The following is a 1153433-nucleotide window of genomic DNA, read 5'->3' as shown; positions in this document are numbered from 1 at the left end:
GTGCTGAGAAGAATGTATATTCTGTGCATTTGGGGTGGAGAGTTCTGTAAATGTCTGTTAGGTTTCTTGTTCCAGGTCTGAGTTCAAGTCCTGGATATCCTTGTTAATTTTCTGTCTGGATGATCTGTCTAATATTGACAATGGGGTGTTAAAGTCTCCCACTATTATTGTGTGGGATTCTAAGTCTCTTTGTAAGTCATTAAGAACTTGCCTTATGTATCTGGGTGCTCCTGTATTGGGTGTGTATATATTTAGGATCGTTAGCTCTTCTTGTTGCATTGATCCTTTTACCATTATGTAATGTCCTTCTTTGTCTCTTTTGATCTTTGTTGCTTTAAAGTCTATTTTATCGGAGACTAGAAATGCAACTCCTGCTTTTTTTTGCTCTCCATTTGCTTGGTAAATCTTCCTCCACCCCTTCATTTTAAGCCTCTGTGTATCCTTGCATGTGAGATGGGTTTCCTGGATACAGCACACAGATGGGTTTTGGCTTTTTATCCAATTTCCCAGTCTGTGTCTTTTGATTGGGGCATTTAGACCATTTATATTTAGGGTTAATATTGTTCTGTGTGAATTTGATACCGCCATTTTGATGCTACCTGGCTGTTTTGCCCATTAGTTGATGCAGATTCTTCAGTGTGTTGATGCTCTTTGCCATTTGTTATGTTTTGGGCATGGCTGGTACTTGTTCCTTTCTGTGTTTAGTGCCTCTTTCAGGAGCTCCTTTAAAGCAGGCCTGGTGGGTGGTGATGAAATATCTGAGTACTTGCTTGTTCGCAAAGGATTTTATTTTTTCTTAACTTTTGAAGTTTAGTTTGGCTGGATATGAAATTCTGGGTTGAAAGTTCTTTTCTTTAAAGATGTTGAATATTGGCCCGGACTCTCTTCTGGCTTGTTGGGTTTCTCCTGAGAGATCTGCTGTGAGTCTGATGGGCTTTTTTTTTTTTTTTTGTGGGTAACCCAACCTTTCTCTCTGGCTGCCCTTAGCATTTTCTCCTTCATTTCAACCCTGGTAAATCTGGTGATTATGTGCCTTGTGGTTGCTCTTCTTGAGGATTACAGAGGTGGGTCACCATTGCTGAGGCCATTCTAACTATGCCCATATAAACAGGACTGCAGGGAAGTTCACACGGCAGCTGGGCAGAGCCCACAGCAGCTCAGCAAAGCCTCTGCAGGCAGACAGTGACTAGGCTGCCTCTTTGCTGAGCAAGGGAGCCCTGAAAAAATGGCAGCAGCACAACAGAAACTCATAAATAAAGCCCTAACTCCCCGGGACAGAGCACCTGGGGAAGAAATGGGGTTTATGAGTTCTGCTGCAACAGACTTAAGCATACCTGCCCAGCAGCTCTGAATGATCAGCAGAGTTCACAGCTCAGCACTTGAGCTCCTATAAATGACAGAATGTCTCCTCAAGCAGCTCCCTGACTCCCATATATTCAAAGAGTCACCTCATAAAGGAGAGCTTATACTGACATCTGGTGGGTATCCTTCTGGAACAAAGATAGCAGAAGAAGAATCTGGCAGCAACCCTTACTGTTCTGCAGCCACTGCAGGTGATCCCCAGGCAAGCAGGGCCTGGAGCGGACCTCAGCAGTCCTACAGCAGAGGGACCAGACTATTAGAAGGAATACTACAGAAAGAAATAACTTAATCATCAACAAACTGGACATCCACTCAGAGACCCAATCTGAATGTCAGTAACTACAAAGACAACATGTGGATAAACCCACAAAGATGGGAAGAAACCAGTGCATAAAGGATGAAAACACCTGAAACCAGGACACCTCTCCTCCTACAAGGGATCACAACTCCTCACCAGCAAAGCAACAAGGCTGGTTGGAGAATGAATGTGATGAATTGACAGAATCAGGCTTCAGAAAGAGGGTAATAAGAAACTTCTCTGAGCTAAAAGAACATATTCTAACCCAATGCAAAGAAACTAAGAACTTGAAAAAAGATTTGATGAAATGCTAATGAGAATAGCCAATTTAGAGAGGAATATAAGTGAATTGATGGAGCTGAAAAGTACAACACGAGAACTTCGTGGAGCATGCACTAGTTTCAACAGCCAAATTGACCAAGCAGAAGAAAGGATATCAGAGGTCGAAGATCAACTCAATGAAGTAAAAGAAGAAGGCAAGATTACAGAAAAAAGGGTAAAAAGGAACAAAGTCTCCAAGAAATATGGGACTATGTGAAAAGACCTAATCTACATTTGATAGGTGTACCTGAATGTGATGAAGAGAATGAATCCAAGCTGGAAAATACTCTTCAGGATATTATCCAGGAAAACTTCCCCAACCTAGCAAGGCAGGCCAATATTCAAGTCCAGGAAATCAGTAGCATTTCTATACACCAATAACATCCAGGTGGAGAGTCAAATCAAGAATCCATGTACAGTAGCCACAAAGAAAATGAAATATCTAGGAATACAGCTAACCAGGGATGTGGAAAAGCTGTACAAGGATAACTGTAAAACACTGCTTAAACAAATCAGAAACAATCAAATAAGTAGAGAAACATCCCATGGTCATGGATTAGAATAAACACTATCATCATGATGGGTATTCTGCTCAAATATATTTACAGATTCAATACTTTTCCTGTGAAACTGTCAACATGATTCTTCACACAATTAGAAAAACCCATTTTCAAATTCATACGGGACCAAAAAAAAAAAAAAAAAAGAACCTAAATAGCCAAAGCAATCCTAAGCCAAAAGAACAAAGCTAAAGGCATCACACTGAATGACTTCAAATTATACTATAGGGCTATAATGACCAAAACAGTGTGGTACTGCTGTAAGAACAGACACATAGACTAATAGAACAAATAAAAATAGAAAACTCAGAAATAAAGCCATATACCTACAACCATGTGATCTTCAACAAAGCTGACAAAGTCAAGCAATTGGAAAGGGCTCTCTATTTGATAAATGATGCTAAGATAATTGACTAGCTATATGGAGAGGAATATTAGCCTCCTACCTTTCACCATCTACACAAATTCACTCAAGATGGATTAAATATTTAAACTTAGACCCTCACACTGTAAAAATCCTAGAAGAAAATTTAAGAAATATCCTCTCAACATACACCTTGGCAATGAATTTATGACCAATTCCCCAAGAGCAACTGCAAGAGAAACAAAAATTAATATCTGGGACTTAATTAACCTAGAGAGCTTCTACACAGCAAAAGAAACCCATGACAAAGTAGACAGACAACCTACAGAAGGGAAGAAAATATTCACAAACTATGCATGCAACAAGGGTCTAATATCTAGAATCTACAAGGAATTTACATAAATCAACAAGCAAAAAGCAATCCCATTATAATGTGGGCAAAAGACATAAACATACACTCCTAAAAAGAAGACATACAAGGGGCCAGTAAACATATGAAAAAATGTTCATCATCACTAATCATCAGAGAAATGCAAATCAAACCTCAATGAGATACCATCTCACACCAGTCAGAATGGCTATTATTAAAAAAAGTTTAAAAAACCCCAACAGATTCTAGTGAGGCTATGGAGAAAAGGGAATGCTTATATACTGTTGGTGGGAATGTAAATTAGTTCAGCCTCTGGTGAAAGCAATTTGGAGATTTCTCAAAGAATTTAGAGCTACCATTCAACCCAGAAATCCCATTACATATCCCCCAAATATAGATTATACCAAAAACACATAACCTCATATGTTCATTAATGCACTGTTCACAATACAAAGACATGGAATCAACCTAGATGCTCATCAATGGTGGATTGGACAAAGAAAATGTAGTACATATACATCATGCAGTACTACACAGCTATTAAAGAGAATGAAATAATATCCTTTGTTCCAATATAGATGCAGCTGAAGGCCATAATCCTAAGTGAATTGACACAAAAACAGAAAACCAAATACCACGTTTTCTCTTAAACATTGAGCATACATGGACATAAACATGAGAACAATAGACACAGTGCAGACCACTAGTGGGGAAAGAAGGAGGAGGGCATGCGCCGAAAAACTACCCATTGGGTACTATGATCACTACGTGGGTCCAATATACCCATGAAGCAATCCTACACATGTAACCTAATTATCTAAAACAAAAGCTGATATTTAAAAAAAAACTATCAGGGAACAACTCTCCGTATGTTAGAACAAAGCATATACCTGTACATGCCTATCAATTAGCTCAAATGAGCATGACTACTTGAAAAGCATGATTTTGCAAAGCCATCTTAGCACTATGCAGTATTTCTGAAGTTCTACCTCAAAATACTGTAATATGGAGAAAACATGAGCAAATATATAAAAAACAAACATTCTTTTTTGGCGTTAGAAAACTGTATTCATCTCTTTTTGATGGATTTGCTGGTTGGTTCATTGAAACTAATTATCAACTAATTCAAACAACTCATGCATTTTTCTCTTATCATCCACAAAACTGATGTATTTGTCCAAATTGCTAGTTGCTGTGGTTTTCTGTAGCAGAGGGTAAGTTCTGATGAACTCTAGTGGATGGATGAAAATAATGTAGTTAACTTTCTAATGAACATCCACAAATGAGCACCAAAAACAACACACGTATATGAGATGTCAAAAAGATACTAAACAATCATCACAATTTGACTTTTTAAAACGTACACAGCAGTACAAACAATTCAGTAGTAACTTCTAAAATTGTACTAGAACTCGGGCAACTTGCCCACACAGAAACAAAGAGAAGAATTTGTTGCCAGGATGTTTCTGGTGTCTGTGAGTTTTAAAATAAGTTCCAGTTTTTCATCCTGATCTAGAACATCTTATTATCATCATCGAAAGGAATATTTGCTTCTGATGTCTTATATATTTACTATCTTTAACAGATAGCCAGGGAATTATAGTCTTTGACGTTTACATTTATCTAATTTACTGTCCACAGGCTTTGAATTGCTTATTTAATTTAAATTAATGGGCCATGTTAAAATCAAAGAAAGCTAAACTAATTAAGGCAGAATAGCCTAATCTGGCACTTTAAACTTTAAGATTTACTGCAGACAATCAAGATTTGAATTTGACTGCATTTATTGAATCAGCCAGGAAGCTATTTTATTCTAATGGTTGGGCTAGGTTAAACTATAATGGAATCCAGTCTAAGATTAGAGGTGGGAGTTCAATTCAGTTAGACATTTAAGTACTGTGTGCCATCTAGATGCTAGATACTGAGAATAGGGAGATAACTAGGCCTCATACCATACTTTCATGGAGCCCACAGTCTACTGAGAAGGAGGGAAAGGAAGAAATAATTATCACAGGGATGCATCCTCCTTTCTTCTGTCAGTATGAGGCCCACTTTCTAAAGAGGATTTAACTTCCAAAGATATATTCAGTTCAAAAAGATTTTACTGAAGACCTATGATTATGTGTTGGAAACTGGTACTAGTGCTAGGGACCGAGAATACCTAAATGAAGCCTTTGCCTCTGTCACTGAGATGGAGGAGACAAAGAAAAGAAACAAATGTTTACACTAGAGTAGAAACAGATATATAAGCACAGCGAAGAGAAACACAACTTGCTCTGGAGGAGTTAAAAATAAAGAGATATTGCCAATTTATGCATTCAATAAATATTTAATGTGTCCACTATGTATCAGGTCATGGAAGTAAAGAGATGAAAAAGACATAGATCCTTCCCTAGAGGAGCTCATGATTCAATAGAGCTGTGTATCACAAAGTGCTAAAAATGTTTGCATCTGGTGGATTATTTTAACAAAAAATAAAAAGTGTTTGAAATTCTCAGTCTTCTGAAATATATATCACTGGCTTACTGTAAAAAAAGAAAAATAGAAAATCCTGAGAACAGTAATAATGAATGATGTAAGTCTCAGATCTGTCAGTTAGATGAAGGTTAATAAACAATTTACTTTACTGAACTATATTGTGTTTAAAACATAACTTACAAACTGAAGTTAAAAAATGACTTATGATACAATTATGGGTTCTATAAATTAAATTATGATAAATTGTCTCAAATATTTTTCTTGAACTTAATTATAATCTATGATATTAGACTGTTTACACAATATCAAAATGACTGGTGGAAAATTGTAAGATTTGGTCAAATAGATTTTATCTACTTTATGCTAAACTATTTAAATTTAACAATAACAATTTTCTATAAATATAACACTGTTCAAACAATGATGAGAAAATTGTTGTCTTAGTACAGTTCTGTACAACTGTGAGGTGTTGAATTGGTTGGGAACAGAACTTCTTACAGTTACATAGAGTAGTTGCTTTGCTTTTACAGACATACTCTTTTCAGGTTCCAAGATTTATAAACATTAAGATTGCATATTATTTCCTCACTAAAACTTCCATGACTAGAAATTGTTACTTTTTTGGAATTTTTATATGCATCACCAGCAGTTGACTTTCTTGTGGGGGCTTTTCTTCCACACATCAGCTTTTATTACTTAGAATTATGTCAGGTTGACTAGAGAATAATCTTGCCACTTGCAGAGAAAAATGCTTCCCAGTCCACTGCTTCACTTACCATCCAAGTGAATATTAAAGGTTGCCAGGAGTGTGAAAGGGAGACAAATCATGATATCCTCAATCCCAAGGGTCACTTGAAAGTATTTTAAGCTCTGAATATGAAATGTAAGAAAGCTGTTTTGTACTATTTAACTAATCTCAACCTTTTATTTTTAACCTCTATACCTGGCAATGTCTCTAATCCCCTGCCAAGTAATACAAGTAACTAAGAAGTAACACCAGTCCTTTGGGAGGCTGAGGCAGGCAGATCACCTGAGTTCAGGGACTCAGGTGATCAGCCTGGCCAACATGGTGAAACCCATCTCTACTAAAAATACAAAACTAGCCAGGTATGAGGGCATGTGCCTGTAATCCCAGCTACTCAGGAGGCTGAGGCATGAAAATCACTTGAACCCAGGAGACAGAGGTTAGAGTGAGCCAGGATTGTGCCATAACATTCCAGCCTGGTGACAGAGCAAGACTCCATCAAAAAATAATAATAATAATAAAAAGAAGAAGTAACACCAATCGCCCCTCCTATCTTCCATGTTATTTTTGTCTAGTATTATTCTTTTTGGTCATATTAACTCAAAATTAATCACTAATATGATTGTTTATGTCAGGGGTTCTATAAAGCTTGAATAATAAGTACTTTTGTCTACACAGGACCTACAATCTGTCACAACCGTGTAACTCTGCTAATGTAGTACAAAAGTAACCACAGACAATAGGTAAATGAATGAGAGTGGCTGTGTTCCAACACAATTGTACTTACAAAAGCAGGCTGTAAGCTGCATTTGACCTGTAGGCCATAGTTTGCCAAACCCTGGTTTTTGTATCAGAGATTTGTTCAGCTTCACCACAGTCACCCTGCTTTTTAAAAACTTTTGCATTCCACTTCTAATACATTTAGTTTTCTTCTTCCTGAAGGAGAGCTCTTATTGGTCTTTTACAGACAGTCTCTAAAGCATAATCATCTTTTGACAGCCAGGATTTCCTGAAGCTCTTCAGTTTAGATCTCCTAATCAAATTTGATTGGTTAGTATTTTAAGTTTTATATAAAAATTACAAGTTCTTTCTAATTCCCAGAAGAAAGTCAGTGGTAGCTTGATGCGGGTTTCATATGGAATCAAAAGAGAGCCTGTTTAGCCAAGACAATCCTAAGCAAAAAGAAGAAAGCTGGAGGCATCACGCTACCTGACTTCATATTATACTACAAGGCTACAGTAACAAAAACAGCATAGTACTGGTACCAAAACAGATACAGAGACCAATGGAATGGAACAGAAGCCTCAGAAATAATGCCACACATCTACAACTATCTCATCTTTGACAGACCTGACAAAAACGAGCAATGGGGAAAGGATTCCCTATTAAATGCTGTTGGTAAAACTGGCTAGCCACATGCAGGAAACTGAAACTGGACCCATTCCTTATATCTTATACAAAAAGTAACTCAAGATGGAATAAATACTTCCATGTAAGACCTAAAACCATAAAAAAAAAAAGAAGAAAACCTAGGCAATACCACTCAGGACATAGGCATGGGTAAAGACTTCATGTCTAAAACACCTAAAGCAATGGCAACAAAAGCCAAAATTGACAAATGAGATCTAATTAAGCTAATGAGTTTTGGCACTGCAAAAGAAACTATCATCGGAGTGAAGAGGCAACCTGCAGAATGGGAGAAGATTTTTGCAATCTGTCCATCTGACAAACGGCTGATACCCAGAATCTACAAAGAACTTAAACAAATTTACAAGGAAAAAAAAAAATCAAAAAGTGGACAAAGGATATGAACAGACATTTCTCAAAAGAAGACTTTTATGCAGCTAACAAACATGAAAAAGCAGCTCATCACTGGTCATTAGAGAAATGTAAATCAAAACTACAATGGGATACCATCTCATGCCAGTTAGAATGGTGATCATTAAAAAGTCAGGGAACAACAGATGCTGGAGAGGATGTGGGGAAATAGGAATGCTTTTACACTGTTGGTGGGAGTATAAATTAGTTCATCCATTGTGGAACTCAGTCTGCCAATTTCTCAAGGATCTAGAACCAGAAATACCATTTGACCCAGCAATCCCATTACTTGGTATATACCCAAAGGTTTATAAATAATTCTATTATAAAGATACATACACACATATGTTTTCTGTAGCACTATTTACAATAGCAAAGACTTAGAAACAACTCAAATGCCCATCAATTAGAGATTGGACAAAGAAAATGTGGCACATATACACCATGGAATACTATGCAACCATAAAAAAGAATAAGTTCACGTCCTTTGCAGGGACATGGCTGAAGCTGGAAACCATCATTCTCAGCAAACTAACACAGGAACAGAAAACTAAACACTGCATGTTCTCACTCATAAGTGGGAGTTGAACAATGAGAAGACATGGACACAGGGAGGGAAACATCACACACTGGGGCCTGTTGGGGGGCAGGAGGCTAGGCAGGGTTAGCAGAGGGGTGGGAGAGCTAGGGGAGGGATAGCATAAGGATAAATATCTAATGTGGATGATGGGGTGATGGATGCAACAAACCTCCATGTACACGTATACCTACATAACAAACTTGCACGTTCTGCACATGTATCCCAGAACTTAAAGAATGATAAAAAAATTACAAGTTCTCATTCTTTAATTCAAAAGGTTGTACTCTAATAGAAAATTCTATCTATACCAGGTTTAGAACTGTTAAGTTATGATTTAAATATGAACAAGAACTGGAAAGGAATATGGGAAAATAAAAATAGTTGATTTGTTAGAATGGAAAGATTGTAGTTGATTTTTTTTTCTAGTTATATTTGTTGAATAAATAAATCTTTGAAAAGTTTTTGTTTCAACTGATTCAATTTTATTTTCCTTAGATAAAAAAAGATATTTATAGCTTTCAAGTAAATTGGTTTAATATCAATATCTAAACAGAATGTCATTGATTTCTTTTCGTAAGATCTTAGTTTCTCAAAGAATGCCTAGGGAAATCTTTTGACAACTCTGTGTAGTTATGCCATCTGGATGACACAAATGTGTTGAACACTGATTCCTAGAAGTATACACTGGTTTCTTCCCAAGAGGCCTATGTGCCTACCTCATGCTGAAAATTGGTAGCTACTTGGCATAGAAGCTGTACTGCATCGTCAAAACTCAAGTTCCATCAGTATCATTTGCACTAATGATTGACTCTCAAACATATGTTGATCTTAAAGTCTTTGGCAATGAGTGCTTAGTGGGAAAAAAATTTGTCAGTAGACCAGCACTTGAACCACCTTAATTTTACATTCATGACCTTTGATAAGGACTGTTAAAATGTAATATTCTTATCAGTTATTTATCAGTGCATAACAACAGGTCTCAAAACTTATTTGTTTAAATATGCAAATATGTCTTATGTCTCAAGATTCTATGAGTTTCCTAGGATAATTTTCTGGACTGGGCTGATTTACCTAAAGTCTGCTCTGCTCACTGATATGTCTCTCTTCAGCTAGTGGGTTAGCTGGTAACTGGATGTTCTAGGATGGCCTCATTTCACATGTCTACCATTTGTCAGACTTATTAAATGGAACTCATTGATTATGTTCTGTAGTGGATGCTATGGCATCCAACGTAGATCGTCTTCTACAGGACCAAGACATATTTCCTACAGTGTCTACAAATGTTGCCAGCTGACAACTTACTATGGTAACCTTACCTCAATTATTGCCAAAAGTAGCTGCATAGCCCAAGGTCATACTCCCTCACTGAGAGACACCCTCATTCAATTATTGGTTCATGCAAAGAAAAAAAATGCCTAGACCCTTTGTCCAACTTGCTGCAACTTTGAATAACTATCTCAGTTCCAGAGCTTCCCAAGGAACCAGCTGAGACCTCCATCTCAACTGTGTTGCAGCCCAACTTTATCTTATGGACAATCCTATAATTGTTACTTCCTCACAGTTGTTGCCAACAGTGCTCTCAAAAGCTTCCCACTTGGAAATCTCCATCCCAGAATCTATTTTCTATGAAACATCACCTAAGACATCTTTATGTGGCTTCTCATCCTCTAGCAGGCTTTCAGACTCTTTGATCTGAGGGTTGTTACAGGGTTCCCAAGTGCATAAAAGAAACCATATCTTTTGAAGTCTGGGGTCAGAACCTGCTCAACTTCTCTTCTGTCACATTATTTCAGTAAATCTTATCTGTTGTTAAAATGAATTTGAAATGGTTAAATAATCTTTTTTAAAAAATTATAGCGGTGAGAACTTTCTATATTGCCCAGGTTACTCTATAACTCCTGGCCTCAAGAGATCCTTCCACCTCAGCCTCCCAGAGTGCTGAGATTACAGACATGAATTATCACTCTTGGCTCTATATAATCTTTTAAAATTATTTCTAAACAGGGTCTTGTTTTGTTGCCCAAGGTGGAGTGGAGTGGCATGATCGTGGCTTGCTGCAGCCTCAACCACCTGTGTTCAAGTAATCCTCCTGCCTCAGCCTCCTGAGTAGCTGGGATCACAGGTGAATGCCATTATGACTGACTTTTTAAAAAATTTTTGGTAGCAATAGGGTGATATTGTTTGGATACTTGTTCCCACCCAAATCTCATGTTGAATTGTAATCTCCACTGCTGAAGGTAGGGCCTGGTGGGAGATGTTTGGATCATGGTGGCAGATCCCTCATGTCTTGGTGCTATTTTGTGAAAAGTTCTTACAAGATCTGGTCATTTAAAAGTGTGTGGCACCTCCACCCCCACTCTTGTTCTCACTTACTCCTGCTTTCATTATGTAAAGTTCTTCCTCCTCCTTTGCCTTCTGCCATGAGTAAAAGCTCCCTGAGGCCTCCCCAGAAGTTGAGTAAATGCCAACACCATGCTTCCTGTAAAGCTTATAGAACCATGAGCCAACTAAACCTCTTTTCTTTAGAAATTGCCTAGTCTCAGGTATTTATTTATAGCAATGCAAGAAGGGCCTAACACACAATGTCTCTCTATGTTGCCCAGGTTGATCTCAAATCCCTGGGCTCAAGCAATCTTTTTGCCTTGGCCTCCCAAAGTGATGGGATTACAGGTGTGAACTGACACACCTAGTCTTAATTAATCTTAATAGTAGTGATGATGATAGTTTTTGAAGATTATTTTCTGCCAGGAATTGTTCTAAGCTCTCTATATATAATGACTTGGTTATTATTACAGACTTATATGGTAAATACTGTAGTTACCCTTTTTACAGATGAAGAAACAGCAAAGATTCATCATATATTTGTCTCAAATAAGCTAAATGTACCACTTGAAATCTATGAAACACCTCCCGTTCCTAATGTGAAGATGGGTGATGTGGTTTTGTTATGTACAGAGCAATAAATCAATTGGCTGATTTCATATTTGGAATTTAAAACTTTAAACAATGCTGATGCTAGTGAGAAGTTTCATTAATTTGAGAATTTTATCAAGTGATTGAGACCTGGAAGTAAAGAGAGTGAGAGGCTTTCCTTTTCCTGGTTTTTATCTAGACTCTACAATATTGTAGACTTTGGCGTGCTTGTGCTCATGGATCCCTACTACATTTTATTCACTGAGAGATTCCCACACTGAAAGAATTTTAATTGAAGAATTTGTCTGGTGTAGTCAAACTGCCTGTAGTGCATCAGAACAAACATTTTAAGCATCAAGCCAGCTTATATTTGAATATAGGTGGATTCACTTACTGATCCCATGCATTTTTGCTGTCTGCCTTTTCTTTTAATGGTTGTTTTTCTCTAAACTCCTCTGATAAGCAGAAACTATATTTTATGGCTACTCAAATATCACTGAGGCAGCATAGATATAGCATAAAACTTTCTACAGCTAAGAACTGTCTCTTCATTTCTCTAACATAAAAATGCAGAAACTATTACTAAGGGAATGTGAGAACAATGTTGCAACATTTTCACTCCACTGCATGACGAGATGGCAGTTTGGTCTGACTAGCTGCATGGGTATTTCCTTTCTCTTTCACTATTCAACATACAATTGACCAAGCAGCTGATCTTTCTATATGGTAAAGATTGCTATTTGGTTATGGAAATGCAAATTGCTGTACTCTCATGCTAGAATTTTCTTTTCTTTTTTTTATTTTACTTTATGTTCTAGGGTACATGTGCAGATCTTGCAGGATTGTTGCATAGGTTTACACATGTCATGGTGGTTTGCTGCCTCCATTCCCCCATCACCTACGTTAGGTATTTCTCCTAATGTTATCCCTCTCCAATCTCCCCACCCCCTGCTCCCCCTCCCCAGCCCCCCAGCCCCCAACAGACCCGTGTGTGATGTTCCCCTCCCTGTATCCATGTGTTCTCATTGTATGAGTAAGAACATGTGGTGTTTGGTTTTCTGTTCTTGTGTCAGTTTCTCATGCTAGAATTTACAAACAAACTTCTAGAGAACACAAAAGGCATCTTAAATGCTGTACAATTACATCATATGTAATTTTCACCATTGAGATATTGTAAGTAGCCTAGTAGTCTTTGTGGATTCTCAACCTTAAGCTCTAACACTTCACTGTCACTTGCATTATAGTTAGAAAACTAAAATATAACTCATAATGTAAACATAGGTACATTTTATCCTTTATAAAATAAAAAAGAAGTCATAGTCTGTTGGAATTCAGATGGTAACCCCGATGTGACCAAGGTCACAAGTGGGGGAAATGTTGGAACTCACTCAGTCTTCCAAGATGGGGCACTGTTGAGTTGTATCCTTTACAAGGTGGTTTACAATGTGTTATCGTAAAATTTTGGCTCAGAATAGCAATTGTAGTCTAACTATTTTCTCTAAAATCTAGTCATTGACTTAAAAGATAACTATGCTCCTGGGACAGTTAGTAAAATTATTAATGGAAGGTGACTGAGCACATATATAGTCTGAAAGGTTCCTCAATGAATAGCAGCTAGCTAAATCAGAATATTAATGTTTATTGTATTTATGACTTATTGAGAATATTAAATAAACAGAGCTCAATGTTAGGCTCCTGACTTCAGTATTATTATTGATATTAGTTACAGGGTAAGATTTTCATTCAGGGAAATTATTGTGATTAATTTCTTAGTTAAGTAAGAAAAAATTCTATCTCATTTCTCATTTCTAGAGTTGCTACTTCATTCACTTCAGTTGGCAGTAAAAAAGGTGATTAAATTGCTGACCACTCATGTTTTCTTTTGTATTATATTCAAGTTTCTACTTCCAAAAGCAGAACAGGACCATAATCTCGATGACAGAGTTTCTAGGATCCTTAAACTATTCATCTCCTCCCATCATTGCTTATTGTGTCTGCCTGACTCAGGGAAAGTTCCACCTCACTAAGTGTTAAGCCACAAACTGATAGAATACCATCATTTTCATCGATAGAGCAATATGCTAAAAATTCTTTCAGAAAATGATTTGCTATAACTGAGCCTAAATGTACAGAACACCTGGCTTTTCAGGTGGGCTTCTATTTGTTTTTACATTATGCAACTGAATTGTCAAATAAGGGGTAGAAAAATTAATATCAGTCTTTAAAAATTGCCTCAAATAAGATGAAATAAACACATTGAGGCAGTTTGTTTTATACTCTTAAGTCCTCCATTTCCACAGATGACATTCTGTTCCAAGAGAATTAAAATCAAACCATCACATAATTGTATCTATATACAAACTTATTTTCTTCTGTACTCAAATCCCTTTGAAATTGTCTTCCCTTTAGCACTTAGTTTCTTATTAAGTGTGTGTTTGGTACAAGCTTGAAATCATTGTTAAATTGCCACAGATGCTTCTGCGTTGATCACATTTTTTGCTCAGTCAGTCTTTCCCCTGATGTAGCTAGGACCTAGCTTTCTGCTTCAATTTGCCTTAGATTTTGAGAAGTTAGAAATGCAAATATCATTTTACGCCGTGAACTGGACTAAATGGCTTTTCCTTCTCAGAATTCCTTGACCGGTCTTCGTTAATATCAGTTTGTGTGGCTATTTCCAGTCATATGACATGAGAGTTATTTTCCTAAAATGTGTTTGAACTTATTTGGTCTTCACAATTAACTAAAGGTATTTATCAAGATCACTAAAATAAATCTATATGTTATCCATTCTTCTGCATAGATATTTCAGATGGCTATGTTTTACTCAACATTTTAAGCCATTTCCCTAACATTCCGTTGTGCTATGCCACTGTAAACCTGAGAACTCTACAAATAGCTATATGCATAAAAAGCGGATTTTCAAATGTCAGTGCTGATGTTTGTAACAAGTTTCCACCAGTTTGTGTGTAAAATTGTATTCATTTTATGTGCTGGATAGCTAGTGGAATTTCCTTTCAAATGTCTAGTAAAAGAGCCACCTCTTGAGTTAAGCTGTGAGTTTTTAAAAGAGGGAACACCCATTAACCTTGATTATGGACTCGCAAGATCCAGCCTAATGCTGTGGACTCTGAGTACATTTTTGGTGAATTACGCAGACTGATTATCTGTGAAAAGCACAGGCTGTGAAGAGATTGTTAATTAGGGATTAAATTGTATAACTGATTAAATCATATTTAATAAGTTTTGTGAAATCCACTTTGATTGAAAAGTTATGCCAGTGTCATTTAAAAATGAACAATACTGTATAAACCATAATTGGAGGTAAACATGAATGCAAACAGTCCAGAAAAAAAATGCAGCATCAGATTGTGAACAATTGAAAACTTGAACTTCCCATGCTTAGCATATGCCTTACTTCTGTCTCCTTTCTCATCATATGGAGAAGAATTAAGTCAAAGAAGGGAAACCGCATGGAAGATGATGTTGTACTTATTCTTGTTCACTTTGTGGTTATTTTTCTTGCCCACTTCTGGGTTACCTTGTTCCGTGTAAACACCTGCATAGCATTTTATGTTTTAGAAATTCAAATTGGACTTTGGAAATTATAGTTGGGGGATTATTTTCATCTTTCTTAACTTATTTCATCTTCATCAGAGCCATATGACTTCGATGGTTAAAGTAGCAGTAGTAGCAGCACTAATAGTAGCAGTAAATGATATAATCCTTATATAGCACATTCTATGTGCCAAACACTGTTTTAAGCACTTTATATATATTAACTCAATCATCATATCAACCTTAAGAGTTAGGTTCTATTTATATTACTGTTTTTGAAGATCATAAAGCCAAGTGATGGAATAGTCAACCATCATGCCCAAGGGCATAGGACTGGTAATTAGAGAGTCAGAATTCAAAAATAGGCAGTTTGATTCGTAACCACTTAAGCACTTGGCCAAACTTACTTATTTGTTCATTTACTCAGGAATATTTTTGCCAAGTACATACTGTATGTCAGACATTCCTCAAGGCTTTGGAGATACAGCAATGAACAAACCATTTTGGTCTCTTCTCACAAGGTGCTTTCCTTATTGAAGGGAGAGACACAATAAATAAAAAGGAAAATTTTAGTTTGTAATACATTAGATATGAAAAATCGGCTGGGCATGGTGATTCATACCTATAATCCCAACACTTTGGGAGGTTGAGATGGGAGGATTGCTTGGGCTTAGAAGTTTGAGACCGTCTAGGGCAACATAGCAAGACTTTGTGGCTACCAAAAAAAAAAAAAAATCTGGGCATGGTGGCATGTGCCTGGAGTCTCAGCTACTCAGGAGGCTGACGCAGAAGGATAGCTTCAAAGCTCATGACTTTGAGTCTGCTGTGAAAAATGATAATGCCACTGAACTCCAGCCTGGTAACAGAATGAGACCCTATCTCCACATGAAAACAAAAAAACAAAAATAAAGAAGGTTGTGTGAAAGAGTGATGAGGGTGGAGCTACTTATTTATTTTTTTTCCTAGGTTTATTGAGGTATAACTGACAAAAATTGCATATATTTAAGGTGTGCAAACTAATGATTTGATACACACATACATTGTGAAATAACACCAAGAATAAGCTAATTAACCTATCTATCACTTCACATAATTGCCATTTTCTTGTGTGTATGGTGATAACACTTAATGACCTAAACTTTTAGCAAATTTCAATTATGCAATACAGTATTAACTATCATCACGTTGTTGTACATTAGATCTCCAGAAATTATTCACTTATTCATCCTGTGTAACTGAACTTTGTACCCCTTTTGACGAACATATCCTATTTCCCTTTCTCACTGGCCCTAACACTATTATTAATAGCCAAGATATGGAAACAACCTAAGTATCCATTGTATTAGTTTGTTCTCACACTGCTATAAAGAACTACCTGAGATTGGGTAATTTATGAAGAAAAGATATTTAACTGACTCACAGTTGTGCAGGCTTAACACGAAGCATGACTGGAAGGGCTCAAAAAACTTACAATCATGGCAGACGGTGAAGGGGAGGCAAGCATGTTTTACCATGGTAAAGACGGAGAGAGAAAGAGAAAGGGAGAAATGTCATACACTTTCAGACAATCAGATGTTTTAAGAACTCACTCACTATCATTTTAACAGCAAGAGGGAAATCCATCCCCATGATCCAACCACCTCCCACCACATCCCTCCCCCAACAATGAGGATTACAATTCAACATGAGATTTGGGTGGGGACATGAAGCCAAACCATATAATCCATTGACAGATGAATTTATGAAGAAAATTCACACACACACACACACACACACGTGCATGCACACACACACACACACACACTAGTATACTATTCAGCGTTATGAAAGAATGAAATTTTGTCATTTCAACAATATGAACATGAACTTGTAGGCCATTATGCTAAGTGAAATAAGTCAACCACAGAAAAACAAATACTACGTAATCTCACTTATAAAGGGTGGAGCTGCTTTTGGCTACAATCTAGGGAGGCCATTCTGAAGAAAAGACAATTAGAGAAGGCCGAAACATTTATAAGAGGAGTGAAACAACCATGTAGACCGTGTTCATCATAAAGTAAGAATAGCATTAGTCCAAAGGTGGTAATGACTAAAATCATAGTGGAAAAGAGAAGAAGAGAGTGTGTCTAGAATGGAAAGAATGAGGGAGAGAGTGCAGAACATGAGTTCAGAGGTCCCAAAGGGGCTTGATTCCATAGAAGAATTTTGGATTTTGTCCAATGCCAAATGCAAACTCATGGAAGGCTTTTGAGCAAGTGTTATAGTCTGATTTAAATTTAAAATGGCAATTTCTGGCTGTTTTATTAAGAGAGAACTTTGCACAGTTAAAAGTGGAAACAGAAAGACACATTAGTAAGAAGTGAATGGATTTGGGGCATACTTGGGACTCACAGATAGTAAGGAGAGAACCTGGATGATAATTCAGGTTGTCCATTCCTCAAAAACTAGTTTCAATTTTAACACCAAGAAAATTAATATTTTAATTGCTGGGTGGGGGTAAGGAGGGAAAGAAACATGCAGGAGACAGAGAGGAGAGATGAGGGGCAAAGAGAAAAGAAGGAAGAGTAAAGAAAGGGAAGGTGAGGGAAAGGAAGAAACAGAAAGGGAAGAAAAGAAAGGGAAGAGAGAACATTTAGAGTAAAAGTCTGAGGAGTATCTTTCAAGTGAGTTGCCACAGTTGAGAGCTTTAAGCAGTAGAAAGTCTCTGGATTTGGGGAAGCAAATATGTAGTGTTTCAGAATACTAAGAGAGCAATTTAGCTGAAAAATTCTTCTCAATATAGACTAAGGGCTAGATAGACTCTAGGTGGACAGACTCTAGGTGGCTTCCAAAGTGAGAGACAGAATATCTGTTTATGCATATAAAAGTGGCCTCTCTTTTATCCTTACAATTGACATCCTCCCGTACTGATAAGAATTACAGAATTTAATCAACTGAACTGAATTTTTCTTTTGCTTCTTTATTAGAGTTATTTAGCAGAGTCTTCCCCTTTCCTTTAAATGGGGATATGTTTAAGCAAAGCATGTTTCCTGTGCATCTTAGCCAGTCTAGTGTGCTGTGAAAGCCTGATAAATGTTCAATCACTCTAATGACCTAAGACTTCTTCCTGGATGTCCTTAGGCTTGTCTCTGGGGTGTAAAGCCTATGTTGTTCTGGGAAGTAGTCACAATAATGGTTTGGTCAATTAGTATAAGTATTAGCTGTGACTAGGTCCAAATGATGGAACTGTGTTTTTAAGCATTCTGAATGTAAGGAACAATATATATATAAAACCTCTTTGTAGATTAAATCAGGTTATAGTCAATATTTCATCAAGCTCCATTTAACAAAGCTTGCCAAGGATCTTAGGATCACCCTTTAACTTTCTCCTTCACATCCCTTCTCCTGTTAAAACCTGCTCTAAGGAAAAGATGTGAAAGTCATTTGCAAAAGCCTAAATGTGTAATAAGCCTTCAGATGCTTATTTGCTCCTTCAAAGTGATTCTTATTTCAACAGGAAAATAAAAAATCTTGAATTAAAAGAATTACACTCCAGTTACAAAATTTGGCGGGCAATGAAAGGAGCAGAGCAAATAAATCAAATGTTCACTGTATTAATCAAGATTCTGCAGAGAAACATAACCAATAGAATATTTATTTTTTTTTATTATAAACACTTGGCTCATGCAATTATGGAGGCTGACAAGTCTAAATTTATAATGTGGTCTTGCAGACTGGAGTTCCAGGCGAGGTGATGGTGATGAAGTTCCAGTCTAAAAGCAGTCTGCTCTAGAATTCACTCTTGCTTAGGGAGGCCATTCTTTCTGTCCTATTCAGGCCTCCATTTTATTAGATGATGCCCACTCACATTATAGAGGGCAATCTACTTTCCCCAAAGTTCACTGGTTTTAACATTAATCTCATCCAAAAGCATCCTCCAAGTTCACACATAAAATTAACCATCACATCTACCTTTGGTAAGAACTGTTAAAAACATGGTTCTATTTGCTTACTTCTCCCATGGGTTGTCCTCCTCATTATGTTTGATTGTCTTTTGTTTGGAATTCTGTTCAAAACTAAAAAGATAGCTACTTACATATTTGGAATGTTATGTTTTCTTCTATTTGCATGTAAAAGAACATATCGGGGATAACTGGCCATGTTCAAAATGACAAATGTATATATTAAGCCCTTATTATATGATAAGGATTGCAGAGGAAAACACAAATAGGTAAGGCATAGACTTACTCTCACACACTCTTGTGGTGAAAAAAATTATAAGTATATGAATTATTATAATGTAAGGTAGAATAAAAATACTATCATAAAATTAGTATAGGCATGATATTTGAAGATTTAAAGAGACATGATATCCCATTGAGATAATGTATCTATTTCTTTCTTCCTTCATTCAACAAATATGTATGAAGTTCTACTATAGGTAAAACACTATTTAGATGCTGGCGATACAGCAGTAAAAATAAAAAAAAAAAAAAAAATCCTTGCCCTCATGGAATTCAGTTCCTAGTGAGGAAGGCAGACAGATACACAACATGAAAAAAAATCAGTAGAATGGTTTTAGGACTTGATAATATTTCAGAGAGTGAAAAATAAAAGTTTAAAATAAAATAATCAAAGAGAAGGTGATAGGGTTACTATTTAAGTTAGGATGGCTAGGGTTTTCTTTTTGTTTTTTGAGTCAGGGTCTGTCTGTGTCACCCAGGCTGTAGTGCAGTGGCAGGATCATGGCTCATTGTAGCCTAAAACTTCTGGCCTCAAGCAATACCCTCGCTTTAGTGTTCTCATAGTGTTATAATTATAGGAATGAGCCACAGCACCCAGCTCTTTTCTAAAGAGTGGTGTTTGAGGGGATACCTGAATAAAGAAAGGAAGTGATTCATGCTTTTGTCTACGGGAAATGCATCCCAGTAAATGGGAATCACAAATGTAAAGCCTCTCAGGAAAAAAAAAAAAATGGGTTTAGAGCGTTCAGAAAAATCTTCATGAGGGGTAGAATTTACAAAGAAGCTTAAAGAAGAGGTGAGATTTTTTATAAGTAAAAACAAGAGAAAGCGGTGCTTATTTAGAAATATAAAATCATCTATGAAAAGTATTGGTTGAATGTATTTATATGACCCTATAATATTAATTGTAATATTTTATTTCTTAAGAGCTTTTATTTCTCCTCTCTTTTGTGCAATGAGTAATTCAAGACATTATGAAATAAATATCTGTCTGAATGTTGGTCTCATCTTTCTGAAAGAGAAGGAGTGAGGTAGGCAGGGCTACTATCCAGAGCATGTACAACCTAATAGAAAGAGCTCTTTCCTCAAAGATCTTTTTTCTCTAATTTCACAATGAGATCCTCATAAATAGTTTTTTGCATGCCTCAATAGAGGGTTAAGTTTATTTGTCATTTACACTAAAGTGAGAATAATTTGGATCAGGTAGTTGAATAATTTCTGTGTATACTCACATAATCTCAGGTAATCAGAAAGAGACTTAAAAGTCATCTCAGCCAAGTACCTCCTGATGCTTTTGCCCCTACCAAGCGGTAGCCTATCTTACTGAATACAACTATTGAGCTCTCTGAGACATTCTGTCCCATGATTGGTCAGCTTGTATGAAATCATTCTCCTTGCAGCACCTACCCATTAGTCTAATACCTATACCCGTATGTCAGGATTCTTAGTCACAGATAATAAAACCCACTCTAGATAGCTTAAATAGAAAGGGGTTTATTAGAGCTTGTTATATAACTTACAGAATGTTTGAGAGTGTGGGGGATCCAAGATTGGGTAATACACAGCCAGAAACAAGAAATGCCCAACCAAACTGTAGGGCTACTCCAGCAGAAATTCCACTAACGTTACTGCCCACTATTCAGCAACTGTGATTTTAGATAACAAAAAGTAGAATCTCTGCCACAGTTTCTCTTGAAGATTCTCTTTATTCACAGTCACCGCTTCTCTCTCAAACTTAATAGGCAAGTATATATGTTTGGTGAAGCCTAGATCACACACAGAAGCTAAGACATATGGGAATCTGGAAAATGCAGTTTTGTGATTGTGAAACTCTTGGTAGTGAAAAGTACAGTAGATAAGGATTGGGAGGGGTATAGAATGAGTCAATCTGCAATATTTGTCATATTTCCTCTCTGAGATTTCTTGAAATTAAACAGCTTCAGTTCCTTCAAATGTTGGAGGCTGTCGAGATTTAAGTCTTTTCACTGTCCTGGTACATCTCCTCTGAATACTATTTGAATAGTTCCTTCAAAATGTCATACCAAGAACATAATAAATTTTGCAAGTATATTTTGACCTCCAAAAAATGGAGCAGTCCTTATACATCTTCAAGATACTGAACATCTGTTGATATAGCCTCAAAATGCTGTTGATTATGGAGCTTATTGTGTAGGACAGCAAGTTTTTCAAATGTCTCACTGTTTTTAAGACAAGTCATCCCAAAACTGTACTACTACACTTGTAGGGATGGTTTTACACATAAAGGTAGAATATTGAAATGTGTCATTATTAAATTTCATCTTGTTAAAAATCAGATTTCAAAATCTGATATCCAGAGGGTAAAAATATGGGCAAATATCTCTCCTGGTTTTGTATCTACTAATGGCTTGATAAATGTTTCAACTATGTTCTCACTCATTAATTATATAATTAATATGACAAGGTAGAAGATAAGGACCTATCAGAGTTAACACTCATATATTAATTAGAACAAATTGTATTTAACTGCACACACACACACACACACAATTGTTGTCTGGTCCCAATTTATTCATCTTACATATAGTATACTAGGAAAGACTTTCAGTGTTAGTCCTTTTTTTGTGTTGCTATAAAGAAACACCTGAGGCTGGGTAATTTATTAAAAAACAAAGACGTTTAACTGGCTCACAGTTCTGCAAGTTGTCAGTAAGCATGGCACCGTTATCAACTTGGCTTCTGATGAGGCCCAGGAAGCTTTCAATTGTGGCAGAAGGCAAAGGAAGATCAGTAAATCACAGGGCAAGAAAGCAAGCAAGAGAGAGCAGGAAGTTGCCACATTCTTAAACAACCAGATCTCAGATGAACTCAGAGCAAGAACTCACTCATTATCACAAGGGTAGCATCAAGTCATTCATGAGTTATCTGCCCACCATGACCAAAACACCCCCCACTAGGCCCACCTCCAACACTGGAGGTCACATTTCAACATATTTGGATGGGACAGAACATTCTGAACCATATCACTTTGTAAAATGCCACATAAAAATCCAGTTACATCATTTTCACCCTTTATCTACCAGACTGATAAAATTGAACATAATTCATCTCATCATCCTACTCACATAATAGATCTGACTTCTGATTTTCATGTCTGACAGAAGGTCATTTCTCCTTTGGATCACTCAGGAATATGAAACCATCTTTGAGACCTTTAATTTCCTCTCACCATGATTAATTAATCACTAAGTTGGTTGTTTTTCTTCCAGTATAATGTTCTGGTTTCTCCATTTTGTACTTTTACCACACTAATCTGGGCCCGTATCACTTCAGAAATGAACTACTGCAAAAATTTAACTGATTTCTCTCATTCTCTTATTTGGTGACATTGTGAAGAATTACTTCCTTTTGTTCATGTGATTCCCATCTAAAATGCAACCATCCATCTCCTCTGCATGCATTTATTAGATATTCTTGAGGGCTGTTTCTTTCAACCCATTTGTAAGCAGCTTGAAAGCAAAGATTATGGTATCAGCTCCCACAATTTTGTTCACAGAAATATTATCTAATAGCAGTTTACTAGAGCTTAAACTCATTGAATCAGTTCACTTATTAAATGCAGGTCTGAAATATTTTTGTAGCACTTATGTGAAAATGAATATATGCCACTGTTTTGAACCAAGAGCCCCAATACCACATTAAATTCGTTTGGGCGGTCTTGTGGTAAAGTATTAAGAATTTGTCATTTGACAATCTTCCAAATGCAGAGGCTGCTACACCAGGCAGAAATCTATTGGCAGATAAAATGCCCCAAGTTCAATATTTCACTTGCAGTGTTAGGCTGAATCATATTTGGCAGTAGAATCTATTCAGAGACCTCAGAGACTCTTTAAAACCAGATAACACTGAAGCATAGCAAAATGGCTTCTATTTGGACCATAGTGTCAACTTAATAGATGCGTAAAATTAAAGAATTAGGTAGTTCCTTGTAAGAACATACATCTAACTAGGAAAGTCCTAAAATCAGTCAATATGTGTACTTGTATTAGGTTGATGATAATTGATCATAGCACACTATAAATGTGCTAGTATAATGAAAATAAATTACATAGCTTTAAAGTTAAGATATTAGTACATACATATGCTTCACTTGTGCGACATAAAAAGAATAGACAGTCTGTGGGAGAACCACTTACTAATGGGGGCATAGCTCAGTGGTTCCCAATCCTATATGTGATACACATTTATCTCGACTCTTAAAGCAATTAAAATGTTTTTCTAGTCACTAGAATAATTCATTGTCATTATAGAGCATTGGGAAGATACAGAAGTACAAAAGAAAAAGTGCTATTCACCTAGAATCCTGCCCTTCAGATTTTACTCCTGTTACCATTTGGCAAAACTATATAGAATATATATATATATACACACACACACACATATATATGTATATATATCTTATTGTGCATATTGTCAAAAGAAATATTTTCTACTAAAAGAAAATTGTTCTTCATTTTCTTATCATTGATGTTTTCAAATGAACATCCATAAGTTTATTCCAACCAACTTTAATCTTTTTGTTGATTTTTTATCAGTGCTCTAACAGGAAAAATCAAGAATACATGTATTGTCAAGATAACGTATGGATGCTTGTTTTAGAGGTTGTGGTAGCTATTCTGAAGCCCCTTTCTAAAAGACCTCACTGAAGGCATACTTACCTCCAATGAAATGTGAAGCATTCTGGTAACTGTCAACAAGTGTCAAATAGGTCCCTTTCAGGGAAGGCTGAATATCTTCCTTCTTGGGAACCTCTCTAGTAAGGAATATTGAACATTGTGAATACTGCTTTTCTGTTAATCAGGACATCAGAGCTCTAATTCTGACTCTGCTACTAAATTGCCACTAACCTTATTTTTTATCTATATATGGAAAGGAGGGACAGTTGGGAAAGTGAAAATATTTTACATTAAAAATTTACTGAGGATCTATTCTGATTTAGACAGGAGACATAGGTGATCAATGTATTATATATTGGATGTTAAATGATTGAACAGCATCTTCACCTCAGAAAGGCTAGACAGTTATAGCTATGGCATTAAATTAATTGGAAATTTGGAAAAATGTAGAGGAAGAAAAGGTTGTGTCAACTCTCCTAAAATGCTTTTCAGTTAAAAAAAATAAAAGGACAACAGAGAGATCTCCTTGACAAGTATAAATATTTGAAAATAGTCATTAAGTAATGCTAAGTTATTGATTTGTTGAGGTTGGAGTCTTGACTCACTGTTGACTCCTTCCTATCATAACATTCAGTTTTAATTGCCCATTTATCATTCATTCTAATCATGAAGCAATGGAGTGATGTAGGTCCATGGTAAATACCAAAGGAAGTCTCAAGCCAGGTTTATTATACTAAGATCTTGAAATATATTATTATGTGCCTTACCTATGTTTTTATTAGTTAGAGTTAATCTTTCCTGAAGGCATAGACTATTAATTTCTTTTAAAATGGACTAGAACAATTGTATGTTTATTAGTAAGGCTTACTAATGAGACAGTCTGTTTTTATTTTTTGGCTCAATTTTAGTGATTCAAAGTTGGAGGATCACATTAGCTGTGTGGCTTTGCAAGGCCTACAGCTGACAGAGCAGATTATGAATGATGCAAAAGAGTGGAGCTCTGACAAGGTCTCACAGTGATAAAGCACTGGGGAAAGAGACAGGCAAAAACCTATGAATCTCAAATTCCTGCCATGAAACTCTAAGTTTTCAACACTAATCATAGCCACACTTTAGAAATAAGATAAAGAAGCTCCACTTTCTCAGTCAGTGGTTTCTTTCCTCTGCATTTTTCCTGTGTTTGCCTTTTTAGATATGGTATCTCTTCCCTCTATTCATATTGTTCCCTGGTTGGCTTTGACCACTTAGAGGGCAAAGTCAGTAAAAAAAAAAAAAAAAAAAAAAAATTGAGAGTTCAAGAAGACAGGAGAACTGTGAAGGAATTGGAGATTTTGCTTGTGAAGTACATTGTCCTGTTGTTCCTTGTTACTAACAATAGGAAACTGAAAAAAAAAAAAAAAAAAAAAGATTGTCAGATAAAGGAAAGAGTGAAAGAAAGAAAACATCAAGTATCTTTTTTCTTCTTGGGGATCGGCAGGTGGGGAGACACTCACCAAAAGCCATGGGGAAATATGAAGAGAAGTGACAAAACACTATCACAAAGGGGGTGGAGCAAGATGGGAGAATAGCAGGCTCCACCAATCATCATCACCTCAGGAACAAAATATAACAACTACCTATTAACATACCAAAAAAAGAACCTTCATAAGAACCAAAAATCAGTTGCGCACTCACATTACCTGGTTTTAACTTCATATCACTGAAAGAGGCACTAAAGAGATTTTAAAAGACAGTCTTAAACCATGACGCCATCCCTCCCCACCCCTCTGGCAGTGGCCACGTGGCGTAGAGAGAGAATCTGTGCATTTAGGAGAAGGAGAATGCAGTGATTATGAAACTTTTCTTTGAACTCAGTGCCACCCTGTCACAGCAGAAAGCAAAACCTGGAGGAACTCAGCTGACACCCACCCATGGAGGGAATATTTAAGCAGCTCTAGCCACAAGGAATCACCCATCCCAGTGGTCAGAACTTGAGTTCTGGCAAACCACATCACCATGGGCTAAAGTGCTTTGGGGTCCTACATAAACTTGAAAGGCAGTCTAAGACACAAAAGCCATAACTCCAAGTCCAGTCCCAGTGTTGAACTTGGCTCAGAGCTAGTGGACTTCAGGGGCACATGACCAAGATACCAGTCACAGCAGCTAAGGGAGTGCTTACAACACCCCTCCTGCAACTTCAGGTCACAAAACTTGTGGCTTCAAAAGAGATCATTTCCTTCTGTTCAAGGAGAGGTGAGGCAATATTAAAGAGAACTTTGTCTTGCAAAGGATTCCAGCTCAGCCACAGTAGGACTGGGCACCAGTCAGAGTCATCAGGGACACTTTCCAGGCCTTAGCTCCCAGATGACATTTCTAGATACACCCTAGACTGGAAGGCAACCCAGTGTCTTGAAAGGAAGGGCCCAGTCCTGAGAGGATCCATCATCTGCTGACTAAAGAGCCCTTGGGCCCTGAATAACTAGCAGTGACACCTAGGTAGTATGTCTTGGGCCTCAGGTGAGACTCTGATACTTGCTGGTTTCAGGTGAGACTCAGTGTATTCCCTGCCTAGCTGTGGTGGCTAAGGGGAGAAACTCCTGATTGAGAAAAGTAGAGGGAAAAGTAAAGGGACTTGTCTTGCACCTTATGTACCAGCTCAGCCGTATGGGAGTACAGCACCAAGCTGGCTCTCTGGACCTCCACTTCCAGGCTTTGGCTCTTGGATGGCATTTCTGGACCTCCCCTCTGGACCTCTGGGAGAGAAGGGAGCTCACTGCACTAAATAGGGGGGCCCAGGCCCGGCAGACTTCACCACAAGCTGACTGAGGAGCCTGAGACTTTAAAGGAACATTGATGGTTGCTGGCAGTAATTGCCATGGGCCTATGGTAGTGGTGGCCACAGAGTGAGATTCCTCTGCCTATGAAAAGGGGAAGGAAGACTGGGAAGGACAGCATCTTGTTCCAATGCCATCTCAACTGCAATATGATAGAACACCAAATAGACTTCTAAGGTATTTTACTCCAATTCCTGGCTCCTGGATAGCACCTCTGAACCTGCCTGGGACCTGGAGGGAAGTCACAGCCTTGAAGGGAATGAAGCAAACCTGGATGCCTTTGCCATCTGATTATTGTAGAGCCCCAGGGCCTTAAGTGAACATAGGCAGTAGCCAGGTCGTGGTTACAGTGAGCCTTGGATGAGCCCCAGTGCTATGCTGGCTTCAGGTCTGATCCAATGCAGTTCTAGTGGAAAAGGCAACAGGGATGCTTGTTCATGCCATACCCAGCTCCAGGTGGCTCAGAACAGACAGCGAAATTCCATTTATTTGGGAGAAAGTAAGAGAAGAGGACATGAATATCTGCCTGGTAATCCAGATGCTTGTCCAAGACCATCAAGGCGGTACCTCTATGAGTATGCAAGACTGACAGCATTACTGGATTTGGGGTTCCCCCTAAAGTAGATACACCTTAGATCACAACATCCATGTCATTTCAAATATTTGGGAAGTCTTATGAAGAAGAAAGGATACAAACCAGCTAGGACTGTGAAAACTACAATAAATACCTAACTCTGCAATTCCCAGATACAGGCAAACATCCACAAAAATCAAAAACATTCAGGAAAACATTCTCACCAAATGAACTAAGTAAGTATTTTCCAAGGCTTATGGTAACACAAAATCAAAATTATATAATGGATACATGAAATAAGGAATAAGGAATTAAGTCATACCACCAAAGAAAATCACCTTCACTGAAAGGAATACAGGAAGAAAAGAAAAAAGGAAAAGAAGAGCAGAAACAACCAGAAAATAAGTAGTAAAATGGCAGGAGTAAGTGCTTACTTATCAATAATAATGTAGAATATAAATAGACTAAACTCTCCAATCAAAAGACAGAGTGGCTGAATGGATTTAAAAAAGCAAGAGTGAATGAACTGTTGCCTATAAGAAACCCACTTCAGTTATAAAGATACAAATAGATGGAAAATAAAGGGATGAAAAAAGATATTTCATGCAAATGGAAACCAAAAAAAAAAAAAAAAACAGCAGAAGCAGCTATACTTATATCAGACAAAATTGACTTCGACAAAATTGATTTCAAGGTAAAAGCTCTAAGAAGAGGCAAAGACGGTCATTATATAATAATAAAGAAGTCAATTCAACAAAAGAATATAACAATTTTAAATATATTTACACCCAACATTGGAGCACCCAGATATATAAAGAAAATATTATTAGAGCTAAAGAGACAGATAGACCCCAATACAATAATAGCTGGACACTCCAACACCTGTCCTTCAGCATTGGACATATCTTTCAGACAGAAAAATCAACAAGGAGACATTGGAATTAATCTGCACTATAGAACAAATGAACCTAACACGCATTTACAGTACATTTCATCCAATGGCTGTGGAATACACCTTTTTCTCCTCAGTACATGGATCATTCTCAAGGATAGACCATATTAACATACAAATATTAATATATTGGTCATAAAACAAGTCTTAGAACATTCAAAAAGTTGAAATAATATCAAGAATCTTCTCTGGCCACAATTGAATAAAACTAGAATTCAATAACAAGAGGAATTTTGGAAACTATACAAACAAATGGAAATTAAACAATATGTTCCTGAAGGACCAGTGGGTAAATGAAAACATTATGAAAGAAAATGAAAAGTTCCTTGGAAAAAATTATAATGGAAATGAAACATACTAAAACCTATGAAATACAGTGAAAGCAATACTAGGAGGGAAATTTACAGTTTTAAGTGCCTAAATCAAGAAAAAAGAAAAACTTTAAATAAATAACCTAAGATGCATCTTAAAGAGCCAGGAAAGCAAGAGCAAACCAAACCCCAAATTAGTACAAGAAACTAAATAATAAAGAACTGAGCAGAAATAAACAAATTTGAAAAAAAAAATCAATGAAACTATAAGTTGGTTTTTTGAAAAGATAAATAAAATTGACAAACCTTTAGCCAGGCTAAATATAAAAAAAGAGAGAAGACTCAAATAAATAAAATGATGGATGAAAAAGGAGATATTACAAGTGATACTGCAGAAATTCAAAGGATCATTAGTGGCAACTATTAGCAAGTATATGCCAACAAATTGGAAAATCTAGAGGAAATGGATCAATTCCTAAACCTATAAACCTACCAAATTTGGACCATGAAGAAATAAAAAAACTTGAGCAGACCAATAACAAGTAATAAGATCAGAGACATAATAAAAATGTCTACCAGTAAAGAAAAGCCCAGGACCCTATGGCTTCATCGCTGAATTCCACCAAGCATTTAAAGAACTAATACCAATCCTACTCAGACTCTTCTGAAAATCAGAGGAAGAGAGACTATTTCCAAACTCATTCAGTGAAGGCAATATTATCCTGATAGCAAAACCAAAGACACATCAATGAAAGAAAACCATAGTCCACTATCTCTGAAGAACACTGATGCAAAAATCCTTAACAATATACTGGCAAACCAAATTCAACAATACATTAAAAAGATCATTCATCATAACCTGACTATTTTTTACATCTTAACCTGACTTTATTTTTTAAAGCCTTTTCTTATCAGTAATTTTTTTTATTTTAGCTTCAGGGGTACATATACAAGTTTATTATATAGGTAAACTGAGTGTATAGGGGGTTTGGTGTACAGATTACTTTGTCACCCTGGTAAAATGCATAGTATCCAATAGGTAGTTTTTTGTTCCTCTCCTTCCTACCACCACCCAAGCTCAAGTAGGCTTCAGTGTCTTCTGTTATCCTCTTTGTGTCTATGTGTGCTGGTATTGTAGCTCCCACTTATAAGTGAGAAAATGTGGTATTTGTTTGTCTGTTCTTACATTAGTTTGCTTAAGACAATGGCTTCCAGCTTCCTTCATGGTGTTGCAAGGGACATTATTTCATTCTTTCTATGGCTGCATATTATGCCATGGTATGTATGTTCCACAGTTTCTTTATGTACTGTACCATCGATGTACATTTAGGTTGATTCCATATCTTTGGAAAAATATCTTTGCTATTGTGAATAGTGGCAAAATATCTTTGCTATTGTGAATAGTGGCAAAATATCTTTGCTATTGTGAATAGTGCTGTGATGAACATATACCTGTGAGTGTCTTTATGGTGAAATGATTTATAGTTTATTGGGTACAATCACCAAGTAATGGGATTTATGGGTCAAATGGTATTCTGTTTTAAGTTCTTCGAGGAATCACCATGCTACTTTCCCCAATGGCTGAACTAATTTACACTATCACCAGCAGTGTAAAGACCTTCCCTTTTCTCCACAACCTCACAAGGATCTGTTGTTTTTGACTTTCTAGTAATAGCCATTCTAACTGGCATGAGATTGTATCTTATTGTGGTTTTGATTTCCATTTATCTAATGACTACTGATGTTGGACATTTTTGTAAATGCACACTGGCCACATGCATGTGTTCTTTTGAAAAGTATCTGTTTATGTCCTTTGCCCACTTTTTTTTTAGTGGGGTTGTGTGTTTTTTGCTTGTAAATTCATCTATATTCTGTATAAGATTCTGGCTATTGACCTTCATTTGACACAGAGTTTTCAAAAATTTTCTCCCTTTCTGTAGGTTATATATTTACTCTGTTGATATTTTCTTTTGCTGTGCAGGAGCTCTTTAGTTGAATTACATCTCATTTGTCAATTTTTGTTTGCACTGCAATTGCTTTTCATGTCTTCATTAAATCATATGTGGTTTGGTTTGCCTATGTTTGTCCCCAAATCTCATCATGAATTGTAGCTTCAATAATCCCTATGTTTCATGGGATGCACCCAGTGGGAGGTCACTGAATCATGGGGCAGGGTTTTCCCATGCTGTTCTCATGATAGTGAATAAGTCTCATGAAATCTGATCATTTTATAAAGGGGAGTTCCCTTGCACATGCTCTCTTGCCTGCCACCATGTAAGATATGCCTTTGCTTCTTCTTTGCCTTCCTCCATGACTGTGAGGCCTACTGAGCCAGGTGGAACTGTGAGTTCATTAAACTTCTTTTTTCATATAAATTATGCAGTCTCAGGTATGTCTTTATTAGCAGCATGAGAACAGACTAATACAGTAAATTGTTACCAGGTAGTGGGGCACTATTGTGAAGATACCTGAAAATGTGGAAGTGACTTTGGAACTGTGTAACAGGCACATATTGGAACAGTTTAAAGGGCTCAGAAAAAGATAAGAAAATAGGGGAAAGTTTGAGGCTTCCTAAAGACTTGTTGAATGGCTTGACCAAAATGCTGATAGTGATAGGGACAATAAAATCTGGTCTCAGGTTGTCTCAGATGGAGATAAGGAACTTGTTGGGCACTGGAGCAAAGGTCACTCTTGCTATGCAAAGAGACTGGTAGCATTTTGCCCCTGCCCCAGAGATCTGTGGAATTTTGAACTTGAGAGAGATGATTTACAGTATTTGGGGGAATAAATTTCTGAGCAGGAAAGCATTCAAGAGGAAGCAGAGCATAAAAGTTTGGAAAACTTGCAGCTTAACAAAGCAATAGAAAAGAAAAACCCATTTTCTGGGAAGAAATTCAAGCTGGCTGCAGAAATTTGCAGGAGTCCCTACAGTGGCACTACCTAGTGGAGCTGTGAGAAGAAGACCACCATACTCCACAACCTGGAATGGTAGATCCATCAACAGGTTGTACTCTGCACCTGGAAAAGACAAAGACAATCAACGTTAACCTGTGAAAGCACTAAGGAGTTGGGGTGCACCCTGCAAAGCCATAGGGCTGGAGCTGCCCAAGTTTGTAGGAGCACACCTGTTGCATCAGCAAGTCTTGGATGTAAGACATGGAGTCAAAGGAGATCATTTTGGAACTTTAAGGTTTAATGACTGCCCTGTTGGATTAAGGATTTGCATTGGGCCTGTAGTCCCTTTGTTTTGACTCATTTCTCTCATTTGAAATGGGTGTATTTACCAAATGCCTGTACCTCCATTGAATCTAGGAAGTAATTAAATTGCTTTCGATTTTACAGGCTCTTAGGCAGAAGGGACTTACCTTGTCTCAGGTAAGACTTTGGACTGCGAACTTTTGAGTTAATGCTGAAATGAATTAAGAATTTGGGGGACTGTCAGGAAGGCAAAATTGGTTTCGAAATGTAAGTACATGAGATTTGGGAGGGGTTGGGTTGGAATAACATGGTTTGCTTGGCTGTGTCCCCACCCAAATCTCATCTTGAATTGTAGCTCCCATAACCCCTACATGTCATAAGAGGGACTCAGTGCAATGTAATTGAACCATGGGGGTAGAGTTTTCCCATGCTGTTCTCATGATAGTGAATAAGTCTCATGAGATCTGATGGTTTTATAAAGGGGAGTTCTCCTGCACATGCTCTCTTGCCTGCTACCATGTAAGATATGCCTTTGTTTCTCCTTTGCCTTCTTCCATGATTTTGAGGGCCCTTCAGCCATGTGGTACTGTGAGTCCATTAAGCCTCTTTCCTTTATTAATTACTCAGCCTCAGGTATATCTTTATTAGCAGCAAGAGAACACACTAATGCAAAATCTTTGCCAGGTCCTATGTCAGGAATAGTATTTCCTAGGTTGTCTTTCAGGGTTTTTTTGCTGTTTTAGGTTTTACATTGAAGTCTTTAATCCATCTTGAGTTGATTTTTATTTATAGTGTAAAGAATGGGTGCAGTTTCAATCTTCTGCATATAGCATGCCAGTTATCCCAGCACCATTTATTGAGGAGGGAATCCTTTCCCAATTGCTTGTTTTTCATAATTTTGTCAAGGATTAGATGCATGACACTGGTACAAAAACAGACACAGAGACCAATGGAACATAAGAGAGAGCTCAGAAATAATACCTGACTTTAAATTATACTACAGAGCTATAGTAAACAAAATGGCATGATACTGACATAAAAACAGACACATAAATCAGTGGGACAGAATAGAGAAGCCAGAGATAAATCCATACATCTACAGTGAGCTAGTTTCTACAAAGGTGCCAAGAACATATATTGAGGAAAGGACAGCCTCTTCAATAAATAGTACTGGGGACACTGGGCATCCATATGAAGAAGAATCACACTCGACTCCTACCTCTCACCATATACAAATATCAAATCAAGATGGATTACAGACTTAAATCTAAGACTGCAAACTATGAAACTACTACAAGAAAACATTTAGGAAACTCTACAGGACATTGGACTAGGCAAAGATTTTTTGAGTAATAGCCCACAAGCACAGGCAACCAAGGCAAAATTGGGCAAAGGGGATCACATCAAGTTAAAAAACCTGTGCACAAAAAAAGGAAACAATCAACAAAGTGAAAAGACAACCCACCGAATGGGATTAGATGTTTGCAAACTATCCATCTGACAAGGGAGTAATGATTCATAACCAGAATATATAAGGAGCTCAAACAACTCTATAGAAAAAAAGCTAATAATCCAATTAAAAATGGACAAAAGAACTAAATAGACATTCTCAAAAAACATACAAATGGCAAGCAAGTATATAAAAAATGCTCAGCATCATTGAGCATCAGAGAAATGCAAATCAAAACTACAATTCGATATAATCTCACCCCAGTTTAGTGACTTATATCCAAAAGTCAGTGATAACGAATGCTGATGAGGCTATGAAGAAAAGGAAACTCCCATACACTGTTGGTGGGAATGTAAACTAGTACAATCACTATGGAGAACAGTTTGGAGGTTCCTCAAAAAAACAAAAATACAGCCCACCTGTCCCACTCCTAGATAAATATCCAAAAGAAAGGAGATAAGTACATCAAAGAGATACTCTTGTACTTTTATTATAGCACTGTTCACAATAGCTAATATTTGGAATCAACCTAAGTGTCCATCAAGATGAATGAATAAAGAAAATGTAGGACGTATACACAATGGAGTACTTGCTATTCAGCCATGAAACAAGAAGAGCTTGTCATTTGAAACAACATGGATGAAACTGGAGGTCATCATGTTAAGTAAAGTAAGCCAGGCACAGAAAGACAGTCTTCACATAGTCTCACTTATTTGTGGTAGCTAGAAATCAAAAGAATTGAACTCATAGAGATATAGAATAAAAGGTTACCAGAGGTTAGAAAGGGTAGTAGGCATGAGTGGATAATTAGTGGGGATGGTTAAGGGGTACAGTAAAAGAAAGAATTAATAGGACCTAGTACTGGCTAGCACAACAGGGTGACTGTAATAAAAATAATTTAATTTTACATTTTAAAATAACTAAAAGAGTGTAACTGGATTATTTGTAACACAAAGGATAAATGTTTGAGATTATAGATACCCCATTTACCCTGATGTGATTATTACATGCTGCATGCCTGTATCAAAATATCTCATGTAATTCATAAATATATACACATACTATGTGACCACAATTTTTTTTCAAGTGTCTAAATAAGCAGCTATTGCTGCAGAAAAGCATTGCCATATGTTTGAATGCAGCACAACCTGTCAGCAAGAGACTGAATAATACATAAACTTTCCTTATTGACACTTGAATCAATATGCCATTAGTTCACAGCAGCATAGCCATAATCGCCAACTGAGTTTACAGAAAAACAACAACAACAAAAAAACACCAGACAGGCAGGTTGATTCCAGAAATTTACTTAGAATCAGTGGCCAGTTTACAGCATCTCAAGAGAATAAAAGAGCGATAAGGTAAAAAGGCACCTAGAGAAACAGCCGAAAGCTCCACCATCTTTTATTAAATGTCTGCTCATAGCCAGCAAAGTTTCTCCAAGACAGAAATTAGCAGAGCCTTGGGAAGACTAAAATATTAAGTTTATACCTAATACTTAAAAGCAAAGGGTTCACTAGATGACTGCTAAAGTATGTGTCCAATCTTTCTTGATCACATATTCTCCTTATCGTTAAAATAATAATAACTCCCAACATGGCTAACATTTGGTGAATATACTCCTGTACTTCCCTATTGTTTGCATCCATTCTAATTGACCAGTGTCCAATTAGGCTATCATATTCCTTAAGGATATTTTTGAAATATCCTTAAAGAGTCACTTGGGAGATCTGAAAGGGTCACATGATGAAAATTTCCCCTATCTTAGATTTGATAGCCCAATGTTGCCAGCTATTTAAGGTCTAAGTTAATAAACAAGAAAACACTTGGTTAAGGGATACATATAAGTTAAAAGAACTAACTGCTACCAGTTGGGTTAGGAGGCCTAGGAGGAGTCTATTAATTCATACCTCATTAGCTCTGTCTTCTCTTATCACTAGTTGCAGGGAGTTCATGGCTAGTTGCAGGGAGTTTATAGTCTCATGGCTGCTCACCTGCACCAAAACCACGAGACTCTGGGAGGTGTAGCTACTCAGAAAGCCATACAGCTAAAAGAAGTCCAGGAAACTTCCAGTAGCAGCAGGGACATTCTGGGTGGGTTTTCTGAACAGCACCTATAATTGATGTGGCTAAAGCAACCTACAGGTTAACAGTGGCAACCTTAAAAAGGTTGACAAACTTTAGGGTAAAACCCAGATCCTAGCTGGTTTCTTCAGATTTGGCAGCATTTAGTATCTTTGGTCACATGGCTATAACTAGTTTCCTGCTGCCTTTTCACTCCAGCTCATGGTTATTCGGTGAGGAGGAGAAGCACCACAGAACAATGCCAACACCAGTTCAGTCTGAGGTGTGAGTGTGGGAGAGGCTGTGAGTGTGAGAAAAGTAGCATGAAAAATGCAAACATTCTGATTCTAAAATAGAATATTAAATCCATTTCTATAAGCAAGTACAGGAGGATCTTGGCAGTGTATTAAAGTTCATGATTCCTGCACATCATCTCATATTGTAAGTGAAGTCCTACCAAGAGGCAGGGAGATGGGCTGTAGTAACCAAACATCTTATATACTTTAATATAATGTTGTCAGGGACATTATTCAGCCAGAAAAAAAGCTTGTTCAAAACTAACAGGAAACTTAGAGAGATGGGTGCTTTAAAAAGTGGGAGGTATGGTATGATGAGAAGTGTACAGATTTTGGATCCAGATAAACTTGAGTTCAGATCTCAGATCTGCCATTGAGTGTATATTTTGTGACTTCAATCAAGTTGACTTTAGCCTTCTCATTTTTCGAATGGAACTAGGAATAGCTCCTATAAACTAAGGTTTAATGAAGATTAATGAAAATGTTATATGTAAAGCCCCTAGCACAAGAGTTTGTCACATAGTAAGTGCTCAGTAAGGGGTTATTCACTTTCCACTTTGCTCTCATTTCTTCTTGGCCTCTTATAGAATGAGAACTTATGACACAGACAAAAAAAAAAACTGTGCCTAGGAAGACCAGAAAGTGGAGGATGACTAGGTATAACACTTCTCTTTATGAGATTGTAACTTGAGACAAAGTATTTCTGCCTTCTGGGTTCAGAAAGGCTCTTGTATAACAATCTGGGGCATATAGGCAGGAGGTTAAAATAAACAACTCATTAAACCAGAACATGTAATGTGCTATTACAAGAGGCAGGAGGAAAAATTAATAACTTCTAAAGGCTCCTTCATCTGCTCTATGTATCTGTGCTCTGAAGACTTCAGCCAGATCAGCTTGAATAGGATATGGGCTTGTCAGGGTAGGTTATACTCTGAAGGGAGGCTCAGCGGTCTTTCACCTTTGCCCCAAATACCTGATGACCTCCATTCAGGAAGATTGCAGACTGACTCATCAGAGAAGTCCAGGAATTGAAAACCTGAGCTAAAAATCATTGTAGGCAGCCTTTTCTGAGTATGTATGAAAGGAAGATCAAGAGATAAACATCTCTGCTAGAAAGGAGACAAACAGTGGTGTTGCCAAGTAGGCTGCCCTATTTACCTTGCCTTGGATCAGCCATAAAGATATTTCCTAGACAAACCAAAGTGGTGGCCAAAAGCCCAGATATTACAAATAATTTAATTCAAAAAATAGCTGAAGGATACAAATGCTTATTAGAGTCAAGTTGTTTTCCTAGCTAGACTCTCCAAGTACTCTAAGAACTGCTGAGATAAAGCAAACATGTTACAAATGTACCACAATTTATTATGTAAAATTGGTATTTCCTATGTTGAATTGGCTTGAAGATAAATTAGAATCCATTTCTTTATAAAAAGATTCACACCAGGATTTTCTTTCAATAGTGCATTTGAGAATAATTTTTCTTCATATGCAGCTCTTCATAAATGTGCCTACTGGGCAAAACAGAAAGTCCTCTGTCAGAAAGGAAAGAGGCAATGATTTATAAAGAACCAAGGAAAGCAATTGCCTTCTCATTGGTCATACTGTGCTGACAACCAATCACCAGGAACAGCCTGAAATGTTACCCAAAGGGCTAAAATTAAAACTGTGGCTCCTGAATTGTCTGTTTGGAATCAAGCATTGCCACAGGGTTGCTATGTGCATCAGCATCCCTCTTAATAAGTATTAAATTCTGTAGCTATATATTATGGTTAAAACCTATTAAGTACCGATTCTAGGCATCCAGGCAGTAGACATATGTCACCATAGCTCTTTTGGTGATGGAGGAGAAATTATAATTTAGAAAGGCAAGAAGGAAATAAAATTAGTTTCTATTAAAATTAAAGGAAAGCATTAGCTGACTTCATTAAGGCAAGTCGGAGCCATTAGGAAATGAAATTACATATCTAAAATCATGAAGCCTGCAGATAGAGCAATAACTATGGAATCTATCTATTTCTCTTCTAAATTTATCCAATGTTACCTCAAAGCCCTGCCAGAAACATAATTCATTCTCTCATGCCTCTTTCATAGTTAGAGTTATAGAACTTTACATAAGAGGCTAAAATTACCACATATTGTAAGACACTTACAAGGTTGCTATTCATGTGTTTAGTCCTAGAGTTGCATCCTGGCCAAAACAGTCTATGCAATCAAGAGGAGTTTCAAAATAAGCCAAGTTTTCATTTTTATTTATTTTTCTTGTTTTTATATACACGGTGTCACTTTGTCACCCAGCACAGCAATCATAGCTCACTGTAATGTTGAACAACTGGTTTCAAGCAATCCTCCCACCTCAGCCTCCTAAAGGACTCAGATTACAGGCATGAGCCAGAATGCTTGGCCATCATTTGTATTGCTTAAATATTACTATAGCAGTCAGAGTCTCAGCAGGACATAGCTGGAATGCCCAAATGGTGTAAGCGGGAAAGGTTTAATATAGGGGCCATTTTTATGAAGATGTAGTCAGTGTAGGGAAAACCAACAAAGACAGTGAAATTCCTGGGGACAGCAACAGAGGGAAGCTGCTACCATGTCCAGAAGTGAAGGAAACAGGAGGAGTGGTATTACTAAAACTCAGTGGGCATTGTAGCCATAAAAGTAGGACTTCTCAACAGAAGTTTTAACACTTAATAAAGGACTGAAGCCACTGCCAAAATCGATACCAGGTTAGTTGTGGGGTGGGAAATCAATACCCTATCCAACATCTCTTTTCTCATTATTTTATCTTATGCTAGCGCCTCTCATTGACTGATTCTGAAGAAGCCCCAGCTAGAGACCTGGGAGGTGCAGTACCTAGAGCCTTCAGGGGTGCAAAGCAAAGAATGGTAGAGAATGAATCTGCAGGAAAAAAATGGAAAATAACTACTACTGATAGGGGCAGAAGAGGGCAGGTCCTCGGCAAGAGCCCCACCCTCAAACTGAAAAGCCCAATATGGAGGCCCAAAATGAGACCATACATTCCTGTTTTCTTGCTTGAATGTTGCCTTTTCCAAAACTACCAGTGGCCCACCCTGCCCCACCCATCCTCTGCCCATAAAAACCCCAGGCTCAGCCAGCAGAGAGAGAGAGAGAGAAGCAGCTCGACTCAGGGGACTACATGCCCCTACAGTGGGACATCACAGGGAGGTGGCTTGACTTCAGATGGACAGCTTGATGGCACAGCTTCAGAGAGGAGTCTGACTGGGGAGGGCCGGATTCCATGGGAAGATTACCTTCCTGTCCATTCCATTTCAGCTCCACTTCCCAGTGAGAGCCATTTTCACCAGCAATAAAATCCCACTCATTTTCTATCTTCAATTCATTCATGTGACCTCATTCCTCCTGGATGCCAGACAAGAACTCAGGTACCACGAGTGTGGATGCAAAAGGCTGTCACACTAACCCTCCACTGAGCTGTTAACACTTAAACCATCTGTGAATGGCAAAGCTAAAAGGGCACTGTAACACTTCCTCCGGGACTTCAGGGGTTGCAAGCATGCTCCCCTAGATGCTGCCGTAAGGGGAGTATGGAATTTGCTCTTGCTGGTGCCCAAAAGCACTCACCCTGTCTCCTGCACTCACTCACGTGAGCTCCCCCTCCAGCAAGTGGTGGAGCAGCAAGTGAGTGGATTTTACCCCAGCTGGAGCTGTGCATTCCTGTTTACACCCATGGAGGGGTTAGGGAAATACCCTGCTTCAGTACTACTGTGAATATGGATTCATAAGCCACAGCAATACTTTCTTAAGACGTACCATTTCTCTTTCACCAATTTCTGTCACAAATCATAGTTCTTCTCCTCATAACCCCTTATAATCTCCTCTAGCTCTTCCGTTTATGTACCTATTATTAATATCTTATTCTCTCACCCTCCTTTTTTACTCTTGATTCATTCTAAGTCACAGAAATTCAAGAGTGAGCCTGATAAAGCAGAACCCTCTTTCCAGTGTGCAGGAAAATAAGAAAGCAATGTATACCAGGCTTGAATTCTCTTTAGCAAGCAAGAAGAAGGAAATATTGGAAACATTCAATTTTGAACTATTTTTATCTCTTTAAAATAGAACTTGCTAAAATTCTAATCTAATTTTCCCTTTATTGCCATCAGCATGAACACAGTTATCACTATTCTATGGTCACTCTGCTAAAGCCATACCTGCTTACTCTGAAGTTTTTAGTATTGTATTTTGACTCATCTGAGTTTGAATGTCACTGTGGTTTCTGTAAACTCTTAACATTTTTTTTCTTTAGGAGTTAGAGTATTCTTGAAAGAAGTAAATAGTACTAAAAATTAACTTTAAAATTTAAAGCAATAGCATAATGGGCCTGCAATTAGAAGCTTATATTCTGCTGGGTGTTGTCAGGGAAAGAGTCAAACAGAGGACTGGTAAAAGCATTGTCATCCCAAGGTAACTGTGTTCATGCCCAAACTGCATCCTATGAAGAGCAACATCACAGGCCTCACACTGCAGGGGAAAACAGACTGCATTAAAGTAATCCAGCTAGCAACTACACTCTTGTGTTCACTGAAGGATTATTCACAATAGTCAAGATATGGAATCAACCTAAATTTCCATCAATAGATGAATGGATAAAGAAATTGTGGCATATATACACAATTGAATAGTGTTCTGCCTTTATAAAGAAGGAAATCTTAACACTTGCAACAACATGAATGAACCTGGAGGACATTACACTAAGTGAAATAAACTAAGCAGATAAAGAAAAATACTGCATTATCTCACTTATATGTGGAATCTAAAAAAGCTAAATTTATAGAAGTAGAGACTAGAATGGGAGTTACCAGAGGCTAGTTTGGTGAAGGAAGATAATAGGGAGATGTTGGTCACAAGGTACAAAGTTTCATTTAGCCATATAGAAAAACTTTTTGAAACTGATTGCAGAGTGTGGTGACTATAGTTAATAATAATGTATTGTACATTTCAAAATTGCTAAGATAGTACATTTCAAATGTCTCACCACAAAAATGATGTGAGGGAATGTATGTGGTTTAGCTTGATTTAGTCATTCCACATTGTATACTTTTTTTTTTTTTTTTTTTTTTGAGACGGAGTTTCACTCTTGTTACCCAGGCTGGAGTGCAATGGCGCGATCTCGGCTCACCGCAACCTCCGCCTCCTGGGTTCAGGCAATTCTCCTGCCTCAGCCTCCTGAGTAGCTGGGATTACAGGCACGTGCCACCATGCCCAGCTAATTTTTTGCATTTTTAGTAGAGACGGAGTTTCACCATGTTGACCAGGATGGTCTCGATCTCTCGACCTCGTGATCCGCCCGCCTCGGCCTCCCAAAGTGCTGGGATTACAGGCTTGAGCCACCGCGCCCGGCCTCACATTGTATACTTATACCAAAATATCACATTGTACTCTATAAATATATAAAATTATTATTTGTCAATTAAAAATAATATTTTTAAAAGAACCATGTGGAAATTCTGGAAATGAAAAGTACAATAATTAAAAAGAAAAATTCATTAGAAGAGCTCAACAGATTTAAATTGGCAGGAAAAAGAATTAGTGTGCTTGAAGATAGGTTAATAGAGAGTATGTAATCTGAAGAACAATTAAGAAGACCAGAACCTTAGAGAAAAGTGGAACCATTATGTGCACCAATATATGCATGATGAGGGTGACAGAAGGAGAAGAGAAAAGGGATAAGAAAAATATTTGAAGATATAATGGCTCAAAATTTCCCAAAACTCTTGAAAACATTAATCTACATATTCAAATATCTCAACAAACTCAAAATATGATAAAAACAGAGATCTGAAAATAGTCACATCATAGTAAAAGTGCTTAAGGACAAAAAAGGAGAAAATATTAAAACCAGCAAGAGAAAAATGGTTCATTACTTATAAGGGAACACCAATAAGATAAATAGCTGACTTCTCATAAGAAACTTTGTAGGTCAGAAAGCAGTGTAATTATATATTCAAAGTGCTCAAAGGGAAAAAATGAACAACCAAAAATCCAATATTTGGCAAAGCTATATTTTAAAAATGAAGAAGAAATAATAGCATTCTCAAGTAAATGAAAAGAGAGAATTCATTGCTAGCAGGACTTCCTTGCAAGAAATATTAAAGAAAGTTGTTCAGACTAAAAGGAAATTATCAGACAGGAATTCAATTCTACACATAAAAGTAAAAAGCACTGGTTTAAGTAATCATGTAATTATAAAAGATACATGAGTCACATCAGCATAAATGGCATAGTAGGTACCTCCACACTTTCCTCCCAGTCTCAGCCTCCATGTTCCTATTCTCTTCCTCCAACAAACCAGCCTCTGGTAATTCCCATTCTACTCTCTACTTCTATGAGTTTAACTTTTTTAGATTCCACATATAAATGAGATCATGCAGTATTTTTCTTTATCTGCCTAGTTTATTTCACTTAGTGTAATGTCTTCCAGGTTCATCCATGTTGTTGCAAGTGTCAAGATTTCCTTCTTTTTAAAGGCAGAAACACCAAAGAACAGGCAAACAAGCAGAAACTGTCAGAATCAACATTATCAGAACTCCAGAAAGCAGTCAAAAGTTTGCAGCAAACAAGCTAACAGTGAATTAAGAAAAAGGCAATATAAAACCATTTTGTGATGTTTTTACCTGCCCTTACTCCATCCCTAGTGTGAGACCATGGCCCCTGGTTCTAGGGGGAGCAGAACATACCTTATTCAAAACTATTGTGAATATATGTTCTAACCTGTCTCAGGACTACATGAAAAACTAATGCAAGACACTCATATCTATTTTGACTAACTTTGAGCTCAAGCTAGAAAAACTGTAGACTTTACTGGAAAATACTGCAAGTTAAACTAAAAACCCTTAGATACTGGGGACAAAAAAAAAGTTATAGTCAAAATGCACACACACACACACACACACACACACACAAACAAACAAACAAACAACAATTAAAAAAGAAAAACACTAAGGAATGAGAAAAAACCTGGGGAGAATTTCTTTGTGAACCTAGGATTTTCAAAAGTAGCCGTTTATACCTGGTAATTTAGGAAGTCATACACACAACCAGACACATGCTAAGACACGTGCTTTTACTTCAGGATGAATCCTAGGCTCTGTGCAAGCCTAAGTGTTGAAGGAGTGCCGTGGCATAGAGCTAGTCTGCAAATAGTGGGAGAGATGACCTTTGTCTGTTTGTGCTCCTGTTTATGCTTGTGCACTATCAAAACATTAACTGAATACAAGCTAAGGAACAGAAACTTCAGTTACAACACACGACAAAGAATATAGTATTTGCAAAAATAACTTGAGTTAGTCTCTAAATAAATGAACTAGTTCAGCCTTAAGCAGTTAAAAAAAGAGCAAACTCTGGTGAAGAGAGAAAATTTCATAAATAAGCTTGCGTTTGAAGTAGGCCTTAAGGAATGGGAAAATTTGCCTTCAATAAATAATGAAATGAGAAGCTAGGCGAGGAAAGCTTTACCATTAGAGGAATGCAGGGAGCCACTAGGAAAACAACAACATCTAACTTTGATCTTAGGAAAACTCAGTCTCCAAGATGTAAGGCCCAGATCGTCCTCTGGGGAAGAAAAGCAAGGAAAAAAATAAGGACTTAGTATTTCCTGATGAAGCTGCAGAAAAATGGGGGTTACTTTCTCCATTAGAAAGGTTGACATTTTCGTTGGGTTGACAAAGGTTGAAACTAGGCCAGTAGTTCTTGTTGAAGTGGTTTAATATAAATGTTGAGAGTTGAGAGCTATTTACTGTCCAATGGTAAAAATAAGAACTTTGTCCAATACCTTAGCTTTACAGATGAGGAAGACAAGGCCAAGGAATAGGTTGTGACTTTACCACCAATGTGTTGAAGGCCTACAATTTGAGCTAGGTCTTAAAGAATTATTTGTATTCTAACGTTTTAGTTTTCATTATACCCTAGTGTGTATCCTGGCAACAAAGGAAATGAGTTATAGGATATTAAAAATGCTTCCTCAATTCTCCTTTTAAATATCCTCACATACCAAGGGAAAAAAGATACAGATATTATTAATGTTAGCTGTACATAGATCTAAAAATGTCTATCAGTACTGCCTTAAGATACAGTATTTGTAACGAAATAAATAATGTGAAATTTTCATGAAGTGCCTTAGAGTTGATAAAGCATGTTATATATTCAATTTAACCCATACAACAACCTTGTGTGGTAGGTATTATTATCAACAATTTTGCAAATGGTGAAAAAACAAAGAACAATTAAATAAACCTTTTGAGTGTCCAAAATCATACAACTAAAAGTTTACTGAAGTTCAAACCTAAATTTCATAATTCAAGTCAACTCTAGGAATTATCCTTGATGACATAATCTATGTTACCAAATCCTGTCAATCGAATCCTGCATATTTTTCCTCATACACAGGTTTCAAATCTGTTTTGTTCTCCATGCCTACTACCCCTGGCATCATCAAGGCTGTTGTATTTCCCATGTGCTGCTTCAATAGTATTTCAACTTTTCATACCTCCATTCTCAACCTCTTTAAATTTACCTTTCATGCAACAGTAAATGTGTTATTTAAATGCAAATCTAGACATGTGTGTATAATATTACAAGTAGAAGAATAAGTCAAAAGTTGGTAATATTTTAATGGATTAACACATTTTTAAAGGGAACTCTAATGATGCAGTGCCATTAATGTTGCACTGTATATATGCCTTCAATGTTTATAACTTTACTGGGGAGATAGAATTAACATTCTTAGCACAAATATCCCAAAAGAAAGGGGAGTATATAATAAAGTGCTAAAATGCATAAAATTAAATAAGAGTCAGGAAGCATGAAAAAACTACCATATGGTTTATTCTCTTGATTTCAGAAAATGCTTTGAAAATCCATTTCTTCGTCAAATTGAATAGTTAGTGTACCCTTAAAATGTGAATTTTTAAATTTTCCTTTTAATTCTTAAAATATATAAATACAGTCTGATATGGTTTAGCTTTGTGTCTCCACCCAAATCTCATGTTGAATTGTAATTCCCAGTGTTAGGGGAGGGACCTGGTGTGAGGTGATTGGATTATGGGGGTGGATTTCCCTCTTGCTGTTCTTGTGATAGCTAGTGAGTTCTCATAAGATTTGGTTGTTTAAAAGTGTGGAGCACTTCCCCCTTTGCTCTCTCTCTCTCGTCACCATGTGAAGATGTGCTTGTGTCCCCTTTGCCTTTCTGCCATGACTGTAAATTTCCTGAAGCCTCACATCCATGCTTCCTGTACCACCTTTGGAACTGTGAGTGAACTAAGCCTCTTTTATTCATCAATAATCCAGTCTCTGGTAGTTCTTTATAGCAATGTGAAAACAACTAATACAGAAAATTGCTACTGGAGAAGTGAGGCATTGCTATAAAGATACCTGAAAATGTGGAATTGACTTTGGAACTGGGTAACAAGTGGAGGTTAGAAGAGTTTGGAGGGCTCAGAAGATGACAGGAAGATGAGGGAAGGTTTGGAGCTTCATTGAGACTTGTCGAATGGTTTTGACCAAAATACTGACAGTGATATGGACACAATGAATTTTTGGTTGAGATGGTCTCAGATGTAAATGAAAAACAAATTGGGAACTGGAGGAAAGGTCACTCTTGCTATGCTTTAGCAAAAAGACTGGAAGCATTGTGCTCCTTCTCTAAAAATCTGTGAAATTTTGAACTTGAGAGAGATTATTTAGGGTATCTAGTGGAAGAAATTTCTAGGCAGCAAAGCATTCACAATGTGACCTGGCTGATTCTAATGGCATATGCCCATATGCATGAACAAAGAGATTATCTGAAACTGAAACTTGTATTTAAAAGGGAAGTAGAGTGTAAATGTTTGGAAAATTTGCAGCCTGACCATGTGGTAGAAAATAAAAGATCCATTTTCCAGGGAGAAATTTAAGCCAGGTACAGAAATTTGCATAAATAAAGAAGAGTGGAATATTAATAGCCAGGACAATGGGGAAAATGCCTCCATGGTGTTTCAGAGAACTTCGTGGCAAACCCTCCCATCACAGACCCAGAAACCTAGGAGGCAAAAATTGTTTTGTGGGCTAGGTCAAACACGTAAAATACTGTACAACTCCATTAAAATATCATACTTGTTAATGAGAATGATACCTCTGATGGAAACCATAATTGCTTTCCACTAACACTTTCACATTGATCGGTTGCACCATGTCTATCCTTCTCAGCCCAAATGGTGTCTCAAGTTGCTGAAGATAGTTTTTCCTCATCATCATAACTTCCAGGCTTACAATAACCACTGCCTAGAAATAAGAACTAGCAATCCCTTATACCAAACTCTCAGAATCAATGAAACTACTTTATTGAATCGATGAGTCAAATTTCCATACAGTATCCTCTCTAAGGCCCTAAAGCACAGTCATCCGTTTACCTCAGCATTTGCCCTTCTTTTTAATTATCCTATCTATCTGTCCATTTTCTATTTTGGCAAAAGATGCATGCAGTATTTGGTAGGCCAGGAAAGTGGGTCTTAGTATATAAGCACTAAATACAATGTTTATTGAAGAAGGTGGTGAGGATAGGAAGGGGAAGAAATAAAATACTAAGTATTTTTAAAAGAATAATTTTTTTAAAAATTTAAAAATATCAAAATATCACAAACCTTATTTATAAAAACACAGCTGCATTAGAATAAACAAGATGCATGCAATATTATTGAATATGAATAATCCATAGTATGCAAATGTCCATTCTTTCCAAATTACTTTATACATTGACCAAGATATAAGAAACAATGAAATTCATTCCAGAACTTATATGTAATATATTAATCAGGAAAAAATAAATATGTGAAATACATCAAGAAAATTGTGTAAAATAATAAAAAAAATTAGAGGGTACTTGTATTACAAAGTAATTTTTTAAATTGTATTTTAGGTTCTGGGATGCAGAACATGCAGGATAGTTGCATAGGTACACACATGGCAATGTGGTTTGCTGCCTTCATCTTCCCGTCACCTACATCTGGCATTTCTTCTCATGTTATCTCTCCCCGACCTCCCCACCCCCTCACTGTCCCTCCCTTGGCCCCCTCCAACAGACCCCAGTATGTGATGCTCCCCTCCTTGTGTCCCTGTGTTCTCATTGTTCAACACCCACCTATGAGTGAGAACATGTAGTGTTTGATCTTTCTGTTCTTGTGTCAGTTTGTGAGAATGATGGTTTCCAGATTCAACCATGTAACTAAAAATAACACAAACACATTATTTTTTTATGGCTGCATAGTATTCCAGGGTGTATATGTGCCATATTTTCCTTGTCCAATCTATCATCAATGGACATTTGGGTTGGTTCCAGGTCTTTGCTATTGTAAACAGTGCCGTTATGAACATACGTGTACATGTGTCTTTATAATAGAAACGATTTATAATCCTTTGTGTATATACCCAGTAATGGGATTGCTGGGTCAAATGAAATTTCTATTTCTAGGTCCTTGAGGAAGCACCACATTGTCATCCACAATGGTTGAACTAATTTGCACTCCCACCAACAGTGTAAAGTGTTCCTAGTAATCCACATCCTCCCCAGCATCTGTTGTCTCCAGATTTTTTAATGATTGCCATTATAACTGTCTCACTGAGATGGTATCTCAATGTGGTTTTGATTTGCATTTCTCTAATGACCAATCATGATGAGCATTTTTTCATATTTTGTGGGCCTCATGTATGTCTTCTTTTGTAAAGTGTCTGTTCATATCCTTCACCCACTTTTGGATGGTTTTGTTTGTTTTCTCCTTGTAAATCTGCTTTAGTTCTTTGTAGATTCTGGATATTAGTCCCTTGTCATATGGATAGTTTGCAAAAATTTTTTCCCATTCTGTTGGATGCCAGTTCATTCTAATGATTGTTTCTTTTGCTGTATAGAAGCTCTGGAGTTTAATTAGATCCCATTTGTCTATTTCAGCTTTTGTTGTCAATGCTTTTGGTGTTTTAGTCATGAAGTCCTTGCCTATACCTAGGTCCTGAATGGTTTTGCCTAGGTTTTCTTCCTGGGTTTTTATGGTGTTAGGTCTTATGTTTAAGTCTTTAAGCCTTCTGGAGTTAATTTTAGTGTAAGGTGTCAAGAAGGGGTCCAGTTTCTGCTTTCTGCACATGACTAGCCAGTTTTCCCAACACCATTTATTAAACAGGGAATCCTTTCCCCATTGCTTGTTTTTGTAAGGTATGTCAAAGATCAGATGGTTGTAGATGTGTGGCATTGCCTCCAAGGACTCTGTTCTGTTCCATTGGTCTATATCTGTTTTGGTATCCGTACCATGCTGTTTGATTACTATAGCCTTGTGGTATAGTTTGAAGTCAGGTAGTGTGATGCCTCCAGCTTTGTTCTTTTGCTTAGGATTGTCTTGGCTATGCTCGCTCTCTCTTGGTTTCATATGAAGTTTAAGGTGTTTTTTTCCAGTTCTGTGAAGAAGGTCAATGGTAGCTTGATGGGGATAGCATTGAATCTATAAATTTCTTTTGGCAGTATGGCCATTTTCACAATATTGATTCTTCCTAACCGTGAACATGGAATGTTTTTCCATCTGGTTGTGTCCTCTCTTATTTCCTTGAGCAGTGGTTTGTAGTTCTCCTTGAAGAGGTTCTTTACATCCTTTGTTAGTTGTATTCCTAGGTATTTTATTCTCTTTGTAGCAATTGTGAATGGGAGTTCACTCATAATTTGGCTCTCTGTCTGTTATTGGTGTATAGGAATGCTTGTGATTTCTGCACATTGATTTTGTATCCTGAGACTGCTGAAGTTGCTTATCAGTTTCAGGAGATTTGGGGCTGAGATGGTAGGGTCTTCTAAATATACAATCATGTCATCTGCAAATAGAGACAATTTGACTTCCTCCTTTCCTAATTGAATACACTTTATGTTTGTTTTTTTTTTTTTTCTTGCCTAATTGCTCTGCATAGAACTTTCAATGCTATATTGAATAGGAGTGGTAAGAGAGGACATTCTTGTCTAGTGCCAGATTTCAAAGGGAATGCTTCCAGATTTTTCCCATTCAGTATGATATTGGCTGTGGGTTTGTCATAAATAGCTTTTATTATTTTGAGATATGTTCCATCAATACCTAGTTTATTGAGAGTTTCTAGCATAAAGCGCTGTTGAATTTTGTTGAAGGCCTTCTCTGCATCTATTGAGATAATCATGTCATTTTTTCTTTGGTTCTGTTTATGTGGCGGATTAAGTTTATAGAGTTGTGTATGTTGAAACAGCCTTGCATCCCCAGGATGAAGCCTACTGGACTGTGATGGATAAGATTCTTGATTTGCTTATGTAATCAGTTTGCCAGTATTTTCTTGAAGATTTTTGCATCTATGTTCATCATGGATATTGGCCTGAAGTTTTTTTGTGTGTGGGTCTCTGCTGGGTTTTGATATCAGGATTATGTCAGTCTTGTAAAATGTTTTGGGAAGGATTCCCTCTTTTTGTATTGTTTGGAATAATTTCAAAAGGAATGGTACCAGCTCCTCTTTGTATGTCTTGTAGAATTCAGCTGTAAACCCATCTGGACCTGGACTTTTTTGGTTCATAGGCTATTAATTGCTGCCTCAACTTCAGCCCTTGTTATTGTTCTGTTTAAGGTTTCAACTTCTTCCTGGTTTCGGCTTAGGGGAGTGCAAGTGTCCAGGAGTTTATCAATTTCTTCCAGGTTTACTGGTTTATGTGCATAGAGTTGTTTGTAGTAATCTCTGATGATAGTTTGTATTTCTACGGAATCGTTGGTTATGTCCTCTTTATTGATTTTTATTGCATCTATTTGATTCTTCTCCCTTTTCTTTTTTATTAATCTGGCTAGTGGTCTATTTTGTTGATCTTTTCAAAAAACCAGCTTCTGGATTTATTGATTTTTGAAGGGTTTTTGTGTGTGTGTGTCTGTCTCCTTCAATTCTGCTCTGATCTTAGTTGTTTCTTGTTTTCTGCTAGCTTTTGAGTATTTTTGATCTTGGTCCTCTAGCCCTTTCAATTTTGATGACAGGTTGTCGATTTTAGATCTTTCCTCACTTCTCATGTGGGCATTGATTGTTATAAATTTCTCTCTAGACACTGCTTTTATGTCCCAGAGATTCTGGTACATTGTGTCTTTGCTCTCATTGGTTTCAAAGAACATCTTTATTTCTGCCTTCATTTCATTCTTTATTCAGTCTATGTTCAGGAGCCAGTTGTTCAGGTATCATGAAGATGTGCGGTTCTGAGTTAGTTTCTTAATCCTGAGTTCTAATTTGATTTCCCTGTGATCTGAAAGACTTTTATGATTTTCCTTCTTCTGCACTTGCTGAGGAATGATTTACTTCCAATTATGTGTTCAGTTTTCGAGTAAGTACAATGTGGTGCTGAGAAGAATGAATATTCTGTGGATTTGGGGTAGACATTTCAGTAGATGTCTATTAGGTCTGCTTGGTCCAGATCTGAGTTCAAGTCCTGGATATCGTTGTTAATTTTCTGTCTCGTTGATCTGTCTAATATTGACTGGAGTGTTAAAGTCTCCCACTATTATTGTGTGGGAATCTAAGTCTCTTTATAGATAGTTAAGAACTTGCTTTATGTATCTGGGTGCTCCTATATTGGGTGCTTATGTATTTAGGATTGTTAACTCTTCTGTTGCATTGATCCTTTTACCATTATGTAATGCCCTTCTTTGTTTCTTTTGATCTTTGTTGGTTTAAAGTCCATTTTATCAGAGACTAGGATTGCAACTCCTGCTTTTTTTTTCTCTCCATTTGCTTGATAAATCTTCTTACTTCCCTTTATTTTGAGCCTATGTGTGTCCTTGCATGTGAGATGGGTTTCCTGAATACAGCACACTGATGGGTCTTGACTTTTTTTGTTGTTGTTGTAAAACTGTAAAGCATTATATATATTTATAATTACATATTAGGTTTTGGGGTACATGTAAAGAACATGAAAGTTTGTTGCATAGGTACATACATGGCAATGTGATTTACTGCCTTCCTCCCCATCACCTATATCTGGCATTTCTCCCCATGTTATTCCTCCCCAACCCCCCACCCTCCACTGTCCCTCCTCTACTTCCCCCCACCCACAGACCTCAGTGTGTGATTCTCCTCTCCCTGTGTCCATGTGGGTCTTGACTTTTTATCCAATTTGCCAGTCTGTGTCTTTTGATTGGGGCATTTAGCCCATTTACATTTAGGGCTAATATTGTTATGTGTAAATTTGATCCTACCCTTTTGATGCTACCTGGATGATTTGACCATTAGTTGAGTCATTTTCTTCATTTTGTTGATGGTCTTTACCATTTGGTACATTTTTGGAGTGGCTAGTACTCCTTGTTCCTTTCCTTGTTTAGTGCTTCTTTCAGGAGCTCTTGTAAGGCAGACCTGGTGGTGATGAAATCTCTCAGCAATTGCTTGTCCATAAAGGATTTTATTTCTCCTTCACTTATGAAGCTTAGTTTGGCTGGATATGAAATTCTAGGTTGAAAGTTCTTTTCTTTACAGATGTTGAATATTGGCTCCCACTCTATTCTGCCTTGTAGGGTTTCTGCAGGGACATATGCTGTGAGTCTGATGGGCTTTTCTTTGTGGGTAACCCAACCTTTCTCTCTGGCTCCCCTTAGAATTTTCTCCTTCATTTCAACCCTGGTGAATATGATGATTATGTGCTTTGGGGCTGCTCTTCTTGAAGAACAGCTTTGTGGTCTTCTCTGTATTTCCTGGACTTGAATGGTGGCCTGCCTTGATAGGTTGGGGAAGTTCTCCTGGATAATATCCTGAGGAGTGTTTTCCATCTTGGATTCATTCTCTCTGTCACATTCAGGTACACCTATCAAACTTAGATTAGATCTTTTGATATAATCCCATATTTCTTAGAGGCTTTGTTCATTTCTTTTCACTCTTTTTTCTCTAACCTTGCCTTCTAATTTTATTTCATTGAGCTGATGTTCAATCTCTGATATCCTTTCTTCTGCTTGGTCTATTCAGCTATTGAAACTTGTACATGTTTTGTGAAGTTCTCATGCTGTGTTTTTCAGCTCCATTAAATCATTTGTATTCTTCTATATACAGTTTATTCTACTTAGCATGTCATCTAACCTTTTTTCAAGGTTTTTAGTTTCTTTGTATTGGGTTAGCTCATGTTCTTTTAGCTCTGAGTTTGTTATTATGAACCTTCTGAAGCCTGTTTCTGTCAATTCATCAGATTCATTATCTGTCCAGCTTTGTTCCCTAGCTGGTGAGGAGTTGTGATCCCATGGAGGATGAGAAGAATTCTGGTTTTTGATGTTTTCATCCTTTTTGTGCTTGTTTCTTCCCATCTTCATGGTTTATCTACCTGTGTTCTTTGCAGTTGGTGACTTTTGGATGGGGTCTCTGAGTAGACATCCTTTTTGTTGATGTTGAAACTATTTCTTTCTATGTCTTAGTTTTCCTTCTAACAGTCAGTTCCCTCTGATGCAGGACTTCTGGAGGTCCATTCCAGACTCGGCTTGACTGGGGACCACCTGCAGTGGCTACAAAACAGTAAGAGTTGCTGCCAGTTTCTTCTTCTGTTATTTTCATTCCAGAAGGGTACCCGCCAGATGTCAGCCTGAGCTCTCTTTTATGAAGTGACTCTTTGGGTATACGGGGGTCAGGGAGCTGCTTGAGGAGAGTCTGTCCCTTATAGGCACTCAAGAGCTGTGCTGGGAGCTCCATTGTTCCATGCAGAGCTGCTGGGCCGGTACGTTTAAGTCTGCTGTAGCGGAACTCATAACCACCTCTTTTCCCAGTTGCTCTGTCCTAGGAAGTCCAGCTTTATTTATAAGTTCCTGATGTGCTGCTGCCTTTTTTCAGAGATGCCCTGCTCCATATAGAGATAGTCTAGTCACAGTCTGCCAGCAGAGGCATTGCTGAGCTGCCATGGGCTCTGCCCAGCTGCTGTGTGAACTTCCTTGAGGCAGTTTGAACTGCCTCGGTATTGGTGGACACCCTTCCCTCCACCGAGCTGAACTGTCCTGGGTCCAGCTGAGCTTGCTGTAAAACTCTCAGTCCAGAGCTTTTAGTATTGCTTGTTTTGTCAGGGTGGTAACCACAGAGCCAGATCACCTGGCTCCCTGTCTCAGCCCCCTCCCTTTCAGTTGAATGGGTGGCTCTGTTTCCCAGGCATTCCAGGTGCCAGATGAAACTCCTGCCCAGATTTATGTGAGTTTCTGTGTGACAACCTGCGGCACTGGCTGAAGCAGCTGTGCTGGAAACTTGTGGCACTTTTTGGTCCAGGAATCTCCTGGTCTGTGGGCAGTGAAAACTCATTTGGCAATGTAGTGAACACTCACCCTCTGCATCATTCTTTCTGGGAACTGCACTCCAAAGCTGTTCCTATTTGGCCATCTTGGATCCTCTTACAAAATAATTTTTAAAGCATAATATTATCACAGAAAGAATCAGAACATTGAAAAAGAACAGAAATTCTTGAGAGATATTACATGTATATCAGATATAAATATATGATTAAAATCCCATGTCAATTTAGTTGATAAAGCAAAGGTGTCATATATGACATAACAAAATCCAGCAAACCAATAAAACCTTATATAAGGAAAAAATGCTATGAAGAAAATTGAAGGCAAATGACAAATTAAGGAGAAAAAAACCCTAACTGCTTACTGTTACTTAAAGTCTTATTACAAATAAAAAAGAAAAAGAGAAATGCTTTGCCAAAATTGGCAACTATAAATTTGAAAATGGAATACAAAGAGCAAATAAATGTAAAGACTGGATAAAATATGAAAAAGCTCAATCTCAAAAATAATAAAGTGATGTAAATAAAGTGTGACACAATTTCACCTCTTAAACTTGCTAAATAATATAAAATTATAATAAATCATGTTGGTAATGTAATTGGGAATGAGAATGTTGATAGTCCTAATTTGGGAATATAATCTGATGAGTCTCTGGAGGCAATCTGGCAATATGTACCAAAAATTCTAAAAACATGCATCAGCTGGGATGCAGCTAATCTGCTTCTAAGAATTTGTTTTTAAAAATAATCATGGAAATGCAGAGATTTAGCTGCAAGAATGCTCACTTAATAGTATAAATGATGTCAAAAATTATTTCTATCTTCTTTCGATTTCCTTTTCCCCTAAATTTCTGCAATGAGCAATACTTTTGATATAGGAGAAAAAGAGTTATTATTTATGAGCAGATCTAAGTAAACAAAAAGAAACCCACATTAGTTTAATTGAAAGGATACTGGAGACTGAATTCCAAACCTAGATGCAACTCAGAATCAACTGAGCACCTTTTTTTTTTTTTTTTTTTTTTTTTTTTTTTTTTTTAATGATCTTAATTGGGAATATGCCAGGCCTGACTTCTTGCCTCTATTACTTTCTTACCCATCACCTCCATGGTTGCTAACAAGCAAAGCACTATCATCTCTGGCCTACAGAAGACAGCCACTACTGAACTTGGTGATACTGGCACTTTTGCACTAGCACATTCTTGATAACCTTGATGAGTGGTGAGTCCTTTCAGTTTTCCTGTGGAACATAACTCTCTGGTGAGTTTTATGGCCTCGCATAACATATCAATTCCAGCTTCTTCCTTCCCTGAGCCTTTTTATTTCTTCCTGTACCATCTGCCAGGGCAACTTTGACATTTTCACTTCCCACAGTGTGAGGCATCACTTTCTCCAGGCTCGTAAGAAACATACTAGCAGTGAGTTTGTCCCATCCGAGGAGTCTTTGCCAGGGTGTTAAATCCTGTGTCCTAAAGAAGTGCCCCTAAATCAATGAATTCTTGGTCATCTAGTCTTACATTCCAGATTCCTTATAGAAGCATTCTCAAAACCCAATCCCAGAAAAGACTATGGTTTCTGTAGGACATGCTAGCAAATTTTTGCAGCTTTTTCAGAGGGTAACCTCTTTCCTCCTTGTCATACCCATCACATTCTGAGCCAGGTTATGGTAGTATTTAACCCTGGTTATTGGCCTGACAATCAAGAGAGGAGATGGGACATCTCTGTGTGGGGGCTGGGTGGGGGGAAAGGGATAGTACCAGCTGCCTTGCATGAGAGAAGCTTCTGCAATTTATTTCCTCATAGGAGATGTACTAACTCTTACTCTAAAATGGTAGGCCACTTCTAGAATGGTAGTGGGTGTCTATAGTGTGAAATCTTTAAGACCATCCCGTTAGATGTCCCTATATCATGTTTCAGCATCCGATCCAACAGTAGACTTGACTTTTGCATAGCAACAGACTGACATTGGCTGACAATTTAAACATTTCTGGACCTCTAGGACCCTAATTAGCAGACCCTTAATTTACTCCTAAGCTGTAACTACTCTCCCATTGGAGGCCTCTTGTTAGGCTACTTTGAAGACACTCTTGGCCTTTAATTGTTTGTTAACCACCCTCATTTTCTCATTATTTCTCTGAAGAGGATTAGTGCAATTTAGTAACAATAAACAATCCCTACTACATCAAAATCGAAAACTTTTGTTTTCCAAAAGACATTGTCAAGAAAATGCACAAGTGACAATCATAAAGATTGAACATGTTCTGAGCCATAAAGCAAAACTTAACACATTTAAAATACTTCAGGTTCTCTGATGGTTAGAGAATTAAACTGGAAACCAGAAAAGAAATATTTCTGGACAACTTCCACGGGTCCATATGGAAATCACAAAGGAAATCAAAAAGTATTTTTAGTTGAATGATAACAAAACCACAACATACCAGAACTTGTGGGATACAGCTAAAGCAGTGCTGAGAGGGAAATTTATAACAGTTAATGCCTATGCTATAAAAGAAGAAAGGTCTCATCAATGATACAAGATTTCACCAGAAGGTACCGGGTAAAGAAAACCATACTTAACAAAAAGTGAAGAGAAGGGAAGAATCAATGAATCAAAAGCAGGTTCCTTGAAAAAGTCAACAAAATAGATAAACTTCAAGCCAGACTGATCAAGAACAAAAGAAGACACCAATTACAAATATCAGAAATGAAATAGGAGAAATCACAGAAGGCAATACTGATATTAAAAGCATAATAAAGGCATATTAAACCCTATGGTAATAAATTCTACAATATAGATGAAAGGGATAAATTCTTCAAAACTTGCTAACTTCCAAAATTCACTAAAAGAGACACAGATAACCTGAAGAAAACTACAAAATTCTAAGAAATTAAATTTTTACTTTAAAAGCTTCCAACAAAGAAAAATTCTGATCCAGATGTCTTCACTGGCAAATTGTATCAAACAAGTAAGAAATAATAACAACTCCGCAGAAATTCTTCCAGAATTTGAAGAATAAATCATTCCTAACTCAATTTATAAGACCAGAATTACACTAATAAGGAAATTAGACAAAAACATTACAACAAAAGAAAATTGCACAACAATATCCCATATAAACATCAGTGCAAAATACTTCAACAAAATACGACCAAATAGAATCTAAAAATACATAAAAATTATATCATGATTACATGGGGTTTATCTTGGGAATACAAGACTGGTTTATTCAAATATCAATCATAGTAATTTGTCATATCAATAGATAAAAAGGAAAACACATAATCATCTCAATAGATGTGAAAGAAGCCGTTGACAAAATTTAACACCCGTTCATGATTTTTAAAAACCTCCCAGAAATCTAGTAGTAGAAAGAAACTTCCTCAGCTGTTAAAGGCTACCTCCAAAAACTTTTACATTTCTTCATCGACGATTTATGTTCATGACTTCTTTCATAATTGAAAAAGTGTATTTTTCCATTTATGCTGAATAGTGACATTTAGTCAAACCCTAAAAATTCACCATAAGCTTTTGAGACATTGGATCAGTATGGAATATTCTAAGCTTTGAAATGAGTAATATCACACCAGGCAGTCTAGAACCTCTCAATTGTAGTTTCTCCAGAAAATAAACCTCATTTATCATCCTCTCTGTTGAGTTAGACATGTGACTATATGAGTTGGTGTTGAGGACCAGGAAGTCTAACAACATTTTATGTCAATTTTAAAACTATCCTTATCCTTTCATATCACCTCAAGTTCACACATACTTTCTGTGGGCATGTGTGGAATGGGGCCTATGAATCCAAAGCCTATGCTCAGGTTTGTCTAAGGAAAACTAGTTCACTTGTTATTTCCATAACTACTTAGGCTTCAGCTCTTTCTGTTCTGATAAGTCATTTCCATCCACTTCTATCCATTGCTTTTCTTTTTCTCTCTAGTGCTATAGTTTCCTCTCTTTCTCTAGTGGTTAAGAGTTTATATGTGTGTCATTTTTCTGTTGTTTTAATGGGATTTAGGGTGGTAGCACAGACAAGCATATGTTTTCATGTGCCATTTTTATAGCTTTATTATTTTGTGATTTTTTTTAACATTACTGAATAATTTTGTTATGTTTTAAAACTGCCTGCAACATTTTACATTTCCACCAGCAATGTTCTAATTTTTCCACATTATTGTCAGCACTTGTTACTATCTGCCTTTTTGGCTACAGTCATTCTAGTGATTTTATACTGGTATGTCATTGTGATTTTAATTTGCATTTTCATAATGACTAATGATTTTGACCCTTTTTCATGTGCTTATTTCCTATTCCTGTATCTTTATTTGCTGAGATATCTATTCAAATCTTTTGCCCATTTCTTAATTGGGCTATTTGTCTTATTATTGACAAGCAATTGAGTTGTATTAAGTTGTAATAATTCTTTAATTACTCTCGATAGCAGTCCTTTACAGATATATGACTTGCAAGCATTTTTCTCCCAGTTTGAGTAATCATATCATTTTCTTGTCATTTGAAACCAAAAAGCTTTTTATGTATATAAAGTCCAACTTGACAATTATTTTCTTTTATGGATCATGCATTTGATGCTATATTTAAGAACTTGCCTAATCCAAGATTATAAAGATTTTCTTCTAAAAGTTTTACCTCTTACATTTTGATATGAGAGATGTTTAATTGATTTTCGGTTATTGTGTGAGGTTATAGTGTAGAGTCATCCTTTTGCATGTGCTACCTCAACATCCCAGGACCATTTGTTAAAGACTACCTCTCCTCTGTCAAATTGACTTGGCAGTTTATTGAACATCAGCTGAGTATAAAGGTGAGGATATATTTTGAGAATTTCGGTTTAGTCCCATTAATATATATGCCCATCTGTATACTACTAGGATACTATCTTTACTATCGTAGCTTTATATTAAGTTTTGAAATTAGGAAGTGTGTATCCTGCAACCTTTTTTTCCTCCAAGTTTGTTTTGACTATTCTGGGTCCCTTGCATACCTGTATGAATTTTAAGAAGAGTTTGTCATTTTCTGCAAAAAGAGCTGTATTAGTCAGTTTTCACACTGCTGATAAAGACATACCAGAGTCTGGACAATTTACAAAAGAAAGAAGTTTAATTGGACTCAGAGTTCTACTTGGCTGGGGAGGCCTCACAATCATGGCAGAAGGCAAGGAGGAGCAAGTCACATATTACCTGAATGGTGGCAGGCAAAAAAAGAGCTTGTGAAGAGAAACTCTTGTTTTTAAAACCATCAGATCTCATGAGACCCATTCACTATCACAAGAATGGCACGGGAAAGACCCACCCGCATGATTCAATCATCTCCTACCGCGTCCCTCCCACAACACCTGGGAATTATTGGAGCTACAAGATGAGATTTCGGTTGGGACACAGAGCCAAACCATATCAGAGCCACATGGGATTTGGTTGCATTGAATCTATAGATCAATTTTCCATCTTAACATTGTTGAGACTTAAAATCCATAAATGTGAAATATGTTTCCATTTAATTTGATTTTCTTTAATTTCTTTCAACAATGTTTTATAGTCTTCAGTGTATAGACTTCCACTTGAAATTTGTTTCTATACATTTGCTTATTTTTGATGTTCCAGTGAATAAAATTGTTGTGTTAGTTTTAGTTTCGTGTTATTCACTGCCTTACAAGAAATACTCTAAAATGGTCTTTCTCAGCTGTTTTGTCTAAAATATGAATTGCATAATGTGTGAAAATGTATTATACATAAATATAATTTCCTGGACTATTTGCAGTAACTCTTTTCAACTTTTCCATCAGAAATCTGAGGTCTAACATTTTAAATTACTTTTTTATAAACATAAACAACTTGGTACCTAAAAATACAATTACAAAAACAGTATATATTGCTTTTTAAATTTAGAGAAAAGAGCTAATATAAAATATCAGATAATTTGTACAAATTTAAAGACTTTCTTAGTTGTTTTAACTCCTGACTTTAAGCTTTTATTAGAGAGTAGATTTAGACTTGAGAGTTATGATAAGTAGACAGGCTGAAAAAATGGAAATATAATCATTCTCATAGAGTACTTCTCTGTAATATTCTATAAGTATATTTGGTTTTCACTCATGACAATAGAGTTTAATTATGGCATAAAATTAAAAATTGTTTTAATGTTCCTTGTGCATAATTTATCAGTTTATTATCACCACAATAACATTATGTGACTAACAACAACAAAATCTCAATGGCATCAACGTTAATCATTTGTGTTAGCTCACAACTCTGTGGGTCAGCTAATCTAGGTGGACTCTGCTGGACAGCTCTGCCCATCTCGGTTTTGCTTGCTTATACATGTAGGTGATGTTTGATCTAGGCTAGGCTCATCTGGGCAGCTCTTCTCAACTCAGATGTGCTGGCTCACACATTGGGGGATTGGCTGATCCAGGCTGTAGTAGAATAGACAGTTTTGCTAATATTAGCATGCTTTCTCAAATATATGAGGATAAACTGATCTAGACTGGTCTCTGCTGTGGTAAAAGCTCTGCTCCAGTTTTCTCTCATTCTTCGGGGTTCAGTTGGTGAACCTGGGTCATGTTCTTTATGTGACAATAGGAGAGGTCCAAGATCAAGTGTAAACATGCAAGCTTCTTGAGGCCTACGGTTAGAACTAGCTCACTGTTACTTCTCTCTTTCTCTGCTCTCCAAGGTAAATATCGTAGTCCTACCCAAATCTGAGTTTGGGAGGACATTTCTGCAACATGGACACAGGGAGGGATGAGGAATTTAAAACAACACAATATACAACAAAAAACTAAAAATAACTCATTATGAAAATTCTGAAATCACCACGAGTTTATTTATTAACTATTCAAACTCATATATTTGAGAGTTTCACCTTTACACTCTCTCAAAATGACCTTCAAGAACATCAGTGTCACAGTAAGGGAATATTGAGTCTTATTATCTGAACCTTTGTTGTGCTTTCTGTGATTCTGGTAAATAAATACATTTCTAATACAGTCTATATTGGTATGCTGACCTACACAGTATATCTTGAACAACAGATATTTATCTAAATAATGCTCTGTTATGTCACAACTAATATATTTAATTTGATACAAAATAAAAATGGCTTTGTATTTTTGAAATCGTGCTCTAAGCATGTACTAGCCATTTGTACATTATTCCCTCGGACTGTTACACATCTCTATTAGATACATCTTTCAACACTGCCTCACCCTCTTGTGTTGAGGAGACTCTAAATAGGATGCTCAGTAGTTGGTATATCATTCCTAGTTGTCCAGATTCCATATAATCACCAAACGATAGAAATTCTCAATGTATTACAAAAAAAGAAGTATTTGACATGTAATTAGACTGTAAATTATATTGGGAGCAGAAGGAAATTGCATTTTGAATAAATATACCAAGAAGCTAGTATTTCACCCTAATTTGAGTTTCACTATGGTTTTCCATTCAACTATGGCTAGGAAATTATCTCACTCAGTGAATTCTAAATATAGGGGAAAAAAATAAAAAACAAGAACGAATTTATTTAAATTCTAAATTTCTTACAAATCTTTTTCTGTTGGTAAAAATACAAATAATATTTCATAGTCTAAAACCCCATAAGAAGTCACATGACACCTAGATATACTGTCTTTAGAATGCTATGAATATGTTTAGATAAGAAAAAAACAGTTGGTTCAGTTTATTCCTCATCTACTCATAAATCTGTTTACCACTAGGAAAATGGCCACAGCTCTTTTAGAATCGATCCATTTTAACAACTACTTATTGTTTTCTCATTACTTCCAATGCCCATGAAAAATGCTGTATGCATCCAGACATGGTACTAGAAGGCCTAAGTCTAAGAAAGGAGAGAAAAACCCAAAGAAATACTTATTATAAGAAGTCATATTTATTGAGTGCTTATTACATGCCAGACACTACATTAACTGTGTTATCATTATTATGTCATTTAATCTTCACAATAACCCTAAGACATTATCATCATTCCCATTTTACATAGGAGGGTACAGAGGCTTAAAATGGTTGAGTAACTAGTCCATGATGTCAGAGTTAGTAAAGAAGGCAGAACTTGAACTTGAACACACTTTTGTTGAGTCAGTATCAATCACTATTGTTGAATAGGTTACAAGTACTCTTATTAGGGAAAAAATGCAATGGGCGCAAAAAGAAGGAAGATATTAGATCTGAAGGAAGGGAGTCATAAAGGGGTAGAGGCCTGTGAGGAAGGGAATTCCAGGCTGAAGTATACATGAGCAAAGCTAAAACTCTGCAGGGCATATTAAGGCAATGGTAAGGAATTATAGCATGTCTGCTGCATTTCGGGTATGAAGAGGAGGGAAAATATAGGGAAATGAGCCTGACATGGTACTTCTCAGGAGAGTTTGTCTCATTTTTTGAATGCTTTTCGTAGGAAATTGAGCTTCAGTTTTGAAGGCAGTGGGTTGTCATAGAAGGTATTTTAGAAAAAGGTAATTAATTTAAAATTATGAGATCTCTATGTTTACATAAATGGTGCTACCATGTGCTATTATTCATAAAGCTGCAAACTTCTATTATTATGGCATGCTGGCTCCAGTGCAGGTGGATAAGACAGTTCACTTAAAAAGCCCAAGAAAAAAGTAGGCCCCAATCCACGGTCTAAAGGAAGAAAGCAGAATACAAATATGATGAATTGCTGTGTTTAAGCAAATGAATGAGATTGGATTTCTTTTCCTTTCGGTTTTTTCTTTTTCTTTTCTTTTTTGCTGTCCTCTCCCCCAAAAAGAGATAATGAAGAGAAGCAGCAAAGGTAGGATGAGTGAGCACCCGAAGAATTTTTCAAAGCGGTTATGACTAATGTGCATTTTTTTTTTTTATGAGACGGAGGCTCACTCTGTTGCCAGGCTGGAGTGCAATGGCGCGATCTCAGCTCACTGCACCCTCCGCCTCTTGGGTTCAGCAATTCTCCTGCCTCAGCCTCCTGAGTAGCTGGGATTACAGGCACACGCCACCATGCCAGCTAAGTTTTTTGTATTTTTAGTAGAGATGGGGTTTCACCATGTTGGCCAGGATGGTCTCCATCTCCTGACCTCATGATCCACCCACTTCAGCCTCCCAAAGTGCTGGGATTACAGGTGTGAACCATGGCGCCCAGCCACTTCATGTGCAGTTTTAAGATGTGCATATTACTAGGCTATACTTTTATCTCCCCAGCACCTACAGTAATCACTGCATCTCAGAAAGCCTTTGTGCAAGTGGTTTTGGTGGAAACTAAGAAAAGAGTCGGGGTTTCAGGAAAGGGAATACATGAATGGGGAAACATGCAGGATGGAACCTGGTGAGGAAGGTGCTGGATTTTCCAGAGGGCCTGGAGCTGGGATTCAGGCCAGTCTTACCTAAGTCTTTAATGGCAGGGAGAGCCCAGCCCACGTCTGGTTTACATATCCTTTTCCCCTTTACCATCTGCTCTATGAAACCTTCGTTGAGCCTTTCCAAATTGTGATCCACCCACAGCATCACGTTTTAATAAATTTTCGTAAGACATTGACCCTAAAAAAAAAAAAAAAGCCCAAGATTGGGCCAATTTTAGTATTAAACATATAGTGAAGCTATTGAATCAATGCTATATTAAACAATGATCATATACAGATGTTTGTAAAAGCTGAGCCATTTGAAATTTCTTTCCGAAGTGGATAAAATTGATAGTAAACATTCAAGAATCTCAAGATTCTTTTGAGAAATGTATGGGTTATAAACTGAAATAAATATAGCATCTATAAAAACGTGTCTTTGCAAATGAAGTGTTTAATGAGGTGATAAAGTATCACATGAAGGACTAAAAATTAACTTTCCTATCCTATTGATGTTTTTGTTTGTCTTTTTACTTCAAGAATTCCTATCCTGAATCTCTCTTTGTCTTATCTCAATGTCTTTGCAGATAGTGTTTCTTCTACCTGGAATGTACTTCCCCTATCTCTTTGCTTGATTCATTCCTAATGGTCACACAAGACTTAGCTTGGGCATCGCCACCTTCGCCGGTAAGCTACCCTAATACATTTTCCCTACCTAAATCTTAGTTAAATACACATTTTTGTGATCAACCAAAGCCTCTTGTTCCCTCTTCCAGCTTCTCTTATATTACACTGTACTATTATGTTTACTTTTCCATGTACTAATGACTATGAAGTCCATGAGTGCAGGGACAGTTTTATTCATCTTTGGGTCTTCAATTTTTTTATCGTTTGCTCATATAACTACATATGCAATACAATTTTTGCTGAACAAATAAATGCATATATAACTGTGCAGCTAATACCTCTGAAGAAGCAATTTGATTGCTTGAAAGCCATAATTTTCATCCTAAATGCTATAAAATTAGATGAGATAGCCTTTCTTTTTAATGAATGTTTGTCTTTATTTAACGGTTATGTATTTACAAGGGAAAAGAAATGTTGACGCTAAAAACTGGATGAAACTGAACTATTACAGCAACCCGTACTCTGAGAATGAATACAAAGACAATCAAACACATAAAGTAGTCCCCTTTATCCTCAGAGGATAAGTTCCAAACCCCCAGTGGATGCTGAAACTGTGGATAGTACTGATCCCAACTGTCATCAATCGGAACATGTTTCTGTTGATGTCTCCTATCCACAAACATAATGCCTTTTCAATCTTTAAAAAAAAAGTGGGATACATAGTAGGTGTATATATTTATGAAGTAAATGAGATGTTTTGATACAATTATACAATGCAATTGTGTAATAGTCACATCATGGGTAATAAGGTATCTATCCCCTCAAGTGTTACCATTTATGTTGTGCCTTTTCTATCTCAACTAAGCACTTACTATGCACTGTGGCCATAAATTTTGCAATGTGAGGTATGACAGCAAAACTAGCACAAATTTCTTTTTCCTTCTTCACAAGTTCATGGATAGATTTGTTATTTATTTATTTGTTTATTTATTGTATTTGGGCTCTGGGGTACATGTGCACGTCCTGCATCCTGCAGGATTGTTGCATAGGTACATACATGCTATGGTGGTTTGCTGTCTCCATTCCCTCACCACCATTGCCCACATCAGACGTTTATCCAGGTGTTATCCCTCCCCCTCCTCCATGCTCCTCCCCCACTGTGCTCCCCTCCCCTAGCCCTGTGACTGTTGTTCCCTTCCCTGTGCCCAAGTGTTCTCATTGTTCATCACCTGTGAGTGAAAATAAGCGGTGTTTGGTTTTCTGTTCTCGTGTCAGTTTGCTGAGAATGATGGTTTCTAGGTTCATCCGTGTCTCTACAAAGGACACAAACTCATTGGTTTTTTATGGTTGCATAGTATTCCGTGGTGTATATGTGCCACACTGTTTTTGTCCAGTCTATCATCAGTGGGTATTTGGGTTGATTCCAGGTCTTTGCTATCATAAACAGTGCTGCAATTAACATATGTGTACATGTGTCTTTAAGATAGAATGATTTATAATACTTTGGGCATATACCCAGTAATGGGACTGCTGGGGCAAATGAAATTTCTATTTCTAGATCCTTGAGGAATCATCACACTGTCTTCCACAATGGTTGAACTAATTTACACTCCCACCAACAGTGTAAAAGTGTTCCTATTTCTCCATATTCTCTCCAGCATCTGTTGTCTCCAGATTTTTTAATGATCACCATTCTAACTGGCATGAGATGATATCTCAATGTGGCTTTGATTTGCATTTCTCTAATGACCAGTGATGATGAACATTTTTTCATATGCTTGTTTTTACTGTATATCTTAGCAACCTCAGCATACAACTTTTTTTCTTTTCTTATTAAGTGAAAAACTTTCAACTTTTCACTTATTGGAAACACTTTGCTGCTTCTCTTTGGCATATTGAAACTGCTAGCATCAGTACTCTTCATAATCTCATGCCTTCAGTTGGAAAACAGAAGTTAGGCAGCCATCTATATCTTATTAAAGTCATTGTGTTTTATCAGGTCAACTCCCAGTGAACACAGTCCAGAAGTTTCATTCATGTGCATGATTTGGGAGTCTTCACCTATGTCTCAACCTATGTCTCTGAATGTGTTTAAATATTCCTTAAGAGATACAATTTTAATTGGAAAAGCAATAGGCATTCCCAAAGTTTTTAGACCTATGCCTTCAAAATCATGACAAGGTTCAAGAGAGGACTTCTCGAACTTTTAGCTACTTGAATCCTTCTATCTTCCCAGGAGAGCAGAACTGAATTGTCTATGACAATGTTTTTATATTTACAGTTTAAAACCTCACATACCACACAATAAAAATGCACCTTGTTTTCTATGATGGCATGATGTACAAGGAAATTAAAGGCCCTTTCTTATCAACAGGAATACTAAGCAATCAGAAACTAAATTTTCATATGGTATACTGATTTGATTTACTTTATCAGTTCATTTACTTTATTTTAGAATTTAAGTATATTGCATTAGATATCTCTTAGGGAATACATTACCAATGCAGTTTCTTTTCATATTGTATTAGTTGTCTCTTAAAATCCAAGCATTTATGTTTAAGACATCCTCAAGGAAGAACATGGTTTATTTACCAGGAGAAAAGCCAACAGAAATGCTTTTGGCACAGAATATTTGCACTCTGCCAGAGTATAATTTATCTCTGTATGTACATACATAAGAGTATAGAGTGAAAAAAAGGGGACATATTTTCTTTTCAAAGCACATCATTTACTGCATTTCCAGCAAAATGAAGAAGGTTAAATAACACATAAAGCCTATGATTTTCACACTCGGCAGTAATCAGATAAGCATTAATTCATTAATCCAACTAAACTTTATTGAGTATCTCTTCAATGCCATAATCTGGGGTTGGATTTCCAAGGAGGCCAGTTCTGATGTGGGCTTCATTATGCAGGAATTTACTAAGAAGTGCTCTTGAGATATCTGTAGAAAAAGAAAGGGAAAAAAAACAGGAGTAAAGCAGGAGAAGGTGATGTTTGATGCAGTCCAATGACAGCCTTATACAACCCCACAGGGATATATGAAGCTATAGTTGCCCTTCAGAATTTCAACGCTCCTCCATGGGTGAGTAGGATCAGGCATATATAATCCCAAATCATTTACTTATTGTGTATTGGCCACCTTGGGAAGGGATGTGACCTTGAGCAAGGCAACCCTCTACAGCTGAGGTGATCCCTGCAGGGGCTGATTATTGAAGCCTGTTTGCTGACAGCACTTATAGCTAGGATGAGTCCTTCCCCAAAGGGGGATCTGGATAACACATCATTGTGTTCACCATAGCCATGCACTGTGCTAAGGCCAGAAACACAAAAATGGACACAATTTTTGCCCTTGGGAAGGTCAAGATTTTGTAGGATAGATTATCTTATAAGCACACAAGCAAAAATAATATTGTTTCATGATATCTGTGTTATTTGTGTATTTAAGGCATCATTACAAATATTTTACATATATTACCTCATTTAATCATCACCAGAACCCAATGTGGGTGAAACTATTAATATTCTATTTATCATAAAGAAGGAATAAATCAATCAATAGTAAAGTGACTTGCTCAAGGCCCAATGGCAAGTGGTTGATGGATCCAGCATTCAAAGCCTTTAAGTTTGATTCCAGTGTAGTAACTGTTAAAATAATAGGTACTGCAGAAACAACAAAAGGTGTATGATCAACTTTGCCTACGTTTATAGGTTTCAAAGAGTAGGATCTTTCCCAAACATAACACACAAATGTCACTTCCCTGTTTTAATGCCTTCAAAGACTACTCATTGCCTTCTAGGACAAGGCCAAACTCATCAGGATGAGGTTTACCAAAGCTGATCTAGCTTTTCTAGTTCTTACTCACTCTTTTATGAACTGTGTATGGCCTCTCTCATCCCACACCTCGTCATTCACAGGTTAAATAACTTGTAGTTTTATTATTCAAATAATTTGATGTTGTTTAAAACTTATGAGCCTTTATACATACAGCTCCCTCTACTAGGACTGGTATGGTCCATGCCCATCCAAGCAACTTTTACATGTTATTGAAGACTTGGCTCAAAGATCATCTCCTCTCTAAAGCCTTTGTCAAATTTCCTAGTTAGTATAAATCACTTCCTCTTGTTTAGTCCCCAGTATAGCTTGTACATAATTTTACTATGGTTCCATCATACTGTCTTATAAGTATTTGTATTTATTTCCATTTACTTTACCTGAAGACAATTATTGTGTTTTACTTCTTTTTAGAATTCCAGGCTCTAGCAGTTTCTTGCACAAAGTAGGAGATTAATATATTTTCAAAATGAATGGATAAATAAGCCATTCTGGACTCCAACCTCTACTTCTTTCTTCACACCCAGTCAGTCACCAAGTCTTGGGACATCTGCCTGATAAAAAAAGATTCTAAATTTCTGGTGCCCTCTTTATCCCTGTAAGCATAGGCTTCTTTAAGTCAGTTGCCTTCTAAGTGGGTTTCTGTTTCTTGCCTTGAATCATACTCCCCTCCCTGCTCAAGCTATCTTTTGCATGGTTAGCAGAGTAATTTGTCTGAAATGTAAATATGATTACACAAATCTCATTGTTAAATCTCTTCATGGATCCCAATGACACGCAAGATCAATTTTATATTTTACATTGTATATATGGCCTGCTAGTTATTTGTCCCCTGTTGATCTTTGTAGCTTCATCTCTCTCATTACTCCCCCATATTCAGAGCCAGAAAGATAAAGAATGGTACTCTCAGTAAAGCTAGTAATTTGACACTAATCAGGTCAATATTTTTCAATACTTCTTCAGCCATTTCATCTATGCAAAGATAAAGGAAATTGATTTATTAAAGGCAAATTTTTATTCCTCTTTATGTTTAAGGTAATAGACTTATTACATTAATTTATACTATACAATTCCTAAATTATAACAACTTCTTGGGAAGCAGAGTGAACCAGTTAAAATGCAGCTACTAGATAAATAGTCCAATATTTTGTTGCTGAATATAGATGACTATCCTCTGTCTTGGGTTTAGCTGTGCCAACTGTACTTGGAACATGCAACTCGTGCATGTGTGTTGCAAAAAGCATTTAGCAATGAGAAGTCAGTAGGAATAGGAATTCTTTTTAATTTTTAGGTGAGGTACTGAGTATTTCTGTCAAAGAATGTGTGATTTCTGTTTTGGCAGTGATATAATCAGTTGTAGATAGAAACATGACTTAACTGGTGCCATTTACTACCTAACACTTTAATGTTTAACGCCCATAGTAGATTGACATCTAAGCAGCTCTCTGCCTGGCCTTGGATATGGTTCTCTCCCTACCCAACCTGTCCGTAACATATATCTGCAAGTTTTCAACATGTCATAGTTTCCTGAACACATGCTTTTAAATACACTGTTCTCTCTCCCTTCAATATCTGTCACTTTCTTTTTCTTTCACTGGGTTTATTTTTTCTTTTGTAATATTTTATATTGACAAATTATAATCATATATAATTATGGGATCCAAAGTAATGATATATGTATATACTGTGGAATGATTGAATCCAGCTAATTAACATATCCATCATATTAAATACTAATAATTTATTCCTCCTGTCTAAATGCAATTTTCTACCCTTTGACCAATATCTCCCTGATTTCTCTCCCTGACCCCACCAGCCTCTGATAGCTACCATTGTCCACTTCCTGCATCTATGAGTTTAACTTTTTCAGATTCTACAATAAATAAAGACATGTGATGTTTGTCTTTCTTTGACTGGCTTATTCCACTTAGCATAATGCTCTCAAGGTTTATCCATGTCACAAATGACTGAATTTCCTTCCTTATAAAGGGCGAATAGTATTCCTTTGTACATATATACCATGTTTTCTTTATCCATTCATCCATTAGTGGACACAGATTGATTGCCTAACTTGACTATTATGAATAATGCTACAGTGAACATGGAGGCACAGATATCTCTTCAGCACACAATTTTAAGGTTTCTTTTTGGTGTCATCTCTTCTATAAAGTTTTCGATGAAGCTTTTCCTAATACCCATCTTCAAGAAACTGGAGATGAAGTTAAAGTTCTCCCTCTTCTTCATTTCTGTAGGGCTATTATGTGATTCCTAAATTTACCTCCAGTCATTGAGTAGGAGGTGTCCATTACCAGGCTAGATTATGGAGATATTTGTAAGAAAGATAAAGAGTTCATTTTTAACATGTTTAATTTGGGGTTTCTTTTAGAACATCCAAGTGGAGATGTCCAGTGTTCTGTTAAATATGTATGAGTTTACAGTTCAGATGAAAAGTGTTGGAAAACAGTTCCTTATGGTTTCTCACATTTCTGTGCATCTTGAGAGCAGAGTATTCCCATGTAGGAGGTCTAGATTTAGGGGAATTTGTTTACCATGGAATGAAGATTTTCAAGCCTACAGTGGCAAAGGCCATAAAAAAAGTCAGCAGCGGAAGGATGATTTAATGCAGAGCACTAAGGGGTGAGAGCAACAATGCCCTTGACTCTAAAAAATAATCTGCATTTAATTAGCCTTGTCTGCCTAGCAAGCTTCTATTCATCCTTTTATTCTCCATTATCTGGAGAATAAAAAAGTCAACAACTCTATGAAACCTTCCCAAATTTCCAAGAAGACTTAGGTTTTCCTTTCCTATGATATATTTGCAACATTATCTACATGAGCCTATCACTTTTCACACAATATTATTACTACTTAGGTTTACATGTTTGTTGTTTCTTCTGGGAAAGAAATACATGAATAAAATATAAAGAACACAGTAATTTTCATAATGTATGGTTATTATAAGTGGGTTTGATGAGAAAGGAGAAGAGAGGTATCTGCAACTGGGCTGATAATAAAGAAATGTAGGCAGATCCAAACCCAGAACAATCTTATACAGGGCAAAAGTATGATTGAGTTGTGGGGCAGGGTGGAGAAGCTTAGGAGAGTTACATGGCCAGTGAGCCAACGCTTGGGCATGACCATGGGGGGAATATTTGTGGTTCTGCTGGGAATGCACAGATGATGATGAAAAGCAGGACATGATGATAATAAAGAGGTAGCTGCTGGGTAATGGCTACACTGCATCAGCATCTATGCTAGCTAGGCATCTTTTGGTACATTACTCTATATAATGTTTCAAACATCAATGCAAGGTAGATGTTATTGTTACCAAGAGGCTTAGAGATATTAGAAAATTGACTCAAAGTTGCAAAGCTGATAAAAAGTGAAAAAATGGAAAAGCCTATGCCTATCTAGCTTCAGATGCTTTTTCTAGTGCACCAATTTTTCCCTATCTGAGATTAACATAACACTCATTTATGCATAACTGGCCAGGAGAAGTTAGACTAGTGTTACACAATAAAGGATTCTGAGGTCAAATAAGTTGAGAACACTTAAATAAGAAAGTTAATCAGGTTTATTAACTATAGAATTCCACAAATTAATTTGATTATAGTATTCCTTTGTTCAAACACCACTAGCATCAGGTCAGTTTGCAAAATGCTACACTCCACTATGACAGCAAACATCACCGATGCAAAAATTTTATTTTATTTACAGAGAAATTGTACCAAAACAAAACTTTCACAGCCCTCACCTACTCATTGTCACTCAGGAGTTATAAACAAGTGGATCATACGGCTCAGAGCTCCTATGAGCTAGTTCACATTATTAGCTGTCAACCTGTCATTTCATTAAAAAGGTATCAAAGTGAGCTTATTTTGTACCAGGGACACAAATTTCACTTTTGACTAGTTCTAGATAGGAAAATACTTCTCTCTAACTTAGAATGCTACCAAACTATAATTACAGAGAAACAAAAAAATTTTACAATGATCTTATGCAAATTTTGGAAATATCAATGTGAGTTTTCTTAAACTAAGCAGACTTTGTATGTAAGAGTACCGATTATAAACTCTTTAGAGAAAAATGCACGATTTGTTGTTACATAACAGCTAGGCATTCACCTGCTCTCTGATCACTGCTCTACTTTGGATGACCATTTGGTATTTAATTACTCACCTTATTGGAGAACCCATCTCCTATTGTCTGCATATGATTATATAGGCAAAAGAAGATGGAGACACTAGCTACTGTATGCTTCTTTGTATATTTTCATGTAGGTAATTATTTCAGATGGATTGCATTTTACTCACAACCTAAAAATAAATATAATTTATACTAAATGCTATTTTATAATAGGCAAGTAATACCACAGTTACATCTGCTACTTAAAGTAAATGCATTAGAATAAAATTTTAGTTCACCTTGGCATGGTAGCTAGAAGTAAAGACTCTAGAAACACACCTTGGATCTGTCCCTTACTAACGAGGTGGTATGGAACAAACAAAGTATTCTGTCTGTGCCTTAGTTTCCTCAGTTATAGAATAAAGATAATACCGATCCCTGCCTCCAAATATTTGAGGTGAATTAAATGAACTAACACATATAAAGCACTTAGGACATTACCTGAAACACAGTAATGCTACATAACTCTGGTAGCAGATTTATTAACTACAGACTTTTAGGTCTTCTCAAAACCTTTAATACACCTGTATTTATTGTGTATCTGTAAGAACCTAGTTGTTAGGAAGATGACTAGCAACCTATTTATTAGGTACTATACTAGAATTTCTACAAGCTAGCACTGTAAGACAAGAAAAATAAACAAAAGGTGTTAGGTTTTGAAAGAAAGAAACAGAACTGATATTAATCACAGACAAGTTTATATACATAGAAAACTATGAGAACATGCACACTAGTTTTTGGAACTTATGAGAAGATTCAGCCACATTGCTGCAAAAAGTATCAATATGCAAAAATAAATTTTACTTATTCACACTAGCAACAAACAGAAATTACAATTAAACTAAAAAAAATTGACAGTAACAAAAATGCTATATAAAAATAAATCCAATTAAAATGTACAAGAGTGCTAAAGAAAATTATAAAATTATATTTGAAAGGTTTTTTAAATTATTATTTATTTATTTATTTATATTTTAATTGCATTTTAGTTTTTGGGGTACATGTGAAGAACATGCAAGATTTTTGCATAGGTACACACATGGCAGTGTGGTTTTCTGCCTTCCGTCCCCTCACCTGTATCTGTCATTTCTCCCCATGCTATCTCCTCCCACCTCCACACCCCCCCGCCCCTCCCCCATTCCCCCCACAGACCCCAGTGTGTAGTGCTCACCTCCCTGTGTCCATGTGTTCTCATTGTTCAACACCCGCCTATGAGTGAGAACATGTGGTGTTTGATTTTCTGCTCTTGTGTCAGTTTGCTGAGAATGATGGTTTCCAGGTTCATCCATGTCCCTACAAAGGATGTGAACTCATCATTTTTGATGGCTATGTAGTATTCCATGGTGTATATGTACCACATTTTCCCTATCCAGTCTATCATCTTGGGCATTTGGGTTGGTTCCAGGTCTTTGCTATTGTAAACAGTGCTGCTATGAACATTCGTGTGCATGTGTCCTTATAGTAGAATAATTTATAATCCTTTGGATATATACTCAGTAATGGGATTGCTGGGTCAAATGGGATTTCTATTTTTAGGTCATTGAGGAATCGCCACACTGTCTTCCACAAAGGTTGAATTAATTTACATTCCCACCAACAGTGTAAAAGTGTTCCTATTTCTCCACATCCTCTCCAGCATCTGTTGTTTCCAGATTTTTTAATGATCGCCATTCTAACTGGCGTGAGATGGTATCTCAATGTGGTTTTGATTTGCATTTCTCTAATGACCAGTGACAATGAGCATTTTTTCATATGTTTGTTGGCCTCCTGTATGTCTTCTTTTGTAAAGTGTCTATTCATATCCTTCACCCATTTTTTAATGGGCTTGTTTGTTTTTTTCTTGTAGATCTGTTTTAGTTCTTTGTAAATTCTGGATATCAGCCCCTTGTCAGATGGGTAGACTGCAAAATTTTTTTCCCATTCTGTTGATTGCCAGTTCACTCTATTGACTGTTTCTTTTGCCGTGCAGAAGCTATGGAGTTTGATTAGGTCCCATTTGTCTATTTTGGCTTTTGTTGCCATTGCTTTTGGTGTTTTGGTCATGAAGTCCTTGCCTACGCCTATGTCCTGAATGGTTTTGCCTAGATTTTCGTCTAGGGTTTTTATGGTGTTTGGTCTGACATTTAAGTTTTTAATCCATCTGGAGTTAATTTTGGTGTAAGGTGTCAGGAAGGGGCCCTGTTTCTGCTTTCTGCACATGACTAGCCAGTTTTCCCGACACCATTTATTAAACAGGGAATCCTTTCCCCATTGCTTGTTTTTGTCAGGTTTGTCGAAGATCGGATGGTTATGGGTATGTTGTATTTGCTCTGAGGCCTCTGTTCTGTTCCATTGGTCTATATCTCTGTTTTGGTACCAGTACCATGCTGTTTTGATTACTGTAGCCTTGTAGTATAGTTTGAAGTTCAGTAGTGTGATGCCTCCTGCTTTGTTCTTTTTGCTTAGAATTGACTTGGCTATGCAGGCTCTCTTTTGGTTCCATATGAAGTTTAAGGTGTTTTTTTCCAGTTCTGTGAAGAAGGTCATTGGTAGCTTGATGGGAATGGCATTGAATTTGTAAATTACTTTAGGCAGTATGGCCATTTTCACGGTGTTGATTCTTCCTAACCATGAACATGGAATGTTTCTCCGTCTGTTTGTGTCCTCTCTTATTTCGCTGAGTAGTGGCTTGTAGTTCTCCTTGAAGAGGTCCTTTATGTTCCTTGTTAGTTGTATTCATAGGTATTTTATTCTCTTGGTAGCAATTGTGAATGGCAGTTCGTTCTTGATTTGGCTCTCTTTAAGTCTATTACTGGTGTATAGGAATGCTTGTGATTTTTGCACGTTGATTTTGTACCCTGAGACTTTGCTGAAGTTGTTTATCAGTTTCAGGAGATTTTGGGCTGAAACGATGGGGTCTTCCAGATATACAATCATGTCATCTGCAAATAGAGACAATTTGATTTCCTCCTTTCCAATTTGAATACCCTTTATTTCTTTTTCTTGCCTGATTGCTCTGGCTAGAAATTCCAGTACTATATTGACTAAGAGTGGTGAGAGAGGGCATCCTTGTCTAGTGCCAGATTTCAAAGGAAATGCTTCCAGTTTTTGCCTATTCAGTATGATATTGGCTGTTCGTTTGTCGTAAATAGCTTTTATTGTTTTGAAATACGTTCCCTCAATACCTAGTTTATTGAGGGTTTTTAGCATAAAGGGCTGTTGAATTTTGTCAAAGGCCTTTTCTGCATCAATTGAGATAATCATGTGGTTTTTGTCTTTGGTTCTGTTTATGTGGTGAATTATGTTTATGGACTTGCATATGTTGAACCAGCCTTGCATCCCCGGGATGAATCCTACTTGATCATGGTGGATGAGCTTTTTGATATGCTGTTGCAATTGGTTTGCCAGTATTTTATTGAAGATTTTTGCATCTATATTCATCATGGATATTGGCCTGAAATTTTCTTTTCTTGTTGAGTCTCTGCCAGGTTTTGGTATTAGGATGATGTTTGTCTCATAAAATGATTTGGGAAGGATTCCCTCTTTTTGGATTGTCTGGAATAGTTTCAGAAGGAATGGTATCAGCTCCTCTTTGTATGTCTGGTAGAATTCGGCTGTGAACCCATCTGGACCTGGGCTTTTTTTGGGTTGTAGGCTCTTAATTGCTGCCCCAACTTCAGACCTTGTTATTGGTCTATTCAGGGTTTCGGCTTCTTCCAGGTTTAGGCTTGGGAGAATGCGGGTGTCCAGGAATTTATCCATTTCTTCCAGGTTTACTAGTTTATGTGCATAGAGTTGTTTGTAATAACCTCTGATGATGGTTTGGATTTCTGTGGAATCTGTGGTGATATCCCCTTTATCATTTTTTATTGCATCAATTTGGTTATTCTCTCTTTTCTTTTTTATTAATCTGGCTAGTGATCTGTCTATTTTGTTGATCTTTTTGAAAAACCAGCTCCTGGATTTATTGATTTTCTGAATGGTTTTTTGTGTCTCTATTTCCTTCAGTTCTGCTCTGATCTTAGTTATTTCCTGTCTTCTGCTAGGTTTTGAGTTTTTTTGATCTTGCTCCTCTAGTTCTTTCAATTTTGATGATAGGGTGTCAATTTTAGATCTCTTCTTTCTTCTCATGTGGGCACTCATTGCTATATATTTTCCTCTAGAGACTGCTTTAAGTGTGTCCCAGAGATTCTGGTATGTTGTGTCTTCGTTCTCGTTGGTTTCAAAGAACATCTTTATTTCTGCCTTCATTTCATTGTTTATCCAGTCAACATTCAAGAGCAAGTTGTTCAGTTTCCATGAAGCTGTGCGGTTCTGAGTTAGTTTCTGCATTCAGAGTTCTAACTCGATTGCACTGTGGTCTGAGAAACTGTTTGTTATGATTTCCATTCTTTTGCATTTGCTGAGGAGTGATTTATTGCCAATTATGTGGTCAATTTTAGAGTAGGTGTGATGTGGTACTGAGAAGAATGTATATTCTGTGGATTTGGGGTGGAGAGTTCTGTAAATGTCTATTAGGTTTGCTTGTTCCAGGTCTGAGTTCAGGTCCTGGATATCCTTGTTGATTTTCTGTCTGGTTGATCTGTCTAATATTGACAATGGAGTGTTAAAGTCTCCCACTATTATTGTGTGGGAGTCTAAGTCTCTTTGTAAGTCATTAAGAACTTGCCTTATGTATCTGGGTGCTTCTGTATTGGGTGCATATATATTTAGGATCGTTATCTCTTCTTGTTGCAGTGATCCTTTTACCATTATGTAATGTCCTTCTTTGTCTCTTTTGATCTTTGTTGCTTTAAAGTCTATTTTATCAGAGATGAGAATTGCAACTCCTGCTTTTTTTTGCTCTCCATTTGCTTGGTAGATCTTCCTCCATCTCTTTATTTTGAGCCTTTGTGTATCCTTGCATGTAAGATGGGTTTCCTGGATACAGCACACTGATGGGTTTTGGGTTTTTATCCAATTTACCAGTCTGTGTCTTTTGATTGGGGCATTTAGGCCATTTACATTTAAGGATAGTATTGTTATGTGTGAATTTGATCCTGCCATTTTGATGCTAGCTGGCTGTTTTGTTCATTAGTTGATGCAGATTCTTGATTGTGTTGATGCTCTTTTACCATTTGGTGTGTTTTTGGAGTGGCTGGTACTCGTTGTTCCTTTATATGTGTAGAGCCTCTTTCAGGATTTCTTGTAGAGCAGGTTTGGTGGTGATGAAATCTCTGAGTACTTGCTTGTTCGCAAAGGATCTTATTTTTCCTTCACTTATGAAGCTTAGTTTGGCTGGATAGGAGATTCTGGGTTGAAAGTTCTTTTCTTTAAGGATGTTGAATATTGGCCCCCAATCTCTTCTGGCTTGTAGGGTTTCTGCTGAGATATCTGCTGTGAGTCTAATGGGCTTCCCTTTGTGGATAACCCGACCTTTCTCTCTGGCTGCCCTTAGCATTTTCTCTTTCATTTCGACCCTGTTGAATCTGATGATTATGTGCCTTGGGTTGCTCTTCTTGAGGAATATCTTTGTGGTGTTTTGAAAGGTATTTTAAACATCTAAATAGAATAAGAATTATGGTCCTGAGAAGACTCAGGAGAGTATAGAGATCAAATTTTGCTGAATTAATCTATAAATTCAATGTAATTGCAACTAGGAGAGTGAGCACTGGATATAAACTTGCAGCATTCAAATTCCTTTATAACAAATTACTATGTTATCTCGGGCAAGTCACTTCAACGTTCTGTGCTTTGGTTTTGTTATCAGATAGAGGCAATGTAGTATTTTTTCTCTTTAAGTTCTTGTGAATGACAAAATAATAAGGATAAAGTTCTTAAAATACTCCTGGAACATAGTCAAGTGCTCAAAAAATGTTGCCTATTGCTTTTGTCCTTGTTATATTAAGAACTCCTACAGGTTTATAAAAAAGAAAAATGACCTAATAGAAACTAGGCTATCAAACTAAAAGGATTTCACAGAATAAGAAATACAAAAATCCAATAGGCATTTAAAATATTCTTTTTTTTTTAATTTTTTTATTGCATTTTAGGTTTTGTGGTACATGTCAAGAACATGCAAGATTTTTGCATAGGTACACACATGGCAGTGTGATTTGCTGCCTTCCTCCCCCTAACCTATATCTGTCATTTCTCCCCATGCTATCTGTCCCTTTACTAATATTTTAAAGGAAAAACAAAACCCTAAGGTATTTCTTCAGTAATATTGGCAAAGATTTAAAAATGTGTTTTCAAGAATGTGAGAGAAATAAGTGTTTTCATACACTTAAAAGAATGTAAATTGGCACAATTACACTGAAGAAAAATATGACATTATATAACCAATTATAAGATGTGCATAAATTTTGATATAGTAATTCAATTTATGGGGATTTATTCTACAGAAGGAATAGTGTAAGTACATTAAGATAGAATACAAGGATGTTTATTGCCATAATTGCAGTATCAGAAACCGAAAATACCCTAAAGATTCATATTATTCAGATGATGAAAATGGAGAGATAAACAGTTATACATCAAAATGGAAAAATTCCTAAGACCTATTGTTAAGTGAAAGAGCAAGATGGAGAACAGTAGTCTAACAAGATATCACAATTTAAATTTTTCATGTAAGTGTTGGAATATACATTAAATCCTCTGAAAGAATATACAGAATCTGTTCACCGTAGTAAACACTTGGGACGGGGGTGGGGAGAGAATACATATGCTTTTCATTGTCTCTTTTAAGCATGTTTCAATTGTCTAAAAATGCTGCAAGGTGACTGGATTACTTTTATGTTAAAATAGATTTACTTGTGCTGTTTTATTTAATTAACATGGTTTTCACTGTTAAGCTGTCTCTTAGCTTCATATATATGTTAAATTATTTATATCTGTTTACTAAATACTGAACATTTCTCTGATTCAGTAGGGTGTTTACTATTTAAATTTATGAAAATTTTAGAATGCTAGGTCATTGACATTTTAGTTCTATCTTTTCTGATACATGCTTAAAACTGATTATATATGTCACCAGTGTGATAGTTAATATTGAGTGTCAACTTGATTGGATTGAAGGATGCAAAATATTGTTCCTGGGTGTGTTTGCAAGGGTGTTGCCAAAGGAGACTAATATTTGAGTCCGTGGACTGGGAGAGACAGACTCATCCTCAACCTGAATGAGTACCACCTAATCAGCTGCCAGAGTGGCTAGAACAAAGCAGGCAGAAGAAGTTGGAAGTACTTGACTTGCTGAATTATTTCGGCCTTCATCTTTCTCCAGTGCTGGATCCTTCCTGCCCTTGAACATCCTTCAGCTTTTAGACACTTGGACCTCTACCAGTGGTTTGCCAGGGCCTCTCTGGCCTTTGGCCACAGACTGAAGGCTGCACTGTGGGCTTCCCTACTTTTGAGGCCTTGGTACTCGGATTGGCTTCCCTGGTCCTCAGCTTGCAGACAGCCTGTTGTGGGAATTCACTTTATCACTATGTGAGTCAATACTTCTTAAAAACCTCCCCTTCATATTTACATCTATCCTATTAGTTCTGTCTCTCTAGGGAACCCTCACGAATACAACCAGAGTCAAACTGCAGAAGTTTCAGTTGTCTATTTGAAGAATTTCATCATATCCCTGTACAGTATATACCCTTCACTAGGGCAATGAAGAATCATACCCATAGGCTTTGTTTGATCAGCATGGCAACTTTGGGTCGCTTGGACATTTAAAAAGTATGACTCTTGATACATCTGGGCAGCAGTTGGGGAAATGCTAGCGAAGCCAAAATGCTCTGATTGGAGAAAGAAGGTATCTCTTTAGCACCCCCTAAAAAGCCTTCCCAAAATGACATTCCTCCTCTCCTCATTTCCGTATGTTTCATTCTATTGGCACACATAGCAGAGAGAGAGGATGTTTTCCCTAAGCCTTTCCCCATTGCAAGCCTGGTTCATTCCATTCTCCTCTACCCTTCACCAACACCTACTATTTGGGATATCTTACCTAAAATCCCTCCAAGGTAATGGTGGCTGTATTTAGTATTTAAGTCTTGGTAAATATGTGAATAATCCCACTTCTTTTTTTTTTTTTTTTTTTTTTGGAGGTGGAGTCTCACTCAGCTGCCCAGGTTGGATTGCAGTGGGGAGATCTCAGCTCACTACAACCACCATCTCCCGGTTCAAGTGATTCTCCTGTCTCAGCCACCTGAGTAGCTGGGATTACAGGCACCCACCATCATGCCCAGCTAATTTTTGTATTTTAGTAGAGATGGGGTTTCACTGTGTTAGCCAGGCTGGTCTTGAACTCCTGACCTCAGGTGATTCACCCATCTCGGCCTCCCAAAGTGCAAGGATTACAGGCGTGAGCCACCACACCTCGCCTATCCCACTTCTTTCTTATAAATTTCCTGTTAGATCTTGGGGTTTTTTAAAATCTCAGAATGTGTTTTACCCAGACTTAGGCTTTTTTCACTATAGCTGAAGAAGGGGCAGATATTCACATGCCAGAAGTTGTTCTGGGTGTTTGCATTCAAGAAATAACAACTAAAAGCAATCTGTTTACCTATGAGGTTGTTCAATTTTTTACTGGAGATTCTATTTAATGCAACAAAAGAAAACATAAAGGTATCTAGATTTGAAAGGGAGATGTAAAACTGTCTTTATTCACAGACTCCAAGATAGCATATGTAATATATCCTATTAATCTAAAAAAGTGCTTCAAGAGCTGATAATTGAGTTTAGCAATATTACAGGACAAAGTTTACATATGCAAAAATCAGTTGTATTTTTATACACGAGCAATGAACAATTGGAAACTGAAAGTTAAACCAGTAAAATTTAAAATATTATCAGTAAATATAAAATATATAGTGACAAATCTGGCTAATCATGTAGAAAACCAAAAGCTGTAAAAACCATTGCAGATATAAATTAGTGAAAACCTAAATAAATGTTAATCTTGAGGGAAAACCCTGCAGAGAAACAGGTTTTGGTGGATTGAATTGTAGTCTCCAAAATATATGTGCAAGTCCTAACCCCTGGTATTTGTAAATGTGACCTTATTTGGAAAAATATTCTGTTAAAAGGTAATTAAGTGAAGGATATTGAGATAAGATTCATCCTGCATTATCTGAGTGGGCACTGAATCTAATGGCAAGTGTCCTTATAAGAAAAGGAAAAGATTCAGGGAACACAAAAGAAAGACACAGGAGACGCCATGAAAAGATGGAGGCAGAGACTGCAGCTATGCAGCCCCAAGCTAAGGAACCCCTAGAGCCACCCAAAGATGAAGAGGCAAGAAAGGATTTTTCCTAGAGCCATGAGAGAGCATCACTCTATCAACACCTTGATTTCAGATTACAGACCTCCAGAACTGTGATTAGGAATACATTTCTCTTTCAAGCTATCCAGTTTGTGATAATTTGTTATAACAACAGTAGGAAACTAATATACAGATGAAAGAATTACAATGGACCTCTTGTCAGCAGCCATGCAAAAAAAAGAGAGTGAAATAAAATATTTAAAGTGTTGAAAGAAAAAAATTAATCCACAAACCTGGAATTATATATCCAGAAAGACTGTTAATAAAAATAAAGACTATTTCAGACAAACAAAAACTGAGAGAATGCATCACCAGTAGACACACCTTGCAAGAAATGTGAAAAAGGACTTCAGAAGGAAATAAAAATATATAGATTACAACTTTATATGTAAAAAAGAAGAGTGTCAGAGAAGAAATAAGTAAGTGAAAACAAAATAATATATTGTCTTATTCTTAATTGACATAACAGTTAACTGTCTAAAAACAGTGTATTGGGTGACCATAGCATATGTGTAAGAAAAATGAATGATAGCAATGTCACAGGAAATGGATAGAAGAAATTCTGAATGCTCTTTAAATAAAATATACTACATGGAAAATAGTTTAGTGTTATTTGAAATTGGGCTTATATTAATAAAAACTATATGTTGTAAACCCCAGGGCAACTCACATTCCTTGAAAAAGAAATATTCTTGATACACTAAGAGAGAGAATAAAATTGAAACATATTACTCAATTAAAATAAGAGAAGGCAGAAAAGAGAAAAATGAAGAATAAATGAAACAGAAAGGCTACAAACATGGTACATATGAATCCAACTATATCAACAATACTTCAAATGTATCTATGTATGCACATTTTTAAAAACAAGGATATTAAAAGTCATGGAAAACAACACCCAATCGTATGGTGTCCACAAAAAAATGCATTTTAAATATAAAGACTCAGATTACAAGTAAGAGAATATAAAAACATATACTAACAATAAAAAAAGAAATCTAGGGTACCTATATTAATTTCATATTATAGTTGGAGAATTCTATGCTATTTTATCAGTAATTGATAGATCAAGCAGGCAGAAAATCAGTAGGGATGTAAGTGACCTAAACTGCACTATCAATCAACTTGATCTACTTGACATTTATAAAATACTCTATCCAAAAACAGTAGAATATATATGCACTTCAAGCTGCATAATACATTCAATAAGATAGAACACAATCAGAGCTATTAAATGCACCTTAACAAATTTAAAAGAATAGAAATTATACAAGAGATGTATATGTAAAATTCATAGACCACAATATGTATAGTTCATAAACCATGATGAAATTAAATTGGCAATCAACAACAGAAAGTAGCTAGAATATCCCCCAAATATTTGGAAATCAAATAACACACTTGTAAATAATTTGTGGGTCAAAGAAGAACCCCTAAGAGAGAGAGAAAAAGACTTTGCCCAAACTTAAAATTGAAAATAAACCTCCACAAATTTCAAAGAAAATAGAGAAAATAAAAACAAAAATTAGATTAGAAATCAGTGATACTGAAAATAGAGGAATCAAAAGATTTTTAAAAAATATTTGGAAAGATGAAAAAAGTTGGTAAACTTCTAGTCAGGAAAATCATGAAAAAAATAAGAAAGAATTAACAATATCAAAAATAACATGGGGTCATCACTACTGACCCCGTGGACATTAAAAAGATTTTAAAAAAATGCTATGAGAAACAGTATGCTCAAAATTCAGTGATTTTGATATAAGGGATCAATTGCTTGAAAGACATAAACTACCAAACTCACAAAAAAGAAATAAGTAAAAGTGAATAACTTTATATTATTAAAAGCTAATAATCTTTCAAAATGAAAGCACTAGCCCCAGTTGGTTTCACTGGTGAATACTACTAAACTTTTGATAACAATTCCTTACAATCTCTTTTAGAAAATAAAAGAAGAGGGATCATGTCTTTATACATTCCTTGAGAACAGTATTACCTTAATACCAAAACCAGATAGATATATTATCAGAAAGGGAAACTATAGAACAATATTTCTCATGAATGTAAATGGATTAAAAAAATCCTCAAAACTATTAACATTATAAAATCCAATAATATATAAAAATAGATACCATGATTGTCTAGTGTCCTCCAACAATTCATGCCTTCCTAGAAATTCAGAATGTGACCTTGTTTAGAAATAGTCTTTGGGGGTGTAATCAGTTAAGGTATGATCAAACTGGATTAGGGTGGGCCCTAATGTAATGGCTGCCATTCGTATAAGAAGAAGAAAATTTGGACAGAAGACACACAAGGAGAATACTATGTGATAAAAGAGAAAAGATTAGAGTGATGAATCTACAAGCTAAGGAAAATCAAAGATTGCAGGCAACCACTAGAACCTAGAAAAAGACAAGGAAATGTTATTTCCTACAGCCTTCAAGAAGAGCATGGTCCTGCCAACACCTTGATTTTATACTTACATACTTTAGAACTGTGAGAAGTAAATATATGACTGTACACATTTGTTAAAATCCGTACATCTGTATATCATAAAAAGTTAACTTTGATATATGAAACAAATAATTCATCCAGTCATTGTATATTTAAAAAATCACTAGCTGCTGAGGGAAGAATGAATTTCACATGAGTAAATGTAGGAGAGGCACCAATGTGGAAGCCTTTACCATAGCCTAGGGAAGACGAGATGTTAGCTTCATTACTACAGAGGTAGTAATGGAGATCTCAAGCAAGGTAAGTCTGAGAAACTGGCACAGACAGGAAGAAGCTAAGGAGATGTGACAATTGAAAGTAGTGTGATACACTGGAGGGCATGATAAAAAGGAAACTAGGTTAAAACTAGGTAAGGAATTATGAATAGAGTATAAGCTTTTGTAAATAATGATGTATCAATATTGATTTATTAGTTGTAATAAATCAAATGTACCATAATAATGAAATCTGTTAACAATAGGAGAAACTGGGTGTGGGGCATATAGGAACTCTGCACCATTTGTACCATTTTTCTGCATGATTCCACTCACATGATACATAAAAAATAGTCAAAGTCACGAAAACAGAAAGTAGAATGGTTGTTGCCAGGAGATATAGGGAGCGAGAAATGGGAAGATGTTGTTCAATGGGCATAGAGTTTCAGTCATGCCAGATGAAAAAGTTACAGAAATTTTTTGTACAACATTGAGCATATACTTAGCAATACGTTAAAAATTGTTAAGATGACAATTTATGCATTTTTAATCACAGTGAAAGAAAAACTGCACTAGAAAACATGGCCAGAGGTATTGATATCAAAACAAGTTAAGAGTGATGAATATTGAAAGAAAAGAGAACATATTTGGTAACAATACAATCCACCCATAAAGTCAATAAATTAGGCATGGGGAAAATTCAAATACCTAAGAGACTTCCAAAAGATTGTGTAAGGAAGTCACTATAGCAAAATCAGGAGTGTTGCCATACAAAACCAATAACTAACTAGAACATATAATAGAAAATATCCCACTTACAACAGCAACAAAATCCAGAAATTATCTAAGAAGCTTGACAAAATTGTTTAAGATCTTTATGCAGGCACCTAGAAGAGTATCCTGATAGATTCAGGTAAAAAATAATAAAAGTCCCAAAGAGAAAGATATACCGTATTTGTTTATGGAAAACAGAGTATTGTAAATATGTCAATTGTTCTTAAATTATTTACAGATATAGTGTCTTATCTATATTTGCCAAGATGACAAGCTTGGGCTACTATCTTCCTGGGAAACAACCCTGGGAAATTATAGAAGGGAGAATCACAAACAAAGAAATTAAACATGCTTACTATATTCTATTAGTTTCTTAGGGCTGCCATTACAAATTGCCACATGCTAGGTGGCTCAAGGCAACAGAAATTTACTCTCTCACAATTCTGTTCATCAGAATCTGAAATCAGTATCACTGGGCCAAAATCATGATATCAGGAGGTCTCGCTTTCTTTGTGCTCCAGGGGAGGATATGTTTCTTGTCTTTCCAGCTTCTGATGGCTGCCACTATTTCTTGGCTTGTGGCCTCATCACTCTAAGTTCTGCCACTATATTCACAATGCTTCCCCTGAACATGTGAAAAATTTCTCTGCCTCTCATTTATTAGGACACTTGTAATATATTTAGGGTACACCTGGATAATCCAGGTTAATGTCCTCAGCAGAAGATTCTTAATTTAATGACATCTGTATAGACCTTTTTTCCAAATAAGCTAACATTTGTGTTTTCAAAAATTGGGACCTTAGAGCTTTCAGAAGCCATTTTCTAGAATACCATAGTCCATTATCTAGCACCCAGAGATTCACATCCATCCCACATGCTATATACATTCACACTATTCCAGCATCTGAAAAAAATCTCAATCTGTTACAGCATCAACTCAAGTCTAAAATCTCATCTAGATAACTTTAGCTCAAAAGTCCCAAATCTGAATCATCTAAATATGGTATAGGCATGATCCATTCTGGGGCATAATTTTCATCTCTATCTCTGAACCTATGTAACAAAAAACAAGTTAGCTGTTCCCAAAATACAATGGTGAAACTGGCATAGTATAACAGTTATAAACATTCATATTTCTAAAGAAAATGGGAGGAAAAAAGAGACCACATTTCCAAACCATTTAAAAATCCAGCAGGACAAATTCCATTACGTTTAAAACCCTGTAAATAATCCTGTCATATTCAAGGCTTTAGTCAGTGAGTCAAAATCTTTGCTCCTGGAGTTATCCATCCTTTTTCTTGAAAAGTAGCACATGTGTGCTGATGAGTAGTCCTATCAACCTGTTTTCCACCCATAACATTTTAAAAGTTCAATAGCCTTCCTTAATTTCATATTTTCTTTGTCCCTTTTAGATCTATCTGGAAGTATTTCTGTTGATACACCTTTCTTAAAAATTTTGTGGGCCTCCCATGTATGTCACAGGGATTCACTCCGTTTTAAAAGATGGTCCTCCCAAAATATTACCTGCAAAATCTCAACTCTATTCCTGGATTCTAATGGTTGAATGTATTCATGAGTTGCACATATAATTTCTTCAGCATTGGCCTTCTCTCCAAAGCATACTTTCCTAACAGTAAATATAACTTTAGCAATTTTTGAAGCCTGGTAAGTTGAGAATTTCCCAAATCAAGTGCTGGTTCAAATTTACTTAACAGTTCTTGCCTCAATTTATCTCTCTCCTGTCACACTTTACTGTAAGCAGCAAGGAGATCCTAGGGAGAATTCATTTCTTGCCTCTTCCAGTTTCTCCTGGCTACACTAGGCCACATCAGTCCAATATTCATGGATGGTATCTTTCAATCTCTCTGGTCTATCTTTGCTTCACTTTCTCCTCTGTATGCGTCAAATCTCCCTCTGCCTCCCTCTCAAGAATGCCAGTGATTGTATTTAGGGCTCACTCATGTAATTCAAATAATCTTTTCATGATAAAACCCTTAATCACATTTGCAAATACCCTTTTTTTTTTCAGTTAAGGCAATATTTACAGGTTTCAGAGACTGGAATATGATATATTGAGGGGCTTACCACAAATAACACCAGTATCTAAACAACATGAGGAATGCTTGGGAGTGGCTGAAGACTGTGTTGGATCAGTACTTGTGTTTTGGAATATGAGAGGGAGGTGGCAGTGAAGTTGGGGAAAGTCTGTAGCAATCAATAGATACTAGATGACAGAATAGATATGCTATGTTCTGAATGTTTCCCTCCAAAATTCATACAGTGAAACATAATCACCAATATCATAGTGTTAAGAGGTGAGGACTTCAGGAGTTGAATAAGCAATGAGGGCCTGACCCTCCTGAATGGTATTAATGCTATTAACTAAAAAAAGGATCACAAGATCTATACATTTAGAAAAGGACACTCTATTTCTTATAAAAGATTAGAACCTGCAAGGTGGCCATCCCATAGACTGGAAAGTATTGGCACTGGCAAAGACCAGAGACAGGCACTTAGAAGGAGGAAGGATTAGGGTAGGACAATATGAAATGAAGGAAGGCTTTATGCTGAATAGATTAACTAAACATACATATTCAATAGGTTATAGAAGTAGTTATGAATATTTATGAAGGTGGTCCTGATACATGAATATCAAACAAACATGCATGTTACATATGACCCACCTTCCCCTCAGCGTAAAGACTTAATATTTAAATTTATACAACTGCAAACTAGCCAGAGCCAGTCCATGGTGAGCAGAAAGTTATTGAAATCAGTCTCTTGTCCAATTAGAGCTTTAGTTATGCCTGGTGGAATAGGGGCGTCAGTTGGTCAGTGCCTGTGACCTGGATGAGCTGTTATTGTTTCAGTATTGCTTATCCTGAGGCCAGTGCTTGTTCGGCTTCTAGAGAAAGAGAAACACCTTGTGGCAGTTACAATATAATTTATTATTTAAGTGTGGAGGGTGCTTGACTTAACCGTTGCCTGGCACAGCCATTGCGTCTTATTTATAATTTGGTATCTTATTGCCACGAAGAGTTGGTGCTGTCAGTCTTATGATCTCTATTTTAACATTAATGCTGGTTAGTGGTTGTGCCTAAACTACAAAAGAGAGGGGGCAAAATGAAACACATCCAACTTCCTGTTTCCATTATGGCCAGGAATTCAGTTTTTAAGATTTCTCTGGGGTCCCCTTGGCCAAGAGGAGTCCATTCAGTCTGTTGGGGAGGGGGATTTAGGATTTTTTAAAATTTATAGTGCCTTTATAAAAGTGCTTGAGAGAGAGTGCTCCAGTTTGCCCTTCCATCTCTTCTGCTATGTGATTGCACTGCCTTCGTCCCTTTTTGCTCTTCCTGCTCTTCTGCTTTCCATCATGAGAAGTTGTAGCAACAAGGCTCCATCTTGGAAGCAGAGACTGGGCCCTAACTAGACAACAAACCTACCAGTGCCTTGATTTTAGACTTCTGAGGCTTCAGAACTGTCAGTCTCAGGTGTTTTTGTTATAGTAGCAGGAAATAACAAAGACAAGGTAGCAGGAAAGATTTTAAACTTTGATCTCTGCTTCACTGCATAATTCTGAGGAAGTCCCTCCAAACACAAGTGCCATTAGCCATGGGCTAAGACCAGGACAAAAGGAAAGATGGAATTGGTTGAGGCAGTATGACTTGAGTCTGTATTGACAGCCACGTGAAACCACTTTACAGGAGAAGAACTAGTCTTTTAAAATCATTATTATTTTAACAGTGTATAAAAAATGGAGTAGAAATGAGATAGCAAGTATCATAGTAAATCACACATTGGGTAGGTATTCTTTCATATATATATGAATATGTATGTATTCTACACGTACACTTTGTAGAGATGTAAAATACATTTCATACTAAAAATGAGAGTTAAAAAACTAAATCATTGCATCAGATAATGCAATGTTAACTTCAAAAGATCAGGACCTTTCAAGATGATGAAGAGATAAGCCACAAACTGGGAGAAAATATTTGGAACCGACATATCTGAAAAAGGACTGTTGTCCAAAATATAAAAAGGATTCTTTAAAACTCAACATTAAAAAACAAAAAAAACAGATTTTAAAATGGGTCAAAGACCTGAACTGATATCTCACCAAAGAAGCTACACAGATGGCAAATAAGCATACGAAAAGATGCTCCACATCATATATCATCAGGGAAATTCAAGTTAAAGCAACAGTAATATAGCACTACATACCTATTAAAATGGCCAAAATCCAGAACACTAACAACAGCAAATGCTGGTAAGGATGTGGAGCCACAGGAAATTTCATTCATTGCCAGGGTAAAGGCAAAGGGTACAGCAATTTGGAGGACAGTTTGGCAGTTTATCGAAAAAATTAAACATACTCTTACCCCAAAATCCAGCAACTGCACTCCTTGATGTTTACCCAAAAGGGTTGAAGACTAATGTCCACACAAAAACCTGCACACAAATATTTACAGCAGCTTTATTCATATTTGCCAAAACTTGGAAGTAACAAAGATGTCATTCAGAAACTGTGACCCATCCAGGCAATAGAATATTATCCAGTGCTAAAAGGAAATCAATTATTAAGCCATGAAAATCACATGGGAGGAACTTCTGAAAAGTCAAAACTGTGGAAGCAGTATAAAGATCGTGGTTGACGGAGAAATAGGTGAAGGACAGAGGATTTTCAGGACAGTGAAACTATGCTGTATGAATCAACAATGGCAGATACATGTCATTATCCTTTTGTTCAAACCTGTAGAATATCCAGAACCAATAGTGAACTATAATGTATACTATGGGTTTGGATGATATAATGTTTCCATGTAGGTTCATCACCTGTAACAAATACTCCGCTGTAGCAAAGAATCTTGATAGGGAAGATAATATGCATTTGTAGGGGCAAAGAGAGGTATATGACAGTGGTCCCTAACCTTTTTGCACTAAGAATCGGTTTCATGGAAGACAATTTTTCCACAGACAGATGTGGAGAGGATGGTTTCAGGATGAAACTCTTCCACCTCAGATTACCAAGCACGAATTAGTTAGATTCTCATAAGAAGCATGCAACCTAGATCCCTCACATGTGCAGTTCACAACACGCTTCGCCATCCTATGCAAATCTAATGCCACCACTGATCTGACAGGAGGCAGAGATCAGGCAATAATGCTTGCCTGCTGCTCACCTCCTGCTGTGCTTCCCTGTTCCTAACAGGCCACAGACTGGTACTGGTCTATGGACCAGGGATCTCTGTGCCTTTATTTCTATGTTATTGTGAACCTGAAACTGCTCTAAAACAATAAAGTATTTTAAAAGAATGAATTGGCCATAAAATGTCATAAAGTATAGCAGATTAAAGCACTTTTTTGAAGTCTTAGAAACAAAGAACATGGCCTTCCAAAATCAGGCTGTTCAGCCTCTTCCATGTAGAAAATAAATATTTTAGAACAAAAGGCTTCAAAAATCTAAATCTGCCTGTGAAGTGACCCGAGAAGAAGGAGTGCTTCTTCTGTAACAGATCACCTCACATCATGTGTGCTGTGCTCTCCCTTCTAGCATCTAGCCCGTGAGCTGAAAGCATCCTCTGTTAAGAGTTACAGGTGTATAAATGCTCCGAGATGAAAGGGTGTGGTTTCTCTCATGAAATGCTTAATCCAGGAGCCAGTACCTAAGACAAAGACCCTCAACAGTTAAGAGTGGAGTTTCCTAGGGGTGGGGAAGAGATACACCCACCTCAGAACATACGAGGCCAAACAGAAAACGAAATTCCATTCTGCCACTGATGTACTGATATAAGTCCTGGGAGACCGCAGGTGGGGCTGTCAAGCTAAAAGCATTCCTTATTTCCAATTCAGTGTTCTCAATAAGGTGAGGTCCTTTGTTTGAAGTAAATGGATTCTAGTCTACAGAGGGAGGAGGCCAACTCAGTGTCAAAAGTCAAGGTGATGATACTGAGGGAGGCTAAGCAGAATCCCCACCACAGAAGAGCCAGGGCTAGAGGCCCGTCCTGCCTTAGCTGTTAGCCTTGGAAGTCCCTGAGGATATGATGTCCCTCAACTTTATTTCCACCCTGAGAGAGGAGCAGTTTCAGGGAAGTGAGAGTCTGGATCTGAGGGGGTAGGACTCAGGTCAGCAAAAGTAGGAGTCCCAGGCCCTTTAAAGTAAGGACCCTTATTGGGGGCTGAGTTAACCTCCCACCCTTGGAAGGGGCCTCACCAAAATGCAAACTTGATGTTAGCCTTTGGAGGCCCCTGGCAGGGCTGTCAGGAACAGGCAGGCACCAGTATCACCTTCTCTGCCATTCTGTGAAGGACATCTCAGGTAGACTTGGGAAAAGGCCTTTTGAAGACGGGGAGTTCAGGTCCTGGAATGAGAAAATATGTATACTTTGAAAAGGACTGATGGTAACCCCTAACCCAGAACAAAAGAGAATACAATAAAATCCTATGCTGCCCAGATCTGGTGGCCCCTTGTACAGACCTGTCAGACTGAAGCCCCATCAGCTTGGTGGTCTTAATGAAGTAAAGGCGTCAATCTGAGGCGTTTGGACTCTGGTGGACAAAAAAAACGTGTCCCAGGTAGTGCCAAAAATCAAAGTGAGGCCACTGCGCTAGGACTAAGGGGTTTTTCCACTCCAAGTGGAAGGAAACTTATGTTGCCCTGCCCTTACCGTCAGCCCTGAGAAACCTCAGGCAGAGTGCCCAGATGTGGTGTTTATTTATTTATTTATTTAGAGACAGAGTGTTACTCTGTCACCGAGCCTGGAGTGCAGTAGTGCGGTCTCTTCTCACTGCAACCTCCACCACCCGGGTTCAAGTGATTCTCCTGCCTCAGCCTCCCTAGTAGCTGGGACTACAGGCACATGCCACCATGCCTGGCTAATTTTTGTATTTTTAGTCGAGACAGTATTTCTTTTTTCCTTTTTTTTTTTTTTTTTTTTTTTGAGATGAAGTTTCACTCTTGTTAACCAGGCTGGAGTGCAGTGGCACCATCTCGGCTCACCGCAACCTACACCTCCTGGGTTCAGGCAATTCTCCTGCCTCAGCCTCCTGAGTAGCCGGGATTACAGGCACACGCCACCATGCCCAGCTAATTTTTTGTATTTTTAGTAGAGACGGGGTTTCACCATGTTGACCAGGATGGTCTGCATCTCTTGACCTCGTGATCCACCTGCCTCGGCCTCGCAAAGTGCTGGGATTACACGCTTCAGCCACCGCACCCGGCGAGACAGTATTTCATCATGCTGGCCAGACTGGTCTTGAATTCCTGACCTCAGATGATCCACCCACCTCCCGCGGCCTCCCAAAGTGCTGAGATTACAAGTGTAAGGCACCACGCCCAGCTGATGTGTAACTTAACTTTCACTTTGGCAGTTTGAGAGAGGGGAAGCTTACTCTGATGGGGTGGGCTCAACTTAGGCAAACAGAGGAGTCCTAGACTGTCAGATTCTAAGGTGAGGTCCCAGAAGGAGAAGTAAGGGAACTGCTTGCTCACCACACTAGCAGGGCCTCCTCCAGCTTCACCTTGCCCCCGGATGTGAACCCCTCTACACAGGGTTCCCGGATGTGGTGTTTCCAGTCTTCCATCTTTGAAGTCTCACAGAGGAAGGAGGTGTCTTCTGACAGGACTGAAGTCGATTTGGCAGAGGAAAGAGTCAGTCTCAGGCTCTCCAGATATTAAGGTGAGGGCCCTGAAGAAAGAGAGGGGAGACCTCTTACCGCAGAGAGAGGGCGACCTAGCTCCCTTCCCCTTCTGTCAGTGCTGGGATGCCGCAGACAGTGTTCCTGCATGTGGTGTATCCGGGCGTCCATCTTTGGAGTGAGAGAGGTGAAGCTTTATTAGAGGGGTGTAGACTCAGGTCAGCAGAAGGAGTTGTCCTAGGCAGTGCCAGACATCCAGGTGAGGACCCTTATGGAGTGCTGAGGGGACATCCCATCAGACAAAACAGAGCCTGCAGAAACTCATTCCTATTGTCAGCCCTGGGAGGCGTCCCTCAAGCAGATACATCTTCCCCTATCCTCCGCACTTCCTTGTTGGAGAGACAGGAACCTTTACTTGAGGTCCATATCCTCAGTTCAGCAGGAGAAAGGTAGTGCAAGTCCTGTCGGGAGTAAATAGGATGACCTTAGGGAAGATTGAGGGCACTCCACCTCAGAACCCAGTGGGATCTCCACAGAAATTCACCCTAATCCTCACTGTCAGCCTGAGAACCTCAGGAAATACTGTATGGCTGAGCGTCCTCTTTTACCTGCATCATACAGAGACTGAGTGTTTTAGGGAGATGAGAGCCTTGATCTGAAGGGTCGACCCTCTGCTAATCGTGGGGAGGAGTCGCAGGCCCTGCTAGGCATAAAGGCAAGGATCCTTAGGTAGGGCCGAGAGGACCTCCCACTCCAGATAGAGAGTGCACCACAGAAACCTCCCCTTCTCTGAAAGGCCCCAGGCTTGGCGCTAAGGCAGAGGTGTCCGCCTTCCCCCTACTCATTCCCATCATTTCCTTGTCTGGCCTATCTGGGAGATGAGCACCTTAGCATAAGGGAAGCATCCTCTAGTCAGCAAAAAAGAATGGGTAGCAGGCCCTGTTGGAAGTAAAAATAGCCCCAACTCAGAACCCAGAGGGAGCTGCACAGATACCTTCCGTGACCCTGCTATGACCCCTGGTAGAAGTTATTCAGGCCGGTTAGGCTGAGGCCCCAACTCATTTCCTTCTTGGTGGTCTTAGTTAAGGGCCTTAGACGGGGTGCAGCTTCAGGTCAACAGAGGGAGGAGCCCCAGCCCCGCCAGGAGTCAAAGTGAGGACTCAGAGAATGGACTGATGAGGGCTCCAACTGCAAGTAGAGGGGCTTGAGCCCCTGCTCCTGCAGCCAGCCCTGAGATATCCCGAGTATAGGCTGTTAGGCACAGGCACCTCCCTCCAACTTTCCACTTTCCTCACTTGCTTGTCTGGCATGTCTGGCAGTGGAAGCCCTGGCCTTAGGGATGTATCCTCAGTCCAGCAGAAGGAAAGCAATGCAGGCCCTGCCATGAGTATATATGAGTCCCTTTGTGAGAACTGAGTGCAGATCTTACACTAGACAAGGGGAGTTTCCATCAAAACCTGCCCACACCTATAACTCGGCCTGGCAGCCCCAGGTAGGTCTGTCTGTAAGTCTCCCCTCGTTTTTCACTGACCTGAGAGTCTCAGAGAGGAAAAGGCCTTTGTCTTGGAGGGCCAAATTCAGGTCACCAGAGGGAGGAGTCCCAGGCCCTGCTAGGCATGGAAGTGAGTACCCTGAAGCATAACTGAGTATACCAATCTCCCAAGGACATATTAAGTCCAGCCCCTGCTATCAGCCCTAGGAGTTCCCAGGCAGGGGTGCCTGTATGTGGTACTACTTCGCTTTTGTCTCATTGGTCTCAGGGAAGTGAAGGCCTCAGCCTAAGGGAGCAGCTTCACATCAGTAGTGATAGCTACATCTAGTCAGCCCAGGAAGGAGACCTACGTTCTACCAAGAGTCCAAGTGAGGATCCTGAATGAGGATTGAGGGGACTCCCTTCCACCTTCACAGAGTTGGGGCACCTGCCCTACCCTGTTTCTTCCCTGGGAGGCCCTGGAGTATGGTGCCAGGTGTGCTGTGCCCTCACTCCCATCGGCTGTACTCACTTCAGCAGAGGCAGGAATTTCAGGCCCTTCCAGGAGTCAATTTGAGGATGGAAGGGAGCCCCTGCAGAAAAACAGTTGGACCTAGCCCTTCCTGCTCTGCTGTTGGCCATGATAGGACCCAGGAGTAGTGGGGGATCCAGCAAAAAGCCGTGAGGACCTCAGAGTCTGGCCCCACCCCACCTATCAGCCTTGAAGGGGCTCTCCCCCTGAGCTCCTCTTACAGGGGATCCAGGAACTGGAATTGAGGACCTCGATATGAGGCACATGTCCTCAGTTCGCAGAGAAGAGTAGATCCAGTCAGTGCCAAGAGTCATGATGAAGTGCAGGACAGGAGACCTTTGGGGCCCTAGAGCACTAATGGAGGACCTGTTAAGACAATATGTATCATAATGACAAGGTTAAGCTTCTCAAAATCTTCCTCTTCCCCAGTCTAGTTGGCTCCACCAGCCATCTCCTGCCCATACTCCTGCAGGCTGCCCCCAAAGCAAGTCATGATGCCTCACAGCCAAAAGAGTCAACACCTGTATCTTGAGTAAAGCCTTCAGGCCCCCAGAGAGGCACAGGGTCTCATGAGTGTGCAGGTTCTTGAAGCTGAGAAGGTGAATACCACAGCCTCCTCCTCTTCCTCTACTCTGACCCAAGGCCCTTTGGAGAAGGTGTCTACTTCTGGAACACCAGGTACTCCCCAGAGTCCTCAGAAAGTCTGCTTCTCCTGCACTACTATCAAAGCCACTCCATGGGATCAATCTGATGAGAGTTCCAGAAGCCAGGAAAAGAAGGATCCATGTGCCTCCCAGGCCCTGCTGGAGGTTGAGTCCTTGCTTGGTAGCATGCTAGAGAAGAAGGTGACTGAGTTGGTGAAATTCATGAATGTCAAGTATAGAACAAAACAACCCATCACAGAAGCAGAAATGCTGAAGCATGTCATCAAAGAGCACAAGGACCACCTCCCTTTAATCTTTATGCAAGCCCATGAATGCATGGAGATGGTCTTTGGCATTGATGTGAAGGAAGTGGACCCCATCAGCTACTCCTATGTGCTCCTCAAATCACTAGACCTCACCTACTATGAGAAGCTGAGCAATGACCAGGGAATGCCCAAGACGGGCCTCCTGATTCTTATCCTCAGTGTGATCTTCATGGAGGCCAAATGTGCCTCTGAGGAGAAGATCTGGGAAGTGCTGAATATTATCGGGGTGTATGCTGGGAGGAAGGATTTCATCTATGGGGATTTCAGGAAGCTCATCACCAGAGATTTGGTGCAGGAAAAATACCTGGAGTGCTTTCAGGTACCCAACAGTGATTCTCCAAGGTTCAAATTCCGATGGGGCTCAAGGGCTTAACGCTGAAACCACCAAGATGAAAGTCCTGGAGTTTTTCTCCAGAGCCAGTGGGTATGATGCCAATTCCTTTTCACTCCTGTATAAGGAAGCTTTAAGAGATGAGGAAGAAAAAGCTCAGGAAATAATTGCCACCATGGGTGGTACTACTCTCATGGCCAGTGCATATTTCCAGGCCAAGTCCAGCAGCTCCTCTTGCCCTGAGTAAACTCAAAGGCAGATTCTCTACTCTATGTTTGAAAAGGGAAGTCAAGGTTTTAAGTAGGGAAGGTTGAAGATTTTTGTCTCTTTCACTTTTTGATATTTTTCAAGTGTTTCTCTTAAAAGGCTTATTAGCTTCAGAATGTAGATTCATGAGTGACATTGGTCACACATTTATTACTGTTTATCAGGTTTAAGAATAAAAGCTTTTCTATTATATAAACCAAATGGGGAGAGCTTCCGTCTTATTTTGTGATCTGGAATAAGATAACATGGTGCTGGAATAGGCATTTTCTTAGAAATATGTAAGAGCCTAGCAATAAAATTAATGAGATCAACAAATACAGGAAAAACATAAAAGATGGTTTTAATTGTAGGATTTATGTACGCCTTTTAGTCTGTGGTTTTGTAAAATTTAAGATTTATACCTGAATTGTTTGAGTTATTCGAGAATGTATGAGAAACTAAATCTTATTAAATAATGAGCCCCAGTTTACCAGCTCATTTATTCCCCAAACATTAATTGAGTATCTGCTCTTTGTAAGGCACTGTGTTAGTAGTGGGGATTCTGGGTTAAAGGCCATGAGGTTGGTGAGATGTTCTTTAAGACCCAAAGAACAAATACAAAGAAGGAATGTGACTCCAGATTAAACGGTGAAGAATAATGCTTGAGCTAAGGAAGTTTGGAGCTTTGGAAAATTGCAACTACTTCTGTGTGAGTTAATTTTAAGTTAAGCTGGATACTGGCAGGGGCCAGGCACTCAGTGTGTCTTATAGGTGAGATAAAAGCCTGGAATGCAAAACTTCTCTTAGCAGTTCCTTCTAGATGTTAGATAAAACAGAGAGGAATCTCTACCTGGGTCAAGGTATGGAATATGGCCGGCACTCTTGTCCCAGTGTGGCTGAACAGAGTGCATGAACTAAGTGTTTGTATACATCATCTGCAAGGGTTTCCTGAGAAATTGGGGGATACCCCCTTAAAGTGCTGCCCAGAAGCCTCTTAGCTGGCACTCATTTCCCTAGTGTGGGAGAGCCAGGGCCCACTCTATTAAAAAGGCATTTAATTAAATGATCTTGACTGTAATTTGGCCAGTTCTAAGCAAGGGCTAGATTTTGAGTGGGGGTGAAATGAATGAAAATAGTGGTTTGCATGGAAGAGAAATTGGGAGGGTAGGAAGGAGTTACTCCTTGACTCAAAAATTCTAGAATCCTTGAGTTGCATCCAGCTGGTAAAAATGTCCCTACATCCAAATCAAATAATATGTCTACCGATAGGAAAAATTTACTGAATTTTATTCATAAAGTGGCATTTCTGACCCATTTGGCATGTTATGTCCTATTGTGCTGCATATGCTCTGACAGATCCTTGATATATATCTCTCTCTCCCACCCCCCCTACACACACTCCCAGAGAATATGGTAAATATGGAGGGACTGGAGTTAAATTCATATTGGAAACAACTGCCATTCATGAAAGATCCAATAAATGCAAGTCGCTGTGCCAGGTGCTTTACTCACATCACATACATTCCAACACTTCTACAAGACAGCGCTTATGAAATTCACCTTACATATGAAGAACCTGAGGCTCATAGTGCTTGATGATTTCCCCAGATCATATGGCTAGTAAGTGACAGGACTGGGACTTGATCGCTGGCCTGAATTCATCTAGGCCCACACTGTCCCCCCTCTTCCTAGCGTGAGGCAGGCCCTCTGTCTCTTGGTTCATATTTGTTCTCAGTACTCCATAATGTCTTTCGGGTAACAAAAAGGACCTTGTGGCTAAGGTACTAAAAAGCAGGCCTAAAGAAGAAAGATGACATGGGAATCAAACACAATCTGGGAGTATTCTGTGGGTTTTATGAACCTCCAGTCCTCCTGCCAGAGCCCCAGGGTTCTTGAGAGCTGATTCTGTCCAGGTGCTCACATTTCTGTCCTGTCCCTGCACTTCGCTGCATTACAGTACCCTTCCTCTAGTGTTGGCCCATGCTCCCTCCTATCCAAACCTGGAAGCTGGACTGCTTACCAGATCATCACTGCCTCCTCCTCTGAGTACTGTACCTTGCTCCATGTGGAACAACCCCAAATCACCTGCTCTTCCCCTGACATAGAGCATTCCTACTCTACTGCAGAAGTTCCCTGACTGTTCTGTCCCTCATTTTGGAACCCCACTGATAGCAACATTCCTCTCCAACATTAAAAGCATGCTTTGGAGGATGTTTTGATGCCTGGTCATTCCCCTGGACCTCTTCAACACATACTCAAATTGCCTTGCAAATGGGTTGATGAGTAGAGTTTGATTTGCACATAATATGCTGGTTCTTGGGATATAATCCTAAATTCAGATAAAGAGAACTTTTGATCATCCTGATGTTTGCAGTAGAAATTTAATAAGGTGTATTATTTGAAGCAAGCCACTGAACACATTGACAAATAAATGGTAATACTTTGATGGTTGAAAAACCAAAGCCTCCCTTATAAGCAGCAGACAAAGAAAGACCATATAAATTACTTCTAAGCAAACATCTACAAAAAACTGATTTCCTAAAATTCTAGACTTCTCCTAGGAGCTAAACAGTAATTCTCTGATAGACATACTAGCTCAGATAGAAAAGGAAAACAAAGGTTTATCATCATTCCACTTGTCTTGTCCGTCTTTCTGCCTCCACAGGAAAATCCTGTTTTGTAGTTCTCTTAATGGTACCTGTACAGGTGTTCCAAAATGCTCAGTCCGGTGGAGGGTAGCAGAGGCTCAGAAGTTAAGACTTTGATCATTCATCAAATGGAAGGAAAAATTCTTGGCCTACTAAAATTATGGAAGTTATTGCAAATATCAGTGCAGAACTCCCTGCAAAGACTTCTAGGATTCTTTGAAAACTGGATGTGATCCTGTGTTTGAAAGCAGTTAAGAAAGGTAGTGTATTTCAAGACAAATTTGGTTTTCCCACAAAATTCTCCAAGCAATAAGAGTGTTGTAATAATAAGTTATAATAGTTGGTTTTTATTGAGCACTATTATGTGACAACCAGAGCCAAGTGTGCCATTTCCACGCTTCGTCTCCAGCAAACATGATGGCCCTGAATTCAGATAGTGGAGCTGCAACAGAGAAGCAGCCTGGATCCCTGGGTGGCCTGACAGAGGAAGTCCCTGCCAACCTACATCAGCATTTTGACACACAAAAAATAAACTTCTGTTGTATCAAGCTGTTCAAATTTCAGGTTTTCTCTATTGCATCAGCTAGCAGTTACTTAACAAATGCACAACTTTTATTTATATATATGTTCATATAATATTATTTAAATATAAAAAGTATATTTAAATTTATTTACACTTATATTGATAATTGTTTACATAAATAAATATTTGAATAAGACTCGAGGAGCTCCTAGGCTTATTTAAATATTTTCATTACAAAAGCAACTGTGCAAGTATACCTATTGCAAAAAAAATTTTAAATACATATCAATCAAAATTGTTGCCTTTAAAAAGTTCCTCCAAAAATCAGACTCCTTTCTGGGGATAACTGCAATGAACAATTTGATGTGTATTATTTTAACGCTGAATCTAGGATTTTTCATAGATTAATATAGTAGAAAATTATATTGTGAGGATTTTTTGGTAGAGTTAGCTGAGGCTTTATTTTGGAAAAACACAGTTGAATTGGTTTTTAGTTAGGGGTCATGGACAAGATCAGGTATCCCAGGAAGTAAACTCCACACAAGAGTGGGCTGAGGGCTAGGACTGGGCATCAGCTGGGTCTCCTGCTCCCTATCCTCCCCTGCACAGTGTCCTGTCCCACAGGTTCTGGGGTAGCCACAGGAGCAGGTAGGCTGGAGGGACTGCTATGCCTATTCACTTGGACAGGACATCAGGGGACCCTGACACCAGCTTCCCATCACAAATCTCGATCATCTTCACAACCATAGCCCTAGAGGACCTCCTGTGGTGAAAGACGTCAGAGACCCTGCCAGAGCAAAAGCCAGAGCCCAGCCTTTAGAGCTTGTGAGGCTCCCATAGACCAAGCTCAGCCCACCTGAGTAACCACTGGTGGTCTTATGGATACTCAAGTTACTCATCCCAGACTCCATCCAGCTCTGCTCCATTCTCCACTCCAGCAGCGTGTTGTAGGTAGAGATCTCGATGTTCAGGGCCAGCTTGAAGTTCATCAGTTCCTGGTACTCGTGCAGCTGCTGGGCCATGTCCTGACTGGCTCGCTGCAGGACTGCCTCCAGCTCACTAGCTTTGCATTGATGTCCTTAATGGGTATTGCTGTTCTTAACAGCCAGCTCCCTACACTGCTTGGCATCTGCCATGGCAGCCTCAGGTAACAATGTACGTTAATAGCTACATTCTCAGAACCATTTTATATTATTAATCTTTTAAATTTGGGGTAAAATTATCGGTGAAAAAGTATTACCTCACTATTGTTTTAATTGATATTTGCTCATTTTCTTATTTGGTTAAGCAGAAAATATAACTTAATTCCTCACCCATATAAAGTTAGATTCATGCAGTGATGTCCAGATTAACAGAATTCTTCTGGGCATGATTTAAAATTCTGAAATGTCAACCATTCTCCCTTTGCTTTGAGAAGCAAGGGTTTGGTCAGAATGTTGAGGAACAGGAGCCAGGGAAGAGGACCAGACAGGACACCCCTCAGCTAATGAGGGGCATTGGAAGGATCTAAGGGAGAACAATTGCAAGAGTCCATGAGCAAGACCACATGTAAAACAGCTCCAGAGAGCCCAAGGCTGGATGACACTCAGATCTCTAAATCTAGAGTTCAGTGTAGAGTGAAGTAGTTCCTAGAAGAGAAGGTGAGAAATCTGGTTGGGAAGCATGGTGCTACAGGACAGATTATGTGAATAGGCTTGGGGAATCTGTGAGTGTCTTTGTTACAATCTCTTTGTTACAAGCTGGAAGCTTCAGTGTGGTCTGGGTTTGCAGGTCTACTGACAGAGTGGACCAGTGGCATGCCAGACACCTCACCATGCCTTGGAGTTATCTTATGTCCTTTCAGGAAGAGCATAGCTGGCTATCCAGCATTATACTAGGTGAGTTACATCTTCTGACTACTCTACTAGTTCATGATACCCTTACCAATTTTCCAGGCCTGGAGTTGCTACAATGCCTGCCAGAGTCTGGTATGTTTTCTCCTCCATAGTGGACCTCCTCCATGCAGACTGGGCTTTGTGAGTGAATTAGGTTGGTGACTGATGACCAGAAAGATAACAGGCAGGAACACTGAGGAGCAGTGGAAGGGATGGTGCAGCTTCCAACAGGGGCAATTGGAGTGGGAATGCCCTGGGACTAATTACCTCAGTGACTGCAGATAAAGGGCTCAGGGTAGATTTGCCTGGAAAATGGTCCAAATGATGTCCCCTGCTCGGATTGCCTCCCTTGGAATCTGACCCATTGACACTCTAGAGGGTGGGTGTCCTGTGGCTGTGACTGCTTTCCTACGTTGCCACTAGATACTGTCTGGCATAGAGGATTGGCCCAAGGTGCAGACATGTGCAGTGTAGATGGAAAACCCATGGAGATGGTACATGTTTCCTTGTTAAACTAAAAGGAATGTGTGGGGTGCAAAGCAGGAAGCATCGTGTATGATGATGTTGAGATCACCTCATCCCCACAGCCAAGATAGTGTTTAGGCCTAGAGATGAAACATCCATAATGACATGCTCAGTGCTACTTTCCCTTGGGAATTTTGAAGTCACACGAGCAGTTGCGGCAGTGTAGGTTTTTTCCACGGAGGCAGAAAGCCCAGACATGAGGCAGGCTCTACATTTTGAACCAGCTAATTTGACCCTCTGGTACTTTAATTTATTCATTTATTCTTCCAGCAAACATTTGTTGAACACACGTTGAAGAAAAACAAATGAAAAAGACAAAGCATTTAATTCAGACTGGAAATTAGGTTGTACTGCATCAATAGAGGTCATTTGAGGTCATAGGATTAGGGTAAATTGAGGTTTGTATACATAGCAGCCATCCTCTCTCTGGCAAACACAGTTGGCAACCAAACTCACACAAAACTTGATAAATCCAGGGAAGAATTTAAAGGGAGAAAGTACTCATCCAGAAAATCCACCAGAGAAAAATGTTCTGTGTTTTCCTAAATATAGTATATATCCATGTATATATGTATGTCTGCATCCGTGTGTGTGTGTATACTTGTGTCCATGCTTGTGTATTCGTGGTTTGTTATATGTATATATAAAAAACACCCACACATATATATTGTGAGATTTCAATCTCATATCTGCTATCTTAGGTCAACTCTGTGGCTCTAATTTTACTGGCACCAACACCCGGATACTCCTCTAACCCTGTGTGGCTGTTTTAAGGAGCAGGCAGCTCTGCAGTAACGAAAGTTTCTGTGGCAAACAGACAAAATGCTGGGCACAAAATCTTGGGCCCCAGAACTCGGAGGTCAGGTCTCAATATTCTATCCTATCTACATCTAGCTGGTGGACAGCGGTTGTCAAAATTCTAGATGAGAGACCCATCATTCAATCTGAAGGCTTCCACAAAAATCCAATACATGAACATGAGAAGGCAAAGCAGCGATTGCAATGAGGACTATAATGCAATGGTCCTGGGTTCTGTCCAATCAGTACCTTTTCTTTTTCCTCAGAAGCAGTGGGCCTTGACACTCAACAGAACTTAGTCTTCCTTTGATGCCTGCTAGGAAATCTCTGTGCTAAAACACCCTTCCTCAGACATGGATTTCATCATACTCTGGTACAGGCAGCTATCTATATACACTCCATTGTGTCCAATGCACTGAATTTCAATTTTGCTCTCTGGGTTGTGTTATTGTCAATAACTTGTGGCCCACCAACCTTGGCATCTCCCATATACTTTACCATTCATTTCTTATTGCTGTGACTCCTCATTGCTCCACCCCATGAAGTTAGACACCATAGATATGCACTGTCTTCCTATCCACTTATCTAGTCTTCATTCTTGGCATGTGACTGGCTACCTTCCCTCTAATGCATCATCCACTTTCAGATTTTGAACGGGCTCTTCCTTGCTACCCACCCCAACCACTGTCTCTACTTTGTATAAATCTGCGTCAATCTCTCATCTTGGAAAATGTCTTCTGCTATTGCCTTTACTTTCAGTGCCAAACAACAAAGAGAGCTTTCTCTGACTTTCCACCATTTCCTTCTTTTCAAACTATTCTCAGATTCTGTCCCAGCCTCCTCAACAAGAGCAGGGAACCTAGATCGTTTTACCTTCACATGTTATCTCTGCTCTTCCAACATGGCTCACAACCTTCTTGACTGATATTCAGAACTTTTAATTCCCTTTAAATCATTTCTTATGTGGCTTAATTCACTTTAATAAAAAAGGTGAAGTTATTCCTATAAGAATTCCCCATGTAAAACAGAGAAAAGTAATTTGGGATTTACAACACCCATTCTAATAACCATGTGTTCACTCTATAAATTATATGTGTTTCTAAAATCCTTGGTATATGTGACCACAGTGACCACACCGTGCTAAGAGGACACTGGGTATAAAGAGGGAAACAGCAGGCTCTACCCGTTGGAATTCAGAACAGTCAGAAACACAAAAACCAACAATATACATCTATTTCTATAAATTTCTTCATACATTGTTATTCTTTTTATTTTAAACTGTCAATTATCACAGATATTTACATAATAAGAAAAACATATTTTATTCTTACCCATGTATTTGCAATTTCTAGTGCTCTTCTTTCCTTTATTTATGAAACATATTTCTATCTGTTATCATTTTCCATCTCACTGGATGACTTCTTTTTAACCTTTTTTGTGGTGCGGAACTGTTGTTGCTGAATTCTTTCAAGGTTTTATATTTCTGAAAGAGGCTTTGTTTCTTTTTTGTTTTTGAAATACATTTTCATAGGCTATAGAAAAGTAGGTTGACATTTTATTTTTTTTCTTTCTGTACTTTAAATAGTGTCTCAGTCTCCACTGGCTTTCATTGTTTTTGACAAGGTATCAACTTTCATCCTTATCTTTCTTCTTTTTAGGTAAAGTGTCTTTATTTTTCTTCTCACTACTTTAAAGATTTTCTCTTTATTAGTGGTTTTAAGCAATTTGATTATAATATGACTTAGTATAGTGTTCTTCATGTTTCTTGTTCTCAGAATTATTTTTAAATCTATGGGTTTATAGTACACATCAAAATTGGGGATTTTTAATTTATTATTTATTCAAGTATTTTTTCTCTCATTTAACCCTATTTTTAAGGGACTCAAAATTTATGTATATTAAGCCATGTAAAGTAGCCTCACAGCTTGCTAAGTTTCTATTTATTAGTATTAGTCTTTTTTCTTTCTCTGAGAGCATCAGTGTTTCATTGTCAAAAATGTCTATTGCTATATCTTCAAGTTAACTAATTTTTTCTTCTGCCATGTCTAATCTACCATTAAGTCTGGCTGGTATAGTTTTATTTTTATTTTAATATTGTAGTTTTTTCTTTCACTCTTCATTTGGGACTTTTATTATCTCTTCAATGTCTGCATTTAACATGTTGAACTTTTACTCTTATTTCTTGAACATGTGAAATATAGCTTTAATAACTCTTTTAATATCCTTGCCTACAAACTCTGTCATCCATGTCAGTCATGACCTCATGACCGACTGATTATCCTTCTAAGTAGCAATCTTAGTTTCATGCTTCTTTGCATATCTGGCAATTCTGACTGGATGTTAGAATGTGAATTTTACCTTGTTGAGTGCTGAATATATTTTTTAATTCTGTAAATGAATATCCTTTATCTTTTTTCTGAGACATAGTTAAGTTACTTGGAAATAATGGGATCCTTTCAGGCCTTGCTTTTACACTTTTTTAGATAAGATCATAGCAGTGTTTAGTCTATGGCTAATAATGCCTCACTACTAAGGCAAAATCCTTCAGAGTACTCTACCTAATGTACCATGAATTATGAGGATTTTCACTCGGACTGATGGGAAGGGGAACTATCCCCAGCCTTGTGTGAGCTCTTGAGTTCTTTCTATATGCTGTTCTCTCTTCTTTGGTATTCTTCCCTGAAAATTCTAGCTACATGGACCTCCCTGGACTCCCAGCTCTATGTCCTCAATTCAAGGAGAAATGTCAGTTCCCATTGTTGCTTGCATTCTCTCCACAAGCAGTAAGCTACAGTGATGGTAGAGTTCACTTCATTTGTTTTTCTTTTCTTTTCTTTTTTTTTTAATATACTACAAAAGTTGTTTATTGATGCACAATAACTACATATTTAGGGGATAAATGAGATGTAATATAATACAATGTGTAGTAATCAAATCAGGGTACTTAGAATATCCATTACCTCAAACATTTATGATTTCTTTGTGTTGGAAAAGTTTCAAAGCTTCTATTCTAGCTATTTTGAAATATATAATATATTATTGTTAACTATAGTCACCTTATGTGGTATCAAAAACTAGAACTTATTCCTTCCTTCTAGCTCTATGTTTTTGTACCCATTAACCTATCTTTTTTTATCCCCCTCCCTTTCCCATCCTCTTATAATTATCACTGTACTCTCTACTTCCATGAGATCAACTTTCTTAGCTCCCACTTATGAGTGAGAATGTGCAAATATTTTTTGCCTTTCTGGGCCTGATTTATTTCGTATAACATAATAACCTCCAGTTTCTTTCATGTTGCTGCAAATGACAGGATTTCTCTCTGTTTATGGCTGAATAGCATTTTATTGCTTCTTATTTATCAGAAATCACTGTTTTTCATTGTCTGGTGTCAACAAATTAAATACCATTGTCTTATATATTTCATCTGGGTGTTATGGTATATCAGGTAGGAGTGAAGATTCAGTTCCTATTACTACGTTGTGGCTAGAAGCAAAGTCCTACAATCTAAACTTAAAACCTAAATTACCTAGGCATGACATACATCCCAAAACTTCAATCTTATTTAAATTAAAATCACAGTTGTAAAACAGGAGAACACACACTTATGTTCATATAGACACATTTACATACAACTGGGAAAAATAGCAAAAATGTTTTTCTCTGCTAGTTGAAATATGATATTTTTTATTTTATTTGGGTTTTTAAATTTCTAACATTTATTTAACACATGTGAATTACTTTATCTTTAAAAGTTTTAAATAAAGTGTCTGTTCATATCCTTTGCCCACTTTTGAAAGAATTTGTTGTCTTTTTCTTGTAAATCTGCTGTAGTTCTTTGTAGATTCTGGATATCAGCCCTTTGTCAGATGAATCAATTGCACATTTTTTTCACATTCTGTTGGTTGCCAGTTCACTCTGATGATTGCTTCTTTTGCTGTGCAGAAATTCTTAAGTGTAATTAGATCCCATTTGTCTATTTTGGCTTTTATTGCCATTGCTTTTGGTGTCTTTAGTCATGAAGTCCGTGGCTATGCCCATGTCCTGAATGGTATTCCCTAGATTTTCTACTAGGGTTTTTATGGTGTTAGGTCTTATGTTTAAATCTTTAATTGATCTGGAGTTAATTTTAGTGTAAGGTGTCAGGAAGGGGTCCTGTTTCTGCTTTCTGCACATGGCTAGCCAGTTTTCCCAACACCATTTATTAAACAGGGAATCCTTTCCCCATTGTTTGTCTTTGTCCTGTTCGTCAAATATCAGATGGTTGTAGATGTGTGGCATTGCCTCTGAGGCCTCTGTTCAGTTCCACTGGTCTATATCTCTGTTTTGGTACCAGTACCATGCTGTTTTAATTACTGTGGCCTTGTAGTATAGTTTGAAGTCAGGTAGCATGATGCCTCCAGCTTTGTTCTTTTTGCTTAGGATTGTCTTGGCTATACAGGCTCTCTTTTAGTTCCATATGAAGTTTAAAGTGGTTTCTTCCAGTTCTGTGAAGAAGGTCAATGGTAGCTTGATGGGGATTGTGCTGAATCTATAAATTACTTTGAGTAATATGGCCATTTTCATGATGTTGATTCTTCCTAACCATGACCATGGAAAGTTTTTCCATCTGTTTGTATCCTCTCTTATTTCCTTAAGTAGTGGTTTGTAGTTCTCCTTGAAGAGGTCCTTCATTTCCTTTGTTAGTTGTATTCCTAGGTATTTTATTCTCTTTGTAGCAATTGTGAATGGAAGTTTGCTCATGATTTGGCTCTCTGTTTGTCTGTTATTGGTGTATAGGAATGCTTATGATTTCTGCACATTGATTTTGTATCCTGAGACTTTGCTGAAGTTGCTTATCAACAGACACTTTTCAAAATAAGACGTATATGAGGCCAATACACATATGCAAAGATGTTCGTCATCACTGGTCATTAGAGAAATGCAAATCAAAACTACATTGAGATACCATCTCACTCCAGTTAGAGTAGCGATCATTAAAAAATCTGGAGACAACAGATGCTGGAAAGGATGTGGAGAAATAGCAACACTTTTACAACATTGGTGGGAGTATAAATTAGTTCAACCACTATGGAAGACAGTATGACCATTCCTCAAGGATCTGGAAATACAAATTCCATTTGACCCAATCCCATTACTGGGTATATACCCAAAGGATTATAAAGCTTTCTATTATAAAGACAATCATGTATGTTTTGAAACAGCACTGTTTACAATAGCAAAGACCAGGAACCCATACAAATGTCCATCAATGATAGATTGGACAAAGAAAATGTGGCACATATACACTATGGAATACTATGCAGCCATAAAAAATGATGACTTCGTGTCCTTTGTAGGGACATAGATGAGTCTGGAAACCATCATTCTCAGCAAACTGACATTAAGAACAGAAAACTAAACAACACATATTCTCACTCATAGACAGGTGTCGAACAAAGAGAACACATGGGCACAGGGAGGGGAACATCACACACTGGGGTCTGTTGGGGAGGTGGGGGGCTGGGTGGGACAGCGTGGGGTGGGGAGGTTGAGGAGGGATAATACTGGGAGAAATGCCTGATGTAGGTGATGGGGGGCTGGTGACAGCAAACCACCATGGCATGAGTGTAACTATGCTACAATCCTGCAAGATCTGCACATGTACTCCAGAACTTAAAGTACAATAAAAAAAGATAGTGATTTTATTATGAATAAAAGCTTCACATTTCTTCAACAAGAAAAAGTTTTAAATAATATAAATATTTAAAATATGATTTAGACTACCAAGAATAAACATGCAGGCATTCTCTAGATTGCTTGTTGGCAATGTTGATCAACCTCTTGCTGGCTTCTACTCAGCCTCTGTTGTGCTTACCATTTGTTTACTAGAAAAAATATCATAGTCCAATTAATAAGCCGTGGTTAGTCATACAACTGTTTCTGAAGTTTCAAATACAATGCTGCACAAGTAAGAATCTATTTATTTTTCAAAGCCCTCCCTCTAGAAAAAGTACTAGCTTATATTTTAAAAGGGGGAATTATATTAATATCTAAGCCATATTCTCCATGACATGATTGCATCCAATATTTATATGAAGACAGTATACAGGCAATATGGGGTGATTGAATTATCATGATCACATTCATTATTATGAGTGTTGTTTTATATGTCTCTTATCAAAGCTTATAACAAATAAATTATGATTTTTACAAAATAGATTATTTAGTTGTTACTGCCATTAATTCCAAGCAGTACTTGGAAATGCACCTTTAATTAAATACTTCTTGATTTTCCTATGAATGCTATTGTTCAACATATAGTCTCTTAAGTTTCCATATGATCATATTTCAGAAAGGAAATACCATGGAGAAAAGAGCTTTGATTTATGATTTTGTTAATACTTCTCTACTATATATATTATGTGTTTTATTGTTAGCTGTATGTCACATACTTATTTTCTTCATTCAACAATTTCACCATTTGAATGTTTTCATTTATACACTGTCCTAATGAAACAATTGACACTGATATGATTCCGTATTATCTTTGTGCTTTAGGATTTTCTCTTCAGTATTATTTGTTCCTTTGTCTTTTTCTTTTTAGAAGAACCACACAACCCCATTCCTTATGTGAGCATTTTCTCATTATTTTTTTCACCACGGCCTTCTTTCTGAGACTCATGAATCCCTGGGTTTTATCAAATAATTTTGACTCCAAAGTATTTCTATACATTTTCACTTGTAAAATATTCACACATTATCTTTCAATTGCAATGAAATCATCTTATAAGACATATTTTTTCATTTTTTAAAAAATGTAGGTTTATGTTCTCCAAAAATGGTACAAGTGAATTAATAAGCACTGATATCTTTGCTGGTACTGCTTTTTCCCAACACCATTTAATATTTAACCAACATTTGCCACTTGTAAAAATAAGGCTTTCAAAATTTTTCATGTTATCCCATTGTTTCCTTTATATGCATTTACTACAGATCTAAAGGATTTGATGACTATTCCACAAGTTCAAAGAATTACAAATTACTACTAAACTATAAGGCATGTATTCATTTATATGATTATAATATATGCTCTTTCATTTTTTCCTTTCTGCAAACTCCTGTATCACATATTCTTTTCTCTATTTGCACAGCTTTCTATACTTTAAATTGTATTCTAAGTTGTTGATTTTCTTTTCTTTTTCTTTTTTAAAATTATACTTTAAGTTCTGGGGTACATGTGCAGAACATGCAGGTTTGTTACATAGGTATACAAGTGCCATGGTGGTTTGCTGCATCCATCGACCCATCATTTACATTAGGTATTTCTCCTAATGCTATCCCTCCCCTAGTCCCCCACCTCCTGCTATTGCTCTTCTATCCCCCTCCTCCAAAGGGCACCGGTGTGTGATATCCCTCTCCCTGTGTCCATGTGTTCTCACTGTTCAACACCCACTTATGAGTGAGAACATGTGGTGTTTGGTTTTGTGTTCTTGTGTCAGTTTGCTGAGAATGATGGTTTCCAGCTTTACCCATGTCCCTGCAAAGGACATTAACTAATACTTTGCTGTGGCTCCATGGTGTATGTGTGCCACATTTTCTTTGTCCAGTCTATCATTGATGGGCATTTGGGTTGGTTCCTGGTCTTTACTATTGTGAACAGTGTGACAATAAATATACGTGTGTGTGTCTTTATAACAGAACAATTTATAATCCTTTGCGTATATACCCAGCAATGGGATTGCTGAGTCAAATGGTCTTTCTATTTCTAGATCCTTGAGGAATTGCCACCACACTGTCTTCCACAATGGCTGAACTAATTAACACTCCCACCAACAATGTAAAAGTGTTGCTATTTCTCCACATCCTTTCCAGCATCTGTTGTCTTTAGATTTTTTAATGATCGCCATTGTAACTGGCATGAGATGGTATCTCAATATGGTTTTGATTTGCTTTTCTCTAATGACCAGTGATGAGCTTTTCTTCATATGTTTGTTGGCTGCATAAATGTCTTCTTTTGAGAAGTGTCTGTTCATATCTTTCACCCACATTTTGATGGGGTTGTTTGTTTTTTTCCTTATAAATTTGTTTAAGTTCTTTGTAGATTCTGGATACTACCCTTTGTCGGATGGGTAGACTGCAAAATTTTTTCCCATTCTATTGTGGCCAGTTCATGCTAATGATTGTTTCTTTTGCTGTGCAGAAGCTCTTTAGTTTAATTAGATCCCATTTGTCTATTTTGGCTGTAAAAGCAACCCTAGAAGAAATCAAAGTCATTGCTTTTCTATAGTCTTTTTTAAAATTCAAAAAAAATCAGCTTTGTTGATATTTTTAAAGAAATAATTTTTGTTCCATTGATATTATTTATTGTTTTATGAATTTCAATACCAGTGATTTCTGCTGTTTTCCATATTATTGCTACTTTTGCTTGCCTTGAGTTTAATTTATTTGCTTTTATAGTTTCTTAATTTGGAAGCTGATATTATTGAATTGATTCTTTTTTTTTTTTTTTGTAATATGAGCATTTAAGGACACAAAATTCCCATGAAGCATTTATTTGGCTGAATCCCACAGATTCTGATTATGTTTTAGTTAGGTTTTCATTCAATTCAAAATATTTTGTAATTTTCCTCAATAATTTTTGAAGCATGGGTGAGTAAAATGTATCATATAATTTCTGAGTATGTGTGGACCTTACAGATAATAATAAAATATAATATTAGAGCCTTAAATGCCAGAATGACAAGTTTGTGCCTAATATTTTACAAAATGGGAGTCATTGATGATTTTTTAGAAATACACACACATGATCAGAGCTATGTTTGAGACAGATCAGTCCTGGAAGTTAGAATAGAATGGAGGCAGTAAGTAGGTAGGAGTCTGCTACCCATTCTAGCCAACTATACCATATCCTGCACTTACATGTATTGAGTTTCTATTTGTGAAGGATGATTTCTCTTAGCACTCAGCTCACTTTGCAATTAAATCCCAATTTGAATGTACTGTCAAATTCACTAGTTAGTGTCATGCACAATCCTAATTAACACACCCTTTATCTACATAAATGAATGATTTCACCATCACCATGACCAAGTCAGTTAAATAACTCAAACTGGGCTAAAACTGTTATTAGTGGAATAGATATTTGTGTTTAATATATGCTTTCAAACTGTAAGTAATTGCTACTTAGTTACATAGGATCTAAAATGCAACTGTCATGAGACATAATTAGTATGAAATCAGAATGTTATAAATCTGTACCTAATTAATCTGACTCGTCTACCTAGAAGTGTGGTGGCTATATACTTTAAAAGGTTTTATGATCTTTTAAATCAAAGCATTCATTTCAACAAATCTCTTGAAACTCACAAATACTGTGGAAGTAGCATAATTGTTACTTAACATGTGTGACTTAAAAGGTAAGCAAAACTAAGTTGACTTGGACTCAAATAAGATTACATTCTAATCAGGAAGAATTCAGTTATTTTAAAGATTTTTGTTATTTTTTCAGAACAGCCAAGTATCATATGATCTATATTATATAAGCAGGAAGTTGTAATATTATAATCATGTGGCACAAGAATATAAGGGTAATTACTTGCCATGAATGGGAGATTAGACTAGCATTTCAAACCAAAGCTCTGCGTTCAGGTAGGGCGTTCACTTTCTCTCATTTGTCTCTTCACAAACAGTTGGCATTGGAGAGACACCTGTATCATGGATTTGATACACAACACTTATTATGAGTCACAAAGAAAGTTTGAACTAACACTTGAGGACTTTGTCCATGGTATGCTTATTAATGTTTTGGAGTACAGACCTCTTTCAGAATTTGATGTAAGGTGGGGAAATGAAGACTTTTCCCAGGAAAATTCTTTAATATGTGCATAAAACTTATAATTTTGTCTATCGTTTCAGGGAGTTGGTAAGTTCCTCTTTGTTGTAGGTTGAATTGTGTCCCCACAAAAACATATATTGAAGTGGTAACTTCCAATATCTGTGAATTTGGAAAGATAATTTTTGCAGATGTAATCAAGACATTAGAGTAAGCCCTAATCCAATATAATGAGTATCCTTACAAAAAGAGGGAAAACAATGTGAAAACAAAAACACAGGTCAACTGCCACGTAATGATAGAAGCATAGGTTGGAGTGATGCTTGTATAACCCATGGAACACCAAAGACCCCTAATGGTATGGATTCTCTTGATACCCATCCATGGAAGACTGAAACGATTTTTAAGAATTTTTACCGGTAAAGCATTGCCAGCCTTGATAGAAAAACACAGAGGTGGGGCAAAATGAAGGAAGAATGACTTCAAAGGCAAAGTCATGGATGCAGAGGCAAGAGACAGCACAGGCCTTGAGGGGCAGGGCTTCCACTTCATAGTTCCTAGCGGTTGAAGCCACCACTCAGGGTTAAGAGGGCAAGTCCGTATCAGTGGGCCCAGAGGACAGAGCATTGAGTCACAGAGAATTATTCTCAGACTTTGGTACCTATTGAAATTTGCCCTACTGTGTTGCAAAATTGCTTTAGACCAGTAACCCCTTTTTCTTCCAATTTCACCCTTTTGAAATGAGATGTCTACCTGTCCCACTATTATATCTCAGAAGAAGATATGCCTGTCCCACTATTATATCTCAGAAGAAGATAATTTCTTTTTCAAGTTTCACAGGCCCATAGAAAGAAACTTTGCCCTAGTATGAATCATATCCAGAGTTTCATCTGTAATTTATTTAAATAATTTAGATGATGAGGTTTGCGCCTTTTGGAGTTGATTACATATAGATAATATTTTGAACTTTAATACTGGAATGGGTTAAGACTTTTGAAGATGTTAAGATGGGGTTTATGTATTTTGTGCATCAAAGGGACATGGACTTGGGGAGAGCAAAGGGCAGATTGTTCTGGGTTGAATTGTGTCTTCCAAAATGATATTTTGAAGTTCTAACCCACAGTACCTGTGAAAGTGACTTTTTTTTGGAAATACATTCTTTGAAGATATAGTTAAATAATTAGGGTGGGATCTAATCCAATATGACTAACGTCCTTAGAAAAAGAGAGAAGATGATGTGAAGACATATATACAGGGAAAATGACATGTGCAGATGCAGTGAGACACTAGAGTGATGTATCTAAAAAGCCAAGGAATACCAAAGATTCCTGACCATCACCAGAAGTGAGGAGAGAGGAATACAACAGATTCTCCCTCAGAATGCTCATAAGGAACTAACACTGCTGACACTATGATATTGGACTTCTAGCATCCAGAACAGTGAGGAAATATATTTATATATTTTTATGCCACCCTGTTTGTGGTACTTTGTTTCAGTAGTCCTAGAAAACTAATGACTTCACCTTCAAGTTCCATCCATAATTTTATTTAGCAGTCTATGAAACCCAAGATCCTTCCATTGGCAGGTATTTGTTTAGCAGCCAGACGTAGTGGCAAGATGCCTTGAATACAGTATAAAGCATATTTTCCTCTAATTTATATGACTAAGACTAGATAATATTATACCTTTTAAGATCTTTGCATAATTCAATGAACTGCTGAAGAGTATGCTTTGAAAACAGGATAGGCTGGCAGCAGAAATTTCATTCCAGTATTCTGATTCTCCCTCTGACTAACCTTTGCTTACTCATTGATTAATATGTTTACCTTTCTTCCCCATAAGCATAGAATTGAATATGAACTTTGCAGCTGACTCATCATTTGATGGATATTTAAATACACTCTTTTTCAAATGCTAGGTAAAGCATCTTTAGTAAAATAAAATATAGGCAATGGACAAATAAAGTTTTACCAACTAAACTCTTGATATGAGTTCTTCTTAGGCTATTACCTTGGATATATCAGTCTCCTATGCCCATAAATATTTGAAATATGCAAAATATATGAGTTTAACCATGTTTGGTACCTAAGTCAAAAATTAAACAATACAGGCAAGTACATCATATTGTTTTAAGGTGAAAGTTGTTTTATTCCAAATTCATGATATAAAGCAGGTTTTACAATGTTAAATAATAGAGAAAAATAAAACTTTTTTCATTAAATGTGTTTTTTTGTTTTGTTTTGTTTTTTGTTTTTTTGTTTTTTTTTTGACGGAGTTTTCGCTCTTGTTACCCAGGTTGGAGTGCAATGGCGCGATCTCGGCTCACCACAACCTCTGCCTCCTGGGCTCAGGCAATTCTCCTGCCTCAGCCTCCTGAGGAGCTGGGATTACAGGCACGCACCACCACGCCCAGCTAGTTTTTTTTTTTTTTTTTTTTTTTGTATTTTTAGTAGAGACGGGGTTTCACCATGTTGACCAGGATGGTCTCGATCTCTCGACCTCGTGATCCTCCTGCCTCGGCCTCCCAAAGTGCTGGGATTACAGGCTTGAGCCACCGCGCCCGGCTAAATGTGTTTTTATATTTCAATTTTCAGGGGAGAATGTACTGTCCTATCAAGTTTGAATGTTTGACTCTATTTAGGAAAGATTTTCTTTTGTGCAAATGGCAAAATAAATTATTCCAAATCAATATAAAAAGAAAATATAAATACTAGTATCAGGAGAATGAAAGGTAGGGAAATATTTATCAAATATTTAGAGTACCTATAATGGATCTGGCACTCTGCTGGAAATTAACAATACAGGGACAAATAAAACATGGTCCCTACCCTCAAGGAATTTTGCTGACAGAGAAAGACACTCAAAATAGTAATTATGCAGTATTGGTGGGAGAGAGTGTAGAGAATGGGTGTCCTACTGGAGATATTAAAATGGACAAGTGAATTCCAGAGATATATAATAGCATAAACTAAAACAAATGTAAGAAACAGTATGTTACATGGGACACATTTATACTAAAAATATATTAGTTGTTTATCTGAAATTCAAATTTAATTAATGTCCTATATTTATACTTCATAAATTTGGCAAATATATATGTGGAGAACTAAAAGCATTCTGTCTTGTTAGAATATCAAGTGTAAGGCAGGGTTTGTGACAGTTAATACTGGAAAGGTAGGTAGGCAGATGTCAGATCATGAAAAACTAGGTTGCCAAGTCAGGCAGTTTGCATTAAGTTCTGAGGAACGTAGTGAGCCATTGACAAGTTTTTAGCAGAGTAGTAGTACAATCAGACTTTTAGTATGGTATTCTGACAATATACAGGGAATACATTGAATTGAATAAAAGTTAGGGACAGGAAAATTATTAAGCTGACTAAAGCTAGGTAATAATTAATCATCAAAATTATTAAACTGACTAAAGCTAGGAGAGATGTTGGCAGCTCAAACTAGTACAGGTTGATAGAGCTGGAGATCAAGTAATGGAAGAAACTTTTAGAAGTAAAACCATGAAATTTGAGTGACTAATTAAATAGGGTAATGAGAGAGGGGAAGTCTAAGATGACTCCAAAGATCTTATCCTAGTGACTGGATGGCTGACATGGAAAAGACAGGAAAAAGAGTAAATTTTTTAGGGAAGATGAAAAGTTATGCTTTGTGCATGATGAATTAGTAGTACTTGTGAGACAGCGAGATAAAAATGACCAGCAAAAATCAAGGGAGCAGTCTAGGTTGAAAATATTTATTTAGGAGTCACTAGAATAGAGTTGAAGCTATAAAACCAGAGAAACAATTAGAAATAATCATATTTGCAGTTAGTAGAATTAAAATTTTCTTAAAGGAAAATCGCCAGTCAATATAATCATGATTTTGGCTTATTGGTACAGCATAAAATTAGCCAATATAATAAATATATAATTATGGCTATATAGACTGTACTTGTTCCAAATCATGTGGTGGAATTAATGTTTATCTTATTTGTGGAATGATTTTATATTTCATAGACTTGATTATAATGTGAGAAATTCTACCAAGGAATGGGGAAACTTGCAGAAAAAGCTAACAACTGATCTTTGTTACGGCATGGATACAGCATTCACTGCACAAGGCATGACCTAACATGAACAATAAAATGATTCATATGTTACAATGTGGTCATTTATAAAAGGAAATTCTAGCCTTTAATGTATATGTGTGTGTGTGTGTGTGTGTGTGTATAAATATATATATATGCAACATAATTACATTTTACCATTATCAAAGTAATAAGTTTTAATTTCCCTGTTTTGTTCATGGTTCGTATCACAACATCTTCTTCAACGGGAAGAGTACAACATGGATTCCCCCCTCTCTGAACACCTATTCATTAAACAACCAACATAATACTTTGCCATATGTCAATTTATCTTCCTAGATTTGAGCCATGGAATCTCAGAGGTGAAAACTATTTAAAAGTGTATCAAATCTAACCTCATTTTCTATGTAGGAATCTCTCATCCCTGATACATGGATTTTATTCCCTGCTCAAATACTTACAGTGACTAGGAGGACAAAGGTCCCTCATTCCATTGGTGGGCAGGTGTAGTAGGTCCTAAATATGTCGTCTAAAGTTTTGCAGAACCACATCCTATGTAACAATACTCTGCTTTTTGAAGAAAATTTTTAGGTTATTCTTTTAGTTATACTAGCTTTTTCTTTTCATGAAATTTTCTTCAGCCTTTCTTTGCATGATTTCTGTGGCAGCCTTAAAATATGTTCACATATTCTTTGATACTAGCCCCTTCAAGAAGTAGTGCTTAATTTCCCTCCTTTTGAGTACAAGTTGGATTGATGAGTAGAATATGGCAGAAGTGACCGTGTATGACATGTCATAAAAAGCAATGAAGTGTCTTCCTTGTTCTCCCATTTAGATCACTTGCTCTGGCAGAAGCCAAATGCCATGTCGTCAGGACATTCAATCAGCCCTATGGAACAATCCATGTGGCGAGATGTACTAAAACCTCATGTCAAGATCCATCAAGGAACTGAAACCTTATGCCGGGAGCCATGTGAGTAAGCATTCTGGGAAGTAAATTCTAGCTGCCCCAGTCAACCCCTCATATGACTGCAGCCCTGACTGACATCTTGATTGCAATTACCTGAGAGACGCTGAGCAGGAACCATGAAGCTAAGCTCCTCTCAAATTACTCACCCTCAGAAACTGAAATGACAAATGTTTTTTTTTTTTTTACGTTGCTAAATTTTGGAGATGATTTGTTGCACAACAAAAAAACTAACGTGATATGGTTTCTAGGTCTTACATTCTTCGAATGTGTCATTCTGGACACATTAAAGTTTGTTGATGTCTACCATAATATGTAACACAATAATTAATCCAACAAACATTCTGATTCTTGCCACTCTCCTCAGCATGAGATACACTGATTTATTTTAAGAGTTGCAACATAATAGATTGTGAACTTGCAGTGAATTGAATCCTCAGATACATTTAATGTAAACTTTTGGCAAGTCATGCTTCTTCCATACTATGCTTATGGAACTGAATTTTAGAAACTGAAGGCACAGATTTTACATTTATCCATATTAAATATTATCTGTTTGAGATAAAATGGTTATGCCACGCTAAAAATTTGTTTTCCTTTTTATTTTGAGATATTGTAGGTTTGCATGAATTGTAAGAATACAGAGAGATCCCATATAACTTTAATGTAGTTTCTTTCAATGATAATATTTTGCGTAACTATAATACAACATCAAAATCAGGAAATTAACATAGATACAATCTGTTAACCTTATTCAGATTTCAAGTTTTAGATTCACGTGTGTGTGTGTGTGTGTGTGTGTGTGTGTGTGTGTGTTGTGCATGCATGGTTTTTACAATTTTATCAAGTGTGTAGATTTGTATATCTACCAGGGTAATCAAGTCCTAAACAGTTAAATACCGAAAGAATCACCAAACCAACTTAAATCAACTTAAATTCTTCTCCCAAACCAACCTAAATTCTTCTCCCCAAGCCATCTTGATCATTTTGGTAACCACTGATGTACTCAACAGCAGAAATCGCAGAGTAGGTAGCTAAAAATGGTCACCCCTACACAGAAACACCAAAAAAAGAGAGAGAGAGAGAGAGAGAGAGAGAGCGAGCAAAACCTGTCAGAATCAACTATATCTGAACTCTGAAAAATAGTCAAATATTTACAGAAACTGAATGAACCAATAAATGAAGATAAATACAACTTTAAAATAATAGGAAACGTTTCTGGTGTTTTTACTTGCCCTTGCCTCACCCACCTCCCTGGCTTGACAATTATCTTGAAGATAGGAGCTAGCATAGCCAGTATGAGAGCTTTGTCTCTCATTCTAAAAGAAGCAGAGTGATTTTATTTTCAAGGCATTGTGTTTGTTTCAACCCATCTGAGGGTCATATGAAAGACTGATGCAAGGTGGTTGCCTTTGTTCTGCCTAATTTAGAACTCCTGATGTGGAAAAGTGGCAATGGAGAAGGCATTCATCAAAAAACATTGTAAGAAAACTGAACAATCTGCCACCACTGGAGACAAGACATCAAAGATGAGGCAAACAGCAGACATATTGAAAGTCCGGGTGGAAAATTTTGGAAGAAGTTTCATGAGAAGTTCATGTTGTAAAAATCACCTGCATATACAGAGGAATTTAGAAAACTATACACATGACCAGGACAAGATGAATGCTCAGAATATGTCTGAGAATACCCAAACATACACCACTGGCTGATGCCTAGGCTCAGCACAAGCAGAAAATGAAAGCAAAGGCAGAGTTATAAGTGGCTTGGCTAAGCCCCAGCACTGAGAGGATCTGAAAAAAAAAAAAAAAAAAGGATGTTTTTCTTTTTCCTTTTTGCCTTCTTTTTTTTTTCTATTTTTTCAAGCTTTAGATATTCAGGGAAATCTCTGTCAAGAGAGTAGCTGACTGCAAGTTAAAGAAACACAGACTTCAGAGGCTACACACAATGAGAATATTGACTTTACAAAAATAGACATTAAGCAAAAAATAGTCACTAAACAAATGAACAAACTAACAAATGTAAAGCACAATAAATTTAAAAAAAATTAAAACAGAGCAACAATCTGATTTTTAAGAGTTACTACAATGTAGTATTCAGAGTGCCCAAATTTAATAAAAACTTAAGAAGCATGCAAAGATTTTCTTCTAGGGTTTTTATGGTGTTAGATCTGATGTTTAAGTCTTTAATCCATCTGGAGTTAATTTTAGTGTAAAGTGTCAGGAAGGGGTCCTGTTTCTGCTTTCTGCACATGGCTAGCCAGTTTTCCCAACACCATTTAATAAACAGGGAATCCTTTCCCCACTGCTTGTTTTTGTCAGGTTTGTCGAAGATTGGATGGTTGTAGATATGTTGTATTTCCTCTGAGGCCTCTGTTCTGTTCCATTGGTCTATATCTCTGTTTTGGTACCAGTACCATGCTGTTTTGATTACTGTCGCCTTGTAGTATAGTTTGAAGTCTGGTAGTGTGATGCCTCCTGCTTTGTTCTTTTTGCTTAGAATTGACTTGGCTATGCAGGCTCTCTTTTGGTTCCATATGAAGTTTAAGGTATTTTTTTCCAGTTCTGTGAAGAAGGTCATTGGTAGCTTGATGAGAATGGCATTGAATTTGTAAATTACTTTGGGCAGTATGGCCATTTTCACGAAGTTGATCCTTCCTAACCATGAACATGGAATGTTTCTCCATCTGTTTGTGTCCTCTCTTATTTCGTTGAGCAGTGGCTTGTAGTTCTCCTTGAAGAGGTCCTTTACGTTCCTTGTTAGTTGTATTCCTAGGTATTTTATTCTCTTTGTGGCAATTGCGAATGGCAGTTCGTTCTTGATTTGGCTCTCTTTAAGTCTGTTACTGGGGTATAGGAACGTGCTTGTGATTTTTGCACGTTGATTATTACGCAGTCATCAAAAATGATGAGTTTGCGTTCTTTGTAGGGACATGGATGAACCTGGAAACCATCATTCTCAGCAAACTGACACAAGAGCAGAAAATCAAACACCGCATGTTCTCACTCATAGGCGGGTGTTGAACAATGAGCATACATGGACACAGGGAGGGGAGCACTACACGCTGGGGTCCATTGGGGGAAATGGGGGAGGGACGGGGAGGTGAGGAGGTGGGAAGATGTAGCATGGGGAGAAATGACAGATACAGGTGAGGGGAAGGAAGGCAGCAAATCACACTGCCATGTGTGTACCTATGCAACAATCTTGCATGTTCTTCACATGTACCCCCAAACCTAAAATGCAATAAAAAATAAAATAATAAAAAAGAAAAGAAAGAAAGAAAAAAAGAAGAAGCATGCAAAGAAACAAGAAAATGCGGCCCATTCACAAGATAAATTAATAATAATTGTCCCCAAGGAAGCTCAGAAATTAGATTTACTAAATAAAGATTTTTTTAACTTTTTTTAACTGCATTTTAGGTTTGGGGGTACATGTTAAGAACATGCAAAATTGTTGCATAGGTACGCACATGGCAGTGTGATTTGCTGCCTTCCTCCCCTTCACCTATATCTGGCATTTCTCCCCATGCTCTCTCTCCCCAACTCCCCAACCCCTGTTGTCCCTCCCCTTTTTCCCCCAACAGACCCCAGTGTGTGATGCAACCCTGCCTGTGTCCATGTGTTCTCATTGTTCAACATCCACCTATGAGTGAGAACATGAGGTGTTTGATTTTCTGTTCTTGTGTCATTTTGCTGAGAATATTGGTTTCCAGGTTCATCCATGTCCCTACAAAGGACATGAACTCATTGTTTTTGATGGCTGCATAATATTCCATGGTGTATATGTGCCACATTTTCCCTGTCCAGTCTGTCATCGATAGGCATTTGGGTTGGTTCCAGGTCTTTGCTATTGTAAACAGTGCTGCTATGAACATTCGTGTGCCTGTGTCCTTATAGTAGAATGATTTATAATCCTTTGGATATATACCCAGTAATGGGATTCCTGGGTCAAATGGAATTTCTATTTCTAGGTCCTTGAGAAATCACCACACTGTCTTCCACAATGGTTGGATTAATTTACACTCCCACCAACAGTGTAAGAGTGTTCCTATTTCTTCACATCCTCTCCAGTATCTGTTGTCTCCAGATTTTTTAATGATTGCCATTCTAACTGGCGTGAGATGGTATCTCAATGTAGTTTTGATTTGCATTTCTCTAATGACCAGTAATGATGAGCATTTTTTCATATGTTTGTTGGCCTCATGTATGTCTTCTTTTGTAAAGTGTCTGTTAAGACTTAACACCATAAAAACCCTAGAAGCAAATCTAGGCAAAAACCATTCAGGACATAGATGTAGGCAAGGACTTCATGACCAAAACACCAAAAGCATTGGCAACAAAAGCCAAAATAGACAAATGGGACCTAATCAAACTCCACAGCTTCTGCATGGCAAAAGAAACAGTCATTAGAGTGAATCGGCAACCAACAGAATGGGAAAAATTTTTGTAGTCTATCCATCTGACAAAGGGCTGATATCCAGAATTTACGAAGAACTAAAACAGATTTACCAGAAAAAAACAAACAAGCCCATTCAAAAGTGGGTGAAGGATATGTACTAAAGAAAGATTTTAAATAAGACTTACATATGATCAAAGAACTACAAGAAGCCATCAATGGTTTCCAGCTAAAGTAAACTAGAGAATGATGTCTCAATGAACAGGGAAAATCAACAAAGAGATAGAACCTTTAAAATAAACCACAGAAATTCTGAGCTGAAAAGTATACCTTACCTTAAAAAAACACTTACTACAGGGCTTCAATAGAAGCTTTAAGCAGGCAGAAGAAATAATTGAATAATTTGAAAATGTGTCAATTGAAATTATCCAGTCAGAAGAGCAGAAACAAAAAGATAAAAAACAGTGCCTGATATCATCAAGCCTACGTATTTTCATGTAATGAACATTCCAGAAGGAGAGGAGAGAGAGAAAGAGATGGAAAGAATATCAGAAAATGTAATGCTCAGAGCATCTCAAATTTCATAAAAGACATTAATCCACACATCTAAGAGGTTCAACAGAATCTAAAAAGGATAAGCATAAAGAGGTTCATGTTGAAACATACTATAAAAAAACTGTTAAAAGATGAAAACAAACAGAATGTTGAAAGCAAAGATAACTGACTTATTAACAGAGGATCCTCAATAAGATTAATAGCCAGTTTCTTATGAATAGACACTTTGCAAAAGAAGACACACAAGAGGCCAACAATCATATGAAAAAATGCTCATCATCACTGGTCATTAGAGAAATGTAAATCAAAACTACATTGAGATACCATCTCACACCAGTTAGAATGGCGATCATTAAAAAATCTGGAGACAACAGATGCTGGAGAGGATGTGGAGAAATAGGAACACTTTTACACTGTTGGTGGGAGTGTAAATTAATTCAACCATTGTGGAAGACAGTGTGGCGATTCCTCAAGGAGCTAAAAATAGAAATCCCATTTGACCCAGCAATCCCATTACTGAGTATATATCCAAAGGATTATAAATCATTCTACTATAAGGACACATGCACACGAATGTTCATAGCAGCACTGTTTACAATAGCAAAGACCTGGAACCAACCCAAATGCCCATCAATGATAGACTGGATAGGGAAAATGTGGTACATATACACCATGGAATATTACGCAGCCATCAAAAACGATGAGTTCATGTCCTTTGTAGGGACATGGATGATCCTGGAAACCAATATTCTCAGCAAACTGACACAAGAGCAGAAAATCAAACACTGCATGTTCTCACTCATAGGTGGATGTTGAACAATGAGAACACATGGACACAGGGAGGGGAGCACTACACACTGGGGTCCGTTGGGGGGAAATGGGGGAGGGGCAGGGGGTTGTGGAGGTGGGAAGAGATAGCATGGGGAGAAATGACAGATACAGGTGAGGGGAAGGAAGGCAGCAAACCACACTGCCATGTGTGTACCTATGCAACAATCTTGCATGTTCTTCACATGTACCTGAAAACCTAAAATGCAATTTAAAAAAAAAGAGAGAGAGAGAATAAAGTAAGGTAGGCTGATTAAAAAAAAAAGAAAAGAAAAAAAAAGAAATCACAGAGTCCAGAAGGTAGTGGAAGGGCACATTTAAAATACTAAAAGAAAAAACCTGTCAGCCAAGGATTCTACATCCAGCCAAATTATTCTTCAAAAAACAATAAAAAAAAAAAATAAGATGATCTCAGATAAGTAAAAGCTAAAGGAGTTTATTGCTAGAACCCGCCTGCAGGAAAGCAAGAAACGCTTCAAATGTAAGTGAAAAGACACAAAACAGAAATAACTAAGTAAAGAACACTGTTCAGAGTTAATACAAAAGCCAGTAGCATTGTGTATTTGTTTTTGTAACCTTTTTTTTTTCTTTCCTATATGTTTTTAAGAACAAATGGCTGAAACGATCATTGTAAACCTACGTTAATGGGCATACAAGGTATACATTTTTCATTTGTGACAGTTGTATAAGAGATGAGGGAAGATGCTGTAAAGGAGCAGAGATTTGACTGCTATTGAATCTCAGATGGTACTAATTCATAAAAGATTTTAACTGAGCCTAAAGGGTTAACTGTAATCTTCCTGGCAATCATGAATGAAATAGCAAAAATACAGGAAAAAAAATAAAAAGGAATCAGGATGGTACCCTATATGCGTTAGTCCATTCTTGCATACATTTAAAGGAATACCTGAGAATGGGAAATTTATAAAGAAAAGAGATTTAATTGGCTCACAGTTCTTCATGCTGTTCATGAATCATGATGGAAGACAAAAGGGGAGTAAGCACCTTACATGATCAGAGCAGGAACAAGAGAGAGAGTACAGGGGAGATGCCACACACTTTTAAACAACTGGATCTCACAAAACTCACTCACTGTCATTAGGACAGTACAAAGGAGAATGGTACTAAACCATTCATGATAAATCTGCCCCTATGATCAAATCAATTTCCACGAGACCCCATTTCTAACATTGAGGATTATAATTCAACAAGTGATTTCATGAGGACACAGATCCAAATCGTATCACTAAAAAAATCAATTAAACATAAGAAAAGGCAATGTGGAGGAATAGGAGGAAAAAAAAGATGTCAAACATAAATTTCTCCTTGTCGGCAATTACTTTAAATTTTAAAAGATTAGCTCCTCAATTAAAAGGCAAAGACTGTCATGAAGTCTTTGCCCATGCCTGTTTTCTGAATGGTATTGCGTAGCTTTTCTTCTAGGGTTCTTATGTTTTGGGTTTTACGTTTAAGTCTTTAATCCATCTTGAGTTAATTTGTGTAAAAGGTGTAAGGAAGGGGTCCAGTTTCAGTTTTTTGCATATGGCTAGCCAGTTTTCAGAGCACCATTTACTGAATAGGAGATCCTTTCCCCATTGCTTATTTTTCTGAGGTTTGTCCAAAAGCAATTTCAACAAAAGCCAAAATTGACAAATGGAATCTAATTAAACTAAGGAGCTTCTGCACAGCAAAAGAAACTATCATCAACAGGCAACCTACAGAATGGGAGAAAATTTTTGCAATCTAACCATCTGAAAAAGGTCTAATATCCAGAATTTACAAGGAACATAAGCAAATTTACTAGAAAAAAAACAACTCCATCAAAAAGTGGACAAATTATATGAACAGACACTACTCAAAAGAAAACATTTATGCTGCCAACAAACATGAAAAAAAGCTCAACATCACTGATAATCAGAAAAATGCAAATCAGAACCACAATCAGACACCATCTCACGCCAGTCAGAATGGCGATTATTAAAGTCAGGAAACAATAGATGCTGGCAAGGCTGTGGAGAAATAGGAACACTTTTACACTGTTGGTGGGAGTGTAAATTAGTTCGACCATTGTGGAAGAGAGTGTGGTGATTCCTCAAGGACCTAGCAATAAAGATTTCATTTGACCCAGCATACCATTACTGGGTATATACCCAAAGGATTATAAATCATCCTAGTATAAAGACACATGCACATGTATGTTCACTGTGGCACTATTTACAATAGCAAAGACCTGGAACCAACCCAAATGCCTATTGATGATAGACTGCACAAGGAAACTGTGGCACATATACACTGTGGAATACTATGCAGCTATATAAAGAAATAAGAGCAGGTTCTTTGCAGGGACATGGATGAAGGTGAAGCCATCATCCTCAGCAAACTAACACAGCAACAGAAAACCAAACACTGAAGGTTATCACTCATAAATGGGAGTTGAACAACGAGAACACATGGACACAGATAGAGGAACGACACACACCAGGGCCTGGTGAGGAGTGGGGGGCAAGCGGAGGGAATTTAGGGGACGGGCCAAGAGGTACAGCAAACCATTATGGCACACATATATCTATGTAACAAGCCTGCATGTTCTACATATAAATCTCATTTTTTATGGAATAAATAAAGAAAAAAAATTAAAGGCAAAGATTTCTCAGCTTCCTCATTTTTCTCGGCTTCACAAAATTGAAGAGAGTTGGAGCCTCTGGATTAGACTTTGGCTTGAGGGAATGTTGTGGCTTGTTTGATCATCTATCCAGACCACTAAAATTTTCTCCATATCAGCAATAAGACTGTTTTGCTTTCTTATCATTTGTATGTTTTCTGGAGTTGCACTTTTAATTTTTTTCAAGAACATTTCATTTGCATTCACAATTTGGCTAACTGGCATACACTAGCTTTCAGCATGTCTCAGCTTTCACCATACCTTCGTCATTAAGCTTAATCATTCCTAACTTGATTTAAAGTGAGAGGCATGTGATTTCATTTGAACACTTAGAGGCCACTGTAGGGTTAATAATTGGCCAATTTCAATATTGCTGTGTTTCCAGAAAGAGGAAGACCCCAACATCATCAAGAGTGGGGAGAAATGGGCAGCTGTTGGAGAATTTAGAACACCCACAGCATTTATCAATTATTACCAATTATTTGTTGTGTTATGTGAACATGGTTTTTGGTGACCCCAAACACAATAGTAGCACCAAAGATGACTGATCACAGATAGCAATAATAGATACAATGTTAATGAAAAAATCTGAAATCCTGTGAGAATTACCAAAATGTGATACAGATACATGAAGTTAGCACAGACCTGTTTGATGCAGGTTGTCACTATTTTTTAATTTGTAAAGAAAAACAACTCCACAATATCTGTGAAGCGTAATACAAAAAAAAAAAAAAAAAAAAACCCACAATATCTGTGAAACAATAAAATAAGCCTCAATAAATTTAAAGAGGTTTATATCATCCTATGTATATTTTCTGATAACAATCAAATGAAACGAGAAATCAATAACAGGAGGAAAATCAGAAATTCACAAATATGCACAACTTAACAATATACAACATATTCTTATGCTGTGAAGCATAATACAAAAAAATACCCTCGCAATATATGTGACACTACAAAACAAGCCTCAATAAATTTAAAGAGGTTTAAATCATCCTATGTATATTTCCTGACCACAATAAAATGAAACTAGAAATCATTAACAGGAGGAAAATTGAAAAAAATCACAAATATGCACAACTTAACAATATACAACATATTCTTAAGTAACCAATGAGTCAACAAAAAAATCACAGGAAAAATTACAAAATAATTTGAGACGAATAAGAATGAAAATACAACATACCAAGACTTATGGGATGAAGTGAAAGCAAGACTTACAAGGGAATGTAAAGCAGTAAATGCCTACATTTTTAAAGATACACAATCTGATATCAATAAAGTAACTTTACACTGTAAGGCACTAGAAAAATCAGAGCAAATTAAACCCAAAGCCAAGAGATGTAAGGAAAGAACAAAAATAAGAGAATAGGAAGAAAACAGGGAAAAATAAACAAAATCAAAAGTTGTTTCTTTAAAAAAAATCGACTACATTTACAAACCTTTACCTAAATTCACTAAAAAAAAGAGATGACCCAAATGTCTGAATCACAAATGAAAGTGTAGATGTAACTGCTGACCTTAAAGAAATATAAATGATTTTAAGACAATATTATTAGCAACTATACATAAGCAAAAACTTATACATAAGTGTGCCTAGCAGCACTATTTATAAAAGCCAAAAAGTGGAAAAATACTCTCAAATGTCGATCAAAGGGTCTTCAAAGGAAATTTATTATTACCAAACCAAAATTGATTATCAATGTACGAAAGGAAATTCCATTTTAAGAAGATCAGACTCAGTTTCATTCCTATTTATAAGTAGATTAAAAAAACATTATATATCCATACAATGACATATTATTCAGCCACAAAAAGAATGAAGTTTTGATATGTGCTACCATGTGGATGAATCTTGAAAACATTATACTAACTGAAAAAAAGCAGAAACAAGAGATAGCATGGGGAGAAATGACAGATACAGGTGAGGGGAAGGAAGGCAGCAAACCACACTGCCATGTGTGTACCTATGCAACAATCTTGCATGTTCTTCACATGTACCCCAAAACCTAAAATGCAATAAAAAAGGCAGAAACAAATTATCGCAAGTTGTATGATTTCATTTATATGAAATATCCATAAATTTTAAATCCATAAAGACAGGAAGCAAATTAGTGTTTTCCAGGAGGTGGGGGAAAGGTTTAATGAGGAGTAACTGCTTAATGAATACCATATTTCCTTTAGGGGTGATGAAAATGATTTGCAACTTGATATAGGCAATGGCTGTACAACATTGAATGTCCAAAATGTCACTGAAATGTACACTTTAAAGTGATTCGTTTTCTGTTATGTGAATTTTGCCTTAATAAAAATAAATGGTATATAAATGCAATCATACAGTATGTGACCTTTTGAGATTAGATGTTCTCATTCAGCATAATTCCCTTGAGATCCATTTAAGTCATCTGCCTTTTATGTCTTCAGGGAAACTGATGAAAGAATCAATGCCAAGCACAAACTCAGCTAACATGTCAGTGGCATTTTCTACCTATGTTAACATTGCTTCCTTTGTATTTATGTACAATTCTACCAGGCGTAATGACACTTACATGTCCTATCAACTAGTCTACATTTCTCTCTCTTGATCGTAAAGCAATATTGAAATTCTTTGCTGAATTTAATTAGTATCCAAATTAGTTATTATTGCTGCTGTAAACAAACTACCACAAATGTAGAGGCATGAAACTATGGAAATTTATCTTATGGTTCTGGAGGTCAGATAAGTGAAGTGGGCTTCATTTGACTAAAATCAAGGTGTCATCCAGGCTACATTCCTTTTGGAGACTCCAAGGCAGAATATGTCTCCATACTCCATCTTTTAGAATATTCCATTTTTTAGAGACTGCCAGCATTCCTTGCTTGGTGGTCCCTCCATCTTCAAATTACATCACTCCTACCTCTGCTTCCATCATCAAAGCCCCTCTCTTTCTGGATGGGTCATTTTTTAGCTGACCAAAGTAATTTTTGCTGAAATCCAGACATATTTGTTCAACATCGTTCCCTTGACTTACCAGCCTAGTTAGCCTTTCAAAGATATCAATCTAATCTGATAACTGCAAAGCATTGAATGAAGTGAGTGGAAAGAACAACAGTAACTGGATATGCCAAATATGCTGTAGCAAGGCTGGATATCCACAAACTGACTTTTTTGAGTAACAACATTTATTAAAGCACAATTAGTACTGCTTATTCCCACACTCTGCCAGTTTTATGGCAATGCTTGGGATATTTTACATTATGCATTGATTAACACAATATGCATTGATTAACGATTCTTTTTGGTGTCTCTTCACTAAAATATTATTTTGGTGGTTTGTATTATTGATTTACATTTTCTTACAGTAAAAGCAAAGTAATAATTTGTGATAATAAATGGAATAAACTGATACTTATTCATTTGACTTATAATACAATCAGCTTTCTAGAAGGTAGAAGAAAATAGAGACAACATAATCTCAGAAAAGCAAAGCATTTCTTCTAAATATATATAAAGTGCAAAAGACAGCAATGCATTTAGTGTATATTTTATATATAAAAACAAGACCTTAAACTACATATATGTACCCAAATAAAATAAATATTACATGGATATATTTTCTCCTCTTAAAGTGTGAAAGCGTATCCAAATGGGGGCATTTTTTTCTAATCCTTATCCATACTGGGTCTTCACAAATTTCCCATTACCAAACTAAAATTGATTCATTGATTCTCAGTATGTAAAAGGAATCCTGTTCAGGAGTTCCGACTCAAAGTTTTTTTCCTATCTATTGCAATTACTAGCTGTGTACATAAAAACATACAAAACTTCACCACACCTTCCTAGTAACATTGAGAATGTTTGGACATTTATTCTCTCTGCTGGTGATTCCACAGGGACTTTAGTAGTCTCCTAGATTAAATATTATCTACTAGGTTTTGTGACATCTAAACATTTATTTACTAAATACTTTTTTTCTGAGGATACATTGAATGTGTTGACTGAGTAGGGCCAAAGACAGACACTAAAGCAATAAAGCCCCTTTAGGATACTCTTGGCAGATAGGCCTTCCATCTTTAGATGCCTCCTCAAACTGCTTTAGAGTTTTGTGAAGTTACCTGCTACTCTTTCTCTCTCTACACTCCTATCCCATGCTACCTGCTTTGATGATCATGCTCATTGCTTTGTATTTACACATATATCTGGTTGGACTGTTTTGATATAAGGGAGTTACTGAGGATCTCTCTTCAAGCTTCAGTTTCATTTTGTGTCATTAAGTACAGGGGACAGAAATCTCTTTTTTGCAGATGGTGAATTCTGTTAATGTGTCCTTAATATCTTTGCTGCAGTCTGTAGCAACAGTGGAGTTGCCTTACCTTACCTTTTCTCTATATGTTGTCACATTATTTATTTTTAATCAAATGGTATGTATTGATATTTCATTGTTTCTTTGTTTTTCTTTGTTTCCATTTGTCTCTCTAAGCTGTGAGCTGAGAAGGTTGAGAGCCAGACTTTGAAATGAGTCAGCTGTGTAGAGCCCAGACACTGAAAGAGGTTTCCTTAGCAACGGGAGATGTGTGGGAAAGCCTTATGCACACTGTAGCTTAGGAAGCAGGATTTACTGGCTGAGGCACAAAGCTTTCCTTAGGTCCTGGAGTTATTTTCTTAGCATGGGGATACTTGGTCTTTGTTAGTTTTAGCTAACAAACATTATAAAATTTATTCTCAACATAAACTTTGCATTATGTGGAAATAAATTAAATACTGATATTGAACACATACTGTTTCAAAAATAACCATAAAATCAATAAAGCACTATAAACCAAAGGAACAAAGCTTGAATTAATGGTAAATAACAAAGGCATCTTGATCTCATCGCAAATACATACACTGTAACAATGACTTCAATCTGGAAAATGTCTTACCTCCATCCTTATCTATAACACTTTCTTTAAATACATAGACAATATTTGTCATCTGGCAAACATCTGTCAAAAGTAGGTATTTGATCTTTCAGACAGCCAGTCTTTATTTGATCTATGGTCAGTTGATTTGATTGGTTAAGTATAGCATTAAGCAAGCCAAGACTTTAGGTGTGATACCTTGCTTCTCTCAATCATAGGTAGTTGCATTGTGAGACAGGTATTTGGCAAAAACGAAAGAACCAGGGTATTTTCATCTTCACTACTGAAGAAGAAACACTGAAGACATTGCTTGTATTATCTAGACTACTATGTAATGTTCATAAACACTAAGTGTCATGTTAACTCTTATTTCTGCATAAGTATAACAATATTAAAGGCACAGTTATAGATTCAGCAAGCTATTTTATTTAAGACAAATTGTTTTACGGCTGAAATGAGAGAATGTTTGTGTTGGTTGTCTTTTATTAGGTAGACTCTAAATAGAAAGAATGACTATAAAAATCTTTTACAAATAAATATACCACTTTCACTATTCTGCCAACTTTTCATCTTGGTAGTACTGAGGTAGTAAAATTAACAAGTTTGTTGAATAATTGTATGTTTTACAAAGTATACGGCACATAGTTTGGACTTAGCAAGTGCTTATTAAATGAATAAGTGAATAAGTAATATCCCCAACTAGTTTTTACCAGTCTCTTTCATGGACTCCCTATTTTCCATCTAATCCTCCCAAATTGTGAGTATTAACCAATGCCCTATATTGTAGTTTCAAATGTCACGTAACGTTCCAATTTAATCCTTTCATTTGAGACCTAGTTGTAATAACTCTACCTGGATACTAGACATGTTTTTTGAATTGTGAGTTCTTTATGCCCAAACCAATTATGTCCATAAGTGAACTCCCTTTCCCACAGCTACCATATCCAATCAAACTCAGTTTTATTCCAAATAACTTTGTCCCTGTTAATAAGATTTTTATTCTCTTAAGCTATTCAGACTTAAAATTTTGAATTATCTTTGGCAATTTTTACTCACATAGCTTTTATTCCAATTAGTCACAGACCCTATTCATTTCCTTTCAAAACGACTGAACGACTGTCATTTCCATCAACATTATGTTCCTTCTCAAGTTTCTGTCTTCTCATCCTTAGATTAGTGCAAGAGCCTCCTAGCCAAGGCCCCGGGTGCTGAGTTATCCTTTACCCCAAATTACCTCAAGTGCTCTGTATTTCTGCTATCTCCTATAACATTTATAATTTGTGTCTCTCGGTTTAGCACTGAATGACGTAGGTTTACACTGGTCCTCATTGCTGCATGTGAAGTTCATTTCCCTGATATATTATAAACTCCTAAAAGGAATAATTTCTTAAACTGCTCTATATGTTTTACAGCCCTTAGCAAAGTAGGCACTCAAAAAATTAAGAAAGGCATATGAGTAAATCTAATGAGAAAGTAGGGTGTTAGGAAACAGGCAAGATGAGGAGCAAATAAAGAGGAAATCAAGGGAGTTTTTCAATGCAAAATTTCCCTTAAAGGAGTGATATCCCCCAATCCTGTCCCACTCTGTCCCTGTGTCACTTGCCGTTTTTGAGTAGGGAAGAAACTGTGTTATTTGCCTTACTTGTCATTGTTTGGTTGGAATGAATTATCTGAAAGACAGATAGCAATGGCAGAAGTGACCTCTTAGACTTAGCCTCAAAATGGAGCCTGTGATGGAGCTGATGTCGTGGCTAAAGTACTGAATTTTGAGATGGTTTGGAGAAGCATTGGGGAATAAAGCACCTTTGCTAAGAAACAATAAAGCCTCACATTTGTCTTGCAGGGACCACTGCCAAAAGCTTTTCAGTGTTTTACGTCTCCAGTTTTCTACTGCCTTTCACACGCGTGCACACACACACACACACACACACACACACACACACACAAAGTTTAATAACAATGTCTTATGCTTGTGCTATGGTCTGCATATTTGTTTCCCCTCAAAATTCAAATGTTGATATCTGAAATCCCCAATGCAATAGTAGTAAGAAGTTTGGGCCTTTGAGAGGAGATTAGTTCATAAAAGCAGAGTCCTTGCAAATAGGATTAGTGCCCTTACAAAAGAGATGCTAAAGACTTTGCCTCATCTGCCATGTAAGAACACATAGAAGGTGCCATCTATGAGAAACAGGCCTTTATTAGACATGAATCTACTGTGGCTTTGATCTTGGAGTTCCCAGTCTCCAGAACCATGAGCAATACATTTCTGTGGTTTATAAATTACCCAGTCTAAGATATTTTGTTATAGAAACCCAAACACACTAAAACAGTTGAACATTGTTAATGAGAAGATGCTTGGATATGTTTCAGTAACATACAGCCTCAAAATCTCAAAGGATTAATACATAGATATTTATTTCTCCCACACATAAGGTCAATTGGGAATCAATGGGGAAAAGGATTTTCTGCTATTTAGTATCTCAGTGATTTATAGTTCTTCTGTCTTACAATGCTGTCGTTTCAACATATTATCCCTGCAGTTACTAAAGAAGGGGACTAGAGAGCTTAGACGGCACACCAACTTGTAATGCTTTGACTTCATAGTGACACATGTCTTATCTATGCAAAACCCATTGGCCAGAGTATTTATATGGTCCCAACATAATTAAAAAGATACTGGGCTATTTAGAGGAACACATGAAAAATTTGGAGAGTACTACTGTCTTCCAGAAGAACTTTTATTTTATCCAAGCAATTTCACATCTGTTTCTTACTTGATTATTGTAACAATTCTATGAGGTCTATGGGACAGATAATAGCTCCTTTGTCGAAATGTAGCAACTAGTTTTCACAGGGAATAATGACTTTTCTAAGGTCACAAGTTTGACTGGTATAGAGGGTGAACTAGAACCCAGCATGCCTCAGTTCACTTCTGAGTTCTTTGTGCTTCAAAATATTTCCTCCTGAAAGGAAAAAAATTGAGTTCCAAAAAGAATGCAAGAAGCTAAAGGTGGTCAACTCACTCAGCTAATTTCAGTCAGTTCCAAATATAAAATACGATTCTCTATCTTCCAAATATATTAATAATATATTAAAACAGGAATATTTTAAAGGAGATTATCATATATTTGATAGCAAAAAAAGAAAATTAGTTTGCTAGTAAAATTAAATTTTTTACTGGCAAAAAGAAAACTAAAAAACTCTGTTGTTCTGACAACAGTTAGCACCACAAAGCAGTTTTAAGCAAATAGTAGAGAAAGAAAACCTTGCTTAATAAGCAAAAGGGATACTGAAAGGAAATTTAATCAAAGGAAGTTTAATATTAATCATGTGGTCTTATTTCATGATCATTTGACACTACACATATATGAGTTAATATAATATGCTAGACAGATAATTGGTCAACTGGACTTCTAAATAATGAATACTGCCCATTCATGACTATACTTATACTGATCTTTCCTATACTTATGTACCCATTTTACTACTTGTCATACTGAGTTTAAATCACTGATGTTGGTGTCTCTTCCCTCCTCCAGATTTTGAAGACTAGCACCATGTTTTATTGGTTGTTATAGCCACAACGCATAGTGAAGCACTCCTACCTCTCTTGTTCCTTCTCTGAAGGTTCCCCAGCTTTTGTTAATCACTTGCTCTTCCATGTTCCTCAATGTTCTGTCATACATCCTCTTCTCTTCTTAATCTATATTCTTCTCTTGGGAGATTTTATCTACCCTCACTGATTTAAATATCATCAATATTGTGATCATCCTTGCTCTATTTCTAATTGATCTTTAGACCCATTATCTGTTGTCTACAAGACCTCTCCACTGGTCCTGAAACTCAAAACATTTCTAGTCGACTCAATTATCTTCCTCCTGACCCCCCAAATGCTATTGATTCTGTTCCCCAGCTCTTTAAATGGAACCATCATCTGACTAGTTGTTTAAGCCAGATATGGAAGAGCCATTTTTCTTCCAGTCATCCACTATGATCAATCAATCACCAAATTTTACCCATTCAACTTCATTAAATATCTCTTGAATCCATAAAATTTATCTCCATCTCCACTTCCATTGTCCTAATCATGACACTATCAGCTCCCAACTGAAATACTCCAGTCTTTCCTCTTCTACCCCATTTTCCATGCTTCAGAGAAAGTGATCTGTCTAAAATACCTATAAGATTACTGCTTCCATATTTAAAAATAATCAATACTCAGTTATTACTGTTATTACTAGGTGCTTTGAGTATACAAAGAAGGAAACATACATTATTCTTATTGTTAAGGAGCTTGAAGTATAAATGAGAATGGCAATGGAAAGTAAATAATAAAGCTTTTTAATACAAACAACAGAGACTCTGGCTAACTTAAGCAAAAAATTTTTTTAAATATACATTAAAAGAATAGTAAATACTTTGGAAAACCAATTAGAAGTCTGAAAAAGTAGGTTTTGAAAACAGTTAAGAACCAAAGGTAATAGGCAGCAAAAAAATATAGCCAAAGTCACTCCACAGGAGCAGCTAATGTTGGCACTGCTGTCTCTGGTCACTGATTCTACCATGTCAATGAAATCTTTACCTGTCCACATTTCTTTGCATCAATCCCTTAAAATTCAAAATCCCAGAAGGAACCATTCAATTAGAGAAGTCAAACTCATACACTCATGACTATGTGCCAGGGAGGAAGGAGTGGAAGTATCTGGTTACCTCAAAATCCGTGATGGAGTTGGAGCCCTAATTCCCACTAGGACTCACACAGTGTAAGATTCTCTCAGATAGAAAGGTCGTTTAGATAGTAAGTAGCTCCCAAAAGTGAGATCTATATATAAATATATGCAATTTTACAATTCCTTATCCAAAAGCCTTGGGAAAGGAAGTATTTGTGAATTCATAAATTTTCCTTTTTTTTTCTTTTTTTTTAATTGCATTTTAGGTTTTGGGGTACATGTGAAGAACATGCAAGATTGTTGCATAGGTACACACATGGCAGTGTGGTTTGCTGCCTTCCTTCCCCTCACCTGTATCTGTCTTTCAAACTTAGAAGAGTAACAAGGTCTATGTACCATATATTAAATAATATGCTGAGTGGGACTTTGGGTAGTATCCCATAATTAAATACATTTCTATTTATTAATTGAAATATATTACTATTAACACTAAACTAGGATAAACAAAGACTAGCAAGAGTCTTACATCAGTTCAAGTTAGGTTTTGCTACCAAAAAATTTCGGGTCAGACCCGATTTTTTTTAATGAATTGTCAAAAAATTTCTATTTTAATGACTTTGTGGATTTAAACATTGTAAAGAGGTGGTTATACTATTTGTGTTAAGCACCATAAATACTAACCAAAGTTTCTCAGATAAATAATATAATTATTCTGAAGAGATCAAGGACCAATCATCCCAGTCTCTCATAAAAGATTACTAGCATTTGAATGGACCTGAATGGAAGGCATAGCATGAGGAAATAATCTTGTATGGGGAAAAAAGAAAATATGTGAAGGATAGCTAAGATGAAAGCTTTAGGGTCTGTATAGGGGAAGAGCAGGACATAACCTTGAAAGGTTGAGAACCACATTGAGGGAATTTTCCAACCAATAAGGAGTCATTAAAAGGTTTTGAATATGAAATTATAAAATCAGAACTATGCTTTGTAAAGATTAATCTGGTTGTACTGTGTCAGTTTCAAACCATCTATATAGATAAATTCTATCTGGTGTCACAAGAGGTGTTTATACAATTGAAATCCATTTTCTCTTGTCCTTGTCTCAGTAAAAATAAACAGCTGCTCGACACCAATAAGTCAATATTCCTACACTTGCAGAACATTTCTATTCAATTGCCTACTAAGAAGTATTAAAAAATTGTCAGAAGACTTGTGAAGCTCTAGGTTACTAATGTAAGATAAACCATAAGTGCACAGTGTAATGCAGAATACTGAAATTCAATGTTAATATTTAGTCACTTCTTCAGTTGTTGCTTGTTTCTTTTAATGATCTAATATCAGTATGCCAGATGTTGATCATAATAATGAGTTAATTACAACTATTCCATTGTGAGGGAAATAGTTAAAGAAAAGATAATTCCAGCAAACATTTGTTGAACATTCTGTGGAGCCAGACATTATCCTAGGCAATTTCTGTACATGATATTCAGGTCAGGAGTGAACTATTTCTTGGACATGTACCAGGACAGTAACCTCTCTCCCTTCTCTCTTCACATCAAATTCCACCTTCATTTCTTGTTTGCAAAATAAAACCTCCATATTTGACACTTATTTGTTCTTAGGAAGAGGAACTGGTTGTTTTCTTCATTTAGCTCTAGTCTCAGCTACAGGAATCAGAACAGCTCTATATCAAAGATAATCTGATGCCCCAGCTGATTAGCAGCAAAAAGCACAAAAGAAATGCAGCCTCACCATGTTTGTATTAGCCCATTATGCCCCACTAAGTGTGAGCTATAAAAATCTCATCATTGCCTCCACTTCCACCACTGCATTTGGCTCTATAGTACTGTCCTCCCCACAAGCTGTTACCTGCAGACTTTATCATGACACGTATTGGCCAGTTATGGTTGTGGTTAAACTTTAGAATAATTGTGCTTTGTGGGCTGGAATATTTCCAATATTTCCAGTAGTTAAGGGTCTTCAGAATGAGTTATTTTAGAACTGATTATTGTTTACTTCTTTCACTAGTATCTATTAAAAAAACTATATAGTACAGCTTTTCAAATCTCATAATCCCCCCCTCAAAGAACTCATTCTCCAAAGTGATTCCCCTTTAACCTGGAAAAACATATTGTCTAAATATTCTTAAAATTGGCCGGTTGTGTTAAAGATATTTTTAAACAATGGATTCATAACTAAAAAGACAACATAACACGATGCAGCAATTCTGAAATTTCTTCTCCCATGGATCACGAAACCAAAAACTTGAATATACTTACAGGACTCCGCTGAGAGAGTTCCATTGCACTAGTCATAATTGCATCCAGTTTCCTTTCATCAAGAAAACCAGTAAGATTTTAAGGGACTGAGAGTAACCACATATAATCCTGGTTTTCCTTCTGTTCCACTAAGTGTCACTTTTTGCCTCTTCCTTCACATCCTGACTTCAAAATAGTGGAGAGCTTTGCAATTCAGTCTGGTGATGTCTCTTCTCATTCTGTACTCTTTCGTTAGGGACTTCCCTAGATATCTTAAGACTGATTTAATATCTATATGCTGATGCTTCCAAAAATTTATACTTCTAAGGCAAATCTCTCCTCTGATCTCCAGAAATCTATCTGTCCCTCTGTCTATTTGATACCCCTCCGTTGATATTTCAAAGGCATTTCAAATTCAACTTTTCTGCATAATTTTTCTTTAGCAACTGAATCCTCTTTCAATATGTCATGACTCAGTGAATAGTTTCATCATCCATCCAGTCTTGTATGTCAGAAACTTAGAAGTCAGCTATAAGCCTACTTTTTTCTCAACTTCTATAGCTATTCCCAAATCCTGTCAATATCCTTAATCAATTTGTAGTTTTTCTCTTTCTACAGCTCTCCTTCTAGTCTAGGTCATCATTCCATTTCACCTAGACTATTATAATTTGTTTTCTGCACAGTAGACATTGAATATAATATGAATAGTGTCCTAGTAGTTAGGAGTTGCTCAACTCAGCAGTTCTCAAGCTACTGGAGAAAAAGTAAGATCAAAAGATCACGGTCAGAAGTCAGTTAATAGAATTGTAGTTGAGATGCACAACTTTAAGCAGATTAATATGAAAGACATACATTTCTCTGCAGAACAATGTAAGATCACAGGTGATAAGAAAATATTAGTAAAGACTTTAAGAAGATTCAGGAGCTTGGAAGACTAAGTTCATTTTCTGAATCCAGTTCCTGCTTCTGTGACACTTATGACAATCCTGAACCTGCCTGTGAGAATAAAACTTGGCCATCTTAAAAACTCTCTCCACTGACCTGGCACCTGATATATAATTTGTTTTCCACAAAGGTCAGCTCTACATCCTAGACTATTTCAGCTCTGTCAGCTAAATCCAGTTCTCTTGAAGAGGGAAAAGGGTAAACAGGGAGATGTGAATGAAGGCAGGGATAAAGAGAACATTAAGCGCAGTACTAGAAAAGAGACAAATAAGATGGTCTTACACAATTAGAAAATGTTGCACCTATCGCTACTTTTTTCTTTTACAAAATCACAAAATCAGTTTTTTCATATATTTCAAATTGGACATGAGCTTGTAGCAAAATAATATGTCTCATCTTTTCCACTCTCCCCTTCCTTATTCCCTTCTAACCACACCATCATTTTGCTATTCTTGAAATATACCAGGTTTTCCTAAGCCTTAGATTTATGCTTGATGTTGTCTCTGCTTTGACCCATCATCTCCCAGATATCCTCACCACTATCTCCCACACTTCCCTGAGGTCACTTATTGGACAATATTTAACCTGAAGTCTTCCTTGACCTCTCCCACTTGCACTTACTATCCCCCTTCTTGTCTATGTCCCACCAGCAACACATGAGTGCGACCAGAATAAGGTCTTCCTTTTTTTTTTTTTCGGCTGTGGTATCCACAATATTTTAGAATAATGTCTGACTTATAGTAGGTGCTCAGTAAATATTTGTTATATGAAAATAATGAGTAAATAATCTAATGCAATCTAGTGATTAAATATCCTAGTGAAAATTCTTCTATTAATTACTAACAAATGCTAACGAAGACGCCTTACTTAAGAAACATCAGTCTGGTTGGATAGAATCCAAGAACTGTGAAAATCTCTGCCAACACCCACTCAGAACCTTCTTTGCCCCATCCATCTGCTAAGTGTTTCTATTCATGGATTTGCCTTGCGGTTTTGTTTTCAGTCCCATTTAAACTTTTTCTTCCTCAAAGGAAGAAGCATAATCTCACTGTCTGGTACACGTTTAGCCTTTTCCTGTTCAAGACTTTGTGTCATTTCTTTTCTCAGGCATTCTAAGCCACAGTTCCACCTCTTCAATGGTTATCCTATAGGCCAGGCCATGTGCCCTGCTCACCAAATTGCTTATCTGAAACAGATTAGGATTTTCTGCAGACTGAGTTAAGTCCCTGCTTCATACTGGGAATGTATGGATGAGCTAAGTTGTCTGTGGGCAGTACAACTGTGGAAGCTAGTTTTCAAGCTACTTTTAGGAGCTGTTTGAGTAGTATGCTTATGACAGTTAGCAGCATAAGATTGTATTCATGTTCTCTAAAACCTAGATAAAAATACTAAGAAATCAGGTTTTCAGAATTTAAAAATAAAAATGTGTACTTACTTATATAGAACCAGAATAAAACACTAATTGTTCTACTGCAATTATATTGGACATTTTTCTCTGATGGTTTTGCAGAATTTTACAAACATGGCTACATCCGTGCAGCAGGAAGAATAACAGAAAATGAAACTCTCATGCAGTAGTTTAGTGACTTTGGAAGGTCCATAAAACATATCTTTAAAAACCCAAATATATGACAATTAAACAACTCACTTTTAAATAATAGGTGAGGTATGAATGAATCACAAGGAAAATTAGAAAACATTTTGAACTGAATATCAATAATAATATAACATATAAGTTGTGGAAAGTAGATAAAGCAGTGCTTATAGGAAAATTTATAGCTTTCAATGGTCATAAAAGAAAAAAGACCTCATTGCTGAAAGTTAGATTAAGAAGAACAAATATAATCTTGAATCCTAAATAAGTAAAAGGAAATTAATAATGAAGAAAAAAGGAAATGTCCACGAAATAGAAAAGAAATTAGAAAATGTGAGCAAAGCCAAAATCTGATTCTTTGTAAAGTTCAACAGAAGCAATAAACCCCCAGGTAGACTGGTCAAGGAAGAAGGAGAAGGCCAATTACCAATATCAGTAATTAAAAATGGGTAATCACTATAAATCTTACAGACATCAAAAGTATACTAAAGGATATTATGAATAATATCATGATAACAAGCATTGTTTGTTTAGACTTTCTGGTTTTTTTGTCAGTTTTAATATGTTGTATTTTTCAATTCAAAAATATGAAATATATCTTAAGGAAATTGAATTTGTCACTTTAAAAAGCTGCCCCAAAAGAAAACATAATACTTTTATAGATTTACTAGTTACTTTATCAAACATTTAAAAAGAAAATAAAATGAATCTTAAAGAAACGTTTTCAGAAAATAGAGTAGGGGGGACCAATTCATAATTCATTTTATAACACCAAAACTAAAAAGACACAACCTGAGAAATTCATTACAAGCTGGGCACAGTGGCTCATGCCTGTAATCTCAACCTTATGCGAAGCCGAGGCAGGAGGACCACTTGATCTCAGGTGTTCAGGACCAACCTGGGCAAGATGGCAAAACTCCATGTCTACTAAAAATACATATATATATATATGGCTGGGTGTGGTGGCACATGCCTGTAGTCCCAGCTACTGGGGAAGCTAAGGTGGGAGGATGATTTGAGGCCAGGAGGCAGAAGTTTCAGTGAGCTAACATGATGCCACTGCACTACAACCTAGGCAACAGAGCCAGGCCCTGTTTCAAAAATAAAGAAATAAGTTCATTACAAAAACAAAAAAAGAAACCAATATCTCTTATGAATACAAAACCCTTAACACAATTAACACAATTTGAGCAAATAAAATTCAGTAACAGAAAAAGATACTGTAACCACATATCATTTATCCCAAGAACATAGTTTCCAGGTCAATGTAATTTTTGGTTTAATTTTTAAAGGTCAAAATAATTTTCTATAGTTGTTGAATAAAGGAGAACTAGCATTTGGTAAATTTCAACACCCATTCATCAAAAGAAACTTTAGCAAACTGGGTATAGAAAGAAACTCTCTCAGGTAAGAGTCATTTACAAAAATATCTAGAGCCAGTATCATATTTAATGATGCAATACTGAATGAATTTCCCTGTCAAACAAGGAAAGAATTACTTCTTTTAACACATCTATTCAGCACTTCACTGAAAGTAAATGAGGAAAGAAAAAGAAATGAAAGTCATAAAGATCAGCAAGGAGGAAACACCAAAATTACGGAGGGAGAAAGGAAAGAGGCAGCCTGCCTGTGTGGGTGACATAGTTCGGATTTGTGTCCCCAGCCAAATATCATGTGAAATTATAATCCCCGGTGTTGGAGGAGGGGCCTGGTGGGAGGTCATTGGATCATAGGGACTGACTTTCCCCTTGCTGTTCATCTTATTGTGAGTGAGTTCTCATAAGATAGCATTGTTTAAAAGTGTGTGGCACCTCCCCACTCACTCTCTCTTCCTTTTTCTTCAGCCATGTAAGACGTGCCTGCTTCCCCTTCACCTTCCACCACGATTCTCAGTTTTCTGAGGGCTCCCCAGCCATGATTCCTGTAAAGCCTGTAGAACTGTGAGTAAATTAAACCTATTTTCTTTATAAATTATCCAGTCTCAGGTAGTTCTGTATAGCAATGTGAAAATAGACTAATAGACTGGGGCCAGAAGTGACTTTCCAATGTAAGGAAAGGGTGAGTTAGAGACTCCCAGAAACCAACATCCCCATCATAGAATTGTGCAACCCTGGTTATGGGTTACCTCTTGACATTCCCAACCCTGAAAACTAATGTAGAGAGCTTCCATGAGACTGTGTGCTGGAAGAGCTCAAGATAGGGAACTTGCATTGGGTTTTCTACACACTTTCTGAGACCTAAGTGGCTAGAGTAAGGTGCTATTTTCAAACCCAGCCTTTGGCAGACTGCACACTGTCCTGCGGGGCAGCAGTGCTAAGACTAAGGCATTAGGGAAAATTTGACTGTCACTGCTGGTGCTGGAGAGTAAGCTAGAAGCAGCCCCATAGATGGCTCTAAGAAGCAAGTAAAGCATGGAATATAGCTGCTGATCCCAGGAAGTTAATGTTTTTGGGACAGAGACTAGGACATAAGTGAGGTTTTGCTGCTGGGACTTGGTCACTACTAGGGAGACAGCTCCTGCAACAAAGTTGGGGGCACTGCTAATCCTGGGGAGCAAGCCCCACCAAGACCAGGGTGGAAAAGGTACATGCATTCCCCACCTGCTAGCCTATACTGTTCCTACTGAGAATGGCCACACCATCTTCAATGATAGGATGCCATACTGGCTGCTACTGCTTCTTATTAAAGCACTCCACTTGGACCTCAGGATTGCCCAGCCCCAGCCCACCATGCATGGTCCCTGTTTTCAGCATTGAGGGACCAGAGCACAAGCCCACCTGGCCTAAGTTTGTTGCCCTATCCCCAAGGCACAGCACATAGCCCGGAGTCCTGGGAATTTCCCAAATCAATCCACCACCTTGAGCACCTAAGCACTCCTCCTGAGAGCCTGAGGATGGGCCTAAACTCCTAGCTGCTACCACCTCAGCTGGCACGTGCCTGCCAGTGCCACATGTGGGCCTGGAGACTGGCCCAACCAGCCCATCTCAACCCCCACCAACCTACGCACACTGTGCTCTCAACCCAGGGAATCATCCTGCCACTGCTACTTTCATTGCCCATGCAATGCTGGCTGCCCAGGGCCTGAGAACTTACTCACTCACCTGGTCCACCACTGCCACTACCAATACCTGAACAAGCAACATGGAGGGCTAAGAATCAGCCTGCCAGTAACTGCTAATACATGTGCAAGTTGACATTGCCCTGAGGCACAAAGATAGGAATGCTCAGCCCTGGATAAAGGGATAAATTCAGCAAGATGATATAATAATTCTAAATATGTATGCACCCAGTTGTGGAGATCCCAGATTGATAAAGCAAATACAATTAGATCTAAAGAAAAAGACCATAATATAATAATAGTTAGGGACTTCAACACCCCTTCAGCATTAGACAAATTGTCTAGACAGAAAATCAACGAAGAAACATTGGATTTAAACTGGGCTTTAGAACAAATGGACATAACAGAGATATAGGACATACTATCCAACAACTGCAGAATACACATTCTTGTCATCAGCACATAAAATATTCTCCAGCATAAGTCATATTTTGGGTCGCAAACAAGTATAAAAATTGAAATCATATCAAGTATCTTCTCAGACCACAATGGACTCAACGTAACTAAAACATTTACGATTAATATATGTTCATGGATTGGAGAAATTATTATCATTAAAAATGACCATATTTCCCCAAGCAATCTACAGATTTAATGCAAATGGTAGCAACATACCAACATTATTCTTAACAGAATTAGAAAAAAAGAAATCCTAAAATTCATATGGTTTTAAAATTTATTTAAAAAGTCATTTAAAATTCATTTTAAAAATGATCCTAAATACCCAAAGTAACCCCAAGCAAAAGGAACAAAGTTGGAGACATCACTTTACCTGACTTCAAAACAAATTGATTAAAACCTTAAATGTAAAACCCAAAATTATCAAATTACTAGAAAAAAACCCAGGGCAAGCTCTCCTGGATGTTGACATAGGCAAAGAATTTATGACTAAGACCTGAAAAGTACAGAAAACAAAAACAGACAAATGGAACTATGTTAAATTGAAAAGCCTGTACGCAACAAAGGAAATAAGCAACCAGGTGAAGAGACAACCCACTGAGTGGGGAAAAAAAAATTTGGTGAACTATTCATCCAACATGAGAATAATATCCAGAATAGCCAAGGAAGGCAAACTTTTCAAGAGGATAAAAACAAATAGTCATTTAAAAGTAGGCAAAGGATGTGAATAGACATTTCACCAAAGAAAATATACAAATAGCCAACAGGTATATGAAAAAAATGCTCAGCATCAGTATCATCAGATAAATGCAAATCCAAAACACAGTAAGAATATCATCTTACCCTAGTCAGAATGGCTACTATTAAAAAGAAAAAAAAATAGCTGTTGGCAAGGATGTGGAGAAAAGGAAACTCTTATACACTGTTGGTGGAAATACAAACCATTACAACAACTATGGAAATCAGTATGGAGATTTCTCAAAAAACTAAAAATAAAATTACCATTCAATCCAGCGATCCTACTACTGGGTATCTTCCCAAAGGAAAAGAAATCTGGATACTTACATTTCTATGTTTATTGCAGCACAATTCACACTAGCAAAGACATGGAATCAACCTAAGTGTTTATCAATGGATGAATGGATCAAGAAAATATACTGTTTACTATTCACAATAGCAAAGACATGGAATCAGCCCAGGTGTTCATCAGTGATAGACTGGATTAAAAAAAAAGTGGTACATATACAACATAGAATACTATGCAGCCATAAAAAGGAATGAGATCATGTCTTTTGCATGATCACGTGTTTTGCATGATCCATGATGTGGTAGGAGCTAGAAGCCATTATCCTCAGCAAACTAACACAGGAACAGAAAACCAAACACTGCATGTTCTCACTTATAAGTGGGAGATGAACAATGAGAATACATGGACACATGAAGGGGAACAACACACACTGGCCTGTTGGGGTGGAGGGATGCAGGGGAAGGGAGAGCATCAGGATAAATAGTTGATGCATGTGGGCTTAATTCCTAGGTGTTGGGTTTATAGGTGCACAAAATCATCATGACACACCTTTACCACTCTAACAAACCTGCACATCCTGCACATGTATCTTGGAAGTTAAAATTATAAAAGAAAGAAAGAGAGAGAGAGAGAGAGAGAGAGAGAGAGAGAGAGAGAGAGAGAGAGAAGGAAAGAAAAAGAAAGAAAGAAAGAAAGAAAGAAAGAAAGAAAGAAAGAAAGAAAGAAAGAAAGAAAATGTGCTGTATATACAAAATGGAATACTATTCAGCCATAAAAAATGAACTCATGTTGTTTGCAGCAACATAGATGGAACTGGAGATCATTATCTTAAGCAAAATAAGCCACACATAAAAAAGACAAATATCATGTGTTCTCATTTCTACGTGGGAGCTAAGATATTTGATCACATTAACTAGATAGTGGAAAGGTAGATAACAGAGACTAGGATAGGTGAATTGAGAGGAGGGAGGAGGATGAAGAGAAATGAGTTAAAAGGTACAAACATGCAGAAAGATGGAAGGAATAAATTCAATATTTGATGGTAGAGTAAGGTAACTATACTTAACAAAAATATATTATACTCAGGTAACTGACACTTAAAATACCCTGAATTGATCACTGTGCGTTATGTACATGTAACAAAATTTCTCATGTACCCTATAACTCTGTATAAATTTTTTAAAAAATCAGTCAGGAAAAAGCAAGTCTTTTTATTTTTACATCTCATGCAAGTATATGTGGAAAATTACAAATAATCTACCAGTGAAATTACTATAACACTTATGTCATTTTAGCAAAGCAGCAGGAAATAAATTAATATAAAAATCAATTATATTTTCATTTTTTACAGTTGAAAATTTAAAAAATATATAATTCACAATAGCAACAAAAACCTTTTCCTAGAAATAAATGTAATGACAGTTATTCAAGACCTCTACATTGAAAACTAAAAACCATTGCTGAGAAAAATTAAGGCCTAAATAAATGGAAACATTCTTATATTTGTGAATTGGAAGGAAACATTCTTAAGATGTCAAGTATCCTTAAAATTATCTATAGATTCAATGCAATGTTAAACATAATGCTACTATGCTTTTTTGTAGAAATTGACTATCTGATTCCCTGAATATGTATGGAATTTAAAAAGCCAACCTAGAATAGTGGAAGAACTTAGGAAAATAACAAATTTGAAGAAACATACCACCTTATTTTTTATTAGTAATTTTTATTTCAGCGGTTTTGGGAGTAGAAATGATTTTTGGTTACATGGATGAATTGTATAGTGGTGAAATCTGAGATTTTAGTCCACCAGTCACCAGAGTAGTGTACATTGTCCACAACGTGTAGTTCTTTATCTTTCATCTCCACCCCACCCTACCCCTTCTGATACCACTTTAAGAATTGCTGTAAAATTACATTACTTAGGGCAGTATGGCATTAGCGTAAGGATTAGTAGAACATAATTCAGAAAGAGATTCACACTTATAATAGTTATTTAATTTTTGGAAAAGTCACCAACACAATCCAATGTTGAAAGAAATGGCTTTTCAACATTTTCAGAAATACTGGCTCTCCATATGGAAAAATAATAAAAGTCAACCCTCAACTTACATCAGAAACAAAAATTAATTTGACGTAGATCACTTATATAAATGTAACATAATGCATGTTGGATATTTATACAATGGAACAAAACTTAGTAATAAAAAGGAGCAAGAAAGTATCTACTGTATGATTCCACTTATATGAAGTTCTAAAACAGGTAAAAGTAATCTACTGTGGAAAAAAATCAGAACATTGCTTCTGCTGAGGGTATGGGCACGATATGACTGGAAATGAGGCATTAGGGAACTTTCTAGAGTGATGGTAATGTTCTACATTTTGATATAGATTAGAGTTTCAAAGCGCATTCGTTTGGTAACAGTCATTGAATGTTACACTTAAGCTTTGTACGAACTTGAGCTCGTAGGTCCTGCCCAGCAAAAGGAGGTCCGACTATAAAATCAATATAATGTGTATATTGGTACTATTGTACCTTGCTTCCTACTTTTTGTGTACTTCAAAGATTTCATTACAAAATGTTGGTGACAATCAAACAAATAGAATATTTATTTCTTTTGTCTCTTTGTTTGATTTTTACCAACATTTTATAATGAAATCTTTGAAGTACACAAAAGGAGGTCTTCAGAAGCCTAAAGATGTACTCTGCCTCTAAAGGAGAAAGGGTTTGAGATGTTAAGATTTACTTCTCCCATCGCTTTCTTTATCTCAGCAATAGAAGTGACTAAATGTTGTTGACTGAGAGAAACTTGGGTAGGGATGATATGCAATCCACTTTTTCTTTCCAACCCAGATGATGATAATGAGCTTTCACTACATTCTAATTACTGATTTCTGCCTGGAGGAACATCTTGGCTTTTCCAATTAACAGTAATTTAATATGTTATTGCTTATCCTTTGTTCTTTTTCCTTTGAGCTCATCCAATTACTGCATACTGCTTTTGTTTTCTTAGCTCTAAACACTAGTTTTATTATTTTTTATGATTTTTTTAGATCTTGTCCTAATTATGAAATATTTCCAGTCGTATTTAAAATCGTGGTTAAATGCTTTGTATTTTGGCATGCATTAAAAGAGTGGATAAAATACCCCATATATGTTACTTGAGGAATAATGTAACTTATAATATATTGTTTTGAATTTTTTAAACAAATCATTTCATCTCTTTAAACTATTATCAGTACAAGGTATATGCAATTTAAGCTAAATTGCATCTTCTTTGCAAACCAGTGTTTCATAAATCATTTCCTTTGTTGATTGAATAATCAGTCTGGGAGCCATTCTGTACTTTCCTTCCTTTTTCATATTGCTGATCTCAAACATCTGAGAAGCACAGAGGTTTCATCATATTCCTGAAATATTTTAGAAAGAAATCATTCACTGGCATAAAATTTCCCCAAATGATGCTCTGTTTTTATTGAGTAGTAGCTATCTGTTAGGCATCATAATTAGTGTCTTTCAAACAGAGCTTGTTGTCTATACCAGATAATTTACAGTATTTCAATGTTTTACAGTCCCCAAATGTAACTATAAAACTTCTTGAAGGCAGAAAACTTATATCATGCGTTTGTATATCTCCAGTGTCAAGCAAAAAGGTAGAGTCAGAGTAGGCTTCCAAAAGTAAACTAATTGATATGTTTTAGTTGCATTTCTCCTTCAGTGTACTGGCTATATTTGTGCCAAATGGGAATACCTGAGTATAAACTTCAATAAAATTAATCTTTTAAAATCTAATGGTTCATCTACAACTGTATTAAATTCATGCTTTGTCCCTTCGTGTGCTCATAAACAGATTGACTGATCTGCTGATGAGACAAAAAAAAAAAAAAAGAATTGTAGAATAAACACATTTCTAATAGTTTATCTAGTCTCCACTAAAAAGTTCTAGAGCCTAAAGGCCAAAGTACAATTTTTAAGAGCACTTTATTAACAGAACTTATCAGCTTTATTTCACTGATTTCATTCAAGATTTTCTGGTCTAATAGAAGAAATGTAACCTCTGAACCATTTATTACAAGAATACTGTGCTTTTAATCAGGTTGCATACTTTGAAAAAGATCATAGATATTGGAATGTCTCAGTTGCTTACAAACCCATACATCCTAAGAGATTGGGACAGTTTGCCTCACTGAAATAAGTCATTACCTTGTACAAATAAATTATTAGAAATGGGTCTGTGAGCTCTCATTCCATTCAAGTTTGCTAAAATTATTTTCAGTTAATCTGTGCTTATGTAAGAGAATATGTTCTAAATGTTGATCTAATTTCAGCTGTAAAAAAATGTGGAATGGGCCAGGGACAACAAAATAAATTCTGAACTTGCAACTGGACGAACTTTTTCTAGGCCCGACCATATCACTTATTAGTCAGATAATCTTGGGTAAGTCATTGAACCTCTCTAATGCTTTGACTCTTCCTCTGTTATGCTGCCTTCCCTCATACCTCTCAGGGATGTGAGGATTTACATGCTTTGTAAGTGGTTGAACATGATGCAAATTTAAGGGATGACAGCCATATCTTAACCAAACGAATTTCTAGCTTCAGCTGTTCTTTTATGGCTTGAACATAACTTTTCCTGGGGAAAATTCTAGTATATAAAAGAATGAAATTTAAAGTCATAGTGACTAATGTTTGCATCTTGCATACAACTATTGCCCAGCTCTCTCTGAAAAGGTACCTCTGCTTACCTCTCTCTGACCTGGCTACGTTTTATTTCTAACTACTGCTCTTGCCATGCAATTCCTCCTCATTTTTCTCTCACCATTTAAAGTCTAGTTCCCTGATAATGTGTCTACATCATGCTGATTTCTTCCTTCTCTGAACTTCCAGGGATTTTTTTACTGGTTCAAATTAATTGATTAAGCCAGCTCCTCCAGCAAGCCTTCCCTAACCACTGCTACCAAGTCTGGCTTACAGGCTCCTTTTTTGTGCTCCAGGAGGCCCTTGAGCACATGTCTCTTCTAGCATCTGTTACACTTGAATGTTTTAAAGAATTTTTGAGTCATAAAGTTATGCACATGTTAAGCTTTAATAAATATTGCTAAATTATAAAAAAATTACACTCCCATCATCATTGTAGGAGATTTGCAGATGCTCTACACACTCTCCAACACTTAATATAGTTGTACTTTTAAAATCTGATAAATCTTGGTGCCACTCCAGATTTACTCTTCATTCTTTTCTGTTCTACTATATGATCCAGAAGATAGAACTGGGTGGAGGACACCAAAGGGTTGCCTTGTCTTTGCTCTATTTGGGTTCAGATGGGAAGTCATAGAAGAAAACTGAAAAAAAGTGAAGAAAGTTATTCTTGTTCTTAACTGTCCACTCTGTAAAGAACAGAATTTTTTCTCTACAGTTTCCTTTCTGTGAGGTAACCACACCAGAGCCTAGAATACTTTCTTCATCATTTCTATTTGAGTGATCTTTTTCTTACTAATTTGTAAAGTTCTTTACATATTCTAAGTATTAATCCTTTCTGGGGGAGATATATGCATTGTAAATATCTTCTCCAAATGTATGTCATGTTTTTGAGTTCCAATATTTTGTATTAAGATTTTTTTTTTTTTTTTTTTGAGACGGAGTTTCGCTCTTGTTACCCAGGCTGGACTGCAATGGCGTGATCTCGGCTCACCGCAACCTCCGTCTCCTGGGTTCAGGCAATTCTCCTGCCTCAGCCTCCCTAGTAGCTGGGACTACAGGCACGTGCCACCATGCCCAGCTAAGTTTTGTATTTTTAGTAGAGATGGGGTTTCACCATGTTGACCGGGATGGTCTCAATCTCTTGACCTTGTGATCCACCCGCCTTGGCCTCCCAAAGTGCTGGGATTACAGGCGTGAGCCACCGCGCCCGGCCTGTATTAAGATTTTTTATTTTTATAATGGTTCTATTTATGAAGTCATTTCCTTTTACAATGTGTAATTTGTCTTCTTAAAGAACTACTTTTCAACTCTAAAGTCATGAAGGCATTTCTTAAAATTTTCTTCTAGAAGATTAATGAAAATTTTGCTTTTAATATTAGACTTTTAATCCACCTAGAATTTATACTTGTATACAGTGTGACAAAGAAATCCACCTTTGCTTAATTTTTAATGCCACACTGCCTCTGGAGGCTCTAGAGGAGACTCATTTCTTGTCTTTTCCAGCTTGTGGAGGCCACCTGTACTCTGTGCTTTCCTTGGCTCATGACTCCTTCCTCCACGTTCAAAGCCCACAGCATAGCAACTTCAAATTACTCTCTGCTGAAGTTGTCACATCTTCTCCATTCTGTGGAATAATCTCTCTCTTACTCCCTATTATAAGGGTACTCATAATTACATTTAAATAACACATGAATAATCCAAGCTAATTGTCTCATCTCAAGATCTTTAATTTAATCACAACTGCAAATCCCCCATTACCATAAAATGTAATAAGTGCAGGTTCCAGGGATTAGGACCTGGTTGTATTTGGGGTCCGTTATTCAGTCTACCACATGCTCCATTAGATATGTGAGCTTATTGGGGGCCTATGGTCTTGTTAGCCTCAAAATCTCTAGTGCATCATATATAGCGAATGTTAAGCAGTGTTAACCAAGTGAATGAGTAAAATTTTGTTTCATTTCCATGCTATTATAAATTCCTTTATGGAAGATTTTGGATCTTTAGCTTTTTTATATACCTTCCAGTTAGTCTACAGCAACATAGATATTTAGTAAATTCAATATGCCTGAGGCAATATGGTAAAGTAGAAAAAGATCTAGAATCCAGTCCTAGTTATATCACTTATTAACAACAAATTTTAGGGCAAATTTATTTTTGCTTATCTAGGATTATCTTTCTCCGTTGACAAAATGGAGAAGAGGGAGTAAGCCTAACTGGTAAGAATCCAAACCTCTCATTCCTGATTCATACAGAGCATTTCTGTTTTTATCTGTTTTATGTAACTATTGAAATTTCTAATTCAAAATTTTATGGGTAGAACCAAAGGGTCTGCTTCTTTAAACACTTTTGAAAATTATTGTTCCCATCACAGCCCACCACAAGGATTCTGAAGCACAGAGAGGTACCCAGCTTTGCCTCTTGAATTTGCTTTCTGAAATCACTGCCTTAAAACCATTCTGTTGAAACGAGTATCTTAAACACATTGTGTTAAAAGGGCTACTAGGACTATGTCTGCCCTGATCCTGGGGGTTGCCAGCATTCCTTCTGGTCCCCACTCAAAGGACAACTGGAGAAGTTCTAAGACATCATGTAAATATATTATCAGTGGTGCATTTTCTACAGGCAGACCGAGACCCAAACCTGAAGCATGGTTTCCTAAATGCAATACTGCAGCAATCATTTAGGGAGGGAGGACATAGCAGCACTAGTCAGTCAGTAGGTTAAGCAACTTGCTGTATGCAGTGTGATGGGGTGTGCAAAATGCTCCTTGAAAGCAGGAATACTGTCTTATTTATATTCATATGCACACATTTATGTTTAATAATTGATACAATATCTTCCTCAAAGGAACTTGTATCTCAGTATATTATATCATATGCACAACTTTAATCTATTTTCATCAGTAAGACAGCAAAGCTGATTAGATTGACTGTGGGACAATACTTGCAGTCACTCAGATATGGCCTACATAGTCTCTCTCTAAACTTCATCTTACAACCCCTAGAGCTCACAGTCATAAATCCAGGAAATGGTCAAAAAATTACTGATGAGGAAGATAGCTTTTCTTGCATGTACTTTCACAGCTTTTCTGAAAAATAAACTTTAAATTACAGCCTCACTTTGTTACATGAAAAGGAATCATGTTTATGTATTCTGATCACTGTCTGTGTGACCTTAAGCAGTCCCTTCCTAATCCAGTGAGTCATTTTTTCCATCTATAAAATGTGAAGACTCACACTAAATAATCCCTGAGTTCCTCTTCAGATTCAAAGGTCCATAATCTATGTTTATGTGAATAAATATATCATTTTAACCCACTGAATTAGTTTTCTTAGGTGTCGTTACTATTCAATAACTATTTATTAAATGCTTATCAGGTACAAAAACTTCACTCAGATAAAAAAAAAGGAGCATAAAAATGTTGATTCTGTTAGTGATAAACAATAATATTCATTGACACAAATTGTGACTTCTGGAAATTTTTTTAACTCTACCAGAAATAACCATGGCAACATAGCTTAAATTGACTATTGCCCTATAGCAAAGTGTAAAAGTCTTAAATTCTTCCCTTGAAGCAACAATATGGAAGTAAGAAATGTCTCTTATTTCTGAAGTTCAATTAGTTGACATAAATGGAGTAAGCTGAGTAATTTCAATGGACGTTTCAGAAATTCCGTGACAGATCATTTAAGAGTTGAAGAGCAATCTAATTGCTACCAACAAAATAAGATTACCATTTATTAATGTCCCATTCTGTCCACACAATTTAAATTCAATAGTCTGAGTTATTGAAGAATGTGACAATGAAGTATTAACATTGTAATTTTTATTATGAAAGAGAAATCTGGTCAATTTTCTAAATGATTAAAATCGGAAATAATTTTTAAATTGCATCAATATTATAAGAAAAGATGGATAAAAGAATCACATGATATGTGAAAAAAATGAAAAATATGGGGATATAGGGAGGGGTAACATTGGGGAGAAATGCCAGATACAGGTGATGGGGAGGAAGGCAGCAGACCACCTTGCCATGTATGTGCCTATGTAACAGTCTTGCATGTTCTTCACATGTACCCCAAAACCTAAAATGCAATAAAATATATATTTTTAAAAAATAAAAAATAAACCAGTGCATCTTGAAACAATTTTTAAAAGGTTGACTAATTTAGAAATACCACTCAAATAAATCACTTGGCTATTTTATCTTAATTCATGGTCATGTTATAGTGACCCATTTTTTCACTACAAGATATATATTGACAGTATTTGTCAACATGTTAAATTTCTTCCCAGAAAAAGACAATTTAATATTTCTTAGTTCCTCAACATGACATGTTAGGAGCAATGCCCGCATATGTCATTTTCCTAATCTTTCTTTACCTACTATCACTTTCAACTCCAATTTTACCAAGAAGTTCCAAGAAGACGAAAGTCTTCTTCTTTGAGTTTCCTCAAAGTCTTTCCTTTCCACCTCCGAAGTCCTTTCTTTGTGCTCACATTGTCTCATTTTCCTTTTGTATTTTAAAGAAAGAAGTGCCTCTCATGGTTTTTAATCAAATTCATTCCTACTACTTTAATCTGATTACTCTCCTCTGGTTCTCTCTCCCAAGCATATTCCTCTCTATTTTTCTTTATCCACTTTTCTTACTTCCATTTCTAGCATCCACCTTTCAATGCACGATCCAAATCACACATTACCAACTTCTGGGTGGATATTTTCAGAAAAATTATTTCTCAAAGTTCTTAAATTTAGTGTTTTAGGTTTTTTTTTCTTTTCTTTCTTTTTTTTTTTTTTTTAATAAAACTCACCATTGCCTTGTAAACTCCTTTCCAACATGCTGCCTCTCTTGATTCCTCACTTTGTGTAACAGTACTACCCAGTTACTGTTTCCTCTTGTACTGCATTTTGAACCTTTCTCCTTGTCATCCCCTACAACCAGATAGTCATCAAGTCCTATTGATTGTAAGACTAAAATATTGATGACATCTCTCCTCTGCTTTGTGGTCAGGTTAACCTAATTCAAGCCCTCATTCTTTCTTTCCTACAAAGCCTCCTAAGTTGTCTTTTTCTATTCTCATTGTCCTTCATTCCATCCTTCATACTACCACTAAAATCTCTTGATATATAGGTCTGATCGTTGTCATGCATCTGTTCAAACACCTTTACTAAATCCACTGTATAAAACATATGGGCGTTAATGTGTTATTCCATATCTTCAGCAATGTGGGATAATGTTCCTATGAACTTTGCTTCTTAGATATACTTAACTACTTTCTTTTCTAGACAAGATTCTAGTACATTCCAGTTTTTGCAGACCTTGCCTTCACTATTGGCATTCTTGTTCTCATGTCTCTTTACCAAAATTCAAGGTTAGTTCAACGTTCAGCTCTTCTACGAAAACTTTTATCTCTCTGTTTGAAATCAGTCTTTCCTGCTCTGTTTTTCCTTCATTCTTGTTTTTATCATGCTTTTCTTACAGCTGTTATATTCGTCTAAATTCTGATGTAATATAGGCACTTGTATGTTTGAAGTGAGTTGAATCAATACATAATTGGTACAAGACATTGATTATGGTTGTGGTAATAATATTATATTCTGCCATATGAAATAACTGTTTCTTGGTAATAAGTAACTGAATTTAGGTAATTTTACGTAATTCAACCAAAGAGTTAACTCTATTTTTTTCCACTTACATTTTTTCTGGAAATAAATTTTTGCAGTACAGCTAGACCATAATCTAGCTAGTTTGAGGGCCATGGTTCTGCTAGTTAGAATGGAGAATGTCAGTTAGACATTCTTATTAATATTCCCAACAGTTTAGCAGTCTCATTTTATTCCTTAGATCATGTCACCTAAATCAAAGCACTAAGGTCATATATGATCAAAGCTAACAGCTAAGCACAGCGCGTCACGGAAGAAATTCTGGCACAAACACTTGATGGAAAACAGTCATTTGGGCCAAAACTAGTATTACCAAACATCCCAATTCAATGGAAAAGTGCAATTTTCGTTTAGCTAATCTGGTTCCACTGAGAGATTATGACTACATTCTTGCTGCACTTTACAAATGAACTGAACTCTGATTTTCTTCTTTAAATTCATGAAGTCCTATTGGTAAGAACTTCTAAAAGATCTTCACACATGCAAATGAAATGCACTTGTGACTTCCCTGTAATTTACTTCACTGCATTGAATCCACAGAGGCAGATGATTTTCTGGAAATAGGAGGCATTTATCAGGGTGGAGATCAGTACATTTGAGTTACACTTTGCATTTTCTCAACCAAACATGCTCTTTTAGAGTCAAAAATACACTGGAAAGTAAGTGATTTTATTGTGCTATATTTAATTTTTATTATCTAAATCAACTAATCTTAAAAGTTATAATCCATTTTTAACTGTGCCTCAGATATTATACTGTCCTGGTAATTATATTTCAGATATTATAACAGAATGATAGCATATTATGAGAAGGGTAGAATGATTCTTTATATTTGAATGGCCAATATACAATTAATTCTACATAAATGTTCAATAAATAGTAATTTGTAAATGCATCATGAAGTAATTTTAAGTAATACATCACTTCACAAAATCAAGCATTTTTGTTCATTCCTCTGTTAGATACTGAAATGAAGAAAATTGATATTTCATCAACTGGCATTCTAAAATAGTTTCTAGGTTCAACCTATGTGTCTGAGCCTGTGTAAAATCCTAAAACATCTCTCTTTTCCCTCTCATTGCCAAAAGTTCAGGAGCCCTAAAAAGAAGCTCAGTTATTTTTTCTAAGTTATCCTTCAGTTTTCCATCATCTGTCTTGCTCTGGAGTATACTGAACATCTCTATCCTACTATCATTTTTGGACAATGCTCATTGGCCTCAGTCTTTTGTTTGGAATTCTTTGACTCAGTTTTTATTTTATTTCTGGTTACTATCACTCAACACTCTGAAGACTGAGGGGCAGATCACTACTCTACTCTTGGGATTGCAGCTTATGTACCCCAGGCTTCAACTTGTTCAAGCACAAAGTTCAGACACTTGGCTTGATCTAATGTTGGCCATATTGTAAAGTCAAAACCAAATTCTCATGCCAAATGTTCTTGAAAGTTTTCAAAAATGAGTAATTTGGACAAATGCATTTTGATAACTAGATTAAAGGTATTAAATAAAAAAAGAGGTCAGGGTGGGCATGCAGGAGCAGTTCAACCAAGTGATTTGGGGTCAGGGGGTCTAAGTTTGAGTCTCTGCTTAGGCACATACTAGCTGATGACACTGAACAGGTTACTTAATTTCTATGGGCTTTTACTCCTCATATAAAAAATAGGATAACACCTTTTTGACCAATTTCTCAGGGTTGTTGTTAGAACTGAACAAGATATCAAACTAAACACTTTTCATGCCAAGCAGGATCATCCTTATTGAAACTATAAGGACAAACAAGGTAGCATTTTGAAAAAAATAAAACCTTTGACACTTTGCCAAGTGGGTAACAAAATCATAGCCTAAAATATAAAGCTGCCTAAGCAAAGATTATTTTCCTGTAGTTTCTGGAGCCTCCTAGCAGAATTAATTGTTCATGCTAACTGGCTGTTGCCATTTTTTACTTACAATTTTGCCGATTACACCATCAGTCTTATTTCTTACATGCAGAAATAGCTGCCATTATACATCATGTCTTCTTTCCAATATCCAGACTAATACAGCACAGTGACATGAATAATAGCCAATCTGTCACAGCATGCGCTACACCTCATAACATGATTCATTGATGCAGTTTTGGTAGTGCAATGCTTCTTGATTAGAAGTTCTGGAGGTCTGTGGTTTCCCTCTATATTAACTTTGAACATGTCCTGTCTAAGACACAGTGGCTTTGAACTGAAGAATGCTGTATTTTGAGGCACAAGAACTCTATTGTTCAGTACAGAAATGTAGTTTGCAAACTAATTCATTTTCTCAGTTTTCATGCCCTTGTTTACATAAGAAATAATTGTCACATCACAATTTATATAATGATTGGGTTCACAAAGTATTCCATTGTTTTTGCATAATTTCCCTTTTGTAAAGAGCAAGACTGAGTTAGTAAAACTACCACCAAAAATCTTTTAATTGAATGAGCAGTCTATAATCAATGGTCATGAAGGCAATCCCATCTATGGCTTGTCAGCTTACTTGTAATTAAAAAAAATTCCCCAGCACTTTCTGAGAGATTTGTTCTTCAAAACTGTGAGATATTCTCTTTGTTCTAATATATCAACCCTATTTATATCTCTATACCTGTAAAGTAATGTATCTGTAGAAAAGTCAGTTGTCTATTTTTAGCTGTGCTAATGGCTAATTTTCACACAAATAGAACAACTTGACCAAACAGTGACCTGAAACAGCATGTAAAGACAGATGACATGTAGACCTGCTGCTATAATCCAAAATATTGGCTGTTAAAAGCTATATGTGGCAACAGTTAAATCCAGAGCTGTTTAACGATGACACCCACAGTACAACTTTGGTAGAGTTATTTTCAGGTCAGTTTCATATAGACGCTAAATTCATGCTATGGGACAATGCAGCAAGACCTTTTATGGGCTGAGGTTGACATTTCAACTGACTGATACATATTTCTTGAGTCCTTGCCAATTGTCCAAGGCTGTCAAAATGACTGAATAGTTTGATTGAGTTAGAAGGCAAAAACAGAGTGTTAAGGCAGAGATCAAATTTATGAAGTGAAAAACTAAAAGCTAAAATAAAATTGCCTGTATCAGGGCCTATGCTGAGATAACTTTAAAATTCCTCAAACAGGGAGCCAGAAGAGCAAGCTGGGGGACAGCCACAGCAAGGGACAGAAAGAACCATGGTACATACAGCCTCAGACTGGGACTGGGGAGCTGAGGGCAGACCTCCAGTCATTCTGAGAGAACACTGAATGTCTCTATTCTCTTTGACATACAGGCAAACTAGTCAATTGGTAAATATTAACCAAATATATACTCTTCTCTAGATATTGTAAGAGAGGGACACAAAGAAACATAATATGGTCTCCAGCCATTAGTTGTTTATAGTCTAGTTAGGGAGCGAAGGTATCTATGCATAACAATCCTGCCTTAAAAGTTAGAATTGTGTGCTAAATGATTGGCATGGTTTATAAAGGTTATGGAAGTTTATAGTTCCATAAACATTGTTTGGACCAATTTCTACTAGCTTCCTTACGTGACTTCTTAAAGTAGAGCAGGCTCTTTCATTATAGGCCATCCTAGAACCTCTACTCTTCTTCCTAGTCCTTTTTCAGATCTGTAGCTATCTCTATTACTTTATTTCTAGCCACATCCCCGTATAACCTGTAATCAGGTCACGAAAGATCAAGGTCATTTTGCTGTTAGTCAGTGTATCTCCAGCACTTTGCACAGTGCTTAGCTTCTCTCTCATGTATTTAATTTAATATATTTTCTAATATTTATTTTAGTTAACTTAAATTAGGTATCAGTTGCATGCAATAAACCAATTTATTTAAAATGTTCAATCTTCAACAGATGAATAGAGCCATGGAACCACCATCAACAGCAAGATAGAGAATATTTCCACCTCCCCCAAAAGTTCTCTTGAGCACCTTTACAGTCCATCGCTACCTCTGATACTGGCACCAGAAAACCACGAATGGGCTTTTCACTATAACTTATTCTGCACTTTCTAGCATTTCATAGACATGGAGTAATACAGTATGTACCATTGTGTCTAGCTTCTTTTACTCAGTCTAATGATTTTGAGATTTCTTTGTGTTATTGTCTATCTACAGTATTTTTTCTGCAGCCTCTAACAGTATTTTCTGGCAAAGAATTTTCATTTTACAATCATATTTTCTTATATATTATTTCATTTTACCATGACAACAAAATGTGTTTCAACCAGTGTGTGATATTTTCTAATCTTATAGTAATAGGAATCCTCAGATGAGGCTTTAAAATTTTTATCGCATAAATTTGGTTATTCTCTCTTTTCTTTTTTATTAATCTGGCTAGTGGTCTGTCTATTTTGTTGATCTTTTCGAAAAACCAGCTCCTGGATTTAGTGATTTTTTGAAGAGTTTTTTATGTCTCTATTTCCTTCAGTTCTGCTCTGATCTTAGTTATTTCCTGTCTTCTGCTAGGTTTTGAGTTTTTTTGATCTTGCTCCTCTAGCTCTTTCAATTTTGATGATAGGGTGTCAATTTTAGATCTCTCCTTTCTTCTCATGTGGGCACTCATTGCTATATATTTTCCTCTAGAGACTGCTTTAAATGTGTCCCAGAGATTCTGGTATGTTGTGTCTTCATTCTTATTGATTTCGAATAACATCTTTATTTCTGCCTTCATTTCATTGTTTATCCAGTCAACATTCAAGAGCAAGTTGTTCAGTTTCCATGAAGCTGTGCGGTTCTGAGTTAGTTTCTGCATTCTGAGTTTTAACTCGGTTGCACTGAACAGACACTTTACAAAAGAAGACATACAGGAGGCCAACAAACATATGAAAAAATGCTCATCATCACTGGTCATTAGATTAATGCAAATCAAAACCACAATGAGATACCATCTCACACCAGTCAGAATGGCGATCATTAAAAAATCTGGAGACAACAGATGCTGGAGAGGATGTGGAGAAATAGGAACACTTTTACCCTGTTGGTGGGAGTGTAAATTAGTTCAACCATTGTGAAACACAGTGTGGCCATTCCTCAATGACCTAAAAATAGAAATCCCGTTTGACCCAGCAATCCCATTACTGTGTATATATCCAAAGGATTATAAATCATTCTACTATAAGGACATATGCACATGAATGTTCATTGCAGCACTGTTTACAATAGCAAAGATCTGGAACCAACACAAATGCCCATCAATGATAGACTGGATAGGGAAAATGTGGTACATATACACCATGGAATATTACGCAGCCATCAAAAATGATGAGTTCATGTCCTTTGTAGGGACATGGATGAACCTGGAAACCATCATTCTCAGCAAACTGACACAAGAGCAGAAAATCAAACACCGCATATTCTCACTCATAGGTGGGTGTTGAACAATGAGAACACATGGACACAGGGAGGGGAGCACTACACACTGGGGTCCGTTGGGGGGAAATGGGGAAAGGATGGGGGGTGGGTAGGTGGGAGAGATAGCATGGGGAGAAATGACAGATACAGGTGAGAGGAAGGAAGGTAGCAAACCACACTGCCATGTGTGTACCTATGCAACAATCTTGCATGTCTTTCAAATGTACCCCAAAACCTAAAATGCAATAAAAAAAATTTATCATTTTAAATGAACTTATGTAAATTATTGAAATGAGTATTATATTATTTTAAACATTTTAAAACTCTGGAGTTCACATTTTAATTCTTTTATTTTCTTTTCAACTGAATCCTTTTCAGATCTGTAGTCGTGGTTTTTCCCTTGTGATATAGCTGATTTGTACAGGAGTAGGAAATGTGTCAGATATGGCATTTTCTTGTCATTAATTTGTTCTTTCGTTGTCTGTATTAGTCTCAAAGCTGAGTGTCTTTGAAGGAATATTTTTAAGTTACCTGTCAATTTTGCAAAGGTTTGTTTATTTCAAGGTAGATTTTCAAAAATCCACAAATCAACAAAGCTCACAGAAACCATCAACAGTTGTAATCAGTGGAAAGTGAAAGGATGAATGAGGATACCATTACAAAGGGATTTGTCCGCTCTTTCCTCAAGACATTTGCCATAGATAGTCATATAAATACCAAGTGGGTGTGCCAGCACATATTCCCATACTCAAAACTAGAAGAGACTCTCCTCTTTTTTACTTTTTTGAGCTTAATTTAGAAATAGAATATACCTCATTTTGGAGACCATTGCTAGGCAATGGAGAGGTATTGAGAATCTTTAAGCAGAGAAGTGACTTGACAAACAAAGGAAGTTTTAGTTATATTAACCAGGTGATACTACACTGACTGTGTTACAGGGATTATAGACTACAGGTAATGGGAATAATCAGAGGTTGTGTTTGTTTTTATTTCCATTTATTTTTAGTTAATATTTTGAGTACTATACACTCAAAAGATTTAAAGGAATAAAGGATATATAAAGTCTTCTTTCCCACCTCAACTTTCAGTCTAACTCTTCAGAGTGAACTACTCTTAAGGGTTTGTTGTGCATTCTTCTGGATAGTTTCTAAGCACATATAACATATAGCTGTATGCCCATCCTTGTATATTTGCATAAATGCGGTTAACTGTTCACACGGTTATGAATACTGCTTTTTCATTTAACAATATATACATTGAACATCTTTCTGCATATGTAGGTAGAGAATTGCCTTAATTTTTTTCAGTGCCACTGAGATATGTTATAATTTGTTAGCCAGTCCCCTTAAAAAATTTGATTCTTGTTAGAAATACCATAGTAAATGTCTGTGTACATGTGTTTTGTGTAAGATTATTTTTAGAAGCAAAATTTCCTGGATAAAGGTATATTATCAGTCTCTATTGCTGCATAACAAATTGTCCTGTAAAACAACAGCCATTTACTTGTTCATAAGTTTGTGGGTTGGCAATTGGATGAGGATTTTGTTGACATGGTTTATCTCTGCTCCACACGATGACAGTTGGACCCACTTAATGCATTTTCAGTTTGTCGGTGGGTTGGCTGGGAGCTTGCTATTCTTAGATGGCCTCTCTCACTTGTCATGTGCTCCAACTCTGAGTGTTGTTAGAGCTGACATGGCTGAGCCTCTTTCTCTCCACATGGTCATTCTCTCTACATGACATCTCATTCTCTCAGAGGCTAACCCAGGCTTGTTTACAAGGCTTATGTGACTTAAGTGAGTAAGATCATAAGTTGCAAAGCCTCTTCTAGACTTGGAAGTCATACATTGCCAATTTTGTTACATTCTATTGGTCAAAGAAAATCCATAGCATCCCAGATTCAAGGAGTTGAAAAATAAGCCACTTTTTGGTGAAAGTTGAGACAAAATTACACTGGAAAGATATGTGTACAGAGATGGGAGAATACTTTATAGCCATATTTGTAAAAAATCCTCAACAAAGAATGTATGCAAAATCTTTCCAATTAGGAGACTATTGTGATATTCAGGTAACTAGGTTAATAACCCAAGAATGATACAAGACATATTGTAGAGTCAAAAGAACTTGCTAACTGATTAGTTGTGAGATGATAGATAAGAATTTAAAAATTTTGATGTTCAAAACTAGATTTTGTTAGCCAAGTTTAGAATTTAGGACTGGATGAAATCTGCTCTAACCCTATCTAGTGCTCAGATTCCCTCTACAAACTCATTTCTAAGATGCTGAGCACTTCCAGTAATAAGGACATCTCTATCCCTATGACAATACTTTTTTTTTTAAAGTTTTGCTACATGGGTCTTTCTTGAATCAGGCCAAACTTTGCCTTTCTGAAACTTCAACTCCTCAGTCCTACTTCCAATCAGTCTGGAGAATGATTCCATTTATCCTTTGACATAACACCTTCAACATCTGAAGCAAATTATCAAGTCCTGTCCTTCCTTAGTAACTTTTTTTCCAAATGTCTCCTGTTTTTTCATCTGTTCTCATATCTCATCTCTTTCAAGATATTCTTTCTCTGTATGTATAGCAGTATGTGGATATGCTCATTTGCCAATCTGTCCCTTTCCCTCAATATATAGTGTCAAGAATGAAGCACAGCTCGCAAGGATGGCCTGAGCATGATTGCTTTTCCCCCTTAGTCATTTAATGTTTAACATTTTTTAAATTTTAATTATTATGGATACATAATAGCTGTGCATATTGATTCAATTTTGATTAATGCAAACCAATATTACCCTAGCTTTACTAGAATCTGCATGTTATATTTTATCCATTTCTACTTTCAATACATGAACAACCTTTTTTTTTTCAGATATACTTATTTTCATAATGTGACAAGAAACCATTGAAAAATCCTGTCCTTCCAAGCAGGGAGCTTTTTGCCATTCTCCATGTGACAATGCTTCATTTATTAGAAAAAAATTCAGCTTAAAATACTGTTGTTCATATTCCTAGAGAATAGTATCACAAATACTGGGCAAGTCTACCCTCAAATGATAATTTATGTATTGCATGCTTTGTGAGGGAAGGAAACAAAACATGAGATACACTACAAAAATGTTATATTTGTCCTGACACACTATGTATGTTAGTTACCTTGTAATTTTTTTAAGTACAGCGGAAGCCCATTTTTCAGTGTCCCAGAAAGAAAGAAAAACTTGTAATAAGGCATTAAAACTGCCAGTCATCTCAGTTATAGAAGAGGCCACTGTAGTTTTCCCTAAAAGGTAATTATCAGGTGAGCTTAGCTTTCCCGAGAAGGTGGATGAGTGAGGTTTACACTTTTCAGATTTTTAAAATATAAGAAAGAAAGGTTAGCAACATAGGGTTTAAAACACATTACAAGTAAACACAAATTGTTCCTTAATATTATCTTTAGTATAAGAGGACCTTGTTAAAAAAAAAAAAACTCTTTTGACTTTCTTTGTGAGTCTACATTTTTCACCAAACTGCCTTATAAAAATAATCAATTTAGGACATAGAAAGGAAAAATGTCCTTTGATATTTGGCTAAGGATTCTCCTAACATAAGGCAGTACTTCCCTAAATTATATTTGCAGAACTTGCTTTTTTCAGCATAAATATAAAACTTTGTATTTATTTATATCAATCAAGGTACATATTTTATATTCAGATTGAGTCTACCTTGAAGAAATCCTTAAGCTTCCTGATTATGTCTTAACAATATAGTCACTGTCACTACTAAATTATTTTCATAAGCAGATTTTATATGCATGCTATGAATGTCCTTGCCAAAGTCATTAAAAAATTCTTGAACAGGACAATCCCAAGTATCCAGCTCTGCAGTATGGCACTAGAAAATTCTCTTCAGGTTTGCAGTGAGCCATAATCAAAACCTTTTTGGCTACAGCAAATCAGCTGGTGCTGAATCCACCAAGTTCTCCTGGGCATCTAGCCCATGCTTCTCTAACTCATCCAAGAGGACATCATGAGAAACACTAATATCTGCTTTCCCGATGCCTTCTTATCTTTTCCTCTCTGAATTCATGAACTCATAAAGGTTAAAGTTTATTTAAACTTTATAAGAAAAGGCTTGCTAATGCTGAGATATTTTTTAATGTCCGTGAGTTTCTTTAATTTAAAAATGCCAAATTCATCTATACAACAAATAAAGCAAAATAGCCCAATGCACACTGTTCTTAGCTCAATTTGCCAGAGTACATTTGCATAATATCACAATGTACTGATTTCAGCTGTTTGTTATATCAGTACCAGATGGAGCAAGGCCAGGAAACAGAGTGGAAGTGGCTATAGATATTACCATACTGCTTTTCATTAATGAGAAGCTTTAAAAATGGCCTTCAAAAAATAACACTTGTCAGAACCTCAAATGGGTGCTGTCTAAGGAGTATTGATTGATCTTGACTAGCCAGAAAATTACAAAAAGGAGAGGCATAGTGCAACAATTCATCTTTGTCAATAAAAGGAATCTCCATTTCTATTCGAAACCATCTCTTGCCTGGTCCATAGAATGCAACCTTAAAGAACTGTATGTTTCTATAGGAACTTTCATGTGTTATCCTGGAAAGTCCTTCGATTGTAATAATTGTATGTGCTTACACTTGTCATCTTGAATCACTTTTAGTCACATTGTCCTACCAAAGCAAAGTGCCATAGGGGTGAAATGTTGACCCAATTTACCAAAGAAATTATTAGTATGGTAGCATTGAAATTGGGGGAAAATAATCACTTATTTCAATAAAAACTAAAAGTTACATACAATTATGTCCAGATAGTAGATTTTTCACTAGAATGTAAATGCCATGAGAGCAGAAATATTATTTTGATCCATTCCATGTCCCTAGCAATGGGATGAGTATCTGATACATTGAAGACAGTCAATAAATATTAATGAGACTGATAAATAAATTAATGAACAGCTACTTCCACACATATCCATGGAATTACTATTATGGAAAAAGTGCTAGATGCTGTTGAGAATAGCCATCATTTATTGAACAAATATTAAATGCTTACTACGTCTCAGACACTGAACTAGGCTCTAATGGTATAGCTATGGAGAAGACAGACAGAGTGTGCCCTCTTATATATTATAACAGGTAACCAGAAGTAAAAGATTGGTTCTTTGCTCTTGGGAGTTTGCTATGTGAAAATCGAGTTGCAAGGGCAAGACACAGATACACAAAAAGTTAAATAAGGAGAATTAAACATATATAATACAAAAGCTATCATCCTTTTTTTATGTGTAATTCATAAGGCTTACAGAGTCCATCTGGAATTAAGTTCATGTCTAGGCTTTTTGTTGTGTATTACGAAGGCTTAGCTGCCCTTACCACAAACACTTAATCTTATCACTTCTTTCCTCCCACCTGATATATTTTCATGTATCATTTTTTCTTTTCTGTATACTATAAACCCCCAACCAAATAGGAAACAAAATAAAGTGTGATACATCTTGTTTACTTTAAAACATTTCAACCTTTCTGCCTACACCACCAAAAGCAATCAGACTTCAAATCTGTTGGCTGTATCATCTCAGCACTTTTAATTTAGATGTAGTTACATTTGCATAACAGTTTAGCTGTGAATTTGGCAGGAAATTTCTGAAGTTATTTTGGTTTTACAGAAAGTATGCCCAATGTCTAATAAGCAGATCTCCTGTTCAGTGTTGCATTTTTATCTTTAAAAAAAAAAAAAAAAAAAAAAAAAAGACCTGGAGGCTCATACCTTGACAAAACCTTTTCCCTAACAAATAATACAATTAGCAACATTACTTTTCTTAAGAGTAATAATGTAGTAAAGCTTGTTAAATTTCTGAAACCATAGTAACACTACAGTGTAAACTCAATGAAAATGATATATAATATTTGGTTTGGTTTTATCTGAATGTAAAATAAATGCATATTCATATTATGTTTTTTGAAGATGGAGAGAAATGTAGAAAGGATAAAAATCACCTATGATCTTGCCACCTGAAACCTACTACTTTAATATGTTACAATAAACCATTTTAGTTACATTTTTTCTCTATGTGTGTACTTGCACATATGTGAGAAACTTACAAGTATACTCTATTGGCCAAGGATAGAAAGTAAGTGTTATCTCAAGTGGCCTTCTGGTTGATTATTAGAGACTACTAGTATATTGAAGAGGATTCTTAGACAAAGATGCCATGAATAATTAGTAATGGCTGCCTTTTCCCTTTCATTCTTTCTTCTTTACATTCTTTTTTTCTTTTCACTTTATATTACAGAAAATTTCAAACATAAATTAAGGAAAATAATATAATGAAACCCCATGTATCTAATCACCCCACGTCAACAACCATCAATGTTCTGTCATTGTTGTTTCATCTATATCTCCACTCAATCCCCACACTACTTGATTATTACATTTGTACACTTTTTAATTTATTTATTTATTTTATTTTTTTAATTGCATTTTAGGTTTTGGGGTACATGTGAAGAACATGCAAGATTGTTGCATAGGTACACACATGGCAGTGTGGTTTTCTGCCTTCCGTCCCCTCACCTGTATCTGTCATTTCTCCCCATGCTATCTCTTCCCGCCTCCCCATCCCCCTGTCCCTCTCCCATTTCCCCCTAACGGACTCACATGATTATCTCAATTGATGCAGAGAAGGCCTTTGACAAAATTCAACAGCCCTTCATGCTAAAAACCCTCAATAGACTAGGTATTAACGGAACGTATCTCAAAACAATAAAAGCTATTTACAACAAACCAACAGCCAATATCATACTGAATGGGCAAAAACTGGAAGCATTGCCTCTGAAATCTGGCACTAGACAAGGATGCCCTCTCTCACCACTCCTATTCAATATAGTACTGGAAGTTCTAGCCAGAGCAATCAGGCAAGAAAGAGAAATAAAGGGTATTCAAATTGGAAAGGAGGAAATCAAATTGTCTCTATTTGCAGATGACATGATTGTTTATCTAGAGGACCCCATCGTCTCAGCCCAAAATCTCCTGAAACTGGTAAGCAACTTCAGCAAAGTCTCAGGATACAAAATCAACGTGCAAAAATCACAAGCATTCCTATACACCAGTAACAGACTTAAAGAGAGCCAAATCAAGAACAAACTGCCATTCACAATTGCTACAAAGAGAATAAAATGCCTAGGAATACAACTAACAAGGAACGTAAAGGACCTCTTCAAGGAGAACTACAAGCCACTGCTCAATGATATAAGAGAGGACACAAACAGATGGAGAAACATTCCATGTTCATGGTTGGGAAGAATCAACATCGTGAAAATGGCCATACTGCCCAAAGTAATTACAAATTCAATGCTATTCCCATCAAGCTACCAATGACCTTCTTCACAGAACTGTACACTTCTTTTTTAAGTGAAATTTACATACATTAAGATACACACATTTTAACTGCATAATTTTGAAAAACAAATCAAACATATATCCAGAAGATTCCATGTATCTCTCCACGGTCAATCCTGCCCTCTTCCATCTTGTAGGCAACCAGAATTCTATATCTTCTAGAGCTTCACGTACATATATGCATGTACAGCATGTACTCTTGGCTTCTTCACCTAGCATAGTGCTTAGGAGGTTAATCCATGGTATTGTGCATATCATTAGTTCAATCTGTTGTACTGCTGAGTAGTAGTCCATTATATGAACGTACCATGGTTTGTTTACCCATATTATGTTGATGAACACCTGAGCTATTTCCAGTTTTGGCAATTATGAATAGAAGTGCTATAAAATTCTGCTGCACTAATTCACAGGTATGGGTGTAGATATATTTTTGTTTTTCTTGAATAAATGCCTAGAAGAGGAAAGGTTGTACCATAGGGTAAGTGTATGTTTATTTTTATAAGAAACTGCCAAACATTTTTCAAAATGTGTTTACCATTTTCCACTCAACCAACAATGGTTTTCCTTTTGCTCCATATCTTCATCAACATTAGTTGCTATCAGTCATTCCTGTGGATGTAGTGGCTTCACATTTTGGCCCAGTTGTTAGGACGTCCAGCTTCCTCAGAAGCACATTTCTAGGCCAAGGCCTGACCAGGGCCAAGTGGACACCAATGGCATCTCAATATCTCGAGAATCACAAGACTGTCCTTTACCTGTTCCAATAATGAGCTGGATCACAGAGTTACAGGGTATAGGAATGAGCACTGGTTATACATGTCTTGAGAGGTTCAGGCCTTATTGGATAATGAAACTGAGCCGATCAGAGCAAAACTCAGCAAACACTATGTTTTGGAAGAGAAGCCAAAGGAGCTCCTATAGGTGTAGAAATCAGACTTTCTCCTACTCCATAAGAATCAAGCAGCAGTTCCCCTTAAGCTGTGTGCACTGTCTTTTGTGGAAGAATCACTGCCCAAGATCTGAGCTTGTTCACCACTTTCAAATACTTGGTGGCAACATCCTGGAGCTGATGAGCAACAAGATACACAAAAACTATAGCACATCACCCCAAAATATGTGGAAAGATCAGTGGACAACAATCCATGGCTCAGCCACCTCTTTGAAGGTGACATAAATTCAGGTTGATGAACTATTTTGACCCAGAAAGAACAGCTGTTGTCTGGGTCCCAGAGCCTGAAGGGAATCCACACAGGCTCACTTAGCCCTCAAACTTTACCTAGCTGAAGGGCCCCTAGGATACTGCCATCAGAAAATGCTATTAAAGAATCTAACGACATGGGCATGCTTCTGGCTCCTCTCGATTTCAGACATTTTGAGTTGAAAGTGTTTGTGAAAATCCAAGCGGAGAAATTCCATATAGAGTTGGAGGGACAGAAGGTATAGTCAGTGTCAGGTGTTTGAGTCAGTGATTTCAGAGTGGAGTAGTTTCTAATTGTGACAGTGCAGGGCTCATTAGCTCTGATAAAGGCCTTGTGAGGCCATGAAGTTGTCTATGGGTCTCCTAGGCATGTTGAATTCTCAAATATTGTAGTTGGGGTGAGCTGAAGACCGTGGCTGAGATACAGAAGGCTACATTAGTGATAGAGAATGCCTAAAGGTTGGAGGTGAGAAGGTTGCATAATAGTTGACATAAAATTAATGGAGTTTTAAGGTGAATATTTAGTCATAATGGAGAAAATATTAAATAAATATACAAAAAATGAATTATATTAATGTTGATTTTATTTATTTATACACAACCTCATTCCAAAGAAGAGCTTGAAGCAAAGATTATTATCTACTTAGTGTTATGTTTTTTCCTGTGAAATATATCTTTCTGTTCTCTCTTATGGACACTGACAAGTTTTTATACTACATATAAGCTATGATCCAGCCTAAGGCATGTACTTCAAGCAGTACTTAGAGCTTATTAAATATTAATGAATAGATCTATTTATTAATGTATTCCATTGTAAACACATTGTAAACCAATTTCCATTGTAAACCAATCTCATTCTAAGATGAAACACCAATGAGTCTAATGATTATATATTTGATAGAGCACCATACTGTGGTTTAATAAGTGTTTGAAAATAAGTCAGTTCTATGCAAATTCTATTTCCAGTGATGAATTCAAAAGAAAATATAATTCTTACAGACACATTAACACACTATATTAAGTTAAAAATAGGTGTCACATTACAACACAAGATTAATTTTTATTAATAATAACTATAAACTTTCCCTTGTGAGTGTCTACATTTGAGGTTTCTACTTGCTCACTGGATATTCAAGGGCTACCCTATACTCCCTCTTGGCCTTTTTAAAATATTTTATTTTATTTTATTTTATTTTACAGGTTTAATTGTCATATGCAATCTTTTTTTAAAATTATACTTTAAGTTCTGGGGTACATGTACAGATCATGCAGGATTGTGACATAGGTATACACATGCTGTGGTGGTTTGCTGCATCCATCCCCCATCATCTACATTAGGTATTTCTCCTAACGTCATCCCTCCCCAATCCCTGAACCCCCTGCTATCCCTCCCCTAGCTCTCCCATCCCCCAACAGGTCCTGGTGTGTGACATTGCCCTCCCTGTGTCCATGTGTTCTCATTGTTCAATAACTACTTATGAATGAGAACATGTGGTGTTTGGTTTTCTGTTCTAGTGTCAGTTTGCCAAGAATGATGGTTTCCAGCTTCATCTATGTCCCTGCAAAGCACATGAATTCATCCTTTATTATTGCTGCATAGTATTTCATGGTTTATATGTGCCACATTTTCTTTATCCAGTCTATCATTGATGGGCATTTGAGTTGGTTCCAAGTCTTTGCTATTGTAAACAGTGCCACAATGAACATATGCGTGCATGTGTCTTTATAATAGAACAATTTATAATCTTTTGGGTATATGCCCATTAATGGGATTGCTGGGTATTTCTATGCTGGGTATTTCAAATGGTATTTCTATTTCTAGATCCTTGAGGAATTGCCACCCTGTCTTCCATAATGGTTGAACGAATTTACATTACCACCAATAGTGTAAAAGAGTTCCTATTTCTCCAGAACCTCTCCAGCATCTGTTGTCACTAGATTTTTTTTTAATGATCACCATTCTAACTGGCATGAGACGGTATCTCATTGTGGTTTTGATTTGCATTTCTCTACTGACCGGTGATGATGAGCATTTTTTCATATGTTTGTTGACCTCATGTATGTCTTCTTTTGAAAAATGTCTGTTCATATTCTTCACCCACTTTTTGATGGGTTTGTTTGTTTTTTTCTTGTAAATCTGCTTTAGTTCTTTGTAGTTTCTGGATGTTAACCCTTTGTTCAGATGGGTAGATTGCAAAAATTTGTTCCCATTCTTTTGGTTGTCAATTCACTCTAATGATTGTTTCTTTTGCTGTGCAGAAGCTCTGAAGTTTGATTAGATCCCATTTGTCTATTTTGGTTTTTGTTGCCATTGTTTTCGATGTTTTAGTCATGAAGTCCTTGCCTATGCCTGTGTCCTGAATGGTGTTGCCTAGGTTTTCTTCTAGGATTTTTGTGGTGTTGGGTCTTATATTTAAATCTTTAATCCATCTGGAGTTAATTTTTGTATAAGATGTAAGGAAGAACAGAATAGAGGCCTCGGAAGTAACACCACACATCTACAACCATCTGATCTTTGACAAACCTGACAAAAACAAGCAATGGGAAAATAATTCCCTGTTTAATAAATGGTGTTGGGAAACTGTCTAACCATGTGTAGAAAGCTGAAACTGGACCCCTCTTGGCCTTTTTTAAAGAGCTAATAAACAAAAGTCTGCCCAGACGATTTAAACAACAGAACTAAAAAGCCTAGCTTTGAGACTGCAGTTCGCTACTTACTGACCATGCATTCTTGGACACTCATTTATTTCCTCTGAGCATCAGTTTCCTCATCTGTAAAATGGGGATAATAAGAGTTTCTCCATCTTCATGTCTTCGAAAGGATTAAGTCACCTTGTGACTGAAAGCCACTGGCACAAAGTACATCCTTAATTAGTGGTTCCATAGATCTTCAATATATACCAGATATTTAGGTGTACTTCCCCAAGGTACAGCTAGATGTGGTTCTCATGTGATTGCTGGATGTTTAGGCACCTAGATGTGAAAATCAGACTCTGCTAAACCTTTTAGACAGACATAAGTGTTGTGAAGTGGGAGTAAGAGAACAAAGAACTGGACAGTCCATACACTGGTTTTCTCTTGGTTCTCTGCCTGGTGACCCACCCTCTCTCTGCGGCTTTCCACTATCTTTCAAAGCAGAACAACTCAGCTTGGCTTTTGCCTGGTTCACAGGAGTGGCCTGAGTATGAAAAAAATAGTACTGGTGTCGGGTTCTCAGTTCTTTGGAGTATGTGCTTGCATAAATTTCAAGAAATCTTTTTTGCATGGAATGCTCACAAAACATCATGTTCACAGACAGCTCATTGTCAAAGTGTTCACAAATCTGTGATTTGTTGTAGAGTCACGAAGCCTTCTTAACATCAGCCAAGGTCAACTCTTACTCTTCTTTTTGTTTTATCTGGCAGCCAGCCTCTCTCCCCAACAGCTGGCAGTGGAGATTCTGTTTCAGCTGAAAACACCATAACACCTACATGGCAGCCATCGTCCAACCCCAAAATGAAGTATCTGTTTGTCCAGAACACTGCTTTCTCATATTGGGTTGATGCAAACGTACTTATGGTTTTTGCTTTGTTGGACTTGCCATTTGATATTGGAATACATTCTTAAATAAATGTAGTTACATTATATCATTTTAATGGGCATTTCTCACTTTATTTATTATTTTGCTAACGATTTGTTCATTGCTATTTTATACTATGGAAGAGATGTTAGGCAAAAATCAAATTCAAGTGATTTTATTATTCTAGTTCAAAATGGCTCATTAAGTAGCAGAGACAACTCACAACATCAACAACGCATTTGGCCCAGGAACTGCTAACAAACATACAGTGCAGTGGTAGTTCAATAAGTTTTGCAAAGGAGACAAGAGCCTTGAAGATGAAGAGCATAGTGGTTGACCATCAGAAGTTGACAATGACCAATTGAGCACAATCATTGAAGCTGATCCTCTTATGTTTTATCTTATTTCTCTAATTTGTTAGAGTAATATTTCTCATTTGATATCTGTAGAATCTGTAGGAATGTCTGCTTCCTCATTCCTGATACTGATTATTTGTTCTCTCTCCTTCTCTTTTTTCTTATTCAGTCTTGCTAGGCTTTTATCAATTTTACTAACTTCTTCAAAAACCAACATTTGACTTAGTGCATTTTACATTGTTTATATGTTTTCAGATTCATTCATATATACTCATTATAATTTCCTTTCATTCTACACATGGGGTTCAATTTGGTACAGTTTCTAGTGTCATAGGTTAGAAACAATGATTTTTACTTTCTGTACTATGAGGATTTTTAGCATGCTTTAACTGCATATCACGAAGTTTGTTATATTTTTATTTTCTTTCAATTTGAAATATTTTCTGTCTTCCCCTTTGCTTTGTTTTTACCATGGATTATTCAGAAATATATTGTTTTATTTTCAACTGGGACTTTTCTAGCTATATGATTGTAGTTGGTATCTAATACAGGTCCATTATAATCAGAAAGATGTTCTGTAATATTTCAAACATCTAAAATTATTGAGACTTGAATATGTCCCTGAATATGGTCTGTCTATCTTGGTGTACATTCCATACACATTTTAAAAGAATGTGTATTCTCCAATTGGTTGGTGTCATATTCTGTAAATGCCAATTAGGTCAAGGTGGTTGATAGTGTTTTTCAGATCTTCTATATGCTTAATTGTTTTCTGACTAGTTGTTTTATCAGTTACTGAGACTGAGGTGTTAAAAATCTCTGACTATGCTTGTGAGTCTGTTTCTCTCTTTAATATAGCTGAATTTGTGCCATTTATGTTTTCTGGCTGTATTTTGGGCATACACATAATTAGAATTCCTAATGTCCTCCAAAACTATTCATGTTTATTATCATTAATAAATGCCCCTATTTTTCTCCAGTAATACTATTTGTCTTTAATTAAATATTGCCTATTTATATAGTCAATCCTTATTTTTTATGCTTCTTGTTTATATATTTTGCCATCTTTTTACCTTCAATCTATTTGTGAATGTTTATTTAAAGTTCATATTTTGTAGACATGATATAGGTATGCCTTGTCATTTCTTTGTTTGTTTTTTATCTTGTCCAGAATTCTCTGCTTTTTAGTTTGATGTTTGGTACACTTATGTTTAATACAATTATTGACCTGATTGCATCTAGAACTACTAATTTGTTATTCATTTCCTAATCAGTTTATCTGGTTTTTGTGTCTCTTTTTCTGTGTTATTTTGACTTAATAAAAATCTTTTTGGCATTTTATTTGAATTATTCTATTGATGAATCATTGTAAAATTATTTATAACATTAAAAGCATATCAAGCTTATAGAAAAGGTGTAAGCACAACTTTTAAAAAATATTTTTAAAATGTTTTTTCCTAATCTGATTGAGCTATGTTTGGTGACATGATGTTCTCTCATCCCCAAATACTTTATTAGTATATCTTTTAGTAGTAAGGAGATTCCCCCCAAACAACCACATTACACCATTAAAATTAGAAAATTAGCATTGAAACTAGTATTTACACCAAATACTTCATTTAATTTCCACTAAAATTCCCAAAGAATAGAAAAATATTCCATTTGAAATGATATGTTGTATTTCGCTTCATGTCTCATAGTATTCCTTGGTCTGAAAATTTTTCTTAGACTTTATATGAATTTCATGTATCACACAACTTTGAAAATGATAAGGCAGTTATTTCATACAATGTCCTTTAAGCTGAGTTTGTCAGATATTTCCCTCTAACTAGATTTAGGTTATATATATATTTTGCAGTTATATCACAGAATTGATGTTGTGTTTTCATTTTATCCTATGAGTAGCCAACAGTGTTGATTTGTCTCATTACAGATGATATTCACTATGTTCACTTTGTCAGGCTTCTATACTTAAATATCCTTGTGTTCCAAGTTTCCTTTTGGCATCATGCCTATTCCTCTAACTTAAATCCAAGACAACAAAATTCATTCATGTTTTCTCCCTTTCCATATTTATAACTCTGTTCTCTGACATTGAGAAACTAAAATTCATAATTCATTCATGAGAAGACTGTAATTGAGGTAAAAGCCAATCATCCCATTGGAGAGGTCTTAGGCTCAAATTCAGCAGGTTCATATGATGGAAATAAAAAACAACATGAATCGAAGGTCTCTCCTTCCATCTTATGTCTTAACAGAGAGTATTTTTGACTAAACAAATGAAGAAAAACAGCATCTCGAAGAGAAGGAAAAAGTTAAACAAACAACTGATTGTGGAGGAAACAAATGTTCCAGGGAACAGAAGATAAATTTAAATAAAATAAAATCTTTCTAAGTTGATATCCTTAGGCAGATTTGAGGAATTTGTGGAATCCATAAAAAAGATGCTTTAAAAATAATTAAGGGATAAGAAATAGCCCTTAAAATTAAATAAGATTGCTTGAAGAAAAATTCAAAAGAAGAAATGGAAGAAAAAGTTGAAGAAATTCCCTAGAACATTGGGGGGAAGTATTAGTGATATACAGATTCAATCAAAAAGTCAGTATCTGATTAATAAAAGTTCCAAAAGAAACAATAGAGGCTGATGATTAGAGAAATGCAAATCAAAACCACAATGAAATACCATTTCATGCCAGTCAGCATAGCGATTATTAAAAAGTCAAGAACTAACAGATGCTGTGAGGTTGTGGAGAAATAGGAATGCTTTTACACTGTTTGGGGGAATATAAATTATTTCAACCACTGTGGAAGACAGTGTGGCAATTCATTAAAGATATAGAACCAGAAATACCATTTGACCCAGCAATCCCATTACTGGGTATATACCCAAAGAAATATACATCATTCTATTACAAAGACACATGCATGCATATGTTCATTGCAGCACTATTCACAATAGCAAAGACATGGAATCAACCCAAATACCCATCAATGATATACTGAGTAAAGACAATGCGGTACATATACAGCATGGAATACCATGCAGCCATAAAAAGGAATGAGATCATGTTCTCTGCGTGGACGTAGATGGAGCTGGAAGCCAGTATCCACAGCAAACTAATACAGGAACAGAAAACCAAACACTGCATGTTCTCATCTATAAGTGGGAGGTGAACAGTGAGAACACATGGACACAGGAAGGGGAACAACATACCCTGGGGCCTGTCAGGGATGGGGGAAGAGCATCAAGAAAAATAGCTAATGCATGCCTGGCTTAATACCTAGGTAATGGATTGATAAGTGCAGCAAACCACCATGGCACACATTTACCTATGTAACAAACCTGCACATCTTCCACATATACCCAGGAACTTTAAAAAATAAAGAAACCATAAAAGAAGTTGAGGGTAATAAATTGTCAAATAAATAATAAAATTTCCCATGGGGACACAAAGACATGAATTGTCGTATCAAAAGGACCTACAGAGAGGTGTTTAGAATGAATTTTTAAAGTTTCATGTCAGAAACATTTTCATAAAATTTTAGAACACTGAGTATGAAGAAGTGATTCTAAAAGCTTCAGTGGGGCAGAGGACAGTTTATCTACAAATAAATATCAGACAAGCATCAGACTTACTATGTATAAAACTGGATGGTAGGAAACAATACAAGAATACCTCAAAATTCTGAAGTAAAATGTTTTTGATCTTAGAAGTTAGATTTGACTTCATTGTGCTAGGTAGCTAATGTAGTTCCTCTGTTGGGTATACTAGCCTTGTTGCTCTGCTTAATGTCTCCCTTGAAAAGGAATAAGACTGAGGTCTCTATAACACAAATTTTCTTTCTTCCTTTCCTTCCTTCCTTCCTTCCTTCCTTCCTTCCTTCCTTTCTTTCTTTCTTTCTCTTTCTTTTTCTTTCTTTCTTTCTTCCTTCCTTTCTTTCTCTTTCTTTCTTTCTTTCTTTCTTTCTTTTCTTTTTTTATGAGACAGTATCTCATTCTGTCAGCCAGGCTGGAGTGCAATGGCAGGATCTCAGCTTACTACAACCTCTGCCTCCTGAATTCAAGTGATTCTCATGCCTTAGCCTCACATGTAGCTGTGACTACAGGCATGCACCACCACACCTGGCTAATTTTATATTTTTAGTCGAGACAGGGTTTCACTATATTGGCCAGGCTGGTCTCGAACTTCTGGCCTCAAGTGATCCACCCTCCTCGGCCTCCCAAAGGGCTGGGATTATGGGCATGAGCTACCACACCCTGCCAGATTTTTCTAAATCATATATTTCTGCTTTTTTGAATAGATTGAATTTGTATAGGATGCTAGATATTGATTTTTGTTGTTGTTGGAACTTTGTTCTATTCTTTTAAATAAACTTAGACTTTGTTATCTTAGTTTAGTTAGTTGGAATCAGTTTGATCCCATGTTAATTGCAACACTATTGACAATAGCAAAGACATGGAATCAACCTAAATAGCCATGAATGACAGACTGGATAAAGAAAATGTGCTAAATGTACACCATGGAATACTAAGCAGCCATAAAAAAGAACAAGGTCATATTCTTTGCAGAAATATGAATGGAGCTGGAGGTCATTATCCTTAGCAAACTAAGACAGGAACAGAAAAGTAAATACTGCATGTTCTCATTTATAAGTGGGAGCTAAAAGATAAGAACACCTGGCCACATAGAGGGGAACAACACACACTGGAACCTATCAGAGGTTGGAAGGAGGGAGGAGGGAGAGGAGAAAAAAAATTAGTATTTTGTACGAGGCTTACTACATAGGTGATGAAATAATTTGTACATCAAACTTGTGTGATATGACTTTACCTATATAACAAACCTGCCCGTGTATCCCTAAACATAAAATAAAAGTTATTTAAAAAAGATAAATGTCTCATGTTAGTATTGGTTATTTCTGGGTAGCAGGTTTGGGAGTAACTTTATTCTTATTCTTTTACTTAGTATTTTTCTACATTTTCAAAAATTCTACAGTGAACATATTTCTTTTATGGCAGAAAAGGGAAATAGACATTATTGTATTTAATAAAGAGATCTGGAGACAGTATTTTGGTTGCTTGAAAGTATGCGACTCTTGAAATAGATGAATGCTTGCCCAATTTTCAGATCTGTACAGATTCTGGGTTTTCCGTGCTAAGGGACAGGTAGCACTGGCAAAAATACATCTTCTCATCTTTCTTTCTTTTTCCTTTTTGACAGAGTTTTGCTCTTGTTGCCCAGGCTAGAGTACAATAGTGCAATCTTGGCTTACTGCAACATCCACCTCCCAGGTTCAAGCGATTCTCCTGCGTCAGTCTCCCAAGTAACTAGGATTACAGGCATGCACCACCACGCTTGGCTAATTTTTATACTTTCAGTAAAGACTGGGTTTCACCATGTTGATCAGACGGGATGGTCTCAAACTCCTGACCTCCAGTGACCCACCCACCTCAGCCTCCCAAAGTGCTAGGTTACAGGCGTGAGCCACTGTGCCCGGCCCTTCTCACCTTTCTGGTGCAGGAGGTTGAACATTAATGTGGTACTGATAACTTTGTTCAGGACTCGATTAGTAGAAATTCTTCCACTAAACTGTCAGTAGGTTGTTTTTCTTAATTTTCACTGCCGCTTTGTGTTTTCATCTTTCTATGTGCTTTCATTGGTGTTTTAGGAATAAGTTGTGCAAGGCTGCATTTGGCAATGTTAGCCTGCAGTCTTTTTAAAACTTTGAGCATACAGGAAAAATTGTTTCTGCTGATCTACAGTTCAGTTCTCACATATGTGATGGTATCTTCTGTGGGCATTTTTTTTTTTCTTTTATATTATTATTTCACAGAGATCTGTAATTCCTCTCACTTCAAGGTCAATCTAGTAAGTTGAGCCTGGCTTCCTGACATATTGGGAAAATGTGTTTTATTTTGTTTGTATTTATCCCAGATCTCTGAACCAGAGCACATGTAACCTGCCCTCAGATGCAAAACAAAGGAATGTAACAGGTAGGGACTGAGCTCTGGGAGTGGCATGTTTGTTGTCTCCAAAGATCACCTCTGATGACAGAGACTACTTTGATTTTGGTTTCCTGAATCGTGATTCTGAGGCCTTTTCTGAAAAGGGGAAACTATTCACAATCCATATAGAAAGTTCTAGAGTCAATGGTGCCTTCTTGGTTTCCAGGAACTTCAGTCATTGTGTAGTCGTTAGTGTGCTTGAGGTGAAATCAACCTAAAATTTGATTATGTCTACATTGAAATTAAGGTCAGCACAAAAAAAAAAGATCTGTACATAAATCCCACTTCTTATGTGTATGTAGGTAAAACTATTCCTTAAATTTTTTTTTCTGCCAGAGCAGTATTAAAATGTATGAACAGTTACATATAGTTGCATGAAGCTATTATGCAGATTGAGAAGTTAGGCTATCTTAGAAGTTCACTGCAATTTTCTCCTAATATAATTTTTGACACCTCAAAATAAAACTTCTTTTTAATTGTGTACGTGTTTTTAGTGCCTTATGTGGGTTACCTTCCATATGTATAATTTTTACAGTTTTATATTTAAAATTCAGTGAATGTTAAAACTTGAAAATTATCATTCAAAAATAATGATATAACTGTAGAAGTCAGGTCGTGTTTCAGTTTTGTGCTATCCTTAAGACAGTGTGATTAGTAGTTTTGAATTCTTCTTGCCGAAATTGACAAAGAAACATTCTAAAAACCAGATTCACATTTTTTTTTAGACTGAAGAAAGCTTGGAGATTATCTAAACCTAAATCTTTATTTTATGAGAGAGAAAACTGAGAGCCATTAAGACTAAATATATAACAGGTTCATATACTGGAGTTTTAAAATCACTGTTTACTGTGCCTTTATGAGATAATCAACTGTACAGTACATGGCCTGCAGAGGACACCATTCCAGATACCCTATAATAATAAAATTATGTACTTATTTGTCAAACAACTATTTCCTTTCTATGAAGAGAAAGGAATCAAAACATCTTTTGCTTCTGCTATCCCTTTAGCTACTTAAATTTAGTTCAGACTTTTTCAAAAGCCTATTTGATAATTGCATAAAATCACAACCATTAGGGATGAGTCATTCTATACTCAAGCAAATTTTTATTGAGATTAATTTATGCTAATCAAGGATAATGGGCTGACCATGAGCAATGATATTAGCTAATGTAAACACCCGAGCAAGTTACAAGAGTGATGGCACTCTTAGGAATAAGCCAGTTTGTAATGAAATAGACCTCTTCCACATCTGAGCTACAGCTGTAGGCCTGTCAATCCTTCAAACTCCCTGAGGCCTGTGTTTCCTAAACTTTAACAATAGCTAGCAGAAACTAAAAATGAATTCATAATGTTTTTCACAAAAGTCCTTCTGGCATTTAGTGTCTTATTAGGCACCTAAGCAGCAGATAAATATCAGCTTTATGAATTCTGATTGTTTGGCTCTGTCTCTAGTGGAGATGAAACTAAAGAAAAAGGCCAGTGATTTCTGACATCATCATGATTTTCTGCAAATTTATGTGAATATATTGTCATTCTGGTATGGACCACTCTAGCTGTTTCTTTGTGGGCTTTTAGAGAATAGTTACTAATAGAGTTCCTGGGTAATGCAATGGTTGTCTAGTAATGACTCAATTTTCCACATGCAGTTAATGCCCACAATTATTATTTTTTTTTTCTTGAGACAGAGTCTTGCTCTGTCACCCAGGCTGGAGTGCAGTGGTGCGATCTCAGCTCACTGAAACCTCTGCCTCCAGGGTTCAAGCATTTCTCTCCCTCAGCCTCCCGATTAATTGGGATTACAGACGCCCACCACCACACCAGGCTAACTTTTGTACTTTTAGTAGAGACGGGGTTTCACCATGCTGGGCAGGCTGGTCTTGAATTCCTGACCTCAGGTGATCCATCCTGCCTTGGCCTCCCAAAGTGCTGGGATTACAGGCGTGAGCCACCACACCCTGCCAATGCCTGCAATTCTACAAACACCACCACCCCCACATTCTCCCCCATCTCTCCCACAGAAAGTGATCTCGACCTAAAACTGCAACAGTGATTTCAATTCTATATATAATTCCATCTAATTTCGTCTTGAATACATCTGTGCATAGCTGAAATTGTTAAGAGGTCAGTTTAGATTAATGAAAAATTGATATTTCTGAATGCTGTAGATAAAGAGTAATAAAACATTTTGCATGTGGAGTGCCTTTATACTTCCAAAAGGATTTCAAATCCATTGTTTCATTTGATGGCCAAAACAGCACTGTGAAGTTCATAGCACAGGGACTAGCATTCTCATTTTACATCTGAGAAAACAGAGGCAGAGCGCTTGAATGGGTTTCCCCAGCTTACTCTAGAGTAAGTCTTACAGTAGAGACAAGTACCTGTATACCTTGACTCCTATCTAAATGGCTTTTCTTCTAAACACAGCTGAAACATTTCCATTTTTAAGCTGTCATCATTGGTATTGTTATTAGGCTATTTACATTAATAAATTTAACAATACTGTACTATTTGTTATAAATGAACTTTACCATGATATAAATAAATGAGCATTTTTAAAGTGTTTGAAAAGTGTTAATGAAAATTATGGTATTGCACAATTATTGCGAAGATACTTGGAATTTTGCATAGAAAAGGCAAGAAATCAGAGAATTCTGGGTACTATACAAAATGCTATCACATAGCCCATCATTTTCTGATCAAAAGTTCATGTTTTAAAATTGACAGAATGAGGTTAGCAGGGTTACCATTCCCATTTAGTATATTTGAGCTGGTGTTTCTAGTGGTGAGTACAAAGTCCATGAAAGTTGAAGAATAAGACATTTTCACTCTTTTGTATGTCATCATGTGTCCTCTTTGCCTCTGTCTCACTTAATTGTAAGTCATGTACCCAGCAAATTGGCTCTACCAGGAAGTTTTCTTTTCTTATACTTTAAACTCCAAGGAAACATAACCTATTCACTGCTAGTGGCATTGAGCTTATAACCGCCTCTTGCCTTTTTCTCTTGTGTATTAATCATATCTCTCATTCCTCACATTTATCATGCTACCCTTCAATACAGGAGGCAGTATAGTGTACTTGTTAAAAAAAAAAAAAAAATCGTAGATTTAGAAGTCAGGCCAAGTGAGGCTTGATCTTGTCACTTACTGCCCTACCCACTTTTTAGCTATGTGACTGCCTGTCCAGGGTTGTCAATTCCTCATCTATAAGATGGTGTTCATGCATTAATCTGCAAGTGTTTGGATAGTGTTTGTACATAGAATGTATATGGCTGAGACAATAGAGGGATTAACACTAAAAGTGGTTCAATTGATTCATAAACTAGATTGTTTGATTTGAGGAATCCCTGTGTCATTTAACATGGTTGTTATGGCTATTGGATTATAGATATGTAGGTAGGTAGATAGATAGATAGAAAGATAGATAGATAGATAGATAGATAGATAGATAGACAGACTGACATGGATATTGATAGATGACTTCTAGATTCTTTCAGGGCTAATTGATTATATTACTACCTAAGTATAAATGTATTCTACTATATAGGTATATTTGTCACATAATTTCTGCAGTTCATTCAACTAGAATTTTTCTTCTGGGGCCCTAATTTTAAAATATATATGTTGCAAGTAATAGAATATCTAACTAATAAATGACTTTTAAATAGGGATTTATTATCTCACTTAATAAAACTCTATAACTGGGTTTTTCCTGGGTCTGTAATGGCATGACTCTCAGTTTCTCTGCAATTATTTTAGCTTTCCCATCAGAGTGCAAGATGGCTGCCAAAATATAACATTGTCAGACAACTTATCAAAGAGTGGAAGAAAGATACTTTCCTACTGCATCCTCTGCTATTCAACAGGAAAGAAACCTTTCACAGAAGTCCTTCCTCCTGACCCCCATGAAATAATTCCCCTTACACATTTTTCAACAAAACTGGATCTGGGTTGCATGCTCATCCCTAAACAGATCACTGAAAAGAAGGCAACTGGGCTATCATGTTTGGTTTATACTGGAGAGATATCCACCTTCCCTAAGCTTGTCGCTGCTTATCCTGAACAAAATCAGTGTTCTATTAGCAAGGTAGCAGGGGGCATAGCTTTTGGATGAACGATAACCAGCAGTGCCTGCTATAAGGATGTAGAGACTGTTGTCAAGTAACAGATTTCTATCTAATGTAACTGAACACAAAGCTCAAGCCTCCTCTTGACCTGAAACTTAAAAAGAAAAGCCAAAGTGACTTAGTAAAAGTCATGTTATGATGTTAATTACAGGACACTATTTTGTGCTTTTTTTTCTTTCTCTTTTGACATAGAAGTGAAATTTGCTATACAAAACCACATAGGCTGAAATTGGAACATAAGCTGAAACTGGAATGGAGAAGAAGGATAATTTGCACAAGAATAATTCACATAGATTTTCAAGGTTGGAAGGAACATTAGAAAATATATGTACTTGGGCCGGGCGCGGTGGCTCAAGCCTGTAATCCCAGCACTTTGGGAGGCCGAGGCGGGTGGATCACGAGGTTGAGAGATCGAGACCATCCTGGTCAACATGGTGAAACCCCGTCTCTACTAAAAATACAAAAAATTAGCTGGGCATGGTGGCGCGTGCCTGTAATCCCAGCTACTCAGGAGGCTGAGGCAGGACAATTGCCTGAACCCAGGAGGCGGAGGTTGCGGTGAGCCTAGATCGCGCCATTGCACTCCAGCCTGGGTAATAAGAGCGAAACTCCGCCTCAAAAAAAAAAAAGAAAGAAAAAAGAAAATATATGTACTTATGTCTCAAAATCCTCCTTCCAGTGTTTCAGTTTGCAAAAGCGAAACTATGTCAAATAATTTTCCCCCTTTCTTGAATACTTTTGATAATGGGCATCTCATTACGTCATAAGACAGTCCAGTGTCTTTTTTTTTTAACAGTTTTATTACAAATTTCAACTTATACTGACATAAAATCTATCTTCTTCAAACATTCATTATAGTGCATAAATCTAGTGCCACATAGAACTGATCCGATCTCTCTTTAAAATTCTTTAAATTTAGAAGAAATTGCTCAGTCTCGTTTCCATATAATAACCCTGAAAATAGTTTAAGGAAGTTATGGTGCACCCTTTTGTCTCCCCTGAATTTATTTGTCTCTATATCCTGTATGGTTTCATCCTATGTTCACCATGGTCCCTTGCTTGTAGTCTCTGCTCATCTTAAAAGTGGCACCTAGAAAACAATGAAATCCTCTGGAGTGGATTGGTAAGTGGGGAGTAGAGAGTGACACATCTCTATCATTCAGTATGCTAAATATTAAGACAATCTATGTGTGCACTATTTTATGATGATATTTAAATGATGGACTCATACTGAGCTAGTTTTCGACTGTATCTAAGCCTTTTTGTTTTTCATGATTTAATGTTAAGCCTCAGCACCTGTATCTTGTAAAGATACTGTTTTTATGATTTGAGGAATGTTTAGGGGAGGGGTGCAATTCGAGTAAAGGACGTTAACTTGTTTCCTCTTACATTTCATCATATTAGGTTAAGGTATTCCTTTTTCAAAAAAATAAATCTTATCCTGTTTGTTTAAAAATGCATCTAAGTTGTGGTAACTGCTAAAGTTCTATAAAAAAGGGGGCTTACAGAATTTCTTTACATTGCTGCTCTCAGTCCTGACTACAAAACAGTATCACCTGAGAGACTGAAAAAAAAAAGTCCAAACAAATATCACAGACCAAAACCCTAATACTCAGGCCCAACCCTAAATCAGTGTAATCAGAAACTCTGGAGATTGGCCTTCGCATTACTATTTTTTTAAACTCCTCATATAGTTCTTATGAGCAGCCAGGATTGAAAATAACTGTTATAGTGACACAAGGCAGGAAATTCTGGATAACTGAGGAAATGGTCCTCCAATACAAAATTATATCTCTATATCATAGAGACAAGATAGACCTCTCAAGTTCAAATATCTTTCCAAAGTTTTATGTATTTTGGACACAAATTAGAAATTCCTAATGTTAATTTATATAATCCCTTTTCTACCCTAATACAATTATTATTAACGTTTCTGTATGGTTTCTTGCAATATCCCATGTATCTCTCTCTTTTTTTTTAAAACAGTTTTAACCATATTAATAGTAAGCCAAAATATTTTAGGTGCTGTTCTCTATTCTTTATAGTTATCATTTTAATAAATGTGTAATTTTCCAGTGAAAGAACATAGCATACATTACTCATTTCCCTATTATTAGACATTTAGGATGATTGTGGTAGATAATGCTGCACCAAACACTCTCATCTATAAAATGTTTACAATATCTTGATTTTGAATAATTTCCTAAGCATAAGTCCTAAAAGTAAAATTAATTAAGGGTATTAATATTTTATTGCATATTTTTAATTGCTTTCTAAGAGGTCTGTAAAATTTGCCGTGAAATTTTATACATATAGGGATACCAGTGCTGCCAAATTGTTGGCTGCATTAGAATGTTTTATTGAAGTTTTACAAATTATAGGAAAAAATGACTATATTGCTTTAAAGACAGAAATTCCCTCCCTAGATTATCAGCAGCATTAAATGTGTGCCTACTTGTAAATATTTTCTTCTTGCTCAGGGTGGCTTTGGCTGTGACTTTTGTGGTTTCATATACATTTGAGGATTGTTTTTTTCTATTTTCTGTAAAGAATTTCATTGCTATTTTTATATAGATTGCATTAAATCTATAAATTGCATTGAATCTATATTCCTCGGGTAGTATGAACATTTTAATAATTATTATTTTTCAATCAATGAAGATGGAATATCCTTCCATTTTTGTACGTCCTCTTCAATTTCTTTCATCAATGTTTTATAGTTTTCAATGTAGAGATCTTTCACTTCTTTGATTAAGTTTATTCTTAGGTAATTTATATAATATGTAGCTATTGTATATGATATTAATTTCTTCATTTCTTTTTCAAATTGTTCACTGTTGGCATACAGAAATGGAACTAATTTTTGTATGTTGATTTTGTATCCTGTAACTTACTGAATTTATTTATCAGTTCTCACAGTACTTTGGTGGAGTCCTTAAATATTTCTAAATATCATATCATATCATATCATACACAAATAATAATTTGACTCTTCCTTTCCAGTTTGCATGCTCCTTATTTCTTTCTCTTTAATTGAACTGGCTAGAACTTCTAATATACTATATTGAATAAAAGTGGTGAAAGTGGTCATTCTTGTATTGTTCCAAGTCTTAAAGGAAAGGCTTTCAGTTTTTCCCCATTCAGTATGATACTAGCTGTGGTTTTGTTGTATATGGCTTTTATCATGTTGATATAAGTTCCTTCTACATGCAGTTTTTTCAGGGATGTTGAATTTTCTGTATGCATCATGAAGGGATGCTGAAATTTATCAAATGCTTTTTTCTGCCCCAGTTGAAATGACCACATGATTTTTGTCCTTAATTCTGTTGATATGATATATCACATTTATTGATTTGTATATGTTGAACCATCCTTGCATCCCTGGGATAAATCCCACTTGATCATGATGAATGATCTTTTTAATGTGTTGCTGAATTTGATTTGCTAGTTTTTGTTGAGGATTTTTCTACCCATATTAATCAGAGACAGTGCCCTGTAGTATTCTTTTTGTGTTGTGTCTTTGCCTGATTTTGTTATCAGATTAATAATGGCCACATAAAATAAGTCTGCAAGTATTCCCTTCTCGATTTTTTGGAATTGTTTGAGTAAGATTGGTATTAATTCTTCATTAAATATTTGGTAGAACTCCATAATGAAGGCATCAGGTCCTGGGATTTTCTTTTATGAGAGATGTTTTGTTACTGCTTTTATCCCATTACTTGTTCTTAGTTTATTCAAGTTTTGGATTTCTTCATGGTTAATTCTTGGTAGGTTCTGTGTGTCTAGTAATTTATCCATTTCATATAGGTTTTCCAATTTATTGGCAAATAGTTGCTCATAATACTCTTTAATGATCCTTTGAATTTCTGTGGTATCAGTTGTAATGTTTCCTTTTTCATCTCTGATTTCATCTGTCTTCTCTCTTTTTTTGTTAGTCTGACTAAAGAGTTGTCAATTTTGTTTATCGTTTCAGAAAAACAACTTTTTATTTCATTGACATTTGGGATGTTTTTAGTTTCAAATTTATTTATTTATGCTCCTATCTTTATTATTTATTTTCTTCTATTAATCTTGGGTTTGGCTTGTTCTTGAATTTCTAATTCTTTAAGACATATTGTTCAATTGTGTATTTCAAGTTTTTCTACCTTTCTGATATAGGTGTTTATTCCTACATACATTCCTCTTAGTACTGCTTTTCTTGCATACCATAGGTTTTGGTATGTTGTCTTTCCATTTTCATTTGCTTCAAGAAATGTTTTAATGTCATTCTTATTTTTTAAATGGCCCTCTGATTGTTCAGAAGCATATTGTTTAATTTTCATGTGTTTGTATAGTTTCAAGTTCCTCTTGTTATTGATTTCTAGTCTTATTCCTTTGTGGTCAGAAAAGATACTTGATATGGTTTTAATTTTTTGGAATTTGTTGAGATGAGTTTTGTTGCCTAACATATGGTCTCTCCTTGAGAATATTCTATGCACTGAAGAGAAGAATGTGTATTCTACAGCAGTGAAGCAAAATGTTCTGTAAATATCTATTAGGTCCATTGGTCTATAATGTAAATTACTTCTGATGTCTCTTTGTTGATTTTTGTCTAGATGATCTGTCCCATGCTGAAAGTCCTCAGTTATTATTGTATTAGGATCTCTCTCTCTCTCTAATTATAATTTGCTTTATATATCTGGGTATTCCAATGTTGAGTGCCTATGCATTTATCATTGTTATGTTCTCTTGCTAAATTAACCTCTTTATCACTATATAATGACTTTCCTGGCAGGTTATATTATCTATAAGTTTTATTTTAGGTTAACACATGGCAGTCACAAAGCAATAAGAAAGGGACCACTTGATTTGATAGAATTGAAACCCACTTTTCCATGTATTATTTGTGCTGTTAACTTTGAAAATGATCATGTTTTGTCATTCTTTGCCTATACCATATTTTAATGACCAGCGCTTTGGATTTTGATATGATTATATTTTGTGTTTGTTGCATCTTTCTAAAAATATTCTTAAAACCCAAAATTAAGATATCTTATCTCATATTTTCTCCTAATAAAGTTACAGCTTTGAATCTCATCTGGAGTTAACTTTTTGCACATTGTGAGAAGCACAGGTCTTCTTTCATCTTCTCAGTATGGTAAACGTTTTTCCAGTTCTATCCATTAAATAACCTATCCTTGATTTGTGATACAACCTTGTAATATGTTTTAAAACTTAGTAGTGCAAGACCCTTTCTTGGTCTTCTCTTTTAGAATTGTCTCTGCTATTTGTAAGCATTTTCTTCTTTCTAAAAATTTTAGAATCTGTTTGTCCTATTACTCCTAAACTAGTTCTGCATTTTTATTATAATTTTATTAACCCTGTAGATTATTTTAGGTAGAAATGCATGCAACAATATGGGATATAGTTCTGTTTATTCAGGTATTCTATAAAGCTCTTTGTAAGCATTTAAAGTTTTTTATTAGGTTTTGTGAGGTCTTGGGTTAAATTATGTTTTAGATAACATAGAGTTCTCTGCTATTGTAAATTTTATCTTATTTTCTATTTTAATTAGATCTTAATCTAGAGAAATGCCATTGATTTTTATGTTGACTTGTGTTCAGCAACCTTTTTGAACTCTTCAACTAGTTCTAATAGTTTGGGGATTCTCTTCAGCTTTCTATGTAAATTATCACATTATCTGAAATAACAGCATTCTTATCTCTTCTCTTGTAGTATTAATATCTTTTATTTTCTTTACTTTTCTTATTGCATTCATCAAGACTTCTAATAAAGTGTATTCTGTTCTAACAGGGAATATGAATTCCTGAAGAGAACAAAGGTGTATAAAATCATCCAAAAAATATGACAGGACTTATGGACAAATGGGGTCAGGGTCACAACATTAAAAAACTTCATCAGTGACAAATTTTAAAAAATAATTTTAAGATCTTAAAATAAATGGTATTACAGATTTTTACATGTTAAATAGTTAAGAAATATATAAATGCATAAATAAATATGGCACTTTGCCTTCAAAAAGATTTGAAGTAAGTTTGTGGACATGGGTAGTGGAAATGTTGCAGCTTGTGAGTTTTTCTGAAATGGCAGAAAGAGGGTTATTTGAAATCAGGTGGAAAGTCGGAATGCCAGATGTGAGTAAGCATGGCTCATAAGCACGGGGTAAACTGAGGGAGTTGGTGGATATTGAAGGGTGTGTATGTGTTTGTGTGAAACAGAGTAAGCACAAACACATGTTTTGTTTACTTCTCTTTAGTTCAGTTCAGCTAAGCATGGTTTCCTGTGTTTGCCTAGTGTTTCTCCTGGAAGAAATCATGCATAAGAAAACACAAAATGCATGTTACACTCAAATTGCTTTGACATATCGATAATGCTGGAAAAAGTGTGTTTTCAAAACTTGCATTATATCGGAACCAGTGTGCTATCATAAAATATAGTAATGATAGTCAGCATCCTTGTTTAGTTTCTAACTTTATAGAAAATTTGTATATGCTTTCTCTGTTAAAAAGTGCTTGCTTTGGACTATTGGTAGATGCATATTATGAAGTTAAAAATATTTCATTCTATTATGAATTTTGTAAATAGATCATAAAAAGAGACTCCTTTTGGTCTGTTAAAGTGGAAACGATATTGACAAAATTTTTCTGGTACTAAGGTATTCTTTTGTCCCAGAGGGAGATTCTATTTGGTTAACCAGATTCTATTTGGTTATCTGACACGTTATTTTTTCTTATACACTTAAGTACAGCTACCTAATACTATATTAATAATTTTTATATCACCGGTCTTTGAATTTCTTAATTTTTATAATATGTTTAGCTGGTTTTGGTATTAAGGCTATAAGAGCCTTATAATATGAGTTTCTCTGCAAAAATTTGTATAAGGTGTTGATATGGTTTGGCTGTGTCCCCACCCAAATCTCTTGTATCTCCCAGAATTCCCATGTGTTGTGGGAGGGACCCAGGGAGAGATAATTAAATCATGGGGGTTGGTCTTTCCAGTGCTATTCTCATGATAGTGACTAAGTCTCATGAGATCTGATGGGTTTATCAGGGGTTTCCACTTCTGCTTCTTCCTCATTTCTCTCTTGCTGCTAACACATAAGAAGTGCCTTTCACCCTCTGCCATGATTATGAGACCTCCTCAGCTATGTGAAAGTGTAAGTGAAATTAAACCTCCTTTTCTTCCCAGTCTTGGGTGTGTCTTTATCAGGAGTGTAAAAATGGACTAGTACAGATAGGGGTGACTATTCTTTGAAAGTCAGTAAAATTCAGCTATAAAAAAGCATTTGGGCCTGGCACTCATCTGAAAGGAAGCCTTCGCCCTATGATTTCATTTCTTTAATGTAATTAGTTTAATGAAGTTTCCAAATTGTTGTGACAGTTTGGCATTTTGTGTTTTTCCAGATTGATTTAGCTTGTGTAGGTTTTAAAAATTTTATTTATTAGTGACTGTCCTAGTATGTAACCAATGAGTATCCCTAATTTTCTTGATGTAATTGTTCTACTAGTGGTTTGAGGGTTTCACATTTTACTTTTATTGCTTTCAGATGTTTCCAGCTTCACAAAGATGTAAGCCCAGACTGATAAGTGAAATTGTTTCAGAGATGAATTCCCCGATACTGAAGAGATGGAATATTCATGGATTCTTTGAATGTTGGGAACATGTAGCTTTCTAGTTTAGGAGTTGGCAGTTGTTCTGATGGGGTTACTTGTGTAGATGCTAGGGACTGATCTCCGAGCATCTCAGATTATAAAGAGATAGTGAACATCTTAGTGGTTAAATTTATCCCAGAGGTAGTATAGGCTGTAATTAGAAAAACTGAGATATTAGAATGTATTATTATGGCATCAATATTTTGTCAACAACCACATTGGATTAAAAGCCGGAGAGCTTTCCTGAGACCTATGCTGAGGGGAGCTTGACCTCTGAGCTTTCATAATTGCTGAGCCAGAAAAAAATAATGCGATGGATTAGATACTGGTTCTTAAAGCTTTCCCCTGAAAATTGCAAACATACTTTTCACTGACATTCAATTGACCCACAAGTGCCAAGACTGGAATTACTTTCATGGGGGAGAAAAGTGTCACCTACCTCCTCTTATATCTGGAAAGAGAATCAGAAATATTTGGTGAATAGCTACGATGACTACAATATTTGATGATGAGTATGAGATAACATATGACTTCAAGGAGCCCTAAGTTTATGATTTATGCTCATAGATATCTGCAAAATAAGGCATAATGCAGTAAATTCCAAAAGAGGTGAAACAAAGTTTTGTGGGGCTTTAGAGGTGGAGGAGATCTATTTGGCCATTGTGGTCTAGGAGCACACCATTTTCTCTATAAAGGCATTCATTTTACTTCCAGTTTGTAAGACCACACTAATCTTTATGGTAACCATGCTCATTATTATATGAAAATACTAGGCTTCAAATACCTCACACAATAAATAAGCACAGTGATTTCCAGGTATACGGCATTAAAAAGGTAAAAATAAATGTAAGATAGAAGCTCTATCAGTCATTGGGCTTGATCTCCGATTTAGCTTAGGAGAGAGAATAAATTTTAGGTTCGTGTATGTAATTCAGTTCAACTGCTGATATTGTGATTATTCTGAGTTTCCATTATTTCAAACTTTCTTCCAAATATACAGAGTCATATCTGAAATGCTTCCCTCCAACACTGGCAAAGTAAAAGTGAATATCATAGTAAACTTTTCAGGGATGATAGATCTTGAGCATCAAACTTGGTTACATTTTGAAGCTTTCCATTTGCAGTACAATATTCACTAAATTACCACTCAATTTCTTTTAATCGTGTTCCGAGAAATTTTCAGTGGATTTGAATTGAGGCACGTTTTATTTATTCATTTGACAATGATGGTGCTATTAAAATGTCAATTCCAAGCCTCATTATATGTGGAACTTACTAGATGGTTTTGCTTTTATTTGTGGATTTCTAATTCTCTCATTATTTTGTAACCCTTGATAGTGCTTTGCTTAGTACTCAGCCAATTCCTCTCCTCTAACTTATTTACTCTGGCTGATGATGACTTAGTTCAAATTATCCTGACCAGAAAAGAATGGGCTCAGGTTTCCATAGGTCATAGAATCTCAACCCCAGTCCCAGTGTTTGCCTCAATAGTGTGAGCTATAGTATGCCATCCATGACACACTCAAATTCATATTATTCTTGGTACTATTTGCCTGTGTATATGGTACTCACAGATAGATCCTGCAAAGAAAACTTCCCAAGAATTTCTATAACTATTCTGTTTGACTGTGGCAAAGTTTATATTTATCATGTCTTTATACAATTTCGGGAAAGGGATGGGATATTGAAAAGTTTAAATAAGCATTTTTGACTACAGATCGTAGTTACTTTGTATTGGCAACAGTTTTATTGTTCTCAAATTCTATGAACTATCTTTATACCAGAAGTTAGTTGTTATAAAAAAAAAATTAGGTATTACCAATGTAGTTTTACTCTCTCTCTTCATTCTTAGGTGGTGACATCTCCACTTTTACTGATAAAATAGAAGCAATCAGAAGATAATATTCACATCCTCCCACTTCAAACTCTACTAATCCAATTACATGGTGCACGCTGCTTCATTCTTGCTTCTAACACCAAGCCTTTCACTTTTGTACAGGGTCCCTAAGCAAGGATTAAAACTCTCACCTCTTTCTATCAAATCATTGTATGCTGATGAGAATGATTGATGACAAACAGAAAAACCAAATATGCTGTATCTCCAATTTTTAAAAAAACCTTTTTACACCCCACACTACTCTTCTCATTCCCTACCCCAATATTAGTTGTCTATTGCTTTGTAACAAATTCCCCAGAACTTAAAAGCCAAAAGCAATGTGCATTATCTCATAATTTATGTGGATCAGAAATTTGGGAGCAGGTTAGATGGTATCTCTAGCTTAGTTTCTCTTATGAGACTAATTAAACTATTATCTGGGGTAATAATCCTGACTCTACCATACTCAAAAGGCTGTGATCACAAAGCTAGATTCACTTCCATATTCACTCACAAGGCTGTTGGCTGGCATCAGTTCCTGTTGGGCTACTGGATGGAGGGCCTTAGTTCCTTGCTATACCACTTGGACCTCTCTATAGGGTTGCTCACTGTACAGAAGCTTGCTAAACCCAGCACCAGTGTTCACAGAGAGACATGAAGAAAGAAAAAGACATCAAGAAAGAAGCTACCGACTGGGTGTGATGGCTCACGCCTGTAATCCCAGCACTTTGAGAAGCTGAGGCAGGTGGATTCTTTGAGGTAAGGAGTTTGAGGCCAGCCAAGTTTGAGACCAAGGTGGTGAAACATGTCTCTACTAAAAATACAAAAAAAAAAAAAATTAGCCAGGCAGGGTGGCATATGCTTGTAGTCCCAGCTACTCGGGCGGCTGAAGCAGGAGAATCGCTTTAACCCGGGAGTTAGAGGTTGAAGTGAGCCGAGATCATGCCACTGCACTCCAGCCTAAGCAACAGAGTGAGACCCTGTCTCAGAAAACATAAATAAACAAAAATAGAATAAAAAACAAAGAAGTTATAGTCTCCCTGTAAGTTAAATTCAGAAGTGACACTATTCTTTCTATTCTTAGGTGTAAGTGGTTAAATCCAGCTAGAACTCAAGGGAAGAGGATTACATAGGGGTGTGAATACCAGGAAACAGAGAATCATGCGAGAGTAGTTTAGAGACTGCAGACTCCTCTAGCTAGTGCCATAAGTCCTCTGCCTCCCTTTCTAACTAACCTCACTGTTAGGATAGTGTCTTAGTCCATTTGTGCTGCTATAACAAAATGCTACAGAGTAATTTATAAATAATATAAATTTATTTGTCACAATTCTGAAGGCTGAGGAGTCCAAGATGATGGTGCCAGCAGATTACGTGTGTAGTAAAGGCAAGCTTTCTGTTTCCAAGATGGTGCCTTGTAGCTGTGTTTTCCATAGGGGAAGAATGCTGTGTCTTCACATGGCAGAAAGGACAGAAGGGCAAAAGGGAACTCCAGAGTTCATTGACGCCTCCTTTAAACGGGCATTAATCCCTTTCATGAGGGCTCAACCCTCATGACCCAATAATTTCCCATTTATTGCATTGAAGATTAAGTTTCAGCATGAATTTTAGAGGAACACAAGCATTTAACCCATAGCTTATGGCTACTATTAAAAATATGAAGAAAAAAATAAGTATTGATGAGAATGTGGAGAAATTGGAATGATTGTCCACTGTTAGTGGGATTGTAAACTGATGCTGCCACTATGAAAAGCAGTATCTCAAAAAGACACCACAAGAAAAGGAAACTATAGGTCAGTGTCTGAAAACACAGATGCAAAAATTCTCAATAAAGTGCAACAAACTGAAATCAACAACACCTCAAAAAGGCTATACATCATGACCAAGTAGGATATATCTGTGGATGGAAGATGGTTTAATATATGCCATATCACTTTGCACTAAACCCCTAAAAAGTGTAATCTATACTTATTTTAATCATTTTCTCACTTCAAACACCCATTAGATTTATAGTTCTTTCATTCCATAATTCCACTGAAAGAACTTTCACCTTGCCATTTCTTTCTTTTTTTTTTCTTTTTTTTTCTTTTCTTTTTTTTTTTTTTTTTGAGATGAATTATTGCTCCATTATCCAGGCTAAAGTGCAGTGGCATAGTCTATGCTCTGCTTTATCCTCCCCAGTAGCTGAGACTACAGGCGTGATTTACTATGCCCGGCTAATTTTTATATTTTTAGTAGAGATGGGGTTTCACCATATTTGCCAGACTTGTCTCAAACTCTTCACTTCTGGTAATCTGCCTGCCTCAGCCTCCCAAAGTGCTGGGATTTACAGGCATGAGCCACTACGTCCTGCCACCTTGCCAAACCTAATGATCCATTCTCAGTCCTTATACTAAGGATTTATCCACAGAATTTGATGGGGTAGTCATATCTTTTATCTGGAAACACTTTCTTCACTTGGCTTTTAAGGACTTTTCTCATACCTCATTTGCTTTTTCAAAATCAAACTGCTTAGTTGTTTTTTTCTCCTTTATGTCCCATCTCTAAACGTTGGGGTCTACAAGAATTCTCTCCCAGCCTTTCTTCTCATCTCTAGATTATATCTTCCAGATGCACATCTAATAAACATCTAAATCCTAAAATGTCCAAAACAGGACCCTTGAGTTCTACCCACAAAATCGACTTCCACAGTTTTCCCCTGCTCGTTGAACAGCAGCTCATTGAACCACAAACACAATTGCTTAGGTAATTTTTAGCAAATTCAATATACTCCACCTTCAAATATATCCTCAATTCAATCCCTACATACTGCTTGCATTATTAGCATTTTGGTCTATGCCACCACTACATTTTGCCTAGATTAGTGACTCCAAAGTAGAAATTACGAACTTCAGGATTTTCACAAGATGGCTCATGAGAACATGCAAAAATAAAAATAAAAATAGAATTATAAAAATATTTCTTCTCTAATCCTTTATTGCATATGTTTTAGAAGATACATGATATATTAGAACATCTATGTGCACATAATCTATAAATAATTAAATACACATATATTAGGATATATGTTTTAAATTTGTTACCATTAAGGAAAGTTGATTAAAAAGTTGAGATATATTTAATGGAGACTACTACCTGGAGGTCATTTCTGTTTTTTTTTAAAACCAAGAAATAATTTACCTATAACAAAATTTACCATTTTAAAGTGTAAAATTTAGTGGTTTTTAGGATATTTGTGAGGTTGTGTGAACACTACCACTATCTAGTTCTACAACATGTTTATTACCCCAAAAGAAAACTTTATTCTCACTAGCAGTGACACCTATTGTTTCCTCCCTTGATCCCTTGGAAACCATTCATCTACTTTTTGTTTTTATGAGTTTCCATATTCTGAATATTTCACATAAATTGAATCATATTATATGTGATCTTTTGTGTGGTTTATTTGACTTGGCATAATGGTTTCAAGGTTCATTCATGTTGTAGCATCTATTAGTACTTCATTTCTTTTTATTGCCAAAAAATATCTCATTGTATGAATACATCATACCTTATTTATCTATCACAGGTTGATGGACATTTGAATTATTTCCAGTTTTGGTTATTGCAAATAATATTGCAATAAGCATTTCTGTACAAGTTTTTGCATAGACATATATTTTCAATAATCTTGAACCTATAATATTACTGTGTCATGTACCAATCCCATGTTTAACTTCTTTGGGGACTACCAGATAATTTTCCAAAATGGCTACATAATTTTATATTTCAAATTGGTAGCAGATGAGGGTTTCAATTTGTCCACATGCTGACCAACACTAGTAAATGCCTGTCTTTTTTATTACAGCCATCTTAGTGGGTGGGAAGTGGTATTACACTGTGGTTTTGATTTGCATTTTCTTAGTAACTAATTATGTTGATCATCTTTTCATATGCTTATTGGCCATTTATATATCTCCTTTGGAGAAATGTTCATTCAAATTATCTGACCATTTTTATTTTTAGTTTTTTAACTTTTATTTTACATTCAGGGGTACATATGCAGGTTTGTTATATAGGTAAATTGTGTGTCACAGAAGGTTGATGTACAGATTATTTCATCACCTAAGTAATAAACATAGTATACCATAGTTTTTCAAACCTCACCCTCTTCCCACCCTCCACTCTCAAGTAAGCCTAGTGTCTGTTGTTCCCTTCCTTGCCTCCAAATGTACTAAATGTTTAGCTCACACTTAAAAGTGTGGTTATCTAAGTATTTTTATAGGTCTTTAACAGCTTGCTTTGTGGATCTGGGTGCTCCTGTGTTGGATGCATATATATTTATGATGGTTAGGCCTTCTTGTTGAATTGAACCCTTTACCATTATAGAATGCCTTTTGTCTTTTTTGATCCTGACTGGCTTCAAGTCTGTTTCATCTGAAATTAGAATTGCAATCCCTGCTTCCTTTTTTTGTTTGTTTGTTTGCTTGGTAGATTTTTCTCTGTTCTTTTATTTTGAGCCTATGAGGGTCATTGCATGTGAGAACAGTCTCTTGAAGATTGCACACCACTGAGTTTTGCTTCTTTATACAACTTGACACTCTGTGCCTTTTAATTGGAACAATTTTCCCATTTACATTCAAGGTTAGTATTAATATGTGTGGATTTGATTCTTTCATCATACAGTTAACTGATTATTATGCAAAGTTGTTTGTGTGGTTGCTTTATAGTGTCACTTCAGTGTGTTTTTGCCTTGGCTCAGAGTGATCTTTCTTTTCCATATTTAGCATTCCCTTCAGGAGCTCTTGTAAGGCAGGTCTGATGGTAATAAATTTCCTTAGTATTTGCATATCTAAAAAGTATCTTCTTTATCTTATGAAGTTTAGTTTGTTGGATATAAAATTCTTGGTTGCAAATTTTTTTTTTAAAGAATGCTACAAATGGACTCTGAATCTTTTCTGGCTTCTTAGGTTTCTGCTGATAGGTTTGCTGTTAGCCTGAGGAGGTTCCCTTTTTAGGTGACCTGCCCCTTCTCTCTAGCTGCCTTTAGCATTTTTCTTTCATTTTGACCTTGGAGAATCTGAAAATTGTGTGTCTTAAAAATAACTTGCTCATGTAATATTTCATAGGGGTTCTCTGCATTTCCTGAATTTGAATGTTGGCTTCCATAGTGATGTTGGGGAAATTTTCATGGTTGTTATCCTGAAATATGTTTCCAAGTTGCTTTTTCTCACCACATCTTTTTCAGGAATACCAGTGAGTCATAGATTTTGTCTCTTTACATAATCTCATATTTCTCGGAGGTGTTCTTTATTCTTCTTTATTGTTTTTCTTTATTTTTGTCTGACTGAATTATTTTGAAGAGCCGGTCTTTGAGCTCTGAGATTCTTTCCTCAGCTTGGTTGATTCTGCTTAATACTTACAATTGCATTATGAAATTCTTGTGATGTGTTTTTCTGCCTCTCAGGTAAGTTTGGTTCTGTGTTACAATGGCCATTTCATCTATCAGCTTCTGTATTGTTCTATTGTAATCCTTAGATTCCTTGGAATCAGTTTTGACTTTGTCTTGAATGTTGATGATCTTCATTTCTATTCATATCCTGAATTATTTTTCTGTCGTTTCAGTCTTTTCAGCCTGGTTAAGAATCAATGCTAGGGAACCAGTATCATTTGGAAGTAAGAAAACACTATGGCTTTTTGAGTTTCTTGAGATTTTGTGCTGGACCTTTCCCATCTTTGTGGGCTGAGGTACCTCCAATCTTTGGAGTTCTTGTCCTTTGCATTTTTCTTTTATCCTCTTTGATGTGCTTAGGCGTTTGATTGTGGTAAAAAGTGGGTTCATTCAACTAGCTTCATTTCTGGAAAATTCTAGGGGGTCAAGGCTCGGCTCAGGACTACTGGGTTAAGTTCACTCTGGCAGGCTTGTACCAGGCCCCTGGCTTTCTTTTCTGGCCCTTTCAGATTAGGAACCTGCTGTGTAGGAGTAGTTGAGATGTTCTCAGTCCTTTCATCATGGCACTCTGACGGGTGGTGCCAACCAAAGCTCTTCATCAGGCAGTGGCGGCAGATTCCATGCTCGTTTACACATGTCGGCAGCAGTTGCAGCATAGTGAGGTGCACTCTCATTGGCTGTGGTGGGGCCCTGGTGGATGCAGGAGTGCCAGCCTCCATGCAGGTATTCACAATGGTGGCAATGGCAGCACAGTATGGCAGAGTTGGGCTCTTTGCACATTTTAAATTGGGTTATTTGACTTTTTATTGTTTGTTTATAAGAGTTCTATATATAATCTCTATACAGGTGTTTATCAATCTTATGATTGCAAAACATTTTCTCTTATCCAAGGGTGGACTTTTCATTACATTGATGGTGTCCTTTGAGCACAAATATTCCTAATTTTGCTGAAGTCTAATTGGTCTACTTTTTCTTTTGTTGCTTATGCTTTTGGTATTATATAGCAGAAATCACTGCCCAATCTAAGGTTGTGGAGATTTATGTTTATGTTTTCTTCTTAGAGTTTTATAATTTTAGACTTCAAATTAGGTCTTGTATCCATTTTGAGTTAATTTTGTATGTGGTATGTACACACCACATTTGTTTTGTTGCCTATATATATCCAATTATCCCAACATCATTTGTTGAAAGAACAATTCATATCTATTGATATCTTGGCATCCCTTTCTAAAGACGATTGACCATAAATATACAGATTCATTTCTGTACTTTAATTCTATTCTAATTATCTGTATACACAGTTTTAATTACTGTAGCTCTGTTAGTAATTTTGGAATAAAGAAGCATGAGTCCTCCAAGTATTTTCCAAAAAAAATTATTTATTTTGATTTCTTATATTTCTACATAAATCTTGGGATTAGCTTGTACATTTCTGTAAAAATCAACTGGGATATTGACAGGGATGCCTTCAAATCTCTAGATGACTATGAGTAATAATGCTATCAATGGTCTTACTCTTTCAGTCCAAGATAATGGGATGTCTTTTCACTTATTATATCATTAATTTCTCACAATGATATTTTGTAGTATTTAGTGTACAAGTCTTGCTTGTTAAATTTAATTCTAAATTTATTTCTAAATATTTTATTTATAATTTACTTCTAAAGACATAAGGGAAATTTCTACATATTTAGAATTTTTCATTTCTAAATATTTTAAATTTATTTTTAAATATTGTATTATTTCTGATGCTATTGTAAATAGAATCATCTTCTTAATTTTATTTTCAGGTTGTTCATTAATAGTTATGGAGATACAGTCAAGTTTTTTAAATTAACGCTATTTTTCAAACTTTCTAAGCTCATTTATCCTAATTTTTTATGTGAATTCCTTAGCATTTCTATATAACATCATATCCTCTACAAATAAAGATATCTTTCTTCTTTCTTTTCAATCTAGATGCATTTGAAAATCACTTTCTTGTGTTATTGTCCTGAATACAACAATGTACAATGTTGAATAGAAGTGACAAGAGTAGACACCCTTGCCAAGTTTACAATCTTAGAGGGAAAATTTTAGTCTTTTATCATTAAGCTTCCTATTAGCTTTTGGTTTTTTATAGACGTCCATTGACATTTTTTAAAAAGTTTCTTTCTGTTGTTAGTCTGGTTTTCTTAAGTCATGAAATGTTTTAGATTTTGTTGTTTTGCACCTTTTCAATATTTTGTTCAATTAATATGGTATATTACATTGATTGATACTAATATGTTGACCCAACCATGCCTTCCTGGAATTTCACTTGATCATAGTACATAGCTTTTTCATATGTTGCTGGATTTGGTTTGCTAGTATTGTGTTGAAGGTTTTGCATCTAATTTCATTAGGGGTAATGGTCTGTATTTTTTTTTGTTTTGTTTTAGTTTCTTTTCTCCCTCTTTTATAAGGATATTACTAGCCTAATAGAATGAGGTAAAAAGTGTTTTTTTCCTCTTCTATTTTTTGGGAGAGTTTGTGAAATAATGTTGTTAATTCTTATTTAAGCATTTTGTAGAATCCAAGAACAGTAAAGCCATCTGGGCATGGGCTTTTCTTTATGGTAAGTATTTTGATTACTAATTTAATCTTTTTGCTTATTATAGGTTTATTCAGATTTTTTCACTTTTTCTTCATTCAGTTTTGGTAACTGGTATCTTTCTATGAGTTAACTCCTTTTATCTAGGTTATGTAATTTGTTGATGTAACATTGTTTACAGTACCATTTATAATACTGTTTATGTAAGATCAGTAGAAACATCCCCTCTATCTTATCTCTCCATCTCTATTATATCTATCACATTTTTGATGAGTCTATAATACCTAAAGGTTTGTCAATTTTGTTAATCTTTCCCAAGAATCAGCTTTTGGTTTCACTAATGTTTACTATTCTTTATCTATTCTCTATTTTGTTTTTTTCTACTTGAATCTTCTATTTCCCTCCTTCTGCTTGCTTTGGGTTTAATTTTCGATTATTTTCCTGTGTCTTACTGTGGAAGGCTGATTTGAGATCCTTCTTAATTTTAGTTACAGAAATTTGCAGCTATAGATTTATAAATTTCCTCACTAAGTACTGCTTTTAAGGTGCTTGTTATGAATTTTGCTATGTTGTGCCTTTGCTTTCATTCATTTAAAAATATTTTGTAATTTACGTTTTTTATCCATTAATTATATAGGTTTGTGTTACATAACTTCCACATAAATGTAAATTTCTCAAATTTATTTCTGTTATTGATTTCCAATTATATTTCATTGTGGTTGCTGGACATACTTTGTATGATTTCAATCATTTTACATTTATTTATATTGTTTTGTAGCCTGATACATGACACATCCTGGAGAAGTTCTATATATACTTTAGAAGAATGTGTATTTTCCTGTTGAGTGGACTGTTCTACAAATAATATCTAGGTTTTTATAGTGTTACTGTTATTTTCATCTGGAGAATTTCCATCTTGTTTTTTAAAATAATTTCTCTTCATTAATAATCTTATTTAGTGATGTATTTGTCTCCTGGTTTCCTTTTTTTCTTTTTTCCTTTTTTTTTTTTTTTTTGAGACGAAGTTTCACTCTTGTTGCCCAGGCTGGAGTGCAATGGTGCAGTCTTCACTCACTGCAACCTCCGCCTCCCAGATTCAAGTGATTCTCATGCCTCAGCCTCCCAGGTAGCTGGGATTACAGGCACCTACCACCACGCGTGACTAATTTTTGTATTTTTGGTAGAGACAGGGTTTCACCACATTGACCATGCTGGTATTGAACTCTTGACCTCAGGTGACTGACCTGGCTCGGCCTCCCAAAGTACTGGTATTACAGGGGTGAGCCACCAAAACCAGCCTCCTTTTGTTCTTTATGCATGTTTTCCTTTAGCTTTTGAGCATTTTAAGACAATTTGTTTAAAGTCCACTAAAGTGTAATGTTTGTGTTTATTCAGGGACAGTCTCTAATAGAAACTTCTTTGTGTTTATAAGCGTCATACTTTCTTGTTTCTTTGTATGTCTCATTTTTTTTTGCTGAAAACTTGGGATTTTATATAATATTATGTGTCACTGGTGAAAATCAGATTCCTATACATCCCTGAGATTTGTTATTTTTGCTTTTTGTTTAGTGAACTTTCTGAACTAATTATCTATGGTCTGTATTTATTATAAGCAAATTATTTATTGTGTGTGGTCACTGAAGTCTCTGCTCAGTTAGCTTAGTAATCAAGTAATAATTAGACAGAGATTACCTAAACACTTGGCACTAATAAGTCTCCAGTGCTAGCTGAGGGTCACTGTTTCCATGTAGCCCGTGGCTTCCACCCTCAAGCAGGTAATTTACAACTTTGTTTTCACTTTCCACTTCTGAAGAGCCATCATTTCAGCTCAAGGTGAGAATTTAGGACCCTTTCAGGTTTGTCCTAACCATGCTCCAAGCCCTGGGAATACTCACAGCCCTTCATATGTGTCTGGTTTTCTACATCTCCAAAAACATATCAGAGCTTTTCAACGTCTCCTGTGGACATCTAATTCCCCAGTTTTTCTTTTAAACTTTTTATTTGCTTATAGTTTCCTCCAACTGTTATCAAGTGCTTCAGGCAGACATAATTTTAAACAACTGCTGTAATTGTTTTCAACAAATACTTCCAAGAAAAGGTAGTTAACATTGGGTGAGTTTTGAGTCAGGCCAAATAAACAAGCCATGGGAGTGGATTCCTCTGTGTATAGGCCTTTAACAAAACTTCAATCTCATTCTGTCCCCTCCAGTGGCTGCCAAACTGCTGGTTTTCATTCTGATTGTAGATCATTTGCTTTTTTGGCTACTATGGAGCAGAAAAGAGGGGATTGGAAATAGGGTGAATTAAAATGCTACAAAGCTCTCTTGTCTTACCAAGATACAGCTATTTTTCTTAAATAAATGTTTCTGATTATTCCAAGCCTTTGGTTAATTCCCAGCATTCTGGAAAAAAAAAAAAAGTATTAACAGTTTTTACTAGTGTTTTCCTTGCTTTTTTCCAAAGTCTGTACTCTACCATTTCCACTAATGTCACCTAATTGTTTTTATTACTACAAAACATTCATCCTCTGGATTTTGCCTACTTGGTTATCTAACTTTGATCGAGTCTTTGCTCACATTGTAACTCCTCAGACTAGCTTTTCCACTCACTGTTTTTATAATACTTGTAACTACCTTACTGTACTGTATTATCTTTATAGTATCTGGCAATATACTATATAGTTAACCATTGTTGTCCCCTGTAAAAAGTTAATCTGTAAGAATTTGTGTATTTTGTTCACAGTTTAACTCTCTCACAAAGCACTGTCTTTGGCTCATGGTATGAGCTCAATAATTATTTGTTGAATAAATAAATTGATTGATGACCACTTTTCCTTCTTCCAAATCAAATACCTGGCTAAATGAAATCAGTTTTTAATAAAATAATATTTATTATTTTGTATGAATATTAACATGGTACATACTAATTAAAATATGGAAATGTAGAAACATATAGAAAATAATAATTACCCATGGATACTCTTGTGAGCAGTTTGATACGTATCAGTTTGTTTTACAGAATCGGATTGTTTTTTCTGAACACATTTTTACATATGGATGTACCTGCTTTATTTAACTATTTCCTTACTGTTGAATTTGTTGAAGTTGCCTTCAATTCTTTGTTAATCCATGATAAATATATTTGTGAAAAAAATACTTTTTGTTCATTTTCATGGTTAGTTCCTAAGATTAAAATTGTACAATTGAAGTTTCTGAATCTTAGAATATGTAAAATGATGAGTTATTTTTATAAATATTACTCAACTTCCCTTTAGAGATGATTTTCTTAACTTGTAACCATTCTGCAGTCTTAGAGATTTTCTATTTCCTCAAAATGTTCCAATCTTGACTACTTTCATATTTATTTTATCAGTTCATGGGCCAATAAAAATGCTATCTTGTATTGTTAATTTCTTTCATTACTAATGACACTGAGCATTTTATAGGTTTATTAATGTTGATTTCAATATTATAATTGCCTGCTTGATAACTATTTTTAGTTTTTTAGTATTCAGTGTTTCCTTTTTGATAAGGGAGGCCTCTGTTAAGTAAATAATTCTTTATTGAACATATAAGCTCTTTCTTGGTTTCTCATTTCTATTTTTATGCAAATTCTAATGTTTTAATTTTTTATGCAGCCAAGTATCATAATTACATTTATGTAAATACTTATCACTAATTGTTGTATTTAATTCTTAATAGTTCATATTTTTTGTTATTGTGATGAGGTTTTTGTCTTTTATATTTTCTAAATAATTACATTGGTAGATTAAAAAAGCATTGATATTTATTCAATTTTAACAGACACAGTTTTGTTGCTTTAAATAATGTATTAACTATTCTCTTTTATCTTTATATTGATTGTATTACTTGAAAATAATTGTTCACTTATTTCTTCATTTAACACATAATGATTTGGTACATACTCTATGCCAAAGACTGTTCCTCACTCTGAGACTATATTTCCATCTATAGGACAAGACAGATGATGACTCTATCCTCATAGCAGAGGAGAGGTAATGATCAAACAAAATCTTCTACAATATACATATGATGATAAGTGTTATGAATTCAAAAATGGGGAAAGAGGTCATAGAGTGATGACGGCAGAAAATGGTTACAATTTTCAATGGAGTGATTCAGGAAGGATGCTCTGATAAAGTAACATTTGAGAACAGACTTGAGGAAGTTAGGAAGTAAGTTATGGGAAAATCTAGATCTGGGTACACAACATTCCAGACACAGAAAACAGTACGTGAAAAGTACTTCCCTGAGGCAGAAACAAGTCTAAAACTTTAAGGAATAGTAAGGAGGCCAATGTGCCTTTTATGGATACAAGGTCAGAGGAAGTAGTGGGGATGGCAGAATGTGTATAATCTTGTAAACTTTGGGCTTTTCTCATGAGAGGGAAACCAATAAATAATTTTAATGAAAAAATTGACATGATCCAACTTAAATTTATTAATGAATTTTTCCAACTGCTAAGGGAAGAATAAAGTAATGGGGAAGGATAGAAGGATGGAAATTAGTAGTTGCAAGGCTAGGCAATAGATGATGTTGGTTATGATCTGGGTGGTAGTGTCAGAGACTGTGGGAAGCATACAGATTGGGAGTATACTCCGATGGAATAACTGATAATAGTTACTGATGGACTGATCATAAATTATGAGAGAAAGAGGACAAAGAGTACTCATTCCTAAGTTCTAGGCCTGAGCACCTTAGTTAATGACCTAACCATTTACGTAGATATGGAAATCTAGGAAATAATTGGGGTTAGAATGAGGAATGAACCAAACATTCGACCTTGTAAACGGTAAGCCTGAGTTTCCAATTAAGCATTCAAGTGTAGATGTCATGTAGGCAGCTGACTACACAAACATAAGTTCAGGAGGAGTTCTGGGCTAGAGATGTAAGTTTAGGTTTCACCCATTTATGGAAGGAACTTGAAGTCATTGGGTTGGATGAGATCATTTTGTGTATGAAGACCTCAAAGTCTGAGCACTGGGGCATTCCAACATGTATACATCATGAAAATGAGGAAGACCCACCAGTGGAAATGGTAAGAAGTGGCCTGTGAGGTACAAAGACAAATAAAAACAAGCAGCGTCACACGAAAGAGTACTTCAAGAAGGAGCAATTGGCTCTTATTTTCTAAAATTTATATCTTTTTAAAAATTATTGCATTATATAGAAATTCCAATAGTGATAGTACTTATAATTAATATCTATTAAGCAACTAGTATGCATTAGGCATTTTATTTAGCACTTGACATTCATTATACAATTTAGTTCTCATAATAATATAGGAGTAAGTGAAAATTATCATCCCAATTCCTCAGATGCAAATCCAAGGATGAGGTAATTTAGAACACTTGCTTATGATTTCATTGCTAGTAAGTTTTGAATCTAGATTCAAACCCAGGATGTCAGGAGTAAAAATCAGGTTTTTTAAACTGTTACACCATTTTGCCAAAGTACTATTAATCATTAGTGATGTTAGCAGTAGTCATCATTGGCTTTGAAATACTTCTTGCATTTTTGCATTGAGCATGATGCCGGTTGGCATGTAAATACAAATAGATTACATGATAGGTAGGTAGTAGATAGACATAATCATGCTATGGAAATGTAAGAAAATGACCTTTTCTAATTTAGTAATATTTTTTATTAGAAGAAAATGCAGAAATTAATTTAAAACGTATTTGGGGCCTTTTGAGTAAATGTTGACAAGATTATTTTTAAATGCATATAGAAATTCAAAGGACCTAGAATAGCTAACATAATTTTCAATAATAACAAAGTGAGACAATGTATCCATTTGATTTCAAAACTATAATGCTATATTAACATAGAGAACTAAATTACATAATTAATGTCAAGTGCTTGAGAAAATGCCTTAATTGTTAGTACTATTACCAGTAATAGTAATCAAAACAGAATAGCACTGACATAAGGGAACACATATAGATCAATGGAACAAATTGGAAGTTCAGAAATAGACCCATATATACATGGCCAATGATTTTTGACAAAAGTACAAAGGCAATTCAGAGCCAAAAAAAATAGTCTTTTATACAAATTGTGCTAAAACAATTGAATGCAGAAACAATTAGCCTGATTTATTTTTTCTGATCATATACAAAATTAACTTGAATTGGATTATAGAACTGAATATAAGATCCAAAACTATTAAATTTCTAGCAGACTTAAGATAATACCATTATGATCTTGGGTTAGGGAAAAATTTCTTAAATAGCACACAAACTATATGGACCACAAGAAAAATGTTTAGTAAATTGGACTGCATCAAAATTTAAAAGCATTGTTCTTGAAAATACATGAGTAAGAAAATGAAGAGATAAGCCACAGACTTGGAGAAATAGTTGCAAAACATGCTGATAAAATACTTACAACCTTACAATAAGTTAAACAACCCAATTAAAAATAGGCAAAATATTTAATCAGCCACTTCACAAAAAAAAGGCATATGAATGGTCAGCAAGCACGTGAAAAGAACAGACACTTCTCAAAAGAAGACATTTATGCAGCCAAAAAACGTGAGAAAAAGCTCAAAATTACTGATCATTAGAGAAATGGAAATCAAAACCACAGTGAGCTACCATCTCATGCCAGTCAGAATGGCAATTATTAAAAACTCAAGAAAAAACAGATGCTAGTGAGGCTGTGGAGAAATAGGAAGGCTTTTACACTGTTGGTGGTCATGTAAATTAGTTCAACCATTGTGGAATATAGTGTGGCAATTCCTCAAAGACCTAGAACCAGAAATAGCATTTGACCCAGCAGCCCCATTACTGGGCATATACTCAAAGGACTATAAATCATTCTATTATAAAGATACATACAAGTGTATGTTCATTGCAGCATTGTTCACAACAGCAAAGACAAAATCAATCTAATGCCCATCAATGATAGACTGGACAAAGAAAATATGATACATATACACTTTAAAATACTATGCAGCCATAAAAAGGAATGAGATCATGTCCTCTGCAGGGATATGGATGAAGCTGGAAGACAGTGCCCTCAGGAAACTAGCACAGGAACAGAAAACCAAACACCATGTGTTCCCACTTATAAGTGGGAGCTGAACAATGAAAACACATGGACACAGGGAGGGGAACAACATACACTGGAGCCTGTGTGGGGGAAAAGAGAGCATCAGGAAGAACAGCTACTGCATATGGGGCTTAATACCTAGGTGATGGGTTGATAGGTGCAGCAAACCACCATGTAACAAACCTGTGTATCCTGCACATGTACCCTGCAACTTAAAATAAATTTTAAAAATAAATAAAATAAGATAAAATAAAAGATGCTTTGCATGTTATCAAAAATGGTGATAAGGCCACCTGTGGTGACTTATGCCTGTAATTCCAGCACTTTGGGGAGCCGAGGCAGGTGGATCACTTGAAGTCAGGAGTTCAAGACCAGTCTCACCAACATGGCAAAACCCTATCTCTAGTAAAAATACAAAAATGTGCTGGGTGTGGTGGTACCCCCCTGTAATCCCAGCTTCTGGGGAGGCTGAGGCATGATACTTGCATGAACTCAGGAGGCAGAGGTTGCAGTGAGCTGAGATCACGCCACTGCACTCCAGCCTGACCAACAGAGCAAGACTCAGTCTCAAAAAAAAAAAAAAAAAAAAAGGGCAAGTACAAACACAAGGAGATATCAGCACACACAGTTAAATGGTTAAAATTTACAAAAAGAACATCGAACATTGCAACTGTAATTTTCACACACTGATGGTGAGATGATGTGATATAAAATAGTATAATCACTTTGGAACATAGTTACAATTTTTCTTATTAATTTAAACATATACTCGTTATGACTCAGCAATCTCACACCTCCATTTTTTACCCAGGAAAAAATAAATCCATATGCCCATACATAGAGTTGTGCACAAATGATTATAGCAGCTTTATTGTTAATGGCCCAAAACTATAAATGATACAAATAAATACCCATCAGCACATCAGTGCAACTAAACAATATTTGGCAATCAAAAGGAATGGACTACTACAGATGTGGGGAACATTCCCGTGTGAGACCCCCAAAAGGCGTGAGTCTCACTATATGGTGAGTTTGATCCCAAACACAGTTTCCTACTGGAGGCAGTCGAGCTATCCGGAAAAAGGAACTTAAAGATGAATGATCAGTTTTTAATATCAACCACAATATCGTTTGGGCCTAAAACTATGCAGTACTGGTAGACCGAGTGACCCCCTGCCAGCAACCGGTTCCTGCTTTTAACTTTTTTATGACTCTTTCTTTAAGAATAAGTTTTAACCTTTTCTTTACTTACCCGACTGCCTTGTACCCTAGATAATGGTTTAACTGTCAGGATATTTGCAAAGCAAATGCCACCATAAGGGATGGCTTTGATTTCTGACTCAGAGACTCCTGAATAGGGAAGTTGAGATAAGTTGAGTCAGGAGTAGACAAAGGAGAATCCGGTTAAAAGATATTCTGGTGAGCAAAACCAGAAAACCTTTTCACATCTCAGTTCTAAAACAAGATCAAACCAGAGATACCTGCAGCCAGGAGGAATAATGTCTGGATGTAAACAAGCTTTGTGATCACAGGAAATTCTGTTACTTTTTACAACCACTGATTGTGTATCTGACTTTTCAATTGTATAGGCCATGTAAGGTATACATTTGCATTTCCTCTTGCAACCATTGTGTATCTGACTTCTCTATTGTATAGGCCATGTAAGGTATACATTTGCATTTCCTCTTGCTATGATGTAAACCAGAGCAGAAGAAAGTGTATTTATTCCTGGCCTTTGAAAAATAAAACTTGCTGTTTAGGCATGGCCTATCAGCCCTCCAGATCCCCGCTCAAGCACACGCTCTCTTCCAGGTATTGGGACCCTCTTGCAGGTCGAGAGACCCCCGGCAGACGTGCCTACCTATCCCAGACGGTCCCCGACATACAGACACATGCTACAACATGAATGAACGTCAAAAATGTTAGGTTAAGCAAAAAAAAAGCCAGATAAAACATACATACTATAGAAAAGACAATTTAGACTGGTGGCCTGGGCCTGGCTCTGGATGTATTTGGAAGTAGAATTGATGGTGATAGAACTATGATGAGATTTTAATGGCACAAGGACACTTTTAAATATAATAGAAAATTTTGTTGTCTTGATAGTGGTGATGGTTACATCTGTATAAATTTGTCAAAACTCAGCAAGTTGCCAAAAAATGTATTTTATTATAGATGAATAATCTTTCAATAAGCTTTATTTAAAAAAAAAAAAGATCTATTTTGGCAACCAAGGAGGTAATAATATAATTTTTCCTGTCAGTTATTAATGTGACAAAGATAATAATAAATGTCCTAATACTCAACCTCTTTGCATTTCTGAAATGAAACATACTTTATTATAACAGTTTATTCATTTACTCTCTTGCTAGATTTCAGTTTTTAGGGCTTAATTCAAGATTTTTTTGTATCTATACTCATGAAGTTGGTCAATGACTTTATTTTCTTATTATATTTGTCAGATTTTAATCTCATGGTCATGATAGGATTGTAAATAAATCTGAAAGCATTTGTAAGAGAAATTAATTTTAGAAAATCTTAAAATTGGTATTACCTTATTTTTTTTGAAGCCTTAAAACAGCTCATTTATAAAGCATTTTCTACTCATCAATTTTATGGAAATTATTCTTTGATAATGTTTTGGTTTGTAATTGCAGTGTTAATCTTTTTAACTTTTCTGAGTCAGTTTTTTACCTTGAATTGTACTTTGTTTTGTTGGACTTCATTTCTGTTTCAATCTTGTTTGTATTTGATAGCTAGTTTTAGCTTTCTTTTACTTTTTATTTTCTTTTATGTAAAATATCAAATTAATTATCATGACCAAATAAAAACCAAGTCATTAGGTAAAGCCTTGCTTAGTTTCCAAATGATATGTTTCTCCTCCTTCTGGCCCACCATCCCCAAGATTCTGATGTACTTTCTTAGAGGTGTTTTTTGTATGTATGCTTGTGTTTTGTTTGTTATTTTATTAGATCTCTTGTGACACACACAGCAATATTATCAATACTAATAACCATTCATTAAAAGAAAGCAAAAAGGAATTTATTTATTCATTTTACCATAAATCCCAAGTGTTGCATATTCATTGCTGAAGAAATTGCCCTTGGGTAGAAGCACTCAGTGTTCTCAACGGGCAGATCAGCGTCACATCCTATGTGCACATCTTCTGGGAAGAAAATAGGGTCAGATGCCTTGCAGATAAATACATAATTTATTGGAACACATAACTGGAAAGTTTAAGGATTCTAGTTTTGGGCAATGCTGTGGTCTGAGATACTAATGATATCATCAATGTTCTATTGCTCTTTCTTAGTTCTCCTTTCCTTTTTTTGGCTTCACCTCTGGCTGATTCTTTTCATTTCTTGGCCAAGATGTCACCTAGAACGTCTAGACTTAAATCAATGTAACAACCATAGGTTTCAGTAAATTAGGACACCTATTTCCACACAACTTCGGCAAATGTTCAATGACTGTGACTGGCCCAGCTTGGGATATGTGCCCATTTCTGAACCAATCATATTGAGTTAGAAATTGATGTATTGGGGCCAGTCCTGCGTCTTGTGCTCCCTCATGTGTTCATCTAAAGAAAGCCTATTAGAAGCACAATTATATGAGTTCTCAAAAGGACCAAGTGATTTTATTGACAGAACAAAGGAGAATGGGAAATATGCTAGGCTTTCAAACACAGTTATCAACACTACTACAAGTACTCTTGCACTTCTTACCTCTCTTTTTCTTTTATTTCCTAGTGTTATTTCATAGTCTGGTATTTAAGATCAAGTTGATTACTTTTTTTTTTTTTTTTTTTTTTTTAAGAGATGGAGTCTCACTCTCACCCAGGCTCGAGTGCATTGGCACAGTCTCGGCTCATTGCAACCTCTGCCTCCCGAGTTCGAGCAATTCTCCTGCCTCAGCCTCCTGAGTAGCTGGAATTACAGGCATGTGCCACCACATCCAGCTAACTTTTCTATTTTCAATAGAGATGGCGTTTCATCATGTTGGCCAGCCTGCTCTAGAACTCCTGCTCCATTCAGTTTCCTTCCAGAGACTGAATCTAATTATGGGAAATTCATTTATCATTTGCTCCACTAAATATGCAGCCATTTGTCCTCACACTTCCAACAGAGTACCTGGCTAGCCACAACATCTCACCTTTAAACTTTTCTGAAAGTCTTTAAACACCATCTGTATCCCGTCAACTTCAGGGGATACATGTCAAGTTCTCTAAACTGTTCTCTTGAAGTGACCCTCTCTTGGCTTGAGGTGAGGGAAATAATTCTTTCTTTACTCTCACAAGTGGTTGAGAGAGACTACATACCATATCAGCAATTCTAAACTTTTCACTCTCTTCAGTTTCACAAAGAATTGTTAGTCTTTGCCTATATTATTTAAATACGGATGGTGGTGGTAGATCCAGTTTGGGGACGTAGGCTTGCAACTCCTAAATAGAAGGCTTAACTCCACACTTTGGAATGAAAATGTTTGACACCTATTTATCTCAGCTTTTGGAGTTTTTGCAGATTCCTGGTACAGCAGGAAATGCCTCATTTAAAAAACCAGCTATACGCAATTTCAGTTACTTAAATCTGGAACTGGTTCCAGAAGTCATTACCTTTTATAACATAATTTCACCATTTCAGGTGATTTTTCTTGATGGATATTACTTTTGACTGATGAATATTATTGATAGACTATATACCCAAAGACTTTTCCCTACAATTTTTCTTACATACTCATACTTAGTCTCTTATTTTGTACTGTTTTTAGAATGCTCATTAAAAACACAAGTTATCTAAAATGCGTTCTTGCTTTCTCCTGTAAATCATTTTTAAAAGTATGCCCTTTCGCTTGAAAGACAAGTTACTGTCCATGATTATTTTTCCATTTGCAAAGTATGATACACTTAGTAGATCTGACACTCCAAAGGCCTTCCTTCACTGTAAAAGCAGAGTATCTAAAATATCTTGCCAGACTGTCTTGAAGCTGACTATGGCTATCTGACACAATAGTTGGTCAATGAAATACAAGCAAATATTGCTGGGCAGGCTTGCTGCAAACTTTTTATATTAACATACTAAGCATGTATGTAAGTGTATGAGCATACTAAACCAGCATGTCCCTTAGATACTTTGCATATTCCTGCCTGAAATTCAGATGAGAAGCTAGGAGATACAGTCACCTTGTAACCATGCAAGGAAAAGCTACACACACAAGCTGGCAGAGTAAGAAGATAGAAAAAAGCTTAGATATTTGTTGATGTCCTTGAGTAGCTGTACCAGCCCTGGGTTGCCTGCCTCTGGCCTGTACATCACTGGAATATATAGACTCTCAACTTTGTAGGTGCTGTTGGTCAGCTTTTCTCATATACACAGACAAATGTGAGTGCAATTTTCTTGTTTATATTTAGCATAAACAAGAACAATGTTTATATTAAATATAATGGTTTATATTTAATATCTACCAGGTTGCTGTTGAAATCATCCTCTCACGCCTTAAACTGTAGAGCAGAGTGAATATATATTAAAAGTAACCAGTGGCTGGGCACAGTGGCTCACGCCTGTAATCCCAGCACTTTTCGGAGGCCAAGGCAAGTGGATCATTTGAGATCAGGAGTTCGAGACCAGCCTCTACCAAAAATACAAAAATTAGCTGGGTGTGGATGGCGCACACCTGTAGTCCCATCTTCTTTGGAGGCGGAGGCAGGAGAATCCCTTGAACCCTAGAGGCAGAGGTTGCGGTGAGCTGAGATCTCATCACTGCCCTCCAAGCCTGGGTGACAGAGTGAGACTGTTTAAAAAAAAAAAAAAGTAGCTAGTGATGGACCAGTGTATGAAGAAGGGGTTGGTGCTTTGAGAAGCCTCTGGAAAAGATTTTTATATTTCTGTGACAGCTTACCTCTATTTGTTAAGCCACTGAGCTATAGGACAGCTTTCTGTATTCAGATGTCTTTTTAGTTAGCCTCCATCCCAGTTACTGTCTGTCTGGACTTCTTTCCGAGTCTTTTGCCAGAAATGCAGCCATCTGTACAGATGGCTATCTGCTCCTGGTAGCTTTGTGAATCATGGAGCCTCCCGCTTATTGATATTATGGCTCTTGGCTGGCAAAGGGTACTTGAGAAGGGTTGTTATACATCTGCCCTAACATCCATCCTTGCCTGCAGTTCTTACCCTTCTAACTTAGGCGGTAATAGTTGGCTTTTTCTAGGATTGCCTCTACATATGCTCATGATTCTGTGATGTCTTTTCAGAAGAAAGTTGACATTAAGATTTGCAGCTTTCTTTAATATGCTTACATGTTCATAATATCAAGAAGAAATTCCTTGACATTTCTAGTATGCGAATAGTACCCTTGCCAGATTTCCAGAAATGAAACAAATTCCTTGCCATCCTTTTAATTCCTTGGATTGTTCAATAGGTGGATATTTAGAAAGAGACACTATTCAAGTCTCAACTTATGCAGAGTTCCTGAAGTTTGCTTTACATTTAAGAAGATATGTAAACATTCAGAAGGGAAATTAAATATACCTGTCCCAAATGCAAATGTTCTGCTACATGACACTAGAATTTAAATCAAATGTCCCTCAGTCCAATCAGTGTGGTACAATGTGAAATGCAATGGCTTGGGACCTGGAGATTCAGTTACCAGGTGTGTGGCCAGGAGCAAGGGATTACAATTTCTCCATTTCCTCATCTCTAAAAAAAAAAATTGTTTGGATGATAGTTTTGTTGTTGTTTGTTTGTTTGTTTGACTAGTCTGTTCTATTTTTATTATTATAATTTAAGTTCTGGGATACATGTGCAGAACGTGCAGGTTTGTTACATAGGTATACATGTGCCATGGTGGTTTGCTGCACCCATCAGCCTGTCATCTACATTAGGTATTTCTCCTAATGTTATCCCTCCCTCAGCCCCAACCTGCTGACAGGCCCTGGTGTGTAATGGTCCCCTCTCTGTGTCTACATGTTCTCATTGTTCAACTCCCACTTATGAGTGAGAACATGCAGTGTTTGGTTTTCTGTTCCTGTGTTAGTTTGCTGAGAATGATGGTTTCCAGCTTTATCCATGTCCCAGCAAAGGACATGAACTCATCCCTTTTTTATGGCTGCATAGTATTCCATGGTGTATATGTGCCACATTTTCTTTTTCCAGTCTATCATTGATGGGCATTTGGGTTGATTCCAAGTATTTGCTATTGTGAACAGTGCTGCAATAAACATCTGTGTGCATATGTCTTTATAGTAGAATGATTTATAATGTTTTGGGTATATAACCAGTAATGGGATTGTTGGGTCAATGATATTTCTGGTTCTAGATCCTTGAGGAATTGCCACCCTGTTTTCCACAATGGTTGAACTAATTTACACTCCCTCAAACAGTGTAAAAATGTTCCTATTTGGATTATAGTTTTTAACCAAAATTATTCCAAGAAATAGAAACTAACCAATGTATGCAGTGTGAAACTCAGGAGCAAACACATAGAAGAGAGGAACAGAAAGGGACATATTTTCAAGACATGAGATAGCAGACAATCAACTAAGATTCCTTCTAGCCCTAATATTCTACTTCATAATCTGTTTCAGTGTGTGACATTTCTTGAAATTACCATACTTTCATCAAAAATGGGCTTCCTCATTCTTGTGAATTAAAGATAAATAGGTAGAATAGATATAGATTTTCATACATACAGTGGTTATTGTTAACTTGATGGTTTTTATATTTTAAAAGTTTGTGCCTTTCTGAATTTTTTAATTTTTCTACAGAGAAATTTATTTCACATTTAATAACACAAAAGAGAATTATTTTCCCATAATTACATACTCATTGGGGTGAGGGGTTGCCTAACAAAGACCAATAGGCTATGTAATATACTACTGTCAGTTTCTTAAAAGGTTGATACAATAATTGCTGCAGCAGCAGCAACAACAATAATAATGTTAGAAAAACATTAAACTCTTAATTGATCCCTGTTTTTATACCTTTATTTGTATGATATATAATATAGTTAATATTTTCATTTAACATATGTCATCTATCTTCTTTAATATTCGTAAGAATCCTAAAAGAAAGGAACTATTCTTTACCCTATTTAACATGTAAAGAGACTTTGAGATATGGAGTTCAATACTATCAGAATGATGCATCATCGCATGAAACATCAGAGGAGAACCACACAAACCCAATGAATTCTGCAAAGATAATGTCAACTTCTCTGGCATCAGAGCATTTAGGAAGTGCTTTCTTTCTTTGTTTCCTAGAGCTGTGGGTCTTATTTGTGTTCATTTGACACATGTTCTGAAAGGTTTTAGACATATTTTGTTACTAATACTAGTTCAAAGACAGAAATTTCTTAATTATATACATTTTAATTTTTTTTTATTTTTAATTGTTTAAAGTGTACAATTCAGTGGTTTCCAGTATATACACAAAGTTACACGGCCAACACCACTAATTCTAGAATATCTCAACATCCCAAAGAGGAAACCCCACACTAATTAGCAGTCAATTCCCAATCTTCCCTTGCCTCAGTCCCTGGCAACTATCAATCTACCTCTGTCTCCATAGATTTGCCTTCTGAACATTGAATATAAATAGAATAATGTAATATCTTGTCTGGGAGTGGTGGCTCACGCCTGTAATCCTAGCACTTTGGGAGGCCAAGGCAGGTAGATCACCTGAGGTCAGGAGTTGGATACCAGCCTGACCAACATTGAGAAACCCCATCACTACTAAAAATACAAAAATTAGCCAGGCTGGGTGGTGCATGACTGTAATCCCAGCTACTTGGGCGGCTGAGGCAGGAGAATCATTTAAACCCAGGAGCAGAGGTTGCAGTGAGCCAAGATCACGCCATTGCACAAAATGGCGTGTTTTGGGCAACAAAAGCGAAACTCCATCTCAAAAAAAAAAAAGTCTTTTGTGTCTTCCTTCTTTCAATTAGCATCATGTTTTCAAGTTTCATGTATGTTGTTGATAGGTAAGCATTTCATTTACTTTTATGAGTGGATGATATTCTGCTGTATAGAATATGACATATTATTTATCAATAATTAGTTGGTGGACTTCTGGATTGCTTTTAATTTTTAGTTATTGTGCATAATGCTGCTGTGAGCATCCATGCACAAGTTTTTAAGAGAAAATATGTTTTCATTTTTATTTGGTATGTACCTACTAGTGAAATTGCTGTGTAATACGATACCATCATGTTTAACTTTTTGGGGAAATCCCAGACTATTTCCTAAAGTAGCTGCAGCCTTTTACATTCCCATCATCACTGTATGAGAGTTCCAATTTCTCCACGTCCTCATCAATATTTGTTACTGTCTTTTTAAAAGCCATTTTAGTGGGTGTGTTTATTGCAATCTCATTGTGGTTGGATTTGCATTATCCAAATGACTAATGGTGTTGAAAATCTTTTCATGTACTTATTGGCTATTTCCATGTAGTGTCTGGAGAAATCTCTATTCAAATCATTTGACCACATTTAAGTGGGTTGTTGTCTTTTTATTGCTGAGTTGTAAGACTTATGTATATATTCTGGATTGGTTTGCACATTTTTTTCCTTCATTGTGTAGGTTTCCTTTTCATTTTGTTTATATGACTTTTGAAGCATGAAAAAATTTAATTTTAATGAAGTCAAATTTAGTTATTGTTTCTTTTCTTATTTTTGCTTTTTATGTCATATCTAAGAAGCTTTGCCTAATCTAGAGTTGTAAATATTTATGCCTATGCTTTCTTCTGAGAATTTCAAAGTTTATATCTTATATTTAGATGTTGTATATATTTTGAGTTAATTGTTATGCATGATGTGAGCAAGTTGTCCAAGTTTATTATTTTGTATCTAGATATTGAGTTATCCCAGAATCTTCGGTTGAAAAAGTCTTCCTTTTTCCATTAAATTATCTTGGCACTCTTGATGATAGTCAACCAACAATAAATGTAAGAGTTTATTCCTGGCTGGGTGCAGTGGCTCACGCCTGTAATCCCAGCACTTTGGGAGGCCGAGGCAGGTGGATCACGAGGTCAAGAGATTGAGACCATCCTGGTCAACATGGTGAAACCCCGTCTCTACTAAAAATACAAAAAAAATTAGCTGGGCATAGTGGCATGTGCCTGTAATCCCAGCTACTCAGGAGGCTGAGGCAAGAGAATTGACTGAGCCCAGGAGGCGGAGGTTGCGGTGAGCCGAGATCGCGCCATTGCACTCCAGTCTGGGTAACAAGAGCGAAACTCTGTCTCAAAAAAAAAAAAAAGAGTTTATTCCTATAATTTTAATTGTATTCCATTCACCTATATCTATTCTTTTTAAACTTTTATTTTAAGTTCAGGGGTACATGTGCAGGCTTGTTATATAGGTAAACTTGTGTCAGGGTAGGGGGTTGCTGAAGAGATTATTTCATCACTCAAGCATCAAGCCTAATACCCATTAGTTACTTTTTTTTTTCACATTCTATCTCCTCTCCTCCCACCCTCCACCTTCTGGTAGGCTCCAGTGTCTGTTGTTCTTCTCTAGGTATCCATGTGTTCTCGTCACTTACCTCCCACTTGTAAGTGAGAACATACAGTATTTGGTTTTCTGTTCCTGTATTAGTTTGCTAAGAATAATGGTCTCCAGCTCCATCCATGTTTCTGCAAAGGACATATCTCACTCTTTTTTATGGCTGCATAGTATTCCATGGTATATATATACCATATTTTCTTTATTCAGTCTACCATTGATGGGCATTTAGGTTGATTCTATATCTTTGTTAATGTAAATAGGGCTGCAATGAACACACATATGTTTTGTGATAGAATGGTTTATATTCCTTGGGGCAAATATGCAGTAACAGGATTGCTGGGTTTAATGGTAGTTCTGCTTTTAGGTCTTTGAGGAATTGCCACACAGTTTTCTACAATGTTTGAACTAGTTTATGCTCCCAGCAACAGTCTACAAATGTTCCCTTTTCTCTGCAACCTTGCCAGCACCTACTAATTTTTTATTTTTTAGCCATTCTGACTGGTGTGAGATAGTATTGAGGCAGGAAAATAGGGTCTGGATGCAAGGAACATGAGGTCAATTCACACTTCAGCTATGACAGGAAATATCTTCATAGAGCATATTTTCATTTGTCTTTGGTATGTACCTAATAGTGAAATTGCTGTGTCATATGATATCATAATGTTTAATTTATTGACAAAACGCCAGACTATTTCACAAAGTAGCTGCAGCATTTTACATTTCCATCATCACTGTATGGGAGTTGTTTTTTTTTTCTTATCCTTGCTGGCCACATGTATGTCTTCTTTTGAAAAGTGTCTGTTCACATTCTCTGTCCACTTTCTAATAGGGTTGTTTTTTTTCTTGTAAATTTGTTGAAGTTCCTTATAGAAGCTGGATATTAGACTTTTGTCAATTGCATGGTTTGCAAAAATTTTCTCCCATTCTTCGGGATGTTCGTTTACTCTGTTGATAGTTTCCATTGTTGTGCAGAAGCGCTTTAGTTTAATTAGATCCCATTTGCCAATTTTTGCTTTTGTTGCAATTGCTTTGATTGACTTCATCATGAAATCTTTGCCCTTGCCTATGTCCTAAATGGTATTGCCTAGGTTGTCTTTCCAGGTTTTCATAGTTTTGGGTTTTACATTTAAGACTGTAATCCATCTTGAGTTAATTTCTGTATATGGTGTAAGAAGGGATCCAGTTTCAATTTTCTGCATATGGATAACCAGTTATCACAGCACCATTTGTTGAATAGGGAGTCCTTTCCCCATTTCTTGTTTTAGTCAGGTTTTTTGAATACCAGATAGTTGTATGTGTGCAGTCTTATTTATGGGTTCTCTATTCTGTTCCATTGGTCCAATTGGTCTGTCCTTGTACCAGTACCATGCTGTTTTGGTGACTGTGGCTCTGTACTATAGTTTGAAGGTGGATAGCATGATACCTCCAGCTTTGTTCTTTTTGCTTGGGATTGCCTTGGGTATTTGGGCTCTTTTTCTTTGTTTCCTATGAATTTTAAAATAGTTTTCTTTTTCTAGTTCTGAGAAGAATATCATTGGTAGTTTGATAGGAGTAGGATTGAATCTATACATTGCTTTGAGAAGTATGGTCATTTTTGTGATAATGATTCTCCTATCCATGATCATAGAATATTTTTCCATTTGTTTGTGTCATCTCTGATTTCTTTGAACAGTGTTTGTTAGTTCTTATTGTAGACATATTTTGCTTCCCTGGTTAGTTATATTCCTAGATGTTTTACTTTTTTGTGACAATTGTGAGTGGGATTGCCTTCCTGATTTTATTCTCTGCTTGGCTGTTGCTGGTGTGTAGGAATGGTAGTGATTTTTGTACATTGATTTTATATGGTGAGACTTTGCTGAAGTTGTTTAGCAGTTTAAGGAGCTAGACCTATATCTATTCTTATAGCAATATCACAATTTTTTGATGAATGCAGTTTTTTCACCTTTGTTATTGTTTTAGTTATTCTGATCTCTTACAGTTCCCATGAATTCAGGATAAGCCTTTACATTTTAATACAAAAAAACAACTGTGACTTTAATAAGGAATTGCTTTGAGTCTGTGGATCAATTTGGGGAATGTGATTGTTAGTTTTACTTGGCAACTTGTGTAGTACTCTAATAAAGCATTAATTTCTGTCTCCATAAAGGTATTTTCTAGATATGGTTAACATTTACAATCAGTTTCCCTTTAAGTAAAGGAGATTACTTTTGATAATGTGGGTGAGGCTTATGCAAAGACTTGATAGGCCTTAGGAATGAAAACAAGCTTCCTGGAAAAGAATAAATTCTGTTTTCACTCTCAGCATCAATTTCTGCTTGAGTTTTCAGCTGGCTTGCCTACCCTACAGATTTGGAACTTGCCAGCACCCACAATCACATGAGCCAACTCCTTGAAATAAGTGTTGTATTTTTTTGTGTGCTTTTGAGACAGGGTCTCACTCTGTTGCCCAGGCTGGAGTGCAGTGATGTGATCATAGCTCACTGTAGTCTTGATTTTCCAAGCTCAATCAATCCTCCCATCACAGCCTCACAAGTAGCTGGACCTACCAGTGCACACAGCCATGTCCTGGCTAATTATTTATTTTTTTGGAGAGATGGGTCTCACTATAGGGTCATGGGTTGTCTGCAATTCTTGGGCTCAAGTGATCCTTTTGCCTTGGCATCCCCAAGTGCTGAGATTCTAAGTATGAGCCACCACACCTGGTCTGAAATAAATGTTTTCATAAATATTCTTTCTCCTTTTTCTCCTTCTCTCTCTTCCTCTCTCTCTCCACCTCAACCACTCTTTGTCTCCTATTTGATTTATTTCTCTGGAAAACCCTAACTAATAACAGAGTATATAGTCATCTTAACAATATGAAGTCTTCTAATCCAGAAACATGAGATATCTTTTCATTCATTACATCTTCATTTCTTTTTTTTCTTGCTTTTTTATTGCATTTTAGGTTTTGGGGTACATATGAAAAACATGCCAGATTGTTGCATAGGTACACACATGGCAGTGTGGTTTTCTGCCTTCCGTCCCCTCGCCTGTATCTGTCATTTCTCCCCATGCTATCTCTTCCCACCTCCCCACCCCCAGCCCTCCCCCATTTCCCCCCAATGAACCCCAGTGTGTAGTGCTCCCCTCCTTGTGTCCATGTGTTCTCATTGATCAACACCCACCTATAAGTGAGAACATGCAGTGTTTGATTTTCTACTCTTGTGTCAGTTTGCTGAGAATGATGGTTTCCAGGTTCATCCATGTCCCTACAAAGGATGTGAACTCAGCGTTTTTGATGGCTGCGTAATATTCTGTGGTGTATATGTACCACATTTTTCTTATCCAGTCTATCATCGTTGGGCATTTGGGTTGGTTCCAGGTCTTTGCTATTCTTAACAGTGCTGCAATGAACATTCGTGTGCATGCATCCTTATAGTAGAATGATTTATAATCCTTTGGATATAATGATTTATAATCCTTTAGAATCTCAGCACTTGGGGATGCCAAGGCAAAAGGATCACTTGAGCCCAAGAATTGCAGACAACCCATGACCCTATAGTGAGACCCATCTCTCCAAAAAAATAAATAATTAGCCAGGACATGGCTGTGTGCACTGGTAGGTCCAGCTACTTGTGAGGCTGTGATGGGAGGATTGATTGAGCTTGGGAAATCAAGACTACAGTGAGCTATGATCACATCACTGCACTCCAGCCTGGGCAACAGAGTGAGACCCTGTCTCAAACAATCCTTCCATAATGGTTGAATTAATTTACATTCCCACCAACAGTGTAAAAGTGTTCCTATTTCTCCACATCCTCTCCAGCATCTGTTGTCTCCAGATTTTTTAATGATCACCATTCTAACTGGTGTGAGATGGTATCTCAAAGTGGTCTTGATTTGCATTTCTCTAATGACCAGTGATGATGAGCATTTTTTCATGTTTGTTGGTCTCCTGTATGTCTTCGTTTGTAAAGTATCTGTTCATATCCTTCGCCCATTTTTGAATGGGCTTGTTTGTTTTTTTCTTGTAGATCTGTTTTAGTTCTTTGTAAATTCTGGATATCAGCCCCTTGTCAGATGGGTAGACTGCAAAAATTTTTTCCCATTCTGTTGGTTGCCGATTCACTCTACTGACTGTTTCTTTTGCTGTGCAGAAGCTGTGGAGTTTGATTAGGTCTCATTTGTCTATTTTGGCTTTTGTTGCCATTGCTTTTGGCGTTTTGGTCATGAAGTCCTTGCCTACGCCTATGTCCTGAATAGTTTTGCCTAGATTTTCTTCTAGGGTTTTTATGGTGTTAGGTCTGATGTTTAAGTCTTTAATCCATCTGGAGTTAATTTTGGTGTAAGGTGTCAGGAAGGGGTCCTGTTTTTGCTTTCTGCACATGGCTAGCCAGTTTTCCCAACACCATTTATTAAACAGGGAATCCTTTCCCCATTGCTTGTTTTTGTCAGGTTTTTCGAAGATCAGATGGTTGTGGGTATGTTGTATTTCCTCTGAGGCTTCTGTTCTGTTCCATTGGTCTATATCTCTGTTTTGGTACCAGTACCATGCTGTTTTGATTACTGTAGCCTTGTAGTATAGTTTGAAGTCTGGTAGTGTGATGCCTCCTGTTTTGTTCTTTTTGCTTAGAATTGACTTGGCTATGCGGGCTCTCTTTTGGTTCCATATGAAGTTTAAGGTGTTTTTTTCCAGTTCTGTGAAGAAGGTCATTGGTAGCTTGATGGGAATAGTGTTGAATCTTTAAATTCACGATGTTGATTCTTCCTAACCATGAACATGGAATGTTTCTCCATCTGTTTGTGTCCTCTCTTATTTCGTTGAGCAGTAGCTTATAGTTCTCCTTGAAGAGGTCCTTTACGTTCCTTGTTAGTTGTATTCCTAGGTATTTTATTCTCTTTGTAGCAATTGTGAATGGCACTTCGTTCTTGATTTGGCTCTCTTTAAGTCTGTTACTGGTGTATAGGAATGCTTGTGATTTTTGCACGTTGATTTTGTATCCTGAGACTTTGCTGAAGTTGTTTATCAGTTTCAGGAGATTTTGGGCTGAGATGATGGGGTCTTCTAGATATACAATCATGTCATCTGCAAGAGTCCAAAGCTGAAGAACTTGGATTCTGATATTCGAGGGCAGGAAGCATCCAGCACAGGAGAAAGATAAAATCCAGAAGAATCAGCCAGTCTAGTCCTCCCACGTTCTTCTCCCTGCTTTATTCTAGGCACATTGGCAGCTAATTAGATGGTGCCCACCCAGGTGGATGGTGGGCCTGCCTCTGTCATTTCACTGACTCAAATGTTAATTTCCTCTGTCAACACCCTCATAGACACACCCAGGAGCATTACTTTGCATCCTACAATCCAATCAAATTGACACTCAATATTACTATCACACCCTGTAAATGTATAATTGTGGATTTCAGAATAATACTCTTTAAGCCTCACTAAGGGTAGTTTTAGATCTATGACATTTTCTCACCCTGTTCCTGTTTTATTTGGAGGGAACAATTCTGATTTTGAGAAAATGCAAAATCTTTGCTGTGCTTTCATGCTAGCAAGGCCAGAGAAGAAAGGACAGATGAGTTTTCCTTAAGAAACCCTATAGCTCAAGGGACTAAAGTGACATAAGTTCCATAACTGGTGACAAAAGCCCAACTGTTTGCTGTGATAATGTTAAATTATAAAAATGTGGTCCTATAATATTTCATAAATATTATAGCACATTTCAATTGACATTGTAATTTGTTTTTAGACACGGTGTCTTGCTCATTGGACTGTATTTTTTTCTAGGACAAGGACAATATTTACTTTGTCCCTGTATTCTGAGTACCTATCATAAGGCCTGGACCTAGTGAGAACTCAATAAATGTTTGATAAATGAGTTTTTGATTATGGCAGATGAAGTTCTTTCTTGAAAGATGTGTATTTTTTGGTTCCTAGTCTTAATGATAAGGGTAACACATTTCATCTTTTCTACTATTTTAATGAAAAGCAGTACTTTCAAAATGTGAGATCCAAATGTGTCCCATTTGATGGAATAGTTCTAGATCCAGGACCAGCCTATATAAATACACTACAAATGACCTAAATTCTATGCTTAGAGGGAAATGCTTTTACTTAAATATAATTATCCCATCATATGTCTAAAAAGGATTTAAATATAATCCTAGACTATGATACCTGAAATATCCTTATACATCATCCATTCCAAGCCCCTCATTTTACAGATAAAAAATTCACTGAAAAGTGACTTATTTTAGGCCATCCTGTAAGTGAGTGAGAGGGCTACAACTAACGTGCAAGTCTCTAAAACCGTAATAAAATTAAAATTACACTAAGATTCTTTCTCAAAGGATATGGATTTATTCAAGGAACATTGAGTTGGAGTGATGTGGAGACTACATTTAATGGATCCAGTATGATACTAGCCGTGTACAGTAGACAAAAAGAAAACTTGTGAGTAGATACTAATACTACATTTGGAAAATAACATTTTTGCTGGAATCCATGCAACAAAACAAAACAAAACAAAATCCAAACTTTGCTGTCTACAGAAATGCTGAGGAATAAAATGCAGAAAAAATTATTGATCAGCATTAGCAGATCTAAAGTTCTGGCAAATTACTTCCTCAATGCTGAATAGCACGGAATGGAATAATAAAGGGAAATAAAGTGGCTCTAGGAGCTTTAGCAATCAACAGATCCAAGAATACTTGAAAATATAAGAATCATTGTTTAAATAAGTTTAAGCTGAAATGGTGATTAAAAGGTGAGGAACTTTTATTTAATTATGCTTTAAGTTCTGGGGTACATGTGCAGATCTTGCAGGATTGTTACATAGGTATACATATGCCATGGTGGTTTGCTGCATCCATACCCCCTTCCCCTATGTTAGGTATTTCTCCTAATATTATCCCTCCCCATACTCCCCACCCCATGCTATCACTCTCCTAGCCCGACACCCTACAACAGAACCCGGTGTATGATGTTCCCCTCCCTGTGTCTGTGTGTTCTCATTGTTCACCACCCATTTATGAGTGAGAACATGTGGAGTTTGGTTTTCTGTTTTTGTGTCAGTTTGCTGAGAATGATACTTTCCAGATTCATCCAGGTCCCTGCAAAGGACATGAACTCAACCTTTTTCATGGCTGCATAGTATTCCATGGTACAAATTTACAAGGAAAAAACAAACCACCCCATCAAAACGTAGGCAAAGAATATGAACAGGCACTTTTCAAATAAGACATTTATGAGGCCAACAAACATGAAAAAATGCTCATCATCACTGGTCATTAGAGGAATGCAAATCAAAACCACATTGAGATACCATCTCATGCCAGTAAGAATAGCGATCATTAAAAAATCTGAAGACAACAGATGCTGGAGAGGATGTGGAGAAATAGGAACACTTTTACACTGTTGGTGGGAGTATAAATTAGTGCAACCATTGTGGAAAACAGTGCGGCGATTCCTCAAGGATCTAGAAATAGAAATCCCATTTGACCCAGCAATCCCATTACTGGGTATATACCCAAAGGATTATAAATCATTCCATTATAAAGACACATGCACACGTATGTTCATTGCAGCACTGTTTACAATAGTAAAGACTTGGAAGCAACCCAAATGGCCATCAAGGATAGACTGGAAAAAGGTGAGAAACTTTAATGTAGTGTCACTACTGAGTAGTAGAGCTGGTTTTCTCTTCTGATATGAAAAAGATCTCTTTATAATTATTCCTTTTACCATCCAAAAATGATAAATGTAAAGTATTTGGAATGGCATTGTTGAAAGGCTCAACTAGCTACCAGATAACCCATTTATTTATAAAGACAATTAGGGGATGAAGTGATAGAATTAGAGGAAGATCACACATGGAAGAGTGTATAATTCAGTGTATATAATTCAGCTTTTGAATATATATATATTCAGCTTTCGAATATATATATACACACACAACACATATTCACGCATCAATTAATGACAGAAATACATGATTTCATTATTGTGTGAAAATCATAATATACTTACACAAACACAAACCTAACTGGTGTACCTACTACACACCTAGGCTGTATGATATGGTCTGTTGCTCCTAGGCTACAAACCTGTACAGGATATCACTGTAGGCAATTGTAACACAATGATAAGTATTTGTTTATCTAAACATATTAAATGCAGGAAAGGTACAGTCAAAATATGGCATAAAAGATTTAAATGGTATAACTGTAGGGCATTTTCCATGAATAGAGCTTGCAGGACTGAAAGTTTTTCTGTGTCAGTCAGTGACTGAAGTGGTGAACGAATGTGAAGGGCTCAGACATTACTGTATACTACTGTAGAATTTATAAACACTACGTTTAGGCTACACTAAATTTATACAAAACATTTTTCTTTCTTCAATAAGTTCACCTTAGCTTTTTGCAACTTTTCAACTTTATAAAATTTTTAAGTCTTAACTTTTTTATTCTTTTACAATAGCACTTACATTAAAACACAGTGTGCTGCCATTTAAAAAAAATCTTTATATCTTATGCTATAAGCCGTCTCTATTTCAAACTTTCAATTTTTTAACTTATGAACCATTTTTGTTAAAAACTAAAGCATAAACAGACACATTAGACCAGGCCTACAGAGGGTTAGGATAATCAATATCACTGTCTGCCCCCTCCACATCTTGTTCCACTGGAAGGTTGTCAGGGGCATGACATGCATGGAATTCTCATCTTCCAGGCTGAGAATGCCTTCTTCTGGAATACCTCCTGAAAGACCTGCCTGAGGCTGTTTTATGGCTAACTTTTTAAGTAGAAGGAGGACATTATAAAATAATGACAAAATTAGAGTATAGTAAATATGCAAACCATTAACAGTTGTTTATTATCCTTATCAAGTATTATAATTGTTTCTGCTATACTTTCAGCTTAGTGTCAGCTTACTTAAAGCTGGCAGTGCAGTAGGTTTCTTTATACCTGCATTACCACAAACTCATGAGTAATGTGTTGTGCTACAATGTTACAACAGCTGTGACATCAGGAGGCTGTAAGAGTTTTTCATCTTCATTATAGTCTTATAGAACCACTGAAGTATATGTAGTTCATCACAGACCAAAACATCATTATGTGCCACATGACTGTACATATGAATATATATATGTAACAGCTACTAGTGACTTAAACTATACACAAAAATTAATTTGAGTTGTATCATAGATGTAAACTTAAAAGCTAAGGATAGGAAACAGAAAGCAATTATCATAAAATAAAAAAAAATTATAAAACAGATCATTGAAATTAAAATATCTACACATTAAAAAATGTCATTAAGAAAATTTATATGAAGGCCATAAACTGAGAGAAAATATTCACAATGCATATGTTTTACAAAGGATTGGTATCTAGATTACATAAATAATTCTTACACAGCAATAATAAAAAGACAACTCAGTATAGGTAGGCAGCACAGAGTAATGATATTTCACAAAGGAAGATACATGAATGACTAATAAGTACATAAAGCATACTATAAATCATTAATTGTCAGAGAAATGCAGATTAAAAACCACATATGATACCATACACACCAAGCAGAATGGCTAAAATTTAAAAGCCTGGACATAGCAATATTAGCCAGGATTTTGAAGAACTATAACTTTTATATGCTGCTGGTAGGAGGGTAAAATGGTACTACTACTTTGGAAAACATTCTCACAGTTTCTTATGAAATGAACCTTACACCTACTCTAGGACTCATACAATCCACTTTTAGGTATTTATCTAGAGAAGTGAGAGCATATTTCCACAAAACCTTTCATAAGATAGTTTATAGCAGTTTATTCAAAACGGCCCAGAACTGGAAATGGCCCAGGTATTGTGAACTGAAAAATGGATAAAATAACTATGGTATATTCATATTGTGGAATATTGCTAAGAAACAAAATGAAATGTAATACACATGACAATGTTAATGGGTCTCAAAACATGTTCCTAAGTGAAAGAAGTCTTATACAGAGACCACATATGGTATGTTAACATTTGTAATAAGTTCTAAAAAAACACAAGTAATCTAGTGTAAAAAAAAGAAATCATACCAGTCATTCTTTGTGGGTGGGTGAGGATTGACTGGAAGGGTCCTAAGTAACTTTTTGTAGTGATAGAAATATTCTATACTTCGAAAGGAGTTTCTGTTAAATGATGTACACGTTTGTCAATACGCATGGATTGATAGACCTAACATGTTTGTTTATTATACAGTATGCAATTTTAGCTCCATTTCTCCCAAAAGAACTATAGAAATATTAAAATCTACTTCCTGATATGCATGATAAAGGGCTTAAAGATGAAGTATATTGATGTTTATAACTTACTTTGAAATGCAAATAAAATAATTACTATATAGATAAGAGCATTAACTGATGCATATATTTGTGTAAAAAATAAACATAAAAAAGCTAGTATACCTTACATTTTCAGTGTGTTTGATTGAACATTTTCATAATGAAATGTCCATTTTCATAATGAAATGTTGGGGAAAACATTTGGAAGTGAATATAATCACTAACTTGTAACCTTAATGTGGAGATTCTATCAAATTGGTTTAGAGGTGTGAATCAAGCCAACTTAAATTGTAACTATAGCTTTTTTTTTTCTTTTTTCTTTTTCTTTTTTCTTTTTTTTTTGAGACAGAGTTTCCCTCAGTTGCCCAGGCCGGAGTGCAGTGGCATGATCTCGGCTCACTGCAACACCTACCTCCCAAGCTCAAACCATTCTCCTGATTCAGCATCCTGAGTAGCTGGAATTTCAGGCACCCACCACTACACCTATCTAATTTTTGTATTTTTAGTAGAGATGGGGTTTCTCCATGTTGCCCAGGCTGGTCTTGAACTCTTGACCTCAGATGGTCCAACTGCCTCAGCCTCCCAAAGTGCTGGGATTACAGGCATAAACTACCATGCCTGCCCCAGGTTTTAAAAAATTTGTGTTGAGTTAAATTGCAAGGTAAACTGAAAGAAGCTGTGCAAAAGAACCAAGGATCATCATAGTAAAGAAAATGAATATGAGATGTGTATGTCTGTGCATGCTCACATGTGTGAGAGAAAAAGGTGGGGGGGACATATCTCGACTCAGTGACTCACAATTGTAATCCCAGTGACTTGGGAGGCTGAGGTGGGAGGATCACATGAAGCCAAAAGTTCATGACCCACCCGAACAACATAGCGAGACCTCATATCTACAAAAAAAAAAAAATTAAAATATTAGCCAGGCATGGTGGCACATGCCTTGCAGTCCCAGCTACTTGGGAGGCTGAGGAGGGAAGATTACTTGAACCTAGAAATTTGAGCTGCAGTGAGCTGTGATTGTGACACTGTAATCTAGCCTGTATGAGAGAGCAAGACCTCAACCCCAGAAAGAGAGAGCGGCAGGGGGGTGGGGGAGTGGGGGTACTATTTTAAATTACTCTGTAAAACTCAACAATTCCAAAATAAACTTTGTTTAAGGAAAAAAATGATTAAAATATGCATTTTAGATATTGAGATGATGTCAGCAAGATGGAAGAATAGGAATTTTCTCCTGTAATTTCCCCACTGTCTACAATTTTGGCAACCACTTAAGTGCGAGAGTACTTTTGTGGGAGTCTGGTAGTCTGGCTCACAAATGGAGAAAAACAAATATGAGAACAGTCCCATTGAAAACAGCCAGAAAATAGTTTCACTACTTATGTCATCCCTCTCTCAAGGTAGCAGAATTCAAGCCAAGACATAGCCCATTGACCCATCATTTCTCCACTGGGTGACAGGGGAAGTTTAGTAAATGAGTGTCTAGCTTTCTTACTATATGGGACACTGACCAAGAGGCCTACTTTTTTCTCTCCCCACTCAGAATATTGAGGAAAACATCATGGCTGAGTGACTGAGAGGCTATGAGCAGGGAATAGAAATAGTGACTCATAGGAACCAGAGACTGAAGTTCAACAAAGGGACACATGCTACTAACAACTTCATAGACTCCATCAGGAGGCCCACTCACTATGTTTCTTGGGATACCTGACTGTAGACCCCCCAAACTGGCACATGGGTGCTCCAAAGACTTTGCATGTCTCCCTCCCTCCTCTACCTTGGCTTGCTCTCTGCACATGCCCCAAACCCTGAAGGCACATGTGAATTTGTGAGCATGCAGAGGCAGGCAGCTTGACTCTGTGGGAATGGGAGAAGACACACAAACTTGAGGGTTTCAAGGCATTATGTTACAGAAAACAAATGGGAAGCTCTCTGCGTTTGGTTTGGTTTTATGAAATTAAGAAAATAAAGATAATCTTAAAAATTCTCAAAAAGAGGTTGCATGACACATCTACAGAAAAGATGTGCAAGAGCCTTAGTATCCCTGGTCAGGCTAACTGATAAAACTCTTTCTCTTCTGAAGCCAGTCAGTACAGACTGAAAGAGGTGATTGCTTCTTCAAATGTAAACATGGTAACTCAAGCTTTCAAGGAAGACCTGCCAAAAACAAAACAAAAATCATATCATCAAAGAAACAAAAAATTTCTAGTTGTCAACCAAAAAGAAATGGAAATCTACAAATTTCCTGGCAAAAAATTAAAAGCACCTGTTTCAAAGAAGCTTGGGTTGCTACATGAGAACACAGACAGAGAAGTCAGTAGAATCAGGAAAACAATGCAAAACCAAATGATAAGTTCAACAACAAAAAATCCCATGGGTGGGGGGGAAACAAACAAACTCTCAAGCTGAAGAATGCAATGAATAAAATAAAAAATGTAACAGAAAAACATCCACAGCATACTCAATCAAATGAAAGAAATATTGAAGTCAAAGACAGGTCATTTGATACTATACATTCGAAGAAGATAAAAGAAAATTGAATGGAAAAGAATAAGGAATGCTTATATGATTTATGGATACCATTAAGAGAAGTAATTACAGATTAAGGAAATTCTAGAAAGAAAAGGAAAGGATAAAAGAACAAAGCATGTTTTAAGAAATAGTGGTTGAAATTCCCTAAGGAAATTCTAGAAAGAAAAGGAAAGGGTAAAAGAACAAAGCATGTTTTAAGAAATAGTGGTTGAAATTCCCCAAATCTGGTGAGAGAAGAGGAAATACAGGTAAATGAAGCTCAAAGATTTCTAAACAAGAATGTTCCAAAGTGGATTTCACTAAGGCACATCATAATCAAACTCAAAATTGTAAAGTAAAGAGAGAATTTCAAAAGGAGCAAGAGAAAAGAGACTTACCACATTCAAAGGTAATCTGCTAAAACTTTCCAAAAATTCCTTAGCAGAAACCTTGCAGGTCAAGAGAAAATGTAAGTGTATATTCAAAGTGCTTAGAGGACAAAAAAAAAAACCTGGTAAGCAAGAATACTTTACTCATAAAAGCTGTCCTTCAGAAATGAAACAGATATAAAGTATTTCCTAGAGAAACAGTGAAGGAGTTCATTACCACTAGACCTGCCTTACAAGAAATGCTAAAGGAAACGCTTTAAGATGAAATGAAAAGTATATAATAAAATTGAAAATACACTAACATGTACTGGTGGTACATAAAGCACTTTTAACTCTGGTATAAAAATTAAAAGACAAAAGAACTAAAAGTAACTGTAGATATAATAACTTGATAATGGGTACACAATGTAAAATATATGAATTGTTACATCAAAACACAAAACAGTGGGGAATTAGGAATATAGAGCTTTTATATGCAATTGAAGTTATGTTGTTATCCACTTAAAATAGACATAACTATTAATATAAGAGGGCAAGTCTCATGGTAACCACAAAGCAAACATCTATAGTTGATACATAAAAAATAAAGAAAAATTCATATGGAACCAAAAAAGAGACCATAGAGCCCAGACAAATAAGCAAAAAGAACAAAACCAGAGGCACGATGCTACCAGACTTCAAAATACACTACAAGGCAACAGTATCCCAAATAGGATGGTATTAGTACAAAAACAGACACACAGACCAATGGAAGAGAGAATTCAGAAATAATATTGCACATCCACAACCATCTTCAGCAAACTTGACAAAAACAAGCACTGGGGAAAGGAGTCACTATTCAATAAATTGTTCTAGAAAAACTGGCTAGCCATATGTAGAAGATTGAAACTGGACCCCTTCCTTCCACCTACACAAAAATTAACTCAAGATGGATTAAAGACTTAAATGTAAAACCCCAGACTATAAAAATCCTAGAAGAAAATCTCGGCAATACCATTCAGGATATAGACACAGGCAAAGATTTCATGATGAAATCGTCAAAAGCAATTGCAAAAATAGCAAAAACTGACCAATAGGATCTAATTAAACTAAAGAGCTTCTGCACAGCAAAAGAAACTATCAGAGTGAACACGCAACCTACAGAGTGGAAAAAAAATTTTGCAATCCATGCATCTGACAAAAGTCTAATATCCAGAATCTGCAAGGAATTTAAGGAAATACCAATGATGCAATGAAGAAACTGCATCAACTAATGGGCAAAACAACCAGCCAGTGAAAAATGACAGGATCAAATTCACACATAACAATGTTAACATTAAATGTAAATGGCTTAATTACCCCAATCAGAAAACACAGACTGGCAAACTGGATAAAAAGTCAAGACCCATTGGTGTGCTATATTCAGGAGACCCATCTCATGTGCAAAAACACACGTTGACTCAAAATAAAGGGCTGAAAGAAGATTTACCAAGCAAATGAAGAGAAAAAAAAAAAAAAAAAAGGAAGGGTTGAAATTCTAGTCTCTGATAAAATGGCTAACTAACCTAAATATATATGCACCTAATACAGGAGCCCCCAGATATATAAAGCAAGATCTTAACAACCTACAAAGAGATTTAGACTCCTGCACAAAAATAGTGCGAGACTTTAACATTCCACTGTCAATATTAGACAGATCAACAAGACAGAAAATCAACAAGGATATTGAGGACTTGAACGCAGATCTAGACCAAGCAGACCTAATAGACATCTACAGCACTCTACACCTCAAATCCACAGAATATACATTCTTCTCAGCACCACATTACACTTACTCTAAAATTGACCACATAGTTGGAAGTAAATCACTCTTCAGTAAATGCAAAAGAATAGAAATCATAGCGAACAGTCTCTCAGATCACAGTGCAATCAAATTAGAACTCAGAATTAAGAAACTAACTCAAAGTGTACAACTAAAAGGAAACTGAACAACTGGCTCTTGAATGTCAACTGGATAAACAATGAAATGAAGGCAGAAATAATGATGTTCTTTGAAACCAATGAGAATGAAGACACAATGTACTGGAATCTCTGGGACACATTTAAAGCAGTGTCTAGTGGGAAATTTTTAGTAATAAATTCCCACATGAGAAGTGAGGAAAGATCTAAAATCGACACCCTATCATAAAAGTTGAAAGGGCTATAGGAGCAAGATCAAAAAAACTCAAAAGCTAGCAGAAGACAAGAAATAACTAACATTGGAGCAGAACTGAAAGAGAAACAGACACAAAAAACCCTTCAAGAAATCAATAAATCCAGGAGCTGGTTTTTTTGAAAAGATCAACAAAATAGACTGCTAGCCAGACAAATAAAAAAGAAAAGAGATAAGTATAGAATAGATGCAATTAAAAAAAATGATAAAGGGGATATCACCACCAATTCCACAGAAATACAAACAACCATGAGAGATTACTACAAACAACTCTATGCACATAAACCAGTAAATCTGGAAGAAATGGATAAATTCCTGGGCAGTTACACCCTCCCAAGACTAAACCAGAAAGAAGTTGAATCCCTGAATAGACCGATAATGAGGTTTGAAGTTGAGGCAGCAATTAATAGCCTACCAACCAAAAAAAGCCGAGGTCCAGATGGGTTCACAGCCGAATTCTACCAGATACACAAAAGTGAGCTGCTACCATTCCTTCTGAAACTAGTTGAAACAGTACCAAAAGAAGGAATCCTTCACAAATCATTTTATGAAACCAACATCATCATACTGATATCGAAAACTGGCAGAGGCACAACTAAAAAAAAACTTCAGGTCAATATCAATGAACATCGATGCAAAAAGCTTCAATAAAATACTGGCAAACTGAATGCAACAGCATATCAAAAAGTATATTCATCATGATCAAGTAGGCTTCATCCTGAGGATGCAAGGCTGGTTCAACATATGCAAATCCATAAACATAATCCACCACATAAACAGAACCAAAGACAAAAACCACATGATCATCTCAATAGATTCAGAAAAGACCTTCAAGAAAATTCTACAGCCCTTTATGCTAAAAACCCTCAATAAACTAGGTATTGATGGAACATATTCTAAAATAATAAAAGCTATTTACAACAAACCCACAGCCAATATCATACAGAATGGGCAAAAACTGGAAGGGTTTCCCTTTGAAAACTGGCACTAAACGAGGATGCCCTCTCTCACCACTCCCATTTAATATAGTATTGGAAGTTCTAGCCAGAGCAATCAGGCAAGAGAAAGAAATAGAGGGTATTCAATTAGAAAAAGAGGAAGTCAAGTTGTATCTATTTGCAGACAGCATGATTGTATATTTACAAGACCCCATCATTTCAGCCCCCAATCTCCTTAAGCTGATAAGCAACTTCAGCAAAGTCTCAGGATACAAAATCAATGTGCAGAAATCACAAGCATTCCTTTACACCAATAACAGACAAACAGAGCCAAATCATGAGTGAACTCCCATTCACAATTTCTACAGAGAGAATAAAATACCTAGGAATAAAACTAACAAAGGATGTAAAAGACCTGTTCAAGGAGAAATACAAACCACTGCTCTAGCAAATAAGATAAGACACAAAAAGATGGAAAAACATTCCAAGCTCACAGTATGGAAGAATCAATTTCATGAAAATGGCCAAACCGCCCAAAGTAATTAATAGATATAATGCTGTCCCCATCAAGCTACCATTGACCTCCTTCACAGAACTGGAAATTAAAACACTTTAAACTTCATAGGGAACCAAAAGAGAGCCCGCATAGCCAAGACAATCCTAAGCAAAAAGAACAAAGGCAGAGCTATCACGCTACCTGATTTCAAACTATACTACAAGGCTACAATAATCAAAACAGCATAGTACTGGTACCAAAACAAAGATATAGGCCAGTGGAACAGAACAGAGCCCTCAGAAGCAGCATCACACATCTACAACCATCTGGTCTTTGACAAACCTGACAAAAACAAGCAATGGGGAAAGGATTCCCTGTTTAATAAATGGTGTTGGGAAAACTGACTAGTCATGTGCAGAGAGCTGAAACTGGACCCCTTCCTGACACCTTACACTAAAATTAACTCCAGATGGATTAAAGATTAAACAAAAGACCTAACATCATAAAAACCCTAGAAGAAAACCTAGGCAATACCATTCAGGACATAAGCATAGGCAAGGACTTCATGATTAAAACACCAAAAGCAATGGAAACAAAAGCCAAAATAGACAAATGGGATCTAATTTAGAGTTTCTGAACAGCAAAAGAAACTATCATTAGAGTGAACCACCAACCAACAGAATTTGAACAAATTTTTGCACTCCACCCATCTGTCAAAGGGCTACTATCCAGAATCTACAAAGAACTAAAGTAGATTTACAAGAAAAGACAAACCCATTCAAAAGAGGGTGAAGGATATGAACAGACTTTTCAAAAGAAGACATTTATGAGGCCAAGAAACATATGAAAAAATGCTCATCATCACTGGTCAGTAGAGAAATGCAAATCAAAAACCACATTGAGATACCATCTCATGCCAGTTAGAATGGCAATCATTAAAAAATCTGGAGACAACAGATGCTGAAGAGGACGTGGAGAAATAGGAACACTTTTACACTGTTGGTGGGAGTGTAAATTAGTTCAACCATTGTGGAAGACAGTGTGGTGATTCCTCAAGGATCTAGAACCAGAAATACTATTTGACCCAGCAATCCCATTACTGGGTGTATATCCAAAGGATTATAAATCATTTTATTATAAACACACATGTTTGTGTAATGTTCATTGTGGCACTGTTTACAATAGCAAAGACCTGCAACCAACACAAATGCCCATCAATGATAGACTGGACAAGGAAAATGTGGCACATGTATACCATGGAACACTATGAAGCCATAAAAATCAATGAGTTTGTGTCCTTTGTAGGGACATGGATGTATCTGGAAACCATCATTCTCAGCAAACTGAAACAAGAACAGAAAACCTGACACCACATGTTCTCATTCACAGGCAGGTGCTGAACAATGAAAACACATGGGCACAGGGAGGAAAACATCACACACTGGGGTCTGTTGTGGGGTTGGGGGCTAGGGGAGGGATAGCAGGGGGCAGAAAGGTTAGGGAGGGATAACACTGGGAGAAATGCCTGATGTAGGTGACGGGGGAATGGAGACAGCAAATCACCATGGCATGTGTGTACCTATACAACATTCCTGCAATATCTGTACATATACCCCAGAACTTAAAGTATACTAAAAAGAAAAAGGAAAGGAAAATCATAAGGAAGAGAAAATGTATTAATAAAAAACAAACGAACAGGGATTTGGGACCAAAAATTTTTTTTCTTTAGTGTCCTTGTCTGTAGTGGTATGAGAATAATGCTGGCTTCATAAAATGAGTTTGGGAGTGCTCCTTGCTCTTCATTTTTCTGGAAGATTTTGAGAAGGATTGCTATTAGGATTTCCTCAAATATTGGGTGGAATTTAGCAATGTTGATACAAAATCAACATAAAAAATCAGTTATATATCTACACCTACAATGAACTATCCAAGAAATGAATTCATGGCCAGGTGTGGTGGCTCACAACTGTAATCCTGTCACTTTGGGAGTCCAAGGCTGGTGGATCACCTGAGGTCATGAGTTTGAGACCAACCTGGCCAACATGGCAAAACTCTGTCTCTACTAGAAATACGACAATTAGCCAGGCATGGTAGTGGGCACCTGGAAACCCAGCTACTCAGGAGGCTGAGGCAAAAGAATCCCTTTAACTAAGGACGTGGAGATGGCAGTGATCCCAAGATCACACCACTGCACTCCACCCTGCGTGACAGAGCAAGGGTCCATCTTGAAAAAAAAAAAAAAAAAAGCAAAATCCCCAAAATAAGTTAGAAAAACAATCTCATTTGCAATTGCATCAAAAACAAAAAAGTACTTAGGAATACTCAACGAGGTGAAAAATCTGTATATTTAAAACTATAAAATACTGATGAAAGTAATTGAAGAAGAAAAATAAATGCAACAGTATCCTGTGTTCATAGTTTGAAGGAATTAATATTGCAAAATTGTTAATACTAACCAAAGTGATTTACAGATTCAATGCAAGCCCTATCAAAATCTTAATACAATTTTTTACAGAAATAGAAAAAAAAATTCTAAAATCCATATGGAACTACATAAGTCCCCAAAGATCTAAAGCAATCTTGAGAAAGAAGTATAGAACTGGAGATGTCATACCTCTTGATTTCAAATTATATTATAAAGCTATAGTAATAAAAAACCAGTATAGTATAGGCATAGAAACCAACACATAGACCAATGGAACAAAATAGAAAGCCAAGAAATAAATCCACAAATCAACAAATCTTCAACAAAGGCACTAAACATACATCATGGGGAAACATAATCTATACAATAAATGGTATTTTAAACGTTTAATATTGAAACACAAAAGAATGAAATTGGATCCTTATCCTATACCATACACAAAAATCAACTCAATATTGATTAAAAACTTAAATATAGGACCTAAAATTGTAAAATTACTAGACTAAGAAATAAGGTCTATGGCATTGGTCTTGGCAATAACTTTTTTTGGCTGTAATGCCAAAATCACTTGCAACAAAAGTAAAGATAAACAAACAAGTCAGACTAAGTTAAATTAAAAAGTTTCAAAGCCAGGCATGGTGGTCCATGCCTCCAATTCTAACACTTCAGGATGTCTTGAGGTGGGCAGATGGCTTGAGCCCAGGAGTTTTAGACCAGCCTGGGAAACATGGTGAAACTCCATGTCAACTAAAAATACAAAAATTGAGGTGGCAGTATCAACTGAGACTGGGGAGGTCATGGCTGTGGTGAGCCATGATCATGCCACTGCACTCCAGCCTGGGTGACAGAGTGAGACCCTGTTTAAATATATATCTGTCCAGCAAAGGAAACAATTGACAAAATGAAAAGGCAACCCGCAGAATAGGAGAAAATATTTGCAAACCATATTTCTCATAAGAGGTTAATATCCAAAATGTATAAGGAACTCAAACAACTCAGTAGCAAAAATGAAAATAACTGAATTTTGAAAAATGAACCAAGGAGCTGAATAGACATCTTTCCAAGGAAGACATACAAAAGGACAACATATATCTGAAAAGGTGCTTAACATCATTAATCATAAAGGAAAGGCAAATCAAAATCACATTGAAATACCACGTTACACATGTTATTAATAGGAATAATATTATCAAAAAGTTAAAAAATAACAAGTGTTGGCAAGGAGGTATTCTTGTACACTGTCTTATGGGAATGTAAATTAGTATAGCCATTATGTAAAACAGTATGGAGATCCTCATAAAAGTAAAAATAGAACTACTGTATGATCCAGCATTCCCACTTCTGGTTATATATCCAAAGGAAATGAAATCAGTTTGCCAAACAGACATCTGCGCTCCCATTACAGCATTATTCACAATAGATGTGTTATGGAACAACCTAAGTGCCCATGGACAGATGAATGAAGAACGAAAATTGTGTGTGTGTGTGTGTGTGTGTGTATATCTTAGCCATAAAATAAGGAACTCCTTACATTTACATAAACATGGATGAAATTTCGGAGTATTTTGAAATAAGCAAATGAAGTGAAATAAGCCAGATGCAAAAAGAAAAAAAATTACACGATATCATTTATATAAAAATAATTTTTAAAAGTTGAATTAATGGAAACAGAAAGTTGAATGGTGGTTACCAGGGTCTGGGTGTTGAGGTAACGTGGAGACATAAAAATAAAATTATTTTAATTTTTCGCCTTTATATACCATTTAGATTTTTCATAGTAAATACATTACCTTAAAAAATAAAATGTGCACTTTTGATGTAAAGATGTTGTTAGAACATAATTTTGCTGATTTTTTCCCTATATGATTGTACCAGTCAAACTACCCTATAACTTGAAGAACTCCTTTTTGAGCAGGCAAAATATAGATTGTTCAATAGAAGAAAAGGAGGAATTAGTAGGGCAATCTTCTATAGCCTAATAGGCAAGGTTGTGAATTATACTTTGCTTATAGTACATTTTCTTTCATTTTATCTACTGAAGAGAATGGTTTACTCATTAGGTTTCTATGAAACATAGAGAGCAGCTCCATTTCAGAGATGCTCAAATAATGGAATGAGGAGATTCAAATAATGGAGATATAATAAAATGAGGCATTGCAGAAAGACTGCTCCTTTCCCAGACATCACTTGCATACCAGGGGCTCTGCCCCTCATTGTCTAGCTACACTAGGCTAATTAATATTTTGGAGATACCCAGTGCTATTTCATGTGTCTTTGATGTGAAGCTCTGTGTTTTCACTTACACTATTTTGTTCTGTTTTGCTTTGTTTGACATTGAGTGTCTACACTTCCTTTCTGGCTGTTGAATTCCTACTCATCTTCTAAGACTCTATTGAAAAATTAACTTCTCTGTGAAAATGTTTAAATTTCCCCAACCAAAAATTTTTCCTCCATTGTGTTTTTTATATTACAGCATTTAGTATAATCTGAGTGTGATGCTTGCACGTTTATCTACCACTCTAGACTGAGAGTTTGTAGAAAGATCATGAGAATTCCGTTTTTAGTACAGTTAGCCTTGCAGGTGACTCCAAGGAACTTTGAAGCTCTCTTTACAGAAATTTCCCTACAAATAGGCAGCATGACTTATTTAGTGTCCTGCCACACACACACACACACACACACACACACGCACACACACAATAGGATAGTGTTTGTCTTGTATATATCTGGCAGTAAATATGTTGGTAAATACATTTTTTGATGTATTTTGGAATGTTCTTAAGACCCATGAAAGTCAAATATTGTTCAAGCTGTTTTATTCAGCTGTTTTACATTAAGAAGAGAACTATACCTCTGGTAGAATTCAGCTGTGAGCCCATCTGGTCCTGGACTTTTTTCGGTTGGTAGGCCTCAACTTCAGACCTTGTTATTGGTCTATTCAGGAATTCAATTTCTTCCTGGCTTAGTCTTGGGAGGTGTCAGTGTCCAGGAATTTATTCATTTATTCTAGATTTACTGGTTTATATGCATAGAGGTTTTTGGTGTTTGTAGCAATCTCTGACAGTAGTTTGTATTTCTGTGGGATCGGTGGTGACATCCCATTTATTATTTTTTATTGCGTCTATTTGAACCTTCTCTCTTTTTTTCTTTATCAGTCTGGCTAGCAGTCTATCTATTTTGTTGATCTTTTCAAAAAACCAGCTCCTGGATTTGTTGATTTTTGAAGGGTTTTTAAATGTCTCTATCTCCTTCAGTTCTTCTCTGATCTTATTTCTTGTCTTCTGTTAGCTTTTGAATTTGTTTGACCTTGCTCCTCTAGTTTTTTTAATTGTGATGTTAGGGTGTCAATCTTTCCTCACTTCTCATGTGGGGATTTAGTGCTATAAATTTCCCTCTAAACACTGCTTTAACTTGGAACCCACCCAAATGCCCATGAATGATAGACAGGATAAAGAAAATATAGCACATAGACACCGTGGAATACTATGCAGCCATAAAAAAGGGATGAGTTCATGCCCTTTGCAGGGACATGGATGAAACCGGGAACCATCATTCTCAGCACACTGACACAAGAACAGACAACCAAACACTACATGTTCTCACTCATAAGTGGTTGTTGAACAATGAGAACGCATGGACCCAGGGAGAGGACCATCACACACCAAGGCTTGTCAGGTAGGGGGCTAGGGGAGGAATAGCAGGGGGTGGGGGCATTAGGGAGGGATAGCATTAGGAGAAATACCTAATGTAGATGACAAGGCGATGGATGCAGCAAACCACCCCCATGGCACGTGTATACCTATGTAACAAACCTGCCTGATCTGCACATGTACCTCAGAACTTAAAGTGTATATATATATACTTTAGGTTGAGTAGACATATATATATATACACACACACATATACATATATATATATATACTTTAAGTTCTGAGGTACATATATATACATATATATATACTTTATATATACACTTTATATATATATATATATACACACAAACACACACACACACACACACACACACACACATATACCCAACCTAATAAAAATACATAGAACAACTGGGAAAAAAAGAAAATAAAAGAAAAGAAGCCAGACTTGGAGAACTAATTCATTTTGGTTTTGAAATTTTTGAAGAAGAAAATAACACTTGGATTGTAATCATCCAGTTTGTCCCAGGGTATTAGTGACAGAGAAGTTTCCATATGTGAATAACATAAAACTGAATAGTTACTTTCAATTGGAGTTCCACTTTATTAATCCCAGTAAGGAAAGAAAAATTCTCTGTTACTCAACCCCAGAGTATCTTTTTCTACAAAATTGATGCAGTGTCAATCCATTTATCTTTGTGTGAATGCTTTATCACAGCCTCAGTAATGTGCTATGCAGCGCTGACAGTTTTTAAGGTATTAAATATCTACTGTGCCAATAAACTGAGTGATTGACTCAAAGGTGTGGCGTTTTTACTTAATCATGGTCCCATACATTTCTTTTACTCTAATTGCTAACTTTACACAGCATTGAAAACAAATTATTAAGAGCATACACAATTATTCAGAGTACAAAATATGCAGATATGCTAACGTGTTGTAGGGCAAACCTAGGCAAGACTATTTAGCATGCATAAGTGTCATAGCTGGAAGGATACCTTCTGAAGCCAGAGAGCTGTGGATTTTGAACTTGACAGTCCCATTCTCTTGACTGAATAGACATATGATCATCTTCTCAGAGGAAGACAGAATCTCTGAGTCCTTTTGGAGGCACATCTACCTCTGTGTGTGTGTGTGTGTGTGTGTGTGTGTGTGTGTGTGTGAAGGTTTGTACAAAAGAGAAATAGAGAGGCGGTGTTTGTAACAAAAATTAATAAAAAATGAGAAACTTTGCTGGGCGCCGTGGCTCATGCCTATAATCCTAGCACATTGGGAGGCCAATGCGGGTGGATCATGAGGTCAGGAGTTCAAGACCAGCCTGGCCAAGATGGTAAAACCCCGTTTCTACTAAAAATACAAAAATCAGCCAGCGTGTTGGTGGGCGCCTGTAATCCCAGCTACTCGGGAGGCTGAGGCAGGAGGATCGCTTGAACCCGGGAGGCAGAGGTTGCAGCAAGCCGAGATTGCACCATTACTCTCCAGCCTGGTAACAGAGCGAGACTCTCTCAAAAACAAAAACAAAAACAAAACAGAGAAACAGAACTGATATTTGATTAATTAGTTTGCAATCCTAAAACTGAAAATCATCCACATTGTGTGTTCTAGAAAGATTTCCTGCATTATGACAGAATTGCAACTGTTATAAACCTCTTCCAGTATTCCCACACAGAAATTGGAAAATCCTCAAAATGATGCCATATATTATACTTGTCTGTATTCTTTATGGTGGTAAATGTGATGAGAAATACAAGATACTTCTACTCATGTGATATTAGCAAAAGTGTTCATTGATTTGTTATAGATTATTATTCTCTGTGCAACAAATTCAGACCAACATCTAAATAGCAACACAATGTTTAAAGATTTAAAATGCCCAGAATATGTGACGGTTCATGAAACAGTCATTTCCAAAATTTCCATAAGCTGCAATTTTTTTTTTTCATTCTCTCTCTCTTCCTCTCTTTCTCTGTTTTTTGGAGATGAAGAGCAGTCTCAAATTAGAGATATGTTTTTTTAAGTATACTATTACTTGTAGCATTCTCAATTATGTGAAACCACGAGACCACATCTTTGTGGACAAAGCAACAAAAGGTATGAAAAGTTGTCTTTGTAAATATGGCTAAGAATTTGAAGGGTACTAGCGGCCTGACCTAGCTGTACTTTGCCAATTGTTTTATAATTGGAAATGGCAATCTATTATACCACTGCCATATTCCTGTACAGATTTTTGTACTGGCAATTAGAGTCCTGCTGTAATCAATTTCTAAAGTGTGGAAATGGCTTTGAATAGAAGTCGAAAGGATTTTCAGAAACAATATAAAAAAGTGTAGATTGTCTTGAAGAGACTGTTGTTTAAAAACTATGCCAGTGAAGGCACATTTTAGTTTTACCCATGAATGACATCTCATGTAAATGAGGCTTCTAAGATACATTTTTATGAAATTTGTTGAAAATGGTTATCAGTTCTGATCCCACCACCCCTTATGCATAGAATAGTTATGATCAGCTGATATAGACAGAGTTATTCATTTTCCCTCATATGCTCATTTGGACAATTGATGTTTGGAAAAATTAAACTCATGTAGCTGAGGTCTTTGAAAAACTCTTCAGTGAGATTGACTGGCTTAAAACTGGAACAATATACAGGTTAGGGAGAGGAGGAGTGCCACAGATCACTTCCCTCTCAATCCTTTAAGGAATCTATGGCAATGAGCATGTGCTCTCTTTGAGTACAAACAAAACTCCTGGGTGGGGGAATTGGAGGCTGTTTTGCATTCAAAAGGTTGCAAATAGCCTGAAGAAAGTGTTTGTTTTCTTTTCCATAGTCTATGTTAGGCTAAATACAGTGTAACAACTGAATATACACAGGGTGGAAAACTGACATAAGTGCTATGCCACAGAACAGTGGCTTTCAAATTGTATCAGATTCAGGAGATTCCCGGGTCAAGCCTAGAACCAAAGAAGCATACAAAACATCACAGGTGATACAGGTACCCATAAAAAGCTTGAGGACCACCAGTCTACTGCAATGTTAATAGACGCTCCATGAAAATACGGCTTTGTGGCCAAATAAGTTTGTCTCAGCATCTGTAAAAGTTAAACAGACTTTATTAACATAGGACTTTTCAGTCCTATGTTAATCTGCTAATGCACACTAATCCTGAAGAGAGAAATAGTATATGCCAGTGTGGTATAGTTTGGTTCTGTGTCTCCACCTAAATATCATTTAGAATTGTAATCCAAATGTGCTGAGGGAGGGAACTGGTAGGAGGTGATTGGATTATCAGGGCGGTTTCCCCTTGCTGTTCTCATGATAGTGAGGGAGTTCTCACTAAATCTGATAAGTGTCTGGCGCTTCCTCATTCTCTCTCCTACTGCCATGTGAAGAAGGTCCTTCATCTTCTGTAATGATTGTAAGTTTCCTGAGGACCCCCCAACTATGCAGAACTGCAAGTCAATTAAGTTTATTTTCTTTATACCAGCGTGAGAACGAACTAATACCAGTGGTTCTCAAAGTCCCAAGGACCAGCAGCCTTAGCATCACCTAGAAACTTGCTAGAAATGCCAAGATTTGGGCCTACACAAGACCCACTCAATCAGAAACTCTGAAGGTGAGGTCCAGTGAACTGAGTCTTATAAGCCTTCCAAGTGATTCTGATGTGAACTAATGTGTGAGACTTAATATTATTTGATGTGTTTCCCAGAACTATTTGACTAAAGAGTCTTTTTTTTCTTTCATCAGTTCGGTGGCAAGACTAATGTTTTCTGTCAGGAGGAATGCTACTGAAGGATGTGTCTGGGAGCGTGGGGTGGGAAATGGTGTATGTGTAATGATGATGTGTGAAAGTATTGGTATCATCACTTGTAGAAAGGTTTATTTGAGGGCTATTTATTTACTTATAAATTTATTTTAACACCACTCTCTGTTAAAAACAACTTTAAGGCAGCTCAAAAAGAATGCTGAAGGTAAAGGATTCGTCCTGTGCATTTTGACTCCTTCCTATTAATACCAGGCATCCCTGAGGCCCCACAGTGCTAGTTTGCATATTATTACCAGCAGACCTACACTATTTCTGAACAAAAAAAAGGCAAGACCAGCAACTGAAGTAGTCAATAACCAAACTTTAAGGTTCTTAGAGAAAGAGGGAGACAATGTACTACTTTTCCCTACTGATTGAAAATTAGTAAGACTTACTAGGGAGAGGTGGTTGAGTGAGAGTCTCCTTGTGTTTAAACCATAGTACAAAGGTTCCTGCATCCAAGATAGGCAGGCGACCTTATCTCATGTAGATGTGCTTTAGAGCTCAGGCAGGATGAAGCAGAATGAGGAGGACTTAGGATGAAATCACAAGATGACTAGACTTGGCTGGGGTGGGCAGGGATAGGAGCGCATGCTGAATCTGGCCCAAACATCCCAGAAATGAGGAGTCTCCCTTCCATGCAAAAGCATGCTGTTTGGGGTTCCAGTAATCTTATTTGCAGATGCTCTGAAGAACACTAGTCAATTACATTTTATGTATTTCACAACTCTTTCCTCTATATACGGATGTTCCTTCATTTACGATGGGGGTCACATACCAATAAACCCATCTTAAGTTGAAATTACATTTAATACACCTAACCTAGCAAACATCATAGCTTAGCCTAGCCGACCTTAAATGTGCTTAGAACACTTACATTAACTTACAGTTGGACAAAATCATGTACTACAAAACATATTTTGTAATAAAGTGTTGAATATCTCATGTCATTTATTAAGTACTATACTGGAAATAAAAAGCAAAATGGTTGTATGGGTGCTTGAGACATAATTTCTCCTACATGCCTATTGCTTCTGTACCACATTGAAGCCCCAAAAATGTAAGTTGAACTATTATAAGTCAGAGACCATCTGTATTGACTCACAGTGTTCATTGCCAGATAATGGCAGCTTTGAGGAGCTAGAGAAAAGTCATCAACATTAAAAAATAATTGCATTTTCCTTCAGTTCTCAAAGGTAGAAAAGACAGTAGATATTTAATCCTGTGTATTCCCTCTAGAGAGGAGAGAAATAAGCAACAGAGAGGGAAACGACACTACAAGTGGCAGAGAAAATACAAGCACAAAGGTCTCATTTGTATAATTTGACCACTGAATGGTAATATGAAATCCTCTGTACCAATCTGAAGTCCAAGTACAGTAAATAATAAAATAAACATACTTTAAAGTGTTCATATTAATATGAATTGCTAGACTATAGATTATCTGAAGACAGTGACCTTATCTACATTATATACATTATACAATATTTATTCCAGTTGCTACTTCAGTTAATGGCACATAATGGATGCTCAATAAATACATGTTGAAAGATTATTCTTTGAATGAATATAAAGAGTTTATTCGGTGCGTATTTGGGTATACAACAACAAATATTAAACAACTTTTTTAAACTTTTTGTGCACAGGACAGAAAACTGCCTGTACATGCTATGTCCACTTTTGGAACACAGATTTAAACAATTATTAATGCACAAAATCTTACATATCATGCAACTCTATGCCAAGAACCCAACTTTCTTCCATGCAACAGATATGAAGATCTAAATGGAAACCTAGCTAATTCTTAAACACTTTTCCAGTAGCAAGTATAATATATGTTGTTGAGGGAAAACCAGTCTTAATATTTCCTTGTACACAATATTCATGTGCCAAATACAATGACAGAAGGACTCATACATATATAGATAAGACATCTCTTATTTTAACAACACAAAAGACAACATCACAGTTCCACAGTTCCTGTCTTTACACAAGAAGCCACAACAATAATTTAACATGATACACAAATGGAATTAAGAGAAATCTACACTTGATGATAATTTTTTAAGTTATTTTTACTGACTGGGGTTGACAGTAAAACTCAATTTCTACTCACAAAATACAGCACAATAACTTGACCACAATGCTACAAATCTAAAAAACAAAAAAATGGTAAAATCACAAGAACACTGTTACCTTGAGCCTGAGATGCCAATTCAGATTCAACCCTGAATTTGGTTGATTTGGATTAAGTGACACAAAAAGTCAATAGAACCATTGAATTTCAGAAATCATAAAGTTGCACTAGGCCGAAGAAAATGTACACGTGAATCAAGCATAGATAGAAAACATTAAGCCAAGAAAACAACACAGTTCACATAATTTTGTTTGCCCCGACAAAACATTTAAGCAGTTAATTTTGTTATGTTATGTTTTGTTTTGTTTATTTTTGAAGAACAACTGTGGTCTTTTAAATTTTCTTGGTGGTAGAGCAAATTCTGATCAGCATTAGTGCTGTGAAATATTTTTGGTTTGTGATCCCCAAAGTATAGGCGAGATCATGTGAAAATTTGGCAGTCCTTCTCCCAGATTTAGTTCACTGAAATGCTTGGCATTCTTTTGCACAAGCTCAATCTAAATAATGGGGCTTTAGTATGAATGATAAGAAAGTCTAATGGCAGATAGAATAGTGAACTCTGCTTGTATGTTTCTTAAATGTCACTGACAAATTTGAACTTTTGGGTGAAGGACTGCTAGAAGAATTCAACAGCACCTGGAGGTAAGGTTCTGTTACAGAGCCCTTGTTTTGCCCTCACTGGCTACGTTGATTCATTGTGGCTCATGGATTTGCCTCCGTTCAGCACGCCAGAGACACTTCTGCTCTTGGTTGGGGTCCCGCTTCCAGATCGGGAGAACTCCGTTAGATCGTGCAGTGATGGCTCCTTGTACATGGCCACTGAAAAGCACATAAAGATGGTGTAAAAGGCCTTCAATTGGGCACACCAATATATTGTATTCTTGAAAATTTCTAAGAATGGTTTGCAGGTGTTCTGTTCTACAAATGTAAATGACAAGTATGTGAAGTAATGCATACGTTAATTAGCTTGACTTAGCTATTCCACAATGTATACATACTTCAAAATATCTTGTTGTTCATAATAGATATGTACAATTTTTATGTCAATTAAAAATTACATTTAGAAAAAAGAGAAAAAAATATAAAAAAAAAAATGGGCATACCACACTGATTCTCAACTTTTCTTTTGGTTACTACACTTCTGTGCCTTAAGCCGGACATGAAAACATTGCTTTCAAGGACTCAATAGAGAGTGGACTGGATCAGATTAAGCAAAGATCTAGCCTTGGTGTAGTAGTGTGTAAAGAATTTTAATGCATAACTTCTATTACTTATGGTTATATAAGAGAAGAATAAAAATGCATTTAATAAAGCTCTTAGAAGTTTAAATATGATCTATAGCATAATGTGCAAGGCAAATATTAAAATTTAAAACATTTTAAAACACTGATTTCGGCCGGGCGCGGTGGCTCAAGCCTATAATCCCAGCACTTTGGGAGGCCGAGGTGGGTGGATCACAAGGTCAAGAGATCGAGACCATCCTGGTCAACATGGTGAAACCCCGTCTCTACTAAAAATACAAAAAAATTAGCTGGGCATGGTGGTGCGTGCCTGTAATCCCAGCTACTCGGGAGGCTGAGGCAGGAGAATTGCCTGAACCCAGGAGGCGGAGGTTGCGGTGAGCCGAGATCGCGCCATTGCACTCCAGCCTGGGTAACAAGAGCGACACTCCGTCTCAAAAAAAAAAAAAAAAAAAACACAAAACACTGATTTCTATCGTTCTTTAAAATGAAACACTTTAAGACTCTATTAGATAGTTCTTGGTACAGTGAATGGTAATATTTATTATTGCTGTGCTGTAAATAACCATACTAGTTTATAGTTACGGAACACTTATAACATGCTAAATATTGCTCTAAGTTCTTTGTATGCATTATCCCATTTAATCTCTGTGAGAATCTTATAAGTACTCTTTTCATATTATCCATATTATATAGATGAACTTGAGGCATACACAGGTAAATAACCTATTCAAGACCATCCATTAGTAAAAAGTGAAGTTGGGCCTTGAATCTAGGCAGTCTGGCTCCAAAAAATGTGCTGTAAAACACAGCACTATGCTTATTTGAATTCGGCAGTGTCTGCCTCTACTTTAAATCCCTACTCTAACCCCAGGCTACTAACCTCTTTGAAGTCTTCCTCTGCCTTGCCTGCATTTTCTGTCTCTTCTCTACCACATCTCACTATTTCTTATATCCCTATTTTCCATAGCCTATTCTTATCCCTCACCCTTACTATTTTGCTATTAATCTGCTAATAATGATGGGAAAAGTATAAGCAAAAGTTGCTGAAATAATATGTTGGGCCCTTAGAGAGGATCCAAGGAGCTTTTTGGTAAGTGTTAAGTTTACACACATTTTTAACAACTATGTTTCTGCTCAAGCAACATTTTAGCATAATTAGGGGGTCTTGGTTGTCCTGAGTTAGCAAGTAAGTTACTTCCACATGAGTAGAGTGTCACTATATGTACATGCACTATGGAAAAACTAAAATCAGGAGAGCAAATGTTTTTGAATGTAACAAAATGCAAGTTTTTTTTTTTAAATAAATATCTGAATATGGAACAACTATTTCACTTTTGAAAGTATGATAAAGGACTGCTTTAAATTACGATTTCTAAGTGTTCAACATCACTAATCATCAGGGAAATGCAAATTAAAACCACAAAGAAATATCACCTTACTGCTGTAAGAATGGCCATAATTAAAATGTCAAAAAACAACAGATGTTGGCATGGATGTGGTGAAAAGGGAGCACTTTAACACTGCTGGTGAGCGTATAACAACCACTATGGAAAACAGTGTGGAGAATTCTTAAAGAACTAATAGTAGAACTACCATTGGATTTAGCAATCTCACTCCTGGGTATCTAGTGAAAGGAAAATGAATCATTGTATGAAAAAAGACACCTGCACAGGTATGTTTATAGCAGCAAAATTCACAACTGCAAAAATATGGAACCGACTTAAGTGCCCATCAATCAATGAGTGGCTTAAAAAAACGTGGTATATGTACACCATGAAATACTACTCAGCCATAAAAAAGAATGATATGATGTCTTTTGCAGCAGCATGGATGGAGCTGGAGGCCATTATTCAAAGTGACATAACTAAGGAATGGAAAACTAAATATTGTATGTTCTCACTTAAGTGGGAGCTAAGCTATGAGGACACAAAAGCATAAACATGATATAATGGCCTTTGGGGACTTGAGTAGGGGGAAAGTTTGGGAATGGGGTAAGGGACAAAACATTACATATTGGGTACAGTGTATACTGCTCGGGTGATGAGTGCACCAAAATTTCAGAAATCACCACTAAATAACTTATCTATGTAACCAAAAAGCACCTGTACCCCCAAAACTACTGAAATTAAATAAATAAGTATATTTAGTAGCATAATCCATAGTTTCCACAATATCAAATTTACCTTTTAGTGGTTTGGGCAGAAAATGAGCTGCAGGCTTGTTCTTCTTCACATGGTTGCCTTTCATGATCTCTCCTTCTTTGTTCAGACCCAGATACCACCCTCGGCCTGACTGCTGCTGACGGTATATCATTGATGAATATGTCACGTAATAATTTTCAAACACTGATTCTTTGAATTTGCACTCAGGTGTGAAAAGTTCCTGCAACAGAAGTAAATAAAAGTTCAGTGTTTATATTATAGCTATGAATTTCCTGTAGAATCATGTGGTATTGCCTTTTAGGAGGTTAAGATATGCTTTGTTAAAGCTTGTATGACTGGTGCTCTATTTTAGTAGTATAAACTATCATCATTGGAAATCAGCAGACTGTATATAACATTTCACATGATGCTTTAGAAAAAGCCAAAAAGCCATAAGTGAAAGTGCTATTGATCAATGATTAGCTCTCTTTGTTATAGGTATTGGGAACATTAGAACAAGCCACTTAAGTGAACTATATTGGACAAATACAAGAGCCAAGGATTGAAAGGATTGAAAAGACAATCATAAAACTGACATACGGGGCTTTGTTCCCTTCAGGATTCAATATGAGAAAATAAACATTCGGTCCTTGTGCTTAATTTTCATGGATTCTTGAATTATTATACACTGTGGTTGTCAATTGCCTCAGGTTGAAACCTGTGTTACAATGCTGGCTGCCTATATTTCTAAAAGAATGCTACAAAGAAAGCCCACCTTTGACTTCTAAAGTAAACCAAATTGATTTTTTTTTTGGGTCATTGGACCATGGCTTGAGACGGAAAGAAAAATTCCTCCCTCACCCTATCCTTACCTTACATTAATATTTACATGTAAATCAATACAAAAGCAAGGAATTTATAGTAATTCTACCAGCAGAAATAATAGAGCAGCCCAGTGGACTCTGAACTCAGGATTGTGGTTTTCTGCCATGCATTTGGCCATCTTTACTTTTGACTGGGAAGTCTCCTGCCCTCAATAGACCATTTCAAGGAAAAATAAAATAAAAAAAAACCCTTTTGTGTGTTTGAGTGTATGTGTATGTGTCTATGTGTACAATAAGCAGCCATTAAAAATGATAATTTCAAAGCTAAATGAAATGAATAGCAGCTTTGAATCTAGAAGTAAGCCATAGAGTAGCAAAGGGCCTGCTTGGAGTGGAAGATTATCAGGAAAATGCTAACTGAGCTACATGTGATAGAGGCACCAATTAAACTATCAGATTTTTTGCGAATTTGCTGAGATGTTATCAGGAAAAAAATACTTGGTACTATCACCAAAAACATGTGTACAAATATTGCAAGCTTTCTGGGGCACCAATCTTTTAAAAACAATGTCTCCATGGTTCTACCTTCCTTCCCTTTCGTATTAGATACCATTTTAAGCAATACACACTAGCGGAGAAACAATATCTGAAGTAAATCACTTCAGCAAGGAGGGGCATATTCCTCAGGCAAGGCAGCTTTTCTCTGAAATTTAAGCACTCAAGCAATTTCCTTTCCTTTATTCTGGGATTCTACAAACATTGTTTCACACAGTAATCTGCCTAATCTCCCCCCACTTCCCCAATCTGGCTCCCAGAATGCACAAATTGGAGTATCTTTTGGGGTTATTTCAGCCTAGGGGCACACTTGATAGATCTTCAGAGGATTCACACAAATTCAACCTACTCAAGAAGCAATGTACTTCTAAGGCAACTATCACATGTTAGGAACCAAAATGTTCTATTTATGGGCTGTGAAAACTCTTTGTAGGATTTCTCAACATAAAGAAAGCCAAGAAAGTACAAATAAATTTGACTAGAAGTCTCCACATTTCTTTTAGTGATGAGGACAACTGCATAGAACGTTGCTGAAATTGTTTGAGAATTAAATAACTGTATGGAAAAACACATCATCATTGGAGAATGGATTTTCCTTTCATAAAGAGTCAGAAATCATTTGAATATAAATCTGGTGAACAATGCATATGATCAAGGCAAGTGATACCAATTAGCCACATAAACAATGTATGGCTGACTCCAGACTGGTCAGATGGGATCATTGCGTATTCTAAGGCAGGTCCCGAAAATGGGCTGCATTTAATGTCTTATGTGAGAGCAACATTCATTCATTCATTTAATATACATTTTCTAATGATCCATTATGTACTTGGTTGGTCCTAAATATTCATAGGCAAGTAATATGTGGCCTCAGACAGCTTATCATATATCTGAGGGCATCAAACACGTACCCAAATGGCATAGATACAATGTGTGCTACCATAACGAAAAAAGGAAGGTTTACAGGAGGTGCTATATGAGAACAGAAAAAGCCAGACTTAAATCTGACTGAGGGACTAGGGAGGGATTCACAGAGAGGGTGTCATTTTAGCAGAGCTTTTCAATACAGAAAACAGGGAAGAATAATATTTGAAGCACAGAGCCACACTTCCTCTACTTTTCCTGTATTCCCTGTCTTAGTAATTGGAATCCACCATCCTGGCAGTTGCTCACACTTAACACTTCAGAGGACCTTTCATTTTATTCCCATGCTCTCTAGTCTATGATCCATGACCTTCACCTTCCATTCCCATTGCCACTGCTCTGGTTTGTGTCTTATTACCTCTTCACTGGACTGCTGTCATATCCTCCTAACTGGTTTCTTCTCTTCAGCTGGCAGGTTTGCTTTCCTAAAGCAAAGTTCCCTTCCTTGGGAAATTTTGATGATTTCACCTTGCCTATAGTGAAAACAACAACTTGATGTAACATTGAAAAATTCTCTGCAATTCAGCCACTACCATGCCATCCAGCATCATCTTCCAGTGTCATTTGCCAAAGAACCATGTGTGCCTTCGTGTTTTACTGATGCCATTCATTTCCTTTGCTTAGAATGTCATTCCTTTGTTTATCTACCTACTGGCTTTCCTCTAATCCCTCAAGGCCTACCTCAAATATGACTGTTTCTAGAATCACATACTGATTACACCTGTTATCTGTGCTCCCAAAAACTCTACCTACGTCTCTAGCATGGCCCTGTGACTCATATAACTGTATGATTAGCTCCAGATGGTAGGGAATTTGTCTTACGTTTTTCCCCAATCTACCTTCCCCTCACAAAAATGACATGTTACCACATGGCAGACCACTTAATTATTGTTTATATAATTTGGATTTCAGAGATTCTTATTTAAATATTGGAAATTCCAGGACTCAGAAGTATCAACTAGTAAAAAGTCTGCAGGGAGTTTCCTTAATACATATCAAGAAATCAGCTATATGTAAAATGAGGCTGTTACTGCATGGATAGATTCTGCAAATGTGATTTAATATCTGTTAAGAATAACATGGCACCTACAATGTCAGGATAAAAAAACTCGACAATTGTTACAACTATTGGAAAATGGCAAGGAAGCACTCAATGAACTGAATGCTCTGTCACATCCTGGCAATTTCTTAGTCATCACCACTAAATTTGGATTCAAAAACTCAGTAGAAAGGGAGAAAAATGAGGCCAAAAAAAGAATGTTGAAGCAACCAAAGGAGTGTTCTGTTCTCTGTGTATGACACTGTCATTTTATCCAGTGTTGAGTAGGCAGAAGAGGCTTGATTTTTATCAAATGTGGAAAAATATGAGCATCTCACCCAACACAGGCAGGTCCACCAAAAGGGTACAGTTTCACTTCTACGTCTCTGCAGTGATATATGCGAATAATAGAAATTGGATTTGCCCCAACCCATGAAATCCCTGTTCAGAGGATACTAGGTAGACGTATGTCAAGAAACCAACCTACTTCGATTAATCTGGAGATGCTCAATAGTGCGCTAGAAGAAAGTGTCATAGTGGTCTTGACACATGGGAAGCAGTAAATGAAGGCAGCAATCACTGTGTTCTGGATTTAACAGTCACCAGATAAATGTCTGCTATTGTAATTAATGCATGAATGAGTTAAAAAGATGTCATGAATTTCCTGCATAGTCACTGAGAAATTACTTGACATGAGTATAAAAGAAAAGATGCTTTAAGTCTTACGACTTTTACGTGATTTCCCTTAAAAGTTGTTTACCACTCTTGCATATCTATGTTTTTTTCAGACAAATAACAAGTTTTTAGTTCATGAAATAATCTGTCTCTAATATCTTTCCTCTGTATAATCATGTCTATTCCCCTTGAAGTTCAATATTTCTTTCTTGTCAGTAAATATTAAACATTTTATTTAAGAAATTCATATCAGTTAGTATCATTATAGTATAATGATAGTATTTTGGGTAAGGAATGAGGAATCTACATTTAGAGAAAAAGTGGATCCAGGAGCAAAATCTAATATTTCTTTTTACCAGCATACTCACATGATTAAGGAGGAAATAACTCTTTGAAGGATGAAATATCACTGACAAACATAAAACATATTAAAACCTCCACATAGACTTTGAGAGGCAAGTGAATAATTCGTTAGTGTAACCAGTTATATTGAATATATACAAATAACTGCAACATGTTTTCGTGTGCCAGAAAACATCTTTTTCCTGGAACAAAGGCTTGGGAGCAATATAAATTGTTATTCTCTGTCATAGTCAGAAGAAGCAACAGTATCCTGGCTTGCCCCTGCCACGGAGGGCAAAGTATGGACAGAGTGTAGTATATCTTTAGCCTCCTGGAGCTGGAGCCAGGTCACAAGAATCGTGGGCTATGATGATGGCTTCCCTCAATGAAGCCAAGTAAGGGTCATGTCAGTCAGCAGATGGTGTGTAGCTATATCCTCGGCACCCATACCAAAATGATGAGAGCTAAAATATCTGTATAACATTTATGTTGTTTCAGCATCTTAAACACATTCTCCAATACCAAAAGACACACACTAAGATTAAATGCCTTCCTGATTAAAATAAGTAATTTGGCAAACACAGGCCTTAATAGCAGGTTCTTCATACTTTTTTTCTACCCTGTTCTTGTATTTTCAGCTATAGTGCAATTGATAGGGTGGCACTATTTCATTTGCGTCTGTATCTCAGCAGGATGGGACGCTTTGAGGATTGCCATGCAGACTGTAAATGTTTCCCTTTAACACATTTCTATCAAAAACATATTTTTTTTTACATGGGCTGTACTGATTCCCTTAGATCCAGAGAGAGAGAGAGAGCAACAGAGTCTACTGAAGTTGTCCATACATTAAATGGCAACACTAAGTCCTCAGTCTGGCTAACAAAGCCTGTGATGGCAGTGTTGCCAAGTGTCAAAGCCTGTGATGGCAGTGTTGCCAAGTGTACACATCCTGGTACAGATTAATGTTTCTTAATATATTTTGTTTAATTCACATGTAACATTTGTTAAAGCAAGAACCATAGAACATAGAAAGAAAAACAGTTTATAGATATTAAGAGTAGCATTTAAAGAATGTTTGAAAATGAACCTGGAAGCACATAGTTTCCTCTTTTCAATACGTTCTTTAAACTTATTTTCTATAAACCTTTCTCTTCTATGTTCCCACCTCTTTCTTCTTCACCTCTCTTCCAGTCACATTTTCAGTAGCCTGATCATCCAATTAATTGAACAATTACTGCCAATAGCAAGGGTCACTCTTCTGAGTCATGTTCTGATGATAATTATTTTTCCAGAATTAAAGTTAGGTTATTTAAGCAGGTCTGACTTGTGTGCATCAATTACAGCCTAATGAAATTAATATGCAGATTAAAATTAGATTTTGTTGAAAAACTTGAAAGAATAGAATCTTAAAACATAAATTGTGCCCATGAGGGTGACAATGTAACTACCTATGTTCTCTATATAGGCTTGCCCTTCACCAGTTATTTCAAAACCCAGGACTAATCATTATATTTAGGGCTTTGATGTTCTCTCCCAGGGTATATTTGATGTGAATGAACTTCATTATTACTGAGATCAAAGCATGAGAAGGGAGAGATTGAGGAAGAGGGAATCAATACTCACCCAGTGCACTGTAGCTAAGCATACTTATTAATTCATGATAAACAGAATGTGGATCGCTCACTCAAATATCCACTGGACTATTAGATACTTGAGGGCAGCTCCTAACATAACGTCTGGAATACATTAAATTATCAATACATACCTAGTGAAACAAATAAATTAAAAATAGAATATATGAAGAAACTTTGGAAGCTCCCTTGTATAAATCCAAAAAAGGGTTAAATGTGGCACTACATTTTCCAACGAATAGAGGACTATTTTAAAGTAGAAACAGACAAGTCAAACTTGTCTGTGAGGGCAGAAAAAGTAGGTGATTCTCAAAGGAGAAAAATGGCCTACAGATAAATTCGATTTAAATACTTGAAAGGATGAGAGAGAGGGAAGGAGGGGAGATAGGTGAAGAGAGAGGAGAGTGAAGGAGGCAAGCAGGGAGATGGGAGAGACAGAAGGAGGAAGAGAATAGAGAATAACAAAAGAAAAACAATACTTAAGCAAAAATAAAAAGAATCCTAATAATTCAGACATAGGCAAGAAACTTATACTCTTGTTCTTTATGTCTGCAAATAGTTAAATGTTTCAGTTATATTCTACTAGCGTGATTTTTGTAAAATGGTGAAAAAAATCTACCCGTTCTGCTGATCTTACTGGTTGTTGTATGAGGATGCAATGAGATGATCTATGGCAAAAGAAGCTCTGAAAATTGTAAAGCTCCATAAACATGAAATGCGGGATTGCTTTGATAATACAGTCCCAGAAATCAAGGCCAAATAAATAAATTCACTTTTCAAGATTCTTTTTCACTATGGGATCAATTCACCAAAAAAAGGGCCTGGCTATATGTGTTTTATTAACATGGAAGAATATAAATTCTGTCAAAAATTAGGACTGCACATGAATTACACTTTGTGTTCAGCACTCTCCTCCAAGCTTGGTTCTCAGAGAACTGTTTTGCCTCCTTTCATTTTTCATTTCTCTCTGCAATACACTGAAATGGCTGCAGTAATCCAAGCTACAGCACTAAAGAAATGCACTGCTGAAAAAGGGCTTCATGAAATACCATGCCACAAAATGACTTAAAAATACACATGTTAATTAGCAACCATTTGTAAAGAAATGCAAATTAGAATTAAGAGTGTGCACATTGGGACTATTTTTTTCTCATATGGTTACACTGAATTCTTGGTAGCATTTCTAGATTCCTAGATATTTCATAGATATTTTAATTTACCATGTGTTGACCCCACCAAATAAGCCAGCATAGTGTTGCTTTTTATCCTTAGTTCTTCACAAACAAAAATAAGAAAAGTATTCAGGAACCTGTCAACCAATGGCCTGTTGGGAACAGAACTAGGACCCAGATATGACCGTATTTCAGCCCCAGAGTTCATTTAGTCCTCTACATGGAATTGTTCTGGATTTTCAGATATTTCTGTAAAGCAATGTCATACAATGGATTATCCAGGCTGTCAAATCTTCCAAAACATATTTGTTTTATACAACACACTGAGATAAGCTAGAAGTTAAAGAATGAGAGCAAACAAATACCATATATCTCTTCCAGAGGCTAAGATGGGTTGTTTTTGTCAAGATATAAAAATTACATTATCCAAATGCCTCACTCCTGCAAGCCTGTTCAGCAAATACATTTTGACTTGGAAGTAACTTGTTGAGACTCGTAACAAAGAAGAGAGATAGGCCATATGTCTTCAAGATTGTGTGACTGGCCCAAGACTGTGTTAGTCTGACCCTAACTTCCCCAAAGAATACAGATTGTTTAAGCAATCCAATTAGGTGGCAGAGGGTGTACTTCATTTTCATAAAATATGTGCCAGAGAGACTGTGTGAATTGCTGTATATTTTAAAACTTATTAGGGGATCTGATTGTTTAACAGAAATCTGTGGAAATGTTTTTTCAAGTGAAGAACACTTCTCTAAGGTGAATAACCTCTGAATAACTCCCTATTAACCTGCTTATTATATGTATTAATTCAGTATATTGTTTTTTTGTTAATGGCAGGGCTGATCCATGTGCTTTGAAAGGTGAATCAAATATCAGATATGATTTCTAAAAATAAAGCTTCTAGTCTTTTAGCCAGTACTGGAATTAATTTGTGCCCATTGGATACATAGTCTTTCCACCATGAAACTTCCTAATTTGTGGCAGTCCTCTTCGCTGTATTGACTTCAGAGTAGGATCTAAATCCAGTTGCAAGAATATGAGTTCTGAAGTACATGTTATCAGGAGAACAAGCTTAGTAGGTTGTGTCTTTTTAAATAGCTGTTGCAAGCACTTGACAGAAAATTCAAAGCTTAGGAGCTCTGAAAAATTTTCTGAGAAATTCAACCAACTGTCATGCACAAGACAAAGGTCCTTTCCTTCTACATGAATTGGACAGCTCTGGCAAGGTCTATTAAAAATAAAATACCAGGGTGGGTGCATATGATATTCTAGTACCTTAGAATATTTTTTTTTGAGATGGAGTCTCAAAAAATTTTTGACAATAATAATTTTTACTCGCATTGGATAGCAGGTCTGTTACATTTGGTAGGGTTTGCCTCTGAAGGAAAGTGTCACAGTAATCAGGTGTCTGCTTCTTCAAAAACTTTGAAAGGAGATTTTCTTGAACAAGTAGAAAAGTAATGCTAGACAATAGCAACTGCTCAAATGGAAGTTACTAATACATTCTTTCTACTGTAAAACATAAAAGCTGGTGTCACAGGGCAAGGTGCAAAGGTCTCATCTATAAAACAGGGATTTGAATGGATGAGAATGGTGTTGCAGAGGACTATTAAACTGCTGCGTCACATTACATCTGCAAATGACTGCTAAGGATAACAAGTGCTAAAGAGAGGAATCTTTTTATGAAGAGTGCATTTCTACTCTCATCAGCTCCTTTAAAGGAGCTACATGAGAAGATGCTAGTGGCAGTCATTTGTCACAAATCTGAATGGAGGAAGTCAATTTATTCATTTAAGACTCAAATGGAAGAAGCAATTCTAATCTAGGACTTACTGAAAGCCTATTGTGTCCCAGGCACTGTGACAGCCCTCTTTGGTATATATAGCAATCTGCTTTACTCTTCAAGGCACCTCTCAGTAATTACATCCCTCTGGCTTGAGAGGAGAGTTTCTCCCACTTCACAAGTGAGAAAAAATCACAGCAGTGTCCTTAACAAGTCATTTTAAAAATCAACTCAATTGCAAGGGCACTTTTTCACCCACAGAGTAGTCACTGGGTGGACAATAGCAGTAATGTGAATTCCCTTCTAAACATGCAATTTCAACATTTGCCAAAGGCTCAGTCCTCCCTCCTGTTTGTGTGCTCTGGCCCCTTTGAAGATATCAGTTCAAATTTGCCTCTTCCACTTCCCAGGTTTCTGACTGTAGGCAATTTGTGTGTTTTCTGATCCTGCATCTGCAAGATGGGGACAGTATCTTGTGCCTCACAGGGAAGATGACAGAAGGCATGGGGAAGCAGTTAGCCTAGGCGGAAATGCTCAACAACTACCAGATCCCTTACCTTCCTTTAAATTCCATTTGTGTGATATATAAGAAAATGTAGCATTCTCCCCACCCTGCAACTTGAAACTGGTATAAAAATAAGTGCTTGCCAATAAAAAGCAGAGAAGAAAAGCACCTTTCCATTTCTGTGACGGGCTAAGGCTACACATTAATTGTATGTGTGAGAAATGCTTACAGTAGTGATTCGTTTTCAAGGATGACAATACATGAGCCTTTGATTTAAGACTTAAAATATTCTAAGATTCTAATACTAGACTTACTATAATGTGCATCAGTGAGCCCACATGATAATAAAAAGATTTGTGAAATAATCCAGTATTAATAGGCCAAATGACATTTATACATCTCATTTTAATTACTATGCTACAAAAACTACAATATTATTATCTCACTTCCTTTGTTCCAAACCACTGTTTCACTAGTTCTACTTTCATAATGTACGTTACTAATAACAATAATGAAAAATAAGTACTTTATGTTTAAGAAGTGCCTACATTTAAAATTTTCTACAACTGCTTGAACACTTTTGGCATTCAAGTGACAAGTAAGGGACAGTTTAACAAAAGTAATGATAACCAAAGTCATTATTATATGGGTTTTGGTAGACTTTTAAAAAATTCTCCAAAGAGCTTGTTTTAAAGTCAAAGAAATAAACTCAAGATGCTAATACACTGGAACCTGGCATTAACACTTTCTGCTGGAGAACTAATCCAGTGCAGGAAAGTAGCTCCTTCAAGAGGAAGCTGTAATCTGTTTAAGGTTGCTGGTACTGGCATGTGATGTGCCTGGAGCTGCAAGACACTGAAAACCCAGAAGCGTTAACTGATCCTGAGTTCCATATGGTAGGAAGAGGTTTGACACAGAGCAGAAGCCAGGCCAGGCAGCCTTTCCTCCAGGCCACTTCTTTTTCCATTACAACAGGCAGCAGCTTTCCATTTATCTTATATAAATCTGCCTACTTAACATCCTCCTAGATCATGCCATGAAAAGTTCACTCTTCTATTGCAAAAATATTCACAACTAAGTTTGGGCACATGGGTTTTTTATTTCCAGTGAACTCTACTTTAGGAGTATTCAGGAGATGATCTCAGAGCACCTTTACTGAAATTAGGCTTCTGCCTTTTCAGGTACAGATGCTGGTAATGCATATAAGGAGATATATAAATTATTTAGTCAGATTTGTGTGTGTGTCTGCACATGTGTGCACTCATATGCAGACATATGTGAGAGAGACAGAGTGAAACAGAGAAACACAAAGCAGATAAAAACAATAGAGAATGAAAACACAGACAGTTTAAAAAAAAAAAAATCTGCTTTTCCCAATTCTACAAACCTGTGGACTTTAAGAAATATCCACCACCCTCATCCATGAATATTTAATGGGGAAGGTGGGAAAATTAGTTGTCTCCCCTCCACTGGCAAAGACATCTCTGTTTCCTGTCCAAACTCCCAGCTGTGCTCAGAGCTCAGGATAAAATCTGATAGGTTGCCCAAGGTGAGTAATGTTCTTCTGTAAAGTTAGTATCTATAGAGGAACCAAATAGAGGAGTAAACTTATTTCTTTGTGGAGATTTTCCTATGGGCAATGCACATCCATCTATTAAAAAAAAAAAAAAAAAAAAAAAGGAAATCCAGGACTCTTGAGAAGTTCAAGATCAGTGCAAAGAAATCCTGTGAAACTTCATTAAAACAAGACACTTTGAAATATGAATGCCACTATCATAAAGTGAATCACATTTTCACAAGGGACATATAATGCTTAGATGTGTAGCTATGTTGCAGTAAACAAACAATGGTTTTCTATTTATGACTAAACTGCCATCATCTGTGATGCTGCTTATGATTGTTATCACCTTATATTATAGCTCTGCAGAAACCAACTGCAGTGAAGCCTGAATTCTAAAAATGCAATGCTTTACAGGAGTGTTTAGGCCACATATCTAGCTACAATTCATAACTGAGCTTCTAGCAGCTTAGTTCAAATTGAATTTGGCTCATTCTGTATTTCCTGAACTACTGCAATATTTTATATTAATATTTTAAAAGGATTTTGATGACATTAAATTTTGAAATAGGCAAATTACAGTTCTTTATCAAAATATGCAATTTAAATTTTCAAATATTTGTTACCTAAGTATCACTGAAGCTGAAAACACAACACAATAATATAGTAAAAACTATGAAAGTATATAAAAATGATTCATACTTCATAAGCTTTGCACCACCATTACCTATCGGAAATAATGTTCGGCTTCTATTTTCAACAATGTAGACTGTAAAAGCATTTGCATGAAAATGCAAAATGCATAAATTATCCCTGCAGGGAGCACTTAAAACTTAAAGTAATTATATAGCATAGAAGTGGTTTCAGAGAACTCAAACAAAATAACAAATAATTCTACAGTCACTCTTTAAAATGATTACTATTCTGTGCTACCAGTGATCTTGATCATTAAAAAAAAATCCCTCTTTACGGTTACATTTACATGATCAATTCTTACTTTGTTCTTTTACCATCAACCTCTTACAGCTGGCTCTGAAAATTTGCATGCTATAAAAGCTGAACTAGTCAGCTAGTAGAGATGAATCCTACAGTTATATTCATGCTGTGAACAGAACCGTAACACTCCCTTAATATATCTTATCATTGCACTTTTATACTAAGCGTGCATCCAAATCAAGTCCTATTTTTTACATTCCTCCTGCTCAAAATCTTTTAATGGCTCTCTGCTGCCTACAGGATAAAATCCAAACTCCCTGGCCGGGCGTTCAAGGCCCTCCACAATCTGGCACCTGCTCTCCTACAACACTACCATAATATTCCTCAACTCAAGCCAGATTGGAGAAATAAGTCCAGTATGAAAAGTAGCAGAGATGTTTTTCTTATGAATGAAAAAATACCTCCTACAAACCAATTACTGTACTTCAAGGGTAAGATATTCTCTGTGGGTAGAGACAGAATCCTTGGGTCACAAGGAGTATGTAACTAATTGCTCCTAAATCTTTCTTATGTTCTGCAGTATTATTTTTTAAAAATCCTGAAAAATGACTTGCAGTTCTCGAACATCCCCATTGTCTTATCTCATGGTTCTTCACACTGTAATTCAGCAGGCAGTGTGCTTGTGCAAGGCTGCCACCATGCATGCAATTATTTGGGGGCCACTTGATAATAACAGGCACATTTTCTTTTCACAGCGCACAAAGAAAAAGAGTCAGACGTCAGCATGTCAGAAACCTCCAAGCTCTGCGTTGGCAGGAATGCAAATGCACTTTACCGTTGATTATTTCTGAAGACTTTTCACAGCATCAAGGAAGAGGATAATGAAGTTGTATCTGAACAGAAGGAAGCTAAATTATTTATCTCATACTAATTTTTACCAGATGGCTGGTGAAGAAAAATCTATACTGGCAAATATGCTGTATACATTACCTTAAAGATAATCAAGGGGCCTAAAATTTTAAATGTCCACGGCTACTATATACCTCAACATCAGGAGAACACAAACAACACTCCTTCCCCAAGAGAAAGAGAATATTGCCCTCCAGTGAGAACAGAGTTCTCAGAATTAAACTCCTTCACTAAGCTTCAGGCAGAACTGGTTAAATGCTGAATTCCAACTAAAATAGTCAGTTGATGGAAAGGTGATGACTGTAAGGGAGACAGGGTGTACCAGATATACATTCTTTTCCTTTCCTGCCCAAGTTATGTCTCCAGGGGGAGGGTTGTATGCACTCTTCATCAGATTCTTCCCTCCCCTGCCCTGTCATGGATCCCTTTGCACTGCTTTGAAGCTCACTACTGGGGAAAGGAGACGTAGACTTGTTCTTTGATTGACTCTCAAAAGCCAGTTGCTCAGGAAAGAGAAGACATTCAAATATATGTGCTGGTTTATATCAAATAAAATGTTTTCAAATGAGCTGTGCTATTCTATTCTGTTTTCTAGGTAAAGCAGATATAACTTTCGGACTCCAGAAAGGAAGTGGTTTGTGTAAAGAATCACAATGCATGATTTGCCTAGAGGTCAGAACTCCTTGGAACAACATCTTCATATAATGTGTGTTGTTTAGCAGAATGTGTGGTATCACCTCTGGCTGACTTATGAAGATAAATTTTTCTATATGCTATTTAATGAAGAGTTTACTCATTCAATTCAACAAAGAATTCTTAAGTGCCTATCATGTGCACTGGTTTTCCTAAACTAGATTCTGATAACCATTGTGCTTAGCACTTTTGGAACAGCATGTGCCTTTTCTAGACAATGGTCCAAAGAGGACTTCCCAAGTCTCAGCCTGAACTCATATAGTAGTCTAAAGCGTATTCTTACAGCAAGAAGACAACAGATCAAAACTGAGTTCTACAGTCTACAGTGGCCAAGCAACATATAACTATTTTGCATGAATGTCTTCCTACTAGAATAACCTGCTTGAGCATTTATTCCATTCCAAAAGAATTCATTTGGTAATTTCATATTATAGTTAAGTATTCCATTGTCATTGGAAGTTGCAGCAGCTAATTACTTACCAATCTCTCTAAAAAAATGTGATTATCTTAGATCAAGGTATAGTTTAAAATTGAAATAGCTTATGTTGAAAGCTAAAACCAGATCTTTCAGAATCATACTTCAGAATGACCAAAGGTGCCATCTTGACAGTACCTATAAGAACATACAAGTTATACATGCTAAGGCTAACCAAATATGAATCAATTAATTGTAGTGAACTATAAACAATACTGTATACTCTATGCCAATATAAGATATTAAGATTCATTTTTTTTCTTTTTTTAGTTGACACATAATAATTGTACACATTAATGGGATACAGAGTGATATTTCAATACAGGTATACAAGGTATAATGATCAAATCAGGGTATTCAGCATATCCATCACCTCAAACATTCATCATTTGTGTTGTGAGCATTCAAAAGTCCTCTCTTCAAGTCAAATTGTCTCTATTTGCAGACGACATGATTGTATATTTAGAAGACCCCATCATCTCAGCCCAAAATCTCCTTAAGCTGATAAGCAACTTCAGCAGTCTCAGGATGTGAAATCAATGTGCAGAAATCACAAGCATTCCCATACACCAATAACAGACTTAAAGAGAGCTAAATCAAGAACGAACTGCCATTCACAGTTGCTACAAAGAGAATAAAATACCTAGGAATACAACTAACAAAGATGCAAAGGACCTCTTCAAGGAGAAGTACAAACCACTGCTCAAGGAAATAAGAAAGGACACAAACAGATGGAAAAACATTGCATGCTCACTGTTAGGAAGAATCACTATCGTGAAAATGGCCATACTGGCCAAAGTAATTTATAGATTCAATGCTATCCTCAACAAGCTACCATTGACTTTCTTCACAGAACTGAAAAAAACACCTTAAATTTCATATGGAACCAAAAAGCGCCCACATAGCCAAGATAATCCTAAGCAAAAACAAACAAACAAACAAAAAAACAAAGCTGGGGGCATCATGCTACCCAACTTCAAACTATGCTACAAGGCTACAGTAATCGAAACAGCATGGTACTGGTATTAAAACTGAGATATAGACCAATGGGACAGAAAAGAGGCCTCAAAAATAATGGCACACATCTACAACCATCTGATATTTGAGAAACCTGACAAAAATAAGCAATGAAGAAAGGATTCCCTATTTAATAAATGGTGTTGGGAAAATTAGCTAGCCATATGCAGAAAGCTGAAACTGGATCCCTTCCTTACACCTTATACAAAAATTAACTCAAGATGGATTAAAGACATAAATGTAAGACCTAAAACCATAAAAACTGTAGAAGTATACCTAGGCAATACCATTCAGGACATAGGCATGGGCAAGGACTTCATGACTAAAACACCAAAAGCAATGGCAACAAAAGCCAAAATAGACAAATGGGATCTAATTAAACTTAAGAGTTTCTGCACAGCAAAACTATCATTAGAGTGAACTGGCAACCAAGAGAATGGGAAAAAAAAATTTGTAATCTACCCATCTGACAAAAGGCTAATATCCAGAATCTACAAAGAACTTAAACAAATTTATAAGAAAAAAAAAAAAAACAAACAACCCCTTCAAAAAGTGGGTGAAGGAGCTATTCACTTCTCAAAAGAAGATATTTATGCAGCCAACAAACATACAAAAAAATGCTCATCATCACTGGTCATTAGAGAAATGCAAATCAAAACCACATTGAGATACCATCTCATGCCAGTTAGAATGGTGATCATTAAAAAATCAGGAGACAACAGATGCTGGAGAGGATGTGGAGAAGTAGGAATGCTTTTACACTGTGGGTGGAATGCTAATTAGTTCAATCATTGTGGAAGACAGTGTGGTGACTCCTCAAGGATCTAGAACTAGAAATACCATTTGACTCAGCAAGACCATTACTGAGTATATACCCAAAGGATTATAAATCTTTCTATTATAAAGACACATGCACATGTATGTTTATTGCAGCATTGTTCACAATAGCAAAGACTTGGTACCAACCCAAATGACCATCAATGACAGACTGGATAAAGAAAATGTGGTACGTATACACTCTAGAATACTATGCAGCCACAAAAAAAGGATGAGTTCATGTCCTTTGCAGGGTCATGGATGAAGTTGGAAACCATTATTCTCAGCAAACTCACACAAGAACAGAAAACCAAACACCACATGCTCTCACTCATAATTAGTTGTTTAACAATGAGAACACATGGACACAGGGAGGGGAAGATCACACACCTGGGACTGTGGGGTGGGGGTGGAAGGCTAGGGGAGGTTTAGCAGAGGAGTGGGGCACTAGGGGAAGGATAGCATTAGGAGAAATACCTAATGTAGATGACGGGGTTATGGATGCAGCAAACCACCATGGCACGTGTATACTTATGTAACAAACCGGCACATGTACCTCAGAACATAAAGTATAATAAAAAAGAAATCTTCTCTTCTAGCTTTTTGCAACTATATAATAAATTATAGTTACGTTTCAGCCTTTACCACTGCACAACGACAGAATTCATTCCTCCTATCTAGCTGTAATTTTGTATAATGAGGCTCCATTTTAAAATCACCTTTCTGTACAGTAAAGATTGCTTCAATCATCAGAAAAAATATGCTATGAAAAACATTTTGATGTCACTGAAGTTGTACTTTATGCAATTCAGATCTACTGAGGGAATGTTTACAGAATCTGGATATTTGCTGAAAACCATAGGAAAGAGGAAGGAACAGGGGGACCATAAGCCAAGTGACCAGAATAAAAGATAGTACAAAGACTCTGAGTAAACAGTAACAGAAGTTCAAATCTCCTAAGTTTGGGGTAAGCTCCGCAGACTATATTTAGTTGCCAGGGGCTTCGCTAATTTTCTAGCATTAGAAGAAAATAGGAGTAGACAAATTAAGCAGGTATGAAGCCATTAAAATAGGGATGTTTAACTCTGAACAAGCACATTAAATTATGTGTACAATCCAACAAAAAAGCAAAGAGATGGGTGTGTAAACAGTAGTGATAGGAAGACTGACATACACATAAGCAATGAAAATAACTTCATACTACACATTTGTTTTCTTAGCAATATTAACTCTCCATTCTTTTAAATATTCTCAATATTAAGTCACAGTTGCTCACTGTATTCTGAATAAGTAATAATAGATTTGATTTTTCCTAGCCTGAGTCACAGTCTGGTAGTAAATTAGGTGCCTAGGAAGGTACTTTAGTTCTTGAGGCCACTGAGCCATCATTTATGCTTGCCTTGGTTTATGAAGATACTCCTGACTCACTTCAGTGGGAGTTGTCTTTGCTACACTACTGATGGCTGAGTTAAATGAGTGTACTCATTATTTTCTTTTTGCAGTATAGATGGGATGGGCTGAACTAATTATACTTTCTTGCCAATTACATTCTGACCTACAGAGCAAATGCCCACCAATGTTTTGTTAAAATCTGAGGTTCATTCTTTGTCTATGGAACCAAGCAAATTAAATGAGGCAACCTACATGGAGTGGAGGCGAAACTGTGAACTCCTTGATAGCATTTCCTAATTGACTCTGTTAGTTGGCCACTAGTACCATGTAAGCTATACGTGTAGTATAACATTAATTTTTAATATAAAGCAGATCATGTCATTCTTTTACTCTACACCTTCCAATGGCTTTTCATTTCACTCAAAGACAAAGGCCCTGACTTGGCCTATGAGATCATCTGTGATCTGACCAGTACTACATCTTTGCTCTTACGTATCATTCGTCCTCTTTTTCACTTTATATAAGTCACAGTGGTTTCCCAGCTTGTCCTTTTAATATGCTAATATCACCACCTCTGACTCATTGAACTGGCTGACACCTTTGCCTTCAATAATTTTCCTCCAGATATCCACCTGAATCTTCCCCTCTCATCCTTCAAATACCACCTCAACAGAGAAGCTTTCCCTGACCATCCTATATGAAAGAGGAACCCTTATCTCAGCACTCTCTATTGTTCTAACCCTTCTTGTTTGTTCTCCAAAGAAAACTGTATCTTTATTTGTTTAATGTCTATCTACACTCTTTACACTATGAGCTCCCTGTGGACAGGGATTATATTTTGCTCATTGCTGTACTCCAGCATTTAGAACAGTACATGGTACTTTGTATTTCTGCCATAAAAATGTACTAAATTGAGGGATAGATGAATCCTCATGGCCTGGTACATTGAGAGGATAAGTTATTTCAAATTATAAGGCCTTCGTATAATTATTAAACAGTTAGACCTGTCATAAAATATTTAGGAACCTACTGAGGTACAGCTTTCAGGACTTTAATTTTCACTGCTGCTATGAACTGCATTATAATTATGAATCTGCATCTCTACCCAAAGAAACAAAATAAACCTTTATGAATACTCTTTTGAGCTAAACATGAAAGGCTATTCACAAAAAAGGTAGGGCAAGATAAAAGGAAACAGCTAAAGAGAATACTTTTGAAAAGTGTGCCAACAGGTAATTAATCATTAAAAGCAGCGAATCCTGATGGTTATTAAATTTCAAGGACTTATCCTAGTAATATATGAAAGTGAAATCTTCTCAACATATCAGAAATGCCAATTCCCTGTATTGAACCAAGAACAAATGAATACATTTTTCCAAATAAAATTCTATAATTTTGATGATTTAATTAAAATACATTTCAAATTACAGATTAAACATTAAAACATCGAAATAACCAGGGACCTAGTACTTATCTCTGATGTTTCATGGAGCTTAAAACCTGGTATCACTCATGCTTAAATTGCTCTTTGTAGAACATGGGCATCTCAGGCTGAACACGTATAGTATAGATGGGTTCATGGTTAATTATTCTTGCCATGGCCACATTTTATCTTCAATTTACCAAAACAAAGATAAGAATCTTTTTAGAAAGAGAAATATTAAACAAATAAATGTCACAACTTGCTAATTAAGTACAACGGAATACAAAAATCAATCACTTCAGTGCCACACTTCCGATGAGAAGGAAATGATTTGAAAGGAAGCATAGTGAAGGAGAAAGAAAAGAAAGATTAAGTTAATTAACAATCACAAATTAATTATTATAATTAAATTAAAAATTGAGAATTAATTTTAATTAAAAACCAATTAAAAAATAAATTAAAAGAATGATTAAACTGTGAATTACATTTTATACAAATAAGTATTTTAGCAACAGCAGTAAACATAAAATGTACCTTTATTCTCCTCACTGGCAAGTAGATACATCAGGACTCCATCATAGTATGCCTTGCTCATAAGTGAACTCAAGATAACTGTATCTAATCAAATACCTGGGTGGTTTAGCCAGGAACAGAGTTTCACGACCCTGACTAAGAGCTGTGAGAAGGTTTAGCTGCACTCTCTGCAAGATAGTCTCTTTTGTATATAAACTAATAGACTAGATACTAGACTCATAATAAAAATAAGGCAGCAAGCACATTAGGCCCTTTAGTTGCTCTTTTCATGAAAACTGGTTTTTAAGACATGCCACTGCAATCCACTGTCTTGGCTTGCTGATTTTGGCACACTGGCAAAAAGAAAAATGGATAAGGGGCAATTACATGCCTTTAAAAATATCCGAACTAAACGCTAATGGCAAAAAGCTTCCCAGGTTGGTGTGCTGTACACTCTTTTGTACTTCACTTTATATTCTGTTATTAAGGAAACTTTACATTTGCATACTGGTTGAGTTTTAAACTCAGTAAGTTGCAGAACAATAATTAGAACCCAGCCAAATCTGTCTAACTTAGTAACTTTGGGCAAGTAATGTAACCTCCATGCCTGTTTCCTCATCTTTAAAATGGGGAAATTATAGTACCTTCTCCATAAAGTTGTTGGAGAGATAAAGTAAGATTTGTAAAGGGCCATTCAGCCCATAATAAAAAATACAATTTTCTAAAGCAGTTAATAAATTGAGGAATAAATGGCAGTATTTTAGGATGTTTGGATTCATAGAAAACGCAATTACTGTGTGCCTGAATAAAACAGGATAGCAATGGCTGCCCCCATGTATAAGCCAAAACCGGACTAACAATTAATTAGTGTCTATAGTCAACATCACATCTGTTTCAAGGTGAGTTATTTAGGGTTTTGGTTTTTAAAATGGGGTGGTAGGCCAGGCACAGTGGCTCATGCCTGTAATCCCAGCACTTTGGTAAGAGGGGTGAGCAGATTGCTTGAAATCAGGAGTTCAAGACCAGCCTGGCTAACATAGAGATACCCTGTCTCTAACAAAAATACAGAAATTATCTAGGCATGCTCGCACTCGCCTGTAATACTAGCTACTTGGGAGGCTGAGGCAGGAGAATTGTTTGAAGCCAGGAGGCAGAGGTTGCAATGATCCGAGACTGTACCACTGCACTCCAGCCTGGGCAACAGAGTGAAACTCTGGCTCAAAAATTAATTAATTAATTAATTAATTCGTTAAAATAAACTGGGTGACGGCAGGTAATGAAATTCTGTAACCTCATTTTGTTTTGGTAAACTTCATTTTTCTTTCTGTACTTCATCACTCATCCTTGGAGCATAGGTTAGAATCTTCCAACTTGAAGAATTTAAACCACATTTCTAAACATCTGGCGAAGAAATCCCCAGGAGATTTCTCTGTAAGTGCTTTTTCCCTCTGCTCTTTCACAGTTTTTGAGGAGTGAGGCTGCTCCTTCTATTGCCAGGCAATGAATTGCAAGAGCTCAAATTTTGATAGTGACTGCCTAAAAATGCATTTCACTCTAGTGTACCTTCTTCTTGTCTACATACTAGTACCTAGGTTTTTCTCGTTGTTTTGTTAATACCCTTATCTAAAATATTGTCAAAATGTTGCTCTGCAACAATAATCTGTGTCTGGTAGTCTTCATTTGGGAGTGGTTATATAATAGAAAGAAGGAAACCTGGAGTATCCACTGGCTTGTAATTCAATGTCTGTTCAATATTTGTTTCTCCCATTTAATAATAAGCTCAGAGAAGGCAGAGACAGTTTTTGGCAAGTATCAGACAATCAGTGAATTATTGTTGAATGAATGTTTGGATGGATGAAAGTATAGAAGTATATAATATAGAAAGCTATCTTGACCATGGTAGAAGGAGTAGAGATAAAAGGATCAAAAATAGTTTATTCAGAATCTTGCTATTTGACTAAAGAAAAACAAGAGAAGTTGAGATTGTGTATATAATTTGGTGAGAGTACTGGTAACAGGTAGAAAAAGGGAAAAGTGAGAGAGGGTTAAGATGTGCTAAGGAGGGGCTACCAGGGTTGACGAATGTGGGTGACAGTTACTCGAGAGGTGAAGGGCCTTTACAAAGCTGCTACTCTAAGCAGATTTTAGCCAATCAGTAATGATACTGCATAATGATGGTAAAATAATAGTTATTTATTATGTAATCAAAGGATATTTAATTAACATAAAAGTGCTATTATTATCCAACCTGAGATTAGTATTTGGAGCATAATTGCTAGTATTAATGCTTTGCATGTATTCATAGCAAATATGTTGATTATGCTAACCGTATGGTTTGGGAGTGTAACTGGAGAAAGCACAACTTCTTTGAGGACTATTCTTACTCTGTTGGAGTAATTCAGAACATGTGATACTAGGATACTTTTCATTCATTCATTCAGCAAACACTTACTGAACACATACTAAATGCATGAAAAGTGTAGACATTATGCTAAAGCCCTAGGGATACTGCTTTTTCACAATTTACAGTATGGCTAAAAAACAGGAAGGATAAATGTTGCAAGTGTTGTTTGGTAAGATGAGTACCAAAGTAGGAGTAATCATAGTGCACTATAGGAACTTTGAGAACACATGGCTATCTAGTCAGGGAAAGAGCTGCTGTTTAGTAACAGCATCCTAGACTGAGGTATAGAAGCCATTTTAGACTGAGGGCCACTAGAAAGGCTCAGTCATAATAATGGATATTTTGTAATAGAAATAGCTAACAATTTATTCAACACTTATAGTATGTCAGTAATGTGCACAGGACTCTACATACATTATCACAGGGAATATGATAGCATAGCATATGTAAATCTCATAGGTGTTAGAGGGGAATAGCAGAATTGCCTTGGGAAATTTTCTAAGAAGGTTTTCTCTAGGCTGCAGTGGCTCATCAAAGCTGATAGCAATAGCAAATAAGAATAATCCTGTCACAGTATCTCTTGGTTGGAAAAAGTTCAACTGAGCTTATTGGAGGAGCAGACCACGGCACCTTGGGGAGTTCATGATAGCTAGTGAATGACAAGACTTGGCATAATATTTCACATTGCTAATCACTAGAAGCATATGTGTTTAACACTAACAAATCTTCTGATAGATACCAGTAGGTCATTAGCTTAATGCTGGTGGGTTACAATGTTAGAAAAGTAAGGGACACAACCTCCTTTTCAATCTTCTGGTAGGTACTACTAAAGAGTGAAACAAACAGCAGGCAGACTTCTCAGAAAATAGACACAATGTCCAATAAAACAGAGAAGACTGAAAGACACTAATTTGAGAAGACTGTGAGACATCTTAACTAGGGAAATGCTACACACAGAAAGGAACAAAGCACCAGCTATCGACATCTATAAGATCTAACTCTTAAATCAGACTGATGGCACTGAATTAAATAATCTGTTATATTTAGTAACCCCTGCTAAAGCTTTTCAGAAATCATGATGGCATTTCATAGATCACCCCTGTGTACTTTAAGCTCAATTCTTGGTTATTGGTAAAATGACTCCTACATATTATTCTCCTTGAATGAAGCCTTGTTTTTTAGGAATTATTGGAAATCAATTTTAGCAAAAACAAAGCTAATTAGTTGGCATATATATATATATCTATATATATCTATATATATATAGATATATAGATTACCTACGGGCAGGTTATGTACTAGGTTCTTGGAACGGAATGAAAATATTTAGTTGAATCTTTAATTTTGATCCTCTGAGGTCCCATTTGTCATGAATAAATACAACCCCCTAACTTAAGAATTAGGTGTTTATGTGAGTTCATCTATTATTAAAATAACATTAATCACCATATTCTTCAGTTATCTTGTTAGAACAGGAAACACAGATATACCTTTAGCAATTACTGACTTCCTACTGACACAAGCATTTAAATATGGGCATTTGCTTTTAGCCCTAACAAGCCAATATTAGGAGCTTTTGCCTCAAGTCACATGGGTATGCATAAACTATTTTAAACTATTTTGACATTTTGACACAATATTATACAATCATATTGCATATGATGATGGAACTACAATGCCTACTTTTATTATCTCAATTTTCCATTTAATGGCTTTGGCTATGTACTTAAGGAAACCAATCTTTTACTGACAACTGGACTTTATGAAAGATTATTCTGGTAATCCAAAACCAAAATTCAGATTCTGTCTGCTAGAAATAAAAACAAGCAACTCCCAGTGTGATTACTACACTGATCTCACAAATCACAATCTGAAATATGTTACTGATGTAGATCTTTGATAATTGTGTTTCTTCCTTAACTACTGCCTAGAACAGCAGAGAATTCTAATAAAGATCTTCCCTTACAGATTTGTTTCTGATTTTTGAAGTGACTATGTTCAAGTTACTAGATCAAATATTTTTTATGCTTAACTGGTTGTTTTCTTTTCTTGAGGATCAGTCGTAGTGGCAGTACCTTACTGAAACAAAACCAAGTAGTGAAGTTGGCAGTTAGATTTCACCAGGACTACAGAATTTTGTTCCGGAGGGAAGGATTTTTTCTATGATACAAAGAAAATAAATTTTCTGCACTCAAGTAATTTTCCCAAGTAATTTTCAGAATGAGCAAAAAATGGGAGACTGTCAAAACAGACACGCTTCCTTTAAAGAAAGGTGTAAGCAAATACAATCAGCAATTACTAACAGAAATTGCCTTCACTACAACAACTACCAGCTAGACTACATAGCACATGCAAGAAACTAATCATTAAAACCTCTTTTCTTTTGTATGAATACTTAAAGCAACTAGTTAAGCCAATCTAATTGGACTTTTAAAAGTAAACATCTTTATTTATTTAGGCCAGGTATGTAAGTCAAAAGTTACAATTACGACAAATTCAAATTCAATCTATAAATATAGAATAATCATTCTTATATAATAGTATAGAAAATAAATTTTCAGTTTGTCTGTAAAATGTTTTAACATTCGAGTGTCTGGAGTAGCTTAAAGTCAAGTCCAGCTACATTCTTTTATCTCCAGAAATTCTAGTGGAGAAGGATCTTTGGATCTCTCACTGGTTTAAAGATGACCTTTACTAAAGCTTGGCAAATGCTTTGAGTTTTGAGCTTCAAAATTTATACTACAGAAAGAATGATACTGATATTTCTCGTTTACAAGTTAAGGGATGATACATATTATTTCTACTAGGCTACATGATCATAGCTTGATTTTTTTTCCTCAGTCTTGTCTTTAAAGAACAATTTTCTTAAGTGTGAGTAAGGCCTGATCTCCTGCATACTCTGACAAATACCTCAAATTGAAAAACATTCACTGCTATCACCTGATATAAGTCAAAATATAGAATCTTAACTCAAGCTGATGGTGGAAATACTGGCTTGCTTTTTCTATCAATCTTACATAATCTTGAAAGTTGGTCTTCTTATCTTCCTAATCCTTCTGAAGGACATGAGTAATGTCTTGAAAAAATGAATGACAGATCCGAACTATCACATTAATACCTTCTAAAGCAATGAGCTAAAAATGTCCTATAAAGATATTTTTTAATTAAGTGAGGCTAGGTGCAGTGGTGAATGCCTGTAGTCCCAGCTACTGAGGAGGCTGAGGCAAGGGGAATCACTTGAGCCCAGGAGTTGGAGTCCAGCCTGGACAACATAGCAACACCCTGTCTCTAAAATAATTAAGTATACAAATGAACATTATGTGCAAATCAAAACCACAATAAGATACCATCTCACGCCAGTTAGAATGCAATCATTAAAAAAATCCGGAGACAACAGATGTTAGAGAGGATGTGGATAAACAGGAATACTTTCACACTGTTTGTGGGAGTGTAAATTAGTTCAATCATTGTGGAAGACAGGATGGCGATTCCTCAAGGATCTAGAACCAGAAATACCATTTGACCCAGCAATCCCCATTACTGGGTATATACCCAAAGGATTATAAATCATTTTACTATAAAGACACATGCACATGTATGTTTACTGCAGCACTGTTCACAATAGCAAAGACTTGGAACCAACTCAAATGCCCATCAATGATAGACTGGATAAAGAAAATGTGACACATACATATCATGGAATACTATGCAGCCATAAAAAAGAATGAGTTCATGTCCTTTGCAAGGACATGGACAAAGCTGGAAAGCATCATTCTCTGCAGAGTAACACAGGAACAGAAAAACAAACACCACATGTTCTCAGTCATAAGTGGGAGTTGAACAGTAAGAACACATGGACACAGGGCGGGGAACATCACACACCGGGGCCTGTTGGCAGATGAAGGTTCAAAGGAAGGAGAGCATTAAGACAAATAGCTAATGTATGTGGGGCTTAAAACCTAGATGATGGGTACAGCAAACCACCATGGCACATGTATACCTATGTAACAAACCTCCATATTCTGCACATGTATCCCAGAACTTAAAGTAAAATAAACTTTTTTTTTTTTTTTTTTTTTTTTTAGGCGGAGTTTCGCTCTTGTTACCCAGGCTGGAGTGCAATGGCGCGATCTCGGCTCACCGCAACCTCCGCCTCCTGGGTTCAGGCAATTCTCCTGCCTCAGCTTCCTGAGTAGCTGGGATTACAGGCACGCATCACCATGCCCAGCTAATTTTTGTATTTTTAGTAGAGACGGGGTTTCACCATGTTGACCAGGATGGTCTCGATCTGTCGACCTCGTGATCCACCCGCCTCGGCCTCCCAAAGTGCTGGGATTACAAGCTTGAGCCACCGTGCCCGGCCAAGGAAATAAACTTTTTAAAAAAGGACATTATGAACATAACCATTCTTCCTGGTCTCACAAGCAATGTTGTTAGTTACTAATTTAATGCATGCTTAAGTGTTCATTTGTAAATAAAGGTTTCACATAGGTTATTAATTCAGCATTGGTCAGACAAAATAAAATATAACTGTATTTCTAATGTAATCTGGAAACTTACTCCTTTAGAAGTGAAATGTTACAGCCTTTTCTGACAACCCTGTGAGTGGCAAACAAGTCAGTCTTTTTTTTTTTAAGATGGGGTTTCACCATATTAGTCAGGCTGGTCTCGAACTCCTGACCTCAGGTGATCCGCCCGCCTCAGCCTCCCAAAGTGCTGGGATTACAGGCATGAGCCACCGCGCCCGGCAAGTCATAGTCTTTTTTTCCTTTTACCCATTTCTATATTTTGTTAAAATAATTTACATATTGTCTAGCAAGGCAAACCGATGATTTGGAGTGCCCTTAGAAATTCTCATGACACACATTTAACTTTTTAAATTTGAATTTTAAAAATATTGTGGGTACATAGCAGGTGTATATATTTATGGAGTACATGAGACATTTTGATACAGGCAAACAGTGTGTAATAATCACATCAGGTTAAATGGGGTATCAATCACCTCAAGCACATATCCTTTCTTTTCAATACAACCCAATTATATTCTTTTAGTTATTTTTAAATGTACAATAAATTACTGGTGTCTGTAGTTACCCTGTGACTATGAAATACTAGATCTTATCATCCTATCTAACTATATTTTTGTACCCATTAACCATTCCCACTCCCTGCTTCACCCTTTCTGGCCTCTAGTAATCATCGTTATACTCTCTATTTTCTATGGCAAATATTTTATTTGAATGTTGTTCTATGTACTTCACTTTTAGAATAAAGTGATTTGAAATGTATTACAGTTGGCGGAATTACACAGAATACACACTCACTATAGTATAGATCTAAGAAAAATATAACTAGGAAGTTTCATTTCTGTCCCCAAATACTATGTTACACAGTCCAAAGATCCAATAGAAACACAGTTGAGGAAGTCTGCTCATTTAGCTAATATTCACTAGAGGACTTAGGGCTAGTTAACAGATAACAAGTGACCCAAACTACGTAAGCTGCTTGGCTAGTATATGTCCATAGCATTTTCCTTCCTTCTCCCAATCCTTATCACAGTTTTTTTATGTTCTCTTTTTGTTGTACTCTCAATAAATAAGAGCTTAGAAAAGCAGCATATCCCTCAAAGATCTTCCTCTCAGATACCTAGTGCTCCTCTCCAATTCACATTTGTGGATACAGAGTAATGGTTTGGTATGTGCCTCTTACATAAATCAAAACTGTGATTCCATTTCTTTGCAGAGACTTACAGCTGAGGAATTCTCCAGTTTCTTAAGTTCTGATGCTAAGTTCACTTGGTGCTTTGGAGTTCCAGTGGGGATGAATGAAAATATTTTACTGCGAACTCTGGTGATATTACTAGTGCTGCATTACTTAATCATATTAGATGACTTCCATATTAGGAAGTCCAGGAGGCACTATGATTATTTAGAGGTTATCTCTGTTTCTCACAGTCTTCTGTTTTAACCAATAATATTAGATAGAAATTTAATTTCTCTGCCTCAGATTACTTTGGTAAAAGAAAATGAGAGGAGAGTTGGTATATTAGCTTAGAAATAAGGGTATGAGAATAGTTGAAGATCAGTACTTATTTGTTCATTTTTCAGATAGTTTTCCATTTTCATATGCTTCATTCTATACAAATAGCTTTGTTTTATTTCGTTTGATAATTGGGATATAATGAGAAATAGAATAAAGCTGTGAAAATGTTCATGACAGAATCTAAGTACTATTTCTTTGAATGTGATGCAGATTTCATCAGGGGGTTCTAACCTTCTTTATTACCTTAGTCTTTAAGAACAATAAAACACAATCCTCAATAAAAATTCTAATCTGCATATTAACCAAGTTTTTCTTCTCTTTGGAGGAGGTAGAATAAAAATGCAAATAAACAATGCATCAATATAAGAAATGAGAAAATTTTCATTTACATAAAGCTTCATCCAAATCTATGTGAGAAATATAAAAACAATCCACATTAGTAAAGTTGAAATTCATAAAGTCCTAATGATGTTCCCCTGAATTCCATAGGACTGGCATTGAGTGATTCACTTCCTGAGCATCGACAAAATCAGATCTATTGTTCCCTTAATTTCATTATTTTTTCTAATAAAATAGTTCCTTTTCAGACAAGAGTAGAGTAATAGGTAATGACAAGTAAAATAAAAATGATAATGTTCTTAGTTAACAATGAATGATTAAACTGTCTTGGTAGCAGTCAATATGGTTCCATATTCTTGTGAGTTAAAAGATGATTTTGGAATATGCTTCAACCATCACTTTAATATACGTTGTTCAGCATGATAAAGTTAGCTTACTAAAGAATGCTTTCTATAAAGCATCTGAAATAAATGCAGCAATCAGCAATACATACTGAATCCATGTCCAGAAAATTTCCGTTTTTAAATGGAATGAAGCAAGTAATCCATGGCAGAGGAATAAAATGGAATTCAGGTAAAATGGCACGTCTGACTAAAAAAAAACATTTTGATTCTGTTTGAAAGTTACATCTGAACACTAAAAGCAGCAAGGGTCTCTTCAATTTTCCATTTGCTAATTGTTTCTAATCTACTCTGAAATAAAAACACGGTGTGCTAATGGATAATCATTAAGAAGGAGGGAATGGTTTTCAGCTAGCTCCCATTCTCTTGAGGTCCACCAGCTGTACTTTGGAGGCTATGGTGCCTACTGGATAGCTACTGGGTACTGTCACCAGCCAGATGACAGGCATAAGATTTGGGGTGATCTTTTGCTCTAGAAGGCTCTGAGCTTTCACATTTCCTTTGTTATTGTCTCATCCAAAGCTTTATTCAGGGTGTCTAAACTACCTCTCATCAATAAGGAGCTCCAGCTTGAACAAGACTATTTCCCCCTCTATCCCCAAAGTCTAGAGTCTGGACACATGGAAAGAAAGAAAATAGTGAAACTGTGGAATCACAGGCCTCAATTCACAGCTAAGTCATGTAAGTAAAAAAAAATTACCTCAAATGCATCTCTCTTGGAGTTTTGTATTAATATTATGCTACATGGTATTCAGGGGAGAAATTTATCTTCTGATTTTATTTTGATTAGTTGAATATTGAAATGACTGTGTATTTTCTTAGCCTCCTCAGACAAGGAGGAGGCAGTCTGAAGTGTGGTGAGGCTAAGCCAGCCTGGAATCAAACATTTTCTACAGACAGAAATCACTAATCAATCTTGTGTTAGATTGCTCAAGAAAATCCATAAAGCAGTTAACATCACCTTGATTATTTATATACAGATAGTTGAAAGTTGACTAATAAAGATTTAGGCAAAAAAATCTATAAAGCAGCCGATGCCCATCATGAGAAGGTGCACATAAAATCCACACGATAATCTAGGATGACCATTTCTATAAGGAATTCCCCACCATGACTTTAGAATAAAGTTTCAACTCCAATTATGTTGAATGAAGAGTAAAGCATTGAAAACATAGACTAGAATGGCCCCATTCCTCTTCCTCTTATCATACAAAGACACCCCTATGCTGTAATTTTTCTGATACAAATTGTATTTGGATTTTGGATAGATGGCCAGTTTACTTTTAAATAAGAGAAATATATGCCTGTTTATTTGAATGTCTGTCACTAAGATTATCCACAACCACAAGTTCATTCATTTATTATATGCTTATATATGCTAGGTGAGGGAAAGTAGTCAATGATAATTCATTTGGGACGAGATACAGAATTCAAATATAAATCAAATATCACCATTCTCAAGGTTTTAGTAGATACATCTAATTCCTTAAAGAAAGTCTCACAGCATATTCTTTTGTGATTCACCTGTATCTTTGGTATTCTCTGTAATCTGATCATCTACTAGTCTAAATTAGGTTTCATTTAACAGACCTCCAACCAAGGCTGTTCTTACAAACAGGCAGCTGCCACTACAGCATCTTCTTAAATGGTTCCATAAATGGAGTAAAGAGTATGGCTGTTCCAGTGGCCTCTTTTGGCTCAATGGTACAATCTCCCAGCTGGCAAATTCCCCAGGAAGTAACCACTACAAGAACAATTTGTTTGATTGATGCAATGAAGCCTGAAAATTGCTATGGCACAAAGTTGCCTTCAGATTGGGTGGAAACTTTGGCTAGCACAGTCCCTTGAAGACATAAATGTGACAGGCCGTCTTACATTTTGTTTTGGCTAGGGCCCTCGAAAAGCTCAAATTTACATCAAATTGTTAGTCAGGTCTAAAATGTTATATTCAATACCTGTATAAGTCTTTAAAAGACCAATCATTCCTTTGTTTCAGTAAAATTATTTAAGTGATTTTAGGAGAAAGCATTCAGAAAAGCAAGCAATAAGGATCAGCTGAAAAAGGGAAGTTGTTACAAGAGAGATCATTTACTCATTGATCTTCAAATACTAGTTTGCATGTGTGTGTGAGAGAGAGAAAAGGGAAATGAATTAATTAAAAAAATAACTTAAGAAAAAAGTATTCCACAGATGGCTAGTTATAGAACACTTGGCAGTTAGAAAATGCCAAGAGGGTTTCCCACATAAGGCCGAGGAAAAAAAATGAGTTTATTTCTTTTTAAAAGAAGCAGTGGCAGAAGGACCAAGAAACGGAAGGAAAAAAGAGGTGGAAAATCTGAATCTCCCTCTACCAAAAGCCAACAATTGTCTGATTACAAGAATTTAAGAAATATACATGACTTATTTAGGCTCTAAGAAGTCCAGAGGAAGTTCCCTTCTCATCCTTTTCCACCTTTCTCACCACTGCTCCATTCAATTTAATGCCTATGTTGTTTTTAAACTCAGTATGCACCGACCTTAACACTCAAGGGTATGCTGGTTCCAATGAGCTCTCTGGAAGTGAGGGAACATAATCAAGATCTTTGTCTGTAGGAAAGGGGTTCTCCATGCCCTAGAGTTTGCTCCTTTAGCCCCTTCATTTTCCTTTACCTTGGAGAGTAGATTATATCCCAGTTTTCAGAGATCACCCCAAGACAAGATCCAGGTCTCACTTAAGCCTAAGATTCTTCCACTCAAAACTAATTTGAAGGAACAAGGCCAGGCTGTCTGCTTCTTCAACTTGTGAAGCCTGACAAACTGTGTCAATTCTTCTTCAAGTATCATAGGGATTCTATGGCTACCTGGGGTTCAGTTCGAACCAAGGCTCTAATGATCTCAATTTATTATTGATCTGACTGTTATTAAGGTGGTTTAATCTTTGTGAACTGAACAACCATTGTACTTACTGCAAGTGTTCCTGACTGGATAGAGGAGATAGCAGGTGAGCTGTTTCCTATGCCTTTCAAGCCGACACAGGCAAAATAATTTTGAAAAATTTTGTAAACACTTATAATACATGTATATGCAATATATCTTTCTCGCTGGGCCTATGGAAATAGATCAAAATCATCTAGCATACTTTAGTTAATACCTAAGCATTAACTCTGAACACAGAGATAATATTAAAAGCATTTCATTCCTATTTATGAAAAAATGTAGATTTTTTGCAGTAAGATGTTTTCATAGGGAGTTTTTGTACTATTATTGAATTCCCTAGCATTTACACTGTATTTCTTCACTTATCTACATTTTGAAATCAAAATATTCAAATGCTGAATGATGGCAGTCTAGACTCTCTAAACTGTTCAACAAAAGACATGGATTTTCTTTCTGAGAAAAGCCTGAGTAGCTATATTATCTCATAAGCCGCATAAATAGGAATCCAACATCTAAGAGTTTTGTTCTATATATAATATACTGAATATACTGTGCATTTGCATTCTTGAAAGGAACAAAAGTGTGTTTTTATTGTTAAAAATCTGGCCATATTCAGTTGTCGGCTAATGAGGAAATTCATGAGAAAGCTACATTCTCCTAAGGTATGATCCAAAATATATGTAAGACAACAATTGAATAAGAGGTGTTAGAAAGAAGCACTTAAAGAAAGTGAAGCTGGGACATGGCAAAATGTACCTGAACGAGTATTGGTTAGGAGTCAGAAGACTTGCTTTCTAATTCCAAACTCAAATTACGTCAATTATTTATTAACTGCATGTCCTTTGAAAAATCACTTCATCTTTGTGGACATGTTTCCTTATCTATAAGGACAGAATAATAAGCCTTTCCCTATCTCACAAAATGTTACAGGGATCAAATGAGGAAATAAATGTGAAAATACTATAAATTTTAAAGTTTTAGATATGTCTATTACTATTATCATATATGAACAGAATACAGAAACATACATAACTTGTAAATAAAAGATCACTACTAACTATTGCATTTCCTGACACTTTTTTGAGAACTAAGTGCCTGGTCTAAACATGAAGGATGCACACATTTAGGTATGAACAGTTTTCTGTTCCCAAAAACAAAACCAAATAAACAGAAAACAAACTAAATAATTATTACTATTCAACCACTAAAATGAATAATATTTTAATATATGGAGGAATATTCATAATAATGAGCAAAGAGCAGGTTTGAAACATGGTATGCATACTTATTCCAAATATATATATATATCTTTATGTGTATGTATATTATATATGTACACATATATGTATATGTATATTATGCTGTTATATATTATGTTATATATGTATATTATATATGTATACAAATATATAATACATATATTACATAAAGATATATACGTATATTTGGAATATATGTATACATATATAATATACATATATATTACATATAAATGTACATGTTTATTTGGAATATAAATATATGAAGAGAGCAGGAGAGAGAGAAAGACAGAGAGAGACAGAGAAAACAATTGAATTCCAGCTAGCCACTATAAGGATTTACAGCAGAACACTAATATTGGTTGTCTCTTGGTTGGAGGATATTTTTTTGTAGATACCTTTTTGTATTTTCCAATTTTTCTGCGAAGAACATATATTACATTGATAAACAGAAAATAAACATGCACAAAATCAGTGTTCAGAGAGAGAAGCTCAATTAGAAATTTAAAATTCTTTTTGAACCTAAGACTATAAGAGTTACAAAGACATTTCAATAACTACTAAGGAGACTTATTGGGACTGAGTTTCTTCTTATAAGAAGATCAGTTGAATTTTCATGAAGCATTGGGCCGGTGGGGTAGATTCCTGGTGAAATGGCTTTGAAGTTGAGTTCCAGTCATCATTTGCCATACGATGGTAGTCTGTGCCCTCTGTATGGGAAACCCTGCCCTGCGCTCCCTTCAATAAGAATACAGATAGAGTGCAGACCAGGGTCTCCCAACAGCAGCTGATTCAACATTTCACTCCATATTTTCTGTCTTCCGTTGTGATTCTACGTGGGAAATAGATGGCTCGTTGAGTTACCTTTTCCTATTGAGTTATTCCACTTCAGTGATGGGCACTAACTGATGAGGGTAGACTGTGACCTTGTGGATCAGTTTTTTCCCTGAAACTAACTGTACTTTTGGACTTTACATAAATTTTACTTAGTCTTAAAAAACAAAATATGACAATTTAATGCATGATAGGATTTCCATAGTCTTCCAAATATTATAGGTTTATATATTAGCCTGAAGTCAACATGTTATTATATGGACTGTAACAGTAAATAATATCAAGCATTTGTTAACTCAATTAACACTAAAATGCTGTGCACATATTATCATTCCATTTAATCTTCTTAAGAATCCTATGAGGACTATACTATTATTACCTCCATTTTATAGATGAGGAAATGAAAGGGCAGATGGATTTATAATTCCTTTGCCCCAAATCATAAACCTTATAAATATTGTGTTTCAAACCCATGTAATGTCAGCTCCCTCCCTCTTAACCACTGCAAGCATTTTAAAGGCAGATATTACGTATCATTTATTACGATGCCGCAGCCTGCTTAAAATCAAGGTATCAAAAGGCTGTTGACACAGTGTAAGAAGGTGAAGAAGTTTGAGGTAAGGTAGTGTGTTCCATTCCAGAGACAGAGACAATGACTCCATTTTTGGCTATTTTAAGTTTAAAGAGACATTAGTGATAGGCTAATATGCAGCAGCCATTTGGATATATAAGTCCGGCTCTAAAGACAAAATGTGTCTGCATATGGATGGTAACTGAAACCACAAGAATACATTTAATAATCTAGAGAACACAAGCACAATAGAAAACAACTACTGAGGCTGGAAACTGGGAGTGGGGAAGATGTCTAACATTTGAGAAGAGATGAGGGAAGTGTAAAACAGAGAAAAATAGTGGCAGTGTAGAAAAGAGAAAAGGCAGTGTTGTGAAAGCCCAGAGAAGAGATGGTTTCAATGGAAAAGGTGACCAGCATGGTCCAGTGCTGCAGAAAGGAGAAATAAGGCAAGTACTGAAAGGAAAAATGGATTTTACTTGGCAGTCACTGCTAACCTTAGCAAGAGGAGTTCATGGATGGCAACGAGGGCAGAAGATAGAATGAGGAGGGTTGAATAACTAAGAATTAGATGAGAAAATAAAAGGAAAGGCAAAGCTGAATAATTTTAAAAAAGCAAGAAAATAAAGAAAGCCAAGGGAGAGACAGTCTGAAAGAGAAATTTATGAGGGACTGTTTAGGATGAGGAGTTTTGAAATAATCTGTATGCCAGTGGGAAAAAGTTAGTAGTCCAGGAGATACTGAAGGTACAGGACAAAGGATAACTGATGTATGTAGGTCCATATGTATTTGTGAAAAGATAAAATAAATGGAAATATAAGTCCTGAAAAAGAAGAGTAACTTTTCTTTTGGGAGAGGGTTGTTGAACTGAATGGCTTGTAAGGCCCTTAACAATACTGATGTAATTTTATAAAGAATGGAAAAATCCTAGTTATTATAGTGAGTTCTGGAAAACTAGAAAGAGCATGTACTCCAATGGGATTAGGCTGGCAATATATGGCACAAAACGTAATGTTACAAGTCTCCAGTGTACTTCGGACAACTATGAATAACCCCTTCACCTGATGCTAAATCCAGACTTTTTCCAACAAATAACTGTCTCTTTTCCTTTCTTGTCTGGCTTCTTTTAAAAGCTGAGTGTGAAATGTGATACATCTGCATGAAAGTAACATGCAATCTACGTGTACATTGATCAGAGTATACTGGAAATATTTCACTTTAATAATGTGGATAGGGTCTGTCTGCCTCTCCCCTGGCCCCAACCTTATTTTTACTATCTCTGGATTCCCTCTCTTCCCTAAAATACCTTTAGGATTTCTCCTATGTGCATAACAAATAACAGCATGATTTACATTTTAGCACTTCTTCAAAGAGGTTTCCAGGTGCTAAGATACAAGCTATAGAAGAGCTTGCATTTTTTTCCTTTAGATCTAAATAGTCTGAATCTCAGTATTGCTCATGGGAAATTGTTTCAAAGGCTGAAGTGTCAGAAGCAGAAAGGAAAGAAATGCGTGGGTGGGAAGTTCTACATGCAAACTTGTCATACTCTTCTTTCATTTTCAGACCTGAATATGCAGGGATGTAGAAATTATAGCTTATTCCAAAGTTTTTATTGTCAGCATCAAATTTAACAAAAAATGTCAAGAATATCAGATTGGTATATTTAGGTGAAAACGTTCAACAGACTTCATCTTAAACTCAAATAGCTCTATCTGTTAATAAGCCCTTTAATCCCCTTTGAATACACTTCAAGAGAGAGCTCCAGGCAAAGTACAGAGTAAAATGTTATTTATTCCCATTTCACTACTTTGAAATTTATAATAACTTAAAAACAGACTAGGGAAGAAACTTGATTTTGTTTAGAGATTCCTTTATACATATAGAACAAAATAATGACACTGAAAAAGAAACTTTAAACGTACTTGCAAGACAAACTATAAAGATGCATGCATAAGAATGTTCACCATAACAGTGTTTTATAACAGCAACGCAGAAAAATAATGCATCAGCAGAGGTGTGGATAAGCAGATTTTGGTGCATATATACAACAGATTATTATTCATCTTTTAAAACAATGACGTGTATGTACATTTATTGGCATTGAAATACATGCACAAGGTGTGAGTAAAAAGCAAGCTACAGAACAGGTCATACAAAGTTATCCAATTTATGTACAATCAAGTAGATATATGTGTATATATATGTAGTGAATTTGGGATGTGTCTTATTTCTTTTTGTTTCAGAATGAAATGAAAACTAGAGATGAAAAAGTACCTATAAACACACTTTTCTGAAGGACTCAAACAATTTACACGTAAGCAACTGAAACACTAATTATATATCATTTCATTAATTCAAGTCATCTGAGGACAACAAGAGTTAGCATAGTTTGAGTTAATCTAGAAAATTCATGCAATTATGTTTCCTTAAAAATACCTTATAAGACTGACCCACTTCATAATTAATTTTTAGTTGTAAGTGGATTTTATGTGTGTTGTGTACATTGAAAAGTTTCAATGTTGTTCTTTAGCCGTGACACACACACATCATCATCACCATCACCATTGCCACCACCACTACCACCACCATCATCATTTCCATTATTAATCTCCATCATCATAAAGTATATTAAAAAGATACTGAAATTGATTACATAACGCTTAGTGGCAATAAATGCATTTTTCAAATAGTCATAATGATCCCTAGAAACAAATGTCAGCAAGTGATAAGGAATCAATAATTGGACTACAGGAGTTCAAAATAAATTAGGCTGAATTACATCTCTGCTTCTTATAGAGACATACTCTTAGCAAGAAAAACCTCTGGTTTTTCTATTTATATATACCTGCTTTTGGACTAGTCAAGATTTCCTCATCAAACAGCTGAGTAAAATTATAAATCTTATAAATACAGGTAATGATTATCAACATGTTTTCCTCATATTCGATATTTCTCCATTACATTGATTGAGTTTAAACGTTACTCTTGGAAGCTGTTTCAATGTCTGAATTAACTAATCAATTAATTAAATATTGTAGGCAACATTTATTAAGTACCTAGTATATTTTGGGCTCTGTTCCAGGCACTCTGGAAAGATCACTGAGCAAAATAAAGACCCTGCTCTCCAGGAGCTGACATTCTAGTAAAGGAAGACAATAAACAAATAAGGAAGTACATATTCATTCATTCAACAAAAAACAGTGAGCAATACAAAAATCTGGACTGCAAAAAGTTTGCGTTCTACTGCGCACATACAAACAATATACAAATAGACATTTTATTCAATAAATGTATATTTAACATATTTAACATGGCTTGATCTATTTAAATGTGCTATATAAATCATGGATGCGTAAAATGGATACATAAGTAATAAATAATGAAACATAGAAGATGATGATGACAAAGTGCTATTTTAAATTAAGTAGTCAGGGAAGCCTTTGTGAAAAAAGTCATATATGAATAGAGACCTGAAGGTAGTGAGGGAGTGAGCAATGGGGAAATCTGGGAAAGAGGAGTCCAGGCAGAAGAAACAGCTAGTGCAAAGGCTCTAATGCAGGGATGGGTTTGTCATGATGTGAAGGAATGGCAGGAAATCCATTATGACTAGAGCATAATGAGTGGTAAGTAAGGAGCTAATAAGGGTTAGCGGGGATGAGGTAAAAAAAAATTGCGCCGGGCGCGGTGGCTCAAGCCTGTAATCCCAGCACTTTGGGAGGCCGAGGCGGGTGGATCACGAGGTCGAGAGTTCGAGACCATCCTGGTCGACATGGTGAAACCCCGTCTCTACTAAAAATACAAAAAATCAGCTGGGCATGGTGGCGTGTGCCTGTAATCCCAGCTACTCAGGAGGCTGAGGCAGGAGAATTGCCTGAACCCAGGAGGCGGAGGTTGCGGTGAGCCGAGATCGCGCCATTGCACTCCAGCCTGCAGCCTGGGTAACGAGAGCGAAACTCCGCCTCAAAAAAAAAAAAAAAAAAAAAAAAATTGCTAGGGGGCTATGTCACCGAAGGCATTAAAGTCTATACTAAGGATTTTGGACATTGAGGAATCCACTGGAGAAATCTAAACAGAGGAGTTAGCACATGATCTAACTTACTATGAACAGGATAACTGTATGGAGCACAAAGTGGGGAGGCATAAGGATGGAAGCAGGGAGGCTAATTAGGAGGCTATGACAATTCAGGTGTAGAAGAGTAGATATAGAAAGTAGAAGTGGAAGTAATGAGAATTGGTTTAGTTCTGGAGGGCAAATATTCTGAAAAAAAGGCTAAGATTTGTGATGCATTGACCGTGTCATGTTACAGAAAGACAGAAGGCAAGCAAAACTCCAAGGATGCTGACCTAAGCAACTGGAAGGATGGGGTTGCCACTTATTTAGATGGAGAAGACTGTGACCACAGAATATTTAGGGAAGTGATATGGATATTTCTCTTTGGGACTTGTTAACCGAAAGATGATACTCAGGCATCTACATGGAGAAGTCAAGGGAGCAGTTGGAAATGCGCCTGAACTTTAAAGAAGAATGCCAGGTTACAGAATTTGGGAAATCACCAGTATGTAGACAGTGTTTGAAGTCATGAGAGTAATACATAAAGAGGGTGCATGTAGATAGAGAAAATAACAAGTCCAAGGCCTGAGTCCTGGAGCCCAACAAAGTTTACAGGTGAGGAAGATGAAAAAGAACCAATGAAGGAGACTTAGAAGGATCAGTCAGTAAGGTAGATGAAAAGCAAAGTGAGTGTAGTATTCTGAAGCCAAGTGAAGAAAATGTTTTTAGGGGAAGGAATGCCGAACTGCATCAACCACCACTGTTTAGGTCAAGGAAGAGGATATTGAGGAGAAGACACCATATTTGGGAATGTGGAGGTAATTGGTGATTTTAGGAAGAGTGATTGGGTAGAATAATGGGGGGATGGGTAAAAACCTGATTGGAAGTTTTAAATAGAGAATGGGAAGAGATGAAATGGACACAATGATATACAGTTCTCTCAGGGATTTTGCTGTAAAGGGAAACATAAATGGAATGGTAGCTGGTGACGAATATGCAATAAAGTGGTCTTTTTCTCATTTAAATGAAGCTGAAAGAGGAGACCCTGTGTTTAGGGTATACTAGCCAGTTATAAGCCATGGCTGGAGGAGATGGTGTTTGATGTGCATAGAACTTAGGGGACTGGTTTCATCAGTCATGTTATTTATGTAGCCCACGAGAAAACCTGGCCCTTTCACCCTAGTCTTTTAATATGAAAATGCAGGGTGCCATTTTACACACATAGGGATATGAGCGAGTGGCCATGCTGCCAGGCACATGTTGGGGCAAGGGCAAAAGGACAAGGGTGAGAACTGCCATATTGGGTGGACCCAATTTTTGATGATTTTCATTTGCATATGAAAGGTTGCCACTTCTGGTTTAAGAGCCAGGGCTTTTACGGTCGACAAGAAACTTACCTGGTACTGTGAAAAGCATTTTGAGGATCTCTTTTTCTTTTTATTTGCCTAAATTAAATGGGATAAATAACAGTAATGTTTGTATGCTGACAAGGTTGATGTGGTGGAGAGGGATACAAAGATATAAGAGAGAAAGAAAGAAAAGAGCAATTTCTAGATTGATAAATTTGATTAAGAAATATGGAGTTGAATACATTGCAAGACTGCAAGGGCTGGCCTTATATAAGAACAAGGAAAGGGATCCATAGTAACAAAGAAAAAGACAGAATATGGGTCACAGCTAGAACTGGCTGATTAGATATGGTGGTGGGGGTATGCGGACATTTTGTTCTGAGTTTCTGTTTTCTCTGTGAATTAAAAGCCTTAGCCTTAGAAAGCGGAGAGGGAGGCATTCAGGATTTCAGGATAAAGAAAGTTCAAAATAATTAATTACATAGGTATAAAGGTAATTCAATTGGGGAAATTCTAATATAGTATTACTAAAAAGGAGAAGCTGGAAGAGGAGAAGGAGAAGGAGGGAAAGAGGAGGGGGGAAAAATAGAATAAATTGAGCACTTACTAGGTACCAGGCATTATTGTAAGGTTCTTTTTACATGGGAATACACTTAAATCCCTCAACTCTATGACCACAGTTTTCTATTATTATCCCCGTATTATAGATGAGAGAGCAAACTAAAGTCAGTAACTCATTTGGGTAGAAGGCTTATTGGTCTGCACTAATGATCATTAAGTTAAAGCAAAACCAATCCACACGGTGTGTTTACCTCCAGCAGCACTAGTATAGATGCTGAATTAGCACAGCTGTGGACTGAACAAGGGCTGGAGTATTGCCAGTTGATAAATTACGGTGGGAGAAACAGAAAATTGTATCAATGGTATCTGAAAGTGTGATTATTATGATGTTTGCATCACCTAAGATGAGGAAAGAGAGAAGTGAAGATATGGAAGCAAGTGGAAAGAAGGAGTGGAGGTTTTTTTTTTTTTATCAAGATTTACAGCAAGAGTAATGCTGGAGGGTGTGACAAAGTTGTCAAGGAGCAATTGATAGTAGTGTTGGAGAGAATGATAATCTAACACAGGAAAGGCTCCCAAAGAGTTTTATCTCCCCTTTATAGGAGGTGCAATCAAGGGAGAACTAAATGGTGTTGTACAGCATAAGGTAAACTAACAGTTAAGGACAAACATTTGGTTATGGTTCTGATGAGCACCCCAAACTCTTGCAGCTTTCCTGAGTAGTCAGTTTACGTTTCTATCAATTTGCAACTTGCTAACTTATGTTGCCATGAGCTTGTAAAATCTATGGATACTGTTTCTCATGCCATTTTCTTCTCAATGAAGCAAGCTAGACTTTGTACAAAAGCAGAGCTCGCTTGTTGTAACAAGCTCAGAACAGAAATATTTGTTAGGTAAAGATTTTTCTTTAAAGTCGTGGTCACCTAGCCCTAGAAATAGGATTCACTCAACGGCAAGGCAAACAATAAGTGGAATCCAAATCTTTCTGACATTTTAAATATTCATAATTTTGTTATGAAAATCTTGACAAATCATAATATTCATCACCACATTTTTAACTCTACACTGTATACTACATACAACAATAATTCTGTGAAAGAAAAATCATTTTTCTAATTTTTGTATTTATTAAGCAAATATAAAAATAAGTAGGAATAACAATTATATAAATATTACAAATTATATTTACTATTATTTTCATATTTATTCTATTTTAGATTTATTAATCTTCATTTTACTCCTTCTTTCACATTGATGCAAGTCTGATAATCTAATATGCATCTTAATAACACTGCCACAAATTAATGCCTACACAAAGAGGAGTGGAAAATTGAGATAAGTCAGACACTGCCTAAAGGGTCTATTATTCTGCATTTTTTATTTAACAAAGGGAATAAAATAAAACTAATTTTACAAACTTGGATACAGGCATAAACACATATGATTCTACCATGTGGTGACAGCCATTTTGAATATTTTTGGTGTATGTCCATCTTTAGTAGGGAAGGAGACCTAAGAGATGAGACCCGAGTCCTCCAAGAGATATTTTTGCTGCTGTTATACCCTCTCACCATTTTCATTTTGTAGTAATTCAGGCTTCTGCTAAATCATCAAGAAAAATTATAGATGCTAAAGCATCGTTACTATTAACCAACAGTTTCACTTTAGACAAGAAATAGTTGTTTTGAATGAATGGAAACATTTTTAATCTGCAGTAAAACCAAAGAAGGAAAAGCAACTAAGATTAGAGTAAGCAGAAAAAGACATAAGGAAAAAAAGCTGAAAAACACCTCCATATTTTAGACTTTTAATAGCACAGTGAATACACAGCTACCTCATGCCTGGCCCTACTAAGCCTACAAGGTCTGTCAGCCCCGCAGACTGAGAAAACTGGGTGAATTGGAACTAAAGTACAGGCTAAATTTGAGGGCCATTCAAGGTTCAAAGGCATGTTAAAACATGAACGGGATTAATGGACTTGGAAAACCCACTTAAATGTCCAGTAAAGATTTATCTTTATGAATTTATCTTTTCTTCACCACTATGTCTCATTGACTTCATAAAGCCTTAACTGTGCCCTCAGTCTTTCAATCTATGAAGTAAGGATCCTATAAAGCATTGGTCCCAAGGCTATTTGGCACCAGGGACCTGTTTTGTGGAAGAAAATTTTTCCACAGATGGGGTTGGTGGGACGGGTGATGGTTTTATGATGAAATTGTTCCACCTCAGATCATCAGGCATTTGATTCTCATAAGGAGTACCCAACCTAGATCTTCCACATGCACAGCTCACAATAAGGTTCACGCTCCTATGAGAAGCTAACGCCACAGCTGTTCTGACAGGAGGCGGAGCTCAGGTGGCAATGCCTGTTCCCTCATTGCTCACTTGTTGCTGTGAGGCCAGGTTCCTGTCAGGCCATGAACAGGTATCGGGGTTGGGAACCCCTGCTACAAAGCATAAATGGTTATATTATCTGAATTATAGAGTACATCATTATTATCGACACAGTCACTACTTCCTTGTAAAGAATTCACACTGCTATGACTCTTTCCCATAAATCAGTCAATGAGAAACTTAAAACGTTGAGAATATGATTCATATTTCAAACCAAATCTCTCTTCAAATTTAGTTGATCCTTTCACACAGACATTTTCATATTTCATTATATTATGTACTGTGTATTATAGTTATGTGGCTAATACAAAAACTCCGTAAAATAGACTATCAGGAACAGTGATGAACCGTGGGATATCTTAAGAAATAAAGTAGCATTCCAAATAAATTATCCCTCAAAATGGATAACTAAACTGTTAGATTCACTCATGCCAATCTTTCTTACTGTAGCTTTAATGTGCTCTTTGCTCGTTGCTGATATATGGTATATACCACTCACACTGATCTCCAGTCCATGACCAGGTTAGAAGCTACAACTGGGAGCCTATCATAATGCCCTATTTGTGCACATTTACAACTGGACCATAGATTTTTTTATTGCTGCACAGGTGAGCTATGTAAAATCTTTGCTCTGAAACAATGCCAAACTTACATAATATGAACTTGAATGAGTGTAGTGTTTCTTTTTACAGCGATAGTCTCAGCTTATTTAACTTAGAAAAGGCTTTGGCCTATACTGAACAAAGAAGTACACTCAACCAAATTAAACAGGGTAACAAAGCACTCACGGGAGAGGTTTTTCTTTACAAAATGTTTCATTAAAAGTCCAAAAATTCTTATTACTTTTCCTCAAGTTGCACTTCTAAGCTAAAATTAGATTTTAGGCCGGGCGCGGTGGCTCAAGCCTGTAATCCCAGCACTTTGGGAGGCCGAGGCGGGTGGATCACGAGGTCAAGAGATCGAGACCATCCTGGTCAACATGGTGAAACCCCGTCTCTACTAAAAATACAAAAAATTAGCTGGGCATGGCGGCACGTGCCTGTAATCCCAGCTACTCAGGAGGCTGAGGCAGGAGAATTGCCTGAACCCAGGAGGCGGAGGTTGCGGTGAGCCGAGATGGTGCCATTGCACTCCAGCCTGGGTAACAAGAGCGAAACTCCATCTCAAAAAAAAAAAAATAAATAAAATAAAATAAAAATTAAAAAAAATTAGATTTTAGATTCTACAACTACATTAGTCTAAAGAAATATTTTGAAAACTTTTGGTACATAGAAGAAGGTAGCCTTAGCCCAATGTTCATTCAACCACAGTAATGGAGATGCAAACATTTATTTAGCACCTATATATGACTAACAATTCACATATATAACCTCACATAACCCCAAGAATAAATAATGCTCAACTTTGTTTTTAGAGGCAGGGTCTCACTTTATCAGTCACCTGGCTATGGTGCTGTGACATGATCACAGATCAATGCAGCCTCAGTCTCCTGGGCTTAAGCAATCCTCCCACCTCAGTCTCCTGAGTAGTTGGGACTACAGGCACATGTCATCACACCTGGCTATTTTTTTTTTTTTTTTAATTTTTATGTTGCGGAGGCTTGCCTTGAACTCATGGGCTCAAGTGATCCTTCCACCTCAGTCACCCAAAGTGCTGGGGCTGCAGGCATGAGCCACCATACCCAGCTCCATACACCATTTTTTCAAGGATTCTATTAGGTAACTTTCCCAAGAGCACACAGATTGCAAGTGATCAGATATACAGGTATACCTTGGAGATATTACGGATTCGATTCCAGACTACTGCAATAAAGTGAGTATCTCAATGAAGTGAATATTGCAATAAAGTGTGTCAAATGAATTTTGCTTTCCCAGTACATTTCAAAAGTATGCTTACTCTATATTATAGTCTATAAAGTGTGCAATAGCATTATGTCTAAACATTCAGTGCATATACTTTAGTTTACAAATACTTCATTGTTAAAAAAAATTTCCAATGATGATCTGAGCCTTTGGCAAGTCACATCCTTAGTACTGCTCGAGGGTTTTGCCTAGATGTCGATAACTGCTGATTGATCAGGATGGTGGATGTTGAAGGTCAGGATGATTCTGGAAATTTCTGTGAGAACAATTAAGTTTTCTGCATCAATGGACTCTTCCTTTCATGAACGATTTCTCTGTAGTATGTGATGTTGTATGATATGACTTTACCCACAGAAAAACTTACTACAGAGATGTTACAGAGATGGCTTTCCTGAAGCCTCATGAAGCCACCTCTAGCTTGCAACTTTTCTTCTGCAGCTTCCTCATCTCTCTCAGCCTTCACAGAATTGAAGAGAGTTAGGGCCTTACCCTAGATTAGTCTTTGGCTTAAAAGAATGTTGTGGCTGGTTTGATCTTCTATTCAAACCAATAAACCTTTCTTCATATCAGCAATAAGGCTATTTCTTTCTTATGATTTATGTGTTCACTAATGTGGCACTTTTACTTTCCTTCAAAAACTTTTCTTTTGCATTCACAACTTGGCTAACTGGTACAAGAGGGCTAGTTTTTGGTTTATCTCAGCTTTTGACATGCCTTTCCCACTAAGAGTAAACGTTTCTAGCTTTTGATTTAAAGTGAGAGAAGTACAACCCTTACTTTCACTTGAACACTTAGAGGCCAATGTATAGTCATTAGTCGGCGTAATTTCAATATTGTGTTTCAGGGAATGGGGAGGCCCAAGTAGAAAAAGAGAGATGGAGGAATGGCCTGTTAGTAGAGCAATCAGCACACACACAATATTTATCAATTAAGTTTGCCATCTTATATGTACATGATCTGTGGTGCCCCAAAACAATTACAAGAGTATCATCAAAGATCAGTGATCACGCAGATCACCATAACAGATATAACAATAATGAAAACGTTTGAAATACTTCAAGAGTTACCAGTGTTACCTGGAGACATAAAGTAAGCACATGCTGTTGGAAAAATGGCACTGACAGATTTTCTTGAAGCAGGGTTGCCACAAATCTTTGATTTGTAAAAAATGCAACACCTGCAAATCATAAGATGAGGTATGCCTGTACATGCTTATGGTGGCTGTATTTGGTATCAAGAGTAGATTCCCCTATATCCCTATTTTCTATCTCTGTATACAAGGTAAACAAAGTTATGTGTAGCTACCACTGTAATTCTTTCCCATACCTGTCTATAAATCTATTTTGAGATGGAAAATTTCATGCATTGCCATGTCTAGGAAATATTTACACTGCCTCCACAAGTTGTGCCATTCAGGTGGGCTGTGTGTATAAGACAGAAAACAAAATGTGCCAACAGTGGAAGGCTACATCATTGTAAGTTCCTTTCCTCTGTTAATATCAGAGCTGTGTGTGTGTGTGTGTGTGTGTGTGTGTGTGTGTGTGCTCCTTTGTTTAATTTGCCCCCCACGGTGCAGTCTTTCAAACCATTTGTTATTTTTCTTTTCATGCCATGTGAATAAATGTGAGTAATTGTGGTAGTTAGAGGCTTTACTCCCTCGGATGGTAATTATCCAATCTACAGTTCCATTCCAAACTCAGTAAAATAGTATTAGAGAAGTTGATCTTCATTAGAAGGGATCTGTTGGCTTAACAGGATATACAAGATATGTAATCATAGGTCAAATTAAAATAATTTTACTCCCCAAAAGTACCTGTTATTTACTATGTTAACAGGTTTTATTTGTGTTGCTGAAAAATGTCAGCAAGCTTCTCATATATTCATGAAAATCTTCTGTTTTCTATGAATTTATCAAGCCATTATTGCCTCGGACTTACATTACTTTTACTGGCAGGAAAACATGCTTGAGAATTCTTCAGAGGAATTGTTAGCAGAAGAAACATCCGAGCTCTGGTGATCTGAAGTGAGAGGAGGGACTAATGCACCAGGTTGGCTTTAGTTTTGCTTATTTATTCCTTTATATTTAATTCTATCAAGTATAAAAAATGTTGATATTTGGGATTCCTGAAAATTAAACCCAAGGAGTTCTGTCCTATTCCCTCATAAATGAGCCAGGAGAACACTAGATTATAGTTTACAAACTCCTTTAGTTGATCACTAAATGGCAATGAAATTAAACGAAACTATTAGAGGACAGAGAGTATGTTATAAAATTCCTATTTATGCACAAATTATAACATTTTAAAGAAACATAGTCAGATCACTGATTCCAAGTTCCTACCTCAAAAATATATTTGAAGACAGATATTATTTGTCAAGAACTATGAAGATTCTGAATCCACTTAATTTGCAGGACCATCAGTGCTTTGATGGAAACTAAACACACACACACACACACACACACACACACACACACACACACACACAGTTCTAATGTAAAGAAGTAATGTCTCTTCTCTTGTATAAGGTATTGATATTTGAGTTTTAAGTCCACTTGATTTGCTTCCTGAGCCATTATCAGTGAGGCAAGTATACAGACTAGGCACGTAAGCACACATGAAATGATTTAGCAAGTACATGCACCATAGAAGCACATGTCTAAGACCAAATCAGAATTTTCTTCCATTTATAAATATCTTGTTATATACCTTACCATTTTCAAAAGCTGTCTACCTCCCTTTACATACAGCAAATTGCTGTATTTTGACACTACTCACACATTTATTTGTTATAAGAGTCATAGGCCAAGGAAATGCGACATTTTCCATAGTTAATCGGGATGAAGAGCAAGACCATTTAAGTGGAGGCAATTAGAAGGCAGAAACGATCATCCTTTATTGGTCAAATCCAGTTATGTCCCCAGTGGAATTCTGTTACTTTTATATAAATAAACCAAATAATGAAAGGCAGAGGAAAATAAAAGAATGTTGTCATGAAAGATTCATTAGAAACCTATGTTCACTGTTGTAATCACAAGCAGGCAATAATTGCTGATTTCCCTAGGTATATCCCATCTATTTCAAAGATAATTCCTTGGCTACCCAGCACTAAAAAGCACTCATTAGATCTACATTCTACATAAAGTAATTGCTGTAGTTTTTATTAAAAATTTAATAACAGATGCAAAGTTAATGCATTTATTACTTGCAAAATAGATGTAAGACGCCAAAGCCATATATTATACACTATCATTTGATATTTAAGATAATTGAGAACCTGACAAAGAAAGGGAGCTGCTCAAGTTCATACATTCATTTGAACAGGGGTTAGAAACTGCATTCCTGTATTTCTAATTCTTCATGGCCATATGGCGAAACACACATAATTTGAACCTCCAAATGCTTCCTTACTAAAGTGTATCATTTTGATCCAGTCATCTTTGATTATGTAAAAGATAAAACTCACTCATTTTTTTTCTCAGTCTTTGGCCTTTTATAATAGTAAAATTCTCTCCTATCATTTAGTTAGCAAATATTGGTAAAATAGCTACTGGGTACTTAGTAATGAATTTGGTGTGGTGGGAAATATAAAAGAAGAAGAAGGTACCATGCTTATATTCAAATAGGTTAAAATATAGTTTGGGAAATATCAGATTTACATGCAAGAAATATTTGGAAATAAAGGACATATGAAAAAATATTATACACATTGTGCTTCAAGAACACAAAATGAGGCACTGTGATGCCTCTGCCGTCTTTTTATAAGGTTGCAACATCACAAGAAAATAGCCCGATATTACCTGATATTACTTATCTCTAATCTCAATATTTATAATTGATTTAATGAAGCCCAAAAAGGGTATGTGGCCTCAAGGACATACAATCCAATCTCTTCTACTCAAGAGATTTTTTGCTAAATAAAAATATGAAGTCAGTGAGTCCTTCCATAAACAATTCAAGAAAGGGAACAATTGCAGAGAACATCGAACAATAAAGGAAAAACAAACCAAAAAAAATCCTATCCCATTTGAATTCAGAATGTTATACTTGAAAGGAAAATGAACTACTAAATATTCTTACAAAACAAAATTTCAATTAAAAGCAGGAAGTACTGTTGAGCTAGTATGTTTTGTTTAGCAATCACAAGGAAATATGATAAAACTATCTAGAGCAACACTTCTCCCTTTAATTAAGTGGGATGACCACTAAAGGTGCATAATTGCCTTGGGGAACACTAGCAATGTCACAACAGCAAAAGAACTTTCTAAGACTTTTGGAAACTATACAAGTCTGCCACAAGATCATACCAGAGGCAATGATTTGGGAATTCTGTACAAAATTGAGACTTGTCAAACAACAAAAGAAAAGTTATTGTATCTTGCAAGAAAGCCAATTAATGGTTTCTTAACCAGCACTGTCTAACAAATAAAGGTACTTCATCTATAACTTGCAGAATGAAATAACTCTTTCAGGGTGACCCTACACCATAAAAAAAATAACTGTCACAAATGAAAAAAAATGGACAAAATGATGTATTGCACATCATCACTATTTACTTACTGTTACAAATATATTTACTTGGACTTCATATTTAATTCAACAGTACAAAATAGCAATCCAAATACAGCAGCTTTCCTTGACCACTTGACAAATGCACATAGTATGATGTAAGATAATGCAGGCAATAGGACTTTAAACATATGAATTGTCATACTTAAAAGTGTGTATTTTAATATTATTATTACACTGAGCTGTCTCTATAATGCTACTCTTAGAATCCTAGAAGCAATTTAAATTGAAACTATTTTTATAGCAAAGTTTCTCTTGCATGTTACAAACTAAATTCCCTCAGGTGAGATCCTCCTACATAGAGTGAGAATATATATATTTTTTTTTATCAAGGGTACCTATGAACTTTTGACTCTCAATGTATTCTGATGTAGTAGTACTGCATGTGGCTTCCTGAAACAGTAATTTTCTCAATATACTGAAATGATGGTTTGTGATGAGATGGTAATAGGTTGGGTGACCACAATAACAGCAAATAAAGGTTCAATAAAATCTCATAAAAAAATTCTTTACTATAGCTGTACTTAGATAAACTTCCTATGAAGAATATTATTGTGCTTTAACATCTTGCTGCTTACTTTTAAGAAAAAATGTTAATCTTATATTCTAGGAGAAAAAAATACTATTTATGCAAAACTGATACTGGTTGGCATCAATTTTTCCCTAATGCTCCAACAAATATTTTAAAATGCTGTTTGGCCACTTGGTTAGGTGAACTATATTCTTATTTATAATGTATGAAAGAGTCATTAATTCATTAAGAAATTAAATGTTGGCAACATTCTATAAAAGAAAGTGTTATTGTGCTTATAAAAGAGAAATGGGAACATGATGAACAATTTGTGAAATAATTAACTAATGTGCTATAAATGAACAATTTGCTGGTGATACATTCCAGGATTTTTCACAATGTGCTCAATTTTCATTTTTCATGACTTGCAAATACTATATGAAGTTTGAGATCTGTCAGGTTCAGGGATCTGAGACATATAAAAAGCAAGATTGAACTATTAATACATGTTATTCAATAAATCAGCAGGATAATATTTCATATAGAGATCTTAACATACTTAGGCCTCTATGCAAATGACACTGATGTCTTGGTAGAATTTCTTGGATTACCCAATTTTAGGTTTGATAAAATCTATATAACATCAGCTAAGAAAATTATATCATATTAAAGGAGTGACTCAAACAAACTGTATAAGTGACACCTATACTTGATGATTAGCTATATTTAGAAAAAGCCTAGAATGTGTGCATATAAAGCCTCTCAAAGGTTGACTTAGTATTCGATGATGCATAATAACATTTCAGGAAATAATAATAAAACAATTAAGCATGGGTGGTTAAAGCAATGTGAGAATCCAAAACAAAATAATGATCTATCTTTCTTCAGCATGCTTTTATATCAGCATTTAGCTAGTACAATAACTATCACATTCAACATATACAAAAATCAACCCAAAATGTATTAAAGATCTAAATGTAAGACCTGAAGCTGTGAAACTAATAGAAGAAAACATTCAGAAAATACTACAGGACATTGGTCTTGGCAAAGATTTTTTGTGTAAAACCTTAAAAGTATAGGAAACAAAATTTTAAAAATAGACAAATGATAATACACGAAGTTAAAAAGTTTCTGCACAGCAGGGAAATAAGCAAAAGAGTGAAGAGACAACCTACAGAATGGGAGAAAATATTTGCATACTTTCCACCTAACAAGGGATTAATAATCAGCATATATAAGGAACACAACTCAATAGCTATATATATATATATATATATATATATATACATACACACACACACACTCACACACACACAATGGGCAAAAGATCTGAATAGACATTTCTCAAAAGAGACAATTCTTCAACAGACACATGAAAAATACACTCAACATCACTAATCAGGAAAATGCAAATCAAAATCATAATGAGATATCATCTCTATCATCTCACCTCTGTTAAAATGGCTAATATAAAACAGACAAAAATAACAGATGCTGGTGTGAATGTGAAGAAAGGAGAATCCTCATACACTGTTGGGAATGTAAATTAGTACAGCTACTATGGAAGACAGTATGGAGGTTCCTCAAAATACTAAAAATAGAACTACCATATGATCTAGCAATACCACTACTAGGTATACATATCTTAAAAAAAAGTAAATCAGCATATCAAAGAGATATCTGCACTCTCATGTTTACTGCAGCACTATTCACAATAGCCATGATATGGAATCAACCTAAGTGTCCATCAACAGATGAATGGATAAAGAAAATGGGGTACATAATACACAGTGGAGTACTATTCAGCCATAAAAAAGAATGAAATCATGTCATTTGCAGCAACATGGATGAAAATGGAGGTCATTATGTTAAGTAAAATAAGCCAGACACAGGAAGACAAAAACTTCATGTTCTCACTCACATATGGGAACTAAAAAAATTGGATCTTATGGAGATAGACAGTACGATGATGGTTACCAGAGTCTTGGAAAAGTAGGTGGGAGTGGGAATGGAGGAAAGTTGGTTAATGGGTACAAAAATACAGTTAGAAAGAAGGAATACATTCTAGTATTTGATTGTACAGTAGGGAAACTATAGTTTACAAAAATTTATAAAATATTTCAAAGTAGCTGGAAGAAAAGATTTGAAACATTCCCAACACAAACAATAGGGAAATGTTTGAAGTGATGGATATCCCAGTTACCCTGATTTGATAAATACACATTGTACACATGTAGTAAAATACCACATATATCTCCCAAATATGTACAGTTATTATATATCAGTAATAAAATTATGAAAAACAACCTACCCCAGTAACAATAAAATCTCATTTTGCTTCCAATTTTTAAACTAAGGCAGTTCACAATAATTCTGACAAGAAGGACAAGTGTTTCCCCTTCAAAATGGAAAACTGATCATATAAAAAGAAGATTGCTCAAATGCTTCTATATTTACCATAAAAAGTACATTTTCAAATATTCTAATAGAAAAATGCTAAATGAACAATAACATTTTTTGAGTATGAAATCGAAGCATTTAAAGCCTATTTACCTAGGTATGCATGTGAATATTAGCACAGATGGAGAGAAAAGCAATGATAAGAGTCTTTGAAAATATCTGCCATCATATAGTCTCCTCTACTAAATAATTGAATTTCCTCCATTTTATAGTGTATTTCTTACTACAGAGGTGATACAGAGATTACTGGGCATCTGGACCAGAAGCTCTTACACTGTTGAAACTTGAGGGCAGACGCTAGTCAGAATTTCAGAGAATACTAAAAACCTTGTGGAATAAACTGCCTTTCATTTTGATTTTGACTTCCTGAAACTCCCAAGAATGGTGTCCTGACTGCCAAAAAGAAAGGTAACTAGGTCTGAAATAATTCAGAATTGTTTTACATTTCCGGAATTCTTATTTCTTTACTATTATTATCTCTCATCTATCTGCTAGCATCTTTTGAATGTCTTGATTTTACACAATTACAAAGCAACACTGCTATCCAGGGAGCTTGTTGCAAAACAACTTTCTCCATGTGTCTACACCTACACTCAAGCCCCAAGAAGCAGGACCGTTGCCTCTCACAGCAAGGACCATGAGTGGTTCATGCAAACAGATGAGCATCACAAGAATGTGTTATAGATACTGAAAAACAAATGAACCAAACCAAACCAAACACCTCTCTTGATGCTGAAACTCCTATTTCTCCCCAAGGCTTCTGAGGTTCAAGACAGCTGCTGCTGAGCAGAGGAGGCATAAGGATGAGTTATACAGAAGAAAAAAGTCTCACCTCAAAATCTGAAGAGAAAGCATACCTCAAGTAAGTAGGCTACTGGAAAAGAGAACATGAAATAAAATGCTGTTTTGTTTGCCCTCCATGAGGACATTTGAGGCCAAGGACCACAGCAAAGAAAATAACAGCAAAACCACTCATCATGGTTCTGCTGACCCCCTATTTTCAAGTTTAATTATTTCTTTAAAAAAGTCTCATGCCTTGATAAGAGATATTAGCACTTAAAGTGTCTGTTGAGTGTATTTTCTTATGTGATATTTTAATAATTGTTTGACTGAAATACCCTTGTGATGTACATGAGCTTTGATTTTTTGACAGCCCTACTGAAAACAGAACTTTTTTGTTCAAGCAAATAATTCTTCTTGGACTAGAGCAGTACAGAGAAACATAATGAGTTGGCCTGGTCGCTTCCCTTACTGGGTAAAGATAAGAGGAATATGAATGTAATGAAGAGGTTTTATAAATATGTTTTGTATCCCCTTATTGCTTCTAGTGTTAACCAGCCATCTAATCACAGGGAAGGGGTAAATGAGTAACAGGAATATCAAAGAAGGAGGAGATAAAGGGTCAAAACTTTGCTGTTTCCTCATCACTCATGAAAGCTAATAGTAGAAAATGATAACTCTTTTTCTTTTTCTTTTTTGGAAATAAGCACTTTCTGTTCCTCAAAATACCAGGTGTTAATGTATCTTGCAGGTTATAGCTTCAGAAAGTTGTATCTCTGTCTATGGGTCAGCATTGTTTCTCTTTGTTATGTCTACTACTGCAACTCGAAATTATAGAAAAATGGAGGGAATATATCCCTGTGTCACTGACCAGACATGCAAGGTGGACTCTGATATATCTAAAAGCTTTGGTTGGTTGAATCTACTGCAATCCACTTGTGCTGGGCAAGTGGGAGCCTTTTTATTTTTTTGAGTCACACATATATAAAAATTTTAAAGTACTTTATCCTATATCATTTCTTGATATAATTGAAAACCATTTTCCAGTGTACTCAATTTTACGTCCTCAAGGCATATAAGCATGACCTTAGCGTGATCTGCTAAAGTCTGTGGTGCCACGCAAAATTATATATTGTTTGATATAACTGGTAAATTTCCATAATGATGCACTCTCACCCACCCCCATCCCCAAGGCATTCAAATTGTTTCCCTATATGGAATCTTCTTACAGTGAGTTCTGGACTAAAAATAGCATTGCCAAGCTGCAGAAGTTGGGATGAAACAGTTTATGCTGATCCTGTAGTAGATCAACTATTAACAATTACAGATCTGAATTTAGGATGAATCTCCTTATGTACACTATAAATTCCAGACATTGACAGTATGAATGGATCAACATGATCATGGTTTGGGGTGACTAGTACCTTATGGATATTCAACAGGTATATGCTAATCAATTGGTTGACAAAGCTCCTGGACCATTTTATGCTTCAGCTTCTCTGGGAGATTAGATGTGCAGCTGGGCTCTCTGGGACTTGAAGAAGAATGAAGGAAGTTTTCAGGAAATTTCTACTTCAAAGGTTATGATACAATATAAAAGTTGTCAGCTTCAGGTCTCCCATAGGCTCTATCTTCCTCAGTGCAAATAGCATTACACACGTTTATTATGGTGAATCATTGTCATTATATGGGAAGGAACCAGGGAATACTTTAAACATTTTTAAGAAGTCTTTAATCAAATTGACAACCAAGCACTCTAAAGAGGACTTCTGTTGTTGTAGCCTTCATGATATTGTGGCCAGGATAGCAATATATTTGTTATGCACAGGCTTTTTTGTTATACTATTTACTACATACAAAGAAGTTTTACCTGTTCGAATTTCATTTCTGAAAGCTATCACTGTCATTTCCTGGTATCTCATCGACAATTATGAAAGTATTATGGAATGATTCACATCCTCTTTCTATCAGATATTTTTCATCCTTTGTATTATTACAGACTAAGTTATAATACTTTCAAATTGTTATTTACATTTGACTCTTCCAAGTCTTTATAGAATATTTTTTCTTGGATAAAAATGAACATCATACTTCATTTTAACTACTTTTGTTATATGATATGCTAGAATTCCTATACACATCTGAGGCCTTTCAAAAGGAGATGTTATATATTATGGCTGCTGGCTATATGCAAAATCTATCCAAGAAATCGATTGAGGCTTTCACAACAGTTCTACTTCCAGAACTGTCAAAAGTAGTTCGCATCAGAGTATCTGATGAATAACTTAATCAGAATGTTAGTATAGATGTGGTATTTATTCACACATTCAGTATGGTCAAAATATATTAAATGTATTATTCAGGGCCTTGCCAGTTATTAACCTTGGTTACAGCTATTATAATGATCAGAAAATGTTTTCATTTAAAATTTCCCTGTTCAGAAGTCACAATTCCCTTTAAGTGGTGTAATTATTGAAACTAGTGCTGTAGCGTCCATTTTTTTTCTTATATCTCAGTAATTCACTTCCTTACATAATTTTAAAATGTTAACACTTTATAGAACCCACAAAACTTTATAATTGGTCTCTGTAACTTATTAAAAATATTCAATAGGCCTAACAAATATCATCAGCCTTTTTGCTTTATTATACATATACCTATTAATTATTTCAATAAATAAAATATAATTTTGCTAGGCTGTTCTATGAATAAGGGGGAAGTAGAGATAAAACAAATCAGTTACTAATTAATGAGTACAGCAAATTATTTCTTTTTCTTTTCTTTTTTTTTTTTTTGAGACGGAGTTTCGCTCTTGTTACCCAGGATGGAGTGCAATGGCGCGATCTTGGCTCACCGCGACCTCCACCTCCTGGGTTCAGGCAATTCTCCTGCCTCAGCTTCCTGAGTAGTAGCTAGGATTACAGGCACGTGCCACTATGCCCAGCTAATTTTTTGTATTTTTAGTAGAGACGGGGTTTCACCATGTTGACCAGGATGGTCTCGATCTCTCGACCTCATGATCCACCCGCCTCGGCCTCCTAAAATGCTGGGATTACAGGCTTGAGCCACCGCGCCCGGCCCAGCAAATTATTTCAATGCACAAGGTTCATGGGGAAAAAAATATCTTGATGAGCAGTTCTTTTTTTTCTATCATTGTATAGATTAAAATGATACACCGTGGTCTTCAGCAAGACATGAGAATCACTGGATAATCACATAAAATAAAGCTAAAAGTCATATTTGCTCTCTTTCATAAAGCTATTTAGCATTACCAAATATGTCGCTAGAGCAATCTCCAAATGTTCAGTGTAGGTTATGTATTTAAAACTTAGAATTATTTTAGGAATTCCAAAATATCTAGTGCCGTTATAGCAACAGAGCAATAAATATAAGATTACTTTTTTTCCATTTGTCTTTCGTGTGTGTGTGTGTGTGTGTGTGTGTGTGTGTGTGTGTGTAAATCCCCTTACATCTGGCTTTACTTGCTAAAATTCCTCTTAGTCATTGTTGCCAATTATTTTATTGTTTAGCTTCAAAGAGTCTGGCTTTTTCCCACAAATATGAATTTAGCTTCAGAGTTAAAACCATGAAACATCTGTTAAATATGTGCTCCATGACCTCTAATTTGGATATTTTTTTAACTTGGCCTCAAAAACAGAATACAGAGCAAATCTCATTCTATTTAGTTACAAGCAATACTGTCTCCCTGATTTCTCAGAAAGTACCATCCTCAGTCATTCTTACACCTAAAACACTAGACTGTCACCCTAAATAATTTACACACTTTCATTATTTTTTAGAGTCCACAAGGAGAAAATAGTTGACTTTGAAGGTAGAAGCAACCAGATTTATGCAATTTCATATTCAAATAATGCCAAGTTAGATTTTCTTTCATATTTTAGTGAAACTTACATTAAACTACAAAGAATAATAAGCATGTGAAATAATCTGTGATATGGGAAATGTACTTTGGTCTTGAAAATTATGCTGATTTACTTGTGTTTTGAAGTAAAATCTAAAATGAATACTGCTACTTCTGTATATTTTTCACTGCAATGAATTTAAAGACTTCTATCTTAACACCAACTCAATAACTGGACACCTCTTCAAATCACAAAATCTAACTCTTTGAGCTAGAAGACCATTTAGTAACAAATAAAATTTGCTTATTTTCTCTGCTTTTTTCCTATAAAAATATAATTTTCTACATTTTCCATTCCTACTGATAGCATTCAGAAATATATGTGTATTTGTGTAATTACCCATACAAACCATTAGTGTGAATGGAAAACACTCATCAGAAACATTTAATCCCATAAAAATTAAGTAATTCTTCAAAAAAGTTTATCTAATCTATACTGTGCACAAAAATTAGGAACTTAAGTTTTGATAGTACTTTCCCAATTTTAAATTAAATAAATCAAATTCAACAATTTGTTAATTAACTGAAGTATACCAATAAGCAAAAGTTGTAATGAGAAGTTAGAATACCTTTGTGCCTGTGCATTTTATTTTTATTTGATAATGATCATTTTCTTCAATATTGGATATGATACTGCTTGTTTTTATTTTAAATCTATTTTCTTCCATAATTGAGTCCATATCACTTCCTTAAAGAGTTTTCATGATTAAACAAAGCTCTTCATTTAATTCTTAGATTTGCAAGCCTCTAAAAAGTAACCCTAGAATTTCGATATACTTGCTGATATGACATCTGACATAATTCAAGCATTTTACATCCTATAAATATTTGCTAGAAGTACATTCATCACTGTAAATTGATCAATAAGTTCATCTAAGGTTTGACAACCTTTCTGTATTAGAATAAGAGCTAAAGATACAAAGCCATCCCATTGAAAATTAGGTCTTCAATTGTCACATATTAAGATCACAGGACATCAACAAATCAGGAAAAGCGTGAGCATACAGTTGACAGGTAAACATACTAAACATCTGAGGCATCTTAACATGAACAAATCCCCTACTCATAGTATAAAATTAAAACATATATCAGAATCGATTTTCTTGCATCTGAACAATGCAAACAAGCCTTCCATTAATTGTATCTAAGCCCAGTGACTAGAATGCTGAATCCAGAAATTGCTGCTAGATCATATTTTTTATGACATTTATTTTTTTGGAAATATATATTAATCTTTTTTCTACCTTAGTTTAGCTATCAGTAAACTTATATGACATATCTAGGAATCACTGGTTATTTCTCAACTTGTGGACTAATTATTTTACTTTTCTAAAGAGGTTTGGGATTACTGAAAACAATATTAAAAACTGGGCTCTTAGGAGCAAGATATTTACATGGTCTCAAAGTATCTCCCAATGGATTATTTACTAGTTGTAACAAATACACACACACACACACACACACACACACACACACACAAACAAACCCAGAAAGCCAAGAGCTATACAAGGGGAAATCAGACAACACCTTGATTGTATCATCAAAATTAACGTCCAACAAGGAGCAAGTGGATATTGCATACCTCCAGATGTGAAACCCTAAGAAGGACATACTATCACCTATGCAGACTTTAGCTAGAAATGCTTAATCTCAATTGAATTAAGAAAAAACATCAAGCAACCCCAAAATTGTGAATGCTTACTTTAAAATTATAAAGTGGTTCTTCTCTTCAAAAATTCCAAAGTCATAAAACAAAAAGAAAGTCTCTGGAAATGTTCTAGATTAAAAGAGACTAAGGAGACATGCCAATACTGTAAGTGACCCTAGACTGGATTCTCTACTGAAGGGAAAAATGAACATATTTGTCATTTAAAAAAATTGGAATATGGACAGATTAGATAAAATATTGTATTAGTGTTACATTTACTGCAGTTCATTACTGTCAGTGTATAAGAGAATATCCCTATTCTTAGGAAATAGGTGTAAAGTGCCAGGGTACAAATACTCTCAAATGGCTCAGAAAACTGTGTGGGTGTAAGAAAGAAACAACAAATGATAAAGCAAATGGAGCAAAATGAATTGGAGGATAGGATATATGGAGTTATTTGTAATAGTGTTATGCTTGCAAACTTTCTATGAGTTTGAAGTTATTTCCAAACAAAAAAAAATTAAGCAAAGCAACTCAAATCAGACTTATAAGTACATATTATCTTTCCCTTTTGAATACAACAAACTCAGTAAATATGTATTGAGAAAACAACAGCATGCATTAATCAGGGCACTGGGAATGCAGTAGTGAATAAGAAAAACAAAATATATGCTGTCAACATGTTAAATTCTAGTTCAAGAAGATGAAAAGTAAACACACAAAATAATAATTTTAAATAGTGATAAGGCCTTGAACAAGATGAATGTGGATAATACAAACAGTGAAGGTACTGCTTTAGTTAATGGGGTCACAGATGGCCTTTCTAAAGAATGTCATTCCAGTTCAGACATGAACAAAGAGAAGGATGCAGCTATGCAGGTATCTGGGGAAACAATCCAAATGTCCAACATGAGACAATGAATGTACCAATGTAAAAACATACAATGGACTATTACTCAGCCATCAGATGGAATGAAGTACTGATACATGCTATGACATATGTAAGTCTTTTAAACTTTATGCTAAGTGTAAGAAGCCAGTCATAAAGGGCCATATATTGTATTTCTTTTGTATGAAATGCTCCAAATGGGCAAATCCATAGAGACATAGTAGTGGTTGCCTGAGACTGGGGAAAGGGATGAGGTGTGTCTACTAATTGATATAAATTCTTCATTTAGGGTAATAAAAATATTCTAGAATTAAACAGTGGTGATGGTTGGACAGCGCTGAGAAATACACTAAAACAACTAACTGAATTGTAACACTTTAAATGGATGAATTTATGATCTGTGAACTATGATCTCATTAAAGCTGTTTTTTTAAAAAAGAAGTGGGTAATAAGTAATGGTAAAGTGGTCAATAGTCTGGAATACATAAAGGTCCATGAGTATGGCCATGAGATTGATAAGGTTGAGGAATAGAAAAATATCCTTACAGCTAAAAAGGACCAGTTTCATTGGATGGGTCATCTACAGGGATTTTGAAGTTACCAAGAATGTTAACATGACTGACAAACTCAATGTTAGTGTCTTTGAGAACAAAGAAAATGACAAAACACTTACTAATTGAATTATCTGTAGTAAATGCTGCATCTCAGGCTGCCATCTCGGGCTTTTCCCTGTTCATCAGCAAAAGCATTCTAAGAATATTTATGCATGTATTCATACATCATACACCTCAGTAATCAAATGATCAAATGCATCTCTCTAAAAGTAACATATTTAGCATGGTCAAATGAAGACTTTTCCATTTAATATTTATATTTCTCATATTTAGTTTAAAACAGTAATTCCTGATTTTACAATGGCCAAAAATTTTTATTGTGTTGAAAAATTATAAAATTTTAATAACTAAGGTAAATGCATTATATATAATCTAAATATTAACTCAGGCACATAACATTCTTAAAAGAAAGAAAATCTACATTGTGAAAGAATAAAACAAGTGAAGCTAACGTGTTACAACTGCTAAAGGGCTGGTATTGTTTCATTTTTCACTATTTCTGATAGTGATTCCTTCAAAAGAGATTGCATTATTAAATGTTGTGAGTGATACATAAGAACAACTCTATGTAATGAGAGAAGACATGGTAAATTTAAGATATGTAGAAATAATCCAGTAGAGAAGAAAAATATGTTCCTTTTATTCAGATTGCAAGTCTGACTGAGCCGTTGGGATCAGTAACACAAGCTGTCTCATTCCCATGGCATCAAGCTGACTGTCAGAAAGAGGACTGCTTTCTGCTCTTGCATCTAGTTTGCTGTGGTAGTCCCAGGACTACAAAACATGACAGTAAAATCACTCCTACAAGTTTTCCCTGGAAATGCATGAATGAAAAAGGCTTGTCAAAGGATTTCTGCTTGTCTATACGTTTTGCCTGCTCCAACCTCAAACCAAGCAACACTGTGTATTATGAAAAAGGAAAAGTAGATTTTTTTAAAATGTGAGTAATTACATGGGAAGAGCAGCTGCTAGTGAGTTCTAGAACATTCCAAATTTAAAAAACTGCTTTTGTTTTAACTTTAAGTTTTTGTTATCCTGTTTCTAATATCTGTTATTTCTTTTGTATTAAATGTAGACATAGAACACTAAAATCTTTTTATATTTAAGACTTGTGACTTTCTATAGTTAATGATTATTTATTTCAAGCAGTTTTATAACATTACAAATAGCCTTATGCTATTAAATATTCATACTGTGAAGTTTTGAGGGACTCTCAAAAGCTTGTATACAACTCCCTATTACTGCTAAAGAAAAACCAAAGGTAAAGTTTTCTATGTACAATAACAATTTCCTTGCAGTCTCAGAAAGACTCAGCATATATCACGGACAAAAGCAAATATGTTATGAAATAATGGCTAATTATGATTCTCTGTGCCACAGATGGTTTTGCACTGCCACTTGAGCCTACATCAAGTCTGTCCCCCATGGCAACAAGAAAAAAAAGGGGAAGGGAGGGTGCAGTGCAAGAATTCCAAGATTAATCATGGAAAGTAAACTGCTATCTCTGTAACAATAACAATGTGGAGGTGTTGTTTCTTTATTTAATAGACAAAAGGGAGAAAATAAATGGTAAAAAAAAATGTAAAGTTGAATTCCGCCCCCCCCCAAAAAAAAAATTTGAGGGATATAGAAGTAGAAATGCAAAAGAAGGTAGAATAAAGAAACAGAGATAAAATAAGAAAGCTCTTCCAGGGATCAGTATTTTCCGTCGTCTTAAGAAACAATCCTTCAAACATGTAAAGGCAATTTGTTGCAAGAGCAGAAAAACATTGGTATCAGGAATCTGGAATAAAGGATAAAGTGTATATAAACTCATGGTTTCTGACTTCAGTGGTGGGTACTCAGGGCCTCAGTGTCATTCAACAATCATTTTTCTTAAGCCCAGATCAGTGGTTTTCATAAGCATTAGCCAGGGAGCTTTCAAAAATATTCACGCATAGATCCCATCCTTGGATATTTTGATATAATTGGTCCAAGTGTGGCACAGAGAATGGAATTTTTTAAAGGTCTCCAAATAATTCTGATGGGTACCTAAGGCTGAGAATCATTATCTGATTACAATCTATGGGTCAGCAAACTTTCTGGGAAGTAAACGGACAAGTTATTTGGTAAATAATTTAGGCTTTGTGGGCCGTAAGGCCTCTTGCAACTATTCAGCTCTGCTGTTGCCATGCAAAAGCAGCCACAGAAAATAAGTAAATCAATGAGTGTGGCTATGTTCTAATAAAACTTTATTTTCATAAACAGGTAGTGGGTTGGATTTCACCCATGGCCTTAGCTTACCTACTCCTGTTTATTAGACTATTTCCCTTCCCCTTGCCCAAAACAGTTGTTCCTGTCCTTCTTTACCTATGAGTATCCCCATACCTCTGACTTTCAGTAGATGACCTCTTATTCTACTTTAATGGAAAAATGCAGATCGTCTGGTAGAAAATTCATCTACTTCCTGGTCTATTACTTGCAGATTCAATAAACCTGTGTCTGTATCTGTCCTCATCTCTTTGCCTCCTATTAGAGATTCAGTGTCCCTTCTTTTCAAGATGAATCTAATTCTTTCACTTAATTCCATCACCCTTTCATCTCTTCTGCAGCTCCACTCCATAAAGAATACCATTTCTTATGTGTTTAATCACTCCCTTTCTATTTGTTCCTTTCATTTACTTAACAAATACGTTCAAGTGACATCCTTAACCAGAGAACCTTCAAAGTCTTCCTCAACCCTATGTTCTTCCCTAAATGCACACCCACCTCTGCCTTCCCTTAGAAATTCTATACCTGTAGCCTCTACTTCCTCTCTTCCCATTCACTCCTCAAGCCACTAAAATCTGCCTTCTGTTCCCAATATTGCACTGAAACTGCTTTTATTAAGATCACCCACAACCTTCATATGAAACATTTCACATTGCTGACTCTCCTTAAAACTCTTTCCACATTTAGCTTTTGCGATACCATTATATCTGCCATAGTTAGTTGTTCTTCCTCTGCTGGTCACTTCCAAACTGTTATTCTCTAATATTGTTTGCCAGGCTCTCTCCTCTTCTTATGCTACACATTCTCATAACTATTTCCATGGCATTGACTGCTACCTACATGTGATAATTCCTAAGTTTTACTTCTAGTTCATGTCCCTTTCTCGAGTGCTAGGTCCATATTTTCAAATATCCCTTGAAAGCTATACTCAGGTAGCTTCCTCAAATCTGCCTTTTCCCTTTATTCCTATTTGGTTAACAGTTTCACCATCAGCTCAAATGTCCGAAGCAAAATTCTCCCTCTTCCTTATGACCCTTGATAATCCACTGAGCACTACTGGGAAGATTTTTTTTTTAAATCTCTACCTGAAGACACCTCATTCTCATCTGTTCAGTGAACGGCAGCCGTACATGTTTAACCACATATGATAGTCCTGCTTTCCTTCCAAATCCAATCAGCCACCAAATCCTGATAATTCTACCTCTAAAGTATTTCAGCAATCCATCTCCTTTTAGCCATTCCCACTGCAACTACTTTTTAGGTAGACTGTAGTCATCCCTCACCAAGATTATTTGCAATAACTTCCTAATTTTTTTTAACTTGCCCACATCAGTAGCCCCTTAACTTCCTTTTCTTACTTTTTCTTTCTCTTTAGGTCATTGTCCTGTTCTATTTTCACTGTGCTAAGAGGTACTTTGCAAAATTGCATACAGTATTTCTGAAGTAGAAGTGCCATGGTTTTATGAGAGAGAAGAGTGATCCTTCCTCTTTGGTTGCTGTCTTTTTTTGATGATACATGATATTTCATTGAGCTTTTGGTCTCAGCAATATAAGTTGTTGAAGTCATTAGGATAGAGCTCCATCCTAAATAGAGTCTGGACACCACACTTTAAGTAAGATGACAACAAAATGAAGTGTCCAGTGAGTATGGTAAGGGGTTCCCAGCCACAATCAATAAGGAGTAATTGGAAGAACTGGAAAATAAATTCTAAATAGGATTCTGATTTATTTCCTGGAGAAGACTAATTTGGATATTCGTTCTCTATATGAACTCCAGGACCATCAATCAGGCATATTTTCTCCTTAACAAAAACAGAGTTCCTTTTCTCTAATAGGAAATACTTAAGGCTTCTTTTTTCTTAATAGGAAACACATATGAGGCATTCTACATTTGGGTGTATACTGGCCCATTCATCATGGAAAGGAAGTTCATTATTAGTCCTCATTTCCCTGGGAAGCCTTTCTTAGAAATGACCTCACATTGACATTTACCAGTTTGCTGAAATAATGGTTAATTTGAATGGTAGGCTATGCATTTTAAATATTGATTCCTTAAGTGTAATGCTGAATGCCCTAATTTTCTTGAGTGGGGGCACCTGACATATAAGCCAAGTTAAATAATCTTCCACATTATTACTTAAATATTATTTCCAAAGTATGTTCTTCAATTTTGTTGCTGTAAAATTTATTATTTAATGGTGATTGCAAGCCAGTGCAATTCTGGATGATTTCGCAGTAATTATTTCATATGATATCTGGCATGTGCTTCCTCAAAAGTATGCCCAGTATATTCTATTTCCTTATCAAGCCTTCACAGTATTTTCAGAAAGCATCTATTTTATTAAAAAACCTACCGTTGTATCTGGTCCTGTTGAGGCAGTCTGTTGATCTAAAGGAAATTACTTAAAATCCTTCATTATTAAATTATCTTATCTTAGTACACAAATCTAAAATAAAATCCCCTTTCCTATCTTTTATAATAGCACTCTAGTAATAAAGTGACATATTTCATGAACTTTGCCATAAAATCACATTTTTCATTTAGTAAAAAGAGCAAAGCCCCCATATTTATTAAGCAATCAGACTTATGAAATTGCCTCATAGGAATACTGATAGTGACCAGGGATTGAGGTATATGCTGATAATAATCTTTTTTTCATAATTTTTATCATAATATGAAACAGACTACCTGATTTACCAAATAAACAGGCCCTCTGTGGCCTTACTCTTCTCCCACCTCTTTCCTATCTTGGCCTCTGCAAAACAGGGTTATGATATGGTTTCCACCATATCTGCCAAGAATCTTCCTGCACACCTGGCTTTGAAAGAAATTCAGGAAACAAGCAAGCAAGAGTGGTAAAAGGTAGTGCTTCACTTGCAGTTTGAGGAACAGATTTCTATAGTCATACTAAAAATCTTCTTTAAGATTTGCTAGTAAGAAGTTCAACAAGCAATTTTCTCCACTTTAAACATTATTTTCCTTTATTAAAATACATGAATTTAAAACAAAGATTTTAAAAATATTCATATATTAGGCTGGGCACGGTGGCTCACACCTCTAATCCTGGCACTTTGGGAGGTTGTGGCAGGTGGATCACTTGAGACCAGGAGTTTGAGATAAGACTGGTCAACATGGCAAAACCCCGTCTCTGCTAAAAATATGGAGTGTTACCACTGCACTCCAGCCTGGACAACAGAGCAAGACTCTATCTCAAAAAAAAATTAAATTAAAAATTCATAAAAAAAAATTCATATATCAAATAGTCTCCTATCTGAAACTAGATGTACCTATAAAAAATAAAATCCTAAGCCTAATACTGTACCATTTTGCTTATATCTAAATGCTAATTTTTAAAGTTTAATCTGGCCCCATATTACATACTGAATTGTAGTCTATATTGTTTATACATTCACCTGTAAAATGTTCTATTTTTCATTCTGTTCACTCCAAAGTTTCAAGAAAAAGACAAGCAAGAATTTGTAGGAAAGGAAAGGTTAAATTGTGCTTATATTTAAAGGAGAAGCAATCAGGAATCGTGTTCTAATCAAACTGAGGATAAGAAATAGAACTCTATTCTAGAAAAACCCTTCTAAAACTGATTTTCATGTCCTTGAGTTGATCTGAGGCACAGAGCTCATTATTTTTTCCAGGAGTAAACCTGGATAAATATACGTTCAACTGAGTTAAAGAAATGACTTTGCTTCCCATAGCTGCAAAGCAAAGCAGCAAGACAGACCATTATATGCTACATAAAATGACCCAAATGACACTGTATTAAAAAATGTTCAGTGAATCTTTGATTATATACTAAAATGCTTGCTTCAACTAATTGATTAGTAATAGATATATTTTTCACAGAATGTTAATCTGTCCTTTCAACTGAATATTTCCATCAACATTCTTCCTCTCATCACAGAAATCTGTAATGATAACACATATGAAACACATTTTCTTTCATCTCAGATGAAAAGTGTAATAGTCAAAACGTGCACATGGTAAAAGGCTTACCGAGGTGTACAAGTATCCCTCACTGTTCATCGCCAAGTACAGCTTGGTTTGAACTCCTTGGATAGCCACCACTCGCAGACCCACAGGGATGAGGTTAAACAGAGCTGAAATTAAAAAAAGAACATGAAAATGATGTTACAGTTGTGAAGTTCGTAACTTTTCAATGTTTCCAGCAGGACTGTCTGGTCCTCCAAAAGTAGTGTGTAGTTGGTGAGGATATGCGTATACATCTCTTTATGTATACATACATACAAATACATACCTACACACACACACACACACACACACACACACACACACACACACATCAAGCAGATAGATAGGATCTCATTCTACCTTTTAGTGTATTTAATTTCATGGTTGCAGCCAGACAACTGGAACTGTAACTACATATTATCTAACAGCATGGAGAAAATCAAAGGCTTTGGTCACAATTCCATGGTTTTTACACTGTTGAAGGTGGGAAATCTTGATGATTCTGGAAAGATATAGTCCCCAAAATTGTTCTGTATATTAAATAGTGTCATCCTCAACAAATTAAGGTTTTAAACTGCTCCCCAAGATAACAGCTAAAATCCTCACAGTCATATTTAAAATCTACCTGTTGGGGAGAGTCCTAGACTTTTAGAAGAGTCCAATGCCCTCATCTAAATTATTTTTTATTCCCTATACAAACACTCCAAAATAAATCCAGGTCTTGTAAAAAGAAAATGTTATTTTGTAGTTCTGTGTTTAAGAGTAGTATTTCTTAAAGGACCAACATTTTCCAAGATAAGGGTTGAGAGAGCTCCTAGCTTTTAGTCTCCAAGAGCAAAGGACATAGGAATAAAAATAATGAACCTGAAAGAGGTGTATTTTATTATTTTATTATTATTATTTTAGCAAAATAGTTGCAAGTGGGCAGCCAGTTGGTGCCAGTGAGGACTTCATTTCTCCATTTGAAGATCTGACTGCGTGAAACTTACACCCAGGCTTTCCTCACAACCACACACCACTCACTGGAGACAACTAGTGGGTGTCCTCCCACTACCAGCTGTCTACTCCCTCCCACACGCTGAATAAAAATAAAACAGTACATTTTTGAAACGTAGTGCTTGCCACACACATCTTTTGAAAATAGCCTGTGCACCTTTCTCTCAGGAGTCGTAGAGCAATGTTGATGATTTTGCCTTGTTTTGTAAGTTTATTGAGGATGATAAATCAGTCTGTTATGGTTTCTGTGTACAAGAATGTAAAGGAGTCACCCTGTGGGTAAGAATAGTTTTTCTGGGATCGCTTATCACTGTGCATATATATTCTCCTGCAGTAGGTGGGGTAATATGGATGAGAAATACTAATGAAGAACTAAATATTCCTTGGTAAGCCTACAATGTATCATTCCTTTAAAACCGGGGTGTTACCAAAGAGGAGCTAGGACATATTGTACAGTTCAAAAGACAAGTGTTCCTACCACATGCCACTGATGGCACTTCATTCAATACTCATCAAATTAAAAGCTGTGCCCTTCTGTTATGTGAGGTAAAGGAAAGTAATTGCACAGATTGCGAGCCAAGATCTCATGCTATATTTGACAATGCAATGCACAGGCAAGAAGTCTGCCATCTCTGAGCATGTCATGTGTATGTCATATCCCTTTCTGTTGATGATGTCTTGTTCACAGCAGGTGTTCAAAACCCATTTGTGGATTGATAGCAATCTGTATAGTAAAAATATGATACTATGTTTTTTAAAAGTAAGAGATCACAATCCCATTTATATAAAAGCTCATAGTTGAAAAATTCTGAGATCTAAAAAACTAAACCAAAACTTCCACATGGGGTTGGTCTAAAAGCCATATCACTACATACCACTTGACAACTATATTATTAGTATATGTTTGAAACCTAGTTTAGTCATAGTAATAAATGACAGAGAATAATTATTTATAGAACTTTATGTTTTTTAATAATATTCTGAATTTTCTTAGTTCTTTTAATGCAGCTTATAATAAGCAGAAGAAACAAAGAGAGATTAAAAAAGAACTGACAATTTTCACCTTGTTCTCCAATCACTCTCTGATTCAGGTTTTAATGAGCAATGAAATGTCTAAATTTCAAACATCAGACAACAGAAGGAGGAAAAGAAGCCAAAAACATCAGCAATCAATTCCTGTGATTATTTAATCTTGAATAATGGTATTAACTATATAGCAGTACTATGTATTTTTCATTAAGTACTATAAATTTCTATGAATCCTAATTAAAAACCAAAAATCACCACCCCAAAATAAAAACTTGATGAGAGTAGCAAATCTAGAGACTGACTGATAATACTACTGTGATCTTTTCATTTCTTTAAACATTCAAGATAGATCATAAACTGGGTTGGTTTAAAATATGTCTAAAGGGACAGTCTGCCCAGTAAAAATGCAAAGAAATTATATCAGGTGTGAGCTTAAACCAAATAAATACTTTCCTATGTGCTTTTGTTTCTAATATATCTGGCATCTTTCCTCATGGATTTAAGATATTATTTTGATCAGGATAAAAATATTATAAATATGAGAAGAAAACAATTGGCTTCATTTATGTATTTAAAACACATTCATTAAATACCTAAAATCTTCCATTTTAGTGAAAGTTTTGAAGAAGCTTTTAAAACATAGAAAGGCCTGTTTCTTATTTGTTCTCTGTTGTTTCTGAATCAAACACCTTCTACTTTGAAGGGCACTTCCTCAGAGCCCTTCACCTAGTTGGCACTCAGTGTTTGCTGAAGGCAACACGGAAGGCATGCTTCTTCATCAATTGGGCTAAGGTCAATTTCTCAAAAGAGAGTAATTAATAAAAGTATATATTAATGTAGATTGAAAAGGCAACATGTTGAACTGATAATGCTACTGCAAGTTTGAAGAGAAAGAGAAATCTAGTCTTTTAAAATGTCCTTCCTTGCACCCAGGACAGATATAATAAAACTACTGCCATGAAATGTCTATCATCTTTTCCTTTTCAAGGGAAAATACATAATTTATAATGGCTGATTTCCTCATGATGAGATTTTATTGAACGACATTTATCATTGTAATAAATCTACATAAGGTTAAATGTATATCAAACATATGTTTTCAAAAAATGGATATATCTGGATAATTGTGATCTAATTTATCATGACATTGTTTACCATGTCAGAATAAAAATATTGAATTTCATCAAATTAAACTAAATGAGAAAATATGCTGAAAATAATAAAAGTTAATAAAAATAAGAAAAGAAAAATATAGACAAAGTACCAGGAATACATATTAAGGAAATATTATGTATATGAGAGATAGTTGAAAAAGACAACTTATATTCTTGTTTTACACATTTAAAATAATTAAACAATACCAATAAAATTGCTTGGTTTTAAAGAACAAAGAATAAGTTCAGATGACTGGTCTTCATGATATATCAGTTTAATCATTAAACCTTAGTGTTTCGTGATGGCTTATGCCCCATAATATCCTCAGTGGCAAAGCTAAGCTAACTCACTAGCTCCTGGTCACTCTCAGCATCAGAAGCACATCCAAGCTCTACTGACTTGCTATTTCTACTGAAACACTTTCCACATGTATGCATCATGTTATGACAATACTTACCTTTATTTGACTTACCTCTCTATTGTAATCTGGCTAAATACAGATTCCTGTTATCAGGCTATGTTCTTTAATGGTCTTTCAATATCATCAGTAGTACACAGAAATGGCATGTATACCAGTCAGAGTTATAAGACAACCAAAGACAGAAGCTACACATACGTAGGAACTAAAGAGTAAAACCTACTGTATGATTTAAAGCTCTACAGTAAGAAATGGAACCTTGATATATGTGTGTGTGTTGTGTATCTCCTAAGCTGGTTACTTAGAGTGAGATCTTGATGAATTTAGTATATTGCTGTTAATAAGGCACAGCACATAAATTATCTAGTATTTATTCTTTCTTTTCAAGAAACACGTGTGAACGCCAGACCCAAAATATTTCTTCTCTGATTTAACATTTTCAGAAATGTTAAAAAGGGGAGAGACTGGATAGGCTCACTGGCAGCTAATCATGTACTTCCCTTCAACAATGCTCAATAGACCCATTTTCCTGGGGCGCTTTGGAAAGCAAAGCAGCTTACATCCTCTAATTCCTCCCCCAAATATCAATTTGCACAACAATTTATGGGAACGTGTGATTGCAGATGATCACTATGTACCAATGTCTGTTATTTGATGACAGTAAAGCCCTCTAGTTACACTTGCCTAATTGTTTCAAATAGAGGAATAAGCATAAAAGAACAACTAGAATTCAATATAAAACGTTAATATCACAACAGTGACACAGAACTTTTCCAAAACAGTGAAGAACCATTCAGTATGGAGGTTTTTTATCCTCTATACCAACAGAGCTTTCTTCAGTGGTAATTAAAAGTGACTTCCTCTTAAGGTTATAGCTTGGCCATCAGTCCAGGAAGCATTCCTAAAAGGTGGGAAACTTTTTACACTTAACATTGAGACCCTCATCAATGGCACTGTGGTAGCCATACATGTCTAAAAAAGCTGCAGCGTATACTGCTTACCATTCAGACCTACTTTCCTTGACTATTTTCTCAGTGACAGTGGGAGCATAAATGGGAAATTATCAAAGGGTGTGAGAGAAATTCAGTAAAAATTGGAGAAAAGGAAGAAAAAAATGTGAGAATTAAGTGCTCTAGCCTTATGAAACATTTATTAAGTCTCCTGCAATCTGTATATTGCAAGAAAACATCAATTATCATTGAAGAAAAGCCTGCATTATTTGTAAGTTCATATTTTTATTACTCCAAATAAATAAAACATATGTAATTAAAGGCTACGTAACATCTTAGAATCACCTTCCTTCAATAATTAGAAATAAAACCTAATTATTTTTTATGTGCTTCTTTTTTAGGCTCACCATTAGAGTCTCCAATTTGGTCTTAAACCATGGTTAGAAAGAAAGAACTAAAAGAAATTCCTTTACCTACCTGTGGAAGTATATCAGTGTTAAAATTCCACTAGTCTCAGAGTTATCGGTGTGTGTGTGTGTGTGTGTGTGTGTGGAGCAGGGAGCAGAAGTGAAAGCCTGTAATGATGAATTTTCATGGTATGAAACCACTCCTCTCTCTTGGGTTAAGACCCGTTCTTAAGAGTAGAGATAACATGCTATTTCTGGATCAGTGTGTGGGTGGGTAAATTTTCTGTGGGAAAAAAAGTAATAAAATCCAAAGGACAGCCATAAATCTACCTAGATTTCCATGGAGATGACATTTGGATTACTCTTCAGATGGTGTCAACATTATTCGCTTTAGTTTACTATCTTAGATAGATTCATATTCAACTTCCTTTAGGTTAATCTGTGTAAACAGGGTTATGTAGTGTGACTATATTTTGCATTCAATTCAGGATTTAGGAAAGCATATTTATTTTTAAAATAAATAAAAAGAATACAATGTCAACAATATGCTGGCATATACTATTTATTTTGCAGTTACTTACTGTAAGTGCTGTCCTCATCTTTGGTGCCATCAATGGTTCCATCCGCCTGCAGCTGCAAGTGGTAGCCTTGTCGGCTGTATAGCTTGGTAACTATACCCTTAAGCTGAGGCTCTGCAAAGAGAACAATGATTTGGATCAATTGATAAATTGTGCCTATGTAGTTGAAAAGACTGGGAATTTCAATTTCTAATTTTATTTACAAATCTTAATGGAAAAGGTCAAACTATGCTTTTAAAGTGTCTGGAAGAAAGAAAACAAACTCCGAGTTTCAATATAAATATCCAAACTAAAGAAACATTTTATTTCTTCATGGAAACATTGGGAAAGCTTCTGAAAGTGTCTATAGTTTCTAATAGCTTTACCAATGGCTTACAGAGTGGAACTCTACATTATTGAGTATTTGAAAAGGGTTGGTAAATGGCTATTCTGCCTTTTGAAATTGCACCACTTTTCATGCGAAAGGAAAAGGAGAAGTAAAAAGATAATTCAGAGTTGTTTGCCAAACAACCAAGGACCAAAAACCCACTAGCAAAGATACCCTTCAGAATGACAACTTGAATAAATAATCTCCTTTATACTAAGAAGGTAGAAAATGCATAAATAACCTGGAACCCTATTAAGGAAAGTGTATTTGGAAAACTGAGACTTTGATACCAAAAAAGGGAGGAGGGAGATACAACAACCATTAGCAAATCCTGTCATATTAATTATCATTAGTGAAAATGTGTGTGAAAAGAGCAGGGCTGTTGGTGGTGGTGAGGAAAAAAATCATTGCATACTAATTTTGAAATTTCATTATCAGAAGTATGATTACAAAAAATATGAGTTCTTAATTAAAATGATTTTCAGTTATGGATCACCATAGATTAATCAAGTGTCTAGTTTACCAATAACAGCCGTATTATCCAAAATTTGCTTTTACTGAATACAGACACCTGCGCTGAAATAGTATTTATGTGATTATTCGAGCCATATCAGCATGCTTTACAACCACTTAAGCCTTTTTGAAACAAGCCTAATTTACAGTTAATGCATTAAAAACTTTGTGCAAACAGAAAACGTTATATCTGCTTTTCCATTCCAGGATGTGTAGCACACGTAAATGGAGAAATAACAGATCAGTGAGTCTTTTTCTTGTGTGTAATATTTATCTAGTAAAAGGTAGAAAAGATTGTAAAAGATTTATTTGGTTGAGAACAGCAAATAAACTGCATGCTCTCTTGAAGGTCTACCTTGACGCAACCTGACACCAAGAGCTGAATATCCAGTCGCCGGAATAGGAATACCGCGCTACTCTTACCACTGAAAATGTTCTAAAGAACCCACAATCTGGCTGTGAGTTTAAATTCCCTCTTCAATCTCGTATTTTAGTAGCATGTAACCAATTGTACTAGTCTAACCAAATTTCTAAGCTCTTTGCAGCAAGGTTCTAGAAATCCCCCCTCCCCCCACCGCCCCAGCAAACATTTCTAAGCTGCACCACAAGTCAAGTCTGTCCCAAAAAGCTTAAAAGTAATGAAAGAAACGCAATGCCTAGACAGCAGAAGCCCACATCCCTTGGAGGTGGGAGCTGAAGGGGAAGGGTCTGACAGGCAGAGATAAAGGCAAGAGAGGGATTCCCCAGGCTCTACTGGGGCGGGAGGATGGTGTCTGTCCAGCTCTAAGGCTGCAATTTCCACGCCACACACATCATAGCCATGTCTGGGTCACGCCTGCTCAGAGCCCACCCGGCATGCACACACGTGACGCGTCCAAAGCTGAAGGCAAGTCTCCTACGGCAGAATATGCACCCAGGTTCTGCGCCTGTCCCAGGGCAGTTGCAATGCAGCAAGCGTGTTACTGTTAAGAAGGAGGCAAGAAAGCCATCGCCTTCCCACGCACACACACACAGGCTAGGTGGCTCTTTCTGCACAAGATGGGCCACCGACAAAGTCACCTATGCTACATATCTGCCCCCCATCGCCCCTACCACACTAATAAAGTATGGGGAAAAGAAAGCAAAAACCCCTTCCGACCTGGTCTTCTTCTGCGTCTCTTCTTGGAGCCGAAGAGTTTGACCCGGGAAAAGACATTTAACTTGTTTTTGTCGCAGCTGGTCTTGCCTTTGCTGGGGCTGCTGACACACTTGCAGGCATTGGATTTCTCTCGTTCGCGGGCTTGTCTCTTCTGACGGATGAGCGAGCTGGCGATAGCCGCCGCCATGGCCACGACGCCCACCACCACCGCTTCTTTTGCTGCCCCTCTCTGGGTTCACCTCCCCTCCTTCTCCTCCGCTGCTCGTCCGCTGTCTCGCGACTTGGCCGCCTTGGTCTCCTTAGCTGGCGTTTGCCCGGGCTTCTTCGCACTCGGGCTTCAGCCAAGGTGGGGGCTCAGCATGCCGTCCGAGCTCCTCCGGCGGCGGTCCGGCTCCTGCGCGGGCTGCTGGCTGCCTGGGTCGGAGTCGACGCCACAGCTCCGGGCCAGGATCGCGGGCGAGACTGGCAGGCGGAGGCAGAGCTGCGCGACTGCGTGCGCTCGGCCCCTGCGCCCCGAGGACACTGTACAAGTCCAAGTGGCTCGGGTCGGAGTTTCGCGGCACCCCCCGCCCTGTGCCGCGCGGAGGGGGCCAGAGGAGGGAGGCGGGCGGAGGGAGTGAGCGCGGGCGGGAGAGAGGCCGGGAGCTCGGGCGGCCGGAGGGAGGCGGGAGGAGGCAGCGCGCGGGGGAGCGCGCCCCTGCCCTGGCCCCTCCGAGTCTTCGACTAGTCCTTGCAACTTCTTGGCTTGATAATCGGGAAAAGTTGGCCCGTGCCAGCTTTCCGACAGGGATCAAACAGGTAATGGCCTCGCATCTTCGCTGTTGCTGCTGCTCTGGGCGCGGCACAGTCGCAGCACAGGAATTCAGCCGCCGCAGGCACCCTCCGGAACAGCGCGACAGCCTCCCTGCAGCCCCCTCTCGCGGCGGCCCCTCCCTCCCAGAGCCGAGTCCGCGGGCTCAGAGCCGCAGGCCGCCCCTCCCACCCCCCCACCCCCCAAGTCCCCGGCCGGCCGTTCCGGCTAACACCTGTAGGGGCTTCCGCACTGCCCCATCTTCCAAATCCTTCTCCCCTCCTTTTCCCGAAAGGAGCTTCGGGAGGAAACAGTGATGGGGGAGGAACCGGGATGAGGTAGTTGGGCTGACGGAGTGGGGCTTCGCTCGGCATTGGGGGATGGCGCGGTGGGGGTGTTTCCTTAGTGCTTGAGCTGACCAGATTGTACTCGGGCTGGAGCCCCTAAGAAGTTCGCCAGATTCCTGCCTCCGGCTTGGACGCACCAACCACCAGCAGAACCCTCACACACCCGCGCGGAGGTATTTTGCTTGGCGACACTTGTAGCCATTCAGGAGAGGAGGCCAGAGTCCCCAGACGGGTTCAGCCCCAGCGATAGCAGCAGAAACCGGCACTGCAGAGCTGCTCCCGCACACCACGCTGCCACCCAGTGGTTTTTGCTGGCTTTTCATTTCAAGCCAATTTGTAGAGTACAAAACCTGTTTTTCCTCTGCTCCCCCTTATCTGTTCGCTCGGATTTCGGATCCAAGCAGAGAGCTTGGGTCGTCTACCAGAAACACTACGTATTTGGGAAACGAGAAGTCGAACCTCTGTATTTAAACTGTGGCCCACCTCTAATCTCCGAACTTATTTTTTTCTCCTCCAAAGTCAGACAGTCTCCCTCCCTCCAGAGGAACCAGTCTGGCTTTTTGCTGGCCTCACTTTATTAATAAGTTCTGTCCTCTCCCTGTGTTATATGTTACTCTGGAGGAAAAGAAAGAAGAGTTTTTGAGGCCAGAAATGCAGCAAAGAGAAATGATCTATCTACATCCCTGCCTTCAAATAGACACAATTTTTTGACTATTTTACTTGATTTCTGAGGCCAACTAGGAAGCAAACTAGAGCAGGTCTACTACTTGGAAGCCCTACACCATCTTTACTGGACTGCTACGTGGCACCCTTATCACCTCTTTTCAGAACTGATGTAAACGCAAAACCAGATGCTCAGCTTATCCCCAGACTCCAGCCCTTTTTTTCTTGCTTGACCACCCAACAAACAAGCTGGGACTCAGCAACACTGAAATACTTTCAGGCTTCTTAGTCCTAAGAGCTGAATCACCTGACCCTTCTGTAGATTCCATTGCTTCACAGGTGAAACTGTGGCTATCCCTCCTTCCACTTCTCCCCAATCTTGAAATGCCTCTTGCTCCATGAGCAGCACCACGGTGTGTCTGCAAGGCAGACTGGGGTAAAAGTTGCAGTGAGTTGAGACTGATAGATACAGGAGAATGATGCCAAAGGGTCTGACATTTTCTACCTACTCTTTTGTACTTTAGGCTTTCCCAAATGAAAAGGGAGGACAAGGTAGACGAGTGTTTTAGCACCTCAAGCCTATTCAAGCATCCACTTCTTTAAACTTTTATTCATGGGGAAAAATAAATCCCTGATGAATGACTGATTCGTATTGATTCTGAAGAGTAGGAGGCTATTTCTCAGTTCAGAATGTATGTGATTGTTGTTTGATTTACAGATAACCATTGAAGTAAAATATCTTGCATAAGGACGGGTCAGGAGAAGCTTTGATCAGGACCAAATATTTGGGGTGGGTGATGAACAGGTACAAGGTCTCCACTTACTCTCTGTATGCTTTTACCTTCTACTGAGCACCAACCCCAAGGGCCTTTTGTTCCTACTCTTGTTTCTCTCTTGGGACACTGACCCAGAGCAGGCATACAAAAGCTAAAGAAAGATGAAGTTCTGAGTCAGGAAGGGGATAGACCTTAGAAGGATAGATGGTATTGAGAAAATCAAGACTTTCCTACACCCTTTTTCCTCCACTTCTCTCAGATAGCTCTCACTGTTTGCTTCGGCAAACACCATTCATAAGGTATTTTCAGGATGCCTGTAGAATTATTGATGTGGCCACTCTCTGGTAGATATTAGAGGTAAACAGACTCAGAGAACACTTCAGGAATAGGTAATAGCAATGGCAGGGGCACTTATTACAAAGTTGCAAACACAAACTGTAAATACGTCCTTTTGTTTCTAGCTCCTGTCTAGCACCCACCTGAGCTCATGGAACCATTGAGCCAAAGCTGATAACCACATGATTCTACACGTGTTTATAGATGTCTTTCTTGCTCTAATCCTTCTCTCCCTGATGAAATTGTATAATATGGAAAAACGAAGGGTATGGGGGACCAGACTCTCCTTCTATCACCCATTCCTGCCAACCCACAAAAGGTATTTCTACCTTTTTATACCCTGCCCCCCTTGAATCTTTTGTCTTCATGAACAGGAAAATGCACGGCACATTATTAATAACACTGGAGAAGGGGGCATCTCTCTGTCATCTGTCTGCCTATAGACCTCATTCCTTCTCCTCTGTCTTCCACTAAGAGAACTCACGAAGTCCTGTGACCAGAGGGTAAATTCAATCTGGGACAGAAAGTGAAAGAAAACCATTTTGAAATTGGGTCCAAATCACATTGTTCAATGAAATTAACCATTAATAAAGCAGATATCGACCGTCTGTGGCAGCTCACACCTGTAATACCAGACCTTTAGGAGGCTGAGGCGGGTGGATCACCTGAGGTCAGGAATTCAAGACCAGCCTGGCCATCATTGTGAAACCCTGTCTCTACTAAAACCAGAAAGTTAGCCAGGCATGGTTGCCTGTAGTCCCAGCTACTCAGGAGGCTAAGGCAGAAGAATCATTTTAACCTGGGAGGAAGAGGTTGCAGTGAATTGAGATCATGCCACCACACTCCAGCCTGGGCATCAAGAGTGAAAGTCCATCTAAAAAAAACCCAGAAAAGAAAAAAATAATGCAGATATGTTCGTGTTTTCCTAATTCTCATGTGTTTTTCCTAGGTGCTTAAAAATTCAGACAGAAGTGTGAATATTACTTTCAAATCTCTAACAGAAAACTGTGCCAAAGTCGCATACATCTCGAGAAGGTATAATGAAAGACAGAATTGCAGCCAATTCTAGAGAAGCATATTTTTGTTTTCTTTGCTGCCCCCTGCCATCTTGGACTAATAGTATGACATTTGTGTAGGGGAAGTATTAAAGAACTCTCTTTTGTCACCTATTTCCAAATCCCTTTTTCTCCTGTTTTGATTTGTTCCTAGCAGTTCACATTGTGCCCTTACTATGGAACTTCCTGGATGTCCTACATATTTGTAAATTTCAATTATCTCTGCTTAGCTAGCCCTGGTGGTTCAAACTCTTCTATGCCGGGTGGGCCTGTTTTCCTTTGTTTCTCCCAGTACTTCTCTCTCCCATTGCATTGTCCACCAACCTCTCTTTTTGACCATGTTCAGAAAGAAAGCATTCTTAGCTTCTTTTTCTAACTCAACTCCTGAAGAGTTCTAGCCTGACAAGCTGGAAACACATGTTTTAGTCCTATCTCAGCCACTAACTGACTGTGTTATCTTGAGTACGTCATGTCTCTATATTACAGACTTCAGTTTTCCCATGTTTAAAGTAATGCTCAGACAAGATTGGCAGTCTTCACTTTGTATTCTTCAGTACTCTAAAAGTAATGAAAAGTATTAAAAGTTCCCTTGCCAATGTTTCAACAGTAGATTTAATCTATTTTAATTCTTTTCATTCGAGTGTTTACTTCAATTTCTGTTTTCATCTGTTTTATATAGTGGAGCTCATTGTATGATTTATTATGTAAAAAATAAAAATGAAAAGATTCTGGTACTAAAAACAAAATGTTTGGAAACCTCCAGATGACATGTTCCTTAAAGTCCTTTTGGCTCTGAGAGCCTATGATTATTTTTCCCATGTGTCCCTGTTCCTACTTCTTTATCTTCCCTTCCTCATTCTTCCCATCTCTCTGTTCTCTTCCCACCCCATGAGAACATAAATTCTAAATTGGATTCCAAGGAAAAGTGCAAAAGTCCCTTTGATTCCACTCTTCATGGGTTCACTTGAGAACTAGGTTTCATTATTCTTTTCAGAGAGAGTTATGTGAGTTATCAGGGCATAGAATGCTGATCGTTCTCTGCCAATCTCTTTTGGCAGGCCTCAGAGGAGCTGTAAGGAAGCTGAGGGGACTTGCTCTCAAGAGGCATCTCCGAGAGACAGACAGAAACCCAAACAGATGTGATGGTGATGACTAAAAATGAGAGGACTCTGACAGCCTAATTGGGAGCAGCCTCAGTCCCTTCAGAGAAGAAAGGAATTAGCTGTCTTTCTGAAACTCTGAAAATGAAAGATTTCAAACACCCTTCCTCCATGAAGATAAGCTCACTCAGAATCACTTGCCAGTTTGTTCTCCTTCTATACTAACAGTTCACCAAAATGTCTGAGTGGCAAAATACCAGGTCAAGGACTAATGATGAGCTCAAAGAGAGGAAACGTTGGCACATTCAAATGCACCAAGGTCGAGTCACACTGGGATCTCACCATTCACTAACTAAGGCAGCAGAGAAGTGTTTACCAGATGAGGTAGCCAAGTTCCACCTTTTGTGGTTTATCTAATTATGTACAAAGTCTCAGAGAAAACACTGGATAGAAATACAAATGAGGAGAAAAGAGAAAAGCTAACAGAGTAGGCTCTTGACAGCCAGCTGCCAGCCAGGCACAGTGGCTCACACCTGTGATCCCAGCATTTTGGGAAGCTGAGGCAGAAAGATACCTTGAGCCCAGGAGTTTCAGGCTGCAGCAAGCTATGATCCCACCACTTCAGTCCAGCCTGGGTGACAGAGTAAGACCCCGCAAAGAAGAAAAGCAAGTGAGAGAGAGACAGAGAGAGAGAGAGAGAGAGAGAGAGAGGAAGGAGGGAGGGAGGGAGGGAAGGAAGGAATGAAGGAAGGAGGGAAGGAAGGAAGGAAGGAAGTAGGGAAGGAAGGAAGGAAGGGGGAAGGAAGAAAGGAAGGGAGGAAGGAAGAAATGAAGGAAGAAGGGAGGGAAGGAAGGAAAGAAGGAAAGGGAAGGGGAAGGGAAGGATATAGACTCTTAACTCTTAACTACAGGAGGAAAAACGCAATTTAAGGAAATCTTGTTTCTGTCGCACTAGAATTCCAGGTAAAGAAAGAGTGACTACTGTATCCTGTTCCATACCCTGACACATATATTAGCTGGCAAAGATCGCATCATATAGGGGAGTTATACTTCAGAAACAAAGGTCTCCAGGACTATCCTTTTAGGAACTGTCTGGCTCTTCTGAATTGCATTTACAATGAAAATTCAAAAGACTTTACCCTTGCATCACACTATGATGGTGGCTTGGTTTTCATTACGTCCTGTCTCTGAGATCATTGTCTAAATACTTAAGCTATAGAATTTACTGAAGCTACCTCTGATTTATATTTAAAATCAATTGAGGAAACAGTGATTAATTCTGATCCTTAAGAAAAATCCTGTAACCCACATAAAAATTTCATTGTTCAGTCATAATTTATGAACATTAAAGCCATAAAACACCCTGATGGTATTAATCATGTCCATGAATTCAGCTCTTCACCATTTAATTAGCCACAGCAACTGCAACATCAAGAGTTCAAGGCCTCTGATTACCTGCTTGGCCATTTAATCAAGAAAACCTGGAGAGAAATAGCAGCCTTCTGGGGTGGAGGTTTCTTGATCTTGAGGAGAAAACACAAGGAAATGAGCTTAAGCTTTAATATTTGGGGATTTAACTTCTGTACAAAGAAAACATTCTTTTCAGTGAAGGTTGTTAAATACTATAATTGATTTCTGAATTATCTTCTATAAAAGCTTTTATGAATACAACAAAAACTGTATCTAGGTGTGTATGTGGGTTGATTTCCATTAAGACTATCATTCTGTCATTAAAATGACACCACTATTTATGTAACCATGACCTGCCACCAAGAAGTAATTGCAGGGAATGTGGAAAGGGACAGTAACACCATTATGAGAAGGCAAAGGTCTCCTCTGATGGGTCATGGGGATTGTTAGTGGTTTTTGTTGTTTGTTTGTTTGTTTGTTTTTTGAGACTGGGTCCCTCTGTCACCCAGGCAAGAGTGCAGTGGTGTGTGATCAGCTCAATGTAACCTCCAACTGCTGGGCTCAAGCCATCTCCCACCTCAACCTCCTAAGTAGCTGGGACTATGGGCACGTGCCACCACATTTGACTAATTTTTTTAAAAAAATCTATTGTAAGGCCAAGTTCTCTCTCTGTTGCCCAGGCTTGTCTCTATCTATCTCTTGGTTTCAAGTGATCCTTCTGCCTTGGCCTCCCAAAGTCCTGAAAATTACAGGTGTGAGCCAAAGCATCAAGATGATTGCCTTTGGAAGATCATACTGGATAAACTTGGAGCATGTGGATCAAGGAAGTCACATTTATTTCCTAAATTTTCTCTCATCCAACTTGCAGAAAACTCTTTGTAGGCACAATAAATGTATAATTCATCAAATGGGTTGCTTTAGTGGTGACAGAGTGTCTAGAGCCAAGAAAAGCATCAGGTTCTCTAAGTGAATTTGATTCTGCTTTACTCAATAATATTTGAAGATCTTGAAGGAACAATTTCTATTTTATGAACTAAGTGATGGCTACCAAACATAAATGAGGTGTTTCTACGATAAGACATTTATGGCAGACTAAAAATATACAAGAACCAGAGACAAAGTATCTGTAACACTGGGTTCATTTCATGCCCAGTGAACTAGGTAATCTAAATGAAAAACTAGGGGAAAAAATGATGGAGGATTTGAGGCAAAGGCTGACAGCCTGATTTTTCTGGATCTAAACCAATTCAAGAAATAATGTTACTGGAGGGTGACCTAAACTCAGGATTTGAGGAAGAGAATTCAATGTGGACAAATGACCTAGCGTCTGTTATTTTTAGCATGTGGAGGCAAGATTCACAACCAGCATAAGGAACACTGGATGGATTTCCTACTTGCCAATGGCACTGTTTTCCCCAATTTCCTATCAAGAATTTCTATTTTTTAAAGCAACAGAGATGTAATGGGAAAATAATTTGGTGTTCCCTTAGGATTAAGAGTCTTAACACATCTCTTTTCAGACACTGACCAAGATTTGGGCAGAAGAACCTGGTAAATTCAGAAAAAATACTATCCTCCATATTCTAAGGAGGAGATGAAAGACAGGTTGATAACCCATCTGAGAACTGTGAAGATGCTCTAGATGATTTTTAAGCTTTCCACTCTGCTTTAGATTTGTTTTTCCCAAAACTGGGGTTGGAAATGGTGATAACACTCAATAAATACTATGGTTATAATTGGACAAGCAACTTGTTAAGTGCTATAACCTTATTCCCTGTAATCCTTACAACAACTTGGAAGGTAGGTATTATCATTATTGCCATTGCAAAAGTGAGGAAAGTGAAGCCTAGAAAGACTAAGTGATACAACTACTGGTTTCCTAGCTAGTATATAAGTGGAAGTGAAAGTATTTAAACTAAGTATCCTCAGACAAAAAAAAAAAAAAAAAAAAAAAGTACAATTTATGTGTACAAGGCCAGCCCTTTAAATACTACTTCTTTCTTCATTGGGAGTGGGTCTGGAATTTGGGTTGCTCGATAGTAGTGCCTGGATGTGTATCTTGTGGCTTGGGGGACTGAACAAGATGAAATATAGCATGATTTTCTAATCAGTTTTGTTTTTTTCTTCAACAAAAGTGAATTATGGAATAAAAATAATACATATGATCTATGCCTAGTTATAGGCACAGTTCCCAATATTCACTAACTTCTTACAGCAATATTTAAAGAAAACATTGCTAACTTTCTCATGAAAATTATATGAATATAAATCACTACTTAATGTTATTCTAGGTTTCCTAGCCCAAGAAATAGTTTAACATTAGAACCTGTTTTCGCTCAAGTATTCTGGGACTTTGGAATGCTATGAGACCCAAAGGACACTTTCTGGCCTTTCTCTCCATCACTACCTAGCAGAGACAAGAAGTTAAAGCACTCCAAACACTCAGTTCTTTTCATATAGGAAAAACTGGCTTTCCATGCTGTAAGCTTTTTTGTGCCATCTGTTTTTAGCTACAGGAAGCTTGAGTTCAGCCAAAAGAGAGAAAAATATTATACACAGTGTATTCACTTCCATACTCGGAAGCCCATGACTATCCTTTTGCAATCAGGCGTTTCTCCAATATTTATTCTAACTAATTTGCTCCAACTTTTCCCTTCTGACAGTTAAAAGTACAGTCAACTAATTAAACTTACTTAGTAACTTTTCGAGCCACCGCTGAACGCCTCAAGCAGTTTTAGAAACTGATTTCTAAATTTCTAAAGCCTTGATGCTCACCTAACAATTTCGTTTTAGAGAAGGGATCTGAGGCAAGAGAAGTTAAATACATTTGGCTTGGGCCATCATTTGTTTATTTGTTCATTCATTAATTTCTTCATTCAAAATTTACTGAGAACTATTTGCCAAGTACTGAGCTAAGACACTAACACTAATAGCTCTAATGTATTGAGAACCAACTCTACTCCAGGCACTATTCAAAGTACAATAAATCATTACTTAGTGTCATTGATATGTTCTTGGAAACTGCAATTTTAAGCCAAATGACATAACAAACCAATTTTTTTTCTTGTCAACATTATAAGGAAAAACAATATTGAAGAAAATGACATTATCTGAGGACCTGCTGTATGTCATTTCACTTAAAAATTGCAGTTTCCAAGAACCTATTTATGACATTTAAGCAAGGACTTATTGTACTTTATCTTTGTTGACCCTTTACTTATAATTAACCTTATGAACTTATCCCCATTTTACAGATGTAGAAACTGAGATGAAGAAAGGGTAATGCATTCGTGTAGGGAGTGGTGGAGTCAATATTTGAATCTATGCACACTGACTTTATATCCCATGTTTTAAAAAATGACTCTACTGCCTCCCTCAAGTGAAGGAGAAAGATAAATAAATAATTAAAACACAAATGTGATAAGCACTTTAAGAATGATACTAAATATCCAGTGTCTTCAGAGCCCAAAGAGGGCACAGCTAACTTTGTGGGCAGGAGGGCAGGAGGGCAGGAATTGAGTCCAGCTTCAGAAAACAAAACCTGTCACTGAAGGTGAATGTGGGAGGATGGGAAGAAAGTCAGAAGTGGGGAACGAAATTACATAAAGCTAGACTTCAAACCTGGATTTCAACTGACTCCTTGTACTGGATTCTTCTTACTAGGGCATAACACTTTCCCTCAGCTGAAATAACTTGCAAAACCTTGTATTTTTATATCCCTACACTTTGAACATCAACCATTGGGGATTTGGAGAAATCAGCTGTGCTATGTGGATATCCTGATGGACATTTGTAAGTTTTTTTTTTTTCCCCTTGCTTATATATAAACAGATTGTCTTTCCTTTCCTACTGATCGCATTTAGCACATATTGTCAAAACTGATGTTCAAGCATACAGTTGTTATTGATTTCGGCCGGCAACAGCAGTGGGTTTAGTAGAAGTAATCCATCTAGAAAGATGCCACTCAAAATGAAAATTATATTGGCATGTATGCTATGGTAAGTCAGCCATTCTTTTGATATAACTGGAGTAAGGTTGGAGACCAGAGATTTTTCACATGAGAAGTCAATAAATAATTTTTATGATCACAAAACTTTAAGCTAACAAATTAAAGATTGTGTGAAAATGATTGTCCAAACCAGGTAATGCCAGTAATTCGTCTATATAGATTTCAGTATTCCTACAAGAGAGGGACAACTAGGATTTGGTTGGTATTTGAATATATTGAAAACATTTTGAAAAGTTCCCTACCCCTGTATTCCTCTTCAATTGTGCTTAATCAGTTGTTCAGTTACTGTGCTTCAATTCTGGAAATTTAGCTATCAACTGTATCTATTGCCTCTCTTTAAATCTCATTGTTCTACTGCAACTTCCATGAGGTGCATCCTATCTATTCATCCACAAAACACAGATATAATGGATAAAATATTCATTTTGTTTAGTGTCTCCCTCATGATTCCTTACGTCTCTTTCCTAGTTCCATCTCTTTATCATTCTTTGCAAAATCTGGGTGCTTCACTGATCCCCTCTTTAGTTGGATTTATCTGTTGATTTTATTTCATTGGTAGAAATACTATGCTATGTATTATACAATAATATTGTATGAATGGCATATAAAATTATATATACATATACACAAATATTATACATAAAATATATATACACATATATATTAAATACTATATATATATATATATACATATACATATTTAAAATTTCTGTTTGGTGTTTGATAATATGTCTGCTGTTTTTTCATGATGTCCTGCTCATACCTAATGAATTGTATTCCTTTCTTTATCTTACTGAACATTTTGATGACACTTAGCACTTAGGTTAAAGTCTCTTCCATATTGCCATATTTCTGGAATATGAATTACCCCGGTTATGTCACTGCTGACTCTTCCATGGTGTTTTATTCCTCTTCTTGCTCTGTAAATTTGACATTCAACAGCAGTGTTGTTTTCTGTAAAATAGCACATGAATCCTGGATAGTAGAGTTATCTGCCTCTATGGTTTTGTGTTTTATCTCTGCTAGCACTTTAAGGGTTTCACTGATTATAGATCCATTTTTATTTTAATTTCCCAGTACAAATTGATAGTATGAGTTCAGATGCAGGTTCCAATATCTCATATTCTCAGCCCAGAATGGAAATCTCACTTACATTCTATGTCTCCAGGCCTTGGGCCCTGATTTGTCATGAACTGGATTGGACTCCTTGGCTCCCGGGATTGTGCAGTTAACTCAGGGCTCTGTATCAGGGCTGTGGCTTCAACTTTAGTCCCAGGGTATATACCTACCTCTGCTACTCTTGATAGCCATTTAGCTTCAACTGCTGTGATTTGCTTTGGCTTTGAATTGTTCCTTCATTTCTATCACTTACAGAGTTTCCTTTTTTTTTTATTTTTTTATTTTTTTGCCTTTGAATTATCTTGCGTATTGTCAAAGACTTCGGTAATATTTCATTTATTCACTATTTCTGTGTTTTTGTAGAATAGGTAGTCACAAGCAATACCTTAGTTCAACATATTTACTAGAAGTCCTCATTCATTCTTTGCCTTAACCACACCACTAAAACTACTGTTACTAAGGTGATCAGTAACCTTCTAATTGTCATATCCAATGCCTTGTCTCAGTCATTACTTTATACAACCTTTCAGCAGCATTTGATGCTATTGACCATTCTTTTTGTAACACATCAGTTGTCTCCTTTTGGCTTGTCCAACACTATGCTCTCCTAGTTTTCCTCATATCTGTATTTGACTATTCCTACTTTGTCTCATTTTCTGGTTCCTATTTCCTCTTATTAACCATTTGAGTGCTTTAGGATTCTGTCCTATATCCTCTAATTTTCTCTCTCAATCTTTTCTTTCTAGGTATTTGCTCTGTTGACTTTATCCATCCATCCTATGAATGTTCTTTGAGCATCTACTATGTGTCAGGCTGAGTTGTAGGTATTCAGTGGTGATCAAAGCAGATATCTTGACCATGTGAAAATTATAGTCTAATTAGGAGTCAGATTATAAACAACATAAATATGTAGTTATAAATTGTGATTACTGCTCTAAAAATATAATGTCATTCAAGAGTAATGCAGAAGAACCTAACTGAAATTGGAAGGTCAGAGAAGGCCTCTCAAAGGAGATAACATTTTGCTGACTCTGGAAATATAATATGGACCCAGCCACATGAATAGTGCAGGAAAGAAGTACCATTTATACTACGACAATTCCAGTGGTCTCCACTGCTTTCATCACTTCAGTTCTGAGCTCCATATAAGGACAGTTATACCCAAATGACCCTCAGGACCTCAAATTAAACAAATCCAAAATTGAACTTATCACCCAATACTGATCCCTCTTCTCTTATCTATATATTGATCAATGGTGTTTCTTTTATCTCAACCCTGTCTGGATACACTCTCTATTTTAACCAAACCAGAAACCTGGGCATTATTCTCAACTCTTCTCTTTCCTCCCACACTACATCCAAGGGATAACCAAATATTATGGCTCTACCTTCTTCATAATGCTTCTAAATTCCGATTGTTAAGACATTCATCTATTCTTGTTTCATTTCTTTCCTCAGTTTCATCATAGTCTCCTAACTGCTTTCCTCTGCCTCTTCTCTTGCCTGTGATCAAACTGCTCTGCTCACTGCTACAATTCTAACCTATATATCTGATCATGTTATGCTTTGCTAATAGGTATTCAGTGGCTCTTCATTACACACAAACCTTCCATTATCTGGACCCAGATTTCTTTGTCACACTTACTTTCTGCCACTCTCTGACACACTGTATTTCAGGCATACAAAAGTTTTTCCCTTCTTCAAAATAACCCCCTCATACATTTTAGCCACTCCAACTGATATACCCTTGAAAATTCTACTCCCTTTAACCTAGCAAAGTCTTTATGACTGATCTCAGGAATTATCTCTTCTGGGACACTTTCCTCAAAAACTCCCATGTAAAATCTTTTCTGCTCCATAGCCCCTATACATATAGCTACTTAATGACAACTATAAGATTAATTTCTTTCTACTTGTCTTTCTTTCCCACTAAACAGTGAGCTTGCTAAGGCAGGTATTAGGACTGCATCTCTGGATGTCCACATCTCGACAGAGTAGGTGCTCAATAAATTGTAGTTTTATGAATAAATGAATTAGCTAACTCTCTTTTTCTCCTTTTGGAAATCACAGAGGAGGCATCTGAAGCAATAAAATGCAAGACAGGTCCATTTTGGTGAATGGGTTCATATGCAATAAATGTTAGAGCATGTAGGACTTAGGCCATGTTTTAATAACAAACAGAAGCAATGTTCCGGCATTAAAGTATAAGCAGAGGACTATTTGCTTCTTGTTAAAGGGAAAGTTAAATCAGATTAGTAATAATGTTGGTCCATATTTTAGCCATATTCCAATAGTAAAATACTCTTTTACAAGTATAAAATTACACAATAGTTTGTCTCACAAAATTCTTTCATAACCGCTATCTTATTCAGTCTGCATGAGAACTGGTGAAGTAGGCAGAGTAGGTTTCAACTGGCTCTTAATATAAACAGGAAAATTGTGTCCCACCAAGAGGTCATGGTTTGCTTAACAGCACACCGCAAATTTATTAATTAATCTGTATAAGACCTACCTCATTCCAAAGAAGAATTGAAGTGGCTTACAAAAAGGTGCACAAGAAAATAAAATCAAAACACAAATAAAGAAACATCAGAATGAAGCAAACAGTCAGATAGTAGAGGAGGTCAGCAGGGTTTCCAACCAAGGTTTCTAACTCCTAGTCTCACTCCCTTTCAGCTCCACTAAGCTGCCTCCAAAAGCTTTTGAACCAGTGGGTGGTGACTGGCAGGAGATTTGTTGGCATTAATAAAAAAGTAGCAACAATTTTGACCTCACAAAGCAAATAGCCCAGTATCTATTTGAATAATCTTCCATCAAATGTAAGCACTGAAAATTAAATCCAAACTTGAATTATGGCAATTATCCTGCTTGCATTCAAAGCCTAATCAACTAACAGAAACAAGTAAGGTGAAATGAGCTGAGACCACAGAGAAAATTGGTTCATGAGAGGACAGGGACCTGGGTTTAATTTTCAGAGCTACATATATGTTTAAAAAGGTCACTCTGTTTCTGAGGTAAACTAATTCAATTTTGGTCACATCACATTTTATAGATACCCACCTGCTTCCAGATTTTGATGGGAGTTTAAATAATGAAGTGGCCTTACTTGTATTCTATGCTTCAACTAGTATCACAGCTGTCATTTTCTTAAGTGTTGTACTGAAATTGAAAATGATAATACCTATAAAACCTCTCTAGTACTGACATTTCCAAGTCTTTTTTTCCAGCACAAACAAAATTAGAAAATGAAAAATATAACCTTTCCTGCTCTGTAGTTTCTTTACAGGGTATAAAATTGAAAGGTAGTCCTTATTCAAGAATCATGGCCAACTAGCAGGAATAATAAGAACAGTGATAATAATAATAGCAGCTAACATTTTCCCAAGCATTTACTCTGGGCCAGGCATTGTTCCAAATACTTTACATATATTAACTTATCCAAATCTCGTAACAACTTTCTGAGACAGGAACTATTATTAGCATCATGTTATAGGTGAGGAGAAAAGATACAATGAGATTAAAAATTTTGCCTAAAGTCACACACCTAATGAATGCTGGAACTAGGATACTAGTTCAGACAATCCTGATACACACAGATATGCAAATAATCCTATTTATAGTTATTTGGTCAGAGGGATGGATTGTATACTTTAGGAATGATTTCAGGCCCTCTTCTACTCCCTCTTACTTTCTTTCTGTTTATATCATTGTCAATTAACTTGCCAGTAGTAGAGGCTCAGAGAAGGTAAAACTACTACTAAATTTATAGAAAGTTGTATGAATTTCTTTAAGAAGTGGGAATACTTCTCCTTTCCTCAGGTTTTTCCCATTTATGATCATTGCAGTAATTTCGATCATCCTTTGCAGCTTTAAAATCACTTCTTCACATGTAAACAGCTAGTGTTGTCATGGAGATTTATACCAATGCCATGAGCCAGGGCCTGATTTGCACATTCTGCTGATTAACAGAAGTATTTGCTAATCCCTGCCAAGCTCTCCCATCCACTACCATGACTAATCTCACCAGCTGGCAATGCATGGGATTCATGAATGCTAGAAACCCATCGTTTTAGGTTATTTAACACTTCCGTTCTGTTCAGTAACAGCTTAATTAAACCTCGAGGGAAAAAATAGTCAACAGAAAAATAAAATTAAACCTTTTAAGAAATTAGTTAACAAGAAGGGAAAGTTAGAATTCACTGTTGTCAAGCAGAACTAATAATACAATAATGCAGTATAACACAAATGGTACATTTCATCTTGGGTACTCAGGAGGTGATCATCTGGCCAAAAGGTAACTATCATTTATAAGAGAATTCTCTGAGCTTGTCAGCGTGCTAGGTGCTTCAACTTGTGTTATTGCTTTCATTTTCACAACACTCCTATGAGGTAGGTGTTTTTTATTTGTTTTGTTTTTTTTTTTTCAGGTAAGAAAATTAAGGCCCAGAGAACTTGAGTCATTAGCCCAAATTCACTCAACTAACAAGTGACACTATGTGAACAAAGCTAGGACCACCCAACTGTGTCCGACTCCTTGCATACCACTTGAGTGGAACTGTGCACAGAGCTTACTTTCCATCCAGTATTTTGATTTTCTGGAAGACAGAAATAGGGCAAATGAAGAGAAGCTACAAGGAAATAGATAAGGGCTCATTTTGATGAAGACATTTCTAAAAATAGGGATTGTCTAAAATTAGATAGCATGGACTAGCTTGAAAGTTGATCAATGTCCTGTCACTGGCAATGTTCATAGAGGGGCTATGGGTTCACATAGACCTGTTCCAATACCAATCACATGTGGTGGAAACGATTCTTGCATTTAGTAGATGATTGAATAGTATCACCATAGACCCATTTGTCAAAGCCCTCACAAAGACTACCAGAGAAACATGCTGATCATACAAAGCTGGGTATGTGAAACAGACAAAGCAAGAGAGAGTCCCCCTTGACAGAGTCTCAGTCATAGCTTAAAAAGGGGGAGTTAGCAAAAAGTACTTAAAGGGTTTTCAAGGCTGGCGTTAGTCAAAGGTAATTCACTTTAGGAGAGAAGTTTTTAAGGATAGTGCTGACAAATTCAGTTTAAAATTTGTAAATTAGGCAAGTTGCTGGAATAGTCACTGGTCTTATCTTTAGGACACATAAGCCATATCGAATTGCTATTAAAACAATCTGAGCTAAAAACCAATAAAAAACACACTCTCACAAACCAGAGGAGACTGAGAAGACATAATGACTAAATGCACTGTGCTATCCTAGATTGAATCCTGGAACAGAAAAAGGGTCTTAGAGGAAAATCTTGTGAAATCCTAATAAAGTTTGGGGTTTAGTTGTAATACTGCACCAGTGCTGATTTCTTAGTTTTTACTGATGTACCATAATAGTATGTTAACTTTAGGAAAACCTGGATGAAGGGTATGTAGAAATTCTCTGTACTTACTATATTTGCAACTTTTCTGTAAACCTAAAATTATTCAAAATACTTTTATAAGTTTATTAAAAATATTTGGAGTTTCTTTTATCTTACACATCATAGTCGGCTTCAAGTTATCTATTTTGTGAGCTGTGGTTCAATGTGTTTCACAACTTATGGTTTGTTTCATTTCTTACCTTGATCTGGAAACCACCTCAGAGACCATTTGGTCTGAACAGAGTTTCTACTTAATTTGAAATATGAGGAACTAAGTAATGTGATTTTATGCGGCTGGACAAGATGTATCTAAAATAAGGCCTATTTTTCACTCATTCTTTTTTTTTTTTAACTTTATAGTTTCTGGAGTTAAGAGTACCATCTTGAGTACACAAATAATACTGCACCAACAGGTCTATAGGAAGAGGCATGCACATCCTTCGTCCCTGCTAACAGAAAAGCAACAAGTAAAGACTACTGAAGGACATAATATGATTTTTTACCCAGGGGATACAACTCCCTGGATCTAAGAACCAGTGCATAGAAGTCAAAATGGGTCAAGAACAGCTCCTTTATGTCTAATTGAATCAGAAACTGCACACTTGTTCTTCCTAAGCAGTACGGTAAGATTTTTCAGCATTAAGAGTGCCAGCGCCAGACATTACAAAATTCTAGTCTGCACTTCTTCAGGGAAGCTGGCTGCAGATGGTGTTCATGAATGCAGTAGAAAAGTGTCATTTACGGCAAAGAATATTGATAATATAATGCCTTTTTTTCCTAACTAACGGTATTTGACATGTATTTCTGCTGATATTCACTTTCAGGTGCTCAGGCTCAGGAAACTTGAAGTTGCCCCCCACCCTTCTGCAAAAATATTGATATTATTGGTAATGGACAAAGCATGACTTTGCATTTGCAAAAGAAAGGACTAGGCATTATAACAAGGCAACATTTGTTATAGGTTTGCACATAACTGGAAACAGTATTGAGTTGTGTAAAAGTTGCATTGCCATTGCCATTTTTCAAAGTGAATGCTTGGTGGAATGAGGGAAACAAGCATCCTGAGGTTTGAGGACCAGTTTTCCTAACGAGTCTTAAACTTCAGGAAAGTTCCATCTACACTCTGGGCATCTATTTCCACACTGATAAAATGACAGACCTAAATTATATGACTTCCAAGGCCTATGAACATGAAAATTCTTCAAATTTAATTAGTCTACCACTGATCAAAAAGATAATAGTTATGAGGGTTTTCAGTTTCTACATCAAATTAAAAAAAAAAAAATCATGTAGCACAGGAATCCTGAAGCCCTTGGGTAGGCTTCCCAAATAGTGCAGAAGACAGTGGACTATATGGCAGAGTGGTTAAGAGCATGGGCTTCATAACTAGGAAACTTAATTGTGAATCTTGATCCAGTAGCACATTAGATATGTGACCTTAGAATGCTATTCAACCTTTCTGATCTTCAACTTTTTTCTATTGTGAAATTTAAATAACTGTAGTGTCAAACTCATAAGGTAATTGCGAGAACTAAATGGTTAATATTTTAAAGTGCTCAGCATGTACTTGGCATGTAGTACACACTCAAGAAATTGTAAGTTGCTGCTTTTGTTATTCTTCTTGTTGATATACACTATTAAAGTCAGCTTTATCTGCACACATATCTTGACAAAAAGTCATAACCTCTCATCTACTGTAGACCAATTGAGATGACTAATAGTTGACTTCCAGTGGTTTTCCATCTCCTCAGCTTACCCTGGTATGGGCTGTCTGAAATGGAAAAGAATAATAACAAATACTTATATTGCACTTACCCAATGAACCAAACACTGGTCTTATGCATGTATTAATTTATATAATCCTACTGATGAGGTAGGTAATGTTATTACCCTTAACTTTTGGATGATAAAACTGAGATGTAGGGAGGTTAAGCAATTTGCCCAAATGGCAGCTAGTATATATCAGAACCAGGATTTGGTCATGAGCAGTCTGGCTCTGGAGTCCCTGCTTTTAACACTTTACTCTGTTGCTATAATGATGGCTCATATTTGGTAAGTGCCTACCAAGTACGAAGCTCATTATAAACCATATCTGTAATCATTGCAATAATCCTGCAAAGTAGGTATTATGTGTATCTCAGTGTTTTGTGATGTGGAAAGTGACATTCAGAAAGACTAAGTAACTGCCTGACATCACAGAACAAAAATAAATGATTCTTTTTTGTTTGTTTGTTTTAACTCAGAGGCTTTAGGAAATAAGGCAAATTTTACTCAGTATCAAATATTTAGAAGGGTTTGTAACTGTAACACAGAAACACCAAATTCTCTCTGGGAAATGTACATAGCACTATTAATGAGGCACAGGAAGCAGTAGCTTTCATTGAGGCCCCCTGCTGCTAGTTCAGGCCCCCCACACTCCCCGCCACAAGCAATGGAGAGAGATGTATATCTCTTCAACAAGAATATTTTCTCTTATATAAAGGGAGAGAGTTACTGAAGCACATAAAGAAAGCTATCATATGAAATTCAAATTTGTTCAACCTTCCTGAGAATGAATCTTAAGTGAACAAAATAACATTCTGACTAAAGCTGATAATCACATCACTTTCTACACGATGAAATACAATGAGACGCATAGAGAAAATGACTGTAGAACAAATCAACCCTATTTAATTATATGGGAGAACAGTTATAGATTTACCCTAGAAATACATAGGATATCAATGTGAGGGTAATACATTCTTTGTAATCTACTAAGAAAATGTACCTAGGAAAAATGTGGAACTAGGCTAATGATTAATATTTTCTTGTCTTTAAATTAGATGTTTGAAAGTATAGCCCATAAAGAATGCTCTCCAAAGTATTATAGTGAATATGAACAATAAAGTTAGAAAAACATAAAAGTTCTGCAATTTTATGCTTTCATCTTTGGACATTACTTTCATGTAGCTCCTTATTTCGATTTTGTGGGAAAAAAATGTCTCCCAAGTTCAAAAAGGTCATAACAATAAACATGAAAAAGAAGACAGATGGGAAATCTTATATGTGAACAGTGACTTTTATTCGCCCAGTATTTTAATGTACTATCCTTTCCAAAGTCAAACTTAGCAAAAAATAAAGAAAAATGCATGATGTAATACTCTGATGAGGATCATTATATGAAGTAAAATATAAACACATTTATATTAAATCAAAACCTTTTATGAATCATAATCCATCAAGGAATGGCTTATTTGCTAATATTCCACTGTAAGTAATATAATTTTTGCAGCTTTCCTGTTATGGTGCTGTGGGTTATAACTCCTGGTTCTCCAAAGTTTCAGAGTGGAATCCATCTCTTATCTAGCATTTAAATGGGGAGTATCTCCAATTCCCAAATACTCCATCCCTTGAGCCATTGTCCCTTGAGTCTTTAAAGACTATTTTCAATGCTGCCAAGGATGCAGAGAAAGGGGGATGCTTGCTTGCACACTGTTGGTGGTAATGTAAATTAGTATAGCCACTACAGGAAAGAATATAGAGATTCCTCAAAAACTAAACATAGAACTACCATATGATCCAGCAATTCTGCTATTGGGTATACAGCCAAAAAAACAGGAATCAATATATCAAAGAGCTATCCACACTCCCATGTTTATTATAGCAGTATTCACAATAACCAAGATATGGAATCAACTTTCTTTTGATCAGTATCATACTGAGTGCCTACTACATGCCAGGCACCATCCCAGTGTGGAGGAGACAGTGGTGAATAAAGCGCAGAAAGCCTTTGAAAAAAAAAGAAAGACTATTTTTATTAAAAATTTACCAAGAACAAACTCTGGTATCCAAATTGGAGACGGGTTTAACCAGGCAATATGAGTAATTATGGCTTAGTCAAGTATGCACAGAGTTTTGGCATACTATGTGGCTAGTAGATATTTTATTTACATTATATTGAGTTCGCTTACTTCCACAATAATGGTACTCAGGCACAAGTCTAATATATGCTAGTAAACAAATTTCAGAAATTATGAGTTAAATCCCTCCCACATTCTAGGATTTACAATAAGTAGGAAATAGTGACCATCTACTATTGGGAGAGGGGAAAGAGGGCTGAGAGAGACCTACTCTCCCAGTCCTAGGTGCATAGTACAGGAAGGCTAGAAATAATATCTGAGAGATAATACCCCATGGGCATTGAGTAACTTCAGTACACTGGTTACCATCCATGGACACTCTAATATTGTGAGGGGTAAAAAAATATAAGAGAGAACACACCCTTCTGTCTGTGTTATGGAATGCAGAGCTTGCAGAAGTATGGCATTAAGACAACAGAGAAAAGCCATCCAGGTACTCATAGCTAAAGCCTTGCTGTAGATAAGGTGTTGATCCTGCTCTTAAATAAAATAAAGTCTGTGGTGAACTGAATGTCACTGAAGCAATAACAAAGCTCAGATCCAGATCAATCTAAGAGTATATTGATCCCAAACAACATACTAATGGCCTAATAGAAGAAAAGGTTACCTCAGTTTCTGTTCCTTTACATGTAATAACTTGCCTTCAAATAGAAATTAGGTAAACAACAAGAAAAGACTCGCAAAAAAAAAGGAAGAATATATTAAAAATATTCAAGTGATAGATCAGAGTCTCAGAGATGGCCCAGATTATGGGATTATCAAACAGGGACCTTAAAATAACTATGATGTATATTTTGAAAGGTGTAGTGAGAAAAGCAAATAACATGCATGAATAAATGTATAATTTCAATATTGAGATGGAAAGTACAAATAGAGAAAAATTGAAAAGCTAGAAATAAAACCTAGAATGTCAGAGATGAATTATTTTTAAGGGCTATTCAGTTGACTGAATACAGTAGAGAAAGGAATTTGTGACTTGGATACATGTAAAAACAAAGTATCAGGATCAGGGAAAGATGGCTGACTAGGAACAGCTCAGGATTGCAGCTCCCAGTGAAAGTGCTGAGGGTGAGTGGACGCTGCATTTCCAGACGGATTTTTATTGTCCACAGACCAGGAGATTCCCAGGTGGAAGAGCCCCATGGGTCGCCAGAATGGCTGTTTCAGCTGGCATGGCTGTTTCGGCTGGGGCGGCTCTTTCAGCCAGCCTGGCTGTTTTAACCCATGCAGCTGCTTTGCCCGCACCCTGGCACAGAGGTTCTCCATACAAAAGACACTGGTCCAGGTGCCCTCTCAGCTGGTGATTGGAGCCCTGAGATGGCAGAGTCGCCCATTCATCTGAAATAGCGAGCCAGGCCAGGAGATTCCTAGGCAAGAAAACCGCCAGGAATCTCAGCACTGCTGTTTCAGCCAGCTCAGTGGGTCACGGCACAGGAGATCCCAGCGCCTTTTCAACAGGCGACTGGAATTCTGGGAGAGAGTCAACTGTTCAACAACAACAACAACAAAAGACTCTGAATCAGGGAGCCAGGTGATCAGGCTCGGCTGGTCCCACCCCCATCCCCCCCCCAAAAAAAAAAACAAACAGTAATTGAAAATGCTCTGGGTTGAGAGATTCACACAGCAAGCACAGCTGAACCCGGGATGGTCGGGCTCTGTGGGGTACTGGTGTCCGCCATTACTGAGACACTCCACGACTATGGAGGCAGCCTGCCATTGCTGAGGCAACCCGCCATTGCCGAGGCAACCCGCCATTGCCGAGGCAACCTGCCACTACAGAGAGAGTCCGTCATAACAGAGGCTGGCCACCATAGCCCAGGCAGTTCTAACTACACCCATATAAACAGGACTGCAAGGAAGTTCACACGGCAGCTGGGAGTAGCCCACAGCAGCTCAGCAAAGCCTCTTCAGGCAGACAGGGACTAGGTTGCCTCCTTGCTGGGCAGGGTAGCCCTGAAAGAAAAAAAAAAGACAGCAGCACAACGGAAACTCATAAGTAAAGCCCTAACTCCCTGGGACAGAGCACCTGGGGGGAAAAAAGGGGGGATTTTATGAGTTCTGCTGCAGCAGACCTAAACGTACCTGCCCAGCAACTCTGAATGAACAACAGAGCTCACAGCTCAGCACTTGAGCCCCAATAAAGGACAGACTGTCTCCCCAAGCAGCTTCCTGACACCGTATATCCAAAGAGTCACCTCATAAAGAAGAGAACAGACTGACATTTGGCAGGCATCCTTCTGGGACAAAGATAGCAGAAGGGGAAACTGGTAGCAACCTTTATTGTTCTGCAGCTGCTGCAGGTGATCCCCCAGCAAGCAGGGTCTGGAGTGGACCTCAGCAGTCTCACAGCAGAGGGGCCAGACTGTTAGAACGAAACCCAAGAAAAAGAACTAACTTCAGCATACACAAACTGGAAGTTCACTCAGAGACCCAATCTGAAAGTCAGTAACTACAAAGACAACAGGTGGATAAACCCACAAAGATGAGAAGAAACCAGCACAAAAAGGATGAAAACTCCTAAAAGCAGAACACCTCTCCTCCTAAAAGGGATCACAACTCCTCACCAGCAAGGGAACAAGGCTGGATGGAGAATGAGTGTGATGAAATGACAGAATCAGACTTTAGAAGGTGGGTAATAAGAAACTACAGTGAGCTAAAAGAACATGTTCTAACCCACCGCAAAGAAGCTAAGAACCTTGAAAAAAGATTTGACAAAATGCTAATGAGAACGGGCAACATAGAGAGGAATATAAGTGAATTGATGGAGCTGAAAAACACAACACGAGAACTCCGCGAAGCATGCTCAGGTTTCAACAGCCAAATTGATTAAGCAGAAGAAAGGATATCAGAGGTCGAAGATCAACTCAATGAAATAAAATGAGAAGGGAAGAATAGAGAAAAAAGGGTAAAAAGGAATGAACAAATCTCCAAGAAATGTGGGACTATGTGAAAAGACCCAATCTACGTTTGATAGGTGTACCTGAATGTGAGGAAGAGAATGAATCCAAGCTGGAAAATACTCTTCAGGATATTATTCAGGAAAACTTCCCCAACCTAGCAAATCAGGCCAATATTCAAGTCCAGGAAATACAAAGAACACCACAAAGTTATTCCTCAAGAAGAGCAACCCCAAGGCACATAATCATCAGATTCACCAGGTTTGAAATGAAGGAGAAAATGCTAAGGGCAGCCAGAGAGAAAGGACGGGTTACCCACAAAGGGTAGCCGATCAGACTCACAGCAGATCTCTCTGCAGAAACCCTACAAGCCAGAAGAGAGTGGGGGCCAATATTCAACATCCTTAAATAAAAGAACTTTCAACCCAGAATCTCCTATCCAGCCAAACTAAGCTTCATAAGTGAAAGAAAAATAAAATCCTTTGTGAAAAAGCAAGCACTCAGAGATTTCATCACTACGAGACCTGCTTTACAAGAACTCCTGAAAGAGGCTCTACACATATAAAGGAACAACCAGTACCAGCCACTCCAAATACATAACAAATGGTAAAGAGCATCAACACAATCAAGAATCTGCATCAACTAATGAACAAAACAGCCAGCTAGCATCAAAATGGCAGGATCAAATTCACACATGACAATATTATCCCTAAATGTAAATGGACTAAATGCCCCAATCAAAAGACACAGACTGGCAAATGGAATAAAAAGCCAAAACCCATCAGTGTGCTGTATCCAGGAAACCCATCTCACATGCAAGGATACATAAAGGCTCAAAATAAAGGGATGAAGGAAGATTTACCAAGCAGGAGTTGCCATTCTCATCTCTGATAAAATAGATTTTAAAGCAACAAAGATCAAAAGAGACAAAGAAGGACATTACATAATGGCAAAAGGATCACTGCAACAAGAAGAGCTAACGATCCTAAATATATACACACCCAATACAGGAGCACCCAGATACATAAGGCAAGTTCTTAATGACTTACAAAGAGACTTAGACTCCCACACAATAATAGTGGGAGACTTTAACACTCCATTGTCAATATTAGACAGATCAACCAGACAGAAAATCAACAAGGATATCCAGGACTTAAACTCAGACCTGGAACAAGCAAACCTAATAGATATTTACAGACCTCTCCATCCCAAATCCATAGAATATACATTCTTCTCAGCACCACATCACACCTACTCTAAAACTGACCACATAATTGGCAATAAATCACTCCTCAGGAAATGGAAAATAATGGAAATCATAACAAACAGTCTCTCAGACCACAGTGCAATCGAGTTAGAACTCAGAATGCCGAAACTAACTCAGAACCACACAGCTTCATGGAAACTGAACAACTGGCTCTTGAATGTCGACTGGATAAACAATGAAATGAAGGCAGAATTAAAGATGTTCTTTGAAACCAATGAGAACGAAGACAAAACATACCAGAATCTCTGGGACACATTTAAAGCAGTCTCTAGAGGAAAATATATAGCAATGAGTGCCCACATGAGAAGCAATGAGAGATCTAATATTGAAACCCTAGCATCAAAATTGAAAGAGCTAGAGGAGCAAGATAAAAAAAACTCAAAACCTAGCAGAAGACAAGAAATAACTAAGATCAGAGCAGAACTGAGGGAGATAGAGACACAAAAAACCCTTCAAAAAATCAATAAATCCAGGAGCAGGTTTTTTGAAAAGATCAAGAAAATAGACAGACCACTGGCCAGATTAATAAAAAGGAAAAGAGAGAATAACCAAATTGATGCAATAAAAAAACGATAAAGGGGATATCACCACAGATTCCACAGAAATCCAAACCATCATCAGAGATTATTACAAACAACTCTATGCACATAAACTAGTAAACCTGGAAGAAATGGATAAACTCCTGGACACTTGCATCCTCCCAATCCTAAACCAGGAAGAATCTGAAACCCTGAATAGACCAATAACAAGGTCTGAAGTTGAGGTAGCAATTAAGAGCCTTCCACCCAAAAAAAGCCGAGGCCCAGATGGGTTCACAGCCGAATTCTACCAGACATACAAAGAGGACCTGGTACCATTCCTTCTGAAACTATTTCAAATAATCCAAAAAGAGGGAATCCATCCCAAATCATTTTATAAGACAAACATCATCCTGATACCAAATCCGGCAGAGACTCACCAAGAAAAGAAAACTTCAGGCCAATATCCATGATGAACATAGATGCAAAAATCTTCAATAAAATACTGGCAAGCCGAATGCAACAGCACATCAAAAAGCTTATCCACCACGATCAACTAGGCTTCATCCCAGGGATGCAAGGCTGGTTCAACATACGCAAGTCTATAAACGTAATTCACCGCATAAACATAATCAAAGACAAAAACCACATAATTATCTCAACTGATGCAGAGAAGGCCTTTGACAAAATTCAACAGCAATTTATGCTGAAAACCCTCAATAAACTAGATATTGACGGAACATATCTCAAAATAATAAAAGCTATTTACGACAAACCAACAGCCAATATCATACTGAATGGGGAAAAACTGGAAGCATTCCCTTTGAAATCTGGCACTAGACAAGGATGCCCTCTCTCACCACTCTGATTGAATATAGTACTGGAAGTTCTAGCCAGAGCAATCAGGCAAGAAAAAGAAATAAAGGGTATTCAAGTAGGAAAGGAGGAAGTCAAATTGTCTCTCTTTGCAGACGACAAGATTGTATATCTAGAACACCCCATCATCTCAGCCCCAAATCTCCAGAAACTGATAAGCAACTGCAGCAAAGTCTCAGGATACGAAATCAATGTGCAAAAATCACAAGCATTCCTATACACCAACAACAGACTTAAAGAGAGCCAAATCAAGAACAAACTTCCATTCACAATTGCCACAAAGAGAATAAAACACCTAGGAATACAGCTAACAAGGAATGTAAAGGACCTCTCCAAGGAGAACCACAAGACACTGCTCAATGAAATAAGAGAGGACACAAACAGATGGAGAAACATTCCATGTTCATGGTTAGGAAGAATCAATATAGTGAAAATGGCCATGCTATCCAAAGCAATTTACAGATTCAACACTATTCCCATCAAGTTACCAATGACCTTCTTCACATAACTGGAAAAAAAAACACCTTAAACTTCATACGGAACCAAAAGAGAGCCCACACAGCCAAGTCAATCCTAAGCAATAAGAACAAAGCAGGAGGCATCATACTACTGGACTTCAAACTATACTACAAGGCTACAGTAATCAAAACAGCATGGTACTGGTACCAAAACAGAGATATAGACCAATGGAACAGAACAGAGGCCTCAGAGGCAACATAACATATCTACAACCATCCGATCTTTGACAAACCTGACAAAAACAAGCAATGGGGAAAGGATTCCCTGTTTAATAAATGGCGTTGGGAAAACTGCCTAGCCATGTGCAGAAAGCAGAAACTGGACCCCTTCCTGACACCTTACACTAAAATTAACTCCAGATGGATTAAAGACTTAAACATCAGACCTAACACCATAAAAACCCTAGAAGAAAATCTAGGCAAAACCATTCAGGACATAGGCGTAGGCAAGGACTTCATGACCAAAACACCAAAAGCATTGGCAACAAAAGCCAAAATAGACAAATGGGACCTAATCAAACTCCACAGCTTCTGCATGGCAAAAGAAACAGTCATTAGAGTGAATTGGCAACCAACAGAATGGGAAAAAATTTTTGCAGTCAACCCATCTGACAAAGGGCTGATATCCAGAATTTACAAAGAACTAAAACAGATCTACAAGAAAAAAAAAAAAAAAAAAACAAGGCCATTCAAAAGTGGGCGAAGGATATGAACAGACACTTTACAAAAGACATACATGAGGCCAACAAACATATGAAAAAATGCTCATCATCACTGGTCATTAGGCAAATGCAAATCAAAACTACCTTGAGATACCATCTCACACCAGTTAGAATGGCGATCATTGAAAAATCTGGAGACAACAAATGCTAGAGAGGATGTGGAGAAATAGGAACACTCTTACACTGTTGGTGGGAGTGTAAATTAGTGCAACCATTGTGGAAGACAGTGTGGTGATTCCTCAAGGACCTAGAAAGAGAAATTCCATTTGACCCAGCAATCTCATTACTGGGTATATATCCAAAGGATTATAAATCATTCTACTATAAGGACACATGCACACGACTGTTCACAGCAGCACTGTTTACAATAGCAAAGACCTGGAACCAACCCAAGTGCCCATCGATGACAGACTGGACAGGGAAAATGTGGTACATATACGCCATGGAATATTATGCAGCCATCAAAAATGATGAGTTCGTGTCCTTTGTAGGGACATTGATGAACCTGGAAACCATCATTCTCAGCAAACTGACAGAAGAGCAGAAAATCAAACACCGCATTTTCTCACTCATAGGCGGGTGTTGAACAATGAGAACACATGGACACAGGGAGGGGAGCACTACACACTGGGGTCTGCTGGGGGGAAATGGGGGAGGGACGGGGGTGGGGAGGTGGGGAGAGATAGGATGCGGAGAAATGTCAGATATAGGTGAAGGGGAGGAATGCAGCAAATCATACTGCCATGTGTGTACCTATGCAACAATGTTGCATGTTCTTCACATGTACCCCAAAACCTAAAATGCAATTAAAAAAAAGAAAAAACGAAAAACAAACTATCTTAATACAACAGAAAGAAATAAAACAGTTTAGAAAACTGGAACATTATGTGGTATCTGTGGGACAACAGCAAATCATCTGACATGTGAATAATTTGGAGTTTCAGGAGAAGAAAGAGAGAATCAAGCAGAAGAAGTATCTGAGGGGATAATGGCCAATACTTTTTCAAAATTAATTAAAGACAACATCTTATGTATCTAAGACTCCCAGAGAATATCAAACAAGACTAACAAGACAAACAAAACAGCGAAGCATATCATAGTCAAATTGCTAAAAACCAAAGATAATGCGAAAATCTTGGAAGCAGACAGAGAATACAGAAACACTACCTACATTGGGACAACAGTAAGTGAGATATATAACTTCTGACCAAAATAATGAGGGACAGAAGTCAATGGAACATCTCATCTTTAAAGTGCCAAAAGAAAAATAAAATTGGCAAAACTTGAATTACCTATCCAGCAAAAATATTCTTCAAAGATAAAGGTAAAATAAATAAGTTTTCAGAAAAAGAAACAAAGAATTTTTCTCCAGCAGATATACACTAAAATAAATGAACAAAAAATGTTCTTTATAATGAAGGAAAATTAATCACATAAAAATCCAATTCTGCAGGAAGAAATGAAAAACACCAAGAGTAAATAAATCGGTAAAATATAAAAGATCTTTATTTTAAAAATAATGTTTGCATGTATATAGAAATTACATCAGTGAGTATTGATTATTAAAAAATAAAATGTAACAAAAGGTTTATAGCACATACAGAGCGAAATGTATGACAAAACAATCATGAAGTTCGTAAGAAAATTGGAATAATAATGCTGTAAATATCTTACCTTGTTTGTGAAGTAATAGAATATGTTTTGAAAGTAGCAGAGATAATATAAAGATACGTATTATAATCTTGAGAAACTGCTAAAAATAATATAATATAAAAGTTATTTGATTCACCCTCAAAACATTGAGAAAGTAAAACAGAGGGTCACAGAGAAGATGGGACAAATAGAACTCAAATACTAGAATGGAAGGTTTATACCCAAACACATCAACAATTACAATAAAATTGACTATAAAAGGAAATAAAAGTCAGAATTTGGGAGCTAGAGGAAGACAGACTCAATTACATATTGCTTACAAGAAACAGACTTTGAACGTAAAGGCACATAAAAGATAACAGTCAAAAGATAAAAAATATACACATTGCAAACACTAATCCTAACAAAGATGGTATGGCTGCATAACTATCAGATAAGGTGGACTTCATGGTGAAGAATATTATCGGAGAAATTTCATAATTATAAAATGGTCAATTAATCAATAATATGCAAATTCCTATATGTGTGTGTATCTACTAACAAAGGCACTACATACTTGAAGCAAAAATTGATAACACTAAAAGGAAACATAGGTAAATCCATAATCATAGTTGGAAGTTGCAATATTCATCTTTCAACAATTGGCAGAAATTGTATACAAACAGTCAGAATATAGAAGAATTGAACAACACTACCAATCAATTTGACCTGATATAAATTTATAGAACTTATCAACAGCAAATAACACATTAATTCACATGAAATATTCACCAAGTAAAGCATAAGCTGAGCCATAATACAAATTTAACTACATTCATAAGAAATCAAACAGAATATGTTATCTAACTGCAAAATATCATTTGAAATTAACATCCAGAATGTACATAGACCACTCCCTCAATAAAAAAAATCAAACATTATATATCTAAGTACATCATGAGTTAAAAAAATTCAAAAAGAAAGAACATAATTTGAATTGAATGATGAAGTATGATAAATCAAAACAATGAAGTTAATGTAAAGCAGTTCTTATAGGAAAATTTGTAGCTTTAAGTGCCATCACCCAAAAAGAAGAAAATCAGAAAATAAGTGATTTATGTTTTCACCTTAAAAAACTAAAAAAAAAAAAAAAAAAAACCAAAACAACCAAAAACTAATTCAACCCCAAATAAGTAGGAAGAAAGAAGTAATAAAAATGAGAAAAGAAATCAATTACAGAAAAGAAATGGAGATAATCATCAAAGGCAAAAGTTGGCTCTTTGCAAAGAGAAATACAATTTTAAACCACTAACAAGACAGACCAAGAAAAAGAGAGAAAAAAATGAATCATTAATATAATTAATAGAAGTGGAGATATCACTAGAGATGCTACAGACATTAAAAAGATAATAAAGAGCTGTTGTGAACAACTCAATAAGATAAGAAAATAAAGATTGGCAAAAGACTTGAAAAAATACTTCATTAAAGAAGATGTACAAATTACCAGTAAGCACATGAAAAAGTACGCAGCATTGTTAGTCATCAGGCAAATGCAAATTATTACCAAAATGCAATGCTATCATATACATGCAAGAATGAATAGAATGAAAATAATCGACAACCCTAAAAGCTGGTGATTATGTAAAACAATCAGAACTCTCATCCATCACTGGTGGGAATATAAAATGGTACAGCCATGGAAAATTCTTAGGCAGTAGCTCAAAAAGTTAAACTTATATCAACCTTATGACCCAATAATTTCATTGCTAGATTTTTGTCCAAAAGAAATAAAAGCATTTGTCCACAAAAAGATTTGTTAAAAAAAAAGGTTTATAGCAGCTTTACTCATTTAAGCTAAAAGCTGGAAACAGTCCAAGTATCTCTGAATGAGAGAACAGATACACAAACGGGCATATTCATGCAGTAGATACTAGTCAGCAATAAAATGTAGTGACTTACTGACATGCACAGAAAAATAGGTGAATTTCACAAGCATTATTCTGGGTGAAAGTAGCCAGACACACAAAAAAGCACATGGTGTAACGTTTCCATTTCTATGAAGTTCTAAAATAGGAAAAACAAACCTGTGATGACATAAGTAAGTTAAGTGGTTGCTTCTGGTGGCAGAGAGATGTTAACTAGGAAGGGGCATGGGGTAGCTTTTTGGGGTGATGAAAATTTTCTAGATGTTGAAAGAGTAATAAATTGCGTAAGTGTGTATTTTGAAAAACTGATAAAACTACTTAACATTGGAGCACTTTATTTTACATAAATTACATTTAACTTGAAGAAAAGAAACTTTAAAAGGCAATACAAAACTTCTTGTGTACGGATTGGTGAGGGGAGGACAACAAAGAAGACTAGTGAGGTACTGGCCTAGAAGAATACCTACAGAAGTGAGATGTGCATGGTCTTCCTGTATCAGAATCACATGGAGTGCTTATTAAAATGTACATTCTTGGGTTCCAACCAACTCAGCTTGAAATCTTCAATTTTAGTCAGTTTCACGGAGGATATTGATGAGACACACTAAAGTTTGGGAACAGCTGGGTTGCAGAAATTTCAGCCCAGAATTTAGAATTTTCACATATAGAAATAATGTAGTTAGACAACATTGAAGCTAATGCTCAAAATGTGATTCTGGATATTTTCATGAGTTATAAGTGTTATGGGTCAGCTTTCATATGCCTATAAAATCAGATTATTTTATTTTATTGAAATGAACTGACACTAATTTTTAGTTGGATCTTTGAAACTTTGGGCATCTGACAGAAAGTATAACTGGGATTCTAAATATTTTTGTGTTATTTACACATGAATTGTCAATATGTATTCATATAAAAATGCTTAAGGAAGGTTTAAGTATCAAAATAATAGCTTTGTTTCTATTAAGCATAAAGCATTCTGTCATTCTTATTAGGAAAATAAACACACATGCCTGGGATTAATAGCTATCAAAGGTAACAATCTCTTACACTTAAATTTTAAATATATAAAGATCTTTCAATCAGAATGGTAGCAATCGACCAATGAACAAACTAAAACTTGCTGAAAATCTACTGTATCTGGGATAGAATGGCATTACATGAATCAAAGACTGGCTCTAGTGTTCATTAATCAGAAATCTGAGTCATATTATTTAACATCTCTGAGCCTCCATTCCCTCAGTGTTAAAATGAGGAAAATAATAACCTGCATTGCAGAGTATAAGCTGGGGAAGGGGCTCTGGTGGACACTTAACAAATGGTAGATTTTATTTTTTGTGAATTTTTAGATCACACAGTCTAACCATGAGGGTGGTTATTTAAGACTCCTTTAATTAATGAAGAGGAGCCAAGAAACTGTTGAACAAGGTTCAAGTGGATCACATACTCAAGGAATGAAATGATATGGATAGGAAAAAAATGAAAAATGGACGTTTTTTCTTCGGACTCCATTTTCCTTTGGAGTACTAAGATATATAGGATAGAAGCTCAGCACAAAGGGACCAAAAAAATTTAGAAAAGCTATATAGGACAGGGTTATGATGTGACTTGGGGGAAAAGGACCAAAAGGCTATTTGAGCTGCTTCTAAACTATATATTCCATGTTCTATTCAGTACTGCATACCTAGAAGCTAGCACAGTGCCTGGATTATTGTAGGTTCTCAGTGCATATTTGTTGAGTGAATGAAAGAAGGCAAAATGAGGCTTCATAGCTTGTATGCAATCCAGTGCAGTTCAGCAAGAGACTAGATTAAGGTTTGGAATGAAACTCCCAGCCAGTAGTAGTGAGTTGTTTTGTCATCTGTCGTCTTATCTTGGTATACTACTATATAGCAGGGGTTAACTAAGTCAAGGAGTTCTCAGAACCCAACCAAGTTTTTTTTTCACATAAAGGACATGTGTAGTTACTATCATTAGTAGTTCTGTGCTATCAGTTAGGGAAATAAAGTGGGCCTTCCCTCTTAGGAATTTAATATGGGCCTTCCCTCTTAGGAATTTAATAATCCAGAGGGGGAAATGAGCAGAAAGGTAAAAACAATATAAGAAAGGGTAGGATGAGTGTCATATGATTGGTTTAGCCACTAAGTACTATGAAAGTTCTAGAGGGGAAGAAATCTCATTTGGTTGACAGGAGAGGAAAGGCATCTTAGAGGACACAAATCAAATTTTCACATACCTTTAAGTTTCTGGTTAATTCACACCTCCTCAATGAGGCTATCCCAAATCCAGCCAGCAGAAGGCATCTTTCCTAGTTCTAGTCCTCTGCTGCTTTTTTGTTATTGGGGTTATCGCACTCATCATAGAGTATCTGATATAAGGTAGCTGGGCAGCCAGACGGTGCCTTCATGGAAGGCACAGTCTATGATTCTTTCATCTTGGCACCTTCCTCGGTGTCTAGCACATCACAGAGAGAGCACTGCATAGATTATACATTAATGAACTGGGCAAATTCCTCTAGGAGGCAATTGGATCCGCTGAAGTAGTTTTTGTAGGAAAAGAAGGACACAAGACTAGAAAGGTATGTTGAGGCAGACTATTGTGGGCTTTGCTTATAGAATAATATCAAACACTGTCTCCAACTAGTTGGCATTCAAAGTGAACCCAGTGAACGTTTTTATGTAAGAAAGGGACATAATGAATGTAGTATTTAGAGTCTTCATTTAGATTTTATCATATTAGCTAGTATTAGAGCTGGAAAAACATCTTCTCTTATTCAGCTATGCAGTTAAGCATTAGTGGAACAATGAGTATTATAAAGAACACATATATTTTGTATTTACACAGAGACACATGCACATAACCAACCAAAGGAAGTGTTCTAGTAAACATCTCCAATGCTGACTGCTCTGGAGCCCTAGAATTTGCCTAAATAACACCTACTCTGTCATGCAAGGCAAGGTTCCTGTATCATAACTCTTCATTCTCTAAGAACAGAGTAAAGGATGGAGTACATTGGGAAAGAGCCAATATTTGGACATTCCAGCAGCATGTTGAACCAAATATAGGGAATTGGCATGGTAACAGATTAGAGTTTTGGGTCCGGGAGATAATGTGTATACCCTATTTACATAAGTAAGTGGCCACGCTAGTTATTCACAGCTCATTTGGATAAAGTTTTTAAAAATTCTATTTTAGAAGGCAATAATATAATGTCATATCAGATAAAGCTGCTAAATAGTAAGAAACACCAACATGCTATTCAGAAACTTCCAAATAAAGGAAGCAGATTTAAATGTAACTGTTTTTAACATTCTCACAAATGAAGCATTATTACATTAAAGCATACATAAGCTTAGCCGATCTTTGTCAAATAATTCCTTCTGAATAGAATGCAGATATCTTGTTTTCATTGTAATATTTTAGAACTCAGGCTTTTGAATGGATAAATTAAAGAGGAATCCTTCTAATGTCTATTATAAAATAAGTCTTCACTTTATAGCAACACTCACAAAAAGGCTCCTTTCTTTACTGTGCGTCCCATGTGGATTTCAAGTGGGATTGGATTTACATATAATTTTCTGGCAACAATTTTATTTTATAAAAGAAGACAAACTTATACTGTCAGTTGAGATATGCCTAAACTATTAGGCCATACTCAGGGGCACTGCTGGAATTAAAAGAAAAGTTATGGCACAGTAATTTTTCTCCCATGAGACTGGTATCCCAAGGGGAACTTACAGAACTCTTTTTACTCAGAAGGTACTCGCTTCCTTTTCAATAGTATCCTTCCTTCTCAAGAGCTTAGCTGCTGGGTCGAATTTTTCTACCACCCTGGACTTCTTCACTTCCAATAGTTTCCTCAGTTCCAAAGCCTCCAGTTTCTAAGGCAAATGGCAAAAGGCAAGTATAGACTACCACTATAAATTCTAAAAATCCAAATTGAAAATGATTGCTTTTGCTTTATTTTATAAGATCAGCTTAGATTGTTTAATCATTTTCCCAAAGAAAACATATAGAAATATTTTCTAGTGGTATTCAGTCATTTTGGATACAGACAGTTACTCGACAAACACTGAGTATCTGCTAAGCACAAGCCCAGGACCAGGCAGTTCCAACTGCATATCATGAGAAAGCACTTTGAGGCACTGCCCAGGTGATAATGGCCTCAATGTTTGGAATGAGTGATCTATACAACAGCTGAAAGTACACATTTGCAACCCCTGAAAAATGGACAAGGGATTGTTGATAAAACAATTAGGAAATATATTGTTTCCCAAGTGCCTATACCTAAGGAAACGATTAACAAATATATTGTTACATATATATATACATATATATGTGAATATATTGTTTTCCTCCCTGAGAGAAGAAAATCTGTCTTCTTCTGCTATTTGAGAAACTCTAAGTCAATATGATACATGGAGTACTAGGCAGGTATACTAATAGCCAGTGAATCAAAAAATCTCATAATTACTTAGAGAAAAGAACATGAAAGGACCTTAAAAGGCTGAAGAAGTAGTTTGTGGATAAGCAGAGGGGACCACAACAACGACAAAAACATTCAGAGAAATAAATGGGCAGGCTAAAATAAGGTAGGTTATAAACAGGATTGAAAAGGTAGACTAAAGAAACTAGTGCTCCTTAACTTAAATAAGCATAATTATGAGGGCTTCTGGTCTGGGAAGGGTTACACAGAGCATAGCTGCTGTCTGTTCTTTAGCTTCCCTGAGGATCAAATGAGAGGTAGCTGACTTAACCAGCAATGTGGAACTTAGGGTAGATGTTCTTGCCTTGAGAGCTGTTGGAATGAGTTCTTCCAAGATCTTGTGGATGCGGTGGCTGGGACAGTCTCATCTGTGTACAGGGGTTGAAGTGTTTTCCATATGAAGGCTAAGAGATAAACTGCCTGACCTTTCTTGCAACTTGACATCCTGCGTAATCCTTTCTCCTGATCTCATTTGCATTGTTCTACTATGAACTCAGAGCCTATGCTATATCAGATACTTTTAATATTTCTTTCAGAGGAATAACTGCAACATTTTCAGTCACTAGCACTCTGTCCTATAGTTTGCATTCATTTCTGCGAAGGGGCTCAGTTTCGCACAAACATACGTTTATTAGAAATGGACATATCTATTTACAACATTTCATCAATCAACCTAGAAGTCTATTGTAAGCATAAAGTTAGTCTGGGCTTGAATCTAACCAAACAACTTAGATGGCATTTTGACAGTTTCCAATTCATAGACTTACGTGTCAATAAAATAATTGGTGAGAATTTCCTGTGTCACAGATCTTTCTTAGCAAAGAATTAATAGGCATGTGTCACTCAAATACTTTACAAGCAGAGTGATGAGTGTAGTTGCCCCAGCCACATAAACTGTACCCTGAGCTAAGGGGCATATAGTCTGTAGTTCCTTTCTTTAATGATGACTATAAGTTGTCCCCTATCTGGAAGGTGAAAACTCTAATGGGTTTCTTAGAGACATGAGTTGTGGAAATAATCAGAAAATTAAATACTGAACCAACCTCACAAATTCTATAATTATTTTCATCACTAATACTGCCCTTGATGTACTAATCTTTCAAATAAGCCTTTTTTTTTTTGGCTCATTTTTATGGGGAAACCAGATAAACAATGCCCATGAAACATGACAGATCAATCTGAATCTTCATTTGGGAATGCTCTAGGACAGCTCCAAATAACTCAGGAGATCCTGTGAAGTACTCAGAAGAGAAAGCCTATTAATCCCAGTTAATTACATGAATAAACACATGCTACTCGGCAGTTTCAGGACAGAAGGAAGGATTGTAAGAAAACAAAAAGTCACCATGAATAATTATTCATCTGGACAAAATGTTCTAGCAAAATAAAACATTTAGCAAGGTTAGAGTTCTCCGGAATCCTTTCAGGTTCACTGATAAAGAAAGTGCAAAGCATTTCAACGGAAGTGTTTGCCTCATGAGGTTACTTTATTCAGATAATATGAAGATTGGCAAAAAGTTTTCCAAGAAATGATGCCATTTTCTATTAGATATGTGTTAATAGTTTCCATTAAAAATGTAGCTGGAGGAGTGATTTCAATTCTCCAAAAGCATCCCTGTCCTGCTCTTTTCAAAGAGGCTTAAAACTGGTCACTCTGGCAACCTCCTCTCAGCTTGTTTTCCTACGTGAGCTGGAAGCTCTTGGGCGTTGGTTCCATCAGCTATCTGCGGCATCTGCCTTGCCGCCATGGAGGAACAGATACTCTCCTAGTTTTACTGAGACGTTATGAAGTGCCTATCATCTGCGATTTCCCTGAAGATACACCTAACAAGTTTCTCAGAACTAACATGTGATTGTGTCCACCTTCCCTTAGCTCGGTGTCATCTTGTCTTTCTTTCCTTTCACTAAGCTAAAAGGAAAATACATTGAAAGCCAATTACAATTACGTATTCTCTTTTCTCTTCTAGAAATTAAAATTAATGTTTTGCACTGTATGCCTAGAGTAAATGCAAATCTAGAAGTAAGAAATCTCTCTTGAATAAGTTAGTGCCACCATTTTCTAAATGCAAACAGTTATAAATGGTCAGAAATACACATTCACTGTTCTATAGCAAATTCACTGTTCTATATTTTAAATTCCTCATAGAAAAAAAGGGATGCATTTTTCAAAGGGTCCATTCTTAACAGTCAAACGTACCGGAGTGAAGGGAATCAAGAACCTCTGTCCCATCCAGAAAGAAAAAGATCTCAGCAGAAAGATCCCTGGTATAATTTTGTTAATTTCTACAAAGGCATTAATGTCCAGTATAAGCATTCGAATCTATGTCCTTCAAAAATATTTCATAAATAAATCTTACCTGAATACGACTTCCTTAACAAAGCCATGCTTCTTTATAAGCTGGTCCTACCCAGACAATTGCTGTCTACATTTGGAGCACACACAGAGAGAGAGGAGATCAGAGAAAGTTTAAGGCATATCTAAAGTATTCTCCAAGGTACTGGCCAGAAACATCAAGCCCATACTCTCGGTATAGAGAGATCATTAATGGGCATTAGTGACAGACCATTATGACTCTCCCAGATCATTAATGATTCATCATGCAGCAGTATTGTTCTGGCAGTAATCAGACCACTGCTTGGACTCAGATATAAGCTTCCCCTATACTATTTGCTTAAAGTTATTATTTCCAAGCATAAAATTTTATTCTGCCTTCTAGAATTACGAAAAACGGTCTGTAACAGGATCCCTCAGCACATTAGAGAAGTTTTTGGAGCTAGCTGCCTTATTTGGTAGACACTTCTCCCACAGTCAGAAATCTTACAGTCTGAAAGGCTCCCCGATAGCGTTTGGGATGTGGAAATGTGTCTTTATTTTGAAATTGAATTATTGATGAACAGAAAATGCTACAAGCAAAATAGTCATTTGTAAGAATTATAGTTGCTCAATCCTCTGCAACAATTACTCGTAAAACATTGAAATCCTACCTGAACTTTTAGTTCCGTGCCACAAAATTATATTTTCATATCAAAGTCCCTTGTTAAAACTTCAGAAAATCTATGAACAGCCTATGAAAAGGCTTTTAGCTAATTATAACAAAGAGCAAGAAACAGACTATTTTAGCATTATACCATACTCGTTACTGAAGCACCCAATAGTCTTAATATAGGGATCAAAACTTTAAGGAAAAGAAAACCCTGAAACCAAATTGCCATACGTTTTATTTTTGCTTTATGGAAGATTCACTATTTTTGTTAAAAATTCAAGTAGAAATGGAAATTTAAGTTATTCTGGGATCAAATGAGTCTTTCCTATTGAACAGATTGGATTCTCCTTCTGTGTGGCACTGGGAAAACTTCCCTTGAGTCAGACAGAGAAAGAAAATCTGTCTCAAGTTCTGAATATTGTCACTATCAATGAATATTGAAGAATTACCAACACCCACGGAGAGCTATATTTATTGAGCCCCATCACCCATATTCAGTGCTATATGGAAAGGAAGATAGTGTATATCCAAAAGCATTCCATGAACTTACATATTTTTTCATAAGCTTCTCCGCATAATCAAAATTGCCTCGTGCTCTCTCCCTCCACTTTTCCATCCAACACTAAGAGTGTAACAGACAACAGCTGCAAAGGTTAGCCCCTCCCAAAGGAATCCAGCCTCAACAAAATTGGTTTAGCTCTAAGGATGGGATTTCAGCAGTAGACAGAGGATGGAGAAAATTTGTTCTGCCCTGAAATCAAACCCGGTTCCCTATTCCCCAGTAGCCATCCACAGCCTGGGGACCTAAATAATAGGAGTCTTTAGAACGCAAAAAGTCAAAAGAGCTGTTCTTTGGTGGGGCTACCTCCTGGACAGATGACCTATGCAGCAGCAAACAGCCCTGCTCTGAGAAGGGCCCTGCATTGGGTTTAATGCTTCGCTGTCACCATTTTGAAGCTAACAAATTCTAACAAGGGTCTCTATATTTTTGTTTTGCACTAACCACTGCAAACTTTGTAGCCAGTCCTGTTTCCTAGAAAACCATTATTTTGACTAGTCAATCATGCTTAAAAGCACAGACAATCTGATTCAGAATGTGACCATGGGGTATTCCCTATGGTTCTTTAGTTGGGAAGTTGAACTAGTGCTCAGGTAAAAAGGTGCATATATTCAGATCCCTGTTTACAAACCAAAATGGCTAATGGAAGAATTTGGGCTTCAGTGAACTCTTTACATAGGAGAGATGCCAACATCCTTCAAACAAAAATAGAAAACCCTAATATGGAGGCAGTCTTTCTTGGCCAATGTAAGAGCTCTTAAAAAAGGAATTTCTCAAGGGACAATATTAAGTCATCTTAATATGAGTGGTCTTATCAGGTCTAATCAAGCGACTCAGTCTTTCAGCTATGCCATAGATTCTTATAATGGCCCTGCAGGGGCTGCACTGGTCAGTGCAGTGGGGAAGGGGGTCCCCAGGGATGAGAGCAACTCAATCTATTGATGTCTAGACAGCACAGAAATAAACAAAACGAGGGCTGACATGGAGCCAAATTGCAAGTCAGGTAAAATTTATCTCTGCTAACCTCTCTTTCCTTCCCGCTGAACTAATTCTCAGCCATGCATGGCCTTTGTGCTTCTCCCTAGCTGCCTGTAATTCCACTGCAAGAGAAGCCCCCTCCACCCTCAGTACCCCATGCTCCTACCTTCTTTTGCATTCCACATCTCCCTATTCTCCTAGTCATTAAAGTGGCTGATCTTGTTCAGGTGTTGTGGAGGAAAGCAATCTGATTAATTCACACAAATGTGTCCATTTTCACGAAGGTATTCTCATTTTGGAAGCAAGTGTCTTGGTCTCCAATTGGCATACTTTCAGGGAGTATGACAAATGTAAGGATTTTAAGCAATAGAGAGGCACAGAGAATGGTAGTGCTCATCCGTTCTATTTAGCCTTACATGATGATATATTTCAATAACTTCATCATTTATTTATTGATTTCATTTTTTAAACCTGAGAACTAAGGTCATCCCATCCTTTAAAAAGTACCAGGGAACTCAGGATCCACACTGCCAGACCAAGTTCTGGGAACGTACAAGGCTTTTTCACACCTCCACAGGTTTGTACAAGAATGTCCCTCAGCTGGAAGTGCCCTTGTCCTATTATCTGCCTACTAATATTTCAAGTAGAACCTTCTCTAGAAAGAATTTTCTGGCAAGCCCTCCATATCTCTCAATTTGAATGTTGCCTCCTTGGTCCCCTCACTGTATCCAACATAAACATCTATCGTTGTACCGGATTGCACCCAGGTGCTTACATGATCCCTCATTTACTGGACTGTGAGTAGCTACAGGGCAAGAACCACATGTGATCTAACCAGCACCTGTGAATAGATGAAATCAGTAGAGAAGGTGAACACACTAGATATTTGAGACTGTGTGGCTGCCATAACCGTGGGGCACACATATTCACAGGTTATAGACTGCAGTTTACATTAGTTGACTTAGGCAATAACTACATGCGAAGCTTTCACTTGCTTTACAATGGTTTTAATCCAGATAGAGTTAAGAGTTAATACCGAGGTCACCACATGGCACTGTGTCACTCAGCCTTTTCTAATAGATGCCATCAGGAAAGGAGTCTCTCTCTCTCTCTCTCTCTCTCTCTCTCTCTCTCTCTGCCAATTTAACAATAATACCCTGGAGGTCACGATCTATCATCTATTCCTACAGGCAGAGTCCAGCTAAACAGAAGCTGACAAATCTAGTTATTGGCTAGTGGCCTTTAATACCAGCCCAAGAAGTTACAGATCTTCAAGCTTTCATTGCATTGTGGTCAAGCAGCGCAAGTAAGCTTCCTGACTTCCTGGAGGCCTCAATCAATACTCTGCCCTCTTCTTAAAGCCCAGACACATCAAAGGCAATAATGACTGAGATTTAATCATTTCCCATTAAAATGCAAAGCTCTGTCTCCAGTCCCCCTTGACAGTTTAATTGTTTTAAAATGTCTGCAGAAGCTGCTGTAAACAGATTTGTAGTACAGTGTTTACTTGCTGTGCCACCACAGCCTCTTGGCTAATTAATGAGCATTTTGCTGCAAATTGGGCCTCTTGGCTGCACTGATCCCTCACCTTGGGAAGAATTTATGTAAAGGAGGAATTTATGGGAGTAAGAACAGATACATTTTTCATTTAAAACGTACTGAGTACCAATGAGTTGAAATCTAATATCTACACAAAAACCTGCACACGGATGTTTATAGCAGCTTTATTCGTAGTTGCCAAAACTTAGAAGCAAACAAGATGTCCTTCAGTAGGTGAACAGATAAATCAACTGTGGTACATCCAGACAATAGCGTAAAAGAGTGCTAAAAGAGATGAACTGTCGAGCCATGAAAAGACACAGAAGAACTTTAAATGCATATTACTAAGTGAAATGAGCCAATCTGAAAAGGTTACTCGTGTAACTCCAACTGTATGACATTCTGGAAAAGGCAAAACTATGGAGGCAGTAAACAGATCAGTGGTTGCCAGGCGTTTGTGGGGAGGGAGGAATGAATTAGAAAAGCACAGAGGATGTTTTGGGCATTGAAACTCATCTGTATGATACTATAATGGTGGATACATCTCATTATACATTTGTCCAAACCTAGAGGGTATACACCACCAAGAGTGAACCCTAATATAAACTATGGACTTTAGGTGATAATGATGTGTCAATGTAGATTCAATAATTGTAACAAATGTACCACTCCAGTGGGTGGATGTTTCTAGTGAGGAGGCCTTCCAGGGGATCACATGGTATATGTCAACTCTGTACCTTAGGATCAATTATACTATAAACCTAAAACTGTTCTAAAAATGAAGTCTATTGTTTAAAAATGTAGTGAGCACTTAATATATTCTAGGGGTACATTGTTTTCTCTGATCTTCAAAACAACCCGATAAGGTTTAGTTTGTTAAGTTAGGTTCTTGTGTGTGTGTGTGTGTGTGTGTGTGTGTGTATGTGTGTGTGTGTGTGTGTGTGTGTTTGTGCCTATGTGGAAACTTGCTAAGAGAGGTAAAGTTCCTTGTCCAAGGTCACAGAGACAGCAATTTGGAATATGGTCAGGGGACTTAAAACCTTACTTAGCGGTTAACCTGGATACCCTTAATGGTTTCTCTCAACCCAGAGTTTTCAAGATTTTGTGTTCCTCCTCCTCCTCCATAAAATGTTCTTCAGTGAATCCGATTGCCTGAAATCCATCACAATTGCCCAAGTCACTCATTTCCTGCAATATTCAAGAGTTCCAGGAAGGAAAGGAAATGCCGAAGCTCCCAAACTCTAATTAGAAGGTCGGAAACCTTCATTACTGTCAACCACGATGTGCTGTACTTCCTTTCATTTTTCCCAAGGCTAACAGTGGCAGAGAGAACAACCAGGAAAATTCCTACCCTCTTGCATGAACACAAGATCCAGCTTCAAATAACAACCCATGAGCTATACTAACCCACAGTGCAAATCCTAATCAAGTACCATTGAGGACCTGATGTGAGAAAGGTGTAAGTAAAGACTATTATATACCCTAAAATAACGTCTATTTGATTATTTTGATATCATGGCCACAATCATGCAAAAACAGGTGGTGGAACTGAGGTGATCATTATTTCTCCATTGAGCTTTTATAAGAATTAAATGAGCTATTGATATAAAGCGTTCAGCACAGTGCATGGCATTCACGAGCAGTCAATGGAAGTTAGTCCTCTTCTCTTACCCTTAGTCTCCTCTTGCCCATTCACTTATCTCTCTTATAACCTCATCATTATCCTGCCTGTCATTTTTTGGCAGCATTTTTGTGAAAACAGATCAATAAGCAAGCAATCCACAAACATTAACTGAGTCCTTACAATGTATCAGGACCTTTGCCATGTGCAGGAGTGATAAATATGGAAAACATACACATACACACAGAGCCCAGGGGTTAAAGGAACAAGTCTAAAGGGGAAGACAGACATGGGTACGGTTCAAAAATATTACTCAGAATCCAAGGCCATCAAAATATGCTGAAGGTAGGAACTGGAGATGAGATGTCGAACACAAACTTTGATTTGCTTAAGCCACTGGTTACACAAACTACACCTTTCTCAAATATTGACTATGTTATGTGTGTTCCCCATCATGGTTTCATAAGAAACAAATGTAAACCATTGTAAACAACTGGTACTACTACATCTATGCGTTATTACTGACAACAGCTGACTAATGTCCCATCTATGATACTTGGATGAGTCTTCTTCTAAAATGGTCTATCCTATATCAGAGTTAGAAGCAACATAGTGCATGCTTTTATTCTGCTCAGTTGTGTTTCTGACATCATAGTACATAACACCTAAATTTGCCAAGGAACAAATTGCGGATATACCACAAATCATACACCTTTAAACTTGATGCCTGAATGTTTTAAAGGAGCTAGGGGTATGTGTGTGTGAGTGTGAATCTTACTAGCAGGAAGTCTTGCCTGAGGAATACATAATTTTCTAGCTATGATAGAGAGTTATTCCATTCTTGCACAATTGTACTCAATGCAGGGGAAATAAAGAAAGTTACTTGGTTTGTGCAGTTCCTCTCTCTCAGGAAGAATAAATTGATAGAGAATGGCTTCTTTTGTGTTCATAGCTCCCCCTTGTGGAGAGATAACGTATTTCACTTGCATGTTACTCCTCTCAACAACAAGGCACCAACCTTGGTTTCAACAATTTCTTTTTCCTCTCAGGAGTTTCATGGAAAGATAAATTAAATATTTAGATTTTCCCAGGTTAACATCTCATGACAATAGGGACAAAACAAATCAAATGAACAATCCTTGTTCATTTGATTTATCTTAAAATATTCTTGGCCAATTTTAAAAGTAATGTCAGATTCTTACCCTATTTTAGGAAAACTTCCTTTTCATTATTTCATTCAGCAAACATTTCCTGGGTGGCCCTTACATGCTAGGCCTGTTCTGGGTGTTTGAGAAACAAGAATTGATAATTCCAGGCCCCTGCTGGGGAAGGAGCTTGTCTAGAGTTGAGAGATACCTGTGGAAGGCAATCAGCGTCATCTTAAAGAATATAAGGCTCAGAGGCTGGACCAGGCCTGGTAAGAGTCAGAGAAAGTGAGAGGCAACTAGAAAGGCTTCATAGAGCAGGTGATAGTTGAACTGAGCATTGAAAACTGAACAGGTATTCCCAAGGCAGATGAGGTTGGTGAGGGAGCATATTTAGAAGTGTGAAATTACTTGAAACTAAACAGGACACAGCTGAAATTGGAAATTGTTTGGTATGTCAACAGATTAAAGGGTGAGAGTGGGCACAGAGGAGAGGATTCGGGAGGTACACATTGAAGAAATAGGCAGGAAATAATTTAGGGAGCCAGTTAAAGGAGTTTGGACTTTATCTCAATGGTGACTAAGTTTTATACCAGAAGGGAATCAAATGACATTCAGAAAGGTGACCTGGGCTGCAGAGTGGAGAATATGAGGGGGAAGGAGGAAGACAGAATATAGGGAGCTCTGTTAAGAGACAAAGGTGACAGTGATGAGGATCTAAGTTAGTACCTCGCTTGAGGGTGAAAACTGGAGTTGTAGTTTCCTTCAAAAGACCCTACTAGAAACTGGATCATTGTGCATAAAAACCTTACTTCTGTTGACCGCAGAACTGTTTCCTAAAACTAACTGGCTCTTTCAGGAGGGGGCAGAAAGAGATTATTTCAAATAGCTATCTAAGGTACTCTTTGATTTCACCAACACAACACAGATGGACTCAACCACCTCCCTAGATTCACCCAGAAGCAACAAAGCAAAGTAGTGAAAAGCAGGGACCCTAAAGCCACAAGGGCGTAGACCGGAGTCCTGGCTCTTCTGTTCATGCTAAGTTATGCTTCCTTGGGCCTGTTTCCTCATCTTTTTGAAACTGAGTTTCCTGCTCTGTAAAGTGGATCCAAAAATTCTGTCTACCTCATAGGTTGGTTTAAGAACTCAAGTAATGTATGCAAAGCACTTACTACAGTGCCTAGCATATAGTAAGCAGTTGATAATTTCTAGTTTCCTTCTTCATCTTCTTCCTTGGCCAGTGTGGCTAGGCAAATTAGCCTTTTATAAGATGGCTAGTATACAAGTCACTTAGTGTCTCCCTAGGACACTCTATCCTGGGCTGCAAGCAAAGCCTTTATTTAAAAGGTACCAGGTGATTTCATCTGTTTCTTTCCTACTCAGGAAAAACTCTAAGCTTTTTCCTGGTTAGAGTTAGGAACAAACCAGGTTCTCACACTCCCAAGGGCCTGATCTGTGTGCCCACCAGTTCTCTTTACAAAGCACGGAACCTGGAAACAAGGCTGACAACAGAATCCTATGGGGAATTCTAAGTTAGTCAAGAAAAAGGCAGGTTAACAGGAGAAGGCAGCCCAGCCAGGATAGAAGGCCAAATGGATTTGGCATTACTGGGGGCCAAAGTGTAGCTGGTACAGCAGGGAGAGAGCAGAGTAGGAATTCTTTGAGTCAAAGTGCATCTCACAGCAATAGCTTTTTTTGTGATTTCTTCAGAGTTACCATTCCTAAAATAGAGTCTTGGAGAATAATAATCTGATCAAGTTTCTCTGACTGACAAGGTCCTATAATCAGTGAGTTTGTGAAAGACTTTACAGCACACCAACCTAATGGTAATTAGTATTATGTATTTGGCTTGCTAAAGGTTCAACCAAAGCCTACCGTAAATACATCTATTTGATGTGTGAAACTCTGGAATAAACCTACTAATTTGCCTTCAGAATCCTTTATTTCCCACAATAGCTACCAATGTTCCTTAATAGTAGCATTGAGTGAAAACACTTCAAAGGCATGCCAGGCTAATGTCTCCTGGGCACAGGCTCCTTTAGCCAGGACTGACAGAGTCACTCACAGAGGCCCCTCTTAGTGGTCTCCCAAAGGTCTTAATCCCAGTTGACATTGTATTCTCAACCCATCCATCAGACAGCCAGAGTGGGATGAGGTCAGAAAATTTCCAAGGACCAAAAGAGAGCCCACATAGCCAAGTCAATTCTAAGCAAAAAGAACAAAGCAGGAGGCATCACACTACTGGACTTCAAACTATGCTATAAGGCTACAGTAATCAAAACAGCATGGTACTGGTATCAAAACAGACATATAGACCAATGGAATAGAACAGAGGCCTCGGAGGCAACATAACACATCTACAATCATCCAATCTTTGACAAATCTGAAAAAAACAAGCAATGGAGAAAGGATTCCCTGTTTAATAAATGGCGTTGGGAAAACTGGCTAGCCATGTGCAGAAAACAGAAACTGGAGCCCTTCCTGACACCTTACACTAAAATTAACTCCAGATGGATTAAAGACTTAAACACCAGACCTAACACCATAAAAACCCTAGAAGAAAATCTAGGCAAAACCATTCAGGACATAGGCGTAGGCAAGGACTTCATGACCAAAACACCAAAAGCATTGACAACAAAAGCCAAAATAGACAAATGGGACCTAATCAAACTCCACAGCTTCGGCACAGCAAAAGAAACAATCAATGAGATTCTAGGCTTCAAGAATAGTAACCTGAAGGGATGGAATGGGAGAGAACTCAAATACCACTTCTTAAGCCCAAAGGTTCTCTGGTGCTTCCAGTAGTGCTTGCCCTACTCCAGCAGCATAATCCTCCTCCTTTGAGATAAAAGGTAAATGACACTCAGAACATTTGACCATTGGTTACAACCAATTCTGCTGCTTCGTTACAAGGTGATTTAAATGTATCATTTTACTTAATTGCATAAAATTTTGATAATCTTGGGATGCATACCTGTTATTAACTGAATTGCATCCCCCAAATGTATATACAAAAGCTCTAACCCCTAGTTTGACTGTATTTGAAGATAGGATCTTAAGGGAGGTAATTAAGGTTAAATTAGGTGCCATAAGGTAGGGCCCTAATCTCATAGGTATGGTGTCCTTATAAGCTGAAGAAACACCAGAGCTCAATATATTTCCATGCAGACAGAGGAAACGCTATGTGAGAACAGCAAGGTGGCCATCTATAAGCCAGAAAGAGAGGCCTCTCCAGAAACCAACCTGATAGTTCCTTGATTTTAACTTCCAGCCTCCAGAACTGAGAGAAAATCCATTTGTGTTGTTTAAGCCAGTCAAGCTGTGGTATTTTGTTATGGCAACACTAGCAGACAAATACGGTACTCATTTATTTGAAAGCATATACAACTTTGCCATTTCTTTTTCAAACAACCCCACCTAGAGGACAAAATAGCAGTCCAAGCTTAGAAAACTATACAATGCTTAGAAAAGCTGATGTAACCAGGATTGGTTTAAAAATGGAAATCCACTGTACACCACTGTGCTCATGGCTAACAACATTGTATTGTAAACTTAAAAATTTAAGAGTCACTATCATGCTATGCCTTCTTACCACGATAAAAATATTAAATAAAAAATGGATAAGAAATTTTAGTGAAAAAAATAAGAGGCAAGATCACAATCCCCAAATGAAAAGTGAATCAGCAAATGTTTAACAAGTGTCTAATCTGTACTGCTTTCTGTGCTTGGCTATAGGAGGTTGTGGTGGGAAACATAATTGTAAACAAAATCTTCCTTTCTCCAAGAAGTTTAGTGTTTACTAGAAGAGAGAGACAATACACAGGCACTTTCAATGCAAAGGAGAAGTTCTATGCTACAGAGGAGGAATATCTCACAGGACCTCCCGTTGGCTGGGGGCTGGGAGGCGGAAGTCAGGGAAAGCATCTCAGCGAAGATGATATTAAACTGATACCTGAAGGAAGAGCAGGAGGCAACCAGGCGAAGAGGGTAGCTGCTCTAGAGAAATCACACAAAACTCTGCCCCAAACAAACTTTAGTCCCAGGGGAGAGAGACCAATACACCCTCCGCCCTGCCCATACACACACACAAGCACACATAATTACCTTAAAAGGTGATAAGTATAATGACAGAAATGTAGCACAAGGCATTGTAAAATCACAGCGGGGAGGATAGGTGTCCCTATCTACCAAACCTAGCCTCAGTGATGATCAGGAAAGCCATACTCAGAGCAAGTATTTAAAGCTGAGTTTTGAAGGCCAGTGGCCATTATTCAAATCAGTTGTGGGGAGGGTGAAAGCATGCTAGGCTGAGAAAATTGCAGGCTAAGTTCACAAATACAAAGACATACAGGCTGCAGACAGTGAAGCCCGGTTTAGAAATGCAGGCAATTTGGAATGGCTGGAGCACAGATTTCCAGGAATCGGAAAATGTTTTATTTCCAGATAGATAAAACAATGGAAGGTGTTAGGGGTCAGATTATGTGTTACCCCCTCGAGCAAGGGATAGGATTTGACATAATGCTTTATGCCATGCAGAACCATGCCTTTAAGCAAGGAAGAGACTTGATCAGATTAGCATTTTAGAAAGATTTCAGTGGCTGCAGCATGAAGACTAGTACAGTAGTTGTAGGTACAAGACTAGAGGTGGAGAGACCTATGGAGAACATGCCAATTGTGCAAGAGCAACATTCATAGCCTCAATTAAGGCAATGGCCCTGTGACTAGAGAAAAGGCAGGCCGGGGGTGGTTGCTCACGTCTGTAATCCCAGAACTTTGGGAGACTGAGGCGGGCAGATCACCTGAGGTCGGTAGTTCAAGACCAGCCTGACCAACAGGAGAAACCCCGTCTCTACTAAAAATAAAAAATTAGACGGGTGTGGTGGTGCATGCCTGTAGTCCCAGCTACTCTGGAGACTGAGGCAGGAGAATCACTAGAACCCAGGAGGCAGAGGTTGCAGTGAGCCAAGATGGTACCATTGCATTCCAGCCAGGGGAACAGGGGTGAAACTTCGTCTCAAAAGAAAAAAAAAGAAAGGAAGAAAAGGCAACAGACCACAGAGCCACTGTGTAAATAGAATTTATGCACATTGCTTATGGACTGCAATGTGGAGGGGAAGAGAAGGTAGGTTTCAAAGAGTATTCTAGAGCTTCTTACTTGGGCAACAACAGGATGGTTAGAGTGATAGAAACTTAGAGTTCATTTCCCCATTTTTTTAAATAATAAAGGTTTATAATTATATGCATGATTTAAATAACTATAATTATGTGAAAACAGTTGCTGGTTATTAGAGCAATAAGTATTTCCAGCTACATGACAATGCTAAACTGTCAGATATTTAAATCATTCAAATTAATTTAGAGATATTTTAATTTTTTTCTTTCCAATAGACAGCTTTAGTTAACATCTTAAATAAATTAGATTCAGGGGTACATGTGCTTGTTTGTTACTTGGGTATTACATTGGTAAATGGGGGTGGTGGTGGTTATGCTTCTAGTGTACCCATCACCCAAACGCATTTTGAAATATTTTTATAGGTGAGGAAACTAAACTTGCACAATATAACTCAAAAAGTGACAGCTTGTACTACAGACCAATGTTTTTTGATTTTCTGCCAACTAATTGTTTTGCTGCATACATGTGAATGCACACACGTATACACACACGTTCAGTGCTAAATATGCCTGTAGGGTATGGCAGGGAAGATAATCTATAAGTAGTAAGCCTGGAATATGGGAAAGGGACCTGTTCTAGAGATAAGGGTTCTGTAGAGATGAGCAAAGAGATGGTGCTTACAGTCATGGTGGGGGAGTGGGGATGGATGAGCTGCCCTAGGAAGAATGCACACAGCAAGATTAGAAGAAGGCTGATAATGAAACTGTGAAAAACACTAACATTTATGAGAGAGGCAGAGGAGGCAGTGAAGGAGACTAGGGAAGACCAGACAAAAGATAAAAGTAGAAAACAGTGTTATCACACAAATCAAGGAAGGAGAGAGTTTCAGGAACAAAGAAGAGCCTCCTGAGAGTTCAAGTAAAACACTCTTGAGAAGTCAAGTTAGTTCAGGATTGTATATATCCATCGGCTTTTGTCATCAGAAGATGACAACCTTGGTAGGACAACCTTGTGAAAGTGGTGGAGACAGTGGGTTGAGGAAAGAAGATGAGGAAATTATTTTTCCTTGTTTCTTTCCCTGCACCCTCTATTGCCCCATTGCTAACCAATAGTATAATCATGCACTGTACTCCAGACTAGCAGAATCTGGGTTTTAAGGAGTCAGAAGAGAAATGAGAAATGTGAGTCCCCACAGAACTTTTCCTGAGTTCATTCCTGCCTAACTTCAAAGTGATCCGTGCTCAGAGGCATAGGCAGGTTTGATGAGGTGGGGGAGAGGTGGGCGGAGGGTAACTCCACGTCTCATAGTTGATTAGATAGGAGAGTTAGTACATAAAATGTCACCCTTTAACTCCTCTAAGTGTGTCTTGGTCTTGCTTTTATATCATTTCCAGTAGCTTCTTTCTTTCACAACTTATATTGTTAAAAGGTATTACTTTTGGAGATATGCTTAAGGAGGGTAAATACCTCCTCCTTTTTTGCTTTCCTCTATGTCCATTACCAGAAAATTATGTTCACAGGCTGGAACATACATCCTGTAGGAACAGATCCTACTCCAAAATCCTGTATATGGAATGCATCATATCAACTGGAATATATGAGGTGGATCTATGGTCAAAAACAATGATGTGATCAGGGCAAGGCCTAAATCATTTCATCTAAGAAGTGAAGAATTAAATATGTTTGCCATTGTTCTCATCATGATTAATATATCATAGCAATTATTAACATTTACTATATTATTTAATTTATTCCTCACAATAACCCCCCAATATAGCTATTATTATTTATGTTAGGTAGAAAGAGCCCATTCCCCATATCCGGGACCCACATCCAGCAGGCCGCCTCCGGAGGTTAGTCTGCCCAGCAACAGGACTAGCCCATCCCCCTTGCCACATGGCTCTTCCTTCTTCTTTGCTACCTAGCCCATCCCCCTTGCCACATGGCTCTTCCTTCTTCTTTGCTACCTAGCCCATCCCCCTTGCCACATGGCTCTTCCTTCTTCTTTGCTTAACCTCCACCAATCACTCCATGACACCTCACCTGTACGGGCTACCTCTAGAGTTCAGCCTTCCCAGCAACAAGGCAAGCCAATCATCTCCCACTTTAGCCCGCTAAAGCTTAAACCAATCCCTGCACGCCACAATATTCCCCCTCTGCCATGTCCAACCGCCACCAATCACTTCACAACACCTCGCCTAAGCAGGCCGCCTCCCTATAAAAACCCTCTCCGGCAGCTGCTGGGTGCAGCTCTTCCCTCTCCCGCTCGAGTTGCCCGCAAACCCCAATAAACCTGGACTCGGCTTAACAACTCCTCGCTCTCATTTGCTTTGGGAAGGGTCTCTGCGGGTCGCACAATTTATACCATTTTATGGATGACAAAAGAAAGGCCTAGAATATGGATAGTAGAACCTAGTCCGGTTCACACAGTAAGTAGAAGAATCTGGATTTAAGCTCATTCAGTAATTCAACAAATACTATTAATTGAGTACCTACGATGGACTACATGCTAGAGAAGGGTTCTCCAAAGTGGGATGCATGAGCCTAAGGAATGCACAAGACAGTTAGATATGGAGGGCTGGGCGCTTACACCTGTAATCCCAACACTCTGGGAGGCCGAGGGGGGTGGATCACTTGAGGTCCGGAATTTGAGACCAGCCTGGTCAACATGGGGAAACCCCATTTCTACTAAAAATATAAAAATTAGGAGGGCGTGGTGGCTCACGCCTGTAGTCCCAGCTACTCGGAAGGCTGAGGCAGGAGAATCGCTTGAACCCAGGAGGTGGAGGTTGCAGTGAGCCAAGATTGTGCCACTGCACTGCAGTCTGGACAACAGAGCGAGACCTTGTCTCAAAAAAATAAATTAGATATGGAAAGAATATATTGGAATATGCATTTTTCTCAGCCTTTAAAATTTGTATGGTTGTGTATATTCTATAATACCACAAATACAAATATGAAATATATTAGTAGATATATACATATGTATAATTTATATATAAATAAATATGCACAGTCAGGTAGAGCTGTGTGATCAGAAAGTTTATAGACAGCTAGTCTAGTGATAGTGTCAAACGAGACCTCACTACCCTGGACCTCCTGGAGTTCACACATTCAGACATCGGACTGTCTGTCCTCTGAGCCTATGCTCCTAACCCTCTCAATTTTATACTGCCTTGAAGCACACAAATCCTTCACATTGTTTGGACCAAAGCACAGACCATGGGTTTAATCTAAAATATATTTTTGTGAACAATTTATTTTCCAGACATTTATCCTCTGAGGCCATTTCTCATTGTCAGAAAAAAAAAAATCAAAGGTATCTATGTTTGAATCAGCACTTTCCATAACTCATTTTTATTGATGATGAATTTTTTATAGTTCAAACATGAAAAGAATCTTAAAATTTGAAATACACACCCAGATAACTGACCATATTACAGAATAGTTTCGATTTTCACACACTGCCTAATTATTATTTTGTGTTTGTATATTTAATTAATCCATTTTTTCAATCACTAATTCACCAGGTATTTATTGAGAACATGCTGATTTCTGGAAACTGTTCTGTTTTTCTAGGCACTAAGGAATTCAAACAGTGATTCAAGTTGTAGGTCAGCATGTCTCAAAATTTTTGACATTTCCAAGAGCTAAATGCTAGGGAAAGCTTTACTTATCTGGAGTGCTGTGGTTTTTTTCCTTGCTGTTTCATAGCTACCTATGGCAGATAGGGAAGCATTGTCAGTTACTCAGCTTTGCCAGATAAAAGCACAGTAAATATATAGAAATATATTCTATTGGTAGAAACAAAGTAACAGTTCCAAAAGTGGTTTCCCATTTTCATGGCTATAAGATACACTTTGGATTTTTTTTTTTTTTTTCCCAGAGTCTTGTTCTGTTGCCCAGGCTAGAGTGCAGTGGCTTGATCTTGGCTCACTCACTGCAACCTCTGCCGCCTGATTTCAAGTGATTCTCCTGCCTCAGCCTCCTGAGTAGCTGGGATTACAGGCTCCTGCTACTGTGCCTGGCTAATTTTTGTATTTTTAGTAGAGACGAGGTTTCACCATTTTGGTCATGCTGGTCTTGAACTCCTGACCTCGTGATTTATCTGCTTCAGTCTCCAAAAGTGTTGGGATTACAGGAGTGAGCCACCGCACCCAGACTACAGTTTAGATTTTTAAAGTACAGACATCAGGATAGATCTGATTAATCAACTGTCTACCCTATCAGCGTACTAGAGTTCCAAGAGAGCCTAATTCAATTGAAAATAATGTCAATCTATAATTTTCATGGGACTTTGAGATGAGTGTATAAATGATGTAACCATCCCAATCTCTTCAGTTTTGTGGCCAAATCTGGGAAATTTCTGAGTGTAAGACTGAACTCTGAGAAAGTAAACGTTTCTTTTATGAAATGCCTAAAGTTAAGCCAAGAGGAACTCTCAGTGGTATAATATGGAGACAAGATTGAGATGTGTCCTGGCTGACTACACTAGACAGTTAACAAGAATAGTTCTAGTCTATTAAATGGCAGCATTCTTGTTGACTTAATCAAAATTGATCTGATACTAGGCTTCCAATGGTGCTTTTTTGTTTGAATAAAGCTGATTGATCTCTTTACTGAGATGGTTGTGTCTTACTGCTCACTAAATAGCTAACAGGTTATTCCCCATTGCAGTTATGAACGACAACAAGAAAATCACACTGCCAGCACATAAACAGATTTCTGATCATGGGACTCACCACTGACAAAATGCCAAGGCACCTTATTAGAGTGGCAACAAATAGCTTCCAATTAGAATCAACTTTATCAGCACGTAATGCATGCAGGTTACTAATACACAGACCTAACTGGAATTTTGAGTAGAAGGCATCTTCTTGTTTCTTCTAATGAGGGAGTGTGCCAAATATATGTAAATGTTGATGTTTTGCTTGAAACTGGAGAGAGAATTTCCGTAAAATACATGTAGCATAATTCAGTGCATGCATATAAACTGCACTAAAATGTAGGCTCCATAAGGACATGCGTATTTGTTTCATTCCTTGTTATGTCCTCAGTTCCTTATATAAAACGCAATGTACATTTTTGAATGAATAAATGGATACAAATATCACAAAGAATGTCCATTTGATTACCCTGACTCCCTCACCTTCTCTTGAGCATAGCAAATTACTTTCAGTTTTATGCGTAAGTTAGACTCCCTCTCCCACTAGGCTTTTGCACCTTTTGTTGCTGCCATTGGGCATCTGCATTTCGAGAATACTACCCCCACTCACATTACTTTACCAGTCCCAGGACCTGAGACTTCTGTCCTGAAGAAAGGACTGCTTGAACAGTTAGCCCTTGGCTGGTGTCTGGGAACTTGGCTGGCAAAAGTTCTTTACGCTGATATAAAATTTGCTAAATGGTAAAGTGTCTCACTATGTTTAAGCAGTTTTGCAAAAATAATGTGGTTTAGATCAAACACCTACCTGTTTCCCTTCTGGGCATCTAGGATTTTGGTACATCCCAGGCAGAAGATGCCTATGTGACCAGCCCTCAATAAAAACAGTAGGCACTGAGTCTCTATTGAGCTTCTCTGGTAGACAATATTTCATGTGTTCTGTCACACTAGTTTCTGGGGAAAATAAGCATGTCCTGTGTGATTGCCCTGGGAGCTTACTCTTGGAATCTAGTTTTCTTCGGATTTCTCTCCATGCACCTTTTCCCTTTGTTAATTTTTCTGTGTTTCATATTGCTGTAATAAATCTTAGCCAGGAGCATGACTATATGCTGAGCCCAACAAGTTCTAGAGTGAATCATCAAACCTGGTGGTGATCTTAGAGGCCTCCAACATATCTTTTACTATACCCTCATCACATTTAACGAAATAAACGAGTAGCCTCAGATTCAATCTACACAGTTTTATAAGGGATACGACCTTCCTGGTTTCACTCACCACCATATCTCTAGCACTTAGCTCCATGCATGGCACATTGTGGATATTAAAAATATTATCGGAATTCAGGAATCATTGAAAAAATAAATAAACCAGAGAATTCTCTATAGGTAATTAAATTAATCAAAATCTACAGTTACAAACCAATTGTTAATAGTAGCGGAATGGTTATAAACTCAATATTGGTTTTGATTTTTACACTTCAAGGTTCAACAATTTCTTGTGGAATACATGTTTAAACTTATAATAAGAACTAATTCAAAAATATGATCTAATGCATTCAGCTTTTTCTCTCTCACATTTAGCCTAGTATGTGGCATGCATAAGGCAATAAATACGGTTATTAAATAACAAATACATGAAAATATATAGCAAGTCCAAACTCTATAATGAAATTACATTAGTTTACTCTCAGAATAAGAAATGACCCTGAACTGTGAAACACCATTCATTAGCAAGTCATCACAAACATGCATTTCTTCTCTACAAAACTTATCTGTGCTTTACAGAATTGCTTGTCTTTTGACAAGATCTCTAAGCTTCTTGCTCTAGTCCATTATTGTAGTGATGGGGAGACAAAGGTTCAGGACTGTCTCTTAACTGTATGTAGGGTGTTATGGATTGAATTGTGTCCCCACAAAATTCATAGGTTGAAATATCGCCAATATCTCACAATGTGACTATATTTGGAGACAGTCTTTATAGGGGTGATTAAGTTAAAATGAGGCTGTTAGGATGGGTTCTACTTCAATCTGATTGGGGTCCTTATAAGAAGATATTAGGACACACAAAGGGACACCAGGGATGCATGCACACAAAGAACGGCCGTCTGAGAACACAAGGAAAAGGCATTCATTTGCAAGCGAAGGAGAGGGGCCTCAGAAGAAATCAAACCTTGAACTTGCACTTCTAGCCTCTAGAACTGTGAGAAAATAAATTAGTGTTGTTTAAGTCCACCAGTATCTTGTTTCGGCGGCTCTAGCAAACTAACACAGGAGTTTCTCAACCTTCAGATGAAAACCTTTGCTACAATCCCTGTCAAACCAGAGAAAAGAGAAGGCAGCTGGCAGTCAAGGATTCCAGAAGCCCTGGGCAGTTTCTCCCTCTCTCCAGCTGTCCAGTCAAATTTCAGGCTAGAGAAGCCAAGCTAGTCTGTAGGAACTGCAGTGGGGGTGGAGGAGTCTGCCAGAGCAGCCAGTTTGAAGCACTCCTGCTGTGTGTTGGCTATTAGCAGGCAGGCTCCTGGAGATGGCAGCATCAGCTAATGATTGCTCCTTCGGGCAGGACAGCTGCCTTTCTGCTTTTTTTCTGTAGCAATTTGTGGAAAGGAGAGGCTAAGCAACAGGCTCAAATAAAGCAAGGACCCTTGCCAGGGCCATATGTTTCTAACTGAAACGGGGAGCCCTAAAAATGCTTTTAGAAAGAACCATTTACTCTTAGCTAATTGCAATTCCCCTGCCCTAGCCCTTTGGCAGACCATAGTCTTCAGGAATACCAGGCTGCCTGGGGGACAATTGTACACTGCATTGCTCAGTCTGGGGTGTAAATTTCCCACTCCAGTCATCCCGTTGAACTCACAGTTCTGTCCCTCCTCCCAATCTTCCCTCCTCAACATGCCATCCATATTTCTAGCTCCAGGTGATGCACACTATGTACTCCATCTGGAATACCCTGCTTCTTTCTTTTTATTTAATTCCAATCCTTTACCTACTTCCAAGCTGAATTATGCCTCTTTTATCTGTGAAACCTTCCTTGGGCACTACAAGCTGCAGTAAAGCTTCTTTTCCTGAATTGTAATGGTGCATTGTGAGAAGCGACCTAAACTGGAGCCACATAGAAGGAGTTGAACAAAAGGTACAGAGAGGCAGGGGATGGAAGCAATGAGAAACCATCCTGTCTGTGCATCTGGTGTGCCATTTACTGGCTTGGTACTAATCCCATGCTGCCTGAGGAACATACCTAGCTTCATGGTTTGACTCGTGGTCACATTACACATTATATGCATTGATCACTGCTGCTTCAGGGTTCTCCCTGTCAACCTCACCCCTTTCCCACCCCTTTCCCACTCTTTGAGCACCACCTATGGTGTATGTCGCTGAATTCCAAGTGGTATGCAATTTTCTGAACTTGACGTTGAATGTACATTTAGAGGTGAATTCAAATCCAGCATGGAACCTCAGTGAATTTCTAAGAAACTCTATACATAGCTGTTTTGCTGTGTTTTCTGCCATCCTTAAAATGTCAGTTAAGGGCTTGAAGGAAGAGCTAGCTGCTCTGTGAATTTCTCTTTCTGTGCCTAGAAATGAGTGTGAGCCAACAGTGAATTGGCAGTATATGAAACATGGCAAAGGGGCACAGGAAGAAAGACACCAAAAAAAGCCCAACACAGGATCTCTGACCTTGAATTGTTTAGACAAATAAGAAAGACAATGTACTGAGTGCTACAATGAGGGGCAGGCAAGGAGATTTGGGAAGAGCAGGAAGGCAGAAAGGAATGGAAAATATGGAAGGTTTACTGAGAACCTACTATACACCAGATTCCGTGATAGCTGCTACACATGGATGATCCACTTCAATTCCTTTAGCAACCCTGTGAATTGGTACTATTATTACATCCATGTCTGATATAACAAAAATTAAGGATAATTGAGTTGCCCAGAACTACACATCAAAAAGTAGTAGGCGTAAGAATTGAACTCAGGTCAATTGTACTTCAGGGACTGTACCATTAGTCACTGTGCTGAACTAGTACACACAGTACTGAACTTCAGCTCTAAATCCATGGCAACTCAACTTTTACTAAGTGGAAATAAGGAAGCTGTGTCTGCTCCTCAAAGTCAAGTTGGAAGGGGAGAAACAAATGCAGGGGAAGCCTGAGTGATCCCTAAATGTCATTACTACTACTCTTCTTCATCCAATCAGAGCTCAGGACACCTAGTCCTCTCCTCCTTTCTCAATGTACATACTGGTGGAATGTAGAGAAAAGGACCTGTCCCGTGTTCACACAGCATGTCTCCTGACTCTCAGTGCACTTTTCTTGCACCTAGCTTTTACTCCTGGAATGTTACACCGTCTCAAAATGAAGACCATACATTTCTGTGCATGGTCTTTTCCAGATACAGCCCAGCTAGAGCAATCAACAGCCAAGAACTCAGCAACTGGACCACTGAAACTGACCAGAAAAACACAGCAAGTTCCTAGGTCCCCATGCCTGGCATTTAAGCTCTCCACTTATCTCTGCTCTGGCTCTTCAACCTCTCTTCTCCGTGACCGCTAGCTAATGGTTGAGATGAGTCCAATCTGGCTCCTCTCACACAGGAAATGCAAGACCTTTGAAATACCATGTGTCTCCTCCTTAAATTGCTTGGCTCCTGCAACCTACCCTCAAGCATTCTGGTCCCACAGCTCTTTTTGCTTTTCAGCAAAAAAGAGTTTTGATTACCAAAACTCTCAGAAGTAAGAACATTTATCCTCGTTAAAGGACACAGCCAAAATCAATATATACATTATATCCAATATAACAGTCATTTCATTTATGCTAATTAACTAACAGATCCACAATCAATTATTTGGCTATTTACTAATGGAAAATAATGAAAGTGACTCATGTGAATAAATTCATGCTCCTCCTTTTAATCATTTTAGGATGGTCTGCACACATTTTAATACAAAAGTGCTCACATTCCAGGTCTGCTGGAACACCAGTCAGGTCTTTTCCTTGAACAACAACAACTCTTTAAGGCCACCAAGGTAGCAAAGAGTAACGAGAGGGTAAAAATATTTACTACATTTAGTCCACTTTCGGTTTCTACTGCAGATTTGTCTGAGTCATTGCTGGCTTTTTGCTCATAAATTTGAAAAGCAGATTTCTGAGTAATTGTAGATTCCCTGACCAAGATCTTGGGATGGCATCACGTTATCTGATGAAACCACTTTCGCTTCAAGATCTCAACACTCCTAATCTTCTGCAATAGATTGGGAACACTGCATACACCAAGCGAATATTGATGTCCTGACATCTTCTTAGGGCTTATTTCAAACTGGTTGCCTTCCCTGTAAAATGCCATTTATGGCAACTGGCTGAGACGGAGCTATTTATAGTAAGCAAAGCAGGGCATTGCTCTTGCAGACACCTCCAGTGTGCTTTTCTCATCACCTGTTTCTCTGCATAAACAAACAAGGGAAGAATGTAGTTCTAATATAGGCTGAGGAGAAAGAAAATGTGTGGAGCAGCTACGAAGGACCAGCTTGCTGTACTCAGGCCCTTGTTTCCAAGGGAAAAGGGGTAATCTTTAACCTTCTCAGTTCATTCCTGCCTGCCTCACTCTACGGCTGAATTCTAGCCACTGCATTTTCCTAACTGGCCTACTTCTGAAGTGCAGCATTGGAAAAGTGGGAGGGGTATGGGCTGTGGAGTCCAAGAGACCTAAGTCCACTCTGCCATTTAGAAGTCATGTGACTTTGGATAATTACATCACCTCTCTCAACTTTAGCCCCTCATCTGCAACTTGGAGCTCTGTAGGCTTGTTGTGAAGCTAATGGCAATTGTTACTGCTAATTGTGAAGGTCATGATTCTGTATTTCACCTCTTCTCTATACCAAACAATGATTAGCACAGTGATTTTTGTGAATGAAAGCAGCCTTTAATAAATCCTTGCTATATACCTGGAACTCTGCTAGATGCCATGCATGCCTTGTTGGGGTATATGAGGATGTAGTGAGGGTAAATAGGGAGATGATTGTTATAACAAAAGTAGTTCTCTGCTCTGAACTCCTGTCACCTTTAACAACCATTATTAAGCTCAAAGATGTTTGTGCCAGAGTTCCTAAACAGTTCACAGTTAATCCAGATCGATGTTACTTATGTTGTCGTTCACATAACACATATTTACCATCTTTCAACAATTCTTTGCTTGCATCCTAAACAGAATAAGTGGAAAGGCACTACTGTGTGGTTTGAATGTCTGCATGTGCATGTAAATGTGTGTGCACACTTGGACCGAAGAGAAGGCAAGGAGTAAAATCCCTTTGCAAGTGCTTAAAAAGCAGTTTCTTTACATTAACCCTCTTCCCCTTCCTTTGAGTTTCAGTGTTGATTCCTGGGGAAGAAGGACCAGACAGCTGACACAAGCCTGCCTTGCTGTTAGCCTCCCTTTACAAAGTTGGAGGCACCTTAAAGAACTGAGATTCTGGAACCCACCAAGGTGGGCAGGGAAGGGTGTTGGGGGGATCTGGCCAAAACAAAGGAAAACATTTACAGACAATTAGTTACAAGTTAGAAGACTGAGGGCTAGCAGCCTTGCCTTTGTCCCTACCACTCCTTCTTATCCACAAAACCGTGTGAAGCTCAGCAAGGTTAACTATTTTGTCCAGGGTCATCCAACTACTAAGAAGCATAGCCAGGATTCCACTTCAACATGGGCTTACTGTGAAGGCCTCCAGCTTTTCTCCTGTACCATAATGTACCATGAGGACTTGATTGACAGGCCACTGAGTCAACACAGAGCAAGATTAGAACCAATATCTAAACTATTAACCTAGGTTCACTAACATCTCACAGTACCTAGAGAGCTACAAGTAAAAACAACAACAAACCCCTGGAACAAGCAAGTAAGGTCAGGTTAAAGTGAAAGCTAAACTTTCTCCCAGCTTCTAAGAACATGTGTCTGGCCACACATTGCATTACCTCAGATACTGGATCAAAGTCCGGATCATGTAGATTTATGTTCCTCTCCGGCCCTGATCTCAGCAGAATCACCATGTTAAATGTGCTTAAGAGAACTTCAGGGGCTTAATTTAAGGCAACTTAAAAGGCCCTTGACAATACTTTTTTATGGCCCTTGAGATTTAATATTCTCTACAATGCTGCCTGCTCTCTCTCACTTGCCATTCAGATCTTGTTAATGGTTACTGATGAATTTGACAAAGGTCACAGACATGACTTTTTACTCTCATTACTATACTCAGTCATCACCCTTGAATTGAGTAGTACTGCTCTCCCAGAGTTCTGAGTGCTTCACCACTCCTGGGACTGCTTTGGGAATGTTTAAGGTCAAAGGTTTTGAAAGGGCCACTGAGGAAGCAGAAAGGTAAGGAGCCATGCTGTCGTCCACAGGGTTAAAGCTAGTAGCAAGCCAACAGCAAGTCAGTTGCTCGAAAAGCAAATCAATAGTACAGTTCTGCATGATATCTGCCCTACTGGGTTTGGAAGCAGTGGCTGTGACTAGGGACCTCCACTGTCCAGCACAGTTCCAGTAATAAAGCAGCCCATCATCAGCACCCACCATGTTTGCCCCAAATGTCCACTTCCAGAGTTTATTTTTGACCTGTAACTTCAGAAGACCACTTGCCAGCACTGAATGCTGAGAACCACACTTCATTCTTTGATATTCCCATACCTTGGCTTTCCTGACTCTGCATTATCCTAGTTATCTTTCCACCAACTCCATCTCCTCCTTTGTCTCCTTTACTGCCACATTTTCCATTTCCTGACTCCTAATTATAGGTAATGCACAAGGTCTATCAACACCTTTTTTCTTTCTCTTCTTGCCTTTTTCTCTAGATAAGTGCTGCGTAATAGTGCTTTCTGTAATGACAGAAATATTCTATACCTTCGTAGTCCAATATGGTAGCCACTTTCTTTTTTGTGGTCATTGAGTAATTTAAGTGTATCTCGTGTGACTGAAGAACTGAATTTTTAATTTAATTTAATTTTAATGTTTAAATTTAACTAGCTGCATGTGCTGGGTACCTATCTTATTGGATAATGCAGCTCTAGACATTTGCGTGTGGCAATCTCATCTCATGTCATTTGATTTCATACCAAGTACCCAAAGGTGCCTTTGACTTGATAACCACTATATGTGGAAGAATTTCATAGCTGCTACCTCCAATGAACTCTCTACTTACAGCCCCAGCATATATAACAAATACTCATTTAATGAAAGGGTGCACAAAGGATAGGTAGGTAATTTTAATTTCATCCATTTTTGTGTGAATTAGACTTTTTGGACTGAGAGGAGGACTGTTTAGACCAAGAAGAAATTAATTGGGTGGTGGTTCAAATTTATTATATTCCTCCACCACATTTAAGACCTTATGAGCTTAAATTCTGCCTTCTGAGGAAGAAACATAGGGCTAAGATCTTGGTATTGACAGTCAAATTGTCTGGGCATGGATCCTGGCTCTACTGCTAACAAACTTTGCAACAGTAGGCAATTCACTTAGCCTCTCTGTGCCTCAGCTTTCTTATCTGTAAAATGGGAATAATAGTAGTACTTACTTGATAGGCATATTGCAAGATTTAAATGAGATCGTGCATAAAATTGTATCTAAAGCAATATCCAGCATATAATAATGATGATAATAATAGCTAATATTTACCTGAATCCCATTCTTCCTGTGTTCACTAAATCTGGCTTGGATATGTCATCCATTGGGAAGCCTAGGAATGCTGCATCTCATGTTCAAATGAAGTACCCTTAAGGAGGTCCCCAAACCCCAGAATCTAAGTTAGCAGAACTGCTGAGTAGACATAGTCTTGTACATAATTTCCAAAATGGCTGAATTTTGCTTTTACCATACCTGACTGTAAGTAGAGAAAATGAAGACACTTGCTTAGCTCACAGCAAACTTGGGAAAAAAAGTTTGTGTTTATGCACATGTATTATATCATACATATAATACATATTTTATATTATATATACATATATATATATATATATTTCAAAGTATGCTGTGAGTTAAGCCAAGGGAACCATTGTTTCAGTTATACCACATACATATTATATAAATATATAATATATTATGCAGATCACAAACTATATATTTTATACACATACATGTTCTATATATATGGAGGTGTTTCCCTATTTGAATGGATACACTTAACACCTGTCTAGCTTGGAAATCACATGTGTCCTTGCTGGTTTGGGAACCAATATAGACGCACTCCACAAGTGTTTGTAGTTCTTCCCTGTCACATCCAACACATTTGCCTGTGCACAAAAGCAGCTGCTGTATGTATAATGACACTGTGTCTCTTGTACTGCAAGCAAGATAATTGGATGCTAAGACCCTAAAGTCAACATTTGCTTTTGGATTGAGTGTTCTGGTAACAGTTAATTAGCATCCTCATGCACAGTATTATCCTCTATCCTAAATCATGAACCTCAACATGAGGGACTGCTTCAGTGGATACTAAAGATTTGGCATTCTTCCCTTTGTGCACCACTCCCTACCCGCCTTTAATTCACCAGCTGTAAAACATGGCCTTTAGATCTTTCTCCACATGGTATCTTGCAGATATATGCTACATCCAGTGCTAAGAATACATCTTCAGCAATGGGACAGCTGTCAGTCTTGCATTTATATATCAGATAGTGAGAAAACAGAGCCAGGGAAATAGCTGTACCAGGGCAACATGAGGACAATAAGTGCTCACACACCAGCTGGCTGCTCCTTAGAAAGAAGCAAGGGGTTGTCAACTAGATACTTTGCTATCTACCCTGTGCGTGAGGCATAGTAGGAAGGTAAACACTTCCAGTTCCACTGATCCAATCATTCCAAACCAGGTTTACTTCTCCCTGAATGAGTAGCCATTGCTGATTGTATTTCTAGCTTAGATCCTGAGCTGAGAAGCCCCTTCCATTCCTAAAGAACTTCAGATCCAGGGAACTGTGAGAACAATCCAGCATCTCAGGAACAAACTGTGATTAGGAAGCATGTCATCTCTGAACCTGGGCCAATGGACTCTTGGCAGCTTTTCCAGATGAAAGTAGATGTAATTAACTCTGTGATTCTCTAGCTGAATAAAATAAAATTCTATTTTTCTGCCTGAAATAAAGTTTGGATATGGGGCAATCCATTAACCCCTGCTGATGGAAACACTCAACTTTTTGCAAATAGTGTAACAATTACTAGGCATACACCCTTGGGTAGGCTGCTTAAAGGCAAACTGTGCCTGCAAGGTCAAATCTGGCCCAATGCCATCTATGTTTACACAGCAGCAGGTTTAGAGTGGCTTTTACATTTTTAAATGGTTGAAAGAAATAAAAACGAAGAATATTTTATGATATATAAAAATTATATAAAATTCAAATGTCAAGGTCTAACTAGAGTTATAGACCTTGCCATTAGTTATAGACTCAATCCTACTCATTTGTTCTGTAGTCTATTGCTGTTTTCTAACCACAAAGTTTAGTTGAAGCAGAGGCTACATATCCTAAACTATTAAATACTTACTGTCTAGCATTTCACAGGAAAATTTGCCAACCCCTTTCTTTTTTTTCTTTTTTTTTTTTTTTGGTGTGAGACGGAGTTTCGCTCTTGTTACCCAGGCTGGAGTGCAATGGCGCGATCTCGGCTCACCGCAACCTCCGCCTCCTGGGTTCAGGCAATTCTCCTGCCTCAGCCTCCTGAGTAGCTGGGATTACAGGCACACGCCACCATGCCCAGCTAATTTTTTGTATTTTTAGTAGAGACGGGGTTTCACCATGTTGACCAGGATGGTCTCGATCTCTTGACCTCGTGATCCACCCGCCTCGGCCTCCCAAAGTGCTGGGGTTACAGGCTTGAGCCACCGCACCCGGCCCAACGCCTTTCTTAATGCTCCAATAGCCTCTATTATAAAATGTGGTGAACTTTAATTTTATTTTTAGACTTTTGTAAGGATGCAATTAGATGGTACATATAAACATGCCTTTTTGGGGATCTGAAAGGCAACGCAGAGGCAGGAAAGAAATCTGGGGTCATCACAGAAATGGCCGTTAATACTTTTTTTTCAATAAGTTCCTCCACAATAACGTCAAACATCTATTCAACATAATAAACATATGCTAAGCCACTGAATGGCAAAAAAAAAAATGGTTAAGAACTCAGGAGTTGGAAGGATCTTGCTTTGGATATGAGTTCTATCATTTCCTTAATATGTACTGTACTTGGAAAAAGTCTTGTGACCTCACTGAGCCTCTTTCTTCATCTATGAAATGAGGCAATAATGTATCATTCCATATAAGGTTCACAGCAGTCCAGTGAGAGAAGTAATTATTAATAAAGTGCTTTGCATGCAGCTGAGATTATTATTACATGTACTGTCTCTCCCTCATTCACTTGCTTAGTCACATCTTCAGAAAATTCCAGATCTATTAGGCACGCATGGCTCCTTTTTACAGAATCTGACGACATGTATTGCCTTTCTCCAGATTTCTGTGGTCCTGTCCTCTGTTATAAATTCCACCAGCTTATTTGACATAGAAAGCTAGACTCACTCATCTCACTGATACTATACCAAACACCCTGTCCCAGTGGCCATTTGTTACATAGTAGAAAATATCCAAGACGTATTTCAAAACAAACCAAGGCACAATTTGAATTACACATGTCCTGAAGTTTAAGGCCTGGAGGAGATTTCAGAAAAAGTGTAGTTGCGTAAAATAAACAGGAGCTATACTGTGATTAAAAGAGCTATCTCAGCAGTCAGATGGCCTTGGGTTTGAATTGCCTCTGTACCCTTTACAGCTGTGAGGCCTGTAACAAATGATACTCAATCTCTCTGAGCCTACTTAAAGCCCTTTGAGGTCTCCCCATTGCCCTAGCGGTAACATCAACATCCTTCCCATGACTATCAAGGCCCTGCACAATTATACTTGTCTTGTGCAACTCTTCCTCTCTGTTAACTCTCAAGCCTTACTGGACCTGTTTCAGTCCTTGAATGTTCCATGTTCTTTCCCACCAAAGGGACTCTGTACCTGCTATTTCCTCTGCTGGGAATGAAGCCTCTACTTCCACTCTACTCTCTCACCCATTCTTACCTAGTTGACACCCATTCATCTTTCAAACCTCACCTCAGCTTAAAAGTTATTTCTCTAAGAAAATTTTCTCTGACTCCATCCTCCATGTCTATATAACTGATTTAATTCTTTCTCACAGATTCCCCCCACCCATAGCCTGTACCTTTTTTCACTAGCATTTGACACCAATACTTACATTTTTTAAAGTGTAAATTGAGTATTATTATTATTATTTTTTTGAGATGGAGTTTCGCTCTTGTTACCCAGGCTGGAGTGCAATGGCGCGATCTCGGCTCACCGCAACCTCCGCCTCCTGGGTTCAGGCAATTCTCCTGCCTCAGCCTCCTGAGTGGCTGGGATTACAGGCACACGCCACCATGCCCAGCTAATTTTTTGTATTTTTAGTAGAGACGAGGTTTCACCATGTTGACCATAATGGTCTCGATCTCTCGACCTCGTGATCCACCCACCTCGGCCTCCCAAAGTGCTGGGATTACAGGCTTGAGCCACCGCACCCAGTCCAAGTATTATTTGTTTAATGTCTGTCTCACCCAGAGAGCTCACCGTTGAGTTTGGACTTCCTCACCATTTTATCTCTAGCACATAGATTTGCACCTTCTACATAGCAGGTGGTCAATAAATGCTTGTTGTACAAATGAATAAGTGACTTTGTGATGTGCTCTTGCTAATATGAAATTTTAGAGAATACAAACTTTACTATCTTACAGAGCTAACAATTTCTGGAAAGCTGTCAATTGCACAGTGATCATTCCACTGATGACAAAATGCCTTAGGAAGCAGGAAGAATGTTTTCAAAGTAGCAGTTACAACCTCCACGCTGACATGATTTCAGAGCAAACCCATTTGTCTTTGCTGTTGCTAGTCACAATGCTATTAGAAGCCAAATAATGCAACCCATATTTAGGGAGCTTAAATATCTTTTTGGTGCTGCACATGATTTATAAGGTCTACAAATCCATAGCTGAGATGGGTGAGGTTTCCTTACATTTCAGCAAATTAAGGTGTCTATTTTCCCCCAGCAGGTGTCTGAATACTGTAAACCCAATTAATGCTAATGATAGAACATGCTTGTAAAGAGACCAAAGTGAATGAGGGAGATTGTTCCTGTTAGAATCTTCTCACCACTTCCCATCGCCTCAGTAAGGCAGTGAAGCTGCCATCTTCTTGAAATGAAATAAATAATCTCACTCATATTTTTATGTATTTTATCCAAGATATAAACTCCACATAGCCCATTTAGCAGAATATACTAAACTCTGTTTCAAAGCATTCAATGATGCATCTGAAATTTTAACATATGCATAAGTCCCATGGGAATCTTGTTAAAATTCAAATTCTCACGCCAGAGGTCTGGGATGTGGCCTGAGATCCTTCATTTTATTCTGCTGGTCCATGGACCAAACTTTGGGAAGCAAGCAATCTGTGTCTGATGCAATTAGTACTAAGTGATGTGATTAATGGTCATTCTGAGATCCTACAATTTCCTTCTGAACCATCTTAAAAGAGTAGAAATTCAGGACATCTATCTGAAATTCTGTAGGCCACAGTCAAACTATCTCCAATGAAGCAACTCTTGGGGAAGCTGTGAAGTGTTTCAAGCTTGATATATAACAACTACAGGCAGAAGCTCTAGTCAAAACAGACATGGCTTTGCATCCCAGCCTGACCATTTACTAGCTATGTACCTTGGTCAGGGCATTTAACCTTTCTGAACATCAGTGTTCCCATCTGTGAAAAGGGAATAACAATTCCACAGGGGAATTTGGAGAATTAGAAATCAGAGATATACTACAGAGTTTGGCAGCAATTATATTATCACAGCAAAGTGTTGTCTGTTCAGTCATGTAAAATCTGGTTGCAATTAAGTCTCACACTACTTGGCCAATGAAGTTTTGTCATTGGCAGTTTCCTATTGTAGGAATACCTTCTCAGAAAAGAGGCCTCTGAAGGGACTGCAAAGTAACAGAGGTTTACAACTTGGCCCTTAACCCTTCTTGATCACTACTGTCATGAGCCCATCCACGGGGCAGCATCATGAAAGTTGGCCATCATCATAGGCTCCCCTCTCCACAGCCATGGTCATTCTTTCAGGCCTGGCTATTTAGGAACCAGCCATTTTATCTTCAAACACCATGAAACATTTTTTGAACTAAAAATATTCTTCCCTCTATGAAATGTGGAAAGGGCTGTAGTTTTAAGCATGCATTATCTGATGTATAAGCCCTGGGGTCAGATAGTCCAAGTATCATGTGTTCCATTTAGTAGCTCGGCCATGGTTTTATTTCTTCTAGTTTCTACGCTGTTCCAATTTAGGATAGAAGTTAACCTTAGGGGTTAGTGATCACAGTGGTTCTTGTTGGGGGTGCTGATAAAATTCTGCTTCTTCATTTGGGTGCTCATTATTTAGGTGAGTTCAGTTTGTAAATATTCATCATTAATTATACATGCACTCTTCCGTATGTATGTTACACTTTATGACAAAATTAAAATATGTCATTCCTACCTATTAATGCAACTACAAGGACTGTGCAATGATCTGAATGAATACTTTTAAATGAAAGTGCAAATTCAAGAGTAAGTAGTATATACATACATATATTTATATAATACTTATGTGCATTATATATACTACTAAAATTATATATATATATATATATAATTTCACAAGTGAGCAGTCTCTGTGCCAGCAGCCTAGGAGGTGACATTTCATTAATCCTCACAACCAGCCTACTTCTTTTTATTTTGTCTATGTGTGAGAAGGTAGAAGGAGCAGATACATGATCCCTAGAGCCTCTGAGGGAAGAATGGGGAAGACTGAGTAGTTTCAGGTCCAGCACAGAGTACTCCTGACTGCTTTCATTCTGTTACAGGGGTTGTCTAATTGTGTTATATTGTGAGTAGTTAATATCCTGCATTAAGTACAAATTATGAACCAGGGTTTAACATGACTCAGTTGACTGTTCTAATAACACTGTAAATACACTTGATCTATTCACATACATAGCAATGATGTATAATTGATCCATGACTACTTGGCAAGTAGGGATAAATGGATCCTATTTAATGGTAGTCATTGAGGTCAGGATTGTTTTCTTGAAGATATATTTGTGTGACATTTAACTTCTTTTTTATTATACACTACAAAAGATTTATAGTAGACTTAACAGCAGCATGGTGGGGCAGTTAAGCACATAACATGTAAACTTTAGTGTCAGACGGACCCAGGTCCACATCCCTAATCTGCGAGTTACCAGCTGTGTAACTTTTCACAAGTTACTTAACCTCTCTGTGCCTCAGTATTGTTATAAATGAGTTGTTTTGTCATGCAGGTCAAATGAGATAACAATTGTAAAGTGTACTTAGTCCATTGCCTGGGGGAGAGTAAACATGTAATATGTAATTGTTATTATACTATTATGCCCATGACCATCATGGAAAATCAGTGAGTAAAAATGTGGAAAGTGCTGGTATAAAGTCGGTGCTTGATACATGTTTTCACCTTGAGACTATTGTTTCTGAGATTAGCATTGGTGTGGGACCTTTCGGCCCACAGGGAAAGTGAATATTTTTCTAATTAGCTGTGGTACAATTTGAACTTGTAAATAAGGGAAAATTAAAACGTGAATACAAATTATTGTTGCTGAAGAGGACTTACAAAGCCCTCTGGAACTTGGGTCAACCCACCTTGTGTCTGGTCTCTCGTGCTGCCCACTATCAATCAATCACCTAGTTCCAAGAAGAAGATAGAGAAAAATTGCACACCATTTCATGTAAGCATAAGCCCTGAAACCTTATCATAGATTTCTCTCACTTCATATTTATTCGTGTGGTTTCTCATTTTCATGTCTCCTTTAGAACATGATTTCCCCAAGTGTGCCTCAAAAATAATAATTTTTAGGAACGCATTATTCAGTGAAAAAATAGTTATGTGGTCAAATAAGGTGAGCATTCTGCATACTATGCCCCTCTCTTGAGATCTATAACACACACCGTCCTATTAAAGGCTCTGACAAGTCCTAGCACTTATTCAATCACTTGTTCAGTCATTCATTTAAGAAAACATATATTGAGTGCCTACTATTAGTCACTATTTTCTGTACTGGGGGGAATATAGCACGAGTAATGTTACCCCACAGAGAATTGTTTAATTCAGTGTTTCCCAAATCATGATCTCTGCAAAGACCCTTTATAATTTGCCACACTCTCAACCCCCCACTTTCACCCCAGCTGAAATGAGTATCTTGAGGTTTCCCAAGCAGGGCACTCAATTTCAGACTTCTGTGAATTTGCTGGTGCCACGTCACCCTCAGCCTAGAATGCCTTTTCTCCCTTCCACCCCCTTCTGACTCTAACCCCATTCTTTCATTTACATCCTGCTTAAGCTCCAACCTTCTGAGAATCCCTCCTAGTTCCATGCCACTAGGCTGACATAGCTTTCTGTCCTCTGTGCTCTCATCATGTGCTATGCACATCTACTATCATGGCACATTTTTAAAGGATTTCTTTGCTTGTCTGTCCCATGCCAAATTCTAATTTCCTCTAAAGAAGAGACCATGCCCTATCCATCTCTGTAGTCCCAGAACTTAACGTGGTGCTTGGCTCTGGGTAGTGACTTTGCAAATGACTGTTAAATGTTTTTATGAATCAGGGCCAAGCGTCTACTGCCTTCATGCAAATTATTTTAAAAAGGCACCAGCTCCCAGCAGGCACAACCTGGGAGTGCATGATCTGGCAAGTGTAAAGCACATATGTGTGTGTCTGGATGGGGATGGGGTGGAGAAGGTGGGAAGTGCCTTCTCTAGGTGCAAGGTTTGAAAAGCAGAATGTGGGTTGGTCTTTGGCCCCATCTGACCCCCTTGGCCTGATAACTTTTTGTCAGCCACCCTAGAGTGTAAGTGGGAAATTTTGGAGGTAACATTACACTGTCTGACCCCCACAGCTTTTTTCAGACTCTGAAATGCTATACGTCTAAAATGAGTAAACTGAAGAAAAATTTCTATGAAAGCTTGCATATAATTAGCATGCATCCTTTCTCCTGCTTAAACTATTACATAAGTTGGTTGTGCTCAGCTGATAACCCATTCACCAAATCAGACATCTGCTGCTCATTTGTTTCTAAGGAAGTGAAGACAATTCGGCAGGATTCCCATCATGATGAAACAAGTTAAAATTGGTCTTACTGCTGTATCTCAATTATGTAATCTGGAAATTATAATTAGTATTTAGGGTTGCCAGAAGAAATATAGGATGCCCATTTATATTTGAATTTCAGATAAACAATGAATATTTTGTATTATAAGTCTATCCCATTCAATATTTGGGATCAACTTATACTAAAATTATTTTCTTGTTGTTTATCTGAAATCAAATTTAACTGGTGCCCTCTATTTTTGTTTGCTAAATCTGAAAACCCTACATGTGATACCCTTGCAACAGCTAAAATAGGGAAGATTTTCCTGGTACTACTGCTCCAGAAAAAGGTATATTTGGGGCAGTAATTAATAGAGACATATGAGGACACTCTCTGGTCATTCTCTGGCTGCAAGATAGAGTATAGAAGGAGAAGAATACAGTCATGATTCTGGAAGAGAAAGAAACTTTTCTCTCAGAATAAAAAGAAAACTCAGTTTAGAAGGATTTAGAACACCAAGGTATCACGGATAAATTCTGTACAGACTATGATAACAAATCCATTGGAAGTGAAAAAGAGTGCCTTTATTTATGCTGTTGATTTGTTAGGTTTTGTTCTCTCTGCTTTAAGAGAGCATATACATTTATTTTTTATTTAAAATGAAGTTTTAAAAATATTACATTGAGGACAATAAAAATATCTATGTCCAAGGATTTCATAAAAGCAAATATTAAGATGCATATATATATCTATATATATATATGGATATAGATATATATAAAATAAAATGGTCTCTATAGTGGGACAAATTAAAATATCCATCACCATGTTGTATACCTTAAATATACACATAATTGATTTTAAAATTAATATGTAGAACATAAAAAAGTAAAATAAGATTTCAACCAGAAAAAAGCAAGAATTAAATGTGATAACACATTTTAGGCATGTAAACAGGCTAAGTGTTCCAGAAAATGGACTTGTTAATATTATCATCTTTATTGTTTTTATTATTTCTACATCTGGAACAATCTAATATGAGCTTCCTTTCTTTTAGCACATAACAGGAGGACTACCTGTTAGAAAAGAGTACCTCGGACTTTAACCTCAAGGCTGTATTTGTGCTCTCAAATTATGGCATGTAACACAACAGCAAATATTTTACACAGACACAATTTTGATGCCATTTACCTTCATTCCTTATATATTCTGTGTGCCCATTCTTCAATCCATGTTGTTTTCATCCATTTTTTTTTTAAACATTGGCATTGGGCAAACTCTGCTGAGCTTTGTTAATGAGTTGAAAAGATTGGTAGAGGTTGTGTATTACTTTCCATTCAAAGGCACATTCTGCTAACAAGATTATGAATTGGAAACTTGAACTCTACCATAAGGTGATTCACCATGCTTTATGCCAAGCAACTTTTTCTTTTACCTCTGACCTATTTAATAGGCCATTAGCTTTGAAATCCTTCAAAATCCAGGAAGTACTCTAAGTATAAACAGATCCTACATAAAGCCTATGTTACCTCTCATATTATCAGTTCCTGATAGCAATCTGGACAAGTATCATTTATTGAGTCTTGCTGGCATAACTAGCTATAAAAATATCTGTAGTGGGATCAAATCATAGCAGCATAGAAGATTATTTCTGCACTAATGACCGAGCTAACTGCTGCGTTGGTTTTTAAGTTCAAGTTGATGGCTGGTCTATATTTAGTTAAAAAAATACCCTCACTGAGAAATGTTAGAGGTGATTGGATGAATGATCAGCACAAGCAAATGATAGTTGCCACATAAAATTAAAAGAGGCATCAGGATTCCAGAAGGGAAGTCAATTCAAATACAGCCATGAAATCAATTCGTCCACCCATATGGCCTGTGACCCCACAATGTATAGTGTGCCTGGGAATCCATCCTGATGCACAGTGCTGCTCTTTCCAGTGGGGTCACTTGCAGCCCTTCCAGAAAAGTCCTGATCTTACTGGGTGACCAGAGGGCAGAGGAGCAAAGGAGGACTTGATAATGGGTAAAGTTGATGAGCTTCCCAAATTTCAGTGATCAAGTCACAGAGAGTGCAAACATGTCATTATTCCCACTTGGACTTTTTTACAACATACTAAACACCCATGACTACAACCCATCAGGTTCCCACTCTGAAATACTGAATTTGGATCTTAAGACTCAAATGATGAATGTTATCCATGTTTCATAAAGTCATGCTCCAATATGTTGTCAGGTGTTTAAGGCATTAAAATAAAAGTGAAATTTTAACTGTTCTTATTCCACAGCAGTTAATTTTACAGTTTTACTTCTTAGCTGTCAATACTTTCACTATGACACAAAATGAATTTATCATTAAATAATTTATTAGAAGATCATTCTCATAGAGGGATGATTTCACAACTTGGGGACAAAGAACATTCAGCATTGACCAAGTATCCACAGAGCAGGCCTGAGGTACTATATGTCAGCAATGCAGCATGCCTTTGCCCTTATTTTATGTAGCTTCTGTCTAGCTATTTCAGCTGATTTTCTTTTTTTTTTTCTATTGAAATGTAAAATGTATTTCTTTTTTTTTAATTGCATTTTAGGTTTTGGGGTACATGTGAAGAACATGCAAGATTGTTCCATAGATACACTCGTGGCAGTGTGATTTGCTGCCTTCTTCCCCGTCACCTACATCTGGCATTTCTCCCCAAGCTATCTCTCCCAAACTCCCCACCCCCCGCTGTCCCTCCCTTATTTCCCCCCAACAGACCCCAGTGTGTAGTGCTCCCCTCCCTGTGTCCATGTGTTCTCATTGTTCAACACCCGTCTACGAGTGAGAACATGCGGTGTTTGATTTTCTGCTCTTGTGTCAGTTTGCTGAGAATGATGGTTTCCAGGTTCATCCATGTCCCTAGAAAGGACACAAACTCATCGTTTTTGATGGCTGCATAGTATTCCATGGTGTTTATGTGCTTTATGTGTTTCCATTTTCCCTGTCCAGTCTATCATCAGTGGGCGGATTATAAATCATTCTACTATAACGACACATGCACACGAATGTTCATTGCAACACTGTTTACAATAGCTGATTTTCTTAAAGCCAACCCAGAACAGGTTTTGCCTTCACAAATATACATGTGAATAGATTCAAATAATCTAAGTCGTGGCTTATCTACTCCATAACTTGATACAAGCCCCCATGAGCCATTTGTTCCAATGACAACAGTCTTACTGTCCTCTGTCTTTTCATTTTCCCTTGTCTTTTCCTGTAAAGCTCTTGCCTTGGGCCCAAACTTTACAAAAATGGTGATCTAGTAGAAAGAAGTAGCTAATATTCCTACCTATTCTTCTCAGGAACTGGGAAAACTAGGAACTCAATAAATAAATTATTGAAAAACTTTTTAAATGAAAGAAATGAATAGTGAAATTTAACTCAGCTTATAAAACAAACTCAAATACTTCTGCAGGAATAGAGATGATGATGGTAATGATGATGACGATGATTGATGATGGTGATGAAGATAGCTAAAACTTAACACAACTTGCTATGTGTGAGGCATTAGTCCAAGTACTTTATAACTCATTTGACCCTTGCTTCAATCATATGAGGTGGGCACTATGTGATGTCAATTTATGTATAAGGAAACTGAGGTATAGCAAAGCATAGCACTTAGCCCAAAGTCACCCATCTAGTAAGTAGTGAAATTAGCATTCAACCTGAGAGAGCTTGGTGCCAGAGTCCTTGCTCTTATCCACAATTCCAAACCATTATGCTTTCCTAGACCTCCCATAGAACCTCCACAAAATTTGGCTTAACTCTACACTGATGGCACTTAACAGAAATTATTAAAATAGAATGCATGTTATCTAAGTGCCCACTTCCACACCAAATGGTAAGATTTCTAAAGGTAGGGCCAATGTATTATTTGTCCCTGAATCATCTAGGACCTACTACAGTATCCTGACCTATCATATACCCAGAATAAATTTTTTTAAGTGAACCGATTTGAAATACTAGGCCAAACTGTAAGAAACTGACATTTTTACAGGTCGAAATAGTTGGTTGTCAGAAATTTTTTTTAGTTAACAGAATATCGATAACACCCACCAGCTCTGAAGCTACCCATATTCTTCATGTTCTTTATTTTTCTTATTTTTAAAAATATTTATTTATTTATTTGAGACAGGGTCTTGCTCTGTCACTCAGGCTGGAGTGCAGAGGCACAGTCTCAGCTTACTGCAAACTCCACCTCCAAGGCTCAAGCGATTCTCGTGCCTCAGCCTCCCAAGTAGTTGGGATTACAGGCATGCACCATCACGCCAGCTAATTTTTGCATTTTTTTGTAGAGACAGGGTTTCCCCATGTTGGCCAGGCTGGTCTTGAACCTCTGCCCTCAAGAGATCCACCCTTTTTCTCCTCCCTAAGTGCTGGGATTACAGGCGTGAGTCACTGTGCCCCAGCTCTTCTTGTTCTTTAAATGATTTATTAATTTGCAGCACATTGATAATCAGGAAGAGAAAAACACCATTAGAAAGTTTATTCATCTACTACTCATAAGGCCAGGACAAGAAAAAGGTCATATTTCTTGATTTCTTCATGCAAATATTTTATTTTTCATTGTCCTTTATGGTAGGTACATAATAATGCCTTGGGGTGTCTACAACACCATTTTTAAAGGTCTCCAAATGAGCACTGGACAGTGCATCAAACATTTTATCAAGGTGATGTTTAAATTGACAAAGTCTCCATCTAATTCTTATCTCTTCTCTCATTTATTCATTTAATTCTGCAAGGAATTTTTAAGCATTTCTTGCAGATCAAGCCTTGGGAGATACAAAAAAAATATAACCGAGTTAGTTCTCATTGGTGGCTGTTTGACTCTTAAAGTGGTAATGATGTATTACTCCACAAGATGGCACTAATTCTTCTTTGTATTCATTTCCTATCAAGATAAATCCTACAATTTTTTTCTGCTGTCACAGAATACTTAGAAGCATGACTTCTGTTTCGCAATTTATGTAGCTGACTGCCCAAATTAACATATTCCAGATACTTGACTCCATTTGGCTTTCTTGGGGACTTTCAAATGTTACTTTGGGACAGGGTGTATAATATAGCACAGAGACATGCTGTGATGTGAGGGAGTCTAAACCTTTTCCTATTGCTGGTCCCCATCCTGAAGGAGCACTCAGACTTCAAGAAAGGGAGGGCAGAAAGCTGCATACAACATAGTAAGGTCTGTGCTAAGGCTGGAGGAGCTCAGTGGGCCTTGGGCACTTGCCTAAAGCTTCCCAAGGAAATAGATGCTCCAATGGCATCTTGGAGTTACTCATTTGCAGCTTCCCCATCCCCACTACTTCTACCAAGACTGATACTGTGTATTTGTGTCTACTTCCACGTAGACCCTCTCTGTGAAAAACAGGGGATCGGCAAATTTTGACCTATGATTTTACTTCTTTTACTAAGAAAATATCCTAAGGTTGCAAAGAATACTTTTGAAAATGATAGTAACACTAAATGCTATATACCAGGCAGTTTGCTACACATATTGTCGAGCTTATCTTATTTAATACAGGAACCTTGCAAGATATTTTTACATACCTAACACTTATACTATATTAAAAGCACTTTTCAAATATTAACTCATTTCAATTAATCATCATAACAGTCCTATTAGGATAAATGCTGTTTTTATTTACATGTTGTGGGAAACTGAGGCACAGAGAGATTTTTAAGTGATTTACCAAAGGTCTCACAGCTGGTAAGAAGTGCAGCTGGGGTTCATAAGCAAAAATGTGAAACATCAGAGTTTGGGCTCTTATGTTGCCTCTCTGTTTCACAGGAAAGTAATTAGACCCATCAGCTGAGAATGTTCTCAAATTCTTGCTACCAATCCTATAAACTTATCTGAATATGCATCTTCTCTCTTCCCTGTCCCTTGCTAATACTTATATCCTGATCTGTGTTCTGAGTTCTTTTCTCTAAACAATTTTTGGGTCCTTGCTCTGTTGACTGTCCTCTCTCTTTGCTTCCCACTTTAGGCCTTTAAAATATAATCAGATGTCTGGTCCAAACAAGGTGGTGTAGATGTATTTCTCCCTGCTCCTCTGCCCAAAGTGTTAATACAACTATGAACCCTGGGAATAATGCAAGCGGCAACTAGAGGAAAACTCTGTAAGGTGGTAAAAGGCAGGCTAACTGGTTTAGGGTCCCAGTATTCGAGAAATATTACACTGGTAGGGTATCTTATGATTCTCTCCCTATCCAATGGAGGAAGGTAACACAGACCCTGCATTTCCTGATCCCAGACAGAACAACAGATGGCAGCCCAGGTTGACTTGCTTCTTTCCTGGATCAAATGATAATACATCTGACAATAAATATCAAGTGAACCTGGGAATGGCAGCAAGGGGAAATGATTGTGGGCCCTACTAACAATAAGTAGCCAGGGGAAGCACTCTCCTTCCCTGCCCACCCAAGACTCTTTTCTTCCTGTGAAATACCAGGCATCCAGGCAGTACAGGCAAGGGGTATCCTGCCACAACAAACAGGCCTTGTCCAAAAAGGTTGTGTGTGTGTGTGTGTGTGTGTGTGTGTTTCTCTACAGACCTGACATTCCCTCCCATTTTGAGGGGCATCAGATATCCAGGCAACACCAACCGGGGAATTCCTACCACAAGAGGGTGCCCTGTACATGAAGCATTTTTGTCCCAACAAAATGGGGGAAATGACCCAAGAATCCCTTCCTCTACCAGAGGATGCTGGCACAGGTGGATGGCAATGATGGGAAGGGCCCAGCCATGACACATGGCCTACCAAGGAAGGTTCTTTTTTTCTGTGGGCCTCGGAAAACCCTTTCTGCTCCCTTAAGCAGCACAAGCAAGGACCAGTGGGAGTCCTAAGGCATTGGATAAACCAAGTCAACCAAAATAGCACTGCAAAAGCTCTAAAAAATATTAAACTGCCATTGTAATCACAACTCACAAAGTAGGCCAGAACCTTAATGCCAAATCTCAATGGAGTGACTGCCTGTTAAAATACAAGATTTAAATAGGATCCATAGTCTTGCAACATATTCGCCAAAATATCCAGAACACAAACAAAAATATCGTCTGTCATACCAAGATCGAGGAAACTCAAAACATAAATTAAAAAAAAAAAAAGTCAGTTTGTAACAACATTGAGATGACTTAGATGTTAGCATTACCTGATGAGGATTTTAAAGTAGCTATCACAAAAATGTTTAAACAGCAATTACTTATTGAAAAAGTGTTCTGAATTCTCTGTCTCAATTTCCTCATTGCCCATTCAATCCTTAATCCACTACAATGGATCCTACCATTCCACTGAAATGGTTCATGTTAAGGTCAACAGTGATCTTGTCATTATATCTAATGTTTACCTTTCTATCCCTATTTTACTTGATGCCTTGACTGGTTACCTGCTGTTTCTTCTGGAAAATCTTTTCCCCTCCTACCTCACTGGCCAATCCTTAATCTCACTCTTGGGCCCTTATTTGTCTATTAGCCTACTTCTTTTCCTTCCAGTTCATATGCCAGAGTAATCCCATTCTCTTAATTCTCTAATTTCAGAAAAACTTGCCAGGTACTGCCCTCACCACCTTCTCACAGTTCATCATCTACCTCATGTATTCATGTCTCTCTATCCAGACCTTATATTTGATAATCCATTATATTCACTATTTTCCAAATATGACTAACTCCCTAATTTCTCTTTCCCTCCACCATATACATCTGCCTTACAAAGCCCCAACTCTAGTTAAGTATACTCTTTTCCAACTTCATAACTGTATTTTAGCAGGTGAATTTTTCCTAAGAAAAGCACACAGCAGTGTTGACAAATTTCATTTTAAAATCATAGTTGGACGTTTCAAATGAGCCGTCTGGTTTGCCTGAACAGTCTACTACACTTCCCTTTATTGTTCACACTTCTATTCTCCAAAACGATGATGTTACAGTGTTATCTATTCTCAAACCTACAAGTACATCCAATATCCATCCCTTTAGTCACATATGATGACCTGACTCAATTGACCAGCAGGAGCACTATAGTGAAATGTCCTTACTTTGCTCCATGGATTGTAGTCAGTATCCATCTCAACCCATCTAGCCTTCTCAAGGGCTGTCTCCTTTTTCTTGCATCTTAAGTTTTTCCCTCTTTACAGGATTGCCCACATCAGCAGATAGGCATACCCTATTTATTCAATATCTTACCTCACCTCTCCATTCCAGTTACCACCCCATGTCTCTGTCCCCTTTCACAATCAAATCTCTTTCATAAATAGTGTATCATCACTATTTTCAACCTAACTTCTTTTTCTCCTCTTGACTCACTCTAATGTAGCTTTTCTTTCTTCAGCACTATATATACATCACTGTTGTCAAGTTATCAACAACCTTCAGGTAATCAAAGTCAGTGATCTCTGCTCTTCATTTAATTGAGCTTCCAGCAGGATTTGACACAACCAACTAGCCAATCTTTTCAAAAATCTGTTCTTCTCTGGGCTTCCAGGACACTTTATTCTCATAGTTCTATTTCTATGTCACTGGTCTTTCCTTCTAAATCTTTTTTACAGCTTCTTTTCTTCTCACTCTAAATGACCTCGGCCTCATTCAGTCCTACAGATTTCAATGTTATATATGTGTTGATGAGTCCCAAGTTTACATTTCTACTTATGTCCAACTGACCACCTGACATCCCCACCTGAATGTCTAACAGGACCTCAAACCTAGCATTTCAGATGCAAACCCATGATTTTTACCCGTAAATCATCTCTTCCAGCAATTTCTAGGTGCTCACATAAGAAAGCTAGGATTGATTCCACTCATTTTCAGACATCATGTTCAATTCTTTCTAAGTCTTTCTGACTTTTCTTCTAAATATATATACCAATTCTGTCTACTTTTGTCCATCACTACTATTACCATCTTAATCTGATCCACTATATCCATTTGTTCCAAAGCAATTGCTTCAGATTTTTTTTCTTAGCTTCTTTAACCCTCTAGCATCCATTTTTCACTCAGAACCAGAGCAATCATCTATTTAAAAAAATAAATCATAATATTCACTCCTTTTCCTAAAGTGTTCTACAAACTACCTAACAGACTTATAATAAAATCCAAACTCCTTTTCCTACCAATTTTTCCAACCAGTCCTGTAGGGAAAGCCACAGGGGGATTTCCATCTTCACTTCCCAGAAAAAAAATGGGGGGGCCAAGGAGGAATTTAACTAAAATATAAATACTCATTCTGTATCTGTACCTGAAGAGGAGGAAGCTGCTTTATTTGCAGGAAATCAAAAGACCATGGCAAGTAAGGATCTTTCCCAAGTAAGGATGACTCAGTCTGCCACCTCCAGAGCCTTCCTTGGGGGACTACTTTTCAAATTTCTCTAATATGAAGCCCCTCTTTCAAGCATGCTTATTTTTGCAAGGTATCACAGTGAGTCAGACAACTTGTTGCCTCTCAGAGTTTGTCAGAATTCCCCCACCCATCTCTTTATTTCACCTCCTACTGTATCCTCTCTTAACCAAACCCAACCATCATTCACCAGAAAGGGCAGAGGATAGCAATAACCAAAGGAAAGGCAACATAATTTTTTTGGTTTTTGACTTCAGATCCCATCTAGATCTGCTACTAACTAGTGTGTGCTGCTGGCCAAGGAATATAAGCTTTCTGTGCCTTCATATTGTTAAAGTGGTCCCTATTAACCTACAATTCCATCATTAGTTTCTACTTTTCAAGTCACCACATATCACCAGTTCTATTAGCACCAAGTCAAAGTGAAGAAATGCAATAGGTAATTAAAACAAACAAACAAACAAACAAACAAACAAACAAACAAAAACAGTAACTGGGCATTTCCCCTTCCTTTTGGAAATCCTATATAGTGAATCAATGCTTTAATTTTTCTCTTGTGAAACAGAATCTTAAGCTCCTCGACCAAATTGCCACTATCTGATCACTTACTAGCTTACAATTTACAACAGTTTTAGACAAATTTCTTTAAAGTAGTGGGTCTTGCTTGACTTTTCAAAGCAGAAGATTCTTCCTCATTATCTGCACTGTGAAAATGTTTTAAAAGAAATTAAATGAGGAACAATTAATTGATACTTGAATTAGCCCTTAATCAGCCAGATGGGGCTGTGGAAGTTTCAGGGAAGTATTGGCTCTGGCAGCCCAAATTTTGCTGCACAAAGAGTGCTGCTCACCATAACAGACACTGGATGTCTTAGTCATTTTGGGCAGCTATAACAAATTACCAGAGGCTGGATGGCTTAAAAAAACAAACATTTATTTCTTATAGTTCTGGAGGCTGGTAATTCAAGATCAGGATGCCCCAGCACAGCTGGGTTCTGGTGAGAGTAGTCTTCTGCATTGCAAATAACCAACTTCCCTTTATATCTTCACTAGCTGGCAAAAAGAGAGCCAGATAGTTCTCTGGCTTCTTTTTTTATTTTTAGCTTTAAGTTCTGGGATACATGTGTGCAGGTTTGTTACACAGGTATACATGTGTCATGGTGCTTTGGTGCACCTATCAACCTGACATCTAGGTTTTAAGCCCTGCATGCATTAGGTATTTGTCTTAATGCTCTCCCTCCCCTCACCCCCCATCCCCAACATGCCCTGTGTATGTTGTTCCCCTCCCTGTGTTCATATGTTCTCATTGTTCAACTCCCACTTATGAGTGAGAATACTGACTTCTTCTTATAAGGTCATTAGTCCCATGATGAGGGCTCCACCTTCATGAGCTAATTAACTCGCAAAGACCACACCTCCTAATATCATCACATTGGGATTGGATTTCAACATACGGATTTTGGGAGGATGAAAACATTCAGTCCATTGCATTCCATCCTTGCTCCCCAAAATTCTTGTCCTTTGTAAATGCAAAATAATTCATTCCATCCAAGTCAACCCCCAAATTCTTAACTCAATTCCAAAGTCTCATCTAAATGTCATCTAAATCAGATATGGATGAGAGTCAAGGTACAATTCATCCTTAGGCAAAATTCCTCTCTATTTATAAACTTGTGAAACCAAACAAGTCATGTCTGTCCAAAATACAGTGGTGAGATGGCCATAGGATAGACATTCCCTTCCAAAATGAAGAAATAGGAAAGAAGGAAGGGGTGACCAGTTACAAGTAAGTCCAAAACCTAGCAAGGCAAACTCCATGAGATCTTAAGGCTTGAGGGTAATCCTTTTTGGCTTAATGCTCTACCCTCTAGACCCATTGAAATGGATGTCTCAACACCTGGACATGCTGGGGCAGAGGTCCCAACTTCTGGACTCACTGAGGTGGCCATCTTGCCCCTGCAACTCTGGTATCTCATATGTCATGGCTATGGGTGGATATTGGCCTGTTGAAACTCAGGCAGTGGCCCTAATGATCTCTAAATCACCTTTAGCATCCTTCTACCCTTGTCTTCAGGAATAAAGCACATTTTCAGGCAAATAACTCTGTGGTCCTGTCCAATACAATCTAAGAAGCCTTCCTGCATTCCTTCCTATCTCCATTCCCTTACATTCAACCTGTAAGTCTTTTTCTACTGGGGTAGCTGATTATGTTTGTGGTTGGCATCCATGCTAATCTCCTTATCAAAGATTCCTTGGTCAAACATACTTTCACATTTTTTTTTCAATATGGACATGCTGAGAAATTTCCAAATCTTTAAGTTCTAGCTCCTTTTTGCATAATTCCATCTTGAAGTGATTTCTCTCCTCTTGAGTTTTACAATAGGCAGTGAGAAGGAACCAAACCGCTCATTCAACACTTTGTGTTGAAATGTGCTCAGCTAAATAAATATCCAATTTCATCACAAATTCTGCCTTCCACAAAATACTAAAACATGAACATGACTTGGCTATTTGCAACTTTATAACAAGGATAGCCCTTTCTTCATTGTTCAGTAACATGTTCTTCATTTCCATCTGAAATTTCATCAGAATGGCCTTTATTCCTATTTCTACCACATTCTGTACAGGATTATTTATTTATTCTCTAAGAAAATGGAAGTTTTGTCTATAGCATTCCTCTTTCCTTTTTGAGCTCTCACCAGAATCACCTTTAAAGTCCCTTCACCACAATCCCAGCTTCTTCCAAAATGCACTTCAAAATTTCTCCAGCTTCTAGTATCCAGTTCCAAAGCCACTTTCATATTTTTAGGTATTTATTGTATCAGAACCCACCACTTGGTACCAATTTCTGTCTTAGTTCAGACTTTTGTAACAAAGTACCACAGATGAAGTGGCCCTAAAAAACAAATACACATGCTGGCACCATGTCTTAGACTTTCAGCCTCCAGGCCTATTTTCCACAGTCCTGGAGGTTGGAAGTCTAAGATCATGATGCCATTGTGATTAGAACCTGGTGAAGCCTCCTTCTAGGTTGCAGAAAGCCGGCTTCTCATTGTATCCTCACATGAGGGAAAGAGAACTAGCTAGCTATCTAGCCTCTTCTTATAAAGGCATTAATCACATCATGAGGGCTCTATCCTCCCATAATTACCTCTCAAAGGCACCCCCTCCTAATATCATCATATTGGGATTAGAGTTTCAAGGACACAAACATGTCATCCATGGCACTGGAGCAAACCCAAACTGCCCACCCAATCTCCAACCTTAAAACCTTATGGCTTGCCTGCCTCCACACTCTCTTTCCTTTTCAATAGCCTATCCATCACCTGGTCTTGGTGGAACCCACATCAGAAATGTTTCCCAGATAGTTCCAGACCTAAAGAGCCAACTCTTTCTCTCATCACCTTCAACCTTATGATTTTTTGTGTGTTTTCTCACCCCTATGCCTTTGGCCTCTGCCCTTAATAAAATATCTGCCTCTAATCCCATGTTTGCTTCTTATTCATCTTCTCTAATGCAGCTGAATTGTCCCCTTCTCTTGGAAGACTTACCTGACTCTCTAAGACATAGGCATGCTTTCCTTCCTCCATACTTTCCTAGCTTTTTGTCATACCCTTCCCCAAATGCACCATAGTGTATCACAATGTTTTAAATTTACCTGTTAAGGCTGGGTCATCTGTATCTCTGTATTGCCAGCACCTGGCATAAGGCTAGTGTATTCAAGTACAGTCAACCCTCCTTATCTGAGAGTTCCATATCAGCAGATTCAACCAGTCATAGATAAAGCATACTCAGAAAAAAAAGAACAATAAAAAATAATACAAATAAAAATATGTCAAGAACCCCAATAATATATACAACTACTATGTACAGATGAAAATTTAACAACAACAAAAAAAAACTTAAAGAAAAACAATATAGTATAACAACTATGTCCATAGCATTTACATTATATAAGACATTATACATAATCTAGAGCTGATTTAAAGTACACTGGAGGCTATGTGTAGGTTATATGTAAATATCACACTGTCTTATATAGGGTACTTTAGCATCCCCAGATTTTGGTATCCACATTGTGGAGGGGGGTTCTAGAACAAATCCTTCATGAATACCAAGGGATGGCTGTACCTAGTCATTGTCTGTTGAATAAATGAGCACAAGAATGGATCCTCAAAACCTGGATTTACTTATTCATGTAACCAAAAAGTTGGGCTTCCTTTATTTAATCTCCGGAATTATAGCTAGGCCCACTTTTTTTATGTCAAACTGGAAACTGGCTGTTTTATTTGGAAAGTTCTTTCTTCTACCATTGGTTGTGCTATTACATTTAAACTAATCACAGAAGACTTAGCTACTGTTTTGTATTAAATTGAAATCAAAGGAAGAAACAACAATTCCTAGATTGTTGTCCTGGAAGGCTCCCTCGGTGGCCTGAATGGTAGTATCTTAATGTCTATAGCAGCACTTTAATTTCTGTACAAAGCAAGATATTTATGTACATTCAAGCTTGTTTTGTCACCCTAATGATCATCACTGGAAACACTCCAGGAGAATTTGGCTAGAACAGTAAAATACAATTTTAAAAGGTTCATTTGTTAGTCATCTACATTTCTCTACTTACCCCCAGGATATATTTAAAATTCACGAATTTTGACAGAAAAGACATTAGCTTTGATCTGTGGTTTTGATATCAAAATTTTAACCATAGTTAAAATGTTTGCCCAGTAAAATTTAATTTGCCCCCAGCTTCTTCATTCCCTTCTAAATTCCTAAAATTTACGCAACTTTACCCAAGAGTGAAAATGACTTAACTGTATTCCAAGAAAATAATTTTAGGGGCCAAAAAGCTGAGTAGTGTTGCTAGTTTCTCATAATAATACTATCTTTCTCCTTTAAGGTCAACCTGCTGCTCTGTAGGAGAACTGAGATTCATATCTGCATTGCTCCATAATACATGGCTAAATGACTCACATAGACTAGGCACTCTGTAAGTTGTAGCTGACATCAACAAAAATAACAACAATAAATTTAATAAACGTACATTGACACCAACTATATTTTCTGTACATTTTATTATTAAATCCTGACATCTCTTCAAGTTATTATCCCTATTCTTCAGATTAGGAAACAAGAGTTTCAGTGTCTTGTCCCAAATTACATGGCTAGCTAGCGGTGGCAGAGCCAGGAAATAAACCCATGTCTCTTTGTCTCCAAAGCCTAGATATGTTTTTCTCCCTAGAGCATCTGACCAAAGTGGATCTCATTTCTATTTTGCAGGTGAGTAATTTGAATCCTAGAGAGGTTAAAGTAACTTATCCAAGGCCGTATCACCAAGAATTATTGCAGTAACTTTTAACCAATTTCTGTCATATTCCTAAAGTCATGCTCTTTCTCTTATATTATTTTGTTTCAGTGAACAAATGGAGCTAGGATGGCCTGAGACTGACCCCACAGGATGTCAAGAGATCCTGGAGACTGATGGGCATGATAGGTGAGGAGTGATAGTTTAAAAGGTAGGAATGGAGGACAGCCACAATTCTCTCTTCATATTCCTAGTGGTTCAATTTGGCCCTGCACATCCTGGTTTCCTGTATTTTGGAGCAGAGTTGGGGATGTCGTGGGTTGAGTGATGTTCCCCCAGAATATGTGTTCCTGTCCTAATCTCTGTAACTTGTGAATGTTACCATGTTTGGAAAAGGGGTCTTTGTAGATGTAAATTAAGAACTTTGAGATAAGATTATACTGGATTATCTGGTAGGCTCTAAATGCAATGACAGCAGTGCCTATAAAAGGAAGGCATAGGAATATTTAAGGCAGAAGAGGAGAAGACACATAAGAAGAGGAAGTGATATGAAGACAGGTAGAGACTGAAGTGATACAGCCATAAGCCAAGGAACACCAATGCCTGGAGCCATTACAAGCTGCCAGAAGCTTGAAACTGATTCTCCTCTAGACCTTATAGAGAGAGTGCATCCCTGGTGAAAACTTGATTTTTAATTTCTTATCTCCAGAAACTCAAGAGAATGAAACTCAATATTAGTTTAAGCCACCAGATTTGTGGCAATTTGTTATGGCAACCACAGGAAACTACTACATGCTCTGAGCATGGTTTAAGTTACCTTCATTTCTAGATACACGAGAGGCTAATTCTATTTACCTCTAGGGCTGAATACTTTCATTCTGATAAATCTCCAGTCACAGAATCCAGGATGGTTAGCATTCAGGGTACAGGCCAAACTTCTTGGACTTCAAGGCACAGGGAATGAATGGGTGGCAGTCAGGGCCTAGCAAAAGTCCTCTGATTGGAAACATTTCCTGGTCTCATATGTGTGTCAGTAAATTATTGATAGTTGTGAATGTAAAAATTCTAACAGAGAAGGAATCATTACCATACAATATGTATTAACCTACACATGGGAGGGCTTCAATTAGGTCAATTTGCCCTGCCTTAAAACTTCATCTGAAGATTCATGATGTAGTGAGGTCAACATGGGCTTTGGCCTAAAAACCTGGGTTTGAATCCTGGTCCTGTCCAAGGTCACAGCTATTTTAAGCTGACACGACTAAAAGTTTCTCAGTTTCCTTATAGGTAAAATTGAGACAGTGACAATAACTCATTGAAATGTTGTCAGGATTTAATTCAATGTTGCAATTTTACATGTAATATCATTAACACAAAATAAGTGCCCACTAAATGGTAGTTGTTGCTCCATTCAGTCATGAGACCTCAGGCTGCAACTCTATCATTGCCATCCTCTCCTCCAGCTGGTTTGCGAGTAAGGGGCAGGGACTGTACTCCTATCCCCAGTGCTCTAACTTAAGTAGAAGATGGCTCAGAACAACAGCCTCCCCTCCATCCTGGATCAAATTCTCAAAGTGGGGAAATGGCAAAATATAGTATATTTTATAACCCTGAAAAGAGGTGATGGCTTCTCACCTTATCTGCTTTGTTTCTCATATCTTATAGTAACGTTGTTTGGGTGAGTAATGTGATTGTCCCCAACCAGTACTTTTTGCAACTCAGGATAAAATGTAGTAACATTTATGAAGTGAATGATTCATAAGGATTAAATTTTTAAAATGCAATCAGCAAAACTATACAAGCTGCTGTCATAGCTAATAGGCTAGACTCCAGAATGTCCTGATGTTCAGTGAAGGCATGCACTTGAGTAGCTATGGAGACTGGATGATCCCAGTGACATGAGTACTTTCTATGAAATCACACTTCATTTACATTGTGACATCATATGACTCAACTCATCTGTTACACTCAGTTAGCAGGCCTTACGTCCAGTCTGATCTTTCATATAACTTTAGAGGTATTACAAGGAAGATCTGCCAACCTAATGGGTGGTCTTTTTAAACTTCTGACAACTGAGAAAATATCTGTAACTTCTTATTTCATCTCAGGGAACCTCAAAGGTAAGGAAACTGACTTATTGTCCCAAAGGTAATAATTTGTTTTGAAATATTCTCTAGGGAAAGAAGAGGTCAGGATGGAGTGAGCAAAATTCAGTGCGTTTCTAACAGTCCCTATTACTGTTACCAACTCACAGGTTAACTCCCTCTTCAGAATGTCAGTCATTTAAGACAGAAAAAAAAACAGAATCATAAATAACTCCAGCCAGAAATAGTACAATGCATGTGTTTGTCCTTAACTGAAGAGGTATTTTGACATTTTGTGCTGTGCCTGACACCTTAGAGTTTCTCCATGAAAGTATGCAAGAAGTCAGACTCAGACAATCCAAGTGAGGTTTTATTCATTCTGTTGGGAGTTCTCTTTATAATCACGAACACAGAGTATAGGAAGGGTCAAGTTATTCCCTCAAGAAGCTAAACTGTAGGTGGAATGGAGCCAAATTAATTAACTCCTATATAGGTTTATGTTATTTATAAACCTGAGAAATAAGCACAGTCTGGATTCCCAAGTGCTTCCAGCTAACACTCTTAACTCTTTATTGACCACACTGGAGAAATTTTAGTTTAACCAGGTCAGTTCTGCCCGCCTTACTTATTCCTCACACTACATAATTTGGCAAAAATTCCTACAGTAAACACAATGACACAAAACAGTGCTAAAATACACAATTATTTTAGGCCAGTTTGTACTATAAGCTATTCCTGTAAGTGAAAGAGTTACTCTGAATCATCAAGATCAATCAAACTGAATGGCTGTCATGGTTTCTTGGCAAGTAACACATAGATAACAGATCTAGAACAGGTAAGTTCAGGAACACACAGCCTATGTTGGAAATGGTTCTTTTCATAGACCACATGCCAACATAGATATCTCATTCCAGGCAAGTTCATGCTAAAAGAAATACAGGACTGGAATGGGCCAGGTTGAGTCTGGAGAAGTGGCCCATAAGTAATAAATAGAATTTATTGTACAAATCAGGATACTTTTGAAGACATAATGAAGAAGAACCATGAAAAATTATACTAGATCTAGCTACAAAGCAGGGAGGAGGCACTGCTAATATTATACCTCAGTGACAACAGAAAGATAACACCTTGCATAATGCCTGGCTTATAGTAAAGCTCAATAAATGTTTATTGAATGAATAAAGGAATAGATTAAAGTTGTATCACTTTACTTCTCCAGTGTATTTCAGGCACTGATCACTAAAGTTGGTGAACTATTATTAAGGACTTGGTGGTGGCAGTGGTCTTGATTTACTTGTGTTATAATAGAGAGAAAATAGTATTCTAACCATCAAATCCAATGACTTTATTTCAGGTAACACATTCTCCTTGAATTTTTTAAGGTAAGTTTTGTGTCTTTATTTCTTTTTAAAAAATTTACTTTAAGTTCAGAGACACACGTGCTGAACATGCAGGTTTGTTACATAGATATACATGTGCATGGTGGTTTGCTGCACCTATCAACGCATCATCTAGGTTTAAATCCGCACATGCATTAGGTATTTGTCCTAATGCTCTCCCTACCCTTGCCACCCCCACCCCAGGCCCCAATGTGTGATGTTACCCTTCCTGTGTCCATGTGTTCTCAATGTTCAAATTTCACTACGAGTGAGGACATGTGGTGTTTGGTTTTCTATTCCTGTAACCTTTTATAAAGGTTAGCTTCCTTGCGTTGGTTTAGAACATGCTCCTTTAGCTCAGAGGAGATTGTTATTATCCATCTTCTGAAGCTTACTCCTGCCAATTTATCAAACTCATTCTCCATCCAGTTTTGCACCCTTGCTGCAGAGGAGGTGTGATCATATGGAGGAGAAGATGCATTCTGGTTTTTTGGAATTTTCAGCATTTGGGTGCTGTTTTTTTCTCATCTTGATGGATTGACCTATCTTTGATCTTTGGTGCTGATGACTTTTGAATGGAACTTTTGTGTGGGTGCTGTTTTTGTGGATGTTGATGTTATTGCTTTCTACTGGTTAGTTTGTCTTCTCACAGTCAAGCCCCTCTCATGCAGGTTTGCTGGAGTCTGCTGGAGGTGCACTCCATATCCTGTTTGCCTGGATAACACTAGCAGAGGCTGCAGACAGCAAAAGATTGCTGCCTGCTCCTTCCTCTGGAAGCTTCATCCCAGAGGGGCACCTGCCTGATGCCAGCCAGAGCTCCTCGGTATGTGGTGTCTGTCGACCCCTGCTGAGAGGTGTCTCCCAGTCAGGAAGCATGGGGGTCAGGGACCCACTTGAGGAGGCAGTCTGTCCCTTAGCAGAGCCTGAGCACTGTGCTGGGAAATCTGCTGCTCTCTTCAGAGCCAGCAGGCAAGAACGTTTAAGTCTGCTGACGCTGCACCCACAGCCGTTCCTTCCCCCAGGTGCTCTTTCCCAGGGAGATGTGAGTTTTATCTGTAAGTCCATGTTGGAGGCTACTGCCTTTCTTTCACAGATGCCCTGCTCAGTGAGGAGGAAACTAGAGAGGCAGTCTGTCCACAGCCGCTTTGCTGCACTGTGGTGAGTTCTACCCAGTCCAAACTTCCCAGCCTCTTTAGCACTGTCAGGAGAAAACCATCTACTCAAGCCGCAGTAATGGCAGATGCCCTTACCCACACCAAGCTCCATCAACCCAGGTGGACTTCGAACTGCTGTGATGCCAGCAGGAATTTCAAGCCAGTGGTTCTTAGCTTGCTGGGCTCTGTGGGAGTGGGACCTGCTGAGCGAGACCACTTTGCTCCCTGGCTTCGGCCTCCTTTCCAGGGGAATAAACAGTTCCATCTCACTGAGTTTCCAGGTGTCACTGGGGTAGGAAAAAAAAAAAAAAGAACTGCTGCAGCTAGCTTGGTGTCTGCCCAAACAGCTGCCCAGTTTTGTGCTTAAAACCAGGGCCCTCGTAGTGCAGGCACATGAGGGAGTCTCCTGGTATGCAGATTGCAAAAACCATGGGAAAAGTGTAGTATCTGGGCCAGGTAGCACAGTCCCTCACAGCCTTCCTTGGCTGGGAGAGGGAGGGCTCAGGCTCCTTGCACTTTCCAGGTGAGGTGACACCCCACCCTGCTTCTGCTCGCCCTCTGTGGGCTGCACCCACTGCCTAAGCAGTCCTAATGAGATGAACTGGGTACCTCAGTTGGAAATGCATATATCACCTGTCTTCTGTATTGCTCTCACTTGGAGCTGCAGACTGGAGCTGTTCCTATGCAGCCATCTTGCCAGATATCCTAAAATGAACACCTCCTCAAATTTTTTTAAGTATCTGTATTATTGGCCAACTTCTCTCTTATCTTGGCTCTGTGACATTGTGCTGCCTTAGTTTTCTTCTTAGCTTTCTGACCACTGTTCCCTGCCCCCTTTTACTAGTTGTTCTTTGTCTTTTTCTTCCTCTGCACTAAAAGCAAGTATTCACAGGAATTATATCAATGACTCCCTTTTCTCTCTTTCTACATGCTCTCCCTTGTTCTCACCTACTCCTATGTACTACTCACTCCATTCTCCTCAAATTTTAGCCCCCCTCCAAAGCATCAATTGCAGAATGCCCTGTTCTCTCCACACCTTAGACCCACAGTACTTGAAACAGGGTTAAACATCTTCCACCAATTCTTCCTCCTTATTTCTTTCTAGGAAGAGGAACTCCATTTATCAAGGAACCAAGATTTGAAATGCCAGGCACATTGTTTTTTCTTCCCTCTCTCTGAGCCACACATCCAAGCCAACACCAAGTTCTCCTGGAATTTTTTACCCAATTATTCCTGCATTTCTCCAACTCTGATGGCAGGCAACTACTTTGGTTCAGGCTCACCACCTTTTTCTTATTATAATATACCTACTTCTTAATTAGCCTTTCTGCCTCCATTTCTAGCCTACCAATTCAAATCACTAGGATTTGAAGTTTTCTCTATTTGGATGTCAAGGTATGACCTATCTTAGCTAAATTATTGCTACTGCTGAAAGCACATGGGGATGATTCAGAGGTGATCCAACCGTTACATAAAGAATTGAGTAGCAATCTGTAAGATCCCTTCCATTAGCCAACAGGGAGGGTAAGAGATATGGCTCTAGAAATTAGATCAAGATGAGCACCTAGACTGCTTGGAGTGGGTATAATTTCATGTTTATTGAAGTCCATTCCATGGTATTCATTTCTGCTATAGCTAGTGTCTCTCAGTATTTATTGTCCTGGGTGAGGGTCTTGGCAGTTCAGACTAAACCTTTAGTATTTCCATCTACACAGCCTACTGGGTGAAGCCCAAAGGAGCATTACCCAGATAATCTATTTTAAAGGCCAAGCTTATGCATGGCATCTGAGCCCCAGAGTGTGATGTTTTAGCTAAGATTTTATGAAACTGGTAATATACTGTCTCAGTTATCTGAGGATGCCATTGTAGGGAATCTCCTGGCTACTACAGCTATCTATTTATACATGTCCTTCATGACTAGCTAATGTTTTGGCCTAGAGTCCTGACGAGGCCATCCTCTCTTCCACACAATTCCACAGCTTATCAGAAAAATAGCAACAGCATAGTTTTCACAAAAAGCACAATTTTGCAGTGACATTTGCTTCCTGTGCAGCAGAGTTGGTCTTTTGATTTGATGCCAAATGCAGTGGCAGCATAGCATGTGGCTTGAAACTAAGAAGCAAATGAAAAAAAAGTTCATACTCTAAACAATAATGCTCACTTTGGTGCAGTCTGTGCCATCATTTCTGAAAGGAGTCAGCTGTCCAGGTGACCCCTCCAAAGTGAGGAATGCATTACCACATTTAGACTTAATATGCTTTATAAAACCTGACACACTTTGCTCCCACAGAATTTATATTTTTTGTCTCATTCACTTAAAATATCCTTAGCTCCCTAACAAGGAAAAAGCACTGAAGTTAAACAGCAAGCAGTCTGCTTCTGATTCATCCTCTCGAGCCCGTTTTCCTAACCTTATTAGAACCATTCACTTTATTCTTATAAACAGCTAAATTCTTCAAATGTCGTACCATATTTTCTCAGAAAACACTATCTCTTTGTCACAGCTCCTTCTGCCATCATCATTACCTGTCATATGTCACCTTTATCTGAATTGAACAATTCACTGTGCAACACTTTCCCTGCATATGTGGCCACAATCATTATTTGGAGCCACTAATACTTCGATAAATGCACTTTTAACCATAATTCTTTGACACTAATTATTCTAATATTATATATGTGTCTGTGGGATGTGTACAAATTCACACAAACACACACATACTTGAAACCACATATATTACTGAGATCCTCCTGGTTCGTAAATGAGGAACCGTCAACATGATAGGTCACTATGCAATCTGACTTAGGTTGTATTTGTGTAAATATGCACATCCTATTTTTAGAAGGCTACCTTGCAATTCAAGTCTATGCTGTGTAAGTATAAAATAATTTACATTAAATCTTTCTTTGTACTATGCTGTAGTAAGTTTGGAAACATACGATTAATATTTCAAACTGTTTTTCCCACTAAACTACATTAAAACCATTTTAATATTAGAAACTGATTATTTACAATCTTATAACTTCATTTCAGAATGTGGGTTCTAAAAGACCCCATCTTATTTTAAAGAAATATTGAAATATCAGCTTGATTATAGGGTGAAGATTGATAATAGTATTTAATAGTAAATGGTATCATGATTCATTCAGGATGAAAGTATCTTATAACAATTATTTCTTGATGCCAATAAAATTGAAAAGGCAGATGTTTTAAGCAGGTGCAAAATTAATTGACCTGGGTTTATGTATATTTTGAAAACACAAATTTGTAGATGTATAACATCCTACACAGTCAACTCTATATAAACATCCTCAGATATGGACAACAAAAATCATCTACATACTAACTTGAGGGAAATAAATATACAAGGTAATATCACATGCTAAATTATTTTTATATATTGATGTCTGAGGAAATCTCATTATTTTCTTCCCCTAAACCCTTTTAAAATGCTTTGCCGTATGTTCAAACAGTTGGTAGATTACACCTGAAATTAAGTGAATTGAGAAAATTGTGATAAACATAAGCATACCCATACTTTTAGGAAGGAATCTATATACAAAAATGGCTGATGCATTCATTAAGTTGACTGCATGGATTGTATTTTTTTAATACAGCATTTGATTGGACCTGTGCTCCAGCAATCAGAAGTCAAAGGTGAGAATGGGAGAATCTTTTAGGCTCTACAATCTAATCAATCATCTGCTTAGTAGTTGGAATAAGAAATAAAAATAGCATAATTCAAAAAAGTATAGGAGCCAGTTAAATTATGTAAATTTGAGGACATAACCAATTCAAAAACTATCTTCTTCAAAAATTTTTATTTTATTATAGTAATAACACAACATGAAATCCTCCCTCAACAAATTTTTACAAATAGAATATACTATTGTTGACTATGGGTACAATATTGTACAGCAGATCTCTAGAGCTTATTCATCTTGCTTAAATGAAACTTTATGCTCCTTGATTAACTCCCAGATTTTTCACTCCCACTGTTAATTCTAGAGAGAAAGGGGAATGTTGGGTCACTACTCAGAACCTGGTATGCCTGATTATTTGATTAAAAATGTCTACAGATTTTTTAATGATCGCCATTCTAACTGGTGTGAGATGGTATCTCAATGTGGCTTTGATTTGCATTTCTCTAATGACTAGTGATGATGAGCATTTTTTCATATGTTTGTTGGCCTCCTGTATGTCTTCTTTTGCAAACTGACACAAGAGCAGAAAATCAAACACCACATGTTCTCACTCATAGGTGGGTGTTGAACAATGAGAACACATGGACACAGGGAGGGGAGCACTACACACTGGGGTCCGTTGGGGGGAAATGGGGGAGGGATGGAGGGGTGGGGAGGTGGGAAGAGATAGCATGGGGAGAAATGACAGATACAGGTGAGGGGAAGGAAGGCAGCAAACCACACTACCATGTGTGTACCTATGCAACAATCTTGCATGTTCTTCACATGTACCCCAAAACCAAAATGCAATTAAAAAAAGTCTACAACCCCTGCATCTAGTTCATCTTTGTGACCATAGGATTAAGCATGGCACTTTACACAGTGTGAGTGTTCAATAAATGGCTGTTAATGAATAACTAGGTTAATGAAAACAAGATTCTCACATAAAAACATAATTTTCCAAAATACTCTCTTAATTATTTAATTCAATGGCATCTTACTCTAGTCGATTTCGTTGTTAACTTTAAAGGTTTATTCTCCCCTCGAAACTCATATTTTTCCTGCTACATAACTTACCTAATCATAAAAATAAACATGTTCTTATGTTTCAGAAGCAGCCAACAATTGTGAAAAATATACCTCCCAATTTATTGAAAGACTTTAATCATATTAACAGTGTGAATCTCAGTCAGCACAGCCAGCCCAGTTTGTCCCATCCTCACTGTGTGCTGGGTGGCTCGCCCCCCACTGTAACCATGGACACTGTCAGTAAGAAAATGCAGATGCTAAAGGTGGAGAAGGATAACGTCACCAACCCCATTGAGCAAGCTGAAGTCAACAAAAAGCAAAGTGAAGACTGCTACAAACAGCTGGGTGAGAAGCAGCAGGGCCTCCAGAAGAATCTGAAGGAGACAAAAGATGACATAGAGGAGTATTTGGAATTTATGAAGGATACCTTGGAGAAATTGGAACAGGAGGAGAAGGATACTATTGCTGAGGCAAATATGGTCTGTATAAAATGCTTCATTGAGCAGGTAGAAGTGGAGTTTGTCTGGGCACAGAAGCATCTGGCTGCAGCCCTGAAAAAGCTGGATGATGCTGAGAAGCTAGCCAATGAGAAGGACAGAAAGATGAAATTTATCAAATACCAGGTCATGAAGTATAAGGAAAAGATCTGGGGAGGAAAACTAGATCACTCAGGAGAGATAGTTGAGGTGACTAACATCCAAGCCAGACAGCTGGAAGAAAACCTTCACGCCATGAACCAGAACATCAAAGCCCTGAGGGTCTTAGTGAAGGAATATTCCATGAAAATGTGTAAATTTGCAGAGGATATGAAACTGGCAGAAGAGAAGCTGAAGGCAGTTGAGATCCAGGCAGAACTTACACAAAAATCTACGGCAAAATTGGAAAAAGCCATCAATAGGCTAGAAAAGACTATGACTAGTCCCAAGGAAAAGAACATGGAGAGTTGCCAGACCTTGAACTAGACCCTACTTTAAGTAACCTGTGAGAGCCAGCCCTTCCTTCAGCCAGGCTACATCATTGATGCCCCAATGCAATAAAACTGATGTTACTAGCAAAAAGAAAAAAAAAAGGCACGAATTATTATTTTCTAATATTTTTATTTTTTATAACACTAAATTTCAGTTTATGTAACTGAAACCCCATGTGAAACTCAAATGACGAAACAAAAGCAGAGCTTGGATGTATGGAGAGGTAGCCTTTAGTTCCACTCTGAATTCCTCTGTCCACTAATCTTATCATCTCTCCCACAGCATTGTGCAACTCAAAAACAGTAGAGCTCCCCAAGGCAAAGTTTGTGAGTGATTACTCTAGAACACACCTTCAGTAGGGATAGAGCAGGGAGCCAAGTTTTAGCCCATGCTGGGACTGTGAGGACGTGAATTTGGAGCTGGACAACATGAATTTACTTGAAAGAATGTATCACAGGGTAAAACGAGCAAGAACTACAACCAGATAATGGTAGCTTCCTAGAATAGCACAGCCTGTGCTCCTGTTGGTGGCAGCTGCCTCAGCAGAAACATGGAAGCTGCTGTCAACATTCAGACTACACTGGCACAGACAGTAAATGCTTCCAAGTGTTGGGAGTTCTTTTCTCCCCATGAACCCTCTCATCTGCACATCTGTATTTCTTTCCACAGCTTCTCCACCTGAGAAAATGAATTGATACTAATCTGAGGAAACCACTCTACATACTAGTCCAAGCAGAGGATATAACCCAGGAGGCAGTGATTATCTCTAGTCCTCTAGATAGGCCACAGAGGGCACAGATATTTGAGATTCCTTGAAAGTCATATGCCCCATTGCACTCCACTGTCCACATGGCTCAACCGTAAGCAAACACTACAGCAGAACTGGGACATTTCTATCCCAAAGCAAAGTGGAACACAGCACTCAGGGCACTCTCAGGAAATGTCAAAATCATCAAGTCAAGCCATATTAAAGCACAGTCCCCACAAGGAACTAAGGCCACACTACATTTTTTCAGAGTGTTAGTTGTCCACACCCTTCCTCTTTCCCTGGGCATAAATTATAAGGATCAGATTAAATCCTCCTTCCTGTAGGAAGCCTTCTTCCACTGTAGTTTTTAATGACCTCAGTCTTTAGGACTTCTATTTGCACTTATCATTTCTGCTTTATCACTTTTTAATTATTTACTTTGCTTCCTGAATTTATTCTATCGTATTTTTCTGCCTCCCTAACCAGACTAGCGGCTCTTTTAAGATAGACACTGTGTAGTAATTAATTGTGTGGCTCTATGTTAAACTTCTACAAATGTCCTATAGGAGAATGCTGTGAGCAATCAATAACCCCAGGATTGCCTTGTCTATTTCCGCATTCATAAAGCCACTGCCAACTGCCTACTGAATATCTTCATTTCAATGTGTAATAGACATCTAAAAATGGACATGACTATAACAGGACTCTAGATTTTCAATCCCACCTGTACCCTATGCTGCTTTCCCCTATTTCCCATCTTAACAAATGACACCACTATCCTCCAAGTAGTTCAATCACAAAACCTAAACTTTACCCTTTATTCTTGTTATGCCCTCATCCCCAATCCAATTCATCATTATATCTCATTAATTCTATTTATAAAATATATTCCAAATCCAAACACTTGTCTTTTTTTTACACCTCAGTGGTTTTTAATGTGTTCACAAGGTTTGCAACCATCACCAAAATCAATTTTAGAACATTTTCAACGCCTCAAAATAAACCCCATACCCATTAGTAATCACTCTCCATTCCTCCTCCTCGAGCCCCAGGCAACCATTGATCTACCATCTGTCTCTAGATTTGCCTATTCTGAAACATATCACTTAAGTGGCATCATACAATATGCGGTCTTTTGTGACTGGCTTCTTTCATTCAGCATAGTGTTTTCAAAGTTTATCCATTTGTGGCATACATAGTATTTAACTTTTTATCATCAAATGGTAGTATAGACAGCCCACATTATCTTTATCCATGCATCAGCTGATGAACTTTGAGTCATTTCCACTTTTAAGCTATTATTAACAAAGGAGCTATTAACATTCACTTACAAGATTTTGTGGGGACACATTTTCATTTCTCTTGGATATGAGGCACTTGTTGTGTACAGTCTTTGGCTTTTGGCTCATCATCTAATTATCATTTAAACTTTTTAAGTGGTTTACCTCCCAATTTTGCCACTTTTGATGGTATCTGTTAATGTCCCACTATGGAAAAGGGAGAATTTATAGTTCATATACCACTTCCTACCCCCCCCCATTCCTGGTGATATTGGTTATACTTTAATTTTAGACTAATGTGATAATACATTCCATATGTAGAAAAGTTAGGAAATATAGTTATGCATGTTTTTACATTAACAAGATTTGTAACATTTTCTTTCTTTAATTTTGATTTTTTTAAAAAAAAATTTCTTCTAAAAAAACAGGATACATGTGCAGAACATGCAGGTTTGTTACATAGGTATACGTGTGCCATGGTGGTTTGCTGCACCTATTGACCTGTCTTTTAGGTTTCCTTCCCTCACCCTCAATCTCCCAACAGGCCCTAGTGTGTGTTGTTCCCCTATCTGTGTCCATGTGCTCTCAGTGTTCAACTCCCACTTATGAGTGAGGACATGCAGTGTTTGGTTTTCTGTTCCTGAGTTAGTTTGCTGAAGATGATGGCTTCCAGTTTCATCCACGCCCCTGCAAAGGACATGAACACATTCCTTTTTATGGCTGCATAGTATTCCATGGTATATATGTACCGCATTTTCTTTATACAGTCTATCATTGATGGGCATTTCAATAGTGCTGCAATAAACATATGTGTGCATGAGTTGTTATAGAATGACTTATATTCCTTTGGGTATAGACTCAGTAATGGAATTGCTGTGTCAAATGGTATTTCTGGTTCTAGCTCCTTGAGGAATCACCATACTGTCTTCCACACTGACAACCATTTTTCATTGTCCCCATGATCATTGAGGAGTCTAGCAAGAGCACCTCATCATCTGCTTATTACAGCACCAACAGCTTCTTAACTGAACTCTCTGCTTTTGTTGTTGCTCCATGATTGTCCATTCCTTCATTCTCATTCTTGTGCTCTTTCTTCTCTCCCTCAAATTCTTTGGTCAAATAAACTTTACTAGGAAATCCAAGTTGAAACAATAGCTGCATCATTCTTTTACTTTTCTGCTGCTTCTTGTTCCACTGTCTGGGGCAATGATGTGCTACTGGTATCCATTTGATGAAGCTTGGTTAAATATACTATTTTAACAATTGCTACATCAAAATACCATGCTCTGTTTAGTTTGCAGTCAATCTAGGTACCTCCTACAGATGTCAAAAGTAATGCAGTTGAATCAGCTTTTTCCTGACTTTCGCCTCTGCAATTCTACTTTTGAGCCTCGGTGTAAAATTTTTTCTACTTGTTGAGTTTAGGCTGATCATTCCAAACTGTTAAGATGGTTTTGAATTTTGAGTATTATCAGTCATGACTGTCATCTCTGACAACCCTTCTCATTGGTTTTGGTAAGTATGTTTTCTGGCTTCAGTGGAGTCATTGATGAGAATATAAGGAAGGAAATAAGTGGTGGACTAGGACATTTCTATCTTGGAATATAATTAGAAGAGAATTGAAGAAAATTTGTTCTTCTCTTTTCTACTTGTCACATATGAACATTTCATGCTTTTTAACTGTACTTTGCACATACTGTATAACTTCAAAATCCCAAAGCTATATTTTTCTTAAATTTTTTCCATCCATAAAGGAAAGAAAAGTAGACTTGAAGAAATAGAAAGACTTTTTTGTTTTTTGATAGGATGATGCAACAATATAAAGATGTCAATTAATTAATATATTTAATACAATCCAATAACAATATTAAGTTATTTTTAGAAATAGACAAGTTGTCACTGAATCTCACATGGAAAAATTAACAGCCAGTGAAACACAGAAAAATGATAAACTATGAGCAGGTACTAGTCCTACTAGATAGTAAAACACACTATAAAGCATCTATAATTTAAAAGGTGTTGGGATTACATCAAACTAAATAGCTTCTGCACAGCAAAAGAAACAACAGAGTAAAGAGATAACCTATGAAATGGAAAAAAATATTTTTAAACCATACATTTAAGGGGTTAGTATTCAAAATATATAAGGAACTCAAACAACTCAATAGCAAGAGAACAAATAACAAAATAAAAATATCAGCAAAGCACTTGAATAGACATTTCTCAAAAGAAGGCATACAAATGACCAACAGGTATATTAAAAAATGCTCAACATCCTAATTATCAGGGAAATGCAAATTTAAAACATAATGAGATACTACTTCACACCTCTTAGAATGGCTATTATCAAAAGATAACAAATGTTGGGGAGGATGTAGGGAATATCACTGTATTCTCATTCAATGGGAATGTCAATTAGTACAGCTATTGTGGAAAACAGTATGGAGGTTGCTAAAAAATTAAAAATAGAACTATCATATGATCCAGCAATTCCACTTCTGAGTACACTTTAAAAAAATAAAATAAAATCAGTATTCCAAAAAATACTTGCACTCTCATGTTCATTGCAGCATTATTTACTATAGCCAAAACATGGAATCAACGTAAGTGTCCATCAGTGGGTGAATGTATACATAAAACGTAGTCTATATACACAGTGAAACAATATTCAGTGTTAAAATAGAATGAAATCCTGTCATCTGCAGCAACATGGGTGAACCCAGAGGGTATCATGCTAAGTTAGATAAGCTAGACACAGAAAGACGAATACTGCTAGATCTCACTTATATGTGGAATCTAAAAAGTCAAACTTATAGAAGCAGAGAGTAGAATGGTGGCTGCCTGGGGCTGGGGAGGGGTGACAGTGTTGATTAAAGAGTACAGAGTTTTGAGTAGATACGAGACATAAGGTCTGAGAATCTAAAGTATCGCATGATGGTTATAGTTAATAATATTACATTGCATAATTAAAGGTTGTTAAGAGAGTAGAACTTAAATGTTCTTACTACAAAAAATAAGTATGTAAGGTAAGACATATGCTAATTAGTCTGATGTAATCATTTCACAATGTATACCTATATCAAAATGTTACACTGTACATTGTAAATATATAAAATTTTTATTTGTCAGTTATACCAAAAAAGCTGTGGAAAAAAAATGAAGGTGTGATATTGACACACCAATAGAGCCCAATTAAACAGAGTAGAAAGTTCAGAAATAGACATAAGAAAATATGGAACTGTAGTATATAGTAAAGGTGACATGTAAATAACTTGAGAAAAGATGGAATTTTTAAATGATACTGCAACAATGGTAGCCATTCAGGAAAAGATACATTACACCCATGATTCATAAATTCCAAATGGATCAGGGATCTAATTTTTCAATAAAACCATACCAACACTAGGACAATACATGCGTGAATTCTTCTTTAAGCTGCATGTAGAAAGAGTTATACTAACTAGAACTCCAAATCCAGGTACAATAAAACAAATGATCGTTAACTCTTACTATATAGCAACAACCAAAAACCTAATGCATGCCCAAAATTACCATAAAGAAATCAAAGGTACCATAAAGAAACCATAAAGAAATCAAAAGATAACTCACAAGAGAGGAGAAATAATTGAAACACATATGACAGATAAATGGCTAATACCTCTAATATGTAAAGAATTGTTAAAATTTGAGGAGATAAAAAGACAAATCTCAGATAGAAAAATGGTCAAAAATATGAGAAAGTCACAAGAGGTATTAAAATGGCTTTATGTTAATGAAAAATATTCACCTTTACTCATATAAAAGGACATGTAAATTAAAACTATACTGATACACTAGTTCTCACCTATCAGTTAGGCAAAAATTAAATAGTACAACCTACTCTGTAGGTGAGGATGTGAAGTAACAGGCACAGTCCCTAGTGCTGGTAGAAATGCAAAATTTCTGAAGGGAATTTCACAATATTTAACAAAAACATATGTATTTTGACCCAGCAATCTCACTCATCAGAATTTACGTGGAAAATGTATCACCACCAATATGAAAATATATAAGCACAAGGCTACTTATTGCAGTATTTCTTGAAATTGCAAAAAATTAGGAAACAATTATATATTATAGAATACTATTCTTGTGACTTTTCTGGAAGTCTGAAATCATATCAAAATTAAAAGTTTAAAAAATTGATATTGTTGGAAGACAGCCGCCTAAGAACAGCTCAGGACTTCAGCTCCCAGTGAAAGTGCAGAGGGTGAGTGGACGCCGCATTTCCAGACAAATTTTTATTGCCCACAGACCAGGAGATACCCAGGCAGAGGGGTCGCCAGCACCGCAGTCCCGGCCGGTGTGGCTGTTTTGGTCCCGCGGGGCTGATCTGGCCCGGGTGGCTGCTTTTACAACGCCCTGTTGCGGTGGTTCTCCGTACAAAAGCCACTAGTCTGGGAGCCCTCTTAGCTGGCGATCGGAGCCCTGAGACAGCAGAGTTGCCCATTCATCTGAAATAGCGAGCCAGGCCAGGAGATTCCTAGGCAAAAAATCCACCAGGAGCCGGCGCCGCTGTTTGAGCCGACTCAGTGAGTCACAGCACGGGAGATCCCGGTGCCTTTTCAACAAGCCACTGGAACGCGGGGTCATTCAACTTAAAAAATAAAATAAAAGACTCTGAATTAGGGAGCCAGGTGATCAGGCTCGGTTGGTCCCACCTCCCCACCGCCAACAACAATGAAAACAAAAACAGTAATTGAAAATCCTCTGGGTTGAGCCCTTTACACCAAGCACAGCTGAACCCGGGACGGACTGGCTCCGTGGAGGAGGGGTGTCCGCCATTACTGAGACTCTCCACCGCTATGGAGGCAGACCACCATCGCAGAGGCAACACGCTGTTGCCGAGGCAACCTGCCATAACAGAGAGAGTCCGCCATAACAGAGGCGGGGCCACCATTGCCGAGGCAGTTCCAACTACACACATATAAACAGGACTGCAGGGAAGAGCACAGGGCAGCTGGGCGGAGCCCACAGCAGCTCAGCAAAGCCTCTGCAGGCAGACAGTGGTCAGGTGGGCTGATAGGTGGGTGGGGCAGACCTGAAAGAAAAATCAAAAAAGGCAGTAGCACAACTGAAACTCATAAAGCCCCAACTCCCCGGGACAGAGCACCTGGGAACAAAAAGTGCTTTATGAGTTCAGCTGCAGCAGACCTAAACGTACCTGCCCAGCAGCTCTGAACAAACAACAGAGCTCACAGTTCAGGACTTAAGCCCCAATAAAAGATAGACTGTCTCCTCAAATAGCTCCCTGACCCCCATAGATCCAAAGAGGCACCTCATAAAGGAGAGAACGGACTGACAGTTGGCGAGCATCCTTCTGGGACAAAGATAGCAGAAGAGGAAACTGGTAGCAACCCTTACTGTTCTGCAGCTGCTGCAGGTGATCCCCAGGGAAGCAGGGCCCAGAGAGGACCTCAGCAGTCCTACAGCAGAGGAGGCAGACTGTTAGAAGGAAAGCTTAAAAAAAAAAAAAAAGAAAAGAAAAGAAAAGAAAAGAAACTGAACAACTTGCTCTTGAATGTTGACTGGATAAACAATGAAATGAAGGCAGAAATAAAGATGTTCTTCGAAACCAATGAGGATAAAGACACAACATACCAAAATCTCTGGGACATATTTAAAGCAGTCTCTAGAGGAAAACATATAGCAATAAGTGCCCACATGAGAAGAAAGGAGAGATCTAAAATTGACACCCTATCATCAAAATTGAATGAGCTAGAGGAGCAAGATCAAAAAAACGCAAAACCTAGCAGAAGACAGGAAATAACTAAGATCAGAGCAGAACTGAAGGAAATAGAGACACAAAAAACTCTTCAAAAAAACCAATAAATCCAGGAGCTGATTTTTCGAAAAGATCAATGAAATAGACAGACCACTAGCCAGATTAATAAAAAAGAAAAGAAAGAATAACCAAATTGATGCAATAAAAAACGATAAAGGGGATATCACCACAGATTCCACAGAAATCCAAACAATCATCAGAGATTATTACAAAAAACTCTATGCACATAAACTAGTAAACCTGGAAGAAATGGATAAATTCCTGGACACCTGCATCCCCCCAAGCCAAAACCCAGAAGAAGCCGAAACCCTGAATAGACCAATAACAAGGTCTGAAGTCGAGGCAGCAATAAAGAGCCTACCACCCAAAAAAAGCCCAGGTCCAGATGGGTTCACAGCCGATTTCTACCAGACACACAAAGAGGAGCTAATACCATTCCTTCTGAAACTATTCCAGACAATCCAAAAAGAGAGAATCCTTCCCAAATCATTTTATGAGACAAACATCATCCTGATACCAAAACCCGACAGCAACTCAACAAGAAAAGAAAATTTCAGGCCAATATCCATGATGAACATAGATGCAAAAATCTTCAATAAACTACTAGCAAAACGATTGCAACAGCATATCAAAAAGCTCATCCACCATGATCAAGTAAGATTCATCCCGGAGATGAAAGGCTGGTTCAACATACGCAAGTCGATAAACGTAAGTCACCACATAAACAGAACCAAAGACAAAAATCACATGATTATCTCAACTGATGCACAGAAGGCCTTTGACAAAATTCAACCGCTCTTTATGCTAAAAACCCTCAATAAACTAGGTATTGACGGAACGTATCTCAAAACAATAAAAGCTATTTATGACAAACCAACAGGCAATATCATACTGAATGGGGAAAAACTGGAAGCATTCCCTTTGAAATCTGGCACTAGACAAGGATGCCCTCTCTCACCACTCCTATTCAATATAGTACTGGAAGTTCTAGCCAGAGCAATCAGGCAAGAAAAAGAAATAAAGGGTATTCAAATTGGAAAGGAGGAAATCAAATTGTCTCTATTTGCAGATGACATGATTGTATATCTAGAAGACCCCATCGTCTCAGCCCAAAATCTCCTGAAACTGATAAACAACTTCAGCAAAGTCTCAGGATACAAAATCAACATGCAAAAATCACAAGCATTCCTATACACCAGTAACAGACTTAAAGAGAGCCAAATCAAGAACGAACTGCCATTCACAATTGCTACAAAGAGAATAAAATACCTGGGAACACAACTAACAAGGAACGTAAAGGACCTCTTCAAGGAGAACTACAAGCCACTGCTCAATGAAATAAGAGAGGACGCAGATGGAGAAACATTCCATGTTCATGGTTAGGAAGAATCAACATCGTGAAAATGGCCATACTGCCCAAAGTAATTTACAAATTCAATGCTATTCCCATCAAGCTACGAATGACCGTCTTCACAGAACTGGAAAAGAACACCTTAAACTTCATATGGAACCAAAAGAGAGCCCGCATAGCCAAGTCAATTCTAAGCAAAAAGAACAAAGCAGGAGGCATCACACTACCGGACTTCAAACTATACTACAAGGCTACAGTAATCAAAACAGCATGGTACTGGTACCAAAACAGAGATATAGACCAATGGAACAAAGCAGAGGCCTCCGAGGAAATACAACATACCCACAACCATCTGATCTTCGACAAACCTGACAAAAACAAGCAATGGGGAAAGGATTCCCTGTTTAATAAATGGTGTTGGGAAAACTGGCTAGCCATATGCAGAAAGCAGAAGCAGGACCCCTTCCTGACACCTTACACCAAAATTAACTCCAGATGGATTAAAGACTTAAACATCAGTCCTAACACCATAAAAACTCTAGAAGAAAATCTAGGCAAAACCATTCAGGACATAGGTGTAGGGAAGGACTTCATGACCAAAACGCCAAAAGCAAGGGCAACAAAAGCCGAAATAGGCAAATGGGACCTAATCAAACTCCACAGCTTCTGCACGGCAAAAGAAACAGTCAGTAGAGTGAATCGGCAACCAACAGAATGGGAAAAAATTTTTGCAGTCTACCCATCTGACAAGGGGCTGATATCCAGAATTTACAAAGAACTAAAACAGATCGACAAGAAAAAAACAAACAAGCCCATTCAAAAATGGGCGAAGGATATGAACAGATACTTTACAAAAGAAGACATACAGGAGGCCAACAAACATATGAAAAAATGCTCATCATCACTGGTCATTAGAGAAATGCAAATCAAAACTACATTGAGATACCATCTCACACCAGTTAGAATGGTGATCATTAAAAAATCGGGAAACAACAGATGCTGGAGAGGATGTGGAGAAATAGGAACACTTGTACACTGTTGGTGGGAATGTAAATTAATTCATCCATTGTGGAAGACAGTGTGGCGATTCCTCAATGACCTAAAAATAGAAATCCCATTCGACCCAGCAATCCCATTACTGGGTATATATCCAAAGGATTATAAATCATTCTACTATAAGGACACATACACACGACTGTTCGTTGCAGCACTGTTTACAAAGCAAAGACCTGGAACCAACCCAAATGCCCAATGATGATAGACTGGATAGAGAAAATGTGGTACATATATACCATGGAATATTACGCAGCCATCAAAAACGATGAGTTCGTGTCCTTTGTAGGGACATGGATGAACCTGGAAACCATCATTCTCAGCAAACTGACACAAGAGCAGAAAATCAAACACCACATGTTCTCACTCATAGGCGGGTGTTGAACAATGAGAACACATGGACACAGGGAGGGGAGCACTACACACTGGGGTCCGTTGGGGGGAACTGGGGGAGGGACGGGGGGTGGTGAGGTGGGATAAGATAGCATGGGGAGAAATGACAGATACAGGCTGGGGACGGAAGGCAGAAAACCACACTGCCATGTGTGTACCTATGCAACAATCTTGCATGTTCTTCACATGTACCCCTAAACCTAAAATGCAATTAAAAAAAAGAAAAAAAATTATTATTGTTATTATTTTTTACTCTAAGGCAAGCTTGTCCAACCCATGTCCCATGGGACGCATGAGGCCCAGGATGGCTTTGAATGTGGCCTAACACAAATTTATAAACTTTCTTAAAATATTATGAGATTTTTTTCACAATTTTTTTTTTTTTACCTCATCAGCTATTGTTGCTGTTAGTGTATTTTAAGTGTGACTCAGGACTATTCTTCTTCTTCCAATGTGGCCCTGGGAAGCCAAAAGATTGGACATCTGTGCTCTAAGGAGACCCTGAACTGCTTTTCAGAAGGGTATTCAAGACTCCCATTGTCATAGTATCCATCTTACATTGTATTTTAAAAATAATTCAAGGATTAAGGCTTTGAATGTGTAAGGGAAAAGAATATTTTACAAATCATTAATCACACTGTTGTAGTCCTCTCCAGATTGGCAATAAATTCTAGAAGAACACAGTCTATCAGTCAACAACATTTATCTTGAGAATTTCAACTGTGCGGATAGCACTTCAGGAGGCCCTGCAATGATAGGAGGGTAAATGTGATCATTACTGTTATTCTTCCATATCTGCCGTAATACTGATTATTGAGAACTTGTGAGTCCTGCTTAGTAGGACTTAGGTATACTGCCTTGTGATAAAAATGGCCACGGACACTGGGCTTCCATCCCTCTGCATGGGAAGGAGGATGGGCCCTAGTCCTTTATTGCCTGAAGAGTTTTCTATAGATGTCCTCAGCATAGACCGGATAAAGGCTCCGAAATTTGGTTGGAAATTAAAACAGTAACATGAACGTCACTGGTTCTTAATTTGTTTTAGAATGCAAAGGCCATCTATGGATCTTGCTCTCACTCCTTCTGCATAAACTAGCAGACTAAATTGTATATAATTTTGCCACTTCTCTGTAGGGTGCATGTATGCTCTCCTTTTTAAGGAAATGTCAGTGATGTGTCATGAATGCTGCAGAGGCAATATGCAGAGAAATGGATGGAAAACAAAGACAGTTATAACCTGTAATGTATCTTCCACTCAAATACAGCAGAATTGTATGGGTTAATTCCTCTGAAAAATTTCTCATCCTTATTCAAGAAGAAGTAATCAATCATATATGTTGCCTTTATGTTTCCTCTAGTTTCCCACTTAGGTCACTGGATTGAAGTTACATATGTTCATGTTTATCTATAACAACACCTGGCAAACTTTTGTTATAAAGAATTACATGGTAAATAGTCTGCGTTTTGTGAGCCATGTGGTCTCTGATACAACTGCTCAATTCTGTTATAACATAAATGCAGCCATGGATAATATGAAAGTAAATGAGTATGAATGTCTTCCAGTAAAACATTATTACCAAAACAACAGTGGGTAAGACATGGCTTTTGCGCCACAGTTTGCACACTCCTGGTCTGTGACATTCAAGACAGAGGCCATGTCCTAAGTCATGACATCTCCAGTTCTAGCACAGTACCTAGAATTCTCAAGGGTACTCAATAATCAGCTGTTGAATGAATGGATCGTTGACCACAGGGTTAAATTTTATGGTTGTGCTTAAAGATTTCTACATATTAGATTTCTCAGAGTGTGAAGTATGTAATAATGCTAATCATAATTGTAATCCAATTATCAATTTAATGTCCGAATGACTTCTGTGACATTTCCACCAATTTGCCATCCATTTCAACTTGAATAACTTCAATGACAGGAAGTTCACCATGACTTACGGTATCTCAATCCACTTTAGGAAGGCTGTGCCCATATAAAGGAATTTCTTACTTGAGCCCAAATCTGTCTCCTTCGATTGGTCCTGGCACCTCCTAATCACACTCCTAAAGTTATATATAAGGACACATATATATGTATATGTGTATATACACACACACACATACACACACACATATGCCAGAAATGACCTTATATTTCATCTAGTTCAAGTTCTTCATTTTATAGATAAGAAATTAAGGCTCAGAGGAATTTAGAGATTTGCTCACAGTACCCCTGACGTTCAGCAGCAGAACTCTTAAACAGGCAATTTGATATGGGCTGGCATCTCTGGCTGGATTCCCTGCAGATTTGGTTAAAAGAAAATCATCTTTAGTTTACTTTGTGAGGGCTGTCATTCTTCTTCTCAAAGCAGAAATACTTTTCTTTAAATGAATTTTAAAATAAAATAAAATGGGTATGCACTTGGCTATTTTTATCCAGAAATGTACATTGAAATGTAGTATACAGAGCAGTAGACCAGGACTCAGGAGGCTAGAGCATTGTATGGCTTACTAATTTTGCTGAACTACCTTGGGCAAGTCATTCAGCCTCTTAATAGGTGACTTCTCTGGTCTCACCAAGCTCTAGGATTTAATTCTTTAGAAGAAAATGGTAGAATCTTCCAAAACACCATATGGAAACATTTTTTCAGAAGTCCCATTGCTTTCATCTCAGAAAGTCTTACAGTTTCTATGGTGATTAAGAGTATGGACTCTTGAGACTTAGGTTGAAAAGCCATATCTGCTATTTACTTCTTATTAGCCTTTTTGAGGCTCAATATCATTGTCTGTAAATTAAAGATAGTATCAACCTCAGTGGGTTTGTTTTTTGAGGACAAGAGATCAATTATACAAACAAAATATATAAATGGTATATAGTAGTGCTCAATAACTGGAATGAGTCATTAACCTAAGAATTCTGAGAAAAAGGAAGCTAGAAACATAAACTACAAGGCTGGAGGTGGGAGTGAATAATGAATGCTTCTAGCCACTAGTACATAGAAAGTCCTTATAGAAGTGGAACTTCCCAATGACAGCTCTCGTACCGTTTGCATTCATATCATAAAGCCTCCAGATCCTTCTCTGAGATTTCTATCCTCTTGTTCTTCAAGTTCTCCATTAATAAATGTATGGCTCAAGTGTGGAAGCCATTTCCAAGGTTTGTTTTCAGAATTCCACTTTTTAAATGTGACATTAAAAGAGATGGCCAAATGGTCTTTGGGTATTAATATGGAAGCATTTGTGGCCATCAATTTCTTGCCCAAATGAGAAAACTTTCCATAGTGGAGGCTGACTCTAAGTAATGTTTAAAATCAGCACATATACTGTTTATTTCTCCATTTCCAGTGGAGAAAAATATCTTCTTTATTTAAAACATTTATGTTCATAGTACTCATTACAAACTGCATATCACATTCGCAAGGACTTTAAGCAATAACTTGAAGGTGGAATATTGTAATTTGCACTGAAGATTCAGAAAATAACACCAACAAGTTAGATCAAGTGTTTTATTGGAAGCAGCCAATTAGGCCAAAGATCAAGCCAAGACTTGAATTCACAGCTTCTGTTATGTAATTGTGTATTGGAGGCACTCAGCTTCTCAGGATTTAATACATTTGCGTCCTTGAGAAACAAGTAAAGCAAAATAGAAATTGCAGTAAAAATGGTAGGTGGTTCATAGTATTAAACAAAAATAATGAAGGTGGTAAAGCAAAAATTCTTTTACTTAAGTGAACAGTTATAATGTGACAATAAGGTAAATATCAGAAAGAATTCTAAACAAGTAGCAAGAACCATTCCTGTCCTCAAATAACTTATCAATTACAGACAGAAACATCAACTTTCATCAATCTAATCAACTCAATTTCATTCAATCTATCTATTGCTCGATTCCACAAACATTTACTGAGAACTTGCATGTAGTTAGTAAAATTTCAGCACTGAGGATGCATAAGACAGAGTTCTCATCCTGTAGGACATAGGTAGGCAAACTTTTTCTGCAAAAGGCCAGATAATAAATATTTTGGGTTTTGGATCATTAAGTTTCTGTTGCAACTATTTAACTCTGCCACTGGAGCATGACAGCAGCAATATATAATATGTAAATGAATCAGTATACGTGTGCTTGATAAAAACTATTAAAACACACAATTTGGCTCATGGGCTATAGTTTGCTAACCTCTGCTCTGAGCTCACAGACTAGTTCATGAGACAAATCAACTTACATATGAAAGTAATACAGTGGAAAACGTATTTTATTGGATATATAAATGGGAAAGTTACTACTGCCTGACAGAAGGGCTTGTGGAAAGCTTCTTATAGGAAATGGCATTTGATCTGGGTTCTGAAGAAAGCATAAGATTTGGGAGAAATTAGTGACATTGAATTTGTGGAAAGTTGTTTGTGCATGGTGCTCCTAGATAACAGAGAAAAGTCCAGTGCATTTAAATCACAGGGAAATACATGAGGAGTAGTAGACTAAGACACTAGGAAGGTTGTCAGAGACTAGCACAGAGAGGGTCCAGCAAGTCATATTCAGGAAATTGGGCACTGCCTTGCAGTCAACAGGGGGCAATGAAGAATTCTTAAGCAGTAAAATGATGTGACCAGCTATGTGATTTACCAAAATGCCTAAGCAATCAGGGAGGATGATAGGCTGAGTTGAGTTGGCAGAAAGTTAAAGACAAAGAGGCTAGATAGAATAATATGGTTGTAACCCAAACAGCCAATGGTAAAGCATTCATCTTAGGCTTTATTAGTGAAGTAAAAAAAGGAGATACATTCTAGAGATAACTTATACCTGCATGGTCCAAGATGGTGTCCACTAGCAACATAGGGCTCTTGAACACCTGAACTGTACCTAAGATGACTGAGCGACTGAATGATTAACTTGCCTAAAATTTTAATAAACTTTTATTTAAATACAAAAACCAGTACTTGGTTTAGTTATCAGAAAACTTTTGAGCATGTCTAGAACAACTTTGGTAGTGTGAATCTACTTTTTCAGCTATAAATGTGATGAAATTGAAATACAAAATATTTCTGACAAATATTTGATGTCTGCATTGAGACATACTTTAAGTACAAAACGTACTCAAGATTTTGAAGATTTAATATTTAGAAAGTGCACTATTTCACTAAAAAATTTTATATTGAGTAAATGTTGAAATAATATTTTGGTCATATTGGGTTAAATAAGGTATATTATCAAAATTATGTTCACTGATTTCTTTTTGTTTTTTAAATATGACTACTAGAAAATGTGAAATTACACATGTGGCTTACATTATGTTTCTATTGAACAATGCTGCTTTAAAAGAGATTTCTATGGTTCTGTGACTAAATACATGAAACAGAGTGGAGAGATCAATGGCAATAAAATTGAATGATAGGAGGAAGAGTATAAAAAGAGATAATTTCAAGTCTTTCAGAAAGAAAAATAATCAGATTATTCTTCCATAGCCTACATGTCAAGCCTAGTTTCTTCAATATGGGAAGGAGAACCAAGGCTCATACCTTGCATCTGTGTCTAGCATGTATTACAGGTCCACACATATGAGAGGCACACAGTATCTGATGATGATGACATGATCATGATTTCAAACCTTAGGTTTAGAAGTGACGTAAAAGATCAAGATCACATCAAGAAATGTGATTTTTCCTATGCCCGGGATTTCTATGCTTGGTTAGAATCACTCTAAAGCATACAGAAAGCCTCCGTTTATATCCTCATGCAGAAATGAGGACAGGTAGAGGCACTATATTCTTCACAGTAAAAGAGTCAAAGCAATCTCTTACCTTTATATTGTTGCACATAGTAATACTATGGATTGTCAACAACTTTCCCGGACCACAGTTATAGATGAGGGGCTGGAAATCTTTTGAGACACCTCAAGGGCAGTCAATAACCTAATGGAAACAAATTACCAAAAGCTACCCGGATTCACTGAAAGAGAAGGGTCATTTCACATGGACAATGTCCTTGAAGAAAACAGATGGCACATTTAAGGGAAGAACTAAAGAGTGTTTAATAAAGGAACCATTTAAAGAAGTATGGATAGCATTCAGAAAACCTGTATGAGATGGTGAAGCTCCAAGGGATGATCAAGAGTATAAAGTTGTTATCACACTTAAACCTGGAAGGGCAAGTGAACAGAGTTATTACTGAAACTTATAAGGAACTGCAGGCTTGAAAGAAGGGCCATGGATAGAGAAATCCCAAATTTTATCTTTCTGCTTTCCTCCAATCTGTTACTGGTACTCCCCATTGGCCGACTCTAACTGAACCAACTTGAAGCCAAAGAGCGAAAGTTTCTGGGTGATTCACTCAGCCTACATCTTATGGCCAGAGAAGGGCCACAAAAAGGAAGAGTATGAATCTAGAGGGGCAAATAGGGAATGTTTTCCTTCTGAATTCATTCTCCAGTCCAGGTATGTAATTTAGTGAAAGTATATTGAAAATTAAAGGATAGGCAAAACCTATGCCCAGATGATGAGGAACCTAATGAAAAGGGAAATCAATTAATAGGGATAAAAGTAAACACATGCAAGTCCTTCTAATAGATAAAAGCTACAAAAATATTTGGAAAGTGAGTGGGATTGACTTAACATCATTCTTTCCAAACAGACTGCCTTATCTATCATTTTCTTCCTTTTCTCTTTATGAAACAGCACAGTGCCATGTCCTGGCACGGAGGCTTCAGAATGAATAAAATCAATAACAACGTAAGTCAACCTTCCCTCTGTCCTCTCTTATTTAATTCACAGTGATCCCAATTGGTAAGTATTATGACCTTTTTACATATGTGGTGGATGAGAGAGGTTAAAATACCATGTCCAAAGTCAATTATCTGGTCAATGGCTATGCTGGAGATCTTAATCACTGTGCTCAGGATGAAGGTATGGAGAATGTTGAAATGATTCAAACAAGGATAAAAGGGAACATTTGAAGAAACTGACCTTTTAAGTCAATTCTAAACCTGAGGTTGCCAACAAGCAGAGAACAAAGCAGAAAATTCACTTTTGGAAGAAAGGATCTGATCTTCTTGTAGAAAAAGCAAAGTAAGATCTTCAAGATATCTGTAGCTAATGACTACATGTGACTAAACCATTAGCTGTCACAATAGTGCCAACCTCAAAAGAAAACAACAATCCCAGTCCCTTGGCTAAGGAAGCCCTGCATTCTTCCTTCCTCTTCAATAAATTTCTTGTCTACCAGCAGCGTACCCCTGACCCTGCCAACAGGATTGAGCCTGAGCCAATAGAATTCTCTTGTCTACAACTCTTTGTTAAATTCTAAAGCTGTGCTTTGCATCTTGGATGAAAGAGTAAGTTGATGATAATTACTGCCTCCAAGTTTTTTATGTGGCCAGATACATATTGAACAAGGAATATGGCTGAGTTGTCTTTAAATCTGATGAAAAATCACTAAAATCAATCCAGCCTTCACAGAGAGGTGAAGGGAGACTGGCCAAGAAGATTCTGCTTACTGGAGTCAGTTATTCTGAAGAAGCTACCTGCCCTTTATAATCAAGAAGCTAAAAGGTCCAATTTCTTAGCATCCATTGGAATAGAGAGGACAAAAAATTGTGTTATTTTCTTATCTGTGGAATATTTAAGAAAGTGATATTGGCTATTTAATTGCCCTAAAATGTCAAAGATAAAGAATCTCTAATAATATATCAAGATTTTGGTTAAATTGGCCATGCAGTTCCTTACCTGGTAGGCAGTGTCATGGTGCCACAGTAGTTGTCCATTACCACAATCATTATGCTTTTACTGAATACCCAGGCATTGGAGATACCAAGCTGAACTCATCCTAGTCCTCTAGGAGTTCCAAGTGTAGCAAATGGAAAACCAAGTCAGCTATTAACATATAATGTGGTACAGTACATATAGAGACTGTGGGAAAACTAACCCTGCACAGAGCAGTGTGAAGATGAGGAAAGTGTCACAGATCAGGAACACAGAATGCGGAAATGCAGGGAAGACTGAAGGAAGAGCATGAACAGAGTCAGGAGGCATGAAAGTCCACAGCATGTTTGGGGATTGCCAAGTGGTCCAATATGCCTGGAACGAGAGAAGCTTTGAGAAGAGATGATAGAGGGTTTGGATACAGTTGTAATATACTAAACACCGTGAAAAAAGACTGGGCAGTGGGCTATGGTGAGACAGCTGGGTAGGAAGGTGTCCCCAGAGAGACTCCAGCTGGCTTGTGCACTAGGCAGAGTGCACGCTGTGGTGAAGTCACAGAAGTTCACACAGTTTGCAGTGGGGAGAAGCCCGGCCCCTCCTCTTTCTGGGTGGAAACTGGAATTCAGTCTGTGAGGCAGGAAGCCCACTGGCAGGAAAAACCCACTCTCTCGCTTTGCTAAGAGTCTCTGTTTCCCCTTTTCTTCCTTTTACCCAATAAAACCCTGCCTTACCCTTCAAATTGTCTGCAAGCCTAATCTTTCATGGCTATGTGACAAGAACCCCATCTTTAGCTGAGCTAAGAAAAAGTCCTGCATCAATGGGATTCAAGCTTCTACTTTTAGAAGCAAGGGGCACCTTGAATTTATTTCACTTCAATTCCCCTACATAATTACTCCTGCTATTACCACTATAAGTACTGTAAATATCACCAGGACTGCAATTGTTATCATTTCTGAGCACTTACTAGGTGCTAGTGTCTATGTCTGGTGATATGCACTATTCCATTTGATCCTCAAAAGAACCATACCATGTCCACATCATTATAACCATTTAAGAGATCAGAACATTTAACTGATAGATTATTTTTATATAGGGCATAGCTGAAGCATGAGAGTGAACCTGTAACTCATTTTCTTGCATTTTCTATCCCTGCCAATTAGCACAAAAAGTCATCCAGTCTCCAGAGCTACTTTATCTGAGCACATTTATATTTTGAAAGACAGCATAGTCAATGAAGTGAGAAGGAAGAAGCTAGAAATGTAAGAGAGGGAAGACTGATTGAGATTAAGGTCATTGAAGGGGCAGGAAGAATGTGATCCACAGCATATACGAAAAAGGAAAGGAGGATTAACTTGACACAGGAAGAGAGACATTTTATGTAAGATGGGGAATGGGATGGAGGCTGACTGCAAATGAAGGTAAGTTTGAAGGTGCAGAAGAGGGAAGCTAAGGGAATTCTCCTGGATTTTTATCTGCAAAGACAGGCAGTTCATCTGACGAGTAGACTTCAGATGGGGCAAAGGCTTGAGCCCAATTGCAGAGGTTTAGGATATCTGCTATGGAAGATGAAAGAAGGAAACCATAAGATACATGGTTGATGTGATGACTTCAGTGGCAAGGTTATATCCTAAATGCACTTGACCTACTCACTTGTCATGGCAAAGAGCCAATAGGGAGAATTATTCTTTTTAAATAACCTAGAAAATTAGAACCTGACCAATTATACTTTTTGTTCAAAACTGACCTAATGCAGGTCAAAAGTTAAGTGATAACTGAAGATATATAATGACAGTAATAGCTTAGTCTTAATGATAAAAAGTACATTTTAAGTGGAGCTATGTATGATATTGCCCATAAATTTAGGCCAAATTTTACTAAATTTTCCCTATATTTCTTCTAAGTATACTCCAAGAGCCCATGATATGTTAACATTTGGTCTTTGAAGAAAAGCAAATGGGCGTGGCTAGGATCTTCTGCTAAAAAGTCTCTAACTCACCTCTTTTTTATTCACTTAGCTATAGTTTCATAAACTCTAAGGAAAAGGAACAATGTCTTTCTGCTTCAAGGGACTTATATGCCCTGTTCAATTTGTACTTAACAACAATATTCATGCTCAACCATTTTCTCCTCTGGGCATTTCCTTCACTACACAGGTAGCTACCAATATATTTTTTACACATACAGGACTAAGGACTTGAGAAAAGTGTTCCTCTAAAGAGGATAACTCTAGGATCACTAAATAAGGCTATGGGATGGTTGGGCTGTTATTACACTAATCTTCTTTTCCTCTTACCTATCACTGTGACATCTTAGTTGTGAGAAATCCCCATACAGGTTGTGACTGTTTCAATGTTTTAGGAGTTGCTCACTGGAGCAATATATACATAATAGTTAACAGAGCATTGTCTTTGGAGTCAAACAAATCTGTGTTCAAATTCCAGGTCCAATTTACTAGCTAGGTGACTTTCAGCAAGTAAATACAAGTTCATGCTCCACATCTCCATTTCTCATCTTGAAATTAAGGACAAATAATAAGATCAAACTCATGATATTATTATGTGATTACAAAAATAATGTGTATATAGTCTTATTATGGTACTTGGCACATAATAGTGGTCCATAATGTGCAGCTAAATAAAAACAACTCAGTACTTTCTCTTGCTTTTTACTTCAAAGGAGAAAGCAACTATTTTAGCCTTTACTTTTCTAGGTCCCATGATAAGCACACAAACCCTCTGAAAATGAAGTGCTACACTTGAGAACTTGACCTCTGGACTCTGATTGCCTGGGTTTGAGTCTCCGTTCTGCTACTTACAAGCTGTGTGACCTCAGGCACGTTAGCTTTCTAAGACTCAGTTTTCTTATTGGCAAAATTAACAGTAAATGGAATCATGTATTTAAAGCACAGTGATTAGCATATAATATATGTTAAAAATGTAAGCCAATGATATTAAGAGGCAGCCTCACTTTTAGCTCTTTAAGATAAGCTAATAGTTTTTTCAGAGACAGTATGACAAAAATGACTTTTGGGCTTCCTACCAAGCGTATAAAATTCTGCACTATACTTGGTTCTATGGTGGCAGCACAACTCACCCTAGGATGGTTAATTACTTGGGTTCTTAATCAGGGAGTTTCTAACTCCTTAGGCAATAAAGAAATAGTTCAGCTACACTGGGACAACCTATGAGGACGTCTAGAACTCCAATTATGGGTCTCACAATGTGGGCAAGGGCATTCAGAGATAGCATCTAACATAAAACTTTTTGTATTGAATACCATCTATGCTGTCAGTCACCATCAGCTCAGCTTTCTGATTCATAAAGATCCTTTCTAGAAGAGCATTACATTTGTCCTTACTCAAATATTTGGATGTGCTATTTTCCACAGGGCCATGGTACTGTAACTCTAGTTTTACGATGCCTCTCCCAATGCATTAGATACTTTTAGGAATAAGTTTGCTGTTTCTAGAAACCTCTTAATTCTTTTAGGCTAAGTGAATATCATTAGACAACATATGTCTACAATGTACTAATGGCACCTGTTGGCCTAAAACTTGGGACATCCCTTAAATTCCGAACTCATTTCCATACAGGACATTTATAATTTTGAAACAAAATCTACCCAAAATGAAACCAAATAATGGTACCTTTCCATAGACTATAAAACATAAAATCACATGTTTAAAGTACACATTTCTCAAGTGGTAAAGGCAAGATCTACATGGTAATATTTTACAATAAATATTCCAGTCATGAAAGCCTCTTCATGATCTGCTGATTAAATAGACATAGAAAATCAGATCCTAAGAATGCTGCTAAGGGATGGAATCAAACCACATAGCCCAAGGCAGGTATCCCTTACTTTATCTAATAAAATGTTTGATCTTAGAAAGGTATGTATGAGTCAATGCTTATTTAAATATACTTTGGAATAGCATTACAAAGCAATCTTTCAATAGATCTACTAGCAAAATGAATAATCACTCCCATTTACCTCTTTATAAATCCAAATGCTGAAACAGTAATACTTAAAGTAGCATTTACTTTTGATCCAAGAGGATCCTAGCTCAACAGCTACATACCTGAAGTAACTTTTATTCCAACAAGGATCTTATGGCACTACACTGGTACACAGGTACATTAAGGCACAGTAAACTGAAAGGCAAGCCATAAGGCTTGTAACACCAGGAATCGTAGCATGCGGGAGAGCATATATGGCGCATAGCCACCTCTATATAGATTCTACTTCCTGTTCCATTGGCTACATATTAAAATTCAACAGTATCAAAGAAAAAGTTGGCCAGCTACCAGATAACGTTCTAATGCTAGAAGAGTTTGTATCCAAGATAGAAAAAGGCATTGAGAAGCAACTCCCTGGAAACTTCTAATGAACAGATCAAGATGTTCTGTGGTGCTGTGGCCTGATCCCAGTGATTGCAACTTCATGCCCTTGTCTATTGAGGGACACTCCTGAAGTGGAAAGAGAGTGAAAGAATGTTGAGGGTCCTGAATGTAGAAATTAATACAGCAGCACGAAAGAGCTTTCATGAGGGAGGCCGTATTTTGTAACTGTGGAAGTAATTTTATACACATAAAATAAATAATATAGGACTGTTTAAATTAGTTAATATTCTAATGTGCAGTGGAAACTTTCCAGGGCAGGGTTATGGCAAGTAGCTCTTTCTCAAACAGTTTTTACTCTTGGGACCTTTCCTAAGCAAGTATTTCATTTGAGTAACATATTGGGAAATGCTGCTCTAAAGACAATTTTAACAACAATAATTAGAATAGCTATACTTTATTGAGTGTTATCAACAGAATATGTGAAAATCAGGAATCATTCTAGAAGCAAAGTGTAAGATAGGTCCCACTGAGCAACTTGTGAGTGCCTAAAAACGAATGAGGACTATGAGGGTCCATTTTTACATGTCAATGACTGAATAAACTTAAGGATGGCAAGATGAGTTAAAAGACTCACTCAGAGCTAAATCATCATAATCATAAACAAAGGTAGTAATAATAATTTCCCTTTATTGATTAATTGCTATGTTACAGCCACTATGCTCAATCAATCCTCAAGACAACTATGTAAGTTGGATCTTATCCTTGTCTCTATTCAACACTTGTTTTCCTCCAATTACACAGCTAGTAAGTGGCAAAGGTGGGGTTAAAATCCAGGTTTGTTCAGCTACTAGTTCTTTGTTTTAATTCTAGTGGAATATTCCCTTGTGAATACACTGGTGACGACAAATTCTCAAGGACCTTTAGAATATCATGTATAGTGGCTTACACTAAAGTTAATTGCACTCAGCAGAAGGCACTAGAAGAATATGATATATATGAATGGATTCTCACAATTCAGAATTAAAACAGGAAAATACAATCAGCAACCCAAATGTCTTTAATCCGAAGTAACTTGCAAAAAATTCTATGTGAAGGCTCATTGCGTTGATAAACTAATGAATCTATTGTTCACTCTGCATTTAAAAATCTCCATTAAGGTAAAACAGACCTTATTGTGCAACACATTCTGTATAAACCACTTACTAGTAAGACTAACATGCCTTTAGTAACAGTGTGGAACAGTCAGTATTTCAAATTATTAGAAGTTTTGGGGTTTTTTTTGCATTGAGAGGTAACAGAAGGTTCCATTTACTTTGTACGCCCCCTGTCTACTTTATAAAATAGCAGCATTGTGGTCTTCAAATGAGAAACTAGTACTGGGTGCCTACTACGTGCTAGGAAAAAGACGCAGGAGATTCCCTCTATAGGAAGACAAAATCCTTTGATTTTTAGGATGAAGTGATGAAAACTTAAATGGAGGGTACAATAGTTTGAATATCCCCTCTAAAACCCATGCTGAAATTTAATTGCCATTGTGATGGTATTAAGAGGTGAACACTTTAACAGGTGATTAGGTCATGTGGGCCTCATAAATGAAGTAATGTTGTTATTACAGGAATGGGTAACTTATAGCAGAAGTGTGCTCCTGATAAAAGGATGAGTTTGGCTGAATTACCTTTCTCTGTGTCTACACACGTTTTCTCAGTATGTGATGCTGCTATAGTCTGCATATGATTTTGTTTTGTCCCCACCAAATCTCCTTTTAAAATTTCATCCCTATTATGGTGGTATTAACAGGAGGGCCTAGCAGGAGGTATTTGAGGTATGGAAGTAGATCCCTCTTGAACAGAGTAATGCTGTACCTGGGGGGTGAGTGAGTCATTACTCTACTCATTCCCAAGAGAGCCGGCTGTTAAAAATAGCCTGGCACCTCTTCCCCTTCTCTTGCTTCCTCTCTCACCAAATGATCTCTGCACATGCCTGCTCTGCTACTTCTTCCATGAGTGGAAGCACTCTGAGGCCTTCACCAGATGTAGATACCAGTGCCATGCTTCTTCTACAGTCTACAGAACTCTGAGATAAACCTCTTTCCTTTATAAATTACGCACCCTCAGTTATTCCATGTAGCGATGCAAACTGGACTAAGGCAGATGCCTTCTGCCATTTTTTGACTCAGCTAGAAGGTCCACACAAGATTCAGCCACTCACTCTTTGACTTCACAGCCTGCAGAACCTAAAGCCAAATAAAGTTCTATTACTATTATTATTATTATTATTGAGACAGAGCTTTCACCAGGCTTGGGTGCATTGGCAGGATCTCAGCTCATAGTAACCTCAGCTTCCCAGGTTCAAGTGATTCTCCTGCCTCAGCCTCCTGAGTAGGTGGGATTACAGGGGCATGCCACCATGCCCAGCTAATTTTTGTATTTTTTTAGTAGAAATGGAATTTTGCTATGTTGGCCAGGCTGGTCTCAAACTCATGACCTCAGGCGATCCACCCACCTCAGCCTCCCAACGTGCTGGGATTACAGGTGTGAGCCACCGTACCCGACTTAAACTTCTATTCTGTATAAATTACCCAGTCTGTAATAGTCTATTATAACAACAGAAAACAAAAAAAAAAATTGAACATGGGTTACTAAGAGATGGTAGTGTTGCTATAACAAATACTTAAAACTGTGGAAGTAGCGTCAGAACCGGGTAATGGGAGGAGGCTGCAAGAATTTGGAGAAATAGGCTGGAGAAAGCCTAGATGGCTGTGAATGGAGTGTTAAGGGGGATTCTGGCGAAGGCGCAAACGAAGAGGAAACATATGAAGAAATGCTCATCATCACTGGTCATTAGAGAAATGCAAATCAAAACTACATTGAGATATCATCTCACGCCAGTTAGAATGGCGATCATTAAAAATCTGGAGACAACAGATGCTGGAGAGGATGTGGAGAAATAGGAACACTTTTACACTGTTGGTGGGAGTGCAAATTAGTTCAACCATTGTGGAAGACAGTGTGGCAATTCCTCAAGGACCTAGAAATAGAAATTCCATTTGATCCAGCAATCCATTACTGGGTGTATATCCAAAGGATTATAAATCACTCTATTATAAGGACACATGCACACGAATGTTCATTGCAGCACTGTTTGCAATACCAAAGACCTGGAATCAACCCAAATGCCCATCGATGATAGACTGGACAGGGAAAATGTGGCACATATACACCATGGAATATTATGCAGCCATCCAAAACGATGAGTTCGTGCCCTTTGTAGGGACATGGAAGAACTTGGAAACCATCATTCTCAGCAAACTGACACAAGAACAGAAAATCAAACACTGCATGTTCTCACTCATGGGTGTTGAACAATGAGAACACATGGACACACGGAGGGGAGCATCACACACTGGGGTCTGTTGGGGGGAAATAGGGGAGGGATGGGGGTAGGGAGTTGGGGAGAAACAGCATGGGGAGAAATGACAGATATAGGTGATAGGGAGGAGGGCAGCAAATCACACTGCCATGTGTGTACCTATGCAACAATCTTGCATGTTCTTCACATGTACCCCAAAACCTAAAATGCAATAAAAAAAGAAGAGGAGAGCTATAGGAAAAGTTCAAATCTTAGAGATTACTTAAGTAATAATGATCAGAATGTTGACAGAAATATGGAAAGTAAAGACCCTTCTGAGGATGTCTCAGACAGAAATGAGAAACAAAGTCTTGGAAACTAATAAAGACCATCCTTGTTATGCAATTACAAAAATCTTGGCAGAATTGTGCCCATGTCCTAGAAATTTATAGAATGCATAATTTAAGAGTGGTGAATTAGGATATCTGGCTCAAGAAATATATAGGCAGCATAGCAATCAAGCTACTGCTTGGCAACTTTTAACCACATACAGTAAGACATAAGAGGAAAGAAATTACTTAACGATGAAATTTATAACTAAAATAGAGAAATAGAACATAAAAGTTTAGAAAATTTGCAACCTGGCCATGTAAAGAGTGAAAACGTGTGTGTGTGTGTGTGTGTGTGTGTGTGTGTGTGTGTATGTGTGTGTGTTGAGCTATCTCCTACAGGAAGGAGAAAAGGTGTGTTTAGGAGAGCAAATCACACATTCTGCCAAGCAACCATTTGCTAAAGAGATTACCATAAATAGAAGGGAGCAGGAGCCACTTGTTAAGACAATGTGAGAAATATCCAGAAGGCATTTCAAAGATCTCAAAGATCTTTGAGGCTGCCCCTCTCATCACAGTCCAAGAGGACCACAGGGGCAGAATAGTTTTGGGTGAAGGGCTTAGGGCATCTTCCACGGACTCTCTGCCTAGGGATGTCTTGGGTCCATACTCCCCACATTGCAGCACAGTGTCCCCTGGCCAACCCAGCTGTGGCCCAAGTGAGCTCAGGTGCCGCTCAGCCTGTTGCTCCAGAATGTACAAGCCATACATGTTAACAGCACCCATGGGGTGTTAATTCTTCAGGTTTGTAGAAGGCAAGAGCTGCATAGGGATGGCTTCCTGCACTTATATTTCAAAAGATGTTGTGAACTGCCTGGGGGCCTAGATGGAGACTTGCCCAGGGGTGGAGCCACCACAGAGACTCTACTAGGGCGATGACTAGTGGAGCCATGGGAGTAAGGCCACCTCAGAGAATCCAAAACTGTGGGGCCACAAATAGGTAACTCTATACTAGGAAAGCTACAGGCATGAGACTCCAAATAGTGAGAGCTGCTCAGTAGCCTGAGCCCAGAAATGCCATAGAGGCAGAACTTTCTAAGGCCTTGATGGCCCAACCTCAACCTCAGTTTATCCAAGAAGTGAGACATGGAGTCAAAGAAGATTATTCTTCAGCTTTAAACTTAACCATGTTTTCCTTGTTGGGTTTGGGAATTATCTGAAACAACTAACCCTTCCTGCCTATTTCTCCATTTTAGAATAGGAATATATATTCTATTCCTATACCTCCATTGTATGTTGTTAATTTTTCCTTTGCCATTCCATTTTTCTTTTTTTTAACTTTTATTTTAAGTTAAAGGGTACAATTGTAGGTTTTTCATACATAGGTAAATTTGTGTCATGTGGTCTTGTTTTACCGATTATTTCATCACTCAGGTTCGAGGCCAAGTACCCATTATTTTTCCTGATCCTCTCCCTTCTCCTACCCTCCACCTTACGAAAGGTGTCAGTTTGTGTGCTGTTCCTTCTATGTGTCCATGTGTTCTCATCATTTAGCTCCCACTTATAAGTGAGAACACACAGTATTTGGTTTTCTGTTCCTATGTTAGTTTGTTAAGGATAATGGCCTCCAGCTCCATCCATATCCCTGCAAAAGAGAGGATCTCATTTTTTATGGTTGCATAATATTCCATGGTGTTTATGTACCACCTTTTCTTTATCCAGTCTGTTATTGTGTCTTTGCTATTGCAAATAGTACTGCAATGAACATACACATGCATGTGTCTTTACAATAGATTGATTTATATTCCTTTGGTTATCTATTCAATAATGGGATTGTTGAGTAGAATGGTATTTCTGTTTTAGCTCTCTGAGAAATGGCTACATTGTCTTCCACATTGGCTAAACTAATTTACACTCCCACCAAAAGTGTATAACTGTTCCTTTTTCTCTACAATCTTGTCAGCATCAAATGTTTTTTTACTTTTTAGTAATAGCCATTCTGACTGCTGTGAGATGGTATCTCATTGTAGTTCTGATTTGCATTACTCTAATAACCAGTGACATTGAGATTTTTTTCATATCATTATTGGTTACATGTATATCTTCTTTTGAAAAGTATCTGTTCATGTCCTTTGCCCACCTTTTTAATAGAGTTGTTTGTTTCTACTTTTGTAAATTTGCTTAAGTTCCTTTTAGATGCTGGATGTCGACCTTTGTCAGATGCATGTCTTGCCAAATTTTTCTTCCATTCTGTAGGTTGTCTGTTTAGTCTTTTGTTAGTTTCTTTTGCTGTGCAGAACCTTTTTAGTTTAATTAGATCCCATTTGTCCATTTTTGCTTCTGTAGCTATTGCTTTTGGTGTCTTTATAATGAAATCTTTGCCCATGCCTGTATCTTGAATATTGCCTAGGTTTTCTTCTGGAGTTTTTATGGTTTTTGGGTTTATATTTAAGTCTTTAATCCCTCTTGAGTTGATTTTTGTATACAATATATGAAAAGGGTCCACTTTCAACCTTCTGCAAGTGGTTGGCCATTTACTCAGGCACAATTTATTGACTAGAGAATCCTTCTCCCATTGCTTGTTTTGGTCAGGCTTGTAAAGGATCAGACAGTTATAGGTGTGCAGACTTATTACTGGGCTCTCTATTCTGTTCCATTGGTCTATGTGTCTTTTTTTTTTTTTTTTTTTTTTTTTTTTACCAGTAGCTTGTTGTTTTGGTTACTGTAGCCCTGCATTATATGGTTTGAAGTCAGGTAGCAAGATGCCTCCTACTTTCTTCTTTTTGCTTGGGATTGCCTTGGATATTCAAGGTCTTTGTAGGTTCCATAAGAATTTTAAAATAGTCTGGCTAGCAGTCTATCTATTTTGTTGATCTTTTGAAAAAACCAGCTCCTGGATTTGTTGATTTTTTTTTTGAAGGTTTTTTTTTGTGTCTCTGTCTCCAGTTCTGCTATGATCTTAGTTATTTCTTATCTTCTGCTAGCTTTCAAGTTTTTTTGAGCTTGCTCCCCTAGCTCTTTTAATTTTGATAATAGGATGTCGATTTTAGATCTTTCCTTCCTCCTCATGTGGGCATTTATTGCTATGACTTCCTATGCAACAATTCTGCATGATCTGCACATGTACCTCAGAACCTCAAGTACAGTAAAATAAATAAAACCATAAGACTATAAATATAACCAAAGAGCAGAATATACAGTAAAGATGAATTACTTAACCATTTAACACATATCAATTATAAAAGTTTCAAAATTAAAAAAAAAATTTTAAAATAGTTTTTTTTTCTAGTTCTACAAATAATGTCAATGATAGTTTAATAGGAAGGGCATTGAATCTATAAATTGCTTTGGGAAGTAAGGTCATTTTAACGATATTGATTCTTCCTATTCCTGACCATGGAATGTTTCTCCCTTTGTGTCATCTCTGATTTCTTTGAGCAGTGTTTGGTCATTTTTATTGTAGAGAACTTTCATGTCACTCATTAGCTGTATTCCTGGATTTTTTTGTGTGTGGCAATTATGAATGGAAATTCATTCCTGATTTGGCTCTTGGCTTGACTGTTGGTGTACAGGAATGCAAGGGATTTCTGCACATATATTTTGTATCCCGAGACTTTGCTAAAGTTGCTTATCAGCTTAAAATGCTTTTGAGCTGAACTATAGGGTTTTCTAGATACAGGATCATGTCATCTGCAAACAGGGATAGTTTGACTTCCTCTCCTCTTATTTGGATGTCTTCTATTTTTTTTCTTGCCTGATTGCTCTGACCAGGACTTCCAATACCATGTTGAATAAGAGTTATGACAGAGGGCATCATTGTTTTGCACTGGTTATCAAGGGGAATGTTTCTCAGTAAACTATGTTTTTATTGTTTTGAGGTATGTTCTTTTGATACATAGTTTACTGAGAGTTTTTAACATAAATTAATGTTAAATTTTATTGAAATCCTTTTCTGCATAAATTGTCATCTTGTGGTTGTTGTCTTTAGTTCTTTTTATGTGATGAATCACATTTATTGATTTGTGTATGCCAAACCAACCTTGCACCCCAGATATGAAGCTTACTTGAACATGGTGGATAAGCTTTTTGATGTGCTGCTGGATTTGTTTTGCCAGTATTTTCTTGAGAATTTTTGTATTGATGTCCATCAAGGATATTGGCCTGAAGTTTTCTTTTTTTGTTGTATCTCTGCCAGGTTTTGGAATCACAATGATGCTGGCCTTGTAGAATGAGTTAGGAATGAGTCTCTTGTTTTCAATTTTTTGGAACATTTTAGTAGAAATGGTTCTAAATTTTCTTTGTACATCTGATAGAATTCAGCTGTGAATTCCTCTAGTCCTGGACTTTTTTCAGTTGGTAGACTATCTATTAATGCCTCAATTTCAGAATGTGTTATTGGTTTATTCAGGGATTCAATTTCTTCCTGATTCAGTCTTGGGAGGGCGCATGTGTCCAGGAATTTATCCATTTCTTCTAGGTTTTCTAGTTTGTGTGCAAAGAAGTGTTCATCCTATTCTCTGATAGTTGTTTGTATTTCTATGGGATCAGTGGTAATAACCCTCTTGTCATTTCTGATTGTGTTTATTTGAATCTTATCTTTCCTTCTTTATTAGCCTAACTAGCAGCCAATCTCATTTATTTATTTGTTTGTTTAAAAAAAAAACAGCTCCTGGATGCATTGATTATTTGAATGATTTCTCATGTCTCTGTCTCCCTCAGTTCCGCTCTGATTTTAATTATTTCTTGTCTTCTGCTAGCTTCTGGATTTGTTTGCTCTCGGTTCTCTAGTTCTTTTAGTTGTGATGCTAGATTGTTAACTAGAGATCTTTGTAACTAACATTCCAGTGTGGGCATTTAATGCCATAAATTTACCTCTTAACATTGCTTTAGCTGTGCCCCAGAGATTCTGTGATATTGTATCTTTGCTTTCATTAGTTTCAATGAATTTCTTGATTTCTGCCTATCCCAAAGTCATTCAAGAGTAGGTTATTGAATTTCTGTGCAATTGTATGGTTTTCAGTGAATTTCTTAGTGTTTATTTCAAATTTGTGCTGTGGTCCAAGAGACTGCTTGTTTTCATTAGTTTCAATGAATTTCTTGATTTCTGCCAATCCCAAAGTCATTCAAGAGTAGGTTATTGAATTTCTGTGCAATTGTATGGTTTTCAGTGAATTTCTTAGTATTGATTTCAAATTTGATTGTGCTGTGGTCCAAGAGACTGCTTGTTATGATTTCAGTTCTTTTGCATTTGCTGAAGAGTGTTTGACTTCTGATTATGTGATAAATTTTAGAGTGAGTGCCATTTGGTGATGAGAAGAACATATATTCTATTGTTTTGAGTTAGAGAGTTCTGTTGACAACTATTAGGTCCATTTGATCCAGTACTGATTTCAGGTCCAGAATATCTTTGTTAATTTTCTGTCCCAGGGATCTAATATTGTCAGTGGGTTATTAAAGTCTCCCACTATTATTGTATGGGGGTCTAAGTCTCTTTGAAGGTCTCTAAGAACTTGGTTTATGAATCTGGGCCTTCCTGTGTTGGGTGCACATCTATTTAGGATAGTTAGATCTTTTTGTTGAATGGAACCCTTTACCATTATGCAATGCCTATTTTTGTTTAGTTTAGTTTTTGTTTTTTGATCTTTGTTGGCATAAAGTCTGTTTTGTCAGAAACCAGGATTGCAATCCCTACTTTTTCTGTTTTCCATTTCCTTGGTAGATTCTCCTCCATCCCTTTATTTTATGCCTATGTGTGTTACTGCATCTGAGATACTTCTCTTGAAGACATCATGCCAATGCGTCTTGAATCTTTAACCAGCTTGCCATTGTGTGTCTTTTAATTGGGGGATTTAGCCCATTTACATGTAAAGTTTGTATTGATATCTGTGGATTTAAACCTGTCACCATTATGTTAGCTGATTATGTAGCAGACTTGTTTATGTAGGCTTTATAATGTCACTGGGCTGTGTACAGACTATGTACTTCAGTATGTTTTTCTAGTAGCTGGTAACAGTCTTTCGTTTCCACATTTAGTGCTTCTTTCAGGAGCTCTTGTAAGGCAGGTCTGCCGGTAACAAGTTCCCTCAGCATTTGCTTGCCTGGAAAGGATCTTATTTATCTCACTTAGGAAGCTTAGTTTGGCCAGATATGAAATTCCAGGTTGGAATTTTTTTCTTTAAGATTGCTGAATATTAAAAAGAGAGAAAACAATGTTGAATAATAGCCCCCAACGTCTTCTGGCTTATAGGGCTTCAGGTGAGAGGTGTGCTGTTAATTTTGATGAGCCTCCTTTTTTAGATGACCTGGCCATTCTCTCTAGCTACCTGTAACATTTTTTCTTTCATTTAGACCTTGGATAGTCTGATAATTATGTGTCTTGGGGATGATCTTTTCATAGATTCGTAGTGGGGTTCTTTGCATTTCCTGGAATTTGAATGTTGGCTTCTCAAGCTAGGTTGGGGAAGTTATCATGAATGATATCCTGAAATGTTTTCTCAATTGATTCCATTCTCCCCCTCTCTTTCAGGTACAACAATTGGCTGTAGATTCAGTCTCTTACATAATCCCGTATTTCTCAGAGGGTTTGTTCATTCCTGTTCAATACTTTTTCTCTGTTCTTTTCTGCCTGTTTTATTTCAGAAAGCCAGTCTTCAAGCTCCGAGATTCCTTCCACCACTTGGTTTATTTGGCTATCAATACTTGTGATTGCATTATGAAAGTCTTGTAGTGTATTTTTCAGCTTTATAAGGTTGGTTATGTTCATCTATATACTGTTTATTTTGTCTGTCAGTTCCTGCAATGTTTTATCATGATTTGTGGCTTCCTTGCATTGGGTTACAATGTACTCCTTTAGCTCAGGGAAACTTGGTTCCTATCTATATTCTGAATTCTACTTCTGTCATTTCAGTCATCTCAGTCTCAGCCTATTTCCAGTGCTTGCTGAAGAGATGATGCACTCATTTAGAGGAAAGAGGGCACTGTGGATTTAGGGGTTTTCAGCATTCTTCTGCTGATTATTATTATTTCTCATCTTTGCAAGCTTATCTATTTCAATTTTTGAGGTTGCTGACCTTTGGGTAGGTTTGTTTTTTCTTTTTCTTTAACAGTCTGGCCCTTTTTCCCTAGAGCTGCTGTGGTATGCTGGGGTCTGCTCCAGTTTCTAGTAAACTTGGATTTTCCAGTATCTGGAGGTATCACCAGCGAAGGCTGTGAAACAGCAAAAATGGTAGCCTGCCCCTTCCTCTTGGATCTCCATCCCAGGGAGATATGGAACTGTTGCCAGCCTAAATGCATGCATAGGAGGTGGCTGGCAATCCCGGTTGGGAGGTCTTGCCCAGTTAGGAGGAATGAGATTGGGGACATGCTTAAAAAAGTAACCCGACCACATTTTGGTAGAGCTGCTATGCTGTTCTGGAGGTCCACTTCAGCCCCCAGTTACCTTGGTCACTCTGAAGCCTGAAGGCTGGAATGGCTAAGTTGTCCAAACAGCAAAGATGGCAGCTTGTCCCTCCCCTTGGGAGCTCCAACCCAGGAAGGGCTGAGACATCTGTCAGCCAGAGAACACCATTAGTGGTAGCCAGAGATCCCAGTTGGGAGGCTCCACCTGGTGATGAGAAATGGGGTTGGGGAGTCACTTAAAAAAGCAGCCTGACCACATTTTCATGGGTCTACTCTGCTGTGCTGCAGTATTGCTTCCACCCTTGGTCAGCTTCGGCTCTGCACAAGCTGGAGGATAAGTTGTTTAAACAGCAAAGATGGCAGTCCACCCCTACCTCTGGGAGTTGAATCTCAGGGAGTTTTCAAATCTCTGTAGTCCAGGGAACACTAGTGGGGTGGCTGGGGGCCCTGGCTAGGAGGTACTGCCAAGTGAGGAGGAACAGAATTGGGACGTGCTTAAAAAAGGAGTCTGGCCAGGCTTTTATAGAGCAGCTGCACTGTGCTGGGGTACCGCTTCTGTCCCCTGTCAGTTTGGACTCTCCAAAGTCTGCAGGCTAGACTGGCTAAGTCACCCAAACAGCAAACATGGCAGCCTGCCCCTCACTCTGGGATCTCTGTCCCAGGGAGTTTCAAATTTCTGCTGCCCGGAGAACACTGGCTTAGGTGGCTCGAGCCCCAGTTGGGAGTTCCTGCCCAGTGAGGAGGCATGGAGCATGGACCCACTTAAAGAAATAGTCTGTTCATGTTTTGGCAGAGCAGCTGTCCTGTGCCGTGCTGTGCTAGGGGATCCCTTCCAACCTTGGTAGGTTTAGACTCTCCAAAGCTTGCAGACTGGATCAGCTAAGTTGTCCAAACAGCAAAGATGGTGCCCCACACTTACCCCAGAAAGCTTTGTCCCAGGTAGGTGCAATACTACTACTGGTGAGTGGCTGGAATTCTAAACCAGTGGGTCTTATCCTGTGAGGCATAGTGGAAGTGGTGTCTACAGACTGTCACCGCGTGGGCCCCTGGATTCAGCCTCTTTTCTGGGGGTATGTACAAATGTCCAACCTCCCACTTTGCTGGAGTTGCAGTTACTTTTGCTGGGAAGCCTGGAAAGCTGGATTATCTAAACCTCGTGGGTCTCCACCTGTGCCCGAATGGCTACTCTGCAGAAACTCCCCTATCACCCCCCCCACCCCCCACAGGCCCCACATCCTCATTAGCATCTGTTGTCTTCTGATTTTTAATGATCACCATTGTAACTGGTATGAGATGGTATCTCAGTGTGGTTTTGATTTGCATTTCTCTAATGACCAGTGATGATGAGCATTTTTTCATATGTTTGTTGGCCTCATATATGTCATCTTTTGAAAAGTGTCTGTACATATCCTTTGCCCACTTTTGAATGGGTTTGTTGGTTTTTTTCTTGTAAATCTGTTTTAGTTCTTTGTAGATTCTGCATATGAGCCCTTTGTCAGATGGGTAGACTGCAAAAAATTTTTCCCATTCTGTTGGTTGCCAGTTCACTCTAACGATAATTTCTTTTGCTGTGCAGAAGCTCTTAAGTTTGATTAGATCCCATTTGTCTATTTTGGCTTTTGTTGCCATTGCTTTTTGTGTTTTAGTCAAGAAGCCCTTGCCCATGCCTATGTCCTGAATGGTATTGCCTAGGTTTTCTTCTAGGGTTTTTATGGTATTGGGTCTTACATTTAAATCTTTAGTCCATCTGGAGTTAATTTTTGTATAAGGTGCAAGGAAGGGGTCCAGTTTCAGCTTTCTGCATATGGCTAGCCAGTTTTCCCAACACCATTTATTAAATAGGGAATCCTTTCCCCATTGCTTTTTTTGGTCAGGTTTGCCAAAGATCAGATGGTTGTAGATGTGTGGCATTACTTCTGAGGCCTCCGTCCTATTCCATTGGTCTATATCTCTGTTTTGGTACCAGTACCATGCTGTTTTGATTACTGGAAGCTACCATATTTATAGCTAACAAAAGATTTACCAATGCAGTGTTTTTGTATCTAGTATAGCAATTACTCTCAAATAAAATATTTTGTCAATAGAGAATATAAGTTTAAATTTAGTCACATCTTAAACAACAGTTCAAGTCACTAACCCAGGTAACACTGCAGATGGAAAAGCCATTTGGTTTAGAAAACTTATATTTCAAAATTCAAATCAGATTATATTTTTAACAACTACTGGGTTTTACAGTTCTGCCTTACCTAAACTCTTTGAGGTTCCATTTCCTGCTGTATAAAATTGGGATAAAATACCTACATTCTAGCATTTCTATAGAGATTATAGAAACTTGAGGTGATATTTCACCCAGATTGGATCTTAAAAATTGTAGTTATAGTGTTGCTGTTCTTAATCCAATGTCAGATGCTAGGGACAAGGGTAAAGATACGTGAAATGGAATCTCACTTGAGGCAATATTCTACAAGTTTCTCTAGTTTCCACTGAAACTGGAACATCAGTATGTTTTTCTACCTATTCATTAAACTTCTCCATTATCTAAACTGTTAGAATTTGGAATAATTGTAGAAATATTAGAGATTTGAGCAGCTATGGTGCTCATAAATCAGTGGTAATGATTCTATGAATAGGTTACCACCTAAAAGAGAACTAGATAATTTGAAAAGCTTTATTCTTTTAGTTAGATAAATAAACATTCCACCATTGTAACTAATGCTAATCCAGAATCAGTTTACACACAGGGAGAATATGGATTGTTATTCAACTCCTAGCAGAAATAGGTAAACATTGGAGTAAGTGGATGTTAAAATTCAATATGCACAACAGGTTGCCCTGCACTGTATACTTCTCTACAGGGGAAATCATAATAAAACAATAATAAAACAGTAGATATCTAAATGAAAAAGGCAAAGGTAAGTGAAAACAGACATGGTACCTTTCAGAATAGAGCTTGCCCATATTGGACTCTCACTGTATCTATGAAAGGGAAAGAAGGAAATATAGGTAGGAGAACATGAATGCCAGGGAAGCCCCAAGAATTGAGGAGTGATGCTAAACTTGATATCTGTCATTCTAAATCAGGATATAAAGATATGAAGTCCAGTGGCCAGGATAGTGATCTACCACCAAGCATTTTTTTTCGCCCCCAGTTTCTGACTTTCTGCCTGTGGTGAGGGGATTTTCTTTGTTACAAATTACTCTTCCACAAAAGAACACAAAACAAGGGTTTCTTTGCATTAGGTTCAAGAAAGCATTAAGTCCCTGAAGCCAAGCTTGGAGGCAATAAAAGGAAGAGTTAAAAGGTCACAAAAGGAAAAGCATGCTTACCTCCTAATCCACATGGCAGGTCTTGAGAGTCTCCCTTTTGGAGGAAACAGAGCATGGCTTAGAAAGAGAATATAGTTTTGTACTTCAATCTCCCCATTTTCTAATGGTGATATATTGGTTAAGTTACTTAGCTAATTCAAACATGTTAATTAATTTTTAAAAGGAAGACAGGCAAGTACTTAGAAAATATTACTTTTCAATTTCTCTAATGATCAGCGATGATGAGCATTTTTTCTTATGTTTCTTGGCCACATTCACACCAGACAGAAAGGCAATCATTAAAAATCTGGTGACAGCAGATTCTGTAGAGGATGTGGAGAAATAGGAACACTTTTACACTGTTGGTGGGAGTGTAAATTAGTTTAACCATTGTGGAAGGCAGTGTGGTGATTCCTCAAGGATCTAGAAATAGAAACTCCATTTGCCCCAGCAATCCCGTTATTGGGTACATACCCAAAGGATTATAAATCATTCTATTATAAAGACACATGCACATGTATGTCCATTGTGGCACTGTTTACAATAGCAAAGACTTGGAACCAACCCAAATGCCCATCAAGGACAGACTGGACAGACAAAATGTGGCACATGTACACCATGGAATACTACACATCCATAAAAATAAATGAGTTCATGTCCTTTGCAGGGACATAGATGAATCTGGAAACCATTATTCTCAGCAAACTGACACAAGAACAGAAAACCAAACACTGCCATATTTTCATTCATAAGTGGGTGTTGAACAATGAGAATACATGGACACAGGGAGGGGAACATCACACACTGGAGTCTGTTAGGAGGTGGGGGCTAGGGGATGGATAGCAGGGGGTGGGGAGATTGGGGAGGGATAACATTGGGAGAAATATCTAATGTAGGTGATGGGAGAATGGAAGCAGCAAACTACCATGGCAGGTTTATACCTATGTAACAGTCCTCCAAGATCTGCACATGTACCCCAGAACTTCAAATAAAATTTAAAAATATATATTCAAAGCTTAAAAAAAGGAAAATAAAATGTTACTTTTCCTTCTCCCTGTGCCCATACCAGGTCATGCCTAGGCTTTACTCTTTTCAAAGCCCAGAATAAAGATCACAAGTTTTAGCAAAAATCTGAAAATGGAGAGACCCATGGCTATTACTATATGGCCATGAAATCTCCCCTCAAGCTCAACCAAGACAGCAAAAACTTGAAACATTTATGAAGTCAGACTTCAACAATGTCTATTAGTTGAATTTCCATTTTAACTATGAATAAAGTTGTTAGAAAACATAGTAACAAATTGAGTCTTCTTTTAAACCATTTTGAGATATACAAAATAAAAAGAGAATTCAGTACCTATTCAATCCTTTTTTTTGTTTTGTTTTAGATAAGGATATGGAAAGTCAAGGAATGAACAGATCTTATCAAAAGTACCAACGTAACATAAGTCACTGAGGGCATCTTACTATGATAAAGGAACAAAATCAAAGCTAAGAAACAGGAACCAGATAAACCACAACTGCTTTTGAAGAAATAAATCAAAACATATTAAATTAGCTGAGAGATAAATTTAATTCTATTCTTTGATAGTCCTTTGGAGTATTAATATCTCTGAACTTTAATTAGTTTAGATAATGTATGTGCCCCAAAATATTACGTAAAGCTTGACAAAATTCCTTCTTTCCTAATCTCATATGCTTGCTGACAGTGTAAAGGAACCAGGATGATGTAAGAAAAAAGTGATGGTTCATTTTGGCAGTTATTTTAAAGACTAGATACTAAGTGAAGCAACTAGCCAGCCTGGCACCATTATAGGTACCCAATGTTAGCGAGTCTGAATAGTCAGCTTGAATGTTCCAAGCCTTTTAATTTTGAACTAGATTTAAAAACATGCAAAATAAAATCTTCAGGAATAACTTCACCTCTGCTCATCATCAGCTCTGCTGAGGAAAGGCTAGACTCAGTAGAAGCCTTTTAAAGGACAGCATAAAAAGATCCTTCTGAACGAGCTTATATTTGAGCCTGAGCCCATGACATAACTGACTTTCATTCCTTTTCATATACAGAGTTTTGAAGTCAAGCTCCTAGAAGGCAGGGACTCTGCCATATTTCTCCAGATCTCCTATAGCAGACACAGGGAAGAAACAAAGTTGGAACTCGTTCGATGACAGTGGAATGTAACCTAAAGCAGCCTCAGTTTTTTTTTTTTTTTTTTTTTTTTTACATCAAATCATTGCATTCACTTCTGCTGGAAAACCTTATATAATATAAAGGTATTTATATGTGTATAAATAGGTGAGATAACTTAAAGGTTTGAGAAGGGCGGGGGAAGTATCAGGAAGAGTAAGGCAAAGTTTGAATTAAGTTGAAACTATTACATTGGTAACTCAAGGACAGAGAACCTTGGTTATGACTAAACAGAAGTATTTTGACTTGTTCTTAAAAAAGCAGAGTAGTATTCAGACTGCATCTGTTCTGTTCGTATAGCTATTATATAGGCCAGTGGTTTTTAACAAGGTGATTTTTCTCCTCAAGGAATATTTGGCAATGTCTGGACATATTTTGAGTTGTCACAACTAGGATCTGGTGCTTCTGGCATCCAGTGAGTAGAGTCAAAGGATGCTGCCCAATAGCCTTCAAGGTATAGGACAGCCCTTAACAACAGAATTATCTAGCCCCAAAGGTCAATAACACCAAGGTTGAGAAATCCTGCTCTAGCTCAACACAGAGCCCAGCACTTCTGACTGAAGGAAAACAACATCTCAACTAATTTTTACAGAAGAAAAGAATCATTAACGAATATGCTCACTGGGATTTAGGTCTCACTTGTGCTTCTTATGATAATTTGGTGTAATTTTTAAAGCCAATGTTATTCATGATCGAGTATTAGAATGTGGTGGTTGATTTGTTCAAATCTTCTATGTAGAAAAAAAATAGGTAACATTCCATAAATGTAATAAATACGAAACCTCTGGAGCACTCTAGGGGCACTGGTTGGCTTCTGATTTTCCCAGTATCCACTCCCTGCCCCTCCCACCAGCAGTGATACTACTAAACAAGAGAGAAAATAAAGTTCAGTTCGCATGTTAAATGTAACCTTCTTCCAACTACTTGCAGAGATATTTCTCCTTCTTCGAAGTCCTTTCTCAAGGTTAGCACATAGGGGAGAACAGGATGACAAGAATCAAAAGGGTTCACAAGCTCCCTGGTTAGCTCACATGTTCCACTATTGAGATCCCAACCTATAATCAAAGTACAAGATCCTGTCTCAGCGCAGATTCAATTTAGTCAAAGTCAGGAAGAAAAGTAGTATTGTATATGCTAAGGAAAAAATGGAATGTTGCTAAAGGTATGTGCATGAATGCAGTATTAAATTTTTTTTTTATTTCAATAGATTTTTTGGGAATGCAGCATGTTCTGTCACGTCATTCTTCTGTCTTGAGGAAAAGGACAGTCAGCAAAAAAGTGTCTAAAAGCTCTAGCCTCTGGTATTAGTTTAGAAATGGGTAGTATCCTAATGCAGTCCAAATTAAGGGACAATCCAAGCACAAGACTTCCTTCAAGAAGATTTTTTTTCCCCAAACACTCTACCTTACACTACGAAAAAGGATTCATTTAATTTCTTATTTTTTTTCATCCTGAAGACACATAGCCTATTTCCTCACTTGAGGCTACTAAGGAAGTGGCATTTGACCTTGGTGAAGGGGATACTCTGTATAGAAAACTTTCATCCCAATTTTGCATAGGAAGTTATCATTTCCTTGGGATCAAAATTCACAAATCCTAGACAAAAACTTAGCCTAATTACATAGACTCTATCATACTGTTAATAATTCTTCACCACAAAACTGTGTATTTGTTCTTTTTAAACACCAGTTCTTTCATTCAGCAAGAAATGTTCAGTTAGACAAGGAATCAATTTCTTCCATCTAGCAAAAGCACACATTTGTAAAGTTGGCAGACAACTTACTTTACTGGAAGCACATGTAATGTCATCTTGATTGTACCATATTAATATGGCTTCAAAGTATGTCAGTTGTAAAATACCAAACTCAAGGGGTGATTTAATTTTAATTTTAATTCCCAGTGGTCCAATATTTTTAGATTGCAGAAAAAAATATTGAGCAAGCTTAACTACATTCAAAAGGATAAACAGCAAAGAATAAATTGGTTTTAGAAAAAACTTACACTTTACAGGCATTGTAGAGAAGAAAAATCAATGACATCTTTACAAAGACCTACTCTTTCCTTAGCAGACAGCATGTAATTCCTCATCACTCTATCTATCAAGGGTCATTTTAACTATCTCAATGATTTATGCCAGTTATTGTCAAGCATGTGATAGGCAGAGACATCTGTCCTACATTGAAATGAATTGGATTACAAAGTCTAGATGCTAAAAGGGACCTATGAAAGGATTGTATTAAATTAGCAACTATTTACTGAATTCAGCTCTACTGATCCATTCCTCCTTCCTGAAGCCAAATCTTCTCTTGGTTTTCTCTGACCTCATTCTCTTGGTTTTCCTTCTTTTATGTCTGGAGTCCTTTCTCTTCTACAGCATCTTACAATATTTCTATGCCCCAGGGCTTGCTTCTCTATTATCTCTCCCTATGTGTCTCATCTGCTCTCATGTTTTAATACTAGCCACAGCCTAATAATATTGAATGTCTGTTACCAGCCCAGCACTCATTCCTGAGCAATTTAAATGCAAGACCATGCTCAGTAAATGTTGAATGAAAAAAATTAATAAATGAAGTATTAAAATAGATAAATAAGACTTGAAAGACACATGAAGGAGAGCTGAGGTGTCCTATACAAATACATCCTAAAACAGTCAGTGACATCCTGCCTTACCAGCTGACCACAAATATATTGTTGATCCCAGGAAAGATCAGCAATGCCCAACCTGGATCAGCAGAACCATGTAGCCAACCTATAGCTGAAGAGAAATAACATATGTTTAGCTGGTTTAAGTCACTACATATTAGAGTGTTTTTGAATGTAACACAATCTTAATAATCAATTAGTTCAAAGTCTGCTTTCCTATTCCTCCTTGAAGGCAGAGATGTAATCGGTTTATCATGCTGTGCCTAACCACCATAATACCTGGCTTGTGCAAGACACTCAATAAACATCTATTAACAAATATGTCAGTTCGGCTAGTGGTGATAAGAAGCACTCAGTCATTTGCCATGTGGAATTAGAGCAAATGGCAGTTGAACACAGAATATCAAAATGTGTTAGATAAATAAGTTATTTGTAATAATAAATATTAATTGAACACTTACTGTTGACAGACACATTGCTATGCTTATGGTATCCATTTAATAAAGCTCTATTAAGTACAGATGGAATGAAGGTTGTATATTTAAATGAAATCCTTATTGGGAAGGGAGATAGACCACTTTTAAGACACCAGCAGCCATTCACAAAGAAAAACGTGGCACTAGAGGAAAAGGTTTCTAAACTACTCTGATTTGCTTTGGGGATTTTTATTCCTCCCTCGCTAAATATTCTGGGTACATTTAGTCAATTATCCACTAAGTGAACAGCTTACCATGTATGCCAATTAGAGATTTACCAAGTTAGTTCACGATCTTCTAAAATGGATTCCAAATGCTACCTTCGCCCAGAAAAATCAAGTGAACACAGAGGAGAAATAGCTGAAGAAGGAACATAAGAGAAAAGTTACTTGCCGGCAGCTTCTACAATCCCCATTTTTTGAAATGCCCTTTGTTCCTTCCTTGTTGGTTGAAAAGAACTTGATTTTGTTCACAGCCTGAGGCAGTCTGCTAGACAAATATCCTCACTGTATGAATGGCTTGCTTGAGCCCGTACAGGGCGGTGATTAATCTGGGCTTTGCTGGGTTGGATGTATCACAGAGGGACCATGTGAGCTGCACAACTCTGCTTTTAAGTGTTTTTCCCACAAATAAACTATTTTAAATAGTAGTAGTTGTCCATTTGTGTGTGTGTGTGTGTTCAAACCCTCCTTGAATGGCAACTAGTGATCACAAAGGGGCATGTTTCCCTTGTTCTATTATTTTGTGCTTTTGGAAGGGACAGAATCAACTGTGCCATTATGAAGGCAATCGCAGGTCTCTGGTGGAGCTCAACTCAGATAGCTCCTACCCCATTGAGGCTCTCTGTGAATATTCTACACCCAATTCAGGGCAAGTCACCTGTGCTCACAAAGGGAAAGAAAAAGAGAAGAAGCAAATAATCTGAATATGGATGTGTCAGTTCCTAGAATCTTCCTGTATTTGTTGACAGACTATTGTAAAAGGGATGCCACCTCTCTCAGTGCAAAAGATCACCAAAGTCCACCCGGGCATGGTGGCTCATGCCTGTAATCTCAGCGCTTTGGCAAGCCAAGGCGGGTGGATCACCTGAGGTCAGGAGTTCGAGACCAGCCTGGCGAACATGGCAAAACCCATCTCTACTAAAAACACAAAAATTTGCCAGGCGTGGTGACTGCATGCCTGTAATCCCAGTTACTTTGGAGGCTGAGGCAGAAGAATTGCTTGAACCTGGTAGGTGGAGGCTTTAGGGAGCTGAGATCATGCCATTGCACTCCAGCCTGGGCAACAAGAGAGAAACTTTGTCTCAAAAAAAAAAAAAAAACAAAGAAAGAAAGAAAGAAAATGGAAAAAAAAATCACCACAATCCAAGGTGAACACAAAAATTCAGAGCAAGAATGAAATATCTGAACTCCCACTAGGAGTGCCCAAATCTGGATGACCTAAAATGGGCTTTCTCTACTTGTGTACACTGCTCCACAGAAACACAGCACTCCCAGAACTTTGCATCACCCCTGTCCTTTTCTTGGGGAGGCAGTTCACGGCAGAATCAGTTAAGGCTGCCTAAAGGCCTAGTGGTTCCGTTGAACTATGTGTTTGAAGCATGACACCATTTAAGCAAGCATTTCAGAAAAAATGACCTGCACTTGAGATTCTATCTCTGCCCTCAAGGAGGAATTAAAGTGAGTAAATGTTCATATAAGCGAACAAAGGGAAGAGATATATGACAAATCTCAATAATGCTGCTTTAACTCCTTGCCTACCGTGTATCCCAACAATCAAACCAGGATGTGGGAAACACACACAGGAAGTCCTTCATTGGGTGCACTGGGTAAGTATACCCTGCTGAGAGGTTAAAGATAGTTCTACAGTTTTCTTCCATATCTAGGCTCTTGCCAACACTGGGTAAGACAGTGCCGGGCTCTTTTCTCATTTCTTATGTCTAAAAGGAATCAGGATATAAGAAGAGCTGAGACAGCACAGTATGATGGAAAAGATCAGGCTTGGGAGCTAAATAGACTTGGCTTCAAATCTCAATCAAGACACCAATTAGCTGTGTGACTCTGAATAAAAATTTCACATCTCTACACTCATTTTCCATATTCCTTTCAAGACTGATGACACACACTTAATGGGGTGGTTGGGAAGATTAGCAATAATAAACCTGAAATACCTAGCACATAAAAGATGTTAAAACTTGTTAGCTAAGTATCTAACTAAAGCACAGTATAGGATCTCCTACACAGAATACATCATGAAAATTGCTGGGTCCTCCTTCTTCACACTTTTGGAAGAAAATGGACCACTGCATGCAATCCCACTCCTTGTGCAAACTGTAAAGAATAATATCTTAACAGTGACCCAATCCAGTGAGCAGGACTTAATCCTCATGTGCCTAAAGTTATTTCTCATTGTGTAATGACAGTTTTGTCATGCAGGTGTTAGGTCACCAGAAGATATTGTGTGAGACAAGGTTTTGAGGTGGAAGAAATCAAGAACTGCCCTGTGGCTGAGAAACTTAAATCAGCAGAGTGAATAGATTCCAACTCTGACAATGTAGATTGTAAAGTATTTTGACCAAGTCAAATGTGATAGCAATTTGCCCTAAAAAAAAACCGTATTTTAAAATTAAATCTATAAATTCCTCTTTTAAGAACAAGCCAACTTTTTATTGTTTTTCTGACAGCAAGTACAAGATCCCTCCACTTTTGGTTACTTGGTAGATCAGGCAATGTGTTTCAATAAGCTACAACCAGCACAACTAGAGAATGAATGGGGAGCCCTGCTATGGCAAACCTTGGTTTGAAATACATTTTCATGTAACTGAGAGATCATGGACTTTGGAATGAGATAAGCTGCATTTCCATATTGTTTTTACTATTTTCCAGCCAGGTGACCTTGAAAACATTGTTTCACCTCTGGATATTTGTTTCCTCATCTATAAAATGAAGAGAAATAAATACCAACCTACTTACCTTCAAAAATCACTGTGAGAATTAAGACGATGTTAGGTAAAGTGTTTGGCACTGTTTGGGGCTCAGAAAGTGACACCCTGAAGACTGACACTTTGGCATGCTGAGAGACTTTAGAGGCTGCCTCAGAATCATGGTCCTTCTAATCTTGACTTTTCTCCCCACTTGCCTGCCAAGTGAAGGGAGGGACTCTTTCCGGAATTTCCCTATCTGAGCAAAAAATCTTCTTTGCAAAAGAAATACAGTTGTCTTAAGTCTCACTCCCTAGGAATCTCATCAAATAAACTAGAAAGCTCAACCAATGGAGAAGAGACTAAGACTCACCACCACACCCAGAGAGACCTTTCATACACTCTTCTTAAGGTGCTATGCACAGTGCTCTCACTATATGTAGCAGTGGGCCAGTGGAATTGTCCTCTCTTCCCTTTCCCCCTTGTGGATCTGGTTTTTAAGCTAATGTACTCTTGCTGTTTCCAAAGTTGGACATGTTTGAAAGTTGTCCTAGAGCTGTTCTGAGACTATAGAACTTAAAATAGTAGTTCCAAGAAATTACCTAAGAAACTATATGCAGAAGATAATCTTCGCTTCTTTGAATCATTATCTGAACACTGGGCCTATTCATTTCCCCTGAAATCATTTACAACTGTCATTTCCCTCTCCCCTACGAGGAAGGCATTTACGCCTCAATCTGTTGGCCTCTCTTTGAGTTCATATTTTGTATGAACATGTGTGTGCCTAATAGTAAAAAGTGTGTTGCATTTTCTCTTATTAACCTGTTTTCTTGTTATAGTGCTGGCTATTGGCTGTGAACATTTATGATGGAGAATGAAGGGATCATACCATTACAGCCCTACTTCAAATACTAAGTTCTGGATAACTACCAGTCATTGTTTTCATTATTAATTACTTAGAGAGTAGGGATCCCATAAGTGATAAAAGATAATTTGTTGCTAATACCCAGATGTATATGTAATATCTAATCCTATTGGACTTCAGGAAGTGCTCCGGGCAAGTCTTAGTAATACTCCCATCAGTGGTAGGAATTTTATTCCACTGAAAAAAATTAAGCAATGGAATCAGATACTGAATAATTAAAAATGACATTTCCTCATTTTTACTATTATAGGTTAATATGGTTTGGATCTATATCTCCACCCAAATCTCACGTTGAATTGTAATCCCCAGTATTGGAGGTGGGGACGGTGGGAGATGATTGGGTCATGAGGGAGATTTCTCATGAATGGGTTAGCACCATCAGTTCAGTGCTGTTCTCCTGATAGTGACTGAGTTCCCATGAGACCCAGTCATTTAAAAATGTGTGGCACCCTCCACCCTGCTCTCTCTTCTTCTTGCTCTGACCATGTGAAGTGCTGGCTCTTGCTTTGCTTTCGGCCATGATTAAATGTTTCCTGAGGCCTCCCCAGAAGCTAAGCAGATGCCAGCATCATGCTTCCTGTACAGTCTGCAGAACTGTGAACCAGTTAAACCTATTTTCTTTATAAATTACCCAGTCTCAGGTATTTCCTTATAGCAGTCTGGGAACTGACTAATACACAGGTGGAAAGGCACATTCCCTAGCCTAAATAAAGCAGAGTAGACAAGTGACCTTTTTATATTTGTATCTAGAAATAGATCTATTGCATTCAAATTGAATTTAAGTATTCATTAATCACTCCACTATTTCTTTGTATGCCAGGACCAAGTCAGCAGTTCCTTAAAGGTAAGGGTCATTTCATCCCCTCCTTTTGAGTGCTGTACTCCACCTAATCTTAGGCCTATAGAATGAGCAAGTACCTCCTGAGTCCCTTCTGCTTATGACAAACTCTTGCGCTCACATAGCTGAGGAAGACCTGTGGATATAATTTTATTTCTTTATGCTTAAGATTACTTTTTAGCACTAAATTTGTTTCAGATACCAAATGCACTTATGGAGCAAGAGGGGGGAACCTGAGCATATGGAGAAGCCAGGAGGGGAGAAGGCATGGGTTTTAGAAGCCAGTAAAACTAGGTTCAAATCAAGTTCTCCTATTTACTGGTGAAGCGACTTAACCTTTCTGCATCTTCATTTGCTGATCTGTGAAATGGTGGTAGCAACCCTATCTGACAAGGTTTTTGTGATCATGCTTCTAAGGGGCTAGGCAGTGTTGTCACTGAAGATGTGGCCCAGTGGAAGCGTGCTCTCTTCCCTTTCCCTTTTGTAGATATGATCTTTGGGCCAATGTACACTTGCTGCTTCCAAAGCTGGACATGCTTGAAGGTTGTCCTAGAGCTTTTCTGAGAATATAAATCTTAAAATAGCTAGGGCTCATAAGTAAAAATTTTCTAGCACATGGGTGGAAGTGGACAAGTGATTTTCATGTGTTGGAGTGAGTGTGAATATTGGCTGTGAGGCAAGACAAGGGTAAGTGCTGATAAAATGCAAAATATAATGTCTCTTGTTAAACACTTTCCCAGTGGTCATTATTCAAGGTGCTATTCTTAAGCACACTAAAAAATGCTGTAGAGTATAAGACATGAATGCCAGAATCCACGTAGTTTAAAATGTTAGGAATGATTTATAAACACGGATAGCAATTAAAGCTTCCTAATCATGTCAGAGTCAGTTTTCACATACAAGCTGCTGTAATACTTTTATGCTGCAGTAGCTGATTATATCTAGATGATAAGAGGGCAATGCCTGGATGATGACAGCCTCTGGTGTAACACAAAGACACATACCCAGGCCACAAGCTGCTTGAGTCAAGCTTTGCAATTTCACTCTAGAGCACAGCAATCAAGTAAAGAAGTGTCAGTACTTTTCTGGCATACTGAAACACCCTTTTCTCCTTCACCATCTTCTTCTTTAAGTACAGTTATGCACAGCTTCCGAGCAACTCTTTGACCCATATTTGCAAGCTGAATCAGATACTGAGAGCAGAACAAGTGTTGCAACAATTGCTTGCAAGAAAGAATGTTGGTCACAAGGTGGCAGATTACTACGCGCTTATGGAGAAGCCTAATTTATTTTTCTAAAAGGACAGAGTGGCAAAAAAGTAAGGAAACTTCAGAAAGGTGTGTGTGTGCATGCAGTGGGAAAGATGGATACCTTACACGGCTCAAGTTCTAAAGGTCATATAAGGGTTGCCTCTCCAGCTGTGCCCTCTACCACAGGGCACTTTTTGAAGAGGTCCGTGCAATCAGCATGATAAGATTCCTGGATTGATCGCTGACATTAGCCAGCAGACCTTATGCCAAGGCGATTATTTCCTAAGGCAGTGATTCCAACCCTGTTAGCACATTAGAATCAGTTAGGGAGATGTAAAAAAATGTACTCGTGTTAAGCCAACACCACAAGGAATTTTTTTCCAGCTATAAAGTCCTTTTTACTTAATTATTTCTTCTTAAGTAACATATAAAAATTTACAATAAGGACATAGAACATAAATGTTTTATCCATATAAAAACTAATAACTAAAGGTTGAGTATCTCTTATCTAAAATGTTTGGGACCAGAAGCACAACAAGAGATTTTGCAGGGTTTGCTTGTTTGATTGATTGTCTGGTTTTGGTTTGATGTTGGGCTCAGACATCAGTAGTATTTAAAGGTCCTCAGGTGATTCCAAAGTATAGCCAAAATTGAGAATCACTAATCTAAAGCACTGTTATTCAAAGTATGGTCAACAGACGTAGCACTGGTCTGTGAACTATGTTATTTAATACAACTCTTATTTAGTTCAGCTGACATTATTTTTCACAACAAGACAGCAATACTTGATGAAGAAATCACTGATTTACTTGTAGCTTAAGATCCTTATCTAGTCATGGATTGATAACAAACAATTTGAGACACATGAGCAATACTTTAAGCAGCCTTTCTCTAAAGATAGTGAGAGTCAGAGAGGAAAGAGAACAGCAATCATTTTCAAAAGTGTGCTACCTGACAAAGGTCATCTTTGATGAGGATACACTGCGTAGAACCAGCAGAGCTTTTCCCAAAGTGTTACTTGGGGGATGTTCATCTGTATTATCAGTAAAAGGGTCCAGTAGCTGGAAGATGCTGCTTGCCACTGAATTGCCTATGGTAGACAGATTCCTACCCTGCAAGGCTCTTTAAAATCTTACATATACTCATGCATTGTTTTCCTCTAGGAATGGTGTTTAATTTGGGAAACAAATATTTCACCACAAATGCTGTCTTTTTACATAAATATAAGATCAGTGTTGCATGAAATATTACTGGAAAACATTAATCTGATAACTATTTAAAAACCTGTGAAAGAGATTACAGTTCTTTCCTGTATTCTCTTCAACCAGGCAAGTGAATTGTCATTTAAAACAAAACACAGGGTGAAAATTGGAGCAGAGGGAGCAGAACATTCTAGTACATCTCCTTAGTAGAGGTAGACTTCCAACATCAGGATTGGGCTTGATTTGGGGAATCAACTAGTCTTTCAGGCTATGCCTTTTTGGAAATGGAAAATAGTCTAGCTGGGTCCTACCATGCTGGATCCAGGAGGCAGAATTTCTAAAGTGGTTTATCAACTGGCTAGGAAGAGAAAAAACTCAAGAAAAGTTGGTGAGACATCATCCCAGGAGCATGTTGGCAACACAATTCTTGATGTCTTGGCTTTGAAGGGGGCAGCACTCATAAGGATATATAATTTTCAGATGTTTTCATGTATCTTTGACTTTTGACTTTTTAAAATCAAAATCACCAGCATGTGCTGTCATTTATCTAGTAGACCTTTCAAAGCACTTTCACAGAGCAGTGCCATTTTAAATAGAAATGCCTGAAGCGGGTCATTGGTGCTGGCTTCATACAGGCGAAATGTCTGCTCCAAGTATTTACTAAGAAGATGTCAACAAGAGAGTTACAAAGGAGAGACAACTTTGTTTCAAGAAAACCACCACCATGATTGGAACACATAAGCTCAAGGGAGAGGAGAGATTGGCTGCTTTAAAAAGTGAATGATATTTTAAAGAATGAATGGTTATTAGTTTCTACTGTAAAAGCCAGCCTGGAGACTGAATGGAGATGCATATATTCAATAAGAGAATGATAAAATGTTCATCTTACCATGAAAGTGAATTACTGGCTACTATTCATACTTCCTTAATTAGACAATGAGTTTTCCAGAGAGTAGAAACTATCCCTTAAATATGACTTCATTTTGTGTTTGCTGCCATAAGGTAGGAGAAATAGGAGGGAAAAAAGAATGGGTTTCATTGCGATTGCTAGTTTCCTAATGTTATCAGGACATACAATGTAAGAGAAACAGAATTAAACACTTTGTGGGGAGAGGATAGTGTTTACTCATTGTTAATGACCAAGGCCACCAGATTTCTGGCATTAATTTGGACTAATATTTTTATCTTTCTTGTGACTCTGCAATTATGCTGCCATTTGCTTCAATGAGCAAAGAAAATTATCTAGTGTCACTTTGTCATCCTTCAGGTCATATATGAAAGGCAGGATGGCCCTAAGTGATGAAATAAAAAAGTGACTCTGAAATAAAAATGTTGAGAATAAATCTTTTTATCACTTTAGAGTCACCAGAACACATGGTCCTATGCTTTTGTTTTTATTTTTAGTTTCAGTGTCCATGTGCAAGACATGCAGGTTTGTCACATAGGTAAATGTATGCCATGGTGGTTTGCTGCACCTATCAACTCATCACCAAGATATTAAGCCCAGCATGAATTATTTTTCCTGATAGTCTCCCTTCCCCCCACACTCCTCACCCCAACATGCTCCAGTGTATGTTGCTCTCCTCCCTGTGTCCACGTGTTCTCATTGTTTAGTTCCCACTTACAGGTGAGAACATGTGATGTTTGGTTTTCTGTTCCTGTGTTAGTTTGCTGAGGATAATGGCTTCCAGTTCCATCTATGTCCCTGCAAAGGACATGATCTCATTCCTTTTTATGGCTGTATAGTATTCCATGATGTATATGTACCACATTTTCTTTATCCAGCCTATCACTGATGGGCATTTGGGTTTATTCCATGCCTTTGCTACTGTGAATTGTGCTGCAGTGAACATACACATGCATGTATCTTTATAATAGAATGATTTATATTCCTTTAAGTATATATCCAGTAATGGAATTGTTGGGTCAAATGGTATTTCTGATTCTAGGTCTTTGAGTAATTGCCACACTGTCTTCCACAATGGTTAAACTAATTTGCATTCCCACAGTGGAAAAGCATTTCCAGCAGTGGAAAAGCATTCCTATTTTTTCATGGCCTCACCAGCATCTGTTGTTTCTGAACATTTTAATAATTGCCATTCTGACTGGCATGAGATGGTACCTCACTGTACTTTTGATTTGCATTTCTCTAATAATGCAGAAAAGGTCTTCAATAAAATCCAACACTCCTTCATGTTAAAAACTCACAATAAATGATTTATTGAAGGAACATACCTCAAAATAATGAGTCATTTATGACAAACCCACAGCCAATATCATTCTGAATGGGCAAAAGCTATAAATATTCTCCTTGAAAACTGCACAAGATAAGGAAGCCCTCTGACACCACTCCTTTTTATCATAGTATTAGAAGTTTTGGCCAGGGCAATCAGGCAACAGAAATAAATAAAGCATATTCAGATAGGAAGAGAAGAAGTCAAATTGCCTTTCTTTGCTGATGATGTGATCCTATAGATAGAAAACCCCATTGTCTCAGCCCAAAAGCTTCTTAAACTAATAAGCAACTTCAGCAAAGTCTCAGGATCCAAAATCAATGTGCGAAATTCACAGGTATTCCTATATATCAACAACAGACAAGCAGAAAGTGAAATCATAAATGAACTCCCATTCACAATTGCTACCAAGAGAATAAAATACCTAGGAATACAGCTAACAAAGGGAAATGAAAGACCTCTTCAAGGGAACTATAAACCACTGATAAAAAAAAAAAAAATTAGAGGACACAAACCAATGGAAAAACATTCCATGCTCATGGATAGAAAAAATAAGTATGTTTAAAACAGCTATACTGCCCAAAGTAATTTATAGATTCAATGTTATTCCCATTAATCTGACATTGACATTATTCACAGAATTAGAAAAAAAAAATTACAATTCATATGGAACCGAAAAAGAGTCTGCATAGCCAAGACAATTTTAAGCAAAAATAATAAAGCTAGAGGCATCACATTACCCAACTTCAAACTATACTATAAGGCTGTAGTAACCAAAACAGCATGGTACTGGTACAAAAGCAGACACATACAACAATGGAACAGAATAGAGACTCAGAAATAAAACCACACCCCTACAACCATCTGATCTTTGACAAACCAAGAAAAACAAGGAATGGGGAAAGGATTCCATACTTAATAAATGATGTTGGGAGAACTGGCTAGCTATATGTAGAAAACTAGAACTGGACCTCTTCCTTATACCTTACACAAAAATAAACTCAGGATGGATTAAAGACTTAAATGTAAAACCAAAATCTATAAAAACCCTAGAAAAAAATCTAGGCAATGCCATTTAGGACATAAGCATGGACAAAGATTTCAAAACAAAAACCTCAAAAGCAACTGCAACAAAAAGCAAACATTGACAAACAGCATCTAATTAAACTAAAGCACTTCTGCACAGCAAAAGAAACTATCATCAAAGTGAACAGACAACCTACAGAATGGGAGAAAATGTTTGCAATATGTCCATCTGACAAAGGTCTAATATCCAGAGACTACAAGGAACTTAAACAAATTTACAAGGAAAAAACAAACAACTCCATTAAAAAGTGGACAAAGGATATGAACAGATACTTCCCAAAAGAAGACATTTATGTGGCCAACAAACATATTAGAAAAAAATAAAAGCTCATCATCACTGATCATTAGAGAAATGCAAACCAAGGCCCCATACTTTTGTAATAGAATAGGAGTATCCACTCAATTATTCTCAAGGCAACAGACATGGAATCTAGTTATATCCTTCCTGAAAGTCAAAATATTTTCGGCTGACAAGCATCTGAGTTTATTACCCAACTCTAGTTTAGTGACAAAAAGATTTAATAACGGTAGTTTAGTTTTATTTAACTACTAATTCAAATTAATAGTGACACATTTTTCTCAAAGGGAAAGTTAGTATTAAAATGTGGAAGGCACAACAGTAAACAACAAAGTTGAAAAAACATGAATATGAAAAACATTTCCCTCAGCATGTTCCTTCACATTCCTCTGACTCTTCCTCTCCCATCATTAAGGCAAGACTGATATTCACGGTGATGCATGCTCTTTTTGGAACAACCCAAAGCATTATCAGAGTAACAGCGTGGTAGTTACAAATAAACCCCCATGACATTTAACATGTAATTTTGCCTTCTCTTGGTTGGTGGAAGCTGCCATACTTTATCACCAACCTCAAGCACAGATTCTCTTCTCCAAAGCCACAAAAGCTGGATGCCTCTCTGAATAAAAAGGTTACAAGTGCCCTAAGGGAGATAGAATATGTGTGTGTGTGTGTGTGTGTGTGTGTGTGTGTGTGAGTGTGTGTGTACGCATGCACACAAGTGTGTGTGTAATCACATGCAAACAAGACTATAGGAAAGAGCCCAAGAGCTTGATCAAAAGATGGTGACAAATCACCAAGCTCTGTACCACTTTCCTATGTTGCATTAATTTCTTCACATTTACTGTTGTAATAAGAATTTTTAACCCTAAAAGCAAACACTGGGATTCCATGATTTATTTTTCTCTGTAGATTTCCAACATGATCTACTTGTAAGCATGTATATCTTGGTGCTATTCTCTTTAACAATCTTTGAACATCAGTAAAAGCCCAGGGAGTGGCATTTAGGAAATGGCAACTATACTAATATTAGATTGGCTTCCAGGAGTTACTCTAAATCGTGATTTAATTTTGGCACACATGGCATAGAAAAATAAAATCAACAAAAGAATAAAGCTATGAAGATTATACTTTCTTTTGCCAAAAGGCTCCTGGAACAGTAAGAAAAAGATTTTGGTAATGATCTCCACTCTCCATGTGGCTCTCTTAAACAAAGAACATTGTAGATACTGGGCCAAATTAGACTCTCAGATACTTGTGTGCACTTCTTTAGCCAAATTCCAGTACTCACGTAACATTATATCATAAGTGGTTTTTATGGAAATAATCATATCACTGAAAATCACAAGTATTTGGAACAGATTAAAGAATTTGTTTTAGAATTGGATATTCATAAATAGAAACCTGGTTTTGGCAAAGTGTAATTTGGCCTTCATGTATCCTGAAAAGCCAAAGAGATATTTCAATCCCTCTATGTATTATTTTACATGGATTCTGAAGTCGCTGGACATAATACAAAAATATTTTTTAAAAGATGAGTGACTGTAAATAATGTTAAATTACCTGTACCAAATCTTAAGAGGTCATAAACTATGGAAATAGCTCAGCCCTTACAAACCACTGCCAACCAAAAGAAAAAGCAAGACTCTATCTATACTAATAAAAAAAGAGTTGGCTGATTTTTATCAATTTAGTAATTGCAACTGTATCATAATACATATAATCTGTTTGATTTAATTAATCATTTCTAAAGCTTATGCAATTCATACATTTATTTCTCCAAAAGGTTTAAATATATTTTTTTAATTTTTCATTTGGGGTTTTTAACATTGTATAAAAAACAACCTAAGTAGAAGAGGTTATACTAGCATGCTGGCATTGCACAGACCAAACAATATATGGCTTAACCACTGTGTCCACTGCCTTCACCTGCTGCAGAATTGGTGGGCATCCATAGCCAAGGTCAATTAAGGTCTCATGTTTTGGCACAGAGACTATCTCTTCGAAATGTTTCATATAACGATAAAATATTTCAATGTATAGACATAGTTTAAATGCAAAACACTTCATTTGTTTTTTTTAAAAAGAGGTCTTTTATTTCTACTAATTAAAATAAAACGTTACAACAACTTTAAGAGAGAACTGAACACTATAACTTATGGCAATTAAAAAACAGTTCTGCAAAAATCTTCCCCGTTGCCAGAATGACCAGTGAACCCTTCCAAACTCACAGTTACTTCACCTCCTGGAAATGATGAGCTTCAATATCCTACCTGAAGTAAGCATGTTAATTTCTTGGCCATGTTTCCCTATTTATCCAAGGTCTGCTCCATGGCATGTTTTCTTTTGCCCCCATCTAAAATCTTCTGGATCCTGGTAATTTGTGTAGAGATCAAGTGTTTTCATTTTAAGGTCCGAGTTCACCATTAGATTCTGGGATCTTGTTTGAAGGGGTATTGTAAGATTGTAAATAGTATTTAAATATCATCCCAGAAAACCTCTGACTTTAATACTAGTTACAAACAATTCATAAGAATAAAGAGAGCAATATTAGCTTTGATATCCTGGCAGGAGGACCTGGAAGGAGGGCAAGACTAAGGAAAATCTCCAATCTGAATGAAGATAATGCCCATCATCACAGTACACAAGTGAAAGGATGGCAGCCACGTTAAACACAATGGCAACAGCTCAATATGTAGATGAAATGACAGATCAAAAACTACCCAACTTTGTGGACGAGAGTTTAACTGCTACCTATTCTCTTAAGAATTCTCTATATCTGAAAACATTCATAACAGTATTTACAATACACTCCAGATGGTACTTGAAAATTAACAGATCCTGTCAAAATTATATGTAATAATGAAATGAATGAGGTCTTTATTCAACTGTTTTTTAAAATCTGAAATATTGTTAAACTATTTTAATTTTGTAACTGATTGCTTGACTGAATTTAACCAGCTGCTTCTTAACTGGCTTATTTTTCTTAATGAAACCAAATTTTGTTTCTCAGGCTGATTTGCAAGTACAAAAACTGTGTATGTGTGTGTGTGTGTGTGTGTGTGTGTGTGTGTGTGTGTGTTTATATAATTTTTAGAGAAACAAAGCAGAGAATATTGGTATGTAGTATATATAGTAAAGTAATTGTCACTGGTTAAATTTTTTTGTTTCATTAAAGTACAAAATAAAATTAGTATCTTCTCCACTAAACAACCAAATGATTGATTTTACTCACTGTAAATGTCCACCATTTATACCTCCAGATGAGTATGTGTGGATGTCAGTAGTCACACTCAAATTAGATAGTTTAGATACCAAAAGTATGGGTAGAATATAAATATGAATGCTCTATTCCAGGCATCCCCAAACTACGGCCCCGCAGGCCGCATGCAGACCCCTGAGGCCATTTATCCGGCCCCCCGCTGCACTTCAGGAAGGGGCATCTCTTTCATTGGTGGTCAGTGAGAGGAGCACAGTATGTGGCAGCCCTCAAACGGTCTGACGGACAGTGAACTGGCCCCCTGTGTAAAAAGTTTGGGGACGCCTGCTTCTATTGCTGAATTAAATACAGATACATGTAGGCTTCTCATTTTCGGCCAATGATTGTCTAAAACTCTATTTGGAAAGAAGAAAGGGAAAACTTTAAGTTGTAACATTTTGCTTCCAAAACTATGGACTAAAGTGCATTTGGAGAAATTTATTTACACACAAAACTTTAACCCACATGCCAGTCTTTCTCAGATTAGAAAGACAAATATGATAAAGATTCTCATAATGATGCAAGAGGGCAACTTGAAATAGAAACAAGGTTGCTTTTGGAAATTATACAAGAACCATTAATGGAAAAGAACCACGACTGTCAAAGAACAGGTGAATTTTGTCACTTCCAAATGTTATTCATTGGTAAACTGCCTCGGTGGTATTTAATGTGAGGGAAAAATGGGCTGTTTAACAGTAAGTATTTAATTAGCATTTACATTATAATTCTCAGATGCTATTTTGGAAGCTGAAATGTAAACAGATGGCAATAAATTTACCGCATTTTATTTGCAATGTGATAAAGATTCCTCTTTGATAGATGCAAAAATGTTGAAAACAATGAATAAATACCCTTTCTGTCCAGATGAAATACTTTGAAGATATATTTGTGATACAGATTGCAATGAGTACCTTATTAACCTCAGTTTAAGTAACAGCAAGTAGAGTTGTCCAAACCTGTACTTGAGCTGAAAAGAAAGAAACAAACTACTCATAGTTTCCTTGAGGCATGCATTTTACTATGGCAAAGTGCAACAGGACGTGCATTATATAGGTAATCTGGGCCTGCTTCAGCAAACGAAGTAGATCATGAGCATTCTTCGAGTGCAATGCAGAAGCTTTATGGAGTGAAGGAGAGTTGAACATTATTGAAACAATCTTCTCATTATTTCATTTTAGAAGTTTCATTCCTCAGCCGACTGCTGCTTCAGGAATGCAAGGTGATGGAAACAGACTTGGCTAGATGTTGGCTACAGAAGCAAGCAACTTTGGCAGCCCAAATGGGGCAGTATAATGACAGCAACTGAAAATGTTTCAGCTGTGAAAAGCAGGGTGACACTGTGTGCTGTGCCAGAGATGACCATATTATACAGCATCCCATCTGAGACTGTATAACACATTCACCAGCCAGCCAGGGGGCCGCCTAGCTATGGCATGGCCTTAACAACACACAGCACACCAGAGGGCAATGCACAATCCAAAACAAAGAGAAAGAAAGAAGAATGAGAGAAAACAAGCAAAACACGCGTCTGTCGTGCACAAACCTTCCGGCTCTGTGTTCTCTTTGTGGTGTACTTGCTTCAGCGGGCAGCAGAAGATTTCGTGACACTTAGCACGAAAGGGGGACTCTTTTTTCTTTAATTCCGCAGATTGGATGGAATCTTGACGTAACATAATGTATTCCTGTGTGCCAGGGGGGGCGTCATCCAGAACTGTGGTCACCACATAACAAAATGAACTCAAGTTAGAGCCTCAGAAAAGCAGCGAACGTCTTAAATCAAATCTACTCCCAGGGAAGACTAAAGAAACAACAGCCCTAAGAAAAGTTTCAAAGAAAAACATCTAATAGCTTAGTGATTTTATTTTAATAGGCTTAGTTTAAAACACTAAAGCCTTGGGAATAGCTACTCAACTATATATATGCTAGTAAAATGAAAACAGTGTTAAATCATACCCGAAATGCAAAAATGTATTTTAATATGGATACTCATGTTGTATCTAAACAAACCCCATGTAAAACTTATAGGTTTCAGACTGAGATACAATATAAATATTTACAGGTTAAACTGGCTAACGTCCACCAATTATCAGTGAATTAGCTTTTGTTTCATTTCTTGGTCTGCCCCTGGTGAGGGTCTGACTTCCAAGCCGCATACTACACAAAGACAGAAGAATCAAAGGCACTGCTCTTTACTCTTTGATTTCCAAAGAGAACTGAATCAGTTGCAAATATTCTTCAGGTGTTCAAAACCCCTTAATGAAGACAAGAGATTCCAGTTTAGAGCCTACAAAGCAACACTTGGTCAAAGGACTCCCTTTTTTTATAGATTGTAAAGGAGTCAGGCCTGGTTTAATAATTTTGGCCTTAGATATACACCAGGTTCCTCTCAGTCCACATTTTCTTTCTATTCCCTTTGTAAGCTTCCTAAGTGTATCACTAGTGTTTTTGTGTCACTAGTATTTTTGTATCACTAGTATTTGTATTCCCGGCAAAAGCGAGATATCTGCCTTTATAGAGTCTAAGACCACATTCTCTAATCTGAAAACCTTCCAAGAAAATAGGTGCAAATTTGATCTGCATTTTTCAGAAACAGGGAACTGACCCCAGAATGAATTTTTTTCTTTCACACCCTTCCCAATGAGGCTATTTCATTTAACGAGAAGTGAGTCAGTGACTCCAAAGCTGCGATTAATGATGAGCTGACTCATTCTACTCCCCGAAATGCATACACTGAACATGCATTTAGGAGGACTGATACCACTAGCAAATTTCTTGTGTGGTGAATACTACCGTGGTGTTTGTAAAATAATAAATAAACAAATGGTGGCTGAATTTAGATGGGATCTGAGGCTTCTGTGTTGAGTAAAACAGTCCTAGCTCATTGGCTGGGATCTTAAGGGATTTTAAGAACTTCCTTTCATGTTAAGGGAAAATTGGTATAAAAACCAACATAACTTTTAAATTAGTATTAAGAGTTTAGAACAAGTTCTTGATAGATCGCCTCTATGAGGAATTGTCTTCCTTTATAAGTCATTAAATTATGCAAGAAGTTGATGAATATTTTAGTCAGTTCTCTTTTTATTTTCCTCTACCATTCAGCAGCAGCAATCAAAAAAATTATATAGAGACACCACGATAGCTTTTTCTGGCAGAGAGTTCCCTTAATCTAGTAGGAATGTGACTATAACTTCTTAAAATCTCGTCGTTGAATGCACATCTTTGCTAGCAACAGCTGCTATTCAAAACATTTGTAACCATTTCCTGCCATGAGCAGATAGTTATGATAATGCAGACACTCATCAAATTCCAGCATCACAGCTGAAGACAAATTCTAGTTCTACCATCCAAAATATTTAAATAAAACTCCCCAAATTGGAACTCTTTAAAAAAAGAAGCACCCACGATTATATAGAAACTGAGAAATTCCATTTTCATCCACTGCTGTATGGAAAACCTATTATAAGACTGAAGGACAATTGGAGGATAAAAGAGAAAAAAATGACTTTTGGGCAATGCATAGGGACTTTGTTATTCAGAAATACGTGACAAATATTGGTAAATTGTCTTCCATTTTCATTGTTCAATACCAACAATGATGTCACAAATGGGTATTTCTGGAGATTAATGGTGGACTGAAGCTAATAGCATTTGGCTGACTCTCCAGCCATCAGCTTTTCCCAGCTGGTCATTAATTCCCAGAAAATGCCTTGAACTGCTGTCTTTATTGTTTAATTAGATACAACTGGTTATCTGTAACACACAACAAAATTCTAGTGAAAGCTACATGCTGACTGACACAAGAGCTAACCCCAAAATTCATTATGATGGGAAAAACATGAAGGTCACAAAAGTGCAGGATAATTGCTTTCCACAAAATTCTCCCTGTCTTCTGTTCTTTCTTCAAATTGAATTTAGCAAGTGCAAAAGCGGCCAAGATGAGAGTGTTTAAGGAGCCATCTGAGCAATAAGCACAGGCACAGAACATTTCCTTGGAAATCGTGAACATCTGGGAGTTAATGGGTCAGCTTTGGGTCTCAGGATATCTCTACTCAATACCTCAAATGTCAGTCAATTCAAGCAAAACACGGAAAAAAAAAAACAGTAGTCAATCAAAAGTAGCTTGAAGTTATGTTGGCAAAAGAACTAGAAACACTGAATTTTTAAACCAGAATCATTGTATAGGCAACACATTACTGTGGCTTATAAAATCTTTGAAATTAGAGATATTTTGGATAGAAAATTAAAACTGTTACATCAAATCCACTTATTCCCAGGGCTCCCTCAAGTAGGAGAGTGGCTATATGTGCAGGTGACAGCAGAAGGAATGAAGGAGGACTTCTCACAGGACTCCAGCAGTAAGGCAGATGGGTAGCTTTGTTCTAATTCCCTAAGAAATTGATGAGGATGCAATGCATCCATGGGGTACCAGCTCTAGGAAGGGAAAAAGGAGACTTGCAAAGAACCCAGCCCATCAAGACAAGAAAAAAGAATGGGCTTCTTTTTTCCCTGACTTAGTCCAATGTTTCTGTCATTTTCCCCAATCTGGTACATTCCCTTCTTGCACATGACCTCTGTCATCTGACAACCACTCTTGTGACTGTTCCTTTGAACCACTTGTCCACCTTTCATTCAGTGACTACTGCTGCCCTACCCAAAAATAGATTTATCCAGTCTTGGAAGTGGACAAAAAATTTGCGTGATTAGGTAGGTAGACATTAGATTTATACAAAGCTTCCTTTCAGAGATTTCAGAGATTCAACTTTACTCTTCAATACAGATAAGGTGGTAAAAGTGGCTCATGATTTATTTCTGGATCTGGGAGCCCCATGCTTTTTGAAAGACTGCTGAGCCCCAGGAGAACAGCTGCCAAACAATAGGCCTCTGGGGAAAATTTTGCCCATATAGCCCATGCCCCCAGCCTTGAAAACACAGCCCTCTCATTCAGGACTCCAAAGTCTCACAGGAGTAGTGTAGAGTAGGAAGACACAAGTGCACACATGCAAATCCACACATCCACAGACACACAGACACTGACAGGTGGCATACTCAGACACAGAGGTGATAAGAATAATTGACTTTAGTGGTTGGATGATAGTTATGAGCACCAATTATAAAAGAGCTAGTTCCCATTGCAAATGTTGTTCTATTGACTAACCATCAGGAGGGCAAGCTTGCATCTAGGTTTGGTTTCTCAGTAGCAGCAGTGCTGTTCTGCCATTGCCCAGGTCAAGGACAGGGTCAAGGAGCAGTCATGGTAAGAAAGAGAGTTTGACAGTTTAAGCCTGCTGACTTGGCCTAACGTACTCATGTTCACAGAAATACAGTATTTCCATTTCAAACTAGAGGTAAAGAAAGAACCAGTCTATAGTAAACTCTAATATTTGATAGAATAAAAAAGGTCCAATGTAATGTATCCTTTAATATATTTTTTGAACTAAATAAGTCAATCATTTATCTTTCCTATATTTAGAATGTATTGGTTAACTCTATAAAAGTTCTTGATTTACTCTAAAAAGTTGTATCAATGGACATAACATTGGCCTCATTAAACAGCTACCTAAATATTTAGTACATGACAAACACTGATGGAATCCTCTATGTCATTTCAAGCAAAATTTCTTTAGAGATAATTCAATGCTACTCCTTTTTTAAAAAATATAAGGAAAATAAATCTCAGGAGGATAAACAACTTTTTAAAAGTTATGTAGTAAATTATTGAAAAAGCATAGCCTATAACCTGGATTTCAGTGTGTTTGTTAGCAAGTCTAAAGTAAGACAACTTACGCCGGGTGTGGCTCACGCCTATAATCTCAGCAGTTTGGGAGGCCAAGGCGGGTGGATCACCTGAGGTCAGGAGTTAGAGATTACTCTGGGCAACATGGCAAACCCTCATCTCTACTAAAAATACAAAAAATTAGCCAGGCATGGTGGCGCACGCCTGTAATCCCAGCTACTCGGGAGGCTGAGACAGGAGAATTGCTTGAACATGGAAGGCAGAGGTTGCAGTGAGCCGAGATCACACCAATGCACTCCAGCCTGGGTGACAGAGTGAGACTGCATTTCAAAAACAATAATAATAATAAAATAAAGTAAGACAACTTTGTAAAAGCGTCAATATATATATTGGGTTCTTCAGTATTTTTAGCTTCCAAGATTACCCAGTTTCCAAAAACTTTTCCTTTATTCAAAGACAGAAAAGCAACCAGAGACAGCCTAGGAAACTGTTTTGACAATGCCACAGAGGCATCTGCTGACTCATCATGCCACATGCGCAAGGCTTGCTGGCTTCAAGCTGGAAGCAGTTAACAAGCCCTCAATTATTTAATGATGCTGCTTTTGGCCTTTAAATTAACTCTTCCAAAAGGTAACTCAACATAATTAATGAGATATGATTTTAAATCAAAGCAAATCTGAGATCACTAAGGCCACAGCAATGTAGACAGCAACAGGACTACCAATCAAAATTATTAGACACATATTAGTGACTCCAACAAGAAAATACTTTAAAAATCTATGAAACAGAAAATATGACAAAATATACAGATTATCAGATGTCCTGACCTAATCAGAAAGAGAAAAAAAATGGAGTAATTAGAGCAATTAGTCTTCCATGTCACTGAGAACCTGTCATGCTGAAAAGTGCATTCAACCACAGGATGTGTTAGCCCAAGACCTCCATTTTGCCTCCCAGCTAACCATCTACTTATCTCTACATAAGATTTAAGCTTTACTGCCACCATGGACACTATGAAGTTAGCAGGTTTAAATGTGCGTTAGTAATTTAAGTAAAATATTCAATGAATGAATAGATCAATGCTAATGGTCATTTAATTTGGCCAAGGTAGAAACAACTTTTAAATGTTCCTGGAAATTTCAGTTACCTTCTCCTTTGCAACCTCCCTCATTCTCCATGCATTATCTAGGTCTTCAAGCATCCTATGTTTCATCAGGCTAATTTGCTCTTTTCATGGTAGAATGAAATGCAAACTCCCTACTATGATGGCCCCCCACCTCCTGAATTTTATTATATGCCTCTCTGGCTCACATTAGCTTTCCATTAGTCCCTAGAATATGCCATGCTTTCTCCTGCCTTAAGGCCTTGTACCCCTTTTATGTCCTTTATGTCCTTAAAGTGGTCCCTTTGTGTCCTTCAGGGTTCCACTAAAATGTTACCCCCTCAGAGATGTCCTTTTAGCCACCTTAGTAAGGTTTCAATTGGTCACAATTTGTGATTATATATATATATGTATATGTATATATATATTTCTCTCTTGTCTGAGTCTCCTGACAAGAATATAAGCCACCTGAACCAGAGACATTATATGTCTCATTGACCATTTATATGTGGGACCTAGGATAGTGCTCAGTCATAATACACATAAATAATTGTCTTTGACCAGTTCAGCCTTCCCACAATGCTAAAGCATATGGTCAGCTCCCTCTCCTGACTCTTAATTTCCATATACGCTTTAAGAAATTTATCTTTTGGTGCCTTGGGACAGGTTTTTGGTTATTATCATGGGCTTTAAGTAAAAAGTTAGATGATCATTATTTTTCAATATATCATTTCTCCACAACTTGAACGTAAGCTCCCAGGGCAAGAACCAAGTTTCAGTCTCTTTTGTGATCATTTTTGCTTTCCTAATGGCCTACAACGCTTTTCATATAGTTGTTTTGCATGCACAGAATGAGCCCCTTCTAGGGATAGTCATGCCCACATTGAAGGTGTGTGTTATGAAGGGGTAATAAATGAAGATTCTAGCTCATTGTCTGGCACCTAGTAGGCACAAAGTAAGTGGTAGCTGCAATGGAGGAAACACTGTCCCTGCCAGAGATGAAACTGTTGAGCAATGCAGTCTGGTAGTTGGGAAACCAAGAGCGTCATCCTGACTTGATGCTTTCTGTCTAACCTTTAGAATGGCATTTCACCTATGTGAGCCTCAGCTGCCTCATTTCAAAAATAAGGGTTTTAGACTAGGTCAGGGTTTCTCAACACTGGAACTTTTGACATTTGAGGCCTAATAATTCTCTGTTGTGAATTGCCGTTTTGTCCTTTGTAGGATGTTGAGCTGTATCCTTAGCCTCTACTCACTAGATGCCAGTAGCACTGCTCCCCAAAGCTGTGACAACCAAAAAATGTCTCCAGACACTGTCAAATTCCCCCTAATCCCCGCCCTGAAAACTGAAAGCAAAATTGCATTATTTGAGAATCACTGGACTTGATGGGTAAAGCCCCTTTGGTCTACAAAACTCTTCGTGAAGAGCTAGCACCAATCTTGGAAACACTTCCGTGACCCTCAGAGATGCTCAGCAACCTGCAAGGACTCAGCTCCTCCATTCCGGGGAGTTTGGCCCATATCATGAAGACCAGGAAGAGAGGAGAATGCACTAGTGTGCACATGAACCTCCCAGGTAACAGAACACCTCTGACTGGCAAAACATGAAGCACCACTGCTGCACATCAGTGGGGTCTTTACTCAGCATATGGCAAAGGCTTTCTCTACTGAGTGGCATTAGTTGACCACTTTGTGAGTAGCCTCAGGGGCCCAGCCAACCAAAGTCCTGGCTTAGGTGGAAACGAGACACAAGAAGGGGAGGTTGGGGGACCCTCTTTCACCTTATGTATGCAGCTTCCTCAAAGCCCAGCCTTTCCATCAGCCAAAGGCCCATGTGGCCATGGAGGATAGATCCCCTCCTGAAGACAGAAACGGGTCCACTTAGAAGAAAAGTACAGCTTCTACCAGAAAAGCAGTCTTCCAGAAGTCCTCTGCCCCTGCATGAATGACATATATTTCATCTGTGCTACAATTTCAAAGAGATAAGAAAGATATGGTAAGATTAGAGAGGAGTGCATTCCATCTTAGAATATCGGTTATTGTGGCACATCTCAATAGTACTATCAGGAGGGTTGACACCAGCTTGTTATGTTCAAGTTTTATAGCTTTATCTCATTGCACTCCTTTCCATAAACGTTGTCCAAGTCCAAGTCAAGCTTAAGCGAGCCTCACAGTCACCTAGAGGGCTGGTTGAAACTGATTGTGGACCCCACCCAAGAGTTTCTGATTGAGGTGGTTTGGGATGGAACTTGAGAATTGGCATTTATAACAAGTTCCCAGGTGGTGCTGATGCTGCTGGTTAAGGATCATACTTATAATGGAGAACCACTCTCCCAAGCTATTTGTTTTGTCTCTCCCAGCTTTTCTGCCTGTATGCATTCTCCTCTGCCCAGTACAAATGAAATCTAAACCAGTGGTTCTCAGTTGTGGCTTACCATTAGCATCACCTGGAGGACTTTTAAAAACTAAAATACCCATGTTGCCATACCAGACCAATTAAAGCAGAATCACCTGGCTGGGGCCTGAGCACTGGTAGGTTGCAATGCTCCTCACATAATTTGACTACAGAGCCAAGGCTGAAAATTACTACTCTAACTAAAGTCTTTCTTTTCTCTCTCCGGCGACAATTCCTCTCTCTCTCTCTCTCCCCCGACGACACCTCTGCCGCTCCTTCCCCCGCCCCTCCCCTGTCTCTCTTCTGAGGGAAGGCTCTGGCCCATGATTATCCAATTATTTGCATTTCTTCCCACACTCAGTCTGTGGTTTGCTACATACTCTTGTGCAATTGTGCTGTTCACTGTGTAAAACAATACAGCAGCACACATGTCTACACAGCAGCCCTGTTCCAGCCTCATCTACCATGGTGGTTTGCTTGCTCAGTGTTTCATAGCGTTAATCCAACTCTGCCCTGTGTTCTCATTTTTAAAAATGAGCATCTCTTGACTATCCAGTTTTGTTGAATTGAATAAAATCAAATTCAGTTCTTTCAAATATCCCTCAAGATCTTAGATTAGCAAGAAATTCAGGACCTAGAAAATGTGTCTGCCTTGGAGCTGGCCTATGACGTTGTATCTCTCTAGTCTCATCCCTCCTCAGCAGCTCCCCACCCTTAGGGTCCATACAGAACAATTTCAAACTTTATATAAGCTGCAATCTCAGAGCAGTCCAAGCTTGCAGTCACAAAATAAAATGGTAACAAGAACTCACTGGAAACCTTGTTGGTGAATGTCTAGTTAAATACACTGGACATTCTTTTATGGCATCACAGAGAAGGGGACTGAGGCTACATTCTCCAGAAATCGTTTTCTTGGATCTTGTAATTCAATGGTTCTTTAGCCTAGCTGCACATAAGAATCACCTGGGGAACTTTAATAAAATGCCCATGTCTGGGCCCCACCTGCAGAGATTCTGGTTTAATTGGCCTACAGTGGACTTTTGGCCTTAGTAGTTTAGAGTTCTCAAGTGGTTCCAAGGTAAAGTGAGGGTGGCGAACCAAAGTGTCTATTTCAAGAAGCAAGAGAAAAAAACATGAATGCATGCACAATCAAGTGCAAAGAAGATGTTTTTTTCTGAGCTTAGAAGAAAGAGCTTTAGAAGAAACTAGGACTTGAAAGTGTCAGCCCCCTTCATCGAGCAAGGAATCCAAATGGATTTTCTTCTCTCTTAAGAAAGTTTCAAAAACTTTGGGCAATGTGGCAGACTACTGGCAAGGGCCTTATAATCCACCTATCCTGCTTTTAAATCACAGCTCTGCCCCTCTCCACCACCACCACCATTTACCACCACTGTGACCTTGGGCAAGTCCTGTATACTCTTTGAGGCTTCGTTTCCTCAACCATAAGAATGAGATGATAGTTATTGTTAAATGTAAATTCGGGACCAGCTTCGTGGTTTTCACCTGGCAGCTTGTTAGAAATGCAGACTTGTAGCACTGCTAAGTCCAGATCAGCAGAATCAGGATGTATTTTCGCAAGTTTAAAATCCGAGATGCACATTGCACAATAGCTGGCACACAGTCACACAGTCAGTAGTAAGTACGGGTTAATTCCCTTCTCTTCTGAGGCCAAACATTTATCTATCCTCAATAAATATTAACAAAGGCTGAATTCAAGTTAACGTGAAGGTGTCTTCCCCTCCCAACACCCACAAAGAATTGTCAACCACTTATATTCTTGCTGGTCCAGAGAAGGCCTCACATGAACTTCACTTTAGTTTTCTAACAAAAGTAGGAGAGATGACCCAGGGGAGAAAAAGATGGCTGTACTGCTTATGGATTATCAAATCGACTAACAGTATTCCTTTCAAAATGCTGTCTGAAATTTCGTGAAAATCTTTAATATGTGACTGGCTTCATTGAAAAATGTTATTTGGTCTCACTTGTTTTGCTTTAAATGCAAAGTGCCTCTGGCCACACTGTCCCAGGAACTGAATCATCTAGGCAGCCTTTAAACATTATTTACATATTGATTCCAGGCATTGTTTTTGCACTAAATTTTGCCTCTTTCTCCATGCATAATTATGGAGGTCACTGCCAAGATTTCAGGCAAAACTTGCCAGAAAACTCACTGCCCTATGCATGATTTTCCAGCCAGCTGTGCCTATGTGTATGTATGTGTGTGTGTGTGTGTGTGTGTGAGGCTGGACACACACTTGAGTTTAGTAACTGTTAGTATAGAAACTCCAGTTAGGCTCACAGAGTAATGTCATAGTTACTCATATAAACTTTCTTGCCTGAAATCTTTTCAGCCTTTGATCTTAACACATTTCTCAGGCAACATTACAGGCTAAATTGCTAAAGAAAGCCTATTTTCTTCTCTCAGTCTTTTCAGTTTTTGGAGTATCAAAGCTCAGAGGACCGAGGTTTCCTCACCAATATACAATAGAGTGCATTCTCAGGCATTACACTCCTGTCTTCCCAGAAAATGTGCTCATCAACACCACATCTCTTCACATGGCATGCTAGAAGAACCCTGCACTATTTGTGATCACTATTCCCTTCATAATTTTATTTTCTGTTGCAAACCTAATCTCTGATCAAAATTTCATGGATCTAAGGAGAATTTTGGTCCTGATGGTTGCCCGAAGTCTCCAGAGATGTGTTCAGAGTTCCCTGCCTCATGAAGACCTCACCTCATGGACTCTGTTGACAGTCAGAAATTCCTTGGTTCTAGTGCTAGTGGCAAAAAACTTATACTGCAATGTTGCTTAAAAATTATACGATTGGGAGAGTGATCAATGCCATCATGTGCACCTCCACCTTTCCATACCCACTCCCCAAAGGTATGTGAGTAGTAAACTCATTTTACTTTAATAGTCAGGAAATATTTTTATTTTCAAGCAGGGAGGGTTCTCTTTTTTTCTTTCCTGCCAATGTTCTATGATCATATATGCTTCTATCACCTATTGGTGCTTTTCTCTGTGCCCCGGAGCAATGGTGAAAATTCACTCAAGTACATTAACAACCCACCTGGACTGACCTTTTTGCAGAAACCATAAAGCAGATACCAATAAATGGGATGATCTATAGGAACCATTTCTGAAATATGATGAAGTATGTGTAACATTTTGGCTTTGTGCTACCTGGCTTCCCATGTAATGTGGCTGTGCCAGCGATGAGAGAAAGCAGAGGAAGGGATGTAGGAGAAGCTCTTCCAATTGATCACACCATGAATTCTTAGATCCTCTTGTTTAGTTTAAAAAATGCACTGGTAAAATCCTCTCCCTAAATAGTCAGAAGCTGCACTCAAGCTCATCAAAAGGCAGTTAGTTCAATTTGGCCACAACATCATATTCATCAATTTGCAAGCTCAAATGGTCAACACCTCCATGAAATGCATTTCTCTACCTATATGCAGTGGAGGAATTTGTCCTCCTTAGATACTTAAAAGAAGCACCTTTTTAGCTAACGGAAAACACTAGAACATAACTCTCAATTATGATAGTTGAAATCCAAAAAACAATTCTAATAGAGAAAGAAATATTCCAACTAAATGGGTGCATTTCTTTGCATTCTTGCCTGCCACAGATTCTAATTCTCCATTTAGTAAACAGAGCTGATGTTTCTTTTCAGGGAGGCTGTCCTTGCACGGATTACAGATGGAAGAATATATTGTGCCAGGTTAGAACCCACTCCAACTTTGAGAAGAACTTCAAAGCAAATGGTATTTGAGTTTGTTTACTCTTGGCAGCATTTCTGTTTAAGAAAAGGGCATTATGACTTCTTTGAAAGCCACAAGCCATCAAATATCCTTAAAATAGCATTTAATGATGGAAGTATAAATGAATTACAAACACTTACATTTAACTCCCTCTCATTCCTTATAAAACTAGCTGGTTAACTGAGGTTTTAGCAAAAGAGCACTTGGCCTCCTTTATCTTCTTAAAGGTAACGTCTTCCACATTGAGCTCTAAGCTGCGTTTGATGCTTAGATGCAGAACATCAGCAATTGTTACATTATTTGTTAAGTAGTAAAACAGAGTTATTGATATATACCATACACTTTTACATGTCATTTTTAATATTCATAGCAACTCATGTTCCCATTTAACACAGAGAAAACTGAATGTCAAAGAGGTTACAACATATCCCAAGTAACCCAGCTATCAAGATGCAGAGCTGATTCAAACCCAGGTCTGCATGCCTCACAAACCTATATTCTTGCCAACTATCCCATATCCTCTATTTTTTTGCATATCTCTGAAAGGCTGAATAATGGTCCTCAAAAATGCCCATGTCCTAAATCCCTGGAACCTATGACTATGTTACCTTAAGAATGCAGATGAAATTAAGGTTGCTATTCAAATTACCCATAGATGGGGGATATTAGCCTGGATTATCCAGTTAGGCCCAATGTAGTCACATGAACTCTTAAAATCAAAAGAGAGAGGTAGAATAAAGGAGCAAAGAGATGAAAGGAAAGAAGATGCAGGAGGGAACAAAAGTTTGAGGGGACTCAGCTTGCCATTGCTGGCTTTGGAAATGTAGGAAGGGAGCCATGTGCTAAAGAGTACACATAGTCTCCAGAAGCCACGGATAGCCCTCAGTTGACAGCCAGCAAGAAGGATGAATTCATGTCCTTTGCAGGGATATGGATGAACATGGAAATCATCATTTCTCAGCAAACTGACACAAGAACAGAAAACCAAACACCACATGTTCTCACTCATAGGTGGGTGTTGAACAATGAGAACACATGGACACAGGGAGGGGAACATCACACACTGGGGTCTGCTGGGGGGTGGGAGGCTAGGGGAGGGATAGCGAGGTGTGGGGAGATTGGGGAGGGATAACATTGAGAGAAATACCTAACGTAGGTGACAGGGGGATGGAGGTAGCAAACCACCATGGCATGTGTATACCTATGTAAAAATCCTGCAAGATCTGCACATGTACCCCAGAACTTTAAGTAAAATAAAAAAGGAAAAGAAAAAAAAGAATCCTACATTTTACAAGTTTTAATATGTTGTATTTTCATTATAAATTAGTTCAAAATAAAAAAAAAGAAAAGCAGAGATCTCCATTCTGCAAGAAATTGAATTGTACTAAGGATCAAAAGGATCAAGGAAACATCCCCGGTATTTTCCCCTAGAGTCTCCAAAAAGGAACGCAGCCCTTCCAAGATCTTAATTTTGGCCTAGGAAAATGGATGTCTGACTTCTGACCTACAGAAATATAGGATAATCGATTTGTGTTTGAGTCCCTAAGTTTGTAGTAATGTGTTATGGCACCGATAAAACAAATGAAATGTTCAAACCTTGATACTGAAAACTTAAATAGGTTTTAAAGTCCACATACCTTCTATAGTTGTAACAATAACCAAATATTTTATGCAGAATTGACACAGCTTCACTGTCTTTAACCTGAGAAGAAAACATACACATAAAGATGCTTCCTTTGAGGTTTTTATTTTCCATTCCTTCTCATCACACTACCTTTCAACATTCTTTCAACAAATGTTTATTGGAAATCTACTGTATGCCAGGCACTATTCAAAGCCTAACAGTATACATATAGCAGATGAGGGGGAACAGACAAAATTCTTTCTTTCATACAGTTTACACATTTGAGGGTGATGAGGAGTAAAGAAATAGTAAGCAAATCGTTAAGCTGAGACCTCCAAGGATATCTGAGTCAGTGATTGGAAAGAAGTTGCTCTGAATTGCTGCTAGATCCACTTAAGTGAGAAATAGCAATTTAAGAGTTAAGTTCCTAATGTGTCAGTTAGCTTTCTGCTACTGCAGTATAATTTAGCCCTATCTACATAATATAGAAGGCCTCACTAAGACGGAGAAATTGGCGCAGAGGCTTGGAGGAAGTGCAGAAGAGAGTGAGCCATAGACCTATCCAGGAGAAAACAGTTTCCAATAGAGGTATCAAAAGTGTAAACGTCCTGAGATAGGAGTGTGAGTTGCTGTTTTTGTAGAAGATGAGGAAGACCAGTATGGCAAGAACTGAGAGACAGAAGAAGAGAGAGGTAGGAGATGAGGCCAGAATGGTAACAGGAAGCCTGCTCATGTAGGCTATTGTAACAACTCTGGCTTTAATTCCAACTGGCATGCAGCCACTGGATGGTGTCAGGCAGAAGAATGATGTGAGCTGGCTTACGTGTTCAAAGGCTCAGTTTTTGCTGCTATGTAGAGAACAGACTCCAGGGGGCAAAGATGGAAGCAGAGACTGGTTAGGAGGCTACTGCTTTAATACAAGCAACAGATGATAGTAGTTAGGACCAGTGGCAATTGTGTAGATGGGAAGAAGTAGGTAGATTCTGGTTATACGCACTAGGAATATAAACTCTGATGAACAGAAGTCATGCCTGATGGCAGGCAACATCTAATGATACTATTTAATATAGATACCCTTTGATAATAATAATTCCCTAGGATATACATTTCACAGAGAGAAGATAATTACTATGAATTAGCTAACTCTACTCTTTGGGCAAGGAGGAGAGACATCTCACACTTAGCTCTCTCCTGTAGTGTCTCATTGCACTAAATACATCTATGTAGAGGCCAGGCACAGTGGCTCAAGCCTGTAATCCCAGCACTTTGGGAGGCCGAGGCGGGTGGATCACGAGGTCAAGAGATCGAGACCATCCTGGTCAACATGGTGAAACCCCGTCTCTACTAAAAATACAAAAAATTGGCTGGGCATGATGGTGCGTGCCTGTAATCCCAGCTACTCAGGAGGCTGAGGCAGGAGAATTGCCTGAACCCAGGAGGCGGAGGTTGCGGTGAGCCTAGATCACGCCATTGCACTCCAGCCTGGGTAACAAAAGCGAAACTCCGTCTCAGAAAAAAAAAAAACAAAAAACAAAAAAAAAAAAACAAAAAAACATCTATGTAGAATGTTATCAAGTAGGTACTCAGCAAATATTAACATTGTGGGAGAGTATTGACAGCAGTGATGGAAACGATGATGGGCAGTTTGCAAAACAACATCCTTGAAAAATTGATTCTTTAGAATCCCTATGCCATTCTTGTTTCTGTCTTCCAGATCAGCCTAAATCAGCTAAGCTCTACTCCTTACTGTATAAATCACATCATCTGTGTGAGTCCAGATTTTCTCAACTGAAGTTGACCAGATGATCTCTATTCTTTTTCAGAGCTTACATGGGGCAGGGGGTTCTTCTGTCTTCTTGATATTGCTTTTGATATGAAGCTCACTAGCACAACAGTGCTAGCTTCCCTTTGGCCCATCATTCACGCTTTTCTGGAGGTGGCAGACTGGTGATGTTTTAAAAGATAAACTAGCATTCCTACTTCAGCACCTTCCTTTTTTCTTTCTCCTTGGGAGTCAGCTCATAGGAGAAGGCATTCATTCTGCTCTGCTCATTTACACCTTAAGTTTATAGGGAGAGGGCCCCTGTGACAAGTGAGGGGTGGAAGAGGGAGACAAGGGTCTGCTGTCACTCAGGGTTTTCTGTGATCAAGTGAATATGTCTATCTAATTGCTTTTTATACATTGTTCTCATTTTACTTCTTAATTTGTTTGCAACTTAGGCAGAGGGAGAAAAAGAATCTTTTGAGGTTTTTTGTGCTCCGCTGCCACAACTCCCAGCAATATCTGTGAATGCTCAGAATCATGGCCTTCATAGTATTGGAGAAGCCTAAATCCTCTACAAAATGCAAAGCTTTGCTGGCCAATTTGGCTCTGGCTTCCTGTGTTTTACGATCCAGATCAGTACCAGGAGAACTTCACTACAAGGTCAGAAAAAAAAAATGGAAGTAGGAATGATAAAACCACTATGTAGAAGGAAAGAGAGAGGTGAGGGAGTGCTGATTTGCTCCTTTGCAGATGGAAAGTACAGACTGCCACATTAATTTAAAAACCTGCTGCCATGGAAATCACTAGTTATTGACTGAAGTTCTTGTAGTCCCACAGGAAGCTCTGTCAAAATCCCTATTTCAATGCAGCAATAAGGACATGGGAAAGATAATGCAAGTCATACATGAGAACAGGAAAACTAACGCAAAGGGGAAATAAAGCTGTGAATTCATTCTTCTTGAATTGCATTGGAGTAATGTCCACACTGGGAGGCAGCACAAACATCCCAGATCTTACCTCCCTGTCTTTTCCAATGGCCCCTGACAGTGAGTCTCTCTTGAAATGCCTCTGATTTTCCCATTAATTACTCATGTTGATAAACCTGGTCATTTGAAGAGTGTTTGTTGGTGTCTTCTAGAAATTAAAACATGCCAATTTTCACAAGCTTGAAAAATGTCATCTGGAGTAAAACCATTTCCCAATTCTCATACTAAAGACAGCTCTCTGCTTCCTCCTTAATGGACAATTAAGTAGAGTTTAAGATTAGACTCAAGAAATCCAGGGTAAAAAGTTCCACATAAATTATCTGCCAGCCAATTAGCTGTTTAATTGTTGAGTGATGGCAGAGATACTTTTAGAGTTTTTATGAAAGGCAAAATGATCGCAATCCTTTCAGAGTTGTCTAGAGAGCAATTCTTTCATCTCTTTTTTTCCCAATGGCGTTTTGTAACACCTGTTTAACTGACAACCTCTCAAAGGTAAGCTTAATATATATGAGATATTCTAAGATACTCAAGACATCACTTGATGCAAGTCTCTATCTGCCAAAGAGATCTTCAGGTGACGTTATGGCAACTTTGGAAAAAATGTTTTGGGCAAGAGAACAGGATGGGTCTCACTCAAATCTAGGAAGCAATAATAATGGATTGATTCACATGCAATTTTGGGTTGTCAGCATTTTTCAGCAGGCCATTTCTCTGTAAGTTCATCTTCTTTGTAGGGAACATTGGGAGTTCCTTACAAAATTCCTGGGCAGCAGAAGAGTAACATGGTTCCTTTTTGATATCTATGCTTAGATCAGTCCTATTAAATGGAGAAAGTGGCAAAGGCCAATAGACAGAGGAGGCAATAGGCATGCCTAGCTGGGAAACTATAGGCAGCCTCTGGCCTCTCTCTGTACTTAGCTTCGTATTAGCCTCTTTGCTCCTGAGAAAGTGCAGCTTGCTCTCTTCTCTTCTCCCAGCAGCACACTGGAAACACACAGCTTAAAACCTTGTAAACACACCTGCAATGTACTCCAGCAACAGATTAAGGAAACAGCCTGATGAAGGCCACTCATTCTTGACTCTGGTTTATTGGAATAGCAGAAACTGGATGAGACGATTTGTCATAATAACTGAATTAGTGTCACTTGTTAGGGGAAAAGACATGAGATTACTGCATGATGGCTAATTTTAGTGTTAACCTGACTGGGCCATGTGGTGCCCAGATAGTTGGTCAAACATTATTCTAGGTATGCCTATGAGAGTGTGTGTGTGTGTGTGTGTGTGTGTTTTATTACACTTTAAGTTTTGTGGTACATGTGCACAACCTGCTGTTTTGTTACATAGGTATACACATGCCATGGTGGTTTGCCGCACCCATCAACCTGTCACCTACATTAGACATTTCTCCTAATGCTATCCCTCCCTTAGCCCCCCCACCCCCCTACTATCCCTCCCCTTATCCACCACCCCCCGGCAGGATCCAGTGTGTGATGTTCTCCTCCCGGCGTCCATGTGTTCTAATTGTTCAACACCTGCTTATGAGGGAGAACCTGTGTTGTTTGGTTTACTGTTCTTCTGTCAGTTTGCTGAGAATGATGGTTTCCAGATTCATCCATGTCCCTGCAAAGGACATGAACTCATCCTTTTTATGGCTGCATAGTATTCCATGGTGTTTATGTGCCACATTTTCTTTATCCAGTCTATTTTTGATGGGCATTTGGGTTGGTTCCAAGTCTTTGCTATTGTGAACAGTGCCGCGATGAACATATCTATGCATGTGTCTTTATAATAGAATGATTTATAATCCTTTGGGTATATACCCAGTAATGGGATTGCTGGGTCAAATGGTATTTCTAGTTCTAGATCTTTGAGGAATCACCACATTGTCTTCCACAATGGTTAAACTAATTTATACTCCCACCAACAGTGTAAAACTGTTCCTATTTCTTTCTCCACATCCTGTCCAGCATCTGTTGTCTCCAGATTTTTTAATGATCACCATTCTAACTGGCATGAGATGGTATCTCAATGTGGTTTTGATTTGCATTTCCCTAATGACCAGTGATGATGAGCTTTTTTACATACGATTGTTGGCTGCATGAATGTTTTCTTTTGAGAAGTGTCTGTTGAGATCCTTCACCCAGTTTTTGATGTTTTTTTCTTGTAAATTTGTTAGTTATTTGTAGATTCTGGTTATTAGCCCTTTGTCAGATGCATAGATTGCAAAAACTTTTTCCCCATTCTGTTGGTTGCCAGTTCACTCTAATGATAGTTTCTTTTGCTATGCAGAATCACTTTAGTTTAATTAGATCCGTTTTGTTTATTTTGGCTTTTGTTGCCATTGCTTTTGGTGTTTTAGTCATAAAACACTTGCCCATGCCTATGTCCTGAATGGTACTGCTTTCTTTAAATCTGTAAGCTGAGTAAAGCAGATTGTTCTCCATAATGTAGGTGGGCCTCATCCCATCAGTTGAAGCCCTGAATAGAACAAAAGGACTGACCCTCTCCTAAGTAAGAAATAATTCTTCCTTCCTGGTGATCTTTGAGCTGAGTCATCCTCTTTTCTCTTGCCTTCAAACTTGAACTGAAACATTGGTTCTTCCTGTGTGTTAGGACTGTCTGCCAATGGACTAGAAATACATCATCAGCTCTGTTGTTTCTCATGCGTTTGGACTTGGATTAGATATACACAGCTCTTCTGGGTCTCTAGCTTGCTGACTAATTCTGCACGTCTTGAGATTTGCTTACCTACATAATCATGAAAAGTTGATTTCTTTCTTTCTTTCTCCCTCTCTCTCTCTTTTTTTTTTTTTGAAACAGGTCTTGCCCTGTCACCCAGGCTGGAGTGCAATGCTGTGATCTTGGCTCACTGTAACCTCTGCCTCCCAGGTTCAAACTATTCTCCTGCCTCAGCTATTTGTTATGAAGAAATATAAATTATTGCATCACAACAGTTTTTAATTTTGATATAATCCAATTTTACTTCTGTTGCTCATGCTTTTGCTATAATAGCTAAGAACCCACTGCCAAATCCAAATTCATGAAGAATTACCCTTATCTTTCTAAGAGTCTTATGGTTTTAGATCTTATATTTAGATATTGGTCAACATTAATTTTTTATATGGTATGAGGTATGGATTCAACTTGCATGTGGAAATCTAGTTGACCCAGCAGTGTCTGTTAAAGAAACTGTTTCTCCGTTAAGTTGACTTAGCACTCTTTCAAAAATCAATTAATCTTACATGTATGGGCTTATTTTTGGAATCTCAATTCTATGCTATTAGTCTATATATCTATCTTTATGCCAACATCATACTGTTTTGATTTCTGTACTTTATAGAAAATTTTGAAATCTAGAAGCATGAGTCCTCCAACTTTGTTCTTCTTTTTCACGATTGGCGTCTATATAGGAGGGCCTTGTAATTCCATATGAATTTGAGGATTAGCTTTTCCATTTCTGTAAAAAATGCTATTAGAATTTGGATAGGGATTGCACTGAGTCTGTAGATCACTTTGGGTAGTACTGACATCTTAACAGTATCAAGTTTTTCTATTCATGAACACAGGATGCCTTTCCACTAATTTAGGTTATTAATTTCTTTCAGCAATATTTTATAGTTTTCAGTGTACAAGTGGTACCTCCTTCATTAAATTTATTCCTAGGTACTTTATTCTTTTAGATATTATAATAAATGGAATTGTTGTCGTAATTTCCTTTGCAGATTGTTCATTACTGGTGTATAGAGACACAACCAAATTTACATGTTGATTTTGCACCCTGCAATTTTGCTCAATTTTTTTTATTAGCTCTAGTAGCTTTCTTGTGGATTCCTTGGAATTTTCTGTATAGAGTATTATATCACATGCAAAGAAATTGTTTTATTCTTCCTTTCCAATTTGGTAGCAGGTAATCCTGGCCTCAGTGAATGAATTAAGAAGTGTCTCTCCTCTTTTATTTTATGGAAGTGTTTAAGCAGGATTGTTGTTAATTCTTCTTTAAATGATTGGTAGAACTCACTAGCAGAGTTATCTAGCCCTGGACTTTTTATTAAGTAGTTTCAAATTACTGATTCAATCTCCTTACTTGTGGTCAGTCTATTCAGATATTCTGTTTATTCATTATTTATTCTTGATAGGTTGTGTGTTTCTTAAAAGTTTGAACATTTTTATCTAGGTTATTTGATTTGTTGGCATATAGTTGTTCATATTATCCTCTTTGTTTATATTTAAATTTCTGTAAGGCTGGTAGTAATATCTCCACTTAGAGTCTGAGTTTTGTTATTTGTATCTTCTCTGTTCTTTGCCAGTCTAGATAAAAGTTTTCTCAATATCTCGGATATTTTCAAATAACCGACTTCCGATATCATTGATTTTTTCTATTGTTTTTCTGTATTCTTTATTTTACAAATCTCTGGTCTAATCTCTATTATTTCCTTCCTCAGCTTGTGTTGGGTGTAGTTAGTTCTTCTTTCTATAGTTTCTCAAGGTGTAAAGTTAGGTTACTGATTTGATATCTTTCTTAATTTAGGTATTTACAGTTTTAATTTCACTCTGAGTAGTCCCTTTGCTATAACCCATAATTTTTGGTATGTTGATAGGTGCTTGCATTAATCTCAATGTGTTTTCTACTTTCTACTATGATTTCTTTTTAGGCAATTGGTTGTTCAAGGGTGTGTTGCTTAATTCCCACATATTCCTAAATATTTTAGTTTTTATTCTATTATTGATTTCTACTTTCATTCTATTGTGGTTGGAGAAGATACTTTGGATGACTTAGATCTTTTTTAAAATTCTGAGACTTATTTCGTAACCTAACATATGGTCTATCCTAGATAGTGTTCGATGTGCACTTGAGAAAAAAAAAAATGTTTATTCTGCTGTTGTTGGGTGGAGTGTTCTATATATGCCTGTTAGGTCTAGTAGGTGTATAGTTTGATTCTATTTAATAGTCATTTTCTGAGAAGAAGTTTGGCATTATCAGGTTGGAATCAAATAACTTTCTCAAAATAATTAACTTTCTTCTATCATCTATCCTCAAAGGAACCCCAAATTCTTTAGATAACCAACAAAATCTTTAGCTCCCCACTAAGTAAGCTGTTATATCAAGGGAAGCATGGTTTTGTTTTATACCTCAGGAAACTCAAGCCATACAAGATAAACTAGCTGTTAGCCTCAGCTCTGATTTTATAGTACTCAGGAATGGGGCTGGTTTCAGCACAGAGGGTATCTGTTTAGTGCAGCAAAGCAGTGATTCCCAAACTTTCTTCAATAGCTGAACACTTTGTTAAAACAAAGTCTTGCATGGAAACTCAGTAAATACACTTGTTTGAGGAAGGGTTAAACAGGATTCCCTGCTAGCTTTCCTCCTTCCCCTTCCCTCCCTCAAGCCTTCCTCTTCATCCCAAAGGTTTTGAAAATGTCTGCCCTAGATCACAGGCTTTGAGGCTAGGAGAAAAGGTATAGAAGCTTGCCCCAGAAAACTTGTCTATTCTCTCTGCTTCTAGGACAGTGGCAGCCACCACTTGCCTATGGAATACTGTCAGACACAGAAGTATATATGATGTAAAGAAGAAACACAGACACATGGCTCAAGCAAATTACAGTGTTGTCATCAGCTGTCCAAGACTGGCATTAGCTTCAACAAAGAGGTTTTCTGCTGCAGTGCCAGCACTCATTTCACTGCAACTTTTCCATGCGTGAAGAAAATAATTCAACCTAAGTGTGAACATTTCCTCTCTATTCTAGAGATTGCAGAAGTAATCCCCTCTGATTTGTAGGTAAATCCCAAGTTCATCTCTATCAGCCAGAATTGTATCCAGCAGCATCTTGAGCCAACATATGGGAGTTAGACATTAGGTGTGTGTGTGGTGGGGGAGGGGGTCAGAGGACAAGAGACCAGCACATGTGATCCTACCTAATAAAAGAAAGCTTTTATTCAGGTCATAAGTTGAGCTCATGTTCAAACTGGGACACCAAACTTGCATTTAGAAAAGCAAGCACAGGTTAATGGAGGGAATATCAGTCATTTCAAGGGGATGGAAGACATGCCACCACAAAGCTGAGGTATAGAGTTACGGTCATTGAAAATCTCATACAATGGACTATGGGATTAATTGATGATATTTCTCAATAATAGCCAACCAGGAGCCAAAACAATAAAAAGAAGGTAGCAAACATGCTGGCAGATGACAGAGATAGACAAGGAAACAGTTGGCTGTATGACTGATAAAAAGCAATGTAAAATGAGATCCAGGAAAAATATAGCCACAATCCAGAATATCAGAGCTCACAGAACCACTCTGGGAATCACAGCCAATCTTCAGAAAGCTTTAATGAGGAGAGCACTCAGCAAATTACTTGGAGAAAACAAAGATTTGGCTTGAATAAATGGAAATGCATTGGCATCCCCACACAAAGAAGAATTGGAATGATCATATTAACAAACAAAATGCTAAAAATAAGTCATTATCTTTCCTTAACACTTTCTCCATAATGGTATAGCAGTGAGAAGACGTGGAGTCTATTTCTGACTTAGCCACTTACTAGCTTTGTGATCTTGGGTGAATCATCTGCAAACTGGAAAAAAATGTGCCTCCATTTCCTAGTTCACAGAATAGTATTAAGTAAGGCAAGAGACAGGGCAATTCATAAAATTTGGAGTACTACAGGTGAATATGTTGGAGAAATAGAGAGCCAGACAAAAGGAATATATTATACAGTATGAGTTGCCCTGGTCTTATAACTTAGGAGTGGTTTTGTGAAAAGGGGAATCAAATGTCCTCAGCACTATGTTCAAATCGTATGCCAAAGGTGGGTAGTAGAGAACCTCAAAGAGTTGGTGCAGCTTTTCCAAGTCTTGGATTTGCTCATTCACAGCCCATGCAAGGGAGAGGGCCTCCTCTTGAAATTTTCTCACACTACTTACTAAAGTTCACATTTATAACCATACACTTGTTACCCAAAGTATTTGTTCTCTAAACCTTGTCCCCAGTAACAAAGTTCATTTGCCTACACTAGTGTGAAGTGGAGAAAAGGCACATTTGTTACTTAGTATTATTGAGATGGATTCAGATTTTCCAGCCACAGCTTATTTCCTTTCCCTTCTTAAAGTTGATACCAGGAATAAAATGTGGTAGTTAGACAAAATGACGTGAAACAATGGGGTATCTCAGAAAGGGACAAATACTACATTCACACACATGATTGCAAGAGGACAGGAAGGAGGTCTATATGTATTGACTAGGATTTTTCAAATAACTAAAATGAGGCATCTAATGGGACTTTCCTGTGGATTCACTTATCAATGTAAAAATGAATCAATCGCTGCAACACCATGCCATTGAGATGCTAGTTAAAATGCTCCCCTTTACTGAGTAACAATTAGAAAGACATTCAAGTATATCAACAATGGCACCATTAGCCATCTAGGTCACAAATATCTTTCCTGGCTCCTTTAAAAAATGACTGGCATGAATGATCTGCCTTACTACCCAAGGTGCCTGGTTTAATAAAATATAACTCAAAGTTGACATTTACAGAGAAAAATATAACATATTAGCTTCTAAAATTCTGTTGTTGAAAGTTTGTTGTCTTAGGTCAGTTCCTTAGATAGAAGCAAATCCTGAGTTGGATTATTTGGGGAGAATAAGAGTAAGAAGGAAGGGGAAATGAAGGAGCTAAACAAGCAAGGCTGTGGTCTCACCTGGAGTCTAGCTTTAACTGACCCCAGGGGAAGTTCTGGACAATGAATGGCCCCATGGGATTGGTCTCATCTTGAGGCAAAGGGGTTAAGCCAGTGAAAGCTGTGGGCTGCCCCAAGGGCTCCTGCTGCAGAGAAGGGGGTGACTATAAGCTTTAGCAACCAACACTCCAAGTAGCTAAGGGATAGGTATACCTGCATGGTAAAGGGAATCAACAGTGGCCATTACACAGTTGAATATTATCAGTTACTTTGCAAACTTCTTTCCATGGGTCAGCCACCTCCTGGCCACTTCTTTGACCTCATCTCCCATTATTATCCATCTTGCCCACTCTACTTCAGCCAGATTGGAGTATATCATCATCTTAAAGTCTCTGCTTGGAGCTCTCTGTGAGCATATATGTGCATTACATCCTCCCTTAACTCCTTTAGTTCATTATTCAGATGTCATCTTCTCCATGAGGCCTTCTCTAACCCACCCCCAGTACTGCCACCCTTTACTTCCCTTGTTGAATGTTAACTCCATCAGGGCAGGAATTTTAATCTTTCTTCTTCTTCTTCTTCACTGATGTATCTACAATGTCTAGAACAATGTCTGGTTCATTAAATATTTGTTAAATAAATGAATAAATATTTCCTTAATTTTAATGTCCTCTACACTAAGCTTTAACTAACTGGAATATATTTCCAATGTTCACCTGTTTCCCTGTATTTCACCTATACCACTTCCAGTGCATTAGTTTCACTTTCAAAAAACAATTACAGTAATGATATTGTTTATTCCCAGTTCATATTTTCAAATGTTCACCAAATCAACTACAGTCATTGCATCCACATGGGTTATGAGTCATGTTTGTTTTGAGAGTGAAAATGCTTAAAGCTACCAATTCTGCCAGTCATGAGGAACAAGGCACTATAAGAAAGAATGTACCTTCACTTACTAAGTGCACAAATGACATTCGAATGGAATGAAGGTACATTGTACATTCTAAAAGAGACCCAGCATCTACCCCCACTCCAATGAGCTGTATCTGAAGAGAAATCCATGTAGCTTTTATTGACAAAAGATATCTATTATATACTATTTATTTTAGGAAACCTAGAAAATAATGCATGCTACTTTTATATTACTATTTATAATACAGTGTTTTATGAACCAAATCAATTAATTGTGGAATGAGTCTTTTGAATCTGGAATGAAAAAGAAATCCTAGTATATCATTGTACTGCTACATACACAGTACATATTTTGAAAAGCCAAATGTTTTACTAACTGATTCATTTCAGTTGAGACCCAAAAACAGAATTGCAAGCTCTGGTAGCCTTCCTTGAGAATGGGTTTGATTTCACCCATTTCCAATAGTAATGGTGCCCAGCAATGGCTCCAAAACCTTAGTAGTTTTATGACCGTGGTCTTTCTCAGCCTTGTTTCCTCAGCTATAAAATGAGAATAATCCTCATCAGGGTTGTTGTGAGCATGTCATGAGATCATGAATGTGAATGGACTCTGAAAACCATAATACACATGGTTTGAGGTCAAATTGTCCTCTCAATAGGCCTCTAAAATTCAGCATGTATAAAGGTTATGTTTCATAGTTTTAATTACTTAGAAAAAAACCGACCACACCAGGCAGATATAAAGTCCTTATAAATTATGACCATAAAGTACTATGGATGTGAAGGTAGGAAACGTGGATTCAATGTCACTTCTAACTCCAATCCTGTGCTTTTGTACCTGTTAAACAACTATGACTGGGAGTCCTGCCAGGAAGAACAAACTTTGGCCTTTATCCCAGACTGCTCCTTTGTCTCTGGGCTAGTGTCATCTACTTTGTTCTAGTCTGGTAAGTAGATCCAATGTGGCACGGTGGTTAAGAGCACAGGCTGTGGCATCAGATTGAATGGGTTTTCATCTTATAGCCCTAAATTACTAACTGAGCAAGCTTAATAATGCTGCATAATTATCTCTCTGAGTCTCAGCATTCTCATTCAGAAGATGGGCAAATCAGTACAAGTATTTACCTCACTTATAGGATTGTTATTAGGAGTAAATAAATACATGAATTATTTATTTACAATGTCTAGCTCACAGCAAACTCCAAAAGGATTAGCTATGATTGTCACACAGATTAGCTATACTCAAATTCTGTTTTTGCTTCAATTTTACCTTTAACAGACCCAAGTTCCCACTGTGCCAAATAAGCATTATGGAAACCCTTCTCAGCTATTAGAACAAAAGCTAAGCTACCTCATCTGTCCAAGTCATCATGGCTGTAATTAACCAGGCCTCTTCTTTATTGAACTACAATGTGACATCATGAAAAGAGCACTGGACTTCAAGTCAGAAGACCTCAAGTTTTGGCACTACCACTTACCAGCATTGTGACACAGGCTACCTCCCTCTACTTCTCCACTAGAATGAAAGAGGGGAGAGACCATATATAAATGTGTTAAGCTAGCCCCAGCACAGTGACTTGAAACTAGTAGGGGCTGGATAATGACTCATTAAATAAATTAAACACATGAATATGTCTGAGTCTCAATTTCCTTATGCATTCAAGGGGATGAAGATAGTTAGCCTGCCTCTCTGTCAAGGTCATTTAAAGACTGAGCAGTGGTTCCCTCAGTAACCTTTCTTTTCCTTCCCTAGCATTTATCCGACTTTAATGTGACTGCCTTTTTATGTTGGTTTCTTCTGACTAATAGAATGTCTCTCATGATTTCTCTCCTCCTTTTTCTCCCTTCTAGTTTAACACCTATTCATCCATCAGTTCTCAGCTCAAAAGGCCCTTTCTCTGGCTCTTCAGAGCTTTTCCTGCCATTATAGTTTTTCCCAGATTTTCTCCATGGAACTTAAATTATGTTATATTTGCATGGCTGTTTCTTTCTTCCTGCTAGACTATAAATACTGTCAGGGCAGGACCTATGTCTATCTTGCTCACCACTCTACTTTTTGTGCCTTGGCCATTTGCTAACCCACATTTGCTAACCTTGGCCATTTGCTAACCTATGTCAATAATGATACACCACTAAGATGTATCATTCCATTTCAGTGCTCTTGGGAATATCACTTTGCAAGTCCTATTATTTATCAGGAAAAATGCAGTGTAAAATATTCTCAGATACTGAAACTGAGAAAGCCAGAACTCCGTCTCAGTCTTTGTGAGCACTCATCTGTGTCATTATGATCCTAAGAGACTAAATTTCTTGTCCTTGGACTCTCACCATCTCTTCTGCTTCTAGGATTTGAGCTCCCAGCCTCCTATAGTTACAGCTTAGCATGGAACCTCGCATAGTGCTCTACTGTTGGGTCCTCTAAGAACCATGCTCAGCAGGTCTTTATCTATGATGAAGACTCCCTAAGGTTGAAAGCTGATATTTAGCACTCCTTTTGGCTTACCAAGGGTGGTGGGGAGGGGATAGAGGTAAGGAGAGAGAAGGGTGTAATCTTTGCTTGCTTCTCAAGTTACTGACATTTTTCCTTCTTCTTCTTCCTTCTGCTTGCTCATAGGATGAAGAAAAAGAGGAAAAACAAAAACCCCACCTGCTCCTATAAAAATAATGAGTTAGCACCCTTTAAAAGATTTTCCTGCTGAATCTCTACAATCTTCTTGGCAATTCAGTATTATTATCATGCCTACGTACCAAATGAACAAACTCTATGGCCTACCATTCCGTTAGCAACAGTCTCGTGAATGCCATCATTCTTCTGATATCTTTGTCCACAAGAAGTCCTTTGTGCAATATAAATATGATGTGTGACACTGTAATTGTTTTTGCTGTCTACGATTGGCATTAGAGTCATTCATCCAACTAATATTTTTTGAGCACCAACCATGTCTATGTGCTCAGCACTGTTCTCAGCACTGAACAAGAGAGACACAGGGCTATAGGAATGGGAGTAGAAACAGAAAGACAGATGAAAACAAATATCACAGTATCATGAGTACTCTAATGGTGGATATAAAGTATATCTGTCGGTGCAGAAGAGAGTGAGATAATCTAGGATTGGGATGCAGTGGGAGAGAAAAGGCCTTTTTTGCTGCACTACAGAAGAAAATGGCCAAATCCAAATAGGCTAATAACACAAAGCATTTCCAATGTTCCCCCTGCAAAATATTTACGTAATTAACACATGTCTTTTGCATACCAACTCTATGCCAAGCATAGTGATGTGCACTAGAGATACAAAAGGAAATAAGGCAAACATGGTCCCTACTCTTAGATAGGAATTTGGACCAGATGTACTCAAAAGACCTCTCAGCAAGAATATTTGATTGTTTTTTCCTCCCAAGCAAATAAAATCCTTTGATTTGGTGCCACCTTGACAAACCCCAAAGGTAACAACAGGCAGTCTGTCGAAGATAAAACCATCTCCTTAGAATCTTAGAAAATGAATACCCATCACATCTCCCTGTTGTCTTAGAGAAGGCAACACAGGTGGCTTTCACAACATATCCCATAGCCTGGCTCTCTTGAACAGGCCCATAAAAGAAATGACAAATAACTCTAAGTAGTAGGCATGAAGAGAGCTCCATGAAAAATCATACTCATTCATATGCCAGAGCAAAGAGTTATTACTGTGGCATCCTTGCTTATAACTATACATCAAGGCTAGAACAGAGAAAAGTCTGCCATGAAAAGGAGTCAATGTGCAAAACTGAGCCAGAAATTGGGCTTTGGGAGCTCAGGATGAAGAGAGAGGCTAGATGTTAGCGTGTATTGGAAACTCACTCCTTTTAACATGAGAGGAAGATGTTATCCAACCTTCACCTTTTGAACTTTTTTTTTTTTTTGGACATGTTGTCTTGCTCTATCACCCAGGCTTGAGTGCAGTGGTGTAGTCTCTGCTAACTGCAACCTCTGCCTCCCGGGTTCAAGTGATTCTCCTGTCTCGGCCTCCCAACTAGCTGGGATTACCGGCATCTGTTACCACACTTGGCTAATTTTTGTATTTTTAACAGAGACATGGTTTCACCATGTTGGCAATGCTGGTCTTGAACTCCACACCTCAGATGATCAGCCTGCCTTGGTCTCCCAAAGTGCTAGGATTACAGGCGTGACCCACCACACACCCCTGAAGTTTTTCTATGTAGATACTTGAACACTGTGAGGGTTTGGCATTATTCCATGACTTTTAAATTCTACAAATATTTTTGTAGTACTTGTTATGTGTCAAGTACATTGCCAAGTTACACATAAGACAGTGACAGTGCTCCTCTTTCCTTGAGATATATGAATCCCTGGTGTTGTTATTAACACTATCCCTCTCCATTTTGCATCAAGATGTACACACTAACAGCTATGACAACAGCAATGATACCAATTACAAAAACAATATAGAACTTTCTCTGTACCAGATATTGTTTTGAGTATTGTACATATAGTAATTCATTTATTTCTCATAATAACCTTATGAGGACGGTACTACTATTATTCTCATTTTACTGATGATTAAAGCACAGAGAGCTTAAGCAACTTGAAGTTTTAGCATTCCTTTGGCTTACTTACTTAATCTAGTGTTGAAATACACCATTCCAGGACTGCTTTCAGTACACTTATCATGTGCCAAACTAACATACACTGTGCTAGCCTTTACTAAGGTACGGTAGCCTCTCACTTATTAACCAATCAATGAAGCAACTTACAAATACAGAGCATAAAACAACTTCCTAGGTCTTTTCTAAGGTGCTAGGGAGAGATCCTTCAACGAATGTATGTTTCTGTTACTGTTATTATTGCTGTTATCATTGCTGTTAATGTGTGCAACTTTATACAAAATGGAGAGGCATGTCTTAGTCAGTGGGAGCTGGTATAATAAAATACCATAGACTGAGTGGCTTAAAACAAATTTGCTCTTCACAGTTCTGGAGGCTGAATGTCCATAGTCAGAGTGTCAGCATGTTCACCTCTGGTGAGGGCTCTCTTCTTGGTTCAGGTGGCCACCTACTTCCTGTAACCTCATGTTGTGAAGACAGTAAGTTCTGGTTTCTCTTCTTATAAGAACGCTAATCCCATCACTGAGGCTCACCCCTCATAAACTCATCTAAGCCTAATTATCTCCCAAAGGCCCCACCTCCTAACACCTTCACATTGGAGGTTAGGACCTCAATGTATGAATTTGTCAGAAACACATTCAGTCCATGTGATGGTTACTCTACTGAGTGTCAACTTGATTGGATTGAAGGATACAAACTATTGATCCTGGGTGTGTTTACGAGATTGTTGCCAAAAGAGATTAACATTTGAGTCAGTGGACAGTGGAAGGCAGACTCACCCTTAATCTGGTGGGCACAATCTAATCAGCTGCCAGTGAATATGAAGCAGGCAGAAAAATGTGAAAGGTCAAGACTAGCCTAGCCTCCTAGCCTAGATCTTTCTCCTGTACTGGATGCTTTCTGCCCTCAGACACTGGACTCCAAGTTCTTCAGTTTTCGGACTCAGACTGGCTCTCCTTGCTCCTCAGCTTGCCGATAGCCTATGGTGAGACCTTGTGATCATGTAAGTTAATACTTGATAAACTCCTCTTTATATATCTATATCTATATCTATATCTATATAGAGAGTGAGATATACCTCTGTGTGTGTGTGTGTGTGTGTGTGTGTGTGTGTGTGTGTGTGTGTATCTATCCTACTAGTTCTGTCCCTCTAAGAGAACCCTGACTAATACAGTCCATAACAGGAAAATAAGAGTTGATGTCCAAGTCGTATTTTCCCAACTAGAGTGCAAGCACTTTTAGGACAGAAATTATTACCCAAATATGTGATAGTTATGCAGTGCTGAATTCACACAAGTACTAGGTTTAAAACTCAGTTTCACCACCTACAAACTGTGTCCTTGGGAAAGCTACTCAACCCTTCTGAACCTTATAAAATGGGCAGATTGATAACACTGAATAGTAGGAATTAAGTTATGTTATTGATGTAAAATGTTAAGTACAGTGTCTGATACAAAGCAAACAATGCATACTAGCAATACATATATGTATATCACATGAAGCAGAGAATGATTAAGGAATTACTGGTAGAGAGGGTAAGTGCTACAGAAGGTCAGCAGGGAGAAGTAATATACAGACAAGATTTATATACACTGCAGGTGTCAGTGAAGGTTTTATGCAAGAGGTAAGAGCTAAAGGATTCTGAAGAATAAGTGAACAGAGGATTTCAGATGGGGAAACAACCTGAGCTAATATAGAGGACTGGGGGTGGGCATGAGTAGAAACCTCCAAAGGGGTGACCAGGGATCAGGCTTCCCAGAATAGCTGGTGCTTAGTGGGGAGCCTGTAGTTATAAGTTTAGCTTATTTAGATGAGCCCTTGAATGCCAGGAAGAGGATATGCGGGCTCATATATAGTGGGTTCTAGGGAACCTAGTTAAGAATTCAAGGGGAGCATCTATGGATGGTAGATATGCTTAGCTACCTGAATGTTTGTCTCCTCTAAGGATTAAAGTGCCCTAAGAATGCACCCATCCAATATTTAGTGAGTACCCACCAAGACCCAGGAATACATAGAGAAATGTGGGAAGGAAGCAAAGGAGGGGGAGCAAAAAAGGGAGGGAAGGGGAGAGAGAGAGAGAGGAAAATGAAGGTGATGTTGCAAGAAGCTACAAAGCAGACTACAAGGGGCAGCTACCGAGGCAGCTCATCAAATCCATGTAACACTTGAAGCATGAGGATCAGAAGAGAAAGGGGACAATTTAAGAGATTCCCAGGAATCTGAGAAGGACCTTAGAGATAATTGAGAAGGCTGAAAAGGTCAGATGGCATGAGTGACTGGCCTTGCCCTGGTGACAACTATCTTCCCCTCACCCTCTCCCCACACCCAGACCCTTTGCTTTTTGAGATATCCTTCCTACTCCATTTTGGCCATTTGCCTCTCAAGTGGTACTCAGAGCAAGCTGATACACGAGGCTTGTCCTTGTGTTTATAATTTTTCCACCTTATGTTGAAGGGGTGCCTCAGAGATTACAAAGCGCCCTCACATTTATTTATTATCTATCAAAATCCAGACAGCTCTCTTGTCAGGTGGGCTTGGAAGAGATTATCACCCCCATTTTAAAGATAAGGACGCTGATGCCTAGAGAAATTAAATGACTTGCCCAAGAGTCAGCTAATAAATGACAAGTCAGGTATGACCACTCAGATGCTTCCTTCACCCTACTATGCTGCCTCTTGTAAGGAACTGAGCTTTTTATCTGAGGATGATTTCATATCATCAACCATGTAAAGGTAAGGATAAAAAAAACAGGCCTTAGAGAAAAGCTTCACCTGAGGCCTACATTGTTAACACTTCACTAGGTGGATAACTTGGAGTACGTCTGAATTACTCACGCAACCTGCAAGGTGAGCAACCTTGCATAGTGCCAGCAAAGGCACCCAGATATTGCTAAAAAATAAGAACTATTATGGGTAAACAGATTCACAATGGCAATGGTGACTCCAGCCTATCCAAAATATGCTCCTCAATGCACTAATCAGTCACGATCTGAATGAACCAAGCAGAGAGCCCATATTTTTCTTTTCATGATGCTTACATTTATTATTATTCGGATAATACAGGTCTACTATACCTTATCAGTTTATTAGTAATTCCAAGCTCCAAAAGGTTCTACATAGAAAGGACATATTTCTGTGGTATTATATGACCTGAATGGACTTATTTGGCAGCAAAATTTTGCCTGAACTGCCATAAGGAAACTTATTGTATTAATCCAACATTGTTACCATTCTAATACACAAAACTGTTCTTTATTTCAAAATGCCCCAGGTCTCAGGGGATTTGGAGGAAAGACTAAAGGACCTGTAGTATCTTCTCTGTTTACCTTATACAGTTATTCTGAGGAGAAATTTAATGTGTATGTCCTAGGAGTTCATAGGAAAAAAAAAAGGCACTATGAAAATCAAAATGATTTCCATATAATTCGGAATTATAGCTATAAGGATAAACTTGAATTTTAACAGTGCCAATCTAAGTGGTTGCAATTTTTGTGGAATCATTGAAAAATAAAAAAAGCAAAATTTTCAGTGCACCACGAAGGCTGGTAAGCCACTGATGCAGGAGGAATTTTGTGAAAGTAATCCAGCAGGTTTAGCCCGAACTGTGTATTTCACTTGCTGATACAAGGGCTCAAGTGGCTGTTGTGGATTCTCCATCAGAATCAGGGCATGGATGCGTGTCTGAAGTTAGTTCTCTTGTGATGCCCTTGTCTTCTAAATTCTATTTCCTGTGGCATAGAAGCTTCTTCCTATTTTCACATATTTGATTTGGAAGAACCTTCTTCCACACCCTTCTGACTAATCCCCAGACTCAATGTTTCATTTTTAAAAAATTAACAAGTGGCCAGGGATGGTGGCTCACACCTGTAATCCCTACACTTTGGGAGGCAAAGACAGGTGGATCATCTGAGGTCAGGAGTTCGAGACCAGTTTGGTCAACATGGCGAAACCCCATCTCTACTAAAAATACAAAAAAAAAAAATAAGCCAGAATTAATATGCTCTTGTTTGGTTTGAATTTAAACAATAACTTTAGTTGCATCTTATTCATTGGAAAAGCAAGTTTTTAATACAAAAATGACCTCATAAGTATGTTATTACATTTGCACTGTATTCATAAATAGAACTAGAGAGATTGAGTTCAGCAATTCTATGAAGACTACAAATAATAAGTATTCAAGGCAGTAGAATGAAAATGGTGCATTCAGGAAAAAAATGAAACAAAAGAGTAACATTTATTTGTAAAGTTTTCTGATGCCTTAGTGAAACTTTCTGGTTAATCCAATTTTTTTGGTATTAATGAAAAATAAATAAAATAAACTATCACCTACTGTTAATGCCCAAGTAGCTACTCCATTCCAGCACTTTCCCATTGGGAATGACATGCATGAGATCAATAAGAGCCCAGTAACAGAATGTACCCAAGAGAGGAAAGCAAGCAATATAAATTTCCTTTTTAGATAAAGCTATATTGATATGAGCTAGTGGGCACATAACTGATCATATTATGTTAAATAAAATCTATGATCTCCATCCAAATCAAGTTACTGAAGTGTAATTGGATAGGACTTTACATCCTTCCCTACCACTAGACTGTGCCATAGGTATGTTTAAATTAACTTGTTTCTCCTTATTAATGTGGCACATGCCCAATTGTGCAAAATTTAAAAATTAGGAAAATCATTAAGAAGAGCACTAAATAAAGGTAATCATCTATTGATATCTTAGCAATGTTTCTTTTTCAGTTCTTTTTTTCCTACACATTGTTAATTTTTCTCCCATACAATTAGAGTCAAACTTTTACATCCAATCTTTTCACCTAACATGTAATAGGCATTATCTAAGTTACTATAATTCCTTGTCAAATTTTGAAAAACCACATAATAAGCTACCAACCAATCCCCTAACACTGAACATTAATACATACGGTGACAACAAACATCTAAATCAGGTTTGCAGACAATCACAATGACATTTCTTAGTTTATGCTATAGATGTAGAATTGTAACATCAAATGATACGTGCATTGTAATACTTTAGACACATCTTGTTGACATGATTTCACAAAAGATTGTTTAAATCTACCTTTCCAACAGCATTGTACTTGAATAGCAGTTTCAACTTACTGTTCTTCGACCATGGCTATTATTAAAATAAAAACAAATAAATGAAAACATCTTTTGTCAATTTGATAGAGATTTTATGAATTTGAATTTTGTTGATTACTAGAGAAGTTGAGCATTTTCTCATAGATTTATTGGGTATTAGTAGTAGGTTATATTTTGTAAATTTACTCTTTAAGTCCTTTGAGACTAGGGTCATATTTAAAATGATAAGATTCTAGATATATCAAATAAGAAGAAATAAGCTTTCCTTATACCTCCCTAAATCTATCCTAAATACCTCTTTCCAATACCCAAACCTACTTTCCCTTGTTCTGTTCTTAATGGGGATAGCTGGCTTTCTCTATGCCTTTAGATATATAAAGATCTTAATTAGTTTAGCCCTCAGCATCCTCTTCCTTAGAAAGATCCTTTAGTGTAATGGCTCTGAATCTTTAATGCACATAATAATTTGACATGCTTGTTAAAATTCAGATTCCTTTATCCAATTCCCAGATTTGGATTTAGTAATACTTGGGTGGGACCAAGAAAGTGGATTTTAGCAAGCATACCAGGTAATTCTGATGTAGGTGATGTAGAGACCATACTTTGAGAAGCACTGCTTTAGCCATTCATCATAGATCTTTAGTAACTTGAGAAATTTGGTAGGAACTCTCCTGTGCCTGCTTCAACAGTTTCCTCGTTAGTGTTGGTTTTTTTTTTTTTTTTTCCCAGTGGAACTTTGGAATTTAGGCCTGGATAATTCTTTGTTGTGCGGCACATGCCACTCGATGCAGAGCATTGCACAACTCTATCACCTGTCCACAGAATGCTTCAGTCAGTACAACAACCCCAAAACACTCCCAGAGCCTTGCCAAATATTCCCCAGAGGGGTAATACTGCCCCTGGATGAGAATCACTACCACAGTCATTTTGGCTCAAATGGTAAGGGCACCTCTGACCAGGCTGAGACTCCCAAGAGAGAGTCACTCTGTGTGTGTGTGTATGTGTTTATATTTAACCCAACATCATGTTTCTTTTTTTTTTTGAGATTGGTCTTGCTCTGTCAACCACACTGGCACATAGTAGTACAATCATGGCTCACTGCAGCCTCAAACTCCCAGGCTCAAGAAACTCTCCTGCCTTAGCTTCCTGAGTAGCTAGGACCACAGGTACATGCCACCATGTCTGCCTACGTAAAAAAAAAAAAAAAAAAAAAAAAAAAAAAAATTTGTAGAGAAAAGGTCTCGCTACATTGCCCAGGCTGGTCTTGAACTCCTGGCTTCAATTGATCCTTTTGGCTCAGCCTCCCAAAGTACTGGGACTACAGATGCAAGCCACGACAGCTGGCCTGTGTCTGCCCCCTCGCTACAACCCCAGATCTACTTGTTACCCTTCAGCAAAGATTAAGACACTTGGCACACACACACACAAGATGGTAGAAGTGGAGCAGAGAGTGAGCTAGGGAATGCTGAGCATATATCTATCTCTTTTGGTCTCTAAGTAGCAGTCTCCTATTCAAGTATAATGGAGGAACAATAAGGAGTTTGAAAGCTACACAATGGCACAATTATTGCTCATATTCCTCTCACATAATAAAGTGCTTTCTATACTTTTCACCAAAGCTGTCATCTTATGTCCAGTTCAACTCTGGTTTTAGGCAATCAGGTGGCTGCTGGCATTGGAGGCTAAGGTACATGGAGTATGCTCCCTTGGACTGCTCATTATGCAAGAGCAGAGACGGATAGAGTGAGACAGTGGGTATACATTGGGCAGCTCTTGACAGCCAGAGGGCTATTTGTGTGGAAGTATATGGGCATTTTGGTCACTGAGAGTTTCAGTGACTCCTGGGCTTTCTTTCTCTTCCTGACAGTGAAGCAACAGTTAAGATGGCTTGCCATGAAAACAGCTCTGCATTAGTAGTTGATCATCTGAGATGATGATGAAAGAATCAATTTATGCCACAGTCTATAGAATGGAATGGAATGGTCCAGCTAGCATGACTGTTAGCTTCTTGTATTCATTTTATTTTTTAAATAATTGAGATGGAGGAGACATGTTCAAGAAGTGATTCTACTAGGGGTATCTTCTGGCCAATAACCAATGGTGCAAGACCAAGGGCTACTCAAAATGCAAAGTAGGAAACTTGTCACGGAGCTGAGAGTTGCTATGCAGGGCTACATAGTATAGGCCATCAGGGTACAGTAGGCCTTACTGTTCCTCCCACTGCTTAAGCAACCACTGTAGGGATGGACATTTCTGTCCTCTGATTGATGGCCAAAGGGGGAAAAAAAAAACATAGCATCCAGGATGAAAAGCTCATTCTTGAGAGTTCCAAAGTCAAGACTACAGAACAACAGTGACTCAATAAGAATTTCTGGATATCAATATCAACAGGGCATCCATTCACGCTTTTTGGTGGCAAGGACGATTAGTGAGTTCCTCTCTCCAGAGTTTTTGCCGTCCACTTACTGGCTGCATGACGTCTTCGCAGCAAAAAACACTAATAATCACTTATTGCTTATCCCAACTCCCTACTCCCTGACCTTCCAAGGGTGCACTTTCTGTCTTGCCTCTGAAATGGACCCAACATGTGCACGATACACATCCAGACTGGGAATGTGGTACACCTGATTTGGCTCTGTAAATATACCTGATACTTTTCTTGGGCCCCCTTACTCGACAACCTATTTTTTCCAGATTGATTGATGTATAATTGACAAATAAAACAGGATATATTCAAGGTGCACAATTTTATGATTTGAAATATGGTGTAATTATTACATCAATCAAATCAGCACATCCATCACCATCCAGAGTTACCAATTATGTGTGTGTTGGGGGAAAGGGTGAGGACACTTTTATCTGATGGGTTAATATCTAAAATGTATAGGGATCTCATACAACTAAATATATACGGAACTCATATAAACAAAAAGAGAAACCCCAAATAATCTAATTTAAAAATGGGCAAAGGATCTAAATAGACATTTTCCAAAGGAGACATAAAAATGGCCAACAGGTATATGAAAAGATATTCAACAAATCGAAACCATAATGAGATAATCACCTCACATTTTTTAGGATGGTCATTATTACATAGATAAGAGATTTATACAGTGTTGGTGAGAATGTACATTGGTACAGCTATAATGAAAAACAGTATGGAAGTGCTTCAAAAAACTAAAAATAGTATTACTATATGATACAGCAATCTCGCTTGGGTATATATCCAAGGGAAATAAAATTAGCTTGTTGAAAAGACATCTTCAGTCCCAAGTTCATTGCAGTTTTATTCACAAAAGGCAAGATAAGGAGTCAATGAGTGTCCATCAATGGATGAATAAATGAAGAAAATGTGGCATATATACACAATGAAATACTATTCAGTCATAAAATATAAGAAAATTTTATCGCATGCTACAACATTCATGTACCTGAAAAACTTATGCTAAGTGAAATAAGCCAGGCACAGAAGGTCAAATACTGCATGATATTACAAACATGTGAAATTAAAAAATGTTGAACTCATAGAAATAGATGAATTACCACATGCTGTGGTTGGAAGTAGGTCTTGAACGCCTGGGCTCAAAGGGTACAAATATTAAAGGGTGCAGCATTTCAATTAGAAGGACTACGTTTGTGAGATCTATTGCACAGCATGTTGACTATAGCTAATAATAATGTATTATACTTTTGAAAATTGCTAATAGTAAATTTCAAATATTCTCACTATAAAAAATGGTAAGTATTTGAGATGTAGATATGTTAATTGATTAATCATTCCACAATTTCAGTGTGTGTGTGTGTGTGTGTGTGTGTATCACATTGTACCCCATAAATATGTACCGATACTACTTGTCAATTTAAAATAAAAGTCAAAAATATATACCTGAGACAAATATTATGATGGGGGAATTAAATATCAATAGCTTAGTATACAGTAATGAGTCACAAATTATTTTCACTTATACTTTTCTTTCACCAGCCAGTCTCTCACTTTGTGAATCTAGTCCACACATGGCCACCAAATTAATCTTCATAAAATATTGATTACATCATCTAAGTCTCTAACCATTCAACAGCTCCCTACTTCTTATAAGATATATTAAAACTATTCACCCTATCTTTCGTAAGACAGCATATGTACAAATACACAGGCTTTGGAGTTAGGTAGACATGAGTTTGAATCTGGGCTGTGCTTTTAATTATGTGAATTTAAGCAGGATGCCTAACTGCTCTAAACATCTGTGTCCTTGTTTGTTAAATGGGAAAATAATTGCCCTTTGATGTCTGACACTTTTACATGGCATTCCTTCCTCCTGAAATGCCTTCCTCAACCTTACCTGTGTCATCGCTGTCTGAATGTGTCCTACTTATCCCTCATGACACTGCTGCACTAGCAGTAGCATATTGGACAGAAAAGTAATAAGATCATTAGATGATGGAAGATGATGGTGAGTAGATAAACCCCGGATATAATCAAAAGTTTCAGAAGTGGGAACTTTTGACTGGATCTGGGATTTAGATGCTTACCATCATCCTTACTTAACAACCTATTTTTAGTTTAGTTTTGTTTTTCTTTTTGTTTTTGTTTTCTTGAGACAGGGTCTGCTTCTGTCGCCCAGGCTGGAGTGCAGTGGTAAGATCTTGACTCACCGAAACCTCCACCTCCAGGGCTCAAGCCATTCTTCCACCTAAGCCTCTAGAGTAGCTGGGACTACAGGTGCACACTATCATGCATGGCTAATTTTTGTATTTTTTGTAGAGATGGGGTTTCGCCATGTTGCCCAGGCTGGTCTCCAACTCCTAGGCTCAAGTGATCTGCCCACCTCAGCATCCCAAAATGCTGGGATTACAGGGGTGAGCCACCACATTCAGCTTATTTTCAGTTTTTATTTTATTTTATTTTATTTTATTTTTTATTTTTTTAACAGAGTCTTACTCTGTCAACCAGGCTGGAGTGCAGTGGCACAATCTCAGCTCACTGCAACCTCCAACTCCCTGGTTCAAGCAATTATTCGTCCTCAGCCTCCTGAGTAGCTGGGACTACAGGCATGTGCCACCACACCTGCCTAATTGTTGTATATTTAGTAGAGACAAGGTTTCACCATATTGGCCAGGCTGCTCTCGAACTCCGGACCTTGTCCTCATGATCCACCCGCCTCAGTCTCCCAATGTGTTGGGATTACAGGCATGAGCCACTGTGCCTGGTCTATTTAGTTCTTTATTCAAGGCTAAGTCTGTTGCTGCTTTGGCTTACATATTGGAGGGGCTTGGGGCTCCATTCAGCCTTGTTTGGCTAAGTGAATATGGATCTCAAGCTTGGAATGGTTCACATTATTGATCATTAACTGCTGTGAACAATTATGTGAGCAGGTTCTAAGGCCACATGGCATCAGGTAGAGTTGTTGAGAATCTAGAAGAAAAACTACCAGTGGAGCATCAGGGAAGCAGAGCCAGCCACAGCAGATGCTATACAGCTGCCACATCTCTGTCTGCTGGGGCAGGACTATTTCCAACTTGTTGGATCTGGAAGACTTTAAGGGCCCATCTGAGGCTGGGCACACTTGCTGATTAAGCTGAGCACAGCAGGCACAAAATCAAAGAGTTCACTTCCACCAAACCACTATGAGGTTGATGAGTCTCAGCCCTCACACCACATCTAGGGCTGGCACGATCAGCCATGCAAATTTGTTGTAAGAATGCATTTCACAGCCAGGGCACCGGTCCAGATTCAGATTGGAACTAGAATTATTATCTCTGTGATAAAGGAACCCAAAAGCCCATGGCTTTGTTTTATCTTGATGAGGTCAAACATTCATAGGACTCTCACAAACATCTGACGGATCAAGGAACACCTTCTCAGGCTTTAAGTAGCACTGCGAACAAATCACACCACATGTACAAAGCTTAGACAGAACATCAGCTGCCTTGAAGTTAAATCCCACTTGCCTAAGTAAATGCCATTGGATCTTTCTCCCACTACAAGAGGCATATTTGCTCTTCTACTTAAAAATACTTCCTCGGGGAATGCTGGGAAGATGGCCACCTAAGAACAGCTCAGGACTTCAGCTCCCAGTCAAAGTGCAGAGGGTGAGTGGACGCCGCATTTCCAGACGAACTCTTATTGCCCACAGACCAGGAGATACCCAGGCAGAGGGATCGCCAGCGTCGCAATCCCAGCCAGTGCGGCTGTTTTGGCCCCCGCGGGGCTGATTCCGCCCACGCTGCTGCTGTGACCACGCCCTGTTGCTGCGGTTCTCCTTACAAAAGCCACTGGTCTGGGAGCCCTCTTAGCTGGCGATCAGAGCCCTGAGACGGCAGAGTTGCCCACTCAGCTGAAATAGCGAGCCAGGCCAGGAGATTCCTAGTCAAAAAATCTGCCAGGAGCCGGCGCCGCAGTTCGACCCGACTCCGTGAGTCGCAGCACGGGAGATCCCGGCGCCTTTTCAACAAGCGACCAGAACGCGGGATCCTTCAACTTAAAAGAAAAGACTCTGAGTCAGGGAGCCAGGTGATCAGGCTCAGTTGGTCCCACCCCTCCACCCCCAACAACAACGAAAACAAAAACAGTAATTGGAAACCCTCTGGGTTGAGCCCTTCAAACCAAGCACAGCTGAACCGGGAAGGTCTGGCTCCGTAGGGGAGGGGCTTCCGCCATTACTGAGACTCTCCACCACTAAGGAGGCAGGCTGCCGTTGCCGAGGCAACCTGCCACAACAGAGAGAGTCCGCCATAACAGAGGCGGGGCCACCATTGCCGAGAGAGTTCTAACTACGTCCATATAAACAGGACTGCAGGGAAGAGCTCAGGGCAGCTGGGCGGAGCCCACAGCAGCTCAACAAACCCCTGCGGGCAGGCAGAGGCTAGGCCTGCTGCTAGCTGGGCGGGTCAGACCTGAAAGAAAAATCAAAAAAGGCAGTAGTGCAACAGAAACTCATAAAGCTCCAACTCCCTGGGACAGAGACAGACAACAGGTGGATAAACCCACAAAAATGGGAAGAAACCAGCGCAAAAAGGATGAAAACTCCCGAAACCAGAACACCTCTCCTCCTAAAAGGGATCACAACTCCTCACCAGCAAGGGAACCAGACCGGATGGAGAAGGAGGGTGATGAAATGACAGAATCAGACTTCAGAAGGTGGGTAGTAAGAAACTACAGTGAGCTAAACGAACATGTTCTAACCGAACGCAAAGAAAATAGGAACCTTGAAAAAAGATTGGATGAACTGCTGACGAGAATGGACAGCATAGAGAGGAGTATAAGTGAATTGATGGAGCTGAAAAACGCAACACAAGAACTTCGTGAAGCATGCACAAGCTTCAACAGCCGAATTGACCAAGCAGAAGCAAGGATATCAGAGGTCGAATATCAACTCAATGAAATAAAAAGTGAAGGCAAGAACAGAGAAAAAAGTGCAAAAAGGAATGAACAAAATCTTCAAGAAATGTGGGACTATGGGAAAAGACCTAATCTACGTCTGATAGGTGTACCTGAATGTGATGAAGAGAATGAATCCAAGCAGGAAAATACTCTTCAGGATATTATCCAGGAAAACTTCCCCAACCTAGCAAGGCAGACCAATATTCAAATCCAGGAAATACAGAGAATACCACAAAGATATTCCTCAAGAAGAGCAACCCCAAGGAACATAATTGTCAGATTCACCAGGGTTGAAATGAAACAGAAAATGCTAAAGGCAGCCAGAGAGAAAGGTCGGGTTACCCACAAAGGGAAGCCCATTAGACTCACAGCAGATCTCTCAGCAGAAACCCTACAAGCCAGAAGAGATTGGGGGCCAATATTCAACATCCTTAAAGAAAAGAACTTGCAACCCAGAATCTCCTATCCAGCCAAACTAAGCTTCATAAGTGAAGGAAAAATAAAATCCTTTGTGAACAAGCAAGCACTCAGAGATTTCATCACCACCAACCTGCTCTACAAGAACTCCTAAAAGAGGCTCTACACATATAAAGGAACAACCAGTACCAGCCACTCCAAAAACACACCAAATGGTAGAAGAGCATCAACACAATCAAGAAGCTGTATCAACTAACCAACAAAACAGCCAGGTAGCATCAAAATGACAGTATCAAATTCACACATAACAATACTATCCCTAAATGTCAATGGACTAAATGCCCCAATCAAAAGACACAGACTGGCAAATTGGATAAAAAGTCAAAACCCATCAGTGTGCTGTATCCAGGAAACCCATCTTACATGCAAGGATACACAAAGGCTCAAAATAAAGGGATGGAGGAAGATCTACCAAGCAAATGGAGAGCAAAAAAAAGCAGGAGTTGCAATTCTCATCTCTGATAAAATAGACTTTAAAGCAACAAAGATCAAAAGAGACAAAGAAGGACATTACATAATGGTAAAAGGATCACTGCAACAAGAAGAGCTAACGATCCTAAATATATACGCACCCAATACAGGAGCACCCAGATACATAAGGCAAGTTCTTAATGACTTACAAAGAGACTTAGACTCCCACACAATAATAGTGGGAGACTTTAACACCCCATTGTCAATATTAGACAGATCAACCAGACAGAAAATCAACAAGGATATCCAGGACCTGAATACAGACCTGGAACAAGCAAACCTAATAGACATTTACAGAACTCTCCACCCCAAATCCACAGAATATACATTCTTCTCAGCACCACATCACACCTACTCTAAAATTGACCAGATAATTGGCAATAAATCACTCCTCAGCAAATGCAAAAGAACAGAAATCATAACAAACAGTCTCTCAGACCACAGTGCAATCGAGTTAGAACTCAGAATGCAGAAACTAACTCAGAACCGCAGAGCTTCATGGAAACTGAACAACTTGCTCTTGAATGTTGACTGGATAAAGAATGAAATGAAGTCAGAAATAAAGATGTTCTTCGAAACCAATGAGAACGAAGACACAACATACCAGAATCTCTGGGACACATTTAAAGCAGTCTCTAGAGGAAAATATATAGCAATGATTGCCCACATGAGAAGAAAGGAGAGATCTAAAATTGGCATCCTATCATCAAAACTGAAAGAGCTAGAGGAGCAAGATCAAAAAAACTCAAAACCTAGCAGAAGACAGGAAATAACTAAGATCAGAGCAGAACTGAAGGAAATAGAGACACAAAAAACTCTTCAAAAAAATCAATAAATCCAGGAGCTGGTTTTTTGAAAAGATCAACAAAATAGACAGACCACTAGCCAGATTAATAAAAAAGAAAAGAGAGAATAACCAAATTGATGCAATAAAAAACGTAAAGGGGATATCACCACAGATTCCACAGAAATTCAAACCATCATCAGAGATTATTACAAACAACTCTATGCACATAAACTAGTAAACTTGGAAGAAATGGATAAATTCCTGGACACCTGCATCCTCCCAAGCCTAAACGTGGAAGAAGCCGAAACCCTGAATAGACCAATAATATGGTCTGAAGTCGAGGCAGCAATAAAGAGCCTACCACCCAAAAAAAGCCCAGGTCCTGATGGGTTCACAGCTGAATTCTACCAGACATACAAAGAGGAGCTGATACCATTCCTTCTGAAACTATTCCAGACAATCCAAGAAGAGGGAAGCCTTCCCAAATCATTTTACGAGACAAACATCATCCTGATACCAAAACCCGGCAGAGACTCAACAAGAAAAGAAAATTTCAGACCAATATCCATGATGAACATAGATGCAAAAATCTTCAATAAAATACTAGCAAACCGATTGCAACAGCATATCAAAAAGCTCATCCACCATGATCAAGTAGGATTCATCCCGGGGATGCAAGGCTGGTTCAACATACACAAGTCCATAAACGTAATTCACCACATAAACAAAACCAAAGATAAAAACCACATGATTATCTCAATTGATGCAGAGAAGGCTTTTGACAAAATTCAACAACCCTTTATGCTAAAAACCCTCAATAAACTAGGTATTGACGGAACGTATCTCAAAACAATAAAAGCTATCTACGACAAACCAACAGCCAATATCATACTGAATGGGCAAAAACTGGAAGCATTCCCTTTGAAATCTGGCACTAGATAAGGATGCCCTCTCTCACCACTCCTATTCAATATAGTACTGGAAGTTCTAGCCAGAGCAATCAGGCAAGAAAAAGAAATAAAGGGTATCCAAATTGGAAAGGAGGAAATCAAATTGTCTCTATTTGCAGATGACATGATTATATATCTGGAAGACCCCATCATCTCAGCCCAAAATCTCCTGAAACTGATAAACAACTTCAGCAAAGTCTCAGAATACAAAATCAATGTGCAAAAATGACAAGCATTCCTATACACCAGTAATAGACTTAAAGAGAGCCAAATCAAGAACGAACTGCCATTCACAATTGCTACAAAGAGAATAAAATACCTAGGAATACAACTAACAAGGAACCTAAAGGACCTCTTCAAGGAGAACTACAAGCCATTGCTCAACGAAATAAGAGAGGATACAAACAGATGGAGAAACATTCCATGTTCATGGTTAGGAAGAATCAACATCGTGAAAATGGCCATACTGCCCAAAGTAATTTACAGATTCAACGCTATTCCCATCAAGCTACCAATGACCTTCTTCACAGAACTGGAAAAAAACACCTTAAACTTCATATGGAACCAAAAGAGAGCCTGCATAGCCAAGTCAGTTCTAAGCAAAAAGAACAAAGCAGGAGGCATCACACTACCAGACTTCAAACTATACTACAAGGCTACAGTAATCAAAACAGCATGGTACTGGTACCAAAACAGAGATATAGACCAATGGAACAGAACAGAGGCCTCAGAGGAAATACAACATACCCACAACCATCTGATCTTCGACAAACCTGACAAAAACATGCAATGGGGAAAGGACTCCCTGTTTAATAAATGGTGTTGGGAAAACTGGCTAGCCATGTGCAGAAAGCAGAAACAGGACCCCTTCCTGACACTTTACACCAAAATTAACTCCAGATGGATTAAAGACTTAAACATCAGACCTAACACCATAAAAACCCTAGAAGAAAATCTAGGGAAAACCATTCAGGACATAGGTGTAGGCAAGGACTTCATGACCAAAACGCCAAAAGCAAAGGCAACAAAAGCCAAAATAGACAAATGGGACCTAATCAAACTCCACAGCTTCTGCACGGCAAAAGAAACAGTCAGTAGAGTGAATCGGCAACCAACAGAATGGGAAAAAATTTTTGCAGTCTACCCATCTGACAAGGGGCTGATATCCAGAATTTACAAAGAACTAAAGCAGATCTACAAGAAAAAAACAAACAAGCCCATTCAAAAATGGGCAAAGGATATGAACAGATACTTTACAAAAGAAGACATACAGGAGACCAACAAACATATGAAAGAATGCTCATCATCACTGGTCATCAGAGAAATGCAAATCAAAACCACATTGAGATACCATCTCACACCAGTAAGAATGGCGATCATTAAAAAATCGGGAAACAACAGATGCTGGAGAGGATGTGGAGAAATAGGAACACTTTTACACTGTTGGTGGGAATGTAAATTAATTCAACCATTGTGGAAGACAGTGTGGCGATTCCTCGAGGACCTAAAAATAGAAATCCCATTTGACCCAGCAATCCCATTACAGGTATATATCCAAAGGATTATAAATCATTCTACTACAAGGACACGTGCACACGAATGTTCATTGCAGCACTGTTTACAATAGCAAAGACCTGGAACCAACCCAAATGCCCAATGATGATAGACTGGATAGGGAAAATGTGGTACATATACACCATGGAATATTACGCAGCCATCAAAAACGATGAGTTCACGTCCTTTGTAGGGACATGGATGAACCTGGAAACCATCATTCTCAGCAAACTGACACAAGAGCAGAAAATCAAACACCGTATATTCTCACTCATAGGCGGGTGTTGAACAATGAGAACACATGGACACAGGAAGGGGAGCACTACACACTGGGGTCCGTTGGGGGGAAATGGGGGAGGGGCAGGGGGGTGGAGAGGTGGGAAGAGATAGCATGGGGAGAAATGACAGATACAGGTGAGGGGACGGAAGGCAGCAAACCACACTGCCTTGTGTGTACCTATGCAACAATCTTGCATGTTCATCACATGTACCCCCAAACCTAAAATGCAATAAAAAAAATAAAAAAAAAAACTTCCTCTGACATTAACAATAACAATACAAATTATGATTTCCTAATAGTGCTCCAAACATGCCAGGAGAAATGGAGGGGGTATGAACACTATTTTACTGCACACCCTTTAACTACTTAAAATGTATGAGTTGTTTGAGCACAAGCACTACCTATATTATTTACTTCTGTGTCATAAGTTACTAGTACAGGGTCAAAGCTAAAAGTAGTCGGTTCATAAATATTTCTTGAACATCTAGTGGGGGCCAGGCAAGGCAATTTACCAGACACTAAGTAGATTCTTGGTATATGTGGATTCAATGGATGGTTTTGTCTCATTTCCTTCTACTCAAGTCACTGAGGCAAACATGTAAGTGCAGGGACCATGAAAGGCCCAGCTCCCATTTTATGCCCCAGTTCTTTGAGAGAGAAACACAAGGAATTATTTCACCTTCAGTCAACGTGTCTAGACTCCCTTTTTTCCCTCTGTGTTCTTTTACTATTTTGAAGCATTCATAGATTTTTTTTTTTTCATAGAAGGTTTAAAGAATATTGAGAAGTGATTAAATGCTCCAAGTTTGTTGGAAGGGGTAGATTTGTGAGAGGAAGAGATTAAAAAAGAGAATCATTTATTTTAACATCTTCATAAAATATCACAGCAATTTTATAGATGAAAAGGAGAGAATTTTCATAATCTGCCTTTCATGTGCAATTAGTAGTTTAAGGGAGAAATAGTAACAAAAACTGTTTGGTGATTTACTGTTGCCTCCTTTCTCTCCTCTCCTATTATCTCTTTTATGCCCATATCAAAGGCTCAGAAGGAGATTGTCACATTAAAATTGTTGGAACATCTCCTTTCACGGAGGAAGCATCTTTCTGATGTTTACTTTCATACTGGTGGGATTGGCCTCCCCTCCCTGCTCCATCACAATTCCAGCCATCAAGTCCACAGAGTTAGAACCCAGATTCAGTGTTCTGTCTCTCATGTTCTCTCAGGTTCTCAGGCTTTAATTTAGTTTTTTATTCAAGGCTAAGCCGGTTGCTGCTTTGGTTTGCCTATTGAAATGACTTAGATGACAAAGAAACCTTGTGTATTGGGGGATTTGGTTATCAGAATATAAATAAACTCAACATTTACTGGCTATAGGCTGAGGTTGATATGCACGAGTAGGAGAAACATGGGGAAATGGAAGGTTGTGTTTAAATCCAAGTTTCAATGTCATGGTTGTTAAGCCAATTACAATCCCCCTGCCATGGGCAGCATAGCACCCTGTCCAGGCTATACCCTGCACTCACATCCCAGGGAGCATCCTTCCAAGTGCTGGGTAAGGTCATTTTACCAGCCCTTTCCTTAGCACAAAAACCCAGTCATATCAGCATAATTCTCTCCATTTCTTGGGGAGAATGCTTGCCAAAATTGACATTATTGAAATGCTTGCAAGGTTTCATGAGAAAATGAGGCTGCTTGGTCCAGGTGACACATGCCCAGAAAAGCTTTCTGGATTTCAAATCAGGAAGCTGCCAGAGTTAGAGAAAGAAAAAGTTTCCAAACTGTGTACATGATGGGCCAAGACAAGAATGAATTGAATGATACCAACTCAGGATGCCCTCCATTTTAGATTTCTCCTAAAAAGAACCTTCTACGCAGTGTATTTACCCCAAAAAGAATATTTTTTGTTTTTCCAATGGTAATTAATAAATGGATAACTAATTCCCATTCCCCTCTGGAAACTGCCTGCACTTGAGAAGAATGAAGCAGACAGCTAGCTAGTCCAGCTTCCTAAGTGAGGTCACTCATTTTGGGTCAGAAAATTGGAAAAAGAACAATTATGTATGTATATAAATATGTAAGAATCTATGTGTGCAAGTATATGTGCATTTGCCCTGGGTTTATTCTCATGAAAGGAGTTCAGTTTTAGAAAGAAAAAAATGGGAGAAGAGAAAAAGAAAGAATTAAAGCTATAAATGATGAGATGTTACATCAGCCCTGATAAGTCAGTCAAGTTCTTTTTATTCATTGAAAATTCAATGTGAATAAAAGCACCAGTGAATATTTTGAGGCTGCCACTGGACGGACTCTCAGCCGCATGTATATACCACAAGCTCACCATGTCACTCACTAATGTCTAAACCTCCACTAACTCAGGGGTCCACACAGGATCATGTCCAAACTCCTCAACAAACCATTTTTACACAGCATCTCCATTCTCATCCCTCTGTCCCTGGAAACTATAACTCTTTATACTCGTCCTTCCACCTCTGTTCCTTCTCTTAATCTTCTCCATCTCAATAAAAGGTACTATCCAGGAACACAGTACAGAGAATCTGGGTTTTTCTCCTTCCCAAACCCCCTCAGTTCTAATCCATCAGCAGTTTCCATGAGCTCTATGTCAAAAATAGGTCCCAAATCTGATGACTGTCATCATCCTCATAGCTACCACCCTAGTCCAAGTTACTCCTACTTCTCTGCTAGACTACTAGCTTCTCAATTTATTTCCCCTTCTGCATTTTCAGCCCGTTCTACTCAAATATTCACATAATCTCCAGAGCAACCCTTTAAAAACTGAAATCTGATTGTGTTGCCTCTCACATATAACTGTCCAATGGCTTCCCAAGTCACTTAGAAGAAAATCCAAACCCCTTGGCATGGCCTACAAGGCTTTATATGACATTACCCCTGCCCACCACCCTGATCTTATCTCCTCTGACTCTCCCCCTAGATCACTGCTCTTTTCTGTCCTTTGAACATAATCAACATGTCCCTACTTTACAGGCTTTGCAATTCCTCTCCCCTTGGCTTGGATCACTCATTCACCTCTTTCCTTGATGATGCCAGTCCCTTCTTATCATTCGGGTCTCATTCTTAATACCAACTTGACCCCACTTTAAGTAAAGAAGTGCTCTCCAATTATTCCCTATCGTCTTGCCTTGCTGCATTTTCTTTAGAACATTGATGACTTTTAGACATTAGGTGTATATTGGGTTCCATATTTATTCTGCCTCCTTACTTTGGCACATAAGATACACATGAATAGGGATGTAGTCTGTGCACTCCTGTATCCCAAGCATATTTTCTGGCACATAGTCATTAAATATGTGCTAAAAGGTTGCTTTTTTTTTTTTTAAGTTTATTATTCCTCTTTCCTCTCCGGTCTCAGAATTGGGCATCTGGATTGATATGTATGTATGTATATATGTATGTATGTATGTATTTTGAGACTGAGTCTCACTCTTTCACTCAGGCTGGAGTTCAATGGCACCATCTTGGCTCAATGCAATCTCCGCCTTCTGGGTTCAAGTGATTCTCCTGCCTCAGCTTCCCGAATATCTGGGACTACAGGTGTGTGCCACCATGCCTGGCTAATTTTTGTATATTTTAGTAGAAACAGGGTTTGACCATATTGGCCAGGCTGGTATAGAACTACTGACCTTGTGATCTGCCCACCTCAGCCATCCAAAGTGCTGAGATTAAAAGTAGGATGTAAGGAAAAATGGCAAGCAAATAAGTTGCTGGTGAATTTAAATAAACACTAACTGTAAATACTAAAATAAATAATGGTTAATGGAGGGATCGTGAAAGTAAGTTAGAACTAAAAACTAGTAGACAATAATTTGGTATGTAGTAATTGGGAGATCAAAGTTAAAACATTCTAAGTTTCTTACAAGTATTGGGAGGAGAGCAGAGAAACTAAATAGTTTCAGACTTGTGAAGCTAATCATACTTCCTGACATTTTAAGAAAAGCTAGTAAAATAACAGAAAGGAAGAGTTTGTGGTTCTGAGTGTTTGACTGGTAACGCTGAAATCTGCTTTCCAGTCTTTTAGCCTGTTGAGTTGCAGATTTAAGATGTCAGATATTTTTGTTAGACTGTTAGAACAAAGCACTCAGTAGAGGTTATTTTGATGGTTATAGCAAGGGGTAAATGTGGCCCCCATCTTGTATAATACATAAATGTTCTTAATGTGGCTTATAATCTTGAAAACAAAGCGAGGGTATATTTCACTTATTTGAGCAATTCAGTCTTGTTCTCATATGATCTCCTTGTTCTCTGAAGGAAACCATCCCTCTTTTTCTAATGGTTTGATCACCCCTTAACCTTTTCCTTTTCAAAGATACTCTCATAATCTCATGTTAACTAACAATTTTAACCTTCTCTATATCAACTTTTTATCTGTTTTGAGGGTAGGAACAAAATTTAAATTGGCATTTTACTTCCTAAATTTCTTCTATCACTGTGATAACAACAAGTAGGAAGGATAAAAGAGGAGAAATACAAAATCATACTGATTAAAACTCTGCATAAGCCAGGCGCGGTGGCTCAAGCCTGTAATCCCAGCACTTTGGGAGGCCGAGGCGGGTGGATCACGAGGTCAAGAGATCGAGACCATCCTGGTCAACATGGTGAAACCCCGTCTCTACTAAAAATACAAAAATTAGCTGGGCATGGTGGCGTGTGCCTGTAATCCCAGCTACTCAGGAGGCTGAGGCAGGAGAATTGCCTGAACTCAGGAGGCGGAGGTTGCAGTGAGCCGAGATCGCGCCATTGCACTCCAGCCTGGGTAACAAGAGTGAAACTCCTCCTCAAAAAATAAAAATAAAAAAAAACAACAACTCTGCAGTGAGCCGAGATCGCGCCATTGCACTCCAGCCTGGGTAACAAGAGTGAAACTCCTCCTCAAAAAATAAAAAAAAAAAACAAAAAACTCTGCAGTGAGCCGAGATCGCGCCATTGCACTCCAGCCTGGGTAACAAGAGTGAAACTCCTCCTCAAAAAAAAAAAAAAAAAAAAAAAAAAAAAAAAAACTCTGCATAAGAAACCTGTTCGTAGGAATATTTAAATACCAAAAATACATTTATTTGCATAATGGCTTTTTGAAATCTATGAAAGAATTCTCTCTCTCTCTCTCTCTCTCTCTCTCTCTCTATATATATATATATATAATATATAATTAAATTAAAATTAAATAAATTATATAAAATTATATACATTTATATATAATTATATAAATAAAATTATATAAATTAAATTAAAAAATATATATTTATATATATATTTGCTAATGGCCTCTCTTTAATACAGATTATATGCAGCATCATCCAAATACCTAAGTAAAACCATAAAATCATGTGTAAGTGCATTTAAGGAACCCATTACCACATTTGACTAAATATTCTTAGTGTTAAATAAAGATCAATCTCATAGAAGCTGAGATTAGCTATTGTTTTAGAGCATGGTGACAAGAACAAGGAGAAAAAAGATAAAGTTTAAAAGCCGATATTGTCAATCATCAAAGGAACAGCTTGATAACTCTTCCTTACATGCAAGCTTCCAGGACATCAATAAAAAGTAGATTTCTAAATTCCTATTACTGAATATGCCGACAATCAAATTTTAAGGTTGATATACTACTGGATAAATGTTATTGTAGAAAGGAAGACAAGAAAACTGACAAGTCTATAAAAATATAAAATGGCAAAATGAATAGGAATCAATAAAACTCTACTCCATCAGCTGAAAAGCAATCAACCCGATCCAGGAAAATGATCTCTTCTGGTGTCAAAATGTCTGCAACTTTTTCACAGGGCATAACCCAGCACCTAACCCAAGCATCTCTACCACATTGCAGGTCAGGCTGAGAATTAGTTTTTCTCGAGAATTCTAAGTACCTTATTTTTACTGGTAGTTGGTATCTTTGTTTCTCAAAACCAAAACAAGTGGTTCAAGTGGACCTAAGGCTGCATCATGATCGCCACTCCTTCCAAATAAGAAGTCTCCAAATCCCAAACAAATAGATTAAATGAACCCAACTACCACTTTACTTGAGAAAAACTTTTTCCAAATACCAAGTTCATTTCCAGCTCCACACCCATGCTCTTGCTTTCCATTTATCTAAGATGCCTGCCCAGATCTCTATGCCTATCTTAGTTCTATTAAAGTAGAGTCTAGGCACATGTTCCCTCTATTAAAACTTGAGAAAATTTGTGCCTCTTATGACTACTGTAGCATTTATTTTAAACTAAATCACCTTGCATATTAGCTCTATCTATTACACATGTTCTTTCTCCCCCAAAGTACAGTATTCTATGCTGCTCAATGGCAGGAATGATACAGTACTAAGGACCTCAAGTCTCAAATACTGGCCCAACAAGGCTTCTGTGAGCAGGTGTATATGCATGGTAGGTAGGAAGGGGAAACAAAGGAAGGCCACAGTGGCAGTTACAATTGACCATGTATAAATGGATAGAGATTGATTCTCTAGGTGGAAGTCTCTAGGTACATCTATTTTAAAGCCTTTTTTTTTCCATTTGGCAGATTTGATTGTTCTGCCTCTCTTCCTCCCCAGAGCTTTAGAAAAGAGATATACAAACAAAAACCCAGCAAATACTAATGTCAAAATAAAATATATTAAAGATGATTCCAAGCACAAAAGGACACTGGCTCACATCAGGATACTTTAAGTATGGATACACAGAAGCAGCACAAATAAGATTTCAAAGAAGCACTTTGCAATTCCCAGGATGACACGATTTAGAATCTGTGTCTGTATCGTGGTTGGGGGAGTAGTTAGTTATCTGTTAAATGAAATATAGTTGGAACTGTGTTGATGTTTCTGGCAATGACATAAGGTAGTTGACTCAGACTGAATTGTTTCAAATACCTGCTATTTTTCACATATGAGTTCTGAGAACCTACTAGGTTACAAGCCCTTTGCTAGGCACTGGGAAAACAGATAAAATATAGGGCCTTCCCTTAAGACACTTCCATTCTAGATCACTGGTGCTCAACTGACACTGGCTGCGCAAATAAACTCTGGTGGTGGACAGAACTAGAAATTCTGTAATTCAGTGGTTCTCACTCTTGGGTATACATTTAAATGCTCCTAGGCCTTATCCTCAGACATTCTAAATGGCTTGGCCTGTGGTGGAACCTAGAGGCTGGACTCTGGTAATTTTTAGAAACCCTCTCAAATGAGTTTAACATGCAGCCAGGATGAGAACCTCTGAGATAGTTAGGAAAAGAGACACATGCACTTCAAGAGTACAAACCACATGGGGCTTTTTTTCTTCCTTGACAATTTATGACATGAACTAGTAGGATACGTTGAAAGTGAAACTTGGTAAAAAATGGATTTTTCTCTAATGTGACAGGAATTTAAGTGTCAGGACTTTTTCTCTCAGAGATTTAGTTGTTATCTGCAAATGAATATGAAATATTGAAATGGACTTTCAAATCTCAGTTAACTCATAGTAGATTTAAGTACGATCATGACCAAACCAGACAGAAAGAAGAATGACTTAAGAAATCTGGCAATGGTGTGTACACTGAGATGGAATCTATGTCCAGATTGGGTTGAGTGGTATAGAATTCCCCCTAAATTCTGGGATTCTTGGAACAGAGACCTTACTGAGCACAGAACCCATGGAGTAGATGGTTCTAGAGCTTGCCTGTTCTTTGAAAACCGAGCAGTGACCCCTTGAATTTTTCATGAAAACACAGACTCTCTCATCTAAACTTAGGCCTATTCTAAAAGGGATAATAAAAATCTTTACTTAGGTAGTTATAATACAGACACACAATAGAGACTTTAATTTGTATTAACACAAGATAATGTAACTACTCTAACAATGGAATGTACCGGATATTGCCATGTGGATAAACTATGCTCAGGATGAAAATAAGATTCCATACACTCCCTAAGCCACATGGTTGACAGTGCCTGGGAGATCCCAGAAGGCAAGAAGCCTCTGAGGGGAACTTGACAACTTTTGGATGCACATACAAATAAATATGCACGGCCCTGGGGAGCTCAGTGGGCAGCTTTTACTAGGTGTAATTTTTGTGATCTGATGTATTTTTGTTGCGTTTTATTTGGGGGGAAGAGGGTACACACGAATTATACTTTTGTGAATGAAAATGACTAAAAACATGACCAGGAAGTCCTAACATGCTCTGGCTTTGTAAAACACTTTAAGTTGGGAGTTGGGGTTGTTTAGGTCATGGCTCTAGTGGGAGAAAGTCCACATTAGAGCATGTCAGAATAGCCATTAGTCCTTATTCCTAAACCTTAAGAAAGAAACTGCCATTCTCTATCTGATCTAACTTCACCATTGAACCACAACTAGGCCAAAGAATGTGCAATGGGCTCCTTATGCCACAGAACAATGAGGCATATCCTGCTCTTCTGGTTTGAGTTTATGATGACAAGTCCATGGATGCTATAGTTTAAGCAGATGCAAACCAAAACATCCACCTCATATGGTCATTTTATTGAAAGATTTTTACAGGGTTAGGTAAGACTCATGGAAGGAAATTCCAAAAAAACAATGCAAAATACTATCCAGTGAATGCTCAGTCTGATATGACTGAAATCATTGTCCCCAGGTCCATGATCAAACCCTGGCTGTATTATTTATTCATGCTGTGACCCAAAGGTCACAGAGGCAAGTCACTTAACCCCCAAGTCTAAATTTCCGTAAATGTAAAATAAAGTTAAGGAGACAGCACGTACCATGCAGAGTTTCTGTGAGAATTAAGTGAGTTAATTGGTGGCATGAAATAATTATTAATTGCTCTTCTTGTAAGTTTTATTGGCATACTCATTGTCTTTTGGATACTAAGTTCATTCATTCACATGTTCATTTGTTAATTTATTCAACATACATCTCCTGAGTACCTATCATATGCTGGGCATAGTTCTAGGCCCGGGGGACATAGCAGTGAACAAAGCCGAGCCTCTGTCTTTTCGAGCCTTACATTTTAGTGGGTGAGACAGAAAATAGAAAAATTAATAAACAGATAAAAAGCAATGTCAGGTAGTGATATGTGCAGGGAAGAACAACAATGCAGGCTAAAAGAAAAGTCAATGGCCACGGTAACTTTTAATAGAATCCCAAGGAAGACTTCACTGAGGGTGACATTTCAGCAGAGACCTGAGGTTTCAATACTCCCTCAGCCTTCAATTCTGTGACATGGGGTCCTATGTTTCCTTTCCCCAGCGTTCGTTGCCCAGGGATGTGCGATTACACTGACAGCATAGCACTGAGGCAGGCAAAAAAAAAAAAAAAAAAGTCTGTCTCATTTGTAGCCCAGCTAAGAAATCCTGAATGTTAAAGTCTGGCAGATCGTTATTCCACCTGCCAATTCTGAAAGAGTAAGCTACTACTTTTTTTTCCCTCTTCTAAAAATAGATAGCTGCTTCACTAACGTGCTGTGTAACAAAGAGGCTGCCTGACTCTCTATCCCATTTATTTCCAGTTATTCAAGTTGAGTAGGACAGTAGAGTTAGCTCCTGCCTCCCCAAGGAATTGTAGCCAGCCATCAAGACACAGAGAATGTAGATTACCTGTTAGGAAAAGCTTGGATGGATCATCTTAGCTCAGCTTAACTAAAAGAATGGGGACAAGGGGGCAGGGGTTCTCCTACTCTTTCCCTAGTGCAGAGATGTAATTAGCATCAACTTCATTAAGACAGAATCTACTGGAAGGACATTCTGACCTATCTCAATTGCCCTTAGTCATATCTCTGCTAGCTCTCCCTCCCCTCGCCCTAACAGATCCAAATCAGACTGATAACAAGATTGCGGGTTGGGAAGAGAACAGGGAGTTAAAGTTCAGGCTGCAGCTGGAGTTGTAGTAATTCAGCCTTGGGAGAGAGAACTGAAGCTGAGTCAAAATGCCTAGGGCCTAGGCATTGCATTCCTGACATTAACAGGACTGTAGGAAGCATCCCATGTGGCCTTTTCATTTTCTGCTCCATTTCTGAGCTGGGATGATCACAGGCATACAGGCCCTGTTTCAGATAGAGGTCATGCCACTGAGCATGCTCCTTGAGGGCAGGGATGTGGTTGTGCTTTTTGAGACACATCTGAGTGTCTAGCATCATGCTTGTCTCTCTGATCTAGGCCATTTTGGTGATCCATTTATTCATGATTTCATTATTACACCTGTTTTCTTAATGAGCCGTATACGCTTGGGAGCTCATTGGCAGTTTTACTTGGTTTTGAGAATCTAAATCCTAACTGTTGTTTACCAAATATCAAATAAGAATGCTGATTAGAAAGGTAGCCTGATACACTAAGAGAAAGTACTGAGTGTAAAATCAGAAGACCTGAATTTTAATGTTTCAGAATACGTGAAAAAAAATGCACAGAGAGAAGACAGAAAGAGAGATATTTGCTATTTGGTGTGTCAAATACCCCAAAATGTTAATGATAGCTATGTCTGTAGAGTGGGATTATTGGTGATCTTTTTCTTCTTAATTATTTTCTTTTTTTCATTTTTTCTAATAAGCATATAAAATCAGAACATTGACATCATATAAGAGATCAAGTTAGAATCTCGTTTTTATCATCTATTACTTCCGTCACTTTAAAGCCAGGTACAGTCCCTTTTGAGGATCTTTAGTTTTCCCATCTATAAAAAGGAGAGGTAGGGATAAGGAAGATCCTTCAGTTCTAACATTCTGTGCTTCTAATGAAGTTTTTTGATTTATATTTTAAAAAGCACAATTTAAAGAGTTGAGACATTACTTCTTCTTCAAGTCACCATGACCAGAGTTGCCATGTGCTGCGGGAGCTAATCCTTTCAGCAGGGTTCTGACTCCCAGTCTGAGAGCTCACAGGTGTTGCTATTATTCTGAATTCACTTGTGAGTCACAGTCAGCCTGATATTGGATGTTGAAATGTCTTTGTTGCCAAAGTGTGGGATTAATAACAAACTATTCCTAACATCTGCCTTCAGCTGAAGCCATGCCTTTATTTCAAATTCTGCCTTAGAGTGTTCATCAGACATATATAGAACATAGTACATCAATTATCTCCTTTAATCACACTATGAAACAGAAACAAGTATTATTTTCCCCATTTGATGAATGTTGAAACTGAGGCTCAGAGAAACACACAGCAAGGTACCAGAATTTGAACCTAAGGCTGCTCAGACATGTTAAATGTCATTCCAGGAATCTGACCAAAGAAAAATGTTCATAGCTAGGTTTGCTGGGAGTTACTGAGCTTCTAGTTGGCTCTATGTGGTTTTCCTCTGTGACTTAGGGACAGCAAATCTAGCCAGAAGGATTTTGTTATTATGCTGTTTTCCTGTTTCCTGGGCATGGAGATAATGATCGGCACTGCAAAATCCTCTACCACTGCTCTTACTTGGAGTGGGAGACTTGAGGATAGGTGCAGAAGCTGACAGAGTACCCAAATGCAGCCGGTGGTAATTATGCCCTGATCTGGGATCTTCCCATGTGAGAATGTCACAAAACCCAGAGAAAGGTAAATGTGGCAGGAGACCCAAAGGCAAGCTCCTGAATGAGAGACTAAATGACACACCCATGCAGGCTTCTCAACTTGGTTTCATAGTCTCAGTTCAATTCAGACATGAAGTAGTGCCCATTCATGCTTTAAGATTCAGAGAGGTAGCATTGGCTTCTGATTGGCATGGCCTCCCTATAGAAGGGTATTGTTTCCCAACTTTGTGCTAGAATGACATTTTTATCACAAGGGCCAGCGGCAGGGCTAATGCATTCAGAGACAGTGAGTGTAGTCAAAGAGCAGCAGGATTACTAATTAGTGTGTACAACTCTGCAACTTACAGTTAGGTGATGTTGGATGAATCCTGTAAGTTCTTTCAACTCCATTTCTGCATCCATAAAAGGGAATAACAAATCCATCTCACAGCATGTCTATGACGATTAAATTAGGACATTTTTCCAAAGTGAGAGGAAAACATTATCTGAGTATGTTAGTGGGCATTTGGTGGGTATATATGTGAATTGGCATGCACATAAGTAGGGAGTGTGCCATAATCTAATGAGTCTGGGAAACAGAGGAATGAAAAAAATTCAGTTAGTGTATTATAGCTCTTATACCACAAACTTCTCATTCCATTAGAGTTCAGAAGCTGCTCAAAAGCCCCACAGAGAGTTCAGACAAGGCCCAGAGTCAGGATGACCTGAAGAAGTTATTCCAGCCCACCAGCTTGTTTAAAGTATAGAAGAGACAAGATCAAGTTATGTACCACAAGTCTTCCTGCATTTGCCTAAAGGATATAATGTTAGAAGTCTTCAGGGTTAAGGAATCCACCTTAAGGTCAAGAAATACTCATACTGGGCCTCAGCTGGTTCCCAAGACCCTCTGTCATGTTCAGGTTGGACACTTTTAATGACAAAGAGTAACCCATAAGATTGGCTGGCAAGATGTGCCATACAAAAAGATCAAATTACAAGAAGACATTAAAGTAGTTTAGCCTAGAGGTGACATTAATATCTTGGTACTGTTGTGGTCAGATTCTTAAGCAGATAGGGCAAAACCAGCAAGATTGGAAAGTTCAAGTAGGGGCCAAAGCATAGCTAGATGGCAGCATCAACTTAAAGAAGTCCCAGGTGAATCTAACATCCACAGAGGAAGTCATTGCAAGTTCTGAAAGGCTGGTCTTTTTTTCTGCTAGACCAGAAACATTTAAGGGAACATTCCAATCCTGGCTATAGCCAAGCAAAAAGCTGGCTTTTTCATTTATATTGTGAGGTAAGCATGTGGTTTGGCTTTCCTAAACCCACTGGCTTCTATGTCAGTATCCCAGTGCAGGATCCTTACCAGTGTCCTACAACTTGGTCCCATGCTTATTCATTCACTCCTACAGCTCAAAGGCCCAGAACTCAGGATTTTTTCAAGCAAAGGAGGTGTTGGGATGCTGGGATAGCTAACATATCCTCAGATGACTAAATAGTAAGATGAACCTTAACTTATATCAATAAAGGAGAAATTACCCCATTTCCAGGGAAATCTGAAAATCTCGCAGTAGATTTTGAAGATAATCTCATAAATACTTTACCTCCAGGTCATTGTTCCAGCTTTTTACTATAGTGAGAATGCCTGTGTCTGGTCAAATCTTGTGTGTTTTTCACAGTCTACCTCATCATGTCTTTGCAGGGACATGGATGGAGCTGGCGGTCATTATCCTTAGCAAACTAATGCAAGAACAGAAAACTACCCCATGTTCTCACTTATAAGTGGGAGCTAAATGATGAGAACACATGGACACACAGAGGGGGACAACACACAATGGGGACTACCAGAGAGTGGAGGGGGAAGGGAGGGAGAAGATTAGGAAAAATAACCAATATTAGGCTTAATACCTGGGTGATGAAATAATCTATACACAAACCCCCATGATACAAGTTTACCTATATAACAAACCCGTATATGTACACCTGAAATTAAAATAAATGTTTTTTTAAAAAAGTCTACCTCAAATCTAATTTCCCACTCCAAAGTATTTGCTCATTCTCCCAACATGTAGGCTCCTCCATTGCTCTGAATCTCCATGGAAAATATTTTATCGTGTATCAAAGGCAACTAATAATTTACCTTTATCCCAATCTTTGCAACCATTTATAAACTTGTCAAAGTGGAGACTGCATATTCCTCATATCTATATGTTCTGAAGCACCCATAATAACACCCTGTCTCAGAAGATACTCAGGAATGAGTCCTTGACTTAAATGCATATGGAAATGCCCAGTACATATCGTAACACAATAGCCCCTTCCAGCTTCCTGGAAAAGAGAAGTAAAGGGGAGTAACACCCTTGGTCTCTAAGCAAACAGCTTTCCTACTATCTTGGAGACTGATATTTTTATATATCCCAGAAGTAGCATGGCACATTTTATAAAAATGTTCGGAGTTGAAATAAAAAAATACTAAACCAGACAAATTCTGACCTAAAACTATAATTCCTTTAAAATTCTTGTATTTAAGATGACAATCAGAGATTGATTAATCCAAGGTTGATGAATGGATAGCTTCATTACCCCCAATCTGTCTTCCCCTTCATCCACTGAAAATACGTGTTTTACTGATACCATAATGTTTCCATGGCAATTTACATTTTGAACTTTTCACAATCACTTTCTGTTTGTATTCAGCATGCTAAAAAAGAGTGGTTAGGTCCACAAAGGAAACAAGGAAAGACTCAACCATTGAGATGTTAAAGGTCATCTTTCAAATCAGAGGCAGATCTGAGAAGAGAACACTGACTTCAGAGACTTGGGCTCTGAAGGCATATTAATCAACAAGCCGGCTGTCCATACAAAGGAAATAAAGAAAAATGCTACTGAATTAGAGTTAGAAATGTCTATAAATATATCACTATTTAATCAACTTAGAGTAAGAGATTGATGCAAGTTGATCAAAATTGGGCAACCTGAGGGGCAGATTAAAGAACACAGATTCCCAGCCCTACCCAAAACCCACTGAATCAACACCTTAGCAAAAATGCCCAGTTATCTGCATTTTAATAGGCTCCCAAGAGATTCTGTTGTACAGCTATGGTTAACATCACGGATTTATGTATATGCAAAGACGTCAGATTTGAACTCTCACTCCTAGGTTCTCTTCTGCTTTGCCATGAAGTCCTCATTCAAAATGGCCATGGGGGTTAGGGAACGACGTGGATAGTTTTCAGTTTGCATCCAGGGAAAATGGATCCTTTTAGAGTCCTGAACAAGTCTCTGGAAGAGAGCATCCTGACCCTTCCTCTACTTGCACGAAGTGTTTGGCCCTGACATTTCCTAGAGCCAGCTTTTTACTCGTGTGTTGTCCTGGTATGAAAAGAAAACAAACCCTTAGAAAGACAGCTCATTCAAACCCAAGATATCATTCCACAGCAATAAACTGTAAACACAATTTCATTACATCTCAAACCCATTTGTAACCAGACAACATCATTCTACTTTTAAGGGCAGACCCTTGCTATGATTTTCTTCTCTTGCACCCGGGAAGGAAAAGCATCTACTATTTTTTTGTTTGTTTGTTTTTTGTTTGTTTGTTTTACATGGAGAGTCACTCTGCCACCCAGGCTTGAGTGCAGTGGTGTGATCTAAGTTCACTGCAACCTCCGCCTCCTGGGTTCAAGCTATTCTTTTGCCTCAGCCTCCCGAGTAGCTGAGATTATAGGCATGTGCCACCATGCCCAGATGATTTTTGCATTTTAGTAGACGAGGTTTCACCATATTGGCCAAGCTTGTCTCGAACTCCTGACCTCGTGATCCATCCACCTCAGCCTCCCAAAATGCTGGGATTACAGGCGTTAGCCACCATGCCCAGCCGCATCTACTATTTAGAAGTCCTAATTGTAGTTGGGTTACTGTTAGACTTATGAAAATTTGATGAATTAGATTACCCAGAACCATAGCAATAAACAAGGCAGGAAGGGGAAAAAAAGAAAAAAAAAGAAAAAAAAAAAACAAACCTATCAGGTCGAACAAGGAGTATTTTAACATCAGCCTTAGAGCATAATGATATGATTTGACTGTTTTTGCCAATTCTTATGATTAGAAAAAATTTTTTGTTTTGGGTTTCTGGTACAAAGATAAGACTCCAGGATGAAATAACTTAATGGAAACAACATGTCTCCACCCCAGGACTACATCCAGACGAACCCTGAGGGAACGTTCTCACTGTCATCCTGTTAGTATTCTTTGTACTGTGCTTGAACCAGGTGAGCTAATGCCTCATTAATGAGGGCAAGGCCACTACTGAGATAATTCCTCCCCTTCCGGGCCTTGAAAATAAAGAAAATACAAAATGTCATGGAAAATTTTCATGTGCCTTTGACAAAATTCATTCACTAATTAATCAATCATCAGTCTTCTCAGAGATCCTATACTCAAACCAAGGCTCCTCCTGAGAGAGTGCCCCATCCTCACCTCTAACCTGTTCCCTGGACAGCAAGTAGCTCATGGCCAATAAAGTATTGAGATCCAGACAAGAGAGCACTAGATGGGATGGTTTCTCCTACTAGTGCCCCCAGAGCTGCCATTATCGTTCACACAAATACCCTTACCATCCTTCTGGCCCCATCCCGTTTCCATGAATCCTTCTTCTACCAATATTTTGCAGCTATCCCACACTGTACACTAGCCCAACTTCCTGGTCTCAGTCTGCTCCCTCTGAAACCATTCGCAAAAAGTGACAGTGTAGCCCTTCATGCTGCCTTGCTTCTCAGATTCCCCAGACAACATGGTTGGGGTATTCATGGCATGGGAAACATTCATCTCTGACTTTTTCTTTAGATCCAATCTGCCTAACAGCACATTGGCAACTTCCAAACTCACTAATGGTTTCCAAAGGTTTTGTAAAGCCAAGACCTCACTACAGTTTCAGAGCTTCTGTTGGACTTTTTTTTTCTTTTGCTTTACAAACAGAAACATATAAGAAATAAGGGCAAATAATATTTTTTATTTGTACAAAAAGATCTCCCATGTTTATGTTGGGAAGGCCCCGCTAAGAATTCCTTGCAAAGAAAATGAAGTTGTAGGAAACTGCTCCAAGGTTAGTTTAATGAGGTTTAATTTATCTTAGAAAATCCAGTGCGTGGTTTCAGGTCCCATGACAAATGCTTCACTCTCTAATCTCCACCTGTAACCACTTGATACTGCCTGTTCCCGTGCACATGAACAATTCTTTATGGCAAGTACCTGCAATTTCTGCCTGCCAGAGTGCATTCTCTGGATCCAGAAGCTTGCTCAGCCTGGGCATGGAGTAAGCTGGAGAGTTAGCAATTTCCGGGGAGTTGACATTCCCAGGAGTAGCCCTTAATCAAAGACTGATAGGAATTAGTGCATAGCTACTCCAGTTTTTTCAACTCAGAGGCATGTTCTGCACAATTCCTATGGTTCCCAAGATGACTGAGCTTCAGTTGTTCATTATTATACTTTATATTGGCTTAAATGCGTTCCTTTCCTCCCTGTTTTACTTCCCTGCCCCATTACTAGTGCTTCCTGAAATCACCTCCCAAAGAAACTACTGGAACTCAGATCCTGTCTCAGGGCCTACTTCAGGATAAAGCTGACTTAAGACAGTTATCCTTATTATCAGACCCAATAAACTTGGAAAAATAAATTGGACATATTCATATAAGTTCCTTTCTCATTTGGAAACTGCTTGCTTGAAGGAGCATGCATACTTGTTTGTTTGGCCACCGACCTAATCTCTGTTCTACAAGCAGCTTTACCAAAAATTCAGGTGATATTTTCACCTTCATCTACCCCACTACTTTGTCTCATGTTTTCAAGACTCAAATGGGGAATGCAGGGATGCTATTTATTGATCCACTAAAGCCTCAACAGGTATGTGTGTCTTATCACCATCTATTGTCAGACAGGATCTACAGATGACGAATCCCAAATCCTCAAGGGTTCAAGCTGATGAGTCCATGGTCTTTTCTTCATCATTGTCGTAAATTTCCATACACACTCTTCAGAGATGTAAAAATGCTCATTTCTTGCCATACGAACTTTGGTAAACTACTTAAACCTCTGCATTTCCATCACAGAATTTTTGTAAGAATTAGAGGTAAACTAAAGTATCTTTAAAAATGCCTGGCATACAGTATGTATTGAACAAGAACTGTGTTGGCTTCTCTAAGTTCTTCCTGGCCCTAGTACCTTCACTAATCATATTTACTTCTTACCTATTTATTTCATAGCAAATAAATTCTATAAATACCTCTTGGTTCTGGGTCATTAGAAGCTGCAAGGTGTGAACAGCAAGCAGCTTTGCAATGTTTGGGTAATTTCTATTTCAATCGGTCCTGGTGGTCTTGCATAAAGGTGCCTCCAGAGCTTTGGGAAGCCTACTGATCACAGAGCAACATCTGCTCCATGATTCCCAGTGAGCTGATTGCAAGACAGCAGGAGATTGCTTGAAAATCTCACTCTCCAAGCCTCACTCATAGCAAACTCCTGACATATGGGACACTCTGACAATTCTTAGTGCACAGTACCCAAAACACTTTTCACGGATACTTCTAAATACAGACTCCTAGTATATATCCACAATTGACTGGAGTTGACAACTGCAGTGAACTCATTTTGCAATCCCTGATATGGTTAAACTAGATTACAGAAGACACAGGCTTCATGATGTGGGAAAGTTTACAGGTATGCCTGAATATGATGCAAAGAAAGGGTCTTCATTTTGATAGAACACCATCAGACATGGATAGCAATGAAGGGGTCAGCTTTCAGGACATCATATTTATTATAAACTCATTATCTATTTCTGATGTTGACAAAGATATCATTCAGTAAAATATTAATATGAAACTGGTAGAACAAATTAATTCCTTTATAAAAAATTGAATTCTCTAAAAAAAAGTTGCTCCATTTAGGTGTCTGATCACATTCTACATGCTATTCAGGTATCATATCAATATTCAACTGAGTAGTAATCATATTTCAGTGACACCAATATGAGCAGAAGCAGATGAAATTTCAGAGACCAAGTTGTCCAGCCTACTTTTTGTACAGATTAGAACACTGATTACTACAAAAGAAAAGAAATGTACCCAAATTCACCAGTAAGTTAGTGGCATAGCCAAGATATCCTGGCTTCTGGACCAAAGCCTGTTTTAGTAAACCAGACTATCCCTAAATTACCAAAACTAAACCAAATGGGGGGAGGGAGCAAGAGTGAAAGGAAAAGAGAGAAAGAGAGGGAAGAGCAAGACAGTATAAAATATAAAAGTTTTGTTTTAAAGCTGACCCTGACTATAACTATGTAGTGGGGTTGAAAAATGCTATTAATTATGCAAAAAATGAGAACTAAACAAAAAAAGAGCAGCATTATATTAACTACTAAGCAGCCTAAGACTTTGGCAAATGCATGTTTAGTCTGCGCCTCTTGCACTGTTATGGACTGAATGCCTGTGTCCCTCTCAAATTCATATGTTGAATTCCTAACGCCCAATGTGATGATACTAGGAGTTGAGTCCTTTGAGAGGTAATTAACTTTAGATGGGTTTTTGAGAAAAAGCCCCTACAATTAGTGTCCTCACAAGAAGAGGAAGAGATACTAGATCATCCTCTATTCACCACGTGAAGGTACAGCAAAAAGGTAGCAATCTGCAACCAGGAAGGGAATCCTTACCAGAACTCAACAATTCTGGCACCCTGACCTTGGATTTTCAGCCTCCAGAAATGTGGGAGATAAATGCCTATTGTTTAATCCATTCAGTCTATGGTATTTTGTTACAGTAGCCCCAGCTGACTAAGACACCCACACATCACTTTACTTTTTAAGCAGCAAGTCTCACTGAAGGTATTTTATTTTCCCAGCATTTACAATAAATTCTAAATGATAGTTCACTTTGGGAGAACTGCTTCAAATTCACTAAAGATTATCAAAGTGTGTTCCCCATATCTCATGCTTCCTTGAAGTAATGCTTTATTTTCCTTTTTTTTTTTTTTTTTTTTTTTTTACTTTTAAGTTGCCTTTGCTATGAACAGATGAACAGATTTTGCTACAGGCAACATATGGGGGTGTGTATTTCAGATCCCAAAGGTTATCATGACACAAGATTAGGCTTTCAGCTCTCTAATTGAAAACAGACTTTTTGCTTCATAATGGCAGTCAAAGTCCAGAAGTAGCAGGAATTGACTTGAAAAACGCCTCTATTTTCCCTTACTTACCATCAGAACAATTTTCCTGAGTTATGATAAATCTGAAAGGAATGTCCATGATTATTTCATCTGACATAAGGAGGTACCAGAGATTTTATAAAGTCTCACCCATCTCCCTTGGAAAGAACATGTGTCTGTGTTTATGATGGGGAGGGGATTCATACCATCAGATAGTTTAACCATTTAGGACTAAAACCTTTCCAAAATAATTAACACAATTCTCTGCTTCTTTAAACAGAAGACAAAAAAAATATATGATTCCCTGTCTTCTTGTGCTTCTGTATTATTTTAATGCAGCTCTTGGCTTTTGACACTGAGGCTCGTTATTCGTACATACTCTCTGGGAATTGGACTTCGGCTTTCCTTCACTCTGTTATGATTAACCAACCCCTTTTTATTACCAAGGCCTTTACTGCCTTGAGCACGAATACCCCACACTGCATCCTGTGTCCCCCAGACCCGTATTCACCATTCTAAGCAGGTCAGCCTACAGAGCCCTGACCAGTCCTGCTTCTCTCGTAAGGAAGTGAGCCATGGACTGTAAGGGAATTTTCCTTTGAACTAAGCACAATAAAGCTGTTTTGCTCTGTGAGGTCTTAGGTGTGCTTATTATGAATGCATCTCTTTCATTCCCACATTCAATAAAGGGTCACCGATTACTTACTATCCATCAGGCACTGCACTGAAGGACACAACTCTTAAACAAATCAGTCTCTTCTCTCATAGAGAATACAGTTGGTTAGGGGACATAGGTGAATAAACATACAGCTACACTGCAGTGTGCGAAGTGCAATAATGAGGATAGCACAGGGTGATGATTAAACATAAAGTAGGAGCTTAAAACAAGTTTTTGGAAGTGTAATGAAAGGCTTCCCAGAAGAGTTAATATTTGAGCCCTGAAGGATGACCAAAAGTACATGACCAACTGGCAGAGAGTAGAATGAATTGAGATGTGCTGAAAAATCATCATTTGTTGTCATCAGAGTATCTGTCTATAGAATTTCCTTCACCCCTTCCAATGTCATTCTAATGTATGAGGTGCTTCCAAATTAGATCAGCAGGAATATTAACACCACATATCAATTAAGAGCAAAGAGGCTATTTGGACGCTAGTGGCTTACTTATGAAAATAATGCAAAGGAATTTCTTATATAACGTCACAAAAACCAAAAACCCTAAAGGAAATGACTGATAAACATCGCTATATTAAAATTTAAAATGTGTACATGAAAAAGACACCATATGCACATTAACCCAATAGGTCACAGACTGGACAACATTTGTGGTATATTTAACAACAACAAAAAAGCATTGCTGTTAATAATTTTTAAAATAACTCTAACAAATCACTAAGAAAGGGGCCAAAAAATCTAATTAGAAAAAAATGGGCAAATTATATAAATGGAAATTTCAAGGAAGAGAAAGACCTAATGACTTAACCACTTGTGATCTTGAAAGTGTAAATTAATAAGAGGAAGATGGTACAACCACTCAGAAAAATAGTTTGGCAGTGCCTTTCAAAACTAAATATGAACTTAACATACAAGTCAACAACTGCATTCTTGGGCATTTATCCTAAAAAAATTTTTTTAATTGTAAATTAATCAAACGTCTTTAAATGGATAAACCAACATGGTGCCAGGTATATAGTAAGCACTTAAAAATTAGCTAATATTTACTTACCAAACCACTAAGAGTTGCTTACATCAAAAGCAATCTCTACTGACCAAGACATTTTTTCACAAAAGTTCCTAAAGTGAATTAAGACGTCATAGAAAATGAACTGGGTTAGAGCATTCATGCACTCATCACTACTACCATGCAGAGGTTGTGCATGCAACAACTTGGATGCATCCAAAGGAAATTATTGCTGAATAAAAAAAGTCAATCTCAAAAGGTTACGTGCTTATATAATTTATTTTATCTATTACTTGTGAAATAACAATTATTGATATGGAGGACAACTTCATTTTCAGGGATTAGGGAGAAGAGAGGAGATAAACATGGCTGTAAAGGAGTAGCACTGGGGAGTATGTTAATTGTCATGGTGGTTATATGAGACTACTCATATGTTAAAATTACATAAAACAACACACAGAAACACACAAAGGGGCACATGTCTAACTAGTGAAATCTGGAAAAGCTCTAAAGATTTTACCAATGGTTTTGATATTGTACTATAATTATGTAGTATGCTAATACTGAAGGAAGCTGGGGAAGGTTATTAGGACTTTTCTGTGTATTTATTTTCATCTTCTGTGAATTTATAGTTATTTCAAAATAAAAAGCTTTTAAAATTTGAGAAGAGGGAAGAGTAGATTTGAGGCAAAGTAGGAAAAATATTAACATTTGTTTATCTTGTCAGCAAGCATGTGAGAGTAGGTAATATTTTCTTCACCGATACTGTATGTTTAAATTATTTTATGGTCATAATAAATTATAATAGTAATAGAAAAAACAGGTTTAAAGTCAAGCATACCGATTTTAAATCATATGTTTGTCACTAATTAGCTATATGATCATGAGACTGTCAATCTCTCAGAATATCCATTTCCTCTTTTATTAAGTCAGCATAAAAATCCCTCCCTTTAGGGAGGGTTTTTTGTTCTGTTTGTTTTTTTGTTTTTTGTAAGATTGATTAAAATAATGAACACAACATGTCTAGCATATACTATGAATGGATTAATGGCTGGTATGAAATTATGATAATGATGATAAAGGTTGTTCCTTTCTTTCTTTCTTTTTGAGATGGATTTTCGCTCTTGTTACCCGGGCTGGAGTGCAATGGCGCGATCTCAGCTCACCGCAACCTCCGCCTCCTGAGTTCAGGCAATTCTCCTGCCTCAGCCTCCTGAGTAGCATTTACAGGCATGCACCACCATGCCCAGCTAATTTTTTGTATTTTTAGTAGAGATTGGGTTTCACCATGTTGACCGGGATGATCTCAATCTCTTGACCTCGTGATCCACCCGCCTCGGCCTCCCAAAGTGCTGGGATTACAGGCTTGAGCCACCGCACCCGGCCAAGGTTGTTCCTTTCTATAGAGCATCAGCTGAAATTAATTTGACATGGTCCCACAAAGCAAGTTGAAGATTATTCAAGTTAACCTAGAGAGGCTTTTTCTTAAATAAGAACAAATCTACCTTTGATGGTTTTCTTCACTTTAGCAACATCAAACCATATCACCCTTTAGACAATTTCATATAATATCATGAAATGCTATCACATAGGAGGTAGATAGGGATAAATGATGTGCTATCCACTTTGCCACAGAGTTGTAGCACTAGTGTTTAATGTTGTAATGATAGAGAAACGTAGAACTGGAGGAGTGTTAACTGCTGGGAACCATGCTTCAAGTTTTCTTGGTCTTCTCTACTGTCTACCTTATCTCTGTAGACAAAGATTTCAACAGTTCTTGGCAAGTCTCTATGAACTCGGCCAACTGTGCATAAAAGAACTGGTATCAAGTTTAATGTACTTAATATATTATGTAAGTAATATAGCCTAGTTCTCTTAAGAGCATGGATTTTAGATTTAGCTCTGAATGTGAGCACCAGCTCTGCCACTTACTTCATATATACCCTAAGACAAATTACTTGACCTTTCTGAGCCTTCACTTTCTTATCTATACAACACAAATGATAAAACCTACTTCAGAGGGCTATTTTAAGCATTAAAAAAAAAATAATCATTATAGAAATCTCGGTCTGGTGCAAGAGTAAGCACTTAAGAATTAGCTAATATTTACTTACCAAACCACTAAGAGCTGCTTACATCAGAAGCAACTTCTACTGACCATGACAATTTTTCACAAAAGTTCCTAAAGTGTATTAAGACATCATAGAAAATGAATTGGGTTAGAGCATTCATGCACTCATCACTACTACCATGCAGAGGTTGTGCAATATGAACTCCAAAGTGTGTAAAGGCTTCATTTCACTGTGTGAACTCAGGTGGTAAATACTATTTGTCAAGTTATTTGCATATTTATTATTACATTTTATACTATTAATTATTCCTCCAATGTAGCCCTGACTGTTTTACTGAAAATGTTGATGGAATAGGTATTATAAGAAATGGTACCAAGTTCTTTAGTGTAAGTCTTACATGTACTCTTTCCTGTCACTATTACTTCAAATTCCCTTGGTATTTCTGACTTCCAGCTGTAAAGAGCCCATGAAGCTATGGTTTCTCTACTTGTCCTTTGTGCCTATCTTGTGATTTCTTTTTTTTAATTTTTTGTATTTTTAAAAATATATTTTATTGTATATTATGTTCTGGGGTACATGTGCAGAACATGCAGGATTATTGCATAGGTACACACAAGGCAATGTGGTTTGTGGCCCCACCAACCTGTCACCTATATCTGGCATTTCTCCCCATGCTATCTCTCCCCAACTCCCCACCCACCCCACTGTCCCTTCCCTATTTCCCCCCTGCAGACCCCAGTGTGTGACGCTCCCCTCCCTGTGTCCATGTGTTCTCATTGTTCAACACCCGCCTATGAGTGAGAACATGCGGTGTTTGATTTTCTGCTCTTGTGTCAGTTTGCTGAGAATGATGGTTTCCAGGTTCATCCATGCCCCTACAAAGGACATGAACTGATCATTTTTGATGACTGCATAATATTCCATGGTGTATACGTGCCACATTTTCCCTGTCCAGTCTATCATCAGTGGGCATTTGGGTTGGTTCCAGGTCTTTGCTACTGTAAACAGTGCTGCACTGAGTATTTGTGTGCATGTGTCCTTACAGTAGAACGATTTATAATCCTTTGGATATATACCCAGTAATGGGGTTGCTGGGTCAAATGAAATTTCTATTTCTAGCTCCTTGAGGAATCGCCACACTGTCTTCCACAATGGTTGAACTAGTTTACATTCCTACCAACAGAGTAAAAGCATTCCTATTTCTCCACATTCTCTCCAGCATCTGTTCTCTCCAAATTTTTTAATGATCACCATTCTAACTGGCGTGAGATGGTATCAAAATGTGGCTTTGATTTGCAATGCTCTAATGACCAGTGATGATGAGCATTTTTTCATGTTTGTTGGGCTCCTAAATGTCTTCTTTTGAAAAGTTTCTGTTCATATACTTCACCCACTTTTGAATGGGTTTGTTTGTTTTTTTCTTGTAAATCTGTTTCAGTTCTTTGTAGATTCTGGATATTAGCCTTTTGTCAGATGGGTAGATTGCAAATTTTTTTTTCCATTCTGTTGGTTGCTGGTTCACTCTGATTGTTTCTTTTGCTGTACAGAAGCTCTGGAGTATAATTAGATCTCATTTGTCGATTTTGGCTTTTGTTGCCAATGCTTTTGTTGTTTTAGTCATGAAGTCCTTGCCTATGCCTATGCCTATGTCCTGAATGGTACTGCCCAAGTTTTTACTAAGGTTTTTATGCTGTTAGGTCTTATGTTTAAGTCTTTAAGCCATATGGAATTAATTTTAATGTAAGGTGTCAGGAAGGGGTCCGGTTTCTGCTTTCTGCACATGGCTAGCCAGTTTTTGCAATGCCATTTATTAAACAGGGAATCCTTTCCCCATTGCTTGTTTTTGTCAGGTTTGTCAAAGATCAGATCGCTGTAGATGTGTAGCATTGCCTCCAAGGCCTCTTTTCTGTTCCATTGGTCTATATCTCTGTTTTGGTACCAGTACCATGCTGCTTTGATTACTGTAGCCTTGTAGTATAGTTTGAAGTCAGGTAGTGTGATGCCTCTGGCTTGTTCTTTTCGCTTAGAATTATCTTGGCTATGTGGGCTCTCTTTTGGTTCCCTATGAAATTTAAGGTGGTTATTTCCAGTTCTGTGAAGAAATTCATATGTAGCTTGATGGGGATAGCCTCGAATTTATAAATAGTATGGCCATTTTCACCATATTGATTCTTCCTAACCATGAGCATGGAATATTTCTCCATCTGTTTGTGTCCTCTCTTATTTCCTTGAGCAGTCGTTTGTAGTTCTCCTTGAAGAGGTCCTTTACATACTTTGTTAGTTGTATTCCTAGGTATTTTATTCTCTTTGTAGCAATTGTGAATGGGAGTTCGTTCTTGATTTGGTTCTCTTTAAGTCTGTTCTTGGCGTACAGGATTGCTTGTGATTTCTGCACATTGATTTTGTATCCTGAGACTTTGCTGAAGTTGCTTATCAGCTTAAGGAGATTTTGGGCTGAGACGATGGGGTCTTCTACAGGTATTGATCAACTTACAAACTATGCAACTTACGACCATTCTACTTTATGACCACAATCGCTAGCCAGGACTGCTCCACATCTGGCAGTGCAAACGTTGCCTAGCTGGGCATACGACAGTGCGGACCAGCTTCTGGCAGCACTACCATCTCCACGTGCACCATTTCAACTGTACATATAGCCTACACAACTTATGACCAAATCGTGTTACGACCGTTCCGTGGTCCCAACTGTGGTAATAAGTCAAGCACTGCCTGTAAATATACAATCATGTCATCTGCAAATAGAGACAATTTGACTTCCTCCTTTCCTAATTGAATATCTTTTATTTCTTTTTCTTGCCTGATTGCTCTGGCTAGAACATACAATACTATATTGAATTGGAGTGCTGAGACAGGGCATGCTTGTCTAGTGCCAGATTTCAAAGGGAATGCTTCTAGTTTTTGATCATTCAGTATGATATTGGCTGTAGGTTTCTCATAAATAGCTTTAATTATTTTGAGATACGTTCCTTCAATACCTAGTTTATTGAGAGTTTTTTAGCATAAAGGGCTGTTGAATTTTGTCAAAGGCCTTCTCTGCATCTATTGAGATAATCATGTGGTTTTGGCCTTTGGTTCTGTTTATGTGATAGATTATGTTTATGGACTTGTGTATGTTGAACCAGCCTTGCATCCCCAGGATGAAGCCTACTTGATCATAATGGATAAGCTTTTTGATGTGCTGTTGCAGTTGGTTTGCCAGTATTTTATTGAAGATTTTTGCATCTATGTTCATCATGGATATTGGCCTGAAGTTTTCTTTTTTTCTTGAGTCTCTGCTGGGCTTTGGTATCAGGATAATGTTGGTCTCATAAAATGATTTGGGAAGGATTCCCTCTTTTTGGATCGTTCAGAATAGTTTCAGAAAGAGTGGTACCAGATCCTCTTTGTATGTCTGGTCGAATTCATCTGTGAACCCATCTGGACTTGGTTGGTAGGCTATTAATTACTGCCTCAACTTCAGCCCTTGTTATTGGTCTATTCAGGGTTTTGACTTCTTCCTTGTTTAGCATTGAAGGGTGCCAGTGTCTGGGAATTTATCCATTTCCTCCAGGTTTACTGGTTTATGTGCATAGAGTTGTTTGTAGTAATCAATGATGGTAGTTTGTATTTCTGTAGAATCAGTGGTGATATCCCCTTTATCATTTTTTATTGCATCTACTTGATTCTCCTCTCTTTTCTTTTTTATTAACCTGGCTACTGGTCTATTTTGTTGATATTTTTTAAAAAAAAAGAAAACACTCCTGGATTTATTTTTTTTTTTTTGAAGGCTTTTTTGTGTCTCCCTCTCCTTCAGTTTTGCTCTGATCTTAGCTATTTCTTGTCTTCTGCTAGGGTTTGAGTTTTTTTGATCTTGCTCCTCTAGCTCTTTCATTTTTTTATGATAGGGTGTTGATTTTAGATCTTTACTTGCTTTTCATGTGGGCATTTATTGCTATAAATTTTCCTCTAGACACTGCTTTAAATGTGTCCCAGAGATTCTGTTATGTTGTGTCCTCATTCTCATTGGTTTTGAAGACATCTTTATTTCTGTTTTCATTTCATTGTTTATCCAGTCAACATTCAAGAGTCAATTGTTCAGTTTCCATTAAATTGTGTGGTTCTGAGTTAGTTTCTTAATACTGAGTTCTCATTTGATTGCACTGTGGTCTGAGAGACTGTTTGTTATGATTTCCATTCTTTTGCATTTGCTGAGGAGTGACTTACTTCCAATTATGTGGTCAATTTTAGAGTAGGTGTGATGTGGTGCTGAGAACAAAGTGCATTCTGAAGATTTGGGGTGGAGAGTTCTGTAGATGTCTTTTAGGTTTGCTTGGTCTAGGTCTGAGTTCAAGTCCTAGATATACTCGTTAATTTTCTGTCTCATTGATCTGTCTAATACTGACATTGGAGTGTTACAGTCTCCCACTACTATTATGTTGGAGTCTAAGTCTCTTTGTAGGTAGTTAAGAACTTGACTTATGTATCTAGGTGCTCCTGTTTTGGGCGCATATATATTTAGGGTCATTAGCGCTTCTTGTTGCATTGATCTTTTCACCATTATGTAATGTCCTTCTTTGTCTCTTTTGATCTTTGTTGCTTTAAAGCCTATTTTATCAGAGACAAGAATTGCAACTCATGTTTTTTTTTTTTTTTCTCTCTCTCTCCATTTGCTTGGTAAATCTTCCTCCATCCCTTTATTTGGAACCTATGTGTATCCTTGCATGTGAGATGAGTTTCCTGAATATAGCGCACCTATGGGTTTTGACTTTTTATCCAGTTTGCCTGTCTGTGTCTTTTGATTGGAGCATTTAGCCCATTTATATTTTTGATTAGTATTGTTATGTGTGAATTTGATTCTGCCATTTTGATGCTAGCTGGTTGTTTTGGCCATTAGTTGATGCAGTTTCTTCATTGTTTCGATGCTCTTTACCATTTGGTATGTTTTTGGAGTGGCTGGTACTGGTTGTTCCTTTCTATGTTTAGTTACCATTTGGTATGTTTTTATAGTGGCTAGCAATGGTTGTTCCTTTCCATGTTTAGTACTTCCTTCAGGATTTCTTGTAATGCAGGTCTTGTAGTGACTAAATCTCTCAGCAGTTGCTTGTCTGTAAAGGATTTTCTTTCTCCTTCACTTATGAAACTTAGTTTGGCTGGATATGAAATTTGGAGTTGAAAGTTATCTTCTTTAAGGTTGTTGAATATTGGCCCCAACTCTATTCTAGCTTGTAGAGTTTCTGCGGAGAGATCCACTGTGAGTCTGATGGGCTTTCCTTTTTGGGTGACTCGACCTTTCTCTCTGGCTGCCCTTAGCATTTTTTTCCTTCATTTCAACCCTGGTGAATCTGACGATCATGTGCCTTGGGGTTGCTCTTCTTGAGGAATATCTTTGTGGTGTTCTCTGCATTTCCTGGATTTGAATGTTGGCCTCCCTTGTTAGGTTGGGGAAGTTCTCTTGGATAATATCCTGAAGAGTGTTTTCCAACTTGGATTCATTCTCCCCATCACATTCAGGTACATCCGTCAAGCATAGATTAGGTATTTTCACGTAATCCCATAGTTCTTGAAGGCTTTGTTTCTTTTCACTCTTTTTTCCTCTAATCTAGCCTTCTCATTTTATTTCATTGATTTGATCTTCTATCTCTAATATCCTTTCTTCTGATTGATTGATTCGGCTGTTGAAACTTGTGCATGCCTTCCAAAGTTCTCGTGCTGTGTTTTTCAGCTCCATCAAGTTATTTATGTTCTTCTCTAAGCTGGTTATTCTAGTTAGCATTTCATCTAACCTTTTTTTCAAGGTTCTTAGTTTCTTTGCATTGGGTTAGAACATGGTCTTTTAACTCAGAGAAGGTTGTTACTATGCATCTTCTGAAGCCCACTTCTGTCAATTCGTCACACTCATTTTCCATCCTGTTTTGTTCCCTTGATGGTGAGGAGTTGTGATCCCTGGAAGGGGTAGAGGTGTTCTCATCTTTGATGGTTTCATCCTTTTTGCACTGTTTTGTTCCCATCTTCATGAATTTATCTCCCTTTGATCTTTGAAGTTGGTGTTTTGGGGAGAAATCTCTAAGCGGACATCCTTTCTCTTGCAATTGAAGCTATAGCTTTTTTGGCCTGTAGGGGTGCTGCTGGGCTGCCTCAGATTCAGTCAGGTTGCTGGGTGGGTGGTCTTCCTCTGGGGTTCATTTGCAGGTGAAATTAGCTCTGCCTTCCCAATGTCATCTCTCCTTCCCTGAGCTAGATCTTCCTGGATGAGGTCAAACTGGTGTATTTGCTGCCAAGCTCTCTGGTGGGTGGGCTTTGGTTTGAGTTTTGTAGGGGTGGGGCTTGCCAGCTCTTATGACCTGTTTCCCTGCTTTCAACTCTGCCTGTTTCTATGGGACAGGTTCTTCTGCCCTGCTGGTGCTAGTCCAAACTTCTGTCCCAGTCTGGCTGACAACTTATGGCACCAGGCAGGAGCCACTGCTCAGATTTGCATAGTACAGCACCAGGTGAGATCCATTGCTCAGATTTGAATCGACAACCCACAGTGCCCCAGTCTGGCAGGGCACTCGTGGGCCATGGGTTGCAGGAGGGATGAGATAAGCACAGGATCTGAATCAGAGCACCAAGGGTGTGAAGTTTCCCCATCCTCCAAGCCAGTTGCATGTTCCAGATGGGGATGCACCCCACTCTGACTTGGTTCATTTTCCCTGGGTGGCTCTCACCCTGCTTTAGCTCTCTCCCTGGGCTATTTTCAGAGTCCTTCCAGTCCCCCCAAAATGAACCTGCTACCTCACTTGGAATCATGAGTCTCATTTGCTGAGAGCTGCATTCAGGTGTTACCTCCTCTTGGCCATCTTTTTGCTGTCCCTATCTTGTGATTTATAAGAAGGTAGTCAGTATTAAGGAGCAGCTTGATTACCATCATGCACAGAGGCATGAGAAAAGACTTGACTGCATTTCAAGGACCTTTTTATCGAACCCTGTAATTCTGCTTGTTATGATGTATTTTCTTCCACAAGAGATATTTGAGTGCATGGTACACTAGTTCTGCACTGTGCTAGGCACTGCAGGGAGATCTAAAAATTATGAGGTAGAACCCATGCTTCAGAAAAGATGAAAATTAATTGAAATAAAACTCAAAAACATAAAACAATTAGAAGAATAAGCTAATCATGTTCTTCTTATGGAACTCAAAAAAAAAACATGAGACCTCTGTATCATTATTTTTCATCTTAAGTCTATAGTTTAAGGTGTCAATAGCTAATTTTGCTACTGGATATGTCCCAAAGAAATCTCTCTAAGAAATTACTTCCCATTTCTGAAAATGTTTCCACTGCTATATTTTCTCACAAAAAAAATGAAACTAAATTGAGGATTTCTAACTAACATCCTAAATGTAAGCAATGTTTTTTTCTCAAAATAATGTCCATTATCCAGACATAAAACAGGCTTTCAGTGGCATAATTTGAATGTCTTCATAAGTTTTCCTCTTCCATAGCATAAGGCTTATGTCCCAAAGTGAGATGGCCTGCAGAGTGCCAATCACATTCATGGGAAAAGGGATGGTGCATTATGTCAAGGTGAACTGCATAGGACTCTGCACACTCAATCTGTAGGGAGTCTCTTTTCTTTCTACATTGACCTACTGGATGAGCTCATCCATTTCCATAGCTTTAGTCATCATATTTATGGAGGTGATCTAAAAAGGTGCATCTTCAGGACTTAACTTGCTGCTCAGCTCTAGGCCTGCCTTCCAGTTGTCCACTAGGCATCATCTTCCCAAACTAGAGTTCCTCAATAATTCCCAATTCTATCAAGAACCCCACAATTTTTCCAACTGACTTCATAGACATATATTTGATTCCTGTCCCTCTATATTTCTTCACCTCTAATCTGTCACCAAGCCCTGATAGTTTTGATTTTAAATATCTATATTTGTCCATTCCTCATTGCCACTGTCACTTTCATAGTTCATGGTATTATTTCACTTTACCCACAGTACTAGAAACATTTTTTGTAGGATGCCCTGCTTCATCTCTATCCTACATCCATTCATTCTCCCTACAAAAAGCAGTCTTCTTTCTATACTACAAATACACACCAAACAGTTCATATATATTTATTGAAATGACATGAATTATATTGTATTAGAAAATATTCCTATATGACAGTTTCCTTATTTGGAACATGTGCATATTAATGATTTAGGGATGCTATGAATGCTAGAAAATAAACACAATTTCAAGGTATTTTGCAAGCATAATGTCCCAGGACTTGAAAATAAAAGCACATTCTATCTACTTTATTCATATTCTATGAAACCATCAGCATTTTTGCAGTATGATGTGCTTCATAATACCAGCTTACTAACATTGTGTGTTCATATCTATGGTACTGCCTTTCAGAAACTGAGAAAAATTCTTGGAGTAGGGTACTCACACTGAGATAGGGCATACTACTGGTCCATCTATGGCAATAAGGAGGCAATCACTACATTAAGCCCTGGTGAATGTGAGAGGGTAACTTCTTTCTCAAACATAATCCATTTATTTTAGTTCCACTAACTTACTAAAGGATCAAACGGAATATATTTAACTATGTGATCAAAACAGAAGGATGATTCACTGACTTTTCTAGGTTGGTAGTACAGCAATTGATTTGCTGGTACAGCCTGCAGACACCATCTTGTACAGCTATACTGTGTGAAACAATGCAAGCCAGGCAAGCCACCCCGCATTTTTATTGAATGAATGCAAGCCTTCTTTGTTGCCCTTGTTGTTGCCTATTTGACTCCTGTCCCAAGTCAGAAAATTTTTGTGCATTCTCCTAAAAAATGCAGATGGCCTGTGGCTACTTCTCCATTCCTCTATGTCTCCTTCTCTTTCACAAAGATAAGAGAAGGGTTAGCCACATGAACCTTCTGTAGAGTTCATAAGCCAACACTGAGCTTCTTGTTTCCTGTCTCTGGGCCTTTGTGCTTGCTGTTTCTTCTACTTGGAATGCTTTTCCTCTAGACAAGCATATGTAAAGCTGCTTCTCATCATCCAGGTGTTAGCTCAAATGCTCATTCCTTTATATAAAGGAGCAACCTTTACCATCATATCAGATGCTCTTCAGGCCATTACCAAGAAAAGCCGTCTCTAGTGGCATCATTATTGGTGCATTCCTGAATTTAGTAAGGCAGGAAAAGATAACCATGTTGAAACTTTGATATTAGATTTCATAACTTTTTGCTAATGGAAAGTTTCTTTTGATTTTCCTAGAGCTTTATGAAGTACTGGGGAGAGGATGTATTAGTCAGTTCACTTTTGATTGCAAATGGCAGAAATCTCACTCAAATGAGCTTTAGCAATGATGGGAATTTATTGACACATATGGAATGTCCAAGGAGGTGTGTTCACTTCAGGCATACCAGGATGTTATGGTTTGAACAATATGAGCAGTACTCTGCCTTTTTTCTCCATCTCTCAGCTTTGTTTTTCTCTGTGTTGGCTTCATTGTCAGACAGGTTTTTCCCACAGTTGGAAAAGATGGCCACTAGAAGCACTAGACTCTGGGCTGGAGACATAACCATGAATAGGAAAGATACTGTTCCTGCTCTCTTAGAGGTATGACTTGAGGAATGATGAGCTGTCTGGACATCTACCTCTTCTGACTTGACACAGGAGTAAAATAGACAATAATGAAGGCAGCAAGGACATATAGATATGCAAATAAGGAAATAAATAAGGTAATTTTAGATGGTGACAAGCTCTATTTAATATGCTTTTAAGACGTCTTGGTCACAGCTTTCTATATATTTCAATTCTAGCCAGTCTTTATAGAGCACCTATACTGTGTTCCCTATGTCAAAAGGTTGGGGTACAGAAGTGAGAAACCGAGTCCATGCCTCTGAATGACATGCCACCCAGTAAGTAGAATAGGATGGAAACCATAAGGGACCATCCTAGTTGGTGAACTCCCAGGTGGTTGAGGTAGGGAGCAAGTCAAGAAAAAATACTAGTAAAATATCCCATGTATGAAGTGGTGAAAGGCACAATTAAAGTCCTGGTAGTGGTAATTGAGAAGTCATCAGCCATTAATATGCCTGGGTGAATGATGGTTTCCTGAGAGGCACAATGAATTCAAGTAGCAGCAGGTCTCAATCAAAACAGTAGGGCAGAGAGTAATAAGCTTGTTTTGAGACATATTAGTTTGAAGAATATGTGGAAAGCAAAGTATCATTTCTGTTCCCATTTATTGAGGGCCCTTATGTGCCAAGAACTATGCTTCATATGCATTGTTCCACTTAATTACACATCTATTGTCTCTTGGCAAAGCAGATGTTGTTAGCTCCACTTTTTACTTTGGGGACACTTGGAACTCTAAAAAGTTATGATACTCATGCAATGTCACATAGCAGGTTCGTGGCACAGACAACATTTGACCCCCTATCACTGCCTGACCCTTTCTGCCTTACCACCCTGTGTTATCATAACTGTACCTTCAAAATTGGCAACCAAAAAGACCTTACTGGCTTACCTTCCCATTAAAATAATTTCCAGTTGAAGAAAGAAGAAAAGGGGATGACTCAACCCCAATAGGAAGGTTGATTTATTTTGGAAGACTTTTCACAAGACTCTTTAAGGAGCTCTCTGACAGTGCTAATTTTAACCAAGTCATTGTGAAGCAACCTTGGATTCCTCTATGCAAGGCAAAGTACAAATACAAGCGTATGACTCAGCACAAAGCAGCTGCGGTTTTCCCTCCACCCCATTACCCACACCCCAAAAAGGATGAGTAACAGGTTCACTAAGAAATTTAAAACTTTTTTAGAAAGCCCATCCACATCTCCACTGCTCCCAGTTTTTAATACTGAGGCTTTAGCACCACTTCCCCAAAAGTCTACCCTAGTGAATATTCTTCCCATAATTTCCTCTTGCTCTGGTGTTGAACAAAGGATGAGCTATGTTGTGGGACATGTCCTACAAATGGTAAATGTCAGCACGCATCTGTTTTCCGACACCACTGATCAAAGGGAAAGGTAGGCATGGAAGAGCTCAGATTGTAGTAAGAGCAGCAACAGCAATGGTCATGGAAATCCAGTCTCAATTTTCAGATGAGAGCCTTAGCATAAAGAGGTCTGAGATGCTGGCCTACATTACTGTTACTGTGAGAGAGCTGCCCAGAACCCTCTAAATCCGAAGTCTCCCCATGATTCTGTCCTATCTCTCTTGTTGATCTCGCTTCCCACCCCCAAGAAATAGGGGTGGATAGTTCCTCAGACTTTCATCTGAAGTCTGCAGCCAACAGCCCAGTGGGTGAGGGGTGTTCTCTCTTGCTCTTCTGAAAATCTGAACATCCTCTTTAATGTTGCCTGCCAAGCACATGATGAGTAATTCATTCCGCAAAAATATAATAATCCACTACTGTGTTTCAGACACTCTTTTAGGGTCCAGTGAAACAGCATGACCCAAACAAAGATTCTTGCTTTCATGAAGTGGGAGAAAACAGACAATATGCAATCAGCATAATAAGTAAGTAAATTATGTACTATAATTAAAAGTATGGTATAATTTGATGAAAAAGGAAAAATGTAAGCAGAATAAGGAGAACAGGGAGTGCCAGGGTGAGAGGTAGGTTGTGGTATTAAATAGGATGATCAATGCGGGCCTCATTGACATTGTGAGAGATAAGCAAAGACTTGAATGAGATGAAGAATTTAGTCCAATAAACATCTGAGAAAAGCCCATTCCATGCTGAACAAACAACCAGTGTAAAGTCTCTAATGTGGGAGCATGCCTAGTATATTTTAAAAACCATGGGCTAGGCATGGTGGCTCACACTTGTAATGCCCACACTTTGGGAGCCAAGGCAGGCAGATCCCTTGAGGTCAAGAGCTCGAGACCATCCTGGCCAACATGGCGAAACCCCATCCCTACTAAAAATACAAAAATTATCCAGAAGTGGTGTGGCAGGGGCCTGTAATCCCAACTACTTGGGAAGCTGAGGCAGAAAGAATTGTTTGAACCTGGGAGGTGGAGGTTGCAGCAAGCCAAGATCTTGCCACTGCACTCCAGCCTGGGTGACAGAGCGAGACTCAGTTACCCAGCAAAGGGAAAAGAAAAAAAAAAAAAAAGAAAGGAGGAGGAGAGGGGAGGGGAGGGGAGGGAGGAACAACTAAGCCTATATGGCCCGAGTAGAGTAAGTCAGTCTTATTCAGTCGCCTCTTAGAAAGCGAAGATGATTCATTAGTGCCAGAGTGCAAACCTTGCACCAAATTCATTACCTAATGCATTTGAACAAACCACCCAAATGAAAGTTCTAATATTATCTGCACAGCTTTATGCTCACTAAAGAAACAGGACTAGCTCAAAAACAATGTGTTAAATGGATGAATGAAAGAATCAATAAATGAATGTAAAACTCTGACTTTTATTATTACAACCAAATCTCCTGCACAGCTCACACTTAGTCCCAGGCACTGGGATCCACAGACACATCCAACTGGGCTCTAGGGTTCAACTCACTAATTTTTACATTGAAACAATCCATGGTCTACTCTGAAGTCACCTATGCTGTGCTCCATGGAATAGACCATATCACATTTTTAACAAGTTTCTCTGCTTGGTCCCATTTGGTTATATGAAGTTTCAATGCATTTAACAATACTGTCATTCACTGGCTCTTCACTTCTCAATCCCACCTCTCTACTACTTCCCCCTATACATGCTTAAATTAATTTCTTCTTGAATTCCCCACAGACTTAGAACAAAAAGCATGCCTTCTTAATAGATCTTACCACCTTCTTTGACTATGGTTTACTCAACAAACTTGCATAGCATGCCTGTTTTGTGCTGAGCACCATTAAAGGAGAAAATGCCATGGTCTTTACCATGGAGAAGCTTTTCACCTATCAAGCTGATACAAACTACAAGCCATGCTATTACTTAGCACCAGCAAGGATAAGGTAGTTAGCCACTACCATAGACTGCTGGTGGAAGTATATATAAACTGGTATACTCTTTCTAGCAAGCAATTTAGAACTATATAACAAGATCTTAAAATTTCACATCATTTTCCCTAGTAATTTCAATCCTTGAAAGATAGACTAAAGAAATAAAGATATGATCAAATGTTTACACATAAAGTTATTTATCTGAATAATTATTTAACACAATTAAATTCCCTTAAATAAGTAAATATTTAAATATAATACAATAAAACTATATCGCTACCAGGAATATTTAATGACATGGGGAAATGTTCACTAAAAAAAAATGCATACAAAACTGTATGCACAGTATTGTAATCATTTCATTTTATAGGACATACACGCATAAAATATCAAAAATGAATACAATAAAATACCAGTTTGATCTTCTTTGGATGTTTAGGGTTACAGGTAATTTGTGTACTTTCCTGAATCCTCCAGACTGAACAAATATTTTAATTTGTATATTAAATTTTAATAAATATATAATTTATACATATTAAAAATAAATAATGTAATTATACTAAAGTAAGCAACAGGCATTACACAAAAATATATATCTTACTTTCGGAAATTTTCTCCAAAAAATAAAATGGCATATATATGCTATATGTGTACTGCATTACATCGAGAGAGGTGGGAGTTAGAGATTTTTGAATCTTTTCTATTTTGGGCTTTGAGGGACACACTCCTCTTGCAGCAAGATATTATCACAGTGCTCTCAGAAAGTAAAAGACCACACCCAGGGGTGCCCTCATATCCCAGGAATTTCCCAATCCCCAGAGGGCAACGTAATACCTACAGAAAAAATGTAATAACCAAAGTTCTTCTCTGAAAGGAATCTCCAGGAGCCTCAAACCAAAGAACCATATGCTGGGAGGCAATCTTAGAAAATACTTACTCCAGTCCCACACCTCCTCATTGAGGACAAGAATTTTCTCTACAGTTTCTCTGTGACTTAGCCAGTCAGAATGTGCCTCAGTATCAATGAGACATGAAGATCTCCCTTTTGCACACTTAAAATGATCTTCTAAAATATAGACCCACCATATCTTTCCAGTCTTCATTCTCACCATGCCCCACCATGGAAAGCCTGGTTTTCAGTGATACCAGTCTACTGTTTACCAAACACATGTGTTCAGGTCAGATATTAAGCCCCTGCTTGGGCTTTGCTCTTTCTCTCAACAATGACTTACTGTACTTGAAATAACAATCATTTATTTATTTGTTCTCTTCTCAAAGTCATACAACTTGCCCAAATAGGCAAAATTGATTGGATAAGAATGGACAACTGGCCAAAGCTGGGTTACTTTGACATTCGGACACAGGTATTCATGTCAATCTCTGTTGGATCCTCAAACTAGAAAGTAGATTTAAAGTAGAAGCTGATGTGACTACAAGTATATGAAAGCAGAAAAAGAAAACTGTGTGTGTGTGTGTGTGTGTGTGTGTGTGTGTGTGTGTGTGTGTATAATGGAGAAGAGATAAGCTTAAAGTGAGTGGTCTTTGAAGCAGCAACAAAAGTTTATGTGACCCAAGATGATGAAACAAGTAATCTTGAGTTCTTGATCTTTCAGTTGTTGAATCCTACCACAGGATCTAGGAGCAGTCTGTAATCATGGACTCTTCCAGTATAAGCTCCTTTTTTACTTAAGCAGTTCAAATGGGTTCTTAACTTATTTACAATAATTTGACATAAGTTACTCAGTAAAAAATAATTAAAATAATTGTCTTCAAACTGAAAAAATAAGCTCTAGTAGAAGTCAGATGACGCCTGGCTCATTCCTCACTCTGTCCCTAGCACTTCGCAAATAAGAGGACTTCAACAACTATTTGCCTCACTTGGACAGCATCCTGAATCTCTGTCCCTTGTCCCTAAAATATACTCCCATTTCTATGAAGTCCAGTTCAAATTCCATTTCTTCCACAGCTCCTTTGTTGGCTGCATGAGTCCACAGATAAGACATCCTTTCCCTGTACTACTCTAGAGCAACTACAGTCTACAGCATTCACCCTGGTCCACTGTTGAACTGCCTTAGCTCTGTGTGTGCATGTGTATGTTTGATATCAAAACATTCTAATCTCTTGGAAGGGAGGGGTTGCCCTGTCTCCCACTTCTCAGTATATTTCCTGTACTATCCTTGCCATAGAAAGTATTTAATAAATATTTGCCTAACAAGTGCAGCATCCATTCCAAATCTCCTTTTTCAAAAGTCCTCAAGTCAGTCTGACAGGAAACGGATAATTTCTAAAGCTGTGGACTCAAGCCCATAGGGTATTTGATGCCTAGCAGCAAGTGGCCTGAAAGAGTTAATAAGCTTCAAGTCTGAAAAAATATATAACTTGTTTACTTTGAGGCCAAGATATTTGTTAAACCCCCAGCAAAATATGTGCTGTGCTGGGGTGTCTGATTTCTTTCCACTGTGTTTATGCCATAATGAGGTAATGTTTTTCTTTGAAAGCTGATTGAATTCAACTAATAACTGCTGTGTTCATTTATTTAGTAAAAGCAAAGTTTAGATTGTAAGGTTTTGTTTATTTTAATGTTCACATAAACAAGGCAGATAGATATCAAAATACATATGGAATGGAAAATAAGATCCAATCCTTTCTGGATGGATCAACTTTCCCCCTCAAACAAGACTTCTCCAAATCCAGAGAAATGGCAAAAATGAAGATGTATGAACAAAACTTAGGAGGACAAATCTTAAAGTCTTTTAACCTCCTTTATTTAAAGTCAAAAAATAGACATTTGCTCAGTGTCATTTCTTATCATGAATCTAAGAACCTATGCTGTAAGTCTCTACCCATTTTCACTTTCTCACTTGCTGTATCACCGTCCCCATGCAGTTATGTCGCAGCTTAGTAGAGATGGTAACAAATAAGCCCAGCTGCTACTGCACTGCAGCTGTTTACAAAAAGCCCATCACAGGGACCACACATAGCTCAAACCACAACTTGATCAAATGGATTTATAATTGAAGTTGAAAAGTCAAGAGCTGTAGAGACACCCCAAACCACCCTTGACAGCTCTGGGCTGAAGCACTTGATGTATCCCTAGCAACTTGGGTCACCGAGGTACACACGTATCCTAAATTTAATAATTGGTGCCTGTAGGAAATGAAAATGAACAGAAAGGACAGAAGAAATGAGCAGGAATACAGCTCTGAAATCAATTCTCTTCTGAAGTAAATTTCTTATGAATTATACATTAAAAAAAGGATTTTCAACCACAATCAGAATTCCAGTCTTACTTTGCCCTTATGGCCAATCTTTGGGACTATTTACTATTAAACTACCCAAAATGTTTAGCAATAGTGACTACGTACTGTAAGAGATACTTTGGTATACCTGAGTACTGTATACAGCCCATTTGCAATAGCAGACTGGTCCTTTACTGATGTGAATATGACAGAAAATGACTCTTTAAAAAAAAAAAAATAATGGCCAACTTTTCCCTAGGTAGCACGGCAGTGAGCCCATCTACAACTAGGGAGTAGAGACTGACAAGGACTCTTCCAGCTACAGATGCTTCTGGGAAATCTTCAAGTGAACACTGTCTAGGATAGTACCAATCCCCTTTGCTTTAGCACAGATGTTTTTGTGAAACTCCAACCCACTAGGGAGCTGACAGTCTAAGCAGAATCTTTTTGTCAAGAATCAAAATGATGAACCAACACCTCCAAGCTGAAACAAGAAAACAAATTCATTAAAAATAGAACATGTCACATTATCTAGTTTGGGGGCTGAGTGTTCTTCCAATCCTAAAAACAACTCTCTGTGGCCAAATTGCTCCAGGCCTCCAACATACACAACGTAGCTACATGTGAATAGAGTCATCAGCTTCTGCCGTTCGTATACAAAAGCCTGTGTATTTCTAGTTTTATCCAAGGATATGGAGATGGCAGAATTTATCATTTGAAAAACCTGAAATGCACTGTACTCAGCTGTACTCTAAATACTTGTGTCTACTAAGAAGAGCCTGACAAAGGGTGATTTGCAGCATTCAAATATAGATTTATGTGCTCAGATAAAAACAAATAAGTATATAAATACAAAAAACTGACCAAAGCTCAGTTTGCAACAAATGGGCCTTTTAGTTAGTAAGTTTCCCAAGTCCATTAGTCAATAGCTTAGGTGGCTACACAAAATGAAAAGCCAGCAGCAAACTAACTCCATCCCCATTTTAAAGGTCACTCCTCCATGGAGTTTGCAGCAGCTCACTCCTTCGAAAGGCAGAATTTAGCCAGCAATGCATCTGCTTTAAAAGACTTGAAAGCCGTTTACTGTTTCTGAGATTGGATCCAATGGAGTCATCACTCCCAACAACTTCCTTTAAAGCTTAAATATCGCCATGAAGATAAAAGGTGCAGAGTGTAAAGGTGGAAGAGCTTAATACCATTTGCAGCAAAACAGTCCACTAATCCCATCCTTTTGTACCAGATCACAATTTATTGAGCCATTAAAACCAAACCGCTTCCAGAACTAAACTGAAAGATAACTCCAACCGAAAATAGAAAGGGGAAAACATGTCAGAAGTGTAATGTGTGTTTGTTAAGTTTTAAGTTGGTTTGCTTCATGGTTATTTTTACATTATAGAAGTGTGTCTGCTAGGATCAGTAGCAGTCCTGAGCTGTTGTCTGGTCTTCACGGGTAGTGCCTGTGTTTTACAGGCTCTGGCTTATAGAGGCACTTACATCTCCTCCAGCCTAGAAGAAATGCATGTTCCTTGGAGGGCCAGAGTGTTAGCAGTCTGGAGCTAAATTTTAGGCCCACCTCTGCCACTTGATATGTGAGACCCAGGGCAAGTCTGACCAGGACACTAGGTGTTCTGTCTGTAAAAGAGAGGTCACCAGCTTTCTCCACACCATGCTGCCTTTAGATAAAAATTCCAGAAATGTTTTCATCATGTCAGTGTCCAGCACAAAGCTTGTACTGACTCCCTATTGCCTGCAGAACTAAGTTCATGCATCTGTCTTCTCCACCAGTCTGCGAGGTTACTGAGGTCACTGACCATGTCATAGTCATCTTTAGATTTGCAGAACCAGACATCATTGGTTCTATATCTTTCTGATCAAGGGCATACTAATTTTTTTAAGAAAACCAAAAATATTTGGAGGAGAACAGCAATAGACTTCTGGAAAATTCCCCATGGTATTTCTTAACATGGTCACCCGGTGGCATGACTTGAGGTCAAATATTGTCTCCTAAGATCCAAGTTCTGTAGTGTAGACTGGGAGCTCAGCCAATCAGATGGAGAGAGAAAAAGTTGTGTCCCCTACTCTCAGCACACACAATGAGGGGCTGTCAAAGTGCCTTGTTGCTCAGTAAATGTGATGATGGCAAAGCTAATCTATAAGTTCCATGTTTGGAAGTCCCAAGGGTAACTAACTTGAGAAGGTCATTCTGCTTGAATGACATTGTATTTACCTTAAGGCCAAATAGAAAAATGTACGGCCCGTTAGCAATGGCTTCCTAATTGTTTTCTATGCTTCAGGCCCAGCTTTCTTCACACCATGCTGCCTTTAGATAAAAATTCCAGAAATATTTTCATCATGTCAATGTCCAGCTCAAAACTTGTACTGGCTCCCCATTGCCTGCAGGACTAAGTCCATGTATCTGTCTTCTCCACCAGTCTGTGAGGTTACTGAGGGCATTGACCATGTCATAGTCATCTTTAGATTTGCAGAACCAACCAAAGTAACTGTACACATCAAACTAGATTAAGTTCGGAACCTGGTATCCTAAGTTGAAGACTACAGATGATTTTAATTTTCTATGTCTTAGAAGTTCCCATCAAGATATTCTGACATGTTAAACAAGACACCAAATTGTTACTGTGCTTCAGAGTAATTATTTCAAAATCTTCTATAATCAACAGAAACAATTTTCCTTTTCTAAATGAGAAAATAGGTTACTCAGAATTTCAGTGTAACCTCTTTGCGTTTAACTTTTAAGAACTCAATCCCAGATGCCAGCAATTCACAAAGCACTCTGAAAAGTTCTCTGAGCAAGACTTGGCTGCCGTGGAGGGGATCCTACGCTACTCAGATATGTGGCAAGTAGAGAAACAATTAAGCCATGAGGCACATGTGGCAATAGCTATAAAAGTGGTCCTAGCAAAATGCCAGAGGAGTTCAATGGAGGAAGTGGACCCATAACCAAGAAGCAGGTGAGGATGCCTTCTCCTTAAAAATCTGATCAGGATAAGGAGGAGGAACAGTCTTCCCCATATCATTACATCTAAAAAGTGCTTGGTTTGACCATTTCATGGGCAAGCAGAAATGAACTGCCATCATGCTAAAAACTCTTTTCAATCCTGCCTAATTACTCAGAAGCACAGTAACAATTTGGCGTCTTGTCTAACATGTCAGAATATCTTGATGGAAACTTGTATTTTATTTCAAATGGGTGCTGCTCACGGAACATGGCTCTCTGCTTACAGCTTTGAAAATAAACTGGATGAAATGTGCTGTAGGTTGCAAAACTGCATCTGTGATTTGGTTGCTTAGTAGGTTGGAAATCAAAACATATGCTCTAATGGGAATAAATGGTAAGGGCCCAAGCCAGTTCATCATAAATCCTATTGAACTCATTCTCATCCTCATACAAATGTGTCCAGCATTTTGACATTTGACCCAGTCCTTCTGGGAGTTAAGCAAGACAGGAGTCATTATCCATATATCTAGGTTGTGAACAGAATCAAAAACTTTTAAATGTCTGGCCAAAGGTCCCACATCCAGTAAGAAGAGGACTTTGTAAACAAAAAGTACTATGTGTATTACTAAACATAGTCTAGTTAGAATAGAATTTGTGATAAAATTTTCTCATTCTTTTCCTATCCTGGACTACAGTATCCACAAGATTTCAGGAGGAGGAAAAGAGTGAGAGGGGAGATGGACACCTCCCCAATTTGGTGAAGATGAGTGGTCCTCCTGTCCTATAGCATCACAATCAAAGGTTTCAGAGTCTACTCTTTACAGAAAACTTGGTTGGTGGACTCCTTCAATGGGTCAGGGCCTCTACAAGTCAAGGTCTGCTTGCTCTGTGCTGAAAGTACAAACAAAACTACAGTCATGTCAAACACTGTTAGAAAGCTGGGAAGCTGAGCATTTGAGGATTGTGGGCCACAGTTTGGGGAAAAAAATATTCTTTCAACAGCTTCACACTACTCTCCCGGAGAGTGGACTGTGATCATGCACCATCCTGTTTTGCCCATAGGGCATTTTTCAAATAAGCACACTCAATAGCTTAATAACAGTGATGGTACAAGGAAGGATAAATTAGTTTCTCATGACTTGAAAGGAATCAGGTGCAAGTTCAAGTAATCTCCCCACTTATTACCCTTCTTTAAACTCTGCCAAATCATTAAAGGTTTTGAATGCTCACATTTTATATAGCCTGAGAGGTGAAAAGTACAGCACATGAGGTGATGTGTGCTTTATTATTTTTATAGGTGTACTTTTAAAATTAACATAGAGTAAACTTGACTTTTCTTGGTGTATCGTTCTATGTATTTTAACACACGTGTAGATCTGTGGAACCTCCACTGCAATCAATCACTCCAACAAACTCCCTCATGTTATCCTTTTTAAGTCAGACAGCCCCCCTTATCCTATATCCTAAAAACCACTGCTTTGGTCTCTATCATTATAGTTGGGTCTTTTCAAGAACGTCATGAGAATGTGAAAATGGAATCTATGTGGTATGTGTTTTATTTTGATGTGCATAAGGCACATTTGCAGGGTACTACTTCCAAATGTCAGTGGTTAAATGTACATCCTGGCTGTGCTGGGGGTCAGGAAGTTCTTGTAAAAACTTCACTTCTCCATTGCTCCTTCAGGGTCACTTAGGCATCCTTACCGTCAAAGCCAAAGACAAGGCATATTGGGTGATTCCAAGGTCCCAAAGTTGTACCTGAGCAAAGGGAAATTATCTCAAAATTCTTGATAAAGCTCAATCATCTCTTGGGATGAAGGTCCCACAGTCTACACTGGTTGTGCTCCCACAGACCAAAAAGCCTACTGTTCTACTGCTTCTTCCTAAACTTCCATCCCTGGGCTGCTTCATTTTACACAAAAAGAGCTCCCCCTTAGTAATCTCACTGATGGCTGCCAAAACTCCCTCAAGCTGCAGCCGAGACCCAAGCCAACATCAAAAGCACTTTGGATGACTCCAAGAAAATAATTTAACCTCATTGTGAATAAGTTTCTTCATCTGAAGAGTAGAAAATAATAAAATATAGCAAGTAGAATTATTGTAAGGATAAATTGAGATAATGCACATGAAGCATTACCTAGACATAGTAAGGGCTCAGTAAGCATTAGCTATCGTTATAATTATATAATTGTAACTATATATAGTTATAACCGTATAATTATATAATTTTATATATATAGTTATAATTATATAATTATAACACCAAATGGTAATTACTTGTTAACATATCAGTTTCTTGCATCAGACTGGGAGCTGAGGTCCTTGACAGCAGGGACCTGATATCATTCACCTATGCATCCCAAATGTCCAACATAATGGCTGACCAGAATAAGTTCTGGCTAACTTCTGCTCACTCTCTAAATCATTAACTCATTCAATAAAATTTAATTGAGCATGTATTATGCAATCTTTTCTCTGGAAGCATATCTTCTGTGGGAAAATTTCTATGAAAACTTACATATTGTGGTCTCCAGGAAAAGCCTTAATGTTTTACCATTCTTCCTCACCCCTCCGCTCTGGGGACTGCAAGGCCACAGTGAAGGGAGTCGTCACAATGTTATAGGGAAGAGATTATACTTCAATGAGAAAAAGGATTAAAGGTCTTTGCCTATGTGGCACAAAAATGAGGATGAGGGTGACTTTGGCTTTTTTCTTTTTAACATTTGCTTGTGAGAACACCTCCCTACAGTGCCAGACCATCTCTCTCAAGTGGTGCTCTTAGATAAATAGTATGACAAAAGCAGGCCCAAGGTCCCCTTCTGCTTAAAAAGAAGTATCCTCTCTTCCCTCCAGTCCATCTCTATCCCCTCCTTTATACAGCTCAGCAGAAACCAAGAGAAACTGAGTTTAGACAAAATGAGCCCTTCTGGTCTTACAAGTCTAATTCAGTTCACTAGGGCTAGGGTCATACAGTATGTTGAGAATTAAAAACTCAGAGAGTGTCCCTTTGTGTAATATCATGGGGCAAGATGGCAAGGACTAACAAATACCAATATTTCCAACACAACTTATAATAGCACACACACAAATACACACAGGCCAGCTATGAACCCTCATGTGTGCTCATTACTGCACCCAAATCATCTCTATATAACACTTCCTGCTGCCTCTGATTGCCTTCTGACTCTCTAACTAGACCACTAGCTGCATGTAGGCATGAACTATATACCCTTGTCCTTATGGTATTTCTAGTGTGTGGCATAGCACCCGGTACATCAGCATTCTCCATTAGTATTTGCTGAATGAATATTTGTATGTAGCTATGTACATATGACTGCAAGAATGTATGTATACTTTTCTACTATCCTATGGGATCTGATATCCAACTGCACTATAACTTCCTACCGCCAATTCCCAATCTATACTGCAGCTAGCACTGTGTCTGACACAGTATAGATTATCTTTTAATATTTGTTGAAAGAGTAACTTAGGTGAACAATTTAGAAAAGAAAAATCAAAGGCCAAAAAAAAAAAAAAGAGAGAGAGAAAGCTATTAAACAATTAGTTGACTGCACTGCAGTATTCTGCTTTAGAGAGAAGGTTTAGCACAACACATGCAGCTAAAAGGATTATGATAGGAGATAGAAATATGGAAGTCACCTGCACAAAGATTAAAGCACAGGGAGTATATAATCTCACTGGGGCAGGATGAAGATGAAGGCAAGAAAACCGAGAAGCAAACCCTAAGGAAATTACCATTTAGAGAATGGTAAGTGGGAAGAAGCCAGTTAAAGAGACTGAGAAGGAGTGGCCATTGAGGAAGAAGAACCAGGAGAACATAAATGAGGATGAAGGTGACTAAATATAGTCATATTGCTAAGCATAGTCTAGTCAGAATAGAATTTGTGATATAATTTTCTCCCTCTTGTCCTTCTTTCCCAGACTACAGCACACCCAAGAGCAGTCAACAGGTGGACGGTGCTAGGAGACCAAATTGATGTGAAAAGAGAAGACTGTTCTATTGGGTGACACAAGAATTCACTGGTGATCTTGATAAGAGCAGTCTCAATGGAGGGATGACTGAAATAGCATGAAAAGAGAATGGGAGAAGTGGAGGCTGTCAGAATAGACACAAAGAGTAAGTCCTTCTTCCAGCCTTTGGGGATACTTAGTCTGCCTGCCAAATACCTTTAGAACGTCATTCCTTGCCTGCTACTTGAAAAAAACATTTCTCCTGACTAAATCAGAGCAGTTGTAGGATGTTAATACCAGGCATACATAAAAGGAAGCCAGAGTGGTGAGCTCTTAGCCTGGGATTCATTGGATTCTGCAGCACCAATGAACTATAACATAACTGCTTATGCTGCCCTCTGTTTGCTGCTCAGCCCCTGGCATAGTCTCACCCATACCCCCACTCATTAAATCCATTATTAAAAACATAATTGTAACCTAAAGAGAGAGAGAATCTGGAATGCATCCAGTAGGAATTGCAACAAAATATTTTGTTATTCAATGATAAATTTTTAAATGAAACATCTAAATACAGATTTGTCCCCAAGATATGTTCTGATTTGAGGCTGAGCTTGATGTACTTCCAAGAAACTATCTAATTACAAATTAGGCCCTAAACCTAGATGCTTAGGTAAGATTCTCACACAGAGCACAGTGCAGTTTTTTTCTTTTTTTTTTTTTTTAATTGCACTTTAGGTTCTGGAGTACATGTGCAGATCATGCAGGATTGTTGCATAGGTATACACATGGCAATGTGGTTTGCTGCCTCCATCCCCCTGTCACCTACATCTGGCATTTCTCTCCATGTTATCCCTCCCCAACTCACCACCCCCCGTTGACCTCCCTTGCTCCCACCAACAGACCCCAGTGTGTGATGCTCCCCTCCCTGTGTCCATGTGTTCTCATTGTTCAACACCCTATGGGTGAGAATATGCAGTGTTTTATTTTCTGTTCTTGCGTCAATTTGCTGAGAATTATGGTTTCCAGATTCATCCATGTCCCTACAAAGGACACAAACTCATCATTATTTATGGCTACATAGTATTCAACAGTGTATATGTGCCATATTTTCCTTGCCCATTCTATCATCAATGGGCATTTGGGTTGGCTACAGGTCTTTTCTATTGTAAACAGTGCCGCTATGAACACACGTGTGCATGTGTCCTTATAGAAGAATGATTTATAATCCTTTGGATATATACCCAGTAATAGGATGGCTGGGTCAAATGGAATTTCTATTTCTAGGTCCCTGAGGAAGCGCCACACTGTCTTCCACAATGGATGAACTAGTTTACACTCCCACCAACAGTGTAAAATTGTTCCTATTTCTCCACATCCTCTCCAGCATCTGTTGTCTCCAAATTTTTTAATGATCACCATTGTAACTGGCATGAGGTGGTACAGCAATATGGTTTTGATTTCCATTTCTCTAATGACCAGTGATGATGAGCATTTTTTCATGTTTGTTGGCCTCATATATGTCTTCTTTTGAAAAGTGTCTGTTCATATCCTTTGTCCACTTTTGAATGGGCTTGCTTTTTTTCTTGTAAATCTGTTTTAGTTCTTTGTAGATTCTGGATATGAGCCCTTTGTCAGATGGGTAAACTACAAAAATTTTTTCCCATGCTGTTGGTTGCTGGTTCAATCTAATGATTGTTTCTTTTGCTGTACAGAAGCTCTGGAGTATAATTAGGTCCCATTTGTATATTTTGGCTTTTGTTGCCAATGCTTTTGTTGTTTTAGTCATGAAGTCCTTGCCTATGCCTATGTCCTAAAAGGTATTGCCTAGGTTTTCTTCCAGGGTTTTTATGGTGTTAGGTCTTATGTTTAAGTCTTTAATCCATCTGGAGTTAATTTTAGTGTAAGGTGTCAGGAAGGGGTCCCGTTTCTGCTTTCTGCACACTGCTAGCCAGTTTTCCCAACACCATTTATTAAACAGGGAATCCTTTCCCCGTTGCTTGTTTTTGTCAGGTTTGTCAAAGATCAGATGGTTGTAGATGTGTGACATTGCCTCCAGGGCCTCTGTTCTGTTCTATTGGTCTATATGTCTGTTTTGGTACCAGTACCATGCTGTTTTGTTTACTGTAGCCTTGTAGTATAGTTTGAAATCATGTAGTGTGATGCCTACAGGTTTGTTCTTTTTGCTTAGGATTGTCTTGGGTCTGTGGGCTCTCTTTTGGTTCCATATGAAGTTTAAGGTGTTTTTTTCCAGTTCTGTGAAGAAGTTCATTGGAAGCTTGATGGGGATAGCATTGAATCTATAAATTACTTTGGGCACTATGGTAATTTTCATGATATTGATTCTTTCTAACCATGAGCACGGAATGTTTCTCCATCTGTTTGTGTCCTCTCTTATTTTGTTTAGCAGTGGTTTGTAGTTCTCCTTGAAGAGGTCCTTCACATCCTTTGTTAGTTTTATTCCTATGTATTTTATTCTCTTTGTAGCAATTGTGAATGGGAGTTTAGTCATGATTTGGCTCTCTGTTTGTCTGTTACTGGTGTATAGGAATGCTTGTGATTTCTGCACATTGATTTTGTATCCTGAGACTTTGCTGAATTTGCTTATCAGTTTAAGGAGATTTTGGGCTGAGATGATAGGGTCTTCTAAATACACAATCATGTCATCTGCAAACAGAGACAATTTGACTTCCTCTTTTCCTAGCTGAATACATTCTTTTTTTTTTTTTTTTTTTTTTTTTTTTTTTTTCCCTAATTTCTCTGGCTAGAACATACAATACTATATTGAGCAGGAGTGGTGAGAGAGGGCATGCTTGTCTAGTGCCAAAGGAATGCTTCCAATTTTTGCTGATTCAAGTATGATATTGGCTGTAGGTTTGTCATAAATAGCTTTTATTGTTTTGAGATATGTTCCTTCCATACCTAGTTTATTCAGAGTTTTTAGCATAAAGCACTGTTGAATTTTGTCAAAGGCCTTCTCTGCATCTATTTAGATAATCATGTGATTTTTATCTTTGGTTCTGTTTATGTGGTGGATTGCATTTATAGACTTGTGTATGTTGAACCAGCCTTGCATCCCTGGAATGAAGCCTACTTAATTGTGATGGATAAGCTTTCTGATGTGTTGTTGCAATTGGTTTGCCAGTATTTTATCGAAATTTTTTGCTTCTATGTACATCATGGATATTGGCCTGAAGTTTTCTTTTTTGTTGTTGTTGACTCTCTGCCGGATTTGGGTATCAGGACGATGTTGGTCTTATAAAATGATTTGGGAAGGATTCCCTCATTTTGTATTGTTTGGAATAACTTCAGAATGAATGGTACCAGCTCCTCTTTGTATGTCCGGTAAAATTCAGCTGTGAACCTGTCTGGACCTGGGCTTTTTTTGGTTGGTAGACTATTAATTGCTGCCTCAACTTCTGCCCTTGTTATTGGTCTATTCAAGGTTTCAACTTCTTCCTGGTTTAGGCGTCGGAGGGTGCAAGCATCCAGGAATTCATCCATTTCTTCCAGGTTTACTGGTTTATGTGCATAGAGTTGTTTGTAATAATCTGATTGTAGTTTGTATTTCTGTTGAATCAGTGGTGACATTCCCTTTATTGTTTTTTTATTGATTCTTCTCCTTTTACTTTTTTATTAATCTGGCTAGCGGTCTATTTTGTTGATATTTTCAAAATACCAGCTCCTAGATTTATTGATTTTTTGAAGGGTTTTTTTTAATGTCTCTATCTCCTTCAGTTCTGCTCTGATCTTAGTTATTTCTCGTCTTCTGCTAGGTTTTGAGTTTTTTTTACCTTGCTCCTCTAGCTCTTTCAATTTTGACAATAGGGTGTCAATTTTAGATCTTTCCTCAATTCTCATGTGGGCATTTATTGATATAAATTTCCCTCTAGACACTGATTTAAATGTGTCCCAGAGATTCTGGTACATTGTGTCTTCATTCTCACTGGTTTTGAAGACATCTTTATTTCTGTCTTCATTTCATTGTTTATCCAGTTGACATTATAGAGCCAGATGTTCAGTTTCCATGAAGCTGTGTGGTTCTGAGTTAGTTTCTTAATTCTGAGTTCTAATTCGATTGCCCTGTGGTCTGAAAGACTGTTTATTATGTTTTCTGTTATTTTGCATTTGCTGAGGAGTAATTTACTTCCAATTATGGGGTCAATTTTACAGCAGGTGCAATGTGGTGCTGAGAAGAATGTATATTCTGTGGAATTGGGGTGGAGATTTCTGTAGATGTCTATTAGGTTTGCTTGGTCCAAGTCTGATTTCAAGTCCTAGATATCCTTGTTAATTTTCTATCTCTTTGATCTGTCTAATATTGACAATAGAGTGTTACAGTCTCTCACTACTATTATGTAGGAGTCTCTTTTTTTTTTTTTTTTTTTTTTTTGGAGACGAAGTTTTGCTCGTTACCCAGGCTGGAGTACAATGGTGTGATCTCAGCTCACCGCAACCTCCACCTCCTGGGTTCAGGCAATTCTCCTTCCTCAGCCTCCTGAGGAGCTGGGATTACTGGGATTACAGGCACGCGCCGCCACCCCGCCCAGCTAGTTTTTTGTATTTTTAGTAGAGAAGGGGTTTCACCATGTTGACCAGGAGGGTCTCGATCTCTCGACCTCGTGATCCACCCGCCTCGGCCTCCCAAAGTGCTGGGATTACAGGCTTGAGCCACCGCGCCCGGCCTAGGAGTCTAAGTCTCTTTGTAGGTTGTTAAAAACTTGCTTTATGCATCTGGGTGCTCCTGTATTGGGTGGGCATATATTTAGGATCGTTAGCTCTTCTTGATGAATTGATCCTTTTACCATTATGTAATGCCCTTCTTTGTCTCTTTTGTTCTTTGTTGGTTTAAAGTCCATTTTATCAGAGATTAGGATTGTTACTCTGGCTTTTTTTTTGCTCTCAATTTGGTTGATAAATCTTCCTCCATCCCTTTATTTTTAGCCTATGTATGTCATCGTACACTAGATGGGTTTCCTGAATACAGCACACCTATGTGTCTTGAATTTTTATTCCATTTGCCAGTCTGTGTCTTTTGATTGGGGCATTTAGCCCATTTACATTTAAGGTTAATATTGTTATGTGTGAATTTGACCCTGCCATTTCGATGTTAGCTGGATGTTTTGCCTGTTAGTTGACACATTTTTTTCATTGTGTCCCATGGTCTTTACCATTTGGTACGTTTTTGGAGTGGCTGGTGCTGGTTGTTCCTTTCCTTGTTTAGTGCTTCTTTCAGGAGCTCTTGTAAGGCAGGCCTGGTAGTGACAAAATCTCTCAGCAATTGTTCGCCTATAAACGATTTTCTTTCTGCTTCGCTCATGAAACTTAGTTTGTTTGGATATGAAATTCTACGTTGAATGTTCTTTTCTTTAAGGATGTTGAATATTGGCCCCCACTCTCTTCTGGCTTGTAGGGTTTCTGCAGAGAGATGCGCTGTGAGTGTGATGGGCTTCTCTTTGTGGGTAACCCAACCTTTCTCTCTGGCTGCCCTTAGCAATTTTTCCTTCATTTCAACCCTGGTGAATCTGATTATTATGTGCCTTGGGGTTGCACTTCTTGAGGAATATCTTTGTGGTGTTCTCTGTATTTCCTAGACTTGAATACCAGCCTGGCTTACTAGGTTGGGGATGTTCTCCTGAATAATATCCTGCAAAGTGTTTTCCAGCTTGGATTCATTCTCTCCATCACATTCAGGTACACCTATCAAATGCAGATTAGGTCTTTTCACAAAATCCCATATTTTTCGGAGTCTTTGTTCATTTCTTTTCACTCTTTTTTCTCTATTCTTGCCTTCTCGTTTTATTTCATTGAGTTGATCTTCAAGTTCTGATATCCTTTCTTCTGCTTGGTCAATTCAGCTACTGAAACTTGTGTATGCTTCACAAAGTTCTCGTGCTGTGTTTTTCATCTTCATCAGGTCGTTTATATTCTTCTCTAAGCTGTTTATTCTAGTTAGCATCTCATCTAACCTTTTTTCTACATTCTTAGTTTCTTTGCATTGGGTTAACACATGTTCTTTTAGCTCTGAGAAGTTTGTTATTACTCACCTTCTGAAGCCCGTTTCTGTCAGTTCATCAGATTCATTCTCCATCCATATTTGATCCCTACCTGATGAGGAGCTGTGATCCTTTGGAGGAGGACAGACCTTCTGTCTTTTGGCAATTTCATCCTTTTTGTGCTGGCTTCTTCCCATCTTACTGGCTTTATATAACTGTGGTCTTTGTAGTTGGTGACTTTTGGATGGGTCTCTGAGTGGACATCCTTTTTGTTGATGATGAAGTTCTTTCTTTCTGTTTCTTAGTTTTCCTTCTAACAGTCAGGCCCCTCTGCTGCAGGACTGCTGGAGGTCCACTCCAGACCCTGCTTGCCTGGGGATCACCCGCAGGGGCTGCAGAACAGTAAGGGTTGCTGCCAGTTTCTTCTTTTGTTATCTTTGTCCCAGAAGGGTACCTGCCAGATGTTGGCCTGAACTCTCCTTTATGAGGTGTCTCTTTGGGTATACGGGGGTCGGGAGCTGCTTGAGGAGACAGTCTGTCCCTTATAGGAGCTCAAGTGCTATGCTGGGAGCTCTGTTGTTCTATGCAAAGCTTCTGGGCAGGTAATTTTAAGTCTGCTGCAGCAGAACTCATAACGGCCTCTTTTCCCAGGTGCTTTGTCCTAGGAAGGTCAGCTTTATTTATAAGTTCCTATCATGTTGCTGCCTTTTTTCATAGATGCCCTGCCCCACATGGAGTAGTCTAGTCACAATTTGCCAGCAGAGGCATTGCTGAGCTGCTGCAGGCTCTGCCCTGCTGCCGTGTGAACAGCCTCGGTAGTGGCAGACTGCCTTGGTAGTGGTGGTCGCCCTTCCTCCCACTGAGCTGGACTGTCCTGGGTCCATCTGTGCTTGCTGTAAAACTCTCATTCCACAGCATTTCAGATTGCTTGTTTTGTGGGGGTGGTACTCGCTGAGCCAGATCACCTGGCTCCCTGTCTCTGCCCCCTCCCTTTCAGTTGAATGGATGGCTCTGTCTCCCAGGAGTTCTAGGCACCAGTTGAAACAGCCACCCAGATTTGTGTGAGTTTCTGTGCGGCAATCCAGCACCAGCTGAAACCACAGTGCTGAAAACTTACGGTGCTTTTTGGCCCGGGAATCTCCTGGTCTGTGTGCAGTGAAAATTTGTTTGGAAATGTGGTGGGCACTCATCCTCTGCATTGTTCTTACTGGGAACAGTGCAGTTTTTTTCTACTCATCTTCTTGTGTAGGACTGGGGTGCAGTGCAAGGCAATGGTTGAACAAGCTCTGCTAAGGAACTTGTCCATTAAGCCCAAGGAACTTGTCCTTTAGGCTTTGAGAAGCATTTGCCAAAACATCCTTGTGCTGGGGTGGTTGGCTTTAAATGTAATGTTAAATTTACTTTGCTTTTAGAGTACTTGGAGAAGAGAAATTGGTATTTAAAGACATTTCCTAAAACAACAACAAAATCTGAAACTTGATTTGTCACAAGATTTTCAATCTTGGTTGAGATAGTGCCAGGACATAGTGAAACCAGGCTTAATCTGGCCTCCTGCTGACATTGCCAAAGCTGCTAGTAAGGGTTTATTTATGGAAACAAAGCCAAAGATCAACAGACCAGAACAAGTTCTAAGTCAAACGATTTATTCATATGCTAAAACCAAGATGACACAGATGTTGCTTCATATTCCATGAATTGCAAATCCTCAGCTTTTCAAATTTAATTTTCATACATTAGAGTTTATTTATTTATTTATTTTAAGTTTACGAGTGTACATGTGCAGGATCATTATAGAGGTAAACTGTGTTGTGAGGGTTTGCTGTACAAATTATTTAGTCATCCAGGTAATAAGCATAGTACCCGATAGGTTTTTTTTTTTTTTTTTTAATAATTTCCCTCCTACTAACCTCCACCCTCAAGTAGGCTCTGGTGACTGTTATTCCCCTCTCTGTATCCACATGCTCTCATTGTTTAGCTCTCACTTATAAGTGCAAACATACTTTTATTTTTCTGTTCCGGTGATAGTTTGCAAAGGATAGTGGTCTCCAGCTTCATCCATGTTTCTGCAAAGAACATGACCTCATTCTTTTTTATGACTATATGGTATTCCATGGTGTATAAGTGCCACATTTTCTTTATCTAGTCTACCAACATATGGGCATTTGGGTTGATTTCACGTCTTTGCCATTGTGAATATTGATGCAATAAACACAGACATGCATGTGTCTTTATGGTAAAACAAATTATATTCTTTTGGGTATATATCCAATAATGGGATTTCTGGGTCAAATGGTATTCTGTTTTAAGTTCTTTGAGACATGGCCATACTACTTTCCACAACAGCTGAACTAATTTATACTCCTACCAGGATTGTATAAGCATTCCCTTTTTTCTGCAACCTCATCAGCATCTGTTTTGCTTCATTTTTGTTAACTTTTTAATAATGGCCATTCTTATTAGTATGAGATGCTATGTCATTGTGGTTTTGATTTGCATTTCTCTAATGATTACTGATGTTGAGCATTTTTTTATATCCTTGTTGGCCGCATTTATGTCTTCTTTTGAAAACTGTCCTTTTCAAAACAGTTCATGTCTTTTGCCCAGTTTTTAATGGGGTCGTTTTGTTTTTCTTGTCTATTTGTTTAAGTTACTTATAGATTCTGGATATTAAACCTTTGTCAGATGCATGGTTTGCAAATAATTTCTCCCATTCTGTAGATTGTCTGTTTACTTTGTTGATAGTTTCTTTTGCTGTGCAGAAGCTCTTTAATTTAATTAGGTCCCATTTGTCAGTTTTTGTTTTTGTTGCCATTGCTTTTATGGTCTTTGTCATGAAATTTTTGCCTGTGCCTATATCCTAAATGGTATTTCCTAGGTTTTTCTCCAGGATTTTTGTAGTTTTAGGTTTTAGGTTTAATTCTTTATCTTGGTTTGATTTTTGTATATGGTATAAGGAAGGGATCAACTTTCAGTCTTGTGCTTGTGGCTAGCCAGTTATCCCAGCACCATTTGTTGAGCAGGAGGTCCTTTCCTCATTGCTTGTTTTTGTTGGCTCTGTTGAAGATCAGAAGGTTATAGCTGTGTGGTATTATTTCTGGGCCCTCTATCTGTTTTTGTGCCAGTATTGTGTTGGTTTGGTTACTGTAGCCTTGTGGTAAAGTTTAAAGTTGGGTAACGTGATGCCTCCCACTTTATTATTTTTTCTCTGGATTGCCATGACTGTTTGGCCACTTTTTTGATTCCCTACGAATTTTTAAATAGTTATTTCTAATTGTGAATAATGTTACTGTTTTATCTCAATAGATACAGAAAAGGCCACTGATAAAATTTAACATCCCTTCACGTTGAAAACCCTCAATAAACTAGGCTTTTAAGGAACATATTGCAAAATAATGAGAGCCATCTATGACAAACCCACAGCCAACATCACACTGAATGGGCAAAAGCTGGAAGCATTTCCCTTAATAACCAGACAAGAAAAGGATGTCCTCTCTCACCACTCCTGTTTAACATAGAACTAGAAGTTCTGGCCAGAGTAATCAGGCAAGAGGAAGAAATGAAAGACATTCAAATAGGAAGAGAGTAAGTTAGACTACCCCTGTTTTCAGACAATATGATTCTATACCTGTAAAACCCCATACTTTCTGTCTAAACACACCTTGATCTGACAAACAACTTGAGCAAACTTTCAGGATGCAAAACCAATGTACAAAACTCAGTAGCATTCCTATACACATACAAAGTCCAAGCTGAGAGACAATGCAATTTCATTCACAATTCACACAAAAAGAATAAAATACCTAGGAATGCAGCTAGCCAGGGAGGTGAGAAATTTCTACCTGAATTACAAAACACTACTCAAAGAAATCAGAGATGACACAAACATATGGAAAACATTCAACGCTCATGAATAGGAGGAATCAATATTGTTAAAATGGCCATACTGCTCTGAGAAATTTGCAGACTCAAGGCTATTCCTTCAAAATCCTCAGTCTTATACAGAGAGAAATTCCTTAAACATCATGGGATGATATTCAAGTGGAAAGTCTCTGCTTCTGAAATTTGAAGCCAGATCGGGTTTTATGTACGGCCTCTCATTTCTCTGGGAAAAAAAAAAGTGGCACTTCTGTGGATCAACAAGCACCTAATGCTCTCTCTTGGCTAATATGTCTATGATCAAGTTCCCTTATACCTGGAGTCCCTCGAAACCAAGGCCATAATCTGGAAGAGCACCAAATACAGCTTTAATGTGCAGTCTGTATACTTGTGTCAGAATTCTTCCCTGAGACTCACTGGTCCAAGAGGAAAAGCCCTCTCATTGGCATTATTTTCAAATAAACAGAGTCTACAGTCCCAGCCTTTCCTTGTCCTACAAAATGTTGTCATGATCATCTATCTTTTATTGGGCTACTACTTAAGGATATGTCTGGCATGGTGAGATGGGTGTTCCATGGATTATCTCATTTGATCCACATAACAAGCCTTGGAGGTTGGTATTATTATTCTCCCCATGTCTTAGGTAAGCAAACTGAGGATGAGGATGAACCATTTGCCCCAGGTCATATATATAATAAATAACAGAGCTTAGCCATATCTTTTGTTCCTACTCCTGCATACTGTCTACTCTGGAACAAAGTGCTTGCCTGAGTCAATAAGTACATTGCACCACCTCCATTAGGAAAGATGCCCTTCAAACAACCAGGGCTGGAGTATGTTTTTAACACATACATATCTACATAACAATTTTGCAAAGAAAAGGATACCTTAGAGGCAGCCTACAAACCCTGACCCTAGGTTTTCTGTGTATAGGCTACAGTTCTCGGTCCGACAAACCTGGTCATTTGAGCAATAAAATAATGTCCTTTTCTGTTTTTCTCTCCTCCCCAACGTCCTTGGAAAAGCCATTAGGAAGAAATGCACCCTTTTGTTTGCTTGCTACAGAGCTAATTCTTCCTGTCCATACAAAGAACCCTTCTCAGGATTTTACCTCTAACAACAAATCTCTGGACAGTTAATTAAGAATCCATTCCCAACTAGACACAAAGGTATTTTCTATCTCTTTAGTTGTCAACAGGGGGAAAAAACAATCTCAGTATTGCAAGAAAAACACAACTGGGGAAATTTTCGTTATGCCAACTCCTTGCATATCGTGTTCTTCAAGTGGTTTTTTTTTTTTTTTCCATTTAACATATAACTTTTCATCTTAGAGATTGCTCTAGGCCATATACAAGATTGAAAAATCTTATTTGAGCCTGACAGATAGATTCTGTAAACCTTAGACTGTCCAAGATTCTACTTTGCTCATGTAATTTATATCAACTCCACCTAAAATCCCACCAAAAACCTATCTGTTGTCTCATATTGTCTATAAACCCTTCATCAGAATTAGTGTATATATATATATGTATGTGTGTGTGTATGTATATGTATGTGTATATATATATATATATATATATATATATATATATATATATAGTTTTGCACCATGGGAGACATGGAAAGGGACTGTTGATCAGGAACTGGGCAATCTGTTCCTCTCCTGGGCATCACAGTGGGCCCCAGGCTATACCTGAGAATGTCATTGGCTCACTCCTACATCCCATGGTCTGTGATTTGCAAAGGCCCCTTGTGAGATCCAGTGTGAAATGTGTAGTAACTCAACATGTAGTCTTGCAGGCTATGCACAACTCATTCTGGCTGATGTGAAGGGCACTCTGCATGTAGGACAGTACCTGGCAACTAAAGCCCTTCAATTGAGCCCATGTCTCAACATTGCGTGAAGCTAAGAGAATGTGAGCTTACTAGGAGCTCCCAAATACAAATTTCCATGAAAATCACATACAGTATGCACTGCTGAAGCTTTAATATCTGACCTACTGGGAAGTAGATATGCCTGTCTGTCAAAAATGCTGTTCATTAAATGTCATTCACTAAAATGTGCCCAACATGGATAACTGCAGGACATTTGAGCAGTAATAGAAAGGTCGGAAAAATGAAAAACTAAGTGGATCTTCACTATTACTTCATCTACAAGGACTCTGAATTAACCATCCTGGAGTAGAACTATTCAAATTCGCATTATTTTAGCAAGGATCATCACTGTAAAGGTGATGAAGGCAGAAGAGGAGGGTGAACTTCACTGCTGAGAATAATTCCATGCTGTTTTCACATCTCACGGACAGAGTATAACAGGATTCATGGACACTATTTGACTGCTTGAGTTAACCTTTTCAAGAGCAACAGCAGCTGAAGTAGTCTATAAGGAGATGTCTGAAATCATTCATGAAAAATAAAGGAAAGGAGGCTGGGTACAAAATCAGTACTGAGAACTGAATATTTGTATTATTCTACTGATTATTTAATGAATTCATCATGGATTTTTAAAAAATCTCCTATACTTAAGCATTATTGCCTCTGTTCTACCAACTCATCAAGCAAAGATTTATGGAATGCCTATACAATATTAAGCTCTTAGACCTAAAGCACATGAAAATTGGGTGTGTAGAAAAAAAAGATTAAGACTCAGGAGATGCAAATTCTGATCCTCCTTGCCGTTAAGGGTGCTGTGTGACGTTGGGCCAATCACTTTGATTTTTAAATCTGATTGCCCTCCATTTTTCCCTACAGAAAGATAAGATATTTCCACAAATATTATAAGAAAGTCATCATGGGAATCCATGAGCTATTTTTAACATTTCAATAAGCCTAAGGGGAGATGGTTGTAAAGATTGCTAAGATCAAACTCGCCCTTGACCAACTCAACCATCTACTGCCTTTGCTTTGGGAAGGAATTATATCATCTTATTGTGGTTGCACTGGTTAAGTTTTTTTTTTTTTTTTTTAAGATGGGGTTTCACCATGTTTGTCAGGCTGGTCTTGAACTCCCAATCTCAGGTGATCCACCCGCCTTGGCCTCCAAAGGGCTTGGATTACAGGTGTGAGTCACCACACCCATCTGCTTACACTGGTTATTTCGTGCTGACCAGATGCTCTACTGAGAAATCATCAATGAATCTGAACAAAAAGCAATGAGAAAGGGAATTATTATTTGACAAAGGCAATTTGTTTAGTAGGTCTGATATTTCAAAACCCAGTATGCAGGGGGAAATTAATTAAAGATACCTTAGATAATGAAAACTTTTGGAATCACTAGACTAGATCATTTCTAAGGGCCCCTCAAGTTCAAAAATCTTCTAAAGCACTGCTGAGCACCCAGTAGATCATAGAATGCATCTTACAGCCAGGCAGGCTAATTTCGGGCTGAAAGATTAAAAAGCAGGTTCTATATTGCCATTTCTCAAATATGATTAGATATTAAAATTTGTTAGTTGCTGAACAGAAGTGGCAATTCTCTCATTGGCATTTTTCAATTTAGGAAAAAGATGATCTACAATTTCAATAATAAGCTACCCATCCTTCCTTCTTTCTAAACTTATGTATTGATTGTCCACTATTTGTCTCATACAGTTTTCTTTTTACCAGTTTGACCACAAAAGCTGTTGGTCACCATTGCTCTAAGGACTCTGTTCTTGGTGGTGAAAGGGCTGAGACGAGGTGTTGAGCATAGAGAAGCAGTTTATAATAGCAGAAGATCTAAGTGCAAACTGCAAGGAGCAGCCTAGTAAAAAGTAGATACTGTAGTTAGAATCTGTAGAATCTGATGATAGACATGTAGTATAATGGAGGACTTGAGTTTAGTTTCCCACTTCTTTATAAACTAAAATGGTATTCTTCACTGCTATGAAGAGTACATGCAACATGAATTGATCCCCTTCTGGTGCAAAGTTCGAAGTCCTAAAAGCATGGGAAATCATTAAGATGATTTATGTTAGGACTGCTACTTTACTCTACAAGCACAGGTGCTGATCTCCACAATCTTGAGTAATGAGGGTGAGTCACAGGTAGCAACAATAAAGATAGTCATATGTCTACAGATTATACAGATAGCAGGACAGAAGGAATCCAGTTAGTTCAGCACTCCTGCCTGCTCCAATGAACAGTTGGGTGGCGGGGGGGGGGGGGGGGACAGGCATTCCTAGAAAAAGAGGTCTACTTCCCCAGGGCCTTTTATTAACAGGGGTTGCCAATAGAACCAATTAACCCTTTGTCAAGAAAGCGTCCAGTAATTGGGAATTATCTTGGTGAGCATGTGTTCAATTAAGTGACTATGCATGAACTAAAGAGAATAGGTACATGGAAAAATGATTCAGTGGGTTAGAGATGTAAGAGGACAAAAATAGTTTAGTATTAGGCATTAGCAAATAAGGCATCCTCTGTGCACTTAGTGACTGTAGGTTACCTTCAGAGAAGCTTGTCTTATACCATAAGCTTTCCAATCAACTGTAGAAAACTATTACCAAATTAGATGTACATAAATTGACAGTTTAGTTTTTCCAGATACCTATTTCATTGCATTTTTCTAAGGTTATGATTTATTTTTGCCAACCTATTTCCTAAGGAATGGATTCCTGCAAGCTGTTAATTCCAAATAACTCAGGTAAAAAAAATCAGCCTACTGAATTTAAAGAGGTATGGTGGTTTAAAGCAATGGTCTGAAGCCATACTGGATAAGCTGAAGTTTTGGCTCTGCCACTCACTGTGTGAAATTAAGAAAGTTACTTAACAGCTCCAAGTCTCAGTTTCCCTATTTGTAAGGTAGGTATGATAATACCTCTCTTGCAGCACTACAGTGACAATTAGAAATAATGCATAGTCAGTATCTAGTACATGGTTGATTTTCAATAAATGGGGGCTCTTTGTTATGAAGTACAAGCAGCAGGAGGAAAGCACTGCAAAATGAATTCACTATATGTTCTGTTACAGTGGCTACGGAGAAAAGAGCCCCTGGATCTCAATTGACATCCACTGGATATTTGAAACTAGTAAGCAATTATTAATGGTCTAAATTCTACCTACTTTTTTCCAGGAGGATAGAATGTGCACCAGTTTAAAGTAAATGAACTCAGCGTGTTGGACTTACAGAGTAATTTAGCAAGGACATTGGTCCTGCCTCCATTTAACCTCTTTGAATCTCAATTTTTGCACATGGAAAGTGAATATAACAATCCTGACTGATCACTTCAATATGTTTTCTTTGAATCTCAATTTTTGCACATGGAAAGTGAATATAACAATCCTGACTGATGGCTTCAATATGTTTTCGTGAAAATCAAATGAGATACAGAAGACTGATGTAAACTCTAAGTAATGCAACAGCAGGAAGCATTGATATTATCAACACAATCATCATTTTTAAATAGCCCTCCAGTCCTCTGAAATATATTTCATCTGTCACAAGACCCAATACCTCCTTTCTCAACAAATAATCTATCCTTACAAACTGTACCATCATTAGGTAGAAAGAGCATCCCCAAATGTGTCACAATCATAGAAAATGTTCAGAAAACTGGGATGCTCCTGACTCTTCTGTCAGTCTCCAACAACTTCCAAAGTTTGGGAACAAACTTGCAAAAGAAACAATGAACATAAACAGACCATTTCAGTACTGTAAGGCAATTAGTTGTGATAAAGCAAACAAGAGCTTGATTGCAGAGGCCATAGGACAAATCTGAACTACTTCATTACACCAGTGTGGCTAAAAGGGCTCTCTGCACCATCATCTCTGAAACTGTTTTTTCCATGTATAATTAACCACTTTACTATCACCATTTTCTGATTCTTCACTTGTCTAAGTTTCCATGGCAAGCTCAGAAACAAAGTGAAGAAATGCTGGTCAAGTATGAGTATATGATAAATGGACATATGAATAAATGATGACTGTGAACATCTAGTAACTCTTTAATATAATTATTTTTTCACTTTAATGCCACAGCTTGAAATGAGAAAAAAAACAAAAACCTTTTTTTTTTTTCAATTCCAGATAAAGGAGGCATGAGGAAAAGAAATGACTTTATAGTCAGACAGATTTATATTCAATTCTCAACTCCGGTACTTACTAGCTTTATGTCTTTGAGCAAATCTCATTAGCCTCTCTGAATCTTAATTTTCTCATCTGGAAAATGGGCGTGTAAATATTTATTTTGCTAACTAATTGTGAAGAATAAATAAAGAAATCCTATTACCATGCCTGTCACATGGTAGATATTGACCAAGTGTTGACTTCTATGATTCTTTTGCCTCTCCTGTGGTGAGGAAGACCTGCGAATTGTGGCTGAGTTTTCTCTGTGTATACCATGAGGCTAATGTCTCAGCCCTCAGAGCCCAACACTAAATAACAAACAAATCCATCACCAAGTGATTGCAAAATAATGTGATCCTAATCACAAAACTACTACAGGGCTGAATTTCACTACCCAAAGTTCTTATGTTCAAGTCCTAACCCCCAGTACCTCAGAAGGTGACTGTATTTGGTGATAGGCCTTTAAAGAGATAATTACAGTAAAATGAGGTCATATGTGGGTGGGGCCCTAATCCATTCTCACTGCTGTCCTTAAAAGAAGAAATTTGGACACAGACATATATGTGCACAGAGGAAAGACCATGTGAAGACAAAGGAAGAAGTCAAGTCGGCCATCTGTAAGCCAAGGAGAGAGGCCTTAGACAGAAACCAACTCTGCCAACAACTTGATCTCAGATTTATAGCATCAAGAACTGTGAGGTAATATATTTCTGTTGTTTCAGCCATGTAGTCTGTTGTATTTTTGTTATGTCAGCCCATGAAAACTAATACAAGGGTTTACTCACACAGAAGGGGTAGGTGTGTTGTGCTTATTACCTTCCCCATGTTATCCAGAGTACAGGTCAATGTCCATAAATTCTTCAGTATGCTTTTATAGAAAGGCTTTCAAATGATTTTGATGATATGCCTGGAAAAGAAGATGATGAACTAAACGTAAGGGATGATGTTACTTGTTGACCTTTTTAAAAAAGATTGATGGCCACAGAGCCTGGGGATCCTGACAGACAAAACTCAGAAAGGATAAAGAGCACATGCCAAGACCCCACTAATGGCCAGGCAGTGTAGGCTACAGGAAGACCCCACTAATGGCCAGGCAGTGTAGGCTACAGGAGCGAGGAAAAAAAACAAAAAAAACAAAAAAACAAAACAGAAATCTTCTAGAGCTGAGGCCTTTGGGAAGGTGCCCTAGAGGAAGAGAATCCAGAATGCAATGTGGTGAACTTTTGGCTTTATCGTAATGTGCAGCCAACTGTAAGCATGTTCCATTGTCAGATACAGGAGCTGTGAAATTAGTAGAGGACACTAAAATTTCCAAAATTTTTGCTCCATATCTAGGCATTAAGACAAACTCTACCTTGGATATTACAATTCTGGAATTCAGGGACTAAAAGGAGGCTTCTCCATTGCAATTGTATAACTCAGCTTCTTAGCTTATAGCTGGTATTCCTAGAGTAGACAACTGAATTCCTTAGATTGTCAATTTGAATACTACTTGTCTCTACCATCGGCGAACAGCAAATTTTGTTTTATTGTGTACGAAGCTGATGGCTTACCTATCTATGCTACCCTCAGCCTCTGAACAAGCAAAAACAGAACTATATTGCTCTCATTACAAAATTAGTGCAATCTGACACAGAATGGGTGAATTAGAGAGGTAACAGACATTCATATTTATTGACACAACAACTCCATTAGGCAGGTATTATTATTTCCATTGTACAGGTGAAGAAATCCAGTCAGTAGCTGGGCCAGGATTACAGCCAAAAATTCTCTGGCACCAGTGTTTGTGATCTTTCTTCTATAGCAATGCTACAGACGTCAGGAAGAGAAATTAGATCTAGTTGAAGAAAACTGGAAAGACAGTATATTTGAGCTTGACCTTGAAGGTTGTAAAAAAAAATCCTAGTGTTTCAATAACAAATTACCAAAAATGGGGTAACATAAAACAACAGAAATTTGTTATCTTATAGTATGGTAGCCTAGACATTTACAATCAAGCTGTTGTTAGGGCCATTCTTCCGAAGGTTCTAGAGAAGAATCTTTCCTTGCCTCTTCTTAGCTTCTGGTGGTTGCCAGCAATCCTTGGTGTTCTTGGCTTGTTGCTGCATCGCTTTGATTTCTGCCTCCATCATCACATGGCCTTCTCACCTGTGTGCCTGTGTGTCTGTTATTTCACATGAGTTCTTATAAGTCTTATATAATCTAATCATTGGATTGCAGCCCACTCTAATACAGTATGATCTCATCTTAACTAATTACATCTATTTCCAAACAAGATCACATGGTCATGCTCCAAATGGATGTGAATTTAGGGGGAATCACTTCAACTCAGTAAAGATGGATATATGTTTAGCAGATAAATATGGGAGGAAAGGCTTCTCAAGATGACAGAATGAATGGAATAGCATGAAGAAAGTGTCAGAAACAGCAAAACATGGGAATTATCTGAAGAATAGTAAACAGATTGCTGTGGGAAGAAAAGAGGTAAGGGTATATAATCAGGTTGAGACCAGAACACAAAGGGCCTAGAATAATTTGCATGGGGAGGACACCAGTAGATGTAGTTCTAAACACTTAGTTAAAGCCTTTGATGCCTAAGGCAAAGGGAATGTTCAGTTTTTTTGTGCTTTGGTCCATGTATTTACTCCAAAAACAGCAATGGTAGCATTGGCAGAAGACAATTTATGTACACAATCTTCTCCCTCCCCACCTACCACAACAGGAAGATGTTAAAAAGGGAAAGGCATGGAGCAAGTTCCACATTCTTCTCTATTCCATGGAATCATTCAAACATGTGTTTTCATCATTCAGACATGACAAATACCCAGGGATTCTCCTCCATGATTCAGAAATGCATTGAATCAATGAGTGAGCTGCAAAATGACCTCACATATCAAACAGAATTCTGTGAGTACCATTCCTAAACACAGAAGAGAAATCCATCAAAAAATAAACCCACAAAACTATCCTTTACCTTTTTAAGGATGTAACTCATTTGAAACTTGATATCTTATTGTAGTTTACGATTACATATATGTCATTACAAATATGAGGCTAACCAATAAGTACTGTTTTGAGTGCCTATGATGTCAGCTAGTGTAGTCATATTTTTTGAAGCACTCATATTCTCCAATATTTATTTAAACCTCATGTGACAGATGATAGAACTGAGCCTCACAGCAATCAAGTTATATGTCCTTGTATTCAAGTTCCAGTGTGTTTTATGTCAAAGTCCCTACTCTTTTCACTGTACAATACTGACTTTAAAACCTCTTAAACATCTGTATTTACTCGTATTTAATGAGCATATTGTGTTTCTCAAAAAGCATTACATGTATTCCCTCTTATAATTTCAGTTTTCAATAATAAAATTGTCCTTTATGCCATAGAGTTTTATAATCATATCTGTCATGTCTAAGAATAAAAATGTGATTTTAGACATATCAAAAGAACTGTGTCCATAACTATAGCCTATCCCTTCTTGGTGGGCCATCTCTCTGTTCAATGGTTCTGTTTGAAGTCTAGTAGGGGAAGAAAAGGTAACCCTTTCTATATTTGCTTCTGGCACTAAAAGCTCTTAGTTAAATTGGTATAATGTGAATGAAAACTACCGTAACTACAACAGATACCATTTGTTGAGGGCTTACGATATGCTATGCCCTGTGTTAAGACGTGATCATATACTTGCTCATTTAATAACGATCCTCTGACATAAGTCAGTGTTATTATCTCCTTTACACAAATGAGAGAATTGATACACAGAAAAATCAAGTGACTTGCCTAAGGTCATGCTGCAGGTACTGGAGTAAGAAAGTAAACAAAGATCTCTTGAAATTTAAAGCTGTATTGTTGAATTCTGTAGTATTCTGCCTCCCATCAGCTTATTCTGATAAAAATGATCTCATGGACTAATGTATCCACTATAATAAGTAAGGGCAAAAACAAAGACATGCTGTAGTTGTTAAAATATAGGCCCTTTAAGAAAACAAAGAACATCTTCATGACCTTCAAGTTGGCAAATATTTCTTGGACAGGACATAGTATAAAACATAAAACATTGATAAATTAGTATCATCAAAATTAAAATATTCTGTACACTAAAAGAATAGAAAAAGAATAAGTAAGCCACAGTCAGGGAAAAATATTCACAAAAAATATACCAGACAAATGACTTATATCATAACTCCTATGATACAATAAGAATACAAACAACCCAATTTTGAAAATAGGTGAAAGACTTGAACAGATGCTTCACAAAGAAAGATATATGAGTGGTCAATAAGATGTGAAAACAGTGCTCATCAGGGAAATATCAGGAAATACACATTGGAACCACAATGATACAGCAACACACCCACTAGAATGGATAAAATTAAAAAGACTACAAATATCAAGGCTGGCAAGGATGTGGGCCATCCACAACTCTCATATATTACTAGTAACCTGTTTGGTATAGCCTGTTTAGAAATATGCTTTATAGTTTCTTGAAGTGGTAAACATACTTTTTCCATTATCAACCAGGAAATCCATATCTAGGTAAATACACAAGAGAAATCAAAACATCTGTCTGCAAAAATACCTCAACACAAACATTCATGGCAACTTTATACATAATAGCCAAAAACTGAAAACAGTTCAAATGCTTATCAACAGAAGAATGATAAATTTTTATATAGTCATACATTGCAAGACTACTTAGCAATAAAAAGAAACTACTGATACACATAACACTATGAACAGACCTTAAAATCACCATCTGAATGAAAAACAGCTAGATACAAAGGAGTTCATAGTATATAATTCCACTTATATGAAATTCTAAAAAAAAGATAAAACTAACCAACATATGGTACAATAAATACATAAATAAATAAAAATAGAAAGGACTTTGTCTCTGGAGTGAGTGAGGCAGTTGGCTTAAAGAAACAAAGAGAAACTTTCTAGGATGAAGGAAGTATCTATATCTTGATAGGGATGTGGGTTATACAGGGATAAGCATTTGTCAAAATTCATAAAATTGTACACCAAATATTGGTGCATTTCATAGTATGTAAATTTAACCAGAGAAAGAGAGAGAGAGAGAGAGAGAGAGAGAGAGTAGAGAGAGTACACAAATTACTGAAAAGCAAGCTTTAAAATCAAACAGACTTGGGTTGAATCCAGGCCCCATCACTTAATTTATTCCATGAATATTTATTTATTGAGTCTCTGTTTTATGACAAGCACTGTTCTCATTGCTGAGGATGCAGCAATGACCAAAACAGACAAGTATTACTGCCCACACAAAGTTGTTCAGATAAGTTTTTAAGCATAAAGAATAAGTCACTAAAGAATTTTAAGACAGAAAGTGATTCAATTTGCATTTTCAAAATATCATTTTCATCCCTGCTCAGCAATAAAAAAATCACTTACCAGTTCTGTGGCCTTAGGTAAGTCACTTTATATCTTTAAGCTTTATCTTCATTGTTTAAAAATTAGGGAAAATATTAATGCCTATTTAAAATATTATCAGGATTATGGAAATATAGGTAGAAACTGACACTGAGAATTTACTCAGCAGCTGTAATTGTAATCAACTATGAGATAATTCTACTTTATTACATATATTGTTCAGCTTCATTACTTAGAATTCAGTCACAAAATAGAGAGAATGCATTTTTTAAATGATCTGAGAGATCAGCTGGAAAAACTAATTAAAACAGATCCCTCGAAGTTCACCCTGTTCTGTATCACATGCCTTGTGGATCTGATATCAAGCCACTAAAGCAAAAACAAGATGATTTTTCCATGAGGAAAAATAACATCTTTGAGGACCACCGGAAACATTTTCTTATTTTCTCTGTGTGAAAATCGCCATGTTTGAATGGTGTAGGAAATCACAGGCCCATTAATGGAAAGACACTTTTGAAAAAATAAGAAGTGCTAAGACTGAAAGCAGTCACGGAAGGGAAAATCTTTACAACTCCCTGATCAGTGGTTCCCACACTTGACTGCTCATCAGAATCACCTGTGCAACTGGAAGTACTGTATAGTATAGATCCTGTGACCACATCCTAGAGCTCCTCAATCAGACTGTATTGCACCTGTGCATCTACACTTAAAAAAATAAATTTTAAGATAATTTTGATACACTCAAGTCCTGAGTCAGCATAAAGAACATGTGCTCAAGCACAAACTCTTCATTCCCTAGTGGGGAAAATTAGGCCATACAGAGGGGAGGGAACTAAATCCCACTTCACACAACAGTTACTGGCTAAACCAATGCTCTTATGCCCATACCCTGCCATGTTTCCTGTGTTCCCTCCGTTCAATAAGGATACAGATAATTGGTGGTGAATACAACATTCAAAATACAAAGTCTGCTGTGGGGTCCTGATGAAGATAGGCAAAAGAGAAAATATTTGGTAGTCTCTTTTACTCCTGAAAACACTCTCCTAATGTGGATATTATTTTCTCCATTTTGATTGAGGCTCAATGAGAATAAGTTAACTTGACCAAGGTTATACAGGTAGTAAGTGGCAGAGCCATGATCCAAATTCATGTCTGACTGAATACAAAGTGTGTGCTCTTAACCATTACATCACACTATTCTCCTGGTTTGGAACTCTGGCCTGACAATCTTTCATTAGTGTTTAGTTCCTTGGATAGGCTGAAGTTATCTGCAAGTAGGTCTCTGGTTTGGCAGATGAACTATCTTTGTTTCTGATGTAGCACAGAGAAATTCCACCCAAAGAAACATCAGTCTTCAACTCAAGAAGTCTAAAGAACACCTTGCTTCTAACCATAACAAAGGTGTCTGTGCACTGCCTTTCTGCTTTCTTGAGTTTGTTGGTTTGTCTCTTCCTCTTCATTCTGGTACTCTGAAGCAATGTTCTCATCCTGCACTAATACCAAAGAAAGAGAGAGCAGGAAAGACGAGGCTTGGCTTGCCCATAGTCAGGTCCATAACGGGTAGATACTACAGCTGAGGCTCAGTTGAGTTTCGTGGCAATGACAAAGTTGGTTGGAAGACTGGGATGGAGACAAGCCCAATAATAGCCTTGGTTGTTTTGCCAGTGGCAGAAAACAAGAAGATATTGCTTCTTTAAGAATTAGGGGCAAAGAGTGTATCTGTGGGAGGCCAACGGGATGGCACTTTGTCAAGAAAAAACAGGATGCTTTTGACTATAATGTATATTTGAATAAAATACATGTCATAAAATGGAGACAGGTCACAAAGACATGAGAACCAGGAGAAGTAAGACAGAAAGAAGAAAGGCCTTGATGGAGCAGCAATACACAAATCAGCTTTATTTCCTTTGCCTGCTGCTCAAACGGGGGTAATGACTTATAACTGTGAGTTTAAAATACATTGTGTCCAGGTTCTTTGAGAAGGTAATGTGGTATGAATGTAGGAAGTTTACAATTAGAAGAGAAGTGAGGGTTGGCTGAGGCTCTGTCCTAGGGATCAAAGGTATGGGTTCCCATCTCAGCTCTGCACTAACTGGATGCATGGCCTTTAGTTAGTCAAATCTGCTCTTTTTGGATCAATTTTCTCATATAAAGAAATAAACAAATTAGACTAGATCACTAGCCTATCAAACTGTGTTCTGCAGAACCTCCTGAGGAACCACTCTGAACGAGGTAGGGGTGTGCATGACATAATCTCTCCCTTCCTTCTACCCCAGTCTGCAACCAGGGAATCTGGTTAAAATAGTCTTGAAAACCAGTGAACTCAATGATCTGTCAGTTTCCAAGCACCGAAATTCTGTGGTCTTCACATACTGTGGGCAAGCATCCATGGGTGGGCTAAACCCTTGAGACTCCTGTAACTGGATGATGAATTATATATGCAACAGTACACATTTCTGGAAGAAGTCCTCATATCTTTCATCAGATTCTCAAGAGTCCATGATTCCTGCTAAAAAAGATTTCAAAAGGCCCCATATGCTCTAAATCAATTTCACTGCAATCAAGATTCAGTACACATTAGGATATTAGTATATGCCTACAAGGAAAGCAGAAAAGAAAGGAAAAGGAAAGAAAAGCAAGAGATAGGTCAGCCCCCAACTAATCTATCAATCAGAATTAGAGAAATCATCACAAGCCACACACAGTCTCCTCAAAGAGGAGACGGGAAGTATTGTCCAAGTTAATTAGACTGTGTTGTAGTGAGAAGAAACAATTAATAAATCCATGACACAGTATCAAAATATATAAATGATTTCAGGGTATTCAGAGAGGCTTGGCACAGCTGCTGGGTGCTATTTTGTAAAAAGATGGATGAAGAATTAACACACTGGAATAGATTTACTTTTCACCTCCAAATCAGACATATGCTCAATTCAAGATAAAGAAAGCAGATGGGAGTTAAAAGTTCAGCCATCAGAAATAGAATCCCCGTTTTACTTTCTTGCTACATAGTAGGCACCTCAAGAAGCACTTGCTGATGGACTAGGAGACTGTCCCAAATCACTCACTGGTCAGAACATTAAACTCTTGCAGTTTCCTGGAGTTTCTCATGAATCAGAAAAAACGTTATCTAACTTTCTTAGCATCTGTTAGAACCCCACTCCTGGCAAAGCCCTCTGACCACTCCCACCAGTGGACACATCTCAGCATTCTGCAGTTGCAGACCTGTGTGCAGGAGTTTGAGGAACATATCACCTGGGAAAGAGTTCATGTCTGTCCCTTCACACCTGCCCTAGAGGTTATTGTTTGCTTTGCATTGACTAGTCAATCCCCACAGAGGTGACTCCTGAAGTGATATGACTTATGTGACTCCCCTGGCTTGGTTTAGCACTTGCCTCTGAATTTCTCTTTGACCCCCACCTTGCCACAGCAACACATGCCTCACATAAACCTTCTTGGTACTTGCCACCTACTACCTTGGGTTGTTGGACTTATTTGTTATGCAATTATCTGACCTCCCCTATTACATTGCATATGCCATGAGAACAAGGAGAAAAGAAACCAAACACAGTCTTTTTTGTTTTAGACAGTCTCACTACATTGCCCAGGTTACTCTTGAACTCCTGGGCTCAAGCAGTACTTCTGCCTCAGCCTAATGAGTAGCAAAACAGAATCTTCATGGTTAGTGTTTTGCTTACAGAATGTCCTGTTTAATTTGTCTTCTTTGTCCTATTTCTAAGCAACCCATTTGAATGTTTAAAAAAGCAGTGTAGGTAACTGAAAAGTTATTTATATTCTACTATCTAACAGCTCTTTTAGTGTGGTCTCAATCAAGAGACCACTAGCTATGCCTCAGTTTCATCATCTGTAAAATGGGGACAGTAATACTGCACTCATTGTATGCTTAGCAAATACTTGCTGAGCAGCTACACTCAGCCAGGAAATGGGCTAGTAGCCTGACTTGAACTGTTTAAATGAAAAGCAACTGTAGATTATTCTTCCATTAAGTCTTCAGTATATAAAGAGTCTTAAACATTAAGCAAGCAATGTCCTAAAATGTGATGAAGGAGTTGATAAGGAAGTCCCAAGGATGCTACAGAGACACAGCAGCAGAAAAAAATCTGTTTAGACAAGTCTATAGAGAAAGAATGATTTACTGAGGGGAGAAGAGGCCTATAAGAGAAACAGGTTGAGGTAGGGTTTTCCAAGTGAGGGAAAGCAAATGCAAACAAAGGATCTGGGGCCTGAGACAGCTTAATACTAAATCAGAAATCAGCAAACAATGGCTCGTGGTAAAAATCTGACCCCCCACTATTTTTCTATGTCCTGCAAGCTAAAAATAGTGGCTAGGTCTTCCAGGGATCACAGAAATTTTAGTAGGGTAAAACTCTATTTGAAATCCAGGATTTTCTAAATATCCAGAGCAGGTGATCAGGTGCCTTAGAGATAAGGGGGAAAGTGAATATTTATCCTTTCTTCTTCCATAGGTCATTTCAGACATGAAACAATATATAATTCCAGCTGTCTTAGTTGACTTGTGTTTCTATAAAGGAACACCCAAGGCTGGGTAATTTGTAAAGAAAAGAGGTCTATTTGGCTCATAGTTCTGCAGGCTGTATAAGAAGCATAGTGCTAGCATCTGATTCTGGCAAGGACTGCAGGAAGTTTCCACTCATGGTGAAAGCTGAAGGGAAGCTGGTGTATCACATGGTGAAAGTGGAAGCAAGAGAGAGAAGAGGGGTGCCAGGCTCTTTTCGACAACCAGCTCTTGCAGATAGCTAATATAACACACTAATTTATGGGGTTGAGTGGTGCCATGAAGACATTCATGAGAGATCCACTCCCATGGCCCAAGCACGTTCCACCAGGCCCTACCTCTGACACTGAGGGTCACATTTCAACATGAGATCTGGAGGGAACAAATAGCCAAACTACATCACCACCTATTCCAGGAGACAAGTACAATAAGCAGCTTGGAATGGGCATAAACTTCCTGAGAAGAGGCCAGCCAGCTGTTCCATACACACCTGACTCCTGACCTCATGAATTCCCAGGGCAGGTTAAGATCTTTGCCCTGCTGATGAAAGAATCATGAAAGAACAGAAGGGGGACATACTGTTTCCTTGGCCTAAATGGCCTTCCCAGGATATGCCTCTCATCTCCACTTCCTTTTCCCCTTCAGGTCTTCATTTAGAAGTCAACTCCCTTACTCATCTCTCAGGCTTTGTTAGAGGCCCCTGCTCTGGGCTCCTGCACTTTCTATCATGTGGTATTGCCATCTATTCACCTACAACCCTGCCTCCTTTAGCACACTGACTGCATCCATCTTGTGCATCACTCTATTCCCAATGCATAACACAGTGCTTGGCACAAAGGATGGACTTGAAAAATGTTTGCTAAATTAATGAAGGAATAAGTGAATGGACGCCAAGCCATCTGGTACACTGCCAAGGGAATGAACATGCAGGTGCCCTTCTATATTCTTATTTAAGTCCAATTTTATTGAGCAACTTCTATATTCGCATTTAAGTCCAATGTTACTGAGCAAGTGGTTTCTTGCATTCTTTCACCAAGCATAATTCAAATGGGCCTGTCATTAAAAATTTCACTATGAGCAGGTAGGTTTCATAATGATTCAAGAGACTCAGGACTGGCTAAATAATTTGTGGGGCTCAGTACAAAAAAAAATATGAAATGGCAGAGGCCAAACACCGAGGAAGCTGGCCCTGAATAAAATCCAGAAGTCACCTTGATGTCTATAGCCCATGAAAGGTAGTGTTAAATAAAATCTGTTTTGATTTTTGGTGTTTTGATGAATTAAAGCTTTTGTTTTTATTTTTGTTTTAAATTTGGATATATCAAATCTATCAGACATTTTCTTTGTGATTTCTGCGTTGGCTTTAAATACCCCTGTGATAGTTAATATTGAGTGTCAACTTGATTGGATTAAAGGATGCAAAGTATTTTTCCTGGTTGTATCCATGAAGGTGTTATCAAAGGAGATTAACATTTGAGTAAGTGGACTGGGAAAGGTAGACCCACTCATGAGGAACCTCTGATAGGACAGTGCAGAGGAAAAATATGGGGTCACAGTCCTCCAACAGAGCCCCTCACTGGGGTATTGTCTAGTGGAGCTGTGAGAAGAGGGCTACCGTCCTCCAGATCACAGAATGGTAGATTCACAGACAACTTGTACTATGCACCTGGAAAAGCCAAAGACACTCAATGCCAGCTGTGAAAGCGGCCAGGGCAGGGGGTTGTGCCCTGCAAAGTCACGGTGGCAGAGCTGCCCAAGGCTGTTGGAGGCAACCTCTTGCATTAGCATAACTGGGATGTGAGATGTGGAGATTAAGGAGATCATTTCAGAGCTTTAAGATTTGACTACCCCACTGGATTTTGGACTTGTGTAGAGCCTATAGTCCCTTTGTTTTGGCCAACTTCTCCCATTTGAAAGGAGTGTATTTACCCAACGCTGGTATGCTGTTGTATCTAGAAGTAACTAACTTGCTTTTGATTTTACAGACTCACAGGCAGAAGGGACTTGCCTTGTCTCAGATGAGACTTTGGACTTGGACTTTTTGGGTAATGCTGGAATACGTTAAAACTCTGGGAGACTCTTGGAAGGGCATGCTTGTATTTTTAACTGTGAGGACATGAGATTTGAGACGACGAGGAGCAAAATGACATGATTTGGCCCTGTGTTCTCACCGAAATCTCACCTTGACTGTAGCAATCCCCACATGTCAAGGGAGGAACAACGTGGAGATAATTGAATCATGGAAGTTGGCTTCCCCCATACGGTTCTTAAGTTCTCATGAGATCTGATGTTTTGTTAAGTGGCTTCCCCCTTTGCTCAGTACTCATTCTCTCTCCTGTATCCTCTGAACAGGTGCCTTGCACCATAATTTTAAGTTTCCTGAGACCTCCCCAGCCATGTGGAACTGTGAGTCAGTCAAACTTCTTTTCTTTATAAACTATCCAATCTAGGGTATTTCCCTGCAGCAGCCTGAGAACAGACTAATACAACCCCCAAAATTGCTCCCTATCCCCCCAAATTGTTAAATATTCCACATTATTCTGATATTTATTATTTCATTTTCTTTTATATTTAACTCTTTAGTATAGCAGGAATTCATTTTGTCTGTGTTGTAGGGTAAGAATTTAGTTAGATTTTGTCCCTTAATGGGCAGAAATTTAAAGAATACCGTTTGTTGAGCACTCTGTCTCTTACCCTTTGCAGTTCTTGATATTCTTGGCTTAAAAATAATCACTGCATACCAAGCTCAATGGACACAATTTACAGGCAAATTTCTCATCTTCTAAAAAGGAGAACCATTAAGAAGAAACAATGTTTTGTGATACTGAACTCACAGGTGGCAGGCCTTCCAATGTCACAGAAATCTTAAGGAAATAAGTAAAACTGGACAAGGAGACTAGAACAAAGAAAGGCAGAGGATAAAAGAAAGAGGCTTAAAGAAGGTGGCACGTCCTGAGGAGAGGGTGGATTAAGACACCAGGGAAATCAACATCTATGGTATCTGGGTGGAGAGACTCAAACCACAATTTTGAATACAAGCCATTTGATCTAACTACATAATGCCTTCAGAGTCTATCCCTTGGCAAAGGTCAAGACAAAATACAGTAAACAGAATATAAGGCTGTGATGGGATTTATTTATAGACACAGGAAAATACAAGGCTGTACCTTGTGGAGGAAATGAAATGGAAACTAAGGCAGTCTATAACAGATTATCACTCAATTAATATATTTGTAAAATTTCCTGGAAGCAGGAAACTAAAATGAGAAGAGGGAAACTGGAAACAGTGCAGTGAGCAGTCATTCTAGCTCCTTCCTTTTCCAGATGACAAAACTAAAGCTCCCCACAGTGAAAATGCTTCCCCTAATTCGGCCAGCTACTAGGCACCAGAACCCAAACTACACTTCATATATCCTAACTCTGCTTATTCTATTTCATCTTGATGCCCCTCAGGAACATGATTAAAATAAAATAAAAATATACTTCTTGCAAATTTTGACAATTACTACATAGCAAGAGGATATGAAGGCAAAGATGAATTCATCTGTGTGTGAGGAAGATTTCATTTAATTTGTTAGTTTAATATTACGTTGTAGAGATAATGATTAATAAACCAAATCACAGGGGAAAATATTCATTTCTCCCACACTTTTAAGGAAATATAAGTTGTAAAATTTAGTGGCACTTTCTTGACTATGCAATCCTACTGGGTAATAATACAAAACTAGTTATAACTTTTCCAAACCAAGGAGAAGTGAAACTAAATGTATTTTTCTCACTCCCTCCCTTCCTTCCTTCCTTCTCTCCTTCCCTCTCTCCTTTTTATTTCCTTTTTCTGTCCCTTCCCCATCTCTTCTTCCCTCCCTTCCACGTTTTCATGGACTCAAAACATATTTTCTGTTTCCTAAGTGCTAAAACAGTACTAGGTACTGTGAATACAGAGTATAAAAGATACAGTCCTGTTAAACAGAGAATGTCACCAGGCAGGTGTGGGGGGGTGGGCTTCCGACATGCAAATAATGAGAAACAACTGCAAAACAGATGCAATACTGAGACTATGGAAAGGTACAGAGAAAAGAAGAAAGCAGGCCGAAATCTCTCTTAGATATCATGCTTACACGCTGATTTTCTGAAGGAGGAGTAGGCAATTTTTAGACAAATGGGGAATGAGAAAATTACTTCAGGCAGAGGCAATGGCATATATAAAGACAACAAAAGTTGTAGAAATAATGTATACGTTTAATTTGTTTTTCTCACTAGAACGTGAATTCCATGAAGAAAGGGCCTTTTGTCTGTATTGTTCATGGCAATATACCCAGTATCTAAACAAGTACCTGGCACACAAATATCCACTGGGTGAATACATGTTTTATTCTGGAGCTATGAATAGTTTCGATGACTAGAAAATAAACAGAGTTGATCAGAGTTGAAACTGGAGAGAGATGGGGAAAATCAGTCCGACCTTTGTATGTCATGCTCAGGAATTTGGGCTTTATTCTGCACAGACAACAGCAAGTCATTGAAAAACTAGAAAAACAGCAAAGTGGCACAGTTCACTGATTCAGAAGACTTACTCTGTAGCATAGGCAGTAGGAAAGATGGAGGAGAGGGATAGATTGGAGGTAAGGAATTCTGTTAGGTTACTGCTGTAACCTTGAAATAACTGGAGCATGAACTAAGGTAGTGGTAGTAGGGATGGGGATACATTTATGGAGGAAACTCAGAAGAACTTTGGGACAGGACATATCTAGAGAGATGAGTGACACAGAATGAAACATGAAGACTGACTTCCAGATTGCTGATTTATCTGATGGTATCACAAAAATTTGGAATACACAGGACAAAACAGTTTGTGGAGAAGAATTGAATAGGACATAAAACGGCAATATAGCTTGTATAATATCTGAAAAATGAAATAAGTTGTGGGGTGTCACATTCATGAAAATTGTCATGAGACAGTATGGTGTATTTTGCATTACTAGTGTTATACTTTTATAAGAACACTGGCTCTGAATCCAAAATGCAGTGTATTAGGGATGAGTTTTAATTAGCACACCACTACAGCAAATTAGAGAGTTGAGAACTTGTCATTCCCTCCCACATATAACAGGCAACAAGAAACTAAATTTAAAATTCTAACACCAGTGGAAATCCCTAAAGCCACCTGACTCAATGACTCTACCCATATAGCCATTGTCCTTTGTTGGCAGGCAAGTAGCTCAAAGCAAATCAATTGAACCTGTTTTTGATTGGCTAACTCACCTACCGCAACAGCTGTGCATGAAAATGGCAACAAGCTTAGACTAAAATAAGTGAAAGCTACAGAGAACTGTGTGCGTGTGTGTCTGTGTGTGTGCATGTACACACTGTGGATGCTATGCTGCATGTACATGCCATCTATGCCTAATGCTATAACACCAAAGTGGAGAAAAGGAAAGGAAATTCACATTTTGTGAACACTCTAAATATGTTTTGAGCACTTTATATCTACATGCCTGTTTATTCCTCACAGCAGACTTACTGATCAGAAGGTAAATACAATCTATTAATTTTTAGTTTCAGGAGTACAGGAATGATGTCTGTTTTATTTGCCATTGCATCTACAGTGCCTAACGCAATGTCTGGCACATGGCTGTCACTCAGTAACTATTTTTAAAAATAATTAAGTGGAGGAATAGAAGGAGGGCAGGCATCAAGACCCATTTTACAATGAGTCAGGCAGTTAGTAAGGGACATCGCTGAGACTGATAGGCTCTTTGTCCTCAGAGCCTATGCTATGTCTACACTGCCATATTGTTCTCCACAATTACATAGGAGGGGGAGAAAGAAGAACAATATGTCACTCTGTTTGTAGATTGGTAGGCTACAGAAACAGTATCAAGTCAGATGCTCCCAGAAACAGCCCTGCTGAAAAGCTTTTGACCCAGAGCTCGCCAGGATGCTTCTAGTTCAAGTGTTTCATTTTATGCTCAATTCACCCACAGCAGAAATTTATCTTCTCACAAAGCACCAGAAGGACCCACAATATTTGCTAGTGACTAACAAAGAAAATGCATTTAGGAGTTAATAGATCACCTCTAAACTGGCCTTTGTCTACTTGAGTTTCCATCAAGCCTTTCAGATTCTCCTAAGTTCCCACTTATTCTCCATACTTCTTGTAGCAACCAAATCCTGTTTCCAAATATGACAAGAAATAAAATGATTTTAGGTACTAGAGGTGAGAATTTATAGATGAAGTTACATTTAGATACTTAATTCAAATAACCACACAACCATAGCACTTAGTCTTTTAATCTTTCAGCAAACTCATTGGCAACTTGAGTAAGAGTAAAGTTCAAAAAAACCTGGTCTCTGCAGTTAATGGAGATTAAGTGGGTTCATGATGAACTGTATTTTCCTAAACTTCAGAAGTTGAGTGTTTCTAAGTAATGAAACAGAACATGTGCAAATCTGGGGAGCACTGACCAAAATGGCCCATAACACCAAGTGTTCCCTGGTGAGAAATAGGACAGGGTATTGCCAAGGGCCCAGAGTAAAAAATAGGTTGAGTTCCTGGCTCCTCTACTTATTGCTGTATGGCTTTTGGCAAGTTAACTATCCTCTCAAGATCTCAGTTTCCTCTGTTAAATGGGAATAGTATCTACCTCAGAGGACTATTGTTAGAATTAAATATAATGTTACATGTAAAGCAGTTAACTTAATGTCATGTACATGGTAAGTGCTAATAATTGCTAGTTTTGTTTTTTAGTTTTATTTTGTTTTTAATGGACACATAATAATTGCACGTATTTATGTAAAACTATGTACAGATTATTTGTCCAATTAAAAAAAATTGGTTATTTGTTTTTAAGTGAGTTGTAATAGTTTTTCATAAATCCTTGCCAGATACACGATACACAAATACATTTTTTTCATTCTGTGGGTTTTTTTTATTTTTGTTTTGTTTTTAAGTCATATTTTCTTTTTAATTGTCATATAATAATTGTCCATGTTCATAGGGCACAGTGTGATGTTTTGATACATATATATTGTGTAATGATCAAATCAGGATCAATAGTGCTTTCATCACCTCAAACACATAATTTCTTTGTGGTATGAACTTCAAAATCCGCTGTTTTGAAGTATACAATACATTATTGTTGACTGAGTAATCTGCTGTGCAATAGAACACCAACATTTTATTACTCCTGTCTAACTGTAACTTTTTACCCATCGATCAAACTCTCACCAAGTCTTGGTAACCACTGTTCTATTCTCTTCTTTTATGTGATCAATTTTTTTAGATTTCACATGTAAGTGAGATCACGTCACATTTGTCCTTCTGTGCTTTTTTTTGCTAGGTAGAAGCCTTGTCAGTTTTATTTTTTCAAAAAACCCAATTTTGTTGAGCTTTGTAATTTTTTTAGTTCCTATTTGTTAGTTCTGCTTTGATATTTAACATATTATTTCACTTAACATAATGTCCTCTAGGTTCATCCATGTCACAAATGACAGAATTTCATCTTTTTATGGCTCACTAGTATTCTATTGTGTATATATATAGCACATTTTCCTCTATTCATCCATTGATGGACATTTAAGCTGATTCCATCTATTCTATTGTGAATAGTGCTGCAATGAACATGGGAGTACAGATATCTCTTCAACATGCTTATTCATTTCCTTTGGACATATACCCAGTCATGGGATTGCTGGATCATATGGTAGTTCTATATTTAATTTTTTGAGAAATTTCCATACTGTTGACCTGCACTAATATACATTCCCACCAACAGTTTCTAAGAATTTCTCTTTCTCCATATCCTTACTGGCATTTTTTACTTTTTGTCTTTTTCATAACAGCCATTTTAACGGGGGTGAGAGGCTATCTCACCACAGTTTTGATTTGCATTTATTTGATGATTGCTGGTATTGAGCATTTTTTCATATATCTGTTAGCCATTTGTATGTCTTTTTTGAGAAACCATATTTAGATCTTTTGCCCATTTTGAAAAATAAATTATTTCTCTGCTATTGAGTTTCTTACATATCCTGAACATTAACCTTTTGTCAGATGCATAGTTGATGAACATTCCCCCATTCTGTACATTGTTTATTCACTGTTTTTGTTTCCTTTTCAATGCAGAAGCTTTGTAGTTTGATATAATTCCATTTTGTCTATTTTTGCTTTTGTTGCCTATGCTTTTGAGATCTTACCCAAAGAAATCCTTGCCTAGACCAATGTCATGAAACATTTCCCCTGTGTTTTCTTCTAGTAGTTTGACAGTTTCATGCTGTATATTTAAGTCTTACATCTACTATGAGTTGATTTTTGCACATGATGAGAGATAGGGGTCTAGTTTTATTTTCCACGTGGATATCCAGTTTTCCCAGTATCATTTATTGAAGAGACTGTCCTTTCCCCAATGTGTATTCTTGGTGCCTTTGTAGAAAATCAGTTGATTGTAAGTATGTGAATTTATTTCCTCCATTCTGTTCACTTCATCGATCTGTTTTTATGCCAGTATCACGCTGCTTTGGTTACTATTGCTTTTTAGCATATTTTAAAATCAGTTAGTGTGATGCCTCTAGCTTTCTTCTTTTTGCTCTGGATTGCTTTGACTATTTGGGGTCTTTTTGGTATCATAAGAATTCACTTTTTTTTCTTTTCCTGTGAAAAATGTCATTGGTATTTTCATAGGGATAGCATTGAATTTATAGATCACTTTGGGTAGTATGGACCTTTTTAACAATATTAATTATTCCAAACGATGAACATGAGCTATGTTTACATGTACTAGTGTCCTCATCAATTTCTTTCATCAATTATATATAATTTTCATAATACAAATCTTTCACCTCTGTGGTTAAATGTATTCCTAGATATTTTAATTTTTGTACTGTCACAGATAGGATTAATTTCTTGATTTCCTTTTCAGACAGTTTGCTGTTGACTTTTAGAAACAGTAAAAGCCAACTTTGTATGTTGATTTTGTATTATGCAAATTTACTGAATTTGTATAATATTTCTAAGAGATTTTTGGTGGAGTCTGCAGAGTTGTCTATATATAAGATCATGTTTTCTGCAAACAGGGAGAATTTGAGTTCCTCTTTACTAACTCGGATGCCCTTTATTTCTTTCTCCTGTGCAATTGCTTTTGTTAGGAATTCCAGTACTATGTTGAATGGAAATTATGAAAATGGATATCCATATCTTTTTTCAAATTTTAGAGGAAAGTCTTTCAACTTTTCCCCATTGAGCATGTTGGTAGCAGTGGGTTTGTCATATATGGCCTCCACTATGTTGTGATGCATTCCTTCTATACCAATTTTTTTAGGATTTTTAACATTAGTTGATATTAAATTTTATCAAATGCTTTTTCTGCAACTATTAAGATGATTACATATGTTTTGTACTTCATTCTGTTAATGTGATATATCACATTTACTGACTCACATATGTGAAACCATTCTCACATCCTTGGGATGAATCCCACTCAATTATGATAAATGATTTTTTAAAAATTTGATTCAGTTTGCTAGTATTCAGTTGAGGAGTTCTGCATCTATGTTCATTAGGAATACTGACCTGCAGTTTTCATTCTTTTTATTGTGCCCTTGTCTGGTTTTGGTATCAAAGTAATGGTGGTCTCTGAGAATGAATTTGAGTTTGGGAGAATTCCCTCCACTTTAATTTTCTGGAATAATTTAGGAAAAAATATTATCAGTTCTGCTTTAAACATTTGGTACAATTCAGCGGTGGATCCATCAGGTTCTAGGGTTTTCTTTGATGGGGACTTTATATTACTGATTCAATCTCATTACTAATTATTGGTCTGTTCATGTTATCTAATTCTTTTTTTTTTTTTTTTTGCATTTTAGGTTTTGGGGTACATGTGAAGAACATGCAAGATTGTTGCATAGGTACACACATGGCAGTGTGGTTTTCTGCCTTCCATCCCCTTGCCTGTATCTGTCATTTCTCCTCATGCTATCTCTTCCTACCTCCCCACCCCCCATCCCTCCCCCATTTTCCCACAATGGACCCCAGTGTGTAGTGCTCCCCTCCCTGTGTCCATGTGTTCGCATTGTTCAATAGCCGCCTATGAATGAGAATATGGGTTGTATGTATCCAGGAATTTATTCATTTCTTCTAAGTTGTCCTATTTATTAGTATATGGTTATTCATAACACTCTCTAATGACCCTTTTTATTTCTGTGGTATTGGCTAAGATATCTCCTTTTTCATTTGTTTCATTTTATTTATTAGAGTCCTCTCTCTTCTTTTTCTAAGTAGAAGCCTTGTCAGTTTTGTTTATTTTTTAAAAAAACTCTTAATTTTGATGAGCTTTATAATTTTTTTAGTACCTATTTGTTAGTTCTGCTTTGATATTAAATATTTCTTTTCTTCTACTCATTTTGGGTTTAGTTTGCTTTTGTTTCTCTAGTTCCTTGAAGTACAATGTTAGGCTGTTTACTTCAAACATTTCTATTTTTACGGCAAGCATTTATTGCTATAAACTTCCCTCTTGGAGCTGCCTTTGCTATATTCCATAGGACTTTGTATGTTGTGTTTCCATTTTCATTTGTCTCAAGAAATATTTAAATTTCTTCATTGACCCAAGGGTTGTTAAGGATCATGTTGTTTAATTTCCATGTATTTGTACAATTTCCAGAGATTCTTCTATTACTAATTTCTAGTTTAATTTCATTGTGGTGAGAAAATATAGTTAATGTGATTTTGATTTTTTTAGCAAAAATCACAAGCATTCTTATACACCAATAACAGACTTAAAGAGAGCCAAATCATGAGCAAACTCACATTCACAATTGCCACAAAGAGAATAAAATACCTAGGAATACAACTAACGAAGGACGTGAAGGACCTCTTCAAGGAGAACTACAAACCACTGCTCAAGGAAATAAGAGAGAACACAAAAGATGGAAAAACATTATATGCTCATGGTTGGGAAAAATCAATATCATGAAAATGGCCATACTGCCCAAAGTAATTTATAGATTCAACACTATCCCCATCAAGCTACCATTGACCTTTTTCACAGAACTGAAAAAAACACCTTATACTTCATATGGAGCCAAAAGAGAGCCTGCATAGTCAAGACAATCCTAAGTAAAAATAACAAAGCTGCAGGCATCATGCTACCTGACTTCAAACTATACTACAAGGCTACTATAATCAAAACAGCATGGTACTGGTACCAAAACAGAGATAAAGACTAATGGAACTGAACAGAGGCCTTGGAGGCAATGCCACACATCTACAACCATCTGATCTTTGACAAACCTGACAAAAACAAGCAATGAGGAAAGGATTCCCTGTTTAATAAATGGTTTTCAGAAAACTGGCTAGCCATGTGCAGAAAGCTGAAACTGGATCCCTTTTTACACCTTATAAAAAAATTAATTCCAGATGGATTAAAGATTTAAACATAGGACCTAACACCATAAAAATCCTACAAGAAAACCTAGGCAATACCATTGAGGACACAGGCATAAGCAAGGACTTCATGACTAAAACACCAAAAGCAATGGCAACAAAAGCCAAAGGAGACAAATGAGATTTAATAAAACTTAAGAACTTCTGCACAGCAAAAGAAACAAGCATTAGAGTGAACTGGCAACCAACAGAATGGGAAAAAATGTTTGCAAGCTATCCATCTGACAAAGGGCTAATACCCAGAATGTACAAAGAACTAAAACAAATTTCCAACAATTTAAAACTTGCTTTGCAGTCTAATGTATGACCTATCCTGGAGAATATTCTATGTGCTTTTGAGAATAATGTATATTCTGGAGCTGATAAATAGAACATTCTGTAAATGTCTGTTAGGTCCACCTATTCTGGAATGTGGTTTAACTCTAATGTTTGTTTGTAGATTTTCTGTTTAGATGATGTCCATTGCTGAAAGTGAGGTGTTTAAGTCCCTTACTATTATATTGCAATGTATCCCTCCCCGTTTAGGTCTATTAATATTTGCTTGATACATTTTGGTGCTCTGATGTTGGGTGTATATATATTTGTAATTATTATATCATCCTTCTGTGTTAACCCCTTTATCATTATATAAATGCCTCTTGGTCTCTTTTTACAGTTTTTTACTTAAGGTTTCTCTTGTATCATATGAATGTAGCTCCTCATGTTCTTTTTTTTTTTTTTTTTTTTTTTTTTTTTTACATTTGCAAGCAGTATCTTTTCTCCTTCCTGTACTTTCAGTCTAAGCATGTTCTTACAGGTGAACTTGAGTCTCTCGTAGGCAGTATATAGTTGGGAGGTAATTAGGATTAGATAAGGTTGTCAGGTAGATAAGGTAATTAGGATTAGATAAGGTCATCAGGATAAAGCCCCCATGATATGACTGGTAGCTTTATAACAAGAATAAGAGAGATCTGAGTTGGAATACTCTTGTCCTCTCACCATCTAATGTCCTCTGCCATGTTGTGATACACCAAAAAGGCCCTTAGCAAATGAGAGAGCCATGCCCTTTGACTTCCCAGCACAGATAACTGTAATATATGTATTCTTATTGTTTATAAATTACCCAGTCTGTGGTATTCTGTTACAGCAGTATAAAACAAACTAAGGCAAGTGATCAGAGGCCAGCAGTCAGGTGAATGCAGAATTGGATAATACGGGACAGAGCAAATTTGGAAAAAATAAAGGAAACTACAATGTTAACAGAACTGGGTTACCTGTGACTCCTCACTATTGGGTGCTTGGTACATGATGAGTTGATTAAATGAATATGAGCTGGATATATACTAAAGCTCTCTGGCTGGTGTGATTTTATTCATTTTATAATACAGCCTACAATGTCCCCCTGACCCTGGAAACAAGGGCTCAGGCAACACTGCCACCCTGCAGGAGCCTCATCTCTACAGTTCAGCCAAGTGGCTACTATGTGAAATCACTGTCACCTTTCAGCAACCTTTTCAGTGAGTCATTATCTCCTCTTTCTGGTTCTAAGTCTTCTATTCTTGAATATTTAAAGAACATTAGGAGAATTCAACTCCATAGGAAAAGTAAGGAAAGAGAAAAAGTCTAATAACATATCAAATGGGCACAATATGTGTAATCTAACAACTAGGATTTCAGTTACATATATTACATCTGTAGATATCTACATTCTTCACAGCTCAGTAAAGGAGACTATGAGAATTAGCATATTCTATGGATTGGCATCAGCATGGTGCTAAGCACTGTAGAAGACACAGAGCTGAATTAGATTTGGTACCTGTTTTCATGGAAGTCGTATCTAGTTCCATCAAGTGCTATAATTACAGGCACCCTAATTTTTAAACCCTAAATCAGCACACATAGTGTGACTGAGGATTTCATTTTCTTCTGTGGTGTCAGAGACAATCTTCAAAGTAAAGTTTGGAGGCCAAAATACTGAAGTTTCTGGGACACTTTGATGGTTGTGCTCAGGGACTGACTAACAAACTTCATCCTTCTGTGCCATTCAGATGAATTGCTTCAAGCAGTCTTGGCTGATTTTTCAATGAAAAAACAATACTGAAGAGAGTAATACTCCCCATGTATATGGCACTTCACTGTACATACAGAGCTTTCACATGCATTGTCTCCTTTGAGTTTCACAGCAAGCCTGTGACATGTGCAGGGAAGGCATTACTGTCTCCATTTTCCAGTTGATAGAACAGGCTCAGAAAGTGAGGTTGAATATCTTGTCCAAGATCATGTACCTAGAAAATGGCAGAACTGGGATCCAAACTCAGGATTTCTGATTCCTAGCTCTTCCACTACAGCAGAGTGTTAAAGAACCAGAGAACTGTAAAGAAGAAAGGCCTTAAGTATTACTAGGGGCTCTAAGAAGATTCCTTGGAGTAGATAGGATTTGAACTGCAATTGGAAGAATGGGCAGTTCTTTTGTCACAGATCCAGAAGAAAGAAAGGGCCCTGGAGGAAGATGGTGTGAACGAAAGATGGCAAAAAAGCATGGGGGATGACAACAGGACTGAGAGTTCATTGGGGCTGCAGGGGAACAAAATAGAAGAAATGTTGAGAATTAGGGTAAGATCAAAATTGTGAAGAACTTTGAGATTTAGGATTGAAAAGAACCCAAGAGATTTAGGGAGCGTAAGCTGGCAAAAATGTGAATATACTGGGAAGGTGGCAGTTTGGACTATATAGGAAATGGAGATTGAGGGAGTTGCCTAAGACCAAGCATATCAGATTTCGAGCCACTGTTCATTGGACACTTCTCACCCTCTCTTTACAGGAAAACAAATTAAAAACCTGAATTGCATTAGTGGCCATTCATTGACAATTGCTGTTTTCTTAGGTCTGGTCTTCTGACACTGCATTACCTTTGTTATGCGCTAGACTCAGGAATGCTCCTGGCCCCTGTAAATCAGTGCTAATAAATATCTTTACTCTGTAAACATGTGAGAGCTTGTAAAAGACCTATTTTAACGAATATTTTTTAAAATTCTGAATTGCAAAGACACGCAACAAACCTAAGTGTCCATCAACCAATGAGTGGATAAATAAAATGTAGTAAATATACACCATGGAATACTGTTCAGCCATAAAAAGGAATGAAATAATGTCTTTTGCAGCAACTTGGATGGAGCTGGAGGCTATTATTCTAAGTGAAGTAATTCAGGAATGGAAAATCAAATATCATACACTCTTACTTATAAGTGAAAGCTAAGCTATGAGTATGCAAAGGCATACAGAGTAATAGCACGAGCTAGAAAGACTCAAAAGGGGAATGGTAAAAGGGGACCAAGAGATTAAAAATGACATATTGAGTACAATGTATACTACTCAGGTGATGGGGGAACTAAAGTTTCAGACTTCACCACTATAAAATTCACCCATGTAATAAAAAACCATTTGTGCCACAAAAGCTATTGCAATTTTAAAAAATTAAATATTGTTGAGAATTTTACGAAAAAAAAAGGCCATTGAAAATGGATTAAGGTGAGTTGTTAGCAGATAGATGGAATAACATTTTACAAAAAGAAAAGAGGCACAATAACACATTTGAGATTTGATTGTTGAAATTATAGCCTTTTTCTCAATGGTCAAATGGAATAAAAGGTCAGAGTCACAATTTTCTCTACAGAAAGCTGCTGAAGTTATAATTTTAATATGGATGGATTCCATAAATAGAGGTTTTACAGTGCTCTATAAACTAGCTTCTGTTACAATAACATGACTCAGTGTACATTTAAGATATTTAAAATACTAACACTGAACACTTTTAACCTGAATATTAGGAATTTAGAGAGGGGTACTTTTAGAAGGTCCAGAAACTTTGTGCAAATGATGAACACTGGCCCAAAGCACTGCCTGGATAACAACATAAGGGATTTTCACTTCATGTGGTCTGGCCAGTACTCCTTCACCTACCAAATATATTAAATGCAATTCATTTTCTTCACTTATATTAAGTGCTTCTCTTTCCCTTAAAGGACTGTATAACCCTTCAAAATATAGTGTGTTATAACATGGGGAAGGCATAGAAATGTCGTCTTTATATGGCTCTGGTAAATAGTCGGAGTTTTTGCCATCAGTCTACAAAATCTTCAATGATCTTGCCTATAATCTACTACTTAATAGGTGAATGGAATCAATACTAACTTGATGGATAGTAATTCTTCATATGAAAATAGTGTGGGAAAAGGTTTCTTTTTGCCACAGGTTGCAACTTCCTCATAATCACCTTCCATTCCTAAGAAACTGGCCTTTGTATCACAAGTATATACTTGGTCGTAAATACCTGATCTAATTGGTAAGAAAATACCTATACATGCATAGGTATCAAAATATATTTGGCTGAGGAGCCTGGCTTTAAAGAAACATGGAGGAATGAAGGAGGACAGCACAGATAAATGGTGAGAAATGGTAGCAGAGCTGGAGAAAATGAGATGAAGTAACAAAGGGATAAACAGAGCTGGAAGAGACAGTCTTACCTTCATTGTTCTCATGACTCGTTTAAGCTGCTTTACTATTCAAAGATTTAAGGTAATTGACAAAAACAAATCTAAAGTCTTGGATCTGTGCTGGCCAACATGTTAGCCACTAACTGTATGTGGCCATATAAATTTAACTGTATATTAAATTAATATTAAATACAATGAAAAATTCAATTTCTTATTCAGATTTGTCACATTTCAAGTGCTCACATGTGCCAAGTGATTATCATATCAAACAGCAGCTATCATAGCAGAAAGTGTGGATACAGAACATTTCTATCATCATAGAAAGTTCCAGTGGAGAGCATTGTCCTAAACCATTATTTCAGACATGACTTGATGAATCTTCCATAACACTACCAGGCCAGTCCTTCTGCAGGTCTGTTCTCTCACCTCAGAAATTGCCTCTGTGTAAATTTAATGTACTTTCCAACCTGTTTAATCTCTATGGGCTAGCTGCCCTGGTGATCTTAATGTTAGATTGTTTCAGAATGTTAGATTGTTTCATAGAATGTTGATGGTTTCAATCAACAATGGCGATAACAATAGTTAACATTTACTGAAGACATTATGCTTGTACCAGGTACTTCTAAGCATTTGATTTATATCATAAATTCAATTATCACAACTAATTTTATAGAGGGGAAACTGAAGTAACAAGAGATTAACACTGCCTCCAAAGTCATACTGCTAACAGGTGGCAGATCCATATTTGAGCTGAGGCAGTTTGACCAAATTACTGAATGTTTTACAGGACTTTGAGATAAGGAAATAAAAAACAGAGATGTGTACTTTTAGACCTTACAATTAATCTACGAAAATAGCAAATATAAGTAAATAGTAAACTATTCCAAAAAAAAAAAAATGAGAATCATCAAGAGATTTAGGCCCCATAGTAAAGGTCCATTTTCCAGTAATATGGAGCAAGCTTCTCAAATTACAGGTTTTTTAATGAAGACTTGTTAAGCAGTCACCTTATCCCCGCTTCACCTGTAAGTAATGTCAGAACAGAGACAAACGAATTACCATCTTGGCATTCTCCGTGTACACACACATCCCTGTAAAAAAATGTAAAGGTCAGACCTCTTCTATGAGAAAACCCTCACTGTGATTGGATAAAGAAATTGTATTCATTTAAATATAGGACAGATTAAGGAGACACCATAAGGTAGGAAGCACATTAGTTGGGAAAACAAAATACCTACATTACAGTAATGGTTTTGCCACTGGTTAACAAGGATTAGCATCTGGGTTTAGTTCATTTTTTTTTTTTTTTGAGGTTTCAGTTGGCCCAACAGAAAAATAAGGGGGGATTAGACAAGATCACAGATTTTCAAATTTGAGTATCTGACTTTCCAAACAGTGAATAGCCTAGTATATCTTGCTGCCATGTGTATATTCCTTTTTCTCCCCATTTCAATTTCCACAATGACCTTTTTCCCATTTGACAAAAAATACACATCCTTCTCATCCTGAATTTTAGTATGGAGCATTGTACCAGTGGGCAAAATTCTCTGGGGAACCAAACAACAAAAAGGAGATTCAAAGACATAGTGACTCCTGAAAGAGAGTCCCTGGAGAGCAAAGCAGAGTGTTTGGATAAGAAATATTGATGAGGCAGTGCCTTTATTTCATCCAAGTGACAAACCATGGCAAGGCTCTGCGCCTTAGCTACCTATCTTTGTTAGAATTCAATAGTGAGATGCTTGTCACAGGAGAATATAATGAAATCAGACTTTCAAACAGAAAGCCATTCTGAGTTGGCAGACTGGTTTGACAATGAGAACTGGTTTTACTATTGAGGTTACATGGCAGACATTTCCCATAAACTGAATGAGTTAACTGAGCAATGCCAAGGCTGTGATAAAAATGTACTTAAAATGTATAATCAATATGCAATACGCTGAAAGTTATTTCCTTCATAACCATTTAAACTCATTATTAAAATGTATATGCATATATCTCAATATAAAGATGTATTAACAGTTATGTAGGTTTTCAAAATGCTTTTTCCTTTTATAGGGGTTATGAGCAAAAAAAGAAATTGAGGATCACTGAAACAGATATTCTGAAAAGCCTGTCTATCTCTATCAGTCTGGGCTTCTCTAATGTTCAGAAGCACTTTTTACCAATTCCTTTTAATCCCTGAGACAAGCCTTACTTGAATTTCAGCCTTCAGAATCTGCGTTACTGGAATCTGCATATCTCCTTGGAACATGTAGCATCTTACCTTTCAAATTCTTAACTAAGAATCAAAAAGAATATTCACTTCATCTCTCTCCTGGCTCATAATTGATGATCAATACTAATTTTATATTGTCTTTACCATGAGGACTTGATTAGAGAGAGAATGTTTTCTTTTAAAAACCAAATTTTGCAATAGTTGCCACTTTGTTCCTGCAATTAGCTACAAAATGCAAAACAATTGCTAATACTCTTCCCATGAAACAGCTGCTTGATAAATGCTAACAGTCTCCAGAGAATAGTAATGATAGTTAGCACTATGGATGCTTCCAAAAGTATGTGTGTGTATGCATGCATTTTTTTATTTTTTTGCATCAATGACAAGGAAAGCATAGAAGAAATTTGCGTTTAGGAGAAACACAGGTTGTTTTCTGGATGATAAGAATGAATAGGATTTGCTTGTCAATGCCCATTCGTTTTGGTGACTTCTTGATCTATGTATTCAGGTTACAGACAAAAAACAATGAAAGTGAACAAAAGAGTCAAATAGAGCAGAGAAGATAAATAGGAAGAAGGTTTCCATTCATATATTAGGAAACAGACATTGAAATCCTAATATGTGCCAGGCCTTGGGTTAAGTACCAGGAATAGAAAAATATGAATAAGATGCAGCCCGTGCCCTCTACAAGCTCATGGTTCAATATGGGATGAGATCAGAAAAAGAACTGTCAAACTGTCGAGTTTTGTTTATTTCATTCTTATCACAATGATGCCTTAAGAGTGGAATGCCATGAGAACACAGAAAAGGGACAACTGAGGGGATTCTAGAGTCAACAAAAAAAGCTTTTTGGACAAAATAATGCTTGTGCTAAGACTGGAAGATTGAGCAAAAAAATAGAGGAAAATGATATTCTAGATAGAGAAACAGCAGGTACAATGGCAAGAGGATGTGAAAGAACATGGTCCAGTCGGATAAACACAGTTTTTTAAAAATTGTGTGCCTACACACACACACACACACACACACACACACACACACGAACACAAAGGAGGAGGCTTATCATGATGAGAAATGAGGCAGTTGAGAATCAGGGCTCTATATGCCATACTAACGAATGTAAGACTTATTCTGAATAAATAATCCTATTTTGAGCAAATATGATATATACACCAACATGCTAGGAGTGAAAGGGAAGAAATGAGGATGGGTAGGACATATTCTTTACACTATCATTTACCCACACAGGGTTCCAGAAAGTTTTCAATCAGCCTGCCCGATCAGGCTTGGGTTACATATTCCAACAGTCCATTTGGATCACAGTTCACAGAGTGGTAAAAATTGGGAAGAAGCCCATCTTATTAAACTCATTCCCAATACTCATTCGCAAGCAAAAAGCACTTAATTCTAGGCTTGGGGGCCATGCCATGAAGCTCTTCACATACTCAGTCCCCTTACCCTTTTTCTCACATCTTATTTTTTTCTCTCTTCCACATATTTCTTGGTTCATCCAATTCCTTTGCTCTTACTGCCTGCCTTAATCTGGCTTCCAGAATCAGTCACCAGTTGGTGTTCAGAATCAAGGATCAAACTGGGCATCTGATCAGAGCCAAGCAGTTTGACAAGGCTTGGAAGAAGAGTCAGAAAGGGTGTGTTAAATACTATCGCTGTGTCGCCAATTTAGAGAGCATGAGGATAGAAGTATAATTAACAGTGGAGGACATGATTAATGTGGTAGAATGGCCTCAACTCAAGTGGTTTTTTTCTGGTTGAAGAATATAACCAAGGTTGGGAAAAGGTCGCTAAGGTCAGGAATGCCAGTGTGACCAGAGAGAGGTTGGGGAAAAGTCTGGGAAATTTATCTGAGTTGTTGGATATTGTCAGGATTCAGGGATATGATTTTGCTAAGGGATGTAGTTGTGCTTGGAATATGGCGAGAGCTGAAAGATGTAATGTTACAAGGGACAGGGAGACATCATACATTTTTTTCTCTGATTTCAAGCTCCACAATTGTATGTGCTTTATCAATATTCTCAGCCCTTCTGCTATGGAATGTTATTTTCCTTTTCTAGTCCCTCCACATAGTCAGGACACACCTATGCTAAGGAAAATAAAAGACAACAAAACCCAAACTCAGAAGGCGTGTATTTGAATGAGGAACAGACTATTGATAGTGGAGAAAATGGCTTCCGCATTTCAGTAATGCATTTCTGCCTGGAAACTCAGGGATTCATAGAGGAAGCTGCACAAGAAAGGCTCAAGAAATAATCATTTCAGCTTAATATGATAGAATCCATGCCCTCACAGACTGGTAGAAGATTAACTTTAATACATATGATTTAGTGGCAAAGCAGAAATCAGCACAAACTTTAGTGACAAAATCATGCCGCAGGAATCAGAAGTCCAAGGTTCTCATCCGGACTGCCACCAGCTAGTTTAGAGACTTTGGGTAAATAACATTCCTCTTTAACCTTCAATTTCTCCATTTCTAAAATGGAATTTGATTTGCATTTTCCTGTTGATTAGTGACAGTGAACATCTTTTCATATACCTGTTGGCCATTTGTATGTCTTTTTCTTTGGAGAAATATCTATATAAGTCCTTTACCAATTTTATAATGGGATTTTTGTTTTTGGTTTTTTTGTTGGTTTTTTTTGTTTGTTTGTTTGTTTTTGCTATTCAGTTGTAGGAGTTCTCTACATATTTTGGATATTAACCTCATATCAGATATATGGTTTGAAAATATTTTCTCTCATTCCATATGTTGCCTTTTCACTCTATCCTTTGCTGTACAGATGCTTTTAACTTGATGCAATCCCACTTGTTTATTTCTGCTTTTATAGCCTGTACCTTTAGTGTCATATCTAAGAAATAATTGCCAAGATCAATGTCAAGAGGCTTTTTCCCCATGTTATCTTCTGGGAGTTTTACATTTCCATATTTTGCATTTAAGCATCTTTTTTTTAGTTGATTTTTGCAAGTGGTGACAGATAGGGGTCTATTTTTATTCTTTTGCATTTGGCTATCCAGTATTCCCAGCACCATTCATAGAAGAGGCTATTCTTTCCCCATTGTGTATTCTTGGCACCCTTATCAAAGATTAGTTGATCTTATATACATTCCTTTATTTCTGGGGAAATGTAAATCAAGACTACAGTGAGATGTCACCCCATACCTGTTAGGATGGCTACTATCAACAAAACCAAACAAAAGCTACCAAGTGTTAGTGAGAATGCAAAGAAATTGGAACCTATGTACGCGGTTGGAATGTGAAATGGGGCAGCTGCTATGGAAAACAGTATTGAGATTCCTCAAAAAATTAAAAATAGAACTACCATATGATCCAGCAATACCATTTTGGGGTATTTACACAAAAGAATTAAAATCAGGATCTTGAAAAGTTATTTACATTCATCTGTTCATTATAGTATTATTCACAACAGCAAAGATATGGAAACAACCCAAATGCCCATCGATAAATGGATGAATAAAGAAACCCTGGTGTAGACATACAATGGGATAGTGTTCAGCATTCAACTGATATAGTTTCAGTTATGAAAGATGATTAAGTTCTAGAGATCTGCTATATAACATTTTGCTTATAGCTATCGATACAGTAGAATGGACTTTAAATTTGTTTAAAAAGATAGGTCTCATGGTAAGCGTTCTTACCATAACTGCAAAAAATGAGGACCTTTGACGAGTCAGCAATAAAGAACAGAGCTAGAAGAAACCTCAGTATTTCGTTTATGGATTTGTTTTGTTTTTTAAGAAGCAGCAAGGTAGGTTGGGCCACCCTCCAGCCTGGGCAACAGAGTGAGACTCTGTCTCAAAAAAAAAAAAAGAGGAAGAAGCAGCAAAGCAAAAATGTACTGAGGTTCTGTGTCAGTTCTCTCTCTCTCTCTCTCTCTCTCTCTCTCTCTCTCTGTGTGTGTGTTTCTTTTAATTTTTGTATTTTTTTAAAGAGCAATGAGGCAACACTGTCATCAGTTCTCATTAAAATGAAAGTACAACTGGAGATGTTTATGAGTCACAAAAATTACCTACAGTACAAATAGGATAAAGGCAGTTTGGGGGAATATTAATTACATCACTCTTAATCGTACTACTGTCTTTTAGTTAGATAGTAGTTTTCTCCAAAAGAACTCAAATGATGCATCCCTACTTTGTTCACACTTGTCTTCATGATACCCCTGTGAAGTAAGGAAGCAAAACATCAGCATCCTCCATTGGGCCTATGTGAAACAAAAAGTTTAGGCTGTGTCTAGATCTCACAGAATATGTTGTGACAAGGAACTAAACATTTCACAGAGTTACAGAGAGGAATTAATGTCCCAGATTTTTTTTTTAACCAGCTAAGCTTACAAGATTCATAGAATCACAGAGTTTTACAGAAACACACAGAGAGGAGAGGACAGTGAATAATGACAGAGAGGGGAAGAGAATTCAAGTTGGCTGTCTCTATCTATGGCTTTCCACCATGCTCCTGGCTATCTAATATTTCTACAAGGATGGAGTTTCCTGTGACGCCACCTCCCCGGTCATTCTGGTTTATTACAGAAATTAAAAATAAAAGTGATCCTTAATCTAAATACCCTACCAGGCTCTATGAGTATCATTTAGAAGATGAGATGTATCAGTAGCCAAACAGGCTGGAAGAGCTTGAAAGTGCTTCCAGGTTCTGTGCAAGGTACCCTGAACTATTCCCAAGCCCCAAGACGATGGTTACCTAACACATATGAGTGATTACTGAATGTGGCTCCTAATTTGTCAAAAGTTAGTCTTAACATTTAGTCTTTAAAAAATGGATTGTACTCGAACTATTATTCTTTCAAAACAGTAAATAAAAATACTGTTTTCTCAGCAGAATATCTAGCATTGGAATAATTTTATTAGGAGACACTATCATTTTTGATGAATAAAAGCTATCTGGTAATAAAGTATTCATGTGACTTTTTTTCTACAAGATGTCTTCAGAGATGAAAAGACTGCTGGCATATGTGGTCTATATAGATACCATATAACTTGGCTACTTGAAGAAAAAATAGCAGCCTGTTTGTAACTGACTCTTGAATCTGACGATTTTACATGCATTACTTCATTTTATTTTTACAACCAGACAATTAGGCGTTATTATTACACTCATTTGACAGATGAAAACTAAGACATAGGAAAGTTAACAAAGTCACATAAGGTCACATAGTTTGTAAATTATAGAGATAAAATTCAAACCCAAATAGGCTACCTTCAAAGCCCATATCCTTAACCACTATGTGTTTTTGTCTATGTGTCTGGAAATATACCAATGGGAGTATTATTTGCTTTTAATTTTTTTGCCCTATAAGAGCAATGGAGGTCAGCTCCATGTACATGACTGATCATGGTAATTACAACCAAAGCAGGACCTTGAACTCATCTATCACGATTTATTTCATTTTGCTCATGAGAACACTGAGGACTAATCCAGGTCCAAGATCAAACAATGAGTGAATATCAGAGCCAGGAAGTGAAACTATGTGCCATTACCTCACACTTCCCCAGTCTGATTTTTTTCCACTATTGTATGCACTATCCCCCTACTGGGTTAGCAAATCCAGTTAATCACTGCTTCAGTAGCAGCATGTATTCCTCAACATGGGAGGAAGGAGGGCACATTTCTCCACTTAATAGAAACATTACAATAAATTTTTAGAGACAGGGTCTTGCAATGTTGCCCAGGCTGAATTAGAATTTCCAGGCTCAAGCAATCCTTTTGCCTCAGCCTCACCAGTAGTTGGGAGTGTAGGGGCACAGCACTGCACCCAGCTGGAGATATTTTTTAAAGAGTAGGCAGACATACCAACTAAATAAATTTGCTCTAGAATAAATTTCTATAAAGCAACCTGATTTTCCCATTGAATCCATTTTAAAAATAGAAATGTGTTGCATTAGATTATCTTGTCACATGATATTATGAAAAGTATATCAAAATAGTCATAGGAAGGAAACAGAAACTTAACAGAAATAGAACATTCTTAATAATCACCTATTACCTCGCCGTCTCTTCAAATGAAATATTTAATACTGTTATAATGTTGCTTGTGTAACAAATATTTAAAATAAACAAAACCTGAAAAATCTTCAGAGGAAAGAAGACTGAGACATCTTTGTAAATATATGTATCATTCTGAAGGCATGTATGGAGTTAAATGACCCAGCCACACTTCATTTCCTCTACATACCGAGGAACTGGAGATGTGGGCAAGAGACAGAAAATGTCTCTTTAAGATTTCTCTGAAGTATAGCACAAATGCTGTGTCACATCCATAAAGGTAACAGCAGTGTTGGCAGATGTGAGAGTAGGCATCCAGTTTTTTTTTAGAAATCTAATTATTTGAATTATTCAGATCTCCCTGGGTCATTGTTTGCTCTGCCTTATCCTTTCCCTTTCCTTATAGTGTTCACTCTTACACTCTGTTCCTACTCTAATAAGCCTCTGGGTTATTCGGAATACTCTGCCAGAACTGCTGTAACCAGCATCAGCAGCAAAATGGAAAGTGCAAATCCTGCAAGCAGTTCCAGATGTGCAGCTACACAGAGGGAACTCATGGCTTAAATTCATTTAATTAAATTTTTAAAAATCAAAATTGGATAATTTTCAGCTAAAGTAAAGATTTGGCTGTGTTGAATAATCTTAACAGTAACTGACTTTTTAATGATTCAGATAGTAGATAAAGTTCTGATCCAAATGATGTATAAAAAATATTAACACTGGAAAATTAGCTGGTGATAATACTGGTCAGATATATCAGGGAAAATCAATGAATTCTTGAACTCATATTGGAAATTTCTTAGGGATTGTGGTGAACTTAACATTTGTTTCCTTAACAGCTATTATGCAGCTTTTGGCTATAAAATACATGTACATTTTGACAATAAACTAAGCATATATAAAACATGCTATTCATTTGTGAGTTCACTCTCAATGTTGATGAGGGGACAAAAACATAATCTATATGACTTCCTTTGTAACCTACAATACCTTGGATGATAGGAATGAATTTTCTCATTACAATAATGAAAATAGCCCATTGTTTTATTGCTACACATAAAAAGTTTGATTTGTACAGCTTAATTATGATCTCTCTGGTTTTCACTTGTTCCCTAGTTTCCAACAACAAGCAAAATCATTTTCCACCTAATTCACTGTATGTTCTTTCACAGTTTCTTTGATGGGCTCCTTTATATCTACATTCTTTGCCTAAATCATGGTCTTCCAAAATCTCCTTTATTAACACCTTCCTCTTCTTTCTCTATACTCACTCCTGCTGTGAATATCATTTGCTCCCTGGCTTCAACTAGCCATATGTTTAACATTTCTCTCAAATTACCTTATTTTCTATAGCAGATGAACCTGGCAATTAAGTCAGAAAATCAGATTTCTAATTCTTATTACAGGTGAAAAGGCATATTCCATGTGCTTTGTAAATATTTGTTGAATGAACAAATGAAAAATTGAATAAAATCTATGCTATATAATGATGAGCTATTATCATAGGCCCCTCAGCTGAGATCTCTAAACCATGTTCTATAAAAATGTAGGCAAGCCCACAGATTAAAAATTTATCAAAATTTTTTACTATTTTTCTAAAAGACTTCGGGTTCTGAATGTAAATATTCTCATTCAAAATAGCTTTCCTCTTCCATTAGCATGAAGAGGGAGTATGCAAGCATTAGTACATATGATTGCAACATGTGCATCACACAGAAAGCCCAAATTTCCTCTAGTTCTGGAACACACAAACATCATTTACTACTTAGGTAAGTGGGACAGTCAATCTAACTAGCTGCCTCATTTTTAAAACACAGTCAAAGAAAGCAGGAGCTTAAAGTAGCATAGAGTTTTTAGGTTTAAACACAGGGAGAAAGGAACAACTGCACACCATTGTGTCATTCCGAGCATGCTTGCTGGCATCTTCTTTATTGTAGCTCATCTCCTAATAAATTTTTGTACTTTATTTTCTCAACACTAGGAAATTCATACAAGTATTCTGGAGATTGCTGAGAACAGAAATTAAGAATGACTAAGTATTAGTTTTAGAAGGATGAGGGCTAAGGTTTTTATACTCTTCCCCTTAACATGTATACTGGGCTGTCTGCTATCACTTATAGATGAATCAAATGTATGCCACAGGGAGATGGGAAATACGTTTCTTCTCTTACGCTAATAATATGTTTTTAATATCTGCAACCAGGAACAATGAAAAGAAGAAACTAAGAGAAAAATGACATTTGTATTTAACTACCAGAAAGGACTCCTTAGAAACTGGATCAAAATGAAAACTGCCCTCCCTGGAAGCAAGTTTGTCTGCATGGAAGTACTCCATTTTGAAACGAATTTGGTATCCTGGGAATTATTTTACTGCCAGGTCGTACTGGCCAGAATACCGGGAGGCTATGATGATCACAACCACACTTCTCACTGGATTTCCCTCCAGTTGAAGTAGACAGCTGGTGAGGCCCACCTTGAAACATTTCCTAACCCAAAATATTCCTTTAGAAGTGAGGCAGCACCTGGTAGATACTCAATAAGCAGTAACTATTGTTACTAATTTTTCCATATTTAGAAATTTCTGAGCTAAATAAAGTTCATGGTATTGTCATGGATACCTGGAGCAGGCAGATTTTATCTGAAAATAACATTCAGAATTAGAGGTCTTGCAGAGATAAAGCTATAAGAGAAATCATCACAGTTATGGGAAATAGCACAGACATCTAACCATAATAGAAGATTGATTACATTTGATAGTTGAGCCACACAATGGCAATAAGCAGACATAAAAATAATTATGTAAAAGGATAATAGCATGAGAAAATAATCATGATTTACTATTAACTGGGGAAGAAAAACAGGTTACACATCTTTGTGGAGTTAAATGGCCAGCCTAGAGTTATATGGCTACTTTGAAAAAGCACCAGGGAAATAACCAGCATTCATCTATACTCAAACTATGTTCACACTATTGTGTCACATTAAAACCCCAATATTCAAGGTTGGTATCCCCAACTAAGCTACAATATCCACCACCTTGAATTAAGTGAAGACTTCGTATAAATTTCCAGGCAGATGTTTTTAAAGACTTTATAAAGACAAGGGAATGCTGAAAGGATTTTTTTGCAATCTTAAAAGAATCATGCCTGGACAGTATGTGTCAAGTCCGGAAGCCTTCCTAATATTTGAAAAAATTATAGACTTCCTTTTTTACCATAAATACACTAAATGCTACCTTCAGAGTGAAGTATCTGTACTGTTGGACTATGTGCAGGGCACTAATCAAAGGGGGCCAAAATTATGGTCTATAGAGGGTATGATTTGGAGCAGATATTCTCTAAAATCTTCCAGCTTCCTGGGTTAAGATTTAGAAATACAGTACTTACACCTATGTACCCATAAAAATTGAATTATTTAAAAATAAAAATAATAAATGAAAACTTAGGTTTTTGAGCAAACATGGAGAAACATAGGCTTTATATTTAGACAGACTTGGTTTTGAATTCTAACCAGAGCCTCTGTATTTAGTCAGTTTTCATGCTGTTGATAAAGACATAACCGAGAATGGGCAATTTAAAAAAGAAAGAGGTTTAATTGGACTCACAGTTCCATGTGACTTGGGAGGCCTCACAATCGTGAAGGAAGGCAAGGAGGAGCAAGTCACATCTTACATGGATGGCAGCAGGCAAACAGAGAGCTTGTGCAAAGAAACTCCTGTTTTTGAAACCATCAGATCTTGTGAGACCCATGCAGTATCACAAGAACAGCACAGTAAAAACCCGCCCTCGTGATTCAGTCATCTCCCACTGGGTCCCTCTTACAACATGTGGGAATTGTGGGAGCTACAAGATGAGACTTGGGTGGAGACACAGAGCTAAACCATATCAGCCTCCATTATTAGCCTATATGGCACCTCTTTGTGAATTAGAAAGCTCTCCCTTCAAGGCAGACACAACTCTGTAGGTACATGTAGACAGCCTTTGGGAGAAAAAAGTGTCCCTTTCTTGGGAATAGGCAGCCCCAAGCAAGGGCTCCAGACTTAGCAGACAACATGCTGGGTTCTAACTCCCATTACCTTCCTCAGTGTGCATCCTTGTACATTGTGCAACCACAAGCCTCCTTTGAAATTGAAGCTCCAGGCCTAGTGCAGGCCCACAGTTACTAAAGATGGAAGTCAAACTAGCAAGAGGAAAACATAACAGAGCTGGCCTGAAATTTAGTAGTCACTAGTCTGTTGATGCCTTCTCATGATGTTATAGCTAATGGATGGCTGCTACTTGAGAACCCTGAAATAAATATTATTAACCTTCACAGAAACAGAGTGCATGCTTCCCCTCAACTTTAGTAGTCAAAACACAAGTTCCTCTCACAGAACAAAATAGGGAACCCTTGCACCCTTTGAAATAAGTAGTTGTTATCACTGTCATGTATTGCATGCCTACTGCGTGTCTGGTACTTTACACATATCTTGCAGGGGATATGGAGCATTCTGGTCAGGAAACTTTTCTCCAGTCTTCGCTCACTGTGTGACCTGGGGCAAGTCATTGGCCCTCTCTGGGTCTCATTTCCACCTCTAAATCATTAAGGCATGGGCTAGATGATCTCTAAAGGTCTTTTCAGCTCTGAGTTATATGACTCTATAGCTCTATTTTCTTTAAGAAAATAAGTCAGATTTCTGAATCAGGTGGGGCGTGGGAGGGAAGCAGAAATAATTTCAGTAACAATGGAGATGGTTGGCATTTGGATGCTCCCTGAATATGACTGTATTTCCTTAAAGACAATCAATAAGGGAGGATTTGGGAAAGTATTTGAAGTAGCTATAAATCTCAGTTGTATAATCTTATGTAATGTAATTTATATTACAGTGACCTCCAGAAACATCATCAAAACATAGACTTCTTCCAAATATCACCAGAAAATAAATACATTTTTGTTTCAACTGTTTCAACTATACAACCTCTGTGCTAGATAGTTGAAAAGGTCCCTTTTTGTACTGGTTTGCATGCCTATCAGCAATGAGGAGGAGTACTTTATTCCCCACAGCCTTGCCAATAGAACGTGTTGTCATATTTTTAAATTTTCACCAGTCTGACAGGAACAAAACAGCATCTTGCTATTGTTTTAATTTGTATTTATCTAATTATGAGTGAGTTTAAGCATTTTTTCCTATATTTATGGGACATCTTTATATATACATGTATACATACATACATATATATATATGCATGTGTTTGTGTGCATGTGTGTGTGAATTTCCTGTTCAAGTATTTTTTTTCCTTTTCTGTCAGGTTTTTAGTCATTCAGTCCTCAATTTAAGAGTTCTTTATATTTGGGTGACAGTAGTCTTTTGTGATATGGTACAAACATTTTCTTCCAGTTTATCAGTTGTCTTTAAATTTTGTTTATCATCTTTCATAGTGCAATTGTTTTAGTTTCATGTAGTATAATTTATCAACATTTTATGTATTTAATTATTTCTGCATATGGAATTTTATGTTAACTGAAAAGTTGTAGTTGGAAAGCCTTAAACAACAAACTAAGAAGAAATCACCCATATTTTCTTCTAGCATTTCTGTGGTTTCATATTTATATTTATTTAGCTGTTCCTTTTGGAGTTCAGTCTTTTATGTAGCATGAAATACAAGCATAATTAAATGATGATAATCAGAGTACAATCCATATGATAAAATAAATATCCTGAAGTGTATATTGATAAAAATAAATAATTGAATAAATAAATGGAGAAGAAGGGCAGATCTTTTTTTTTTTTAACCACAGAATTCAAATTAATAAATGTAGAATGAATGATATAGATAGAACATTGCTATTAGGCAAACACCATAAAAGTAATTATTGCAGTTAAGAAACGTTGATGGGTACTAAAATTAGTAAGCAAAATATATAGGGAAAAAAACAGGTATTTACAGTATTTACATAATCTTGAAGTATTTCCCAATAAAATACTAATACAAAGGGAAAACTAGTATCATCTTTATAATGGAATGACCTGGTGACACCACATTACTCAATGAAAGATTAACATCACCAGTAAAGAGATATAGAAAAATTATGTACCTCTTGATATCATGCACTGGGAAAGACACACTCTCCCTTCTGTGTTATCCCTGTCGAAAATTCCTAATCTGATTTTAACCATGATGAAACTTCAGAAAAACTCATATTGAGGAACATACTGAAAAATATCTTACCAGTATATCTCAAAAATGTCAAGGCCATGCAAGACAAGAAAAGACAGAACTGTCACAGACTAGAAGAGATTAAGGAGAATGGCAACTAAATAAAACACGAGATACTGGATGAGATCCTTGACCAGGAAAGAAACATTAGTGTAAAAACTGGTGAAATCTAAGTAAAATCTGTAGTGTATTTAATAGTATTGTATCAATGAGTGTCTCGTAGTTTCAATAATTATACTATGGTAATAAAAGAAGTTAAAATGAGGGGAAATTAAGTTTGCCGAAAATCTGTACTAACGTTGCCACTTTTCAGTAAGCCTAAAATTATTTCAAAATAAAAAGTTTAAAATGTCCCTTTTTGCAATCCAATCTATTTCATCCAAAGTGAACAGCTTAAGAACTGAAGCAGCTTTCATCATCAATGCTTAACGAAAACGTGTCTCTAGGACAATAGAACACTCGGACCTAAACTCTAGCTATTCGTTAACCATCATAGCTAAATACCATCCCTTCTAGGAACTCTTTCCTTATTATACCCAGTTGGCATAGTGATGATCAAAAAAGTAGATACATAGGAACCAGATGAAGCAAATTCTCACTGCTTTCTGCACATTGTAGCTATATAATCTTAAGTGTCATAATCTCTTAGAGATGTAACTTTCCATATCTGTCAAATTGAGATAATCCCCACCTTCTTATAAAGCATAATAAAAATTAAATGACACACTGTGTTGTCATAAAGATTAATGAGTTAAGGTGTAAAAGTGCCTCATACCGTGTCAAGAACCTAGTAGACACTTACCAAGTAGTAATTACTCTTTCCATAAATTTTATTATTATTTTAATTGATCCAACCTTTCCTCTTGGGATCTAACATTTTAAAATTACTGGAAGTATTTCTGGTTATTAAAGATATATGATTTGCCTCCTCTGTAATACTAGAGGCTATTGGATCCTTGAAAGCCTCCAATTTTGCTGTTGTCATTTGCTTTAGTCTGATCAGACTGCTATAACAAAATACCATATTCTGCATGGCTTACCAGACATTTATTTCTCACAGTCTGGAGCCTGAAAGTCAAAGGTCAGGGTACCAGCATAGTCAGGTTCTGGTGAGGGTTCCCTTCCTAGTTGCAGAGAGCCACCTCCTTGCTGCATCCTCTGACAACAGAGAGAGGAGGCTCTGGTCTCTCTTCCTTTTCTTATAAGTACGCTAATCACATTACAGGTGTCTCGACCTTATGAACTCATCCAAACCTAAGTATTTCCTAAAAGCCTCACCTCCAAATACCATGATGTTGGGGGTTAGGGTTTCAATATGAATTTTGCGGGTGAACATTCAATCCATAATATTGTTGACATTATTGTCATTTTACTTGGTAGACATAATTTCAAACTTAGAAATAAACACATTTTAAACAAATAATTCCCCTACTATAAAAGTTGACTCATTATTATTTCAGTATATTGTCCCTTGTATTTTTCTATACATATATGTTATAGATATTATGAATTATACTGAACATATAGTGTATGTTTTCATTTAGCATTTGCATCAATATTCTTACAGACTTAGAAAAAAACCCAAATTCATGATTTTTAACCATGCTTAATATTTAATCAGAGTATGTATTACAGTACTAATTAATCCTCTACTGTTAGATATTTTATAGTTTGAATCAACCAGTATTACTCATATAAACAATGTTACAATGTGTTGAAAAGCATGTAAACAAAAATCTCCACTTTCGAGAGTATTTATCTATGCCAATAAATATTCTTTTTTAATATTCTTTTTAACAACTGCATTCAGAGAGGAGTGGAACTAGAAGGCCAAATAGAAGGCTTCATTGATTGTCTCACCCCCACTCACAGATGCCAATTTAACAACTATCTAACCCAAAATAAAAAAGCATCTTCATAAGAACCAAAAATCAGGTAAACACAGTACCTGGTGTCAACGTTGTATCACTGAAACAGGCAATGAAGAGCTCAGGAAAGATAGTGTTAAATTGCCTGCATTACCCCTCTGCCATCCTCTAGCAATGGTCACATGGCATGGAGAGAGAATCTGTGAACTTGGGAGAGGGAGAGCACAGCAATTTTGAAACATTGCATTGACCTCAGTGCTGTCCCTTCTAAGCAGAAAGCAAAACTAGGATAAATTCAGCTGGTGCCCACCGTGGATTATTTTATTTATTTTTTGATTTTGATTTTTCTTTAGCTTTTAACTTTTATTTTATGTTTAGGGGTACATGTGAAGGTTTGTTACATAAGTAAACATGTGTCACAGGGGTTTCTTGTTCATATTATTTAATCACCCAGGTATCAAGCCCAGTATCCAATAGTTATCTTTTCTGCTCCTTTCTCTCTTCCCAATAACCCCCACCCCAAGTAGACCCTAGTGGCTGTTGTTCGTTTTTTGTATTCATATCTTCTTATCATTTAGATTCCACATATAAATGAGAACTTACAGTATTTGGTTTTCTGTTCCTGCTTTAGTTTGCTAAAGATGATGGGTTCAAGCTCCATCCATGTTCCCAGATAAAACATGATCTCCTTTATATAGCTGCATGGTATTCTATGGTGTATATCTACCACATTTTTTTATCCAATCTGCCATTGATGGGCATGTAGGTTAATTCTATGTCTTGGTATTGTGAATATTGCTACAATGAACATCTGTGTGCATGTGTCTTTATGGCAGAATGCTTTATATTCGTCTGCATATGTACCCAGTAATGGGATTGCTGGGTCAAATGGTAGTTCTGCTTTTTAGCTCTTTGAGAAATCACCATACTGCTTTCCACAAGGAATGAACTAATTTACACTTGAACAGAGTATTTAAGCCACCCTTAGCCAGAGGGAAAACGCCCATCCCAGCAGTTGGAATGTCAGTTCTGGCAAGCCTCACCATGGTGAACTAAAGTGTACAAGCACCCTAAATAATCTTGAAAAGCGGTCTGGGCCACAAGGACTGCAACTTCAAGGCAAGTCCTAGTGCTAACCTGGGCTAAGAGCCAGTGGACTTGGTGGGGGAAGCGGGGCATGTGACCTACTGAGACACCAGCTGGGGAATCTAAGGAAATGCTTGTACCACTTGTCTCCCAACACCAAACTGCACAGATCACAGTTCCAAAAAAAATAAAATAAAATAAAATCCCTCCCTTCCACTTAGCAAGAGTAAAAGGGAGAGTAAAGAGACCTCTGTCTTGCATCATGGATACCAGCTCAGTCACAGTAAAATAGGACCCTAGTCAGAGTTGTGAGTTCTCATTTCCAGGCTCTAGCTCCTTAATTACATTTCTAGACACACCACGGGCCAGAAGGAAATCCATTGCCTTGAACACAAAAACCCAGTAATGGTAGGACTTACCATGTGCTGACTAAAGAGCCCCTGGGACCTGAATAACCAGCAGCGATACCCAGGAAGTACACTATGGGACTTGGGTGAGACTCTAGGACTTGTTGGCTTCAGTAATATACAGTAAATTCCCAGCTGTGCTGGCTATGAGAATAGATTCTTTCTGTTTGAGAAAAGTGGAGGGAAAGTAAAAGGGACTTTGTCTTACACCTCAGGTACCAGTTCAGCCACAAAGGAATAGAGCACCAAGTGGGCTAGTGACGTCCTCAATTCCAGGCCTTGGCTCTTCAATGACGTTTCTGGACCTGCCCTGGGCCAGACAGGAGCCCACTGCCATGAAGGTTGAGTCCCAGGCTAGGCAGAATTCACCACAAACCAACTAAAGAGCTCTTGAGCTTTAGGGGACATTGGCTACTCCCCATGGGTCTGTAGTGAAGCTTCTCTGCCTATGAAATTGGGAGGAAAGAGTGGGAAGGATCACGTATCTTGGTTTGAGTACCAGCACAAGTGCAGTAGAATAGAAAGCTAGGTAGACTTCTAGAGTTTTTGGACTCCAGGCCCTAGTTCCCAGACAGCAACTATGGACCTGACCAGGGCCTAGGGCAGGCGTCCCCAAACTACGGCCTGCAGGCTGCATGCAGCGCCCTGAGGCCATTTATCCGGCCCCCACCGCACTTCAGGAAGGGGCACCTCTTTCATTGGTGGTCAGTGAGAGGAGCACAGTATGTGGCGGCCCTCCAACGGTCTGAGGGACAGTGAACTGGCCCCCTGTGTAAAAAGTTTGGGGACGCCTGGAATAGGGGAACTCACTGCCCTGAAGGGAACAACACAAGCCTGGCTGGCTTAAGCACTGGCTGATTGTAGAGCCCTGGGGCCCTGAACAAACACAGATGGAAGATAGGTAGTGGTTACAGTGAGCCTTCGGCAAGATCCTAGTGTGTGCTGGCCTCAAGTCTAATCCAGGAGAAGCCCAATGGTGTTGATCACAGGGTTGCTTGTGTCACTGCCCCCCCAGCTCCAGGTGGCACAGAACAGACAGACAGACTCCATTTGTTTGGAAGGAAATAAAGGAAGGAAACAAAAGTTTTTGCCTAATAATAGAAGGAATTATTCTGAATATAATCCAAGAACATCAAGGTGGTACCTCTTCAAGTTGGCAAGAACCACAGCGTTACTGGGCTTGGGGTGCCTCCTAATGGAGATAGGGCTTAGATCCTAATACTTAAGTCTTTTTGAATACCAGGAAAGGCTTCTCAAAAAGGATGCATACAAACAAGCCCAGACTATAAAGACTAGTAAATATCTAACTTTCAAATGCCCAGATCAGATGCCGGTGCATTTCCACAAGCATCAACACTATCCTGAAAATCATGACCTCACTAAATGAACTACATAAGGCATCAGAGGCCAGGATTAAAGAAAGAGATACCTGACCTTCTTTCAGCCAGAGAATCAACATAGCTGCTTTGAGGAAACTGAAAGAAATTCAAGAAAACACAGAGAAGGAATTCAGAATGCTACCAGATAAATTAAACAAAAAGATTGAAATTTAAAAACAGAAATTCTAAAGTTTAAAAATAGACTTGACATACTGAAGAATGTATCAGAGTCTAATAGCTGAATGGATAAAGCAGAAGAAAAAATAAGTGAACGTGAAGACAGCTATTTGAAAATACATGGTCAGAGGAGATAAAAGAATAAAAAACAATGAAGCATACCTACAAGATATAGAAAATAGCCTCAAAAGGGCAAAGCTAAGAGTTATTGGCCTTAAAGAGGACGTAGAGAAAGAAATAGGAGTAGAAAATTTATTCAAAGGGATAAAAACAGAGAACTTCCCAAATTTTAGAGATAGATGTCAATATCCAACTAAAGAAGGTTATAGAACACAAAGCAGATTTAACCCAAAGAAGGCTATCTCAAGGCATTTAATAATCAAACTCCCAAAGGTGAAGGATAAAGAAAGGATCCTAAAAGAAGCACAAGAAAAGAAACAAATAACATAAAATGGAGCTCCAATATGTCCAGCAGCAAACTTTTCAGTGAAAAATACATAGGCCAGGAGAGAGAGGCATAGCATATTTGAAGTGCTGAAGAAAACAAACCTTTACCCTAGAGTGGTATATCTGGTGAAAATATCCTTCAAACATAAAGGATAAATGAAAGCTTTCCCAGACAAACAAAAGCTGTGGGAGTTCATCAACATTAGTCCTGTCCTACAAGAAATGCTAAAGAGAGTACATCAGTAAAAAAGAGAAGAATGTTAATGAGCAATAAGAAATCAACTGAAGGTACAAATCTCACTACTAATAGTAAATGCACAGAGAGACACAAAATATTATAACACTCTAAGTATGGTGTGTAAACTAATTTTATCTTACATAGAAAGACTAAATGATGAACCAATTAAAGACAATAACTACAGCAACTTTTCCAGACACAGACATTACAATAAAATAAAAATCAAAATATCAAAAAGTTAAAAAGTGGGGTGATGAAAATATCTTTTTCTACCCCTTTATGACTCACATAAACTTAAGGTAAAGGGTGGAAAAAGCTATTCCATGTAAATGCACACCAAAAGCCAGGAGGAGTAGCTATTCCTATATTAGACAAAAACTTTAAAGCAACAGCAATTTAAAAAGACAAAGAGGAACATTATATAATGATAAAAGGACTAGTCCAGGAGGAAAATATCATAATCCTAAATATATATGCACCTAACACTAGAGCTCCCAAATGTATAAAACAATTACTACTAGACCAAAAAATGAGATAGATGATAACACAATAATAGTGGGGGACTTTAGTAATCCACTGAGAGCACTAGACAGGTCATCAAGACATAAAAGTCAACAAAGGAACAATGGACTTCAACTATACCCTATAACAAATAGACTCAACAGATATTTGCAGAACATTCTACCCAACGACTTCAGAAAATACATTCTATTCATAAGCACATGAAACATTCTCCAAAATAGATCATATGATAGGCCACAAAACAAGTCTTAGTAAATTTAAGAAAACCAAATTTATATCAAGCACTCTCTCAGACCACAGTGGAATAAAATTGGAAATCAAATCCAAAAGGAACCCTCAAAACCATGCAAATAACATGGAAATGAAATAACCTGTTCCTGAAAGACGATTGGGTCAACAATGAAATAAAGATGACTATTAAAAAATTGTTTGAATTGAAAGATAGTAGTGACACAATTTCTCAAAACCTCTGGGAAATAGCAAAAGTGGTGCTAAGAGGAAAGCTCATAGCATTAAATGTCATCATCAAAAAGTCTGAAAGGACACAAATAGACAATCTAAGGTCACACCACACAGAACTGGAGAAACAAGAACCATACAAACCTAAACCCAGCAGAATAAAACAAATAATGACAGTCAGAGCAGAACTAAATGAAACTGAAACAAAAAAATACAAAACACATAAGTGAAACTTAAAAAGCTGGTTCTTCAAAAAGATAAGTAAAATTGATAGATAATGAGTGAGATTAATCAAGCAGAGAGAAAATCCAAATAAACTCAATTACAAAGGAAACAGGAGATATTACCACTGATACCACATAAATACAAAAGATTATTCAGCATTACTGTGAACTCCTTTATGCACATAAAGTAGAAAACCTAGAGGAGATGGATAAATTCCTGGAAATATGCAACTCTCCTAGATTAAACCAGGAAGATATAGAATCTCTGAACAGACCAACAGCGAGCAGTGAGGTTGAAATGGTAATTTAAAAAACTGTCAGCAAGCCGGGCGCGGTGGCTCAAGCCTGTAATCCCAGCACTTTGGGAGGCTGAAGCGGGTGGATCACGAGTTCAAGAGATCGAGACCATCCTGGTCAACATGGTGAAACCCTGTCTCTACTAAAGGTGCAAAAAATTAGCTGGGCATGGTGGCGCATGCCTGTAATCCCAGCTACTCCAGAGGCTGAGGCAGGAGAATTGCCTGAACCCAGAAGGCGGAGGTTGCGGTGAGCTGAGATCGCGCCATTGCACTCCAGCCTGGGTAACAAGAGTGAAACTCCGCCTCAAAAAAAAAAAAAAAAAAAAAAAAAACTGTCAGCAAAATAATGTCCAGGACCAGATGGACTCACAGCTGAATTCTATCAGACATTCAAAGAATTGGTACCAATCTTATTGACACTATTACAAAAGATAGAGAAAGAGAAAATCCTCCCTAAACCATTCTGACACCAGTATCACCCTAATACCAAAACCAGGGAAGGACATAACAAAACAAAGAAAACTATAGACCAATATTCCTGATGAAAATAGATGCAAAAATTTTCAAAAAATTCTAGCAAACCGAATCTAAAAGCATTTCAAAAGATAATCCACTATGATCAAGTGGGTTTTATACTTGGGATTCAGAGATGGTTTAAAATATGTAAGTCAATAAATGTTACACACCACATAAACAGAATTTAAAACAAAAATCACATGATCATTTCAATAGACTCAGAAAAAGCATTTGACAAAATCCAGCATCCATTTATGATTAAAACCCTCAGCAAAATCAGCATAGAAGCAACACACATACCTTAACTTAATAAAAGCCATCTACAACAAATTCACAGCCAACATTAGGAAAAATTGAATGCATTCCCCCTGAGAATTGGAAGAACACAAAAATACTCATTCTCACCAGTACTAATCAACGTAGTACTAGAAGTCTAAGCCAGAACAATTAGACAAGAGAAAGAAATAAAAGTCATCCAAATGGTTAAAGAGGAAGGCAAACTATCGCCATTTGCTGATGATATGATCTTATGCCTAGAAAACCCTGAAGACTCATCCAAAAAGCTCCTAGGACTGGTGAATGGATTCACAAAGTTTCAGGATACAAAATTAATGTACACAAATCAGTAGCTCTGCTATACAGCAACAGCAGCCAAGTTGAGAATCAACTCAAGAACTGAACCCCTTTCACAATAACTGAAAAAATAAAATAAAATAAAATAAAATACTTAAGAATATTCCTAACCAAGGAGGTGAAAGAACTCTACAAGGAAAACTACAAAATACTGCTGAAAGAAATCATAGACAACACAAACTAATGGAAACATATCCCATTCTCATAAATGGATAGAATCAATATTGTTTAAATGACCATACCACCAAAAGCAATCTACAAATTTAATGCAATTCCCATTAAAATACCACCATCATTCTTCACAGAACTAGGAAATAAACAGTCCTAAAATTCATGTGGAACCAAAAAAGGGCTCATATAGCCACAGCAAGACTAAGCAAATAGAACAAATCTGGAGGCATCAGATTACTTGACTTCAAACTATACTACAAGGCCATAGTCACCAAAACAGCATGGTACTTGTATAAAAATATGCATGTAGACCAATTGAACAGAACAGAGAACCCAGAAATAAACCCAAATACTTACAGCCAACTGATTTTCAACAAAGCAAACAAAAACATAAAGTGGGGAAAGGACACCCTATTCAACAAATGGTACTGGGATAACTGGCAAGCCACATGTAGAAGAATGAAACTGGATCCTCATCTCCTACCCTATACAAAAATCAACTCAAGATGGATCAAAGACTTAAATGTAAGACCTGAAACCATAAAGAATTCAAGAAGATAACATCAGAAAAACACTTTTAGATATTGGCTTAGGCAAAGATTTCATGACCAAGAATGCAAAAGCAAATGCAACAAAAACAAAAATAGATAGGACATAATTATACCAAAAAGCTTTTGCAGGTCAAAAGACATTAATGAGGAGAGTTAACAGACAACCCACAGAGTGGGAGAAAATCTTCACAATCTATACACCCAACAAGGAACTAATATATAGAATGTGCAAAAACTTAAACAAATCGGCAAGAAAAATACCAAACAATCCCATCAAAAAGTGGGCTAAGAACATGAATAGACAATTCTTCAAAGAAGATAAACACATGACCAACAAACATATGAAAATTCTCAACATCACTAATGATCAAAGAAATGCAAATCAAAACCGGCATGCAATACCACCTCACTCCTCCAAGAATGGCCGTAATCAAAAAATAATAAAATAATAGATGTTGGCTGGAATGTGGCATATAGGGAACACATTGACACTGTTGGTGGGAAGGTAAACTAGTAAAACCACTATGAAAAACAGTGTGAAAATTCCAAAAGAACTAAAAGTAGATCTATCATTTGATCCCGCAATCCTACTACTAGGTATCTACCCAGTGGAAAAGAAGTCATTATAAGAAAGATACTTGTACACGCATGTTTACAGAAACATGGTTTGCAACTGCAAAAATATGGAGCCAGCCCAAATGCCCATCAATCAACAAGTGGATAAAGAAAATGTTATACATAAGTATGCATAATTGAATACTATTAAGCCATAAAAAGCAATAAAATAATGAGATTCACAGCAACTTTGATGGAATTGGAGACTATTATTCTAAGTGAAGTAACTCAGAAATGGAAAACCAAACACTGTATATTGTCATTCATATGTGGGAACTAAGCTATGAGGATGCAAAGGTATAAGAATGATATATTGGACTTTGGGGACTCAAAGGAAAAGGTGGGGGGTGGCAAGGGATAAATTATTCATGAGTAGAGTGTACACTGCTCGGGTGATGGGTAAACCAAAATCTCAGAAATCACCACTTAGGAACTTATTCATGTAACCAAATATCACGTGTTTCCCCAAAACTTATTGTAATAAAAAATATATTTTTTTAAATCAAGCATATTCTCTGAACACAATGGAATACAACTAGAAATCAATAACACAAGGAACTGTGGAAACTATGCAAACACATAGAAATTAAACAATATGCTCCTGAATGACCAGTGGGTTAATGAAAAAAAATAAGAAAAAAATTGGAAAATGTATTGAAACAAATGGAAATGGAAACAGAACATGCTAAATCTTCTGAGATAAAGCAAAAGCAGTACTAAGAGAGAATCTTATAGATAAGTGTCTACATAAAAATAAATAAATAAATAAATGAATAAATAAACTTAAAAGAACCTAATAATGCATCTTAAAGAACTGAAAAAGCAAGCACAAACCAAACCCCAAATCAGTGGAATAAATGAAGTATTTAAGAGCAGGAGCAGAAATAAATGAATTTGAAATGAAGAAAACAATACAAAAGATAAACAAAACTAAAATTTGGTGTTTTGAAAAATATATACAAAATTGACAAACCTTTACAGATTAACCAAGAAAAAAAGAGAAAATAGGTAAATGAAAACCTGAAATGAAAAGAGATATTACAAATGGTACCACATTGACTCAAAGGACCATTAATGGCTACCATGAGCAACTATATTCCAATAAATTGGAAAATCAAGAAGAAATGAATGAATTCCTAGACACATACAACCATGAAGAAATCCAAAACTTGTACAGACAAATAATAAGTAAAGAGATAGAAGCCATGTTGAAAAGTCTCCCAGCTAGGAAAAGCTCAGGACCCAAAGACTTCACTGTTGAATTCCATCAAACATTTCAAAAACTAATACCTATCCTACATAAACTATTCTAAAAAATAGAGGATGGCGGAATAATTCCAAACTCATTTTACAAGGCCAGTATTATGCTGATACCAAAACCACACAAAGATACATCGAAAGAAAGAAAGAGAGAGAGAGAGAGAGAGAGAGAGAGAGAGAGAGAGAAACAAACAAACAAACAAACAAACTATAGGCCAGTATCACCGATAATTATTGATGCAAAAATCCTCAACAGAATATTAGCAAACTGGATTCAACAATATATTTAAAAGATCAATCATCATGACCAAGTGGGATTTATCTCAGGCATGCAAGGATGGTTGAACATACACAAATCAATTAATGTGATACAACATATGAACAGAATAAAGGACAAAAATCATATGATCATTTCAATTGATGCAGAAAAAGCATTGATAAAATTCACCATCTCTTCATGACAAAAACCCTCAAAAAACTGGGTATAGAAGGAATATATCTTAACACAATTTAAAAAAAAAAAAAAAACTTATATGACAGGCTTACAGCTAGTATTATAATGAATGGAGAAAAAAACTGAAAGCCTTTCTTCCACTATCTGGTACATGATAAGGGTGTCCACTTTTACCACTGTTACTCAAAATAGTACTTGAAGTCCTAGCTAGAGCAATCAGACAAGAGAAAGAAATAAGGGGCATCCAAGTTGAAAAGAAGGAAGTCAAATTATCCTTATTTGCAGATAGCATAATCTTATATTTGGAAAAACCTACCAAAGACTCCACAAAAAAACCTGTTAGAAATAATAAATAAATTAAATAAAGTTTCAGGATACAAATTCAACAAACAAAAATCAGTAGCATTTCTATATGCCAACAGCAAACAATCAGAAAAAAGATGTCAAGAAAGTAATCCCATTTACAATAGCTACAAAAAAAACCACCTAGAATTAACCAAAAAAGTGAAAGATCTCTACAATGAAAACTATAAAACATTAATTGCAAAAAATTAAAGTGGACACCAAAAAATTTAAAGATATTCCATGGACATGGATTGGAAAAATGAATATTATCAAAATGTCCATACTACCCAAAGCAATCTACAGACTCAATGCAATCTCTATCAAAATACTAATTATATTATTCACACATATAGAAAAAAATCCTAAAATTTATATGGAACCATAAAAGACTCAGAAAATGCAAAGAAATCCAGGGCAAAAAGAACAAAACTAGACAAAGCATATTACCTGATGTTAAATTATATGACAGGGCTATAGTAACAAAAACAGCATGGTACTGGCATAAAAACAGAAACCTTAATCAGTGGAACAGAATAGAGAACCCAAAGACAAATCCATAAATCTAAAGTTAATTCATTTTTGACCAAAGTGTCAGAAACATACATTGGGGAAAGGACAGTCTCTTTAATGAATGGTGCCGGAAAACTGGATATCCATATACAAAAGAATGAAACAGGATGCCATTCACCATATACAAAAATTTCAACCCTCACTAGAAGAATATGAAACTGCCCATCTCCTTGTACTCTTAACAATACATGTCACTACTTTTTTTTTAAATCTCTGCTATTTTAATATACAGAAAATATTTCGCTTGTGCTAATTTTTTTCTTCTTTGAGTTTAGCTAAACATTTTAGTCTCATTTAAATGTGCATTATGTGAACCTATGAAGCAGTTCAAAATAATATGTTTGTGTTTTATATTTGATAACAAGCAATATGCAAAGAGTGGGAAAAGTACTATTATCTCTGTTGCTGATTTTGCAAATAGTGATGTTGATGCTCAGGATAACAAAGATATTTTCCCAAGGTCAGTGAAAGATCAGATCTTCTAGCACTCTTCGTAGTTCTCTCCCAATCTGAAGTTGCTAAGTAAACACAGAGACGGTAGGCAATCCAAGCTTTTCAAAGGGCAAATAAAAAATGTAACATATACAATTCAGTGATGGAGTTGTCCCAGCACTCTCTTCTCCTCCCCTTTCCCTTCTAGTATAATCTTGGCAAAAGAAAGCAAAGGGAGGAGAAAAGTAAGGCAGCTGGGCTTGGGAGGTCTCCCAAGCATAACTAGAACATATTTTATTCACTTCAGCATTTGGCTCCACAACAGTACTTGAGATAACAGTCTGTGAGGTGCCTCAGGGCCAATCACATGGCCTCCCTACCGATGTCTTATCTAGGTTGCTTACTTCAGCCTCCCTAGTCTCAAGTTTGCCTTTTCCATGGATATCCAAGAAGAAATGGGCCACTTGAGGTACGGTTGCTTCCCCCCATACCACACAAAGAGGCTCATTTCCTAATTTTAGTTTCTGTGGTTTTAAAGAAGGATGCAAATGCACTAATCTCTTTCAGTCAAAGTAATATTTGATTTTGTCTTTCTAAAATATTTGTATCCTTCCTTCACACCAAATACTCAAAACAGACCTCTGTGGTAAAGAGCTTCAGCATTCCTTCAAGTGACATAAATAACTATCCATTTTACTCTAGAATATATGTATATACAAACATACACATATATGTGTGTATGTGTGTATATATATATATATATATATATACACACACATATACATAATACATATACACATACATATATATCTAAACATCCAGGCCAGAATGGTTTGTGTGGAGATGGAAGGATCAAACTACTTCCAAATTTAGGCCCAATTATGCCCCCAACTCTGTTATATAGATTGCAATGAAAGTCCAGAATAAATCTATATTGTTGGGAGTAATTCTAGGATGGTTCCAATGGAGATAAATATCTCAACTTATAAAATCAAAGTGCAAGTTGTGTCATTTCTTTCAGCTTCCTTGACAAAGTGAATTGGCTCAGTGGAAGGTGAAAGGCCAGAATGGTTTGTTATGAAGACCGATGCATGGAACCTCTTATAAAATGGAGACCCAGGGCATGTCCTCAACTCTTAAATCTTCCAGATTGTATCAAATGTCTCTAGCAAACTTTCACTGAGTAATCCACATTGGAGGATATTTCTCAGGGGGGAGAGTTAAAGCAGATTCCTTAAAACATATGACCTTAACTCTATCAGATGTCTCAAGTAATTCAGGGTTGGAATTAACAGGACTATCAGGCCAGTGCAGTTTGCATTAAAGACAAATGCATCAGACCCTTGAAAAAATTGAGGTCTGAGGTATGTCCCAACTCTTCAGCTGAGGATATTAAGAGGTGACTAGGTTCCATCTGCCATAAAGCCCCAGGTGGCAAATTATTTTTGCTCTGTGCTTACCTTAGGAAGCTGCCAAATGTAACTTCCAAAATCCACAAAGGGACAGAGATTTCCAAGCTGTGTTTCTAAAGAAAGGCAAGCCTGTTAAAGTGTTCACTGTGATGCAGCTGAAGAGATTCTGTTCAGGTCCAAGACCATGTACTTATGAGTTTCACTGGGCCACATACCTGGATGGCCATCCTAGAACAGAGGAAAAGGTTCATCTGGGCCTTTGAGGCTGAAGGGACTCCATTGTTGGTTATCTCAGGGGTTTTCCCTCCTTTAATCTTTTTTCCTTTTTTTTTTTTTTTTTTTTACTTTTTAAACAGCTTAATTGAAATATAGTTCATATACCACATAACTCATTCTTTAAAGTTAACAATTAAATAGCTTTTAGTATCTTCACAGAATTGTCAAACTATCACCATAATCAATTTTATAACAGTTTCACTACTCCGAAAAGAAACCCCATACCCTTTAGCAGGCAATGCTCCCTGTATTTCCCTCCTAGACCCTCTTATCACTAGGCAACCACTAATCTATTTGCTGTCTCTATAGATTTGCCTAATCTGTACATTTCATATAAATGAAGTCATAGAATTTTTTAAATGTATCTTTGAAATGTAGCTATCTTCATGTCTTATTTAAAAAAAATGAGTGTTCAGAGAAGTTAAGTAATTTCCCCATGGATATACAGGCATAAAGTGGTGGAGCCAGGATATAAACTAGGGTGTTCCAGAAAACCTGAGTTCCAGCCCTACCTAAGACACTGTTTTGGTTTCTGAAATAAAATGATTCAACACATAGTTTGGATATGTTAGAAAAGACTTGGCAAGGATTTGTCCATAAGAATTCAGATAAAGAGAGCTCCTGGCTTAAGCAATTGGGTGGGTGAAGGTTCCATTTATTGAAATATGGGGAAAATGGAGGGAAAGGTAGGTCAAGAGAGGCACATTAAGTAAAAAGCCAAACTAACACTACAGAGATTAAACCAAATCCTCACATTCTGAAGGTCTCGAGTACAGAAGTCAAAAACTAAAACATGGAAAAGGAGAAAGGAATATAGATATGAAGAACTGAACTGACTTAGCCATCATAGGCATTTCAATGAAGGAGCCAGAATAACTCCAAGACAAACAATTATTAAAAGCGTAACTGAGGATAACTTACCTTAGCTGAGGAAAAAGCTGAGAATATTGATAAAATGAGTCCCTCAAATTCCAGGCAAAAAACAATGAAGAGATCCACACCTAGATAAATATGGTGTGTATATGTTTGTGTGTGAGTGTTCATGTGTATGTGTGTGTGCGTAAAGTCCTAAAAGGATCCAATCTAAAAAAAAAATGTGCTTAATAATAAAATAATAACTATAAGGCTGGACTTCTCTGGATATTTTTTTCCTTCTGATATTTAGTATTGCAGAATTTTGTCAGGAAAAATTAAGACCTTACAGACCTCAGAGTTGTGAAACAAAAGGGCTAGCAACCATTGTTATCATCATTAAATACTATCACATTGAGCCCGGAAGAAGCAGTAGAGTAATAGAAAACCTGTCAAACTAGGTGCTCTAAGATCTAGCTTGTGGTGTTGGTCATATGAAATTACTCAACCCCTTGAGATCTGGTTCCTTCCTATTTAATATCTGGATAATTATACTTTCTCAGACTTTTATAAGAAGGATAAAAAATGATAATCTGTGCTAACTTAGGATTACAAATTCACCAGCAAAATCAGGCTAATGTTTTTTACTTTCCTTTCTTAAAGCAGTTTTGCTGTGTCCTTCCCTTCTTCACAGACAGAAATTTGCAGTTGAGACTCCATAACCCATGGGGACATAAAATTTCTTCTTTCTTCCTCTCAAACTACCAGCTTATCAGTGCGGCAGCAACATAGCTAGAAGCATCTCTTTTGCACAGAGAGTAGCAACTCTTTTGACAGTCTAGGTCCTCCAGAATTTGGTCCCATCTTGCTTGATAAATTATATCCCTGACCCTCTCAAGAGTGAAGCTGACAGGTCTTCCTATTGCATTACTGCTCTCTAATCTACTTTCCATCACTCACTCTGTATTATGGGGTCTGGTTCATACCTGCACTAGTACCTTTGCTAAATGGAGTTGGCTTAGCATCGAGGAAGAGATCAATAATCCACCTTTGCTATAAAGCTTTCCCCAAGAACTGCAACTATTGTAGACAATCGATAATTCATATTTCTAACTGTGGTACAAATAATGTGATTAATGGACAAGTAATATTCTTTAGTTTCTGTTCTTCACAATTTGGTTCTGTACTATTCACTATTTTAGGTATATTTTACTGCATCCCAATGTTCATTGTAATTCTCTTGGTTGTTAGGGGTGGACAAGTAGGGTGTACAAAAAGAGCCAGTAATGACATGAGAAAATGTTTAAGCTGTAACAAAAGTTAAAACAAATCAAGATAAAATATTGAATTGGATAATAACCTCAACCAGAAAAAAATATACAGAAGGAAGGCTGGAAGGCTATATGATGAAATGATGGCAGTGATTATGACTGGGTGATGAAATATATTGTAAAATATATTTCACTTCCTTTACAGAGGAAGTGAAATACATTCAACCACATTCAATCACCAGAAGCATCTAAGATGTTCTCCACTGAGGCCAGCAACCAAAAATAATTAAAATGTATGTATAAATAAAAGCAAACAATAAGAATTCAAACTCCCACAATGAACAGTTAATTACATATACAAGTTAACAAAATTAAGAGAGATGCTTTTGGAGATAAATTCTGGGCTGCCATCCCCTAAGTCTTATGACATTTCTAAAAGATAAGTGCTTGTTTAAGGTTTTCAAAATTAATTTTACCAGTAATAAAGAGGTTTATTACATAAAGGTGAAATGTAAAATATATTAATAAAGTAGTACTATAGTCTAAAAATAAGTGACACAAAAATGGCATACTTATAAGGAGAAATTAATAAATCCACAATTATAGCAGAAAAGTTTTAACATACATCTGTCAAAAAGTGTCAGATCAATCATGCAAAAATTAATACAATCATAGATTTGAACTGCATAATTAAAAAGCTTGATCTAATTAAACCATATAGAACACTGCACCCAGTAATTAGAGAATACACATTTCTTTCAAGCACATGCAGAACATTAGAAAATATGATAACATATTGGCTGTAAAGGAACTCCCAAAAATTCCAAAGAAATGCTTTTATAAAGAACAGAAGCTCTTTCCAAAATCCCAAGATCCAATAATAAATGATTACGAGAGAAAGGAAGGAAGGGAAAGAGATGGAAAGAGTCCTACCAGCCTGTGTGTTCAGAAACTGAAAATATAATCTAAATATTTTATAGGATGAAGCTGGATTTTCAAATATTTTGAACAAGGTATGCATGATAAATACTTTAAAAATGAATACTTAAATAGCCACCACATCAACTTCGAATTCAATCAGTCTAGATGATTGAGAATTGAATATGTGAAGAGACATCAGTGACTAGTCTCTTTTATCCATATTAGATTCTTGATTTCTGTTCCTCCAAATACCAAAGAGGATTCTTTGACAAATTTTCTAGAGAAAATATCACTTGGAATGGTTAAGGAGTAAGTGAGATGGAAGGGATAATTGATGAAGCAAGGTAGGAGATTTGTCATGTAAGGATGGGACAAGAGCAAAAGGAGGAAGAGGAAGTAGGACTAATTGACAAGTCTCTGTAGAAAAAGAGGGACTATTTTCTTCTAAAATGGAGAGAAAGAAAAAAGGGATGGATATGGGAAGAGGCACAGAAAAGACTTAAGTTCATAAAATGGCCACTAACTTCAACCTTTGGTTACCTGGCAGCGTTGGGGTACTCAAGTCATTTATATTAATGCACTTAAAATCCTATGTTTTCTGCATTATTTTTTAGACACACAATACATAGGGCATTGTCAAAATGATTTTACTACATTTATTAAAAGTTAAAAAGCAGTCATCACATCCGATATTTTTTCTTCCATTGGCTTCCCTCTACTCTGCCAAGTCCCTTTTTTTCTTTCTTTATAGCCTCTTTATCCAACCCAGTTTTTATCTTTCCTTTGGTGAAATTGTTTGTTCCATGTGCATTTTTAATCCATGTGCTGATGACAGTGACTTTTTTTTTTTTTTCTTTTTTTTTTTTTTTTTTTTTTTTTTTTTTGAGACGGAGTTTCGCTCTTGTTATCCAGGCTGGAGTGCAATGGCGCGATCTCGGCTCACCGCAACCTCCGCCTCCTGGGCTCAGGCAATTCTCCTGCCTCAGCCTCCTAAGTAGCTGGGATTACAGGCATGCGCCACCATGCCCAGCTAGTTTTTTGTATTTTTAGTAGAGACGGGGTTTCACCATGTTGACCAGGATGGTCTCGATCTCTCGACCTCGTGATCCACCCGCCTCGGCCTCCCAAAGTGCTGGGATTACAGGCTTGAGCCACCGTGCCGACAGTGACTTTTTAGAGAGACAGAAATATATTCAATCACATTTAACCACCAGAAGCATCTAAGATGTCCCCACCAAGGATAGCAAACCAAAGTTGCTACTTGATCAGGGAGAACAATTCCTGCCCCAGCCACATGAAAGAGCCTCTGCAATCATTTTAGAAGGCAGATGTGTGTCAAACGTACACAGTATGAGGTTCTCCAAAAGAAGGAAGCTCTGGCTTCCTTCCTTGAAATGAATAACAGCACACTTTTCTAATGGGACACTTTGCAAGCAGCTGCATGCCCTCTAGTGATGTTACTTATCTATCAGATCTGAGCCAAGCACTATTAAAACACTTGAAATGTATTTCATTCACCCTTTACAAAAACCATTTGAAATTATCACTATTGTTTGCCCCATTCTACAGACAAGGAAACTGGGGTTCTGTTTCACAAAATTAGTGTATGGCATACAAGCAAATTGTTCTGGAATCAAGTTAAAGCATTGACATTATCTATGATAACTTTGTAAACTTCTCAGATTTAAATCAAGATTCATCAATCATTTCCTGTAAAGAACCAAAAAATACATATTTTAGGCATTGTGGGTCATACAGTCTCTGTTGCAACTACTCAACACTTCCATAGTAGTGTGAAAGCAGCCATGGACAGTATATAAACAAATGGGCATGACTCTACACCAAACTGTATTAATGGACCCTGAAATATAAACTTCATATAATTTTCACATATCACAGAATGTCATTCGTCTTCAAAATTTGTCAATCATTTAAAAATGTAAAATGCATTCTTAGCTTGTAGGATAAAATTGGTTTCAAGTGTAAATTTTAGCAAAAAAAGCAGACAAGAAAGCAGGAAGAGAAAAAGAAAAAGAGAAGGGAAGAGAGAGTGAGATAGAGAGATAGAGTGAGTGTGTGAAAGAGAGAGGAGAAAACACTGTGATCCAGTCATTACATTTCTAAGAATGTATCTTAAGTAATCATAAAAGTATACAAGATTAATTTATCTTTAAGAAAGTTCATACCAGCATGATTCATAATTCTAAAAAGGTGAAAATAACCCAGATGAACAGCATGAGGAGATCAGTTAAGAATATACAGTAAGTTAGTGAAATACTATATTGAATGTTATGTGGTAGAAGAGCATTAATGATGCAATCATGTTTGTAAGATAATCAAGAAAATATAAAATATCTTGCTATGTATCATTTTTGCTAAAGAGCATATTCAAAGACATAAAAAGATGGAATAATATGCATCCAAATATTAACAGTGGATATCTCCAGCTGGTGAGATTTGATGCAATTTTTCTTTTTGGTTTTTCTATATTTTAATATATTTTACAATACACATATCTTACTTTCATAATCAGGATAAAATAAGTTCAACTTCCACCTGCTCCATACCAGTCAGTAGTGCTATAAAATTTCTGAAGAATTACTACATATTTCTCCAGGTTTAAAGCATTTTTGGTTTAGGTTCATTAAAAAAATAAAAATAAAAGTTGGTTTTGTTGTTGTTGTTTTTCAGAAGGGCTGGTTCTTCTGTTCATAGAGACCGTGAACCTACAGACAACCAGCAGTGCATGGAAAGCAGTAATCAATGAAGCCCACACATAGTGCCCCAAATATATTTTTGACCAAAAGTCTCCCTGTAAGCCATTTTTTAAAAACCATTGCAATGTAAATAACTTGAAAGCTGTATCTAAGCCAGCTCCCAGCATGGTAAGAAAAACTGACATAAAGTACTATGTAAGTTTAGAATCCTTATACAAACACAAGCTCTGGACTCCAAGAGCTCTCACCCATGACTCACTTTTACACAACTCACAAAATTCCAAGGAAGCTCCACAAGGCTTCCCATTGGCCTTATGCACCAACCTGAGGCCAGCAAATCTCAACATTCCTCTATCCCATACTTGTCATCCTTGGATATTGCCCAGAATATAAGTCCCTTTGTCATCTACAGTCTCATTCTCACCCCATTGTGCTGGTTCTCTCTGCCTCAAGATTCTACTGCTGCCCTTGTCCATAAACATTCTCATAGTATGTTCTGGATCCTCAAGATGATGGTTAAATTAATTCATATACTCCCTAAACTTGACAGAATGCTTTTCCACCTCATACCTTTAATAGAACCAGACCCTTCTCTGATGAGACTGCTTTCCCTGAAGGGTTTCAAATAAGACTCCTTATTCTTTCATCCACTCCCACCACTGAAGGATCAGACTACTAGTGATTTGGCCTTGTTGTTTCCTATCCAACATCATGATAATTATTCCTGGATCATTAATCTGAAGACCTCTGATCTTTTGAAATGCTTATTTCTCAACTATGTACCTCTCTAGGCCTCCCAATAATTCTTCCACATTCAGGATGATTCTGGAGTATAGTTTATTGCTTCTTCTACCTCATTCTGATATTACCCTCAAAGAGTCTTGCCATCCATAGGTTTCTGCATTTCCTCCCAGCCTAGTAGATGTCTCCTATCTTCACTTTCTTTCCTGCCCTTCCTGGACATGATTGCTATAATTACAAATTACTTGTCCTCCAGTCCCCTCAGTGCCTTTTCACCACTGTTCTTCTGCCAAAACGCTAAATTCTAAATGGTCCAATTTTACAATCCACCCTTTCTGCTTTACACAGCAAGAGAAAGACATGCAAACCAGGAATTCTGGCATCATTACAAACTCATGATTGCCAATCTTTGCTGGAGTCTCAGCGACACTCTTTTACACTTTTCTTCTGTCCATTTTGTATTCTCCTCAATGATCCTGTTCAGCCTTTATTCCCTTGCTCAAAAGTCCTTAGCTCAATCCCCATCCCTTCTTCCAAATTCAGTATTTTGCTGGCCTTTCTGCTTCATCAAGACAATTAAGGCCATCAGCTATGATTTTCTTTAACTTTCCACATCATAATATAAGCATTTACTAATCAAGAGTGAGGACTGTGTGGTCCCTCATCCAATTCAAGGTCAATCAATTCCCTCTGTGCCCTGGCCCACATCTTTCTCTTGCTTCTGGGGCATTGGTCTTCAAGTCCCTTCCCATATCTCAAACCATTCTCTTCCTTTTCTTTCAGACTCCAGTAGTTAATAGAGATGCTTCATTTTTTTTAAACTTGAAAAAATACCTCTTCCTTACAGAAGTCTTCCATCTAGAAACCACACTCTTCTTCCCAGAAAAACCTTTGGAAGGACTAAGCTATTCACTAACAATCTTCTCTCTTCCCTCATTTCCTACTCATCCCTCATTCTGCATATCTGTTGTCCTTTCAATTTCATGGAAGGGGCTCTTGGTAAGGTCAGCAGTGACCTTCCATCTATAAAATCCTACGGCTATTTTCAGTCTTTATCATTCTGGACCTCTCTTCTACATCTAAAAATGTTGAACACTTCCTCCTCCTTTGCATCCACAACAATGCAAACTCCTCGTTCTATTTGCACCTCTCTGACTCATAGACTCTCTTGTAAGGCCTGCCACAGGATCCAGAACTAGACTTGACATGTGCATGCTTAAAGTTGCTCATTATATTCCAATTCCCATTGCCCCAACTTCCCTCCCCTTACACCACTTCACTGGTGAAATGTCCCTGTTACAATTTTCAATATCTAATTAACATTTTTAACAATAATACATATCTATTAAAAGATGATGCCCTGATCACCTTTATGTCACATTATGTGGTATAATTTTTTTTTAATGTCAACATATTTCTCCTTGAAGTTAGGAGAGCCACAGCATGGAATACAGTGCCTTGGTTTAATAATTTTAAAATAAAAATATCCACTTATTGTTAAAATATTATGATTAATATATGAGATAAAGTGTGCCAGAGTGACCAGAATACTGTCTGGCACAAAGTAAGTCACATAACAAATGTTTACTGAATTCACATCTAAAGTAAGTGAGTCTCCTTGGCCACTAAACAATTGGCCAATTGGAAAAACACAGCGTTAGTCAAGGCAAGTAAAGCGTTATCAGTGCAACCAATTGTCTTGTGTAGTAAGATCAAGGCCAGAGGCTAGTAACCTCTGGTGTATGTGCTAAAGTATGCAAATGATGACAGGACAGTCTAGTTTCTCTGGTGGCTTCCTTCCTGCTGCTCACTTCCATTCCTGCCAGCAGCATGGTGACAACCCAGTAGCATTAAAGAGGTAGGAGGACTTGAGCCTGAGCTCCCACGGCTGGCAGGCATTGTAAGTAAGGGAAACCTTTGTTGCTGCTCCAACCAGTGTTCATTCAGCACTCTCTTCCCCAAACTGCGACCCAACACACCTTGGCACACTCCTTTATAAACCTGCAGAACACCAGCATAAAGAAAAGTAGTGGCAGTTGGACTGGATACTGATTTTTCAAGCAGTCATTTTGGCATTATGCATCTAGTCTTTAAGTAATTCTCCTCCCCAAGATTAATGAGGTCACCATGGGAGTTTGTGAATAGACATAGGAGGCGAAACTGCCACATTTCTTTAACTCCTCTTTTTTGGCTGTCAACTGAAATTACTCAGTGTGGCTTTAGTAGTGCCTTAGGCAATCACAAATTTAGCATACATTACACATATCCATTGCATCTCTTCTACTGTGCCTTTTATTCAAAGTGGCATTTGATTATATTGGGAAAATATTTGTTCTTATGTAAGATTCCTTAGACCTTATAAAATGTACTGTCACTTGCAATCTAACTGATACAAAGATGTTTACATAATGTGACACTGATCTTTTTGAATTTGGAAGTGGCATAAATACATAACCTTTTTCCAGAATGGCATGCAGGTCTTCATTCTACATTTTCCCCAAAACATAAATGTTTAAAAACTTATCTGTGCAATTAATAAACTTTATTATATAGGAAACGTTCAGTGAAAAGTAATACAGATTGTCACATATTTTCTTTCCTGACTCCACAGGACTCATTTCTAAGTTTTAAAATTCGCAAGCCATTTGTCTCCCTAAATACAATATCATACATACTTTAAAGTTACCACATGGATTCAGTTTACATCCAAATGTATACACTGAAAGTGACATTTAAAACATGTAACATTGATTAACATCTGTTCTTCTTTTGTTCAAAACACAGAGGGGTGTGTTTCTAGTCAGGTTTTCATTCAATACTAATAAGCTGTAAGTAGAGATATATCTGTAAACATGTTAAATAAAAGGTCAAGGGCCTTTTATACTCTCTCTTTAATGTCATTGCAAATAAAGAAGCAGAAAAATGCAGGCAGACAAAAAAAGGAAAGGAAAATTCTAGATTCAGAGAGAAACAATTCTAGAACCAAGATACATCTGTTCTCTCAAGCCAGCCATTTCTTCTCAAGTTTTTGAAACAATATCACAAAGTGTCACAAGTACGTACACAGCGATACTTATTTTGAAAAATTGTTTGTACATGCTTTCAAAAGAATGAACAGTACAAAAAGTTTTAAGGCAGACAGTATCAATCACACAGAATCCCTCCACCCAGAGAGCATTAACAGTATTTAAGCACAGGCTTCTCCAATTGTACTTGTCTAAGGAGTAAGTAAGCTAACACACACATCTCCACTTAAATATATCATGCAGGAAAAGCTGAGATTGCAATGTATACAGAGCTCTTTTTATCAGCATTACACTAAAAATACTTCTCATTTCAATAAATATCTTTATAAACGTATTTTTTAGTATTTATATCTAAAACTCCACCCACATGGAAGTGTCAAGCTAAAAATAAGTCTGTAAAAAAAAAAATGGTATTGAGACTACATTGGATTTGGTAGGAAAATCTGGAGCTTGGAAGTGATTAAAGCAGCCACACCTCACAGAAACAGAGTAACGCTTGACTTATTTCAATTGCATGGAATGCCTTGGAAATTCCTGAATTGAGGCAATAGAGCAATCAGGTATTTGTGCTATGGTAAAAATAAATACTGAATGATAATGTGGAAACCTCATGTCATTCTATCTTTTGTTATAGGTCCTGAAAAGGTCAACACTATATGTTTAGGTTAGGTTAACCTGCAAGAGGGAGGGGGAGAGAGAGGGGGAGAGAGAGGGAGAGAGAGAGGGAGAGAGAGGGTATGTGTTGTAAAGAAGTATATGATCACAGGAGTACTTTAATCAAATAAGTTCTACTTTAATGTGTTTTATACACATTGGATGGACTCATTGGTAGCTTTTTAAAAATAAGATTCCACTGCCAAATACATAAATGCTTACATAAAATGCTTACCTAAAAATATATAAACAATAAAATAATAAGACAAAGAATTTTAAAGCACCAGTATAAGATAAAGAACCCAATACTGAGCCCATGGATTGAGTTTATGTCGTAGCCTAGTCATGTCAGTACCTGTATGATCTTAAGGAAATCAGTTTTTTCTCTCAAAGTCTCAAATTTCCTTACTGTGAAATGAAGACAGAAATATCAACCTCACGGGACTATTATATGTAGTAATGAATGGCATAAAAGAAGGCATATATCATGGTACTGAAGGAGTGCCATTCCAAAATACTCCAAATAAGTATATTGACTATTTCAAATTGAAAACACTGGAGAAATTGTAGTTCCAGAAAGTGTGAGCTGACCTGGCTCCTCTTCCATTCAGCAAGCCATTAAAACTATGAAGATTACTCTAGAAGGTGTGCCCTCTCTAAACCAGGGTAAGAAAACAGTCCTTATTACCACACACTTAGAATTGATGGCCACCATGGACATGAATAAACATGCCTAATGAAGTAACTCATATCTTTCACTTGTTTTACACCCCTAATATATCTCCTAGTGATTCCTCTAGAAAATTTTACTGCCCTAACCAGATCTTCTCGGTCTTATCATTTCTTTTCAAATTTATTGCTCTTTGTCTAGAAAATGTAAAAGCAACTTGCTTTGGCCACTTGTTTAGTCTTCACTCTTTAATAAAGATCTCCTATATATATAAAACTAAAAAAATTTGTCTGTTTTTATCTTGTTAATCTACCTGCCATCAATTTGGTTTGTAGATCCAAGCTGAATAGCCCAGTAAGAGCTAAAGTAGGGCTGGAGGTGATCTCTGGCTCTCCTACAGTAACTATTGCATACTAGTTACTTAACATAGGTCACATGAGGCTCAATTTACCTGCTTAGTAATCCTCAGCAAAGATGAAATTAAAAGAACATCATCATGAACTCAAGATCTCAGACTCACTCTATGATACCATACATAATCTCAAATAACATCAACCAGTTAGTTCAATTTGCTTTGGCAAATTTTCTGTAAAGGTTAGACAGCAAATATTTTTAATTTTGTACACCATACCGTCTCTATGACAACTATTCAACTTTGCAATTACAGTGCAATTGCAGAAATAGAACTATGTAAACAGATAAGCATGTTCCAATAAAACTTTACTTACAAAAACATGTGGACTGGTCTGCCAGCCCTAATTTGCCAACCCCTAGTTTCAAAAGTTAGACAGAGTCAGCCTGGCAAGTAATTTAGGAGAACCATGGAAAAAACCCTCCATAGAACTTAAGAATAAAGAATAAAGTGAAAGCCTGGATGCCAACGAGTCCAATGGGAAAGTTATAAGCTGCATTTTTTTCTCAGTAGCCTTAAACCTAATAATAAATTATTTTCTTGATCTGAGCGCTCAATCTTAACAACTTGAGCCAATGAAAGCTGGCCTCATTACTAGGAAGCTCCAGGACCTCTAATAATCCTACCAGACACTGTGATGGTCGCTTCACACCAGTGTTGGTATTTATGTGTGCCTGCAACTGATGTGTAATTTAGGCAACTGTTTCAGTTATCTGCTGCTGTGTAAAAACCACCCAGAACTAGTAATTCAAAACAACATTTTAGTATATTACCTCACAGTTCTGTATATTAACTGAGCCAAACTAGGAGTTTCCTAGATTGATCTCTCCTGCAGTTGCAGTCACCAGGGCTACTTTTCTAAAATGGCTATTTTACTCACATTTCTGGCACCTCAGCTGGAACAACTAGAGCAGCTGAGGGCTGGTCAGACATCTCTCTCTCCATGTGGCCTCTTCCCATTTAAGTTTCTTCAACATGGTGGAGTAAGACAGTCAGACTTCTTGCCTGGTTCCTAGCTTCTCCCAGAATAAACATTCCAAGAAACCCAGAATGAAGTTGCAAGTCTTCTTATGATCTAGCCTACAAAGTCATGCATTGTCACTTCTGCCACATTCAATTAGTCAAAAGCTAGCCCGGGTTAAAAGGGAGGGCTTGAGGAATGCTGGGAAGATGGCCGCCTAAGAACAGCTCAGGACTTCAGCTCCCAGTGAAAGTGCAGAGGGTGAGTGGACGCCGCATTTCCAGACGAACTCTTATTGCCCACAGCCCAGGAGACACCCAGGCAGAGGGGTCGCAAGCATCGCAGTCCCAGCCGGTGCGGCTGTTTTGGCCCCCGCGGGGCTGATTCCGCCCGCGCGGCTGCTGTGACCACGCCCTGTTGCTGCGGTTCTCCGGACAAAAGCCACTGGTCTGGGAGCCCTCTTAGCTGGCGAGCAGAGCCCTGAGACGGCAGAGTTGTCCATTCATCTGAAATAGCGAGTCAGGCCAGGAGATTCCTAGGCAAAAAATCCGCCAGGAGCCGGCTCCGCTGTTTGAGCCGACTCAGTGAGTCACAGTGCAGGAGATCCCGGCGCCTTTTCAACAAGCGACTGGAAGTCGGGGTCGTTCAACTTAAAAGAACGCGGGGTCGTTCAAGTTAAAAGAAAAGACTCTGAGTCTGGGAGCCAGGTGATCAGGCTCGGTTGGTCCCACCCCTCACCCCCAACAACAACGAAAACAAAAACAGTAATTGGAAACCCTCTGGGTTGAGCCCTTCAAACCAAGCACAGCTGAACCAGGAGGTCCGGCTCCGTGGGGGAGGGGCTTCCGCCATTACAGAGACTCTCCACCACTACGGAGGCAGGCTACCGTTGCCGAGGCAACACGCCGTTGCCGAGGCAACCCGCCACAACAGAGAGAGTCCGCCATAACAGAGGCGGGGCCACCATTGCCGAGACAGTTCTAACTACCCCCATATAAAAAGGACTACAGGGAAGAGCTCAGGGCAGCTGGGCGGAGCCCACAGCAGCTCAGCAAAGCCCCTGCGGGCAGGCAGTGGCTAGGCGTGCTGCTAGCTGGGCAGGTCAGACCTGAAAGAAAAATCAAAAAAGGCAGTAGTGCAAGGGAAACTCATAAAGCTCCAACTCCCTGGGACAGAGCACCTGGCAACAAAAAGTGCTTTATGAGTTCAGCTGCAGCAGACCTAAACATACCTGCCCAGCAGCTCTGAATGAACAACGGAGCTCACAACTCAGGACTTAAGCCCCAATAAAAGATAGACTGTCTCCTCAAGTAGCTCCCTGACCCCCATAGATCCAAAGACCCACCTCATAACGGAGAGAACGGACTGACAGTAGGCGAGCATCCTTCTGGGACAAAGATAGCAGAAGAGGAAACTGGCAGCAACCCTTACTGTTCTGCAGCTGCTGCAGGTGATTCTCAGGCAAGCAGGGCCTGGAGAGGACCTCAGCAGTCCTACAGCAGAGGGGCCAGACTGTTAGAAGGAAAGCTTAAAAAAAAAAAAAAAAAAGAAGTAACTTCAGCATCCACGAACTAGAAGCTCACTCAGAGACCCAATCGGAAAGACAGTAATTACAAAGACAACAGGTGGATAAACCCACAAAAAAGGGAAGAAACCAGTGCAAAAAGGAAGAAAACCTCCCGAAACCAGAACACCTCTCCTCCTAAAAGGGATCACAACTCCTCACCAGCAAGGGAACCAGACCGGATGGAGAAGGAGGGTGATGAAATGACAGAATCAGACTTCAGAAGGTGGGTAGTAAGAAACTACAGTGAGCTAAAAGAACATGTTCTAACCCATCGCAAAGAAAATAGGAACCTTGAAAAAAGATTGGACGAACTGCTGACGAGAATGGATAGCACAGAGAGGAGTATAAGTGAATTGATGGAGCTGAAAAACACAACACGAGAACTTTGTGAAGCATGCACAAGCTTCAGCAACCGAATTGACCAAGCAGAAGAAAGGATATCAGAGGTCGAAGATCAACTAAATGAAATAAAAAGAGAAGGCAAGAACAGAGAAAAAAGCACAAAAAGGAATGAACAAAATCTTCAAGAAATGTGGGACTATGTGAAAAGACCCAATCTACGTCTGATAGGTGTACCTGAATGTGATGAAGAGAATGAATCCAAGCTGGAAAATACTCTCCAGGATATTATCCAGGAAAACTTCCCCAACCTAGCAAGGCAGACCAATATTCAAATACAGGAAATACAGAGAACACCACAAAGATATTCCTCAAGACGAGCAACCCCAAGGCACATAATCGTCAGATTCACCAGGGTTGAAATGAAAGAGAAAATGCTAAGGGCAGCCAGAGAGAAAGGTCGGGTTACCCACAAAGGGAAGCCCATTAGACTTACAGCAGATCTCTCAGCAGAAACCCTACAAGCCAGAAGAGATTGGGGGCCAATATTCAACATCCTTAAAGAAAAGAACTTGCAACCCAGAATCTCCTATCCAGCCAAACTAAGTTTCATAAGTGAAGGAAAAATAAAATCCTTTGTGAACAAGCAAGCACTCAGAGATTTCATCACCACCAAACCTGCCCTACAAGAACTCCTGAAAGAGGCTCTACACATATAAAGGAACAACCAGTACCAGCCACTCCAAAAACACACCAAATGGTAAAAAAAGCATCAACACAATCAAGAAGCTGCATCAACTAACCAACAAAACAGCCAGGTAGCATCAAAATGACAGTATCAAATTCACACATAACAATACTATCCCTAAATGTCAATGGACTAAATGCCCCAATCAAAAGACACAGACTGGCAAATTGGATATAAAGCCAAAACCCATCAGTGTGCTGTATCCAGGAAACCCATCTTACATGCAAGGATACACAAAGGCTCAAAATAAAGGGATGGAGGAAGATCTACCAAGCAAATGGAGAGCAAAAAAAAGCAGGAGTTGCAATTCTCATCTCTGATAAAATAGACTTTAAAGCAACAAAGATCAAAAGAGACAAAGAAGGACATTACATAATGGTAAAAGGATCACTGCAACAAGAAGAGCTAACGATCCTAAATATATACGCACCCAATACAGGAGCACCCAGATACATAAGGCAAGTTCTTAATGACTTACAAAGAGACTTAGACTCCCACACAATAATAGTGGGAGACGTTAACACCCCATTGTCAATATTAGACAGATCAACCAGACAGAAAATCAACAAGGATATCCAGGACCTGAACTCAGACCTGGAGCAAGCAAACCTAATAGACATTTACAGAACTCTCCACCCCAAATCCACAGAATATACATTCTTCTCAGTACCACATCACACCTACTCTAAAATTGACCACATAATTGGCAATAAATCACTCCTCAGCAAATGCAAAAGAACAGAAATCATAACTGGCTTCAGAATTATAGAAAATCAGAACACTTTACCCAGTGTGCATAAGTTTTGGTAATTATGTGCATCTAAGTAAAAAAAAAACAACATTTTTTCTGTTTGATATCATTAGATGATTAAAATTACATTTTTATCTATCTTTCTCTACATAAAGAGATTTTTTATGACAGCTAAAAAAATCCAGATACTAATTGATTAGACTTGTGATTATCTATTTCACTTAAGACTTGGACTTCATTGTATAACTTGGATATTGAAGATTTTCAAATTAAATTTGGCAAACAATGTTAAAGCCTTGCTAAGATTGTGGTTAGGAGAAGCCATAGTATAGAAGCTTTATTTAGTTGAGCTTCAGATACTCAAGTTAATTTCTAGCATTTTCCAATGTTTATAAATAAAATCATTGCTCATGGCACTGTTTCTGTGGTGAGACTGTCTAAGGAAGTCTCTCAGGAGACCACTCAGGTACCCAGAGCTGGTTAGCAGCTCCCTTCATGCTGTCTCGTGTGCTAGGAAATAAATTTACAGATATTAAAACCTAGATTTTAGAATCTGACTAACGTGTGTTCAAATCCTGGTTCTTTGCTTTATTAGCTTGTTATTTTGAGCAAGTTACTTAATCTCCCTGTGTCACTGTGTAAAAATAAAGCCAACCTAAGATTATTTTGAGAATTAAATAAAATAATGTAGTTAAGTTTCTTAAAAAAAAAAAAAAAAAAAAAAAAAAAAAAAAAAAAAAGGGAGGGCTTGAATCCAGGGAAGCATAGTTCAGCACAGACATGTTAAAAGGTATACATTTTAAAGATCCAGTTTTTGAAATGGGTCTTGAATAACTTATTTGAAAGCCTGAAGCCAAAGTATATCACAAACTCTAAGCTTACACTGTCTACTATGAATGTGTATCTCCCTAGATGATTTGGCTACAAAGTGCAACATGTCAGCAGTTTAGTCAAAATCTCATCGTCTTCAGGGACACTCAGAGCCACTTTACAATAAAGATGTAAGATCTCTTCAAAGAAGCTGAAAATATTTGTAAAACATTTTTAAAGCTGAATTTTGAGGTGAAGAGCAATAATTTCCCAAGATTCTATACATAAAACCCATTTGAAGGTAAATCCAAAGCAAAAAGGCAACAGTTCCTGGATTACTTGACAAAACATCACAGAAGGATGACCCAACAGAGAATCTCAGCATTATAAGGGATCCAAGAGAGTATCTAATTCAATTTCCCACACAAGGGAGATTGTCTTTTCTGTAATAAATTATATGGAATTTTAGGGAACTGACATTTTTACCACCTACTCTATGCCTATCTCATTAACTCCTCCCAACAACTTTATGAGGTCATTATAAAGTAGGCAATATCATTACTCCCATTTTACAGATAAGAAAACTGAGACTCTCATAAATTAAGAGCTTTGCCCAAGGAAACATATGTAGAAATTGGCAACAATAGAATCTACAATATATTCTGAGTTGACGCAAAGTAATCAAGCATTGATTCTGTCACAAAGTAGCCTATTCCAATATTGGGCAGTTTTAAAGATCAGGGGGAAAAAAGCACACATTCTTCAGCAGTCTTGGCAGTCAATCAAGAAGCCTCTTCATAACAGTGGTTCTACAACTCTGATCAGATTCTCAGAAAAGGACAACTCCAAAAAGTTTAATAGCAACCAATCCATAAGATAGAGTTATGTCCAATGAGAATGGACCAGGTGTCTATCCATAAAGAGCAAACCTAGATCATGATTTTCATGGCTTCACATTCCAGTTGAGCCAACAGAAAATGCATCTAGGCAACCATAGCAGGTACAAAATAATACTAACACTAAATGTTAATATTATTAACATTAGGTAGGTCCCTACCCCTCTACAGATAAGTAATTAGGCTAAGCAGATACTTTCCCCATTAAATGTTTTGCACATAGAACTCTTTCTCTAAATATTTGCTGATGCCAAATATAAGATACAGATTAAAATGGAATTTCTTTAGTAGAAATGATGACAGTTTGCCCATAGCCCTTTCTATTTAGCTTTCCTTGGACACGAAACCATCCGTCTTCCTGTTTAGCTTTCCTTGGACACCAAACCACTTATCTTCCACCATAAAACCTTTGCAATTCCTTCAAAATATACCTATAGTATTCTTTTGAAGCACAGTTTGAAAACCACCAAGTGTAACTGTTAGGATAGTCTCTGATAACTCATTTTTCTCTATACTTCTAGCACTATGTCTCTGTGTTATACCTAAGTAGCCAATGAGCATATATAATGTGTTCCTAGTAAGGTTATACAACGAGTTGTTTGGGAATGAGAGTGAATGAGGAAAAGTCATTCTGAGAAGGAAAGAGTAGAACGCTCAGACACATAAACAAAGAGGAACTTGGCTTAGGTATTGGGAGGCAAAGGCAGTAAGAAGGAAGGCACCAACCAAGTCAATGAGTAGCCTAAGGAGTTTTGATCCATCAGTAGAAGCAAGAGAAAAACTCATGTATCCACTTTGCAGCTCACTACTTCCTGCTCTGCTGGAGTCTAAATGATAGAAGAACCATGACAACTGATGTGGATGGATGTTTCTTTATTCAGTTCTCTACCACCTTCCTGCTGCAAGTTAATAACCCTGCAGTCTCAGGAGGCAGATCACAAGCATTTCAAAGGAAACAAGGAGAACTTCAATGGACTTTCTGTTCTTCTTTGAATTTTTTTGGTGCCAAAGAAGAATCAGGCTTATTTGTCAGCTCTCCTTTCCTGGCCTGGTGAAATAATTAGAAGACCAAAGTCAGAGCATCTGATTATACTATTTTAAAAAAACCTGCAGTTTATATTCAGGGCTAATTTGGAGAGATTTTTTGGGGCCTTCCTTTTTCCTGAACTCTGTAGAGAAACTCCTAGCTTATACTGGATCATATCAAATCAGAGCAAAACTTCCTGGCAACTCCTGCTTTAACAAATCAATTTTCATTGGAAAAGTAAGTTACATTTGACATTTTTCCTTTCATAACTGATTTGCAGACGAGTAAATATATAACATTAATAATAACAATAAAAATGATTAAATGCATTCACAAACTTTATAAAAGACAAAAGCTGAAAGTTCACACTTTTTCCTTCCAATGAAGTAAGTCTTTCCTTGACATTTGGATTTAATAGACCTTTATTAATCACTGACTTAGGTATAAGAAAATTTTCATCAGGTGACTATAAAGCTTATGTCATTGCCCCCATTTTAGAGATGAGGAAATCAAAGTTCAAAGTGATGTACTGGCTTGTCCAAACTAACAGTGTTAGGAAGCAGAAAGATGAAAAATTGTTTACTACAAATTCAGAGCTATTTTCAATATACTACAGGGCCTTTCTTACAAGGCAACAGTCAAAATTGTACTGAAAAAAAAAGTCACATAAATGTAAGTGACATATTACAGCACCCGCCTCTGTGCTTCTAACCCTTAACTGTCATATTTCAGGCACTTTCCACTTCTACATCAAATGGCTACAGCACAGGGCAGAGCTTCTGAAGCTTTGAAGCACTGAAGCATTGAAATAGGCAATGGTCTTGGAAGCATTCAAGCTACCAACTAATATGACCTTTTCTTGCATAGAGCAAGTGTTAACTAAAAGTGAACATTAGTTTGGGATGAGCTGATTTCTCTCCATTGCTACATGTCTTATTATAATCTCTAACATAATATTTGAAGAGAAAACCATCAGCAGGGAAAAGTAATGTCCAGCTACAGGGTCCACATGCTGTCTGAGCATTCTGTCTTCTCTCACTGAATGATTATGGCAACCTTCTCTAAAAATGACTTCCATCAGCATTATTGACATATTTCAAGTGACTTTCAAACATGAAAAACATAAACTTTATAATAACAACAGCAAAATATATGCTTTGAGTAGTGACTCTGTACCAGGCACTGTGCTAGGTGCTGGAAATACAGTGACAAAGCCAGGGTCCAGAACCTATAATCTAACAGAAGAGGCAGATGTTTACCAAGTAATCACCATTCATTGAGACAAGTGGCTCAAGAGAAAGAGTACCCACAGCAGGGAAGCAAGTCTGAAAACACAAAGAGGAAGTGGCATCTAAGGCAAAACATAGAAAGAATGAGGGGGAGTTAGCTAGGTGAGTGGGGGAAGTAGGGAAAGAATGTGACCCAGCAGTAGGGAAAGAAACAACGTGTATGAAAACCCAGAAGCAAGAAAGACCATGTTCTGGAAACCAAAATATGTTTATCCCAACGACACTTGTATGTGGGAGTGGAGGAGAGGGGAAGTGATAAATGGCTCGAAAGTTGAAAAGTAAATAGAAGCCCAGTCTTAGAGATCTCATAGGCTATGGTGTCTGGAGCCCGGCAGGAAGTCACTAAAGTAAATAGCTTGTTCTTCTGTGACTTGCAAGTAGCAAATGCGGATTCCAAGCATCTTGAAGACTGAGTTTATTTTCCTTAAATAGTTGACTTGTTGATTTTTCTACTATTTGTTTTGTTTAAATAGAAGTCTTCTAAGGATAGATGAATGCTCTGAAAAAAATCAAAGTTTTTGTGGTGTTGGGGGATTGGAATTAGGAATTTTTTTTTAATTTCCTTTTTCTTTAGTTTTTAAAGCATTGGTAATAATTCTTCATTTGTTATTAAAACGTGAAAGAACTTCGGGAATGTTTTCATGATAACAACACAAAAGACAACGTTTTCTATTATTTCTGCAGCAGGATTGGCTCATATCATTCAATTTGCTGAAATATCCCCTAGCAGTAACTAGACTCAGTTTAAATATCACTTGGCAATAATTTGTCTTTCTATCATCTCTCCATCTACGAATACATCTATTTTCTCACTTCAAAATCATTTGAAGTAGATCTAATAAACACATAATGAAAAAACTGGTTTTAAAAATAGGTAAAGAAATTAGGAGGAAGAGTAAATCAGAATATGTCACTAATATCAAGCTCACACTCAGAAAGGCACATGAGGTACTATATAACTATTCAAAAATGCCCCAGACTTGATTTTGAGTTTTCCAGTAGTTAAATCACAGAGACCTTATTTTGTTATAATAGTGATCTTCAATGTTGGCTACATATTAGAATCAGGAAGAGGGTGAGAGGAGAGTTTTTGCAAAATTAGCCTCACCATTTGAAAAATTAAGTTCCTGAGAGTGGGGGCATGTATTCATGCATATCTAATATGCAGCTATGGTTTTGTTATTCAGTGGGTCTGGCCACTGAATAACAAAATTCCATATACCCATAAGCTTAAAAACACACTAGTTGCTGAAGAGGAACATAGCTTTTCCTGGCAACGAAGTCTTAGAGAACTTCCTCCTTTTCGTGGGTTCTTCTAAAGTGTATTTGGGATATCTGGACAATGCTCCCAATACCACCCTTACCATAAACACAATGACAAGTCTGTGATGAAGGTTTTTGGAACATGCTCTACTGGAAATCCAGCACCTAGTGTCAAAGTACAATTCAGACAAGGTGGGCTTCGGAGGCTTGAGGGGCATTTCAGGGACAGAGCTCTCTGATGTGCTCATTTCATTCAGAAAGACGATTTCTAGGGGGCCGGGCGCGGTGGCTCAAGCCTGTAATCCCAGCACTTTGGGAGGCCAAGGCGGGTGGATCACGAGGTCGAGAGATCGAGACCATCCTGGTCAACATGGTGAAACCCCGTCTCTACTAAAAATACAAAACATTAGCTGGGCATGGTGGCGCATGCCTGTAATCCCAGCTACTCAGGAGGCTGAGACAGGAGAATTGCCTGAGCCCAGGAGGCGGAGGTTGCGGTGAGCCGAGATCGCGCCATTGCACTCCAGCCTGGGGAACAAGAGCGAAACTCCGTCTCAAAAAAAAAAAAAAAAAAAAAAAAAAAAAGAAAGACGATTTCTAGAGGAGCAGACAAAAAAAGAGTTTCTTCACCCACTCACCCACCTCCGAAAGAGAAGTCCTTTAAAACTCAAGCACACTTCTCAGCAGCCAGTCAAAGTAACAGCTCAATGTGCAATAATTTCAGATGATATATTTAAAGCATTAGAGATAGGAAGTGTCCTTAGTTTGCCAAGGGACCAGTAAGTAAACCTTAAAAGTCATTTTTATGTCAAACAAATGCTTAAGTATCACAGATAAAGTCACTAGTGATCTATGGAATAATAGTGCACCTGACCTATGAAATAGGGGAAGATTTGAGAATTCGATTGATTTTGACCTTTGCCAATGCAACAGAAACACCCCACCATCACAAATGTGTTTAAGCCTCATAGGATATGGAGCTCCAAATGCTATAATCCACTTTAAAAATCAAATAAGAGGCCAGATGCTGTCATATCCATGACATTCTGCTGCTTCTCACAGCCAGCTTGTGCCTGGGGGTCTCCAAGAATTCTGCTCTACCTCATCCTCCTTTCTCTGAGATCTATGGAATTTGACTGACAATCACCCTAGAGTTTCTAATTCTTCTTACCATCTACAGTGGAAGTTAGCAGAATGTCCACCATCATTTTCAAACTTATTTTTAACCCCAGAATTGTTTTTTAAATTGAAATGTGACCTAAATCAAAATCAATTAGTTAAAAAATAGATAAGCATAGAGCTTCTCTGGTTGGAAGAACCCCATCACCCCACATCCTTCTCCTCAAAAGCCCTAGGTCTCTGGGACTCGCTTCAAACATGAGTTTGAAAACCATCGCCTTTCATCAAGCATGGTGTTTTAGTCCGTTTTCACAGTGCTGATAAAGACATACCCAAGACTGGAAAAGTTACGAAAGAAAGTAGTTTAATGGACTTACAGTTCCACGTGGCTGAGGAGGCCTCATAATCGTAGCAGAAAGCAAGGAGGAGCAAGCCACATCTTACATTGATGGCAGCAAGCAAAGAGAGAGACCTTGTGCAGGGGAACTCCTCTTTTTAAAACCATCAGCTCTCATGAGACTTTTCACTAGCATGAGAAAAACCCACCCTCATCATTCAATACCTTCCACTGCATCCCTCCCATGGCAAGTGGGAATTGTGGGAGTTACAATTCAAGATGAGATTTAGGTGGGGACACAGCCAAACCATATCACATGGGTTTTCGTGAGCGTTGATGCCCTGAAACTGAAGGTAGCTTCAGAACAAGCAGCAGAATCTGTTACCTCCAATGGAGACAACTCTTCTACCACAATACACTGAACCACCTACTTGTCCCACATTTCCCTGAAATCTGACTTTCTTCTGCTGCTTCTCTACAGAAGAAAATGTAGTGTATTTGAAATACCCTAGCTTGGCTAGAATGAATACATTTTAAACAATCCTGCTAACTCCATTTTGCCCACCCTGAGCTATGTAGGGCATTTTGTTCTGAGAATGCTTGTGGTCTGAGACACCTGGCATATTTGTAACCAATTTTCTAAGAAACAGGACCCACTGGCCTTGTACATCCTGTACATTGTGTTTTGCAACTATGTAACTGCTTACCCCATATCCTGAGTAAAAAAACAACTTTAAATAGAATTTTTTGTTAGGCACCCCCTCTCCCCTAACCTGCTCCTCTGCTTCTGTAATAATCTGCTTATCATCCCCTGATCATAAACTGGTATAAAAATGTTGACCACCCTTAGAGGTTTGAGCTCTAGCTGACTCTCGGATGCTGACCATTAAAGGTGGACTCTCAACAAACTCAGAGCGTGGTGCTTCTGTTTTAAACTCGCTTGGGTATAATATATTGAGAGAAAAGGACACTGAACTTGGAGTCAAAAAAACGGAGTTTCATCTCTAGCTGCATCATGTGCTAACTACAGGAAAGACTTTTCAAATCTCTGACCCTAACTTTCTCCATATACTGAAGAAAATAATTCCTTGCTGTGAATATTGAAAAAGGTAATGTTCATGAACATGCTTGATGGCACTAAAAAACGGTATAGAATTAGAAGGCTATTTTATTAGTTTCCTATCGGTGCTGTAAGAAAAAAAAAAAAAAATACCAGTAATTTAGTGTCTGAAAACAACACAAATTTATTCTTGCATTTCTGGAGGTCAGAATTCCAAAACAGATTTCTGGTAAACAATCAAGGTAATTAGCAGATTGTTTTTCTTCTGGAAGCTCTAGAGGAGAATTTACTTTCTTGCTTTTTTCAGCGTGTAGAGGTTGTTTGCATTCTTTGGCTCATAGCTCTACATTGCTCTGACCTCTGCATCTATGGGCACATCTCCTTCTCTTGTCTGCCTCTCTTTTATAAAACCCATATAATTATATTGGGACTGTCCAAATATTCCAGAATAATTTCCCCATCTGAAAATCCTTAATCACATTTGCAAAGTCCATTTTATCATTTAAGGTAACATATTTACGTGTTCTGTGGATTAGGACATGAACCTCTTCAGGGAAGGCATTATTCAGCCTAGCACAGTTATATATTAGATACTATGATGGATAGTCTGAATTTGTCTCTCTGAATCTATATTCCACCCCTCTCCACATTCTGTGTGCCCCAGAAGACTGATCTCTACAGACTACATCAAACCAACTCTCTTTTCCCTCTCATTTACACTTGATTATGCCCATCAGGAGGTACTGGCAAGAGAGTGAAGGAAGGGTAGCCTATGTGTCCCCAACACCAGATTCCTTGGTACTGGACTACAGATTTGTAACAGTTGTGTTCCTCTACCAAAAGCCTTAGCAGGCCTTCTCCATGCAGCTGTTGCCCTCTTCAAGCTCTGTAACCAACCCCACCCCTAGTTTCATCAGCACACAGGGTGATAATCCATCCCTGCTTTTGCTTGTCCTGGGATGCTTCCTTCTCCCTTGTTGGCTTTCTTTAACTATTAACCTTAAACCCTGACCACAGCTTTGTATACAGTCCCTTTATTACATTATCCTCTAGTTACCCCCTTTGAGTGTACCACCTGTTTCTTGCTGGGACCTCCAACTGATAAAACACTGATATTATTTTGGAAAGCTTACCATGACCACCTTTTAAAATCCTATCTGCTCTCACTCCTTTGACTTCTCCAGTTTATTTGATAATGTCAACAACTCTTCCTTACTTTTCTAAATAATGGAGAGGTATATCTTTCAAAATAATCAGGATATCAGGCCTCTTTTTGCTCATTGAACAGCCCAAGCTCTTTCCACTTCAGGATTTTGCTACATGCTGTTCCCTCTGGCTGAAATGCTTTTCCAATTGCTAGATCCTTATCATGTGGATCTCAGTTTGGTCATCTCTTAATGAAGTCCTCTCCTCTGATTTAAATTAAACAACTATTATTCTTTACAACAGCACTGCTTATTTCCCTCATAACATTTTCACGTCATTTGTAATCATATAACACATAATTTGTCTTTCTGTCTCCAAAATGGGAAGAGATCATGTCTACCTTATTCTCCCAGGGCTGAATACAAGGCCTTGAAAAATTTGGTAATGAACAAAAGACATAAAAATGGAAGGAATATGTTCTGCCCAATGTCATTATATTTTTTCCTCACTTAATCCTTAGAACAATTTTTCAGATAAGTAGATATTAAATTTCATTTTTATAGAAAGACAAGCTAATATTCGGTAAAGATGAGTAACTTGCTAAAGGTTAATCAACTAGCAAGCTTGAAACAGAGATTTGAAACCAAGCATTCTTTACTGGGTGGCTCTTGCTAAAAAAATAATAATAATAATAATAAATAAATAAATAAAGCTAATGTTTTTTGAGCACTTACTTTGTGCTAGGCCTGTACAAAGTGCTTTATAGACATTCCTTCATTTTAATGTTCATGACAGCCCTACAAAATGGCATTCATTATCCTTACCTAACAATGAGGAAACTAAGCCTCAGAGAGGTGAAATGACTTGCCAGGGTTACACAGCTAAGAAGCAATGAAGTTTAGATTTAAATCCAGTTAAGTGTGACTGCAAAGCCCTTTCCTTTGCATCAAGAATTTCTGAAGCCCTTAAAACAGTGTCAGATACATTAAGGCCTAGAATAAGGTAAGGCTTTCCTAAAAGGATGTGTTTCATATTTGCCAGAAAAACAATGAAAGAGAAATTCGTAGGCTTGTTCTTGGGAATGAGAGCCTGCTGTAGCCAGAAGGGAAGGAAAACAGATATTTACAACCACTGTTTTGCTTCTGTATTCTTCATTATATGTAATGATTCAAAGATTGGAAAAGGCACAACTTAGGTAGTTTGTAACAGAATAATGGGGTGAAGTGGAATAAAGAAGGCAAAACTAGGCAAAGAGATTGGAAACAAACCCCTCGGCTGTCTTAAGTGATTTCTAATTACTGGGATTGAAGCATTATGAAGTCAGGAATATTGTTTTTTTCACCCTATATCCCTAGAACAGCAACTGTTACATAGCATGCATTCTATCTGTATATTATGAATGAAACAGGTCTCCTGATACATTTAGATGGCCTCCCAGGCAAAGAGAACACCTGGGGATCAGATTTCTGAATGACCCTTTATAATGTGAGGGAAGGTGAAAAATATGAGACATGTCAGAAGACTAGGGATGGGAGAACATTTTGAAAACGTTATATACTTCCATTTTCAAACAATTAAATCAATGAGATACTTTCTGAGTGGTTTGTTTAACAGTATGGCCTGAGAGAACTTATCTATGAGGAACTCTAATGTTCACCAACATCCTTTGTTACATTAATTGAACACTTACTGTGTGCAGGGACTATAGAAGGTATTTAAGTGTTTTATCCCATTTAATCCTCATAATAGTCCTATCAGGTAAGTACTATCATTAGTCTGTTTTCACAATTGAGGAAAGTGTAGCACAGAGAAGTTGAGTAACTTGCCCTCTGGTCTGATTCCAATGCCTGGTCACATCATGGCCTCATTTAATCATTGTAGAAACTAAACCTGCCAAGGAATTTGGAAACAATATCTAGTCATACAAGTGAATTTGAGAGACTCACAAAATAAGGATTTGTGTTTCATTGAAGGATCACTTGTGTAAGGGGAGGGGAGGAGGTTGAAGATGGAGGAAAACAGAGATGCACAGCAGGTAGAAATAGAATGTGGATTAGATCTGCAACATCAAAAGATGCTTAAAAACCAAAATCCTTGGAGGGGTAGGGATTTGCCTAAGACTATTATTAAAAAATCTAAAAGCAACAGATGCTGGCAAGATTGTGGAGAAAAATGAACACATTTACACTGTCAGTGGGAGTGTATATTAGTTCAACCATTGTGGAAGAAAGTGTGGTGATTCCTCAAAGTCCTAGATGCAGAAATAACACTTGACACAGTAATCCTATTACTAGGTATAAACCCAAATGAATGTAAATCATTCTATTATAAAGATACATGTACCAGTGTGTTCACTGCAGCACCACTGACAATACCAAAGACATGGAATCAACCTAAATGTCCATCAAAGATAGACTGGATAAAGAAAAAGTGGTACATATATACCATGGAATACTATGCAGCCATAAAAAGGAATGATATCCTGTTCTTTGCAGGGATACAGATGAAGGTGCAAGCCATTATCCTCAGAACTAATGCAGGAACAGAAAACCAAACATCACATATTTTCACTTATAAATGGGAGCTGAATAAGAACACATGGACACATGGGAGGAACAACAGACACTGGGGCCTGTCAAAGGTTGGGGTAGGGGGTTGGGGAGCGTCAGGAAGAATAGCTAATGGGTGCTGGGTTTAATATCTGGGTGATGGAATGATCTGTGCAGTAAACCACCATGGGACACATTTATCTTGTACATTCTACACAGGTACCCCTGAAAAGAAGTTGAAGAAAAAAAAAAAGATTTAAGAAAATAGAAGCTTAGACAACCTTCAGTAGACCAATATAATATGTATGCTCAAGCAACAAACTATGTTGTTTTTTTTTTAAATTTCCTATTATGTAGAATAGAATCAGCAGATCCATTTTCTATTATAACCCATTTAATTGAATGGGTTATAATCCACTCTTGAGAGGATTAGCTAAGATTATAACATGCATACAAAAGCACTGATGCTAATACATAGTTATCTAGGTTGGAACTAGAATATCTACCTGAATCTCTTCTGCAGGATGGATTCCTCCTATTAATATGTAAAATTATATTCTAGATGAATTTCCTTTTTTAGTAATTACTAAACTACTTATCCATTTAACTGGTATTAGTGTGTTTTCAGCACTGCATTTGGCCACATTTTAGCTTTGCTCTTCCACATAAACTCAGGTACTTTAATAGAACTCAGTTCCTTCAATAAGTCTGATTTTGTGTTCTAATTGAAATCACAGTTCCTAACATTTTTCAGGTAAGCCTAATATGTATTTTCTAATAACATTAACCACACCAACTTAGATTTTAATTTAATGTATAAGCTCACATTTGAACACAACATCACAACCCTTAATATTTGTGGGTGGAAGAACAAGATAGAAAATCCACTATTAGAATTTGTTCAAATTCTGATAATAAACCTCAAAAGCATATATTCCCTAGAAAGAAAATGATGTGCATTCTTCTGTCAAAAACACTCAAAAATTATATATGGTACTTAGTAGCCTGTCATGGAGAAAATAATAGTCTGAACATTCAATCACATGAGTAAAACTGCAGACCTGTCAGAATATTTCATCATGTTATCTGACAATACTGGGCAGTTAGCCATTAACTAGAAGAATGAGTATGTCTAAATTAATAAGAGCTTAAATAAAATTTACACAGAGCAATAAAGGTGGCATGGTTACCTGTGTTTCTTTCCATTTCAAACGCCTGAGCTATGTTGTCTATTGAATAGTGCTGTTATTCTTAGCAAGAGATGGATGTTCTCTGTGGCACATAAGAATGTGATATCCAATGATACAGAACATGAGTTTTGGGTATGTGGAGGCAAATCTATGAGAAATGAATCATTTGGACCAGGAATCATCCCAAGAATGGTGTGCTGTGTTGGTATAATATTTCAGGTAGTGCCTGACAATGGTAAAATGGAGTAGGTAGAGATATAATCAGCTCATTGGTAATGCCTGCTTTCAGGAGTTTAGGGACAGATTCATGTTTTACATGATGATGGTAAATTTTTTCAGCCATAATTGAAACTGACAAATATAATTCAATTATTGCAGTGTATGTTGCCTAACTTAACATCCATTTATGTGAAAATATTTAATTTTAATAATAAAGTTCAGCTGATGATTAGTTTGGTTTCTTAATTTAAATATTATTTTAAAGACAGATGGACCACTGTAATTTATTCAATTTTGTGCAGTGCTTATCTTAGCTGAATTATGTGTAATTTTTTGGAAACGGCCCTCTGCATATTTTATGAACTGACATAATGTGAGAGTGAGGTCACTTATCATTGAGAGCCATCCCCATATAATGTTAAATTTGTATTTCAGAGAATTGGATTTTTAAATGTATTGTGGATTCTGATTAGTGCATTATGACTTCATTAAAAATTAGTGCTCAGCTTTTAGAACCTGAGCTTATGGAGGACAGAAAATTTTCCTTGTTTCGGGATCCACAATGTTTGTCACAATTTCTGGCACATGATAAGTCTTCAAGAAGTTTGTGTTTAATAGTCAGATGTCAGTTATTGCTCCCAGATATATGTCATCTGTTAAAGGTGGCATGTTCCTTTTCCCTGCCCTATGTGTACATGTAATGGGACTTCAGGTGTAGTAATATCCTAGCTTTAAACCCACCTGTAACTTACCCCACCCCAAGGAGGAGGAAGTTATCTAATTGGTGGGGCATATCCACTGGGCTACACTTTTCAATGAGGGGTAGCTAATCAATATTTTTAGGGGTGGGGATAGAGTCTTGCTTTGTGACACAGGCTGGAGTGCAGGGGTGCGATCTTGGCTCACTGCAACCTTCACCTCCCAAGTTCAAGTGGTTCTTGTGCCTCAGTCTCTCGAGTAGCTGGAATTACAGGCAACCACCATGATGCCCACATAATTTTTGTATTTTTTTGTACAGACGGGTTTTCACCATGTTGGCTAGGCTGGTCTCGAGCTCCTAACTTCAGGTAATCCACCTACCTTGGCTTCCCAAAGTGCTGGGAATACAGGTGTGAGCCACTGTGTCTGGCTGTTAATCAATATTTAAAAGCCACAAGTTGGAAAAATTTCTGGTGCTTTCTCAAAAAGTTAAACACCGAATTACCATATGAGCCAGAGATTACACTGCTAGATATCTACCTAAAATAATTGAAAGTGGGTATTCAAGCAAATACTAGAAAACAAAAGTTCATAGCAGTACTATTCACCCAATAGCCAAAAAGTGGAAACAGACAAAATGTCCATGAACAAGTGAATGAATAAACGAAATATGGTATATGCATACAATGGAATACTATACAGCCCTAAAACTTAAGAAAGTTCTGTCACATGCTTCATCATGGTTGAACTCTTGGAAATATTTTGCTAAATGATGAAAGCCAGACACAGAGGCAATGTATTATATGATGCTGTTCATATGGAATTTCCATAACAGGCAAGTTTTCCATAGAGAGAAAATAGATTAGTGCTTGCCAGGGTCTTAAGGGAGGGAAAATTGAAAGAGGAGGTAACTGTTTTATGGATATTGGGTTTTCTTTTGGGGTAACAAACATGCTTAAAAACTAGATGAATGCTGCGGTTACACAATATTGTGAATACACTAAATGTCATTTAATTGTATACTTCAAATGGTTAAAAGGTAAATTTCATGTTGTGTATATTTTTCTGTTAGTTAGCCATTTCTGCATTGCTAAAAATAAATACCTAAGACTGGGTAATTTACAAATAAAATCAATTTAATTGGCTCATAGTTCTACAGGTTTTACTGGAAGCATGGTGCTGGCATCTGCTCAGTTTCTAGGGAAGCCTCAGGAAGCTTACAATCATAGTGGAAGCCAAAGTGGAAGAAGGTACATCACATGGTGAAAGAAGGAGCAAGGAAGAGAGAGAATAAGGTGGGAGGTGCCACACACTTTTAAATGACAAGATCTCATAAGAACTCTATCACGATGGCAGCACTAAGCCATAAGCCATCTGCCCCATGACCTATACACCCACGAGGTTCCATCTCCAGCATTAGGGTTTACAATTCAACAGGAGATTTGGGTGGGGACAATTATCTAAATTATACCATTCCACCACTGGCCCCTCCCAAATCTCATGTCCTTCTCACATTGCAAAATAAAATCATGCCTTCCAAACAGTCCCTCAAAATCTTAACTCATTCCAGCATTAACTCAAAAGTCCAAAGTCTAAAGCATTATTTGAGACAAGGCAAATCTCCTCCACCCTTGAGCCTGTAAAATCGAAAACAAGTTAGCTACTTCCAAGATTCAGTGGAAGTAGTGTCACTGGGTAAACATTCCTGTTCCAAAAGGAATAAATTGGCCCAAAAAAGGGGACTACAGGTTCCATGAAAGTTCAGAACCCAGCAGGGAAGTCATTAAATCTTAAAGCTCCAAAATAATCTCCTTTGACTCTACATCACTCATCTAGGGCACACTGGCGTGAGGAGTGAGCTCCAACGGCCTTGAGCAGCTCCACCTCTATGGCTTTGCAGGATACAGCCCACATAGCTACTCTCCAGGTGTAGGGGCAAGCTGCTGGTGGATTTGATGTTCTCGGGTTTGGAGGACAGTGGCCCCAGTCCCACAGCTCCATCAGGCAGCACCTCAGTGGGGACTCTGTGTGGAGCCTTCGACTCCACATTTCCCCTGTGCACTGTCCTAGTAGATGTTCTCTGTGGGGGCTCAGCCCCTACAGCAGGCTTCTCCCTAGACACTCAGGCTTTTTTCATACATCCTCTGAAATCTAAGTGGAGGCTGCCAAGCATTCATCGCTCTTGCATTCTACACACCTACAGGCTTAACACCACATGGAATCCACCAAGGCTTATGGATTGCATTCTCCAAAGTGATACTTCAAACTGTACCTGGGCCCCTTTGAGCCACAGCAGGAGCTAGGGTGACCACGACATGGGAGCAGTGTCCTGAGGCTGTGCAGGGTAGTGAGGCCCTGGGCCTGGCCCATGAATACATTCCATTCTCATAGGCCTCTGGGCCTGTGATAAGACAGGCTACTGGGAAGGTCTCTGAAGTACTTTGAGACCTTTTCCCCATTGCCTTGTATATTATCACTTGGTTCACTTTTTGTTATGCAAATATCTCTAGCAAGTGGCTCCTCTCAAACCTGCTAGAATACCTCTCTCTAAAGAGCTTTTTCTTTCTCTGCCATAGGGCCAGGCTTAAGTTTTCCAAACTTTTACACTCTGCTTCCCTTTTAAATATAAGTTCTAATGTAAGTCATTTCTTTGCTCCTGCATCTGAGCGTAGGCTATTAGAAGAATCCAGGGTACCGCTTGAGTGCTTTGCTGCTTAAAAATTTCTTCTACCAGATGCCCTAAATCATTACCCTTTAGTTCATAATTCCATAGATTCCCTAAAGCATGAACAGAATGCAACCACACTCTTTGTTAAGGCATAACGCAAGTGACATTTGCTCCTGTTCCCCGTAAGTTCCTCACTTCCCTCTGAGACCTCAGCAGCCTGGACTTCATTGTCCATATCACTATCTGCATTTGGTCACAACCATTTAATCAAACTCTAAGAAGTTCCAAACATTCTCTCATCTTCTTGTTTTCTTCTGAGTCCTCCAAACTCTTCCAACTATGCTTGTTACCCAGTTCCAAAATTGCTTCCACGTTATCAGTCATCTTTATAGCAATACCCCATTCCTGGTACCAATTGTCTGTGTTAGGCCATTTTGCTTTGCTATAAAGAAATACCTGAGACTGGATAATTTACAAAAACAAAACAAAACAAAACAAAAAACAGGTTTAATTGGCTTATGGTTCTGCAGGCTTTACTGGAAGCATGGTTCTAGCATCTGCTTGGCTTCTCTGGAGGCCTCAGGAAGCTTACAATCACAGAAGAAAGCAAAAGGGGAATAAGCACATCACATGGAAAGAGGAGGAGCAAGTGAGAGAGTGCGGTAGGAGGTGGCACACACTTTTAGATGACTGGATATTGTAAAAACTCACTATAACAAAGTCAGAACTGAGCCACAAGGGATCCACACCCATGATCCAACCACCTGCCATGAGGCCCCACCTCCAACATTGGGGATTATAATTCAACATGAGATTTTAGAGGTAGGGTCAAGTATCCAAATTATATCACCCTGCAATAAAAAAAAGCTCAAAGGCACTGATGATTCATACTTTTCTGTCACTTTCTGCCTAGAATCTATAAGAAGCAGCACCCTGGGTAAATGTAGTGGCTCCTGTGGGCTCAACCATTCCCTTGGGTTTGCCGTCCTGATGTCTAGACTTGAGACAGTTAGGGGATGTGACAGAGTGCAAATGTCAGAAAACCCTTTTAACTATAGATATAAAAACCAAATTCTTCTGTTGGATTTATTAGTAATAATTGTGGCATTCTGTCTCCATCTCTCTGCGTCTTTAACCTTATTTCCCAATGAACTTTTAACTTGAAAAGGAATGAATGGAATACTATTTATTGGCATACCCACTCTCCATCAGCAAAATTGAAAACCATGATAAGCATGGCTCCTATGGCTTCCTCAAATTCAATGATTTATAGGTTTAACAGTAAACAATTAAAGACAGAGCAGAGCCTTTAGAGCCTCCTCTCCTATAGTGCATGCTCTAAGGTCTACTAAGCCAGGCTGAGTATCTGCCTTGATAACACAACAATTAAGAAAATAACTGGTCTGTCCTCAAAACTCTGGAACAATGTAGACACAATGCCTTCATTCAGCATTCTCTTAGTTCAATCATTCAAGTGTCTTATGTATCCACCTCATGGGATCTGAGAGACTTGCTGAGGGTTTCCCAGTGTGTTAGCAGTCAAGCCAGAATCAATAGACTGAATTCCCTGGCTACTTGAAGTTCTCTTTGAACTATAATACATTATCAGTTCTGTGCCAACAATTTTGGGGTATATTTTCTTAATGACCTAAAGATTCAACTAACTATGCCACTATCTAGTTTATTTTCCCAGATTCTGGATAGGGCAGGGGTCAACATTAATTTTTTTTTAATTACTATATTTATTATTACAATGGTTTGTTCCACCATGATAATTTCCTTACTGAGTGAATCTGAACTTCTAAAATCAAGATATATTTTCACTTTTTAAGATTTTAATTAGTTTATTAATCAACGAATGAAAAATGGTACATATCTATAGTGTACTATGTAATGTTCTGATACATGTATACATTGTGGAATGAGTAAATCAATGAAATTAACATATCCATATCACCTTATACCCTTATTATTTTGGAGAATGATAACATTTAAAATATACTCTTAGCAATTTTTAAGTATTTAGCACATTATTGTTAACTATAGTCACCATGCTGTACAATAGATCTCCATAAAATATGCTAGCTCTGCCACTTTTGGAGTGCATGACTTTGTAGGAGTTAGTCAAACTCATTAAGCCTCAATTTCCTTATGTGTAAAATGGAGAAATTAGCATTAACTGCCTGTAAGATGAGTTTTGAGGCTTAAATGTGATATAGTCCACTTTTCATAGTACCTAGCACACAGCAGGTGCTTCATAAATGCTAATTTAGTCCCTCTGCCAAATGGCAAAAGTGCAAATTACTTTTGCACCAACCTGATAATATTCCAAATAAATATTCCAACACATTTGTAATTTCTCTTTTAAATTGCCTATTCAAATCCTTTGTTTATTTATCTATTAGGTAGTTCTTTTTCTTATGAATTTGTAGGAGTATTTTATATGTCAGTAGCATCAAGCCTTTCTTCTATCAGATGTGTGCAAATATTTTCTCCCAATAGATTAATTTTATATAATTAAATCTGTAGAGATTATTTTTCTTTAAAGAACATGGATCCATGTCATGTTTAAGGAACATCACCTCACAGTCATGTCCATATTTTTATATCCTTTTCTAATACTTCAATAGTTATTTTTTACATCACTTTTAATATATCTAGAATTTACCTTTGTATATGTTGCAAAGAAGCAGTTCTATTTTTATTTTCTTCTGTTTTTATTTTGAAAAAGCCACAGTTTTGCTGCTGATTTCAATAACACTTTTATCATGCAGCAGGTTCCCATATATACTTGGATCTGTATTCTCCATTCTGTTCTCTGTTCCATTGATTTACTTGTCCACATTTGGACCAATATTATACTCATTTATGTTAAATTTAATATCAAACAGGGGAAATTTTCTTTCACTTTTCCTTTTTTCCTAACATTCCCTTAACAATTGTAGCATCTATGTTCTTCCATAAGAAATTTAGAATCATGATCTTAAGTTTTAAACATAATATTAAGTGCTTAAGATAATATAATTTTTGCCATGCAGGGGGCATGGTATGTCTCTCGCCTTCTACAGCTCTTGTTTTTTTTTTTTTTCTATTAAATATAATGTCGTGATTAATCTCACATAGATTGTCTCTTCCTGATTAATTCTATTCCTGGGTGATTTTTAAAATTAATACCATGTTTGTGAATGGGATTTTGTCCTGTTTCTAATTGGTTAGTGTCAGTATAATTAAAAGCAATTGCTCTATAATATACATTTTGCATCAATCCACCCAGTTAAATTATTATTCATTCAAATGACTTTATAGTTGAATCTCCTGAATTTTATATAGTGGTACTGTACGCAAATAATAATAATCTTGTCATTTTTATATTCATAAAACTAATTTCTTTTCCATAACATATAACACTAACGAGTACCTCTAAAACAGCGTTGAATAGTAGTAACAATGGGACAATCCCTGTCTCGTTACTGGTTTTAATGAAAATGCCATTTATATTTCTCTATTTATTATGATGTTTACAATTGGTTTATGATAAATGCACTTCATCATGTTTAAGAATTAGCATTATTTTCCTAATTTTTTTAAATTTTTAATTATCCAGGTTCAGAAAGCCAAATATCACATATTCTCACTCATATGAGGGAACTAAAAAAATTGAACTCATGGAGATAGACAATAGAATAATGGTTACTAGGGGCTGGGAAGGGCACTGGCATGGAGTGGTAGAGAGGGAATGGTTAATGAATACAAGCATATAGTTAGGTAGAATTAGCTTTTTTTTTTTTTCTGTTTCTACTGATGACATGGCCTTGGCCTATCGACTTCAAATCTATCATACTGAGAGATCTATCATACTGGTTACCAATTGTTAAGACAGTCTTGCATTACTAGAATGAATCTGACTTTGTAATTAAAATATTTCTGTCACTCTTCCTCTCAAACTCTCCATCTTCTTGGCCCAACAGTCAACCTGACTCCATAGAAATGAATAAGTTAAGGAAAATCTATTTGTTCAGCAATGTCAGAAAACTGACTTGTGTGCTTCCCTGCCCTTTATGGTCTCTGAGTAGGGTACTTCTGCTCTTCAGTTCTTTGCTTTTTCAGGCTGGGAACTTGTCATGAGTCACAATGGCAGCTGAGCCTCAGAGGAAAGCTAGTCTGAGTCTGCTAACTTGTCTGCCTATGCAGATGTTATTTCTATCTTGCTGACTGAATGAGTTTTCATAGTTCAACCACACATGGCCCAGATGGCAAGAAGTTTTGGAATCCCATAGCATTCCTTTTGATTTATGGGATATGTGCATATGTGTAATAAGCAGTAAGGAGAACAACATAGGCTACTGTTTGAATAAGACTGTCATGAATATTTGAGCAAGATCTAAATGTTTTCCTGCCACAGTTCAAAGCCCAATCAATTAACATCTTCTTCCTAGATGTCAATGAAAGTTTAAAACACCACATAGCAACATATCTTCACCACATTTTACTTTTCTGGAACAGTCCCTCCCACGTTATAACTCAGACTCATGTCGGTCTTTCATTGAGTAGGTATATAACCAACTCTGTAGGCTGTGTGCTAGGTTCTAGTCATCCAAACTGAGTCAAAAGCCTACTCTCAAGGCACTCTAATATGGAAGAGACATATGTCAACAAATCAATGTCACACAATGAGATAAGCTGCAATAAAACACAAGGTATGGGATCAAGGTCCTTCAAGTCTTCCCCTTTAGCCTCCATCTTGGATATGGTAATCAATCTTCTTTCTCCAGTCTTAATCAGGGGCCTCATCCAAAGCAATAATCTATCTTCAAGACATTATCTTCTAAAATGCAATAACATACTAAGAAGGGTGGCTAATCATCTCTGTATCCCCAACAGTGCCGAACACAGAACCTTGCTTTGAATCAGTAGGTGCTCTGTCTGCTTTGGATTGCATGAACACATGAATACAGTCAAATATCAAAAGCAATAAGGCCTACAGAGAGTACAAAGCAAAAATGAATGAATGAATAGGGGATAAAGAGGATGATAAAAATGGATAAATGCATATAAAAGCATAACTAGTGTCACAAAGTTCTCTCTCTCAAGTAAAATGACACTAATAGCACCACTGTCTCTCAAAGGGAGCCCACTGTTTTAAAATAGAATGTGCTATATGCCTCCAGCTTGTTTTCTTATAGATGTTGGGTGTATCCTGACAAAATCTAGATTTTGCTTTCCTGCACGTGTTTTTTAGTCACTTAGAAATGTAATAGCTCAGAATAGCCATTTTTAGTCATATTTAATTCAGATTGCCTGAAATAACAGATGCCTCAAATAAATCAGCCTTTACTATAGTGTATAAAAAATTGACCAACACTTCACTTCAACACTCCTCCTCTCTGGCTCTTCCTCATGACATCTTTTATATAGGAGTGAGAAGCATTGACTCAACTTCAAATTCTTCACTGTCTGATTCAATAAACTTTCAACTGCCTGGCATAACTGGGAAATGGCATATATAGATCAATAAAACATTCTAGTTACTGGAGACCCACCAAATATACTTAGATCCTCACTAAATATACCACATATAGATAGAAATATACAATAGTAAAATGACAGTTAAGCCAAATTTGATCTTTCTCTGATGATTCAGAAGCTCTTTTAAATTCAAGAATCAAGGTGTAGGATATACTTAGCATGGTAAGTCATTCATCATTGGGCATGTCTATTACCGCCATCATTCCAGCCCTAGGACTGGCTAACATATTACAGACAGATAAGTTACAGAATGTCACAAGCACCTACTTTGATTATTCAGATATCACAGAACCTTAAAACCTAAAGATCCTTGATCAGGTTGTGTATCCTAAGTCAGGTTTGTTTAGCCTGGTGGTGCTCCATTTTACTCAGATTGTAGAACCTTTTATTCAAATGAAACCTCAAGAATAGCCCCTATATATAGACGAGTATAAAAGAACTACTTGGATCAGAGTTGGGGGTTAACGTTGCAGAGTCCTTCCTTCAGTTATCTCTGTGGCATCTCTGTGGAAGCCTATTACTACAGAACATAGTTTATAATTAATAGTTTTGGCTAAACAAGTAATTTTCCAATGAGGAAAATAAACTCTACAACATTAAAGTCACTTGCTCAGGGTCACCCTATAAAGCAGTGACTGATCTAAAACTAAAAGCCAGGTCTCCTGACTCTCAGTCAAAGGGCATTTTTCCACCCCCTAGCAGTCTGTCTCTGCAGTTTCTCTTGTCTTATCTTTGCCCTAGAAAATACGAGTTAGTACTGATATCTGAGAGTTTGAGGTTAAGCATTATGACTGAATTCAGCCATGTCCTACAAGCTCTCCTGAAAAAAAAAAAAAAAAAGATCTTTCTCTTATTTTAGGCCATTAATCAAACAATTGGATATCCTAGATCCAGGAGATAGTATAAATTACGTCTCTGAAGCTTTAGTTCTAACAATTACCAGTTTAGCAGGAGTTGCTTTATAGTTCATTCATCTGTTCATATCTTTATGTTATATATTGGTTTTTATACGAAAACATTCTTTTCAACATTGTATTGTTTTAGTATCCTGAAACCTAGCACTGGTGATAATGGTTTTTTATAAAAACCATAAATTAATCATAAAAAATAGTATATGATATGCTTTAATGTAAAAATTTTGTTTTCACACAACAAACACACAGACACACAAACACACACCCATTACACTATTATGGGATTTCCAAAAGTTGATGAAAAGATGGAAGTAAAAGATAAAAAATAAACTTTATTCCCCAATGTAAGCTCCATCAAGGTCAAGACAATTTTGTAAGCCATGATCCCAGCCATTTAGTCCATTTCTGAAGAACTGACCGTCCTTGGAATTTAACTATGTCACTGCAGCCTTTTTTACATTATCAAATGAAGGAAAATGAGTTCCCTTTACAGATTTTTTTAAGATAAGAAAACAAAAAGAAGTCAGCAGGAGCCAAATAAGGACTTAAAGTACATGCATAACAATATCCCACTGAAACTCTTATAAAATTGTTCTTCTTTGACCAGAGGAATGAGCTGGAGCACTGTCGTGGTGAAGAAGGACTGGTGAAGCTTTTCCAGGCATTTTTCTGCTAAAACTGTGCCTCGCTTTCTCAAAACACTCCTGCTATAAGCAGATGTTATCATTCTTTGACTCTCCAAAAAATCAACAAGCAAAATGCCTTGAGTTACTTCACTTAGAATAATAGTCTAGTGTCTCATCCAAGTCATTGCAAATGCCATTAATTCATTCCTTTTTATGGCTGAGTAGTATTCCATCATATATATATATATATATATATATATATATATAAAATGTTCCATTGGTCTATATGCCTATTTTTATACCAGCACCATGCTGTTTTGGTGACTATGGCCTTATAGTATAGTTTGATGTCAAGTAATCTGATGCCTCCAGATTTGTTCTATTTCCTTAGTCTTGTTTTGAATATATGGGCTCTTTTTTGGTTCCATATAAATTTTAGGATTGTTTATTTTCTACTTCTATGAAGAATGATGGTGGTATTTTAATAAGAATTGCATTAAATTTATAGATTGCTTTGGCAATATGGTTATTTAAACAATATTGATTCTACCTATTTATGAGAATGGGATGTGTTTCAATTTGTTTGTGTCACCTATAATTTATTTCAGCAACATTTTGTAGTTTTCCCTGTAGAGTTCTTTAACCTCCTTGGTTGGGTATATTCCTAAGTATCTTCTTTTATTTTATTTTTATTTTTTTGCAGGTATTGTAAAAAGGGGTTGAGTTCTTGATTGATTCTCCACTTGGTCACTGTTGGTGTATAGAATAGCTACTGATTTGTGTACATTAATCTTGTATCTGGATACTTTGCTGAATTTTTTTATTCTAGCTTTTTGGAGGAGTCTTCAGGGTTTTGGAGGTAAAAAATCGTATCATCAGCAGTGACAGTTTGAGTTCCTCTTTACTGATTTGGATGCTCTTTACTTCTTTCTCTTGTCTGATTGCTCTGGCTAGGACTTCCAGTACTATGTTGAAGAGGAGTGGTGAGAGTGGGCATTCTTGTCTAGTTCCAGTTCTCAGAGGGAACGCTTTCTACTTTTCCCCATTCAGTATTATGCTGTAGACATTGCTTTGATTGTACTTTGTCTTCAAGATTGTACTGGTAAAGTCATATTACATCTCCTGTTACACTTCTGTGTAGAAATGCTTCAGAATCTTGATTCTACTTGTTTAAAATTACCATTGAAATCTCTGTTGTTATCTGCAGCTGATCTGGATCCAATGGGTGTACCACCCATGGAGTGGAGTTTGCTCAACTTTAATATTTCACTCAGAATTGTATAAAATGAACAAATTGTGATATCTATGGTGTTGGATATAGTTTCTTCTGTTAATCATCAGTCCTCTTCAATTAGGGCACAAACAAAATGATTTTTTTCCTCACAAATTAATATTGATGGTCTGCTGCTGAAAGTTTCACCTTCAAAATCATCTTATCCCTTCTTAAATGAGTTATCCATTTGTAAGCTGCTGATTACTTTAGGGCATTGACCCTCTAAGCTTTTCATAAAGCATGAGTGATTTCAATATTTTTACAACAATCTTCATGATAAATGTTCTGTTTGTTTTGTTTCAATTTTAGCAGAATTCATGTTGCTGTGATAAGGGCTCTTTTCCTTTTTTTTTTTTTAATTGTACATTAAGTTCTGGGGGACATATGCAGGTCTTGCAGGATTGTTGCATAGGTACACACATGCCATGGTGGTTTGCTTTCTCCATCCCCTCATCACCTACATCAGGCATTTCTCCCAGTATTATCCGTCTCCAACCTCCCTGCCACTGCTGTCACCCCACAAGCCCCCAGCCCCCAACATACCTCAGTGTGTGATGCTCCCCACCCTGTGCCCATGTGTTCTCATTGTTCAACACCCACCCATGAGTGAGAACATGTAGTGTTTGGTTTTCTGTTCTTGTATCAGTTTGCTGAGAATGATAGTTCCCAGATTCAACCATGTCCCTCCAGAGGACACAAACTCACAGTTTTTTATGGGCATACAGTATTCCATGGTGTATATGTGCCACATTTTCTTTGTCCAGTCTATCATTGATAGGCATTTGGGTTGGATCCAGGTCTTTGCTATTGTAAACAGTGCTGCAATGAACATACATGTGTGTGTGTCTTTATAACAGAATAATTTATAATCCTTTGGGTATATATCCACTGGGATTGCTGGGTCAAATGGAATTTCTATTTATAGATCCTTGAGGAATAACCACACTGTCTTCCACAACGTTTGAACTAATTTACACTCCTACCAACAGTGTAAAAGCATTACTATTTCTCCATATTCTCTCCAGCATCTGCTGTCTCCAGATTTTGTAATGATCATCATTCTAACTGGTGTAAAATGGTATTTCAATGTGGTTTTGATTTGCATTTCTCTAATAACCAGTGATGATGAGCATTTTTTCATATCTTTTTGGCCTCATATATGCCTTCTTTTGAAAGTGTCTGTTCATATCCTTCACCCACTTTTGAATGGTTTTGTTGTTGTTGTTGTTGTAAATCTGCTTTAGTTGTTTTTATGTTTTTTTTTTTTTGTTTTTTTGTTTTTTTTTTTTAAAGATACTAGATATTAGCCCCTTTTCAGATGGGTGGCTTGCAAACATTTTTTACCATTCTGTTGCTTGCCGGTTCATTCTAATGATTGTTTCTTTTGCTGTACAGAAGTTCTGGAGTTCAATTAAATCCCATTTGTCTACTTTGGCTTTTGTTGACATTGCTTTTGGTGTTTTAGTCATGAAATATCTGCCTATGCCTATGTCCTGAATGGTTTTGCCTAGGTTTTCTTCTAGGGTTTTTATGGTGTTAGGTCTTATGTTTAAATCTTTAATACCTCTGGAGTTAATTTAAGTGTAAGGTGTCAGGAAGGGGTCTAGTTTCAGCTTTCTGCACATGACTAGCCAGTTTTCCCAACACCATTTATTAAACAGGGAATCCTTTCCCCATTGCTTGTTTTTGTCAGGTTTGTCAAAGATCAGATGGTTGTAGATGTGTGGCATTACTTCCAAGGCCTCTGTTCTGTTCCACTGGTCTATGTGTCTGTTTTGGTAGCAGTACCATGCTGTTTTGATTACTGTAGCCTTGTAGTATAGTTTGAAGTCAGGTAGCGTGATGCCTCCAGCTTTGCTCTTCTCGCTTAGGATTGTCTTGACTATGGAGGCTCTCTTTTGGTTCTATATGAAGTTTAAGGTGCTTTTTCCAGTTGTGTGAAAAAGGTCAATGGTAACTTGATGGGGATAGCATTGAATCTATAAATTACTTTGGGCAGTATGGCCATTTTCATGATGTTGATTCCTCCTAACTATAAGCATGGAATGTTTTTCCATCTGTTTGTGCCCTCTCTTATTTCCTTGAGCAGTGGTTTGTAGTTCTCCTTGAAGAGGTCCTTTACATCCTTTGTTAGTTTTATTCCTATGTATTTTATTCTCTTTTTAGCAATTGTGAATGGGAGTTCACTCATGATTTGGCTCTCTTTAAGTCTGTTATTGGTGTATACGAATGCTTGTGATTTCTGCACATTGATTTTGAGTCCTGATATGTTGCTGAAGTTGCTTATCAGCTTAAGAAGATTTTGGGCTGAGACAATGGGCCTTCTAAATAAAGATGATGTGTCTCATAAATAAATAATCAAGTTGTCTTCTAATAGAGACAATTTGACTTTCTCTTTTCCTAATTGAATACTCTTTATTTCTTTTTCTCGCCTGATTGCTCTGGCTAGAACTGCCAATACTATATTGAATAGGAGTGGTGAGAGAGGGCATCCTTGTGTGGTGCCATTTTCAAAGGGAATACTTCCATTTTTGCCCATTCAGTACGATATTGGCTGTGGGTTTGTTGTACACAGCTTTTACTATTTTGAGATACATTCCATTGATACCTAGTTTATTGAGGGTTTTTAGCATAAAGTGCTGTTGAATTTTGTCAAAGGCCTTCTCTGCATCTATTGAGATGATCATGTGGTTTCTGTTTGGTTCTGTTTATATGATGGATTAGGTTTATAGATTTGCATATGTTGAACCAGCCTTGCATCCCTGGGATGAAGCCTACTTGATGGTGATGGAAAAGCTTTTTGATATATTATTGCATTCGGTTTGCAAGTATTTTACTGAAGATTTTTACATCAATGTTCATCACGGATATTGGCCTGAAGTTTTCTTGCTCAGTTGTGTCTCTGCCAGGTTTTGGTATCAGGATGACGTTGGTCTCATAAAATGAGCTAGGGAAGATTCCCTCTTTTTGTATTTTTTGGAATCATTTCAGAAGGAATGGTACCAGCTCCTCTTTGTACGTCCGGTAGAATTTGACTGTGAACCCATCTGGACCTGCACTTTTTTTGATTGGTAGGCTATTAATTGCTGCCTCAACTTCAGCCCTTGTTATTGGTCTATTCAGGGTTTTAACTTATTCCTGGTTTAGTCTTGGGAGGGTGCAAGTGTCCAGGAATTTATCCATTTCTTCCAGATTTACTGGTTTTGTGCATATAGTTGTTTGGGTAATCACTGATGGTAGTTTGTATTTCTGTAGAATCAGTGGTGATATTCCCTTTATCATTTTTTATTGCAACTATTCGATTCTTCCTTCTTTTCCTTATTAGTCTGGCTAGTAGTTTGCTTATTTTGTTGAACTTTTCAAAAAACCAGCTCCTGGATTTATTGATTTCTTGAAAGCTTTTTTGTATCTCTATCTCTTTCAGTTCTGCTGTGATCTTAAGTTATTTCTTGTCTTCTGCTACCTTTTGAGGTTTCTTTATCTTGCTCCTCTAGCTCTTTCAATTTTGACCATAGGGTGTCAATTTTGATCTTTCTTTGCTTCTCATGTCAGCATTCATTGCTATAAATTTCCTTCTAGACACAGCTTTAAATGTGGCCCAGAGATTCTGGTACATTATATCTTCATTCTCATTGATTTCAAAGAACATCTTTATTTCTGACTTCATTTCATTGTTTACCCAGTCATCATTCAGGAGCAAGTTGTTCAGTTTCCATGTAGTTGTGCAGTTTTGAGTGAGTTTCTTAACTCTGAGTTCTAATTTCATTGCACTATGATCTGAGAGACTGTTTGTTATGACTTCCGTTTTTTTTGCATTTGCTGAGGAGTGATTTACTTCCAATTACGCAGTCAATCTTAGAGTAAGTGCTATGTGGTGCTGAGAAGAATGTATATTCTGTTGATATGGGGTGCAGGGTTCTGTAGATTTCTATTAGGTCCACTTGGTCTAGATCTGTGTTCAAGTCTTGGATATGCCTGTTGATTTTCTGTCTCAATGATCTATCAAATGTTGACAGTGGGGTGTTAAAGTCTCCCACCATTCTTGTGCGGGAGCCTAAGTCTCTTTGTAGGTCATTAAGAATTTGCTTTATGTATCTGGGTGCTCCTGTATTGGGTGCATATATATTTAGGATAGTTAGCTATTCTTGTTTCATTGATCCTTTTACCATTATATAATGCCCTTCTTTGTCTCTTTTGATCTTTGTTGCTTTAAAGTTCATTTTGTCAGAGACTAGGATTGCAACTCTCACTTTTTTTTGTGCTCCATTTGCTTAGTAAATCTTCTTCCATCCCTTTATTTTGAGTCTGTGTGTCTTTGCACATGAGATGGGTCTCCTGAATACAGCACACCGATGCGTCTTGACTTTTTATCCAGTTTGCCTGTCTATGTCTTTTGATTGGGACATTTGGACCATTTTCATTTAACGTTAATATTGTTATGTGTGAATTTGATCCCGCCATTTTGTTATTTTTTTTTTTTTTCCCATTAGTTGATGCAATTTCTTCATTGCATCTTTGGTCTTTACCATTTGGTACGTTTTTGCAGTGGCTGGTACTGGTTGTTCCTTTCCATGTTTAGTGCTTCCTTCAGGAGCTCTTTAAGGTAGGTCTGGTGATGATGAAATCTCTCAGCATTTGCTTGTCTGTAAAGGATTTCATTTCTCTTTCACTTATGAAGCTTAGTTTGGCTGGATATGAAATTCTGGGTTGAAAGTTCTTTTCTTTAAAAATGTTGCATATTGATCCCCACTCTTTTCTGGCTTGTAGGGTTTCTGCCAAGAGATCCACTGTGAGTCTGCTGGGTTTACCTTTGTAGGTGACCCTTCCTTTCTCTCTAGCTGCCCTTAGCATTTTTTCCTTCATTTCAACCCTAGTGAATCTGATGATTATGTGCCTTGGGGTTGTTCTTATTGAGGAGTATCTTTGTGTTGTTCTCTGTCTTTCCTGTATTTGAATGTTGGCCTGCTTTGCTAGGTTGGGGAAGTTCTTTTGGATTATATCCTGAAGAGTGTTTTCCAGCTTGGATTTATTCTCCCCATCACATTCAGGTACACCGATCAAGTGTCGATTAGGTCTTTTCACAAAATTCCATATTTCTTGGAGGCTTTGTTCATTTCTTTTCACTCTTTTTTCTCCAATCTTGCTTTTTCCTTTTATGTCATTGAGTTGATCTTCAATCTCTGATACCTTTTCTTCTGCTTGGTCGATTCAGCTATTGAAACTTGTGTATGCTTTGTGAAGTTCTCATGCTGTGCTTTTCAGCTCCATCAAGTTGTTTATGTTCTTCTCTAAGCTCGTTATTCTAGCTAGCATTTCATCTAACATTTTTTCAAGGTTTTTGGTTTCTTTGCTTTGGATTAGAACGTGTTCCTTTAACTGAGAGAAGTTTATTATTACCCACCTTCTGAAGCCTGCTTCTGTCAATTCATCAAACTCATTCTGCATCCTGTTTTGTTCCCTTGCTAGTGAGGAGTTGTGGTCCCTTTGAGAAGGAGAGGCATTCTTGTCTTTGAGGATTTCATTATTTTGTGCTGATTTCTTCCAATATTCATGGATTTAACTACCTTTGATTTCTGAAGTTGGTGATTTTGGATAGAGTCTCTAAGTGGATGTCCTTTCTGTTGATGTTGAAGCTATTTCTTTTTGTTTTATAGTTTTCCTTCTAACAATCAAGCCGCTCTGCTGTAGGACTGCTGGAGGTCCATTCCAGATCTTACTTGCCTGGGAATCACCTATGGGGGCTATGGAGCAGCAAGGACTGCTGCCTGACCTTTCCTCTGGTAGCTTCATCCAGAAGGGTACCCACCAGGTGTCAGCCAGAGCTCTCCCCTATTAGGTGTTTTTTTTTTTTTTTTTTTTGGTTATTCAGGGGTCAGGGAGTCACTTGAGGAGGCAGTCTGGCCCTTGTCTGCCTGCAGAGGCACTGCGGGGCTGCCTTGGACTCAGCCCAGCTGCTGTGTAGGCTTCTTCTGGCTTTTGTTTACAAAGGTGAGATTAGACCCACCTTTGCAATGGTGGATGCCCTTCCCCCTACCAAGCTTGATCATCTCAGGTCAAGCTCGGACTGATGTGCTGGCTGCAAAACTCTCAAGCAAGAGGGCTTCAGTTTGCTGGTCTTTGTGTGGGTGGGACTTGCCAAGCCATATGACTTGTCTCCCTCCCTGCTTTCAGCATCCCCTCTTTTGGTGGGGCAGGTAGATCTGTCCCACAGGCACTCTCCATGCTAGTCAAAACTTCCACCCAGATCTGTGCTGACAACTCACAGTGCTGGATCAGCCCAAGCTGTCACTCAGATCTCTGTTGGTAGCTCACAGCCCTTTTCAGCCCCATGGCATTCTCCTGGACTATGGATTGGAGAGGCCACAGGAGAAGTGTGGTTTCTGAACCGGAGTGCCAAGGTGGTAAAGTCCCTGATTCTCAAGCCAGTTGCACTTCCCAGGTGGGGCAATGCCCCACCTACCTCAGTTTACCCTCCTTGTGCTATGCCCACTGTCCAATCAGTCCCATTGAAATGAACCTTGTACGTCAGTTGGAAATGTGGAGATCATTCGCCTTCTGCATCTCTCTCACTGGGAACTGCGCTCTGGAGCTGTTCCTGCTCAGCCATCTTGGTGGAAGTCTGATAAGGGCTGTTTTCGAACTGATACCTTTCTTAGTGCCTCAAAACTAGGTCCTATTCAGACATGTTATACCAAGTTAGTATGAGTTTATTTCAGTGCAAAAATACATTGAAATCCATGTGTAATTTTTTTATAATACACATTTTTCATGAACTTCTTGAAGTCCACTCAAACAGAGTTAGGAAGCAACCAATCTTTGCTTTCTCAATAAACTAATAAATGAATAGAAGTGTCTGGGGAATCAGCAAGGACTACTACTTTTGTTCCTAGACAATAGCGTTCTCCAACAGAGAATCTAAAAGCACCAACCATATAAAGAACACCTACTAGTTCTAGGTGTTTTACACAAATTATTCCTCAGAAATGGGTACATAATTATCACATTTTAGAGCCTAGGAACTGAGGGTTAGATAATTACTAAAGAACTAAGGTTCTTCCATTCAAAGTACATTCACAGTGAGCCAAGAAGTCAAACCTTGAAAGCTGGACAGTCAGTTTGTGTTAGCTTATCTATCTGAGGAAGGATAACAAGATTGGCCCAGGGCAGTCATCACAGAATAAGGATTAGGAAGTTCATGTTTATAGCATTTCCCCTAATGTCCTTTGAAAAAACACAAAATCCATGAAATTATCAAGCATTGTTCTTATTACAAGGGATTTTGAAAACTGCTGAATGTACTTTTAACTCGAAAGATTGTGCTAGGAATCATTTTAATTCAGATTCTCATTTGGTATGAAAGCAATAAACATCCTTTTAAAAGATTTCTTTCTTTGCTCTAAGTGGTTATGAGTAATAATGTGGGTGTAAATCTTCTTAATTCTTCCTGAGCTATTTGAAACTCTTAATCATGATCAGAGTATAAAACAGAACAAGATATTATATGTGTATCATTAAAAATGATATTTGCTGAAAAGTCACTTTAAGTTTTCTTTCTCTGGACTAAATGATAGTAGTTCTCAGTGACGGAGCATGCAAACCTTCAATGAGAGGAGAACTGCTTCTTTGATGCTCAATTTAAGCCCTAAAAACTTACAATCTTTTTTCCTATCAAAGATAAATTTCAATGTCTTGAAATTATCAGCAGAGGGGAAGCAAAGATGAGTGGAGGAAGCTGTCTTGAAAGGTAGAAAGAACCATGAATAAAGTCAGGAGACTTGCCCACTAGGTGCATGTTGGCTGGTTATGTCCATTCCCTTCCCTGAGCTTCAACTTTCTCATCTATAAAATGATGGGATTGGGTAGATGACCACTAACTCCCTCCCAGAACTTGGATACACTTGGATACAAAGATTCTATAAGAAGGAGCATCTAAGCTAAATCTTGAAGGCCTTGTCCACATATTTTGGAAAACACAGGAAAATACTTGTTGCTCCAATTAAATCCTTGGATAGGAAATGACTTAATATTAATTTGTAGAAGTTGGTTAGTATTATTTTCTGAGTATCACAACAATATATAAAACCTGTCAAGAAGGAAAAAAACATCTATTTTTCTACCAGAATGGCTAAAATTAAGGACACTGACCATACCAAGTGTTGGCAAGGATGTAAAACAAGTGAAATGCTTATATATTACTAATACACATGTAAAATTGTGCAGTCACTTTGAATATAGTTTTGCATATGACCCAGAAATTCCACTACTAGGTATATACCCAAAAGAAGTAAAACATAAACCTAGAGAAACATATACCCCAAATAATTGAAAACATACATCCACACAGAAAGTTGTACATAATGTTCATACCACAGTTATTCATAACCACCGTAAAGTAGAAAAAACTACAATCTCCACCAACTGATGAATGGGTAAAAATATTTTGGTATATCCATACAATGAAATATTATTTGGCAGTAGGAATGAATGATTACTGATACATGTCACAATATGGATGAACCCTGAAGCTGATATGCTAACTGAAAGAAGAAAAGTCACAAGAGCTGCATATTGTTTCATCCCATTTGTATGAAATATCCAGAATAGGGAAATCTAATTAATGATGTTAAAAGTTATAGCACTTAACCTTTTAGTGAGGAATAAGGTCTAGAAGAAAAGGACCGAAGGACTTCTTGGGTGCTGGTAATGTTATCTTTCTTGAATTGGGTGCTGATTACTGTGATTTGTCCAATTTGTGAAAATTTAATGAGATACACACTTATGATCTGTGCACATTTCTGTGTGAATGTCACTCTCCTAAAGAATTTTACTAAAAAATATAAAGAGGCTATTTATAATTCAGCTGTTTTGATTTTCTGGGGGAATATTATCTCTGAACAATCAAATACCTGCATTGTCTTCAGTGCTCTGTTTGAACAGAAAACCAGAAAAGGTGCAGTACAACTTTGATGTGATTTTTCTTCCCTTACTCCCTGGAAGAGCTTCAGACATTTTCAAGATCATAAATAGCAAGCATCCTGTGGCTGGCACTCTGGGTATCCAAAGTAATGGGGCAGACATTTTAAATGTAAAAGACAATGTTCCTATAAAGTGAGTATCTTCTTCATGAAAGCTATTTTCAGGCAAATTTCTCCTTTCCATCTGTCTGTTCTTCCTTTCTTCCTTAAATCTTTCCTTCTGCCCATCCATCAATCCATTTATTTAACAAATACTGACTCATAAACCTCCAGTCACAATTTAGTCATATAAATCAGTAAAATATCCCTTTTTAGACAGAGGACTAGGTTCAATTTTCTATATTAGTTGTTAGAATTGACTATTAACTTGATGATATTAAAATATTATCTGTACATGATGATTCTCAACATAATGTGTGAGCATACTAAAATACGGTGAAAAAATCAATAAATCAATAATTGCATCAGAACTGTTTTATCACAAAGTTACATACCAACAAATGTATTTTAATAGTTGCAGGTTCCTGGAATGAAGAAAAAACATTCCAAATGAATACGTAATTCAGCCATGCTCCTTCATATATGCAGAGGGGACTTCAGATCAAACCCCAGGACCCATAAACCCTACCACCTAACTTTACCACCTACCTATGGTAACAGTAGCCTGAGTAGCCATGAGGTCCTGATTTTATCTCTGCTAATCTTCCCTTTTTCTCTCTTTTAAAGTTACATTGGATTCAAGGGAATTAACCAAAAAGTTAACTCTTCAAAATTGCCTTCATCTTTTATGTTCTGAGATTTAAAGAAAAAGGGGTGGGGAAAGAAAAAAGACTTTTAGTATCACTTTCATTATTAGTATGGAAACAAACCTAAAAATTCTGCCGAATTTTGATTCTGCCATTCTAATCTTTAACAAAAACCAACCAAAAGCTAAGTGATTAGAAGAATAACCACTAAGAGCTTTTTCTTTCAAAAAGCTTTCAGTGATGCATTAAGAAAAGAGAGAAAAGAAAACACAATTTAAGTTCCTCTGGTTCAGCTTGTAAACTTGGCCTTTTAATCTAGAAACCTGAGTCATTTGATCCCTCAACTCTCCTCGGCAGAGAGCCACCAGACAGTATACCTGAGTCACTGCCACAATAATAGATGATCTTAACACCAGGCTTTTCCCCAATGATAAAGTGAAGAATGTTCTTTAAAAAAAAAAAGAAGAAGAAGAAGAGAGAGAGAGAAAATATTCTCTAAGTTAAAAAGGCCAGGAGGACCTCTCTGCTTCACTACTTCAGGTTTGTCAGGCAAGAGGAGACAGGACTGAACTTTTCCAAGAATCTCCTCAGATAACTTTCCTCAGTTGTATCAGGCCCAATACACAAAAGCCCTGAGAGACCCTCTAGACATGACCAATTTTCCTGTCCTTTTGCATAAATGTATGGTATATAATGTTTTCCAAATTGTTTTGTACACTCAACACTATTTTCCAGAATCATCTTTGTAGAAGTATATGGATGTAGTTAGTTACTTTAAACTGCCATATAGCCTTCCATATTAAAATATGCTGCTTTTGATAGTATTAATCCATTCTCATATGTTGGACATTAATTTGTTACTATGAAAATCAACATTCTTCTTTATGTACCCTGTTTTACACATGTAAATATTTCTCCATGGCAGATATCTAGAAGTGGGATTTGGGATCATAATAAGGTGTGCGTATCTTTGACTTTGCTAGATGTTGCCACATGCTGTTCATGGCAGGTGTATAAATTCATACTACCTCAAAAGTCCTAATTCCTTACATCCTTGGGATATGACCACTTGGTATTATTCCGCTTTTTAGTGTTTACTAATTTGATGGTTGTTACTTATTTTGACTTTAATGTACATTTCCCTCATTACTAACAAGCTTGGGAAACTTTGATCATGTTTATAGGTAAGTCTGATTTTCCCTTCTGTAAATTGCCTAGTCATGTTGTTTGCATATTTTTCTAATGAATTGTCTTTTTCATAATAGTTTCTGTAGTACTTTATAGCTTCTGCATATTAATTTGTTGTTATTTATAGGCACTAAAATACCATCAACCATTATATGGCACCGGATTTTGAATGTTCTTTGTGGCATATATCATTATATAAGTCTTTATTTTTAATGAAGTCAAATTTATCAATCTATTCATTTAGGATTTTCATCATGCAATTGTAAGGAATCTTTTTTATTTTGAAATCATGAAGATATTCTTCAAAATTTTAAAAGCAAGTAATTTTGTTATTCATGTTTAGGGTTTTAATCCATTTTTAATTTAATTTGTGTATAGTATAGGGTAGGAAATTTTACTTTTTTTCTATATGAATAGTCAGTTGTCCCAGGATTATTTGAGTAATTCATCCTTTCCCCACTGATTTGTAGTACTCCCTCTGTAATACACCAAGTTCTCATTTATCTGTGAGTTTGTTTCTGGAATTTCAATCCTGGTACCAAAATCACACTTTTTATTAATAACAGTTTAATAATGATTCTTAATTTCTTATACAGCTGGTCTTTCTATTTTGTTCTTTTTCTCCAAAAGAATCTTGGCTATGATTTTCCTTTTCTCTTTTTATATGAATTTTAAGATACATTTGTCAGGTTCCATGAAAACAATATGTGAAGTTTGATTGGAATTGCATTGAACTACAAATTAATCTATAGAAAATCAACCTCTTTATGACAATGAGCCTTTCAAACCATTAAAATGGCATATTTCTTCTATTATTTATATTATTGTTTATGTTCTTCAACAAATTCTTAATATATGTACTTACAGATCTTATATAACTTCTGTGAGGTATATTTCTAGATTTATTATGGGATTTGCTGCTATAGTGAATGGGAGTTTTTCATCTCCAATTTAAAATTTTCTCTTGCAAATAAATTTTAATTCTAGTATAATTCTATAAATTAAATAACTAGTTAATGACATAGATCTTATGCTCTTAAAAGTAGGAGACATCATGAGCCCACCAAATTTTAGTCAATTTTGTCATTCCATTTAACAAAGTAGGGCAATTACTAATCTGTTCAAAGATTGCTTTTTAGTTTTTGACACTGTTTCTTCAATATATATATATATATATTTCAGAAATGATATTTTTCCTATAAAAGCTTCTACTTTTCTTCTGTGTGACTCCTTTCCATTGTGGTACTCATGTATGATATACAAGTTTTTTTTTCTTTTTATTCTTTAGAATATGTGTTGGTGCTTAATTTTCATTTAACGTATATACTTGTTCAAAGTAACTTGTCATTTGAAGGCTCTGGGTTTAGAGAATATATTATTTACACACATACACACACACACACATGCACATGCAAACATACTTTTTCTGCTTTTTTTCTATATAAAGTGCTTCTTCTTGACACGATTTACCTTGTTTGGTATTTGTATTCCCTTTCAACTCTTCTATATTTCTAGTCATTCTGTCCTTATTTTCTCATTAAATTTTTCATTTTAGAAAAATCTCTTTTTATTAGACAAAGCAGATTCTTCAGCATTTTCTTCATTTGATATTCTTTTGTAATTCAGAATTTAATATACAAGAACTATCTTTCACAAACTTTGTATCACATTAATCTGCATGTTCAAGATAACTGCTGTCCTCTATAATTGACTCTACAACAGGATCTGCAGCTATATAAATATTTATATTTACAATCATCCATGATCTTGTTCTAAATCTTCACCAATATCCCTGAGTGGCTGTACTAATTTACATTCCCACAACTATGGTTTCAATATGGTTTGGTCCTACCAAAACTCATTTTGAAGATTGATGCCCAATGTAACCGTGTTAAGGGGCAGTGGGACCTTCAAAAGGTATTTGGTCATGAAGCATTCACCCTCATGAAGGAATTAATGCAGTCTCAAATAAGTGAGTGAGTTCTGACTCTTATGGGACTGGATTAGTTACCCAGAGAGAATGTTGTTGTAAAGTGAGGTCACTCCTCATGTTTTGTCTCTTTTGCACATGTCCACTCTCACATGCACTACACAATGTGATGCCATCCACCATATTATAATGTAGCACGAGGCCTTCATTAGATGCAGCCCGCCTACCTTGGACTTTCCAGCCTCCAGAGTTGCAGTAAATAAGTTCCTTCTTTAAAAAATAAATTACTTAGTCTTAGGTATTCAGCTATAGCAACAGAAAATGAACTAAGATGCTCAACCAACAGGGTATAAGGGTTCCCTTTTGCCCATGATCTTGCCAACTCTGAACTTTTGTCTTTTTGATAATAGCCATACTAAAGGGTGTGAAGTGGTATCTTACTGTGGTTTTAATTTGCATTTCCCTGTTGATTAGTCATGTTGAGTATTTTTTCATATAACTATTGGCCATTTATATGCCTTTATTTGAGAAATGACTATTCAAGTCCCTTGCAAACTTTAAAATTAGGTTATTTGCTTCCTTGCTATTGAGTTCTCTGAGCTCCTTATATACTTTGTACATTAACACCTTAATAAATGTATATTTTGAAAATATTTTCCAGCATATGTAGTTTGTCTTTTCACCCTATTGATTGCTTCCTTTGTTGTGCAGAAGCTTTTTAGTTTTATGCAATTCCATTTGTCTATTTTTGCTTTTGCTGTCTGTCCTTTTTGGATCTTATCCAAAAAAAAATCATTTCCCATGCCAATGTCATGGAGCTTTCCCTCATGTTTTCCCCTAGTAGATTCATAGTTTTGAATATTACATTTAAATCTTTAATCCATTTTGAGTTGATTTTGCATAGGTGTAAAATACAGATCTTGTTTAATTTTTTTGCACGTGGATATCCAATTTTCTCAACACCATTTATTGAAGACTGCCCCTTCCTCATTGTGTGTTCTTGGCTCCTTTATCAAAAATGAATTGGCTTTAAATGCATCGATTTATTTCTAGGCTCTCTATTCTGTCCCACTAGTCTGTGTGTCAGGACCACGCTATTTTGATTATTATAGCTTTATAGTATATTCTGAAGTCAGGTAGTACAATATCTCCAGCTTCCTTCATTTTGCTCAAGATTTCTTTGGCTACCTGGAGTCTTCTATGGTTCCACACAAATGGTAGGATTATTATTTCTACTTCACTGAAGAATGCCACTGCTATTCTGATAGGGATTGCACTGAATCTGTAAATCATCTTGGGTAGCATAGACCTTTTAATATTAATTCTTCTAGTTCATGAACAGTAGATATCTTTCCATTTATTTTTATCTTCTTCAATTTCTTCAAAAGGACTGCTTTTTAAAGAGAAAACTAGATGAACTTTTTAATTGAATACACTAAGAGGAGGGTGCACATTCCCTAGTAGGGGATCCTTTACTTAGGTGACATAGGAATAAATTGAATTTCGCTTAAGCTGGTACAAGAAAAATTAGCATTTTCCCTTTGATATTCCATTTCCATAGCAGTAGCCAAATCAAAGTCACTAAATACTTGAATGAGAAACTACAACTGAGGGATATTCTCTAAATTCTCCTCAACAATCTTGTTCACCTTAATTTGTATTTTTTCTTTTTTTGCTTTAAATTGGTTAATTGTTGTTTAGAGGGTCTGGAAAAAAAAGAAGAGAAAAACCTCATAACCCAAGCATATTGTGGCAGGGAAGAGGGAGGTAACAAATCTTGCAGAAACAACTTAAGACCTGAAAGAAAGTCAGAGGTAACATAAGAGACACCAGTGCAGAATTACAGATGCCATATTTGTTGTCAAAATTGGTTTTTATAACATTTTGTTATTGGTTCTTACTATTATAGAAGAGGACTCTGGATTTTTATTTATTGATCCCATGCCCAGAAGACTGGTTGAATTCTATACTTGTTCTATTAGTCTGTCTACATGATCTCTTACATTATCTGTATACAGAACATACCATCTGTGAAAACTAACAATATATTTTTAACCTTATATTTTTCTTTTCCCTATAATTAGTTAAGACTGCACTTATAATGTCCAATAAAAATAGTGATGAGAGGTTTTCTTGTCAGTTTTCTTCCTGATTTGAAAGGGACATCTAATATTTCAAGTTTAAGTATAACGTTTGCTATAGGATTTTGCTAGATATCCTTTATCAGGTGAAGGATCTATTTCCAGTTTGTTAGGTGGCTTAATGTTTTTTTGAAATTTATGGAATATTTTATGTACCTACTGAGTTGATATAAGGGTTTGTTTTCTCCTATAATCTAGTTTATAGCTGTGGATTTCACACTATATTGCATTTTCATCAAATAATCTGATCTGTAAGATAGTGGCTTTTTGGTACCATAGATTATCTTCAGGACATAGTAAAAGGCCAATTTTTGAAGATGTTCCCTATTTGTTAGAAAAGAATTTGTATTGCCTTATCATTGGTGCAGGGCTGCATACATGTCCATTGGATCAGATTTAACCATTTTGTTATTCATATCTTCTATATTCTCAATATTTGTTTGCTTGACCTATCAGTTTATATGAGCACATATGTTGTTTATACAGCGCATGCTTATTAAGATTTACATACTTTATCAGTATCACTGGTCTAGTTGCTTGTTATGGCTCCCACTTTCTTTGTTTTAATAAATTTCCAATACAGTCCATCCTGTAATAGTACTTTTTATTAAGGACCTGTTATTTATAAAATTTCTCCAGCTTATTCATTTCAAAATGCCTTTATTTTTCTCTCTCGATTCAACAGTAATATTTTAGAGCCAATTGTGCCCCTTCCCCCAAATTCATTTGTTGAAGCCCTAACTTGTAATTATTTTGGATATAAGCCCTTTGGAGAGGTAATTAAGGTTAAATGAGTTCATAAAGGTGGGGCCCTAATCCAATAGCACTGGTGTCCTTATAAGAAAAGGAAGAGAACAGAAATCAGAAATATTTTTTCTCTTTTCTCCCCTCCTCTCCTCTCCTCTCCTCCCCTCCTCTCTCTTTCTCTCTCTCTCTACACACACACACACACACACACACACACACACACACACACAGAAGAAAAGGCATGTGAAGACACAGCAATAGAAAGCCGTTTGCAAGTCAGAAAGGGAGTCTTTACCAGACACCCTCTCTGATGGTACCTTGATCTTGGACTTCTAGCCTCTAGAACTATGAGAGAACAAATTTCTGTTGTTTAAGCCACCCAGGATGAGGTATATTGTTATGGCGGTCTTAGAAGTGTAACACAACTTTAGCTGGATATAGAGTTCTACGTTAATAAGTATTTTTCCTTACCTGTTTGATGATACTTTTATTGTTGCTGGTATGAAGTCCACTGTCCTCTAATTGACAATCTTCTAATAGGTCATCTCTTTTCTTTCTGACTTTTAAGATTTTCTTTCTCAGTGTTTTGCAATTTCATCACAATATGGCTAGGATTATTTGTTTTTTTTTTTTTTTGAGACGGAGTTTCGCTCGTTACCCAGGCTGGAATGCAATGGCGCGATCTCGGCTCACCACAACCTCCGCCTCCTGGGTTCAGGCAATTCTCCTGCCTCAGCCTCCTAAGTAGCTGGGATTACAGGCACGTGCCACCATGCCCAGCTAATTTTTTGTATTTTTAGTAGAGACGGGGTTTCACCATGTTGACCAGGATGGTCTCCATCTCTCGACCTCGTGATCCACACGCCTCGGCCTCCCAAAGTGCTGGGATTACAGGCTTGAGCCACCGCGCCCGGCTGTTTTTTTTTTTTTTTTTTTTTTTTTAACTCTGCTTAGGATTTAATGGGCTCCTTTGAAGTGAGTATCCAAGTCTTCCTTCAATTCTGGAAAAGTTGGAGCTGTTACCTCTGTGAATACTGACTTTCTTATATTTTCTTGATTCTTTCCTTCTGGAACATTTGTTAGATTTATACTGGGCCTCCTCATTCTACCCCCATGTCCTTGAACCTCTTATATATCTTTTGATGTTTCTGTGTTGCATTTTTTTATGATTTCTTCAAATATTATTCTGACCTTCCCTTTTAAAATTTCAATAATCTTTTTTTCTAGAAGTTGTATTTCTTTTCAAATCTACCTGTCATAGTATACTTTTCTCTCATTAGTGTTTCTAATCCTTCCTTTACCTAGTTAATCAGCTCAACATTTCATTGTATTATTTTTTCTAGCTTGCAGCTGTTTGCCCCACCCCCCTTTCTGTGTCTCATGTTGCTCCCTTCATTTTCCTATGGGGTTTGTAATTTGAGTTTTCTATGCTTTTCTCTACAAAATCCACAAACACTTGGCTTAGGCTTCCCAGTACGGTGCAAATAGCATATCTTTCGACATCAGATAGGGCAGGGAGTGACTTTGGACAAGTCATTGAAGCTTTACAACTGAGAAAAGTCCCAGCTTTCTCAGTTGTGAAGTATGGATAATAATAAAAATAACACCTGATAAGAGCTGTTATGAAGACCAAAGGATAAAATGAGGTTAAAGTAGCTGGTATACAGAAAAATTTTAATAAACAATAGCCTTTGAATCATCTCTATTTCACTCACTCTTTTCCCTTTCTTAAGGTGTTAAGGTAATTATCTCTCATTCTTGTGTTATAAGTCCCTGGTTTCTAACTTTAACCTCCCTATTAGACAAAAGAATTCTTGCTTAGTCAAGTGGGATAAGGAAGTGGTTGGACAGCTCCATGACTACCTTCTTTGAAGACATTTACCCAAGCCCTTGCCCAGAGAACGTTTACCGCAACACATATCTATCAAATGGAACTGAACCATTTGAAAGACATAGGCATCTAGTTTCAGCGTTTGTCTCCTCTCCATTGGGGATGTTATTTGGATACCTAGAATAGAAATCTTCACTCACAGAGCTATTAGTTTCCTATCCCAATTGGCTACTGTGCAAAATTATTACAGGGTTTAGTGTGATGAGCTGGCAAGAAATATTTGCCAAGTTTCAAAGGTATAAGGGAAGATGCTATAACCCTGAGAGGCACTTTCTTTTTAATTCTCTTTGGAAGTGTTTGGAACACTCAGAACAAAATGTAGTCCTTGGGCTGTCTTTTCTCAGATAGCTGGTACTAAATTTCTCTTTACTGTTACCAGTTTCCTAAATACGTGTATTTGTATTTAATTACTGCTGAATGCTGGCAGTTCTTCTATTGGTCCTTTTGTTCAGTACTTTAGGATGAGAGGAATAACATGTGGTGGCATGTGAATGTTCTTTTATTCATTTCAAAGCCAATTTTTATCACGAAAATGTACAACTAATACAGACCATCAGCCTAAAGGAAGTAATTTAATATAATTCTGGATAAATTCTAAAGACTCTAAGCTAGTTCTTTCTTTCATTCATAAATCACGTGTGGACATAACGTTTTTGTTGAATAGTTAATACGTAAAGGGAGGTTATGCACAGCAGATACTCTGATAAACAAAGCCATGTATATTCATTAGGTATGTTAGGCCAAACCTGAAACAAAATAAGCTTAATTAGGTGCAGAGAGGTGAAGCTATTTGTCCAAGGTCACATAATCCATCCATTTTTCTCCTTGGTTCTACCTTAATCCAAGAAACTATCACATCTTGTTCAGTCTGCTCCCAACAGCTGCCTAAATAGTCACCATGCCTTCAGTGTGGTGTCTACTTTAATCCATTCTCCACCTTACACTTCCAGAGACATCTGTTTAAAACACCATCTTCCATAAAACCTGCCAATGGCTTCCTATTGTTCTTACACTAATGTTCAAGTGCTTTACCATGGACAGGTAGACCTGGAAGTCTCCATCCCTTCTCAACTCCTCAGTCTCAGCTTTCTCCACTTTCATGTGCTGTGCTCGGGACATGCTAGCTTTCATACAGTGCATTAGAACATACTGTTTTCTCTTGTTATGCCTTAGGAATTTTAAGCCTGCTCTTCCTTTCTTCAGGAATTTTCCCTTCACATACTCTTGACTAAATAACTCCTCATTGTTCGTATTCATTCTTTATATCTCAACTCGATTTTGACTGTCTCAGAATGTGAAGCTCCATCAGTGAAGTCCACTGATGCCCAGACTAGACCAGGTCTCCTGTAACATGTACTTTTCCTTCATAGCACCTACTATGTTTGTAATAGAGTAAGTTCAATAGCTATTTGGTGAACATATGAATAGGTTAACAACTCACTTCCTGACTTGGTGTCAAGCTACAAAATGATTTTTAGTTAAGTATTGGTCCAGGATTTAAACCCAGGGATTCAACCTCTCCCTATTCTCTCCTGTTACCCAGACTCCATTTTCTCATTCTTCCTTTCTCCACTCTTCTGTTCCTTTGTCTCCAACTTGTCTGGCCAGCGGTCTCCTCACAACAGGCACTGCCCAATCCCACTGGTGGCTCAGTGGGGACTATTCTCAGTTGAATCTAAACACATTTTGGCAACCGATCTTTGTCCAGCAAGAGCTTTCCTCATACACAGAAGAGGCAATTAAATACCTGCTAATATTTAAAATGCCACCATGAGGATATTGTTCCATCCAATAAGAATGGCTGTCCCCACATATCCCTCTCAAAATCTTTATAAGCCTATTGTGGGAAAGGTAACACTTGCCTTGTCCACACCTCAGAGTCAACATTTTTATGAGTCCATTCTCTTCACCTGGCTCAGAGTGGACTTAGGCACAGATGAAAGAAGGAACTGAAATAAAAAAGAAATGGAGTAGAAAAAGAAGGTCCTCAATTTGTCCACAAGCTAAATCTGCCTCTCTTTTCCTATTTTCCCATTTGCCATTAATGCAGAATGGGTATTTTAACTTTTAAACCTGTATATTACATGTACATTAATTCATCCATACCAAACCAATGGCAAATTCTGTGTATGTGTGTCTGGGTGTGTGTCTATTTCTTAAAGTACCTTCATTTGTATAGTTTGAATCTATAAAAATCATTCAATTCACTCACATGTAAAACTACTCTCTGATGATTACACTAGTTCCCCTTTCTGGCCATTTAGAGCCTCCATGCATAAAGATGGCCTTCCCCACATTTAAAGTTCTCCATTAGCAAGACCATCATATAAATGGTTTCTCTGATCACCTAACACTGAAATACTCTGTAGGCCATTAGTGCATTCTGGATTAGAAAACCCAAAAAGTGTAAAATGGGAATTTGTTATTTGAATGCGCTCTAATTATCACATGGTCAAATAAAATCAGTGCAATCACTGGAATAAATGCACTGGTATGGAAGTGCAATTTGCACTTATTTGGATACTTATTTACTTTTGACAATATCTGGTTTTCCCATTCACCAGATCTAAAAAAAAAAAAAAAAATCAGGGGGAACCACAGCACCTTCTGCATTTATAGAGATTAATTTGCTTTAAAGCAATCAACATTAGTGGGTGGTATCATTTTCACTTTAATGACCTGATGTTTTCTCCTCTGTCATTTCATTGACCATTGAAATAAGAATACGAAATAGAAATATAAAACAATGCAACTCTATGCTACCATAATGTTTCTGTACGGGTAATGAACACCACCACTGGAAAGGTGAAAAAAAAATCACTCAGCTGAGGCTGGAATCTGGCTCTCACCTTGGCATTGGGAAAGAGGGAAATTTCATTTTTTCTTAGTGCCTTACTTTATGATTCTCTGATATTTTCTTTTGGTACGTCTATTAGGGAACCCAATATCTTGAGGGCTATTTGTCCCATGTCACAAATTATGTCTCGGAGGTTTGCCCAGAAGTATCAGAGGAGGTATTTCAGTCTATCTACCACTACACTACAGCCCAGGGAGGAAACAGTACCTAGTGCAGGTGTCTTTATTTGATGACAAAGAAAAGAAAAAATGTTCTCTTCATATTTGGAGAGGTGGGTTTTAGGGGAGTGCAGAGTTGTTTGTCCTGTATCACTGTTTTGGAGATCAATTCAGTGTTATGCAAAAGAATGGGAGAGTGTGATGCTGATTGGTACTTAGGGCACAGCTTCTGTTCAAGTGTGTTGATTCAATATTGATACCACTGCTTTCTAGTAAACTCCAGTTGCCCACTCATCAAACCTGTTGGTAGCATTCAGTAAATGCCAGTTACGCTTTAATAAAATGTATTGCCATTTGAAAAGCCAATGGAAGATAACTAAAACAAAGATTACCAATTAAGTGTTTGTTATTGATTGGTTTATAAGACAATTCTGTTTGGAAAAGCTTAGGTTTATTAGAAATAAAACTCGCCTTTGAGCGTCACAGAGAATTTTTGTTATACTCTATTTGCAATACTTTCCCACTTTATTACAGAGCAGAATGTTGTATCAGGCAATTTCATTCTTAGGATTAGGCATGAAGTTTCATGATCTCTGTGTCCTCAAAACCTAGCACGATACCAGGCACAGCATAAATAACCAGTAGATACACACATACATACATATTTTTATGAGGTGGCACCATAGTATAAAATCAGAACCAGCCCCTGAACACAAACTTGAAGCAAGTACTTCATATGCTTAACTTTTAAGAATCTTTTAAGTGCAGTGATTCTCAGTAGGGATTGACCTGCAGATGATGTGTAAACTTCTTAAAACTCAGAAGCCTGATTGTCACATAAGAATGAATCATAGGACCCATTGTTTAGCTCCTACTTAAAGAGAGAACATGCCATATTAGATTTTCTACTTCTCATTTTACTCAATAAGTAATTTTTCAACCTTCACTCTCTCTCCTATGCCCCCTCTTTTGGCGTTCCCAGTGTCTATTAAGATGCAGATAATAGACACTGGGGACTCCAAAAGGGGGGGCATAGGAGAGAGAGTGAAGGTTGAAAAATTACTTATTGAGTAAAATGTTCAATATTCGAACGATGGATACACTGGTAGCCCAATCCCCACCATTATACAATGTACCCATGTAACCAGCATGCATGTATTACTCCTGAATCTCAGGTAATAAATAAAATTAAATATTCCTTTGAATTATATAACACATATTTCTGAAAAAAAGAAACACTACATTGGACCATATAAACCTGTAGAATCATTATGTATCAATTATAAACTTAATATTTTAATTAAAAATATGCCACCTTGGTTATTGGTTATTTAAATTAAAGGAACTTGAAGAACAACAACAACAAAAAAAGAATGAATCATAGGAAGCACTCAAATATTAAGTATACTTTTTAGTGATTACTGGTCACTGTGCATTTTCTCATCCACTTCTCCCATAACCCAATGAAAGCAGGCTATTGTGTTACCAATTTGAAAAGTAAATGATTGTCCAAGGGAACATGACTAGCAAGTAACGGAATCAGGATTCAGACCAAAGTCCATTTGTCCTTCTTATTTCTATTGTCTTCCATCTATTTGAGCTATTCAAGCAACATCTCCAGAGCCAGGGCTTAAGCTTGTGGTAGTTTTTTTGTTTGTGTGCTTGTTTGTTTAGTTTCCAAAGTGATTCTGATTCATATGCCTAGTTGAGTCAGAAATTTAGGGAATGATTAAAATGAGAGAGAGAGAAAGTGAGGGGGAGAGAGGAAGGAAGCAAACTGCTCAGGCCATTAGCACAGCTCTCGAAATCTGAGTAAAGCTATGTGAAATGATGCATCCATGTGAATCAAGCAGAAGATATTGGGCCCTCACTTCGCTGCAAATCAAGCATGCTAACACTTCTGTTGCCAGCGGTTTGCCCTAAACAATCTGTCACCTCCTAGCAAGGATGGTCCAGCCATTTATGGTACCATTGAACAGTGCTCACTAAGCCTGATAGATAAGAGTACAAGGACAATGACATGATCTACATGCTATCCTAACTGAATACAAAAGGATAGATGGTATTTTCAGTTAACATAGCTGATTTTTCCCCTGCTGGATTTCTAAAGACTTTGAAAAATATTCTAAAGTTAGTGCTATTGCCGAATCAAGAAGCAACCCAGTTCCATAACAAATGCAGAACAAATACATTTGAATTGGAAAAGTAAATTTAATTTGCAGCTTTCTGTCTACATGTTCTGCTTCTATTTTCTTTGATAAGATTAGTGAACAAAGTTCAGAGGACTTTTTCAGTTCAAACGTTTTCTCATAATGGCAAATCAATCTGCTCAGGCAAACAGAACATCAAAACGCTAACAATAAGGAGCTATCATTGGAAGTTGATCCGATTTACACATAAATATACCCACTAACGTTTAAATGAAACTTTATAGAGAAACAAAATTGGTGAAAGAATCTTTTTAGTCTTTTAAAGCAGCTACTACAATAATAACTGCAGAAGTATGCACAAATCGTGCCAACTCTAATCAATCTTGTGTATTTCTTCTGCACTGCTACAAAATACATTTCATAGAAGGGTAAAGCAAGCTCACAGCAGGCAAAATGTAGTAGCTGAATTCAAGCATAGCTAATTTGTGGCTTAGGACAGATGTGATCTACAGAATTCACCAATCCATCCTCATCAGCTCTGACATGGAGGACTGATTCGCAGCATGCATTACTTCTGTGGATTTTGTGTTGATGAAATAGCCCTCTTGGATTTAGATGGATATAGGGGATGGTGGCACCATGTGAGCAGAAAGCATACCCTATTTTATATGCTGGCATTAAGTATGATAAGAAGGTAATTTGGCATGCCAAGCCTGATAACATGGGAGCCAGGAACAGGTCTCAGACAAAGGTGAGAAGTCACAGAGAGGGTAGGGGCAAGAGACAGGATCATAATATGGAGAACAAGACAGTTGTCTAACATCCATGGATCAAGAAAAAAAACAAAAAATAAAACCAGGTCTGAGAGATTAAGAAAGCAGAGGTATAGCCCCAACGGCTTCATCACCAGAATATATATTATGAGCCTAAAACACAAGTTTATGGAACAGCTTTGCAGGACAAACACCATCCTCCCTCTAGCCTCTTTTAGAATCCCTATAAGCACAAAAATGATAAAGAATTTGGGGCTGAACTTCACCCACACCTTTGCCCAACTAGCAACTAACACAATCACTGAGCAAAGAGACTGGACATTGGGACAGTTCTATTGAAGGGATAGATATATGGATGAGTGTACCAACTTTAACATGCGAAGTCTTCGGCAGTGAAAGTCAGTGCAGGAGTGTTTAAGAGTGTGGACTATGGAATCATAATGTTCTGGGTTCAAAATCTAATTTGGTATGTTGTTAGTCACATACTGGATAAATTACCTAACCTCATCTAAAAATGGGAGTAGTAGTTCTGAATTCCTATGACTGTCATGAGGATTAAATGAATTACTAAATCAAATGAAGGCACTTAGTGAAGTGCCTTCTTCATGTTAAGTACTCAACAAATGTTAGTTGCCTCTATCACCATCGTCATCATCATCATCATCATCATCATCATCATCATCATCATCATCAAATGATCAGAAGGTTTTTACATTGACCAAAAGAGAGACACTATTATCTAAAACACACACACACACAAAGCATAATCACAGTGAGTTTCCCCTAAAATACATGTTATAAAGTTTCTTAATATTAAATATTCTATGAGTCCCCCATGCCCTGTCAAGCACTCTTTCATCTCCACTACACTACTAAAAATACACCAACCAAGATCACCAACCTCCCTGTTATTACATCTAGGAGAAGATTTTTACTCTTCAGTGCGAATCTCTCTTGGTAACGTATGTGTGCTTCTTCTGGGACTGTGCCTTTCCTCACTCTCTCCTTTATAACTATTTGTAGCAAATGGAACATACTTCACATTCAATGCCTGTGTAGAAGTATTATCTGTCATGCCATAAAATGAGAGAAGGCATACAAAGGTAAGGAGATACATTAAGGCATACATTAAGGAGGCTGATGAATCAAAGAAGGGGTTCATATATATCCTCAATTCCCAGCCTCCTGTCTTCCTCTATCATGTATCTTTGGCAAAACCCAAATCTGAGTTAAGTCCAACTCCTTGATGACTCCATGCCTGCTCTTAAGCAACTTATTGTGGCTAGAAAAACACACAACCATGCTGTCTGTTCTTGTTAAAACTGAAGGCCTCATACAGCAAGCATGGGCCGTCACTGCTGTCTGCCATCTATTTTCTTGAATAGTTATTTCATATTTTCTTTTTTTTTAATTCTCCTTCCCTCCTCCTTTGTCTCAACTGATGTCCAAGCTTCTGATTTCAGTCAGGAAACAGAAGCAATTAGAAGAGAAATTGTACATGCTCCAATTACCACATTTACCCATCTACCAGCATCTGGTACAATACAGTCTCCCACCTTTTTTAAACTATTCAAAAACTTTGCACCTGTCATTACTCCCTCTCATGACTATACCACTGCATCATCCTCATCACATTACAATAATTCCCATCTTTAAAAAAAATAAACCTAGTCCTTAACTACATATTCTCCCTCCTCCAGCTACCACCCTATCCTTCCCTTCCAATTTAGAAAACAACTCCTTGAAAGAGTTGTCCATCCATGCTTATTGCTCCAATTCATCTCCTCCCATTCTCTTTTGAAATGCCACCCCACAACCTGCCAAGCAATCTTTCATCCCCACTACACTACTAAAAATACTCTAACCAAGATCACCAACCTCCCTTCTGATATCTAGGAGAAAATTTTTACTCTCCATGTTATGCAACTGTTTGTAGCATACATAGAGTTGATTATTCTTTCACGCTTGAAATATTTTCTTGGTTTCTGGGATAGCTCACTCTCTTAATTTTCCACCTATATCCACCAGCCGCTCCTTGTCTTCTCTATGTGGCTTCTTCTTACCACCTGATATTTTATATGTTAGGGTAGCTCAAAACAGAATGCTCAGACTTTATCACTTTTCCATCTATAGTCCATTATGATCTCATACAGTTTCATCTCACTATAGATGACTTCCAGATTTAAATTTTCTATCCCAATCTTTCCCCTGAACTCCAATCGTGTCTATCCAATTACCTATCTACCATCTGCATCTGCATTCTAACATACATCTCACTCTTTACTTATCTGGAGCTGAAGTCTTGATTTTTTTCTTGCATGCAAACTCTCTCACTTTGCAGTTTCCTCCAACTCAGTAAGTAATGCCACTGACTGTGCTCATACCAGAAACCTTAGAGCCTGGAGCCATTCTTAATTCCTCTCTCTCTCTCTCTCTCTCTCTCTCTCTCTCTCTCTCTCTCTCTCTCCCTCTTCCTCTCTCATTACATTTTGCATTAAATCCTTTCATCTCCATTTTCAAATGCTGTAACTAATCTGACTACTTTTCATCACTTCTAAAATGAGCACATTACTTCAAGCCACCATCATTTTTTGCCTGGATTTCTATAATAATCTCCAAATTTGCTCCCAGGACACCACCCTTGCTCTGTGACTGACTGTTGTCCACACATCAAGTAGAGTGATCATTTTCAAATTGAAGTCAGGTTACATCAATCTCCTGCTCAAAAGTTTCTGCCTTTGAAATAATATCCAGATTGTTTCATTGTTTCCCCTGGTCTTTAAGGTTCTGTATGATCTGATCTCTGGTTATTCCTCTGACCTAATTTCCTACCACTCTGCTCCATGCCTTCACATTGCAGTCTAGCTGTGCTGATCTCTGTTTCCCTTTTAGCATACCAAGCACACTTCAGACGGGCAGCCACTGCATTTAGTGTTTCCACTGTCTAGAGTGCTCTTCCTCCAGATATCCTCATGGGTGACTCCACTTCTCTCAGTTTTCTCCTCCAATGCCTCCTTGTCAGGGAGGTCTTTCCTAACCATTCTACTAAAAATACCAACCATAATTATTCCTTCTCTTTCCCTATCTGCAGTGGGTTTAATAATGCCTCCCTCTACCCAAACTTCATGTCCACGTAGAACATCAGAATGTGATCTAATTTAGAAAAACAGAGGGTCTTTTCAGAGGTAATAAAATTAAATAAGGTCATACTGCATTAGAGTGAGCCCTGCTTCCAATGACTGGAGTCCTTGTGCGAAGAGAGGAAGACAGACAGGCGCACACAGAGAAGCCCATGTGAAGACAGAGACGGAAATTAGAGTGATGCAGACAAAAGTGACAAAACATAAAGGATTTCCAGAAACTACCAGAAGCTAGGAAAAGTCAAGAAAAGATTCCTGAGAAGTTTGAGAGGGAAGATGGCACCAATGATGCCTTTATTTCAGATTTCCAGTCTCCAGTACCACGAAGAAACAAGTGTCCTTTGTTTTAAGCCATTCGATTTGTGGTAATTTGTTATGGTCACCCTAGGAAATTAATACACCTATTTTATTTTTCTTCATAGCATCATCATATTATAGCAATTACATGATAATATAATATAGGTCTATTTGTTTACTGTCTGTCTCCCCCATTAGAATATAAATGTTTGAGGATAATGTCATATCCTAGAGCTGAAAGTAGTGTTGGGCACTTCTTAGGCACTCAATGAATGTCACTTGAGTGAATGAAAAAGTGAAAAAGGAAAGAAAAATATGAATTTCTCACTATGTGTGAAATTCCCTTTTTCATGCTTATAGTGCTTGCTTTCTCTTTCCCTTCCTCTCTCTCTCCTCCCCCTCTTATCTTTTGGAAAGAAACCTAATGTCCCTGGAGTCTAGGTTATTAAAAGGTGATGTTCCCTTTCCCTTTCTTTTTCTCCTCGTGCTATTTCATTTTATTTTTCTCCAGTCTCATATTTATAACAACACTTTTGATATGTACCATGTATGCTTTCTTTTTTTTTTTTTTTTTTTGAGATGGAGTTTCGCTCTTGTTACCCAGGCTGGAGTGCAATGGCGCGATCTCGGCTCACCACAACCTCCGCCTCCTGGGTTCAAGCAATTCTCCTGCCTCAGCCTCCTGAGGTGGGATTACAGGCAGGCGCCACCACACCCAGCTAATTTTTGTATTTTTAGTAGAGACAGGGTTTCACCATGTTGACCAGGATGGTCTCGATCTCTTGACCTCGTGATCCACCCGCCTTGGCCTCCCAAAGTGCGGGGATTACAGGCTTGAGCCACCGCGCCCGGCTCATGTATGCTTTCTAATTAATTAACAAGCTATTATTACATCCATTATCTCATGTGAACTTTCACGTATCATGCCCAAGTGCTCAGAAACTGGGCATCCAAGTGAGTGATAATGCCTTAGATAGAACCTGGTCTTGGCTAAAGAGTGCCTTTAAGTGAGGCCTTTCCCACAGAGAAGGGCCAGCCAGAAAATATGGGAAGTAAGCTTGTCAAGCAAAGCTTTATTTAAGACCTGGATCCAGTGACAGGAAAGTTTCTTGACTTCCTTCCTTTTTTGCCAGAGTCTAAGGTTATGCCAGAGAATGCTGCAACCCTCAAACACCTATAGAAAGTGTTCCAGGGAATACTTACCTGGCAGGGGAGATACCCATGATCAGAAAGTGTTCCAGGGAGAAAGTCCACGGCTTGTATTCACCATCGGCACAGTGTTCAGAAAGCCAGTCAGCCTTTTGGTCGGGGCAGGGGACTGAGTGGGGTCTGGTATATTGGCTTGCACATTCTGTCACAGGGTAAGATTTTCAGTTTCTGAGCACTACAGCCATGATACATGAGGGATAAAATGAGACAACGAATGTAACAGTAGCTTGTTAATTAGATAGCATACATGATACATATCAGAGATGTCATTATGAATATGAGAATGGAGAAAAAGAAAATAAAAGAGGAGGAGCAGAAAGGGAAAGAAGAAATGGGAAAGACGAGAAGGGGTGGAAAAGGCAGAAGAGGGAAACGAGGGAGAAAATGAGAAGGAAGAGAAATCATTTATTTAGTTCTACATGTCATTGGTAAATATAACATACAGACGATTGTAAATGTGACCACTAAACTTTTGACTCCCTAGAAGTTACTTGTTTGGGCACCTTGGACAAGTCCCTTTCCTTGCCTAGGCCCTGGTTTTCCCACCAGTCAATTTGAGGCGTTCACTCCTTAGATGCTCTCCAAGGACCTGCATAACTCTGACCTCTGTTAAGTCTATACTCTTTGCATTTGCCAGTTTAGCTCTGTGATCTGGGTCAGTGGAGCCACTAAGCATCAAGGCCAACAGGGACACAGTTTGGGGACTTAGCAGATGTCCTTGAAAACAGGCAAAGGTTCCCAGTGCCAAAATTATTCCAGTTCATGAATGGAACCTTAGCTGCCATTCCATAGTCCTCTGCTTTATTCCCAGAAAAACATTCTCCCTGGGTGCTTGCTGATGAATGTCTTATTTTACAGTTATTTTTCCTAAAAAGTAGATAGCACAAGCTATCATTTGTTCCTCTGCACAGAATAAAATGGTCCAGTGAAATTCAGCCAATTTGTCCTTTAATACCCTTTATTGGCTCTTTAATGATGAATTCATTTGAGCACTTGGCCCCAGAACCTAATTCACAGTAACTCTTAATGTAAATGAGACCTCTTATAATCTCTGCTCCTGACCCCTTTTGAACTTTCATAAATAACACCTCGCTGCCTCAGCCACAGCCACTCTAGTCTTATTTGGGAAAGGATCCAGCATGACAGGAACCACACTTATAGTTCCACAGAAATTAACTACAGGCAGGTATCTCCAGAGGAAACCAGGCTAGACTAGAAATTGAGGGGGCGCAGTCAATGAACACCATGTTGCTTCCTTATTGTTAAATCTTTCCAAGATAACTGGTGCCGAATCTAAACCTCTTGCCCATATGTGGCCTCAGTATACTTTACAATTCAAAAAAAGGACTTGTGATATTCTAGAAAGAATATTGGATCTAGAACCCCTCCCCCACCAAAAAAAAAAAAAGTAAAAGTTTAGCTTTACCACTTACTGTGCTTTGGGCAATTTACATAATGTTTCTGAGCCTCCTGACTCACCACATCTCTAAAATGGAAATAATAATAGTACATAACAATAATGTTGAATAAGATACCTTTATCTAAAGCACATAGCACAATGCCTGGCATGTATGTGTCCAATAAATATTAGCTATTAGCCACTGATATTATTAAATGAAATGATGGGTGTGGGTATGCTATGTAAAATAAAAAGAGCCACCCAAAGTATGTTTGCAAAAAGCTGACTCTAATGTGATCAACTACATTTTAGCCTTAGTTTCATTATATTTCATTATTATCACCATGAACAATGGTCACATATTCAAATTTGTCCAAAAGAAATAATCATAGATGTGGGCACAAATTTAGGTGCAAGCTGCAGCATCATTATGATAGCTGTCAAATGGAAACTACCTAAATGTCCAAAAAAGCCCAGTTGAGGAAACTGTAACACCTAAATACAATAGACTACTAGGCAGCAATTAAAATGATGCTCTGAAATTATATTTATTTACACAAAAATATATCCGACATGTACTGTCCAACAAAAAGTAAGATTAGGAAACAGATGTTCTATTTTCTATTTTACAAACCTATCTTGAATTAATTTTAACAATTTTTTTACCTTGTAAATAAAATAAGCTGTATCATATGATCTTACTTTTGCAAATATATAGTATATATCTTAAAATGCAGAGAATGATTCCCAAAGACATTACAGGAAATGGTGATTATGCCTAGATAACAGAAACTTAGTTGACTTTTACTTCTTCTTTGAACTTAGTTGGAAAACTTTCAGGGTTTTGTTTTCGATAATTTGTTTCAAACAATGAACTTCTATCTGTTCAATGCCATGACAGGTAGCATCCTAACCATTAGTCTCTAAGTCTCTCAAAGTAGCCAAAACTTGGTTTCAGAGGCTGACAGGCTGGTTTCAGGGAGATTTGAACCTCAGCACAGACAGGCAGCAACCTACTGCTCCTCAGACATACTGTGTCAGAGAAATAAAGACAAAATATAAATTTTTCAAATTATGCCATTTAGGAGGAAACAGCAAAAGAGGGAGTGATTACTTAAATGGGTATGAAGTTTCCTTTTGGTGTGATGAAAGTGTTTGGGAACTAGATAGAGCAGATGGTTGAACAACATTGTGAATGTATTAAGTACCAGTGAATTGCACATTTAGAAATAGTTAACACTATTTTATTATATATTGCAAAATAGCTAGAATAGTTGAAATATTCCCAATGTAATAAAATAATAAATGTTTGAGATTATGGATACCCCAAGTACCCTGATTTGATCATTAACATACTACATGTTTGTATCAAAATTGCATGTACCCCATTAATAATGTACAAGTATTATGCATCTATAATAATTAGAAATTAAAAATTGAAAAATGTGTTAACTGTATGTTGCATGAATTTCAGCTTAGTAAAAAAAATAAAAATTAAGTCACCAACTAAGTGCAGGGAACTTCAATATTCATGTGAAAATTTTGCCTCTTTAGTTTTTATGTGGTCAACATGTAAACACCTGTACAACTAGATCAAAATTTTAACAGAAGTCTTTTTACTTTGCTGTAGAGAAATGTATATTATTAACCAATATGGAGATTTCATCATGTCTTTATCATAGTCATAGGATGTCAGAACTGAAAAACAGCTCAGACAGTTCATTTTACAGAATAAGGAACTTAGGTGAGAGAACAAAAGGCTTGAATACAGAAGTAAGTTTAAAAAAAGAAAAAAAAAACAGATTTAGAATTCAAGTGTCCCTGTTAAGCATTCTTACCACCATAATCTACAAGTAGTCTTTTCTTCATTTATTTTTCTGGACCTCTTTAAGAATTATTTTTTAAATAAATATTTACTCTTTGATCAGAATCTCTGCCTTCATGCCATTTTCCAGAAATTGCTTTGTGAACCCAAAATCTTTTGATGTACTGTGCATAGGTCATATGTTTTGATGGCTATATTGAGCAAAATCATCCTTGTTTGATATAGTTATTTCAGTTGTGGTAAGCAGGTGATGGGTTTTGGATTAACTCAGTAATGCTCCACACCTTCTTGGCCTTACCACTTTATCCCTGGGAAAGCTGAAGATCTGGGTTTTATCTGGGACTCAAAAGCACTATCATTAACACAGCAGTTTCTGTGTGTAAGCCTCTCAAACTGCCCTGATTCAAAACCCCAGCTAGATTGTTTATTTGCTGGACAAAAACACATTTCCATCAACAGCCAAGAAAATTATACCTTACTTGATCTTTGTATGGATTAATTTCCGAGAAGGCCTATGATCAAATGGCTCTCAAATTTGTCTCCACAGTTGAACACTACAGTTGCCAGTGATCTCTTATTTGGAATCAGAGGAGCATTGACATGAGGGAGGCAGCAAGGAGCTTCTGGAACATCTTGTTAAGTTTCATGTCAACAATTTCCAGTTTTGCAACATGTCCATGTGGCCATTAGGAGTCTGAACCAAAGTATGTTATTACTGCAAAACAGCAGGTTTTCAAAAACATGCTGGGCAGCTATGGCATTGTTAGGAGTTCTGATATATTTGGGGAGAATGATCTATTCTGGATCTATATCCCAGCCTCTAGGGGTTTACCCATTGCACATCTCGGCAGTGAAACCCTATATGCTGATTCAACATCATTCCTTAAGCTTCAGAACATACAAGATTAAGGAGTTCAGTTTGTTTATTGTCTATCAGAGAACCATTGATGACTTGATAAGTAGTAACTTGGGCAGGAAAGAGAGGAGAAGGAATTCTATTTGTTAACCTATCCTTATCTGTGCACATAATCAATTTAGAACGAAGACCAATTTTATGGTGGGGCTTTTGATACAATGGAACAAGAGTTTTCCCAGGCAGATTCAATAAAGTCAGCTACAATTGTATTCACTCAGCTTTATTTTCAAGAAAAAAAAAATGACCATTGACACTAAATTTGACCACTATACATAGTTAGATGGAGACCAAACTTCTAAAGGAATGCCAATGATATGTCCCCTCTCAGAGTCTCCAATTCAGGGATAAAATGAAAAGGTTGGTTGCTGTGATTTTCGCAACCATTTTTTTTTCCCCCACAGTGACACACAAGCAAGGAGCACACTCCATTGAGGAAGCTATGGTCTCAATGTTTGCATCCCCACAAAAATCATATGTTGAAATCCTAGCCTCCAAGTTGATGGCTTTTGGGAAGTTATTAGGTCATAAGGTTGGAGGCCTTATGAATAGAGTAGTGTTGTCCTTATAAAAGAGGCCACAGAGAACTCCCTCAATCCTTCCACCATGTGAGGACACAGTGAGAAGGCATCTTCTATGAGTCAGTAAGTGGGCCCTCACCAGACACTAAATCTTCTAGTGCCTTGATTTTGGACTTCCCAGCCTCTGGAACAGTGAGAAATAAATTTCTTTTATTCCTAATTCACTCAATGTATGGTATTTTGTTATAGCAGCCCCAAACGGACTAAAACAGGGGGTTGCCCAGATTATGATAAAACATGTGTGCATGTGTGTGTGCATTCATGTGTGTTGGGGAGAAAGTGGGAGGAAGCAAGGCAGTGAGGCAGCCGAGGACAGGTGGCTGAAGCACTCCAGGTAAATCCTGGCATACAGGAAAGCAGGTGGCTCATAGGCTCTAATTCATTTCAAAAGGTAAATCAAAGTTGGAAACTCCTAGACTGCATACATACTAAGGTCCTTTGAGCTCTTTAAAATAACTGACTAGAATAAAAAAATACTATTATCCTTATAAGATTTTTAGGTATCATAACATTCTTGTGGTCACATACATGTGAACTAGACTCTTACAAAGGGCTGAAAACTATGTTTCATATATCCTGTTTATGTCCATTTCAGCCTCCACATGATTAACTTCATTCAATGGTTATGGGCTGATATAAAGGACAGATTTTAGAGACAAAGTAACTGGACTCAAATTTTTATCTGCCATTGAGTAGCTTCATATGCCAATGTTTCTTCATCTCAACTGAAATCCTGTAGCAACTTTCTGAAATATCCTCAATTTCTCTATGGTTTGCTCTCATCATTTATAAAATGAAGATAATAATAGTATTTATCTCCTAGGCTTGTTGTTAAGGATTTAACAAAAAGATACTTGTAGAGCTCTTCAGGTTGCCTATGGCAGAGAAAATGCTCAACAAGTGTTACTGATAGGTAATAGTTATCTTTGTGACTACTATTATTATTATTGATGGGATCTACCTCTGTCACTCAGGCTGGAGTGTAATGGTGCAATCATAACTCACTGTGGCCTTAAACTCTTGTCCTCAAGCAATCCTTCCACCTCAGCCACCCAAGTAAGTAACTCAGACTACAGGTGTAAGCCACTGCACCTGGCTTTTACCATTATTATTAAGGTGCATTTCATAGCTCCCAGGATACAGCAGGGACTTCAAATTGGCTTTTGAATGAATTTATTAAGTTCCTATATCATAAAAGTGCACATAAAACTACTATAAATAATAAAAATAAACTACATTTTTGAGCTATGATGCATGAAGCACCATGACCATAGTAGCTGCTTGAATATAAAGTAACTTACTTAACACTAACAATGCATCTGCAAAATAAGTTTCCAGTAGAAATTCTCATAGATCAGGAACCTGCTATCACTAGCCAGACACCACTAGTAAATTACAAAGTTAGGATTTGAACTCAGGTCTGTCTTACTGGTACATGACTATTAATAATGATAACAAAAATAGCAAAGATTCATGGAGTGCTTACTACACAACAGGCAGTGTACCCCATTTTTTTTAATTCTTATTTTAAGTCCAGGGGTACATTTCAGGTTTGTTACACAGGTAAACTTGTGTCATTGGTGTTTGTTGTACAGGTTATTCATCACCCAGGTATTAAGCTTAACACCCAATAGTTATTAATATTTTCCTGATCCTATCCTTCCTCCCACTCTCTGCCCTCTGATATGCCCCAGTGTGTGCTGTTAAACATGCATTGAGACTGGGTCCAAGGCCAGGTGTGGTGGCTCACGCCTATAATCTCAACATTTTGGGAGGCTGGGGCAGGCAGATCACTTGAGCTCAGGAGTTCAAAACCGGTCTTGGAAACATGGCAAAACCCCATCTCTACAAAAAATACAAAACTTGCCGGGTATACACTTGTAGTCCCAGAAACTTGGGGGATTGAGGCAGGATTGCTTGAGCCCGGGGTGGGTGAGACTTCAGTGAGCCATGTTCATGCCACTGCACCTCAGCCTGGATGACAGAGTGAGACCCTGTCTAAAAAAAAAAAAAAAAAGATAGTGTACAGTGGATTCTTCATGATTATAAAACATGGCCTTGGTTTCCAGTATCATAAATTACAAAGGCACAGAAAATATTAAGAGAACTGGGGTGTCAAGAAGCAAAAAAAAAAAGCAGAGGTTATCTCTTGGTCTCTTTCTTTGTCTAAAGATGGAAGCAAAGGTAACAAAAATCCCATGTTCCAGAGGAACAATTTGGGATCTAAGTAGAGTACAAACAAACATAAACCCTTCTTGGAAAGTTGGGTCAGAATCCTAGAACTAGCCAAGGCCTTGGAAAGCAAACTTTGTAAACCCGCTGCTTTGTAGTCCAGAAACCTGAAGTCCTAAGAAGGGGAGCAATGCAGTTTACCATTCCCCACAGGATCTGAAAGTATTTGCAAGCTTTGTAGTCTGGAGGGTAGAGCCACTATAACATTTATCATGGGCTCTGTAGGGCCCAGAGGCAAAATGTGACAATCATGCATCTGGCACAGACCCTGGCCCTTAAGGAGCTTACTGTCCACTGAGAGAGACAAGTCATGAGCACATGTATTTAAGCCAGGAGAGAAGTTCAATCACATAGACTATGTGAGTTCTGAGGAAGGTAAACCCCTTTCATTTCGGGGTAGGGTGTCAAAAGAAGCTTAGTAAAATAGATGATACTGACAAAAGACGAGTAACATTACAAGAAAGAGATATGTTTAGGTAAACTGCTATGTATCAGAGGCAGAAAACTTCCGGGTGTGTTCAGCAAGAGGTAAGGTGTCTAGTTTTGCTGGAAATGAGCAAAGATGAAGGAGAAGAGAGGGGCATAGGCCGCTCAGTTTATTGGAAAGCCTATGGATAAAAAGCTAGAGAGGAGAGACTCTTCCTTAGCTGTTATAGTCTGAGTACAGGACGAAGCTAAGAGACCAAGCCTTAGAAAGACATAACTGGTACTTCTTTATGTTAAATGCTGGAAGGAGAAGAGGCCAGAGAAGGGAGGCATGGGAAGTTGAAGAACAGTTAGGAGGCTATTTGTTGCAATATACAGAAAAGAGGTATTGAGTGCCTGACTAAATGAAGTAGAGCAATGCCCTAAAAAAAGGAAAGGAGGGGTAGCTGCCAGCTACACTTTTGCTTCTCTTCCATTGAGGCTATGCTTAATTGCTGAATGGCACCCACGTGACCTGAAGCCATACCTAGTCCCAGCTCACACCTTCCTTATTCCTTAGATGCGTTTGTTCCCTAGAAGGATGTGACTGGCTAAATAACTTCTGATTACTCAGTCCTTCTACTCTGGGCTGCATTTGGCCAAACTCTGTCATAACTGAGCACCTTTTAACATTCTAAAATCTTAAATTTTATGATCTCATCAACACATTCCTACTGATTGCTTTCTTTTTTGTCAGAGAAAAGTACCAAAGTGGGATGCACAGGCAGAAGCCAGCCAGTTCAAACCGCCCTTACTGTGATCACATCAACAACTGCATCTCACTGTCTGTGACAACTGCTTTTCTGGGTCTTAGCTCCTAGTTGGAGCTTTTAACTGCACCAATCCTCAAACAACAAAAGGGATCTGCTTCTCAGGATCAGTATAATTCTCCACCATGTTCTTAGACATTTCAAGAAACCCAAAATCCCCACAAGAGAAACTAGTCCTTGGTACTGCATGTTTATATTTGACCTACTCAGAGCAATTTGCACTATCCTCCCTCCATTCAGTGAAGATATCTGCTAAAAATAAACTAGGCGGGCCGGGCGCGGTGGCTCAAGCCTGTAATCCCAGCACTTTGGGAGGCCAAGGTGGGTGGATCACAAGGTCAAGAGATCGAGACCATCCTGGTCAACATGGTGAAACCCCGTCTCTACTAAAAATACAAAAAATTAGCTGGGCATGGTGGCATATGCCTGTAATCCCAGCTACTCAGGAGGCTGAGGCAGGAGAATTGCCTGAACCCAGGAGGCGGAGGTTGCGGTGAGCCAAGATCGCGCCATTGCACTCCAGCCTGGGTCACAAGAGTGAAACTCCACCTCAAAAAAAAAAAACAAATAAATAAATAAATAAATAAAATAAACTAGGTGGATTTGAGTTTCTCCCCTAAGATGAGTTACTGATCTTGGGATAAGGCAATAATACTCTGGAAAGCCATGTCTGTACCAATAGAACACATCTCAAATCTTACTACCGCAAAATCTGTTTAACGACTTTCACAAAGACTAAAAATGGAACCACCACAAGCAAGCAAAAGAACTTGGAATGATCAGTAGGGACACGAATAATAAAGACGGAGGCATCAGTCTTCCAGGGATGGGCACTAGGACATGCTGCAAACACCTGTGGAGCACTATTTACTAGAACCAACTGCAAGCAAAAGCATCCCTATGAAAAGTGATGTAAAATTAATCAGTTGGTCACCTTTCTGCAGCAAATCAGGTAGAGGGTATGGTTCAAGGAGACTGGGGATAGCTGTCACAATCATACTACAGCTTTCTTTTGCAGCCAGGTGATTTATTGCTTTCAAATTTGTCCCATTCTGATTCTAATTTACAACTCTGACTGTGCATATGACTTTCAGAAAGCTCCTCCTTGGAAGCTGCTTTCAGAGCTGCCCATACATACTTTGAAGCATCTGCTACTGCTAGGAGAACCAAGGGCCAGTGGAGAAGCAAGTGACAGATGGAAGTGACTCAAGAAAAAGAGAGAAGCCTAAACCTTGTACGAGAGAGCTGAAAACTTCCAAAGATAGTGAAGTGGGCTCTAAACTTACTTCAGTATTTGGCCATCTATTATTCTGGATATTAAAGGAAGGCGTGATCCCAGAATCTACACTAGGTCATTACTTTTACAAACTGCTCTTCTGGGACAGGACCACTAATGGTGTCAGTCTACTGGGGATGTTAGTGGTGCCAGCCTGCTGAATTTCCACGGAGCCAAGATGGACATGTTGGGTAGCACTCAGGACACTGGGCTTAAGGGACACATACAAGAGTATCTCTGGTCTCACAACACCCCCCCCCCCCCCATATAACAGGATTTTGTTATTTTCTGAGCCCTCCAATAGCGAACAAGTGTACTGCTACTATTCCAAGAACTGAATACATCATGTCCAACTGCTTTGGAAGATATTACTTTATCAGATTCTCCCAACATTTCATGGCCAGGGTTTTAATCTCTATCAACAGATGACTCTATCAACAAATAAAGAATGTGAGACTGGGAGCAATGAAATGACTTGACCGAAGTCACTTTGCTTGCTAGAGGATGCCAGGGATAAAACCTCAGCCTAATACAGAAATGTGAATGAAGAAAAGACTAGCAAACCTGATATGACTTTCAGATATCACATTGTCATACAGGCCTTCTCTAGTGCCTGTTTGTTTTTTAGACTAATATCCCAAGGGAGGATTCCTTTCTTAAAAACTAAGATTCAGAACTGAGTTACTCTGCATCTTATGAACATGGTAAACAGAGCACCTCTGTTAGTGGTGCTGCATGAAGATTTATGATGTATTTCTAAAGTTCAGTGAAAAAAGCTATACAAACTGTATGTACACAATGCAAAACCATGATTAACAATCTACATGAATTAGAAACAGAGTTTGGAATAGACTTCAAGGAACTGGAGCTAACAGAGATACTGACTGTGGAAAAGCTGAGGTTCAGCACACTTAGGAGCCATCTCCAGGTGAGAGGAGTTGCAGACAGTGGAAGGCTGCATAGTGCCAAGGGCAAGGCCATACAGAGATAATACAGGCCATACAGAGGAGTCATGCACACGTATGTTCACTGAGACACTGGTTACAATAGCAAAGACGTGGAACCAATCCAAATGTTCATCAACAATAGACTGGATAAAGAAAATGTGCGATTGGACTGCTGGGAAGATGGCCACCTAAGAACAGCTCAGGACTTCAGCTCCCAGTGAAAGTGCAGAGGGTGAGTGGACCCCACATTTCCAGACAAATTTTTATTGCCCACAGACCCAGGAGATACCCAGGCAGAGGGGTCGCCAGCACCGCTGTTCAGGCTGGTGCGGCTGTTTTGGCCCCCACGGGGCTGATTTGGCCAGCATGGCTGCTTTTACCACGCCCTGTTGTGGCAGTTCTCCAAACAAAAGCCACTGGTCTGGGAGCCCTCTTAGCTGGCGATCAGAGCCGTGAGACATCAGAGTTGCCCATTCATCTGAAATAGTGAGCCAGGCCAGGAGATTCCTAGGAAAAAAAACCACCAGGAGCCGGTGCCACTGTTTGAGCCAACTCAGTGAGTCGCAGCTCGGGAGATCCCGGCACCTTCTCAACAAGCAACTGGAACGCGGGGTCATTCAACTTAAAAAAATAAAAGAAAAGACTCTGAGTCAGGGAGCCAGGTGATCAGGCTCGGTTGGTCTCACCCCCCCACCCCTAACAACAACGAAAACAAAACCAGTAATTGGAAACCCTCTGGGTTGAGCCCTTCACAGCAAGCACAGCTGAACCTGGGAGGGTCCTGCTCACTGGGGGAGGGGCATCCGCCATTACTGAGACTCTCCACCACTACGGAGGCAGGCCACCGTTGCCGAGGCAACCTGCCACAACAGAGAGAGTCCGCCATAACAGAGGCGGGGCCACTGTTGCCCAGGCAGTTCTAACTACGCCCATATAAACAGGATTGCAGGGAAGAGCACAGGGCAGCTGGGCGAATCCCACAACAGCTCAGCAAAGCCTCTGAAGGCAAACAGTGGCCAGGCGAGCTGACAGCTAGGCGGGGCAGACCTGAAAGAAAAAACAAGGGCAGCAGCACAACGGAAACTCTTAAAGCCCTAACTCCCCGGGACAGAGCACCTGGGAACAAAAAGTGCTTTATGAGTTCAGCTGCAACAGACATAAACGTACCTGCCCAGCAGCTCTGAATGAACAACGGAGCTCACAGCTCAGGACTTAAGCCCCAATAAAAGATAGACTGTCTCCTCAAGTAGCAAACTGACCACCATAGAACCAAAGATTCACCTCATAAAGGAGAGAACAGACTGACAGTTGGAGAGCATCCTTCTGGGACAAAGATAGCGGAAGAGGAAATTGGTAGCAACCCTTACTGTTCTGCAGCTGCTGCAGGTGATCCCCAGGCAAGCAGGGCCTGGAGAGGACCTCAGCAGTCCTACAGCAGAGGGGCCAGACTGTTAGAAGGAAAGCTTAAAAAAAAAAAAAAAAAGAAGTAACTTCAGCATCCATGAACTAGAAGCTCACTCAGAGACCCAATCGGAAAGACAGTAACTACAAAGACAACAGGTGGATAAACCCACAAAAATGGGAAGAAACCAGCGCAAAAAGGATGAAAACTCCAGAACAAGAACACCTCTCCTCCTAAAAGGGATCACAACTCCTCACCAGCAAGGGAACCAGACCGGATGGAGAAGGAGGGTGATGAAATGACAGAATCAGACTTCAGAAGGTGGATAGTAAGAAACTACAGTGAGCTAAAAGAACATGTTCTAACCCAATGCAAGGAAACTATGAACCTTAAAAAAAGGTTGGACAAAATGCTAACGAGAATGGACAACATAGAAAGGATTATAAGTGAATTGATGGAGCTGAAAAACACAACACGAGAACTTCGCGAAGCATGCACAAGTTTCAACAGCCGAATAGACCAAGCAGAAGAAAGGATATCGAAGATCAACTCAATGAAATAAAAAGAGAAGGCAAGAACAGAGAAAAAAGCACAAAAAGGAATGAACAAAATCATCAAGAAATGTAGGACTATGTGAAAAGACCTAATCTACGTTTGATAGGTGTACCTGAATGTGATGACGAGAATGAATCCAAGCTGGAAAATACTCTTCAGGATATTATCCAGGAAAATTTCCCCAACCTAGCAAGGCAGGCCAATATTCAAATCCAGGAAATACAGAGAATACCGCAAACATATTCCTCAAGAAGAGCAACCCCAAGGAACATAATTGTCAGATTCACCAGGGTTGAAATGAAAGAGAAAATGCTAAGGGCAGCCAGAGAAAATGGTCGGGTTACCCACAAAGGGAAGCCCATGAGACTCACAGCAGATCTCTCAGCAGAAACCCTACAAGCCAGAAGAGATTGGGGGCCAATATGCAACATTCTTAAAGAAAAGAACTTTCAACCCAGAATCTCCTATCCAGCCAAGCTAAGCTTCATAAGTGAAGGAAAAATAAAATCCTTTGCAAACAAGCGAGTATTCAGAGATTTCATCACCCCCAAACCTGCTCTACAAGAACTCCTGAAAGAGGCTCTACACATATAAAGCAACAACCAATACCAGCCACTCTAAAAACATACCAAACATTAAAAGAGCATCAACACAATCAAGAATCTGCATCAACTAACCAACAAAACAGCCAGGTAGCATCAAAATGACAGTATCAAATTCACACATAACAATACTATCCCTAAATGTCAATGGACTAAATGCCCCAATCAAAAGACACAGACTGGAAAATTGGATAAAAAGCCAAAACCCATCAGTGTGCTGTATCCAGGAAACCCATCTTACATGCAAGGATACACAAAGGCTCAAATTAAAGGGATAGAGGAAGATCTACCAAGCAAATGGAGAGCAAAAAAAAAGCAGGAGTTGCAATTCTCATCTCTGATAAAATAGACTTTAAAGCAACAAAGATCAAAAGAGACAAAGAAGGGCATTACATAATGATAAAAGCATGACTGCAACAAGAAGAGCTAACAGTCCTAAATATATACGCACCCAATACAGGAGCACCCAGATACAAAAGGCAAGTTCTTAATGACTTACAAAGAGACTTAGACTCCCACACAATAATAGTGGGAGACTTTAACACCCCATTGGCAATATTAGACAGATCAACCAGACAGAAAATCAACAAGGATATCCAGGACCTGAATACAGACCTGGAACAAGCAAACCTAATAGACATTTACAGAACTCTCCACCCCAAATCCACAGAATATACATTCTTCTCAGCACCACATCACACCGACTCTAAAACTGACCACATAATTGGCAATAAATCACTCCTCAGCAAATGCAAAAGAACAGAAATCATAACAAACAGTCTCTCAGAGAACAGTGCAGTCGAGTTAGAGCTCAGAATGCAGAAATTAACTCAGAAGCACACAGCTTCATGGAAACTGAACAACTTGCTCTTGAATGTTGACTGGATAAACAATGAAATGAAGTCAGAAACAAAGATGTTCTTCGAAACCAATGAGAACGAAGACACAACATACCAGAATCTCTGGGACACATTTAAAGCAGTCTCTAGAGGAAAATATATAGCAATGAGTGCTCACATGAGAAGAAAGGAGAGATCTAAAATTGACACCCTATCCTCAAAATTGAAAGAGCTAGAGGAGCAAGATCAAAAAAACTCAAAACCTAGCAGAAGACAGGAAATAACTAAGATCAGAGCAGAACTGAAGGAAATAGAGACACAAAAAACTCTTCAAAAAATCAATAAATCCAGGAGCTGGTTTTTCGAAAAGATCAACAAAATAGACAGACCACTACCCAGATTAATAAAAAAGAAAAGTGAGAATAACCAAATTGATGCAATAAAAAACAATAAAGGGGAAATCACCACAGATTCCACAGAAATCCAAACCACCATCAGAGATTATTAAAAACAGCTCTATGCACCTAAACTAGTAAACCTGGAAGAAATGGATAAATTCCTGGACACCTGCATCCCCCAAGCCTAAACCCAGAAGAGGCTAAAACCCTGAATAGACCAATAACAAGGTCTGAAGTCGAGGCAGCAATTAAGAGCCTACCACCCAAAAAAAGCCCAGGTCCAGATGGGTTCACAGCCGAATTCTACCAGACATACAAAGAGTACCTGCTACCATTCCTTTTAAAACTATTCCAGACAATCCAAAAAGAGGGAATCCTCCCAAATCATTTTATGAGACAAACATCATCCTGATACCAAAACCCAGCAGAGACTCAACAAGAAAAGAAAACTTCAAGCCAATATCCAGGATGAACATAGATGCAAAAATCTTCAGTAAAATACTGGCAAGCCAACTGCAACAGCATATCAAAAAGCTCATCCACCATGATCAAGTAGGATTCATCCCAGGGATGCAAGGCTGGTTCAACATATTCAAGTCCATAAACGTAATTCACCACATAAACAGAACCAAAGACAAAAAACACATGGTTATCTCAATTGATGCAGAGAAGGCCTTTGACAAAATTCAACAGCCCTTTATGCTAAAAACCCACATTAAACTAGGTATTGATGGAACGTATCTCAAAATAATAAAAGCTATTTACGACAAACCAACAACCAACATCATATTGAACGGGCAAAAACTGGAAGCATTCCCTTTGATATCTGGCACTAGACAAGGATGCCCTCTCTCACCACTCCTATTCAATATAGTACTGGAAGTTCTAGCCAGTGTAATCAGGCAAGAAAAAGAAATAAAGGGTATTCAAATTGGAAAGGAGGAAATCAAACTGTCTCTATTTGCAGATGACATGATTGTATATCTAGAAGACCCCATCGTCTCAGCCCAAAATCTCCTGAAACTGATAAACAACTTCAGCAAAGACTCAGCATACAAAATCAATGTGCAAAAATCACAAGCATTCCTATACACCAATAACAGACTGAAAGAGAGCCAAATCAAGAACAAACTGCCATTTGCAATTGCCACAAAGAGAATAAAATACCTAGGAATACAACTAACAAGGAAGGTAAAGGACCTCTTGAAGGAGCTCAACAAAATAAGAGAGGACACAAACAGATGGAGAAACATTCCATGTTCATGGTTAGGAAGAATCAACATCGTGAAAATGGCCATACTGCCCAAAGTAATTTACAAATTCAACGCTATTCCCATCAAGCTACCAATGACCTTCTTCACAGAACTGGAAAAAAAACACCTTAAACTTCATATGGAACCAAAAGAGAGCATGCATAGCCAAGTCAATTCTAAGCAAAAAGAACAAAGCAGGAGGCATCACACTACCGGACTTCAAACTATACTACAAGGCTACAGTAATCAAAACAGCATGGTACTGGTACCAAAACAGAGATATAGACCAATGGAACAGAACAGAGGCCTCAGAGGAAATACAACATATCTACAACCATCCAATCTTTGACAAACCTGACAAAAACAAGCAATGGGGAAAGGATTCCCTATTTAATAAATGGTGTTAGGAAAACTGACTAGCCATGTGCAGAAAGCAGAAACAGGACCCCTTCCTGACACCTTACACCAAAATTAACTCCAGATGGATTAAAGACTTAAACATCAGACCTAACACCATAAAAACCCTAGAAGAAAATCTAGGCAAAACCATTCAGGACATAGGCGTAGGCAAGGACTTCATGACCAAAACGCCAAAAGCAATGGCAACAAAAGCCAAAATAGACAAATAGGACCTAATCAAACTCCACAGCTTCTGCACGGCAAAAGAAACAGTCAGTAGAGTGAATCGGCAACCAACAAAATAGGAAAAAATTTTTGCAGTCTACCCATCTGATAAGGGGCTGGTATCCAGAATTTAAAAAGAACTAAAACAGATCTACAAGAAAAAAAAACAAACAAGCCCATTCAAAAATGGGCAAAGGATATGAACAGACACTTTACAAAAGAAGACATACAGGAGGCCAACAAACATATGAAAAAATGCTCATCATCATGGGTCATTAGAGAAATGCAAATCAAAACCACATTGAGATACCATCTCACACCAGTTAGAATGGTGATCATGAAAAATTCTGGAGACAACAGATGCTGGAGAGGATGTGGACAAATAGGAACACTTTTACACTGTTGGTGGGAGTGTAAATTAATTCAACCATTGTGGAAGACAGTGTGGCAGTTCCTCAATGACCTAAAAATAGAAATCCCATTACTGGGTATATATCCAAAGGATTATAAATCATTCTACTCTAAGGACACATGCACACGAATGTTCATTGCAGCACTGTTTACAATAGCAAAGACCTGGAACCAACCCAAATGCCCATCGACGATAGACTGGATAGGGAAAATGTGGTACATATACACCATGGAATATTACGCAGCCATCAAAAACGATGAGTTCGCGTCCTTTGTAGGGACATGGATGAACCTGGAAACCATCATTCTCAGCAAACTGACACAAGAGCAGAAAATCAACCACCACATGTTATCACTCATAGGCGGGTGTTGAACAATGAGAACACATGGACACAGGGAGGGGATCACTACACACTGGGGTCCGTTGGGGGGAAATGGGGGAGGGACGGGGGGTGGGGAGGTGGAAAGAGATAGCACAGGGAGAAATGACAGATACAGGTGAGGGGAAGGAAGGCAGCAAACCACACTGCCATGTGTGTACCTATGCAACAATCTTGAATGTTCTTCACATGTACCCCCAAAGCTAAAATGCAATTAAAAAAATAAAAAGAAAATCTGCACATATACACCATGGAATACTACGCAGCCTAAAAATGATGAGTTTGTGTCCTTCATAGGGACATGGATGAATGTGGAAACCATCAGTCTCAGCAAACTGACACAAGAACAGAAAATCAAACACTGCATGGTATCACTCACAGGTGGGTGATGAACGATTAGAACACGTGGACACAGAGAGGGGAGCATCACACATTGCAGTCAGTTGTGGGGGGGCTAGGGGAGGTTGGGGAGGGTGGGGAGGAATAACATGGGGAGAAATACCAGATATAGGTGATGGGGGGAGGAAGGCAGCAAACCACCTTGCCATGTATGTACCTATGCAACAATCCTGCATGATCTGCACATGTTCCCCAGAACCTAAAGTACAATTTTTAAAAATTTTTTAAAAAAAGAGAAGAGGAGAGAGCCAATATGATCAACCCCTATATGTTCAACTCATGGTAGGAAACCAAAAATCCATTGTAAAATGTGCTTTCCTTCTTCATAAATAGCACTGAAAATAAAGAGCACATTCCATAGAAAAGATAACTGATAAAAAGGATAGTTTACACTGAGGGCCAAATAAAGTTTCCCAACCTGGGACATTCCATCAAAAGTCCTGAGTCTTAAAACAGGCTTGACTCTCACTCTGCCATGTGACTCTGAATGAGACATTCCCCCTTTCTGGTCTTTAGCTCTTTATCTAAACAATGAGGGGTCTGGACCACATGACCTGTGAGACTATTGCTATGACAGCCTAAATGGCACTGTCAATTAGTAGAGTAAGAAAAGAAAAATGTGATCTCCTAGCCAGCAGAGCTCTGTCTTGAAACAGCAAAGTACAAATCGCCCCCGAATATATGCAGTCACCAAATATTCATGCTCTCTGGTTGGCCTTCTGAGCAATCTCCTGAGGATATTTTTGTTTCCAGCTTCCTTTAAGATAGTTGTCTCCCTCTTCTTTAATTGAGGGAAGCTGTTGTTTCTAAGAGCTGGGTGTTGGTGTGCTCAGGCTTCAGGAAGAGCCTACAGATGGGGTTGGAACAACTTGACAAAGCAGAGACTTGTTTCTGAAAAAATTTCCAGATCCTTTGAAAACCCAGAAGCCCCCACTCAGGGTGTACAGTAAGATGCTGTAGGGACAAGAAGCAGTCAAAGCAATTGCACACATCACACATTCTGACCTCATTCCAGCAGCTTCCAAGATCAATCAGCAAAGATGAGGTCACTTTTGACCACTAAAATATCTGAAAAACTGACTGTGGAACAGTGTAGAGCCGGGTAGAGGTTACTCACATAACAGGTGTTTGTTTGACAAATAGCTGAGGTCTTGAGATGAGGTCATAAAGAAGGGATAGCTTGGGTAGTAGAAGAATAGTCTGCCAGACTTCACTTTGAATCTCAACTCTGCCATTTCTAGGCTGAGTGGCCTCCGCCTAATTGCTCAACCTATCTGAATCTCAGTTTTCTCAAGTTTAAAACTAGAGATGATAATAGTACCCAGCTGTTTGATTTGATGTGAAGATTATATGTGACTTGGCACAATACTTGGAATATAGTAGAGACTAAATAAAGAATAACAACTATATGTACCCACCACTTTCTGCATCTTTGTTCTCCCTTAGCGATGTTCCTTTTCCATGTCCTGTCTGTATGTCTGCTGTCAAGAAAAGACCTAAGAAATCTACCACTTATTAGGTTAACAGGAAAAACTGTGAGGGGTAGGGTGTCAATGCCAGAGAAGGCCTCCTCTGCTTCCCAAGACAAGTTAGCATGTTTAACAAGAAAGAAATACATTAAGAAAAATCAGTGGGGTTCACGCATGTTCTCACTCATAGGCAGGTGTTGAACAATGAGAACACATGGACACAGGGAGGGGAGCACTACATACAGTGGTCTGTTGGGGGGAAATGGGGGAGGGACGGGGGGGTGGGGAGGTGGGGAGAGATAGCATGGGGAGTAATGCCAGATATAGGTGAAGGGGAGGAAGGCAGCAAACCACACTGCCATGTGTGTACCTATGCAACAATCTTGCATGTTCTTCACATGTACCCCAAAACCTAAAATGCAATAAATAAATAAATAAATAAATAAATAAATAAATAGATAGATAAATAAAAGAAAAATTAGTGAGGTTCAAATGGCAGATTTTCAGACTTCAGCAAGATGGTGAAAGGGGAATTTTTGGAAGTAACGGCATCCTCCTGTTATTCCAGTATTAATGGCTGTTCAATTCCACTTTAATTCATTCCAACTGAATTGAACAGATTCTGAGTAGTCCCTTGCTAAGTGTTTGGAATGTAGGTGTGAAAAAGACAGAGATTTGCCTTCAAGAGGCTCACAACCTACTAGAGTTTGCAGTCATGTAAGCAACTCATTAAAATGTAACACAATACTTGCTATGGAGTAACACAATACTTGCTATGGAGTAAAATGTAACACAATACTTGCTATGGAGAATTTTGAGGGAATATGTGCTGGAAACGCAAGAGAATGAGTTATCTATTCTTTTGGGGGGAAACTGGAGGAATTCATGAATCAAGTAGAACTTACAATGAGCCTTGAAAAACAATGAGTACTTCAAAGGATGAAGATATAGGAAAGGGTGGTCAAAATGTTGGAAAAAGCATACACAAAGGTATCAGGTCATGAAAGCTAAAAATATATCAGGAGAAGTATACTAGTTTTGTGTGGTTGGAACTCAAAGCAGTAAGTAGAAAAATGTTTTTTTAAATGGAAAGCTAGGCTGGAGCTAGATTATAAAGGGCACTGAACACACTCTTATAATTTTTAAGTAAGGAAGATAATTATATGATTAATAACACATTTTAATAACACTGATTTAGCAACTATGTGGACTTTGAAATTAAAGGAGTAATACAAGAAGCAGAGGCACAAATAAACAATATTGAGAATTAAAAGGGTCATAAGTACTGATGTAGCAGATGATAAAAAAGATTAGTCAGTCTTACGAGTAAATTTACACCCACAAATTTAACAATTTCAATAAGATATCCACATTACTAGAAAAACATAAATTTTAAAATTGACTCAAGAATGTTCTTATAACCACTAAATTCTTTTTAAACTTCCTATTAAGCAAATATCAGGCAAGTTTTACGAAATATTAAAGAAATAAATAAATCTAATCTTATACCAACTCTTCCATAGAAAACAAGACAGGAATGTTTTCCAACTCATTTTATGGAGCTATTCTCACTTTGTCACCCCAAAATAGACAATAATATGAAAAAGCAAAAATATATAGTAGTAAAACTCATGATCATAAATACTAAATAAGATATTAGAAAATGAAATCTAGCAATGTGTAGAAAACAAAATAAATCATGACCAACTTGGATTAAATCCAGGAATTTAAGTTTATTTTTACTTAAAAAATTCTATGAGTGTAAAGTGCTATATTGCTTTAAAGCAGGGGTGTACAGTCTTTTGGCTTTCTTAGGCCACATTGAAGGAAGAATTGTCTTGGGATCCACGTAAAATACACTAAGACTAATGATTGCTGATGAGCTAAAAAAAAGACACAAAAAATCTCGTTTTAAGAAAGTTTACTAATTTGCATTGGGGCGCCTTCAAAGTCATCCTGGGCCACATGTGGCCCATGGGTCATGGGTTACACAAGCTTTCTTTAAAGTATTAAAGGATGAGATCAGGTGCATTCAGAATGGCCCAAACCCTCAGCATCATACAATACACCCAGGTAAGAAACCTACACATGTACTCCCTGAATCAAAAAGAAAAGGTGGAAAAAAGGATTAGAGAGAGAGAGAGACAAATAAACTATGCTATATGATCATCTCAAAAGAAACAGAAAATGCATTTGATAAAGTCAACATCCATTCACTGCAAAACCTATTAGCTAAGTATAGGTGGTAATTTTTCCACATATATCCTCTGATAAAACCTATCTGCATGAAATATTTTAGAAACATAGTAACTCAACAGTAAAATATTGTAATGTTCCATTTAAAAGTCTAGAAGAAAAGAAGAATGTCTATCACTCTGATTCAACATTGGAGTACAGGTCTTAACCAGTGCAGTAAGGCAAAACAATGGAGTAAATGGCATAGGGACTGGAAAGGAAGAAATAAAAGTGTCATTATTTGTAGATGGATGTCATTGACTATATAGAATCAAAGAATGCTACAAATTATTAGAATTTCATTAAGAGAATTTGAGAAGGTTGCAGAACCAGGGTTTTAAATATAGGTAACACTCTATTTCTCAATTTATATGGTAAATACATTGGAGTTCATTTTAGTTTTTCATTATAATCATTTTGACTTTCATGGATCTATTATATGCACTTTTTGAATGCATCTTTCACCATAAACATTAGAAACACACACTCACACAAACAAAAAGTTTGGAGGCAGAAAGATCAGTGTTACGTTCTCCTATTTCAGGTGAGAGAGAAAAAAGAGTGAAACAGATCAGTGACAGTTAGCATGGGTCAGGTGAGGGTTCTTAATGGAAGCCCATGACTCCCACCTCTGAGCTCAGAGGTGGATGGAGAGAGTGAGAGGGATCTGAATAGGGTAATGCATTTGTTATTCTTTTTGATTTTTAAATAATAACCATTCTGACTGGGGAAATTTCTCAAAGAAACTAAAAATCAAACTACTATTTCATCCAGTAATCCCACTACTGGGTATACACCCAAGGCAAAATAAATCATTCTACCAAAAAGACACATGCACTTGTATATGTCACACAGCACTATTTTTAATTATTTATAATATTAAAGACATGGAATCAATCTAGATGCCCTTCAGTGGTGGATTGGTACATACACACTATGTATACCTTGGTACATATACACCATGGAATACTGCACAGCCATAAAAAGAAATAGAATCATGCACTTTGTAGCAACATGGATTCAGCTGGAGGCCATCATCCTAAGTAAATTAATGTCCAAATAGAAAACCAGTACTGCATATTATCATGTATAAGTGGAAGCTAAACATTGGGTACACAGAAACACAAAGATGGGAATAGGCACTGGAGACTCCAAAAGTAGGGGAGGAAAGAAGAAGGAAGAGGGTTGAAAATTACCTATTAAATAGTGTGTTCCCTATTTGTGTGGTAGGTTTAATAGAAGCCCAAGCCTCAGATACCCATTTAACAAACCTACACATGTACCCAGTGAATCTAAAATTAAGAATGAACAGCAAAAAGAAACAAGAATAGGGCACCACAGAGCCAATCTTCACCTCTCTATCAATGAGGATTCCCCTGATTAGCAACCTTTGCCACAGAGCTTCATTCCTGATAGCCCCCTCCTTCAGTCCCCCTGCTGCTAGGAGACAATGGGAGCTGATCTCTTGTGCCGCCCCCGCCACCCATGGCTACAAATGGTCGTCTCTTCTCACTTCCTTGATTTGCTTCTTCTGGTCACTCCCTGCCTATGGACACAACCCATTTTAGCCGTGGCCTAAAATAATGTAGCCAAATAAATCAAGCAAATATGCATTTGCTGGGTCTGACTGACCTGGCTTCACTTAGAATAACAGTTAGAAATAACAACCTAATTAAAAGAACAGAACTTACTCACTTAAATAATCTATTAAAGGCATGGTAACCTGTCAAGTTGCTACCCACAACTGGTTCTGTCTGAGGCTTTTGGCTGCAGGGAATAGCAGTGAAGAGGAAAAAGAAATAAGGAAAGAAGAAAAGGAAGGAAGGATGGAAGGAAGGAAGGAAGGAAGAGAGGGAGTTAGGGAGGGAGGGAGGGAGGTAAGGGAGTGAGGGAGGGAAGAAAAGGAAAGAGAAAGGAAGAAAGAAGGGAGGAAAGAAAGTCCAAAAAGAAAGAAAGAAAGAAAGAAAGAAAGAAAGAAAGAAAAGGAAAGAAAAGAAGTGAGGGAGGAAGGAAGGAAGGAAGGACGGACGGACAGAGGGAGGGAGGGAGGGGGAAAGGGGGAGGGAGGGAGGGAGGGAGGGAGGGAGGAAGGAAGAAAAAGGAAGGAAGGAAGGAAGGAAGGAAGGAAGGAAGGAAGGAAGGAAGGAAGGAAGGAAGGAAGGGAAAGGAAAGGAAGGAAGGAAGAGAAGGAGGGGAGAGGAGGGGAGGGGAGGGGAGGGGAGTGAGGGAGACCAAAAGTACAAATTCTCCTTGCTAAGCCTCAATACTGGCTGGACAGCTGTTATAGTACTGACAAATGTAGGATCAATGGTTGCCCTTTTGCTTCATGCAAGACTAATGACCAGTCTCCTGGCCACAAGGTACTTCAACTTTCTGTGTTTGAGCTTTTATACTACTGTCCTCTCCCCTGTCCCTTTCTCTGGTTCTCACCTATGAATTTAAAGGAAAGAGAACAACACAATGGTATATCGAAGTCTGCTCCAAAGAACTGTAGCTGAGGCTGAGGAGGAGGAATGAAAACTCTGAATTCTTCATCTATATTTCAAGCACAACAGCTCCAACTTGACCTGTTTGAAACACTAAACTTGGCATAAGATTTCAGAGAGATTTTTAAAAATTACTGTTAGAAGAAAACAAAGCAAAACAAACCTTAAAAGGTGTGAAAATTGCTACATTAGTAGACTTCCGTTTATAAAAATGACAATTTATTTTAGGTTATTTAAGTCCAGAACCATAACCTGAAATACTGGCAGCAACTGAGAGGCAGAATTGAAAGTGATCAGGGCCTACCCACAATCCCAAGAATAATGTAATAGCCATGTGGGTCATCCTGCCCATCACTGGGAAAAGCAAAGACACACACACACACACACACACACACACGTTTAGTAACTGCCATGGAGGCAAAATAACTTCTCTGGGGCTGGAACTCATTGTAATAGTATGGCATCAGAAAGATTAGGTATGAGCTGGAATTTGCAGAGTAGATGTTCCCAGCTTGGAACATTGCTTTACCATGTACGATAGGCCACAAACTAAGGACACACAAGCAGATTAAGAAGGTGAAGAAAATCTGTCAAATAAGTACCTACGAAGGACATGTTAGCACTTAAAAGTGAGAGGAAAGGAGAGATGGTGGGAGAGAGAGAGACAGGACGGAAAGACAGAGAAAGGCAAAGAGAGAAGGAAAAAGAGAAGGGTTGATAATAGACAGATATGAACAAGAATGAGAGGCTCTGTACAGCACTGATGATAAGCAATACTAGGAATCTGATCAGAAGCCCAAACCCCCAAGGATGATCAATTCAAAGAAAGGCAGACTACCACATTAAAAAAAAAAAAAAAAAAAAAAAAAAAAAAACTTGTGTTTAAAGGATCATTATGAGAATTCTTCAGTGGAGCTGTAATACAATGAAGATGATAAAAAAGCTTTTTTCCTTTGAAAAATGTGAAAACCTATGAACTATAGGATTCCTGCAGTAGCCAAGAAAGATGAAAAGCTTTGTAATAATTACCACTTTCCTGAAAAGTAAAAGCTCAGAGGCCAAACATCATATTTAAGAAGACATCACAGCATTCCCAGGGCCTCGGTTCAGGCAAGTGATCTCCCATATTTTAACAGGGAAAGTGGGATCACTAACCTTATGTGGCCCCATAGGTGGTTTTCTATGTGGGCCACCTTCCATGGCTCAAGTATAAGAAATTGATATAATATTAATATCATCCATTATCTACTTTTCTTCTATGATACCATGAATGAAGAAAGGCACTTGCTATGACTTAGCATCTCAAGAAGACACAAACGATCAAGCAAGAGGAGCAATCATTTTTAAGTGTGAGGTGCTCTGAATTTGTCCAGTACTCAAACACGTCTCATGCCTGTTCAAACTGAACAAGTCCATCAAGACTGGAAAAACTTTGCTACTAAACCATTAATGCACTAGACTCAGAGACCCAATTGTGACTTCTGCTGAGAAGCTGCTATTAGTACCAAAGGCCATACCCTCCTCAGAGCCATTATGGCAAAAAGCCAATAGTCTACTATCCCTCCACAGATTATGAATATTGTGGTTTGGTTAGAAATCAATAAATTTACTTTTTAATCATCCTTGAAGCCAATAGCTATTGAATAGTCTGCTGCAAACACCTAAAAACCTGTGCAATTTATTTTACTGCTGTTCCAATTACAGCATTTGTTTTGAACACATTTTCTTGCTTGCGGTTTATAATCAGACTTAATATTATACTTTTACATGTGAAACAGATTTATAATTTTGAAAAAGAATATTCGATGTATTCGGTATTATTACTTTGCCTTTCACGAAATCTAAAAGAATTACTGTACTTGAAAAATAAAAATTTGAATTTGAGGAAGTATAAAATCTTTATAATAAATACTAAATATGTCTGCAATAAAACAAATAAATTAAGACCTCAATCTATCCCTTTAACACTATAGTAAGCGAAAATAAATACAGATTTTAAAATCAGGACATCACTTGTTTAATGTCCTTGCCTTTCCGTTTGAGAAATATGAACATATTACAAAGCCACACAACCATTTCAATATTATGTTTCATTCTAACAGCTGTTCCAATGGTGGTTAAGACCAGTGCCCACATTCTTTCTTACAGAATTTGAGATGATATAAAGGATTGGGCTGGGAGAATGGTCCCAGAAGAAGACTTGAACGTCTTTCTCTCTCTCTTTGTCTTTGACTCCTTGCTTTCTGCTTGGCTAATCTCACCCATCATTTAATGTCTAGCACCAGCCTTCCTTCATCTAAGAAACTGTCATGAATTTTTTCAAAATTTCCATGACATTTATAATCCCCACGACACTACAGTATCTTATAGTTCTAGTTCTTCTAGTTGTTTGTATATGTGTATCTTTTCCTCCCTATTCTTTTATGGCATGACAATTATTATAAAACAGCCTGCTGAGGCCCCAACATACACAAATACCATTGTAAGGAAAATAAATATGTGTTTAGAGATAGAAGTTTTAATTTTAAGGTCCCTGCTTTATTACTTACTATGAACGTGGCTCTACAAAAAATACCAAACTTGTATGAACCTTAATTTCCTCATCTGCAAAATGAGAATGATGCTGGGTGATGAGAAAGGAGGAAGAGCAAGAGAAGGGACAGGAAGAACAAAAGAAGTCATTGTCAGCACAGCATTGTGGAAATTACACTTTGGCATCAGATAGACCTGAGCTGAGACACCAAATATAAGTTACTTAGGATCTCTGAATCTGTTTCTTCACTGATGAAACTGTAATAATAGCTCCTACCCTGATGTCTTTTCTTGTTAACAAATAAAAGGATATAATAAAAGACCTGGCCCGTAACACTGCCTGAGACAAATGATAGAGATTATTGTTATACTAATGATCATAATAATAAGTCATACTTGATCCCTGGCCTCAAGAGGTTCCCAGTCCACCAAAATTAAATAGAGAAGCATTGCTGTCTCAATGTACAGCCCCACATGCTGGCCAAATGGGCTGTACAGACGGTGAGAGCCTTAGGGGATGAAAGGGAAGGGAGAGCTAGCTGAAAGCTTCAGCAATGTAGAAAGTCTCCATGGACAAGCAGGGATTTGAAGGGCCTCACCTGGTCAGCCATAAAACAGAAAGGCATTTCAAGGAAGAGAAACAGAATCCAGACAAAACAATGAGAAACAGATTTGAAGAATGAGTGTGTTGAGAAAGTTTGTGTTGAGGATCTTGGGAGATAAGGCACGGTAAATATAAGGCTCAGTAAAGCACAGTTCCCTTGCCATTCCTTCCCCAGTATAAGTGCTCACTCCATGCTTTGCACTTTCCGACAATAAAATCCAAATTCAAGTGTTCAAAACAGTGTTCTAGAGGCAATGAGAAACCAGTGATGACTCCTGATTGGAGGGAAGACATGATGAGAGGTACACTTTAGGAAAAATAATCTGCGAGTGCTGTGCAGAATCTGGTTAAGAGGCTGGTTACTTCATAATGTCCAAAAGACAGAAACAATCCAAATGTCCAACTAATGACTGGATAAACAAAATGTAGCATGTCCATCCAATGAAATATTATTAAGTTATTGAATGGAATGAGGTACTGATACATGCTACATGTGAGACTTAAAAATACTACTAAGGTTAAGTGAATGAAGCCAATCACAAAAGGTCATATATTATAAGTCCACCTGTGAAAGTCCAGAATAAGCAAATTCATTCAAACAGTAAGGAGATTAGCAGTTGCTTAGGGCTGGTGGGTAGGGAAGGCACAGTGAACAGGAATAGTGGCATGATAGCTGAACGGGTTGGACTTCTTTTTGACATGTTAATGTTCTAAAACTGACTGTGGTCATGGTGGCAAAACTCTGTGAATATACTAAAACATTGAATTGTATACCTTAAATGGGTGAATTGTATGGCACTATCTGTGAATTTATCTGAACACAGTTGTTTTGAAAAGAAACAGTTAAGAGCTACTGCAGTTGTCCAAGTCTGAATTACTGTAGGCCTAAGACTGATAATTGAATAGCATGGGAGAGGGAGAAGTGAGAACACATTCTCAGGCCTAGACTGAAAGGAAGATGGAAATAACGATTGCTTTACAAAGTCAGGCTCTTTGTGCCTTCTAGAACCTTAAACAGGGATGAAAGTGGGCAGAGTGGTAAAGAGCAGACTTTATCATCCCCCAGCATAAGCCTCAGCCACAAAGTAACAGTGACCTGGAACATGTCATTGAGCCTTTTTGAGCCTCAAGTTTCTCATCTGCAAAACGGCAGAAATGGTAGTATCTGACTCATAGAGTTGTTGTAAGGACTGGATGATAAAAATGTATTAATGTTGGGTAAAGTGCCTGACACATAGGAGATCTTCAGTAAATATTAGCCATCATGATCATCATTATCATTATTCATAAATACTTTTGACTAAACATGGACAATAATGGAGAGGGTGAAGCTTTAAATTTGGAGGAGTAGTCTGTAGGACCTGGTATTTGATGAAGCCTAGGCTGGGGCTTCCTGTCATTGTCATTGGAATACTTATTAGCTGATGTGATTTCACTGCCCAAAATAACTTTTAAGCTGTGTTTCCAAGCAGAAGAGCGAAACTTAATAGCCAGTCTATCAGTAAGAAATACCCTCAGAGAAATGTGGCCTTTGGCTACCCAAAGGTAACCAGGGATATTGGGCAGCACTAGACTACTTTGCCATAATTCAGGCTTGGCCATTTCCTGCCTGACAGATAAAAAGGGAATACATATCCCAAAGCAGTTATAAACACACTGTCTTAGTCTGTTCAGTCTGCTATAACATAGTAGCATACACTAAGTGGCTTATAAACACCGTAAATGTATTTTGCACCATTCTGAAGGCTTGAAGACCAAGATCAGGGTACCAGCATGATCAGATTCTGGCAAGGGCCCTCTTTTAGGTTGAAAACAGCCAACTACCCCTAGTATCCTCACATGGAGGAAAGACAGGGAGCTAGCTCTCTGCTCTATTCCTGTAAGGACACTTAATCTCATTCATGGGGGCTCAATCCTCACTACCCAATCAGCTTCTAAAGGCCTCACCTCCTAATAATTTCACATTGAGGGTTAGATTTTAACATATGAATTTGTAGGGGAGACATTTAGTCAAACTTAACTCCCTTTACAAAAAAAGCTTATCGAGCTCTAATTTAAGTTATATTGAGCCTGTATCTGTGCCCTTTATAATTTTCCATTTCTTTCAAGCTTTTTTCCATTTTAAAATTTTTATTCTTCTTCACTGTATTTTACCAAGACCATTGTTAATACCAACATTGTTTTTCAGTAGGCCAGAGGATCGATTCCCTATTTGGCCAAGTCTCACCTCAGGTACAAAAAGTGGTGGAACTCAGGGCTCCTGGATGCTTTAAAAGATGAGGCCTGTTTACATTTCATTCCATAGCCTCAATGGCCATGCTACAATTGACATCCATAGATCATGAGGTGCTGTGTGTGTAGTAGATACAATGTGGTATGGAGGAACAAGTGCTGAGTGGGAACAAAGCTTTTCCACCAACTTTTTGAAAAACTCAGAGAAATTGCTTTTTGTTTTTCTTTATAGACCACAAAGTCCTCTTCTGGTTGCAACCTGAGATTCTTTATGTTCTCGTCTGACCTCATGACTCAGGCTTCAAACTCTATAGAATATAAACTACCAGAGTCAACCTTCATGCTCATGAACTCCTATCCTGAAGTCAGTCAGGCCTGGATTTAAACCATCACTCTGATATTTGACCTGCTCTCAAACATCAGATATATGACTTAACCTCTTAAAGACATAGTTTCTTCATCTGTCAAATAGTAAGGATCCAATAAGATGGGGCATATAAAGCAATTAGCACAGGTTGGGACACATAGTAATCACACAATAGACAAGTAATTATCATTACTAGTACTCAATATTCACTATTTCGTAGATATCTAAATGACATCATCATCTTTTTAGAATATGTTAAAATACATTATGTTGCACTAAAATACTTTAGAATGCATTCCTGGCTGGCATGACTAGAAAAAATTACATAAAAGAATCTAAACTTATAGAACTGACAGATTAGAAGAGATTACAATAGAGCTTTTTCCAAATAATTCATCACAGGTTTCCTGCAAAAAAGTAAACTTCCCTCAAGAAAATATGATTCAATTCTTTAAGATCATTTCCATTGTGTAAAAACACATGGTATGCTTGATACAGATCATGGAGAGACATTTGGTTGACTTCCGTTGGCAATAGCAGCATTCCAGAGTGACATTCCCTGGGAATGCTAATCCTGTACATTTGCAAACTGAGGCTAATGCAAACTTGTGCTTCTAATGCAACATGTCTGAATAGTCATCCTAAGATGAGTCCCTCTCATGTGCATGACAGGAATCTTCCAGCTGACCAAGCACACTCCACACACAAAGGCCCTTAAGCCTCCTGGTAAGTCCACAGAGGCAGTCAAGATTGATTATGCTCATTTGTCCAATGACTCAACAGAGCCACAGAGAAGTTGAATGACTTATCCAAGTACATCCAGCTGGGCAGCCACTGATTTGGTGTTTAAAGTTTAGGGTTACTTCTCACTATACCTGCTGCATGGTTTTATTCCATTCCAATGTCATGAATTTCTGAAGGAAAGTTGGGCTTTGCTTGCAGGAGCCCAGAGTTTTGTAGTTTCCTGCTGACAATGGTCTTACTGACCCTGTATTTATTAATTTTTAGTGCCGGATAGAGTACCAGCCTTTACAAATGGAATGGGAGCAGAGAATAATAGATTTCATGTTCTGAGATGTTCATCCTCATTATTGTTTCTAGTAGCTGATTTAAATATTTTAATGAATCATTTTATTGTGCTTAAGCTCAGAGAAAATGTGAGCAAAGACAGTGACTTCTAAGATCTAGTTAGGATTCCAAATTTACTAATGAAAATACTACGTAAAGTTAAAATGTAGCTTTGAAATTCTTTACCAAGGGGTTTTAAACTCTTCATTGCCAAGTATGTAAGAGTCTGGATTTGCCCACGCAACTAGTGCCATGAAGGCCAGAGAAGAGACCAAGAAGACTCTAAGAAACTAGGGGGAAGAAAGCGAGAGTGCCTGAGCAGCATCTCTGTAAGACCACTATTACCGCCACTGAACAGATGAGGAAAGCAAGCCTTGGGATATTTCCAGAAGGCTTCAGAAGCTTGTAATTATCCTCTGTGCAGAGGCTATGCTATTTTTTTCTTTGTTATTCCACTTTTAATATGTATGAGACCCTGGGGATATAAAAGTGATTAAGACATAGCCCTGTGTCCTTAAGGAGTACACACTAAAGTGGGGAGGAGGGGTGTGAACAAGTAAATTGACAAGTATGATAAAGTGTGATAAAGAGGGCAACACACTAGGAACTATCATAAGAGGCACCTGGCCCCTGGTAATAATGCTTACAGAGTAAGTTAATGCCTAAAATTATGGTTGTGAGGGAAGAAGCATATTGTGACTTGCTCCTTTAAGATGGCTCTCCCTGAAACAAAAGCAACTGGTTATTTATCATGAATACGTTATACACCAGAAACCTCTTAAATAGCCCTGGCCACAAAATAAAGTAGGCCCCACAGATGGAAAGTAATAGAAAGCCTTAGGTCATTGATAAAATATGCTGATCCTGAAATACTCATCCTTCACTGCTGAAAAGAGAAGGATCAGGTTATGGAAGCTGGCCTAACAGGCCATCTGCCAGGGTTAAGTGAATATTGTGAAGAACAGTTCAAAATAAATATTTATAGAAGTAACTGAAGAATGAGAGAAATATGGAGGAAAGCAGGGAAAGGAGAGACAGAGGGAAGGGAGAAAAGAAGATGTAAGACAGATTAGTTTGACCCCTCTTCTTCTGTAGATTATGAGACTAGTTCATGAACATATATTCAGACCCCCAAAATATAAAATATTAATTGACAGAAGGATATTGAATAGGAGGAAAGGATGATAATGATGATCACAGTGACAAGAAGGAAGAGGAGAGGAGAGGTAGCAGTGGCAGTGGCAGCAGTGATGATTTTATCGAATATCTAGTATTATTTCAATGAATTCATGAAAATACTGTAGTGAAGCAGCAAAAGTTAAAAAAAAAGGGGGCGGGGGGAGAAATGTGGATTCAAGTCTTGCTATCACTCCCTAGCCGTCCACATCGGGCTTCAGTTTTCTCACCTTTAAAATGAAATAATCCTATCCCACCCACCAGGAAAACTGTGAAGACGAAACAAGATGATGGAAGTCAACAGCCTATGTAAATTCTAAAAAGTACCATTCAAAAGTTATCATTTTTCATAATTGTATTTCCCATGATGGAACACTGTTTGCCTTTGACATAAAAGAATGCACTTTTCAAGTCCCTTGTGATTTATAGATCTCAGTAGGGTACAGATTTCTTGTTATTTTCACATCCAATAAGACACAGAAAACTACGTAAGAAAATATATTCTGAAGGTCAAAAGTCGCAAATTTAGAGTCCCAGTCACTGGAAGTTCTAAGCTATGGACAGTCTGATAAATTCCTTAGTCAGGTATCTGATGAGACCCTAATGACTTGTAACCCCCGCTCTGCCTGGTCAACTGACATAGAAGAATACTGTGTCTGATTGACTTGGAGGCACGCACACAGAGGAAAAACGTGATGGACTCGGCTATAAGAAGATGCCAGTTAAGACCATGGTCAACATTTTGGTTTATTATTCTTACAAAAGTCATACACAAGCTCATGATGAAAAATCTCAGAGTATACATGAGAAAATAAAATCAACTAAGATATGTCATAACTGTACTACCTATAGTCAACCATGGTTAATACCCTTTAGTGTGTATTTTAAGGTCTCATTCTGTGCAGTATGCATGAATTTTTTTTTTCTTTTTTATGTTTTATCTCTTTTTTTTATTTTTAACTTTTATTTTAAGTTCTTCAGTACATGAGCAGGATGTGCAGATCTGTTACATAGCTAAACATGTGCCATAGTGGTTTGCTGCACCTATCAACCCATCACCAAGGAATTAAGCCCAGCATACATTAGCTATTTTTCCTAATGCTCTCCCTCCCCTAGCCCTAACCCCTGACAGGCCCCCATGTGAGATGTTCCCCTCCCTGCGTCCATGTGCTCTCATTGTTCAGCTCTCACTTACAAGTGAGAACATGCGGTATTTGGTTTTCTGTTCCTGTGTTAGTTTACAGAGGATAATGGCTTCCAGCTTCAGTCATATCCCTGCAAAGGACATGATTTCATTCCTTTTTATGACTGCCATGTACACATGGAATTTTAAAACAACAATGACATATAGTGATCTTTTTTAAACAGTAAGAATATTTTATTACAAAAATAAGTGAGTTTTATAAAATGAAAAGTATTAAAATAATGAATGCAAGGAAGAACCAGGACAATATGATGAGGGTACCACAATAAAATTTTCTACTTTTTATTCTCTTGACAGGTATTAAATCCTGGTCCTGTGCTATCTGTCCTTGATCTCAGAGATGCAACCAACTCATTAGTGTTTATTAACCACCAACTCAGCAACAGAAATGCTCTCAGATGTCAACACATGTCACATGTGGAGTAAGCACTTCAATACCAACTAAGGGGATGAGAATTGTAAGATGTATGCCAAAGTGTCTGCAGTATGTTTTTGGATGATGACAAAAGTGAAAAAAAAGACATGGCAGGAGAAAAGGCAGAGAAGACAAATGCATGCTCTAGATATCATTCTCTTTGAAAAAACTAGGGCTTTCACAGCTATTAAGAGCATGGGTCTGAAGTTAGGCAGACATGATTTGGCATTTGAGCTCAGCCACTGACCAGTGGAGTGACCATAGAGCAGCCACCGTTTTTTTCTGAGCACCCATTTCTTCACATCTGAAACAGTGAATATTATGACCAAAACTTCTTCACCTGGCTGTTGGGAGGCTCAAGTGAAACAATGCATGTTAAATGCTTAGAACAGAGCATGGCATATAATTAGAGAACCATAATAGTAGCTCTTTTTTAGGCTGCCCTATACAAATCAACCAAAGGAACCCTTAGGGATATAAACTGTAAAAAATCTAGAGATTATTGAGTCCAAACCCTTCATTTCTCAAAGGAAGACAGCCTCAAAGACAAAGAGATCATTTACTCATGACACACATCTATTTTCAATTAATTCCCCAAATACTTACTGAGCTTCTGGGAAAAACACTGCTGGGTAGAATAATATGTGTCTCATAGAAGATGCTTACAATTTGTGAAAGTTGTTTAATTTCTCTGTGTCTCAGCTTCATCATCTAAAAAATGGGAGCAATTTTTTAGAACACTGCCTGGAATACAGTAAGCTATATATTTTTTTATTTTTATATAAATATATATCTGTTGTAAATATTTACATATTTTATATTTGTATACTACAAATAAATATCTACATGCATTATATACATATAGATGCATATATATGTATATATTTCATTTTTATATGCTGATATGGTTTGGCTTTGTCCTCACCCAAATCTCATCTTGAATTGTACTCCCATAATTCCTACTTATTGTGGGAGGGACCCAGCAAGAGATAACTGAATCATGGGGGCAGTTTCTTCATACTGTTCTTGTGGTAGTGAATAAGTCTCATGAGATCTGATGGTTTTATAAGGGCTTTATAAGGGGTTATCGCTTTGCTTCTCCCTCATTCTCTCTTGCTGCTGCCATGTAAGAATTGCCTTTTGCCTTCTGCCATGAGTGTAAGGCCTCCCTAGCCACGTGTAACTGTGAGTTCATTAAACCTATTTTTCTTCCCAGTCCCGAGAATGTCTTTATCAGCAGCATGAAAATGGGCGGACACATATATTTACATATTTTAAAAACTAGAGTAAGGCAAAGATTATCTTCCTACATCACCAGCAGTTTAGCTTTTCACTCCTGCTAAGGAAAGTTGTGGGGACATGGAGTATTCCACAGCAATATTTGAGCATCCAGTGACTTGTTTTTCGGGTGTTGAGAGACAATTGCAGTAGCAGTGATGGTGGCCTCTTCCCCTTGGACTGCAGCATCAGCGGCGTGTCCTGAAATCTAGTGTTCCAGTGGTGGCTTCTCAATTCCCTACCTCTCTGCATGTAAAAGCAGTTGCAACTCCCTTTAGTGGGGCAGTTCTGTGGTCTTGGTCTATGTTTCATTCCTGGAGAAACAGCCTAAAGCCCCCACTTCTGCCACCTCATCAATTTTGTAAGTACCTAATTAACAGCACTAAAATACGTATTTTAGCTTAGGTTACCTACAGATGAATGTTGACTGCTACAGATAGGTAAAATCTCAAAAGGGAGAGATACAGTGGAGAGGCAGCAAATGCACTTCAGCTGGTGGGAACAGCAAGATCAGGTACATGCAGCATACTTTCAGGCAACCATGAGGAGAAGCGGCCTCTGGCCCACCACAGCACTTCTGGCAAAGGTTTTCAATAGGGACTGATGCTCCAAAATGAACTTCATGATCATGTTATCAGACATTGAAGAGGACAGGACATAACTGTGTACCACCCCAATGAGGCAAAGCTGGGAGATCCTCAGTATCATTACAACCCCTACGAGTTCTCTTTTATAACTGGGGAAAGAAAATCTGGAGATATATAGTTATGGCATCATACTCCAAAGATGAAGATGTTTTTAGCAGCAAGGATAAAGATAGAACCGAGGCTGCCTAATACTGAATAACTTTATTGCTTCTAAACAGAAATTTTTGATTAAAGCGTATCAATATTAACTCTATTTTATAGGATTCCAGTATTTCTGCCAAGACAGTTCTGTTGCAGTGCCACAGAAAATGTCCCCAGTGAAACTGTTTCAGTTTATGAATGCTATCTATTTCTAGAAAAAACACACGCTACTGCTTCTCATAAACAGGGAAAGTTTACATAAGAGAAACAAAACAGAACACCCAAAATTAACAGTACATTTAAAATAAAATGCTTTTCTGTACTGCCGGAAAATGAGCACAATGAATAGCTAATATATTTTCCTTATTCTAAATTCTTCATACATGAAGCATTTTTTATTTATTCATTTTTACCCAATAGATTAAAATTTAATCATTAAATTGCTGGATGAACAACATCCTCCCCAATCTAGGCTGTTTCTACGTAGAAAAATAAAACATGTGGGTAGTGATGTGGCAGAAACATTGCAAAGTTTTATTCCATGACCATTTAGTAGTAGAAATGATCATAAATCCTAAGACCAATAAAAACCAGGGCCATATTTATTTGATACCGAAAAGAGAATCAATCACTTTCTTATTTTGCAAAGACAGAGAAAGTGCAATCTTTAAAGTCAAACAAACATGGGATTAAGTCCTGGCTCCCACACTTATTATGTACATGATCCTGAGCAACTCTCTCAATCTTTCTGAGTCCTGATTTCCTCATCTGTAAAATGCGGGTTATGATACACTTACTTCACAGGGCTGTTGTGAGATGAAACATAATAATATTTGTAAAACTCTTAGCACAGTACACAACATATAGTAAGCTCTCCATCATCATTAACCATCAAGTTACCCTGCTTTATTTTAAAAGCAACATTGAGATACTACTCATATGCTACAGAATTCACTCATTTAAAATATGCAATTCAATGATTTTTCATATTAAAAAATATCACAGTTGAGCAACCATCACCACAGTCTAACTGTAAGATATTCTTGTCTCCCAGAAACAAAACCTTGTACCCATTAGCAGTCCTTTTTAATCCCCATAAAATGTTGCCAAGACCTTAGGCCCTGGAGCCAGTCACAACTGGTCTCAAATCCAAGCTCTACAACTTACTAGCTACATAACCCTTGGCAAGTTGCTTCACTTTACCTGCTCTCAGTTTCCTCACTGTAAGAGGGAGATGCTAATAGTACCTGCCTTATAGATCAGTTGTAAGAATCCAGTGAGAAAATGTATATACAGTACCTGCTAATGTCTCCCATAGTGAGCCCCAGATAAATGGCAGGCATCATCATTGCTATCCTCCTTTTCATACATTATGCTAATTTTCCTCTTCCTTTTCTTTACATGTGTTTCATATCATTCCATTAGAACGCATTTCCAGGACACGGAACAGTGCCTCACACATAGTAAATGCAACTTGTATTTAGTGAATTAATTGCTCGATTATGTAATAGGTGTTTGTGTATTTTTCTTTTTCATTTAGACGAGGTCCTATTCCAGGAAATAAAATTAAAGTGGCTTCTTGAGTAGTGCTAAGAAATTAGCAAAACGAAAGGTTAAATGTTCATATCTAATGCCAACTAGAGGCTGTGTCTATCAAAACTGCTCTAAATTATCAAAATCCCTGTCTAGATTCAGCCACAGAGACCTATTGGGATTGAGTCACATTCAAGAGCTCCAGACCAACCCACCATCTCTCTCTCCACCAGCCCTTCTCATACCCTTCAAGTGTGTGAACCCGGCAGGGTTCTCCAACAGCTCCAAGAAGGTTCTTACCAAAAGCTCACAAGGCTAGTAGATTATGAACCCATGACTTCAAAACAGGCCACCTGACATCAAAGTCTATGCACTCTTGGCCACATCACACTCCCACCTTGCTAGAATTATTAATGTTTCTTCGGGAATTAAAAAGAAAAGTATACTCCCTCTTTGTGCATTCTACAATGGTGGCAGGCAACACAAAGATATGAAAACAGTACGAAAAGATAATCATTCAATATTCAATCACAGATGTTGTTACTTCAGACCAGGTGAGCAGTGAATTAGACTTGGCTTATCATTTGAAATACATGGTTAAATTTTAACAAATCACCTCTTTACCCTTTAGTAAAAGTCCATTCACAATTCCTTATACATGATGAGAATACCTTTTAAGTGTTGAATAAGTGGTAGCATGATAGAATAGAAAGAGCATTGGAGTGGGAAGTATACGGTTAGGCCACTAAATGCTTGACTTGGCCAAGTGCCTGTTGCTACTCTGAATCTCTACTTCCTCTTCCAGAAAACGAGGAAGGCTTAAACAAGGATGACTAAGTACCCTTCTGGCTCCAATATTCTCAGATTCTCTGGTGTCTCTAGGCAAAGCAAAAGTGACTTTGGATTCTCTTAACACCCACTTAATTTAAATAATTAATGCCTTTACAGCCTTGGATGGCAAGTCATCAAGTGACTTCATCATGAGCTACTCTGAGAAAAACAGAGAGTTCAGGTCTCCTTCTAAGGCCTCAGGGCCTGGTTAACCAGAAGCTGGCTTGCTAAAGGGAATGAGAAAATTAATGCTTATGAAAAAATGCCCTTCGTATAGAATGATTTGCCTTAGAGGGTCTGAGTTATTTTGCCTTAAAATAAGCAAGCTCCATTATGCAAAAAAGAGAACTGGTTCTGCTTTGGAAAATACAATTACCTAAAATCTAGATGCATCAAACAGATTAATCAGGAGGCAACTGTTCAAAGACATAGATAGACTCAAATTTTGGCTCTGACAAGTAAACGCTAGGTATATAAACTAGGTAGGCCAGTTGTGTTCAACAATTAGACATTTACTGAATACTTACTATATTCCAGGTTCCAGGTCAGGGGATGGGACTATCAAACTGAGTACAATTAGTAGTTTCCAATGAAGACCTCACTGTCTTGTGAGTGGAACAAATGCTTAAACAGGAAGCTTTTCTGGAAGAGATAACATCTGAGCAAGGCATTGGACTTATCCAACTTCTCTGAGCCTCTGTTTCTTCATCTGTTGAATGAGGAACGTGAAGTCTGCCTTATAGGACTGACAAGAGAGTTCAGTGAGGACATCAGTGAAGAAACTGAGCACAATAAAAATCCATAATGATAGTGCTCATGATGTTTTCTCAATATAATATAAATAGTGACTTAACTAATCTATTTATTTTTATGTTAATTATTTCTTGTCTGCCTGACTCACTAGAATGCTCTACATCAGGAAAGAGATCTTTATTTTTTTCTAAATATATCCCCAGAACCTAGAACTGTGCTTTACTTATAGTAAATGCTTATTAGACAGTTCTGGAAAAAAGAAGAAACTAGAGAAAACTTTGTGATTTTTAGAACTACATAAAATACAATTGAAGATAAAAGTGTATGTATTATACAAATACATTTTCATGTTAAGTCTCTAAGCTCTCCCTTTCAATCATAAGTCCTTCTTTTATGAAAACCTGACATTGACAGAAGAAGTAAAGTAGTCATATATCAGCCTGAAAATTCCACTGGAAGTCACAAAGCCATCTCAAAATTAATGTGTCCTAAATGGAACTCTCACCATTCCCCAAAATCCATTTCTCCCAGCCTTCCCATCTCAGTAAATATGACCATGCAGTCCTACTCTTCACATCCTTCCAGTATGTTTCAAATCCGCTAGTTGATTATCCAACATCCATAGCTGCCTTCTTTCTTACTAACAAAGCTCCCATTTTATTCTGTGTGACCACATATCTGGCTAAGAGATAGCATGTCCTAGGCTCCTTTGTAACTGATATGTAAAATACTGTATCTAGGTGGGGCTTCCAAGGATTGCTCCTCAAAGGGACTGAATATATGGTAAGAAGGCCATTTTGCCTCCTCATCGCCATCCTCCTCCTTGCTGACTGGAAGGCCAGCAGGCATCTTGGACCAAGAAGTGACTTTAAGGATGAGAGACCCATTCTAACTCTGGAAAACAGAAAGCCAGAAGGAGCCTGTGTCCTGATAATATCCTGGAACTACCATATCTACCCTGGACTCCTCTCCTCCAGACATCTTTCACATGAAGGATATTTAAGCTACTACTTTGAAAGTTTTCTTTTATCTAGAGTTGAATGACTTTCTGATACAAACTCTCAGGTCAAATGTTTGATTTCTTCATAACATTTCTTAATAGTTTTCATTAAGTTATTCACTTTTTTCAGGGTTCTGTTGTTTTGTTGTTTGTCTTCTCAAAAAGAAACGTGAACTTCATGACTACAGAGACTGTATTTTTGGTTCACTATCTTTTAGCATGTGCTTGGCACATAATAGAAGCTTAATAAATATTTTTCACATGAGTGATTCAAATATCTTGGATATTACCTGTTATATCATGGGTGCGCTAGGCCAGTTCCATTTTTTAAATCACAAAGGGCTCTTTAACTCAATGAAAAAACACAGATATCCAGGATCACTTCTGTGAATACAGCTCAACAAATTTTACTGAGCACCTACTAGGTGCCAGGCCTTATGCAGGAGACTAAAGGAAAGTGTTCCCAAATGTTCAGTTCAAGCAGGTCATATAAAAACTGTCTTGATTTCAATAGAAAATTAATAAAAGCAACCCGACTCTTATCATGGGCTACTTTGAAATCTTACCAAGAAATATACGTTTGAGTGATCATTGCTAATTTTCATTAAAAATGTATAAATTCAAACAGTGGATGTTCATTTTATGACATCAGTTTAATATTCTTAATTTATTTTGTTCATTTCTGGCATACTTTGTTTCCATTGGTATTTTTCTTTCTAGGTCAAAAAAGTTTCAGGAACAAATATTTTTAATTTATCCTGAAAACCAACTTGTTTTGAGTAATTAACATATGACAGACTGTAATAATTCTATTATAGCTTTGTCTTTTCTAGTAGTTGAATTCTTCCCATGAATATTGTTTTGACATTTTTCGAATCTTGAGAAAGAATATGAATATTAATATGAAAAAAGCAAATGTCGCTTCTCATTGCAAACCTAAAAGCTGATTTTAAGTCTTTCCGTGGAAACAACCTGGAAGTTGTGCTGAAGGTTGAATCCTGTTGCTTCAAATTGGTGAAGAAAAGAAAAAGGAGAGCAGGGTAAGAAATCCATTTAGCACTGTGCCTTGTTAACCAGAAAAGGAGAAAAGAACACCAGGGGAAATATTAGTGAGGAAAGGAAAGGCCAAATTGAAGAACATACAGCAGGAGGGAGAATGGTACGTGGTGACCATGTTCCCATCTCTGCCATAACAACCACCTGATTACTGATGACTATACTTCCCTGGGGACTGCTAACAAGAAAGTAAAGCAGCCCATTCTGCTTTCCAAGATATGCTGTGCTACCAACTTGAACATTAAAAATATCAGTCACAGATGAGATGAGAAATAGCCAAGCTATCAAAACTACTGAAAGGAAGTACAGAAGAATAGTATCAACTACCATTAACTGCAAACTTACGATGTGCCAGACACTATGCTAAAGGCCTCTTAGAAGTAATCACTCAAGTAAAAAAAAGAAAAAGCAGACGAAGAAGAAGAAGAAGAGAGGAGGAGGAGGAAGAGAAGGAGGAGGAAGAGGAGGAGGAAGCAGCGGCGACGGCGGCGGTGGTGGCACCAGAGACCATTTAACCCAATGATTCTCAACTTAGGGTAATTTTGTATACCCCAACAGAAAACATATGGACTATATCTGGAGACATTTTTATTTGTGACAACTGGGAGGGGAGGTGCTATTGGAGTAAAGTTGGTAGAGGCCAGGATTACTGCTAACCATTTTACAATGCCCATGACAGTCCTACACAGCAAAAAATTAATACATCTAAAATATCAGTGGTTCAATTATCTCAATTAAGCTCTATACTTTATGGTACAGAGGAGATCAAGGTCCAGGGATGTGTGTCTTATTTAAGGTAATTCTGATCTATCTGTCCATCTATATATTGCACCTATATTTTTATCTATCTGTCCATCCATCCATGCATGCATCTATCAGACTTAGTTTAAAATTTCACTTAAATAAAGGGTTCTGCTACATTAAAAGTGCGAAAATCACTGCTCCAGTTGCCAGGTATTCTCAGAGAATGGATGCAGGTGTTCCTTCCATTTTCCAAGAAACCCACTGGTATCCACAAATACATATAACTCTCTGAGTTAACTCTTGTTACTATCATTATTTTTAAATGAGAAGCACAGCTATCTAAACAAGAGAAAAGAGATCATGCACCTCACCACCCCAACCCCAACACATACACATTACATCTCACAGACGCCTGGGGTAATACTTCCCTGTTGCTCAGGACCCATACAATCAATGAGTCCCCTGTCCTTCCTCAATCTCTACTCACTTGTTCGCTCAATGAAGCATCCTCTTTCATGCTTCCTCACACATTCTATCCTCTTCATATTATATCCTTGGTATAAGGCACTAAGCTGGGGCTAGGTGTAGAGGATAAGGGGATCTCAAGAACAAGGCACAGTCCAGGTCCACTAGAGACTCCAAGGCTGGTAGGGAATGGAATGGGTAATTAATTATTTTCTACCAGGTACGCCGTGATAAGAATCTCTACAGTTCACACAGTCCTATAGGGGAACACAAGAGAAAAGGAGTACATATGGCAAAACGATGAGAGAACACTTCATAGAAAAGGCAGCAGGCACTCTCCATGGCCAAAAGCAAGTAGCAGATTGTCCCTTTGTAAGAATGTACGTAAAGATGCTCCTTGACTTACAATGAGTTTACAGCCCAATAAAGTCAACATAAGTTGAAAATACTGTAAGTCAAAAGTGCTTTTACAAGTTATGATATTTTCAACTTACTATGGGTTTATCCAGACATAACCCCATCATAAGTCAAGGAGCTTACTATATGCGTATTGCTTTCATATCATTTTAAAAGTTGAAAAATTGTAAGTCAAACCATTGTAAGTCAGGAACTGTCTGAACTAGGAAATGAGGAGACTCCACAAAAGAGGAAACAGACAGAAAAAGAGGCCCCAGATCCATCCAAGTTTTACAGCTTTTGACATTTAAGCAAAACAACAGACGCTTCCTGAAATCCCCTATATGCCTTCCACTCAATGGTTTATAGACTATCACCAGAGAAATTTTTAATGTAAGTTTACCTACCTTGGAATCCAATGCCCTTCACTCCCTACCTTAAGCCACATCTCCCTCCTCAGGAACCTGCTAAAGGATACAGACTGATCTCTTCTTGACCACCAGAACTCCCTGAGAGCTTCTCACCTTCCTGCCTTTGCCAGTATCTAAATCTCTCCCTCTCAGCTTTTGGAGGCTGAGGCAGGAGGATCACTTGAAATTACAAGTTCAAAACCAGCCTCGGCAACATACTGAGACCCCCCAGCTCTACAAAAACAACAACAAAAAAGCTATGTGTGCTGGCTCATAGCTGTAATCCCAGTGCTGTGGGAGACCAATTCAGGAGGATCGCTTGACACCAGAAGTTCAAGACTACCCTGGGCAACAAAGAGACCTCATCTTTACAAAACATAGAGACCACTAATACAAAACCCCATCTCTACAAAAAAATGTAAAAATTAGCTACACATGGTGGCATGCATCTGTAGTCCTAGGTACTCTGGAGGCAGAGGTGAGAGGATCACTTGAGCTCAGAGGTTCGAGGTTATAGTGAGCTATGATTGTGCCACTGCACTCCCGTCTGGGCAACAAAGCAAGACTGTGTCTTTAATTAATTAATTAATTAAACCTCTCCTCCTCAGTGCACCCAAGTCCTTATTTACCTTTCACACTGGGGGTTTGCAGTCTGCCAATAATAATTAGAATTACTCCTTGTATTGATTGCAACTATGACGCTAAGTAGTAATTAGTGAATAACATCTTCATTTACTGAGTACTAACCATGTGCCAGACACTGTTCTAGGTCCTTTATGTGTATTACCTTACATAATCCTCCCAAGGATGTGCTGTCATTATCTCCATTTTGTAGTCAGAGAAACAGGCACAGAGAAGTGATATAAGTTGTCCAGGTCACTCAGCTAACAAGTGGCTGAGCCGGTATTCAAACTTAGTTCTGACAGCCCCATGGCTAAGCTGCTTTCTATCATGCTATGCAGGGTTCCTAGGACCTGCCTGCTCTGTGATGCCACTCTTGAGTTCCCAGCTCTCCAAGATCACCTGTTGCTCTGAACTCTGAAACACACAGGGTCTTCAACTCTTGTAGTTCATGTTAACTTTGTTAATGACATAAATTAATAGTAATGACAGCTGACTTTAAACAGTCCTTCCATAATGCAGGCATTCTTTTCATTGCTTAACCTAGGTTAACTTATTTAATCCTGGCAACAACCCTATTATCATCATCATCCCCACTTTACAGATGAGGCAAATGAAGCACAAAGAGGTGAAGGCACTTGACAAAGGTCCCATAACCAGTGAAATCGTTTGGCTCTGTGTCCCCACCCAAATCTCATCTCAAATTGTAATTCCCAGAGGCAGAAACCTGGCGGGAGGTGATAGGATCATGGGGGTAGTTTCTCTCATGCTGTTCTTGTGATATTGAGGGAGTTATCAGGAGTTCTGGTGGTTTGATAAATGTCTGGCATTTCCCCTGAGCGCTCTCTCTCTCTCTCTCTCTCTCTCTTCTCTCTCCTCTTCTCTTCCTCTCTCTCTCTCTTCTCTCCTCTTCTCTCTCTCCTCTCTCTCTTTCTGTCTCTCTTCTCTCTTTCTTCTCTCTTCTCTTCTCTTTCCCCCTCCCTGCCCCCACTCCGTCCCTCCCCCCCTCCCCCTCCCCCTCCCCCCACTGCTGCCATGTAATCCCCATAGCCTTCTGCCTAGACTGTAAGTTTGTTAAGGCCTTCCCAGCCATGGGGAATCGTGCATCAACTAAATTTCCTTTGTAAACTACCCAGTCTCAAGTAGTATCTTTATAGCAGTGTGAAACAGACTAACAACAACTAGTTAGTGGTTGAGCCAGTTTATGAACTTAGGAAATGTGGCTCCCACGCTGTCACCTGTCTTCCTAATCACTGTATTGTATTACCTCTTGTATACTAACTCACTTAATCCACGCATCAACCCCATGAGGTAAGTACCATTATTTCTATTTTTATAGCTGAGGAAGCTGAGGCTCAGAGATGTTAAGTAGCTTGCCTGAGGTCCCAAGGCCAAAAGGAAGAGGAGCTAGGATTGGAATCCACTCAGTCTGTCTCCAGAGTCCATGGTCTTAACCTCTATACTATGTCCCCTAACCAGTCATAAGCTGTCTTGGGCCTTCTCAGCTGGGTCCTTTAATAACCACCCACCAGAAACAGCAGGTTTGAGCCCAATAAAAAGTATTTTCAAGCCACACTGCTAAAGGGCCCCAGCAGGTTTCCCCCCAGGTCTACTTGGGAACTGACCTCAATTAGTTTGGGACATGTCCCATGGGCAGCTTCAGAGCCTGGGCTTCCTAGGCCTTCAGGCCCTGTGGGCTGTAGACCAGCCAGAGGACTTAAGCCCCCTGCCTCCTTAGCCACAGACTGAAGTCAGGCCTGAAGTGACAACCAGTTTCACTATTGAAATACAGATGAATAATGAAGGCAGAGGAGGCAGAGAAAATGACAAGCGTATTACTCATTCTTAAACTACAAAAGTACAATTATGACCTTACTCACTAATAATTTCAGGTGGCATTCTGCTGACAAGTAAGGATGACTCTGCATGCAATAGAATTATTTAATATAGTAGAACATGGTATGGGGAGAAGCATATAATCATTTATTGTTGTTTATACTTCCCCTAAGAGCTTCCAAAGTTATGATTCTGATATCACTATAATTTATTACATTTCTTTCTATTCCTCATCAATAGAGCTTTTCACAAAATGTTATCAATTCTCATTCTTTATGAAAAGATCAGACAGGATTTAAATGTTTATAGTGTTTTCTTAAGTCCGATATCTCCACACCATTTGTAAAATAAGCAAATTTTACGAGCAAAAGAAAGAGCATGCATACTAATTTCGGAGATTCGGATTTCAGAAGTTGCTCCATCACTACCTATATGATCATGTGCAAAGTAGTCATTCCTCTAGGCATGTTTCAATGGTACCCAATATTTGATTTACGGCCTCACTCTGTAATCCAGGCTGGAGCACAGTGGCAAGATCATGGCTCACTGCAGCCTCCAACTCCTGTGCTCAAACTCTCCTCCTGCGTAGCTGGGGCAACAGGCATGTGCCACCATGCCTGGCTATCTTTTTGTCTGTTTCGTAGAGATGGGGCTATTTTGCTTAGGCTGGTCTCAAACTCCTTGGTGCAAGTGATCCTCCTGTCTCGGCCTCCCAAAGTGCTAGGATTATAGGCATGAGTCACCACCCCACACTGGGGATTTATTTTAATGAGGTATTTAATCAGGTATACAGACATGGAAATGACTGTCAGCAAGAAATGTGTTTAGTACACTACTCAAAGGTCCCTAGAAGCTGGAAGCACACAACACCACATAGGGCCACGGGGGGAAGCACCAGGACCAGTCAGGAGACAGAGGGAGTGAGAGAAAATGTAAGCAAGAGCATTTATTCTGGTTTCTGCAGGAAGGAACAGGTAAGACAAGGTAAGCAAGCTTAGAATTGGCTAATTTGAATAATTTTACTGGACTCTGGAGCAAAAAGGCTGTCCCTAGTTGTCTGGTACGTGGCCCTGCACTGATTAGGCAAGGAGACAGTGACCCAGACCATGAGATTCTGATAATGAAGGCAGTTGGGGTATAGGCTTTGTACTGTTTGGTTTGCATATGAAAAGACACTCAAAGCTGAATTGTTTTCTATCTCTAGCAAGTGGCTAACACCAGGAGGGGCAGTCCCTCCAGGGTCTATAAGGTCCCAAGAGGCTAAAGCATCAGCATACAGAAAATAAAAGATGACATTAATACAGACCTCAATTCCTTTCTCTATAATTGGGAATGGTAATTGTGGTGTGGAGTTATTTTGAGGAGTAAATATCATATCTGTAAGTGCAAGTTTCTCTGTGCTATTCCAGAACACACAGAAGTAAAGCTGTTAGAAAGAAATCGTAGGGAGGTGGATGTTCATTCAAGATCCTGCTCTGAGCAGGTTTTCGTCTCTACCACTCCACTGGCACCATACTTACCATGATTACCAATGACCTCTACATTGCCAAATCCAATAGGCAATTCTCATTCATCTCATTCAACCCTTCTGTGGTATTTGACATGTGATATATTTTCTATACATGGCTTCTGTAACCAGCACTCTTTTGATTTGCATTCTTTCTCTTTGGCTACTCCTTCTTATTCTTCTCTAAGGAATCTTTAGATACATAACAGGCTTCTCAAAATTCAATATTGAATTCTTGATTACTCCCATCCAAACATTTCCCCCTCAGGCTTCTTCATCTTCGTAAAAGGACTGGCATTTACTCAATCCCTCAGACCAAACTTTTTGGCACTATTCTTGACTCCTCCTTAACCCTCACACCTGCATCCAATCCATCAGCAAATCGTGTAAACCCTATCATCAATAATATGTGCATATCTCTAGGGCAGGGTTGTCTAACTTAGGCACTATTGATATATTGAGCCACATAATTCTTTGTTGTGAGGGGCTGTCCTGTGCACTGTAGGATGTTTAGCAACATCCCTGACCTTCACCTACTAGACACCTGTGGCAACCCTCCACCCACATTGTGACAACTAAAAATGTCTCCAGACATTGTCAAATGTTCCAGGGTGGGGGAAGCAAAATCACCCCCGTTGAGAGCCACTGCCCTAAACTAATGACTTCTCACCACCTCTGCCCAAGTCCAGGCCACCACCAGCTTTCCCCTGGAGTAGGACAACTGTCCTGTTCCCACCTCTGCCTTCTACAAGTTTATTCTCAAGAACATCCACTGATCCTTTAAAAACATAAGTCAAATCATGTCACTTCCTGGCTCAAAACCTTCTAAAAGCTTCTTATTGCATTAAAAAAAAAAAAAAAAAAAAAAAAAAAAGGTGTTCTTACTGTGGCTTACAATGCTTTGTACCTACTCTTCTCTCTGCCAGGCATGCTGTTGTCCAGTTGTTTAGATGGCTCACTCACTATATTGAGGTCTCAGTTTAAATGTCACCTCCTTGGAGAGGACTTCCATAGCTACAATAGCACTCCAAGCACTATTCCCTTCTTTTTTTCTTTTAAGGCACTTATTACAACTTGATATTATATACTTGTTTATTGTGTGTCTTTTGTATTACAATGTCAGCTCCATGAGGACAGGGACTTTATCTTGTTCACCCCTTCCTCCCTACTAAGAATGGTACTAAGCACACAGCAGGTGTTGAATAACAATGTGTTGAATATATGTGATCGAAGTCCTAAAATTAAGGCCCAATGTTATGTGCTGCCTTAACAGGTGGTAAAATCAGGAGGGCCTTGAATGCCATAACCCAAGTTCCCTTTCCCAATCTACTCCTATAGATAAGGTCCCCTAGGCAAATAATCTTCCTTAACAAGGGGACCAGGCACATTTGTTGCTTGTATATGAGTAGGGAGTTTCAGTTCCCTGCCAGAGTGTAAAGTTATTCAAACCAACCAATCACATCTTCTCAGGGAACAGGGCATCCCACTCTCTTGATACTACAAAGCCTCCCTCCCACAGGCCCTGCTGCTCCAATTTCTTCAGGAGTTTCACTTTGTTCATCAGTGAACCCCCATGTGTCCTTGCATGGCATGTAGTGCCCTCGTCTCTGGAATGTGAGCATATGTCCCTAATAAACTGCTGTCAATCTTGTCTGTTCAATGACAGGTGTCATGTGTTGAGTCATCCACGTAACCCTAGGACATGAATCTCTCCCTCAACAAAGGGATAATAGGAGGCAAGTAAGACAGTGTATGAATGAACATAGAAATCTGTTCACAGCTAAGGCCTACCAGATATGGGGATTTAGCTCTTACTTCCCTCTAAATCTTTTCTTTTCCAGGATAAACATCATCCAGTTCCTTCAGTGCCCTCACAGGTCTTGACTCCCAGACCCTCTCCTCCTCATACACTACTCTGGATGTCCAGATCATACTCGCCTTGCAACACAGGGCCTGCAAGTGAGCATAGGAACTTCTATCCACATGTGGGCTGACCACTGAAATGAAAACAGCAGATCCTGGAGTTAGACAATTTTGGGTTCTGATCAAAGCTCTCTAGCTTCTACTCTGAGTCAACCTAGATAGGTTACCTCACCACAGTTTCCTCATCTGGAAAATGGAAATAACAGCAAGTTCCTCATACGGTTTTTGTGAAGCTCGATCAAAAGCATCTCTATGGAGTGAGGCTCAGAGTTGAAACTCAGTTAACAGTTGCTATTATTAACATAATCAAATAAGAAAAGACAAATGTTCCACAGAAGTAAACCAGGATTTAGGGAAGAAAGCAGGCTGAGGGTGGCCTGAGGGTAACAGCCTAGACTTCCAAATGAGAACTCTCTCACATGGTTCCTCTAGCAAGAGGATGCAACTGCTAACTCCCATCCCAGCTGCACAGACAACAAACATTCTTGGGCTCCAAAACAGGAGTCCAATTACCAAAATCACATATGTTGTTTGCTTCTGTCCATGAGACCAAAAGAAATCTTTTAAATTTTTTTTTCAAAATTAAAAGTCCCAAATGTTCATGACATGGAACGAGGACCCAATCAATTAAAATGAATTATGGAAGCGAGGGGGAAAGTCACAAAAATAGAAATTGATACACATCTCACTTCAGGAGTATTTTTACGTCTCCTTAGAAACAGTTTCTCTATTCATATTTAAGACTAATTTTTCATAAATGATTTCAATCAGATCCAGAAAAAAACCTGTTGTTACTAACACTAGAAATTTTTTGGCAATAAAAAGATGTTCAGCTCTTTCTCAGCTTGCAAAATTATGGATTTTGTAGTGTTCCACCTGTCATTCACTTAAAAGATAATTAGTTAAGAATGAAAACGGTTTTTTCCTCTTTGGGGAAGCTCCAATATAATCTGGAAGAATTCCTATGGTTATGATGCAGTTCCTATGGTTGTGATGCAGTTCCATAAAATTGTATGTCTTAGTTTTTATGAACATTAAGTTGTAGCAATTAAAACAAATGGAAAGATCAAAAAAATCTGATTCCAGTTACATTATTACAAAGAGTTCTTTAAAAGACCCATAACCCTTAATTGAATGTTAGGTAAATCAATTAGGCAAACACGGTCTGGCACCTGCTCTGTGCCTGGCCCTGTGTTAGGGGGACAGTACAAATGAAGATTCATGGCTAACAAGCACACAGTTACAGCAGAGCCAAAGCCTTGGAAAAGGATAGTCTGGTAGGTGGAAAGGACAAGGATGGGGGTGAAAATAGATCCAGAGTGCTAGGACCATTCTGGGTTCTCACAGCTCAGTCCATGCCCATCTACTCCAGCTCATCTACGTGCCATATCCCACATAGATCCTCAACCCCTGCTACCAGTGCCTGGATCCCCCTGTGCCTGGGCTTCATCTGTTCACATGAGGTGCTTAACACACAATCAACTGGTTGGCCTTGAGCAAGTCACTTCACCTCTGTGAGACTCCATTTCCTCACAGTCAAATGGGGATGATAAATGTACCTATACTTTACATGACAGCAGTCAGCCATGGCTACAGCAGTCAAAGTCATGTATTTGTATATTGTCTGTGGTGGATTTTGCACTACAAGGCCAAGTCGAGTCATTGCAACAGAGACTGTATGGCCCACGAAGCCTAAGATATTTACTGTTTGGCCCTCTACGGAAAATGTTCACTGACCCTTCCCATAGAACGTCCTCCCTTTTTGCTTCTACTTGGCTAAGCCTTACTCATTTTTAAACATTCAGCTCAAGAGTCCCCTCCTCTAGGAAACCTTCCCAGACCTTTTACCCTGCCAGTGCTCAAAAGAAATTGGGAATCTGACCCTTCCTCTTATAGGCACCCCACCCTCACTTTGCACTCAATTCCTGCCCCTATCAAAGTACAAATTACAGTGGGCTGGAATTATCTGTCTGAAAGGCAATACAATGACTTCTATGTGGGCTGGCTCATTCGTCTGTGAATTCTGAGTACCCAGCACACAACGTGGCCAGTAAATGGTACCAAATAAATCATGCTTGAATGAACAGGCGTGGCTGGCCTGTATTTTTTTAATTTATTTATTTAGAGATAGTCCTGCTCTGTCCCCCACGCTGGAGTGCAGTGACACACTCTGAGCTCACTGCAACCTCCGCCTCCTGGGTTCAAGAGATTCTCCTGCCTCAACCTTCTGAGTAGCTGGGATTACCTGGCTAATTTTTGTATTTTTAGTAGAGACAGGGTTTCGCCATGTTGGTCAGCCTGGTCTCCAACTCATTACCTCATGATCCGCCCACCTCAGCCTCCCAAAGTGTTGGGATTATAGGTATGAGCCACAACACCAGGACAGTTGGCCCGTATTCTTAATGTCACACAAAGCTATACCAGTCAGCATTCAATAATCCCCTCGGCACTTACTTGAAGTCACAATCATGTCCCTTCAGCAAGAACAATGACCTCTAGAGGGAGCTGTGCTCCAGTAGACAGGTGTGGCTGAAGAAACAAGGAGAGTCCAACCTGACCCTGCTGGGCAGTTTCATCCACCCAAACTTCAAGCCCAAAAGCTATTTCAAATCTTTCTCCACTCAAATATCAGCTCTGAGCATGGTTTCACCAGAGGTCTGTTGTCTGAGCCAAGCCGCATCCCAGTCCACTGGGTCCTTTTGCCTGTCCAAAAGTCTTACCTCCTTTACTTCAGCTTACCACACCCAACTTTGGCCAATTCCCAAGTCGCCATACCATAACCATGTCTTAGGTACTGCCTCACTCACCATCTTCTAGCATGGCTTTGGACCTTAGTTTTTCACTTGATCATTTTCTTCTTAGGTATTAATCTTAGTCCTAGGAATGGAGGGTGCAGTGCCACAGAAAAAAGCACTGGACTTACAGTCAGAAGACCCAGGTGTTACTACAGGTTCCTCCACTTTCTTACTGTGAGAACTTTGAGCAACTTAGGCCTCAGCATCCTTATTCATAATTTGGAGATAATATCACCACCTGATCAGAAAAAGCAAGGAAATCAAAGGAGTGAAAATGCTCTTCCGTCTGGGAGATGTGATTCTCACTAGATAGGAGCACAACTCACTTCCACAAGAAGATTTTTCAGAGTCACCCGGAGTACGTTCTCCAACTGTATCCAGCCCTGGGAACATCTAGAACAAGGCCTTCACCTCTTGAGAATGAGAACCGGGTGAGGTGTCTTTACCTGTGTTGGGTGTTTCTTGTGTCTCAAAGGTCTGAGGCAGGAAAGGGGTTGACAACCACCACTCTGGTGTTGTACAAATTGAAGAGGACACTGTAGTATAGTAATGAAGAGGACAACAAGGAATGGGGCTCCAGTAATGTTTCCCAACTTTTTCCATCTATGGAACTTAGTACAGCTTGCCAATCGTACATGGCATGCTGGGGGAAACAGGTGAGGCTGCTAGCCACCACAAGCAACCCAGGGCCAACACTTCTGGCAATCACAAGGGCTAAGGAGAACAACGTGCCAAATACCCCTTAACTCCTCATTTTTCAGCACATACTTAGGAGACTGTGCTTGAGCAGCTGTTGGTAACTTTGACATATGACCACCTTTCAGGGACAAGTAAGCCAGCTGTAGCTACCTCTGCCAATACAAGGGTTAAGAGTGTACTTGTAATCATTACCCCCACCAACCCCTAGCATGCCAGGAGTCAAAACTACATCCCATCACTAGGAGAACAGGCTGACGTCACCTTAGAATCTCACCCTGCTCTGACTTTAAGGGAGGTTCCTAGTTTGCTGCATAAGTCTGACTCTCCACTTCTGATGTTCCTTAGCCCGGACTCATAGGTATTGTCCTACCTAAGCCTGGATCCTGAACTATGCTCAAATGGGGATAACAATTTGTCCAGAAGCTTAAGAAACTCAAGAGCTTAAGAAACTCAGCATCTGTACCAGGATCAGGTTCAGGACCAGGGATGTAGGTGCTGTGCGGTCCTGGATTCTAGTTCTCATTATCCTTCTTCCTTAGAGTGCGATCCCTGCCTCATCCTCCAAACCCAGTAACTTCTTTCTTGTTTTGTTTCTGTGACCAAACCTAACTGTTTGCCAGTTCCTAAAGGCCTGGATACAGATCTTATTCTTTCCTAATCTCTAAAGACCTAGAATGCATACTCTCAGTCATAACTACCACAACTCCCTGGGCCCACTTGGTTCTCTGGATTTCATACTCTAAAGTTTGTCCAAGACCTTGAGGTTAATTGCTCTCCCCAGTGCTTGTGCCATCCTGTCTGGGGTGCCTGCTGTCTACATCCATGCCCTTCATGGTTTGGCCCCTGCCTAGTGAAAATGCTCTGGGGTAGAAAGGCTCTGGGGTAGAAAGTAGAAGCTATATGCTTCTGCTTTGGCATGACAAAGATATGGAGTAAAACTGCAAGTCTACTGCTCACTAGCTATATGACCTTGAACAAGTCATCCTACTTCAACTTCCTCATTTATGAAATGATAATAAGAAAAGTGTCCACCTTATAATGTCATTGTGAGAATTAATGAAAATGTTGCATTCATTCATTAAATAAACGGTTGAGTGCCTACTATGTGTGAGGAGCTGTGCTAGTCAGTCAATAGGAGATACAGTGGTGCTTTCTGGTGATAACATTCTAATGGAAACTAGTAAATAAATATTAGTTATAATAATGATAATGCTGGTGAGAGACCATTTCATTTTAAGTATTTACTAGACCCTCTGCAGTCTATTTCAGCACCTGTAACACCTGTGTGGGCATAGCAACACTATAATCAGTCTGAATATTGCTCCTAATTTAATTTTTTCATTCCATAAATGTGTGTGGGGGGACATTCCTCTCTGCAGATACTCTGATGCTATAGAAGCATTCTTCCCAAACCTGGTTCTTCAGCAAAATAATCAGGGAAATAAACGCACACACACACACACACACACACACACACACACACACACACACATATGTGTGTGTATAATTTATGTAATTAATATGTAAAAATACAATGAAATATTTAATACTATGCAATTTATAATATCCTATGATATATTCATCATATATTTCACCTCCAGATCTACTTAATTTGAATCACCACAGTCAAGAATATGTGTATTTTAAGTCTTCTCAAGTGATTCTGATAACCAGCCCAGCTCAGAAACTGACACAGTGGAGAACAGGGAGAAGACAGCCTGAATCCCACCCTCAAAGATCTTGGTGGGGGACACGGTCTATACAAGAGTTAGCATGGCCTTCTTTGGGCACTTTGTGGAACAAATACATTGCTGCATGCATAAGTGCAGAGGGGGAAGAGGCATTATTTGTAAGGAGCACTTGAGAAAGATTTCATACCAGAAAGGGGCCCCAAAAGATGATAGATTTATTGCATCTGAAAAGACCCAAAGCAGCAAAAGAAAGCAAGGAGATACCAGACTGGTGCCCATGTTCAAAATTCTCACATTTTTTTTTATGAAGATGATAAGTGTGAGCTCCCAACTGTCATGATGGCACTATCTGTAACACTCCTCATGCTGAGAAAAAGTTCAGGCAGAAAGCTAGGAGTCAGATCCTTTATTTGCTTGAAAATGTCAGCAGACAGACTACTCGACCCAGAACAGTCTCTTCCTTTCGCACTGTGACAACCACTCCTGCCTTACTTGTTTAAAATGAGGGCAAGTCCCTGATGTTCCATTTTATCCATTCCCTGACATTTGGAGAAAGTCACTTGTTGGTCTCAAGCTCATTTTCAAAGTCCTTCAATAAGGATTCCCTTCTCTTTTCAACCAATATTTATGAAGTATCTTTTATGAAACAGGAACAGTACTAGGAACTGAATGGATAGGGAACAAGGCATTAACACAAGATCGAACAAACATATGAGAGAAGTATAACTTCAAATGAACAATTTTAAAACTAGTATTTCTGCCTCCTTATTCTTCTATACAAATTTTGCTAGCAATCTGTCACATCTTAGAAAGTATCCCACTGGGACTTTAATTGGCATGTAGGGACACTATATATTAACTCAGGGAATATTGTCATCTTTCTTATATTTTGTCTTTTCATCTGGAACAAGGCATCTTGTGTTCATTTATTTAATGTCTTTTATTCTTCCCATTATAATTGTATAATTGTATTTAAATAAATCTCATATCCCAAATTAAATTAATACCAAAGTATTTAATGTATTCTGTCTCCATTGCAAATGAATTATCTTACTCATTACATTCTTTAGTTGTTTGCAACTAAAAACATGTGTTAATTTGCCTTGCATTTCATGACTTTCCTAAGCTCATTTATATCAACTAGCATTTGATAATCTTCTGTGTCCTAGACATGCACGGTCTTTCTGGAGTATATCCCCAGTACCCATCACAATGCTTGACATATAGTAGGTGCTAGACCTGTTAAGAAAGGTTTGGCTTGCTGATGGCATTAGTTTTTCCTTACTAATGTCTATGGCTTACATTTCTAATATATTGTTAAAAAATTCTAGTGCCTTAGTCCTATTTTTGTCACTTGTAATTTTTCTATTTTCATGGGGATTTTCTCTTTTCTTCATGAAATAGTATTAGATTTTATGCTGAAATATAAGAAAATCGTACTCAATTTTGGGTTGCCAAATACATTATCCAAGAATAGTTGTTTTCTTTATCAGATGCTTTTTCAATATTTATTTTAAAATATTTTAATTATGTTTTCATATTAATACAATTACCATATTTGTTTTATCGTCTTATCCCTAGATTGAATGCCACTTAGAGATAAATTTGTAAGTGGAATGATTTTCTATTTATAATTTTTAATGAATAGTGAATATCCATAAGTAAGGTTGGCCTATAATTTTCTTTTTTTTTTTTTTTGTATTTTTTTCCCAATTTGAGGATTGAAATCATATTTCCTCGAAATGTAAATTAGGAATTGGGTAAAGGAGTATCAATTCAGCATTTTACAACTGTTTGTGAGATAATTTTTTTTTATTCTGGTAGAAAGTGTAGCATAGGAAAAGATTATAAACTTTGTAGCCAGACAGATATGGGTTCAAATCTCCACTCTATCACTTATTTGCTGAGGGACTCAGGCAAGTCATTTAAATTTTCTGAGACTAATAGATCAGCTGTAAACTGGTTTTTCTAATGGTACCCATATATAATTGCTGTACGGATTAGAATACAGAGGGGCACAGTGTGTGTGTGTGTCTGTGTGTGTGTATAAAGGATTAAGTGTACAATAGGCAGTCAAAAATGATGAACAGAGCTAGGTGCAGTGGCTCACACCTGTAATCCCGATACTTTGGGAGGCCAAGATGGGAGAATTGCTTGAGACCAGGAGTTCAAGACCAACTTGGGCAACATAGGTAGACCTTGTCTCTACAGAAAATTTAAAAAGTTAGCTGGGCATGGTGGCATGTGCCCGTATTTCCAGCTACTCCGGAAGCTGAGGGAGGAGGATTGTTTGAGGCCAGGAGATGAAGACTGGAGCGAGCCATAATCATGCCAGTGCACTCCAGCCTAGGTGACAGTGCATGACCCTGTCTCAAAAAATAAAAAAAAAAAGATTAACATTGCTCTAAAATTCTGAAGTTTTTCTATTAATCTATTGAAGCCAAAAACACATGGTTTGTGTGGATTTTACGGTAGGATTTTAATTACTTTTTTATTCCTTTCTTTGTTACCAGTCTATTCATGTTTTCTATTTAAGATTGCATAAATTTTATATTATGTAATTTTGCAGGATGTCATTCATTTCTGCTCTGGTTTATCTGATTTATTAGCATATAGGGAAGGGTATTGTTTCTCTGCAAGTTTCTAAATCTTTCACATTTGTCATCTGATCTCCTGTCTCATTCCTAATTTAATGAATTTGTATTTTCTCTTTTATTAGTTAGCTAAACAGTTGTTCATTATTTTCAAAAACAAGATATAGTATTTAATAGCTTTTTTCCTAGTTTATTTCTGCTTTTATGTTTACCACTTCCTCTGCCCACCATTCTGGCTTCTGACATTCTTCCTATAATAAAGCATCTAAGTACAAGCTTAATTCATTATATTTGTCCTTTCCTTTCTTTCAAACATAAACACCTAGAGTAATACATCTTCTGCTAAGCACCACTTTGGCAACATGCAACACTATTTTGTTATGTTCATATTTATGTTTGTTTTGCCTGTTAAAAAGTCTGGGTTATTACAATCTGCACTTCTTTCAGAATCAAGGTGTATGTAAGAGAGCATGTTGGTAATTTCCCTTATTTATTTCTCATTTTATTATGGATGCATAAAATGCTTTCTTAGTACTTTTGTCTTTTTACATTTACAAAGTATGTATCTAAGTCCAAGTATGTCATTTTTATGAATGATCTGCATACATTTGTGAAGAAATTTTATCACTACCTTAGAAGCAAATAATGCAATTAGTTTGAAATCTATGCTGTCATTTTTAATTAAAGTAAGAGCAAAAGTACTGTGAAAAATATTTCATTTTAAGATTGTAATCTTAATTGTGAGAATTTTTCCAAAGGAAAATGAAATGCTGTTAATTTCCTAATATTGCCACTTAAACATAAAAATGAAAGACTAAACAAACTATTTTTATGTGTTAATTCTAACCAAATATAGTAATTTTTTATATTTAAACTCAGGAACATAATGAGATCTCATTTTAGTAGAATGAAAATATACCAGTGTTGAAATATGTACCTCTTCTATGGCCATAGGTCAGGGGAAATAAAATCCATACTTCCTTTCTTATAATTGACCAGCACTTTCCAATATATAGCCATTGGCTATTGATGGAGATTAAGCGGGCGGAAAAAAGGCTTCAGTGGTAAAATACACTTGGGAAATGCTAGGTTACACAAAAGATTTCCTTACTGCAAAGTCTCTTAGGTTCTTTATATACTAATGTAGGTTATGAATCTCTAAAAGAGAAATATATTTTCTCAGGATTTGACCATGGATTCTTTCATTGTTCAGCATGTTGAAATATTAGTATTTTCATGGAATGTATTTTTGGAAACACTACTGGTAAATAACAAAAGCAGCTCTCCAAAGCAGAGTTGCCTGGCCATTGGAAGCAGTTTCTCCAAGCAAGCACATATCTGAGCCTGCAGGAGGCTCAGTAAAGTCAAGCTGGAACCACATGAAAAAAAGATTCTCACCAGTAGACTGAGGAAAAGCAAACACCCAAGATGTCAGGGGAAAGGAGTAAGAAGAATGTCCTGGTGGTTGCTGTACAGATTTCAAAGGATATTCATCCAAAGGCCAAAGCAGAGACTCTTCCGAGTCAAACAGAGCTTACCATAGCAAAGGAAGAAGAATGACTTCATATTATAAGAAATGCATCCTTTCTCCTTTGAGGTTCACAACTATACGACTATAGTGCTCTGTCCCTCTCCTTGTCGCTGTCACCTTAGTCATCTTCTCATATTTACCAGGGGCTGTGACACCTGAATCCCAAGCTTCTTCTAGGCCACAAGCCCCACCTTCACCCTAGGTGACGTCAACACACATGTGGATAACATACCCAACTTCTGGCCTCTGAGTTCCTTGCTTTCCTCATCTCCAAAGATGTTCACTTTTACATACTCACATTGACCAGTAGAGTTTGTTCTCACCTGGAACAGTTCAACTCTGAAATCTTAAATTCAAGCAGCCAACTTTCTAGACACTAGTTTCCTCAGCCTTTTACTCTCAGTCTTCTGGAACTCAGAAAGTAGAAGGCTCAGGAGGCTATGAAGTATCTATTAAGTCTATCAATCAGACCACCCTTGTCTTCCATCTTAGATACCATGGCCCCTGACTTCAGCAATTATTTTGCCAATATTCTTAACATCTTTGCTTCTTTTTCTCATTTTCCGACCTGCAAAACCCCTAACTCCAGATCAACAAGGCAGAACATATGTCATGGAATCATATGGCCTGGCACCACTACATATTTATGTTGTCCAACCGCATTTGGGTCTTCAGCCCTCCTCAACAACTGTATTGTGTACTAACACTATGTGTCCTAGTCCAATTTCTTTCCCATTCCTTAATACAGCTCACTTAATCCCTTCATCTGTTTCCTCAAACTTGATTTTACTGCCTGTCCAAATATAGCACCCGTTTACATCCCCTTCATCTGCCATTGTGCAGATTCACATAACTATTTATTATTCTCAGAAGAAATCAAGTCTCTCTTGCCAGTGGGACTTTGCACATGTGATTTCCTCTTCATGGAATGCCTTTCTCTTGTCCTGGTAGAAAGTTGTCTCCCCTTAAGCCTAGATACCATCTACCACAGAATGCTTTACCTGACACCCCGTCCCTTGTGTCACCTTGCATAAACTGCCAGACCCTCCTTGAAAGGAGGGACCATTCACGTTCATTCATGGAGCCCGACACACAACATAGAGTAGTTTAAGATGTAGTTCTTAACCTGTGTTTGATGAATGATTAAGCATAGAGTCATTAAATCATTTTAAAGAAAGCAGTGAGCCGGGTGCAGTGGCTCATGCCTGTAATCCCAGCACTTTGGGAGGCCGAGGTGGGTGGATCACAAGGTCAGGAGATCGAGACCATCCTGGTCAACATGGTGAAACCCCATCTCTACTAAAAATACAAAAAATTAGCTGGGCATGATGGTGCATGCCTATAATCCCAGCTACTCAGGAGGCTGAGGCAGGAGAATTGCCTGAACCCAGGAGGCGGAGGTTGTGGTGAGCCGAGATCGCGCCATTGCACTCCAGCCTGGGTAACAAGAGCAAAACTCTGTCTCAAAAAAAAAAAAAAAAAAAGAAAGCAGTGAGTTGCAACCTCTGCCTCTAGAGTTCAAACAATTCTCCCACTTCAGCCTCCCCAGTAGCTGGGATTACAGACACCTGCCATTATGTCTGGCTAATATTTATATTTTTGTAGAGATGGTGTTTCACCATGTTGGCCAGGCTGGTCTAGAACTCCTGACCTCAGGTGATCCTTCCATCTTGGCCTCCCATGGTGCTGGGATCACAGGTGTAAGCCACCATGCCCAGCCTGCCCAGACAACTTCTGAGGTCTCTTCCTCCTCTTAACTGGGCAGAACCTTAATTGGAACTATTTCACAGGAGCTCAGATGAATGGCAGAAAAAAAAAAGCTGCTCATTTATTCTTTTTAAATTTTTAATACATTAATTTATTTTTGAAAACTCTTTCATTGACTAAAATATTTTATTCTTGAGTCTTACTCTGGTAGAGAGCAGTGTACAGTGAGACTGACTTTACAAAGCCAAAGATAGATTCGGCCAGTCCTGCTGTCCTTTCTATTTGCAATGACGTGTCGATATTAGTTGGAGTGACGGAGGCTACCTGCAATTTTGAGTGGCTATAAATCCATTTGTTCAAGATTCCAGTATCCTGGGGCTGATCCTCACCTGTTCAGCTCCATGAAAAAGTGATGATTGTAAAAGTGACTGTCCAGGCAGGGCGTGGTCCACAGAAAGTGAAATGCTGCAAATTGCCTTAAAAACATTTTACTCTGGAGATCTGAATTAAGGGTAATAGAACAATTTGGTGTTGCTGAAAGAGATGATCATGTAAAAGTATAATATCTATGGTAATTCTTTTCAAAGCAGCATAGAGTATATCTTTGCTAATTTAGATTACATATCTGGTCTTGGTATCAGTGCTCAGTGCTTGTTATATGAGGCACCTACTGAATTTCTTGTGCTTGACATTAGGACAGTTACAGGTTGCAAATATCTATATAACCTTAGTTTCCTGACTCTATGTGCCATGTTTCTGCAATGAGAGTCATGGATGTTTAAAACGACTCATAGTGTAGGGAGGTGCTAAAAGCATTACTGTCAATTCTTAATCTTTGGGGGCCCAAAGAATTGATTTTACTTCCACTTTCATGTCTGCACAGTGATCCACCCAACTGCTACCCTACAGGGGTTCTGTCTTTGTATGTCTTCATCAGTCCTGTTAGCATGTTGAGTCATGTGTTAAAAGTTCAAAATAAAATTAAATAATGCTTAAAAAAAAGCAGTGAGTAAAATCTAAAATGATTTAGAAGAGCATTTATACTTTAAAGATATATAGGATCTTTTCTTCCTGCTTCAGATAATTAACTTCTAACTACCTTTCAATATATTAAATTCAAGTGTTAACTCCTCTAAAAAAAAAACAAAAAAACAAAAACGCCTCCCAGATCCCCAGGGCTACTCTTCAGGGTTACCCTTGCCCTCTGCACTAACATCACTCATTGTATTGTAATTACATGCTTACATGTTGGACTTTCTGTCTAAAGTATAAGTGTTTTTTAAATTTTTTTTATTTAAATAGCTTTTGGTATACAAGTCGCTTTTGGTTACTTGGATGAATTACATAGTGGTGAATTCTGAGATTTTAGTGTACCTGTCACCCGAGTAGTATACACCATACCAAATGTATAGTGATTTATCCCTGCCTCCCTCCCCCATTCTGGGTCTCTAAAATCCATTATATGACTCTGTATGCCTTTACAGTAAAGCGTGAATGTTCTGAAGGGCAACAAATGTGTTCTACATTTAAATCTACTTAAATCCATGTGTTCGGGTCTCAAGACCACCCCAAGGGTCAATGATCTGCTAGGAAGACTTAATGGATTTAACAAACTGTTACGCTCACGGCTATAATTTATTACAACAAAAGGATACAAAGCAAAACTAGCCTAGGGAAAAAGCACATGAGGTAAAGTCCAGGAGGAACCAGGTGCAAGCCTCCAAGAGTCCTCTCCCAGTGAAGTCATATAAAACATGCCAAATTCTCAAAGCAACAAGTTGTGACAACACATGGGAAACGTTATCTACTAGGGAAGCTCATTAGACTCAGTGCCAAGGGTTTTTGGAGAGAGTTGGTCATGTAGACACATTCTGCCAAAGCACACACCAAAATGTCAAAAACCCCAGAGGAAAGCAGGTGTTCTGTAAAAACAACATTGTTTGTACAAATGGCTTAGGCACCAAGAGACACTTTATCAATTAAAGAATGGTGGAAACTCTCCTGAAAGACAAATTCCCAGATGCCAGCCAAGGGCCAACCATGTAAACACGGCTTTCAACAGACAGTCAGGCTCTTTTCTGCACAATCCCTGACACCTAGTATAATGGAGCCTGAGACTGCCAGACATTTAGATAGGTTATGTATCCCATGACTTTTCACAATCACCCTGGAACATAAGCATTATTATTCTAATTGTTAACAGACAGAAACAAGCTCAGAGAGGTTAAACAACATACTTAGAGTCACAGTCAACCAACAGGGCTATGATTTGATATTTTAGCTGCCTAATCTAGATCTCATGCCTTTACCACAATTGCCTGTTCGGGGGATAAGCAGCAGGTAAGTAGAACAAGGTAGCAGAAACTGCGTGGTTAAGCAAACATACAAACCAGTAACTGAACTTGCAGGGCACAAATCAACCAAATTTCCAAAAGTTCTCAAGAGGCATTCATGTAGTACCTTATACAGAGTTTTATGGGGCCCTTTTCTGGATTCCATCCACTCTCCAGAGGCAACGACTTAACTGTGCAATTGCTAAGTTACAGACTTCTTCACCTCTTAGAACCCAGGCATGTACCAGATACATTGCAATGCTCATTTGGGCTAAGCACACAGAAGCCCACCAAAGTATTCTACTTGGGATCCAGCCTAGCAATGAGTAGTTGCAAATAATTGAAGCACCAGCACCCTCAGGCCTCAGTTGAGGAACACTCACTGTTGCTAATCTTTCCTCATAAAACATTTTGATTGTGTCAACTCTGGCACCCACTGATGGAGTTTTGAGACTACAACAGCAGGCCAAACCCACTTCAACAACTCATCTAATGAGTTGGGTGTTGTATGTTTAAGGAAAGCATTTTAAGTCACTGTGAGCAATGGCCACATGGCCAGTTCAAGTTCTCTGCCCTGTATTCAGTGCCTGGTCTGGCCAATGCGCTAGCCTGGACCCTGAGAATGAGGAAATGAACAAGGTCCAATCATCATCTTTGCAGACAGAATCCAGAGTAATGGTTAAAAAGTGTAATTTCCCTTGTTCTCCTATCCTGTGATTGACTAGGGGCTATCTTTTATCAATGCAAAGTTGAAGGGACCCACTAGAATCAATATAAACAATAACAACAACAGCACACACCATTTTTGAAGCACTTACTGGGTACACCAGGCACTTTTCTAAGCATATTACATGCTTCATCTCATTTATTCCTCAAAATAGCCCTGTGAGGTAGATATTCTTATTATCTTCAAATCATAGATGGTAAAAGTGAAGGTTGGAGTAAGCAAGTAACTTTCTCAAGCCCAAACACCAAATATGTGGTAGCAGAGGGATTCAAACCCACTTCTGCTTGACTACAAAGCTCAAGTTCTTAACCACAGTACTCACTGCCTTAGAGAAGCTATTATAGAAACTAATTGAAGAAGTAAGACAGCAGGATTTAGCCACTCTGCCCCTCTCCCAAGTCAGAAGCTATTGCTATTTCTGCACCAAGGACAAAATAGTTTCCTCATACCAGGTCCACACTGGGTTCAAAGAGCAGATCTGTGACCTAGAGCCCATCAGTCATTTTCACATGAACAGCTTCATCCACAGAGATCCAAGTACACAAAGGGCTTAAGGCAGCCATGAAAGCTCACTTAATAATACACCCATATCTTAGAGACATGTAGCTCAGGGGAAACAACAGCATAGACTGGATACAGATCATGTACCCCAGGCCTCAGAATGCTCTGGCTGAGGTTTCAATGGCAAGCTTCCCTACCACAGAGGAAGGATTTCCACTTCACAAAGCACACCCAGCATCCTTTTTAAAAAGGTATGATTCTCACTTCTGATTTGAGGAAAGTGAGGTTCAAGGATGTCTAATGACTTGCCAATATCACGCTATCTGTACGAGACATAGCATGGACTCTAACCCAGGTCTTTTGATTCTAAACCCTGAGTTTGTCCATACCAGGTCACATATTATTATTATTATTATTATTATTATTATTATTATTTGAGACAGAGTTTCACTCTTGTTACCCAGGCTGGAGTGCAATGGCACGATCTCTGCTCACCGCAACCTCCGCCTCCTGGGTTCAGGCAATTCTCCTGCCTCAGCCTCCCGAGTAGCTGGGATTACAGGCACGCGCCACCATGCCCAGCTAATGTTTTGTATTTTTAGTAGAGACGGTGTTTCACCATGTTGACCAGGATGGTCTCGATCTCTTGACCTTGTGATCCACCCGCCTCAGCCTCCCAAAGTGCTAGGATTATTATTATTATTGAGACAGAGTCACTCTGTTGCCCAGGATGGAGTGCAGTGGCGCAATCTCATCTCACTGCAACCTCCATCTCCTGGGTCCAAGCAATTCTCCTGCCTCAGCCTCCCAAAGTAGCTGAGATTACAGGTGGGCACTACCATGCCCAGCTAATTTTTTTGTAGTTTTAGTAGAGACGTGGTTTCACCGTGTTGGTCAGGCTGGTCTCAAACTCCTGACCTCAAATGATCTGCTTTCGTCTCCCAAAGTACTGGGATTACAGGCATAAGCCACTGCAGCTGACCTGTTATTAATTAATATAAACCCATCACTACACTGCTGAGCTAGTTAGGCAAAGATGTATTGAGTGCCTTACTATCTACAGAGAATTATATGAAATGCCCAAGAGTCCACAAAAATAGGTATGAGTTGTACATCTTCATATGTACACAGAAATGCTTACCTGGGAATTAACAGATCACTCAAAGTCCAACAAAACATGAGCATATTTTTAAGGGAGCCTATTAAGCAAAGTGTTAAATACCTTACAGGCTTAAAAAGTACACTACTCAAAGTGGGGCATCCAATTAAGGGTACCAAGAATGCTCAGACTTTCAGGATTGCACAATAGTGATGGATTGAAAGGGGGTTAAAGTTGTTTGTTCTGCTTATCTTAAAATGATTCAAATGTACCTTAAAGAAAAAGGTAACCTAAATATAGTAATACCTGTCATCTTTGTCAGTCCATTATAGATTCAACCATTCATTTACTCAACAAATACCTACTTAGAACTACATGCTAAGCAATATACTAGTTGCTAGGCATAAAAGATAAAATAAGGCATACTGTAAGAGAAATGCACAGAGAAGGGTAGAAGGGAAATCTAGGTACTGAGACAAATGTGTACAAAGGCATTGAAGCAAGAGAGGATGGTGATTGCTGTTCACAACTCCTATTTGAAACACCCTATACGTGGCTTTTGTGAAGCACATCCTCTTAATTTTTCTTCCACATCTTCAAACATTCTGTTTCTATGTGTCTTAATGATTCTACTCCTCTCAACCGTTTTTTTTTGTTTTGTTTTGTTTTGTTTTGTTTTGTTTTTGAGACGGAGTTTCGCTCTCGTTACCCAGGCTGGAGTGCAATGGCGCGATCTCGGCTCACCGCAACCTCCACCTCCTGGGTTCAGGCAATTCTCCTGCCTCAGCCTCCTAAGTAGCTGGGATTACAGGCATGCGCCACCACGCCCAGCTAGTTTTTTGTATTTTTAGTAGAGACGGGGTTTCACTATGTTGACCAGGATGGTCTCGATCTCTCGACCTCGTGATCCACCCGCCTCGGCCTCCCAAAGTGCTGGGATTACAGGCTGAGCCACCGCGCCCGGCCTCCTCTCAACCTTTAAAAGAGGTGTTACTCAACTTAGGTCCTTTTCTTTTCTCATTCTACTCTTCAACAAGATTATCCATAATCCAGGACTTCATTTCCCATTCATATCTTCCTCATCATTAACCCTTACATCTACATCTCCAGCCTGAGTCAAACATCTGATACCCAATGATCTACTCCGTTTCTCCCCTTTCACATTTTATAGGAATCTCCAAATCAACCCCAGTTCAAACTGGAGTCATTCACTCACCTCACCACCAAACTAATCTGTGCCTATTGGTCCCAGTAAATGACATCACCCCAGTGCTCCAGCCAGACACCCAGGAGTCATCCTTGACTCCTCCCTCACCCTCATTCCTGACATCCTACCCATCAGCAAAGTCCTGTGTATCAGCTCTGTGTTCTAACTATCTATCTGATAGTCATCCCCAGGCCCATATTCATTTTCAGAACACCAACAGCTTTCTTCCAGCTTTCTAACATATCTAGTGCAACAGGCTGCTAAAGAGTCCCCCTGCTTCTATTCTCATCCTCCTTCAAATCTGTTCTGTAGTAAGTTATTCTGATCTTACCACCTCTACAAGAAGCCCCTGGTCCAAGTCATCATTTCCTTCCTTCCACTTTTCCCCTTACGATCTATTTCAACAGAGCATCCAGGCATTATGGAGGTGGTGGGGATGGGGCAGCAATCAGATCAATTCTGTTAAAATATCATGTGCATTTTATCATTCCTCCAATGTCTTTCTATCTCACTCAACATGAAGACTAAAATCCTTACATTGGCTAACAAGGCTCTCCATGATCTGGGTCCATACTATCTCAGAGATGTCACCTTCCACCACTTTTTCCTGCTCACTCCATTTCAGTCACATTGGCCTTGTTTCTGGACCTTGAATATGCCAATTCTCCTTTCTCCTAGGGGCCTTGTGTCTGCTCTTTTCTCTGCCTGTAAAGCTCTTCTCCTTCATGGTCCATCTCTCACTTACACCAGGCCTTTGCTGAAATGCCAGCTTTTGCTTGAGGTCTTTCCTCACAACTATATATAGCTATAGATAGATAGACAGACAAATAGATAGAGTGCACACACACACACACACACACACACACACACACACACAATTGGCACCCTTTCCCCAAGGGTACACTCTTGGACCTTTGCTGCTTTCACAGCACTCCTCACCATGTGATAGGCTCTATATTTACTTGTTGATTTCTTTACTATCTTCAAACTCCAGAATATAAAATCCACAAAAGCAAGGAATTTCTCATCTATTTTTATTATTTGACTTATCCCCCAGAGCCAAGGACAATGCCTGGAATGTAGTAAATGTTCAATAATTACTTGTGAAATGAATAATAACTGCATTGACCTTTTCAAAGTGTAAATGAAAATTGGATCAAGTTACCCTAGGCTTAAAATCCTTTAATGACTTCTCACTGTTATTAGAAAAAGGTTCAAATCCAGCACCATCTTGTGCCACCCTCCACTCACTCTGTCTGCTCCTGCCCTGCTGAATTTCTCTGTTTCTCTGCAATGATATTATTTATTTTACTGATAAACCTTCACACATGCTGGTCCTTCTAACTGCAAAGCTCGCCTCCTTTCTCATCATATATTGAACCCTCAACATACTTCCATCCCAGCTGAAAAGTCACTTTCTTGGAAAAGTCCCTCAGGTTTGTACATCTCCTTTGTAGTCTTTCCCACTTCTCTCATTAACTTATGTATATTTAGCTCTTCAATGTTCTGTTTCTCCAAATAAACCATTAACATGGAGACTGTGTGTTCTATTCAATCCTCTGGTTCCCTGTAGGCACAGGTACTCAGTGAATATTTCTTAACTGACTGCTAAGAGCAAGTGCCTTATAATACAGCTTAAATCACATTAACATCTATGAAAGTAGTAATGTCATTGATTGTGTGTGCCCTAGGACCCACACACTGGTTAGTCTAAGAAGCAGAAAAAGAGAACCCTGGAGCTCAGGCCAACTGAAGACATTGCCGGGCTCAAACACGTAAGTTACACATTCAGCCTGAGTAATGCATAGGCAAATGAAAACACCCAATTCCTTCAGTGAGATCTAAGTTGGTGCTATAAATACCAGTTTTTTATAAGTGCACCTGTCACCTTAATATAAAGACAGGTAGTTTCCAAAACTGAGTTATGATAAATGTGTCTCACCACATTTTTTCTGTCTAAGCTGCAAGCAATGACTGATATATATTGTCCAATATTTTAGTTGTCAAGTGAGAAAATGGCACAGATAATCAGCTCTAGGTTCTACAGATAAAAATGACAGCTAACAGAAAGAAAAAGATAAAATTATCACCACATAAAAACATCACAAATGGCATCACAGACAATAAGAATAGGCAAGGTGTAAACTTTCAGAAAATAGCAAAGTATTTTCTCCAGGAAAACTTTAATTAAGTACACAGCTTTTCAAAGTCTTCTACTAAGTAGTATATCTCTCTAATTCTTAACAGTTTGGGGAAAAAACTGGTTTTTGATTTCTTGGTATGGTGTAATGATTAAGAAAGAGCAATTGGGCACCAGCCTGCCTTAATTCAGTTCCTGGCTTGGTCACTTTCAAGCCATATGGCTTTGGCAAGTGGTGTTACTTCTTGGAACCTTAGTTTCCTCCTCATCTATAGAAGAGTAAGATTAATGCTTGTCTTAAAAGTTGTTGTGAGGATTAAATGCAATAACATATGAAAAGAACAGAAAAAGCACTCATCATTTTTTTTTTCTTATTTTCATTGTGGTGGTGTTTGTTGTCATCATCTACATATCACATGAAATGTGGATGATAACAAAAAGAAATATGTCCAAGTAGAGGCCCTGATAGACTTTTTCAAGAAAAGACTTGGCATCTGAAGAATCATAAGGCCATACAAAATAAAATGCTGTGACGACACACTGTCAAAGATAGGGCTTAGCAATGCAAACACTATATATGCCCTAAGTTTGATAACCAGGATAAACAATACAAGGAACTCATGAGAATAAAAACCAATGGGATATATCCTGCCTCTGAAAACCATGCTATAAAGAATTTGAAAGGGCAGCCAGAAGTCTCTAAGCTAATTTGTGTTTGGATATTTATTTGGTAATCTGGGTTACTGATTTCACATTACTTATGACTATGTTAATAGTCCTGGTAGTTTGGAAGCGCCCCAATGCTTCACAGCCATCAACAAGGTACCTATCACCATTTACAGGTTCCACACTTTGCAAAAACTGATAAGCTTCCACACGGCAGCCACAACACAGGCCTGACTAAATGCTAAATGTTAACAAATATATAACATAATTAACAGAATTACAAAAATAAATGTTACAGCCCTGGCTTTATCTGAATGGACATTATTTGGATTACTAGTATTCAAATTAGTGGAGGTTTAACAAAGTTCAAAAGGAAGGACTTCAGTGCACTATGTCTTGGTGTCTTCCCTAGGCTGTGGATTAGATCTCACTGCTCAGTTAGGGAAGATGTCCCCCATTCATCCCAACTTGGACCTGCTTGTCCCCCAAAACTTTCTCCAGGCTTGAAGACAAACTAACCTAAATAAGGAGTTGCTCTTTCAGTTGCTGAAGGCCACTTCCCTCCAAGGTGGGCTCCAACCAGGCTCCACCAGGGCATTGCTGGAGCCTTTGAGCACAGATTGGGGATGCATCAAAACCTAGTCCCAAGGGACTTCCATGTACAGTGGCGCTACTTTCAGTTGATCACATAAATCAAACTCTCCAGTCTCCTGAACTACCTTCTAGTGTGGTCTCAGGCTCAAGTGACTGCCTTTCTCTTCTTCCTTCCCTAATATGCACCTGCCACCCCCAAATTTCTGTTAGTTCACTTCCCTTACCAGTGGCCAGCTCTGCAGACTACCAACATGCTAGCTGAAGTCCACACACACAAAAAAAGCCAAGGAATGGTAGCTCTGGCAGGGTGCAGTACTCCCCTCCTTCTCTCCCTCCCTGTTGTCACTGGCACTGCTAGCCTCAGGCCTGGGATGGCACACTCACTGAGCTGCAACCTTCACCATAGTCTCATTCTATGCATTGAGTGCCCATTGAGCAGGGAAGCCTGAATCTCCTCCTGGTCCATGTGAAAAGGGCTCTGACTTTAAGTTCAGTCCAGCCCTCGCCAACCCTTTTCCTCTACTCTGATGGTGTTCTACCACAGCCCAAGCCAGAAATCCTGAAGGCAAGAAGTTGCTTCTCTCTTAACCACTGCCTGAGACACCTCTATTTGGGGGAAGCCAGTTCACATTAACATCCTATGAGAAATAAAGCCCTGAGATTTTACCTCCTGTCATGATTATTCCTCAAGCCATATCACTTCTCTCCAGTCCCCACTGACATGCCCTGCAGTCAGGCATTCATTCTCCCTTGTCTGGACTGCTGTAATGGTCTCCTTCCTGGTCTCCCTACCCAGTCCTCCCCGATCCTGATGGTGCCAAAGTCCTTCTTCTAAAAGCAAGGCACATCCCCTCATTCCTCTGCTGAAAAGATCTTCAACAGGTCTCCACTATTTAAGGAAAGAAATTCCACAGATGTTAGCACTTTATCAAAGCCTCTAGAGTAACAATTGTCAAACTTTTTGATCTTAGAATTTTAAAAATAATTGAGATGTGACAGGGGAAAAAAGGATGATTTCTTCGGGAAAAGAAACAATACTCCAAAGAGCTTTTATTTTTGTAAGCTACATCTGTCAATATTTATTACATTATAAATGGCGGGAAGGGATAACATGGGGAGAAATGCCAGATAAAGGTGATGGGGGGATGGAGGCAGCAAACCACATTGCCATGTATGTACCTATGCAACAAACCTGCATGATCTGCACATATACCCCAGAACCTAAAATACAATTTAAAAAATTATAACCATCCTAGTGAGTGTAAAGTGGTATAACATGGCAGTTTTGATTTGCATTTCTTTAGCGACTAACATGATTCAGCATCTTTTCATGTGCATATTGGCCGCTCGTATATCTTTTTTGGAAAAATATATATTAAAATCTTTTATCCAGTTAAATAAATATATATACACACACACATATATATATATAAATGAAAACTGAAAAGTTTTTATAATATTCAGGTATCAATGGACTTGAAATGAACAATAATAAATCAACATGTTCGTATAAACAATATAATTACATAATTATATGGTAACATAAATAATACACTTTTATGAAAAAATAACTGCAGTTTTATGAAATATAACCGAGTCTTTCAAAACAACCAAAAATGTAGATCAAAACAACACTGTTTTGAATTTTTGCAAATCTCTTTAATGTCTGGCTTAATAGAGGACAGCTGAATTCTTATGTCTGTTTCTGCATTTGATTTGTTATGACAGTTTGTTTTAGCTGAGGTACATGAAGAAACTCCAGTATTACACGGATACGTAATTAGAAAAGGCAGGATTTTGCAGACCCCCTCAAAAGGACTCTAGTGAGGTTGCTTCAAATCAGCATCAAATCAAATGGGCATCAAATCAGAGGGACTGGGAGAGAGGGATTGCAAAAGTACACTTTTGAGAGTAATGAATGTTTTCATTATCTTGACTGTGTGGTGATGGTTTCATGGTATATGATATGTCAAAACTTATAAAGTTATATATTTTAAATATATGTTATTTGTCATATCTCAATTATAGTTCAATAAAGCTGTTTAAATATAGGAGGAAAAAGCTTTAAAACTACTGCTCATCATGACTCAACCTCCCTTTCTTCCTCCTGTACCTCTACTCCCGTTCAAACCACACAACTTACACTCCAGCTGTGTGTTACTAACAGTGGTGCCCTAGACCCACCAGCCCTGGTCCTTTTCTGTACCTTTGCTCTCACCTTTTTCTTTGCCTGAAATCCTTTCCCCATCGATGCCTCCACTATCCACCTTCCCTCCTCTCCAATTGGATAAATTCTTTAAATTCTGCATCAAATATCATCATCCCTAAGAAGCTTTCCTAGATCCCAACACTCTCTTCCAGGAAAATTAAGCTATTGTTTTAACTTTAGTTGGTCAGGAAGGAATCAGGTGAGAGCAGCAGGGGTACATTTCTATCTGAATTTCCTCAGATTGGCTTGTCTCCTGTTAATCTTCTTTAAATCAAGAAAAGACACCGAGAAAGGGATCCAAAAAGTACATGAGCAGAGGAAGACAGCCTAGGACAAGCAGCCTAGTGCTATAGGACCTATTGGAAAAGTCCATCTCCTCTGTGTTCGGTCTCCCCACCACACGCATCTGCAGGGAGCTTGCTGATAGCAAGGCCTATACTTAGCCATCTATAATCCTTAAAGCACCAAGGCCTTCACAGTTACCACATATCTGTGCTATAAGGAAAGCAGGACTTCCTCAGTAAGACTCAGTTTCCTCAGTAAGACCTTCAGACATTAAAGACATCTAGGAGTATCCACCTGCCAGGGCGGCCAGAAGTCCTTATCAACAGAGTATATTATTTTCCTAAGGATGCCGTAACAAAATCACAAACTGGGTGGCTGAAAACAACAGAAATGCATTCCCTCACAAATCTGGAGGCAAGAAGTCTGAAATCAAGTTGTCAGCACAGACTTGCTTCCTCCTTGGCTAGGAGCTGCATCCCTCCAATCTCCGCCCTTGTCTTCACATGGCCCGGTATGCCTCCATGTGTGTCCGAATCTCTTTCTCCTTATAAAGACACCACTGATTGTATTTAGGGTTGACCCTAATTAAGAATGACCTTGTCTTAATTTGATTGCTAGGTTCATGCAAAAGTAATTGCAGTTTTTGTCATTGAAAGTAATTTATTGCAAAAAACCCTATTCCAAATAAGGCAACATTCTGAAATTCTGGGTAGATAATGAATTTTAGTAGATATATCACCATTCAGCATAGTACACACAGCATATATGAAGGTACACAGTAGGTGGTAGGCTCATGTGAACATCCTCCCTTCTTTCTACAAAAGTAGAAGAGTAGCAGAGACCCCCTTCCCAGGAGGATAACCTGGGCTTGTGGAAGAATTTCTACTAGACATTTACCAACCAAGTAGGAGCAACTGGAATGGAAACAAAAGACAGAGTGGATGCTAATTATTTCCCTTCCCAGCCCATGCCCTCCTTCCATGACTTCTCTGCCTTCATTTTTCCTTGTTTCCTTACCCCATACCCAGATAGTCAGTGCCATACAGAATATACACCTGCCTATTCAGAGTAGAACTTCACACACTATTCAGGAATCGCCTCATTACACTTAGGGAATATAATTTACTGCTAAATTTTCTCAGTGGTGAGGATAGAATATTCCAATGAGGGAATGTTTGCTGTGTACAGCGTATACAATAAATCATAAAGGCCAGCTTTTTTAAATGAATAAAAGGGAAAGAATGACAGGAAAAAACTACCCTAAAAATGCCTTCACAACTAGCTCTGATCCAAAATTCTGCAACGTGATTGGACTTTCTAATATCAGGTAATGACCACTGATTTTTAAAAAAATGAAATATCAGCAGGGCGCGGTGGCTCACACCTGTAATCCCAGCACTTTGGGAGGCCGAGGTGGGTGGATCACGAGGTCAGGAGATCAAGACCATCCTGGTCAACATGGTGAAACCCCGTCTCTACTAAAAATACAAAAAATTAGCTGGGCATGGTGGTGCGTGCCTGTAATCCCAGCTACTCAGGAGGCTGAGGCAGGAGAATTGCCTGAACCCAGGAGGCGGAGGTTGCGGTGAGCCGAGATCGCGCCATTGCACTCCAGCCTGGGTAACAAGAGCGAAACTCCGTCTCAAAAAAAAAAAAAAGAAAGAAAGAAAGAAATATCATGGTAAAGCATCAAAACTCTTCATAGAAAAAGACACAAGTAAATATTCTATGTCTATCTTTAACATAGAAAGATGAGGGATGTTCAACAAGCCCACATGTAGGAACCAGGACTTGATCTATTAGCTGTACTGACTATGTTGCTAATGTCAGTTTTGCTGTAAGTACGTAACAAACCCTACCAGCCCACAGACGCTTGGATGCCTAGGAAACATTGCGACAATCGTGTGGGCAGGTTGGGCAGGGTCCTGACCTCCTGCCCAGACAGAACACAGGAATTTGTCGGACAATGAGGTGGCAGGCCTGAAGTCCTTCTGTGATTCCCTTTTGCCCCCAGTACCAAATCTTAATTTCAGTTTTGAGTTGCTCAAAACATCATTATTTCTCAAAGGCAACTTGAACTTAGTTTCCTGCAATTTTAAGATGACCTTGATCTTTTCTGCTGTCAGTCTTGGTGATTTGGTGAAGTATTTACAAAACCCTATCATTTTCCTTGGGAATTCCTTTTCCTCGTCTGTTTTCCTTCCATTCTTTAATTTCCCTTTATTCTTTCAAGATATTCACACTGCTTTATTCAAATTGTGATACTTAACACATCATTAATTTGCACCATTTCAAAGGTTTTCCATTTCTAGACCTATCCACATAATATATACTATTGCAATACATTAGATTAAGGATTTAAAATTAAACTAGAAATATGTAATTGACATCAAAAGGGAGGCCACATGCCATGTTACATTGGAAATATTTTGTTAAATGGACATAGGAACCTAATCCTCACACATGATGAAAATTGATACTGTTCACATTTATAAGAGCTACTAATATTATCTCTTACTAGTGTGTTTGATGGAAGAAAAGTATGTTTAACTTTAAAATGTCCTGAGAATAACAGCTAAGTATCTGGGTCAAAATTCCCATTCAAGTAATTACATTTCCCCAACCAAAAGTTAATTAGCACTTCTTAAAAACACTGTTGGATAGTGCTACTGGATTAGATTATTTGAGCAAGTACATGTCCACAATGTAAAAAACAACCCAGATCCCCATGGGTTACTTTTTCTATTAATTGGAAATCTGTGGTCTCTTATTTAAGGGTGAGCCCCGATTAAAGGAATCTTGGGCAGCCCATTAAGACAAAGATAAACTTCATGTACATACTCTCCATAAACTCTTCTGAGAAAATATGTTACCAATCAGTTGCTTGTCTAGCACAAAACCTATCAGTGCATGTCACCCATCCAGAACTCAGGTGATAATGGGAAGAAGGGCAACACAGATTCTGTAGAGGTGCACAATTACAAACACACACACACGCCCACACACAAAGTTTCAGAAACTTTTTATTCACAGGAGAACTCCTCAACTCCTCACTGAGAACTTCCATTTTCCTACTTTACACAACGTTTTTACAGGATTGGCTACTTCTCTCCATCTGAATATACTAGAACTCTCAAATGAGAGGGAGGAGAGTGAGCAAGTGCTACCAGTAGGCCCCTAACAACAAATCAAAGCGATAGCTGCTAGCCTGCCAGGGAGGAAGACAGAAAAACTCAGAAACTCCAGCCTAAGAACTCAAAAAGTTCTTGGCTTCAGACCATTTGTTGCAGGATAAAGTGATCCCCATACCTCAAGAATTGATACTGATTAGGAAGATTCTGGATTGCCCACAAAAGATAAAATATATTCAGCAGTGTTTACTTTAAAAAGCCAAAGTAGTGACTAATACATTTTTTAAAAAGACCACTGAAACTTTTCAAATTAAAACTGTTTTGCTATCTAAATGGCAAATGGTCAAACTCACCTACCCACAATGATTCCCTTCCTGGTGCTCAAAGAGATGAGGTGGTGTTAAAGAGAAGGTTTTGTTTGGAGGTGGTGGCTTGGGATTCTTTTCAAATTGTGAATCTTCTTTTTTCCTGTTGTATCCAACCCCCATAAAGCCTGCAAAGTAGGCTGGGTCTACCTGCAGTGCCTTCTTCCTATCCTATCGACAAATATGTACCGAGACTTACTATGTGCAAGGCACTGTGCTAGATACTGGCAATAGGAACAAGATAGAAAGAGCCAATGCCTACACAGAGCTGATAGACTAGACAACTTAAAAAATACCAATTACTCATTGTGTGATAAGCACTGGGATGCAGTGAACCAAAGAGATACAAGAACTCCAAAGAGCAGCCCCTCCCTAATCCTGCTTTGACTCCATTACTGTAATAACCTCATGCTAGAAGCCCAGCGCCCTTGATTCAGTGCCCCACATAGGCTGCCACACCCACAGCAGTGGTTCATGCCCTGAATCGTTTCTCATACTCTACCACCCCATATGCTTTTAATACTTAGGGAGTTAAGACTCCTAAGAGGACACAATCAGATAAACTATGCCTTCTCAAAGGGTCAATACAATCTTCAAAGGGGTGAAGTTGGTTCTTTGAGAGGGAAGCAAAAAAAAAAATTTTTTTTTTTTTTTTGAGACGGAGTTTCACTCTTGTTACCCAGGCTGGAGTGCAATGGCGCGATCTCGGCCCACCGCAACCTCCGCCTCCTGGGTTCAGGCAATTCTCCTGTCTCAGCCTCCTGAGTAGCTGGGATTACAGGCACACGCCACCATGCCCAGCTAATTTTTTGTATTTTTCATAGAGACGGGGTTTCACAATGTTGACCAGGATGCTCTCGATCTCTTGACCTTGTGATCCACCTGCCTCGGCCTCCCAAAGTGCTGGGATTACAGGCTTGAGCCACCGCGCCCAGCAAAAAAAATTTTTTTTTTTACATCTTACAATGGTTTGTGGATCTTGAGAGCTGAACCCTACCCAACAAAATCTTATGGCTTGTTATTTAATTTCTCCTGTTGGATTTTCTTAGGTGTCATACTAGGAACACTGACATTGACTTCATAGAAGACATATGAAATGTATGTCAGATCAGTACTAGAAAACTGGTGAATAGATGACTGTGATTGCAAAATTTCTCTCCATTGATTGCCCATTCTAAAACTTAAATGGCAAGAGGTGGCTGCCACTGGCTGGCTTGTAAATGTGGTTTATATTTGATCCTCAATTTATATGCTATCATTTAATTCTAATAACATTATTCAGCTTGTTATTAATTATGTCAAATATAAAGAAAAACTGTCAACAAGATCTGAATGACTGTCTAGCAGCTAGTTAAATTAGAAGTTATTTTCCCATATCAAGCAGTTGTTAAAAGTTGAATCAAATTCTTTAAGAAGCTAATTTAATTTTTTCAAATACTTTACTTTCACCAGAAAAAGAGCATATTTGGATGAATTTTTTAAACATTGGAACATGTTGCTATTAAACATTACAAATTTATATAAATTGTTAATTTGTAGTTGCTACATTGAAATTTTTAAGGAAGTAAATTAAAATTTACTCAGCAAATACACACAAAGTTAATTGTTAATAGCTTTTTAATTTTTAAGTTAATTGTTAACTGCAAATGTTAGTCATTCTTAATACCGCATATTACAAAAAGAGTAAGTAGGTCAGGTGCAGGTACTCATGACTGTAATCTCAGCGCTTTGGGAGGCTGAGCTGGGCAGATCACGAAGTCAGGAGTTTGAGACCAGCCTGACCAACATGGTGAAACCCCATCTCTACTAAAAATACAGAAATTAGCTGGGCATAGTGGCATGTGCCTGCAATCCCAGCTACTCAGGAGGCTGAGGCAGGAGAATTTCTTGAACCCAAGAGGTGGAGGTTGCAGTGAGCCAAGATCATGCTACTGCGCTCCAGTCTGGGTGACTCTATCTCAAACAAACAAACAAAAAAAGAGTAAGTAAGCCTTATACTTATCCTTGTCCTATATAAAAGACAGATGCAGGTATAATACATAAATAGACAGTATATATCTCTGGAATTAAAATATCATGGGGAAGAATTAGGAAAAAACATCCAAAAAGGCTCCTTACAGGAGCAATAATAAAAAATTAAAAGCCTCGAGAAACACTAAGATAAGTTAATCTCCATTGCCTGCATGGGAACTAACTGTAACACCATTAGCAGGGATTGGATAACAAGAGGGTGTCTCTGTGTACTAGAATTTGAGGAATTCCCTGAAGATAGAAAACATATGGGATCAGATTGACAAGAAGAGAGCAAACCATAGCTCAAATCATGCGCAGGAAAGGTAAAAGCAGATCTAAAGAAACACTAAGTTCAGAGTGAACTGTCATTAAAAAATGGAGGAGGCCCTGGGGTGATTAACAGGATGATTAAGTTAAAAAAGAAAAGAAAAAAAGACAAGATTAGTGTGTAATGGGCAGTAACTACTCTGATACGGGCCAGCACACAAGTGCACAAACACAAACTGAACGGTGACCTTCAACCACAGACTAAAACCTGAAATCATTATAAAAGGGAACTCTGGTTCCAGGGCCAGATTAAGCACTGTAGCTAATTCTGAATCAACAAATATGTGGGGCGGGTGGGGGGTGGTTAGAAAGGTATATCTGTCCAGAATGGAGATACCCTAAAGCTTTCATTATTTAGAATAAAGCTCTGTTCATTCTCATTTGAGAGTTGGGATCCCCAGTCTGAATGCCTCGTCCATGCTCAGAAACCTGAAATGACTTCCCATTGCCCAAAGGGTAAAAAAATCAAATCTCTGAAAGAAAGTTTGCAAAGCTCTTCTTGATGCCCCCCATAACCTGTGCTTCAGCCAAACTGAATTTCTTGCTGTTTTTCCACCATGTGTTTTTCTCTCTCTCTCACCTCCAAGCCCTCATACAAAGCCTTCCCTTTGTGAAGAATACTTCACCTCCAGCCTTTTGTACTTCTCCTTTAGTGGGTAACTCTTAGTTCATGTTTTGGGATCTCAGCTCTTTGACCTTCCCCCACTCCCACCTCCTTTCCCCCAAGATCAAATTGGATGCCCCTACTATGTCCTTCTCTTAATTGCCCTCAGAAAAATAAGTAAACAATTGGAGTCCAGCACTGTTTAGGTGCTCACTGCACTGTGAGCTCCGTAAAGGCAGGGATAATCTCTACCCTTATGATCAATGAATCCTCAGGGCCTACTTCTGGTTAATAGCTCAATAAAAGTATTGATCAGATTGAACTGAAATGGGTAGAAGAGAGATTTGGACCTTTGTAGAGCTTTTGGCTATCAATTCACCCTCTACAGACAGCCAAGAATTCCAACTATTGGCAGGTCCAACCTGGCTTCCACTTTCCCAGCTATTTCTGGTTTTATAGAAATTTGCCTCGATGTCTGTTGCCACACAGTTTTTCAACCACTATTGCCAATGTCTTTATGAAGAGATAATGCAAAAAAAAAAAAAAAAAAAAAGTCCTATCCTAATCTCAGAGTCAGGAAATGAAGTTTGATGACTTGCTCTAACCGTTATCGGATTTCTGACCATAGCCAAGTAGCCTCCTCTCCCCTAGACCTCAGTTGCTAAAAGAAATAGGCTATACTTTCTTCTAGGACATTCCTTCTGTTCTAACATCTATGACTTTTAATCCATATGAATCAACTCATTCCTGTGCCACTGGATGTACGGGAGTTTCCCTTCTTTTAAATATAAAAACTAGGAAAAATAACAGAGATGGGGAAAAGCCACTGTTGTTAAATTATGTCCCCAAAAAGATATGTTTAAATCATAACTCCCAAGTACCTGTGAATGTGATTTTATTTGGAAATAAAGTCTCTACAGACATAATCAAGGTAAGAAGAGGTCATGGTGCAATAGGTTAATTGTGCCCTAATCCGATGAGTGTTATCCTTATAAGCAGAGGAAAATTTGGACACAGAGAAAGAGGAAATACACACAGCCATGGGAAAAGGCCTTGAGAAGACAGAGGCATGGATCAGAATATCAAAGATAGCCAGCAACCACCAGAAGCCAGAAGAGGCAAGGAAGCACTCTCCACTAGAGTCTTAACTAATACTTGGATATCAGACTTCTAGCCTCAATAACTATGAGATAATAATTTTCTGTTGTTTCAAGGCACCAAATCTGTGGTCGTTTGTTACAACAATAGTAGAAAACAAACACAGATACCATCATGAGAAAAGACCAAACACAAAAAAGTTTTCTGATTTTACCTGAAATTTAACATCCCATGACTACCCCCTTGTAGATGTGCACATAGGTCCTGGTGGTGAGAGAATTTCCTATGACCACTGCTAGCAAGATGATGTTCTAAACAGAAGCAAGCACATGTGCAGGAGTGGGCAAGAGGACAAAAGACAGCACTCCTGAGTCTCCATGAGTTTTCCTTACTCAGAACATTAGGTGTTGATCACAAAGCATGCCATAACTCATTATTTTAAGAGTACTGATGAAGTGATGTACTGACCAACTCCAAATCAGCAACAGGGAGGTATCCAGGACACCATATCAATTGTCTAAAGAAAGGGCTAGATAAATACATAACATAACTATGGAAGCAATAATTATGAACAAGGGATCTTCTGCAGATATTAAATGAGAATCAGGTGTCCAGACAATTATTGCTTGTAAATTAGAGACATCGCCAATAGCAAAATGTATTCAGTAAATGACAATAAGCCCTTAACAACAGCAAAAGGTGTGATTGCTTTTCATTAAGCAAAGGCTTCAAGAAACAAAAAGTGCAATCTGCAAGAGGAAAAATGATGCAGCAAGTGTAGTCAGAGCCCTGGGCCCTTTCCCCAGCTCTGTGCTCATTTAAAGGAACATAGCAGCAGTTGTGCTTCCAGTATCTTTTGATTCAGAAAACAGTGAACCACAAATACCTACTATGTGTTGGGTAGTTCTTTTAATTTATTAGTAGTAATAAAGGTTAATATATACAGCACTTACGTCGTACCAGGCACTGTTCTAAGGATTTTTAAAAATATTTAATGTAAGGTAGGCAACAACTTTTTGACGTACATGCTATTATTATATTCATTTCCCAGGCAAAAATTTTGAGGCTCAGAGAAGTTAAGCAATTTGTCTAGAATCATCATACATACATACAAAGCTTGTGTGTTCTAGATGGAGAATCTCAAACCATGCAATCTGGTTCCAGACTCTATTTCTTATCCTGCCATCACAAGTATGTACATCACAAGTATGCACATACTTGTGAAAACCAGGAACACATATACAGGCCATATTAATCATTTAGTCTATAGCTAAAACTAGGTATGCATTAATGACAACCCCATACCCGCAGGGTCCATGACTCCTGACTACTTCCCACATCATTTTTGCTATTGCAGATCCTACCTTTTGCGTCTTGAAGCCTCTTCTTAATGAAATGCTATTGCATCTTTTGTTGTTGTTCGCGGCCCATTGTCAGGTAGTAGCTACGTTTTGATATTGGGGATCTCTAAATTACATGGCATAACATGAGACCCAGAACTGAAGATAGTTTACAGCTTATTCCAGCTCTATCTCTCTATAGGCCCTTCCAGGTCAGTGCTGGCCAACAAGTATCTATCAGAAAGAAAGCATCTCAAGTTATCAACTTAGGAAAAAGAGATCACCCAACACTAAGATGACAGGTATAGGGATACAACTTCTTTGACTTTTTAGTTTGTCTCCATGAATTATATTCAGGATATTGCAGCTAACTGTGGACTCCTTTGACTCACCATTCTAGAGTAGGGATTTTAAGTTTCTGGGGACAAGAAGAAAGGCAGAAATTTGCAAAAGTTTATTTTACAGATCAACAAGACAAAAAATAACAAGGATATTCAGGACTTGAACTCAGCTCCAGACCATGCAGACCTAATAGATATCTACAGAACTCTTCACCCCAAATCAACAGAACATACATTGTTCTCTCCACCACATTTCACTTATTCTAAAATGGACCACATAACTGGAAGTCAAATACTACTCAGTAAATGCAAAAGAACAGAAATCATAACAGTCTCTCAGACCACAGTACAATCAAATTAGAAATCAGGAGTAAGAAATTCACTAAAAATCCCACAACTACATGGAAAGTGAACAACCTGCTCCTGAATGACTACTGGGAAAATAATACAATTAAGGCAGAAATAAATAAGTTTTTTTGAAACCAATCAGAATGAAGACACAACCTACCAGAATCTCTAGGACACAGCTAAAGCAGTGTGGAGAAGAAAATTTATGGCACTAAATGCCCAAAGGCAAAAGCAAGAATGATGTAAAATTGACACCCCAACATCACAATTAAAAGAACTAGAGGAGCAAGAGCAAACAAATTCAAAAGTTAGCAGAAGACAAGATGTAACTACAAGCAGAGTAGAAAGGAAGGAGATAGAGACATGAAAAACACTTCAAAAAAAATCAATGAATCCAGGAGCTGATTTTTTTGAAAAGATTAACAAAATAGACTGCTAGCCACACTAATAAAGAAGAAAAGAGAGAAGAATCAAATAGACACAACAAAAATGATAAAGGGGATATCACCACTGATCCCACAGAAATACAAACTACCATCAGACAATACTATAATAACCTCTATGCAAATAAACTAGAAAATCTGGAAGAAATGGATAAATTACTGAACATACACACCCACCCATGCCTAAACCAGGAAGAAGTCAAATCCCTGAATAGACCAGTAACAAATTCTTAAATTGAGGCAGTAATTAATAGCCTATCAACCAAAAAAAGCCAAGGACCAGACAGATTCATAGCCAAAATCTACCAGAGGTACAAAGAGGAGCTGGTACCACTCCTTCTTAAACTATGCCAAACAATAGAAAAAGAGGCCCTCCTCCCTAACTCATTTTATGAGGCCAGCATCATCCTGATACTAAAACCTGGCAGAGACACAACAAAAAAAGAAAATGTCAGGCCAATATCCCTGATGAACATCAATGTGAAAATCCTCGAAAGATTAAACATAATCCTTCCCATAAACAGAATCAATGACAAAAACCACGTGATTATCTCAATAGATGTAGAAAAGGCCTTTGATAAAATTCAACACCCCTTCATGCTAAAAACACTCAATAAACACTCAATAAATCAATGTGCAAAAATGACAACCATTCCTATACACTAACAATAGACAAACAAAAGCCAAGTCATGAGTGAACTCCTATTCACAATTGCTACAAAGATAGGCCCAATACATAGCCAATGCCTCAGCTGGGACTAAAGCCCAGATCTTCTGATTTATTGTAGCACATCATAGTACCTCTGAATTCTTTTCTTTCAAAACAGACATTTCTGTCCTGTTGGGTTTGTCAAAGAATCACTTCCTGTGTCATTCTTTTGACACTACTATTTCTTGGCACTTGCAAATTGCCTTAGATTGGTAATCAACTTTTAAAATTTGTAAATATTTTGTTTCTCTAACTGTATTATAATCTCTCTGAGGATTATGAGCCAGCCAGGTTTTCTACTGCCTTCGAATCTTCCTTAGTACCTAGCCTGTAATATATGTTTGACAAATATTTGTTTAGTGTCTGATAGTGAAAGTCAGCTGGAGGTTGGTGTATGTATAATATAAATCTGGAAATTAAAGTCTCTTTTGGTTCTTGGCTCAGGATTAAAAAAAAAATCATGGATAATAAAATTTGCAAGTTTCCTAGCCTAATCAGGTACTATGTTAAATTTGTATCCTGATTTGAGAAAATCTGTATCTGCCAGTGTATTGTGACTGTTGGAACATGAATATAAAGATTAATTTGAGGTTGCAGAGTTCTGGCATACGGTTTGTGAAATATTATCTAAATTGTCCTCAGAGCTTTCTAATGTCTATCAATAGTGGAATGTTGATACTGTTTCTCCTTTAAAGATTTTTGTCTTTCGAGCTTTGTGTAAATGTTCACCAGAACCTTGCAATCCTAAGATGGATCAAATATGGTGTGTGCTAAGAGCTAAGAAAGTGGAAGCCGGATTACACAAGGGTAGAAAATGAAGAGAGGGCAAGGGGAAGGAAGAAATGGAAAATGTAAGCCAATGTGAATAGGAGTTTGGACATTAGCCACATGTTTGAATCAGGAAACAAGACTGTTGGCTTGGCTGACTGTCATCTCCGCAGATGACTTGCTGGCCACAAAGAGTTAATTGGCCTTCCAGCCTGCTGCAGGAATAGCCCAAGAGCTATCAAATTCATCGCATATAACTTTCCACTCAGATTGGTTTTGGGCCCTGATATTTAAGAGCTAAAACATCTTAAAATCATTTCAAATGTTTGTGAAAGTATATGGGAATTTTATGGAACAGCAGAGAATTTAATACAAATAAAATAGAAATATAGAGTCATATTTGAGTTTTTAGGTTGGAATCATATCTTGATGAAGCTAGTTTTAAACAGCTGTATTTGTTGAGGATCCACTGGGGACAAAACACATTCAAGGTATACTTTTCAGTTTTTAAATTTTTTGCAGAAAAGAAATAACCATTCACATTGAAGCAACTTGAAGGTTTATAAAGAAAATCATAGAAGAATGCACATCCTTTACTCTTGAAAAGTTTATGAATAAGCTGCATGTCAAAGCAATGTCATAATCACAAAGTAGAGAAGATAATCCATTGTTTTCTTGGACAGAGTCATTAGCATTCTAATTTATTCATTAATTTGTAAATCACACATTGAAAAGAAAACAATTAGCACACTCTTTCACGTGTCTGTGATAAGTCCTCAGGCCTACTCAGGAAGCTGTTGAATAATGTGTATGCTGGTTTGTTATTAATGCTTCTACATTTTAGAAAAAGCATCTGATTTATAAATTAAATTGATTTATTTTTCTTTTTACAAATTGAAAGTCATTACTACAGGAGATAAGGAGACAAGCATGCAGAGAAACAAGACAGCAAGGAAGAGCCCTGACTGGGCACAGGATCTGTTCACATCACAATTCTGATGAAGGAAGATTATAGTCTAAGTGCATACAGTAGAGAGCTGGATTAGAGCCTCCCATCAGAAACCATGAAGATGTATCCTCTTCCCACTATTCTCTTGCACTTGCTTCTTTCACAAGTTTTTTCAGTATTTTTGGGCACTCTGTTGTACAACCTAAAAGAAATTACACATCTAATAATAGTTTTCGTAAGGAGGCAAAAGGAACACAAACTATAATTTGCATTTCTCATGTTTCTAATAAGTATTCTTCTTTTAAAACTAGCCCCAAGAATGCATCCTTATTCAGCAAACTTGCATTGGACACTTGCCGTCAGCTCTGGGGACACAAAGATGAATAGGGCACAACCTTGCTGGCTAGGATCTCATCATCCAGTTGGCTGCTCAGGATAAATCAAGCATAAAGATGTTGTCAAGGGCCTGAGGGAATTCAGAAGGGAGGAAAGTTATTCCTGCTAAGCGACTCAGGGAAGGCTTCCTGGAAGAGGGAAATTAGAGCTGGACTTTAGCAGATAGGTAGGATCTACACATGAAGAGATGGGAGGAGATGGAGGTAGCTGTCACATAGTTGAGAAATCATGTGATATGTTGGCTAACAGTGAGAAGGAGCTTTTTTCTTGGAGTCTAAGGCTTGTGAAGGGAAATGATGGAAGGTCAGGTTAGCAATTTGAGCTGAAGCTAGATTGGTAGGGACAGCCTTGAATCTCAGGCCAATATCTTTGGGACTTTATAGGTAGTGCTAAGACATATCCAGAGAATTAGCTAGGCAGCCTCACAAACAGATATTTTCAGCATATTGTGGCAAGAAACATGAGAGTAAAATGTGGTTGGAAGCATAAAGGAGGGAGTCACTAAGCTGCCAAAGTGTGAAAGCTGAGGCATAGTCAAGGAAGGTTGTATGAAAGTAATGACATTTTGCTGAATCTTGAAGGATGGATATGAATTCCCCATAGAATACATTGGGACCGGATATTTCAGGCAGAAAGATTAGCACCTGCAAAGTCCCAATGGTCTATGAGGGCATGTTATGCTGAGGAATGACAATTACTTTGGTATAGAGAATGTAGGTATCTGGGAATTGGGTAGCAAGAGACCAAGCTAGGAAGAGGGCAAAGACCAGATCCCAGCAGAATGGGTAGGCCTGGCTGGGTAGTTTCAACTTCAAGAGCTGTATGCAGGAAATAAGTGTGATGTGTGCTTTTAGAAATATCATGCTAGCAGTGGTGAATAGATGCATTAGCACAAATGAGAAAGGCTTAGCTTGCTGAGGGAGGGGTGGTGATGGAGCTAAAATATGTTAAGAAACAGTGTTTAGGGCTTAGGATCTGGGCAAGACAGAGGGTGGACTGAAGGGATTTAGGGAAATGGTGTTTATACTTTACTTAATGCTGTGGTTTTCACAATAGGTCTCTTTATTCAAAGGAAATCTTACACAAACTCCATGAAAGATAAGGGCCAAGCTGCATGGAGTTCAGGTGGGAATAGGGCTTATTCCCTTGAAATCCTACAATTTCATGATGGCTCCTGATGTACCTCTTTAAACCCCTTGTAGTTCACCAAATGCAGTTTGAAAGCCATGCCCTGAAAGCATACATGTGCTCCACCAAAAGCCCAGGCCCTTGCCCTCCATGCTGCTGGGAGAGGAAAACTGGCCTCTTGCTGTCATGGTTGTGCACTGAGAAGGCAGGATTATCTGGAGACAATCAACTTGATCTCTTTTAGATGCTCTCCCTGATCTTGGTGGCTCACTGGTGAGGCATCTGGAATATTTTTTGATACCTAGGGACATTGTAGTTCCCAAGGCATTTTGGACAATTTGTACTCCAATCAGACCGAATTCAAGAAAGGAATTTCTGGGTTCTAAGTAGAAGTCAGGGCCAGGCACAGTGGCTCGTGCCTGTAATCCTAGCTCTTTGGGAGGCTGACATGGGAGGATCTCTTGAGACCAGGAGTTCAAGCTGTAATTGCACCACTGTATTCCAGCATGGGCAACAGAGCAAGATCCTGTCTCTAAAAAATACAAGCAAGCAAGCAAGGAAGCAGGGGATAAAAGAGGTGCCTAAGTCAGAGATAAGCAAGGGGAGCTGGAGACAGGGCCATTGCACAAGGATGTCTGCCCTTCAGGGTCAGTGGGGCTAATATTCAGACAGTGCTTTTGGCAGCTGGCGAGAAGCTGTACCCTTCCAGAGGGATTTATACAAAGGCACTTTATGTTCTAGCATTGGATATTGGGGAAGACAGCATGAAGAGGTGGTGAAGAGCAAGAGATAAATGGAGAGCTAGAGTTGGAATGAAATATCTGCCCAACCCTTATGAGGTGTGTGACCTTATAAAACTTCCCTAACCTCTTGGATCATCAGCTTCATTCTCTATGATACGTGAATAATACGAGTACCTCCTGTTATGGGCTTTTATGAAGATTAAACAAAATAATTTGTGTAAAGTACTTAACACAGTGCTGGTCACATAGTGAGTGTTGGATATATTTTGGCTGTTAATATTATTCTTTATTTGTAATCAGAACACTGTCTACTCCATTACAGCAATAACTTCAGACTTCATATCTTAATACAATTCTCTTTAATAAGAAAGAATGCCTCAGTTCAATGACATGGGCATGAGCATCTTATATTTTCAGTTATGTCCTATAAAATAAATTTTAAAAATGACTACTAGCATGGATTTTAAAATCACTAGATGTATTTCAGATACAAAATTGTATGCTATGGTGAATAATCCAGGGAGTACTCATGGACCCACCACTTAACTTGGTAAAACATTACTGATGGAGTTAAAGCTCCTTATGTATCCCTCACTGATACTCCCTTCCTTCTTGCCTGGAGGGTACCAGGTTTCTGAATTTGGCATGAATAACTTTCATGAATGTTTTAATATTGCTATTACATTTGTAGCTAACTGTAAAGAATATATAATTTTCATTTTATTATTTTAACTTTACGTAGAATGCCTTTTACTGTATTTTTTCTTCAACAGCCCTCTTTTTCCCCCTCAAAATTTACCTAACATAGATAGATATTAACATATACTTGTTAGGCCGGATGCGGTGGCTCAAGCCTGTAATCCCAGCACTTTGGGAGGCCGAGGCGGGTGAATCACGAGGTCGAGAGATCGAGACCATCCTGGTCAACATGGTGAGACCCCGTCTCTACTAAAAATACAAAAACATTAGCTGGGCATGGTGGAGCGTGCCTGTAATCCCAGCTACTCAGGAGGCTGAGGCAGGAGAATTGCCTGAACCCAGGAGGCGGAGGTTGCAGTGAGCCGAGATCGCGCCATTGCACTCTAGCCGGGGTAACAAGAGTGAAACTCCGCCTCAAAAAAAAAAAAAAAAAAAAAAAAAAAACATATACTTGTTGCTGTACATAAGGTAGGGAAGTAATAAAAAATTGTTATTTATCACATAGAAGACTCTTATTTTGTTGTAAAATAAAAAAGAATATATTTAAAAATACTAAGTGTATTTGAAATTGACTTTCTGAAACATCTAGGAAGACAGAGTTTTTGGAATTTTATCTGATATAGCTGTAGGCCACTCATAATTATAGGGTACCAAAACCTACACCTTATTAAACCTTGATTGGATGGTTATATTGATGAAACATCCACAATTCTGTTTACATAATACTTGCTTGGATTTGGAGACTTGGCATCTTGACTATTACGTATGAAACTGTTTTGAAAAATAGTTCAATTCACAAAAGGTTTTAAATGAAATAGCATGCATCTGTAAACCTTTCTCTCATATTTAATCAATTGAGTGTGAAATAGTGTCCTGGTTCTCATTTTGAACTCCAGAGTCTTATGTTTGTGAAATATGATGTCTTCTCTTTAACTACAATTGTATGGTTTTTGAAAGGATAGATATTGTAGTTTATATTCTGGTAAAGTTGCACCGTTATAGTTTGCAAATCTGTTTGAGAGGGGTCTTATGCTTTTTTCTTTTAAAGTAGGATATGGCATGTACATTATCACATTGTCCCACATTTTTGCTAAGTGGAATGTGTCTGACTTTGTGGGCTAATGAATGATGCCACATATATTTTCTGGATCAATCTTGCGGCTTCTCAGTGCAGTTATCACTTATGTGCTCTGAGATTTTAAGCTGGGACTCCAGAGACATTGGTGATCTTTATCCTTATGAATCACTCATGAAGGATCACGGCCAGTTGAGGTTTTGACACCTGGCCATGTATTTGATGCATTGGCTTTGTTGGTTATAACTCATCTGGCACAGTTATTACCATATCACTGAGTGAGATGTCTGCATTTTCAGATGTTGCCAACATTAATATCTCAGATTTCAGAAAGAAAAAGTTACCCAGGGTGAGTTAAGATGAGTGACATTGACATGTGTGTGTACATGCATGCATGTATTTGCTGACTTGATTTTTGCTTATCTTTATTACTGTAATTAGAATATATCTTGTCTTGATTAAATTAAACCTGCCATTTTCCCATAAACATTTATCAAATGTTCCTATATGCCAGCATTTATGCCAAGTATGAGGTATATACAAATTACTCTTGAAGAGCTCACAGTCCGGTAAGGGAGACAGTATACTTTGTCAGGTATTTCCATTGACTTATGCACAACGTATTAGAGGAACAGAAAAGGAAGGAGATATTAGTTCATATAAAATAATTGCTCAAGGGAAGCTTCTCAGAGGGGGTGATATTTGATGTGAGTCTTACGGGGTGAATAGGGGTTTGCCAAATTGAAATGCAGAGAGTATATCATTTGCGAAGGCACAGAAGCATAAAAGAGGATTATGAGTTTGGGAAGCGTATGTGAGGGTAACAGGGAGGATGGAAATTGAGGTTGGGCCAGATCATGAAGGGTCTCATGTATCATGATAAGGAGCATGGATGTTATCTTTTAGGTAATGAGGAATTGCAGGAGTGTTTCATATGGAAAAGTGAAATGTTTACAATAGGTTTTAAGGAAGGTATCTTAGCCTATTTTGTGTGGTTATAACAAAATATCATAGACTGAGTGATTTATAAAGAAAAGAAGCATATTTAGCTCATGGTTCTAGAGGGTAGGAAATCCAGTGGCATGGTGTCTGGCATCTGTAAGACCCTCATAACCTAAATGCTTCCAATTAGGCCTCATGTCCCAACACTGTTTCACTGAGAATTAAATTTCAACATTAATTTTGCATGAGGGTATTCAAACCACAGAATTCTGCCCCTGGATGCCCCCCAAATCACATCCTTTTTATATACAAAATATATTTATTCCATCCAAATAGCCTTAAAGCCTTAATTTATTTCAGCACTGTATTAGTCCATTCTCACACTGCTAACAAAGACATACTGGGTAATTTATACAAAGAAAAAGAGGTTTAATTGACTCACAGTTCAGTATTCCTGGGGAGGACTCAGGCAACTTACAATCATGGTAGAAGGGGAAGCAAATGCATCATTCTTCACATAGCAGCAGGAGAGAGAAAAATGAAAACTAAGCAAAGGGGAAAACTCCTTATGAAACCATCAGATCTTGTGAAAACTTACTATCACCAGAATAGCATGGGAATAAGTGCCCCCATGATTAAATTACCTCATTGGGTCCCTCACATGACGTGGGGATTATGGGAACTACAATTCAACATGAGATTTGGGTAGGGACACAGCCAAACCATATCATTCTATGACTGGCCCCTCCCAAATCTCATGTCCTCACATTTTAAAATACAACCATACCCTTCCAACAGTCCCCGAGAGTCTTAGCTCATTCCAGCATTAACCCAAAAGTCCAAGTCCAAAGTCTCTTCTGAGACAAGGCAAGTCCCTTCTGCCTATGAACTTGTAAAATCAAAAGCAAGTTAGTTACTTCCTAGATACAATGGAGGTACAGGCATTGGGTAAATACACCCATTCCAAATGAGAGAAAATGGCAAAAACAACATTAATTTTGCATGGGGCTACACGTCTCATGCAAGTCCAAAGTTCATTTAGGGCAGTCATTAAGCTTAACATTCCAAAATGATCTCCTTTGATTCCACCTCACATCCAGGGCATGTTAATGCAAGAGGTGGGCTCACATGGCCTTGGGCAGCTCTGTCCCTGTCACTTTGCAGGGTACAGCCCCACTCCTGGCTGCTTTCATGGGCTGGCATTGAGTGTCTGTGGCTTTTCCAGGCACATGGTTCAAGCTGTCAGCAGATGTAGATCTACCACTCTGGGGTCTGGAGGATGGTGGCCTTCTTCTCACAGATCCATTAGGCAGTGCCCCCAGTGCAGGATCTGTGTGGGTCCTCTGACCGCACATTTCCGTTCTGCACTGACCTAGCCATAGGTTCCTCATGAGGGCACCACCCCTGCAGCAGACTTCTGCCTGGACATCAAGTTGTTTCCCTACATCCTCTGAAATTCAGGCAGAAGTTCCTGAACCTCAATTCTTGACTTCTGTGTACCTACAGGCTCAACATCACATGTAAACTGCCAAGGCTTGGGGCTTGCACTTTTGCCACAGTTAGAGTGGCTGGGATGCAGGATAGTAAGTTCCTAGGCTGTACACAACAGGAGGGCCCTGGACCTGGCCCATGAAACCATTATTTCCTCCTAAGCCTGTGATGGGAAGGGCTGCCATGAAGGTCTCTGACATGCACTGGAGACATTTTCCCCATTATCTCAGTGATTAACATTCTGTTCTTCATTACTGATGCAAATTTGTGTGCCAGGATTGACCTTCTCCCAAGAAAATGGAGCTTTCTTTTCTATTGCATAGCTAGGCTGTAAATTTTTCAAACTGTTATGTTCCTCTATCCTCTTGAATGATTTGCTGTATGGAAATTTCTTCTGCCAGATACACTAAATCATCTTTCTCAAGTTCAAAGTTCCACAGATTTCTAGGGTAGGGGCAAAATGCCACCAGTCACTTTGCATAGCAAGAGCAATCTTTCCTCCAGTTCTCAAAAAGTTCCACATCTGCATCTGAAACCATCTCAGCCTGGACTTCACTGTCCATATCACTATCAGCATTTTAGTCAAAGCCATTCAGCAAAGCCATTCCTGTCTTCTTCTGAGCCCTCCAAATGGCTCTAACCTCTGCCTGTTACCCAGTTCCAAAGTTGCTTCCACATTTTTGGCTATCTTTACAGCAGTACTCTACTCTCTGTGGTACCAATTTCCTGTATTAGTCCAGTCTCACACTGCTAATAATGACATATCCAAGACCAAGTACTTTATAAAGAAAAGTTTTAATCGACTCACAGTTCAGCATGGCTTGGGAGGCTTCAGGAAACTTACAGCCATGGCAGAAGGGGAAGCACACATGTCCTTCCTCACATGGCAGCAGGAAAGATAAGAATGACAATCAAGCAAAGGGGGAAGCCCGTTGTGAGAACTTACTATCACAAGAATAGTATGGGAGAAACCACCCCTATGATTCAGTTACCTCCCACTGAGTCTCACAAGACGTGGAGATTATGGGAACTATAATTCAAGATGAGATTTGGGTGGGGACACAGCCAAACCATATCAAACACCAACTCAAAAGTCCAAAGTCCAGAGTCTAATCTGAGACTCAAGGCATAATTCATCCTGAGACAAATTCCCTCCAGCACTTAGCTTCTGAAATCAAAAGATGTTAGGTACTTCCAAAATACAATGATGGGACAAGCATAGGATAGTCATTCCCATTCCAAAAATATCCAGAATGCTTTGGTTTTTTTCTCCCATTGTCCTGATGGCTAGCACCTGGCTCCCTTCTAGCCATACCAATCTCTTTAACAAATGGTCATTTGGCCACCCTCTTGCAAGTTTTTTCAGTCTTTATGTGGCAGGCTGCAGATTTTCTAAATCTTGTTGTTCTGCTACTCTCTTGTAATTACAAACTTCATCTTTAAGTCATTTATTTCCTTTCACATCTCACTTTATGTGGTTAAAAGTAGTCAATCATCATCCTGAATGGTATGCTGCTTAGCTATTTCTTCTGCCAGATAACCTAGTTCATCATTTTCTGCATTCCATAAAATCCTAGGACATGGACACAATTCTGCAAGTTCATTGCAACTGTATACCTTGTTTATCATTTCCATCTGAGAGTTTGTCAGAATGGCCTTTAAAGTCCATATTTCTAGCAGCACTGTAATCATAACCACTTAAGAAAGCCCTAAAAAGTTCCAGACTTTCTCTAGTCATCTTTTCTTTTGAGCCCTCCCCAGAATCTCCCTTAATACCCTATTCACAGCAATCTAGGGGTTTTAAGCCTGCTTCTATATTTTTTTTTCAATTTTGCAACCATTCTTGTTTTATTTAAAGTACAGATAAGAAAAGAGAAAATAATATTAAGTAGCTCTTTACTAATGTGATGATTAACTTTATCAACTTGGCTAAGCTACGAGTACACAGTTCTTCAAACACCAGTCCAAATGTTGCTGTGAAGGTATATAATAGAATACTCCATTTATTTATTCATTTAGTTAGTTAGTTAGTTGTTTGAGATAAGGTCTCACTCTGTCACACAGGCTGGAGTGCAGTGGTGCGATTTGGCTCACTGCAGCTTCAGCCTCCTTGGCTTAAGCAATCCTCCCACCTCACCTGCCTGAGTAGCTAGGACTACAGGAACATCCCATGATGCCTGCAAAATCTGTTAACTTTTGGTAGGGACAAGGTCTTGCTATGTTGCCTGAGCTGCTCTCAAACTCCTGTGCTTAAGTGATCCACCTGCCTTGGATCTCAAAGTGTAGAGATTACAAGTGTGAGCCACTGCACCTGGTTAAAGGTACTTTTAGATGTGCTTTAAGATTTAAATCAGTCGACCTTAAGAAAAAAAAGATTAATCTCCATAATGTACATGGGCCTCATCCAATCAGTTGGAAACCTTATGAGCAAAAACTGATGTTCCCTGACATAGAAAAAATTCTCCACAAAACCACCACATGAAAACCCTGTCTGAATTTCCAGCCTGCAAGTCTGTAATCATAAATACTTCAGTTTTGGTTGCTCACAAAGTATGATTCCTTATTTGTAATATTTTGCGGGGATATTCTAAAGGAAATAGACATACCAAATAACCATGCTGTGCTCAGTCATTCGAACTTAAATTCATGGTGCTCCTTAAACATACTGTTTCTGGAATCTAATACACAGCATCCTTAGACCGGACTTTCCTAAGAAAATTTAAGGAAAATTTTAGAGTTGTTGAGTTCATTTGATATAAACAGACTTTAATCCAAATACTAATAGAAATAATAATGGTGGTGGCAATTACAGTGGTGGCAGTAGTAATAGCAGTAGTGGTTATCATAACACTGATTTACATACACAACAGGAGAAAAGTAGACCTGGCTTTAAACCTGAATGACGTTGAACAATGTCATCAGGACTTCTTCATCATCCTTGACTTTGATTTCTCCAGTGTGGAACTTATTCTTCTTATTTTTATTATTATACTTTCAGCTCTGGGATACATGTGAAGAATACCTATGTGTTACATATGTATACACGTGCCATGGTGGTTTGTGCACTCGTCAACCCATCACCTACATTAGGTATTTCTCCTCCCCTAGCACACTACCCCCGACAGGCCCCAGTATGTGATGTTCCCCTCCTTGTGTCCATGTGTTCTCATTGTTCAACTCCCAAATATGAGTGAAAGCATGTGGTGTTTGGTTTTCTGTTCCCATGTTAGTTTGCTGAGAATGATGGTTTTCACCTTCATCCATGTCCCTGCAAAGGACATGAACTCATCCTCTTTTATGGCTGCATAGTATTCAGTGGTGTATATGTACCACATTTTCTTTATCCAATCTATCACTGATGGGCATTTGGGTTGGTTCCAAGTCTGCTACTGCGAGCAGTGCTGCAAAAAACATATGTGTGCATGTGTCTTTATAGCAGAATGATTTATAATCCTTTGGGTATATACTCAGTAGTGGGATTGCTAGGTTAAATGGTATTTGTGGTTCTAGATCCTTGAGGATTTACCACACTGTATTCTGCAATGGTTGGACTAATGTACACTCCCAGCAACAATGTCAAAGCATTACTATTTCTCCACATCCTCTCTAGCATCAGTTGTTTCCTGACTTTTTAATGATCACCATTCTAACTGGTGTGAGATGGTATCTCATTGTGGTTTTGATTTCCATTTCTCTAATGACCAGTGATGATGAGCTTTTTTTCATATGTCTGTTGGCTGCATAAATATCTTCTTTTGCGAAGTGTGTGTTCATATCCTTTGCCCACTTTTTGATGGGGTTGTTTTTTTCTTGTATATTTATTTAAGTTCCTTGTAGATTCTGGATATTAGCCCATTGTCAGATGAATAGATTATGAAAATTTTCTCCCATTCTGTAGGTTATGTGTTCACTCTGTTGACTTTTGCTGTGCAGAAGCTCCTTAGTTTAATTAGATCACCTTTATCAATTTTGGCTTTTGTTGCCATTGCTTTTGGTGTTTTAGTCATGAAGTCTTTGCCATTGCCTATGTTCTGAATGGTATTGCCTAGGTTTTCTTCTAGGGATTTTATGGTTTTAGGTTTTACATTTAAGTCTTTAATCCATCTTGAGTTCGTTTTTGCATACGGTATAACGAAGGGGTCCAGTTTCAGTTTTCTGCATGTGACTAGTCAGTTTTCGCAACACCATTTTTAAATAGGGTATCCTTTCCCCATTGCTTGTTTTTGTCAGGTTTGTCAAAGTTCAGATAGTTGTCAAAGGTGTTATTTCTGAGGCCACTGTTCTGTTCTATTAGTCTATATATCTGTTTTGGTACCAGCACCATGCTGTTTTGGTTAATGAAGCCTTGTAGTATAGTTCAAAGTCAAGTAGTGTGATGCCTCCAGTTGTGTTCTTTTTGCTTATGATTGTCCTGGCTGTACGAACTCATTTTTGGTTCCAAACGAAATTAAAAGTAGTTTCTTTTCTAAATCTGTGAAGACACTCAGTGGTAGCTTGATGGGGATAGCATTGAATCTGTAAATTATTTTGGGCAGTATGGCCATTTTCCCAATATTGATTTTTCCTATCCATAAGCATGGAATGTTTTTCCATTTGCTTGTGTCCTCTTTTATTTCCTTGAGCAATGGTTGGTAGTTCTCCTTGAAGAGGTCCTTCACATCCCTGGTAAGTTGTATTCTTAGGTATTTTATTCTCTTTGTAGCAATTGTGAATGCGGGTTCACTCATGATTTGGCTCTCTGTCTATTATTGGTTTATAGAAATGCTTGTGATTTTTGCACATTGTTGATATTCTGAGACTTTGCTGAAGTTGCTTATCAGCTTTAAGGAGATTTGGGCCTGAGATGATGGGTTTTTCTAAATATGCAATCATATCATCTGTAAACAGAGACAAGTTGACTTTCACTCTTCCTATTTAAATACATTTTCTTTCTTTCTCTTTCCTGATTGCTCTGACCAGAATTTCCAATACTATGGTGAATCAAAATGGTGAGGGACGACATCCTTGTCTTCCACTGGTTTTCAAAGAGAATTCTTCCATCTTTTGCCCATTCAGTATGATATTGACTGTGCATTTGATACAAATAGCTATTATTATTGAGATATGTTCCATCAATACCTCGTTTATTTTTTATCATGAAGTGGTGTTAAATGTTATTGAAGGTCTTTTCTGCATCTATTGAGTTAATCATGTGTTTTTTGTCATTGGTTCTGTTTATGTGATAGATTATGTTTACTGATTTGCATACATTGAACCTGCCTTACATCCCAGAGATGAAGCCAACTTGATCATGGTGGATAAGCTTTTTGTTGTGCTGCTGGATTTGGTTGGCCAGTATTTCATTGAGGATTTCTGCAATGATGTTCATCAGGGATAGTGGCCTGAAATTTTCTTTTTTGGTGTGTCTCTGCCAGGTTTTGGTAGCAGGATGATGCTGGACTCATAAAATTAGTTAGGGAGGAGTCCCTCTTTTTCTATTGTTTGGAATAGTTTCAGTAGGAATGGTACCAGCTCCTCTTTGTACCTCTGGTAGAATTCAGATGTGGATCTGTCTGGTCCTGAGCTTTTTTTTAGTTAGCAGGCTATTAATTCCTGCCTCAATTTCAGAACTTATTATTGGTCTATTCAGGGATTCAACTTCTTCCTGGTTTAGTCTTGGATCAGTGTATGTGTCCAGAAATTAATCCATTTCTTCTATATTTTCTAGTTTATCTGCGTAGCAGTGTTTATAGTATTGTCTGATGGTAGCTTGTATTTCTGTGGGATTAGTCATGATATCCACTTTATCATATTTAGTGTGTCTATTTGATTCTTCTCTCTTTTCTTCATTAGTCTGGCTAGTGGTCTATTTTGTTACTCTTTTCTAAAATCCAGCTCCTGGATTCACTGATTTTTGGAAGGGTTTTTCATGTCTCTATCTCCTTCATTTCTGCTCTGATCCTAGTTATTTCTTGTCTTCTCCTAGCTTCTGAATTTGTTTGCTCTTGCTTCTCTAGTTGTTTTAATTGTGATGTTAGGGTGTCAATTTTAGATCTTTCCCATGTTCTTCTGTGGGCATTTAGTGCCATAAATTTCCCTCTAAACACTGCTTTAGCTGTGTCCTAGAGATTCTGGTAGGTTGTGTCTTTGTTCTCACTGATTTCAAATAACTTATTCCTTTCTGCTTTAATTTTGTTATTTACTTAGTAGTCATTCAGGAGCAGGTTGTTGAGTTTCCATGTAGTTGTGTGGTTCTGAGTGAGGTTCTTAATCCTGAGTTCTAATTTAATTGCACTGTTGTCTGAGAGACTTTTTTTTTTATGATTTACATTCTTTTGCATTTCCTGAGGAGTATTTGATTTCCAATTATGTGGTCAATTTTAGAATAAGTGTGATGTGGTGCTGAGAAGAATGTATGTTCTGTTGATTGGGAGTGGAGAGTTCTGTACATGTCTATTAGGTCTGCCTGGTCCAGAGCTGAGTTCAAGACTTGAATATCCTTGTTAATACTCTGTATTATTGATCTATCTAATATTGACAGTGGAGTGTTGAAATCTCCCACTATTATTGTGTGGGAGTCTAAGTCTCTTTGTAGGTCTCGAAAAACTTGCATTATAAATCTGGGTGTTCCTGTATTGGGTGCATATATATTTATGATAATTAACTCTTCTTGTTGCATGGATCCCTTTACTATTATGTAATGCCCTTCTTGTCTCTTTTGATCTTCATTGGTTTAAAGTCTGTTTTATCAGAGACTAGGATTGTGACCCCTGCTATTTTATGCTTTTCATTTGCTTTGGAGATTCACTTCCCAGCTCAGCTACTTCTTAGCATTATGATCATAGACAAATTGCTTCACTATTTTATGCCTTAGTCTGCCATCTAAGTTCACAATCTCACCTTCATAATCTCTTAGTTCATAATCTCACAAATTATGTGAGATGAGGGATATATACAGAAACAACCTCACAGGATTGCTATGAGGATTAAACCTGCCTTATATGAGAGAAGCACTTTCGAAATGGCAAATAGCTGACTGTATGTTTTAACACATGAATCTACCTGGAGTATGGAAATATCATTTCTGTATCCCCAGCATACACTACTGAGTGAGACCCAAAGCAGACACTTAATAGATGTTTGTTGAAGGCATAAATTACTCATCAGTCATTTAACTCTATGGTCAATAAAGAAAGGCACTCCTTGTGTGTCCCCATAGTATACCAAAAGCAGGGACCATGTCCTATGTATCTCTGTGTCCCTGGTATCCATCATAGGGTCTGGCCCAATGCAGTTGGTCACATAAATTTCAACTGATGAATTAATGAATAATCCAGTCAGGATATGCCATTATCAACACCTCAGGTTCACTTTTACTTTCATTCCTCGGTCCCCCCACCCTCCCACTTTGCCTTTAATTTCCACTCATCTACTGCTATCATTACAGAGCATTCCTTGATGTACCGCACCCTTAGCATGTCTCCTCTGAATGCCTCCCACATGCACATAACAGACAGCTTAGCTTTATATTTTATATTCTTCTAAGTTGGTTACCACCACTGCAGATATAACATAAGATCACCAATTAAAATGCAGATTCTTTGGGGGCAAAGGCCGTGCATCATCAATCTGTCAAATTTTCTACAATGACTGGTATCATAGTAGGCACTAGGCTAAATGATGATATTCTGAAACTTATATACCCTATGGGTATTCCATGCACAAATTGCTCTGAGCTGGTTAGCTATTGCAAGAATTCGATCATCAAGAGTTCTCAAAACTTGAGTTTTCCAAAACATTGGGATTTTTTTTCTTAGTTCTGTTTCTCTCTGAATGAAAAAAAAAAAAAAAAAAAAAAAAAAAAACCTCATTCTAACATATAAAATATACTTCTTTTACTTGTCAAGTGGAGGTTCTCAAACATGATTTGACCACCTTATATGCATGAGTAATTACAATTGGCTATACAAACAACTGAAGATGGACATGATGATGATGTTCAATAGGGCTGCCTGATTTTTAGATGACTGTGTGTGGTCACTGTCCCCAGTTATTTCTAAACTGCACAGGTTGGCACACTGACCCCCTCCCCAAAGGACTACCTCACTATGCGTTGCTGACCCGTATCCCTGATTCCAAATGCATTCAGAAAATAAAAGAACCCTACATCTGTGTTGCTCTCAGGTGCCATTCAATTCAATAGTTATCTGTTGAACTATTCCTATGTGGCAGGTACTATGTGAGAGAGAATAGCTCTATAGTTTACTGAAGGTTGAAACAAGCAGAAAAGATGACTGATAAACAAGAGACTCATTTGTTCATTCAACAACTAAAGCAGCTCTACAGAACCGAAAACTCACAGTTCTTGCCCTCATGTGTCTCAGTCTGAAGAGAAGCAGATATGCCATAAAATCACTAGTCCTTTAACAGAGATGTTCAAATTGCAGTGAAACACAGGAGTACCAGCAGTTAGGTGTGCCAGGGGACATCTCAGAAGACTTCACAAAAGAGGTAATACAGGGCATGTAGATACCAGCCCTGTTCTTGATTTCAGTCTAGCTGGAGTACTGACATATAGGGAACGGCTATGCCCCACATGGACCCCCACTCCAGGAAGGCAAAAATGTACTGTCATTCTAGTTGACTCTTCACTTCTGCCTAGCAATCTCCATAGCTCACCTTGGTTTGGTTTTGACAATTACTTCATTCATATGTTTAGCTCCCCACCACAGAGAGTCTAGCCAGGCGTCCCCAAACTGCGGCCCCCTGAGGCCATTTATCTGGGCCCCCGCTGCACTTCAGGAAGGGGCACCCCTTTCATTGGTGGTCAGTGAGAGGAGCACAGTATGTGGCAGCCCTCCAACGGTCTGAGGGACAGTGAACTGGCCCCCTGTGTAAAAAGTTTGGGGATGCCTGGTCTAGGCCTTTGGCCAAGTGGCAAATTGAGAGCAGTCGAGGCTGGCCTTACTCTAGACCTGTAGGGAAGGAAATGAACACAAGGAAGGGCAACGCTGAAAGAGAAATCTGCTCAGCTATAGTCTGCCATTCCAAGAGCATCGATGGCTTACTGTGTACCAAGACACTGCTCGAATTACACCAGTCCCTGCCTTCAAGGAGTCCACAGTCTAGTGAGGGAGAGACACATAAACAGATAATATAATGCAGTATGATAACTGCTGTTAAGTCAGAAACTGACTAATAAAGTACTGAGAAAACAGTGGGGATTATCCACTGGGAGAAGGGTGGGGAAAGTGAAGAGGGTTGATACTTTAACAGCATCTTGAAGGAACTGCTGAGGCTTTTCGAGTCGGATGAGGTGAATCATCCAACTGGAAAAGCCTCACCAGTCCTTTCAAGATATTGCTGGTTCTTTATTGCATAAAATTCCTTCGCCACCTTCTTTTCCCTCTCTAACACAATCCAGACTTTATGCAGACTATTGTTTTAGACAGAGACGCTCTAGGCAGATAATCTCCATAAGAACTTAAGTAATAATGATAATAATAATAATAGCAAACACTTATATAGAGCTTATTCTGTGTCTTTCACTATTCTACGTGTTGTATATATTAACTGATTTAATCCACACAACAACCCAATGAGGTAGGTACTACTGTTATCCCCATTTTACAGAAGGGAAAAATGGCACAAGCTCTGCATGCTTAACCACTACATAGTATTACCTCTTTATTATGAGATGTTGAAGGTCCACACAGCAAAAGGGACTTCATGAGCAATCTCAGGAAGTACCCTGGATTAAATGTGAAACAGTAAAGCTCAGGGACAGCATTTCCTAAATAGTTTAAATTGCCCTTCCTGAAAATTTTCCAAGCTTTGAACTTCAATAGGACCATCAGTCTTTTATGTTAAATAAATGGAAGTGTCATAAGGTGGCTTCTTCTGAAATTGCGTATTGTTCTAGTTCATATAGTATTAAATGTTCTGTAATATTTTCATCACTGACTGACAGCAAGGCAGTAGAAGTGCAGGCTCTCCTGCTGATTTAGGCCTGTCACTTTCATAATACATTATCTTTTATCTGTCAATAGAAAATTGTTCACATATTTCCTTGGGATGGGTAGGGAAGGTAGCAAAATAAAATAAAACTTAAAACCAAGTCATGAAAACTTAAAACCAAGTATATAATTTCAATTGTGAATAATGCTAGTTTAGGGGAAAGTCCTGATAAAAGGCTGTGTGTTTTTTGATAGCTGAACAATATTCCACAAGTAAAGGCCTTCTAGGGAAAAGCAAATCCATTCATTTAAAAAAGTACACTTACATGTATAATGCTATACCAAATGCTTTCACATATCCTATCTTGTTTTATACTCCAACAAGCTTAGTGGGTACTTAAAGTCATTATTCTAACTGAAGAGTTTCACAAAACTGTGACCCATTGAGATTAAGAGGCTCACTCAAGGACACCCAGCTCCTGTCTTCTTTGCACAAATACACACAGTTCTGTCCCTTCTTACCACCTCATTCAAATATTTATATAACAGATAGGCACTTCACTGAAGAAAAAGGGGAAGAACAAATCTGCAACCCCTTACTACAACAGCTAATTGTCCTGGCATGGATTCACTCCCCTCCTGTCTATTTGGACACCATTGGCTGGTAGTATATGCCAAAAACATGTCAAAGATATCACATGTCAAATGTTATACAAGGCAGTCAGGAGCAATAATTTTTCACATTAGGTCTGTGACCCCCTCAATACAGAATCAACTCTGCTCTTCTAGACCTAGTGGGTCTTCTGCACTTTATCTACCTAGAAGTGGCAAGAGTTACACAGAGCACTGTTCAGAGAGTGAAATGATTTGGATGTGCGTCCCCTGCAAATCTCATGTTTAAACGTGACTTCCAATGTTAGAGGTAGGCCTAGTGGAAGGTATTTGGGTCATGGGGGCAGATGCCCCATGACTGTCTTGGTGCCATCCCCAGGGCAATGAGTGAGTTCTCACTCTATGAGTTCACATGAGATCTAGTTGTTTAAAAGAGTTTGGCGGGGCCGGACGCGGTGGCTCACGCCTGTAATCCCAGCACTTTGGGAGGCCGAGGTGGGTGGATCACAAGGTCAAGAGATCAAGACCATCCTGATCAACAAGGTGAAACCCCGTCTCTACTAAAAATACAAAAATTAGCTGGGCATGGTGGTGCGTGCCTGTAGTCCCAGCTACTCGGGAGGCTGAGGCAGAAGAATTGCTTGAACCCAGGAGGTGGAGGTTGCAGTGAGCCAAGATCGCACCATTGCACTCCAGCCTGGGTAACAAGAGCGAAACTCTGTCTCAAAAAAAAAAAAAAAAAGAGTTTGGCACCTCCTCCCTCTCTTTCTCCCTCTCACCATGTAATAAGGCAGCTTTCCCTTTGCCTTCCACCATGATTGTAAACTTCCTGAGGCCTTGCCAGAAGCAAATGCTGGTGGTACACTTGTACAGCCTACAGAACCATGAGCTATATAAACCTCTTTTCTGTATAAATTTCCCAGTCTCAGGCATTCCTTTATAGCAATGCAAAAAGGACCAACACCAAGAAATAGAAAGAATAGGGATCTACTAGTCCTAACAGTAATCCACAGCAAATACTGAACAACAACCACTCCTCTCCATGACTTTGATTCACATACTACTCAATGCAAGTGGCTCTACACTGTTGCTTGCACTTTACACGTCCTCAGCAGAGGCTGATCTATCTAGCTGATACTTTCTCCTACTTTCAGGAGTCAAATGGTCTAAAGTAACTCAAGCAGAACTGATGTACCTGAGAGGTGCTCATTCTTCCCAGACATCAGAACAGTTAATACTTTCTTTCGCATAAATGAAAATATGGTATGCCTGAATTTGCAAATCATCAAGTAGTTTCTACACTAAAGCAGGATATATCTGTGGGTACATACCAACTTAGTACATATAAATGCTATCTGTATGCATATACAGAAGTTTCAGAGAGTACAATATAAAAGCTGTTCATGAACTGTTAAGATTCAAATAACCAGAGACTACATTTGAAATTCTCCCTTGCAGAATTTACACAGGAATGCGGAAAGAGCTTCACCTTCATTCAGTAAAAAAACAACTCTAACTGCCTGACTTATGGGTAATACATTTTTTATTCTTGTGTACTTTTATTTTACCAAAGCAAAATGCAAAAGTTGGTAACTCTCTTCCCCAAGATACCTAAATGGCTTTCTCTCAGATTTTTACTCAAATATCATCTTCTCATTAAATCTATCCCTCATCATCATACTCAAACTACAGCCATTTACCACCACCACAACCATACATACATATTTCCAGACTTATTTTCCTCCATAGTACTTGTAAGCAGGTAACATATCTTTTCTACCTTTGTATATTGCTTATTATATGCCCCTACACACACACACACACACACATACACACACATATAAGCCCAAGAGGGCAAAGATGTTTGCTTTACTTACTGCCATATCACTTATATCTACAACACTGGCATATAGCAGGTATTCGATAAATATTTGTTGAATTAATGTTGAACAAAAAAACCTTTATTTTCAAATTTGAAATAAAATTTGGCTATATAAGCCATAAGTGTTATTTCAGAATGAACGATCTTTTTCATTTCTTCTTTTGTTGATGCATTTGTGACTTAACATGGTTGTCTTTTTCTTTAGAGAAAGCACTCAAATACATATTCCAGGACACTCTATTGGGAGTACTCTCATTATTTTAGCCTCACATGTAAATCATTTAGTTCTAGTTCATGTACAGATGAAACCAGACTTAGAAAGTACTTGTATTAGCTTTGTTTTTCACTGGAACAAAACTCATTAAATCAGACCCAACAATGCAGAATTCCTTTAGCTATCTATGGGTAAAGGGTATGCTGAATACTTCCCAACCACACTCACAATAACTGCTTTCAAAAACAGTAAGAAAATTTCAAAAGATTTTTATTTCTTTATTATGGCAGATCATGAAACCCATAAAATTCTACTAGCTATAAGGTCAGGTTACTTTGTATACTTGAGCATAAAAAAAAAAGTGACTCTTTTAGCCCATTATATAACACTGGTTTTTGGTTCTACTATTCAGAAAACACCTGTCCCCGGATGCAATTATTGCAAATCTGTGTGCCTTTGCAATGTGGATCTTATAATCTAGCTTTTGTCAATAGTAGTTCCAATCCCCGTACATTTCCCCTTTACTGGTGAGTGAGTTCTTACCAGTTGTAGTTTTGGCTTTTACATTTGATGTTTTGAAACATGAAAAGACCGTATTGCTGGCCGGGCGCGGTGGCTCAAGCCTGTAATCCCAGCACTTTGGGAGGCTGAGGCGGGTGGATCACGAGGTCAAGCAACTTGGTGAAACCCCGTCTCTATTAAAAATACAAAAAATTAGCTGGACACGGTGGCGCGTGCCTGTAATCCCAGCTACTCAGGAGGCTGAGGCAGGAGAATTGCCTGAACCCAGGAGGCGGAGGTTGCGGTGAGCCAAGATCGCGCCATTGCACTCCAGCCTGGGTAACGAGAGCGAAACTCCGTCTCAAAAAAAAAAAAAGAAAAGACCATATTGCTAAAAGACTATGCAGAAGGTCCAAGACAGCAGTAGTCTACTGTGCATGTCCAGCCACATGCCCCCACAGAAGTCAGCAAAGGGTAGAGTTAGGACATAGATTCTTTGAAAAAGCTCTTCAGGGGCTTCTGTTCTCTGCCTTGCACCACCTCCAATGACAAACACCAGGAAGTTCTTAGAGGAAAGGTCTGTTATAGACACTAAATGCTTATGCTTAAAGCTATTATCCTATTAATATCACCCCTAAAACCTAAGTCAGGATCTGGCATTACCATATATATTTTTAAATGGGAATATTAATATAAATATTAATATTAAGCCGGGCGCGGTGGCTCAAGCCTGTAATCCCAGCACTTTGGGAGGCCGAGGCGGGTGGATCACGAGGTCAAGAGATCGAGACCATCCTGATCAACATGGTGAAACCCCGTCTCTACTAAAATACAAAAAATTAGCTGGGCATGGTGGCACGTGCCTGTAATCCCAGCTACTCAGGAGGCTGAGGCAGGAGAATTGCCTGAACCCAGGAGGCGGAGGTTGCGGTGAGCCGAGATCGCGCCATTGCACTCCAGCCTGGGTAACAAGAGCGAAACTCCATCTCAAAAAAAAAAAAAAAAAAAATTAATATTAATATAAAGCACATAAGTGATTTTCTGTTTCACTAAATAAAGGCAAGATAACAACAAAAAAACGTGAGTTCCTAAGTCCCAGTCCAGTACATTACCTTATACACATTCTAAGGTTTGATTTCCACTTTGGATTGGTTTAGTCCTCATTTGAAAATATATATCCAGTAATAAGTTACAGATAAGAAAGACTAAATAGGTTAATCTGCACCTAAGCAGGAAGTGTACCTGCACAAGAATGTACCTGCATAATGTCAGTTCATTTATTTGGGCAACATTTATAAAGGGTCTGCTATATATCTTAGAAGTAAAGGATATTAGGATTATTATGAATCACCATTGAAAATCGGTCTGCAATCACAGTGGGGAAATGTAAGAGATGGAAAAAAAGGAGATGCAGAGGAGAAGTGATACTGCTCAATCACACAGTTTTAAGTGCTAGCAATGGAAATGGATCCCAGAAACATAAGAGTCATCATTCTTGACTCCTGTCTCCCACTTAGGTAAATAAGATATCAATGTACCACTCATGTTATTATTTGCACAAAACCCAATCTACCCCAACCCCTGAATAGTGCTCTCAAATCTTTAGACATTGTCCATCTTCAGTCTTACTCTACCAAGTCTCGGCCTGGACCACTGCATCAGATTTCTCACTGTCTTCTCAGTCAGATAGAGTTTTTAAAAAAATGTACATCAGATCACAGGGCTTCCAATCACGAAACTCTCAAAAGGTTTCCCAATGCATTTGAAATGAAATCCAAACTCTTCATCCTCATACACAAAGGTATACTTCAATGTCTTTGTATGCTAGCCCCTGCCTACCTATTCAAGTACACTTCATGCCTCTCTAGACATAATGCATGTCGTGCAGCTATTGCCTTTTACATTTACATTTGCAATCCCCCCCTCCCCGCCCTTCCTTCCTGCCATTCTTCTTACTTCTTTGTCTTCAAATGAGCTGTTCTCTCTGCTTGAAATTCTCTTTGCCCTCCTCTTTGCCGGGCCAGGTCCTAATTCACTTTTCTAATCCCAGCTGATCTCTCACCTCAGGGAACAATCCCTGACCATTCAAAGCTGTGTTAGCTGCCCTCCTCTGAGCTTGCACAGTTTCCAGGACATCTGCTATTACAGCACTGGTAACACAGTATTTTTCCCAATTGACTATTTACTTCTCTGTTTTCGTCACTACACTGTGAGCCCTGCAAGGACAGGGATTATCTTTAGCTTGGTCACATTTTTCCAACACCTAGAATCAAGTCTGACAGACAGCCAGCACCCAATACACTTTCCTTGAAGGAATAAATGCTATGAATAGAACTATCCTGAAATTTCTGTGTGGCAAAATCTGGGCAATTCTTGTGATAGCACCTTTCACGCAACTGCTGAAGTCAAAGCTGAAAGTCAACATGAGTGATATAGTTGGAAGTCAGAAATGAGTTGTGTTCTGCCTGACTACATCCCACACTGTCAAGAATGGCATTATCTGTTAAATATCAGTGTTCTTTTTGACTTAATAAAAATTCATGGCCTACTAATAATAGCCATATAACTATGTACTTTCACATGAATAAAGTTGATTAAGCTGCTTTCTGGACTAGTTGTGTCTTACTGCTAAATAATCCATATTCTGAATAGTTAAGAAGTTATCCCTCATTCTTGTTACTAATAAAAAAATCATGGCTGCAGACGCGTATATGGATTTCTGATCATGGAGTCCACAATTGACAAAACCCTGAGGCCTCTAATCTTAGCAGCCAAAAAAATAAAATAAAATAAAAAAGTCTTCTACTTAAAATCTAATGAGTTTCATTTATTTATAATGATAGTATCCTGAAGTTTTGTTCACAATCAGCATTTCATCAAGTGCATTAAATTCCCATTGAGCCTACTTGTCTTTCATATATTTCTCCCTACCAGGGAACCTCCTTGTTAATGCACAGAAAAATTGCATTTTCAATATTTCTGCTTACAAATTGGAATCAATGAGACTGTCCACTGCAATAAGAGTGGCATAATTCAGCATATTCCAGGACTATCCATGTAACTAAGGTGACTCACTACTCTAGGAATAATGTACTTCCTTCTGTTCTCTAAGCCATGTTCTTGCTCATCTCCTAGCTTCCACATGTGCTGTTCCCACTTTCCAGGACACTTTTCTTCCTCCTCATCAACTGACAAATTCTTACTCATCCTTCAGGTGTCAAGTTAATGACTGTACTTGCTACCGCCACCCAACTATGTCAGCTCCCTTTCCTATGAGTTTCCCTAGCTCTCTGTGTTTCCCAGTCAAGGCACTACTTCCTTTTTATCTCTCTCACTATCAGCTTTGTAAGAGTACGAACAGAGACTCTTCCTCATCAGTATTTCACCAGTGCCCAGGCCTGCCATAATGCTTGATGCTCTTTGAATGAACGGAGTCCAGACTCTTACGCATGTGTCTCTCAAGTATAGTCTATCATCTGAAAATAAATATATTTGCAGGCTTTCTGCCCACTAATGAGAAACAACATAATAAAGATTAAGGGCCTTTATTACAAACCAGAATCCACTTTGGGAGATTTCTATTTCTGGAACATTATAAAGATGTTGAGAGGGTTCAGGAGAAGGTAGAGGGGGCATGAAAACAAAGCTTAGGAGCCAAAACGTGGAGGGGGAAATCTATGCCCTGATACAAAAACAGCACTCACAGCACTAGCTGCACAACTCAAAGCGACACACACAGAAGTGGCAGAAAGGAAAGCAATTTCACAGTGGAAATATCAGAGGGACTTCAATCAAAACTAAAGTCAAGGCTTGGATATGTCCTCTATTTGATGCCAAGTATTCAACAACTGTTTCTCCCTCCTCCAAAAAAGAGTTTAGGGGGAAAAAAAAAAAACCTGATTTCTACATATTTAGAACTAATTTGTGTTCCTAAACATGAGGTGCTTCAAATATAAAAGAAGCAGATAAAAACAAATAAAAATGTTGAATTATTCCAAGACTAATTGTGACATTAAATTTTTCCAAATGACAGAATGAGTCAAATGTCTATTCAATCATTTATTGCATTTGCTTTATGAGCCAGGCTTTGTCCTAAGTATTATTCAGAAATTAATAACTTGGCCCCTACACTCAACAAGTTTAGAGTACAGTGGGAAATGGAAATAAACTGTAAAGGGCAAAAAGCCTTTTTTTTGGATCATAGAGGCTATCACAGAGGAAGTTCATTATTTACACACACACACACACACATACACACACACACACACACAGAATATCACTATAAGAAAAGTAAACATAATAGACCCAAGAGGACCTAGAAAAGTCCTATTCATTCTACTAACGGTTCTCAAACTTGCAAGTCATTTGGACTGGTGCCTGAAAACTCCAGTACTCTTAGCAACTTGCATTCTTCCTTTATTTTATTCACCATGTTATTTTAATAATCTTAAAGACTGAGGAAACAAATTGAGTATTTAAAACAATTTCTCCCATCAGTTAAAAAAAGATCTACAATTCAAAAGAGTCAGAAAATGAAAGCAACTCAAGTGGCCTCCAACAGATAAGCCAAATGTGTTCTATACCTACAATGTAATATTATTCAGTCTGAAAAAGGAAATAAATTTCCACATACACTACAACATGGATAAGCCTCAAGGCTCATCTTTTCCTTATCAGCTATCCAATTTCAGGTATCTCTTTATAGCAATGCTAAATGAAATAAGCCGGTTAAAAAATGACAAATAACTATAGTTCCACTGATAGAAGGTATCTAAAAGTAGTCAGATCCATAGAAACAAAGTAGAATGATGGTTTCCAGGGACTGGGGTAAGAAGGAAATGGGGAATTCTTTAATGTGTACATAGTTTCACTTTTGAGAGACAAAAACGTTCTGAAGACTGGCTGCACAACCAGTCTTCAGATTATATAATTCAGTTAAATACTTAATGTAAGGCCAGTTGCCTAGCCAGGAGCTCGGACACACCCACCCATCTCTGCGCCCGAAACCTAGGTCACATCTCTGCGCCCAGAACCTACCTCAGGAGCACATGCTCTCCTGGAAGGATCTGGCTAATGTAACCCTAGCCGGATCTTGCATTAGGAAAATCCCATCCAACAATCTACCTACCAATAGCAGCTTGCCCCATCTATGTTCCGCTCCCCCATAACCAATCAGAGCACCTTGCTCCTCCTCGCTCGCTACTGCTATAAAAACCCTACACCTCAAGAAGTCAGCGCGACTTCTCTGGCCCCCCTTTCCCGGACCATAGAACCTCATCCGGGAGCTGAATAAATGAATTTAATTGTTCTTATACTGGCCTCAGTTTCCTCATTTTAAACTCGGCAATAACCCTTACACTTAACACTACTGATAGGTACACATAAAAATAGTTAAGATAATAAACTGTATGTTATGTGCATGTTATCACAATTAAAAGTAAAAATAAAATTTTTAAAGAAGGATCATGCCATAAGGCTACATGTTATATTGTCCTGAAGCTCTACTCCAAGAAAATATGATTGGGTTGCACAAAGGCCCCAAATGTGAGAAAATGCAATGCTTCAGTTCTTTTAGTCATGAATAAGTTCATTGTGATGAGAGGGATAACTGTAGTTTTAAAAGCTGTTCTTGCCTTTGTGGGGAAAACAATACAAGCAAACTTATTTAGGTCACAGCAGTTACTGTAAACATCCCAAAGAAAGCTTATTAATAACAGCCACCCACAACGGACCTGGTTTCAACCAAAGAATGTCATGGAGTAAGTGAAAGGAAGCCTTGAAAAGAATTGTCCTATACTTTAGAAATAAGAATGTTAGCATCTTTTTGTGGTTCAACTTGGATTTAGAAATCACAAATATGGCCAATATTTTAAATAAGGAAACTGAACTAGATAGTGTCTGAAGGACCTTCTGGCTCTAAACCATAATAGTTGGTTGCTTGCTTGATAAAGGAAAAAAAAAGCACAGAAAAAATCCTAAACATTTATGTCAATCCTTGATTCTGCTATTAGTAGAGTAACAGAGGCCATCTGCCTGAATCTGTTACTGTGTCAATGTGGAAATATACTGGGTTAGGCCCCTACCACTAACTTGTTCTATGACCTTGGGCAAGTCACTGCCTCTCTGTAAGCCTAATTCTTCTACTCCGTAGTGGGCAGTTTGGACCAAATGATGATTAAGGTCCCTTCCAGCCATTATAGCCTATGATTAAAAACCCGTGGAGCATGGTGATTAAGTCTGCAGAACAATGTGAATATACTTAATACCGTAGAACTGGATACCATAGAATTGTATTTAAAATAATTAAAATAAAATATATAATAATCCAAGAAGCAAAAGCAAAATAGGCACTCTGAGCAACAGTTTCCAACTAGAATAGCAAGAAACAAATGCTTCAACAAGAGGTCTCTAGGCTTGAATTTTCTTTCTTTCTTTTTAATAGAGTAGTCCTTCATGCCCAAAGAAACATGCAAGTACACTAAAGATGATGCTATTAAAAGAAACACTTTTCATAAAACAATAACTCTTTCAGTATCATAACTACCTCCACATTCAGCATTTGAGTTAGACTTGTATATATGGTTTTTATAAATTTTGTCTCCCCTATATACAATATGGTCAAGAGAGATGCATTCTGGACCAAATCTCACTCTCATCAGAGCAACTACTCTCATTTCTTCCAGCCACGTAAACTAAGCAACTCAACTCTAGCTCAAAGGCAGGGAAACAAGTTTATTATCTTCAATCAGGATTTTCAGATCCTGGGGAGATGCCTGTGCACTAAAAATCAATACAAGATTTTTCAAGGTATTCAGTTTTGTCACTTGTCCGGAGACAATGGCCTCAGAAAAGAAGATGAACTGCCTTACTTCCTTTTCCTCCCTTTTTCTGCATGGTGCCCTTTAAAGACATGCTCTTTGTGCCATAAATTCAAAGGTTGCTTTTATGTCCAGTGGGGTGGAGGGAGGAAGCTGGGTGCGTTTTAAACGGTGAAATCTGTCAAAGTCCCAAAGGCTCTTGTGATACAAATCAGGTCATCCTATACAGCCTGAACCCCCAATACCACAGAGGAAATAAAAACCATTTATAACTCAAAGTAACTAGCAGTAATAGGTCAATGCACTTGATTGGTCATGAACCAATTACAGAGACACTGCTTGGTGCCTCGAGGATGAGAAGGGGTTGGAATGCACCTAGGCCAAGCCCAACACTCACACTCCTGCTCCCACCTCCCATCAACACCTGCCACCAGATACAGGGAGAAAAATTATGTCCAAGGAAAAGGGCAATTACCTTGTCCACGCTGCATCATCCTGCTCTAGACTGGCAGAGAAATATCTTGGAGGCCCCACTCCCACCCCCTTATCTCACCAGTTTAAGATCCACTGAGGTTCAAACTATCATAAGAGTAGAAGTATAAGGACACCGACCTCTGCTATTCTAACAGCTCTGCTAGGATTGCCATTTCTGAATGGCAAGCCCAAAGCTGCCTCCCAATCCCGCCCTCTCTGCAAGAGGCCAGGCTTTGAAATTCTCCTTCTACCCTACTTTCTCCTGAAGAGAAACAATTGAGGCAAGACTGGCAATAAGATAGAAAAAGGTAGCAAAAAGAGAGAGAGGAGACTTCCAAGCAGAACACTTATATGTGGAAGATGAGTAGGGCCAGGAAGGTCTTTAAGGTTACTTAATTCAACCCATGAGGACACTAAGAACTCAAAACATACAGTTGACAACAATGCGCGTCCTAGACTTTGGGGCTCCACCTCATGTTACATTTTTGGAGTCACTGATGCCTTTGAGAATCTGTTCAAAGCTATGGAACCTGCTCACCAGAAAAAAATGGACATTTATACATAATTTCTAGGGATCCTAGGATTGTCTCTAGGACGTTTCCCCAACTAGCCTGATGATAAGGATCACCAGGACACCGGCTTACAAGTCAGATTACCAGCTCTTTTCCTAAAGTTCTAATTCAGTAGGTCAGAGGGAGGTTTTTTTTTTTGTTGTTTTCTTTTGTTTAGAAAAAACAAACCCGGCCGGGCGCGGTGGCTCAAGCCTGTAATCCCAGCACTTTGGGAGGCCGAGGCAGGTGGATCACAAGGTCAAGAGATCGAGACCATCCTGGTCAACATGGTGAAACCCCATCTCTACTAAAAATACAAAAAATTAGCTGGGCATGGTGGCACGTGCCTGTAATCCCAGCTACTCAGGAGGTTGAGGCAGGAGAATTGCCTGAACCCAGGAGGCGGAGGTTGCGGTGAGCCGAGATCACGCCATTGCACTCCAGTCTGGGTAACAAGAGCGAAACTCCGTCTCAAAAAAAAAAAAAAGAAAAGAAAAGAAAAAACAAACCCTACTGGTGATTCTCTAGGCAAGCTTGAGAAACATTACCTAGAGGCAGTAGGTTCCTAAAACAGCTGTGCATTAGAACCACTTGAGGACCTTAATTTAAAAATGTGGCTTTCTAAGGCTCATGCCCAGATATACTGAATCAAATTCTCCTGGTGGGATGTATATGTGGTAAGAGGTGATACTGATGGCCAAGTTGGTCCAGGAACCACAGCTTCAGTGGTTCTTGAACCACAGATAAGCAACCCATGTATGACTCTAACCAGCTTGACTCATTAGTAATTTGGCCTGGCCAGAGACTGATGGCTATGACGGGCACCAGATCACTTACTGCTTGACATACCACCAACATGGAACAGAGTGCTTCGTACACCGAAAGTCTGTTTCCCTGAAGTAAGCTTGCAAAATATGCTTATATTATCCATGAAGGCAGGGATAGTTATCTGTTCTTCTCACTGCTGTATTCTCAGTGTCTAAGGCAGCAGATGGCACACAGAAGGTTCAATACATATTTATCGAATACATTAATGGATGAATTAATTTACACATGAATTCAAATAACTGAAATCACTTAAGTTGGGTTATGTCTGTCCACAGCATGTGTGAATCTGTAGATTTGTTTCTATCACCAAGAAACCCTCTAGCAAGAGTCCTCTAACTTGAAAAATCAATATGAAAATCACCACTATTTCAGTAATATTGTCAGTATCATCATTGACTAAATTCTATGTAGATGGCCAATTGTGAAGTAGCAATTGTATCCTAAATTAAATTAGGAAAATTAAATCCAGCAGGATTATTGCTATAAGTCTAAGTGCTTTTAGTATAGAGTTTCAAAAGTAAAGGAACATTTACAGAAGCCTAGGGTGGATGACAAGCATTGTCATTAAGTAATACATTTAGTGAGCACTTGTTTTGTGAAAAGGATCCTTGAAGACATTCCAGTCTATTCAGAGAGATAAGACATAAGCAGATGAGAAGTTAACTATGAGATATACCCAAAGTAGCCCATGGAGATTGCCAGAGGGGTGACATAGAAGACCTGTACGGGAAGTAAGCAGTGCCTGCTGGGAGGGTGGGAAAAAGGCTTCACGGAGGATGGAGATTTAGCTTGGACTTGAAGCATCATAGAATATAAAAATAATAAGTAGGTCACTCCAACTCAAGGAATTGTGAGAGCAGAAAACTTAGTTTGAAGATAATCAATAAATAATATTTCATAAATATTGTTATATCATTAACAGAATTATGTATTTCCACTATAGATAAAATAGAAAAATATGACTAAACACTATAAATTTCTATAAGTTGACCATCCAAAGAGTCCTTTTGATGTATATTCTTTCAAGATTTATTCTAAGCATATTTGTTATGCATGTATTTACATACGTGCATTGTTGTCTATGTGTGTTTAATTTGGTATTTACAGATATATACATACATATACATAGCCCCATATGTGCACATATTCATATATGTACTTTTATAAAATACTAATCATGCTTATGGAGTCCAGTGAGAAGGATCTCAAGGAGGTGCAGGAAAATCATTCACACCCCAGGCAGAAATCACCATCTCTCCTTGGTTACCCCTAAGTCAACACGTAGTATACACACTAAAAATGATGGTGCAGATTATTCAATGACATAAAATAACATTCTAACATGTTGAGAGAAAAAAGGAAGTTATCGTATATTCTGCCTGATTCCACATACACACTTAAAGATAATTAGCTATGTCTATGTATTATAATATCCAGAGAAAAAGGACTAGAAGGAAAGCCTCAAAGTTAACTTGGGAGTGGAACCTTGGGTGATATTTTCTTCTCTATGCTTTCATGATGCTCCAAACTGTCTCCAATAAATATGTATTATTTTGCAATCTGAAAAAAATCAATGCAATAAAACATAAGCAATATAAAACACACAAATAAAACTGCCTGCTCAAGATGAACCCTCGGTTTTTGAGCAGCTAAAGTCAAATTAGCATTAACAAGAAGACAGAGAAAGCAAAGCTCTTGTGTTGGTCAAATCCTGACTTCAAGGCTCGTGGCCTTCTATGCCTGCCTTTGAGGTGCCCAGCGGGTGGGTCAGGCGTACAGAAAGCAAGACAGTCTCGATAGGTGTGGGTGGGGGAGGACGGCTCGCCTCCCTGAGCCCCGCCCGGCCACCACCAGCGCTGCTCTGACCGCCACCATCTTAACGCTGCTTCCCCACAGGCTGCAACTTGCCCTCGGTCTAGACTGCGAGGCTGCGGGCTGCTGGCTGCACCGGAGAGCGCAGTCTCTTCCCCAGGACTGCAGCCGCTCGCACTGTCAGCCACGGAGCCTGGCTCAGGCCACGATTCCCTTTGTGACGCCTCCCTGCGAGTCGACTGCGCCGTGGGTATCGAGGACAAGCAAACAGAAACCCCCATTGCCCACTGCCGCTGCCGCCGCCAGGAAGGCGCTTTGTCATGCCCAGAGCCGGTGCCGGGCAGCTCTTTGCCAAGTTTCACCTTCGGTGACACAACTTTTCCGTGTTTCTTTTTTAGGCAGCTGCCACATCACGAGGCTAATGAGCACACTAAGGTTTGTAATAAACCCGCCTGCCAGATACACAGGAACTGAGGGAGGCTGGTTGACCAGACCTTTTAGCGTGATCATCGGGTTCCCAGCTAGCCGGAAAACAAATGCTCCCTGGAATGAGAGCATCTAGGAGCACCTTGTCCTGTTTCCAAGAGAATGGCTCACATTGTTCCCTGAGCTCCGAAAATCACTCACAAATTCAAGAGCTCTTGGAAGCCTTAATGTTCAATAAACCCCCCCAAGGGGAGAGGCAAGCATACACACAGAGAATCAAAAGCAAAATAAGCAGGTCAATTCTCAATACTTTCAAAGTCACCATTGAAAGAAGATTCTGAAAATATCTATGAGTATATTCAACAACGCACTCAGCCTGCCTTCTTTAGGTTGTTTATTTCTACTTTTAAGAGCTAGATAAATATTTTAAGAACCCTAGCTGTTTACTAACCCTCAACTCCAGAACACTAACAAATGCTACCTACATTATTTGGAGCAAGTTTTCAGAACTGGGTTTCATGTTTGTTATTAAATTTACCTATAAACATGCAATGGACTTGTCACTGTTAATTATTGCTGTTAAGCAAACATTCTACAATGCAGAAAAACACTACATGATGATTCCCAACTTTGAGAACTATAATTAATATGCTCGTTCAAGGCGTTGTGTCTCTGTTAACAAGATATATTTTTGGAAATATTATCTAACTGAAGGCAGCATAAATAGTGTACAAAATAAAGCTTGCACTTTTTTATTTTTCCATTTAAAATGAGTTATATAAGTAGTGAAAAACCTCTTCTATGAAGCTACACTTTGTTGTGGGGGGGTGGATTTCTTTCACCAAGATTAATATAGCTATCAAAGGAAAACATCCAGAAATGAAAATCTTTCAATGAGCTCAGCACACCCTGAGGAGCCCCATTCAGTTAATAAAAACCACTGACATCTGTTAACAAGAAAAGGAGGGAGGGAAAAAAGGAAAGAGGGAGGAAGAATGGGGTAGGGTTGAGAGACAGAGAGAAGGGAAATGAGACATATGATTCTGATGAGAGACAGACTGAAAGCCTATACCATATAATGAAAAATAAAATAAGTGGAGTTTTTACTCAACAGTAAATTAAGAGGATGTAAAATCTTGAAGATACAGGTGAAACAAGCTCCCAGATGCACTTGTAGAAGAAAGTACCATTGTTTTTAAACCAATATGAAAGCCAAAGTCACGTGACCAATGAAAGCCACAGTCACCTGATCAATGTCCTGTAGCAATGGTTCAAGAGAATCCTCAACTGAGGTGAGCTGCACATTGGAAAGTGAAAAGTCAGAATGTCCCAGGCCAGAGAAGAAGGAAAGGGCACCCCAGTACAGCTCCTGATACAGAAAAGTCACTTAAGAAATATTCAGAGGTTTGTTCAACTGAACAAATACCACAGCTGTGGAGCAACCATGCATTTGGTATAGGTACATTCCTCCTAATTGTGTCCAATTTGGTGAATGAAAGTAATTTTGCCTTTGTGCAAACCTGCACTAGAAAGACTCAACTGTGCTGCCTAGAAAGGGAGTATGATATAGTGGTTAGTGGTTAGAAGGTACATTTGAAGTCAATCAAATCTGGCTCAAATCTTCACTCCACCATCTTGCTAGCTGAGTGGCCTAAGGATGGCCTCAGTCTCTCAGTTTCTTCACCTGTCAGATGGGAAGAATAGTATGGATATTCATTCTCCATACATTGTTATGAAGATTTCATGAGATATTTCATGTTAACTCCCCCAGCTATAGTCAGTGATCAGAAAATACTACTACTTTTAGGACCCCCATCAAAATTATTTCTCCAATGTATCTAGGTGTTAAAAAATTAACTGTTAACAATTGAATTTTTTGAGTGAAAACTCTGCCCCAGGCAATCCTTAAATAAAATGTAAATACCCCTAGGTATTTATCAGATTAAGCCACCAGGAAGCTCTGACAAAGTCTTTCTCTATCACAATGTCTTCTGATGTGAAAACAAAACAGGAAGTAAGCAGGGCATAGGACCAATAAGTTTTCATAGGTGCATGGCATATACATTCATCATTTATTGATTACTACCAGGCCAAGCACTGTGCTAGTAATTTGCAAACTACTAGCTGTGTGACTTCATACAAGCTACATTATCTCCATGAACTTCAATTTTCTCATCTTTAAAGTCTGTATGTACTAAGAGTTACTGTACTTCATTTGGCTGTCATGAGGATTAAATTAGATATATGGAAAATTAATGTTTGCCTAGTAAATAGTAACTGCTCAATAATTTAGAGGCTACTATTTTAAAGATAGCAATGTCAATTACTGTTATTTGTTATTAAAGGATGAATAAAACATACCTCTGCTTAAAGAAATCCCCTATCTTTCCCAGGTCATTCAATAACTACTCCTAGAAGACTAAGCATGTCCAAGATTCTATTGAATGCCCCAGTGTGGGGCAAGGTGGGAGTCTTCCAAGAAACCAGAGGACAAGAAAAGAAGAGTCATCAACAGGGAACAAAGAGTGCTGGAAGGGGAGTTGGCTAGATACGTCAGAAACCAGGGTACATATAGGCAAAACTAATAGATGATGATAGAAATAAAAATAGGAGGCCAGGCGCAGTGGCTCATACCTGTAAGGAGGCTTAGGTGGGTGGATCATTTGAAGTCAGGAGTTCAAGACCAGGATGGCCAACACAGGTAAACCCTGTCTCTGCTAAAAATACAAAAAAAAAAAAAAAAAAAAAATAGCCAGGCAGTGGTGACACACAACTGTAATCCCAGCTACTTGGCAAGCTGGGGCAGGAGAATCACTTGAACCCAGGAGGCAGAGGTTGCAGTGAGCAGCGATCATGCCACTGCACTCCAGTTTGGGAGACAGAATGAGATCCTGTCTCAAAAAAAAAAAAGAAGAAGAAGAAGAAGAAGTTGTCTTTAGATAGGTGGAATGACTAGAAAGGGGCATGAGGACACTTTCTGGGGTGACCAGAATATTATGTATCTTCACTTTGGTGTTGTTTTCATGGATATACATATTATCAAAAATCATAGAGATGCACACTTAAGATTTGTGCATGTTACTGTAGGTAAATTTCAATTGCACAAAAGGAAATTGAGTTTTAGTGTTTTTAAAAATCCTTTTCTAATTTAGCCTTTGACTAGGCCTGCCTTTCACCAGAAGATTCTTTGCTTTCTTCCCAGCCCTACTTACATGAACCACAAAAAAAGGACAGACATGTACAACTAGGGATTCCTTTAGGCCAAAGAGTGATTGTCCAGACCAAATTTGATGTCTCAGCAGTCAGGCCAAACAAGCAACTTAGCTCTGTCCAGACCCAATGTACTCCCTAGAATGTGAACCACAACCTTACACCAGCAGAAGCCTTTGCCTGTGGGGAAAGTCATTAGCCAGTGACACTAATAATACTATTTCCATTTGAAAATCAATGCTAAAAGTAATTTCAAAGGGCAGAGGCAAGAATAGCCATGAGAACTGCTTTACAGTAATCACAATAAACGGTCATTGTAATTTAGACTTAATATTTATTCCAACTCAGATCCCATAATGACATAGTCCTTCATATTACCATCATGCCATAAGAATCAACAATTTATTTCTTTTCTAATAAAAACCCCCCCATTTTCAGAGTTAATACTCTGGAAAACACTGCTTTGAAGGAAAAATAATGGCCATTTAATTCAAGGAGAAATTGGATCTGAGGCTTGGAGTGGTGGTCATAATTACTACTATATATTATTTCACTTACTTTAGGAAATTAGTGCATTTACCTGGAAATCCACACTCTTAGGAAATGTTTCATCAATATATGACATTCAAAAAAAGTGATATATGACATTTGAAAAAGTGATATATGACATTCAAAAAAGTAATAAAATGCCATGTTAAAAAATGTCAGAAATAAGATTCAACTAAGTTTGTAGAGCTGATATATTACAAATAGACAACCTACATTTCAAGTTGATGAGGACTAAGATGACCCATGTTACACAGGACAATGAGCCTGAACTCCACTCTCCAGCCTGTGCTGATAAATCATGGTGATGATGTGTCTTCTTGCTAGGGAAACAAATCAGTGACTGCAGAAAATGAGTTATGCTGACATTCGTGTTCTGTACTAATTGCATATATTATATGCCTAATCTTCACATTTCAAAGATAATGTTAAGCTGAGCAAGGTAATAGACATGTAGGCTCTCCATCCACTCTACTTTAATGCACATGGTTTTTTTCCCTCCCTCCTTCAATTGCTTAATCTTGACAATTATTTTCCACTCTTTTCAAATTTCTCAACTTCAAAAATATAAGTCATACTGAAGCAGACACTAGAAAGCCTTTTTATTGGACATATTTGAAGTGCTGCAACACATACTGGTTGTTCTGTGTTGATTGTAATTCCCAGAATGAGAAGTTGATTTGGACATTAAACAGCACAGCTGCAAAGAGACCTGGAACGCTAACAGTTTCATCTCCTTACTCACTGCCTTACAAATCACCCTCCGGCTTATCCAATTCCAATTCCAATTCTCTCCCTGATACCAATTCTCTCCCCAGTCCTGAACCTGTCCCCAAGGCTACCCATAACATCTCCCTACTGTGGGCATAGACTTCAACTCCTTCCTGCACCCCACAACTCACCCTCTGCTTCTTACCCAAGCCCCAACTCAACATCCATTCCCACTCTAACCTCATCCACATATCGAGACCTAGGACACACATGAACCTTTTTAATTATTTGAACTGTGCTGAAAAGAGGCTTAGAAGAAGGAGTACTAAGATAGAGAGAAGATACAGTACCCCTAACCCATGCCCCAGCTTGTTTCCCTTTCTAGCTTTAGCCTTTGTCAATAAAGAAGCGATATGCCACTATGAATAATAATGAAGAGGATTTAGATACAATGTACACTCATCTTCTGTACCTATCCCCAAGAACAGACCAACATTTCTGACTAGAGATCTCCCTGGTCACACCTCCTTAGCAAGGCTATGATCACCTCCTTCAGCACAGAAGAGAGCATGTGGCTTATGACACTGTATGTAAAACCATGGGACCATGATGACAGAGTAGAAAAAAAAAAAGTCCCTACATGAGTAATACACAGATGATCTTTGCTACTTTTTAATAAAGTTCACCAACCTCATAATTTATTTTCAATAAAATACCTCTAAACCTCTGCTTTTGCCTGACCCAAGTCTGAGAAAGACACTTGATGAAACCTACTATAGTAAACCACAATGATCAAGATGATCTTTTGGAAGGCATTCAGGATGCAAGCCTAGATATGCTGGCTACATGACCACAATTCCCTATTCTTTTTAAGTAGGGTAGGGTAGAAAGACTATTGGAAAAAAGCCAGAAAGTGAACAAAAATGAACTGCGGTATAAATGTATAGGGCCACCACCATCCATTACAACAGCAGCTATAGAAGTAGCTGGCTTTTTCAACTATGCATGGAATTATCCTCCATTGTCCAGCAGCCAGCCTGAGCCCAGCCTGACAACAGTGCTGTCTCACCAAGAAAACCCATGGCCCACAGGGCCTTGAAACTTGCCTGGATATGGTGGCTCTTAGGCTAAGCACAAAGGAAAGGGTTGTTGAAAAAAACACACCCAACTTCAAACATGTAGCTACAAACCTAAAGACAGTATTGAAAGCAATAATTAGCTAGCATATTTACTTAATCCAAAAAAGGTTTGGTTTCATCTATAGCAGCCTAGAAAATTTCTGATACCATAGGAAAACTATTGCAACAAACCAGAAACAGACTTAACTGAGTGCTTGTCCAACAGAAGACTGCTGAAAAGGTCTTATGTGACAAGGTAGAGAATGAGTCAAAGCTAAGAGAATATCTGCTTGAACAAACAAATATTATGCTTTTTTCTTCCCTGGAATGGAAACAGATCCTCCAATCCAAGAGCTGTGTGACTCAAACTATATACCCATCTGCCAATTTTAAAGTTTATAGAAAGCATAAATAAATACACAAACAGCAACTGGCTGCACAAGAGGCCTTTTTAATAGTTTCAAACAGAATCAAGGTCCCTGCCTTCTTTCTAAAGAGAACAGTCTATCTTGTCTGGCTACATTTTTGAAAAGGTTATGCCAATGACCAGTGTCCATCACTGGTCTTAACCTCAGTGAGTTGAAGAAAATGTCATTTAAAAAGACAATCAGCAATTTATATACTCTTAAAGCCATATTTCATTCAGCAGCACAAAATAATTTACTAGAAACCTACTACCCGTGCTTTAAAAGCTCTAGAAACACTGTACTCCATAATAATCTATGTAGCTTTGATATACTGTGGGTCTGAGCCCTAACTGATGGGGGTGGTAGGCTGAATTTAAATGAGCAGTAGGCTCTGACAACAGATCATGAAATTCATTCAAACTGTTACTAAATTATTTGACTTCATCCAATCATTTGTCACACCACTATTCAAAATTAAATATGTGTATATTCAAATTATCTATGAAATGCTTGATCCTACCTCTTGCTATGTTACAAAGAATATGCCGATTCGTTTTTTAGGTTAAAAAATTAAAGATGGCCGGGCGCGGTGGCTCAAGCCTGTAACCCCAGCACTTTGGGAGGCCGAGGCGGGTGGATCACGAGGTCAAGAGATCGAGACCAGCCTGGTCAACATGGTGAAACCCCGTCTCTACTAAAAATACAAAAAATCAGCTGGGCATGGTGGCGCGTGCCTGTAATCCCAGCTACTCAGGAGGCTGAGGCAGGAGAATTGCCTGAACCCAGGAGGCGGAGGTTGCAGTGAGCCGAGATCGCGCCATTGCACTCCAGCTTGGGTAACAAGAGCAAAAACCCCGTCTCAAAAAAAAAAAAAAAATTAAAGATGACCTACATATCAGAAATTTGTAAGTAAGGAAAACTCTTCAGAAATATGGTCAACATATATAAACTCTATTGACTAAAAGATAAATAGACCTTGTATCTTTCATCTCTAGTATAAAAAGTAGTCTTTAAAATTTAGTCACGTAAGACTTTTCACATACTTGAAAGAAGAAAATACTAATGGCTACTACACATTTCCTATTTTGAAAATGCTCTAAATTCAACAACCAACAGAAAGGCTGAAATGGCAAGCTTGCTCTCAACAGCCAAAAGCTTCCCATCTCCTCGGGGAAGTAAACTCCGTTCTTAAAAGTTGTCTTGTAAAATTAATTTATTCTAATTACAACCATAATTTCAAGTGCTAATTACACAATTCCTACAGAGGTGTGTAGTTTCAAATGTGGCGAGTCAACATAAGAAAATGTTATGACACATGCCTAGTACAAATTTTCATTATCGAATTACAGAAACCTGTTCTGTTTCCAGATGCATTAATCCATTCTGGACCACTGCAAATTATATTCCTAAAACAGCAACTCATTTTCTGTGAATGAATTTGGTTTCACGGTCTTTCAAAGGTCGCCTGAAATAAACCTAAGTAACCACCTGATGGAAATCAGGAACCGAAGTTTCAGAAGCAAACGTGAAATACTTTCAGATTCAACAGGGTAATGAAGTGCCTAGATCAACCAGGTGCTACAGTCTTTAATTACATTTACTTCTCTGGGCCCTCAGTGGAAAACAAAACGATGTAATGATCCTGAAGTCATTTTCCTTTATCATATAAATGCCTGTTTGAGGCTCCACAAGCTCTGGAAACCTACAGCAGTAGTTCTACTTTCCGAAGTTATTCTTTCATTTGGGATTGAATGCTAGCCTTGAGCCAGACCGGGGACAGCAACGACCCCCAAGACAACAGATCTAACCCCTCCACAAACTTCCGTAACCTTTCCTCGGCCTTTCGCCTAGTTGGGAAAGAAATGGCTCCATTTAAAACAAGGATAAAGGCCCTGAGCTGAAGACTTTGACAACTTTCCGCGGGGGAGGGCTGGCGCTGCCCTAGAATCTCCCGGGAAAGAAAGCTCTGAGAGATGGGGAGAGGCGAGAAGGAGAGGAGAAAAAGGAACAGAGAAAGGAGTGGGAGTGAAGGGGGCCCGAGGGCTCAGCGAGGAATTGGGGCCCCCATGAACAAAAGCTGGGACTCCCCGCGCTGCAACCTCACTTCTGCAGCGGGGACTCGGCCTGGGTCGCTGCGGTCCAGTGTGCTTGGGGCCCTCAGGGCTAGTCCAGCCCACTCCAGCGTCTGCTCTGTGGCCATTCCGGACACCCGCACCTAAGGCACCTGCCGTTCCCCACTGCTCTTCCACATTCCCTCTCTGAGCCTCTCTCCGCACCGCGGTCTCCAAGGCCGCTGTCTACAGTTTACATTCGGGAGCTAATCATAGTCCTCAAAAAGACAACGGCTAGAACCAGCAAAGGGTGGTGGGGGGGGGGGGGCGTCCCCTTCCTTTGCCTTAGTTCTCCCCAGCCTGAAGACCCCTTTGCTGCGCTTCCCCAGCCCGCCTGTGGGAGGCCCCGGGCAGAGGCGCGCACTCCTGGGGGACTCGTGGTCGGGTGCCTAGGGTGAGGTGGCTGAACCCCAGCAAGCAGAGGAAGGGGGACTGCCCCCTCCCACGGAGGCCCACTCATGCTGGGCACTAGTGGCAAGGGGACAACAGCCTTTGTTCTCCTGGGGCTTGGCGAGGCTGCGCTGCCAAAGCACAGCGCGGGCAGCGCCAGGGCACCAGGACTGCTCACTTTTGCACGCGGCGTGTGGAAGGGTGCAAGCTCCTGCCTTCCCCGGGGGGCGGGGTGGATAGGGAGTTTGGGATTAGGTGGTGTACTGGGGGAGGAGTGGGGGGAGGGGTTCTGCGTCTCGACCAGGCTCTTTGTTTCTACTGGGGGCGAGGAGAGGGGGCTGAAGGTGGGTTCAAGCTTGGGTTCTGAGAGCAGGGCAGATTCCTGAGTATGTCACCATGTTGCACGCGCGCAGCACACATATGCACACGCGCGCACACGCACACACATGCACTCATACAGACTGGCGGCCGGCCGTCAGCAGACAGCGCGGTTCCCGGCGCTCCCGGCTGCAGCAGCTTCGTCTGCCCGCAGCGCCACCACCGTGTGTCCAGAGGGGGAGTGGAGGAGGCTGGAGGCACTCGAGGGGCAACAATTCCGCGAGGAAGGAGGGAAAGTGGTGCAAACGTAGATCCACCCCCTGACGGCCTCTGCCCCCCTTTTTCTCACGGGGTCGCAGAGGTCATGGGTAGGTTAGGCTCCAGGAGAGAGGCAGGGAGTCGCGGGAGGGAGGCGCGCACGCGTGGGGGCGAGCGAAGGAAACGAAGGAAAGACAAGCAGGCGGACTCGGCGGGCGGGCTTACCCTTAGAAGCATCTTTCTCCTCTTTGGGCTTGGTCACCTTTCCACTCATAGATCCCAGCTTGCTTGACAAGGTTCGCTCAGAAGACGGAAGTCCTCGCGGAGCGGGCCGGACTTGGGAGAGTGCTTAGGGCGGCAAGTCTCGACCACGAGCTCCCCTCGGTGTGGTTCGGGGCGGAATTCGCTTTCCCCCACCGCTACCGCTGCCGCCGCCGCCGCTGCCTAAGAGAGAGTCGGGAGGAAAGGAGAGGGGTGAAGGAGGAGCCGCGGTCGCCGTAGCCGCGAGCCTGAGCGGCCGGCCGCGGGAGGAGCCGCTCGCCGCGCTCAAGAAGTGAAGAGACAAAGCGGTGCGGTGCTTCCTCCGCGCCCCGCGCCCTCAGCTTCTGCCCGCCTGCAGAGAGCCACGCTTACAACCCCCGGGGCGGCAGAGAGGCGCGGCCGGGACTCCCCGGCTTCGCTGCCGGCCTCCCTGGGTTCCGCGCGGGCCGCTCGCCGGGAGTTGCCTGGGTGGGGTGCCCGCACACTGGCGGGCTGCTTTCCCCCGCCTCTCCCAATCCGCTGCGGGCCGCCAACTCGATGAAAATAAAACCCCGAGGAAGGCTTTTAAAAAAAATCAAAACAAAGATAAAAATATTCACTTAAAAATAACAAGCCTCTCCGAAAGGGAAATGTTTGAACATGTGATGAGCAACGTGTGAGCCTGTTACACCGCAGAGCCGCGCAGCTTCTCGCCCTCGGGGAATCGGGAGGAGAGGGTCGCCTCTTTTCTTTCTATTTAATCTATTTTCAGGTTCCTATTATTTTGCCAAAAAGGGGGTTGGAGTTGGTCGCCCGCGGAGAATTGGAAGACGATGGCCCTTACCTGCTTGCTTTCTCTCTCTCCCTACACCCACACCCCCTTGGAGCTCGCCCGCTCCCTCGCTCGCGCTCTCCTTCCAAAGAACTCTCCGGTCCCAGAGAGCCACGAATCAACACCGCGGCGCATTCTATATAAACGGCAAGGTGTGGGCACGCGGAGGGTGGGGGCTGGTGAAGGCGGGGCCTCACAAAGCCGCCTGCCCGCTGTAGTAAAAAGAGAGCTCGACAGGGGCGCGCCGACGTCAGCCGCCGGTTGACAAAACCTCGGCGAGCCCCGCGTAGTGCTGGCGAGCGTGTCTGCTGGGCGTCCCCTGGCCCCTCCCGGGCAGGCAGGGCCCACGGGTGCCGCTGTAGCGTGCTCACACCGTTGGCCGGGGAGATGGAAGTCGGGTGCTCCCCGACCCTGGCCGCTGTTACTCCTCTGCTCCTAGCGCCTGCTTTCCCAGGCCCGCGCTGCTCACCACCTACACTTTGGGAACTCCCCTGTTAGCAACTGCTCGCAACGCGCAGTGGAATCTCAGCCCGGAGTCGATGACTTTTCGCTTCTGGCTAGCTGCTCAAGTTGAGACAGCCGGGCTTTCAGGGAGGAGAGACGGGCTCTCTGGGATCTGTATGTCACTAGGTCAGAGAGTGAAACTGTCCTAGGCGGCTGCCCCCTCCCACCACCACTCCCACAAGCAGGCCACTCCTCCTAGGGCTGGTCGCCCGGGTTGGTAAACTGGAAGCAAAGAGTGCCCACCGCCCAGGATGGCCAATCCCAAGCAAAAGGGTGAGGTGGAACTGGGGACGAGTGCTGAAGAGGAATAAGTAGTAGTGAAACGTTGCTTGAAAATGCTTGGGACAAAACCCAGGGAAGGTCCCTCTGAAGATTAGAACTAGAAGGAAAACTGCTCAGAAATTGTTCTACAGATGGGTAAGGAAAGAGAAAAAGAAGAGAGAGAGAAAGGAAGGAAGGAAGGAGGGAGGGGAGGGAAGGAAAGAAAGGAAAGAAAAAAAAGGAAAGAAAGAAGAAAGGAAGGAAGGAAAGAAAAAAGAACGAAAAAGAAAAAAAGAAAGAAAGAAAGAAAAAGAAAGAAACTGACTAGGGAAGGAGGGTGAGATGTTAGTCAGGAAATAGTTCCTGGGGCATCCTGGAAAACTTCTTCTGTGATGGCCTTTTTTGTGCATCCAAATCCCTTGTAGCCTCCTGCTCTGTTGAGGGACTGGGGTGGTGACTAGCAGTACTTAGTCTTCAGAACCATCCATTAATCAGACCTTAGGCCTCAGCCTGCCCATGAAGGCGCGGTCGCGACTCCCACGCAGAAAATTCGTTTTCCCTCATCCTACTCAGACCACCCGCTTCTTAATTCGGTTTTGTTAATGGCATTAAACCAGGCGAAGAAATCATATAGATGGATTAGTTTTACTGAATCCCAGGCGGTAACTCAATTACAAGAGCCTGCTGTGGCTTTCAAAACCAGGAGTGTGGGCTGCCCCTGCTCTCAGTCCAGGTCTAAAGGTCGGCAACCCTCTAAACTCAATTTGCAGCCTCCATCCTCAGTCTGAGAGGAACTCCAGGCCCATTTTTCTTGTAAATAATATCTAATAATCTGGAGCTTGATGACACAATGTGATTATCCAATGCAAAGTTAGACCATTAATTAATATCAGTTGTCTGGGAAGGAAAACATTTCTCTTCAAATGATCGAATTCAGGAGTGAAGGTTTAGATGAGTTTAGAGGAAAGGTCGAGGGGAAGGGAAATCCTACCCCAAACCTCAGCATTATGCAGTATACCCATATAGTGAATCTGCCCATGTACCTCCTGTATTTAAAACAAAAGTTGAAATTTAAAAAATAATTTACACCCAATAACAGTAATCACCAATTTAGCACCTAACTTGTGTCAAGCAGCATGCTAAATGCTTTACATCATCTTATTCCATCTTCACAACAACCCTAAGAACATGTTGGTTATATTGTTATTTTCATTTCACAAATGAGGAAAATGAATCTCAGAGAGGTAACGTAACTTGCCAGGAACTCACACGGCTGGTACATGCTGGAGCATGGATGACAAATATGGGCGGCAGGCTAGGATACCAGGTGGGTCTATCTCTAAAACCAGTGTTCCTCTGTCATACCGCAGGGTTTCTCAACACTCCTATCAGCCTCTTAAAAAGAGGTGGGAAGCACATTTTCCATGGTCCTGTCTGCCAGTTATAAACTTCTAAGTCTTTTCAGACTTCTGTAGCTCAGCACATTCAATCAAAAACATACACACACATACTCCTCTGTTGTGTACACATCATTTACTTTGTCCACATCCCCCATTAAACAACAATATCTTATTTTTGGAAAAGGGTCGGTTTCTGTCTTGGAGGATATTAAGCATGGTATTGATGGGGACACTGGGTGTCTCAGCTTTCCTGCCACATTAAGATTTCCAGGAAAGTCCTCTGCACAGATAAGACACCTCGCTAAGCCCTATCAACAATGACACTTCTAGGAAGGGTAACTTCCAGCTGGAAGATAGACATCATTCTGTTCCTGAAAGGACACTAATCATTAAAATATGACTAAACCTAAGTTAGTTAATAAAATCAAGGTGAGTTCAGATGTCTGCTGCGGAAAATTAGTGGAGTCTCTCTGTCCACGAACACAAACAGGTAAAATACAGTGTTTTTGTTTTTCCCTGTAAACCACCTTGCAAAATAAATAATCAGAAGATAAAGGAAATACTTCATGCAAGAACAGTATGGTAGTTTGTGTCCATTTAGAGACAAATCAATGACGTCATAAGGGCATACATGCCAACAACCAAGGATTATGAATATTCAAGTGCAGGGGCAGTCTTATCTAAACAAAGATTCTGAAGATTCTGGTAAAGAGGTCACAGCCTGTTCTGTGAAAGGAATGGGGGACTTTCCCTCTTCAAAGCCCTGTGAAATATTTAATATGAAAAAAATGTTGTTGGAATCAACTCAGAAAAGGCATGCTCCAGTGTCCAGCCCCCAAGCTACTTGGTAATGCAGGATGCTCTGCTGGAAGATCTGCCATCTGTGTGAGGATGGTCAGAAGGTCTTTTCCCTTCACCAAAAAGATTCAGTCTTGAAGCATCTCAAGGAAAATCTGCCTTCACTTGTAGTACTTCCACTTTCCCACCCAGATCCATCTCCTTCATCCCACTGCAGTAGAAGTACCCTCAGTTTTCAGTGTAGCAATTTCCACTTATCTGGTCACTTCACCTCTCTGTGCCTTGCCACTTTGGTAAAATGTGTCCCATCCTGTCTCTGCTGCTTTTATGAGAGATATTCCATTGACCTGGTAGAGTATGGTGGCCGTGGGGGGTGGGTGCAGAGTTATTCTGTGTAGTAGAGTGACTCAGTCCTGGAATTAAAACTATATTCTAAAAGTAAATGTTGCATGGCCATGCCTCTAAAGAGGGCTAGGCTGTTTTCTGGAATAAATTACTGCTTTGTAGTAAAGTGGAAAAGGTCCTAAGAGTCTCACTGTCTTGGCCCTATTATCTCAATGTCAGTTTCCTGCTAGTCTACAAATGCCTCAAGACACCAGCCTCTGGATTCCGGATTTGCTCATTCTATAGCAGTTCTGAGCAATGTTTCTGGGCAAGAGGCCACATGGTTCCCTTGTCTGTGCTGGAGGGTAAAGTTGGAGTGAGCAGGAAGGTAGAGGACACATATACTTAGGGCCTTTTTCTGGCAGTTTTGGACTACCTGGGTGTAGAGACATTGTCATCAGGCACAACCAAATTAGATGATTCAGTGACAAGACTGCTTTTCACTGGATAAAACATGTTTTCCATTTGTGAAAACATTTCACAGCAGAAAACTGGTTCAAAAGGAGGCAGCCTGGCAAAAGCTACCAGCCAGGGTGCTTGAGATAAAGAAAAGCCCAACAGGCCAAGATCTGGGATTTGGAAGCAACTTTAATTTTTACACTCAAGTCTCAACAATTTGAATGTTCATATGCAAATGCCAGAGCTCTAAAAGGCATTCATTTTTTATTCAAACCCTTCAGTGTTTATCTATATCATGAGTTAAGGTTTCTTTCTATTAGAATCTCCAATTAGTTGGTAGATTTCTATAAGAGCTGGAAACATAATCTCCAAAGATGGCCACTCTGGCAGTTTTAAAACATGGCCATTGAAAGATGGCCACTATGTCCTCACTTCTTGATCCTGAATGGGTTTGTAACTGCTTCAGCCCATAGAGTATGGTAGAAGTGTTATTCTGTCAGTTTTAGACTAGGTGAGAAAAGGCCACATAGCTTCTGCCTGGCCCTCTTTGGAATGTTTCCTCTGGGAAAAGCCAGCTACCATGTAAGAAGTTTGCCCACCCTGAGACTGCCATACTAGAGAGTTCATATCTAGGCTCACCAGTAAACCATGCTAGCTGAGCTCCGAGACAACAGCCAGCATTGCTGGCCAGCGAAGGGAGAGATCTATCTTGGATGTCAAGTCCAATCATACCACAAGACCACTACAGCCCCAGCTGACATGTTACTGCAACTTTATGAGAGATTCATCAGTGGAGAACTACTCAGGGGAGTCCTCCTCACATTCCTAACCCATAAAATTGTGAGCAAAATTAAATGTTTTTAATTTCTAATTTGTTTTTTGCTACAACATTTTAGTGTAATATGCTATGCAGCAATAGTTACTGGAGTCATGACCAACAAGTTCCCCTAATCCTGAATACATGTATATGCCACTCCACCTTGCAGAGCTAATGTCTATTTCCCTCACCCTTGAATCCAGGCTGTGCTTGTGACTTGTAACGTGGCCGAAGTGATCCTATGCCAGTTTCAGTCCTCACCTTTAAGAAACTTGGCAGCTGCCCTTCCCTCAAGTGAAAGCCAGCCACCGTGTAAAAAGTCAGACACCCTGAGACTCAAGTTGGAAGGAAGCCCAATCTGGCCATATGAAGAGGCCATGTGAAAGGGAACTGAACAACCCAGTTTATGGCAAGAACCAACGCTCCAGACATATCACACCAGTTAAGCCCTCTCAGTCAGCTGCTAGCCATTCAAGCTGTGAGCCTCCAGATTTCGTGGGACGCAAAAGAGCCATTTCTGCTGGACCCTGTCCACATTCCTAAACCACAGACTTGTGAGCAAATTGGTGGCTGTTTTAGGCCACTCAGTTTAGGGGTGCTTTGTTACACAGCAATAGATAACTGAAATGAGAAGTCCAGAAACATTTTCAGATCAAGTCTTCACTGTTCCCTACGTTTGTCTGCTATAAACCAGAATGGGTTTTTGGAATGAGAGGAAGTTACAAGACAGAGAGATGCCAATGATGTATCCAAAAACACCTTAACACGAAGACCTTTCCAGTCTACACCAAGCAGATATGTGATTTTCTGCCTCCTGTAAAATTAAACATTTGGACCATTATACTGTGATGTTGGGATGCCTGTCAGGAATGAATATCTTTAAATGTTTTGTCACTTCCTTCTCCAGTGAAGAAGGAAACAATGAGCAAAGCTTTTTCAAGAATTCAGTCTCATTCCCAACTAATATCACTGGGCAGCACTGAATCCTCACCCAGAATCTCTATCATTCCACAACATTTAGAATCACCTGTGTCAAAGAGGAGCGGGTAATCGAAGTTGCCCTTTTCCTCATAGCGTGCTCCCGATATTCACTACATCCAAAACTGAGGACCTTGCCATTGTCTCTCTCAGGAAGTAACACACAACAGACTTTGGTCTGGGCAGTTTCCAGATTTGCAGGTCTTGTTCTTGCCTTCATTCTAGCAGTTATACTGACAATAGTAAAATAAAAGAGTTCAGGAAAGAAAATTTTATTTCCCAAAAAATATTCTTGGATATAGTAGTTTTTAGCTTCTCGTATTCGCCTATATCTTGAATTCTCTCAACAAGATTGTAACTTCTTAGAAGAAAAGGACTGTGTGAAACTCCTCTAAGATTAACTTGTCCCGTGCCCAACCTGTGGTATAACATAGTGCCTGGCACGTAAGAGGCACAACAAATATCCTCATTATTACAATGTTATTTGTTTAATTTACTAGCTTTCTTGTATGTACTACATATTTATCCAGAATATGGCACTTTATACTGAAAGCAACCCTCTGAGTTAATGACTATTATTATCTCCATTTTCCAGAAGAGGAAACAAGCTCAGAGAGGTGGAGCAACTTATCCAAGATTATACAGCTATTAAGAGGTGCACCCAGGCAGGATTGAGATGCAAGTAGGCACTTTTGCTTCCAAAGTCCCTGCTCTTTCTACAATATGATACTGAATATTTTGTTAATATTATGAAATAAAAAGTACCTCTAAAACTTCTCTGAAAATACAGTCAAACATTAGAGAAAGAGCAGAGATCTTAGGGCTTACTGGCCTTTCCTTTATTTTCTGTCAATGCCTGACCCCTGCCCCTCCCCACTCCCAGCCACCCTCCACCCCCAGCCACCCTCCACCCCCACAGTGTGATAAACATAGAGGAGTGCTTTCCAGATTCTCCTCCCAAGAAATACTTGCTGCTCAGCTGTGGGGAGTGTAATCACTGGGCACCTTCCAGCTGACAGCTCCCTCACAGTTTGTCTCTGCTGTGGAACTGCTTCACCTGAGGTCATTCCCTTCCTAGATCACCCCACATTCCATGAATGAGCAAAGCCTGGCCATTTTAGATCAATGCAGGCACTCTGACAAACAATACTCACTCCAAAGCTCCCTGCTAGGTAGGCTAAGGCTTCATTGGTCCTGCTTCACAGTTCAACTTCTCCCTCTGCTCAATCCAGCCTCTTCCCACTTCCTTTCACAGTTGTTGATCCCTAATGAAAATGTCTTCCACCACAAACTCCATCTGGTTTCAGAGATTCCCATCTGTGACACCTTCTCTCCCTGTTTCCCTCCAACCCTGTCTTATTGCCCATGATTTTGGTAAACAAAGATTCTGGTACTCTTCCTCTTCCTCTGATAGTTTAAATGATCTTCACTGTGTTGCCAGTGCTTTTTGCTTTTGATCCTTTGTTTTCCTGAGTAGTTTCTTGGAGCCTTCTTTGGAAGCGCCAGGGGTTAGGACATGTGAAGAGCCTTATACGTAGCTGGTACTGTATACAACTGTTACATTTTGGAGAAAGAGAGGTGACTTACAGATGGTCAAGAAATAACAAGCTAGGTTTCTAATGATGAGACGCTTAGACCTATACTTCACTTCAAACTGCAACGTACTTGGTATGATTTTACATGGTGCAGAATGGATGTATCTGGCACATGGTGTAAGTGACTTTACCTATAACACTGTTGTCATAACGATACCTGCTATACTGTGGCTAATTGTGGTCTTCTCTAAGGGACGTCCCTAGCCATGTACTCTTCTCAGTATCCCACTTGTGGGATTCTTTATTCTTCCCCATTCTACTTCTCCCAGTGCAGTCTCTGGTGCTATTTCCCTTTCCATGTTCTCAACTCCTCTCTCAGTATGAGAACCTTGCATGATTGTTTTTTATTACATTTTTTCTATATTTATTTCACTCTATTCTATATGGCCTTTCCCCTCCCTACATCACCCAGCCTGCAAGGTAAGGATTCACTATTGTCTGCTTTGGGGAGGCAACTTAGATCGACAATATAGGGTTTGCCCTACTGTTTCTAGGCCAGCAAAAGAGACTCTGCTTGGAGGGCCCCCACTTAGTATAAAAGAAGCAACAGCATCATTTTGCTTTGATTTAGGCATGTACCAGAAGCACTGTCAATGCAGCAAGACTAATGACCCAAAATAAGGGATGTAATTAATACATGGTGCTTTACATAAACTGTCATTTCATCCTTGTAAGTTTTCTCAGTATTACATAATGTCACCCTTGATTTACAAGTAATGAAGGGAACTGGAAAAGGGTAACCTATCAGCTCAGTTTCCCATATCTATGGAATAGCACTAGCAGTATTTCAACCCAGGTCTTTCTGTTGCAGAATCCAATACTTTTTGCATGTCAGATGCTGACATTGTCAAGAAGGCTGTGGTTGGCATCGGCCAGAGGATTCTGAAAGAATCCATGGATAGAGAATGATGCTCTGTCTTTTTTGGTACTGAAGAGGACATTTCTGAGAACCGTATCAAAGCACACTGATCAAGAAAGCTATGGCATTGTGACTAAGGACAGGGGAGTCCTCTCCAGAGGCTTCCTTAGTTAGCCACACTCATAATCCTCCACTGCCAGTCTTTATTTCTTCTGGATTGTCTGATGTAAACTCAGCAACCACTTCTTGTTAAAGCTGGGAAGTAGGTTTGCAGAAACTCCTTCCATGTATGATCCCAGGTTAGAGTTTGCCACTGAGAGAAACTCACTCAAGACTTGGAATGTGGGAGTGAAGCAGAAGTCATTGTTCTCCGGAGGCTGTGACAGTCAGGTATGTGGCTTCACAGATCTCCCTATGAGCTCCCATTTCCTATTAGCCTTATGCAACTAGACCTGGTGACTTCTCAGAATCCCTGTGAGCTTTGGTTTCCTTACCTCCTCCAGTGTTTCAAGTTAAAGTCATTAGAGATATTTGTCTGATCCTCCAGCATGAATTTCCCGTACTTTCACTTTCCTAGCTCCTCCTACTTTTTGTGAATCTAGTTTCTAAAATATATTAAATTCTTTATCTTTGCAATATTTTAGTGGCTCTATTTTCATGACTGTATGTAAACTGATTCAGGCACCCACTCTGAATTTCTCCACTAGTTTTGTGTTATTATAAAATGACTCCCTAGGAAGTAATATATCTAAAGTCCATACCAAGGCCTTTTTTCTTCTTCTTTAGAAACCACAGAGGGCTCTGGGAAGATAGTGACCTAAGCATGTGTTGTTTCCCATTCCCAGCTCCAGGCCACCAATTCTCCTCAACCTAATGGCAACTAAATGGCAACTAATGGCAACTAAAGCCTAAGGGCTTTAGTTGTGAGTGGGGCTCTAGACATTGTAGAAGACTCAACAGAAAGAAGTGTTGTCAGCCTTTGCCTCTTGAGCAAAGCCTGGATTCAGCACTAGAAAAGCCTAACACTTATGGAGCATTTTCATATGGTGAATTGTGGGGAACATTCTCGTGTGAGACCCCCAAAAGGCGTGAGTCTCACTATACGGTGAGTTTGATCCCAAACACAGTTTCCTACTGGAGGCAATCGAGCTATCCGGAAAGAGGATCTGAAAGATGAATGATCAGTTTCTAATATCAACCACAATATCGTTTGGACCTAAAACTATGCGTTGCTGCTAGACCGAGTGACCCCCTGCCTCCTGAGTAGCTGGGATTACAGGTAGGCGCCACTATGCTCAGCTAATTTTTTGTATTTTTAGTAGAGACGGTGTTTCACCATGTTGACCAGGATGGTCTCCATCTCTTGACCTCGTGATCCACCCGCCTCAGCCTCCCTAAGTGCTGGGATTACAGGCTTGAGCCACCAGGCCCGGCTCAGTTCCTGCTTTTAACCTTTTTTATGACTCTTTAAGAATAAGCCTTAAACCTTACTTACCTGACTGCCTTGTACCCTAGATAATGGTTAAACTGTCAGGATATTTGCAAAGCAAATGCCACCATAAGGGATGGCTTTGATTTCTGACTCAGAGCCTCCTGAATGGGGAAGTTGAGATAAGTTGAGTCAGGAGTAGACAAAGGAGAATCCGGTTAAAAGATATTCTGATGAGCAAAACCAAAAAACCTTTTCACATCTCAGTTCTAGAACAAGATCAAACCAGAGATATCTGCAGCCAGGAGGAATAATGTCTGGATGTAAACAAGCTTTGTGATCACAGGAAATTCTGTTACTTTTTACAACCACTGATTGTGTATCTGACTTCTCTACTGTATAGGCCATGTAAGGTATACATTTGCATTTCCTCTTGCAACCATTGTGTATCTGACTTCTCTATTGTATAGGCCATGTAAGGTATACATTTGCATTTCCTCTTGCTATGAGGTAAACCAGAGCAGAAGAAAGTGTATTTATTCCTGGCCTTTGAAAAATAAAATTTGCTGTTTAGGCACGGCCTATCAGCCCTCCAGATCCCCACTCAAGCGCACTCTCTCTTCCAGGGATTGAGACCCTCTTGCAGGTCGAGAGACCCCCGGCAGATGTGCCTACTCGTCCGGGTCGGTCCCCGACATCTGGCGACCACGAAGAGACTGTCCGCGGGGCCTGGACACGAGAGATCACAGTGACGCTCATCAATTAAGGAGTGAGGCTGCAGCAGTAAGTTTTTGAGTTGTTTTCTTAATCGTGTATATACAAGTGTTGATTTTCAAGTTTTCAGTCTGGAGTAAAACATGGGGTATTTAGAGTCTAAGGAATATAAGTTGTTTATACATTTTATGATGAAGATTAGAGGTCATGATGTAAAGTTGAGTCATGTACAGGAATTTTTGCAAATTGTTCGTGAATTGTGTTCCTGGGTCCCTGAAGGTGGAAGTTTGGATGAAAAAGCTTGGGGACTTAATGGAGAAAAGATTAATCAATTTTGCTTTCAAGGTAATAATCTACCTCAAACTGTTGTATTGACTGCTGTTTGGAGAAAGCTTTGTGAATGTGTTTGTCCATCTGTTTCTCTCTTAGAAAGTTTGACCACAGAAGCTTTGCCTCCGCACGATTGGGGCGGGGGTACTCGTAGCGGGGCCAAAGGCCCAGAAACTGCTACCTCAGTTTTAAACTGACATTTTTTTTTCCTTTCTTTGCCCACTGCAAGCCCCGCCCGCTCAGCTCTCAGGCAAGATACACCACCTCAGGTGGCCAAATTTGCATCCAAAATACAATTTAAGAAAAGCTTTCTAACTCTTTGTAATGCAAGTGACTTGTTAGCTCAGTCATTAAAGTGTGAAGCATGCAACTATAAGGTTGCTGGTTTAAGTCCTCAATAAATCTAGCCTTTTTTTTTTTTTTTTTTTTTTTTTTTGAGACGGAGTTTCGCTCTTGTTACCCAGGCTGGAGTGCAATGGCGCGATCTCGGCTCACCGCAACCTCCGCCTCCTGGGGTCAGGCAATTCTCCTGCCTCAGCCTCCTGAGTTGCTGGGATTACAGGCACGTGCCACCACGCCCAGCTAATTTTTTGCACTTTTAGTAGAGATGGGGTTTCACCACGTTGACCAGGATGGTCTCGATCTCTCGACCTCGTGATCCACCCGCCTCGGCCTCCCAAAGTGCTGGGATTACAGGCTTGAGCCACCGCGCCCGGCGCGTAAATCTAGTCTTTTAGAAAAATTAAAGTTATTGTTTGGGCACCTCGTGGAATATTTACTGTAACTCCTGATAAGCCTATAGCGCAGCTTCTTGTCATACCTGTGAATACCTCTATAGGCAATCCCCTTTCCACTGAGACTCGAGGTCGCTCTGCTTTTGGATCCTCAAATCACGCTTATTGGGTGCAGTCTATTACTGCTTCTCACCCTGAATTGACTATATGGATTGCTAGCAAGCCTTTTAAGGGTCTGCTAGATACTAGAGTTGATATTTTTGTTATTTCATCTAATCACTGGCCTTTACAGTGGCCTTCCTCCCCACACTTTATAACCATTTCTGTGGGTTCAGCAATCACCAACCAGAGAGGTAAATTAGGCAATGTATACCTAAAAAAATTAAACTGATAGGAGGAGAGACAAGTGACAACTTGAACACCGTCACAACCAACACGATAACAAAATAAGAGCATATAAGGAGATTCAAGCACAGCATAAAAATAGACTTTCCAGAACTGCAAACAAAAATGTATATTCCCCAATAAACAGTTCAGTAGATGGATTTAAGAAGAAGAGGATTATGGCTGAGACCCAAAATAGTGGCCTGGAAGATAAAGTGGAATAAGAGTCACAAAGCACAAAGTCAAAAATACGAAAACAATGAAATGATGAGGAAAAACGTAAGAACCTTAGAAGATAGATCCTGAAAAATAATAAGCCTCCTAGAAAGAGAAAAGATAGCTGAGCATGGTGGCAGGTGTCTATAATCTCAGCTACTCAGGAAGCTGAGACAGGAGAATCACTGGAACCCAGGAAGCAGAGGTTGCAGTGAGCCAAGATTGTGCCACTGCACTCCAGCCTGGGCAACAGAGCGAGATTCTGTCCCAAAAAAAAAAAAAAAAAGAAAAAGAAAGAAAGAAAAAAAAAGAATTACAATAAAGCTACAGTTATCACAAAAATGTGATATTGACAAAGGAAGAACCTCCATTTTATACCTAAAACAATATAGTTTCCAGATAAATACATATTTTAATGTAAAAATAGTAAAAGTCCTACAAGAAAATCTAGGGAGATTTTCAACAACATACACAATCTAGAAATGGAGAGGCCTTCTTAATCAATTCTCAAAACCCAGATGTTATAAAAGATATTTGACTATATATAATACTTCAAAATTTTGGCAGAAGACACAATAATTAAATCAATAGGTAAACAAGAAACTAGAAACATAGTTGCAGCCAGAGAACAGATAAGGGACTTATAGCTATGATATACAGGGACTTCTTAACAATTGACAAGCCGGGCGCGGTGGCTCAAGCCTGTAATCCCAGCACTTTGGGAGGCTGAGGCAGGTGGATCACGAGGTCGAGAGATCGAGACCATCCTGGTCAACCTGGTGAAACCCCGTCTCTACTAAAAATACAAAAAATTAGCTGGGCATAGTGGCACGTGCCTGTAATCCCAGCTACTCAGGAGGCTGAGGCAGGAGAATTGCCTGAACCCAGGAGGCAGAGGTTGCGGTGAGCCGAGATCGCGCCATTGCACTCCAGCCTGGGTAACAAGAGCGAAACTCTGTCTCAAAAAAAAAACAATTGACAAAGAAAAACAATCCATTCCAAAACAGGCAAAATGTAGGAAGAACCACTTCACAGAGAAGCGAATTCAAGTGGCCAATGATATTTTCAAAAGATACTCAGACTCATAAGTAAACAGAGAAACTTATTTTACATTAACTCATAAGTTAATGTAAAAATGAGATGACTTATTTTTATACATAGGACTTGCAAAATTTAAAAAGGGCAGTAAGATAATCTGTTGGTGGGATTGCAAGGGGAAATTGGCACTCTCATAAATTACTAGTAGACTTGTAAATATGTTATATGCTTTTTAAAAAGCAAGAAGTCAACATTTGATAAAATTAAAAACAATATGCATACATCCTTTAACCCAGCTATTTATTCCTGGGAACCTGTTTCAGACTGAAAAAACCAACAGCATGGAAGGGTTTATTACTATGTTGCTTTTAGTGGTAAAATATAAATTGGAAATAAAGTGAATGTCTACTAAAAGTGGAATGGTTGAATAAATTATTCTTCATCAATATCACAAAATGCTGTGCAGCCATTAAAAAGAATTAAATAGTGAGATTGCAGATGACTTGTAGGTTTTATTGAATGGGAGTAATAGTAACGATGATAATAGCAAACATTCACGTATGGTAGTGTTTTAAGTGCTTTACGTATTTTAACTTGTTGACTGCTCATAATTCTACGAGATAGGTTCTATTATAATCCTCATTTTCTTGATGAGGAAACTGAAGCTCAGAGAATATAACGCCACATAACTAGTAAAAGGCAGGAAGAGTAATATACAAAAAGGTATGAGTAACAATATCTGTGAAATAATCTATAGCTAAAGACAGGCAGGGGCATATGTTTATACATACATGTTTTATATAATTATATGAGACTGGCAATGTGGAAATATAATACTCAGCAAGTAGTATGGATTATTATATATATATTATATATGTAAAGTATATTTAAAATAATTAAGGAGCCTCAGCATTTCAAAAACAAATTCAAAGAAGTTGCAATTACTGCTTCAAGTAAGACAAAGAAGGAAAGCCTCTCCCAAGGGAAGTCCATCCAGATCCTCATCACCAAACATCTCTTGCCCCTACTCTGTACCCCTTGACACTGTGCTGATCCCTCCCTTATGGCAGAACTACTGTATTTAGAAATGCCATGTGCTTCCCATCCTATCTAAGCCAAGAGACTCCCTGGAATCCAGGCATCACTGTGCTCTGAGATTGCCCAACTGCAGAAGGCCTCTGAAATCCCACTCTTGTGCATAAATCTCAGATCTGGGGCATGGAGACAGGGAAAAGACCTGTCTCATGTACACATCTCCTTAGGAAAATAAAGTTTCATCTTGGGACATGTTCTATCCTGCCTCCCAGCTACAGCAAAGAGATTTAAACTTTACTACCCCCATTGACACAGACCAGATTTATGCCTAAGTTTACAGTGATGAATAGGCATAGATTTCCTCTTTCAAAGAGTTCAAGTTCTTGAAGGAAAGATATGCCTTTTACATTCAATAAATGTGCGTTGAATGAGGAAAATGATGGCATACATGAATAAATCAAATACAAGGTAGATAGTGAAGTGTTAAATCATAGTGCTACAAACAAAATGCTATAAGAGTTGTTGTAGGGATGGGCAAACATTTCCAGAAATGGTTTTGTAAAGAAATGGCATTTGAGCTAGATGCAGTGTTTCTGAGTGTGTGATCAGCATCATATTCTCTGAGGTTCTTAAAGGCTCCAGATCTCCTGAATCAGAAATCCCAGAAGTGAGACCCAGGAGTTGGCATTTTAAAGAAGCCTTCCACATCAATCTTATGCACACTATAGTATAGACCATGAGAAATGGGGTAGATTATGGTGTGCAGAGAAGTGGGGAAGGACATATAGTCGAAAGCAATAATGTGAGTAAAGTTTCCAGGCATAAAAGCAAAAAAGGAAAACAGTGGCCAGTTGAATTCAACCAGGAATGTTGGAAGTGGCGAAGAGGAATAATGAGGAATCGGATTTGAAAGCTAGGTTAGGGCCAGATCATGGAGGGCCTGGGGATGCTGAGCTAAATAATTTGGCTTTATCCCAAAGGCAAGAAAAATATTGAGAGATATAAGACAAAACAAAAATATGAGGGCCTAGACTTGCACAGTACTTCCCAAATTTAGCCATGCCTTAGAATGATTGCTTGCTAAGTCTAGCTTCTGGGGCTCCACTCCCAGACTTTCTGAATCAGAATTTCCAAAGATATGAATCAGAAATGACGTCTTTAAACAATCTTTTCAGGTGATTCCTGGGTAGACAGCCTGGCATTGGTTCACGAAACGGAGTTTGGGAACCACTCCTTTACTGACAAATGCATTCCTAAGATGTTGCTTGTATGTAGAAATTTTATTAGTGGAGCCACTGTTCAAAGTACTAGGCAAGTAGACTCTTCAGAGGCAACTTCCTGCAAATCTCCTGGCTCAGCAGAAGAAAAAGAAATCACTTTCTCTGTAGTGTTTCTATTAAATAAACACCCAATTTAAATGTAAAACCCATGACAACTTCCCATAAAATGTGACAACACATTTGAATGCCTGGTATTGGTGATGCTATATGATTGTACAAATACAACATGGGAAAAATAATTTCAAAATATTTAAGTTTCCTCTATATGGCAAAATGAATGACCAGAAGGTAATATTGGAAAGGAGATAGTGCTAGTAGGATGTGATGCTGATAGAGCATGGCTTCAAAATGGACATATCTACTACCATGTAGCCATTTTGAGGTAGTAGGGAGAGTTGAGGCACCAATCAATATAGTTAAAAACCAGATGGTTTCTCAACTCAAGCTCCAAAAAGGATTAGGCTATATGACTTCCAAGATTTCTTCTAGCTTTAATATTTAAGTTTATGTTATTTGTACACCATCTACCTTGAAGATGAGCAAAAAGAAAAAAAAATGGGCAGCAGATGCAGTGTTCAAGTATCAGTCTAATTCATCTTTCTAAAACATGCACAGACACAGATGATTCTGAGGCTTAAGGTTTGTTTCCTAAAGCCATGCAATATTTTAAGATTGTCATTTTCATTTAAACAAAGCGTATCTGTTACTAAAGTGTCTCTTCGTTTTCATGAAAACACCCCGGTTTGGCTAGCTGGAATGCTGACATAGTAGTTTGCTTAGCAAATGCTCAAAAGTCAACTTTGAGGAAGAAAATGCTATTGTTTAACCTTCCAACAGCCAAGCTTGCTTCTTTTCCTCTCAGAGGGTACCCAACCTCACACCCAGAACTTTCTAGCTTCCCTTCAACTCCAACTCCTTCCCCAGTGCCCATTGCTATAAACAGGCTAGAAATCAGAGATGAGCTCTGACAGCAATATCTCAGGAAGGAAATGGAATCCAAGCAAGTCTTTTGTGCACTTGGGTTGGAATCTCTCTTTCACAAGGTCTGTCTGAACCATAGGAATCCCTGCCCTGTGCAGCTCTACATTACTGTCCACTGCTGCACAGTAGACAAGGAAAACAGATAACCAGTGCTCTGATCCAAATTCACATTCACACAGCAATGAGTCAGGAAAGACAAGGCACCTGGAATAGAGCAGCTCCAGGTAGAGTAGACAAAGGGTTAAAATTATCATTGAGGTGCTTTCTTGCTTGCTAATTCCTTCGCTTTTGGGTGAGAGGGTACAAGGAAAGGAATTGATTCCCAAACATTACTGTGGCTTGATCAGTGTGTTGGGAGCATAGAGTTGTATTTTTATTCGCAGGCTATGTCCTGCCCGGACATTTGTCTCCCTGCCCTAGGCCAAGGAAACCTGGGCCTGAGTTACCCACGAGGATACCAATTCCCGTAGCATTTTCCCCAATGAGTTTGGTTTCACCTACCTTAGAAGTGGAGACGCAATGGGCCTGGTAGTGAGAAACAAGCAAGATCCCACCATGGACCAAAATCTTAAAGGGACCTGTTGTTATTAGTGCCCACGGTCACTCCCTTCCAGGCCAGGGGTAGGAAGCTTCTTGGTCATGTCGTCACTGTGCGTTTCTGAGGTTTGCAATAGTCTGCATCTGAGCCAAAACACCCCCAACACCCTAATTCCCTCCTGGCTTCAAGGGCTCCAGGCTAGAAAAGCAAATAGTCCAGAGTGATTGCAGGGGCCAGTGGACCGTATGCAGTTCATATCAGACTGTTCTGAGGAGTGGTAAGTCACAGGGTCTATTTGCAGCTATTTTTAGTGAAACTGAATTCCTTCCCAAAGTTCCCTTGCTTCCAACTTGTTCTAAGTGTAGGAGACCAGCTGTGATCAGATCATCTTACCGGACCAAGGCTCTGTCAAGGCGAAGGAACCAAACCAGGGAGGTGGAGCAAAGAGTTCACAGCTGTTGGTGCTTTAGTCCTATCTCAATGTCTCGGCCATCTCAAGAGCAGTATGATCCTTTGGAAAGGAAAGTGTCACTACCCAGGGGAGTGGGCATTCCCCTCCAATCTGGCAGAAACTTGATAGGTAGATGACGTGAGAGGGAAAAATCGAGAAGTTGGCAGACCTTTCCTTTTTTTACCCTCAATTCCTAAACACACACACACACACACACACACACACACACACACACAACCCATGCATCAGATTCTATAGGGCAAACTCACATCTTTGACAGACTTGCCAAAAGGGTCTAGCAAAGAATGTCATCATCCAGGAGCCAGGCCAGAGGTAAAACTATGAGGAGGACTGGTGTCTAGTCACTTTTCAGCTGTCATTTGTTATTCTAAGAGGTAGTTTTAATGGGGAAAAAAATTCCAGGAAGATTTATTTTGGCTTTGAACATTGGCAGGAAGTGTTAATTCAGAAGAGGCAGTTCTCCTCATGGCTCCTGAGGGTGCTAATTTCTCTCCCTGGCTTCATCTAGGTAAGTTTTTTACCAACTGTGGGCTATGACCCGTTAGACAGTAATGCGGTCTATTTAATTGGGCATAATCAGCATTAAAAAATGAAACTAAATAAAATGTATAAAATAATAAAAAGTTTCACAGAACATCCCCACTGTTACTATATGCAATGGAGTGCACTGCACATAGTAAGTATGTTCCGTCAAACTTTTGTTTCGTCTATGTACATGTGTACCAGTCACTGCATAAAATGTACGATTTTTACTCTTGGTCACCATAAAATTCTACTTTTTTGGAAAACACTGATTTAAATGATTTGGTAGAGAAGCACATGAAGATAAATCATTTTGGACCCCCAATTTTATAAATGCTACTACTGCTACCATAACCACTATTTTAGGGGTGTTCATTATATGTCAGGCACTATTCTAAGTAATTCATTTTCATCATTTTCTCTACTTGTTATCATAATCTTCTGTGATACATTTATCTAAGTTTCACAGAAGCAACAGCAAAGGCTCAATATCAAGTTTAAGACCTATCAAGAAGGAGAGCTGGGGTATAAACATAGGTCTGTCTGTCTCCAAAGTTTGTGCTGTTAAAAATTCTAGGCCACTTCCCTCCTTAATTGGTCAATACAGAGTTAATTCCATTTGTTAAACAGATATGATAGTCTTGGCTGTGCCAGTAGCTTTATATAAAATCAAATTAAAATGTTTAGAGAAAAATAATTTCATATTCCTAGAAACTTCTAGTAACCTCTTATTTAAAAACATGGTTTAACTCTGAATTAACTAACCTATTTTACTTAGAACCCCACATCCCAAATTGAGTCTCAAAACTCTCTAATGGACATCTCAAAGATCAGCTGAAGGAATATGATTTTAAGGAACTCATTTTCATGGCCTTACCCCTCTAGTTACTTCCATTCTATTCCACACAGAAATCTTGTCCCAGGGCTCATTTGGTTTTTGTCTTTTTATAGTTTGAGCTAAATCAGTTCAACCACTTTTTGAGTTGATGAGGAAAAAAATCATAGTTATTCTACTTCCAAAATAAGCTTCTCTTTTGGGTACACAGAAAGCTCAGAAAAGGCTGAAACTTCCAAACTTCCCACTTCACATATGGGGACTACTAGGTCCTCATTACTTTCAAATTTACTTTTAAAATTCCTAGTGATTTGCTCATTTTGCAAAGTTTTATGTTCTGTTGTCATTTTTGTAATTTCATGGTACATACTCTGCGTGCATGCCCAGTATGTTATAGACCAGAGGTACTGGTTTCAATGAGTGCCACCAAGCGGAAAGTGTGTTTGTGGGGGGAGAGAGAGAGAGGTTAAGTAGGAGGAAAATATTGAATACAGCCTCCTGCAGAGCCCCTGTGGGAGTGCAGGTTAGATGAGAGATGCCCCAAAGGGAAGTTATTTCCTGTCTGCTTGCGTGGATCAGAGCTACACCACATGGCTACTGGCTTCAGAATGGTATTTTCTCCAAACCAGGGAAAGCTGAAACCTGACCTAACTGGCGATTAGCTTCTCTGTAGCAGATCCTGGCCTCTCATCAGAGCTTCTCTGATCTTCTTTGTTTGGAATGAAAACTAATTGACTCATAAACACATGCAGAATTTCCAGTCAAGAAGTTCTCCATTGTTACCAGTGGCATGACCAGACGCTGGGGTCACAGGTGCTGTCAGGAATCCAGCCCAAACCTTAGCTCACCACCATGCAGGCCCTGCAGCTTCCTGGCTGGACTTGGCATTTAGGGGCAGAAATTCACCCCCACCTGTAGCCACATCCTTCCGATGCTTTTCAAAACAGGAACAGTTGTCTCAGTCCTCGCATTCTCCTGGCTATTCTATTTTTGCCAGGATGGAATGGGATATTGTAGGGCTTCTAGAGCTGAGCAGATTTGTCTAAAAGGATCACAGGACTCCTGGCCTCAGGGCTCCCCATCCCAGGGCATGCTCCTGGCTATGTCTTTTCCAGTCACCACATTCATGGAAGCAGTGTGGAAAGGACAAAGAAAAGGGGCTCTACTTATCAACCTTACCACTCTGCTGAAAGCTTCAATGAACAAAGGGACATTTAATAATAGAATTCCTTCTCTGATATTTATAGCACCAATTGCTCAAAGCTGTTTTAGGTTTTATTTTTTTAAATCTCAGCCTTTGTCACAACTTCCTGGACAACTGGAGCAGAAGCCAGGTATTAGCAGCTCCACTTTGCAGACCAGGAGACTGAGGGATCAATGGAGAGAGACTCTTCTAAGTATGGACAACAAGCGAAAACAGCTAAGAGCTGTCTATGTCTGAAAGCACAGAGCCCGTTCAAACATCTTGCTAGGAAGATGAGGCTGTGGTCCTTAACTCACTGACTCACTCACTGGATCATCCGTTTACCTAGCATTAAGTTCTGATTATTTCCTAGTCACTGCACTAGGCACCAGGGATACAGAGATAAATATGTTATGCTCTTCTGTTTCTTCAACAAATAAATTTCGAGTAAGCAAAAGAAGGAGGGCAAACAATGATTGAAAGGCATTTGAAATATACATGAACCAAATGTAATATGTGGACCCTGTTTGGATCCAGAATAAAACATACCAAATGCAAGAACACATTTATGAAACAAGAGGGAGTGGATATTTAGTAGTTAAGGAATTGTTGTTAATTTGTTAGATGTGATATAGTTACTGTGTTAAAATTGTCTTACCATTTCGAGCTATATACCAGAGCACTTACAAATGAAATGACATGATGGTTGAACTTGAAGGGAATGGGTAGATATAGAATAACCAATAATGTCCTTCAGTTGATAATTGTTGCAGCTGAATAATGGGTATAGGGTAGTTCATTGTACATTTGTCTTTAGTTTTGTGTATGCTTGAAAATTCCCACAATAGATACATAAAAATAATGCTTTTTAAATATAAGTCATGGTGTGTTAGCTGCCTTCAAGGAATTCCTGGAGTCTGCATTTTCTGCAGACCCTTACTGACAGCCATTTTTGATAAGCCCACCCTCTCCTGAGCTACAGAGGTCAACATCAAGTAACTGAGGCCGCAGCATAGGGCTTCCAGTTCAAAAACAAGTTAGCTGGAATACTGCAAGGCAGGACAGGAGTAACTCTAACTGATGTGGGTCTTGATGTCATTTCTCTCCCTATCAAAGACTCACCAGCTGACTTTTGAACTGGAAGGGCCCTAAGGTCCTCAGATAGGGAAACAGGGTGAGTGGCTGGAAGTGGTTTCCCAATGCTACACAGCAAACAAGTGATAAAATGAACAGTAAAATCTGGGGCCTTGGACTTCCATAGCAGGACCATATTTTTTAAACATGTATAATACACCCCCTACATGCCAACAATCATACAAGGTACTATTATATAGTAACTTCATCATTAGATTCTCAAATATGGAGAAATCAATATTTATTCCTTTCTGTTACACTTAGTCCAGTGTCCCCACACAGTGAACACTTGACTGGAATTGGATTTAATCAGGGTTGGGTCCTGAAGAACAATTTTTGTTTGTCATTAGCGTGGTAGGCTTTAATCCAATATGACTGCTGTCTTTTTAAAAAGGGGAAATTTGGACACAAAAATGGAATTATACAGAGGGAAGACAATGTGAAGAGAGATAAGGAGAAGATGGCCATCTACAAGCCAAGGAGAGAGGTCTGGGACATATCCTTCCCTCATAACCCCCTGAAGAAACCAACCTTGCTGACACCATGATATTGAATTTTAGACTCCAGGTATGTGACACAAAACATTTCTGCTGTTAAAACCACTCAGTCTGTGGTACTTGGTTATTGTAGACCTAGAAAACTACTACAACATATATGAGTAGGCAGCTGAGTGGGGGAGGAGGAGGCTGAAAAAGGGTTGATGAAGAAATTCATTCCACAGATGCGTATTGTGCCTCTTTGATGTGGTAGGCACCGTGCAAGTGCAAGGCACCATGGGGGCTATAAAGATAGCGTTTTGCTCCCAGTGTCCTGATAAGTGGTAGTCATAGAGATGACACATTCATTCACAACTATAATATAGGAAGGCAGAAAGTAACTAGAACCATGAAGAAAGTACTGATAAAGTGACAGTGAAGTTCAGAACAGGAGAAAGAACTCTTTCAGCTAAGAGAAGGAGAGAATTAGAGAAGACTAAATATAGAGGGTATCAATTAAAGTATATTTTAAAGATTGAATAAAATTTGGATAGGCTAAGATACCAGGAAAGGGTATTCCAGTGTAAGAAATAGCATAGGCATAAACTTGGCAGTGATATAAAAAGAGGGGACTCCAGTGGGAACAGTGAGGAGTTTTTCAGAGAAGGGTCTAAGGTTGATGAAAGAGAATCTGAGGAGAAAAAGCTATCCAAAGGTATGCAGGAAACCAGTTAGAATGCAGTTGTAGGAGTGTGGCTGAGATAGAGGATGGTGGCCTGAAATAGGAGAGTCATACAGCATAAGATTTGAGGCAGAGAAGGTAGCTCACAATGGACTTATTGAAACTTTTTCTCAGGTTCAGGGCTACGGTAAACAGAGGGGTTGAAGTCACTTGGTTTAGTAAACTACCAGGGCTTTGATGAGTCAGAGTGTTCCTCCTTGGGGCCAAGCTCATGCTAGGCTCTGAATGAGGCCTCCAGAGCCAGGAGTGAGCAAAACCATAGCCAGTACCCCTAGAAAGCTCAAGCTGGGTAAGATGGGGGCAGTATATACACAACTGATTGCACATTCATTTCACTCCACTTTGAGAAATGCTAAGAAGGAGATATATAGGATACTGAGGGTGTGTGTGTGTGTGTGTGTGTGTGTGTGTATGTCTGTGTGTCTGAGAGAGAGAGAGAGAGAGAGAGAGAGATACCTTCCCAGTCTGAGCATTCATCAGTCTGAGCATTCATAGAGTGAAGGCTTCCAAGAGGAAGTGATACATCCATTGAAACCAAAAATTAAAGAACATTTGTGCATTTGTGGTGAAGTGGTAGGGATTGATAGGAAATCCTCTAAAGTAATAGGAAGACTCTGAATTGGGGAAAACTTTGAGAGAAGGTTAATGTAGTTGTAGCACAGAGAGCTAGTGAGAGCATGGCATGAGATGAAGTTAGAAAGACAGAGAGAGAATAGATTATACAGGGCCTTATGGACCATGCTAAGGAGTAGAAACTTTATTCTGAAAGCAGTGGGAAGCCATTAAAGTGTTCTAAGCAAAGGGTTGACATGCTGAGATTTGCATTTTTAAAATATCATACTGGCAGCATTGTGGGACCTTGAATGGTAGAGATAGGAAAAGAAACAGGGGACCAAATGGGTAACTGTTACAGAGAACCAAGTGAGAGACTACAGTGGCATGGAATAGGGGGATGGAATGAAGATGGGGGGAAGTGGACACATTTGATAAGAATTTAGGAACTAGAATAAACAGCATTAGGTGCCTATTTGGAAGTGGGGGTAGAGTGGGAGGAGTCAGGGATGACTCCTTTGTTTTGGGCCAGAGCAGCTAGATGGTAGGAGTAGGGATTGCAGTGAACATATTTAGGAGTGAGTGAAGGTCATGAGATAAATTTTGAAATTCCATGCCCAGTGTTTGTTGAGCAGTAAAGTATGGATGTAGTGGCTTCACCAGGCTGAAGGCTAAGTTTGTCTAACATCCTCTCATTTAGAGCAGTCTGTAGGTTAAATCACTGACCAACCAGGGTGTCATAGTGCCCCACTCCTCATTCCTGCCCCTGTGAGTATATCTAAGGTGATCATGCTGGGTCCGTGCTCCCTGTGATCTATGTTCTCTAAAAGCTACTTATCTGGGACCTTGTATGGATAAGTTCGGCCTTTGGGCAGTATGAAACAGGTAGAGTCAAAAACAAGGAGACTCTGGATCAGTCTGGAAGTTCTAAAACAGACCACAAGGCCACTCCCACTCCCACCTCCTACCTGGAGAAACTTGCTGTATTTTCCCAGTCACGATCCCGTTTGTTCTCCACAGCACTACTGTGACAAAGACAGGAAATGAAACAGCTGACAAATGTGGAGACTAAGGCCAGAGAAGTTAAGTAACCTGTCCAAGTCATTTAACAAATACTAATGTGTGTGATTTGGGGACTGTACCTTCTTGGCTCATCTCTCTCTCTCTTTGTACCTCCCCTTATCCCTAGCATTTAGCACATGGCTTGGCACAGAGAAGGGACACAGCAAGCACTTAGTGAAAGATATGAAATGATATCATTTATTTTAAGAAACAAAAGAAACAGCAGCACCTTCTAAATCTCTCTAGACATCATCTAAAGTTCCAATCTAAAGCTGTCTGGATGCCCTTTCCAGAAATACAAAACATGCCCTACAAAACAAGTAGTTTTAGGCAAACTAGTTTTATTTGTTATCATTTGCTATATATCTAAACATTCTAAAGTGCCAGGTATAGTAAATGGTGGGACCTACCCTTCTACAAGCCATATGATCCTTTGTTTAAGTAAATTTAGTCAAATGCCTTCAACAGACACAGAAATTGCCATCTGGGAATACGAAATCTGCAAGGGAAGCAGTAGACCTTTATTATTAGAAGCTTGGATCAGCAATAAAATTGGGGATGCTGGAGATGGGGAGTATAGGTTAGGGGGATAAAGTAGAAGAGGAAAACAGCTCTTTTGGTGGGAGAATCCATAAAGGCAGAGACAGAGGCATACGACATGGACCTTAAGAGGAAGCCAGCTTTGGAGCTGCTTACATGCCTCAGGCTGACATCTGCTTGTCATTAAGGGAACCTTACCAAAAAGGCCAGTGTATTTCTGGTTGGAGAGGTGAGGGAGAATGGCAGAGAGGGACTTCTCTCTCTGTTCATTGCAAGTGACAGAAACCCAGTTTAAGCAGGCTTTCCTTGTCAGACTGGCCCCTCTCTGAGATATCTCAGATTTATATCTCCCTCAGAGACATAAATCTACTAAAAAGACATCTATTTTTCAAAACTTCCAACCAAAATTCTAGAATTGAGTTCCATTGAACTGGATTGAGTTCCTTGTTTAATCCTAAACCATCGATGTGGTGAAGAGGCTGGAATTCATCAATAGGCCAGGCCTAAGTCACATGTCCATGCCTGAGGGATGAATGGGCATAAATCCCACCCAAACTATTTGGAGTGAGAAGGGAGGCCAAATAATTCCTCAATGAAAAGTTAACATCATCAGAAGATGGGGAGATTATTGCTGGGTAGGCAAAAACAACCAAAGTGCACTCACCAGAGGATAAGACTGTGGAAAATAACACATATGGAAATGTCTGAGGGGAATGAGTCAAGGTAGGAGACGAGAAAACAGCCATGGATGTGGATGGGCAAGGAGTGTTTGTGGGAGACAAAAGACCTTCTTGAGACCATTTGGATGTCCTTCAGGGATTATTTCTTTGTGTTTGGGACAGTGACAAAATTCTTCATGAAACTACTGAGAAAAATACTCCTCTGCTGTAATACCCCCCAAAAAAGCACCATTTGTGTGAAGGAATTTGAGACCAGCCTGGGCAACGTAGTGAGACCCTGTGTCCACAAAAATTTTTTCTTAAAAATTAGCCCGGCATGATGGTTCATGCCTGTAGTCCCAGCCACTTGGGTGGCTGATGTGGAAGGCTTGCTTGAGCCCAGGAATTCGAGGCTGCAGTGAGCTGTGGTCATGCCACTGCACACCAGCCTGGATGACAGGGTAAAACCTCATCTCGAAAAATAATAATAATAAAGGAGGGGCTGAAGCTGGTCATGTGCTGGGGAGCAGCAAAATGCATGTCTCATGGACTAAGCAAGTATGCATAGTTGTGTGTGTGTGTGTGTGTGTGTGTGTGTGTTTGCTTGGTTCTGCTGTTCCAAGCTCCTTCATAAATATTTGCTATTACAAAGGAAAACATGATTAGTCCTGTGCAACAGAGTACCACCAGGCATAGTCTGGCTCCCCATATTACTAGGGAAGTTGGATAGTAGAAATGAGAAACTGAAAAGTTGTCTCTCTACCTGTTGGGGTAACTCCATCTCATTCAGCTTTAGTTTTCTTGTCTATAAAATGCAGATGATAATAATATTGTGCTCATAAATACTTAGCATCCTACCCAGTTGATGGTAGACACTCAAAAGTGGTAGTTTCATTTCTGCTCTACCCCTCTTCTCATATGCATACACACCCCAAGGTGACAAGGAAAGCCAAGGCCTTTTCCTAAAAGCATCTGTTCGCTCATCAGCCCACCCTTAGCTGGAAAGCCTGAAAACAGAGATAAACCATGCTGTCTTTGTGCCCTTCCTCACTACTTGAGGTCACTTGTAATTACCTGATGACCTTTTCCATCTTACTTGCTTAGGAATCTAGGACTGTCACTGGTCTTCTCATTCTGATCATTCTGCTTTACCAGTAGATTGAGAGATTCACAACATTTCCAAAATTCAAGTGAGCTTTAGGGGTAATCTGGTCTGATTCTCTTCCCTGTTTTACAGATAAGAAGACTGAGGCCTAGAGGGGAGAAGAAGTTGGCTCAAGGTTTCCATATTATCTTAGGAACAGAGTCAGGAATAGATATTGGGACTGAAAGACCGGTGTTCCTTTCTACTACTATACAGCTGTTACAAACCTGATTTGTTGTTTTCAGCAAATGTAATATATACTTTATCAGCTAAATCAACGTCTTTCAAGATACATCTATAATAAGCGCTTTCAGGAATGAGGCAAAGAGATTAAATGGGGACTACACTTCAAAGAAAAGAGTCACCCTTCTATTAATCCAACCAGGACTGATTAAATGTAGTAGGAGATGTGGAAGAAGGAGGTCTCTGGTTCTGACCCACATCCCACATATTCACAGAGGATCTTAAAGTTAAATTTTTGATTAATCATTACATGACAATAATGACAACAGCCATATGATACTTGCTAGGTATGAGGACCTATTCTGAGCCCTTTATAGATAATAGCACATGTAATCCAAATGATGTTAAGAACTACAGTGATACTTTAAGTGCATGTTAAAATTGTTACTATGTTAATATTTTAAAGATAATACAAGTGTTGTGACTCTATTTTGACATCACTTGTTTTTTTAATACATCATGAGCTTCAAACAATGAAAGAAGTCCACATCTATTGACCTTGAAAGAACTCTGCCATGATCTATCATCCATCATCCATCATCCATCCCTGTATCATTTATCATCGATTGTACATTCATCCATCCATCCATCTACCCAACCACCCATCTATCCACCCACCCAACCATCCATCCATTTGACATTGCTGAGTTCTTCCCATACACCAGGACCTGGGGTTGGTGCCGGTGATATGCAGATGAAGAGAACATAGGACCTGTGCTTGAGTTGTTCACAGTTTGTTTGGTAGAGGAGGAATAAATATGAACAGACCATAGAGCTTGGAAACCACTTGGAAACAGTAGCATAGAGTACAGAGAGGAGGCACCTTGCCCAATCTGCTTGATTTTTTTAGAGGGACGTGTAAAGGAAGACTTGCCCAAGAAGGTGACACCTCAGAAGAGATCAGGAGAATAAGAATAGAAGATTCCAACCCTAGAAGATAATCTAGGCAAAACCATTCAGGACATAGGCATAGGCAAGGACTTCATGACCAAAACACCAAAAGCATTGGCAACAAAAGCCAAAATAGACATATGGGACCTAATCAAACTCCACAGCTTCTGCACAACAAAAGAAACAGTCATTAGAGTGAATCGGCAACCAACAGAATGGGAAAAAATTTTGCAGTTTACCCATCTGACAAAGGGCTGATACCCAGAATTTACAAAGAGCTAAAACAGATTTACAAGAAAAAAACAAACAAGCCCATTCAAAAGTGGGCAAAGGATATGAACAGACACTTTACAAAAGAAGACATACATGAGGCCAACAAAAATATGAAAAAAATGCTCATCATCACTGGTCATTAGAGAAATGCAAATCAAAACTACATTGAGGTACCATCTCACTCCAGTTAGAATGGCGATCATTAAAAAATCTGGAGACAACAGATGCTGGAGGGGATGTGGAGAAATAGGAACACTTTTACACTGTTGGTGAGAGTGTAAATTAGTTCAACCATTGTGGAAGACAGTGTGGTGATTTGTCAAGGACCTAGAAATAGAATTTCTATTTGACCCAGCAATCCATTACTGGGTATATATCCAAAGGATTATAAATCGTTCTACTATAAGGACATATGCACACGAATGTTCATTGCAGCACTGTTTACAATAACAAAGACCTGGAACCAACCCAAATGCCCATCGGTGATAGACTGGACAGGGAAAATGTGGCACATATACACCACTGAATACTATGCAGCCATCAAAAATGATGAGTTCGTGTCCTTTGTAGGGACATGGATGAACCTGGAAACCATCATTCTCAGCAAGCTGACACAAGAGCAGAACATCAAACACCTCATGTTCTCGCTCATAGGCGGGTGTTGAACAATAAGAACACATGGACACAGGGAGGGGAGCACTACACACTGGGGTCTGTTGGGGGGAAATAGGAGAGGGACAGCGGGGGGTCGGGAGTTGGGGAGAGATAGCATGAGGAGGAATGCCAGATATAGGTGATGGGGAGGAAGGCAGCAAAATCACTGCCATGTGTGTACCTATGCAACAATCTTGCATGTTCTTCACATGTACCCCAAAACCTAAAATGCAATAAATAAATAAATAAATAAACAAATAAATAGATAAATAAATAAAAGAAAAATTAGTGAGGTTCAAATGGTAGATTTTCAGACTTCAGCAAGATGGTGAAAGGGGAATTTCTGGAAGTAACGGCATCCTCCTGTTACTCCAGTATTAATGGCTGTTCAATTCCACTTTAATTCATTCCAACTGAATTGAACAGATTCTGAGTAGTCCCTTGCTAAGTGTTTGGAATGTAGGTGTGAAAAAGACAGAGATTTGCCTTCAAGAGGCTCACAACCCACTAGAGTTTGCAGTCATGTAAGCAACTCATTAAAATGTAACACAATACTTGCTATGGAGTAACACAATACTTGCTATGGAGTAAAATGTAACACAATACTTGCTATGGAGAATTTTGAGGGAATATGTGCTGGAAACGCAAGAGAATGAGTTATCTATTCTTTTGGGGGGAAACTGGAGGAATTCATGAATCAAGTAGAACTTACAATGAGCCTTGAAAAAGAAGAGAAGATTCCAGTGAGAATTCTTCAGCCAGTAAGTCATAATATTCTTGGAATATCTGATGAAAGTTGTTATCACTCTCGATAAATACATTTATGTATTTGCACATATATTTCACCTTTTCAGAGGTAAGTTTAAAATTCAGCTCCATCACTCAATAGCTGTGAGACTTTAGGTCTCAGTAACCTAATTGGTAACATGAAAGTAACAATAACGGTTAACTTGTCGTCCTCTCCGAGTAGTTGTCACCATCACATCCGAAATTGTGTGCCAGGTGCCTGCAGAGACTTGGCAATCAATAAGTTGTAGTTCTTTTTTTTTTTCCTAAGTGGAATTTAATTTTCAAAAGCAATGAGATCACAACATAGCCAAGAGGGTAAATTGATCTTTTCTTGTTTCATATGGAGTCCATTTTTTTCTGCCTCTTCTATCATGCAGGTTAGTCTATCTAGCCTCATTTTCCCAAGTGGCTTATTATGGCCAACCTCTTAAATTATTTGGAATCTGTTAGGGTATTGAGAGATATGATTCCTGCTCAGGGTGAGAGGCAGTTCTTTCCCTTGTGGAAATCTTTTTCTACCTAAAATGACTTCAATGCCTTTCCTTGTAGGGCCCTTAGAAGTCTCTCAGCCACTTTCCAATCCCCAATTCTAACAGAAAAATGGCATGGGCTGGAGGTGCTGTGTCAGACCTTTGGTAAAATATCTCCCCCACCTCAATGAATCTCTTAGCTTACCTTCTACAGCCTATATTAGTTTTCTAGGGCTGCTGTATACAAATTGATTGGTTTAAAACAACAGAAATTTATTCTTTCACAGATTTGGAGGCCAGAAGTTGGAAATCCAAGTGTGAGTGGAGTGGTTCCTTCTGAAGGCTCTGAGGGAGAATCCACTGGCTGCTGCCTTCCTCCTAACTTCTGATGGTTGCCCGTAACCTTTGATGTTCATAAATGCATCATTCCAACCTCTGCTGCCATCTTCATATCCTCTTCTTCTCTATGTCTCTCTCAATATCAAGTCTCCCTTTCCTCTATCTAAAAAGGACACTTGTCATTGGATTTAGAGCACATCCAGATAATCCACGATAATTTCCCATCAAGATCCTTAACCTAATTACTTCTACAAAACCCCTTTTCCAAATAATATCACAACCATAGGATCTAGGAATTAGGACTTGGACAAACCTTATAGAAGTCCATTATTCAAGCCACTACAGGTCTTATTTCTTTGACCAAATCAAGCCTTTTCAATCCTTGGGTTTAGGCTTTGTTTTTGTGATGTCACTACATTTGAGTAAAAGAAGAAAAAAATAAGATCAGTTACAACATGGTGCCAGACACAGTGCTGGGAACTGTATACACATTGTCTTATTGAGTCCTCACAGTCTTTGCAGAAGGCAGATGTCATGATAATCCCTATTTTGCAGATGAGGCTGAGAGTGATTCAGTAATTCTTCCCAGGTCACAAAACTAGTACATAGTAAAGCTGACATTCAAACTCATCTGTGCCTAATTCTGAAACTTAATTGATTGGGCATTGACCCTGGGCAAGGTACCCTTCTATGTGTTTTACAAATCAAAACACATCTGACATTCACAAGAACCCTACATGTTGAGTACATTATTAATAACTCCTTACCCCAGAGATGAGGAATTTGAGGCACAGTGAGATTTAGTAATTTGCCCAAGATAATATATCAAAAAGAGCAACCATGAACCTGGATGTCCTTCATCATTGAGACTAAAAGTAAAGGTTTACTGAACACTTACTACCTGAAACGCACTTTGTTTTATCATATTGAGTCTTCCCTGGAAACCTATGAAACAGATACTATAATTATTCCATTTGATAGAATAGAAAGTGAGACTTGAAGAGGTGAAACGACTTGTTCATACATGACAGAGGTGAAACACAAACCCAAGTCTTTGCAGTTGGCCAGCTTTGTTCCTTCCAATGGCCTTTACAGCCTTCCAGAGTTATGTAGTTCTAGTGAGATAATGTGGTGATTGGGTCTCATTTCGAAAAGAAGAGTCCTATGGAAAACTAAGTAATTATCAGTATCCTTATGGTACTTCTCTTCATCGTTATCATCATCATAATCATTGTCATTATTGTCATCAATATCAAAATATTACTGTAGTTTCCCAACCAGAAAAGTTCAAGGCCAGGGACAGCAGTGCCCAGGGGATGCTACTGGTTTGCACAGCTCTGATCTGACTCTGATACTTTTGAGAAAAAAAAATTACATAACCCGAGGAAGGGAGGATTAGTTGGCATAAAGCACACAGGTCAGTAACATAGTAGTCATGTTTGAAGTGTCCACTTAAGTATTAGGTGTGTGCTTCTTGGAAACAGCTGAAAAGAGGGTGAGGAAAGACCCACACACACCCTGGACAGAGGACTGCACAAGGGACTGAGAAAGTAGAACATGAAGGTGCAACAGAGCCATGTGGCACCAAGGGCTTCTCAAAGTGAGCCAGCTGTTAAAAATGCTGGGACATGGTTGGGGATAGGGAAGGATAGAGTTAATGCCATCAGAAATGCAGTCCGCATATGTACCCTAGAGGTAGGGGGCAGCAGGGATCCAAGCACACAGAGCATGTTCCCCAATATACTAGCTTTCTTCGAGTTTCTTTTTGAATGATATGACCAGTCCCAAACCTTCAGGTGGCCTTGACTCCTTCTTCACCTCTATTGCCTATGTGACTTGCATTGTGGTGGTGACCCTGGTCCCAGAAGTCTCCACAGGTGCTAAGTCTCTTTTGAGAAACTTTCTCTTCCACCATGACTATGTGACTCTGGGAAGCTGCCATTCCTAGCACCTCACCTCCCATCCCTGCTACTGTTGTAGAGGTAGGTCCAAATATATAGTGCTCATAAGATATAAACCTGGCCAATTCACATTCTTTTCTTGGATTTTTCTCATTGGAGCTAGAGATGAAAACCCTTTTCATTCTTAGATCAATGGCATGGAAGGATGTGAACTTGAGGCAGCCCTGCAGTCAAGTTTCTCACCACGTGGAGAATGCCAGCCTCCAGCAGAAAAGAATACAGCTGACGCATAAACAGAAGATAGCTAAGAGAAAGAAAGGATGCTTAAAAGCATTGTTTTTCTTTCTGATTTCCACCTGTCCCCAAGGCCAGTACTATTCTTGTCCTTTCCCTGGTTTGATTATGGGAACACATATATTCTGACGTTTTGTAGAGTTTAAGCTCAATTGAATTGTGTTTCTGTTACTTGCAACCAAATAGCTCATATGCCAGTAAGAGTCATAGTAATTCTAAGTAGTGTAAAACATTGGTTGCCTCATAAGATTTTTTTTTTTTGAGTCAGCTAACCCAATTTTATAGATGAGGAAGCTGAGACACAGAAAAGTTAAATGAATTGTACTAAGTCCCACAGCTATTCAGTAGGAAAGCCTGGAATCCGTGTTTTTACTTACCCCTTGCTACTAAATACTGTTAATTTCACCCCTGTAATACATTCTTGCAGCCTTCATTTCTTTTCAATACCTTCTGTCATCCACCTAGGTTAGGGCACCCTTCACCTCTTTCCTTGTATACAACAGTAACATCCTCACTTGTTTCCCTGCCTCTCCCCATCTCCAATTCATTGTTTCCCAATCAGTATTCCTAAAACATACTCACTGGTTGTGTAATTTACTCAGTTAAAAAAATATTTGAGGGCTTCCTATTGCCTACTCAATTAACTTGTTAGCCTAGCATTCAAGGCCATTCAAAAATCTGAGCATTTTCAACCTTTATATGTTTCTCTTCCTTTCCCTTTTCATTATCCAGATTCCAGTTATACCAGACACAGCCTATGCATTCCTGCTTCCACTCCTTTGCTCAATACATTTTCCATCCAAACCGCCTTGGTGTCCACTTAGAAAATCCAACTGGTTCTTTAAGGTCCATCTCAGAGGTCATCATTTCATGTATCTTTCCCAGGGCCACTAATTATCCATCATGTTCCCCTCTTAGATCCTAATTGATCTTTTCTTCCCCCTTGTTTAGGGTACTTTTCTCATTCTGCTGAATATTACAGCCATCCTAAGGTTTTTGTTAAAATTTTTACCAAGCCAAGAGTGCCTGGAGGACAATCTGTGCCTTCCTTCCTGTTTTCATTCAACATGCATTTTCAATATCTTCTGTATGCTTGGCCCTGTGCTTTGTGCTGGGTATACCTAACATTATTAGATAATATGCAAAACACTAGTCTAAGACCTTTATGTACATTAGCTCATATAATTCTTAAAATAATTCTACAAGTAGATATTGCTGTGCTCATTTTACAAATAAAGAAACAGAGGCACAGAGAAGTTAAGTAACTCACCCAAAGTTACACAGCTAATGACTGGCATAGTTGGGATACAAACCCATGCAGTTTGGCCCAGAGACTGTGCTCTTAAGCACTACACAAGGCTGCCTTTGAATGCCATCTCCTAGGAGTGATCCAAGATGGCTGAGTAGAAGTTGCTGTGGTCTGCAGCACTCACAGAGAGAATAAAAAGGGGCATGTGAATTTAGCACTTTCAACTGAGATATCCAGGTTCTCACATTGGGACTGACTGGAGGAACAGCTTGACCCATGGAGAATGAAGAAAAGTTGGGAGTGGGTAATGGCCCACTGATGCTTGGAGCCAAGGAGGCAACCCCAGCCCAGGGAAGCAGTGAGTGATTGTGTGACCCTGCCTGGGAAACCACGCTTCCCCCATGGATCTTTGCAACCTATGGATCAGGAGATTCCCTTTGTGAGACCACGTTACCAGGGTCTTGGGTCTAATACACAAAGCTGTGTGGAGTTTCAGCAGAGCAGCCACTAGGACACACACAGAGACCCACAAGTTTTGCACATACTGGCTCTGAGTTTCCCAGCAAGGTGGGAATTCCTTCTGTACATATTCCTAGGAAGGGAGCTGAATCCAGGGAGCCAGGGAGCATGTTTCTGTGGGTTTCACTTCCACAGCACCTCACAAGTTAAGATTTACTAGCTTGAAATCCCAGCTCTCAATGGCAGTGAGTTGGAGTCTACTTGAAATGGTTCAAGTTCCTGGTGGGACAGCCACCATTTCTGTAATTCAGTAGACTCAGCTGTTCCAGTCTTCCAGCTGTGAAGAATACAGATGATTCAGATAAGGAAGGGTCCCCCACAATGCAGCACAGCTGCCTTGCCAGATTGTGGCCAGACTGATTCTTTAAGCAAGACCTTGATCCATTCTTCCTCACTGGGCAGGACCTTCCTGCAGGGGCTTTAGCCACTCCAGCAAGGGTTCTATGGACAAAGCATTGATCTCTACCTGGGACAGAGCTCCTGGGGGGAGGGGCAGCTGCCATTTCTGTGGTTCTGTTGACTCAGCTGCTCTAGCCTGCTGGCTTTGGAGAATACAGGTGATCTGCATAAAGAAGCCCCCTACCCCGACCCTCCAGTGCAGCACACCTGCTCTACCAAAAAGCAGCCATACTGCTTTTTTGGGCAGATAGCTGATCCCATTCCTCCTGACTGGGTGAGACCTCCCAATGGGGGTCTTCAGCCACCTCATACAGGTGCATGCAGGCCAGCAGCAGGTCAGTAATCCCTGGGACACAGCTTCCAGAGAAAGGAGCTGGTGGCCATCTTTGCTGTTTCATGGTCTTCACTTGAGATAACTCTGGGTACAGGAGGAATTGAAGTGACTGGGGTCTGGAGTGGACCCCTAGCAAACTGCAGCAGCCTTACAGTAGAGTGGCCTGACTGTTGAAATAAAAACAAACAGAAAACAACAACAACAACAAAATACCCACAAAACTTCATTCAAAGGTCAGCAACCTCAAAGATTCAAGGTAGATAAGCCCAAAAAGATGAGAAAGAACCAACATAAAAACACTGAAAAGTCAAAAAGCCAGAGTGCCTCTTCTACAAATGACCACAAAACTACTCCAGCAAGGGCACAGAACTGGGCTGAGGCTGAGATGACTGATTTGACAGATGTAGGCTTCAGAAGGTGGGTAGTAATGAACTTCACTGAGCTAAAGGAGCATGTTGTAACCCAATGCAAAGATGCTAAGAATCATGATAAAACAATACAGAAGTCGATAACCAGAATAGCCAGTTTAGAGAGGAAGATAACCTACCTGATGAAGCTGAAAAACACAACACAAATACTTCCCAATGCAATCACAAGTATCAATAGCAGAGTATATCAAGTGGAGGAAAAAATCTCAGAGCTTTTAAGACTACCTTTCTGAAATAAGTCAGGTAGACAAAAATAGAGAAAAAAGAATGAAAAGGAATGAACAAAACCTCTGAGAAATATGGCATTACATAAAGAGGGCAAACCTATGACTGATTAGGGTACCTGAAAGACACAGGGAGAATGGAACCAAGTTGGAAAACATACTTTAGGATATCATCCAGGAGAATATCCCAAACCTAGCAAGACAGGCCAACATTTAAATTTGGGAAATGCAGAGAACCCCAGTAAGATACTCAATTAGAAGATCAACCCCAAAACACATAATCATGAAATTCTCCAAGGTTGAAATGAAAGAAAAAAATGTTAAGGGCAGCCATAGAGAAAATCCAGTTCATCTACAAAAGGAAGCCCATCAGACTAATGGCAGACTTCTCGGCAGAAACCCTAAAAGCCAGAAGAGATTGGGAGGCAATATTCACCATTGTTAAAGAAAAGAATTTTCAACCCAGAATTCCACATCTGGCCAAACTAAACTTCATAAGCAAAAGAGAAACAACATCCTCTTGATACAGGCAAATGCTTAGGGAATTCATCACCACCAGACCTGCCTTGCAAGAGTTCCTGAAGGAAGCACCAAATATGGAAAGAAAAAAGCATTACCAACCTCTGCAAAAACACACTGAAGTACACAGACCAATGACACTATAAAGCAACCACACAAATAAGTCTGCAAAATAACCAGCTAACATCATGATGACAGGATCAAATCCACATATATCAATACTAGCTTTAAATGTAAATGGGCTAAATGCCTCAATTAAGACACAGAATGGCAAGCTGACTGAAAAGGCAAGACCCATTGGTGTGCTGTATTAAAGAGACCCATCTCATATGCAAATACACACATAGGCTCACAATAAAGTGATGAAGGAAAATTTACCAAGCAAATGGAAAACAGAAAAAAGCAGGAGTTGCATGCCTAGTTTCCGGCAAAACAGACTTTAAACCAAAGATCAAAAAAGACAAAGAAGGGCATTACATAATGGTAAAGGGTTCGATTCAACAAGAAGAGCTAACTATCTGAAACATCCAGATTCATAAAGCAAGTACTTAGAGACCTTCAAAGAGACTTAGACTCCCACTCAATAATAGTGGAAGACTTTAACACCCCACTGACAATATTAGACAAGTCATCAAGACAGAAAATTAACAAAATATTTAGAACCTGAACTTAGCTCTATATTAAGTAGACCTGATAGATATATATCAAACTCCTGACTTATTTAACAGAATATACATTCTTCTCATCACTACCTGGCACTTACTATAAAATTGATCTCATAACAAACAAGAAGTAAAACATTCTTCAACAAATGCAAAAGAACTAAAATTATAACAAATTCTCACAGCACAATCAAATTACAACACAAGATTAAGAAATTCACTCAAACCACAAAGCCATGTGGAAATTGAACAACCTGCTCCTGAATGATTTTTGGATAAACAATGAAATTAAGGCAGAAATCAAGAAATTCTTTGAAACTGATGAAAACAAAGAGACAACATACCAGAATTTTTGAGATACAACAAAAGTGGTGTTAAGAGGGAATTTATGGCACTAAATGCCCATATTAAAAAAGCTGAAAAGATCTCAAGTTAACAAGGTAACATCTCAACTAAAAATACTAGAGAACCAAGAGCAAACAAATCCCAATGCTAGCAAAAGACAAGAAATAACCAAGATCAAAGCTGAACTGAAAGAGAGAGAGACACACAAAAAAACACTTCAAAAAAGTCAGTGAATCCAGGAGCTGTTTATTTGAGAAAATTGATAAAATATATAGACATTAGCTTGGCTCATAAAGAATAAAAGAGAGAAGAATCAAATAAACACAACCAAAAATGATAAGGGGGATATTATCACTGACCCCGTAGAAATACAAAAAAGCATCTGAGAATATTATAAACACCTCTATGCACAAAAACTAGAAAATCTAGAAGAAATGGATAAATTCCTGGGCATATACACGCTCCTAAGACTGAATCAGGAGGAAATTGAATCTATGAACAGACCAATAATGAGTTGTGAAATTGAGGCAGTAATAAATAACCTTCCAACCAAAAAAGGCACAGGACCAAATGGATTCACAGCTTAATTTTACCAGAGGTACAAAGAAGAGCTGGAACTATTTCTATGGAAACTATTCCAAAAAATTGAAAAGAAAGGACTCCTCCCCACCTAGTTATTTGAGGCCAGCATCATTCTGCTACCAAAACCTGGCAGAAATACAACAACAATAAAAAAACTTTAGGCCAATATCCTTGATGAACATGATGCAACAATCTTCAATAAAATACTGGCAAACTGAATCCAGCAGCATATCAAAAAACTTATCCACCACAATCAAGTAGGCTTCAATCCCAGAATGCAACAAAGGCAAATCAATAAATGTGATTCATCACATAAACAGAACTGAAGACAAAAATGACATGATTATCTCAATAAATGCCAAAGGCTTTTGCTAAAATTCAACATTCATCCATGTTAAAAACCCTCAATAAACTAGGAAATGAAGGAACATAACTCAAAATAATAAAAGCTATATATGACAAACCCATTGTCACCACCATACTGAATGGACAAAAGATGAAAACATTCCCAATGAAAACCAGCACAAGACAAAGATGCCCTGTCTCATCTCTCCTATTCGACATAGTATTGGAAGTTAGGATTAGAGGAAATCAAATTATCTTAATTTATGGGTGACATGGTTCTATATCTAGAAAACCCCATCATCTCAGCCCAAAAGCTTCTTAAGCTGATAAGCAACTTCAACAAACTCTCTGGGTGAAAAATCAATGTACAAAAATCACTAGCATTTCTATATAAAAACAGGCAAGGCAGATAGACAAATCATGAATTCACAACTGCTACAAACAGAATAAAATATCTAGGAATACTGCTAACAAGGGAAGTGAAGGACCTCTTCAAGGAGAATGACAAACCACTGCTCAAAGAGATCAGAGAGGACACAAACAAATAGAAAAACATTTCATACTCACAGATAGGACGAATCAGTGTCATGAAAATGGCCATACTGCCCAAAGTAATTTATAGATTCAATGTTATTCCCATTAAATTACCATTGTCATTCTTCACAGAATTAGAAGAAACTATTTTAAAATTTGTATGTAACCAAAAAATAGTCTGAATAGCCAAGAAAAGTCTAAACAAAAAACAATAAAGCTGGAGGCATCATGCTACCTGACTTTGAACTATAAGATTAATACAAGGTACAGTAACCAAAACAGCATGGTACTTTTACAAGAGCAGACACATAGGTAAATGGAACAAAATAGAGAACTAAGAAACAAGATTGCACGCCTACAACCATTGGATCTTGAACAAACTTGACAAATGAAGAAAAGACTTCCTGTTCAATAAATGGTGCTGGGAGTGCTGGCTGGACAAATGCAGAAAATGTAAACTGGACTCCTTCCTTACACCAGATACAAAAACTAACTTAAGATAGATTACAGACTTAAATGTAAAACCTGAAACTATAAAAACCCTAGAAGAAAATTTACACAATACCATTTAGGACATAGGCATGGGTAAAGATTTCATGACAAAAATGCCAAAAGCAGTTGCAACAAAAACAAAAATTGAGAAATGGGATCTAATCAAACTAAAGAACTTCTGCACAGCAAAAGAAACTACCATCACAGTGAGCAGACAACCTACAGAAAGGGGGACAATATTTACAATCTAATGTGACAAAGGTCTAATATCCAGAGTCTGCAAGGAATTTAAACAAATTTACAAGAGAAAAAAAAAACATTAAAAAGTGGGCAAAGGACATGAACAGACACTTCTCAAAATAAAACATACATGCAGCCAAGTATATGACAAAAGCTCAATATTGCTGATCATCAGAGAAATACAAATCAAAACCACAAAGAGATACCATCTCACACTGGTCAGAATGACTTTTATTAAAAAGTGAAAAAACAATAGATGCTGGTGAGGTTGCAGAGAAAAAGGAATGCTTTTACACTGTTGGTGGGAGTGCAAACTAGTTCAACCATTGTGGAAGACAGTGTTGGGATTTTTCAAAGACACAGAGACAGAAACACCATTTGACTCAGCAGTCTTATTACTGGGTATATACCCAAAGGAATATAAATCATTCTATATAAAGATATATGCATGCATTCTATATAAAGATAAATGCATTCTATATAAAGATACATAGTGTTTATTGCAGCACTATTCACAATAACAACGACATCAACCCAAATGCCCATCAATGATAGACTGGATAAAGAAAATGTGGTCAAATACACCATGGAATACTATGCAGCCATAAAAAGGAACAATATCACGTTCTTTGCAATGACATGGATGGTGTTGGAAGGCATTATCCTCAACAAATTAACCCAGGAACAGAAAACCAAACACAGCATGTTCTCACTTACAAGTGGGAGCTGAATGATGAGAACACATGGATACATGGGGGGAATCAACACACACTGGGGCCTGCTGGGGCAGGTGGTGGGAGAGAGAGCATCAGAAAGAATAGCTAATGGAGGCTGGGATTAATACATAGGTGATGGGATGATCTGTGCAGCAAATCCCCATGGCACACATTTACCTATGTTAAAAAACCTGCACATCATGCACATGTACCCCTGAGCTTCAAAGTTGAATATATATATATATATATATATATATATATATATATATATTCATATGTATATACATATATACATACATTCATATATACACACATATATATGTAGCACACACACACATACACACACACACACACACACACACACACACACACACACATATCTAGCCACCCCTGACCCCATACTACTCTCCCCACCAAAAACAAAGCTATCTTCTCTGTCAGCACTCTTCCTAGATGATACCGTCTACTCTTGCATCTTCATTTCTTTATTGTTTCATCCACTCATAACATACAGGTTTACTGGAGGCCTACTAAGAGCCAGGCAATCATGGTGATTCAGCAGTATAGTGAGCTGAATGATGGCCCCAAATATATGTCCATATCCTAATCCCTGAAACATGAAAATATTACCTTATATGGCGAAAGGTGTAATTAAATTAAGTATCTTGAGGGAAGGAGGCTATGCTGAGTGGAACTGTCTGAGTGGACCCAGTGTAATCACACCAATCCTTATAAGAGGGAGGCAAGAGGGTCATAGTCAGTGGAGATACTACAAAAGCAGTAGAGATTGGCATAGTACAACATAAACCAAAGAATTCTGGCAGCCATGAGAAGCTGAAAGAGACAAAGAATAGTCTCCCCTAGAGCTTCTGGAGGCACCTTCATTTTGGCCCAATGACACTGATTTCAGATTTCTGGCCTCTAGAATTGCAAGAGAATACATTTCTGTTGTTTTAATCCACCCAATTTATAATAATTTGTTATGGTAGCCCTAGGAAACTAATAAAAACAATGCGCAAGATGAATGTGATTTCTGCTCTCATGAAATGGGCAAGACAGATACTAATAAATGAATCAGGAGGTCACCGAGTATTAGAAGTTGGAGGTGCAGGGCACTATGAGAGCTATACTAGCAAGCTCACAGCTCTCCTGCACCATCATACACATAAGAGGGACAAAAGGATGAGAGGGATGGCTGAGGGTTGGAGAAACTTAGTATATTGAATAAGCATAGTAGCAGTGCATTTTGACCACTGCCCCTGATAATATGGCCTTGCTTTATGAGACTAACAATTGAAGGATATAATCCTCATGCTAACTGCTATCAGTATTTTCATGGAAGTCACACAGAGGCTTTTGTAGCCTGTGCCAAAAAGAATACCTCTTCTCTTTGTTAACGTATGTGCATAGGTTCCTGATGAGGCATTTGTGTAGCCACTTATGCTGGGATGACAAATAGATCTCCATAAACTGGTAGTGACTGACTAGAATGCCATTTTGAGAAACACTGAAGCCATGTCCAGGTTCAGTCAGAAAGGATGTCATGATTGACTCGCCATACTTGCCATAGGCTACATATCATGGAATAGGAATATCATGCTTTTCTGTCAATGCTCTAGACAATGGCTCTCAGACTTTAGCTCACAATGGAATCACCTGGAGGGCTAGTTAAAACACAGATGGCTGGGCACCACTCCCAGAGTTTCTGATTCAGTAGATTCGGAGGGAGGCCTGACAGTTTATACTACTGTCAAGTTCCCAAGTGATGCTAATGCTGCTGATCCAGTATAACACTTTGGGAATCACTGCTCTAGAGTGTTTCTCAAACTGTAATATAAGTACAAATCAGTAGAGGTCCTTGTTAAAAGGTAGATTTGGATTGAGCAGTTGTGAATTGAGGCTCAATAGTCTGTATTTCTTTTCAGCTTCCAGGCAATGCTCATGCTACATCATGGATTACACACACCTTGAAAAGAAAGAAGCTAAATAAATGGTTATCAATTGTGGTGACATGGCACAAGTGTACCAAGGCCAATTTGAGCAGTGACAAATATTTACAGTTGACCCCACTTATCCAGAGGGAATATGTTCCAGGATGCCTAGCAGATGCCTGAAACTGTGGATAGTACCTAACCTAATTGCCATCAACTAGAACACATTTCTCTTCCTGTCTTCCACCCACAAATTTAATACCTTTTCCATCATAGCTAAGTACTTATCACATACTGTGGCTGTAACTTTTAAAGTTTGAGATGTGACAGCAAAACAAATGTAATTTTTTTGCCTTCTTCACAATCCAACAGATAGAATATTTGTTCTTAATGTAGGTCTTAGCAACCTCAGCATACACTTATTTTTCTTTATTTAAGTAAAATACTTCCATCTTTTTACTTAATACAAGCACTCTACAGCTTCTTTTTGTCATATCTGAATGGCCAGCATCACTTCCCTTGCATTCTGGGGCCATAATGAAGTAAAATAAAGGTTCTTTGAACACAAGCACTGTGATACTGTAACAGTCCATCTGATCACCCAGATACCTACTAAGTGACTAAAAGGAAGGGAGTGTCTACAGTCCTGAATATGATGGACAGAGGGATGACTTATGTCCTGGATTCGATGAGGTAGAGCAGGGAGAGATATTTATCATGCTACTCAGAACAGTGTGACACTTAGGAATTGTTTTATTCTTAGAATTTTCTATTTAGGTACACTTTGATACCTTAGTTTACTGCTGATAATTAAACATCCGAAAGGAAAACCATGGATCATGGATAAGTGGGGGACTACAGTATAACTAATTATTATCTCTTAAAGTAAACTGGGGGAGATTCATTTTTTCTCTGCTTAAAAAAGTCTATTTTACTTATGTACTTGTGTAGTATGAGAGAAAGGGATCTAATTATAGCAAATCACTAGGAATCGTGTGCAAATTCAGAGATCATTCCATCTGTGCAGTAGTGCTTAGCGCACTTCATGCCTCCAGTGGTCATTTATTTTGTATAGCAGCAGAAAAAAAGGGTAAGACCACTGTGATAGAGATTTAGATAGCTGTCCGTTGGCAAAGAACACCCTACTTCTTCCGCCTGAGCTGAGTTACAAGAACACCATGAAGGGTGAGGAAAGAGAGAGTAAGCTCTTTAATTAAAAAGAGCAAGTGGGAGCACAGTATGGTGACAAACCATCCTCGTTAGCCCAGGTCTGAGTGTCTGCATAGGATGCAGAAATTTCAGTGCAAAATCCTGGACAGTCTCAGGAAAACAGGGATGTTTGGTCACACTGGCATCTAGTGTCTTCTTCTACCCTCCTCACATTTTATGCTCCCATGTTACATAATGTCCTGTCCCTCACCAAACATATCATTCTCTGGAGAGTTCCTGGTGTAGTTCTGGACCATCATAACTCCCTCCTGAATGTTAGCCATTATCATTTCAACTGTTTACGCTGTTGGAGACACACAGTATAACTTCCAGTTTCCTCACTTCTCTCTATCTCCAAAAATGGCAAAAGACAGGAGAGGAAGAGAGAAGTAAAAGATGAGAGGCATAGGAAAAAGAAGAGAGCCTCTGATTTGGGAAGAGGCCACCCAAGTGAGCAGGGAATTGTCTTTTCAGAGGGAGAGAGAAGATAACACACACATACACACATTTTCTTCCCCTTTTTTTGTTTCCTTCTGGCCAGTTTTGTAGCGTTTTTTTCTCTGATCCCTACCTTGCTTGATATAAAGTGGGCGTGAGGCTGCCTTCTTCAGGGATTTGGTTTATCATAAACAAGCTGGAATTTTTGTGGATAAGGATGGTTGGACAGACAAGGGAAAATTACCCATCCAAAAACCTGCTCATCTGGAGTCCTTCATGAATGTATCGAGCCCATACATTCTCTAAAGATAACTGATAGGCCTTGATCATTCTTGCATAATTCAGTAATTCCAGATTTTTGATGTGTTGAGGCTTGGGTTTCCTCATACAAGATTATCGATGAAGGGAAATAGCAAAACAGGGACCTCACTTTTTGGGAGGGATTATCTTCCTGAGTTGCAAGAGAGGAGATATAAAACTGAATTCAAACCAAGCCGTCATATTTAGAAGCCTGATGTTTTAAAAACCCAACGTACTATCATGGTCTGCAGCTTTCTCAGAAACAGTAGAAGAACTTTTGGTCAGTCCTTAGATGAATTGCAGTATGTGTTGAGGAAGAAAAAAAAGCTCTTAGTCACGTGTTGTGACTATGAATTTCAGAAATACATGTATGCAAAAATTAAATTCCATTTCTCTAAAGCTTAACTTAGCTCTTATGTCTCCTATTTCTGTAACCTCCTAAGATTACAGAAAATGTAACCTTACCAATACAAGGTAAACTGTCATTTCTGTGTTTCTAAAGTCTCTTTTAAGTCAATGTTTAGACCAAGCTTGTCCAATCTGTGGCCCATGGGCCATATGTAGCCCAGGATGGCATTGAATAAGGCCCAACACAAATTCATAAACTTTCTTAAAATATTATTTTTTAATGATTTTTGTAAAGCTCCTCAGCTATCATTAGGGATAATGTATTTTATGTGTGGCTCAAGACAATTCCAATTGGCCCAGGAAAGCCAAAATGTTGATGCAAAGAACCCAGGACACTCCCTCTCCCCTTTCTTCTTTCCTTCTTCATTTTGAGGGGTTAACATAGGGTCCACATATGTGTGGTCACTTCTTGTCCTTGATCAGTTTCAGTCCTACACTGGCATCCGCTGTCCATGTAATTCACCCAGGGTGTTCTTTGCTATGTTGCTATATCCACTGCTGAATTTGCCTGAGTCCTTCTCTAGTCGTTATTCCCCTGTACCCTGCTGATTGTTTTGCATAATTCTTTTTGACTGTGCACCTTCCCCAAGCCAACTGGCCTACCTTCAGACACAATGCCCACATCACAGGAGACAGGAGGGGGTGTCAGTCAGTGTCTTGCTAATCATTCCATACTGCCCTTGATGTTGGCAAAGTGTTGTGGAGTAGAAGTAGATTTCTTTATTGGCCCCAGAGTGTCTTCTGATCAAGGGATACCTTTGTCATCAGAAGAAAAAAAAGAACCAGAGTTGCTCTGAGGAAAAAGGAGACAAAAAACCAGACTGCTTAGCTTGTCTTTGGTCTGGGTAAAAAATGGCTTGGCCATGCAGAACAGCTCACCAGAGAAGTGATCACACAGGACCTGTGGTCAGAGTTCAAGCTACTAATTTGTTTTAAGGTATGACTCCCACCTTCAGGAACCTATAGTAGTAGGAGAAAATGGCTTCAAGGTTAGTAGATTTGGAAATCTGGCCAAACCACTTGTAACATCCAGAGACCACTTGAGCTTTATTTCCCCAACGACTGATTACATTTATTTCTGTTATGTGCTCCCATCTTCCAAGTAATATTTTTTGGCATTAGCTCAGTTATGTTGGCATTGCAAAGAATCACTTTTCCCCATAAGGCAAGAGTTCCTGGAAAGTGATCTTTACACAGTGTCTCAGAAGACTTGATCATTGAAACCCACAAAAAATCTCATTATCAAATGTTTTAATGATAACATCTTAGCATGTGCTTCTTCCTATTAGTTTAGAATTACAGGTCTTTTTTTAAAAAAAGATATAGCTCATCTCAATTAAACAGAAAAAAACTTTTTAATCAAATATTTATACACCTTAGTAAAGGGATCATTGATATAGAAATTATAATTCAGGACTACTATAGCAGTAGCTGAAGGAAGTAGATGTGCAAAATGTTCCTTACAGAAATTTGGGCATATGTACAAAGTAGTCTTAAAACATGTTTATGCATATCCTTTGTTTCAATTGCATTTCTAGGAATTTATAGTAAGAAATAATTAAAGATGTATGAGCAGATTGTGCTTTTACTTAGGATGTAGAGAGATGCAACTGACTGTCTCTTCCACCCTAACAATGAGAAAAATCTGGATAATTTAAAAAAAATGTAACGTTTCTTTAACACATCAAAAATCTGAAGTCATAGGATCTTAGTCCATTTAGTGTTGGTACAAAGGAATGCCTGATATTGGGTAATTTATATTAAAAAATATTTATTTGGCTCATAATTATGCTGGGTAAAAGGTCCAAGATTAGGTATCTAGTTAGAGCCTCAGGCTGCTTTCTGTCATTGCAGAAAAGGGAAGTCAGTGTATGCAGAGATCAAATGGTGAGAGAACAAGCAAGAGGTTGAGGAAGGTGCTAGTATTTTTTTTCTTTTTTTAACAACCAGCTTCCTTAAACTAACCTTTTTCCCAAGGAGGGCATTAATTTATTCCTGAGGGATCCATCTTCATTCCTCAAACACTGCCCATTAGACCCCATCTCCAACATTGGGGATAAAATTTCAACATGAGATTTGGAGGGGACAAATATCCAAACTACAGCCTAGGGAAACCAAGTAAAATGAGTTCCATGGTGACCAACCACTGTAAAGAGAGGTGAGACACATAATATGTTTCATCTTTGGCAGAGCAGAAGGAAAAATGAGGGTGCCACACAAGTGGTTAAGAAGAAATAAGCTAACTTTTTAATTAATTCTTAAAAGACAAGTGGAGATTAGCAGATCACTTTGGAATATATGAAAACCACAGACATATGGAGAGCTCACACTTATTTCCACAGACCTCTATAAATGTTCAATAAAAAGGCTGAAGAAAAGTCAGGAGACTGAGGAGAACTCTTCTCAATGCCACAGGTACGCAGGAGGTGATTGGCTACTGCTGGAGACAGACACAAGTCCCACTTGCTTCCCTCACCTTTCATTTCTCTGAATCAAATGCTTTAAGTCACTGGTGAAATGACAGCAAATTTAGCCCCTAGGCCACTAGCAGAAACATATTGCTTCAAGAGGACAGGTAGACCAGGTGCAGTGGCTCACACCTGTAATCCCAGCACTTTGGGAGGCTGAGGTGGGTGGATTCCTTGATGTCAGGAGTTTAAGACCAGCCTGACCAACCTGAGGAAACACCGTCTCTACTAAAAATATGAAAATTAGCTGGGCATGGTGGCATGTGCCTGTAATCCCAGCTATTCAGGAAGCTGAGGCAAAATAATTGCTTGAACCCAGGAGGCAGAGGTTGCAGTGAGCTGAGATTGTACCACTGCACTGTAGCCTGGGTGAGAGAGAGAGAGAGAGACTCTGTTTCCACAAAAAAGAGGTAAACGTGAGGTAAAAGCAGAAATCTGTCCCTAAGAGAGAGGTAGGAATCCACCTTGTACTCAGGATCCTGTAAGGATACCAGGCAAATCTATCTTGGGCTCAGGATCCTGAAAGGATATTATATCACCTAGGAGAGGGGGAGGAAACTCCCACACCAGATCAACCACAAAACAAATTAGTGTTTGATGGCCACACGAAAGAGAGGTAAGAATGCTGAGAAAGCCCTACATTTGAGGCCCAGGTGCACAGGACTTGTCTAAGGAAGAAGCTGGACAAAAGAAAATCATTCCATCCTCCACCATGAGCCCAGCATTGAGTAACAAGCAACAGTTTAGCAAGCATGTATTGAGAGTTCACCTCTGTGGTGCAGTTGTGAATGGACAAATAAAAGCTGAGGGGATGTGTCAGTCTGTTTGCACTGCTGTAACGAAACACCTGGGATTGGATAATTTATATAGAAAAGAGGTGTATTTGGCTCATAATTCTGCAGGTTCTACAAAAATCATGGCACCAGCATCTGCTTCTGGTAGGACCTCAGAAAGCTTCCATTCTTGGAAGAAGACAAAGACGGAACAGCTGTGTCATATGATGAGAGAGGAAACAAGAGAGATGCATGCTCTTTTAAACAATTAGCTCTTGCATGAACTCATAGAATGAGAACTCACTCATTACCATGAGGATGGCACCAAGATATTCATAAGAGATTTATCTCCATGACACTAACACTCCTTATTAGGCCCCACCTCCAACATTGGGGAACACATTTCAACATGAGATTTGGAGCAGACAAATCACCTAAACCATATTGGGGGGTAATGGAAATATTCAGAAAAAGCCATTCACACCCCAGACCCATCCTAAGCACAAGGTAACAGCAACCAATATCTGTAGAAATTTAAAGACCATGCCATACTTAAGGTAAAAACAGCAACGACAAAACCCAAATCTCATTCAATTCCTGAATACATTGATTCAACCCCTAACACTAATGACCTGACAAGATATGTACTCATTGCCAGGCTAAATACTATTTACTCCCATATCTAATGTTTTTCTATACATGAGGTCCGGCATTCAATCAAAAATTACAAGAAACACCAAAAGGCAAGTTTAAGAAACTGTCAGAGGTGGCTCTCTGGCTTGCCCCGGCGTGAGACACAACTTGGCTACTCCTTTGCTTTCCGCCATGGTCCTGAGGCCTTACCCTGCTATGAGGAACGATTCCGATGCTGGGAAGATGGCCGCCTAAGAACAGCTCAGGACTTCAGCTCCCAGTGAAAGCGCAGAGGGTGAGTGGACACCGCATTTCCAGACGAATTTTTGTTGCCCACAGACCAGGAGATACCCAGGCAGAGGGGTCGCAAGCGCCGCTGTTCCGGCCGGCCCCCGCGGGGCAGATTCGGCCCGCGCGGCTGCTGTGACCACGCCCTGTTGGGGCGGTTCTCCGAACAAAAGCCTCTGGTCTGGGAGCCCTCTTAGCTGGTGATCGGAACCCTGAGACGGCAGAGTTGCCCATTCATCTGAAATAGCGAGCCAGGCCAGGAGATTTCTGGGCAAAAAAACCACCAGGAGCCGGTGCCGCAGTTTGAACCGACTCCGTGAGTCGCAGCACATAGATCCCGGTGCTTTTTCAACAAGCGACTGCAACGCGGGGTCGTTCAACTTAAAAATATAAAAAGAGACTCTGAGTCAGGGAGCCAGGTGATCAGGCTCGGTAGGTCCCACCCCCCACCCCCACAACAAGGAAAACAAAAACAGTGACAGAAAACGCCCAGGGCGTTGAGTGTTTCACAGCAAGTACAGCTGAACCCGGGACAGTCTGGCTCAGTGGGGGAGGGGCGTCCGCCATTACTGAGACTCTCCACCACCATCGCCGAAGCAACCCACCGTTGCCGAGGCAACCTGCCACAACAGAGAGAGTCCGCCATAACAGAGGCGGGGCCACTGTTGCCGAGGCAGTTCCAACTACGCACATATAAACAGGACTGCAGGGAAGAGCACAGGGCAGCTGGGTGGAGCCCACAGCAGCTCAGCAAAGCCTCTGCAGGCAGACAGTGGCCAGGTGGGCTGATAGCTGGGCGGGGCAGACCTGAAATTGAAAACAAGTGCAGCAGCACAACGGAAACTCATGAAGCCCTAACTCCCCGAGACAGAGCACCTGGGAATAAAAAGTGGTTTATGAGTCCAGCTGCAGCAGACCTAAACGTACCTGCCCAGCAGCTCTGAATGAACAACAGAGCTCACAGCTCAGGACTTAAGCCCCAATAAAAGATAGACTGTCTCCTCAAGCAGCTCCCTGACCCCCATAGATCCAAAGAGTTACCTCATAAAGGAGAGAACGGACTGACAGTTGGCGAGCATCCTTCAGGGACAAAGATAGCGGAAGGGGAAATTGGTAGCAACCCTTACTGTTCTGCAGCTGCTGCAGGTGATCCCCAGGCAAGCAGAGCCCGGGGAGGACCTCAGCAGTCCTACAGCAAAGGGGCTAGACTGTTAGAAGGAAAGCTTAAAAAAAAAAAAAAGAAGTAACTTCAGTATCCACAAAGTAGAAGCTCACTCAGAGACCCAATCTGAAAGACAGTAACTACAAAGACAACAGGTGGATAAACCCACAAAAATGGGAAGAAACCAGCGCAAAAAGGATGAAAACTCCAGAACCAGAACACCTCTCCTCCTAAAAGGGATCACAACTCCTCACCAGCAAGGGAACCAGACCGGATGGAGAAGGAGGATGATGAAATGACAGAATCAGACTTCAGAAGGTGGGTAGTAAGAAACTACAGTGAACTAAAAGAACATGTTCTAACCCAATGCAAAGAAACCAGGAACCTTGAAAAAAGATTGGACGAAATGCTAACGAGAATGGACAGCATAGAGAGGAATATAAGTGAATTGATGGAGCTGAAAAACACAACACGAGAAATTCGTGAAGCATGCACAAGTTTCAACAGCCGAATTGACCAAGCAGAAGCAAGGATATCAGAGGTCGAAGATCAACTCAATGAAATAAAAAGAGAAGGCAAGAACAGAGAAAAAAGTGCAAAAAGGAATGAACAAAATCTTCAAGAAATGTGGGACTATGTGAAAAGACCTAATCTACGTCTGATAGGTGTACCTGAATGTGATGAAGAGAATGAATCCAAGCTGGAAAATAAATTTCAGGATATTATCCAGGAAAACTTCCCCAACCTAGCAATGCAGGCCAATATTCAAATCCAGGAAATACAGAGAATACCACAAAGATATTCCTCAAGAAGAGCAACCCCAAGGCACATAATCGTCAGATTCACCAGGGTTGAAATGAAAGAGAAAATGCTAAGGGCAGCCAGAGAGAAAGGTCGGGTTATGCACAAAGGGAAGCCCATTAGACTCACAGCAGATCTCTCAGCAGAAACCCTACAAGGCAGAAGAGATTGGGGGCCAATATTCAACATCCTTAAAGAAAAGAACTTTCAACCCAGAATCTCCTATCCAGCCAAACTAAGCTTCATAAGTGAAGGAAAAATAAAATCCTTTGCGAGCAAGCAAGTACTCAGAGATTTCATCACCACCAAACCTGCTCTACAAGAACTCCTGAAAGAGGCTCTACACATATAAAGGAACACCAGTAAGAGACTTAAAGAGAGCCAAATCAAGAACAAACTGCCATTCGCAATTGCCACAAAGAGAATAAAATACCTAGGAATACAACTAACAAGGAAGGTAAAGGACCTCTTCAAGGAGAACTACAAGCCACTGCTCAACGAAATAAGAGAGGACACAAACAGATGGAGAAACATTCCATGTTCATGGTTAGGAAGGATTAACATCGTGACAATGGCCATACTGCCCAAAGTAATTTACAGATTCAACGCTATTCCCATCAAGCTACCAATGACCTTCTTCACATAACTGGAAAAAAACACCTTAAACTTCATATGGAACCAAAAGAGAGCCTGCATAGCCAAGTCAATTCTAAGCAAAAAGAACAAAGCAGGAGGCATCACACTACTGGACTTCAAACTATACTACAAGGCTACAGTAATCAAAACAGCATGGTACTGGTACCAAAACAGAGATATAGACCAATGGAACAGAACAGAGGCCTCAGAGGAAATACAACATATCTACAACCATCCAATCTTTGACAAACCTGACAAAAACAAGCAATGGGGAAAGGATTCCCTATTTAATAAATGGTGTTAGGAAAACTGACTAGCCATGTGCTGAAAGCAGAAACAGGACCCCTTCCTGACACCTTACACCAAAATTAACTCCAGATAGATTAAAGACTTAAACATAAGACCTAACACCATAAAAACCCTAGAAGAAAATCTAGGCAAAACCATTCAGGACATAGGCATAGGCAAGGACTTCATGACCAAAACGCCAAAAGCAATGGCAACAAAAGCCAAAATAGACAAATGGGACCTAATCAAACTCCACAGCTTCTGCACGGCAAAAGAAACAGTCAGTAGAGTGAATCGGCAACCAACAGAATGGGAAAAAATTTTTGCAGTCTACCCATCTGACAAGGAGCTGATATCCAGAATTTACAAAGAACTAAAACAGATCTACAAGAAAAAAACAAACAAGCCCATTCAAAAATGGGTGAAGGACATGAACAGACACTTTAAAAAAGAAGACATACAGGAGGCCAACAGACATATGAAAAAATGCTCATCATCACTGGTCATTAAAGAAATGCAAATCAAAACCACATTGAGATACCATCTCATGCTAGTTAGAATGGCGATCATTAAAAAATCTGGAGACAACAGATGCTGGAGAGGATGTGGAGAAATAGGAACACTTTTACACTGTTGGTGGGAGTGTAAATTAATTCAACCATTGTGGAACACAGTGTGGCGATTCCTCAATGAGCTAAAAATAGAAATCCCATTTGACCCAGCAATCCCATTACTGGGTATATAGCCAAAGGATTGTAAATCATTCTACTATAAGGACACATGCACACGAATGTTCATTGCAGCACTGTTTACAATAGCAAAGACCTGGAACCAATCCAAATGCCCATCGACGATAGACTGGATAGGGAAAATGTGGTACATATACACCATGGAATATTACGCAGCCATCAAAAATGATGAGTTTGCATCCTTTGTAGGTACATGAATGAACCTGGAAACCATCATTCTCAGCGAACTGACAGAAGAGCAGAAAATCAAACACCGCATGTTCTCACTCATAGGCGGGTGTTGAACAATGAGAACACATGGACACAGGGATGGGAGCACTACACGCTGGGGTCCGTTGGGGGGAAATGGGGGAGGGACGGGGAGGTGGGGAGGTGGGAAGAGGTAGCATGGGGAGAAATGACAGATACAGGTGAGGGGAAGGAAGGCAGCAAACTATACTTTCATGTGTGTACCTATGCAACAATCTTGCATGTTCTTCACATGTACTCCCAAACATAAAATGCAATTAAAAAAAAAAAAAACTGTCAGAGGTAACATCATCAACAGAAACAGACTCAGTGATAACCTATTTGTTGGAATTTTTTTTTTTTTTTTGAGACGGAGTTTCGCTCTTGTTACCCAGGCTGGAGTGCAATGGCACGGTCTCGGCTCACCGCAACCTCCGCCTCCTGGGTTCAGGCAATTCTCCTGCCTCAGCCTCCTGAGTAGCTGGGATTACAGGCACGAGCCACCATGCCCAGCTAATTTTTTGTATTTTTAGTAGAGACGGGGTTTCACCATGTTGACCAGGATGGTCTCGATCTCTTGACCTCGTGATCCACCTGCCTCGGCCTCCCAAAGTGCTGGGATTACAGGCTTGAACCACCGCGCCCAGCACTGTTGGAATTTTTAAACAGGAATTTAAAAAGAAATAATAATATGTTAAAGGCAAAAGGAGTATGATGCTAGATGAAAATTTGGATATATGTAAATAAGAGTGCAACAATCCTGCAAAATCTGCACATGTACCCAGAACTTAAAGTATAATAATAATAAAAAAGAGTGTCAGAAATGGTAAAGATTAAGGTAAAGATAAAATACACAATTTTCACATTTCTAATTTCTTTAAAAGATAATTTGTCTCAGCCCCAAATCTCCTTAAGATGATAAGTAATTTCGGCAAAGTCTCAGGATACAAAACCAATGTGCAAAAATCGCAAGCATTCCTATACACCAATAACAGACAGAGAACCAAATCATGAGCAAACTCCCATTCACAATTCCTACAAAGAGAATAAAATACCTAGGAATACAACTAACAAAGGACATAAAAGACATCTTCAAGGAAAACAACAAACCACTGCTCAAGGAAATAAGAGAGGACACAAACAGATGGAAATATTCCATGCTCATGGTTAAGAAGAATCAGTATTGTGAAAATGGCCATATTGCCCAAAGTAATTTATAGATTCAATGCTATTCCCATCAAGCTAATATTGACCTTCTTCACAGAACTGGAAAAAAACAACTTAAACTTCACATGGAACCAAAAAAGAGCCTGAATAGCCAAGACAATCCTAAGCAAAAGAACAAAGTTGGAAGCATCATGCTACTTGACTTCAAACTATACTACAAGGCTACAGTAATTCAAACAGCATAGTACTGGTATCTAAATACAGATATAGACCAACAGAACAGAGGCCTTGGAAGTAACACCACACATCTACGATCATCTGATCTTTGACAAACCTGACAAAAACAAGCAATGGGGAAATGATTCCCTGTTTAATAAATGGTGTTGGGAAAATTGGCTAGCCATGTGCAGAAAGCAGAAACTGGACCCCTTCCTTACACCTTATACAAAAATTAACTCCAGACGGATTCAAGATTTAAACATAGACCTAACACCATAAAAACCCTAGAAGAAAACCTAGGCAATACCATTCATGACATAGGCATAGGCAAGGACTTCATTACTAAAACACCAAAAGCAATGGCAACAAAAAACAAAATAGACACATGGGATCTCATTAAACTTAAGAGCTTCTGTACAGCAAAAGAAACAGTCATTAAAGTGAACTGGCAACCAACAGAATGGGATAAAATTTTTGCAACCTACCCATCTCACAAAGGGCTAATATCCAGATTCTACAACCAACTAAAACAGATTTACAAGAAAAAAACAAACAACCGCATCAAAAAGTGGACAAAGGATATGAACAGGCACTTTTCAAAAGAAGACATTTATGTGGTCAGCAAACATGAAAAAATGTTAATCATCACTGGTCATTAGAAAAATGCAAATCAAAACCACATTGAGATACTATCTTACACCATTAGAATGGTGATGATTAAAAAATCTGGAGACAACCGATGCTGGAGAGGATGTAAAGAAATAGGAATGCTTTTACACTGTCGGTGGGAGTATAAATTAGTTCAACCATTGGGAAGACAGTGTGGCGATACCTCAAGGATCTAGAAATAGAAATACCATTTGACCCAGCAATCCCATTACTGGGTATATATCCAAAGGATTATAAATCATTCTATTATAAAGACATGCACACATACGTCCATTGAGGCATTGTTTACAATAGCAAAGAGTTGGAATGAACCCAAATACCCATCGATGATAGACTAGATAAAGAAAATGTGGTACATATACACCATAGTGCAGCCATAAAAAAGGATGAATCCATGTTCTTTGCAGGGACATAGATGAATCTGGAAACCACCATTCTCAGCAAACTGACACAGAACAGAAAACCAAACACTACACGTTCTCACTCATAAGTGGGTGTTGAACAATGAGAACACATGGACACAGGGAGGGGAACATCACACACTGGGGTCTATTGGCAGGTGGAGGCCTAGGGGATGAATAGCAGGGGGTGGAGAGATTGGGGAGGGATAAAATTAGGAGAAATATCTAACGTAAATGACAGGGGGAGTAGAGGCAGCAAACCACCATGGCATTTGTATACCTATGTAACAATCCTGCAAGCTCTGCACATGTACCCTAGAACTTAAAGTATAATTAAAAAAAGATAATTCATAAGTTCAAGCTCTCAGTAATTTGGAGAAAGCAAACTTTATGCTCTCTTTCACTGAATGTAGTTATAAAACCTTGGTTAAGTGTGTGAGTTTCTATTCAAGGACTCTGAAAAGTAGAAAGTAGCAGGAAGATTGCAGCAGTAGTCAATAACTTAAACTATTACTAATCCAGCAATGAGTTTACCATTTTCTACCTCCTCTACTATCCTCCAGCCTAGACTTACTGCAACCGAAAACCTGCAAGTGGGAATTGGCATGGACAGAGATAGTTTTAGGAAAAACCCTCTAGTTATCACTTAAGAAACAGCAAAGTAACTTTCTTTTTTTTTTTCTTTTTTATTGTACTTTAGGTTCTGGGGTACATGTGCAGATCATGCAGGATTGTTGCATAGGTGTATACACGGCAATGTGGTTTGCTGCCTTCATCCCCCGTTATCTATATCTGGCATCTCTCCTGATGTTATACCTCCCCAACCTCCCAACCCCTGCTGTCCCTCCCCTATTTCCCACCAACAGACCCCAGTGTGTGACGCTCCCCCCCCTGTGTCTCTGTGTTCTCATCGTTCAATGCCCACCTGTGAGTGAGAATGTCATGTTTGATTTTCTGTTCTTGTGTCAGTTTGCTGAGAATGATGGTTTCCAGATTCATCCATGTCTCTATAAAGGACACAAACACATCATTTTTTATGTCTGCATAGTATTCCATGGTGTATATGTGCCACATTTTCCTTGTCCAGTCTATCATCGATGGGCATTTGGGTTGATTCCAGGTTTTTGCTATTGCAAACAGTGCCTCAACGAAGATATGTGTGCAGGTGTCTTTATAATAGAATGATTTATAATCCTTTGGGTATATACCCAGTAATGGGATTGCTGGGTCAAATGGAATTTCTATTTCTAGGTCCTTGAGGAATCACCACACTGTCTTCCACAATGGTAAAACTAATTTACACTCCCACCAAGAGTGTAAAAGCATTCCTATTTCTCCACATCCTCTCTAGCATCTGTTGTCTCCAGATTTTTTAATAATCACCATTCTAACTGGTGTGAGATGGTACCTCAATGTGGTTTTGATTTGCATTTCTCTAATGACCAGTGATGATGAGCATTTTTTCATGTTTATTGGCCTCATAAATGTCTTCTTTTGAAAAGTGTCTGTTCATATCCTTTGCCCACTTTTGAATGGGTTTGTTTTTTGTTTGTTTGTTTGTTTGTTTTTGTTTTTTCTTATAAATCTGTTTAGTTCTTTGTAGGTTTTGGATATTAGCCCTTTGCCAGATGGGTAGATTGCAAAAGCTTTTTCCCATTCCATTGGTTGCCAGTTCACTCTAATGATTGTTTCTTTTGCCGTACAGAAACTGTGAAATTTAATGAAATCCCATTTGTCTATTTTGGCTTTTGTTGCCAATGCTTTTGGTGTTTTAGTCATGAAGTCCTTGCCTATGCTTATGTCCTGAATGGTTTTCCCTAGGTTTTCTTCTAGGGTTTTTATGGTGTTAGGTCTTATGTTTAAGTCTTTAATCCATCTAGAGTTAATTTAACTTTCAAATGCTCAAAATAAGTAAAATTAACATCTTTTAAATGTCTCCATTTTCTCACACTGTAGTCCCCAAGCAACACTGTATTGGTGGCAGCAGCAGCAGCAACAGAAGTAGAAACAGGGGCTGTTAGGGGCCAAAAACTCCAAGAGAGTGGAACTATCCTTTCAAATGAGAGGAGCTGTGGTCCAGAAAAGGAAGACTGAACCTGCATTGCGTTTCTTTCTCTGTCCTCCCACAAGCTGGTGCCAAATGTGGGGATAGTCATGGGAAATGCATAGCAATGTGGGGGTAAAGTCAGCCTTATCTATTGAGCCAGATGGCCAAAAAAGGGAGACACAAGGAACCAAAAGTACCTATAAGATTATAGAATGCAAGAAAGAGTACATCAGAGTAGAAAATCCATAACATTGTTCATGAAATCATGTGCATATATCAGTCAGACCCTGAAAAGCATAATGTAAACTTTGAAAGCTGAGTAAGAAGGTAGTCTGCCATTCAAGTCCCAGATGGGTCACTTGGTTGTACACAAATGGGACGTACACCAGTCATACTTCAAAGGCTTTGAAAGTGGAATTAACATAGAAACCACAACCCACAGAAGGATGATTAAAACTTGTGGCCTGAACCAGACAGAGATGATTGCTTGCAAGAGCTAAAATGTCAAGGTTGTCCATTAGATTTAAACAAGATCCAGACTCTTATAATATTGTAAATGTTTGAGATAAAATCAATAACTACTCAGTATATAAAGAACCAAGAAAAAGTAAACTTGTATTAAAAAAAATCAACAAACATCAATCCCCAAATGACAGAGACATTGGAATTATCAGACAAAGCAACTATTAAAAATTGTTTGTTTCAGGAAGCTGTTATAAAAACGTCTCAAAAGGTAAGGATGAATGAATGAAAAGCATAAAAAAGAAGATACAAGAACATAATGTAAATTTTTGAACTGGGAAATACAATTTAAAAATGTAATAAAAGGACTTAGTAGCAAAACGGAGATGACAGAGAATCAGGAGAACTTGAAGACAGCCCAGTAGATCAATAGAAATGATCCACTATGAAAAGCAAAGGGAAAATTAAATTATAAACAGATCCTCAGACATACAGAGACAACCAAGAAGTCTACCAGTTAAATCATTGAAATCCTAGAGGAAGAAGGGTGCTTAAAAATTATTTGAATAAATTATGGATGAAAATTCCCCAATGTTGGTGCAAGACATAAACCTATACCTTCAAGAAGCTCAGTGAACCTCCACCCCTAAAGATAAGCCTAAAGAAATCCATGCCCATCATAAGCAAATTGCCAAAAACTAAAAATGAAGAAAAAACCTTAAAAGCATGCAGAAAGAAATAGCACATCACCTTTAGGGAATAATGATGTGAATGACTGGATTTCTTGCAAATAACCACTTTAGAGATCAGCATTTCAAAGGACTGAAAGAAAACAACTGTCAACCCAAAATTCTATATTCAGCATAAATATTTTTCAGAAATAATTCAGATGAAGAAAAATTAAGAGAATCTGTAGTCAGCAAACCTATCATAAAAGAACTGCTAAAGAAAGTTCTTTGAGGAGAAGAGAAATGATACCTAATAGAAACTTGGTAATTCAGGAATAAAGAAAGAATAATAGATATAACAAGTATTCAGCTAAACATAATAGAGCAATCTTCTCTTCTTGAGTCTTTTAAAATATGTTTGATGCTTACTTATTCTTTAAACATCAGGTAGAATTCTGCAGCAAAACTCTCTGAGCCTGGAGATTCATTTTTATGAAGTTTTGAAATTAGGAATTCAGTTTCCTTAGGGGTCATAGAGCTATTTGAATTATTTATTTCATATTAAGTGAGTTGTAGTAGTTTTTGCTTTTTGAGGAACGGGTTCCTTTTTTATAAGTTGTCAAATTTATGTGTGTACAGTTTTTCATAGTTTCCTTCATTATCCTTTTGCTGTCTGCAGGATCTGTAGCAATATCTCCTGTTTCATTCCTGATATTGGTAATTTGTGTCTTCCAGCTTTCTTGTTTTTCTCTTACAGTCTTGTCACGAGATTTTCACCCCCAGTATCAATCTTTTCAAATAGTCAACTATTTACTTTGAAACAATGTTTTTCTCTATTGATGTTATAGTTTCAATTTCATTGATTTCTGCTGCTTATCCTTAATATTTTCTTCCTTCTGCTTGCATTGGATTTATCTTGCTCTTCTTTTTCTAGGTTTTTGAAGTTAGAGATTTGATTATTAATTTAAGACTTTCATGCTTTTCTATTGTATGTGTTAAATGCTATTAAGTTCCCTCTCAGCACTAATTTAGCAGTGTCTCATGAAGTTCGATATGTTGTATTTTTATTTTAATTCCATTCAATGTATTTTTTTTTATTTCCTTGAGACTTTTATTTGATTTGTGGATTTGTTAGAAGAGTGTTGTTTAGTTTTCAAGTGTTTGTAATTTTTCTGTTATTTTTGTTATTGCTGGCTAATTTGATTTCATTGTAGTTGTAGAACACACTCTGTATGATTTCAGTTTTATAAACTTTGTTGAGGTTTATTACATAGCCCAAGATATGGCCTCTCTTGGTAGATGTTCTGTGGGTACTTGAAAAGAATGTTTATTCTGCCGTTATGAGGTGGAGTGTTCTACAAATTTTGATTAAATCCTACTGATTGATTATATTGTTGATTTTTATATGGCCTTACTGATTTTCTGTCTAGTTGTTTCATCAAATATTGAGAGAGTGGTGTTGAATTCCCCAACTACAGTAGTGAATTTGCCTATTTCTCCTTTTTTTTCTTTTTTCTTTTTTTTTTGCTTCACATGTTTTACAGCTCTTTTGTTTCATGCATATGCATTTAGGACTACTATGACTTCTTAGTGGATCAACCCACTGGTCATTATATGTTTCTTTCCTTCATGTATTTTTTGGCTCTGAAGTCTACTTTATCTGATATCAATAAAGGAACCCCGGATGTCTTTTTATCCCTCCTTTCATTTATAACGTGCTGCCATTGTTATATTTGAAATGAGCTTCTTATACACAGTACATGGTTGGATCACGATTTTAATCCATAATGGCAATCTCTGTTCTTAATCAATATATTCAGACCATTTACATTTAATGTAACTATTGCTTTGTTAAGACCTGTCAATTTATTATTTGTTTTCTGTTTACCTTTTATATTTTTCTTCTCCATTTTCTTTTTCCTGTATTCTTGTGGGCTAAACAATTTTTAGAACTTCATTTTGATTATCTAGTGTGTTTGAGGTTTTTTTTATTTGCAGTCATCTTAAAGTAGTTTAAAATACTTTCATTACATATATCACTACACATGCATAACTTATTGCAGTTTACTGGTGTCATTATTTAACCACTTGGAGTGAAGTGTAAAACTTTACCTCTATTTACATCCTTTCACTTTGTCACTTACAATATAATTTTCTTGAATAGTTCATCTATGTACAGTTAGAATCATATGAGACTGTTATAATTTTTGCTTCAACTGTGAAGTATAATTTGGAAAACGGCAATCTATTTTATTTACCCATATCCTTACTTACTGTGTTCTTTCTTTCTTCCTGATGCTGCAAGCTTCCTTTTTAACCATTTTATTTTTGTTTAAAGAACTTTCCTTAGTCTTTCTTTTAAGATAGGTCTGCTGGTAACAAATTCTTTTAGTTCTCTTTCATTTGAAAAATTTTGATGGCCCCTTCTTTCCTGAAGGATATTTTCAATGGGTATAGGATTATGTGTTGACAGTTTTTTAGTTTTAGTACTTGGGAATATTGTGCCAGTTTTCTAGACTTCATGTTTCTTCTCTCTCTTTTTTTTTTAAATGAGAAATCGTCTCCATTCCAATTTTTCTTTCTCTATAGGAAAAGTGTCATTTTTCTCTCACTGCTTTGAAGATTTTTTCTTTGCCTTTATTTTGCAAAAGTTTAATGAGGATATGTCTTAGCATGGATTTAGTTGAGTTTATTCTTTTCAAGCTTGTTTAGCTTCTCAAATCTGTAGGTTAATGTCTTTGCCAAATTTGGGAAGTTTTCAGGTATTATTCTTTAAGTACTTTTTCAGCTCTACCTTCTTTCTGCTCTCCTCTATGACTCTTATTACATTAATGTTAGATATTTTGTTTTAGTACTACAGTACCTTGAGGCTCTATTTCTTTATCAGTCTATTTTCTTTTTTTGTTCTGATTGGGTAATTTTTATTATTCCATCTTTCAATTCACTGATTCTTTCCTCTGTCCCCTCCATTTTGCTGTTTAACCCATCCACTGATATTGTTATTTCAGTTATTGTGTTTTTTAGTTCAAAAATTTATAATTTTTTCTTCTTTACATTCTCTATTTCTTTTTTGAGAACTTCTATTTCTTTTCTGAGGCTTTCTACTTTTCACTTTTTGGAAGCATGTTATTTCTTCTTGAAGTATGTTTGTCAGATAACTCTAACAGCTATGTTAATTTGTTGTTGGTGTCTCTGGATTGCCTTTTCTCATTGAGTTTGAGATTTTCTTATTTTTGTATGCCATGTAATTTTCGATGGAAACCTAGGAAATTCTGTATTATGTTATAAAATTCTGAATTATGTTATAAAATTCTGAATCTCATTATTTAAAAGCTCTGCTTTAGCCAGCTGTATCTGACATCACTCTGGCAGGGGAAGGGTGATACAGTCTTATGACTGACAAGAGGGGTTAGACATCCACATCTCCCACTGGGTCTCTGTTGGAACTTAAGAGAAGGCAACTCATTACTGTGAGAGGTAAGAGAGTTCTGGATCCCCATTAGGCTTCAGTTGATACTTCTCTGGCTGGAAGGGGTAGGAGTGCTTTGTTTTTGCTCCCCACAAAACCACCACTGACACGTTGAGGTGGAGGAATGGCTTCACTACCACTGAGAGGTGCCAAAAGTCCTGAGTTTTCATTAGGCTCTCTATACATCACCTCATTAGAGAATTGGAGGAGCACTCGACGAAAACCAGTTTGGAATAGAAGTCCAGGCTTCCCACCTGGTCTCCACTTCTGGTGTCGTGGGACACCAGAAGCAGAGGGTCCGATTACCAACCTGTGAGGATGAAGGTAATTCCCTACTTGGTCTTCTCTAACACCATCTTGGTGGCAGTTTGGGTGAATTTGTTACAAGCTACAAAGGTGAAAGTCTAGCCTACCCACACTTTGTTTGCTTATATGAATGGTTGCAGAACAATTGCTTTTTCTGTTGTATTTGGCTTGAGTACAACAGTTACTGTCTAAAAGTTTCTGTCGTGCTATGCTGCCCCATTCCTAGTCCTTTGGTTAGAGAAGCAATGCTTTTATTGAAACACTTTTATTGTGTCTGCACCCATTAGTGTTTCTGAGTTGGTGCCTTCTCTAGCTCCAAGTCTGGGATATGTGAGATAAAGAGAAAACCCTGGGAGCTCAGTACCATGTCCTGTCATTTCCAGAGTCTTTTCATGTTTGTTTTGTATATAAGTTCCAGGGTTTTAGTTGTACTTAGCAGGGGAAACAGGATAAAGTATATCTATTTCATCGTGTAAGAAACGGAAGTCGCCGGGCGCGGTGGCTCAAGCCTGTAATCCCAGCACTTTGGGAGGCTGAGGCGGGTGGATCACGAGGTCGAGAGATCGAGACCATCCTGGTCAACATGGTGAAACCCCGTCTCTACTAAAAGTGCAAAAAATTAGCTGGGCATGGTGGCACGTGCTTGTAATCCCAGCTACTCAGGAGGCTGAGGCAGGAGAATTGCCTGAGCCCAGGAGGCGGAGGTTGCGGTGAGCCGAGATCGCGCCATTGCACTCCAGCCTGGGTAACAAGGGCGAAACTCAGTCTCAAAAAAAAAAAAAAAAAAAAAAAAAAAAGAAATGGAAGTCTTCTACAAATGTTTAAGAATTGAAATCATACAAAGTATGCTCTCTAGTCACAAAAAAATAAACCTAGAAATAAATAACAAAAAGATATGATATCTAAAATATACCCAAATATTTGAAAGTTAAGAAATATACTTCTAAATAAATCATGAGACAATAGAGACGTCACAAGAAAAATTAAAATATTTTGAGTTTAATACAATCAGAAGTATAACATGTCAAAATTTGTTAGAGGCAGCTAAAGCAGTGCTGAGAGAGAAATTTATAGCACTCAAATGCATAAATTAAAAAAGAGAAAAAGTCATAAATCAATAATCTAAGCTCACACTCCCCAAATCTAGAAAGAGTAGAGGAAATTAAACTCAAAATACTGAAATGAATGAGATAATAAAAGTAAGAAAATAAATAAATAGTTTAATTTGGGTTTAACTCATTTAACCCAGGAATGTAAAGCTGGTTCAAAATTTGAGACCATAGAATACTGATAAGAAACTTTGTGGTCTTAATATATTTCTTGATTTCCCTAAAATCATCACTGCAGGCAGCTTTCTACTCTGTTGAGGCAGGCCTGCTAATTTATTTATTTATTTTTTAAAACAATCTCCTTCTCAGGCACTTTTATTGGTAAGCCTTATTGCTTATTGACAAAAAAAGAAGGAGCAAATGCTTCTTTTATTTCCAAGAAATAGAAGAGTTTATGAAGATGTGTGGTGTAGTAGATTATGAGAAAGGATATATAGAGTTCCTGCTGAGCCCTGTGTAATGGACCAGCCTACGAGTGTGGTGAAAAAAATGTGGCTTTGGTGGCTAGCGGGACACTATTGGTAAAACACTCTGGGCTCAAGCCTTGGGTTAAAGCAATTCTCTTGAGCCATTTTTAGTGTTTATGAATTAAAATAGGAAATAATATAAAAATTATTTCAAAAGCTCATCTTTGAAAAATGTATCAGAGTATGATCATGGTCATTTGGTAAATAAAAAAATAAATGTTTATTTCAAAAGAAAAATATATTTGATAACTAAGACAATACAATGAAAAATTACAGAAAACTATTTAAATGAAGGAATATTCATAACTTTCCTTATTATATATTTCAATATAAATAAGCAAATGAAATTACACTTCAGTCACTCTTAGGTTTAAAAAACATTAAGCCAGGTGTCGTGGCTCACACGTCTAATAGCAACAATTTGGGAGACCAAGGTGGGAGGATTGCTTGAGCCTATGAGTTTGATACACGTGTGGGCAACATAGTGAGACCCTGTCTATACAAAAATAAAAAATAAAAGTAAATTGGGCAGGTGTGGTGGCACGTGCCTGCAGTCCCAGCTACTCAAGAGGATGAGGCAGGAGTATTGCTTGAGCCCAGGAGTTGGAGCTACAACGGGCTTCACCCAGCCAGGATGACAGAGCAAGAGTCTGTCACAAACATAAATAAAGAAATAAAGGATAGAAAAAAAGTTAAAATAAATCAGGTTTCTTTAAAGCAAAATAAAAAATATTCAAAGACCAATAAAGTAGTTCATCATGACAATAGACATACATAAAAACATTTAATCATATCACTTGGTCCAGGAAAAACATTTGACAAGATTCAATATTCATTCATGTTAAAAACTCTCAGAAACAGGAAGAGAAAAAAAATTCCTAAAACTGATAAAAGGCATCTACAAAAAACCTATAGCCAGCAGGTCTCTAAAAAATTTCTGTATCATACTAAATGATGAAAAAATTAATGTTTACTCTCATGATCAAGAAAAATAAAGGCATGTTCAATTGTTCAATCAGACCTCTCTTATTCAACATAGCAGTAGACATCCTAGCTAGAAATAAAATAGAAATAAAACACTATACATGTGAAAGGAAGAAATGAAACTATCTTCTTTTATAGAAAACATGATTGTGTCTGTGAAAAATTTTCAAACAATTTACTAAAAGTTTCTAGAACAAATAAATGAGTTTAGCAAAGTCACAGGATATAGGATCAATGAACAAATATCAATTATATTTCTGTTTGCTGGCAATGAAAAATTGGAAAATGAAATTTAAAAAAAAACGATCTTACCACCTACAATGGCACCAAAGACATAAAATAATTACATATATATAAATCTAACAAAATAATACCAGATCTGTATGCTGAAAATATAGCTTCATTGTAATATTGGTTTTATAGACAAAAACTACAAACCAGATAAATACCAATAACAGAGGCCTAGTTGAATAATATACAATTCTTTCAAATAAAAAAGCACTACTCAACAATTTAAAAAGACATCATAGGTTATTATTTCTCAAAATGTGCTTTCAATGTGTTATATTTAAAAAGGAACTTTTAAAATATGCAGTAAAATTTTGTTTAAAACTATACATGTTTATTCATAGCAATGAGCGGCAATAAATATACATAAATGCTAAAATAACAATTGTCTCTGATAAGATTATGAGTATTTAAAACTTTTTAAATCTATTTGCTTACTTGTTTTTCCTTATGTTTATACATGAATATATGTAGTTTGTCATAAAAATAAACAATAATTATTTTTATACATTACATTTTATCTCCATCAGCTCTCTTGTATTGTTTAGAAGGAATGTGAGGATGAGATATATGCACCATCTTTCTAAATTTCTCTTCATCCTTTCTATCTTCATCTGAGTAACTCTCTAAATAAATTTGGCCCCAAACTTATCACTTAACTAAGTTGAGATTTGGATAATTTCATTTGACCTTCATATTTTCAATATTCTAGAATTTCAATTACATTTCCTGTTTCTCTGAAACATTTTGCGATGCCTTTATATTTTGACATTCATACGCAATTTTGCCCTTTTGAATCTCCTTTTTTACCCTCATTACATTTGGTGTGATAATGTGACACATCACTAATTTCAGCAGTAGTTTTAATCAAACAATAGTATAAATGCTCACATTTTTATCTGCATTCTAAAATATCACTAAGTATTCATATCATGTATGTATTTTATTCGGATACTGCTGGGGAATGTAATTTCTGTTTTACTTGTATTGTCTACTTTGGAGAAAATCACTAATTTACATCTTGAAATTATTATTATGTTAAAATGTTCCTGAGCAGAAATCCGATCATGAATTATGAACAAAGTATTTTGCCTGATCCTTTTTCTAAAAGTCACTTATCTTCCCCTCCTGTTTAAAGGATTTTAGAAATCATTACACACTAGTTAGTTGCTGACCCAGGGTTCTAGCATGTGATGATGAAATTGAGTAAAAAATCAAGTACTGTATTGTTAACTGAGTTAGTTAATCATAACACATATGCAGCATAGCACATCTGCAGCATAGCATAGCATTCAGGACAATAGCCTCTAGAGTCATACTGCTTGATTTCCATATCCTGCCTTATGGGCCAGGGGACCTTGGAAATTTACTTAATCTCTCTCAGCCTCCAATTCTACTCCTATAAAATAGAGATAATGTCAGTACATTTTTCAGAGGAATGCTATGAAGATAAATTGAATCAGTGCTTGAAACATAGTAAGTGCTCAATATATATTATCAATTATTATTTAATGAACTGGTGGTTTGGGGTGGGGAGTTTCAGGATACAGTTTAATAAACATTAGATTTAAAGGCCCTAATTAATCTAATGACAGCTAGATGACTGACAGAATGTTCTCACATTTACTTACTGAGTACTGGATGCCACATATCAGTGATAAATACTATTGCATATGATCTGGTTCGATGTAACCCCCCCCCCCACATAATCTAATAAGATAAGTATTAGCATGTCTGTTTCATAAGCAGCATAGCATAGCATTTAAGAATTCAGGCCCAGAATCGGACTTCCAGGATTTTAATTCTAACTCTACCAGTTACTAGCTATATAACTTTGTCTTTGAAAAATTCAGAGCCTCAGTTCCTCCATCTATAAGGTGAGGAGCACTTTAAGCAAAAGCCTATGTCGTAAGATAATTATGAGGATTAAACGACCTACTGCATGTTAAACTGTTAGCACAATGCCTGGAACAGAAGTGATCAAAAACTCTTAGCTGTTATTACTGCTACTAGAATAGCTGATAATATGTATCTTGTCCTAGGCACAAAGTTCCCTAATTTTCTATTTTATGTTTTTTGCAATTTTTGCTTATTATGGTAATTCAATTATGTTTCCTTCATTTCGGTGAAGATCCATCTTTAAAATGTGTTGTCATCTCTGACTGCTCTGTAAGGTGTTTGCTACTTAAAAAGACAGTAATTTATAGACAGATTTAAGTAGTTTATGTTAAAAGTTGAACAAAGAGCAGGAGGGGATGCTTCCTGGGCATCACATAACATGTCAGCATATAAAAGACTGAAAGAGATGCCTGTAATTGAGTCTGTCATTTACAGCATACATATTTGTATGATTTGTGAACTATCTTGTACATTTTTCTGTTTCTTTTCTTTCTTCTTCTTTTTTTTTTTTTTTTTGAGACAGAGTTTCACTCTTGTTACCCAGGCTGGAGTGCAATGGTGCAATCTCAGCTCACCGCAACCTCTGCCTCCTGGGTTCAGGCAATTCTCCTGCCTCAGCCTCCTGAGTAGCTGGGATTACAGGCACACGCCACCATGCCCAGCTAGTTTTTTGTATTTTTAGTAGAGACGGGGTTTCACCACATTGACCAGGATGGTCTTGGTCTGTTGACCTCGTGATCCACCCGCCTCGGCCTCCCAAAGTGCTGGGATTACAGGCGTGAGCCACCGCACCCCGCCTCTTCTTTTTTTTTTTTTTGGAGATGGGTCTCACTCTGTCACCCAGACTGGAATGCAGTGATGCAATCTCTGCTTACTGCAACCTCCACCTCCCAGGCAGAAGCCATCCTCCCATCTTAGCCTCCTGAATAGCCACTAGCTGGGACCATGGGTAATGTGCCATCACACCTGGCTAATTTTTTTGGTATTTTTGATAGAGATGGGGTTTCACCATGTTGCCCAGGCTGGTCTTGAACTCCTGAGTTCAGGTGATCCACTCACTTTGGCCTCCCAAAGTGCTGGGATTATAGGCATGAGCCACCACTCCCAGCCTGTGTTTTTCTAACAGTTATGAGTATAAAGCATATATGGTCCAATACTCTGGCTAACCTTACTGAAAACTGCAGTAAAGTAGGAATGTGTTTTGTCCAACCCAAAACTGAGATAAACGTGATTCTTGGACATCCTCTTTGGAAAAATGGTAAGGTGATATCTAAATGGAAAAAGGCAATCATCAAAATCCACATTCAGGTAAAAAATCTTTCTTTATTTTTATAATGTTAAACTATTTATTTATTTGTTGAGATGGAGTCTTACTCTGTCACCCAGGCTGTAGTGCAGTGGTGCAATCTCGGCTTACTGCAACCACCTCCCTCCAGGTTCAAGCAATTCTACTGCCTCAGCCTCCTGACTACCTGGGAATACAAGCATATGCCACTACGCCTGGCTAATTTTTGTATTTTTAGTAGAGACAAGGTTTCACCATGTTGGGGCCAGGCTGGTTTTCAACTCTTGACCACAGGTGATCTGCTCGCCTTAGCCTCCCAAAGTGCTCAGATTACAGGTGTGTGTCACCACACCCAGCATGAGAAAATCTTTCTATGGAGATAACCAAGGAGCTCCAGGCAATGATCTCCTCTGAACATTCCTGAATACCCTTGATACGATATAGCCTCTAAATTTGACACACAAAACATTTTTTAATTATTTTGATGACAGAAAAGGTCATTGGAATCCTGAGATTTCACAACTTCAGTAGTTAAGTGGTACCAAGCCAATATAAGTTTTTGTTTTATGTGGGCTATGTGATTGAACAATCTTTTAGAAAACTTTGAGGATCGAATAGGTATAGTGGATAATGCCTGTAATCCCAGCACTTTGGAAAGCTGAGGTGGGTGAATCATTGAGGTCAGGGGTTCAAGACCAGCCTGGCCAACATGGTGAACTCTCATCTCTACCAAAAATATTAAAAAAAATTAGCTGGGTATTGTGGCATATACCTGTAATCTCAGTTACTTGGGAGGCTGAAGCAGGATAATTGCTTGAACCTGGGAGGCAGAGGTTGCAGTGAGCTAAGATCATGCCACTGCACTCCAGCCTGGGTGACAGAATGAGACTGTCAAAAAAAAAAATTGAGGCTCAAAATTCAGAACTCAAAAAGCTCAAGAGAGACATCTTAGGAAGAATACTAAATTTTGTAAAACATCCCAGGAAAACAATATGAGAGGAAGTGCCTAAGCAGAAAGCCTCTTTACTTCATTCTAAACCTTGCATCATTTACATTATATTTAAATTGTCCTTTGGGAAAGCTATATAAAACTTTCAACACTAAATAAGAATGCAAAATAATTCATTTATATCTGTGTTTGAGAAAAGTTATTTGAAGCAACTTATACATCAAGAGTATAGCTTCAAATAAGTAATACTAAGTACTATAAAGCACAATGCACATTAACAAAAGTGCTTTTATCATTGCATCCTGATCTGGGATCAGTTGTATGACAACCCTCCCTTACCAAGTTTTTGGTTCTGACAAATATCAAACCAAAGGGATTTCTTGTCAAAGTAATGCACAGTGAAACCAAACACAAAATTCTTGCTCCAAACACAAATAAATACTAGATAAAACATGATAAAATTATTTTAAAGAATACAATCAAGGTTAAAAATAAAAAGAATAAATCCCCTTGTGCCAAAAAAAAAACAAGAAGAATCTCAAAGTCAGAATGGCAAATGGCTATTGAAATAGAGAAGTTTATGGATATCTAAGGAATAGAATTGTATCTAGGAGTTTGGATTTTAACATCTATTCAGGAATAGCAAATAAGGACTCAGGCCCATGTAGAAAACCAGAATTGAGCCCACAGCAACAAAAAATGTCCCTTATATGAAACAGTTAATAGAAAAACTCTGCCTACTAGCCAAGGGAATCAGCAAAGTATTTCATCATCTTCTTGGCACTGTGGATAATAATAATAATAATAATAATAATAATAATACAGAGAATCAACTACAAAAACCAGCCCCCAAATCTGAATCATCCACGGATGTGAGTTTTTAATTCACAATACTTGCATGTTATAGAAACCTGAGGCCATATAATAATCATAAAAATAAGTCTGAAGAAAGCTAATTCTGTAGAGATTTCAAAGAGAGCCAAATTGACTCAGGGTTGAATCTCTACAAGCAAATGATCTAGGATGCCTACTGAAAATAAATCCTTTTAAGACTGGTTGACATTCAAAAATTTCAAGAAAAATCATGTGAGTAAGAATTTGGACCCCCAGAACAATAACTAATTCAGAATTTAAAATGTATTTAGTTTAACATCTTTTGAAGTCAACTAAAAGAACAAAAGATAAAGAAAGGAATAAACAATCTAGTAAAAATAAATAGGTTTGGAAAATATCTAAATAAGAATGCACATTAAAAAATTTAATTGTTAAAATTAAAACTCAATGTATTAGTTAAATGTATTAGAGACAGCTGAAGAGAGTTAAATGAACTGGAAGATAAATCTGAGGGCATCACTGAAAATGCAGCAGAAAGAGATAAAGAGATGGAAAATATGAAAGAGATCAAGAGACATGAACATTCAGAAGAATCAACACATGGCAATCAGGAGTTTTAGAAAGTTAGAATATAAATGGAATATTTAAGGTAGTAACTGCCAGAATTTTTTCAGAATTAAAAAAAGCTATTGTCCCCAGATTCAAGTAGCATCTTGAATCCCTAGGAAGATAAGTTACAACAAACCACAACTAGACACACTGTGGTGAAATTGCAGAGCAAATAGCAGCCTGAAAGAAAATAAAGATTAACTGCAAAGGAAAGAAAACTATGTTGGCTGTAGATATTGCATTACCAATGAGATCTCAGAAAACAGTGGGATAATGTATTCATAGTACTAAGAAAAAAAATAACAATTTAATAAGCTATATACAGCTAAACTGTCATCCTAAAGGGAACACAAAATAAAAACTTTAATAGGCATATAAATCCTGAGTTTATTACTGACAAACTAACAGAATTACTAAATGATATGTTACCATGAGAAGAAAATAGGAGCCAGAAGAAAAGTGTTAAATGTAAAAGGATTGTAAATAAAATGCTAAACACTTTGATAAATCTAAACATTATTTCCACTACTAGTACATAATACTTATATAGCAATATGAGGCAGATACTGTCATAAACGTTTTACAACAATCCAGTGACACAGTTACCTATTTAATCCTATTTTTAAAATGAGAAAACAGAGAGGTTAAGTAACTTGCTCATGGTCTTACAGCTACTAAATGACAGAGTCTGACTACAGAGACTGTGCTCTTAGTCATTTTCCTCTATTGTCTCTTCAATAAATGTCAAGTATAAAAATTTCCTAATAAAAGTGACCAATATAAGGTGAAATTAAACATCAAAACAATAGTAACATAGAAAATGGAAAGTGTGAATTCAGAATTAAAGCAGCTTAAAGTCATTGTATTGTTTAGAAGAATTGAAATATTGATTAACTTTGGTTTGTGTTAAGTATAAAGAGTAAAAATTTAAGGATACTGATGAAAATAATAGAAATAAATATATAACAAATCAAGATAGAGGGAAAAGGAATAAAGAATTCTCGATTGTTCCAATAAGCAGATAAAGAGAAAAAAAAATGAACTGAATAAACAGCAGAGTAAAAAGAAAAGACAAAGTGAAAGAGAATACCTCAAGACACTTAAATGTGAACAGGTTAAATACAACTATTAAAAGAGAGATTCTCATTCTGCATTAAGAATAGAGAGTCATATGATACCTATAAGCGATGCAACTAAAACATAATGATACACAAAGTAAATAGATTGAAAAATATATACTAGTCAAATACTAACAAAAGAAAAGTTGATTTAACAATATTAGTATCAGATGAAATAGATTATAAAATGCAAAGGATTAATAGAAACAAGAAAACATTTAGTAACAATAAAAAGAAAAATCCATCAAGAATAGTAACAGTGATGTACCTCTATGTACTTGACAACATAGCATCAATATATATAAAGCAAAACATTAACCAAATGACAAAATTTTATAAATTCAGAATTAGAGTGAAAGACTTTTAATATAACTTACTAAGAAACTGATGGCTTAAGCAAACAAAGATTAGCACACCTATAGAAGATTTGAATAACACTTGACAGGTACTCTCTGATACACTCACATGGAACTCCGAACTCAAATAATAAAGAATTCACATTCTTTTCACATTCACATGTAGTATGCCACAAAGGACTGATTTTAGATCATTTCTGAGAGAAGGGGGCAGTGAAGTCTTTATTTCAGTTGGCCTTCATGTATTTTTATTCTAATCCCCCCAAACGTTTAAGAACAACGTGCTCCTTTACACACTTTAAAGGTGACTTTTTTTGTTGTTATGTGTAAATAGGTACAAAAAGTATTATTTTCCACATAGTGTAAACAAAATAAAACTGTTAAATCATTCTTTATTGTTCACCATTGTCTGCTTTAAATATACATAGTTCCTGTTTTCCTTTGACCTCATACATCCATTCTACTCCCTCCCCAGATTTTTATGCTTGAATATCTATAATTTATCCACATAAAAATGTGTACATAAATTCAAATTAATTAATTTCTTTTTTATTAACACAAGGCCCTATGTGTTTTTTTTTTCTTCTGGGTTGGGCTATCATTATAACGATCCATATTACACAATATTTAAAAGCAATATACATGTATTAAATATTTTGATGAAAAAATAACTAAACCCCAAATTAAATTTTATTGCAAGTGGATCTCTTAATGCATTGGCTGAAAATGGGTTTTTAATTAATCCATATATTTCAGGATGGACATTACTTTTTGGTAGAGATAGAGTTCAGTATCAATTCTATTCTTTGAACATTTTTGTATATATGAGGGCTAAGAAATTTGGTTTACATAAACCAGTACTAGAAAGAGGTTGGAATAACAATGTCACTCTATCCCTTGAACTCTCTGAGTTACATGCCAAAATCACTTAACAAATTATTTTTTGTACAGTGATGATAATGTAAATTAATGCAGTCATTATGGAAAATAGCATAATATGTAGTATAGAAGTTTTTTATTTATTTTTTATTTTTTATTTTTTTTTTTGAGACGGAGTTTCGCTCTTGTTACCCAGGCTGGAGTGCAATGGCGTGATCTCGGCTCACCGCAACCTCCGCCTCCGGGTTCAGGCAATTCTCCTGCCTCAGCCTCCTGAGTAGCTGGGATTACAGGCACGCGCCACCATGCCCAGCTAATGTTTTTTTTTGTATTTTTAGTAGAGACGGGGTTTCACCATGTTGACCAGGATGGTCTCGATCTCTCGACCTCGTGATCCACCCGCCTCGGCCTCCCAAAGTGCTGGGATTACAGGCGTGAGCCACCGCACCCGGCTAGAAGTTTTTTAAAAAATTAAAAATAGTACTACCATATGATCCAGTAATTGTACTACTGGGTATATACCCAAAGGAATTCAAATAAGTAGGTTGAAATACCTGCCCTCCCACATTCATTGCAGCATTATTCACAATAGCCACAAAGTAGAATCAACCTGTGTCCATCAATGGGTGCAAGGATAAGGAAATGTGGTACATACCCACAATGGAATAGTATTCAGCCTTAAGAAAGAAAGAAATAGTGTCATTTGTGACACGATAGATGAACGTTGAGGATCACATATTATGTGAAATAATCCAAACACAGAAAAATAAATACTGTATGACCTTACTTAAATGTGAAGTGTAAAAAGTCAAACTCATAGAAATAAAGTAAAATGGTGGTTACCACAGGCTAGGGGATTGGCAGTGGGGGACTTAGGAGATGCTGGTCAAAGGACATAAAATTTCGGTTAGACAGAAGGAATAAGTCCAGAATATGCATTGTATATCATAGTGGCTATGGTTAATGACAATATATTGTATATTTAAAAATCGCTGAGTGGATTTTAAGTGTCTCACCACAAAAAATAATAAGTATATAAGGTAATGCATATGTTAATTATCTCAAAATATACATTTTCAAAACATCATGTTGTACACAATAAATATATATCTTTTGTTTGTTTGTTTTTGAGATAGTGTCTCACTCTATAGCGCAGGCTGGAGTGCAGTGGCACCATCATGGCTCACTGCAGCCTCAACCTCCTGTGTTCAAGTGATCCCCCCACCTCTGCCTCCTGAGTAGCTGGGACTACAGGTGCACATCACTGTGCCCGGCTGATTTTTGTATTTTTTGTAGAGAAGAGTTCTCACTATGTTGCCCAGTCTGGTCTCAAACTCCTGGGATCAAGCCGTCCACCCATTTCAGTCACCTAAACTGCTGGGATTACAAGTATGAGGCACCACACCCAGCCTCAATAAATATATATCAATTTTGTCAATTAAAAATTAATGAATTAATTAAAATTATTTTTAGTGCTCTATCAGTGGGTAACTCTATTAAGTCATCTAGAAATCTTTTCTCAGGCAAATCAATATGAGGAGAGAATGCATAAGGAGGGGATATTGAAATAAACACAAAGTGCCTACATAGTCCCAGGAGTAAATTCACCCCAATTCAAAAATCACTGTTTTTCTTTACCATCTTAAACTTGAAAATTTCCGTAACATAATTTTTTAATTAAAAAATAAAAAACCTGAGCAAAATGTCAACACTTATTAATTTGGGATGTAGGAATATGGGTGTGTCTATTCTAGTACTTTCTATACTTTTCTGTGTATTTAAAACATCTCATTTAACATAATATAAGAATACCTTGGAGATATTGTCAGCTTGGTTTCAGATCACCAAAAATTTGCAAGTCACATGAACTTTTTGCTTTCCCAGCCCACATAAAAGTTATGTTCACACTATACTATAGTCTATTAAGTGTGCAATATAGTATTATGTATTTTAAAACAATGTACATACCCTAATTTAAAAATACTTTATTGCTCAAAAATGCTAACTATCAGCTGAGTCTTCAATGAGTCTTTATCATTTTGCTGGTGGAGGGTCTTGCCTCCAACTGATGGCTGCTGACTGATCTGAGTTGGGTGGTTGCTGAAGGTTTGGGTGGTTGTGGCAATTTTTAAAAATAAGACAACATTGGCGTTTGACACACTGGTGGACTCTTCCTTTTATGAAAGATTTTTCTGTAGCATGTGCTGCTGTTCGATATCATTTTACTACAGTAAGTCTTTCCAATTTCGATGCAATCCTCTCAAACCTTGCTGCAGCTTTATCAATTAAGTTTATATGATATTCTAAATCCTTTATTGTCATTTCAACAATCTTCACAGCTCTTCAATAGCAGTAGATTGAAGAGCTGTGAAGACTGTAGCATCTAAAGCAACCACTTTATTCCCTCATCCATAAAAAACAAGGCCTCATCTGTTAAAGTGTTATCAAAAGATTGCAACAACTCAGTCACATCTTAAGGCTCCACTTCTAGTTCTCTTGCCATTTCCACCACATATTCAGTTATTCTTCATTATAGTCTTGAACTCTCAAAGTCATTCATGAGTGTTAAAATTCACTTCTTTCAAACTCCTGTTAATGCTCATATTTTGACCTTTTCCCATGAATCACAGATGTTCTAAACAGCATCTGGAATGGTAAATTCTTTCCAGGTTTTCAGTTTACTTTGCTCTGATTCATCCAAAGAATCTCTCTGTCAGCTATAGCCTTATAAATTATTTTCTTAAATAATATGAGGCCAACAAACATGAAAAATGCTCACCATCACTGGTCATTAGAGAAATACAAATCAAAACTACATTGAGATACCATCTCACTCCAGTTAGAATGGTGATCATTAAAAAATCTGGAGATAACAGATGCTGAAGAGGATTGTGGAGAAATAGGAATGCTTTTACTCTGTTGGTGGGAGTGTAAATTAGTTCAACCATTACGGAAGACAGTGTGGTGATTCCTCAAGGATCTAGAAATATAATTTCCATTTGAACTAGCAATCCATTACTGGGTATATATCCAAAGGATTATAAATCGTTCTATTATAAGGACACATGCACACATATGTTCACTGCAGCACTGTTTACAATAGCAAAGACTTGGAACCAACCCAAATGCCCATCGATGATAGACTGGACAGGGAAAATGTGGCACATATACACCATGGAATACTATTCAGCCATAAAAAATGATGAGTTCGTGTCCTTTGTAGGGACATGGATGAACCTGGAAACCATCATTCTCAGGAAACTGACACAAGAACAGAAAATCAAACACCACATGTTCTCACACATAGACGGGTGTTTAACATTGAGAACACGTGGACACAGGGAGGGGAGCATCACACACTGGGGTCTGTTGGGGGGAATCTAGGGAGGGACAGTGGGGGATGGGGAGTTGGGGAGGGCTAACATGGGGAGAAATGCCAGATATAGGTGATGGGGGGAAGGAAGGCAGCAAACCAAACTGCCATGTGTGTACTTATGCAACAATCTTACATGTTCTTCACATGTACCCCCAAACCTAAAATGCAATAAAATATTTTTTTAAAAAAGACTGGGAAGAAAACAAACAACCTCTTTGATCCATAGGCTATGCAATGGATGTTGTGCTAACAATCATGAAAAGAGTATTCATCTCCTTTTACATCTCCATCAGAGTTCCTGGGTAACCAGCTGCATTGTCAATGAGCAGTAATATTTTGAAAGGAATCTCTTGTTTTTCTGGGCAGTGTGTCTCAACAGTGGGTTTAAAATATTCAGTAAATTATGCTATTAACAGCTGTGCTGTCATTCATGCTTTGTTGCTCTATTTATAAAACACAGGCAGAGTACATTTAGCATAATTATTAAGAGCCTTAGAATTTTAGGAATGGTAATTTAGCATTGGCTTCAACTTAAAGTCACTAGCTGTGTAAGCACCTAAGAGAGTCAGCTTGTCCTTTGAAACTGTGAAACCAAGTACTGACTTTTCCACTCTATTCATGAAAGTCCTAGGTGGTATCTTCTTCTGAGAGGCTGTTTCATCTCCATTGAAAATCTATTGCTTAGTGTAGCCATCTTTGTCAATGATCTTATTTGGATCTTCTGGATAAATTGATGCAGCTTCTACATCAGCACTTTCAGCTTTGTCTTGCACTATGTTGTATAGACAATTTCTTTCCTTAAACCTCATAAACCAACTTATGCTGGCTTCAAACTTTTCTTCTGAAACTTTCTCAGCTGTTTTAGCCTTTATAGAATTGAAGATAATTCAGGCCTTGCTCTCAGTTAGGCTTTGCCTTAAGGAAATATTGTGGTTGGGTTGATCCTCTATCCAGACCATTAAAACTTTCTCCATATCATCAATAAGGCTATTTCACCTTCTTATCATTTGTGTGTTCACTGGGGTAGCACTTTAAATTTCCTTCAAGAACTTTTTCTTTGTATTTACAACTTTGCTCACTCTTTGGTGCAAGAAGCCTAGCTTTCAGGCAGTCTTGGCTTTCAACGTAACTTCCTCACTGAGCTTAATAATTTCTAGCTTTCTTAAGTGAGAATCATGCAACTCTTCCTTTCACTTGAACACTGAGAGGCCAATTAGCCTTATTAATTGACCTAAAATCAATATTGTTGTGTCTTAGATAATAGAGAAGCCTAAGGAGAGGGAGAGGGACAAAGTAATGGACTGTTGGTAAAGTCAGAACACACAAAACTTTTGTCATTTTATATGGGCACAGTTCATGGTACCCCAAAACCATTATAATAGTAACATCAAAGATCACTGACCACAGATCATCGTAAAAGATATAATAAAAATGAAAAACATTGAAATATTGTGACATAACCAAAATATAGTACAGACGTGAAGTGAACACATGCCATTGGAAAAATATGGCACCACAGAAGTGCTCAAAGAAAAGTTTCCACAAACCTTCAATTTGTAAAAAATAAAAAATGCAACATCTGCAAAGTGCAATAACGTGAAGTGCAATAAAATGGGATATGCCTATAATTCATTCCAACTTGACAATGGTTAAAAGGACCAAATGAGAACATTTTGCTCGAGGCTTAGTACAAGCCCCATTCATTGTGTAGCACTTCTGTTTTTTTTCTTTGTGACATTCTGTTGCTTTGATTTCTCAGATTTCACGGTGAATTTCAAAATGTATTATTTTAAATAACCATTTAAAATCCACCGAATTGTGTATAAAGAATGTGGAGGCTTGTCAAGTTTGGAAGCCCCAGATATGGCTGATGTTCATTTATGTTTGCTAGCCCCCACCACCACTCCATATACATCCATTCATACCTACACCCACACACTCCGAAAATACTCTATGGGAAGGATATTTCAGAACAAGACTATAGTCAAACTTTGGTAAGCAGGATATCTGGATTAGGACGTGAAGGGGTTGAGGCAGAGTATAGTATGACATTGAACCTATCTAGCCTGAAGGTAGGAGCATAAACAGTAAATGCTAAATTTGATCACACAGGTTAGACTACTGAAATATAGTCAAGTAAAGAAGTGTTGATTGAGTAGCTACAACCTCAAGGATGTATGAATATCACTGCAAAATCAGCCTATTCAGTTGGAAAATGTACAGACCTAGAAGTCTGAATGTCTTGGGTTCAAATTCCGATTATTCTCATATATACTAGGTGAGTAAGCTCAAACACATTACTTAATTTCTGCAAAGCTTAGTTTCATTACTTGTAAAATGGGGGTTATAGCATCTATGAGAGAAGCTTGTTGCAAGGATTAAATTAAATGAGATTATTTTATGCAACAGGTCCTGGTCAACCCTAGCACAGAGTAAGCATTCATTCAAAACATGCTTCTTACACCTACAGTGAACTCATTTTTGATGAAGTTGCCAAAAACATACACTATGAAAAAGACAGTCTCTTCAACAAATGGTGCTGGGAAAACTGGGCATCCATATATGCAGAAGAATGAAACTAGACCCCTATTTTTCACCATATTCAAAAATAAGACCAAAATGGATTAAAGACTTAAATCTAAGACCTCAAACTGTGAAATACTACAAGAAAACTGCTGAAATTCTCTAGGACATTGGTCTGGACAAAGATTTCTTGATTAATATGCCATAAGCACAGGCAACCAAAGCAAAAATGAACAAGTGAGATCACATCAAGTTAAAGAGTCTTCTGCACAGCAAAGAAAAATATCAACAAACTGAAGAAACAATCCACAGAATGAGAAAGAATATTTACAAACTACCCATCTGACAAGGGATTAATCACTAGAATATATAAGGAGCTCAAACAAATTTATAGAAAAAAAATCTAATAAGCAAATTAAAGTGGGTAAAAGATCTGAATAGAATTTCTTGAAAGAAGACATACTAATGGGAAACAGACAAATGAAAAGGTGCTCAATATCATTGATCATTAGAGAAATGCAAATCAAAACTACAATGAGATATCATCTCATCCCAGTTAAAATTGCTTATATCCAAAAGACAGGCAATAACAAATGCTGGTGATGATGTGGAGTAAAGGGAACATGAAGAGGCTTGGAAAGGTAGTGAGAGGGTGGGGGGAAGTGTGAATGGTTAATGGTACAGAAAAATAGAAAGAATGAGTAATAGCTACTACATGAGAGCACAGCATGTGACTATAGTCAATAATAATTGTATAATTAAAAATAACTAAAAAATATAATTGAATTGTTTGTAACACAAAAGATACATGCTTGAGGGGATGGATACTCCATTCTCCATGATGTGATTATTATGCATTGCATGTCTATAACAAAATATCTCATGTACTCCATAAATATATATATACCTACTATGTATCCACAAAAATTAAAAATTAAATAAAAACAAAACTAAAATGTTTCTTTTAGTTTGTCATTTTATAAAGACATTTTTTCATCATGTTAGGGTATTGGAGGTAGAGAAGGTTTACACAGATAAGTTTTGCCATTGGGGAATTTATAAGTTCTGGATCGATGGTCATATGCAGGCTTGGGATAGTGCACTGGTTAAAGAGCTCTGCTGTCCAACTCTTTGGGCACAATTCCTGTCTCTGCCACTTTTTAGGTTTATAAACCTGGACAAATTACTTCACCTTCTTGTCCTCAATCCCTCAGCTGTAATAGTGTCCCTTGTGGAATTGTTATAAGAATAAAGGAGGCCGGGCGCGGTGGCTCAAGCCTGTAATCCCAGCACTTTGGGAGGCCGAGGCGGGTGGATCACGAGGTCGAGAGATCGAGACCATCCTGGTCAACATGGTGAAACCCCATCTCTACTAAAAATACAAAAAAAATTAGCTGGGCATGGTGGCGCATGCCTGTAATCCCAGCTACTCAGGAGGCTGAGGCAGGAGAATTGCCTGAACCCAGGAGGCGGAGGTTGCGGTGAGCAGAGATCGCGCCATTGCACTCCAGCCTGGGTAACAAGAGCGAAACTCCGTCTCAAAAAAAAAAAAAAAAAAAAAAGAATTAAAAAGGATTAATCCATATAAGGCTTTAGCATTGTGCCTGACACACATACTAAACATTCAGTTTAGTTATTTTACACACACACACACACACACACACACACCCTTATGCAAGACCTCAATCCCAACAAACTATGCCTACATGGCTTTCTATTATAGTTGTTTCTTAAAAAAATTGCTGATGGTTTGACAACTAAGTCAGACAATAAATCTTTTTTGGTCTTGCTTCTCAAAGTAAGTTCTGCAGAGATCAGCAACATCAGTGTTACCTGGGAGCATGTTAGAATTGCAGAATCTCAATCCCTACCTCAGACCTACTGCATCAGAATCTGCACTTTAACAGGATGCTCAGGTGTTTCCTATGCATGTCATAGTTTGAGAGCTGGTGATCTACACCTCCACCTACACTCTTGTTCTTACCATTAATTGCCTCACAGGCCTATAGCAGACAGAATGTCTTCTATTATTTCCATGAAACCTACCATTGTGATCTTGGTCTCTTCCAGAAGTTCTCAGTGTCCTCTTTGGTCTGTCCAGCCCTTCTAGTACAGAGAATGCAAGATTTATATCTGCTTCCCCTCCAGCATTGAGCAAGGAAGGCCCTTGGTGTTAGTGTGGTCTCCTCAACTAGATTGCAGACTCCTTGAAGGCAAGGACCATGCTTTTATGTTTCATCTGTATCCTACCATTTCCCTCAGATATTCAGTGTAAATTATGTATCATAGTCTACCTTAGTGTCTTGATTATGATAATTTGAGCAGACCTTGGAGGAAGTCAGGATAGCATTTCAGAGGGAGAATAAGAAAGACTAGTTGCTCTGTGTCCCAAGCACTCCTGATTCCAGTCCAGAGAGCTGTCATCCGAAGTGAGTAATGGCCCTAGCAGAGCTGAGTGTGTCTTGGGATGGTTTGCTTGTTAACCACATTGTCAGCAGGCCTGTTGGACTACCTACCCTTGGGATCCAGAAATCCTCGGAATAACATAAGTGGAGGCAGCCAGGGCACCAGTGGCTGGTTAAGTTGAAAAACTGAATAATTTGGAGAAAAATGTCTCTTTTCTTATTCTTTTCAGGCCCTGATAAAAGCAGGGTGACAGAAGTGGGGATAAGAGAGCTCTGCTTGTTTGAGCATTGTGTTAAGCACTTAAACAAATTCTTATTTATTTTATCTAATTTGTTTCATTTAAATATGATGTGATTTCTAACTTAGAGTTGGAAGAATAGTACAAAGAACTTCTGTATACCCTTTCCTGAATTCACCAACTGGTTACATCTACCCTCATTTGTTTTATGGTTTTATTATTCATTCTCATTCTCTCTTTGCATTGGGTGTGCATGTGTGTGTGTATACACACACACACACACACACACACACACATACATTCAGCTATTCAGAAAAAGGATTATATACGTGTGTGTATACATATATATTTGTGTACATATATGTAATTCATTTTTCTAAATCATTGTAAGTTGGACACGTTGTGCCACTCAACACTTAAATACTTCAAACTTTAGCTCTTAAGAACATTCTCTTTGTTTATTGTGGTAAATATATGCTACATAAAATGTGATACTTTAGCCAGTTTTAAGTGTCCAATTCAGAATGTGGTATGTAACATCACCACTACCCATCTCTAGAACTTTTTCATCATCCAAAACTGAAACTCTGCACCCATTAAATATTAACACCCCACTCTCTTCTCTACATAGTCTCTGGCAACCACCATTCTACTTTCTGTCTCTATGAATTTGACTACACTAGGTCCTCATATACGTGACATCATACAGTATTTGTTGGGGGCTGGCTTATTTCACTTATCATAATGTATTCAAGGTTTATCCATGTTGTAGCATACGTCAGAATTTCCTTCCTTTTTAAGGCTGAATAATATCCATTGCGCGTATATACCACATTTGGTTTATTTACTTATTTGTCAATAGATACTTAAGTGGAATTGCTGGATCATATGGTAGTTCTATTTTCAATTTTTTTTTTTTTTGAGACAGAGTCTTGCTCTGTTGCCAGGCTGGGGTGCAGTGGCATGATTTTGGCTCACAGGCTACCTCCACCTCCCAGGTTCAACCGATTGTCCTGCCTCAGCCTCCCAAGCAGCTGGGATTACAGGCATGTGCCATCATGCCTGGCAAATTTTTGTGGGTTTTTTTTTTTTCTTAGCTCATCAGCTATTGTTAGTGTTAGTGTATTTTATGTGTGGTCCAAGACCATTATTCTTCTTCTAATATGACCCAGGGAAGTCAAAAAATTGGATACCCTTGCTCTAGAGCACGTGTGTGTGTGTGTGTATGTGTGTGTGTGTGTGTGTGTGTGTGTTTTAGGGTACCTGTTTAAATGTTCCAGCAGTTGGGAACTCTGCCTTAGCTTTTACTCCCTGCTTGTGCAGGGCTTCCATATTAGCCCTGCACAAGCAGGTGATATATTAGTGCTCTCTAGGTGATATATTAGTGCTCTCTGAGGACTTTCCTGGGCATGTGCACATTTCTATGCATATGCATGGCTTTCTAGATATCCAGGACTTTGTTAAAGTTTTTCAAAACACCCTACGGGCATCTCATTTCCCAGTTTTCTCTCTAACTGTTTTTGGCTGTCTTCTTTTCTCTCTTGATACTTCCATCTCAGACAGCTGCACTATTAAACAACTGTTGCTGATCATTTTTACCAAACATTCTGTGGATAGGGTTATTTGCTGTGGACAAGACCTGAGTCAGGTCAAAGAAAGAAAAGCCCTGAGAATGGAACTTTTCTGCATGCTGCTAACTAACTAGGTCCAATAGTGACACTTCTCTAAGGATGGACTTTGGGGGAGCTCCGATCCATTCTTCCCTTTTCACTGGCTGCTGGGCAGCTGTTTTTCAAAGCTACTGTTGAGTTGGGGAAAGAAAGATTTAAATAGGGAAAGTTAAAATACCACAAAGCTCTCTGTTCTTGTCAAGAATCAGCTGATTTTCTTGAATAAAATGCTCCATGGATTTTTGCAAGCCTTTAGTTAATTTTCAGAGTTCTGAAAAAGTTGATTTTGACAGCTTTTGCCAGTGACTTCCTCGCCTTCACAGAGGGGTATGTTTTTGGAGATTTTTACTCTACCATTGTGTGAATACATTTCTTTTTCAATTGCATTTTGGCTCTAGACCCATATTGCTTCTGTGACCTTGGAAAACTCACATGACTTCCTTGGTCTCTCTTTCCCTGTACAACATAAAGAAATCTGGAGGTGTAAAGGGTAGATAATCTCAAGATTATATTTCTTACTGAGTCAAAGCTCTTTAACTTTTCATGATGAAATATATTAACACTCTATTTCATTGACTCTAAGATGTACTTCTTTCAATTTTAACTTCACTGAATTGGAATGCATGTCATAATTGAATTGTAAGACAGAATTGTATCACAGTTGAATTTTCAATGTTAAAAAAATTCTTATTGGTATGTAACATAAGAGAGCATCTTACATATGTGGCATCTTAGATTTTATAAAGCACATTAAGTTAGTCCTAGTCAGAAGGCTTTAAAGCATGAAATTATGGCAAGCTAATTCAACCTTTTTAATTGGAGTAATCAGATTATATCATATTTTTTCCCTTCACATCTTGGACCCAGGCTGAAGTATTGTTAGACTATCCCAGACACTTCCTTCTCTACAAACCTCATAGCTTGGATAAAGAGCCAGAGATGAATTATAAACCTCAACCTGTTGGTTTCTAGTCTTAGATCATTAAAACTGGCAGGAATCCTAGAGATCAATGTCCAGCCACCTTTTGTGTAATTTGAAACACTGAGGCCCAGCTTAGCAAAAGATCTTCTCAAGGTTGCTTAGAGAGTTAATGGCAGAGTGGAGTTGAAACCATGGTGTATATAGCAGGCTGCCTCTCTTTTCATCCCTTCCCTCTCAACTCACATTTATCTGCATATCATTTTTCAAACCATTCTAAAGGCATTCACTCTACCTTAATGGGCAGTTAGAATGGAGACAGCTACATATTTTTAAAAATCATTAAATTATATTTGTACTTCAAGTAATATGATTCCCATTTAGAAATGAGCAAATATGCCAAGATAAGCCAGAGCCTTTTTGCAGACCAGGTTCTCCACCTTCTAGGCCCCAACCAGATCACTGTTGATGAGTAGGGGCGGGGCGGGAGAACTGGCAGCAGCCTTTGTTAACTCTTAGTAGTAACCCAAATGTTTAGCAGTCATTGGGTTAGGAGTTGTATCTCATATATATATATATATATATATATATATATATATATATATATGAGGAATACAGAAATACTACATATTACAGTGAAAAAACTAGAAATAATATTCAGTACGATGTGATTATTTAAGTAAATAATACCCCTTTACAGTGAAATGTGATTCAAGTCATCAAAAATAAAAATAAAATATGTATTTATGGTGATGGAAAAATTTTCACAGTTGATCAAAAGGCAGATTATAAAATAGTGTGTGGGCTGGGTGTTGTGGCGCATGCCTGTAATCCCACAGAACTTTGGGAAGCCAAGGCAGGAGGATCACTTGAGGTCAGGAGTTTGAGAGCAGCCTGGCCAACAAGGCAAAACCATGTCTCTATTAAAAATACAAAAATTAGCTGGGGATGGTGTCATATGCCTGTAGTTCCAGCTACTTGGGAAGCTGAGACAAGATAATTGCTTGAACCCGAGGGTCAGAGGTTGCAATGAGCCAAGAATGCACCACTGTACCTCAGCCTAACCAACAGAGCAAAGCTCTGTCTCAAGAAAAAATGGGAAATAAAAGTGTGTGAACTATAATGCCATGTTGATAAATTAGAAATATATGTATCGCTATATGTGGAGTGGTAGCTCTGGAAGATCGGAAGGATGTCCACCAAACGTCAGCAGTGTTTTACTAAGGTCAGTAGAATTACTGCATTTATTCTTTTTGGGCTCGTCCATCTTTTATATACCTCTACAAAGAAGATGCAATTTATTTTTTTTTTTTGAGATGGAGTTTCGCTCTTGTTACCCAGGCTGGAGTGCAATGGCGCGACCTCGGCTCACTGCAACCTCCGCCTCCTGGGTTCAGGCAATTCTCCTGCCTCAGTCTCCTGAGTAGCTGGGATTACAGGCACACACCACCATGCCCAGCTAATTTTTTGTATTTTTAGTAGAGACAGCGTTTCACCATGTTGACCAGGATGGTCTCGATCTCCTGACCTCGTGATCCACCCACCTCGGCCTCCCAAAGTGCTGGGATTACAGGCTTGAGCCACCGTGCCCAGCCTAGAAGATGCAATTTTTGCCTAATTTAAAAAATGTAGTGCTTACGCAAAAGAGGCTAAGTAGCAGTAAATATTATGGGAATGAATCCTAAGAAGTGAATAACATGGCAGCCAGGACAAACTGAGCAGTACTGACCAGGAGAAGATAGAATGTCAATCTGTGATGAAAGCTACTCTGACTTTCTTGAAGGCTCCTGTGCAAGACTATGGGGTGGGTTTTGAGAGCTTAAGGGCCAGTACTGCGGAAGAGGGCACTGTCTTTTGCCCATATATTTGCACACTCTCACAAGCAACACCTAACATGGTGCCCCCAATAAATGCTCTGTAAATGTTTAATGACTAAATAATGATAAACAGATATGCAGCTATTAGTCATTCATTAAGAAACAAATTTTTTACATTACATAGCAGAGGCACAAACTGCATGATTTCAGGCAAATCTCCAAATTAATATTTCAGAAAGAAATACTTCAACACTCCGTTATCTTCAAATAAATACACAAAGACATTACTCACTCAGATATATTTCCACAACTTCCCCTGAGTTTGGGGGAAGATTTGCCTCCAAGCTCAGTGCACTGTAAAAGATTCATCACACTAAAAATACTTCTCATCTTTATGAAATGATAAAACTCAAATTTGCATTGAAAGAGTCTGGAGCAGTCAGCCTCAATCTAGTTCTCACTCTGGCACTGACCAGCCGTAGGATGCTGAACAGGTCATGTCTACTTCACTCCCTGAAACTTCCATCTGTACAATCTGTACAAAAAATGTCTTCCAGATTTAAGCATGATACCTCCACAGGTTGATGAGGGCTACAATAAGCCTCTGTGTTACCTGTTAATAATATAGATTATTTGTATTCCTGCCCAAGGCCCTCTCTCCACAGAGATATCTAGTGTGAAATATGCAAATCATCATTCCCCAGTAGTTGATTCTGCTTGTATTGACCTTCATAAGTCAGAGTCACTGCAGAAGGGTTAGGGGGACAGATTTACCTTTAGATAGATGCACAGGGATTGGTGGTGCAGACAGAAGACCTCTCTCAGGTCAGTAGTGACTGCCACACATTAGACCCCTCCTCAAAAATATCTCCCCCATATTCAACCACTTGGAGAGAAACTGAGGTTGATTAATGTGTTTGCACATGCATAGAAGTCATTAACTGATTGGTGTCTGGTGCTTTAATCAACTATACATGGAAAAGAATGCTCTCACTCAGTCAAAGTTCTGTTGATTTCTTTTCAGAAAGGAGAAGACAGTCATAAGATAAAGTATACAAGGAAGTGGAGAAAGGAGGTTGTTTATCCCAGCATATATCAGTTTCTCCTCATCAGTGTTTCGGCTTTTCTTGGCTTGTTTCACCTCTTTCCTTTCCATTTAAATTATGAATACCCCAAAATTATATTTTCCTCTCTATTACAGTAAATAAAGCTAGCCTCTGTATCTCAGATTTCAATGGCTTAACAGAGAAAGGTTATTTCTAACTCATGTCACAATCCAATGCAAATATTCCTGTTTGAGCAGTTCCCACATTGTCATGCAGGACCCAGGCTACTCTAAGTCCTCAGAATTTCAGGCACTAATCTAATACCTAGAAAAAGGAAGTGAGGATGAAAGACTCATTATGAGGAAATCTGGCCACAATGTACATCATTTCCTCTCACATTTTATGTGGCATAATCAGGTAGCCATACCTTATTGCAGGGGAGCCTGGGAACTACAGTCAAGTGTGCCTAATATGATTAAAACATGAATGTTGGTGAGTGCTAAGGGTCTCTGCCACATCCTCCAGAGTCAAGGGCCTCCATTTGCTGGTCTTCAGTCAGGATTGCAAATCACCAAGTCATTGAAATAAATCTGAAGATGAGTAAAAACTTAAGGAGAACATGTTGGGGATCTTGAAACTGACCACAGCATGACTAATACCTCCTCTAAATAACTGAAAAGGAAATATTCAGGCCACAAATTCGAGGTTATTTGAATGAAGACAGAACTCTGTACTGACAGAAAGGAGCTGCTCTCTGACAGTAAAGTACTCAATAGCTGAGTCACATAATTAGAGGTGAATGACAGGTGATACAAGCCATGCACTCCTCTCAGCCTATAAAATTATCTTGCTGCTTAGGGAAACTTACAAAATGAGACTACTGGGAGATATGGGAGAGGTTGTAGCATTCCTCATGTGTCTGCAGACATATTTCTAGGCTTTGGGAGGTAGTGGGTTTAATGAAAAGAGAGCGAGTAGACAGATTGGTTTTAAGCCCTTGCCTTATCTTACACCAGATATATGGCCTTAAGAAAGTAATTCAGCCTCCCCAAGCCTTGGTTCCCTTGTCACTAAGATGGGTGTAAGAATAATTATACTTTCTCACAGAATGGCTGGGAAAGGTCAATAATTTGTGTAAAAGTGATTGGCTTGATACTTGGCATAAAGTACATGCCCAATAGAGGGTCTCTTTTAAAAAATATTGGCAGGCTAATTTCTAATTGAGGGACCTGCTGTTCTAGCCTGTCCTCATCTCTCATATACTCCATCAGATAAAGGGAAAGAGAAGAAGCAATGATGTCAAGAGCTAATAGGGACTTGCAGGCCATTGCAAAGGCTTTGGCTGTTATTCTAAGTGAAGTAGAGGAACTTTTGGGGATAATATTAGCACTTATCTCACAGTTTTGTTTAGAAGATTAAATGAAACAATATATGTCAATGTTTAATCCAGTGCCTGGCACATGCACATCAGCTATTATCCTACACATCACTGATATTATTTATTATTCCTCTTTTGAAGAGATGAATGTGGTACTGGCTAGGTGAGGAGAAAGGGGAAGGAAATCATTGAGTTTCTAGCTGACCTCAGTCTTCTCGGTCATGTAGGGGTGGAGTAGGGGTGCAATGGAGGGCTCGAGGCCAATCACAAAGGCCTGGCAATGCTGCCATAATGAATGTTGTTTTCCTGAGTCCAGCCTCATAGGAAGATAAAGACAGGATGAGATTATGCCTGGAAAGTTCTTTGTGCTCCAGCGGAGAATGATGTTCTGCAAATTTAAATCACTATTATTTTGAAAGCCAAATGACAGGCTTGAAATACAGCCTGCCTCTCTTCGGTATCTAGTTATGTTTCCACAGGACAGGAAGAAAGAAAAAAAAGCCAGCTGTTTATATGCAGTAGTATTTCTGGTAACTGAACTTATTAGTTTAAAAGGCAATATTTACAGAGCTCACAAAATAGCATGCTTTCTGTCCACAGAGACCTGTTTTAATTAAAGCTCTACCTTTAAAATTCATTAAAGTAATGAGTTCTAAGAGATTAGGAGCCCACATTAGATTTCAACATATAAGTGCCACAGATTCCCTTCCACAGGTGCAGGAGGCAGTAATTTAAGCAATTGTAAAGATCTCCTTTTTCATCTGATTTCAGTTTTATTTAAAGGCACTGATGGGCTAGCCTCAGGAATTTCACTTTTTTTATTAGGCATGAACAGCTTCGTTGCCTATTATGTAGATTGTCTCATTTTTATTGTCACCTGGGCAGAGCCGTGACTCAGAAACTGGTCCGGGGAAGAGGGAATATATACAGGGCAGTTGACTGTTGAGAGACATAACATCACCATATTCCCCTGCCACAGAGGTTTTGCTCTTGTACCATAGATCCCTGACTGTGCAGGGAAGAGGGATGGCTGGAAGAGCTTAGTGGGGTAGCTTAGTGATGTTATAATGACTATAACAATAGCAACTACAACAACTATTATTACTGCAATGCATGGAACATTTACTATATGTTAGGTATCAACGTTACATTTTGTAAGTCTTATGGCAACCCTATGAGGTGGATCATTTTGTCATTCTCATTTCTTACATGAGATTAGGTCACTTGCCAAAACCCACATAAAGATTGTCAGGGAAACAGTGTAGGAGGAAAATGATTGGCTTTGGAATTCAACTATGTCTACTTTCTTTTATTTATTTTTTTTTTTTTGAGACAGAGTTTCACTCTTGTTACCCAGGCTGGAGTGCAATGGCGCGATCTCAGCTCACCGCAACCTCCGCCTCCTGGGTTCAGGCAATTCTCCTGCCTCAGCCTCCTGAGTAGCTGGGATTACAGGCACGTGCCACCATGCCCAGCTAATTTTTTGTATTTTTAGTAGAGACGGGGTTTCACCATGTTGACCGGGATGGTCTCGATCTCTTGACCTCGTGATCCACCCGCCTCGGCCTCCCTAAGTGCTGGGATTACAGGCTTGAGCCACCGCGCCCGGCTTGCTTTTAACTTTTTTATGACTCTCTCTTTAAGAATAAGTTTTAACCTTTTCGTTACTTGCCTGACTGCCTTGTACCCTAGATAATGGTTTAACTGTTGGGATATTTGCAAAGCAAATGCCACCATAAGGGATGGCTTTGATTTCTGACTCAGAGCCTCCTGAATGGGGAAGTTGAGATAAGCTGAGTCAGGAGTAGACAAAGGAGAATCTGGTTAAAAGATATTCTGATGACCAAAACCAGAAAACCTTTTCACATCTCAGTTCTAAAACAAGATCAAACCAGAGATACCTGCAGCCAGGAGGAATAATGTCTGGATGTAAACAAGCTTTGTGATCACAGGAAATTCTGTTACTTTTTACAACCACTGATTGTGTATCTGACTTTTCAATTGTATAGGCCATGTAAGGTATACATTTGCATTTCCTCTTGCAACCATTGTGTATCTGACTTCTCTATTGTATAGGCCATGTAAGGTATACATTTGCATTTCCTCTTGCTATGAGGTAAACCAGAGCAGAAGAAAGTGTATTTATTCCTGGCCTTTGAAAAATAAAATTTGCTGTTTAGGCACGGCCTATCAGCCCTCCAGATCCCCACTCAAGCGCACTCTCTCTTCCAGGTATTGAGACCCTCTTGCAGGTCGAGAGACCCCCGGCAGACGTGCCTACCCATCCCGGACAGTCCCCAACAGCTAAGACTGCAGATCCTGACCCAGCCTGGAGTTTCAGGGGGACTTCTCTATGGTAGCAACATTTGGCCTAAGCTCCAAAGAATGCAGAGTTATCCAGGAAAAGGCAGAAGGAGGCAGGGTTGTGGGTGGGAAAAATTACTAGAGGCAGAGAAAACATAAGGAAAGACCTTAAGGAAGAAAAGCTGTGGAATATTTAAGAAATTGGGATATAATTAGTGTGTCTGGGGCTAAATTAGCAAAGGAAAGAATGGTGCAAAATGAGGTGTGAGGTTAATGGGCTCAGATTACACAAGGTCCTGTGTTCATAATAAGGAGTTTAGACTTTCTTTTAGGGGCAATGGGGAGCTGTTGATGGATTTTAAGCCAGAGAGTGACATGATTGGACTTATGTTTTTGAAAGATCTAGCTACTATGCAAAGAATGGATTGCAGGAAGACAAATCAGTGAAAAGTACAGAGACAAGTTCAGATGCTCTTATCCAGTGAGAGATGATGGCAGTTTAGACAAGGGGGCTGGTTAGAAGAAATGACAAAAGTGGGTTAATTTAAGAAGGTAATAGCATTATCATTGAAAATACTTCATAATGAATTGGATGTGGAGTGTGAAGGAGAGGGAGGTGTTGGGAATGACTTCTTGCTTTCAGGCTTGCACACTGGGTCGATGGTGGTGCCATTCACTGAGATGGGAAACATGGGAGGAAGAACAGATTTAGAGTGGGGTGAGAGTAAGATGAGTTCATTTTGAGATATGTTGAACTGAGGTGTCTTTGAGACACAGAAGTGGGCAGGTCCATTTATAAATCTAGAGCTCAAGAGAAAGGTGCAGACTAGAGATAAAAATCTGGTTGCTGTCATTTCAGCAACAAGGTGATAACTGAAGTCAGGGAGTGAATGAATTCACCTAGGGAGAATGGAAAGTGAGCATAAAAGAGGACCAAAGGCAGAATTCTGATCATCTCCAACAGTTAAGTCAGGTAAAGGAGGATAAACTGAGAAGACTGAGAAAAAACCACCAGGAATAGAGCTAGGAAACAGAATGCTTCAAGGAAGGTGTGGGTGAGGGTAGCTCCTGGGACAGATGTAAAGTAAAATGAAGACTGAAAAATATCCATTAGATTTAGCAACATAAAGATAATCGGCAGGTGAAGAATGAGGCCAGTTCCTCCCATTCTCCCCTTTAGCTAAAAGGCATTCTTCTGGTGACTGGCTTGAAGTTGTGGAATCCAATCTCAAGTTTTCTGCATGTCCCTTTGCCCTTTGCCCAGGCTCACCCACGTGTTAAAGAAAACTCCAGCAGCTGAGCAAGACCTCCTTCAGTACAGTTCATCCAGTCCTTCAGATCTCTGGGTTACTCCCAACTGACTGGTGTTCCAGGCATCATTTTTATAACTACCACTTGTCACGAATTTGTTCTTAATTCTAGCTTCATGTTGTTTTTCTTTTAAGCCCTAATAGTTATGCATTAGCTACAACTTATTCCTATAATTACTTTTGAAGAGCTCATAGTAGTTTTCAGTCCTATATAACAAATTGTGTTTTTGATGCTATCATGATTACATAATTGTATAAATAAGTAAATGAGCAAATTATTCAAAGCAAAATGCTCTTAGACTCCCAGCATCCCATCTTATTCTTTAGTATGTCAGGTTTATTCTCTTTCAAATACGTCTCAACAACCTTCCTCATATCTTTATGGATACATGAAAATTAAGCACAAGGCTGGATTACTATAGCAGCAAACAAAATTTCCAGGTCCATCTTAGGTAGGAAATTTGATGGCACAGAAGTCATTGAGAAACGAACAATTATCTAAAACCACAAAAATTCATAATTAAATAAAGTAAATGAAGGATTACAATTCAATTTCTGTTTCAAAATTAGTAATTTTTTCTTATATAAGAAAGTAGAACATATTGAGAGTGGATTTTCTTCATATTGTACAAGTTCATCCATTAACATTTCCTTTGAAGTTTATCATTGGGTTTGGTTTCAAAGATGCCATTACTGACTACTTAACATTTGGACAAAATGGTTCCCTCTTACTCTGTAATTTTGTTTGAATCTATTAGGAATGTAATTGAATGCTATCTACCCAGGTTGGCATCTCAAAAACACCATACAATTGTGGGTAAGAAAGACCAAATGTGATGTGTGCATATCTTATATTGTGCACATGTGGCATGAAGTTTAGCAGCTTTTTCTGGGTCCTTTGCCCATTGTTCTGGGCTTCAGGCCCCACTCAGAAACTTGGAAAATACATTGTCTCAGTGAGCTGAGCACTTTGTACCAACAACCCTTTAGCTCAATTCACGGATAACTTTAAAAATAATCACTGTGTAACCCTCTGCTCCTACAACAATCTACTTTGTCTGCTTTCCCTTTGCTGGGACCCAGTCTCTTAACTTCAGTAAGGATCTGCTTCTGGAAGTCTTCCTTTTCACTGCCTGGTCTCAGTGGCTCTCCTGAGGTTTGCTGGTTTATATCCTTGCTACTTCTAGTTATCTTTTAAAATGCCCTCTAATTTACAAAAAACAATGCCAACTTCATGGAAATCACTAGCTTACTTACAATGTCTACTTATGAAGAGACATACCCCTTTCTTTATGAAGTCCCTCTTACTCTGCTATTAGTGGTGTTCAATGAAATATACCTCTAATCAGTTAGAGTGGCCAATGCTGTAGTCCAAACTTATTATCTTTCCAGTCCCACTGGAAAATTGATAAATTTTGGAAGACTGCACCCTAAATATCCACAGCCTTCTCCAGCCCCTTGTTTAAGGCTCGGTTATCTGGAAGGGACCATGAAAGCATAAGAAAATTATCCAAGTAATAATCAAAGAGCCCCCCCCCAAAACCATCAGCAGTTTGAAGGTATTTTTCAAAGGCAAACTTTCTGATTTTGACCAATTTCTTTATTAAAAGATTTCAGTGCCTTAATTCCAGTTTAAGAAATAAAAAAGAGGAAACACTTCTCACACTATTTGGAAAGCACAGGGTGAACTCTTTATTTTGGAAAGAATGAAGCAAGACAAAAATCTAAGTGTCATTTTCTTGATATTTGACACATGGTTTCCCTTTTATTTCAAAGTCCACTTGATTTTTATCATTGTTAGTTTTAAAGATTTCCTGCAACGTTTCCAGAACTTGATGATATAAGATTAAGTGGCTCTAAAGTCAAGTCAGTAATTTCCAAGATTCATTAACAATGATGAAAAACAATGGGATATGAATTTCTAGGTGAGCTGTACTCTAAAATGAGTAGCTTATAAATAAGCAATGTACTTGTGATTTGGGGCATTACTAATATACTCTATTTAAGAAAATCCTACCCACAGAACTTAGAAACAATACAGATAAATTAGGGAAAGATTATTTGCATTACAAAGGGCCTTTTCACTTTACAAAAGGATTCACCACAAGGCTTCTTTATCTAATGAGAGAGCATTGGTACGAGATTTCTGTTTACAAAAATAAAAGCATCAGTTGGTACCAGAGTTACAGGAACTCTCCATTGGGTAATATGAGATCCACCTTCTGTTAGATGATTTATCTTGGGGCAGCTGAAATTGAAGGCCACACTCGGGAATGTGCTGGCTGACTCCTTCAGGACCCTGAAATCCACTGAGTAATTCTAAGCTCTTATTTCCCAAATGCCCCACTTTCCTTGTCTGTTTCCTGAGTGCACCTACATGGAAGAGTGCCCTAAGAAAACAATCTTTAGGGACATTTCAACTCAGAGGTAAAATCTGGCCTGATCCTGTGTTATCTATCCCAAGCTTGAGGAATCATACCACTACTACCTTCCCACTTTCCAGCTTTTTGTCGACCAAAAATTGAGAAGTTTGGTAGTCAGGTGCCCCCTAGATCCATGAAGCTAGACCTTAATTTCTATCTGCAGAGATAGGGTTCTTTATTCCCTGCTCTGATGTTGAACTTGGCTGAAACTGCTGTAAGTCTCCATTTAAAAATTTTGGTAATGATTAGCTTAAAACATCCACAAAGGTTCTTTTCTAGCATAAGCCCCAATTTGAGACTAGAAGCTTTGCAAAAACAAGGACATGTGTTAATTTAAACAATTATTTAAGGAAGCTCTAAAGTGCATTTTAGTGATGTCTCTAAACACTGTAGTTTCAGAGAAAGAAGGAAATTGCAAAACAAAAACAAAAACAAAAAAAACAGAGGACAATTTTGTAGTCCTCAGAAAAAGACATCAGTGAGAAACGTTTATTATTCAGGGGCATATCCTACTGTGATTGAACAGCTTTTCCTTTCCTTTCAAATGAGAGGGAGGGAAGGAAGAAACAAAGTGACCATCACATAAATGCGGAATGCTTCTCCTACTTTGGAGATGAGCAGGAAAGGCAGCTGGAAGCAGTTGAGCATATTATTAGAAAGAGCATGTGGAGCTTGGCAGCTCAGTAGACCTGGGTGTGAATCCTCACTCCACCATTTATTCTCTGTGGAACTTGGGCAAGTGAATGCATCTCTCTAATGAGATGATTCCTAATCTGGGAAACTGGGAAAATACCATCATCCTTGTAGGGTTGTTGTAAGTGTTAGATGTTGTATGTAAATAGTGTAAAGGGCACAGAGTGTGTGACATACAGCAGGTTCCCAAGAAATGCTGAATCAATGACTACCTATAAATATTAAAACTAAAGCTGCCCCTTTAATTCATTCTAAAACTTAAGCAAGGTTAAGGGAACCCCTATGGTTGTGACATAATGAAAACTGGACAGGTCATTAGGATTTTAAAGAAAATCTTAGACCCAGGAAGGATTTGATTCTCAGATAATATTTACAGTAAGTTAACAGGAATGACCCCATCAAAGACTATAAGCAAAAAGTTAGATGAAATGTCAATGTTACCAGTATTCTGTCTCAAAGAACCAGTGCGCATAGTAATAATATGACTTCTTTACCTATAACTTACCTGTGTGGAAAAATATTTCCAGTGGAACTATTATCTCAGTCTTATTACCTCAAAAGTGTGGTACCCAGGATAACAGCCCATTCCAATCACTGTCATCCATTTGTATGGTAATTGTCAGCCCCTGCTTGCCTAGTTACCATTTTTTGTTTGTGGTGAGAACATTTAGGATCTACTTTCTTAGCAAATTTCAAGTTTTACATTTCAGAATTTAGTTTCCTCATCTGTAAAACTGCCTGCCCTATGTTGAACAATGAGAACACATGGACACAAGGAGGGGAGCATCACACACTGGGGTCTGATGGCAGGGAATAGGGGAGGGGCAGCAGCAGGTAGGGAGGTTGGAGAGGGACAACATGGGGAGAAATGCCAGGTATAGGTGATGGGGGGATGGAGGCAGCAAACCACATTGCCACGTAGGTATCTATGCAACAATCCTGCATGTTCTGCACACATACCCCAGAACCTAAAGTGCGAGATATATATATATATATATATATATATATATATATATATATATAAAAACTGCCTGCCCTAGATGTTCTCTAACATTCTTTGTTCCATTTCAAATCTTGCCCTCAAGAATGAGGTTCTGGCAAAGAGGCAAAAAAAGATGTTAGAATACCATTATCTACTCTCATGCTATCATGATATGCAAATAAAATGTCTGTGATATGGATTTGAAAGAATGTTTTATTAAGACTCATGACAAGCAGTTAAATGCATATGTTTATATGTGCAAAAATGTTTTGGTACTGAATAGCGTGAGGGAACACAGGTGGCAGGTATCTATTTTGATCTTTTTCCAATAATGCTAATATATAAGTCTGAATCATAACTGTGATTGGGAAAACAGAATATAGACACTGGCTAAGAATTTTTCATTCACCACGAATTGATTATTCACTAATTTATGCAACAAACTTTGAGCACCTCAGCTTCTGGGAATGCAAGGCTACATGAGCAGGGCCTCTCGTCCCACAGTTAACTAGCATTAAGAGGTGTCACATTTCACTGAAGAATATAACAAACAGTGGGAATGTGGTGGCTGAGATGTTTCCAAATGGTGTCCTCGCTTCACATATAAGTCAGTTGTATTCAAACTGATTCTGGAGCTACAAATATCAGTCACTGCCATGGGAAAGAAGTCATAGAGCCTAGATGGATGACACATTAAATATAGCAGCTCTGCTTTTATGCATTTTATATATGTGGATTCTTTACATTATTTCACTTGAAAAAAAGTTTTGCTGGTTGGGGAAAACTGAGTATTTCCCTCTCCCAATAGACGTATAACATCTAATTACTGGAACCTGTGACTATATTACCTTATAAGGCAAAAGGGACTTGGCAGTTGTGTTTAGATTAAGAATCTTGAGATGGGCAGAATATTCTGGATTATATGGGTGGGTGAGACCAAAGTAATCACAAGCATTCTCATAAGGAGACAGGAAGGTCAGAGTCAGAAAGAGAGAAGGCAATAAGACAATGGAAGCAGAAGTTTGAGTGATGCGACAAGAAATGTGGGAGGCCTCTAGAAGCCAGAATAATCAAGGAATGGATTCTACCCTAGAGCCTCCAGAAGGAACACAGCATATGGACATCTTGATGTTAGCCCAGTAAGACCCAATCTGGACTTCTAACACTCAGAACTATAAGATAATAATTTTTAAACCACAAAAACTGTGATTTGTTACAGCAAAAATATTAATTCAGTAGTATATATAACACATATGATATTTAAAGGTCTTTCTAATCAAACCCAAGCCTCCTGTAACCTAGAGGTAGAGAGTTTTCCTGGAGCAGTGCTTCTCCATGACTTTTTCCAGGGCCTGTCTAATCCTGTCACTGCAGGTAGAATTCTAGGTGCAATCTACCCAAAGCCTGCAATTTTGAGATGATTCTGCCCCCACCAGTTTCTCCAGGCCAGAAACTGATTGTCTTGTTTTCGGTTCAGCTCAAAACCTCCAGTTTTTCCCTCTGTAAGAGCACTCACCTATCTCTGCAAGCCATTGCTAGTTAGTTAACAATCCGAAAAAGATATGTGAATGCCTGTTCTTCCCCATCCTATTTTCTAACCTGGCTGTATTAACAACTAATCAGAAGTTAATGCTATGAGTAGGCAATCTTCTGACTCAAGAGGGAGCAAGTCAGCAAAATATTTAAGTGACCATTTTATTGTCCATCTCCACTCCAACAACGTTAATGATCGTGAGGCTGGGAACTTAGTCATCATCATTTCCCACTGGGATTTTGGCTGTTTTTTAGTTCTTGAATTTAAAACAAAACACAAAATAAACAGTGCATGGTAAAAACCTGTTACATAGTGAGGTTAAGGAAGGTTTTCTTCAGTGCCTTTTTCCATTTGGAGTGGCAGGGCAGGGGAGGGGAGGGTTCAGTTAGCCTGAGTATCAGGGATTGGAGTTCTAGTCTTGGTTCTGCTACCAACATGCTTTGTGAGTTTAGCTCCCTCAGTTTACTTATCTGTAAAATTGGGATAAGGAGCTTAATGGTGAAGAATCATTTTATCTTTGGCAGTCTAAATAAAAGGCTGTCAGGCTTTTTAGCTTTCATAGGCGACTATAATTTTTCACAAGTATTTTAACAAGCATTATATATCAACAAATACATAAATCTTATACACACACACACACACACATATACACTTTGTAGATAAGTATATGTAAATTCTATTTTGTAGGATATTTATATATAGGATTTATATGTATACTTATATATGTACATACATAGGATTTCTACATATGTGTGTATATATGTACATGCACAAATATTTATATATACACACATATATAGGATTCACAAAGTTTGCCAGCAAACTGAAAGTACTTTTTTTTTTTTTTTTGAGACAGAGTGTTGCTCTTGTTACCCAGGCTGGAGTGCAATGGCACGATCTCGGCTCACCGCAACCTCCGCCTCCTGGGTTCAAGCAATTCTCCTGCCTCAGCCTCCTGAGTAGCTGGGACTACAGGCACGCGCCACCATGCCCAGCTAATTTTTTGTATTTTTAGTAGAGACGGGGTTTCACCACGTTGACCAGGATGGTCTCGATCTCTCGACCTCGTGATCCACCCGCCTCGGCCTCCCAAAGTGCTGGGATTACAGGCTTGAGCCACCGCGCCTGGCTGAAAGTACTTTTAAAAGCTACCACTATAACTTTATGAAAGAAAAGACATTTTATTGCCAGAAAAGTTGGAAGGGCATAATCTCAAAATAGAGGGCAGTTGATTATACTGAATCTTTTTAACTTTATGAAAAACGCACACTACCTTGTATATTTTTTCTCACTTAGATACAGATATGAAAAATATTGTTCAAGACTGGCAAAGTTCCTCAGACCCACCTTTACAGTTCAATGTTCTGCAGCACCAAAACTTTCTCCTTTCTCTCTTTAAGTCACCCTAGGTAGGAACAGCAATCACTTCCATCAGGTCTGTTAATTACTGGTGCAATCAGAATCATATCCAGGGGATGATATCATTGGGCTTTTTCCTCTCTCAAAGGGGGGAAAAAAAACACCCTCTGTTTAAAAGCCCCAGAAGAGAGCAAGAAAGAGAATAAGGTGGCAAAAGAAGTTGGGTTTGATGAGGTGGAAAAAATCAAACAAATAAATCACATAAACATGCATGAATGTGTGCACATATTTCAAAAGAAGCATCCAAGAAATCTGAAGTCTGGCTTCAGGCATCTGAAGCTGGGCCTCATTTGTGGGACTGTGGTTCACATTGGAAAGAAAATGCTGTGCTCCAGATCACTCTACCCATTAGGGCAGGCTGAGCAGCTATTTTAAAGTCAGTCCTCTTTAAGCATTTCAGCAAATGGCACTCAAATAGTCCCAGCTCAGACATGTTGAGGTTGTTTATCGGCTCAGAGGATTGAATTCCTAACCAATGTTGTTGTACTATGCTGACTTTTTCTTTCATAGACTCAGAAATTTAGGTGACTTACCCAAAGTCACAATTCAGTCAGTGAGGAAGCTGAGATCCCATCAAGAACTGTTCAAAAACAATGCCTGTGTTCTTAACCACAGTAATATGTTGCCTTCCAAACAGTCCATTTTAATGATAGCATAGGCTATATGATGGTTTTGTTTGCCCGTCTATCAGGAAGTATTCTTAAATTTCAAATAACAGAAGGAGAACAATCAAGCCATTCTGATCAAATCTGGATGAGGAGTAACTGGGAGATCGTTGTAACTATCTCTGTAAGTATGAAATTATTTCAAAATAAAACGTTACCAAAAGAAATAAAAGATTAATAGAAAGTCCAAATCTGGTAGCTTTGTTTAAAATAATCACAAAGGCCAGAACTTGTTGAGTGCTTATTATGCGGCAGATGCTGTGCAAAACACTTTACATATGCTATTTCATATTCTCACAATAACACTTCAAGTACTACAATTATCCCAAACTTACAGATAAGAAAACTGAGGTACTAAGAAATTAGGTAACCTCACACGTCACAGAGTAGTAAAGCCTGGACATAACCATGATCTAGATTGTTGTTTGTCCACTAGAGCACACTGCTTGAATATGGAGTATTGATATTTCAAGCATATAGATGTGAATAGATAATACTATAATAAATACCCATTAACTCACATTTGGTGTTATCAAATCTGAACTTTAGGCCATAAGACTTTATTTTTCTTAAGAAATGGCATTTCAGCTAGAGTTGTGAACCCCATTGTACCCTGCCAATTCCATTCTACAATTTTCTCTTCTTCCTGTTAGGAAATCAGTATGAACGTTCTATATACCCAAAGAACTATAAATTGTTCTACTATAAAGACACATGTACATGTAAGTTCATTGCAGCCCTGTGTACAATAGCAAAGACCTGAAACCGACCCAAATGATAGACTGGACAAAGAAGATGTGGTACATATACACCATGGAATAATACGCAGCCATAAAAAAGCGATGAGTTTGTGTCCTTTATAAGGACTTGGATGAATCTGGAAACCATCATTCTCAGCAAACTGACACAAGAACAGAATATGTTCTCACCCATAGGTGGGTGTTGAACAACAAGAACACGTGGACTCAGGGAGAGGAGCATCACACACTGGGGGCAATTGGGGAGGCTAGGGGAGAGACAATGGGAGGTGGGGAGGGAGGGGAGGGTGGGAAGGGATCACATGGAGAGAAATGCCGGATATAATATGTACCTAGAGTAAAATAAACAAATTAAATTAAAAAAAAAATTAAAAAGAAAGTTCCCATGCATATTTTAAATAAATTTACACTATACATATACACATACATTCATAAACAATACCACTATTGGTTTGTGTGTTTTTCAACATTTAACAAATGAGGTCATACTGTATCAAGAGGCAACTTGTTCTTTTCACTCAATATTATGTTTTCAAGATATTGCACAGTATCTCTGCGCTGAATTTTTTAAAATGTAAAATCAAATATATCAAGGAATCCTTTTATGATTTTTGCTTTTTTTTGTTTTGCTTTGTTAAAGAAAACTTTCTCCATCCTATGTCTGGGTCCATTTTGTGCTGCTATGATAGAATATCTGAGACTGGGTAATTTACAAAGAATGGACATTTATTTCTCACAGTTCTAGAATCCGTCCTGAAAGTCCAAGATCAAGGGGTTGGCAAGTTGATGGTCTGGGGAGACCTACTCTCTGCTTCCAAGATGGTACCTTGATACTGCATCATCTGGAGGTGAGGAACACTATGTCCTCACATAGAAGAAGGTAAAAGGACAAAAAATATAAACTCCCTTCATCAAACCCTTTTATAAGGACACCTGATCCAACTCAAAAAGGAGGAGCCCTCAAGGCCAAGTCATCTGTTAAAGGTTCCACTTATAATACTATCATGTTGGCAACACCTGAATTTTGAAGGGGACACATTCAAAATATAGCAGCTATGGTAATAAAGATTTTCTCTTATGTTTGTTTTTGTATTATGTATGTTAGAGGCTTAATTTTACTTTTCTTTACATGTATAACTATTCTATTAGAAACATATATTGAACATACTTCCTCTTCCCCACTCATCTGAAATGCTATCCTTGACATACACCTGATATGGTTTGGCTCTGTGTCCCCACCCAAATCTCATCTCAAATTGTAATCCCCACACGTGGAGGGCAGGAGGTGATTGGATCATAGGGGCAATTTTTCCCATGCGGTTCTTGTGATAGTGAGTGAGTTCTCATGAAATCCAATGGTTTTATAAGCATCTGGCATTTCCCCTGCTTTCCTGTCTCTCCCCTGCTGCCATGTGAAGAAGGTACTTCTCCTTCACCTTTCACCATGGTTGTAAGTTTTCTGAGGCTTTCCCAGCCATCTGTAACTGTGAGTCTATTAAACCTCTTTCCTTTATAAATTACTGAGTCTCATGTAGTGTCTTTACAGCAGTGTCAGAATGGACTAATACAATAAATTGGTACCAGGAGTAGGTTATTGGTGTAAAGATAATTGAAAATGTGAAAGTTACTTTGGAACTGGGTAACAAGCAGAGGTTGAAACAGTTTGGAGCTCTCAAGAAGAGAGGAAGCAGTGGGAAAGTTTGAGACTTCCTAGAGACTTGTTGAATGGTTTTGACCAACATGTTGATACTGACATCGACAATGAAGTTCAGGCTTTGTGGTGGTCTCAGATGGAGATGAGAAACTTTTTGGGAATTGGAGCAAAGGTCACTCTTGCTGTGCTTTAGCAAAGAGACTGGTGGCATTTTGCCCCCACACTAGGTATCTGTGGAACTTTGAACTCGAGAGATATTATCTGAAATTGGAACTTATATTTAAAAGGAAAGTGGGGCACAAAAGTTTGAAAACTTTGCAGCCTGATAATGTGATAAAAAAAGAAAAGCCAATTTTTCTTGGGATAAATTCAAGTTGGCTACAGAATGTAAGTACGGAGCAGCAAAAAGTAAATCACAAAGACAATGGGAAAAATGTCTCCAGGACATGTCAGAGACCTTCACAGCAGCTCCTCCCATCACAGACCCAGAAGCCTAGGAGGGAAAAATGGTTTCCTGTGCTGGGCCTAGGGCCTTGCTGCTGCTCTGTGCAGCCTTGGGACTTGGCACTCTATTTCCCAGCCATGGCTAAAAGGGCCCAAAGTACAACTCAGGCCACTGCTTCAGAGGGTGCAAGCCTCATGCCTTGGTGGCTTCTGTGTGCTGTTGGGCCTTCAGGTGCACAGAAGAACTGAGGTTTGGGACCTCCACCTAGCTTTCAGAGGATGTATGGAAATGCCTGGACATCCAGGCAGAAGTTTTCTGTAGGAGTGAAGCCCTCACAGAGACTCTCTGCTAGAGGAGTACAGAAAGAAAATGTGAGTACAGAAAGAAAAATAGAGTAGTACAGAAAGAAAAAGAGTCCCCAGTTGGGGACTGTCTAGTAGAGCTGTGAGAAGAGGGCCACTATCTTCCATTTAAGATTTAATGGTTGCCCTGCTAGTTTTGAAATTGCATGGGGCCTGTAGCCTGTTCCTTTTGGCCGATTTCTCCCATTTGGAATGAGAACATTTATCCAGTGCCTGTACCCCACATTGTATCTTGGAAGGAACACATATGCTTTTGATTTTATAGGAACACTGGTGGAAGGGATTTGCCTGTCTCAAATGAGACATTGTGCTTGGACTTTTTTTTTTGAGACGGAGTTTCGCTCTTGTTACCCAGGCTGGAGTGCAATGGCGTGATCTCAGCTCACCGCAACCTCTGCCTCCTGGGTTCAGGCAATTCTTCTGCCTCAGCCTCCTGAGTAGCTGGGATTACAGGCACGTGCCACCATGCCCAGCTAATTTTTTGTATTTTTAGTAGAGATGGGGTTTCACCATGTTGACCCGGATGGTCTCGATCTCTTGACTTCGTGATCCACCCGCCTTGGCCTCCCAAAGTGTTGGGATTACAGGTTTGAGCCACTGCACCTGGCCTTGCTTGGACTTTTGAGTTAATGGTGAAATGAGTTAAAACTTTGGGGGTTTGTTGGAAAGCATGATTGGTTTTGAAAATTTGCTTTGTCTTAGACGAGACTTTGGACTTGGACTTTTGGGTTAATGCTAGAATGAGTTAAGACTTTGAGGAACTGTGGGGAAGGTATGATTGGTTTGAAATGCATAAAGGACATGAGATTTTGGGGGGCAGGGACAGAATAATATGGCTTGACTCTATGTCCCCACCCAAATCTCATCTCAAATTGTAATCCTCATGTATTGAGGAGGGGGACTGATAATCTCCACATGTGGAGGGAGGGAGGTGATTGGATCATGAAGGCAGTTTCCTCCATGTTGTTCTTGTGACAGTAAGTTCTCATGACATCTGATGGTTTTATTAGCATCTGGCATCTTCGCTGCTTGCACTTCTCTCTCCTGCCACCATGTGAAGTAGATGCCTTGCTTCCCCTTTGCCTACTCCCATGATTGTAAGTTTCATGAGGCCTTCCCAGCCAAGTGGAACTGTGAGTCAATTAAACCTCTTTCCTTTATAAATTACCTAGTATCAGGTAGTACCTTTACAGCAGTGTGAGAATGTACTAATACAACATCCAAGTTTTATTCATGCATACATGGCTATATTTTTAGCTCTCTATACTAGTTTATTGACATTTTTGTCTTTCCCTGCACAAAAACAGCATCATTATTACTTCAGTTTTATAGGTAGTTTTCACATCAGGTAGAGCAGGATCATATGCTTAGTTCTCTAGATCTCTCAGCTATTTCTTCCCTATTTTTCTATTTTCTGAAACAGTTTGTAAAAAGTAAGAATTACCTGATCCTTCAAGATTTGGTAAAATTTTTCTATAAAACCGCCTGAGGCTAGTGTTTTTGAAGGTAGAAAACTTTTTAATATAGTTCAATGTCATTGGTGTTTATTGGTTAATGGTGGTTTGTGTTTTCTTTAGTCACTTTTGACACATTTTCTAAAAACATATAGACATAAGTTTTCAAGTTTATTAGCATAAAGTTTATTGTACTTCTATTTTATGATCATGAAATCTTTATCTATACAATAATTGTATTCCCTTTTTTTTCCTAAAATTTGTGTCTTTTCTTGACCACTGTTGATATTTTGTCATTGTATTCATTCTATTTTTTCCAGAAAAAAAACTTTTGATCTTGTTGATCCTCTCTATAGTTTGTTTTCTACCAAACTCATTAATTTTTTCTCTTATTTTTATAATTGTCTTCTTTCTAAATTACTTTGTTGTTCTTTTTTCTGGTTTCTCGAATTGAACACAACTCATTTTTATTCAATCTTCCTTAATTTTAAATTAAATGTCATTAAGATCAAAAACGATGAGTTCACGTCCTTTGTAGGGACATGGATGAACCTGGAAACCATCATTCTCAGCAAACTGACACAAGAGCAGAAAATCAAACACCGTATATTCTCACTCATAGGTGGGTGTTGAACAATGAGAACATATGGACACAGGGAGGGGAGCACTACACACTGGGGTCCGTTGGGGGGAAATGGGGGAGGGGCGGGGGGTGGGGAGGTGGGAAGAGATAGCATGGGGAAAAATGACAGATACAGGTGAGGGGACGGAAGGCAGCAAACCACACTGCTATGTGTGTACCTATGCAACAATCTTGCATGTTCATCACATGTACCCCAAAACCTAAAATGCAAAAAAAAAAAAAGATTGCATAATTACCTTTAACTATTACTTTAGCAAGATAACACTAGATGTTATAGTATTTTTATTATGATATAAACTTTTATTTTAAAATAATTTGATAGAAAAATTGTAAAAGCAGCAAAAACAATTCCCATTTATCACAAACACATTCTACAAATGTTGACATTTTATTCTTCTTGATTCAAGTTATTTTCTATCTTCCATATACACACATACACACTTAAACACACACAGCTGTGTATGTCCATATGTATGTCCTAAATTGCTTTGCTGAGAATTAAAGTACAATGATCAAATATCAGAAAATTATCCCCAAAACAGCATTATAATATGCAGATCTTATTTATACTTCACCAATTGTCCCACAAATATCTTTTGTAGCAAAAGGCTCCTATCCAGAATCGTGCATTGCATTTAATTTTCATGTTTCTTTACTGTAACTGGTAACATTCCCTTGGCATTGATTTATCTTTCATGATCTTGACAATTTTGAAGAGTACAAGCCATTTATTTTGTAGAATGTCCATCAATCTGAGTTTGATGTTTCCTCATGGTCATATTTAGGTTATATAATTTTGGCAGAGATATCACAGAAATTATGTTGTGTCCTACTTGCATTATATCAGAAGATACATGATGTTTATTTGTCTTAACTGGTTATGTTAATTTTCATCACTTGGTTATGGTGGTGTCTTCCAAGTTTCTCTACTGTAGTGTTACTACTTGTCTCTTTGTTATTAATATGTATTATACAGAGGAGCTCTTTTGAAAATATGTAAATGTTATATTTCTGATTCAACTTTAACCAACTAATTTTAGCATCAATTGATAATTTTTGCCAAGAGGTGATTTTCTGTATTATTCCTTTTACGTTTATTAGTTAATTTTCTTGTTAACAAGGAAGCGATTTCACTCATTCTTCATTTATTTATTATTTATTTATATTTGTGTGAACTTATAGATTCTTATCAGGGCCTAGTGAGGAGAACTGGGCAGTTGGGGTGCAAAATTTATAAAGGCACTCACTCTCAGTGTCATTCAAGTGTCTTCTTAAGAGTGATGTGCCTAGGGCCACTTTTTTTTTCTGTTTCTGCTTCTATTTTCAGCCATTCCAATCTAGCAATTTTGTAGTTGTCTCCACCTAGACCTGCAGGTCCTTGTTCTAGAACCAGATCTCACAATGTCAATTTGGAGTTTCTGCCCAGGGGTAATATTGAGGATGTGGCATATCCTTTCACTGAACAAATTAACAACTTGGCTTATTTTTAAATATGGGACCATGTTCTCCTACCTCCTTATGCCCATATCTTGCAGGGGAATGGTCTTAGCTAACATTTTGCAGCCTCCTTGCATGAGACAAGGTGAAGTATTCTGTCTCCCATTGCCAGTTCTTGATTTTAAGCATTCAGTTAATCCTGTTCAATGTCAAAGCTTTAGCTATCTTACATATAGAGGAGGTAATTCTGCAGCCTTCATTGTCTGCTATTAGACTGGGAGCCCAGTAACACTCAGCCTTGCTCAAATTTGAATTTTCTCTTCTGTATTTAATCCATTGACATACTTTTGTCCTAAGACAAGCTATGTCTTTTTGTTTATCTTTTCTATATTTCACCCATCAATATTATTGTCTGTAGCAGAGGAGTTAAAGTATGTGCCTTCTCAAAGTATGTGTCATTTCTCTTATTTTTCAATTCAGATTTATTTAACCTATGAGTATACAGACACATTATAAATAATTGATCTATTATGTTAATTATCATTTTAAAGCCTCCTAAAGAAATGTATATGCTTTCTCTTTATTTTATTTAAGTATATAAAATCCAGGTAATAATATATTCCAGTGTTAAATACAGGCTTTGTATTTCAAATAAGAGAAGCTGGAGAACTAAGTGCAAACAAGGTAGAAGAGCTCCATAAGAAAGCTTGATTGGCATTGTAAAGTGAAAAAGAAGAAAAAAGTGAAGTGAAATAGTTTTGCTAGATATGGCAGATTGAGCTTTGAGCTTCTGTAATAAATGTCTAAGAAAGAGAAATAGGTTATTTTTGCCTTATGTATGCATGCAAATTTTGTTTTCATTAGCAATTATGACAACAGATCTGCTTTTAGGGGAGAAGCTAATTGTCCATTTACCCAGGTTCTAGCCAACTTTACTATAAAATTAATTATGTGGCATATACAGTATGTTTAATAATCAACTAATAAGTTTATTTTAACAAAGGACTGGAGGTTGGCATTTCAGACCTTCAAAGTTTTTGTTGTTGTTGTGGGCTCAATATTGAAATTAAAGGCATGTTCAGTGTTTTAAATTCCTAACCTCTCATTTTTTTCAAGGCCTGATTTATGTATCACATAGCTAACATAGTTTTGTGGTGGACATGTGCAGCTTTAGCTACCTAAGACATGTGACTAATTACTCTGGACAGTGATTACATGAACAAATAATCTCCCTTTAATTAAATATCAGATTTAATATCTATAACGTTAACATCACTTCAGAAAATGTAATGGAAATAATGAAAATGCAAATATTTTAGAATCATAGATTATAAATATGAAGAACAATCTTTTATTTTAGGATTTATTATCAAATATTCTCACATGCCTTGCTTTTAACTCAAAGCATTTCACTTCAGTAGTTATAGAATGGCAAGACTTTGAGAGATATCAAATCAACATGCTAAATGACTAAAAAATGATAAATATAGATATTGTAAAACTGGAATCAATGTAATGCAGTCTAACAAAAGCCTGACAAATACTGCAATGCACATGATAGATACATTTCATTTTCAAATCTGTTCTGCATTTGATGGCAAATTATTCTGTCTAAAGTAAGATTCCTTTGACCCAGAAATCTAGCCATGCAAGGAGCAATCACTGTCTTCCACTTAACATGATTACTTTCTCTCTTCCCATTCTCTTTGCCACTATCTCAGTAGGCCCTCACTATCTGATGCCAGGATTATGATAACCTCCAAGTTAGTCTCACTGTTTTCCTTTCTAAAAAATGAATTCTACAATAGTTTGAGTGTTTGTAGCCCTCCAAAATTCATGTTGAAACTTTATCCTTAATGCAATATTATTAAGAGGTGGGGCCTTTGGGAAGTGATGAAGTCACAAGGGCTCCACCCTTGTGAATGAGATTAGTGCCCTTATAAAAGGACTTGGAGCAAGTTCATCCTTTTTGGTCTTTTCAGCAAGGAGGCACCATATTTGAAGCAGATGGCAAGCCCTCACCAGATCCAGAATCTTTTCCTGCCTTAATCTCAGAATTACCCGCTTCCAGAATTCTGAGCAGAAAAAAAATATGTTGTTTATAAATTACCCAGTCTAAGGTAATTTGTTAGAGAAATTTGAGCTAAGACAGGTTCCCATTTGCTGCACAATTACCATGGGTCAGGCACTGGGTAGAGCATTTGATATATTTTGACTTGTTTAATCCTCACAGCATCCCTGTGAAGCAAGGAAAGGTTGAGTAAACTTTATCAGAAATGCTTGAGGCCAGAAGCATTTCAAGTTTCAGATTTTTTTCCTGATTTTGGAATACATGCATTATACTTACCACTAGGATTGAGGATTTCAAATCAAAAAATCTGAAATCTGAAATGCTCCAAAGAGCATTTCCTTTGAGCATCATGTTGGCACTCGAAATGTTTCAGATTTAGAAACATTATGGATTTCAGATTTGGAACGTTCAATCTGTACATTCCATTATCATCTTTATTCTACAGCTGAAACAATTGAGTGTCAAGAATGAGACTATATCTTGACTAAGATCACACAGCTAATCACTAACAGGGCCTGGCACTGGCTTTAGACTCAGGTTTCTGGGGCCTGTGCCTATTCCCCTGATCTTGGGCTATAGAAATAGCATCTTAATTCACCCAATTTCTGCCGTTCAATTCATCCTTGTTTTCTTTTTTTAGACGGAGTTTCACTCTTGTTACCCAGGCTGGAGTGCAATGGCACGATCTCGGCTCACGGCAACCTCCACCTCCTGGGTTCAGGCAATTCTCCTGCCTCAGCCTCCTGAGTAGCTGGGATTACAGGCATGTGCCACCATGGCCAGCTAATTTTTTTGCATTTTTTTTTTTAGTAGAGACTGGGTTTCACCATGTTGAGCAGGATGGTCTCGATCTCCTGACCTCGTGATCCGCCCACCTCGGCCTCCCAAAGTGCTGGGATCACAGGCTTGAGCCACCACACCCGGCCTCATCATCCTTGTTTTCTAATGCCTGAGAATCTTCCTAAAACATAGCTCTCATCATCTCAGTTCTGCCTTCTCATGAAATTTGACTAACTCCCCACTGTCAATAGGCTAGAATTTCAGAATACTTGTAATCTGGGCCCAGTGGACCTTTTCAATACTACTGTAAATTCTCTGTTCCAGCCACACCTCTATTCATGGTCCCTGGTCCAGGGCTTATGCTTGTCTACCTCTGCATTTTTGTTCATGCCACTCACCCAAACCTGGCTATATCATCTTGCTTAGTCTTTGTTTCCTAATCTACAAACTGGGAATAATGACATTGCTCTGGTAAGACCCAGTTATACTAGTTTAAAGTACCTAGTGCAATGCCTGGAACATAGCAGACTCTTAAGTAAAAGAAGGTTGATGCATTCAAATCTTAGTTATCCCTGAATGATGTACTTAATCACTTCCTCTTCCATTAAGCCATTCATGAACATCCCAGTCAGAAATAGTATCTCCTTCTTCCACAGGATTACTTCTTCTCCTTCCTCTTTTTCCTCCTCTGTCCTTCTTGCTAGTCCTCCCCTTTCTCCCCTTTCCATCTCCTTCTTTTTCATTGCTCACATGGCATTTACTGCACTGGGCTTTGTATTTCAGTGATTCACATCTAGGGCCCCTTCCCCATAGATTAGATGACAAATTCATGATAAGCAAGAATCTCGTTTTATTCATCTTTGTAGCTTCCTTGCAGGTTAGTGTTTTAGAATCAGAAAAACTGATATTTGAGTTTTAGCTCTGCACCACAGAAGTTAGATAACCTTGAGGAAGTTATTTTGTACATCAGTTTCTCAATCCTGATGACAGAGCTGATGGTAGTATTTACTTTTTTTTTTTTTTTTTTGAGACAGAGTGTCGCTCTTGTTACCCAGGCTGGAGTGACGATCTCGGCTCACTGCAACCTCCACCTCCTGGGTTCAGGCAATTCTCCTGCCTCAGCCTCCTGAGTAGCTGGGACTACAGGCACGCACCACCATGCCCAGCTAATTTTTTGTATTTTTAGTAGAGACGGGGTTTCATCACGTTGACCAGGATGGTCTCGATCTCTCAACCTCGTGATCCACCCGCCTTGGCCTCCCAAAGTGCTGGGATTACAGGCTTGAGCCACCGCGCCCAGCGAGTGTTTACTTCTTAAGGCTTCTGTGAGGTTATTTTTTAAAATGAAGCACTCCCCATAGAACTGGACACAATATTTTAATAAATGTACTATAAAATTTCTATAGTGATTTGATATCCACAACAATGCACCTAACATTTTTGGTTGATCTATAACTGGGTTTAATGGATAAGAGCACTGACTCTGGAATTAAACTACTTAGATTCAATCTCAGCATTGCCTCCTGTCTGACTTGAAAAAATTAGTTTCTTTGAGTCTCAGTTTCCTTTTCTGTTAAATAGGTAGTATAATAATACTTTATTTCCCGTATGACTGTTTTGAGGTTTGACCCTACTGCCAGCAAAGCATCTACAATATTTCAGCACATCATAGATGCTTGATCCTGTCACATAATTGATGCTCAGTAAAAATCTGTGTGTCTGTGTGTGTGTGTGTGTGTGTGTGTGTGTGTGTGTGTGTGTTAGTAGTGGGAATGGGTTTGTAGTGTCTGCCACATTTTTGGCTTTTTCAGGGTAATGGTTGGCCCTGAGCATGTCAATACAGAGCAGTTAGTAATTTGAGGGGAGGTAATGACATAAAACTACTTTTGCCATTATGCTTCTTTGAGAAGCATTGACTTCCCTGTTTTTCGACTTCCCAAGGAGAAAACTATTGTACACAGCAGCTCTCTGATCCCAGTACTATCATCATCAGAACTCCAAACCAAAGCCATGTGTCGTTCTAGCCTCATTAGCATATATGGCTTTGATACCAGAGGACTAGAGAGTCTCACTATTTGCGTTCACTGTTCATAGGAAGAATCAAGCTATAATCAACATACCATGTGTTTTAGTTGTGAAGAGAATAACATGCCAGGAAACTTAATTTCTCCCAGCCAAAATGACCTCTTATTTCAAAACAGGGCCCACTAATGCTTCTTGGAAAATTATAGTTCTGTTGCTAGAGTGCCCCTTCATTTGGAAGGAAAATTGCCCATTCATATGGTTGAGCAAGGATGAATAAAACATGCTAGTAGTGAAATACATTAGGTATGAGGTCCTATTTAATTTCTTTCCACCTTGTCAGCACATTCTGTGGAGATAAGTTTCCCAGACTGCCACAGGGTTTTGCTATTAAATACTTAAAATAGCAGGGATTTGGTAGCTTGTTGCTTCCTATCATGTTGAAGCAGGCTTGTATCTAAGTATAGTGTGTAAAAGTAGAAGTGCCCCTGCTTATCAAGAATATGTGTGAGGTTGAGACATTGAAAATAATGCTTCTCTACTTACAAGCCTCTGTAGTTTTGGTACAAATCTAAGGATCTCAGGTTTGGGTCAGCTTCTCAGCTTATCAGCTACTTCCTGAAAGGCGTTCTTTGTACAAAGTAGAATCATTATTTGCAGATCTCTCAGGTACTATTTGGTCCAGTAAGACAATAAATTACTCCTCCAATAGTCCTCATTTGATGATGCAAAAATTAACAAGGCAGAAGAACTCACTATCATATCATAGCAACAGGATAACTATCATCATCATTATTACTATTTGCTATTATTTACTGAATGCTGACTTCTTTGACAGGTGCTTTTCAACATGGAAGTCTGGTAGACGGGTACAATGAGTTCTACTTTCACTACCAGGTACATGACCTTGGATAAGTTAATTTACCTCTCACTTCTACCTACTCATTGGTAAAATGATGTCTGTGAGAACTTTTTGTCCCCACAGTTACAAACATACATAGGGATATACACAAATGTCAGGGAATTAAACCAATTGTGTTCCACCAATTATGTTCAACCAATTAAGTTGCTTGTGAGCAAACTTAATCTGTTACTGAGAGGCTTTTGACAGTGCTAAGTACTCCAAAATGAGGGCTGAAATTGCCAACTGTATGCAAATTCCTACAGTGGATTCTTAGTGTAGAGGAAAGATCACTGCTGAGACCTTGACATGCATGGGTTTTAGTTTAACTGCTTAGCTTCCAGAAGACTTGAAACAAGGTACTTTACCTCTCTTGGGTGACTCTGGGGAAACACTAACTGGGTTTTAATCCTAGTTCTGCTATTTGCTAAATTTGTGAATTTAAATAGACTACTTAAAATTGTTGTGTCTCATTAATGTCTTATTGTCTTTATCCATGAAATGTAGTATCTATCTCACAGCATTCTTTTGAGGATAAAGGAGAATACATGCAAAGCACTTGGCACAACGCTTGTCTCATAGTATGTGCTTAATAAGTTTCCATTGGCCAGGTGCAGCAACTCACACCTGTAATCTCAGCATTTTGGGAGGCCAAGGCAGGAAGATCACTTGAGGCCAGAAGTTTGAGTCCCACCTAGGCAACATAGAAAGACATAGTCTCTACAAAAAATATAAAAAACAGGTGGGTATGGTGACATTCTCCTGTAGTTCTAGCTACTCAGATAGCTGAGGTAAGAGTATCACTTGAGCTCACAAGTTCAGGGAGCTATGATGCAGGGATCCTGTCACTGCATTCTACCATGGGCAACAGAGCCAGAATCTGTCTTCTAAAACCAAACCAAACCAAACAAAACAAAGTATAAGTTTCCATTGTCACTGTTGTTATTTTCTCTACAACGCGAATAAAAGTACTTACTCTCTGTGCCTTATTGGATTGGTGCAAGGGCATTGCATGGAGAATGTCATGACATCTTCAAATGGACAGTATTTAAAATTCAGTCTCCAAGCCAGAAGACACTCTAAGTGCTTAATGACTTCTACTTTTCTTCCCTACTCAGAAATGCCAATCCCACAAATCGAATGTAACTGCAAATATTACAACCATGTAAAATCCTTATAGTAGCATACATCTGTCAACGTCCCTCCTGCAGGTTATCCTTCATGGTAGCCATGTAGTGTTGTAGATGTCAGGTTTCCTGAGATGACCACACCTTTTCTAATTTAGTAGGGTTGAAGCCTTTATTTCTCCCTTTATTTCTCCCCTTATTCCAAAGACACAGCTCTTTAAATACTTTTAAAAATTCAAATCTATTTTGTATTCAATGACCATAAAAGAAAGATGCCTCAGTTGGGTGTAGTGGCTCATTCCTGTAATCCCAGCACTTTGGGAGGCTAAGGCAGAAGGATTGCTTGAGGCCAGGAGTTTGAAATCAGCCTGGGCAACATAGAGATACTCCATCTCTAAAATAAAAAGAAAAAAAGAAAAATGCCTCTAGTATCGGGCTCAACTAATTACAAAGTGTATTAACATCAATTATCACTAATACAGATGTTATCAAGAATTCATTATATTTGATAATATTTGTGAAGGGCATTAAATACAGGTATGTGTTTCAAATAGTAATTCTACTAAGAATTTATGATGAGGAAATAGTTGATCAAAGTATAGTCAAACGAATTCATAGTAGAATTATTTGGAATTGTTTTTTGTAACAGCAAGAAATGAAAACAGAAAAATTTCCAGTGATAAAAGACTGGTTAAATAAATTATAGCACAATAGAATGACATGCCACCAGGAAAATGTTTTTAACAAAAATTGAATGACTTGACAATATAATAGGAGTTCAAATGTTACAAAGCAGAATACAAAACCATGAATAAAACCTTTCTAGTAAAAAACATATGTATCCCTCAGGGATAACAACTTGGAAAAGATACCAAATGCAACAGATATCTCTAAGTTAAGAAATTATAGATCATTTTTATTCGTATTGGTTTCTTCATTATACGTTATCTTCCTCAAGTTTGTTCTAATAGTCATGTATGAAAGCAGGATTTGGAGGCAGTAGTGCATAGGTTCCAGAGTCAGAAGACCCAGGCTTTAATTCTAGCACTGTTATTTCCTAGCTATGTGTCTTTAAACAGAATGCTGAATTTCTTTGTATCTCAGTTTCTTTTTATGTTAGTGGAAATCATAATATTTACCACAGAAAGTTGCAGAGATTAGTCAATGCATGTGAAACACTGAGCCCAGCACTATCTGGTAGTATAAACTCAAAAGTATGCCATTATTGTGCTTATTATTATAATCAGAAAGAAAAAGTTATTTTAAAAATACCTCTGAACTTCAATACCTAAAGTTGATCATGGGCCGTAGGTGTTTTGTTTCCTGGAAGTTTGTTAGATAAGAAAACATGAGCAGAGCAAAGAACATGCTTAAATTAAGGCCTAATTAAAACATATCACTTAGGAGTTATTTTGGATGAAAATGAAGTTACACTCTGATTTTCCTATGGGAAGAAAAACCAATTTCTTTCAGTTTAAGCAAAGAGCAAGGAAAACCAGATGCAAGTTCCCTGGGATATTTACTGAGAATGTGTACTTTATGAACACATGGCATGTTTTCACCATATCCTGCAGTCAGATATTCTGTGAGATGGTGATGGTGTGAATTGTCTCTGCACTGTGCCAGACACTCTCCATCTCTCCTCAGTGATCCTTCTCAGATAAGCCATTCCAGGCTGTACTATGCATGTCTAATAGCTTTCTTATACAAATTCGGGGTGCTGAAAGACACTGGACATGTAACGGTGCAACCTGGACTGTAAGTAGCTCATCAATCAGTCTCCAAAAACCTGGGAAGGGACAATAATTTCCTTCTTCTCCAGGAAGTAATCAGATACAGGTTAGATAACCCAGAGTCCTTTTGAGATGCCAAATTCACAACCCAGTTTCAGGTCAGAAAGAAGAAGATGGATTCAGTTCACACATGGAAGGAAATGTAGACAGTTCACCAAAGCATTGTAGAGAAAGCAGTATCCAACATACACTAAGGTCACAGTGAAGTAAATGACTGAAGATACCAAGCCAGACCAGATGTAAGGTGAAGAACCAGAGACTGAGGATTCAATCTAAGATTGGAGATAGCTCAATGCACAAAATAAGACTAGGCAGACATAAAAATACTAAGAAATTTGTGTGGAGATTGCAGGGCACAGTAGAGCAGATTTCTGCTTGTTTTAATCAGGGAAAAGCTGAATATCCTCAACAACTTCGAGAAGGTCCCCTGGGAAGAAAACTCCCAAACCCCCATAACTGCCCTAGAAAGTGATGCAAAAACACAGTGCAACTGTAAGTGCTCACTAGACTCACTTGTGGCTGTGAGTGATCACTGGTATCCATGCTCTATTCTTCTTGGATACACAGCTAGATTACATTTCATAGCCACTCTGGCAGCTAGAAATGCATGTGACTGAGTGATGGCAAATAGAATGTGGTGGAAGTGACATATCACTTTCAAGCTGGCCCCCAAAACCTACTACATGCAAAAGGTCCCCCACCCTATTCCCGGTGGAAGTTCATTAGAGTATCAGAGAACAATTAACTTTTATTCTGTTCAGCCACTGAGGTTTTGAGGGTAGTTTATTACAGCAGTTAGTCTACCCTGATTATGCAGCTGATCATATTGTTCTCTTCTTCCATATTTCAGCACCACAATTGTATTCCAAAGTTATGTCTCTTAACTATGCTTTGACTATCTTTTCCTTTTAAAATTTTCTTTTTCTTATTGATATAATAACAATACATGCTCAGTGCAAGAAATATGAGAAGCACTGGACAAAACAAAGAAGACAACAAAGATTATTTATAACTATCATCTACCATTCAGAAATAATTAAGGTTGATATTTTGGTTCATGTCCTGCCAATATATTTTTAGGATTGTTTATATATGTATATATTTCAAAACTGGAACCTGTGTGCACATCATGTACATTCAATACATACACTTTCCCATCATAATTTTATAGCTATGTAGGAAATTATTTAATAAAATAACATTAACTTTTCCATATATGAAAACCAGTTAGAAAATATAATAAAAGAAAACAACTCATTTAAAAATAGCAACAGAAATGATTCTTACTAAAACAATTCTGCCAAGAATATTTATAAATTTCAATTATCCAAATAAAATACAGCAGGGCTTCATTTTCAATCAGCCACACTATAAAGTTCAAACTGAAATATAACTTGTCAGAAACCTAAGGAAAATTTTGAAAGAGAAGTGTATTGAGAGTATGCTAGCCATAACACCTATTAAAATGGCCATACTACACAAAGTAATTTACAGATTCAATGCTATCCCCATCAAGCTACCAATGACCTTCTTCACAGAACTGGAAAAAAACCACCTTAAACTTCATATGGAACCAAAAGAGAGCCCACATAGCCAAGTCAATTCTAAGCAAAAAGAACAAAGCTGGAGGCACACTACCTGACTTCAAACTATGCCACAAGGTTACAGTAATCAAAACAACATGGTACTGGTGCCAAAACAGAGATACAGACCAACGAAACAGCACAGAGGCCTTGGAGGCAACACCATACATCTACAACCATGTGATCTTTGACAAACCTCACAAAAACAAGCAATGGGGAAAGGATTTCCTGTTTAATAAATGGTGTTGGGAAAACTGGCTAGCCATGTGCAGAAAGCAGAAACTGGACCCCTTCCTGACACTTTACACTAAAATTTACTCCAGATGGATTAAAGACTTAAACATATGACTTAACAGCATTAGAAACCCTAGAGAAAAATCTAGGCAAAACCATTCAGGACATAGGCATAGGCAAGGACTTCATGACTAAAACAACGAAAGCATTGGCACCAAAAGCCAAAATAGACAAAAGGGACCTAATTAAACTCCAGAGCTTCTGCACAGCAAAAGAAACAATCATTAGAGTGAACCAGCAACCAACAGAATGGGAAAAAATTTTTGCAATCTACCCACCTGACAAAGGACTAATATCCAGAATCTACAAAGAACTAAAACAGATTTACAAGAAAAAAAACAAACAAGCCCATTCAAAAGTGGGCAAAAGCTATGAACAGACACTTTACAAAAGAAGACATATATGACGCCAACAAACATATGAAAAAGTGCGCATCATCACTGGTCATTAGAGAAAGGCAAATCAAAACCACATTGAGATAACATCTCACTCCAGTTAGAACAGCAATCATTAAAAAATCTGGAGACAACAGATGCTGGAGAGGATGTGGAGAAATAGCAACACTTTTACACTGTTGGTGGGAGTGTAAATTAGTTCAACCATTGTGGAAGACAGTGTGGCGATTCCTCAAGGACCTAGAAATAGAAATTCCATTTGACCCAGGAATCCCATTAATGGGTATATATTCAAAGGATTATAAATCATTCTATTATAAGGACACATGCACACGAATGTTCATTGCAGCACCGTTCACAATAGCAAAGACTTGGAACCAATCCAAATGCCCATCAATGATAGACTGGACAGGGAAAACGTGGCACATATACACCATGGAATACTATGCAGCCATAAAATATGATGAGTTTGTATCCTTTGTAGGGACGTGAATGAACCTGGAAACCACCATTCTCAGCAAACTGACACAAGAACAGAAAACTAAACACTGCATGTTCTCACTCATAGGCAGGTGTTGAACAATGAGAACACATTGACACAGGGAGGGGAGCATCACACACTGGGGTCTGTTGGGGCAGCTATGGGAGAGACAGTGTGGGATGGGGAGGTGGGGGAGGGATAACATGGGGAGAAATGCCAGATACAGGTGATGGGGGGGAGGAAGGCAGCAAACAACATTGCCATGTATGTACCTATGCAACAATCTTGCATGATCTGCGCATATACCTCAGAACCTGAAGTACAGAAAACAAACAAACAAACAAACAAACAAACAAACAAACAAACGCCCAGATCCTACCAAGAACAAAATGAAAATAAATCAAGGACAGTAACCCAGGGGGCTAATGGACAAAAGCAATAATAGCGACAGTGGATGATATAGTCTAATGACCTGAGCTTCACATCTGAGTATTTTTAGGGAGAAAGAAGTGAGAATGCTCTGAAAGTGGTGACAAGGAGCAAGGAGGACACATACTCCAATCTGGCCCTAATGTTATGTAAGAAGAGATATCTTACCACTTAATAGTGTAGGAGTAGGCTCAGGAGAGAGCCAGGATTCAATTAGAGCAAATGAGGGGAACTTTTACAGAGAGCGTTCTATATTCAAATATATAGAACAGTTTGTTGAGGCTGGATCATGAGTTGCAAAGAACACAGTGGTAAAGGTTTTGGAGATTAGGGAGTAGTGGAGAAAAGGAATAAAACAGGAGATATGCACAGTGGAGAAATTAGAGTGGGAAAAAAAGAAAGACTGGAAGGAAAGAATGAAGGAAGAGAAGACCATAAAATAACTAGAAAACAAATTTTAAAATAACAGGAAGAATTCCTTATTTATCTGTAATAACGATGAATGTAAATTGACTAAACTCTCCAATCAAAAGACATAGACTGGCTGAAGGAATAACAAAATGAGACCCAATGATCTGTTGCCTATAAAAAACACATTTCACCTATGAAGACACAGATAGACTGAAAATAAAGAAATGGAAAAATATATATCATGTCAATGGGCACCAAAAAAGAGCTTGAGTATCTATACTTATATCAGACAAAATAGATTTCAAGGCACAAACTATAAGAAGAAAAAGAGAAGGTCACTCTATAATGATAAAGGAGTCAATTCAGGAAGAGGACAAAACAATTTTAAATATATATGCATCCAACACTAGAGCACCCAGATAAATCAAGGAAATATAATTAGTGCTAAAAACAGAGATAGGTTCCAATACAATAATAAAAGCTAGAGACTTCAACACTCCACTTTCAGCATTGGATAAATCTTCCAGTCAGAAAATCAACAAAGAAACATCAGACTTAATCTATGCTATAGACGAAATGGATCTAACAGATATTTACAGAACATTTCATCCAAAAGATGCAGAACAGACATTCTTTCCTCAGCACATGAATTATTCTCAAGGATAGACAATATGCTCAGCCACAGAAAAGTCTTCAAACATTCAAAAAATTAAAATAATCAAGTATCTTCTTGGACCATAATGGAATAAAACTAGAAATCAATAAGAGAAAATTTGAGAACTATACAAATACATGGAGATTAAACAATATGATCCTGAATGACCAGTGTGTTAATGAAGATTTTAAGCAGAAAAATAAAAAAAATTTCTTCAAACAAATAATAATAGAAACACAACATACCAAAACCTCTGTGATGTAACAAAAGCAGTACTCAGAGGGAAGTTTATAGTTATAAGTGCCTACATCAAAAAAGAGGGAAAACTTCATATAAACAATCTAACGATTCCCTGAAAGAGCCAGAAAAGTAAAAACAAACCAAACCCAAAATAAATAGAAGAAAAAATATATAAAGATCAGAGCAGAAATCAACAAAAACAAAATGAAAAAAAAAATACAAAAAATGAAACAAAAAGCTTGTTTCTGAAAAGTTAAATAAAATAGACAAACCTTTAGTCAGACTACCTAAGAAAACAAGAGAGAGGATATAAATAAATAAAATCAGAAATGAAAAAGGAAATATTACAACGGATACTGCAGAAAATCCAAGGGTAATTAATGGCTACTATGAGCAACTATATGACAATAAATTAGAAAATCTAGAAAAAATGGACACCTTTTTAGATACATACATCCTAACAAGATTGAACCAGGAAGAATCCAAAACCTGAACAGACCAATAAGAATTAACAATATTGAGCCATAATTTAAAGTCTCTCAGTAAAGCAAAGTTTTTGACCCAGTGGTGTCTCTGCTGAATTCTACAAAATATTTAAAGAAGAAATAATACAAATCATACCGAAACTATTCTGGAGGAAGGAATACTTCAAAACACATTCTATGAGGCCAGTATTACCCTGATACCTAAAACATACCAAAAACACAAAGACACACCAATAAAAGAAAACAACAGGCCTATATCTCTGGTGAATATTGATGTAAAAGTCTTCAACAAATATTAGCAAAAGAAATTCGAAAATATATTAGAAAGATTATTCAACATGATGAAATGGGGTTTTTCTCTGGGATGCAAGGATCATCCAACATACACGAATCAATCAATTTGATACACCATATCAGCAGAATAAAGAATAAAGTCCATATAATCATTTCAATTGACGCTATAAAACATTTGATAAAATTCAACAACCTTCATTATAAAACCCCTAAAAATAACTGGATATAGAAGGAACATACCTCAACATAATAAAAGCCAGATACAACAGACCCACAGCTAGTGTCATACAGAATGCAGAAAAACTGAAAGCCTTTTCTCTAAGATCTGGAACATGACAAGGATGCCCACTGTCACCACTGTTATTCAACATAGTATGAGAAGTCCTAGGTGGAGCCATCAGACAAGAGAAAGAAATAAAAGTCATCCAAAGTGTAAAGTTAGAAGTTAAATTACACTTGTTTGCAAATGATATAATGCTATATTTGGAAAAACCTAAAGATTCCATAAGAAAACTATAAGAAAAGATTAAAAAAAATTCAGTAAAATTGCAGAATACAAAAGCCACATATAAAAATAAGTAGCATTTTTAGATGCCAACAGTGAACAAGGTGAAAAAGAAATAAAAAATTTAATCCTATTTACAATAGTCACACATAAAATTAAATACCTAACAATTAACTTAAAGAAGTTAAAGATCTTTATAATGAAAACTATAAAACATTGATGAAGGAAATAGAAGAGAATACCAAAACGTGGAAAGATGTTCTGTGTTCATGTTTTGGAAGAATCAATATTGTTAAAAATGTTCATACTACATAAAACAATCTACAGATTCAATGTAATTCTTGTCAAGATACCAATGACAGTCTTCATAAAAATACAGAAAAAAATCCTAAAATTTATATGTAACAACAAAACATCCAGAATAGCTAAAGTTATCCTGACCAAAAAGGAAAAGACTAGACAAATTACATTACTTGACTTCAAATCATACTACAGAGCTATAGTAGTCAAAGCAGTGGTACTGGTGTAAACACAGACACATAGAACGATGAAACAGAATAGATAACCCAGAAACAAATTCAAACACCTACAGTGAACCCATTTTCGACAAAGATGCCAAGAACATACATTGGGGAAAAGAGAGTCTCTTCAATAAATGATGGGGGGAAAGCTGGATATCCATATGTAGAAGAATTAAATTAGAACTTTATCTCTCAACATATCCAAAAACCAACTCAAAGTGGATTTATGTCTTAAATATAAGACCTCACTCTATGAAACTACTGCAAGAAAACATTAGGGAAAGTCTCCAGGACATTGATCTGGGCAAAAGTTTCTTGAGCAATATCCCATGGGCAGAGGCAACCAAAGCAGAAATGGACAAACGGGATTACATCAAACTAAAAAATCTTCACAGCAAAGAAAATAATCAACAAAATGAAAACACAAACCTCAGAACAGGATAAAATGTTCGCCAACTACCCATCTGACAAGGGGTTAATAAGGAAAATATATAAGTAGCTCAAACAAATCTATAGAAAAAAAACCTATTAATCTGACCAAGAAATGGGCAAATATTTGAAAACACATTTCTCAAAAGTAGACATACAAATGGCAAGCATGCATATGAAAATGTATTCGCCATCATTGATGATCAGAGAAATGCAGATGAAAATTACAATGAGATAATTATCTCACCCCCATTAAAATGGCTTTTCTCCAAAGACAGGTAATAACAAATTCTGGTGAAGATATAGAGAAAAAGGAACACTTTTACACTGTTGGTAGGAATTTTAATTAGTACAACCACTATGGAGAACAGTTTGGAGGTTCCTCACAAAACTAACAATTGAGAAGTGGTTTTTCAATTTACACTGCAATCAACAAGATATGAGATTTTAGTTTGCTCCATATTCTCACCAACATTGATGTTATCAGTGTTTTTAATTTTAGAAATTATAGTGAGTGGGGATGCTGGGAAGATGGCTGCCTAAGAACAGCTCAGGACTTCAGCTCCCGGTGAAAGTGCAGAGGGTGAGTGGATGCCGCATTTCCAGACGCACTTTTATTGCCCACAGATCAGGAGATACCCAGGCAGAGAGTATCTGTTCCGGCCAGTGTGGCTGTTTTGGCCCCCGTGGGGCTGATTTGGCCCGAGTGGCTGCTGTGACCACGCCCTGTTGTGGTGGTTCTCCATACAAAAGCCACTGATCTGGGAGCCCTCTTAGCTGGCAATCGGAGCCCTGAGATGGCAGAGTTGCCCATTCATCTGAAATAGCGAGCCAGGCCAGGAGATTCCTAGGCAAAAAATCCGCCAGGAGCCGGCACCGCTGTTTGAGCCGACTCGGTGAGTCGCAGCACGGGAGATCCCAGCGCCTTTTCAACAAGCGACTCGAACGCTGGGTCATTCAACTTAAAAAATAAAAAAAAAAGACTCTGAGTCAGGGAGACAGGTGATCAGGCTCAGTTGGTCCCACCCCCCACCCCCAACAACAAGGAAAACAAAAACAGTAATTGAAAACCCTCTGGGTTGAGCATTTCAAAGCAAGGACAGCTGAACCTGGGATGGTCCAGCTCGGTGGGGGAGGGGCTTCCGCCATTACTGAGACTCTCCACCACTATGGAGGCAGGCCCCCATTGCCGAGGCAACCTGCCACAAGAGAGGGAGTCCGCCATAACAGAGGCGGGGCCACCATTGCTGAGGCAGTTCTAACTACGCCCATATAAACAGGACTGCAGGGAAGAGCACAGGGCAGCTGGGCAGAGACCACAGCAGCTCAGCAAAGCCTCTGCAGGCAGACAGTGGCCAGGTGGGCTGCTAGCTGTGCAGGGCAGACCTGAAAGAAAAAACAAGGGCAGCAGCACAATGGAAACTCATAAAGCCCTAACTCCCCAGGACAGAGCACCTGGCAACAAAAAGTGCTTTATGAGTTTAGCTGCAGCAGACATAAACGTACCTGCCCAGCAGCTCTGAATGAACAACGGAGCTCACAGCTCAGGACTTAAGCCCCAATAAAAGATAGACTGTCTCCTCAAGTAGCTCCCTGACTCCCATAGATCCAGAGACTCACCTCATAAAGGAGAGAATGGACTGACACTTGGTGAGCATTTTTCTGGGACAAAGATAGTGGGAGAGGAAACTGGTAGCAACCCTTACTGTTCTGCAGCTGCTGCAGGTGATCCCCAGGCAAGCAGGGCCTGGAAAGGACCTCAGCAGTCCTACAGCAGACGGGCCAGACTGTTAGAAGGAAAGTTTAAAAAAAAAAAAAAAGAAGAAGAAGAGGAAGTAACTTCAGCATCCACAAACTAGAAGCTCACTCAGAGACCCAATCTGAAAGACAGTAACTACAAAGACAACAGGTGGAGAAAAGCATAAAGATGGGAAGAAACCAGCGCAAAAAGGATGAAAACTCCTGAAACCAGAACACCTCTTCTCCTAAAAGGGATCACAACTCCTCACCAGCAAGGAAACCAGACCGGATGGAGAAGGAGTGTGATGAAATGAGAGAATCAGACTTCAGAAGGTGGATAGTAAGAAACTACAGTGAGCTAAAAGAACATGTTCTAACCCAATGCAAAGAAACTAGGAACCTTGAAAAAAGATTGGATGAAATGCTAACGAGAATGGACAACATGGAGAAGAATATATGTGAATTGATGGAGCTGAAAAACACAACACGAGAACTTTGTGAAGCATACACAAGTTTCAACAGCCGAATTGACCAAGCAGAAGAAAGGATATCAGAGGTTGAAGATCAACTCAATGAAATAAAAAGAGAAGGCAAGAACAGAGAAAAAAGCACAAAAAGGAATGAACAAAATCTTCAAGAAATGAGGGACTATGTGAAAAGACCTAATCTACATTTGATAGGTGTACCTGAATGTGATGAAGAGAATGAATCCAAGCTGGAAAATACTCTTCAGGATATTATCCAGGAAAACTTCCCCAACCTAGCAAGGCAGGCCAATATTCAAATCCAGGAAATACAGAGAACACCGCAAACATATTCCTCAAGAAGAGCAACCCCAAGGCACATAATCGTCAGATTCACCAGGGTTGAAATGAAAGAGAAAATGCTAAGGGCAGCCAGAGAGAAAGGTCGGGTTACCCACAAAGGGAAACCCATTAGACTCACAGCAGATCGCTCAGCAGAAACCCTACAAGCCAGAAGAGATTGGGGGCCAATATTCAACATCCTTAAAGAAAAGAACTTGCAACCCAGAATCTCCTATCCAGCCAAACTAAGCTTCATAAGTGAAGGAAAAATAAAATCCTTTGCAAACAAGCGAGTACTCAGAGATTTCATCACCCCCAAACCTGCTCTACAAGAACTCCTGAAAGAGGCTCTACACATATAAAGGAACAACCAGTACCAGCCACTCCAAAAACACACCAAATGGAAAAAGAGCATCAACACAATCAAGAATCTGCATCAACTAACCAACAAAACAGCCAGGTAGCATCAAAATGACAGTATCAAATTTACACATAACAATATTAACCCTAAATGTAAATGGACTAAATGCCCCAATCAAAAGACACAGACTGGGAAATTGGATAAAAAGCCAAAACCCATCAGTGTGCTGTATCCAGGAAACCCATCTTACATGCAAGGATACATAAAGGTTCAAAATAAAGGGAAGGAGGAAGATCTACCAAGCAAATGGAGAGCAAAAAAAAAAGCAGGAGTTGCAATTCTCATCTCTGATAAAATAGACTTTAAAGCAACAAAGATCAAAAGAGACAAAGAAGGACATTTCATGATGGTAAAAGGATCACCGAAACAAGAAGAGCTAACGATCCTAAATATATATGCACCCAATACAGGAGCACCCAGATACATAAGGTAAGTTCTTAATGACTTACAAAGAGACTTAGACTCCCACACAATAATAGTGGGAGACTTTAACACCCCATTGTCAATATTAGACAGATCAACCAGACAGAAAATCAACAAGTATATCCAGGACCTGAACTCAGACCTGGAACAAGCAAACCTAATAGACATTTACAGAACTCTCCACCCCAAATCCACAGAATATACATTCTTCTCAGCACCACATTACACCTACTCGAAAATTGACCAGATAATTGGCAATAAATCACTCCTCAGCAAATGCAAAACAATGGAAATCATAACAAACAGTCTCTCAGACCACAGTGCAATCGAGTTAGAACTCAGAATGCAGAAACTAACTCAGAACCACACAGCTTTGTGGAAACTGAACAATTTGCTCTTGAATGTTGACTGGATAAACAATGAAATGAAGGCAGAAATAAAGATGTTCTTCGAAACCAACGAGAACGAAGACACAACATACCAGAATCTCTGGGACACATTTAAAGCAATCTCTAGAGGAAAATATATAGCAATGAGTGCCCACATGAGAAGAAAGGAGAGAACTAAAATTGACACCCTATCATCAAAATTGAAAGAGCTAGAGGAGCAAGATCAAAAAGAACTCTAAACCTAGCAGAAGACAGGAAATAACTAAGATCAGAGCAGAACTGAAGGAGATAGAGACACAAAAAACTCTTCAAAAATCAATAAATCCAGGAGCTGGTTTTTCGAAAAGATCAACAAAATAGACAGACCACTAGCCAGATTAATAAAAAAGAAAAGAGAGAATAACCAAATTGATGCAATAAAAAACGATAAAGGGGATATCACCACAGATTCCACAGAAATCCAAACCATCATCAGAGATTATTACAAACAACTCTATGCACATAAACTAGTAAACTTGGAAGAAATGGATAAATTCCTGGACACCTGCATCCTCCCAAGCCTAAACCTGGAAGAAGCTGAAACCCTGAATAGACCAATAACAAGGTCTGAAGTTGAGGCAGTAATTAAAAGTGTACCATCCAAAAAAAGCCCAGGTCCAGACGGGTTCACAGCCGAATTCTACCAGACTCACAAAGAGGAGCTTATACCATTCCTTCTGAAACTATTCCAGGCAATCCAAAAAGAGGGAATCCTTCCCAAATCATTTTATGAGACAAACATCATCCTGATACCAAAACCCGGCAGAGACTCAACAAGAAAAGAAAACTTCAGGCCAATATCCAGGATGAACATAGATGCAAAAATCTTCAATTAAATACTGGCAAGCCGATTGCAACAGCATATCAAAAAGCTCATCCACCATGATCAAGTAGGATTCATCCCGGGGATGCAAGGCTGGTTCAATATACGCAAGTCCATAAACGTAATTCACCACATAAATGGAACCAAAGACAAAAACCACATGATTATCTCGATTGATGCAGAGAAGGCCTTTGACAAAATTCAACAGCCCTTTATGCTAAAAACCCTCAATATACTAGGTATTGATGGAACGTATCTCAAAATAATAAAAGCTATTTATGACAAACCATCAGCCAATATCATATTGAATGGGCAAAATCTGGAAACATTCTCGTTGAAATCTGGCACTAGACAAGGATGCCCTCTCTCACCACTCCTATTCAATATAGTACTGGAAGTTCCAGCCAGAGCAATCAGGCAAGAAATAGAAATAAAGGGTATTCAAATTGGAAAGGCGGAAATCAAATTGTCTCTATTTGCAGATGACATGATTGTATATCTAGAAGACCCTATCATCTCAGCCCAAAATCTCCTGAAACTGATAAACAACTCAGCAAAGTCTCAGGATACAAAATAAACGTGAAAAAATCGCAAGCATTCCTATACACCAATAACAGACTTAAAGAGAGCCAAATCAAGAACGAACTGCCATTCACAATTGCTACAAATAGAATAAAATACCTAGGAATACAACTAACAAGGAACGTAAATGACCTCTTCAAGGAAAACTACAAGCCACTGCTCAACAAAATAAGAGAGGACACAAACAGATGGAGAAACATTCCATGTTCATGGTTAGGAAGAATCAACATCGTGAAAATGGCCATATTGCCCAAAGTAATTTACAAATTCAATGCTATTCCCATCAAGCTACCAATGACCTTCTTCACAGAACTGGAAAAGAACACCTTAAACGTCATAGGGAACCAAAAGAGAGCCCGCATAGCCAAGTCGATTCTAAGCAAAAAGAACAACACAGGAGGCATCACACTACCAGACTTCAAACTATACTATGAGGCTACAGTAATCAAAACAGCATGGTACTGGTACCAAAACAGATATATAGACCAATGGAACAGAACAGAGGCCTCAGAAGAAATACAACATATCTAGAACCAACTGATCTTTGACAAACCTGACAAAAACAAGCAATGGGGAAAGGATTCCCTGTTTATGTGTTGGGAAATCTGGCTAGTCATGTGCAGAAAGCAGAAACAGGACCCCTTCCTGACACCTTACACCAAAATCAACTCCAGATAGATTAAAGACTTAAACATCAGACCTAACACCGTAAAAACCCTAGAAGAAAATCTAGGCAAAACCATTCAGGACATAGGCGTAGGCAAGGACTTCAGGACCAAAACGCCAAAAGCAATGGCAACAAAAGCCAAAATCGACAAATGGGACCTAATCAAACTCCACAGCTTCGGAGTGGCAAAAGAAACAGTCATTAGAGTGAATCGGCAACCAGCAGAATGGGAAAAAAATTTTGCAGTCAACCCATCTGACAAGGGGCTGATATCCAGAATTTACAAAGAACTAAAACAGATCTACAAGAAAAAAACAAACAAGCCCATTCAAAAATGGGCAAAGGATATGAACAGACACTTTACAAAAGAAGACATACAGGAGGCCAACAAACATATGAAAAAATGCTCATCATCACTGGTCATTAGAGAAATGCAAATCAAAACCACATTTAGATATCATCTCACACCAGTTAGAAGGGCGATCATTAAAAAATCTGGAGACAACAGATGCTGGAGAGAATGTGGAGAAATAGGAACACTTCTACACTGTTGGTGGGAGTGTAAATTAATTCAACCACTGTGGAAGACAGTGTGGCGATTCCTCAATGACCTAAAAATAGAAATCCCATTTGACCCAGCAATCCCATTACTGGGTATATATCCAAAGGATTATAAATCATTCTCCTATAAGGACACATGCACACAAATGTTCATTGCAGCAGTGTTTGCAACAGCAAAGACCTGGAACCAACCCAAATGCCCATCGATGATAGACTTGACAGGGAAAATGTGGTACATATACACCATGGAATATTACACAGCCATCAAAAACGATGAGTTCGCGTCCTTTGTAGGGACATGGATAAACCTGGAAACCATCATTCTCAGCAAACTGACACAAGAGCAGAAAATCAAACACCGCATGTTCTCACTCATAGGCGTGTGTTGAACAATGAGAACATATGGACATGTGGAGGGGAGCACTACACACTGGGGTCCGTTGGGGGGAAATGGGGGAGGGACGGGGGGTGGGGAGGTGGGAAGAGATAGCATGGGGAGAAATGACAGATGTAGGTGAGGGGAAGGAAGGCAGCAAACCACACTACCATGTGTGTACCTATGCAACAATCTTGCATGTTCTTCACATGTACCCCAAAACCTAAAATACAATAAAAAAAAGAAAAATAATAATTAATTCAATAAATAAATGAATATATAAAAAAAGAAATTATAGTGAGTGTAAAATGGTATCTCAATGAATTTACTTTGCATTTACTTTAGGTCTAACAATATGAAATAATTTTATTGGTCAACTGTGAGTCTTTCTGAAATGTCTCTATACTTTTTTTCACTATATTTTGGGGGGGTGTCTTTCTGTCATTTATTTGTAGAAGTAATTTATATATTCTTGTAATGAGTCATGTGTCATAAGCATATAAGAATTTTTTTTCTAGTCTGTGGCTTACCATTTCATTTCCCTTTCTTAACAATTTCAAATTTTATTTTAGATTCAGGAAGTACATGTGCAGGTTTAATACATGAGTATATTATATAATACTGAAGTTTAGAGTACAATTCATCTCATGACCCAGGTAGGGAGCATAGTATCCAACAGTTAGTTTTTCTTTAAATATTTTTTTATTTTTTTAAAAATTTCAATAGGTGTTGGGGGAACAGATAGTTTTTGGTTACATGAGAAAGTTATTTAGTGTTGATTTATGAGATTATAGTGGACCCATCACCTGAGCATTGTACACCGTACCTAATGTGTAGTCTTTTATTTCTTACCCCCTCCCACACTTACCCCAGAGTCAACAAAGTCCATGGTATCATTCTTATGTATTTGCATCTTCATAGCTTAGCTCCCACTTATAAATGAAAACATACAATATTTGGCTTTCCATTCCTGAGTTATTTCACTTAGAATAATGGTCTCCAACTCCATCCATGCTGCTGTGAATGCCATTACTTTGTTCCTTTATATGGTTTAGTAGTATTTTATGATACATATATGTATAACATATGTATATAACTTTTTTTTTTTTGAGACAGAGTCTTACTCTATTGCCCACGGTGAAATGCAGTGGCATGATCTCGGCTCACTGTAACCTCTGCCTCCCACATTCAAGTGACCCTCCTGCCTCAGCCTCCCAAGTAGCTAGGAGTACAGGTGTGTACCACCATGTCTGGCTAATTTTCTGCATTTTTAGCAGATATGAGGTTTTGTCGCATTGGCCAGGCTTGTCTTGAACTCCTAACCTCAGGTGATGCCTGCCCTGCCTCCATATTTTGTTAGTCCAATTGTTGATTGATTGGAATTTGGGCTGGTTCCATATTTTGCAATTGCAAACTGTGCTGCTATGAACATGCATGTTCAAGTATTTTTTTCATAATATGATTTCTTTTCCTCTGGGTAGTTACCCAGTCATGGGATTGCTAAATCAAATGGTAGTTTAGTTCTTTAAGGAATGTCTACACTGTTTTCCATAGTGCTTGTAGTAGTTTCCATTCCTACCAGCACTGTAAAAGTGTTCCCTTCTCACCATACGCAGTGTTCTGTAGTTTTCCTTGTAGTGATCTTTCCCGTCCTTGGTTAAGTAAATTCTGAAGTTGTTTTTTGTTTTTGTTTTGCAGCTATTGTAAAAGGGGTTGAGTTGTTGATTTGATTCTCAGCTTGGTTGCTGTTGGTGTATAGTGGTGCTGCTGAATTGTGTACACAGATTTTGTATCTTGAAACTTTACGGATATAGGAGCTTTATCGATGAATCTTTAGGGTTTTCTAGGTATATGGTCTTATCATTGGCAAACACTGACAGGTTAACTTCCTCTTTACCAATTTGGGTGCCCTTTCTTTCTTTCTTCTGATTGCTCTGGCTTAAACTCCCTGTATTATGTTGAATAGAAGAGGTGAAAGTAGGCATCCTTGTGTTGTCTCAGTTCTCAGGGGTAATGCTTTCAACTTTTCCCCATTCAGTATAATGTTGACTATGGGTTTGTCACAGATGACATTTATTACCTTAAGGTATGCCCCTTCTACGCTGATTTAATCATAAAGGGATGCTGAATTTTGTCAAATGCTTTTTCTTCAACTATTGAGATAATCATGTGGTTTTTTTTTTTAATTCTGTTTATGTGGTATATGACATTTATTGACTTGCATGTGTTAAACCATCTTTGCATACTTTGTATGAAACCCATTTGATCATGGTGGATTATCTTTTTGCTATGCTGTTGGATTTGGTTAGCTAGTATTTTGTTGAGGATTTTTGCATCTATGTTCATCAGGGATACTGGTCTGTAGTTTTCTTTTTTTGTTATGTCCTTTCCTGGGTTTGGTATTAGGGTGATAAGTGGCTTCATAGGATGATTTTGGGAGGATTCCCTGTTTCTCTATCTTTTGGAATATTTTCAATAGGATTAGCAGTGCTTCTTCTTTGAATGCCTGCTAGAATTCAGCTGTGAAATAATCTGGTTGTACATCTTTTTTTGTTGTCAATTATAAAATTATCATTTCAATCTCACTGCTTGTTATTGGTCAGTTCGGAGTCTATTTCTTCCTGGTTTAATCTAGGAGGGTTGTGTATTTCCAGGAATTTATCTGTTTCTCTAGGTTTCCTAGTTTGTGCACATAGGGTATTTATAGTGATCTTGAATGATCTTTTCTATTTCTATGGTGTCAGTTGTAATAGCTCCCATTTCATTTCTAACTGAGCTTATTTGGACCTTCTCTCTTCTTTCCTTTGTTAAACTTGCTAATGGTCTATTCAATTTGGTTTACCTTTTCAAAGAATCAGCTTTTTGTTTTATTTATCTTTTGTTTTTTTTTTGTTTGTTTGTTTAGTTCAATTTAATTTAGTTCTGCTCTGATCTTTGTTATTTCTTTTCTTCTGCTGGTTTTGGGTTTGGATTGTTCTTATTTCTCTAGTTCTTTGAGGTGTGAGTTTAAATTGTCTATTTGTGCTCTTTAAGTCCTTTCGATGTAGGCATTTAATGCTCTTAACTTTCCTTTTAGCACTGCTTTTGCTGTATTCCAGAGGTTTGATAGGATGTATCACTATAATCATTCAGTTCAAATTATTTTTAATTTCCATCTTGATTTTTTTATTGACCCAATGATCATTCAAGAACAGATTATTTAATTTCCATGTATTTGCATGGTTTTGAGGGTTCCTTTTAGAGTTGATTTTCACTTTTTTTTTATTCTGCTGTGGTCTGAGAGAGTACTTAATATAAAATTTAGATATTCTTACATTTATTGAGACTTATTTTGTGGCCTATCATATGGTCTATCTTGGAGAATGTTCCATGTGCTAATGGGTAAAATATATTTTTTATGTTTTTTTATTGTACTTTAAGTTCTGGGGTACATGTGCAGATCATGCAGGACTGTTGCATAGGTATCCACATGGCAATGTGGTTTGCTGCCTCCATCTCCCTGTCACTTACATCTGGCATTTCTCCCCATGTTATCCTTCCCTGACCTCCCTAACCCCCAAATGGGCATTTGGGTTGGTTCCACGTCATTGCTATTGTAAACAGTGCCACAATGAACATACGTGTGTGTGTGTCTTTATAATAGAATGATTTATAATCCTTTGGGTATATACCCAGTAATGGGATTGCTGGGTCAAATGGAATTTCTATTTCTAGGCCCTTGAGGAATTGCCACACTGTCTTCCACAATGGTTGAACTAGTTTACACTCCCACCAACACTGTAAAAGTGTTCCTATTTCTCCACAACCTCTCCAGCATCTGTTTCCTCCAGATTTTTTAATGATCACCCTTCTAACTGGTGTGAGATGATATCTAAATGTGGTTTTGATTTGCATTTCTCTAATAATCAGTGATGATGAGCATTTTTTCATGTGTTTGTTGGCCTCATGTATGTCTTCTTTTGTAAAGTGTCTATTCATATCTTTTGCCCACTTTTGAATGGGCTTGTTTTTTTTTTTTTTTTTTTAATTGTAAATCTGTTTTAGTTCTTTGTAGATTCTGGATATTAGCCCTTTGTCAGATGGGTAGATTGCAATTTTTTTTTTCCCTTTCTGTTGTTGGGTAGATTATTCTGTAAATTTCTGTTAAGTCAATTTATTCCAGGGTGTACTGTTCTTTGTCTGATGCATAGCTTGAGAATATATTCTCCCATTCTATAGGTTCTTGGTTTACTCTGCTGATAGTTTCTTTTGCTGTGAAGAAGCTCTTTAGTTTAATTAGGTCCCACCTGTCAATTTTTGTTTTTATTGCAATTGCTTTTGAGGACTTAGTCATAAATTATTTACCAAGGCTGATGTCCAGAATGATGCTTTCTAGGTTTTCTCCTAGGATTATTATAGTTTGAGGTCTTATCTTTGAACATTTAATTGATCTTGAGTTAATTTTTGTGTATGTTGAAAGGTAGTGGTCCAGTTTCATTCTTCTGCCTATGGCTCCAGCTAGCCTCTCTAATGTGTGTGTGTGAGGCTGTATTGCCCCACTTGAAGCTGGAGAAGCTCAGCCTTAAGCTCAGCGCTGAGGAATCAGTGAGGATCCTCAAAATCATCCAGCTTTGGGTCTTCTCAGTCAAGGATCTCCTGAGCCTGGGGCCAGAGGCCCCACAAGCTCCTCAGACCCACACCATCCAATTCCTGTGCATGTACCATTGGAGAGGCTTGTATCCTGTATCTTCTCTACTGACTTTCTAGGAAAAGCCTCAACTGAGCCCCTGAGGAAAGAAGGTAGACCTTCACTGGGCTCCTTTACCTCATTTCCAGGGACCCCAAACTAATATCCCAGGTGACCTGGATTCTAGAAGATAAATGAAAAAGCCCACTCAGTGAAGCATAGTCCTAACTATTCTTTCATGTCTAAAGTTATTCTTTTGTGGATTGGGAAAGCTCTCTTAAAATAAAGGCCTGAAAATACTTACACAGTTAGTGCTGGTATAGGGACAACTCAGGGATCACTTAGTATGGCTCCTTGAGAAATTAGTGGAATCTCTGAGGAAATTCCTATAGAGAGCCCATACCTTCAATAATGGTTTCAAAAATGAACTTGTCTTCTGGGCCTCAGAAGAGCCAGTCTGCATAATCCTGGCATCACTCTTGCTGCCCTAGTCTCTAAGTATCTTTAACTTATTCTTCTATATCTTATAGATGATGTAATTGCATCTGTGATGGGGAAGAAAAAGACAAAGCAATTATCTGGAGTGACAGAGAAGAGTTATGATCTGCACTGCCACCCACTGGCAGGATGATATCATTTGATCCCTTCTGGGCCTCAGTGTCTTCATCTGTTAAATGGGGACTAACGATGCTTATTTTGACAGGCAACTATGAAGACTATATACAGAAATGCATATAGCAGTGCTTTATAAATGTAAAAACGGAGTGGAAGCAACCTAATGCCTAGCACACAAAAAGTGTTACAGAAATGTATAGTTGTAATGAAATGTGAGTGAGGGAGTTCTGCAGTGATGGGTAACTGGAATGGTAAAGAGTCACACAACAGTCCCAGTCAATCCTCTCCTCTAAGACAGCCAGTAGCTTTCTTCTCAAACCCCACCACACGTTTTTATCTATTCTAACTGGTACTGTGGAAGCAATGGTTGAAGCTGGCCAATCCATAACAACCCTCTCTAGTAGTAATGTCTGCATTGTCTAATTCAATGTTTTATTATTAAAGTACATTTAACTAAAAGAGAATTTCTCCAATTTATTCAGAATAAACACAGCTTTGCAAATTACCCACTTCATCTCTTCCAGATGGTGGTTAGAAATGCTTGCCAAATGCAAGCATTTGTTGGGTGCATTTATTTAGGTGTCAGTTTGGGTTCAAAACTCTACCCTCTGTTACTTGTGTACAAATAAGTGGAAATTTATTTTGAGAATTTGAAGGCAAAATTTTAACACTGGCTGATATATAAACTATCAGTAACCAAGTCATTCTAAGTGATCACTATCTTCACTAGAGTATAAAATGAGGTTGATGAGTCCCATGTATAATGATCACTAAAGTCAATGCTTCCTGCACCAAAAGGATGTGCAGTTCATTTAAGTGTTTCTATCTCGCACTTGAAATACTTTCATATCCTCATCAATATGAAAAAAACAACTTTGAATCCATTATAAAGGGCTGGACTTTGCCGTACTCCAAATCAAATGATTTGCTGTGAAATTTAGAACAATTTCAATTGAGTTACCAGCTAAGCATAAGAATAACTCAAGAAAATACGCAAGCCTAAAAAAGTGATTCTATTTCCTTGTTAGTAAAAAACATCAGATTACACTTTCTGAGGCACAGACATGGAAGAAAGACATCTCAAGCTGCCAACAATAGAAAATACCAAAGTAAATCCAGCCTGAGCTGTAAAAGGTACACAGAACTTCCATCTTAGTTGGCTAATTGGATAGTGCCAAACTCATCCAGTGAATACAGTTCCTGCCCCTCCTAGATCAATGCATGAATAGTATCTATTCTTTCAATAAATATTTATTGAGCACCTACTGGGTACAATGAGCTAAAAACTTGTAGAAAACCCTGCCCTCACGAGAATTGCATTTCTCTGGGAGAGACACTAAACAAATAAGCAAACGGATGATTAAGTATTATAATAATAGCAAAACAAGAAAAAGTCAGGAGCTATAATAAAGAATAATGGAGTTGGCCAGGCACGGTGGCTCATGCTTGTAATTTCAGCACTTTGGGAGGCTGAGACAAGCAGATCACAAGGTTAGGAGTATGAGACCAGCCTGGCCAATATGGTAAAATCCCGTCTCTACTAAAAATACAAAAATTAGCTGAGCATGGTGGTGTGTGCCTATAGTCACAGCTACTCGGGAGGCTGAGGCAGAAGGATTGCTTGAACTCAGGAGGTGGAGGTTTCAGGGAGCCAAGATTGCACCACTGCACTCTAGCCTGGGTTACAGAGTGAGAATCCTTCTCAAAAAAAAAAAAAAAAAAAAAAGAAAGAAAGAAAAGAAAAGAATAATGGAGTTGGCAGAAATATAGTGTTCTTCCTTTTCACTATGCTTGATATTTTTTTGTAACTATTTTTTCTCAGTACTTGGTTTGTATATTCATTTTCTTTATGGTATCTTTTTGATAAACAGAAGTTCTTTATTTTAGTAGGTCTCTAGTAACTGGGATTACAGGTGCCTCCCACCAGCCCAGCTAATTATTATATTTTTAATAGAGATGGGGTTTCACCATGTTGGCCAAGGTGGTCTTGAACTCCTGATCTCAGGTGATCCACCCACGTCAGCCTACCAAAGAGCTGTGATTACAGGCATGAGCCACATACCCAGCCAAAATCAGGGTTTTTCCTTATTACCTACTTAAATATCTCCTCTCTTCCACAATTCCCCCATCTTTCTCTAACTCCTAATAGTCTCCCATTCAGCCTCCTGGATCTGTTCCTTCAAGTATCGCTTCCCCCAACTATTTCTGTTTCTTTGTATTTTGCTCTGGTTCTGAATTATTTTTTCCATTGGATTTTTCAGGTCATGAATATGACATTCAACAGTGACTATCTTCTCTTTCAGTTCATCTATCAAATTAATACCAAATCGTATTATCTTAATTCCACTCAGTATATTTTAATGTTCCCATTACATTATTTAGTAATTTGTATTGTATTGTTTTACTAAAATCTTCTCCTGACAATTTTTAAATTCTACATAAATAGGGAACATTGAAAAAGTTGTTCAACAAAGTTACTTCTCATGGTAGCTGAATTTCATTAAGTGCATTATTATTTGTCTTAATCATTTCATGTTTGATATATCCTCAGTCTTCAGCTAAGGTTGTTTGGGTTTCTTGAACAGTGGCAGTTTTCCACTCTATGTGCACAACCTTGAAAGCTATTATACCTCTGAAGAAGATCAACGTTTCACTGATCCCAGAACTCACAAAATACAAAAGAAATTTATCACCTCAAGGACTGTACAACTCAACCCACCAGTTCAATTTCACATCAAACACTGACAGAGAACAAGATTATGCAGCATTTCAGAACCAAAAGCAAACAAGAAGAGGAAGCTCTTCCCTGATTCTTACCTAAGACATCTCTGCTACTGATTCCTGGGTTTCTAGTCAGCACAAAGTGCCTCAAGGTTCTGTATCTTCTTTACTATCCAGAGAAGAGGTAGAGTCTGTAGACTCAAACATAGCATCCTGGTTTGACAGCTTGCCTTCTAACATCTCATTCAAAAAGAGAGTTGAACGTGGCACATATACACCATGGAATATTATGCAGCCATCAAAAAATGATGAGTTTGTGTCCTTTGTAGGGACATGGATGAACCTGGAAACCATCATTCTCAGCAAACTGACACAAGAACAGAAAATCAAACACCGCACGTTCTCACTAATAGGTGGGTGTTGAACAATGAGAACACATGGACACAGGGAGGGGAGCATCACATACTGGGGTCTGTTGGGGGGAAATAGGGGAGGGACAGTGTTAGTTGTATTCCTAGGTATTTTATTTTCTTTGTAGCAATTGTGAATGGCAGTTCGTTCTTGATTTGGCTCTCTTTTAGTCTGTTATTGGTGTATAGGAATGCTTGTGATTTTTGCACATAGATTTTGTATCCTGAGACTTTGCGGAAGTTGCTTATCAGTTTCAGGAGATTTGGGGCTGAGACGATGGGGTCTTCTAGATATACAATCATGTTGTCTGCAAATACAGACAATTTGACTTCCTCCTTTCCTAATTGAATACCCTTTATTTCTTTTTCTTGCCTGATTGCTCTGGCTAGAATTTCAATACTGTATTGAATATGAGTGGTGAGAGAGGGCACCCTTGTCTAGTGCCAGATTTCAAAGGGAATCCTTCAAGTTTTTGCCCATTCAGTATGATATTGACTGTTAGTTTGTCATGAATAGCTTTTATTATTTTGAGATACGTTCCATCCTTCTTGGGAAGGCTTTCCACGTATTTGAAAAGACTTTAGCGTTCCCATCTAAGCCACATCTGCATTAAGGGGCACTTCAAGCCCAGTAACCTTGTGATCCTTACAGAGTTGTGGAGGTATCACCTAGATTGTCTTAGGTAAGTTTTGGAAGGATTCTCTGTATTAGTAGGTAGAAATTCTTGTCCTCTTTTATTACTTTTCCCAAATAAATGGAGTCTCCTCCTCTGTGCTGAGATGCCTGGAGCTGGGGTTAGGGTGACATCAGCACCTCTGTGGCCACCACCACTAAAACTGTACTGGATCATACCTGAAGCCAACACAGCACCAGATCTCATCCAAGGCCCACTGTAACCACTACCTTGTTACCTCCTATGTTTGCTCAATGCCCTAGTATCTACAGTAAGCAGATGGCAAAGTTAGCCAGGCTTTTGTCCTTCCATTTAGGGTGGTGCATTCCCTCTAGGCCACAGGCAGGTCCAAAATGGCATTCAGGAGCCAGGGACTGGAGTCAAAAACCTTACAGATCTACCTGATGTTTAATTTAATTATGGCTAAGCTGGCACTGACCAAGAGGTACATTTCTTCCCACCCTTCCTTCCCATTTTCACAGGCAGACAGACTTCTCCCCATGGCCATCACCACCAGAGGCCCATGGAGAGTAGTATCAGCTTCCTGCTAATGTTTACTTAAGGCCCAAAGTCTCTTAAGTCAGCTTGTGTTGAATGCTACAAGGCTTGGGACCCACCTTTCACAGAAGTGGGCTCCCCTCTTGCTCAGGGAGCTAGAAATGCCATCTAAGTGCCAAGGCCTGGAATCAGGGATCCCAAAAGCCTGCTTTGGGTTCCAGATTCCAGGCCTTGGCACTTAGATGGCATTCAATGTACTACCTCACTATAGCTGAGCAGGTACCTAAGGTGCAAAACAAAGGCCCCTTTACTTTTTCCTCTACTTTTCTCAAGCAGGAGGAGTCTTTCACTATAGCCACCACATCTGGGAATGTGCTGGTTTAATGCCAACATATCTTGGAATCTCCCCCAAGGCCCATAGCAAGTACTCCCTGGCTACCATTGCTGATTATTCAGAACCCAAGGGCTCTTTAGTCAGCAGGTAATGTATCCTGTCAGGATTTGGTCCTTCCCTTCAAGGCAGTGGGTTCTCTTTTGTCCCAGGGTTTGTGTAGAAATGTCATCCAGGAGCTAAGGCCTGGAATGGGGGCCTCGTGACTCTGAATGGTGCCTTAGCCGTCTGTGGCTGAACTGGTATCCAAGGGGCAAGACAAAATTCTCTCCACTCTTCCCTCTCCTTATCTAAAGCAGAAGGAAAGGGTCTTTCTTGGAGTCACAGCTGTGCAACCTGGGATTAGGGGATGGGTGATGCCAGCACTCCCTTAGCTATCCTGAGGCTCACTAGGTCGCATGTGCCCCAGTTCCACTGACTCTGAATCCAACACTGCACCAGGTCTCACCCAGCAGTCACAGTGTTTGTGGCCTAGACTGCCTTTCAAGTTTATTTGGAACCCCAGAGCACTTTACCCTGCAGTGGTGAGGCTTACCAAAACTCAACTTCCAACTGCTAGGATGGGTGATTCCCCTCTGGCTAGGGCTGTTCTCAATGTTTCCTTCATGAGCAGGAGTCTCATGAAGTAGCTAAGTTCAGCTCAGCTTTGCTTTCCACAGTGGCAAGTCAGCACTGAGTTCAATGCAAATCCCACAGTCACTGTTCTTTTCTCTTGCAAGTACACAGATTGATTCTCAGTGCCACAAGGCTGCTGCCAAGGAATGCAGGATGGGTGGCATCAGTGATATTAGACTATCTTTCCTACCTGTTTCAATGCCTCTTTCAAAGATATGAAGTTAAAGTCAGGTACTGTGATTGCTCACCTTATTTGTGGTTTCTATCAGGTGACTTTTGGGTGTGGATAGTTATTAAATTTGGTCTTCCTGCTGGGTGGGGGATCAGTGGAGGTTTCTATTTGTCCATCTTGCACCTTGTAGCACCTTTCACAACCCAGTCTCCAAAGGCACATATCATCATTTACACTTTTTTAAATTTATTAAAAGAAAGTCACTCACTCCAACCTATACTCAAGGGACAGTTAATTAAACTCTACTTCTTGAAGGGAGGAGTGTCAAAGAATTTATGACCATTTTTACAATCCACTATAATGCAGAAGTCAAAATTTTGAAGATCACAATATTCCATTAAAAATTGCATGCATAACCTTCAAAGCAATAGCAGAAAAGAAGTAATAAGAAAAAAATGGCTGGGCGCGGTGGCTCAAGCCTGTAATCCCAGCACTTTGGGAGGCCAAGGCGGGTGGATCACAAGGTCAAGAGATCGAGACCATCCTGGTCAACATGGTGAAACCCCGTCTCTACTAAAAATACAAAAAATTAGCTGGGCATGGTGGTGCGTGCCTGTAATCCCAGCTACTCAGGAGGCTGAGGCAGAAGAATTGCCTGAACCCAGGAGGCGGAGGTTGCAGTGAGCCGAGATCGAGCCATTGCACTCCAGCCTGGGCAACAAGAGCGAAATTCTGTCTCAAAAAAAAAAAAAAAAAAAAGAAAAAAGAAAAAAATGATGACTCAAAAAATAGCATGAAATATGACAGGAGAAATAACTACAAAGCTTAATATGTAGTAAATAGAAAATAAAGTGGTGGGAATCATTCCAAGCATATCATTAATCACAATACATTTTTAAAGGGCTATTTTCTCCAGTTTAAAAGGACATTCTCAGATTCAATGTTTTAAAATTGAATGTGATGTTTTAAAAAAGAAACTTACCTAAAACAAAATGAACAATAAAGGTCAAAATAAAAAGAAGAAAAAAGAAAGGATACAGAGTATTTGAAGAACATTTAATAAAAATGATCTAATAATGATTTAGAGAAACTTTTACTCAAAGATAATCTACCTATGAAGCAGTGTTAAAAATTAACTTTCACTATTTCATACACACATATGTGTGCATGCACACACACACATAGATCTCAGGAAATTACAGAAGTAAATGTCATTGAGGCAAAATCTATTGATAATGCAATAAACTTAGGCATCAGCCAAAAAATGGTAACTGTAAAACAAAACAAAAACTACAAACAAAGAAACAGAGATTCAAAAAACTATTAGAGGTAGTTTCTTAAATTAGACATTTGAAATAATATAATGTAGCAACTCTGAAATTAAAATTATTTTCCTCTTCTAGGGGTTTTCTGTTGTTGCTTGTTTTATTATTGCTGCTGCTTCTACTGTTTGTTTAGTTACTTTCCTGGACTAAGTCTGAAAACTCTGTACTCTGTCATGTGTTGCCACTGAAGTCTCCTCTTGGTTAGCTTAGTAGTCAGCTAATAATTGGATAGAGTTTTCAATAAATGCTTTGAACCATCTGCTATCTGCCCATTAGTCATTTAGTAACCATCTTGGTTCTTGGTTCAACCGCCATAACATCATAGTGCTTATGATCAAGTGGTCCTTATTTTACTTCATAATGACCCCAAAGTGCAAGAGGAGTGATACTGGCAATTCAGACATGTCAAAGAGAAGCCATAATGTGCTTCCTTTTAGTGAAATGGTGAAAATTTTTGACTTCATAAGGAAAGGAAAAAAATATATATGCTGAGATTGCTAAGATCTACAGTGAATCTTCTATCCATAAAATTGTGAAGAAGAAACAATAAATTTATGCTAGTTTTTTTTTTATTGTACCTCAAGGTGCAGACATTATGACCCGAGTATATAATAAGTACTTAGTTAAAATGAAAAGGCATTAAATTTGTGGGTGGAAGACATGAACAGAAACACATTCCAATTCATGCAACATATTGCACCAGAAAGCATTAAGCTTATATGAAAACTCAGCAAGAGATCTTCTGAAATGAGTGACACAAAGTCATTTGCAGTGAGTAAGGAATGATTACACAGATTCAGGAATAGGTTTGGAATAAAAATGTAAAATTTACTGGAGGCTCTACATCTGCTAATGAAGAAGCTGCTCTCATATTTCTAGAAGAGTTGAAGAAGTTGATTAAGGGGAAAGGATACCATCAAAAGCAGGGTTTCAATTGTGATAAAACTGGACTCTTCTGGGAGATCTCCAATACAGCTTAAATTCATGAACATGAAAAGGAGGCATCAGGGCATAAAGAAGGACATATTAACTCTGATGGTAGTGGCAATGATGCAGGGCATATGATAAAGTAGAAGAAATGTACAGAGCAATGAACCCACGTACTTTCAAAAACAAAAACAAACATTATCTGCCTATGTTCTGACAACATAAGCAGAAAATACAGGTAACAGCCATCTTGTTTATGGAATAGTTCTACCAATGCTTCTTCCCAGAAGTGAGAAAATTTTTGGAAGCATGGTTGGAATTTAAAGTCGTGTTAATAACAGACAATGCACCTGGCCATCTTGAATCTGTTTGCTATGAAAATAAAAATGTCCAGGTTGTATTTTTACCTCAAAATACAACCTCATTGCTTCAGCCCCTTGACAAGGGCATCATTTGGTTTGTCAAGGCCACATATGTATGTCTGGTATTTGATAACATTCAACGAGAAATTGATTCAGATCCTAATCTTGGCATAAACAAGTGCTGGCAATCATTCACTATTGCTGGTATAATAACATGCATCAAAGCTGCAATTGATGAATTAAAACCAGAAACTATAATGCTTGCTGGAAAAGCTTGTGAAGTCATGAATGATCTTAGTTTTCTCAAGGATCAATGGGGAAGTTAGAAAAATCATTCATGCAGCAAAACAAGTTGGTGGAGAAGTATTTGTTGACATGCTTGATGAAGAAATGGAAGAACATATTGAAGGCCAATGAGAAGTGTTAACAAACAGGAACTAGAAAAACTTGTTGAGTCATCTACAAAGGGAGAGGAAGATGAAGAAATTGAAGCAGAATTGGAGTACTGAAATTTGTTAAAGGGTTTCAAATTGCACAGACATTAACAAAGAAAATTATGAATACAATCCTCTGGTGGAACAAAACATTTAAATCACCCATATGACAACAGAAGGATTATAACCTCTGCAACAATACTTTGATGAGTTAAATAGAAAGAGACGACTTCCCCTTACAACGTTCTTCCAAAATGTTTACACACACACATACACACACACACACACACACACACACACACACACACACATGCAAAGCTTTATTGAGGATCCCTGTATTATTCCATTTTCACACTGTTGTTGAAGACATACCAGAGACTGGGTAATTTACAAAGAAAAAGAGGTTTAATGGACTCACAGTTCCACATGGCTGGGATAGCTTCACTATCACAGTGGAAGGTGAAGGGTATTTTTTACATGGCAGCAGACAAGGGAGAAAATGAGAAACAAGTGAAAGAGTTTCCCTTATAAAAACATCAGATCTTGTGAGTCTTATTCACTACCCATGGGAACAGTATGGGGAAACTGCCCCTATGATTCAATTGACTCTACTGCGTCCCTCCCACAATACTTAGGAATTACAGGAGCTGTAATTCAAGATGAGATTTGACTTCATTTGGCTCTCATCAGTCAGGACTCAGCATTGTGACTATTTTTCATTATTTATATTTAATTATTTTAAATTAATAACATAATTTAATTAATAATTTAATTAACAGCCAAACCATATCAATCTCTGACCATCCATATTGTCTATTCCTGGCATCCAACCATGGACATTATCATGGCGTGATGATCTAGGGTAACCCAAAGCAGAAGATCCTTCTTCTGATGTACCGTCAGCAGGTCTGTATTAGCTTAGTGTTATGTCACAATGCCTAGATCATTCACCTCATATGATTCTCATCACATAGGCATTGTGTCATCTCATATCATCACAAGAAGAAAGGTGAGTACAGTACTATAAGATATTTTGAATCCTCCTGCCTTGGTCTCCCAAAGTGCCAGAATTAAAACAAAAAAAGATATTTTGAGAGAGACCACATTTATATAACTTCTATTACAGTATATTGTTATAACTGTTCTATGTAATTATTAGTTATTGTAGTTAATTTCTTAGTGCGCATAATTCACAAATTAGACTCTATCACATGTATGTGTGCATAGAAAAAAACAGTGTATATCGTGTGTAATACTATCTGAGGTTTCAGGCATGCACTGAGGGTCTTAGAACATATCCCTCACAGATAAGAATGATTATTGTTATGAAGAGCTGGAAGGGAGATGGGAATAAGCTAGTCAAAATATCACAAAGTGTATGGTTCTTATGATGATTTAAACATTTTTAAAAAGAAACACTCCTCAAATTATTGCAAGTCTTTCTGGTTAATTTCTAGAATTCTGAAAATTTAATTCCGACAATTTTAGCTAGAGTTTTTATATATTTTATAGAGAAGTAGAATTTTGGAGGTTTTTACTGCATCATTCTAGAAGTGCTTCTCCTAGATTATACTGAGTTAAAGACAAACTCATAATGGACATTATAGATAATTTTAAAGCTAACGAAGGATTAAAAACTACATATCTACCTCTGTGGAATGCAGCTAACATTTATTCAGTATAGAATTTATACCACAGAGTGCATTAACTAGAAAAAATAAAAGTCAACAACAAATAAACTTCATTTATAATTCAGGAAACAATGAAAAAAAGAAAACAAATAAAGCCAAAGAAAGTATAAGAAAGGAATTAAAGATATAACAAGGAAACCCTGAAATGCAACAAAACAATTTCTGTGGAACTCAAAAGTCATTCGATATATTTTTATAAAGTACTCAATGCTCTAGGGCAGCACTGTTCAATAGAGCTTTCTGTAGTGATGGAAAATCTGCACTATAATCTGTACTGTCCAATTTAGTAACCACCATTTACACTTAAGCCTACTGAGCACTTGAAATGCAACTGTAGAACTGAATTTTATATTTTATTTCTATTTAATTAATTAAATACAAATAATCAATTTAAATATATTTAATTACTATAATATACTGTTAATATAGTATAAAATCATATATTTAATTAGTATAATATTTTGTGTTAATCTAATATATTAAATTCTATTAATTAAATTATGTTATTAATTTAAATTAATTAAATAGAAATAATTAAAAATAGTCACAGTGCTGAATATTGACTGATGAGCAGGAGTCAGCCAAATGAAGAATGAAAAGAATGACATTCCATGAGAAGACATGCCAATTGAAAAGGCTTTAAAGTAGGAATAAGAAAGACCTTTTAAAGAAAGTGAACAAGAGCAAGTGTATCTGGGGAGCCAGGAACAAGGGGAAGAATAGTCAGAGATGGCATCAGAGAAATAAATGGGGATGAGTGCATGCAGTACTAATAAATCAAGGGAAGGTGCTCAAATTTTATTCCCATTGCAATGGGAAACTATTGAAAGTATAATTTTTATTTTAAGATGGTCAAGCAAATGCAATATGGAGAATGAATTGAGTGTGGGTGAGAAAAGCAGCAAGACCAATTCAGAGGCAATAGCAATAGCTTAGACCAGATATTACAATATTTTTGACTAACGCTTTAGTACTGAGAATGATGCAAAGTGATTAGATACAGAATATATTTTATTGGTAGAAGGAGCAGGAATTGCTACTAAAGGTAAATTTTTTAAAAAGAAAAAGTTTTTTAAAAGACTAAAGAAAAATGAATGGATATTTGCCAATTTTGATTTTAAAAATACAAAAATCATAGCATTTAAATTAAAAAGAGAATATAGCCACAGGTACAGAAGAAATTTTTAAAGTATAATTGTAAAGTGCTAGGTACAATTTCAATCAAAACATTAAAATTTACATTAAATGGATGATTAAAGCTACATAAATTATGTACAATTTCAATGAAAACATTAAAATGCTATGTACAATTTCAATCAAAACATTAAAACTTATGTGGATAATTAAAGCTACACAAATTATCAAAAATAGAACACCACAATAGACAATTAGCAACAAAATAAATTGAAATTTAGTCAAAGATCTATATCCTAAGTAGGTACAAGGCCCAAATGGCTTTATGTGTGAGTTCTAACAATCTCTAAGGCATAAATAATGTATAACTTGAACTATCTGAAAGCATTAAAAAGTTGTAAAATGAACCATTTATTTTACCAGGAAAATATATCACAGGAAAGGAAAAGTGAAGCAAATTTCACAAATGAAAACAGATGCAAAAATACTAAATGTTAGGAGGTCAATCCACCACTGTGTCAAAAAAAATAACATATCATGACCAAGTAAGTTTCATTCTAGACATACTAACATGGTAACATACGGGAAATTATATCATTATAATTCTTCATATTATCAGATTAAAAAGAAAAGATTATCTTAAGAAGTATTTTAATTGGTAACATTTAGTATTCATTTATGACTATAAAAATCCTCTTCTCATTTCAAGAATAGAAAAAAGCTTATTAATTTAATAATGGGTATCTCACAAAACCATACAGTAGGATAACTGCTTCAGACTACTTTTGATTGACTTGTAGCAGATCAAACCTATTGCCAAGAAGAACTTAAAAGTTGGATAGAGAGTGAAGTGGCTGTCAGAGATGCCTGATGTTTTGGCCTAAGGAGCAGTCAGTGAGTCAATGGAGTGAGCAAGGGATCACTGACATCTGAGATGGACTACAGAGCAGCACGTGCGACAGGTAGAAGTTCAAGCAAAGGCAGAACAGCTGCATTGAGCAACCAAAAGTGTCAATTGTACCCGAAGCATTTTCAGCTGCAGCAAGTACCTGTGGTGGATTTCCAGGCCAAACAGACAGGTGTATTCATAACTGAGACACCATGATGTGGTAAAAGCCATATTGGAACAATGAGGAATCTGATTCCAAGCAAAAACTAGGCTCCATCTACTGTTTGCTTCCGATTATTCAGGGAGAAATGAGTGATAGCCTAATAAAAAGCCAAATGAGCAACTTTGAAATCCTAAGTAAGAATAGAAAGAATTGAGGCCTTCATCATATTTTTATTTTTACTGCTGTGGAAGCTGTATCTTCAGGTAAATACATAATATAAACATTTCTGGGTACAGAGATGGTGTTCAAAGAAAAATATTTTGTTTTCTAGAAGATTTATGATGCCAAAGAAAAGGACAAGGGAAGCAGTCCATCAGGTAACGTCATTGCCCATGTGACCTATTTTTACATCTCTTCTCCCAAGCAGAGGCAAAATATCCCCAAAGAAGAATCCCAAGTGGAATTATATAGGAATAGTAAATCAAGGAACTCTCACAGAAATCATAACAAAAAGTCAAGATATAGAAAATTGAAGATAATTTCTTTTTAAATTTTTCCTTCCAAATTGACACCAAATGACCAAAATATAAAACAAAATGAAATTTACCTCAAAAACTCAAATCTCATGTGAGCATATTTCAATACTTGGTCATGTTCCTAGGTCAGTGATAAAATAAAGATCATAAGGAATAATTCTGGACTTTATGCTCCTCTGTACGAATATTTCTCTTACACCCTGTTGCCTTTCCCATTGATGATTCCTCCCTTTTCCCCTCTTTTATATATTCTGCCTTACTTTCCATGTTGTCTTCCTACTCATAAATAAAAAAAAATGGTTAAATCATTCCTAAATAAAAATCTCCTTCCATAATTCCAAAATACCATTGTGTTTTGTTTGCTTCCCAACCAATCTTCTTAAAAGAATTATCTACATATAGAATCCTTTATCTTTCACTACTGAATTCAAAGCAATCTGCCTTCTGACTAGTCACTCAGTAGTAACTGCTCTCACCAAAGCCATCAATGTCCTTCTAGTTTCTAAGTTCAAGGGATAATTTGGTCACTTATACTTGACCTGGCTGCATCATTTGTCACTGTTGATCAGCTTCTTTCTAGACTTGGTTTTACATATATCACTCTATTTGTGTGTTTCCTTTCTCTCCCTCTCTGGCTCTTTCTCAGCTCCTTTTCTGGCTTCTTATCTTTTAAAGAATCCTAAATGTTAATGTCTCCAAGGTTTTTCTCTTCAGTGCTCCATCCTTCTCAATCTACCAATATTTTGCAGGTAATCTTATCCACTCTTATGTCTTTAGATTGATGATTTCTAAATCAATTTAGAAATTGGCCCATATCACCCATACCACCTTTGGGGATATACATCTCATTCATTCATTCAAACTAATTCATACAACATTCTTCTCGTTACTGAGGATCCAGCAGTGAACAAAACAATTCTTCCCTATTAGGTTCACATTCTAGTGAGGAAAATGTACAGTAAATGATAAAATATACAGTGTGTCAGATGGTGATAAGTTCTATAGAGAAAATTTAAGCAATAATTGGGGAGATAAAGTTGTGCTTTGGAGGGTCCAATCTAAAATAAAGTGGTCAGAGGATAGCAGGCTCATAGAGAAGATGAACGTATGAGCATAGGCCTGAAGAGTTGAGGGAGTGGTTCAGGCAGATACCTAGGGAATGAATGGCATAAGCAGGGCAATAAACAAGGGCAAGAGTTATGAAATGAGACTATGCCTACTGTGTTTGAAGAACATCAAGGAGGCCAATGTGACTGCAATGGAGTGAAAAGGGCAGTAGCAGTATGAGATGAGAACATAAAAGTAACAAGTAGCCTAGAATAAGAAAATATCAATTTCTACTTTTATGGAGCTTACAGCCTCATCTATCCAAATTCCTACTGGACATCTCTATTTTGGATGTCTCACAGGAACATCAAATTCCACATGGTGAAAACAATTCAGGCCTCCTCCCATCACATTTCTTCCCTTTTCTATGTTTCTCTCTTGGGGTGAACAACATCACCATCCAGTTGGCTTCCCAAATTCAGAAGTCATGTGAGATCTTTCATACTCCTGCGTACATATACTCAATCACCCACCGTTGTCAATTTTCCACCTGTATCAATGAGACTCTAGTTGAGAAACCGATACCACTCCAGAAATTGCAAACATTGGGAATTTAAAGAAGGAAATAGGCTTAATATGTGATTAAATTCTGAGAAAGCCCAACAGCAGCCATAAGGTAACCCAGAGATCAGCTGCTACTTGCCTACCAGGAACTGAAGACAACAAACGTAGTTAGTGTTATCCGATCCCTGAAATTGTAGCTGCCAGTGGTAGCTAAAACCATGGTGGAGATTCCTGGTAGGAGTTGAGATCGTATAGGCGGGGGCTATCAGGAACAACAGAGTCAGCGCAACCACTGTGGAGCATGCTGCCAAAAAGTAGAGCAAAAAAAGGAACAATGCCTGGACTTTCCCCTTCAGTTTCTACCAGTCATTCTCTATACTACTCAGATTTCTAACATGTATATAATGTCATTATGCTGCTCAGTAGCCTTCACTATTTCTCAATCACCTACAGGCAAAATATAAATATTTTTGCATGGCATATTCACTAGTTTTCTTTCATCATATAACAAATTGCCACAAACATAACACTTTAAAGCAACACAAATTTATGATACCAGAGTTTTCATGGGATAGCTAAGGTACAGGTTAACTGAGTCCTCTTCTCTGGGTCTCAACAGGCTGAAATTAAAGTGTGGTCCAGGCTACAATTCTCATAGGAGGCTCAAGGTCCTCTTCCAAGCTCATTCAAGTTGTTGGAAGTATTCATTTTCTTTCATTTGTAAGATTGGGGGTCCCATTTTATTGCTGTTTGCTAGAGACCATTCTCATCATCTAGAGGCCAAATCTAGTTCCTTGCCACATGCTTCCCATAGGCATTTCACAACATGGCTATTTGCTATCTTCCTAGCCAGGAGGAGTACATCTCTGACTTCTTAATACCCATTTAAGACCTCACACAGTATCATCTCCCTTTTTATGAACTCAAAGTCAGTTGATTAATGACCTGAACACTGGAGTGATATCCTATTATATTCACAGCAAAATCAGTGTAGTTAACACTAGGAATTTTGGGGCCATCTTAGATTTCTGTATCCCTTGGTACATAGGTCTCTAGTTTCAACTCTGAGAACTACTCTCTCACTCTTTTACAATTTCCTTCTAGATTTATAGAACTATGTATAGATTCTGGAATATGTATTTCTATACTTCTATATATGCTGTATCTCTCTACTGAGACTACTCTTTCCTCTATTTTCTACCTGGTAAACTTTTCGTCCTTTAAGTGTCAGCTTAAATACTGTTTCTACAATGACACCTTCGTTGACTCCCAGGTGGATTTAAGTGTTCCTTATCATCTATTTTTATTGTACTTTGTATATGTCCCTTTAAAATTACTCTTTCCTGGACAAAGTTTCTCAAGGGAAGGTGCCCCAACATTTTAGCTGGTAGAGTTAGTATAGTTAGTATAGTGCCAGTATGAGTAAAAACCCTGTCAATGGTGGTTAGGTAAATGAATATATAAATGAATAGCTAAGGAATTATAAGAAGTCTGGTATGGGGAAGAAAGGCTACAGATAAAGTAGTAGAGATTGTCAGAAGCTGCTTTGTGGAGGGTTTTGTATGCCATACCGAATAATTTGGACTTTATCCTAAAGGCAATAGGGCATCAACAGGTTTTTAAGAAGGGAATAAAATGATAAGACTTGTGGTTTTAGTAATTTTACTCTGAAAGTTGTAGACCAGTGTTTCTTATAGTGTATTCCTTGTTACACCTCCATCAGAATCAGTGGTGTTTGCAAAATGCAGATCACCAGTGAAACTCCTGACCTATTGCATCAGTGAGTATCAAAGGATAGAGTCTGGGAATCTGTATTTTAACATACCCTCTCCAGCATAACTCTTATGGGGAGAGTGTTCCCTAAAGCATGAGAATCACTGCAATACAGATGAATTTGGGCACTCACTGTATGTGTGTAAACCTGGACAAGTTTCTTCACTTCTTTCTGCCTCAGTTTCCTCATCTGTAATATGGTTACAATAATAGCACTTAATGGAGTGGTTGTAAAAATTAAGCAAAGTAATGAATATAAAGCTCTTAGAAAATGCTCAGAACACAGGAAAAACTCTATTTAACTATTATTATTATTTCTAGGAAGAGTGAGAGTGGCCACAAAAGAATCTTTTGCAGCAATTTGTGTCAGTTATGACAAGGGCATGACTTAAGGCATTGACAATGGGAATAGAAAGAAGTGCATTACAGGACATTTTGGAGGGATTATCAACAAAGCTTTTTTACTGTACAGGAATGAGGAAAGCAAGAATTTGGAGTTGAAATTACAGGGGATGAGGGGAAACTTAAGTTTTGGAAGGAAAATCCTAAATTCATTTTGGAATACGGTGAGTCTGAGATTTCTACAAGTCTTCCAAGTGGAGCTATCCTGATAGATTGGCAATACACTGGAGAGGAGAGGAGTATGTTGTGAAAAACACCACCAAACACATGGTTATCAGGGCTTGCTCAGTCAAAAGATATGTGTTGTCTCAAGTCATTCACCAGTCAGTCACCCAGCTCCATTAGGAGTTCTTCTGTAGGTCAGACATCAGAGTGGATATAGGGGGTTGGCATTTACCTTGACCCTTGGGGCCTACCTAGAGACTAGCTTCAATTAACAACCAACTCATAAGAAATGCTCCAGAAGCTAAAATGCAATAATAATAATAATAATAATAATAAAAACAAAAAAACACAAGACACACACAAAAAGAAAAAGAAAAAGAAAAAGAAATGCTCTTCTAGAACTACATGTTGTAAGGTTGAATTAAACCGAGAGAAGAAGTTTTTATCTACATTTGCAAAGGTCTCTGGAATATGTCTGAAGTTTTACTAGGTGGAGTATAGTAGCAATTGAAGATTAAACATAACCATCACCACTTAAGAAAACCAAGGTCAGGGAGGGGTACTGCAAAGTAATGCTGTTTAGCCCTTGATGTCTGTGGAAGAGGGAGTCACAGGCCTGTGTGTGTGTGTGTGTTTGTTTTCCCAGCTTTATTAAGGTACAACTGACAAAACAATTAAACATTTATGGTGTACGACAGCATATTTTGAGATACACATTTATTGCTAAATGCATAAATCAAGCTAACTAACATATCCATCACCTCATATTCTTGCAATTTTCTTTGGATTAAGAACATTTAAGATCTGTCTTAGGCCGGGCGCGGTGGCTCAAGCCTGTAATCCCAGCACTTTGGGAGGCCAAGGTGGGTGGATCACAAGGTTAAGAGATTGAGACCATCCTGGTCAACAAGGTGAAACCCCGTCTCTACTAAAAATACAAAAAAATTAGCTGGGCATCGTTGTGCGTGCCTGTAATCCCAGCTACTCAGGAGGCTGAGGCAGGAGAATTGCCTGAACCCAGGAGGCGGAGGTTGTGGTGAGCCGAGATCGTGCCATTGCACTCCAGCCTGGGTAACAAGAGCGAAACTCCGTCTCGAGGAAAAAAAAAAAAAGATCTATCTTAGCAATTTTCAAGTATACATTATTAATGACTATATTCACCAGGCTATACCACAGATCTCCAGAACTAATTCCTCCTATCTAACTTAAATTTAGTGCCTTTTGACTAACATCTATCTCCTTATCCTTGTCTCCCAACCCCTGCCAACAACTATTCTATTCTCTGCTTATATAAATTTATCCTTTATAAGATTCCACACATAAGTGAGGTCATGCAGTATTTTTCTTTTTATTTCTTTATTTATTTCATTTAACATAACGTCTTATCGTCACAAATGCCTGCCTTTTTTAAGGCTGAATAGTATTCCATTCTGCATATATAACACATTTTCTTTATCCGTTCATCTGTTGATGGACACTTAAAGTGATTCCATGTCTTGGCTATTGTAAATAGTGCTACAATGAACATGGGAATGTAGATGTCCATTTCACATACTGATTTCGTTTCCTATGGATATTGCTGGATGATATAATAGTTCTTTTTTTTAATTTTTGAAAAACCTTCATACTGCTTTTCATAATGGCTATAATTTCCATAATTGACATTTTTCCTAAGAGTGTACCAGGGTTCGCTTTTCTCCATATCCTCAACATGTATCTTTTATCTTTTTGATAATAGCCATTTTTAACAGATGTGATGTCATAGCTCATTGTGGTTTTAGTTTGCATTTTCCTGATGATCAGTGATGAGGAACATTTTTAAAAAATACCTGTGGGCCATTTGTATATCTTCTTTTGAATAATTTCTATTCAGGTCTTTTGCCCATTTTTAAAAATTGGGTCATTTTCTTGCTATTCAGGTGTCTTAAAAGCTGTTAGAGCAAGATAGCTGCTTGTCAACTCCTTCCTAGGATGTGAAACAGGATGTAAAAATAAAAAAGGGATAAACAGATATATTTTTTTAATGGAGTCAAGATCTCACTCTGTTGCCCAGGCTGCAATGCAGTGGTGTGATCATGGATCACTGAAGCCTCAAACTCTATAGATAGGTTTTATGATGAAAATGTTGCTGTGGGGGTATTGATTTATCAGATATCTCTCATCAGTGTAAAAAAAAAAATTTCAAAATCATGTTGGCTCTGGGTGACCTACTACCTTTGCTGTTTACAGACTCTTTTGTTTGTGCAGTCTTTCCTCTGTATGTGGCTAAGGCTTACATTTATCTCTAAAGGTCAGAGAGAATTTTTTAAATTAATTAATTGTACTGAAGACCTGTTCCCTAGCTGTTTCTCATTTAGTCTAAATGGATCAAGTCTTTTCAGGAATTCTGATGTGCTCTGAATTAGGCCCAGCTGATTTATATTATCTGCCATCAGTTCCTCTTTTCTGCTGGTAGGCTGTAGAAAATATTCACCACCTACTGCTGTCAATATTACTGATAATTACAACCAAGCATTAGAAGGATTCTAACTTTAAAATTACATATGCCTGTTGTCATGCACAGACTTAAAATGTAATCAATGAGACAGTATAAAGGACAAAACACAAGCACAAAGAATTTGTTTCTTCCATAAAGTTTGGCATCAAAATACAGGGCCCCAGGAGCAATATTTTCAAAAAATTACCATTGGCTGTTGCCTGGAGTTGGAGGTTTATAGTGTTAGAGCAATGGGAATTATTTTTTGATGAAAATTTCTTCCTCCAATTGTAATCACCGAATGGGTCCTTCTTGCCCATTGCCCAGATAGACCTGATTTATCAACACATAAGAACTGCAATAAAAAGCTTTACTTATTTTATTACTCAAATGAGTCTTCTTGAAACTTTAGAGACTAGGGTTTTTCAAAGATAGTTTGGGAGGGAGAGGAGTGGTTAGGGAATATATGCTGCTGATTGATTGGGGATGCAATCATAGTGGTGTGGAAAATGGTCCTTCTCTCAGTTCACTTCTGGGTAGGGGCTACGGGACTGGTTGGCAGGTCCAGGTTAAGCCATCCTACCATCAGAAAGGCAAAAGCCTGAAAAGACATCTCAAAAGGCCAATCTTAGGCTCCAGAATAGTGATGTTATCTGCAGGAGTCATTGAGGAAGTTGCAAATCTTCTGACTTCCAGAATAATGGCTCTTTATCATTTATGTCTGCATATTAACAGAATTCAGGCTCCTCTCATTCTCCTAACATGGTGGTCTTTTATTAATTTTACAAAGGCAGTTTAGTTTTGGGCAATGGCTAACATGTTTTATTTTATTATTTTTATTTTTTTATTTATTTTTTGAGACGGAGTTTCGCTCTTGTTACCCAGGCTGAAGTGCAATGGCGTGATCTCGGCTCACCGCAACCTCCACCTCCTGGGTTCAGGCAATTCTCCTGTCTCAGCCTCCTGAGTAGCTGGGATTACAGGCATGCACCACCATGCCCAGCTAACTTTTTGTATTTTTAGTAGAGAGGGGGTTTCACCTTGCTGACCAGGATGGTCTTGATCTCTTGACCTCGTGATCCACCCGCCTCGGCCTCCCAAAGTGCTGGGATTACAGGCTTGAGCCACAGCGCCCGGCCGGCTAACATGTTTTAAAGTATAAAGTAAATTTCTCCCAAAGTTAGCTTGGCTCACACCCAGGCATGACTAAGTGCAGGTTGGAGGTTAAAGCTAAGATGGGCGTTGGTTAGATCAGGTCTCTTTCACTGTCATAATTTTCTCATTGTTGTAATTTTTGCAAAAGCAGTTTCACAATGACACCAGCAAACTTGTTTGCACTCTGTAAGATATTTCTTATATAATCTTTTCTTTCATGTAGTAATTATGATAACATTAATATTTTACCTAAGATATTATATTTCTATGTGTTTTAAAATATAAATTAACACAAGCAATACATACACGTGGTTTAAGAAAATCAAGTGGTGCTTGCTTCGGCAGTACATATAGTAAAATTGGAATGATACAGAGAAGATTAGCATGGCCCCTGCACAAGGATGACACGCAAATTCATGAAGCGTTCCATATTTTTAGGTATTGATGGAAAGTATTTCAAAATAATAAAAGCTATTTACGACAAACCAACAGCCAATATCATACTGAATGGGCAAAAACTGGAAGCATTCCCTTGGAAATCTGGCACTAGACAAGGATGCCCTCTCTCACCACTCCTATTCAATATAGTACTGGAAGTTCTAGTCAGAGCAATCAGGCAAGAAAAAGAAATAAAGGGTATTCAAATAGGAAAGGAGGAAATCAAATAAATTGTCTCTATTTGCAGATAACATGATTGTATATCTAGAAGACCCCATCATCTCAGCCCAAAATCTCCCGAAACTGATAAACAACTTCAGCAAAGTCTCAGGATACAAAATCAATGTGCAAAAATCACAAGCATTCCTGTACACCAATAACAGACTTAAAGAGAGCCAAATGAAGAATGAACTGCCATTCACAATTGCTACAAAGACAATAAAATACCTAGGAATACAACTAACAAGGAACGTAAAGGACCTCTTCAAGGAAAACTACAAGCCACTGCTCAACGAAATAAGAGAGGACACAAACAGATGGAGAAACATTCCATGTTCATGGTTAGGAAGAATCAATATCGTGAAAATGGCCATACTGCGCAAAGTAACTTACAAATTTAACGCTATTCCCATCAAGCTACCAATGAACTTCTTCACAGAACTGGAAAAGAACACCTTAAACTTCATAGGGAACCAAAAGACAGCCCGCATAGCCAAGTCGATTCTAAGCAAAAAGAACAAAGCAGGAGGCATCACACTACTGGACTTCAAACTATACTACAAGGTTACAGTAATCAAAACAGCATGGTACTGGTACCAAAACAGAGATATAGACCAATGGAAAAGAACAAAGGCCTTGGAGGCAACACAACATATCTACAACCATCCAATCTTTGACAAACCTGACAAAAACAAGCAATGGGGAAAGGATTCCCTGTTTAATAAATGGTGTTGGGAAAACTGGCTAGCCATGTGCAGAAAGCAGAAACTGGACCCCTTCCTGATACCTTACACCAAAATCAACTCCAGATGGATTAAAGACTTAAACATCAGACCTAACACCATAAAAACCCTAGAAGAAAATCTAGGCAAAACCATTCAGGACATAGGCGTAGGCAAGGACTTCATGACCAAAATGCCAAAAGCAATGGCAACAAAAGCCAAAACGGACAAATAGGACCTAATCAAACTCCACAGCTTCTGCACGGCAAAAGAAACAGTCAGTAGAGTGAATCAGCAACCAACAGAATGGGAAAAAATTTTTGCAGTCTACCCATCTCACAAGGGGCTGATAACCAGAATTTACAAAGAACTAAAACAGATCTGCAAGTAAAAAACAAACAAGCCCATTCAAAAATGGGTGAAGGATATGAACAGACACTTTACAAAAGAAGACATACAGGAAGCCAGCAAACATCTGAAAAAATGCTCATCATCACTGGTCATTAGAGAAATGCAAATCAAAACCACATTGAGATACCATCTCACACCAGTTAGAATGGCGATCATTAAAAAATCTGGAGACAACAGATGCTCGAGAGGATGTGGAGAAATAGGAACACTTTTACACTGTTGGTGGGAGTGTAAATTAATTCAACCATTGTGGAAGACAATGTGGTGGTTCCTCAATAACCCAAAAATAGAAATCCCATTTGACCCAGCAATCCCATTACTGGGTATATATCCAAAGGATTATAAATCATTCTACTCTAAGGACACGTGCACACAAATGTTCATTGCAGCACTGTTTACAATAGCAAAGACCTAGAACCAACCCAAATGCCCATCGATGATAGACTTGACAGGGAAAATGTGGTACATATACACCATGGAATATTACGCAGCCATCAAAAATGATGAGTTCGTGTCCTTTGTAGGGACATGGATGAACCTGGAAACCATCATTCTCAGCAAACTGACACAAGAGCAGAAAATCAAACACCACATGTTCTCACTCATAGGTGGGTGTTGAACAATGAGAACACATGGACACAGGGAGGGGAGCACTACACACTGGGGTCTGTTGGGGGGAATTGGGGGTGGGACGGGGGGTTGGGGAGGTGGGAAGAGCTAGCATGGGGAGAAATGACAGATACAGGTGAGGGAAAGGAAGGCAGCAAACCACACTGCCATGTGTGTACCTATGCAACAATCTTGCATGTTCTTCACATGTACCCCAAAACCTAAAATGCAATAAAATAAAATAAAAGAAAATCTAGTGTTGCAAAAGAGCATTTTAAAAAATATTTTATATATATATATAATTGCACTTTAGGTTCTGGGGTACATGTGCAGATCATGCAGGATTAAAGTGAGTCTTCTCCCACTTGTGACTTTCCAAAGGTCACTGCTTCAACAATTTCTTGTGTTTCCCTCCAGCAATTTCCCATGCTAATATACAATTATGTAAATATGCAGTCATGTAAATAAATGAGAACCTACTGTACAGATTATCCTGCACCTTGTTTTACCAACATCAAATTTCCTCATCTGTTCTCTAGACTTCTGTAGTAACATGTTTAATTGAAATTTTCATTGAGATAAGTAAAGATTCCCATGCAGTTCAGAAATAATACAGAAAGTTCATTTGTTCACTTTTCCCATTTTACCTGAGTGGTAACATTATGGAAAACTATAGTATAATATCAGAACCAGGATACTGACATTGATAACAATCCACCAACATTATTCAGGTTTCCCCACTTTTACTGGTACTCACACTTAGTTCTATACAGTTTTTTTTCTCCTGAGTAGGTGTATTTATCCACCACAAACTCAAAACACTGAGCAGTTTCAACAACACAAAGGTCTTTCCTGTTGCCCTTTTATAACCACATATATCTACCTCCTGCTGTTCCCTTCTCCAAACCTGACCCATGGTAACCACTAATCTGTCCTCTATTTCTAAAATTCTGTTATTTCAAAAATGTTATATAAATGGAATCATATATTGTTTAACCTTTGGTATTGACTTTTTCCACTCAGCATAATTTCCTGGGGATTTGTCCAAGTTTTTGGTGTATCAATAGTTTTGTATTTTTTTTCCTGAGGAGCAGAATTCCATGATATGAATATACCACAGTTGTTGTTGTTTTTTTTTAACCATTCACTTGTTGAAGGACATCTGAAACCTTTCCAGTTTTTGCCTACTAAGAATAAAACTGCTATGAACATTTGTGTACAGGTTTTTGTGTAAACATATATTTCCATTTCTTTGGGATAAGTACCCAAGAGTGTGCTCCTTGTGTCATTTGGCAATTGAATGTTTAGTTTTGTAAGACCGTAAAACTGGTTTCCTGAGTGGCTGTACCATTTTACATTCCTACAACAATTTATGAACAATTTGATTTTTTCTGAATCCTCACCAACATTTGGTGTGGTCACTGTATTATATTTTAGCCATTCCAATAGTTGTATAGTAATATTTCCTTGTGGTTTCAATGTGAATTTCCCTGATGACTAATGATGTTGAATGTCTCATGTACATATTTCCCACCTCTATACTCACTTTGGTAAAATGTCACCTGTTTCTGTTATGTACCATTGGTCTATATATCTGTTTTGGTGCCAGTACCATGCTGTTTTGGTTACTATAGCCTTGTAGCATAATTTGAAGTCAGGCAGCATGGTGCCTCCAGCTTTGTTCTTTTTGCTTAGGATTGTCTTGGCTATGTGGGCTATTTCTTGGTTCCACATGAAATTTAAAGTAGTTTTTTCAAATTCTGTGAAGAAAGTAAATGGTGGCTTTATGGGAATAGTTTTAAATGTATACATTACTTTGGGCAATATGGCCATTTTCACGATATTGATTCTTCCTATCCATAAGCGTGGAGTATTTTTCCATTTCTTTGTGTCCTCTCTTAGTTCCTTGAACAGTAGTTTGTAGTTCTCCTTGATCGGGTCCTTCACATTCCTTGTAAGTTGTATTCCTTGGTATTTTATTCTCTTTGTATCAATTATGAATGAGAGTTTACTCATGATTTGGCTCTCTGTCTGTTATTGGTGTATAGGAATGCTTGTGACTTTTGCACACTGATTTGTATCCTGAGAGTTCTGAAGTTGCTCTATCAGCTTAAGGAGGTTTGAGGCTGAGATGATATGTTTTTCTAAATACACAATCATGTCATCTACAAACAGAGATAATTTGACTTTCTCTCTTCTTATTTGAATACCCTTTATTTCTTTCTCTTGCCTGATTGCCCTGGCCAGAACTTCCAATAATATGTTGAATAGGAGTAGTGAGAGAGGGCATTCTTGTCTTGTGCCAGTTTTCAAAGGGAATGCTTCCAGCTCTTGCCCATTCAGTGTGATATTGGCTGTGGGTTTGTCATAAATCTCTCTTAGTATTTTGAGATACATTCTATCAATACCTAGTTTATTGAGTGTTTTTAGCATGAATGGGTGTTGAATTTTATCGAAGGCCTTTTCTGCATCTATTGCTATAATCACATGATTTTTGTCATTGGTTCTGTTTATGTGATGGATTATGTTTATTGATTTGTCTATGTTGAACCAGTTTTGCATCCCAGGGATGAAGCAGACTTGATCATAGTGAACAAGCTTTTTAATACGCTGCTGGATTTGGTTTGTCAGAATTTTACTGAGGATTTTCACATCAATGTTCCTCAGGGATATTGGCCTGAAAATTTCTTTCTTTTTTTTTTTGTGTGTCTCTGCCAGGTTTTGTTATCAGGATGATGCTGGCCTGATTAAATGAGTTATAGGAGATAAGTCAGGGTGGTGAAAAAAATTATAGGAAAGACACAAACCTTCTTGGAAGGCAGAAGGTTTTGCAAAAGCCTCAGGGAGGGGTTATGGCTGAAAGCATCCTAATCCTCTCAGCTTGAGCTAATAGCAAAGAGCAGGTAACAAGGAAATGTAGAAGAGTTTATCTAAATAGCTTGTTTATTCATATTATCCTAAAACCAACATTTGATCATCCATATGCATGACTGCTTTCTACTCAGGGGGTCGACAATGTTATTTACCCACAAATGGTGTTTGCTAGAGACCTTTGTCATTAAATCTGTTCTAAAATAAATATGAGCCTCTCTGGCATATGGGGTTTTCATGGCCAGACTCCCTCTTTGGGGTCTGTAAGCCATGGGGTCCCCTATCAACACTGTGTCTGTGTACTTCTGTCATTTGTCACTCAGCCAGAGTCTGCAGTTCAGACTTGCCAGATGGTGCCTCATATGAGGAACGCTGCAACCAGTTACGACAGAACCCTCAAAAACAAAGATGGAAAACTGCACAATCAGTAAGTCATTGGTGCCTGCTCAGGATTTCAAGTTCGAGGGAATTGTTCAGGCTAGGGTTTCATCATGGGACAACAGTTATCAGCACAACAAAAACAGTATATTAAAGTATTGAAACAACTGCTAAAAGCTAGTGGAGCCTTGGTTTTGCAGGCTCAGTTAAGGGAGCTAATGCAAACTGTTGCTTCTTATAACCCATGGTTTCCACTAGAAGACATGCTGGACCTAGAGCTCTGGGAACTAGTGGGGAGAACTCTAAAACAGCATCATGCACAAGGGCAATGCATTCCAGTAACATTTCTAATGTTATGGGCCTTAGTCAGGGCTGCTTTGGTCCTACTCTACACAGAAGAGCCTATAAATGGAAGGGAAGAGGAACCATCACCTACATTACTGGCTCCTCCCTGTCCCTCAGCCCCACAATTACCAGGTAGAAGTGCCACAAAGGAGACAGAAATTCTCCCTGAGACCTCTCCCCCAATAAATTGAAAAAAGATAAGGGATACCCTGAAGATATGGGACCCTATCTTAGGCAAGTGGTACTAGAAGGGGAGCTCTTGGCCTGCCTGGTGATGCAAGATCAACAAGGCAATCAGGCATATGCTAATAAAGAGATAAGAAAAAGCATTAGAGAAAATGGAGCTGCTAGCCCATTTAAGAAAGAATTAATTGAGACCATAGCAAACAACTTCCATATGAGCCCATGGGACCAGTTAGTGCTAGCTAAAACAACTTTAGATGCCAGTCAAAACCTTCTCTGGGGGGCAGAATTTGATAAATTATGTGAACAGCAAAACTTTTCTAATAATGGCCACTGTTATTCTTCCCTTACCCCTGAGGTGGCTCTCTCAGAATCCTATTTGGGTAGAATGGTGATCTTTAACAGGAGAGAAATTACAGTGAACCCATAAATTAGTTGAGGAGCAATTAAAAGTCAGCCATATAGAAGCATCTATCACCTGTTGGAATTTGCCTATTTTTATTATTCCCAAAAAGTCTGTCAAATGAAGACTTTTGCATGACTTACGAGCTATTAATGCTAATTTGCAGCCTATGGAGCATCTTCAACAGGGGCTCCCTTCCCCCACAGCATTTCCTTAGGATTGGCCTATAGTTGTTATTAACTTAAAAGACTGCTTTTATACTATTCCTTTTGCAGAACAGGACAGAGAAAAATTTGCATTTACAATACCAAAACTATCAATAATGAAAGGCCAACTTGCTGATTTCATCGGGAAGTGCTTGCTTAAGGAATGCTGAACAGTCCTCCCATGTGTCAGTATCATGTAAATCAGGCCTTGCTCCCCAGTAGAAACGAATTTCCTAATTGCAAGATTATTCATTTTATGGATGGTATTTTACTGGCAACCCCAATGGAGTCAGTACTTTTAAGTTCATATGCCTCTGTCCAAAGGAATACACAGTTAAGAGATTTAATCATGGCACCTGCAAAAGTACAAATGTCCTCTCCTTGAAAATATCTTGGATACATACTAAACTTTCTGTACAGTAAGATCCCAGAAGATTAAATTAAATGCTAGCAACTTACATACCTTAAATGACTATGAAAAATTACTGGGCGATATTAACTGGTTTCACCCCACATTACACATAACTACTGATAAGTTGCAAAACCCGTTTTCTATCTTAAAAGGCAATGCTGCACTGGATTCTCCTAGGTATTTAACCCCTGCAGCACAAAAAAAAAAAAAAAAAAAAAAAATTTGAGGAAATAGACCAAGCTATTTCTCAGAGGCAACTACATCCCAAAGACCCAGGATATTCAGTTCAATTGTTTATTTATTTATTTATTTTACTAACCATTTCCCAACAGGATTAATAGGACAGATGACCCCAGGGCTGCACTTCCTAGAATGGGTTTCTTGTTCACATGCTGGGACTAAAACACTATCTTCCTATATCCATCTAGTTAGTAAAGTCATTTATGCAAACTGCAGATGATGCAATCTGTTGCTGGATTATGACCCTGATGTCATAAGAATTCCCTTGAGTAAAAAGTAATTCAAAGCAGTATTGCCCCTATCATGAGATCTTCAGATAGCACTCTCTGATTATGCAGGCCATAGAGAGCATGACCTTACTGCTGACAAACTACTTCAGTTCTTATCTCGTACTTCTGTAGTTTTGCCTACAAAAGTAGATAAATATGCTCAGAAAACAAAAAAGGGAGAATGTGAGTAAAGACCCTGCAACACTATGAGCACAAGCCTTATTTACCTTTAATTTCTTAAATTTAAATGATAAATTTCAATAAACTATAGAAAAGCAATTTGCTAAAACCTCTCAAGACATAAAACCCACAGTTTTATGGAAGGATGTAAATAGTAATTTATGGCATGGTCCAAATGATTTACTAACATGGGCAAGAGGATATGCTTGTGTTCACACCCCTTCAGGTCCTCTTTGGTTTCTAGCATGACACATCAAAGCATACCCTGGCATGTCTAGGACCCAACCTGGTACCAGAAATGAAGAAAATGACCCTGCAGGACCTGCAGCCCCAGACAATATGGCTGCCTCAAATGACACAGGCCCCAGACATTACCTGGGGCATGCTGAAGAAGACAAATCAGAAGGCTGAGTGAATCCTGCTCCAAACACAAACACCATTCACTTCAGATAATTTGTTCCTTTTTCATTCTCTCACTTTTCCTGACAACCCTACCTGCTATACTCTATTGAGGCCATCTTCTAAATCTGCCTTTTTTCCACGTGTTACTTAGGCAGACACTCCTTTCCCAGCCTCTAACAATGCAACTGCTTGGCTAGGAGGAATTAACATGGCCCCGGTAGCGTCCCTTAGTAATAGTACACATTGGACTGAAGTGCCAAATAACTCTACATGTCACTCTTTGACTGGAAAAGAATGTTACTGATTATACCCACGTTTGTCTTGTTATTTACTAGTTCTAGGATGCAAAGCCAGAGCACAAGTTATAACCTCTATGCCTGATAAACCTGTTGCTGCACACATTTGTACTGTGACAAGAGCAGCTAAAATCTACTTATTTAACAAAAATTGCCAATACAACTTTATTAACTATAGTTGTCATGTTGTACATTAGATGTCTAGACTTGTTCATCATACATATCTGCTACTTTGTATCTTTTGACCTACATCTCCGCATTTCCTTCTCTCACATCTGCCCCAGGTAACCACTGTTTTGTTCTTTATCTCTGTATATTTGATCCTTTTTGATTTTCCTTTTAAAAACATATTCCACTTATTAGTTAAATCATGCAATCTTTTTTTTCTGTGCCTGACTTGTTTCACTTAGAATAATATCCTCCAGGTCCATCCACATTGTTGCAAATGGAAAGATCTCCTTTTTGAAGGCTAATATTTTGTGTGGGTATGTATGTGTGTGTGTCTGTCTGTCTGTGTGTGTATCGTGTTGTCTTCATCTATTTGTGCAACAACAGACACTCAGACTGTTTCCGTATCTTGGCTATTATAAATAATGTTGCAATGAACATGGTAAAAATACCATTTTACCAGATGGTGATTTCATATCCTTTAGATATATATTCAGAAGAGGAATTGCTAGGCCACATGCTGGTTCTATTTGTAATTTCTTTAGAAACTTCCATACTGTTTTCCATAATGGGTGCACCAATCTGCCTTCACACCAACAGTATATTAAGGTACCCTATTCTACACATGCTCACCGACATTTGCTATCTCTTCTTTTTATTTCTTTTTTTATGTTACTTTACTTTATGGGATACATGCACAGAATGTGAAGGTTTATTACATAGATATACATGTGCCATGGTGGTTTGCTGCACCTATCACCCTGTCATCTAGGTTTTAAGCCCCACATGCATTAGGTATTTGTCCTAATGCTCTCCCTCCCTTTGCTCCAACCCCCTCCCCAACCAGGCCCAGGTGTGTGATGTTCCCTCCCTGTGTCCATGTTTTTCTTTTATTTCTTCTTCTTTTTTTTTAATAATAGCTATCTTAATGGTGAGGAACTTATGGATAGCTATGACTTTCTCTGGTCTCTCCTTGGAATTCATGCAGCCTTGAGCATGTGCACAGCTTTCTACACTTCCGGAGACATGTGGGAGCTTATCAAGGTCTATCATAAGTATAACATTCCTTGAATTTTCTTGTTTAACTTAAGGCTAGTCTGCCAGTCTGTTGCTTTCTAACCACGATCACAACATAAGGTAAGCTGTGATGTTGTCTTTCTCCCATTTGTTTGTCACCAAGATCACTCTAGTTCATACAATTCTCAGGGTTGTGGGGTTTTTTTCTGCTGCACTCCAGATCAATTCAGCCACCGCTAGCAGCAAAGTTGGTTTTACAGCTTTCCTATTCTAGAAGAATTGCTGCACTGATAACTGTAGGGTGAACAGGAGGAGCTCCAGACTAAAACATAGCAGATTCTTGCTATTCTTACATGAGGTTTAGTCATTTTGTTTTTTAAAAAATAAACAATGCTCAAATTGTTATATGCCCTTAATTGATTTCCAGAGTCCAGAGACTTTTTTTTTGTCAATTTTGACTAGCTTGATGGTTACTTTTGGGGAAGAATATTTGCTGATCTTCTCTTTTGGCATAACCCATAATAGTCTATAACTGTTCTCCTTGCTGCTCCTTTTGTCCTACTACAATTCAACCCAGAGGAGTACACCACTTGTTTCCTGTAACAACAAAAATAAAATCCCAGACTTCTTAAAGTGGCCTACAGGTCCTGATGTTACCAGATCTCTGGGATGTCGATTTTTCTGGCCAGAAACTTCTGTGGCTGTGGAACCTTTGCCTGAGTTCTTGTCTTATGTCCAGGAAGAAGGAGGTACATAGACAAGTGAAGAGTGAAGAAGAATAGCTTTATTTAATGTTAGAACAGGTCAGAGAAATAGGTAGCTCCTCTCTGCAGGCAAGTCATCATGTCCAGAAATTTAGCTCTCAGCAGAGAGGGGGCCCTGGAGAGGCTCCTCTCTGCAGACAGGTGATTCGGGCATCTCTAGAGGTCTCTGAATCTCTCGGCAGAGAGGGTACTCTTCTCTGCTGGAAGGTCGTTTCTGCAGCTCTCAGCAGAGAGGGTACTCCTCTGTGCAGCTGGTCATCCCATCATCTATAGCTATTAGCAGGGAAGGTACTCCTATCTGCAGCTAGTCATCTCCTCCCAGCGTCTCTCTGCCCTTCTTGTCCTCTAACCATTCTCTGCCCCGCTGTGGCTGAGCTCAGGGCTTTCATGGACCTCAGAGAGGAGGAAGTGCCTGCTGATTGGTCCATGGACAGTAATGGGCTGCCCAGAAGAGGGACCATGAGTCCCTACTCTGCTCTGCAGGATTTGCAGCCCAGACCCCAGTCTTCAGGTCCTCCCTGGCCCAAAGGTGGGGCCTTACTAGGGACCCACCCCCATCCACACAGGAATCAATTTGTCTCTGGCTACTACTCATGGCCCTAGGGCTTGGTCCTAAACCTCATTCTGAGATAGGAGCAGGCACCAGAAGTGGAGAGAGGCCAGGCAGTGGGAGAAGACACCCCTGAAACTGTAGGGACTGGGGTCCTTCCTGGGGTCCCCTAGGGTGCAGGTTGCAGAGACACCCAGCTCCTACACCTGGGAGGGCAGCTGCAACCACACCCTGGAAGGTAGATCCTGTCTGCTCTCGGGCCTCCCCAAAAGGCATAAAGAGGCTGGGATCCACAGCTGCATTTCTGGTGACTGTAGCCCCACTTAAGAGGGTGGGGCTCCTGCCTGCTCCTTAGAGCAGTAGGTCTGGGTTTGCAGTTGTGGTTTGGGCGGCTGCAGAGACAACCAGGGAGCGCCAGTCCTGACTCAAAAAAGGTGGGGTTCCCACAGTCTCTATGAAGTGTGCAGCCCCAGTGGCGCCTCCCTGCTGCAGCCAAAATGATGGCAGTAGCCTTTGCCATCACTGACATGACCTCAAACTCACCCTCTACCCAGTAAATCCACTGTGCCTGAGCCCCAGTCCCCTTCTTTCTCTTCCTGCAACATAGATAGTCTTTCCTTCTCTGTTTTCTTGTACTTGTTATTCCCTCTGCCTGAAATGCAGAACTGTCTTCTCATCACTTAGATCTCACCTCCTCATAGAGACCTTCCCTGAACACCCACCCTAAAACATGCTCTCTGGTCCTATTACCCCATTTAATTTTATTCATAGCACTAGTTTATTATCTGTGCCAAGCCCTCCTTATACATGCTCTGTGAGGGCAGGGATTTTGTATTCCTTGGTACCTCATACTGTGCCCAGCATGTAACAGGTAACCATTGGGCATTTTTGCATGTATAAATAAACAAAAGTATATATTAGATGTATTTCTACACTTTTACCACTCTTTGTACTGGCTGCATATTTTCTCATCATAAATATACTATAATTAATGACCTTGAACATCTTATTACTATAAGAACTCAGTATTGGCTGGGCACAGTAATCCCAGCACTTTGTGAGACCTCCACTCAAGGTCAGGAGTTCAAGACTAGCCTAGCCAACATGGTGACACCTTTTATATCTACTAAATGTATGTGCTGTATGTGTAGATGGGAGTGGGGGGTAGCTGGAAGTAATGAGGTAAAGAGATATTTATAAAATTTACATTTAGCTTGTAGAAAACAAATTTTGCCAGGAAATGAAATTTTAAACCCCAAATTTTTCTTAATTACAATCATACAAACAGAAAATGATGGTCTATTTGATATGTAGTACTATTATTGATAGAAGGTTAAATCCACATTTTAAAAGTCTGAGTAGGCTAGGCAGGTGGATCACCTGAGGTCAGGAGTTCAAAACCAGCCTGGCCAACATGGCAAAACTCCATGTCTACTAAAAATACAAAAAAATTAGCTGGGCATGGTGGTGAGCACCTGTAATCCCAGCTACTTGGGGGGCTGAGTCAGGAGAATTGCTTGAACTTGGGAGGCAGAGGTTGCAGTGAGCCAAGATCATGCCATTGCACTCTAGCCTGGGTGACAGAGCGAGACTCTGTCTCAAAAAAAACTTTATGAGTAAATTTACTGTTATGCAACCTAGGTTCGGTAGGAGCTTTCCCTTTTGACTTAACAGGCATTGTTGACAACCACAGGATTCAATTTGAATTTCTCATGCATGTGGAGGCTCCTTTGTGAGGTCTTCTTTTTTAGGTAACTAGTGAAGACTTCTCCTGATAATCCACTTCCCAAAAGGCTGCCTTTCCAGTACAATCTTATTCTGAGCAGTACATATGCCATTTGTAGCCTTATAACCATCCCTTCTTGCCAGCCTCACCATTATTTCACAAGCATATACCAGATGACAATGAGGGGGGGTGGATATAAAGTTCTTTAATAAAGAGTGAGACAAAGCAAGAGTAAACAGAAGTCAGTCTTTTAGGAACTGTCTATTAAATTTGCTATCCAGTGAAGGGGCTGCTGTAATCCAGTGAGAGAATCATGGTCTTTTCAACATATGGCACTGGGTCAATTGCATATTCATGTGGAAAATTAACCATGGCACTCAAATAGTACACAAAAAATAACTTGATGGATGGGTGCAGTGGCTCATGCCTATAATCCCAGCACTTTGGGAGGCACAGGTGGGCAGATCACTTGAGTTCAGTGGTTCGAGACAAGCATGGCCAACATGATGAACCCTCGTATCTACTAAAAGTACAAAAATTAGCTGGGTGAGGTGTTGGGCGCATGTAATCCCAGCTACTCAGGAGGCTGAGGCAGGAGAATCGCTTGAACCAGGAAGCAGAGGTTGCAATGAGCCAAGATCATGCCACTGCACTCCAGCCTGGGCAACATAGTGAGACTGTGTCTCAAAAAAAAAAAAAAAAGAAGAGGAAGAAGAAACTTGAGATAGATTATAATAGATCTAAATGTGAAAGGTAAAACAGTAACAGTTCTAGACAAAAATATCAGAAAATGCCTTCATGACACTGGGTTAGGCAAAAATATCTTAAACAGGGCATAAAAAGTACTAAGTCTAGATGAAAAGATTTAAAATGTCAACTCACTACAGTAATGAACTTATTGAGTTTTAATTAAAATACTGTGTAAAATAATATATTAGCTTTATAAGCACTAGCTACTGAAACAAACCATGCAATGGTGGTTTATTTCTCATTCACATTATAGTAAAATGTGGATTAACTCTTTTATAAGAAGTGACTCAAGAACTCAGGCTGCTTCTATCTAGTGGCTACAAGGTCACCCTGGTATTATTCAGATAGAGGACAGGGAAAAGAGTGCTATAGTCTGAATGTTTGTGTCCCCCTAGTATTTACATGTTGAAATCTTAACCCCCAAGGTGATTGTATTAGGAGGCAAGGCCTTTGGAAGGATTATAAAAGAGACCCCAGAGAGCTAGCTAGATCCTCCAACCATGTCACAGCAAGAAGGTATCACCTATGAACCAGGAAAGGGGTCCTCACCAGACATTGAGTCTGCTGACACCTTGATCACAGACTTCCAGTTCCAGAACTGTGCAAAAATAAATTTCTGTTGTTTATAAGCCACTCAGTCTATGTACTTTGTTATAGCAGCCCAAATGGACTAAGAGAGATTAGAAAAGGCAAACTGGATATTTAACCACCTAGATGCAAAAGTGATTCCTGTCACTTCCACTCATATTCTATAGATTAGAACTAGTCTCAGGGCCAATCCAACTGCAAAGGGATGCTAGGAAGTGCAGAGCAGTTGAGGGATATCCATGAGCACTAATAGTTTCTGCCAAGATCAGCCAATGGAAAGTCGAACATTGGTATTACTTTTTTTTTTTTTTTTTTTTTTTTTTTTTTTGAGACAGAGTTTCGCTCTTGTTACCCAGGCTGGAGTGCAATGGCGCGATCTCGGCTCACCGCAACCTCCGCCTCCTGGGCTCAGGCAATTCTCCTGCCTCAGCCTCCTGAGTAGCTGGGATTACAGGCATGCGCCACCACGCCCAGCTAGTTTTTTGTATTTTTAGTAGCGACGGGGTTTCACCATGTTGACCAGGATGGTCTCGATCTCTTGACCTCGTGATCCACCCGCCTCGGCCTCCCAAAGTGCTGGGATTACAGGCTTGAGCCACCGCGCCCGGCCTCATTGGTATTACTTTTAAGTTAAAAGAATTTTGAAATGATCATTTGCCAAAAGTAAGTGTGAAAGGAAAAAATGTACTTGAAAATGACCATATTCCAAAAGTATGTGTGAAAGGAAAAATAAACTTGAAGTTTAGATATTCCGGGCATGTCCAGCTATTCCTGATTTACAAAGACCATTTTTTCTGCCTTCCTGCTTCTTGATACCACTTGAAAGATTAACATTGGAAAGAGCAGAAAGGTACTGGTAAGAGTTAAATAGATCCTATAAATGAGGAAAGATAGCAAGACAAACAAGAGCCAGCAGCACAAGCTAGAGTTTGAGAAAATTTGAGAGAAATTGAGTGAAAAATGAGAGAGGCGTGGGGACATCTGCACTGTGGGCAAGCTTCTGAGAGAGAATGACATGGAGAAGGAAGTTTTAGAAAGAACTTTATGAAAGTTTGGCTTACTGGGATATTGGAATCCCCTTTGATGCTTCCTGAGACAGTATCTATAATGCTAATTACATTTGTTTTTCATATTTTTCTTGATATTTAGAATAATGTTTTTTTAAATGTGACCTCGTGCTAAGACTGAGTCTTGAGGTAGATTAAATTTATAGAGGTTACATAGAAATTCTTAATAGATGCTAACAAATGCTTGCATAAAATTCTCACTTTCAAGGAATATAGCAAAGTAGATGTTCTGTGTACAAATCTTATTTCCTGGAATGACTGCATCAAGTTCCTTTGAAATACAACAGTATTATGACTATGAATGGGACTCCTATGTCCAGGAACTTAGAACTGGAAATAGGAGTTTAGTATCAATTATCCAATTGATACCAGCAACTGGTATGTCTCAATTGCTAACCTTAATATCAAAATTAGTATGGCCACAACATTTCTCCTGGGAAGTTAGTGAACAACTTGAAAGGCAGATAGAAGCAACTAGATTTATGAGAAAGAGCAAAATCTTTGGAGTCATGGAAAACTGAGCTTTTTCTGGGCTTATTAGTTTATCTATGTGACCTTGGGTCAATTAATTAAGATTTCAGAGTTCAAATTTCATCCTCTATAAGATAAAGGAAATGGTATTTCCTCATGGTGTTATGATGGGGACTAAATATTATAAATGTAAAGAATTTAGCACTGTGCTTGGTGCATATCAGGTACTTAATGTACATTAGGGGCCTTTCTCTTCATCTTCACTTCCTAGATGCCAAAAATCAGAGAATGAGAAGATGAGTAAGACTTTGTGTAGGAGATGGATGATAAGAAGGGGAAACGTCCCTGAGAACAGAAAAATACAGGTAAAGAACTGAATGTGGGCAGCAGGGCAGGTTATGGTATTTGCTAAAAAGAGCAAAGACTTTGTGAGTGGAAATACAGAAGGTAAAATTGTACAGGTCTTCCCACAGACTGCCATATTCTTCATGGATTGGCTTAATGATGTCTCCAGCTTCATTTTGTACTGCAGAACTCCTTATCTCTGAATTTCACCCACCGTGGCTCTCTCAGTTTTATTTTTATTTTTTAAATATTCTATGCTTCTTCATATACCTGCCTTGAGGAGGCAAGGCATTTTGCATTTGCTGTTCTCTTTATCTGGAATGCATTCCCATCTTCACTTTTTTAACTTACTTAACCATTATTCATCCTTCATATATTAACTCAAATGTTAGGCAAGTCTTCCTCAATATCAGACCTATAACATGCTCTAAAAATAATCTGTAATTTTCCTCTGTATCACAAATCATCATTTTAAATTACATATTAACTTATGTGACAATTTGTTTAATGTGTATATCCCACAGTTGACTCTTTTTATTTTACTCATCATTGTATTCCTAACAGCTAGAGCATAGAAGGACCTCAATAACTCCTTTTTCGACTGGATTAATGAATGAGTACATGTCTTTGGCAGGGATTAAAACATAATCCTGTTATTCAAAGATTTTCCCCTAGGACCTCTGAATAAGAAATGACAGGTTGGTGTAGACCTCCCCCTATTAATATCTCCAAACATCCAGCCCCGTGGCAGAACCCTATTGCAATGTTTTTTGCAGGCTGAAGATTGATGGATATCTTCCTAGTGGTCCTGGTTATATCTTCCAGCTGTGTGCTATGTGTGAAACATGTCTCAAGAGCTAGAAGGGAATTTAGACTCTCTTCCCCAATGCTATACTCCAAGTTCTTCATATAGAAGAATTGAAGCTTCTGCTTAAATTATTGTTACCAAGATCTCTAAGCAAGAGCTCTTTCTGCTGACAAAGCCAGTAAGAATGGCAATGTGTAGGTAAAGCTGGAAGCCCCTATTTCAACTCTGTTGCTATTTCCCAGCTTATAAGCTTATAAAGGGTTGGCTTACAGTCATTTTGTTGATTCCACAAGGCGGGCCTCTGTCCAATTTACAGAATGATGGACACTTGTAATTCACATAAGAAAAATAATGAGTATTGTTTCAAGATTAAATGAGTGACACTGAGAAGCAATGAATTCTCTGTGCTTTGAGATATTCAAGAAGAGACAGGATAACCTTTTAACAAAATTATTGTGCATTTTATGGGGAACAAAATGAGAATGGCTTTGGAATTCTTTCTATCACTTCCATTGGAAGATTCTGAGATGTGTGTTCTTAGAGTTGCCTCTCTAGTCATGGGGGATGGATTATACTGAGTCATCTCCTCTCTCCCCTGGATTCTCTTGGCCCCAGGAGTCTTCTGGCTAGGGTTGGGGTACAGCCTGTGGCCAGGGAACATAACTGAGTTAACACCCTTACAGAGTCTGAAACCATAACCTTGTCCTCATTAGCTCTGTCCTCTAGTCACCCAAGTTCACGGGCATACTTCTGATAGCAGCGAAATTAACTCCAGAGTTTTACACCATGCAAAGTGATGTAATCCAAAGACATCTATTTCAGCATAACAACATTATGCTCCATTTAAAAATGAAATATTCAGGTTGATAAAAATTTAAATGATGGTTTTGAAGTATTTGAGTGGGGAATTTTCTATCAAAGCAAGAGGAAATGTTATGCATAAGGATTTTCAGTTTCAACCATGCAGAGACATAAATATCACATATTAATAGATTTGACCTAGTTGCAATCATGGTCGGCTTCATTCTCATCTTGTCTCCCTCACATGTTTATTTTCTATTTGGATAGCTTACTCTGAAAGTTCATTGGGATATCTGTGGATATGTGAAAAGAATGAGAAGTCAACAGCATAATAATAAACAATTCAGAAAATAAAGTGAACTTGAAGAAATATTTTATTATTACTAACTTGACTTAAAATTATTGGGGTTTGCCGGTTGTTGGTCCTTATTACTTTTGCTGTCTCTAATTTAAATTATATATTAGATAAACTCCTTACATATTTAGATTTTCAATTATACTTACCAATGAGAAATATAATATAGCCTTCTCTAGACTACCTGTTGAATTTCCTATCACCTTCTGCTTTGCTAAGGAAGAGCTGTAATAAAACTGCTTAGCAAATCTCTTTGAAATTTAGAGGTACGCGGGAACGTAAAAAGTACCTAGCTCAGAAATTCTTCATTTTCTGGGGTTATACGAACATGTGAGAATCTGATGAAAGCGATAGGCTCTATTCTCAGCACACTATGTATAAGTATTTACATACGCATACACATGCAATTTTGCATAGTTCCTGTACTTTGTAGGCCCCTCCACAAAGCCTGTCCATTGAGCCCAGATTAAGAACCTGTGTTCTAATGCAGTTTTTTCCTTTTAACGACAACGAAAGCTGAGGATCAGGACCTATCTAAAATACAAAAAACTTAAAAAAGAATCTAAAGATATAAGATTTAAGAGAAGACATCACCTGAGAAAAAAACACTATGAATAAACTTTGAGATAGTAACCACTTTACAATCTACATGTATCTCATAACATCATGTTATAAACTTCAAATATACAGGATAAAACTTATCTATGACATAGAAAATCAAAGTAATAAAAACTCTGACATACAAAAAAAAATCTATGGAAATGAATAAGAGTATCTGAAGATTTCTATTTCAACAGACTTGACTCCTGGCTTTTCTAGAATCATGTAGGCAAAAATTATTTCTGTTATTGCTGTAGACTCAGTTGTTTAGTCTCAAAATATATGATCCTATTTTGGGGGGTCCCATATCTCTGCAAAAAAATTTGAGCTCCTAAAAATAATTCTATGAAAACTTCAGATAACATTATGAGTAAAATAGTTAAAAATAAATAAGTCATTACTAAAATGTGGGACTTGCATATGTAAATGGAATATTTTAAGTGATATAACCAGAGAAGAATGAAGACCTTTCTACCTACTAAATTTATTATGTTATCTTGCTTCACAAGTCATATATATTTTAATAAATCTACGCCTGCCTTTCTGTTAGGTTTTTGAAACTGCACACATCAGTAAAATCATATTTTTTCCCATTCTAAGGAAAGCTTACAGAGGTACTGTTTCTTTTCTTATCTGTCCGTCTGTTTGCTTGTGGAAATAAATTTAGTGTGGACCCACTAATGTATAAAAAGATTCTCCTAAGTCTTGCAGTTAAGCATCTTGAAATGCCGAATGAAGATTTCCACATTGATCAAACGCTGGTCATTTCCACACTGACTTCACTGGAATGGTTTCCCTTGGATATCTTTCTTTTAGAGTTAGCCTATGAGTGTTACCTGCAGTAACTGATATAGAACCACGAAGCTTGAGATCAAGCACTTACTGTAAATATATCATCTGTAACTCACTCAAATCACAGTTACCCACAGAGTCGTGTAATGGCTAGAACTAAACACTGACACCAGGAAGATGCATAGGTGTCCATAAATCCTCTTTTTCCTTCAGTATAATAAATCCACTGAGCTATGATATGCCCTATAAACTTTATAGCAAATGTTGCCATCCTGAAGGGTGAGCATAGTTCCTGGTGAGAATATTGATGCTAACAGACTGAATGCCATGGAAACTGAGGAAGACCTAATTTAAACAGAAACCATTGCTATTTATTTATTTATTTGGATCAGCCTTCTAAACTCAGAGTGAGCAAGGTTTGAGGGCTTCTAAAAATAACAGATTCATAATATTTAAGACCAGTTGTGTTTTTCTGAATGTAGGGCAGCGTATACTAAATTTTCTTTGCCACTTACTTCTTCCTTGCAGTGAATCAAGAAAAGACTTCAGGATTATGAAATTCTTGAGGTTGGGCTTGAAAATTTTGTAGCAATTGGCAAAAATGTGTAGAGTTCTCAGTCTTCACGGGCAGAATCATATACTTGTTCAGCAGAAAGTTCTCTTGGAACTAGTTCAGAGATTATTTAATCAAGTCAGAGATTATTTGACTATACTACTGACAAACATGCCTGCTCACTTTTCTCCAGGGGTGTGACATAGCAAGATGAATGTTGGTTTCACCTTCATTCATTTGAACAAATGGGTGGTTTGGTCCACAACACAATTAGCAAGAGTAGAATCAGTTGACTCAGGGGAAAATGGCTCAATTTTCACCCAGGGAAATAGGTCGTGAAAGCCAGAGTGCAGTGGAGATGAGAGCCAAACTCCTTCCACTACTTCATGGGGTCCATGGTAAGGCCTCATTGCCAGTCAAAAGAGTTCTTAGATGCCACCTACTGAGACTTCCCACAAAAATGGACAAAAAAAAACAATCAGACTGGTGAAGAAGCAAATCTAGGCAAACTGCTGGGACTTTCTAAGAGTCTTATATTGTGGACAAGCAGTCTCCACATAGAACAGTGTTGAACACATGAACTGTGAAGTTAGACAAAGCTAGGTGTGAATCCTGAGTCTGCGACTACTTGTCATGTGACTCTGGACAAGTTATTTAATATACCTGTGCTTCAGTTTACTCCTCTATATAATAATACAGTAAAACCTACCTTGGAAGACTATACTGAGGACTAAAATAAAATAATATAACTGCAGCAATGAATTCTTAGTTGCCTCAAAAGTTGAGCATGTAAGCACATATCATGTCACAATGGCTGACCTAGAAGAGGGAATTCAAAGTACCTATTATTTTTTCTGCTTTTTAGCACTGGGTTGCAAACTTTCCTTACCAGCTAAGAACACATAACAAATCATGTAGCTCCTTAAACAATAGTCTGGACACAACTAAATGCACTGCCTAGGCAGCTGACCCCTAAGTGCAACAATATTTTGTCCAGGCAGATATGACTCATTAACATAAGAGTTTTGACTTTGGGACACAATTCAAACCTCAGTAGCAGTTTTACTCACTTCCAACTCTGGGTAACAACCTTGCAATAAATTGCCCTTTCCAAGGCCTCAGTTTCCTCATTTATATGATGAAGGGGTTAGATCATCTCTAGGAGTCCTTTCAGCTCTGGTATTCTAGGTTCCTATGGTTTTATATTTAGAGAAATAAACATAGAAACATTGTACTCTTGAGATTTTTAAAGAAGTGATGGAGGCAAAGATGAGGGGGAGAATTATTGGGAGTACTGATGAGTTCTACCATTGGGAATAAAAAGTGAAAGAGAAAAGAGTTACAGAATTCCCATAGGCTCCTCTAGGCAGGAAATAAGGAAGCGGGTGCATGAGAATGACTTGACCTCTATCAGTTTCAATGAAGACAAGAGATGATTGGTGGAGTGGGATATTTACTTCTCTCCACTCCTTTCACCCACAGACATGGGAGATGCCTACAACTCATAGCCCTGGGGCCACTTGTGCCCTACTGAGCATTTATAGGCTATGACCATGGACTAATGTAATCTGGCTATGGTCAGGGGTTTGTTACAGAAGAAACCATGATCCATACACCAGGGCCAATTTAGATGCAAATTTACCCCCTGTAGGTCTTGACATGAAGAAACAGATTTGTTTCAACAGAACAGTCTTTCTATTTGCAATCATACCACTGTGTGCTGTGATCCTATTAGTTATCACAAGTAAAGCAGCTCTGTGGGGCTGACTGCCTCCCTCCATGTGCGCACACACATGCAACCTCCATGGAATACTCAGACTGGTATCATGGAGGCAGTAGGCGGAAGTCCTCTACATTGTAACTCAGAAAGAGTTCAGGGATTGGAGGCTATCTTCTGCTGAAAGCAAAACTATGGTTCTGAATAGTTCTTGAAAAACTGCTGTCTCTTTTAAGGTTGACGGGAGGAATCAGATCTGCTGTTCACCAGGAGTAGAGCAGAAACCCTAGTTAATCCACTTATGGGAAGCAACTTAGTATGGTGGATAAGAGCATGGTTTCTGGAGAAAAATTGCCTGAGTTTTCTTTCCAACTCTGTCACTTATAAGCTGTGTGATATTAGGCAAATTATTTAACATCTCTGTGCCTCAGTTTCCTCCTAAAATAAAATGGAGATAATAGTAGAGCCCACCTCATAGGGTTGTTGAGACAATCAAATGAATTAATATATATAAAGCAGTTATGATGGTGCTTAGCAGAGTACTACATAATTGTTTATTAAACAAAATAATATTTATATGTTTCACACTGTTTAAATTATCTCAAAGTCAATAGTAATTAACCTGCTTTTCTCCTTTATTAAAAATCTGCAGCCAACTTGCAGAGCACAAGTACTAATGGCCAAAGTTAGTAGAGAGGGTTTTAAATGGCTTCACATTACTTTGAAATCCTAATTATAAATCCAGAAAGATGCATCTCACATAAGACACTTGTGTTAGTTAGGGTAGGATAACTTCCAGGACAAAAAGATCCAATATATATAACTGGCTCAAACACAATAGGAGTTTATTTCTCACTCATTTAGAAGCCCACATGGATGCTCCTGTTAGGCAGACAGCTCTCTTCTAAATGGAGAATTAGGGATCCAAGCTCCTTTTACCTATGGCTCTATCATCTTCAACACATGGCTTCCCTGGTCACTATGCTCCTCTGCAGCAGGTCAGTAAAAAGGAAAACTTTGGGATTTCTCTACCTATATGTCTTTGTGATAGGTTTAATTCACACAAATTCCCTTTCTCTTTCCCCTTGAATTCTAGTTAGGGATCAACCATTCCAAAATAGGTCAGATGAAACAATTCCCAGCAGCACTTGTCAGTCCCATGGAGCCAGGCTTTGATGATGTGAGCCAATTCCAGCATCTCTCGGAAGCTGAGAATTTAAGCATGAACTGTTGATGTTACCCAGTCTTTACTGAGTGGCAATTCGCCAAGCTCAATAATTCCAAAAATTATCCTTTCTTGGATGAAGAGCAACAGCTTCTGATGCTTTGTGTTTCTTCTTAAAAAGATTCAAAAGTAAGACTGGAAATGAATTCAAAGCAAAGCTCTTTTCAAATCTTCACTTTGATAGATAATATGAATAAAAATTGTTTAAAAGCAGAAATGAAATCTTCCAATAATGATTTTAAAATTCTCCTGATGTGATCAGATGTGTTTCACCATTAGGTATGCTGTGGATTTGAGGACTGATCTAGTCTGAACACAGATCAGAGGCATGGGCCCACCTGAAATGTAGATCCTCTGAACACAGATCAGAGGCATGGGCCCACCTGAAATGTAGATCCTGGTTCTCATGCAAAACAGAATAATCCTGTGAATGCGTATGTGTGTGTATGTGTGTGTGTGTTTGCATGTGCATATGAGTATGTGTATGTATGTTTATGTTTATACATATATATATGAGTATGTATGTATATTCTGTAAGTATGTGTATAGGTGTGTGCCTGTATCTGTGTATGTATATATATATATATATATATATGTGTATATATGTTTATACGAGCATGTGTATCAACTTGTGTGAACATGTATTTTTGTCTTTGTATGTTGACAAACATGCATGTGCATGTGTGTCTGTTAATGTATGCCTATGCATCTGCATATGTGTTTGTTGTATGTTTGTATATACATATATACATACATTTATATTTTGACATGTATGTATATGTTAATGTGTGTGTATTTGTATGTGTTTTATGTTAGTGCATTACAAGTTTACATATGCATATATGCATGTGTATATGTGTGTACATACATATACATGTATTTAAATGCGCTTGTAAGTTTGCATGCATGTTTCCTTGTGTGTATGTGTGTTTGTATGCCTGTGAATATGTGTGCAAGTATATATATATATATATATATATATCTCATATATGCTACAAATGTGTGTATATTCATAGGTTTGTGTTTACTTGTATAAATGCATCTATATATTTTTATGTATGAATATGCGTGTTTTCATACTTGGTGTATAAAAACCTTGGTGTTTTCATACCTGGTGTACCCATCTGTGTATATTTATGTGTGTTAATGTGTATACATATGTATATATAATATACACATGCACACACAAACATATGGAACAAATTTCAAAAACAATATTTCTATCTTCAACATTCAATGCATTCATATTTTTTATTCATTGCTATCTCATTAATAAAATATCCAGTTCATGACCATCAACATATTTTTTATCATCTATTAATAGGTTACAACCACAGTGTGGAAGACACTTGTAGGATATAGTAATAGCAAATAGTTGTTAAGCACTGGCTATATGCCAAGCACTTTACATAAATTAAAGCACTGGCTACATGCCAAGCACTTTACATAAATTATTTCATGTAACACTAATAAAAATCTGATGAGGTAGGCACTGTTATTAGTTCCACTTTATGCATGAAACAACAGAGTCATAAAAGGGTTGAATAACATGCTACAGCCAAAATTAACAAGTTCATCATTGTTCCTAAGCAGAGCCAGAATTTGAAGCCAAACAGTGTGGCTCCAATGCCCTAGCCCATAACCAACAGTCTGCACTGCTCTGCATCGATTTGTAGACTCCTCTCTCACCCCCTTGTCTATGGTTCTTGCTAAAAGCATATTCCTTCCCCACACCTCCCTACTCTATTTTCCCACCTTCAGTACCTGCTACAGAGGCCACAGCTGCCAGCCTCCACAACTTTGGCTACAATTACTCAAGAGAATCTGGCACTGCTTTCTGAGTCGATGGCCGCAGATGTCATGGAATCAGATGCAACTGTAAGATGTAGTCACTATTCTTCAGCAAGTTTCATTATTATGATTTTTTCAGTAATAATGCTTCCCAAGTCTTTGGGCTCCATTCAATCACAGGAATTGGAAGACGGGCCCCAGCAAATCGAATTGACTGAAATTTCCTAGCATGTCTGAATGAATTATAGGCATGAATCTATGGCTTTCATCACTTTAATGAGTGTTGTTTTGACATCTACTAAATAAAGATAATAACTGCAACCTTTATTAAGACCTCCTTGCTGATTTCTATTGATTTTCTTACTTAGCAACTGAACTTTTCCCTGTATCTTTTTGCTCTTGTCTGGGGTGTGTACGTGTGTGTGTGTGTGTGTGTGTGTGTGTGTGTGATGGGGGGGAGAGAGGGGAAACGAGAGAGAGAGAGAGAGAGAGAGAGATTGCTTTCTGCTTTTCATCTCCCTGACTAGATCATAAGCAACTCAACACTCAAATCATCCATCTCATTTCGTGGTTGTTCCCCAGCCAGCTGAGGGAAGTGCTCTGCATACAAATGCTCCAGCACAGCTGTGCCACCTTTGCTTATGTACTGAGCTCCTATCCTGTGCCTGGCACTGTGCTAGAACTTGTGGATACAGAAAGCCAAAAACACATAGGCCTGGCTATTAAGGAGCTGTGATGGTTAATACTGAGTGTCAACTTGATTGGATTGAAGGATACAAAAGTATTGATCCTGGCTGTGTCTGTGAGGGTGTTGCCAAAGGAGATTAACATTTGAGTCAGTGGGCTGGAAAAGGCAGAGCTACCCTTAATCTGGATGGGCACAATCTAATCAGCTGCCAGCACAGCTAGAATATAAGCAAGTAGAAAAATGTGAAAAGGGAGATTGGCCTAGCCTCCCAGCCTAAATCTTTCTCCCACGTTGGTTGCTTCCTGCCCTCGAACATTGGACTCCAAGTTCTTCAGTTTTGGAACTCAGACTGGTTCTCCATGCTTCTCAGCCTGCAGAAAGTCTACTGTGGAACCTTGTGATCATGTGAGTTAATACTTAATAAATTCCTATATATGTGTGTGTGTGTGTGTGTATATATATATATATACATATATATATATGAGTACACACACACACACACACACACACACACACACATATATATATATATATATATATATATATATATATATATATATATATTTATATTCCATTAGTTCTATCCCTCTAGAGAACCCTGACTAATACAGATTTTGGTACCAGGAGGGGTTTTAGGCGAACAGAATATTAAGGATGGAGTTCTTTCACTGGTTTGGGGGTTTATGGAGTTGGCTGCTTAATATGATTAGACCCAAAAATGCAAAGGACTGTACTTCTAATAGTATGGAAAACACTGATAGTCATTGGTGTGAACTGTTTAGAGAGTTATGCAAAATAAATGCATTTGACAATCCTGATTCATTGCTCATGAGAGGCAAGGAGTTTAATGACTCTCTATATAATACCTTTGACTACATGTGGAGAACCAAGGAACATAATGAAGCTGGTTGTTTACTCCTAGGTTCAGTGGACAAAGTGAGAGAAAATGATGAAGTCAGGAATTTTATCTCCCAGCTTTAGAAGCAGATACTGAGCCTCAACCCTGCTGAGATTGCCCTGATTGAAAGTCTTATCTCCTATAGAGAAAGAGCTGAAATTGTGGAAAAGCAGACAGAAGCTCTTACCATGAGAGTGGCTGACCTGCAATGAAAGTGCATGCATAGCCTTGCCAGGTGTCTACTGTTAAAGTGAGGGCATTGATTGGAAAAGAATGGGACCCTGAAACTTGGAATGGGGATGTCTGGGAGGACCCTGATGAAGCTGGGGACACTGAGTTTGTAAACTCTGATGAAACTTTTTTTTGCCAGAAGCTGCAGCTTCTCCATCTCCAGTAATGGTAACATCCCTTCCCTGAACCATGCTGCCATCAGCCTTTCCACCTTTGAGGAGATAAACCCTGTGCTGCCTAAGGCAACAGTGATGGCCTCCTTTGAGGCCATTGCAGTAAAGATAATGTTGATTCTCCTCAGGAGCCACCCCCAACACCCGTTTTCTTCTAGACCTATAAATAAAGACCAGGTGGGCCCCTTGAGGTGAGTTTGAGAGTATAACCCATGAGAAGGTACACTACACTCAAAAAGAACTCATTGAGTTTTTTAATTTATATAAACAGAAATCTGGAAAACAGGCATGAGAATGGATATTAAGTATGTGGGATAATGGTGGAAGAAACATAGAGTTGGATCAGGCTGAATTTATTAATTTGGGCCCTCTAAGTAGGGACTCTGCATTTAATGTTGCAGCTCAGGGAGTTAAAAAAGGTTCTTATAGCTCATTTGGTTGCTTTGCTGAAATGTGGATTAAAATATGGCCTACTGTGAGTGAGCTGAAAATACCTGATCTCCCTTAATTTAATGCAGAGAAAGGAATCCAAAGGCTTAGAGAGATTGGGATGGTGAAGTGGATTAGTCACTTTAGTCTTATTCATCCCAGCTGAGGGGTCCAAGATACACCCTTGACTAATGTCTTGTGAAATAGATTTGTGAGGGCAGCACCTGCATTTTTGAAGAGCCCTGTAATCGCTCTTCTCTGTATGTCACATCTAACAGTGGGAACCACAGTCACTCAACTACAAAATTTAAATACAATGGGAATAATTGGGTCCCGAGGTAGCAGGTGCCAAGCGGCGGCATTCTACTGTCAAAGGCAAGGTGCTTGTAGCTACTGTAAAGGACAGCAGAGGCAAAGCGGCAATCAGAATAGTCTGTCTTGAGTAGAGCTCTGGCATTAGCTAATTAATCACAGTGTTCCTAGCAGTGAAATTGATAGCAAACCTCCACATTCCTACTTCATTTATACAAGCAGAAAATTTCTAGGTCAAATGGATAAAAGACTAGTTTTAATTATAAAAACAGAGAATCATGGCCCCTCAATCAATTTCCAGATGTGACCCAGTTTACAGTCTCAGAACCCCTTGAGTGAAGAGGAGATTGGGTCCCCTTGAGGAAGGACCCCACTACACTGCCGACAATTTATGCAGTAAATCTTTTTCCCATCCTTCCCCAAAGTGACCTCTGGCCTTTTACCACAGTAACTATGCATTGGGGAAAAGGAAATTATCAGACATTTTGGGGACTACTGGATACTGGCTCTTTGCTGATATTGATTCCAGAAGACCCAAAATGTCATTGTGGTCCTCCAGTTAAAGTAGGGACTATGGAGGTCAGGTAATTAATAAAGTTTTAGCTCAGCTATGACTTACACTGGGTCCAGTGGGTCCCCAGACTCATCCTTTGGTCATTTCCTCAGTCCTAGAATGCATAATTAGCATAGACATACTTAACAGCTGGCAGAACCCCCACATTGGCTCCCTGACTGGTAGGGTTAGGGCTACTACGGTGAGAAAGGCCAAATGGAAGCCATTACAGCTGCCTCTACCTAGAAAAATAGTAAATCAAAAACAACATCGCATCCCTGGAGGGATTGCGGAGATTAGTGCCACCATGAAGAACCTGAAAGACACAGGGGTGGTGATTCCCATCACATCCCCATTTGACAATTTCATTTGGCCTGTGCAGAAGAAAGATGGATTTTAGAGAATGATAGTGGATTATCATAAGCTTAACCAACTGATGACTCCTACTGCAGTTGCTGTACCAGATGTGGTTTCATTTCTTGGGCAAATTAACACACCTCCTGGTACCTGGTATGCAGCCATTTACTTGGCAAATGCCGTTTTCTTCATTCCTGTCCATAAGTCCCACAAGAAGCAATTTGCCTTCAGCTTGCAAGGCCAGCAATACACCTCTTCTGTCCTACCTGAGGAGTATATCAATTCTCAAGCTCTGTGTCATAATTTTATTCAGAGAGAAGTTGATCGCCTTTTGCTTCTGCAAGATATCACATTTGTCCATTACACTAATGACATTATGCTGATTGGATTCAGTGAGCAATAAGTAGCAAACACAATGAACTTATCAGTGAGACATCTGCATGCCAGAGGATGGGAAATAAATCCAACTAAAATTCAGAGACCTTCTACCTAAATAAAATTTCTAGGGGTCCAGTGGTGTGGGGCCTGTCAAGATATTCCTTCTAAGGTGAAGGAAACATTGCTGCATTTGGTCCCTCCTACAACCAAAAAAGAGTCACAACATCTAGTGGGCCTATTTGGATTTTGGAGGGAACACATTTGTCATTTGGGTGTGTTACTCCAGGCCATTTATCAATGGACCTGAAAGGCTGCCAGTTTTGAGTGGGGTTTAGAACAGGAGAAAGCTCTGCAACAGGTTCAGGCTTCTGAGCAAGCTGCTCTGCCATTTGGGCCATATGACCCAGCAGATCTAATGGTGCTTGAGGTGTCAGTGTAGATAGGGATGTTGTTTGGAGCTTTTGTCAGGCCCCATAGGTGAATCACAGCAGAGTCTTCTAGGACTTTGGAGCAAGGCCCTGCCATCTTCTGCAGATAAGTACTCTCCTTTTGAGCGATGGCTCTTGGCCTGTTCCTGGGCTTTGATGGAAACTGAAGGTTTGACTATGGGTCATCAAGTCACCATGAGACCTGAACTGGCTATAATGAACCAGGTGCTTTCTGACCCATCTAGCCATAAAGTGGGTCGTACACAGCAGCATTCCATCATCAAATGGAAGTGGTATATATGTGATTGGCCTCAAGCAGGTCCTGAAAGCACAAGTAAGTTACATAAGGAAGTGGCTAAAATGTCCATAGTCTCCACTCCTGCCACCCTGCCTTCTCTCCCCCAGCCTGCACCAATGGCCTCATGGGGACTTCCTTATGATCAGTTGACAGAAAAAGAGAAGAGGAGGGCCTGGTTCACAGATGGTTCTGCACGATATGCAGGCACCACCTGAAAGAGAACAGCTGCAGCACTACAACCTCTTTCTTGGATATCCCTGAAGGACAGCAGTAAAGGGAAATCTTCCCAGTGGGCAGAACTTGGAGCAGTGCACCTGGTTGTTCAATTTGCATGGAAGGAAAAATGGCCAGATGTGCAATCATATAATGATTCATTGGCTGTAGCCAATGGTTTGGCTGAATGATCAGGGACTTGGAAGAAGCATGAATGGAAAATTGGTGACAAAGAAATACGGTGAAAAAAGTATGTGGATGGACCACTCTGAGTGGTCAAAAACTGTGAAATACTTGTATCCCATGTGAGTGCTCACCAATGGGTAATGTCAACAGAGGAGAATTTTAATAATCTAGTGGAGAGAATGACCCATTCTGTGGACACCACTCAGCCTCTTTCCCCAGTCACCCCTGTCATCACTCAATAGGCCCATAAACAAAGTGGCCATGGTGGCAGGGATGGAGGCTATGCATGGGCTCAGTAACACGAACTTCCACTCAACAAGGCTGACCTGGCTATGGCCACTGCTAAGTGCCCAATTTGCCAGCAGCAGAAACCAACACTGAGCCCTCGATATGGCACCATTCCTTGGGGTGATCAGCCAGCTATCTGGTAGCAGGTTGATTATATAGAACCTCTTTCATCATGGAAAGGGTAGAGGTTTGTCCTCGCTGGAATAGACCTTATTCCATATATGGGTTTGTTTATCCTGCACACAATGCTTCTACCAATACTACCATTCATGGACTCATGGAATGCCTTATCCACCATCATGATATTCCACACAGCATTGCCTCTGACCAAGGCACTCACTTTATGGCCAAATAAGTGTGACAGTGGACGCATGCTCATGTAATTCACTGGTCTTACCATATTCCCCATTATCCTAAAGTGAATGGATTGACAGAACTGTGGAATGGCTTTTTGAAGTCACAATTACAATGTCAACTAGGCAACAATACTTTGCAGGGCTGGGGCAAAGTTCTCCAGAAGACCATGTATTCTCTGAATCAGCGTCCAACATATGGTATTATTTCTCCCATAGCCAGGATTCATGGGCCCAGGAATCAAGGGGTGGAAGTGGAAGTGGCACCACTCACCATCACCCCTAGAGATCCAGTAGCAAAATTTTTGCTTTCTGTTCCCACATTACATTCTGCTGGCCTAGAGGTCTTACTTCCAGAGGGAGGAACACTGCTACCAGGAGACACAACAAAAATTCCATTCAACTGGAAGTTAAGATTGCCATGTGGACATTTTGGGCTCCTCTTACCTTTAAGTCAACAAGCTAAGAAGGGAGTTACAGTGTTGGCTGGGGTGATTGAACAGGACTATCAAGATGAAATCAGTCTACCATTACACAGTAAAGGGAAGGAAGAATATGCGTGGAATATAGGAGATCTATTAGGGCCTCTCATAGTATTACCATGCCCTGTGATTAAGGTCAATGGGAAACTACAACAGCCTAATACAGGCAGGATTACAAATGACCCAGACCCTTCAGTAATGAAGATCGCTCCATCAGGAGGAAAAACATGACCTGCTGAGGTGCTTGCTGAAGGCAAAGGGAATTAAGAATGGGAAGTAGAAGAAGGTAGTCAACAATGCCAGCTGACCAGCTACATAATGACCATGTGACCAGCTGCATAAATGGGGACTGTAATTGTCACAAGTATTTCCTCCTCCTTTTGTTAAAAAAATGTTTTTGTATGTATACACTTGTACTAAGAAAATATCTTCATTTTATTTCCTTTCTCCTTTATCATGTGACATAAGATTTATTGACTTTACATGGGTATTTAAGTATTGTTAACTTAATGTATAGTATTTGGGTTGGGGATTAGTGTGTTTCCAGTTATATGAAGGATAGTTGTATTATGTTAGGCTTTATTATTGTCTTTATTTGAAGATTATGTGTACTCTCAGGAGACGTGAATGGGTTCAAGTTGGCAAGGGATGGACTTGTGATGGGTTAATACTGAATGTCAACTTGATTGGATTGAAGGATACAAAGTGTTGATTCTGGGTGTGTCTATGAGGGTGTTGCCAAAGGAGATTAACATTTGAATAGGTGGACTGGGAAAGGCAGACCCACCCCTAATCTGGGTGGGAACAATCTAATCAGTTGCCAGCTTGGGTAGAATATAAGCAGGCAGAAAAATGTGACAAGGGAGATTGGCCTAGCCTCCAAGCCTACATCTTTCTCCCATACTGAATGCTTCCTGCCCTCAAACATTGGACTCCAAGTTCTTCAGTTTGGAACTTGTACTGGTTCTCCTTGCTCCTCAGCCTGCAGAAAGCCTATTGGGGAACCTTGTGATGATGTGATTTAATACTTAATAAACTCCTTTCTCTCTCTCTTTCTCTCTTTGTCTGTCTCTCTCTCTCTCTCTCTCTCTCTCTCTCTCTCTCTCTCTATATATATATATATATATATAATACACATAATATATATTATATATTTATTCCATGAGTTCTGCATCTCTAGAGAACTCTGACTAATACAGTAGCTCAGTGTAATTAGCATTCTAGGACATATCAACAATTCCATCTAATTTGGCTTGAACTTGAGGAGAGCACTCGTTTGCCCACCATAGGAAAGGAAGAAAAATGTCCCCTCTCTGGTCTCTGGTTAATAACTCCCCACTACAAATATCCTTTCTTTGCCTCAGCCTCCTGAGTAGCTGGGATTACAGGCATGCACCACCACGCCCAGCTACTTTTTTGTATTTTTAGTAGAGATGGGGTTTCACCACGTTGACCAGGATGGTCGTGATCTCTTGACTTCGTGATCCACCCGCCTCGGCCTCCCAAATTCTGGGATTACAGGAGTGAGCCACCGCATTGGCCTACAAATTTCCTTTCTTGAATTACTCTCCTACCATGACAAAAGCTCAATGTTTCTGCTTATCTAAGATGGATGGGGTGGTGGGGGTTAGAGTCTAAAGGAGTAGCTTAGCCACCTCTTAGCAAGCACTGAAAAGGGGCATTTGGTAGCTCCTTGGCTGATCCCTTGAGACTGCTAAGAGCAGCTGAAAGGTGGCTGTGAAGGACATGGACTCTAGAATTAGATCACCTGGATTCAACTTGTGGGCCCTACAATCACCACTTGAGTGACTTCAGGCAAGTTACTTAGCATCTATGTACTTTACTTTCCTTTTCTAAAAAATGAGAGTGATAACAATACTTATGTCATGGGGTAGTGTTTAAATGAGTCAGCCCATATGAAAACACTTAGAAACATGACTGGTGCTGAATTATTGAAAGTTTTCATTATTATTATTTACTTAGCATCCACTGTCCCCAGTTTTGAGCTTTAGCCAAAGTTCCAGGACTATAGAAAAAGTCTCATTTTGAATCCTGTAACACTCGCCTTATTCATTTCATTTCATCCAGTGTACTTGGAGCATAGTAAGAAAGTAAGAGAGTAAGAGGAGATGAGGTTTAAAGGTCAGAAGAACCCAGAAAAACAAGGCCTCATGGAACACGGCAAGAAGCATAGATTTTGCTCTGAATAAAATCAGAAGTGGTTGGAAACTTTGGCCAGGTACAGTGGCTCATGCCTGTAACCCCAGCATTTGGGAAGCTGAGGCAGGTGGATCACTTGAGGCCAGAAGTTTGAGACCAGCCTAGCCAACATGGGAAACCTCATCTCTACTAAAAACACAAAGATGAGCTGGGCATGTTGGTGCATGCCTGTGATCCCAGCTACTTGGGAGACTGAGGCAGGAAAACCACTTGAACCTGAAAGGCAAAGGTTGCAGTGAGTCGAGATTGTGCCATTGCACTCTGGGTGACAGAGAAAGACTCCATCTAAAAAAAAAAAAAGGTGGTTGGAAACTTCTAAGCAGGAGGGTGATATGACCTGATTTACATTTATAAAGGATCATTCAGGCTGCTATTGTAGAAAAAGAAAATGGATTGTAGGCACAAGAGTAACCATGTAGAGTAACCAGAGAGACCAGGTAGGAGTCTATTGGCTGTGGTCCAGGTTAGAGGTTATATGTACAAAAATTGTATGAGTATATACAACATGCATACATATAATCACATTCTGTATATGTTTTCAAGATTGAGGCAACTGTGTTTTCTTTGTAAGAGTAAGAAATGAAGAAAAAAGACACATGATATCCCAAAAGAACATAATACCACTCAACTTTGAATCACAGCAATTAACTGTCAGATCGAACAATTCTGAGATGATTTAGACAGAAAATCCTGAAGCAAACAGGCTTTGGAGGGGATATTAAGGTAGAGGTATGATCATGTTCTACAATGATATTTGATGACTCTGAGGGTGATAGTGATAATGACAATAATGGATAGTGATTGTAAACAGTGAGGTAATGATCTGGTAGTGGCTGGCTGGAAAAAGCTACCCCTCATGTGAGAAAATGAAGACTATGGTGAATACTCTCAATCCTGCCCAAACCTCAATTACTAGGAGTAAGATTATACCCATTCTCACTATTTTTTAAGTATGAAGCCATAGAGCTGGTAAGTCTTCTTACAGTGTAGGAAAGCTAAAATTAACAACAACATCAAAAAATGCTTGTTATTTTTAAGCTTCTTTCCTAGCATGTGTGGTATTATACTGCTGCCAGTTCAAAGATTTTGATACTTAGCTATTGCCTTTAAATTTGAAAGATTCATTCATCAGTCGAGGTTTAATCTCAGCTGTGAGCCAACACTAAATTGAATACTGTATAACATACTTTATACAGTTATAAAAGCACATGAGATCCTGGTCTCAAGATTAAAGATGAAGCTGCAGGGCTAGCAGTGCATTCAAGAGCCCCAGGCAAGGCTAATTATGGCCTATTTTCACCTGGTCAGAAAGAGAAACACTTTGCTGGATTCAGGATTCTAAAGACATAGTACAAAGAAAACAATGAGCTCTGCACTTTCTCTTTGAATATCTTGAAATCATTATTTTAACAAAAATTATTTAGTGGAATTGAGCTTGGTGAATGGGATGCACTGATGGAATGGGGTAATTCCCTTCAGAGGGGTGATGCCCAAGCCGAACACCACAATTAATTTACCAAGTCACTAGCAAACATCACTAGAAGATAAGAAAGAGTGGAAGAAAAAATAAAGCAAAACAAAAATGTGCTTTTTAAAGTGTATAATACATGTTGTATAATATTCATTTTACCATCAGCTCACAGCTGAGATAAAACCTTAACTCATGAATGAATCTTCTTTCTTAACTTTCTATAGATGCTTGTCCCATTGTCAAAAGTCTGTATGTGAGGAGACTGCTCTTTCAAAACATAGAAAAATGGGTTGATCATAGAAAGTAATGCATGTTTTAACGGAGCCTTAAGTAATTTATAGATTCAACACTATCCCCATCAAGCTAACATTGATCTTCTTTACAGAACTGGAAAAAAACACTTTAAACTTCACATGGAACCAAAAGAGAGCCCACATAGCCAAGACAATCCTAAGGAAAAAGAACAAAGCTGGAGGCATCACACTACCTGACTTCAAACTATACTACGACTCTATAGTAATCAAAAAAGCATGGTACTGGTATCAAAACAGATATAGACCAATGGAACAGAACAGAGGCCTTGGAAGCAACGCCACACATATACAACCATCAGACCTTTGACAAACCTGAAAAAAACAAGCAATAAGAAAAGGATTCCCTGTTTAATAAATGGTGTTGGGAAAACTGGCCAGCCATATGCAGGAAGCTGAAACTGGACTCCTTTCTTACACCTTATACAAAAATTAACTCCAGATGGATTAAAGATTTAAACATAAAAACTAACACCATAAAAATTCTAGAAGAAAAACTAGGCAACACCATTCAGGACAAGGTATAGGCAAGGGCTTCATGACTAAAACACCAAAAGCAATGGAAAGAAAAACCAAAATAGACAAATAAGATCTACTTAAACTTAAGAGCTTCTGCACAGCAAAAGAAATAATCATTAGCATGAACTGGCAACCAACAGAATGGGAAAAAAATTTTGCAATCTACCCCATCTACAAAGATCTAAAGTAGATTTACAAGAATAAAACAAACAAACCCATTCAAATGTGGGCAAAGGATATGAACAAACACTTTTCAAAAGAAGACATTAATGTGGCCAATGAAAATATGAAAAAATGCTCATCGTCATTGGTCATTAGAGAAATGCAAATTAAAACCACATTGAGATACCATCTCACGCCAGTTAGAATGGTGATCATTAAAAAATCTGGAGACAACAGATGCTGGAGTAGATGTAGAGAGAAAGGTTGGTGGGAGTGTAAATTAGTTCAACCATTATGGAAGACAGTGTGGCGACTCCTTAAGGATCTAGAAATAGAAATTCCATTTGATCCAGCAATCCCATTATTGGATACATACCCAAAGGATTATAAATCATTCTATTATAAAGACACATGCACACATATGTTCATTGTGGCACTATTTACAATAGCTAAGTCCTGGAACCAACCCAAATGCCCAACAATAATAGACTGGACAAAGAAAATGCAGCACATATACATCACAGAATACTATGCAGCCATAAAAAACGGTAAGTTTGTGTTCTTTGTAGAGACATGGATGAATCTAGAAACCATCATTCTCAGCAAACTGACACAAGAACAGAAAACCAAACACCACATGTTTTCACTCATAGGCAGATGACGAACAATGAGAACACTTGGGCACAGGGAAGGGAACAACACTCACTGGGACAGGTGAGGGGGTGTAGGGGAGGGGAGGGGAGGGACAGCAGAAGGGCAGGGTGGATGGGGAGGGATAACACCAGGAGAAATGCCTGATGTAGGTGACGGGGGAGATGAAGACAGCAAACCACCATGGTATGCATGCACCTATGCAACAATCCTACAGGATGCAGGATGTACACATGTACCCCAGAGCCCAAAGTACAATAAAAAAAAAAATTATCAAATTGTCAGCAGTCTCAGGCATTGAAGGTAAGAACACATTTTCTTGAAAAGGTTGGCCTTCTATCAGAAAATCTATGATGGTATAAATGATAGAAAGCAGTAGGCTGCACGGAAAAAGGTTTTTAAGGCACAGAGATCTAGACTCCGAATCTGGCTCATTTAGTAATTACTGGCAATATAACTTTACCCTTTCTGAGCCTGTTTTCTCATCTGGAGGAAATAGTAGACACTACTGAACCTCAGGAGTCTACACACATAGCCCATCTAGTAAGAGGTAGTTTTTCATACTGTTGCTGGAAGACAATTCAGAATTCTTTACCCAAAAAGCAACAGGTACCCACCTGGATATTTGCCCCAAACACTTTTCCTGGAAACGAGGTCTATGATTAGGGATAAGGTGCAGCATAACCCAGCTGGAAAGGTGTTGGGCTTGATGAGGGAGAAAAGGAAGTATGCCCCAAAGAAGTTCTAAGAACCAGCCAGCATGTTCCAGCACATGCTTGGGGAGGAACACATCAAACTGGATTCTGAAAGTATCTGATAAAGGGGATGTATATCATAAAATTGGATACAGAGTCTATGGATTTGTGAGTGTTCTTCAGAGATGCAGGATTTAACACCCTGGTGAGGACTCCAAGATATACTGTGAACTTCCAATGGAGCAACTCCTAAAAGCAGAAAAAAAGTGACGGCCCATACTGAATGAAGTTGAACTGTCAAAGCACATGGTGGAAAAAAGGATTTAAAGGCTCAACCTCCTTCAGTTCTGCTCTGATCTTAGTTATTTCTTGTCTTCTGCTAGCTTTTGAATTTGTTTGATCTTGCTCCTCTAGTACTTTTAATTGTGACTATAGGGTGTCAATTTTAGATCATTCTTTGCTTCTCACGTGGGCATTTAGTGCTATACATTTCCCTCTAGACACTGCTTTAAATGTGTACCAGGCATTCTGGTACATTGTGTCTTCATTCTCATTGGTTCTGAGAACATCTTTATTTCTGCCTTCATTTCATTATTTATCCAGTAGTTGCTCAGGAGAAGGTTGTTTGGTTTCCATGTAGTTCTGCAGTTTTAAGTCAGTGTCTTAATCCTGAGTTCTAATTTGATTGCACCATGGTCTGAGAGACTGGTTGCTATGATTTTTAAAAAACCAATTAATTCAGGAGCTTGTTTTTTTTTTTTAAAGATCAATAAAATAGAGCACTAGCCAGACTAATAAACGAGAAAAGAGAGAAGAATCGAATAGATGCAATAAAAACTTATAAAGGGGATACCACCACCAATTCCACAAAAATACAAACTATCATCAGACATTACTACAAACATCTCTATGCATATAAACCAGTAAATCTAGAAGAAATTGATAAATTCTGGACACTTACACCCTCCCAAGACTAAATCAGAAAGAAGTTGAATCCTTGAATAGACCAATAACAAAGTCTGAAGTTGAGGCAGCAATTAGTAACCTACCAACCAAAAAAGGTGCAGGACCAGATGTGCTCACAGCTGAATTCTACCAGATGTACAAAGAGGAGCTGGTACCATTTCTTCTGCAACTATTCCAAACAATACAAAAAAAGGGAATCCTCCCTAACTCATTTTATGAGACCAACATCATTCTGATAGAAAAATCCGGCAGAGACACAACTAAAAAAGAAAATTTCAGGCCAATATTCGTGATGAACACTGATGCAAAAATCTTCAATAAAATACCAGCAAACTGAATACAACAGCACATCAAAAACCTTATCCATCATGATCAAGTCAGCTTCATTGTGGGGATGCAAGGCTGGCTCAACATATGTAAATCAGAAAGCATAATCCAGCACATAAACAGAACCAAAGAAAAAAAATCACATGATTATCTCAATAGATTCAGAAAAGGCCTTTGACAAAGTTCAACAGGACTTTATGTTAAAAACTCTCAATAAACTAGGTATCAATGGAATGTATTTCAAAATAATAAAAGCTATTTAGGACAAACCAACAGCCAATATCATACTGAAAGGGCAAAACCTGGAAGCATTACCTTTGAAAATGGGCACCACACAAGGATGCCCTCTCTCAACACTCCTATTCAGCATAGTATTGCAAGTTCTGGCCAGAGCAATCAGGCGAGAAAAAGAAATAAAGGGTATTCAGTTAGGAAAAGACCAAGTCAAATTGTCTCTATTTGCAGATGACATGATTGTATATTTAAATGACCCCATCGTCTCAACCTAAAATCTCCTTAAGAAGATAGACAACTTCAGCAAAGTCTCAGGATACAAAATCAGTGTGCAAAAATCACAAGCATTCCTATACAGCAATAACAGACAGAGAACCAAATCATGAGCAAACTCCCATTCATAATTGCTACAGAGAGAATAAAATACCTAGGAATACAACTAACAGGGGACATGAAGGACCTCTTCAAGGAGAACTATAAACCACTTCTCAAGGAAATAAGAGAGGACACAAACAGATGGAAAAACATTCCATGCTCATGGCTAGGAGGAAACAATATCATGAAAATGGCCATGCTGCCTAACGTAATTTATAGAATCAATGCTATCCCCATCAAACCAACATTGTCCTTCTTCACAGAACTGGAAGAAACCACCTTAAACCTCATATGAAACCAAAAAAGAGCCTGCATAGCCAAGACAATCCTAAGCAAAAAGAGCAAAGCTGGAGGCATCACGCTACCTGACTTCAAATTATACTACAAGGCTACAGTAATCAAAACAGCATGGTACTGGTACCAAAACAGAGATGTAGACCAGTGGAACAGAACAGAAGCCTCAGAAGCAATGCCACACATCTACATCCATCTGATCTTTGACAAACCTGACAAAAACGAGCAATGGGGAAAGGATTCCCTGTTTAATAAATGGTGTTAGGAAAGTTGGCTAGCCATGTGCAGAAAGCAGAAACTGAAACCCTTCCTTACACCTTACACTAAAATTAACTCCAGATGGATTAAATATTTAAACATAAGGCCTAAAACCATAAAAACCCTAGAAGAAAACCTAGGCAACACCATTCAGGACATAGGCATAGGCAAGGACTTCAAGACTAAAACATTAAAAGCAATGGCAACAAAACTGGCAACCAACAGAATGGGAAAAAAGTTTTGCAATCTACCCATCTGACAAAGGGCTAATATCAAATATCTACAAAGAACTAAAACAAATTTACAAGAAAAAAACAACTCCATCAAAAAGTGGGCAAAAGAGATGAACAGACACTTTTCAAAAGAAGACATTTGTAAGGCCAACATACATTTGAAAAAATGCACATCATCACTGGTCATTAGAGAAATGCAAATCAAAACCACAATGAGATCCCATTTCACGCCAGTTAGAATGGCAATCATTAAAAAATCAGGAGACAACATATTCTGGAGAGGATGTGGAGAAATAGGAATATTTTTACACTGTTGGTGGGAGTGTAAATTAGTTTAACCATTGTGGAAAACTGTGTGGTGATTCCTCAAGGATTTAGAAATAGAAATACCTTTTGACACAGGAATCCCATTACTGGGTATATACCCAAAGGGTTATAACTCATTCTATTATAAAGACACATACACACATATGTTAATTACAGCACTGTTTACAATAGCCAAGACTTGGAACCAACCCAAATGCCCATCAGTGATAAACTGGATAAAGAAAATGTGGCACATATACACCATGGAATACTATGCAGCCATAAAAAGGATGAGTTCATGTCCTTTACAGGGACATGGATGAAGCTGGAAATCATCATTCTCAGCAAATGACACAAGAAAAGAAAACCAAACACGACATTTTCTCACTCATAAGTAGGTGTTGAACAATGAGAACACATGGACACAGGGAGGGGAATACCTCACACTGGGACCTGTTGGGGTTGGGGGGGCTAGGAAAGGGATAGCATGGGGTGGGGGGATTGGAGGGGATAACATTAGGAGAAATATCTAATATAGGTGATGCGGGAGATGGATGCAGCAAACCACCATGGCATGTGTATACCTGTGTAACAATCCAGCATGACCTGCACGTGTACTCTAGAACTTATATTTTTAAAAAATATTTAAAGGCTCAGAGAAATAGGCATAGTAGAATGATCTATTTTGTACAATTTAGAGAGGCTCATCAGATGGTTATGTTCCACAGGATGGATCTGGATACATACTATATACCAAGGCCATAAGAATGCTCTGATAAGAGATGCACCAGCCTCACTAAGAAGTTCAGTTATGTATCTGCTCTGCAGACTGGGCTTATAGTAGGAGAGTCAGTAAATAATTTAGCTTGCTGATAGGAATGTGTGTGAGAAGATGCCAAAACTATAGAGGCCAAGTAGTGAAGCTTAAATGTCCAAAGCCACAAGGACACAATTGTCACAATGCCTGAAAAAGTTAGTGTTGCGGTCAGTAGGGTCTGATCTGTAAGAATGTTATGGAGATAGTTAACAGAATATAAGATCTTACAGGCAAAATAAATGAGCATGGAACAAGGATACTACAGAGTTTGTATAAGCAGAAGAAATTAAGACTGGATGACTGGGACAATAAGGGAAGCAACTCCAATTAAAAAAAAAAAATCAAAAATCATGATTTCTAAACCTAAGCCAATTTTATGACCTGGACCAATGGGTTAAAGAGTCTGGGTCCACAAGAGGAAGCTCTCTGCAAAATAATGGCAAGTATATACAATAATTCCCTCAGTCCTTTCCCAAAGAGTATTACAGTCATTTACTCAGATAAAGGTATGCTGGGGGAAAACAACAGCTGGTTTTCTGCTCTTGTGTCAGTTTGCTGAATGCAATAAATAAAATAAAATAAAATAAAATAAAATAATAAAAAAACTATATATATATATATATATATAAAACACCTGGACATTTCAAGGACTCCTGGAACATGGGACTGAATCAACATTATCCAGAGATCAGAAGGGTCATTATCATCTCCACTGCTACAGTGGGGAAAAAAAAGGGAGCTAGGTAGTATATGAATTCCTGGCCAGAGTCTAGTTTACAGTAGATCTACTAGATCTATGTATACACTTGATGATCATTCCCTCCTTGTCCAAATGTAGAAGATTGACATATTTAACAGTTCAAGCAATGGCCATGTTGGATATTGGAGTATGAATCAAGAACCATCATAGTGAGAAAGGGCAGATGGGAGCATCTGAAACTGCCTCTCAACCAAGATAGTAATTAAAAAACAATATTGCATCATGGAACAGGAAGGACGATGACAGAAATTAGTTCCACCCTTAAAAATCTAACAGAGGCAAGTGTGGTGGTCCTCATCAAATCTCCATTGAATTTATTAATCTGGCCCTGTAGAAACCCAATGGTCCCTGAAAGGTAACTATAGAATACACCAAGTTTTTAACCAAGTAGTAGTTCTGAATCACAACCACTTTCTCAGATGTGGATCTTTTGTTTTGTTGATTTTTTATTTTGCTTTAATAATTTTATTTATTCATTTGTTAATTTTTAAGTTTAAGCTTAGTGGGTACATAGCAGGTGTATATATTTATGAGTTCATCAGATGTTTCAGTACAGGTATGCAAAGTGTAATAATCACATCATGTAAAATGGGGTATTTGTTCCCTCAGGTATTGATCTTTTGCATTATAAACAAATCAATTATACTTTTAGCTATTTTTAAATATATAATTAAATTGTAATTGACTATAATCACCCTGCTCTGCTGTCTTACTCATTTTTTCAAACTATTTTTTGTACCTATTAATCATTTCCACCTCCCCCAACCCACCCACTACCTTTATCAGCCACCGGTAACAATTCTTCTGCTCTCTACCTTCATGGAATCAATTGTTTTGCTTTTTAGATCTCACAAATAAGTGAGAACATGAAATATTTGTCATTCTATGCCAGGCTTATTTCACTTAGCATAATGACCTCCAATTCCATCCATGTTTTTGCAAATGACAGAATCTTATTCTTTTTAATGGCCGAATAGTACTCCATTCTGTGTATGTATCCCATTTTCTTTATCCATTCATCTGTTGATGGACACTTAGGTTGCTTCCAAATCTTAGCTATTGTAAACCGTGCTGCAACAAATATGGGAGTGCAGACATCTCTTCCATATACTGCTATCCTTTCTTTTGGGTATATGCCCAACATCAGGATTGCTGGATCATATAGTACCTCATTTTTCACTTTATTGAAAAACCTCCAAACTGTTCTCCATAGTGGTTTTACTAATTTACATTCCCGCCAGCAGTGTATGAGGGTTCCCTTTTCTCCATATCCTTGCCGGCATTTGTTACTACCTGACTTTTGTAGAAAAGCCATTTTAACGTGGGTGATTTCTCATTGTAGTTCTGATTTGCATTTCTCTGATGATCAATGATGCTGAGCACCTTTTCACATGCCTATTTGTCATTTTATGTCTTCTTTTGAAAAATGTCTATTCAAATCTTTTACCTATTTTTAATTGGATTATTTTCCTATAGAGTTATTTGAGCTTATTACATATTATAGTTATTAATTCTATATCAAATGGGTCACCTGCAAATATTTTCTCCCATTCTATTAGTTGTCTCTTCACTTTGTTGATTGTTTTCTTTGCCATGCAGAAGCTTTTTGATTATACACACACACACACACACACACACACACACACACACACACACACACATATTTTATTGTACTTTAGGTTCTGGGGTACATGTGCAGAACATGCAGGATTGTTGCATAGGTACATACATGGCAATGTGGTTTGCTGCCTCCATCCTCCCATCACCTATATCTGACATTTCTTTTTAACCTGATGTGACCCTATTTGTCCATTTTGGTTTGGTTGCCTATGCTTGTGGGGTAATATTCAAGAAATTTTTGTCTAGACCAATGTCCTAGAGACTTTCCCTGACATTTTCTTGTAGTTTCATAGTATGAGGACTTAGATTTAAGTCTTTAATCCATTTTTATTTGATTTTTGCATGTGACAAGAGATAGGGGTCTAGTTTAATTCTTCCACATATAGATATCCAGTTTTCCCAGCACCATTTATTGAAGAGATTCTCTTTTCCCCAATGTATGTTCTTGGCACCTTTGTCAAAAATGAATTCACTAAAGGTATACAAATTTGTTTCTGTGTTCTCTATTCTGTTCCATTGGTCTCTGCGTTGGTATTTATGCCAGTACCATGCTGTTTAGTTACTATAGTTCTGTATTATAATTTGAAATCAGGTAATGTGATTCCTTCAGCTTTGTTCTTTTTGCTTAGGATAGCTTTGACTATTCTGGGTCTTTTGTGCTTCCATATAAATTTTGGCATTGTTTTTCTATTTCTGTGAAGAATGTCTTTTGTATTTTGATAAAATTGCATTAAATCTGTAGATTGCATTGGGTAGTATGAACATTTTAACAATATTTATTCTTCCAATCTATGGACATGGAATATATTTCCATTTTTGGTGTCTTCTTTAATATTTTTATCAGTGTTTCTTAATTTTCATCATAGAGGTCTTTCATTTCTTTAATTCCTAGTTATGTGATTTTCTGTGTGGCTACTGTAAATAGGATTGCTTTCTTGATTTGTTTTTCAGAGTATTCACTGCTGACATACAGAAATACTACTGACTTTTGCATGTTGATTTTATATCCTGCTACTTTAGTAAACTTTTTAAATAAGTTCTAACAGTTTTCCTGTGGGGTTCAGGCTCTAGCTAAGATTTCCAGTAGTATGCTGAATAACAGTGGTGAAGGTGGGCATCCTTGTCATGTGCCAGATCTTAGAGAAAAGCCTTTCAGTTTTTTCTCCTTCAGTACATTACTAGCTGTGTGTCTGTCATATATGGCTTTTATTATGTTGAGCTTTGTTCCTTCTATCCTCAGTTTTTTAAGGATTTCTATCATGAATGGATGTTGAATATTATCAAATGCTTTCTCAGCATCAATCAAAATGATCATGATTTTTGTCCTTTATTCTGTTAATATGAAGTATCGCATTGATTGATATGCATATGTTGGACAATCCTTGCATACTTAGGATAAATTCCAGTTGGTATTGCTAAAGGATATTTTCAATGTATTGCTGAATTCTGTTTGCTAGTATTTTCTTGGATATTTTTTGCATCAATATTCATTGAAGATACTGCCCTGTAGTTTTTGTTTTTTGAGGTGTCTTTCTCTGGTTTTGGTATTAGAATAATACTGACCTTGTAGAATGAGTTTGGAAGTATTCTCTCCTACCCCATTTTTCAGAATACTTAGAATATGATTAGTTCTTCTTTGTGTTTGGTAAAATTCAGCAGTGAAGCCATCTTTCCCAGGACTTTTCTTTGCTCGGAGACTTTTTATTATGGCTTCAAATTTCATTACTTTTTTGACAGGTTCAGATTTTTTACTTCTTCTCAGTTTAATCTTGGTAGATTGTTATGTCTCTAGGAATTTGTTCATTTCTTCTAGATTTTCCAATTTGTTGGCATATAGTTGCTCATAGTAGCAACTAATGATCCTTTGAATTTTTGTGCTGTCGGTTGTAATGCCTCCTTTTTTGTCTGTAATTTTATCAGTTTGAGTCTTCTCTTTTTTTTAGTCTGGCTAAAGGTTTGTCAATTCTCTTGCACAATTTTAAAAAATAATTTTTTGTTTCATTGCCCTTTTGTATTATTTCAAATGTATTTATTTCTGTTCTCATCTTTATTATTTATTTTCTTCTACTAATAGGTTTTTCTAGCTCTATAAGATGTATTATTTGATCATTCATTTGAACTTTTTCCTCTTTTTTGAGGTAGGGACTTATTAGATTTAAACTTCCCTTTGAGTATTGCATTTTCTGTATCCCATAGGTTTTGGTACATTGTGTTTTCATTATCATTTCTATCTAGACATTATTCATTTTTCTCCTTAATTTCTTCATTGACCCACTGGTCACTCTGGAGCATATTGTTTAATTTCCATGTATTTGCATAGTTTCCAAAATTATTCTTGTTATGGGTTTCCAGTTGTACTCCACTGTGGTAAGAGAAAATGCTTGATATTAGTTCAATTTATATATATATATATATATATATATATATATATATATATATATATAAAATTGCACTTTAGGTTCTGGGGTACATGTGCAGAACCTGCAGTATTGTTGCATAGGTACATAAATGGCAATGTGGTTTGCTGCCTCCATCCCCCGTCACCTATATCTGGCATTTCTCCTCATCTTATCCCTCCCCAACTCACTACTCCCCACTGTCACTCCCCCAGTTCCCCCCAACAGACCCTAGTGTGTGAAGCTCCCCTCCCTGTGTCCCTGTGTTCTCATTGTTCAACAACCACCTATGAGCGAGAACATGCAGCGTTTGATTTTCTGTTCTTGTGTCAGTTTGCTGAGAATGATGGTTTCCACAGTCTATCATCGACGGGCATTTGGGTTGGTTCCAGGTCTTTGCTATTGTTAACAGTGCCTCAATGAACATATGTGTGCATGTGTCTTTATAATAGAATGATTTATAATCCTTTGGATATATGCCCAGTAATGGGATTGCTGGGTCAAATGGAATTTCTATTTCTAGGTCCTTGAGGAATCGCCACCCTGTCTTCCACAATCGTTGAACTAATTTACACTCCCACCAACAGTATAAAAATGTTCCTATTTCTCCACATCCTCTTCAGTATCTATTGTCTTCAGATTTTTTAAGGATTGCCATTCTAACTGGCGTGAGATAGAATCTCAATGTGGTTTTGATTTGCATTTCTCTAACGACCAGTGATGAGGAGCATTTTTTCATATGTTTTTTGGCCTTCAATTTTCTTTAATGTTTTAACAACTATTTTGTGACAACCTATGGTCTATCCTTAAGAATAATCTTTGTGTTGAGGAGAAGAATGTGTATTTGGCAGCTGTTGGATGAAATGTTCTTTAAATATTTATTACGTCCATTTAATCTACAATGCAGACTAAGTCCAATGTTTCTTTGTTGATTTTGTGTCTGGAAGATCTGTTCAGTGCTTAAAGTGGGATATTGAAATCTCCAGCTCTTATTATATTTGGTCCTATCTCTCTCTTTAGCCCTAATAATAGTTTCTTTATATATCTGGGTGCTCTAATGTTGTGTGCATATATATCTACAATTCTACATCCTCTTGCTGCATTGACCCCTTTATCATTTTACAGTGACCTTCTTTGTCTCTTCTTATAGTTTTTGTCTTGAAACCTATTTTGCCTAATAAATGTAGCTACTCCTGCTCTTTTCAGTTTTCCGTTGGCATGAAATATGTTTTTCCATCCCTTTATTTTCTATTCGTGTCTTTATAACTGAAGTGTGTTTCTTGTGAGTAACAAATTAACGGACCTTTTTAAAATCCATCCAACCACTCTCAGTCTTTCAAATGGAGAGTTTCAACAACTTACATTCAATGTTATTATTGGTAAGTATGGAGTTACTTCTGTCATTTTGCTATTTGTTTTCTGGTTTTTTGGTCTTTTCTTTCTTTCCTTTCTGTCTTCCTTTTAGTGAAGGTGATTTTCTCTGGGGATATGGTTTTGTTTCTTGCTTTTTATTTTTTAGTGTATTCATTGTATGATTTTTGGTTTGAGGCTACTATGATGCTTGAAGTACTATCTTGTAACCCATTATTTTGTGCTGATAGCTTAACCCTATTTGCATAAACAAGCAAAAAGAAAGTTCATAAAGACTCTATCACTTAACTTTGTCCCCCTACTTTTTAGCTTTGTGTTGTTTCTATTTATATCTTATTATACTATCTATGTCTGGAAACATTGTTGTATTTATTATTTTTGACTGGCTCATAATTTAGCCTTTCTACTTAATAGTAGTTTACACAACACAGTTTCAGTGGTATAGTTATCTGTGTTTTTCTATGTATTTACTATTAGCAGTGAGTTTCATACCTTCAGGTGATTTCTTATTGCTCACTAACATTCTTTTCTTTCTGATTGAAGTATTCCCTTTAGCATTTTTTTGTAGGACAAATCTGGTATTAATGAAATCCTGCAGCTTTTGTTTGTCTGGGAAAGTTTTTATTTCTCCTTCAGGTTTGAAGGATATTTTTGCCAGATATACTATTCAGGGTAAAGGTTCATTTTATTCAGCACTTTACATCATGTCACTCTCTGCTGGCCTATATGTCTTCCACTGAAAAGTCTGCTCCAGATGTAGTGGAGTTCCATTGTATGTTATCTGTTTCTTTTCTCTTACTGCTTTTTAGAATCCCTTCTTTATCCTTAACATTTGGAAATTCTACTCCCAAAATTCTACTTTCTACTCCAATCACTTTCTCCACTTCCTCTTTAGGGCCAATAACTCTTAGATGTACCCTTTTGAGGCTGTTTTCTAGATCCTGCAGGGGTGCTTCATTGTTCTTTGTTCTTTTTTCTTTTGCCTCCTCTGTATTTTTAAATAGCCTAACTTCAAGCTCACTAATCCTTCTGCTTAATCAATTCCATTATTAAAAGACTCTGGTGCATTCTTCATTATAGCAATTGCATTTTTCAGCTTCAGAATTTCTGCTTGAATCTCTTTCAGTATTTCAATCTCTCTGTTAAATTTATCTGGCAGAATTTTTAATCCTTTTCTGTATTCTCTTGAATTTCTTTGAGTTTGCTAAACTTAACTATTCTGAATTCTCAGTCTAAAAGATCACACTTCAGTTTCTTCAGAATTGGTCCCTGGCTTCTTCTTTAGTTTATTTGGTGAGGTCAAATTTTCCTGGATGGTGTGGATTCTTGTAGATGTTCTTTGGTTTCCGAGCACTGATGAGTTAGGTATTTATGGAGTATTCTCAATCTGGGCTTATTTGTAATTGTCCTTCTTGAGAAGGCTTTCCAGATAATCAGTAGGACTTGGATGTTGTGATCTAAGCTGTATCTGCTTTAGGGGGCACCCCAACCCCAGTAATGCTGTGGTTCTTAGAAGCTTGTTGAGGTACCAACTTGATGGTCTTAGACAAGTTCCAGAATAATTACCTGGATTACTGGGCAACTCTTGTTCTCTTCTGGTAATTTCTTCCAAAGGAACAGAGTCTCTCTTGCTTTCTGTTTTGAGCTACCTGGAGCTGGGCATGTTGTGAAACAAGAACCCCTGTGGCCACCACCACTAGGATAGCACTGGGCCAGATCTGAAACCAGCACAGCACTGGGTCTTGCCCAAGACTATTGTAACATATCCCTGGCTACGACTTATGTTCACTCAAAGCCCTGAGGCTCTACAATCAACAGGTGGCAAGGCCAGCCAGGCCTGTGTCCTTCCCTTCAGAGTGATTATTTCCTCCAGGCCCTGAACATGTCCAGGGTTGCTACACAGAAACCAGGGACTAGTGTCAAAAACCTTACAAGTCTACCTGGTGTTCTATTGCACTGCTGTTGAGCTGACATTGATACCACAATACAAGATCCTTCCCACACTTCTCTTACTTTTCCAAGGGCAGAGAATCCCTAACCCATGGCCACCAGTATCACAGGCCTATGGGGAGTACTGCCAGGCCTCCCCCTAATGTTTTCTTAAGGCCCAAGATCTCTTAAGTCAGCCTCTGGTGAATGCTGCCTGGCCTGGCATACCACCTTCAAAGCAAAAGTCTCTCCTCTGGCACAAGGCAACCCCAGAAATCCTGTCCAAGAGCCAAGTCCTAGAATTGGGAGTTCCAAAAGCCTGCTTGGTGCTCTTACAGCCCTGTGGCCAAGCTAGTACCTAAGGTGCAAGACAAAGTCCCTTTTGCTTTTCCCTTTGCTTTTCTGAAGCAGCAGGAGTGTTGCCCCATAGCCACCATAGCTGAAAATGTGCTGAGTCTCACCTGAAGCCAGCAAGTCTCAGAGGCTCACCCAAGGCCTTCAACATAATACCTGGGTATTACTGCTGGTTATTCAGGGTGCAGTGGCTCTTCAGTTAGGAGGTGATGAATCCTGCCAGGACTGAGTCCTTCCCTTCAAGGTAACAGGTTCCCTTCTGGCCCAGGGTGTGTCTAGAAATGTTGTTCTGGAGCTAGGGACTGGAAAGGGGGCCTCACAACTCTGACCAGTGCCCTATTTTACTGTGGCTGAGCTAGCATCCAAGATACAAGACAAAATCTTTCCTACTCTTCCCTCTCTTACCCTCAAGTGGACGGAAGTGGTATCATTTGGAGCTGTAAGCTGTGTAGCCTGGGGTTAGGAAGAGGGTAATGACAGCACTTCCTTTTCTGCACTGGCTGGTGTCTCAGTATGTTGTATGCCCCCTCAGTACAAAGCATTAGAACTCACCTAGGAGTCACACTCCTTGTGGCCTAGACTGCCTTTCAAGTTTACTTGGGTTCCCAGAGAAGGGAAGGGTTTTAACCTACAGTGACAAGGTTTGCAGAAACTCAAGTTTGGATGGCTGGGATTGGCGCGTCCCCTCTGGCTAGGGCTAGTTTAAATGCTCCCTTCATGAGTAGTCATCAGCTGAGTTTGGTCTGGTTTTGTTTTCTGTTATAATAAGGAAGCACTGACTTCAGTGCCTCACAAATGCTGTGATCTCCCTGTTTCCACCACAACAAACTCTCCACACAATGCTGCCACTGCCAGAGGATGGGGGATGGGTGACATCGGCAATTCAGGACTATTTTTCCTACCCCTTTAGTTCCTCTTTCAGTAATATAAAGTTAAAACCAGGTACTGTGAGTGTTCACCTGATGTTTGGTTCTTATAAAGGTGCTTTTTTTGTGTGTAGATGGCTGTTAAATTGGTGTACTTGGACGAGGGAGTGTATGATCAGTGAAACTTTATATTCTGCCATCTTGCTCCTTCCAACCCTGATATGGATCTTTGCCAGAACAGATTTATATGGCCTCAGTGCACAGGTTGTAGCTGTTCATTTGACAAATGCATTCTTTCCCAATCAGAAAAGAGGATCACAATAAACGAATTCACATAAAAATGTCAAATACATATATATACATATATATAAAATATATACACATATCAAGATATCAATATCAAGAGAGTTAACTAGCCCTCCTGCTCTGCATCAAAAGTGTGTGTGTGTGTGTGTATTTGACGTATATATACATATATATAGTTTTGTTGCAGCACAGGAGGGCTAGATAAATCTCTTGATATTTGTCCCAATATAGCACAAAAAAAAGTCAAGACCATTTGGGCATCCCACTTGGAGGTCTTGGTAAAACACATATGCTCCAGGGGGTGAGAGATAACGTCAATGAAGATTCAAGGCCTACTACATCTCTAAAAATGTTTAGGGATACAGTGGTAAGGCAAATGTTTGGACATCCCCTCCAAAGTAAAAGACAAATTGTTTTATCTTACACCTGCAATCATGAAGAAAATAAAACATCTAACAGATCTCTTCAGGTTTTAGGGCACCATATTCCATACCTGGGTGTATATCTCTAGTTCATATGTTAGGTAATATGAAAATGTATCACCTTTGACAGGGTGGCTTAGAGTAAGGAAAGAATTTTGTAACTATTAGTACAAGCAGTATTGCCTTTTGGGTCATACGATTGAGTAGATCTATGGTGTTAGAGGTATCAATGGTGAGAAACAATGCCATGGACAGGTTCTGGAAAGCTGCAGAGGAAAAAATACAAAACAAGCCACTGAGATTCTGGAGCAAGCCCATTGACCACAGTAGCATAGATCTGGAAACTTTAAAACAAACAAACCAAAACCTCATGGTGTGCTACTGGGCACTGTGAGAAAGAATGTCTGAATATTAAATGCCAAGAGACCAAGAGTCTAGAATTTCCCCTATGTGCTGAATTCTATCAGATATATGAAGTCACAAGATTAGGTGGGCCTACCAATTATTCATCCAAAGAAGGAAGAGATATGCTTTAGATTAAGCATGAATAGGACTGGTGTACCAGTGTGAAGCATGAGCAGGTATCACCGATTCCCATGGCATCTGTCCCTGTTGCCCCAGACCTCTCTGTTAGCTGCCATTTATGACTGTATCACTACCTGATAGAGGAGGAAAAAAGCCTGACTGAGCACATCCATTATGTGAGTGTATGTGGGTGCTAGCCAAAAATGGGCAACACCTGTGATACAGCCTCACTTAATAATAGCCTTAAAAGACATGGTAAGGAAAAATCATTTCAATGGGCAGAGTTTTGGACCACATACCTGGATGTCCACATTCTATGGAAAAAGAAATAGTAGATGGTCAGGCCATCTATCTGGTGAGAGGCCTAGAAAGAAAAAGACTAGAATATAGGGGACAAGGAGATAGAATCATATGAATGAGCATACGGGAGTGAGGACAAAGTGTGAAGATATTTGCATCACACATTAATATCCACCAGACCACCAGAAAGCATCTACAATAGAAGAGGAACTGAAGAATAAAGCTGACAAAATGACTCAGCCAGTTGACTTTAGTCAGCCTTCAGTATCAGACATCCTCCAAACTGGCATAATGAGCACATGAATGGAGTAGACATGGTGATCGAAATGAAGGTTGCTGATATGGTTTGGCTGTGTCCCTACCCAAATCTCATCTTGAATTGTAGCTCCTATAATCCCCACATGTCCTGGGAGAGACCTGGTGGGAGGTAACTGAATCATGGGTCAGATCTTTCCCATGCTGTTCTTGTGATAGTGAATAAGTTTCATGAGATATAATGATTTATAAAAAGGAATGTCCCTACACATATTTTCTTGTCTGCCATCATGTAAGATGTCCCCTTGCTTCTCCTTTGCCTTCTGCCATGATTGTGAGGCCTCCATAGCCATGTGGAATTGTGACTCCATTAAATCTCTTTCCTTTATAAATTACCCAGTTTGGAATATGTCTTCATTAGCAGAATGAGAACAGACAAATACAGTTACACATGGACCCAACAGCGTAGACTCCCACTTAAGAAGGTTGATCTAACTCTTGCTGCCTCCTAATATTCAACTTATCAGCAACAAGGACCAACACTGAGCCCCTACTATGGCACTATTTCTTAAAGAGTCCTATTGGCCAATTGGTGGGAAATTAACCATAGTAAGCCCTCATTATCATTACCTTAGAAAATCAGTGGTTTATTTGTACAAGAATAGTATGTGTTCACCTTTGCTGTCCACGGGATGACAGTTAACACTATTCTCTAAGGGCTTTAAAGAGAAACCTCATCAACACGAGGTTTCACACAACATCATATTAGACCAGGAGACCCACTTTACAGCATAGTATGTGAGAGAGCGGGACAATGACCATAGGATCCACTGTATAACACCCACTACCTGCTAACCTCACAGCATGGGAATAACGTGCAGAAGGCACAGCTAAAGTACCAGCTCAGGGCAACATTTGGTGAGGAGTGGAAAACTTCCATCAGGATGCCATAGATTGAATTGAATCAGCAGCTTCTATTTGGTGCTGTGACCCCAATAGAAAGAATACACAAGTCTGAGAACCAAAAAGTAGAAGCAAATGTGACCCTACTTATCATAGGATAAATACTGTCCCTCCACAATTCATATGTTGAATTCCCAATCTCCAGTATGTTGGAATGTGACCATATTTGGAGATAAGATATCTACAAAAGCAACTGGCCATAATCTAACATGACTGTTATCTTTGTAAGAAGAGGAAACTTGGACACAGATACATATAGAGGAATAATGATGTAAAGGCAGAGAGACGACAGACATCTACAAGCCAAGGAGAGATGCTGGAGCAGATCACTGCCATCAGAAGGAACCAACCCTGCTGACTAAGGCTTCTAGTCTTGATCTAAGACTTTCAGCCTCCAGAACTGTTAAAAAATAAATTTCTGTTCTTTGACTCACCCAGTCTATTGTACTTTGTTACAGAAGCCCTAGCAAACTAAGACACCACTTATCACTCACAAGACCCCCTGGAGGACTTTGTTTCCATCCCTGAAAGTCTGAGCTCTGCTGGGTTAGAGGCTGTGATTCCCCAGATGGGAACACCTCCTCCAGGGGACAGAACAAGAGTTGAATTGTAAGCTACAGCTTCTACCTGGGCACTTTGAACTTCTTACTTCCAGCAACAAGTAGGAAGTATAGTTTTCTTGACAGGGGCACTTGACCCTGGTTATCAGGAAGCAACAGGGCTACTGTCAAGCAACAACATAGAACCCAAGTAATTTACTGAGACACCTCTTGGTGGTTCCTTGCCCAATTGTTACTATAAATGAACAGACAGGGTAACTCCTGCTTGAGGTGTCAGACCCCTCAGGGATGAGGGTCACAAAGATGGTGACTGAGAGTGGGGAGACTCTAGACTGGATAACAGGGGAGGGAAATGGCATCAATTGTGGCCCCGAAACCAACTGTCATAGCAGAAGCTTTTTCCAATTAGCTTCCTTTGCCTGCCTTTTCCAAGGTTCCCCTCAAGAAGAGAGGTCCACTGACTCCACTGGTCCTGGAAGACCTATGTCTTGTATTTGTTTGAACTGAATCCAAGTGGCACAGTGGATAGGCTGATAGACAGGGGACTGTGCTAATCCAGATACCTCTCCAAGGAAGGACAAGCCCAGATGTATGAAGCGTAGTCAGGAGACAGACTCAACTGGAGAGAGCTGCCTCATGCAATGTGACACTCTTCCCATATCTGGGGACTGAGAGAGGCTGGGCATAATAGCTGGCCATTCCAGCTTGTTGCTGGGCAACTTTAACAGGCAATAGTCTCTCCAGAGCTCCCTGCCTAATTAGTTACAACTCTGTCAAGCCTCATGTAGTTCAACTTCTTCCTCTCCATTGTTCTGCTTTGCCCCCTAGTCCTTTTATAAGCATTGATCCATAATAGACACCTTGCACCCAAAAGTCCACTTAAATGTCTACTTCCACAGAACCCAATCTGTGACAGTGTGAGGAAGTTATATCCTCTGAGACACAGCTGAAACTTTGAGGGATTTTCTGAAAAGATCTAATTTCAAAATGTCAGGAGAGCTGTTTTTAAACATATTAAAGCATGTCATAAGGTATTAGGCATAGTAGAATCTATTAAGCTTACTCTAGGTAGCTCCACAAAGCAAAACTAGGCAGGACCAATGGAAGGGTATAGTAGGCAGACAGATTTGAGCTCAATATAGAAAAAGAATTTCCTAGCATTGCAAATTGCTTTAAAAAAAAAGAAAAGAAAAAAAACTTCCTTGACATCAAATCATATCCTGGAGGCAGAGGAAAGTGAATGCACCTTGGCAGGGCAATAGTAGCAGAGTTTCTGGCACTTGTAGGGGGAACAGGCTGGATGACCTCTGAACTTGTGGCTAACTTGGAGAGTCTCTGGGGTGATGACATGGCAGTCAATTTCTTTTGTCTTTTTTGGCTCAAAACAAGGTACGAAGGTAACCTATTCCATCTATAAATTAAAAAAAATATAAAGTAAAATGTGAAAGTCTTCCATTTCCTCCACCATCCCAACTCCACTGTTGAGAAGTCACCACTCAGAATATTTTACATGCAACCCTCCAGGCATTAAACTGATTACCTATGTTTCAGGTACTGTGCTGTACTTTACATTTATTGATTAACCCCAATCTTCAAAAATCCTGTGACGTAGGTACTAGCATTCCTGTTTTATAGACAATAAAACTGAGGCTTAGAGAATAGTGCATGGTTAGAACATGTGATAAAGCCAGGTGTTAAAAGAGACTCATCTCTGTCTAGTTCTAACTTGGGGCCGTTATACATGACACTATACTGCTGCAGACGAAATAGAGACGGGGGTAGACATAGGCAAACTTACTATGATAGTTATTTCTTTTTTATAAAAAAATTTTATTTTTTTTATTGCATTTTAGGTTTTGGGGTACATGTGAAGAACATGCAAGACTGCTGCATAGGTACACACATGGCAGTGTGATTTGCTGCCTTCCTCCCTATCACCTATATCTGGCATTTCTCCCCATGCTATCTCTCCCCACCTCCCCACCCCTCATCCGTCCCCCATTTCCCCACAACAGACCCCAGTGTGTGATGTTTCCCTCCCTGTGTCCCTCTGTTCTCATTGTTAAACAACCACCTATGAGTGAGAACATGCAGTGTTTGATTTTCTGTTCTTGTGTCAGTTTGCTGAGAATGATGGTTTCCATGTTCATCTATTTCCCTAAAAAGGACACAAACTCATCATTTTTGATGGCTGCATAATATTCAATGGTGTATATGTGCCACATTTTTCCTGTCCAGTCTATCATCGATGGGCATTTGGGTTGATTCCAGGTCTTTGCTATTGTAAACTGTGCTGCAATGAACATTTGTGTGCATGTGTCCTTACAGTAGAATGATTTATAATCCTTTGACTATATACCCAGTAATGGGATTGCTGGGTCAAATGGAATTTCTATTTCTAAGTCCTTGAGGAATTGCCACACTGTCTTCCACAATGGTTGAACTACTTTACACTCCCACCAACAGAGTAAAAGTGTTCCTATTTCTCCACATAGTCTCCAGCATCTACAGGTCTACAGGTTTTTTAATGATTGCCATTCTGACTGGCATGAGATGGTATCTCAATGTAGTTTTGATTTGCATTTCCCTAATAAACAGTGATGATGAGCATTTTTTCATATGTTTGTTGGCCTCATGTATGTCTTCTTTTGTAAATTGTCTGTTCATATCCTTTGCCCACTTTGGAATGGGCTTGTTTGTTTTTTTCTTGTAAATCTGTTTTGGTTCTTTGTAAATTCTGGATATCAGCCCTTTGGCAAATGGGTAAACTGCAAAAATTATTTCCCATTCTGTTGGTTGCCCATTCACTCTAATGACTGTTTCTTTTGCTGTGCAGAAGCTGTGGAGTTTGATTAGGTCCCACATGTCTATTTTCGCTTTTGTTGCCAATGCTTTTGGTGTTTTGGTCATGAAGTCCTTGCCTACGCCTATGTCCTGAATGGTTTTGCCTAGATTTTCTTCTAGGGTTTTTACGGTGTTAGGCCTGATGTTTAAGTCTTTAATCCATCTGGAGTTAATTTTAGTGTAAGGTGTCAGAAAGGGGTCCAGTTTCTGCTTTCTGCACATGACTAGCCAGTTTTCCCAACACAATTTATTAAACAGGAAATCCTTTCCCCATTGCTTGTTTTTGTCAGGTTTGTCAAAGATCAGATGGTTGTAGATATGTTGTATTGTCTCCAAGGCCTTTGTTCTGTTCCATTGGTCTATATCTTTGTTTTGGTACCAGTACCATGCTGTGTTGATTACTGTAGACTTGTAGTATAATTTGAAGTCTGGTAGTGTGATGCCTCCCACTGTGTTTTTCTTGCTTAGAATTGACTTGGGTATGCAGGCTCTCTTTTGGTTCCATATGAAGTTTAAGGTGTTTTTTTCCAGTTCTGTGAAGGTCATTAGTACCTTGATGGGGATAGCATTGAATCTTTAAATTACTTTGGGTAGTATTGCCATTTTCATGATATTGATTCTTCCTAACCATGAACATGGAATGTTTCTCCATCTGTTTGTGTCCTCTCTTATTTTATTGAGCAATGGTTTGTAGTTCTCCTTGAAGCAGTCCTTTACCTTCCTTGTTAGTTTTATTCCTAGGTATTTTATTCTCTTTGTAGAAATTGTGAATGGCAGTTCAATCTTGATTTGGCTCTCTTTAAGTCTGTTATTGGTGTATAGGAATGCTTGTGATTTTTGCACACTGATTTTGTATCCTGAGACTTTGCTGAAGTTGGTTATCAGTTTCAGGAGATTTTGGGCTGAGACGATGGGGTCTTCTAGATATACAATCATGTCATCTGCAAATAGAGACAATTTGATTTCCTCCTTTCCTATTTGAATGTACCTTATTACTTTTTCTTGCCTGATTGCTCTGGCTAGAACTTCCAGTACTATATTGAATAGGAGTGGTGAGAGAGGGCACCCTTGTCTAGTGACAGATTTCCAAGGGAATGCTTCCAGTTTTTGCCCATTCAGTATGATATTGGCTGTTGGTTTGTCATAAATAGCGTTTATTATTTTCAGATACATTCCATCAATACCGAGTTTATTGAGGGTTTCTAGCATAAAGGGCTGTTGAATTTTGTCAAAGGCCTCCGCATCCATTGAGATAATCTTGTGTTTTTTGTCTTTGGTTCTGTTTATGTGGTGAATTATGATTATAGACTTGCATATGTTGAACCAGCCTTGCATCCCCGGGATGAAGCCTACTTGATCATGGTGGATAAGCTTTTTGATGTGCTGTTGCAATCGGTTTGCCAGTATTTTATTAAAGATTTTTACATCTATGTTGATCATGGATATTGGCCTGAAGTTTTCTTTTCTTGCTGAGTCTCTGCCGGGTTTTGGTATCAGGATGATGTTGGTCTCAAAAAACGATTTGGGAAGGATTCCCTCTTTTGGATTATTTGGAATAGTTTCAGAAGGAATGGTACCAGCTCCTCTTTGTATTCCTGGTAGAATTCGGCTGTGAACCCATCTGGTCCTGGGCTTTTTTGAGGTGGTAGGCTCTTAATTGCTGCCTCAACTTCAGACCTTGTCATTGGTCTATTCAGGATTTCAACCTCTTCGTGGTTTAGGCTTAGGAGGGTGCAAGTGTCCAGGAATTTATCCATTGCTTCAAGATTTACTAGTTTATGTGCATAGAGTTGTTTGTAATAAACTCTGATGATGGTTTGGATTTCTGTGGAATCTGTGGTGATATCCCCTTTATTGTTTTTTATTGCATCTATTTGGTTATTCTCTCTTTTCTTTTTTATTATTCTGGCTAGTCGTCTGTCTATTTTGTTGATCTTTTCAAAAAATCAGCTCCTGGATTTATGGATTTTTTGAAGGGTTTTTGTGCATCTCTATCTCCTTCAGTTCTGCTCTGATCTCAGTTTTTTCTTGTCTTCTGCTAGGTTTTGAGTTTTTTTGATCTTGCTCCTCCAGCTCTTTCAATTTTGACAATAGGGTGTCAATTTTAGATCTCTCCTTGCTTCTCATGTGGGCATTTATTGCTATATATTTTCCTCTAGAGACGGCTTTAAATGTGTCCCAGAGATTCCGGTATGTTGTGTCTTCGTTCTCGTTGGTTTTGAAGAACATCTTTATTTCTGCCTTCATTTCATTGTTTATCCAGTCAACATTCAAGAGCAAGTTGTTCAGTTTCCACGAAGCTGTGTGGTTCTGAGTTAGTTTCTGCATTCTGAGTTCTAGCTCGATTGCACTGTGGTCTGAGAGACTGTTTGTTCTGATTTCCATTCTTTTGCATTTGCTGAGGAGTGATTTACTTACAATTATGTGGTCAATTTTAGAGTAGGTGTGATGTGGTGCTGAGAAGAATGTATATTCTATGGATTTGGGGTGGAGAGTTCTGTAAATGTCCATTAGGTTTGCTTGTTCCTGGTCTGAGTTCAAGTCCTGGATATCCTTGTTAATTTTCTGTCTGGTTGATCTGTCTAATATTGACAATGGGGTGTTAAAGTCTCCCACTATTATTGTGTGGGAGACTAAGTCTCTTTGTAAGTCATTAAGAACTTCCCTTATGTATCTGGGTGCTCCTGTATTGGGTGCGTATATATTTAGGATCATTAGCTCTTCTTGTTGCATTGATCCTTTTACCATTATGTAATGTCCTTCTTTTGTCTTTTTTGACCTTTGTTGCTTTGAAGTCTATTTTATCAGAGATGAGAATTGCAACTCCTGCTTTTTTTTGCTCTACATTTGCTTGGTAAATGTTCCTCCATCCCTTTATTTTGAGCCTTTGCATTTCCTTGCATGTGAGATGCGTTTCCTGGATACAGACACTGATGGGTTTTGACTTTTTATCCAATTTGCCAGTCTGTGTCTTTTGATTGGGGCATTTAGTCCATTTACATTTAGGGTTAATATTGTTATGTGTAAATTCGATACTGCCATTTTGATGCTAGTTGGCTGTTTTGCCCATTGGTTGATGCAGATTCTTCACTGTGTCGATGCTCTTTACCATTTGGTATGTTTTTGGAGTGGTTGGTATTGGTTGTTCCTTTCTATGTGTAGTGCTTCTTTCAGCAGCTCTTGTAAAGCAGTCCTGGTGGTGATGACATCTCTGAGTACTTGCTTGTTCGCAAAGGATTTTATTTTTCCTTCACTTATGAAGCTTAGTTTGGCTGGATAGGAAATTCTGGGTTGAAAGTTCTTTCCTTTAAGGATGTTGAACATTGGCCCCCACTCTCTTCTGGCTTGTAGGGTTTCTGCTGAGAGATCTGCTGTGAGTCTGATGGGCTTCCCTTTGTGGGTAACCTGATCTTTCTCTCTGGCTTCCCTTAGCATTTTGTCCTTCATTTCAATCCTGGTGAATCTGACAATTATGTGCCTTGGGGTTGCTTTTCTTGAGGAATGTCTTTGTGGTGTTCTCTGTATTTCCTGGACTTGAATATTGGCCTGCCTTGCTAGCTTGGGGAAGTTTTAATGGATAATATCCTGAAAAGTATTTTCCAGCTGGGATTCATTCTCTCCGTCACATTAAGGTACACCTATCAAACGTAGATTAGGTCTTTTCACATAGTCCCATATTTCTTGGAGACTTTGTTCATTCCTTTTAACCCTTGTTTCTCTAATCTTGCCATCTTATTTTATTTCATTGAGTTGATCTTCGACCTCTGATATCCTTTCCTCTGCTTGGTCAATTCAGATGTTGAAACTTGTGCACGCTTTGCAAAGTTCTCATGTTGAGCTTTTCAGCTCCATCAATTCATTTATATTCTTCTCTAAGTTGTTTATTCTTGTAAGCCTTTCATCAAAACTTTTTTCAAGGTTCTTAGTTTCTTTGCATTGGGTTAGAACATGTTCTTTTAGCTCACAGAAGTTTCTTATGAGCCATCTTCTGACGCCTGATTCTGTCAATTCATCACACTCATTCTCCATCCAGCCTTGTTCCCTTGCTGGTGAGGAGTTGTGATCCCTTGTAGGAGGAGAGGCATTCCGGTTTCAGGTGTTTTCATCCTTTTTGCACTGGTTTCTTCCCATCTTTGTGGATTTATCCACCTGTCATCTTTGTAATTGCTGACTTTCAGATTGGGTCTCTGAGTGGACATCCAGTTTGTTGATGATTAAGTTGTTTCTTTCTCTTTCTTAGTTTTCCTTCTAACAGTCTGGACCCTCTGCTGTAGGACTGCTGAGGTCCACTCCAGGCCCTGCTTGTGTGGGGATCACCTGCAGCAGCTGCAGAACAGTAAGAGTTGCTACCTGTTTCTTCTGCTATCTTTGTCCCAGAAGGATACCCGCCAAATGTCAATCTGACCTCTCCTTTATGAGGTGACTACTTCGATGTATGGGGGTCAGGGAGCTGCTGGAGGAGACAGTCTGTCCTTTATAGGAGCTCAAGTGCTGATCTGTGAGCTCTGAGCAGGTACATTTACGTCTGCTGCAGCAGAATTCATAAAACCTTTTTTTTTCCCTGGTGCTCTGTCCCAGGGAGTTAGGGCTTTATTTATGAGTTTCCGTTGTGCTACTGCCTTTTTTCAGGTCTGCCATTCCCAGCAAGGAGGCAGCCTAGTCCCTGAAGAGGCTTTGCTGAGCTGCTGTGGGCTCCACCCAGCTGCTGTGTAACTTCCCTGCAGTCCTGTTTATACCGGTGTAGTTAAAACTGCCTCAGCAATGGCGGCCCACCTCTGTAATGGCAGACTCTCTCTGTAATGGTGGGTTGCCTTGGCAATGGTGGGCTGCCTCAGCAATGGCGGACTACCTCCATAGTGGTGGAGTGCCTAAGCAATGGTGGACACCCCTCCCCCACAGAGCTGGACTTTCCTGGGTTCAGCTGTGCTTACTGTGAAACTCTCAACCCAGAAAATTTCCAATTGCTGTTTTTTGTGGGGGGTGGGACCAGCCAAGCCTGATCACCTGGCTCCCTGCCTCAGAGCCTTTTTTTTTTAGTTGAATGGTTGACTCTCTTCCAGGTGTGCCAGTCGCCTGTTGAAAAGGTGCCAGGATCTGTGTCATTTCCCATGTGGTGACCCACTGTTCCTGCGCTGGCTGAAACCGTGGCACTTAGATTTGTGGTGCTTTTTTGCCCAGGAATCTCCTGGCCTGGCTCCCTGTTTCAGTCCCCTTTTTAATTAGATGAACAGGCGACTCTGCCTTCCTGGAGCTCCAGTCACCAGCTAAAAGGGCACTCAGACCCGTGTATTTTGTATGGAGAACTGCTGCACAAGGGCGCCAGCAAACAGCCGCGCTGGCTAAAATAGCCACACTGGCCAAAACAGCCATGGTGGCAATCTGTGGGGCTCCTCCTCCTGGGAATCTCCTGGTCTGTGGGCAATAAAAATCCATCTGGAAATGCAGCATCCACTCACTCTCTGTGCTTTCACTGGGAGCCACAATCCTGAGCTGCTCCTAATCGGCCATCTTGGATCTTCCCTCCTATGATAGTTGTTTCTCAGTGAAGGATCAATTATCCTGAATCTTTTCAAATTATCAACGGCCATATACAACCTACTGCAAATCAAAAGATTTATCACATTCCAGTGACTTATCAGATTCCAGGAAGCCACCAGGAAATTCTGCCATCCTGACCCTCAAGGACCCATTTCCAGCAGCAGTATCCTCTGGAGATTTCTGCTCATCAGAAGTGCTTAAGCTCAGCTTTTGGAAATTCAGATTATTCTATAACAGAAGATTTCAACTCTGACTCCACTTTAAAATCACCTGGTGAACATCTTCAAAGTACCTAGGCCAGAGCTCATCTCAGCAGTTCTGAATTAATTGGAGTGGGAGAGGGCTTTGACACTGGGATTTTATAAAAAGTCTCCTCCAATTCGTTTAATGTACAGCCAGTTTGAGAACCACTGGTTTAAAGCAATACCAAAACTCTCAAACATGGAAATCATCCTGAGGATAAATCAATGCTATTGGCATCTGGATAACCTTGGGAAAACAGGATTCATACAAAAAGTAGTACAGGTGCTGCCATCCACTACTAATAAGCCAGGCACAGAAAGACAAACTTTGCATATTCTTACTTATATGTGGAAGCTAAAAAAAGTGGATCTCATGAAAACGGAGAATAGTTTCATGATTAACAGAAACGAGGACCTGTGAGGGGGTGGGGAGTGGATGAAAAGAGGTTGATTAATGGGTACAAAAGTACAGTTAGGTAGAAGAAATGAGACCCAGTGTTTTATAAATCAGTAGAGTGACTATAATAAGCAATCATCTATTGTACATTTCAACATAACTAGTAGGGAATAATTTTAATATTCTCAGCACAAAGAAAAGATAAATGTTGAAGGTGATAGTTATCCCAACTACCATGATTTGATTATGACACATTATACAAATGTATTAAAATATCCCATGTACCCTAAAAATATGTACATTTATGTTTCAATAAAAATGTAAATCTGCAATCTCCACCTCAGAATAGAAACTTCAGAAATGGGGCTCACACATGTATATTTTATCAAGCCCTCCAAGCAATTAGTAAGCACTCTACAGTTTGAGAACCACTGATCTATAGAAGAAATTTCAACTCCTTAGGAGGTGATACAAAGCCCTTTACCCTCTAATCTCAATTTCTCTTCCTAGCCTCATCTCCTCATCCCCTCCAGGCAGCCAGTGCACCAAATACTCTCTCTCCAAAGCACAGTTTGTTCTTCCTATGAAAATTTAACTCATTTTTAATAACCTACACAAATATCTCCAGTGTGGAATTTTCTTCCCTGTTTCTTCATTCTTCTATTCATTCAATTATTTATTCATTCAGCCAACAAACATGCGGTAAGCTCATAGTTACTAGGTGCTAGGGATACAAAGATAAAGAAGCTTGCAGTCTAGTGGGAGAGATTAAAATAAAAATGAAAGGTTAAAATATAATGTGGTGAGAGATACAATACAGGCAATCTCAGAGTCCTATGGATGTTGAGTTGAGGCATCCCTAACTCTGCCTGGATGTGGGTGGAGTATTGTTCTGGAAGTCTCAGAAAGGAGGTGATATCAATAGAGTCCTGAAGTACAGCAAGAAATCTTGAAAGGCACAGCAAGGTTACCCAGACCTTCCTTAAACAGAGTTGTTTCCCTCAACTAAGCTCATCATTCCTGCCATTCCTTGACCCATTGCTCACTGGATACCATACTCAACCTGCCTCATAAGCCATCTCATATTTGAGGCCCTGGGTCTGACCCTCCAATCACCTAAACTGCTCTGGAGTTCATTTCTGGTAGTAAGTTCTACTGTCTTCCAAATGTGGCTCTTCTATTACGGCCTAGAGTTCAGAATACTCATGTCCCTGTTTCCCTACTGAATAAAGTTCTTACAGGCCCCTAGACAGACTGGATACCATGACACTGTCCCCTTTACAAGAACATTGCATTTGCAACATAAAAGGCAAAGGGAGAGTTGTAATATGGAGACACACAAAAAAATGAGCTTTCATCTTCTGTTTAAAGCTAAATGGCCCATTTGGGATTCAATCTATGACCTTGGCCTCATCAATACTGGGCCCTAGATAACTGCTGATTACTCCAGTTCAGGTTTGCTGCAATTAGTATCTTCAAGGTATTTCTGTATTGGGGTAAAACTGTCCTTTGGAAAAATGGATGGTGTCAGGAACTCATTGGTAGCCATGCTGTGTACAATAAACAAGGAACATGTGCATTCACCTCTTCAGAGCCACTTGAAATCTGCCAAAAGGAAGCTTTTTAGAAACTGCTTCATAGGCAGTGTCCAAGATCAACATGAGCAAGCTGAGTGGAGGCACTGAACACCTCAGGACTCCAGAGGATATATTTCCTGCTCACTTAGTCTCTGATTGTTCAACAAAAGCAATGTCTTATTATCATCAGTGCAATGATTTGCAACTTGAAAGCATCTTAGTTTTCCAATTGTGGGGAACTAAAGGTATTTCAAGAAGAAGTGATTTTAAAATATTCCTAGACTTGAACTAACTAAAAATAGCCAATGCAAATAAACACAAAATTGAAAGTCAAAACGTGGTTTACCTTCTGTTGCTACACAACTAGGCCAATAATATAGCAGCTTATCTCCCTCTTGCCTTGTTGAAGAAGGCATTAGTCCCTGGAAGCTCGCTCAGCAGGCAAGTGGAATGGAAAATAACTGCTTGAGTGGTGGCAAGAAAGCCTTTGAAGGATCCCATATCCCCTCTGCCCTAAGTAAATTCCCTTTTACCATGCCTGAGAATCTTCCATTCTAGATTTATTCTTCTGAGTTCCATAAAGCTTTTCAGCCTTCCAGAGTCCTCTATGAAATAAATATGAGAATCCTGGGAAGGCATCAAAGCACAAACCCTTCCAGTTATGTACCAGGAAGAGGGTAAATGAGGACCACAGAGGATCTTCTGGCACTGTATTCTAGTGAGGAGGTACTGAGAGGAGAAGCAAGATACTGCAGGAGATGTGACTATTGAGCTAATCTGGGCATAGCTGAGCCAGAATAAGACTGCATAAAATATTTCATTGAGCCTACTTGTGTTTGCCATTTCCAGGGGAGGACTTTTTTTAAGTTTACCTGGAGTCCAAATTTGAAGGCTGGGTAATGACAACTCCAAAGTTTTGGCCCCATGACTACCCTGTGGCTCCCCAGATCTGTTGGGATTTTTCAGACCCTCTGTGTGGTTCCTTTGTGCCTATCTCAAACAGCTCCTTTTATCTAAGCTCAGTTGTAAGGTTGCAACTCTGAGTCTACATGGATTCTGTCAAATTCTGCCCTGATTCCAAGAAGGAAATGCACATCCGGAAAGGGCTAAAAAGAGCAAGATTTGGTTCACAAAATCAGATCTATTTCTTCATGCTTGAAATCCCAAGCTTTTCTCTCCTTATTTAGCAAAAATAGTAACTGGGTCAAATATAGAAAACTCACCATCTCTCCGTTTTATTTACTTCTCCATCTGTGTACAGGCTTCATCAATGATGACAGCAGGAATTGGCTTGGCTTTGGAGCTCTGGTTTGTTAGCTATTTGATATGAGGAAGCAGTTGGGAAAACATATACACACGCCATTCCTGGGCCACGTTCCAGGGGGGCCTGCCATTGGGCTTTTCCCCATTTGCCAAGTGAGAGACTGTTCTGGAAGTTGGTATAGAACCCTTAGAAAGGACGCCTTCTCTCTACTGCTTTTTTTAAAATCATACATGGAAGCATTTTAATCATATTTATTGTTTTCTTCTAAATACAAAAGTAATGAATGCCTACTCCAGACCACAGCACTGCAAAAACACAGTAAAACAAAGTAAAATAAAAGTAATCCATAATCCCACTACCATAAATTAACCATGATTATTTTTGTTTATGTCTTTCTGGGATTTTTCTCTGCATACCTATTAAAATTTAAAAAACATTAGTTATTCATGATCTTCCCATGCTTTTCAGTAATTTCTAAGCAAGGTGGATGCTGAGAAAAAGCCATTGAGTCATTTCCCACATTTTCTGTACTCATCAAAGCAAAGTTGAAGATGAAGAGGAGACTTAACTTGTTCTGCCCATAATGCACTAGAGCTATGTTATCCGATATGGTGGCCACTAGCCACATAGGGGTAACTTAGGATCTCCATTATTATTATTTTTTTTTTTTTGAGACGGAGTTTCGCTCTTGTTACCCAGGCTGGAGTGCAATGGCACGAGCTCGGCTCACCGCAACCTCCGTCTCCTGGGTTCAGGCAATTCTCCTGCCTCAGCCTCCTGAGTAGCTGGGATTATAGGCACGCACCACCATGCCCAGCTAATTTTTTGTATTTTTAGTAGAGACGGGGTTTCACCATGTTGACCATGATGGTCTTGATCTCTTGACCTCGTGATCCACCCGCCTCAGCCTCCCAAAGTGCTGGGATTACAGGCTTGAGCCACCGCGCCCGGCTTCCATTATTAAATAAAATGTTAAAAATACATTTCTTCAGTTATGCTAGCCACATTTCAAGTGCTCAATAGCCTTGTGTGGTTGATTTATTTTAAATCAGTTAAAATTAAATAAAATTAAAAATGTATTTTCTCAGTTGTATCAGCCACACTTAAAGTGCTCAACAGCCACATGTGGTTAGTGCTGCCATATTGGACAGAGCAGTTCATGGAACATTTTGATCTCTGCAGAAAATTCTATTGGATATGCTAGACTAGAGAAGCACAGGAGGCTGCAAGGTGGTGATGGTGGTAGCAGTGATGTTAAAGGAGGAAAAAGAGGAGACGATTCTGCCAATAGAAAGGTAGTCACTGGAAGCATTTGAGAGAAAGAGAAGGGAGAACAGCAGCTGCAGAAGCACATTGATGGAAAAGAGAAATGTTTAAAGGGAAAGTGATTTATGAGGTTTTGCTGTTTGAAATATGAAATAACTTTATCCATATAATATTTTCTTATAAAATCTTTGGGAAAATCTGTATCATTTATTTGTATTTAGATTTGGATTTGTGTGTGTGTGTGTGTGTGTGTGTGTGTGTGTGTGTGTGTGTGTTTACATGTGAGTGATATATGTTATTGACCTCAAAGTGGACATCTGGAAAAAGCAAGTTTGGCCTACATTCAGGTTATGTAAGATATACAAATAAAATGAGACATGAGATTTTAAAGGAATGTATTATCTTGTCCCTTGCTTTTACTCACTCAGCAATGTAAGAAACATTTCTCATGTTCATCATTTATATACATATACAATCAACTAAATAAATATATAATTATATACACACACATTTCTTAGGAAATATTTCTAGAAGTCAAACAGGCTGGGATAGAAGATATTCACATTTTTAAGGTTCTCAATATATTATCTTAACATTGTTCTCAGAGCAGACACAGCAACATAATTGCCCATAGTAATGTATGCACATTCCCATTTCTTCACATGTTCATCAAAACTACATATTTTTATTCTTTTTATCTTTTGATATTTTCAGAAGCAAAAATACAGTATTTGTTTTAACTAGAAGTATTTTTGAGGTTTCTCTAAACGTGCAGAAAGAACAATGTCAAGGCTAACACTAATATCATCTTTAGTCTCTCAAAGCATCATGGGGAAACCTCTCCATGAAATCTGGAAGAGGCACCCTAAACCAAACGATATCTTCTAATTCAATTCAAACAAATCTCTACTGACTTAAATCTCCAAATCACTTGGTGCCTCTCTGAGAACACTTAGTAGTCTGCTTGTACTAAATATATTTATATACATCTCCATTTACCCCCACTGGATCAGGATTATATTTCATTCCTTTGTAAACCACTTTTGGGACTTAGCACAATGTTTATATACAAAGATAGTGAAAGATGTATGTATTAAGTTGAAGAGCTTTTGCTCTTCTTTGAAACCTTAAGCTTGTGGTGGGGAAATACAGAAACCAAGATGCTGACATTACCAAAACTGGTTTTAATCCTAACTCTTCTCTTTTTGAGCTTCAGTTTCTCTATAAAATGAGGGAGTTAACCCAGCTTATGTTTCTGATCTGTTACAAAACAATGCATTCCAAGCCTCCAGGTATATGTAGGGATTAAGTGGGATGGAGTGAAACAGATGTGTGTCATCACGTGAGTCTATGCATGCAAATATGTGTGTAGGAAGAGAGGAGGAGTGATTAATGGATGCTTCCTCCTCTCTGCTGGGAGCCCTTAGAGATAACGGAAAAGAAGAGGCAGCAACAGGTTTGAACACCAATTAGATAAGACTTCAAGATATACAAGCACACCCTAATAAATTGTTTTGGGTTGCCTGCTTTGGGCCTTGGGGAAAAAAGTTTCCTTCATTCTTTCAGAAGTTGAAGGTCATATCAAAATGTCAACATTTGCATTGTTCTTTCTGTACTGAAGCAGCAAACAAAAAAGGAAGTCTGTGTAGCTTAGTTCTTTATTAAAAGCAACAAAATCATTTCCAACATGAGTTAGTAGCCCCCTGAGGCTGACACTAAATGGTTCTAATATTTTGGATTCTCTATTCTAATTACCTCGTAGAACAAGTTTTATGCCAAGGACAAAACGTTTCATCAGTGGAATATCTGGGTGCCATAGCCTCATAAATACATGACTGCCTGGCTGGTTGTTGAAGATTTTGTGTGGTAATAAGGGTTTTCAGAAGGGTATGTCTTTAGCCAAATAAAGAGATAGCCATTATTCAAATAATACGCCACAAGCATCCAACATGCTGGTCATAGATAAGGCTGTTTTTAAGCACAAACACAATACCAGGTTTTCACCTTATACTGTAGTCTGAGGGAATCTCCTTGTCTGCCTTTTTCTTGGGTCAAATGGAGAGTTCATTGAATCAGGGAGAGTTTCTGCAGATTCATTGTGAAGGTTCACACTTATAGCTACAAGATGCAGAACTTGAGAACACAAAGAACATTGAAAATCATTTTTCAGATGGGTTAACTGAGAACTTGGGGGCAGAAAAGACTTTCCCAACGTCTGTGGTAAAGTAGCAGACCAGGACTCAAAGCCAATTATTCTACTCTCAGTTCAGTAGCAAACGCTGAGGAGCTCCTGTGCCCCTCTTTCATCCATGCCACCCACACTGATTGTGCCTGGCACAGTGCTAGGTACTAGGGAGACACATGTGAACAGGGCAGATCCATCTCTCTGGACACTTTCTGGGATGGCTGCTTCCTGAATTACTAAAATGCTACTTGGCTGAGCTCTGAACTCACATTTGAAGACCATTTGCACCAGAACCAAAAATATCTGTATTTTTCTAACTATCAAGAGTCCATAGGACTTTGTATTGGTGACTGAATGACTTCCAGTCGTTCCTTTATTTGTTCCATCCACTCAGAAATGCACAAAAAAGAAGGAAACGTTTACATTCTTCTTTGCTGAGAAATTTAAAAAAATACAGTCTCTTTATAAACTGCATTGTGGGGACAGTAAAATAAAAGTAGCATTTATTCTGTCAGGGGCATCAGTGTCAATCACGGATTTCACCAAGTTCACAGTGCCTTCAAGGTCACATTTTTATTAGTTGAAAAATACTTAGCATATTTCAGGAGGAAGGAGAAAAACCAAAATATTCCATCAAGTCAGAAGTTGCAAGTGACTGAGCAAAGCCCAGAACTTTAGACCTGTTTGACTCCACTGAGTCCACACGAGAAATCCCAGCAGGAACTTGAGCAATGGCTGTGGGAGGAAGAAGAACATCTCCAGGACAGAATCATCAGGACCAATGGGTCTGCGTTAATTCAGTAGTCATGCATTCTTCAGATATTTATTGAGCCCTTGCTACGGGCCAAACCTGTGCATTCCAGTAATATTTACTTCTGTAGCACCCCTTAAATTGTGATTTGTCTGTAGTATTACAGATGTGTCTTAACTCTTAAACTAGAAAGTAAGCTCTTTGAGGTTAGATGCTATGGTTTATATGTATTTGTACCCACCTCCCACAATGACTGTAGAGAAAAAGTTCTAAAATACTGGAGAGGGAGGGGTAAAGTGATGTACAAAAGAGCTACCTTTTCTTCCAGCTGTCTTGAAGAATTATTGAGTACAGAACATGGCAATGTTGCCCAGAACATCCCAACTGGAAAACTTCCTAATGCTTATTCCTATATTTATCCCACACTTAGCATTCTGTTTGTTCCCACTCACCCCAACAGTCACCTCATTCTTGCTTTGACCTGCTCCCTTGTATATTAGGTATATTAAAATAAGTTAGATTCTTGAGGATTGTTAGCTCCTTGGGGGCTATATGTCATTAATCTGTGTTCACACTTCCCAACAGAACCCAGTGCATTTGCACATACTAGGTGAACAATAATTTTTTTTTTTTAATAAAACGTAGTAACAGTGACAGGTTAATAGCAGATATGCCACAGGCCATGGATCTTCACTTGCGCTGGTTTGCCTTTTTTCCAAATGGACCATAACCTAAATGGAGTTCTTTATTTATCAAATCCAATCTTACTGCAATTTCCTTTATATTTGTTCTTGGCATCAATGGCACAAAGAATTCTCCAGTTTCCCAGGCTGGGTACTTTAGGGGTGTTTTTGATGAAAATAAGATGTGAATGGCAATACATAAAAACTGAACTATTTGTTAACAGATATTTGGAAACTGAGATAGAGGTGGAAGAATCCTGCACTTCCTTTGAGACTGGAGAGAAGAACGAGATAACACGTATAGAGGGATGAGCTGAGGTAGAGATAAGAGGCTATACAAAGCACTCAATCTCAGCAAAGTAGGAGAGGTCATCTGCTAAGGCTGAGAGTGGGTAGAGGCTTGAGGACAGAAGAGGAGGTCTGAAATAACTGGTGTCAGGAACTCCCCAGTACTGACAAGATTGAAATTCTGCATCAAAAATCCTGAATCAACATGACATCCTCAAATAAAGGTCCCATTGTTTGTAGTTTTTGAAAAATGACTGTAGGAGCTGACTAAATTAAGTATTCTTCTTAGACAATTCATGGGTATAAGATGAATGTTCTTTTAGAGTGGCCCATTTAAACAAGTCCCATTTAAAGTTAGGACATAGCTAGTCTAGATATAGTATAAGATGATTTTCTTTTGCAATTTCTCTATTTGAGTTTTAGGATGGGATAGAAAGTCAATTTCTAAACATTAGCCTTCTTTAACATTAATTTTACTTGCAGAAATATGCTAACTCATATTACTGTTCTGACCACTTCCAACCTTTAGCTTTATATAAGTGATATTTTACCCTCTTATTTTAAGACAAAGACACAGCCACACAAACAAGGTAGGGCTTAGTAAATTATTATATAAATAATACCCTAGTAAACACTACCAGCTGAAGAAAATTACCAGTCACCCCACAAGTTTCTCCAAATGCCCAGTCACATATACAGCATTTTTCAACTAATAAAAATGTGACCTTGAAGGCACTGTGAATTTGGTAAAATCACAAATACAGCCTCTTCTCTCCCTCCAGTATCCTCTAGGATACTATTTACATCTCTCCCTCCAGATGTAAATAGTATCCTGAAATTTATACTAATTATTTCACTACACTCTTTATGGTTTTATCACCCAAAGGTAGATTGCTAGACACTATAATATAATCTTACCCATTAAAAAAAAAAACCCGATATGTCTTGTAAACTTATATTAATCTATAGCTTCTTCCTCTGTCCATCTCTTTTCCCTAACATGTAGATGCTAAAGAATCTAGGCTGTTTTACCTGTAGAGGTTCCTAGAGTCTACATGTTGCTGATTACATACTTGTGTACATTTCAATATGCTCCTCTGTATTTACTGGTGGATCCTGGTCTTAATCAGTCTCAGGTTTTCACTTTGTTGTTTGCAGACATTGATGTTTAATTGCAAAATGACCATATTCTATAATTTTATTTTCATTTATTGGTTGGAATGAATTTTATTGGGATATAATTCATATACCATAAAATTAACCATTTTAAAGTACACAATTCAGTGATTTTTAATATATTTACGAAGTTGTGCCATCATCACTCCGTTTATCATTGTTATTGCTCTTTGTTTAACAACTTTTCTGAACTAATTTTTTAAAGTCTGCATTCCTTTCTGTATGTGGTCAAGTAGTCACTAAAGTCTCTGCTGGGTTGGTTTAGTGATCAGTTAATGATTAGAGATTTCCTTAATTATTAACTTAACTCTAATCAGTTAATGATTAGAGATTTCCTTAAATGCCTGGAAATAATAAGCCTTCCAGTCTCCCTAGAGGCTCTGTGTGTGTGCTGGGACATGCTTTCAATACCCAGTCAGGCAGTTTTCAACTTTGCCTTAGCCTCCCCTTCCTCCTTGTGCAATGAATGTATGCTAGCTACCATGGAGACTGCAGAGCTTTCTTACTGAGCATGTGCACAGTTCTACAACTACATGCATCCTTCTAGATTCTCAGGAATATGTTGTACCTTTTCAAAGTTCCTATTGACATCTCATTCCCCAGCTTTTCCTTGTAAGCTTTTTGGTTAGCTAATTGTTTACCCCATTTGTCATCCACTGCTTCGGGAAGATTCAAACTTAAACAATTGTCTTTCAATGTTTTCAACACACTTCTCCAGGGAGAGGGCTTTTTACAGTAGGTGCTCTCTGTGTCAGGTCTAATAAAGACACCCTTGCAAGTGAAGTCTTCCAGGAAACCACCAGACACTTCAAAATAACCACAATTCTCTAGGAAAGAAACTTCGATGGAGCTGCAACTCTGTTCTGCCCCATGTAGTTGCTGCCAAGATGCTGGTTTTCACTGTGATTGGAGGCTGTTTGCTTTCAACGCTACCATGAAAATGAACATGGGAGACAGAAATAAGAATGGAAAAATGCCACAAAGCTCACTGTTCTTACTGAGATTAAGCCATTTTCTTGAGCAAAGCTTTTCTTCTAGCCTCTTGTTAATTTCCAGAGTTCTAAAAACATTTATTCTGACATTTCTTTTGCCAATTTTCTTCTAGCAAGAAGGAAGAGATAATTTTCAGAGGTCCTTACCATTTTTGCTGATGTCTGATGATGGAAATGATTTTAATAAAAATGCTTTCTCTCATCCTACATAGAAAAGATAATAAATGCTGGATTCTTTTTTTCCCCATATCCTATCATCCTTAAAAGACCATCAATTATTATTTTTTAAAACCATTATGAACTTATTAAATAATCACATTTGATGAGTTTCAACTCATTGAAATTCTTATAATTATTGTAGCTTGATCTGTAACTTTGGCCAGTGAGAATTTATTTAAGTGGGCTCCCAAGTCATTTTGGCATGACACTAGTATTACTTAATAGTTTCCTATCGAGGATATTAGGATGTTTTGGGTTTATCTTGTTCACTTCCTTCCTCATACCTGGAATCAACTATTTTTTCCCAAGAGTCTGGTTTCTTTTGGGCACCAGGGATGCTCACTGCTAATAGATTCATTATTGTTTCTAAACCCTTTTAGTGTACTAAACAAGGGAATACATATTTAAAGACAAAATATCTCATGTTTTCATACTGATATTTCTATTTTAAATTCAGGCTGACAGGTTTTAAATCTCTTTTATTTTTCATTTTTATTTCCTTTCTTCTACACTAATAAGAGTCAATTTTCTCACTGACATAGGGATGATAGACTTAAAACACTGTTTCTCAGTATTTTATTAATTAATGCCCCCCAAGTGGGCTTTTACATATGTTTTTCCTAATAGCTGCCACCATTAAATTTTAATACTGCAGACATACTGTGTATCTGTTTCCATACTGTATACGTATATATCTGCATTTTATGTATAACAAGTTGATGACTTTTTTCACTCCCTAAGAATCATTTTTTTTACCCTCTTGAGAGTAATATTAGTCCCATTGAGAATACATGACTTAGGATATTCTGTACTTACTAATTTGCTTTTTTCCATGTACACACACAATAATATCTGTATAACAATACGATTACAGTCTCTGTCAATGTGATTATTGAAAATGTAAGCGTTTTGCATATATTAACCCCTTTCTTCTCCCATTTTTTTCTATTGTACTATACCTAAAGTGTCTCATTATATAGCCATACTATACTCTCTCCTAACTCTCATTTAGATTTAATTCTAGGAGTAATTATATATTTAGTGCATGTCACCAATACTTAAGTTGATATCTACTAGAGATGTCTAACAAGTTTTAGTTGTTTAACATTCATTTTCCATTATATTCCTCAGAAAGGGCTTATGCAAACAAGTCTTTTAGCTCCTATATATTGTTGACAATTTGTTCATTGTATACAGGAATGCCTGTTTTCATGGATATAAAATTCCTGGTTCCCATGTTCTTTCCTTACGTATCTTAAAAATATTAGTTCTCTTGTGGCATAAATCCTTGCTGTTGTAATGTCTAATGACATTCTGATTTTGTTTTTTCTTATAAGCCTTGCTTTCTTTATCTAGGATGCTTGAAGTTTTTTTTCTATTTTTTTAATGCCAGTAACTTAGTAGAATATATTCCTTGTTTGTCATTCTCAGTCAATATTCTCAGGTACACAGTGAGTGTGCTTTCTGACTGTGTACTTTGTGTGTATACATGTATTTCCTGTGTGTGTCTGTTCTGTTCACTTGCTTCAGTTTCCTTTCACGGATTTCTATGATCTGTATGTTGTATCTTTTTTGCTTACCTTCCATTCTTGCAATTTTCTTTCAAGTTATTTCATATTTTCACTTATGTTTATTGTTTTAAGTTTTACCTTTTAATCTTCTGTTTCTGTTAAGACATTATTTGTTGTGCTTATTATCTTTTGTATTTCTTCTAGTTTACTCTTCATTACTAAACTTTTTTAGTTTGTAAGTCTTTTTTGAGTTTGGTTACCCAATTTTTGAGTTGTTCTAATTATTATTTATTCAAATACTCCTTGTCTTACAATAGGGTTATGTCCAGATAAACCCATCATGAAGTTGAAAAAACATAAGTCAAACCATCATAAGTTGGGGGCTGTCTGTATTGTTTTTCCATATCTTGTATCATTTTCTTAATATGTTTTAGTTTGTTTCAAAATAATATAATTTGGATCTGTTTTTTAAGCATGCCTTTCTGATAGGTTTTCATGGTATTTAGGGATATTACTTTGCTCCTTATTCTCTTTTCTTGTAGTTACTTCTTGTGAGATTTTATCTTGATACGCTTTTGTTGCTCATTTTAATGTGAATTGTCTTTTACTCATCTTTTAGAAAGAGGTGTGATTCAGATGGATTTTTTAACTTTAAAGGACACCCTGTTGTTATTTTTGTGTAACATTAAACAATGTGGCCACTTGTTTTCTGAGATTTCCTTTATCTTTTTCCCTCCCTGTCTTTGATTTTGATCTTTCTTTTCCCTCCTCTCTATTGTTTCTAACATGTTCTAATTTTACTCAACCACCAGGAGTTCTTCCTCAATGTGGGGCTCCATCCTAGAAAGGGAGTCCTATTGGGTCAATCTTAATAGGTCATAGAGCATACACAGATCCAACCCCTTTAGACCTTCTTAAGCTGGGCTTCTATATTTCATTTTTAATTATTTAATATTTTGTATATATCTTTCCATGTATTCCAATACTTTTCATATTTATCATTTTCATCAGTTGCAAACAATTTCATTAAGTGTAAAATGCCAAAATTTTATAACCATTTCTCTGTTAATGGTTGTTTGGGATATATCCAGTTTTCCATAATAATACGTAATACATAATGCTTGCTTTCTTCTTAATTATATCATTAAAACATATCCAAGAGTAAGATTATTCATTAAAAAGGTATGAACATTTTATGACTCTTGCTTAAAAGTACCAAATTGCTCATCAAATTAACCAAAATCATTTACATTGCCACTAGAAATGGATAAATGTTTTAATTTCCCCAATAGCCCCATCACTGGTTTTAATAATGTTCCTTTATTGTTGCTAATTTTGGAGGCATAAAGTGACATGTCATTGCTGTTCTAATTTGCATTTCTTTTCTTCTTGGCAAAAATGCAGTTTCCTATGTTAATATATTAATGGTGTTTCATTTTATGTAATCATGCTTCACATCTTTTGACCATTGTCCACAGGGAACTTAATGTAAATTTATAAAAAGTCTTAGTATATTTTAGAAATGTATCTACCACCATATATATTAAATATAGTTTTCTCTTTTGTCACTTTTTCATGATTTCATTGCATTTTAGTAGTATTAACTTTTGTGCAATCACACTGCCTATCTTTTCCTTTGTAATTTATTTTTCTACTTAAATATTATTTTCCTCCATAGATTGAATAAGTGTTCTATTTTCTCCTGTTTTTTGAGTCATGCAATTACAGTTTTCTGAATATTTCACACTTAATTTTTGTGTTCCTGATTGGGATATGTCCCATGAGGTGTAGGTTTAAGTTAATTTTTCTCCATAGTAACCTCAGATTATCCCTCTGTCATTTATATAAACAAACTCATTCCCTGTTGCTTTGTTAAATTTAGCTGAACATAGATTGAACTCTTACATACTGATTAAAGTTCATACTATTGTTTGCCAGAAGGCACCTAGCAAAACACAAACAGGCCGTGTTAATTATGCTGTTTTTTGAAAAACAAAGGCAATATTGCTGCTGTCTTATCATCAGACCATATAGCGGCAAGTGCTTAAAACCATTTCTTTATTCTTTCCTTCACTCCCTTTCCTTCCTTCTTTCTATAGAGGGAGCTCCATCCATCCCTTGGCTCTATTTCCACCACAGATACGATGAGGTACCAGCCTAAGAAAAGCCTCTGACCCTTCTATCCTTTATGGATAGAAAATAGGTAGGGTGTGGGGAGATCTAACATCTGTACCAATAAGCCTTTTCCTAGAAACTTCCTTTCTTCATACATTCCTCATTATCCAAGATCTGATCCTTCTCTGATAGAAGTAAGCAAACAGTGTTGACTGAGAATGCTTGGAAGGCTTGTACTGACAACCACACTTCCATACATTCTTTATATTAAGCAATAGATGTGTTTCTGAAGTGTGAATTGAATCACTGTAAATTTAGCTATGTTTTCCCAATGAATAGAGTTAAAATACATACCTTTCTTGTGGCATCACTGACAAGTAACTTTGTTAATCTAACCTTTGTTAAAACAAATACCATTCATCTTTCAGAATCACCTGTGAGGTTTCTTTTGCGTATTTAACTTGTTCATGCCTCTCCCTAAGGCTCTATATGGCTTAGTGCCTGAATATTTAATGAGTTAGTAAAAGGGAAGATGAGGAATACAGGAATGTGAGGTTTTACAAAGCCCCCCTGCACACACGCTGAAAATCTCTGAAGCAAAGTACACTGATAATGTTTTTTATGTTCTGATTTTTTTCTGTATTAGATTTTCTTAAATTGTAGCTATCATCTGTGGAGTACACAGCTAGCCAGACCCTCTGGCATGCCAAAGAATGTAGGCAGATCTAAAGAGGGCCATTAATAATTTTTAAATTAAATTTTCAAAAAAACCCACATATTTCCAAAGGAAAGATTTGTGCATTTGGCAGACTTTGCTCTGTAGTTTAACTAAGCTGATGTATTTGAACTTAGATGTCAATAAAATGTATGATACAAAAGTTACCTGAGAGGCAATTTTTAAGCTCTGAGTATTCAGGCTAGGACTCATGAGACATAATTGCCTATTAGGCATTGGACCTGAAATTATAACAAACAGTAGCTGTGTAAACATAATGCCTTAAGGATTCAGTATCCAGAGACACTTTGGACAACCAAATCTATACTTACTAAGCTCCTATTATCAGTAAGACACTGCTCTAGAGTCTATCACTACCATGGTGTTGGTAGCAGGCCAAGAATGGATGCAGCAAAGCAGAAAACAATCACAGTCCATGCTTGAGCCTACTATCAACCAGTGTTGAATTTTCGAAGGCCATCTCTCTTGAGAGAAAGGAGAGGAGTAAAATATGAATGGAGTACACTGGCCTTCTAGAATCATCTCATCATATGCCATTTGCCTTAAAAATTAAGCCTGTCTGTTGCATACTCTCATTAATCTGAAGAAAGCACTTTAGGTATGTTCTGTCTTCTTTCCACACTCTCGGCTCAATCAGAGCTTTAATCTAACAATCTTTCCTCAACTCCTCACTGACACTTAGTATACATAATGGTTAAGTACTTTCATTTTGTTTGTTTGTTTTTTGCAAGGCTTTCTTAAAACCAAGATGATCAGAAAGTTTATTTCATGGTCACATTTAAATGTTTTTCATTTTTAATTGTGCTACAATACACATAACAAAAATATCTATCTTTACTGTTTTTAAGTATACAGTTTAGTAATGTAAAGTATATTCATATTGTTGTGTGAGAGAGTTTCAGAGTTTTTTCATTCAACAAAACTGAAACTCTATAACCATTAAATGACTATCCATGTCTCCATTCCTCTATCTCCTAGCAACTACCATTATACTTTCTATGAGTTTGACTAATGTAGATACTTCATATACGTGGAACCATACAACATATTTCTTTTTGTGACTAGATTATTTCATTTGGCATAGCATCCTCAATGTTTATTTATTTTGGGTCATATAAATGGGTCAGCATTTCTTTCCTTTTAAAGGCTGAATGATATTCCACTGTTAATATATGCCACATTTTGTTTATCTATTCATCTGTCTGTGAACATTTGGTTACTTCCACCTTTTGGCTATTATAAATAATGCTGCTATAAACATGAGTGATCATAACGCCAATATTCAGAGCGGCATTCAACACAATGCTTTCAAATTTGGGTGGAATATACCTAGAAGTGGAATTAATGGATCTTATGGTACTTCTGCTTTTAGTTTTTGAGTAACTGCCATACTGTTTTCCATAGTAGCTATACCATTTTACATTTTCACAAGCAGTGAACAGCCTTTCAATTTCTCTACATCCTCAACAGCATTTGAAATTTTCTGGTTTTTTTGACAGTAGCCATCCTAATGTATGCAAAGTGATATCTCATTGTGGTTTTGATTTGCATTTCCATAATGATTCGTAATGTTGAACATCTCTTCATATGCTTATTGGCCACTTGTACGTCTTTGGGAAAATGTATACTGAAGTCCTTTGCTTATTTTTTATTTAGTTTTTTTTCTTGTTGAGTTGTAGAAGTGTTGTTCTCTTTTGGATATTAACCCTTATCAGGTTTGCAAATAAGGTCTCCCATTCAATAGGTTGCCCTTTTCCTCTGTCGATTTTGTCTTTTGATGTACGTGTTTTAATTTTGATGTAGTCCAATTTAGATAAATTGCTTATGCTTTTGGTGTCATATTCAAGAAATCACTGTTGAATCTAGTGTCATGAAGCTTTTTCCCCTACGTTTTCTTTTAAAAGTTGTATAGTTTTAGGTCTCATATTTAGATTTTTTATCTATTTGAAATTAATTTTTTATATATGGTATAAGGTAAGGACCCAACTCCATTCTTTTACATGAGTATATCCAGTTTTTCTAACACCATCTGTTGAATATAGCTATTCAACAACATTTTTTAATGCTTCTTCTTTAACTTGCTTATTGGAATCTTTCAGGAATGATCAGCTTCATTTTTTAGTTTCCTATATTTCTGGAACTATTTTCTTTTCTAGAGTCTTGGACCATGGATTCATACTTGACATTTTATTGGACATTTTGAAATCACATTCTATGATAGGCTTTTGAGCACAGCTTCCTTTTCGTTGCTTTCATAAATGCTATTGTAGTCTATCTTACTCAGTTACTACTGCTTCTCTTAATTTTTGTAAAATGTATCCAAGCTGAGGATTATTGAATTTGTACTTGTCCTTACTGTACTACACAACAGAATACTAAAGGCAAATGTCCACTGTTATACTTAGATGGAACTTTGGTTCCAAATGTGTCTGTGGGGTCTCCTACTCTGACTGACAGGGCTAAGGCTTTAAGAATTCCCTCTGCTTGTATATGGAAAGACCATGCATCTTCTGCGTTTATGCCTTTCTCTTGAACAACCCACTTTCCCATACACCAAATCCTGGTCTTCTGAGTTAATCTTCCATAAGTGGTAAAGAAAAACAATCCAGAGAAGTAGAGCACTTCTCCCCAACCCTATCATGGTCCTGCCTAGACCAGTCTAAGGTGACTGGTATATGGGGAATAGTTCAAATATGCACAGAGAAGAAATTCTAATAAAGTGGTCTTTCTATAAGAAGGAAGATGGCTCAAGCCCATGTTACTAATAGGAAAGCATGAGGAAAATGAGATTCTAAAAGGGACACACCATTATAAAGAGAGGGCTCCATCATCTGAAGAAAAAACAAAAAACAAAAAACAGATGGTGCTGAAAATCATGAGGTAAGTTCTAGAAACAAATCCATATCGCTAGTTTGTCCAGTATTTGTCTATTTTAGAAGTACAAGTTCAAAAAAAAAAAAAAAAAGAAGTACAAGTTCTATGTTTCATGGCCATCCCTTTCTTATTCTAAAGCATATAAAGTTCTCTGTTTGAAAGCTGAAACTTCCCGCAAAGTAAATCAACAATATTTTGAATGCTATGCTGTGGGGGATAACTCTAGTCATTATTGGTATAGTTGAAATGTGCAGTCACTGTTTTATCTTACTTTTCTTTTTTTATATATTAGAAAAGCATCATCCAAAACAACCACAGTATTCCCTCAATAAAAATACCCTCTTCTTGCTTTTCATCATGCTTCCTCTTAGCTCTATGGATTTAGCTTATAGAGTACAGTACCTTGTAACTCTTAACTCCTGTCAGATGAGATTTTTAAAAAAATATATAACACACACACATCTATTGCAGTATTCCAGTCATGAATGTCACTCTATGTACCTCAGCAAAACCTAGGAGATAATTTAAACCCCATGTAGAAAATCTTTAGGTCACTTTGGTCATGATCCATTCTCTGTGTGTTGGAAACTGACAGCTGAAACCATGAGAAATTTTCCTCAAACATTTATGTAACTTGTGGATTACTAGCGATTTTCTTCCATTTCTATTCCTCTACACAAGGTTTTTAAAATTTTTTTAAACCATGGTTCTTCAAATGAAGTCTTAAGCAGAAGCCCAAAAGATAGATAGATAAAATCATAGCTGGTCTGGTTTAGCAGGTGCAGAGTATCTAAAGCCTCACCTATGGCCATTCCCCTCCCACTCCTTCTCTATTATCTGTGATAATTTCAGAGGCATTTCCTTAAACTCATAAAGTTCCACATGATACAATTTGACTTTATCTTTTTTACCTCTACAACTTCTAGTTATTCATGGTGTTTCTTTCTCTTGTCTTCAATTTCAGTCCAAACCCTTCAATCCAACATCTTAGTGACTTAAATATCCACATAGCATGGCAGGTGTAAATATCTCTACGATGTAAAGAGATAATTTATCTGATCACATCATCTGGTTGAAAATATACTTTAGGCTGGGCACAGTGGCTCATGCCTGTAATCCCAACACTTTGGAAGGCAGAGGCAGGCAAATAACCTGAGGTCAGAAGTTTGAGACCAGCCTGGCAAACATGGTGAAACCCTGTCTCTACTAAAAATACAAAAATTAACTGAGTGTGGTGGTGGGCACCTGTAATCCCACCTACTCAGGAGGTTGAGGCAGGAGAATCGCTTATTGCTTGAACGCAGGAGGCAGAGGTTGCCGTGAGCTGAGGTACTGCCACTGCTCCAGCCTGGGCAACAAAACCAAAACTCCATCTCAAAAAAAAAAAAAAAAAAAAAAAAGGAAAGGAAAAAAGAAAATACACTTTAGTGTTGTAATGTTTTTCTGATCCTTTTAGTAATCTATCCTTAAGGTGGCTAGTTTTAAAAACTTTACATATCTATCTGCATAAATCTCATAACTGGGAGCATACCCAGAAGGTTTTGTCACTAGGTATCTTGATATTCCTTCAGTAATTTTCTTTTAGTTCTATGGGAAGCAGGATATTCTTTATTTTTGAAATGGATAAAAAGGGGCCATATAATGACTCATGAGGAAAAGTCCCTTATTTTGACAGCTGTTTAGTCACCTGTGTGCCCATTGTTGATTTGGGGGGGTCCAAACTAATTTTATCACTAAAAACTGGCCCTTACAATCTCATGTGCCTATCTCTTCCAGAAGAGTCCCTGGGCCTAGAATGAAAGTTCTTGTTTGAGAGGTAAAGCATTGGGAGTGAAAAACAGATTAGGCCCAGTGAAATTCCAAATGAGGAAGGTTCACAGGCTTTGCCAAATCATTTCTCCAATCTTCAGTAAATACAGCAAACTTGTGTGGGGTCCTTCAATGTTGAGGGACCAGCAGGGGTTCTTTTTGATTCACCCAACCTTGAATAGTGTTGTATTAATACTGTGACATGGTAAAAGCCCCATAAAACTGCATACCTCAACCATACCTCTGCTTTCTGTTGAAACTGCTCTCTAACCCTAATGTGACAGGCAAGCAGTACAAACCCACGCCATCTGGGCCCCTGCAACTTGTAATAAGTAACTAGGGTCTGTAATTTCCACCCATACACAGACAAGATGTAAACTAACGCTTATCTTGACTTCTATAAACCACTTAAGTAACAACTGGAATATCCAAAGTCCCCTGGCTCTCGGAATGTCTGGAGCCCCTCACCCCCATCTCTGCCCAGGAGGTGATTTACAGAATCCACTGGCCCTCGGAATGTCTGAAGGCCCTCACCCCCACCCCTGAGGTGGTTTATGGGCATAAAAGATCTTGACATCCTCCTTTCAGGGCCACGGGTTGGAGAGATGCGAGTCCTCCGTGGCCACAGGCAATAAAGACCCTGCAATTTGGCATACTTTTGTCTTGGTGTTGACTTTCTATGCTCACTCCAGTACAACAATACCTTTGTTTTAACCCCATCAATTTTCATTTATTTTATTTCTTAATAACCACATACAGATTTTCACCTTCACAGGGTGAGTCTTTTGACTCCCTTTTGCCTTTTCTACTTTTTTTTGTTAGTTAACCTAATGTTCTGTTAGCATGTGTTTAAGACACATTAGGAAAAGCTGTGACAGTAAATTTGATAAAGCTTCTCAAACTGTTGTGGAAATCTTGGCAAAAAGGGAGAGAATGCAAACCAAAAATTACTCTAAGCGCCCCAGCTGACTGAATGGAACCCCATGTTAGCCAAGGGAATTCCAAAGTAAAACTGAAACAATTAATTCAGGCCATGTTGGGAAGAGAGGTTCAGACATGTCTCATCATACCTTCCTTCCTTTAAAATTCAGGGACAACTGACCAGCATTAACATTAAAACAGAGATCTTAAGACTGATAAACAGACTCTTTGTAGTAATGGGATACCACATCACAAATTGACTCTAGTATAGCATCATATGAGAGATAGCAGGCCCTGAAAGAAACAGAAGTATTTTACCCCTAAATATACATATTTGACATATTTTTAAATGGCTCTGCAAAGCTGTCTCATGTGGAGAAAATCAGCATTCTGTAAAGAACCCCTTTGCCTGTCCAAGTTTACTCTTGATCCAAGAGAGACGAACTAAGAGTCTGGTACATTTTTGTGTCTAATAAGTGGCATTTATCATCCACTTTTCTGGATCCTGCTACCTGGACTCTCCATCTGCATAAAAACCTTGTTCCTACACAACCCCATATCTTAACCTGGACATTTCTTTCTGCTGATTCCAGGTCTTTAGATAATAATTTAACTCTTTCAACAAATTGCCAATCATAAAAATCATTGAATCCACCTACAACCTGTGAGCGCCCCATTTCAAATTGTCTTGTCTTTCCAGACCAAACTAATGTATACCTTACATGTATTGATTGATGTTTGCCTGTAACTTCTGTCCTCCTGAAATGTATAAAATCAAGTTTTAACCCAACCACATTAAGCACATGTTCTCAGGACCTCCTGGCGCTGTGTCTTGGGTTTTGGTCACTCATACTTGGCTCAGACTAAAACTCTTAATCTTTAAAACAATTGATGTTAGAAAATTCAAAATCTGTTTGTGACTCTGTTTTAATCAGGCACGTTTCTGCTCTTATAAATTTTCCAAGTAAAATAGAGTATCTCTTAAATGTGCTCCATTTAAATTACTTTAAAAAATTAACCAAATTATTCATTTCATCTGTAAAATGTCCTGCCCAATAGCCATGGTGTGCTAAATCCTCAAGGATAATAAAGTAGGCTCTAGTATACCCACCCCACTCTGCTTTCACAATTAGGCTACATGCATACTCAATATACGTTAAATTTATCCACAAATCTGTATATTTAAATTTTACTTGTTACCAGAATTACCAGATTTAACTGAAATAGTAATTAAACCAACTAAACAGAAGTTTGGGGAATTCTCCAAACCATACAATTACATGGAAGTTAAATGACCCAATCCTCAATGACTTTGGGGTAAATAATAAAATTAAAGTATAAATCAAGAAGTTCTTTGAAACTAATGAGAACAAAGATACAATATACTAGAATCTCTGGGACACAGCTAAGGTAGTGTTTCAAGGATAGCATGAAATGCTTGCCTCAAAAAGTAAGCAAGATCTCAAATTAACAACCTAATGACACAACTGAAAGAACTAGAGAACCAAGACCAAACAAACTCCACACCTAGTAGAAGGCAAGAAAAACAAAATCACAGCTGAAATCAAGACATAAAAAACATTCAAAAGCTCAGTGAATCCAGGAATTGTTTTTTTGGGAAAAAGAAAATCAGCCAGACACGGTGGCTCAAGCCTATAATCCAGCACTTTGGGAGACAGAGGCAGGCAGATCACCTGAGGTTGGGAGTTCAAGACCAGCCTGACCAACATGGAGAAACAGTGTCTCTACTAAAAATAATAAAAAAAAAATCAGTCAGGCATGGTGGTATGCCTGTAATCCCAGCTACTCAGGAGGCTGATGCAGGAGAAGCACTTGATCCTGGGAGGTAGAGGTTGCAGTGAGCTGAGATCACACCATTGCACTCCAGCCCAGGAAAAAAGAGTGAAACTTCATCTCAAATAAATAAATAAACAAATAGATACATAGCCACTAGCCACACTAATAAAGAAAAAAAGAGAAATCCAGATAAACATAATTAGAACAAAGGAGATGTTACCACTGACCCCATAGACATACATATAACCATCAGTGATGACTACTATCACCTCTATGCACACAAACTAGAAAACCTAGAATATATAGATGAATTATTGGACATATACACCCTCCCAAGACTGAACCAAGAAGAAATTGAATCCTGAACAGACCAACAATGAGCTGCAAAATTGAGTCAGTAATAAATAGCCTACCAACCAAAAATGCCCAGGACCAGATGGATTCACAGTTGAATTCTAAGAGATCTACTGAAGAGAGCTGGTCCTATTCTTGCAGAAACTATTCCAAAAAATCAGGTGGAGAATTCCTCCCCACCTCATTCTATGAGGCCAGCATTATCCTGATACCAAAACTGTACAGAGATACAACACACCAACAGAACTAAAGACAAAACCACATAATTATCTCAATAGATGCAGAAAAGGCTTTTCATAAAATTCAGCACCCCTTTATATTACAAAAAAAAAACACCTCTCAATAAGCTAGGTATTTAAGGAACATACCTGAAAATAATAAGAGCCAACTATGAAAAACCCACAGCCAACATCATACTGAATGGGCAAAAACTAGAAGATCTCTTGAAAACCAGCAAAAGACAAGGGTGCCCTCTCTCACTACTCCTATTTAACATAGTATTGGAAGTCCTAGCCAGAGCAATCAGGCAAGATAAAAAATAAAAGACATCCAAATAGAAAGAGAGGAAGTCACACTATTCCCATTTGCAGATGATGTGATTTTATATCTAGAAATCCCCATAGCTTCAGACCCAAAGTTTCTTAAGCTGATAAACAATTTTTGCAAATTATCAGGATATAAAATCAATGTTCAAAAATCACTAGCACTCATGTACACCAACAGTAGTCAATCCAAGAGTCAAATCAGAAACCAACTCCCATTCACAACTGCCACAAAAATAAAATAGCTAGGAATACAGCTTATGAAGCAGGTGAATGATAACTACAACAAGAACTGCAAAACACTGGTCAAAGAAATCAGAGATTACACAAATGAAAAAGCATTTCATTTTCATTGATAGGAAGAAACAATATCACAAAAATAGCCATACTGCTCAAAGCAATTTATAGATTCAATGCTATTCCTATTAAATTACCAGCAACAGTCTTTACAGAACAAGAAAAAACTATTTTGAAATTTATATGGAACTGAAAAAGAGCCTGAATAGCCAAGACAATCCTAAGAAAAAAGAACAAAGCTAGATGCATCACGCTACCCAACTTCAAACTATACTACAGGGCTACAGTAACCAAAACAGCATGATACTAGCACAAAAACAGGCAAATAGATCAATGGAACAGAATGGTGAACCTGGAAATAAAGCCACACACCTACAACTATTTGCTCTTCAACAAAGCTGAAAAAAAAAACAAGCAATAAAGAAGGACTCTCTATTTGATAATTGTTGCTAGAATAATTAGCTAGCCACAGGCAGAAAATTGAAACTGACCCCCTTCCTTACACCATATACAAAAATTAACTCTAGATGGATTAAGTACTTAAATGTAAAACCCAAAACTACAAAAACCCTAGAAGAAAATCTAGGCAATACCATTCTGGATGTAGGAACAAGCAAAGATTTCAAGATGAGAATGCCAAAAGCAATTGCAACAGCATCAAAAATTGACAAATGGGATTTAAGTAAACTAAAGAGCTTCTGTACAGCAAAAGGACCTATCAACAAAGTAAAAAACAACCTACAGAATGGAAGACAATTTTTGCAAACTATGTATCTAACAAAGGTCTAACACCCAGCATCTATAAGGAACTTAAATTTACAAGAAAAAAAAAAAACCCACTGGAAGGTAGGCAATGGACATGGAGATACACTTCAAAAGAAGACCACCATGTAGCAAACAAACATATTTTTAAAAAAGCCCAAGATCACTGATTATTAGAGAAATGCAAATCAAAACCACAAGGACAGATTATCCCATACCAGTCAGAATGGCTACTACTAAAAAGACAAAAAGTAACAGATGCTGGTGAGGCTGTGGAGAAAAATGAATACTTTTGTTAGTGGGAGTATAAATTAGTTCAAGCATTGTGAAAGATAGTGTGGCAGTTCCTCAAAGAACTAAAAACAGAAATATCACTTGATCCAGAAATCCCATTACTGGGTATATACACAAAGGAATATAAATCATTCTGTCATAAAGGCACATGCACATATATATTCATTACAGCTCTACTAACAATAGCAAAGACATGCAATCAAGGTAAATGCCCATCAATGGTAGACTGTATTAAAAAAATGTAATACATATATACCATGGAATACTATGCAGCCATAAAAAATGAGATCATGTCCTTTGCAGGAACATGGTTGGAACTGGAGGTCACTATCCTTAGCAATCTAACACAGGAACATAAAACCAAATTCCACATGTTCTCACTTATAAGTGGAAGCTAAGTGATGAATACACATAGACACATAGAGGGGACAAATACACACTATTTGGAGGGTGAAGGGTGGGAGGACAGAGAGGATCAGGAAAAATAACTAATAGGTACTAGGCTTAATACCTAGGTGATGAAATAATCTGTACAACACACCACTGTGATAGAAGTTTACCTATGTAACAAACATGCACATGTACTCCTGAACTTAAAATAAAAGTTAAATAAGTCCAATTGAAAAATAAACAAAATCACATGTTAAAGAATAGACATTAAAACAGATGTTATATAAACTAAAAGGACCACAAGAGATCACTATGAACAATTTCATGAATTCACAAACAAACTGGGTAACTTGGAGGAAATCGATAAATTCCTAGAAGCACACAACTTACCAAGACTAAATCATAAAGAACTCGAAAGACAGGGAAAACCTATAACAACTTAGGAGATTGAATCAGTAACAAAAAACGTCCCCCAAAAGAAAAGGCCAGAATCATATGACTACTTCTACCAAACATTTAAAGAAGAATTAACATGAATCCATCTCAAACTTTTCAAAAAAAATGGAAGAAGAGGGAATACTGTCACACTCATTTTTAGGCAAACATTACCCTGATACAAAAACTGGACAAAATTACCACAAAAAGGAAAACTATAAGCCAACATCCCTGATCAACATAGATGCAAGAAAATCAACAAATCAAATTCAGCAGCACACTGAAAGGACAATATATCATGACTAAATTATCCCTGGGATGCAAGAATAGTTCAACACATGAGAATCAATTAATGTATATACAACATTAACAGAATGAAAGATAAAAAAAAATCATCTTCACAGATGCAGAAAAAGCATTTGACAAAATCTAACACAATTTCATTATAAAACTCTCAACAAGCTAGAAATATTAATAAAAGGAAATGTCCTCAACATAATAAAAGTCATACACGAAAATGACACAGCTAGGAACAAGGCAAGGATGCCCACTTTTGCCATTTCAACATGGTATTGAAAATTCTAGCCATGTAACTAGGCAAAAATAAATAAATAAAAGGCAAGTGAATCACAAAGGAATAAGTAAAATCATCCCTGCTTACAGACGACATGATCTTTTTAAATTTTTTTCCACCTTTATTGTAGTATATTTTAAAAATAAAAAGTATATAAATTTAAGGTGTTTAACATGATGTGTGTGTATATATATGCATTGTAAAACGAGTCTCAGAGTTGAGCTAATTAATATATTCATTACCTCACATAGTTATAATTTGTGTATGTATGGTGAGAATACTTAATATCAACTTGCTTAGCTTAATAAAATATAGTCAAAACGCTGTACACTGGATCTCCAGAACTTATTCATCCTGCATAAGTAAGCCTTTGACCCTTTGACCAACATCTTTGTCCCTGGCAACCACTATTCTATTTTTTGTTTTTATAAGTTTGACTTTTTAAGATCCTACATGTAAATGAGATCATGTAGTATTTTCCTTTCTGTGTCTGGCCTATTTCATTTAGCATATTGCCCTCCAGGTCCATCTATGTTGTCAAAGGACAACATTTCCTTCCTTTAACAAGGCTGAAAAATATTTCATATATATACACATGTCTTTTTCTATTCTCAATGGACACTTAGATTGTTTCCATATCTTGACTAATGCGAATAATGCTACAGTGAACATGGGGGTACAGATATCTTGTTGAGATCCTGATATCAATTATTTCTGGTTGCCGGATCATATAATAAATATATATATTTTTAATGGGTGTGAAGTGATAGCTAACTGTGATTTTTATTTGAATTTATCTGATGAATAGTGATATTGAGCCGTCTTTCATATGCCTGTTGTCCATTTATATATCTCTCCCTCCAGGTATCTTTGGGGCGGGACTGATTCTGGACCACAGCAGAGCAGAGCTGGCTCCAGGTCATAGCACTGCCTTAGGATCTGCAGTTGGAACTGAGATTGGCAGGCATATTACCAGGGTTACAGAGGGAGGTGGCTCTTTCTGGGCCCCTTGGTTGATAAGACTGGTTGCAGAACCAAGGCCAAGCAAGCCAGGACTTCAGTCTATAGAGGGATAGGGCTACTTTTGGTCTGCAACCAGTACTACATTTCAAGAGGCTACCACAAAGACATTGACCTGCCTTCTCAAAGTGACCCTCCTCAGTCTTGGGTGGCACCAGGGTTTCTAACTTCTAATCTGGATCCCTGATATATAAATCAACCAAAGTATTACAAGAAAAAAAGTTATGTTTCAATATCCCTCATAAAGATAGACACAAAATTTTGTATCACAATTTTGATAACAAAATATTATCAAAGAAAATTCAGTCAAAACATAAAAAGGATAATATGTCACGACCATGACAGGTTTATCCCATAAATGCAGGTTAGATTAACATTGAGAAAAATCCTGACCAACATATAAATTAACTAAAAATTAGACCCTTGTGTTTATCTCAATAGATACAGAAAATATCCTGACAAAATTCAACACCCTTTCTTGATAACAACTCCCAGAAAACCAGGAATTTAAGGGCATTTCTTGACCTTATAAAATATATCTTCAAAAAAACTACAGCTAATATTACATTAAATGTTAAAATATTGAATATTTCACCCTGTCTTCAGTAATAGGTGACAATATTTTTTAATTGATACATAATACTTTACATATTTATGGGGTACATGTGATATTTTGTTACATGCAGAGCATGTGAAATAATCAAGTCATGGTATTTGGGGTATCCATCACTTTGAGTATCATCTCTATATGTGGGGAACATTTCAAGTCCTTTCTTCTAGCTAGTTTGAAATACACAGTACATTGCTACAACTGTAGTCACTCTATTCTGCTGTCAAACCAAGTAACTTATACTTTTTATCTAGCTGCATGTTTGCATCAGTTAACCTACCTCTCTTTATCCCCTAGCCCTGAGGATGTTCACTGTTGACATTTTTATTCACCATTGTACTAGACAATCTAATATGGCAAGAAAAAAGGAATAAAGATGGAAAGGAAGAAATTAATTTCTTTTTTCATTTGCCATCATTGTTTATGTACAAAATCATAAAGAATTTCCTAAGCAATTACTAGAACTAATAAATGTTCAGTAAAGCATCAGAATATAATATCAATATATAAATATCAATTGTACTTTGTATGCTACAAATAAATAACTATAAAATGAAATTTAAAAGCAATTCTATTTACATTAGTATCAGCCTGATAGGATGCACTGAGAAAGACATAAAATCACTTTTGCAGTATCTTTGCCAAAACTGTAAAACCTGAGTCTAATTATGAAGAAACATTAGAGTAACTTATTTTGATTTACTAACTACAAAATAACTAGCCTATATTCTTCAATAATGTCAACATCAAAAAAAAAAAAAAAAAAAACAAAGGCTGAGGAAGTGTACCAGATTAAAGGAGATTAAATTCACATAACTAAGTGGAATACACGATTATGAATTGTATAGGGAATGAAGAAAAAAATTAGCTATGCAGGACATTATTAGGATAATTGGCTAAATTTAAACATGGACTCTAAATTATATAACAGAATTATAACACTGTTAAATTTCCTGATTTAGATAATTATGCTGTATTTATCTAAGAGAATGTCCTTGTTCTTAGCAAACACACACTCCAGTATTTGAGGGATACCATATCTCTAACTCACTATTAAATGATTCATGAAAAAATACACATACACATATGTGTGTGTGTGTGTACAATGTGTGTCTACATTCATAAACTGCATGATGTTTCAGTCAATGACAGCATATATGACAGTAGTTCCATAAAATTATAATACTATACTTTTATTGTGCCTTTTCTATGTTTAGATAAGTCTAGATATGCAAACACTTACTATTATGTGCTAATTGCCTACAGTATATAGCACAGTAACATGCTGTACAAGTTTGTAGATTAGGAGCTATAGGCCATATCCTATAGCCTAGGTATGTGGTAGGCTATTAACCTAGGTTTGTATAAGTGCCCTCTATGATTTTCACACAATGATGAAATCACCTTATGATGCATTTCTCAGAATTTGTCCCTGTCATTAAGCAATGTATGGCTGAATAGGGTGAGAGAGAGAGAGAGAGTGAGAGTGAGAAAGTGAGAGAGTGAATGAGCAAGAGAGACAGAAAGCAAGTGCTAATGGGTCAAAATGCACACAGTCGAGAGAGATCTGAGATGGCCGATTAGGAGCAGCTTAGGATTGGAGCTCCCAGTGAAAGCCCAGAAAGTGAGTGGATGCCACATTTCCGGATGGATTTTTGATGCCCACAGACTGGGAGATTCCCAGGTGGAGGAGCCCCACGGGTCACCTGTGCGACTCTTTTGGCTGGTGCGGCTGTTTTGCCGGCGCACCAGCACCACAGTTCTCAATACAAAATACACAGGACTGGGTGCCCTTTTAGCTGGCCAATGGAGCTCCAGGAAGGCAGAGTTGCCTATTCAGCTGATTAAAAATGGGACTGAAACAGCGAACCAGGCCAGGAGATTCCCGGGCAAAAAAGCGCCACAAATCTCAGCACCACTGTTTCAGCCAGTGCAGTGGGTAGCCGCACGGGAAATCACACAGCAGCTCTGAATGAACAATGGAGCCCACAGCTCAGTACTTGAGCTCCTATAAAGGACAGACTGTCTCCTCAAGGAGCTCCCTGACCCATGTATACCCAAAGAGCCACCTCATGAAGGAGAGCTCAGACCGATATTTGGCAGGTATTCTTCTGGGAAAAAGATAGCAGAAGAATAAACTCGTAGCAACCTTTACTGTTCTGCAGCAGCTGCAGTTGATCCCCAGGCAAGCTGGGCCTGGAGTGGACCTCAGCAGTCCTACAGCAGAGGGCTCAGACTGTTAGAAGGAAAACTAATAAACAGAAATAACTTCATTACCAACAAACTGGACATCCACTCAGAGACCCAATCTGAAAGTTAGCAACTCCAAAGACGACAGCTGGATAAATGCACAAAGATGAGAAGAAACCAGTGCAAAAAGGCCAAAAACACCCAAAACCAGAATACCTCTGCTCCTACAAGGGATCACAACTCCTCATCAGCAAAGGAACAAGGCCTGATGGAGAATGAGTGTGATGAATTGGCAGAATCAGGCTTCAGAAGGTGGCTAATAAGAAACTCCTCTGAGCTAAAAGAACATGTTCTAACCCAATGCAAAGAAACTAAGAACCTTGAAAAAAGATTTGATGAAATGCTAACAATAATACACAACTTAGAGAAGAATATAAATGAATTGATCGAGCTGAAAAACACAACACGAGAACTTCACGAAGCATGCACAAGTTTTAACAGCCAAATTGATCAAGCAGAAGAAAGGATATCAGAGGTCGAAAATCAACTCAATGAAATAAAAGGAGAAGGCAAAATTAGAGAAAAAAGGTTAAAAAGGAATGAACAAATTCTCCAAGAAATATGGGACTATGTGAAAAGACCTAATCTACGTTTGATAGGTGTACCTGAATGTGATGAAGAGAATGAATCCAAGCTGGAAATATTCTTCAGGATATTACCCAGGAAAACTTCCCCAACCTAGCAAGCCAGGCCAATATTCAAGTCCAGGAAATACAGAGAACAACACAAAGATATTCCTCAAGAAGAGCAACCCCAAGGCACATAATCATCAGATTCACCAGGGTTGCAATGAAGGAGAAAATGCTAAGGGCAGCCAGAGAGAAAGATCGGGTTACCCACAAAGGGAAGCCCATCAGACTCACAGCAGATCTCTCAGCAGAAACCCTACAAGCCAGAAGAGAGTGGGGGCCAATATTCAACATCCTTAAAGAAAAGAACTTTCAACCCAGAATCTCCTATGCAGCCAAACTAAGCTTCATAAGTGAAGGAAAAATAAAATCCTTTGCAAACAAGCAAGTACTCAGAGATTTCATCAGCACTAGGCCTGCCTTACAAGAGCTCCTGAAAGAAGCACTACACATAGAAAGGAACAACCAGTACCAGCCACTCTAAAAACATACCAAAAGGTAAAGAGCATCAACATAATGAAGAATCTGTATCAACTAATGGGCAAAACAGCCAGCTAACTTTTAATGGCAGTATCGAATTCACACATCCATATTAACCCTAAATGTAAATGGACTAAATGCCCCAATCAAAAGACACAGACTGGCAAATTGGATAAAAAGTGGCCCCATTCTTAAAAGGCTTCCAGCTTAGTTGGGGAGATAGCAAATACGGTCAGGTAATTTTTAAATCAAAACTAGAGATATTTGTAACTGTAAAATGGAATGAGAAAATTGGACTTTGAATGCTTTAGGACTAAATGTTATAATCTTATAAAATTCCTCTATTCCTACTGAAGATTAGCCATGAATTCTGATGTGAAAGAACTCATGACTTTAGCTAAGGCATTCTATTGTCTAGCAGAAGTTTCAGCAATAAAGGAAATGTCTGATAATCTGTGCCATCCAATAAGACAGCCACTAACCACATGTGGCCTTTGAGCCTCTGAAATGTGATCAGTGCAACTGAGAAATTAAATGTTTAATTTAATTTATATTAAATTAAAATAATCACCAAAAAAGAAGATACTCAGCATCATAGCTCATTAGGGAAGTGCAAAATAAAATCAAATTAAGACACTACTATACACCTTTTAGAATTGCTAAAATAAAACAACTGATAATACAACATGCTGGTGAAAATAAAACAACTGATAATACAACATGCTGGTGAATATATGGGACAACTGGAGCAAAACTCCTATGTTTCTGGTGGAAATACAAAACATGATAGTCACTTTAGAAAACAGTTTAAAAAAAAAAAAGAAAGAAAATGAAATTTTTATTTTAGATTAGTCTGGCACAGAGGTGCATACCTGTAGTCTCAGATACTTGGTAGGGTAGCCCGAGGTGGAAGGGTGGCTTGAGGTGAGGAGTTTGAGGCTGCACTGAGCTATGATTACATCACTGCATTCCAGCCTGGGCAATAGAGCAAGATTTCTGTTCTCTCTCCCTCTTTCTCTTTCTTTCTTTCTTTCTCTCTTTTCTTTTCTTTCTTTCCTTGTTTCCTTTCTTTCTCTTTCTTTCTTCAAAAAAAAAAGAAGAAAAATATACTTGACAACTTTTTGTTTTTACTCTTAAGCTGCCAATGCTTTATTCATAAACCTTCATAAATATGTTTAAAACAATTTTTCTGGGTGATAAATAAAAGGGAAAACTTAAAACAAAAAAAAACGCACACAGTCAATAGATCTGGATAAAAGATACATGGTAGATGGTACATGGAAGTTCCCTGCACTATTATTGCAATATTTTTGTATTTTAAAATTTGTATCAAAATAAAAATGTAAATGAACTAGCTGACCAATTGCACACCCCTAGTGCATCAGATAAGGGTGTTCTGACTATAGCTTTCCTTTCTTGGAGGTAAAGGACTAATGTGAACACTACATCATTTAATAGTTATGTTTTCATTATCCTTAAAGAATGAGCTGCTCAAGGCGATTCTGAACCTTACTCTTTCCTCAAATATTTCCCATGCATATCCCTTGTGTAATATTCTATATTACTTGGGCTCTAGAGTCCGAGTAATATTCCCAGGAGTCATTGCCTATGTTGCTTGATGTAATACATTCTACCAGTGCCATCCATCTTTACCTCTCATTCCATTCGTTTGGCAAAAGACAAAATGAGACATTGTCATTTTGGTCTCTCACTTCCTCAAGTCATTGTGAAGACAGGCTCTCCCAACTGGCAATTCTAGAGTATCAGTGCCAAAATATATTTTGCCCACTTGCTCTGTGCTGCAATACACTGCTGCAACTTTGTTTACTCACTGAGTGATTTTGCCTGTTACCATTGTGATGACCAAGAATTGTTTTTGAGATTTTAGAACCCTCAGTGGAGCAACACTCTACATCCCCTGAATTTCCTCATTCTATACCTAACATGAAACTATTCCTTTTGTTTGGGAAAGAAGACCGCAAATTACCAAGTACACTATAATTTTAAGGAGAAAGGAGTGTGTGTGTGTGTGTGTGTGTGTGTGTGCGCGCGCACGTGTGTGCGCATGCACATGTATAATTTTTCCTAATCTGGCACTAAGATAACATTGTGCTGTGATTAATCTGTGAGATGCTCTGCTATTCCTTATCTATGATCTTCCCTATTCTTTAATCTCTTTTTCAAATTTCTCAATTGATTTTATGGGGGGCTTTGAATTCCTCATATCCTATCTAAAATAGTCCCCATGACTTATCCATTTTTTTCTAGCTTCTCACCTTGGTTTATTTTTTTCTTCATACCTCTTAATACTGCCTGAAATATTATAAATATTTGTTTATTATCTTTATTCTACTTAGTAGAATAGAAGTTCCACTATGGAAAAAGGTTTGTTTTCATTGCTATATCTCAGGATCTAGAAGAGTGCCCAATATATAGTTAGAAATATATATATTTCTGACTAAAACATACATATTTTCTGAAATATATATTTAACAGTATATAGTGTGATATATATATATATATATATATATATATATATATATATATATCACACTACCCATATAACTGTCACATTTAATAGTATGTAGTATGCAGGCATATACATACATTATATATACTGTTAAATAAATGAAGGCATGGATAATAGTATAGCAACATCTTATGTTTCTTAAAATAACCCTATGAGTTAAAAATACTATTATCTCATTTTATGAATTAGAAAGGCGAATTCATGTACTAGATATTACCAGAGAAACTAAGTGATATGCCCAAGTTCATAGAACAAGTCACAGAACTGAAATATACATACCATCATTTTCCAAGCTTCAAGGCCAGACACTTTCTACCTAGTTAATCTACCTTACATAGACCTGTCTTGTTTTAGGGTAAACCTGGAGGAAGGGTGAGGATGAAGCCACCCCAGAGCCTTAGCATAACTCTTCCTTCAAGAAACTAGGATATGGGTCGAAACTTCTCCCTCAAACCAAAGTGAAATGATGAAGTGCTGGATGAGAAGCCCAGGGCTTTTGCCTCAAGTCTGAGCCATAATGATTTATTTGATTTATTTGGTTAGAGGGTCCTGGGATTTCATGGGAGAAATCAGAATTTTAGTTGTTATTGAGTTTGGGTGAACCTACCACCTCAGAGCACATTAATATGCCAGCAGAAGTGATTCCTGGGGTAAGGGGAGTGATATGGTTTGAATCTGTGTCCCTGCCCAAATCTCATGTGAAATTCTAATTGTCAATGTTGGAGGTGGAACCTGGTGGAGGTTATTGGATCATGAGCACGGATTTCTCATGAATAGTTTAGTAGCATCCTCTTGGTGCTGTTCTCATGACAGTGAGTGAGTTCTCATGAGATCTGATGGTTTAAAAGTATGTAGCACGTCCCCTCTCCTTTTGATTCTGCTCCTGCCATGTAAGCCTAGCCTTCCACCATGATTGTAAGTTTTCTGAGACCTCCCCAAAAGCTGAGCAGATGCCAACATCATGCTTTCTGTACAACCTGCAGAACCATGAGCCAGTTAAAACTCTTTTTGTTATAAATTATCCAGTCTCAGATATTTCTTTATAGCAATGCAAGAATAGCCTAATGTAGTGTGTATATGATGACAATCTCTTCTTTTGTATCAACCTTAAAAAACGAAAATTTGCCATTTTGTAACTGTTAATGGTAACATCTTAATTATCAATCAGTATCAAGAAATGTGACATTCAGAGTGGTGGGTTTTTCCACATAAGCAAATGCAAACTCTTTAAATCCCAACCTTAGCTATTTACACACAATTTGATAGAATTCATTCCAACATCTACTCTATATTTTCAGGTACTTCTTATTTTTATTGTTTTAGAGACAGGGACTGACTCTGATATTTGGGCTGGAGTATAGTGGCATGATCATGGCTTACTGCAGCCTCAACCTCCTAGGCTCAAGCCGTCCTCCCACCTCAGCCTCTTAAGATGCTGGGACTACAGGCATGCACAATCATGCCTGGGTATTTTTTTTTTTTTTTTGGTAGACATGGAGTCTCACTATGTTACCCAGACTGGTCTTAATTCCTGGCCTCAAGTGGTACTTTCACCTCAGCCTCCCAAAGTGCTGGGATCACAGTATTGAGCCACAGGCCTGGCCTATTTTCAGGCACTCTTAAATTAACACAATGAATAATTTATTAAAGAGCTACAGTCATTATTATGCACAGTGTATTTTTATGTATCACTGTAACTAAATTCATATAGTAATAATAATAGCAGTGGTGGCAACATTATTTGCTGAATGTCGTAGATGTCAGATATCATTCTCAGCACTTTACACTATTAACTCATTTAGTTTTGAGAGTAATATGTAGTAGGTGCCATATTTGCTTCATTTTACAAATAAGAAAACTGAGACACAGATATGTCAAACAACTTGCTTGAGATTACAGTGGGAGAGCTCCTATGTTTAAATCCAAGTATGAAGACAAAACGCAAATATGTGGCCCTAAAGTGTGATTTCGTAAAATAAGAATGTGAGAATAGCTATTACTTGGCTGACTGAATGCACAGTATGATGTGAAGGCTGCTAAAAGTCTCCAGCCACCAAAAAGTAAAATGTATTTTTCCTTTCCCTATGTATGTACACACCCATTTTGCGAGAATCCTAGCCACCATTCTGAACTGAATCATGGAAAGATATTTTTTAATTTAATTTTTAATTGACTAATAAAAATTGTATAAATATATTTGTTATGTACAATGTGAGACTTTGTGTGTGTGTGTGTGTGTGTGTGTGTGTGTGTGTGTGCGTGTGTGTGTGTGTGCATACACACTGTGGCATAGCTAAATCAAACTATTTACTATATGAAATATTTCACATTCATAATTTTTTAAATGGAAACACTTTAAATCTACTCTGCTAGTGATTTTCATGTATACAATATAATAGTGACTGTAGTCACCATGGTGTAAAATAAATCCCTTGAACTTATTCCTCCTAACTGAAATTTTGTATTTTTTGACCAACATCATCCTGATCTCTATCCATCAGCCTCTGGTAACCATCATGCTATTTTTTTCCTTCTATGAGTTTGACTTTTAAAGATTTTTTTTTAAATTAAAGTTCTGGGGTCCACAGGCAGAACATGCAGGTTTATTACATAGGTATACACATGCCATGGTGGTTTGCTGCAACCATCCCCCCATCATCTACATTAGGTATTTCTCCTAATGCTATCCCTCCCCAATCCCCTCACTCCCTGCTATCCCAAGGCCAGTGTGCACTGTACCCAATTTGTAGTCTTTTATCCTTCACCCCCTACTAACCTTTCCCTCCAAGTCCTCAAAGTCCATTATATCATTCTTATGACTTTGCAAGCCTCATAACTTAGTTCCCACTTATAAGTGAAGACACATGGCATTTGATTTACCATTAATGAATTACACCACTTAGAATAAGGGCCTCCAACTCCATCCAGGTTGCTGCAAATGCCATTATTTCATTCCCTTTTATGGCTGAGTAATAACCCATGGTGTATATATGCCACATTTTCTTTATCCACTCATTAGTTGATGAGCATTTGGGTTGGTATCATATTTTTGCAGTTGCAAATTCATGCCACATTTTCTTTATCCATTGATCCACTAATGGATACTTAAGCTGATTCCACATCTTGGCTATTTTGAATAATGCTGCATTGAACATGGAAGTACAGGTGTCCATTCAACATATTGATTTAATTTCCCTTAGATATATAACCAGAAGTGGAATTATTGGATCATATGGTAGTCCTATTTTTAATTTTCTGAAGAGCCTCCATACTGTTTTTCACAACGGCTGTACTAATTTACATTGACACCAACAGTGTACAAGGATCCCGTTTTCTCCACATTCTTGCCAACACTTGTTCTCTTTGGTGTTTTTGATAATAAGCACTCTAAAAGGTATGGGTGATATCTGATTGTGGTTTTAATTTGCATTTCACTGATGATTAGTAATGTTAAGCATTTTAAAAATATACTTGTTGGTCATTTGTATGTCTTCTTTTGAAAAATGTCTATTCATGTCATTTGTCCATCTTTTAAACTGGGTTGTTTTCTTACAATTGATTTGTCTGAGTTTCTCATATATTTTAGATATTACCCCCCTATCAGGTGTATGGTGTGCAAATATATTCTCCTATTCCATACATTCTATCTTCTCACTCTGTTGATTACTTCACTTGCTGTGCAGAAGATTTTAAATTTGATTTAATACCATTTGTCTACTTCTGCTTTTGTTGTCTGTGCTTTTGTGGTCCTATCCAAAAAAAATCATTGCCTACATCAGTATCATGAAACTTTTCCTCTATTTTCTTCTTCACAGTTTCATGTCTTATGTTTAAGTCGTTAATCCATTTTCAGTTGTTTTTGCATATATTGTGAGGTGAGGGTCTTATTTCATACTTCTGGATGTGCATTTCCAGTTCTCCCAACATCATTTACTGAAGGACCTTCTTTTCACTATTGCATGTGTTTGGCACGTTTGTCAAAAATCAATTGACCATAAATATGTGTATTTATTTTGGGACTGTCTATTCTGTTTCACTGGTCTACATATCTGTTTTTATGCAAGTACCAAGCTGTTACGATATAGCTTTGCAGTATATTCTGAAGTCAAGTAGTGTGATGCCTCTAGTTATGTTCTTTTTTTTTTTCAAGATTGTTTTAGCTATTCAGTCTCTCATGGTGGTTCCTCATAAATTTGGGGATTGTTATATTTCTGTGAAAAGTATCATTGGAATTTTGGTAAGAGTTTCAATGAATCTGTAGATCACATTGAATAGTATGGACATTTTAACAATATTAATTCTTCCAATCAATGAACACAGAATATCTTTCAATTTATTTGTGTTTTTAGTTTCTTTTGTCAATATTTTATACTTTTCACTGTACAGGTCTTTCACGTCCTGAGTTAATTTATTCCTAAGTATTTCGTTTGTATAGCTATTGTAAATGAGATTTTTTTGAGTTCTTTTTCATAGTTCACTAGTGTATAGAACTGCTATTGTGTTTGTATGTTGATTTTGCATCCTGCAACTTTACTGAATTTATTAGTTCTAACATTGTATAGCTATTGTAAATGAGATTTTTTTGAGTTCTTTTTCACATAGTTCACTAGTGTATAGAACTGCTATTGTGTTTGTATGTTGATTTTGCATCCTGCAACTTTACTGAATTTATTAGTTCTAACAGTGAAAAGACTTTATGAAAAATAGCTTTATTGAGATATAATTTACATACTATACAATTCATGCATTTAAAATACACTATTTAATGGTTTTTAATATATTCACAAGGTTATGCAACCATCACCACATTCAATTTTAGAACCTTTTCATCACTCCAAGAAGAAATCTCCTTCACTCACTGTTTCATGGGTTTTTTTCTCCTGTAAATGTGTTTACTTGTAGATTCTGGATATTAGCCCTTTGTCAGATGGGTAGACTGCAAAAATTTTCTCCCACTCTATAGGTTGCCTGATGGTAGTTTCTTTTGCTGTACAGAAGCTCTTTAGTTTAATTAGATCCCAATTTGTCTGTTTTAACTTTTGTTGCCATTGCTTTTGGTGTTTTGGTAATGAATTCTTCACCCATGCCTATGTCCTGAATGCTATTGTCTAGGTTTTATTCTAGGGTTTTTATGGTTTTAGGTCTTACGTTTAAATCTTTAATCCATAAGTGTTGTCTCTTAAAACATTCTTCATATGTACTTTTGTCCAGTTTTGTCCACTACATTCCTTCCATCTAGAAGAAGAATGGACTTTCCTATCACCTACCCTTAAATAAGCTCTATCTGCTTTCAACAGTTCAGCTCAAGTCCCAGCTCCTGTATAAAGTCTTTGCTAACTCTACATATCACTGCAAGCTTCTGTCTCCTGTCAACTCCTAGCACACTTAATGAGAGTTTCATTCATTTCAATATTAACATGTCTTACTACAAATTATGTTACTTCATTCCTGTATGTTCTACTTTTTCAATTAGACTGCCAGCCCTTGAGTGCAAGGATAGCATTCCTTATTCTTCTTTGTATTCCCAAGACCTAGCCTACTGACATTTACAATGCATATCTTAAATAAATCAGTGATAATGATGATGGTGGGAAGGAGAAGGAGGATCTTTTCTTCCTTGTGACTGCCAACATTGAATACAAAGCAGTATATAACTTAGGAAAATTATTTGTATTATTTGTTCTGCAGAGAAGACCTGATGCTAAACAAAAAGGGACATTAATGCAAATCAGCTATGTTCAGTAAAGAAAAGGAAGAGAAGAGTACTGGTGAATGTACTACAGACAAGCTTAGAGGAACCTAGAAACATGGCTTTATTTCTTCATGTTCAATTGTGTTTAGACAGAGATTTACATACTGTCTCTGATTTCTGTGTATGTTGTAAAAATCCTTCACAAGATTGGCATAGCTTTCTGCCCACCCACTCTAATAGCTGCCAACACTGTACTGCAGGAGATATCTAGAACTGACTAAATTGTCTAACTGAATTTCCTGTGCCAATGGGTATAGATTATATTTTTCATGACAGGACATTATATAACTTTGATGTCTCTAAGTTTATCACATTGCCTGTGCTCCAAGGCAGTTATTTCCAGGAGTAGATCGCATTTCATTGTCTCATTCACACAGATGCTGCCATCACTTTTATGGTACTAATTTGATTAGACGTGTAAGGGACTAAGAGAAACTTGCCTAACATCATAAAATGAAATTACTATGGAAAACTGTGCCATCTCATTGAACATCAAATTCAGTAAGGTACCTTCCATATTTGCTCAACAATTCTTTGCTTGTAGTCTAAGCAAGGTGGGAAGCATTAAAATACAGACAAGTGCCTTTACTTCTGAAACATGGGCGTGGTTTCATATATTAGAGGTTTATCTGGCAATTCATCTTGTTGCTCATTAAATTACTGTTCCATGTAGGCAATTCTGGTGCATTTTTGAGTTTTGCCCTGCTTGTTTTTCAGTAACTCTACCAGTTTCCTAAGGCTGCTTTAATGAAGTACCACAAGCTCCATAGCATTTATTTCCACCCCAGTTTTTGAGGTTAGAAGTATAAAATCAAGATGTCGGTAGGGCCATGCTCTCTTTGAACCCTCTAGTGGAGACATCTTTCTTGACTCTTCCAGCTTCTCATAGCACCAGATATTCCTTGATTTGTGGCAGCATAACTCTAAGTCTCTGTCTCTGTCTTCACATGACTGTCTTTCCTCTATGTATGTCTGTGTCTCTTTTCTTACAGGAACATTATTTACCTTGATTAAATCTCAAAAGACATTATTTTCAAATAAGGTCACATTCACAAGTACTAGGGGTTTGGACTTAAACATATCTTTTGGGGGGACACAATTCAACCCATAAGAGTGACTAAGACATATATGCTTGCCACTCTTTGCAGAGAAAAATAGATCATAATTCTCTAACCTGATTCCTATTTAATATAATCATTGCATTTTCCTTGAGTTTTGAGAGAGAAATATTTCTTGTTTATGTGAAAGAGTTTGGAGTCTTTAAAAGTGTTTTCCAACTATAGTGGAGTGCCACATAACCACATAGACTCCTAAGACCTTTTCAGCTTGCTAAGAAAACACTTCTGAGATAGAGGTTAGGACATAGTAAGAGAGAAAATAAATTACCCAGAAAATAAGAACATGTCATCAGTTCTTCCATTTTAAAAGTCCCAGGGTTTGTCGCCAAATAAATTCTTTAACAATAAATGCTTTTTCTTCAGGATAAATGAGGTTCCCCCTACTTGAACACTTCTTACAGGTTAGTCAAATAAGATAAAAAATTGAAAGGTTAAAAAAAGGTGATCATTGCACCAATATGAGTGTTTTCAGAAGAATTTTTTTATATAATTTGTAACATTTCCACTGACATCTTTGATTCTAAAGTACTACCAATAACTATTTGACATGAAGTAACCTTCTGTTAGACATGATGAATATGAGCAGTATCCTTAAAAATTCATTTTTATAACCCCAAGTGATAAATACTCTGACAAATCTGCCTTCTTCATTCTTTATCGCTTATTTATCTCACTTAGAATATATATATGGAAGATATTCTAAAGGGTGAAAATCTATCAGATTAATGCAGTTTGGAGCTTAAAACTAAATATCCACTGAATTTCATTGCAATGTTAAAAGGTAACCAACAGTCAGAAAAGTCAGTAGTCTTTGTATGTCATATCTGGCATCAGCAAATTACAGAGGATTATAATAGATTAACCCTGTAAGCACATAAATGTTCACTGAGAAAAGTCAATTGAGAAAAAAAGAATAAGTTTAATTAGTTGTATGCAATATTGTTAACCATAAACACCCAAGTATGTCTTCCCAAGATTTAAGTCAGGATTCAGCTATAAGTATTTATTAAATTAAATGTAATGCAAGAACACATGTGCCAGACCAAAGGCAATGGTTTTACCCAGCAGGATGAGGGAAACTGCAATCTGAACATTGTTTCTCCAAACTAAAGCAATGTTTTGTTGAGTGAGTCATGTTCTAAACAGCTGATTATGTTCAGAAAGAATGTTCAGACAGAAAACTCACTGAATGTGCTCTCTGAACACATCTGTTACTCTGCAAACTGGAAAGCAAGAAGATACTCATATTTCACAATGCCCAAGAATGCACATGTGAATGAGAGAAGACCCTTGGCTTCCATGCAGAGCAAATTGAGTGCCAGTTCTTCTGATGAAGAAAGAAGCTGTGATCTGAATCTAAAAAAAAGCTAGTGTCTTACTTCCTCTACCAGCTGAACACATGAAAGAAGAGTCAAGAAAAGAATGAAGAAGCCAAAAGGCAATGTACATAAAGAAATTATTTGAATCCATTGGGTGCTCTTATAACTTCTATATTCAGAGAATCTGTTATTTAATTTGTATATTCAGTAAATTCAATGCAACACTTTTGAGAGCCTAGTAGTTCCAGGCACACTTAACATATACAGGGATATTCCAAGTATACAGCAATGGCAACCTATGGGTGAGAGTATGGCTGGCACATTCGAGAAAGAGAGAGTAGGCTAGAGAGGCTGGCATGGAGTGATTAAGGGGAAGAAAAGTGAAAAATGAGGTAAGAGAGGCAAGAAAAATCCAGATCATAGATAGGCTTGTGGGCCATTATAAGAACTTTTACCCTGATTGAAGTGTCATGCAATTTTTGAGTTTGGGTAAGAGAGTGTCCTATTAAAGTAAATATTCTGAGACTAGTCTAGGGGACAGGGGTAGAAGAAGGGAGAACAATGGGGAATCTAGTGCAATAATATAAATAAAAGATGATGGTGGCTTAGAGTAGGATGGTAGTGATTGGTGATAAAAAGTCAGATTCTAGAAGGAAAGAAAAAGGAGGAGAGGGAAGGAGGAAAAAAGAATCGATATCAGGGTAGAGTCAAACTAATTTTCTGATGGATTGCATGTGAGGTGTAAGAAGATAAGCAGCAGAGAAGAATCAAGAACTCCAAGGTTTGGGGCCTGAGCTAATAAAAAGGAAGGATGGAGTTGGTATTACATCATATATGGAAGACTTTTAGTGGAGCAGGTCTGAGGGATGAATGAAGCTCAGGAATTCTATTTTCAGCATGTTAGTTTTGAGATGATTATGAGATATTCAGGTAGATATGTTAAGTAAGGAGTTGGATATAATATTGAGTTTAGTGGAGAAATTTGGGCAAGAGATAAACATTTGGTACTTAAAAGCACATATAAGGTATTTGAAACAAGCAAGATAATGACCTTGAGAAAAACAGTTCAGTAGAATGGTGAAGGTGAAAGCCTGTTTGCAGTGGGTTCAACAAAGAACGGGAAAAGATGAATTGGAGACAGTGTAGACAAGTCCATGAATTCTTATGTAAATGAAAGATAGGAAATGGGATTGTAAGTAGGGTCAACAAAAATTTTATTTAAACTGAGAGGACTAATAGCATGTGTTTATGCTGAAGAAAAATTTATCCAGGAGAAAAGCAAAAACACCTGAGGAAGAAGGGAAAATTGCTGAAGTGATGTCTTTGAGCAGGTGAGGGAGGATCTAATGCAGAGTTGGAAGGGTTGGTCTTGGATAGGCAGAAGCAATAAGAGTTCATCTTTTGCAATAGGATAGAAGGTAAAGAATATGAGTTCACACGAATGCATGTGGGTAGATGTTTTAGTAGGCATCTGCAGAAGTTTTCTTCTGACCATTTCAGTTTTCTCAATGAAGTAAAAAATATGAGCACTAACTGACAGAGAAGTTGAGAGAGGAGGTGTTGGGTGCTTGAGGAGAGAGAAGAATGTGTGAAACAGTCATCTGGGAGAGTGACTGTACAAACTAGACTAGGAAAAAGTGGAGGGATTTGCTAGGTGGTACTAAGGACCCCTTTGCAGTGCAAGAAACCAGTCAACAGGCTGTGGATTTTCTTCAGTTATTTTCAGATGCAGAGGTAAATACACAGAGAAGTTTGATTTAGCCAGGACTGTGTTTTGTCATAGAAGAGACAGAGGCAATTAGAGGGTATGTTTTACAAAATATCCATATAATGACTGGCCATGCAATTTAAACTGGGAAAGGAAGGAGCAGAGGATATGAGACAGGCAAAGGACCACGAATCATGGTAGAACATATCATGGCTAGACCCCTAACTCCATCTCCACTGCCTAGAAGAACTTAAAAAAAGGAGCCCAATAAATAATGGGAATTGCATTGACACCCTTTAACTTGTAGAGAAATGGAATGTGTCAGTACATAGGACCTCATGGGACCTCAGCAATATGCTGAACCATCAGGATTCACCACCTTTTACAAAGGAATGTATTGAGTTGAGGAAATGAGTTAATATCCACACAAGTGAAATATAACCCTGGCTTCGTAGAGAGGTCCTCATATGTTTCATAGGACTTTAGGAGAGAAAATCCACAACATGAATTTTTCTGCAAGTACCCATGTAGCACCAACTGAACTCTTCACCAATAATACCAATTCACCTAATAGAACTATCCTTCAGCACTGAGACTACAGAAATGATACCCAGAGCTCACACTGCATACAAAAGATGAATCTAGAAAAGAGTGGAAATAATGTAAAAGTTCACTGTCATTCATTAACAAAGAAAAAAGAGAAAGTTCATCCAAAATGGCCAACAATAAGCAAGGGCAAGATGTAAAATTATAAAGTAACTGTGCAAACATACAATTACAAAAAAGCAGGAAAGGAGGGGAAGGAAAGAGTGGAATAGAGGGAAAATTCAACCATTCCAGAGAAAAACATAAGAAACAAACAACTTTTTGTTTCTGGAAGGGCTTCATACTACAACAACAAAAAGGAAATAAAACACAAGTTAAAATAGAATATAATAAAACTAGAGAATGAGAAGAGAGATGATGGAGATAGGAAAATGAAATAAAATGCTCTTAATATAAACTGTATTACATAAATTAGAGATAGGAGGAAAATAGAGTCAATCTAATAGAGGAAATGTTTTTTAAATGAAGGCAAATGTACAGGAAAAAGGTGTTAAACAACTAGGTGAAAGATAAGGAAGACAGATAAAGATGATACTATGATTGGATCCCTGGAATAAGGAACATTTCCACGAAGGAAGAATTGGGTCTTCTAATCAAAAGGGCACGCTATGTACTAGGGAACACTGATACAATGCAAACATCATAAAAACATATTCTGGTTAAGTTATTGAAACTGGAATATAAATAAAAATTATTAAGTATTCAGGCAGAAAAAGCAAGTTATCTACAATGGGGGAAATTCACCCTAGCCTCAGACTCTTCCCAAAAGCTTTCCATACTAGAAGATAGAGCAAAGTCATAGGGAACCTAAATGTAACTCCAAAATACTTTACCTAGACAAGTTTTTCAAGTGTAAAAGCAACAGCAGATATTCTCAGACATGAACAAATTAAAATTTCAGGAAATATAGCCCTAATGAACTCCTCTTTAAAAAATACTACTTGATAATAAAATCCAGCCACCCAAGAGGGAAGTCTAACAACGAACTTAGAATAAGATTAGATAAAGTAATAGGACAGTAAGCATTTAATTCAATTAAATATAGAACTTCAACAACTGAAAGAATTGTGATTGTATGTAAATAGTATAAGCCCTGATGAAATAACACCAAAACAAGCAAAAAAAAAAAAAAAAAAAAAAAAGAGAGAGAGAAAAAAAGAAAGAAAGAGAAAGAAAGAAAAGTAGAGGGGAGGGAAATGAAACAAGTGATCACTAAGTAGCTGATTTTATAAGGTTGTGAGCTCTGTCATAATGTTTAAATTGAGATATGAACCCTGCAAGATAGCCTTACTTCAGTCTCCTAGGGCATCTTTATAATGTGTTTGCTTATCTTAAAGGACTATTTCATGAACCAATATCTCTTATGGCAAATACAGGAAAAATACAATTTAATAGGTTTTATTATTAAAACAACATGCTTCTGTGTGATCTTTTTCTTTATTTTTTATTTAAGTTCTGAGATACATGTGCAGAACATGCAGGTTTGTTACATAGGTATACATGTGCCATGGTAGTTTGTTTCACCTATCAACCCATCATCTAGGTGAACTTTTTTTTAAAAATTTGTTTCTATCCACACATCTACACATCCATTTATCCTTCTATCTTTATACAGACAGCTATCTATAATTATGTCCACAATGTATACTATTATCACTCATCTTTAAACAGTGTGATTTGCTATCTTTAAAAATATATTCTTTGTACTGTTTTATACTGCTTGCTTGTGTCACTTAAAAAATTCCTGCCTATTAAAATGAATTAGAGGGTCACTGATGGTAGAGAGGATAAGGAGAAAGATAGTTGGCAAACTACTTTTGACTCTAAAATGAGGCTTTAAGTTTCCCATGTCAAAACTACTTTACAAGGTCATCACTTTTTCAATTCCAAATTGATTTGTTATTAAACATGTGCTGCCTGTACGGTTTCAACATATAATTCTTTCTCCTTCTGCTTGTGGTAAAACAAACCCTTGCCAAGAGAACACTGACAGAAGACATAAATTATCCTGTGAGTTAGAGGGGCAACCAAGGCTTTTACTGTCTGCAGCAGTGGTTAAGGAGCTGTTCAGAGAGAGAAAACAAGAGGATCCTGGTGACATAATAGCTCTGTGATGCTCTATTTCAGGCTGCTGGATGGTAATTGTCTCGGCTTTCTACCATTCAACATACATGATAATACAATGTGTCATCATCTATAGTCCAAAGTAGAGGCTGAGAGAGATAATGCCTACTTTTGAAGTATGTAAAAAGAGCATAATTCTGAGGCTGTAGGTCAAGTGACTTGGGATCATTTTTTTACAGACTTATAAATTTGTAGATTACTAGCCCACTGTAGATATAATTAATAAAGGCATGTGTCTATGAAAATATTCACTAGACTGGGAGCTAAGTTCCTCCCTTTGCAAACCCGTTGAATCTTGCCCTCAGAAATAAGACAAAAGATCTGCAGAAGGGAAGTTTCCCAGCAGAAAAACTGTAAAATTATTAGAAAGTTCACATATACCCATCACTGTTTCCCTTAATGTTAATGTTAATCTTATATAACTATAGTACAATAATCAAAACCAGAAAATTCGGATTGGTAAAATACTATTAACTACATATCCTATTCAAATTTTCCCAGTCTCCTCACTAATGTCCTTTTTCTGTTCCAGAGTCTCACCCTGCATTCAGTTGTTACTTCTCTTTAGTCCTCCCTGATATGCAACAATTCCTTGATCTCTATTTGTTTTTCATGACCTGGAGAACTTTAAAGATTACTGAGCAGTTATTTTGCAGAATAAGCTTCAGTTTGGATTTGTCTGATGTTTCCTCATGACCAGAGTGAGTTTATGTAGTTTGAGCATGAATAAGAAGTCATGTTGCACTCTTCTCAGTGCATCATATCAGGAGGTACATCATGCCCATATGTCTTATTACTATTTGTATTAATACTGATTACATAAGTTGATATTTGATTGCTTTCTCCACTATAAAGTCAGTATTTTTTCCATTTGTAACTGGTAAACATTTTTGAGACTATGCCAATATCTTGCATCTCCTCAAATGACCACCTGCTGGCTTTGTTATACATTGGTGGATCTTACCAGTAAGTAATTATCACTGTTATATTTGCCTAATGATGATTTTGTGTTTTACCCCTTCCTTCTACATGAATTTGAATCCTTCAGTAAGGAAAACTACCCCATTATCTTCCATTTTCTATTCGTTTAATTGATATCAGTATGGACAAATATATACTTATTTTATTCTATGGGTTAAAATCCATTAGTGTTGTTATTTAGTTTGTTTCTCAGCTTGCCCCAGATTTGACCACTGGGAACTCTGGCAGCACATGCTCTTAAAGCCGTGAGCTGTGGGCTTTAAGAGCATGAGATAAAATAATACACAGAGATAAACTCTGAGAAGGGTCACTGCCTCTTTAGCCCTATTACCTCATTCCCATTCTTCCCTTTTTTCCCATGCATTTATCACTTAAGACTCCAGAGGTAACCAGTCTATTCAGTTTCTGGTTTCCTTCCTATATCTTTTGTACAAATGAGCAGATACATGGTTATTTTCTTATATCCATTTCTTGCTTACAAGAAGGATAATATATTATAGATAGTCTTTTATACTTTGTTTATTAACTCAACAGTAGATCCTGAAAATTATTCCAAATCCAATCGTTAGGGATCTCTCTTATTTTTAACATCTGCATAGTACTCCATTGTGCGTATATACCATGGTTAATTCAACCATTCGGGGAGATAAATTTTTGACTATCCTTTTTTGACCAAAACATACTCCACCAAATATTTAAAGACAATTTTTCAAGTGACAACTGGGGAAAAAAATTCATCTTCTAAGCATCTCTGCAGATTAGAAAAGCAATGTATTAATTCTGATTGCTTGGTAGGTATAATTAGTATCTTCCCACTCCACTGGTAACCTTGTGAAACGAAATACCATTTTGAAAGCAGCATAGCAATATGTAAGGGCATCATCCTTTGACTCACTAATTCAACTCATGAGAATTTATTCAAAGAAAATAATTTAACAGGAGAAAATCTTGACACAGAAGGATGTTCATAGAAAAAAAAAGTATAATCCTCAAAACCAGAAAATAATCTAAATGTCCAAAAAAGATGGCCTAATAAATTAAGATTTATCAATATAATATTATGCTATGTCTAAAAATTATTATGCAAGCTATGCAGATAGGGAAGGTTTTGATACAATGTTATGTGAAAAAACAGGACATAAGATGATATATTATGATGGCAATGATGCCAAATTGAAAAGAGTAGCTGTGTATAGCTTCACCAGTGTGTTGATGCTAGTAAAAGTGGCTGCCTTTCCAGGTAGTACATTTCCAAGTTCTTCTTACATCCTTGTGGAGCCATGTGATTGTGTTCTGGCCAATAGAATTGTGTTAAATTTATGTGAGCAACTTCCCTTCCTGGTCCATAAACATCTTCTATGTTTATGGTTTCTTTCTTTGTCTGCTAGATGGATGTCAACACCAGGAAACCCTGTGTTGAAGATGACAGAATCTCTGTTAGTCTGAGTCTCCACGTCCCAGAACTTCACACATATCATTGCTGACTTGGCTTTAATGAGCAAGAGATAAATATTCACTACAATAAGCCACTGAGGTATCATGGTATATCTGTCATAGCAACAATTACTTTAACACTGTGCTATAGTGATAGAATTAACAAATGATTTTACTTTCAAACTTTCTTCTTTAATGCCAATATTCTACCATTTGTTGATAATGAAAAACAATGTAACACTTTGATCTGTAGGAAATAATTAAAAATAAGCAAGTGAGTCATTAGTACTCCTTCATCAGGAAGATGGTGTCTGATGAAGAAAGCCTGATGTCTATTGCACAGCTAATTATTCTAAGCAGAGTTTCAGAATACTCCTGGATAAGGGCTGGAAATGCTCCTTTGACTCTCAAAATGCTATACTCAGGACTGCCACAACTAGCAGGAATACAATAATCTAGGAAACCAAATGCATCAGAGATTTAGGGCTATAAAAGATGACTAGCAATATATCAAAGCATCACCTTAATTCAATTGTTGACACAAAGATATATTAGACTCAACAGCTGCTCTGGGCCTGTCAGAGATTGGCTGACCTAACCCTCTAGACCCTGACAAATGGAGGCAATGGGACAGTATATCATTGGCCTTAATATTTGCAGCTACATCTACAAACAGCATTGCTTCTTGTTAGAACTCCTGCTACCGGTAAGGTACCTGTGGCTTTGTGCTGACAGTGCTGGTAGCTTACTACACCATTCAGAAGTCAGAACTTGGACAAGCTGAATGAACAACTAAGGGGGCTTATGCCTTTTTAAAACACAGATGAAAACCCACTCTCTCCAGAAAGCCACCCTTACCTCTCTTCCATAACTACGGCAAGAAAAAAACCTCTGATTCCTATGAGCTCTTAGAATTTATTAACTATGTGTTATGCTTATTGTAGTAGCTTAAATATATATCTCATCTTCCTTTTTGCAATCTTCTTCAGAATAGGAACCATGTCTTTTTTATTTACAATTCAACTCCTCCACCTTCTTATTTTAGGACCTAGGAAAGGATCAGACAAGTCCTCCCTAATCATTTACTGAATTAGAAATAGATTTGTGAACATCTAAATAGTGTTTCAACTAGAAAATGTTTTCACGTTAGTAAGCCACTGATCTAAAGAGGCTGGTGTGTTGACGAACCCAATATATTATTTATTTGTTTTAATTTAGGAAAATTTTCCATGCAAATGTCTTTGCTGATTAAACTGATTATATTGGCCATTCACCATTTCTGATAAATAGGATGCTTCTTTTTCCATATTCAGTACCAAATAGTTGATTTGAATGGTTTTCTTTCCCCTTGAGGAAATCAACTGTGCAAATAATTAATTGTTCAGGCTCACTCTCTGCCTTATACGAATATAATAAGAGTTTTCTTTTATTGAATTTATAATAGCTCTGGCAACCCATTAAGTGCTGCTAAACTTTCAATTTACATAGTCTTTGTAAAACTCTGATATATAGATATCCTATCCATTTAACAGAAAACTTCAGAGACACATTAACTGATTTTTCCTATGCCATGTGGTCCATAACTGACAGTGCCAGGATCTAAACTCAATTCTGTCTAATTCCAAGACCCACTAGGCCAACACTTGTCCTAGAGGAGAAAAGTAAAACCTGTGTCTCAGTAGGTTCTCTGTGTGAAGCAGGTTCTCTCCTTTAAATGGAGCAACTGGAATATCAGGGAACATAATCCAGCAGGCTTAAATTAGCATGGGGAATTATGTTCAATGGAGGAGCTGTTGAGCAGATGGGGAAGGAATCTGATCAGGTCCTAGGAGATGATGAAAATGGTGTATGTTGGAAGAATTCTGGCTGTGGCAAACTGAACCACACAGGGTTATGTTTCCTTCCCAAACACCATAAAGTGAGAGTAAAGGGATAAAAATAGGACAAGTCTACAAGAATGGAACACTATTAAGGAAAGGAACATTCAGAAAGCAAAATATACTCTTGCAGACTGAGATTTTAGCAGCATTTTGGCCAGACATGGTGGCTCATGCCTGTAATCACTGCACTTCAGAAAGCTGAAACAGGAGGATCACTTGAGCCCAGGAGTTCAAGGCCAGCCTGGGCAACACAGTGAGACCTTCTCTTCTTTAAAAAATCTCACACCAGTTAGAATGGCGATCATTAAAAAATCTGGAGACAACAGATGCTGGAGAGGATGTGGAGAAATAGGAACACTTTTACACTGTTGGTGGGAGTGTAAATTAATTCAACCATTGTGGAAGACAGTGTGGCGATTCCTCAATGACCTAAAAATAGAAATCCCATTTGACCCAGCAATCCCATTACTGGGTATATATCCAAAGGATTATAAATCATTCTACTATAAGGACACATGCACACGAATGTTCATTGCAGCACTGTTTACAATAGCAAAGACCTGGAACCAACCCAAATGCCCATCGATGATAGACTGGATAGGGAAAATGTGGTACATATACACCATGGAATATTACACAGCCATCAAAAATGATAAGTTCGTGTCCTTTGTAGGGACATGGATGAACCTGGAAACCATCATTCTCAGCAAACTGATACAAGAGCAGAAAATCAAACACTGCATGTTCTCACTCATAGGCGGGTGTTGAACAATGAGAACACATGGACATGGGGAGGGGAGCGCTACACACTGGGGTCCGTTGGGGGGAAATGGGGGAGGGATGAGGGGGTGGGGAGGTGGGGAGAGAGAGCATGGGGAGAAATGACAGATATAGGTGAGGGGAAGGAAGGCAGCAAACCACACTGCCATGTGTGTACCTATGTAACAATCTTGCATGTTCTTCACATGTACCCCAAAACCTAAAATGCAATAAAAAAATCAAAAAATTAGCCAGGTATTATGGTTTTGCTCTGTAACCCCACCCAAATCTCATCTTAAATTGTACTCCTGTAATTCCCACTTTGTGGGAGGAACCCAGTGGGAGATACTTGAATCATGAGGATGGTTTCTCCCATTCTGTTCTCATGGTAGTGAATAAGCCTGATGAGATCTGATGGTTTTAAAAGGGATTTCTGCTTTTGTATCTTCCTCATTTTCTCTTGCCACCATCATGTAAGAAGTGCCTTTCACATCCTGCCATGATTCTGAGGGTTACCCAGCTATGTAGAAGTGTAAGTCCAATTAAACCTCTTTTTCTTCCCAGTCTCAGTTATGTGTCTTTCAGCAGCATGAAAACAGACTAATACAGTAAATTGGTACTAGTGGAGCATTCATGAAAATATATCCAAAAACGTGGAAGAAACTTTGGAACTGGGTAGCAGAAAGAGGTTGGAACAGTTTCAAGAGCTCAGAAGAAGACATGAAAATGTGGGAAAGTTTGGAACCTCCTAGAGACTTGTTGAATGGCTTTGACCAAAATGCTGGTAATGATATGGACAATAAAAGCCAGGCTGAGGTGGTCTCATGTAGAAATGAGGAACTTGTGGGGAACTGAAGCAAAGGTGATTTTTGTTATGTTTTAGCAATGAGACTGGCAGCATTTTGCCCCTGCCTGGAGATTTATGGAACTTTGAACTTGAGAGAGATGATTCAGGGCATCTGGCAAAAGAAATTTCTAAGCAGCAAAGCATTCAAGAGGTGACTTGGATGCTGTTGAAAGCATTCCATTTTAAAAGGGAAACAGCAAAAAAGATCAGAAAAGTTGCAGCATGGTGATGGAGTAGAAAAGAAAAGTCCATTTTTTTTGGGAGGAATTCAAGTTGGCTGCAGAAATTTGCAGAAGCATCAAAGAACCGAATGTTAATCCCCAAAACAATGTGGAAAATGTCTCCAGGGCATGTCATAAGACTTCAGGCAGCTCCTCCCATCACAGACCCAGAAGCGTAGAAGGAAAAAATGGTTTTGTGGGCTGGGCCCAGGGTCCCCAAGCTGTGTGCCACCAAGGGAAATAGTGCCCTGCATCCCATCTGCTCCAGTCATTGCTAAAAGGGGCCAAGGTACATCTTGATCCACGGCTTTAGAGGGTGTAAGCCCCAAACCTTGGCAGTTTCCATGTGGTGTTGAGCCTACAGGTGCACAGAAGTTAAGAACTGAGGTTTAGGAACCTCCATCTAGATTTCAGAAGATGTATGGAAACACATGGATGCCCAGGCAGAAGTTTGCTGCAGAGACAGGGCCCTCAAGGAGAACCCCTGCTAGGGCAGTGTAGAAGTGGAATGTGGGGTTAGAGCCCCCATACAGAGTTCCTACTGGGATACCACCTAGTAGAGCTATGAGAAGAGGGTCAACGTCATCCAGACGGCAGAATGGTAGATCCACTGACAGCTTGCATCATGAGCCTGGAAAAGCCAGAGACACTCAACATCAGCTTGTAAAAGCAGCCAGGAAGGGGATATATCCTGCAATGCCACAGGGGTGGAGCTGCCCAAGACTATGGGAACCTACTTCTTGCATCAGTGTGACCTGGATGTGAGACATGGAGTCAAAGAAGATCATTTTGGGGCTTTAGAACTTGACTGCCCTGGATTTCAGACTTGCACGGGACCTGTAACTCCTTTGTTTTGGTCAATTTCTCCCATTTGAAATGGTTATATTTACCCAATACCTGTACTCCCATTGTATCTAGGAAGTAACTAACTTGCTTTTGATTTTACAGACTCATAGGCAGAAGGGATTTTCCCTGTCTCAGATGAGACTTTGGACTGTGGACTTTAGGTTAATGTTGAAATGAGTTGAGACTTTGGGAGACTGTCAGGAAGGCATGTTTGATTTTGAAATATAAGGACATGCAATTTGGAGGGTCCAGGGTTGGAATGATATGGTTTGACTCTATGTCTCCACCCAAATCTCATCTTGAATTATACTCTCATAATTCCCATGTATTGTGGGAGGAACTCAGTGGGAGATAATTTGAATCATGGGAGCAGTTTCCCCCATACAGTTCTCATGGTAGTGAGTAAGTCTCATGAAATCTGATGGGTTTATCTGGGGTTTCTACTTTTGCATCCTCATTTTCTCTTGCTGCTTCCATATAAGAAGTGCCTTTCACCTCTCACCATGATTGTGAGGCCTCCCCAGCCATGTGGAACTGTAACTCCAATTAAACCTATTTTGCTTCCCAGTCTCAGGTATGTCTTTATCAGCAGCATGAAAATGGACTAATATAGTGAGGATTCCCAGCTACATGAAACTGTAAGTCCATTAAACCTATTTTTGTTCCTAGTGTTGGGTATATCTTCATCAGCAGTGTGAAAATGGACTAATACAGTAAACTGGTACCATCAGAGTGGGGTGCTGCTGAAAAGATACCTGAAAATATGGAAGTGACTTTGTAACTGGGTAGCAAAAAGAGGTTGGAACAGTTTGGAGGGCTCAGTAGAAGACAGGAAAATGTGGGAAAGTTTGGAACCTTCTAGAGACTTGTTGAATGGCTTTGATCAAAATGCTGGTAATTATATGGAAAATAAAAACCAGGCTGAGGTGGTCTCAGATGAAGATAAGGAACTTGTTGGGAACTAGCGCACAGGTGATTCTTGTTATATTTTAGCAAAAAAAGACTGGTGGCATTTTGTCCCTTACCTAGAGATTTGTGGAACTTTAAACTTGAGAGAGATTATGCAGGGTATCTGGTAGAAGAAATTTCTAAGCAGCAAAGCCTTCAAGAGGTGGCTTCGGTGCTGTTAAAGGCATTCAGCTTTTAAAGAGAGAGCATAAAAGTGTGGAAAATTTTCAGTCTGACAATGTAATACAAAAGAAAAACCCATTTTCTGAGGAGAAATTCAAGCCAGCTGCAGAAATGTACATAAGAAATGAGAAGCCCAATGTTAACCATCAAAACAATAGGGACAATGTCTTCAGGGCAAGTCAGAGACCTTTGTGGCAGCCCCTTCCATCATGAGCCCAGAGTGTCCCTTTGCTGTGTGCAGTGTAGGGACTTGGTGCCCTGTTTCCCTGCTGCTCCAGCTGTGACTAAAACACAGCAAGGTACAGCTCAGGCCATGGCATCAGAGGGTGCAAGCCCTAAGCCTTGGCAGTTTCTGCATAGTGTTGAGCCTGCGAGTGCATGGAAGTCAAGAATTGAAGTTTGAGAACCTTCATCTCTAGATTTCAGAGGATGTATGGAAACACCTAAATGCCCAAGCAGAAGTTTGCTGCGGGGATGAGGCCCTCATGGAGAACCTCTGCTAAGGCAGTGCAGAAGGGAAATGTGGGGTTGGAGCCCCCACACCAAGTCCCTATGGGGGCACTGCCTACTGGAGCTGTGAGAAGAGGGCCACTGTCATCCTCCAGATCCCAGAATGGTAGATCCATCAACAGCTTGGACCATGTGCCTGGAAAAGCTGCAGATAATGCCAGCCCATGAAAGCAACCAGGAGAGATGTTATAGCCTGCAAAACCACAGAGGCAGAGCTGTCCAAGGCTATGGGTGCCCACCTCTTGCATCAGCATGACCTGGATGTGAGATGTGGTGTCAAAGGAGATCATTTTGGAGCTTTAAGATTTGACTTCCCTGCTGGATTTTGAACTTGCATGGGGCCTGTAGCCCCTTTGTTTTGGCCAGTTTCTCCCATTTGGAATGGCTATATTTACCCAAGTCCTGTATCCCTATTGTATCTAGGAAGTAACTAGCTTGCTTTCTATTTTACAGACTCATAGGTGGAGGGCACTTGCCTTGTCTCAGATGAGACTTTGGACTGTGGACTTTTGAGTTAACACTGAAATAAATTAAGACTGTTGGGAGACTGTTAAGAAGACATGATTGGTTTTGAAATGTAAAGATATGAGATTTGTCAGGGGGCAGGGGTGGAATGACATAGTTTGGCTCTGTGTCCCCACCCAAATCTCATCTTGAATTGTACTCTCATAATTCCCATGTGTTTTCGGAGGGACCTGGTGAGAGATAATTGAATCATAGGGGCAGTTTCTCCTATGCTGTTCTTGTGTTAGTGAATAAGCCTAACAAGATATGATAGTTTTATCAAGGGTTTCCTTTTTGCTTCTCATTCTCTCTTGCCACAGCCATGTGAGAAGTCCTTTTCACCCTCCACCATGATTATGAGGCCTCCCCAGCCATGTGGAACTGGAAGTTCATTAAACCTATTTTTCTCCCCAGTCTCTGGTATGTCTTTAACAGCAGCATGAAAATGTACCAGGTGCTATAGCACATGCCTGTAGTCCCAGCTACTCAGGAGTTTGTGGCTATGGGGAAGTATGATAGCACCATTGCACTCCAGCCTGGATGACAGAGTGAGACCCTGTCTCAAAAAAGAAAAGAAAAAAAAAGAGAACTTAATAGCATATTTTGTTTTGAAGACCATGAAAGGTATGGAAGCTAAAGTTGAAACAATCTCACCTCCTTAGTTACAGATTGGAAAGCTAGGCAAACTGATGAGGAGGTGTAAAATGGCCCCCCTTTAAAAATAAAAGCATTCATGTAGTTGTCCAAACAAATAACTATAGTCATAGACCTTTCCAGGCTGCAAGCACAATAGACTCTAGAGAGCAATACTACACTAACTCTATATCTATATCTACAGTGTCTGATACTGCTTCATCAACATCCGAGACATTCAAGTCTCCAATTTCATATTTTCTAAAAAATGATATCTCTTCTCCCATCTCCAGTATCTGGTTTTGCCTTGACCAGCTCAGTCTAATCACTGTCTAAATGCCTTGATTTTGGTGAAGAACTTAAGGCATGGACCAGCAATCTTTGGCATCTGATATGGTTTGGCCATATCCCCACCCAAATCTCAACTTGAATTTTATCTCCCAAAATTTTCATGTATTGTGGAAGGGACACACAGGGAGATAATTGAATAATGGGGGCCAGTCTTTCCCGTGCTATTCTCATTATAGTGAATAAGTCTCACGAGATCTGATGAAACCCATCAGGGACTTCTGCTTTTGCTTCCTCCTCATTTTCTTCTTGCCACTACCATGTAAGAAGTGCCTTTCACCTCCATCCATGATTCTGAGGCCTCCCCAGCCATGTGGAACTGTAAGTCCAATTAAACATCTTTTTGTTTCCAGTTTCAGGTATGTCTTTATCAGCAGTGTGAAAAAAAAACTAATACAGCATCACTAACTTTCTAGGCCAGGCAAAATACAAATCCATCTTCTACAAGAAACATATCCCTCCAAAATGAACAATTAAAATCCCTGTATAATCCTATCCTTGCAGGATAGAACTGGTATCAGTTTTAATGGATCATCCTATATCAAGTTCTTCTATTTGGGGTGCATGGTTTGGCCTGCAATATAATTGAACATATGCTATAGTAGGGTTGAGTGTCATAGAGTTCTACTACATTTACTCTTGCTCCTGCAGAGGCAAGGAAATCTGGTTCTTTAGTCTCCCTCTAGGGTTGAGAGTAGAAGATAAATTTATAGTCTAGATATTTTAATTTTAAGCGTTCAGGTTAGGGGAAAATTATTTTTGGAGAATATTCCACATTATATCACACATAGATCATCTAATTCAAGGAAGATTTATATCTCTCCTTTTTGTTGCAATCATAACTAAGCAAACAAGCTCTCAAATTGAAATGCATAAGAACTTGGATGATATTCCAAGAATTGAGTGCTTTAGAATCTTAGATTGTTTCAATGATCTTGCTTTGCAATGTCATAATGGTAGCAGACCATGTGCATGCACATACACAGAGGCTGTGTAGAGTTTATTCATGTAGCATTCCTTCAGTCTGTCATTTTATTCCTAAAATTCCAGCCAGAAAATTGGTAGTTAAGAAGGTTGTGGAACGTGTTCTTTCTTTGTTTTTAGCCTTTTGTTTGTTTTGGGGAGATGCATTTTGCATCTCTTAGAGATGAAAATGAAAAGGAAAACTTCCCCGTTAGTGTTCATGATGCCCTCCTCACAGAAATGCTTCCCAAGTATCACAGCAGAATATTAAGAAAACTTTAAACTGTGTTTCTCAGAATTTTAATGGCCATTAGAAAATGTTGATATTATGGCATTTTATTTTACAATATTTATATGATCTCAATTTGTATGTGTCTATATGTGTCTATGTGCTGATATAGGCATAGTAAAGTGATTGGAAAAAATTTACCAAAATTTTAACTGCGGTAATCTCTGGGCAGTGTCATTGTGGGTGAATTTTATATTCTTTATATTTCTCTGTGTTTTCCAAAGTTTAAATATGAACATGAATTACTTATGAGAAGAATGTTAGTCACTACACTTATCAATCAAGTTCAGCATCTAAACATTCTCATGAAAATTACTAAAGGGTAGAAGAAAGGGTAAGTTTGGCCATCTTAAATGGTTGAATTCTCTATCTTTAAGTGAGAAACATGTAGAATGACCTAGCATTGTAGATATTTCCTGCCTGGCAAGTTTATTTGACAATTAGAAATAATAAAAGTCCAAAATGTCTAATACTTCTGTCAACTCCCCAACCTCAGATGTTCCAAAGAGATGTAGCATAACTTATTTAACCATTCCCCATCTTTGGAGAATAGCAGGCCTTGGTCAGTAAATAAATGGTTATATAAATAACAGGGCCTGAATTAAATGCAGAAGATTAAAAACCTCAGGTTATTCCTTGGTGTTCACAAGTTAATGGAATCCAGGGAGGCAGGACAATCCAATGCAATATTTTTAGCCTTTTGAAGTATTCATCCATATACATATAAATTTAGCCTTTGTTGCTAATGTGTTATAGTGAAAGGTTCCCCAGAGCAAGATGTTTAATACAGAGGCTTCTTGCCAGAAGGCAAAGAATCACTCTCACATCTGTGTGGGTCCAAAACTAGCACTAGAGAACACAAAGGAGGGAAGTCCATTGGCCCCATCAAAATCTAGTTCTAAGAAAAGTACGTCATGATTTTTAAATAATTCCCTTCAAATCCATGATATGCAACATACCTGGAAATTTGAGCTAAAATTGTCAATGATTTAATTTGTTTTTCTATGCTCTAAGTAATGGGCCATTTTTTTGTTTTGCTTCTAGCTTTATTGAATTATAATTAACAAATAAAAATTACATGTATTTAAGATGTACTATGTGATGTTTTGATATATATATATGTATGTTATGAAATAATTACCACAATCAAGTTAATTAACACATCCATCTCCTCACATAGTTACTGGGGTGTGTGTGTGTGTGTGTGTGTGTGTGTGTGTGTGTGTTGAAAACACTTAACATCTACTCTCTTAGCAAATTTGAAGTATGCAGTAGATTTTTTTTTTTTTTGAGACAGGGTCTCACTCTATCGCCCAGGCTGGCATACAGTGATGCAATCTCAGCTCACTGCAACCTCTGCCCCTTGGGTTCAAGCAATTCTCCTGCCTCAGCCTCCCTAGCAGCTGGGATTACAGGCATGCACTACCACACCCAGCTAATTTTTGTATTTTTAGTAGAGATGGTGTTTCGTCGTGTTGGTCAGGCTGGTCTCAAACTCCTGACCTCAAGTGATCTGCCCACCTCAGCCAACCTAAATGATGGGATTACAGGTGTGAGCTACCGCACCCAGCTGGATTATTATTAACTATAGACACCATGCTGTACATTATGTCTCCAGAAGTTATACATCTTATAACTGCAACTTAGTACCCTTTGACCAATGTCCCCATTTCCCCCACCCCTGCCACTGGTAACGGCCATTCCACTCACTGTTTCTATGAATTTGACATTCTTAGATTCCACATATAAGTGAGATAATGCAGTATTTGTCTTTCTGTAGTAATGGTATGGTTTTAATGGAGGTATTTCTGGCTCCAGAAAGCATAAATGGTAATTTCTTGTAGCTACTGACATGCAAAGGTGACTCACTATTCTCCAGATATATTATTAAAATTAAGAAAGGATTATATTTCTTACTGGTGGCTTTGAATTGAAGAGGATTCTGTGATTAAACACAGTTCAGGTAGAATACGAAACAGAGAATCAGAATCACCTAAGAATCAGAAAACAGCTGAGGCACTCTCATGGAACAATGTTTACAAAGGATGGTGAGGCAGAAACAGCTAGAAGTACACCAAAGCGTAGTGATGTCATTGGGAAGTGACTGCCTGGGCCAGTGGCTACATTTTCCAGTCCCTTTTGCATCTATTTGGGTCCACGTAGCCGGTTCTGGCCATCAGAATGGAAGCAGAAGTGAAGTATGTACCACTACAAGACCAAGTGTCAAGTATTCTGTTCTTGCACTTACTTTCCCATCTGAAGTGACAGTGAAGGCTCATTATTGCAGATGATAGCATTGTAAAATGGAAGGGGGAGCATCCCTGAGTCAGCATTTAGAAGACAGCCACCCAGGGCAAATGCCTGACCAAGAACATCAACACTGGATTTTGTGCAACTGAGAAATAAATGTTTATTGTGTTAAGTCATTGACATTGGAGGGTTGTTTGTTAAAGTAATCAGCATAGCTTGACAGGGACTCATTAAAAAGGCCTCTGCTATCTGAGTACCTGATTTGGAAGAGATAGAGCCTGTAAAAAAGATAAGCGTGAAGTACTTCTTCTAGATGAAGAACACAAATCATGCAAACACAGGGCAAAGAGAAGACAAAGCACCAAGGGTAATAGTTACAGGGAATCAAAGGCTAACCAAAGATTAAGTCCACCAAAAACAAAGGTGGTAGAAGGAAGTCTAAAATCAAAAAGGTTGTTATGAGTTGGGCTTTTGATTTTTTCCATGGCCTACATGACCAATGAAACAAGAGTTACAAATGTATATTTCTGTCAACAAGTGGGTTTTTTACTTTGGTATTTAAATCATTTCTGTTCTCCCAGACAATCTTTTTTTTTTTTTTTTTTTTGGTTGATGACTCTTCACTCTTGATTTTAGGTCACACTGTAATTCATTGTGTTCTCCTGAGACTTTGGTTACTGGTACAAGCGACAATAAAGGCATGAAAAATAATTTGAGATTTCATTACACAGATTAAAGATGTTAATAAAAGCTTTTTGATCCTAAGCAAGAGCACTCAGTATTTTCAGTTAGCTATAGACTTTTTAGACATCTGCTATCATTCACAGTGACACAAATCTGCACCATTCTCTTTACTGATATCTTGAGTATTAAATGCTCCTTACATTACTCTCTGAGGATAAAAGAACGTTAAATTGAAATAAAGTGCTAGCCCTTGCCTCCTGCTGAATTACTGAGTCTCATTTCTGTCTCTCTGCCTGTCAGATTGTCTGTCTCTCAATTTTAAGCCTTAATAATGACCTGGGCAGGGAATATACTAGACACTGGAATAAATCCTGATTAGGGCACAGTCTTATGGGAATCCCAACCACACCAAAAGGTGGGACCTAGAGTGTATCTTGCTGCCCTCATATGATCCTGGGTCTGCTCAATGCTTACTATAGTCAGTGCCCTCTCAGTTCTTTACAACCTGGGGGCATTTTATCCTCAACACCTAGCTCAGAACCTGGTACACAGTAAATACCCAACAAATGTACATTGAGTAGAACTAAGTTCTGGAATGCTCAGTCATGATTTTCATGGAGCACTTACTGAATTATTAAAGTCTGTTTGTATGGGCATCTGCCTCACTTTCTGACTAGGGCTAAATATCAGCCCTGCAAATTAGCCATACCCCACCCCAGCACTGATCAGGGCTCTCTAACAGGAGGTTGGACCCTGTTTTCAGTAGTTATAGCACCTTCTCCAAAAGAATGAAAAGAAATGCTCTACTTGATTTAACAACATCACTCATTTCTGCCACATGGCCCCCTCTGACCTACCCACACACATACAGACTGGAACCTTGAAAATTTCCATGCAGGTTTCACTCAAGGAAAACTTTACCCCACTCCATTAAATCTTGCCTTTTTCATTATTGGATAGCCATGCCTCTAGAATATGGTCTATAACTCTGCTTTTCATGTTAACTTTTTCCACTATTTCTACAGCTTCTCCTCCAATATCTGCTCACTGCAAAGGCTCTAGTAGAACCTCAGCACAGTCCCCTCTTCTCCACTCCCCAAATCCAAGGAATGACCTAAGGCTAGTTGAAGAAACTTTTCAAATAATCTCTGCTACTTAGCAGACCTGAGGTTTGCTCCATGCAAATAACTACACAAATAATTAGAAACCCATAGAATATGGTTGTTTTCTACCAATAACTCATTTGATCCAAGATTTAATGAAGGCAGAACAACTCCAAGGAATTAAGCTAACATACGCTTATGAATATAAATAAAATGAACGAGAGAGGGAAGTGGACATGGTTATAAAACAACAACACGGGGGGACTTCCACCAAGATGGCTGAATAGGAAAAGCTCCAGAGCACAGTTCCCAGTGAGAAAGATGAAGAAGGTGGGTGATCTCCGTGTTTCCAACCGAGGTACCAGGTTCATTTCAATGGGACTGGTTGGACAGTGGGTGTAGCCCAAGGAAGGCAAACCAATGCAGGGCAGGGTGCTGTCTCACCCGGAAGTGCAACTGGACAGAGGATCACGGACTTTACCCACTCGGCACTCTGGTTCAGATACTGCACTTCTCCCACAGGCAGTGCAACCCACAGTCCAGAACACCACAGGGCTGAAAAGCGCCGTGAGTTACCAACACAGATCTGAGTGACAGCTCCGGCTGGCCCAGCAATGTGAGTTGTTAGCACAGATCTGGGCAGAAGATTTAACGAGGCCGGGCGCGGTGGCTCAAGCCTGTAATCCCAGCACTTTGGGAGGCCGAGGCGGGTGGATCACGAGGTCAAGAGATCGAGACCATCCCGGTCAACATAGTGAAACCCCGTCTCTACTAAAAATACAAAAAAAATTAGCTGGGCATGGTAGCACGTGCCTGTAATCCCAGCTACTCAGGAGGCTGAGACAGGAGAATTGCCTGAACTCAGGAGGCGGAGGTTGCGGTGAGCCGAGATCGCGCCATTGCACTCCAGCCTGGGTAACAAGAGCGAAACTCCGTCTCAAAAAAAAAAAAAAAAAAAAAAAAAAAAAAAAAAAAAAAAGAAGAAGAAGATTTAACGAGTGCTGAGATTGCCTGTGGGATGGATCTACCCCCCACGCAGGAAGAGGGAGAGCTGAAGCAGGGAGAAAGGAGATATGGCTTGGCAGGTCCCATCCCCAAAAAGACCATCAAACTGAAGCCCTCTCACTTGAGAGATTCGAAACTAGCACATAAATCCAAGCTCTACCTGAGACAGTAGAGCTCGGTGGGAGGAAGAGTGTCCGCCATTGAGAAGGCAGGTCTAATCTCATTGTGTACAAAAGCCAGAGGAAGCCTACACAGCAGTCAGGCTGAGTCCCAGGTAGCCCAGTAGTGCCTCTGCAGGCAGAAAAGGGACACACTGCCTTCTCAAGTGGCTCCCTCTTCCCTGAATAACCAAATAAAGATAACATACAGGAGAGCTCAGGCAGACACCTGTCAGGTAACTTTCTGGGATGAAGCTACCAGAAGAAAGATCAGGTAGCAAACCTCACTGCTCCGCACACCCCCATGGGTGATTCCCAGGCAAGCAAGGTCTGGAGTGGACCTCCAGCAGTCCTAGAGCAGAGGGGCCTGACTGTTAGAAGGAAAACTAAAAAACAAAAAGAAATAGCTTCAATATCAACGGAAAGAATGTCCACTCAGAGATCCCATCTAAAATCACCAACTTCAAAGATCAAAGGTAGATAAATCTATGAAGATGGGGAGAAACAGGTGCAAAAAGGATGAAATCATCAAAGACCAGAACGCCTTTCCTCCTCCAAGGGATCACAACTCCCCACCAGCAAGGGAACAAAACAGGATGGAGAATGAGTTTGATGAATTGACAGAAGCCGGCATCAGAAGGTGGGTAATAACAAACTTCTCTGAGCTAAAGGAACATGTTCTAACCCAATGCAAAAAAAACTAAAAACCTTGAAAAAAAGTTAGATAAAATGCTACACTAGAATAACCAGCTTAGAGAAGAACATAAACGACTTGATGGAGCTGAAAAACACAGCAAGAGAACTTCATGAAGCATACACAAGTTTTAATAGCCGAATAGATCAAGCAGAAGAAAGGATATTAGAGATTGAAGATCAACTCAATGAAATAAAAGAGGTCAAGATTAGAGAAAGAAGAGTGAAAAGAAATGAACAAAGCCTCCAAGAACTAAGGGATTACATGAAAAGACCTAATCTACGCTTGATTGGTGTACCTGAAAGTGACGGGGAGAATAAACCAAGCTGGAAAACACTCTTCAGGATATTATCCAGGAGAACTTCCCCAACCAAGCAAGATAGGCCAACATTCAAATCCAGGAAATACAGAGAACACCACAAAGATACTCCTCCGGAAGAGCAACCCCAAGGCACATAATCGTCAGATTCACCAGGGTTGAAATGAAGGAGAAAATGCTAAGGGCAGTCAGAGAGAAAGGTTGGGTCACCTACAAAGCAAAGCCCATCAGACTCACAGCGGATCTCTCTGCAGAAATTCTAAAAGCCAGAATAGAGTGTGGGCCAATACTGAAAATTCTTAAAGGAAAGAACTTGCAACCCAGAATTTCATATCCAGTCAAATTAAGCTTCATAAGGGAAGGAGAAATAAAATCCTTTATGGACAAGCAAATGCTGAGAGATTTCATTGCTGCCAGACCTGTCTTACAAGAGTTCTTGAAGGAAGCACTAAACATGGAAAGGAACAACCAGTACTAGCCACTGCAAAAATATACCAAATGGTAAAGACCAATGAAACAATGAAGAAACTGTGTCAACCAATGGGCAAAAAAAAAACAACCAGCTAGTAACAAAATGGCAGGATCAAATCCACAAATTAACAATATTAACATTAAATGTAAGCAGCCTAAATGCCCCAATCAAAAGACACAGACTGGCAAACTGGATAAAAATCAAAGATCCATTGGTGTGCTGTATTCGAGACCCATCTCACGTGCAAAGACACACATAGACTCAAAATAAAGGGATGGAGGAATATTTACCAAGCAAATGGAGAACAACAAATGCAGGGGTTGCAATTCTAGTGTCTGATAAAACAGACTTTAAACCAACAAAGATCAAAAGAGACAAAGAAGTGCATTACATAATGGTAAAGGGATCAATGCAACAAGATGAGCTAACTATCCTAAATAGATATGCACCCCATACAGGAGCACCCAGATACATAAAGCAAGTTCTTACAACCTACAGAGACTTACACTCCCACACAATAATACTGGGAGACTTTAACATTCCACTGTCAATATTAGACAGATCAATGAGACAGAAAATTAACAAGGATATCCAGGACTTGAAATCAGATCTGGACCAAGCAAACCTAATAGACATCTACAGAAATCTCCACCCTAAATCCACAGAACATACATTCTTCTCAGCACCACATTGTACCTACTATAAAATTGACCGCATAATTGGAAGTAAATCACTCCTCAGCAAATGCAAAAGAACAGAAATCATAACAAACAGTCTCTCAGACAACAGGGCAATCAAATTAGAACTCAGAATTAAGAAACTAACTCAGAACTGCACAGCTTCAAAGAAACTGAACAACTAGCTCCTGAAGGTCAACTGGATAAACAATGAAATGAAGGCAGAAATAAAGATGTTCTTTGAAACCACCGAGAACAAAGACACAACATACCAGAATCTCTGGAACACATTTAAAGCAGTGTCTAGAGGGAAATTTATAGCAATAAAGCTAGCAGAGGGCAAGAAATAACTAAGATCAAAGTAGAACTGAAGGAGACAGAAACATAAAAAAATCCCTCAAAAAATCAATAAATCCAGGAGCTGGTTTTTTGAAAAGATCAACAAAATAGACCACTAGCCAGATTAATAAAATGAAAACAGAGAAGAATCAAATAGATACAATTAAAAAAGGGGATATCACCACTGATTCCACAGAAATACAAACTACAATCAGAGATTACTACAAACAACTCTATGTACATAAACCAGTAAATATGGAAGAGATGGATAAATTCCTGGACACTTGTACCCTCCCAAGCCTGAATCAGGAAGATGTTGAAACCTTGAATAGACGAATAACAAGGGCTGATGTTGAGGCAGCAATTAATAGCCTACCAACCAAAAAAAGTCCAGGTCCAGATGGGTTCACAGCTGCATTCTACCAGGCATACTGAAACTATTCCAAACAATCCAATAAGAGGGAATCCTTACCAAATCATTTTATGAAGCTAATATCATCCTGATACCAAAACCTGGCAGAGACTCAACTAAAAAAGAAAACTTCAGGCCAATCTCTATGATGAACATATATGAAAAAATCTTCAATAACATACTGGCAAACTGACTGCAACAGCACATCAAAAAGCTTATCCATCACAATCAAGTAGGCTTCGTTTCAGGGATGCAAGGCTGGTTCAACATACACAAGTCTATTAACATAATCCACCATATAAGTAGAACCAAAGACAAAAACCAAATGATTACCTCAATAGATGCAGAGAAGGCCTTCGACAAAATTCAACAGTGGTTTATGCTAAAAACTATCAATAAACTAGGTATCAAAGGAACATATCTCAAAACAATAAAAGCTATTTACAACAAACCTACAGCCAATATCATACTGAATGGGCAAAGTTGGAAGCATTCCCTTTGAAATCTGGCACTAAACAAGGATGCCCTCTCTCATCACTCCTATTCAATATAATATTGGAAGTTCTAGCCAGAGCAATTAGGCAATAGAAAAATAATAAAGGGTATTCAATTAGGAAAAGAGGAAGTCAAATTGTTTCTATTTGCAGACGACATGATTGTATATTTAGAAGACCCTATCACCTCAGCCCAAAACATCCTTAAACTGATAAGCAACTTCAGCAAAGTCTCAGGATACAAAATCAACATGCAAAAATCACAAGCATTCCTATACACCAATAACAGACAAACAGAGCCAAATCATGAGCAAACTCCCATTCACAATTGCTACAAAGAGAATAAAATACATTGGAATACAACTAAGAAAGAATGGAAAGGACCTCTACAAGGAGAACTACAAACCACTGCTCAAGGAAATAAGGGAGGACACAAACAGATGGAGAAACATTACATGCTCATGGTTAGGAAGAATCAATATCATGAAAACGGCCATAGTGCCCAAAGTAATTTATAGATTCAATGCTATCCCCATTAAGCTACCAATGACCTTCTTCACAGAACTGGAAAAAAACACCTTAAACTTCATATGGAGCCAAAAGAGAGCCTGCATAGCCAAGACAATCCTAAGGAAAAAGAACAAAGCTGAAGGCATCACCCTACCTAATTTCAAACTATACTACAAGGCTACAGTTAACAAAACAGAATGGTACTGGCACCAAAATAGAGATATAGACCAATGGAACAGAACAGAGGCCCTGGAGGCAATGCCACACATCTACAACTATCTGATCTTTGACAAACCTGACAAAAACAAGCAATGGGAAAAGTTTTCCCTGTTTAATAAATGGTATTGGGAAAACTGGCTAGCAGTGTGCAGAAAGCAGAAACTGGACCCCTTCCTGACACTTGACACTAAAATTAACTCCAGATGGATTAAAGACTTAAATATATGACTTAACACCATAAAAACTCTACAAGAAAACCTAGGCAAAACCATTCAGGACATAGGCAAAGGCAAGGACTTCATGACTGAAACACCAAAAGCATTGGCAGCAAAAGCCAAAATAGACAAATGGGACCTAATAAAACTCCAGAGCTTCTGTACAGCAAAAGAAACAATCATTACAGTGAATCGGCAACCAACAGAATGAGAAAAATTTTTTGCAATCTACCCATCTGACAAAGGGCTAATATCCAGAATCTACAAAAACTGAAACAGATTTACAAGAAAAAAAAAACAAACAAGTCCATCCAAAAGTGGGTGAAGGATATGAACAGACACTTTTCAAAAGAAGACATATCTGATTATTAGAGAAATGCAAAACAAAACCACATTGAGATACCAACTCATGCCAGTTAGAATGGCGATCATTAAAAAAATCTGGAGACAACAGATGCTGGTGAGGATGTGGAGAAATAGGAACACTTTTACACTGTTGATGCGATTGTAAATTAGTTCAACCATTGTGGAAGACAGTGTGGTGCTTCCTCAAGGACCTAGAAATTCCATTTGACCCAGCAATCACATTACTAGGTATATACCCAAAGCATTTTAAATCATTCTTTTATAAAGATACATGCACACATATGTTCATTGCAGCACTGTTTACAATAGCAAAGACCTGGAACCAACCCAAATGCCCATTGATGATAGACTGAACAAGGAAAATTTGGCACATATACACCATGGAATACTATGCAGCCATAAAAAATGATGAGTTTGTGTCCTTTGTAGGAACGTGGATGAATCTGGAAACCATTATTCTCAGCAAACTGACACAAGAACAGAAAATCAAACACCGCATGTTTTCACTCATAGGCGGGTGTTGAACAATGAGAACACATGGACACAGGGAGGGGAACATCACACATTGGGGTCTGTTGGGGGCAGCTAGAGGAGGGACAGCAGTGGGTGGGGAGTTTTGGGAGGGATAACATGGGGAGAAATGCCATATATAGTATGAGTGATGGGGGGATGGAGGCAGAAAACCACGTTGGCATGTATGTACCTACACAACAATCCTGCATGATCTGCATATGTACCCCAGAACCTAAAGTACAATAAAAAAAAAAAGAAAAAAAGTTTCACACAAAAAAGGGCTAAGTTTTCTCACTGCTCTTAGAGGTTCTCTTCCTTACTCTCCAGTTTCTATTTTCCCCACGAAAAAATGACTGAGTAGACTATGCTTTGAATGTTTTTTTCCTTTTCATTAAATCAATTCTGTCACAGTAGCCTTTAGGCAGATGAGCCTTAAAAGCATTATCTCTAAAAACTCTTCCTCCACTGATTGCGGACAGACAGACTTCTACAACATCTCAAACACAAACTGTCCAAGGCAAATATAACATTTTCCCTAGAAGCTATAACTCGTCAAGGTAACTTTATGTCCATTCATAGTACCACCCTTCTCCCAGGCACAAAACCTAGGAGTCATCTCTGGCCACACCTCTCTGAACCCCACATCTAATATCTTTGGTCTGAGTTAAATAGTTGCAAGCTGCATGTTGATTATTTATACCACAAGACAAGAAGAACCGTGTTCTTCTTAGGATAATGAATGAAGGCACACATATGCTGTTTATCTGATTGATGCTCTTTCAGAAGCAGAATATATGTTTATTAATTTAAGTATAAATCCCATAGTCAGGGCTTCTTCATATAAAAGAACAATAATGTGAACCTTGGCAATTGGGAAGGTCACAGACTTTGGATATGAGCCAAAGACCTGAGTTTTATTTATTTAATTTTCTTCTTTAAGAAAAGCCAATACAACACAGACTTAAAGACTCTTCCACACTCTTAATCACATCATGCATGTCTCAATATAGTCTGAATCTAACTTATTTTGCAACTATACCCCATACTAACCCAGAATATCAATCCACAAACATAGCGTTCATTGTGTACCTCCATGCTTCTTTGATTTTTTTTTTTTTTGAGACAGAGTCTCACTCTGTCACCCAGGCTGGAGTACAGTGACATGATCTTGGCTCACTGCAACCTAGGCCTCCTGGGTTCAAGCAATTCTCCTGCCTCAGCCTCCCAAGTAGCTGGGATTATAGGTGCATGCCCTCATGCCGGGCTAATTTTTGTACTTTTGGTAGAGATGAGATTTCACCACGTTGCCAAGCTGGTCTTGAATTCCTGACCTCAGGTGATCCACCCACCTTGGCCTCCCAAAGTGCTGGGATTACAGCCATGAGCCAGCACACCCAGAGGCTTCTTTGATTTTTGTTACTCCTTCACATTCACATTTTTAAGCCTAGTATAAGAAGTCATCCACATACCCTGTATCATTTCATCTAATTATTATAACAAACCTGTCAAGTGGTAAGTATTATTATCCCTATTTTATACATAATGTTAAGTCACTCCAGTGACTTACCCAAAAACACACACTAGTGAGTGGCAAAGCTTGAATTTGAACTCAAAGTCCCATATTCTTTCAACTACACACCACTTCTCTTAGATGCCAAGTGCCTCCGTTTGCACCCTGTTCCAAATTTTGACCTGGGAAAATGCATTTTGTAAGGCTCATTTCAAACACTTAGACTATCTGCTCCATAAACTCTTAACTGATCATCCAATCTAAAATAAACTCTCCTTACTTTGATTTCTTTACCATGTTTTCTGTCCATTTGGTTATTCAATAAACAACTGAGCACCTACTGTGTGCCAGCTTCTATGGCAGGTGATAAAGGAACAGCAGTGAATCCATACTAGACTATCAATCACTTGAGGGCAGGAATTTGTGCCATAATCATCTCTGTACATTCCTCAGCATTAGCACAGACATTCAAAAAATGGGTGGAATGTGTGACAATGGTGGCAAACAGGAAAGACAGATTATCTACACTCTTAGATTTCCAACGGACAAAAGAGCTATGTATTTAACATTTAAAAGTATGTTACAATTTCAAAGTATTCCTTTACATCATTTTTCAGCAAAAAAGCTTTAACAAATTATGGATATACATTCCTGAGTTAAACTTGTGGAAAGTATCACACATTTCCAAAATGGAAAACGTTGTTTACTGTGATAATAACCTTTAATTCCTCATTGTTTTCTGCCTTAATTCAAATCCCAATAATTATAAATAGCACATTAATACCTAACTTATCTGGTTGATACCCACACAGCTATCAACCTCAACCATGAGGAAGTCACCTAAACCATAAAAAGCAGCAGATAATTCCTCTGAGCAGTCAAAATACATTTTACAAAATACAGGCATTAAAGAAATGTATTGCTTCTTTAATGTGAATATATTAGGTCTTTACTGTTTTACTCGATGCATAGTTACCGAGTGTTTGTGCTTTTTCTGTGCCTGAACACCCTGGGACTCTTAACTCTTATTTGGGGCACAATTCTAATAGACATATACGTCTAATTTTTATGACCGATAGCCAATGAAAAGCAGCAAATAGAAGATGGATAAGGTAGGCCAGAAGCAGGCTATTCTATCCCATCTTCTAATTCATTGTAATTCCTACCACCACAGGCATAGGTCATCAATGCCAAAGAATGAACACAAGGCAGTGTCAGACTATGGATTACTCTATTTCACATTTGGGAAATAAGTTATATATAAATACACTGTGGAAGAGAACTTGCGTTCCTTCTTCACAGCAGCCAGGTAATGATCAGACAGTAATGGCTAATGAAAGAAATATTTATTTTTCTTTCTGTATTTAAAAGACAGTATCATTAACTATGCATAAGTGAAGGATTTTGTTTCTATGAGACTCAAATTCCCTCTCCTTAAACTGTTCTGCTTTTGAACAGAATATATGTGGATAACTTTTCACCAGCAGGGGGAGGTGAAAAACAAGGAAGTTCTGAAAATTTCTCCACCACAGAGGTGATTTTTCTGCAACGTGACTGACTGACTTCCTTTAGCAGCATGGTTTAATTTAGAAAGGTCAGGAAATTGTGTTTAACATCTACTGAGTCAACAAACTTAGGAAAAACACAAGTGCCAAAAAGAAAACACTCTCAGCAGGATTGGCCCTTATGCAATGGCTCCAAGGAGAAGAGCTGAGGGAGAAGCTTAGCAATATCTGCACTACTGCACACTGACAAGAAATCCTTTTTGCCATTAAATCACACTTAGCATATTTTTACAGTGAGAAGACATATGCACTTCAACTCAAAGAGGATTTACTCTTCGTTGCACTTAAACTGATAAAATGAAGGCTTTTGTCGTTTTTACATGAATATCATCAGGGCTAAATCCAACTCTTTGGCAGGACCAGGGGGAATGGGCAGAGGGAGGCCATCTCCTGCTGCTGCTACTACCCCAGAGATCCAGCAAATATAGGCGTGAGGGCTGGGGGAAAAAAAACATATCATAGAGAAAAGAACTTTCATCTGAAGAACGCAAGGCTTTTTAAATTGCGAGGCCCAGAGAGACATTAAAATGAGACCATAATCACATCCTATCCCCAACTTGAGCTATGAATTCATCTCAAAACTGTATGTTTTGCCTCAAGTATCTATAAATTAATCTAATAATGCTGCACTGGACACTATAACCCACACCCTATAGACTACCAATGTATAGCCAATCATTAATCAATGATACTTCTATAAACTAGTGAGAGTTCCTGACAAACAACTTTGTATCAATCCACTTCTTGTTCCCCTTTTTTGCTTTTAAAAATCCACTTGCAAATGCTGCCAATTTGACTGTATATTCAGGGCAACTTGCATCTATGCTCCTGGTTGCAATCCTCAAGGCTGGCCCAAATAAACTCTCTAATTATATTAATTTTGCTTCAGCTTCTTCCTTTTAGGTTAACACCACTTAGGATTCTTCCAGGGAGGCTTATTCTGCTTATTCAGGTGTATACATCTAATTTTCCTGCCACACAGCCAATGAAAAGCTGCAAATAGAAGGTGGAAAAGGTTGGCCAGAAGCAGGCTATTCTATCCTTATCTTATTACTTCATTGTACTTCCAATAGCCACAGGCATGTGTCATCAACACTAAAAATGAACAGAAAGTAACTAACTGGGAAGCACAGTATGTTGGTTAACTTTAGGCATCAACCTGACTGCATTAAAGAATATCTAGAGAACTGTAAAAATTACTTCTGAATCTGTCTGTGAGGGTGTTTCCAGAGGAGATTGCCATGTGAGTTCATGGACTGAGTGGGGAAGATCTACCCTCAATGTGACAGGCACCGTCCAATCAGCTGGGGGCCCAGGTAGAACAAAAAAAGGCAGAGAAAAGACTATTTCTACTCTTTTTCCTGGAGCTAGGACACTCTTCTTCTCTTCCTTTTGGACAGCAGAACTTCAGGTTCTTTGACCTTTGGACTAGAGGATTTACACCATAACCCCCGATTCCTGCTATGGGTTCTCAGGCCTTGGAGCGAGAGTTACACCACTGGCTTCCCTGGTTCTGTAGCCTACAGACTTGGACTGAGCTATGCTACCAGCATTCCAGGATCTCCAGCTTGCAGATGGCCTGTTGTGGGACTTTACAGCCTCTATAGTCATATGAGCCAATAACTCTAATAAATACCCTCTTGTATGTCTGTATTTCTATATATATTCTATCGATTTTCTCTCTCTGGAGAACCCTGACTAATGAGCACATTACAAAATAACTATCAGACAAAACCACAACTAAGGAAAAAGAGAATCATGCTTTAAAAAATGCAAATTTTGTCAAATTATTTGCATCCCCTGGAAAACATGGACAGGGATAGCAAATCTAGGGGACATCTAAGTTCTAACATAAACTTGCTATGTGTCTTTGAACAAGTCACAGCTCCTCTATTTGCTTCAATTCCTCCATCTGCAAATTGAGAAAGTAGTATGGACTAGAGAATCTCTCAAATGGACTCTCAGTCCTAACACTCTGAGCTCAGTGATCCAATTGCCAGATTGAAAATATGTAAGTAGCATTATCTTCCCTAACAAAGATTATCACATGTGTTTGTTCATCATAAGAAAGACAGGTCAATGATTATAATTATAATAGGTCAACCATGTCCCACATGAACTCTGCTCAGTTTCCAGCTACATAATTATATTGAGGTACAGGAACACTTGCTACTTTGAGCTGACTGCAAAATTCCTCTCTGGGAGAGAACTGTTTCTATTTAGGACAAAGATCATGCTTGGTTATGAAGATGAGTCCCCTGGGCAAAGCCTGGTCTGGGCTGAGACCAACTTAACAGCTAAACTGCTCTAAACAAGAAATGAACATAATGTGGGTGGTTGGAAGGAAATGAGCTAGAGAGGGAAAGAGAAGAGGTGGAAGGCAGGAGCAAGAGGCCCTGCAGCATAATGGACAGCTAAATCACAAGCTTAAGGGAAATCTGGTACTAGTGTTGCTGGCTTAAATTTTACTGGCCATCTTCAAGTGAACAAAGAATAATTTTTAGTATAACTGTTCCAAATATTGCTTGAGACATACTAAAATATTTATTATCAGAAGTTCAGATTTTACTGTGTCCTGTATATTTATTTGCTACATCTGGCAAGTCTACCATTGGCAGAAATAACAAACATTTTAGCAACTTCAACCTGAGATTGTCTAGCTATACTAGGGTATAACCTCCTGTAGGGCTACCACTAATCCATAAAGCATGATTACATTAATTAGAAAAAGGTGCTGCTTCTTCCCAGTACCTACCTAAGGCACAGGCTTAATGGTTGGTTCATGGGCTAGATTTCAGCCTTGATTCTCCTCTGAATCCTGCCTCTCTTCCATGTCTTCAAACCTTTAGCAAAGTCTTCAGCACACAGCCCTAGGTCAAGGGTATGGAAGACAGTAAATGAAGGTCTCCTGACCCCAGAATACAAGATTTGCATGGAGAAATGCAAAAAAAAAAAAAAAAAAGAGAAGCAAGCTTATTTCAAAAATTATGCCTCAGAGGAAAGATCAAGGATTCAGTGGCCACAGGGAATGGTATGCAGAGGTGACTGAGTAAGAGTCCTCAGACCTTGCCAAAAATCCTGAGATATGAGAGAAGTTGTAGGCTGCCCACTGTATACTGAGTGGGAATTAGAGTCAATAATAAAGGAAAGGGTAAAACCTGAAGATGGAACAATTTGGAATATAAATGTGGTCATATACCTAAAGAGGAAAGTAGGCAATTCATGAAAATTTGGAGGTCATGGAGAAAGAGGAACTTCTACTTATACTCAAGACCCAGGTCAACTATTACCTGCTCTATAATGCTTTAACTGATGGTTCTAGGCAGAATTAATTCATTTGTCTTTGTGCTCCATTTCTCCTGGCACCTATTTCTGTTAAGCGACATGGAAAAAACAATCAGAATATAAGCTGCAAGTCGCTCTCTCCCTCTCCTCCCTTTCTCCCTCTCTCCCTTCTCCCTTTCTCTAGAACCAGTTTATGAGTTATGTGAAAACAAGGACTGATATATTAACTTATTAATTTTATAGCCCCAGTGATTGGCATATACTAGCTAAGTGGTATATTTGTGGAAAAGAGAAAATATATTTTGAGTTTAAAATTAAGACTATAGAAAAACATAATAATAGTCTTAAGTATATGACAATTTGTATAGTTGTTTTCTATGTTTATATACGGCAAAATAAGAGGATAGACATCTCAAATGCAACATGAAGGAAGTAGGATAGCCGTAAGAAAGAAATGAACAATGTTTCTAGCCACTGGGTGATCAGCCTCTAACGTAGGCTTTTAAAAATAGAAAAAAAAATCATTTTTAATTCACTTTAGTCAGTTTAGTATGGTCCTACTTCAGGAACCCTTGCAGACTTAAAATCCTATTTCTTGTGAACTCCAAGTAGAGCAAGAGCAGTAGCTACCATTTCCCTAACCCAGTAGAGTAGTTTACTATTCAAATTGCAATGCTATGCAAATGACCAGGAGAGCTGACACTTTGGGAAGATTTGCCCCAAAAGGAAAACAAACTGCCAGTCCACAGGAAACACCTACAGTTATCTACTTTTATTCCACTCTGAACTTTTCCTTTAACAAGGAAGAGATGCAATAGACTCCTGAAAGCCCTGCTAATTCAGTCCTGTTGACTAATTGGCTTGGGTTAATTTTGGAAATGCTAGAACTGTCTGAACTCTTGTGTGAAAGAATTGTAAATAGAAATCTGGAAAGGAGAAAGGAAGGACAGGTCAAGTCTCGGAATAATATGGCTAATAGTGATGATGAGAATTTTTCTGCCCTATAAAGTCTCATGGCTTCATTCTCCCTCTTTTGTTCACATTTGACTTAAAAGAAATGCTTCCCTCCTTTCCATGTTAAGTCAACTTGACTTGGCGCTTTTGTGCCCATCACTCTTTTATTAATTTTCATTGTTTTCACCCTCCTCCTTTCTTTTTTTCCCAATTCCTCTTACTCTGGTACCTTTCTCTTGACCTACACATATGCTTGGTTCCCTCCAAAGCCTAAAACACTTTTCTGCATCTCTATTCCCTTCCAAGCAAACATGACTTGTTCTCACCAATATCCAGTTTTCCTCTCCTCCCAGGCATCTAAAGTATGCACTGTACACTCTCTTGCAGTTACATAGGCTTATGTGAGTCATTTTGGCCAATGAACTATGAGTGAGGTAACAAGTCACTTAGGGCAGAAGCTTGGAATAGCAGGTGTGAAATATCCATGCACTCTTTTTCATTGAAGCGGCAACTGAGGATACTTTGTGTTCCAGAAGGTACAGCAACAGATGATTCAAGGCTCTGTCAGCCTGGATCAGAGACCTCTCCCCTGGATCATGACGATCATACAGTGTGAGTGAGAAATCAAGTTTTGTTGTGTTAAAACATTGAGATTTGAGGGTTATTTGTTGATGTTATATTGCTTAGTCAATCCTGATTAATATAGTCCTCTTTTTCTCCCACTTTACTGCCAGATTTCTTCAAATAATAATCTAAACAGTGGTTGTCAAATCTACCTGTGCATAAGTGATGCCTGGAGTGCTTTTTTTTTTTTATGTTCTGGGATACATGCGCAGAATGTGCAGATTTGTTACATAGGTATACATGTGCTATGGTGGTTTGCTGCATCTATCAACACATCATCTAGGTTTTAAGCCCTGCATGCATTAGGTATTTGTCCTAATGCTCTCCCTCCCCTTTCCCCACCCCTCAACAGGCCCCGTGTGTGATGTTTCCCTCCCTGTGTCCATGTGTTCTCATTGTGCAACTCCCACTTATGAGTGACAACATGTGGTGTTTGGTTTTCTATCTGGAGTGCTTTTTTAAAAGCCAGAATTTTAGGCCCTGCCCCAGACTTGATGAATCTTAATACAATTCTGAGGCTTGGGAACCCATATTTTTACAGGCTCCCCAAGTGACTCCGAAGCAGCCAAACTCCACCAATCTTCAGACATAGACACCCAGAGTTTCACTTTCTCACCTCCCATTTACATATCAACACTCTGTAGCCTGGCTTCTTCATCCCTTACCCTTGCCACTACTAAAACTGCTTTCTCAGAAGCCATGTAAGCCTTCTAGGAACTCCTAATAGCAAAATCATTCAGTCCCCATTCAAATTCCCTGTAGCAATTGGCAGTTATCTCCCACTCCCTTTCATGACATTCTCTTTTCCTTTAGTTTTCATGACATGATGCTACCATTGTCTGACTTCCAGTTCTGTGACCAATGTATTTTTCTTTTTCTTCTTTCTTTTCTTGTTTCATCCTTAGTAAAAGTGATCCTATACATTTTTTAACAATATTTTTATTCAGTTTGACAAATTTCAGTTCTGATTGTGCTCTTGTGCTTTTTTAATGGTTGATTTTTAAGCTACTTTATTTTAAATTTTCATTTTTTTAAAAAAATTGTGGGTATGTAGTAGCTGTATATATTTATGGGGTACAAGAGATGCTTTGATATGAGCAAGCAATGTGAAATAAGTACATCATGGAAAATGGGGTATCCATGCCCTCAAACATTTATCCTTTGTTACAAACAATCCAATTATACTCTTTAATTTTAAAATGTACAAGTAAGTTATTATTGACTATAGTCACACTATCGTGCCATCAGATAGTAGGTCTTATTCATTATTTCTAATCTTTTTGTGCCCATTAACCATCCTTACCTCTTCCTCAGGCCCCCGGTACCATTCCCAGCCTCTGGTGACCATCCTTCTACTCTCTATCTCCATGAGTTGTTGTTTTGATTTTTAGATCCCACAAATAAGTAAGAACATGCAATGTTTGTCTTTCTGTGCCTGGCTTATTTCCCTTAACATAATCATCACAATTCCATCCATGTTGTTGTTGCAAAGGACTGGATCTCATTCTTTTTTATGGCTTAATAATATTCCATTGTGTATACATATTACGTTTTATTTATCCATTCATCTGTTGATGGACATTTAGGTTGCTTCCAAGTCTTAGCAATTGTAAACAGTACTACAAAATACAGAGGAGTACCTATATCTCTTAGATATACTGATTTCCTTCCTTTTGGGTATATACCCAGCAGTGTGATTGCTGGAACCTATTGTAGCTAAATTTTTAGTTTCTTGGGGAACCTCCAAACTGTTCTCCATAGTGGTTGTACTAATTTACATTTCCAGCAACAGTGCACAAGGGTTCCCTTTTCTCCACATTCTTCCCAGCATTTGAGGTAGGGAGAGTGTAGGCACTTAAGGGAATCTATTGCAGTAGGATCTACCCCGGTTTTGTTTTACATTTCCCACTGCCTTTTGGGTATCTACGTTCACATGTTTAACCAGCATTGTGAACCCAACATGTTCAAAACCAAGGACATAGTTTCTCTTTCAAATTAATGACTTAAGCTGATTTCTCTCACTCTGTGAGTGATCCTATTTATCTAGTCACCCAGGCTTGCAAATTTGCTGTCATCTTTGTTTCTTCTCTACCTTATTTCCAACATTCAGTGAGTTATACAGTATATTAACTTTAGGTGTCATCTGGATTAAGGAATACCCAGATAACTGGTAAAGCATTATTTCTGGGTTTGTCTGTGAGGGTGTTTCCAAAGGACACTGACACATGAGTCAGTGGACTGAGTGGGGAAGATCTACCTTCAATGTGGGCAAGCACCATCCAATTAGATAGGAATCCCAATGGAACAAAAAGCGTGGAGGAATGATATTTTCTTCTCCATCTTTCCTGGAGCTGGGACATTCTTCTCGTGCACTTGGACATTAGAACTCCAGACTCTCTGGCCTTTGGTCTCCAGGACCTAAAGTTTTCAGACTTGAACTGAGCCACGCTACCAACATTCCAAGGCCTCCAGTTTGTAATCATCCTGTTAGGGGACTTCTCAGCCTCCCTAATTATCTGAGCCAATTCCCCTAAAAACTCCAGTCTTCATCTACATCTATATCTGATATATATCATCTATATCTACATCCTATTTGTTCTGTCTTTGTGAAAAACCCTGACACCAAATCAGAATCAACTTAGCTCTCCAATATATCAGTCAGTCCTGTCTCCTTTGTCCTCTTTCCACTACCACCAGAGTAAGTCAGGCTCACATCATCTCTACCTAGACCACTGCAGTGGCCTAACCACCTTTCATACTTTCAAGATATTCTACAGAGTACTATCCAATTCATATTCAAAGTAAGAGCTGCTCTGGCTGACACTGGATTTTACCCCAACATTTCTTTGCAGCCATATTTCCTATCACTCTGCTACTTTACCTGGTACTGTATCTTGACCATACCCATGTTTCTAATCCATCTCCATGCCTTAATTAGCTGAGATAAAACTCTCTGTATTTACTGAGAGCATAGAATGTAATAATCACCTCTCTATCCTCCTTTCTGTAATTAGAGTGCCTTGCAGTCAGAAAATACAGCTCAGTACGTATTTGTTGAAGCATGTGGCATTCTATGGTTCACAGAGGATATATTATTCATCTTCAGATTTGCTCTTTAACATAGGTTTCTGCATTTGGTAGGACTCTACTAATCCTACTCCCATCTCAAAATATACAATTCTTCATGGTTGATGTTTGTCGCTTTGGGTTAGCCTAACTGGGCCACAAAATGAGAAAAGATAGCCGTTCTGGAGCTTTAAGAACATGACCCTTGCCCAGGGGAACATGCCAGGTTATGCAGAGTAAGGCTGTGTTTATGAAATTACTTTTGGCACCAACTTCAACCCTTTGCATCTTACTCTCCTCTCTGCTTGCTCCCTTATGCTTATCTGGCTTCCGGCAAACACTGCCCTTCAAGTTTGATGACCTGTTTGATCAATCTTCTGGCTCTTGACCTTCCTGTTTTTCTTCCTAGGTATAAATTACATTCTTCCTCCAGATTCAGAATTTTCTCAGACTTAGTTCCAAGAAAGCATTTGGCTTGGCCTCAGGACCTCATGACTAGGAAGAGCATAGTTCTATCCCATTCCAGGAGAAACCATGCAGCTCTGGGGCAGCTTTCAAATTTTGTGCTCAAGTCTGACGGCAGTATCTAAAAACCATCTGTTGTCTTGTTTTAGCATGAGTGGTATAGCTTGCAAATGCCTCGGCACACCAGCTTCTATCAATTATTCTTGAAATTCTAGGTTCTGTTGGGATGTCAGAATCAAAGTTGATTGGTCTCTTAGCAAAATCTCTGGTGCCAGAGAGAGAGTGTGCATTGATTTTCCCCATTGTGTGTGGCATCCATATCACCTCCCAGCATACAGCTCATTGTTGGTACTTTTTCTAGACTGAAAAGAGAAAGCATTATCTATTTTTTTCCCATTCTTACTTGCTAAAAATCCTGTCACACTTTTATGCTTCTGAGATAGGTGATAGGAAGGTCTTGACTAAAGGGCTTCAGGACACTGATCCAGACAAATGGCAAATTGGATATCAGCATGCTTGCTCTGCTTCTCTCTTCACAGTTTTGGAACAAAAAGTATAGGGCCGTAAGGACAATATTCTGTAAACATCTGGAGAGCACCAACTGTGGGCCAAGTGCAAGGAATCCAGATTTTGCTTCTCTCAAGTAGTTCACAATAAACTAGAAAAGACCCAAACAAACATATCATTTCTTTGTCTTATTATAATCACTTAAAACAAGAATTTTCTCACATTCAGGAGGCCCCTGTTCAACTTTGTCTTGCCCACTTCTGCCTCTTTTCTTCTTGCAAAAGAAAATGAGTTTTGCTTAGGGAATGTAGTACATAGATTTAGTGGGCAGAAGACAAAAGATTTCCGTGGCAGTGACACACTTACAGCCTTTCCTTGCAGAGACTATTCTGCCATAGAAAATATTCCATTAGCACGAGAGGTTGCTTCATTTTATCTTTCTTTTGTCTTATGGAACTTGAAAATGTCCAACCTTAACAAAGAGATCACTTCCCAGTATTGTGAATACATGGAGGATAGAGGTGAGGCCATGCTACTAGAAAAACACAATAGGTCAGGCCTAGTGTCTGGTCCAGGCTGGGAAGTGGGAGTCAGCAAAGGATTCTTGAACATAATACTTGAGCCAAGACTGAAGGATCAGGGAAGAGGGAGGAGAGAAAGTCAGACTAAGAGGGTCTCATTATGGGTAGAACAGAGAGCAGGAGCAATGGCCTCAGGAAGAGGAATGGCATTGACACACAGCACCTAAAGATCACTGACCCATCAGCAAAAGGAAGGAAATGAGGGTGGCAGGGTAGGCCGTGTCAGGTCACCAATAAGCCTCTTCTACTAAGCAAATAGAAACAGCAAAATATCTGCAAATTCTCTACCTGTGATGTTTGGGAAATATCTTCAGTGACCTTCGGAATGAATTTTCCCCATGTTGCTTTAAAGAAGTTCCCTTTCTCCCTTAACTGGATAGTAATATATCCCAGGTAGCCTGGGTCCCAATGTCATTTGGGAGCTTCTTTAAGTCACAGAAGATGTTTTAAAGCGTGGTGGAGGTCACTACGTCTCCTTTGAAAATACAGAGGCCCTAGGCAGCCATTAAGGTCCTTTTGTGAATGTGGCAAGTAACAAATGTTTAATTACCAGAGAAAACTTGAAGACCAAATGATAGGTGCAACCTGTAGTAATCAAAAGGAACATCTCACAAATGAAAATAAAGAGAAGATGGGCAAGAAGAAGGAAAAAAGAAGCACACAATTTGAAGTGGACACTGAACTGGCAACAGAGCTCAGCATGGTTCTTTGAAGATGGCGAACATAGTGACTTGGGACTATGAAGAGTGAGAAATGAAAGCCCAGTCAGATGCTCACATAGAATAAATAACCAATTGGCAGCATGGGCCACTGCAGGACATACTAGTTTCCTGCGACCACTGAAACAAATTGCCAAAGTTTTAAACAGAAATTTATTTTCTTGCAATTCTGGTGGCCAAAAAGCAAAGTATCAACAAAGCTACACTCCTGGAGGCACTAGAAGTGAATGATTCGTTGTCACTTCTGACTTCTGGTAGCTGTCAGTACTCCTTAGTTTGTGGCCATATCACTTCAACCTCTGCCTCGATCTTCACAGGGCTTTCTCACCTGTGTCTGTATCTTTTCCTCTTCTGTCTCTTATAAAGACGCTTGTTATTGGATTTGGGACCACATGGATAATCCAGAATGACTCATGAGATTCTTAACTTAGGTATATCTACAAAGACTTTTTTTTTCCAAATAAGACTACATTCATAAGTTCTGTGGGTTAGGATGGGAACATACATTTTGGGGGTCACCATTCAACCCACTACATAGTGTTTACAAAGGGGCGAAGTATCCTCCCTTTTTCTCTTCCTGATTGTAAGTTAATATATGTTCATTAGAAAAAATATAGTGAATATAGAAAATCACAAAGAAACTTAAAACTCAACTTTAATTTCACAACCCAGAGTCAGCCACTGGTAAAAATTAGAGAAACTATATTCCAGACTTCTGTGACTACATATACTGATTTTGTTAGGCTCCTATAGTACTTACTATTATGAAATCTGCTTCTTTCTCAATTATAGGCATATTGTGAACATCATCCAATGCCATCAAATCTCTTTCCACAACATGTGGCATAATATGCCATCACATGTCTGTATCATAGTTTAATGAATTGGTTTTGAACTGCTGTTTGACATTTAGGCTGTCCCCAATTTTTCAGTTTTATCAGTAACACTGAGATAAGGATTTGCATGCTAGAGTATTTAAAAGAAGACTTGGGTTGTATGATACAATGGGACATTGACTGTGGATACCCTAAATACTCTGAGTTTTATAGTAAAGTGTGCACTGGACTATACTGAATCAGGCCCAAATTAGGTAAAAGATTTGGCCTGGAACAGAGAATCACTTTATGATTTCTCTTTCTCAGAAAATAAAATGCATTTATTCAGCTTCCTCTCTTGCCACACTCTGCATTATGCTTTTAATTTTCTTTCAAGGGTGGGAGTAACACACCTATTTCCTCTTTTTAAAATGTTTTTAATACATTATTCATGCCTACCATCTTATCTAGCCAAGTAAACCATCTTACTCAGTGAAGTATTAATATAGCTTTTCATTTTAAGTCCCATGATAAGGCTGGAAATGAATAGCACTAGAAAAAAATCTACTGTTATTTATTTTTATTTCTATTCCTACACTGAGAAATATTTATATCTAGACTAGAATAAATGGACAGGAGGATAAGGGTTATGGGTAAATTGAGTAAATACAGAGTAGTTAGAAAAAGCTATTTAGACCCCTAAATAATTAGAAAAGATATTCCTCAGATTGGTGTGAAAGGGAATCTTATGTTTGAATTATTAAAAAGCCAGTGCAAACCCATGTGGGAGGATCATCTGATGAGAAATACAAACAGCCTCCAGACTGTTTATCAAAGAAAATTAGTATTTGCTGAGTATATTAGGCCAACATAACATTGCTATAAGGAAATACCCAAGACTGGGTAATTTATTAAAAAAAGAGGTTTAATTGGCTCACAGTTCTGCAGGCTGTACAGGAAGCACAAAACTGGCATATGCTTCTTGGGAGGCCTCTGGAAGCTTACAATCATGGCAGAAGGTAAAATAGGAACTTGTGCCTCCAATGGCAAAAGTAGAAAAAAGAGCAAAAGCGGGAAGGGGCCACACACTTTCAAATGACCAGATCTTGCAAGAACTCGCTGGATTTCACAAGGACAACACCAAGCGGATGCTGCTAAGCCATTCATGAGAAATTCAACCCCATGATCCAGTCACCTCCCACCAGGCCCCATCTCCAACACTGAGATTTACATTTCAATATGGGGTTTGGGTGGGGACACACATCCAAACTGTATCACTGAGGAAGCCCATTCTTGTGAACATCCAGCTTACGTTTTGAAATTGCAAGATAAGTAGACAGTTCCAATGTACTTATATTAGTGATTTCCAGGATTACTGCCATATAATTTTGGCCCATAAAGTGAATGCTCCTTCTGATTTGGCATTATGCATTCATAAAATTAGCAACTACTAAAAAAGTCAATATTATAGTTATTTGTCTGAGTAGCACAAGTGGACAAATCTGATGAAATCATAGAAATGACAGCAACACACAACACTAGTATATAGAGCTTCAAGAAAGATGTTGGAAGTGCATACATTGCTCACTCAGCTTGACTGACTCCAGTAAATCCACCTCAGTAAATTACCCAGTCTCAAGTATTTCTTTACAACTATATGAGAACGGAGTAACACACTCACTCTGGTCAATCCCTCTGTACACTTTAATTCTATAAATCTCTTTTAAAATTTGAGAGTCAGCATAGTGAGGCAGAATAAACCAGAGCTTTGCAATTAGGAAAAACCATGTTCAAATTCTTGGCAGGTGATTTACCAAAAAAAAAAAAAAGTTGATCCAGTCCTGGCAGAGGAGGATTGTTGAGAATTTCAAAAGGGTACATTTTAGTCTAAACAATCAATCAATTATTTAATAGCAGCTTTTTTTTTTTTTTTTTGAGATGGAGTCTCGCTTTGTCACCCAGGCTGGAGTGCAGTGACACAATCTCAACTCACTGCAATCTCACTCTCCTGGGTTCAAGCAGTTTTCCTGCCTCAGCCTCCTGAGTAGCTAGGACTACAGGTGTGCACCACCACACCCGGCTAATTTTGATGTTTTTAGTAGAGACCGGGTTTCACCATGTTGGCCAGGCTGGTTTCAAACTCCTGAAATCAGGTGATCAGCCCGCCTCAGCCTCCCAAAGTTCTGGGATTACAGAATAGCAGCTTCTGCTATTTGTAGCTCCACATATTTCGTTCCTTTATACACTGAGCCTTGACACACAGCATGAACCCTTAGCCCTCAGACCGGCCAAGAATGAGCTTCTAGATTTGTCCCATTTACTCATTTCTTCATTCATCAATTATTCTCTGTATCCACTATCAATGATCTTGAAATCAAACAGGAGAGAAAATACACAAATAAAACTAAGTAAATAAATAACGCCACTAAGTATAGTGAGAAAGGTTAGAGCATGGAGGAGGAGCAAACATTTACTCTAACCCATCATCACACTTTCACTTCCAAGGTACTACTATTTGACTTGGCATTTCAGCTAACCACTGAATGTCTAGGTTCTTCCCAAGCTGACTGAAGTGCCCAATAATTTTTTAATTTTGTGCTTACTATATGCCACATATTTTACATACGTTATCTCATGTAATCCTCACAATCACTACAAATTTTATTTCATGGGCTTAGAAAAGATGTGTAAAATTATCCAAGAATTTGAACATGGTTTATCCTAATTGCAAAGCTCTGGTTTATTCTGCCTCATTATGCTGACTCTCAAATTTTAAAAGATTTATAAAATTAAAGTGTACAGAGGGATTGACCAGAGTGAGTGTGTTACTCTGTTCTCACATAGTTGTAAAGAAATACTTGAGACTGGGTAATTCATAAAGAACGGAGGTTTATTGGCTCATGGTTCTTCAGGCTGTACAGGAAGCATGTACAGGTGCCAACATCTGCTTAGCTTCTAGGGAGTCCTCAGGAAGCTTACAATCATGGTGGAAGGTGAAGGGGGAAGAAGAATGTCACATGACCAGAGAAGGCACAAGAGGGAGGGAGGGAGGGAGGTGTTATACACTTTTAAAAAACAGATCTTGTGAGAACTCACTCACTATCACAAGGACAGCATTAAGGAAATGGTGCTAAACCACTCATGAGACATCCAACCCCATGATCCAGTCACCTCCCAACAGGCCCCACCTTCAAGATTAGGGATTACATTTCAACATGAGATTTGGATGGGGACACACACCCAAACTATATCATTCTGCCTCACCCCTTCCCAAATCTTATGTCCTTCTCACATTTCAAAATACAATTGGGCCTTCCCAGTAATCCCCCACAGCCTTAGCTCATTCCAGCATTAACTCAAATGTCCAAAGTCCAAAGTTTCATCTGAGACAAGGCAAGTCCCATGAGTCAATTAAACCTCTTTTCTTTAGAAATTACCCAGTAACAGGTATTTCAGTATTTCTTTACAGTAATAGGAAAACAGACTAACACAGTGGGTAAGAAGGAGCTTTTGGATTCAATCATTAGGAAATCATATTTGTGTCCACTGCATTAGTTTTCTAAGCCTGCATAACAAAGTACCAAAAACTGGGTGGCTTAAACAGCAGAAATTTATTGTGTCACGGTTTTGGAGGCTAGTAATGAGTGATCAAATGTCAGCAGTGTTGGTTCCTCCTGAGGGCTGTGAGGAAAGCTCTGTTCCAGGCCTTTCTCCTAGCTTATAGTATCCACAGGCAGTCTTTGGGTTGTAGATTATATTATCCCTTTGTCTTCATATCATCTATGCTGTACTCATCTGTCTCTATGTCCAAATTTCCCCTTTTTATAAAGATACCAGTCATATTAGGGCCCTCCTTAATAATGTCATTTTAACTTGATTACCTCTATAAAGACCCTACTTCTAAATAAGGTCATATTCTGTAATATTGGAGGCTAAGACTTCAACACATCTATTTTGAGAAGACACATTTCATCTCAAAATACCCACTGAATGAACACTTTCAGCTCAGTAGTATACACAGAAGGCAGACTGAAAAGGGATAAAGGTTGAGATATGATAAGGTCATAGAAATTTGTGGGGAGTAGGGTGCTAGAGGTGGCTTGAGAGTGTTTTACAGGTGAAAGTCACCAGGAAAAAAAGGAGAACTTTGAGATCTACAGAGAGAGGATAATTGACAGAGCACAGTCTTGAAGTGAATGGGGGCAGTGAATTATCAGAAAGAAGATAGGATGCCGCTTCTTTTGAAACAAAAGAGAAGGGAAAAGAAGCTTTAACCAACTTCTATTTGTAGGAATTTCTGGAGATATCTTCATCACCTCGGTACAAATCTCATTCCAGATTCTCCTGAGGCTTGCCTCATATTTCTTCAGTAACTTGCAGCTTTGGCTTTATAACTTTATAACAGCTTCATTTGCAGTTTTTAAATTCTCAGTTCCTGTTTACCACTTGAGACAAAGTATCACAGGATCTTTCTCATGGTTATTTCTAGAAAAATGTCAGTGGGCTCAAGAATATAGCACAACACAGAAGACAAGAGATTGACAAATGAACACACACACATAAAGAGAAGCAGACAATCTCACACAAAATAATCAGGTCTTGTTGCTACTTAAACCAGACCATAGCTCACTGCTCTGTGCAGCTGAGGTTGAGCATGCCTGAGGCAAAGGCCTGCAGGCACAGACAGAAAGCACTCAACAAGGGTGTCAACAAAGCATATGCCTGGGCCAAGACATGTGACAGAGAGGAGCCCTCCATTTGCAGCTGTTCACACTCCAGTAACAGGACACTCAGAAAACAACTACAAAATTCCTCATCCTCATTTTCTGCTAGGGTAAGCAGCCTTTAAGTGTGGACCTAAAAGGCTTATCATAGAATGAAGAGTTTGAATAAAAAGCATGCCTTATTGCCTAAAGTTTCAACATTTCAATCCAGTTGTCAAAATCTGAAGCTTCTAGGTAATAGGCAAATCCTATAGATGGACATGAAGTAGACACTTTTGGAACTGGACATTTTGGATATGATGATCCTGTTTGCCACCAGAGATCCAGTGATCCTGGCAGTGCTTTGTGGAGTTGGCCCTGATGCCGCTGATCTGGGGAGTTCATAAAGCATACTTCTTGCTATCACATCATGTTCATTTTGGCAAATTAAGAGAGTCCATTAGAGAAAGCTGAAATGCTTTCCTCGGGATCTTTTACCAAGTCAATGCAAGGATACAGAATATGAATCTAAAACCCACTGACTGCCCAGCTTGTCTCCTAGCCATGAACAACAGTAGGCTCAAGAATATAGCACAACACAGAAGACAAGCATGACAGCATCACCAGTATATCTCTCTCCCATCACAATTTCTCTTGGACTCAAACACATAGCTATTTCCATTTATGGAAATAGCTTACATATAGCTTAACCAAAAGCATGATTCATTCTATGTAAAATGCGATATCTTATAATTGAGCGCTTACTCTACAGACTTTATTCTTTCAGATGACAGTCCTCTTGAAATGAAAAGCTCTCATCAGCCAGCACCCTTTGTGTGCGTATCTGTGTGCATGTGTGTGTGTGAATGCTTATAACATAGCCAAGAGAATATTTCAGTATATAAAGCAATAAAAGCCTAAATTTCATAAACCCCATCCAAAAAAGAAAATAAAAACTTCAAAAAAACTGACAGGTTCAACTATTAGGCCCTATCTCTTTAAGGCATTATTCATAGAAAAGGGTTTTTAAATTTTGATATCAAATTATTAATGTTATTATGTACTCCAACTGCTATACTACCTGTTCATAACTCAAATCTTTTGCTTTCAAAGCAGAGTTCACATGAAGAAACAAAGCACAGAAACAATTCCCATGGACTAATTCAGTCAGACCATTCATGACTTTGCTTTCTTTTTTCCCCTCCCTTCATCTCCATTTGGGAGCTACGAGGAAATTAATGTTGTCTCTATGTGCTCTCGTTAACCACCAAAAGAACTCAATTCAGAAAGTCCAACTGTTGCTCACTCATCTCAATTAAAGGACTTTGCTTAAATCTGCTCTAGGGCATCTTTTAGAAATGAACCTTTGTGACCAAACTTCTCAGATGGGGGAAGGCACTAAAAATTAATTAGTGCTATTCCTAGGTATCATCAAGGATGCTGCAGTGCCATTGTGCTTTAGGAAACACCTGGGACTTGAAGCTACACTCAGAATTTGCACTATCTCACCTATTTTCTAAACTGATTCTTACAAATGACAGAGACTGGAAGGTCAGTTCATAGAAGGTAAAATACAAATAGCAAAGAACCAAAAGTTGGGCTAAACTTTCAATTCACAATACACATGGCCTTAAACTTCTGCTTCAGAAGAGATTTGTACATCAAGGTTGGCTCTTCAAACTAGCAGAGATAGGAATCAGCCTCCAAGTTGTCACTGCTGATATGACATTTAATTGTGGGGAAAAACCCAAGTGTTGTCTTTTGTGTGACTTGTTGAATGTCAGCATAAATGATTTTGTAGGTTCCAATGGTTATTCTTTTTTGCTTCATGCTAACCTTTCTATCTTTATCCTACCACACCCTGCTCCTTCCCCCTCAAAATCAGCAAAGTGCTCAATTCGCCTGTCATGGTGTTGGAATGTACCAATGTCTTAATTATAACACATTGTCTTGGCTAGAACAAAAAGTGTTTCCATTACAATATTTGCTTTGACACATTGTTACTGCCCAATATCTCTTTTCCATGTTGTAGTCAACAAAATTTTGAGGAGATTATCTCCCACCAAACTTTAAAAATAAGTGAGGAATCTCCTGATACATAGTCTACTCTGAGATCCTGCCAACACAGGGATGGGGCCAAGCCTAATAGAATAAACAGACTCTTAAGGAACAAAATTTGTTCTTATTTACTTTCACTGCCAGGCACACGCTTAGGGGTTCTCCAGTTACCTCACTGGTTCCTCTTTTAAGTGACCTATGCAAGCTCTTCCTTATCTCCTTGAACTTTAAGTGTTAGAGGGCACCAGGGCCCAGTCTTTGGACATCTTCCCTTTTCTATGCTCACTCCCTTGGTGATCTCATCTGTCTCATAGCTTTAATTTCAATCTATATAGAGACAACTTCTAAACGTGTGTGTGTGTATGTGTGTGTGTGTGTGTGTGTGTGTGTGTGTGTGAAGGGGAATGTGATCTTTTGAGGCCCAGATATATGTATCAAACCGCCTCCTCAATAACTCCCCCTGGATATCAATAGGTGCCCCAAATTTAATATATCCAAAACCAAAACTCTGACATTTATCCCAAAAACCTATTCTTCCTCAATCTTCCCCGTCTAAGTTAATGATAATCTCATACTTCTAGTTGATCAGGTCAAATCCTTAAGATGATCCTAACTCCTCTCTTTCTGTCACACTGCACACCCCATCTGTAAGAAAATCCTCTTGGCAATATTTTCAGAATATATCTAGAACCTAATCATTTTTCACCCCTTCCACTGTCGCCACCTTGGTTTAGCCACCACCATCTCTCCCCTAGATTGTTGCAACAGCCTCCTCACGGGTCTGCCTCGACCTTCCATGCCTCATTCTGTTTTCAAAACAGAAGCCAGAGTAATTCCCTTAACACATCTCAGATCATATGACTTCTCTGCACAAATCCTTCTACTGGCTCCCCATCTCTCCCAGAATATAAACTCAACTCTTTGTACTGGCCTACAAAGACCTCCATGATCTAGACTTTCACATGCTCTCCGACTTTGTCTCCTACCATACTCTGCCTCTCTCACTCAGCTCCAGCCACCCAACATTTTACCAACCTGGCTATATGCAGGTCCATATCAGGGTCTTTACAATTGCTATTCTACCTTTCCCCGAATGGTCTCTCCCCAAATAGCTGCATGCAACAGTCCTTCAACTCCTTCAGGTCTTCACTCAAATGGCACCTTCTCAGTGAGGCCCTCCTTTGCCACCCAATTCAAAATGCTGCACTCTTTCACATATTACATGTGTATTCCCTGTCCTACTATCATCATTTATTTTACTAAATAGCACTTATCACCAACACACTATATGTTGCATTTATTGTTTAATTCCGTCTCCTCTGATACTTTAATGTATAGTCTATGAGGTCAGGGATTTACATCTGCTCTATCCCTAGCCCCTACAATATACCTAGCACATGGAGAGTGCTCAATAAACATCATTACAATAAATGATTTAAAATCCTAAGGCAACTAATCAATTCAGAATAAAACTAAGGCAAATCTATTAAAGTAGCTATGTATTCAATTAAGTATTTATTTCAGACAATTATTCAATTATTTGGGATACATATTCAATTATATATATTCAATTATATACATTATATATATTCATATATATGAGAGACTGAGAGAAAGAATTTAACACAGTTAACAATTAAGCAATAGAGGCAGAAATGAGGGTGAAGTGGCTGAGCAGAGGTAACCCCAGCCCCTGGGGTACCACCAAGACAGCCAAGGTCAATTTTGTAGGCCTGAATGTTTTAAAAAATAACTTGCAAAGCTTATGACAAGGTACTATTGACAATTCAATTAGCCATCCAAAAAAGGCAGATTCATCTAATCTGTAACTAAAATGTTTTTATTTCATTGCATAAAATAGCTATAATCAATTATAGATATAAACAAAATTATCAGGTAGGATTATTTTTTATCTGATATTTCACCATCAATAGAAAAACAGACCAGTTTCTTCAGGAAAAAGATAGATCCTATAAGAGGGAAATGTGGTTTACTTATGAATTAATAATCATATTTGTCCCTTCTACTAAAAAGCCTAGACTCTCACCACTCATTTCCTTTCACTTGAGTGAGAAACCTATCTTTGCAATAATTTCTTTTAAGTCTGAACCTTCAACTTAACCTGCATTTTCAATTTTTACCTTTTGATATTTTTCTTCCAAGACATATTTTACCATGATAGGATTTCTCAGATGAAAGCAGAGTTCAAGGAAGGTTATTACACACAAGCCTAATTAAATATTTGAGAAAATAGGTCTTCTGATCCAGCAAGAATTCAAAATTTTATTCATGCATTTTCTAATATACTAAAATTGAAATGTGGGGGTTGGAGAAGGCTGAATAAATGATAACCAAGCTAGCCCAAACATCGACTCAGCTTCTAAGATGGCAAAGCTGGGTAATAACAAAAGCACTGGCTAGAATTCATAGTCTTGGTTTCTATGCCTGTAAGACTGATAATAACTCGCTTCCCTGCCTCTTTCAACAGATTGCTGTGAAACTCAAATACGAAAACAATGGGAGTGGGCTCTGTCAATGATAAAATGCTGTCCATGTATAAGCCAAACTACTGGGAAAATAGGGGGAACTTGCTTCTCCTTATTTCCCAAGCTGGATGAGCAAATAGAATTGTTAAAATGCCAAAACATTTGGCCCCCATAGAAAATAAAATGCTTTAAAGAGCAAAAGAACATTATTGTGTTGAATCAATCAAAAATTCCTTTTATGTTTCATCTGCTATGATGTATTATCTTTGGAGACAATATATGGTGTCTCTCTTTTAAAAATGTCACAGTGTTGAGGATAATAATTTCTATTAGAAGATCCTTTTTGAAAAATGACCAAGTATAAAACTGTTACCCTCAATTTATGTCACAGTAATTGATAACCAGAGTGGCTGGCTGACTTGTAACTGGCTATATTCTACCCAATATGTCTCTTGATTCTAGAATGCAGGGATACAGCAACTACTTTTACAAGATCCTGAGATACATATAGAAAACCAGCTACCTATATAACACTACTTTCTAATATGTCAAAAACTTTATCATCTAAATTGGGTAGAACAGTGTTCTCTCTCTTCCCTTTTATCCACATAGTCACATTACGCTATACAATTAATTGTACATCAATTTTCCTGGCATTCTTTGCTAACTTGAAGATTCTTACACGAAGGCTACTGAGTGATTATTATATTCTCCAGTTTTAATTCATAAATGGATTAAGTATAAATTAACACATTTCTACAGCTGAAATAAGTACGGTTACTTCACAGCTCATTCACTGATGCCAACCCAAACCACAAAACCATAAAATGAAGAGTCTAAACTTCGTACTTTTAGTTCCAAGACAGAGCTTCAGTAAACCTATGTAAATAGGCCAGTCAGTTGTACCTCAACCTCCCAGCTCTGCAACCTTTCCTGATACTTTCTCTTGATCCCTCTATTCAGAGGCAGGCAAAAAAGATTGGTAATAGGTGCAAATTTTAGTCCCCACCCTAATGTGATATGTAATTAACAGAGATCAAATATTTAAAAGGTTAGCTAATATTTATTGCATTGAGTACCTATCAAATGATAAGGACTTATAGATACCATGTCACTTATTCATTCATTTATTCATAAATAACTTATTAAGTGTTACACAACCCAAAATAAACAAAACAGAAGATGTTTCTACATTCATGTGGCTTAAAACTGAGTGTGAGAGACAGTTGTTTAAAAATAACCATATTACTTCTGCTTCCAAGTAGAATGTAATAAGTCACAGTAAATAAACACTTCTGCTGTAATAACTACTTAAATATGAATAAATTATAAAAATTGTATTTAGATGCCTGAAAGATCTTTGATAACAACTAGGACTAGAAGAACTAAAATTCCATAGAGCAGACAACCATTCCAAGCCATGCACTATAAAAAAACAATAAAAGGAATCCTTGAGACAGAAACAAAGGATACCAGACAGAAATATGGAAATGCAGGAAAGAATAAAGAATAGTGGAATGGACTAATATGTGGGTTAACATAAATAAATATACTTCACAAAGTAACAGCAATACTACCATGTAGAATTCACATTCAATGACAACAATAACAAAAAAGCAAGATAAAAGTAAATGGAGTTTTAAGTTTCTAAGGTTTTATATTGGTTATGAAGACATGGCAAAATAATAATTTTCATTACAGTGAAATATTGGTTATAGAGATATGACAAAATAATTTTCATTACAGTGAAATAATTCACAAGTGCATGCTATAATCTCTAGAGTAGTCTCTAAAAGTATAGTACAAATATGTATAACTAACAAATTATTAAAACACAGAACACTATGTTTTGTAATTAATCCAAAGACAGTGAAAAAAAAATGTCAATAAAAATATATAACAGATGAGCCAAGAAGGAAATGAAAGACAACATGGTACATATAAACTCAGCCATATCAGTAATTACAATGTATGTAAAAGAACTAATTACTTCAAATAAAAGACCAAGATTACAAAATCAGACCAAAAAACAATGAAAACCAAAACACAACTATGTACAATAATACCAAAACAAGCTGCAGACATCACAAAAAAATAAAAATAAAATGACAGAACAACAAATTTTATGAATACAGATGCCAAAATTCTCAATGAAATGCTACTAAAATTCAGCAATACATAAAGAGAACCATGTACCATAGCCATAGGAAATCTATCTTAGGAATTCTAGCTGATTTGGCATATGAAAATCATCAATGTAATATACCATATAAATATAAAACAGGACAAAAATCACATGATCATCTCAATAGATGCAGAAAAAGCATTTGGCACAATTCAACACTCATTCATGATGAAAGCACTCAACACAATAGAAATACTAGGAAATGTTCTCAACCTAAAAAATAGCAATATGTGAAAAACCTACACCCAACACCTTATTAGCTAAAAAAAATTAATGTTGAGCATTTTTTCATAAGTTTGTTGGCTGCATTAATGTCTTCTTTTCAAAAGTATCTGTTCATATCCTTTGCCCACTTTTTGGTGGGGCTGTTTGGTTTTTTTCTTGTATATTTGTTTTAGTTCTTTGTAGATTCTGGATATTAGCCCTTTATCAGATGGGTAGCTTGCAACAATTTTTTCCCATTCTGTTGGTTGCCAATTCACTCTAATGATTGTTTCTTTTGCTGTGCAGAAGCTCTGCAGTTTAATTAGATCCCATTTGTCTATTTTGGCTTTTGTTGCCATTGCTTTTGGTGTTTTAGTCATGAAGTTCTTGCCCATGCCTATGTCCTGAGTGGTTCTGCCTAGGTTTTCTTCTAGGGTTTTTATGGTGGTAGGTCTTATGTTTAAATCTTTAAACCATCTGGAGGTAATTTTTGTATAATGTGTAAGGAAGGGGTCCAGTTTCAGCTTTCTGCACATGACTAGCCAGTTTTCCTAACAACATTTATTAATCAGGGAATCCTTTCTGCATTGCTTGTTTTTGTCAGTTTTGTCAAAGAGCAGATGGTTGCAGATGTGTGGCATTACTTCCGAGGCCTCTGTTCTGTTCCATTGGTCTATATCTCTGTTTTGGTACCAGTACCATGCTGTTTTGATTACTGTAGCCTTGTAATATAGTTTGAAGTCAGGTATTGTGATGCCTCAAGCTTTTCTCTTTTTGCTTAGGACTGTCTTGGCTATGCAGGCTCTGTTTCAGTTCCATATGAACGTTAAGGTGGTTTTTTCCAGTTTTGTGAACTATTCATTAGAGAAATGCAAATCAAAACCACATTGAGATATCATCTCACATCAATTAGAATGGCGATCATTAAAAAATCTGGAGACAACAGATGCTAGAGAGGATGTGGAGAAATAGGAAAGCTTTTACACTGTTGGTGGGAGTGTAAATTAGTGCAACCATTGTGGAATACAGTGTGGCAACTCCTCAAGGATCTAGAAATAGAAATTCCATTTGACCCAGCAATCCTATTACTGGGTATATACCCAAAGGATTATAAATCATTCTATTATAAGGACACATGCACACATATTTTCACTATGGCACTGTTTACAATAGCAAAGACTTGAAACCAACCCAAATGCACATCAGTGATAGACTGGACAAAGAAAATGTGGCACATATACACCATGGAATACTATGCAGCCATAAAAAAGGATGAGTTCATGTCCTTTGCATGGACATGGATGAATCTGGAAACCATCATTCTCAGCAAACTGACATAAGAACAGAAAACCCAACACCACATGTTCTCACTCATAAGTGGGTGTTGAACAACGAGAACACACAGACACAGGGAGGGGAACATCACTCACTGGGGCCTGTTGGGGATTAGGGGAGTGATAGCAGGCATTGGGGAGGTTGGGAAGGGATAACAGTAGGAGAAATATCTAATGTAGGTGATGGGGAACAGATGCAGCAAACTACCATGGCAGGTTTATATCTATGCAACAATCCTTCATGACCTGCATATGTACTCTAGAACTTAAAGTATAATTAAAAAATTAAAAAATAAAATTAATGTTTTCTTCCTAACATCAGAAGGTAGACAAGGATGTCCACCCTCATCACTTTTAGGCAACATTGTCTTGGAGATTCTAGCAGGGCAATTACACAAGAAAATGAAATAAAAGTCATCAAGTTGTAGAGGAAGAAATAAAACTGTCTCTATTCAGAGATGGTACAATCTTATACATATAGAGGAAATCACAAGAAATTTCAAAAATCTATTAGAATAAGAGAGTTCAGCAAAGTTCTAGGATACAAGATCAATATACTACAATCTATAGTATTTCTTTATACTACAAATGCACATTATGAAAATGAAATAAGAAAATTCCATTTATAATAGCATGAAAAAGAATAAAACACTTAGAAATTTTTAAAAGGAATACAGGATTTATACATTGAAAACTACAAAACATTGTTGAAAGAAATTAAAGACCTAAATAAAAAGATACATTTATGAGTTTGAAAAATTACTATTGTCGAGATGGTGACACTCCCCAAATTGATCTACAAATTTAATACAATCCCTTTCAAATTCCCAGCTGGATTTTGTGCAGAAACTAATCACAAAATTCATATGGAAGTGCAAGAGACTCAGAACAACCAATACAATCTCAAAAAAATGTTAGAAGACTCATTCTTTCAATTTTCAAAATGTATTACAAAGCTACAGTAATTAAGACATTGTGAGTGACATAAGGATAGACATATACATCAATAGAATAGAAATCAGAGCCAAATAGCTTGGCAGTTCCTCAAGGTATTAAATATAAATTTAGCATATAACCCCAGCAATCCTACTCCTAGATATATACTCACAGACATTAAAAACATGTTAACATGAAACATTCACATAAGTGTTCACAGCAGTATTATTCATATGGCCAAAAAGTGAAAACAACCCAAACATCCATCAATTAATGAATGGATAAACCACATATGTTAGAGTCATACATGGGATGGTTTTCAACATTTTTTTAAAAATGAAGGATTGATATATACTACAAATGGATGAACCTTACAAACATTTTGCTAAAGAAGCTAAATACAAAAGACCACGTTTTGTATAATTCTTTTTATGTGAGATATCCAGAATAGGGAAATCTATAGTGACAGAAAGTAAATTAATATTTTCTGGGTTCTTGGGGTGAAGGAGAAATTGGATGAGAATAATGGGTTTCTTTGGGGGGTAATAAAAATGTTATAAAATTAGATAGCAGTTACAACTTGAGAACATGCTAAAAACCATTGAATTGTACACTTAAAAGTATGAAAATTATATCTGGGCTGAGCATGGTGGCTCAGGCCTGTAATCCTAGCACTGTCGGAAGCTGAGGCAGGCAAATCACCTGAGGTTGGGAGTTTGAGACCACCTGGCCAACATGGTAAAAACTGTCTCTACTAAAAATACAAAAATTAGCCAAATGTAGTGGTACACTCCTGTAATCCCAGCTACTTGGGAGGCCGAGGCACGAGAATCACTTGAACCCAGGAGGCAGAGGTTGCACTTGGCTGAGATTGTGCCACTGCACTCCAGCCTCAGTGACAGAGCAACACTCCATTTCAAAAAATAAAACAAAATAAAATAAAATATAGCTAACTTTACTATTCTTACAAGAGTTAATTTTTAAATATATATATATGGGGCACAAAAAAGTCTAAAGTAAAAGATAGAAAAAATAAGTGATTCAAACATTAACCAAAAATAAGTCTGTCATAACTATACTGATATCAGGCAAAGTAAATTTTAAGGCAATAAGCATTATTACAGATAACAGAACAACATTTTATAATTATAAGAAATCAAAACCTCCAAATGATAAAGTCAATATCTTCAACAAGAAGATATATTATTCTAAAACTATCTACACAGAACATGGCTTCAAAGTATATAAAGCAAAAAGCCCAATAAAACTAAAAAGAGAAATTGACAACTCTCCAATCATAAAGGAATAACAACACACTTATCTTAGTAGCTGATAGAACAGGCAGACAAAAAAGTCAGTATACATATAAAATTTCTGAAGATCACAATTAACAAACTTGATGTAGTATTCATTTATAGAGCACTGCATGCAAAGAAGTCAGAGTCCACATTTTTCATGTCACATAGAGTATTTATCAAAATCAATTATATGAAGAAAACCTCAACAAATTTTAAAACATTAAAATCATTCAGAATGTTTTTAACCAAAATAGAATTAAAATAGAAATTAACAACAGAAAGATAACTAGGAAAACAAACTCAACTGAATGAAAATTATACAGTACACACAAAACAACTATCACCAATGGGTCATGTTGGTTTAAGTATAAGTTTAAGATTTTAACTCTACCATCCTTCGAGTCTGTTTTGTAACAATGTGGTTCTGGGGTCAGCCTGTGACTTTCACGATGTTTACACACAGGATTGGGAGATCTCCTTTTACTCTCTGGGAGTAGAACTCTCTACTCTCTGGGAATTATCCTTCACCTGGGTTTCTTTCCCTAATTTTCCTAGCCAGAAAGGCAGCACCATTTCTACCTGAGTTTTAGCTGCCTTTACTTCCCCATCTCACTGAACAACTGATGCCCATTCTTGGGTCAAAGTCACAAAAACAAAAATAGCACAAAAGTCATGCCCATGCCTATTATTTCAAGTTTCAATTCTCCTTCGCAGTTTGCCCATCTGTACTTTTTCCCTCAGTATTCTCAGTTAGTATTTTGTCCAGAGTGAAGAGTTAGTAGTGGCAGAGTTGATCTACTGGAGGCTTTATGAAAGAAAAAAAAAATTCACCCAGAATTCTACATCTAATAAAAATATCCTTCAGGAATGAAGGTGAAACACCTTTAGAAAAAGAGAAACTAGGAAAACACACTACTGTGTTCTTTAGACTGAAGGGAAATAGTACCAGAGAGAGGCTTTGAATTTTTTAATGAAAATCACTAAAAATGATTTCGTTCTCAAATTCTTTAAAGTATACGTTATTGTTTGAAGAAAAAGCACAGCACTACCTTGTGTGGTTTTCAATGTAGGTAGATGTAGTACATATGATAATTAAACATAAAAGATGACAGTAGGGACCTACAGGATTTAAAGGTTTCTACATTTTACATAAAATGATACAATATTCATTCTAAACAAACTATTAAAGTTTAGCTATATATATATATATATATATATATATATATATAATACACACACACACACACAAACGCATACACATACACACATACACACACACACACATATTGCATTTGCTATAATTATATATATAATATACATACATTATATATATTATATTTGCTACTATATATATATATGTATTGTATTTTCTAGGGCAACCAGTGAAAATAGTTTGAGGGTAGTGTTAATAGGATAAAACAAAGACTCAAAGAGACTCATCAATTTGCCCAAGGTCACATCACCACTAAGTGGCTGAGCTAAGATTTGAACCCAGATTGTCTAATTCTAAAGCCCATGCTCTCTCTGTTCATGACTACATGCAGCCTCTTCAAACTTTGAGTGTAACCAAGTCCATAATCTTTGAGTTTCAATGCACTAAGTCACAGAGCCATACCTTAATCCAAGAACTGAAACTCCACTATTTGTCTCCTAAATATCAACCAGCTGGTGGGCAGACTATTGGTCAGCATATGTCCTCCTGATGTCCTGATGCATGACTTTATATGTGAACATGTGAGAAACAGCTCCTAACATTCTAGTCATAAAATATCATATATATATATATATATATATATATATATATACACACACACACACACACACACACACACCAACACACAGGCACATGTACATGCATGCATACTTGCACATGCCTGTGTGCACATGCACATGCACACACACACCCACACAAATAGGCTCACAAGATTCTCCTCCATGGGATAAAGAAGAGTTCACAAAACATTTTCACCTTCATTTTTTCATTTAATCCTCCTACCACTATCAGGAGGTATAAGGCCACAATAACTACCATTTTATGGATGAATAAACTAGGGTCCAGAAAGGAGATGCATCTTATCCAAGGTCCCACACAATAAGTGATAGAGCTCCAACTTGAACCCAGGTCTTCTGCCCCAACAGTCATCCTTAAGTTCACTAATATATCCACAGTTTCCAGACCTGTCACTAAACAACGTGTAAAAGAGAAGCTGTTTCAACTCACACAAAAGATCTTTGAAGAAAAAGACAGCTTCTAACTGTAATTTTTAAAATTACTCTTTTCCTGCTCTTTCCATTATACTAAAATACCTCCAACACATCACAGAGATAGTCAAGTAACCACCCATACCCAGTGGTCCATAAGCAGTGCAAGTTCAGGCAGGAAGCACACTCATACCTCTGCAGTGAACCAGTGGGGTGGACAAGAAGGCTCTAAACACACAGAGGTCTGGCCCCTGAACAGAGTGGTCAATTGTTCCCAATATTTAGCCAAAGAGCCATGGGGCCAATTTCCACAGGCCAAGGCAGCAGCTGTCATTAACATTTCAGAATTGAGAACTATGAGCAGCTGAGATTATGACAGCTGGCTCCAGGCTTCAAGGGAAGTGTGGGTAAAGGAGGCTGTAGACTGGTAGAAGAGAGTTTAGAGAAAAATTGATAGGCAGGTGGAAGAAAATAAGGCAAAATCCTAATCATATGGCCTAGCTGGGGTGGTTCACCTCAGCCATAATGAATATAGGCCCTGGGAATAAAAGGAGATCCAAGCCTTCCCTGATGATACGGATGAGACGTCTTAATATCCTCTCTGCCTCAGAGCTGGTTGGGGTAAGTATACAGGTTGGATCCTGGAGAAGGCAGAGACTGACAGTCACAGCTTTCCCTGAACAGAGAGAATGTTCAGTAGTTTATTGCACAGAGGAAAATAATGTGGTCTCCATGCAGACTTTGATGTATGGGAATGGAACAATTCTATGATCTACTGTTTTGCTCCTGTAACATAAACTCATCTCTAAAAATCAGCACAATCATTTCTAAGACACTCATCCATCACTTCTTGTGCCTGCTTCTCTTGGAGAAGTGAAGAATGTTTTAGAGAAGATCAACAGAGAGAATGCTGGAGTCTTTTTTTCCCCAAGTAAGGTAAGCCCCAGAGAAAAGTAAAAGAGATGAGATTAAATTCTGCCAGCAAATGCCCTAGACATCATTCTTGGCATGAGGTTCTCTTGCCCAGCCCTACACAGGCTGGTTCTTTGGGCTTTCATTTTCTGAGTATACTGGCTTGTCTTGCTAACCATTTGACAGCCATTATTATTTCCCAGATACATTGCAGCATGAGGATTTACTTATTTTGTGGATGACTGAGCCAAATCTGGGAGGACAAGTCTAACACCATTTTTCCTAATAGCTCAGTTGTTCCAATACCATTTTCTTCTCAACCTCCATAATACAGGGTACTTTCTTTATTTTAGTATTCTTTGTGCATTTAACCACTATTCTCATTCCATAGGCATTGTGAATTAAAGTAACTACAGTTACCAACACTTTTTATTCAAAAACTCTTTATGAGTTGACTGTAACTTTCTCCAATTATAATTGCTTCCTCTTCATGGGCCTCACTATTCAAGACTCTGAGTTACCTTGATAATAAAACTTCAATGTGAAAATTTCTCAAGATCATATTTTGAAGTGGCCTCTTTAACCCTGAGAGTGCTTTTGAGAGCTGTGTCCACATTAAATTCTGAACCGTCTTTTTATCCCATGTTACAGCCACAGAGATCAGACTGCTGGTTGACAGATTTAATCAGAGCATTTAATAATCTCAAATTCCTGCCAGTTGATTGTGTCACTTTATTTAAAAATGAACAAATCAGTTAGAAAAAAAGTTATTATAGTCCTTGGAAATTTTCAGTCACAATCAAAACTCACTGTAGTGGGAACTATGGATGGATCCACATAAATGACAGTTTAGTGCATGGTGGATATTACATCTATGGTGCAACATACGGGTGAGGCACAAAAGAACCTCAGTAATCTGGTCATACAATTACAGAAGGGAAGGAGGGTGGAGTTCTAAAAGCATGGGTTTCAGAGTCAGACAAAGCTGGATCTTAGTTCTTCCATTTCCTAGTTGTGACTTTGAGTAAGTTACCTCATGTGTTTGAGGCTCAGTCTACTCATCTACAATGTGGGAAGACCAAAAATACCAACTTCACAATGTTATAAGGATGAAGACGGTAAGGACACAAAGAACTCAAGAAAGGGCTCTGACAGATGAGCAAAGAAGCTCTGCTGATTAGAAATATTTTTATTATTCCCAGACTCTGCTGTCAGTTTATCACATATCCTCCCTCTATTCCAGTCAACCTCTACTACTTGAAAGGCAGGATATTGGTGGTGATGGTGGTGACAGTGACAGCAGTTACCCTTTATTGAGCTCTTTCTGTATACTGCTCTGTTAAGTACCTTACATGCACTGTTTTACTTAATTTCACTTAATCCTAACAACCACTCTATGAGGTAAGTGCCAACATAGCAGCTAACCACAAGGGTTTTGCAATCAGAAAGATCTCAGTTTGAAGCGCGGCTACCTTACGTAGAAGCTGTGTGACTTTGAACAAGCCATAGAACCTATTTTAGCAAACAGAGTATCAGTTTCCCCATCTGTAGCAAAAAATATGCTTCCTATTTCATAGGCTATTGTAAGAATTTAAGGGGATAGTGTAAAGTTCCTGGCACATAACAAGTGTTCAGTGTTAAACTACTTCCTTCTCTCCTTATAAGTTAATAAAAAGAGGGCAAATGAATGAGTTTATATGTTACCTTATCATGCTTTAAATCTAAACATTACACCAAAATTCATAGGAAGAAATATAGTAGAGAAATAAACTGAAAAACCAAGCCATCTTGGAAGAAAGCTGAAAGGATATTTTTACTTAGCTTTTTCCAATATTACTCCTTTTTTCAAAATTACTCCACATTTTTATTTGAATGTAGTGTTATTTCTCAGTTTTATTCACTTGACAGCTGCTTTGATAGTTCTTCATTGGGGTCATGTTTACCAAAATAAAGCATATCGTGACATTAGAATAAGCCACTTTAGAGGCTTTGTTTTGACCAAATATAGACAATATAGATGTAAGGCAAGCAGAGTCAGAAATCAATCTAGCAGCAAACTCCATCTTAATGGTTACACACATCAACTGTCAATTCTCAGAAACACTCTAACTGCTCTCTTACCAGCAAGAGACAGGTCTCCACTCTATATAGAACTTTCACAAGCTGCCCCTACCACAACCTGCCACATGCTCAGTGTTCACAACTTCCCACCCTCACTCACTCTTATTTTTTTCATCCACTGACCCTCAACCATTTCGACTCTAAATCACTCCCTCAGCTGGACAGATAATCTAGTCCATCCAGACATGTTACTTTGGCTTCCTTCTGCTCAAATGATTCTACTATCTCCCCCCCAGCACTTGCTGGTAACTCAGAGTAAACTCTTCTTAAATTGGCCTGGCTCCATAGAAAACTTCGGCCCACACACTGCCACTGCCAGCAGCTTCCTAAACCTGTTCTACCACAGCCTTGTATGCAGCCCTGGACTGACAGGTGTTAGTAAGAGGAGGGATCAGCAACCCAACAGTCATCCCTGTCAAAAGCCTTAACTTGAAGGCAAATGGGATTCTCATGGAATAAACCTGGTACAGGAGTGGGGCAGGGAAGTTCTGGGAAAAGAAGGGCGGAGTCCCTGGCTAGGTCTCCAGCCTGTGCCCATGGACCTTGGTAAGGACAGGCATTTCTGTTTTTGTGCCCAAATGTTGCATTTCCCAAGACCATCTTACCCTGCCACAATCCCATCCTGTGCCTATAAAAACCCTGAGACCCTAGCAGGCAGAGACACAAGCAGGTGGACATTTAGAGGAACACACTGGCAGAACACAACAGCAGACAACAGCAGGCCATCAACTGGCAGGGGTGGTCAGAGGAGAGCTTCCACAATTCAAGAAAACCTTTCACTCATTCTTGAAGCCCACATGTGATCCGATTTTTCCCAGTACACCAAGGCAAGAACCTGGAATACAGAAAGCCCTCTGTCATTGAGATAAGGCAGAAGTTGAGCTGATAAACACAAGCTGACTACAGACAGAAAAACTGAAACAGCATGGTGTAACACACCCCCACTGGGGCTTCAGGAGCTGTAAACATTCACCCCTAGATACTGCCATGAGATCAAAGCCCCACAACCTGCCTGTCTGCAAGCTCCCCTAGAGGTTTGAGTAGCGGGGCACTAAAGAAGTGAGCTACTCCCTCTGTTGCATGGGGAAAGGGGGCTGAAGCCAGGGAGCCACATGGTCTAACTCAGCAGGTCCCATCCCATGGAGCCCAGCAAGCTAAGATCCACTGGCTTGAAATTCTTGTTGCCAGCACAGAAGTCTGAAGTTGATCTGGATGCTCAGGCTTGTTAAGGGAGGGGTGTCTGCCATTACTGAGGCTTAAGTAGGCAGTTTTCCCCTCACACTGTAAGCAAAGCCACCAGGAAGCTCGAACTGGGTGGAGCCCACTGCAGCTCCTCAAAGCCTCTGTAGCCAGACCGCCTCTCTAGATTCTTCCTCTCTGGGCAGGGCATCTCTGAAAGAAAGTCAGCAGCCCCAGCCAGGGGCTTATAGATAAAATTCCCATCTCCCTTGGACAGAGCACCTGGGGGAAGGGGCAGCTGTGGGCACAGCTTCAGCAGACTGAAATGTTCCTGTCTGCTGGCTCTGAAGAAAAGAGTGGATCTCCCAGCACAAAACTCAAGTTCTGCTAAGGGACAGACTGCCTCCTCAAGTGGGTCCCTGAACTGGGAGACACTGCCCAGCAGAGGTCGACAGACACCTCATACAGGAGAGCTCCAGCTGGCATCTCGCAAGTGCCCCTCCGGGATGTAGCTTCCAGAAGAAGGAGCAGGCAGCTATCTTTGCTGTCCTACAGCTTTCACCGGTGATACCCAGCCAAACAGGGTCTGGAGTGGACCTCCAGCAAACTCCAGCACACCTGCAGCAGAGGGGCCTAATTGTTAGAAGGAAAACTAGCAAACAGAAAGGGATAGCATCAACATCAACAAAAAGAATGTCCACACAAAAACCCCATCTGAAAGTCACCAACATAAAAGACCAAAGGTAGATAAATCCACAAAGATTTACCTTGCGCTGGTAAAAAACCAGCACAAAAAGGCTGAAAATTCCAAAAACCAGAATGCTGCTTCTCCTCCAAAGTATCACAACTCCTTGTCACCAAGGGAACAAAACTGGATGGAGAATGAGTGACAAATTGACAGAAATAGGCTTCAGAAGGTGGGTAATTACAAACTCCTCTGAGCTAAACAAGCATCTTCTAACCCAATGCAAGGAAGTTAAGAACCTTGAAAAAAGGTTAGAGGAATTGCTAACCAGAATAACCAGTTTAGAGAAGAATATAAATGACCTGATGGAGCTGAAAAACACAGCATGAGAACTTCATAAAGCATACACAAGTATCAATAGCTGAATTGATCAAGCAGAAGAAAGGATATCAGAGACTGAAGATCAACTTAATCAAATAAAGCATGAAGACAAGACTAGAGAAAAAAGAATGAAAAGGAATGAGCAAAGCCTCCAAAAAACATGGGACTATGTGAAAAAGACAAAAACTATGTTTGATCGGTGTACCTGAAAGTGATGGAGAGAATGGAACCAAGTTGGAAAACACTCTTCAGGATATTATCCAGGAGAACTTCCCCAACCCAGCAAGACAGGCCAACATTCCA

The 1153433-nt window shown here is 38.0% G+C and overlaps 1 protein-coding gene, 1 long non-coding RNA gene, 1 other non-coding gene and 1 pseudogene across 9 annotated transcripts; 3 read left to right on the top strand and 1 right to left on the bottom strand.

Annotated features, from left to right (window-relative positions):
• Nucleotides 1-245406: 245406 nt before the first annotated feature.
• FGF13 (fibroblast growth factor 13) lies at nt 245407-849686 on the bottom strand. 7 transcript variants are annotated; one of them, XM_074392005.1, is made up of 8 exons: nt 832770-832881; nt 831911-832129; nt 742341-742445; nt 477185-477352; nt 320705-320815; nt 315193-315296; nt 249419-249617; nt 245407-246810 (listed from the first exon to the last, which is right to left on the bottom strand). In XM_074392005.1, exons 4-8 carry the CDS (start codon nt 477312-477314, stop codon nt 246674-246676), a joined length of 681 nt encoding a protein of 226 aa, XP_074248106.1. In that variant the 5' UTR covers nt 477315-477352; nt 742341-742445; nt 831911-832129; nt 832770-832881; the 3' UTR covers nt 245407-246673. The 7 variants fall into 7 exon arrangements, with proteins under 7 accessions (XP_074248106.1, XP_010349787.1, XP_074248105.1 ...); XM_010351485.3 differs by lacking the exons at nt 742341-742445; nt 832770-832881 and adding an exon at nt 849395-849686; XM_074392004.1 differs by lacking the exons at nt 742341-742445; nt 832770-832881 and adding an exon at nt 833234-833289.
• LOC101032049 (uncharacterized) lies at nt 323994-328441 on the top strand. Its single transcript, XR_746543.1, has 3 exons — nt 323994-324029; nt 326581-326666; nt 327745-328441. It is a non-coding gene; the product is annotated as an uncharacterized LOC101032049 (long non-coding RNA).
• Nucleotides 849687-986524: 136838 nt separating the features above from the next.
• LOC120362003 (U6 spliceosomal RNA) lies at nt 986525-986631 on the top strand. The gene has a single exon (XR_005578010.1). It is a non-coding gene; the product is annotated as a U6 spliceosomal RNA (small nuclear RNA).
• A 27420-nt stretch (nt 986632-1014051) lies between these two features.
• LOC141582724 (uncharacterized) lies at nt 1014052-1017802 on the top strand (annotated as a pseudogene).
• The last annotated feature ends 135631 nt before the right edge of the window (nt 1017803-1153433 follow it).

This window comes from Saimiri boliviensis, chromosome X (genome assembly GCF_048565385.1).
Source record: "Saimiri boliviensis isolate mSaiBol1 chromosome X, mSaiBol1.pri, whole genome shotgun sequence".
Taxonomy (NCBI): Eukaryota; Metazoa; Chordata; class Mammalia; order Primates; family Cebidae; genus Saimiri; species Saimiri boliviensis.
The sequence above is the reverse complement of the archived record's forward strand: the minus strand, read 5'-3'. Positions and strand labels throughout refer to the sequence as shown.

Excerpts from the sequence above, each read along its gene's own strand:
- FGF13 (XM_010351485.3), bottom strand. The coding sequence starts at position 831,959 with ATGAGTGGAAAGGTGACCAAGCCCAAAGAGGAGAAAGATGCTTCTAAG. Across the intron at positions 315,297-320,704 it reads AGATGAGGACAGCACTTACA|CTCTGTTTAACCTCATCCCT; the intron begins GTAAGTAACTGC and ends TTTTAATTTCAG. Across the intron at positions 246,811-249,418 it reads TCTGCCCAAACCACTAAAAG|TGGCCATGTACAAGGAGCCA; the intron begins GTAAATTTGATA and ends TGTGCTTTTCAG.